Raw genomic sequence first — 1,153,433 nt, 5'->3', positions numbered from 1 at the left:
GGTTTGGGTACACAAGTCCGGTCTGCACTGTTTTTAGACAGTGTATCTGTACTGTTTAGCAGTACATCCGTTATTCAAGTTTCTGCACTGTTTTAGCAGTGTATCTGTGCTGTTTAGCAGTACATCCAATATAGGGGGTAGTCATATATGTTTCAAAATGTTTTTTCATGTGATTAATGTCGTGGTATGAATGTGACCGTTTTTAATGTGCATTATTGTGTTCTTGTATAACTAGCTGTATTCAGTATTAAGTAGTTAGGGTTGAGCATTCAGCATTAAGTAAACAAGATGCCGTTTTTCAACAAGTTAAAGCAGATAGGAACTAGGAAAGGGATACTAGAGGAAGCAATTCCTATCCCCCCTAGGGACACTCCAGGAAATTTTATGTACCACAAGCATGGCTTAGATGCCATATTGTACCTAGATTTATGGGCTGACTATACTAAGCATTTAGACGAAAGACACAGATGGCCTGTTACCGGAACATGGGATGCCGAGTGCATCATGAAGGTAGAAGAAGCACTATGGAAAAAGAAAGCCAGACAATCTCAGAAAGACGCCATAGAGTTTTGGCGTAAGGAATCACATAAGCGTGCTGAAAAAGCACTACGTAGAGAAGACAGACTTAAAGAATCAGACAAGGCCCAAGAAAACGAGTTAGTTACCGAGGGGATCCGAGTAAAATCAGAGCAAGTAGACCGCGCACGAAATAACCTCGTAAACGGTATGTATCTCGCGGCCGAGGGTTCGCCTGAGGCCATTTCAGAAATACCGAAAAATCTGCCGCCACCATTGGTTCCAACTAAAGTAACTCATAGGACCACTAAAGACATATTCCTGAATTCCTATCTAGAGGATGTAGCACCCGCTTACACCAATCTGCCTGTCCGCGCCCTGCCTAACAACAGGGACGGGGGTGGTAACCCGCCCCAAGATCATATTCCGTCAGTACCACAACAGAATCCTCCTGTTCCACCACCTCCACCACTTCCCGTACCTAAAGTTGATCTACCGAAACCACTTCTACCTGATCCTACTAAAAGACAAATTCAAGTTCAGGTACAGACTCCACAGAGAGATAATGTCCAAGCTTCCGCCTCAGGGGGTGCGACCGGGGGTCTTCACACCCCGCCATTAACACGCAGGTTACAGCTCGGGGATTTGCGGAATCCTTTTACGTTCAAGTCACCCCGCCTTGACATATTCAAAGAAAACCTTTCAGTTTGCAGATATGATCCAGTACCCGGCAAAGACGATATAATGATGATGGCATCACTACGGTTAAGATCTGCTACTGATTTCCTGCTGTGCTATGCAGGAATGAAGGAACGCCTAGATAGAATATATGAGTTTGTTCAGACTGGGAAAGACCCTGACAGTATTAAGGATGCCATGGAGCGTCAGAAAGTTGACGTTCAAGCACAGATACTACGTTTTTTCATAAATTGCCTAATAAGAGAACGAGACAGGCCCGTGACAGATCAGAGTGAGTTAGATGCACTAAACAAGTGGGGTCAAAATATATCTGAAGGAAAACACGACAAGGGGACCTGCATAGCCAGTATGTACAAGAAAATTAGAAAAGCAGTGATAGATATACACAAAGAAGAAAAAGAAAAGGCTTCCTCCGAGGAGGAAGAAGAACTTGAAGAACAAGAAAAGACTACAGATACTATAGCGTATGTAGGTAAGGGAACTTACCTTAGGAAAGGTATTCGTCCAGAAAGCAAGAGAGTTTTCCTCTCTGCCTTAACAAACCCGAATTCTTCTGAACATCAGTTCCAGGAAACTGATAAAAGACTCCGAGAGAGAATGGGGTACCACGTACTCAATTCTATGGATGAACAAGAACTAGCCCGGTCAGCCATATTATGGTCTGAAAATCCAGACATATACAATGATGACACAGTAGCACAGACATTTCTGAACCTTTCCCCAGACGAGCAGAAATTAGCAGGTGTATACATGATTCAGCATCTCCTCACGAAATACAGAAACCAACATTCTGATCCAGGTCCCTTACCCGAAATATTAGAAGCACTACTCATGGATAGATGGAGAGGTCTCAGTACCAAGTTAATACAAATAATTCTAGAACAACGACATAGATATAACACTTTTGTAAGCTCCGAATATGTTCCCGCCCCGCCCCCAGAAAGAAAAATGTATCATATAGAGCGTCTGCATGGTCTTGAAAGTCAGAACCCCTTACGAGAGGTACATCCAGTTATGGGTGAAGATCATACCTTGAAACGTGTGTATGTACACACGCCCCTGACTAAGTTAGAACTGTTAGAAATGAAGAAACTAGTACCCTGCCATGATAAAGATCCTGCAGGTTTTCACAGAGAACTTAAAGACATGTTACTGATGGGGGATTACACATATGAAGATATCATGAAAATGTTAAAGGTACTGCTGCCCACGGGCATCTACGAGAAATTAAAGGAAAAAGAATGGGAGGTGGGAGAGAAAAAGATTGTATGGGCAGAAATAGAAGATGAAGAGAACAAACGTGTCCCAGGGGTAGGCCTGGGGGAGAAAACTAAAGCATTACCAGGTTTGATAGTACAGGTTCTGCCAAGATTATTGACAACTAGAAAAGAAGACTGGGATGCAATCTCAGCATGTAAACAGAAACCTGACGAAGATACTAGTGACTTTTATTCAAGATTCGAGAAATGTTTTATTATTAATAGTGGTCTTAAACCAAGTAGCGAGTCGTACCCGCATCTGTTTGTATCCAAGTTAGTTGAGAATTCCCTGTTAGCAGTCAAGAATCGTGTATACAAGGTTGAGAGTACATGGCAAGCAAATACGCCATCCCAGATGTTGCAAATGTTACAATACCATCAGAACAGAATTAGAGAAGAACAAGATCAGGAACAGAAACGTATGAAAGACACGAAAATGAAAATGTTAGTAGCCCAGTCGGTCCATACCGACGGAAACAGAAAGGGTACGACCCAGACAAATCATTCTGCAGCTCCCGTTAAAGGGACATGCAACTATTGTAAGCAACCAGGTCACTATGTACATGAATGTCCAGTTCTGAAACATAACATAGCAACAGGTAAAACTAAAGAAAGACCGCATCCACCAAGACAAGATCAGGCCCAGCAACAAACCTCACAGAATGTACAACCTATGCAGAACACACAGCCTATGCATGCTTCATCTCATACAGCACAGACAGTAGCGGTACCACAGCCCACTGCCTCGACTCAACAAGTTTCCCAGCAGATGTACCAGTATGCCCAATCTGCTTATCCTGAGTATCAACGATACACATGAAACAGCCTAGAGAGGGAATTTGGCTTGCCTCTTATTGAAATTCCTGTAGATCAAGAGGGTCCTTATGTACACAGTCAAGTATTGGGAAAAGACAGAAAATTTTTAATTGACACAGGGGCAAGCCGCACAACAATCAGTCATAATGAAGTCCCAGGGGCACCCCTCTCAGGCTCACAGAATGTTTCCCTTGGTTTTTCAGGACAGCCCATTGTAAATAAAGTATCTGAACCAGTCCCCCTGGCTGTGGGTCCATTATCACGAGTTACAGACTTGTTACTTACGAAATCATGCCCAGAAAATCTGTTAGGAATTAAAACATTGAAGGCTCTAGGAGCCATAATCTGCTGTTCCCCGGAGGGGGTTAGACTCTTTCTGCGGGATTTCAAGGGCCATTATGTCTTACGAGAATTCGATGTCAGATTGAAAAATGTACCAGATCACTTGTGGGCAACAGGCCCAACTGATGTAGGTTGTATGCATATCACACCATACCGTGTTACACTCAAGACAGGAGTTGTTCTACCGCGAATCAGACAATACAAGTTACCACCCGATGCTGTAGTGGCTTTACTGGAAATCATTGAAGAGCTCATTGCCCAAGGAGTGGTCGTAGAGACCGACTCCAATATCTGTAATTCACCCATCATTCCAATTCTTAAACGTACTGATCCCAATGCACCGCCAGTATATCGGCTGGTGATTGATCTAAGAGAGCTGAATAAATGCATTGTTCCACAGTACCCTGTGGTCCCCGATATCTCTTCCTTATTGACTGCTATTGATTCAGAAGCAACGTTCTTTACTGTAATTGATCTCAAGAACGCCTTCTTTAGTGTACCTATTGACCCAGAGAGCCAATACCTTTTCGGATTCAGTTTAAATGGACGAAGTTTCAAATTTTCCCGCGCACCTCAAGGATTCACAGAAAGCCCCAGCATCTATAGTCAGGCACTGAAAAGACAACTAGATTGTATTCAAATGCCAGTTAACACCGCTTTACTGCAATACGTCGATGATCTGCTGATCACCGCACGAAGTGAGCCCGAATGCGAACAAGCATCACTGACAGTCTTACATTTTCTGGCCGACAAGGGACACAAGGTGTCTCCTTCGAAGCTACAATTCTGTGTTCAGCAAGTTGTGTACTTGGGTCACTTGCTGTCCAAAGTGGGGAGACAGCTCACTCCCGATCGCATTCAGTTAATTGTAAATATGCCACAACCCCAGACACAAAAGGAAGTGCGGGCCTTTATAGGCCTCACCTCGTACTGCAGACAATGGATTCCTCAATATGCATTTCTAGCTAAACCACTCATCCAGTTAACGACACAGGAGGCAGCGACTTCGACTGTTCTTCCTTGGACTCAGGAACACACACAAGCCTTTGAGGAACTAAAGAAAGCATTATGCCGAGCACCAGTTTTAGCAACACCATGTTACAGCAAACCGTTTACACTTTTTGTTACAGAACGTGATGGTACAGCATTGTCTGTCCTCACTCAAGATCAAGCAGGTTCACATAAGCCTTGCGCTTATTTTTCAAGTACATTGGATTCAGTAGCCCAGGCACTCCCTGCGTGCTTAAAGTCAGTAGCAGCAACAGCATTAGCAATCAGACAGAGCGATTCAATTGTTTTAGGCCATCAGTTAACAGTACAAGTTCCACACTCTGTAGAGGTTCTGTTAAACAGAACCCAGACTCAACACTTGACTATAGCACGACTGACAGGTTATGAATTGACGCTATTCCAGCCACACATAGAAATCAGACGCTGCAGCATTCTGAACCCCGCAACACTGTTACCTACAATTATGACAGATCCAGCCCCGCATGATTGTATAGAAATCATTAATGCAGTAACAAAGCCACGACGAGATTTAACAGATGTTCTATTGACAAATCCAGACCTGACACTTTATGTGGATGGTTCATGTATGCGAACGAGTACAGGAGAATTAGTGGCCGCATATGCAGTGACCACTGAAACCGAAGTTAAAGAAACACATCGTATTGACACACTGTCCGCTCAAGCGGCAGAGCTTATTGCTCTGACCCGAGCCTGTATACTAGCCAAGAACAGAAATGTCAACATATACACTGATTCCCGTTATGCGTTCGGAGTTGTACACGACTTCGGAATGTTATGGCAAGAACGAGGTTTTTTGACCTCTCATGGTGCCAAGATCCAACATGGTCACCTCATTCAAGCACTGTTAGAAGCAATACATCTGCCTTCAGGCATATCCGTCATGAAGTGTAAAGCACATACTAAAGTTACAGATTCTGTTTCCCAGGGTAACGACCTGGCAGACCAGACAGCAAAACATACAGCACTGACTCACACTCAGACAACGGATGTGACAAAGACAATAGGACCGACAAGTTGTATGACAGTCAGGGATCCCACACTAGATGTAATCGATATTCAGACACATGCTACCCCAGATGAAATAAAGAAATGGACTGATCTAGGAGGGATCCAGACAGATCAAGGTTGAATGACGAAGGGAAAATCTACATGGTTTCTCCCTGATTCTATGGTTCAAGTCATGATCAATACAGCACATAGTCCAGCACACCTAGGAGAAAAAGCGATGTTAGACAGTTTACAAAATCTTTGGAACAATAAACACTTACGAGCAGCAGCAAAACAGAAAGTGCGTACTTGCATGATCTGTTGTCAGTTCAATCCAGGTAAAAGCGTCCCTGTAGAGCAAGGTGGATTTCATCTTCCCGATCACCCTTTTGAAGTCCTCCAGATGGATTATATCCAGATGGACCGTTGTCGAGGATTTAAATATGTCCTTGTAATTGTTTGTGCACTTTCCCGTTGGACCGAAGCATATCCAGTCCCAGACTATACTGCCCCGACCACTGCCAAGCAGCTGGTTCGAGAATTCTTCCCACGGTACGGCTTGCCTCGTGTCGTGTACTCAGATAACGGTCAGCCATTCTCATCCGAATTAATGAAGCAGGTTTCCCTATTGCTAGGATACCAGTGGAGATTCCATTGTGTCCGACATCCCGAAGCCGCAGGCCTTGTAGAAAGGCATAATCAGACACTAAAGACACGCCTTGCTAAAATATGTCAAGAGAAAGGGGTCGACTGGATAGTCGCCCTGCCAGTGGCACTGTTCTATATGAGGATGGTTGCCCACTCGAGATCAGGACTATCCCCGTACGAAGTGGTCTTTGGAAGACCACCGAATATGTGGGGGACGCCCATTCCTAAGAAAATTACTGATGTCGATTGTAATATGTTGACAGATTACCTTGCCTCCTTGATGTCTGCACTCCAATCATGTCGTTCACAGGTTGCCGCAGCTTTTCCCGACAACACTGATGTAAAGCCACACGATGTCCGTCCTGGTGACACAGTTTTAGTACGGAATTTCGACAGGAAAAGTCCGCTGGAGCCCCGCTGGAAGGAGCCAAAGACCGTCCTTCTTACAACGAGGACCGCAGTGAAACTGGAAGGCAGAAAGGGGTGGGTCCACACGAGCCATATTAAGAAATGCAATGAACTGAAACCAGACCCAGGCTCGTCCACCCCCACCAAAGACTGTATCAAAACTAGTGACTTTAAAGTTTCCGAACGAGAGAAAACTCCACAAGAGGAGTACAGATCAAAGCTCCGATCTAGCAAGTCAGACAGTTTAATTGTTTAAGTCCTCCCCTAGGTGAATTGGTTAAATAGTTTCTGACATGTATCCCCCAGATCGAGATAGAGAGAGAGAGAGACAATTCAAGAAACGTACATACTGCAAATCACTGCGTAGTCACTGTATAGTGACATTATTAATCATGTTTTTTCTAAGTCTTCTAATTATTGTTGCAAGCATACTTCTCCCTATCTATTACCCTATTTTCAAGCGTGAACAATCTGCTTACAATGTATCTGCTGAACATTCTTTTAGCGAGTTACCTCCACATGAACTTTCTTACAGACTTGCGCTGCGCAACAACACATTCATTAGTATGCTACATCATTCCCATCAGACTAATAATGCTACAAACTGCTGGATATGTGGCCGACTCCCTCCTTACCAGAATTACAAGGGAGCTCTGCCCCTCTTTCCGTACCCGTTCACTCACAATGGCTCCTGTGGTGCATGGTTTAAAATAATTAATTCCTTAGATCCTGATATTGCTGTTTTCGATGGGGGCTGGGTTTGGGGAAACTTGAACTTGGTCCTGCTCGACGTCTGTTACCCTGATAAAGAGGGACTCCCCATTAGAATAGGAACTGATCTAGAAAATGAAGTATATGGATTAAGTAATTACACAATTAACCTTATGATTCTTACTGTTGAATCCGAAGCTGCACCAGTTCTGCCCGCTATGTCAGTATTACCCGTCACTGGTGAATTATGTGTCAGGAAGAAAGGTTCAGTACACTTAGGTCATAGTGAATGTACTACTGTAGTCGAATTCAGGGATCATGGTAAATCGTCCTTTAAAGCCACCAGTCATTCCTATTTTGTTTGTGGTCATACCGCATACATACGTTTACCTCCAGATTGGGATGGTACCTGTTACATTGCATTCCTTCTGCCACCTGTTTTTCTAGCTCCTCCTGATTATCACAGAAATACAAATCTAGTAACGAATAGACTCAGAAGAGATATCTCACTTGTCGACTACACTGAAACGGCATGGGAACAGTACACCGATTTTAATAAAGGATTCTTTTTCTTTTTAGGCCCTGTCCAAAATAGTAAATTAATACGCAGATTAACTAAAACACTTGAAGCAGTAGTGAATGAAACTGCCTCCGCCCTAGGTAACTTAACAGAGGAACAGTCTGCCATGCGGGTTGTTGTCCTTCAGAATCGTCTTGTTATTGACGTCATCTTGGCAGATAGAGGCGGAGCCTGTAAGGTCATCGGGTCAAGTTGCTGTGTTTTCATTCCACAAAACGCGCCATCTGTATATCAAGCTATTACACGTCTCCATAAAATTGCAAATCAGATACATCAGAATCCAGGCACCTGGACTTGGTCCGGTTGGTTCTGGACAATGTTAACCGCTTGGGGATGGAAGATCCTATCCTTCCTAGGCATTGGCCTAGTCCTAGTATTCAGTTGCTGCCTGTGCTTACAGTGTGGACCAGCGATTTGTGGACTGTGTGCCACTTCATGTATTGAACATTCCAGTTTCTTTTCAAGACGTAAAAGAAAGAAAGAAGAGCAAATGATGTTACAAGAACAAACTGATCGATTCATGAGGATCGATATATCATGAAGGGTCCGTAGGGAACAAGGAGGGAATGAGGAAATATAAATTCTATGGTCAAGTTGTGTTCCCTAGCGTGTACCCCACCGTCTCCATGTACCAGCTTAAAGTGCATGTAACTTCCCTCCTGCGCCTGCTATGAAGACGCAAATACATTTGCGTCCAACGTTAACATGTCCTCCTTCAGATCCACCCTGAATGGATTGAATAGTCCGTTCCTAAGTATGCTATGCCAACGTCTTTTTGTAGTGTACTTTACACGTTTCTCCAGCTCTGGCAAAGTAGGCCCTGAATTTCTGCCATCGAGCCTTTTTTCTGGCTTCTGACTCTGAAAGCCTCAGCCCAGGCAGCCCCTGTACCCGTGAACTCTGACTTACTTCCAGCGCGGCCCACTGCGCTCAGCTCAGCCTGCTGCCTGCCAAGACTGACTACAACCTTCGAGTTATCTGTTCCGCTCCTCGAAAATACATTCCTGCCTACTAGTTCAAGTAAACATTCCCCAGCTGCAGAGCCAAAGGGCCGGCCTGTCTCCGTGCAAGTAATTCATAGCCTCTGTTACCATGCTCCCCTGGAAGGCCCATGCCCCCACGCTTCTCATGCAGACACTCAGGCGCTTATACACGCATTCACAGTCAGTATAGAATAGCTTCTGCCCCAGAGACCTTTCCCGTCCAGATAATATGGTTCCCAAACATCAGATATCAGATCTGATAGAAGTACGAGTTGATCTGACATGCCAGACTTCTGTCTCTTTCCGTCAGTGTAAATGTCAAGCTCCCTGCACCCTCCAGTCTCACGTCAATCACACGTCATGCAGCTGCGCGCGCATCCAAGCTTCCGATTTCTGCTGACATTGCAACATTTCTGTTTAGTGCCACCCCCTTGTGACACCTACCTGTGACGTTTCTAGCACACACCTCTAGTTCACGCCTTCTGATTACGTACTAGTAACACGTGGATGCTGTTATCTTGTCTTCTCTCAGCTGTTACGCCTACTATATTGCTTTCTATGGTGTAAATTAAGTATATAAGCTATGTATTGTCAATAAAGCTCTGCTCTATCCCTTCTTCCACCCCTGTGGTGGGAAGAACATGATATCCAGGTCTTGACCATTCCTTTTTAAGGAATAAAACCCCTAAGAACTCTAACACCACGGACTCTGTTTTTTTCTTTCCGATCTGAGTTATTATTGATTAAGTACTTACCTGCATAGAAATTAAGACGGTAAATTATATATTTACATCATTGGTAATTAAATGAGTAGAAGGGTAGACAGGATGCCCTACTGCAAACTAAGATGTTAAGATGAAAGAAATTGGGGCACTTTCTGACACTTCTGAATTTGTATGAACGTACGTTTGAGCATAAGAGTCTCAACTTTACTAATGCTGAACTGGTAGGAATTGGCTAAAATGAGGATGGTAAATATTCTATTCATCGTTTTTATTATTTCCATTAACTGTAGCATAACCCTTCCTCTCTCAACTTATCAGCTGGCTTAATTGCTATCGGTGTACCATATCCTAACACAAATGAATTGAGAAGGGTTCACTGCCACTTGTCTGGCAAAAAGATCTATAGATCTATGTCCTAATATATGTGCTACAGTTGTTTAGAGAGTGTTAGCAAGTGAGGCGTGGGATTCAAAGAAGTATGGAAGGTTAAAATTACAAATTGGGATTTGATTTTCTAACGAGCTGTTGATTTTCACAATAATATAGACTCCATAGTATTGATCTGTTTACCCTTTGTAAAAATTGTGCTAACAGTGGACTTTTCCATCTGCAGATTATACTGAATGGCCAGCAGTGGCAGCGTTTCACCACAGAATTTCTCTGCCTTGCCGAGACTGAAGAAAAAAAAAAAAGCATATCTTCCGGCATACGGCATCATTTGACCAATTTATATGGTAAGTAAAACTCACAATCATTCCTTTAGGCATTAAAAAGACGTTCACAGCTTTTGAATTTCCTCATTACCTTCTAGTGGGAGCCTGTGGCTGAATATATTTTCTTTCAATATAGAAGTAATATGGATCACATTGTGTTGGTCATGATAGTTAACAAAAACTGACTGCCTTCAACACTACTAAAGCCTGCTTTAGATCCTAGTGCTAGCAATGTTCCACTTGAGGAATTTGCTGCCTTTGAGTTTGAAATGCACTATCTCACTTGAGAACGATAGTGTTTCCTTCTCACAGAAGGGAGCTCATTTAACGTCTTCCCCTGCACTTTGTATGTTGGACTCTGATACTCAAGATGGATTGGTATTAAGGATAATCTCTATTTTTGTATCCCCATCCACTTTCAAAAAGGCCCCTATGCTTTGAGTGGTTCATAGTCCTTTACCATTCCCCCTCCTACTTGCCTTACAAACACAGATAGTAACCTACTGCATACCTTCTGAAATCTCATCCTCCTGTGTGGTCAGCTTCCACAAGGACAATTGGTCCACTGGTGCTCTGACGTCATAAAGCTAAAGCAAGAATGTTGTCTGACCTGAGGGCCACTCTGTTGCCTAGCAAGCTGACATCATAAAGCAAAAACAAGATGTTGTCTGACATGAGGGCCACTCTGTTGCCTATTAATCAGTAGGATACATTTATCTTGGTAATTAAATGAGTAGTAGGGTAGACAGGATGCCCTACTACAAACTAAGATGTTAAGATGAAAGAAATTGGGGCACTTTCTGAGACTTCTGAATTTGTATGAACGTACGTTTGAGCATAAGAGTCTCAACTTTACTATTGCTGAACTGGTAGGAATTGGCTAAAATGAGGATGGTAAATAATATATTCATCGTTTTTATTATTTCCATTAACTGTAGCATAACCCTTCCTCTCTCAACTTATCAGCTGGCTTAATTGCTATCGGTGTACCATATCCTAACACAAATGAATTGAGAAGGGTTCACTGCCACTTGTCTGGGAAAAAGATCTATAGATCTATGTCCTAATGTGTGTGCTACAGTTGTTTAGAGAGTGTTAGCAAGTGAGGTGTGGGATTCAAAGAAGTATGGGAGGTTAAAATTACAAATTGGGATTTGATTTTCTAATGAGCTGTTGATTTTCACAATAATATAGACTCCATAGTATTGATCTGTTTACCCTTTGTAAAAATTGTGCTAACAGTGGACTTTTCCATCTGCAGATTATACTGAATGGCCAGCAGTGGCAGCGTTTCACCACAGAATTTCTCTGCCTTGCCGAGACTGAAGAAAAAACAAAAAGCAAATCTTCCGGCATACGGCATCATTTGACCAATTTATATGGTAAGTAAAACTCACAATCATTCCTTTAGGCATTAAAAAGACGTTCACAGCTTTTGAATTTCCTCATTACCTTCTAGTGGGAGCCTGTGCCTGAATATATTTTCTTTCAATATAGAAGTAATATGGATCACATTGTGTTGGTCATGATAGTTAACAAAAACTGACTGCCTTCAACACTACTAAAGCCTGCTTTAGATCCTAGTGCTAGCAATGTTCCACTTGAGGAATTTGCTGCCTTTGAGTTTGAAATGCACTATCTCACTTGAGAACGATAGTGTTTCCTTCTCACAGAAGGAAGCTCATTTAACATCTTCCCCTGCACTTTGTATGTTGGACTCTGATACTCAAGATGGATTGGTATTAAGGATAATCTCTATTTTTGTATCCCCATCCACTTTCAAAAAGGCCCCTATGCTTTGAGTGGTTCAGAGTCCTTTACCATTCCCCCTCCTACTTGCCTTACAAACACAGATAGTAACCTACTGCATACCTTCTGAAATCTCATCATCCTGTGTGGTCAGCTTCCACAAGGACAATTGGTCCACTGGTGCTCTGACGTCATAAAGCTAAAGCAAGAATGTTGTCTGACCTGAGGGCCACTCTGTTGCCTAGCAAGCTGACATCATAAAGCAAAAACAAGATGTTGTCTGACATGAGGGCCACTCTGTTGCCTATTAATCAGTAGGATACATTCATCTTGGTAATTAAATGAGTAGTAGGGTAGACAGGATGCCCTACTACAAACTAAGATGTTAAGATGAAAGAAATTGGGGCACTTTCTGAGACTTCTGAATTTGTATGAACGTACGTTTGAGCATAAGAGTCTCAACTTTACTATTGCTGAACTGGTAGGAATTGGCTAAAATGAGGATGGTAAATCTATTCATCGTTTTTATTATTTCCATTAACTGTAGCATAACCCTTCCTCTCTCAATTTATCAGCTGGCTTAATTGCTATCGGTGTACCATATCCTAACACAAATGAATTGAGAAGGGTTCACTGCCACTTGTCTGGGAAAAAGATCTATAGATCTATGTCCTAATGTATGTGCTACAGTTGTTTAGAGAGTGTAAGCAAGTGAGGCGTGGGATTCAAAGAAGTATGGAAGGTTAAAATTACAAATTGGGATTTGATTTTCTAATGAGCTGTTGATTTTCACAATAATATAGACTCCATAGTATTGATCTGTTTACCCTTTGTAAAAATTGTGCTAACAGTGGACTTTTCCATCTGCAGATTATACTGAATGGCCAGCAGTGGCAGCGTTTCACCACAGAATTTCTCTGCCTTGCCGAGACTGGAAAAAAAAAAAAGCATATCTTCCGGCATACGGCATCATTTGACCAATTTATACGGTAAGTAAAACTCACAATCATTCCTTTAGGCATTAAAAAGACGTTCACAGCTTTTGAATTTCCTCATTACCTTCTAGTGGGAGCCTGTGGCTGAATATATTTTCTTTCAATATAGAAGTAATATGGATCACATTGTGTTGGTCATGATAGTTAACAAAAACTGACTGCCTTCAACACTACTAAAGCCTGCTTTAGATCCTAGTGCTAGCAATGTTCCACTTGAGGAATTTGCTGCCTTTGAGTTTGAAATGCACTATCTCACTTGAGAACGATAGTGTTTCCTTCTCACAGAAGGGAGCTCATTTAAGGTCTTCCCCTGCACTTTGTATGTTGGACTCTGATACTCAAGATGGATTGGTATTAAGGATAATCTCTATTTTTGTATCCCCATCCACTTTCAAAAAGGCCCCTATGCTTTGAGTGGTTCATAGTCCTTTACCATTCCCCCTCCTACTTGCCTTACAAACACAGATAGTAACCTACTGCATACCTTCTGAAATCTCATCCTCCTGTGTGGTCAGCTTCCACAAGGACAATTGGTCCACTGGTGCTCTGACGTCATAAAGCTAAAGCAAGAATGTTGTCTGACCTGAGGGCCACTCTGTTGCCTAGCAAGCTGACATCATAAAGCAAAAACAAGATGTTGTCTGACATGAGGGCCACTCTGTTGCCTATTAATCAGTAGGATACATTCATCTTGGTAATTAAATGAGTAGTAGGGTAGACTGGATGCCCTACTACAAACTAAGATGTTAAGATGAAAGAAATTGGGGCACTTTCTGAGACTTCTGAATTTGTATGAACGTACGTTTGAGCATAAGAGTCTCAACTTTACTATTGCTGAACTGGTAGGAATTGGCTAAAATGAGGATGGTAAATAATATATTCATCGTTTTTATTATTTCCATTAACTGTAGCATAACCCTTCCTCTCTCAACTTATCAGCTGGCTTAATTGCTATCGGTGTACCATATCCTAACACAAATGAATTGAGAAGGGTTCACTGCCACTTGTCTGGGAAAAAGATCTATAGATCTATGTCCTAATGTGTGTGCTACAGTTGTTTAGAGAGTGTTAGCAAGTGAGGTGTGGGATTCAAAGAAGTATGGGAGGTTAAAATTACAAATTGGGATTTGATTTTCTAATGAGCTGTTGATTTTCACAATAATATAGACTCCATAGTATTGATCTGTTTACCCTTTGTAAAAATTGTGCTAACAGTGGACTTTTCCATCTGCAGATTATACTGAATGGCCAGCAGTGGCAGCGTTTCACCACAGAATTTCTCTGCCTTGCCGAGACTGAAAAAAAAAAAAAAGCATATCTTCCGGCATACGGCATCATTTGACCAATTTATATGGTAAGTAAAACTCACAATCATTCCTTTAGGCATTAAAAAGACGTTCACAGCTTTTGAATTTCCTCATTACCTTCTAGTGGGAGCCTGTGGCTGAATATATTTTCTTTCAATATAGAAGTAATATGGATCACATTGTGTTGGTCATGATAGTTAACAAAAACTGACTGCCTTCAACACTACTAAAGCCTGCTTTAGATCCTAGTGCTAGCAATGTTCCACTTGAGGAATTTGCTGCCTTTGAGTTTGAAATGCACTATCTCACTTGAGAACGATAGTGTTTCCTTCTCACAGAAGGGAGCTCATTTAAGGTCTTCCCCTGCACTTTGTATGTTGGACTCTGATACTCAAGATGGATTGGTATTAAGGATAATCTCTATTTTTGTATCCCCATCCACTTTCAAAAAGGCCCCTATGCTTTGAGTGGTTCATAGTCCTTTACCATTCCCCCTCCTACTTGCCTTACAAACACAGATAGTAACCTACTGCATACCTTCTGAAATCTCATCCTCCTGTGTGGTCAGCTTCCACAAGGACAATTGGTCCACTGGTGCTCTGACGTCATAAAGCTAAAGCAAGAATGTTGTCTGACCTGAGGGCCACTCTGTTGCCTAGCAAGCTGACATCATAAAGCAAAAACAAGATGTTGTCTGACATGAGGGCCACTCTGTTGCCTATTAATCAGTAGGATACATTCATCTTGGTAATTAAATGAGTAGTAGGGTAGACTGGATGCCCTACTACAAACTAAGATGTTAAGATGAAAGAAATTGGGGCACTTTCTGAGACTTCTGAATTTGTATGAACGTACGTTTGAGCATAAGAGTCTCAACTTTACTATTGCTGAACTGGTAGGAATTGGCTAAAATGAGGATGGTAAATAATATATTCATCGTTTTTATTATTTCCATTAACTGTAGCATAACCCTTCCTCTCTCAACTTATCAGCTGGCTTAATTGCTATCGGTGTACCATATCCTAACACAAATGAATTGAGAAGGGTTCACTGCCACTTGTTTCGGAAAAAGATCTATAGATCTATGTCCTAATGTGTGTGCTACAGTTGTTTAGAGAGTGTTAGCAAGTGAGGTGTGGGATTCAAAGAAGTATGGGAGGTTAAAATTACAAATTGGGATTTGATTTTCTAATGAGCTGTTGATTTTCACAATAATATAGACTCCATAGTATTGATCTGTTTACCCTTTGTAAAAATTGTGCTAACAGTGGACTTTTCCATCTGCAGATTATACTGAATGGCCAGCAGTGGCAGCGTTTCACCACAGAATTTCTCTGCCTTGCCGAGACTGAAGAAAAAACAAAAAGCAAATCTTCCGGCATACGGCATCATTTGACCAATTTATATGGTAAGTAAAACTCACAATCATTCCTTTAGGCATTAAAAAGACGTTCACAGCTTTTGAATTTCCTCATTACCTTCTAGTGGGAGCCTGTGCCTGAATATATTTTCTTTCAATATAGAAGTAATATGGATCACATTGTGTTGGTCATGATAGTTAACAAAAACTGACTGCCTTCAACACTACTAAAGCCTGCTTTAGATCCTAGTGCTAGCAATGTTCCACTTGAGGAATTTGCTGCCTTTGAGTTTGAAATGCACTATCTCACTTGAGAACGATAGTGTTTCCTTCTCACAGAAGGAAGCTCATTTAACATCTTCCCCTGCACTTTGTATGTTGGACTCTGATACTCAAGATGGATTGGTATTAAGGATAATCTCTATTTTTGTATCCCCATCCACTTTCAAAAAGGCCCCTATGCTTTGAGTGGTTCAGAGTCCTTTACCATTCCCCCTCCTACTTGCCTTACAAACACAGATAGTAACCTACTGCATACCTTCTGAAATCTCATCATCCTGTGTGGTCAGCTTCCACAAGGACAATTGGTCCACTGGTGCTCTGACGTCATAAAGCTAAAGCAAGAATGTTGTCTGACCTGAGGGCCACTCTGTTGCCTAGCAAGCTGACATCATAAAGCAAAAACAAGATGTTGTCTGACATGAGGGCCACTCTGTTGCCTATTAATCAGTAGGATACATTCATCTTGGTAATTAAATGAGTAGTAGGGTAGACAGGATGCCCTACTACAAACTAAGATGTTAAGATGAAAGAAATTGGGGCACTTTCTGAGACTTCTGAATTTGTATGAACGTACGTTTGAGCATAAGAGTCTCAACTTTACTATTGCTGAACTGGTAGGAATTGGCTAAAATGAGGATGGTAAATCTATTCATCGTTTTTATTATTTCCATTAACTGTAGCATAACCCTTCCTCTCTCAATTTATCAGCTGGCTTAATTGCTATCGGTGTACCATATCCTAACACAAATGAATTGAGAAGGGTTCACTGCCACTTGTCTGGGAAAAAGATCTATAGATCTATGTCCTAATGTATGTGCTACAGTTGTTTAGAGAGTGTAAGCAAGTGAGGCGTGGGATTCAAAGAAGTATGGAAGGTTAAAATTACAAATTGGGATTTGATTTTCTAATGAGCTGTTGATTTTCACAATAATATAGACTCCATAGTATTGATCTGTTTACCCTTTGTAAAAATTGTGCTAACAGTGGACTTTTCCATCTGCAGATTATACTGAATGGCCAGCAGTGGCAGCGTTTCACCACAGAATTTCTCTGCCTTGCCGAGACTGAAGAAAAAAAAAAAAGCAAATCTTCCGGCATACGGCATCATTTGACCAATTTATATGGTAAGTAAAACTCACAATCATTCCTTTAGGCATTAAAAAGACGTTTACAGCTTTTGAATTTCCTCATTACCTTCTAGTGGGAGCCTGTGCCTGGATGAATTTTCTTTCAATATAGAAGTAATATGGATCACATTGTGTTGGTCATGATAGTTAACAAAAACTGACTGCCTTCAACACTACTAAAGCCTGCTTTAGATCCTAGTGCTAGCAATGTTCCACTTGAGGAATTTGCTGCCTTTGAGTTTGAAATGCACTATCTCACTTGAGAACGATAGTCTTTCCTTCTCACAGAAGGAAGCTCATTTAACGTCTTCCCCTGCACTTTGTATGTTGGACTCTGATACTCAAGATGGATTGGTATTAAGGATAATCTCTATTTTTGTATCCCCATCCACTTTCAAAAAGGCCCCTATACTTTGAGTGGTTCAGAGTCCTTTACCATTCCCCCTCCTACTTGCCTTACAAACACAGATAGTAACCTACTGCATACCTTCTGAAATCTCATCCTCCTGTGTGGTCAGCTTCCACAAGGACAATTGGTCCACTGGTGCTCTGACGTCATAAAGCTAAAGCAAGAATGTTGTCTGACCTGAGGGCCACTCTGTTGCCTAGCAAGCTGACATCATAAAGCAAAAACAAGATGTTGTCTGACATGAGGGCCACTCTGTTGCCTATTAATCAGTAGGATACATTCATCTTGGTAATTAAATGAGTAGTAGGGTAGACAGGATGCCCTACTACAAACTAAGATGTTAAGATGAAAGAAATTGGGGCACTTTCTGAGACTTCTGAATTTGTATGAACGTACGTTTGAGCATAAGAGTCTCAACTTTACTATTGCTGAACTGGTAGGAATTGGCTAAAATGAGGATGGTAAATCTATTCATCGTTTTTATTATTTCCATTAACTGTAGCATAACCCTTCCTCTCTCAATTTATCAGCTGGCTTAATTGCTATCAGTGTACCATATCCTAACACAAATGAATTGAGAAGGGTTCACTGCCACTTGTCTGGGAAAAAGATCTATAGATCTATGTCCTAATGTATGTGCTACAGTTGTTTAGAGAGTGTTAGCAAGTGAGGCGTGGGATTCAAAGAAGTATGGGAGGTTAAAATTACAAATTGGGATTTGATTTTCCAATGAGCTGCTGATTTTCACAATAATATAGACTCCATAGTATTGATCTGTTTACCCTTTGTAAAAATTGTGCTAACAGTGGACTTTTCCATCCGCAGATTATACTGAATGGCCAGCAGTGGCAGCGTTTCACCACAGAATTTCTCTGCCTTGCCGAGACTGAAGAAAAAAAAAAAAAGCAAATCTTCCGGCATACGGCATCATTTGACCAATTTATATGGTAAGTAAAACTCACAATCATTCCTTTAGGCATTAAAAAGACGTTCACAGCTTTTGAATTTCCTCATTACCTTCTAGTGGGAGCCTGTGCCTGAATATATTTTCTTTCAATATAGAAGTAATATGGATCACATTGTGTTGGTCATGATAGTTAACAAAAACTGACTGCCTTCAACACTACTAAAGCCTGCTTTAGATCCTAGTGCTAGCAATGTTCCACTTGAGGAATTTGCTGCCTTTGAGTTTGAAATGCACTATCTCACTTGAGAACGATAGTGTTTCCTTCTCACAGAAGGAAGCTCATTTAACGTCTTCCCCTGCACTTTGTATGTTGGACTCTGATACTCAAGATGGATTGGTATTAAGGATAATCTCTATTTTTGTATCCCCATCCACTTTCAAAAAGGCCCCTATGCTTTGAGTGATTCAGAGTCCTTTACCATTCCCCCTCCTACTTGCCTTACAAACACAGATAGTAACCTACTGCATACCTTCTGAAATCTCATCCTCCTGTGTGGTCAGCTTCCACAAGGAAAATTGGTCCACTGGTGCTCTGACGTCATAAAGCTAAAGCAAGAATGTTGTCTGACCTGAGGGCCACTCTGTTGCCTAGCAAGCTGACATCATAAAGCAAAAACAAGAGGTTGTCTGACATGAGGGCCACTCTGTTGCCTATTAATCAGTAGGATACATTCATCTTGGTAATTAAATGAGTAGTAGGGTAGACAGGATGCCCTACTACAAACTAAGATGTTAAGATGAAAGAAATTTGGGCACTTTCTGAGACTTCTGAATTTGTATGAACGTACGTTTGAGCATAAGAGTCTCAACTTTACTATTGCTGAACTGGTAGGAATTGGCTAAAATGAGGATGGTAAATAATCTATTCATCGTTTTTATTATTTCCATTAACTGTAGCATAACCCTTCCTCTCTCAATTTACCAGCTGGCTTAATTGCTATCGGTGTACCATATCCTAACACAAATGAATTGAGAAGGGTTCACTGCCACTTGTCTGGGAAAAAGATCTATAGATCTATGTCCTAATGTATGTGCTACAGTTGTTTAGAGAGTGTTAGCAAGTGAGGTGTGGGATTCAAAGAAGTATGGGAGGTTAAAATTACAAATTGGGATTTGATTTTCTAATGAGCTGTTGATTTTCACAATAATATAGACTCCATAGTATTGATCTGTTTACCCTTTGTAAAAATTGTGCTAACAGTGGACTTTTCCATCTGCAGATTATACTGAATGGCCAGCAGTGGCAGCGTTTCACCACAGAATTTCTCTGCCTTGCCGAGACTGAAGAAAAAAAAAAATGCAAATCTTCCGGCATACGGCATCATTTGACCAATTTATATGTTAAGTAAAACTCACAATCATTCCTTTAGGCATTAAAAAGACGTTCACAGCTTTTGAATTTCCTCATTACCTTCTAGTGGGAGCCTGTGCCTGAATATATTTTCTTTCAATATAGAAGTAATATGGATCACATTGTGTTGGTCATGATAGTTAACAAAAACTGACTGCCTTCAACACTACTAAAGCCTGCTTTAGATCCTAGTGCTAGCAATGTTCCACTTGAGGAATTTGCTGCCTTTGAGTTTGAAATGCACTATCTCACTTGAGAACGATAGTGTTTCCTTCTCACAGAAGGAAGCTCATTTAACGTCTTCCCCTGCACTTTGTATGTTGGACTCTGATACTCAAGATGGATTGGTATTAAGGATAATCTCTATTTTTGTATCCCCATCCACTTTCAAAAAGGCCCCTATGCTTTGAGTGATTCAGAGTCCTTTACCATTCCCCCTCCTACTTGCCTTACAAACACAGATAGTAACCTACTGCATACCTTCTGAAATCTCATCCTCCTGTGTGGTCAGCTTCCACAAGGAAAATTGGTCCACTGGTGCTCTGACGTCATAAAGCTAAAGCAAGAATGTTGTCTGACCTGAGGGCCACTCTGTTGCCTAGCAAGCTGACATCATAAAGCAAAAACAAGAGGTTGTCTGACATGAGGGCCACTCTGTTGCCTATTAATCAGTAGGATACATTCATCTTGGTAATTAAATGAGTAGTAGGGTAGACAGGATGCCCTACTACAAACTAAGATGTTAAGATGAAAGAAATTTGGGCACTTTCTGAGACTTCTGAATTTGTATGAACGTACGTTTGAGCATAAGAGTCTCAACTTTACTATTGCTGAACTGGTAGGAATTGGCTAAAATGAGGATGGTAAATAATCTATTCATCGTTTTTATTATTTCCATTAACTGTAGCATAACCCTTCCTCTCTCAATTTACCAGCTGGCTTAATTGCTATCGGTGTACCATATCCTAACACAAATGAATTGAGAAGGGTTCACTGCCACTTGTCTGGGAAAAAGATCTATAGATCTATGTCCTAATGTATGTGCTACAGTTGTTTAGAGAGTGTTAGCAAGTGAGGTGTGGGATTCAAAGAAGTATGGGAGGTTAAAATTACAAATTGGGATTTGATTTTCTAATGAGCTGTTGATTTTCACAATAATATAGACTCCATAGTATTGATCTGTTTACCCTTTGTAAAAATTGTGCTAACAGTGGACTTTTCCATCTGCAGATTATACTGAATGGCCAGCAGTGGCAGCGTTTCACCACAGAATTTCTCTGCCTTGCCGAGACTGAAGAAAAAAAAAAATGCAAATCTTCCGGCATACGGCATCATTTGACCAATTTATATGTTAAGTAAAACTCACAATCATTCCTTTAGGCATTAAAAAGACGTTCACAGCTTTTGAATTTCCTCATTACCTTCTAGTGGGAGCCTGTGCCTGAATATATTTTCTTTCAATATAGAAGTAATATGGATCACATTGTGTTGGTCATGATAGTTAACAAAAACTGACTGCCTTCAACACTACTAAAGCCTGCTTTAGATCCTAGTGCTAGCAATGTTCCACTTGAGGAATTTGCTGCCTTTGAGTTTGAAATGCACTATCTCACTTGAGAACGATAGTGTTTCCTTCTCACAGAAGGAAGCTCATTTAACATCTTCCCCTGCACTTTGTATGTTGGACTCTGATACTCAAGATGGATTGGTATTAAGGATAATCTCTATTTTTGTATCCCCATCCACTTTCAAAAAGGCCCCTATGCTTTGAGTGGTTCAGAGTCCTTTACCATTCCCCCTCCTACTTGCCTTACAAACACAGATAGTAACCTACTGCATACCTTCTGAAATCTCATCATCCTGTGTGGTCAGCTTCCACAAGGACAATTGGTCCACTGGTGCTCTGACGTCATAAAGCTAAAGCAAGAATGTTGTCTGACCTGAGGGCCACTCTGTTGCCTAGCAAGCTGACATCATAAAGCAAAAACAAGATGTTGTCTGACATGAGGGCCACTCTGTTGCCTATTAATCAGTAGGATACATTCATCTTGGTAATTAAATGAGTAGTAGGGTAGACAGGATGCCCTACTACAAACTAAGATGTTAAGATGAAAGAAATTGGGGCCTTTTCTGAGACTTCTGAATTTGTATGAACGTACGTTTGAGCATAAGAGTCTCAACTTTACTATTGCTGAACTGGTAGGAATTGGCTAAAATGAGGATGGTAAATCTATTCATCGTTTTTATTATTTCCATTAACTGTAGCATAACCCTTCCTCTCTCAATTTATCAGCTGGCTTAATTGCTATCGGTGTACCATATCCTAACACAAATGAATTGAGAAGGGTTCACTGCCACTTGTCTGGGAAAAAGATCTATAGATCTATGTCCTAATGTATGTGCTACAGTTGTTTAGAGAGTGTAAGCAAGTGAGGCGTGGGATTCAAAGAAGTATGGAAGGTTAAAATTACAAATTGGGATTTGATTTTCTAATGAGCTGTTGATTTTCACAATAATATAGACTCCATAGTATTGATCTGTTTACCCTTTGTAAAAATTGTGCTAACAGTGGACTTTTCCATCTGCAGATTATACTGAATGGCCAGCAGTGGCAGCGTTTCACCACAGAATTTCTCTGCCTTGCCGAGACTGAAGAAAAAAAAAAAAGCAAATCTTCCGGCATACGGCATCATTTGACCAATTTATATGGTAAGTAAAACTCACAATCATTCCTTTAGGCATTAAAAAGACGTTCACAGCTTTTGAATTTCCTCATTACCTTCTAGTGGGAGCCTGTGCCTGGATATATTTTCTTTCAATATAGAAGTAATATGGATCACATTGTGTTGGTCATGATAGTTAACAAAAACTGACTGCCTTCAACACTACTAAAGCCTGCTTTAGATCCTAGTGCTAGCAATGTTCCACTTGAGGAATTTGCTGCCTTTGAGTTTGAAATGCACTATCTCACTTGAGAACGATAGTCTTTCCTTCTCACAGAAGGAAGCTCATTTAACGTCTTCCCCTGCACTTTGTATGTTGGACTCTGATACTCAAGATGGATTGGTATTAAGGATAATCTCTATTTTTGTATCCCCATCCACTTTCAAAAAGGCCCCTATACTTTGAGTGGTTCAGAGTCCTTTACCATTCCCCCTCCTACTTGCCTTACAAACACAGATAGTAACCTACTGCATACCTTCTGAAATCTCATCCTCCTGTGTGGTCAGCTTCCACAAGGACAATTGGTCCACTGGTGCTCTGACGTCATAAAGCTAAAGCAAGAATGTTGTCTGACCTGAGGGCCACTCTGTTGCCTAGCAAGCTGACATCATAAAGCAAAAACAAGATGTTGTCTGACATGAGGGCCACTCTGTTGCCTATTAATCAGTAGGATACATTCATCTTGGTAATTAAATGAGTAGTAGGGTAGACAGGATGCCCTACTACAAACTAAGATGTTAAGATGAAAGAAATTGGGGCACTTTCTGAGACTTCTGAATTTGTATGAACGTACGTTTGAGCATAAGAGTCTCAACTTTACTATTGCTGAACTGGTAGGAATTGGCTAAAATGAGGATGGTAAATCTATTCATCGTTTTTATTATTTCCATTAACTGTAGCATAACCCTTCCTCTCTCAATTTATCAGCTGGCTTAATTGCTATCAGTGTACCATATCCTAACACAAATGAATTGAGAAGGGTTCACTGCCACTTGTCTGGGAAAAAGATCTATAGATCTATGTCCTAATGTATGTGCTACAGTTGTTTAGAGAGTGTTAGCAAGTGAGGCGTGGGATTCAAAGAAGTATGGGAGGTTAAAATTACAAATTGGGATTTGATTTTCCAATGAGCTGCTGATTTTCACAATAATATAGACTCCATAGTATTGATCTGTTTACCCTTTGTAAAAATTGTGCTAACAGTGGACTTTTCCATCCGCAGATTATACTGAATGGCCAGCAGTGGCAGCGTTTCACCACAGAATTTCTCTGCCTTGCCGAGACTGAAGAAAAAAAAAAAAGCAAATCTTCCGGCATACGGCATCATTTGACCAATTTATATGGTAAGTAAAACTCACAATCATTCCTTTAGGCATTAAAAAGACGTTCACAGCTTTTGAATTTCCTCATTACCTTCTAGTGGGAGCCTGTGCCTGAATATATTTTCTTTCAATATAGAAGTAATATGGATCACATTGTGTTGGTCATGATAGTTAACAAAAACTGACTGCCTTCAACACTACTAAAGCCTGCTTTAGATCCTAGTGCTAGCAATGTTCCACTTGAGGAATTTGCTGCCTTTGAGTTTGAAATGCACTATCTCACTTGAGAACGATAGTCTTTCCTTCTCACAGAAGGAAGCTCATTTAACGTCTTCCCCTGCACTTTGTATGTTGGACTCTGGTACTCAAGATGGATTGGTATTAAGGATAATCTCTATTTTTGTATCCCCATCCACTTTCAAAAAGGCCCCTATGCTTTGAGTGATTCAGAGTCCTTTACCATTCCCCCTCCTACTTGCCTTACAAACACAGATAGTAACCTACTGCATACCTTCTGAAATCTCATCCTCCTGTGTGGTCAGCTTCCACAAGGACAATTGGTCCACTGGTGCTCTGACGTCATAAAGCTAAAGCAAGAATGTTGTCTGACCTGAGGGCCACTCTGTTGCCTAGCAAGCTGACATCATAAAGCAAAAACAAGAGGTTGTCTGACATGAGGGCCACTCTGTTGCCTATTAATCAGTAGGATACATTCATCTTGGTAATTAAATGAGTAGTAGGGTAGACAGGATGCCCTACTACAAACTAAGATGTTAAGATGAAAGAAATTTGGGCACTTTCTGAGACTTCTGAATTTGTATGAACGTACGTTTGAGCATAAGAGTCTCAACTTTACTATTGCTGAACTGGTAGGAATTGGCTAAAATGAGGATGGTAAATCTATTCATCGTTTTTATTATTTCCATTAACTGTAGCATAACCCTTCCTCTCTCAATTTATCAGCTGGCTTAATTGCTATCGGTGTACCATATCCTAACACAAATGAATTGAGAAGGGTTCACTGCCACTTGTCTGGGAAAAAGATCTATAGATCTATGTCCTAATGTATGTGCTACAGTTGTTTAGAGAGTGTAAGCAAGTGAGGCGTGGGATTCAAAGAAGTATGGAAGGTTAAAATTACAAATTGGGATTTGATTTTCTAATGAGCTGTTGATTTTCACAATAATATAGACTCCATAGTATTGATCTGTTTACCCTTTGTAAAAATTGTGCTAACAGTGGACTTTTCCATCTGCAGATTATACTGAATGGCCAGCAGTGGCAGCGTTTCACCACAGAATTTCTCTGCCTTGCCGAGACTGAAGAAAAAAAAAAAAGCAAATCTTCCGGCATACGGCATCATTTGACCAATTTATATGGTAAGTAAAACTCACAATCATTCCTTTAGGCATTAAAAAGACGTTCACAGCTTTTGAATTTCCTCATTACCTTCTAGTGGGAGCCTGTGCCTGGATATATTTTCTTTCAATATAGAAGTAATATGGATCACATTGTGTTGGTCATGATAGTTAACAAAAACTGACTGCCTTCAACACTACTAAAGCCTGCTTTAGATCCTAGTGCTAGCAATGTTCCACTTGAGGAATTTGCTGCCTTTGAGTTTGAAATGCACTATCTCACTTGAGAACGATAGTCTTTCCTTCTCACAGAAGGAAGCTCATTTAATGTCTTCCCCTGCACTTTGTATGTTGGACTCTGATACTCAAGATGGATTGGTATTAAGGATAATCTCTATTTTTGTATCCCCATCCACTTTCAAAAAGGCCCCTATACTTTGAGTGGTTCAGAGTCCTTTACCATTCCCCCTCCTACTTGCCTTACAAACATGGATAGTAACCTACTGCATACCTTCTGAAATCTCATCCTCCTGTGTGGTCAGCTTCCACAAGGACAATTGGTCCACTGGTGCTCTGACGTCATAAAGCTAAAGCAAGAATGTTGTCTGACCTGAGGGCCACTCTGTTGCCTAGCAAGCTGACATCATAAAGCAAAAACAAGATGTTGTCTGACATGAGGGCCACTCTGTTGCCTATTAATCAGTAGGATACATTCATCTTGGTAATTAAATGAGTAGTAGGGTAGACAGGATGCCCTACTACAAACTAAGATGTTAAGATGAAAGAAATTGGGGCACTTTCTGAGACTTCTGAATTTGTATGAACGTACGTTTGAGCATAAGAGTCTCAACTTTACTATTGCTGAACTGGTAGGAATTGGCTAAAATGAGGATGGTAAATCTATTCATCGTTTTTATTATTTCCATTAACTGTAGCATAACCCTTCCTCTCTCAATTTATCAGCTGGCTTAATTGCTATCAGTGTACCATATCCTAACACAAATGAATTGAGAAGGGTTCACTGCCACTTGTCTGGGAAAAAGATCTATAGATCTATGTCCTAATGTATGTGCTACAGTTGTTTAGAGAGTGTTAGCAAGTGAGGCGTGGGATTCAAAGAAGTATGGGAGGTTAAAATTACAAATTGGGATTTGATTTTCCAATGAGCTGCTGATTTTCACAATAATATAGACTCCATAGTATTGATCTGTTTACCCTTTGTAAAAATTGTGCTAACAGTGGACTTTTCCATCCGCAGATTATACTGAATGGCCAGCAGTGGCAGCGTTTCACCACAGAATTTCTCTGCCTTGCCGAGACTGAAGAAAAAAAAAAAAAGCAAATCTTCCGGCATACGGCATCATTTGACCAATTTATATGGTAAGTAAAACTCACAATCATTCCTTTAGGCATTAAAAAGACGTTCACAGCTTTTGGATTTCCTCATTACCTTCTAGTGGGAGCCTGTGCCTGAATATATTTTCTTTCAATATAGAAGTAATATGGATCACATTGTGTTGGTCATGATAGTTAACAAAAACTGACTGCCTTCAACACTACTAAAGCCTGCTTTAGATCCTAGTGCTAGCAATGTTCCACTTGAGGAATTTGCTGCCTTTGAGTTTGAAATGCACTATCTCACTTGAGAACGATAGTGTTTCCTTCTCACAGAAGGAAGCTCATTTAACGTCTTCCCCTGCACTTTGTATGTTGGACTCTGATACTCAAGATGGATTGGTATTAAGGATAATCTCTATTTTTGTATCCCCATCCACTTTCAAAAAGGCCCCTATGCTTTGAGTGATTCAGAGTCCTTTACCATTCCCCCTCCTACTTGCCTTACAAACACAGATAGTAACCTACTGCATACCTTCTGAAATCTCATCCTCCTGTGTGGTCAGCTTCCACAAGGACAATTGGTCCACTGGTGCTCTGACGTCATAAAGCTAAAGCAAGAATGTTGTCTGACCTGAGGGCCACTCTGTTGCCTAGCAAGCTGACATCATAAAGCAAAAACAAGAGGTTGTCTGACATGAGGGCCACTCTGTTGCCTATTAATCAGTAGGATACATTCATCTTGGTAATTAAATGAGTAGTAGGGTAGACAGGATGCCCTACTACAAACTAAGATGTTAAGATGAAAGAAATTTGGGCACTTTCTGAGACTTCTGAATTTGTATGAACGTACGTTTGAGCATAAGAGTCTCAACTTTACTATTGCTGAACTGGTAGGAATTGGCTAAAATGAGGATGGTAAATAATCTATTCATCGTTTTTATTATTTCCATTAACTGTAGCATAACCCTTCCTCTCTCAATTTACCAGCTGGCTTAATTGCTATCGGTGTACCATATCCTAACACAAATGAATTGAGAAGGGTTCACTGCCACTTGTCTGGGAAAAAGATCTATAGATCTATGTCCTAATGTATGTGCTACAGTTGTTTAGAGAGTGTTAGCAAGTGAGGTGTGGGATTCAAAGAAGTATGGGAGGTTAAAATTACAAATTGGGATTTGATTTTCTAATGAGCTGTTGATTTTCACAATAATATAGACTCCATAGTATTGATCTGTTTACCCTTTGTAAAAATTGTGCTAACAGTGGACTTTTCCATCTGCAGATTATACTGAATGGCCAGCAGTGGCAGCGTTTCACCACAGAATTTCTCTGCCTTGCCGAGACTGAAGAAAAAAAAAAATGCAAATCTTCCGGCATACGGCATCATTTGACCAATTTATATGTTAAGTAAAACTCACAATCATTCCTTTAGGCATTAAAAAGACGTTCACAGCTTTTGAATTTCCTCATTACCTTCTAGTGGGAGCCTGTGCCTGAATATATTTTCTTTCAATATAGAAGTAATATGGATCACATTGTGTTGGTCATGATAGTTAACAAAAACTGACTGCCTTCAACACTACTAAAGCCTGCTTTAGATCCTAGTGCTAGCAATGTTCCACTTGAGGAATTTGCTGCCTTTGAGTTTGAAATGCACTATCTCACTTGAGAACGATAGTGTTTCCTTCTCACAGAAGGAAGCTCATTTAACATCTTCCCCTGCACTTTGTATGTTGGACTCTGATACTCAAGATGGATTGGTATTAAGGATAATCTCTATTTTTGTATCCCCATCCACTTTCAAAAAGGCCCCTATGCTTTGAGTGGTTCAGAGTCCTTTACCATTCCCCCTCCTACTTGCCTTACAAACACAGATAGTAACCTACTGCATACCTTCTGAAATCTCATCATCCTGTGTGGTCAGCTTCCACAAGGACAATTGGTCCACTGGTGCTCTGACGTCATAAAGCTAAAGCAAGAATGTTGTCTGACCTGAGGGCCACTCTGTTGCCTAGCAAGCTGACATCATAAAGCAAAAACAAGATGTTGTCTGACATGAGGGCCACTCTGTTGCCTATTAATCAGTAGGATACATTCATCTTGGTAATTAAATGAGTAGTAGGGTAGACAGGATGCCCTACTACAAACTAAGATGTTAAGATGAAAGAAATTGGGGCACTTTCTGAGACTTCTGAATTTGTATGAACGTACGTTTGAGCATAAGAGTCTCAACTTTACTATTGCTGAACTGGTAGGAATTGGCTAAAATGAGGATGGTAAATCTATTCATCGTTTTTATTATTTCCATTAACTGTAGCATAACCCTTCCTCTCTCAATTTATCAGCTGGCTTAATTGCTATCGGTGTACCATATCCTAACACAAATGAATTGAGAAGGGTTCACTGCCACTTGTCTGGGAAAAAGATCTATAGATCTATGTCCTAATGTATGTGCTACAGTTGTTTAGAGAGTGTAAGCAAGTGAGGCGTGGGATTCAAAGAAGTATGGAAGGTTAAAATTACAAATTGGGATTTGATTTTCTAATGAGCTGTTGATTTTCACAATAATATAGACTCCATAGTATTGATCTGTTTACCCTTTGTAAAAATTCTGCTAACAGTGGACTTTTCCATCTGCAGATTATACTGAATGGCCAGCAGTGGCAGCGTTTCACCACAGAATTTCTCTGCCTTGCCGAGACTGAAGAAAAAAAAAAAAGCAAATCTTCCGGCATACGGCATCATTTGACCAATTTATATGGTAAGTAAAACTCACAATCATTCCTTTAGGCATTAAAAAGACGTTCACAGCTTTTGAATTTCCTCATTACCTTCTAGTGGGAGCCTGTGCCTGGATATATTTTCTTTCAATATAGAAGTAATATGGATCACATTGTGTTGGTCATGATAGTTAACAAAAACTGACTGCCTTCAACACTACTAAAGCCTGCTTTAGATCCTAGTGCTAGCAATGTTCCACTTGAGGAATTTGCTGCCTTTGAGTTTGAAATGCACTATCTCACTTGAGAACGATAGTCTTTCCTTCTCACAGAAGGAAGCTCATTTAATGTCTTCCCCTGCACTTTGTATGTTGGACTCTGATACTCAAGATGGATTGGTATTAAGGATAATCTCTATTTTTGTATCCCCATCCACTTTCAAAAAGGCCCCTATACTTTGAGTGGTTCAGAGTCCTTTACCATTCCCCCTCCTACTTGCCTTACAAACATGGATAGTAACCTACTGCATACCTTCTGAAATCTCATCCTCCTGTGTGGTCAGCTTCCACAAGGACAATTGGTCCACTGGTGCTCTGACGTCATAAAGCTAAAGCAAGAATGTTGTCTGACCTGAGGGCCACTCTGTTGCCTAGCAAGCTGACATCATAAAGCAAAAACAAGATGTTGTCTGACATGAGGGCCACTCTGTTGCCTATTAATCAGTAGGATACATTCATCTTGGTAATTAAATGAGTAGTAGGGTAGACAGGATGCCCTACTACAAACTAAGATGTTAAGATGAAAGAAATTGGGGCACTTTCTGAGACTTCTGAATTTGTATGAACGTACGTTTGAGCATAAGAGTCTCAACTTTACTATTGCTGAACTGGTAGGAATTGGCTAAAATGAGGATGGTAAATCTATTCATCGTTTTTATTATTTCCATTAACTGTAGCATAACCCTTCCTCTCTCAATTTATCAGCTGGCTTAATTGCTATCAGTGTACCATATCCTAACACAAATGAATTGAGAAGGGTTCACTGCCACTTGTCTGGGAAAAAGATCTATAGATCTATGTCCTAATGTATGTGCTACAGTTGTTTAGAGAGTGTTAGCAAGTGAGGCGTGGGATTCAAAGAAGTATGGGAGGTTAAAATTACAAATTGGGATTTGATTTTCCAATGAGCTGCTGATTTTCACAATAATATAGACTCCATAGTATTGATCTGTTTACCCTTTGTAAAAATTGTGCTAACAGTGGACTTTTCCATCCGCAGATTATACTGAATGGCCAGCAGTGGCAGCGTTTCACCACAGAATTTCTCTGCCTTGCCGAGACTGAAGAAAAAAAAAAAAAGCAAATCTTCCGGCATACGGCATCATTTGACCAATTTATATGGTAAGTAAAACTCACAATCATTCCTTTAGGCATTAAAAAGACGTTCACAGCTTTTGGATTTCCTCATTACCTTCTAGTGGGAGCCTGTGCCTGAATATATTTTCTTTCAATATAGAAGTAATATGGATCACATTGTGTTGGTCATGATAGTTAACAAAAACTGACTGCCTTCAACACTACTAAAGCCTGCTTTAGATCCTAGTGCTAGCAATGTTCCACTTGAGGAATTTGCTGCCTTTGAGTTTGAAATGCACTATCTCACTTGAGAACGATAGTGTTTCCTTCTCACAGAAGGAAGCTCATTTAACGTCTTCCCCTGCACTTTGTATGTTGGACTCTGATACTCAAGATGGATTGGTATTAAGGATAATCTCTATTTTTGTATCCCCATCCACTTTCAAAAAGGCCCCTATGCTTTGAGTGATTCAGAGTCCTTTACCATTCCCCCTCCTACTTGCCTTACAAACACAGATAGTAACCTACTGCATACCTTCTGAAATCTCATCCTCCTGTGTGGTCAGCTTCCACAAGGACAATTGGTCCACTGGTGCTCTGACGTCATAAAGCTAAAGCAAGAATGTTGTCTGACCTGAGGGCCACTCTGTTGCCTAGCAAGCTGACATCATAAAGCAAAAACAAGAGGTTGTCTGACATGAGGGCCACTCTGTTGCCTATTAATCAGTAGGATACATTCATCTTGGTAATTAAATGAGTAGTAGGGTAGACAGGATGCCCTACTACAAACTAAGATGTTAAGATGAAAGAAATTTGGGCACTTTCTGAGACTTCTGAATTTGTATGAACGTACGTTTGAGCATAAGAGTCTCAACTTTACTATTGCTGAACTGGTAGGAATTGGCTAAAATGAGGATGGTAAATAATCTATTCATCGTTTTTATTATTTCCATTAACTGTAGCATAACCCTTCCTCTCTCAATTTACCAGCTGGCTTAATTGCTATCGGTGTACCATATCCTAACACAAATGAATTGAGAAGGGTTCACTGCCACTTGTCTGGGAAAAAGATCTATAGATCTATGTCCTAATGTATGTGCTACAGTTGTTTAGAGAGTGTTAGCAAGTGAGGTGTGGGATTCAAAGAAGTATGGGAGGTTAAAATTACAAATTGGGATTTGATTTTCTAATGAGCTGTTGATTTTCACAATAATATAGACTCCATAGTATTGATCTGTTTACCCTTTGTAAAAATTGTGCTAACAGTGGACTTTTCCATCTGCAGATTATACTGAATGGCCAGCAGTGGCAGCGTTTCACCACAGAATTTCTCTGCCTTGCCGAGACTGAAGAAAAAAAAAAATGCAAATCTTCCGGCATACGGCATCATTTGACCAATTTATATGGTAAGTAAAACTCACAATCATTCCTTTAGGCATTAAAAAGACGTTCACAGCTTTTGAATTTCCTCATTACCTTCTAGTGGGAGCCTGTGCCTGAATATATTTTCTTTCAATATAGAAGTAATATGGATCACATTGTGTTGGTCATGATAGTTAACAAAAACTGACTGCCTTCAACACTACTAAAGCCTGCTTTAGATCCTAGTGCTAGCAATGTTCCACTTGAGGAATTTGCTGCCTTTGAGTTTGAAATGCACTATCTCACTTGAGAATGATAGTGTTTCCTTCTCACAGAAGGAAGCTCATTTAACATCTTCCCCTGCACTTTGTATGTTGGACTCTGATACTCAAGATGGATTGGTATTAAGGATAATCTCTATTTTTGTATCCCCATCCACTTTCAAAAAGGCCCCTATGCTTTGAGTGGTTCAGAGTCCTTTACCATTCCCCCTCCTACTTGCCTTACAAACACAGATAGTAACCTACTGCATACCTTCTGAAATCTCATCATCCTGTGTGGTCAGCTTCCACAAGGACAATTGGTCCACTGGTGCTCTGACGTCATAAAGCTAAAGCAAGAATGTTGTCTGACCTGAGGGCCACTCTGTTGCCTAGCAAGCTGACATCATAAAGCAAAAACAAGATGTTGTCTGACATGAGGGCCACTCTGTTGCCTATTAATCAGTAGGATACATTCATCTTGGTAATTAAATGAGTAGTAGGGTAGACTGGATGCCCTACTACAAACTAAGATGTTAAGATGAAAGAAATTGGGGCACTTTCTGAGACTTCTGAATTTGTATGAACGTACGTTTGAGCATAAGAGTCTCAACTTTACTATTGCTGAACTGGTAGGAATTGGCTAAAATGAGGATGGTAAATAATATATTCATCGTTTTTATTATTTCCATTAACTGTAGCATAACCCTTCCTCTCTCAACTTATCAGCTGGCTTAATTGCTATCGGTGTACCATATCCTAACACAAATGAATTGAGAAGGGTTCACTGCCACTTGTCTGGGAAAAAGATCTATAGATCTATGTCCTAATGTGTGTGCTACAGTTGTTTAGAGAGTGTTAGCAAGTGAGGTGTGGGATTCAAAGAAGTATGGGAGGTTAAAATTACAAATTGGGATTTGATTTTCTAATGAGCTGTTGATTTTCACAATAATATAGACTCCATAGTATTGATCTGTTTACCCTTTGTAAAAATTGTGCTAACAGTGGACTTTTCCATCTGCAGATTATACTGAATGGCCAGCAGTGGCAGCGTTTCACCACAGAATTTCTCTGCCTTGCCGAGACTGAAAAAAAAAAAAAGCATATCTTCCGGCATACGGCATCATTTGACCAATTTATATGGTAAGTAAAACTCACAATCATTCCTTTAGGCATTAAAAAGACGTTCACAGCTTTTGAATTTCCTCATTACCTTCTAGTGGGAGCCTGTGGCTGAATATATTTTCTTTCAATATAGAAGTAATATGGATCACATTGTGTTGGTCATGATAGTTAACAAAAACTGACTGCCTTCAACACTACTAAAGCCTGCTTTAGATCCTAGTGCTAGCAATGTTCCACTTGAGGAATTTGCTGCCTTTGAGTTTGAAATGCACTATCTCACTTGAGAACGATAGTGTTTCCTTCTCACAGAAGGAAGCTCATTTAACGTCTTCCCCTGCACTTTGTATGTTGGACTCTGATACTCAAGATGGATTGGTATTAAGGATAATCTCTATTTTTGTATCCCCATCCACTTTCAAAAAGGCCCCTATGCTTTGAGTGATTCAGAGTCCTTTACCATTCCCCCTCCTACTTGCCTTACAAACACAGATAGTAACCTACTGCATACCTTCTGAAATCTCATCCTCCTGTGTGGTCAGCTTCCACAAGGACAATTGGTCCACTGGTGCTCTGACGTCATAAAGCTAAAGCAAGAATGTTGTCTGACCTGAGGGCCACTCTGTTGCCTAGCAAGCTGACATCATAAAGCAAAAACAAGATGTTGTCTGACATGAGGGCCACTCTGTTGCCTATTAATCAGTAGGATACATTCATCTTGGTAATTAAATGAGTAGTAGGGTAGACAGGATGCCCTACTACAAACTAAGATGTTAAGATGAAAGAAATTGGGGCACTTTCTGAGACTTCTGAATTTGTATGAACGTACGTTTGAGCATAAGAGTCTCAACTTTACTATTGCTGAACTGGTAGGAATTGGCTAAAATGAGGATGGTAAATCTATTCATCGTTTTTATTATTTCCATTAACTGTAGCATAACCCTTCCTCTCTCAATTTATCAGCTGGCTTAATTGCTATCGGTGTACCATATCCTAACACAAATGAATTGAGAAGGGTTCACTGCCACTTGTCTGGGAAAAAGATCTATAGATCTATGTCCTAATGTATGTGCTACAGTTGTTTAGAGAGTGTAAGCAAGTGAGGCGTGGGATTCAAAGAAGTATGGAAGGTTAAAATTACAAATTGGGATTTGATTTTCTAATGAGCTGTTGATTTTCACAATAATATAGACTCCATAGTATTGATCTGTTTACCCTTTGTAAAAATTGTGCTAACAGTGGACTTTTCCATCTGCAGATTATACTGAATGGCCAGCAGTGGCAGCGTTTCACCACAGAATTTCTCTGCCTTGCCGAGACTGAAAAAAAAAAAAAGCATATCTTCCGGCATACGGCATCATTTGACCAATTTATATGGTAAGTAAAACTCACAATCATTCCTTTAGGCATTAAAAAGACGTTCACAGCTTTTGAATTTCCTCATTACCTTCTAGTGGGAGCCTGTGGCTGAATATATTTTCTTTCAATATAGAAGTAATATGGATCACATTGTGTTGGTCATGATAGTTAACAAAAACTGACTGCCTTCAACACTACTAAAGCCTGCTTTAGATCCTAGTGCTAGCAATGTTCCACTTGAGGAATTTGCTGCCTTTGAGTTTGAAATGCACTATCTCACTTGAGAACGATAGTGTTTCCTTCTCACAGAAGGGAGCTCATTTAAGGTCTTCCCCTGCACTTTGTATGTTGGACTCTGATACTCAAGATGGATTGGTATTAAGGATAATCTCTATTTTTGTATCCCCATCCACTTTCAAAAAGGCCCCTATGCTTTGAGTGGTTCATAGTCCTTTACCATTCCCCCTCCTACTTGCCTTACAAACACAGATAGTAACCTACTGCATACCTTCTGAAATCTCATCCTCCTGTGTGGTCAGCTTCCACAAGGACAATTGGTCCACTGGTGCTCTGACGTCATAAAGCTAAAGCAAGAATGTTGTCTGACCTGAGGGCCACTCTGTTGCCTAGCAAGCTGACATCATAAAGCAAAAACAAGATGTTGTCTGACATGAGGGCCACTCTGTTGCCTATTAATCAGTAGGATACATTCATCTTGGTAATTAAATGAGTAGTAGGGTAGACTGGATGCCCTACTACAAACTAAGATGTTAAGATGAAAGAAATTGGGGCACTTTCTGAGACTTCTGAATTTGTATGAACGTACGTTTGAGCATAAGAGTCTCAACTTTACTATTGCTGAACTGGTAGGAATTGGCTAAAATGAGGATGGTAAATAATATATTCATCGTTTTTATTATTTCCATTAACTGTAGCATAACCCTTCCTCTCTCAACTTATCAGCTGGCTTAATTGCTATCGGTGTACCATATCCTAACACAAATGAATTGAGAAGGGTTCACTGCCACTTGTCTGGGAAAAAGATCTATAGATCTATGTCCTAATGTGTGTGCTACAGTTGTTTAGAGAGTGTTAGCAAGTGAGGTGTGGGATTCAAAGAAGTATGGGAGGTTAAAATTACAAATTGGGATTTGATTTTCTAATGAGCTGTTGATTTTCACAATAATATAGACTCCATAGTATTGATCTGTTTACCCTTTGTAAAAATTGTGCTAACAGTGGACTTTTCCATCTGCAGATTATACTGAATGGCCAGCAGTGGCAGCGTTTCACCACAGAATTTCTCTGCCTTGCCGAGACTGAAGAAAAAACAAAAAGCAAATCTTCCGGCATACGGCATCATTTGACCAATTTATATGGTAAGTAAAACTCACAATCATTCCTTTAGGCATTAAAAAGACGTTCACAGCTTTTGAATTTCCTCATTACCTTCTAGTGGGAGCCTGTGCCTGAATATATTTTCTTTCAATATAGAAGTAATATGGATCACATTGTGTTGGTCATGATAGTTAACAAAAACTGACTGCCTTCAACACTACTAAAGCCTGCTTTAGATCCTAGTGCTAGCAATGTTCCACTTGAGGAATTTGCTGCCTTTGAGTTTGAAATGCACTATCTCACTTGAGAACGATAGTGTTTCCTTCTCACAGAAGGAAGCTCATTTAACATCTTCCCCTGCACTTTGTATGTTGGACTCTGATACTCAAGATGGATTGGTATTAAGGATAATCTCTATTTTTGTATCCCCATCCACTTTCAAAAAGGCCCCTATGCTTTGAGTGGTTCAGAGTCCTTTACCATTCCCCCTCCTACTTGCCTTACAAACACAGATAGTAACCTACTGCATACCTTCTGAAATCTCATCATCCTGTGTGGTCAGCTTCCACAAGGACAATTGGTCCACTGGTGCTCTGACGTCATAAAGCTAAAGCAAGAATGTTGTCTGACCTGAGGGCCACTCTGTTGCCTAGCAAGCTGACATCATAAAGCAAAAACAAGATGTTGTCTGACATGAGGGCCACTCTGTTGCCTATTAATCAGTAGGATACATTCATCTTGGTAATTAAATGAGTAGTAGGGTAGACAGGATGCCCTACTACAAACTAAGATGTTAAGATGAAAGAAATTGGGGCACTTTCTGAGACTTCTGAATTTGTATGAACGTACGTTTGAGCATAAGAGTCTCAACTTTACTATTGCTGAACTGGTAGGAATTGGCTAAAATGAGGATGGTAAATCTATTCATCGTTTTTATTATTTCCATTAACTGTAGCATAACCCTTCCTCTCTCAATTTATCAGCTGGCTTAATTGCTATCAGTGTACCATATCCTAACACAAATGAATTGAGAAGGGTTCACTGCCACTTGTCTGGGAAAAAGATCTATAGATCTATGTCCTAATGTATGTGCTACAGTTGTTTAGAGAGTGTTAGCAAGTGAGGCGTGGGATTCAAAGAAGTATGGGAGGTTAAAATTACAAATTGGGATTTGATTTTCCAATGAGCTGCTGATTTTCACAATAATATAGACTCCATAGTATTGATCTGTTTACCCTTTGTAAAAATTGTGCTAACAGTGGACTTTTCCATCCGCAGATTATACTGAATGGCCAGCAGTGGCAGCGTTTCACCACAGAATTTCTCTGCCTTGCCGAGACTGAAGAAAAAAAAAAAAAGCAAATCTTCCGGCATACGGCATCATTTGACCAATTTATATGGTAAGTAAAACTCACAATCATTCCTTTAGGCATTAAAAAGACGTTCACAGCTTTTGAATTTCCTCATTACCTTCTAGTGGGAGCCTGTGCCTGAATATATTTTCTTTCAATATAGAAGTAATATGGATCACATTGTGTTGGTCATGATAGTTAACAAAAACTGACTGCCTTCAACACTACTAAAGCCTGCTTTAGATCCTAGTGCTAGCAATGTTCCACTTGAGGAATTTGCTGCCTTTGAGTTTGAAATGCACTATCTCACTTGAGAACGATAGTGTTTCCTTCTCACAGAAGGAAGCTCATTTAACGTCTTCCCCTGCACTTTGTATGTTGGACTCTGATACTCAAGATGGATTGGTATTAAGGATAATCTCTATTTTTGTATCCCCATCCACTTTCAAAAAGGCCCCTATGCTTTGAGTGATTCAGAGTCCTTTACCATTCCCCCTCCTACTTGCCTTACAAACACAGATAGTAACCTACTGCATACCTTCTGAAATCTCATCCTCCTGTGTGGTCAGCTTCCACAAGGACAATTGGTCCACTGGTGCTCTGACGTCATAAAGCTAAAGCAAGAATGTTGTCTGACCTGAGGGCCACTCTGTTGCCTAGCAAGCTGACATCATAAAGCAAAAACAAGAGGTTGTCTGACATGAGGGCCACTCTGTTGCCTATTAATCAGTAGGATACATTCATCTTGGTAATTAAATGAGTAGTAGGGTAGACAGGATGCCCTACTACAAACTAAGATGTTAAGATGAAAGAAATTTGGGCACTTTCTGAGACTTCTGAATTTGTATGAACGTACGTTTGAGCATAAGAGTCTCAACTTTACTATTGCTGAACTGGTAGGAATTGGCTAAAATGAGGATGGTAAATAATCTATTCATCGTTTTTATTATTTCCATTAACTGTAGCATAACCCTTCCTCTCTCAATTTATCAGCTGGCTTAATTGCTATCGGTGTACCATATCCTAACACAAATGAATTGAGAAGGGTTCACTGCCACTTGTCTGGGAAAAAGATCTATAGATCTATGTCCTAATGTATGTGCTACAGTTGTTTAGAGAGTGTTAGCAAGTGAGGCGTGGGATTCAAAGAAGTATGGGAGGTTAAAATTACAAATTGGGATTTGATTTTCTAATGAGCTGTTGATTTTCACAATAATATAGACTCCATAGTATTGATCTGTTTACCCTTTGTAAAAATTGTGCTAACAGTGGACTTTTCCATCCGCAGATTATACTGAATGGCCAGCAGTGGCAGCGTTTCACCACAGAATTTCTCTGCCTTGCCGAGACTGAAGAAAAAAAAAAAAGCAAATCTTCCGGCATACGGCATCATTTGACCAATTTATATGGTAAGTAAAACTCACAATCATTCCTTTAGGCATTAAAAAGACGTTCACAGCTTTTGAATTTCCTCATTACCTTCTAGTGGGAGCCTGTGCCTGAATATATTTTCTTTCAATATAGAAGTAATATGGATCACATTGTGTTGGTCATGATAGTTAACAAAAACTGACTGCCTTCAACACTACTAAAGCCTGCTTTAGATCCTAGTGCTAGCAATGTTCCACTTGAGGAATTTGCTGCCTTTGAGTTTGAAATGCACTATCTCACTTGAGAACGATAGTGTTTCCTTCTCACAGAAGGAAGCTCATTTAACGTCTTCCCCTGCACTTTGTATGTTGGACTCTGATACTCAAGATGGATTGGTATTAAGGATAATCTCTATTTTTGTATCCCCATCCACTTTCAAAAAGGCCCCTATGCTTTGAGTGGTTCATAGTCCTTTACCATTCCCCCTCCTACTTGCCTTACAAACACAGATAGTAACCTACTGCATACCTTCTGAAATCTCATCCTCCTGTGTGGTCAGCTTCCACAAGGACAATTGGTCCACTGGTGCTCTGACGTCATAAAGCTAAAGCAAGAATGTTGTCTGACCTGAGGGCCACTCTGTTGCCTAGCAAGCTGACATCATAAAGCAAAAACAAGATGTTGTCTGACATGAGGGCCACTCTGTTGCCTATTAATCAGTAGGATACATTCATCTTGGTAATTAAATGAGTAGTAGGGTAGACAGGATGCCCTACTACAAACTAAGATGTTAAGATGAAAGAAATTTGGGCACTTTCTGGGACTTCTGAATTTGTATGAACGTACGTTTGAGCATAAGAGTCTCAACTTTACTATTGCTGAACTGGTAGGAATTGGCTAAAATGAGGATGGTAAATAATCTATTCATCGTTTTTATTATTTCCATTAACTGTAGCATAACCCTTCCTCTCTCAATTTACCAGCTGGCTTAATTGCTATCGGTGTACCATATCCTAACACAAATGAATTGAGAAGGGTTCACTGCCACTTGTCTGGGAAAAAGATCTATAGATCTATGTCCTAATGTATGTGCTACAGTTGTTTAGAGAGTGTTAGCAAGTGAGGTGTGGGATTCAAAGAAGTATGGGAGGTTAAAATTACAAATTGGGATTTGATTTTCTAATGAGCTGTTGATTTTCACAATAATATAGACTCCATAGTATTGATCTGTTTACCCTTTGTAAAAATTGTGCTAACAGTGGACTTTTCCATCTGCAGATTATACTGAATGGCCAGCAGTGGCAGCGTTTCACCACAGAATTTCTCTGCCTTGCCGAGACTGAAGAAAAAAAAAAATGCAAATCTTCCGGCATACGGCATCATTTGACCAATTTATATGGTAAGTAAAACTCACAATCATTCCTTTAGGCATTAAAAAGACGTTCACAGCTTTTGAATTTCCTCATTACCTTCTAGTGGGAGCCTGTGCCTGAATATATTTTCTTTCAATATAGAAGTAATATGGATCACATTGTGTTGGTCATGATAGTTAACAAAAACTGACTGCCTTCAACACTACTAAAGCCTGCTTTAGATCCTAGTGCTAGCAATGTTCCACTTGAGGAATTTGCTGCCTTTGAGTTTGAAATGCACTATCTCACTTGAGAACGATAGTGTTTCCTTCTTACAGAAGGAAGCTCATTTAACATCTTCCCCTGCACTTTGTATGTTGGACTCTGATACTCAAGATGGATTGGTATTAAGGATAATCTCTATTTTTGTATCCCCATCCACTTTCAAAAAGGCCCCTATGCTTTGAGTGGTTCAGAGTCCTTTACCATTCCCCCTCCTACTTGCCTTACAAACACAGATAGTAACCTACTGCATACCTTCTGAAATCTCATCATCCTGTGTGGTCAGCTTCCACAAGGACAATTGGTCCACTGGTGCTCTGACGTCATAAAGCTAAAGCAAGAATGTTGTCTGACCTGAGGGCCACTCTGTTGCCTAGCAAGCTGACATCATAAAGCAAAAACAAGATGTTGTCTGACATGAGGGCCACTCTGTTGCCTATTAATCAGTAGGATACATTCATCTTGGTAATTAAATGAGTAGTAGGGTAGACAGGATGCCCTACTACAAACTAAGATGTTAAGATGAAAGAAATTGGGGCACTTTCTGAGACTTCTGAATTTGTATGAACGTACGTTTGAGCATAAGAGTCTCAACTTTACTATTGCTGAACTGGTAGGAATTGGCTAAAATGAGGATGGTAAATCTATTCATCGTTTTTATTATTTCCATTAACTGTAGCATAACCCTTCCTCTCTCAATTTATCAGCTGGCTTAATTGCTATCAGTGTACCATATCCTAACACAAATGAATTGAGAAGGGTTCACTGCCACTTGTCTGGGAAAAAGATCTATAGATCTATGTCCTAATGTATGTGCTACAGTTGTTTAGAGAGTGTTAGCAAGTGAGGCGTGGGATTCAAAGAAGTATGGGAGGTTAAAATTACAAATTGGGATTTGATTTTCTAATGAGCTGTTGATTTTCACAATAATATAGACTCCATAGTATTGATCTGTTTACCCTTTGTAAAAATTGTGCTAACAGTGGACTTTTCCATCTGCAGATTATACTGAATGGCCAGCAGTGGCAGCGTTTCACCACAGAATTTCTCTGCCTTGCCGAGACTGAAGAAAAAAAAAAAGCAAATCTTCCGGCATACGGCATCATTTGACCAATTTATATGGTAAGTAAAACTCACAATCATTCCTTTAGGCATTAAAAAGACGTTCACAGCTTTTGAATTTCCTCATTACCTTCTAGTGGGAGCCTGTGCCTGAATATATTTTCTTTCAATATAGAAGTAATATGGATCACATTGTGTTGGTCATGATAGTTAACAAAAACTGACTGCCTTCAACACTACTAAAGCCTGCTTTAGATCCTAGTGCTAGCAATGTTCCACTTGAGGAATTTGCTGCCTTTGAGTTTGAAATGCACTATCTCACTTGAGAACGATAGTGTTTCCTTCTCACAGAAGGAAGCTCATTTAACGTCTTCCCCTGCACTTTGTATGTTGGACTCTGATACTCAAGATGGATTGGTATTAAGGATAATCTCTATTTTTGTATCCCCATCCACTTTCAAAAAGGCCCCTATGCTTTGAGTGGTTCATAGTCCTTTACCATTCCCCCTCCTACTTGCCTTACAAACACAGATAGTAACCTACTGCATACCTTCTGAAATCTCATCCTCCTGTGTGGTCAGCTTCCACAAGGACAATTGGTCCACTGGTGCTCTGACGTCATAAAGCTAAAGCAAGAATGTTGTCTGACCTGAGGGCCACTCTGTTGCCTAGCAAGCTGACATCATAAAGCAAAAACAAGATGTTGTCTGACATGAGGGCCACTCTGTTGCCTATTAATCAGTAGGATACATTCATCTTGGTAATTAAATGAGTAGTAGGGTAGACAGGATGCCCTACTACAAACTAAGATGTTAAGATGAAAGAAATTTGGGCACTTTCTGAGACTTCTGAATTTGTATGAACGTACGTTTGAGCATAAGAGTCTCAACTTTACTATTGCTGAACTGGTAGGAATTGGCTAAAATGAGGATGGTAAATAATCTATTCATCGTTTTTATTATTTCCATTAACTGTAGCATAACCCTTCCTCTCTCAATTTATCAGCTGGCTTAATTGCTATCGGTGTACCATATCCTAACACAAATGAATTGAGAAGGGTTCACTGCCACTTGTCTGGGAAAAAGATCTATAGATCTATGTCCTAATGTATGTGCTACAGTTGTTTAGAGAGTGTTAGCAAGTGAGGCGTGGGATTCAAAGAAGTATGGGAGGTTAAAATTACAAATTGGGATTTGATTTTCTAATGAGCTGTTGATTTTCACAATAATATAGACTCCATAGTATTGATCTGTTTACCCTTTGTAAAAATTGTGCTAACAGTGGACTTTTCCATCCGCAGATTATACTGAATGGCCAGCAGTGGCAGCGTTTCACCACAGAATTTCTCTGCCTTGCCGAGACTGAAGAAAAAAAAAAAAAGCAAATCTTCCGGCATACGGCATCATTTGACCAATTTATATGGTAAGTAAAACTCACAATCATTCCTTTAGGCATTAAAAAGACGTTCACAGCTTTTGAATTTCCTCATTACCTTCTAGTGGGAGCCTGTGCCTGAATATATTTTCTTTCAATATAGAAGTAATATGGATCACATTGTGTTGGTCATGATAGTTAACAAAAACTGACTGCCTTCAACACTACTAAAGCCTGCTTTAGATCCTAGTGCTAGCAATGTTCCACTTGAGGAATTTGCTGCCTTTGAGTTTGAAATGCACTATCTCACTTGAGAACGATAGTGTTTCCTTCTCACAGAAGGAAGCTCATTTAACGTCTTCCCCTGCACTTTGTATGTTGGACTCTGATACTCAAGATGGATTGGTATTAAGGATAATCTCTATTTTTGTATCCCCATCCACTTTCAAAAAGGCCCCTATGCTTTGAGTGGTTCATAGTCCTTTACCATTCCCCCTCCTACTTGCCTTACAAACACAGATAGTAACCTACTGCATACCTTCTGAAATCTCATCCTCCTGTGTGGTCAGCTTCCACAAGGACAATTGGTCCACTGGTGCTCTGACGTCATAAAGCTAAAGCAAGAATGTTGTCTGACCTGAGGGCCACTCTGTTGCCTAGCAAGCTGACATCATAAAGCAAAAACAAGATGTTGTCTGACATGAGGGCCACTCTGTTGCCTATTAATCAGTAGGATACATTCATCTTGGTAATTAAATGAGTAGTAGGGTAGACAGGATGCCCTACTACAAACTAAGATGTTAAGATGAAAGAAATTTGGGCACTTTCTGAGACTTCTGAATTTGTATGAACGTACGTTTGAGCATAAGAGTCTCAACTTTACTATTGCTGAACTGGTAGGAATTGGCTAAAATGAGGATGGTAAATAATCTATTCATCGTTTTTATTATTTCCATTAACTGTAGCATAACCCTTCCTCTCTCAATTTATCAGCTGGCTTAATTGCTATCGGTGTACCATATCCTAACACAAATGAATTGAGAAGGGTTCACTGCCACTTGTCTGGGAAAAAGATCTATAGATCTATGTCCTAATGTATGTGCTACAGTTGTTTAGAGAGTGTTAGCAAGTGAGGTGTGGGATTCAAAGAAGTATGGGAGGTTAAAATTACAAATTGGGATTTGATTTTCTAATGAGCTGTTGATTTTCACAATAATATAGACTCCATAGTATTAATCTGTTTACCCTTTGTAAAAATTGTGCTAACAGTGGACTTTTCCATCTGCAGATTATACTGAATGGCCAGCAGTGGCAGCGTTTCACCACAGAATTTCTCTGCCTTGCCGAGACTGAAGAAAAAAAAAAAAGCAAATCTTCCGGCATACGGCATCATTTGACCAATTTATATGGTAAGTAAAACTCACAATCATTCCTTTAGGCATTAAAAAGACGTTCACAGCTTTTGAATTTCCTCATTACCTTCTAGTGGGAGCCTGTGCCTGGATATATTTTCTTTCAATATAGAAGTAATATGGATCACATTGTGTTGGTCATGATAGTTAACAAAAACTGACTGCCTTCAACACTACTAAAGCCTGCTTTAGATCCTAGTGCTAGCAATGTTCCACTTGAGGAATTTGCTGCCTTTGAGTTTGAAATGCACTATCTCATTTGAGAACGATAGTCTTTCCTTCTCACAGAAGGAAGCTCATTTAACGTCTTCCCCTGCACTTTGTATGTTGGACTCTGATACTCAAGATGGATTGGTATTAAGGATAATCTCTATTTTTGTATCCCCATCCACTTTCAAAAAGGCCCCTATACTTTGAGTGGTTCAGAGTCCTTTACCATTCCCCCTCCTACTTGCCTTACAAACACAGATAGTAACCTACTGCATACCTTCTGAAATCTCATCCTCCTGTGTGGTCAGCTTCCACAAGGACAATTGGTCCACTGGTGCTCTGACGTCATAAAGCTAAAGCAAGAATGTTGTCTGACCTGAGGGCCACTCTGTTGCCTAGCAAGCTGACATCATAAAGCAAAAACAAGATGTTGTCTGACATGAGGACCACTCTGTTGCCTATTAATCAGTAGGATACATTCATCTTGGTAATTAAATGAGTAGTAGGGTAGACAGGATGCCCTACTACAAACTAAGATGTTAAGATGAAAGAAATTTGGGCACTTTCTGAGACTTCTGAATTTGTATGAACGTACGTTTGAGCATAAGAGTCTCAACTTTACTATTGCTGAACTGGTAGGAATTGGCTAAAATGAGGATGGTAAATAATCTATTCATCGTTTTTATTATTTCCATTAACTGTAGCATAACCCTTCCTCTCTCAATTTATCAGCTGGCTTAATTGCTATCGGTGTACCATATCCTAACACAAATGAATTGAGAAGGGTTCACTGCCACTTGTCTGGGAAAAAGATCTATAGATCTATGTCCTAATGTATGTGCTACAGTTGTTTAGAGAGTGTTAGCAAGTGAGGCGTGGGATTCAAAGAAGTATGGGAGGTTAAAATTACAAATTGGGATTTGATTTTCTAATGAGCTGTTGATTTTCACAATAATATAGACTCCATAGTATTGATCTGTTTACCCTTTGTAAAAATTGTGCTAACAGTGGACTTTTCCATCCGCAGATTATACTGAATGGCCAGCAGTGGCAGCGTTTCACCACAGAATTTCTCTGCCTTGCCGAGACTGAAGAAAAAAAAAAAAAGCAAATCTTCCGGCATACGGCATCATTTGACCAATTTATATGGTAAGTAAAACTCACAATCATTCCTTTAGGCATTAAAAAGACGTTCACAGCTTTTGAATTTCCTCATTACCTTCTAGTGGGAGCCTGTGCCTGAATATATTTTCTTTCAATATAGAAGTAATATGGATCACATTGTGTTGGTCATGATAGTTAACAAAAACTGACTGCCTTCAACACTACTAAAGCCTGCTTTAGATCCTAGTGCTAGCAATGTTCCACTTGAGGAATTTGCTGCCTTTGAGTTTGAAATGCACTATCTCACTTGAGAACGATAGTGTTTCCTTCTCACAGAAGGAAGCTCATTTAACGTCTTCCCCTGCACTTTGTATGTTGGACTCTGATACTCAAGATGGATTGGTATTAAGGATAATCTCTATTTTTGTATCCCCATCCACTTTCAAAAAGGCCCCTATGCTTTGAGTGGTTCATAGTCCTTTACCATTCCCCCTCCTACTTGCCTTACAAACACAGATAGTAACCTACTGCATACCTTCTGAAATCTCATCCTCCTGTGTGGTCAGCTTCCACAAGGACAATTGGTCCACTGGTGCTCTGACGTCATAAAGCTAAAGCAAGAATGTTGTCTGACCTGAGGGCCACTCTGTTGCCTAGCAAGCTGACATCATAAAGCAAAAACAAGATGTTGTCTGACATGAGGGCCACTCTGTTGCCTATTAATCAGTAGGATACATTCATCTTGGTAATTAAATGAGTAGTAGGGTAGACAGGATGCCCTACTACAAACTAAGATGTTAAGATGAAAGAAATTTGGGCACTTTCTGAGACTTCTGAATTTGTATGAACGTACGTTTGAGCATAAGAGTCTCAACTTTACTATTGCTGAACTGGTAGGAATTGGCTAAAATGAGGATGGTAAATAATCTATTCATCGTTTTTATTATTTCCATTAACTGTAGCATAACCCTTCCTCTCTCAATTTATCAGCTGGCTTAATTGCTATCGGTGTACCATATCCTAACACAAATGAATTGAGAAGGGTTCACTGCCACTTGTCTGGGAAAAAGATCTATAGATCTATGTCCTAATGTATGTGCTACAGTTGTTTAGAGAGTGTTAGCAAGTGAGGTGTGGGATTCAAAGAAGTATGGGAGGTTAAAATTACAAATTGGGATTTGATTTTCTAATGAGCTGTTGATTTTCACAATAATATAGACTCCATAGTATTAATCTGTTTACCCTTTGTAAAAATTGTGCTAACAGTGGACTTTTCCATCTGCAGATTATACTGAATGGCCAGCAGTGGCAGCGTTTCACCACAGAATTTCTCTGCCTTGCCGAGACTGAAGAAAAAAAAAAAAGCAAATCTTCCGGCATACGGCATCATTTGACCAATTTATATGGTAAGTAAAACTCACAATCATTCCTTTAGGCATTAAAAAGACGTTCACAGCTTTTGAATTTCCTCATTACCTTCTAGTGGGAGCCTGTGCCTGGATATATTTTCTTTCAATATAGAAGTAATATGGATCACATTGTGTTGGTCATGATAGTTAACAAAAACTGACTGCCTTCAACACTACTAAAGCCTGCTTTAGATCCTAGTGCTAGCAATGTTCCACTTGAGGAATTTGCTGCCTTTGAGTTTGAAATGCACTATCTCATTTGAGAACGATAGTCTTTCCTTCTCACAGAAGGAAGCTCATTTAACGTCTTCCCCTGCACTTTGTATGTTGGACTCTGATACTCAAGATGGATTGGTATTAAGGATAATCTCTATTTTTGTATCCCCATCCACTTTCAAAAAGGCCCCTATACTTTGAGTGGTTCAGAGTCCTTTACCATTCCCCCTCCTACTTGCCTTACAAACACAGATAGTAACCTACTGCATACCTTCTGAAATCTCATCCTCCTGTGTGGTCAGCTTCCACAAGGACAATTGGTCCACTGGTGCTCTGACGTCATAAAGCTAAAGCAAGAATGTTGTCTGACCTGAGGGCCACTCTGTTGCCTAGCAAGCTGACATCATAAAGCAAAAACAAGATGTTGTCTGACATGAGGACCACTCTGTTGCCTATTAATCAGTAGGATACATTCATCTTGGTAATTAAATGAGTAGTAGGGTAGACAGGATGCCCTACTACAAACTAAGATGTTAAGATGAAAGAAATTTGGGCACTTTCTGAGACTTCTGAATTTGTATGAACGTACGTTTGAGCATAAGAGTCTCAACTTTACTATTGCTGAACTGGTAGGAATTGGCTAAAATGAGGATGGTAAATAATCTATTCATCGTTTTTATTATTTCCATTAACTGTAGCATAACCCTTCCTCTCTCAATTTATCAGCTGGCTTAATTGCTATCGGTGTACCATATCCTAACACAAATGAATTGAGAAGGGTTCACTGCCACTTGTCTGGGAAAAAGATCTATAGATCTATGTCCTAATGTATGTGCTACAGTTGTTTAGAGAGTGTTAGCAAGTGAGGTGTGGGATTCAAGGAAGTATGGGAGGTTAAAATTACAAATTGGGATTTGATTTTCTAATGAGCTGTTGATTTTCACAATAATATAGACTCCATAGTATTGATCTGTTTACCCTTTGTAAAAATTGTGCTAACAGTGGACTTTTCCATCTGCAGATTATACTGAATGGCCAGCAGTGGCAGCGTTTCACCACAGAATTTCTCTGCCTTGCCGAGACTGAAGAAAAAAAAAAAGCATATCTTCCGGCATACGGCATCATTTGACCAATTTATATGGTAAGTAAAACTCACAATCATTCCTTTAGGCATTAAAAAGACGTTCACAGCTTTTGAATTTCCTCATTACCTTCTAGTGGGAGCCTGTGGCTGAATATATTTTCTTTCAATATAGAAGTAATATGGATCACATTGTGTTGGTCATGATAGTTAACAAAAACTGACTGCCTTCAACACTACTAAAGCCTGCTTTAGATCCTAGTGCTAGCAATGTTCCACTTGAGGAATTTGCTGCCTTTGAGTTTGAAATGCACTATCTCACTTGAGAACGATAGTGTTTCCTTCTCACAGAAGGGAGCTCATTTAACGTCTTCCCCTGCACTTTGTATGTTGGACTCTGATACTCAAGATGGATTGGTATTAAGGATAATCTCTATTTTTGTATCCCCATCCACTTTCTAAAAGGCCCATATGCTTTGAGTGGTTCATAGTCCTTTACCATTCCCCCTCCTACTTGCCTTACAAACACAGATAGTAACCTACTGCATACCTTCTGAAATCTCATCCTCCTGTGTGGTCAGCTTCCACAAGGACAATTGGTCCACTGGTGCTCTGACGTCATAAAGCTAAAGCAAGAATGTTGTCTGACCTGAGCCCCACTCTGTTGCCTAGCAAGCTGACATCATAAAGCAAAAACAAGATGTTGTCTGACATGAGGGCCACTCTGTTGCCTATTAATCAGTAGGATACATTCATCTTGGTAATTAAATGAGTAGTAGGGTAGACAGGATGCCCTACTACAAACTAAGACGTTAAGATGAAAGAAATTGGGGCACTTTCTGAGACTTCTGAATTTGTATGAACGTACGTTTGAGCATAAGAGTCTCAACTTTACTATTGCTGAACTGGTAGGAATTGGCTAAAATGAGGATGGTAAATCTATTCATCGTTTTTATTATTTCCATTAACTGTAGCATAACCCTTCCTCTCTCAATTTATCAGCTGGCTTAATTGCTATCAGTGTACCATATCCTAACACAAATGAATTGAGAAGGGTTCACTGCCACTTGTCTGGGAAAAAGATCTATAGATCTATGTCCTAATGTATGTGCTACAGTTGTTTAGAGAGTGTTAGCAAGTGAGGCGTGGGATTCAAAGAAGTATGGGAGGTTAAAATTACAAATTGGGATTTGATTTTCTAATGAGCTGTTGATTTTCACAATAATATAGACTCCATAGTATTGATCTGTTTACCCTTTGTAAAAATTGTGCTAACAGTGGACTTTTCCATCTGCAGATTATACTGAATGGCCAGCAGTGGCAGCGTTTCACCACAGAATTTCTCTGCCTTGCCGAGACTGAAGAAAAAAAAAAAGCAAATCTTCCGGCATACGGCATCATTTGACCAATTTATATGGTAAGTAAAACTCACAATCATTCCTTTAGGCATTAAAAAGACGTTCACAGCTTTTGAATTTCCTCATTACCTTCTAGTGGGAGCCTGTGCCTGAATATATTTTCTTTCAATATAGAAGTAATATGGATCACATTGTGTTGGTCATGATAGTTAACAAAAACTGACTGCCTTCAACACTACTAAAGCCTGCTTTAGATCCTAGTGCTAGCAATGTTCCACTTGAGGAATTTGCTGCCTTTGAGTTTGAAATGCACTATCTCACTTGAGAACGATAGTGTTTCCTTCTCACAGAAGGAAGCTCATTTAACGTCTTCCCCTGCACTTTGTATGTTGGACTCTGATACTCAAGATGGATTGGTATTAAGGATAATCTCTATTTTTGTATCCCCATCCACTTTCAAAAAGGCCCCTATGCTTTGAGTGATTCAGAGTCCTTTACCATTCCCCCTCCTACTTGCCTTACAAACACAGATAGTAACCTACTGCATACCTTCTGAAATCTCATCCTCCTGTGTGGTCAGCTTCCACAAGGACAATTGGTCCACTGGTGCTCTGACGTCATAAAGCTAAAGCAAGAATGTTGTCTGACCTGAGGGCCACTCTGTTGCCTAGCAAGCTGACATCATAAAGCAAAAACAAGAGGTTGTCTGACATGAGGGCCACTCTGTTGCCTATTAATCAGTAGGATACATTCATCTTGGTAATTAAATGAGTAGTAGGGTAGGCAGGATGCCCTACTATAAACTAAGATGTTAAGATGAAAGAAATTAGGGCACTTTCTGAGACTTCTGAATTTGTATGAACGTACGTTTGAGCATAAGAGTCTCAACTTTACTATTGCTGAACTGGTAGGAATTGGCTAAAATGAGGATGGTAAATAATCTATTCATCGTTTTTATTATTTCCATTAACTGTAGCATAACCCTTCCTCTCTCAATTTATCAGCTGGCTTAATTGCTATCGGTGTACCATATCCTAACACAAATGAATTGAGAAGGGTTCACTGCCACTTGTCTGGGAAAAAGATCTATAGATCTATGTCCTAATGTATGTGCTACAGTTGTTTAGAGAGTGTTAGCAAGTGAGGCGTGGGATTCAAAGAAGTATGGGAGGTTAAAATTACAAATTGGGATTTGATTTTCTAATGAGCTGTTGATTTTCACAATAATATAGACTCCATAGTATTGATCTGTTTACCCTTTGTAAAAATTGTGCTAACAGTGGACTTTTCCATCCGCAGATTATACTGAATGGCCAGCAGTGGCAGCGTTTCACCACAGAATTTCTCTGCCTTGCCGAGACTGAAGAAAAAAAAAAAAAGCAAATCTTCCGGCATACGGCATCATTTGACCAATTTATATGGTAAGTAAAACTCACAATCATTCCTTTAGGCATTAAAAAGACGTTCACAGCTTTTGAATTTCCTCATTACCTTCTAGTGGGAGCCTGTGCCTGAATATATTTTCTTTCAATATAGAAGTAATATGGATCACATTGTGTTGGTCATGATAGTTAACAAAAACTGACTGCCTTCAACACTACTAAAGCCTGCTTTAGATCCTAGTGCTAGCAATGTTCCACTTGAGGAATTTGCTGCCTTTGAGTTTGAAATGCACTATCTCACTTGAGAACGATAGTGTTTCCTTCTCACAGAAGGAAGCTCATTTAACGTCTTCCCCTGCACTTTGTATGTTGGACTCTGATACTCAAGATGGATTGGTATTAAGGATAATCTCTATTTTTGTATCCCCATCCACTTTCAAAAAGGCCCCTATGCTTTGAGTGGTTCATAGTCCTTTACCATTCCCCCTCCTACTTGCCTTACAAACACAGATAGTAACCTACTGCATACCTTCTGAAATCTCATCCTCCTGTGTGGTCAGCTTCCACAAGGACAATTGGTCCACTGGTGCTCTGACGTCATAAAGCTAAAGCAAGAATGTTGTCTGACCTGAGGGCCACTCTGTTGCCTAGCAAGCTGACATCATAAAGCAAAAACAAGATGTTGTCTGACATGAGGGCCACTCTGTTGCCTATTAATCAGTAGGATACATTCATCTTGGTAATTAAATGAGTAGTAGGGTAGACAGGATGCCCTACTACAAACTAAGATGTTAAGATGAAAGAAATTTGGGCACTTTCTGAGACTTCTGAATTTGTATGAACGTACGTTTGAGCATAAGAGTCTCAACTTTACTATTGCTGAACTGGTAGGAATTGGCTAAAATGAGGATGGTAAATAATCTATTCATCGTTTTTATTATTTCCATTAACTGTAGCATAACCCTTCCTCTCTCAATTTATCAGCTGGCTTAATTGCTATCGGTGTACCATATCCTAACACAAATGAATTGAGAAGGGTTCACTGCCACTTGTCTGGGAAAAAGATCTATAGATCTATGTCCTAATGTATGTGCTACAGTTGTTTAGAGAGTGTTAGCAAGTGAGGTGTGGGATTCAAAGAAGTATGGGAGGTTAAAATTACAAATTGGGATTTGATTTTCTAATGAGCTGTTGATTTTCACAATAATATAGACTCCATAGTATTGATCTGTTTACCCTTTGTAAAAATTGTGCTAACAGTGGACTTTTCCATCTGCAGATTATACTGAATGGCCAGCAGTGGCAGCGTTTCACCACAGAATTTCTCTGCCTTGCCGAGACTGAAGAAAAAAAAAAAAGCAAATCTTCCGGCATACGGCATCATTTGACCAATTTATATGGTAAGTAAAACTCACAATCATTCCTTTAGGCATTAAAAAGACGTTCACAGCTTTTGAATTTCCTCATTACCTTCTAGTGGGAGCCTGTGCCTGGATATATTTTCTTTCAATATAGAAGTAATATGGATCACATTGTGTTGGTCATGATAGTTAACAAAAACTGACTGCCTTCAACACTACTAAAGCCTGCTTTAGATCCTAGTGCTAGCAATGTTCCACTTGAGGAATTTGCTGCCTTTGAGTTTGAAATGCACTATCTCACTTGAGAACGATAGTGTTTCCTTCTCACAGAAGGAAGCTCATTTAACGTCTTCCCCTGCACTTTGTATGTTGGACTCTGATACTCAAGATGGATTGGTATTAAGGATAATCTCTATTTTTGTATCCCCATCCACTTTCAAAAAGGCCCCTATGCTTTGAGTGATTCAGAGTCCTTTACCATTCCCCCTCCTACTTGCCTTACAAACACAGATAGTAACCTACTGCATACCTTCTGAAATCTCATCCTCCTGTGTGGTCAGCTTCCACAAGGACAATTGGTCCACTGGTGCTCTGACGTCATAAAGCTAAAGCAAGAATGTTGTCTGACCTGAGGGCCACTCTGTTGCCTAGCAAGCTGACATCATAAAGCAAAAACAAGAGGTTGTCTGACATGAGGGCCACTCTGTTGCCTATTAATCAGTAGGATACATTCATCTTGGTAATTAAATGAGTAGTAGGGTAGACAGGATGCCCTACTACAAACTAAGATGTTAAGATGAAAGAAATTTGGGCACTTTCTGAGACTTCTGAATTTGTATGAACGTACGTTTGAGCATAAGAGTCTCAACTTTACTATTGCTGAACTGGTAGGAATTGGCTAAAATGAGGATGGTAAATAATCTATTCATCGTTTTTATTATTTCCATTAACTGTAGCATAACCCTTCCTCTCTCAATTTATCAGCTGGCTTAATTGCTATCGGTGTACCATATCCTAACACAAATGAATTGAGAAGGGTTCACTGCCACTTGTCTGGGAAAAAGATCTATAGATCTATGTCCTAATGTATGTGCTACAGTTGTTTAGAGAGTGTTAGCAAGTGAGGCGTGGGATTCAAAGAAGTATGGGAGGTTAAAATTACAAATTGGGATTTGATTTTCTAATGAGCTGTTGATTTTCACAATAATATAGACTCCATAGTATTGATCTGTTTACCCTTTGTAAAAATTGTGCTAACAGTGGACTTTTCCATCCGCAGATTATACTGAATGGCCAGCAGTGGCAGCGTTTCACCACAGAATTTCTCTGCCTTGCCGAGACTGAAGAAAAAAAAAAAAAGCAAATCTTCCGGCATACGGCATCATTTGACCAATTTATATGGTAAGTAAAACTCACAATCATTCCTTTAGGCATTAAAAAGACGTTCACAGCTTTTGAATTTCCTCATTACCTTCTAGTGGGAGCCTGTGCCTGAATATATTTTCTTTCAATATAGAAGTAATATGGATCACATTGTGTTGGTCATGATAGTTAACAAAAACTGACTGCCTTCAACACTACTAAAGCCTGCTTTAGATCCTAGTGCTAGCAATGTTCCACTTGAGGAATTTGCTGCCTTTGAGTTTGAAATGCACTATCTCACTTGAGAACGATAGTGTTTCCTTCTCACAGAAGGAAGCTCATTTAACGTCTTCCCCTGCACTTTGTATGTTGGACTCTGATACTCAAGATGGATTGGTATTAAGGATAATCTCTATTTTTGTATCCCCATCCACTTTCAAAAAGGCCCCTATGCTTTGAGTGGTTCATAGTCCTTTACCATTCCCCCTCCTACTTGCCTTACAAACACAGATAGTAACCTACTGCATACCTTCTGAAATCTCATCCTCCTGTGTGGTCAGCTTCCACAAGGACAATTGGTCCACTGGTGCTCTGACGTCATAAAGCTAAAGCAAGAATGTTGTCTGACCTGAGGGCCACTCTGTTGCCTAGCAAGCTGACATCATAAAGCAAAAACAAGATGTTGTCTGACATGAGGGCCACTCTGTTGCCTATTAATCAGTAGGATACATTCATCTTGGTAATTAAATGAGTAGTAGGGTAGACAGGATGCCCTACTACAAACTAAGATGTTAAGATGAAAGAAATTTGGGCACTTTCTGAGACTTCTGAATTTGTATGAACGTACGTTTGAGCATAAGAGTCTCAACTTTACTATTGCTGAACTGGTAGGAATTGGCTAAAATGAGGATGGTAAATAATCTATTCATCGTTTTTATTATTTCCATTAACTGTAGCATAACCCTTCCTCTCTCAATTTATCAGCTGGCTTAATTGCTATCGGTGTACCATATCCTAACACAAATGAATTGAGAAGGGTTCACTGCCACTTGTCTGGGAAAAAGATCTATAGATCTATGTCCTAATGTATGTGCTACAGTTGTTTAGAGAGTGTTAGCAAGTGAGGTGTGGGATTCAAAGAAGTATGGGAGGTTAAAATTACAAATTGGGATTTGATTTTCTAATGAGCTGTTGATTTTCACAATAATATAGACTCCATAGTATTGATCTGTTTACCCTTTGTAAAAATTGTGCTAACAGTGGACTTTTCCATCTGCAGATTATACTGAATGGCCAGCAGTGGCAGCGTTTCACCACAGAATTTCTCTGCCTTGCCGAGACTGAAGAAAAAAAAAAAAGCAAATCTTCCGGCATACGGCATCATTTGACCAATTTATATGGTAAGTAAAACTCACAATCATTCCTTTAGGCATTAAAAAGACGTTCACAGCTTTTGAATTTCCTCATTACCTTCTAGTGGGAGCCTGTGCCTGGATATATTTTCTTTCAATATAGAAGTAATATGGATCACATTGTGTTGGTCATGATAGTTAACAAAAACTGACTGCCTTCAACACTACTAAAGCCTGCTTTAGATCCTAGTGCTAGCAATGTTCCACTTGAGGAATTTGCTGCCTTTGAGTTTGAAATGCACTATCTCACTTGAGAACGATAGTCTTTCCTTCTCACAGAAGGAAGCTCATTTAACGTCTTCCCCTGCACTTTGTATGTTGGACTCTGATACTCAAGATGGATTGGTATTAAGGATAATCTCTATTTTTGTATCCCCATCCACTTTCAAAAAGGCCCCTATACTTTGAGTGGTTCAGAGTCCTTTACCATTCCCCCTCCTACTTGCCTTACAAACACAGATAGTAACCTACTGCATACCTTCTGAAATCTCATCATCCTGTGTGGTCAGCTTCCACAAGGACAATTGGTCCACTGGTGCTCTGACGTCATAAAGCTAAAGCAAGAATGTTGTCTGACCTGAGGGCCACTCTGTTGCCTAGCAAGCTGACATCATAAAGCAAAAACAAGATGTTGTCTGACATGAGGGCCACTCTGTTGCCTATTAATCAGTAGGATACATTCATCTTGGTAATTAAATGAGTAGTAGGGTAGACAGGATGCCCTACTACAAACTAAGATGTTAAGATGAAAGAAATTGGGGCGCTTTCTGAGACTTCTGAATTTGTATGAACGTACGTTTGAGCATAAGAGTCTCAACTTTACTATTGCTGAACTGGTAGGAATTGGCTAAAATGAGGATGGTAAATCTATTCATCGTTTTTATTATTTCCATTAACTGTAGCATAACCCTTCCTCTCTCAATTTATCAGCTGGCTTAATTGCTATCAGTGTACCATATCCTAACACAAATGAATTGAGAAGGGTTCACTGCCACTTGTCTGGGAAAAAGATCTATAGATCTATGTCCTAATGTATGTGCTACAGTTGTTTAGAGAGTGTTAGCAAGTGAGGCGTGGGATTCAAAGAAGTATGGATGGTTAAAATTACAAATTGGGATTTGATTTTCTAATGAGCTGTTGATTTTCACAATAATATAGACTCCATAGTATTGATCTGTTTACCCTTTGTAAAAATTGTGCTAACAGTGGACTTTTCAATCTGCAGATTATACTGAATGGCCAGCAGTGGCAGCGTTTCACCACAGAATTTCTCTGCCTTGCCGAGACTGAAGAAAAAAAAAAATGCAAATCTTCCGACATACGGCATCATTTGACCAATTTATATGGTAAGTAAAACTCACAATCATTCCTTTAGGCATTAAAAAGACGTTCACAGCTTTTGAATTTCCTCATTACCTTCTAGTGGGAGCCTGTGCCTGAATATATTTTCTTTCAATATAGAAGTAATATGGATCACATTGTGTTGGTCATGATAGTTAACAAAAACTGACTGCCTTCAACACTACTAAAGCCTGCTTTAGATCCTAGTGCTAGCAATGTTCCACTTGAGGAATTTGCTGCCTTTGAGTTTGAAATGCACTATCTCACTTGAGAACGATAGTGTTTCCTTCTTACAGAAGGAAGCTCATTTAACATCTTCCCCTGCACTTTGTATGTTGGACTCTGATACTCAAGATGGATTGGTATTAAGGATAATCTCTATTTTTGTATCCCCATCCACTTTCAAAAAGGTCCCTATGCTTTGAGTGGTTCATAGTCCTTTACCATTCCCCCTCCTACTTGCCTTACAAACACAGATAGTAACCTACTGCATACCTTCTGAAATCTCATCATCCTGTGTGGTCAGCTTCCACAAGGACAATTGGTCCACTGGTGCTCTGACGTCATAAAGCTAAAGCAAGAATGTTGTCTGACCTGAGGGCCACTCTGTTGCCTAGCAAGCTGACATCATAAAGCAAAAACAAGATGTTGTCTGACATGAGGGCCACTCTGTTGCCTATTAATCAGTAGGATACATTCATCTTGGTAATTAAATGAGTAGTAGGGTAGACAGGATGCCCTACTACAAACTAAGATGTTAAGATGAAAGAAATTGGGGCGCTTTCTGAGACTTCTGAATTTGTATGAACGTACGTTTGAGCATAAGAGTCTCAACTTTACTATTGCTGAACTGGTAGGAATTGGCTAAAATGAGGATGGTAAATAATCTATTCATCATTTTTATTATTTCCATTAACTGTAGCATAACCCTTCCTCTCTCAACTTATCAGCTGGCTTAATTGCTGTCGGTGTACCATATCCTAACACAAATGAATTGAGAAGGGTTCACTGCCACTTGTCTGGGAAAAAGATCTATAGATCTATGTCCTAATGTATGTGCTAAAGTTGTTTAGAGAGTGTTAGCAAGTGAGGTGTGGGATTCAAAGAAGTATGGGAGGTTAAAATTACAAATTGGGATTTGATTTTCTAATGAGCTGTTGATTTTCACAATAATATAGACTCCATAGTATTGATCTGTTTACCCTTTGTAAAAATTGTGCTAACAGTGGACTTTTCCATCTGCAGATTATACTGAATGGCCAGCAGTGGCAGCGTTTCACCACAGAATTTCTCTGCCTTGCCGAGACTGAAGAAAAAAAAAAAATGCAAATCTTCCGGCATACGGCATCATTTGACCAATTTATATGGTAAGTAAAACTCACAATCATTCCTTTAGGCATTAAAAAGACGTTCACAGCTTTTGAATTTCCTCATTACCTTCTAGTGGGAGCCTGTGCCTGAATATATTTTCTTTCAATATAGAAGTAATATGGATCACATTGTGTTGGTCATGATAGTTAACAAAAACTGACTGCCTTCAACACTACTAAAGCCTGCTTTAGATCCTAGTGCTAGCAATGTTCCACTTGAGGAATTTGCTGCCTTTGAGTTTGAAATGCACTATCTCACTTGAGAACGATAGTGTTTCCTTCTCACAGAAGGGAGCTCATTTAACGTCTTCCCCTGCACTTTGTATGTTGGACTCTGATACTCAAGATGGATTGGTATTAAGGATAATCTCTATTTTTGTATCCCCATCCACTTTCTAAAAGGCCCCTATGCTTTGAGTGGTTCATAGTCCTTTACCATTCCCCCTCCTACTTGCCTTACAAACACAGATAGTAACCTACTGCATACCTTCTGAAATCTCATCCTCCTGTGTGGTCAGCTTCCACAAGGACAATTGGTCCACTGGTGCTCTGACGTCATAAAGCTAAAGCAAGAATGTTGTCTGACCTGAGGGCCACTCTGTTGCCTAGCAAGCTGACATCATAAACAAAAAGAAGATGTTGTCTGACATGAGGGCCACTCTGTTGCCTATTAATCAGTAGGATACATTCATCTTGGTAATTAAATGAGTAGTAGGGTAGACAGGATGCCCTACTGCAAACTAAGATGTTAAGATGAAAGAAATTGGGGCACTTTCTGACACTTCTGAATTTGTATGAACGTACGTTTGAGCATAAGAGTCTCAACTTTACTAATGCTGAACTGGTAGGAATTGGCTAAAATGAGGATGGTAAATATTCTATTCATCGTTTTTATTATTTCCATTAACTGTAGCATAACCCTTCCTCTCTCAACTTATCAGCTGGCTTAATTGCTATCGGTGTACCATATCCTAACACAAATGAATTGAGAAGGGTTCACTGCCACTTGTCTGGCAAAAAGATCTATAGATCTATGTCCTAATGTATGTGCTACATTTGTTTAGAGAGTGTTAGCAAGTGAGGCGTGGGATTCAAAGAAGTATGGGAGGTTAAAATTACAAATTGGGATTTGATTTTCTAATGAGCTGTTGATTTTCACAATAATATAGACTCCATGGTATTGATCTGTTTACCCTTTGTAAAAATTGTGCTAACAGTGGACTTTTCCATCTGCAGATTATACTGAATGGCCAGCAGTGGCAGCGTTTCACCACAGAATTTCTCTGCCTTGCCGAGACTGAAGAAAAAAAAAAAAGCAAATCTTCCGGCATACGGCATCATTTGACCAATTTATATGGTAAGTAAAACTCACAATCATTCCTTTAGGCATTAAAAAGACGTTCACAGCTTTTGAATTTCCTCATTACCTTCTAGTGGGAGCCTGTGCCTGAATATAATTTCTGTCAATATGGAAGTAATATGGATCACATTGTGTTGGTCATGATAGTTAACAAAAACTGACTGCCTTCAACACTACTAAAGCCTGCTTTAGATCCTAGTGCTAGCAATGTTCCACTTGAGGAATTTGCTGCCTTTGAGTTTGAAATGCACTATCTCACTTTAGAACGATAGTGTTTCCTTCTCACAGAAGGAAGCTCATTTAACGTCTTCCCCTGCACTTTGTATGATGGACTCTGATACTCAAGACGGATTGGTATTAAGGATAATCTCTATTTTTGTATCCCCATCCACTTTCAAAAAGGCCCCTATGCTTTGAGTGGTTCAGAGTCCTTTATCATTCCCCCTCCTACTTGCCTTACAAACACAGATAGTAACCTACTGCATACCTTCTGAAATCTCATCCTCCTGTGTGGTCAGCTTCCACAAGGACAATTGGTCCACTGGTGCTCTGACGTCATAAAGCTAAAGCAAGAATGTTGTCTGACCTGAGGGCCACTCTGTTGCCTAGCAAGCTGACATCATAAAGCAAAAACAAGATGTTGTCTGACATGAGGGCCACTCTGTTGCCTATTAATCAGTAGGATACATTCATCTTGGTAATTAAATGAGTAGTAGGGTAGACAGGATGCCCTACTGCAAACTAAGATGTTAAGATGAAAGAAATTTGGGCACTTTCTGAGACTTCTGAATTTGTATGAACGTACGTTTGAGCATAAGAGTCTCAACTTTACTATTGCTGAACTGGTAGGAATTGGCTAAAATGAGGATGGTAAATAATCTATTCATCGTTTTTATTATTTCCATTAACTGTAGCATAACCCTTCCTCTCTCAATTTATCAGCTGGCTTAATTGCTATCGGTGTACCATATCCTAACACAAATGAATTGAGAAGGGTTCACTGCCACTTGTCTGGCAAAAAGATCTATAGATCTATGTCCTAATGTATGTGCTACAGTTGTTTAGAGAGTGTTAGCAAGTGAGGTGTGGGATTCAAAGAAGTATGGGAGGTTAAAATTACAAATTGGGATTTGATTTTCTAATGAGCTGTTGATTTTCACAATAATATAGACTCCATAGTATTGATCTGTTTACCCTTTGTAAAAATTGTGCTAACAGTGGACTTTTCCATCTGCAGATTATACTGAATGGCCAGCAGTGGCAGCGTTTCACCACAGAATTTCTCTGCCTTGCCGAGACTGAAGAAAAAAAAAAAAGCAAATCTTCCGGCATACGGCATCATTTGACCAATTTATATGGTAAGTAAAACTCACAATCATTCCTTTAGGCATTAAAAAGACGTTCACAGCTTTTGAATTTCCTCATTACCTTCTAGTGGGAGCCTGTGCCTGGATATATTTTCTTTCAATATAGAAGTAATATGGATCACATTGTGTTGGTCATGATAGTTAACAAAAACTGACTGCCTTCAACACTACTAAAGCCTGCTTTAGATCCTAGTGCTAGCAATGTTCCACTTGAGGAATTTGCTGCCTTTGAGTTTGAAATGCACTATCTCACTTGAGAACGATAGTGTTTCCTTCTCACAGAAGGAAGCTCATTTAACGTCTTCCCCTGCACTTTGTATGTTGGACTCTGATACTCAAGATGGATTGGTATTAAGGATAATCTCTATTTTTGTATCCCCATCCACTTTCAAAAAGGCCCCTATGCTTTGAGTGATTCAGAGTCCTTTACCATTCCCCCTCCTACTTGCCTTACAAACACAGATAGTAACCTACTGCATACCTTCTGAAATCTCATCCTCCTGTGTGGTCAGCTTCCACAAGGACAATTGGTCCACTGGTGCTCTGACGTCATAAAGCTAAAGCAAGAATGTTGTCTGACCTGAGGGCCACTCTGTTGCCTAGCAAGCTGACATCATAAAGCAAAAACAAGAGGTTGTCTGACATGAGGGCCACTCTGTTGCCTATTAATCAGTAGGATACATTCATCTTGGTAATTAAATGAGTAGTAGGGTAGACAGGATGCCCTACTACAAACTAAGATGTTAAGATGAAAGAAATTTGGGCACTTTCTGAGACTTCTGAATTTGTATGAACGTACGTTTGAGCATAAGAGTCTCAACTTTACTATTGCTGAACTGGTAGGAATTGGCTAAAATGAGGATGGTAAATAATCTATTCATCGTTTTTATTATTTCCATTAACTGTAGCATAACCCTTCCTCTCTCAATTTATCAGCTGGCTTAATTGCTATCGGTGTACCATATCCTAACACAAATGAATTGAGAAGGGTTCACTGCCACTTGTCTGGGAAAAAGATCTATAGATCTATGTCCTAATGTATGTGCTACAGTTGTTTAGAGAGTGTTAGCAAGTGAGGCGTGGGATTCAAAGAAGTATGGGAGGTTAAAATTACAAATTGGGATTTGATTTTCTAATGAGCTGTTGATTTTCACAATAATATAGACTCCATAGTATTGATCTGTTTACCCTTTGTAAAAATTGTGCTAACAGTGGACTTTTCCATCCGCAGATTATACTGAATGGCCAGCAGTGGCAGCGTTTCACCACAGAATTTCTCTGCCTTGCCGAGACTGAAGAAAAAAAAAAAAAGCAAATCTTCCGGCATACGGCATCATTTGACCAATTTATATGGTAAGTAAAACTCACAATCATTCCTTTAGGCATTAAAAAGACGTTCACAGCTTTTGAATTTCCTCATTACCTTCTAGTGGGAGCCTGTGCCTGAATATATTTTCTTTCAATATAGAAGTAATATGGATCACATTGTGTTGGTCATGATAGTTAACAAAAACTGACTGCCTTCAACACTACTAAAGCCTGCTTTAGATCCTAGTGCTAGCAATGTTCCACTTGAGGAATTTGCTGCCTTTGAGTTTGAAATGCACTATCTCACTTGAGAACGATAGTGTTTCCTTCTCACAGAAGGAAGCTCATTTAACGTCTTCCCCTGCACTTTGTATGTTGGACTCTGATACTCAAGATGGATTGGTATTAAGGATAATCTCTATTTTTGTATCCCCATCCACTTTCAAAAAGGCCCCTATGCTTTGAGTGGTTCATAGTCCTTTACCATTCCCCCTCCTACTTGCCTTACAAACACAGATAGTAACCTACTGCATACCTTCTGAAATCTCATCCTCCTGTGTGGTCAGCTTCCACAAGGACAATTGGTCCACTGGTGCTCTGACGTCATAAAGCTAAAGCAAGAATGTTGTCTGACCTGAGGGCCACTCTGTTGCCTAGCAAGCTGACATCATAAAGCAAAAACAAGATGTTGTCTGACATGAGGGCCACTCTGTTGCCTATTAATCAGTAGGATACATTCATCTTGGTAATTAAATGAGTAGTAGGGTAGACAGGATGCCCTACTACAAACTAAGATGTTAAGATGAAAGAAATTTGGGCACTTTCTGAGACTTCTGAATTTGTATGAACGTACGTTTGAGCATAAGAGTCTCAACTTTACTATTGCTGAACTGGTAGGAATTGGCTAAAATGAGGATGGTAAATAATCTATTCATCGTTTTTATTATTTCCATTAACTGTAGCATAACCCTTCCTCTCTCAATTTATCAGCTGGCTTAATTGCTATCGGTGTACCATATCCTAACACAAATGAATTGAGAAGGGTTCACTGCCACTTGTCTGGGAAAAAGATCTATAGATCTATGTCCTAATGTATGTGCTACAGTTGTTTAGAGAGTGTTAGCAAGTGAGGTGTGGGATTCAAAGAAGTATGGGAGGTTAAAATTACAAATTGGGATTTGATTTTCTAATGAGCTGTTGATTTTCACAATAATATAGACTCCATAGTATTGATCTGTTTACCCTTTGTAAAAATTGTGCTAACAGTGGACTTTTCCATCTGCAGATTATACTGAATGGCCAGCAGTGGCAGCGTTTCACCACAGAATTTCTCTGCCTTGCCGAGACTGAAGAAAAAAAAAAAAGCAAATCTTCCGGCATACGGCATCATTTGACCAATTTATATGGTAAGTAAAACTCACAATCATTCCTTTAGGCATTAAAAAGACGTTCACAGCTTTTGAATTTCCTCATTACCTTCTAGTGGGAGCCTGTGCCTGGATATATTTTCTTTCAATATAGAAGTAATATGGATCACATTGTGTTGGTCATGATAGTTAACAAAAACTGACTGCCTTCAACACTACTAAAGCCTGCTTTAGATCCTAGTGCTAGCAATGTTCCACTTGAGGAATTTGCTGCCTTTGAGTTTGAAATGCACTATCTCACTTGAGAACGATAGTCTTTCCTTCTCACAGAAGGAAGCTCATTTAACGTCTTCCCCTGCACTTTGTATGTTGGACTCTGATACTCAAGATGGATTGGTATTAAGGATAATCTCTATTTTTGTATCCCCATCCACTTTCAAAAAGGCCCCTATACTTTGAGTGGTTCAGAGTCCTTTACCATTCCCCCTCCTACTTGCCTTACAAACACAGATAGTAACCTACTGCATACCTTCTGAAATCTCATCATCCTGTGTGGTCAGCTTCCACAAGGACAATTGGTCCACTGGTGCTCTGACGTCATAAAGCTAAAGCAAGAATGTTGTCTGACCTGAGGGCCACTCTGTTGCCTAGCAAGCTGACATCATAAAGCAAAAACAAGATGTTGTCTGACATGAGGGCCACTCTGTTGCCTATTAATCAGTAGGATACATTCATCTTGGTAATTAAATGAGTAGTAGGGTAGACAGGATGCCCTACTACAAACTAAGATGTTAAGATGAAAGAAATTGGGGCGCTTTCTGAGACTTCTGAATTTGTATGAACGTACGTTTGAGCATAAGAGTCTCAACTTTACTATTGCTGAACTGGTAGGAATTGGCTAAAATGAGGATGGTAAATCTATTCATCGTTTTTATTATTTCCATTAACTGTAGCATAACCCTTCCTCTCTCAATTTATCAGCTGGCTTAATTGCTATCAGTGTACCATATCCTAACACAAATGAATTGAGAAGGGTTCACTGCCACTTGTCTGGGAAAAAGATCTATAGATCTATGTCCTAATGTATGTGCTACAGTTGTTTAGAGAGTGTTAGCAAGTGAGGCGTGGGATTCAAAGAAGTATGGATGGTTAAAATTACAAATTGGGATTTGATTTTCTAATGAGCTGTTGATTTTCACAATAATATAGACTCCATAGTATTGATCTGTTTACCCTTTGTAAAAATTGTGCTAACAGTGGACTTTTCAATCTGCAGATTATACTGAATGGCCAGCAGTGGCAGCGTTTCACCACAGAATTTCTCTGCCTTGCCGAGACTGAAGAAAAAAAAAAATGCAAATCTTCCGACATACGGCATCATTTGACCAATTTATATGGTAAGTAAAACTCACAATCATTCCTTTAGGCATTAAAAAGACGTTCACAGCTTTTGAATTTCCTCATTACCTTCTAGTGGGAGCCTGTGCCTGAATATATTTTCTTTCAATATAGAAGTAATATGGATCACATTGTGTTGGTCATGATAGTTAACAAAAACTGACTGCCTTCAACACTACTAAAGCCTGCTTTAGATCCTAGTGCTAGCAATGTTCCACTTGAGGAATTTGCTGCCTTTGAGTTTGAAATGCACTATCTCACTTGAGAACGATAGTGTTTCCTTCTTACAGAAGGAAGCTCATTTAACATCTTCCCCTGCACTTTGTATGTTGGACTCTGATACTCAAGATGGATTGGTATTAAGGATAATCTCTATTTTTGTATCCCCATCCACTTTCAAAAAGGTCCCTATGCTTTGAGTGGTTCATAGTCCTTTACCATTCCCCCTCCTACTTGCCTTACAAACACAGATAGTAACCTACTGCATACCTTCTGAAATCTCATCATCCTGTGTGGTCAGCTTCCACAAGGACAATTGGTCCACTGGTGCTCTGACGTCATAAAGCTAAAGCAAGAATGTTGTCTGACCTGAGGGCCACTCTGTTGCCTAGCAAGCTGACATCATAAAGCAAAAACAAGATGTTGTCTGACATGAGGGCCACTCTGTTGCCTATTAATCAGTAGGATACATTCATCTTGGTAATTAAATGAGTAGTAGGGTAGACAGGATGCCCTACTACAAACTAAGATGTTAAGATGAAAGAAATTGGGGCACTTTCTGAGACTTCTGAATTTGTATGAACGTACGTTTGAGCATAAGAGTCTCAACTTTACTATTGCTGAACTGGTAGGAATTGGCTAAAATGAGGATGGTAAATCTATTCATCGTTTTTATTATTTCCATTAAGTGTAGCATAACCCTTCCTCTCTCAATTTATCAGCTGGCTTAATTGCTATCGGTGTACCATATCCTAACACAAATGAATTGAGAAGGGTTCACTGCCACTTGTCTGGGAAAAAGATCTATAGATCTATGTCATAAGGTATGTGCTACAGTTGTTTAGAGAGTGTTAGCAAGTGAGGCGTGGGATTCAAAGAAGTATGGGAGGTTAAAATTACAAATTGGGATTTGATTTTCTAATGAGCTGTTGATTTTCACAATAATATAGACTCCATAGTATTGATCTGTTTACCCTTTGTAAAAATTGTGCTAACAGTGGACTTTTCCATCTGCAGATTATACTGAATGGCCAGCAGTGGCAGCGTTTCACCACAGAATTTCTCTGCCTTGCCGAGACTGAAGAAAAAAAAAAAAAGCAAATCTTCCGGCATACGGCATCATTTGACCAATTTATATGGTAAGTAAAACTCACAATCATTCCTTTAGGCATTAAAAAGACGTTCACAGCTTTTGAATTTCCTCATTACCTTCTAGTGGGAGCCTGTGCCTGAATATATTTTCTTTCAATATAGAAGTAATATGGATCACATTGTGTTGGTCATGATAGTTAACAAAAACTGACTGCCTTCAACACTACTAAAGCCTGCTTTAGATCCTAGTGCTAGCAATGTTCCACTTGAGGAATTTGCTGCCTTTGAGTTTGAAATGCACTATCTCACTTGAGAACGATAGTGTTTCCTTCTCACAGAAGGGAGCTCATTTAACGTCTTCCCCTGCACTTTGTATGTTGGACTCTGATTCTCAAGATGGATTGGTATTAAGGATAATCTCTATTTTTGTATCCCCATCCACTTTCTAAAAGGCCCCTATGCTTTGAGTGGTTCATAGTCCTTTACCATTCCCCCTCCTACTTGCCTTACAAACACAGATAGTAACCTACTGCATACCTTCTGAAATCTCATCCTCCTGTGTGGTCAGCTTCCACAAGGACAATTGGTCCACTGGTGCTCTGATGTCATAAAGCTAAAGCAAGAATGTTGTCTGACCTGAGGGCCACTCTGTTGCCTAGCAAGCTGACATCATAAAGCAAAAACAAGATGTTGTCTGACATGAGGGCCACTCTGTTGCCTATTAATCAGTAGGATACATTCATCTTGGTAATTAAATGAGTAGTAGGGTAGACAGGATGCCCTACTACAAACTAAGATGTTAAGATGAAAGAAATTGGGGCACTTTCTGAGACTTCTGAATTTGTATGAACGTACGTTTGAGCATAAGAGTCTCAACTTTACTATTGCTGAACTGGTAGGAATTGGCTAAAATGAGGATGGTAAATAATCTATTCATCGTTTTTATTATTTCCATTAACTGTAGCATAACCCTTCCTCTCTCAATTTATCAGCTGGCTTAATTGCTATCGGTGTACCATATCCTAACACAAATGAATTGAGAAGGGTTCACTGCCACTTGTCTGGGAAAAAGATCTATAGATCTATGTCCTAATGTATGTGCTACAGTTGTTTAGAGAGTGTTAGCAAGTGAGGCGTGGGATTCAAAGAAGTATGGGAGGTTAAAATTACAAATTGGGATTTGATTTTCTAATGAGCTGTTGATTTTCACAATAATATAGACTCCATGGTATTGATCTGTTTACCCTTTGTAAAAATTGTGCTAACAGTGGACTTTTCCATCTGCAGATTATACTGAATGGCCAGCAGTGGCAGCGTTTCACCACAGAATTTCTCTGCCTTGCCGAGACTGAAGAAAAAAAAAAAAATGCAAATCTTCCGGCATACGGCATCATTTGACCAATTTATATGGTAAGTAAAACTCACAATCATTCCTTTAGGCATTAAAAAGACGTTCACAGCTTTTGAATTTCCTCATTACCTTCTAGTGGGAGCCTGTGCCTGAATATATTTTCTTTCAATATAGAAGTAATATGGATCACATTGTGTTGGTCATGATAGTTAACAAAAACTGACTGCCTTCAACACTACTAAAGCCTGCTTTAGATCCTAGTGCTAGCAATGTTCCACTTGAGGAATTTGCTGCCTTTGAGTTTGAAATGCACTATCTCACTTGAGAACGATAGTGTTTCCTTCTCACAGAAGGAAGCTCATTTAACTTCTTCCCCTGCACTTTGTATGTTGGACTCTGATACTCAAGATGGATTGGTATTAAGGATAATCTCTATTTTTGTATTCCCATCCACTTTCAAAAAGGCCCCTATGCTTTGAGTGGTTCAAAGTCCTTTACCATTCCCCCTCCTACTTGCCTTACAAACACAGATAGTAACCTACTGCATACCTTCTGAAATCTCATCCTCCTGTGTGGTCAGCTTCCACAAGGACAATTGGTCCACTGGTGCTCTGACGTCATAAAGCTAAAGCAAGAATGTTGTCTGACCTGAGGGCCACTCTGTTGCCTAGCAAGCTGACATCATAAAGCAAAAAGAAGATGTTGTCTGACATGAGGGCCACTCTGTTGCCTATTAATCAGTAGGATACATTCATCTTGGTAATTAAATGAGTAGAAGGGTAGACAGGATGCCCTACTGCAAACTAAGATGTTAAGATGAAAGAAATTGGGGCACTTTCTGACACTTCTGAATTTGTATGAACGTACGTTTGAGCATAAGAGTCTCAACTTTACTAATGCTGAACTGGTAGGAATTGGCTAAAATGAGGATGGTAAATATTCTATTCATCGTTTTTATTATTTCCATTAACTGTAGCATAACCCTTCCTCTCTCAACTTATCAGCTGGCTTAATTGCTATCGGTGTACCATATCCTAACACAAATGAATTGAGAAGGGTTCACTGCCACTTGTCTGGCAAAAAGATCTATAGATCTATGTCCTAATGTATGTGCTACATTTGTTTAGAGAGTGTTAGCAAGTGAGGCGTGGGATTCAAAGAAGTATGGGAGGTTAAAATTACAAATTGGGATTTGATTTTCTAATGAGCTGTTGATTTTCACAATAATATAGACTCCATGGTATTGATCTGTTTACCCTTTGTAAAAATTGTGCTAACAGTGGACTTTTCCATCTGCAGATTATACTGAATGGCCAGCAGTGGCAGCGTTTCACCACAGAATTTCTCTGCCTTGCCGAGACTGAAGAAAAAAAAAAAAGCAAATCTTCCGGCATACGGCATCATTTGACCAATTTATATGGTAAGTAAAACTCACAATCATTCCTTTAGGCATTCAAAAGACGTTCACAGCTTTTGAATTTCCTCATTACCTTCTAGTGGGAGCCTGTGCCTGAATATAATTTCTGTCAATATGGAAGTAATATGGATCACATTGTGTTGGTCATGATAGTTAACAAAAACTGACTGCCTTCAACACTACTAAAGCCTGCTTTAGATCCTAGTGCTAGCAATGTTCCACTTGAGGAATTTGCTGCCTTTGAGTTTGAAATGCACTATCTCACTTGAGAACGATAGTGTTTCCTTCTCACAGAAGGAAGCTCATTTAACGTCTTCCCCTGCACTTTGTATGTTGGACTCTGATACTCAAGATGGATTGGTATTAAGGATAATCTCTATTTTTGTATCCCCATCCACTTTCAAAAAGGCCCCTATGCTTTGAGTGGTTCAGAGTCCTTTACCATTCCCCCTCCTACTTGCCTTACAAACACAGATAGTAACCTACTATATACCTTCTGAAATCTCATCCTCCTGTGTGGTCAGCTTCCACAAGGACAATTGGTCCACTGGTGCTCTGACGTCATAAAGCTAAAGCAAGAATGTTGTCTGACCTGAGGGCCACTCTGTTGCCTAGCAAGCTGACATCATAAAGTAAAAACAAGATGTTGTCTGACATGAGGGCCACTCTGTTGCCTATTAATCAGTAGGATACATTCATCTTGGTAATTAAATGAGTAGTAGGGTAGACAGGATGCCCTACTACAAACTAAGATGTTAAGATGAAAGAAATTGGGGCACTTTCTGAGACTTCTGAATTTGTATGAACGTACGTTTGAGCATAAGAGTCTCAACTTTACTATTGCTGAACTGGTAGGAATTGGCTAAAATGAGGATGGTAAATAATCTATTCATCGTTTTTATTATTTCCATTAACTGTAGCATAACCCTTCCTCTCTCAACTTATCAGCTGGCTTAATTGCTATCGGTGTACCATATCCTAACACAAATGAATTGAGAAGGGTTCACTGCCACTTGTCTGGGAAAAAGATCTATAGATCTATGTCCTAATGTATGTGCTACAGTTGTTTAGAGAGTGTTAGCAAGTGAGGCGTGGGATTCAAAGAAGTATGGGAGGTTAAAATTACAAATTGGGATTTGATTTTCTAATGAGCTGTTGATTTTCACAATAATATAGACTCCATAGTATTGATCTGTTTACCCTTTGTAAAAATTATGCTAACAGTGGACTTTTCCATCTGCAGATTATACTGAATGGCCAGCAGTGGCAGCGGTTTACCACAGAATTTCTCTGCCTTGCCGAGACTGAAGGAAAAAAAAAAGCAAGTCTTCCGGCATACGGCATCATTTGACCAATTTATATGGTAAGTAAAACTCACAATCATTCCTTTAGGCATTAAAAACACGTTCACAGCTTTTGAATTTCCTCATTACCTTCTAGTGGGAGCCTGTGCCTGAATATAATTTCTGTCAATATGGAAGTAATATGGCTCACATTGTGTTGGTCATGATAGTTAACAAAAACTGACTGCCTTCAACACTACTAAAGCCTGCTTTAGATCCTGGTGCTAGCAATGTTCCACTTGAGGAATTTGCTGCCTTTGAGTTTGAAATGCACTATCTCACTTTAGAACGATAGTGTTTCCTTCTCACAGAAGGAAGCTCATTTAACGTCTTCCCCTGCACTTTGTATGATGGGCTCTGATACTCAAGACGGATTGGTATTAAGGATAATCTCTATTTTTGTATCCCCATCCACTTTCAAAAAGGCCCCTATGCTTTGAGTGGTTCAGAGTCCTTTATCATTCCCCCTCCTACTTGCCTTACAAACACAGATAGTAACCTACTGCATACCTTCTGAAATCTCATCCTCCTGTGTGGTCAGCTTCCACAAGGACAATTGGTCCACTGGTGCTCTGACGTCATAAAGCTAAAGCAAGAATGTTGTCTGACCTGAGGGCCACTCTGTTGCCTAGCAAGCTGACATCATAAAGCAAAAAGAAGATGTTGTCTGACATGAGGGCCACTCTGTTGCCTATTAATCAGTAGGATACATTCATCTTGGTAATTAAATGAGTAGAAGGGTAGACAGGATGCCCTACTGCAAACTAAGATGTTAAGATGAAAGAAATTGGGGCACTTTCTGACACTTCTGAATTTGTATGAACGTACGTTTGAGCATAAGAGTCTCAACTTTACTAATGCTGAACTGGTAGGAATTGGCTAAAATGAGGATGGTAAATATTCTATTCATCGTTTTTATTATTTCCATTAACTGTAGCATAACCCTTCCTCTCTCAACCTATCAGCTGGCTTAATTGCTATCGGTGTACCATATCCTAACACAAATGAATTGAGAAGGGTTCACTGCCACTTGTCTGGCAAAAAGATCTATAGATCTATGTCCTAATGTATGTGCTACATTTGTTTAGAGAGTGTTAGCAAGTGAGGCGTGGGATTCAAAGAAGTATGGGAGGTTAAAATTACAAATTGGGATTTGATTTTCTAATGAGCTGTTGATTTTCACAATAATATAGACTCCATGGTATTGATCTGTTTACCTTTTGTAAAAATTGTGCTAACAGTGGACTTTTCCATCTGCAGATTATACTGAATGGCCAGCAGTGGCAGCGTTTCACCACAGAATTTCTCTGCCTTGCCGAGACTGAAAAAAAAAAAAAAAAAAATCTTCCGGCATACGGCATCATTTGACCAATTTATATGGTAAGTAAAACTCACAATCATTCCTTTAGGCATTAAAAAGACGTTCACAGCTTTTGAATTTCCTCATTACCTTCTAGTGGGAGCCTGTGCCTGAATATATTTTCTTTCAATATAGAAGTAATATGGATCACATTGTGTTGGTCATGATAGTTAACAAAAACTGACTGCCTTCAACACTACTAAAGCCTGCTTTAGATCCTAGTGCTAGCAATGTTCCACTTGAGGAATTTGCTGCCTTTGAGTTTGAAATGCACTATCTCACTTGAGAACGATAGTGTTTCCTTCTCACAGAAGGAAGCTCATTTAAGGTCTTCCCCTGCACTTTGTATGTTGGACTCTGATACTCAAGATGGATTGGTATTAAGGATAATCTCTATTTTTGTATCCCCATCCACTTTCAAAAAGGCCCCTATGCTTTGAGTGGTTCAGAGTCCTTTACCATTCCCCCTCCTACTTGCCTTACAAACACAGATAGTAACCTACTGCATACCTTCTGAAATCTCATCCTCCTGTGTGGTCAGCTTCCACAAGGACAATTGGTCCACTGGTGCTCTGACGTCCTAAAGCTAAAGCAAGAATGTTGTCTGACCTGAGGGCCACTCTGTTGCCTAGCAAGCTGACATCATAAAGCAAAAAGAAGATGTTGTCTGACATGAGGGCCACTCTGTTGCCTATTAATCAGTAGGATACATTCATCTTGGTAATTAAATGAGTAGAAGGGTAGACAGGATGCCCTACTGCAAACTAAGATGTTAAGATGAAAGAAATTGGGGCACTTTCTGACACTTCTGAATTTGTATGAACGTACGTTTGAGCATAAGAGTCTCAACTTTACTAATGCTGAACTGGTAGGAATTGGCTAAAATGAGGATGGTAAATATTCTATTCATCGTTTTTATTATTTCCATTAACTGTAGCATAACCCTTCCTCTCTCAACTTATCAGCTGGCTTAATTGCTATCGGTGTACCATATCCTAACACAAATGAATTGAGAAGGGTTCACTGCCACTTGTCTGGCAAAAAGATCTATAGATCTATGTCCTAATGTATGAGCTACAGTTGTTTAGAGAGTGTTAGCAAGTGAGGCGTGGGATTCAAAGAAGTATGGGAGGTTAAAATTACAAATTGGGATTTGATTTTCTAATGAGCTGTTGATTTTCACAATAATATAGACTCCATGGTATTGATCTGTTTACCCTTTGTAAAAATTGTGCTAACAGTGGACTTTTCCATCTGCAGATTATACTGAATGGCCAGCAGTGGCAGCGGTTTACCACAGAATTTCTCTGCCTTGCCGAGACTGAAGGAAAAAAAAAAAAGCAAGTCTTCCGGCATACGGCATCATTTGACCAATTTATATGGTAAGTAAAACTCACAATCATTCCTTTAGGCATTAAAAAGACGTTCACAGCTTTTGAATTTCCTCATTACCTTCTAGTGGGAGCCTGTGCCTGAATATAATTTCTGTCAATATGGAAGTAATATGGCTCACATTGTGTTGGTCATGATAGTTAACAAAAACTGACTGCCTTCAACACTACTAAAGCCTGCTTTAGATCCTGGTGCTAGCAATGTTCCACTTGAGGAATTTGCTGCCTTTGAGTTTGAAATGCACTATCTCACTTTAGAACGATAGTGTTTCCTTCTCACAGAAGGAAGCTCATTTAACGTCTTCCCCTGCACTTTGTATGATGGACTCTGATACTCAAGACGGATTGGTATTAAGGATAATCTCTATTTTTGTATCCCCATCCACTTTCAAAAAGGCCCCTATGCTTTGAGTGGTTCAGAGTCCTTTATCATTCCCCCTCCTACTTGCCTTACAAACACAGATAGTAACCTACTGCATACCTTCTGAAATCTCATCCTCCTGTGTGGTCAGCTTCCACAAGGACAATTGGTCCACTGGTGCTCTGACGTCATAAAGCTAAAGCAAGAATGTTGTCTGACACGAGGGCCACTCTGTTGCCTATTAATCAGTAGGATACATTCATCTTGGTAATTAAATGAGTAGTAGGGTAGACAGGATGCCCTACTACAAACTAAGATGTTAAGATGAAAGAAATTGGGGCACTTTCTGAGACTTCTGAATTTGTATGAACGTACGTTTGAGCATAAGAGTCTCAACTTTACTATTGCTGAACTGGTAGGAATTGGCTAAAATGAGGATGGTAAATAATCTATTCATCGTTTTTATTATTTCCATTAACTGTAGCATAACCCTTCCTCTCTCAACTTATCAGCTGGCTTAATTGCTATCGGTGTACCATATCCTAACACAAATGAATTGAGAAGGGTTCACTGCCACTTGTCTGGCAAAAAGATCTATAGATCTATGTCCTAATGTATGAGCTACAGTTGTTTAGAGAGTGTTAGCAAGTGAGGCGTGGGATTCAAAGAAGTATGGGAGGTTAAAATTACAAATTGGGATTTGATTTTCTAATGAGCTGTTGATTTTCACAATAATATAGACTCCATGGTATTGATCTGTTTACCCTTTGTAAAAATTGTGCTAACAGTGGACTTTTCCATCTGCAGATTATACTGAATGGCCAGCAGTGGCAGCGTTTCACCACAGAATTTCTCTGCCTTGCCGAGACTGAAAAAAAAAAAAAAACAAATCTTCCGGCATACGGCATCATTTGACCAATTTATATGGTAAGTAAAACTCACAATCATTCCTTTAGGCATTAAAAAGACGTTCACAGCTTTTGAATTTCCTCATTACCTTCTAGTGGGAGCCTGTGCCTGAATATATTTTCTTTCAATATAGAAGTAATATGGATCACATTGTGTTGGTCATGATAGTTAACAAAAACTGACTGCCTTCAACACTACTAAAGCCTGCTTTAGATCCTAGTGCTAGCAATGTTCCACTTGAGGAATTTGCTGCCTTTGAGTTTGAAATGCACTATCTCACTTGAGAACGATAGTGTTTCCTTCTCACAGAAGGAAGCTCATTTAACGTCTTCCCCTGCACTTTGTATGTTGGACTCTGATACTCAAGATGGATTGGTATTAAGGATAATCTCTATTTTTGTATCCCCATCCACTTTCAAAAAGGCCCCTATGCTTTGAGTGGTTCAGAGTCCTTTACCATTCCCCCTCCTACTTGCCTTACAAACACAGATAGTAACCTACTGCATACCTTCTGAAATCTCATCCTCCTGTGTGGTCAGCTTCCACGAGGACAATTGGTCCACTGGTGCTCTGACGTCCTAAAGCTAAAGCAAGAATGTTGTCTGACCTGAGGGCCACTCTGTTGCCTAGCAAGCTGACATCATAAAGCAAAAAGAAGATGTTGTCTGACATGAGGGCCACTCTGTTGCCTATTAATCAGTAGGATACATTCATCTTGGTAATTAAATGAGTAGAAGGGTAGACAGGATGCCCTACTGCAAACTAAGATGTTAAGATGAAAGAAATTGGGGCACTTTCTGACACTTCTGAATTTGTATGAACGTACGTTTGAGCATAAGAGTCTCAACTTTACTAATGCTGAACTGGTAGGAATTGGCTAAAATGAGGATGGTAAATATTCTATTCATCGTTTTTATTATTTCCATTAACTGTAGCATAACCCTTCCTCTCTCAACTTATCAGCTGGCTTAATTGCTATCGGTGTACCATATCCTAACACAAATGAATTGAGAAGGGTTCACTGCCACTTGTCTGGCAAAAAGATCTATAGATCTATGTCCTAATGTATGAGCTACAGTTGTTTAGAGAGTGTTAGCAAGTGAGGCGTGGGATTCAAAGAAGTATGGGAGGTTAAAATTACAAATTGGGATTTGATTTTCTAATGAGCTGTTGATTTTCACAATAATATAGACTCCATGGTATTGATCTGTTTACCCTTTGTAAAAATTGTGCTAACAGTGGACTTTTCCACCTGCAGATTATACTGAATGGCCAGCAGTGGCAGCGGTTTACCACAGAATTTCTCTGCCTTGCCGAGACTGAAGGAAAAAAAAAAAAGCAAGTCTTCCGGCATACGGCATCATTTGACCAATTTATATGGTAAGTAAAACTCACAATCATTCCTTTAGGCATTAAAAAGACGTTCACAGCTTTTGAATTTCCTCATTACCTTCTAGTGGGAGCCTGTGCCTGAATATAATTTCTGTCAATATGGAAGTAATATGGCTCACATTGTGTTGGTCATGATAGTTAACAAAAACTGACTGCCTTCAACACTACTAAAGCCTGCTTTAGATCCTGGTGCTAGCAATGTTCCACTTGAGGAATTTGCTGCCTTTGAGTTTGAAATGCACTATCTCACTTTAGAACGATAGTGTTTCCTTCTCACAGAAGGAAGCTCATTTAACGTCTTCCCCTGCACTTTGTATGATGGACTCTGATACTCAAGACGGATTGGTATTAAGGATAATCTCTATTTTTGTATCCCCATCCACTTTCAAAAAGGCCCCTATGCTTTGAGTGGTTCAGAGTCCTTTATCATTCCCCCTCCTACTTGCCTTACAAACACAGATAGTAACCTACTGCATACCTTCTGAAATCTCATCCTCCTGTGTGGTCAGCTTCCACAAGGACAATTGGTCCACTGGTGCTCTGACGTCATAAAGCTAAAGCAAGAATGTTGTCTGACACGAGGGCCACTCTGTTGCCTATTAATCAGTAGGATACATTCATCTTGGTAATTAAATGAGTAGTAGGGTAGACAGGATGCCCTACTACAAACTAAGATGTTAAGATGAAAGAAATTGGGGCACTTTCTGAGACTTCTGAATTTGTATGAACGTACGTTTGAGCATAAGAGTCTCAACTTTACTATTGCTGAACTGGTAGGAATTGGCTAAAATGAGGATGGTAAATAATCTATTCATCGTTTTTATTATTTCCATTAACTGTAGCATAACCCTTTCTCTCTCAACTTATCAGCTGGCTTAATTGCTATCGGTGTACCATATCCTAACACAAATGAATTGAGAAGGGTTCACTGCCACTTGTCTGGCAAAAAGATCTATAGATCTATGTCCTAATGTATGTGCTACAGTTGTTTAGAGAGTGTTAGCAAGTGAGGCGTGGGATTCAAAGAAGTATGGGAGGTTAAAATTACAAATTGGGATTTGATTTTCTAATGAGCTGTTGATTTTCACAATAATATAGACTCCATGGTATTGATCTGTTTACCCTTTGTAAAAATTGTGCTAACAGTGGACTTTTCCATCTGCAGATTATACTGAATGGCCAGCAGTGGCAGCGGTTTACCACAGAATTTCTCTGCCTTGCCGAGACTGAAGGAAAAAAAAAAAGCAAGTCTTCCGGCATACGGCATCATTTGACCAATTTATATGGTAAGTAAAACTCACAATCATTCCTTTAGGCATTAAAAAGACGTTCACAGCTTTTGAATTTCCTCATTACCTTCTAGTGGGAGCCTGTGCCTGAATATATTTTCTTTCAATATAGAAATAATATGGATCACATTGTGTTGGTCATGATAGTTAACAAAAACTGACTGCCTTCAACACTACTAAAGCCTGCTTTAGATCCTAGTGCTAGCAATGTTCCACTTGAGGAATTTGCTGCCTTTGAGTTTGAAATGCACTATCTCACTTTAGAACGATAGTGTTTCCTTCTCACAGAAGGAAGCTCATTTAACGTCTTCCCCTGCACTTTGTATGTTGGACTCTGATACTCAAGATGGATTGGTATTAAGGATAATCTCTATTTTTGTATCCCCATCCACTTTCAAAAAGGCCCCTATGATTTGAGTGGTTCAGAGTCCTTTACCATTCCCCCTCCTACTTGCCTTACAAACACAGATAGTAACCTACTGCATACCTTCTGAAATCTCATCCTCCTGTGTGGTCAGCTTCCACAAGGACAATTGGTCCACTGGTGCTCTGACGTCATAAAGCTAAAGCAAGAATGTTGTCTGACCTGAGGGCCACTCTGTTGCCTAGCAAGCTGACATCATAAAGCAAAAAGAAGATGTTGTCTGACATGAGGGCCACTCTGTTGCCTATTAATCAGTAGGATACATTCATCTTGGTAATTAAATGAGTAGAAGGGTAGACAGGATGCCCTACTGCAAACTAAGATGTTAAGATGAAAGAAATTGGGGCACTTTCTGACACTTCTGAATTTGTATGAACGTACGTTTGAGCATAAGAGTCTCAACTTTACTAATGCTGAACTGGTAGGAATTGGCTAAAATGAGGATGGTAAATATTCTATTCATCGTTTTTATTATTTCCATTAACTGTAGCATAACCCTTCCTCTCTCAACTTATCAGCTGGCTTAATTTCTATCGGTGTACCATATCCTAACACAAATGAATTGAGAAGGGTTCACTGCCACTTGTCTGGCAAAAAGATCTATAGATCTATGTCCTAATGTATGTGCTACATTTGTTTAGAGAGTGTTAGCAAGTGAGGCGTGGGATTCAAAGAAGTATGGGAGGTTAAAATTACAAATTGGGATTTGATTTTCTAATGAGCTGTTGATTTTCACAATAATATAGACTCCATGGTATTGATCTGTTTACCCTTTGTAAAAATTGTGCTAACAGTGGACTTTTCCATCTGCAGATTATACTGAATGGCCAGCAGTGGCAGCGTTTCACCACAGAATTTCTCTGCCTTGCCGAGACTGAAGAAAAAAAAAAAAGCAAATCTTCCGGCATACGGCATCATTTGACCAATTTATATGGTAAGTAAAACTCACAATCATTCCTTTAGGCATTCAAAAGACGTTCACAGCTTTTGAATTTCCTCATTACCTTCTAGTGGGAGCCTGTGCCTGAATATAATTTCTGTCAATATGGAAGTGATATGGATCACATTGTGTTGGTCATGATAGTTAACAAAAACTGACTGCCTTCAACAGTACTAAAGCCTGCTTTAGATCCTAGTGCTAGCAATGTTCCACTTGAGGAATTTGCTGCCTTTGAGTTTGAAATGCACTATCTCACTTGAGAACGATAGTGTTTCCTTCTCACAGAAGGAAGCTCATTTAACGTCTTCCCCTGCACTTTGTATGTTGGACTCTGATACTCAAGATGGATTGGTATTAAGGATAATCTCTATTTTTGTATCCCCATCCACTTTCAAAAAGGCCCCTATGCTTTGAGTGGTTCAGAGTCCTTTACCATTCCCCCTCCTACTTGCCTTACAAACACAGATAGTAACCTACTATATACCTTCTGAAATCTCATCCTCCTGTGTGGTCAGCTTCCACAAGGACAATTGGTCCACTGGTGCTCTGACGTCATAAAGCTAAAGCAAGAATGTTGTCTGACCTGAGGGCCACTCTGTTGCCTAGCAAGCTGACATCATAAAGTAAAAACAAGATGTTGTCTGACATGAGGGCCACTCTGTTGCCTATTAATCAGTAGGATACATTCATCTTGGTAATTAAATGAGTAGTAGGGTAGACAGGATGCCCTACTACAAACTAAGATGTTAAGATGAAAGAAATTGGGGCACTTTCTGAGACTTCTGAATTTGTATGAACGTACGTTTGAGCATAAGAGTCTCAACTTTACTATTGCTGAACTGGTAGGAATTGGCTAAAATGAGGATGGTAAATAATCTATTCATCGTTTTTATTATTTCCATTAACTGTAGCATAACCCTTCCTCTCTCAACTTATCAGCTGGCTTAATTGCTATCGGTGTACCATATCCTAACACAAATGAATTGAGAAGGGTTCACTGCCACTTGTCTGGGAAAAAGATCTATAGATCTATGTCCTAATGTATGTGCTACAGTTGTTTAGAGAGTGTTAGCAAGTGAGGCGTGGGATTCAAAGAAGTATGGGAGGTTAAAATTACAAATTGGGATTTGATTTTCTAATGAGCTGTTGATTTTCACAATAATATAGACTCCATAGTATTGATCTGTTTACCCTTTGTAAAAATTATGCTAACAGTGGACTTTTCCATCTGCAGATTATACTGAATGGCCAGCAGTGGCAGCGGTTTACCACAGAATTTCTCTGCCTTGCCGAGACTGAAGGAAAAAAAAAAGCAAGTCTTCCGGCATACGGCATCATTTGACCAATTTATATGGTAAGTAAAACTCACAATCATTCCTTTAGGCATTAAAAACACGTTCACAGCTTTTGAATTTCCTCATTACCTTCTAGTGGGAGCCTGTGCCTGAATATAATTTCTGTCAATATGGAAGTAATATGGCTCACATTGTGTTGGTCATGATAGTTAACAAAAACTGACTGCCTTCAACACTACTAAAGCCTGCTTTAGATCCTGGTGCTAGCAATGTTCCACTTGAGGAATTTGCTGCCTTTGAGTTTGAAATGCACTATCTCACTTTAGAACGATAGTGTTTCCTTCTCACAGAAGGAAGCTCATTTAACGTCTTCCCCTGCACTTTGTATGATGGGCTCTGATACTCAAGACGGATTGGTATTAAGGATAATCTCTATTTTTGTATCCCCATCCACTTTCAAAAAGGCCCCTATGCTTTGAGTGGTTCAGAGTCCTTTATCATTCCCCCTCCTACTTGCCTTACAAACACAGATAGTAACCTACTGCATACCTTCTGAAATCTCATCCTCCTGTGTGGTCAGCTTCCACAAGGACAATTGGTCCACTGGTGCTCTGACGTCATAAAGCTAAAGCAAGAATGTTGTCTGACCTGAGGGCCACTCTGTTGCCTAGCAAGCTGACATCATAAAGCAAAAAGAAGATGTTGTCTGACATGAGGGCCACTCTGTTGCCTATTAATCAGTAGGATACATTCATCTTGGTAATTAAATGAGTAGAAGGGTAGACAGGATGCCCTACTGCAAACTAAGATGTTAAGATGAAAGAAATTGGGGCACTTTCTGACACTTCTGAATTTGTATGAACGTACGTTTGAGCATAAGAGTCTCAACTTTACTAATGCTGAACTGGTAGGAATTGGCTAAAATGAGGATGGTAAATATTCTATTCATCGTTTTTATTATTTCCATTAACTGTAGCATAACCCTTCCTCTCTCAACCTATCAGCTGGCTTAATTGCTATCGGTGTACCATATCCTAACACAAATGAATTGAGAAGGGTTCACTGCCACTTGTCTGGCAAAAAGATCTATAGATCTATGTCCTAATGTATGTGCTACATTTGTTTAGAGAGTGTTAGCAAGTGAGGCGTGGGATTCAAAGAAGTATGGGAGGTTAAAATTACAAATTGGGATTTGATTTTCTAATGAGCTGTTGATTTTCACAATAATATAGACTCCATGGTATTGATCTGTTTACCCTTTGTAAAAATTGTGCTAACAGTGGACTTTTCCATCTGCAGATTATACTGAATGGCCAGCAGTGGCAGCGTTTCACCACAGAATTTCTCTGCCTTGCCGAGACTGAAAAAAAAAAAAAAACAAATCTTCCGGCATACGGCATCATTTGACCAATTTATATGGTAAGTAAAACTCACAATCATTCCTTTAGGCATTAAAAAGACGTTCACAGCTTTTGAATTTCCTCATTACCTTCTAGTGGGAGCCTGTGCCTGAATATATTTTCTTTCAATATAGAAGTAATATGGATCACATTGTGTTGGTCATGATAGTTAACAAAAACTGACTGCCTTCAACACTACTAAAGCCTGCTTTAGATCCTAGTGCTAGCAATGTTCCACTTGAGGAATTTGCTGCCTTTGAGTTTGAAATGCACTATCTCACTTGAGAACGATAGTGTTTCCTTCTCACAGAAGGAAGCTCATTTAACGTCTTCCCCTGCACTTTGTATGTTGGACTCTGATACTCAAGATGGATTGGTATTAAGGATAATCTCTATTTTTGTATCCCCATCCACTTTCAAAAAGGCCCCTATGCTTTGAGTGGTTCAGAGTCCTTTACCATTCCCCCTCCTACTTGCCTTACAAACACAGATAGTAACCTACTGCATACCTTCTGAAATCTCATCCTCCTGTGTGGTCAGCTTCCACAAGGACAATTGGTCCACTGGTGCTCTGACGTCCTAAAGCTAAAGCAAGAATGTTGTCTGACCTGAGGGCCACTCTGTTGCCTAGCAAGCTGACATCATAAAGCAAAAAGAAGATGTTGTCTGACATGAGGGCCACTCTGTTGCCTATTAATCAGTAGGATACATTCATCTTGGTAATTAAATGAGTAGAAGGGTAGACAGGATGCCCTACTGCAAACTAAGATGTTAAGATGAAAGAAATTGGGGCACTTTCTGACACTTCTGAATTTGTATGAACGTACGTTTGAGCATAAGAGTCTCAACTTTACTAATGCTGAACTGGTAGGAATTGGCTAAAATGAGGATGGTAAATATTCTATTCATCGTTTTTATTATTTCCATTAACTGTAGCATAACCCTTCCTCTCTCAACTTATCAGCTGGCTTAATTGCTATCGGTGTACCATATCCTAACACAAATGAATTGAGAAGGGTTCACTGCCACTTGTCTGGCAAAAAGATCTATAGATCTATGTCCTAATGTATGAGCTACAGTTGTTTAGAGAGTGTTAGCAAGTGAGGCGTGGGATTCAAAGAAGTATGGGAGGTTAAAATTACAAATTGGGATTTGATTTTCTAATGAGCTGTTGATTTTCACAATAATATAGACTCCATGGTATTGATCTGTTTACCCTTTGTAAAAATTGTGCTAACAGTGGACTTTTCCATCTGCAGATTATACTGAATGGCCAGCAGTGGCAGCGGTTTACCACAGAATTTCTCTGCCTTGCCGAGACTGAAGGAAAAAAAAAAAAGCAAGTCTTCCGGCATACGGCATCATTTGACCAATTTATATGGTAAGTAAAACTCACAATCATTCCTTTAGGCATTAAAAAGACGTTCACAGCTTTTGAATTTCCTCATTACCTTCTAGTGGGAGCCTGTGCCTGAATATAATTTCTGTCAATATGGAAGTAATATGGCTCACATTGTGTTGGTCATGATAGTTAACAAAAACTGACTGCCTTCAACACTACTAAAGCCTGCTTTAGATCCTGGTGCTAGCAATGTTCCACTTGAGGAATTTGCTGCCTTTGAGTTTGAAATGCACTATCTCACTTTAGAACGATAGTGTTTCCTTCTCACAGAAGGAAGCTCATTTAACGTCTTCCCCTGCACTTTGTATGATGGACTCTGATACTCAAGACGGATTGGTATTAAGGATAATCTCTATTTTTGTATCCCCATCCACTTTCAAAAAGGCCCCTATGCTTTGAGTGGTTCAGAGTCCTTTATCATTCCCCCTCCTACTTGCCTTACAAACACAGATAGTAACCTACTGCATACCTTCTGAAATCTCATCCTCCTGTGTGGTCAGCTTCCACAAGGACAATTGGTCCACTGGTGCTCTGACGTCATAAAGCTAAAGCAAGAATGTTGTCTGACACGAGGGCCACTCTGTTGCCTATTAATCAGTAGGATACATTCATCTTGGTAATTAAATGAGTAGTAGGGTAGACAGGATGCCCTACTACAAACTAAGATGTTAAGATGAAAGAAATTGGGGCACTTTCTGAGACTTCTGAATTTGTATGAACGTACGTTTGAGCATAAGAGTCTCAACTTTACTATTGCTGAACTGGTAGGAATTGGCTAAAATGAGGATGGTAAATAATCTATTCATCGTTTTTATTATTTCCATTAACTGTAGCATAACCCTTCCTCTCTCAACTTATCAGCTGGCTTAATTGCTATCGGTGTACCATATCCTAACACAAATGAATTGAGAAGGGTTCACTGCCACTTGTCTGGCAAAAAGATCTATAGATCTATGTCCTAATGTATGAGCTACAGTTGTTTAGAGAGTGTTAGCAAGTGAGGCGTGGGATTCAAAGAAGTATGGGAGGTTAAAATTACAAATTGGGATTTGATTTTCTAATGAGCTGTTGATTTTCACAATAATATAGACTCCATGGTATTGATCTGTTTACCCTTTGTAAAAATTGTGCTAACAGTGGACTTTTCCATCTGCAGATTATACTGAATGGCCAGCAGTGGCAGCGTTTCACCACAGAATTTCTCTGCCTTGCCGAGACTGAAGAAAAAAAAAAAAAAGCAAATCTTCCGGCATACGGCATCATTTGACCAATTTATATGGTAAGTAAAACTCACAATCATTCCTTTAGGCATTAAAAAGACGTTCACAGCTTTTGAATTTCCTCATTACCTTCTAGTGGGAGCCTGTGCCTGAATATATTTTCTTTCAATATAGAAGTAATATGGATCACATTGTGTTGGTCATGATAGTTAACAAAAACTGACTGCCTTCAACACTACTAAAGCCTGCTTTAGATCCTAGTGCTAGCAATGTTCCACTTGAGGAATTTGCTGCCTTTGAGTTTGAAATGCACTATCTCACTTGAGAACGATAGTGTTTCCTTCTCACAGAAGGAAGCTCATTTAACATCTTCCCCTGCACTTTGTATGTTGGACTCTGATACTCAAGATGGATTGGTATTAAGGATAATCTCTATTTTTGTATCCCCATCCACTTTCAAAAAGGCCCCTATGCTTTGAGTGGTTCAGAGTCCTTTACCATTCCCCCTCCTACTTGCCTTACAAACACAGATAGTAACCTACTGCATACCTTCTGAAATCTCATCCTCCTGTGTGGTCAGCTTCCACAAGGACAATTGGTCCACTGGTGCTCTGACGTCATAAAGCTAAAGCAAGAATGTTGTCTGACCTGAGGGCCACTCTGTTGCCTAGCAAGCTGACATCATAAAGCAAAAAGAAGATGTTGTCTGACATGAGGGCCACTCTGTTGCCTATTAATCAGTAGGATACATTCATCTTGGTAATTAAATGAGTAGAAGGGTAGACAGGATGCCCTACTGCAAACTAAGATGTTAAGATGAAAGAAATTGGGGCACTTTCTGACACTTCTGAATTTGTATGAACGTACGTTTGAGCATAAGAGTCTCAACTTTACTAATGCTGAACTGGTAGGAATTGGCTAAAATGAGGATGGTAAATATTCTATTCATCGTTTTTATAATTTACATTAACTGTAGCATAACCCTTCCTCTCTCAACTTATCAGCTGGCTTAATTGCTATCGGTGTACCATATCCTAACACAAATGAATTGAGAAGGGTTCACTGCCACTTGTCTGGCAAAAAGATCTATAGATCTATGTCCTAATGTATGAGCTACAGTTGTTTAGAGAGTGTTAGCAAGTGAGGCGTGGGATTCAAAGAAGTATGGGAGGTTAAAATTACAAATTGGGATTTGATTTTCTAATGAGCTGTTGATTTTCACAATAATATAGACTCCATGGTATTGATCTGTTTACCCTTTGTAAAAATTGTGCTAACAGTGGACTTTTCCATCTGCAGATTATACTGAATGGCCAGCAGTGGCAGCGGTTTACCACAGAATTTCTCTGCCTTGCCAAGACTGAAGGAAAAAAAAAAAAGCAAGTCTTCCGGCATACGGCATCATTTGACCAATTTATATGGTAAGTAAAACTCACAATCATTCCTTTAGGCATTAAAAAGACGTTCACAGCTTTTGAATTTCCTCATTACCTTCTAGTGGGAGCCTGTGCCTGAATATATTTTCTTTCAATATAGAAGTAATATGGATCACATTGTGTTGGTCATGATAGTTAACAAAAACTGACTGCCTTCAACACTACTAAAGCCTGCTTTAGATCCTAGTGCTAGCAATGTTCCACTTGAGGAATTTGCTGCCTTTGAGTTTGAAATGCACTATCTCACTTGAGAACGATAGTGTTTCCTTCTCACAGAAGGAAGCTCATTTAACGTCTTCCCCTGCACTTTGTATGTTGGACTCTGATACTCAAGATGGATTGGTATTAAGGATAATCTCTATTTTTGTATTCCCATCCACTTTCAAAAAGGCCCCTATGCTTTGAGTGGTTCAAAGTCCTTTACCATTCCCCCTCCTACTTGCCTTACAAACACAGATAGTAACCTACTGCATACCTTCTGAAATCTCATCCTCCTGTGTGGTCAGCTTCCACAAGGACAATTGGTCCACTGGTGCTCTGACGTCATAAAGCTAAAGCAAGAATGTTGTCTGACCTGAGGGCCACTCTGTTGCCTAGCAAGCTGACATCATAAAGCAAAAAGAAGATGTTGTCTGACATGAGGGCCACTCTGTTGCCTATTAATCAGTAGGATACATTCATCTTGGTAATTAAATGAGTAGAAGGGTAGACAGGATGCCCTACTGCAAACTAAGATGTTAAGATGAAAGAAATTGGGGCACTTTCTGACACTTCTGAATTTGTATGAACGTACGTTTGAGCATAAGAGTCTCAACTTTACTAATGCTGAACTGGTAGGAATTGGCTAAAATGAGGATGGTAAATATTCTATTCATCGTTTTTATTATTTCCATTAACTGTAGCATAACCCTTCCTCTCTCAACTTATCAGCTGGCTTAATTGCTATCGGTGTACCATATCCTAACACAAATGAATTGAGAAGGGTTCACTGCCACTTGTCTGGCAAAAAGATCTATAGATCTATGTCCTAATGTATGTGCTACATTTGTTTAGAGAGTGTTAGCAAGTGAGGCGTGGGATTCAAAGAAGTATGGGAGGTTAAAATTACAAATTGGGATTTGATTTTCTAATGAGCTGTTGATTTTCACAATAATATAGACTCCATGGTATTGATCTGTTTACCCTTTGTAAAAATTGTGCTAACAGTGGACTTTTCCATCTGCAGATTATACTGAATGGCCAGCAGTGGCAGCGGTTTACCACAGAATTTCTCTGCCTTGCCGAGACTGAAGGAAAAAAAAAAAAGCAAGTCTTCCGGCATACGGCATCATTTGACCAATTTATATGGTAAGTAAAACTCACAATCATTCCTTTAGGCATTAAAAAGACGTTCACAGCTTTTGAATTTCCTCATTACCTTCTAGTGGGAGCCTGTGCCTGAATATATTTTCTTTCAATATAGAAGTAATATGGATCACATTGTGTTGGTCATGATAGTTAACAAAAACTGACTGCCTTCAACACTACTAAAGCCTGCTTTAGATCCTAGTGCTAGCAATGTTCCACTTGAGGAATTTGCTGCCTTTGAGTTTGAAATGCACTATCTCACTTGAGAACGATAGTGTTTCCTTCTCACAGAAGGAAGCTCATTTAACGTCTTCCCCTGCACTTTGTATGTTGGACTCTGATACTCAAGATGGATTGGTATTAAGGATAATCTCTATTTTTGTATTCCCATCCACTTTCAAAAAGGCCCCTATGCTTTGAGTGGTTCAAAGTCCTTTACCATTCCCCCTCCTACTTGCCTTACAAACACAGATAGTAACCTACTGCATACCTTCTGAAATCTCATCCTCCTGTGTGGTCAGCTTCCACAAGGACAATTGGTCCACTGGTGCTCTGACGTCATAAAGCTAAAGCAAGAATGTTGTCTGACCTGAGGGCCACTCTGTTGCCTAGCAAGCTGACATCATAAAGCAAAAAGAAGATGTTGTCTGACATGAGGGCCACTCTGTTGCCTATTAATCAGTAGGATACATTCATCTTGGTAATTAAATGAGTAGTAGGGTAGACAGGATGCCCTACTACAAACTAAGATGTTAAGATGAAAGAAATTGGGGCACTTTCTGAGACTTCTGAATTTGTATGAACGTACGTTTGAGCATAAGAGTCTCAACTTTACTATTGCTGAACTGGTAGGAATTGGCTAAAATGAGGATGGTAAATAATCTATTCATCGTTTTTATTATTTCCATTAACTGTAGCATAACCCTTCCTCTCTCAATTTATCAGCTGGCTTAATTGCTATCGGTGTACCATATCCTAACACAAATGAATTGAGAAGGGTTCACTGCCACTTGTCTGGGAAAAAGATCTATAGATCTATGTCCTAATGTATGTGCTACAGTTGTTTAGAGAGTGTTAGCAAGTGAGGCGTGGGATTCAAAGAAGTATGGGAGGTTAAAATTACAAATTGGGATTTGATTTTCTAATGAGCTGTTGATTTTCAAAATAATATAGACTCCATAGTATTGATCTGTTTACCCTTTGTAAAAATTGTGCTAACAGTGGACTTTTCCATCTGCAGATTATACTGAATGGCCAGCAGTGGCAGCGGTTCACCACAGAATTTCTCTGCCTTGCCGAGACTGAAGAAAAAAAAAAAAAGCAAGTCTTCCGGCATACGGCATCATTTGACCAATTTATATGGTAAGTAAAACTCACAATCATTCCTTTAGGCATTAAAAAGACGTTCACAGCTTTTAAATTTCCTCATTACCTTCTAGTGGGAGACTGTGCCTGAATATGATTTCTGTCAATATGGAAGTAATATGGCTCACATTGTGTTGGTCATGATAGTTAACAAAAACTGACTGCCTTCAACACTACTAAAGCCTGCTTTAGATCCTGGTGCTAGCAATGTTCCACTTGAGGAATTTGCTGCCTTTGAGTTTGAAATGCACTATCTCACTTTAGAACGATAGTGTTTCCTTCTCACAGAAGGAAGCTCATTTAACGTCTTCCCCTGCACTTTGTTTGATGGACTCTGATACTCAAGACGGATTGGTATTAAGGATAATCTCTATTTTTTTATCCCCATCCACTTTCAAAAAGGCCCCTATGCTTTGAGTGGTTCAGAGTCCTTTATCATTCCCCCTCCTACTTGCCTTACAAACACAGATAGTAACCTACTGCATACCTTCTGAAATCTCATCCTCCTGTGTGGTCAGCTTCCACAAGGACAATTGGTCCACTGGTGCTCTGACGTCATAAAGCTAAAGCAAGAATGTTGTCTGACCTGAGGGCCACACTGTTGCCTAGCAAGCTGACCTCATAAAGCAAAAACAAGATGTTGTCTGACATGAGGGCCACTCTGTTGCCTATTAATCAGTAGGATACATTCATCTTGGTAATTAAATTAGTAGGGTAGACAGGATGCCCTACTACAAACTAAGATGTTAAGATGAAAGAAATTGGGGCACTTTCTGAGACTTCTGAATTTGTATGAACGTACGTTTGAGCATATGAGTCTCAACTTTACTATTGCTGAACTGGTAGGAATTGGCTAAAATGAGGATGGTAAATATTCTATTCATCGTTTTTATTATTTCCATTAACTGTAGCATAACCCTTCCTCTCTCAACTTATCAGCTGGCTTAATTGCTATCGGTGTACCATATCCTAACACAAATGAATTGAGAAGGGTTCACTGCCACTTGTCTGGCAATAAGATCTATAGATCTATGTCCTAATGTATGTGCTACAGTTGTTTAGAGAGTGTTAGCAAGTGAGGCGTGGGATTCAAAGAAGTATGGGAGGTTAAAATTACAAATTGGGATTTGATTTTCTAATGAGCTGTTGATTTTCACAATAATATAGACTCCATAGTAATGATCTGTTTACCCTTTGTAAAAATTGTGCTAACAGTGGACTTTTCCATCTGCAGATTATACTGAATGGCCAGCAGTGGCAGCGTTTCACCACAGAATTTCTCTGCCTTGCCGAGACTGAAGAAAAAAAAAAAAAGCAAGTATTCCGGCATACGGCATCATTTGACCAATTTATATGGTAAGTAAAACTCACAATCATTCCTTTAGGCATCAAAAAGACGTTCACAGCTTTTGAATTTCCTCATTACCTTCTAGTGGGAGCCTGTGCATGAATATAATTTCTGTCAATATGGAAGTAATATGGCTCACATTGTGTTGGTCATGATAGTTAACAAAAACTGACTGCCTTCAACACTACTAAAGCCTGCTTTAGATCCTGGTGCTAGCAATGTTCCACTTGAGGAATTTGCTGCTTTGAGTTTGAAATGCACTATCTCACTTTAGAACGATAGTGTTTCCTTCTCACAGAAGGAAGCTCATTTAACGTCTTCCCCTGCACTTTGTATGATGGACTCTGATACTCAAGACGGATTGGTATTAAGGATAATCTCTATTTTTGTATCCCCATCCACTTTCAAAAAGGCCCCTATGCTTTGAGTGGTTCAGAGTCCTTTATCATTCCCCCTCCTACTTGCCTTACAAACACAGATAGTAACCTACTGCATACCTTCTGAAATCTCATTCTCCTGTGTGGTCAGCTTCCACAAGGACAATTGGTCCACTGGTGCTCTGACGTCATAAAGCTAAAGCAAGAATGTTGTCTGACCTGAGGGCCACTCTGTTGCCTAGCAAGCTGACATCATAAAGCAAAAACAAGATGTTGTCTGACATGAGGGCCACTCTGTTGCCTATTAATCAGTAGGATACATTCATCTTGGTAATTAAATGAGTAGTAGGGTAGACAGGATGCCCTACTACAAACTAAGATGTTAAGATGAAAGAAATTGGGGCACTTTCTGAGACTGCTGAATTTGTATGAACGTACGTTTGAGCATAAGAGTCTCAACTTTACTATTGCTGAACTGGTAGGAATTGGCTAAAATGAGGATGGTAAATAATCTATTCATCGTTTTTATTATTTCCATTAACTGTAGCATAACCCTTCCTCTCTCAACTTATCAGCTGGCTTAATTGCTATCGGTGTACCATATCCTAACACAAATGAATTGAGAAGGGTTCACTGCCACTTGTCTGGCAAAAGGATCTATAGATCTATGTCCTAATGTATGTGCTACAGTTGTTTAGAGAGTGTTAGCAAGTGAGGCGTGGGATTCAAAGAAGTATGGGAGGTTAAAATTACAAATTGGGATTTGATTTTCTAATGAGCTGTTGATTTTCACAATAATATAGACTCCATAGTATTGATCTGTTTACCCTTTGTAAAAATTGTGCTAACAGTGGACTTTTCCATCTGCAGATTATACTGAATGGCCAGCAGTGGCAGCGGTTCACCACAGAATTTCTCTGCCTTGCCGAGACTGAAGAAAAAAAAAAAAGCAAGTCTTCCGGCATACGGCATCATTTGACCAATTTATATGGTAAGTAAAACTCACAATCATTCCTTTAGGCATTAAAAAGACGTTCACAGCTTTTAAATTTCCTCATTACCTTCTAGTGGGAGACTGTGCCTGAATATAATTTCTGTCAATATGGAAGTAATATGGCTCACATTGTGTTGGTCATGATAGTTAACAAAAACTGACTGCCTTCAACACTACTAAAGCCTGCTTTAGATCCTGGTGCTAGCAATGTTCCACTTGAGGAATTTGCTGCCTTTGAGTTTGAAATGCACTATCTCACTTTAGAACGATAGTGTTTCCTTCTCACAGAAGGAAGCTCATTTAACGTCTTCCCCTGCACTTTGTTTGATGGACTCTGATACTCAAGACGGATTGGTATTAAGGATAATCTCTATTTTTTTATCCCCATCCACTTTCAAAAAGGCCCCTATGCTTTGAGTGGTTCAGAGTCCTTTATCATTCCCCCTCCTACTTGCCTTACAAACACAGATAGTAACCTACTGCATACCTTCTGAAATCTCATCCTCCTGTGTGGTCAGCTTCCACAAGGACAATTGGTCCACTGGTGCTCTGACGTCATAAAGCTAAAGCAAGAATGTTGTCTGACCTGAGGGCCACACTGTTGCCTAGCAAGCTGACCTCATAAAGCAAAAACAAGATGTTGTCTGACATGAGGGCCACTCTGTTGCCTATTAATCAGTAGGATACATTCATCTTGGTAATTAAATTAGTAGGCTAGACAGGTTGCCCTACTACAAACTAAGATGTTAAGATGAAAGAAATTGGGGCACTTTCTGAGACTTCTGAATTTGTATGAACGTACGTTTGAGCATATGAGTCTCAACTTTACTATTGCTGAACTGGTAGGAATTGGCTAAAATGAGGATGGTAAATATTCTATTCATTGTTTTTATTATTTCCATTACCTGTAGCATAACCCTTCCTCTCTCAACTTATTAGCTGGCTTAATTGCTATCGGTGTACCATATCCTAACACAAATGAATTGAGAAGGGTTCACTGCCACTTGGCTGGCAAAAAGATCTATAGATCTATGTCCTAATGTATGTGCTACAGTTGTTTAGAGAGTGTTAGCAAGTGAGGCGTGGGATTTAAAGAAGTATTGGAGGTCAAAATTACAAATTGGGATTTGATTTTCTAATGAGCTCTTGATTTTCACAATAATATAGACTCCATAGTATTGATCTGTTTACCCTTTGTAAAAATTGTGCTAACAGTGGACTTTTCCATCTGCAGATTATACTGAATGGCCAGCAGTGGCAGCGTTTCACCACAGAATTTCTCTGCCTTGCCGAGACTGAAGAAAAAAAAAAAGCAAGTCTTCCGGCATACGGCATCATTTGACCAATTTATATGGTAAGTAAAACTCACAATCATTCCTTTAGGCATTAAAAAGACGTTCACAGCTTTTGAATTTCCTCATTACCTTCTAGTGGGAGCCTGTGCCTGAATATATTTTCTGTCAATATAGAAGTAATATGGATCACATTGTGTTGGTCATGATAGTTAAGAAAAACTGACTGCCTTCAACACTACTAAAGCCTGCTTTAGATCCTAGTGCTAGCAATGTTCCACTTGAGGAATTTGCTGCCTTTGAGTTTGAAATGCACTATCTCACTTTAGAACGATAGTGTTTCCTTCTCACAGAAGGAAGCTCATTTAACTTCTTCCCCTGCACTTTGTATGTTGGACTCTGATACTCAAGATGGATTGGTATTAAGGATAATCTCTATTTTTGTATCCCCATCCACTTTCAAAAAGGCCCCTATGCTTTGAGTGGTTCAGAGTCCTTTACCATTCCCCCTCCTACTTGCCTTACAAACACAGATAGTAACCTACTGCATACCTTCTGAAATCTCATCCTCCTGTGTGGTCAGCTTCTACAAGGACAATTGGTCCACTGATGCTCTGACGTCATAAAGCTAAAGCAAGAATGTTGTCTGACCTGAGGGCCACTCTGTTGCCTAGCAAGCTGACATCATAAAGCAAAAACAAGATGTTGTCTGACATGAGGGCCACTCTGTTGCCTATTAATCAGTAGGATACATTCATCTTGGTAATTAAATGAGTCATAGGGTAGACAGGAAGCCGTACTGCAAACTAAGATGTTAAGATGTTCAGATGAAATAAATTTTGGCACTTTCTGAGACTTCTGAATTTGTATGAACGTACGTTTGAGCATAAGAGTCTCAACTTTACTATTGCTGAACTGGTAGGAATTGGCTAAAATGAGGATGGTAAATATTCTATTCATCGTTTTTATTATTTCCCTTAACTGTAGCATAACCCTTCCTCTCTCAACTTATCGGCTGGCTTAATTGCTATCGGTGTACCATATCCTAACACAAATGAATTGAGAAGGGTTCACTGCCACTTGGCTGGCAAAAAGATCTATAGATCTATGTCCTAATGTATGTGCTACAATTGTTTAGAGAGTGTTAGCAAGTGAGGCGTGGGATTCAAAGAAGTATGGGAGGTTACAATTACAAATTGGGATTTGATTTTCGAATGAGCTGTTGATTTTCACAATAATATAGACTCCATAGTATTGATCTGTTTACCCTTTGTAAAAATTGTGCTAACATTGGACTTTTCCATCTGCAGATTATACTGAATGACCAGCAGTGGCAGCGTTTCACCACAGAATTTCTCTGCCTTGCCGAGACTGAAGAAAAAAAAAAGCAAGTCTTCCGGCATACGGCATCATTTGACCAATTTATATGGTAAGTAAAACTCACAATCATTCCTTTAGGCATTAAAAAGACGTTTACAGCTTTTGAATTTCCTCATTACCTTCTAGTGGGAGCCTGTGCCTGAATATATTTTCTGTCAATATAGAAGTAATATGGATCACATTGTGTTGGTCATGATAGTTAACAAAAACTGACTGCCTTCAACACTACTAAAGCCTGCTTTAGATCCTAGTGCTAGCAATGTTCCACTTGAGGAATTTGCTGCCTTTGAGTTTGAAATGCACTATCTCACTTTAGAACGATAGTGTTTCCTTCTCACAAAAGGAAGCTCATTTAACGTCTTCCCCTGCACTTTCTATGTTGGACTCTGATACTCAAGATGGATTGGTATTAAGGATAATCTCTATTTTTGTATCCCCATCCACTTTCAAAAAGGCCCCTATGCTTTGAGTGGTTCAGAGTCCTTTACCATTCCCCCTCCTACTTGCCTTACAAACACAGGTAGTAACCTACTGCATACCTTCTGAAATCTCATCCTCCTGTGTGGTCAGCTTCCACAAGGACAATTGGTCCACTGGTGCTCTGATGTCATAAAGCTAAAGCAAGAATGTTGTCTGACCTGAGGGCCACTCTGTTGCCTAGCAAGCTGACATCATAAAGCAAAAACAAGATGTTGTCTGACATGAGGGCCACTCGGTTGCTTATTAAGCAGTAGGATACATTCATCTTGGTAATTAAATGAGTAGTAGGGTAGACAGGATGCCCTACTGCAAACTAAGATGTTAAGATGAAAGAAATTGGGGCATTTTCTGACACTTCTGAATTTGTATGAACGTACGTTTGAGCATAAGAGTCTCACCTTTACTATTGCTGAACTGGTAGGAATTGGCTAAAATGAGGATGGTAAATATTCTATTCATCATTTTTATTTATTTCCATTAACTGTAGCATAACCCTTCCTCTCTCAACTTATCGGCTGGCTTAATTGCTATCGGTGTACCATATCCTAACACAAATGAATTGAGAAGGGTTCACTGCCACTTGGCTGGCAAAATGATCTATAGATCTATGTCCTAATGTATGTGCTACAATTGTTTAGAGAGTGTTAGCAAGTGAGGCGTGGGATTCAAAGAAGTATAGGAGGTTAAAATTACAAATTGGGATTTGATTTTCTAATGAGCTGTTGATTTTCACAATAATATAGACTCCATAGTATTGATCTGTTTACCCTTTGTAAAAATTGTGCTAACATTGGACTTTTCCATCTGCAGATTATACTGAATGGCCAGCAGTGGCAGCGTTTCACCACAGAATTTCTCTGCCTTGCCGAGACTGAAGAAAAAAAAAAAAAGCAAGTCTTCCGGCATACGGCATCATTTGACCAATTTATATGGTAAGTAAAACTCACAATCATTCCTTTAGGCATTAAAAAGACGTTCATAGCTTTTGAATTTCCTCATTACCTTCTAGTGGGAGCCTGTGCCTGAATATATTTTCTGTCAATATAGAAGTAATATGGATCACATTGTGTTGGTCATGATAGTTAACAAAAACTGACTGCCTTCAACACTACTAAAGCCTGCTTTAGATCCTAGTGCTAGCAATGTTCCACTTGAGGAATTTGCTGCCTTTGAGTTTGAAATGCACTATCTCACTTTAGAACGATAGTGTTTCCTTCTCACAGAAGGAAGCTCATTTAACGTCTTCCCCTGCACTTTGTATGTTGGACTCTGATACTCAAGATGGATTGGTATTAAGGATAATCTCTATTTTTGTATCCCCATCCACTTTCAAAAAGGCCCCTATGCTTTGAGTGGTTCAGAGTCCTTTACCATTCCCCCTCCTACTTGCCTTACAAACACAGATAGTAACCTACCGCATACCTTCTGAAATCTCATCCTCCTGTGTGGTCAGCTTCTACAAGGACAATTGGTCCACTGGTGCTCTGACGTCATAAAGCTAAAGCAAGAATGTTGTCAGGCAACAGAGTGGCCCTCAGGTCAATCAAGCTGACATCATAAAGCAAAAACAAGATGTTGTCTGACATGAGGGCCACTCTGTTGCCTATTAAGCAGTAAGATACATTCATCTTGGTAATTAAATGAGTAGTAGGCTAGACAGGATGCCCTACTGTAAACTAAGATGTTAAGATTAAAGAAATTGGGCATTTTTTCAGACTTCTGAATTTGTATGAACGTACGTTTGAGCATAAGAGTCTCAACTTTACTATTGCTGAACTGGTAGAAATTGGCTAAAATGAGGATGGTAAATATGCTATTCATTGTTTTTATTATTCCCATTAACCCCTTCCATGCTCATGACGAGCTCAGCTCGTCATGCAGTACACTGCTCCTGTGCTCATGACGAGCTGAGCTCGTCATGAAAAATGGAAATCATGAATATGCAGCACAGGAGGAAAATCTCTCTAGCAGCGATAGTGTTAACTGTAGCATAACCCTTCCTCTCTCAACTTATCAGTCGGCTTAATTGCTAACGGTGTACCATATCCTAACACAAATGAATTGAGAAGGGTTCACTGCCACTTGGATGGCGCAAAAGGTCTATATATCTATGTCCTAATGTATGTGCTACAGTTGTTTAGAGAGTTTTAGCAAGTGAGGCGTGGGATTCAAAGAAGTATGGAAGGTTAAAAACACAAATTGGGATTTAATTTTCTAATGAGCTGTTGATTTTCACAATAATATAGAATCCATAGTATTGATCTGTTTACCCTTTATAAAAATTGTGCTAACAGTGGACTTTTCTATCTGCAGATTATACTGAATAGCCAGCAGGAGCAGTGTTTCACCACAGAATTTCTCTGCCTTGCCGAGACTGAAGAAAAAAAAAAAGCAAGTCTTCCGGCATACGGCATCATTTGACCAAATTATATGGTAAGTAAAACTCACAATCATTCCTTTAGGCATTAAAAAGACGTCCACAGCCTTTGAATTTCCTCATTACCTTCTAGTGGGACCCTGTGCCTGAATATATTTTCTCTCAATATGGAAGTAATATGGATCACATTGTGTTGGTCATGATAGTTAACAAACCTTCAACACTACTAAAGCCTGCTTTAGATCCTGGTGCTAGCAATGTTCCCTTTGAGGAATTTGCTGCCTTTTGAGGTTGAAATGCACTATCTCACTTTAGAACGATAGTGTTTCCTTCTCACAGAACAAAACTCATTGAACCTTCCCCTGAACTTTGCATGTTGGGCTCTGATACTCAAGATGGATTGGTATTAGAGGTAATCTCTATTTTTGTATCCCCAGCCCACTTTCAAAAAGGCCCCTATGCTTTAAGTGGTCCATCATCCTTTACCATTCCCCCTCCTACTTGCCTTACAAACACGGATAGTAACCTACTGCATAACTTATGAAATCTCATCCTCCTGTGTGGTCAGCTTCCACAAGGACAATTGGTCCACTGGTGCTCTGACGTCATAAAGCTAAAGAAAGAATGGTGTCTGACCTGAGGGCCACTCTGTTGCCTAGCAAGCTGACATCCTAAAGCAAAAACAAGATGTTGTCTGACATGAGGGCCACTCTGTTGCCTATTAAGCAGTAAGATACATTCATCTTGGTAATTAAATGAGTAGTAGGCTAGACAGGATGCCCTACTGTAAACTAAGATGTTAAGATTAAAGAAATTGGGCATTTTTCAGACTTCTGAATTTGTATGAACGTACGTTTGAGCATAAGAGTCTCAACTTTACTATTGCTGAACTGGTAGAAATTGGTTAAAATGAGGATGGTAAATATTCTATTCATTGTTTTTATTATTCCCATTAACTGTAGCATAACCCTTCCTCTCTCAACTTATCAGTCGGCTTAATTGCTAACGGTGTACCATATCCTAACACAAATGAATTGACAAAGGTTCACTGCCACTTGGCTGGCAAAAAGATCTCTATATCTATGTCCTAATGTATGTGCTACAGTTGTTTAGAGAGTGTTAACAAGTGAGGCGTGGGATTCAAAGAAGTATGGGATGTTAAAAACACAAATTGGGATTTGATTTTCTAATGAGCTGTTGATTTTCACAATAATATAGACTCCATAGTATTGATCTGTTTACCCTTTATAAAAATTGTGCTAACAGTGGACTTTTCTATCTGCAGATTATACTGAATGGCCAGCAGGAGCAGTGTTTCACCACAGAATTTCTCTGCCTTGCCGAGACTGAAGAAAAAAAAAAAGCAAATCTTCCGGCATACGGCATCATTTGACCAAATTATATGGTAAGTAAAACTCACAATCATTCCTTTAGGCATTAAAAAGACGTCCACGGTTAGCGTCACTTCGAGGGCGACGATGGCGGTCGTGGCTCCTTAGAGCTCCCGCCGTCCCGTAACTTATCCTGCTGATTTATCCTCACCCCGAACCCACAACCATCTCTACAACGACGGCGGCGGCTGTTGGGGACAGGGGGCACCCTCTGGTGCTACATCAGAGACCCCGGTTACTGGCTGGGGATAATAACAGTGGCGGCACCCACCGGGCCTACTTGCCGCGTGGAGTGCCGGGGCCTCGATTTCTGCCGGACCCCGACTGCCGACGCTGGACCTGCTCGCTGGCGGGCCCCGTGGGTCTCGAGACGGCGGCTGCCGGAGAAGAGGCGGTGGAGTCTCCTGCTGCTTGCAAGATTGCGGACATTGCTGGGTTCTGCGAGGAGGTGGCGCTAAAGGAGGGCTCCGCGGACCCCGGGACCGGTCGGGTCCCCCTGGGCTGCCGAGGACAGAGCAGTGGCGGGGCTGGTGCCAGAATACCGGCGGAGGAGGGGGCGCGTCCTGCCCGTTTGCAGGCAGCTGTGAGCCCTGTGGTGTGGCCCCCGGGAGTAGCCGGTCCAGTGTTTTGGCCTGCGCCATTGTCGGAGGTGCCTCATCTTCCCGCCTTGCCGGCGACCGCGGCGCATCGGCGCCTTTCTCGCCCCCCGGCGCTGGGTCCAGATTGGGTGGCTAGTGCGGCCCGGAGGGACAGCGTCGCCTGGTCACCCCGGTCCCGGCGCTCGGTTGGGCCCGCCTTACCCACGGCGGTGGGGTGTTCGTTGGACCAGTGAGAACGGTGGTGGCCGGTGCGGACCCGCGGAGCCCCGCGAAGGTGAGGAGCCGGGTTTGCCGCTGCATTTGCTGCTGGGGCCCTGAGTGTCGTTCGGGGCCATTGATCATTGGAGATTGGCGCAGTATCCGTGCTCTGTGGTGGCGAGTGGGTGTGGCAGAGCGCCCTGCAGGACTCCAGGACCCAGGCCTCACCCCGGGTGGTAGCTAGTCTTGGGTGACAGTGAGAGGAAGGACTGCCACAGACACAGGGCGGCCCACTACAATTATCCGGACCATGATCAGAGGCGGGGGCAGCACGGGCTCCGCCAAGCAGGGGCCCATTGATAAATTCACCGGTCCCAGTGGGGGATCGGGGGCTGCCGGAGGTGGCCAGAACACCGGGCCAGACAACGCGGCTCTGATGGCGGCCATCACGCAGTCAAGAGACATGTTGGATGCCAAAATTGGCGCGGTGGGTGCTGATGTCATGCTATTGCGCCAAGACCTCCGCAACGCTGTTGCCCGCATTGCGGAGACTGAGACCAGGATCACGGGAGTGGAAGGGGACGTCGGCGCTCTGAAACAGAAAGTAGCGGAGATGGAGAGGATCCAGAAGGGACTGGCTCCTCGTGTGGAAGACGCAGAGGGGCGAGCGCGAAGAAATAACCTGCGCTTTGTAGGCTTTCCGGAAGATTGTGAGAAGGGGCCCATGGATACCTTCCTGAGGAGGTGGTTGGAAAGCTGGCTTCCCCCGGACGCTTTGTCACTCTGCTTCGTGGTGGAGCACGCACATAGAGCCTTAACGCAGAAACCGCCGGTGGGGGAACGGCCTCGGCCAGTCATAGCAAAAATCCTGAACTTCCACGACAGGGACACCATACTCCGGGAAGCGAGTGCCAAAGAGACTTTGCTGATCGACAACCACAAGATCATGATGTTCCCGGACTACACCAGGCAGGTGCAGCAGCAGCGACATTCCTTCCTGGCTGCAAAGGCCAAACTGCGCGGCCTAAAGATCCAATATTCACTGCTGTATCTGGCCCGTCTTCGAGTTGTCTTCAACTCCAAAACCCACTTCTTCGACTCCCCGGAAGACGTGTTCAAGTGGACGGATGAGACAGTCAGGATCCGACCGAACGCCCAGCCGGGACTGGGCTCTGGACCATCGCGTGGATCATCACAGGATAGGAGCGACTCCGCCGGCAAGGGTAAACGACATCGGAAATCCCGTTCACGACGGCGTTCCTTGTCCCGAGAAGGCCTTCTAGGTGGCACGCAAGCTGACACTGATCAATCAGGAAAAGAAAACTGAGCATCGTGTGAATTCAACCTTCGTCGCTTAACCCTGGTCCATTGGTGGATTCCACGGAGGGCCTGGTTTGGAGGCTCCGGTGGCGGAGCGGACGACGACTGGTGCAGTATGACCTGGGCCATGGTGGGGCTTGAGGGCCTTCAGCTGGGTGGCACTTGACTGCTTCGCTCTTCTTGTGGTCTGGATACTTGGTACAATGGGGTTCGGGGTACTACTTAATGGGCCGCCTGATCCTCCCATGGCTGGGGGGTGGCCCTGAGGGAAAGCCCTGTTAGTTGGGGGGAGTAGTTGGGATCCATTGGTATGGTGGGCTTTAGGCGCTCTGTTTTGGGCCTGAAGCTCCCCATGCCGCGACAGGTACTTCAATGTTTCATGAGGTATAGGGGTGGGGGTGGGGACTTGGAGTTGGTTTGTTGGGGGGACAGGGCTGGTGGAGGGGGACGGGGGGGGGGTTGTGGGTGTTCGGAAGGGGGTGCACGCGACTTCTGCTATTTTGGCATGTATGGTGTTGGAGGCCTGGGCCGGGCCCTGGAGGTCTCAGAGACTTGTTCATCGGGACCATGGTTGACACCTCAGGGCGGGAACTTGCTAGTGACTCTATGCGAATATTGAGCTGGAATGTCCGGGGGATGTTGGACAAAATCAAGCGCTGGGCAGTATTGCGCTGGGGTAAAAGGGACTCGGCTGATGTGATGCTACTCCAAGAAACACATATGTTGGGTACAAAGGCACTGAGTTTGCAGCGATTTGGTTTCCACCAGGTATTTCATGCGGGGTTTTCCAGGGGCTCGAGGGGGGTGGCCATTCTTGTCCACAGACGGCTGTCATATACCCACGAGCGTCACTGGCTTGATCCTCAGGGTCGGTATGTGTTTGTGAAAGGGAGGATTGGCGCGGAACCAGTGGTATTTGGCAGTGTGTATGCCCCCCCCCGCTGCAGTGGTCCTTGGCTGAAAAACTGTTTGACCTGTGGGCCGAGATCCCAGACTCCTTGGCCGTGATTGGTGGTGACTGGAACAATGTGGTGGATGTGAGCCTGGACCGGGGGAGGTCGCAGGGGGTCGCGGTGGCGGCCTCCCCTACGCGGCTGAAGGCGATGATTGATGGGCTGGGATGGGCGGATGCCTGGAGGCACTTGCATGCCAGGGCGCATGAGTACATGTATGTGTCAGCTGTACACGGCTCCTTCTCACAACTGGATTGTGTGTTTGTGCCAGGGGCCTTCCTTGAGAGGGTAAAATGGGCTGCAATTCGGCCTCGGGGGCTGTCTGATCACTCCCCTGTTGCGATACAGATCGACTTGCGCATGACACGCCGACCATTTCGGTGGCTTATGTCCTCGTGGCATCTCCAGCGGGCGGACTACACACAGCATATGCGCAGTGCGATCGCCCACTATTGGCAGGAGAATCTGGCGGAAGGGGTTGACGCTGTGACTGTGTGGGAAGCCATGAAGCCCACTATGAGAAGCATTGACATTGCATGGTGCGCTGCTGCCCGTCGTACTCGGCGGGAGACCATTGTCGCAGCTGCAGAGCGGGTGGAGGTGCTGGAGAGACGGTGTCGGGGGAGGGGGATGAAATGGCGCTACGACTACTTCTACAGGGCCAGCACTCCCACGCCTCGGTGTTAATAGACGAGGCTCGTCAAGCGTTGCAGGCCACGCGGAGCAGGGTCTACCAATGGGGGGATAAGTCCTGCACCTGCTCCATAGGCTCTGTCAACAAACGCTACAACAGATCACCTTACCAGGCCTCACTGACGGGGAGGGGACCGCGATAACGGACCCTGCGACTCTTGCAGCGATCTTTGCAAACTACTATGCGGAGCAGTATGCTCCTCGGGAATGCCTCCCACCGGAAGAAATTGATAGGTTCCTCGCAGATGTTCCCCCTCGTGCAGTCTCGGACGAGGTGTGGGAGGCCCTGGACCTCCCCTTGACGGCTGAGGAACTGGGTGATGCACTAGGCCAGCTCAATGTGGGTAAAGCACGGGTTCCCCAGTGAATTTTACAGGAAATTCCACCTGCAGCTTGGGCCGCACTTTAGGCGGGCATTGGAATTGGCGCATGAGCATGGTAGCCTGCCGTCGGACTGGCGTCAGGCGGAAATTGTGGTTTTCCAGAAACCAGGTAGGCCCCCTGATCGACACGAGTCCTATCGTCCTATATCCTTGATCAACTTCGAGGCCAAATTACTAGCCAAGGCACTGGCGAACCGTCTGCTCCCACATATTGCAGACCTGGTCCACCCGGATCAGGCAGGCTTCATGCCGCACCGAGTGACGCGACACAACATTAGGCGTGCACAGGCAGCGGTAGATGCTGTGGGGGCGACTGGGGATCGGGCAGCTTTGTTGCTAGCAGACATTGACAGGGCATTTGACTCGGTCAGCTGGAACTACCTCTTTGCCCTCCTGCCGCTCCTCAACTTGGGACAGGTGTTCATCTCCTACGTGAGGCTGCTGTACACGGACATCACCGCCTCAGTGCGTATCTCTGGAGCGATCTCGGAGAAGTTCCCAATTGCCAGGGGAACCCGACAGGGATGCCCCCTCTCCCCCATCTCTTCGCACTGGCCATGGAGCCATTGGCCACACGGGTACGTCTCGATGCAGAGTATCGTGGCTTTGTGTGGGGGCGGAGCTCACAGACAGAATCGCATTATATGCAGATGATGTCCTTTTCTTTATGACTGACCTTCACCGCTCTGGCCCTCGCATACTAGAAATGATGCATGTGTTTGGCGAGGTTTCGGGACTCTTTCTCAATCCGCGCAAATCGACCCTGTGGGTGCTGGGTGAAGAGCCGGAGACATACCCCTGGGCTTCGGCATTACAGGTGGCGGTCTAAAATACTTGGGTGTCTTCCTGTTGGAATCTGCCGCAGTCGCATGGGAGCGCAACATGCTGCCGGTGTGGGATAAAGTCCAATCGGACGTCAAGACCTGGTTTCACATGCCCCTTAATATATATGGCAGATCTGCCATCTTCAAGATGGTCACCCTGCCACGGCTCCTCTACCAATTACAGAACCACCCGTACAGGATTGACCCGCAGTGGTTCCGTCGCGTGAACTCAGTACTTGGCTACTTTCTGTGGGCCCGGGGTGCCTCTAGAGTGGCGCTGCGGACTTGCTTTCTATCCACGTACTGTCGAGGTCTGGCTAGGCTACCTCTGACCTTCTGTCCTACTACCAGGCCTCTCATCTACTGGTTCTGAATGAGTGGTGGCATGGTGACCACAGCGACCCGGTTTATGCGCTGGAACACTTCTTGATGGGCGATGCCACGCTATATACGCTGTTGTACTCGGCCAGGCGGCGGAGGATGGTGGTTTTGGGTTCTAGAGACAGGCGCTGCGCCGTATGGGTTGGTGGGGCAGGCTGACAGCCGAAACTCCGCTGTGGAATAACGGACAGCTTCCTGCACTGGCTTCCCTGTCGGGGTTTGGAGGCTGGGACGCCATTGGGATTTCCTCACTTGGCCATGTCCTCACGGGGAATACCCTCAAATCCTTTCAGGATCTCAGCTCTGAATTCAACATGCCCAAGACCCAATTTTTCAAATATCTTCAATTCCGCCATGCACTCGCACCGAGTCTGGTGGGGCTGGACCAGCTTCCCGAATTCAGCCCAGTGGAGGCCAAGCTCTTCATGGGGGACCTGGGAGATAAGAAAGTTTCCAAAATATACCAAACGCTGGTTACTCACTGCTCTTCTTCTCTCCTTTCGCTGAAGGCCTCCTGGGAGACAGATGTTGGCCCATTGGATGAGGATGACTGGAGGGAGGCCCTTGAGTCCCCCCGTGGGGCTGCCATTGCTGTGCGACTCAGGTTCATACAATTTAAATACCTACATAGGGCATACTACACTAGGGAGAGACTGTGGAGAGCGGGCCTCATTGCCGCTCCGGAATGCTTGCGTTGTGGAACTGAAAGAGGAACGCTGCTGCATACGGTGTGGTCTTGTGTGGGTCTCACCCGATTTTGGAATGGGGTGTGGAATTGGTTGTCGGAAGTGCTGAGGTGGGACCTCCCTCGTACGCCCAGACTAGGCCTCCTCCATGTCCTGGAGAATGTAGGAGGAAACATCTACAAACGCCACCTCCTGTTACTGGGTCTGGTTGTAGCTAAGCGAGATCTAGCAAGATCCTGGAATAGTGACCATGCCCCCCCACTTAGCGCCTGGAAAGTGGGCTTAGACTTTCTTATGGGGCTAGAATTACCTGTGTTTGAGGCCAGGGGGTGCCCCCGGAAGCATTACAAGATCTGGAAGCGGTGGGCGGACTACAGGGGATTGACCTTGGAACCCCCAGTTGATATAGATGATGTACAACCTCCGGATGGGGACCTTGGGACCTAGGACGGTATCTGATACCTACTATACTTTACCTGTATATTTGGTGGAATGTGAACACGTGCACTGGGTTAGGGTGGGATAAGGGGTGGGTAGCCGGGGGAGGGGGTTGGGGTGTTTTTCTTGGGGGGTTGGTGGGGCATGGGATGGGGGGGGTGATTTAAAGTTTAGGCCTTCTATTCATCCTGCTATATGTTTACTGTAGACAGCATCCTCCTGATTGTGGAGAACTGTACCTATGCTATGCCTAAAATTTCAATAAAAGCTGTTGTGAAAAAAAAAAGATGTCCACAGCCTTTGAATTTCCTCATTACCTTCTAGTGGGAGCCTGTGCCTGAATATATTTTCTGTCAATATGGAAGTAATATGGATCACATTGTGTTGGTCATGATAGTTAACAAACCTTCAACACTACTAAAGCCTGCTTTAGATCCTGGTGCTAGCAATGTTCCCTTTGAGGAATTTGCTGCCTTTTGAGGTTGAAATGCACTATCTCACTTTAGAACGATAGTGTTTCCTTCTCTTGCATGTTGGGCTCTGATACTCAAGATGGATTGGTATTAGAGATAATCTCTATTTTTGTATCCCCAGCCCACTTTCAAAAAGGCCCCTATGCTTTAAGTGGTTCAGCATCCTTTACCATTCCCCCTCCTACTTGCCTTACAAACACGGATAGTAACCTACTGCATAACTTATGAAATCTCATCCTCCTGTATGGTCAGCTTCCACAAGGACAATTGGTCCACTGGTGCTCTGACGTCATAAAGCTAAAGCAAGAATGTTGTCTGACCTGAGGGCCACTCTGTTGCCTAGCAAGCTGACATCATAAAGCAAAAACAAGATGTTGTCTGACATGAGGGCCACTCTGTTGCCTATTAAGCAGTAAGATACATTCATCTTGGTAATTAAATGAGTAGTAGGCTAGACAGGATGCCCTACTGTAAACTAAGATGTTAAGATTAAAGAAATTGGGCATTTTTTCAGACTTCTGAATTTGTATGAAGGTACGTTTGAGCATATGAGTCTCAACTTTACTATTGCTGAACTGGTAGAAATTGGCTAAAATGAGGATGGTAAATATTCTATTCATTGTTTTTATTATTCCCATTAACCCGTTCCATGCTCATGACGAGCTCAGCTCGTCATGCAGTACAGTGCTCCTGTGCTCATGACGAGCTGAGCTCGTCATGAACAATGGAAATCATGGATCTGCAGCACAGGAGGAAAATCTCTCTAGCAGCGATAGTGTTAACTGTAGCATAACCCTTCCTCACTCAACTTATCAGTCGGCTTAATTGCTAACGATGTACCACATCCTAACACAAATGAATTGAGAAGGGTTCACTGCCACTTGGCTGGCAAAAAGATCTATATATCTATGTCCTAATGTATGTGCTACAGTTGTTTAGAGAGTGTTAGCAAGTGAGGCGTGGGATTCAAAGAAGTATGGGATGTTAACCCCTTGGACGCTCATGACGAGCTCAGCTCGTCATGAGGTACACCTCTCGTACACTCATGCCGAGCTGAGCTCGTCATGAACAATGGGTTTTACAGATTTTCAGCGCAGGGGGGGAAAATCATAAGAGTTGATGGTGTTAAAAACACAAATTGGGATTTGATTTTCTAATGAGCTGTTGATTTTCACAATAATATAGACTCCATACTATTGATCTGTTTACCCTTTATAAAAATGGTGCTAACAGTGGACTTTTCCATCTGCAGATTATACTGAATAGCCAGCAGGAGCAGTGTTTCACCACAGAATTTCTCTGCCTTGCCGAGACTGAAGAAAAAAAAAAGCAAGTCTTCCGGCATACGTCATCATTTGACCAAATTATATGGTAAGTAAAACTCACAATCATTCCTTTAGGCATTAACCCTACACACCCCCCTTTTTTAGGCAGAGGTTGGGGCAGAGGGCGAGGGCAAAAAAGAGGGAACGTGCCAGAAAAGAGAGTTCAATGGGAGGACACACGCCCCCAAGGGATGGGCACGAGGAGCACGAACCGATCAGGACCAAAATGAGCCTTGTGGTCAATCTATCTGATCGGCTCCTCACAGAGAAAGAGGAAGAGGTCCTTCAGAGAGGTCTGGGCTTTGTCCCCACCCCAAGGGTCGATCTATTCAAACAAACTAGAGAAATGCAATCATTCTTCAGGAAAATAAGATTGAAAACCTTCTTCGAAGGCAGGCCCTGCGAACCTACTGAGGACTCAGGCCTACACAATCCATCAACCTTCACACAACACAACGGGATGGTCCCGAATGAAGTATTAACTTTTGAACAAGCCGTGCTTAAAGACCTAAACAAACAAGACCGACATACACCTCACTCCAACATCTCTAGGGATGAGATGATTGAACTGAAATCACTGGCAGAAGACCCCTTGATCACAATCAAACAAGCGGACAAAGGGGGAGCCACAGTTTTAATGAATACTGTGTACTATGACTTGGAATGCACTCGTCAACTCAATGATCAAAGATACTATACATCCATTCCGAGTGATCCCACCATGCGCTTACAGACAACAATAACGAGTTTGGTGACAAACGCAGAATATGAACAATGGATCACTAAAAAAGAGGCAGATTTCCTTATAAAAAAGGACCCAAGGGTACCATATTTTTATATATTGCCCAAGATCCATAAGGCAACAAGGCCAGTACCAGGGAGACCGATTGTGTCAGGGATAGACTCCGTATTGGAGCCACTCTCGCAATTTTGTGACCACTTCCTACAACCACTTGTGAAGTGTATTCCATCTTACATCCAAGACACCACGGATGTACTGCGCATTCTGGACAACATCCAGGACACAGGACAGATTGACCTCTTGATCACACTAGATGTAGAAGCCCTCTACACGAACATTCCTCAGAGGGCCACACTTGAGGTAATAGAGGAACGATTGGGCTTAGAAGCTTGGGACTCCAACACTCCACAGACCTTCATCATGGAATGTGCCACCATAGCCCTCACCGAAAATTATTTTGAGTATAGAGGAAAGTATTACCACCAGACCCAAGGTACGTCTATGGGCAGTACTTTTGCCCCTTCGGTGGCTTGCCTGTATATGGCAGAATTCGAAGGCAAACACATACACCATGAGTCAAACCCCTTTCGAGATAACATCAAAATGTGGAGACGCTTCATTGACGGCATTCTTATCTTATGGAGAGGCCCACCGACCTCCCACGAGGCTTTCTTTGAATGGGTGAACACTCTGAACCCCTACTTACATTTTACCATGGCCTCTTCTTCAAAGGAGATTCCCTTCCTGGACCTAACAATAAAACTGGAAGAAGGGTCTCTCAAAACCACCATGTACAGGAAACCCACAGACCGCAATAGCCTTTTGCACTATAAGAGCCATCATCCAAAGGCTCTACGCACTAACCTACCTTTCGGCCAATTCCTACGGATAAGACGCAATTGTATTGAGGTGTCCAACTACAAGAAAGAGTCTGCAATCCTCTCGAGGAACCTTCTTGATAGAGGCTACCCTAAGAGTGATATCTTGAAAGCCAAGAAGAGGGCCAGGAATAATAATCGAGAAGCTCTCCTCGAACGACATGAAAGAGCCACTGTGGAAAATCAACCGATCACTTGTGTGACTACCTTCACCCCATTGTCCAACAAAATAAGGAACACAATAAAGCACCATTGGGGTATCCTCAATACAGGGGACATGGTCATGGAACAACCAAGGTTTGCCTTTAAGAGATCACAAAATCTAAAGGATATCCTAATCAGCACCAGGCCCAAGAATGTTAGGAAAGAAACTCAACAAACCTTGTGGCATTTGCCTCCTGTGACAGGCCACTACCCATGTGGCATGTGTGGCGTATGTAGATACACTCTGACTCTGAAAACCATTCAGCTCTCCGAGACTTTCAAATGGGAGCTTAGGCAGCACACCAACTGTAACACGACACACTGTATATACATGATAATCTGCCCGTGTGGTCTCCAATACATCGGGATGACAACCCGCCCCATCAAAACCCGCATCATCGAACATCGCAGCAATTTCCGCTGCAAAAAGACCCACACGAAAATGTGCAAACATTTTGTAGAATCTAACCACAATGAAGACTCATTGAAGTGGGTAGTTATTGAATCTAGTCCGAACTCCCCCAAAAATGCCCTTTTCCGAAAGGAACAAAGATGGGTCCACCGTCTCTCTTCCGACAAACAGGGACTCAATGAGGACATCCCATGGCACTCACTTTGATCTAACCGCCCATGTACGGGCTCCCAGACCATCATGTCCCAATTGTTTCCAACTTGATACAGATCGAGCATTCTATGCCACCTTACCTTTATGACCGCTCTAACACTCATTACAAACTCCCACTAGGCAATTGCCCTCCAAGTGTCTCTCAATCATACACCAGGGTTTGGGTTTAAGATGGCTCATTCCTTTGCCTCCACTGTGATCCCCATCACACACCAGGGTCTGCTTCAGGGTAGTATTTTTGGCCTCTCCCTGTATACACCCGTCCTAATAGACCACTCCTACTGGTACATAGCGGATAACATCCCGGACACCGGCCCGTGACATCATGACATCCCTAGTCAGTTTTTACATCAGGGGCTCCAAACATACTGAGCGGTAATTTTGAATGTTAACCGGACCACTACCGGGTCTTTACATACATTTGCTAAATATATTCTACAGAAGGGTATACTCCCTCGTGAGTTTTTAGGGGTTGGCACTCTCCTTTTAAACGCCCCAATACATACGCGTCCGAGTTTTCCTGATAAACAGATAGGATTTACATGATTCCTTCCACCAGCTTAAGATGGCCGCCACTTTACTAGTCACGCTCACGTGACATCTAGGACATCGGCCCTCCATATCAAGGCCGTCAAAGCCAATGTTTATATCACGTGACCTAAACAAACTGAGCGGTAAAACTAAATGCTCATGAGCGTTTCTCTAGATAGGTTGTTTGGATACAATAGTTATACAACCTTCCAGACGGGATTATCCCCTCGTGAGCCTTCAGGACCTGACGTCCGTCCTTTAGGCTCTTCAATATATACGCGTTAGCATTTTCTGCAATAAACTGAATGGATGTTTGATCCCTCGAACTAGCTAAAGATGGCCGCCACATTACCGAGTACGATCACGTGATTTTACACGAGCAGGTGTCGACACTTCAGCTAACGCCGGTCCATGTAAATACACCCACCGCCGAGCTCACTTATCTACTCGAGCTCGGCGGAGATGGGTAGGTTTCTCCACGCCGACACGGCCAGAGTGAGGTGAGTGTATCCCCTGCAAGTAAGATTAAGGAGGTCAGCAAAATCCACTTTAGACCTGTACCTTACCAGTATACTAGCTCTTAGACTTTTGCTTATGTGCTTAATCTAGCTACATACAATAGACTCGCCCCCGATGTCCAGACCCGCCGACCCCTCATGTGGCCAATAGTCCCTGACCAATAGGTGAGTAGGGACCATGCTCTTCTCCAATTATGCCGGTTTTTCACCACAGTGTGAGTTGTTTTGGTGGGTATTCACAGTGTGACTTGGCCATTTTTCACACCACCCTGACTGCCTTTGTAAGACACTGGATGTGAGGAGTGCCCTCTAAGACTGCTGTATTTTTAACCTTGTGTTTTTAAACCACCCAACTTTTCACATTTCCTTCACTTATGGAGTATGTGTAAGTGCTCCCCACTATGCACGTGGCACGCTCCATACACCCAGGCATGCTTGGATTGTGTTCTATGATTCCCAGTACCACAAGCATGCCGCATTATGTACATCTCCTGGCATTGACTGGACTTGTTGTGGTTTACAGTATTACGTTATAACCATTACTTGTTTCTTCTTTTAATTTCTCTGTATTTAGGCATAGGACATTCCACAGAGGTATTGTGCACACTACACACATGACACAAGCATGTTGTTGTAATTTTTCTTTGCACTTTCTTGTAAGGCCATGATGAATCACGGGCGATTTTACCCTGAGCGAGAAACATGTCGACCAGTCTCACTTCTAGCCTTCTCTAGGGTCACTCGACCTAACTTGTTGACACCTAGCGAGCTAGTCCCACCTTTTAATTGCAGCCAGGGGACCCCCAGAATAAAGTTAATTCCGGTACCCCTTGCTACATTTTAATTCCTTCACCACACAATACAACATCCCGCCCACACACCCCCACTTCACCATAAGGCTGTTGGATAAAAAGATCTCCGCCAAGAGCCCCTCTTTGAGGTGAGCCCGTCGGGGATTGCACCACTTCCCCGACGAGGAGCAAACGCCTATGATGAAGCCTGACACCCTTCTGGGTGTGTGAGGCAACTACATCCAACAAAATGGATGCCCTTGGGTGTCTCGTTTACACCTTGGTCACGCCAGTTTAATCCCCCTAGTCTGTCTATAGGAACAGTTCAGCGCCCACTTCATTGCACCATTAAAAAGACATTCACAGCATTTGAATTTCCTCATTACCTTCTAGTGGGAGCCTGTGCCTGAATATATTTTCTGTCAATATGGAAGTAATATGGATCACATTGTGTTGGTCATGATAGTTAACAAAAACTGACTGCCTTCAACACTACTAAAGCCTGCTTTAGATCCTTGTGCTAGCAATGTTCCATTTGAGGAATTTGCTGCTTTTGAGGTTGAAATGCACTATCTCACTTTAGAACGATAGTGTTTCCTTCTCATGAAACAAAACTCATTTAACCTCTTTCCCTGCACTTTGCATGTTGGGCTCTGATACTCAAGATGGATTGGTATTAGGGATAATCTTTATTTTTGTATCCCCAGCCCACTTTCAAAAAGGCCCCTATGCTTTGAGTGGTTCAGCATCCTTTACCATTCCCCCTCCTACTTGCCTTACAAACACGGATAGTAACCTACTGCATAACTTCTGAAATCTCATCCTCCTGTGTGGTCAGCTTCCACAAGGACAATTGGTCCACTGGTTCTCTGACGTCATAAAGCTAAAGCAAGAATGTTGTCTGACCTGAGGGCCACTCTGTTGCCTAGCAAGCTGACATCATAAAGCAAAAACAAGATGTTGTTTGACATGAGGGCCACTCTGTTGCCTAGAAAGCTGACATCATAAAGCAAAAACAAGATGTTGTCTGACATGAGGGCCACGCTGTTGCCTATTAAGCAGTAGGATTAGTAGCATTCATCTTGGTAATTAACACCTTAGCAGCTATGGAACGTCCAGCTGCAGTGCTGAACGTTCCATTGCGCAGGTGCAGTTGGAACGTCCAACGGCCGACGGCAGCACTCCTGAGGTAGTGGTGCCGTTGGCCGATGGACTGGCTCAGCACTTATGAGGTTAAATGAGTAGTAGGTTAGACAGGATGCCCTACTGTAAACTAAGATGTTCATACAAAGAATTTGTATGAACGTACATTTGAGCATAAGAGTCTCAACTTTACTATTGCTGAACTGGTAGGAATTGGCTACAATGAGGATGGTAAATATGCTATCCATCGTTTTTAGGTTTCGACCTGGCCGTAGCACCTGCGAAGCAGGTGCTCCGCCCAGGGCGAAAGCTTTTGTTTACACTATGGGGGACTTGAACACTCCCCTTCTTCCATTGGCTAGCTCCATAAATGGAGGCTAGCCATTGGGAGACAGAGGCTGTCAATCACGCTTTCTGGTGAAAACGCGATTCGGGGGCGGTTCTGGGACTTTTTTTAAGTCCCGCCCCTTTCTCCCGGGCCGCGCTGTCATTGGCTGCCGGCCCGGGACACCCCCCCTGACGTCATTCCCGGGCCGCGCTGTGATTGGCTGCCGGCCCGGGACCTGACTTGTGTAAAATTTGTCTCCTCACCACATGGGCCAGAAGCGATAAGGTGTGGAGAAATGCACAGCATCGCCTGGCAACAGATGTAGGTGGTTTGCCTATTGTACAAATTTTCTTTGCCACAGCTTGTCTAACTTGTAAAATGCACAGCCCTGACCACCGAACTAATGTTGTATATTGAAGGAACGGCTAACTTGCCGTTCCGGTTAACTTCAGCAACCCCGTTTGCCTTGTCGTGGCAATAAAGTTCAATTGAATCAGAGACAGGAAGGGGGAGGCACGGGCCCGTCCCAGGTCGTGAGCCCGGGGCAGAGGCGGCACTGTCCTGCGCTCGTGTTTCTGCCCTACTCGCACCCTTACTCTGCGGAGCGCTCCTCCAACACTCGCCTGCCCTGTGAACGGAGCAGGTCCACCGCACCGGGCGGCATTGGACTGGGCGGGGCTAAGAGTGAATCACCGACACTCCCTTCAGGAGAGAGGTATTCACAACACCCGGAAGCCTCCCACCGGTAAAAAAGGTGAGTGCCGGGAGCCGTCAGAAGGGCTGCAAAGTCCCCGGGCCCATCGGTAAGAGTTCCCAGGTGCACCGTGGTTTTGTCCTAAATGGAGTACGGGGTTAGCCCCAGCTCTCGGGAGCTAGCGTTAGATGTCTGTGCAATTAAATAATATTGAGAGCAGTGCGGAGAGGCGTTACAGGCAGCACTAGGAAAACTGCATGATGCAAGAAAGGAAGAAGGCTTGCGTTTTCAGAAATGGATGGGGCTGCTGTTAAGTCTTTCTCTATCGTTTCCCCCTCTGTTCCTCTTTTGAAAGCCACTCAAAGATCTCTTGCACAGCGCCTAGAATCCGCCGGCGTTGCTATGCTTCCAAGAAGTGGTACATCTGGGCGCTATAAATACCCCTAGCAAAATGAATAGAAATAAAGGCCTGTGAGGCGGTCGTGAGGTGACGCACTGCGTTGTGCAAGAAGCATGGGCTTAATGAATGCTGGGCAGCCTGGGTGGTTTGGCATGAACTGGGGTTAACACTGCCCCTCCGATGCCAGGGCAGTCACTCTTCACCTTCAGTCATTACTGTAACTTCCCAGATCCCCTTCTCTTGGCTCCGTCATTCCCTCCGTGGATAATAACTATCTCTCTCCGTGCTTCCTTCCACTGCAGCACCGCTCTCACCTCCCTCCAGTCTCCCCTTCCTCTGCAAGGCCGTTTGCACCCCCCTTCTCGATCCATTAGCCAGTCACCCTTTTCCTTCCTTCTACCTCCAGTGGTGCTGACTGCGGGGATCTGTGTTAGACCTCATGGTCACCAGCTCCAATCTGTGCGGGCCCGCTCGGTTCATCGCCTCCCAATGTCGATAAATCCTCTATAATTCATCAATGCACTTAACCGTCCCCACTGCTCAACACACATTACTGTACTCAAATCCAGTGGGTTCGTATAACACGATGTATTGGAAACATGTGCTTTATGTCTTAAGTCAACTCATGGTCGACTTCTACCTGGTGTTTTTATCATACCTGCCTATATAAAGCACCTCGAAACGCTGTAGCGATGTCCGTGCTGTAGTAAATATAAATACATTCTTACAACGATTGCCGTTGAGTTGGATTTGAATAAACATCTGTTATGCGGTGCTGGGATACCCAGGGGTGAACACATGTGCTTTACAAATGTTACGTTTACTCTTCTTTGCCCCTATAACATTACTCCCAGTCCTTTTATACGCTTCGTTTTTGGCCACTATAGGTGTGGCAGGGTATACTCAGACATGAGTCCCTTTCTCACTGCACCATCAGGATTCAAGCAAGCCGGGCCGAAGAAGGCTGAAATGCCAGAAACCGGTCCCCGGTAGCTTGTCTCCTTTCTGGTGAAGAATTGGCTTGGTAGTTTAGTCTGCCCTGTTCCCATGATGCACTGGGCCAGGGACAGACTGATTTGCATATAGCCAGGTTCTGAGCTGGGATGGTGCAGTGAGATAAATAACGGTGATGGATCAAGCCCTGATCTTTGGACTGGGTAAGAGTGGTCTGCTTAATTCAGACACTCTGTTCATCACCACCCCCTTTTTCGGAATCGTTTTTGGCCACTATAGGTGTGACAGGGTATACTCAGACATGAGTCCCTTTCTCACTGCACCATCAGGATTCAAGCAAGCCGGGCCGAAGAAGGCTGAAATGCCAGAAACCGGTCCCCGGTAGCTTGTCTCCTTTCTGGTGAAGAATTGGCTTGGTAGTTTAGTCTGCCCTGTTCCCATGATGCACTGGGCCAGGGACAGACTGATTTGCATATAGCCAGGTTCTGAGCTGGGATGGTGCAGTGAGATAAATAACGGTGATGGATCAAGCCCTGATCTTTGGACTGGGTAAGAGTGGTCTGCTTAATTCAGACACTCTGTTCATCACCACCCCCTTTTTCGGAATCGTTTTTGGCCACTATAGATGTGGCAGGGTATACTCAGACATGAGTCCCTTTCTCACTGCACCATCAGGATTCAAGCAAGCCGGGCCGAAGAAGGCTGAAATGCCAGAAACCGGTCCCCGGTAGCTTGTCTCCTTTCTGGTGAAGAATTGGCTTGGTAGTTTAGTCTGCCCTGTTCCCATGATGCACTGGGCCAGGGACAGACTGATTTGCATATAGCCAGGTTCTGAGCTGGGATGGTGCAGTGAGATAAATAACGGTGATGTATCAAGCCCTGATCTTAGGACTGGGTAAGAGTGGTCTGCTTAATTCAGACACTCTGTTCATCACCACCCCCTTTTTCGGAATCTTTTTTGGCCACTATAGGTGTGGCAGGGTATACTCAGACATGAGTCCCTTTCTCACTGCACCATCAGGATTCAAGCAAGCCGGGCCGAAGAAGGCTGAAATGCCAGAAACCGGTCCCCGGTAGCTTGTCTCCTTTCTGGTGAAGAATTGGCTTGGTAGTTTAGTCTGCCCTGTTCCCATGATGCACTGGGCCAGGGACAGACTGATTTGCATATAGCCAGGTTCTGAGCTGGGATGGTGCAGTGAGATAAATAACGGTGATGGATCAAGCCCTGATCTTTGGACTGGGTAAGAGTGGTCTGCTTAATTCAGACACTCTGTTCATCACCACCCCCTTTTTCGGAATCGTTTTTGGCCACTATAGGTGTGGCAGGGTATACTCAGACATGAGTCCCTTTCTCACTGCACCATCAGGATTCAAGCAAGCCGGGCCGAAGAAGGCTGAAATGCCAGAAACCGGTCCCCGGTAGCTTGTCTCCTTTCTGGTGAAGAATTGGCTTGGTAGTTTAGTCTGCCCTGTTCCCATGATGCACTGGGCCAGGGACAGACTGATTTGCATATAGCCAGGTTCTGAGCTGGGATGGTGCAGTGAGATAAATAACGGTGATGGATCAAGCCCTGATCTTTGGACTGGGTAAGAGTGGTCTGCTTAATTCAGACACTCTTTTCATCACCACCCCCTTTTTCGGAATCGTTTTTGGCCACTATAGGTGTGGCAGGGTATACTCAGACATGAGTCCCTTTCTCACTGCACCATCAGGATTCAAGCAAGCCGGGCCGAAGAAGGCTGAAATGCCAGAAACCGGTCCCCGGTAGCTTGTCTCCTTTCTGGTGAAGAATTGGCTTGGTAGTTTAGTCTGCCCTGTTCCCATGATGCACTGGGCCAGGGACAGACTGATTTGCATATAGCCAGGTTCTGAGCTGGGATGGTGCAGTGAGATAAATAACGGTGATGGATCAAGCCCTGATCTTTGGACTGGGTAAGAGTGGTCTGCTTAATTCAGACACTCTGTTCATCACCCCCCCCTTTTTCGGAATCGTTTTTGGCCACTATAGATGGTGCAGGGTATACTCAGACATGAGTCCCTTTCTCACTGCACCATCAGGATTCAAGTAAGCCGGGCCGAAGAAGGCTGAAATGCCAGAAACCGGTCCCCGGTAGCTTGTCTCCTTTCTGGTGAAGAATTGGCTTGGTAGTTTAGTCTGCCCTGTTCCCATGATGCACTGGGCCAGGGACAGACTGATTTGCATATAGCCAGGTTCTGAGCTGGGATGGTGCAGTGAGATAAATAACGGTGATGGATCAAGCCCTGATCTTTGGACTGGGTAAGAGTGGTCTGCTTAATTCAGACACTCTGTTCATCACCACCCCCTTTTTCGGAATCGTTTTTGGCCACTATAGGTGTGGCAGGGTATACTCAGACATGAGTCCCTTTCTCACTGCACCATCAGGATTCAAGCAAGCCGGGCCGAAGAAGGCTGAAATGCCAGAAACCGGTCCCCGGTAGCTTGTCTCCTTTCTGGTGAAGAATTGGCTTGGTAGTTTAGTCTGCCCTGTTCCCATGATGCACTGGGCCAGGGACAGACTGATTTGCATATAGCCAGGTTCTGAGCTGGGATGGTGCAGTGAGATAAATAACGGTGATGGATCAAGCCCTGATCTTTGGACTGGGTAAGAGTGGTCTGCTTAATTCAGACACTCTGTTCATCACCACCCCCTTTTTCGGAATCGTTTTTGGCCACTATAGGTGGGGCAGGGTATACTCAGACATGAGTCCCTTTCTCACTGCACCATCAGGATTCAAGCAAGCCGGGCCGAAGAAGGCTGAAATGCCAGAAACCGGTCCCCGGTAGCTTGTCTCCTTTCTGGTGAAGAATTGGCTTGGTAGTTTAGTCTGCCCTGTTCCCATGATGCACTGGGCCAGGGACAGACTGATTTGCATATAGCCAGGTTCTGAGCTGGGATGGTGCAGTGAGATAAATAACGGTGATGGATCAAGCCCTGATCTTTGGACTGGGTAAGAGTGGTCTGCTTAATTCAGACACTCTGTTCATCACCACCCCCTTTTTCGGAATCTTTTCTATCTCCAGCAATCAATCAGTAAAATTATGAAGCACACTTTACACCCGCCTCTTGCTCCCTCATTTAGTTTATATCTCCTGTACCTTCCTACACCTATGTCTGACCTCTCCTCCATCCCCTCCATCCTTACACCCCTTTACCCCTTCTCGAACCATCTCCTCTGACTCACTCCTTTACTCTATCTGCTAAATGCACTCTTTCCTTTTACTTTCCCTTACTACTCCCTTCTGTCTGTCTCCTGCTTCTGCTTTTAGTTCTTTCCGACACTCCTTAGCCCCTCCCTTTCTGCTTTCTCATTCTGTCGCCTTTCTTTTCATAATTCCTAAATTGTTTTCTTAATCCTTCCCTTACCCGGCCAGCCCCCCTTCACCACCTACTACTGCCTTCTTTAACCACTGTAGTAATTTTCTCTTCACCATAGCGTATTCCCTATTGACTCCCTGCTCCCCCATCTTTACACACACCAACCCTCCCCCTCCTTCTGTGCCCACCCGCACCACGCAGTGCAGTCTCCCTCCCCGACAGGTATGCTCGTGGGGGAGGGTGGCTCCCTCCCAAGCTGTGGTGATGGGGGGTGCTTAGTCACGCTGGTGAAGCTTCATTGTGCTGTAATGAACGTGGGTCTCAGTCCCATTCGGGCCTGCACGCACTGGTGCACCAGGGTGGGCGTGGCCTTGAAGGACTGGGTTCTTTAAGACCCAGCGGTGCCAGGGCACAACACCTGAAACCTTCGTGGGTAACCTGCTCTGGCGTACGAATCACAGAGACACGGGACACTTCCTTCGACGTCAAAGATTCAAGGTTTATTTGCTGCAGGGAACACAGAGATCACGACAAGTACACAGCGTGCAACTTGGGGAGACTGCTTCAAATTGGTTCTGTGGATCGCTCCTTTTATACAGTTTTTACCCATAGGATTACATTGAACACAAAAGTTTACAACCCGGTTCCCACCATTATCCCCCAGAGGGGTCGCTTTGGTCACTTTGAAACACATGAGGTCCGGAATATAAGTGCGGAAACATTTGGCGGTTCCCAACTGTAAAAACCATCTTCCCACCATTAGCAAATTCCAATCAGCAGTAAAACAGATCGAAATAGGAACAAGGACAGGTGTAGAGGAAGACGGAGACAGTGGGGAGATCGGAAAGGGTGTAAAAGGGGAGGTATCGGGAAACACGAGATACAGGCATCAAAGGGACGTGCCTAATGAGATGCACGGCTGAGACAATAAGTCCGTGCGGTAAGATGAGCCTCGAGCGGCGCCATCTGCCTTACAGTAGCAACCCCCTCGTCATAAAGACACTCACAAAGAACATGTGTCTTCCGCAAATATCTTGGGAGTCCCAGGGTCGCGAAGCGGACAACGTCCGTTCGCTGGCTACTTGAGGGCAAGAGACAAAATGGATGCCGTATCTAAGATGGAACCCGTGGGTACAGATGAAAAAACCCACATAACAAACGAACGGTTTAAGTTAGCACAGCGAAACTGCGCACACTTACTAAACTCGTCATTTGCGGTTCATAGATACTAAACTCGACTATATTCGTGCGAGTCGAAAACACCACTTACAATTGTCACGGAACCTCAGACGCTCCTTTTGCCCTCATGTAGGCAAGCACTAGTCGGAATCATATTCGATATTCATCAGACCATCGAGATGTTGCTGTAGCATAGCTCTGTCCAACTGAGTCCCTTTGGTAACAGATGGTTGTCTCATACACGTTGTAGCACAGAGGCCACATAAGGCAGGACCACACTGCACACAAAGGCAACACGTGAACAGGAACACTACAACGACTCCGATGATCATCAGAATTTTCCAACCCCAAGTCGACATCAGGCCCCAAAACCATCCAAGTAGCGTCCAATCCCCTACATCCACGTGTATGGATTCGGAGATCTTATGCAACCTCGAGATGGCTTGATAGACAGTAGGAGCATTATCTGGAATGAAAATGCAGCAGCTCGAATGGATCACCTTACATACCCCACCTCGATCTGCTAAGATGACATCTAAAACCATACGGTTTTGTAACGTCATAAGTCTCTCCGCCTGAAGTTCTGTGGTGATATTACCAAGGGCACTGGCAGTAATATTAGCTGTCGATTCTACCACTCGAGTCAACTGTCTCAGGTTCCTACTATTGACCATAGGTCCCCAAAACGGGAGGAAACCCTTGAAAAAGTCTCCTGCCTCTTGACCGGCAGTATCCTCTTCGCTAATTACGCCTCGTACAACTCTAGTCTTGTGATAATCGGCATCTACAGTGAACGTCGGAGGCAACAGATTTGCAATGAAACATGAGCCCATGAAGTCAGCGGGCAACCATGTGTATGCACGATCATAGCAGATAAAGTATGTACCCTTGGCAGCCAGAAACACAGGGGACGAGGACATCGGCAGAATGTAATTTTCAGTGCAAGCACTTGCTCCAAGTCGGGCTTGCGATCTTCGGCCACGACCCATAAGACAAAAATTACCAGTGTGGGGTACGACCCATATCGGAGGCGAGCTTTTAAGCTGATTTTCGCTAGTGAACACACTATATTCACCTCTACTTAGGACCCTATAGGCCTGTACCTCTTCTTCGGGAATAAGCGAAGGATCATAGATCTCACTATCTAAATCCTCTATTGCTATCGACAAAGGTTTTTGATACGAGGTAGGACCAGAGTAGGGGGAACGTGGTTCTCGAATGGGGTGGAAACCCAGTGCGCTTCGAAACATTGTTTGAAATGCTCGAGCTGACCCTTGGGAACTATACGGTAACACCAGATATGGAATTCCCTTATCTGTAGTATGTGGCATCAACCCACACACCCAACAATTAGTAGTATTAACCACTAACTGATGCTGATGGAGGAGCTGAATAAAGGAATTGTTGCGGAATTCTACACGTCTAGCCTGTTCGTGTTCCGGTAACATGTGAAAGGAATGGGGAGAAGCAGTAGAGGTAAGATTAGGGTAAGGAGTAGGAGTAGGTGTAGCAGGTAAGAAGTAAGACATCGTGTAATACACCCCACCCGCCAATAATGCAGAAGCAGTCAAGAACAATACAAACAGTTGGAATATGAAACATTTGGTTCGACTGAGTTGCTGCAGCTTGAATCTGTGGACTTGAGCTCCCTCCAAATCATTTAGCTTCGAGAATGCCATTCCCTATGACCGTCCGCAACGTTTCTTGACGCACTTCGTTCTGTGCAGTAATAGTCAATCCCTAGGAGTTCCCAGGAACCGACGGCCTTTAACCTAGCGTCAAGACCTACTGTCCAGAAGGAAGTACGCGCGCGGCCCTACGGCCTTCAATGCACAATATGTATGTATGCAAAAACAAAGTCTCTCAGCTGTAAAGGCAAAAATATAAGGAACGAAGCTCAATATATATGTACAAACAATTACAGTAATACGAAAAGTTCAAAACTGATCACGGAAAATGGGATAATGCAATCGTCGATACAGCAAAGCAAGATCTTTTTATTTGTCCTTAGTGCGAGATCGCAAAAAGTATCGAGTTTTCCCAGGACGTGTCTGCTCGTCAAACAAAGGATCCGTTGAAGAGACAGCGTCCTGCTGATCAGTTGAGTGTTCTGGTCTTGAGTCTTTTGATGCTAATCGTTCAACAGTGTCTTTCTGCTGCGCTGAGGGTTCTTCAACAAGCTGTGCGTCGCTAAAAGGCACAAACGTCGGCAATGTTTCTGTTTCAGATGACGCAATGCCTCTTCTTACCCACGGGTCTGCCGGCAAAGGGATGGGGATTCGTTTGGTGTGCGTAGCATGCACCCAATTTTTACGTCCCTCAAGACGAACGGCAGTCCTCGTGGCCAGGAGCACTTGATGGGGTCCGGTGAACCTCGGGTCCAGGTTATTTTTGCGTGAAAAGTTCCTTGTCACCACCCAGTCTCCGGGCTGGAGCTGGTGGCCTGGACCCTCCGTCTGCGTAGGCAATGCGTCGTGAACCTGTTGGTGAATTAACCTCAGTTTAGCAGTCAAGTCATGTAGATAATCGATCAACATTGGATACTCAAGATCAGAAAACATTCCTGGCCTAGGAACCCCCCACACATTCGCAGGACGGCCGAACACTATTTCATAGGGACTAAGCCCTACTCGGGAGTGTACAGTCGCCCTAGTTGACAGTAATGCTAAAGGCAAAGCGTCAGGCCACGAAAGACCAGTCGTAGCCTGAATCTTCGCTAGCTTTAGTTTAAGGGTGCCGTTGTACCCTTCAACCAATCCAGCTGACTGGGGATGATTGGCGCTATGGAATTTCTGATTAATTCCAAGGCCCTTACACACACTCTTCATCACACTTCCAACAAACTCACTTCCGTTATCTGACCACACGACTCTAGGCATTCCATACCGAGGAAAGTATTCCTTCAGTAGGATTTTCGCAGTAGACAAAGCAGTATTGTCTTTGAGAGGATAGGCCTCGATCCATCGGGAGAATGCGCAAACCACCACTAAAACGTATTTCAGGTTATTGCATCGCTCCATATGGATGAAGTCCAGTTGAATCACCTCAAAGGGATACGAAGGGGGAGCAAAACTGCCAGGAGGAGTTGGGGTTCCTTTGCCAGGATTGTACATTATACACACCATACAATTCTTCACCAGACGTTCAGCACATTTCGTAATGCCGTCATTCTTCCACACAGGAGCCAACAACTTACAAATACCTTTCGCGCTAATATGTGCTAACCCATGCGCCATTGTCACAACGGCCAGCACATACGCATCAGGCAACAGCCATCTTTTCTGATCCGACAAATCAATCCAACAACCATTCGCATCCAACTTTCCCGTACTTTCTTTCCACTTCGTCTTTTCAGTCTCGGTGGCCTCATTCTGAATTGCTTTCACACTCTCAATAGTGTCTTCCCACATACTCGATTCTGTAGGCCACCTAACCGAACTCGTCACATACATTCGAGTGCTAAGGTTCCGGGCAGTCTCCTTAGCAGTCTCATCCGCAAACGCATTACCACGACCAACATCATCCGTCACCTTACGATGCGCACTACATTTAACAATCGCAACTTGCGTAGGCAAAGTCAATGCATCCAAAAGATCATTCACAAGCTGGCCATGCTGTATCTTCGTACCGTGCGACGTCAAGAAACCTCTCTCTCTCCACAATCGTCCAAAGCTGTGAGCAACACCAAACGCGTATTGACTGTCGGTAAAAACATTCACACGTTTCCCTTTCGCCAACACACACGCTCTAGTAAGAGCAATCAGCTCCGCAGCTTGGGCAGAATTCTGATTCAACCTTGCAGTCTCAACAACAGTATTCAATGTTACAACAGCATAAGCAGTAGTCACATCGCCATTCGGCAACTTAAAACATGACCCATCCACATACAAAGTGCCATCCGGATCTTCCAATGGGGTGTTTTTAAGGTCCACTCGACCTTTCGTTTCCTCTTCAGTCCTCAAGTAGCAGTCATGTTCTGCTACTTCATCTGACTCTGTGCTAATTGGTAACAAAGTTGCCGGGTTCAGAACGTTACAACGTTTTATCTGAATGTGGCTTGCCAAGAGCGTCAATTCGTACCCAGACAACCTCGCACTCGTCAAGTGCTGAGTTTTCGTTCGATTCAAAAGAGTATCGACTGCATGCGGAACCATCACCGTAAGCATATTATCCATGACCAATCCTGCTGATTGTCGGATGGAGACCGCAGCTGCCGCTGTTGCTCGTAAACAACTCGGCAATGCTCTAGCTACTGGGTCCAAGGTCGAGGAAAAATATGCACATGGACGTTGCTTACCACCAAAAGGTTGCGTTAAGACACTCAACGCACAACCTTCCCTCTCGTGAACATATAACGTAAACGGCTTACTGTAATCAGGGGTACCTAACACAGGAGCCGAACACAATGAATCACGTAGTTCAGAAAAACTTTTCTGACTTTCTTCCGTCCATGGTAAAGGAGTTGAAACATCCTTACACGTAAGAGCCACCAATGGTTTCGCTAGCAATGAAAAATTTGGAATCCATTGCCTGCAGTACGACGTGATACCTAGAAAGGCACGCACATCTCTTTGGGTTTTTGGCACAGCCATTCGCGCAATCGCTGCAATTCTCTCTGGGGTCAATCTCCTTCCCTCCTTTGACAATAAGTGACCTAAATAGGTTACTTCTTGACAACAATATTGGAGTTTAGAAGGTGACACCTTGTGATTTAACTCACAGAGATGTTGCAGCAACGATACCGTAGCAATTTTGCAAATGTCCTGAGTATCAGCAGCCACCAATAAGTCGTCGACGTATTGGATCAAGGCCGCACCGACCGGCAATCTAAACGCATCCAGTTGACCCTTCAAGGCTTGGCTGTAAATAGATGGACTTTCACAGTAGCCCTGAGGAGCGCGTTTGAACCGGAAGCTGCGTCCACCGAGAGAGAAACCGAAAAGGTCCCTGCTCTCCTCGGCAATCGGGATGCTGAAAAACGCATTTTTCAAGTCAATCACCGAAAACCACGATGCAGAAGCTGGGATCAGAGTCAGTAGCGCCGTGATGTCAGGCACAACGGGAAATTGAGGAACCACAATTTTATTTACCTCCCGTAAATCGATAACAAAACGATAAACAGGCGGTTTTGAAGGATCAGTACGTTTAAGAATGGGCAGCACAGGGCTGTTGCACACGTTTCCCCGAGTCTCTTCAATAACATCTTTCTCGATCAAATCATAGATGATCGCCAACAGTGCTCGTTCACCATCAAGGGAGATACGATATTGGGGAATACGTGGCAACCGCACATTAGATTTCAACTGAACAACATAAGGGGAGATATCAAGTAGGCCCACGTCATTTGGACCTGTTGCCCACAAAGACGCAGGAAGAGAACTCAATTCCGGTGGGAGCTTATCAAGGGACAAATACATGGGAGAGACAACCCTCTCTCCTAACGTAAGCTTTACACCCGCAGGAGAACAATACAAAGTTGCGTACAAACGTTTAAGCAAATCCAGGCCCAAAAGATTTTCGCCACAACCCGTGGTTAAAATCAACGGAGCTTCTAGCTCACGTGGCCCAATTTTAAGGGGCAAAGGGCGCGAAACTGGATTGCTAACGGGGGCGCCAGAGAATCCAACGGAAACATTTGTTAAGCCAGACAAAGGTGCGCCAGGGAGTTTCGAATGCATGATCGAACTTTTCGCTGCACCAGTGTCCAACAGAAAAGGCTCAACGACGCCCGATGTAGCAACTGCGACGTAAGGCCCTCTCTGATCGACCGGAACGGATACCACTCCCTCTCCTTGTCTTTGGCTGTCCTAGTAATTACTGTCGTCAGTTCCCTGATCGACGTAATAATCGTCTACATTGTACTGCGCAGACCGTCCTTGCGATGATCCACGTTGATCGAAACAATTATTAGAATTGGGTGAGTTATCTGAGCGATCATTCTGAGCACCACGGCCTCTACCACGTGATGTTTGCTGCGAACCACCACGACCTCCTCTGGATGAGTTACCATTGTTACGTTCATTCAAAACAGGGCAATTGAATTTAATGTGTCCCTCCTGTCTACAATAAGCACATTGATTGTACCCTAACGAGGATCTTTGGGAGGAGGAGTCATTACGGGTTTGGGATCTGTTCGATTGTGGCTGCGACCTATTCTGTTGCGGATTATTCTGATTTGAACGCGGAGGATACGCTTGTTGCAATAACACTTTAGTTTTGAGCTCTTTCGTCTTTTTATCAGCACGGTCGTTCTCTTCTTTCTCCCTATTCTCATAGTATTGTGCCGTAGCCAATATCTGAGACGAAGTAGAAACGGCCCATGCACTTTCTGAATTTCTCAATTTATTGCTCAAGTCGGGCAATAAATTCGAAACAAATTTATCCACAAACAATCTCTGACCACCCTCGGTGCCCATATCCTGACCACTATGGTCGATGAATGCTTCCTCGAACCTCGTAAAGAAGTCGGAAACACTCTCATCTTTCTTCTGCTTACAGGCTGACAATTTGTCCCAGTTCACCTTCATAGCTGGCATAAGAGTTTTCATTAGCGTAATAATTCTTTGAGGAAGGTCAAGAATCAACTGATCGGGTTTAGTAGCCGCTACTTGTCCGGCGTCTGCCGCTACAATGGCAGCCCAAGCACCACCTAATTCAGCCGGGTGATTTTCCTGTCGAATCTTTGCCCATACCGGTTGCGGCACGACATTGCCAAACAACATATCGATATCGGCAAGATTCATTACCGTAGCATCTACAAGCTGTGATAATTCTTTGTAATACCCTGTAGGATTCTTGCGTGGGTCAGGCAAAGATTGCTTCACCTGTAACACTTCCGAGCGTTTCCATGGGAGATGTATCCATACTCTCTGGAAATGCGCCAATGTCGGGGGTTGAGCATTAGGATTTGCTGGTATCCAAACCGGCGGAACTTCACGCATAGGATATTGGCCAGACTCGTCTGACTGTTTTTCAATATCCTCAACAAACAATGCATGAGGGATGGGAGCGGGACGAAGAGATAGCAATCGTTCAACAGCACGTCGAACGTTAGTATCCACTATCAGCCCATTTGCGAACTGAAGCTGGAGATCAGACAGAGCGGTGAGCACCCCGTCAGGCGCATCGGCCGCTATTTGATCATAAAGGAACTTACACATTTCATTAAACACATATCTCTGGGTTGGTATATTAAATTGACAAAACGTTTCGAGGACAACACGGGGTGGACATCTAACAGGATTTACCATCCAACCCATCGCCATATTATATAGCGCAACGCGTTCTCTGTTTCCAGGAAGCTGACTACGTCTCTGAGGACCATCAGAACCAGCGGACCCATGAACAGGTCCGAGCGAATGAAAGAAGCTAGTCGCAAGAGGAGAATTGCGACTACGAGTAGAGGGAGAAGAATAAGACACAGGACTAACAAGAGAAGGAGTAGAAACAGTAGCAACAGCAGGGGTTAACAAAACAGGAGCAGTAGCAGAAGCAGCAGCGGGAACAGGAGTATGTGGAAGCGGAGGAGCAGTAGGAATAGAAACAGACAACGGAACAGGAACAGTCGGAAGAACGGGTGCAGGTTGAGGAACAGGCGGAGGAGGAATAGGCGGAAGAACAGGTACGGCAGGGACCACAGGAGCTGCGGTACCCTGTACGTACGGAGGTGGCGACTTCATAAGATAAGACATTAAGGGATCCTCAACTGGCTCTTCCTTCTTTTCCGACTCCGTAGGCAAAGCGGGGTAACATTTATCTACAGTCATACGCTGTAATCGGTCAAACACTTCCTTATCCTTAACCTCCTTATCTCGCTGAAATTGCTCTGCTTTCTTCACTATGGTAGCAACATTATCTCGCTGATTACGTTTAGTCTGTCTGATTTCTTTCTGTCGGGCTTCTTTGCGCCACAACCGAAAGGCATCAAACATGGCCGGCCTTGACTTTCTTTCGAACAATTTAATCTCTAGATTGTCTAAAATCGGGGCTTCGAAGCTACCATGAGGTGGCCAGCGAAGGTCGCCGTCCTTTTTCGTATATTTAATCCAGTAATCGTTAAAGGTAACTGGGCCTAGCCCATGCTTACTATAGAGCTCATACGTGGGAGTTCCAACCGGAGGTATCGGACACGAGTCCTCCAGTCGGGAATCCATACCACAAGGTCTGAAACAACTAAACAAAGTACTGCGACCAGGCATCTTGCACACTAGCCGAGTTTCACAAACTTCAAGGGTTACGGGATTTACCAAGTCCCAGCAAAAAAACAAAACCCTCGGTTTTTGGCGGCTGCAGTCGTCAAACAACACAACAAAGTACGCTAGCAAAGTGTCACCGACAAAAACACTCACACAGCGCTAACAACAAAAACACTCGCTAAAGTGTCAACAACCAAGAACTATGGGAGCGACCCACAAATACTTAACTCAAAAATCGATGGCGTCACCAGGAAGGCCCGTCAATCGTCTCGCTATACCAAGGTCTACGCCAGGCGCCAAAACAGGTCTACAGTCAGGGCAGCAGTCCGTCGCAGCCGTCCGGAGGCGGGAATCTTCGCGGGAAAAGTCTTCGGGCCACTTATTTCGACAACAGGATCGATGAAGCGGAGTGCACCTTCCCTCGGAGATTTCACACGAAGTGCCTCACGATCGTCGGGCTTGGACCGGTACCACTGATGCAGCCCCACGTTGGGCGCCAACTGAAGGACTGGGTTCTTTAAGACCCAGCGGTGCCAGGGCACAACACCTGAAACCTTCGTGGGTAACCTGCTCTGGCGTACGAATCACAGAGACACGGGACACTTCCTTCGACGTCAAAGATTCAAGGTTTATTTGCTGCAGGGAACACAGAGATCACGACAAGTACACAGCGTGCAACTTGGGGAGACTGCTTCAAATTGGTTCTGTGGATCGCTCCTTTTATACAGTTTTTACCCATAGGATTACATTGAACACAAAAGTTTACAACCCGGTTCCCACCATTATCCCCCAGAGGGGTCGCTTTGGTCACTTTGAAACACATGAGGTCCGGAATATAAGTGCGGAAACATTTGGCGGTTCCCAACTGTAAAAACCATCTTCCCACCATTAGCAAATTCCAATCAGCAGTAAAACAGATCGAAATAGGAACAAGGACAGGTGTAGAGGAAGACGGAGACAGTGGGGAGATCGGAAAGGGTGTAAAAGGGGAGGTATCGGGAAACACGAGATACAGGCATCAAAGGGACGTGCCTAATGAGAGGCACGGCTGAGACAATAAGTCCGTGCGGTAAGATGAGCCTCGAGCGGCGCCATCTGCCTTACAGTAGCAACCCCCTCGTCATAAAGACACTCACAAAGAACATGTGTCTTCCGCAAATATCTTGGGAGTCCCAGGGTCGCGAAGCGGACAACGTCTGTTCGCTGGCTACTTGAGGGCAAGAGACAAAATGGATGCCGAATCTAAGATGGAACCCGTGGGTACAGATGAAAAAACCCACATAACAAACGAACGGTTTAAGTTAGCACAGCGAAACTGCGCACACTTACTAAACTCGTCATTTGCGGTTCATAGATACTAAACTCGACTATATTCGTGCGAGTCGAAAACACCACTTACAATTGTCACGGAACCTCAGCCTCACTTCCCAGGTATATTGTTGTGATGACAGTGCTGTGCCTGTAGGAGTGGGGGTGTAGTTATACGCCCTGCCCCCTGTGACAACCGAGACAACTTGGGCATGTTTAGTGTGAACTTGGGGGGGCGGATGTAGAGATACCCCCCGCCCCCTGTGATAACCCAGGCAGTCTGGGAATGTGTATTGTAAACCTGGTGAGGGGGTAGATGTAGAGATACCTACCCGCCCTCTGTGGTGATAACCCAGGCAGTCTGGGCATATGTTGTTTATAGTTTGCTGGGGGGTGGGTAGTGACACCTCCCCGCCCTTCTGTGATAACCGATATAGCCAGGGCATGAGCTGTTTAAACTGGGGAGGGGAGAGGGGGTAGATGTAGTGATGCGTCTCCGCCTCCTCTTATGACCCAGATAGCCTGGCAATGTTTATTTTTTTAAACCGGAGATGGGAGGGAGGGGGTTGATGTTGTGGCACCTCCCCACCCTTTGATAGCTCTGCAGGGCTGGCCGGGTGTTTTCTTGCCTGCCAGGTGTGTGGCTCACATTACCGCCGCAGTGACTCGTCTCCGGAGGGCAGGCTAGGAGCTTCTTACACCCAAGGCGTATTCTGGAGAGGAGGGGTGGAGTGGAGGCTAATACCGACTGCCACTTGTTTAACAATGTGTGAGATTGCTCTTTCTACGGCACGTACTTTCACATCTTCCTTAAAAGAAGTGGGACTCAGTGCCAGAGCCTTTCCATTCTTTATCCATTTGTAGGTTTCGCCTACCAGACACCGTAAGCTGGATGGAGAAGACCTATTGTGGGCTTACTGCCCATCCTCTGCTTATCACTGGCTGGCTTTGTCGCTCTAGTTTGCTGGCTTTCTTTAAACATGTTATATCATCCTGGGTTTGTTTCTGCTCTGGGTCATTGCCTCCTTACCATGCTTTGGCTTGGCCGACTTGTATCCTTTCACTGCTCGCTTTTTTTGCATAAACAATCCATGAGTACTTGTTTTCCAGCTCCCTCCCACGTGGGCTCCCCCCCCCCCCCGAACTCTGGGTTGCCGTCTCCCTCGTGTTGCAAACTCTCCTTCGTGTGCTTCTCTCCCCTGCCAAACTCCACCAACTCCCAACCCCAGTATAGCTTACCCTCGCGATCGTGCATCATACCACCACTTTTAAAAAATATATATTTTATTTTCAATCAATTTATTTTTAAAGATGGATCAGGAAGCAGATTACACCTTTTTGTTCAGAATTTTAAAAAAGCACTACTGCGCTGCCTTTAGTCCAATTTTTTTATTCTCCGATCCAACTCTGATTGGTTAATTAAAAAAATGCTGCCTGCATCATTTGGTTGGCACATACAGGCAAAATAGTGCATGCACAGGTCATCAAGCATTTGCACACCTACAAATTGATGCAGCTGCTGAACCTGTGTCATCGCACTGTTTTGTTTTTTTCTTCTTCATCTGGCCATGCTGTACAGAATTGCCAAAAGGCATTGGTAAAGGTAGTAGCTCACAAAAACAGATAGCTATTGGTTTTACCAATGGTTGCTGATTTTTTAAAAACGTATCTTTGTGTTTGAATTATGCCACCAGTTTACTGCATTTCAAAGTCAGTAGTACAGTTTATTTGCACCAAAGAGAATTATATTATCCTGTGATATGCATTAAAACTAAAATATTTATTGTTACCTGTTCTAATCCCAGCAGCCTGCTGGGAATCACCTGTACTGTTTGTTCTATTAAAATTACATGCAATGGTAAATTTGATTTTTAATACAGCTTCTGAAAGCCATAGTGGTATTTTAGCCACCCTTTCCAATGTAATTGCTAAATGTCTACAGGGAATATAGAATTAACAAATGTTTTTCTACTCCCCATGAACCCATTATCGCTACAGAACATCCTCCCAGATCCATCTACTTATCCTGAAGAATGACCTGGACGGACTTTCTAAGGAGGACTGGCACTCCTCTTGAGTCAGACTTGTATCTTTTATGTGCTAATAAAGTAGATCTGCTATGCCCAATAAACTGATTCTATTGCCAACTAAGTGATTTTCCAGATGTAATACCACATATGGTTGTACCTCGGCAGAGTTTGATACACTACCTCTCCTCTTAATCTTACCACCCAATGCATTACACGATCCATGTAAATACTTAAGGGTTAACTTTTAAAGTCGTCATTTGAAGTTTCTTACTTTGTTTTGTCTCCCACCACTGGATAACCTGCATATATTTTGCTGCTGCATGTCACATAATTCACCCGGTCTTCATAACTAAAATCCCAATAAAACATACAAAATAAAACGCTTGTATTCCCTCACCCACCACTCCATAACCGTGTGCAAGGGAAACAAAACCAGGGGATAGTTAAGCTATCCACTTCCCTTCCGGATACTTCAAGGTGATGGTAGATTTTATCTGCCAGCCAGGAGCTCCTCTAATTACCGGCCATCTTAGTTGTCTTCCCAGCTCCGCCTCAATTTCTTTTTAACTTAGATTTCTTTTTAATGCAAGCCTGCAGACGTTATGTTTTGTGAGTGCTATGTTTTTTATATTCTTTTTACTTTTGCAGCATATGCTTGCATTAAAAAAATATATTTCTAATTAAAGGAGGGGGAGGTAGAAAATTGATCCATTCATTTTCCAGGTAGATATCTACTAATCAAAGGGGAATGGATCACTTGTCCTGCTGGATCACTTGTCCTGCTCAACCTTAAGTATGTAGGACTTGCAAAGGGTGTCCCAGAATAAAGACCCTCATGCACGTGATGGGTATGGTGGTTTCGTAGCGGTATATCTTGGTTCTCCACTTATAAATCACGTGTGTGCATAATCATTAGGTCTATTTTGATATGCAGCCTCCACCCGGAGGTTTTTACCCAAGGTTGGTACAGTAGTGAGCCAGAAATAAAAATGATAAAAAACCCAAAAACTCAGAGTTACGGCAACTTTATTCTTTCTGGTTTTGGGTTTGGTAAACTCTATATCAGTGCATCTTGTAGACTGGATAATGAGTAATAGATGCACCTAGAGTCGTGAATTAAAAAAATGGGGATGGTTAAAAATTAGGTCGACATGTTTCTGCCTCGGTTGCCTGAGTTCTAGGACTTACGGGCATTCATCAGGACCAATAGTGATATAATGTGAGGGATAATATAGATAAATTGCTCAATAAGTGAAAGAAGAGGTTATTGACCTGTTCCTTTGTTCTGGAGGTCTTATAGTACCTCGCGCAACTATTGTACGCACTCCCTTCGGTGGCAGAGCTCTTGGGAGGGGCTCTTGTACCCGTTCCTCAGCTCTCCTGTCTGTGCGCTGTTCTGCTCTTACCGAACCGGAAGGGAGTGCATACAATAACCTTTGATTAGTAGATTAAAAAAATATAACCATTGCCCCAGGTAGCCAAAATACTGGCTTTGTCAATGTTTAATAGTTTTGGTGTTCACATTATTGCACTGGTACTGTAATATGAGTGGGCATTTGGAAGGAAATGACCACCCCAATCAAATATCCTGCCTCTATAAATGTGCACTTTCATTATGCTGTAGAACGCCTAGTGCACACTGGTGAAAGCACGATTCACTAATCCTTTTGATCCAAAACCAATACTAACACAACACGAAAAACTTTACTTTGGTATTCTTGTAGAGTAAGTAAACCGAGTTGAAACAGACCAACAGCAGATGCTGATAACCCATAATGTACAAGCAAAATGCAGTACTGAATGTAAATAATAGAAAACACATACCAAGTGGCTGAGTTTACTACATTTCATCAGTTAATATTCTCAGGAGGAAACGTCTTGAAGCTCTAAGTAGAGGGAATTTATTAATAGCCTGGGTCAGAGATGGAATTTTGGGCTTGTGAAATGTGTATGAACCCAGAATGCTGGAAAGTCCTTGACGGGAGTGTCACCATCTGACGATTCGCATCCATGCCCACTTCTTATTTTGGACACCAGGGGCAACTACTCACAGTGTCCGCCAGCTTCTCACTTCCCAACCATCCTCTAACCTTCCTACCAGTAGCCGCTGCATGCTTGCTTATCACACTACCTAGTAATTCCAAGGCCTCACAATGACAACCCTGCAAGTGCCACGTATGACTGACCAGTGAGTGCCTCACACTGTTTACTAATCGTTTCCGCACACTGCTCACCAAGACGCGCTTCTCACACCGCCAACTTATTTTTCAGCACACCCGTAGCAGCTCCTCACACTACCTACTAGTGCCACCTCCATTCATTGCATTGAAGTGCTCTCTCCTCACAATGAAGATTAACTACATTTCTAAGAAATTGCCACTGCCCAAGTCCCATCTAGTCTGGGTAAGATTAAGAGAGTAATGTGCCCCTTTCCACAGCTTGTAACTGACTGTGGTTATAGAGGCCCAGAGTCTTCGATCCTTTGGTCCACAAGCAGATGATCAGAGAAATGTAGATTCTCAACAAATAGGGAGAAGTAAAAAAAAAAATAGATGATCCAGCAAATGAACTGCTTCAGACACTGAAGACAGTGTAGCAAGCGTCTCCAATCAGACCCTAATAATAAAGACAGGTAGTCGACCTAAAAGTCAAAGCTAAACCACTCGGAGCCGAAACCAGAAGTTCTCAAAGAAGCCAGTTCTCAAATCCGTGACTCGCTCCAATACATCTGAGACAACACATTCACAAAGCGCATAAACAAGCACAGAAGTGACTTCGAAACACACTCATATCAAGCTACGATTCAACAGGTACAAGCCAAACAGTCCATTAGGGATTATGGAGGATCACACAACGCCAGCCAATCTGCATCCGTCACTGAACCATCCACGGAGGAAATCACTTCCCATTACATTCTTCTAGCTTGTGCGACCGATCCTGTCCTTCAGGGCACTACACTAAAAAAAACAAAAACGTACATTGTATCATGGTACACAAAAACACATTCGGTTTTACTTAAAAATATCCTTTTTGGGTTTCGCCTCGCCAAAAGGCTGCGCAAGGCGAAAGCTTATGCCTAGAGATGTGTACTCATGTCCCGCCCCTCTGTTCCATTGGCTAGCTCCATAAATGGAGGCTAGCCATTGGAACAGAGATCTGTCCGTCATGGCCGGAGCAGATTTGTGGGCGTCCCGGCCATTTTTACTCATCCTGCCCCCTTGCGATCGTCATGCGACGGTGGGCAGTGTATATTTTAATTTTTTTCCACCATTTTGGAAGTGTCCTTTGCAGGGGTGGGTTGTGCGATGTCCCGCTGTCCGTTCCCGCCCCCCCTCCCGCTTTCCGTGTGCCCGTTCCTGCCCCCCCTCCCGCTGTCCGTGTGCCCGTTCTGCCCCCCCTCCTGCTGTTCGTCTTCCCGCCCCCCCTCCCGCTGTACGTGTGCCCGTAGGTGCTTGTTTCCTTGGCCTCCTCTGCTAACTAGGTCTGTCGCGGATTGGTGGGATCGGCTGTGCGTGGGGGGGTTTGGTGTGTGTGTGTGTGTGGAGAATTCCAATTTCTTTCATGTTCAGCGAGACAGGGGAGGTATTCTTGCCGGTGTGCTTTCAGCCCGCTCACCTCTTTTGCTTGGCCCCCTATGCAAGCTGGGCCTGTCGAGAAATAGATGTGCCCGGGGTTTGTCTGCAGGTAATAATGAACAGTTCCCGGCGAAAAATCACAAATGGTTTTCCGTGTTCTTAGGAACAGAGCAGCTCTATGACTGACTGAGCTGTGTACGCGTTTAAAACACGTTTGAGGACGGCTAATTTCTCCAGTCTGGGAGGAGATGTGCCCTAGCGGCTATAGCTGGGTACCCAGGTTCGAATCTTCCTCTGCTCAGCATTATATGACTGTGGGCAAAGCGCCTAAGCCCGCCGTGCATACACAAATATAGTGAAAGAGTGTCACTTCAAGTTTGCGAATACCTATGTCAAAAAAGACTGCCATAAAAATCTTGTGTTAACACTTTTGCAGCTGCAAGCAGACAGAATCAATGAAAGTGCGGGTAGAAGAATCATTAAGACGCTTTACATTTTGCACGGTACAGTGATAATACATAGTTTTTTTCTATTTAAAGAGTGTGCACTTAGGTATTTTTTTCTCAGAAAAGCGGGAAGGTGAGCTATTTGTAGCCAGTTTCTTTCTGTTATGATATCCACCCCTCTTTCCACCTCTGCTCAGTTACAAGCATCTTCCTCCTCACTCCCACCACTTCACATGCGCGCACTGTTCACATCCAAAACAAATGTCCCCTTTGCACGATGTGAGATGTTGCAGCGGGTTGACACATCCGCCAGGCAGTGGGTCTCAAGTGGCATGTAGGATAGAATGTCAAATGTGCTATGCGCTCACTTGACGGCTTACTGAGGCAGGGTGAAGATCTCGGAAGTGGGGGTACATGACAGAAAGTCATAGGCAGGGAGGGTGCACATGCCAGAAGAGCACAGGGTTCAAAGAACGACTCCATTCTATCAACTAACAATGAAGAAATCTGTGAAGTGGAAAAATAACCCTCGTGGGAATCTCCCGAGAAACACAGCCTGCCAATATTTTAATGGTGTTTTTAATTTGTCCCATTCCTGTCAATATTGCTTAATTAATAGTGTTTTTTTTTATCTGTCCCACTGCGCATAATCCATTGCTGGGGCTCCTTCAGGGTGCGATGGCTGGTGCAGTTGTCTGTGGTGCTTTGTAACACTTTAATGGTGACACAGCTGCACGTGTGTTGTAGTGCTGGATAGATGTGTAGTGGGATCTGATGCAGCTGCAATAGGTCTCGCATTTGTGAGATTAAGCTATTGGCATTGTAAATGACAATGCCATTTATTTATCTGCTTTCAAAACCAACACATAGATACAAAATTTGTCATTTACAATGTCAATAGCTCAAACTTTTACAAAGGCGAAACCGTTGCATTGTAAATGCTTGTTATTATTCCCATTAACTGTAGCATACCCTTCCTCTCTCAACTTATCAGCTGGCTTAATTGCTAACGGTGTACCATATCCTAACACAAATGAATTGAGTAGGGTTCACTGCCACTTGGCTGGCAAAAAGATCTATATATCTATTTCCTAATGTATGTGCTACAGTTGTTTAGAGAGTGTTAGCAAGTGAGGTGTGGGATTCAAAGAAGTATGGGAGGTTAAAATTACAAATTGGGATTTGATTTTCTAATGAGCTGTTGATTTTCACAATAATATAGACTCCATAGTATTGATCTGTTTACCCTTTGTAAAAATTGTGCTAACAGTGGACTTTTCCATCTGCAGATTATACTGAATGGCCAGCAGTGGCAGCGTTTCACCACAGAATTTCTCTGCCTTGCCGAGACTGAAGAAAAAAAAAAGCAAGTTTTCCGGCATATGGCATCATTTGACCAATTTATATGGTAAGTAAAACTCACAATCATTCCTTTAGGCATTAAAAAGACGTTCACAGCTTTTGAAGGTCCTCATTACCTTCCAGTGGGAGCCTGTGCCAGAATATATTTTCTGTCAATATGGAAGTAATATGGATCACATTGTGTTGGTCATGATAGTTAACAAACCTTCAGCACTACTAAAGCCTGCTTTAGATCCTGTTGCTAGCAATGTTCCCTTTGAGGAATTTGCTGCCTTTTGAGGTTGAAATGCACTATCTCCCTTTAAAACGATAGTGTTTCCTTCTCACAGAACAAAACTCATTTAACCTTCCCCTGCACTTTGCATGTTGGGCTCTGATACTCAAGATGGATGGGTATTAGGGATAATCTCTATTTTTGTATCCCCAGCCCACTTTCAAAAAGGCCCCTATGCTTTAAGTGGTTCAGCATCCTTTACCATTCCCCCTCCTACTTGCCTTACAAACACGGATAGTAACCTACTGCATAACTTCTGAAATCTCATCCTCCTGTGTGGTCAGCTTCCACAAGGACAATTGTTCCACTGGTGCTCTGACGTCATAAAGCTAACGCAAGGATGTTGTCTGACCTGAGAGCCACTCTGTTGCCTAGCAAGCTGACATCATAAAGCAAAAACAAGATGTTGTCTGACATGAGGGCCACTCTGTTGCCTATTAAGCAGTAGGATACATTCATCTTGGTAATGAAATGAGTAGTAGGGTAGACAGGATGCCCTACTGTAAACTAAGATGTTAAGAATAAAGAAATTGGGAATTTTTTTAGACTTCTGAATTTGTATGAACATACGTTTGAGCATAAGAGTCTCAACTTTACTAGGAATTGGCTAAAATGAGGATGGTAAATATGCTATTCATAGTTTTTATTATTCCCATTAACTGTAGCATACCCTTCCTCTCTCAACTTATCAGCTGGCTTAATTGCTAACGGTGTACCATATCACAAATGAATTGAGATGGGTTCACTGCCACTTGGCTGGCAAAAAGATCTATATATCTATGTCTTAATGTATGTGCTACAGTTGTTTAGAGTGTGTTAGCAAGTGAGGCGTGGGATCCAAAGAATTATGGGACGTTAAAATTACAAATTGGGATTTGATTTTCTAATGAGCTGTTCATTTTCACAATAATATAGACTCCATAGTATTGATCTGTTTACCCTTAATAAAAATTGTGCTAACAGTGGACTTTTCCATCTGCAGATTATACTGAATGGCCAGAAGTGGCCGTGTTTCACCACAGATATTCTCTGCCTTGTTGAGACTGAAGGAAAAAAAAAAAACAAGTCTTCCGGCATACGGCATCATTTGACCAATTTATATGGTAAGTAAAACTCACAATCATTCCTTTAGGCATTAAAAAGACGTTCACAGCATTTGAATTTCCTCATTACCTTCCAGTGGGAGCCTGTGCCAGAATATATTTTCTGTCAATATGGAAGTAATATGGATCACATTGTGTTGGTCATGATAGTTAACAAACCTTTAACACTACTTAAGCCTGCTTTAGATCCTGGTGCTAGCAATGTTCTATTTGAGGAATTTGCTGCCTTTGAGTTTGAAATGCACTATCTCACTTTAGAACGATAGTGTTTCCTTCTCACGGAAGAAAGCTCATTTAACCTCTTCCCCTGCACTTTGTATATTGGACTCCGATACTCAAGATGGATTGGTATTAAGGATAATCTCAATTTTTTTCATATCCCCATCCCACTTTCAAAAAGGCCCCTATGCTTTGAGTGGTTCAGAGTCCTTTACCATTCACCCTCATACTTGCCTTACAAACACAGATAGTAACCTACTGCATAAGTTCTGAAATCTCATCCTCCCGTGTGGTCAGCTTCCACAAGGACAATTGGTCCACTGGTGCTCTGACGTCATAAAGCTAAAGCTAGAATGTTGTCTGACCTGAGAGCCACTCTGTTGCCTAGCAAGCTGACATCATAAAGCAAAAACAAGATGTTGTCTGACATGAGGGCCACTCTGTTGCCTATTAAGCAGTAGGATACATTCATCTTGGTAATGAAAGGAGTAGTAGGGTAGACAGGATACCCTACTGCAAACTAAGATGTTAAGATGAAAGAAATTGGGGCTTTTTTTGAAACTTCTGAATTTGTATGAACGTACGTTTGAGCATAAGAGTCTCAACTTTACTATTGCTGAACTGGTAGGAATCGGCTAAAATGAGGATGGTAAATATGCTATTCATCGTTTTTATTATTCCCATTAACTGTAGCATATCCCTTCCTGTTGGACCTCTCTGCCCTTGGGGTGGCCCCTCCTGTCATTTATTTATTTTTGTTCCCTTTTTGCCTCCTAGCCTTTCATTTTTTATGTCCACTGGAATTTTTCAGGTGTTGACCTAGGGGTTAGGTGCTCCTTGCCCCTATAGTTTTTCCCCTGCGTAAGGTGCCTATTCTGACTAAAACCACAGGAACCACAAAATGGTGGCTTCCAACTGCCACCATTCTGGCTACCTTAGGATTCAGGTCCATAGGACAGTATGAGGGTTTCCAGAACCTTCCGGACTCCTCTAGACATTCTGGGGACAGCCTATATAAGGCGGAATGTTGGTCAGCCATTTTGTGTGGTTGGAGGTGTCGTGTGGGAAGAGCTGAGAAGGTGTCACTTAGGACAAGAGCCAGCTGGAGTCCAGGCTGAGGAGTGAGGAGGTGGGCACGCAGTAGAAGATCTGATAGCCTCCGGGGGCTGCTTCCTCTTCACTGGCTGAAACCCCCCCTCATCCGAAGATCTGTCCCAGCGGAGCTGTCTCCTTATCCTATTTTTGAGGTACCTGGGAAGAGGGTCCTTTCCCCAGCAAGGATCGCTAGTCGAGACCTAAGTGACAGTAACAACTAAGTGTGGCTAGGGTCACCTGATACTGAGGTAATCACAAGAGAACGCCCGTTAAATTAACCCCCCTTCCTGGTGATTCCTACTGGCTCGGCACCGGGATTCCGCTCAGCGATTGCGAGCACAGCTGAAGTCTGCCCCCCCCCCCCTTTTTACCCATCGTGGCCGTTGACTCACCATAGCCGGACTTTGTTCTCGGCGGTGACTGTATCTCTGCACCAGAGTGAGTCTTCACGACCGATCCGACTGGGCTCCTGTGAGGTGGGGGCGCTGCGCTGAGGAGTTGTGGACTGAGGGCGGGGTGAGAGGCGGAGCGGGCGTGACCTGTTCGCCGTCTGTGCGACACCTGCAAGCCTGGGGAAATCTTAGCATGAAAGTCGACCCGGCACCGTAAAAATTAGACCTGGAAATGGTGGGCAGGAGTAGGAGAGACCAGGAAGGGAGGGGTTGAACCTCCGAGGGGCAGAAAGAGGGAAGAGAGCAGAATCATTGAAGCGCTCCAGTACCTCAGAGCTTTCTGATGTAGGTGTGGCGGATTTTCTGACTCGGTTTTGAATTAACCCCCCAACCTGCCCGGATTTACACTGAGTTCATGTAGACTGCTGGCTTCGGCTGATTTCAATTGAACAGTGATTGGGAAGACAAGTAATCAGGGATTTTGACTACGGGGACAGGGAGGATAATTTATTATACAACGATAGAACCCTTCTGTTCAACTGTGGTAAAATATGCTTTTAGTATACAATCTCGGTCAGCTGATTCTGGTGTTATGAGACTTCCTGCCCAGGCTAAGAAAAGGTTTAGCTCAACAGAGAGACTGGGATTGGCCGGACAAACAGTGGAGATTTTATTAGTCCACGCAAAGAGTCATCGAGCCAGAGGTTAACTACAGAACTATTATTATCAAGCTTAACCCCAGGAACTTTTAAGTAAACAACCAACTTAAGGCAGCTCATTCATTAGGGTAAAAATTATAAACCTTTTGTGTAAATGCAGAATCTGTGACCCAACCTTGTTCTAAATAAAGATTAGACTGCCAAGTTGTAAGTATGGTATAATTGAAATCAGAATGTATACTGCAAAAGAAAATTAGCTCCTAACTTGAATTTTGGTATCAGCTATTGTATGGTTTATGCCCTGCTTGATTATTTCACAAAGTGTCTTATTGCTAATTAACTCAAGACTTAACTCTAATTAAAATTGTATGTGGATGAAATAGAAATTGGGATAGAAACTGTTCTATAATTCATTCATGGAACTATGATATGACAACTAAGACTCATTGGTAACACATGCTTTGAGGCTGTGTTTTTCCGCATAAGTTAAGAGAAATTGATTGTGTAGTTTAGAATCAAGAGGAAAAACGCACTTGAGAATAAACCATAAAAGGAAAAGACAAACTTTTCTACTTTTATAAAATTACGGTGTAGTGTCATTTTTGAGTGGATAGACGCTGAGTTATGAGTTAAGGGTGTGACGCAAGCTTAACACGTTTGCTTCTAGGTTTGACTGTTCTACACTGGGCCAGGCTACCCTTTGTGATCTGGAGATCCCAGGTCCAACATAATTGGTGTCCAGCGGTGGGATAAGAACTGTGCTTGCGTCCACTCTATAGTAACCTAGTGTACTCCACAGGCCTACACCTGGAGTTTTCTCCTTGCGGACTCCCTAATTATATTTTTGTTTTTCCAAATTTACTCCTGGTGGTGGGTGAAGGAAGCTTCTAGTTACCCTCTAAATGAATTCCTTCCAGGTGGTTGTCCCACACTCTTTGTGGCAAAATGGAATTCGCACTGGAGGAGTTAGAAACCTATAATGTGGCTCAACTCCGTGAATTTTGTCAGAATATGGGAGTGTTCTTCAAGCGTGGTGCTAAGAAGGGGGAACTTCAAACCAGCTTGAGGGCATGGGTGGCAGCTCACCCAGATGGGAAGGAGGAGGAGGAGGCAAACAGGGACACTGTCATCGGGGTAGATGTGTTGTACCAATCTGAGAGGGAGAACTTATTGATAGGTCCCAGAACACTCTCAAGAGAGGGCAGCAGTGTCTCAGCGAGAAGCTTGACTGAAGCCGAACTAGCAGATAGGAGGGAGGAGAGACAGTTGAAATGGGAGTTGGCGAAATTGGAGAAGGCAAGAGAGGAGAGTAGGTTAGCTCACGAGTTGAGCCTCAGAGAATTGGACTTGAAGGCCCTGCAAGTAGGGACGTCCAACTCTCGGAATGGTGGCAGCGAACCAAAGGATGTGACCAGGGAACCCAGACCTTATCGTAGTCGCCAGCTACAATACATGGGATGACATCGCCAAGTGGCTGGCTGCCTATGCGGTCTCCTTAAGAGCCCATGGGATCTTGGAAAAACACTGTGGGGTGGCTTGTACAAATACATGCCTCCTGCAGGACGGGATACACTATTGGCCCTAGAGCAGGGTGAGCAGACCCACTACCCCACCATGAAAGTGGCGCTGATCAAGAAGTTTGGACTGACCCCAGAGAAGTATCGGCAAAAGTTCAGGGGTAGTCATAAATTAGGCACTCAGAATTGGGTGGATTTCTTGGACTACGCAAAGAAGGCATTAGAGGGCTGGATACAAGGCAGCGAGGTGAAGGACTATGAGGGGTTGTATGACCTAATTCTCAAGGAGCACCTACTCGGGAAATGCTTTCCCGAGCTGCGTCAACACCTGGTGGAGAGCAAGCTGACCAACCCCCGGAAGCTTGCTGAGGAGGCGTACATCTGGGCAAGTACCCGGGTATCCTCAAAGGGGACTGGAGGGGATTGCCAAAGGGCCAGACAGGGCGCCCCCCAGAAGAAAGAGGGGGAAGATAAAAAGCGGGAGTTCCCAAAAGGCCCCCAAAACAGTTTCCAGGGAAAGGGAACTGGATTCACCCCTAAGGCTAACCCGCCCAGAAACCCTCATCCTGACCAGAGTCAGCAGCCAAGGGTTGTCCACTGCTTTGAGTGTGGTGGTGTTGGACATTATAAGGGAGATGTCAAGTGCCGAAAGAGACCACCCCCTCCCACCGGAGGAAAAGCCCCGGGAGTAGCTAGTGTAGTGCTTGGCGAGGAGTTGCCCTTAGATAAGGAGGGTGAGTGGGCGGGTATCACCTTAGTGTCCCTGGGAGATCGGGAGATGGTTACTAAGATCCAGGTGCCCTCAAATACTGTTAAGTATGGGCAGTGGGTCACCATCAATGGCCAAAGAGGGGAGGCTCTGAGAGACACAGGAGCCAGTATGACTATGGTAAGGAGTCAACTGGTGTCTCTAGAGCAGGTGATTCCACATGTACTCCACCCCGCCGCGATGGCTGACGGCAGATTGGGCCACTACCCTGTGGCAGAGGTTCCATTTGAGTGGGAAGGGGTTGCAGGTTCACTTCGAGTTGCCGTAAGCCCTGCCGTGCCAGTCGATTGTCTGTTGGGAAATGACATGGAGCACAATGCTTGGAAGGAGGTGGAATACCGGACTCATTCGGAGATGCTGGGTACACCTAACTGGGCCTGTGCGAGCACAAGGTCCGCGACTACCCGGAGAGGGAGTTCGCCTGGGCTGGAGCCTGGAACAATGGCCCAGCCCACTGCCAAAAAGGGAAAGAACCGAGGACAGGAGAAGCCTGCTTCGACTTCCACACCCCATGCAACAGATCGGCCACCTGCGGTGGTGGACCAGGAGTCCATGGAGGGGGAAGTAGTCTCCCTGGAGGACTTACCTATCCCCGCTGAGTGGCATGTGGAAGGAGGGCCTACCAGGGAGGAGTTTTGCAAGGGCCAGAAGGAGTGCCCTACCCTTGAGGGACTGAGGCGATAGGCCGACACCCAGGCAGCAGGGAACGTTGCTGGGAACTACCATATTTACTGGGAGGACAGACTCCTCTACAGTGAACCGAAGGTACCTTTGACCGGTTCATCACGGGCTTTGGTAGTCCCTCAACGGTACTGAGCCTTTCTTTTGGAACTGGCTCATGAAATTCCCTTGGCAGGACACTTAGGACAGGACAAAACCTTTACCCTGCTTGTCCCCCACTTTTACTGGCCTCAGATGAAAGTGGCATCCGACACATACTGCTGGACATGTGTATCCTGCCAAGCCAGTGGGAAAACAGGGGTGAAGCTGAAAGATCCCCTGGAACCACTTCCTGTCATTAGCACCCCCTTTGTAAGGGTGGGCATCGACATTGTGGGGCCATTGGATCCAACAACAACAGCTGGTCACAGGTTTATCCTGGTTCTGGTGGATCACGCCACGCGGTACCCAGAGGCAATTCCTCTGAGGACTGTCACTGCACCTGTAGTGGCTAGGGCCCTGATGGGGATCTTTACCTGAGTGGGTTTCCCCAAGGAAGTTGTGTCCGACAGGGGAACCAACTTCATGTCGGCATATATGCGGGCAATGTGGAAGGAGTGTGGAGTTACCTACCGGTTTACCACTCCATACCACCCCCAGTCCAATGGACTGGTGGAAATGTTCAACAAGACCTTGAAAGGCATGATAAGAAGTCTGCCTGAGAGCCTGCGGAGGAAATGGGACGTCCTCCTGCCCTGTTTGCTGTTTTCTTACAGGGAAGTGCCGCAGAAAGGAGTGTGTGAAAAAACTGAGTCTGGTCCTGGGACAAGGGGGCAGCTGGACCTAATATATATGAAGAACAAAAAAAGTTGCTGGCCCTCACATTAATTATTTCTCTCAGAATTTTGAGAATACAAACAAAGGTGAATCTTCTGTTTGATTGGGTTACTTTATTTCAACCCTTTTGAAATTTTGAATTATTTTTATATATTTTCATGGGTGAGAAAAACACTATACAAAAACATTTACAAATATTTACAACTATTATACAACTGACATATATACAAATAAATGAACATTTATACACAAACTTCTTTTACACAAAAAATAGCGATTGTATATCCACAAATAATTATTCTTTGCGAAATTTCAAACCACTATAGTATCCAAGAGGTCAAAAAAGAGAGAGGCAACAATAATTACATTTTTCTTTTTTGGATAGTTTAGAATGATGAATAATCAATTCAAGGACTAGTAATTTTTGATGCCTGTTTGCCGTTTGCCGACGCATTTCGAATCTGGGAAAGATCGCAGATTCTCCTCAGGGCTCTTTCAATGTAGTAATCTATATGAATAGAAATATAAAGGAAGTTCGTTTCAATAACTAGAAACTAATGGTTTTAATGTCCCCTGTACATGCTGATAGTCACTAGACCTAGTTACCTTCATAAATGGGCGACGCGGTCCAAATATTCAGGTGGGGCTGTGAGCCAAGGTCTTTTGATTGTAACAGTGAACCTGGTATGAAAAAGTTGTGAAAATTGGCATGGTTACTGGACCACCATGGGCAGCACAGTCTAATTGGCTCTACGACTGAAAGGCTCAAGTTTCCTACCTTTATCCGTTGAGACGGTAAGGCTATTGATGATTTCACACTGTGGTTAATATGCTCATAGAGCAGTGCTGATGATATCTGCAATGCACAAACATAGGTTGTGCTCAGTGATAATTATTTCTATTTTCAACAACCACACTCTAGTTTTTATCTGGGGAGAAGAGGGAAAACATACCTGTGGTTTTTTAAATTCTGAGCGGGGATCGTTGATCACATTGCCGTTACTGTTAACCATACGCTGCTGAAAGCTTTTCTGACAGGCGGGGAACAAGGTTTTGGCTCCTCCGCGGCGTGCGGGTGGGCGTGCTTCAGTCGCGCTGAATTCAAAGATAAAGAATTGTTTGGTTTGGGGCAAAACCGCGATGGTGTCTCTACCATTTGTTGAGACCTCGCTAACACTCACCTCACTCTTGCGTGGAAAGACCAGGAAATGCGAACTCATTGGTGGCAGAACCACCATGTGGGGCTCCTACATCACAGTGAACGCTCCGCTCGGCATTGTGGTTGTTGTAGTCATTGGGGAATTCAGTGCGTTGAGGTTTTAAAGACGAGAAATCTCTGAAAGTGAATTCAACTCCGTTTGGGTGCTGTTGAATTTTAGTATCAGATAGGCCTCTTTCCTCAATAGAATTTGCTCAGTATTGGTACCAGATTTCGATTGATTAGTACTAAATAACACAGTCCATTGAAACTCGTTCTCTCCATGTTTATTGTCAATAAAATGTTGGACCAGGGGCGCGGTTAGAACTTTATTTTTAATGCGTGACCTGTGTTGTGTCATGCGTGTATTAACCTGTTGATTCGTCTTGCCTATGTAGATTTTAGAACAAGGGCAAATGATTGCATAAACAACATTTTTTGTTCTGCAATTGGTAAAGCCTGAATGAGTCCCCGTCGTGTTGGTATGTTGAATGGTTTTACCCTCAATTGTCGTATCACACGCGATACAATTTCCACATCTGTGGTGTCCCTCTATCGGTTTGAGGCCCCATTGGGACAATAAATCACTTTTAGGTTTGATTGTCCTGATGTCTGCACAAACTATCTGCTGGCCAATGTTTTGGTTTTTCTTAAATGCAAATATTGGGCGGGGGAATGGTATTTCTAGTTCTTCTAACAGATGCCAGTGTTTCAACACCATTTGTCATATTTTGTGGGTTTCTGCACAGAATGTTGTGACGCAGACCAGGCTCTCAAGGTCACGTTTAATTTTTGTTTCAAAGAGACACTCTCTGGGTGTGGATCGAGCTCTCTTGAAAGAATGTTTCAATAATTTTTTCGGGTAACCCCGTTGTACCAATTCGTCGCAAAAGTTTGGCCCATGCTGTTCAAACTCTCCTATCTCTGAACAGTTTCTCCTAATGCGGAGAAGTTGCCCATATGGCAAATTCGCCCTCAAATTTCTGGGATGCGAACTTCCATAATGGAGGATGGTGTTTTCATCCGTTGCCTTCTTGAATAAGGATGAATTTAAGGTCCCACCAATATTTTTTATTTCCACATCAAGAAATGTCATTTTCACATTACTTGAGTCCAGTGAGAATTTTATGTCCTGATGTCTTGTGTTTAACCACTGGTGAAAGTCGCTCAACTCGGTGTGGCTCCCCTGCCACAAGAGCCACACGTCGTCGATATAACGATACCAGTGCACTATGTGATGTTTGAAAGGGTTATTTTCCTCTACATATTTCTTCTCGTATTCGGCCATGTACAGTACGGCCATTTCCGGAGCATAAGGGCACCCCATCGCGGTGCCCTTAATTTGCATATAGAAGTCATCATTGAAATGGAAATAGTTCCTTTTCAGCGTTATTTCGGCTAATTTCAGAATGAAAGATGTAGGAACTCTATTGGGTCTTTCCCTAGAGTCAAGATAAAGTTCGAGCACCTCTAACGCCTCGTCCTGTTGGATCTGCGTGTAGAGTGACGTCACGTCCATAGTCACCATTAGTTGTAATGTATCGTCAAACAAGGAACCCTCCTCTTTCGTTAAAAAGTCGTTCGTGTCCCGTAAGTAGGCCTTAACTTTTACCACAAAGGGCTTTAGAAAGAAGTCCACATATTTGGACAATGGCTCGAGGCACGATTCACAACCCGAGATGATTGGTCGTCCCGGGGGATTGGACAAGTTTTTATGAATCTTGGGCAAAAAATATGCCACGGGGGTTCTAGGAAATTTCCTAATCAGAAAGTCACTTTCTTTGGGACCCAAAAACCCACTGTCTCTGCCGGTTTGAACAATTTCTGAGATTAGGGACTGTATCTGTTGTAGTGGATCTTCTGGCAGCTTCCTATACCATTCCTGGTTGTTTACCTGGGAGAATCCTTCTGCTAAGTATTTGTCTCTTGGCCAAATGACAACGGCACCGCCCTTGTCGGCCTGCTTTATTACCACTGAGGGATCTTCCTTTAGATTTCTCAATGCTGCCCGTTGTCCCTTGGTGGTGATCGGTTTCACAAATTTCTGCTTGTGTTCTAGTTTATTAATTGATGACAACAGAATTTGTTCGAATGCATGTACCTGTTTAGGAATGTTTTGAGTTGGTACGAAAGTGGACTTGTTTCTATGGCCCGTGGTCTCCATGTTGATATTCGGAGGTTGGTTCGCAAAAAAGGCTTTAAGTCTAATTTTACGACAGAATTCTATCGTTTCCAACTTGATTTTAGTAAAATCTGTCTGTCTCGAAGGGACGAATTTAAACCCCAAATTAAGGACTGACTCTTCATCCCTTGTCAATGTCCGAGCGGATAAGTTGACTATGGTGGAGGGGCCTTCTACGATTTGTAGTAATTTTTCCGGGTTCACATTTCCCATGGTGCTTTGAATCTTACTTTTGACTGTTGGCCTTTCTCTAAAAAAGGAGTTTGTTTTTTATTGTTGCTCCCTCTTGCTTCGGAGCCTGATGACTCGGAAGACGAGGTCTCAGAGAAAGTTTTAAACCTGTTTCTAGATCTTCCTTGAAAATTTGTAAGTGCTCCTCGAGATTCTGGTTGGGAGTAGTAGTCGTCTTTAAGGAAGGGATAAGCCCTTTCTAATATTGATGGTGTTATCTTTAAAAGACTGTATCTCTTTGTCTATTTTCTCTAGAAGAGCCTTAGAGTCGAGAACCACCTGGCTGTCCCTGATAGCCGTAGTAAGTTCTTCAATTTCTTGTAGCTCCTTAGCACATAATCTCTGCGCTGTTTCTATGGTGTGGACCATCAAGCCCCTGCTGCACTTCGTGTTTATGCAGCTGAAACCCTTTTTGTAGTCCGCATCATCAGTGAAGATCACAGGGACATTCTTCACCTGAAGACCCCACGGGATGGTCCCACCCCTTAGATGCTTCAGGAGAAAATGGCCGTGTAATTCCGTACGAATCTGTTTTTTCCGAAGTCTAGTCAATTTATCAGTTTCGTTTTGCTGTTGAGCTGAAGAACTCAAAGTGACCTCAGCAAAGGGGGATGTGGCCAACAGATTTTGAATGTGGCTCTCAGAGAAAGAAAGAGTGTCTTTCTCACCCATTACTTTGGAGGGACAAAGAGTCTCTTTCTAGCTCACAGCGGGGAGAAACTCTTTGTCCCTCCAAAGTAATGGGTGAGAGCCACATTCAAAATCTGTTGGCCACATCCCAAAAAACAGATTCGTACGGAATTACACGGCCATTTTCTCGTGAAGCACCTAAGGGCCTTCAGGTGAAGAATGACACAACACAACACAACACGCATGACACAACACAGGTCACGCATTAAAAATAAAGTTCTAACCGCGCCCCTGGTCCAACATTTTATTGACAATAAACATGGAGAGAACGAGTTTCAATGGACTGTGTTATTTAGTACTAATCAATCCAAATCTGGTACCAATACTGAGCAAATTCTATTGAGGAAAGAGGCCTATCTGATACTAAAATTCAACAGCACCCAAACGGGGTTGAATTCACTTTCAGAGATTTCTCGTCTTTAAAACCTCAACGCACTGAATTCCCCAATGACTACAACAACCACAATGCCGAGCGGAGCGTTCACTGTGATGTAGGAGCCCCACATGGTGGTTCTGCCACCAATGAGTTCGCATTTCCTGGTCTTTCCACGCAAGAGTGAGGTGAGTGTTAGCGAGGTCTCAACAAATGGTAGAGACACCATCGCGGTTTCGCCCCAAACCAAACAATTCTTTATCTTTGAATTCAGCGCGACTGAAGCACGCTTACCCGCATGCCGCGGAGGAGCCCAAACCTTGTTCCCCGCCTGTCAGAAAAGCTTTCGGCAGCGTATGGTTAACAGTAACGGCAATGTGATCAACGATCCCTGCTCCTATTTGAAAAAAACACAGGTATGTTTTCCCTCTTCTCCCCAGATAAAAACTAGAGTGTGGTTGTTGAAAATAGAAAAATTATCACTGAGCACAACCTATGTTTGTGCATTGCAGATATCATCGGCACTGCTCTATGAGCATATTAACCACAGTGTGAAATCATCAATAGCCTTACCGTCTCAACGGATAAAGGTAGGAATCTTGAGCCTTTCAGTCGTAGAGCCAATTAGACTGTGCTGCCCATGGTGGTCCAGTAACCATGCCAATTTTCACAACTTTTTCATACCAGGTTCACTGTTACAATCAAAAGACCTTGGCTCACAGCCCCACCTGAATATTTGGACCGCGGGACCGCGTCGCCCATTTATGAAGGTAACTAGTCTAGTGACTATCAGCATGTACAGGGGACATTAAAACCATTAGTTTCTAGTTATTGAAACGAACTTCCTTTATATTTCTATTCATATAGATTACTACATTGGAAGAGCCCTGAGGAGAATCTGCGATCTTTCCCAGATTCGAAACGCGTCGGCAAACAGGCATCAAAAATTACTAGTCCTTGAATTGATTATTCATCATTCTAAACTATCCAAAAAAGACAAATGTAATTATTGTTGCCTCTCTCTTTTTTGACCTCTTGGGTACTATAGTGGTTTGAAATTTTGCAAAGAATAATTATTTGTGGATATACAATCGCTATTTTTTGTGTAAAAGAAGTTTGTGTATAAATGTTCATTTATTTGTATATATGTCAGTTGTATAATATTTGTAAATGTTTTTGTATAGTGTTTTTCTCACCCATGAAAATATATAAAAATAATTCAAAATTTCAAAAGGGTTGAAATAAAGTAACCCAATCAAACAGAAGATTCACCTTTGTTTGTATTCTCAAAATTCTGAGAGAAATAATTAATGTGAGGGCCAGCAGAAAGGAGTGGGCTTCAGCCCCTTCGAACTTCTGTATGGGCACCCTGTGCGTGGACCTCTCAGCCTGGTGAAGGACGGATGGGAAAAATCTCCCAGGAAGCTTCCCCAGGATGCGGTGAGCTACATGCTGGCTTTCCGGAGCCAAATGGCAAAGTTGTGGAAGCAAGCTTCTGACAACTTGGAAGCCAGCCAAGCAGTAATGAAAGAGTGGTATGACCACAACACTCACCCGGTGGAGTTGGAGCCTGGCCAGAAAGTATGGGTGATGGAACCTGGGGAGCTAAGTGTCCTCCAGGATCGCTGGACAGGCCCCTTTGAGGTGTTGGAGAAGAAGGGTAAGGCCACCTATCTGGTGGATCTTAAGACCCCTCGACAGCCCCTACGGGTGCTGCATGCCAATCGCCTCAAACCCCACCATGAGAGGCCCGAGGTCATCTTGATGATGGTGACTGATGGTGCAGAGGAAGCGGAAAGCGAGCCTCTCCCTGATCTCTTTTCGTCTCAAGAAAAGGATGGGTCGGTGCAAGGAGTGATACTCTCCCCATCCCTAACTCCTGAGCAGCGAGAGGACTGCCGCCAGGTATTGGAGCAGTACTCATCGTTGTTCTCCCTTGTCCCGGGAAGGACCCACCAGTGTACCCATGATGTGGACACAGGAGACAGCCCACCAGTGAAGTCTAAGACCTACCGGCTGTCAGACAAGGAGAAGGCCAGCATCCACGGTGAGGTTACCAAGATGCTGGAGCTAGGAGTCATTGAACCTTCCAGTAGCCCCTGGTCCAGTCCGGTGGTTCTAGTACCAAAAGCTGCCCCACCGGACACCACTCCAGAACTGAGGTTCTGTGTGGATTACCGGGGACTAAACTCAGTGACCAAGACTGATGCACATCCGATCCCTAGGGCGGATGAACTTATTGACCGGCTGGGAGCTGCCCAATACCTGAGTGCCTTTGACCTTACTTCAGGGTACTGGCAGATCTCCCCTACAGATGGAGCAAAGGAAAGGTCAGCCTTCTCCACGCCTGAGGGCCACTACCAGTTCTCTGTAATGCCCTTTGGGCTCAAGAAGGCCCCTGCCACTTTTCAGCGGCTGGTGAACCAGGTCCTCTCTGGAATGGAGGCTTTCTCTGCTGCTTATCTGGATGACATTGCTGTCTTCAGCAGCAGTTGGGAGGACCATTTGGGTCACTTACAAGCTGTTCTCCAGGCCCTGAAACAGGCTGGCTTGACAATCAAGGCAAGTAAATGTCAGATCGGGCTGGGGTCAGTTGTGTACCTAGGCCACTTGGTGGGCAGGGGAGCGGTGCAGCCCCTTCAGGCAAAGATTGAGGCAATCATGGCCTGGGAGCCCCCCAAGACCCAAACTGAGGTCCAAGCTTTCCTGGGCCTCACAGGTTACTACCGTCGCTTTGTGAAGGGGTATGGCACTATTGTAGCGCCCCTCAATGAGCTCACCTCCAAGAAACAACCTTGACAGGTAGTCTGGACGGAGGCTTGTCAGCAGGCCTTTGAAAAGCTGAAACAAGCAATGTGTGCAGCACCGGTCCTGAGGGCCCCGGATTTCTCCAGAGAGTTCATTGTTCAGACAGACGCATCCGAGCATGGCATTGGGGCAGTGTTATCGCAACTCAATGAAGAGGGTCTGGATCAGCCTGTTGTCTTCCTGTCCAGGAGACTGCTTCCCCGAGAACAGAAGTGGAGTGCAATAGAGCGGGAGGCCTTTGCGGTGGTATGGGCTCTGAAGAAGTTGCGGCCATACCTTTTTGGCTCGCACTTCCTGGTTCAGACCGACCACCAACCCCTTCGTTGGCTGATGCAAATGAAGGGAAAAAATCCCAAGTTGTTGAGATGGTCCATCTCCCTACAGGGAATGGACTTCCGGGAGGAACATCGGCCTGGAGTGGACCACGCCAATGCAGACGGTCTCTCCAGGTATTTCCGCCTTAGTAATGAGGACTCCCAAGAGGTTGGGTAGCTCTCCCCACTTTCAGCTGGGGGGGACGCGTGTTGGACCTGTCTGCCCTTGGGTTGGCCCCTCCTGGCATTTATTTATTTTTGTTCCCTTTTTGCCTCCTAGCCTTTCATTTTTTATGTCCACTGGAATTTTTCAGGTGTTGACCTAGGGGTTAGGTGCTCCTTGCCCCTATAGTTTTTCCCCTGCGCAAGGTGCCTTTTCTGACTAAAATCACAGGAACCACAAAATGGTGGCTTCCAACTGCCACCATTCTGGCTACCTTAGGATTCAGGTCCATAGGACAGTATGAGGGTTTCCAGAACCTTCCGGACTCCTCTGGGCATTCTGGGGACAGCCTATGTAAGGCGGAATGTTGGTCAGCCATTTTGTGTGGTTGGAGGTGTCGTGTGGGAAGAGCTGAGAAGGTGTCACTTAGGACAAGAGCCAGCTGGAGTCCAGGCTGAGGAGTGAGGAGGTGGGCACGCAGTAGAAGATCTGATAGCCTCTGGGGGCTGCTTCCTCTTCACTGGCTGAAACCCCCCCTCATCCGAAGATCTGTCCCAGCAGAGCTGTCTCCTTGTGCTATTTTTGAGGTACCTGGGAAGAGGGTCCTTTCCCCAGCAAGGATCGCTAGTCGACCCCTAAGTGAGAGTAACAACTAAGTGTGGCTAGGGTCACCTGATACTGGGGTAATCACAAGAGAAAGCCCGTTAAATTAACGCCCCTTCCTGGTGATTCCTACTGGCTGGGCACCAGGATTCCGCTCAGCGATTGCGAGCACAGCTGAAGTCTGCCCCCCCCCCTTTTTACTCATTGTGGCCGTTGACTCACCTGTGTTCTCGGCGGTGACTGTATCTCTGCACCGGAGTGAGTCTTCGCGACCGATCCGACTGGGCTCCTGTGAGGTGGGGGCGCTGCGCTGAGGAGTTGTGGACGGCAGCGCCTCCCAGCAAGAGCCATAGCCAAGGTAACTGAGGGCGGGGTGAGAGGCGGAGCGGGCGTGACCTGTTCGCCGTCTGTGCGACACCTGCAAGCCTGGGGAAATCTTAGCGTGAAAGTCGACCCGGCAACGTAAAAATTGGAACCGGAAGGGGTGGGCAGGAGTGGGAGAGACCAGGAAGGGAGGGGTTGAACCTCCGAGGGGTGGAAAGAGGGAAGAGAGCAGAATCGCTGAAGCGCTCCAGTACCTCAGAGCTTCCTGATGTAGGTGTGGCCAATTTTCTGACTCAGATTTGAATTAACCCCCCAACCTGCCCGGATTGGCACTGAGTTCATGTAGACTGCTGGCTTCGGCTGTTTTCAATTGAACAGCGATTGGGAAGACAAGTAAGCAGGGATTTTGACTACGGGGACAGGGAGGATAATTTATTATACAACGATAGAACCCTTCTGTTCAACTGTGGTAAAATATGCTTTTAGTATACAATCTCGGTCAGCTGATTCTGGTGTTATGAGACTTCCTGCCCAGGCTAAGAAAAGGTTTAGCTCAACAGAGAGACTGGGATTGGCCGGACAAACAGTGGAGATTTTATTAGTCTGCGCAAAGAGTCATCGAGCCAGAGGTTAACTACAGAACTATTATTATCAAGCTTAACCCCAGGAACTTTTAAGTAAATAACCAACTTAAGGCAGCTCATTCATTAGGGTAAAAATTATAAACCTTTTGTGTAAATGCAGAATCTGTGACCCAACCTTGTTCTAAATAATGATTAGACTGCCAAGTTGAAAGTATGGTATAATTGAAATCAGAATGTATACTGCAAAAGAAAATTAGCTCCTGACTTGAATTTTGGTATCAGCTATTGTATGGTTTATGCCCTGCTTGATTATTTCACAAAATGTCTTATTGCTAATTAACTCAAGACTTAACTCTAATTAAAATTGTATGTGGATGAAATAGAAATTGGGATAGAAACTGTTCTGTAATCCATTCATTGAACAATGATATGACAACTAAGACTCATTGGTAACACATGATTTGAGGCTGTGTTTTTCCGCATAAGTTAAGAGAAATTGATTGTGTAGTTTAGAATCAAGAGGAAAAACGCACTTGAGAATAAACCTTAAAAGGAAAAGACAAACTTTTCTACTTTTATAAAATTACGGGGTAGTGTCATTTTTGAGTGGATGGATGCTGAGTTATGAGTTAAGGGTGTGACGCAAGCTTAACACTTTTGCTTCTAGGTTTGACTGTTCTACACTGGGCCAGGCTACCCTTTGTGATCTGGAGATCCCAGGTCCAACACTTCCTCTCTCAACTTATCAGCTGGCTTAATTTCTAACAGTGTACCATATCCTAACACAAATGAATTGAGAAGGGTTCACTGCCACTTGGCTGGCAAAAAGATCTATATATCTATGTCCTAATGTATGTGCTACAGTTGTTTAGAGAGTGTTAGCAAGTGAGGCGTGGGATTCAAAGAAGTATGGGAGGTTAAAAACACAAATTGGGATTTGATTTTCTAATGAGCTGTTGATTTTCACAATAATATAGACTCCATACTATTGATCTGTTTACCCTTCATAAAAATTGTGCTAACAGTGGACTTTTCCATCTGCAGATTATACTGAATTGCCAGCAGTAGCAGTGTTTCACCACAGAATTTCTCTGCCTTGCCGAGACTGAAGAAAAAAAACAGCAAGTCTTCCGGCATACGGCATCATTTGACCAAATTATATGGTAAGTAAAACTCACAATCATTCCTTTAGGCATTAAAAAGACGTTCACAGCATTTGAATTTCCTCATTACCTTCTAGTGGGAGCCTGTGCCTGAATATATTTTCTGTCAATATGGAAGTAATATGGATCACATTATCGTTCTCAAGTGAGATAGTGCCTTTCAACCTCAAAGGCAGCAAATTCCTTAAAGGGAACATTGCTAGCACCAGAATCTAAAGCAGGCTTTAGTAGTGTTGAAGGTTTGTTAACTATCATGACCAACACAGTGTTTCCTTCTTACAGAAGGAAGCGCATTTAACATCTTCCCCTGCACTTTGTATGTTGGGCTCTGATACTCAAGATGGATTGGTATTAGGGATAATCTCTATTTTTGTATCCCCAGCCACTTTCAAAAAGGCCCCTATGCTTTAAGTGGTTCAGCATCCTTTATCATTCCCCCTCCTACTTGCCTTACAAACATGGATAGTAACCTACTGCATAACTTCTGAAATCTCACCCTCCTGTGTGGTCAGCTTCCACAAGGACAATCTGCAAGAGACACGTTAGTGATAGATTCCTTACCTTAGAATATCCCCAGGAGTCAGACTGGATCCGCAAACGTTTGCGTAGGTAGGCGTCGTCGGTAGGCGTCGTCTGCGGCTCCGTGTCCGTCGTCGGCGTCGTGGGCGCCGTGATGACGTTGTCGGAGTACTTAGATGCCGCCTCCGCGTGCTGACGTCAGTTCTTCTTTTTTCCGCGCCAGCCAGCGCAGATCTGGAAAGAGTAGTTATCCAAGTCAATTTTTGACTAACTTTTTGGATCAATTTTTGATCATTTCTCGTAGTCTAACGACTCCGATCGGTGCCGTAGGGATGCCCGGATTTAAACACTGTGAGGAGTTCAACCGCACGATGTCGGTCTTGGACCCTCACTGCCTGTGCCTAACTTGTCAAGGCGTCGACCACGACGACGAGGCCTGCCCCGACTGTCAGGCCCTCTCGAGGAAAGCCAGGCGGGAGCGGTCCCGCAGGCGGCTCGAACTCCGGCAGTCGGCCCCGCGCCGAGTGATGTCCCGGTTCCACGGGAGGTCGAGGGACAGGTCGCGGGGACTGAGCCGTCACAGCTCCGGGAGTCGGCACCACTCCTCCGGGCCCAAGTCGTCAGGTAAGAAGCACAAGAAGTCGAAGAGACGTCATCGCTTTTCTGACCCCCCCCCCCGACGCTCGCGCGATGCGGCCGGGGGTTCGGGTGACACCGCCCACGCGGCTCCTTCGGAGTCGCAGGCGTCTCGTCCTGCCTCACACCCTCCGGTCCCTGGGCAGAACGCGTCGCCTGAGGAGATTGAGCGCTTCCTCATGGCCATGAGGTCCCTTTCTCCTCCGCGGCGCCTTCGGGCCCAGCGGACCCGTCTGGGGGCCCCAGCGGGTCGGGGGCTTCGACCCCGACGCTGTCGGGTGCTTCGGCCCTGACGCCGCCGGCGCCTTTGGGCCCGGCGTCGCAGGGCCCCATGATCCCGACACTGCCAGTGCCTTGGGGCCCGGTGCCGCAAGGAACAGCGGCTCGGGCGCCGCCGGCGCCTTCGGGCCCGGCGCCACGGGACACTGCTGGCCCTTCTTCGGGCTCTGGATCGTCACCGGTGGACTTTACGACCCCCTCAGCGTCGGTCCGTCAGGTGTCACCTCCGGCGCTGTCCTCGGGCGGCGCCGCCCAGATACCTTCTTTGCTTCGGTTCCGACGTCGGAGCGGCGCCGCTGGGCACCGCACCCGATGCCGTTTGGAGATTTCCACTTCTACGAACCGAACCCATTCAATTACTACCCTGAGTCTCAGGAGATGGGTGAAGAGGAGGATTGGGAGGGGTCTGAGGACCCTCTGACCAAGGAGTGTCAGTCTCATGAGGACTGGGCAGGAGACCTTGGGGAGGCCAGTGGCCTGGACACCTCTCCAGACACTGGGTTTGTCTCTCCTCCTACTGTGGCTTCGGAGGAGAGGGCTATCTATGGTGTGGTGTTGACGAGGGCTGCCAAGGCCTTGGGCCTTGAGCTCCCCATCGCGGCCGTGAGAACTAACCTCCTCACAGAGGTCCTTAAACTGCAGTCATGCTCGGCTGAGCCTCTGTTGTCCTTTAATGAGGCCTTGACCGACGTTCTTTTGGGCACTTGGTCCAGGCCCGCTACGGGTTCGCCCGTAGATAGGAACATGGCCAGACGCCACCGCCCGGCTCCGGGCGACCCATGTTTCCTGTCCTCCCACCCCACCCCCGAGAGTCTGGTCATCCAGGCCTCTAATTCCCAGACCGCATTCCCGACGGCTGAAGGACTGGGTTATTTAAGACCCAGCGGTGCCAGGGGACAACACCTGAAACCTTCGTGGGTAACCTGTTCCGGCGTACAAATGACAGAGACACGGGACACTTCCTTCGGCGTCAAAGATTCGAGGTTTATTTACTGCAGGGAACACAGAAGTCACGTGAAGTACACAGCAGGTATGTTCGCGGGATCTGATTCAATTTGCTACTGTGGATCTCTCCTTTTTATACAGTTTTCTCTCATAGGTTAACATGGTACACAAAGGTTTACAACTTGGTTCCCATAATTATCCCGAGAGGGGTCGCTTTGATGTATTCAAGGTCCGGAACATAAGTACAGAAACATTCGGTGGTTCCCAACTGTAAAAACCCATCTTCCCACCATTAGTACATTCCAATCGGCAATAAACAGATCGAAGAAGGAACAGGGACAGGTGCAGAGGAAGGCAGAAACAGTGGGGAGATCGGAAAGGGTGTAAAAGGGGTGGTATCGGGAAACACGAGCTGCAGGTATCAAAGGGACGTGCCTAATGAGATGCACGGCTGAGACAATAGACCGGCACGGCAAGATGAGCCTCGAGCAGGGCCATCTGCCTTACAGTATCATCCCCCTCATCATAAAGACACTTTCAAAGGAAATGTGTCTTCCGCAAGAGTCTTGGGAATCCCAGGGTCGCGAAGCGGACAGCGTCCGTTCGCTGGCTACTTGAGGGCAAGAGACAAAATGGATGCCGTATCTAAGATGGAACCCGTGGGTACAGATAGAAACCCACGAAACAAACGAACGGTTCAGGTTAGCACAGCGAAACTGCGCACACCCACTAAACTCGTCATTTGCGGTTCATAGATACCAGACTCGACCATATTCGTGCGAGTCGAAAACACCACTTACGATCGTCACGGAACCTCAGACGCTCCTTTTGCCCTCATGTAGGCAAGCACTAATCAGAATCATACTCGATATTCATCAGACCATCTAGATGTTGCTGCAACATAACTCTGTCCAACTGAGCTCCTTTGGTAACAGGCGGCTGTCTTATACACGTCGTAGCACAGAGGCCACATAAGGCAGGACCACACTGCACACAAAGGCAACACGTGAACAGGAACGCCACAACAACTCCGATGATCATCAGAATCTTCCAACCCCAAGTCGACATCAGGCCCCAAAACCACCCAATCTTCCAATCCCCTACGTCCACGTGTATGGACTCAGAGATTTTATGCAACTTTGAGATGGCTTGATAAACAGTCGGAGCGTTATCTGGAATGAAAATGCAGCAGCTCGAATGGATCACCTTACATACTCCACCTCGATCTGCTAAAACCACGTCTAAAACCATACGGCTTTGTAACGTCATAAGCCTATCCGCCTGAAGTTCTGTGGTGATATTACCAAGGGCACTGGCAGTGATATTAGCTGTCCATTCCACCACTCGAGTCAATTGTCTCAGGTTCCTACTATTGACCATAGGTCCCCAAAACGGGAGGAAACCCTTGAAAAAGTCTCCTGCCTCTTGACCGGCAGTGTCCTCTTCGCTAATCACGCCTCTCACAACTCTAGTCTTGTGATAGTCTGCATCTACAGTGAACGTCGGAGGCAACAGATTTGCGATGAAACATGAGCCCACAAAGTCGGAGGGCAACCATGTATACGCACGATCATGGCAGACAAAGTATGTACCCTTGGCAGCCAGAAACACAGGGGACGAGACCATCGGCAGGATATAAGTCTCGGAGCAAGCACTCTCTCCAAGACGAGCTTTCAATCTTCGGCCACGACCCATTAGACAGAAATTACCAAGGTGGGGTACGACCCATATCGGAGGCGAGCTTCTAAGCTGTTTTTCACTCGTGAGCGCACTATACTCGACCTTACTCAGGACCCTATAGGATTGTACCTCTTCTTCTGGCATAAGCGACGGCTCATAGATATCTCTATCTAAATCCTCTATCGCTATAGACAAAGGCTTCTGATACGAGCCAGGACCAGAGTAGGGAGAACGTGGCTCTCGATTGGGGTAGGAATCTGGACGGTGCGCTTCGAAACATTGTTTGGAATGCTCGAGCTGAACCCTGGGAACTATAAGGTAGGACCAGATATGGAATTCCCTTATCCGTGGTATGTGGCATTAATCCACACACCCAACAATTAGTAGTGTTAACCACTAACTGATGCTGATGAAGGAGCTGAATAAAGGAATTATTTCTGCATTCCGCACGTCTAGCCTGTTCGTGTTCGGGTAAGATATGGAAAGAATGAGGGGATGCAGTGGAGGTAGGCTTAGGGTCAGAAGTAGGAGTAGGTATGGCAGAAGGTAAGAAGTACGACATCATGTAATACACCCCACCCGCCAATAGTGAAGAAACAGTCAAAAACAATAGGAACACTTGAAACATAAAACATTTGGTACGAATAATTTGTTGCAGTTTGAATCTTTGCGCCTGAGCTTCTTCCAAGTCCATCAGCTTCGAAAACGCCATCCCCTAAGACCGTCCGCAACGTTTCTTGACGCACTTCGTTCTGTGTAGCAGTAGTCAATCCCTAGGAGTTCCCAGGAACCGACGGTCTTTGACCTAGCGCCAAGACCTACTAACCAGAAGGAAGTACACGCGCGGCCCTACGGTACACCTGGATGCAAGGTATCCTATTTACAAATATGTACATAGTCTCTTAGCTGTGGAAGTAAAAACACATAGATGGAACGAAACTCAATATTTACAAAAATAATCACAGTTATACGGGTGTTCAGACTGATCGTGGCAAATGGGATAATGTAGTTGTCAAGGGACTGAACGGAAATTTTTATTAGTCTCTGGTGCTGGATCGCAAAAAGTTTCGAGTTTTCCCAGGACGTGTCTGTTCGTCAAACAAAGAATCCGATGAGGGAACAGAGTTCTGTTGATCAGTCGATTGTTCAGATCTTGAGTCTGGTGATGGCAAATGTTCAACAATGTCTTTCTGCTGCACTGAGGGTTCTCCGACAGGCTTTGCGTCGCTAAAGGGTACAAAGGTCTGTAATCCTTCTGTTTCAGATGAAGCAATGCCCTTCCTCACCCACGAGTCTGCCGGTAAAGGTATAGGAACCTTCTTAGTATGAGTGGCGTGCACCCAATTTTTGCGCCCTTCCAAACGGACGGCAGTTCTCGTGGCAAGGCGGACCTGGAAAGGTCCAGTAAAGCGGGGTTCCAAATTCTTTTTGCGAGCAAAATTGCGAGTAACCACCCAATCTCCTGGTTGGAGCTGGTGGCCTGGACCCTCCGTCTGCGTCGGCAGTGCTTCGTAAACCTGTTGGTGAATTAACCTCAGTTTAGCAGTCAGATCATGAAGATAATCAATCAACATTGGGTACTCAAGATTAGAAAACACACTTGGTCTAGGGACCCCCCAAACATTCGCAGGACGGCCGAACACTATTTCATAGGGACTGAGCCCTACTCGGGAGTGTACGGTCGCCCTTGTTGACAACAAAGCAAGGGGCAAAGCGTCAGGCCACGAAAGACCAGTCGTAGCCTGAATCTTAGCCAGTTTGAGTTTAAGGGTGCCATTATACCCCTCAACCAAACCTGCTGACTGGGGATGATTGGCGCTATGGAATTTTTGATTAATTCCAAGGCCCTTACACACACTCTTCATCACACTCCCTACAAACTCACTTCTGGTATCAGACCATACAATTCGGGGCATTCCATACCGAGGAAAGTATTCCTTCAGCAGGATTTTCGCAGTAGACAAGGCTGTATTGTCTTTAAGAGGATAGGCTTCAATCCATCGGGAGAATGCGCAAACCACAACTAAAACGTATTTCAGATTATTGCATCGCTCCATATGGATGAAGTCTAGCTGGATTACTTCAAAGGGATATGAAGGTGGAGCAAAATGGCCAGGAGGTGTGGGGGTCCCCTTACCAGGATTGTACAACATACATATCATGCAATTCTTCACCAATCTCTCAGCACATTTCGTAATACCGTCATTCTTCCACACAGGAGACAACAGCTTACAAATACCTTTCGCACTAATATGTGCTAACCCGTGTGCCATTGTCACAACAGCCAGCACATACGCATCTGGCAACATCCACCTCTTGTGCTCCGACAAATCGACCCAACAACCATTCGCATCCAACTTTCCCGTACTCTCTTTCCACTTCGTCTTTTCAGTCTCAGTGGCCTCATTCTGAATCATTTTCACACTCTCGATGGTATCCTCGCACATACTAGTCTCTGTAGGCCACCTAACCGAACTCGTCACATACATTCTAGTGCTAAGGTTCCGGGCAGTCTCCTTAGCAGTCTCATCCGCAAACGCATTACCACGACCAACATCATCCGTCACCTTACGATGCGCACTACATTTAACAATCGCTACCTGCTTAGGCAACGTAAGTGCATCCAAAAGATCATTCACAAGCTGTCCATGCTGAATCTTCGTACCATGCGACGTCATAAAACCTCTCTCTCTCCACAGTCGTCCAAAGCTATGAGCGACGCCAAAAGCGTATTGGCTGTCGGTAAACACATTCACTCGTTTCCCTTTCGCCAACACACACGCTCTAGTTAAAGCGATCAGCTCTGCAGCCTGGGCAGAGTTCTGATTCAATCTCGCAGCTTCCACAACAGTGTTCAAAGTTACAACAGCATACGCAGTAGTCACATCACCATTTGGCAATTTAAAACATGAACCATCCACATACAAGGTTCCATCGGGATCTTCCAAAGGAGTGTTTTTAAGGTCCACTCGACCTTTTGTTTCCTCCTCAGTCCTTAAGTAACAGTCATGCGCTGCTACTTCATCTGACTCTGCACTAATTGGCAATAAGGTCGCCGGGTTTAGAACATTACAACGTTTTATCTGAATATGACTTGCCAACAGCGTCAACTCGTACCCAGACAACCTCGCACTCGTCAAGTGCTGAGTTTTCGTACGATTCAAAAGAGTGTCAACCGCATGTGGCACCATCACCGTAAGCATATTATCCATGACCAATCCTGCTGATTGTCGGATGGACACCGCAGCTGCCGCTGTTGCTCTCAAACAACTCGGCAATGCTCTAGCTACCGGGTCCAAGGTCGAGGAAAAATATGCACATGGACGTTGCTTACCACCAAAAGGTTGCGTTAAGACACTCAACGCACAACCTTCCCTCTCGTGAACATACAGTGTAAACGGCTTGCTGTAGTCAGGGGTACCTAACACAGGAGCCGAACACAGTGCGTCACGCAGTTCAGAAAAACTCTTCTGACATTCTTCCGTCCATGGTAAAGGAGTTGGAACATCCTTGCACGTAAGAGCCACCAATGGTTTCGCTAGCAATGAAAAATTTGGAATCCACTGCCTGCAGTATGACGTGATACCTAGAAAGGCACGCACATCTCTTTGGGTTGTTGGCACAGATATTCGCGCTATTGCTGCAATTCTCTCTGGGGTCAACCTTCTTCCCTCCTTTGACAATAAGTGACCTAGATAGGTTACTTCTTGACAACAATATTGAAGTTTAGAAGGTGACACCTTGTGATGCAAGTCACAGAGATGTTGCAACAACGACACCGTAGCAATTTTGCAGATGTCCTGAGTATCTGCAGCCACCAATAAGTCATCAACGTATTGGATTAAGGCCGCACCAGCCGGCAACACAAATGCATCTAGTTGGCCCTTCAAGGCTTGACTGTATATCGATGGACTCTCACAGTAGCCCTGAGGAGCACGTTTAAACCGGAAGCTACGGCCACCAAGAGAGAAACCGAAAAGGTCTCTGCTTTCTTCAGCAATCGGAATACTGAAGAACGCATTCTTCAGATCGATCACTGAAAACCATGATGCCGAGGCTGGAATCAGAGTCAGTAATGCCGTGATGTTAGGCACAACAGGGAACTGAGGAATCACAATTTTATTTACCTCCCGTAAATCGATAACAAAACGATAAACAGGCGGTTTCGAAGGATCGGTACGTTTCAGAATAGGCAGTACAGGGCTGTTGCACACGTTTCCCCGAGTCTCCTCAATAACATCTTTCTCGATCAGATCATAGATGATCGCTAACAGTGCTCGTTCACCATCAAGAGAGATTCGATACTGGGGAATACGTGGCAATCGCACATTAGATTTCAGCTGAACAACATAAGGGGAGATGTCAAGCAGGCCCACGTCATTGGGACCTGTTGCCCACAAAGATGCAGGAAGAGAACTCAATTCCGGTGGAAGCTTATCGAGAGACAAGTACATTGGAGAGATGACTCTCTCACCCAAAGTAAGCTTTACTCCCGCAGGAGAACAGTACAAAGTCGCATACAAACGTTTTAGCAAATCCAGGCCCAAAAGATTTTCACCACAACCAGTGGTCAAAATCAACGGAGCTTTCAGCTCACGAGGCCCAATTGTAAGTGGCAAAGGGCACGAAACCGGATTGCTAACAGGGGCGCCAGAGAATCCAACGGAAACATTTGTTAAGCCAGACAAAGGTGCGCCAGGGAGTTTCGAATGCATGATGGAACTTTTCGCTGCACCAGTGTCCAACAGAAAAGGCTCAACGACGCCCGATGTGGCAACTGCGACGTAAGGCCCGCTCTGATCAACCGGAACTGATACTACTCCCTCTCCTTGTCTATGGCTGTCCTAGTAATTACTGTCGTCAGTTCCCTGATCGACGTAATAATCATCTACATTGTACTGCGCAGATCGTCCTTGCGATGATCCACGTTGATCAAAACAATTGTTGGAATTTGACGAATTATCTGAACGATCATTTTGAGCGCCGCGACCCCTACCACGTGGTGTCTGCTGAGCACCACCACGACCTCCTCTAGATGAATTACCACTATTACGGTCATTCAGAACAGGACAGTTGAATTTTAAGTGACCTTCCTGTCTACAATAGGCACACTGATTGTACCCTAACGAAGATCTTTGCGAAGAGGAGTCATTCCGCGATTGCGACCTATTAGGTTGCGACTGCATTCGATTACGTTGTTGCGAATCATTCTGATTCGAACGCGGAGGATACGCCTGCTGCAACAACACTTTAGTCTTAAGTTCTTTCGTCTTTTTATCAGCGCGGTCATTCTCTTCTTTCTCCCTATTCTCATAATATTGTGCCGTAGCCAATATTTGAGCAGATGTAGAGACAGCCCACGCACTCTCAGAATTTTTTAATTTATTGCTCAAGTCGGGCAATAAGTTAGAAACAAATTTATCCACAAACAACCGCTGACCACCCTCAGTGCCCATATCCTGACCACTATGGTCGATGAATGCCTCCTCAAATCTCGTAAAGAAATCAGAGACACTCTCGTCTTTCTTCTGTCTACAGGCTGACAATTTGTCCCAGTTCACCCTCATAGCCGGCATAAGTGTTTTCATGAGGGTAATAATTCTCTGAGGGAGGGCAGTAATAAGCTGTTCAGGCTTAGCCCCGCCAATTTGTCGTGTATCTGCCGCAGTAAGAGCAGCCCAATCACCACCTAATTCGTTTGCATGATCTTCCTGACGAATCTTGGCCCACACCGGTTGCGGTACGACATTGCCAAACAGCATATCGATATCGGCAAGATTCATTATTGTAGCGTCTACGAGCTGCGACAATTCCTTATAGTACCCTGCAGGATTTTTGCGAGGGTCAGGCAAAGATTGCTTCACCTGTAACACTTCTGATCGTTCCATGGGAGATGTATCCATACTCTCTGGAAATGTGCCAATACCGGAGGTTGAGCCTGAGGATTAGCTGGCATCCATACTGGAGGAACCTCGCGCATGGGATACTGACCAGACGCATCTAGCTGTCTCTCAACATCCTCAACGAACAATGCTTGAGGTATCGGAGAGGGACGGAGGGCCAATAATTGCTCGATGGCACGTCGAACATTGGTACCCACTACCATTCCGCTCGAAAACTGAAGCTGTAAGTTGGTCAAAGCAGTTAATACATCTTCCGATGCATCTGCCGATATTTGATCGCGCAAAACCTTGCACATTTCTTCAAAAACATACCTCTGTGTCGGTATATTGAATTGACTAAACGTATTCAATACCGAACGCGGAGGATTTTTATAGGGGTGCAGCATCCATGACATTGCCATGTTGTACAACGCGGCACGTTCCCTATTACCAGGGAGCTGACTACGTCTTTGTGGACCGTCCGAATCAGCGGACTCAAGAATAGGTCCAAGAGAATTAGAAAAATTTGCAGCCATTGGAGGGGTACGACGTCGAGTAGTTGGAGAAGTATACGATAGAGTAGTAACAAGAGAAGGAGTAGGAACAGAAGAAGCAGTAGGAGTAAGTAGAACAGAAGCAGTAGCGGGAGCAGGAGTATGTGGAAGTACAAGCGGAGGAGCAGTAGGGACAGCAATTGTTAAGGGAGCAGGAACAGTCGGAAGAACAGGTTGAGGAGCAGGTACAGGAGCAGGTACAGGAGGAATCGCAGGAGCTGCGGTATCCTGTGCGTACGGAGGTGGTGACTTCATAAGATAGGACATTAAAGGATCCTCAACTAATTCCTCCTTCTTATCCGACTCCGTTGGCAAAGCGGGATAACATTTATCTATAGACATACGCTGAAGCCTATCAAATACTTCCTTTTCCTTTTCCTCCTTATTACGCTGAAACTGCTCTGCTTTCTTTACAATGGTAGCAACACCATCTCTCTGATTACGTTTTGTCTGTCTGATCTCTTTCTGTCTGGCTTCTTTGCGCCATAACCGAAAGGCATCAAACATGGCCGGCCTTGACTTTTTCTTAAACAATTTAGCCTCAAGTTTATCTAAAATCGGGGTCTCAAAACTACCATGGGGTGGCCAACTAAGGACACCATCTTTTTTGGTGTAGCGAATCCAATATTCATTAAAGGTAATCGGACCTAACCCGTGCTTACTATAGAGCTCATAAGTGGGAGTTCCAACCGGAGGTATCGGACACGAGTCCTCCAGCCGGGAATCCGTACCACAACGTCTGAAACAACTGAACAAAGTACTACGACCAGGCATCTTGCACACAAGCCGAGCTTCACAAACTTCAAGGGTTACGGGATTTACCAAGTCCCTGCAAAGAGCAAAAACCCTCGGTTTTTGGCGGCTGCAGTCGTCAAATATCACAACAAAGAACCAAGTACGAAGAACCACAAATGCAATGGAACCATGCAAAAACTAAGCAACCACAACCAAGGACTCTGGGAGCGACCCACAAATACTTAACTCAAAGATCGATGGCGTCACCAGGAAGGCCCGTCAATCGTCTTGCTGTACCAAGGTCTACGCCAGGCACCAAAACAGGTCTACAGTCAGGGCAGCAGTCCGTCGCAGCCGCCAGGAGGCGGGAATCTTCGCGGGAAAAGTCGTCGGGCCACTTATTTCGACAACAGGATCGATGAAGCGGGGTGCACCTTCCCTCAGAGATTTCACACGAAGTTCCTCACGATCGTCGGGCTTGGACCGGTACCACTGATGCAGCCCCACGTTGGGCGCCAACTGAAGGACTGGGTTATTTAAGACCCAGCGGTGCCAGGGGACAACACCTGAAACCTTCGTGGGTAACCTGTTCCGGCGTACAAATGACAGAGACACGGGACACTTCCTTCGGCGTCAAAGATTCGAGGTTTATTTACTGCAGGGAACACAGAAGTCACGTGAAGTACACAGCAGGTATGTTCGCGGGATCTGATTCAATTTGCTACTGTGGATCGCTCCTTTTTATACAGTTTTCTCTCATAGGTTAACATGGTACACAAAGGTTTACAACTTGGTTCCCATAATTATCCCCGAGAGGGGTCGCTTTGATGTATTCAAGGTCCGGAACATAAGTACAGAAACATTCGGTGGTTCCCAACTGTAAAAACCCATCTTCCCACCATTAGTACATTCCAATCGGCAATAAACAGATCGAAGAAGGAACAGGGACAGGTGCAGAGGAAGGCAGAAACAGTGGGGAGATCGGAAAGGGTGTAAAAGGGGTGGTATCGGGAAACACGAGCTGCAGGCATCAAAGGGACGTGCCTAATGAGATGCACGTCTGAGACAATAGACCGGCACGGCAAGATGAGCCTCGAGCGGGGCCATCTGCCTTACAGTATCATCCCCCTCATCATAAAGACACTTTCAAAGGAAATGTGTCTTCCGCAAGAGTCTTGGGAATCCCAGGGTCACGAAGCGGACAGCGTCCGTTCGCTGGCTACTTGAGGGCAAGAGACAAAATGGATGCCGTATCTAAGATGGAACCCGTGGGTACAGATAGAAACCCACGAAACAAACGAACGGTTCAGGTTAGCACAGCGAAACTGCGCACACCCACTAAACTCGTCATTTGCGGTTCATAGATACCAGACTCGACCATATTCGTACGAGTCGAAAACACCACTTACGATCGTCACGGAACCTCACGGCTCCGCCGGACAGGGAATCCAAGAGGTATGAGAATTATGGTAAAAAGATATTCTCCTCCCTCAGTGTGGGACTGCGGTCTTTCAACACCGCATGCCTCTTGGGCCGCTACACCCACTCTCTGTGGGAGACGGTGGCGGAGGTGCTGCCAGAGTGCCCGTTGGAGGTACAGGCCAAACTCGGCCAAGCCCTTGTGGAGGGCCAGGATGCAGCCAAGTATTCGATCAGGTGTGGGCTGGATACCACCGACTCGCTAGGCAGAGCGATGGCTACGACGATGGTGGTGAGACGCCACGCCTGGCTGAGATCCACCAATTTTTCGGCAGATGTCCAGAACACTCTGATGGACATGCCGTTCGATGGCTGTTGCCTCTTTGGCGACAAGGCAGACCACGCGCTTGAGCGCTTTAAGGACTCCAGGGCTACAGCCCTGCTCCAGCAAACGGGTCCCTTTCGCTCCTTTCGTGGCCACGGAAGGGGTGTCCCCACACGTGCCGTCAGCCACTCGCCGCAGACTACCATCCAGCGCGGCGGCGGCCGTGGAAACCGCCGTGGAGGCTGTCGGGTAAACAGGCGAGGTCAGTCCACACCTTCCCCCGCAGCATCCGCCTCTAAACTCTCCTAGTTCGTGCTTTTCGGCCCATGTGACGCCAGTGGGAGGCAGGGTTCGCCATCACCACTCTCACTGGCGCACTGTCACTTCGGACAGGTGGGTGCTGCAGATCGTCCGGAGGGGCTACTCCCTCCCCTTCGAGACGACTCCTCAAGCCATGCCACCGCAACACCACCGCGTATCGGGGGATCACTTGCGGCTCCTGCAGGAGGACGTTTCGGCCCTCTTGGCCAAGGGGGCCTTCGAGCGCATTCCTGGGCCAGAAGTAGGAAGTGGTTGCTACTCCCACTACTTTCTGGTACCCAAGAAGGGCAAAGGGGGCCTACGCCCTATCTTGGATCTGAGGAACATCAACGGCTTCCTCCGGAAGGAGAAGTTCAAAATGCTGACTCTGGCTCATGTCTTAGCTGCCCTAGACCCAGGAGACTGGATGGTAGCGTTGGACTTACAGGACGCGTATTTCCACATCCCCGTCCTACCGGCCCACCGGCGTTACCTGCGGTTCACAGAAGGCCACGAGCTCTTTCAGTTTACCGTGCTCCCCTTCGGCCTTACCAGCGCCCCACGGGTTTTCACGAAGGTGATGGCGGTGGTCGCAGCTCATCTGCGCAGGTTGGGGGTCTCAGTCTTCCCCTACCTCGACGACTGGTTGTTGAAGGCGGGCTCGCCTCAGACAGTCGTCAGCCACCTCCAGACTACAGCGGATCTCCTGCACCAGCTGGGATTTTCCATCAATGTGCCGAAGTCACACCTGTGTCCCTCTCAGAAGCTCCTTTTCATCGGAGCGGTTCTCGACTCGGCGCAGTTTCGGGTTTACCTGCCCGAACAGCGAGTTTGGGATATACAGGCTCTGATTCCAATCTTCCGGCCTTTATCCCGGGTTTCGGTCAGATTGACGCTGTGGCTTCTGGGGCTGATGGCCTCCTGCATCCTTCTGGTGCATCACGCACGGTGGCGGATGCGGGCTGTGCAGTGGGACCTGAAGTTTCAGTGGGCCCAGCATCAGGGCAACCTGTCCGACCATGTCCTGAACTCTGAGGGCACTGCGAGACAGCTGCAGTGGTGGTTCAGGGACCGCGATTGGGTCAACGGCAGATCCCTCTCCCTTCCCCAACCGGAGCACGTAGTTGTGATGGACGCGTCCCTCCAGGGCTGGGGAGGCCACATGGGAGAGGCGGAGATCAGAGGCCTCTGGTCTCCGGCGGAGGCCCGGCTCCATATCAACCTTTTGGAGCTGCGGGCAATTCGTCTAGCACTGAAGGCATTCCTCCCGTCTGTCCGAGGGAGTGTAGTGCAGGTGTTTGTGGACCCGCTGCCGGGAGGCTCTGCGCCTCTGGCAATGGCTGGAACATCAGGGCGTGACTCTGATGGTTCAACACCTAGCAGGTTCTCTGAACGCCAGGGTGGACGAACTCAGCCGCCGGTGCATGATGGATCACGAATGGCGTCTGAACTCGGACGTGGCGCAAGGTCTCTTTCAGCAGTGGGGAGAGCCTTGGTTAGATCTATTCGCCACCGAAGAGAACGCGCAATGTCATCAGTTCTGCGCGTTGGAATTTCCAAGGCGGCACTCGCTCGGAGACGCTTTTCGTCGCGAGTGGAGTAGCGGTCTGTTGTACGCCTTTCCGCCTATACCACTTCTGCCCAGAGTGCTGAAGAAGATCAAGCGCGACCGAGCACAAGTTATCCTTGTGGCTCCGGACTGGGCACGAAGGTACTGGTATCCCGAGCTACTCAGTATGTCAGTCGATCCCCCGGTTCGTCTGCCTCTTCAGGAGGACCTTCTGTCGCAGCAGCAGGGGACGGTCCTCCACCCGAACCTGTTCAGTCTCCACCTCCATGCTTGGAGATTGAGCGGCGACAGTTGAGGCCATTTGAGTTGCCTCCTGAAGTCTGTAACATCATTCTGGCAGCCAGGCGTCCCTCCACAAAGTCGGTATACGCCTGCAGGTGGAATAGATTTGTGGCATGGTGCACAGCAAAGGCTGTGGATCCCCTTAATGCCCCCCTTTCTGAGGTTCTCCTCTTTCTTCTCTCTCTTGCCCAGCAGGGCTCTGCTCTGGGCACTGTCAAGGGCTATCTCTCAGCTCTTTCAGCCTTTCTGAGGCTGCCTGATCAACCTTCTTTGTTCAAGTCCCCTATCGTTAATCGATTCCTGAAGGGCATCACTCATACGTTCCCTCCTGTTCCCTTCGTGATGCCTCAGTGGGACTTGAACCTGGTTCTTACGTTTCTGATGTGCGCTCCCTTTGAGCCACTTCACAACTGTCCTCTTCGCCTTCTTTCTTTGAAGACTGCCTTCCTGGTAGCCATCACCTCTGCCAGGAGAGTGAGTGAGCTCCAGGCTCTGTCTTGTAAGCCTCCTTTCCTTTCAGTCCATCCGGACAAGGTTGTGTTACGAACAAGGCCCTCCTTCCTACCCAAGGTAGTCACGGCCTTCCACATGGGGCAATCCATCACCTTGCCAACCTTCTTTCGCCTCCGCACCCCTCGAGAGAAAAAGAGAGGCTCCACCGTCTGGACCCAAAACGTGCGCTCTCATTTTATTTGAATCGCACACAACAGTTCCGGGTGGATGATCAACTCTTTGTTGGATACACGGGCGCTAAGAAAGGGAAAGCGGTGCACAAGCGGACCATCTCCCGGTGGATCATCTTGTGCATCCAGGCGTGTTACTCCTTGGCTAAGAAGGAACCCCCTGTTGGGCTGAGGGCTCATTCCACTCGAGCCACAGCCACTACAACTGCCTTGGGCCGAGGTGTGCCCTTGCAGAACATTTGCCAGGCGGCTACGTGGGCCTCGCTGCACACGTTTGCACGACATTCTGGCCTGGACAGTCAAGTCCGGAGGGATGGCTACTTCGGTCGTTCTGTCCTCCAGGACTTTCTGGTGTGATTATTGGTTCGCAGACCCACCACCATGGGGTTGGTATTGCTGGGGTATCTATTCTAAGGTAAGGAATCTATCACTAATGTGTCTCTTTCAGTTGCACAAGTTACTACTTGTGTAACAATATATCTGTAAGAGACATTAGTTAGTGATAGATTCCTTACCCACCCACCCATCCTCCCCGTTCTGCGAACCGATATCTAGGGTTAAGGTCATCCCCTTTCAGGGCCCTAGTTTCATGGCACCCATGTTGGTTTTTGGAATGGCTCTGCGCTTCTGGCGTGGAAAAGCTGCGTCTAAAAACTGACGTCAGCACGCGGAGGCGGCGTCTAAGTACTCCGACGACGTCATCACGGCGCCCACGACGACGGACGCGGAGCCGCAGACGTCACCTACCGACGCGCAAGGGTACTGCTACGCAAAAGTTTCCGGATCCAGTCTGAAGCCTGGGGATATTCTAAGGTAAGGAATCTATCACTAACTAATGTCTCTTACAGATATATTGTTACACAAGTAGTAACTTGTGCATTGGTCCACTGGTGATCTGACGTCATAAAGCTAAAGCAAGAATGTTGTCTGACCATAGGCCACTCTGTTGCCTAGCAAGCTGACATCATAAAGCAAAAACAAGATGTTGTCTGACATGAGGGGCACTCTGTTGCCTATTAAGCAGTAGAAAACATTCATCTTGGTAATTAAATGAATAGTAGGGTAGACAGGATGCCCTACTGTAAACTAAGATGTTAAGATTAAAGAAATTGGGGCATTTTTTGAGACTTCTGAATTTGTATGAACGTACGTTTGAGCATAAGAGTCTCAATTTTACTATTGCTGAACTGGTAGGAATTGGCTAAAATGAGGATGGTAAATATGCTATTCATCGTTGTTATTATTCCCATTAACTGTAGCATAACCCTTCCTCTCTCAACTTATCAGCTGGCTTAATTGCTAATGGTGTACCATATCCTAACACAAATGAAATGAGAAGGGTTCACTGCCACTTGGCTGGCAAAAAGATCTATATATCTATGTCATAATGTATGTGCTACAGTTTTTTAGAGAGTGTTAGCAAGTGAGGCGTGGGATTCAAAGAATTATGGGACGTTAAAAACACAAATTGGGATTTGATTTTCTAATGAGCTATTGATTGTCACAATAATATAGACTCCATAGTATTGATCTGTTTACCCTTCATAAAAATTGTGCTAACAGTGGACTCTTCCATCTGCAGATTATACTGAATGGCCAGCAGTGGCAGTGTTTCACCACAGAATTTCTCTGCCTTGCCGAGACTGAAGAAAAAAAAAAAAGCATGTCTTCCGGCATACGGCATCATTTGACCAAATTATATGGTAAGTAAAACCCACAATCATTCCTTTAGGCATTAAAAAGAGCATTTGAATTTCCTCATTACCTTCTAGTAGGAGCCTGTGCCTGAATATATTTTCTGCCATTATGGAAGTAATATGGATCACATTGTGCTGGTCGTGATAGTTAACAAACCTTCAACACTACTAAAGCCTGCTTTAGATCCTGGTGCTAGCAATGTTTCCTTTGAGGAATTTGCTGCCTTTGAGGTTGAAATGCACTATCTCACTTTAGAACGATAGTGTTTCCTTCTCACGGAAGAAAGCTTATTTAACTTCTTCCCCTGAACTTTGTATGTTGGACTCTGATACTCAAGATGGATTGGTATTAAGGATAATCTCTATTTTTGTATCCCCATCCAATTTCATAAAGGCCCCTATGCTTTGAGTGGTTCAGAGTTCTTTACCATTCCCCCTACTACTTGCCTTACAAACACAGATAGTAACCTACTACATAACTTCTGAAATCTCATCCTCCTGTGTGGTCAGCTTCCACAAGGACAATTGGTCCACTGGTGCTCTGACGTCATAAAGCTAAAGCAAGAATGTTGTCTGACCTGAGGGCCACTCTGTTGCCTAGCAAGCTGACATCATAAAGCAAAAACAAGATGTTGTCTGACATGAGGGCCACTCTGTTGCCTATTAAGTAGTAGGATACATTCATCTTGGTAATTAAATGAGTAGTAGGGTAGACAGGATGCCCTACTGCAAACTAAGATGTTAAGATGAAAGAAATTGGGGCATTTTTTGAGACTTCTGAATTTGTATGAACGTGCGTTTGAGCTTAAGAGTCTCAACTTTACTATTGCTGAACTGGTAGGAATTGGCTAAAATGAGGATGGTAAATATGCTATTCATCGTTTTTATTATTCCCATTAACTGTAGCATAACCCTAGAGGACGACCAGAAGAATCTCCATACCTTACAATTGAAGAGAGACAAATACAAGGCCATAGCCACAGACAGAGCAAAGATATGGGGGGGGGGGGGGGGAGAGGGACGGGAGAGTGAACGAATTGGGGAACAAAGCTGGGAAACTGCTGGCATGGCTTGATAAAATAGAAATGGCAAGTAGGCTGGTTCCGGAGTTGGTTAATAAAGGTGGTACAGTGCTCACAGACCCACAAGAGATTGCGTACGAATTTGCAGCCCACTTTAGTAAGACATATCGAGCACCTTGTTAGGTGGTACTGATAGTCAAGACCGCGGGGATAGCCGCTGAGGCAAAACGCTTACTTTTCAAGGGGTTGGAACATGAGAGAGGTGTTCCTCTAAGCGCAAGTGAAGCATACTAACCTGAAAAGAGCTATCATAGGATAATAGGGTGTCTTTCCCTTCTCCTATTCATTTATTTAGTTCACTTTCACATGGTCCTGATGAAGCGCACGGGGATCCACTAGGGACCCAATGACAGCGCGAAACATGTTGACCAAGACTTATAATCACACACGGACACTAGGTGCAGCAGAGTAATACCCTGACCTCTATTTTATTTATTCATAGAGGTGCCCCAGCGCCCCTGTATAATTCTTTTATCCTTACCTGCTGGACCAATGAATAAAATTATCCTCATGGCACCAGTGGGTTAATTTTAACACACTAACACTTATCCTTTTAGGACAACACACCCACATGCACAACTGCGGCACCTCCTAAAAAGATCTCCGACAAAGAGCCCTCTTGCGTGGCCCGTGGGGGACAGCAGCGCCACCCCCATGAGGAGCAACGCCCAATGATGAAGCATGACACTCGCCAGAGCTCGAGGGCACTAATTCCAAAAGGAGAAATTCCCCCACCTACATTAATTGGAAACCGCATTTAGAGACCTCTTTTTTCCCTTAGTTTTCCTTCTCTCCCACCAATAACCAAATTGGTTATTATTTTTTTTCTTTAGTAATAGTTACCACACATGATTAAATGTGAATTCTTAGGAGCAACAGTACTGGACCTAGTTTTTTCTAAACTGCTCCTTGTCCACCATTCTTTAGTGACACACCTACATTATGATTGACAGATTAGTAGCGATGCATACAGTCCAGATATATAAAATCAAAATTAAATGCTCAAGAAGTTTTCATATTGCTCAAATAGAAAAAAACCCTGCAAATTACACCACCCTAATCACACAATAGTCTTTCTCTCTAACTTGCTATACATCTCTTTACCTTTACCCCTCTCTCAACTCTTTCTTCTTTACTTATGTCTACCTCACCTCTCTCTCTCAATACACCTGTGTCCTCCACTGAGGTCTACCTCTTTTAATGACATCCTCTCTCTTTACCCCTCTGTGAGTACCTTCAATTCTCTACCCTCCATCTACCTCATCTCACAATAGCCCTTATGCCTTTCGCTGAAACTCACTACCTTGTTTTAATCTTAATGTATCTTTCCTCCATTAGTTTCACCACTTCTAAACTTGGTTCTCATTTTACCTCACCGCTCTACTCCACTCCATACCTCATCTCGCTCTACCTCTTTCTCAGCTTTATCTCTACTTCAGCACTCTCTCTCCACCTCTGTTCCCTCCATCTTACCTTGCTTACTATGTTATTCGTTTTTTAGTACCTCACTCTATATCCAGCTCTGTTTTTTCAACATTCTCTCTCACACTTTCCTTTCTCTTTGCTTATTCTCTATTTCAACTCAACCCTAACTTCCCTAATGCCTCTACCTCTCTTTTTGAACATCTATCCTTCACCTCTCTGCTACTGATTTTCTGCCTAACTCACAACTTTCTCTGATGCACCCTCTATCTCTACCGGTGTCAACTCAGCCCTCTTTTTGTACCCAACCTGCACTACACAATATTAGTCCAGCATATCTCAACAATTGCATCTGCTTTCAAAAACGTTTGTGAGACCTCCGCTGGTCCAGACTTCTAATTGCATACATCCCGCGCAATTGGAAGACCAGACAGGTGGTCAAACATTCTTCAACAAAGCTCATTAAGTGTGGCATTACCTGCCACTACGCATAAGAGCCTCCTCCTCACTTCTTGAATGTGCACAAAACTGAAGACTTGGCTTTTCGAGCAGTCCCACTATGCTCTATGTTTGGCTGGACTCACACCGGCTCAGCATCAGAAAACCTTCCTAGGTGATATTGCGCTCTAGAGGTATGCACATTATAACATAACCAGGTACTGGAGTGGTCCTCACCTCCTTGGTTGTGCGCCGCTTCCCACAGCCTCATCCTAGCCCCGTACTCTGGTGCCTGCGACGAGTCCTGAGACCCTCAGGATTGGTCAAACCATCAATTCCGGGTGCTTGCAGCTTTTTGCACATTTTGTTGAGTCATTTTTTCAGTCAGTTTTTGGTGTTAGCTTTATGTTTATTTTATTTATTTAGGCCACTTTTGTTGATTCCTCTGGTCCCCTCAGTGCACTCATCCTGCCGTTCACCCAGTGCTGGTTGTCCCGCTCCCATTCTCTCCGACAGCCCCACCCACCTCCCAGCACTACTGCATGCCTAAGGCAAGCCCGTCTGTGCCGTGGCCACGCCCAGCTCCAGGAACCCTAGCTCTCCTGCGAACTATCGCTACACCACCAACGAGCTCCTGGCCCCCAGAGGCCACCAAAACTGCTGCATCTCCTCCCCAAGACACACGGAGGACTCTTCACCTGCCACCGCTTCTGGTTCACCTACAGCACCAAAACCCTTGCCGCAACTACACAGCTGACTTCCAACCTTTTAGTACAGCTCCAGTGCATGCTGCTCAATGTTCGGTCCCTTTAGAAGCACGCCACAGAAATCTGGAACACCATTACCACTTCCACCTCCAGCATGATGTTCATCACCAAGACCTGTCTCACACCAACCTCAACCACCGTCATTGTGAACATGATGCCCCATGCCTAGAAGATGATACACAGAGATTGTACCATCAAACACGGAGGAGGCATCACCATCATCCACAAGAAGACCCTCCAAAGCACCACCACCGAAGGTGCTATTTCATCAACCATGTAATACCTCAACTTCCAAATCTGAATTGACGCAAACACAACCATCGGAGGAACCCTTGCCTACAAAACCCCGGACCTCCATCCTCTGAAACGCCATCTCCTAAGTCATCGCCCCCTGGCAATTGACTCCAGGCACTACATCTTCCTCAGTGACCTCAACTTCCTTACCCCACTTGACCTTTCAACACCCTTAAGTGGATCTCCTTCTTCATCTCAGGGCGCACAAGGAAAATTTGCCTGCCACCATTAACCTCCAAACCCAAAAGCATCATCTGCAGGGTCCTCCAAGGACCATCCCTCAGCCCCAAATGCTTTCATGCCTACATGACTCCATTGCCTGACATTGTCCGAACCTACAGACTCAACATCATCTCAACACAAACACGGATGACACCCAACTCATCTCTCCCTCATGAAAGACACCGCCACCACCAGATGCAATTTCAGAAAGCCATGACTAACATTGCCGACTGTATGAGATTCAAATGCCTGAAACTGAACACTGGCAAGACCGAAGTTCTCATCTTCAGAAGCAACAACTAGCCATGGGAAGCCAAATGGTGGCCCATTGCACTCGGACCCTCACCTAACCCACGCCCGCAACCTCAGCATCGTCCTTGAGAGAGATCTCTCCGCGAAGCACCAGGTCAATGCAGTAGACTCTTTCTTCTTCCACATCCTCTGCATGATTCACAAGATCTTCAGGTGGATCAGGAAAACTGCGATTGAAACCCTTGTCACCAGCTGACTGGACTACTGGAATGCACTGTACCCCGGAACTACTATCCAGCCACTTAAACAACTACGGACCATACAGAACACCACAGCCAGGCTCATGCTCAACTTCCCCAGATGCACCAGCATCACCACCACCTCAGAAACCACCACTGGCTACCCGTCCAGAAGAGATACCACTTCAAACTGTTGTCCTTCGCCTTCAATGCTCACCACAACATTGCACCCTCCTACATCTACTATCGCCTAACCTTCTACCAACTGATCGGACACCTCCGATCTGCCTCCTTCACCCTGACTCACATCCCTTACATCCTGCGAACTCTCAGTGAAGCTTGTTCTTTTTCTTACCTTGCCGCCAAGTCTGGGAATGACCTTCTTACTCCTCCCCCCAACCTTCACTTCACTCAGTGACATTAGGAAGGGAGTTAAGACCTGGCTATTCAACTGAGGCTCACCACACCCCAGCACCTAGGTATCACCCGGGGTGATAAGCTGCACTTTAGAAATGCTGATTGATTGACTGTTTGTGTGTTTATACATATTTTCAAATAAGATGCTTCCAAAGTGATGAATATGTAACTACTTGGTGTTCTTGTGCAATACAGCTAAAAAAATACTACCCAAATATCATGGATTTTCCTATTATCCTTGATTAAATATGTTGGTTTCTGCGCACTTACCTGATGACCAATAACAATAAATGTGATATCTCTGTTGTAGCTTTTGCTTTTATTTTTGCGGCCATATCTGTAATGGTCTGGGCCCTTCGGAATGCGGTTCCCAATGTTCTTTATGTGGCAGTCATCATTTACTTTCGAAACATTCTAATTTTCTTACATGTCCACCATGTAAGTAACCATTTCACCGTCACTCTTTTAGTACTGCCCATATATGGCTTGCGTTTCTCAGGTTTTACAAACCAACCATATTGTGTTTTATAGCTCACAGTTGTCTTGCGCACACATCAAGGAACGTGACACATCATTGCACATTCTCTCTCATTCAACTTAATCAAACTAACTCAAAAAGTATTCATGTCTCTTCGCTTCTTGACCTGAGGGTATAGTAAATCCCTAATACCAGGTCGCTTTCACCATGAAGATGAGGTGATAAACATTTTCATCCAAACCAATTAACTTTACGGACCTTTTTTCAAACATGTCAGACATCATTCTGTAATCTCACTTCTTCCAGTTTTCAAATGTGGGTCCCAAAAAAATGCAGGAGAACAGAGAGAGATACAATGACTATTCACAGAGGCGATAGAAAGTCTAGGTATTTAAACTGCGATATTGTATTCCGACCACAGCCTATTCCTGTGAGACCAGTGTTTCCCTAATTCCCTACACCGGCCCGGTGCCACTTTAGAAACAAGTTATAAAAAAGTATCTTTACTGTCATTCTTCTTTCTATCCCCTTCCTCAGGAGGAAAATTTCAATTTGTTCTGTACTCATTTCAAAGTAGGCTTTGCAATTTAATCCAATTCACCTAAAAATGTATGGTAAATGATGTAAAACATTAATCTTGAGTGGGTAACAGAACTTGTAAATTACTGTTGCTACGTCATAAAGGAATTCCAGGCTTCCTTGACTGGGGTCTCTTTGAGCCCCTTTGAGCAACGCTGGAAAGCAAGGACCTCATCTTCAAGAAGAGATGAAAACAAAGGCGCAGAGAGTGGTGAAGGTGGTTAGCAGGGGGTCTTGTATTTGTTTTTGAATTTAGGACATAGGAGGAGAGGCCATGTTATGTATGGATCACCCTTTACCCCTTTGCCCCTGCTTAGCAGTTGAAAGCAAGGGAAGATCGTTTTGGGGGCCAGACAAAACATAAAGTTATAGATTGGTATAAAGTGAATCACAGGGATGTATTTCACCTTGGGTTTAGAGTGAAATATTGAAAACTCAAGCTTATCTCTTAATTTGATGTCACTCAGAACCAACCCCTTGTTGAAAAACATCACCATAATTCATTGTTACTCATCTATAATTCTATATTTTATGCATGTAGGCTTGATTTTCCAAACATGCTTTAATGCATATTCTACTTTTAAGACAAATCAGCATCACTTAAATTCTGAGATATTATTGGCCAAGTTTACAGTCAAGTTAACAGTATCCTCAATTTGTACTGGTTTTCTTGCCGCTTCCCCTTAATTCAAGTCGAGACTCAGTTTAGCCGTAAGGCAAATTGTATTTTTGACTTGTTTAAATCAACATTAAACAACACATATTTAGATATGATGTTAGGGAGCCGAACTGTGGGGCTCTATAAACGTTAATATCCTCTCGATAATAGAAAATAAGTTCCTTAGAAGTCTGTTATCACTCCCACAGAGCACCTCCATCCTTCGCTTGAAACTCAATATGGGTGTGAAGTCTATCAATGATCTGGTGAGCTCACTCCCTTTGCTTTTTTGGCACAGATTAGTCACAACTCCAGAACTGATGTCCTATGCTGCTGCTTTTAATGAAGTTTCTGCCCTGGACAAAAACCATAAAATTGGGTCTATCAACTACATAAATACCATCCGGGCGGACATAGGTGTGCCCAGGGAGCTAGAAGGTCACCCTCCTACATACTCTAGGGACACACTAAAAATCACAGTTTTGGGCCTGGGTAGAACAGAAGAACTTTATGAATGCACGACATGGCTGCTTAACTGACCTGTTCTTTGATATTAAATCTAGCAGACAGCTAGAAAGCTTCCTTGATTTAATCAAAGTGCCACAAGATAGGAAATTATACATTCAATTTAGACATGGTTGCCTTCCTATCAATGCCTTCACTAATACCTGGAGGACAAATATATCACAGCCCAAGGGCTGACCTTCTTGCCCTTGCCTGAAATAAACAATAGGCCATGTATTTTTTGCTTGCCCTGCCTACACCAGACCCAGAAGGAACTGGCTTACCCCTGTATGTAGATACTTAGGGACACATAGTCACAAAGAAGACCTACATATTCTGAAGTCAGACGCAAGACCATTCTTTGCTTGTTCAACAGCAACATTTCTGGGTAAATCATGGTCCATTAGAAGGAGGGCCCTATTGACTTGAAGGAAGTAAATTAATTGAAACCCAAATGATCTGAACAGATGGGCGTGTATTTCGCACTAGCACTTTGGATTGTAAATATTTGGATTGCTTGCTATTTTAATGTTGATGTTAGGATGCATCTTTTAAATAATGTAATATGCTTATATTTGCACTATGTACATATTGTATCTTTGTGATAAGCTTTTTATCCTATTTGTTATCTTCCTTTAAATTATCAAAAGACTGTATAGGAAGTATTTTAATCTACAGTGCCTTTTATTCTGATTTTTGCCATGCAAGATCTATGTGCTTCTTTCTTTTATGGTACTGTAAACTGAAATAAAGGCTTTTGATTGGATGTTAGGGAAGGAGTGGGGTTGAAAATATTTATTTTTGTGGCAATTTAAATATTTTTTCAAGAATAGATACTGTCTATCATATTAGTACAGCAAAAAAACAGATATGAACTTTCTATGCATTTACACCCAGATTTATAATCCTTTCACTCCGTACAATGTTAGTTACATTTTTAATGCGCACAGCTGCTCCAGCGAAGGAGCGTCCTGCAACAATCCTCCTTGCTGTCCTGCGTGAAAGGGCGGTAATGTGTTGTGTTGTGTTTACCATTCTACACCTTCCTGCACAAAAACAATCCTGCACGACGTTTTCTTCTTTCTGTGCGTGCTGCAGAATGCTGCACATGTAGAAAGAGGAACACATGAGGAGAAATACAGATATTTCTCCTTGTTTCACCTCACCTGGAGAGGCGTATCATTTTACTGCATTCCCAGGTCTACCTCTAATGGTAAATCTGGGAATGCCCCACTATCCATGGGTGGATGCGTTGGGAACACCCACACTCAACCCATAAAATTGCTTCCTGCTGCAGAGCAACACAAGGCAGCGATTTATGTTATCTTGCATTCCTGTAGATGTATCAAATCATGGAGGGCCATGCACAGTGGCCTTGCATTGCTTGATAACCTCACTTAATTTTTGTGGAAGCAAGAAGTGTAGCATTGGGGAAGAAAGAAACATGAGGTGGAGTCAAAATGAGGCAGCTTTGTTATATGGCAAAACTGGTAATCAGTAGCATTGGCAGAAGGCTCCTAAGTAGAACTTCCTACCACTGAACTTAATTGTTTTTACAAATTAAATAATGTACTGACCATGGGACAACGGTCAATCGATCCAGTCAAAACCTTTGATACGAACAGTAATCATTTGCAAGTTTGCAATTGGGAAGATGTATTTGGACAAGAAGGACAACATACAGATACATTCTTGAAACAAAATGTATTTATTGTAGAAAAACGATTTCAACCATATGTACAAAAATATTTATTGAATCTACAATGAAATATATTATCATTGCAGCCACAGAGTCGTGGAGCCTTATTAACCTCTTAGTTAAGGATAGCCCCAAATTAATTAATAGATATGGATAAATGCAGCAGTAGTAATATCGATTCAAATATGCAGTTGAATCTGAAGATACAATAAAGTTGCTGTTTCATGTAGCCTTTCTCTTACACTATGCGAATCCTCAGATGTCAGAATACATATGATCACACTAAAAGACACATCTTCTATGGTCTCTGACAGCTGGAATCTAATACATGTATTTTCTAGTATTATTAATTCATACAAATAATAATTAATGTCCAGTGAAATTAATTTGAATATTAACCACATGCAAAGTATATAGCCCAAACCTTGAGCACTAGAGGATGTCCTTGGCAACCTTAAAAAAACACATGCCATCAGAAGCCGTTTAAACCCGTCTAGGACATTGAGAGATTTTTTTTATCCTTTTTCACCAATACAAGACCATGTATAAATGTTGGAAAACCATGGTGTGCTCATAAACCAATAATCACTGGATACTGAACCCATCCTCTGCCTCACAGACAAGATATGGAGGCAGTCTATAAATGAGGTCAAAATATTTCTTCATTACAGACACATATAGTCATATCTGTCAACATATGGTGCAAATACAGCATGGTGACCCATTGTGGAACTTATGATTTTTAAAATTACTCTTTAAAAGCTTAATTTTTTAATATGTCTATTCCAAAGCTAAAACCGAGCTTGTTGGCCTGGGCTGTCCTTTCTGTGGATAGGTCAAAACTGACTTGCATATGTTTGGTCCCTGTCTCTAGAGATACAGATGATATAAAAACAATGAAATAGAATGTTTACACAGGGATCGTAATTATGAGTAGTGCGATTATCACACCTTCACAGTTTACCCTGACAAGTTACATCAGGTTAAACTTGATGACGTTTACCAGGGAAAAGGCCCATAAAAAAGGCTAAACATGCAGAATTTGGTGTGTTAAATACCATTACCATATGTAAAGCCTCATTTGCCAGACAAATGTAGGATTAGGAGGTATTCACCACATGTGGTGAGTACTTCCCTTCAGTGTAATGGTATTTATCATATATGAAAAATACCTCCACCTATTCCGCCTAACTTATAAACAGTATTAGACCCTCATTATACCTATAAAAATGTGAATGAACCATGGAACTATATGATGGCAAGTGATCATATTGCTCGTAGGACATATGAAATCAGACATCTACAAATAAACAGAGAGTTGAATATTTAAAATGTATGTACATAAAAAATACAGAATTCACACTTGTATGAAGTAACTGCTAAGGACCCACATGCAGAAAACACAGATTCTTTTTATCTGACACATTTAAAACTACATAACCGATTAGAAAAAAACATAATTTGACATTTGTTAGCAGTTTGTAAATTCAATAAAATCCCAACACAACCAATGTCAATATGTTAAGAGCAACACACCACAGTGAATATCAGTGCGCTACAGCACCATATTATAGTGGCCTCTTCTTCTGCCGGAGAAGCAACAAGCACCTTGACTATGTCAGGAATCAGAGATTGTTGTTTCCCACCGTATGTTGATTCTCACTTAAGATATCAATGCATCTTCCTCAATATTCAAGTACATGCATTTTAAGCAGATCACAAATTTTAAATACAAAAATTGCTTATTTTTTATTTTCGATGTCTTCTCTGATTTGGAAACAGTGGTAGCAGACCATTAGCAAACTGCCCATTGATAATAAATGTACAGATATTGCTGCCCTTTTTTACATTCTTTACATTCAGAGGAATTCAAACTAAACTATACTAACTGAAGATTTCCAGTTATTCCTAGCTTAAGTATAGTAAGGTTAACAGTAGGAATGTTGGCTTCTGATTACTTCCACGGATTCCCTGTGAACCTAACTTCATCTCAGCTCCAGATCTTTCCCATTCCACTCACATGGGCTGCTCTGCTTTCAATATCAACAAAGATGGAAAATACAAAGACGTTTCGGCTACAGGAACACTTGGCAGATTTTTCTTTTTTTAAATAATAATAGAATGTCTGTAAAACAACTAACATCACAAAATAACAGCAACCGATGCACCTTTAGGGACAACATTTCTTGTATGGGATCACAAATACTTATGTACCTATAACTATGGCACCCCAGAATTTGTAGTGTATATGTGTTACCACCAATTTTCATTTTTCAGCCTGAAAACGCTATCTCAATTAAACAATGACAGTGAAGTTTGAATGTCTGTGATGTCTCTTTGATCCTGTAGGTGGAAAACTAAATTTTACAGCTGTCCATCTACATTTTTATGTTATGCATGCCCCACCAATCCTCTTTCACTGCATAGTGGATCCTATGGATCAGCTAGGATGTTGGTCGATGGCTACGTACCTGAGGGCAGGGGCGTAACACAGGCTCCTGCAACCCCTGCGGTGCGGGGGGCCCTCACCCTCCAGGGGGCCCGTCAGCACCGCACTTCTGCTTGGGAGCTCTAGATTGAGTCCGGAGGGGGCCCCTTCACGTAGCCTGCAAGGGGGCCCCCTCAAGGTTCATTGCGCCACTGCCTGAGGGACATGGATTAACGTTGGTGTCACTCTGCTGCAAAGAATACAGGGAGGTGGGAAAAGTGGGGTAACTCAGAAGACAGTTATTAAGCATTCCCCACTATGCTCTGGTCTTTAGTTAGCGCGCAGATTCTTTGGTGACATAACAGCAGTGGGAGGCAATATATCAATACTGTGACAAAGGCACAGTGAGTAACCGAAATATGAATTAGTTATTTATGCTACTGGCTCTCAATAAGAGCCATAGATAACAACAGGAATATGGGATCAATTTATATTGTTTCAGCATTCTACTGTCTTCCAAGGTCACAAACTGTTTAACCAACCTTTACCATGTTTCTATATTGTGTCAACTGTGGGGAAAACTAGGTACTTTAAGCAATAGGAAAAGCCTTGTGAACGGAGTGGTAACCTTAATGAAGCTGAAGGGTTGGAGATCCATAAGTGTTGGTTGACAATTTATTCATCACGGTCACTGTGTGGTACACGCAATGTGCATTTATTCCTACTTTGAAGGGACCACTTCTCTACACAGGCATACATAAGAAGGTTTGGATGCTGTGTGTAGAGTCCTCAACAAAGAAGGGATATGAACTTCTGTGGTTGTTATTCCCTCTCCATGCAGTGTGGACACCCTTCATGCAATGTTGTTTGAGAATGTGATAGTAGGAGCACTTGAGTATCAGCCTGACCATGCTGGTGTGGATGGGAGCAGCAACTTAGATTGCTCCGCTGGATACCCCTACAATGAGAGGAGTCTTTTAGGAGCTGCAATGGACTCCCTCAGATCCAAGCACAGGTCTTGCAACATCAGCATGACTTAAGCCACCATCAGATTCCCTGGGGTATCCTGGTCCACATCCATCTCCATAGCATTGGGCATGGATAGAGATGGTAAGGGACCCTTGAAAACCAAGATGATTTGGGCTTATGGCCACGCAACGGTGGGAGATGCTTTGAGAATCATCACTGTAGGATCACAACTCAGTCAAGGGGTAATGATACAATCTCACTCTAACAGCCTTCATCTGGGACTTTTCCAGGCATTTCAATAAATGCTTTCAGCATGTGCAGAATGCAACTGCAAAATTATGATGAAGTTATCAGCATTTGTGCTGTAATGCCCTACTTTGTTCTTGCTATTGACTCAAAGTACACTGATAGATTTGGAAAAAATCACCTTTGGATCTTGTCAGGCTTTTAATGACGCAGGTGTTCTTCTGTTATTGAGAACTGCAGAAATACCTTCCATTTGATACCCTTCCCTCCTACTTCACATGCCTTTTGAAGTTCCCTGCCTTTCAGCTGCTCAAGTTGAAGAGGGGAATATTCAGAGCTGGACTTGTGAGATAGATGTTAGTACTTGCACTGGGGCATGAAAACCAAGCACTTCACTCACTAGTTAAGCCATGATTAGATTCTAAGGACATAATTTCCTCGCACTTTCAATAGCAGCAAGAAATGTGGGAGTTCAAGCAATCTTTAAAGATTTAACATACCATGAACATTGCTGTAACAGGGAATCCAGCCTATGGTGAGGTATGGATCACTTTAATAAAACAAGGCAAACAACAACAGTGCTCAGCTACTCACATTGATTGCTTATCGTTTACATGGGAACCTCACCTTCACAGGTGGGAGATTCAAAAGGGCTGTAAACTGTATGTACTATGTGATGATGTAGATCTGTGATATATTTCATGGCACAAGATTTTGTGCCATGCTGAAATGGAACAACCACACTTGTCCCAACATTTTGCACACCAGACATCTGCAAATGTAAGCTGTGGTCCGTTGACCCCTGGTGCTTCTCAGGGGGTCTGCGACTGATAATGAATCTAGAAAATTAAATAATAAATGTAAAGTATAGAAATACATTTGTGGTAATAGCAAAAAGACTATAGTATGCATGATGGATAGCCTCAGTTGAAGTGCCAACAGATAGAAAGCATGTATCTGAAAGAAACACGTTAGTGTTAGATTCCTTACCTTAGAATATCCCCAGGCGTCAGTCTGGATCCGGAAACTTTTGCGTAGCAGTACCCCTGCGCGTCGGTAGGCGTCGTCGCCGTGATGACGTCGCTGGAGTATATAGACGCCGCCTCCGCGCGCTGACGTCAGTTCTTCTTTTTTCCGCGCCAGTGGACGCAGATCTGAAGAGCAGTACTCCGGTCTTTTGACCAAGTTTTTCGATAGTTATTTCTCTCTTTGTGCCTGATAGGATGCCTGGGTTCAAGCACTGTGATGACTGTGAGCGCACGATGTCGGTCACAGACCATCACCGCCTCTGTCTCCGGTGTCTGGGCCCCGACCACGACGTGGACTCCTGCGTCGACTGCCGGGCCCTCACCAACAAGGCTAGGCGGGAGCGGTCCCGCAAGCTACTGGAGCTCCGGGTGTCGGCCCCACGTCGGGACCGGGAGTGGTCCCGGTCCGGCCGGAGGTCGAGAGAGCGTTCGAGGGAGCGGTCGCGGAGCCGCGCCGAGCGTTCCGGAAGTCGACACCACTCGTCAGGCTCATCAGGTAAGAAGCACAAGAAGTCGGGCGTCGTCATCGTACCCCTGACTCCCCCCGACGCTCGCGCGATGCGGCCGGGGGCTCGGGTGACCCCAACCCCGCGGCTCCGCGAGAGTCGCCGGCGCGGCCTGCCTCATACCCTCTGGTCCCTGGGCACGGCGCGACGCCTGAGGAGATCGAGGCGTTCCTCATGGCCATGAGGGCGCTCGCTTCTCCGACGGGGCCTTCGGGCCCAGTGCTACCGTCTGGGGGCCCTGGCGGTTCGGGTGTCCCTGCCTCGGCGCCGTCGGGTGCTCCGGCGCCGCCGACGGCTCCGACCCCGGCGCCGCAAGGGCCTTCGGGATCGGCGCCGGCTGGTCTTCCGGCCTCTCCGGCGCCGTTACCATCGGGGTTACCCCCGACGCTGCCCCCGCGCGGCGCCGGTTCTCCGGTGCCGGCTCCGGCCGGCAGCGGGGCTCCGGCGCCGGCTCCGGGCGGCGCCGTTCCCCTACCTTCCCCGACGCCGGACGCGGAGCCGGACCGGCGTCGCTCGACGCCGGTCCCAGGGCCGATGGGGCCCATGAACCCCGAGGTGCCGGTCTACATCGTTGACTCCGAATACGGAGAGGATGAAGAGTTCGGTGTAGGTTGGGAGGGGTCCGAGGACCCTCTGTCACGCGAGTGCCAGTATGACCCGGACTGGACAGGTGACTTGGGGGATGCCAGTGGTCTGGACGACTCTCCTAACCCTGGTTTGATCTCTCCTCCAACCGTGGCATCGGTGGAGGGAGCTGCATATTCAGTGGTGCTGATGAGGGCTGCCAAGGCCTTACACCTTGAGCTCCCCGTCGCGGCCGTGAGGCCTAACATCCTCACTGAGGTCTTCAAACCGCAGTCATGCCCACAGGAGCCACTGCTGCCGTTTAATGAAGCCTTGTCAGACGTTCTGTTGGGCACGTGGTCCAGGCCCGCTTCAGGTGCGCCTGTTGATCGGAACGTGGCCAGGCGCCACCGTCCTTGTCCGGACGACCCCAAGTTCCTGTCTACCCACCCCACTCCTGAGAGCCTGGTGATCCAGGCCTCGACCTCCCAGTCCGCATTCCCGTCGGCCCCGCCCGACCGGGAATCCAAGAGGTATGACCAGTTTGGCAAAAAGGTCTTCTCGTCCATTAGTTTGGGCCTGCGGTCTTGCAACACCGCTTGCCTCTTGGGCCGCTACACCCACTCTGTGTGGGATACGGTCGCGGAACTGCTGCCAGAATGCCCCATGGAGGTGCGGGCAAAACTCGGTCAGGCTGTGGCTGAGGGCCGAGATGCAGCGAAATATTCGATACGGTGTGGTCTTGATACGACCGACTCGCTGGGCAGAGCTATGTCAACGACAGTGGCGATTCGTCGCCACGCCTGGCTGAGATCCGCCAACTTTTCGGCTGATGTCCAGAATACGTTGATGGACATGCCGTTCGATGGCTGTCACCTGTTCGGTGACAAGGCGGACCACGCGCTGGAACGCTTCAAGGACTCCAGGGTCACGGCCAAGTCCTTGGGTCTCTCGACCCAGCGTCAGCAAACGGGTTCGTTTCGCCCCTTTCGTGGCCAAGGAAGGGGCGCCCCCACACGTGCTGCCAGCCACGCGCCGCAACAATCCTTTCAACGCGGTGGCGGCCGTGGAAACCGCCGTGGCGGCGGTCGGGGACAACGGCGGGGTCAGACCACACCTCCCCCTGCAGCATCTGCCTCAAAATCCTCCTAGTCCGTGCTTTCGGCCCCATGTGACGCCAGTGGGTGGCAGGGTTCGCCATCACCACGCTCACTGGCGCACGATCACTTCGGACAGGTGGGTGCTGCAAATCGTCCGAAGGGGCTACTCCCTCCCCTTCGAGACCGCTCCTCCAGCCATGCCACCGCAGAACCACCGTGTGTCGGGGGACCACTTGACACTTCTGCAGGAGGAAGTTACGGCCCTCTTGGCCAAGGGGGCCATCGAGCGCGTTCCTGGGCCAGAAGTAGGGCGTGATTGTTATTCCCACTACTTTCTGGTACCCAAGAAGGACAAGGGGGGCCTACGTCCTATCTTGGATCTAAGGAACGTCAACGGCTTCCTCCGGAAGGAGAAGTTCAAGATGTTGACGTTAGCTCAGGTCTTGGCTGCTCTAGACCCACAAGACTGGATGGTAGCGTTGGACTTGCAGGATGCCTACTTTCACATCCCCGTCCTGCCGGCCCACCGGCGTTACCTGCGGTTCACGGTAGGCCAGGAGCACTTTCAGTTTATCGTGCTTCCCTTCGGCCTTACCAGCGCCCCACGGGTGTTCACAAAGGTGATGGCGGTGGTCGCAGCTCATCTGCGCAGGTTGGGGGTTTCAGTCTTCCCCTACCTAGACGACTGGTTGTTGAAGGCGGGCTCGCCCCAGACAGTCGTCCACCACCTTCAGATGACGGCAGACCTCTTGCACGACCTGGGGTTCTCCATCAATGTGCCGAAATCACACCTGTGTCCCTCTCAAAAGCTCCTTTTCATCGGAGCGGTTCTGGACTCGGCGCAGTTTCGGGTATATCCTCCGGAACGGCGGGTCCGGGATATACAGGCTTTGATTCCCATCTTTCAGCCGCTATCCCGGGTTTCGGTCAGGTTGACGCTGCGGCTGCTGGGACTGATGGCTTCCTGCATCCTTCTGGTGCATCACGCCCGGTGGCGGATGCGGGCTCTGCAGTGGGACCTGAAGTTTCAGTGGGCCCAGCATCAGGGCAACTTGTCCGACCACGTCTTGATCTCGGAGGGCACTGCGAGACAACTGCAGTGGTGGCTTACGGACCGCGATTGGGTCAGAGGCATATCCCTCTCCCTTCCCCAACCGGAGCATGTTGTCGTGACGGACGCGTCCCTCCAGGGCTGGGGTGGCCACTTGGGAGAGGCAGAGATCAGAGGCATCTGGTCTCCGGCGGAGTCCCGGCTCCATATCAACCTGTTGGAGCTGCGGGCGATTCGTCTGGCACTGAAGGCATTCCTCCCCTTTGTCAACGGGAGTGTAGTGCAGGTGTTCACCGACAACACCACCGCCATGTGGTACTGCAACAAACAGGGCGGAGTGGGGTCATGGACCCTTTGGCAGGAGGCTCTGCGTCTCTGGCAATGGCTGGAACGTCAGGGCGTGACTCTGACGGTTCAACACCTGGCAGGTTCTCTGAACGCCAGGGCGGACGAACTCAGCCGTCGGTGCTCGATGGATCACGAATGGCGTCTGAACTCGGACGTGGCGCGAGGCATCTTTCTGCGATGGGGAGAGCCTTGGTTAGATCTATTCGCCACAGAAGAGAACGCGCAATGTCATCAGTTCTGCGCGTTGGAGTTTCCAAGACGGCACTCGCACGGCGACGCCTTTCGGCGCGAGTGGAGTTGCGGTCTGTTATACGCCTTTCCGCCTATACCACTTCTGCCCAGAGTGCTGAAGAAGATCAGGCGCGACCGGGCCCAAGTTATCCTTGTGGCTCCGGACTGGGCTCGAAGGTACTGGTATCCCGAGCTACTCAGCATGTCAGTCGGTCCCCCGATCCGCCTGCCCCTTCAGGAGGACCTTCTGTCGCAGCAGCAGGGGACGGTCCTCCACCCGAACCTGTCCAGTCTCCACCTCCATGCTTGGAGATTGAGCGGCGGCAGTTGAGGCCATTTGACTTGCCTCCTGAAGTCTGTGATGTTATTCTGGCAGCCAGGCGTCCCTCCACTAAGTCGGTATACGCCTGTCGGTGGAACAGATTTGTGGCATGGTGCACAGCAAAGGCTGTGGATCCTCTTTCTGCCCCTCTTTCGGAGGTTCTTCTTTTTCTTCTTTCTCTTGCCCAGCAGGGCTCTGCTCTGGGCACTATCAAGGGCTACCTTTCTGCCCTTTCAGCCTTCTTGAGGCTTCCTGATCAGCCTTCTTTGTTCAAATCCCCGATTATAACTCGATTCTTGAAGGGCATCACTCACATGTTTCCACCTGTTCCGTTTGTGATGCCCCAGTGGGATTTGAACCTGGTTCTAACCTTTCTGATGTGTGCTCCCTTTGAGCCCCTTCATTCTTGTCCTCTCCGTCTCCTGACTTTAAAGACGGCTTTCCTGGTTGCCATCACCTCTGCCAGGAGGGTGAGTGAGCTCCAGGCTCTTTCTGTCCAACCTCCTTTCCTGTCCATTCATCCTGACAAGGTGGTTCTGAGGACTAGACCTTCTTTCCTGCCCAAGGTTGTTTCGGCCTTTCACATCGGGCAGTCCATCACCCTCCCTTCCTTCTTCCCGCCTCCGCATCCTTCAAAGGATGAAGAGCGGCTCCATCGTCTGGACCCAAAACGTGCGCTTTCATTTTACATGGATCGCACTCGCCAGTTCCGGGTGGATGACCAACTGTTTGTTGGCTACGTGGGTGCGAAGAAGGGACGGGCGGTTTGTAAACGAACCATCTCTCGATGGGTCGTCCTCTGCATCAAAGCGTGCTACTCTTTGGCTCGGAAGGAGCCTCCTGTTGGGCTGAGGGCCCATTCCACTCGGGCCACGGCGGCTACTACTGCCCTGGGCCGGGGAGTCCCCTTGCAGGACATTTGCCAAGCGGCTACGTGGGCCTCGCTGCACACCTTTGCGAGGCACTACTGCCTGGACAGTCAGGTCCGGAGGGATGGCTTCTTTGGCCGTTCTGTCCTCCAGGACTTTCTGGTGTAGTTTGTATTGGTTCGCAGACCCACCACCGGGGTTGGTATTGCTGGGGTATGTATTCTAAGGTAAGGAATCTAACACTAACGTGTTTCTTTCAGATGAACAAGTTACTTACCTTCGGTAACGATATATCTGTAAGAAACATTAGTTAGTGTTAGATTCCTTACCGAACCCACCCATCCTCCCCGTTCTGCGAACTGATACCTAGGGTTAAGGTCATCCCTTTCAGGGCCCTAGTTTTACATGGCACCAGTGTTGGTTCTCTCATGGCTCTGCGTCTCCTGGCGCGGAAAAGCTGTGTGCAAAGAACTGACGTCAGCGCGCGGAGGCGGCGTCTATATACTCCAGCGACGTCATCACGGCGCACGACGCCAACGACGGACGCGGAGCCGCAGGGGACGCCTGCAGACGACGCCTACCGACGCGCAGGGGTACTGCTACGCAAAAGTTTCCGGATCCAAACTGACGCCTGGGGATATTCTAAGGTAAGGAATCTAACACTAACTAATGTTTCTTACAGATATATCGTTACCGAAGGTAAGTAACTTGTTCATTAGGTGTAAATAAGACAAAGTGATATGCCGACGTTTAGCATATCGCTTCATCATTTTGAATTAGAAACCAAATTTAGAAAACTTTAAAAGGAGATTTAATTTTAATAAGTTTATAGTTCTTTCTGAATTAAATTTGGGTATTTGTTTGATGATTACTTGTTTCTATAATTTTATGTTTTGTTCTGAGGTTCAAGTCATGGGAATTGCTTAGGTCGAGATACCAGGCTTCCACTAATGACTCATTACTGGAATCCAACGATCCCCACTGAGTCAGTGGAGGTTTTCAGATTTCAGTAATGATTAAGTGGGGTCCGCATAAATCACAACGTTAAGAGTCGCTGCGCTACAGCATTCCTAAGTGGACCAAGAAAACTGTCTAACCATGAATACCTTACAGCAATTTCCAATAGAAAATCTATTTTGTCAATGAAATATCAAAAATGTTCACTTAAAAATAAAGGCTTTGTTGCTATTTTCTCCCAGGTGGAACATATGCTAATACTGGTAATTCTTCCATTTGAAATGCTTCCAGGACAGTGACACTTACACTTATGTAGATGATCCTAATGTGACAAAGAATGCACATCTTTGTAAATACTCCTGATGCTCGTGTGTTGTTTTCTCAACTGTTTGTTGGTAGGACTAGTAAGAGGTGCGGATGCTTATCGGTGCATGCTTTTCAATTCACGTCTCCAGTGCCATATTTTCAAAAGCCTAATAATTACACAAAATGTTAGACATAAGTAGACATACGTAGAACTTCTGTCTGATGTCTTGTAGGTCACTTTGTATTGAATATTACAGGCTTTAGATGTTAGCCGTGTGGATGTTCAATACTATAAATGCCAGTCAATTGAGCCCTATACCTTCTAATCTACGTAATGATCTCAGTCCCTTGTCGATTTTGATGTCCCAGAAACAGCATATGTCATGTTATAAGGCCCAGGAAAGTCTTTGCTTCCAACGTACAGCTGTTTTAGCAGCTGTACTTATTTTCAGCTCTGAACCTCCTGTTGTTTAATATGAACTGTAAATTCCCTAGACTGACTCATAGAGGTCTGTAAAACCCATATCTAAAATAAAACATACAGTTTTTTCAATATTTTTCATTCAAGAGCTTTCCCTACCCCTACATTTGTTCAGCAACTGCTGACTCAACCAAAAAAGCCATGAAAAGTAAACTCTTCACTTTTTCAAGACTCTGTAATTGTAAAAATGCTTTGTCCATCTGGTCCTAACACTTGAATTCAGAGTTTGCAACCACAAGAATTTTTTTGTAAAATGTTAGAACTCTGTAAACTTTTACCAGTTGCAAAAATGGGATAGCGACTCCACACCGATTCAGTATTTGAAAGAGGCATGTTGTTGGCGTCCCTTCCAAGTACCATTTCAGTATGCAATGCATCAATGTTTTGCATCCAAAATCCGGTTGCAAATTATTGAAACGTGATTGACTCCAGAGTCAGAGTGACAATCCATTCCCAAAATGGAAGAGGTCCTCTGGGGACCCCTTCCCCTTTATCAATGTTTGTTGGGGAGTAGGAAGTGGTCTAGGAGACTACCCCCATCTTTTTGTAAATGCAACACTGTTTTCTGAAAGGAAAGCGGGCTGAAATAAAAAAAGATACACATTTACCTTATTGAAAAGTGATCTTGGATAGTGGTCTGCTAGGATCAGCAGACCATTATGTCTAAGTGACGGTCTCCAATCAGAGTGAGTTCCAATTTGCGACCAGTCCTATCTCATTACTCAGGATAGGACCCACACTGAATCAGAATTTTATGAACCAACCTATTAGTACATAAGTTGGTTCATAAAATGCTTTACTGGTTGGACAACTACTGGTCAGAAATTGCAACCAGTTATTCTGCGACCAGTAACTACTACCACTGGCCCTTAGTGCTACTAAGTGGCTTCCAGTCACAAATCAGTACTACGCAAATTAATAACGTAACAATAAAATAATATCAAATAAAAATAAAATCTTCATTTACCTCTGAGAGAACTTAAACATTCTAACCACAGAATGGAGGGACAAGATATCACAATGTAGCGTTGGGGATGAATGGTGGATCTATTCTCAACAAGGACCTGGCTAATGATTGTTCTCCAGTCCTTTTTGCTGTAGATGATAAGCCGATTGCGTTAGCATTTTACTGTGGGTGCAATAACCACAGTTTTGTAGCCACTAAAACCTCCCAGATGAGCAAATGGCACGGAGAAAAATTAGACATTTCACCGCAGAGAAGATTGACAGCTTGCTGCGAGGTAGATATTCTTGTTAAAGAATGAATTGATTATGAAAAAGAAGTAGAGATATCTGATAAAATGTTTTGTTTATGCCCTATTAACAAAAGACAAATATATTTCTGATTTCGAGATAAAGTGTGAATTACTGAGAAAATTGTTTTTCCTTGTGAATTTATGTAGATATTAGATAATACAAGAAAATAAACCATTTATTTAGATATAGTTCAAACTATTTGTTTGAACTAAATATAGTAAATACAGAAATCACAGTGCCATTTCTTTGACATGATACACTGTGAAACAGAATGATATGCATAATACATATGAAGTCGGTCAATGTATGCAACAAGGACATAGCATTAGGTGAAATAAGATGAGATTGTGAGAGAGAGAGACAGTGCATAGGGGTAGCCCATTTGATGCCTGTATTGTTGTACAAAATATACGAGGAAGGCGAGGTACTGTGTCCCGCACACTATTTTTAAAGATGGAAGAGGCTAATCGTATCCAAACCAGGAGCTAGCTCTTGTCAGGTACAACAATGCAGAGTAGGTGCTAGTATGTAGCATGCAGCCTACACCTGGGCCACATTCTTCAGGATTTGTACACTCTAGGCATATAAACTGACCTATTTTTATACACTGAGGACCAAAATCTTCATCGACTGTGGTCAACCAGTCTTGTTCGTCTAAATGCATACGTACAGCTGAGCGCCATGCATGTCATTGAATTGCGTCACGATACAGCATATCTATCCCAAAGATCTTTTTTTCTGTCATGTTCATGATCCAAAAATGCATGATTACAAATATGTGATTACATTGTGTCTCAAAAAGGGAATTAATCGCTGTTGAAAAGATTGCATGAATTATGGAAGAACACAAGTATGTGGAGCTTATGATGAAAAACAATATAATGTTACTAACATTTGTTTCCAACATGTGGTGAGCTACTGATAAAGGCTTCAGAAACTTTCAATGGCTTTTTCAGGAGAGAAAAGAATGGGACAGGTGTCCACTCATATAGAGGTGTAAATGTCCACCACCAAAACTGTGAGTTCGATGACGAAATCTGACACTGTCATTGACCTTCGCTGGATGATCAGCACATTTGGACTGTTTGCTACAACCCACTTTTCATTTAAAGATCTATGAAGCTACGGATCCCCAACTTACTTGTGCTGTTTGTGAACAAATCCTACCTTTGGAACCTCTTTTAGTCATTGTGCTAAGGGAGCATCACTAAAACACACACAGTCAATCAATAAAAAGAATCAAAGATGCAAATCGTTTTTTAGAATTTCTAGTTTGAATCCACAAAGTATAATTGCAGATGCCACACTGGGCTGTGGTCGATCCTTCATGGTTGGATCTGTAATCCATTATTATGGCAAGAGTGAGGTAATCATCAGCTTCAGCGTCCATACATTCTGTACTGTCTTTCATTTGTATTCACTTCCTGAAAAAGAAGAGAACGGATATATTAATTGGTATTAAGAAGAGATCTGAAGCAGGACCTGCTCAGGTAGCCCTCTAAAGTGTGTATGCTTAATTCAAGGGCTCAAGTCCAGGAAATAAGTAGATCTATTAAAAATGACGTAGTGCTGACATTGTGTGAGCTCTGACAGGCATAACGCTGTGTCTGACAGACTTAAATAATTCAAACAGTACATAATGAGCACAGAAATGGCTAATATGTCAGGCTCCCATAGCTGCTGCTTTTTGCAGGCATCATTCACATTTTGGATAAGCCTACTATACATCAATTGAGATCTGTAACTATTATTCATGACATATTGAGTTTTTTTGTCTGGTGGTCCTTTTGTGGATTCACTCAGAAATGAAAACAGACTCCACAAAGAAAAGTAGGCCCAAAGCTTGAGAGAGTCAGCAGTGCTAAGAAGTGCACACCCATCTGCTGGATCCAGGTTACTTATAGGTGGCGAGTCACAAAATGTCTATTAGTCAATATTTCTGTCAATTTATTAACCTTGGAGGTTAATGTTGTGCATGTCATTAGTTTGTGTAGAGTAACTGTAGCACTGTTAGGTAGGAAGATGGCAAAATGAAGCAAGATGGTCTCAACATTCTTCCTGTGCAAGTCAATCATATTCTAATGACAGTGTGGTGGCCATTCTGGAACCAAACAAAACAAACCTTGGAGACACACTGGCGTAATTTCAAGGTACAACATCATATCCCTGCTCATTGATTCAAATATTATTTTGACTTTACTCTTCCTTGTGATGCGTGTGTGGAGTTGGCTGAAATGCATGAGAAAGTTTAGTCAATCACAGTAATAGGTATGCAAGGCCAAACAACTGCAAGACATCACTCACCTAAACCACTTACACGCCTTCAGATCTAGAGTAACTGATAGGTGAAAATCGGAGGATACCGAAAGGATTGTTAGCCAAGCCTTTTGTCAATCAATAACACAGGTGAAACAAGAGACCCTCACATCATAGTAATTATCAATAGAGAAACTTTGCCTCATCATTGTGAAGTATATCGCCTTCTCAAAGTCACACAACATTTCAGTCATTTCCAAAGATGGGGATTCACCCCCACAATGAGGAACAATGTCGCTCAGTGTTATGGGGTGAAGTAATCACTCTTTATCACCGGCAGGATCTTTTTCTGTGGCTTCACTTCTGGGGTCCACCATGCACTTGGACTATGCATTTGAAGGGAATTGCTGTCTTTACCTTCAACACTCACCATGCTCCCAGCTGCTCTGCACTCTTGACAGGTACTTTTAGCGCAGTCACAGTGCAGTAGAAAGCATGTTGCAGGCAATCAACAAACCGGCTCAGTAGTCACCATTCTGCATGATGGAGGAATGACTGGTTCATTGGGAGTGGTCGTGGGTGAACGTGGCCTAGGTAGGGAAGAGGAGGGGAGCTAGAGAGAGGAAAAGGCAGGGAGGACGAAGCAGGCAGGTTAAAATTAAGGAGAGGCACAATAAACTGCAAGGTTGAATTGTTTGGAAAAGGAGTGCAAGTAGACCACAAGGAAGCTTCCCAACTAACGTGGGTAGGTAGATCCAAATCCATAAAAAACCTTGTTTGTGACATCTCAACTTGTCATCTAAAATCTTGAAGAATGGAATCAGCCGTAATCCTGGACAGCACTTCAGATGCGCAGTCTAGCTCGACGCGTGTTTTATTCCCCATGGCCCCCCTTAACCTGCAAACCCAGCCTGCCTTTATTAGCCCGATTCATAACCTTTACCCACATTTTTTCTGTTCAGCAAGGAAACTTATTGTAAGACAAAGTCTATGGATTGACAAAGCTTGAAGCACTCAAACACTATTCGACTTGATTTGAATGATCGCTCACGGCCGGGGCTCAGTTTGTTCTTATGCAATGAACACTGCTGATGTGTGCGGCCTAGAGGTCATACATTTGATATGTGGCAATAATCTCAAATATTTACATCATTACCCGCTTAAATCAATTAGGTATATTATTAATTAAAATAGTAGCAATGTTCTTACCAAGGCAGGTCACACTATTGCTAGAAGTAGGATGATTGGGATTTTAAGTTTTTATGAAACCAAAAATGAGGTAAGCAATAGTAATAAAAGGCATTCACACCTACCTACTTAGTTTTTTTACTCAGGACTGGATCGACTCCAGTCACTCAACACTGCAGACAACAAGTTCTGATGACGAGTTGACTACTGTACTACTGCACGTGCATGAGGCCAGCCCAGTTGTCTGTGCTTCGGACCATCACACCCTGAGGGGAGGGACAGAGAGCAGGGCTGGCTGAACAGCCCAGGCAGCAACGGTAGAAATGGCAGGCCATTCACTGCATGCCTTTGCAATAAGTCATGACATGGATGGGCCAAACTCAGAGCCTCTTACGACCCCCCCCCCACACCTCATGTGCACTCCGGACTGTAAGAGGCCGTTGGCCCTGTGTGGCAACCCCTCTCAGCCAATACAGACGCTGTTCCAGCAGCCCCAGGATTGGCTTAGCAGGGATACCCGCTGCTCATTAGGAGACCGAGGGCTACGGAGTTGATCAACCCTCGCTCTCCTAGTGTGCAGCCGCCAGCCAGAGCAAAGACTACTAGTGCACATGTTGGGTTTGGGTTAGAGAAACTCTCTGACCCAAACCCAACATGCGCACTTGTGCTTCTGTGCGCTTGGCTTCACCACCCCCTGCTGACAATTACATGCCAGTCAGCATGACAACACCGGAGTCAACCTGCTGGCTGCCACGCTCCACCCCCTTCACACAGAGCCGCTGAGCTAAAGACTCAGGAGCGGCCCGAGATTGAATTAAAAGCCAGGTAAAAGAACGAATGAATAATAGGGGCCAGAAATTACTAGTAGGTCAACGCCCCAGCGCCCTAATTGACACACCACCATTATTAATGACCATCTATTAGGAAATAGATGAACCTTTGAACCTGCAAAAAAAAACCTTGAAATTGGTTCTATTTTTTTCTATTCCTCCCAGGATAACATATTTCCTCATGAAGAAACAACGTCCTCTACACCACCATACACGTTGCAGAAGGTTTGGCCTTAAAAACACTTACAATAATCAAGGACAAAGTGCAAGTATATGCATTACGCAGCCCTTCCCCCAAATCCTGCAATACACACACAGTCAGCTCTGGTGACAACAGTGGGTGGTTAAAGGAGCAGCAATAAAAATGAAGAAAAACATCTTAAAATAGGCACTTGAACGACCACTGTTATCTCATGGTTCCCGCTCAAAATGGGGTGAGGAAATAGGTTTTTTGTTGAATGTTCGGAAATTGTTAGCAATCTTTAATGTCAAAAAGGACAAGATGCAGTCTCAAACTGTAAGACGGCACACTATTGGGCTGTTGGGTCTCCTAGTACTCACAGACTCTACAGAGGTTTCATGTTACACATCATTAGATCTTGTTTTAGCATTGAGTACTATAACTTTATAACTTTTGATACATTGTAGACCGCGCAGTCTGGAAAAAGGGCATGAGTTATGTCTCCATAATGTTCCTAATTTCCTTTTATTCTTCTCTGGTTTGAGGCAAGGCAACAACAAACTATTAATCGGTGTGCTTCCTATTGGTGGCTATGCAGAGAGTATTCCTGTATCCCTCTTTCTTTTAAAGTAGGGATGGTTATTTCCTATAAAATAATGACACACCTTTCAGATGTGGCCCATACTAGTACACACGCAACAATGTCTACGTTTGGACTTAAGAGTTCACTTCAGCAGCATTACATGCAACATTAATGCAAGTCCCCTGCAGGTCTGATGAGCAGTCGTACTCCAGCTGATGGAAGCCGCAAATGCAGGAGGACCATGGAGCATCTTCAGGGGCTCAGGTCCTCTGACGGCAAAGGCCTGTGACCTCTCATTGTCTTTTCCCGATGAGATGTTGGGACTCCTCAGCTTTTGGTCATTACCCGTCGATATTGGACATCCTCTCCACATCTCCTGTGGCAATTGGTAAGTGTCCTTCCAGGCAGCCTAGAAACACAGCAATCCTGGGTGATGGTCCTGACTTCACATCGGGCCCCTAGTGGTAGACCAGGTCACTAAATCTGCTGGCACAAGGTGACGGCCCTAGTTTCAAGGTGGCCCTCTCCTGGCACACAGGGGTTGGCAACATTTCTTACACACACTTTCAACAGCTCTAGCTTCTCAGTGGACCCCTCTGGGCACACAGGAGTTGGCCCTAGTTTCACGGAGGACCCATCTGGCACATGTGGTTTGCCAGTTTCATATACACAAAGGCGATTGCCCTAGTTTCATGGTGTACCCTTCTGGCACACAGGGGATGCCGACTTTGCAAGAACAGATTGGTGGCTCACACTCCCCCGTTGGTCTCAGCTAGACTGGGCACCTCACATTTCGCTCACTGGGATCCACTCTCCAGGATCCCCATAAGGCCTCACTCCCTCCAAGTGGTCTGCTCCTCCTTATAGGTTCTGCTGGTTTGGCTGGCAGAAGGATGTTGCTACAGTGTCTTGGCAAATTGGCTTGACTTCCAGATGGCCCATCACCCAGCAGGGTGACTAGCAAGCCTTGGTCCCTAGTCCTTGTTCCAACAGCTAGAAGTCTTGGTGATCGTCTCTCCAGTTGAGCCCCATCATTGGGTAAATACATATCAATGAGAACTAGCTATTGGGTGGAAACTAGATATCCATGTCTGGGAGGAATTTATTTTTTGTTTTGTTTTTTATGAAAACCCTCACCCGCCAACCTAGTTGGTGGCATGCTTCATCATCGTGTCCCACCCAAGGCGCCAGGTGCACCTCGGGTGTGCTTCCACGCCTGATTACAGCGGAGCGGGTTTTGTACAGTGAGAGTGCAGTGAAGTTAATGAGTGTAGGTTGAAAAGTTATGGAATATAATATTGGGCCTTTGGCAGTATTAAAAACAGAACGGTGGATATGTGTGGTGGTTGGATTATGTCTCCAATATCCTGTGAAGTCTCCATGTTTCATCTAGGTTCCTTAGTATACTGGCTTTCGTCAGGACCTATGTGCGTAGAAAGGTTAGTGATCGTCAAGTGTAGTATTGTTTAGACCAGTATGTGTTGCATGTGCTAAGGTGCATTAACTGAGAGAGGAGGTGTTCCTCAAGTTGCTCAATTCACTGATACTTTCAGACTGAGCACCATGAATCCCGTGAGGGGGCCGGATCTGTAGTCACACATTCGTCAAGATCTAGAGCCCTCAATCCATACCTACTGCGACCTGCTACCGGGATCCCCCATCATTGAACAGTGCTGTTCAACAACATGTGGAACTAATTCTCTTACCTATAAAGCCCAAATCAAGACATGGATGCGATTTAGTGTTTGGTCCTTTGATATTTGTGTTGTGAGTGTCAACTTCTTTGAAGTGCCTTCTCCGCTGCCCTATCCTTTGTCAAAAAGGGCAGCCTGCCACAGCAGGAGAGTCTCTAAATTTGACTGACCCATAACACAGGCCCAGGAAGTAACTGGGGATCACACCTAGCTGCCAGCCGCTACTGAAATAGGCTTCACAAACTTTTAATAGCATAAGCCTTCCCCACTTTCAATATTACCTGGTCCATCTGTGCCAACCTTGTGAGACCCACCATCTCGTCTGACTAGAAGCCCAGGCCTCAGTGATTGAGAACTCTTCCTGGAATCAAAAAGACGTTCAATGTGTGCCGCAGCCACATCACACCCCCCCTGAGAGACCTGCAATGGCTCCCCGTCAACAAGAGGATAACCTTCAAGCTCCTCACCCACGCACACAAAGCACTCCACTACACAGGACCAACGTACCTCAACAGACGACTCCGCTTCTACACCCCCACCGACAGCTCCGCTCCGCCAGCCTCGTCCTCGCCGCAGTCCCCCTCATCCAAAGAGCGACCTCTGGCGGCAGATCATTCTCCCACCTCGCTGCCAAGACCTGGAACACCCTCCCCACCCACCTACTGCAGACCCAAGACCTGCTGACCTTCAGAAGACTCCTCAAGACCTGGCTCTTCGAGCAGTAGCAGCACCCCCCACCCCCAGTGCCTTGAGACCCTCACGGGTAAATAGTGCATTTTACAAATGCTATGATTGATTGATTGATTGATTGCTTCCATTCCTCCAGTGTATGTATTCCCACACTACCCCTCAGGAATGTCAGTAATCAACATATCCTCTCCGGGGTTAAAGTTCTCAGTTCCACTAGCCTTTCCAGTGACTGGACTTCCAAAATGGAACTCTCAGGTCTTCATGTTATGTGCCATGCACATGCACACCTACATTCCAGCACACACAGCACACTCAAATATCATGCGTTCTCCGGCAGTACCCACGGTCAGTGGGTAGACCAAGGGTGAGTTCCTTTACATGAACGGCCAGTAGGCATCACTCCAGTTGCACAGGTAAAAGGATCTGTTTGCAGTACTCATCCTTTCCAAGCGCAAAACCGATATGCTACCACCACAGTTTCCTTGTGGAAGAACAGAATTTTGCCTTCCTAAGCCAATTATTCTGTTTTTTGTGGGAAAATCTTTTAGAAGATTCTTTGATGTAGGGCTACTTACTTAAAGGTATGCCATAACCTAAAGTAACATGGCCTGTCTCTCCCTATTGGTTTTCAGGAGCATTAAAGCACAGGAGTGCCAATCCGAAACATTGTTTTCCAAGTCTAAATACCATTTACAGAGTTTAAGTTCATCTGAAAAGCACACCTACTCGAAGCATTGGCAACATGATTTAAACTGTGATATTTCTGTGAAAAAAAATTTCATTGGCAGCGCACAAAGAGAGTGCCAGACCTGCATCTAAGCAGCACCAAAAAAGAAAACTATATAGCAGCATGCCAGTTGGCACCCGTTAATTCTCAATGAAATTACACCAGGCAAACAGCATTGCAGTTGAATCCATATGTTACCACCTACCATATCTTGAGAGCTACTGAAGGGGAAAAGTGTTCCAGTCAAGTCTGTCTGGGGGAACTAACGTGACTAAATGTATTTGCCCGTACCTTGGAGTGTTGGGAGCATTGCCTGGAGCCCGCAGTATTGACCCCTGGGCCCGCTGACATTCTCCGCTGCACCCGGTCTCCCCCTGCCGCCGCAGCTCTCCTCCATCTGAGTGCGGCCGCAGTAAGGGGGGGGGTATGCGGGTGACTGGGACTCCAATTACCGGGAGCCCCTGCGGCCGGAAGCCGCTAACGTAGAAGCTGCGCCAGGAGGCGCATAAAATTGCGGCCATCACCCGCGTCGCAGGACCGCGCGTGGGCTTAGCCCGGGCAAAGGGCGGGCCGTCTAAGGCCGTCCTAGGCAGGACAAGGCTGGGCTGCCCCCCCCCCGTAATTTTGCCGTTTCAGTGAAGTAAGACATTGTGTGGCCGATGCCGCTTGACTTTATTTAGTCACTTCTTTTCACTTCACTAATTAATACAGGTATTTAAGTTGGGGTATAGACTATGGCACTCCGTGCAGGAGGAAGGAGGAAAGCGGCTACATGCCCAGTTGGGGGAAGTGTTAGGGGGACTTTGGATAACTTTATAACAAGAGCTGCAATTGTCCTGGAGCGAGAAATCTCGCTTACCGAGAAGCACCTATCCTTGGAACCACTATGTTTGAAGAGGTCATCCCTGGGCTCCAGAAAATCCGCAAAAACTCCCAAACAACTGGTTCCCAGATAAATAGCCTCTTAGAAGACAGTACAGGATCGGTGGGGAGTATATCTGTCATTTTGTTGAGTACTACAACAGTTATCTCTGGAACTGAAGAAAGCGGTAACAAAATATTAGATACCAGTAACACCTTAGTTTAGATACCAGTAACACCTTAGTTTAGATACCAGAAACACCTTAGTTGACCCCATGTATCTGAAACCTGTAACACAACATTTACAAACGGGAAAAAGAAAGCGAGGTGGAGGTCGCCAGAAGGGAGGTTGCCCTAAAGTAACCAAAACAACATGTAAAGAGGGGACTCACACGTATATGGCAATACCGACCTTAACTACTTCTTCCTCGACCCAGATTAATAAACCCCCCTCTATTCCCAAGGCTAGTTTGTCTAAGGGGTGTCCCTTAACCAAACACACCCCACTAATAGAAAGAATGAAAATAATCAATGAGAGCCTGGGGAAGTTTGAAAAAACTGTGGCAAATAATTCACAAATATTGGCTAACCTAGTAGATTGTGGGCAAAAAAACTGTTCGAGCACATCATCAAAATCATCTGTAGGGGCTAGTAATAGCTTAGTACTTACAGCGCCACCCTTACCAGTTGAAACACCCATTGTGTCCCACAAATCAATTACTGATAAGGATGATATAGAACTAGACAAGCCAAGTTCTGAAAGTAGTGGTGTAGCAATAGATAATAGGGGGGTTGTGGAGAAGACAAACCAATTAGACTCTGAGCGGTCTGTTGAAAATATGACCTCAGCATCGAGGTTGAGAAATTCAGAAAACATATTAACCATTGATCGACCGCCTCAATCAGCCCCATTAGTGATCGTTATGTGTAATGTACCCATTCTCCCAGCTGGAGTTAAAGAAGATTATAGCCAACTTAAAAATAAGGTTACACACTGGCTGGCTCGCAACGCCACATATGGGCATCGCGCAATGCATAATATTATCATGGCACGGCGAGTATCCTGGCTGGGAAGCTCGAGGAAAACACGAGGGGGAGACTGCATAGTGGTCAACTTTAATAATCCGTTGGCAGCTGAAAGTCTACTTAGGGAGACGGCGCAGGGAGTGAAGTTTGGGGGTCAAGGCATAGAGATCCTGCCCCTTGGATTCTTCTATAAGGGGGATGAGGAACCACACAATTGGACAAAGGTGCACAGGGTACGTATGCATAAATGGGGAGAGCTACCGAGGCATGACTTAACTCAATTCAGAACGGCTGAAGATAATATTTGGGGGGAATGCAATTATATGCAGCTTCCGTTGGGCCCTAACAGATACGCAGTCCTTTCAGGGCTTAAATATTGCAACTGACTGAGGGCTAATAGGGTAAAACCCAACCATACAGAGAAGGATGGCGTACTTTTTGAGAATTATGTCACCGCCATAGGTCAGGTCCTGGATCCAGACGTATTGGCGCCTCAACTCGAATTATTAGATATGGACCTGTGTAAAGACCAAAGGGTAGATAACCCTGAAGAGGTAACAACTTTCGTCTGCCCCTGGGAGCAAATTATTGCACATCAGGTTAACCAAGATAATGGCAGGGACTATAATGTAGTGTCTTGGAATGTTGCAGGCCTGGCAGGAAAGATCGCAGACCCCTTATGGGTGCAGTTCATAAGTCGTTTTGGGATAATCTGTCTCCAGGAGACGTGGCTGGTCGACTATAACCTCTCGCTAGGAAGGGTATAAAGCGTTCTTCGTGTCCACAATCTGTACTACTAGTGGCAGAGCAAGGGGTGGTTTGGCCATCTTTACTTCCCTGGCCTTGAGATATAATACTAGGGGTATACCATCAGCCCACAAAGATATACAGGCCATAGTGCTAGGGTGCCGCAAAACCAACCTGTGTGTGATACATTTTTATAATGCTGTACAGAAGGAGGAGGGCTGTAAGATAACTGAACTCGTTAACTTAGTAGAGCAGAGTTGTGGGCCATTTAAAAATAATTTATTGTTCACAGGTGATTTTAACATCCACCTGTGTGGAGACCCTAAAAGTACAGACATAGGGTCTATAGGGTGCCCATTGATGGAAGGCTTTCATTTTGAACATACCGTTCAGGGAACAGTTCTTAACGACATGCTTGACAAATATAATCTGTATCCTGCCATGAGTTATGCACAAAACCTAACAGTAGACAAGATGAACCGACATTCAAAGGCCGTGGGGAGGGATTCTTTATAGATCATATACTGCTCACTAGGCCTATTGTGCCCCTCTTGAAGGGTTTCTCGATTGTGACAAGCGTCTATAATGACCACAACCCTGTGTGCGTGAACCTAGGAGGTATCTTATTGACAAAAAAGGACCATGCACCAAACCACATCCGGTTAAAACTAACCGACGGTAATCGTCGGTTGAAACGGACTCAAGTAATTCCGTCCCTGTTTCATGACGTTCTTAAAGACGCATGCGTGGCGGAATTTTTGACTTGTGTGAATGTAGCATCATCTGCCCAGGGTATCCTTAAAGCTTTTGATGACATTGCCTCCAATGTGGGGACCATGTTCTCAGTCCGAAGGGAAAAATAGGGAGCACATGGATCCCAAATGGTTTAGCTCACTATGCTCCAAAGCCGCAAGAGATCTCAAAGTGGCTCTGAAAGAAATCACAAGGGAGAGAGAAAAGATACGAACTCTTCGACACAACTATAGAAATGCACTACCAAATTGTAAAAAGGAACTGAAAGAGGCAACCTGGAGGGAGCTATTAGACTCCATGACCCTCTCTAGTAGCTCCAGTTTTTGGGAAATTATCAATAGACCACTCTTTTCAGTGGAAAGAGTTGGGGATATGGGTACCAAAATAAGTGAGAAAATATTGCCAGGCTCAGCCGTTAGTCAGGTGTACAAACAAGGAAATAGTTGTGTTCACCGTGGGGGAGGTGGAGGAAGGCATAAATAAACTTACAAGTAAGAAGGCGCCGGGCCCAGATGGTATCCCGCCTGATCTTTTTAAATCAAACCCCTCTTTCTGGGCTTCAATCCTGGTCGCGGTATTCAATGCAGCAGCTAAAGTAGGCTGCCCAAAATCTTGGGGAACATCAACAATAGTGCCAATTTTTAAGAAGGGAGATCGAGACTGTACTGTAAATTACAGACCGATCTCCCTAATTGACTCCACTGTGAAGGTCATAGGTGGAGTCATTTTAAAGAGATTGACTGACTGGGCTAAAGACAATAAGATTGTTTCTGACATCCAGTTTGAGTTTCGCCTGGGTCACTCAACTTTGGCACAATGCCTTAATCTCTACCTGATCCTCGGGAAGTATACCATTACCCGCCCAGGGACAATTTTTTGGGCCTTCATGGATTTGTCTTCTGCCTTCGACTGCGTTAACCGGGAGAGGGTGTGGCAATCCATGAGGGACATGGGGATGGAGTCCAATCTGGTGGACTTCCTGATGGACTTAAATAGAGATACGCGGGCAAATATCAGATACGCTTCCGATCTCAAGGTGACCAGGAATTCTAATACAGAGTGGGGGGTACGACAGGGGTGCATCCTTACAACATTTCTTTTTAATTTCTACATTAATGACTTGGAAAAAACACTGCAGGAGACTGGGGCTTACTATCCGTATGTGGGGCGGCGGGGATTGCCCGTCCTCCTCTACGCGGACGATGCCGTCCTCTTGGCAAGTACCCCTAAAGGATTACAGACTTTATTAGAAGCATTTTGGGGGTTTATGGATGCAAGAGATTCAGCCATAAATAATTCCAAATCATATACTGCTTTTTGGGGCGCTGTCCTACCTGCATTATATGTTTTTAATGTAAATGGAGAAAAAGTTCCTATATCTACAACCTTTTCCTATCTGGGCGTCCTATTGGATGACAAATTTAATTGGAGTGCTCAGCTTAATAAAAAAAAGGGTGAGGTCGCTAGGTCCAATGCTGCAATATTTAGCTTCACGGCCAAAATTGGCCAACGCCCGGTGGCCGCTATGTTAAAAATCTATCAAGCCAAAAGCGTCTCTATAGCCAGGTATGGGATTGAAATTTGGGGGTGCTCTGGCCTTGAGGGGTTGCAGGTAACCGAAAATAATTTCCTAAAGCAGTTGCTGTGCGTCCCACAAGGGACAGCAAACCTTTCTGTCCATGAAGAAGCGGGCACCCCTTATTAGTGATACTATGGCCATATGTCCCCTAATATTCTGGCTCAAATGTTGGCTAAATGAACATCTTGCCCTTACACATAAAATCTTAAAAGAGGCTTTGAGCTTAGATCATATGTTATACATCCCTTGGCTCAAATATTTAAAAGCAAGTTTTAAAGAGCTGGGTCGTCCAGATTTATTTTTAATACCTAATTGTATCTCCAAGGAAGATGTGGCCCTTGTAAAGAGCTCTTTCGTGTTACGTAAAAAAATGGAAAGAGAGGAGAGAGTACTGCTATAAAAGAGTGTACACAAGCATATATTACTCAGGTCTTCTCTTAAGCTGGAACCATATCTTCAATGGCCGGTGCCCTCATATGAGCGTTTTTTGCTAATCAGGTTTAGAATGGACTCTTTTCACGTTTTACTACTGTTCCGAGAGGGTGTTACAGGGGCAAAGTGCTAGCTCCCTGTGGCTACGACAATATGTTTCCACAGGTTGGCTGCACTTTGTCTTCTTTTGTAAATATTATGAAACCCCAAGGAACTTTTACATAAAACCCCTTTTAAAAAAATTGAATTTTAGACCGGTCCGCTCAGCACTTTATTACTTATTATTGTTAAAACCTGATTGTATTCATTTTGTGGCAGGCTTTTTAAGATGCTCAATGAAATTTAGGAAAAGCTTAGACATTTAAAGAAACTTGATCAAGTGCCGTAAAAAAAAAAAAAAAAAAATATATATATATATATATATATATATATATATATATATATATATATATATATATCTCCCCATCCCCATCCCCTACTGGCGTTCGCCAGTAGGTAGTTATAGTTAGGATTTTTTTTCAATGCAAAATCTCAAAATTCTATTTGGATTAACTTTGGCGCCGGTTGACGAATCTGCCTGAAAACTTCCTCAAATTTGCCTCGCAGAGATCTGGTCCTTCCTCGAAAGTTTCGGGGGGATTCGTCAAGCGGGGGCTGAGATAAAAGGGGGGTCCCAAAACGTGTTTTCCCCATGTTAATTTCCATAGGGCGATCAAACTCACTTTTAGCCCGTACGGCTGAATGGATTACCACCAAACTTGGCAAAATTGTAGGGACTGGTAGCCCGATGTGCCTTTGCTATGTCTCAAGATATGTGCTCCAGTGGAGTTTGAGTAATGTAATTTAGGTTAAAAAAAATATATATATCTATGGCAGCGCCCCGGTACGCGCACCGGGGAGCGCTCCGGGCGCACCACGCGAGGTGTGCACGGAAAGCTGATTGGCTCTCGGGTGTCTGTAAACATTCGAAACAGTCCGGAGCAGCCACCATCTTCTGTCTCGGTAGGATCGAGACACAAGAGGTGGAAAAAAAAGGGGGAAATGACCATAAGGGGGCAGGGATAGACCCCCCTGACCCCCTAGGTTTGATGTGGGGGCCACGCGCGGGGGAGTGCCCGGTACGCGCACCATGGGGAAAAAAGAATGACAGAGTTTTTAAAAATGGAGCCTTTTTTTATAAATTGGAGGTAGTTCTAAAAATAACTGTTTTTTTTCTTCTTTTTGTTGTTTTATTTTTTTTATTGTTTTTTTTGAACATTTTTTACTTTTTTGGGGTTTTCTGAAGTTTTATATTTTTTTGTATTTTTCATGGGGAGAAACAAAAAAACAGGGAATTGAAAATGGCTCAACTGGAGCAAAAGAAATAAAAAAAGAAAAAAATAGGGTTTATTGGGGCATTTGTGGTTGTCCCCAGCAAGGACGATGAGCTTTACGCTCTGTTCTCCGTAGGAGATGGTCTTCCCACAATATTTACAGGTTATACGGAAATCCGCAAACCGTGGCTGAATGCAAGGCATCGTCTCTCTTACCTCTTGTCCCGACAGAGTGCGTTGCTTTCTTTTCGAGAATAGTTTATTGGATTCTTGCGCTGCATGTGTCTAATCATTGTGCTGTTTCCGAATGAATATTTTTTATTCGGGTTCCCCCTAGAAAGTTCCATGCCACAGATTAGGCAAGTCGCCTTGGCTGCATTTACTTTTTTCTTCCCCTCTGGGATCGAAAAAAACTCCCATATAATGTGTGGTCTTGGCTGGTATGGGGTATTGTGTTCTTCAAGCCAATTTCTCCCTCCCTCCCTCCTCCTCCTCCTCCTCCTCCTCCGCCTCCTCTTGTTGACCACCAATGTAATCTTGAGGTGGTCCTCTTGGTGGTTGTGGTGGTGGTGGTGGTGGTGCAGATGAACCAGCTGCTGCTGCTACTGAAGCCATTATATAGATCAAAAAGGTACAGAGAGGTACAATCAGGTCTTCCTCAGTCAAAGGACAAAGTCAGAATAAGGAAAAAAGGTGGAGTCTTTCATCATTTGGAAAAAAAAAGGCCTGAACCAATGAGAAGTGTTATTTTCAGGTCACATGACCAACGCGCTTACGCGACGCGCCCCCGGGTCGCGTCGCGTAAGCGCGTCGGATGTTTACATTGCGCGAGCGTATTCGCTCAAGTGCTTCCGGGTGCGCTTACGCCGTGCGTATCACGCGGACGCGGCTACGCGATACGTCACGATCATGTTTTCGTTCGCAACATTGGCTCTAACGGGACGCTTCCCGGTTCGCGCACCGGGGCGCTTCAAACGACTACGGTCTCCGGGGCGCTCACCGGGGCATGCCCCGGAAGCGCTCCAGGGTCAAAAAATAAATAAATAAATTTAAAAAAAATTGTTTAAAATACAAATAAAATATAGGATTCAATCATTTTCAAAAATATTACATTTCATAGCTATAGACATTTGCTATTAACCAAATTTTTAAATTCAAAGAAAAAAACATAGGTTTGGGGCCTTATATATAGTTAGGAATTAGCATTTAAAAAACCTATGAAATTCACTGAAAAAAACCATAGGTTTCACACCAGTTATAGTTAGGAAGTAGCATTTAAAAAACCTATTAAATTCACAGAAAAAACCATAGGTTTCACACCAGTTATAGTTAGCTGGAAATTTTACTGACATAAAACCATTGAAATTCCCACGTTATAGTTAGATGGACTCACTGTAACTTGCGCGTGTAATGCACTGCTGATGACGTCACATATTACATCACTCATGACATGGTCAGTGACATCACTCATGACATCACTGATGACACCATCTTTGTGACAGAGTGACTGACCTCCTTTCAGTGTAATGTAACCCTTAAAACACATATTCGAAAATAGAAATTAACATTTTCAAAAAAATTGAGATATCCATACCAGTTACAACAACCAATTCAGTAATACCACCCACTCATTCACCAACAGTTCTATATAGTCACTCATACATATACTCACTCATCATATGTAGTGATGCACCTATACATCTTGTTACACACCGGCAGTCATCCAAAAGTTACTTACACACATACTCACACATGCAAATAAACTATTGAACATTCATTTATTTGCATATACAACTATACACACACTACCACCTTACTTCTAAGAAAACTTACACATACTTACTCTCTTAAACAATCACTTATAGAAAAACATACTTATTTAAACAGAAACTCTTACAATCTCACATATACTCACTTATAAACATCAATACTCACATATACTAGATTAAAACATATGTCGTTACTGATAAAGACACTAGTGAGACAGTCATTCACTCAACAACACACACATATACACACTCATCCACCTAAACAGTCCTGCACTTATGCTGTCTTCAAAACACATACAAACAGTGAGTCAGTCATTGATGCATCTATGTGCTAAGTAATACCCTCACTAAACCATACAGAGACTTATACTGATACTAAAAAAACATCTAATAACCCATATACACACACATGTAGCTACTCACCAACCCATGCAGCCAATTATACACAAAGTGAAACACTGATACATATATTTAAATATTTAAATATTACTCGCTAATATATGTATTCACTAAGATACACTTAATAAGCCATATATATATAGTGTTTTTAATATTGGAACTGCAATGTGCCTTCCCTATAAGCCCCCAAAATGGTGAACACCTATTTGAATCCTCTGTATTTTTTTACACCTGGGGAAGTACCTTGTTGCTGTGTGTCGGGCTGGGCAGCAGCTTTTGGACCCTTCTGTGGACTTCTGGTAACAGCGCTGCAGCTCAGGTCCGCGGGCTCAGGCGGCAGGACTGTGCTGAGGATTGTGGGAGAGACTTGGAGTGTGGCAGTTGCTTCAGTGGTGGTGCGCGGCAGGGACTCTGTCTCCCAGGAGTCTCTGCACACCCAGGAACATCACGGACGTGCCCCCTTAAAGCCACGCCCCCAGCCTGTCCAGGTGGATAAAGTTAGGCTCTCCCTGTGAGCCTGTGGGACGCCTACCTTGTTGCTGTGTGTCGTGCTGGGCAGCAGCTTTTGGACCCTTCTGTGGACTTCTGGTAACAGCGCTGCAGCTCGCCGCACCCGCTTTGCGGGTGCTGCTTCGCGCTCAGGTCCGTGGGCTCAGGCGGCAGGACTGTGCTGAGGATTGTTGGAGAGACTTGGAGTGTGGCAGTTGCTTCAGTGGTGGTGCGCGGCAGGGACACTGTCTCCCAGGAGTCCCTGCACACCCAGGAACATCACGGACGCGCCCCCTGATAGCCACGCCCCCAGCCTGCAACGCTCCTTATTTCAACAGCTTGTCTACCGTCTCGCGGGACGCCGAGCGAAGCCCGAGCAAAGGGCGTGCAGTCTGTGGCAGTCTGTGGCAGTCAGGGGCTGACAGAGGCTGGGCTGGGCCTGGTCCCTAACATCATCTACACTGGCCCAGAAAGGTACTGTGACATTGTCAGAGGGCAAAACCCGAACCATGTCTACTCGCTCTGGGAAATTGCTCAGAGGTGGGGGTGAAGGAGTTGGAGGAAACCCAACGATAGGAACCATGGATAGGTTTATAACCAGAGTAGCAGCAGTCATAGAGAAAGAGATCGCAATGACGGAGCGTCGCCTCTCCGGGGATCTCCTACCAGTTAGACAATCCTCTCTTGGCTCTGCGGCCAAAGCCTTGTCACCTACTCCCATTATAGCTCCATCCCCACTTAGTATAGAAATGCCTGAGCTTCCCCGGTTGTCTGAAATAGGCGAAAGTATAGATAGGTTGGAGAACTTAGCAGCACAGTTAACACCAGGCGATCCCAGTGACAAGATTGCTGGAGGGTGCGTTCCACCTTTATTTTCTCCTGTTATTAGTCAAAACTCTCCGTCTCCAGACCCTGCTCCCTCTGTGGGTCCCTCATTGCCCTGCGTGCCCTGTGTGTTTCAGGGTGCCCGGAAACAAGCTAAGAGGAAAAGGGTTGTGAGTGTACGCAAAGGTAGCCATTCCATACTTTGTAAACTCTCTAGGAAGCAAGGGTCAAGGGCCACGGGTGTAACATTAGATAATGGTCAGAGCCCAGAGCGTCTGGGTGGATTGGGAGAGTCTCTGCCTCAAGAAAGGGGACTCGATACCAACATCAAGCCATCTGCTATCCAAGTTCCAGCTTGCTTGGATCAAATCATTGATGCGCTTAACCATTCCCTGACACTGCTCATAGAACAAATCAAGAGGGTAGAGGCCAGAGTAAATGGTCTTGAGCAGTCGACCCTTGACAACTTTTTTTCACTTAAGACTCTGATTAAATACCAGAACAGGAATAGCGAGGACCCCTCATGTGGCAGATTGGGAAAAGGAGCTGCAGCTGTTGCTGCTCTGGTACAGGTTCCAGTTCCACCAAAAGCGGCTTCCCCAATAGCACCAAGTACGGCCCCAACTCCCACTACCACTGCCCCACTCATGCCCAAATCAGGTCCTACTACCACTGCTCCACCTATGTCCAAATCAGGTCCTGCCCTACACTCTACTCCAACTCAAGGGAAGCCCACTAAGGTCAATAAAGTACGTAAGATAGTTACGCAACCGAAGCCCCCCGCGGGTGGGTGTAACTCTAAACCTAAGCAAATATCCCCAAACAGTGCAAAGACCAAGGGAGATGGGGCAGCTTTGCCAGCTAAGCCTGCCAAAAGCCATTTGGCAGCACCTGTCTTAGCTGCACCCGCCTTGAGGAACTTCTCTGGCAGACCTTATGCTGACCTCCCCCCGGACTGCCATCCTTACGTCGTTGTGCTGGTGAAGGTCCCACCCTTGAAAGATAACCAATCAGAAACCCACCAAGCGATAAAAAATAAAAGCCTTCACTGGCTAAAAATAAACAAACCACTCCCTGCGGGCGTAGACGGACTAATCCTTGGCGTCCGCAGGGTGCCCTGGGTTGGACGGGGCAAGAAGCAGCTGGAGGGAGACTGCGTTATTATTAACTTCCAGGACAACAGAGTAGCCAGATCGATCTGTATCCAGACCAAACGGTGGGAGGCCCTGGAATTAGCGCAGTAGACCTGACCTATTTCTACCCGCAGCCTGCTAATCACACCATTCTCAGGCCTATTATGGGGGAAATGAGCAATGGTCATAATGGTGGAATAAGTAGTTTGTCTGTGCCCCCTTTCTATCCCCAAACCGGGTGGCTGGGTCAAAATTGTGTCCCTAGGAGCTACTGACTTGAAGCAACGGGAGGACTGGACATGGGGGAACCGGGCGAGCCTTCAAACGGTACTGTAATGCCACCTATCCTTCCCTCCCCCAATGAATCCCAAACCACATCATCGGTTACTTTGGACTTCTTGGGGGACCTAGTTCCTATTGGTGTTGGGCGATCACTGCCATGCTCGGGCATGGTGACTCCATGTCAAGAGATAGTTTCCCTATGCGCTCCAGCTGTGACGGACCAAGTTTTGAAGGTCTTCAGCTGGAACGTTGCCGGAATAGCCAGAAAACTGGCATTGCCCGACTGGAATGCACTAGTGGAAGAGTATTCCATATGCATTTTCCAGGAGACATGGAGTAGGGAGCCAGTGCATAGGGCGGGGTATTCTGCCTATGCCATCCCAGCTGTTTGCCCAGATTCGGGTAGGGGGCGACCTTCGGGGGGTCTCCTTATCTGGGTAGCTTCAACCCTAAATTGCACGGTATTGGAAACTAAGACCAATAGCCCAGACTTGCTTAATATTACACTGAAGGACGCCAGGGGTTGTGTTGTTTTGAACATATTTAATGTCTACGCCAGAGGCACTAAGGGGGGGAGGCAGTCTCCCACAATTGCATTGTTGGAGGATTTGTTAGGGGCAACTCCATACAAAGCCTGCACTTTGATTGCAGGTGATGTTAACTGCACGTTCGAGCCTTTGGGCTCGGACGTTACCCAGGACCAGGATGAGGAGGATGGCAGGAGGGGGATACCAGTCCTGGAACTTCCCCCGATTAAAAAGTGGACCGAGGTGGCATTGCAGTTAAATGCCCTTAGTATAGAATATGGCCTGAGGGCTTTAAATGGAAGGACTAGCTCGGACAAAGGGGGTGCTCATACATACAATAGGCCCAACCACACATCAAGAATTGATTACATCTTGCTTGATGTGTGTTTATGGAGCTCAGTGAGGGATATGGTAATAGTCCCCTCAGTCAAAAGCGACCACAATTTGCTGTCCCTCACTCTAGCCCCCTGGTGGTCTGTTAGCAGTGGGGGTCCCATACTTAGCCCCACAGTTGACCTTGGCGAGTCGGAGGTATCTCTTTGCGGTAGGCGCCTGAAGTGGTCAAAACTTCTCTTGTCTACCGGAAAACTTGAGGCTGTGTCCCAACTTTTGGCCCTAGCCCAACATAACCTAGGTATAGTTGAAGGAGGCCTGGGGGAGGTATGCGAAGTATTTTGCGACCTAACTGGGGCCTTGACAAATCTGTTCACTGTGCGCCAGAGACATACTGGGGTGAAAGAAAGGGATAATAAAAAAGACGGGTGGTATACCCATAACTGTAGGGAGGCGAAAAAAAACCTGGTCGAGGCAGTAAAAGCAAAATCTCAGGTCAGGACAAGGGAGGCTAGAAAGGTCTACTCCAAGGCTATCCAGACAGCAAAGAGGGAATGGGAGGAGAAATTCTGGGCGGACTTGTTGGCTGCTAGCAAAGGTAATGATGCCAGGGAGTTTTGGAAATTGATAGGCTCCCGTAGAAGACCTGATGACACTCTGAGGACCTGCACTATTCCACCCCAGAGCTGGTTCCATCACTTTGGGGCCTTATACTCAGCGATAGAAGGGCCCCGAAATGAGCCAGCTGTATTCCCCTTTTTGATGGAATCTAGCACCCTTACCCTATTTACACCACAGGAGGTTGAGGATGCCATCAAGACTGTGGTCCCACTGAAAGCTGCTGGCCCGGATGGGCTCCCAGGGGATCTACTGCGGGCCTATCCATCTGACTGGGGTCTTATGATCTCGGCCCTCTTGAATGTCATCTTGGAGGGTGGCCCGATCCCAGAGTCATGGAGAGGGGCAGTGGTAGTCCCCATCTATAAAAAGGGTAGTAGAGACATTCCAGGAAATTATAGGCCAATAAGCCTGATTGACTCTTCACAAAAAGTAGCCGGAAAAGTGATCCTTGGGAGAATCCTACATTGGGTGGACGAGAACCAAGTCCTATCGGACTTCCAGGCAGGCTTTCGCTCAGGAACAGGTACAATTGAGCAAGTCTTTCGGCTAACACTTCTGCACTGGAAGGTCATGGAACTGGGCAAGGGCAGTCTCTACCTGGCCTTCATCGACTTGAAGACTGCCTTTGACCTAGTTCCCAGGGAGGAACTCTGGAGGGTTCTCCATGGTCTGGGCTTGCCCCCGTACATCCTTTTCCTCCTCACCAAACTCCACACGAATAACTTTGCCCAGGTTCGCTGGGGGAGAAATGGCGAGACAACAGACAGAATCCCGGTTTGTAGGGGTGTCAGACAGGGCTGCGTGTTAGCTCCCACACTTTTTTCCCTATATGTAAATGGTGTGGTGGAGCACCTGCTTCAGGAACCTGCGGACGCACCCTGCCTGGGGGGCGAGCGGATTCCAACATTGTTGTTCGCGGACGACACTCTCCTTATTTCAAAAACCCCACAGGGGCTCCAGAAGCTGTTGACCCATTTCCAGGACTTTTGTGTAGTTAGAGGGTTGGTGATAAATGTAGAAAAAACGAAATATTTGATACTACGCCCACCAAGGAAACTGGGTCGTCCTCCCACCTTGAACTCTGTCCCTCTGGAGAAGGTATCTGAATTTGATTATTTGGTTTTACGCCTGAACGACAAGATGAACTGGTCTTCTCACATTGACAAGAAGGTTCTTTGCCACAAAAGGGTAGGGGGTACCTTACTAAAGGAATATCATACATCTTCCAGATCCTCAGTGGCACCCGCAGTTGAGATCTACAAGGCAATGGGGGGTCACTTCTGCCTTGTATGGCGCAGAGCTATGGGGCAATTGTAATGTGGATTCCCTATCCAAGGCCGAAAATAAGCTCCGAAAGGACCTCTTAGCCCTCCCCTCGAGCACCCCCACAGTTCCGGTGCTCTTGGATTTGGGCTGCAGAAGCATCAAAGACCAGGCCCGTCTTCGCCCATTGCTCTTATGGTCCCGCATATGGAGGGTCCCGGAACTAAAATCTTATGCCGAGGGCCTATCAGAAGTAACGGACATGGGGGGCTGGAACAAGATCAAGTGGCTGAGGGACACAAAAAATCTTCTGGGGGAACTGGGCCTGGGACACTGTTGGTCTACAAAATCTGCTCCCCCAAAGGCAGTCCTCAAAAAACTTTATTGGGACTGGGTCTTTTGTCAGCAAAGCGGGAACCCCAATCACTGCAATTCGACTACAGCGTTCCTCAGAATAAAGGATGTGGCATTATATGAACCGTACATGGATTTTATCACTATGCCAGTGGATAGGGCCCTTTATTTCAAGTTCAGAGTTGGCACTCTCCCGCTAGGAACAACTGTATCAAAGTGGAAGTCCCATGCTCATTTATCCCCCTTCTGCGCATGTTGCCCAGCCAGGCCTGAAACGGTGGCTCATGTACTTTTTGAGTGTCCAGATTATATTTATCCAAGGAGATACTGGTTGAAACCCCTTTTCAAACGCTTGGGAACACGCATACATTTGGTGGCTCTCCGAATTTTACTGACTGATACCTCCCCTCTCATAGTCTGTGGTGTCTCCAAATTTTTAAAATGTTGCTGGTTGATCCGTTGCAAGAGATTGTCTATATCGGTTTAATTCCTTTTTAGCTAATTTATCTTAGGGGGTTCCCTACAATTTTATCTTCTTAAAATGTATGACATACTTGCACTTTTTTGTAATGTTGTTTTTATAAATGTATGTTATGCTTGTAAGATATCTTTGCATATCGAATAAAGCTTTCAACCAAGAAAATATAATGTTTTAACATAACGTGTTATGCTCGGTGTATTTTTAAATGGTCATGTATTCGGATTGTATTTTATAACTTTTATGGTTTCATATGCTGTAAACCGGATAAAGTTTGTTGAAAAATTAAATTAAAAAGTCTGTCACGGGGGCGTGGCCAAGATGGCGGCCGGGACAGACGTGGCTGTGTGAGGCTCCCGGCCTGAGTCCCCTATCCTGACCGTTTAATAGCCCTTACCCCCTACAAGCACTCCCCAGAACATGAGCGCTTGAAGCCCGGGGCTCCGAAAACCGAGCCCCGCTGTCTCCTGAGCCGGCGTGGTCCCGCAGCCGCCCTGAGCGGACCTTCCTTCATGGCGAAGCCCGGCCCGCCATTTTGCTGGCCGAGCCGAGTAGCAATCACCGGAGGAAGCTGTGTGTCCTGTGAGCGAAGAGAGCAGGCCCCGGTAAGCGGCTGATTGAGTCGCGCGCCGGGGAAGTCTGACCTCTCGAGACTCGCCTGCCGCCGAGGGATGTGACCGCGAGTGGGAAGCACCAAAGCCGGACCGCCGAACTAATCGAGCCCCCGACTTTTTGGGCCTAGATCTGGAGCCTGCTCTGAGGCAGTGGCCTCCGCTGCGGCGGAGGAGCCCTATCGGCCTGGACAGCGAGGTGGCTCGAGCAACAGCAAGGAGTCCATGGCGGCGACCCAGTGAGTGCGAGCTGGTCTGAGCCGGGGCCGCGCCGAGCCGCCTGCTGTGCGATAACCGAGCCCCCGGCTTGCGGGCTTCGTGCTGGGGGCGCGACTTCGACAACGCACAGATTACAGCGCTGGAGGCGCGATGCTCAGGTGCCCCCTCCTAATAGTGACTACTGCCTGGAGATAGCACCCGGAAATAAGCTTGGAGGAGCTATATTGCGACGCGCGGCCTGCTAAAGGTAGAGGCCGACATCGTAGCAGAGGAACTTGATGCCGGAGACGTCCGGGGTGCTGCTCCGGGGGGTGGGTCGTGAAGGTGCGAAGACTCAGGAGACACCAGCTGAGCGTCCTGTGGCAGGGTTGCGGGGCACCGCTTAATGCTGCGCTGTGGATACTAAAGCAAAAACAACAAGTGATGGACCGAATGTGGATCAATGTCACACATTCCCCCAGTCAAAAGATCTGGGCCCAAATCCATCGTTTTTTTGCACTCCACACCACCCTGGGTTAGACAATGGCGATATGCAAATCAGCTCTGACCCTGTTGCCCCATGGGAACAGTCCAGTCTGAACTACAAAAGCCATGTCCTTCCCAGAACAGAATCAAGCATCCGAGGACCGGACCGGTTTCGAGGTAACACCTCTCATCAGCCCGGCTAGCTTGACTCCAAGTGGTGTGGAGTGCCTGGGACCCACGTCTGGGCATCCCCAGCGCACTTAGGGCGGCAATTGCAAAAACAACAAGTGATGGACCGAATGTGGATCAATGTCACACATTCCCCCAGTCAAAAGATCTGGGCCCAAATCCATCGTTTTTTTGCACTCCACACCACCCTGGGTTAGACAATGGCGATATGCAAATCAGCTCTGACCCTGTTGCCCCATGGGAACAGTCCAGTCCGAACTACAAAAGCCATGTCCTTCCCAGAACAGAATCAAGCATCCGAGGACCGGACCGGTCTCGAGGTAACGCCTCTCATCAGCCCGGCTAGCTTGACTCCAAGTGGTGTGGAGTGCCTGGGACCCACGTCTGGGCAGCCCCAGTGCACTTAGGGCGGCAATTGCAAAAACAACAAGTGATGGACCGAATGTGGATCAATGTCACACATTCCCCCAGTCAAAAGATCTGGGCCCAAATCCATCGTTTTTTTGCACTCCACACCACCCTGGGTTAGACAATGGCAATATGCAAATCAGCTCTGACCCTGTTGCCCCATGGGAACAGTCCAGTCCGAACTACAAAAGCCATGTCCTTCCCAGAACAGAATCAAGCATCCGAGGACCGGACCGGTTTCGAGGTAACACCTCTCATCAGCCCGGCTAGCTTGACTCCAAGTTGTGTGGAGTGCCTGGGACCCACGTCTGGGCATCCCCAGCGCACTTAGGGCGGCAATTGCAAAAACAACAAGTGATGGACCGAATGTGGTGTGGAGTGCAAAAAAACGATGGATTTGGGCCCAGATCTTTGGACTGGGGTGAATGTGTGACATTGATGCTCATTCGGTCCATCACCTGTTTTGTTTGCAAATTCGCCATAAGTGAGCTGGGGATGCTCAGACGTGGGTCCCAGGCACTCCACACCACTGGAGTCAAGCTAGCCGGGCTGATGAGAGGTGTTACCTCGAAACCGGTCCGGTCCTCGGATGCTTGATTCCGTTCTGGGAAGGGCATGGCTTTTGTAGTTCGGACTGGACTGTTCCCATGGAGCACAGGGTCAGAGCTGATTTGCATATTGCCATTGTCTAACCCAGGGTGGTGTGGAGTGCAAAAAAACGATGGATTTGGGCCCAGATCTTTGGACTGGGGTGAATGTGTGACATTGATCCTCATTCGGTCCATCACCTGTTTTGTTTGTGGATACTAAAGCAACTGAAAAACAAAACAGGTGTGTGGAGGGTCAAGGGGAATGTTTTATGACCTGTCTGCTCACTCCCCTACAATACGTTACAGAACACACAAAAGAGCAGACCAGGTCTAGGGGGGTGTGTACTAACAACGGTGACCGTGTGGCACTGTGGCGAATGCGTGAAAACATGCTGTTAGAGACAAGGAACTATTGTGACAGAAAGCTAAGAAAATTCCCATCAGACCACCCATGTGGTGGAGTTTGCGTCATGTGGGGATTGCTAGTCTTGCCTTCCCAAGTCCGACCATATAGTGCCGGTACGTATGGATATCAAGAGTATAGTCATGATGTGCATCCTAAAGTGATGTGAAAAAATGTGCAGTGCTCAAATAATAAACAAATGGATAAAATAAACTACTCTGACTTCAGAAAACATTTCATATAGAAGTCCGGGTGCCAAGATTAAAAACACGCCCAGTAGTAAGACTACCTTATGGCGCTGTGCAGTATGGTCTGTAAAATGGTCGACATGTTTCAGCCTTATGGGCATATGACCCGGCTTTCTTCAGGACCTAGTTGATAGAGATTAGCTACTGCAACTTTCTATTCAATGTTAATGTGAAGAAAATAACAATCACAAGAATGTACTAAAAAAGTTACATTCATATCAGGAACTTAGATACTCAAGTGTCCACTGGAGGGAGAGAATTCTATCTTCTTCCCAGCTTTGTGTGGGTGATGACCTCACCTCACCCGGCAACCGCTCGGGAGTATGAGGCCCCGCTCTGTCCGTCGGTGCCCCGGGAGTAGAACGAGCGGAAGTGGAGGCCTGATATGAATGTACCGGCACTATATGGTCGGACTTGGGAAGGCAAGACTAGCAATCCCCACATGACGCAAACTCCACCACATGGGTGGTCTGATGGGAATTGTCTTAGCTTTCTGTCACAATAGTTCCTTGTCTCTAACAGCATGTTTTCACGCATTCGCCACAGTGCCACACGCTCACCGTTGTTAGTACACACCCCCCTAGACCTGGTCTGCTCTTTTGTGTGTTCTGATACTAAAGCAACAACACAACTGCCAATACTGAGCTGACTTCTTTTATTTTTAGTCAAGAAGCTGTTATGAATAAAGCATAACAGTCTATTTTCAATTTCGTCACTATTTTATTTTAGTCATTTTTTTCTAGGTTAGAGAACTTTTTCATTTTTTCAAGGGATATTTCTTGTGCATATACAATTATACGAAAACTATACAAATATATACAAAATTTACAGAAACATCATGACTGAACACCACATCCATACCAACCTTTCTCACTGCATGCATTCAAAAGACATTCACACTCAAACAAGGAAAATACCAATGAGGTATATGTCAAATGTCAACAAAAAGTGTTGTTTTTCAACAAGGTGGAATCCTACATTTTATATTTTCAAACAATCTAAACTATTAGGGTCATATTAAGTCATGTCCCAATCCAGTCCTTTTAATCTTTTTAAATTGTTGACAAATGACCACTGAGGATCGACGCGTTTCGAACCCCCTATTGCGGGGTTCTCTTCAGGATCAACAAGATTTCTTAAAATTCCAGTGGAGAGTATCGCACGTGTTGATGTGGGTGTTGTAATCTGCCAAGCCTTACGGTTTGCTTGGGGTGCCTGATATTGGCGAGGGCCTTGCTTGCCCTGGGCTCACTTTGATTCAGGGCGTCTCCTTCCGCCGTCAGTTAATGCACTGTGTCCTCCTAGGCCTGGGCAGCAGCTCACTCCCCTCTCTCACCTGTGCAAAACCAAACCCACGGTCACGTGACCCTCGTAATTAAAAGGATCCTTTTAATTATGAGGGTCTAGGAGGACACAGTGCATTAACTGACGGCGGCAGTATTGGCAGTTGTGTTGTTGCTTTAGTTTGAATAGGCTTAGCCTTGCTGTTTAGGAGCCAAGACCCAGTTTTGTTCCTACGCGCTGTAGATACTGGCATTGCGCACAGGCACGGTGTGGCGAGTAAAGGCGGCCTAAACCAACTCCTGAACTTGGGCCTGTAGGTCGGTCCGCTCTGACTCTGAAGTGCGACACATCGGCTCTGCCCCCTCCACAGTGGGGAAGAATTTGAAGATCCCCGCAGACAACCTCGCTGGGCATCATGGCCACGGGACAGCGCAGGACAGGGCCCACGATCCCAGACATGTTAGGGAAAAGCACCCGTAAGGGAGACAAAAGCCTACTGCCCCCGGCGCCAATGAAGATCAACGCGGGTCCAGATGACCAGGGTGCCCCCATCACCAAATCCTTCCTGGAATCTCTCTTCAACACCTTGAGGGAAGACTTCCAGACGCTGTAGCAGGATGTGGCTGGGGAGTTCAGGGAATTGCGCAGGGACGTGGATGGCCTGGGGGAGCGAGTGGCCGCGGTGGAGGAGGCCGATCTGTCCAGAGGTGAGGAGATAGAACAACTACAGCAGGAGGTGGTGCGCCTCAAGGAGCAGCAAATAGACCTCCAAGCACATGCGGAAGACCTGGAAATCGGTCTCGAAGAAATAACATACGGGTCCGGGGTGTGCCAATCAAAACGGAAGGGACGGATGTTACTCTCTTCTTGCAGGGGTTATTCTGGGACGTTTTGGACGAAGGAGAGAGCTTCGACATACGCATTGACAGGGCGCACAGGGTGGGCCTGGCACGCAGAGCGTCTGCTCCCCCGCCGGACATCCTGGCGTTCCTCCCAGACTTACCGCTGAAGGAGCGCATCTTGCAGGCGGCCTGTAAGAAACAACCCCTCCTGTACCGGGGCCACTCGGTAACACTATTTCAAGATCTTTCGGCCATAACTCTGCAAAAGAGGAAGACTTTCAGACCGGTCAACACTTTCTTACGGGACAAAGGTGTTCCGCACTCATGGGATCATCCATTCCGGATAATCTTCAAATAGAATGGGGCCTTACAGCAGCTCCGATCCCTACAGGACACTTTGGGGATCACCCTCTACAAAAACTCCGAGGGGGATGAGACCGGGAGGCAGTCCTCGCCCAGGTCTGTTGGACTTGGCCCTTCTGGCAGGTTCACCCCTAAACTTTTTGCTTCGTGAATGTGAATTGGTGGTAGTGATTTTTGGTTTGTGCGCACTTTCACTGGGTCCCAGTGGAAAGTGCGTGCACACTCCGAGTGCGTGGAGTAAGGTTGGCCTGCCCACCCATAGGAATGCATGGGGAATGTCTGTGTCCCTGGTAGTTCCTGATGCGTGAGGTGTGCATGCTCGAATTTGGTATGTGCGAACTCGAAAGAGTGAATGCTTCGCAATGATGTATGTGGCATGAGTGTGTCTTGTGCGGAAGTGCCACTTCTAGACATGGCTGTGTATGTGCTGTGAAGGTGCTGGCGTGTGCTTGGCTGGAGCTGGCTGGGATGCCAGGCTCCATGAGTCATGATGGGTTTGCCCGGTGGTGAGTGTGGAGATTAGCATGCTGATGGCTGGGGAGGAGTGTACCTGTGTCCTGAATGAGGCTGGGTTTTCCCCAGACAATGCTGGCTCCGCCCCCTGTGGTGCGACTAATGACCCTAGCCCTGCCAGTCAATAGAGTGAGGTGATGAGCACATCAAGGGTGCTCCAAAACCAGCTGCGACTGGTTTCTCCCCCGCCCTGCACCTACAGACAAAGGAATGTGGTGTACAAAAATGGGGCTGTGTCCCCACACAAACTGTTCTCTTACAGGATCCTGAGGGGGCTGCTGCTGTTGCTGGGCAGGAGGACCGCCACTTGGATAGTCTCCCTGCCTGGAGACCCAGTGAGCTAGCTCTGGGCCCAGCCTTGCCCCCCTGCCTTGCTGAAGGACTCTGCCTGGACTTTGAGGGCCTGAACTTTCCCCTAGTGCTTGGGAGCGCTTGATTTCGGCCCTCAGCGCTTAATAGCGCTTTATTTGCTACTTTTGTGCAGGAGGCGTCATCTTGGGGTCGCGCAGGGATTGGCCTGACCTCGAGGGCTTCCCCACGCGCACCAGGAAATTCAGAGCCCGGCAGGGAGCGGACAGGAGGCCACCCCGCGCCCCTGCCTTGTGAGGAAACCTGCCGTTGTCCTCTCCCGGGGCTCCCAAGAGTGAGGGAGAGCCCCGTGGAGGAGGTGGAGAGAAGCCGGCAATCCGGCCGGAAAAGAGGAGACCAGCCGACTCGTTCCTCGGCTTCCCCCGGTCTGAGTCCGCACCCGGGAGAGCAAGGAGAGCCGCCACAAGACAAGGGAGCCCGTCAGAGACGCCGCCCCCCCTACTCCCGGTGAGTGCGCGGGCAGTTGTTGGAGCGGCCCCCTAGCAACCGCGGCCGCTCTGGGGAGAAAGGAACGAGTGCGGATGGGAGAGCGAGTGCAGGGAGGAGGGCGTCGGGGCACATTGCCGGTGCCCGCCCCTCCCCTGCAGTACACGGGCCTGAGAGAGGCCTAGTGGTGTTCGGGCCCTGAGAGGCTCGTGGGGCATTCGCCTTTGTTCTGAGTCCCCCGTGAGGGACTCCAACGACCCTGCAGTAGTGATTAGGGCCCAGAGAGGCTCTGGGGGCATTTTTCTTAATTAGAGCCCTGAGAGGGGCTCTTGAGTGCCCACATTTTGTTTCAGAGCCCGAGAGGCTCCAAAGCGCCACAGTTGTTTGCAGAGAGCCGAGAGAGGCTCAAGGGGGCCCAGTCATTTGTTCAGAGCCTGCGAGGCTCCCACGTGCCCCCCCCCATTGTCACAGCTGCCCAGCACTTCGTGGGCAGCTGGTCCGTTTAGGCCTGACTTTGGGACACAGGGCGTCCTAGCCCCAACAAGGCCAGAGAGCCTATGGACAGTCACAGGTGGTGACTTATGTGAGTTTGGCGCAATTGTTCCTTTGCTGCACCTCTGAATGTGTTTTATGCTCATGTGCCTTGTCCTTACACCGCTGAATGTAGGTTCTGCATCATGTGTTTTCCTCCCCTACACTGCTGAATGTATGTATTGTGATGCATCATGTGTAATGTGCCTATGCCCCTACTTGTATTGTGACACTTAGGTGGTTGTTCTTGCTAGTACAGGTGGTGCTAGTGAGGTCCTAGTTCCCTGCGTGACCTGTTCCTAAGGTGGTTAGGATTGCGTAGGTGGTCCTTGCCGGTTACCAGTGGTTACTGGTTGTGTGCTTTATGTTCTATTTTGTGCTACAGTGATTTATATTCTATGTTCTAAGTGCTAATTCTACCTAGTGCTAAGTTCTAAAAGTGCTGATTCCTGACAGTGGTCCAGGTGGCCCTGTCTTGTACATATCCCCTGTAAATTCTGCCCGTGCCTGTTGGCACATTGTAGAGTGTGTGTTTTTATCTAATGTGTTTTGGTGTAATACAAAGGCTATTTTTATATATAACCTTGTCTGGAGTTTCCTTTGTGGTGGGCCCTGGGTGTTGTTGCTGGGGTGCATGCGCAAACACTTAACTCACATAGCCTCCAAGTTTAGCCTTGCTGCTCGCGCCACTTTACCTAGAGGGTGAGCAGGGGTTATATTGGTGTGTAACTCCCTTGCCCTGACTTAGGAGTGGTGGTCTCTGACTGACTTTGGTGCAAGCCCTGGCCAGCCAGGGATCCCATTTCTAACAAGGTCTCCATCACGGACTTCGGACGACGGCTGGCAACCAGTAAAACACCGAAAAGGACCCAAGCGGTCCCTGAAACCGGATCCCCAACTGATGGCGCAGGAGCAGGCAGCGGCCATCCAGGAAGTATCCAAAGACACAGCAACAGCGGATTGATCCCGTGGGATACGTATGGTGCCCTAGAGCACCAGTCTTAGCTGAACTGTGTATGGGGGTTCATTTGCTTCAGGATGAGCGAGTCAGGGGGGGACGGGAGGGGGCCGAAGGGGTCGCCATCGCCACACACTCTGCAAAGAGGAAAACTCTGTGGGCCTGAACTGTGTCTGGATAGGCCCAGGACTATGATGAAGTTGGGGTTCCCGTTGACATTGAGAATGGGGGAGGGGAGGAGGGGGGCAATGGGTTGGGGACCACAGTTGGGGTGAGGGGTGGGTCCTTGGTGGGGGGGTGAGTTTCGGGTGAAGCGGGGATGTTTGAGGGGGTGCTGTTGGGTTGGGGAATGGGGGGGTGGGACGGGGGAGGGATTCAGTGTGCCAGGGGGTTCTGTGGGATTGCTACGTTCCTCGATTCGATGTCAGCTCTGTCAGGGGAATGTGCTTCTACTGCTTAGGACATGTTTGACTTTCTGAGATGGAGTCTAGCTTAAAGGTACTAACCCTCAATGTGAAGACATTGAACAACCCGATTAAGCGTAGGGCTGCGATATCATACTTAGAGAAATCCGGGGCGTACATATGTCTATTGCAAGAAACCCATCTCTTACCTAAAAGACTGGCATAGGATGCACTCACGCGCCTTTCCCCAGGAGTTTTTTTCCTCACTCCCAATGAAAAAGGCGGGGGTGGCTATTTTGGTATCCAAGCGTTTCAGTGATAGCGTGGGTGACAAGATGGGGGAGATGAAGGCACACGCCTTTCTAGTGGGGGGCCAACGCTTCACAATTGTCTCCCTCTACGCCCCGAACTCAGGGCAGGAAACCTTTCTAAAAAATGCCATTTCCGAGTCACTTCATTCCCCTACCGCTCTCCTACTTATTGGGGGGGACCTCAATTTAGTAATGAACACAAATATAGACAGGTCGAGTCATCGCTACGGGGATACTGGCGCCATAACTGCTGCCGGTAAAGATTGGTTGCATGAGAGGCGCTTAGTGGATATGTGGAGGGCCATCCATCCAACACATCACACTTCACATTTTACTCCCATGTCCATCGCACTTACGCCAGACTAGACCACTTCTTGGGCTCTTCTGAGCTGCTCGCCACTCTCGGAGATGTCGACATTGTCCCGGCGGCACTGTCCAATCACGATGCAGTGGAGTTGACAATCCAGGTTCCCAAATCCGCCCGCCCCCCCTGGGCGTGGCGGCTGCGTGAAACCCTCTTACAGCGGCCAGAAGTCACCAAGCAACTCTCCACATGCCTCACCGACTACCTAGCTATTAATGATGGCCCCGAGACCTCGGTGTCCGCCCTTTGGGGAGCCTTGAAAGCAGTGGCTCATGGCGAGCTTATGGCAATTGCAGCGACAGAGGCCAAAGACCGCAGGGCAAATAGAGACGACCTTACCGTTCAGGTCTCTGAAATAGAGAGGGTCCATAGCCGCACCGGTGTCCCACGGGTCTGGAGACAACTGAAAGCCGCCAGAGCCCAACTGGCCAGCTTAGACACAGATCGTGCAGAATTTGCTGCATTGCGCCTTCGTCACTCTTATTACACGGGGGAAATAAAACGGGCCGCTTACTGGCTAGCGCCCTGAAGGCAAAGACCCAATTCTCCAAAATTACCAGCCTCACGGACGACTCTGATCGAGGGGTCACTGGTGACGCCCAAGTCGCAGAGACATTTAAGACATTCTATGCCACTCTATACAAGGCCGATTCGGACTCGTCGGAGGATGTTCGCACTTACTTGGACTCGGCGAGAGTCACAGAGCTGTCTCTGGACAACGCGGACAGCCTAGACTCCCCTATCCGCTTAGATGAAGTACTCGCTGCTATCTCTCGCCTTTGCCCCCTTAAATCCCCGGGACCTGATGGCTTTTCAGCTGGATTCTACAAGATCTTCGCCCAGCTGCTTGCTCCGGTTCTTACCCGGCTTTTCAATTCTTTTGAGGGCCCAAGCTCCATTTCCTCGGATATGCTGGCGGCTGAGATAGTAGTGATACCCAAGCCGGGTAAAAAACCTACATGTTGCTCCGCGTTCCGGCCTATATCCCTACTTAACCTGGATTTTAAAATCTTCACGGGGGTCCTGGCGGCACGCCTTGGTCCATGCTTGCCCGGGATTCCGGAACCCGACCAGTGGGGCTTTGTTCCGAATCGCCAATGCAGCGATAACACTAAACAAATACTTCATCTGATCGACAAAGCCCACTTCCAAAACTCGGATTCGGTGTTACTAGCGGTCGACGCGGAGAAAGCATTCGATCGGGTTGACTGGACTTACCTTAAACAGGTCCTACAATGCTTTTGGATAGGGGATCGGTTTCAGGCATGTGTCGCGAGCTGCTACCATCACCCTCAAGCCCGAGTCCGTGTGGGCGGTCTATGATCGGATCCTTTTGAGATTTAACGGGGAACGAGGCAGGGATAAACCCTGTCGCCCCTCCTGTTTGCCCTATATGTGGAACCCCTCGCGCAAAAAATCAGTGACAACCCTGCCATCCAAGGCATGTCCTTCGGCCGGGAGCCCCATGTGATCGGCCTATATGCCGACGACATCATAGCTCTCTGGACCATCCAAAACGCTCGGTCCCCGCCTTCCTGACTGAGTTGGAATCCTTTGGGGCTGTCTCTGGGTTCAAAATCAACAGAGGGAAATCCCTCATCCTGCCTCTGGGCAGCAAGGCCCAATCACAGGCATCTCCACCTGTCTATGGGGGAGGATTATCATCGACCTTAAGCCTTCCATACTTAGGTGTTACACTTACCGCATCCACAGAATCTACACTGACTCTCAATTACGAGGCTCTTTCCTCCCAAATCCGGTCCGATCTCGCACGCTGGTCCAAGCAACCCCTCTCCCTGCTGGGACGTGTTGCTGCGGTGAAAATTTCAACCCTGCCTAAAATTTTGTACATTTTCCAGACCCTTCCGGTGCTCCCGCCAGCTGGCACCCTCGCGATCTTACAAGCTGCTTTCCACCATTTCATTTGGGAGGGCAAACGAGCACGCTTACATAAACGGCTAACATATAGGAGCACGGACGAAGGGGGAGTCGGGGTGCCCAACCTTTTACAATACTTTCAGGCAGCACATCTTCAATATCTGGTGGAGTGGTTCAGGCCGGAGTCAGAGAAACGCTGGTTGTTTCAGGACAGGGCAATGGCCCGTACATCCCTCTGGAAAATTCCATTCCTGCCCCGACAACACAGACCACGTTACCTCCTGCGGTCCCCATCACTCGCACTGTTATGCAGGTCTGGAACGCAGTGGCGGTCAAAAAAGGCTCACTACCTTCCCCTCACCACTTACTCCTGTCCTGGACAATCCAGACTTCCCACCGGGCAACGTTCCTCATGCATTCCCGCAATGGCACGGCATCAGCTGCCTCTCCGCCGGCCACTTCTTCGACCCGCAGGGTTTCTTTACCCTACCGGACATAATCCAAGGGTACGACATTGTCTCCCCCCATTTATTTCAATACTTCCAGCTTCGATACTGGCTCACACATCCGGACGTTGTCCCTCTGGTTGGCAGACCCATGACGACCTTTGAGAAGTGGCTGGTGACGAAAGAAACAGACAGACATCTTATCATTGAACTTTACAAAATGCTTACACCCCCCGCCCCTTCAGGCAAGACGGCAGGTCAAAAGAGGTGGGAGGCAGAACTGGGAAGGGCCCTGTCACCCAGGGAATGGAGCTTTTTATATTACAGAGCCTCTCACACCACTCGAAACACCGCAGGCAGGGAAGCGGCGACGAAGTTAGCTATATATTGGCACCTCACCCCAGTCCAGCTATGCTGGAGAGGCTGCGGTGAAAAGGGCACCTTAACTCACCTCCTCTGGGAGTGCCGAGAGGTCCAGGAATATTGGAAGACAGTCTTAGCTGATATTGATTCTACATTTGATACTGAAATCCCTAGATTCCCAGCTTATACCATTTTAGGATTACCTAATGCACTCACCTTCCCCCTAAAATCTCCCAGAGGTTGCCAGATGCGGCTTGCATGGCAATCCCCAACACAACAGGTTCTGTCCCTCTGGGGCTCCAACACCAGGCCCACTCACACGGGTTGGTTGCATAAAATATGGTTCACCTTGGGGATGGAACGTATCCACGCCACGCTCACACACTCCACGGCTGCCTACCAGAAGGTATGGCTCCCACTGCTTTCCCTTCTATCCAAAGAATTCAACGAGGTCACATGCCCTAAATACCTTCGCATATTGCGACTCACAGCGACCACACATGACCCCCCGAGTCCGTCTGGGTAATTGCTTTATCTACTATGTGAATGTAGCTATGTTTGTTCCACAGATTCGGCACACTGAGTGGGGTGGGAATGGGGAGGGGGGGGATTGGGTGGGAGTTTTGGTTATGGTCTTTACTCATACAATCTCATTGCCTCACTATAAAGGACGTTTGCAGCTCAGGCACTGAACCTTTGTCATGTCGAATACAATTGGCCATCCATTTGCTTCACAGAATCTATGTACTTATCTGTTCTCGTGGCCTCTCCTATCTGATATGCCTCTTTCATGCTGTAATGTTTATTTCTACTCTTGAAAACAATAAAAAAAATAAAAAAATAAAAAAGGTCTGTCACCTGTAACGTGAGAAATCTGGTGAAATATTTATCCATCAAAAATATGTATTATGAAGTACAAAATCTAAATGTGAGGAGGCCCAGACTGGACATACCGGGCACTGGACATTTTTCCGGTGGGCTAACAGGGTGGGGACCTTTTACAGCTGAGGGGGGCCGGTTTAGTTCCTGGGTGCCGGACGAGCCTTTAGCGCTTCGGCGCGTTACAAACAAAGTGAAACAAATTGGTTTAATGCATGTTCGCTTCAAAACCATTTGTTCTTGTAGTTATTTGGTTCCTGTCTTCTGCAAGGTCCCTGGGACCAGGATAACTGCTGCCCACCAGTAGAAAGGGGGGTAAGGCGTCTGCTAATACTTGGCTCAGAGAGTCCTGTGCAGATATGATTAATTAGCTTTAAAGTATTCTAATGTTCAGGTATCAAATTAAATACAGTAATGCAGACTGTTTTCAAAGATGTTGGGAAGCTAAAGAATTTAATAGCATATTTCCATCAGATTTTCTTTCCTTGCCAGAGTAATGAAGATATAAGTCCACACATAAAGATAGTGTTTATGTAATGTTTGTTTATTCTTCATAAAATGGGTCTCATTCACCTTTCAACTCCATGAGCTTCTATTTAGTACATATTTTCTACAGCTGCATCACCTGAAAGCTGTCAAAAAAAATTATATTCCACTTTACTAACCTTATTTTACTATCCCACTGACACTTAAATATGCCAAACAATTGTGGGCGTGGTTTGGACGCCAGAGAAGATGGCGGTGTAAGCTATTACCTCCTCCCGTGGTGCTGCTTTCCCTTTGCATTTCTATGCATAATTTCGAGATCGCGACGACCCTTGCGCCAGGTATCGCTGTCTGAATGTGAGGACTTGCTTTGTGAAGAATTCTGATGTGGCTGCGAGTCTGTTCCAGGCGAGAACGATCGGCCTGAAACTCTGAGCCTCTCCGCTCACGTTGGATCCCATCTGACAAACACAAGAAGCGGACGATCTTCTGCGGCCCCAAGCTACTGCTGCCCTACACTTTTGAGGTGAGGTGTCCGGAGCCCAGTACAACGAGCATAGGGCAAGCTCTGCAGTCCGTTGTTGCAGATCTGACCACCCGGACTGCCCGACACTACTGGCTGAAGCGCGCGCTTGCACCCAAAATGGCGTGCGGGTTCGGCGCTCATTAGGGATCCCGACTATTCAGATTACTGGCACAACATAATTAACCTCTGCGGCGGCGCTTGCATTCAGACGATCCAAACAACAGAAGCCCTTTCTTCTTTTTTTGATGTAGCCTTGATGGCTGTAAAACTCCTGGGAAACATTACTGTCTGTATTAATGCATAAAAGCAGAGATCTGAACAGGCGAGCAGCAGGCTGACTTTTATGACTCACAACAGCTACTACAAGTCTAAGTTTATCCCAATGATGGACAATAACACATAACTAGCACTGTGTATTGCCTGTGGATTATGTTGGTGGAGTCTACTCAGAGGGCAACTGTTAAGCTAGATAAAGGTGTCTTTGTGCAGATGCAGGCTACTGGCGTCCTTCTGCTATCATGTATTTGGCATGCATGATTCTGACGCGGTGTGATATCTGAGAATTTTATTTTACCATCTTCGTTCATACTGCTTTCATATCTGAGAAATGTACTTTACCATCTTCATTCATGCCTGGTTCTACAATGGCTGCCGCCTAAAATCCCTATGTCTAACACTAGCCTTGCCTGACCCTAAAATGGCCCCCTGATGGAGCGTTCTTAACACTGTGGTTCCTCCGCCTGTCATAAATATACCACTTAACTAGTGCTGAGATCTTTCTGTGGAGTGCTCGCCCCACCAGTCACTAACCACCATCTATTAAGCTCCGAGGAGCAGCTGCACAACTGTCAGGAGCAACCGGAAGGCTGATTTTCCCTAGGAAAATACTGCTTGCATACCAACTCGGCTCTCACAGCTTTTTCAACATGGGTGAAAAAGAAGCAAAAAACCTCAAGAGACTTAAAGCCGATTCACCAAATTCTGACTCACCCACTAAAGGTAAAAAAGACATCAATGTCACAATGGACACAATACTGAATAAATTGGCAGAAGTTCACAACTTGGCAAAATCTACAAAGGAAGAAATTTCTGCAATCAGACAGGATATCAGAGATCCCAACACCAGGCTAACCGAAACAGAGGCCAGGATAAGTCATCTAGAAGACACGGAGACTAAAGTCTGCAAATCCCTCAAAAACGTATCAACCACAACAGATTGCCGGACTAGGAGGTTATCTGAGTTAGAAGACAGAAATCGGAGAGGGAACCTACGCATTTTCGGAATTCCGGAGGGTTCGGAGGATGCTTGCAGTTCTTGCATCTCGTTCTTGGAATCCTGGTTTTCACAAGCAACTAATCTAACCTTTCATCATCCGCTTGAATTTGACCGGGCTCATAGGGTTCCCTCCAGAATCACTCCTAACCAAAAAGGCCCAAGACCAATCGTATGCAAACCTCTGCGCTACCAACATGTTGAACAAGTCTTGGCCTTTATGCGTAAAAACAATCATATTCTATGGAAATCCAGCAAAATCTTTATCTCTCAGGACTACAGTAAGGAGACAGTGCACATAAGGAAAGGTTTTCTTGCTCTTCAACCCAGATTACGCTCATTAAACTACCAATTTGGTTTTGCAGGCCCAGCAAGGTTCCGTGTGGTCATCCAAGGCGTTCCCCTGGTTTTTACAGATCCCCAGAGACTCAAAAGATTCCTTGATGGCCCGGATGAACTCTCTATGGACATGACAACGCCTGGTCCTTCCGCTGCAAGCACATGAATATCCTTCTGAAATGGCCTCAATACATGGTTGCGATTTTACTGCTCTGTAATGTATTCTCAATTCTGTTTGTTGTAGCTGTCTTACAACTGCTTGATATGCCTTAGTAGAGTATCAACTAGGTTCATCCCTCGAAAGGGTGTCGAACTTTTGGATGGGCTATCTATGGTCACGACAACAACTGGTGCTTTCTCTGCAAACACTGGAATATCCTCCTAGGTTTCGTCACTACATGGCTGCGGTTCGCTACTCTGTGACGTGTTCAAAAATGTTTGTTGGTTGAAGCTGTTTAACTATTGCTTGAAATGTCTTGGCAGAATCCTAATGTTGGGAACATTACTAGGTGGGGACAATATTAGTCCCTGGTTCCTACTGATATGTGCTCAGGTTGTTTCCCATTTACATATGTACATCATCCTAACTCTAGATCTTGGTTAACACAATGTTGCTTATTTTTAGGGTTCAGATATAACCGAGTCCTCAACGTACCCCCTGCAAGCCTTACATTGCCTTTACTCCGGCAATTGTTCCTATTAAACCCTTTATATCTGACAGTTTTAGCAGTCCGAGTAATGACCGTGACACGCTACGTACCCCCTCTAGTGTTAACTAAATGTGAGGCAGCTATTAATGTGGTCTAGTCATTTAGTTAACAATAGTTACGCAATTAGCATCCGCTGTTCTGAATATGGGACTTGATTCAATAGTCCAACATGGTTTGTTTATTGCCATGGGAGGAGAGCTATTTTCCCCTTGTCACCATGTTGACTAGTTCCTTTCAGGGTGGGGTGGGAGGGGGTGGGAGGGGTTCAGGTTCGACTTCAATTTGGTTATTTTTATGTATTGCTAGAACATTTTGCTTACTTTTGTCTGTATGTTGGCATTTTCTTTGCTCAAATGCCAATTTCCAACTTTTAACTATGGCACTCATTCGTCTATCTCCATGGTCCAATGTGTAACGCATCATGTCTGTTTGAGTCATATACGCTGGCCTACCTGGTACACGCAATACATGTGGTACATGTGGTTTGGTAGTTGCATTGGGCTCCCTAAAAGTGCTAACACTAATAGTGCTCATACTAATTGCATAGTTGATACCTCACAGTTACACACCCCTATATACGACCTGTACACACTGACAGTTCTCATGGGACGGTGGTCTTTAGACCTTAATAGCAGCAGTGGTATTGATTTAGTTGGGATCACACTTATAACATATTTATGATGCCACATACCAAGCTCAAAACCCCCCTAGGGATTTCTATACTGAATAACCTGAAAATACTCTTGCTTAACGTTAAAGGTCTTAACCATCCGGTTAAACGGAGGAAGATTTTGGATTATCTCCAGAGACAGAAACGGGATGTTGTTCTTTTACAAGAAACAAAGATCGACGCCAAACAATTCAATACACGTAGAACCTACAACTTCATTGTAAAATCTATTTTTGAGGCAGTAGGTAAGAAAAACGGTGTTCTGACCCTTATAGCGAAAAAGTCAAACTTTGAAATAGAAGCCCATACGGCCGACACTAATGGGAGGTGGGTCACAACTAAATTGATTAAGGACAACACAGAGTTCTATATTACCAATGTTTATGCGCCTAATACTAGCGAACTAGACTTCTGGAACGACCTAACTATACAGATCGAATCTATCTCAGATTCGGCTATGCATATCCTTGCAGGGGACTTTAATCTACCTCTAGACCCGGCTCTAGACAGGGACTCACGGTGCGCTTATCGCAGCTACAATTCCCATAAAGCCTTTACTAACCTCTGCTCACGGTTCAATTTGCTGGACTCTTGGAGATTACAAAACCCCACAAGTAGGGAGTACTCTTTTTACTCACCACCTCGAAATTCCTACACACGTATTGATTACCTATTTATCACAAGTAATTCCACCGCTAGAATCGTGGAGACGTCAATAGAGCCCAGGGTGGTATCTGATCACTCCTGTATCTCACTCTCTATTTCCAACATAAAACCGTCCAGTCGTCAGTTAATTTGGAGATTGAATGATGAGGTGTTAGAAAAAGAACAACATAGGAAACTCATAGAAAATGCAATCGAGAGTTACCTGCTGCACAATAAAAGGAATGACACGTCTGACCTAAACCGCTGGGAGGCTCTGGAAAGTACTATTAGGGGTAAAATCATTAAAATCAGATCAGCAGTAAATAAGGAATACAACAAGGCCCTTGACGACTTCGAAAACGAGATCTAAGCCCTAGAAAGCAAGCACATAGCATCTAGGGATGAGTTAATAATGAATGAATTAGTAAACCAAAAATATGAATATAATAAAATAATAAGCAATAGAGGTGGGGTATGGATTAACAGGCAAAAGAAATTCAGGCTCTGTGAATCAAATAAGGCAGGTAAAAGCCTAGCTGCCTACTTAAAATGTAAAGTACAGAAGAACGCGATTAATAGTATAAAAGATCACAATGGCGTAGTACATTCTGACCCAGACAAGATAGCTGAAATCTTCAAAGATTTTTATAATACCTTATATTCTAAGAACAAAGAGGTAGATAATACTAAGATTCAGGATTATTCGAACAAGTGTGACCTGCCAACCCTCTCAGAATCGGAGCAGTTAGAACTCAACAGCCCAATAACCACCCTGGAAATTAAAAAATCAATTAAATTGCTTAAATGTGGCCCTGATAGGTTTAGCGCAAAATTTTATAAGTGTTTCCCCTCGTTTTTAACTCCACCACTCCTACATCTGTTCCACGAATTCAGTGAGGCACGTAAAGTCACATGAACTCTGACTGAAGCCATCATTGCAGTTCTACCTAAGAAAGGGAAAGACCCAAAACTCCCAATAATTACAGACCGATTTCCCTCATCAACATAGATTGTATGATTTTTGCAAGGATTCTGGCTAACCGTCGACAAAAATTCTTGCCTAAACTTATTCACCCCTCACAGGTTGGTTTTTTGAAGAATAGACTATCCAGCGACAATACCAGGATCTTGGCCCATGTATTAGAAAAAGCAAAACGTACTAAATCACCTACAGTAGCCATCACGCTCGATGCTGAAAAGGCTTTTGACAAAGTTGATTGGACATATTTAGAAGCGGCACTGAATAAATTTGGGCTTGGTAATGTCTCTATATTTTAGCCCCTCGGTTAGAGTCCGTGCAGGTTGCTCGATCTCACCATCCTTCCAGTTACAACAAGGAACTAGACAAGGTTGCCCCCTTTTTCCCTCACGATTTTTACTCGCCATTGAACCATTTTTAATTCACATTAGGAACGACGACTGTATCTCAGGGGTCCACTTTAACGACTATACGGTCAAAATTACCGCTTACGCCGATGACTTTTTAGTGGTTTCTGAAGAGGCTGATAAGGCTATTCCTGCTCTCATGTCCTCAATTGAAAGCTTCTCTAGTGTGTCCGGGTACAAGCTAAAGAAAGATAAGACTGAAGTAAAACTCCTAAATAACCTTAGTAACAAAGAGTTTATGGGAGACCTTGGCCTGACATGGCAACCAAAAAGGTTTAAGTATCTAGGCCTTGACTTTGATAAAGACTTGATCTCTACCCTTCACACTAACAAAACTTTAGTCCTCAAAAAGATCTCCATATTACTAGAAGGGTGATCCCCTAAATATCTTTCATGGTGGAGCACAGCCGAAACTCTGAAAATTATGGTAATTCCTTTGGTGAATTATCTAGCTAGCATGCTACCGATGACTTTCTCCTCTGATTTCTTGAACAAGATTTATAAACGATTCAATACATTCCTGTGGCAGGGGAAGAAACCTAAAATATCACTGAATAAACTACAGCTATCTAAAGGAAAAGGCGGTCTGGGTCTCCCTAACTTCAGGAATTATCAAACGGCATTTCTCTGCAAGCAAGGAGCCAATTTGTTGACTGTACACCCGGACTATAAACCAATTTGGCTAGATAGAGAGAAGTCAATCATTGATAAAATGCCTTTATCTGCCCTCCTCACCATGGATCGCTCCCATCTTCCTCACTGACGATATATTCTCCTTAACACCAGAAGAGCCCTCCTACGAATAGACCTCCTTCATAAATTAAAAGTAAATAAGTCTAATATAGCCTCTTTATGGCGAAATCCTCTCTGAGAATTGAAGGTAATATGCTCTATTGGGAGCTCTGGTCTCAGAAAGGTATAAACTTAGTTAAAGATCTCAATGCAGGTCCCCACCCGTTACCTTTCTCAAACCTTAAGAGCCAGCACAATTTAACTCCTGTGGACTTTTACGACTTTCTAAAATGGAAAGCTCTTCTCTCTGCACGTTCCATTAAACCCTATGACCCATCGCTAGCTTCTCAATTATCACTAATATTGAAAGCGGGCACACCGTCTCCAGAATATACAAACTCTTATTACCTAACCCTAGGAAGGCACATAAACGTAATGAGGCCACCAATATCTCGTTTGAATGGGATAAAATATATAGCACAGCCTTCTCGAATAAAATGTCCCCTATTCTATCTCAGACTAAATACGTGTTACTCAATAGGTCACACTGGACTCCTGAAAAACTTTTTAAACTCCGCTTAAAAGATAATCCGACATGCTGGAACTGTAACTCTGCTGTTGGAGACCTCGCTCATATGCTCTTCACCTGCCCCACCTTACAGCTTTATTGGGATAAAATGTATAATAGTATAGGACACATCCTAAACATTAACCCTCTAAGGGAATTTTCATATATCTTACTAGGCGTTCTGGACCCAGCACTAGTCAAGGATAACAATCCAACACCTGTTGGACCTCCTGCTCACCTTATGCTCACCTTAGCCGGTAAAGTCATATTATGCAAATGGTAATATATGTAACATCATTGTAACCTCAGTTTATTGTATGTAATCACACTGCTTATTTATATGGTCACTTGTAACATGTATGCAATGAATAACTTGAATGTATTATTTGAGTCGGACCCATTATTATTGTCATTTCATTTACTTTCTTTTTCGTTTTTATCCCCTTTATTTCCTTTATTACATGTATGTAGGCTTTTTTCCCTTTGTATTAGTGTTTTTCAATAAAAAATGATTTGAATACAAAAAAATATGCCAAGCAATTTAATTTTCATGAAGTTGCCATTTAAACTCTTTTCAGGTTAGTATATTTGATTATACTGGTACATAGAATGGCACATGTTGAACGTTTTTTAATTCATGATTAGAATCACTTTTATGTCCCCAACACCACTGCCCTGACTATTTTATTACAGAATCTAAAGGAGAGTGAATTGTCTTTTGCCCCATGTGCCGGATACGAGTGGGTCGGTTAATTCTAACCATTGTGAACTCCTGTTTACACATGGACTGAAGGTATTTAACGCACCTAATCAGATGCATTAAATATCAACCTACATAAACCTTGGCAGGTTTGATCTACCAAAATTTTAACAGGGATAAACATACTGTATTTACTGTATCATGCAAATATTGGTGTGTTAAGCAGCAAAATCCTCATGTCATTCTCCACAAACACATCATTGGTGTTAAATAATATATGTTCTGTTATGTTATTAAATCATTTATTAAGCGCACTAACACTGATTAGTTTCTTGGCGCTACAAATTGACAGTAACACAATCGGAGGTGAGGAGAAAAGTAGGTTAAAAAGCTTGTCTAAAAAGCCAGGTTTTCAGCGCTTTTCGAAAAGGTAGGTGATCTTGGCAGAACCGGATTTCCAAAGGAAAGGCGTTCCATAAGCAGGGGGCAAGTATTGCAAACCTACGTCCACCAGAGCATTTAAGTTTGAAGAAGGGGGTCTGGAGAAGGCCTAGGTGGAGTGAGCGAAGGTTGCGGGAGGGAACGTATCTGGTGATTAATTGATTAATGAATTTAGGACTTTTGCCATGCAGCGACTTAAAAATCATGCAGCCTGCTTTGAAGGCACAGCGTTGCATGACCGGAAGCCAGTGCAGTTTGATGAGAAGGGGAGTCGCTGCCTGCCACCTTGGTTGCTTCAGGATCAACCTAGCAGCATAGTTCTGCACCATCTGGAGACGCTTAAGTAGATAGCTTGGGAGATCCAGGTAGATGGCATTCGTGTAATCCAGGTGGGACAGAACTGTGGCGATCACAACCTGGGTGATAGCTTCTGGCGTTAGTAGTCGCCGGACCTTCCTGATTTTTTTTAGCTGGTAGAAACATTTGGAAACCACCTGGCCCAATTGTGCTTTTTATGAAAGGTCACTGTCCACAATGACACCAAGCGTTTTAGCCGATGACGAGGGTTGCGGAGCTTGACCCAGATCTAATGGCCAATAATGGGGACCCCAGTGCTTAGCACTATCTCCAGTCAGTACCAGTTCGGTTTTACCTGGATTTAGTTTCAGCTGATTTTGATCCATCCAGGATTTAATAAACCACATGGTTGACTGGAAGTGACTAATGGATTTTTCGGAGTTGTCAATGGTGAAGAGTAGCTGCAGATCATCTGCATAGTTAAATACTCTCACCTGCTTGTCCCTCAAGGTTTGTATAAGAGGGAGTATGCATATATTAAAGAGATGAGGTGACAGGGAGGAGCCCTGTGGTACTCCGCATGGGATAGGCTGTTTAATACCGGTTAGGTCCCCCAGGCGCACTGCTTGGGAGCGATCCTCTAAAAAGGACTTAAGCCAGCAGGCCGCCGCGCCCTGTATGCCGGCCTGTCCGACACGGTCGACCAAGATGTTGTGGTCGACTGTGTCGAACGCGGCCGACAGGTCCAGGAGCACCAGGGCCTGGGGGGAGCGTATATCTGCGCAGTCTCTAAGTGTGTCCAGAACTGCAGTGACCACTGCCTCCGTTGAGTGCGCAGGCCGGAATCCAGACTGATGAGGGTCAAAGCAGAACTCCTCCTCCAGAAAATTAGAGAGAGTTTTCGCCACGTGTGCCTCTAGGATTTTTGCCAGGTAAGGCAATAAGGAGATGGGCCTCTAGTTTGCCTTACATGCAGGGTCCGCCCTGGTTTTTTTTAATAGAGGTATGACCGTGGCTTCTTTGAAGGCAGACGGGACTATGCCCGATAAGAGGGAGTCGTTTAGGAGGGCAAGAACAGGGGTTGGGTAGGTGGAGAAGCATTCTCTCAAGATGCGAGGGGGGCAAGTATCCAGTGGGGAGCCGGATTTGACTCTCGTCATTAATTCCGAAAGCTGGCCATAGGTTATGGGTTGAAAGTTGGTAAGTGTGGCAGAGCCGGTCTTGATTACCATGCCGGTCGTGATTGGAGTCTTTTGATTGGGGAATGCTAGCTTTTATGTCTGTGATTTTGTCACTAAAATAATTATTAAGTAAGTCACACAGACACTGAGTAGGGATTACTTTAGGACGGACATTCTCCAAGTTGGTCAATTCATTAAAGACAGAGAAAATATCTTTAGATTTATTTGATGAATCTAGGATGCGGGAAGAGAAATACTCTGCCTTTGCTGCAGAGATGGCATTCATATATTCCTTCCTCGCCCAAGTGTATTTAATTTTTTCCTCAGTGTCATAATCACGGCGCCACCGGCGTTCAAGATGCCGGAGGGCCTGTTTCCTAATTTTTAGGTCGGCAGAAAACCATCTGTTGGCATCCGTGCGCCGTGCTAGTCTAATTCTTTTGTAAGGGGCATGAAGATTACTAGCCGCTTGTAGCCAGTCAGTAAGAGTGGAAACTGACAAGTTTATGTCGTTGTCCAGGGAGGGGACATCTTTGGCTAGTGACTGTAGAAAAGCAGTCTTATCCATTGCGTTCAAATTTCTGGCTAGCCTGCCAGCGATTGGCACAGTGGTTCTGATGGAAGTAACACAAATCTTAAATTTAAGAATAAGATGGTCTGACCATAGGCAAGGCAAGGTTAGCGGGGAGGTCACACATGTGGTATTAGACCACACCTGGTCCAGTATGTGTCCTTTGTCGTGGGTGGGGGAGAGCACCAATTGCTTAAAATTAAGGTTAGACAGAAGGTCAGTCAATTCTGCCGATTGAGAGCCCTCTGATGGATCTTTGTACCAATATCCCGTGGTATTGTTATTTATAAGGTGTGTTAAAAAACACCTAAACTCAGAATCAGGCCCTATATGTAGCCTAAAGTGTTACTATAGATGGAGTAACATCACAGTTTCACATAGCACACCCTATACTGATGTAGTTAAAGGTGCGTTCATGTGATGATGAAGCAAAAGGAGGCACTGGAAAAAATGTAAATGACTAGCATGTCACTTTGTGGTCAAGTGGAAGCTGAGATTGATGCAAGCTTTCCTGCTTTCAGGTAGTGCAATTTGGTCACCACGTGGTTATCTCTTTTTTACTCCCACTTTGAATCAAAGAATAATGCTTTCAGTATAATTATCATCCATTCTTGAATTAATTCACCCACCGACCTCGGCTGCCAACCAGCTATTCATTCATGCAACCCTGCCTCCAAACTTTATACAAACATTAAATAATTGGACAGTGTTGTAAAATGAAAAATGTGTTGTAAAAAGTACATTTCATTTTTTTTTACAGTTTGGGTGGAGGGACTTCTTCACCAGTAAAGACAAAACCTTCCCTTGCCGTTTTCAGGCTGGCTCACTATGTGCAGGATGAGGACTTGTCTGATAAAATTTGCCAGAGCTGCTTTTGTTCCCAGTCCAGCTCTGAATGTGACAAAATGCTTTCCACATGTGTAACTATCATGACAATAGAGGATTGGGCCATGAGAGTTGCAGTACTGCAACCTGCAATTGCAGAATAAAAGATAGTCTGTAAAATACACAGCTAGAAGGTATACAGTGCAAGAGTGAACTGACAGACAGGCCTATTCAAGATAAAATAAATTAATGCTGGTTTGCGTGAGTGCAGCCATAACACACACACACAAGTTTTTGCTTCTCAGTTGGTGGTGGTTGTGCACAGTGGGTGGTGTTCCCTAGCAGCACATACTGTTCATTGAACAGATACTGCCATTTTAAATTAATAGATGAATTGTAGCGAGTTGCGAATCGTACAACTACAGAGTCCCTGGGACATCTAAAGCAAAAGTTCATCTCTTGTAGACATTGATGCTAGTTTGAAGGAATGCATCCAAAAACAAAAGTTTAGAGATTACACAGTCTTTTGTTCTTATTTTAAAACTCTAGTGAGAGTTGTAAGAACTCAGGTCTGACATTGTTCGATGACATGACTTGGCACGTTCTTAACACCCAAGAAGCATGCTTCAAAGACCCTTTCCAGGTGAAGTACACCACACTGCCCCTCTCGTTCTCCATCAACAATTTATTAACACAGTACTTTGAAAGGAACACCTATAATAAATCATCAATTGCATGCGTAAACAAAATTGTATGTACCATGACCTTGTTAGCAGACTGGATGCGAACCAACTGCCTGAAGTTCAACTCTGCTAGGACAGAATGTTAGACATGGCATACTTGGTTTAGTTTCCCCTGACGTTTTGCCTTATGATCTCCTGTTTTGACTGTTGTACTGATTTCATTTTTGTTGGCTTTAAGACTCTAGCACTGGTTAGCAGTGGTAAAGTGTCCAGAGTGCACGTGCTCTCTGCTTGAAACATGGTAACATTGGCTTATCCACAATTGGTATATTTAATTTACTTCTAAGTCACTGATTGTGTCACCCACTTAATAGCCTTTTAAACAGGTCTCAGGCCTGGCGCTGCAGAGCCTGTGTGTGCAGTTTTTAAACTGCTGTGTCGTGCTGGTAAGTTAATCCTCTTGCCAAGCCCAAACCTTCCTTTTTAATACAAGTCACCCCTAAGGTAGGCCCTGGACAGCCCAAGGGTAGGCTGCAGTTTATATAAAAAGTACTACATGTACTTTTGAGTTTTACATTTCCTGGTAGTAAAATACTCTAAAAATCGTTTTTTACTACCGCAGGCTCCTCTTTCCCATGGGGTAAAATTGGGATTATTTTATTACATCTCACAAAGAATAAGTTCCAATTGGGAAGATATGAGACCCCCAAATTTGTGGTCTCTGTAATTACAATTTAAACCACAACTTATGGTGAAGTTGGTTTTTAAATTGCTATTCAGAAAATGCCACTTTTTGAAGGTTTATATTTTCTTAGTGTAACCTTTTTGGTGCCTTCAGCCTGTCCCAGGAAAATAGGTCTGGGATGGATGACAACTAGCTTGCTGCATTCCCTCTTGACAGTCACACCTCTCCTTCCTTTGTGTGTGGCTGAGTGACATGCTGATGGGTCACCCTGAACAGGATGGGTGGGAGGAGCGGACACACCTGAAAGGGCTGTGTCCTGCCCCCACACAGAGGAAGGGTGCATATCCCTTGTAGTGAGTCTGGAGTCAGGGCAGGAACGAAAGAGATGCTGTGCACTTCACAGCATCTTTCTGATGTCTTTCCCACTTCAAATGCTCAACTGGGTATAAGTACTGGACCTCTGATGCCATTAAATCAGAACACTTCTGGAAGTGAGGGCATTCTACCAGGAATAAGGACTGCCATGCTGCTGGAGAGACTCCCACTTTCTTGAACCACTTTGCTGTACTGGCCTGCTATCTGCTGCCCCCTGCCTGGGAGTGAGATGAACTGGACCTCATCTCTACAGCCCAGAACAAAATGATATCCATGGGCTAGTTGGCTTGCCTCCAGTTTCTGAAGTCTCAGGGATATCAAAGACGTCTCTCTTCAACATTTAACCAGCACCTGGATTCTGCATGTTGTGAGTCCTGCTCCGCCCAATGGTGCCAATTCAGTTGTGGGCCTTTGGAAGTGAGTTCAAAGTTCTGCAACTGCCAGAACCCATACTTCAACATCATTGTGCCAATTTGAAATGACTCATCGAAGCATCACCTTGGATGTATCGCTGCCACTGTGTGGAGTAGATTGATGCATCGTCTCTACAATGTGGGGAAAAGCAGTGCATTGCATTCTGACACAGCGCGTCTTGAACGGGTGAATCGCTCATGGAACCAACACATCCCCGCCATAGTGTGGAGAAATCCAGCGCATCAACCCCACTGCATGGGGATCAATGATGCATCTCGTTGCTGGTGACCAGGATCAACGTACTTTTGCTATGTGTGCCCTGAGTGGGTCCTGTATTTGGCACGCATACGATAGTGGTAATGTAATGTGTCTTGTAAAGCGCACTGCTGCCCTGAGGCGTCGTGGCGCTGTAGACCGCTGGGGAACCCGTCCTGGCTATCCCTGTGAGATGGTCCCTACTAGGTATTTCCAAGGTGAAACCAGGCATCCCTGGCGAATGTGGGGGGCCGTTGTAGAGATGAGGCAAGCTAATGCCCAGAGTTGCCGAGTGTGATCCCTGGTTAGAGTAGGCACCGAGGCGAGAATTATCGAGTCTGCTGACCCTGGTCCACGACCCTGCCGCGTCGGGAATTGAACCCTGGTCCCGAGCCATTCTCTGCTTCCGGGTATACCGCCTCTAACCAGTGAGCCACACCACTCCACTGTAGTGGTCCGCCTGAACTCTTGCATTTGTCCCAGTCCAGTGCGCCCAATTTACTCTTTAAGCTCGTACTACTTCTAAGCGCTATTTTTCCACAAAATCTTTAAAAATTAATATCTCGACTTCTACTGATTGGGATTTTGTCATTCTGGTCTTGTGTTATTTATAAAAGCTTTCACTATTGTTCTAAGCTGGTGTGGAGTCTTTTTGTGGTATTTTCATTGTGTTCCTGTTTTAAGTGTTGCTCAACAACTGGCTGCTCTATGCCAAGCCACCAGAGGGGGAGCACAGGATAATTTAGGGTGTGTTGTGACTTACCCTGAATAGGAATGTGGTTCCTGCTTGGACAGGGTGAATACCTCTGCCAACCAGAAACACAATTTGTAACATAGAAGTACTGGTCTTTAACAACAAGATCTCCCTGTGGGATTCTATCTGGTGGCCGTCGAAGCTACGACCAACATCCACACCCACAGACCATGCATGAATTCTAGGAATCATCCTATCTGACAAACTCAATATGATGGCTTAAGTAAACGTAGTGGGCACCTCTTGCTTCCACATCCTAAGCGTGCTCAGAAAGATCTTCGAATGGTTGCCTCAGAACACCAGACGGACTGTCACAGAAGAATTTATCACTAGGAGGCTGGACTATGGCAACACTGTCTAAGCTGGAATCTCCAAACAACTCTTTCACAGATTTCAGATTATCCAGAATGCAGCTGCTAGACTCATACTTGACCTTCCACGCCACATCACACCGCAACTCAGGAAGCTGCACGGGCTCACCAGTCACAAGCGCAGCCAATTCAAACTTCCCACACACAAATGCAAAGCCCAACACAATACAGGACCAGAAGAATATCTGAACAGTCGCATACACTTTCACCAACCCACCAGACACCTATGCTGTGCCTCACTCGCACACATGGCCTGCATCCACAAAAGCAAAACTGGAGGTTGCTCACTCTCCTACATAACACTCAAGACATGGAATGACGTGAATTAACACATCTTAGCCTCCTCCTCATAACACTCAAGACATGGAATGACGTGAATCAACACATCTTAGCCTCCTCCTCATAACACTCAAGACATGGAATTGCATGAATCAACACATCTTAGCCTCCTCCTCACTTACTGAGTTCCACAAGAAGCTGAAGACCTATAAGCACCTTAGGACCACAAACCTGCACACCTTGCCCAAGCGCCTGAATACTCTCTCTGGTGATTATATTTTTAATAATTTTATGTTATATTGATTTGTATTGCGCACTATATATATATATCAAACCATGGTTTGGACTCTTACCTTGTAAAGAGGCAAAGAAGAACTAACTGGTAGGGTTTGCTTTCCTGGCCGCATCCATAGACCTAAAATAAATAAGAATTTAATTAATGTATAATAAATATAGATCTGCAAACTATAATGTTTGGGATTACTTTGGTCATATGTTGTTCAAGGTGGTACATTTCATATGGATGAATAGGCTTTTCTCGTAAAAAATGTGGCTCAGGGTTAAAAAAAAGACAGCTGTAACAAGTGGGATATTGTCAAGAGATGATTTTCAATTCACACCACTCAAATCTTAGCATATTCTTGCATTTTGTAGGTGTTTTCTAAGATCTCACATCAAATTCATATTTAACCTCCAATGTAGAGTAGGTTTGCTTGCATTTTTGTTCTTACTGCAGGTGCAGACAAATCTTAGTTTTTGTGTTTCAGTGAGATAGTGAGGCATGTGAAGAAGGATTTGGCAAGGAAAAACATGGTAAAGAGCAAGGAGGTGAGACCCCATGGAGGAGAAGAGGAATGGGCAAGGACGAATGAAGTAGCAACTTATCAATATGGGAAATTGATGCCAGTGGCCAATTTGTGCTGGAATTTTTAATGTTACTGAGTTGATCACATGATTTACCTTGAAAGCAACTAATAGCTTATGCTGTAACTTAGTGAGGAACAAAGACACATTTTAGGACTTAATGAGGTTTAGACCTCTTCTTTTGCTTTGAGTGGCTTCATGCTACATGGCCCTTAGTTGGAGTTTCTTCTACTAAAGACTGACAACTGACCCATTTGTATCCATTCTTATTCAATGCTTCTTAGTTTAGAGTAGTCCCTTTGAAGGCAGTGTAGGGAAAGACAGCATGCTCATGCTTACCTTTGAAAATCAACTGATGCAATTTAATGTTCTATTCTTATTCCTGATCATTTACATTGCTATAACTGAAGTAGTTGCATGCGTTTTGTTATATAGGAAAAATCTCTTTAGATTTGGGCTTATTCTGTGTGTCCTATATTTCCTATACTTCTATATTGTGATGCTAAGATTGATTTATATCAATCTGTTTTTGAATTTATAATTAAACCTTGCTAATCAAACTTTTAGTTGTTGGATACTTATTGTGTATCAGAATTGGTTTCACTGTAATGAGATTAAATCAAAATTGTTTTCTCCCTCTTGCCTCTCAAGCAACTAAAAAAGAATCTGGATGATTAGGGATGTTTAAGTGGGCCCGAGCTTTCTCATACACTTAGCTTACTTTTTACAGGAAATTATTTTCTGTACTTTATGTATGAACGCTTTGTGAAGAATTCTCTCAAAAAATTAAATGTGTAAAGTTTGAATAGATGCATTGATAACCACTGATTTTGCACCTCAATTTAAATGCTAAAAATATATTGTTAATGAAATTATATCTCCCCAGCAGGGGACTGATAGGTGCACTCATCCTGTAATCTATTAGTTTCTGAACTCATCTTAATGGAGAAAACTTTTTGCGAAAGGCATTCAGAAACACCTTCCTAATTAATGTCAAACCACTTATAGGAATTATCCAAAATGATGAATAAAAACTGAACACTTATCATCTGATGACAGATCTTTACAATGTTTTACATAAATCAAACAAAGAAGAGACGCTTATAGAATTCCAAACCATTAACAAGTGTACAGCATTGTGTGTTACAGTTAGTATTTCAAAACCAATATTATTACATTTTGAGTTTACTACAAAAAAAGTCAGAAGTTTATATGATATCCTAAATTTAGAGTTGATTTTCTCTGGCAGTAAGCTCACCCCTCACCTACCTAAGAATGGATCTCTAATATAGAAGATTTGCTAAGAGGCCATTTAGTGCATCAAGCAAATTCTCTTTAGTAATATCTCAGAACTTATAATAGCATCAGTGGATAATCCAGGATAACAGATTGATTCTGAATCTCACAAATAAATACATTGATTAATCTTACATTTGATGTTGTCTCACGAACTCTGCAAACTGTCGATCCTTAGCATAAAGTTCTAAAATGCGTATCCTGTCCTGAATTTCCTGAAGAATAGAAAACAGATGTACAATTTTATAGCATAATGCACACCCTACTTCAATACATTTAAATTCAATTTTGCTGTCTTAAATTAGTAATTATTAAAAACTTTCCTCAGTTTAGAGTGTGCAGGAGATCTACTCACACAAAAATCTTCTAGAGGGCATTTGAGTTTCTTAAACGTTTCTTTATATTCTTCACATCATTACACATTGCTTACCTATCATGCAATGCTTGATTAAGAAATAGCTTGGTCATTACACAGGCAACACTTAATGCTGTATTTTACATTTATTTGCTAGTTCCCGTAGGTCCTTCAAAGTCTAAAGCAGACATGGACTAGTATTTAGATATAAGCAGTGCTTCTCTGGAGGGTTACATTTTTATTATACACTATACCGCAGGTACTCATAGTAGGGCCCGCGGCCCGACAAGCCTTCCTTGGCAGCCCGCCGACCTTGCAGACATTGAACCTGTGTTTTTAAAAAAAAAATGTAAAGCGTGTCAGCACACCCCGCCGCAGCAGCGTGGACTCCAAGACACTTTGCTCTATGGGGGCGGGCGATTCACAATAAAGCCTCATTAACAAGTAAATGGTCTTTTAAAGACCTGCGAGGTACTCGGGTGCAGCTGTGTGTGTGCGCAGGAAGCTGGGGTGAGGTGACAGACAGAGGGAAACAGACAGAGGGAGGGAGACAGACAGAGAGGGAGGGAGACAGACAGAGAGGGAGGGAGACAGATAGAGAGAGAGGGAGACAGAGGCAGAGAGACGGAGAGGGAGAGAGTAAGACAGCAGAGGGTGACAGACAGAGTAAGACAGAGGGAAGAGGGCGACAGAGGGAGGGAGACAGACAGAAGGAGGGAGAAAGATAGAGGGAGGGAGACAGAGGGAGAAATACAGAAACAGACAGAAGGAGGGAGACAGAGAGGGAGGGAGACAGAGGGAGGGAGTCCAGGGTAGACAGAGGGAGGGAGAGGGAGACAGAGAGAGAGGAGACAGAGGGAGACCAACAGAGGGAGGCAGAGCTAGAGAGAGAGAGAGGGAGACAGAGAGAGGGAGACAGGGGGAGGAAGACAGAGGGAGTAGGGGGAGACAGAAGGAAGAAGAGGGAGAGAAACAGAGGGAGAGAGACAGAGTGAGAGAGGGAGGGGGACAGAGGGAGGGAGACAGATGGAGGGAGACAGACAGATGGAGACAGACAGATGGAGACAGACAGATGGAGACAGAAGGAGAGCAAGAGGGAGACAGGGGTAGAGGGAGGGAGACAGAGGGAGGGAGACAGTGGGACGGAAACAGAGGAAGAAAGAGAGAGGGAGACAGAGGGCAACAGACAGAGGGAGACAGACAGAGGGAGGGAGAAAGAGGGAGGGAGACAGACACAGACAGAGGGAGGGAGAAGGAGGGAGAGAGAGGATGGGAGAGAGAGAGAGACAGAGGGAGAGAGACAGAGAGAGGCAGACAGAGAGAGAGAGAGGAGACAGACAGAGTGAGTGAGACAGAGGGAGAGAGAGAGGGAGAGAGAGAGAGAGATGTGTGTATGCCGGGTCTGGTGGCTCAGTGGACGAAGGCATCTGCTGCAGGGGCCAGTGTTCAACCTAATGGTCACTGGGTTTTTTTTGTTCTAGATCCGCCCCCTCCCCCACTGCTGCAGCCCTCGGTCACAAATCACACTGTAAATTTGGCCCCGGCGAGAAAGTTTGAGAGAACGCATGCTCTACACAATGTTTTATTAGTGACAATACTCCAACTTTGCGGCTTCTTGCCATGCTCTGATTGATACCTTCCACATTGTTATTGGAATTCTTCATTACACCTTCATCTTTTTTATCACCGTCTTTTTCATGTATCTCGGAGCGAATACTTCAATTTCACAACCACAGTTAAAGCTGACCACCATTTGACTCTGCGGTACAAAAGGGGGTGGTGATGGACGGAGCATCTGAACCAATCAAACACTTACATCCAGTCAAAAGATCTGGGTTTAATCCATCACCGTTCTTTAGCCCACTCTGCCACCCCAGTTCAGAAATGGTCATATGCAAATCAATCTGACCCTGTGCCTCAAGGAAACAGTCCAGCCCGAACTGCCAAGCCATGCCTTCCCTGGACCGGAAACAAGCTTCCTAGGACTGGTTTCGGGCATTTCAGCTGTCTTCAGCCAGGCTTGCTGAATCCAGTGGCAAAGGGAGCAAGGGACTCACGTCTGAGCATACCCTGCCAACTTATGGTGAACAAAGCGGTACAAAAGGGGTTGGTGATGGACGCAGCATCTGAACCAATCAAACACTCACTCCCAGTCAAAAGATTTGGGTTTTATCCATCACCGTTCTTTAGCCCACTCTGCCACCCCAGTTCAGACATGGCCATATGCAAATCAGTCTGACCTTGGTTCAGATGCTCTGTCCATCACCACCCCCTTTTGTACCTCTTTGTTCGCCATAAGTTGGCAGGGTATGCTCAGATGTTTTGTCCCTTGCTCACTTTGCCACTGGGTTCAAGCAAGCCTGGCTGAAGACGGCTGAAATGCCAGAAACCGGTCCTAGGAAGATTGGTTCTGGTCCAGGGAAGGCATGGCTTGGTAGTTCGGGCTGGACTGTTCCCATGAGGCACAGGGTCAGACTGATTTGCATATGGCCATGTCTGAACTGGGGTGGCAGAGTGGGCTAAAGAACGGTGATGGATTAAACCCAGATCTGTTGACTGGGTGTGAGTGTTTGATTGGTTCAGATGCTCCGTCTATCACCACCCCCCTTTTGTACCGCCATTTAACTCTGATGCAGACCTGTCACATCAAGACAAAACCTACTTTGTGGTTATTAGGGTGATGACCGTGATGGAGGGTCACGTTTTACCATTTAATCACCAGAAAGGATATTTTATCAGCCTTGGAAGGATGAAGGTCTGATGTAGGCCCTGCTTGACAAAATCTGAAAATATGCTAAAATAACCAATTGTCATCATAAACTATCAGTAAATAGAAGCCCATAGATTCCATGAACCCAATATACATAGGCCTAAGCAAAAGGCTACCATCTTATGATATCAGTCTTTCATATTAAGCTCCACTAGGCCTGATATTTTCGAAGCATGCGTTTCTGTTGCACTGAAAACAACGAGGTAGATTGAGCCATCACAAAGAACAGTAACTTTCCACAGTTATCAGACCCACACACACACGCGTAGGCCAGACCAGCTGGTACAAGTTGGTACATCTTGAAATATTGCTGAAATATTATTTTGAAACATAGCTTGCACTAAGTAAAAGCCGCAACCTCTCGCAATAGCAGTACCTGTCGTAAGTTCCGCTCTCACATATATTTTTAGAGATATGTACAGAACAAAATGTTCTTTGTTTATGTTCTGCGGTCAAGCGTGGTCAACCAACCATGGGGACACCTAACCCTTTCCTATGTCCTAGGACACATATGGTTAGGCCATCTTTCCGATGTCCTGGGACACATGCGGTTAAACCACCTGCACCAAAAGTGCGTAAGCAAGGGCGTCATCATAGGACCGTGGTTCCGCATTTTTAGGTGTATCGGACCCAACTGTCAAATTTGAAGTCAGAACTCTACTGCGGTGACTTTCACAGGCGTTGGGGTCTCCGGCTAGCCGTATATCTGACTTGGGACATCAATGCCTCTCTCTCAGGTGGTAAAACTCCCAAGCTAGATAACATTTCTGCCTTTTTTGATCTCTGACTATACTCGGTATTTTCCATCCACACCCAATTCCTTGCATTTTAGGTTTCTTTAAGTGATTAGGTCTTGTATGGCTAGCCTCCCTAGTTAGGCAGTCTCTAGGGAATGGATTTTATAGAATGTGTTGATTTAAACATGTCTTTTAATAGATCCTTATTCCAGCTTGCCTTATAAAAGTTTGAGCATTTGTCATCTAGCATTTATGCCTGACAGAATGAAGTCAGATTTTCATAATGTTTTTGCTTAGTTACATGAACTAATATGCACTCATTGATATGCAGGTGGTTTAACAAAATAAAAGTGCCACTTCAAATGTGATCTTTGTCATCTCATATTATTGTTCCTTGTTCCTCAGTGAAGTGTTGCGACGGTGGCCTGTGACCACGGTTCATGACCACAGCGGGGTGGCGTGTGGTTTGTGACCACACCCTAAAGGGGCTTCCATTCTCCCTTTCTCAACCGATTGTATGGCTGAAAGATGCTTTCCTTTTAGTCCACAGTTTAATGGTTCCCTAGCAATCCTTCCCAAAAAGGAATATCCTAAAAATCGTAAATAAAAGCTGAATGCAAATCATCTCTAAGGATCCATTGTGTATGTGTAGGACCCAGACTGAGGAGAGACTGAGTACCTTGGTTGATGAACAAGTCCATCGTGGAGGTGACACAAATGGGGAGCTTATTTGCTACCAGAGTCACGCTGGCACGAATGCAGCCAAACGTAATAATTATTCTAGATCCACTTTGGCAACAGCGCAGGGCTCCCCAAAGCTGTTTTGGATTGCAAAACCATTTCAAAAAGGCAGTTTGGACAGAGGATGGCTTATCAGACTAACTGAAACACAATCAGACTGCACTGAATACAGAAACAAATTCTGAGTAATATCAGATGGCCAGTCAGACTGACTAAAATACAGGGGCATCTCATCTCATCTGATTCACTGCAGTATGACTAATCAGAAAGGACCCCTTGGGATTAGCATTCCACAAAGACAGAAAGGTAATCCATTCTAGTTAGTGGAGCACAGTACAATCCATGACAGCGAATACCTTGATATAGGACATAGTATGCACTTAACACAAGAGAGGGTAAAAGGTGCTTGTTCCAATGCTCTGTACCTAGTAGTTTTTTGAAGAGAAGGAAAAAGCGTTTAGTATGAACGTGTATGGAGAATACTTAAAAAAAGATCAGTCAGAATATAAGTGGATATTCTCATTTCTCATTCATCTAATTTTTACGAGCTGGTGCAGTAGGGCTAGGGGTTGGTGAAGAGTAACAGAAGAATGTAGCGCAAAATGTACTTTTGTGGACGCATAGACTACAGTTCACAAAGTCACATGCAAACCCAATAGGCCTATGATGGTTGCAGAACGTTTGGCTTCGGCAATGTTTCTTTTGAAATGTTTTTGTAATACTTCATTAAAAAACATTTAAAGGGCGTGGCCAACCATCATGGCCGTTCGGACGTGATTCTGATCGGCTCCTCTCCAGGCCCTATACATTTTCTCTGATACACAGCACATGCAGCACCCAGAGCCAACCTCCCTGCTTTGTGGGAGCTTCTGATGGCAGACAGAGTCTTTGGGGGCAAATTGGAAGCCCCGGGGGCCGTGTGGTGAGGCGAGATCAACTTGGAGCTAGGAGCCTCAGTGCCTCTCAAAATGGCAGCTGTTCCCGGGTCTAACCGCTTCTGCGAACGCGGGGGTCCTGGGCCCTGGGCCCTAAAGGGAGCCCCGTGACACCAATCAAGAGAGCGGAGACCGGGGGTGACATCTGCTCACCGCCCCGGCCTTACCCTGCAGTGGCGATAGCGTGAAGAGCAAGGAAGCTGTATGGTGCCCGGCGGCGACTTCTGCATTGTGAAGATGGCACTCCTGGTCGGGACCCCCGGTGGCAAAGCGTATCTTAACGCCTGATAGAGAGAAGATCGCTGGGTACAGGAAGTGGAGGAGGGCACCCCTGCTGAGAACGAGGTCCATGGGACATTCATTAGTTGCTGGGCGCCTGACCCTAAGATGGTGGCGGCCAGGTACCATTTTGTGACCTCATAGGGGTGCCCTGCTCCATGGCCTCGGGCATTGGGTGCCCCTTCAACCTTGGACGACATGTTGTGGTGACCGGGGGGCTCCTGACCCCACCACGCTCCAGCAAGTGAGCTCGCAGACGAGATTGCGTTTGCGAGAGGCACAGTGGCACCACACCGGAGAAATAGCGATCAGCAGAGTGGGGAGATGCTCTGAGTCCCTGAGAGGCGGCTGGGCGAGGTCGGGGTCGCCTCCCCTGGGATTCTATGCTGGTGGGGTTCAGCGCAGGAGTGGTCAGAGGGGGACTGTCCCTGGGCAAAGTCACACTGTGTAGATGGGATATCGGGTGCCAGAGGGGCAGCCCCTGGAGCAGAGCAACCCAGGAGACAGCTGACGAGTCCCGGGAAGGTGTACCCAAGAGTGGTGGCTTGGTTCGGGAGGGGTCCGCTTTGTCGGCACTGTCTGCGCGTCTCCCCACCCCAGACGGCCACCCAGCCAACACAGGGGCACAGCAAAGGAGTGTCGAGGCAAAGCCTAAGTCCATCCCGAAGTGGGGGTTTCCTCTCTTTCTACGACAAAGCAGTTCCATCCTCGCATCGGGCACGGGTCCCTATGCCACCCAAAAATGCACAACCTACAAAGGTCTCCAGCTTCTTCACACACACCCCTAAAGGTCCGACAAGTAAAGGAGTAACGCCACCAGAAGGAGCGATGGCCCTCACATATGAGGATTTGATGGCCTCACGGCGTGAATTTAAAAAGGAACTTAGAGACGACATGGAGGCTGACAAGGGGGCCTCCTTCGATGCGTTCAAAGCTGAAATGGGGGCAGAATTATGGCGTTGCAGGCAGATGTAGGCTCAATAGGGACCCAAGCTCTCGATCTGGGAGCAAAATATCAGGAGCTGGAGGACCGGTATGTTCCTTGGAGGCCCACTCCCAGGACTTGAAATCCCAGCTGACAACTACAGTACTACGCTGTGAGGCCCTTGGAAATTGTTCCCAACGGGACAACATCCGGGTGAGTGGCCTGGAGGAGGGTTGAGAAGGCCCTGATCTTGAAGCCTTCATGGTGGGTCTCTTCTCGTCAGTACTGGACGACTCTATGGACCCATTCGAGAGTACATCCGTCTCAGAGTTGGTCCCCGTACAGCAGCTGAAACCAAAAAGCCTAGGACCTTCTGGCAAAATTGAGCTCTTTCAAAATCAAAGAGAAGGTCCTACAAAAAGCGCGAGCAACCGACAAGGTATCCTTCCAGGGCACAACGTGCTCCCTTTATCGAGATGTAGCCCAAGCCACACTTGCCAGATGTCAGCTATTTCACCCAGTCACGATTGGTCTCCGGGACCGCAAAGTGAAATATAGATGGACTTACCCCCTTGGACTGGCCTTCTCTCTGGATAGCAAGAACTATCACTGCACTAATCTGGGTGAGGCTTCCTCCATTCTGGGCATCGAGTTGCCATATACAACCCAAGCATCAACTTCCAGGGGGGTAGAAGACCCAAGGTGTCCATGGATGCAAGGGAGGGCCAGTGGCTACAGCAGCGAAGACCGGGCAGTAACACTCCGGACTGATGAAGATTTGGCTTCCCGCTGCTTTTTCGCTGTACTGCACTCAGGAGGCTAGGTCAAGCTCACTTTTAGAGGGTCCTAGCGGGGGCTTCGGTCTCCTGTCCTTGGGACCTTGCCCACCTTGTCGATTGGCTAGGGCATCCTCGGCTCCCACCACCCCCTCCCCCGTCTCATTGTTGGCACATAGGGATATTTCCAGCAATCTTCACTTTGGTGCCTATGTAACAACGCTATGGGCCTTGGAGACGGAATTTGGTTTGCCCCAAGCAATGCTTGCATCATGGTTCTCCCTTGTGGTAGGGAGCCTACGAGCTTACAGTTGTGGTTTGTTTTGGTTCTTGTTCATATTGTTCGGCTATCACGGTCCTTTATGCGTTGATTTTAGATTGCTGCAGTTTGGCACAGGAGGGGAGTGGTCGGGTGGGGAGAGCTTCCCGGAGTTTAAAGGTTGCAACAAGGGGAAGGTGTGTACACTAGATGATGGGGGTTAACTGCTTAACCTGACGTGTGAAAGGCCGCAATTCCCCTAACAAACGGAACTGGGTTTGGAAATTTCTGCTAGATCACCAGATTAAATTTGCTGCTCTGCAGAAGACACAGCTCCCTTGCAAGGAGGAACAGCGCTTGAAGCGTAGGGCCTATCCACAGATTTTCTGCTTCCCGGCACACACAAAACACGACGGGGTGGCACTCCTCTTTCATACCTCGATACCATTTCACCATCATGATACGAAAACGGACAAGGAGGGGAGGTATCTGATGGTTAGGGGTGAGTTGGGGGAGGGCTTGTACCATAGCCACAGTTTATGATCCTAACACAGGGAAACACGATTTCTTGCTCTCTTTTCTTAGCGCGTTAGAGGGGTTTGCATGGCGTGACATTCTATTGGTTGGAGACTTTAATATGATTTTGGACTTGGCGATGGACAACTCCCACTCCCAAAGGGCAACACGGGGGCTCTTCAGCAAAACTCTAAAAGAAGCAATTGTGGGGTTTGGACTAGTAGATGCCTGGAGATCGACCCACACCAGGACCCGAAACTACTCCTTCTTCTCACACTCACATAGGGTGAAATTGGGTTCCCATCACAGTATAGAGAAGGGACTGACTATCCTGGAGTATGTCCTATCTTGTTCTCGGATCATGCACCATTAGAGCTGACCTTAGACTGGCCTGCCCCACGTTCCAGATTTGCCAGGTGGTACTTTATCTCTGCTAACGTAGTTGGTAGACTCCTCGGGAGGGCCTCAGAAAACAATCACAGATTTCTTTGACCTCAACAACCTGAAGCAAACCTCCCTAGCCAATAACTGGGACGCCTTCAAGGCCGTCATTACCGGGAAATGCATTGAACTAGAGGCCACGCTTAAGACGCAACGCAAGGGGGAAAGCCTTCTTCTCGAGAGTGAACTGCGCACCGCCGAGAATGATAATAAGTCTTCCCCCTCGGTACAAACCCTCCGTAAGGTTACTCATGTTAAAGGGAAACTCCAAGCGATCTACATTAATGGGGCCAAAAATACTATTTTACGCTTCCAAGCCCGTAATTATGAGGGGGGGCGGACAAGGTGGGCTTGTTTTTGGCACGCCAGCTAAGACCCCGAAAGTAACTACATTAAGTGCATAGTGGATGGGGAAGGGGTCCTCCACCAGAGCGAAGCAGGGAAGGCTAAGGCTTTTGGGGACTTTTATCACTTCTTGTACATAGCGGACCAACCAGATAAGCGTGCCCAAGACCAATACTTGGAGGGCCTCACCCTGCCCCAGGTTTCCGCCTCAACCAATGAGGAGCTGAGTAGCCCCTTTACCGCTGAGGAGGTTCAGAAGGTGATCGATTTGCTTAAGCTTCAAAAAGCGCCTGGTGCTGACTGTCTTAATGCCCACTTCTATCGTACTTTCGCTCCGGAACTTGTCCCCTGCCTGGTAATGCTCTTCAATTACATCGCTGCCATGCATAAGGTGACCCCCTTGATGGGTGAGGCCCTGATCTACGTCATTGCCAAACAAGGGAAAGACCCCTCTCACTGCGCCTCCTACAGGCCGATAGCGCTCCTAAACCTGGACGCCAAGCTTTACAAGCTTTACAATTTTGGCCGCCTGCCTGGAAAACATCATGCCGTTCCTTGTGCAGGCCGAACAAGCAGGTTTTATCAAGGGGAGACAAACCCATGATAACCTAGGAAGAGTAGTCCACATCATGGAGAAAGCACAAAGGAAGGCAATATCTACTGTCCTTCTCTCACTGGGTGCAGAGAAGGCCTTTGACTGGGTGGACTGGGCCTTTATGACCCGTACTTTGCGCCAGTTCTAGACTTTTATTGGCATGGTCAGAGCAAATTATTCTGTGCCACGCTCTAAGGTCCTGGTCAATGGGCTTGCCTCGGAACCTTTAAACCTCCCACAGGGCACTCGTTAGGGGTGTCCTCTATCCCCCTCCTATTTGCGCTCAGCATCGAACCCTTAGCGGAGCGCATACGTTCCAACCCGGATATAGGGATAGTCCCATTTGGCACGGTTGAACATAAGATATCCCTCTTTGCGGGTGACATGCTTCTTCTAGTCACAAAACCACAATCCTCTCTCCCAGCGATCCAGGCTGAACTCACCTCCTATGAAAAGGCCTCGGGCTTCAAGGTGAACCTCTCAAAATCTTTCCTTCTTAACCTTACGGTGCCTAGGGATACCATGCTGGCTATTGAGGGTGTGACCCCTTCCGCAGTCCCCAAAAAAACATTAATTACCTGGGCATAAAGCTCACCCCCAAGCTGGAGCACCTCTGTGGAGCTAACTATCCCCCTCTGTTGTGCCAGCTTAAAGCGGACTTTGTGAGATGGCGAACGGCCTACCTTTCCAGGATAGGGTGGACGAACACTATGGAAATGTACGTTCTCCAGCGTTTGCTGTATCTCTTCCAGGGACTTCCAATCCCCGTGTACCGGGCACTTTTCTCTGAATTAAAAACTATGATCATCAAGTTCATTTGGCAGGGGCAGAGGGCAAGGTTCTCCAACCGAGTGTCGGCACGGCCGAGGGAGGAGGGAGGGTTGGCCTTACCAGTCTTCTTAGGATACTATAGGGCGTCCAAATTGGGGGTGATCACGGAGTGGTCCCTGCGGGAATCAGAAATACTCTGGCTTCATATTGATAGACAAATAACAGGGAGAACGATCTGGGAGCTCAGGGAGAACGATCTGGGAGCTCAGGGAGAACGATCTGGGAGCTCTTGTGGAAACATAAACAGCATCGTCCATGCAATGTCTATTTCAGTACTCCCATGGCTACCACCCTAGAGGTTTGGGATGCCTTGAACCGATCCACTCCCCTCACCACCTTTCCGTCCCCATACATGCCCATATACTTCAATCCCGAATTTCCTCCTGCACTACAGAAGGGTCCTTTTGAGGTTTGGAGGAGGGGGGGTGGGGGGGCGTATGTTTTCTCATCTGTTTGAGGGGGGGGGCGATTATCCTTCCCAGAATGTGCCCGTTGGTCAGCAAGGCGAAGGAACAGAAGATGACAATTTTCTCTGAGGCCGAAGACTGGTTCACTTCTGTGTGAATGACAACATTCTGTTGAAGGACAATGACTGAAGGGCCAACTCGTTCCCCTGTGCTCTATGCCACAGTGGGTGGTAGGAAAATGTTAATGGCACCACAAAAGTGCAATTAATGAGGAAGTTGAAAAATAACTCCTGTCTCATAAACTCGAAAAAGAAAGGGGGCATAATCCCAAGCCCCTATCGCTACCACAACGTCACTTTCAGTGACGTTGTGGTGGCGATAGGGGCCTCGCCATATTCACAAGGCAGCGTTAAGCCACTTCACGTGGCTTAACGCTGCCTTGTGAATAGGCCCCCTTTTACTCTGTGTTTAGCATGAAAGGGGCGTGCAGTGGGTGTTGTGGTGGGTGTTCCACCGCAACACCCATTGATATGTACACAGCTCCTATTTACGCTGCCCTTGTGAATATGGGGCAAACATCAAACTAAAGACCAGGAAAACCCTGGTCTTTTTTTTATTTATTTTTTTAATTATTTTTATTAAGATGTTTTGCAGTTATATACAGGGCACGACAAAATTAATGAAAAAAAGTAAAATAAGTGCATGACATTAAGGAAAAACAAACAATAAAACATCAACAGGCGAGATAGAGAAATCGACATCCAGTTAAATCAAAGGAGTGAGGTAGTTTGATCCAGAATGTTATTCCAAATTGTATAACCTGAGTGTAGTTAAACAAAATTATCCTTTCCTCTTGTTTCTGCACAGTCAAATAACTATCTCCCATTATAACCAACATGCCCATTTGTATCTCATATATGAACCTCATTTAACCAAATTTCAGACAATCCTCCGTTTTTAAACTGTTAAATCATCTCTCCACCTCGTTATAGGATCCCATATTATCTTGCCCAGTTTCCTTCCCCTTTTTCCCTTCCTTGCATAAATCTCTTTCTCCACATTATGCGTTGTTAATAGCTTAGCCAGCCATTTATGAAAAGTAGGTGGTGTAGGGTCAATCCATGCTGAAGCTATACATAATCTCAAAACAGACATTGCAACAAATAGAAGTTCCCTCCCACAGAATGGTCGTACGTCCTCAACATTGACTCCTAATAATATAGTTCCGGGAGTTAACGCAATGTCCGTTCCTAAAATATTATTTATGAAATATTCAATGTCTTTTTTTTAGTAGATCTAAGTGAGGGCATGTTGCAAATACATGTTTTAAATCGGCATCTAAGCTTCCACACCTATAGCACTTAATACCCACTTTACCTCCCCATTGTGCTATTTTAGCGGGTGTATAGTATAAATGATATATCGTTTTATAATGTTGCGCCTGCAATGGTGCTGAACATAATAGAGAATAACTCTTTTCTAGGGAGATACCAAAGCTTTCAGAATTGATATTAAGATTATCCTTCCATTTTTCGCTCCATTTTTGGTAGTCATCCCGTTTTATTTTTATCAGTTCAGCATATAGCCTTTTAATTGTGCAGTCTTGCCCCCCCTTGAATTATCTCCATAATAGAGTTACGCCTAAATCCCAAAACACCTCCTTTTTTATTCAGAAGAAAACTCCTGACTTGTAAGTATTTGAGGAATTGCCTAGTTTCTAGATTAAATCTAACTTGTAAATCTGAGAATTGAAGGATTCCCTGGTCCCCCTTTACATCCCCTATAGTTCTAATTCCCTTACTTTCCCACTCTGCAAATATAGGTCCCGAAAAGATATCTTGTGGGAGATTTAGATTATATGAGAGTCTAGTGTACGAGTTATATTTCCCCAAGCCTATTTTTTTGGCAAAGCTTTTCCAGATTTCATATGCTGCTATAAGCGTCTTAAACTTTGTCCTCTTATAATAGCTGGCCTCTGTAAATTTCAGGAAAACATCCTTCACTTCCATGCCCAAGGTTAATCCATAGATTGCTAGTGATCCATATTTGCTCCACTCCTCTGATTCTTCCCCTCCCAACATACCAATCATATTCTGTAGAGCCGCCACCCAATAATAAGATTTTAAGTCTGGAACTCCCCAGCCTCCCCTTTCTCTCGGCAGTGTCATGAATCTAAGGGCTCTTCTCGTTTTCCCCTTTGCCCAAATGAATCTATTTATTATACATTCCAGTTTTTTAAAAATTTTACCATCAAATAATAAAGGTATTGCTCTAATAAAATATAAAAATTTTGGGAGTATCAACATTTTTACTATATTCGTCCGCCCCACTATTGACATATGCAACTTATCCCACCTATCCAAGTCTTTTTCTACTTTCTTAATCAAAGGATTGATATTCTTTTCTACTAAGATATCCAGGTCTGGCATTATGATAACCCCTAAATAAGTACCTTCCTGCACCACTCGATTATCTGTACACGGGGTAAATGAGTTTTTTATTATCTGTGTTTTAGATGTTTTAGGTGTTTAGACTTTCACATTGAGTAAAGTTATAGGCCTATACGATCCTGGATCTTCCGGGTTTTTTCCTTTCTTTAAAATTACTACCACCTCAGCACTCCCCCATGACTTAGGTGCTGATTTGCCCAGCTGTGCCAGTTGCATAACCTTCAATATTTCTTCTATCAAAAGGTCCCAGAATACTTTATAAAATTCTACAGGAATTTGATCAGGACCTGCTGCTTTGCCGGAGGGCAGATTCCATATTGCCTCCCTGATTTCTTCTGTCTGCAGAACTCCCTCTAGTTCATCTGCTTCCTCTTCCTTGAATATATCAATAGGGATCTCTTGAAGATACTCCTCCATTTCCTCATAATCTCTTTGAGAATCATGACCCTCTAATTCATCGTCATACAACTTCTCATAGAATGTCCTAAATACTTCCCTTATTTCATTCGACTCTGTATGAACCGCGCCCGATGTATCCCTGATTTCTCTAACTATACCCACAGCTTCTTGTTGCCTTGTCCGACTAGCCAGAATTCTGCCTACCGACTCACTTAACTCATAGCACTTCTCTCTTTTAGTATTATAAATTTTTGCTGCTTTGCTAGCAATTTCGCCCTCTGCCTCACCTTTTACTTTCACTAGTTCAATCCAGGCCTTTTCCAAATCCCTCCCCGACAAAACACTATTTTCTAAGTTCTCCTCTGCCTTAAGAACCTTCTGAGCTAGTTCTGAATTCCTCAGCTGAAGTTGTTTCCTTTTATAAGAATTATAGCTCTTTGTTTCCCCTCGTACTCCAGCTTTAAAGGTGTCCCAGACCACTCCCGTTTCTGCTGTGTCCCTGTTAAAACTAAAAAAATCAATAATCCATTTATTCATATGTTCTATGTATTGTTAGTCTTTCAATAGCTCTCTTTCGAAGGTCCAATTTGTGTATTGTCTAGTATTTGTTTTTGTTGCCATAGTAAGTATTAAAGGGTTGTGATCACTAAGGATCCGTGGCAGCCTTTCTATCTTTGAATTTGAAATTGTGATGCTTGAAATGAAAAAATAATCTAATCTTACACATATTCGATGCGGAGCAGAGTAATATGTAAAGCCTTTATTATCCATTCTCTTTTTCCCCCACACATCTGAGAGAGCATTATTTAAAACCAGACTGTGTAGTGCCTGATATACTTTCTTTTTCCTGCCTTTATATTTTCCAAAGGAGCCCAAACCTAATCCATCTGCTCCATTAATATTAAAATCACCTCCCAATATAATTTTTGGTGCCCATGTTGCTAGCTCGACATCTAAAAATTGAAAGATATCGGGATCATCCTCTGTTGAGCCATAAATTGTTGCAAACGTTATCCACTCTCCATCTATGAAGCACTCAACCATGGCCCATCTTCCCCATTTGTCCTGTGCTTTCTTCCTGGTTAAGATATTATTATTCCTAGCTAAAATAGCTACCCCTCTTTTTTTAACCCCTTGACTTGAGTGCACTAGAAGATGAAATCCTAGCTGAGTCAGGAAGTGTGCTTGTGTTGTCATAATATGAGTTTCCTGTATAAATACAAAATCCAGATTCATTTGTTTCAAGGCTAGCGCTATTTTTGCTCTCTTTTGGGGATCATTTAGCCCACATACATTCCATGTTACAACCCTAACTCCCATTGTGCACGTTGTCGCATATCTTTTCCCTCCTACACTCTCTTCTATACCCTATCCATTTAGTTATCCAGCATATTATCAACACTCCATTTACGTTTTTCCTTTTATTGCCTCCTTTAAATTGTCGACACCCCACCTGTTCCCCCTGGCTTGAAGATGTCCTTTTTGAACTCCATCTCTCTATTGTGTGTCCTGCCGTGCCCTGCTCCCCCCTGAGTCCCACCCCTCTCCCCCTTCTCTCTCCCCTCCCTCCCCCCCCTTCCCCTTACTGGCAAATAGGTCAATCCTGACCTATGTGTGACAGCCGCACCCCCCCAGGGGAGTTTCCCCCAGCCACTCCCCCTTAGTACATCATTTTGAAAAGTTAAATCATATTATTTGAAGACATGAAAAGGCTCCGTTATTTCTTTGTAATAGCAGCTACTTGCTTTAAGCTATCTATACGATCAGATTGTATATTTCGATCCCTGTGTGTTCTCTCTTCTCGAAGAAAAGTCAAGTACTCTTGCGCACCAATTTCAGAGAAGAAGATTCTAAACTGACCATTAAAGCCTACTTTGAGGCGGGAAGGGAACAATAAGTAAACTTCACAGCCTATATTCTGGAATGGTACTATGAGTTGCCGCATACGCCATCTTCTTTCCACTGTTGTGTGGCAAAAGTCTGGGCGGGCAAAAAAGGTTATGTCTTTATAGGTTCTTTTCTTCGTGGGTTTAGCCTTCATTATCACTTCCTCTCTTAACAGGTAGTTTCCCACATAGACAAGAATTGCCCTTGTTCTTACGCCCGTACTACCCTTTTTCTGTACAAGGGGAAAACGGTGCGCACGTTGCACTTCTTTGTCCCAGTCCCATGCGTCCATCTCTGGAAACGCGCCTTTCAACAGGTCTACGACAAAGGCTCTTATATCTCCTCCTTCCTTGCCTTCCTCCACTCCCAGCAGTCTTATATTGTTTCTCCTCTGTCGATTTTCGAAGTCTTCCAACTTCTAAAGTATGTCAGATTCTGTTTTCTCCTGCATCTGCCATCTCATCCTCAATTTTGCCAGTTCTCTGTTCTACCTCCATCAATCTACCTGTCGCCTCAGCACACATTTCCTGTACTTTGTGGAGAGATCTCTGTATTTTCTTGTTGGCCCGCTTGGCTCTTTGGCTTTCCAGCCGGGCTTCCCCTTGTATCTGTTGCATTGTGGAAAGTAAAAGATCAAATTTGTCCTTATACAGGTCTGTATCTGGCTTATCCCGATCCGGCACTTTAGATATGCCCTTTTGTGGCAAAGTTTCTATCTTGCTATTTCTTACTCGGGATCTTCCCCTAATCATAAGGATTTTGCTTTTAATTTTGGGTTTCGGATTGCTTTCTTTCACCACTCTATTCTGCGCCTTCTCTAGACGTAGGGAGCAAGTCTCAGACTCTTGGGATTCACTCAATGAGAGGTTCTCCGACTCTGCCGAAGAGGTGATCGATGACTCTGTCTCCTCCTCCTGCTCCTCCTCCTCCTCCTCCAACTCATTATAGTCACTGTCATCGCTATATAATGGCCTTTTAGTAAAAGGTTTAGTTTCACTCTTACCCTTGCCCTTATCTTTAGGGATTGCTCCTTGGTTTACTCCTTGGTTTGATACTGGTACTTTTTTAGCTTCAGTTGCGGCAACAGTTAGTATTGTAGTTTGTGGTTTACCTACGTCGCCAATATTCAACCCTTCTCCAATGCAAATAACAGTCTCAACTGATGCACATTCATCACCACTTTTTGCGGCTTCAGACTCAATTCCAGGCTCCTTTACATTTTTACGTGCAGATATTTCCCCCTCCTCTGTAGGATCTTGTTGCATGATCCGGAGTTCAGCATGCCCTGTGTTTATATTTTGCATTTCCCCCTGTGGAACACTCTGCTTCGTTCCCAGACCTCCATTCGTATACACATCGCTTACTTGGGGCAATACATCTATCTGATGCATGGTCTTGTTTGTACCTATTACATCTTGTGGGTCTGTGTTTTCCGCATTCCCTCTGCTGGCTCTATCATCCAGTGCACTGATATCCACATTGCACATTTCTGGCAGCAGCCTGGAGCAGGCACTATGTTCCACCTCTACCTCACGCCCAGGACCAGGATCTCTCAATAAACCGGCCCCTCCAGCTCCAGCTCCTCCTCCTTCTCCTTCTCTATGGCGCTTCTCCTCCTCCTCCATGTCTTTGGCTCCGCCTCCGTTGAGCACTCCGCCTACTAAAGAATCGTGAGGCACACATTCTGTAGCCTGCGATAGAAGCGAAGGTGACTGCTGAGCCGACATCGCTCCCTCCTCTGCACCCGCTGCTCCAGGCACGCTGTCCGCGATACTTCCCGCTTCCACCACCGCTGCCGCCGAGTGCCCTGCAGGCTCCGTTGTCGGCTCTGTGCCTCTGGTTTTTGTCAGCAATTCCCTTTGTGAGCCTGACTCCGCGCCGTCCACTACCGCGGGTACAACCCCCGCAGCTCTCTGCAGCAATCCTGTTTCGGTTCCCAGCTCAGTGCACACCGTTGCATTATACGCCGGAACCGCTGGAGTCGGCTCCATTCCAAATCTCAGCGAGCCTCTCGCTACCGTTGATGAGGAAGAGGGTGAAGAAGAGGGTGTTAGCCCACGTACCTGAAACGACTCAAAAATCAGGGGCTGACGCAGGATCGCCTCCCTCAGAGACTCTGTAGCCAAGTCCAGCACAGGTAATTCCTTACGTCGCTCTTCTCTCTTCTTCTGGCTTGCTAGCAATCTCTCCTCTTCACGTTTCTTCGCCGCTTCTCTGCGAGTCTGTGCCCTTTGTTGTGCCTTAGTTCTCAGATTAGCTGCAGGAGTATCGGGCTCGCTAGATGTCTCCACTTCTTCTTGCCTCTGAGTGCTCCTAATAACCCTCAGCACTTTAGGGGCCATGACACGCTTGAAAGCCTCCCAGATCTCCTGGCACGATGTAATCCTCCTTTTTACTTTAAACAGTGCTGTCTGCCAGGCGCTGCTCGTTGCTCTCGAGTCTGACTTCCTGCTATGCAGTACCAGTGCCTCTATCTCCACTCCCACAAATGACCAAACATATGTGATATCCAGCATCTCATCATCCAATGTAGCAGAAAGAATACAGCTGCAGATCAACTCTGAGCCATACCAGCATGCGTTAGATGCTAAACAGGCATTGGGTCCAGGAGAGTGGCTTGGGTGCTGCTACCCCCTACGGACTGTCGGCAGCCATCTTGCCTGCGAGCCCCTGCACAGGCCGAAGACTGGTTCACTTCTGTGTGAATGACAACATTCTGTTGAAGGACAATGACTGAAGGGCCAACTCGTTCCCCTGTGCTTTATGCCACAGTGGGTGGTGGGAAAATGTTAATGGCACCACAACAGTGCAATTAATGAGGAAGTTGAAAAATAACTCCTGTCTCATAAACTCGAAAAAGAAAGGGGGCATAATCCCAAGCCCCTATCGCTACCACAACGTCACTTTCAGTGACGTTGTGGTGGCGATAGGGGCCTCGCCATATTCACAAGGCAGCGTTAAGCCACTTCACGTGGCTTAACGCTGCCTTGTGAATAGGCCCCCTTTTACTCTGTGTTTAGCATGAAAGGGGCGTGCAGTGGGTGTTGTGGTGGGTGTTCCACCGCAACACCCATTGATATGTACACAGCTCCTATTTACGCTGCCCTTGTAAATATGGGGCAAACATCAAACTAAAGACCAGGAAAACCCTGGTCTTAAGTTGGCGATATAATGAGAAATGCTTTTATTTCTCCTCGTTTTTGCATTTTTCATGTGTGCTACGTTGGCATTTTGCTGCCATGGTTTGTTTATGTACAGGAAGGTGTCCCTTCCTGTACAGAAACAAACCTTTTTTTAGAATGCCGTTTTGTAACTTTCATGTGTGCTGCTTCATGCAGAACACATATAAAATACCATTTTGTAACTTACGCTTCTTTATGTGCAGGAAGGGACACCTTCCAGTACATGCACCAGAGTGCAAGGGTGTCTGCAAGCAGGGAGGGTTGTGTAAGTGTGCCTGCGTTGGCGCTAAGTTGTGAAACCTAGTGCCATCGCACGGAGAAAAGCAAGGCTGGACCACATTCTTGTGAATATGGTGCAGCCATGCTTTTCCGAAGTGGCGGAGGGAGGCGTTAAGCCAAGATGGCTAACACCTCTCACCTCCAATTCCTTGTGAATATCCCCCTCGAGGTTTTGCGAGCTCCTGCAAGTGTACATTTTTTCGACGCACCTTGTTAATACATCAGTTGCATTACAAAATGGAACGGCAGATCGCAAACCACTGGGTCTGATTCAGAAAGATTTTGTTGTGATCTACTCCCGGGAGGCAGGAGACAGAGAACAGTCACTGCAAAATCTATCTGATTCAGGCCCATTCACTAGTTTGAATCCTGACATTTTTTAACAATAGGCGCGCATACCTTAAAGAGATCCAACAATTCGCATACTTTTATTAAAGCACTGTTGGCGCGTTTTAAGGAGATAAAATGTGTAGGCCCTTGCTTTGAACTTTACCTATTCTATTAAAACACCAAAGTGGCATCTATGCAATTCATTCCGATCTATTGTAACACTTTGTATGAACGGACTGGAACTTAAACAACGATTGAAAAATATTTAGTTTATGACATAGGCCCTGCAAAATATAAAATGTTGTGCAACATCTAATGCTCCTCCTGCAAAATATAAAATGTTGTGCAACATCTAATGCTCCTCATTGTGAATAAGGGAACATGAGTACCTGAGAAATAGGATAAAGGTGAAATGCATTGAACTGCCATAGTAACAAACAGCTACAAGTCAAATCCAACAGATAATACTTTTTAGACCCACTCATTCAAATTCTGTAATTCTCTTTACTGATATTAAAAAGTATATTTATTTGGTATGTTTGCTGCTACACTTCAAAGTATCGTCAAACCTACGTAGTGTGTCCTAAATATCGTCTGCAAAAATGTAACCCCTTTGGAATTAATGAACTCAAATTCTACACGAGACGGGACGATATTATTTTGTAAACTATGTTTAGGTATTTATTTCAGACCATGTATCTATCTGTAGATATTTCTGATATCGTTCATGTAGGTAGCTGCCCTAATTTCCCTCGAAGACATGCCGCAGCTAAATATCATTGTGCCTGTGCACGTTCGCGCCCAATTGCCCAATGAGATAAGATAAAATAATCCTTTATTAGTGTGATTATTAAAATCATTGCAACCGTTTACATTAAAAAAGAAACATAGGTAAATAGACAGGGAATCGGATTATCCGATTTTACGTGTGCTTTAGTTCTCATATAAAGTCAGAGAGGTTGATAAACATTTTCAGAGTAACATCACTAGTGTATAATGGTTCCAGGTCCCTGACTGGAGGGAGATCAGAAGCCAGTGCTTCCCGGATGTGAATAAAGTGCATGTTCTGTGCTCCAGAATCGCAAATGGAAGGGTTTCCAGCGCAGTTGAGACCCAGAGATTGAAATCGGTTTCGTGGTTTATGGCTTGATGGGGTCCAAATCCCTGCTGGGGGGGGGGGTAAAGTGCAGATTCTATGTGCCAAATAGAATAAAGTGCAGGCTCTCTGTGCAAAAATCGCAGATAGAGAAATTTCCAGTGTGATTAAAACCCTAGATCATCGGTTGCAGTGTTATTAGATAGCTCGAGGCAGGGACCTGGCGACCACGAGGTCAATCATTTTTTTTTTGCACTATGTCACATGTGCATAAACCTTCCTTAAACTGAACCCATATAATTTCATTTCTCCGACCCCTTCTAGGGGAAGTTATGACTCTGTCAATGACATACGAAGTCCTTCAAAATGAAATATTGCATTTGTACTGAGAAGGGTTTTCAACTTACGTCCTTAGTAAGTTCGCTGTTTTCATATATGTGTCTGATCTCTTCGCTGCTGAAGTCGGTTGATGTCTCTGGACTGGTTGAACTGTTGGAGGTTACTTGGGGGTATCTTCTATAGTAGTGGCTGTATCCAGTAGTGTCACTCTCGTACATGGGGTTGTATTTAACTGCATTTTCTACTGAGGACAAGCTGTCACTTGGTCTTCTAAAAGAATGAAAGAATGCATATTTGTTAGAAACGGGATTTCTGGTGGGCTGGCCTATGAACCTGGACCAGGAAGGAAACACCACTCTGGTCAGGGTAAGCTAGATACACAATAAAAGAAAACCTGTTCTTACCCTCTTGTAGCTTGACTCAGAGCAGTCAGGCTTATTTAATGAGGCAATGGGTAAAGTATTTATGCAACACACACACACACAGTAGCAAAATCAATACACCAAAAGGCTCCACACAGTTTTAGCTCAATGGATTATATTCTGAACAAAACAATACCAAAATTACAACAATCCAATGTACAGAAGTTAAAATATTGAATTTCAAAAGAATACGTCTAAAATGGCACTTGAAAGCAAATAGCGCTTTAGGGGTTACTTGAGGTCGCGTTGGACTGAGGCAAATTCAAAGTTCGGGCTGACCACAATGGAGTGCCAGCCGGCTACAGTACCCAAGCAAGCCCCGGTCAACAAATGATCTTTCCTGGTTGCAATAGTAAGGTGTGTCATGGGATGCATCGATGCGGGTCCTGCAAGTAAAGGATGTGCCGATTTTCTCCACGCGCTTATGGTAATGCCTCAGTTCCGTAGAAGGGTGGTGGAGTCAAGAGGCATTGAGCAATGCACCGGATTTTACCACGCAGACAAGGGGATGTGTTGATCTTTCTAAACTGTAGCAGCCTCCATACACTCGATCTCAGGAAGCAAAGTGCTGGTTCCGATGCGATATGCCAATTCTACTCGAGCAACTGGGCCGATGCGCAGGTTCTGCTACATGCAGACATGATCTGCATTGAAGTCCATGTTGCAAGTATCTAGGCCACTTCCAGTGAGCCAGGCACAGGAGCAGGGGTAGAGACTTTGATATCCCTTGGTCTCAAGCAACAGGAGGCAAGCCAACAAGCCCTTGGAGCACACTTGGAGTGAAGGCAGAATTAAGCGCTCCTTCAGCAAAGTCAGAGAACAGCAGGCAGCAGGCCAAGAAGCAGAAAAAGAGGCCTTCTTGATCAGCAGTCCAATTAAGTCCTTTAAGCAGCACAGCAGTTCTTCTGGCAGAACTTCAGTTACAAGTCCAGTAGTGTATGACTTGGGTATACTGGGTATTTCACCCCCTAAAAAGTGCCTCTGATATGGGGGCCACTTCAAAAGAGATCTCTCAAGTGCACAAGTATCCCTTTAACCCTGTCTTGTCCGCCAGACTATCTGTGGGGGTTAATCAATCCTTTGCGTGGGGACAGGACACTGCCTATTGAAGTCCCTCCCTTCCATCCTGCCCAGGCAAGGCTGTAAGAATGCAGATTTATGTAGATGGTTACTCAGACACGCCTATCCTTCCTGTGTTGTTGCTGTCTAGAGGGAATGCACAAAGGGTAGCTGTCACCATACGAGACGTGTATTGGAGACAGGCTGTCAGGCACGCAGATCAGTAAGTGCAGAAAAATGTCCACTTCCTATAAGTGGCGTTTCTATAACAGTAATGTTAAATTCAACCTCAACAGTGAGGAGGATTTCTCATTACCATTACAAATATATGAAACTTGAAAAAGATGGTCCTCTCTGAAAAGGAATTACTGCGGAAAAGTGCATTAAGGAATTTCCAATCCTAGCCTATGAGAGAGATATGCATCACAGTAGTGACAAATGACTTTGGGTGTTTGTCACTACAAGGACACATAAAGAGTAAATACACATGCCTTACTTTTTACTTACATGTCACCCTGCCCTTAGGGTTACTTAGTACTTAGGGCCTACATTAAGGGTGAAATATGTAATAAAAGGGGAGTTTAAGGCTTGGCATGTAGTTTTAAATACCAAGTCGAAGTGGCAGTAAACTGCACACACAGGCGCTGCAGTGGCAGGCCTGAGACAAGCTTGAAAGGTAACTTCTGTCGGTTGCATAATTAGTGTTGCATCCCACTAGTAGCATTTAACTTACAGGCCCAGGGTATATGGTATACCACTTTACAAGGGACGTACACGTAAATTAAATGTGCCAGTAAGGTATACACCAATGTCAACTGTAAACAACAAACTTAGGGGTCTAAATTAAAAATCCAATTGTGATTCTATAGTATTGTGCCTATGCCAGCTCGTGTGCGTAGGAACAGAAAATAAGTAGAACTAACAAACCATATCACCAAAATGCGAAACACCAGCAACTGTAAGTCACCCTTAGTTGAGGATTCCCATCAAAGTCTTGTATGGATCAATGTTCTCATCTGGTAATCCTTATCGGGTATTGTGTCTCTTGATCATTGAGACCACCGGCATACCCTGATAACCGGTTCGAGGTAACGACCCACAATCACTCGGTTGTACCACATGGTGTTGATATGATGGGAATGTGCAGTGCAAAAATGATATATGTGGTGGCTAAAAAAGGATAGGGAACTTAACAAAAACCTATTTTAATAAACGTCAGCGCCTTCCCATTTAAAAACAAGAACAGTATAACATAATCATCGCAGTACACACAAATAGCTGCGACGAGACCAACATGTTTCAGCCACAACGGGAGATTCCCCAGGCTTTCGTCAGGGTCTCTGTTCTATATTAATGCTACTGCTTGTGAGTGAGTAAAAGTGTGAAAAACTATATGAAAAAACACACAAGTGAAACACAACAGTAAAGGATATAATGTTCCCTCATCTGTATAAACTCCTCTCTTCGGCACCTGGTGTCTTAGTAGTGTCTGTTGGAGACAAACGTATAAGTGAATCGCATTCAGCTACACTGGTCTGTTCAGAGAGATACATAGTTCATGAAATATATACAACTTCATTACTCACCCAGTGTGTCCGGGGAGTGGACCTCACCTCTTCCTGGACCTGGCTCAGGATATGTGAGACCCCGCTCTACAAGGACAGAAACCAACTTTGTGATTACCGTGAGCAGAGGGACCAAACGTTGATCTGCTCTGACAATTCACAAACTACGAGGTCACAAGGTCTTCTGTACGTAGAGTTAACTAGCATATAACAACTAGTTCCTAATAAAAACCTCCTATCCATTCTATCGTTAGCTATAAGCTTAAGATGTAGCCACGTTTATACAACTAATCAGAAGTTAAAAGACGATTGACAAGCTGGAAAGCAGCCTAGATCCAGACCCTGTTGATTAAGCATTTTAAGGTCGGACCAAATTCAGTACTGATAGACTTTAGCTAAAGTCTATCAGTACTGAATTTGGTCCGATTAGTTTAGTTTAGATTAGTTGTATAAACGTGGCTACATCTTAAGCTTATAGCTAACGATAGAATGGATAGGAGGTTTTAATTAGGAACTAGTTGTTATATGCTAGTTAACTCTACGTACAGAAGACCTTGTGACCTCGTAGTTTGTGAATTGTCAGAGCAGATCAACGTTTGGTCCCTCTGCTCACGGTAATCACGAAGTCGGTTTCTGTCCTTGTAGAGCGGGGTCTCACATATCCTGAGCCAGGTCCAGGAAGAGGTGAGGTCCACTCCCCGGACACACTGGGTGAGTAATGAAGTTGTATATATTTCATGAACTATGTATCTCTCTGAACAGACCAGTATAGCTGAATGTGATTCACTTGTACGTTTGTCTCCAACAGACACTACTAAGACACCAGGTGCCGAAGAGAGGAGTTTATACAGATGAGGGAACATTATATCCTTTACTGTTGTGTTTCACTTGTGTGTTTTTTCATATAGTTTTTCACACTTTTACTCACTCACAAGCAGTAGCATTAATATAGAACAGAGACCCTGACGAAAGCCTGGGGAATCTCCCGTTGTGGCTGAAACATGTTGGTCTCTTCGCAGCTATTTGTGTGTACTGCGATGATTATGTTATACTGTTCTTGTTTTTAAATGGGAAGGCGCTGACTTTTATTAAAATAGGTTTTTGTTAAGTTCCCTATCCTTTTTTAACCACCACATATATCATTTTTGCACTGCACATTCCCATCATATCAACACCATGTGGTACAACCGAGTGAATGTGGGTCGTTACCCCGAACCGGTTATCAGGGTATGCCGGTGGTCTCAATGAGAAAGAGACACAATACCCGATAAGGATTACCAGATGAGAATACTGATCCATACAAGACTTTGATGGGAATCCTCAACTAAGGGTGACTTACAGTTGCTGGTGTTTCGCATTCTGGTGATATGGTTTGTTAGTTCTACTTATTTTCTGTTCCTACGCACACGAGCTGGCATAGGCACAATACTATAGAATCACAATTGGATTTCTAATTTAGACCCCTAAGTTTGTTGTTTACAGTTTTAGTTCCAGTGGGGGATAATACTTAGGCTTGGTCTTTAAACATCCCTCTAGCCCTTTAACAGTGTATGGTTTTTTGTATACACCAATGTCACCCTGTTTCAGGGAGAAGTACATGCAATTTAGCACTGTTAGGACTCTTAGCACTTTAACACTGCTAAGACCAACAAAAAGAATCAGCAAAACGGGAGGTAAAAAGCATAAAGTGTGGGGTAAGACCACCCTAAGGATGACGGTCTAGCAAAATTGCTAAAATGAGGAAGGGATTCTTTCAGTGTCATATGCACACACATATCCCAGGAATAGCTCCACTGCTTCCACAGACGTAGATATTAATATTGGTTTATTTGTTAGACGTGAACTCATAGCCACATTTACTTTACCCAAGAAAAGCTCAAATTAATCCTATAGCTCAGTGTGAAAGAACAGCTGCTTTTACTGAGACCCTTGATTTTGAAATGTTTAGTACTATTAACATAAAAGCCACTTGAAACCAAATACATCAAGGTACTTCCAAAATTACAGTAAAACTACTTACTGAAAATCCATGGCGAGACACTTTATGATACAGTAGCATTGTAATGTATGTGAAACTATGAAAAATCTGTGTTGAGTGTCTGGTGGCAGACAAGTATTTTGTGTAGTGTTGCTACTTTGGCACTATAGGTTTCCAATTTTAAGGTATATAAATAGCTCTTGGAACCACCATTATTAGAGCATAAATGAATGAAAGCCAACTATAAAGCAGATAAGACCTCTGCTTGTTAGACACAATTAAGAGTAAGGTGCTCAGAAGAGATCCACAGAACTGCACACAGGTCACTTCAGAAGTGGTAGAATTGCTTCGCAGGAGCAGCTCCTCCTTGTGAACTGCTAATATGATGTGCTTCTCCAAAATACATTTGAGTACATAAACTGAAAGCAGTAAAGCAAGAGAAATTTGTCTCAAGCAGGTAAATTACCTGTGTGAGGAGACTGAGGCCTGCACAGACAGCTCATGAAAATATGTCAAACAATGCATGAATTGTTACACTTTGGTAGAAAATGTATGATGATGCTAGGGATAGGCAGCAGCCATAACAAATGGCAGGAGGTTACCAGCAAACTGTAACCAGATAATATAGAGCGAGAGTAATCCAAGACTCTTCCCTTCCATGGAAGTCTATTTTTAGGTCTCATCTTTAGATGTCTGTAGGTATACCTTTTGTGTCCAGGCCATGGCATATATTTTGAATGGGATATGGGTCAGCCATGAGTGGATGGCTATTTTGTCTGCCTCAGTTATCTATTCTTGATTTGATGGCATTCCTTCCTTTCCTTGTGTTAGTCCCATTCCGGAGCATTGTGATCCCAGTGTTATGAATGAATGTGTTATATCCTTCCTCAGCATACTTGAGAGGACTGTTTATTTATTTCTTAGTGAGAACTGGAATGCATGTGTTTCCTTGCTCACACCCCTGCTTTCCTCTTCAACCCTTCACTCACCCAAGTTCTGTGTTCTTACTCCCCAATCATTCCTGTTCCAACCGCTGCCTGAGTACATTTTATTTTATTATTTATTTATGTATTTACTCAGGCCTCACAACTGCAAAGTGGGGCAGACTGCATGCTGCCTTTCACAAGCTTGATGCAATTTTTTTTCTTTAATATTTGTATATGGGTCCTAGGCGCTGGAGGTAAGGGTGCTGCAGCACCCTCAAAATAAACAAGTTGGACATCAAGAGGTGAATGAGCACTACAGATGCTTTTAAGTTTTTGTTTAATGTCACATTTGTTATGCATTCAAAGGCAAAAGTCACATTTTAGGCTATCTGTCTGATTTAGATCTCAGCAGACCGATTACTCTGTCACAAAGGTGACGGATATCGAATCCATCACATATAAATCCCATAGGATATAATGAGATTTATTTTTCATGGACAAGATATCTATTATTATTGTGACAGAGTAAACTGTCCGCCGAGATGAATCAGGCCCTATCTTTTCTGACAAATGGCTGCTTACTCTTTTAAAATATAGATTGGTGTTTAAGTTTCTTCCTCTGACTGCAATCGAACAATGTCTTACAGACCCATATCTCTGATAAATACCAACACTAAAGTTTATTCTAAACTTTTAGCAATGCGATTAGCCCCTCTTATGCCCCAATTGGTAAATGATCAACAGCACAGCTTTGTTGCTGGGAGGGACACCACCACACATGTTAACATGGCTATTACCGCTTTTGATGTGGCTACAACTAATCTCACCCCACTCGGAATAAAACTTTTAGACGCAGAGAAGGCGTTCGACCGAGTGGGGTGGGATTATTTGTGGGGAGTCCTAAGGCAATTTGGTTTTGGAGGGCGTTTTTTAAGAAGTATTCAGGCATCATATAAGGACCCTAAAGCTAAAATTAGCTATGCCGGGGCACTCTCCTCAACTTTTTTAATTCTGCGGGGGACGCGTTAGGATGTCCGCTATCACCTCTGCTTTTTGCTCTCTCCATGGAGCCATTTATTAACGCTTTGGAAGCCCAAACCAAGATTGCCCCTATTTTGCATGAAGGCAAAACTCAGCTAAATCATCCGCATATGTGGTAATTTGTAATTTATACCACCAATGTTGTGGATGCCTTAATAGGGATAATGACAGAAGCTAATAATTTCGGGACAACAACAGAAGCTAATAATTTCGGGACTATCTCAGGCCATAAATTAAATATAAATAAAACACAAGTTATTATGAATTATCAGGCTAATCTACCAGTGCAAGGACCCTGTCAATCTGCAGTTTATCTAGGGGTAAAGATAGCATCTAAAATTGCTGATATAAATTCACTAAATTATGATCCTTTATTAAAAGAAGTTACCAATCTTCTGAAAAAATGGAACAAGATCCCATTAAACCTCATAGGCCGTATGAATTTGATTAAGATGAACATTCTGCTGAAGTTCTTATATTTGTTTCATTCCATACCTTGCCGTGTTAATAACTTATTCTTTAAAAAATTAGATGGCATTTTAAGTAGTTTCATTTGGGACTATAAGAAGGCTCGAAGGTCCATGACAATATTAAAACTCCCACCTGAAAAGGGAGGTTGAACTTCCCTGATTTCAGAGCTTATTTTTTTGCTTCTTTATTAGACTGGCTGCGTAGCCTATTTGCCCCTAATAATCAATTTTTTTTTCACCAATTCATGCTCGGTGGTCACTCAAAACAATTCCTGGAAAAAGTACAAGACCCAAATTACTTCAAATGTGTAAAATTTAAGACTGCGACAGACGCCGTATTTATATGGAAACAGATGTTGACTAAGTGTAATACTTCCTTTTTTCACAATGAGTTGCCAATATGGGACAACCCTGGGCTTCCATATATTTTTAGAGATAAAATTGGTTGAGAATGGTATTCAGACATTAGGAGATCTGTATGGGATCGACGGTCTTTTACATTTTGAAACATTGCAACTTTTGTATAAACTGCCTGAAAAAATGAGATATAAATACATTCAAATTAGGGACTACTTGATACGTAAAATGAGTCTCATAGAAATCACTAGTTCAGATATATGGACTTGTTTCTATTCTGTGCATAGAAAATCATTAATTAGTCTGGGATATAAGTGTCTTAGAATATCTCTGCTGCCTTAGTCAATATTAGTAAAGCCGTCTAGTCTTCCAGTTTGAAACTCCAATCGTATAGAACGGTTAGTCAACTTTATTACACCCCATTAAAAATTTCAAAATGGACACAAAATAACTTCAATAATAATCGCACCAAATGTCCTAAATGCGGTCTGGTGGCAGCAGACCTCATACATATGATATATTCATGCCCATCACTAACTAAATATTGGTTGGACATAGAAAATATCTTAACCCAAAATCAACTGATTAATTTTCCATTAAACGCAGCCGCAGTACTATTGTCCATATACCCGGTCAGCCCTATCTATAAAGAACTGCTAAATATTACATTGGCTTGTGCTAGACTGGTGATTGCTAGGGCTTGGATTTCTCAGAACACTCCTCATACAACCGAATGGTGGACATTGGTTTTCGAAATTTACACTATGGAAGATGCTATTGCCAGGAACAGAGGAATTAAAACTAAAAAAAAGTTTGCTAAGATATGGGGAATTTCTTGCAATGCTAGCAATGATTTGGATCATGGATGTTCTTTCTGTTTACGGCTTTATTAATTATTAATGATTTGTCTTTATTAGGAATTATTGTTCTTACTTTTGTCTGTGTCTTTTATAATATGAAACTTCACCAAATTGAATTTGATTTATTTTATTTTTCTGATTCTGTATTTGGATATGTTAATCTCCATGACTTGCTTGTCAAATAAAAACATTTTAAAAAAAAAGGACTATCGAACAATGTTGCTGGGGTACTGGAGTGTGAAAGGAAATGATGAAGGATGTCAGTTTCTTCTAGTACACAACAACATTTATATACCTGTAAATAAACTGTGCGATTGTAGCAAAACATACCAGCAGCTAGTTCTGAAGTGTGACAGAAACATGGATTTTAATGAGATCAAAACAAACTAAGACACTAATTGGTGATGTGTTTCTGCAAATATCTATCATTGGCACAAGTGCCACACATTATCATTGGTGCATTTCAAAGTTTTATCAGTAAAAGTATTTGTCAGCGCACATTTCGCTCCCATCTCACTAGAAAATGTGCTGGCTGTAAATTACAGTGCACTGCTACACCTTGCTTTAGAAATATGTTTGTGCCAGTGTGCTCCAAAATGCTCCACTGGTTACATACCACACCCTCACCAGTGTCCTGCTGAATACATTTGCTAAACTTGTTCTTTCAGTAATGCATGGATTTTTACAATCCCTGGGCCTGATTCACAAAAGTAATCTGAGACAAATTCCTAACTTTATGGCTTTCGGTACTCACAAAAGGTATTTAGTAGTAGTAAAGTTAGAGGAAATTGGCTGCCACATTTAAGTTTGGGCAGTCATGAGATGAACGCATCAGGGATCAGTTTCTGTTAAACTGCAACATTGACAGAATAAGGGAAGAGCTGTGGTTGAAGGATTCTCAGCCTTTATCTGAGGTGCTCATTGTAGCCAAATATTAAGAACATAAGGTGGCATGTGTGAATTAGATTGAGAAAGACACTAGAGGCAAAAAGGAGGTTCAGGCAATAAAGGAGGAGGAAGGTGGTGTTTAAGTACTGAAGGATAAGAAGAGTTGGAAAGGGAGAAGAAGTGAGGCTACCTTTAAAGGCAACGGTTTGGAGAGAGGGAGTCTACATTCACTGTACATCATTTCAGTTGTGGGGAGATTGGACACAATGGTAACTCTAGGGATTTTCCTGCAGCAGAGGTTGTGTGCAACAGATGTGGGAAAAAAGGACACTTTATGGAGTGTTGGAGAAATGAGAGAACCATAAGGAAAAATGTCAACCACAAAGTAGCTGAAGTATGTGATGGGATACTTTTCCAGATGACAGATGTTGACTCAGGGAATCCTAAAGATAACATTGGGAGAGAAGATGTGAAAGTGGGGGCTATGTTTGATTCATGTTGAAGACTAACTGTAATATCTGATATCATGTTTGAAAAAAATGTTAGTGAAAAGATTAAATTAAAGAAGATGAACATACAACCAGAAGGTTATGGGGGACAGTTTATAAAGATGATGATAAACTTTACAGCAAAAGTTAAAAACAAAGTTAAAAACAACTGACCAAGAATTACTACGGCAGTTGGCTATAAAGACTTGCGGGTACAGGGACTCCTGGTTTCTTTGGGGCGGGAGAGCTCGTTGGGAGCAGAAAGTTGAAAGGCAGGATCTTGTGCAGTGTGGTTGTCAGCATGAACATCAAATGTGTTAGTGCCATTTAACCAATAAATCTGATCTGAATTCTCGAAAAAAAACAAAGATAGGTTTTATGCTTCCAAGAATTAGGTCTCACTAAGAGAAAATAGTAGACACCTAACTCTTTTTGAACGGGCCAGACTATCTTGAGAGCCTAATGTGTTCCCTCAGATTCAGGGGCAGACAGTGGATCTAGATGTTAGAAAATGTATGACTTTTTTTATAGAGGAGTGTTTAGCAGCAATCTGGGGTGTCTCAAAACATATGCGCACAGGATATAGTAAAAAAATTAGCTACTCTAGTGGCAACATAAATAACAAAATTGCTGATTAGTATGCAAGGGGTGGTTAAGGTGGAAATAAGTTCAAGCACCTCCAAACTGCACTATTTCTCTGAGAAGGCACAGAATGGTCGGCACTGATTGTAGTGGCCAAGAAAGCTGATGGGAGTATTCACTTGATTCACTTGTGTGTAAGGGCATTAAACAAAGAAGATATGGTGGATGTGTTTGCATTGTTAAACAATTCTGAGATGCTGGAAGTTCTTACAGGGAGTATTTTTTATTCACTTTGGGGATATATAGGGCCATCTATAACAAACATTTTGCTCCTTCCTCCTACCTTTTCCTGACCTACTGTAGTTGGTATTAGGACTTTGGGCACTTTACCACTGCTATTTAGTGCAAAAGTGCATATGTTCTCTGTGAAATTTGTATTATGGATTGGTGTTTCCATGATTAGTATATTTGAATTACTAGTCAGTCCCTAGTAGTGTGCACTGTGTGTGCCCAGGGCCTGTAAATCAAATGCTGCTAGTGGGCCTGCATCACTGATTGTGCCATCCACACAAGTAGCCGTGTAAAGGTAACTCAACCCTGCCATCGCAATGTCTGTGTTCAGTCTAGTGCTGCCATGTCGACTTGGCAGGTGCACCCACTTGCCAGGCCCGAACCGTCTGTGTTCAGTCTAGTGCTGCCATGTCGACTTGGCAGGTGCACCCACTTGCCAGGACCAAACCTTTCCTTTTCTTACATGTGAGTCACCTCCAAGCAAGGCCCATGGTACCCCTGTGGGCACGGTGCAGTGTGTGTGCAAGGTAGGAAATACCCTGATGTGTGTGGCATGTCCTGATGATGTAATACTGCCAATTCCATTTTTCACTTTTGAAAGGCTATCTGGCCCATAGGAGAGCATGAGCGTTAATTTATAACATCTTATAAATACAACTTCCTATTGGGACCAGATAGCAAAATAAAGTTTAGTATGCCTGAATTCAGAATCTAAAGATGGATCTTTTAGGGAAGGTAATTTTTACATTCTGTGTTTGAAAATACCAAAGAACATAGGTATTTTCATGCTTAGTCATCCTGTGTTCCTCTGCTAGGATGTCCATTGATTGTCTGGCTTTGGAATGACAGGGGCTGTGGATGTGCAGCGGCTCCATAGAATCTGGATGAGTCAGGGCTGGGCTAAATAGACCTGGGCTGCATATAAATTTGTGGGAGGAGATTTACTTGCACCCGAATGGGCCTGGTCTGCTGCAGACAATGCTGTCTCTACCTCCTACTGGGAAGTTAGGCCAGAGAGGACCAAACTGGTTTGGACTAAGCACAGACACTCTCTGCCTGAGAGTACAAATGGATATGGAGAATAATTTGTGGGGCCCAGACCCCAGAACTTTGAAGTATTTTGGAATGAAGAAGACTGCCAAGAAATAGAGCTGGAGAAGCTGTGAGGACAAAAATACAATTTTGCTGTGGGCTTTGCTGTGTTGGCCTGCAGTGGCTGCTTCTGTCTTTGCCAGTGAAAAGACTGGGCTCAACTTCTTTATTGAGTTTCTCCAAGGGCTTAAGCTAGCGCTTGCCCCCTGTTCAAGAAGTCTCAGGAACAGCAAAGACTACAAGTTCTTCTGCCATCAGCACTGGGGACTGTGTGTCTTGTGCTGCAACAGAAGAAAAAGCAACCTGACACCGTCTACGACGCTGCTGCCAACTCTGTGTCCTGAGGGCACTGCAGGGGGCACCACCGCACACCTCTACCCTGGTCTCCCCAACGACGCCACCAAGCAGCTGCTTGCACCGCGGCCTGTGGGCACTGCACTTTGCACCACCTCACCTCACGATGCCACCTTGGTATGGAGTGTCGTCGGGGATACCATCATCAACGCTGCTGCTTGCACCATGGTTCGAGGGCACTGCTTGTAAGTTACACGACACACCATCCTAATCCCACACCGCAGCCATGGCCGACATCATTGACTCCTGTTCATCAGCCGAGGACAGCGATTCAGCAACAATAATGCCGCTGCTTGCACAGTGGCTTACCAGCACTGCGGCGAGAACTGTATCACTTTGCACCACAGCCCTGGTCTAACCGATGCCACTGGATGACCATCACCGAGCCGCTGCCTGTACTGCGACCTGAGGGCCCTGCACGCCACACCGCTGCACTACGCACTGCAGCTCCGACGCCTGCCGACACCGGCGCTACCGACTTCAACATCGAGGAGTTTGATCTTCAAAGCGTGTGATTTCAAGGGCCCGACGACTCCTGCACCGACCTCCACAACCGACACCTGCAGACGCCGGCCCTTCTGGGCTCATCTAGAGGTCGCCGACACCTTACATTTCTAAAGGTACTGTGTTAGAACTGGCTATTTCTGGTTGGCTAAGGCTGACGCCAAAGCTAGGCAGAAACCACCATTCTAGTCAGGGCAAGGGAGTCACACGGCAAGATAACCCCTGCTCACCCCCTGGTAGCTTGGCACGAGCAGTAAGGCTAAACTCGGAGGCAATGTGTAAAGCATTTGCGCCAGCACACAACAGCAACAACACCCTAGGCACACCACAAAAGGAACTCCACACAAGGTTATATAAAAATAACTTCTATCTGATGTGTTTTTACAATACAGAAGTCACACATGTACATTGTGCCAACTGGCAGGGGCAATATTCACAAGGGATTAAGTACAGGACAGGGCCACATGGGCCACTGTCGGAATCAACACTTTTAGAAATAGCACTTCTAGAACTTAGAATAAGTATAGCACAAACTAACAGTTATAAATCACATCCAGTAACTACTGGGAACAGGTAAGTACCACCTGTACTGGAAAGAACAACCACCTAAGAATAAAATACATTTTAGGGGTATAAGCATGAACACATAACACATGATGCATAAAACATTCAGAGGTGTAGGGAAGGAAGACACATGATGCATAAAACATACATTCAATGGTGTCATAACAAGGCACATGATGCATCAAAACACATTCAGAGGTACCGGAGAAAACACATGATGCCTAAAACATTCAGAGGTGTAAGGAAGGAAAAACACTGAATGATTTTATGCATCATGAGGTGTAAGACAAGGTGCGTAATCATATTAAATACATTACATTTCCTAGCACCACATCACATTGCGCAAAACTCACATTAGGATATTACCATCAAATAGATAATCATATTGTGCCTAAATAAAATCACATACCAGCCCCCATCTAATAAAGGGACTAAAGAGCCCTGTTGTCCAGAATATCAGGGCACGCTGCCATGCAGCGCCAGTCAGGGGTGCGCCACTGGCGCAAAACCTAAACGTTGCAGGTGCCCACTACTTGCTGGGCACCTGAGGACATCACAAGACCTAAACGGTGCAGCTGCCCACTAATTGCTGGGCAGCTGAGAATCAAATCTGCGACAGGGTCCTCACTGACCCTTAGGCGCAAACTGCGCCCACTGCTGGAGCCACACAGGCTCTGAAAACACTTGTGTCCACGTTGGAGCCACACAGGCTCTGTCACAACATATGCCCCCAACCGTTGGAGTCCCCCGTCTGGGGACTCGTGATCAAATGAAATTCCCCGTAAATACTGTGGAGCGACGTGAGGGACATGGGCGGTTTAAATCAAGTGTGCCCCAGTCAGAGCCACACAGGCTCTCTACACAAGTGCCCCCATAGGCTGGAGCGGCCCGCTACCATCGGGCCGCTCTGAAGATGGGTGTCGCACAGGTATGGGCACAGGGGGAGGGGGCGGGCACCGACAACGTGCCCCGAGACCACCCTCCCCTAAAAAACAAAGCATGGGCTCCTCTAGGCCCGAGCAACCATCCTCCTCGTTGGAGCGGCCCACTGACACACGGGGCCGCTCTTAACACAGTGCCTTCACTGGCACCACAATAATCCATCTGCCCCCTCGCGGAGCAGCAACAGTACTGCCCCTGCATCACCCGGCCCAGCCCCGACTCACCAGACCTCAGCGGCGCTTCTTTGCACAGGCGGGGCGGGACTTCTCTGCCGGGCGGCGGCTCTCCGTCGGCGCTTCTCTCCCCGGGGCTCCCTCAGCACACGGGAGCCCCGCCACAGGCCGCAACACCCCGGCACATCTCCGGTCTCCCTCCAACGCATGGGAGACCGGCAACGAAAAAAACGAGGCTTCTCTCTCCGGCTGGCGGTAGGACTTCTGGTCCTTCTCCTGGGCTGGGATTGGCCGGCCAGAAAGCTGCTTCCGGGTCATCGCTGGCAGCGCGGCGGCCTGTCCAGGCACTGTAGGCGGGGGCTGAATTAACCGAGGGGTGGGCTCCCTCGAGTTAAATAATGACAAAAACGAAGCGAGGTGGGCACTCGCGTTTCCAGCAAGCAAAGCGCTCCCAAGCGCTATAATCAGGAATAAAGCGCTCCTAGCGCTAAAGGCAGAAATAAAGCGTCACCAGGCACTAGGGGTGAAAGCAAAGCACTCCCAGCGCTAGAGACAAGTAAAGGTCCACAAAAAGTCCTTCAGGGGTCCAGGACAAGTCCATCAGAGGTCCAGGACAAGTCCATCAGGTATCCAGGGGCTGAGCAGGGCCGAGGGATTCCTCTGGGCCCAAGCAGCAGCACGCCCCTGGTAAGATTCAAGTCCAAAAACAAGAACATTTTGGAAGGGGACACAGCCCCTTTTTATACTATAAAATCCTTTGTCTAAAGGGTGCAGTCAGTGTGAGAACCAGCTAGAACTGGTTATAGGGAACTCCTTTCAGTGTGAGGGGCAGAGGCGACAGTCGCCCAGCAGGAGGTGGAGCCAGCATTGTGGCAGGCAGGCACAGCCCTCTTCACTCCCAGGTGCTATCTCCTCCCACTTCCCGGGCAGCAGATGCAGCCTTTCATCCACGGGCTGACTCAGACAACCTCTTGGGCTCCCCAGCCCCTGTCACCCTCAAACCAGACAGTCAATCCTGGACCAGGCTCACCAGCCAATCACACGCCAGACACAAATTACACAAATATGCCAACTTCTAAAAGTGGCACTTCTACACTAGACACAGTCATGCCGCATATATCATTACACAGCATTCAATCTCACGAGTTCGTACATATAAAACTCGACCCTGCACTCCCCACACATGAGGAACTACCATGGGCATACATATTCCCCATTCATTCCTATGGTAGGGCAGGTCACCCACCACACATACACAGAGAGCTCAAGCACTTTACACTGTACCACAGTGGAAAAGTGCGCAGAGGCCTAAAATCACCACCACCAGGTTCCAGAAACAGGCTAGGAAAAAGCAAAAAGTCTCGGGGTGAACCTGCCGAAAGGGCCGGGTCCAACATACTGTATTAAGGGTTTTCCCAATACCGTAGCTGGCACGTGACACCGCGGACAGACAGAACTTTCTGGATTTGTTGTTCACGACGGAGCTATCGACTTCAAGGTACTATAATTCAAGTCTATTTTGATTACTGAAGATTTCTAAGAACTGTATGGTGAATTTGTATCATTTTTGGTCTTGTTTTGGACGTATAAAAATATTGGATATTCTTTTAAACTGGTGTGGTGTTCTTTTGTAGTGTCTTCACTGTATTACTGTTGGTTATGTGGAAATGATTTACACACTGACTGCTCGTGCCAACCTACCAAGGGGGGGGGGGAAGGGGTTATTTTAGGAGTGTATCTCCCTTATCCTGACTAGAAGGAAGGGTCCCTACTTGGGCAAAGGTGCAAACCCTTGCCAACTAGAGACCCCCATTTCTAACACACTTGATTTAAAATTGGCATACCATCACGTTTGGTTACATGAAGAATCACAAAATCTGACTTCCTTCATAACACACATGGGAGTGTTTAAGTTTAAACGCATGCCATTTGGTTTAGTGGCAGCAGCCTCTCTATTCAGAATGTTATGTCAACATTACTAGCGGATACTCAAGAGGTGTTTTCCTATCAAGATGATGTTTTGATTTCTGGAAGTTCGAAGATTCAGCATGATAAAAGAGAGAGCAGTTTTGAGAAAAATTCAAGGTGTTTGATTTGACAGTGAAAAGTGAGAAATGCAAGTTTGAGGGTGAAGAAATGTATTATTTGGGTCATAAAATAGATAGGGAAGGAGTTCACCCAAAGAAGGAATGGTGTAAACTACTAGAAATGTGTAGCTCCAAAGAATAAAGAGAAACTGCTGACATTCTTCAGGAATTATTACATTTTATAGTAAATTCATTGCAAATCTGACTTGTAGAACTTACCACATAAGATTGTCCCATAGATAACAACCTTTGTTTTCTAACAGCAGAGTGTGCAATGATAAATTTGAGAGTGTTTAGAAATAGTTGGTTAATGGCCTGAATTTCAAAGCATTTTTTCATGGTAGAGATGTGATTGCAACTGACGCGAGTTCAAAAGGTCTGGAGGCTGAACTACTTTAAGTGAATGGGTTGGAAGAGAAAACATAGCTTTTGCCTCTAGAGCTGTGCGACAAGGTCAGTGCAATTACTCCATAATTGAAAAGGTGTTTATTGGGCTCTTGATAAGTTTAAAAATGTCATTTGGGGCAACACTTTCAGAGTGAGAACGAACTACAAACCATTAAAAGAAGTTTACACTAAAAACAGCTTGGATACAATATTTAGCAGGATTAGGAGATGGGTGACTGGTTTTCAGGAATTCACTTTTGAGGTGGAATACACACCTGTTGTAAGGAATAATACTGGAGATTGTCTTTCAAGATTGATTGATGTGGAAGAAGTTGAGTTGTATTCTGATGAAATTAATGACTGGCCAAGAGATAATGTTGGAGTGACTATGGAAGGAATAATTAAAGAATGTGTTCAGAAAAAAGAGTTGAACTGTGATGCCATCATGAGTAAAGTAAGGAAGGTGCTGGTGGAAGGAAAGTGGGATAGACATAAAGATTGGGAACAGGTAAGACCATATTGGATAGTCAAAGAGGACCTGGAGGAAGTTGATTAAGGCATATCCAGGTACAAAATTGATCCCACCTGGAAAGTTGCAGTCAATACTGGTTGATTTGGCTCGTGATGGTTATTTGGTGTTTTAAAAACGAAAGGAAGATTAAGATTGGACTTCTGGTGGTGGGGCTTGGATCTTTTAGTAGAACTATAGGCGAGGGTATACCGTGATGAATCAGTGGCAAGATTCTCAAACACAGGAAATCTATTTTGTTTTGCTGCCCACTCCCTGAAGGTTCATGGACAGGAGTCACTTTGGACACAGCGGGCCCCTTGAGGGGTAAGGTGAATACTCTGTATGTTCTGGTCTTAGTTGATTTGTTCTCCAGATGGTCAGAGATAAAGTTTGTTCCTGATGTTAGTGCCAATGCCATTGTCAGATTCTTAATGGATATCTTTAATAGAGAAGTTTTACCCAAGACACTACTTTCCCAATACACTGTCCCATATAGTTCTGTTCAAACTACATGGGAGAGTTTCATGAGAATAATGGGATTGACCATCATTTGTGTGCACTCAATCACTGTAAAAGTAATGGGATAGTTGAGAAAATTAATAGAACCTTGAAAAAGGGCATAGAGGTAGCAAAAAGAACGGACTGTGTTGGAAGGAGAAAGTTATGAAGCGTTAGGAGATTGATAGGTTAATGCAGATTTTATGCAGGGACAGCACCAAAGGTTACAGAGGAGTCCATAATTTTCCCCTGCAGTAGAACGGCAGAGTGTTCAGTTTTAGACAAATTAGGAGGGTCAGGTTAAAACATAGAGCTGGGATTTTTGTATTAGAAATAATTAATTCTACTGTGTCAAGATCAAGTAAAATGAAAGGGGGTCAATCAGTCAGCTGTTTTTTAGCATTAGTAGAGCAGTTACATTGTATTACAGGATGTTACAAGCGAGGTCGCAATTCAGAATAAGAAGATCATACTGAAAGCTGTTATCTATAATTCGCTAAAGTGCATAAATTACACATTATCAAAATAAATTATTCACATTATTCACACATATATACTTTATAGTATGATATTTAAAATACAATAGTATGGAATTCGCTCTTTATGGATGGAAATTAGAGATACTTTTATAACATACAATGAGATTGAACTCCTCCCAAATTACTTTTACATAAGATCATTTATCATCACATGACCACAAACACACTGTGCACCAAGCTTTTAAGCATGAATTGGGACCCATTGCTCCCTGACACAAATACCAGCACAGTAACCATCATACCTGTTGTACTGTATACAGTTCAAACCAGAAATTCAGAAAGAGAGAGGAAATTTAAGGTAAAACTGTTATGTAGTTTAGGGAAAACATTATATGTGGCAATCCCAGTGTTTTCTAGTTCCTGAAAATAAACAGAACAACTCATTCTCAGATATTGTAGGACTTAATCAAAAGCGGATTCTCCAAAACTTCACAGATTTGTTTTTGTCACCAAAAGCCAGAAGAACCATCCCAAGTTCTATTATGAGGCAGTGCTTACCCGGAAGAGTCTTCTTTGTCACTCTTTGTGTTATGTCCTCTAAGAGTCCTTGCCAGGAAGAAGATAACTGCTGATGCTACAAAAAGGAAGCCAAGTACGGAAGCAATTGCAATCCCAACGACAAGAGGCTCTGATACATACTCCTCACAATGTGCTCCTCTGTACCACCAGTTTTCACCTACACGGCATCTGAAATCATAAACCAGGGAAACATAGAGAAAGGAAAAGGCAAAAGATTAGGCTCTATAAGGCAAAATATTTGGCTCAATAGGCAGACAAAAACGTCTTCAAATGTCAGATAGTTGAAAATACAACAGTACCTTTTAATGGCTGTGATTGTATTTTGCAGAACTGAAGAAGGCCTGTTTAGCCATCAATTTCATAGTTGTAGGATTCCAGAGGACAGATGTTTATACTAAAAATCTTACCCAGGGGGATTTCAAAACCATAATATGTTTACTGTTTCCAAAGGTACACTAAGGAAGCATTAAAAAAAAAAGAACTTTGGACTGATGGACGGATTTGTCTGCTGCCCATTGAGTGAAGATTTATGTTAGATGAGAGTGTGTTTGTGTGTTTGCCTTTATTGTCATGCCCACAAAGGAAAATCACAGTTTACCACATATCCTGGAACCAGTTTGTGAAAACATTTAAGTTTGTAGAATTCGGAAAGTAGCTAGAAAGTAGGGATGAAGATCAGAAACAGAGTGGTACCTTGAAGAGCTTGCTGGAGTTCCTGTAGCACATACAGATTAGCAATCTCTAGGCTTTAGCTTGAATTTCTGAATAAAAAGATGGGATGGGAAGATGACAATAGCTTCCCCCTGACCATCTGTGCACACCTGAGCACAGGTGTCATTCCTGTAGCATGCAGTCATTTAGAGATTGAAAGTACTAGATTCTGGTCTACAGGACTCTGCTAGGACATGGATGGAGGAGAACAAAGGTGACAGTATGACTGCTGACTAGCAAGAAGAAGGCCTAATGTTCATCCCTGCACCCAGGTCCACATTTGTTTACTATTGCAAATGGCCTGCAGCAGAAGGCATGGGAAATAGGAAGTCCAAAACCATGGCCAGTATTTCTCTGAAATTATTGTGCACAAATATAAATGTAAGCAGAGAGGGAGGTCGAGCAAATATTACACTGTGATATGGTGAAGGTCACTGCACCAGAAGGCACTAACATAATATTCATGGCTGGAAGGGATCTAGAAATGGATACATCTGAGAAAGGAAATCCAAGATCCAGGGACATGAATTCAGCTGAGTACACATATGAGCAGATGGAAGCAGGTAAGTTGAGGTGGATGAGGTCACCCAGGAAGTGAAAAACAATGTACCTAGGAGTAATCTGGAGCAGTAGTGCAATGCTCCTCCACATATGGGAATGTAGAGATGGCTGACAGGCGATGAGGCATGCTAGTGGATCCTTCAACACTAGCACCAAAACCAGGAGTACTTACTAAATTCTTAGGACCAGGTCAATAGCCACATGCACATTACATAATAGTAGGTTTTCAAGACCATCCAATATGGATGACACACCTGTAATGGATACTGCAGCTTGGAGCAAAGGCGCATTGTAAAACAGTTGGTAGGAATGCATAGATGGAGAGTACTTGACCATACACTATAGCCCCATGACGGTGTGCCTATGTATATTTAGAAGGAGAGAGGATGACCAAGGCCACATAGCATGACTGTTCTTAATGGAGCAGGGCCAATACTGATATGCAGATGGCTGGATGATGGGTTTGAATGCTACCAGAGCGATTGCCAGTGGTATGTCCTTTTGCACCTTTTGTGTGTTTGCTGTACCGGCCTAAGTGGCAAGTGTATTCCGAGAAGTGGGCCCCATGCTCACTGGAACTAAGATACACCTGACTGATGAGCCCAAATCAGGGCAAAACCGGTCTTGGTTTGCTTGTGTTCTAGTTCAGGTCAGGGAAGACCTGGCTTGGCAGTTGGAGCGAGACTGTTCTTATTTGCACAGCATCAAGACTGAGTTGCATATGGCGGGCCTACACTGAGGTGGCATGGTGGGTAAATGTACGATCGGTTGGAATGCTCCCCCAAGCAATTATCCCTGGTTATAATTATCACAAGCATCCCTCTCATCACCTTTTATGTGTTTAGAGTCCCTGGCCATAGCCTTTAAACACCACCATAATGTGTGAATGTTCAAATCAGATGGGGAGAGGTAGAACACCAAGACTGCCTGGAAGGGTAGAGCTAGCTATCAATCTTGATCACTGCACCAGGGAGCCCTGGCACAATGACACAGCAGGCAAGACTCTAGAAAAAGATTGTTTTTGACCATGGTCTAAAAACTCCTCTTTATCCACCAAGGACACTCCTATAACAAAGGAAACAAGGGTGGTGTAGGTGGGCAGGTCTTCTCAGAAAGGCACTGTTACCAGTGATGAATGCTGCACCTCGGTGCATGTGAACAATGTCCCACAGCAGTTATTGAACTGAATGAATGAGTTAATGACTGAGTTAGAGAGTTAATGAGCGTCAGTGAGCTAATTGTGGCCTGGGTGTTGGTAAGTTTTTTGATACTTTTTTTACAGATCATAGTATCCTAATGTTTATTCAAGACATAGAGCAACTTGGGCTAAAACCAGGCAGAATACACCAATATAGCCAATACACAAACTATCTAATAATTGCAGTAGGTAGCCCATCGAGTTGAAAAAAGAACAATGGGAACTCTACTGTAGTTTTTAAAATGCAAACTAAAGGTCTCCATTTATATATGTGAATCTACCAGATTTCGCCATGAAATGGTTAATCATTCCACCTGCAAATTGCCTGTGGCCGAATATCTTTTTCATAAGAAGTGGACTTAGGAAAACCATTCAGTGGCAGAATGATGAGGGATTGAGCCCCCAAAAAGCATAAGATTGCATTTGCTGTCATCACCAAGATGGAGCAATCACAGGGCCCAAGAATTCCATAGTAGGCCCAAGGCAACCCACTGCCTACACTCATCTTGTCACCCACTTGTAGGCTGGAAATGGTAGATATGGGGCTCACTGTGAACTCTCTTCAATCCATTGCAAAATCTGAAGGACACCAAGACTATTTAAGACAGGCCACCTTACCAGCTGCTGCCGTCATGAGGCAGAGAAACAAGCCTGATCATCTGCTTCAGCAGACTTAGCCACACCATAGCACAGCAGCCGTGAACTGACAGCAAGGCATGCTGAATGCACAGAATACTTTGGTATCACCCCCACAAAGTCTATATTTTACTAAAAGAGTAAGCAGGATGAAAGGAGAACAGGGCACACCTGTCATCCGGACTCTAACATTATTTCATGTAATGTGAGAGTCTACTCAGCCATTTTGGACTACACATTATGCATTGGGGGCTTAGTCTTAAAAGGATTTTGATGAGTTAATGACTAAGTACGACAGACTTCTCTTTTTATTAATGAAAAAGAAGTAAGGCTGCCTATCCACACACTTACAATGAGAGAAAGTAGGGCTATAACATAACAAAAGAAGAAACAAAAGAACCCCTGTACCTTCCATTCAAAAAGAGTAGAGAGATCCTCTAGCATTGTGAGACTAAATGTATGCAAAAGTATCTGGATTCATGAGTCACTTAGGTTTTTGAATGCATACAGAATCCTAAAGACCATCAGCAGAACCACACAGAATTAAAGACAAGAAAGCTGTTTGTTTCTCAAACGGCACCCATAATCATACCAAGAACCACATTCCACCTGATTTAATGCCTTCACATGGACTAAAAGAAGAGGAAACCTGAGCCATGTGAAATTTCTGATCAGGAGAACTTGTTGCTACTAAGTGAGTACAATCCTAAAATGTGGACTACTGGCATAGGCCAGTTAAGATGCATACACGTCAAATTGTACACCACTTCCCATAGCTTTTATTATCTATGCAGAATTTGGAAGCTCTACTTTTGTGCATTGATTGCTGGCAAGACGGATATCTCTGAACATTGGCAGGAACCACCATCATGGCAGTTCCTGTCAATGTGGTAAAAGATTGAGAGAAGGTCAACAGTTTTCACCAACTAGTCCATCAAAGTTTTAACTTGTTTTTGTGTTTTCCAAGGACAAAATCTCAAAAGGGGATTTTTATTTTTGAAAAATACAAAGACTAATGACTCCAATACCATGGGAGTTGCCTCCAATGGTGTGGGGGTCATTTAAACATTCCCAATGACCCTTCCGACAGTTTTTTCACAGTGGTAAGTGAGAGTGAAAACTGAGGAAGGTCAGTAGAATTGTCAAAATTCAGATGGCCTGTACTCCATCGAGTAATCAGAGTAGTATGTCAATAATGGAGCCAGAGTAGGCTCCATATCTGACATAGCCAACACTCGCCTGCATAAATCAGGCAAAGGGACAGAGGGCTTGGAGGAAAGGCTACTGTGCCACAGTTGTGATAATGGAGAAACACTGTGTTCTGCAGTTCCGGGGTAGAAATAAGTAAGATCAGAAGTGGTTCTGTCAAAATTGCTTCAGAAAATTATGTTTGGAGAGCAGTAATTCTTCCTCCATAATAATTTGCATTCAATACATTGAATGAAGACCACCAAGCTCAATGTTCCATTAAAAATGTATTGGCTAATTTATTTCAACAATATCATTTGAGAAAATAAAAAAAAGTATATGTCGGTGCTATCATGACAAATTAAGTGCTCATGTGGTGCAGTAAAAGTAATGAGATTCAACAAGTAGACACATTCTGAAAGTTAAGCTTGCAGTGTTTGTATTGTAACAAAGTTTCTTTAAAATAATAAGTCACCTACACCTCAAAAGAAGGGCAGGGTGCTGACATTCCCTTTCCTTCAACTGGGTGTTCGTAATCCAAGTGCTTTATTTATAATGCCAACATTTCGACCACTTGCTCAATGCATAATTTCATGTATTGAGCCGTCACACAGGCAACTACAGGGCTGTTCATCTTGTGATCCATTTCAATTTCAGGGTACATTGTAACCCTTTGGGTGATTGTAGAGAGGTGAGGTGGAGTAGTATGTGGTTATGCTGGTTAGGCTTCTGTAGGAGAGTAGGATCTGCTTTCCTATTGTCACCCGAATTTTTGCTTTTTGCTTCACTGGTTTTCGACTTAATGTGGCTGCGGTCCTGCTAATGAGACCCACTGCCCAGCTGCTCTCTCTCTAAATTCACTACAATGTACTTTAGGTACATTAGCGATTGGATACTGGATCTCCTTATGAGCCCCTGAACAGTGTACCATAGGTACCTAGGGCATTGGTGCATCCAAGGCCTACCAGGGGCTGCAGCATATCTGTTGCCACCCCTGGCTCCTATGGCAGGCCTTAACAACCCTGGAGGCAGAGTGCTTGGTTTTATGTGAGAGGGGGCTCTAGCATGAGCTGAGCCTGTCTGCAGCTTTAGGAACCATGTCCTTATAGCTGTTCTAGGATATTGCCATACCATATACTCTTGAGTGCATTATGAACCTCCCGGTTAAATGCTAACTATGGTTTGGATTTATCAAAACATGTCGAGTAAGGTGTCATACGATTTGGAATACTACCCCCTCGCCAGTTCTGGCGACGGGGGTAGCAGTCCTTCCAGCGAGGGAGGCTTGGACAATAGGTTTCCTGCCTTGGGAGGTGCTAGCACCACCCCAGACAGGACTTTGTGTATTGGGACAGGGAGGGCTAAAAGGATTGAGACACTGCCTGGGACACACAAGGTGTCCCATGCATAGTCCAGTTCAAACCGGTGCTGGGGCTTCCCTGCCCCAGCTCTGGCGTGAAACTGGACAAAGGGAAAGGGGTGTAACCACCCTCTTCCCTGGTCCCACCCATAGGAGCGACATAGCAGGTACTCCAGCCCCTAAGATTCGTATATAGGTAGGAGCTGAGTCTAGAGACTTTAGATTATCCTGACTGAAATTTTGAAATGAAACTCTGAACCTTCATCACTCTACTTTGGAAGAAGACGACTGAAGAATCTCCCTTGGCGTCAAGGAGTGACCACCCTGCACAAGCAGGCACCATCCAGCGATCGATGACTTGCTTTGCCGCCGCCCGAGCCCAGAGCCTGACAAGAACCGGATTCCCAGACATCCAACAGCCCGATCCACAGTCCCTGCAAAGCTGAGACCCGTGGAGGCGACGAGAGACGTGGGACCGGCCATCTTGAAAAGTCTGCGACCTGCTAACTGTGCAGCCCCCGAGGCCTCCTCGAAGCTGTGCATTGGGAATTGAGAAGCCCTAGCCCCGAGCAGCATCTGCGCCGAAGATCAGCCCTGCACCCTCCACGAGTTCTGTGTGGGGCCCTTCTGCATTTTCCTGCTCTATGTGTCTGCCCGGTCACTTGCCCGTTGGCTAGTGGCCATCTTGGCGATGACATTTTGATTTTCCACCACTGGTTTCGTTATCCAGACTGGCCCTTGCTTCTCTCAAAAGAAGCAGCCCCTCAGACCTTGCTGGTCTGAGTAAGAAGCCTACATTGTATCCTGCATGGGTTGCCTTTGCCAAGGCTTGTTGCCTCCAATCTTGAAGCCGACACCGCCAACAGCGAGAGCCTTTGTGGGACAGTCCGTGCCTAACTCCTGGTCATCGTCGATGACTCCTGGTCCACGTGGCTGCAGAGACAAGCTTCCCATCAGCACCTGATCGCCTCCGGACATCGCCTGGTTCCGTCCTGGTCACTGGCTGTTGACCCAGACTCTGTCCCCTCTGCTTTCAGGTCTTCTACATCTTCGATTCACCCTTGGATCCACCCGGACTCTTCTCTTCTGGCCGCCTGCAGCATCTTTTCTCCAAGGCTCCATAGATCTCCACGACGAAACCCGACACACTTTGGGACCTATGCACCCGCTTCCTGTGGGTTAGGTAACACAAGTACTACGGTGCTCCTGTAGAGGTTTAAACTCCTAGTGTCCAAGTTTCAAGTGGTTACGTTCTATTCCAGTCGGAAGACTCCTAAATCTTTAACTTTATTACTTTTACGCACCCCTTGACTTCTATGTGTGAACTCGTGTGCTTTTAGACACTGCACAAGCATCCCGTGGGCCTCCTGCTCCCTAACCATTTTTAGTCCAGTGTAGCCCCAGCGATTCCCAAGGCCCTAGGCCTTACCATTGTTCGTGACGTGGTACTTATACCATTCTCTTAGTATATGGTTTAGCGGGCCACCCCGGCCTATCCATATTTGTGTACCTTTTGTCTATTCTATTAAGTTACTTTTTATGAGCACAGAAGTACAAGCGCAAAACAAGTTCAGGGGTTTGTTTAGAAATAAATACATATATATTATGAATATATATCCTGTGTGGTATCCTTTCATTTGGTATTAAAGGGATTTCATATGGTAAAACAGCTGGCTTCACATGCCCTCTTGAGTTTAGCCCAAGACTGCTTTGTCCATGCTACCCCTAGGATAGCTGGTCTATAAGGTTGACTTTACAACCATCACCATAAGGGTTGTTTGGACTGGTGCAAGGTGCTCACTAGAATAGTGAACATCATATACCAGGCTAACTTCTCACAGCTTCGTCATGCAATACTTTCACAAAACCCCAAAGATGGTCCTTGTAGTCACAATATTAAATCCTTAGCTCAATCCTGGTACTGACAAACAGCAGTCAGGCTTTACTAGAGGAACATGTGCTAAGCATTTCAGAGTGCCAACATGGACAATAAGTAATTGGCATGACTCAAAAGAAATATGACACCTTTTTACGAAAAAAAAACAAATTTTTGTCTTGATTTAGACACCAAAGCAAGCCAGATCAGATACATATACCCAGAGTTATGGATTTTAGAAAAAACCTAAATCCCAGCTATTCACTACTGCAGAACTTTTGCATTGCAGTCAATGGGAAAAGATGGGAGTGACAATCGGTCACTTGCAGGTCAAGTTGAGAGAAACCCCAGGATGTTAAAGGTGATGCGGGCCCCAGGACCAAGCCCAGACAGTCAGTTAAATGTTACCTGGCTCTAGAAGCCAGGGTGCAGAGTTGTCCTGACCGTCTTTGGTGCTGAAGAGAAAGCTGCAGGAGAGCTGATTTTACTGCTTACTCAGTGCTGGTGGGAAACAGCAAATATTTGACAACAAAGTGACTGCTGACTTCGTATGAAGGTTTTGCGGTGTTCCCTCGAGGTTCAGCATTGACTAAAGGGGTGATTGCCTGGCTGCCAATCAACAAACCTTGGCAGCAGTACCCACAGTAGAAAGTTATTTCAATGTCCTGGGGAACATGGTAGCTGCCTTAAACTTTGGGCAGGTGGGGATTACGTTTTCCTCAATGCACTTGTCCATCAACTTCCGTGTGATCCCTCGGAGGGCCCGATGGCGAACGATTCTTAAGTTACGGTACTTTGTTTTTACTTGCTGTTTCAGGGGACTAGTGCCACTAGTCCAGGGGAGTCTAATGATCCCTTTGACTGTCAAAGGAGTCCCTCTAACCAACCTATGATCCAGGACAATTAGAATTCATGCAGTTCTAGGAAGGTTGGCACAGGTGCAGAGTATTACTACTTTGGTTTATGCAGCTCCTATTGTCACAGACATGTCTCTTCATGAAAAGCGAGGTCAAGTTAGACAATAGCATCTTCTTGGAGACTTCAATCTGCATTGGTGTGATCCTATAACGCCTCTCCTATCGCCTTGCCTAAACAGTAACCATTTCATGCAGTCTGTACATCACTTACTCACTGAAAAGAAGCCATGCTGGAGTGATTCATTTCTAAAGAAAGAAAACTGATGATAGACTCCATTCTACCAGTACAATGATAGGACCATTAAACCCAAATGACCTCACTAACCTATATGATAATATCGTAATAAGGATGATAGATGAGCTTGCTCCTAAAACTTTGAAAATGCAAAAAAGCAAAACATTAGACATGCTTCTCAATGAAACTGAGTAAAGGAAGAAAGAATAAATGATGATGGTGGAGAAACCTTCCGACAAAGAAACTGTCCATACTCTGATCAATAAGAATAAGCCACAAAAACACACCTTTGAAGCAAAATCCTTATTTAAAAATAGGGTAATGAACAAAGCTAAAAATTAACCAAAGAAACATTTTGAAATTCTAAAGAATGCCAGAATGCTGAGCCTAATGACAATTACTGACGTGTTGAAAAACATGTGAGGAGTTCTTAAACTTATTCCAGTATTGGAACTTTCATAGATTCCCATAGCTTGTATCATTCCCCGTCGTCGGAATGGGAGCCTCGGTAAAAAAAAAATATATATATATATACATAGATAGATAAACCATAAGAGGTACAAAAGAAGAAAAAATTAGGCCTAGGACTCATATTATTTTGTAGCTTATAGACCTCCTTATGTAAAAAGACCCAAATAGAGCACCAACCAATCAGATCAGCCTCACCCTCTTGGAACCTTCCTGAGAGAGCTCAGAGCCTCAGATTTTCTACTGCACGTTGGTGATAGGGAGTCTCCTTAGAGCTCTGCTCTAGTTTTCTTCTTGAGGTGCTTTTCTACTGTTCTTAACAGGATTTGTTTGTGGAATCTTTTAGATGGCTGACAAGGAAAAGAAAAGACTTTTCAGGCCTTGTGCCACTTGTTCTAAAAAACGACTTTTTGCTCAGGATAAGCACAAAGACTGTATATACTGCTTATATCCAGACCATAATGTGGTGGACTGTAAGATCTGCAGGACCTTTTCTACGAAGACCCTGCGTGACCGTGAGTGGTGTCTATTGACTTGGCTGCAGAAGATAAAGATGAGAGATGGTGTAATTTCAAGTGATGATGAGGATGCTTCTTCATCTATTTCCTCACGACGGTCACAAAAGAGGGGTAGGTCATCTGCGTCAGTTTCTTCTGAACCCCCCTCTAAGGCTGTGCATGGGATCTCTGACAGGTCTGGCAAGCCTGGGCCCGGCAAATCTCCTCACGCAAGTGAAAAGGAGAGGGAGGGGCCGGTACCTCAGGTACCAAAGACAAGAAAAGGGGGAGATGGCTCGGCTGGGCCACCCCATCAGGCTGAAGTCTCCAAGCTTTTCAAGAAACCAGCTGTTGAGGCTTCTTCAGTTGGCAAGGCTAAGGTGTCTAAGACATTGTCAACGACGGCTTCCATATCGTCGTTGAGTGTACCGTCGACGACTTCATCTCCTTTGCCGTTGACAAAGAATTTGCAGTTGACGAAGGTAGTATCGTCGACTACAACGAGGATGTCACCGTTGACGACAACATCGTCGACGAGACCAGTGTCGACGACGACCACGTCGACCACGACGACCTAGTCGACGACGACAACCCCGTCGGCGTTTGTGAAGGTACAGATCTCCAGGAAAAGGCGAATTACTCCGGATATGACTTCACCGAGGAAGGTAACCCGATTGCCTCCGGCCCTATTGTTCAACGAGGAAGAGTACTCTGAGGAGGACGATGATGTCTTTGGAGATGCTTATAGTCCATCCCGATTGCAAGTCAAATATCATGACTCTGGGTCAGACAATGAATATTATTATGGGCAGCAGCAACAACAATACCGTGTCCATACTAGGAAACACCGAATCAGCGGGGAATGGTTTCAATGCCGGTCACTCTGCTTGAGGACTTACATCTATGCTGGAGGAGTATCTGCGCAGAGATGCATCGTGCCCGATTGAAGGGCAGATGCAGGAACGACCAGTATTATCTGCTGCTCCGTCTTTGCCACTCCCGCAATTGCAGGAAACTGGAGAGGGTCCTCAGCAGATGGAGCCTACGCGTGTAGACTCTTCAGATGAGGACCAAGGAGATACTCAGGCCCCAGATCCTGATGTTGAATGGGACAAATACGTAATTCCGGACCCGGCATCCCCAGTACCGGATCTGATAGACTCGCCTCCGGCGGATGTGGGAGGTTTTCACAACATGATGGATAGGGCCACCTCGCGTCTTAAGCTCGCCATGCCTTCTAGTTCGTCAGATTGTTTTATCTAAGATTTTAAAGAGCCCTATCGCAAGGCCGTTCGATCCATTCCCATCGTGGACCACATATGGGAAGAGGGAAGGAAGGTGATGCAGACGCCGGCTACGGTCTTTCCTGTTCTCCTGCGTTTGGAGAAAAAGTTTAAGGCTCCGGATACCAGTCCAGCTTGCTTTATTGGTCACACAAGACCGGATTCGGTTATATCACAAGCAGCTCAATGGAAGTCACGCAACCCTTTGGCTCCTCTAACAGCTCCACCTGACAGGGATGGAAGACGATTAGATAACACTGGGAAGCGTTTCTCATCTATAGATAGTTTGCTGGTCAGGGCTTCCAATGCCTTAGCAATCTTGGGTCGTTAGGAGCGTCAGATGTGGAGCGACGTTTCTGCCTACCTGGACCAGCTTCCTGACAATCCCAAAGCTGAGGCCCAGAAGATCTTGGAGGAGGGACAACGCTCCTCATCGGAGATAATAGATTGCGCGATGGACAACGCGACCACCGGTTTCCGCGCTCTAGGTGGAGCAGCGGTTCTCAAAAGGCAGGGTTGGTTCCGAGCGACTTAGTTTCGTCCAGAACAGGATCCTGGACTTACCCTTTGATGGAGACATGCTGTTCGGGAAGCATGTTGATGACACTCTACAGGGAATAAAGAAGAACACAGAGACGGCTCGGTCCCTGGGCACCCTGCAGTATAGGAGGTCACCTTTCCGTGGAGCAAGGGGAAGAGGCTTCACAACGACCAGAGGGGGTTACCAACAGCAACGCTACTCTCAGCAGTCGCAATCGTACAGACCGCAGTACTCTAATCAGTATTCTCAGCGACAATCACAATCATCATCTTTCTCTCGCCAAGCTGCACGTGGACGCCTTCAAGCGTCAATAGCAGCCTCCTGATTCTGCCAACTGTTCCTCCGCCCCATGTGTCACCAGTGGGCGGCAGGATCTCACAACATCTAAACAGCTGGGAACAGATAACATCGGCTCAATGGGTATTGAACATCATCCGTCATGGGCACACATTAGAGTTCCAGGATATTCCACCATACAGAGTTCCCCACGCCACAAATTCGACACATCTAAGCCTTCTGCGATTGGAAGTTCAACAAATGCTTCAAAAAGGGGCGATCCAACGTGTCCCTCATTTGCAAAGAGGTGAAGCTTCTATTCCAGGTTTTTCCTGATTCGCAAAACAAAGGACAAGTGGCGTCCGATCCTGGACTTAAGGGAGCTCAACACCTATCTCGTGAAACTTTCATTTCGGATGATCTCACTCCAGGACATCTTACGCCTCCTGAATTCAGGCGACTTTATGGCAACGCTAGACCTAGAAGATGCCTACTTCCACATCCCGATCCACCCAGCTCACAGACGTTTCCTTCGCTTCACAGTGGGCAAGAGTCACTTCCAATTCAGGGTGCTCCCATTTGGATTAAGGTCCGTGCCGGGGATTTTCACGAAGGTGCTGGCCCCGGTGGCAGCGTTTCTGAGAAGGCAGTTCTAGAAGTTTTCCCGCGCTTGGACGACTGGTTGCTGAAGGCTCCAAGTAATCAGGCAGCAACGAGGGCAGTAGATACATGTTTGCATCTGTTCGACCAGCTAGGCTTCCGGCTCAACAGGGAGAAATCGGTCCTTCGGCCTGCCAATTCGGTAAAATTCCTGGGCGCACTTCTCAACACACATTCCTGCAAAGCCTTCCCATCAAAAGAGAGACAAGCCAAACTCTTTTCTTCGGCCCGTCTGCTTCGGAGGAAGCATTCAGTATCGGTCAGGATGTACAAGTCTCTTCTGGGGTCAATCTCCTCTTGTATTCAATTGATTCCGCACTGCAGGCTGCGAATGCGACCCTTACAGGAGCAGCTAGACCTTCAGTGGAGGCAAGTGGACGGTTCGTTCAACGACAAGGTCACCGTCACCCTACAAATGAGACTGGCGGCTGCCTGGTGGATAAAGGAATCTCACCTCGTTGTGGGTCTCAGCTTCAGGATGCCTCCGGCTCCTCACATCATTAAAACAGATGCCTCCCTTCAAGGTTGGGGAGCGGTCATGCAGGATCTCCAAGTCAGTGAGCATTGGACGCGAGTGGAACGTCGTCTTCATATAAATGTTCTGGAGCTGAGAGCCATTCGTTTGGCTCTGTTGGCTTTCCTTCCAAGGATAACAAATTCCTCCATCCTAGTGCGTACGGACAACACCACAGCTATGCAATATGTCAACAAACAGGGAGGCAAAAGATCGCCGCAGCTTTCCCAGGAAGCTCAGCTACTGTGGGAATGGGCAATTTCACAGAACATCACGCTCGTGGCGGAACATCTCCCGGGTGTGTGCAATACAAAAGTGGATACACTAAGCCGCCTAAAAGCGACTTCTCACAAGTGGGAATTGGACGATTCCGTGGTCATGGAGATCTTTGCCCGCTGGGGTACAAACAAAAAATGCCGGTTTTATGCAAGTAGGGAACGCCATCTGGGATTGCTGGGGAATGCGCTTTTGATGTCTTGGTCCAGCGCATTTGTGTATGCCTTTCCTCCGTTTCCCCTGATCCCTCGGGTCCTCAGGAAGCTGAAGATGGACCGATGCAGGATGATTCTGGTGGCTCCTGCCTGGGCTCGCCAGTTTTGGTTCACAGAACTCCTCCTTCTGTCGCAGGACCATCCCATACATCTACGGTCCAGCCAGTCTCTTCTGTCGATGTCCAACTGCCAGGTTCTACACCCGAACCCGAACTCGCTTCAATTGGCAGCATGGCTCCTGAGCACAGAGAGTTCCGAGATTTAGACATTTCTGCCAAATGTAGGAATATCCTAGCTCAGGCACGGCTTCCTAGCACGAACAAGACTTATAAAGCAAAGTGGAAATGTTTCTATTTATGGTGTCAGCGAGAAGGAGTTCACCCTTTTTCGTCAGCTCCGCATCAACTCTTGTCATATATCTTGTCATTAGCACATGCGGGCCTTGCCCATTCTTCCATCAAAGTCCACCTAGCGGCAATCCCCAGATATAGAAGGACAAGGTCGGGTCCTTCTCTTTTGTCGGCAAGAGTCATTCAACAATTGAAGAAAGGACTGTTTAGTGTGTTTCCGCCAGTCCGGCCTCCAACCCCTGTATGGCATTTGAACGGGGTCCTGGCTCAACTAATGAGACCTCGATTTGAGCCAATCCATAAGTCTGACTTAAAATTCTTGTCATGGAAGGTGGCCCTTCTCCTCGCTCCTACCTCCACAAGGAGAGTGGGGGAACTACAGGCTATGACCATCAAGGAACCTTTTTTGCAGTTCAAAAATGATAGCTTGATCCTTCAAATGAACCCCAAATTTATTCCGAAGGTTCCTACGGACTTTCATCTGAATGAACCGGTGGTCCTAAATTCATTCTTTTCTCGGCCTTCGACTCCGGCTGAGAGGACACTTCATTCTCTAGACGTCCAAAGATGTTTAAAATTCTATCTTTAACGCACTGCTTGTTTTAGAAAATCACTTCAACTGTTTGTGGCTTTTGGGGCCCCACAAAAGGGGTCTCCTCTATCAAAACAAGAGATTTCTAGATGGATCTCTATTGCAATCCATTTTTGCCACCAGGCGGCGGGGAAGCCATTGGAAGGACAGGTTAAAGCACATTCCACGAGATCTATTTCATCTTCGACTGCGCTGTTTGCAGGAGTATCGATTAAGGACATCTGCAGAGCGGCCACCTGGAGCAGTGCCCACTCCTTCACAAGGCACTACTGCCTGGACTCCTCTGATAGGGGAGATGCTGCTGTTGGTCAAGCAGTCCTGAGGAATCTCTTCAAGTGAGCGGTGAGATTTCCTTTCTACCCTCCTTCCTGTTCTTTCACATTTTGTTGTTTAAGCCGTTATCTAACCGTCTTATGACAGTATGTTGACTTTATGACATATTGTATGGTGTTACTTTTCAATTGATGAACGAAATTTGCTAAGCATGCTTACTGATATGTATTCTGATACAAGCTATGGGAATCTATGAAAGTTTCAATACTGGAGTAAGAAACAAGTTACTTACCTGTAACTTTGGTTCTCCAGTATTGGTAACTTTCATAGATTCCCATGCACCCACCCACCTCCCCTGGGAAAGCTCACCCTTTTTGGAGATGTTATTATGGCTATGCAACGGCTAAGATAATCTGAGGCTCTGAGCTCTCTCAGGAAGGTTCCAGAGGGTGAGGCTGAGCTGATTGGTTGGTGCTCAATTTGGGTTTTTTAACATAAGGAAGTCTATAAGCTACAAAATAATATGAGGCCTAGGTCAATTTTTTTCTTCTTTTGTACCTCTTATGGTTTATCTGTCTATGTGTGTGTGTGTATATATATATATATATATATATATATATATATATATATATATATATATATATATATATATATATATATATATATATATATATTTTTTTTTTTTTTTTTTTTTTTTTAACCGAGGCTCCCATTCCGACGACTGGGAATGATACAAGCCATGAGAATCTATGAAAGTTACCAATACTGGAGAACCAAATTTACAGGTAAGTAACTTGTTTCTTCTTCAAGAAAAGAGTGAAAAGACTGAGCATTCCCTCGCACACACAACAAGGTAGCTAAAACGCAAAGGCTTAATCCATATATTAGAGACCCATTGGCCGACATTCAAAGAAATCACCCAGTTCGACATTTTTAGCATCATCACCAAAACCAGACCATCATGAAATGCTTGAGAACCCACACCGTCATCTGTTCTGAAAGAAACAAAGGGGTCACTGCTAGTAGTGTGGATGATGAGGATCATACATTCATACTTTGCACAAGGAACCGTTACAGACAACCTAGAATGAGGACAAGTCACATGACTCCTAAATTAATACAAAATAGGGAGCGGACCCAGGGACCTAAACAACTATTGTTCCTTAACTAATCCACCCTTCCTGGTGAAGGAATTAGAAAGCTGTGCAGAATCATAGCTAAACTCCTCTGGAAAACAATTAGTAGCTGATTGACCTTCAGATCAATTTCAGAGTGCAATACTTCACAAACACCTCAACCCTAAAGATAGTTGATGCTTCTCATTATACCTTGGATAAAGGCAGATCTTGCCTCCTCATTCTCTTAGATCTGTTGGCAGCCTTCGACAAAGTGAACCATGAATCCTTTCTGACAATACTGGAAGAAACAATGGACCAAAACAGCTCAGTCATCCAGTGGTTGTTTATTATTCCTGGAAAACTGCAGTCAGAAAATCAAAATTGTCAACTTCCACTGACTCATCAAACCCTCAAGGCACAATACTTTCACCCACACTATTCAACAGCTACATGAAAGCAGTCACCTACATTCAGAGGCATACAAACATCAACTATCACTTCAATGCGCATTATATGCAAGTTTACTTAAAAATATTATCTTCAAAGAAGGTTGGGGGGGGGCGTGGCCGAGACAGCGATGTGAGCGGACACGTCTCGTGCGAGCTCCGTCCCCTGCTGTGTAATAAGCCTGATTCTGCGAAGTCCGGGGGGGTTCTTTCTCCTGGGGACCCCCTGTGTGCTGCGAGCCCTACCAGCACTGTACCCTTGAAGCGAGTCCTGGCTGTTGGGGATCCCGCTGAAGACGCCCGGAGCCCCGGGGCCTCCGCGATCGGCCCCTGGCCGCCATCTTCCTGCCGGGTCTGCCGCTGAGACGCCTGGCCCAGCCCCTCCAGAGCGGGGCCGATCATCGACGTTGGCAAAGCGCCGGAGGTTGCCTGTGCCCCAACTGTGGCGGAACCCCCTCCCTTGGGGACGGATAGCTGCTTGGGCGGCTCTATCGAGGCTGTTGTCACCGGGCCGCCCCTGCCGGAGGGCGTTGAAGCTGCCCGGGCGCTGTAACCGGGAGAGGCCCCGGCTTTGGCGGGAACAGAAGGCCGAGCCTGGAGAAGTCGCCAGAGGACATCACCCTGCGAGACCCGGCTCCTGATCTCTTGACCGCCGCGGGACAACTCCGGTGAGCAGCCCTTTTTGCACCACCCCCCCCCCTGTTTGTCACCGGCGGTGTCCTGCAATCGGGGGGGCCCTACTGCGGAGCCGACCGCCATCTTGTCCCCCTTGTCGGCTGCCTGTGGCGACACACCCGTACGAGGTGGAGGGACACCTCGCCTGCTCACGCGGCCCCCTGCACACAAGATCCCTGCTGAACTGTTAAACACTGCCGGGACAGCCCTGCTAGCGGGGACCTCCGCGGCTCTCCGCCATTTTCTGCCCTGCGGTTTGGCGCCCTATATTGCTGGGCTGCTGGTGCCTTCGAGAAACAACGACGCTGCACCTGGACAGGCCGCCGCAGCTGGACTCCCCCGTGCTGCCCGTCGCCACGCGGCCTCCCCCCTAAGCAGCGGACTGAGGGGGCCTCTACTGGACACTCTATCTGCGCGGACCGGGGGCCGCTAGTGTCGGACCACCAAACTTCACATTGCTGTGCACCCGGAGTGGACTATGACCCGTGGCAGGGGGGGCAAGACAGACCCGCCAGCGGCGACGACCAAGGGCACATCGGTGACCATGTGGGGCAAAGCGGGCTCGCCGCCTTCCTCCGGGGGTCCGTCTTCGTCAGGGGGGCAGTCCCGGCCTCCTGCCGACTCCCCCCGGTGACTCAGGCCTTCATGTCCTCCTTCATGTCTGCCTTAAAAACCGAAATTGGGTCCCTCAGATCGGAGGTCCACTCATGTGTCAAGGAGCTGCGCAAGGAGGTCACTGATCTGGGCGATCGGGTTGATGGCCTTGAAAAAACGGTCGACTCCCGCACCGAAGATCTGGAACAGCTATGGCAGCGGGTGGCGACCCTCGAGGAGCAGCACATTCAGCTCCAGATCAAGCAGGAGGACCTGGAAAATAGGGGACGCCGGAATAACCTCCGAATACGGGGAGTGCCGCTCGGAGAAGAGGGGACTGACACCATGGCCTATGTAGCCCAACTCCTACACGAGGTTTGGGGCAAGAGCGACGCTTCCCCACCGCACCTGGATCGTGCCCATCGAGTCTTTGGAGTGGGAGGCAAGGCGGGCCTCCTGCCTGACATCGTCACCAGATTACACTATTTCACGGAGAAGGAGGCCATATTGAAAGCGGCAAGAGACAACCCGGAGCTGCGCTACGGAGGACACAAGATCCAGATCTTCCAAGACCTGGCCCCTACCACGCTCCACAGGAGGAAGGTCTTCCGCCCGATTACTGAGAGACTCCGGGCCCTCAACATCTCCTACCAGTGGGGACACCCCTTTGCCCTCATCTTTCGGACAAGCGCAGGGCCCTCCGGTCCTACCGAGAGGCGGCCCAACTGCTTGGCATGCCGGAATCCCCGGATCACAGCCCATCCCGCTCTCACCGCCCGGAGAGAGCCCCTCCCCGCCCGGACTGGTCCACGGTGCGCAGACATCGCCGAACCCACCTCCGGTGGATAGCTGCTCCACTTCCCAGGCCAAGCAAGACATTATTGCGCATATACGCTCCCTTGAGGGCGACCGCGAGGAGCAGGCCTCCCAGCTCCTCGCCTCTGGCACTGAAGGAGAGGATCGTCCCCCAACTCCAGAAGACCATTGATTAGGAACGATGTGACTTATGCTGCTCTGAGACTGCACTCGACCTCTGGACATTTGGGTCCGCCTTGTCACGCCACGGTGGCCTTGTCCTGCTGCTGATGGCGATGGGGGCCTTTTCTTCCCTCGTGGGCCGCCTCCGTCCCCCCCCCCATGGGGGGTCAGAGGGAGCGGCCTGTGGCTTCCGCCCTCTCCGGGCCCTGACCCCCAACATCGAGCTTTGGTGCCCTCTTGGCGTCTGACCCAGACTTGAGTGCCTCCACGGAGTCCCGGCTCTTGCTGCCCCCGGACTTCCCCGAGACAGCGGGGTGGACGGGCAGCGGGACGACCAGATTTCTCCCTCTCAGATCTCCGCACCCTCACTTTGTCCCGTAGGAAGTGACATTCCTGTGTTCATCCGAACCCTCGGGTAGAGGATGCCCGGTACCTGGGACACTGTACTGTGGCCCCGTTGGCCTGTTATGGTTATGTTCTTTCTCTGCACTCTTTATTTTCCTACTCTCTTTCTTTTTCCTACTTTTTTCTCGCGCTGCCCTTTCCTCTGGTTTCCTCCCCACGCCTGCAGTGTGGTGGCATGGTGGGAACCGCGGGTGCTGGCGCGATGGGGGCGGGGGGAAGCGGTCGCTGCCCTGTCTGAGGTGGGAGGTGCTCCAAGGATGATTGCGCGGCCCGACCCCCTTAGTGCGATGACGGCAAACATCCCCGCACCCCTGAAGGTCCTGTCACTTAGTGTTAAAGGGCTCAACTCCCCCAATAAGCGGAACCAGGTATGGCGCTATCTCCTGCATCACTCCCCTGACATCATCCTCCTCCAGGAGACGCACCTTCTGAGGGGGGATACCAGGCGCATGGCGCACCCTAGATACCCCACGCAATTCTGGGCCTCCACTGACACTAAAACGGCAGGGATGGCAATCCTCTGCAGGGCTGGCTTTAGACGGGGACCCACGAAACCCTACAAAAGTGCTGACGGGCGTTTCCTCCGAGCCACGGTGCAGCTGGGGAGCGCACAGTTCACCCTGGGCTGTGTATATGCGCCCAACCAGTCGCAGGATAAATACCTTCAAGCGCTTCTGCGGGACCAGTTTAAATCAGGCGATCCCCACACGATCCTAGGTGGGGACTTCAACCTAGTGTGGGACCCGGAGTTGGACCGAGCGGGAGCTTCCTTCAATGGCGCGGGAGCAATGTCTTCTGCCCTTAGAGCGCAGATCACAGACATGGGACTCGTGGATGTGTGGCGCTACCACAATCCGGGAACCCGGGACTATTCCTTTTATTCACATTCCCACAGGACGTACTCCCGTATAGATTATCTTTTTACTTCCCTTGAATTGACCCGAGATTCTTTGACGGCCACTATCTCCGACATTTCACTGTCGGACCATGCACATGTGGAATTTCTGTTACAAGATCCGCTGGCTCGTGTCACTCGGGAGCGGAGATGGGTCCTTCCGCGGAGCATCCTTCGTGACCCGGAGGATGTTGCCAGCATCCGTGACGCCATAGACTCGTATTTCGCCATTAACGATACCCCAGACTCGCCATTCCAGACGGTCTGGGATGCCTTTAAGGTCACCATTAGAGGCCACATTACGGAGACGGGAGGCGTCTAAACTAGAAACCGATCTGGCCAGCGAGATCAAACAAGCAGAAACTCGGGACAGGGATTGTCCCTCACAGGCGTCTAAGAGAACGCTCGCCAACCTCAGGGGGCAGCTCCGCACGCTGCGCACTAACAAGGCAGAGCGCTCCCTGCTGGCGCTCAAACAATGCTATTACGAGGGTGGGGACAAGATAGGACGTCTTCTAGCAGGCAGACTGCGGGCACGTGCAGCCAGGGCTCACATTGCCAATATCAGACGACAGGATGGCACCTGCGCCACCACTGAAAAAGCCAAGCAGGAGGCCTTCGTTGCCTATTATTCCTCCCTGTATGCAGGGGAACCTACCTCGGCGGAGGCGCGGGAGGCCGTCCTTGCAGACTACGAGGGGTCTCCACTGTCACCGGCATGTGCGGCTGCACTGGAAGAACCCCTGCAGGAGGAGGAAATCTCTGCGGCCATCAAGGACCTCCCCCCTGGGAAAACCCCGGGGCCAGACGGTCTGCCGCTGACCTTCTACCGCATATTCCTGACCCAGCTCCGCCCGCACCTGCTGCGGCTGTACAGTTCCTTTTCTGACACCACTGGCCCGTCCCCTGATATGGGCCTGGCGGAGATTGCCTTGATCCCTAAGCCTGGGAGGGACCCCGACTTGTGCGCTTCCTATCGCTCTCCTGAATACCGATCTGAAGATCTACACCAAAATTCTGGACAAACGATTGGACCCGTATATGCCGGGGTTGATAAACCCGGACCAGGTGGGGTTCATTCGGGATCAACAGGGGGCTGATAACGTGCGCAGGTTGGCACATCTGGTGGGGAAGGTGCGACATTGGGACATCCCGGCTTGCCTTCTCTCGCTTGATGCGGAGAAGGCCTTCGACCGGGTTGACTGGGCCTTCTTGAGAGCGGTCCTCCAGAAACTTGGTTTTGGTCCCAAAATGATCGCCAGGTTCATGGCCCCTTATCTTGGACCGCAGGCCAGAATCAGGGTCAACGGCCAGCTGACACCGCCGCTCTCGCTGATAAGGCGCACTCCTGACATCCACGGAATACCCCACGGGGGACGTGACAACAAGGTGGCATTATTTGCAGACGACTTGATCCTCACCCTTACGCGCCCTCGCGACTCCCTCCCAGCGGTGCACGATGTGCTCTGCCTATATGAACGAGCGTCCGGCCTTAAAATTAACCACACCAAATCCTGGGCGCTCAACCTCACCATCCCTGAGGAGGAGGTTCACTTCCTGAAAGGGGCAGCGCTCTACCGATGGGCGGAGAACCACATCAAGTACTTGGGTCTTGACCTGACGCCCCACCTGGACTCCTGGTCCACGCGGAACTGGACGGCTTGCCGCAAAGAAGTCCTGGCGGACCTGCGAAAATGGAAGCCCTTGATGGTTTCATGGCTAGGGCGGCTCAACGCGGTCAAGATGTCGATTCTCCCCCGCATTCTCTATGTCTTCCAATGTTTGCCCACCCCAATCCCGCTCCACTGCATTAAGAGTCTCCAACGTGATCTCACGTCGTTCATTTGGGGTGGAAAACGCCCCCGGTTCTCACAGAAGGTCCTTATGGAACCGAGGGATAGGGGCGGCCTTGCCTGCCCGAACCTCCTACACTACTACTGGGCGGCACATCTCTGGTTTGTCATAGAATGGGGCGTGCGTGAAAGCGATAAGCACTGGTTCCACATGGACCGGGAGGTCACGGGGCGCACTATCTGGGATCTACCTTGGCTGCCGCGAGTGGCTCGTTCCAGGAGTGCGTACATGGCGGTCCCGACGAAAACGGTCCTGGATATCTGGGACAGGATAGCGGTGTCCAAAGGCCTCACCACGTTCCCCTCTCCGCACACCCCCATCGCTGGTAACCCGCACTTTCCTCCCGCAGCCCGGACCCGCGCATTCGAGAACTGGACGCAAGGAGACTGCAGGGTCATAGGGGACCTCTTTCTTGGAGGATCGCCCAAATCGTGGGCTGACTGCAAGGAGGAATTCAGTCTGCCCTCGACTGCCGGCCTGCAGTACGCCCAGCTGCGCCACTGGACTATGGGAGATGACATGTACCGGGCGGCCACCAGGGCCTACACGCCCTTCGAGAAACTGGCACGCTCCCTAGGGGGGCTGAAGAGGCTTATTTCCCAGAAATATAACATATTGCAGCATCCCACCTCACCACCTGCTCACCCCTACCAGAGGCAATGGCAGTCGGCGGCGGGTACTGACATAGAGCCTTCCCAGTGGGTCAGGCTATGGAACGATATCCCCAAAATCTTTCGCAGCATTCCCCAGAGGGAAAATGCCTACAAGATGCTCACGCAATGGTACTATACTCCCTTGAGACTTAGCAAAATGTTCCCAACTGCCTCGCCGCTGTGCTGGAGGTGTGGAACTGCGACTGGTGACTTCGTGCATATCTGGTGGACGTGCCCTACTCTAGCTGTCTTCTGGAAGGAAGTACTCGGTCACATCAAGAGGGTGTTGGGCTTTCCCCTGCCTGAAGAGGTATGCACGCTTTTGCTGGGCATTCGACCCCCTGCGCTTAGGGCCCTCACGCGCAGCGACTGGATCCTTACGCTCCAAATGCTAGGCGCTGCCAAGCAACTCATCGCTTTATACTGGAAATGGGCTGAAGCGCCGCCGATAGCCTCCTGGTTTGTGCGCCTTTGGCAGGTCCTGGCTATGGAAATGCTTACGGCGCGGATACAAATGAGAGGAGCGCGCTTCAAAGCAGTGTGGGAACCCCTTGTGCGCCATCTGTGCTCTATCAGCTATGCGCGCCACATGCCCCCTAGGCTTCGTGCACTACACCTATTTGAGGACGCCCTTATCCCTGCCGACCCAAGCAGACTATGCACTTAACTGCTCTCCCCAGTGCAGGCACTGCTACACCCCGCAAGCCCGCTCGTGTTTTGCCCTCCTATCCGCAACTGCGACGCTACTGCTATCTCTCCCTGGCCCCCCTCTCACCTCTGCTTAGCTCTCCTCCGACTTCTTCTTCCTTCCTACTTGCCACCCTGGCCTTCGCCCCCCTATGGGGCAGTTTGAGCCCCGTTGGGCCTTTAAAAACTGTGACACTGCAGTTATCAACTCCATGCGCGCCTCCCCCGCACAGCAATACAGCAACCGCGTGTGGCCAACCCTTACAATCATTACCCCTAAGCCACACAGCCGGCCCCCTCAGCGGGGTTGTAGGCAGGGCGCTGTGTTAATGCTCCATCCCCAAGCTGGGTGGTATACCCCTACAGGTTCTTTTATGCGCGGCCGGCCTCAGCACGGGGTTGTAGGCTTATCGCTGTGTTCACAATAAAAACAGATTTGAACCAAAAAAAAAAAAAGAAGGTTGAGGTTCTAACTAAAGTCCTCCACAAAAAAAGGACTGTGCCTAATTCAAGTGAAGTGAGTGGACTTCCTGATCAGCAACAGGTAGAAAAGTTCTGGAAGAAGCCACCTGCAATATCCAAAGTTTTACTCCAGCTCAGCAGCTTCAACTGGATTTGTGTATTGTGGGAGATTGCGTCCCAGACCCAAAGAGGCAATGCAGAGCTTCTGAACACTTGGCTGGTACTGCTGGTTGCTTTTCAACACAAAAAAACATACAGAAGATGTTCTGAAAGTTTGGGAGCTTTTTGCTAAGTTTTGGTAAAAAGCTCCAGAACAAGGACAGCTTGGTGTTGAGTCAGGCTGGTGTTGTTGACTCTGTAACTGGCCAGACCATGCTGGTTTGTCCTACTGAATGCTTTGGAGCTCCTTACAGTCGACACTAAGGACAAAGACTTCCAGGGACTCATCAAAGCATAACACTGCAGCAGGCCGCCATTGTCAAAAGCCAGCTCCGGTTCCAAGGAACCAGAGGGCTTGTTGTGTAGAGTAAAGCTCCTAAAAAGTGAAAACGTGTAAAGGTAAAATCTTGACCGGGACCCAGCCATTAACCTATCCAACCACACTCCATCATGGTCGGCTTAAAATGCTGACTTTGTCTTGGTCCAGCATGATCACATAGCCGAGAGTGGAGCTTAAAGCTTTTGGTGCTAGAATGCACATGTTTTTATTTAGTTTTAAAATTCAAATTTCTGGTCCCTACAAGGGATTTTGTTGTTCTCGTGTCATTTTAAAGATAAAAATAGTCTCTATTTTAATAAGTTGGTATTGGGTTTTTATCAAATTGTGTCTTTTTCTTATTTATTGTTTTGGTGATATTAAATGCTTTACACACATGTATTGTAATTTGAACCTGACTGCTCATCTGCCAAGCTACTAAGGGTTGAGCATGGATTATTTTGTTGAGACTTAACTGGACCTTATTAGTGATCATGGCATTATTACTAGCTAAAGGTACAAACATCCACTTACTAATAACCCCCCTTCCTACACGTCCTCATCAAGATTCAATTCTGGATTTCTGCCCACCACTTGGAACACAAGCAAATAAAACAGAGTTTTTCCTTTTTTCATCCCTCAACTGCAACATTGTTCTACAATCTTCTCTCGACGAAACATCAGTTGTCAACATCAGTTGAACCAGTATTGAGTCCAGACAAACACCTGAACCTAAAAGCTCACATCAATAAAGACAGAAAGGGGGCGTGACTGGACACCGGATATGGCGGCCGCAACTTAGTTCAGCTCTGCAATGCCATCTACCATCCCGAACAATCCTGCAAACACACAAGCAAAGATTCATCACACATGGGACGCTATGAGACTGCGGATCCCCCGCGGCACCATACAGGCGAGCTCCAACACTTGGAATCCAAGCAGAGCCAATGTGGGGAAGGTGCAGCCTATCACGCCCGCTGGCTGAGGCCTGGAGTCAGCACAGACCTGCAGAGGTGCCATGAGACAGTGCAACGGAAGTTTGAGAGAGCGTGGCCTGAGTGGTCGTGGAGACCTGCAGACCAGGAAGTGCATGCTGGGGCCCCCCCCCAGATTCCCTGTCAAGATCACCAGGCCCGGCTGAGGAGGGCGCAGTGAGCGCATGGGCCATGGAGGCGTGCCTGCTGCAGGACCCGGCGGCCACCCTGGTAGGCCGACAGACACTAGGGAGCTGCACCACAGACTCTGCAGGGTGGAGAGGCATGACAAAACACCTCATCATTGTGGTGAGTAATGCCAGATTCTTGGGGCAGAGGGCCAAACAGAGCAACATGCTTGGATGGACCAGAGGCAAACAAGGGGCTTGAAGGGAGGACATTGCCACCAGCAAAGGAATAATGGCACATAATAAGCCTCTATAATTAGATTAATGTGTGCTCTTACAGTGGTCCACTGAGCCGCTCAAGTCCACACCCTCCCCTGACAACTGGTACATGCAGTTTGGTGCCATAAGGGCCCCTTCCACTCTAATAGCCATGGTTCTGCTTACCCAAGGCCCTGACTCCACATGGTGGCGGGGGTGGGAGAAGCCTGAGGGTGAGTTTCAGCCCCTTGGAGGAACATGAGCCACAAGGATAGCCAGACTCTGGACCGTTGACACAATCACTGTGGGAGTTTGAAGAGGCTTCCACCACTACCTGGGAGCGATCACATATATGAACTAAACCCCACTAGGGGGTAGCATATAGTGTGGCGGTGCTGTATACAACATAGTGTGTTCCCCTTCTTAATAGTAGGCTTGGGCCTTGCCTACTGACTGCTCCCTAATATGGCGACCATGTTGGACTGTGGCTTTGGCTGGCTGTGGGTCTGACTGCTTGTGCCACCCCGGAGACTTCCAGTGGCGGTTAGGCGGGTCAGAGGTAGATCGAACTAGCCAGGAACTGGGGACTGTGCCCAAGATTGCATGTGCAACATGAAAAAAGACAAGGGACCACCATCAGCTAAACAAAGTACTCTAGATAAATACCCCCAGCCTGGCGGCCCCTTGCTACAGATGGCACCAGACAGCCAGACGGAAATGGTTCCAGATAAAGCAGCACTCTTAGCCATCATCACTCAATTGTGTAATGCCCTAAATGATAAGATAGATGCTGTAGGCTCAGAGGTTTTGGTACTACAACAAAACATCTGCAATGTAATGGATAGCATAACAGAGGCGGTAGACGATTCTTTTGCAACCCTGCAGGCTAACATGTCCAAACTTACCTCCAGGGAATCGCCAACATCCATAGAGGATGCTAAACAAAGAACGCACCACAATAAACTGCACTTTGTGGGATTCCCAGAGGACTGTGAGGGAGCCTTTAAGGAGCGTTTCCTAGATCAATGGCTTCACAACTTACTGCCAGTGGGAGCCCTTTCCCCAAGTTTCATGGTTGAACAGGCCTGCAGGGATTTGATGCACCAGCCTCCTCGGAGGGCCAGGCCCTGCGCAGTTATTGCAAAACATCTGAATTACTTGTACAGAGACACCATCCTAAAACATGCCGATCAAAGGAAAAGATTATGTATCAATCGCACGTTAAGATATTTCCGGACTACACTAGGTTGATACAGCAACAGGATCAATCCTTTCTTACAATGCTCTTTCAAGCCACAAAACATTGTTTCCATAAATTAAATATCAGATAAAAGCTTCATTATCCCACAAAACTCAAAGGTTTGTATGAGTCTCAGATGCTCATTTTCAACTCCCTGGAGGAGGTATTCCAGTGGACAGATGAACCTAATACACCACCCCACCTGGATTCTGACTCTTCTCAGTGACAAGCATAATAAGAACAAAAAGGCATCAGCTACTAATTGTCACAGATACCCATCAACATGGCGGATCTCCAAGTTGATGGGCAACGTGCCAGTTGCTACAGGGGGCTTCCCATCTTCTCAGGCATCTGGTGCAGGATCTTCTAAGTGAAAATGAGGGGTACTCATATTGGACAGCGCTATCCTTGATCGTCATGGTGTATGATGCTATGGGTGGCCACACAACACAATAACCAGGAACGTACACCCTCCTACGAATTTGTCCATTGTGATGAGCAGGGACAGACCCCTACTGGGGTCTGTCGCCATCACATTTCGCATCAGATACTTAGGGTATTCTGAGTATGAGGTGGGTGATGTTACATATCAGTTGTTCTTGTAGCGAATATTACATCGGAATGATGGTCTGTTGTTTCGTAACATTGCTACTATTGTTATGCTTAAATATTTTTCTTCTTTTTCTACAATGGGGTCTGACGGATGTCCACTCCCTCACATACCCTAGATGTAGACATAGCAGAAAGATTAAATCATGTGTACCCAGCAGCAGATGTGTTCATAGGATTTAATTTGATGGGTTCTGTGGAATGTAATTGACCTACTAGATAAGGGAAAGAGAGGGAAAGTCCTGAAGCAGGCCAAGAGGATGGGACATATGTTCTGCTAGTGCAGGAGATTCACCTTAAAGGTAACAAGGTCCCATGCTTGGCTTGATGGGGATAGACAAACGTTTATTATTCAGGGTTCATACTAAGTTCCAGTGGCACAGGAATCCTGATTAAGCAGACAGTCCCTGCCGGCATGTCAAGACATAGGTTGATAAATATGATAGACACACAGCAGTTACAGGAATGCTCTATGGAAAACTAACACATTGCTGAGTGTATATGCCCTGCCCACCCCCATCTTGGACACTCCGTTATAAAATGTTTGGTTTTGAATGAGCTAACAGATGGGTTTGTGGTGATGGGGAGTTTCAAACAGAGTCATCGTCCCAGCGGTAGACAGATGGAACCCACAGGGGTTACCTCCAATGTCAGGCCAGACGCCCTCCCTTTGTCTCAGCGTTGGGCCTCATTAAAGTAAGACAGGCCCACAATCCCTCAACAAGTGGCTATAACTTTTATTCAGCAGCTCATAACTATTACTCTCTTCTAGATTATATGTCGGCCTCTGGCAATCCCTTACATCGGGTGTGGGATATAATGGTGCTCCCCAGGGGTCTTTCGGATCACTCTCCTGTGACATTGGGCCTCCGACGGGACACCAGCGCATGACGTTCAGTTGGTGCTTGTTGCCATGCCATCTTCAGAGCCTGGAGTGCCAAAAATATATGATAGATTGTAAAGATGGATATTTTGCACATAATATAAGCACAGTGCAGTCTCCTCAGACTCTAGGGGAAGCCCTGAAGAGCACACTTTGCGGGGAGGACTTCAGTTCTTGTACTGGGGAGCGCCAGCGCAGACTGTAAGACATAGTTGATTTTGAGATGGAGATCATGGAGTTGGAACAGCGCAGCCGCCAAACTGATACCCAGCGAGCGAGTGGACAACTCAGCCTCATGCAGCAGCAATATCTATTTTTCCTCCTTCAGTGCCTCAACTTTGGCTCACGATTACTCTCCTATCTCTGATTGTTATGTACAGACTTGACGGCGTCAGTGCGGGTGGCGGGGGCTAGGTCTGATATCTTCCCTATACAGCGGAAAACGAGGCAAGGTTGTCTCCTGTTCCCCCTACTGTTCACTATGGCCATGGTGCCCCTGGCGGTTTGAGTGCAGATGGATGCGCTAGTTCGGGGCTATGGTTGGAGTAGCGGGTGGTCAGAGAGGATTGCATTATACACTAATGATGCTTAGTTCTTCATTACAGGGCCTGAAGCGGTGGGACCCCGGCTGTTGAAAATAATACGGATATTTGGGGGAACTTTGGGCATCTGCCTTAATGACTCAAAATCAATGGTATATGCTGTGAGGCAAGGTCCGCATAGACTTGATTGAGAAGCAGGTATACGGGTGGCCACCAAAGGGTTCAAATACTTAGGCATTTATATATCCACGGTGGCGCCTTTTGCATGGAACACTAATATAGAACCTATGTTCACTCACCCGAATGACAATATAAAGATCCTTGACAGGATGGTCAGCAATCTTCAAGATGGTCTTATTGTCCAGATTCCTTTATCAACTGCAAAATTTCCCATTTGATGTCCTGCAACAGTGGTTTTGCAAACTGAACTCCATTCTAAATGCCTTTCTATGGGACAGGGGTACTTCCCCCCTGTTGGGGCATTGCAGCGGCTGATATTGAGTCATATTTCCTAGCAACCCATCTCCAGATCATTAATGATTGGTGGTATGATATACAGTGGGGCCCCGCATATGCACTTGATAATATGGTAATGGGTGCAACTCCCCTGAAGCCAATTTATATGGGATGGGGAAAAGCGCTACTCTTCCCCTGGCGGCAAAGGTGGTCCTGAGTCTGTGGCAGTCAACACTTAGACGGATAAAATGGTAGGACAGACTGACGGAACAGATGCCATTATGAGGCAGAGGGATTCCGGAAAAGGGATCTCATCGGATCCCCGCGTTGGGGGATGTCATGCAAGGCATGGACCTGAAGTCATATCAGGCACTCCAGACTGAATTCCAGCTACATTACAGCCACATTACAGCCAGTTCCACAAATTCCTCCAGTTCTGCCATGCACTGACCCCACACATAAGGGTACTACCAGACCTTCAAGAATTTGATCTTTGGAGGGTAAACTTCTCTTGGGAGACTTGGGCGACCATCATATTAGTAGTGTGGCTCACTGGTTAGAGGTGGCAGACCCGAGAGCAGAGGACGGCCCGGGACCAGGGTTCGAATCCCGGCGCGGCAGGTTTCCGGACCAGGGTCAGCGGACTCGATAATTCTCTCGCCTCGGTGCCCACTCTGATCAGCGATCACACTCGGCAACTCTGGGCATTAGCTTGCCTCATCTTCACTAACGGCCCCACCAGACCGCCGGGGATGCCTGGTCTCACCCTGGAGATACCCATAAAGGGACCATCTCTCAGGGAAGCCAGGAAGGGTTTCGCAGCGGTCGAAGCGCCTTGGGACCCTCCGGGTAAGTAGTGCGCTATATAAATGCCTATACATTTACATTTACATATTGCGAAGATTTACAAGACCCTAATTTCTAACCAGCCTGATAAATTTTGAACTTTATTCAATGCTTGGGAAGCTGATGTGGATGAATTTGAAAATTAAGACTGGATGGAGATTGTGGGTTCCCCCAAAGCAGTGGCCATATTGGCAAGGCTCCGGCTAATTCAATGTAAGTACATTAACCAAGGGTAGTTAACACATCTGGCGTATGGGGGTGATTGCCTCCTCTGCATGTCTCCAATGTGTTGCTGAGGAAGGCACCTTCTTCCATACAGTGTGGAGCTGCCCAGAATTAGGGAGGTTTTGGCACAGGTGGTCACATGTCTGGGGATTTTCCTGTCGTGGCAGGCAGATCCTGTGTTTTCCCAGTCACCTTATGGATAATGTGAGTGGGAATAAATATTAATTATTCTTGCTTAGTCTGGGACTGATACTCACTAACCATGGCATAGCCAAGGAGTGGAAGGTGACAGCCTCTCCATCAATAACGGTGTCAAAATGGACCACTGCATGGGAATGGAAATTGTGGTATATATAAAGCTAGGGTCTGACCCCAAAGACACCCAAAAATAAAGAAACAGTGAGCGGAATATGGTGGGATCAAATTAGTGCCAGTCTATCAGATTAACCAACTCATGGATGACGAAAGTGTGACATTCCACTGCTATAAAGAGACTGTCGTGAAGTGAGCTGCGCAGTCAGCTAGTTCCTGCTCACCACTAATAAGATTGCGATGCCAACATAGGCTTTGAATACGTACCTTAAGAGAACCGATAACATGCAAAACAAGGGAGATACTCACAGTGAAATGAAAATTCTGTTATAATGAGTTCAAATGTATTTTGGGAACCGGTAGAACTTCTCACTTGGACATGGCCATCTGTAGATGAAGGAACATACCTTCTGAGGACTTTATGCATTAAGCAACAAATCGAGCTCTAAAGAAGTCTCTTGTGTGTAAAGAGCGGAGGAGGCAGTATAAGTTTTAAATAGAATTTATTTAAGTTAAATCCAAGGACCCACTGGAGCACAAACCAAAGCGTCTAGATCAGATCAGCTCCAACCGCTTCTCTGATCTAGAACTCAGGTCCACTACAACATTCTCCATTACATGAGTAACATTCTTAATACATATGACAATTCCAAAAGTGACATCAAGGAAAATACAAGAAAGAAAAGAAGGATATTACCACATGTATCTTTTCCACAGATAAAACAAAATAAAATAAAATAAAACAAAACAAAGAAAGATTAATCCAGAACATAATCATCAAATCTGTTAGGCAACTTAACACATCTTTTAAGAGAAACATGTGAACCTGGAACAGATGAACTAGTACCAGCATCATCATGAGAAACAGGAGGATCCAAAATAGGATCAGACTCTGAACCAAGAGTAGAACCAAGACCATCACCAGAAGAAACAAACTGTTCCTTAGGTAATGGACTAGAACAGGAATCATCAAATCAGACATCCTCACCATCTTCCCTTTTATCAAAAAAAAAATTCTTGGCCAGGTTTTAGAACAACCACAGAACTTTTACTCCACCACCCTCTGCCCTTGAGAAAAACAGTGGAATCAGAAACTTGTTACACCATAAAGGGCTTACTGAACTTGGACATACCTTTGGGTGTGTGAGAGGGACTAACAATCCTAACCCAATCACCAACATTTACAACCTTGCTCTTACAATGATGAAAATCATCATGATAAAACTTTCCTGACAACCATGCAGAAGTGATGTTATCTCTAGCTTTAGAGATAGAAGAATCAAAACTCTCTGTCAAATTGCTCTTGTTTCTTAATTGAGGCAAAAATAAAGATCTAGCTTGTCTGCCTCTCATTAGACAAAAAGGAGAAACCCATGTACAAGAGTTAGGAGTCAGATGATCACTCCAAATGTTGTCTTTCAAAAAGTCAAAAACATCCAAATTACTCTCCAAAGCAGCTTGGATCCCCTCTTTAAAAAATCTGTTGGCCCTCTCAACCTGACCATTGGAACGTGGACTATAAAGAGGAGCCCTCTTAGCAGACACTCCAAACATTTTAAGAAACATTTCCTTTTTGCTTGAGATGAACTGAACACCATTGTCAGACCTACTGGAAATGGGTGCCCCTTCAATCCTGAAAACATTGTCCAGGAAACTAATAACCACATCAGTACTAAGATGCTCTACAAAAGAATAATGTAACCACTTAGATTTTTAATTGTTCTCATTGATGATTTTTCTATTTTCTCTGCCAAGACAAATATAAGGTCCTGAAAAGTCAATAGAAACTCTTTCCCACAGATCCTGCAGGAGCTTCACAAATAGACAAAGGTTCAGTAGAAACCTTCCAGTGCTTGTCAGACCTAACACACACCGCACAGTTATTGATAAACTTCTCAACAGATGTATCCAAACCAGGCCACCAATAGTGACACTTGAGTAACCTCTTTGTAGCTGAAACACCAGGATGCCCTGAATGTGCTAATTTGATAATCTTCTCCCTGAGACTACCTGGTGGAACAAACAACTCATTCCTCAACAAAATTCTATTTTCAATAGATAACTCATTCGCCACCTGTGCAAAACTTCTCAACGAAGGTTTAATATTTTTAACAGAGGGCCATCCATTAACAACATAAGACTTGACCTTAGCTAACAAATTATCTTTACCAACATGATCATTCCACTCATTCTCATCAATGCCAAAATTGCTTGACTCCACAGCATCCAAAGCAGCCACAACACACTCATGCTGATCCGTGACTTCATCACAAGAATCACCCAGAGGAGGTAACCTAGATAAACAGTCTACAGCAAAATTCTTTCCACCTGGAATATGCTGAATCTCAAAGTTAAACTCCTGCAGTCTTGCTATGAACCAAACCAACCTGGAAGATGCTCTACCACTCCTCACGCCATCCATCATGTAGACCAACGGCTTATGGTCCATCACCAAAACAAAAGGCCTACCCCATAAAAAATTCTTCAACTTCTCCACAGCCCACACACAGGCTAAAGCCTCCTTCTCGATTGTGCTATAATGAACTTCAGCACCTCTAATCGCTCTTGAGATAAACGAAATAACTCTCTCCTTGCCATTAACCATCTGCGTGAAAACAGGCCCCAAACCAACAGTGCTTGCATCCACAGTTACAAAAGACTTCCCTTTAGGATCAAAAGTTTTAAGACCCGGAGCACTAGCAATAAGCTTAATCACACCCTGAAAAGCTGAATCATGGACATCAGTCCGAACAAATCTTGAACTTTTCTTTAACGGGTTGTCTGAGTGGTTCAACAACCAAAGCATATCCTTTAACAAATTTCGCATAGTATTCACTTAACCCAAGAAAAGAGCGTAAAGCATCCTTGTCCTGAGGCTTGCTGGCATTTTCAAGGTTGCTAATGATATCTTTTTTAGGAAAAATTCCTTCCTGAGTAATTTTATGACCTAAATAGTCAATTTCTTTAACTAGGAATTTACATTTTTCCTTGCTCACCGTCATGCCCTTGCTGCTTAGAATCTTTAAAACTTTTTCCAAAGTGACATTATGCTCATCAATTGACTTAGCAAAGATTAAAATGTCGTCTTGAAAAGACTGAACACCTTCAACTCCACTAAACAAATTTTCAATTAACTTTTGAAAAACACTGGCAGCAGATGCCAGGCCAAAAGGCATCCTCAAGAATCTAAATAACCCAAACGGAGTTAATAATGCCGTCAGATCTCTAGAATCCTGATCCAGAGTAACCTGATGGTAGGCTGCCTTCAAGTCAATAATGGAGAAAAAAAATCGCTCCATTGACAGCAGCCAACATTTCTTGTATTCTAGGCAAAGGATAAGTTTCCACCACAATGTTTTTATTGAGAGATCGAAGATCTACACACAGTCTAATTTCTTGATTCTTTTAAGAGCAATAACAATAGCCGAAACCCATTCTGAGCTATCAGTAGGTTCTATGATACCTTGAGAACAGAGACCATCCAAATATGATTTGAGCTTGTCCCTCACACCCAGAGGTACCATACGAGCTTTATGTTGTACAGGTAAAGCTCCTTTTTTAAGTTTAATCCTGTGTGAAAAACCTTTGACCTCACCTACAACATCTTCAAAAACATTTTTATACTTATTCATAATGGAAGACAGAGGATATTCCAAAGAAACATTGTTGACAGGCATTTCTCTCAACTGAATTGGACGATCTGATCCTGGGCATAAATTAATGCCAAGTTTACCAAGATCATACCACCCAACAATATTTTTTCCATCAATTGCAACATAAATGTTGGTAAAAATGACACAGGTCTCAAATTTTAACGAATCTTCAAAGAAACCTAACATTTTGATGTCAAAATTACCAAAAGCTTTAGGATTGATATCAGATTTAGCAAGTTTGACACCTTTCCATTTTTCATAAAAGAACACATCTGATAAGATAGTCACCAGCAAACCAGAGTCAGCCATAGCTTGAAAGGCAATCTTACCAACATGAACTATCCCTAAAGGAGCTTTGAAAGGAAGAGAAATACTATTTATGTGACTATCAAAAGATGACTAAATTCTCCAAATCATCATTAACATAAGAAACATTACTAACAATGGAATTAGACTTACCACCTTTCCTTTGAATCCTACATGAAGATGTAAGATGGCCAATTTTACCACATTTAGTACACTTTTTTTTTAAGTGCGGGACAATCTGGGCAGTTTGCCAAATGTGCTTTTGAGCCACACCTAAAACAACTTAAAACTCTATTGGTTTGAAAATGTCCCTTACTACGCATTTGAACAGCACAAACAGAAGTGTCATTAGTATTCTTGTTTTCATTAGCAGCAATGACCTTAGATGACTAAATTGATCATGCAATCCCTTTGGCCAAATCAATTACTTCTGCCAAAGTAGGATTACGACAAGCTAAGAGTTGTTCTTGTACTTTTTTAGCTGCACAATTAAAGACAAACTGATCCCTGAACGCTGTATCAACATAGGCACCAAAATCGCAGTTTGCAGCTAAAACCCTCAGAGCTGCTACATAATCTTCAACAGATTTGTCAGCGGATTGTTTCCTCTTATGAAAAGAATGCTTTTCAATCATGACATTAGGTTCATCTTCAAACTGTTTCTCAAGTCTAGCAACAGCTTCAACAAAAACATTCCATCCATCACCTCCCTCAATTGGTGGCGCAATGGGTAAAAGGTTCTTGAAAATGTCAATAGCAGCTGTGCCTAAATAACTGAAAAGAATGGACTTTTTCCTTGCAGCAGAAAACCCAGTACCATCAATGGCAACAATGTAGTTATCAAAAGTTTCAATCCATTTCTTCCACCTTAATTTCGGTTTTCCTGGAATTTCCGAAAAGATGGAGGGTTGATTGCAAATCTGAGATGTAGCCATAACAAAGACTAAAACAATAAAACTCTAATACTTTTTAAAAATAAACGTGTGCAGAACAATGTGAAAGAGAAAGAAGAAAATGAACTTCCAATTGTGTGCAAATCACAGTAGTAATAAGACAGCAACATGCACTTGAAAATAATAAAGTGTGCACATCACTGAAGTAAACAAAGGATTGAAGAAAATATCCAGCTTACCACTTTTTTACTACCCCAAAATTAATACCTAAGGAAATATATATATTTTAAATAAAAGTGAGCGAATCACTGAATTTGCAAGTATAACTTAATGAAAATGGTAATAAACAAGAAGTTGCCACTTGAAAGACGTTGTAAGTAAAACGCTGTTACACTGCTTGACGATCGGCGATGCTGTGATGACAGAACAGCCGATCGTGTGAAAATCACTCTGAAAATGGCCACGACGTTGCGTGCTACGCTGCGTTCCAGATGAGCAATGCGTTTCAGGAGTCAAAATGGCTGTGACGTTGCGTGCTACTAAGCGCTGCGTTCCAGATGAGCAGTGCGTTCCAGGAGTCCGTTGTCAATCACAGACGCCATCAAACTGGAAGCACACAGGAGCGCGAGCAGACCAACTGCCGTAGAGACGCTTCAATGACAACGACGCGAAATCCTTAATGTTTAAGGAAAAGACAGTACCTTGTAGATCACAGCGTCAACAGCTCCCATCAGACTGCACCAGGAAAGATTGCACCGTAGGTCCGTTTCTTTTTTTTTTTATCGAAGAAAGTAAAAGACGCTCAGCAACACAGTGGGTCCATAAATTATTAAATAAACCTCGTCGCCATTGTAAAGAGCGGAGGAGGCAGTATAAGTTTTAAATAGGATTTATTTAAGGTAAATCCAAGGACCCACTGGAGCACAAACCAAAGCGTCTACAACATTGTGAAGAGAAAAAAAGCGTTGGCTACTTGTAAAGCCAGATTTTAAGAAGATTTGAATAAAGGAGTTCTTTTCAAAACAAAGAACATTTGAATGAAGTTTGTGCACCCCATGTCTTAACAAAATGCATTATACATGTCCATGAATGAGAAATTGTGTGTGCTGATCACTCTTGTGGAATACTATTAGGGCGTAGTGCTCCTGTGAGGAAGACTATGAGACTGTTGTTTCTGATCAGAGCACCACATTACTCTAACCAGATTGCCTAAATGTGATAGGTGTGATTTCTCTTGTCTCAGTCTCAATATTTGTAAATCACTCTTTGGTTTTCTATTATACATGAACAACAGTACCGTATATTAAATCAAACACAGAAGAAGGTTTGGAACATTGCACATCCTAAAGTCATGCATTTTGGGTTCCTCTTATATGCGATAATAAAGGTAAAGGAGAGACAGTGAAACAAAACAATTAACTAAGGATCACACATTTTAATAAAGTGAGGTTGCAGGGACTAATACAAGGTTTTCTGGTTTTCCGTTATGCAATTTAGCCACTAGATGTAAATGCTTCACTTCCCCAACACCAACCATTATGCCATAGCCCGTCCACTCCGCTAAAACCCCTCCGCCTTCTGACCGCCGCCCTGCTAGCGTCAATGCGGACCTCGGTCACACCACAGACAAAACTTTATGGTCACTGGGGAAATATTTGTACGTACCAATTGCCTATACAGAGAGAGAGATAGATGATGGCAAAGATAGCATCTTTCATAACTTACCTACAAATTGCTCCTTGTCCATGGATGACGTCACATTTTCCATCATTCAGACAGAAGTCAGGCTCCAGGTCACAGACACTCTGACAGGGCAAGCCATCTATGCTCATATAACCAGGATTGCAAACGCACTCTCCCTCCCCAGTCCAGCGGTTCACAAGACATTCTGAAAACTCATTGCAAGCCTGGAATTTGCAAGGATCTGCCTGGTCTCCTAAATCATGGAAGTAAAGAATCTATTAAAAAGCTGAGGATAGCATAACGTTTAACTAATATTAAATATAAAAACAATATCAACAATACGTTTTTGTCAGTTTTGCATTTGATATCCTAATAACCTTTCTTCCTAAACCCATGATCCAATTCACAATATTTCTCTAAACTCCTTATGCATATTTTAACTCTTTCGACCTTCCCATACGTTCTTCCATTAGGGTAATTGTCCAAGTTACTAACAGTGGGGCTGCCTGTTATTGTAGGAGGGTTGGACAGCCACGAGAGAGTATCACATAGAATGGGATTTTGTTTCAAATATCATTACACATGTGTCTAGCTATAAAGATTTTGCAAAAACAAATGCTCAGATTCTGTGCATTCTAATAAATTATTAGTTCACTGTGTGGAGTGCTGTTTGAGAATCCAAGCCACGCCCATACGTCTTCAGCAAAATGTGCTATAAATACAAATAAAAGTAGACATTTATATGCTTCTGATCATGGTACATGCCACTGATTGAGGTTCCATTCCGGTTCACACCTCAAATATATGGTCAATTCAGTATGAATGCCTTTTTTTCTTAATTAGATAACAACTTCATCGCAAATCCAGGGAGGTTTTCTTTTTAAATGGTATGTGGCATACAACTGTGCAACTATGTTGCAATATATTGCTAAATATAAACCAGAAATTTTTGACAGGACAATCTATAGTACATGTGAAGATTAATAACAGAGTAAAATACATGCTCTCCCCCTTTCCAGCATGGTGACATTGTAGTACTTGGTGAAACAAACCTGAAATAGCATTTGCTACAGCTCTTCAATTGATCACAGAAATTATATTTTTCCAAAGGATTCAAATCAATTTGCATGTTATAGATTCTACAGTTTCTCAATGGTCTCAATTGAAAATGGTCTTCTGGGGTATGTTACATTTTGCATCAAATGCATTACATTGCTGAAGTCGAGTCTGGTGGCTTAGTGGACTAATGCATCCACTGTAGGGGCCTGTGTTCGACCTCATGATGATAGGTTCAAATCTCGGTGGGTCCGCTCAGCCTTTCAACCTTTTGCGGTCGATAAAAGGAGTACCATTGAGTTGGGTAACAAAAGACAAGGGGCCTACGGGTGAACATGCGCTTTGCCAATATACATGTTACATTTGTTGTTAGGTAAGTAATTTGAACTATATGACTCTTGTGTGTTGTTTTTCTTAATACTCCACTTCTGGTAGATTGAACTTTGTTAGCGGCCTGACTGCAGTGGGCACAGTAGATGCTGATAACTTCAACCATCTTGAACGGAGTAAAAAGTTTTATCAGCCAATGCACAATTGAGTGCAGGAGGACAATAGATAAATCTGGTCATAAAATAGGACAAATTCAAGTGCACGTACAATCATTACTGCTACCGCAGGAGACCACAGATAAATCTAGCAACTACCGGGGAAGGTGTGGATACTCCATCTCTTAACCTGCAAAGCAGCCTGACCATCGCCACCAACTCCAGTAATGTTTGTTTCACGCCAAGAGGCGCTTATCAAGGCTTCGGGTCTCCCGCAGGGCGGGACGCGCACGGGCTCGCCCAGGCTGTTCCTAGGCGAAGCCCGGGCCAAAGGTGGGTCTGTCTATGCCTGTTGGAGCCCAAAGGAGGCTGGGCCCCCCTCACGTCCGATCTTCAGTGGACCTAACGAAACCAAGAGGATAATATAATCAGTGATTATCTCACAATCCTATTGCTCCCTCGACTAAGGTACCATTAACATCCTCTTTCCCTCATTGATTACCCTGAATTTACGGGGCTGCTCCTGTCTCTGCCTTTGCTCCCGGTTCGCATAGTATCTTGAGTTTTGGCACTGCTGCACCTTTGGGATAATGGGAAAATGTAAGGCAGGTGAGGCTGTTAAAAACAAAACTCTGGCCAAAAAAACTAAGAAATCTGGGAAGGTCAGAACAGATGCGGCTCACCCAAACCTGCAATCCCTGGCTGATATTGACAACCTTATTGAGGAGGTAGAACAACTTTTAAATACTAGTGGGGACAAAGGGAAAGAGAAGAGCAAACAGCCAATAGTCGCATCGATGATTAAAAAACACAAAAGTCTGCAAACAATCAGACGTGATTACTAGCGGCGTTCGTGATTTATCGGAATCTATGGGATTAAAAAATGGGTCAGTTTCAGAGAGGATAGATTTGAGTAAGTTACGACTACGAGCTCAGATTGTTTCTTGTACCCTAAAATTAATGTTATTGCAAACGTTCCTTGTCACAATCGTTTTAAAATTGTTACAGTTGGTTGTTGAATCCACGGGACCACAAATCGAGCCCAAAGATATAAATGAAGTCCTACCTGTCAAAGTTGCCTAAGTAACAAAACAAGACATGGACAACCATCTTGAAAGGTTGGATAACAAACACTACCACCTTAAAAGTGTAATCATATTATTGTCGGAGACACACTTAACAAGTTACCAACTAGCCTTTGTGAATCGCAAGGGATCTGTGGCCCCCCTCTGACAAGCTGCATCCTGTTTAAAAGAACAAACTCCCCCCTCCATCTTTAAGTACTGCCTTGCAACAGGAGATTCCCACTACTTATAACAGATCCTAATTGGGGAAAGCGGCTATCCCAGGGAAGTTGTAAAATAGCTCTCAATATGTAGCAACTAAATCTAGTTCTGAACCATCAAGGGCGCTAAGATCACAGAATTTATCGAGTTGTGCCACTAGCAATCCACCTACGGTTATTTATCCAAGGAAGTCGGGAGATCACAACTCTACTGGCAAAAGCCTGCTGCCTAACACTAATCCCTTGATGCCATCTTCTAATCCACCAAGGAGACCTTGGGAAATTGATCACCACTTGGCCATATTAGACCAATGTCACTCTATCCATATGATTCAGGTCCCAAATCTGAAACCTAGCTTGTATGAAGACACAAGTGCTCTGATTAATAAAGCTATCCAATTGAAAGCAAATGTTCCTCAGTGATTAGATCCGATATCGTGCTGGCCAAGAGTTACACATCGAGCTCATCAACCCATGACTATATATAGGTTGCTCTCACATCCTACTACCTGGTTGAAAACCTAGTCAATTTCGAGTTACGCACTTGTAATATGCATGGGGTTTAAACACTGAGTATTAGATAAAAGGCATTTCCGCCATCCCGTGAAATTTTATAGAACTCTGTTAATGCTACAGCAACCTTGGATGAAATTGGCTGACTAAGGCTGAGCCCTAAAAAGGATCTTAAGTCACCAATGAAGTCGAGCAACCCAAAAGAAATCAGTAGATTGACCCTAGTCGCTCATGTCATTGTGTGTTCTGATGTTATTGCTTTATCTCCTGATGATCAAAGTAATTTTCTGGGTTATTGTGCTGGGGATGAAGAGATTAATCACACGGGTAACCATCAGGCGGGATGGTAGATCTATGTTCCCCAATAGCGAGTCAGGGACGTTCTACCCTTCAGGTTCTAGGGTGCATTGATGCCTTAGACTTATCTGCTTGTTTATTATGCTGGGGACGATAAGATCAACCATACGGCCAACCATCAGGTGGGGTTTGCTGATTCAACTACCCTAGATTTTTCTTTGTTGACCCAAGTAATCTTCCTGTTTATTATGCTGGGGATGAAAAGATCAATCATACGGCCAATCATCAGATGCGGTCAGTAGATGCAACTATCCTAGCAGAGAGCCACGGTTATATGGAGCTACATCCAATTTCACTAACCCCTTGTGAGCTGGAAAACAATTTTGTAGATAGCAGGTGTAAGCACCATGTTGTTAATAGCTTGAACCTCCCAGGGAATTGTGGCCAAGAGGATCTATTAGCTGTTTCAACTGGAAATGAGCAGAATGGACAGAGTGCTCTCCCCCTCTCAAACTCCTATCTTGGAACATAGCTGGTCTGGTGTTCAAATTAGTGGATTCAGACTGGAGGGCATATATAGCTGAACAAGATATCTGCCTGCTACAGGAGACATGGGCTACAGAAAAAGTATTTATTGATGGGGTTCACTTGTTATAGCATGGAGGCAAAACCGTCAGTCCACTATTTATCATCCCCAAGGCAACACCTCCACCTTCACTGAACACCTGTCCGACCTGATTACCCACTGCTCTCTCTGGTACATGAACAACCTTATTCTGGGCGACCTCAATCTACACTGGAATGAAGCAAAGAACCTGCTAATCCAGAACCTGAATGAACTGCTTATTAGCAACAACCTTACCCAACACTGCTTAGAGGAAACCCACAACAAAGGTGCGATACTAGACGCCATCATCGCCCAACATGACACTGTGACAATAGACCGCACCCTGCCCGTGGACTGGTCCGACCACCACTTAATCCTTTTCCCCCTCACTCAACCAATCAAACTCAAACCTCCCACCCAAGACCCCCGCGAAATGGACTAGGAACTTCACTCAAATTAACATGACTGACCTAGAGGGAAGGATTAAATCTCTCCTCACGGCCTCCATAGACAATCTTTCCACAACAGAACTCACCTCCCACTACAACTAAAACATGTCATCCATTCGAGATCAAGTAGCCCCCTTGAAACAAAAAAAAAACCAAGAACATACCTTCGAGATCTTGGTTCAACACGGACATAAACAACGAAAGAAGCCAACTAAAACCTACAGAAAGTCTACGGAGGAGCAAAACTCATCAAGCCTACTGGAACAACTCAAAGCAGTCCGAAGGATTTACAAAAAACACATCAGCAATGAAAAATACACCTTCTTCTGTGCCACTCTGGTCAACGCAAAAAACAGGCCGAACGAACTGTTCAAAATCATCAAGCAACAAACCTCCAAACCCCCGGAATCCTCCCTACAGCCTCCAAGGACTTGTGTGAAAGCTTTGCCAACTTCTTCGATGATAAAATCACCAAGATTGAGCTTTCACAGGACATCAGCATCACCCCCGTCTGCAAAAGCTTGACCCCAGTGACAGTAGATAGCACACCCAAGCTCCCCACAAAAACCTGGAAGTCCTTCAACCCCAATCACGGAAACTGAGATCCTCAAACTGATCTCCACCTCCTAACCAGCCTCTCACATTCTGGACCTGATACCCACCGAACTAACCAAAGAAACTCTCCTTAGCCCCGCTCTGGTGCAAGATCATAAACAGCTCCCTGTGATCCGCCATCCTATCGGAATGCCTCAAAGTTGGCCAAGTCATGCCACTACTAAAAAAGCCAGGCCTTGACTCCAAGGAACTGAATAACTTCAGACCCACCTCCAATCTCCCCCTCCTATCCAAAATCTTTGAAAAATGCGTCCTCCAATAACTGACTCAACAAATGGATAGCATCAACCTTCTTGACCCCCACCAATCGGGTTTCAGAAAAGGCTATAGCATGGATACCGCGATCCTAAACATCACAGATGACATTCACAAGTCCCTCAATACCAACCAATGTTGCCTCCTCATTCTCCTAGACCTATCGGCAGCCTTTGGCACGGTTGATCACCAACTTCTCATCAAGGCTTTACAAGAAAGGGTAGGAGCTGATGAGGTGGTCCTTCAATAGTTTTCCTCCTTCTTACACAGCCATTCACGAAGGATATAAATAAAAAACTTTACCTCCAACCTACACCACGTCAACAGGGGTGTCCCCCAAGGTTCCGTGCTCTCACCCAAACTCTTCAACATATACATGGAGCCCCTCACCACCCTACACAAAAATGCCTTCATAGCTTTCCACCTTTATGCAGATGACACCCAGATCTATCTAGAAACCTCCTCTATTGATGACATTCACAGAATGAATGTCACTCTTAAAGAAATCCAACATTGGCTCTCGCTTAACCACTTAAAACTCAACCAAGACAAAACTGAGATACTCCTCATCTCCAACAAAGATGAGAACCCTCATATTGCAGAATGGCTAAAAGCTTTGGACACTCGTAACGGCAATCGCACTCTGTCCCACTCAGTTAAATCATTAGGAATCACTGTAGACTCAAAACTTGACATGGCCAAACGCATCAAGAACTCTGCAAAGAGTGCCTTCCTCAACCTGAAGCTACTTAACAAAATAAAACCATTCATCCCAATCAATGATATCAAACAAGCCACCCAATCACTGGTGCTATCCATATTTGACTATGGGAATGCCACCCTCACTGGTACACCAAAATCTCACCTTGCGCCCCTTAAAACTACTCACAATGCAGCAGCTAGAATGGTCACTGGAATCAGGAAATACAATCACATCTCACCAGCACTCAGAGAACTAACATGGTTCCCATTCGAACTGCGTGCCAATTTCAGAACTGCCTGCCTCACCCACAAAGCCCTGCACATAGGAAAACCTGAGTATTTGGATGCTAAACTCAAGATGGCTGGTCATTCAAGGAACCTCAGGAGCTCTAGCACCCTACTTCTCATCCTATGCAAACAAAAAACTACAGAATGAGTCCTTCGCCGGAAACTCACCCCAAATCTGGAACGCCATCCCAGTCGACATAAGGACTATCTCGTCCTTCACAAAATTCAAAAAACATCTGAATTCTTTTTTCCTCAACCGCTTCTTCCCGAATGGATAGCTGCCATCTAAACGCAACTACCTGCTCGTCGTCTCTCCCAGTCATTGTAGCCCTAACACTCTCCTCCCCCCTGCTATTCTGACTCCTATCTGCTCCTCCCCACCCTAGTGGTTCCACCTCAAGAAAACATGCACCCTATGAGGTTATCTCAGGACTCACACACTACCTCAATGCTGCTCAGCAAACTTGGACGTTCCGTACCTATATGTAGAATACTGCTTTGTTCTTGCTCAAAACCTGTTGTGAAGCGCTCCAATACCCTTGGGTCAGGGTAGCGCTATATAAAACTCCTTAATAAATAATAAAAATAATAAGCTATAGGTGGACTCATGATGTTAAATAAGAATGGTTGCACTAGCAGTTCTAAGTTGATGGTGATTGATAGTTTGGACCTGATGGGGATGACTGTGACTTTCTCGTCTAGACTTTGTTTGTCCATTTTTAACATTTATGTTAGAAGCACAAGGGGACTTGATACATCTCCCACACTATCCCTCCTTGAGGGCTTTATAGATAGTTCGGAACCAAACATAAAAACTGTAGTAGCTGGTGATTTTAATATATTCTTTAAACCCTCAACTTATTTAAACGAGACAACAAAAGAGGAGGATAAAGTCTGGGGTATTCCACCATGGCTAGTCTCCCTAAGGAAAATTTCTGAAATTTTGCACTAGGATTGGCTTCATTCACATTAAGCAGGGGCCTCAGAGCATGCAATGGGCACACTCCCTCTGACCTCACAAGGGCAGTTACATTTAAAAGAGGGGTTTGTACTGTGAGAAGGTGGGTTGGTATATGCTGTACACTAATTAAAGTGGGCACCTTCTACCAGGCCACACGACCCTAATGATGTCTGAGGTCAAAGACAACCTTATTGAAAGCTATCCTTGTGAGAGCTATGGAGAGCAGCCTTAAGGCTTAAAATAAAATATGTATTTATTAATATAACACTCTCTACTAGTCTCTTCACGAGACTAGGGCATAAAGCACACAATACTAAATTGATAGAACATTTGTAAATAGCGAAATACACAGCGGGCTCCAGGGGGATACCGAACCATATACTAAATAAATGGTATGACAACAATGACTTCAATAGACACAGTGCCTAAAGCACGTAGAATCCTTGGGACCCCAAGGAACCACCCAGTGGAGTGACACAGGGAGCCCACGGAGGACGTGTGCAGTGAGGAAACACAGACGCGTGCTCCGTACAACTCTATGGGAAAGTCGCAGATAGAAATTTACAAGTTAAGGACAGTTCTAAGAGTACTTCAAGCAAACCCTTTGTAACTTAGGAGGTTGTAAGGCTGACCCACCCGTGAGTACAGAAGAACTAGTGTTACCTATCCCAGAGGAGCCAGGTGCATAGGGGTCAAGTGGTGTCGGAAACCTTCGTCATTCTCCAAGGAATGGAGAGTCAGGGCACGTCTGGAGCTACCAGGTAAGCCAAAGAATTAACAAGGTGACCCCCACCAGGACCCACAGGCCAACTGAGCAGGGATCGCAAAGACCTTAAGCAAGTCTGCAAAGCACCAGCCCACAGGACACTCATGGTGTGGAGGCTGGAAATCTTTGGAGCAAATACTGCTCGGGTCAGGACTACTCGGAGACCAAAGCACTGGCTCAGGAATTCTCACTAAGCATATGCAACTGCAAAGGTACAGATGCACTCGGGGTTTGGGTTGAACAGTCCCCAAGAGGGATACTGTTCTCAGAATCGCTGAGAGGGCAGATCGACCTCAGGGACCTTCGGGAACCCACCTCCTGTGTTGCTGAAATCTTCAGAGTCCTCTGGAGCAGCAAACTGGTCAGATGTGTTTAGGTGCCTGCTTTTGCAGGGGAGTATCTCCTCTAGTCCAAGGGAGATTCTTCAGTCATCCAGCATCGTGCAGGCAGTAGAAGTACTTGGTTTCTTCTTAGCAGAATCTTGTCTGGGTAAAATCTAAAGTCCTGTAGCCAGGTAACCCACTTTATACACATGGGAAGGGGTTGGAAAGATTCTGTGGACCCTCCTAGGGGAGGGGCAGGGCACAGGGGTGGCTACACCCATGTCCTTTGTCCAGATTTGCGCCAGAGCAGGAGCAAATGGCTCCTAGAACTGGTTTGAGCTGGACTATACACAGGGACACCAAATGTGCCCCCATTGCAGACTTTCTGGCACTCTAAGAGTGTACCTACCCAGCCGTAATACACTAAATCCTGTCTGGGAGGTGGTTACACCGCCCTAGACAGGATCCCTATTGTCATGCCTTCCTCTGTGCGAGCTTGGCTCTGCAGCAGGAGAGCAGAATTGTGTCTGTGGCTGGCAGCGTCAATTTTGTACTGCCCAGGTCGAGAAAGCTGGTATGCCGGTGACCCACATATGTCACTTCAGAAGGGTGGTGTGGAGGTATGATTCCAAGGTGTTTTACACCAAACACAACATGTTTTGAAGCAGCCGTTTTAAAGTTAGCATTTACCGCGAGATTATAATACACTTAAACATATATGTCAGGCTGCATCACAGACAACCCTGGAGATTGGTCTCCGAAGGCTGCAGGGGCACTCTGCTCATGCAGGGGCACCCCCTCAAGTAAAACCCAGCACCCTGCCTTCAGGAATGTTAAGGCCTGTCATAGGGGTGACTGATAGGTATTTGAGTGCAGTCATTCAGATAGATATAGTGAACATATATCTTAAGTGGTGCAAGCACCAGCTTACACAGTCTGCAGTAGCAGACTGGTTGTGTCAATTTACGTGGCCTCTCAGGGGTGGCATAATACATGCTTCAGCCCATGGGAGACCTCTGATGTACCTATGCCCTGGGTACATGGTGTACCATATACTAGGATCTGGTAAGGGTACCCCAGGATCCATTCTGGAGTGTACCTAAAGCACATGCATATCAATTTACAGGAGAAAGCAGATACACTGGGGTCCTGGATAGCAGGGTCCCAGTCGGACTAGGCCAAAAACAGTGTGACATTAGCAAAAAGTGGGGGTAACCATAAGAAGCAGATACTACTTTCCTACATGTATCAGCACTATTGACTATGTGTTAGTTGATATAAGAATGTGGCCTCCCCTGCATGATATGAAAGTGATAACACGTTTGGACAGTGACCATAACTCTCTTGAAGTAACTCTGGTGTTTATTGTCTTGGAGAGTCGCCAGTCAGATAACTATTGTGCCCACTCCTTTGGTAGCAAATAATCCTCATTAAGTTTCTTGGCCGAATGTTATGTCCAACCTTAATTTATTCACACAGATTTATAAACTCTACGTAACATTTTTGAATCATATGATGGGTCAAGTGAGGATGTAATATCTATTTTCGATAACCATATTGGCTTATTTAAAGCACTACAGGAATGTTTTTATCAAGATAGTATTATTAGAAACCCTAACCCTCTAAGGTGGAGAAATGGTTTAACCAGGCTTGTAAACTAGTAAAGTTAGCTTTGAGGACGGAACCATGTCAATATTTAGGGAGCAAGAACTCCTCTCTAACCAAAGCAAAGAGAAACTGGGAAAATAACTTATGTCAAGAAATTTTAGACGCCAGTAAAAATAATGACATTAGGCTATTTTAGTGTCTTATTGCCCTAAGTAAGTCAGAAAAGCCTAACTCCCACCACTATAATATTCCTCCTGATAAATGGATGTTACACTTTTCTAAAATTTATGCTCCAGCTGAGCCCTGGATTTTTAATGGCACTAGCACTTTCAATGCACCGTTAGTAGTGGATTACGCCCCTTCTCTTGTCTTTAGTCTGGAAGAAACATCCAGAGCAAATGATTAACTGAATTCCGCAAAAGCCCCCTGCCTGACTAAAATGTCTGGTGACTTGTACAAATCGGAACCCATATATGGGCCTCATATCTTATTATGTTGTCAAACGCTATAGCAGTTGGGGGGAAGGTACCACATTCTTGGCTTGGGGCTGAAATTATAGCGATATATAAAAAAGGTGATGCAGGAGAGCCATCAACTACAGGCCCATCAGTCTGCTTGATAATGGTTCCAAAAAAAATTCAAAGCAAATCTTAGTAAGATTTCTTGATTGCGTAAATGTTAATTAAATATGATCCCCCTCTAGGCAGGTTATAGATCGAGAATTAGTACGACACATTTTTAGATTTGTTGTTTTATATTGGAAATATGTTTTACTCCAGAAACAAAAACTATTTGTGGCTTTTATTGACCATAGAGCAGCATTCAACCTTATTCCTTGTGCTGCTCTTTGGCAAGCCCTGTCAAATATGGGGGTCCCAGTTAATTTAGTACATCTAAAAAAAAATTGAATGTAAACAACTACGCACAAGTTAGCCGGGGCCCCAACGGCGAACTGACAGATCATATATCCATGGAGAGAGGAGTCCGCCAGGGCTGTGTTTTAGCGCCTACCCTATTTTCCCTGCATATTGATGATGTTGTGGATGTTTTAGAGCTGTGCAGGAACGACTCTCCAACTTTGAATAATAAGAAGATACCGATTTTACTTTTTGCTGACAATTCGCTTCTTTTATCGAAATCTCCAAAGGGCCTCCAAATTTTAATTGATACGTTTTCACATTTTTGTAATTCAAGAGTTCTAGAATTAAACATAAAGAAAACCCAGTTTATGGTGCTTGAAAAGTCGAAGAAGGGTAGTCGAAGTATCTATGTAGGTAACGAGGCTCTTGATAGAGTTCATAGCTTTAACTACTTAGAGATAAGACTTATGGATAATTTAAGGTGGACTGGAAAAATCTACACTAACGATTGAACACAGATCTAATGCTATTCTAAGGTTCCACAAACAAACACCTTTACGCATAATTTCCCCTGCGTTGGAAACTTTACTGCACAACTGCACAACTGCACAGGGAGCTGCTATTGAGAATAATTTTTTAGAAGGATATTAGGTCTAGCATCTACCTCACCGTTAACCCCTATGTACGTCGTTGTTGGGATAAAAAGAGTTGCCAATCTGGCTATTTTAAAAACCTTAGCTTATTGGATCCAAATTTGGTCCACACCTGAACTTGGAGTTTTTAAAGATTCAATGACAGAGCTATTGAATCTCTAAGGAGCCATGGACATTTCATGGGTCAAAGCCACCTTCCGTTGGTTCTTTAAACTTGGATGGCAGAACTTGTGGGATGACCCTAACTCTACTGTAAAATAAGATAACACACTGTTAAAAGTTGGATACTGGGCTTATATTAACAACTGTTATGTTACGAATATCAATAATGGGTCTAATCAGCACTTTTTTAGATCATAAGTTTCCCCCATGTACGAAGAATTCCTTGATTTAATATGTCAATTTTACCTAGGAAGTTGTACATAAGATTCCGCTACGAGATCCTACCACTGATGTCTTTTACAAGTAAATGGTGTACTAACCAAGATCTCAAAACTGTCCCTGCATGTGGTTTGAGTAATGAAGATGAGAATTATGTATTGTTCTTCTGCAGGGAGTACCATTCCATACGTCGCAAATGGCTAGTTCTAATCAGCTGTGACTTGGCTACCACTAGTCAGCTGGAACCTTTTAGGATTTAAAAAAGCGACACAACGCTAAAAATAGTATTTGCTGTAAGTACATTTTTACAAGCGATGTATTACAAGAGACTAAAAGTTTTAAATGCTATGGATTTCTATGTTTACTAGCTGATTGCTTTAACCTAATTATTTACTTGCACTATGCACAGTCATTTTATGCAATTGTTGCACAGTTTCCATTGCACATCTGAGGCCAATGATGCAAATGTATAGGCAGCTTTTAACTATTTGTTTTTTTTCTTTTTTAAGTAACACATATTTTACTATTATCTTTCAGTTCAGTATCTGTCGCACTTTGTACGGTCATGTAGTGAGTTTTAATATATCCTACTGCCTGGAGGATTATGAACTATACTATGAACTCTTAGAAAAGTTGAATGATTCTTTTGATTGCAATTTTAACAAGGGTATTGTGATTATGCTGTTTCTGGGTGCACATAGGTACCCCTATTTTTTTTTTAGAAAATGAACTACATGCACTATTCTCCTTGTGTATACTGTCTGCTAGTGTTTTTGTTTTACTTTTAGTTGTGTATACTTTCATGGGTATTTTACTGAATAAAGTTATTGCTTACTTACTTACTACTGCTACTAGAAGCACTGAAGCCAAAGGAAGGATGGGCTGATGTGGGGTCATTTTGGTGAGTAAATGGTAATTTTTACGAGATGCATTTTGAATATTTCTTTAAATATAGCTAGTTACCACAAAATTGTTTGGATGCAGCAAGTTAATTTGTGACTCTATATACATAGATGCTTTCTATTATATTTTTGCTTTTCCGTCATCTCGCCCTTGGCTTGATAGTTACGTTTACGTGCATAGTGTATTGAAATGAGTGCCCTTTTATTATTTATATTTGCATTGGTTTTCTGGAATAATTTGAGTAGTCTGTTCATAGGCAAATTGAACAAACTGCAGCGATTTCAAGAAGTACCAGTGCAATTTTCCATCAATTAAAGGGCAGTTTTGCACCAACTATTGCACTGATATTTTGGTTCAGCTTGGACTTTCTATCATGTGACAGAGGGATGAAAGTGACCTAAGTCGCAAACGTTAGAAGAGCTGGGACGATTTTTCTCTTTTTGAAAATCCTACTTTGGTATGCAGAGGGGATAATTCACAAGTTAAGCGTATGATTTTAGACAGAGGGCGAATATTGAGGGAAAGTATTCTCCTGAGAAAAACCCCAGTGAGGATGTTAGCTATTTTGAAAATATGTAACGGCACTGAACACTATTGGACTTTGCCTATCTCCCATGTTTCCCGTTAGGTTTATATAGTAGTTACATTGTTTGTATGTACCCTTGTGATGGTGTCCCCGACCACTCACTTCTGCATTTTATGTTTTCTCTACATTTTAAAACACTTTGTAACTTCACAATTTTTGCAACTGTTTAGCAATGAGTAAGGGCACCATTATGATGGCGGGCCGACAAAGTCCGCCCGCCACCCTAACGAGATGCAGGGCCACCCTCCAATGGGGCGGCGGTCCCGCCGTGCCAATTACGATGCGCCTGCCCCACTGGCGGGCGCATCACGCATATTTTACCTTTGCGACGGGCGGTGCTGCTAGCAGCACACGCCGCAATGTAAAAACTGCATGTGGTGCAGTTGCATGCACAAAGTGACAGGCACCTTGCGGTGCCTGCCAACGTGTGCATGCAAATGTCAGGGGGTACCATGGGTAACCCCCCAAGAGCACACACCCAATGGCCAATGCCCTGGGGGCCCACAACGGGCCCCCAAAGAAAAGACTGCATGCCTTTCCATGACGGAATCTCTGCCATGGAAAGGCAATTTACCTCCATCATCCTAATATGGATGATGGTGCCCGTAAGGCAACGCCTCATATTGCTGGCCTTTTTCACCCACTAGGCAATCGGGCGATTCGCCAACTGGCGAAAAACCGGCGGATGGTCTTTCCATCTGCCTGGGTCCCCACCGTCATCATAATATGGCGGGGGGGAAATGTTAGGTAGGTGGTGGAGAATGGCGGGCGGATCGCCACCTCCATACGGGAGGTGATGATCTGCCCGCGATCCTAATAGGCCCCTAAGTGTGTTACAGAGTTGGATGCTTTTTGAATTCTGTTGTATGTTGCCGTAACTCGATGTTTTTTTAATTTGTGTTCATATTATTACTATAAATGAGTTTTTACTATATACTTTTATGATTGTCTCTGACAGTCAAATAAAGATTTTTGATGAAGGTGATGATATTCATGAATATTTTAATTGTAATAAGTGCCCATTTGATATTCATGAATATTCTAAATGTCATCAGTGCCCATTTGAGTGTTGCATATAGGTTCAACATATTCCCAACAAATGGAGCACTGCTCCGAAGCACTATATTCGGATGAATGGACTGCCATCTACCTCTGCATCATGTTCAAATTATTATAGGAGACGTACACATTTCAAATAATGTCAATACTTGGTAATCTTTCCTAGAATGTATCTTCTGAACGAAAAGTATGCTTTCGCTGATTTTGCTATCTTCATACTGTTCCACTTTTCTTAACGGTATTAGACCTTTGGTCCGAGCACATTCTTAGTTTACTTTGCCTATTCTTTTTCCTCTTCCTAAACATATATTAGATTTTAACTCAATCATGCCTTTATTATTGCATGGCTGGGATTACATACTTAACACAATGCTGATCTGATTAATAGAGTAAACTGCAGAAGTATGCAAAGTATGTGAAACAAACGTTAGAATCACATTCCAAGGGAGGTATACAAAGAAAGGCAAAAGAGAACAACACTGAAGGGTGTGCGGTGTTGGAAAAGTGAAGCCTGGTTTTGGAATTACCACAACATTAACCATTATTGGGACAGATGTATAGTTCCACGGGATGGGAGACTAGGCCATGTCCTGATGCTCCTAATGCATCCAACAAATCAACCAGTGTTGATTATATGTTAAAGCTTCTGGAATTCTTTTAAAGAACTGATTGGTTTAAAGAACAGAAGTAGGCAATATACCAATAGTTTGAAGAATATTCTTGTATGAGATTTTATTTTTTGTTAATTTGTTTTGGACTGACTTTAATGGTTTGTTTAAATCGAATACACTTTGTATTGAGTGAGTAAACCATAATTTCCACATGTATACATTATGCTGATTTTACCACTTCAGATTTACTCATGCCATTTCATAATAAGCTCCCCTTAAGGGTATATTCAGCGAAACCTGCTTCCATTTGCTACTGTTTGGTGGATTAGCAATCTACAAGGAAAAAAAGAAAACTTCGCAAATTGCAAGAGTTTAGGAGAGAATTATGTTGCTAAAAGTTGTGCAACCGCTAATGCAAGCACTATGGTGACGGCACCTCATTATGCCTTGAGCATAACAACAAGAAACACTGTAGAATTAACGCTAGTGCGTTAAATTCTAAAGGTATGTTTTTCTTACCTCTCTCTTTGCCTGCACTCCGTTCCCCTTTTTCCCTTTTCTTAGATTGTATAAATTTGTTCCTGTTGGCGTACTTTCTGATAAGTTATTACATTTGAGTTCCAAAGAGGCCCTCACCATGAGAAGACGGGACTATGGCAATGCACTCTATGCCAGAATCTCCTCCCACTTCCTCCATAGACTCCAGACCTCCAGAACGCCTCTGCCAGGCTCATCCTCCACCTCCCCCACCGCACTCACCTCACACCTCACCTCAGGAAACTCCACGGCTTCCCATCCAGAAATGCTGCCAACTCAAACTGCTCTTCCACGTATACAAGGCTAGACTGAAGGAAGGTGTCGCACATGGCATTGAGCCTCATGTCAGCGAATGAGGGTGCAAGAGACTCACATGTTATAGTGGATAAAATACTCCCTTATATTGCATTATAAACATATTTCAAGCCAAAACAAGAGTTCCGTGACCCATAAATAGACTTTTGCCTCTGTGGTCATGGAACTCCGGGTGACCTGCCATATATCCTTAAAGTTTACACAAGGGAGTATTTGAACACATATATATCAACGCTTGTAATTAAAGTGGTAAAGAGGAGAGTATTTTTGCTGGTGTAAGCATACTCCAACTCTATCTTCCCAGGACTTAAAATACCCACCTTCCTGGTACATTCAATGGAGGTGGCTTCTCTCACTTAATTTGAGGTCAGAGGACTCAATTCTAGGGCTTAACTTGAGCCGGTGGTTTCCGGTGCTCAGCACCTGCACTTAATCAACACTGGTGCTTTTCATGAGCATCAGTTAAGGACACATTAATTTACGGGGAGATTAAGTGATTTGCTCAGAATCACAGGATGTTGAGCAGACGCCACAACATGAATCAGGTTCCTCAGCTCTGAAGTCTGCAGCTCTGGCCATTACACCACATTCTCTCCCACTTTCATGTTTAGCAGTTGGTTCTGTTTTAGGCGGCAGGAGAAATCAGCTAGTGCAAGCTGCCTCCTGACAAGAGCCCCAGCACTTATTTTTTTTGTACAAATTAACACCTGCCTCAATTTAGAAAGCATTATAAGCATAATGCAACAAAATAAGCATATTTCAAATGTACACATGCACTCCTTATTCATAGACTCTAACTTTGGGAAGTTTAACATTTGTATGATACTATTGAGAATTTAGAAATTCCACCAGTGTGTACAAATGAGTACACTATTAGCTTTAAGGTTATGATGGAACTATTCGTACCTCTGGGCCAAAAGTGGGTGAATAGCCACATACTTGTAAATTTGTGAATATTACACTGTAGATCGTTTTTCACTCTGTAAATGCCACAATTGCTGGTGATGAAAGTGATGGTTTTGTGACAGTGGCCTGAAGGCTTTGCCCTCTCTGGAATGTTATGCAGGTGGTAGGGTTCAAGGGTAAGGGGCACAAGGGGTATGGTCAAGGGGTTTAGAGGAGCGGTCTGAATGGGTTTTGTAGGGAGGAATAGTGTTATGGGGTGCCATTTTAGTGCGAGAGAGCCCCATCTTGACAGAGACTTCGTTGTTTCTTCTCTGAAAATGGAGGTGCCTTCTTGGGTAAAACAAGCCCTCCTCATGTTAAAGCAGGAGGGGCGGACCGACCTGTTGTCGGAGGAAGCGTTGCGGCAGGCCGGGTTGATGGGATAGGAGCACCCAAAAGAAGGTCAGCAGGTGGTGTGGGGGCAGCTGTTATGGCCTCCGCATCACCCTCTTGCAAGTTACACAGAGGTGGGTCTGTGCTGGGCAGGGACAAAAGCACGGAGACCAGGACAATGGGTACAGTGGAGAGGGTGTAGGAGTGCAACTGAGAAGCCTGAGGCCAGGTCTGTAGTTCCAAGAGGAGGTGGGAGTCGCATGTCACGAAGCAGCAAACATTCCCGTTTTCCTCCTTTACCAATGGTGAATGGCAGGGGGGCATTTGACAGATTGCATAATTTTGGACCCTGAAGGTGCGTTTCCCTCGGTGCAGACCCCTTTAGTTTCCATGAGGCCAGGGAGCGTGGTAAGGCACCTATGTTGTGGGGAGGCGGGACACAATGATGAGGCTGGGGGCGGGGACAGCAAGCTTCAGGACCTGCTGATTGACCTCTCCAAACCCCAAAGGCAGATCCTGTTACAGGAGCCCCATGTGGATGCTTAAGCTCAAAGCGCCAGGATGCCCTCTGGGTGACAGGCTTGCGCTTTATAAGTACTAAATAATGCAGGGGAGGGAGTTACAGCGGGACAGCCTACAGATATGCCAACTGCTCCCTCCAATGGCACTAAGGTGAGTGAGGTGGGAAGAAAGAGCGTGCAAGACATAGCCCATGTGGTGAGGGGGGTGAGCACTGGACAGGATGGTGGGCTGGCGGTTAAGCAAAGTAGCCAGGACCTTCTTTTACTGTGGTAGGGGTAGGGCCTGGGGTCGCGGGCATGGGGGAGATCACAGACCTCAGAGGGACAATCTGGTACAGTCAAGACCAGGGGAGCAGTATGCTATGGTGGTGCTGGGGGCAGTTTAGAAGTTCCTGGTCCCCCCTTGCAATCCATGGTATGGGTGGGAGCAGAGGCTTTTCGGGATGGAGGTCCAGGCAGATGGGTGTGGTGTCACACCAGTGCCCCAGCATATCAGGGAAAGTTTAGCGGCTGCCAGGGACATGAGGTAGTTTAGGCGATGTTGTTGCATTCCACACAGGTGGGAGGGTCAGGTGCAGCCTGTCCATCTTGGTCCCTAGACAGAGCATTTATGTTTGCAGCTGGGGATGGCAGAGGACCTGACGGTGGAGAGGCAAGGACAGGACTATGCACCGCCTTGGAAGATTATGACAAGTATGACTCATCTCAGGGCTTGTTTGAGGAGCAATTTAGTGATGGCAGAGAGGGGCATGGGAAGGTGCTGGGCACTAGCACAGCTTGTGGCGGGGGGGTTTATGTAGGATGCTTGGGAATTTGAGGATGAGGAAGAGGAATTGGAAGAAGGGGATACTGTGGATGAGGGTGATTATGAGACTGAGAGGTAGGCAGCACCTTCTGATGGTCAAAGGGGATGGGGCGTGAATAATCAGCAGGGTAGTTTTGGTGTCTTACAGGCGGCTGTGACCCTGATGTCTTCTTGGGAAAAGAGTACTGGCATGGCAACAGAACAGATGGCTTTAGCATGGACCCCGATCTTGAGGCAAGGTAACAGGGCGCATGGGGTCAGGGCTTTCTGGGTTTGTGAAAGTGGGGGTGCAGGCAGAGGGAATGAAGAGGCAGTAGCAAGGAGGGTGTGGTCCCAGGCTACTGAAAAGGAAATATGTGCAGGATTAAGGAACAGGCATGGACACAGTGGAAGTTAAGGAGGGGTGCTTACTGAATCACAAGCCACAGGTATGACTGAAAGAGAAAATGTGGGGGGGAAGAAGAAAAGATGGAGAGTAAAGAGGTGAAGAAGATGACACATATGGATATTACGAAGTTGTTAGGTGAGCATCTAATGGCGGCCACCAAAGAGCATATTTGGAAGGGGGATTACATAGAGCTCTTTAAACTACTACACTGCGAGTTAAGGGCCAAGGGTGGTTCCAAGGAAGAGGAATATGAGCTGCCCCATAGACCCAGGGTGCCAGTCAACATAGAGATTTGAACAGCGGCTTTTTTCATATATGCAAGCATCTACTGCAAAAATACCCTGAAAGATGTGTAGTGCTTTTTAAATATCTGGATGTGGTGCGCAAGGTGGAGGTGCACTACGATTAAGAAGTTCGCACTCTAGGGAGGAGCTACGCAACGATTCAAGGTGGCCGCGTAAGCTCCCGGCTCCGCCGACCCTCACCGGCGGCCGATATATCCTGCTGTTCATCCTATGCCACCACCGGACGCCTGGGTGTGTGAAGTCTGCCTGACACCATTGGTGCAAACCCGGTCTTTCTAACTGCTTGGGTGACGGAGTTCTGTCGTGTTTTCTTCTGGGCCTATTTCAGGGCTGCCGCCGGGACCTCGATTTCCTGTCTACCCGGATTGCAATCGAACAACAGCGGCTGTGAGTCTGGGGTCTGGTCCGGTCCTGCGACTTTGGATTTTGAGACTCTGTATCGCCATCCAGTCTTTCCTAGGCGACAAAGATATATTATCGTGACGGACGACGATCATCCTGAGCCGCGGTCCGGGGACGTGCCCGGAGACCTTGCTGGGGGGACGAGGTCGGAGGGCTGTCCCCCGCGGCTGGAGAAGGCGGAATGTTTGCCGGTGATGAGAGCGCCCGCAGTCTGTCTGCTTTGTGTGTGCCTAGAGCCTTGGTAGCGATCCCGGGGCTCGTGTCCTGCTTTGTCCCTGTGGCCCGGGGGATGGAGCGGGCGGGTGACGCTCCATTGTTGAGATCCATCATGGCCGCCATAGGGGCGCTCCATACCCAGTTTACCGTCACGTATGACCGGCTCGCGAAAAAGCTGGAAAATATTCGCCTAGGACCGGACGACGTCCCTGTGACAAGCGACCAACATCCCTTGATACCGGTGGAGGATTTGACCCATCGTTCTGAGGTTCCCGACCGGCGCCCTGCCCTGGCTCATTTGGATTCTTTTGGCCCGATTTACTCTGCACCCGTCGATATCAATGGTCCTTCTTATGTGCTTTCCGTCCAGCGGACCCTCGCTGCCAATGATCCTGCTCGCAGTAGAAAGCCCTTCCGAAACTATTGGAGAAGTCGGTCCTTCCTCTCCATCTTGTCCTGCTGGTCCTGTGGACTCCGCCATTTTGTGACTGGTCCTTGTTTGGCTTTAGCTGCCCTGCACCTCCGCAGACATTTTGACTGTCTCCTGCCTATTGTGCTTCGGAGGACGTGGGGCTCTACGCGGAGTCGCACTGGCCAAGGCTGACTTTATCTGGTATCCGGCTGTGACACGTCACCATTGCTTTGACTGGGCTGCTGTCTTTTTCTCTCGAAATTGTTGTCTCTTGGTGCGACATGAGTTTTAACGCGGATTTGATTTTGCCTTTGCTCTTTCCGGGAGGTGGTTAGACTTGGTTTATGTCCTCCCCAGCTAGACGCTTGCTTTTTGCTTTTAAAGGTTGGTTGATATGTTTTGGGGAGGTCGCCAATGGTGGGGGGTAAGGGAGTCCAGGAGTGTGCTTGTCGCTCTCCTCCTCCACTTTATATTTTTCCCTTCTGTGGGGCAGTTCCTGGGCGACAGGCACGCTGTTAGTGGGGTTGGACGTAGCCATTACAGGTGTGCAGGGTGGTGGGTGTGGGGGGGGTTTGTTGTTTTAGTTTATTTTGTTCTATGGTCTCTTTCTCTTCTTTTCTGTCTGTTCTTGGGAGGGTTCTCTATCTCTCCAGTAGGGTTGGCGGTCTCTTTTACTTCTTCTCCTTTTTCTATCAGGCGTTTCCACTTGCCTATGCCTTTCTGTCATTAGAGGGTGGATGTATGGGATGGTGCTCTGTTAACTAATTGCTGCTGTATTGCCTGTAGCTCTGTTGCTGCCTCGGTGACCATATTGTTTGCAGAACTGTGTGAGTGTTCACCTGATATCGATTGCTTTGCGGGGTTCGTCCCCCCTCATCTCCTGTTTTTTAAGCTGGATGGTGTGACGCCTTTGAGATAGCCGCCGCTACTTCTTCATCATAATTGGAAAAATGTAAACCTAATGTATCCTTTTGCCCTGGGGTGCCCATGACCACATGTGGTAGTCGCACAGCTTCTCCTTTACTTAATTGTTGTTCGACTTCTGGTTTCTTGCTTCATTTGCGGCCGGCCCCTGTGGTTGTGGGCCTGCGCATGTAATAACTTGCATTTTTCAATAAAGGTTTTTAAAAAAAAGAAGTTTGCACTCATCTAGTGGAGGAAAAGAATGGAATGTCAGGGGCAGCTGAATTACAAGTTGTGTTTGCAAACTATAATGCCGAAGCCCATAGCCCTATCTACGTACATTGCCTGTGGCTGGCCTGTCATCTACAAGCACTTTCTAGGATGTCCCACCCATCCAAGGGTGGGTCTTCCTGGACGTGGACAGGTGCCAATGACAGGAGCCTGTTGGTCCTTTAAAAGAGAGCAGTGTTTGCAGGCATATTGCAAATACCATCATGAATGCTCCCAATGTGACGGAAAACACATGCTTACTCAGTGTGGCGACCAGGGAGAAGGTTCAGGGCAACAGGGAGGTGCCAGTGGTCAGTGGGCTGCCTTCAATAGCAGGGGTTGGGGAAGAGTAGGTCAGAATCCTATTGATAAAAGCTTATACACCGGTTAGGTTAGAACATTTGAAATACTGGATGGACATTGTGGGGTCAGACATGGACAAAGATTTAATTTTACCTAGTTTTCAGTTTGGATTTCATTTGTATTATCAGGGACCCAGGGCAAGGCAATGGGTAGAAAATTTGCATTCTGTAAGGGGTAGGAGGAGCTGGTTTGGAGGAAATTAATGAAGGAGGTGAGCAAAGGGAGGATGGAAGGGCCATTTTCACAATGGCCGCTGGAGGATATACGGATTTTGCCAATTGAGGTGGTACCACTAGAGGAGCATGGTGAGTTTTGGCTCATTCATGACCTTTCTTGGCTGGAAGGGCTGTCTGTCAATGGTTTTATCCCTGAAGGGTGCAGCAAAGTGAATTACTCCTCTGTGGACAAAGCAGTGCAGTTGGTAAATACAATAGTCGTGATGGTGAAGTGTGATGTCAAATCAGCTTTTTGATTGCTTCCAGTTCACCCTGTGGACCATGAGTTGTTGGCTATTTAGTTTGGGGGTTACTTTTTTGTGGACAAGGCATTGCCCATGGGCTGTTCAGTGTCTTGCTCTCTGTTTGAGGGATTCAGTTCTTTTAGGCAAAAACATTGTGTACATGTGGCGGGCAATGTGAGCAGAGTCTGTCATTGTTTCAGGAGTTGATGCAGGATTTAGGAGTCCCTTTGGACCCGGAAAAGATAATAGGTCTCCCCCAGGTAATTACATTTTTGGGCATTGAGTTAGACTCTCATAGGGTGGAGATTCAATTGCCTGATGACAAAATGCAGCGCTGTTTGGAGCTGTTGGACACTATTTTGGTCAAAACCAAGGTGCAGGCGAAGGACATTCAGACTTTGCTAGGTGAGCTGAATCTTACATACAGGGCAATAAGGGCAGCAAGGAATTTCTGCAGGAGGTTGGGATGAACTTTTTCAGGGACCTCCCCCCCCTACCACACCACAGGGTGCGACTGAGGTCAGGGTGAAGGAAGACTTGAGGCTTTGGCATCAGTTTTTGAACGTATGCAATGGGGTTCCAATGGTGGAGTGGGCAAACAAATGGATGAAGTGGTCAATTGGAATGTTTTTCTGAAGCTGCAGGTGATTATGGCTTCGTGTTGTCTTGACATGGATGGTGGTGTTGTGAGGAGTGGCCAGAGTCTTGAAAGCAGGGGGTGGGGGGGGGGGGGCAGTGCAGAATTGTGTTCTTTGAATTTTTTCCTGTGGTGGTGGTGGTCTTTTTGTGGGGGCAACACTTTGCAAACAAAACAGTTTCCTCCAATGTTGACAACATGTCAGTGGTGAACATGTTAAACCGCAAGTCTGCAAGAGAACCTAGTGTATGGAAGTTACCAAGAGTTTTTGTGCTGGAATGTTTGAGGGCAAATGTTAGGTAGAAGACGCATTACATTCCAGGAGTACACAATGACATCGCTGATGCTGTTTCTCGCTTTCATTGGTCAAGGTTCAGTGGGTTCGCTCCAGGGGCGGACAAAGTGAAGAGTGCAATGCCGGATCACTTGTAGGTGGTAGGTGAGAGTGTATGACCCAGCTGGTTTTTGGCTCATTGTCGACATCAACTGGCAAAGCATATAGTTTCAAATAACAAAACGTGAAAGGAGGGCCTAAGGGATATTTAAAGACCAGCCTAGGTAGTATCCCTTATGGAATTGAATAAACAACAATAAAACCTAGGGGTCTAGTAGGAAAATAACATATAAATTCCTATTTGTTTAAGGGTATATTCAGCGAAACCTGCTTCTATTTGCTACTGTTTGGTGGATTAGCAATCTACAAGGATAGATTTATATATCCTCTCGGCTGTATTTAAGGCCAGGTTGTTTTACTTCCATAGAGTGGGGTCTCACAAGTCCTGAGCCAGGTCCAGGAGAGGTGAGGTCTGTTCCCTGGACAATCTGGGTGAGTAGATCATGTCCTTAAAAGTGTGGACATTTGATCTTTCATGATTAATCTTTACAGTGGGTTCACCATATGTTTTTTCTGTTGTAGATGTAACTAACACACCAGGTGTCACGGAAGAGGATTAACAGACGTCAGGACAATATATCCTTTGCAGTTATAGAATGTCATTCACGTTTGTTTATTGAAGTTTTTTTTTTTTTGCTTTGCCACGTTATTCACATTTATGCAGTAGCATTACTTTTGAGAACAGAGGCCCTGAAGAAAGCCTGGGTCCCCTTTTTCCCGCTAGGCTGAAACATGTTGGCCCCCCTGCAGCTATTTAGTTAAACTTCTATGTTATTGCGCTGTTCTTGTTTTTAACAGGAAGAGACCTTCCCCATTAAAAAAAATTCCCTAGGTTATCTATCCTATTTTAATTCACCACTTATGGTTTTCTAGCACTGCACTTGATCCCATCTGATCAACATCACATGGTCCAACAGTGATTGCGGGTCACTACCCTTATCCATCACAGGGTATGATCTTTGTCTCAATGATCTAGAGACACACGACCCTAAGGATGACCAGATGATAACATGGATCATTAAAATGCTTTGATGGGAATCCTACACAAGGTTCTATTGATCTACAATCATTGGTGGCCCACATTTGACATTTTTGCGTGTCCTGTGAGAACTTTTTAGTCTCAATTCCTACCATTTGTACTGAGCTAGACGTAGGTTTAAACAAATAGGAACTTATATGTTATTTTCCTACTAGACCCCTAGGTTTTCTTGTTGTTTAAAGCATATAGTTTAGCACGGCACAAGTTCCTGAAATTGGGGGTAGTGCAACGCGGAAGTGACAATGGTGGTCAAGTTCAACAGGATGATGTGGTAAACTTATCCATGACAATGAGGGAAAACGTTTTGCCGGCTGTCACAATAGCCGGTAGGTTAGCAGGCATGGCATGGCATTTTTGGGAAAACTACTATAGGGCTATGAGCCAATGGCGGGGGAGTTGGGGAAGCGCATCTTGGAAGGATGGTCCAGAGACAGAGGTACCATTGAGAGGTTGCAGTGCCCTATCACCCTTCATATCTTGAAATAAGTGGCTACTCCATTGCCTACTGTTTGTCCAGATAACTGGGAGGCGCTCGGTTTTTCTGTCATTATGGTGTGGTTATTGTTTGGGGCATTCCAGGTTACAGAGGTTGTAGGGTCTTCCGCATAGGAAGTGATTCGGTAGGTTACGTGACAGGGCAGTTCAAATATGGATACCAAAGTTTAAGAAGGATCAAGCAGCGAGAGGAATGTGTGTGTCATTGCGAAGATATTCCACCGCGTTCGTATGTCCATATGTCCCTGTGTTTTGTGGATGTCCTTAAGCAGCCCAAGTGAAGGGGGGGGGGGAGTTTTCCAGCATGCCACAAACTTGTAAATTTGTGAAATTACACAGTGGATCGTTTTCCACTCTGTAAATGTACACAATTTACTGATGATGAAAGTTGATCCGAGCATGTTTCCAGCGGAGGAATGTCAGCACTCTCAACCATTGTTAAATGCAACTGGGCTGTTTTATTCTAAGATCCTGGTGAGAGGTGATGTAGCATCGGATTTGTATAGTGTGCTGATCACTTCATATCCAAAAGAGGAAGCGAGGAAAACGAGGGCTCCCCATCACTCATCATACTGTTTAAAATGTAGCCATTTGCTCTCATAGGTTTACGCTTATGTTTGGAGCACGTTTCCAAGTTTGCAATACTTCAGAGAGTGTCACAGAATTACTCCAGGTAGACTATGACAGTCTGAGTGTCCGAATGTATAAAATGTACTCTTGCAGCATTTCCTCTAGGCAAAACATGTTGAGCATATCAAATGTGCCACTATTGTGATGATGCACATGTAATACTACACTGTTTTGCCTTTATCTACTGACATAGCAACCTTACCTGATTCCACATCCAAGGAGTACTTATCAATGGCCAAGTTCATGGTTTGATAGGCAGTGTTGCAGAAGTCTTCCAGGATGATGTACACAGCGTTGGTTACATTGTGAGGCACAGGCTTAGCAAACTTCATCCGGCTATTTACCACAATGCTTCCATTACGGAAATTTAGAATTTCTAGGTTCTCGAAGCCTGTTAAATTGGATTGAAGGTAGGGAACCAGCTGAAATACAAAAACATAGATATATCTAGATAGGAATTGTGAAATACAAGGACCTGCATAGCTAATGCAACAATATAACTTGTTCGGCCGATTGACAGAACAGCTCACATCCAACCGATAGTAATAGGTACTGTTGCTGCATCGAAAATTGAACTGTTTAGCCTCTAATGGTTATAAAGGGAATCTTTAACAGCTTTATAGATACAAGAGACAGCTGTCCTCTGTGTTAAATGTCGAGTAGTGAGGGTTCAAAAGAAGTATTTCTTACCGCTACTACCAGACTACCGTAATACTCAACTGTTTAGAAAGACAACATCTGCTGGATAAAGAGGTTGGTCTGAGACATAGCTTCAGCTGTGGCTAACTAAATAGCGAGGTGTAGCAGCTGTCATGTTTTCATGAACAATATACAGAGCTTTTAAAGGTAGTCACAGATTGGGTCACGAGTCAATAAAGATAAAATAATGGTCACATGTGTTGCCACGCTCATTTTAACCTTGAAACTCAACAGGAGTGTATGTCTGATCGAAGAGTCTCACCAGAGGTTTAGTAGGATGACGGAGGTGCTTTGTGTCTCCCACACTGAAGGTCAGGTGAAGTATGACTGGTATTCTAATTCCCAATTCCCAATGTCTCAGTCAAGTATGCCATGTTACTGGTGATGATTAGCCGATAGGAATGCTGATGATATGTTTCTATCTTCATACCTGTCCATGTGAGAGGAACATTTAGGGCCCCATTCACAAATGAAAATCTACACATGCATATTTCCTGCAAGTGTTACATTATCAATGTTTTTACAGCATGAGGGTATCCAGGTGCTCTGCAGCAGGTGTGTGAGTGAGGAAGCCCTGGGGGTTTACTCAAACAGTCAGGTCTTCAACTTCTTCAAGAAGAGAGAAGGAGACTCTGATGTGTCGTGGGAGGTCGTTCCAGACTTTTGGGGCCAGGTATGAGAAGGCATGGTCCCCTGCTCTGCTGTGTGATGAGCGGGGTGTGAGGGGCCAGCAAAGCAAAGGTGTCTGGAAGGTTGGTGGAAGTGACTGCGGCTGTTCAGTTAGGCAGGGCCAGTGTTGTAATGCTATGTAGGTGCGGGTGAGGAGTTTTAAGTTTGCACACTTATGTATCTGAAGCTAGTTGAGTTCCCTACGGTTTGGTGTGTTGTGGGCTTGGTGTGGGAGGTTGCGGACTAGTCTGGCACAAGTAAATTTACTCTTACACTTTTGAGTAATTTTGCTATTTTTTGGCTAGTCATCATTTACTGGCGTAATGGTACTCAAAATTGTAGACTTATAGGTTGCCACTCCCTTAATGGAACGGATAGAACCTAATTTACAAGTGCAGAATTACCACTTCCACCTACACGTGAAAAGTTGCAAGATTGCACCACTATCGCAGACATCTTCTTCTGGTAAAGAGTAGGGAAAACGTAAAAGTTTATTAAATGTAAAAAATAGTAAAACTATATTAAAATGTTAAGTATTCATTAACAATATTTCATTTAAATGTAAAACAAAATGTCAAAAATGTTACAGCATTATAAATCTAATTTTTAATTAAATAATAGTTTTTTAAAAATATTTTTATTTGAAACGTTGAGCATCACAAAATCTCATGGATACACAATGATTAGCAGCCTGTTGCACTATTACCTTTCACATCACGTATCAAATAGTTATACATGACTTCAGGGATGACCAGAGCGACAGTACAATACAACAACCCTGCCCCCCACCCCCTAATCATACAGTTGATCAGTCTCCAGTCTTGGTGGTTCACATTTATTCCCTCTGAATTTATTCCAGCCTCCCCAGATTATTTCACACTTTTGAGGACATCCCCGAAGCACATATGCCGCCGTCTCTGCCACCATATCTTCATCCATGTCTTTATGGTTTAACTGTTTTTATTGATTTCAGCACAAAAAAACAAGGGTAGCACTCCATGTACCTTCTAGTCATGAGCAGTGACATCGAACCATACAATCAAATAAAGGCCAAGATAAGCATGTGTCAATGAACAGGGTACAGTCCCGTAAGTGCTGGCATATGGTGCACAGGAATGAAAAGAAAAAACAAAACTCAGAAACCTTCCTCCCCCCGTCCCAACACCTCCCCCCTCCTCCACATCCAGTGCTCCCATTCTGTCCCCATTCTCTCCTCGACCCTCCCTCCGACCATGCCCCTAGATCTATTTCTGCCTTAAGAATCTGCCTTCTTTGGTTCCGTAAGTCTCAACAACCTCAGATATCTGGGACAAGTGATTTCTCTAAATTCAGTGGATAAAAGTGACAAAAATGGTTGCCAAAGATCATCAAATTTGTCTCCCTCCCCTGCCATAGTGAGTGATAATTTCTCCATACCAAGTGCGTGCCACAACCAATGCAGCCAGACTGTAAAGGAGGGTATGGTGGTAGTACGCCAATGTGTAAGTATGTTTTGCACCGCAGAGCCTAGTGCAATAGCTATTTGTCTGCCCCGGCGGGAGCGTAAGGGGTAGGTCAGTAGGTTGGAAAGCCCTAGTAGAGTATACGCTGGGAAGCGCGGGAGCTCTGTTTCAAAGTGTTTGTCCACCTCATTTAACACTTGCGACCAATAAAGTTGAATCTGATCACACTCCCACAGCAGGTACACCAAGTTGCCAACCTGGCCACATCCCCGCCAGCACGATGCCTCTCTACTGTGATCCATCTCATGTAACCTTTCTGGAGTATAGTACCAGTATGTCACTACTTTTGTAAACGTCTCCATGAGCCCCATGTGGTATGCCGAGTGGTGGGCCCTATAGTAAATCTTCTCCCATTCCTTATGACTGACGGTCCTCCTAGTTCCCTCTCCCATCGCTCCTTGCCCGGGTTGTGTATGTGCATTTGTGTGACCTGCAGCATCTTATAGAGATCGGAAATAAGTTTGGCATCCGTCATGCGGGAGATGAGCCACCTCTCGTACGGGAGGAGCCGTCTATCTGCGCTAGTGTGTACTTGTGGTTCCAGTGCCCAGTGCCTCACTTGCAGGTAGCGTAGCCATTCCGTTTCTGGAAAGCCATACTCTTGTTTAAATTGGAGGAAGGGAACAACTCCCTCAGCTCCATAAATGTGATATAAGGATTGGCATCCTGCAGGTCTCCAATGGGCGAAAGTCGACCCCACTGGGTCCGGGGCAAAATTGGGATTATCTACCAAGGGGTGAGCGGGGAAGGGAAGGTCGTAAGGTCGTGTGCAATGTTGGTGGCGTCCCGCACTTCCAAGGGAACCCGTGTTATGTACGAGGCATACAGGTTAGGTGGTCGGTGGGGTTTGCGGAGAAAGGGAATTTCTTGTAGCGTGCGACCTGCCACCGCCTGATCTTGGAATAGCCAGTGCTTCTCTGACTCCCATTTGCTCCATTCCACTAGGTATCGCAATTGTGACGCTTGGTAGTATTTGTGTAGATCAGGTATCCCCAACCCTCCCGTCTCTGGGGCAAGCATGACCAGCGTTCTTCGCATTCTGGGCTTCCGGCCCTGCCAGATAAATTGGGTTAGCTCGGATTGTGTTTGCCGGATCCATCCAGCGGGCGGTCGGAGCGGGAGAGCGTGAAAAAGGTAGAGGATCTGAGGTAAGATAGTCATTTTGACTGCAGCAATCCTACCCAACCAGGAGAGTGGGTAATGTCTCCACTGGTTTATCTCACCCTGAATTTTCCCGCAAAGCGTGGTGTAATTGCCCGCTGCCATGGTGGAAAGTGAGGAGGCCAGCTGTATCCCTAGGTATGGAATTGTGTCTGTTGCCCATTGAATGGGAAGGAGGCCTTGCAGGTAGGATTTTGTGGAGGGGGACAGCGAGAGATCTAAGGCTACTGACTTATCCCTGTTCATTTTGAACCCGGACACCCTAGGGAAGGTGTCTAGATCGGCTATAAACGATGGTAAGGCAAACCGCGGGGCATCTTATGAAATCAGTATGTCATTAGCGTAGAGGATGATTGTGTGAATATAGCCGCTGAATTTAATCCCTGGGACTTCTTGATTTTGTCGTATTTTCTGCGCTAACGGCTCCATATATAGAGGAGAGAGTGGGCATCCTTGAAGCGTGCCCCTCTCGATGTTAAAACTAGCAGAGCTATAGCCGTTCACCCTAACTACCGCAGTGGGAAATTTGTAACAGTTAAAAACAAAAGTGCTGAATATCTCCCCAATTCCCACTCTCCTCATGACCTGCTCCAGGTAAGGCCAATGGCCACCGTCAAACCCTTTTTCAGCATCTATCGCCAACATCATGCATTCCCCAGGCAATCGAGTGGCCCTCTCTATTAGGTGGATAATCCGTTTGGTATTATCAACTGTCAGCTCAGGTATAAAATCTGCCTGATCTGGGTCTATGAGTCCAGGCAGGTAAGGGGCCAATCGGGCCGCTAGGAACCCCGGTATACAATTTGAGATCCACGTTTAACAGAGATATCGGCCGGTAAGCCCAGCATTTAGTCTTGTCGCTCCCGGGTTTCGGGATGACTGCAATCGAAGCCTGTAAAAGGTCCGGCGGTATTGCTTCGTGTTCCGCAAACATGTTGAACAGTCGAGTGAGGATCGGGGCGAGTGCAGCGCAAAATTTCTTATAGAAGATTGCGGGGAAGCCGTCCGGCCCAGGAGCTTTCCCCAACTTAAGCCGGGAAATAGCGGCGTCCCTCTCAAGATATTCAGTTTGAGGAGCGGTCAAAGAAGGTAGCTTCACTGAGTCCAGAAAGGAAGCGGCCTCTAAGCTGTTCAACTGGCTGCCAGTATAGAGGGTAGCATAAAAGACTCTGAAAACCTACGCTATCTCAGCGTCTTTCGAGGCACAAGACCCATCCGGCCGAACTATTTCCTTAACCTTTTGATGCTGACGCGCTTTCCGTACTCTATTGGCCAACAAACAACCACACCTGTCTCCCCCAGTGTAGTAGGCATGTCGCAGCCGTAGGGCCACAAATTCAGCGCAGTCTTGGTCCAGGGCCGTTAGTTGATGTCGCATGGCTTTAAGTTGCCGCCATACTCTGGGGGCTCCTGTTCTCTGGTGCATTTGTTCTAATTCACGGAAGCGTTGCGTGAGTTTGTCACGTTTATGCTGGCACTCCCTGTTATCCGCCGTCGAAAGGGCTATAAACTCCCCCCGAACCACCGCCTTCAGGTCCGCCCGTTGAGTCGCAGGAGTCGTGTCCGAGTTGGCGTTATGAGAGAGGTAATCCCTAACGGTGTTCTGAATGAGCTTCACCACGTCCGCCCTATGTAATAGCGTGTCTCTGAGGTGCCAGACTCTGGGGTGGCTAATGTAGGCAGGAGTGTGAGTGTGGCAGTGACTGGCGCGTGATCTGAGAGTGATGCTGCGCCTATCTCAGTTGCTGTTGTGAGTGTGCACACTGGGCCCGAGGCCAGGAAATGATCTAATCTGGCGTATGTTTTGTGTGCATTAGAGCAGTAAGAATATTCTCTTTCTTGGGAATGAAATCTGCGCCAGAGGTCGTGTAAGTCTAGGTCCCTTAGGCGCTCCATGCTAGCAGCTGAAAGTGTGCCTGTTTGGTGGGTGTGTTGACTGGATCTTTCTAAGAAATTATCAAACACCAGGTTTAAATCACCCCCCAAGGATAATGTTTCGGTCTGGTGTAGCTGTGGCTTCAGTAAGGGCAGTCTGCAAAAACTTTACCTGACCTTCATTTGGGGCATATAGGGACCCAATGGGGAATGTGAGGCCTCCCAAGGCAAAGCGGTATGTCAGAAGCCTCCCTTTAAGTTCTGCTCTTTTATGCAGTACTCCCCCTTTGAATCGCTGCGCCAATAAAATCGCCACTCCCACTGTCTTTGTGGGGTTGGAGGAGAAGAACTGCGTGGGAAATTTACGAGAGTGCAGCCTATGACAATCGCGCGCTAATAGGTGGGTCTCCTGGAGGAAGCATATGTCAGCTTGAGCATTTTCAAGACAGGATAAAATTGTGCGTCGCTTAACAGGGTTATTGAGACCCCTCACATTGATGGTCAAGAAGATCTTAAGGGTGGTGGGAGGCATAACTGCCGAGGAATCCGTTCAGGCTGGTGTCTGAATCCCGGTGAATAGTGTTGGTAGTGTAAGCAAATGTAAGGCATGAAGGGGGTTCCTGGCCTCGTGGGAGCATGCCATCCAGAAGCCTCAGTCGGACATGAAGCACTGGATACCCTCCCCCATCCCATCTCCCGCAAAAACCCCAAAACCCCTCCCTTCCCTCTCCTCCCCCACAAAAACCCAAAAGTTGAGAAGTCCATAGTCTATCGCCTCCATAGGCAATCAGGAACGTTTTAACACGGGGTAATACGATCAGATCAGAACACTCCCCCCTCCCGCCGACGACCCGGTAAGAAAAATGAACATCTCTCATCTGTAAGTGACGCCAGATTCGAAGCGACCGCCTCCATTGCAGCCCGCTGGCCTCCCTTAATCTCAGTTGCAGTTGACTTTCTGAGACGATGTCTCCTGACCTCCTGGCGCCACTGGGAGCCCAGTGCCACCGCTTTACCAAGGCAAACCGGCGGGCCATCCTCCTCCGTGGGTGGTTCTATCCCTAGCAGGCGACAGGCCTCCTGCAATGAGCGGAGCTGATAAAGCTTGTTGTCTAGTTTAAACACTATACGAAATGGGTGGCCCCAGCTGTAAGGAATTTGGAGCTGTTGGAGGTGTGCTGTGACAGGTTTGAAGGTCCGCCTCTTGTGCAATGTTATAGCTGTCAGATCTTGAAACAAGAACGGTGTTTGGTTCTTGAATGATATGGGATGCATCTGTCGGGCTTTCTGTAGAATGTCTTCCTTTGTGCGGTAGTCCTGCACACATACTAAGATATCCTGTGGGGGTGCCGACATGGCCCTCGGGGGGCCAACTCTATGCGCTCTGTCCAGCCGAAGTTCTGACTCTAGCGGGCGTCCCAAGATGTGGTTAAAAAGTTCTCTGGAAAAACCAAACAGATTCTTGGTATCCTCGGCCAGTGTTACTCCTCGGATTCGCACGTTATGGCGACATGACCGGTTCTCCAAATCCTCCATGTGGGATTGCAGATCCACCTGCTGGTCATGGAGCCGCAGAATCTCTTGCTGTAGGGCGTCGATGTCCTTGTCATGTCCATCGGTCTTGGTCTCTAGAGTCATCACACTTTCTCCAAGTCTGTCAACATCTCTGCGGACCTCCTTGAGCTCCTCCGAGAATTCCTTTTTAAAGGTGTGGATGTCATCCCTCAAGGCCGTGAATAATGATTCTAAGAAGGCCTTCGTGATGGGTTCCGCGCCATATGCAGAGCCCGCGAGCTGACGAGCGGCAGATGCAGTCATGTCCTTGGGTGACTGGGTCACCTGAGACTTAGCGAACAGGTCCTTAACAGTTTTGTCCTTTCGCACCCTCGCGCCAGACATGATGCTTACGTGGCGCACTGGGACCTCTCTTCTAGAGTCTTTTTACCAGTAACAAGGTGTCTGCACAACCGATTCCACCACAGCGCGGTAACTGCCTCTTGTGTGGTCGTCTGCGTGCTTGGCAATGAAGATGTGCTGTGACTGGCAAGGCAACTCCACTGTCCAGCGCTCCGCCGCAGGTCAGACCTTTCTCACACCCGATCCGCTGACCAAGCGAACCCGCAGCAGTCCACCAATGGGGCCCGGTCTCCCGCTCCACCTAAACTTCTCGCAAGTCTATGGGCCGGCGTCATCTCGTCCAGCAATCTCTCTATGATGTCCGCCGAGCTGCCCCCAAGCCCCCAGCACAATGCGCTCCACTAACCAGCTGTAGTACTGGACCCAAGCCAGTGGCCCGATCATCCAGGCGTCCACCTTTCCGCAAGATGGCGGCCCCTCTGCACCTTCACTGTCCCTCTGCCGAGCCACCCTCTTCCAGTGGCGTCGGAGCCAGTGCACGGCCACCGTCTCTACAAAGGACAGGTTCTGTCTCCGGCTCACAACTGTGTGGATCACGGGGCCCCTGCGGCCCGAGGCTGGCTGCTCACTCCCAGCGGGCTCTTTTCATGCAACTGCAATTGGTTTTGGGCCCAGTCGGCCAAGGGCTCAGTGCAAGTCCCAAAGCATCGCCCCTCGGTCCAGCTCCCGCTGCACACCGCCCAGGGAACTCGCCACAGCTCCCCCTGCAGCAACGTGGCTCTGCCCCGTGGGCCTCCAACTCCTTCTAGGCAGTCGCATATTGCCGCCTCCGCCCCAGGGGCCCTCCAGTCGCAGCTTAGCTCTTCATTGCCTCATCCATGGGCCAGGCTCCGGGGGGGGGGGGGGGGGAATGCGCGGAGGCAGGCGCTCAGGCTTCCCGGTGCCGGACCACCCTCAGCTACTACCGGCAGTCTCTATGGGTACCTCAGCGCCACAGGCCTTGTAGCGCCTCCGGCTCCCTCGACCCATTCGCCATGCCGACCTTGCAGGGGGCCCACAGCTCGGACCACGCCGTGTCTCTGTTCGGCTCCTCGCTCTGGGCGCCGCTATCCTGAGGGCTGCCAGGCGCTGTCCGGGTTCGTGCCCGCTAGGCGTCTCTCCGCCGGGCTCCGCACTCCGCGGTCAAAAGTCTCTCCGGGCCGCTGCAAAATGGCGGGCCCAACGCCCTCCTCTGCTTCCACCGTCTGTGCTCCCCGCTGACAGCCCCGCTTGGAGTGGACGCTTTGTCTGCCTCCGTGCGATGCTTGTACCTTGCTGCCGCCTCCCCGGCGATTATCTGGTCGTCTATGTAGTCGCGGCACCCCGCCAGGTGCCTCCCGATCGGTTACCTCCCTCTGTGCTGTGACCAAAATGGCGGCTCCTCTGCGGTCTCCTGCAACACCTCCGCTTCCACTAAGTGAGACCGCCACCACACCAGTCCGCCTCATTCACGGCCGGGAACCGCAGCTCTCGGAGTCACCCCGGTGGGCTCTCCTGCTGGTCGGGACTCTGCTGTCCGGGCGCGATCTCCCGATCCTCTGTCCCGTGGGCCGTACCAGCCATTGGTCTGCCAGACCCCTCCAAAGAAGCCTCCTCAGCTGTTGTTTCGGGCAGCATGCACAGCACCAGTTAGGAGTAGGGACACTCGGCTCGAGGGATGTGAGCCGACCGAAGCTATATCGGCCCCAAAGCTGGTGCTACCAGAGGCCGTCGGCGGGAGCTCGAAGTCAGAGCGTCCTCTCACGCCGCAAGCACTTTGAGTTGTATCAACCGCAGTTGCGCAGGTATTGCAACCTCCCGAGGAGACGATAGTGCCTCCTGCCACTCCGTGTCATCAAATTCCCCCAAGCCCATGCACCATTTCAGTCTAAGTGCCAACATGGGGTCAGGCAAGTTGTTTACCAACTTACGATAAGTGAAGGAGGTGGCACTTTTTGCATATAATCAGTCAACAATCTATCTTCTAGGGGGGTAGTGCCTGGCACGATGGTGCCGGAGGGCAAAGCCGCCTGTAGTGCATGTTTGATTTGCGTGTATCTGTAAACCTCTGAAGAGGCAAATTCATATTGGACCTGCAGGTGTGCAAACGGGACCACTTTACTCTTCCCCCAGAGGTCACCCTCCCTTGATATGCCTATCGCATTCCATTTGTCAAATCTTTTACTATACCTAAGTCGTCCAAGCCACTGAGAAGTCCAGAGTGGTGTCATTTGTGTGACGACCCCCGCCATACCAGCCTGGCATGCGCCTCGTACCATATGTGAACCATGTGTGCTGTTGGCCCAATCAGTAGTCTGGATTTGTTTTTGGTATACAGGACCCCTTCCACCCCTAGTCCTTGCCTATCCGCCTGAAATGCGGGGTCTGTCTGGAGAGTGTGCATCCAGCTGTTAACTACTTTTAACTGGGCCGCCCAGTAGTACAATTGTATATTTGGGAGGGCTATACTGCCATCGTACCAGCTCCTGACCAACTTATCCTGCGCAAAGCGCGCTGGTTTATTCCCCCAGATCAGACCGGAAACATCCGATTCGATTGTTTTGAAATAGCTCTGAGAAACAGGGTATTCTTCAAAACATACCAAAAGTGGGGAGCGCCATCATTTTAAAAAGCGATGCCTTTCCCAGCATTGTCAACGGTAGATTGCGCCAGACCGTTGTGTCGCGCCGAAACCCGTCCATGGGGGGCCCAAGATATCTCCGAAAGAATTTGCTAGGTTTGGGCGTAACGTGAATGCCCAGATATCTGAAGAAAGCCTCAGTGATCTGCAACGGGCAGTCCCCTGGAAGCGGCGGCGGCGGGCCATGTAATATAAATAGCACCTACTTTTTTTATTTAAATTTGTTTTTATTGTTGCAGTAAAGTATATCAGTACAGAGTAAACAATCCGCCGACGTGGCCTCAACATTCAGCCACGAACAGCTATGTGTGCAACATTTTCTCATTTTATAGAACTGGTACACATAAACATGACTTCGGTTAATCAGTGCAGTATGATCGTGTAAAGGCGCCTGCAGGCTAGGAAGCGATGGAACGGTATCGCCGTAGGGACGATGAATAAGAACAGGTGGGCACTTTCTTGCCATAACAGCGCAGGATCTGGGTCTGTACTGTGCATATAACGGTGTTACCAGTGAACAGGGGGGTAACGGAACTGTGGGAGGGAAGCATGTAGGCGCTAGCAGGGTCTAAACAGGGAGATATTGGCGGCGGGGTCGAGGGGGGGGGACCCACGGGGCCACGCACCCTACGTTCCAAAGTGGGGGGGGGGGACATACGAGAGGCCGCTTAAGATGCAGGAGGTTATCGGGATTCGACCCTGGGGTGGCTCACATCCGGTAAAGGCTGCCGGTCTCCTCGGGTGGGGGGAGGGGAAGGGTCAGGCGGGTCTCCTGCCTGCGTGGACTGTCCGAAGCTGTGAAGGAGCATGGCCCATTCCATGGAGATGGGAAATTTACGCGCGCCCTTGGCTTCTTCTTCCCTTAAGGCGTCTTCCTCCGCTGCCGCCCATTTACTAACCACCCCCTTCCATTGTGCTATGGGGGGGCCCTCTGGGGATCGCCAGCGCATGGTTATACATCTATTGGCCAACAGGAGCGCTAAGGACACGAAGCGTCTATGCACCGATTCTTGCTTAGAGATGTGGAGGATGCCTAGTGCACTGGACTCCCAGGTGGCTAGTGTAGTGAGACCTGTGAGTTCCTGTAGTGTGTTGTGTACTGCCTGCCAGAAGGGCCGAAGGTTGGGACAGTCCCAAAACATATGACGGAAATTTGCAGCAGGGGAACAGCATCTGGGGCATAGGAATGGTGTGGAGGGGTAGAACTTCTGTAATCGCGCTGGGGTGAGATATGCCCTGTGTAGTATATAGTATTGAATGTTTTTGAAGCGGGCGTTCCTAGAGACGCGTTTAGGGGCCTCGAGCGCCTTAGTCCACTCCGAGTCGTGTAGAGCGCGGCCTATGTCCTCTTCCCAAGTGGCTCGCAGGGCCGTCAGGGGAGCGTATGAGAGTTCCCGGATGGATTTATATAGCCATGTGACCAGGTGGCGACCCACCCCCATATGTAGGATAGTATGTATTACTGGATGCGTGTCTGGCTCGCCAGTTTGGAGATTGAAATGGGGCCGGTATCCATCGAGCAGTTGCCTATATCTAAGGAATTGGCCTGGGGGGAGCCCGTATTCTGCGATCAAGCGGTCAAGCGGCTTCAACTGACCCTCCTCGAAGAGCGATTCCAGGTCCGTGATGCCACAGTGGGACCAGTCGGCGAACAGCGGAGCCGTGAAGTAGGAATCCTGCCTGGGGCTGCCTATTAATGGTAGCAGCGGGGAGTATGGGGGCCTATCGGGGGACAGCCGGTGTACCCGCATCATGCATCGGCGTGCTATCGCCACATGTAGGGGGTATGTGGGCCGTGGCTTTGTGCCCGGGAGGAGTAGACGAGTGAGCTCCGGAGTCGCGATTCTGCCAGTAGGGGTAACCGTCTCCTGAGGGTAACGGTCCGCCGTCCAGTAGGACAGCCACTGGAGCTGTGCCGCGAGGAAATATGCCTCGAAGGACGGTGCTCCGAGTCCCCCCTGCGTCGTGGGGAGTTGAAGAGTTTTCAGGGCGACCCTGTGGCGGCCCGCTCCCCAGATGAGAGTTCCCATGAGGGAATCAACGTCACGAAAGAAGGATCTGGGCGGTATCACCGGTAGGTTTGTGAAATGGTAAAGGAGCCGGGGGAGCATCACCATTTTAGCAAGGGCTATCTGCCTTATCGGGGCCAGCGGTAGTTTATTCCAGAAGGCGACCGTCGGGCGCAGACTAGCCAGTACCTTGCGGTGATTGCCTTCAAAGATGTCTGCTGGAGAATGGTACAAGCGGACGCCGAGGTACCGGGGAGCTTCCGCGGACCATGAGAGCTTATGCGGTCCGAGTTCGATGTCTCGGGGGGGTAGGTCCGGATGTAGAGGGTAGACGGTGGACTTGTCCCAGTTTACTTGTAGGCCCGAGGCAGCTGCAAATTCCGCCAATGTAGCCCCTATAGGGGTCAGGTCCGCTTCAATGTCTCGGACATATATGAGAAGATCATCCGCGTACATGGACACACACTGGGTTCCGTCTGCAAGTGGTACGCCCCAGTCTACACCTTCCTGATGTAGTCGAACCGCCAGCGGCTCGACCGCCAGCGCGAATAAGAGGGGCGACAAGGGGCATCCTTGTCTTGTGCCTCGTCGAACTTCAAACGCCGGTGAGATACGTCTCCCGATACGAACTCGAGTGGTGAGATCGGTGTATAGGAGGCGGGTATATGCCATGAGCGTCGGGCCGATGTTGAGGCGCCGCAGGACCGAGAACAGGTAGGGCCAGGTGAGGGTGTCGAACGCCTTCTCCAGGTCCATAATGAGGCAGGCGGCGCGGGGAAATCTGACGCGTACTTGATCTTGGATATGGAAGACCCGGCGGAGGTTCTGGGAGGTATTTCTCCCTGGGACGAAGCCGCATTGGTCGGGGTGGACCAGCGGGCGTATGATCTGTGCATATCGATCAGCCAGGATCTTCCCTAGAATCTTACAATCAGCCGATAGGAGTGTGATGAGTCGGTATGACCCCATGAGGAGCGGATCTCTGTGAGGCTTGAGAAAGGTGACAATCACGGACTCCCGTAGCGACTGGGGCAACCTCCCTGAATGGAGTGACGCCCCGAACATCCGTGACAGACGGGGGACCACCAGAGGAGAGAATGTTGAGTAGTATTCTAGTGGGAAGCCGTCCAGTCCCGGTGCTTTATTCCGGGACATGGCGCGTATCGCTTGGGTGATGTCAGAGGGAATTATCCTGGCGTCCAGTGTGCGCTTGTCGTCATCCGATATCGTGGGCAGCGTCAGAGGGTCTAAAAAATGATCCACGGGGAACAGTAGGCCGGGGCTTCGTACACTCGCGTATAATGACGTTGGAAAGCCAGGAGAATCTCGGCTTGTGATTGCACTAATACACCCTCCGGGTTGATAATGTCTGTGATTGGCTTGATTTTGGTGTCCTGCTTTGCCATCCAGGCCAGAAGCACCCCGGTTTTGTCTCTGTCTTTGTGCACCCTGGAGGCGTATGCCCTGAAATTGTACTTTCGGAGGTCAGCGCAGGCAGTCTGATATTCCGTTTTAGCCTCTGCCGTGAGCACGACGTGTTCCTCCGAGTCGTCAGGCCGTTTAGTGAGAGCAGCTAGAGCTTGCTCCGCTGTTAAGAGCGTCCGTTCTAAGGCGCGGCGGACCCCCACTATCTGTTTGATGCATTCCCCCCTCGCCACCACCTTATACGCGTCCCACTCCACTAGTGCCGATGACGCTGTGTTCTCGTTGTGCGCAAAGTAATCGCGTATGCTGGTTTTGTGTGCGTCCCTGAAAACCGGGTCCGTTAGACAGTCTCTGGGGAGGCGCCAGGTGGGGACCGGTGGATGCGGGGGGCGCCAGGTAAGACATATAATGTGGGCGTCGTGATCTGAGAGGATCCGTCCCAGATAATCCGCAGATGTAATCTTAGGGAGGATCGGAGCAGAGCAGAGGAAACGGTCTAGGCGGACTCGAAGGTTGTGTAGAATCGAGTGGAAGGAGTAGATGCGAGCGGAAGGAGTAGATGCGAGCCAGTGGGTGTAGGTGTCGCCATGCGTCAGTGAGCGCCCAGTGTGTGGTCCATGTCCTGAAGAGGGCTGCCTGCCGGGGGGCCGGGGAGTGTGTGGGGGGAGGGTGTGAGCGGTCCAGCGAGGGGTCTAGTGTGCAGTTAAAGTCGCCTCCTAACACCCACGGGACTGTGGTGAACTGGGCTAGTACGCCCGTAAGGTGATCTCAGAACTGGTCCTGATCCGTATTAGGGGCGTAAATGCTGCCAAGGAGTACCCCTTGCCCATCAAGAATACCCTCCAGAAGCGCGTATCTGCACTCGCTGTCTACTACGCGCCGGAGCGCCCGGAAGGGAGTACCTGGCCTCACCCAGATTAATGCGCCGCGCGGGAACGCTGAATATTGTGTGGCACAGATGGTCCCTCGCCATTTGGCTTGTAGGCGATTGAGTTCAGCAGCGTTAATGTGCGTCTCTTGTAGAAACGCTATACCGGCTGCCATGCGCGGTATGTAGGAGTACACAGAGTAGCGCTTGCTGGGTGTGTGTAGGCCCCGTACGTTTAGTGTAAGGATATTAATGTCTGAGTGGGGGACTGCCATTCCTAGGGTGATGTGGTTGGGGAAGGGGCTCCTCTACAGTTCCCGTGGGCCGCCCGTGTGTGTGTGTCGTATGTGTTCCTGCGCGCCAAGCTTCCTCAAACGTGGGGGGGGGACTGGGGGGGTTAACAGCAACTAGAACTTCGGGTGGGCAACTGTCCCAATACTGAGGATACGTCACTGGGGGTGGCATATCCAAACTAGTATCCCACTAGGGGAGAAAATCAACAGAAATTTGCGGGGGTGGCAGCATGTGTCGCTGCTGGGCCTGTGTGCGGGTCGGGCTCTAGTAGGAGAAGTGTCTATCGCTCGCTGGCGCTTACAGTTATCCGGTAGAGTAGTCTAGGCTTCTAGACGTCGCGCACTACAACAGGCAATCATAAAAAGGATATGTCAGTTGACAGTTCAGCTGTTCACGAGGAGGCGGCAGGCTGGCTGGCCAGGGCAGCGTCCAATGTGTGTGCCACAATAAGGGGGGAGGATATTGGGCCAAATCCCGACATAGTTCCATCACTGTCCCGGTCTTTCTCTGGGGTGAACAGGTGTGGCTGACCTTCCAGGTCTGAAGCTGGGGGTGACGAATGTAGTCCGGTGGCCGCCCGTAGGGCGTCTCGTCGTTCCTGCATGATTTGTGTGAGATCGGGTGAGCCCGCCGGGGAGGACGCCTGGCTCTTGGGGTGGCCAGATCGCACATGGCTTGCGCCCCGTCTCCTGGATCGTCTGGAGTCATTGTTGTGTGTCTTCTGGGGTCCGGGTTTAGGGATCAGCGGGCAATGAAATTCGGTCCAATCCTGCGCGTCCGCCGCCGTGTCGAAGAAGAGGGCTTTCCCTTTGTGGATCACCTTAAGGCGGGCAGGGAACAGCAGGGAATATTGAAGATCGTTTGCGCGGAGGCGCCTCTTGACTTCCAGAAACGTGGATCGTCGCTGTTGGACCTCTCGGGCATAGTCCGGGAACACCATAACGTGTTGGTCTTCCACCTGCAGGGGGCCCGCCGTCCGGGCCGCGCGAAGTACCGCATCCCGATCTCGGAAGTGTAGGAACTTGGCTAGCATGGGCCGGGGGGGAAGACCAGGCTTGGGTGCCCGGGCCGGGACCCTGTGGGCCCTTTCGATGGAGAAGTACGGCGATCGGTCGCAGTCTGGGGTGAACGATTTAGTCCAGGATTCCATGTAGGTTAGAGGGTCCGAGTTTTCAATCCCCTCCGGCAGGCCCAGTACGCGAATGTTACAGCGTCTCGAGCGTCCCTCCAAATCCACTGCGCGTTCCTCCAGGGTCGTCACGCGGCGCAGGATCTCCCGCATATCTGCTTCCTGCGATTTCACCGCTGGTTGTAATTCAGTCACGATCCGCTCACCCTCCTTCACCCTGTCCGCCAGTTTACGGTGTTCATCTCGGATTAGGCTAATGTCTGTCGTCAGGGTGCCCAATCTCTCTTCCATCGAGAGGCGAGACATTTCTATTGCCGCCAACACCTGGTCCAGCTTCGCTGATAGCGTAGGGTCGGCGTGCGACGCATTGGTCTGTGTCCATGCCCTCGTCTGTGGCATCTTCTCGACAGCTGTTTCCGGGACTGCCATCGTCTGGGTGGCCCTCGGCTTCCCCATGGGTGCTGCTAGAAGGAAGAGGGGGGTTTCCCCCTGGTCGTCGTGTGTCTCGAGGGCGGTAGGTCGTCGCCACGCAGTATCGCCGGGTGAGCGGCAGTTGAGTGCCGGTCAGCTCCTTCGGTCCCCTCCGGGTCCAAGGCGAGGCTCGTTCCACCTCGGGGGGCCCTCTACCAGGGGTGTCAGGGGTGGTTTGCGGTTGCCGGGGCCGGTGGTTCCGACTGCGTGGGGGTCCTCTCTTCTCCGTGGGGTGGGGCCCAGTACCCGCGTTGACCGGCAGGGCAGGGTCGGGTGGCGTGGGCCAGGGGGCCGTTGGTATTGTCTTTGGTGCAAGTAGGGTGCTCCTGTCCTTAGAGCGAGGTTCGCGGCTGTCCCCGGCGTTAGGTCTTCATGGGCGCCATGTTAGGGTCAGGCACTCTGGTCCACCGGGCATTTGGTAGAGGTGAATGCGTCTCGGGCACCCTGGCCGGGTGGCGGCATGTTCAGTGGCTATCCACGAGGTCGGACGTGAGAAGGGGGCCCACCAGGGCGCCGGCGTGAGATCTTCGGGGAGGGGGTGGGACAGAACAGCACTCACGGCCCTCGATAATGGTGGCAGGCTTCTGAAGTGCCCAGCTCCGTGTAGGCGGCGCGCTCCTTACAGTCCGCGGTGGCAAGCTGTCCGGTTTTGGAGGCCGATCAGGCTCTTGGCGGGGAAGTAGCTCTGAGGTGCCGGAGCCCCGGGGTGGCTGCCGCCATCTTGTGAGCCAGGGCTCCGGGATGGAGGAGGGCGCCGCTCGGTGTCACCGCCTTCGCAGGATGTCTCCCAGTCGTCGGCCGGCCGTGTCCACCGGGCCGCTGTTTAGGGATCCAGTGTCCGGGGGCTCAAGGGTCCGAGGCTGGGGTGCCGCAGGTAAGATCTCCGGGGGGGGGGATGGGAGAGACCAACACTCACCGCCCACGATGAGGGTGTCGGGCATCCGGGGTGGTCAGCTCCGTGCCGGTGGTGCGCTCGCCGGCCCCTCGCGGTCTGTGGCGGCAGGCTGTCCAAGTCTGGGAGCTGATCAGGCTTCTGGCGGGGATTCAGCTTCGGTGTATCGGAGCCCCGGGGCGGCGGCCGCCATCTTGTGTGTCGGGGCTCCGGAGCGTAGAGAGGCGCTGTGCAGCATATACCCCCGTGGGCTAATGTCGTCCCTCTTGCAGGCTCTCCCGTAGCTATCGCTGGTAGCGTCTTCTGGGGCCGCCATCCAGGAAGCCGGGCTTCGGTGGCTCACAGGTCCGCAGGGTTAGGTAGCGTCCGCCATTTTCAGGGTCGGCGTCCCTCGGTCCCGGCAGGAGACAGTCCGGCTTGCGCTGTCCGTCTGCAGTAGTTACTGGTCACTCGAGGGGTGCCCCAGTTTGCGGGGGCATCCCGGGTGTTGTTTCGGGTAAGTTGAGGCTCCCGGCGATCTCGGGAACTGGGCAAGATGCTAGCCCGATCGCGGAGCCTCAGCAGGACACAGCCGCCATTGTGGCTTGCTAAGCCACGCCCCCTAAATAGCACCTACTTGGACCAATTAATGGTGTTTCTGGATACTCAACCTAAAATCTCACAAATATTTAATAGCACCTAGGAGATGTCAGATACAGCAGCACATCATCTGCATATAGGGAGATGCGGTCTTCCCAGTTTAGTGTCCATTTGAGCCCACAAATCATAGGCTTCCACCTGATCCATGCCGCCAGTGGTTCCAACACAAGTGCGAAGAGCAGCGGGGATAATGGACACCCTTGGCGCATTCCACATGTCAGCGGGAAGTCTCTAGATATATGGCCATTGGCCACTACATGTGCTAGGGGTTTAGTGTATAATAGTCATATCCACGCACAGAACTTCGGGCCAAAGCCTAAGTGTCTAAGGACAGCAACAAGATATGGCCACTCCACCATGTCGAATGCCTTTCTGTTGTAAATCAACGGCGATTAGGTTAGGCATTAGCAGAAGACATGCCTCGTTTGACCATTATCGTGACAAATGTGCCGACTCCATTTTACATTTGCAGGAGCCATTTTGTATGATATACATAGCACATGACAAGCACATGGCATAGTCCTATCTTCTTGTTAACGCGCCTGAAGTCTGCCCGGCAATAAGCTATTTTTAGTAATCCCCGCTTCCAGCATGTCCAGACATGCGCAGTAGGGTCAATGACCGTTACTAATTGGTTCCAGATAGGAATGTGTTTACCAGTTACCGAAGATTGTTAACCCGCCCATCTATCTATTGTGCCTTCCAAAATGTCCTTGTATGGTCATGAAACTGCTCTTGTCTTCTGTACCGCCTTCTTTTGAGCCCCCTCATTGTGTATAAAAGGGGCCATGTGCTTAGGTTCGGTGTGCTACTCGATACAATACTGAAGGGTATTGTGTGGATTGTTGTACCACCTTTAAAGGCTTAATAAACTTTGCTTTTGTATTTTCCAGTTTCATTGCCAACTTCTTCCTATGGTCTGACGAACCCCTTGCACTAAGTAGGCCTAGCTGAGGTTTGCTTACAACAAATTGGCGACCAACGTAGGGCTCATCAGCAACTTGGATGCCCGAAGCAGTGGTCGTGACGAAGGATTGGAATCTCGCTGCGGACGCGTACGCATGCCAGAGGAGACCCGAGTCTTGGCATCCAAGGCGTTTTTTCCTTTCTTTCCGATCTGACCATCCAGGTGGTGCCGGTCCTCGACTGAGATCTCTTCTGTTGGCTTGCCGTGCAGTGGCCGTTTGGTCGAATTTAGAACTTGGCAGTCGGAATCTGGACGCCGTGTGATTGGTAAGAACCATTGTACGGTACTTGCTGTGGGTTTGGAAGCCTGGGAGTGGGTAGGCAGTTTTAGGATACGCTTGCTGTGGCAATTTTGGTTTGGAATGACTAGTCAATGATGTGTATGTGTATGTGAAATATATGTGTTGCAACACATATAGGCAGGTAATGAGGAGATTTTTCTCCACAATGCGATTTTGATTTGAACGGCACAATGTATTACACATACCTTAAGTGCTACTTTGATTATAATACTGCATATTTTGCACTATTTTTGGCATGCCTGTTTTTAGCGCACTTCGTAGGTTGTGCTGCTTTTGTGGAAATAACCGGGTAAGTCTTGAGGAATCGCATCCGGCTCCCCCAGAGGGTAAGCCTCATCGAGAGATGTATTTAAAATATGGTCTTTCTTCTATAATGTACAGCACATTGTGGAGGAAATACACGCGAATGGATCCTGAGTTATGTTGGACGAAGTATGGGTCGTTTGATATGCGAAAAATTGAGTATGTGAAACATGTCTTGTCTAGATTTTCGCTTAAACATACACTATTTGAGAGTGTGCGAATGTGGGTGAAAGAAGTACGTGAGCACGAGAAAAGTGAGCAAGCGCTGATTGAGGAAGAACAACGGAAGAATGTGTATGAAAAAGTGCAAGAATTAAGAAAGAAGGAGGCGAAAGAGTTGGAAGAAAGACAGGAGAAGGAGCGTAGATTATAGATATCTGGCCAATATGCTGTTCGACAACCTCTTTATCCTGTCCTTAATAAACCGCAATATTTCTTTGTTAGATCGTTCTCCGCCTCTGTATGTCGTTCCGTCCGCTCCATCCGGCGAAGATGAGGATTCCAGGGCAGATTCAACGAAACGAGATACCCGCTCCATGATACCGGTCGATCGTGCGGTTGAACTTAGAAAGTTTGCTCGACCGTCACTTAAGGATACTGTTGTTGTTTCTGATATATTAGAGACTTTAAAGGGATGGCAAGACAGAGAGCAGATATATTTTACTGAACATTTTGCAGAAGAAGTTGTTGACATGTTTCGAAAAGTTTCTGATGTTCTTGAACCTGATGATGTAGCAAACGATTGTAAGCAATTACATAAGGGTCTTTTTACTCTTTCCCAGGTGACTGATACGATCAGGTGGCTGGTTAAACTTCGAAATGAGGCGCTTCGGCTACGGGAGGAGAAACGGAAAGCTAGAACAGACGAACGATCGGGATTGGTCGACGGGAAACAATCAGCTATTTTTGAAACAGATAAGACCGCGATAGTGCATGCAAAGCCTATGCGAGAGGCAGCGCCTTTATATGTTCCTCCTAAAGGAATGGCTACAAGTGACGATAAATATTCTGTAGATGCTGAAGGGTATTTTATTTATAATTGGGTATATACTCCCTGGAATAGAGCAGATGCTATGGCACTTAAAGCTGCATTGCATGATCCGCGTAAAAATCCTGCCGCTTTCTATGAGGAAGTTGAGGGAGCCTTAAATTCTTGTACCATGACCTTAGCCGATATTGATTTATTTTTCGGACTAATACTGCCGCCTGATATGTGGAGATCCGTGCGTAAAATCGATGATCGTGCAGCGTATGGGGCGTTATGGAAAGATATAGAGAGGGAAGATGAGGCCAGGGAACCAGCGAAGAAGCCATGTCAGTTGATTTTAGATCTTCCCGGTGCAATATTAGCTAAGTTAAAAATGATTATCCCCCCTAAAAAGATTGATTGGACTATTTTAGCATCTTGTAAGCAAAAGACAGATGAATCAGTTTCAGATTTCTCACACGTTTTGAAGAAGCTTTTCATGATTTCAGTGGCCAGTCGCTAACGGAAGATACAGGCCGACACTTGTTTGTAGATAAGTATGTTACGAATCTATTACCAGGAGTGGCTAGCCGTTTGAAAGCTAGCGAAAGCTCTTGGACCACCTCTTCTCCGGCATCCGTCCAGACGATGGCTCAATATTGCGAGCGTCAGGAACTAGAAGCGAAGGGTAATGAAGATAAAAAGTCTAAAGAATTAAAAACAAAGGTTATGTTATCTCAGGTTTATGGTCCACCTCTTCGAGGTAGCGATAGAGGCGGACGGGGATTTTCTAATTCCTCTTATACCTGTCCCTCTTTGGTCGTTGATCAATGTGCGTATTGTAGGAAATTTGGTCATTGGGCAGATGAGTTTCCATTGTTGCGCTCACAGCGCTATGTTCGTGGCCGAGGATCCATGAGGAACCGCTCGGGGAACTCAGGACCCAGAGGTGCCATGAATGATCGTGCTAGTTTTGATTCTAATGTGCGGGTGCAAAACGGGTTCAATACTTTTGATAGGCGCAACCAATACCAGATGTCTGATTATGTGCAGCCTGAGTTGCATGATTCTGTTTATGCATAGGATTGCGTAGGATGGGGTAAGGAATCAGTTGAAGTTCCATTAGATCAGAGGGGTCCTTATGTTACAGCACATGTTTTGGGTTCTACTGATCAGTTTCTGGTTGATACAGGAGCTACTCGTAGCGCTTTTTCTAAACAATTGGTTCCAAGGGCTCCGCTGTCTGGCTTAACGATTATATCGATAGGGTTTGATGGAACACCTTCCCTTAGCCCATTGTCACAACCACTTGCATTTCATGTTGATAAATTTGCTGCTCCATGCCCGTTTTTGCTTTTCCCAAATACACCAGATAATATTGTGGGTCTTGATATGCTCAAGTTTTTCAGAGCCACAATAAGATGTTCCCCTGAAGGAGTGCGAGTGATTTTGAATGACAATTATCCAGTAACAGACAGAGTTTGTATTATTCAAGAGGATGCTGCATTAGCCTCCCTACCTGAAACTCTATGGGCTACTTCGTATACCGATGTGGATCAGATGGTTATTCCACCAGTGCACAATAGCGTAAAGGAGGGAGCTGTGTTGCCACGCCTGCCTCAATATCGAATTTCACAGGAGGGTGAGGAAGCACTCATATGAATTTTACAGGATCTCATTAAAGTTGGAGTTGTTGAGGAAGTTCCATTTAACGTTTGTAACAGTCCGATCCTCCCAATTTTAAAGCTGACTGAGGACCAGACAAAGGGTCGTATTGATTTGCAGGATACGCCCCTTCCAGATGTAGATGGAGAACTGTGGGTCGATGGGTCTTATCTGAAGTTACCGTATGGTACAACTTCAGCTGCATATGCAATTACTATGCTTCACATGATAGTAGAGACAGCTCCTATACCACAGAAGTCAGCTCAAGCAGCAGAACTAATAGCTTTGACACGAGCGTGTGAACTTAGTACAGGATTGTGTGTGAATATTTATACAGATAGCTGCTATACTTTTGGAGTGGGGCATGACTTTGGCCTGCTCTGGAAGGAAAGAGGCTTTCTGACATCACACGGGATGCACATAATGCACGGAGAACTAGTGCATAATCTTTTGACTGCATTAACATATCCAAAGAAAGTAGTTATAGTGAAATGTAGTGCGCATAAAAAGGTGACAGATAAGGTGGGACAAGGAAAGGCTTTTGTAGATCGAGTGGCAAGTGAAACTGCGATGCAGCCTGACGCTACTTTTATGTATGTAGTGAAGTCACAAGCTGAGCGGTGGCGCGATGCTAGGAAGGAAGTACTAGAGATACAGAGGACCGCTTCTGACAAAGAACGAGAGCAATGGTCCAGGGATGGAGAGTTGGATGACGAAGGTTGTTGGCGAAACAAGCAGATGGATAGATGGAAGTTGCCTTTAGCTTTTGTACAACCTATGGTTCAGATGGCACATAGGCTAGCACATGTTGGAGCTTCAGCAATAGTGAAATTGCTTACACAAGTTTGGGAGCATCCAGAACTTGCTAGCACAGCTAAGAAAGTAGTACAGTCCTGTATGATCTGCCTGCGATTTAATCCTGGAAAAGGGACACGAACTCCATCAGGAGGATTTGCTACACCGACTGCACCTTTTGAAGTTTTGCAGATGGATTATATTCAGCTTGAACGCTGTAATAATCTAAAGTATGTCTTAGTGGTGGTATGTGCCTTCAGTAAATAGATTGAGGTGTACCCCACAAAGGACAATACTGCAATTACTACGGCAAAAGTGCTTTTGAAGGAATTCTTTCCTCGCTATGGTGTTTGTAAATTTTTGTGGAGTGATAACGGACCTCATTTTGTAGGAGACGTTATAAAATATGTCCTGAAAGGATTAGGAATCAAACAGAAGTTTCATGCAGTGTTCCACCCACAATCAGCAGGATTGGTGGAAAGATACAATGCTACTCTGAAACTGAAATTAGCTAAAATACAGGCTTCTACTTCTCTGAATTGGCCAGATGCATTGTCACTGGCATTGTTGTCAATTAGATCAGTGCCTCATTCTCGAACAGGTCTCACACCCTATAAGGTCCTATTTGGTAGGCCCATGAATATCTGGGGAATTCCTAAACCGAGTTCTGTGTATGATGTACCTTGTGTCTTAATGAATGACTATTTGGCACAACTGACTGATAACTTAGTTTCTATTCATCAACAGGTTCGAGAAGCACTTCCTGACAGATTCACAGGTGAGGGCCACAACCTCCGGCCTGGTGAATTCGTTCTTCTAAAATCCTTTGAGAGGTCGAGCAGTTTGGAGCCAAGGTGGCGTGGGCCAGAGCAGGTGCTACTTGCCACGAGAACAGCAGTTCGAGTCACGAATCGGAAAAATTAGGTCCATTGTCGCCGAGTACTTCCAACTTTGGTGGAGCCTGCTGTGTTGACCGACCATCGAGAGGTTCTGACTGCGGAAAGAGGCCGTGCTGTGACACCTGACGGATCTGAGGAGTTCTTCCCGGACCAGACAATCCCTGGATCAACAATATATAATTTGAGACCAAGAGAGAGATCTGCAGCATTTGTGAAAGTTGTCTGAGCATTCCCTGGGTCAGTGAAACAGAGAGCCGATGTGGCAAGGGGGGGATCAGCCCTGCATTAGAGTAGTGACACTCGTCTTGGCCCGTGATGAAGAAATCAGCGGCTACCCAGGGGTAAGAGCTCTGACAACTACTTTAGTTTCAGGAAGATTTGTTTTGTGTTGTGACTAAAATGGAAAAGAAGAAGAAGATTTTTTGTGCTGTAGGGTTCATTGTTGCTGATTGCGGCAACAATAACATGGTCTGTTGAGGAGACAACTCCTGCTCGTGAGTTGTTTGTTGTTACTACACCTACACCAGAGGAGCATTATTTCTTTACGCTCCCATATCAAGAATTGAAACATCGACAATCTTATCTCAATAATGCCTTCATTCAAATGCTACATCATACCCACGAACGCTACAAACTGTTGGATTTGTGGGATGATGCCTGCACATCAAAAGAAAGGAGGTACACCGTTCATACCTCTCCTTTTTAGCATAATGGCTCTTGTCGAGCCTCGTATATTTTGCTCTTTGTGACCAGGAAGCCTACAGTGGGCAGACTGCTTTTTCGGTTAAATAAAGAGTGCCATCAGGACAAAGATGGGTATCCCCAGGTGAATGGAACTAAATGGGAGTGGGAGGAATATCGACCGGACAATATTTCAACGCCATATATCTTCACCAACACAAGAGACTCATCCAATGCCGAACATTTTGTTATTTTTGTTACTTAAACACAAGCGGAACTATGTGTACCGAGCACTGGACATATCCCTGTGGGGGTCAGTGAATGTATTACTGAATTGAACATAGATGGCTTAAATAATAGTATCTTTTTAGCTTCACACAATACTTAATTTGTGTGCGGAAATCGTGTATATTATCGACTGCCAGCCGGTTGGACCGGTATCTGTTATGTGTCATTTTTGTTGCCCCCTGTATTTCTGGCACCTCCATTGTATCATCGAAATCTTAAATTGTTCAACAATATTACTGTGAATAGATACAAGAGAACTTTGACTACTGATAGTATTGATCAAACCGACACTAGCCTACAACAGTATGTAGATTTTAATTTAGGATTTTTCTCTTTCGTGGGTGCTGCATTAAACAGCAGAAAGGTGCGACGATTGACTGGAGTAGTGGAAGCTGTAACAGATCAAACAGCTGTAGCGTTAGGAAACATCACTGAAGAATTGCAAATTACTAGAATTGTAGCTTTGCAGAATAGAATGGTGTTGGACGTTATGCTAGCAGATAGAGGTGGTGCATGTCGTGTTATAGGTAGTAGCTCCTGTATGTTCATACCTGACCACACCCCATCAGTGTACAAAGCGATTAATAAACTTCATAAAATCGCTGCAGACCTTCACACAGAAAATGGTACAGGGACTTTTACAGGGTGGCTTTGGACTCTAATATCTGCCTGGGCTGGAAAATATTAACAGCTTTATGTATACTAATTGAAATAATGTTTACTTGTTGTATATGTATTCAGTGTAGTCGATGATATGTTCTATGTGTGTTACTGCTTGTATACCGACTAAAAGCAATATTCCAGAAGGCAAAATGCTGAATGACTTCAAATAGGAGATACCTAGTATGATGGCCATTGATGTAAGAGATGAGTACCTAGCTTTTCTCAGGAAGTTGAATGTCTTCAGCTAATGCTGAAAGGGTCATCTGTTGTATATCAACAGCGATTAGGTTAAGCATTAGCAGAAGACATGCCTCGTTTGATCATTATCGTGACAAATGTGCCGACTCCATTTTGTATTTGCAGCGGCCATTTTGTATGCCATACATTACCATGTGCTCGTCATGTGCTTTGTCCTATCTTCTTGTTAACTGCGCCTGAAGTCTGCCCGGCAACAGGCAATTTTTAGTAATCCCCGCTTCCAGCATGTCCAGACATGCGCAGTAGGGTCAATGATCGTTACTAATTGGTTCCAGATAGGAATGTGTTTACCAGTTACCGAAGATTGTTAACTCTGCCCATCTATCGATTGTGCCTTGCAAAATGTCCTTGTATGGTCATGAAACTGCTCTTGTCTTCTGGCCCGCCTTCTTTTGAGGCCCCTCATTGTGTATAAAAGGGGCCATGTGCTTAGGTTCGGTGTGCTACTCGATACAATACTGAAGGGTATTATGTGGATTGTAGTACCACCTTTAAAGGTTTAATAAACTTTGCTTTTGTATTTTCCAGTTTCATTGCCAACTTCTTCCTATGGTCTGAGGATTCTGTGCAGAGAAGGGTGAACCCCTTGCACTAAGTAGGCCTAGCTGAGGTTTGCTTACAACAATCCGTGCATCAAGGGTAAGGATAACCGCTGGTTCCTGAATATAGGACATTCGAGCCAACACTCCATGTAGCCGCTGCAAATTGAGAGCCGTGCTCCTATTAGGCATGACCCCAGATTGATCCGGGTGAATTAGGGTCGTAAGATGTGGGGTCAACCGTGTTGCCAAAAGTTTGGATAAGATTTTGGCTTCAGCATTAATCAACGATATCGGATGGTAGGAGGCGCATTCTTTGGGGGGTTTACGGGGTTTGGGGATCGTCACAATAGTGGCCATTCGCTGATTTTGTGGAAGCTCCCCTGCCTCTAATCTCTCAAGATACATGTTTAAAAGATAAGGGGCAGTCGTAGTGGCAGTCTATTTATATAGTTCAATGGGTAAACCATTAGGTCCCACCACTTTTCCCTATTGCAGGGAGCCGATAGCCACCTGCACTTCTTCAACCGAATGATCGGCTTCCAGGGTCTGGGGATAATCTGTCTCTTTAGTCGTCTGTGACGCGTATACCCGCTCTTAATACCCGGCCAATGTATTTACTATTACTTCCGGCGCAGTCACCAAGGAGCCATCCGGCATCCTTAACTGTGCTATTGTTCTTTGCACTCGCTCCTTTTGATCAAGTCAGGCTAAGAGTTTACTAGCCTTATCACCTATCTCATATATCGTATGTCGCATAGCTTGCATCCGAGTCCTAGTCACCTCTAGCTGGTATTCCCTAAATGCACATTGTTTAGCACGCAAGGTTCGGGATGTGTCTAGTGACGGGTTCTGTGCGTATTGGTCAGTAGCATTACTCAGTTCGGATTCTATAGTGTCTAGCTCAGCTTGTTTCTCCCTCTTATGACCTACAATAGAGGAAATGGCCCGACCACGGACCACCGTTTTATATTCTTCCCAAAGAATACTAGGGGACTGGACTGAGGAATTGTTTTCTTGAAAGTAATGACGCGTCTTTTGAAATTTTAGAGATATGCAAATACCCTGGTTATACGGGGTAGACTCGCCTCCTTGCTTTATGATGGTTTGTGTATGTTAACATTAATGGTGAGTGACCCAAAATACCCCTAGGACGGCTCTCAACATCCACCACATTCGTGAGACCGTCCGCGGTTGTGAAAAAAAAGTTGATGCGAGAGAGGCTATTATCTACCCCCGACTGAAAAGTGTACTGCCGTGCTTCTGGATGTCTGTAGCTCCACACATCGGAAAGCGCGAGGGCATCCAGAAATCCCTCCATGCGAGTAGTGCCCGCCGCATTCTACCTGGGGGGATATCGATCTCTGGTTCCATGAATGACAGCATTAAAGTCCCCACCCATCAGTATCATACCTGCAGGGAGACCTAATAGAAACGCGCTAAGCGCTGGGAGGGCCATTGAATGAAGGGCCGTAGGGATGTATACTGACACTATATTGAACAGTTTCCCTTCCTGGTCATCCGTTCGAGTATGCGTTATTATTAGGGGACACTGTTTATGCACTAAAATACCAACACCCCGTGAACCAAAAGAGAACTCAGAATGCACCACCATTCGAAAACCCAGGCGGTCCATAGCCCTACAAGCTGAGCCCACCAAGTGCGTCTCTTACAGCAGGGTCACTGCCAGTGCACACCTCCTTGAGTATTGTAAAACCAGACCCCTCTTTATCTTATCTCCCATTCTATGAACGTTCCATGTGAGCAGCGATAAAGGGGTGATCGGGGACACCAGGGGCATCTGCGAATTAGACTCTTGATGTGCTTGTATCATCCCTTTCCATCATGAGCAACCTGCATTGTCTCAGGATCATTTGCATAGTGCAACCAGAAAATTGTTTTAATAACATACCTGAAGTGTGCCATGTTCGCCCTTACAATCATTTCAACCAAGAACAGAAAATACCAACGTAACAGTCCCCACACTCCCACCCACCTCCCCACCTCCCACCTCGCCTGATACAAATATCTAAATGTGAAGGAATGGTCGTCATGGGGTCATTTTCGGCGTGCATGAATGGAGACAGTTGGCATGGGTCTTTCTGTTGTAAAAAATACCTTAGCCAATGTGCCTGTACTTGCATATGCATCATAATTTGGTTAGCCCCAAAAAGTAATAAAAACCACAAAAAACTAAGACTGAAAACAACCCCCCTCTACCACTCCCCTCCCTGCTTCCCTGCCAGACGAACCCCCAACTATCCGCCCCCCCACCATAGCAGAGTGCTTCAATCCCATTAACAGTGCTTGAGTGTGGGGGGAGAAGTCTGTGGAGCTCCGCAGTCCATCCCCTCCTCAAAGACAGATTAGCAACAAGGGCGCGCTGCATAAAATCGTTCAATCCTGCTGCTCCGGTGCTTGGCCCACCACCAACAAGTGGGAGGAGCACGTTATTTGCACCTCGGCCATGCATTAGATTCTCCCCTCATGTGCGGCTAAGCCGCCAAGACATCTCTCTGTTCAGGCGTGTCCCGATAGTGCAAGGTCGCCGTTCTTCAGTCTCCGTTCTCCGTCCGTTACATATGTTCCTCCTCTTGTTCCCGTCTGTGTTCCATGGAGTCGCCTTCTTCTCTGAGCTGATGCTGTCCTCTCTCCGTTTGCCTGGATCCCTCCACTCATCGCCAACCCTCGAGCCAGTAGTGCGTTTCATCTGGTGTCTCAAAAAAACAGGTTTTGCCATCCGCCACTACACGCAGCTTCGCCGGAAACAGCATGGAGTATGGTAGTTCCCTGCGTCTAAGTTCATTCTTTATCTCCAAGAAGCACCTCCGACGCTTAGTTACTGCCGCAGTGTAATCTGGGAAGAAGGACACCACTGAGTTTTGGATGCGCAGTGGTGGAGCCACTCTCGCTGTTTGCAGTATAACATGCTTGTCGCAGGAATTGAAAATAAGAACCAAGACAGGTCTAGGGGGAGCCCCAGGCTTGGGCCCACCCCCCCCCGGCACTCTGTGTGCCCTCTCCACAGAGAAGAAATTCGAAGGTCCTCTGGGTTGAAGTCTAGTTTATATGAGATTCTCAATATAAAGATCCATGGCTTGACTCCCTTCACTTTCGGGAATACCCGTAATTCTGACGTTGTTGCGCCCAGAGCGCCCTTCCTGGTCGTCCAGCTTCTCCGCCATAAGTCTATTTTCTGCTTCCAAATGACTGGCCCTTTGGAGCAGTGAGGTGGTGTCCTTTGACAGTGATTTTGTCACTTGTTCAACCTCCGTGACCCTGGAAGTCATCTTTTGAAAGTCTGCTCCCAGGAAGGAGACATCAGTGGAAATGGATCCCACCGTTGACTGTACATTCGTGAGAGCCGACATGATATCCTCCAACGTCACTTTTGTCGCTCCCTCCAGGTCAGAGTCTTTGTCCGATAGGACTTTGCGCTCAGGCAGAGCTGGAAAGTCTTTGTTATAGGTGTATTTATCCAGCTTTACTTGTGAGTTCGTGCGTGGGCCCCAATCCCCCACCTTTGCCTGATGAGTGATGCGCCGGTTGATAATCGGCGCCGCCTGCTGCGGGATCACACTCCATGTGCGGCCTGTCAATTTTCCCGCCGCGCTCATGACTTGAAGATTGTGGGGCCTTGGACCGTTGATGCGCAGCCAATAAAGGTGCACTGCAGCACCAGTGACAAACTTTCACTCTGCGCGCCCTCTTTCAGTCTCTCGGGGTCGTCAGTTATTGGGCCTGTGCTTAGCCGCAGCCGTGGCCCTAGGCTATGTCCTGTTCATAAGTAATATAGCCGCAGTTGCCGTAAATAGAAACGATTCGGGCCCTGAGTCAAAGTTTGTATCCACCTGCTCCTTCAAGTTAAGCACTCTCCGGTCCAGTAAGGACCTTCCGGAGCGCTGCTCTGTGCCCCAGGTCACTTATGATAGTGTTGACACTGTAATCTGTCGCCTCTGCAAGGTTCGCGGTGGAAGGCGCTATTGGGTCATGTAGGCCGCTCTCTGCACCAGTGTGCAACAAACTGTTAACACCGGCTCACAGTCGGGTCGCGCAAGTCTCAAGGTGAGCAGTCCCACACCGTTGCCTCCGATTACAGACTCTTGTGCAGGCCGCCCTCTCCTCTATTTCTTTCATAGGCATGTCTGCTCCAATTCAGGGCCCGAACCAGCCCCGTGGGTGCCCCACCAGTTCCGCAGACAGTGTGTGCCCCGGGGAAGGAAGAATGAATCACTGGGTACGTACGCTGGGAACAGACATATTCTGTTCTCGATACCCGCAGTCCGCCAAAGCGCCCGCCTCACTTTCCGCTACCCTCCAGCTCACACTCACGCCCTCCGGCCTTGGCTTCACAACAGTCCCCGGCTTCAGCTGCAAGTCCAGGCCTTACTCCTCCCTAAAACCCTCTCTTTTAGTACTGAATATTCCTACATTTCCAGTCACTCACCCTTATCCCTCCCACATCTACTAAGATGTGTGTGGCGATATCTGGACATAAATGATAGGAGAGGTAGCAGCATTGACCTATGCATATAGGCTAGTGAATAGCATTTTGTAGTATGTTCGTAGTACTACTGTAATACTACTAAGCATACTACAAAATGCAGTTTGGGAATTGGCCCCTTTATATGTGCTTCATTGGTGATTATATATATATATATATATATATATTTTTTTTTTTTACAGAGTTTTATATAGCGCAAACCTGACCTGAATTGGGTATCAGAGCGATTTACATAGCACCAGTTGCATTATATGAGGACACATTCATTTTTTTTGGTTAGGCACGGGGAGATTAAGTGATTTGCCTAAAAACACTGGATGTTCAGCGTCATTGCCGAGGCTCGAACCCAGTTCCCCAGATTCGAGGTTGACCACCCTATCCGTTAGGCCAACTCCTCTCCCCAATGGTCAACAATCAGTGTCTGTGATGGATTCAGGTTAAGTGCTGAAGAACGTTAGTAGGCTGGCTGGATTCCTTGCAGAGGCTGGTTAAAGAGCTTGTGGAGTTAAATGTTTGCTATTTTGCGCAGCCTCCCTTGGGGATAGAGAGACGCCCAAGTCTATGACTGGAAGGATAAAGAAAGCGCCATAGACTGAAACTCTTCACCTGAAGCCCTGTGTTGATGTGCGGTTCCTGTCTAGGCATTCAATGATTTGTGGCAGTAAATTGATTCACATAGGTATACAGTGCTTACTGATGATCCTCCACTATATCATGGTTTGAGAAGACTCCTTTCTGCTTGAGTGGTTTTTAAAACCATAAATGTATTTGCTGAACTGAAGTTTATTCCCTGGATTATTTCCTGGGAAATTTGTCTGTCAGATCAGTATTGCTAACTTAGACATAAGATTATCAGACTTTATAGAGGGGCTATTAGACAGATATACCCTAAATGTTGTGATTGTCTACATTTCGAATAGTGAAGCATGTAGAGGGAACTTGCTAATAAAGGTGTCTACGACATGTTTCTCCAATGAGTAGGTCAGGAGCTACTGCTAACTCTTAAGCTACTTATGAGTAACTCTCCTGTGTGCTGCCCAGCCTATGAAATAACACGCTTTTGATCGGTTGAATGACCAAATCCAAAAGTGTGTTTTTAAAACAAAATGTGTTTATTTTCAAATTCATAAGCTGAAGTTTTTAGAAAATGGTTGAATATCTCAAATATATTTAAAGCTCATCATATTTGAGTAATAAATCATGCTGAGTTGGAGAGACGTATTACTAATATTAATAACTGATGCCTTATTATATTACCAGAGGCATTCCACACTGACAAACCCGTTTTTACATTATTGCTCGAAACTCCTAATAAACTGAGATGATCAGTCCTGGAATCCTACATTTAATGGTCTCTAAAGTAATCTCGTCTGACGTGTCACTGTTACAACCCTAATAATAATAGTAGCTTGGGATGATTTTCATTCAACATAAGTAGCTCTTAGTACAGAAAAGTTAGGAGACTTAAGTAAGATGAATACTTTATTGGAAGCGCCAGAGATAACGTTGGTATTCCTACTGCAGCCAACATACAACGCACAGCAGGTGAACACAGCTATGTCTTAGAGCATAGCAACGCGAGAACTATACATAGAAAATTATATTTAAAGCACTAAAACGCATATTTACATTTTACCAAATTAAGAATACAACAAGACTCCTGGTCTACAACAGCTGAAGAGAAAATTTGCCAAAGCTTTTGTGCATTTAAAGAATGAATACAATGGGAATCGCTAAATTTGCACAGGATTAAAAAGAATGCATCTTGTGTTTGCCTGAGTGATGTGCGTTTCAGGGAGAAATGATCAGGCCGTGATTAGGTCTTATAGCAATTTATCAATTTCTGAACACCGACTGCACCATTAAAATATCAAACCTTTGTTATTGTTGGAGAAATGTCACTCAATGTACAAGCAGCCACACTTTCAAGTCTCCCTCATCCTCCTTTGCCCACACTTCAGCATAGCCAGCTTGGAGCACAGACTACTGAATGTGGCAAGGGGGTAACATAAAGCCCTTCATTCTGTTTACTTAAACCAACTTATTGTTACGCAGTTTGCTCAGAGGCATAGTAAGCATGTCTTGGGCACACATATAAGGAAGCAAAAGGGCCATTTGTGCCTCAGGTATACAGTAAAAGACTGTGATGATCGGGGTGCAGGGGGCTCTTCACACCCCTAGACTTCAGTGACACTACAGCTGCTGCACTTATGGTCGCTATAGGTTTTCAAGTTCCTCATTTTACCTGACTTTCCCTCTCTTCTCTCTATTTCTTCCTCCGTCGCTCATCCCTTCCGGTCTCTCACTCTTTTTACCCTTCTCCTTCTCATCTCACTCCCATAAACCCTCTGCTTTCATTCGCTCCACCTTTCTTCTTTCTCCTAAATCCCCCGTAATCTCTCCCTTCTAATGTGTCCAACCATTCTCTCCCTCTCCATCCCTCAATTTACCTGTTTTCTCTGTCTATATCTTATTTCTCTCATCTCTATAACTTATCTTTTGTTTTTTTACCTACTTTGATCTCCTGCCTCAAATTCTTTCCCTGGTATCCTTATTTCTGGCACTTTTTCTCTTCCTCTTCCATTTTGCTCCTCCTTATTTCCTTTTCCTCTTCTGCCATCTCTTCCTTTCTTTTCTTTCTCCCATTCATTTTCTTTAATTCATTTAATCTCTCTTCTTCGTTTCTCCCTTATGCTCTCTTCCCTATTCCCTCCACTGACTCACTTCCCCAAAAGTAAAGACAATGCCGGTCCCACACAGCTATCGGTGGTGCAACTGATGCATTAGCATTGTGGCCCTGTTTTGTACACATTGGATTTGAGATTACTGGTTACCTATTCTGAATGATTTCAACACAGAGCCTATGTCCTTAATTTTGCCACAACAGTTTCTTCAGCCCTCTATTTAAAATACAAAATGTTTATTAAGTTCTAAACAGCATACACAGATAATACTGTTGCAATTAGACATGTCATTGCATTAACATCACTCAACCCACATTCTTTCCTTCACCACAGTTGCATTCACAATTCCATATCCACCATTCCTCACACAAAACCCTTAGTAAAAAATCCAGAAGCTCAACCCAACAGGTCTCTTTCAACTTCCATTTTCCTACCATTCACAATTACCAGGCCTTTTCAAACCATATTGTCCACTGCCCTCTTCCATGGGACCCAGATCTTATCGAACTTGCAAGGACAGCCTCTGGCCCAATAGACCACCTCTCCAGCTCTCATGCACCAGTGTAGCTTGAAGATCCATTCAGGCAACGTCGGTGTCATTGATATCCCCCAGTATTGCATTATGTCTCTCCTTGCCACCATCAGTGCCACATTGCAAAAGAGGAGTGCATACCAGTCCAGTCTGCCCCCCAAATGCCCAGTGTTATGAGTTGGGGTGAGCATTAAAGAGTAGTCCAAGACAGAGAAAATCTTGCCTTGAACAGACGCCGAATATACCCTAAAGCCCGTGCACTACCTGACCCCCATGGAGGTCTGGCAGAGAGTGGTTACCCTGCCCATCCCCTACAGATGACCAGGATATTCCCCCAGATCCGTGCCCCTCCTATCTGCATAGGCCGACTGTTCCTGTGGTGTTGTGAATGCCCAGTCATTGATAAACAACAACTGGGCCACCCAACGTATAGCCTCAAGTTTGGGAGCACCATATCCCATCAACAGGCTTCGTGTCAAGGCAGAAAGCGCAATCCTAGGCAGGCCCTCATCCCACAGCAACAGTCTAGTTCCCGCGTACACATCCTGGAAAAACTTACCTGGGACCTCAATGGAGCATTCTGCAAGATGAATAGAAACAGGGACAGATATATCATCTTATACAGGTCAGTTCGACCCAACATGGGGATGGGAGCTTTCACCGGTGATACACCGCTCCCTTATAGTCATACAGAATCCACTCTAGAGTCTCCTGCAGGAACAGGTCCATCTTGTGGTCACATAAATGCCCAGGTAATTGAAGCCTTTCCATTCCCATTTCCGAGGACTTTCCCAGGTACTGGTAGGTACCAGTCCATTATCATCTCGGATCCATATCGCGAGGGGTTCTATCATAAGGCGATTAAAGGTGAGAAGAGAGGCATCTCTTCCAGGTACCCCTTCCCAACCAGAACTCCCTTGACCTCGCACCGATGACCCTCATCCGGGCCAGAGGCTCCCGATACAATAACCTGACCTAGCCCAGGAATGATGGATAGAAGCCCATCTTCTATGAGACAGTCATCTGTTATGGCCACTCCATGGAGTCAAATGCCTTCTCAGCATCCAGCGACAGTAATATTGCAGATTCCCTTATTTGGTCTTTGCACACTAGACTGACAAATAGGCACCTCAAGTTATGTCCTATCACTCTATATGGCATAAAGCAGACTTATCTGAGGCTACCATGGTATCCATGATGGAGCAAGGTTTCATACGTAAAAAGACTTGTTCGGATTCAATCCTCTCTAAATAATATGTAATCTATTAATAAACATGTTTTATCTTACTAATAATTGCACTTTATGACATTTTAGTATCTAGGGGAAGCCGCACTCACGTGGTATGACGTACGTATGCTTTGGTGGGAATTTCTTGCAGCTGTGCACTTGTATTAAAGATGGCCGCTTCATGTTTCACATACTAAAGCACCTGCTGCTGCTTTAACTAAACCGTGTTCGTTCTACTTAACTATTAACGCTATAGTTAAAATAAAACCATGGGAATAGAGTAGAGATAAGTGGTATACAGTACATTAATTTATTTCCACATTTTAACCCCTTCCATGCTCATGATGAGCTCAGCTCGTCATGAAGCACACTGGAGCTGTGCTTATGACAAGGTGAGCTCGTCATGAAATAATGCCTTTCGAGCTTTTCCAGCACAGGAAGGGAAAAGCCATAGCATGTAAGGTGTTAATATGTTTCTTTTTAACTTTGCTGCTAGTTCGTATTTGGGCCTGAAGGGGGTTTCTGAACTCCATCTTGAAAGAGCTGCGTCTGCGCAGAGGAACTCTAAATCTCTGAAGCATTGGCATTGAAACGCAGCCAAGTCCTGACTTACTCACAATATTCATGAGAAGATGAACATTTGACCCCACGAGAGGAAAACAACTTACAAAATAGTTATAACAATGTACAAATTGAAACTAATATTGCTGGGTGGAATAAAATTCATGGGAAAGTAAATTATGGGCAGGAACGTTGATCTAAATTATTGAGAAGAGATGATATCATACTGGTATGGTGTGATGACCTCTCCTCGCCTTTCTGACCAATCAAATCAAAGGAATACACACATTTGCAACACTGGGGGGTGGCACATTGCCTTGGAAACTGGTATAACTAAGGTAGGGTTAGTTAGTTAGGTCAGCTACTCGGACACGTCAGACGAAACTGTCACTGACCCAACGTATCCTGTAGGAGATCGAGAGCAGAGGTGCTGGCAATCACTTGGTCGGAAGAATCGATAATTGCTGAGAGGGGAGAAGAATTGATAACCCAATCGGGGTCCGACTGTTAGCCACAGAAAGGAGTGTGATGCGGGTGTTGCACTTAGCTGAGGGTACCTGTCAAGACCTGTATCTGTCCTGTACTGATCCTCACCTGTTCTGAGCTGCACCTGTCCTGTCCTGTTGGCACCTGAATCGCCGGGAGCCCTGTTTTATTTGCCCCAGCCCGTGGCCAGGGTTGGTATTCATACCATTCTAGGTAAATATAAATCTGTGTGGGTATGTCCTTGTATCGTTTTCCCTTTCTCACCCTTCCCAGGTTTCAATGCCTAAAAGAAATTTCATAATATTTCTACATATCATTGCATTAGTTAATATTTTCAACATTGAAAAGGCTTTAACTGCGCTTGTATGGACTCTGACATTTAAGACTTTACATAGATAAAGAGTTGAAACATTTCCTAAGTCTGTGGTTATTTTATGAAGGTAAATGTTATTATCTACCTATTATGCTAACTCCCTTTTCGATCCCTTAGGACTTTTAAATACAGGTGACAAGGATTGGTAAGTCAATATGTACATGTATAAGTCCTAAAGTGAATAAAATCCTGATAGGCAAGAGAGTAAAGCAGGGTTACCTGTTCACAGGGTGTATGTTTATGGGCCTTGGTGAGTATGGTAATTGAGCAGGTAACTCCACGCGCCATCATCCACCACTCCTATTAGTCTATTTGCCAATCCCATTGCCAGATTTTTTGTCTCTATATTAAGAAGAAAGACCAGCCTACATGAAGCAACATTTTCTGACAGTTCCCCAGTTGTGAATGACGACAATATCTGCCTGTCTCAGGTCCCTGGGTAAAATTAATTCTCTCCTTGACCTTCAGAAATATGGAACATAGGGGACCCACAATCTGGGATTTTACGTCTTTAAAGAATTGCAGTGGGAACCCATTCGGACATGAGGACTTTCGACCCTTAAGTTGGGATATAATTTCACAGAGCCAGTTCTCTGTGATATCAGCCTCCAATGTCCAACAGGTCTCTCCAATTTGGGGAATGGGAAGGTCTCCAAGGAAGCCTGTCAAGCACACCTGATCCTCTTCCAGTCTCAAAAGATAGACACTAGCTAGGTAGCTAGGTAATCTGCTCAGTCTCACCCAGGGCTTCAACCATGTACCAGCCCTTTTCGTGGCTTCCGCGTAAATCCACATCTGGCCCTCCTCTTTATGGGGCAACAAAGCCAGCAATGTCTTGGCCTTGTTGACTACTCTGTACAGTCTACCTTGTTTATTTCTGTTTTGTGTCCTCACCTCCTGGTGGGCCAGGGCATTGTATTCTTCACTTAATGTAACAAAGTGCTGCCTAAGGTCCCCATTGGAGCACACAATATTTTCCGTTTTGGCCTGCACCAAGTGGGATTTCAATTCACTGCACTCTTTCTCTGTCTCTCACCTCCTTGATCTTCCCCGTGACATGGCCAAATCAAGGTACCGCTCAAACTGTTTTGTAGGCTTCCCGAACAATAGTGGTGTACTCCATTGTTCTGGTGTTTTCCTCAAAATTGTAATCTGTTGCCCAGTCCGGATCACTGACAGAATATGGATAGCCCCAATATCGACCTGCAAGAATATCGAGTACAGAATATCGATGGACAGAACATTGACATCCTATCTCTACAAAGGTAAGTGCAAAAATATTGAAACCAAAATATCGTTTAAAATATCGTTTTTTTTCAATATAATATGAAAATAATTAAATAATAAAAATAATTAATAAAAACATATAATTATTTTAAAAAGTTAAAAATGATAAATAATGTAAAAAAATAAACATACATATTAAAGAGTATATATATATATATATATATATATATATATTACCATGCTTTTTAATTATAACATGTTAGAAACATAATAAAAATTATAAATGCATATATATATATATATATATATATATATATATATATATATATATATATATATATATATATATATATATATATATAACCTACTGGCGGTCGCCAGTAGGTATATATAGTTAGGATTTTTTCCCTATGGGATTTTTGAAAATTCTATGTCTAATAACTTTGGCGTTTGTGGACGGAATCGGCTGAAATTTTCAGGAAAATGGCACATTTTGTTTCTGAGCAGCCCCTGAAAATTTGGGGGGGGTTCGTCAAGGGGGGGGACTAGAAAAAAGGGGGGGTCCCAAAACGCATTTTTCCAATGTTAATTTCCATAGGGCGGTTGGCCTCACTTTTAACCCGAACGGCTGAATGGATTTGCACGAAACTTGGCAAAATTGTAGGGACTGTTAGCCCGATGTGCCTTTGCTAGGTCTCAATATATGTGCTCCAGTGGATTTTGAGAAATTAACGTTCAAAAAAAGATATATATCTGTAAGCGCGCTCTGGGCTGCGCTCCGGTTCGCGTACTTGACGCGTAACGGAACTTCGCGAAGCGAAGCTGATTGGCTCTTCGGTGTCTGTCAACATTCTAAACAGTCCGGAGTGGCCACCATCTTGTCTCTCGGTAGGATCGAGAGACAAGAGGAGGCCAAAACAAAGGGGGAAATTACCATAAGGGGGCATAGTAGATCCTCCTTGACCCCCTAGGTTTTATGTGGAGGTTTTAAAAGGGCCCGGCAGGGCAAAAAAAAAAATATATATTTTTTTTTTTGCGTGGGGAGCGTCCGGTTCGTGAACCGGGGAGCGTCCGGTTCGTGAACCGGGAAGCGTTCTGGGGAGCGTACTATAAGGAAAAAAGAATGATAGACTTTTCAAATACTGTATGTTAATTGATTGTTGGTTTTGTTGATTATTTTTTAATTTCTTTATTTTTTAAGCAATTATTTATTATTGTGTTTCAAAATTTAATAAACTTTCTAACATTTCACTGTCTGAAATGTCATTATTTTCATTGAACATAGTTTGTACTTTCTGAGGGTGTAAAATGTCCTCATTTTGAGGGAGGTCATCTACTGCTTGCACACATTGCAGTAGTTCTTGGTCCCAAGTTTCATCCATAAATTCAATATAATTTGGATCAATTATTTCTTGGCTGCTCTCTTGTGTTCGCCTTCCATTTTGCCTGAAATTTGGATAAAAAAAATATATATTAGTAGAGATAGGGCACTGTTGGGAATAATTTTAGATAGGCAGTTTTTATCAGTGAATTTATCTTTGGGCAGTGTATAGTATCAGAGTGGAAGTAGGGATATAAAAAAGTGTATGTGATTTAACGTAAGTAAATTCATAATTATACAAGAGAAGCCTAACTCCATCCATAACTATAACAGAGAAGTCTATCTAAATCTATAACTACTACAGAGGGATAGTATATAACTATCAGAAAAAAGTTTACCATATTAACTTATAGTGCACAATATACTTCAGTTTTAAAAATAACAACTTACCTTTACAAAGAAGTTGAAGTGATTAGTGAAAATCCAATTGAAATGTACAACAAGAAGTAGTAGTCAAAATGGCTGTGTTTCCTTCTCTTCCTTTATATATATTCAGGTATATAACCAATCAAATGTCAGGTAATAAAAGTAGAAAATGAAAGTAACATTTTCATTGGTTGTCAATTCCAACACTTCCGATGTGTTTTGTGAAGTAATTTACCTCACGGTATTTAGAGAGGTCTACAGGCTAAATGGCTAAATGGAATTTCAATCAAATTTGTGAAAATGAAAGGGATTGGTATGTAGTATGAGCTAATGTATATTTGGTGAGAGTGTCTCCAGTCGTTTTTCTGTAAATTACTTTCCCACCTTTTTTATTGGACCGCTTCCCGGGAAGCGTCCCGGTTCGCGAACCAGCAGGGTTACGGGAGTCCACCATTTTGTGTCTCGGTCGAATTGAGATTCAAGATGGAGGGCAAGTAATGTTCTGAATGGGTAGAAGGGGGCACGGTAGACTTATCTTGACCCCCTAGGTTTTCTGAGGGTGGCTGAGGAGGCTTATATGTGCGAAAAAAAATTTTTTTAATGAAATTCCGCGAGGTTAGCTTTCGGTTCGGCTGCTTTACATCCTCATTCTACTGTCCCCGCTCCGTCCCCTCCCCTGTCTGCCGTGTGCATTTCTCCTCCCCCCCCCCTCACAGTAACGTCACTCACACACGCAACGCCACTCACACATGCAATGCCATTCACACACGCAACGCCACTCACACACACAACGCCACTCACACACACAACGTCACTCACACACACTACGCCATTCACACACGCAATTCATCCACGCAATGCCACTAATCCACGCAATGCCACTCATCCACGCAACACCAATAATCCACACAACGCCAATTATCCACGCAATGCCTCTCATCCACACAACGCCACTCATCCATTTGCAAAACCAAAAGAACAAACTCTTCTATTGTGAAACCTATTGCATTTTCAATGCTTGATTCTTTCACTTCCTTATGTATTTTGTTTTCCACAATTATATCTTCTTCCTTCTTTTCTTCTGTAAATAAATCTATTAAACACCATTTCTGGTTTAGTCCCTATAGCTGTCTTTCTTTTAACATTACTCTCTGTTTTCTTCCCTTGTACTTACTCCTTTATTTATTTTTTTTTAAAATTGGGGTTAGCTCCCGGTTCGCGTACCGGCGAGCGAACCGGAAAGCGAACTAAAAAAAAAACAGCTTGCCAGAGTGTTACACTTTCTAGCAATTTTTGTAAAAAGGGGAGGTAGTTCTGAAAAGAACTTTTTTTTAATGTTTTTGTTGTTTTATATATTTTTTTCTTTTTTGAACATTATTTGTTTTTTTTGTATTTTTTGAACAATTTTTTGTTTTTTTTGTTTTTTTTCAAAGGGAAAGAACAAAAAGAGGCATTGAAAAGGGCTCAACAGGAGCAAAAAAAAAATTATTGCTTGGGGCGTTTAGAGCATCGGTGTTTCTCAAATGCTAAATTAATTAATTTCACACTCATATTAGCGCATGAAATTAAAGTGCCACAATATAAGCAAGTAAGCTTCATGTGGACAAATTGTTTTTGAATATTTGGCACTGTTTCGCGTGCCTCTGCAACTGTCAGAGAAATATCAGCAGATGTCCTGGCCACCGAAGTTGGGGGGTTCTCTTGCAGGTCACGCATCTCTGCCCGGCTATAATTTAGTGGATGCCACCTCTGCATATGTCGGTGCATCGTGTAGTTTCCATAGCTGTACTTTTTTTCAGTGCCCCTGGATAATTTATCTTGGCATATAAGGCACGTAGCATAGCGTGCATTAACTTTTTTTCTATTCCACCAGGAGAGAAAAAACTGCCAGATAAAACTATTTTTGTAATGAGATACCCGGGGTAACTCTTTGACAAATCGTGGTGCCTCTTCTTCTTCTTCCTCTTCTGGATCCTCTTCCTCCTCTGGGTTTCCAAGGAACTGTGGAGGTGGTCCTCTCTTCCTATGAGGAGATGGTGGTGGTGGTGGTGGGGGTGCACCAGCTGAAGCTACTACTGAAGCCATTTTTTAAACAGAGCAAAATAGGTCTTCCTTTCTCAAAGTTGAAAGTCAGAGTGAGAAAAAAGGTGGGGGCTTTCATCATTTGGAAAAAAAATAGTTCTAAACCAATGAAAAGTGTTATTTTTAGGTCACATGACCTAGTCTTACATCATTAGGAAACCAAAAGTGAAATGAACCAATGAAAAGTTTTATAAACAAGTCACATGACCTGTTCCGCTCACGTTACGCGCTGCGCGCCGCGCCCCGGATCGCTTCCGGTTCGCGGTCCGGAGCACTTCCGGGAGCGCTATCGGGAGGTGCCTTTTACTTGCGGGGTGCTTGCGGGGACATTGGCAATCCTTTTAATACTTTTTTACATGTGAATGGCGGCGGCGACCCACTTGGGTTCTACTTATAAACTACCAGTCCCAGAAAGCATTGCTTCAGGTAGCACACCTTCGTATAATTACTGTGGGTATTTACTGGTGTTTGCCGCTTGCCGTCATGTCACATGGTCTGCCACTGAAGAGGGCGTTGGCCCGAAACGCGTCTGGCAGGAAAAGGACTTTGTTCGCGGCTCGCGCCCTTGCGGTGGCATTAATTCCTACCCGTAAGTGCATTCCCACCATGGGGCAACCCTTTCTTCCATTTGTTAGCGGCCGGCCTGGTCGCGGGTTTGCACTACCGCGTACAAACTGCGGGTCCACAGCTGCCTCATTTGGGCAGCGTACTGTGGTACGGGAGGTGCCTTTTACTTGCGGGGTGCTTGCGGGGACATTGGCAATCCTTTTAATACTTTTTTACATGTGAATGGCGGCGGCGACCCACTTGGGTTCTACTTATAAACTACCAGTCCCAGAAAGCATTGCTTCAGGTAGCACACCTGCGTATAATTACTGTGGGTATTTACTGGTGTTTGCCGCTTGCCGTCATGTCACATGGTCTGCCACTGAAGAGGGCGTTGGCCCGAAACGCGTCTGGCAGGAAAAGGACTTTGTTCGCGGCTCGCGCCCTTGCGGTGGCATTAATTCCTACCCGTAAGTGCATTCCCACCATGGGGCAATATATATATATATATATATATATATATATATATATATATATATATATATATATATATATATATATATATATATATATATATATATATATATATATATATATATATATATATATATATATATATATATATATATATATATATATATATATATATATATATATATATATATATATATATATATATATATCAAATTTAATTATTCTTAACATGACTTATTAAATATTGTTGTACACTTGTCTTTTATGATTGTTACAATCAAAATAAAGACTAAATGAACTGAACTGAATTATTAATATTAATATTTATTTGTAAAAAAATATTTTACACTACATTAACTATAACAGTAGGGATAAAGTTGGATAGAGCAGGGGATGAAATTACTATTCCCACTTCAGAGAGTGCAACAGTAGGGAAAGTGTTGGATAGTGGAGGGGAATAATTTAATATTTCCACTCCATCAAGTACAACAGTAGTGAATGTGTTGGATAGCGGAGGGGTGAAATTTACTATTCCTACTCCAGTGAGTGCAACAGTAGGGAAAGTGTTGGATAGCGGGGATGTAAAAATGTATATTCCCAGTCCAACCAGTGTACAGTAGGGGAAGTGTTGGATAGCAGGAGAATAAAAATTACTATTCCCACTCCAACGAGTGTAATAGTAGGGTACATGTTGGATATCAGAGGGGTAAAAATTACTATTCCCACTCCGGTAATTACAACAGTAGGGAAAGTGTTGGATAACGGGTGGGTAAAAATTACAGTTCCCACTCCAGTGAGCGCAACAGTAGGGATAGTATTGGATAGCGGGTGGAGAAAAATTACAATTCCCACTCCAACAAGTGCAACAGTGGGGAGAGTGTTGGATAGCGGGTGGGAATAATTTACTATTCCCACTCCAGCAAATACAACAGTAGGAAAAGTGTTGGCTAATGAAGAGGAATAATATCGCATTCCCACTCCTGCAAAATATTTAACATTATTTAACATTAATTAAAAAATATATAATTGGTCAAAAATAATTTACCTACCACCATATTCCCCTATAAACAACACCACCAATATTGTAAAATAACCCAATTAACTAAAAATAATTAAAAATTAATTAATTATTTAATAAGAATCAACAAGCAATTTAAAAACTATCAAAAATAAATTATATCACACAATTAACACTATAAAATAACTTTAAATAGATATTATATAAAAATAATAAAAATGTTATTAAAATTAAATTACTCCCCACCCTACTCCCCTATCAACCCATAACTCACTCCTAAGAAAATTACACAATTAACATATTTACAAAATAATTATTAATAATCAATATCCAATTGATAACCAACTAATAACATTTCTTTAACACAACTAACAATATAAAATATTAACTACATAAATATTCATTAATAACATTAATTTATTAATTATAACATTAATTTATTAATTATAATTAAAATACTTCCCACCCTACTACACTATAAAACCACAACCCGCTCCTAAAAAAGACACAATTAACATATTACCAATTAATTATTATATAAAAACGAAAGTATGTCTGTCTGTCTGTCTGTCCTTTATGCATTACTACACCATTCATCCGATCGCCATGAAACTTTGGGAAGTTGTTGAGTACACTCCCGCAAAGGTTTCTGGCATACATTTTTTTTAAATATCGGCCCACCAGGGCCCTCATAATCTTTCGAATACTGATGTACGCACAAGACGGAAAATCAAAAAATCGTGTATCCACAAGCACTCGAATAAATAAATAGAATTAAAACACCATTCATACGATCGCCAGGAAACTTTGGGAAGTTGTTGAGTACACTCCTGCGAAGGTTTCTGGCATACATTTTTTTTAAATATCGGCTCCCCAGGGCCCTCATAATCTTTTGAATACTAATGTACGCACCAGACGGAAATATGAAAAATTGTGTATCCACAAGCACTCAAATAAATAAATAGAATTAAAACGACACTTTGAAATGTTTTCCATATTAAAATGAATACGTTTCAATGAAAATGACACAATGTAAATTGAATGTTATCATGACGAGTTTCCTTGAATTTCCTTTCTTCGGAGATCGCAGCAACGCACGACGGGTAAGCTAGTTATTTAATGAATTTTTACTCTGTATCATGTATTTTGTGTAACTGTTCTGATTTTATGTGCTTTTATGAGAATTGTCTCGAATAAAGCTTATACAAACAAACAAACAATAACCAATTATAAATCAATTAATAACAAATTAATTAACTCAATTAACAATATACATTATTAAATACGAAATATTAATTGATACCATTATTAATTATTAACATTTTATTAAATTACTTCCCACCCTATTCCCTAATAAACCCACAAACCGCTACGGAACTAAAACATAATCATTTATTTTTTCATTAATAACTTCTAAAAAATTATCAATTAACATATTATATTTAAATTACTTCCCACCCCATTCCCCTATAAACCCCCAACCTGCTTCAGAATTAAAATACGCATAAATGAATTAACATAAAATTAATTACTTGTAAAAAATTCAAACATACATGAGAAAAAAAAAACTATATTTTAAACACATATACAAACATACTGAACACCCCAAAAACAAATTGATATTATAAACAACAATATTTTTACTTACGATATTACTAACTTCGATATTAAGTAAAACGATATTTCTTACCTGCATGTTGATATTCTTGTTGACGATATTCTTGCAGGTCGATATTCTGTCACATCAAAATTTAAACATTGATATTATGGCATATTGATATTTAAAACTCGATATTCTGTTTGCATACCGCCTAGTCCATCAGTCCTACGAGGTCTAATCACCATATCATCCTCAACTGGGGTAGCATCATCTTGGATATCGTCAGTATGAGGGGGTGGTCCAAAACGCCCTTGGGCAAGCAATCTGTTCTCCTAAAGTTTCCCAGACTATGAATTGGCACCAGCAGTTAGTCCAACTGGTACAGTGCACCGATCTCATGGAGTTGGATGCCTAAGAGTACTGCCTCTTACAGGTGTTGTGTTCCCTCCAGGTGTCAGGCAACCCTGCTGTGTCCAAAAACTCGCTGAATCGTAAATCTGTTCTGGAGGAATCCCGGATTTGGTCATTCAGTCAAAGTTGCCTGTAACGTCAAATTCAGATCCCCTCCTACTATCAGCACTGCTTCAGGGGTCTCCATCATCCAGCCTCCTAGCTTCAATAGGCTATCTCCCTGAAGGCATGGGGCAAGTATCAAGATTCCACCATCAAGTGTAGGCCATTGTAACAGCTGGTAATGGGCGCGTCGTAGCCCTATGAATCCACCCAGGTTTTGATAACGTTCAAAGGCAGTGATCTACGGAGGATTCCCACCCCCATTGATCCTGTGAAGAAACCAGCATGCACAAATAGCCAGTACCACCCATGGGCAAGAAAGCCAAAGTTATTGCCCACCAGATGAGCTTCTCGGGACAAGACTAGGCCAGGGTTATGTCTATTCAAGTATTTGGCCGCAATTTCTTATGTCAGCCATTTCGCCAAGCTGTTAACAGTCCAGGTTCTTGGAGGAAATACTGCTCCCTGCTCCAGGCAGGTTGTTGGCCCCCTCTACTGGCAGGCCCAGAGCCACCGAAGGCTTCAGAATCTTCTCATCCTCCTCGTCAGAAATTTCTTGATCCTCATCTAGATTGTCAGATCCAGCAACCCAAGACTCTGCCCAGGCCCTCAAGACTTTCTGTAGCCCCCCCTTCTATATCAAGCCTCTCACGGAGCCCGTACAATCTTTGCAAAAGATCTTCATCTGAGCCACAGTGTAAGACTCTAACCTGCCAGATCGAATTCCAATACTTCAGGTGCTGGTACAGTTGCAGGTGTGGTTTCACCAGATTGAGACATGATTTACAAAAAATCAAAAGGTCAAAAAGGGAGAATTAAAAAAAATTGAATGGTCGAAGTATAGAGCTGTAGTGAACAAGGAAGATTTCACAAACACAAGCCCTTTTCTCACCGCTGATCTCCATATTAGAAATCCGGTTGGTAAAGGTATGCACCCAGTAAAAATAGAAGCCAAAATTCTAGTCAGTGTAAACTAGATGCACACTAAAAGATAGCCTGTGCTCACCCACTGGTAGCTTGGCACAGAGCAGTCAGGCTTATCTAAAGAGGCAATCTGTAAGGTATGTGTGCAACATACACACATTAACACAATGAATACAGCGCAAAAAGACCCCACACAGATTTATAAAAAATAGATTGTTATATTCTGAACAAAACAAGAACCAAAATGACACACATTCTATGCATAGAAGTTGAGATGTTGAATTTTAAAGTAATAAATGCAGTAAAGCAGATAGAAGTAAGTACCGCTAAAAGGTTACTTTAGGTTGCGCTGGACAGAGAAATAAATCAAAGTTATGGCCGGCTTTAGGACCCTCGCAGGACCCAGGGAACAAAATACCTTTCCTGGTCGCAAACAGCGAGATGCTTCAATCTCTCCACGCAGTGAAGTGAAGACAATGCGTCGGTTCCGAAGTTGGGTGCCAGAGTCAAGGGGCATTGAGCAATGTGCCGTATTCTGCTACGGAGTTGAGGGAATGCAGCGATCTCACCAAGTGGCAGTGATATGCTGTCCGATGCATCGATGTCAGGAGGTAAAGCGCTGGTTCTGATGTGATGAGCCCATTTTACTCCTGCAACTAGGATGATCCGCCGGTTCTGCTACATGCAGACAGGAGATGCGTTAAAATCTATTTCGTAAGTATCTGGGTCACTTCTAGTGAGCAGAGGTAGAGACTTCAATTTCCCTGAATCTCAAGCAACAGGAAGCAAGCCAACACGCCCTTGGAGGTCACTTCGAGTGAAGGCAGACTCCAGCAGAGTCAGAGAGCTGCAGGCAACAGGGCGACAAACAGAAAAAGCAGGCCTTCAGGATCAGAAGTCCAGTTGAGTCCTTTGAGCATGATAGAGCGAGGGGGAAAAACAAAATTTTGTATACCCCTCGTGAAGTCACTTACTCATAACTATAACATGAACTAATCATGTGGTTTGGAAAATTATTCAACATAGAATAGAATGCACACACACAAGTAAACATGGGATACTAATTTGCTTGTGTTGCAACTATAATTGATTAACCAAGTGATAATGTTACGTCCAGAATTAATGCAGCAGATCTAAACTAACCAAAAGCTGCATGAATGTGCTTTCTGTTCACTTGTTTGTGGCAAAAACATGAAGACTGGTGAGTAAATCACGCATATTTGTTGCTATATTTGCTAGGTAATAACTAACTGGGATACTTTAGTAAGGGGAGGTAAACAGAAGGGTTATAATTCAACAATTAACGTTTAATTGTGTTTGTTTCTATAATAGTTCCCATTCTGGCCTATGAGGCCTAGAACAAAATGGACGTTTCTGTGACTCCGAGATTGAAGTGCAATACGCATGCGCAGAGTGAAATGAATTGTAGGCGAGCTTAAGATGTCTGTGCCTGTGCAGAATGGGTCAAGGACAGCGTGCCCTGAAAGTCCAGCTGAGTGCCAACAAAATGGACATCCATGCTGAGAAACGTGGGAAAGAAACTAAAACGTACAAGTTAAAGGACATGAGCGAAGCGGATATAATAAGGACAAAGACCATTTTCATTGAACTGATCTTGCGGAAATTAAACAATAAGATGATGAGGTTATACTCATCAACCCCTTAGATTGACCAATCAGAACTGTTAAATGCACTGATAGTTACTTTTGTAGATAGTTTAAGTAGAAAAAAAGGGTATAAAAGAGTGTGTTCGGACTTCAGAAAAACTTCTTCTTTCTACGATTTCCATCTGTGTATCCTGACATGCTGCCGAAATCCTGAATTTTCCAGAGGCGTAAGGACTTTGAAATTTTCCTGAACTTTAACTTTACTTGAATGAGCAAGGAGTCTTTAGATGAGGTTAATAGCTAGAGATAATAGGGAAATGAATCTTGGGAACTATTATGTCTTTTGCTAATATTCATGTCCAATCTCAATAATAATGTGCTTATATTTCTGTACTCTGAATTAAATGAAATATTAATAATGAAATATAAATGTACGAGTTAAATTTTTCGTTTCCTTAAACTTTATTTGCATTAAACAAATAAAATAAAAGAATAAATATAGATCATGCTAGAATATGTCTCTTTAAATATAAATTAGATAAATGAAGAACTAAGCTGATCTTGTTCATCCTTAGCCTAATTTATACTAGCAGATCCATTGACAAATAATGGTGGTGTGTCTGAATAAATTGTCTAGTCGAATAACCATGGTAAACAATTTAAACTGCAGATGTATATATTAAAAATAGTTAGCTTAATTTAGACACTCCGCTATGATCCAGCAGCTCTCCCTTGAGTCTCACCAATCCATGAAGTAGAGAGAAAGTGTGTAAGAGTGACTCGCAGTGTTATGGGCCCCACTGATGAGTAAATGCGTGATTTAATACTTCAGGGAAAGGTGATGAGGATTCTAGAAATTATTTCTGGAGAAGCGCTGCATCAGTAATTAACTTGGTAGCAGAGCATTGGTTGCTATAGAATTAGCTAAGATAATGTACAAAGTGATATAAACAGGATTTGATGTACAGAATTATAACTAACATCTGTTGAGTTTGTATTATTGTTGTTGTAGTTATATGTACTTTATTCGATAAAAAATTATCATAAAAGCTTGTACATCCTAATTTCATTGTAATAAAAGAATCATTATACAATACAACAAAGTGAATAAAATCGACTGGACACATTATACATCATATTAAAACATGTGCTAAAAAAATCAATAAAAGGTTATTTAAATAGCCATAAAAGCAGTGCATCAAAGGGTGAGCATAGGCAGTACCTGGCTACTACTTTTCGCTAGAAGCTTAGATCTTATTAGGCATGCGGAGCCCAAATATTTTGCTAAACCGCAGACCAAGGTAGGAGAAGAAGTGTCAGTTTTTAAAATGCGTAGTGCCACCCAATAGTTCTTGGTGCCAAGATTTTTACAAACGGGTTTCAGCCATTTGGTTCTAGCCGTCCTATAGGCTGGGCACGCAAAAAGGAAGTGGGCGGGGCACTCGCTAGGAGCTGCGCAGCCTGGACAAGAAACAGATAATGGATTGTGCCGCTTTTAGCTTGCTGTAGTTTCATTTAGCGGAAGAGTCCTACGAGGTCTAATCACCATATCATCCTCAACTGGGGTAGCATCGTCTTGGATATCGTCAGTATGAGGGGGTGGTCCAAAACGCCCTTGGGCAAGCAATCTGTTCTCCTAAAGTTTCCCAGACTATGAATTGGCACCAGCAGTTAGTCCAACTGGTACAGTACACCGATCTCATGGAGTTGGATGCCTAAGAGTACTGCCTCTTACAGGTGTTATGTTCCCTCCAGGTGTCAGGCAACCCTGCTGTGTCCAAAAACTCCCTGAATCGTAAATCTGTTCTGGAGGAATCCCGGATTTGGTCATTCAGTCAAAGTTGCCAGTAACGTCAAATTCAAATCCCCTCCTACTATCAGCACTGCTTCAGAGGTCTCCATCATCCAGCCTCCTAGTTTCAATAGGCTATCTCCCTGAAGGCATGGGGCAAGTATCAAGATTCACCGTCAAGTGTAGGCCATTGTAACAGCTGGTAATGGGCGCGTCGTAGCCCTATGAATCCACCCAGGTTTTGATAACGTTCAAAGGCAGTGATCTACGGAGGATTCCCACCCCCATTGATCCTGTGGAGAAACCAGCATGCACAAATAGCCAGTACCACCCATGGGCAAGAAAGCCAACGTTATTGCCCACCAGATGAGCTTCTCGGGACAAGACTAGGCCAGGGTTATGTCTATTCAAGTATTTGGCCACAATTTCTTATGTCAGCCCGTTATCCAAGCTGTTAACAGTCCAGGTTCTTGGAGGAAATACTGCTCCCTGCTCCAGGCAGGTTGTTGTCCCCCTCTATTGGCAGGCCCAGAGCCACCGAAGGCTTCAGAATCTTATCCTCCTCGTCAGAAATTTCTTGATCCTCATCTAGATTGTCAGCTCCAGCAACCCAAGACTCTGCCCAGGCCCTCAAGACTTTCTGTAGCCCCCCACCCCTTCTATATGAAGCCGCTCATGGAGCCCGTACAATCTTTGCAAAAGATCTTCATCTGAGCCACAGTGCAAGACTCTAACCTGCCAGATCGAATTCCAATACTTCAGGTGCTGGTACAGTTGCAAGTGTGGTTTCACCAGATTGAGACATGATTTACAAAGAATCAAAAGGTCAAAAAGGGAGAATTAAAAAAAAATGGAATGGTCTAAGTATAGAGCTGTACAACAAACCAAAGCACACAGCAGCAGACCAAGGTTTAGCACATCGACTTTTTCTGTTTCAGAGTCTCTAGTGGTGCAACCACTCTCTCCATCCGCCGCCCAGGATCGCCGTCAAAACAATTATACAAGAAGATTTGAGAGGTGCACTCGACGAAGTCAGTAGTACAAAAAGTTCATAGATTTTGTGACTCTTCTGTTCTTTCTTTAATGTGTTCTTTATTTTCTTTTTTAAAATACACAGGCACAGCCAACGCGTTTCATTCCCTTTCGTGCCTTGGGAATTTCGTCAGGGCATACAAAGAATGATCGTTCAACTTCAAAAGTCCAAAGCGTGATTGCACTTGCACGGATAGTGCTGAAGAATTGGTGTAAGCGATGTGGCCCCCAAGTGCCTGAATAGGGCAAAGATAATGTTGCCAGGAAGAATATCCGAATGTGGTGTCCCAAGTTGGCCACAATAGTGCAAAAAAGAGGCGAGAGCAAGTGTAGATCCTGGTCCCCTGGATAGTTAGAGAATAACGTTCCAGGAAGGTTATCTGTTTATAGTATCGCAAAATTGCCGCAGTAGTACGTAAGAGCGAGAACGAGTGTTGATCCTGGCCCTCTGTCTGACAGAATCAGTGTGACTGGAGGGCGAGTGGCCGCTGGTTGAAAGGTAACATTCAGATGGGCTATAAGGTCGCTCTTGCGATGCGAGACCTTTGATAGGGTCTCTATGGTATCCTGCTCCTCCCAGTGGATGTCTGGAAGCCCTCCACGGACTATTGAAGTTGAACGATCATTCTTTGTATACCTTGACGAAATTCCCAAGGCACGAAAGGGAATGAAACGCGTTGGCTGTGCCTGTGTTTTTTAAAAAAGAAAATAAAGAACACATTAAAAAAAGAACAGAAGAGTCACAAAATCTATGAACTTTTTGTACTACTGACTTCGTCGAGTGCACCTCTCAAATCTTCTTGTATAAGTATAGAGCTGTAGTGAACAAGGAAGATTTCACAAACACAAGCCCTTTTCTCACCGCTGATCACCATATTAGAAATCCGGTTGGTAAAGGTATGCACCCAGTATAAATATAAGCCAAAATTCTAGTCAGTGTAAACTAGATGCACACTAAAAGATAGCCTGTGCTCACCCACTGGTAGCTTGGCACAGAGCAGTCAGGTTTATCTAAAGAGGCAATCTGTAAGGTATGTGTGCAACATACACACATTAACACAATAAATACAGCACAAAAAGACCCCACACAGAATTATAAAAAATAGATTGTTATATTCTGAACAAAACAAGAACCAAAATGACATACATTCTATGCATAGAAGTTGAGATATTGAATTTTAAAGTAATAAATGCAGTAAAGCATAAAGAAGTAAGCAGCGCTAAAAGGTTACTTTAGGTTAGACAGAGAAAAAAATCAAAGTTATGGCCGGCTTTAGGACCCACGCAGGACCCAGGGAACAAAATACCTTTCCTGGGCGCAAACAGCGAGATGCTTCAATCTCTCCACGCAGTGAAGTGAAGACAATGCGTCGGTTCCAAAGTTGGGTGCCAGAGTCGAGGGGCATTGAGCAATGTGCCGTATTCTGCTACGGAGTTGAGGGAATGCAGCGATCTCACCAAGTGGCAGTGATATGCTGTCCGATGCATCGATGTCAGGAGGTAAAGCGCTGGTTCTGATGTGATGAGCCCATTTTACTCCTGCAACCAGGATGATCCGCCGGTTCTGCTACATGCAGACAGGAGATGCGTTAAAATCTATTTCATAAGTATCTGGGTCATTTCTAGTGAGCAGAGGTAGAGACTTCAATTTCCCTGAGTCTCAAGCAACAGGAAGCAAGCCAACAAGCCCTTGGAGGTCACTTCGAGTGGAGGCAGACTCCAGCAGAGTCAGAGAGCAGCAGGCAACAGGGCGACAAACAGAAAAAGCAGGCCTTCCGGATCAGAAATCCAGTTGAGTCATTTGAGCATGATGGAGCGAGGGGGAAAAACAAAATTTTGTATACCCCTCGTGAAGTCACTTACTCATAACAATAACATGAACTAATCATGTGGTTTGGAAAATTATTCAACATAGAATAGAATGCACACACACAAGTAAAAGTGGGATACTAATTTGCTTGTGTTGCAACTATAATTGATTAACCAAGTGATAATGTTACGTCCAGAATTAATGCAGCAGATATAAACTAACCAAAAGCTGCATGAATGTGCTTTCTGTTCACTTGTTTGTGGCAAAAACATGAAGACTGGTGAGTAAATCACGCATATTTGTTGCTATATTTGCTAGGTAATAACTAACTGGGATACTTTAGTAAGGGGAGGTAAACAGAAGGGTTATAATTCAACAATTAACGTTTAATTGTGTTTGTTTCTATAATAGTTCCCGTTCTGGCCTATGAGGCCTAGAACAAAATGGACGTTTCTGTGACTCTGAGATTGAAGTGCAATACGCATGCGCAGAGTGAAATGAATTGTAGGCGAGCTTAAGATGTCTGTGCCTGTGCAGAATGGGTCAAGGACAGCGTGCCCTGAAAGTCCAGCTGAGTGCCAACAAAATGGACATCTATGCTTAGAAAAGTGGGAAAGAAACTAAAACGTACAAGTTAAAGGACATGAGCGAAGCGGATATAATAAGGACAAAGACCATTTTCATTGAACTGATCTTGCGGAAATTAAACAATAAGATGATGAGGTTATACTCATCAACCCCTTAGATTGACCAATCAGAACTGTTAAATGCACTGATAGTTACTTTTGTAGATAGTTTAAGTAGAGAAAAAGGGTATAAAATAGTGTGTCCGGACTTCAGAAAAACTTCTTCTTTCTACGATTTCCATCTGTGTATCCTGACATGCTGCCGAAATGCTGAATTTTCCTGAGGCGTAAGGACTTTGAAATTTTCCTGAACTTTAACTTTACTTGAATGAGCAAGGAGTCTTTAGATGAGGTTAATAGCTAGAGATAATAGGGAAATGAATCTTGGGAACTATTATGTCTTTTGCTAATATTCATGTCCAATCTCAATAATAATGTGCTTATATTTCTGTGCTCTGAATTAAATGAAATATTAATAATGAAATATAAATGTACGAGTTACATTTTTCGTTTCCTTAAACTTAATTTGCATTAAACAAATAAAATTAAAGAATAAATATAGATCATGCTAGAATATGTCTCTTTAAATATATATTAGATAAATGAAGAACTAAGCTGATCTTGTTCATCCTTAGCCTAATTTTTACTAGCAGATCCATTGACAAATAATGGTGGTGTGTCTGAATAAATTGTCTAGTTGAACAACCATGGTAAACAATTTAAACTGCAGATGTATATATTATAAATAGTTAGCTTAATTTAGACACTCCGCTATGATCCAGCAGCTCTCCCTTGAGTCTCACCAATCCATGAAGTAGAGAGAAAGTGTGTAAGAATGACTCGCTGTGTTATGGGCCCCACTGATGAGTAAATACGTGATTTAATACTTCAGGGAAAGGTGATGAGGTTTCTAGAAATTATTTCCGGAGAAGCGCTGCATCAGTAATTAACTTGGTAGCAGAGCATTGGTTGCTATAGAATTAGCTAGGATAATGTACAAAGTGATATAAACAGGATTTGATGTACAGAATTATAACTAACATCTGTTGAGTTTGTATTATTGTTCTTGTAGTTGTATGCACTTCATTCGATAAAAAATTATCATAAAAGCTTGTACATCCTAATTTCATTGTTATAAAAGAATCATTATACAATACAACAAAGTGAATAAAATCGACTGGACACATTATACATCATATTAAAACATGTGCTAAAAAAATCAATAAAAGGTTATTTAAATAGCCATAAAAGCAGTGCATCAAAGGGTGAGCATAGGCAGTACCTGGCAACTACTTTTCGCTAGAAGCTTAGATCTTATTAGCCATGCGGAGCCCAAATATTTTGCTAAACCGCAGACCAAGGTAGGAGAAGAAGTGTCAGTTTTTAAAAAGCGGAGTGCCACCTGATAGTTCTTTGTGCCAAGATTTTTACAAACGGGTTTCAGCCATTTAGTTCTAGCCGTCCTATAGGCTGGGCACGCAACAAGGAAGTGGACGGGGCACTCGTTCGGAGCTGCGCAGCCTGGGCAAGAAACAGATGATGGATTGTGCCGCTTTTAGCCTGCTGTCGTTTCATTTAGAGGAAGAGTCCCAATTCTCAATTTTATATACAGCGCCCAGTCCCTTGGAATGTGGATGAAATCAAGGAAGGGTTCGAGTTTCCGGACAAGTTTGTGTTCCACGAACCGCTCAGTAAGATTCTCCAAGTTAGAATTACTCACCCGTTTATGGTTGAGAAGCATCATGGCCATGTGGGGACTCCACTTCATTGTATTGGTGACCCTGATTCCCAGATAGTCAAAAGACTCAACAGTCTCAAGTGGGGTATCATTAAGGGTGATGCCTTTTCTAAAACATTTCGACGGGCGCAGTGTCATTAGCTTTGTTTTGCTGGTGTTAATTGACAGCCCTCACTATGCACAAAACAGGCTGAACCTCTTTAGGAGCTTTCGAAGGCCGCCCGGACTTTTAGAAATCAGGAGGGTATCGTAGGCAAATAGGAGGGTTGGGGTTTTCTCACCAGCCAGGGTGGGGGCATCAGCTGGATCCTCTCTTAAATGGTCTACCACCCCATTTGCAAAGAGAGAAAACAGAGTCGGAGCCAACACGCATCCCTGGCGTACCCCCCTATTCACCGCAACCCTCTCTGTCAACTGATGATGGATTGTGTCGCTTCCAGCCTGCTGTCGTCTCATTTAGCGGAAGAGTCCCAATTCTCAATGTCATACACAGCGCCCTGTCCCTTGAAATTTGGATGAAATGAAGGAAGGGTTCGAGTTTCCGGACAGGTTTGTATTCCACGAACCGCTCAGAAAGATTCCCCAAGTTAGAATTGCTCATCTCTTCTGCCTGTACCAACTTCCAGTATGCATTTTTTAAATCCTGCTTGGATGGTGGAGTCTGATTGGCCCATGTCTCCCCAAACCCTATAACTGATAGAAGCTGCCTCATGTTAGAGATCCATTTGATCTTATTTCCAGTGTTTTCTGCTATTAGTTCGCTAAGGGCAGCAGAATAATTGGCCAGCTCAGGGGTCCTTCTTATACAAGCCCAAAATAGTAGGGGACGGAGACGTACAAAGTCCTTAATGGAGCGTCTAACCATGTCCTGGTGTAGGGGCTTCGTTGGAGTAGCGGTTGGGAGAGAGACTAAGCCTGTAAAGAACTTATTTTCAGACCTTACGAGATCAATGGTATTCTCGAAGCCTCATAATTCGGACCCGTATAGGGCCGAGGGTAGCGCTTTGCCATCATAGACCACAAGGGCCGGGGCAACTGGCCTACTTACAGAGAGTTGCTGTTCTCTTAGAATAGCCCCAGCCCAGACACCCGTTTATGGTTGAGGAGCATCATGGCCATGTGGGGACTCTACTTCATTGAATTGGTGACCCTGATTCCCTGATAGTCAAAAGACTCAACAGTCTCAAGTGGGGTATCATTAAGGGGGATTCCATTTCTAAAACGTTTCGACGGGCGCAGTGTCACTAGCTGTGTTTTGCTGGTGTTAATTGACAGCCCTCGCGATGCATAAAACAGGCTAAACCTGTTTAGGAGCTTTTGCAGGCCGTCCGGACTTTTAGAAATCAGGAGAGTATCGTCGGCAAATAGGAGGGTTGGGGTTTTCTCACCAGCCAGGGTGGGGGCATTAGCTGGAACCTCTCTTAAATGGTCTACTACCTCATTCACAAAGAGATAAAACAGAGTCTGAGCCATCATGCATCTCTGGCGTACCCCCCTATTCACCGCGACCCTCTCTGTCAACTGCCCCTGTGAGCCCCACCTGATTCTGGCATAATTGTCCATGTGGAGGCATTTGATAAAATCAAGGATCGGAGGAGGGATGCCCAGTTCGCACCGGACCTGCCAGAGCTTGGCACGTGGGACGAGGTCGAAGGCGGTCTTCAGATCTATGAAGGCCAGATATAAACTGCCTTTCCCAATCACCACAGTTTTCCAATGGATCATGAAAAATCTGCACACCTGATCCATCATACCCACCTTCTGTCTAAAGCCTGCTTGATAGTGTGAGAGGATGTTCCCATCCTCCATTCAGGACCATATCCTCATAAGTAGCACCCTGCCAACCACCTTCTGTATCACGTCGATTAGACTAATCGGCCTGTAGTTGGCAGGGTCCTCCCTATTCCCCTTTTTATAGATTGTAACTACCTCCACACCCTTCCAAGTATCAGGAACATCATGTCCCCTAACAATAAGATTCATCAACAGCAGAATTAAATGGGCCTATGGCTGGATCATACAGAAGCAGGTCACCAGGAAGGCCGTCAGGTCCTGCAGCCTTTCCAGGAACTATGCTCTCTATTGCCAAATCAACCTCATGAATGTCAAAGAAATCAGGTGGTATGGGAGCCTCGGAGGTGGCTGAAATAGTCTCAATGAGGGAGAAAGGCCTACATCCCCAGAATATAGTTTGGAGAAATGATCGTGCCACTGTTGCCCTGTGATGTATTTTGGGATTAGATCAGATCCCTTTCTCGTCCCTTTATTGATTAGCTCCCAAAACAATTTGGAATCTTTCTGTTGTGAGGCATGCTTGAGCTCATGCCAATGCGACTCTTCCCAACTGCGTTTTGCTACCTCTTGTGCCCTAGAGTAGTCCTTTCTTGCTGGTCTAATTGCCAAGGGGTCTTTTTTCCTTAGGGCTAAAGATAGGGCCTGCCTCTTTTCCCTACATGTGGGTGAATACCAGGGATTAGTTGATCTTGGTGGGCGCCCTTTTATAGCCCTGCTCAATTCTACAATAAAAAACAATCCTAGCCTATTGTTTCTTGATAAAATGGGGAAAAAGCGAAAGTGAATGAGTTCTCAGGTTTGTCATGTGTTAGTTCAAGCTCCTTGATCTTTTGATCAATGAGTTCCCTAATGTTATGTAGTTTGTCTTCTTGGAGTGAGACCTTATGCCATTTAAGGCGTCGGTTACAGTTTGTGGGAAGAACCTCTTTTGTCAACATTATGGGAATAATTAGCGCCTTTTCGGTAGTGGGTGACCAACAGTTGTTTATTTGCATGCATAGGGGATTGTGGTCACTATCCAAAGTGTGCCTGACATCCATATCAAAAAGGACGCCCCAGAGTCGAATATCTAATAAAATGTAGTCTATACGGGATGGGGAACTAATCCTGTTAAAGGTGTTTGCCCCGCCCAAATCAGAGCATGTCCTTCCGTTTACTGCTCTTAAGTTATGTTCTAATGTTAGGGCATTGATTTGTATGGCCCTCTGTGACCACTTCTTAATGGGACCTAAATTAAGAGTCCGTATGGACCATTTGGTGTCTTCTTCATTAGTTCCCAAAAAGTCCTCCCTACGCAGAGGTTCGTACTTACAATTGAGATCCCTGGCTACAATGATGTTAGAGTGGGGCGGGATTTGAGATAGCTCATGATCCAATGCTGATAGGGTTGCCGATACTTGACCGCCAGGGGACTCTCTAGCATATATAGTAAAGACCTCCACGTTTGTGCCATTGGCTGGCCCTTTATTGGTCAGGTGAAGGATGTCTTGTGATGAAGGAGTGTGCAAAACGATAGACCAATGTAAAGAGATATTGAAGCAGATATGTAAACCCCCAGAGGGACACCCCTTCCCTGAGCTTGTGGCTGGGATAAAATACGTGATATAACCAGATTTATGCAGCGCAACCTGGCTCCAAGTCTCCTGGAACAGGCAGACATCAAACTTTCCAATAAACTCATTCCACTCAGAGAGGGACACATTTTTTTGGAGACCCGCTATGTTCCAGGAGAGGAAGTCAAGCACCCTCAAATTAGACCCATCAACCCAAACCTCGCTATCTGCTGCACAAGCAGGGGGCCCGGCCCTATCGTCGTCAGATCTCTCCCCCTTTGATCTTTCTATATTGGGGGGACTTAGATGAAAATCAGTCTCTCTATATTTAACTCCTGATGCGTAAGTAAGATGTTCTGCATAGGGCCTTCAACTAGTCAGTCAACTGTGTTAAGTCCCGACCCTTCTCCCGCCCTCCCTTGTGCTTCATGCTCCAGTGACCTGAGTGGTGACCAGAGTGGCGAGCGTCTAATCTGGATGGCTGAGTGCTCAGGAGAGAGCTACGAAACTCCAGAGCCAATAAGTTCTCAGCGAGTGCTGCGTTGGTTAGCTGCAGCTCAATGCAATCTGTCTGGGAGTTACTTGAGGTAATCCTCCTTACTTCCGGTATTATTCACCTGCATCCCCTCACATGGTGCAGCCAGTGGATTGCTTTATTGTGTAGGGATTCACTATGTTCATAGCCTTTCCTAGGAGTGCATTTGAGGGCTTTAACCATATATTCTACTGGCAACAAACCCCCTGTTGAGTGTTAATACCCTGAGTAGTAGACCTAGCCTGAGTGTTCTGGTCATCGTATGTGTTAGAGTGGCCTTGGGTTATAGCTCTACCAGAGGATGTACCTGAAGCTCCTGGGGCTTTTGCAGTGTCAGCATTGGATCTAATAATGCTGGGCAGCTAGGCCATGGAGGAGGGTCCATTTCCTTGTTTATCTAGCCTGGAAAGTGGCCTGTCCCCCGCCCCCAGAGGAACTCCTAACGGTAGCCTGTTTGGTGACGTATCAGAAAAACTAGTAGGAGGCAGGAGTGATGATCTAGTTGCAATAGGGGGATGATCAACCCTACGCTTTAAGTCTTCTACTATTTTCCTTAGTGATGCCAACTCCCTTTGGAGTGTCTCGACTTTCTGTGTCAATCCCTCATTTATGAGACCACAGTTGCATCTATTTACTACATTGGCAATGCCAGTGGCAGTGTGTTCACTAGGTAGAGCAGATGGTGTGCCCTCAGCAATATGCTCTAGAACTGCAAACCTATTTGTGCAGGGGAGCAGCTTATCGACTTCACAAGCATATGGGGCTCCTTGATTGATTGAAACCATTGGAACTTTTGTGAATTCACCTGAAGGGATTCCTTCGAGCCATCAGCCGGTGGAGTATGAACAGTACAGATGGGGGACTTTTGGGAGGGTTTATTAAAGATCGATGGGATTACTCTTCTATTAGCTAAAACCCTCATCCAAGGGATTAGAGACATCGACCGATACTGTGCTATTATTGGCTACCAGGATTTCTTCACACTCACTAACAATTGTCTCAATTCTATTGAGAACACAGTTTCTGGCTGCGTGGGGCACTTTCTTGGCCTTTTTTCCTTTCTTGCTCCCTGCTGCCCCCCCCCGCCCTCCATTGACTTCCTTTTCCCCATAACGAAGACAGTTTTCCCCAGGGAGTAGACTACCAGTTTTGTTTTCTAGGAGTATGCTTTCCACAAACTGAAGGAGTCTCCAAGCTTAACTACCCCTGTACATAGCCACCAGGGCTTTCTCTTGCATGAGAAGGAGGACTGCTCAATAAATAACATCACTTTTATTGAAAACGCCCGTCTCTCTATTTCTCTGCATTCTGGTGGAACTAAGCATGCACGATTGACTGAGTGAAATAGCTGCCTATTGTTTTCACACGACTCTAGAGATACACTCTTATTCTGAGGGAGAAAAGTTGTCATGTTTATGCGGTTGTCAGAAACTGAATCCCTTCTTGTCTGAGCCAGGGAAGTTAACCCCTCCCTATTCATTCAAGAAAGTTTCTAGTGACTTCTGAGCTAGCTGGCGCAAACCTGAATTAAGTTTAACATAGTCAGTAGAGACCTAGATGACTTCAGTCCTACGTCTACACTGCTGTTTATGTTATTCCAATGCGCAGAGCCTATTGGGAAAATAGGAACTACACTACATGGCGCCCAACGTTTGGTAAGGCGATAATCTAACGCAAGACAGTAGAGTAACTCAGTCGTGCTTTCCACACAGACCCCTTTCTCCCGTAAAAACTCCAATAGACGTCTGGAGTGGGTGAAAGGTTAATATCCGCCGGAACTTAGTAGGATGAGAATCCTATGTATTAGTTTTTAGTTTAGTCAACGTTGAAGGATACAGTGTTCCAAAAATATTGTGCACCTAATCTTTGTTTCCTTGAAACTTGATCTGCAACAAAAAAACTTTCAATCAGTAAAATGACAGAAAGTGAAGAAGAAAGAGATAAAGAAGCCTTAGCAGCTCGACTCTTAGAGGAAGACACAAGTCTCCGCAATAACGACCCGAATGCTATACTCATTCCGGTCAATTTAAGAAGAACTATAACTCTTAAACTTATAGAAAATGGACTGACACCGAGAGGTGGTACAGTCATATTCGTGGTAGAGGTACATGAATATCGGCAGACAGAGGTATTCTATACATGGATACATTTTCCAGCAGCACACGCTGTGACAAAAGACTTCCACTATTACAAAATAGAGGAACCTTCGGATGAATACACTCCTTTCGAGGTGATTGAAATCCCACTAAATTACCAAGAGCACCTGCTCTGGTTTAAAGGTGCCCTAAAACACAATGATCGCATTACCAGGCTCGGTCCACTAGGTAGACCAGGAGCAACGTGGCCGGTTCTAGCCAGCTGCACACCACATCCAGACATCGATAAAATGTCAGTCCAGGAACTTTTAGCTCAGCTAAAACTCTTAATTAAAATGCATAGACAATTGGTCCAATATGTCATGCGGACTTCAACAGTCCAACCGACAATTAACATTCCACAGCTGGTCCCTCATCAGGGGAACACAAACAAAATCACACCACAGAACATACAATCGTGTCTTGGTAAAACACCCGCAAAACGGGAACAAATCCCATTCTGGTTAGCTCAAAAAATCACTCAGATCGAGGCAGTATTTCCTAATACTACCCCGCACCAAAAACACAGAATTCTGATTATCTGCCTCCCAATGGGGATCGCACCACATGTGGAGGACTGTGACACTTGGGGTACAGTCTTTGCTTCTATCTACACAAGAACACATGGTGTTCCGTCTATGGCGGTTATACCAGATGTCCTAAGACAGATTCAGAATGAATACGGTCCAGAACTCTGGGTATGAAATTACTGAAAGACTTCAAGCAGGTCTCGGCTATATTATTAGCCAACATAAAAGGAGAAGCAGCATGTGTGGCAATCCACCAGAAATTGAAGGAGACAGATATAGCAGACCAACCATTTGAGCTTGCTAAAATCATAGAAAAATGCTATGAAGAGCTAGGAAGAGATAGTTTGGGTGGTAAACCGGTAAAACCCCAACTAATTGAAAATCCTGAAAAAAACTATATTAAAAATAATGTAAATACTCCAAAAAAGAGCTGGGATGGTAATAAACAATCCAGTCCCAAAGAAAAACATTTCCAGTCCAGAGGAAGGTCTCCTCGATGGAGAGAAAGATCTCCTACCCGAGAAGGCAAGCCTCCCCAAAGGGAGCCCTCTGAAAAAAGATATAATCTTAGAAATAGGGATAATTTGAAAAAACCTGATAGATATCAAGATGTTGATACACGTCCCTCTCAATCTTTTCAGACTTCCTCACAGAAATCGGAAAGAAGAGGACGGTCAGAACACAGAGAAGAGCACGTCAAGTCCAAAGACAAAGAACCTGCTCATCAAAGTAAGAAATCACAATTTCCCAGAAAGAAGGTAGCAAGTATTAAGATTAAGCATGCCGAGAATTCTGAGGACACAACTGAAAAACGGAGAGTGGGCACAGACTATGCTAGACAGCGCAGCCGAAGTGAGCATAGCTGAATCTTCTGGAAACAGTGGACACGAATGAATACATTCAGGTGGAAACTGCAGACACATTAGCTAGTGTGCCCCATAAACTGTATGAAATAACATTTGGATGGAGGGAGATAAAACCAGGAAACTAAAAGGTCTCTTTTGGGAAAAACTTTCTAAAGGCTATGACATCCTGTTAGCTGAAAAAGACTAGCCACCAGAGTTTGTCAGGGAGTGCCCTCATGGCGAACAAATGATTATGCCTGCCTTCTCAAATCATATTCCGATTCATAAAAGATGCACATTGGCAAGAAAATGGGCAGTGGGCCAAGCTCCTGCTTTATACAAAAATCATGCAGGCTGGGATGAGGACTCTCCTCACCACAAAATCCAGTTAAAAAATCAGCCCACTGCACAAAGGCAGTACCCAATCAAACAAGAAGCTAAAAAACAAGTCAAAGAGATCTTAGATCAACTTGAATATCAAGGGGTGATTGAAACATGCACCTCACAAATGAACAATCCTTTGTTTCCTGTCTCCAAACCAGACGATTCATATTGTCTAGTCTTGGACTACAGACACCTTAACTCCTGTTGTAAAACATTTGCAGTACAAAACTCACATAGTGCAGCACTAATGAATAACATTGTGCGCAAAAAATATAAAACAACATTAGACATCTCTAATGGATTCTTCTGTCAAAATTTTGCACCTGAAAGCAGGTATTTGACCGCTTTCTCAATAATGGGGTCGCAAAAACAATTTTGCCGACTCCCGCAGGGATTCAAGAATAACCCAGGATTATTCTCAGCCAGAGTAACAGAATTACTCCAAATATATGATGAAGAGGCATTATCGTATGTCAATGACATCTATCTGACAGATGATGACCTGGAGACTCACTTAAAAAGAGTGAATACCATAATACTTGGTTTCGCATCAGAGGGTTACAAATTCAACTTTAAAAAGTCCAGAATTGCCCATCAAACAGTCCTATTTTTAGGATATGAATTATCAAGTGAAGGCAAAAGCCTGGCAGACAATTTCTTAGAGAAATGTGTAGTACTCCAAGCACCAAAAACGCTGAAGAATTTACAATCACTACTAGGTTTACTGAATTTCGGAATAACATACATTCTAAATTATGCAGAGAGGGTTAAACCTCTCTATGAATTAATAAAACCTGATTTCAAACAAATCAATTGGACTCAAAAACACACAGAGATTTTGAGATCATTGCAAACAGACGTGTTAACCAAAACAAGATTGCAAACTCGCGACAACGTACGCAACCTTGTAATCCGAGTAAACCCAGGAAAATGCGGATTCACATACCTGACCTCCAATGAGGGAGAAACGGTACCTATAGCTTACAAATCACATTTGTACACTCAAGCTGCAATGAAATTCAGCTCCACAGAAAAGATTCTGACAGAGGTTCAAACTGCTGTAGCAAAAGAAAGAGCCCTAGCCTAGCCCAAGGCAAAAGAATAACTGTTTATACAGCAGAATCAGCCCATGAGGCATTAACAAGTCCACCGAACCTGAAAACAGTGGCATTAGATCCAAAATGGATACAATGGGAAAATTCTCTTGCTACAGAAGACGTGAAATACTATTTTGACCCGAAATTGAAAAAACTAGATGATCTAGAATATGAAAAAGAATATCCTCTGCCAATCGAAATTCTGCCTGTCAAACAATATAAATGTGTGATCTACATTGACAGATTCGCACAACACTATGATGTAGATAAAAAATCCTGCAATGCAGCGTGCACGATTGTTAAAGGTCGCTGGCACTCTGGTAAATTCAAACCGATGATTACCAAAACTGAATCACTCAGAAACTGTTCAGCTCAGCGAGCTGAAATAAGATCCTTAAAGTGGGTGCTTGAAAATGCCAATCACAAATTCCCCACACTAATAGTGTGTGATTCGTATTTTTGCGTCAGGTCATACAACAGTGACATGCAGACATGGAGTGAAAACGGTTACAAAGATGACACAGGTGCCACAATCAAGCATAAATCGCTTTGGGAACAAGTAGTTCTTTTGCAGAAAGAACTACGAAAGACTCACGTGATACGCGTTCACGTTGCGGGGAATTCATTGCAGGGGCGGCCTTAGGCATGTGCAAGCTGTGCACCTGCACAGGGCCACCAAACCCCAGGGGCCACCACGACAATATATATCCTTCATATAATAATCCTCTGAGGATGGATACATATTTGCGTGGCGGCCCCTGGCAGGGATTTGGATCTGTTCCACTTCCAAACACCCTGACCTCCCCCTCCTCTTCACTGGCGTCCGCGCTCGGACCCCCTTTTTCGGGGCCCCCAACCTACACTCCCTGCCCAGGGCCACCATGAGCCGAGAGCCGCCCCTGTTCATTGGCTAACACAGCCACAGCGGCAGCGGTTCAACCGGCTTCCGTAGCCACAAAAAAGCGTTCAGAAAAACACATAGATGGAGAAACCATGCTGGTGGTAAAAGCGTCATTAAAAGGCGATTTTGCAGCATTACCTCTCAACTATCCAATCAGTAATACATACATAATTGATGCAAACTCCGTTCCGTTTGCTGGAATCCCTGGAGTGGGGGATAGAGTCATTCCAAACACGAAGCGGAGAGTCCTCTTACTACAATAAGCACACATGGGATTGGGTCTGAGGCACCAAAGAGATCCAGAAATCTCTGATGGAATTACAATCACAATACTGGTGGCCAGGAATGAGCGTAGATATCTACTATTTTGCAAAAAATTGCAAGGACTGCAACAGAGATCGCAGTTGTGAACCTGACCAGCCTATAGCCCAGATACCACTATTAGATAGCATCAGGCTATCTATAGAGCAGAAATCCAGTCGGAGAAATGTGTTCCAGTAATAATTAAGACTTAAATTCACTTAAAGATGTAGACCCAGCGCTCGGCTGATGCCAGAATTGTTATAAAAGATTTGCGAGTCTTTATCGGCACATACGCAATTGGCATGCTACATTCTGATCAGGGTCCTGCGTTTAGCTCTCGAGCTTACAAAGAGGCCATGAACAGCATGGGCATAGCATTGCGGTACTCTTCTCCCTTCCATCCTGAGGGAAATGCGGTTGTGGAAAGAAAAAACCGGGACATAAAGCAATCTATAACGGCGAGGGTATTAGGCTCAGGTGTTGGGTGGGTCAAACATTTAACAAGTGTCCAACGTAGTCTTAATAATCTGCCAAGAAATTCTCTAAAAGGTCTCACTCCATACGAACTATTGTTCGGAACTAGAATGCAAATTCAGGACCTTGATAGTCAGACTTCAGTGGTAGAAGAAAAATCCTTTGATATCAAAGACCGTTTGGCTGTTTTACAGGATTTAAATGAAACAAGAAAAAACCTGAGTTTCATAAAGTTGAAACAACAGCCGACAGCCTGAGGTAAATCGAATTTTATATGACCAGGTATGTCCCCTATCGTGTACCCCAACGTCCCATGTACATGCATGACCTCCGTGCATTTTCCCTCCATGGCAGAAAATGAAGACGCAAATGCATTTGCGTCCAACGTTAACATGTTATCTACCAAGTTCTCCAAGAAAGCAACATTAATTTGGTTTCTAAACCTATGTTGCCAACGTCTTTACATGATGCACTTTTAATGCGAAGCCATGTTTTCCTGGCTCTGCCGAGCTAGGCCCTTAATTGAGGCTCCGAAGTCTCTTCTGTTTCTGAAAGCTGCCGTTCTGGTATGCATCCCTGACCCCTGCCTTACTTCCTGCCAGCGAAGCGGTGCCCAGCTCGGCCTGGACTGCCTGCCAAAATCGTATTTTGCCTACAGTTATCTGCTCAGCCTCCTCGAAAACACATTCCAGTCTGGTGAAATAGGAAAACATCTTCCCGGCTGCAGAGCAAAGGGCCCGGCCTTCCTGTCCTCCTTGCAAGTGATTTACTGAACCCGTTACCATGGTAGGCAGATGGTTCCACGCATTGCACCAAGACACGTATGCACGCACTAGCATTCAGTATTGAACGGCCTCTGCCCGAGAGACCTTTTACTTCAGACACTACATCCTCCAAACATGATACCAGATATGCCATAGGTACAGGTTGCCCTGACATTCCAGACACCAGTCTCCTCCACTAGTGCTAAAGTCAAAGCCCCCAGTTCTCCCCAGTTACACGTCATGCTTAGTTGCGCGCGCATTCAGGTCATAGGTTTCTGCTGATCCTGCAGCTTTCTCTATGTATCCACCCACATGTGACGTTTCTCGTGATGTTTCTCTGACATGTACAGTGCACGCCCATGTGTACGCCTTTTTACACGCCTCCTGTTACGCACATGTGTTCTTATCTTATTCTTTCCACCTGTTACGCCTACTGTATTGGTTTCAATTGTACCATCTTACTATATATAATGTGTAATGCCAATAAAACGTTGAATGTCCCTTTCTGAACCTTAGAGGTGATGGAACATGATATCCAATCCTCGAGGATTCTCCATTATTTGCCATTAAAGCCCGTATGACTCAGATTCCACGGACTCTGCCTCTCATTTGAATGAGCTGTCTTTTATTGATAATTATATGGAAAAATGATTTGGTAAAATTAATTTACCACATAATTTGGCGCCCGAACAGGTACCCCCCCCTTCCCCACTCGCCGGCGAAGTCACGCAGGCTTTGACCCCTTCTACAGCCGCGACGGAAACCGTGCACGTTTGCGGGTTTTCCTGCTATCTTCCCTCGGGCCCACGGGGGAGACGGAGACTGCGGTCCGGCGTCCAGACGAGGCGGTGAGGAATGCGGAGGATCCCGACCAGAGCCCTAGTCGAGAGAGCAAGGTCCGAGGTGTCCGGAGGCCCACCTGTTCCGAAGCGCATGCGTGGTAGCGTGATGCGTAGCAGTCCGATGTCGTAGCAGTCCAGTCCAGTCCAGATTTCGAGGCCTTCAGTTTCTTGCTTCCCGGTGAGTACCGTTGTTGGGAACGCATCTAGACGGGTTCATTAATGTGTGCCCGGTCAAGACAGGTCCGGGTACACAGACCTGGTCCTGACGTGTTCACTTAGGTGGATACGGTCCGACGTGTCTCTTTATGGGACCGGTATTGTCTGTACTGTCTTAGCAGTGCATCTAGTTATTCAGTATTCTAGTATTATATCTCGAGATTTTCAGTATTTGTGTTTTATGTACCAGGTAAAATCAGTCTGAAACGTTTCAATGTGTTTTAATGTCGTGGTGTGAATGATTGTTTGCTGTTCATTACTGTGTTTATTGTGTTCACGTCCGAATCACTCCGATCATGCCACTGTTCTCGAAATTACGTCAGATAGGAACTAGGAAAGGGATACTCGAAGAAGCAGTTCCCGTCCCGCCCAGGATATTTTATGTACTACAAGCATGGCTTAGATGCCGTACTGTATCTAGATTTATGGGTGGACTACACCAAGAGTCTGGAAGAGAAGTATAGATGGCCTGTCTCAGGGACATGGGATGCTGAATGCATCATGAGAGTAGAAGAAGCATTGTGGAAAAAGAAAGCCAGACAATCTCAGAAAGATGCCATAGAATTGTGGCGTAAAGAATCGCATAGAAGGACAGAGAAAGAAATCAGAAAAGCAGAGAGAAGTAGAGAAGAATCCGAAAAAGCCAGAGAAAAGGAGTTACTAGAAGAAGGCGAACAAGTCAGATTAGAACAATTAGACCGTCAAAGAAATGCACTCATTACAGGCATGTATCCAGTTCTTGCCGAGGGTCTGCCCAAGGCGACCCCGGAAGTACCCCGTAACTTGCCACCACCATTGGTTCCGACTAAACTCCGTCACAAACAGACCGCAGCAGACATTTTCCTTTCTTCCTATTTAGATGGCGTCGCTCCAGCATATACCAATGTACCCGTACCACCCGTTAATAATGTACAACAGCCTGCTCCGTCTGTCCATTCCACTGTTCAAGCCACGACCCCCCCACGTCACCATCTTCCCGCGCCTGTTGTCACTTCCCCTACTGCTACTGGCCCCCCTACTACTGTTCCCCCTACTATTGGTCCTCTCAATCCTTTTGCGACAACTGCAACCCAGAGTCCACCCCTATTACATATACCTCTTATACCCGCCATGACGTCAGCAGCTACAACCCAGTCAGTTCATGCCCTCGCTTCCGCTTCAGGAGGTGCCGTAGGAGGCCACCTCCGCACCCCGCCACAAGTGAAACGGATGACAATCAGAGAATTAGCATTGCAACGTACACCAAAAGCGGTTGCATACGAAAACCTTAGACAGTATATTACAGATTGTAGATATGATCCAGTACCTGGCAAAGAGGGAGACATGATCTTAGCCTCGTTACGTCTACGACGTGTTACAGATTATTTGATCCTGTTACCAGAAATGACAAACCATCTAGACAATATATATCATTTTATTAGAACGGGGGAGAGACCAGAATGTATTTGTGAGGCCATGGCATATCAAAAGACTGAGACACAAGGTTTTATCTTACGATTCTTGATTAATTGTTTGATAAGGGAACGAGACCGGCCAGGTACTGTCAAAGAAGAGATGGATGCTCTGATAAAATGGAGTCAGAATATTGCAGATTGTAAACATGATAAACAAAATTGCATAGATGCCATGTGCAGAAAGATCCGTAAAGAAATAGTAACGATGCATGACAGACAGAAGGCTGAAAGGGAAGCCGAGTCAGACAAGAATGAATCCTCAGAGGAGGAAGAAATAGAGAATCCAGTAGAGAATCAAGGCACAATGGCGTACGTAGGTAGAGTGAAGCTCCCTAAACAGTATTCTTTTGACAGACCTTTTTACAGACCCATTCGTCTAGAAAACAAGAAACGTTTCCTTTCCCCCATACCAGAACAATGTTCTCTTGAACATGTATTTCAACATACTGATAAAATACTGAAAGAAAGAATAGGTTATGATGAACTTAGTACCATGCGTGATCAGGAACTAGCACGGTCAGCAGTCCAATGGGCTGGAAATGACAGTATATATAAAGATGATTCAGTAGCACAAACGTTTTTGAGCCTTTCCCCAGACGAACAGCGACTAGCTGGTATATATATGATCCAACATCTCATTACACTATATGAAAATCAGCACTTCGATCCAGGTCCCCTCTATAATGTATTGCAAGACTTACTCCTGAAACGATGGAGAGGCCTGGGTACCGATTTGATTAATACCATTTTAGAACAACGTCACAAATACAGAACTTTCCTGACTCCACATTTTGTTTCTGTCCCACCCCCGGTAAGACAGCCATTTCACCTAGACAGACAGAATCCCTTACGAGAAGTTCATCCCGTCCAGATTCCAGGGGGTACGCTTCAACGCGCATTCGTATACACTCCTTTGACCAAAATGGAATTATTGGAAATGAAGAAAATAGTACCTTGTCACGATAAAGACCCTGCAGGGTTCCACCGTGAAGTAAAAGACATGTTACTGATGGGAGATTACACGTATTCCGACATTCTTAAAATGTTAAAGGTATTGTTGCCGGCAGGGATTTACGAAAAACTGAAAGAGAAAGAATGGGAGGTGGGAGACAAAAAGATTATCTGGACTGAATTAGAAGACGAGGAAAAGACACGTACCCCAGGTTTAGGTCTTGGGGACAAAACTAAAGCATTACCAGGATTATTAGTACAAGTTTTGCCTAGATTATTGACGGTTAAAAAGGAGGACTGGGATGCAATCTCAGCCTGCAAACAGAAACAAGACGAAGACACTAGTGATTTTTATTCCAGATTCGAGAAATGTTTCATTATTAATAGTGGCCTAAAAACAAGTAGCGAGTCATATCCACATCTTTTTGTGACCAAATTAGTCGAGAATTCCTTACCCCAGGTTAAGAACCGTGTATTGAAAGTTGAAAGTACATGGCAAGCAAATACGCCTTCCCAAATGTTACAAATGTTACAGTATCACCAGAACAGAATTAGAGAGGAACACGATCATGAACAGAGACGTATGAAAGACACGAAAATGAAAGTACTAGTTGCCCAGTCCGTCCCGGCAGATGGTCAGAAGAGAGGTAACACGCAGAACACACAGACTAGTCATTCTGCAGCTCCTGTTAAAGGGAATTGCAATTATTGTAAACAGCCAGGTCACTTCATAAATGAATGTGCCGTTCTAAGACACAATATTGCTACAGGCAAAACGAAAGAAAGACCGCGTCCGCCCAGACCAGAACACGTTCCACAGAATATTCCACAGAGTACGCAACCTCCACCGAATGCACAGCAGCAGACAGTAGCTGTACCGCAACCCCAACCCAATGCCGCAACACAACATGTCACACAGCAAATGTACCAGTATGCACAGTCCGATTACCCCGATTATCAGCAGTATACATGAAACAGCCTAGAGAGGGAAGTTGGCTTGCCCCTTATCGAGGTTCCTGTAGATCAAGATGGTCCCTATGTACATAGTCAAGTATTTGGGAAAGACAGAAAATTTTTGATTGGCACAGGGGCGAGCAGAACTACCATTAGTCATGACGAGGTTCCAGGGGCACCCCTCTCAGGCTCACAGAATGTTTCCCTTGGATTTTCAGGAAAGCCTATTGTTAACTAAGTATCGAAACCAGTTCCCCTTGCAGTTGGTCCATTGTCCCGAACTACAGATCTGTTACTTACGAAATCATGTCCAGAAAACTTGCTTGGTATTAAAACACTGAAAGCTCTAGGAGCTGTAATATGTTGTTCTCCGGAAGGAGTGAGATTATTTTTACGTGACTTTAAGGGTCATTATGTGTTGAGAGACTTTGATGCAAGATTGAAAAATGTTCCACAGCATTTATGGGCGCAAGGTCCAACTGATGTAGGTTGTATGCACATTACTCCCTATCGTGTCACACTCAAGCAAGGTGTTGTTTTGCCCCGAATCCGACAATACAAATTGCCCCCCGAAGCTGTAGCAGCCTTACTGAAAATTATTGACGAGCTCATTGCCCAAGGAGTAGTTGTAGAAACTGACTCCAATGTATGTAATTCTCCAATCATTCCGATTCTTAAACGAACTGACCCAAATGCACCTCCAGTCTACAGACTGGTGATTGATCTTCGAGAACTCAATAAATGTATAATACCACAGTACCCAGTAGTCCCAGATATTTCGTCACTATTGACTGCCATTGATTCCGAAGCTGCGTTCTTTACTGTAATCGATCTCAAGAACGCCTTCTTTAGTGTCCCCATTCATCCCGAAAGCCAATACCTTTTCGGGTTCTGTTTAAATGGCCGAAGCTTCAAATTTGCACGTGCACCTCAAGGGTTCACGGAAAGTCCTAGTATTTACAGCCAAGCACTGAAACGACAACTAGACAGTATTCACATGCCTACTGACACTGCTCTACTGCAATATGTTGATGATCTACTGATCACAGCACGGACCGAACGTGACTGCGAACGTGCGTCACTGACAGTCTTGTATTTTCTGGCCGAAAAGGGGCATATGGTGTCCCCTTCGAAGCTCCAATTCTGTGCCCAGCAAGTGGTATACCTTGGACACTTGCTGTCCAAGAGGGGTAGACAGTTGACACCAGATCGTATCCAGTTAATTGCACATCTGCCACAGCCCAAGACACAAAAGGAAATACGGGCCTTTATTGGCCTCACTTCGTACTGCAGACAATGGATTCCCCAATATGCATTTCTAGCCAAGCCACTCATACAGTTGACAACACAGGAGGCAGCGACTTCAACTGTCCTCCCTTGGACTCAGGAACATACACAAGCTTTTAATGACTTAAAGAAAGCTTTATGTCAAGCACCAGTTCTAGCGACGCCATGTTACAGTAAACCTTTTACACTTTTTGTCATAGAACGCGATGGCACAGCATTATCTGTTCTCACACAAGATCAAGCAGGACACCATAAGCCTTGTGCTTATTTTTCTAGTACATTGGATCCAGTAGCCCAGGCTTTGCCTGCGTGCCTGAAGTCAGTTGCAGCAACAGCTTTAGCTATCAGACAAAGCGATTCCATAGTGTTAGGGCATCCCTTGACAGTACAGGTTCCACACTCCGTGGAAGTCCTTCTGAACCGAACCCAGACTCAACACTTGACCATAGCATAGCACGACTGACAGGTTATGAACTGACACTGTTCCAGCCACACATAGAAATCAGACGCTGCAACATACTCAATCCTGCCACATTGTTACCCTCGAGTACAATTGATCCAGCACCACATGACTGTGTAGAAGTCATTAATACAGTGACAAAGCCCCGACAAGATTTGACAGACATTGCATTGACCGACCCAGACCTGACACTTTACGTGGATGGTTCATGTATGAGAACAAGCACAGGAGAGTTAGTGGCCGCATATGCAGTGACCACTGAAACTGAAGTCATAGAAACACATCGTATTGACACACTATCTGCTCAAGCTGCAGAGCTCATTGCTCTGACCCAAGCCTGTATACTAGCCAAGAACAAGAAAGTAAACATACACAGATTCACAGTATACATTCGGAGTTGTTCACGACTTCGGTGACCTTTGGGAAGAGAGAGGTTTTTTAACTTCTCACGGTACCAAGATCCAGCACGGTCCCCTCATTCAAGCCCTGTTAGAAGCAATACACTTGCCTACAGCCATAGCCATCATGAAGTGCAAAGCACATACTAAAGTCACCGACACTATTTCCCAGGGTAACGACCTGGCAGATCGAACAGCCAAACTCACAGCTCAGACAGACATACCGACTGACATGACAAAGACTGTAGTACCTACACTGACACATTGCCTGACAGTTAAGGATCCCACTCTAGACGTACTCGACATACAGACACATGCAACCCCAGATGAAATCAAGAAATGGACTGAACAAGGAGGGATCCAGACAGATCAGGGATGGATGACGAAGGGAAGAGCCACATGGTTCCTCCCCGACTCTATGGTTCAAATCATCATTAACACAGCACATAGTCCAGCACACTTAGGAGAGAAAGCCATGTTAGACAGTTTACAGAATCATTGGTTCAACAAACACTTACGAGCAGCAGCGAAACAGAAAGTGCGTACTTGCATGATCTGTTGTCAGTTCAATCCAGGCAAAGGTGTTCCCGTGGAACAGGGTGGATTTCATCCTCCTAGGAAAAGTCCGCTGGAACCCAGATGGAAGCAGCCAAAGTTGGTGTTGATGTCAACAAGGACCGCAGTCAAACTGGAAGGACGGAAGGGGTGGCTACACTCAAGCCACGTTAAAAAAATTCACGGACTATGTCCAGAAATCCCGATTAAGGACTGCCCACTTTCAGAGACCGACTCTAAACTCCCCCTGCTAGAGAAAACTCCCCAAGAGGAGTATCGTGCCAAGTTGAGGTCTAGTAAGTCAGACAGCGTTTAATTGTTTAAGTCCCCCTGGGTGAAGCGGTTAGACAGGTTTCTGACATGTATAAGATAGACCCACATAACAAGAGAGATAGACAGGAGATCAAAAAACAGAAATATTGTAAAAATCTCCGAAGTCGTTGCATTATTACGTTACTTTTTATGTTTTTTCTGAGTCTTACGATTATTGGCATAGGTTTAATGTTGCATATTTTCTTTCCTCTTGATTCACATGTACATACTTTTTCCAATGATACTGTAGAGCACACTTTTAGTAACCTGCCCCCACATGAACTTTCCTATCGTTTAGCGCTGCGCAACAACACTTTTATCAGTATGTTACACCATTCTCACCAGACCAGCAATGCCACGAATTGCTGGATATGTGGCCGACTCCCTCCCTATCAGAAATACAAGGGAGCTCTGCCCCTCTTTCCTTACCCGTTTACACACAATGGTACATGTGGAGCATGGTTTACTTTAATGTCTTCCTTAGATAGTGAGTCCAAAGTTTCCCAAGGTAATTGGATATGGGGGAACCTGAATACAGTCATGAATAAAATATGTTTCCCAGACGAAGAGGGTCTTCCCCAAAGAACAGGAACTGATTTAGAAAATGAAGTGTATGGATTAGGAAATTTTACACTTAATCTCATGATTCTGAACGTCCAGTCTGAGACTAATACAGACTTGCCATTTATTACAGTTTTACCAGTGAAAGGTGAATTATGCATTAGAAAGAATTGTTCAATACATCTAGGACACAGTGATTGTAGTACTGTGGTCGAATTCAGTGATAAAGGAAAGTCTACGTTCAAAGCTTCCCGCCATTCTTATTTTATATGTGGTCAGACAGCCTATGTACGTTTACCATTAGATTGGGACGGGACATGTTACATTGCATTCCTATTGCCACCTGTTTTCCTAGCTCCGCCTGATTATCATCGAAATACACGTCTTGTGCATGTAAGACATAAGAGAGACCTTCCTCCCGTTATTGATTATTCTGAATCAGCATGGACTCAGTATAAGGATTATATTAAAGGATACTTCTGGTTCATAGGTCCTGTCCAGAATAGTAAAATAATACGTAGATTGACCAGAACCCTTGAAGCAGTGGTGAATGAGACTACTTTTGCCCTAGGTAACTTGACTGAAGAGCAGTCTGCTATGAGACTTGTTGTTCTTCAAAATCGCCTTGTCCTTGACGTCATCCTGGCAGATAGGGGCGGGGCTTGTAGAGTCATCGGATCTAGTTGTTGCGTGTTTATTCCTAATAACGCACCGTCAGTATACAAAGCCATCACCAGGCTTCATGAGATTGCCCACCTGATACACCAGAATCCAGGCACCTGGACTTGGTCCGGTTGGTTCTGGAGTGTAATTTCCGCCTGGGGATGGAAAGTATTGTCATTCCTAGGAATAATACTCCTTATAGTATTCAGTTGTTGTCTTTGTTTACAATGTGGGCCAGCGATCTGTGGCTTGTGCGCCACATCATGTATTCCCCATCCAATTCCACGATCCCGAGCTCGAATGCGAAAGGACGAGCAAATGATGTTATACGAACAGATAGATGGTCTCATGAACATAGATATATCCTGAAGGGAACGTAGGGGACAAGGAGGGAATGAGGTAAATCGAATTTTATATGACCAGGTATGTCCCCTATCGTGTACCCCAACGTCCCATGTACATGCATGACCTCCGTGCATTTTCCCTCCATGGCCGAAAATGAAGACGCAAATGCATTTGCGTCCAACGTTAACATGTTATCTACCAAGTTCTCCAAGAAAGCAACATTAATTTGGTTTCTAAACCTATGTTGCCAACGTCTTTACATGATGCACTTTTAATGCGAAGCCATGTTTTCCTGGCTCTGCCGAGCTAGGCCCTGAATTGAGGCTCCGAAGTCTCTTCTGTTTCTGAAAGCTGCCGTTCTGGTATGCATCCCTGACCCCTGCCTTACTTCCTGCCAGCGAAGCGGTGCCCGGCTCGGCCTGGACTGCCTGCCAAAATCGTATTTTGCCTACAGTTATCTGCTCAGCCTCCTCGAAAACACATTCCAGTCTGGTGAAATAGGAAAACATCTTCCCGGCTGCAGAGCAAAGGGCCCGGCCTTCCTGTCCTCCTTGCAAGTGATTTACTGAACCCGTTACCATGGTAGGCCCATGGCTCCGCGCATTGCACCAAGACACGTATGCGCGCACCAGCATTCAGTATTGAAGGGCCTCTGCCCGAGAGACCTTTTACTTCAGACACTACATCCTCCAAACATAAGATACCAGATATGCCATAGGTACAGGTTGCCCTGACATTCCAGACACCAGTCTCCTCCACTAGTGCTAAAGTCAAAGCCCCAGTTCTCCCCAGTTACACGTCATGCTTAGTTGCGCGCGCATTCAGGTCATAGGTTTCTGCTGATCCTGCAGCTTTCTCTATGTATCCACCCACATGTGACGTTTCCCGTGATGTTTCTCTGACATGTACAGTGCACGCCCATGTGTACGCCTTTTTACACGCCTCCTGTTACGCACATGTGTTCTTATCTTATTCTTTCCACCTGTTACGCCTACTGTATTGGTTTCAATTGTACCATCTTACTATATATAATGTGTAATGCCAATAAAACGTTGAATGTCCCTTCCTGAACCTTAGAGGTGATGGAACATGATATCCAATCCTCGAGGATTTTCCATTATTTGCCATTAAAGCCCGTATGACTCAGATTCCACGGACTCTGCCTCTCATTTGAATGAGCTGTCTTTTATTGATAATTATATGGAAAAATGATTCGGTAAAATTAATTTACCACAAGCCACTGAAGAAAAACTACCTGTCCCAGCAAGACCTGTCTGGATTCCAAAGATTGGGGATCTGGTAAGAGAGAAGATCGCGGTAAAGAAGGAATTTGGGCCTTCTTACAGAAAAGCAGTACCTGTCCTAGCCATCAACGGAACAAGATCAGTTGTACTACCGCCTCTTGCTGGTAAAAAGGAGAACAGAGTTGTATCCATCGACCTGGTAAAACCACAAACATGTGGCTGATAATAAGTAGTAGGCCCAGTGGACTCCCAAGAAATAGCAGAATACCCAAATTTGCTACAATCCAAGAGGCCCATACAGAGAGACTAATCACATTTGAGAAACCTCCAGTGAATAACAAAGACTATGCAATAATGCCATGGAACTTGTGCCTCTTGAAACCCAAATTTCAACAGTTCGTCAAGAAACACCAGTCTACAATGATGTAGCCTCTGATAATGCTGATGAAACAAAGAAAAAGAAAAAAGCAAATGAAAATCCGGAAATAATTCCAACAATTGACAGAACTGCATCCGGCTACTTCATCAACTTCGACGACTTCTCTGAAGATCCAAGCGAGCATGAAGGAACGCCTACAACAAAAAGTTTCAAAGACAAAGTAATTGAACTTTTTCACCAACTAAAAGAGACATATATGATTTCACCATGGATCGTATTCTAGATTGTGTTAGGTGTACTTACTCTCCTGCTTTGGCTCATCATGATTCTATGTTTGGGAACATTCATTGATGGAAAATATAGTACAATGGACACAGCAAGTCAGAACATCAACTTGGTCCTAAAGCCTCACACATCCTCCCACGTCAAGAAAAGAGAACTGTCATCTGTGAACATCTCAGCCAATCCAATACCCGGTGGGGTAGCATGGGACAGAACTGATTATGACATTTTTGGCCCGGTTGAGCTCTTGAAATATCCACACATGTTCAAGGTTTCATTAAGTGACTTTGTGACACCCAGTTCCTTCTCTGATGATTGGGACTTTGAAAACATTAATAATATGATGTCAGATTTAGTAATGTCAGCCAAATGTACAGAACATGATTACTTACGGGGTTCATCGAACTATGAAGAGTTGTACTGTTATAACCACTATGGTAATCACTATTTGCATAAAACTGCTCAGCCTAGAAATTTTTTATCTTATAACCAATGGGAACACTGTCCAACACTGCCAAAAGGCAGTTCAAAAACATTTTATGAGAAATTCCAGTACTTCTCAGGGTTTAATAACAATGATCCAGAAACGTTTCATTTTAAAATGTCATTTAGGCCAGCAATGAAAACATTGTTGACAAATACTAAACTGATTTATTCTGAAAACTTTTATAACAAAATGTCTACAGCTGGTTTCGATTTTTGGAAAAACACCATTGAAACAAAAATGATCTGGGGTACCAAAGATTGGCAAGTACAAGGTCTATAAGCATTATTCAGGGCCTGCATGATCCCAGAACAAATTATATTTTTGAATAACACAATTCAACAAACTACTTGTCTTGGCCTAGCTAAGATAAAAGACTTAAATACACCGTCTATTCCGAAACCCATAACTGATTGCGACAGCACCACAGATGTGGAGATAGAAGTATCCCATATTTTACACTAAAATAGAACACATCCTGATTGGAAAAAATCGTTGATCTGGCCAACAGACACAAACAACTGTCAAGATAGATTCCTGGACAAAACACAGGGGTTCAAAATGACTAGGCCAGACCCGAGATACTCCCAGAGACAACATCCAGGGATAGTTACAACATACAGTGTAGGGAAACTATGCCTTGAGTGGCTAGAGAAATCCACACTGGCTGAAATTAAGCAACACTTGACTTTACTTAAAGATGGTGCTGACTTGCGTGATTTCATAATGGGACCACGCAAACAGCGTCAAAAACGTTTCATAGCGGCCAACATATACACTCCGGACAACGAAGCTTGGAAAGTAAAGCAAATTGAAACAGCAGAGAAGATACGAGAAATTGATCGTATACATTTGGAAAAATCACTTTCTGTAGTGGACAATGAGTTAACGACTCTGTCCTCCAGAATATATTCATTGGACAGCATTGTGTCATCTGCCTTTGATATAGTAGAGCATGACTTACTAATGTTACAACATGGTCAGTCTCAATTACGTTCTATTGTACAGCTTGGCTGGACGTTGCAAATTCTGCGTTCAGGCTATGTGCCATGGCGTCTAATCAACACAACGTCTTTATTCTCTATCTTTAACCTTACTGATAAACAAATCAGTTTGGCACAAAAAGGAGCAGATTATACGATTCTGAGCATTGAAAAACTTGAGAAATTACCATTGACAATGTCAGAGAGACCGGTCATTGAATGGATAATACATGGAACAATCACAATTCCGATAACAACTTTCCAATTTAAATACTGTGACGAGTATATACCAGCAGGCCAGTATGAAAGGTTGGGTAAAGAATACATCAAAACAACCTGGAATTTACCTTATACACATAGATGTTACAGTGAAAGGGAAAAAAAGGTATTCCTTAGTGGTAACAATTGTAAAAAATCACTAAGCGGTACACTTCTGTGTCAAAGTTTTAATTTGCATGGATCCTGCGAGGGGTCTTCGAATAACCTTTCATGTCACCTGCTTGGCACGCCTGCAAAACGGATAGAGCCATTTTTTAGACAACTTTCTAACAGCAGTTACGTTTTAATAAGTGACCACAGCTGTTGTGGCATGCTGCTAGGAAAAGCCTATCTGACAACTGTAACTTCCAGGGCCGTTTGCTGTATGCAAGTATTGTATCCACACAGCAATCCAGATATGGGGGCTGCGTTATGGCCTTCAGTGAATATCTCTTCTATTCGAATTGATACTTTAAGCAGAATGAAGTCTATTCTTTTACAGACAACTGTGCCTTTAACGTCATCAAAAGAAATGTATGATCTGCAAGTGGCAAAGACATCGGCAGAGATACATTCCCTTTTATCGACAAATTGCCCCGTGCATTTCGTAGAAATACTAAGCCAAATCTTAAACATGTCTGATACCAGTGGCATCGCACATGTATTTAAGACAATTTTTTCGGGACTGTTAGCACCCTTTGAAACAGTTCTGGGCATCTTCCCGAATTTTGTCCATTCTGTCTTTGGTGGCCTACCCTTGATCTTGGGACTCGTGGCAGGAATATTATTTTTGCTTCCTATGCACCGATATGGCAAGCCAATCCACAGACAAGACTCTAGCAACGTTGGAAGAAATGATCCTAGCAATACGATACCGAGACCGTATCACTAAGGTCCTCGGATTGGCCCGGCTAAGAGATCTAAGTACAACCTGGTTTCTTTCATTCAGACCGATCTGGCAAGATTGCATCATACCTGTGCTTCAATATCTTCTATGCGGAGAAGAATGCGTGTTGAACTTCTGTCTTACACTACAATCAGCAGTACCAATGGATATCGATACTTTGCTAGGTCCTGTAACGACTCATGCATCGTGTTGTCCTCAGCGGCTACCGATTCTGATGACGGCATTCGTTGAGACTTCACCACTACAAGTAAGTGGTGGTGAGGTATGAGAGGAAAGCAGCACCAAACAGGTACAGCCTTCTGTGAGCATTGCTGACCCAAACATCAGTGATAGCACTCACGCAGAGAACTGCACAGATGCAGTATTTTCGAACTTGGTCGAACTTTCACCTGATGTGGTAGACCAATTTTTTGCGGGTCTGTCTGAAATAATGTTCTCTCCAGTCAACGAGAATAACTCTTAATAAAAACAATGACCACACAGCATTCCCTGAACTCTGAATTCGGCCTTCAGTTTTGAAAAACAAAACTACAGAAAATATTTGGAACTATTTTTTTTTTTTCTTCCCCTGAAAGCGAAATTATTTTTGATTCATTCTCCAAAATATTTACCTTTTTTTGGCACATACTCTGCTTGAAGTGAACTATTCTTAGAGAACAGAGCTTCTATTTTAGGATACTAGAGACAATATTTTACCTCAGCCTCTAGCACATATACAGCAATTTGTATAAATCTATGATGGAATGGTCTCGACCTTCTTTTCTGTATTAAGAGCCATTTCATGTGTAATTTTCGCAAATCATTCAGCTGATATATATATGCATTTAACTGAATGATGACACTGCTTGAAAAACGTACAGTACCAACTCTCATTTTCGTGTATTTACCATATACCATTTCAAATGTGAAATATGTATTTTGGGGTGGGTTGGAAAACACACATGCATTGTTATATGTTTACTATTGCTTCGTTTTTTTAGTAATGATGGACATTAATCCGTGGAGTGGGTGTTGTGTTTATATCTAGGACCCTAATCCAATATTCCCGATTTATGCCCTTGTGAGGTTATAATCAATAATATCCTGATAACGGCATGAGAATCAGATCCATATTCAGTAATAAGCCCATGCAGTCCAAAGCACAGCACGGCTACTCCCATCGACTCCTAGAAAGCACAACGCGTTCTTTAAACAAACCAAGCCTCCAGCAGCCTGGGAAATTCCCCCCTGCTTTTGTTTTGATTTGAACAAGAACTCCTGAAGTCCGGCAAGAACTGTTAGTTCTTAGTGACGTCTTATGTCCAACCTTACGTCAAACCCGGCACCTTCCAGGTATAAAATACCAACAGTTGCCTTAAGCAAACACACGGTGGTTTGGAGCAGAGCGGACGTCTACTTGCCCGAGAGCCCAGCTGATGCGAGAGCCCACGGAAGCCGCCCCTCCCGTTTTGACGCACTGAGAGAGACGCTGTCTTTTTCTCCAGCCGAGAAAATCCAGCTCCGGTATTTCCAGACTACTCTTGCGGGTGGCTGGGATATCGAGTTCTGAGGAAAGAGATACTAGACCTCCCATTCTATTACCAAGGTACGGAGCTGACTAAACCCCTAGGATAATTCTTGAGGCAGATTCTTGGCAAAACTATCTTAACCAACTTAACTCAAACTGCTACTTACTTACTCCTTCCCAAGTATTAGGCCTAGGTCAGGTACACCGGCGTAGGCGTAGTTAGAAGCACCAGTTGAGGACGTTAGTCAATGTTTTTATATATGTATATATTTTATCTATTTTAAGTACTATATGGCTAAGAAACCATAACAATGCTTTTACAGTATTATTTCATAATACTTCTTTTACTGTACGCACTTTACCTTATAATGAGTATTGCAATTGTGGCAATTCATTTCTCTTGCATGAGAAGGAGGACTGCTCAATAAATAACATCACTTTTATTGAAAACGCCTGTCTCTCTATTTCTCTGCATTCTGGTGGAACTAAGCATGCACGATTGACTGAGTGAAATAGCTGCCTATTGTTTTCACACGACTCTAGAGATACACTCTGATTCTGAGGGAGTAAAGTTGTCATGTTTATGCGGTTGTCAGAAACTGAATCCCTTCTTGTCTGAGCCAGGGAAGTTAACCCCTCCTAATTCATTCAAGAAAGTTTCTAGTGACTTCTGAGCTAGCTGGCGCAAACCTGAATTAAGTTTAACATAGTCAGTAGAGACCTAGATGACCTCAGTCCTACGTCTACACTGCTGTTTATGTTATTCCAATGCGCAGAGCCTATTGGGAAAATAGGAACTACACAAAATTTTTGTCACTGCCTTGGGTGGTTCCTTGGGGTCCCAGCGATTCTACATGCTCTAGGCACTGTGTCTAGTCAAGTCATCATTGTTATATCATTTTTTTATCATATGGTTCAGTCTCCCCCTGGATCCCTCAATTGATTCAGTATTGTGTGCTTTGTGTTCTAATCTCATGTAGAGACTAGTAGAGAGTGTTGTATTATTAAATACATCATTTTATATAACTACTGTGTGGTTGTCCTTTCATTTAGACATTCAGGAGGTGATATTCACGTAAAACAAGGTGCTTCACACTCCTTCAAGATTAAGCCTGAAGGCTGCTCTCCACAGCTACCACTAGGATAGCTTTCTAAATGTTAACTTTGACCTCATACATCATAAGGGTTGTGTGGACTGGTACCTGGTGCCCACTTTAATTAGTGCACAACATATACCAGGCCACCTTCCCACAGTACCCTTCCCACAAAAACAAATATCACTCTACCCTCCTAGGCTAACTCCCTGGTTTATGACACCACTAACATGTCACCCCCACCTGAGGTTGCCACCTACCTGTGCCCCAAACGGAAAAACCAAACAATATGCACACTGAATACATAACCTTCATTACTCGTTTAGCACACTGAACACATACCCTCTATTACTCATTGGCAGAGAAGAACACATATCACTAATCAATCCACAACTCTTTGTAGTCCTTAGTTACTTGATATACCACCCTACTGGAAACAATGCTCCGTTTGTCAGAAACCTAATGGAGTTGATGACCAACCAATTCCTATGCTCTAACAAATGTGTTAAGATAGGTGATCGCCATACACACTGGTATGAAAATGTGGATCAAGTGACAAAGCACTCATCTCCTTCCTCCAATAATTGTTCACCAAATCCTCATATCCCTACACACACAAGCACTGAATTTATGTTCAAACTAATGATTTCTGCATTCAAACCCATTAATACAGTCAAATTGTTTGGTCCTTCACTTTCAGATTCCTTTACCATAACTTCCCACTACCCCTTCACAGGCCTCCTGCCACACTAGTTTATCTTTGGGTCAGAAACACGAAGAACATATGCCAGAACCACTGAATTCCATTATGGACTTCCAGCCACCTTTGAACAAGGAAAGACATTTATGCAGCTCAATAACTCAATTTTCTAAAGGACAGACAAAACATTCCAAGCAACAACCAAGCACACACTTTCAAATCATAAACATTTGAATCCCTCTGCGAACACCTGGCCCCTAGTTCCCTTCAGAGTACAGTGAACTAGGAACCCATAGGACTTTATTTTCTGGTTTTTCCAGGATGAACAAAGAGTTCCTCGAGAACCTTGCCTTCTTCACAAATACAAGTTATTCATTAGACATCATAGTTTACAATTTAAACAAATCTGCCTCCAAACATTTCTTACCACATCAGCTACCAATAATAAACTCCTCATGGGCAAAAGGAGAGTGTGTTACTTCATTAAAGCTTGGACTTATGAATCCAATATTTTAAAATACAACAAATGATTATTAATTATGTAGTTTGTATAGGACCCAGTTTCTGTCAAAGGAGTCCAGGAGCTTGACTCCTCAAACAAGAGGTAACGGGAAAGGGCCATTACAACATGGGCAGAGCCACGTATGCCATTTCCCTGCGAGTGCAGCAATGCTTGCCTTAACAATGCATATGGCTTAACCACGCATGTGCCTGTGTAATCTCTCTCTTTTTTTAACAAACCTATGTTAAATACTCACTGATCCATCCCATACGCTGTCCCAAGTGTCGCATCGCAGTAATATACCCTCAGCACTTAGTATGGGAGTAGTGTAACAAAACCAAAGCGCACATCTCATAGACTACACCATCTACCCATGCGCCCAGAAGTAGCGACTGACGTCAGTATCTATGATATACACGCATGCGCCTTATTGGCTCAACAGTCACTACCGGATTTAACATGCTCAGAACGACACATGGTACTCTGTAAACAGGTCCATGATTATGATAGGCGCTGAGGCGGATGTTCCTTATTTGGTCTTTACACCACATCCGTCAATTAACGAATCAATGAGCACCTCGAGGCCCTTATATACCACAGCCCTGAACGCTAAGCATTACCAGCGGAGCATCGCAGGGTGGTAGAAGGAGGCCGACGCAGGCGGATTTTGTGAGTATTTAATAGACAATCCTTTAGAGACCTACCTGGCATGAACCCAGACAGTGAGTAAAAATACTGAAACCAACTCTTTACCCACACAGATTAAGAATCCACCTACCTACCCTGGCGTTCTGGATATGCTCATGAGGCAGGACACAACAGTCATTATGAGTATGATTTTCAGAACCATTACAAGCTAGCAGTGTGTCTTTTCTTTTTACAGGTTTATTTAACCGTTTGGGGCTCCAGGTGACTGCACCTGTCTGAGCCAATCCCTTGTGGAAACCAAACTGACTCGTCTTTTTCTTTTTCTTTTTAGGACATGCAACTGCATGACCCCAAAGAAACCGCTGTAGGCACATAGTAGCCTTTTTTTCACTGTAAATAAATTCACTTTTTTCTAATTTAAGAGAAATACATTTTTTCTTAAAAACACGTGAGTAGGGTTGGGAAGTTGTGCCCCCGTCCTGAAGAAGGAACACCGAGTTCTGAAACATGTCGACGCACACCAGAGGTAGTGTCCATAATAAAGACAACTGACCTCACTTTGCACTTCTTTTTAATAGCACCAGCTAGGGGTCTCGAATAAAGTTTTTTCACAGAACCCACTAGCCAGGTACTTTTTTTTTTTTTTTTTTAATTCTTTATTGTCAGGAGTTCAAAAAGAGATAGTCATACTTTCATTCGTTAGGTGCATTTACATACCATTAGTAAGTGTAAGCAGGAGAAAAGAACAAAATATATCGTGTGTCCATAACTATCAATGTCTGCCACGGTCATGTAGTGGAGCAGTTAGGAGTAACAAGCATAGTTAGATCGCGGCCCAGTTTTGCTTCTTGTCCATAAGTCATTTCCTGACAATACATTTCTGAATAGTCATCTGAGACTAACAATTTGAAGTTTTAGAAAAACAAAAACATTAAAACCCAACTATGGTCATCATTGAGCAATTGAATGCGTTCATCTACATACAGTCTTCTACAGGTACATTTATTCAACATCGCGCCTAAGGTAGCGTTGTGTTCCCGCATTCTCCCGGCTTCCCCCATCATTGTGCTGGCATACCCTTTTCTGCTAGTCCTCGTCATCCTCTGATTCTGAGTCCTCACCTTCCGGCAGGGGCTCACATGGTTCTCCCCTATATTTGTTCCATGGCGTCCACACCTTATTCCACTTGCGGGGGCATGCCCTTAACACATAAACTGCTCTTTCCTTTACCATTAGGAGGTCCATATTCCTTATCCACCCTGCCACCGTTGGCAACTCCGGGGCACCCCACCTCTGTGCAATGTCTCGTTTGGCCACTGTCACCGCCAGCGTGACCCATAGTTGTCCATACCTGTTTAGGTCTGTAGGGTCCCAGATGTTCAGCAAGCACTTACGGGTTTCTGGCAGGACAGACACATTGACGGCCTGTGAGACTGTGCGCATAATCTGCCTCCAGAGTTCCCTGATTTGAGGACATTCCCATAGCGTGTGGAGCAGAGTTCCCTCTTCCCCGCATCCCCTGAGGCAGTACGGGTGAGGTGCCCTTTGTATTCTGTGAAGTAATGTGCGTGTGTAGTAGGTGCGATGTAAAATTTTAAGCTGCACTAGGCGGAATCTGGCCGAAATGCCTACTTCTCGCGGCGAGGCAAGCGCCTCGTTCCACTCCGTATCATCCATTTCACCCAGTTCTCCCACCCATTTTTCTTTAAGATTCTGTGTGGGGTCTGGCAGGTTATTAATCAGTTTTTTGTACGTGAGTGAGGTCGCCTTCTGCTCCATAAATTCGGTCAGTAACCTGTCTTCCAGAGGTGATGATTCTGGGAGTGTGGTGTCTGGTGGGATTGCCTGCAATAAAGCGTGTCGGATTTGCACATACCGGTATGTTTCAGAGGGACCCAGGCCGTACAGCTGCTGGAGCTGTGGGAATGGAACAACCGTGCCCTTGTCCCAAAGGTCCCCAACCACCGAGATCCCTATGGTATCCCATCGTGCGAACCCCTTACATGTCCGCAGGTTTCCCAGTGTTTTAGTGTCCCACAACGGAGTTAACCTGGTGATTTTACCCTTTCACCCCAGACGTGATTGTGCTGCATGCCATAGCGTCGCCGTATGAAGCGTTGGGCCAATTAAGGCCTTTACTTGTGGGTGGTTGTATAGCACTGAAAGCATGCCTTCAGTCCCCAGTTGTGACCAGTCCGCCTTATACGCGGGGTCCTCCCGTGTGACGTGGATCCAATGATTAACAACCTTAAGCTGGGACGCCCAGTAATATAGTTGGAGATTGGGTAGTGCGATCCCCCCCTCGTACCAGCTCTTTACCATTTTATTCTGCGCTATTCGTGCTGGGCCATTGCTCCATAGCAAACTGGAAACCAATGCCTCGACCTGTCGGAAGTATCGCGGGCTCACCATATAAGGGGAGTTTTCAAGCACATATAGAAACCTTGGGAGAGCCATCATTTTATAGAGTGCCGCTCGTCCTAGGAGGGTCAGCGGTGGTGTAGCCCAGTATCTGACATCTGCACGCAAGCTCTCGGTATAAAACTCCGCAGCATCGGCAGTCACAAAAATACCCAGGTATTTAAATGAGGTGGTGGTTATCTTTAGGGGACAGTCGGCTGGCAGCACTGGACCCGGGCCCTTGAGTACATAAAGTATGGACTTGGACCAGTTCAGGGTGTAGACCGAAGCCTTGCCGTGTTCATCGCAGAGAGCCAACAGGGCAGGGACCCCTTCATTGGGTTTGATCATGTAGATCAGCATGTCGTCCGCATATAGGGAGACCTTGTCCTCCCACCCTTCCTCCCAAGTGATGCCTCGGAATAGTGGCGTTGCTCTGAGCATGATTGCCAACGGTTCCAGCACCAACGCAAATAGAAGGGGCGATAGCGGGCACCCTTGTCTGGTTCCCCGACCCAGTGGAAAGGGTGACGATATGTGACCATTCGCAACCACCTGCGCAACTGGCAGGGTGTAGAGCAGTCGCACCCATGCAAGATACTTTGGGCCGAATCCCATTCGGGTCAGGACAGCAAACAGGTACTCCCACTCCACCAGGTCAAACGCCATTTTTGCGTCTAGGGAGAGTATCACAGCTTGGTCTGTAAGAAGATGCGCCCGTGCCAGCACCCCATGCACCCTCCGTAGGTTCAGTGCTGTGCTCCTGTGAGGCATGAAGCCCGATTGATCGGGGTGTATGAGGGTACTCAGATGCTGGGTCAGACGACTGGCCAGGAGTTTCGCCAAGATCTTTGCTTCTGTATTGAGCAATGAAATGGGCCGGTACGAGGCGCAGTCTGTCGGCGGCTTGGCTGGTTTGGGAATGGCCACGATAGTGGCCGTGCGTTGATCGAGCGGAAGCAGAGCCGTCTCCACGCTTTCATTGTACATGTCCAAGAGAGGCTTGGCCAGTACCGAGTCCACTGCCTTATACCATTCCACAGGAATTCCGTTGGGACCCAAAGCCTTGCCGGACTGCAATGCCTGTATCGCTAATTGGATCTCTCCCTCCGTCAGGTCTGTATCAAGTTCCTGCTGTGCTTCAGGAGCGAGCACAGGGATAGAAATGTTTCTGAGCGACGCCAGGGCCTCCTGTTCCGTGACTGATCGTGTCGGTGTGTATATCCCCTGGAAATGGCGCGCCAGTGTGTGTACTATCCGTTCCGGGTGAGTCTGCAGCTGGCCCTCAGCATCATATAGTCGTTGTATCCCCTTGTTACTGCCGCCCCGTTTGTCCAGCCATGCCAGCATTTTCCCTGCCTTATCTCCCACATCATATATGCGGTGTGCGGTGTTTGCTAGGTGCCCTTTAGTGACCGTGGTGAGGTGCGCTTGGTGCTGCTGCTGTCGAAGCTGTAACTCATGTGCGGTGTTAGGGGTGGGGTCTGCCATATGGGCAGTGTTCGCCGTGTGCAGTGCCAATTCTAAATTCGCACGTTCAGCTCTGGATTCCCTTTTATGCCCAGTGATGGCCGATATGGATGCCCCTCGTAGGACCGTTTTGTACGCCTCCCAGAGCACTGATGGTGAGGTGACCGAGCCCATGTTCTCGTTAAAGTAGTGTGTTGTAGTCAATTTAAGTTTTTTCCTGATACCAGGAATCTGCAGATAATTGGGATATGTCGGGTACACTCTAGCGCGCTTTTGTTCTGTGGTAGTAAGGTGAAGGGATATCGGGGAATGGTCAGAAATGCCTCTCGGTAGAATTTCCAGCCTGTCTATGGAGCCCAGTCCCCTCCCTAGAAAGAAGAAGAAGTCAATGCGCGAAAGGCTATCGTGGGGGGCGGAGTAGTGCGTGTAGTGCTTCGCCGTGGGGTTCAAATGACGCCACACATCCGTGAGGCCCATGGCAGTCAGGAATCCAGGAAACGTGGCAGTCCCCCTCTGGCGATCTCGTATGGGAAAGGTGTCTAGTAAGGGGTCTGTTATAGCATTGAAGTCCCCCCCAATGATCATATCACCTTCCGGGAGATCGATGAGAAACTGCCCAAGAGCTGGCAGTGCTGTAGAATGAAGCGCTGGGGGGACGTACACAGATACTACATTGAGGGTCCTCCCCTCCCACTGGCCAGAGAGTGCCGCAAAACGCCCCTGGTCGTCCGTCTTGTGGCTAGTAACCAAAAAGGATGAGTTTTTCTTGAGGAGTATCCCAGTGCCTCTGGAGCCTGTGGTGAAGTCAGAGTGTACTGCCATGGTGTAGCCACGCCTGTTCAGTGCTTTGCATGTGGTCCCCGCCAGATGTGTTTCCTGAAGGAGTACCAGGTCAGATCTATGGCGTTTGATGGTTTGCAGTACCAAACCACGCTTAATTTTATCCCCCAGCCCCCTGACGTTCCATGTAAGTAGTTTCAGTGGGGGCACCATTGTCATTACAGGGGCGCCCTCAGCGGGTGCTGCTTGTGCTTGTTGTGCCATTTGGGTTTATGACCCATGATGCCAATGTGCAGCAATGTGGTGAAGCCAGTGTGATGAGCTGTGCGCCGGGGTACCTGGCGCTGGCGACTAGCAGCGTAACCGTGCCTCGTACAAACATAGTGATGACCAGTAACCTTAACTTTAACAGTACAACTTTCCCCCCCACCCTCTCCCTGCTCCCCTGCTCCATGGACGAAGCCCCGCCCGCATCCCCAACTTGGCAGAGTGCATAGTCCCCTCCCTATCTAGTCTTACTTGCTTGTGGGGTTGGTGAGTCCCCTACAGGCACCGGCCAGTGCCCGCCCTACTCAGTTCCATCGGCCCGAAGTCCCAAGGGCTGTGTTCGTGTCATCTCGTATATTGCTCAGGCAGTCAACCCCTGTTAGGCTGATCGGAATCAAACGGGTCTCTCTCAAGATCAGAGTCCAATCCTGCGGCGGCGCCCTGTTCAGCTGTCGGGCTGGCTGCCCGGCGTTCCGTCGTCCTCTCGTTGCGGCGGTCTTGGCGGTCCTTGTGCGGGCGCTGGGGTTTGCCCACCGGCCTCCAGCCATCCAGCCACTCTCGTGCCACCTTAGGCGTGTCGAAGAACCACGTCTTCCCCTCAGCCACAATCCGCAATTTGGCGGGGAAGAGCATCGAATAGGGCAGGCCCCTGTCACGTAGCGTCTTTTTCACTTCAGTGAAGGACTTTCTGCGTCTGGCCACCTCAGCCGTATAGTCTGGGAAGAAGGCCAGAGTAGAGTTCTGAACTTTCACAGGTGGTGCCACCCTTGCTGCCTGCAGAATGGCGTCCCTGTCCCTAAAGTTGAAGAGTCTGGCCAGCACCGGCCGCGGCGTGGCTCGCGGTTTGGCCGCACCCCCAGGGACCCGGTGTGCCCTCTCGACAGAGAAGAAGTTGGACAGGCCTTTAGGCTGCAGTTTGGTTTTGATAAGATCTTCGACGTAGAGGTCCATGGCGCCCTTCCCCTCCGATTCCGGAAGGCCTAGGATGCGGACGTTGTTTCTTCGAGAGCGCCCTTCCTGGTCATCCAGTTTTCCCTGCAGTTGCTTGGTGGTCTTCTCCAGTCGTTCCATCGCTACCTGTAGGTCTGAGGTGTCCTCGATGAGTGACTTTGTGACCACCTCCACTTGGGATACCCTTTCTGACATCCTCTTAAAGTCTGCTCTCAGCAGGTTTACTTCGGAGGAAATGGTGCCCACCGTCGCCTGGACCTCAGTGAGGGTTTTCATAATGTCTTCCAGCGTAACTTTCCCAGCCCCAATCGTGTCTGTTGATGCACCAGTGGAATGACGCCCAGGCCCTTGCGAGTGGCCACTCTGGGTATATGCAAATTTATCAAGCCTCGCTTGCGTCGTCGTACTCCTCGTGTTCTTGCCTGCCATAATGCTGTGGTCGGCTCTGCACCGTCTGGTCTGTCCAGTGGTTCCTGGCCCAGCCTCTCACTGATCTCACCGTCCCCGGGGTATGCGCCGTTGTCGTAGATTGCAGGAGTTCGGATCGCGGCTTACCGCAGCCCCCCGATGTCCAGCCTGGGTCTCAGTCTGCTAGGGGTTCAGTCTCAGTGTCCCGCCACGTGCGTGGCCCTCACCTCCGTGGCCGCTGCAGTATGACTCGATGTGAGGTTGTGATGCGTCGCTGGTGGTGTCTGGGCTATGAGCACCTCGCAGGCAGCATTCGATTTTGGTGGTGCCCCTTCCACGTGGGTCGTATTATCGGCGTGTCCGAGCTGCCAGGCCTGACTCTCCCTCCCACGCACTGCCGCTCTCTATGACTGTATGGGCGCCTTAGTCGCAGGTGCTGCCAGGCTGTAAATACCTTTCTCTCCCCATGCAGTTTCAGGCCAGAGTCCGACTCACCGAGTTGCGGGGGGGCTGCGTGGTCCTAGGCGCCTTTCGCCCTACCTTTGCGAGCGTGTGTGATGCCTGCCCGGCTGCGTAGTCCCAAGATGGCTCCGCCACAGGGTAGGGACGCTTCAGCCCCCGAGGGTGCCCACTCCGTGGGTAGGAGGAACTGTCTCCCGGGCCCTGGTGCAGCAGCCGTTTTCGAGTCCGTCGGCTGCCGCGCTGTTCACAATTTGCGCTGGTACCTTTCTTTTGGTGGTGGGACGCGGGCGCCGGTGAGAGTCGATGTCCTCCGGCCGGGTAGGGTGGACTTCCGGTCGGGTACGTCCCGCACTCCAGGCCGGTGCTGCTGGGTAGGCGGAGGCCCCTCTACGCCTTCGCCGAACGGAGCACTTCTCGGTGTCGGATTCTTGCCGGGGGCGGCTCAGTGTGCGCCGCTTGGTTCCCCGAGCCGATTTCACTCCTTCGGGCGGATCAGTGTGCGGATGCACATACGGATAATTGCACGGGCCGGTCAGCCTTGTGGAGCTCCCGAGTTAAGCTGCCGCCATGCTCGGCAGTTGGCCACGCCCCCCTAGCCAGGTACTTTTTAATCCTCACCACACCCTTCACTCACATTTCCTAATACCCCCTCACTTGCACTTAACACACACCACACATAGTCAACCTCTACAGTGCTCCCGCGTAGTCGCTGGTCGTAGCACGCCGCATCCCTCTAGCGGGATGCGAAGACCCCAATGATGAAGCATGACACCAAGGGGCCTGTTGGTGTGTGAGGGGTATTTTTCACAACACTGAGTGTCCCCCATTTCTGAGGTGTGCACTCTCAGTAGGATTCTTCTTGTTTAATTACCAGTGCCCGTGGAGTGAGAATCCTATCTCTATACTCTACCTCCCCCCATTGTTATCTTTTAACCACGCATATGCATGCTTAAGGCAGGACGTGGTCTAGATGCGCGGATGTGAAGGCTGGGGAAGAGGAAGGATCGGGAGTGGAAGCCGTGTGGTAAGTGGGGCTGGGGCTGAGGTTTGTGGAGGTGGGGGATAGTTTTAGGGGTGGGGATAGTTTTTAAGGCTCAGAGGGGGTCAGGGTTGTTTATAGGGCAGAGAGCCCTGGTTTTAGCACTCAGGTGAAAGGGGGTCGGGTCGTATTAGGTTTTAGGGATGGGCTTGTTTTTAAGGCTTGGGGGGGTCGGATTGTTTAGATGGCAGAAGCTAGGGGTTCAGGGCCGGGGATGGAGTAATTTTAGGTTTTAGGGATGTGGTTGTTTTTAGGGCTTGGGGGAATTTGGTTGTTCATAGGGCAGGGGCCAGGCTCTTAGGGCTATGGGAGGGAAGGTCGGGTAGTTTAAGGATTTAGTTGTGGCATTGTTTTTATGGCTCAGGAGGGGGTCAGTGTGTTTATATGGCAGGGGCTAGGGCTTTAGGTCTCAGGGCGGAGGGCTTTACCATATGTCCCTTTACTAATCATGCCTTTACCATAAAATTGCACTGTAAAGGCATGTATGGTAAAGGAATGCTTGGTTCAGACGCATTTGTTGTTAGGACTGCATTTTAGAGTCACGCATAGTTTAGCCATGCATGCCTCTGTCATACAACCAGAGGTAACAACTAGACGGTAAACTGATAACATAAAGAAGTGGTTACAACTCTGTGATATATACATATGCACCTAGAATATTGGTCAACAATTTAATTTCTACATGTCTTTTATATATATATATATATAGATAATAACGGCTAATTTCAAAGTTAACAAAGAACATTATTTTGTCTTAGATAGTACACTTCATATTTATCTACACATTAGTAGAAATGTAACCACTTCTTTATGTTATCTTATGTGTCACATAGTTATATTGCAAAAGACGGTCCCCTGATGAAGATAGTTTTGTCGAAACGCGCGTAGCTCCAATCTACCACATTGCTCTCATTTATTATACACCGACCGTATTTTCAACCTTACTTGATCAAATTATTGGATTGTTTTATGAATTTGATGATATCCCTTCTTTTCAATGTTTTGGATATATGTGATTTATTTTTCCTGTTAATATTTATTAGTATTGTATATTCTTTCTATTGTAGGAAAAATGAAATGAATTTAATGGATGAATCTAAGAAGGAGATATATATGTATATAAATATAAAAATGAGTGATGAAAATAAATAAAATTATGCATATATTTTTCATAACAAATTTGCATTCTTGATCTATGTGTGGAGCATAGCTAGTGGTTACTTCCATTCATATACCTATAATATTTTGGCATATTCGATTGAAGCTTGCTATAATTTCCTTACCCACTGTTCTTTTGTCCCTACGTATAGCGAGCTTATTGGTTATGTAGGGGTGCCCTTCTTCTAAAAATGCTGGATTGGGGTAGGTACAGTACAAACGCTGTAGCTAGATGATTGGATGTATGCTTGGATGAATAGCCAGGTTTTCAGCAGTTTTCTGAATTTCTGATAGCAAGTGACAGATCTGATTGGGGGGGGGGGGCAGAGTGACAAAGAATCTGGCTTCGCCAGTGCTCTTATTTTTTAATTTGGTTACGGACAGGTAATTCAGGTATGTGGAGTGCAGAGTATGGCTGGGGGTGTACTTTGGAATGCAGGAGGCAATAAAAGCCGGACTTTTATTGTTGAGTGCTTTAAAGATTAGAAAGCCAGTTTTGAATATTGTTCTTTGTGCAACCGGTAGCCAATGCAGTTTTTTCATCGGGGTGACATGGTACCAATGAGGTTGTTTATAAATAAGTCTGGCTACCTGATTCTGGATAAAATGTAGCCTTATGATGAGGCATTTGGGGAGGCCAGAGTATAAGAAATTAGCATAATCTGACCTTGAGATAACAAGTACGATGACAACTTGAACAAGGGCCTCCAAGGTTAGAAATTTAGCTATTTTCCTAATTCTCCGGAGCATAAAGAAGGATGCAAAGATTACTGCTCCAGTTCGAGGCTTCATAGATAGATCATCAGGCTCTTTACTGATTTCCTATTGATTGGAAGAATTCTCATCTCGGAAGGCCAAAATGATTCTGTCCAGTAGTCAATCTTATTTTTAGTAATGGCAATTTCAGTTTTATTCAAATTCAGCTTGAGGTGGTTCCTGTTAATCCAATTTCCGATGAACAACATAGTGGTTTTAAAAAGTTGTTAGATTTTTGGGAGTTATCAATTCTAAATAATAGATATACCCCAAGGTCACTACATCTCTGCTACTTTCCATATGTATGAGGCCAACACAGTCGCCATTTTAACCCATTTCCTAGAACAAACGTCTTCACACAGGTTTCAAAATTTAAACAATTGATGTACTTGCTCAGTTCGATATGTTTCATTCTGCATCACCTCTCCAATGTGTTTCCTTAATTTTCACCCCTTGATATCCAGATGACTATACCTCAAACTATTTCTAAACCCCAGATTCTAAACATTGAAGTTCAATATTATGCATAGTTCCTATATCAGAGTGGCATAAAACGTAGCCACGTACTACCTGCTAAAGTTCCCTTTCTTTGGATTAAGTTTCATTGTATACAATCAAAGGACGATAGATTATGAATCATAAACAATAAACATAATAATAATTATCTCACCAGCTCCAGGAACCGTTGCTCCAATGCTTTGTATTCTGGTGAATTTTTGTTAAACAGATCCTCAGAAAACATCATGTTGGTAACCCGGAGACTAAAAAACACCACAAGAGCACGGGTTGGCATTGACATATTAATGCCATTTTCATATGTGGATAAGAGGACTCCAGCCATCTCTGTAGAATAGGCATTTTCATCTGTCATCATTATCCTCTCCTCTTGGTTCGTTTCTGGTTCGTAATACACAGTGCCCAGGTTTTCTAGTTCCAAAGAAATGCCATCAACGTCTGGAATGACTTCGCTGTTGTGCGTCACTGAGAGAGTAAGAGGGTTCTGCTCTGGTGGCTGCTCAGAAGGAACATTGAGCCACTGATCTTGATGGTCCGGAGCATGCAGTCCCATAATTCCTAGCTCCTGTTCATTCAACGCGTTCTCTATGGTAGCCGCTGTAGCTACAGAGTTCATAGTAAAGTCAAAATAATTCAGGGATGGATCATCATGAGCTTCACTGGGTTGCTCTGTGCTAGCCTCTGAAGCCGATGCTATATCCGCTGTGTAAGAAAGACTAGTTGTCAACTCAACATATTCAACAGGTGGAGAGTTTGTAAGAATGTTCTGCTCTACCACGATGGTGTCAGAGGATGATATACCTAAGGATTCTCTTGTGTCTTCATTGATAACATTTTCGGTCTCTCTGCTTGTACTTTCAGTTGGCTCTTTTCCCGGCATCCCGACATCCATTGAATCAGTACCCTCGTTACCACCGAACAGTGCATTTGATATTTGATTTACCTTGTGGCTTGAATGGTTTGAAGTGTCTGGCTGTGCCACAGTTGCATCATACACTTCGTTTATCTCGTTGCTCTCAGAATTTGATACGTCTCCAGCTTGTTGAAATGAACTCGTAAATGGTTCCAATGGAGGAGCTTCAGTTTTAGTTACCTCCATAACAGGCATCTGAGATGTGAACGATTCTGCAGTTGCTTGCCAGAATGGGTTTGCTGAGCTGAAAGAGTCTTGATTTGGGAGAGCTAAAGATGAATACTCCACCAACGTCTCCAGGGTAAATGACGGCTCAGTAAGCAAATGGTCCAGCATGCCAGATGATTCCTCTGATTCCACTAACAGGTCAACTGCTGGAGGGTTCTGTGTCCAGGAAGCAGATTTCTGCTCGGTGGTCATCTCCAAGAAGGCTGGTGTGTCTGGTGTGGGTCCAGTGGCAATAAACTGATCAGCTTTTTCTGAATGTTGTATGAACTCTGTCATTGGTGTCACATCCCCATCGCTGTAACCCGTGGGCACGACTTTGATATAATCTGTAACAAAATCCCCAGGAGTCTCTTCATCCATGTTCTGGACTGATTCATTGTCCCCCAACAGTGGATAGAAGGCGGGTAAGGGAGCCTCTGTAGTCCACGCCACGTCCTTTACATTGAACCCTTGTCCCGAAAGATCAACCCCTGAACCGGATCCACCTTCAATAAAGATCTCTTTCCCAAGATGTATGTCTGGGGGTGCAACATTTCCCTCTAAATGTCTCTCACCCATCTCAATACTGTTGGAAGAGACAGAGGCAGGGTCCGGAGATACCGCAGGCTCAGTTGGACAAGAGCCTATGGTGTTACAGTCGGAAAGCAGAATCTGAGTAGCATCAGCCAAGGTAGGCAACATATTGTCCATGTCCTCAATTGCATGGTGAAAGGTACTGTCACTGATTGCTGGCTCCTCTGCTGCGATTGCTGAAGTCACTATGGCAGTGTTGACTTCCATGTGTAATTGAGAGGCCATCGTTGGTGAGAGGGTAACAGGAAATAATGCAACTTCACTGGAGGGTTGAACGACCTTTGGCACAACAGCAGAAGGAGTTTTAGACTCAGGCAGTTCTAAAGGCAACTTGTTGCTGAAAATAAGGCCTTCTGATTCTTCTTCTCCAACGTCTTGAACTCCTAAAAGAAAAAAAAAGAAAAGAAAAGGGATTTAAATGCTATTTAATGACCTAATCATATACTCGCAATGATCAGTTTCCATGCAATCCTTACTTATGTATAGTTGATAGAAAACACACATTTTATCAGCTTGCAAGAGCTCTCTATTCTGTTCTCGGTGGAAAAGAAAATTGGCACATAGCTTAATAGACAATACAAAATACTTGCTGCATGTATTCTTTAAGAAAGATTCATAAAGCAATTACAGCAGACATTATCAGCGTATAATGAAGTTATAAATGTTTTCTAAGCAACAAATTGAGCAAGAATGAATGCTGTCCTATCCATAAAGCTGTGTTCCTATTTCCTTTTCGAGTGACAATTCGAAATACTCAAGCCTGTTTCAGCCTGGACTACCCAGTGGTGGCTCCTCCGTGTGGGCGTTTGGGTGTCGCCCCCTTATTATTTTTGCCTCGGGCTGCAGTGTCAGCTTTACGTGTGATTGGAATATGTGGCCTGCGGCTGAGACAACTGAGATGCATGCAACTCAACAAGACAACAGAAGCCCCAAGCCCTAAACCCAAGGCCTTCCAACTGGAAGGCTGCTCTTTCTCAGACCAAGCCAGAAACTTTAGAACGCCTTCCCATTCGACTGAAGAAAATTACACAACTAACTCACCTCTCAGAAGACAATACAAACTTGAATTTCCAAGCTTCAGACCTCTGAGGGACCTCTGATGGATCTTTCATATCTCTTTAAGGACAAGCCAATCAACACTAGAAACTCAACAACCATTCTGTACAATACGCCAGGCCAACCAACCATAGAACCATAGCACATAGAAAGGAGTTCCAGCTGAATTCCTTAAAGATGACAAAGCTCCCACAGAAACACACTAAAATATGCAAGGATGGGCTAACTACAGAAATCTACCCCTGGAGCCACACACCACAGTAGATGATTAAGAAATAATGGCATATGGGCATGAACAGCATGATTCAGCCAAGACTCGTAAATAATGCTGGGTATGTAGGAGACCACAACACAGAATGTAATTTTGAATGGCGCATAGTTTTGTATAGTTTTGTTATTTTTGTTACTGTATTTTTATGTATACACTGCATGTACAGCAGATGGGACAAGTGGTATCATTGTCATATCCTAAATTTGAAATGTATGTCTCATATAGCCCGGATCCTCTGGGTCCCCAAAATATAAATGCTAATAAAATGTGTTGTCAAAAAAATAATAAGACAACAAAGCTACCCTTATACGCTACACAGACACCTTAGACTGACTTATAGGGTATGAAGTGCACTCAGCCCCTTCTCACACACCCATTAAAAATGTATGCAAAAACAGCAGCCCTAGGTTTGTAGCACAATGACCAGATCAAATGGTAGGGCCTGCTGCAGCACACTGAAATTTCCCCACATAGGACATACTACAGCTACACATTCCACAAGCAACAATACTGGTGCTCCTGTAAATGTTCTTGCTCTGGACAGTTTGAGTGCTGTAATTCTACATTAGTGGGTAGGTATGTGTACTACACAAATGGCATATAACGTAGCATAACATAGAAATCCAATACAGGACAACCATATTCAACCCAGTAATATTATATATGGATCACTGAAAGCAGTCAGCTGCTTTGGAGTTCACACCCCTGACAAATAGGAGGCATAAGTGGGACGCCAGAGGCTGCCTTAACTTGTATCATCAGTCTTTATAGAGCCTTTAAGATGCAGGGTTGCTACACTGTAAAAATAAGCCAACTAAAGTTGATGTTGTTCAGCATTTTAACTCTGTGCAGGGAACCCCAATAATCCTGAGGAGATTGGGTTTCCCATGTAAACATTTAAACATAAGAAAGGATAGTTTTAGAAAATTCAAACTAATGCTTTTAGATAGGTCTCAGCCAAATCCAACCCAAGAAATTCAATTACATATAAAATAAGAATTCAGTGATGTTCCCAATACTATTTTCCCTCTAGCAACTTGCCCATATGTCTATCGCCGTCCCGGTTTAGGGAGATAGAAATTACCTTGAAGGATTTCACCTAGGCTGCAGGGTAACATAGTGGCCTTAAAAAAGCTAAAGGTACCACTGACAAAGGCGTGGATTGGGGTTTCTGGACCCTGAATTATATTTCTTTGCTGCCCAGATTCAGTGGATGGCAAGGTAGCTGGATGGTAGCCTCACACAAGAACTAGCTCAAATGGGATGAGAAATATAAGGAGATGAAAGGTGTTACGGATCTTGGGTCTACAGAGGAAATCAAACACAGTATCCTAACAGCAATTCTTCGGAAATGCTAGAGGCAGTTTGTTTGTAAAATTGCACCTGACTAACTATATCTACCTACCATAACCCTGGTGTGATAGCCGACCAACATCAACTGGTTTAAGCACCCAATGTTAACTTCTTGGACAGATACAGGAACAGCCACAGTTGGTGATTTATTTCAAGGTGTTTAACTGCTGCCACTTACTGCCCTGGTGGATGAAGTGAGCCTTCCACCTTCTCAGTTTTTGACTTATGCTTCAATAACACAAATTATCAAGAATAGATGGAAATCTAATAACTGTGAGCGGAGAACCCATGGGATTTTGTACCTCCTAATCACAGTGAGTGACAGCCGTAATCTGGTAACCTGGAGCCTCATGTAGAAAGCAATCTTACAGTCGCAAAATATCAAATCGGAGCCTTAGCAACCTCACAATGGCATTTTTAAACATACTTACTGAATCAGTAAATGCTGAATCAATATTTGGAAGAGGCATGTACAGGGCATCCCTCCTAGATACCAATTCTTTAAGTTAAGCATTAATGTTTTGCTACCAAAATTCAGTCCCAAAAAAGTATTACTTTACCACCAACTCAAGGGAGGTGATAACCATTTGCAAATGGCAAGAGACCCCTTCCTTTTTGTGAATGTAGATAAAAAAATTGTTTAGGAGCAGACTTCCAGTTTTCCTTTTTGTATAATGGGCTGCATTTAAAAAATAACAGATTGCTGCATTCAAAAGCAATGGTGGTCTACTGACTTCAGCAAGTCACACATTCCTGTAACTCTAGCCAATCAGTGTGGGCCGAAATTTGCGACCTAACTCATACATATTAATGAAGTAGGTCAAATTGCAACGCACTTCGATTATGTATTTTGTGAACCAGCCTATTAATGTATAGGTCAGTTTCAAAATACTAATGCGTTCAGTAGGAGTCGGTGCACAAACTGAAACCACTTCTGAATCCAATATAAGACATGCCAAAAAAGAAAAATGCTAATTCATACTTGTACGATTTCTTATTTGAAATATTAGTACATGAGGCCCCTGGACCTATCACTCCCTAATTGAAATGACTAAGCATGACCTTCCAAGCATGAACAGTAATTGGGAAACTGAGTTTGATAGAGATCTCAGCAGCAGTAAATGGAAAGGACTTTAGAGTACCCACAAACATGTTAAAGGAGCATGAGACCTAAATATATCTAATTCCCCCATCTTCATATGGCCTAAATGACTCCTAGGCAGATACACCTAATGTTGGTTACTGTGGATATTGTCTGTCCTTGGTGTGTTGAGATGATACTGTTTATTATTTTATGGTCTGGACCGGTTACGAGATACCGGTATTCTAGAGAATAGATGTGAAACAGTTAAAGTCTGCCTTGTGTAAAGAAGGACTGTATGTGCTGGGAGCCTGTTGTTGGTGTTGTTCCAAATGCCAAAACCATGGAAAGCAGGTAATAAGTTCACAGATCTGGCAGCTAAATGACAAGTTGGAATGCATTGGAGATCCAGAGCGCCACCTTCAAAAGATGAATGGTCACATAATCTGCCCAGGTGGACAAAGTCTAGAGATCTTGCATTGCAAGCGGAGAAGAAATGGGGACTGACTCTGCAGTATGCTGCTAGTTCACTTATGGGATGAAATCCTTTGAACAATGATCCCCGAAATTAGGCCACAAATATAAGTCCCTGTCGAGAAACATTGGGGCAAATTTACTAAACTTTCATGCAATGCAGGGCAGCAAGCAAAGTTGCTGTGCTGCATTGCATGAAAGGGAGAGAGCAGATATGCTCCATATTTTAGAAAGATATTGGGAACTTCTGCTCTTTGCTTGTGCTGGTGCACTGTGTAAATCCTAGCACCAATGGAGGCACCCTTGCAAAATAGTGAGTCTCTGCATACATAAAACTACTATAAGAAAAATTAATGTAGCAGTTTTTGAATACCAAACAAATAGTAAACTTACACAGCAGTGTATGCATGCCTTTGTGAAGCAGGGCCACTGAGTTGCTGTCCCTAGGGTGACCAACCGTCCGTAAATTTCACGGACAGTCTGTAATTTGGGCCTCACGTCCGTTGTCCGTGAGGAAACCTTTTACGGACGCCTTTTGTCCGTTATTTTGGCCATCACAGGGAGCAGCACTGCTTCCTGTGAGAGGCCTCACCTTCCTGATGGGGCGCCAGAGCAGCCCCTCCCCGCCCATTGTCATTCTGTATGGTGCTGATGATTGCCACATACAGAATGTCAGTGGGGGAGTCTGGGCTGGTAAATCATGTGGCGGCCTCCTCCTGCCTCCGTGAACAGCAGGGCATTCTGTAAAATAAAAGGCAAAACGCTAATGCTGCAACTTTAGCAACGTGAGAAAACAGTGTATATAAAGAAGCCTGTAAAATAAGTTAAAAAGAACGGGTTGTCGTTCTTTCACTGTCTCATCATTTTTTAACTGAAGTATTTTCAATATTATATCCAACAAAGCCATGGTTGCTGCTTTACTTTTTATTTTAAGCAACTAACAACCATTGACAAAGCCAATAGTCCCGGTTTTTGTTGGTGTAATGATACTTGCTGTATTATATATATATATCTGGATGCAAAGACATAAACAACATAATACCAGTCGGGAGGAACACTACGCTAGCGCTGATTTTTAGCCTAGGTGTTTTAAACTACGCCCTTAATCTCATCGAACACCCCCTTTGAAGAGACCCCCCAGTTTTTTTTACACCACTTAAAGCCCTGGAAACAACACCATGTCACAGTCACCTCACATCCTGGCACTGTGCATCATGCGTGACTCATGACTTCTACGTTTTCAGACCTGCCTATGTGCAGGGGCATAGTGAACTTTCCCCCACCCCACCCCACCCCTTGCTTTAGGAACTACAGCAAGTTGAAGTTCTTGATGGGCCTCTTCTGTCTGCAACTCTGTAGACAAGAGCACAGCTCATAATGTGAAAAGGTGGGTGAGAAAATAAGTGAAGGAATGTGTGAATGGCTGGATGGATGAGTGAAAGGATGAATGAAAGGGTGAATGGATAGATAAAAGAAAGGATGGATGGATGAGTGGAAGTATGGATGAGGGAAAAGGTAAATAGATGGATGTATGGGTGGAAGGGTAGATGGATGGGTAAAAGGGTGGATGGGTGTATGAAAGGATGGATGGATGAGTGAAAGCTTAGATGATGGGCGAGTGAATGGGTGGATAGATGAGTGAAAGGATGGATGGATTGAATTGATAAGTGAAAGGGTGAATGTATGGATGGATGAGTGAAAGGGGTAGATGGGGTAGATGGACAAAAGGATGAATAGATGAGTGAAGAAGTGAAAGGGTGGATGGATGAGAAAACGGATGGATGGATGAGTGAAAGGATGGATGAGTAATAGGATCAATGGATAAGTAGATGGATGGGTGGATGATGGATGGATGGATAAGTGAAAGGGGGATGGAGAGAGAAAGGGAGGATGAATGACTGAAAGGGTGAATGGGTGGAAGGATAAGTGACTGGGTGGATGGATGAGTAAGTGAATGAATGAATGGCTGGATGGGTGAAAGGGTAAATGGCTGGATGGATGAGGGAATAGATGGATGGGTGAAAGATTGGATGGATGACTGTATGGATGGATGGGGTGAAAGGGTGGGTAGATGAATAATGGATGGATGGGGTGAAAGGGTGGATGGAGGGATGGATGAGTGTAATGATGGATGAAAGGATATATGGTGGATAGGTTTGCAAATGGTTGAATATGTTTGGATATAAATTGGCACATAGATGAAAGGACAGAATGAATGGTGAAAGACTGAATAATAGATAAAAGAATGATTACACCTTGTAGCACCCATTATCTTAAGTAGCATTTCCTATACATTCACTTTCACGCTAATATGAGTCATTGTCTCTACATAATGTGTGTGATGTAACGCACTCCGACACCCTGCCCTACATAATTGGGATGAGTGAAGATGAGGGGCACCATTGAAGGGTGATAGCAAGGCAGGAATGGCCGGACTGGGCATTGGGTGTTTCCCTGGGAGGCTGGAAAGGGGGGGCGGGGGCGGTTTTGTTACAGGGGGCTGGTACTCCAAAGTTCCTTATATATCCAGTAGTTTTCAATCAACAATAAAAGCGACTTCACTTATATTCAGGTGTGGTTCACCATTGTCTTGTGATTAATGTACCTGCTGGAGTGAGATGCGAATTTTGAATGGTCTAAGGCAGCAAGCTGCAGCCATACTGAAAAACCGTGAAGTGCACGATTGTCTCAACCTAATATAAACCTATTTTGACTTGTACTTAGATGGTTGTCTATTTACTTACATATATACTATTGCGCGACCACCTCTGACGTATCTGTAAAACTTACCTTTTGTCCCCAAGTTTTGTCCTGAATTTTGACCTTTTGTCCTGAATTTTGACCCTTTGTCCTGAATTTTTACACTCACCGTCCTGAATTTGCACCTATGCCAGTTGGTCACCCTAGCTGTCCCCCATATAATGACCCCGTGATACCTAGTGCTGCCTCTCTACAAACCAATAAGTTTGCCTTTGTTGCTAATTGTGTAAATTCTATCTACCACCATATCAGTAGGGCTGGTGCACAGGCCCTGACTGTTTTGGTCCGGCTCAGATTCAATTTCCAGCAGTGATATGCAGCCACTGAAAGATGAGAGTGTAGCTACATTGGGGTCTTGTGAGTTAACTTAAGTGTAATTTGAGATTGGTCAGAGGTGGCACCAAAGTATCGGGCTAGTTCACTCATCTCAATTTAATCACACCAACAAGACACCCACTGCTGTTGTGTTGCTTTCTAGTAATTTTCAAAGTGTGGCACACTAAGGCCTCTTTTGTTAGCGGGCAGTTGAAGTTTAGGTAATATGATTTTGTGCCTGCCCCACACCATATTAGTTCCAATAGCTGTGAGTTTAATTTTGAAAGTACTGTGTAGGGATGACTAGTGGCATATTGGCAAACACGTAAAGTAGTCTCAGTACTATTATCCCCTTGGATACGGCTATGTTCCGGATTTCTGCTAACAGGAGTTTGTTCCAGAATCAGATGGAGTCCCCTATACCCAATATTGCTTTCCCTAGGTTGCCCTACAAGGTTTCCCCATCTTTTTGATCAACCTGTATCCCAAGGAATCTAAAAGTGTACTCTGTGCAGCTTAGTTGTAAACCTAAGGTTGGATTCCTGTTGCATTTTCATGTAAATGGAATAGGCACAATTTATGTTTATTGAGTTTCAACCCTGAAGCCGCACCAAATCCCTCAACTGGTCAAGTATCGAGTCTATATCTAAAGCTGAGTTGTTCAAGTAGATAAGCACATCATACAGGTATATTAAAGGCCCCTTTACAAAGGTAAATTTAGACCTGAAGTCTAAGTTTAGACCTAAAGTCTAGCCTTACGCTCCCAACCCTCACCCACCATAACAGTATGAAGCCATTAACTGATACTGATTTTATCATGTGGAACATCAGATACATGCACACTGCCAGTAAACTCCATGCTAGACTCTCTTACCTCAAGTGTAAAAGGAAAACACATAGTGTTTCTTCAAGAGCATTGCAGGGGACAGGTTTTTCCCCACAAACTGTTGTGCCTTCATTTAAGGTTCCTGCGCATGGATTAAAGCTGGGGTCCCCTTTGAACATCACACTACCATTACTGATAAATCCGGAAGCTATTTTCTGGATGATAAATATCAGAAGCAGATTTCAATAAAGATGTCTACCACTTGTGCCCGATATGATCTACATATCAGACTTGAATGCATAGTTTGCTTGTCCTCCACTTGCTCCTTAATTACTCCTATGACTACTTGGGTGTACTCTTTCAGATCATAATCCTCTAAGGGCTTGATTTAATTGGGGAATAGTACACCCTGATACCAATACGGTGGTTACAGCCCTCACTGCTTGAAGACCCTTCTAAGAGATATCACTCCCAAGCCGATCTCCAAGAAGGAAATATAGGTTGGATGTTATGGTCCCTAAAAGAGCATGGCATTCTGGAGAGCCCTCCTTTTATCGCTAGCCGGCAGATTGGCTTTGTTAAAAAAGATAGCCCTCCCACGCCTATTATATCTTTTTACCGCCCTACCTGTGTGGATTTCGAGGGCCAGAATCTGAGAGCATGAATCTTGTCTGGTGTTGTTTATCTGGGGGACAGGCAGACGCAGAGTGACTTTGGCAACTCTCGAATGACCAACGGAGAAAGGGGAACTGGTGGTCCCTGACTTTGAATCATACTATAATCTGGCAGGGCAACTGCAATAGTTTACCCAATAGATAGCGGGGAGACTGACACCAGAGAACAAGCTGGGACCCTTTATACAAGAACAAGCGGTGCTCCTGCAGACACTTTTGAGGGTTGGGGGAGCACCATGAGCGGGTACCAATGAACTACATGTGGTCCAACGTTGCTGGGGGAGGTGTTTACAAAATACGCAAACCAGAGTGATCTACTCACTTGACCTTCCAATGACAATGCTGCAGGCGTTGCCATACGGGGGACAATGGGGAGGACTGGAGGACTGGGTACAGGCAGGGGCCACTAAAATATGTGATCTTTACGAGGAAGGAGCGCTCAGGTTGGTTGAGGACTTTAGAGCAAGCTGGGACATTTCCTGTTGTATGAAGCAGTTACCACAGTGATTAGATGACACCGGTGAATAGGCAGGTAAAAGCTATGCCACAAGTGGATATATCGGAACAGCAGGGGGTAAGATCAAAGCGGTCACATGCCTGTACAAAACAATTGGCTGAGATTCCATGCAACCTCTGACGACAATAAGAAACAAGTGGGAGGCGGATTTGGGTACTCAGACGAAGGACGTTGACTAGATCAATAGGTGAGATAGAACCAATAAAGTTTCATGAAATGCCTGATTCAAATGAATCAACTTTTATATACTCCATAGGGTCTACCTCACCCCAGAACGTATTAATGGATACTTCATAGGAGGATGCGTGTGGAACAGATATGATACACATTTTTGTGGGAATTGCCAAGTGGTGCATAGATTCTGGCAAGAGGTCACAGCTACAGTGGCTACAATAATAGTGCAGGGGAACTATCATTAAGCCGTCTCAGCTCAGCCCCCACACAGCTAAAACCAAGGTCACCGATAGGTTACTGGACCTTGCCCTCATATTGGTAAAAAAGAAATCACAAAACACTGGAAGGCGCTGGAGGGACCCCGTCTGGCTGGATGTAGGCGGGAGCTGGAAACATGGGCAGAATGTGTGAGCAGGGTGCTACTCAGAAATGCGTGTAGAGGAATAGGAGGAAGAGAATTGGCTAGAGCGTGAGAGGTACTAGTAGAAGGAACGAGAAACCAAGAGCCAGACTTGGGCCGATCCGCACCCTCAGCGCGCTCTCAGTAGGGGACCCCGCCACGTCATGAATAAGAAGGGAATGTGGAAGGAACCCAAAGACACATTTTACCTTAAACAGGAGTCAGATACAAAATAGCTGAATTAACATCAAAGGATGGACAAGAACCGGGAGGGGGGGGCAGGGTTGTCCCCGGAGTGAGCTAACATATATAGAAAAAGAGAACTTAACAATTATGGTCCTAGAGTAAGGGGTTGGGAGGGGGAAGAATGTTGGGGAATGGTTATTAAATGGATCGTAACAATGCCGACACAGTGGATATGACTAATGACATCTGTATTGTTTATGCATAATACTGTTTATACATGAAAAAGTGACATGCGATTGTATTGGGTGAATAACTGATGAAAAATAATAAAATTCTGTTTTATAAAACTGCTTAAAGATCCTTCTTTCCAAATTACAGATTACTTTGACTTCACCCACAACTCAGCCTCCTCCTGTGCTATGGAATGGGAAGCATTTAAAGTTTCAATTAGAGGTCAATGCATAAACGCAGTAGTAGATGCCCTTCAAGTATTAGAACTGGAATTAAAAGTGATCAATGGCTCACTATTTCATCAAGATGGTCAAGCTATGAATAATGTCTCCTACACAGACACTTTCAGCTGCACCAACCAAGCACACTGCTTTGTTCAACTACTACTCTGTATCAATTTCGCAGCACCTGAGGTAAAAACTTACATGGAAGATGACACACCAAGTCCTTTGCTCACCTGGTTAACCAAGCAGGAACACACTCACCCCCTATTATTCCCATCAGACTTACACCAGACACCTCTGCTTATACAGACCTTGAAATGCATGCTGTCTTTTCTCAATACTATAAAGTGTTCTATAGTGCCACCCATGACTGATCCCCCTCTGACACTGCAGATTTCCTACATGATATTCCACAGCCCCAGATTACCCCAGAACAAAGGCAAGATAGATTCACCCATAACCTCTGTTGATATAAACAAAGCAATACCTTCATTAGCAACGGGCAAGACCCCTTGCCCTGATGGACTCCCTTTGAGGTTGTATTGGGCATATCCTGACCTGCTGGTTTCAAAACTGGTCAAACTGCATCAATCAGCTGCCCGAGTTAATCATCTGGCCGTTCCCTTAGGTAAACTCTTCTTATAGCTATGCTCAACCCAGACAAGATGCGACTCACCTCACCTCCTATAGGCTATTCCTAATATTATTTAAAAATGTTTAAGCTAAATATTGACAGAGTTTCTCTTTCTCTCGTTTCCCCCTCTTGTTCATCCTGACCAAAATGGCATTGTGCCAGAGATTAGCATGTTGCTTAATATTCGTAGACTTTTTTGGGTCATGGAATCTCCCCCTGGGTCCTGGCCATGTACAGCTACATCGTCCTGGAGCAGAAAACGCATTTGATTCCCCAGAATGAACTTCCATTTCACAGCACTGGAGAGGTTGGGATTAGGCAGAGCTATGGTATGCATGATCAAACTCCTTTATACAGTGCATGATAATACTCCTTCATACTGCACCCATGGCATGGGTCAAAACTGTGACAAATCTCAGATCCGAGAGCTGTCCTTAGAGGCACCAGACAGGGCAGGCTACTGTCCCCACTCCTCTTTGCTATTGCGATGAAATTGAAGGCTATTAGATTGTGTCATGAGGGGACGACCTGGGACATTCTTCTAGGTGACAGGATTAATTCGGTCTCTCTCTATGCCAATAATATTCATTTGTACCTTAGAGATGTAGCTGTGAACCAAACTGATATTGTGCCTATACTCTGGGTTTTTGCCAATGTGTTTGGTCTGAAAGTTAACTGGCAAAGTATTGTTTGTTTCTTCTCCTTTCCCCACTCACCAGAAGCCAGGCTAGATGTGGGAGAAGGCATACTCTAAAGGCACCACAGAATATTTTGATTCTTAGCAGTGAGAATTGAGCATGATGAAGATTTATTGGTTGGCAACACCACCAGGGCAGTGTCAATGATCCAAATTCAAGCCGCGTGTTAGGGAACTCTACTGCTTTTGGTGATTGGTCCTATTGCTTTATCCAAAATGATAATGCTTCCTAGAATGTTGTATCTTTTTGTCGAACTCACACTATACCTGCAGGGGAAGTTTTTCCGTACCCTGGATTCCTTATTGGGCGATCTTATCTAGTGCAATGGGCATTTTAGGGTTTCTCTGAATAAGCTAAGACTTTCTTTAGATGGGGGATCTGGAGGCTCCGAACTTCAAACACTACTGCCTTGCAGCACAACTGTAGGGTGTCTGTTGATGGTTGGCTGAGCAACACCCAGATGACACAGTCATAACAATCCCCACTTGGTGAATGGAAAGACCATTGCAACTGTTCTACCCTTGTGCATGCTTGATCCCGACCACCACCCTTGCTTACTTCATACAGCATTCTGTTGTTTTAGAAGAAGACTTGTAAATTGCTCAGAATACTCAATATCCACCTGCTATCCCACTTCACTTCTAGGCTTCCTGACAAATAGTGTATCTTGACATCTTCTGAGCTAAAACATTGGCATCACAGGCATAATGACTACGGGGATCTTTTTCAATACAGATGCATTCTGTCCTTTGTCGCACTAGTAACATAACATGTATATTTGTAAGGCGCACGTTCACCAAAGGGTATCTTGGTACTGAATTCCGCCGGGATTTTACCCTGTGACCATGAGGCTCCTATAGTGGATGCATTAGTCCACTAAGCCACCAGGCCTGGCATTGTAGAACAATAATGCCCACAGAGCTCAGTGTTTGACATACAGGGCACTAACACATTCCTTTTTTGCACCAACTGGAACATTGAATCAGCAGAGATACAAACCCACACAGCCATGCAATACGTTTACTCAACGGGTAATGACCAGTAGATTATTAGCAGGCAAGCCAATGCTTTTGGCCGGTGCACACTGTTCTTCTTGAAGGGTCTTCAATGTACGTAGGAGGCAGAGTTCGAGAAAGCATTCAATGACAAGGAATGGGAAAGAATACTTGCTTATCTGGCTATAGCCTCCACAAATGCTAGATTTAAACCTATTGGGTTCAGTGTACTCCACAGCCCCTAACTCTCAACTACTAAAGTAAATAAGGCAAATTCTTGCTGCCTTTACTATGATTTGACAATTACTGACCTATTACACATGTTATGATCCTGACTGTCCATGTCCCACTTTTAATCAACAGCCACCTCACAGCTAGTACAGATTACAAGATGCTCCACCTTAGACAACTGGGAGACCTCCGCCCTTGGATCCTTCAAACACACTAAAAAGAATAGGCTCATAACCCAATTCCTAGACCTTTCCTTAAAATGTGCAAAGCATGCTATTACCCAGAACTGGAACACCAACCTACCCTAAAAGGTTGTTAAAGAAACTCTCACTCGTTGTAGGCCCTTGTTTTCAGCTCGGTTCTATAGCTCAGGTTCACAGCCTTTAGCAATATGTATAGCCCTCAACAGCAGGATATAAAATAATAATAACATTCTTAATGAAGGAGTAACATGAAGGCAATGTTACCGTCTTCATCCCCCTCAGCTCTCTAACATTGAACAAGCACAACTCACATATTCTCCCATTCCATCCATGGTCTCATTCCATACCAACATCTCAAACTTCAAACATCTGAACCTATACTACACATTTCCTGCTACAATTCATTGTTAAAAGATGAATTAGTCTACTTTGGTCAACTGAATTATGACTATTATTCTTAGGATGCCTTTCCTCCTTAACCCATAAGTGCGGGTGCTGGCCAATGTCCCACACTCTCACTCCATCACCAGTGTGTCGGTTAAGCCATTGGCTGACAATAGCAAGAGCTTTAAAGGATTCCTTTTCTTTTATTTTTTTGTAAAATGTTTATTTATTGTATAGCAAGCAAAAAAGGAAGAAATGAAGAGAGAGAAAAAGACAGAGGAAGAACAGGTGGCAGGTCCGCAGCATTACCCAATATAGGGTCCTTTTAAAATCTCAAACAGAGGCCCTTGTGGCAATACATGACATCAATCTGGGCAGTCCTTAAAGGCAGTGTTTGCCAGTGAGAGGCAAGGAAAGCAAAGTCAGTCGCTCCTTGGAACCTCAGCAGTCCTCTCCAAAAGGAAGGTCACTTCCACATAATCGGATCGCTGCGAAAGTCCCCGGGCAATCAATAGCCTCCAACAGCTATGCGGTGCCACAACAAGTAATAAACAATACCCCCAACTTCCCCCCTGCCCAACCCCCCGTTCCCCCCCCCCCCCATGGTGGTGGCGCCAATACAAACTCTCACTCTCAGTCCCTCAATCACACAGTCTGGTTAAATCTGGAAAAGGTGAAGGGCACGTAGAGCAGATGGGCATACCGCAGATGGCAAACCCCGTGACAAAAAGCGGACCATAGGTCCCCACCGAAACATAAAGTTCTTAAAGTTGCCCAAGAAGATGTCCGCCATTCTCTCCATGCTCAATAATCTCCACAGTCTTGCGTGCCATAATGACATAGCTGGGGCTGTCGATTTCTTCCAGGCCGCGGCCAGCGTAAGCTTAGCCGCTCCTAGGCAGAGCCATAGAACATGTTTATCTGCCTTTGTTTGGTGTTCCAATAACGGATCCCGAAGGCCCAGGATGACAAAGAACAAGGAATCCGGGATTGGATATCCTAGTATGTCTTTGATATGAGACAAGATTTCAGCCCAGAATGGCTGAATGATCGGGCAGTCCCACCAAATGTGGTGGAAGTCTCCCAACAAGTTGAGAAAGGTAATATCTAGCAAACCAGTGATAGTTTTATCGCCCTTATTTCGACCTCATTTCAAATACTGTCTGGTAGACAATAATAATTCACTGAGACAGTAATATATCAAAATTATTTGATTATTTTATTTTTCATTCTATTTATTTACTTTTTATATTTTTTTGATATTAGAAAAAGTCTATATTTTTTGTTGCTTAGTTCATAAAAAACATATATAATTCATATAAATAACATTAAGTGACATACAATACTCATATTGACAAAGAACAGAACAGTTTCACCATAGATACAAGAAAAGTGCTATACGATATATTCAGTCGATGGGAAAGATTTATGAAGAAGGCAAATGCGGTAGAATGGAACACAACGCGTTTCGGCCGGAGGCCTTCGTCAGGTGACCGTCATTCGTATTTTACATATAGACTGGTGTACAACATAAACCTATACAGAAAGGAGTAAAAAACATATTGAATACACATATGAATATTTATAGATCACTGATATATATATACTGTCTAAACATATATTGCAAGGTCGAGAAAAATATATTGTTTTAGCAACCTTATATTAGTTTAGGGTCGGTTATTTTTTATTTCATGATGCAATTCCATTTTGTGTACAGAGTGTGCTAGCACAGTAGATCATATTTACTATATGATATCTTTAAGGGCTCTGTCATTACATTAGCTGAAACAGTCATATGTAGTATTTCCTATAAAACATTCAGAGTTATATTATCCCTTTCTAAGCAGTATTTCTGTTAGACTCTATTTCTGTTACATTATCTTATATTTCTCATCATAAAGATAGATGATAAAGCAGTAATAGAAAAGAGAGGCTAAAAAGATGTTCAGAGAAAAGTAGAGTAGAGGGTAATGTTCTAGATGTTAGTAAATTTCTAATATAGGACTACTTGATCAGAGTCTACGCTTCACCAAAATAAGTTAAAGTGAGTAAACAAGTAGTCCTATACTAGAAATTTACTAACATCTAGAACATTACCCTCTACTCTACTTTTCTCTGAACATCTTTTTAGCCTCTCTTTTCTATTACTGCTTTATCATCTATCTTTATGATGAGAAATATAAGATAATGTAACAGAAATAGAGTCTAACAGAAATACTGCTTAGAAAGGGATATATATATAAGAATGTTTTATAGGAAATGCTACATATGACTGTTTCAGCTAATGTAATGAAAGAGCCCTTAAAGATATCATATAGTAAATATGATCTACTGTGCTAGCACACTCTGTACACAAAATGGAATTGCATCATGAAATAAAAAATAACCGACCCTAAACTAATATAAGGTTGCTAAAACAATATATTTTTCTCGACCTTGCAATATATGTTTAGACAGTATATATATATCAGTGATCTATAAATATTCATATGTGTATTCAATATGTTTTTTACTCCTTTCTGTATAGGTTTATGTTGTACACCAGTCTATATGTAAAATACGAATGACGGTCACCTGACGAAGGCCTCCGGCCGAAACGCGTTGTGTTCCATTCTACCGCATTTGCCTTCTTCATAAATCTTTCCCATCGACTGAATATATCGTATAGCACTTTTCTTGTATCTATTGTGAAACTGTTCTGTTCTTTGTCAATATGAGTATTGTATGTCACTTAATGTTATTTATATGAATTATATATGTTTTTTATGAACTAAGCAACAAAAAATATAGACTTTTTCTAATATCAAAAAAATATAAAAAGTAAATAAATAGAATGAAAAATAAAATAATCAAATAATTTTGATATATTACTGTCTCAGTGAATTATTATTGTCTACCAAACAGTATTTGAAATGAGGTCGAAATAAGGGCGATAAAACTATCACTGGTTTGCTAGATATTACCTTTCTCAACTTGTGTTTATGTATTCCCTACGATTAGCAAACTAACTAGTATGTAGGGGTCCCCATTTTTTCTAAACAAGGAAGTCTCCCAACAATCCACAGCCCCTCCAACACTGGTCCGAAGACGCCGGGAATATGCGATGTAGTTTTGAAGGGTAGAGGTACCAATCTAGCATGGTTTTAAGATGGGCTTCCCGCAGGTCCACAGAGTGATTGTGAGCTATAATATCTCGCCAGAGACCTTTCCACTCCTCCTCGGCTCCGTCTCGACCCAGAAGAACCTCCCAGCGGTCCATGTAGCGGGGACGAGGAGAGACTACAGTAGTTAGCAAGAGTTTATACAGAAAGGAAATCGTCCCCTTCATCGTGGAAGTCCGGAGAATAAAGGCCTCAAAAAGCGAGAGTGGTCTGGTAGCCGCCTCTCTCAGTCCCGCCGAGGTTGCCCAGTGGATCAGCTGAGCATGTCGGAAGTGTTCCGTGGGAGGGAGACTATAGTTATGAAATGTAAGGGGTTCCGTTCCGTGGAATAAGTGCGTAAGGGCTCTACAACCTCCCTCTCTCCATAATCGGAAGGGTCCCTCCTGCAACGCTGGCGGAAAGGCCGGAATAAAATGTAAGGGAGTGAAGGGAGAAGGGAATGTTGTCCAACGCTCATCCCCCGAGATCGTGTCCCACACCTTCAAAACCGTGCCAGCGGGCGTGCTGATGTAGGCGTTCTTAGGCCTGTCCACTTTGGGTTTCCAGGCAAGGTCCCAGATCGATCTCCCGGCCACACTCCTGTCCATATGCAGCCAGTGTTTCTCAGAAAGCTTCTGCGACCATTCCACCAACACCCGCAGCTGCGCGGCTTTATAGTACAGGTGCATATCAGGAAGACCCACTCCTCCCTCCTCCCGTGGGCGCCGTAGAGCTGCGAAGGAGAAGCGCGCCCGGCCCCCCTGCCAGATGAATTTCAGCAGTAGAGTCTTAAGGCGCCAGAAGAAGTCCGGCTCCATAGGGATGGGTAGGGCCTGGAAAAGATATAGAAACCTAGGGAGGAGGACCATCTTGACGGCTTGGATCCTACCAAGCCAAGAGATATAGTTCGGCTTCCATCGGTCCAGTTCTCTGCGCACGGCCGCCAGCATCGGCGGGAAGTTTGCTGTGAACAAGGATCTTATAGTAGGAGTCAGGGGGACTCCCAGGTATAACAGGGAGGCAGGCGCCCTAGCCAAAGGTGTGAGCGAACGCATTCGCTCCAACTCTGCTGGAGGGAGAGTCAAATTCAAGATATACGATTTATCAAAATTAACCTTAAATCCGGCCACTTCTTCGTAGTCGGACAGCAGAGTTTGAATATGTGGTAAAGAATGAGCCGGCTCCCCCACCGATAGCAACACGTCATCCGCAAAAAGGGAGATTTTATGCTGTTCACCCAAAAAGGGGAGTCCCTTTATCTGCTCCCGCTCACGCACCGCAAGGGCCAGAGGCTCGATGCTCAAAGCAAAGAGAAGAGGGGAAAGGGGGCAGCCCTGTCTTGTTCCCCGGGAGTGAGCGAAGCTGGCGGAGCGATGTCCAGTAATCACTACTCTAGAGTTAGGGTTGCTGTAGTTCGCACGGATCATTGTGACGAATTGGTGCGAGAAGCCAAAGGCCTCCAGGGTACGGAACATGAACCTCCAGTCAACCCGGTCAAAGGCTTTTTCCGCATCTAACCTCACCAGTACCGCCGGGATAAGGAACCTGGTGGCCTTCTCTATTAGGGGTATGACCCTCCTCAAGTTGTCATGCGTCTGACGGCCTTTAATAAACCCGGATTGATCCGGGTGTATGATGGCTGGCATCAAATCCTGGAGCCTGCGTGCAATGATAGTGGAATATAATTTAGCATCAACATTGAGAAGTGCTATCGGGCGGTACGATGAGCATTTAGAGAAGTCCTTCTCCGGTTTGGGAATCACGGTTATCACGGCTTTGGCCATGGTGCCCGTGGTTCGCCCCGTGGTCGCCATTTCGTTGAAAAGGGATACCAAGAAATTGCATAGCTCCGCCGCAAATGATTTGTAAAACAAAGCTGTGTAGCCGTCCGGCCCTGGCGCCTTGTGGAGCTTCAGATCTCTAATAGCATCCAACACTTCTGATCTGGAGATGGGGCCAACCAAAAGTTCATTCCACTCCTTCGACACCTGTGGGATGGGAAGGTCAGCCAGAAAGCGGTCCTGAGCTGCCTGATCTAGAGAGTCACCCTCATAGAGCGCCTCATAGAAGCGGCCAAAAATATCTGCCTTATCCACATCTCTATGTTGTAGTGAACCAGAGGAGTCCAAATTTCCACCAATATAATCCCTCTCCCTCTTGTCCCGAAGCTGACGAGCCAAGTGCTTGCCTACTTTGTTCCCCTGTGAGTAGGAAACACGCCGAAGTCGCAGGAGGGTAAACTCTGCACGGTTGTTGTAGTGGGCCTTTAATTTACCCCGCACGGCAGTCAGCGGTCTGAGAGTCAATCTGGACGGGTTAGTTTTGTGTGCCTGCTCTAAGACGGCTAATTCCTATTGAGGTTAGAGTTAAGGCCTAGGCAGGTGCCCCGCAAGGAGGCCTTGCACGCATCCCACGTATTGAAGAGTGAAGTGTCCGCAACCGGGTTGAGGGCCAGGAACACCCCTATTGCTTTACGCAATTCCTTACAGGAAGTATCATCCCGGACAAGCGCCGGCGGGAAGTACCATTTCCTCACCCCGTCACCCCTGGCTGGCCAGGGGAGCCCTAGAACCAGCAAGCTATGGTCTGACACGGAGAGCGGGAAGACACTAGAATCACGGCCATCTCCCCTGAGGGCTTGGCTCACAAAGATATGATCCAGCCGGGAATAAGTATGATGAACATGGGAAAAGAAGGTGTAATCTCGAGCTTGTGGATGTAAAAACCGCCAACTATCAATCAATCCAAGCTCACCAATCATACTCTGTGTCTCTGCAGAGAAAACCCCCGTGTCCGCTCTCTGGGCTCGGGAGCAGTCTAAGTCCTTGTCCCAAACCATGTTGAAATCCCCCATTAACACCACGTGCCTCTCCACGAAGTCTCCCGCTCTATCCAACAGGTCCCTTAGAAAAGCATTCTGCCCAGAGTTGGGAACATACACCACCACAAACGTACAAGTCCTGCCATAAAGCACACCCTTGACCATCAGCCAACGGCCCTCCTTGTCACAGCTGATCCCCATAGGTTGGAAGTGCAGGGACGCTCGGAACAGAAGTGCCACCCCTCTATGCTTAGTAGAGGCAGAGGATCTATAGATGAGCGGGAAATGTTTATGACGTAATCGAAGCTCATCTCTACGCGCCAGGTGAGTCTCTTGGAGCTCCACAATATCTAAGTGGTGGTCAGACAAATATTTCCAAATTTTCTGGCGTTTCTGAGGGGAGTTGAGGCCCTTCACATTCCATGTTCCGATACTAAGCGGCATTGGGAACTATCAGAATCCAACTCTGTATGCTCGCCTCGACAACCTGCCCACACTCCCACCACACCACAGGCAGCCAGACAGCCTTCCGCATTCCCTCTGCCTCCAACTCCCCACCGCCCACTCCATTCCCCCCGGAACCTGGCAGCCCAAACCCGGCTACAACTCCAAACCAATAAGCTGTCCTGCCCAGAAGCCTGACATGTGGAATCCCAATCGTTTCACCTGTAGAGGGAAAAAAGCACGCTACGCATTCACTCCGGATGCCACCACCTCCCTGCCCAACCCCAACTCGTTCCCCAACAACCCCCCCAATTGTCCCCCAAGCCCTTCCCGTCTCCCCCCCCAAAACCCATACCAAAACCAAAAAATTGTACTTAGCAGTCCCAGTGGATAGTAGTTCGTGGAACTCCTCCTGGGTCGGGGACAGGGCACCAATGTTGGGACCCCAAGGGGCCACGGACCGGGGTGTCTTCTCCAAAAGTACAATCAAACCCACGGTACCTGAAGTCATGGCTCCCTCCGGCACCAACCCGCTGGCGGCTTAAGGATCAGGCAGCTCCTGAGCTTTGCTGGGAAGACGCCAAAGTCGCCGAGGCCACCGAAGCCACTGCATCTCCCCTCTCCTGTAGTCTGGCTGCACGATCAGGCCTCCTACGGTCCATGTCCGGGCCCACTCTCTGCCACGAGGAAGAACGCCTACGCCTCCGCTGCGGTGAGCCGCCAGCCTCCTGCGATGGGGTCACATCATCCAGACCCAGAAGATCCTTTGCCACCTGAAGAGAGCGGATCTGTGCCAGCCTGTTCTCCCACCTGAAGATGATGCGGAAGGGATGACCCCACGAGTAGGAAATGCTGAGTTCCCGGAAGAAGGCGGTCACCGGACGAAACTCCCGCCTCTTCTAGAGCTGCGGACGGTGCTCTCTGAATTGCAGTGATGAGATGGTCCGTGCCTTCCGTAAGATACGTTCTTTTAGCTGGAAATCATGTACACATACTAAGATGTCCGGGGCGGCCCCCCCCTCATAGGGAGTCCGACCCTGTGTACCCTGTCCATTCTGATTTCCTGAATATCCTCCTCTCCCAAGATCTGCAGGAAGAGAGCTTGGACATATCCCCGCAGGTCACCTGCTTCTCCGTCCCATGGTACAGCGCAAATGCGGATGTTGTTCCGGCGGGAACGGTTCTCCAGACCCTCCGTGTGGGTCTGGAGGTCCAAGTTCTGCTCCGTGAGCCGAATGATGTCTTGCTGTAGCTGGTGGACATCGTTCACCATGCTTAAGTCGTGATCCTCCAAGGTAGCCACCCTCTCTCCAAGACTGTCCACATCCCTCTGCACTTCACGGAGGTCCGACGCAAGTTGGGCGCGAAGTTCCAAGATATCTTCCTTAATGGAGGCAAAGAGTTCAGTCATAAAGGCCTCAGTTGCAGGGGCCTCATCGTCTGATTTCTTGGGCGATACACTGGGTCCGGGGGACGCCGGTTGCTGAGACTTTTTCGCTGCGCCATCTTTCCCAGGCTTCCCTTTGCGTTGCGTGGAGGACATCTTGGCACCCCCTAGTCAGAATGCAATGCACCCCAGACGTCAGGCTAAGCCTCTGCCGGCGGTGCGAATGGCGCCTTCTCAAACTGCTGTTGCCTGTCGAAGTCAGGGTCAGGCGCTCCCCACGCTGCTGAGCCACCAGCTCTCACCGGCTAGTCCTCCCAGTTAAGACCAACCGTTTTGACAGTGCAACTCCACGGTCCCTCAGGTGCAGCTCCGGTAGAAAAGCACAGAGGCCCCCCCGTGAGACCTTTCCGGGTGCCCAGGCCTAGGAGGGCGCTCCACTGCTAGGCAGTTCCAATCGCCGAGGAGGGTCAAGGCAGGGTGGAGGGAAGAGTTAGTGCATCCGCAGAGTCTGCTTTGGCGCCCAAAACTGTGCTTGCTGTGCCCAATCTCCAACCGCAGCAGGCCCCTCACCAGAGCAGCCCCCCTGCGCCACCCAGCGCTGCACAGCACCCCCCGGTAGGTGGCACACCTAGGCCCAAAGTCTGGGGGCTCTCCCAGCCACGACCCAGCGGCCACCACCTCCTCTCCCCACTACAGTGCAGGGAGGTCGGGCCTCCAGTTACGCAAGGCCGGGGATCACAGGCCCTCAGTCCGCCGGGCACCACGGCCCACGCTCCAACCGCTGCTGGATCCAGACGGGTTGCGGGGCTCTACCACTCCACCTCGGGGGCCACCACCTGTAGGGGGAAAGCTTCCCGGCACAGCAGCCTCGCCCGACCAGTCAGGCAGGAACGGAAGGAGAGGAGGCAAAGGCGCCGCTGTTCCGTCGGGCCCCGCCGGCACGCACCGCCAGTATTCTCTCGGCGGCCGCGGCTCCCGTCCTGGGCGAAGCCTCTCCTCACCTGTCACCCCCACGGTGGTCCCGGTAGGCAGCGGAGCAGTAGCTGCGATTGCCGGGTCCGCCTCTGCCCTCCTTCAGGGTTCGCGCCATGCGGCTGAGGACAGGAAGTCCAGCCTCCTCCGTCACCCCAGGCCGGGGATCACAGGGCCGGGCGACTCCGCCACTCCAGGGACCACGTCCAGCACTCCACAAGTCTTGCTCGTGGCTCCGGAGCGGACCCCCACTCTCCGGGGGTCATAGCTGACCTCGGAGGGCCAAGTAGCTCGCCGCTATCCTTGCTTGAACAAGGCTAAGATGGGCTCGGCGCCGGAGGGACTCAGAAGGACGTCTCACTCCGTCGCCATCTTGGCCACGCCCCCCTTCCTTTTCTTTTTTAAATGGGCGAGGACAAAGCAGAATCACTTTCGCATTAACCTAAGTCCCTCCTCGCATCCATGTGTGACATACGTGCCAATGTCACAGTCCCCACCGGGACTATGGTCGCCACAAGGTACGTGCTCTCTCCGCCATCCGGTGGGGTATTGGAGGCTTACAATGCCTCCCCAGGTTTCAAGGAGACATTGTTGGAAAGGAGAGAGTCTCCCTTTTCCAATTATGCCTTCCTGAAACTGTTTACAATTGTAGATTGCGATTGCGCTGAGATCCACAGTCAGAAAACACACTAGGCCACAGGGGGCATGTGTTTGGGGAGGGAGACAACCTTTGTGGTGAACAGGCCACGCCCGTGGAGAGACACTCATTTTTGTAAAGAAGTGATTTTTACAATAACATTTACCCCCTTTGGCCCCAAATGTTTTTAGGAAATGTGTGTTTTCCCCAGGGGAATCACAGGACGCCCCCAGGGTAAACCACCAATGAAAAAAAAAAGTAAAAGAAATGTAGGTTGGGGGTTGGCCCTCAGCACATGGGTCGACCTCCTTGGTGGCTATACATATATATTTATGTTTTTAAATTTGCCACATAATCTATTATTCTGCTGCATAATCTGCAGAGTATTAAAAACATTTGTTTGGCGACAGGTGTTTCCACGAAGTGGAAGGCCCTGCGCAAAGGCTGACTGGGCATCTCTCAGTTACTTATTTCTGTATTTGATTGCTAAACTGGTATTAATGAGGTGAAAGCTTTTCCAAACAGTATTATTATGCATACAAATCTCAAAATAATTAAGTAATACTATCAAACTATGTGCTATATTATGCCGCATACTTTGCCTTTAGTTGCCACATAAATTAGTTGACTCTGTTGCATAATTTGATGCCCTCCTGCCACATAATTCTGCATTAATTGCAGTGATTCTGGTGGTAGCACTGTGAGTTTTCACAAGACCCACGCCTGTATAGAAAGTTTCAGGGGCTACTATGTGAATGCGTGCTTCTTGAGATCGAAGGTAGATTTTTGGCTTCAGGCAAATACTTTTATACTGACAATGGCCCAGCAACCACCCTAACAATTACGTTTTGCATAAGCGATAACAAAATGATGCTGTGGTATTTGGTATGTGGCAAGGTGAACTAATACTGTGTTTTGTTTTTTCTTTCTTTAGTGTCTTTGGAGAGCCTGCCCTTTCAGCAAAAAGATAAGTCTTTGTTTATTTACGGCAGCACACATCTTACAGACACATGCACCCACTGACTGAATTAAAACCATATTTCTGCCTTCTATGTAAGACAGTGGTTTAGGAGTATGGTTTTAGGCAGTCAGCAGAGATAGTGTCTTGGTGAATGACTGCTGCCCAGGCCCTAACACAAGTTATGGAGGGCAGGGTGTGGTGGGTCGTTCACGAAGGAGACGTGGAAGCTCTTGTCATGCTGCACGTCTAAACCACTTCTGTGAGCTGCCGCCGCAGCAACAGCAGAGAATAGTGTCCCAGCGTGCTTGAGGTGGAGCAGTAGCAGGGAATGGCGTCCAAGCGCATGTGAGGTGGAGGCTGAGGAGGGGGATCGATACACTGGATGCTACATGGCAATGTTGGAGAGGCCATGTCGGTTGAGGTGCCTGCTGTGAGCAGCAGTTCGGAGGCACTGCTGTGGAGGTTAGTGGCCCATAGTTTAATCGAGCGCAAGGAGACAGGCTCAACTAGTGCAACCAGTGAGGCTAAGGGAGAGAAGGGTCCCTCCCTATTCACACCAATCGTCGAGGGGCTATTTTGTGGTCACCCTGCGCTCCGGTGCTCAGCACTACCACAGACTTTACCGTAAGAAATACATTAATCACTCAAGAAGCGCATACTTGCAGATGCCTCATTACTATTAGAGGGCATCAAGGGGCGCTCTCCCCTCAGGGGCAATTCAAGTGACCACGTCTCCTCCAGGCATTTTTGGGCTGAAGAAGTGGCTCATATTGTGGCAGACAGCAGGGAAAGGATGTATTCCAGCTAAAAACAGACTGGCTAAAAATACTGAAGCTCACCAAATGCCACCATTGGGAGGCATCTCAAAAACGATAGAAGTTAACAACAATAAGGATGGGTCCAAGGGCCAACCAAGCTTTAAGGGTGACAGCAGCTGAAATACTTACATTATTAGATCAGCAGGGCTACCCACCGAACCAGCATATGCAAGAGGTCCCGGTCTTAGAACATTGAATATCTCAGAGCAGCTCGCTCCCATCCCCTGTAAAGCTCCATCAGAGGAAAGGACTTCTCTGCAAGGAGGGAGTTCACCAATTCAGCAAGACACAACTTTCCCCACGCAATACTTAATGAACACTGGTGAGGCCTCCATACCCCCTGTTTGGCCCCAATGTAACAGGAGGAGGTAGAGCTACATCTGTGACAAAAGCACAGGAGAATGTGATCTAAATAAAGTTGCATGCAGCCTCTAATCTCGCACAATATGTGTTGGCACATCTTGGAGAGGTTAGAGCACAAAATGAGCGGGGATGCCAGGCACAGCTTGCAGGGGCAACAAGGAGTTCAGGGATATCTCAGATTAGCGCCATCAATGGCACCTGCAGTGTTTGTAGTACCAGAGGTGGACTTTCAGATGGGGGTCTTCTCTAACAGATTTTGGATGAACAGTGAAATGAGGAATGCTCACTTTAAAGCACACTCAGAAGTTCAGCTTCAGCGTTGGAACATAAATGCCAGTCTCCACCAAATTATTTCCAGGCTGACACATGCAGAACAGCAAATATCTGATTTAGAAAATTTCCCAAGAAGTTCCAAGCTTGACACAGCAAAAACTAGACGAGAGGTTCTGGAGATCCAGATGAAATTGGAGGAAATGGAAAATAGATCCTGATGCTCGAACTTCTGTTTCAGTGGGATCCCAGAAGAACAGGAAACTGGCCAAGATCCCATCAAGTTTATTGCAGATTTGGTTTAGAAATATGTGCTCCCAGAGAATCAATCCAAGTCAGTAGACTTTTCAATTATGAGGGCCCATAGGGTTCCCTTTTCCCAGTCATCGAACTAGAGATATCCTCTTACATTCTTGATGCATTTGGGGGACTTTCTAATAAAGGAAAGAATTCTATCAGAGGCTACAAAGTCAAAAGGATTCCAGACCGAGGAAAAGGTTTTTACATTATTTTTTCGGACATGTCCGTGACAGCAGCTTGATGCAGACTCAAATTTAAATATATGATCGAACTCTTCAGGAACATTTGCATGTGCCTTAAAGCAAGATTCAAGCCTCCAGCCCAGGTGGCAGGGGCGGCAAACCTGAAATTATTTGAGGATGATTTGACTTTGTATCTAGAAGCAGATAAGGCTAATATAGCGTGTGCCTTCTCCCTAATAAGTGAGTATACAAGATTAGGGGGTTATAAGATTAATCACTCGAAATCTTAGGCCATTTTATATAATTGTTCTCCAGCAGAACTGCTGATATCAATACAACCTTATTATTTTGCGACTGCGCCTATAAGGTTTTTAGGAATTCGGATCTATTTTCGCTGTATTTCAAAGCAACATTGAATAAAATCTGTAGTCTATTCAATTCATGGCAGGACCTCCCCTTATTTATTATGGGTCAGGTTGCTTTAGTTAAAATTAGTTTTATTCTGATTTTACTTTTTCTGTTTATGAAGATCATGTTACAAATCCCTCAGTTTTTCTTAGAGTTAGTGAACATCAAAATTATAAAGTTCCTATGGCAGCGTAAGAAGCCAAGACGAAAAATGAAGGTGTTGCAGCTGGACCCTGAAGAGGGAGGCCTGGCCCTTCCTAATGTAAAGATGTATTATAAGGCTGCACTTCTTGATTGGTTGACCAGGTCCTCCTCTGCCAATTCAAGTGACGGGAATTGTTATCTAGAGCTTACGGTAGAGGTATCTGAAATACGGTTTCCCCTTTCCTAAAAATTTCAAGGCTCCCCATAAATTCTATAAATAAGACCCCTCGTATGATCATGGATCACCTCAAGGATTTGGCGAAGAATTTAGAAAACCCTGTGGCCCCATTCCCAGCTGAAACTAGTGGATTCTATTTTGCTGGGGCTCCATGTAGCAACCCATACTTGAAACCGTTGGTCTTATTTTGGGTTTCGTACGGTGCAAGATTTTTTTCACAATGGAGAATTTTCCTAGTGGTCTAGGATGATGAACCTTAATCCTAATCCTAGTCCATCCCATTTTTCGGGCCAGCTCCAGTCAATAGTCTGCAGGATGTAAAGTAGACAGGTTTAAGTGGCAGTTTTACAACCAAATAAATAAACGGTGAAACAAGCTGCCAACCTGCGAAGGGCTTTCTTCTGTAAATGGATGCTGTATTATACCTTTGCCAAAATTCAAAAAAAATATTAGTTGGCAGAATCTAGATGATTTAGATGCAATCAGGCCAGCTGGGACTAGCTCCATAGGATGTTTACTTGTATCCATCTCAGGGAATCTTTATTGAAGTGAGACAAAAACTAAAGCTTAAGTTTGCTTCGGATAGTGTGCAGCTTTATTTGGCATGTGGCATACTCCTTTCAAAGGACAATAGGGCAGCGTCAATTCATTCTAACTTCCTCCTTCGTTGCAAGATCATTACTCCTGGCAATCTAGAAGTCTAATACAGTTCCCTCAGTTTTTCAATGGAATAACAAGATGCATAAAGTTCACACTCGTGAATGTCTGTATGCAAAAAGAGTGGGGTATAATGTTCAAGTGAACAAAAGGTGGAAATATTGGCAGAATCAAGTTGATATGTAAGCAATAGGTTTGTAAGAATTATGTTTTAAACCCAAAATAGTCGAATATTCGAGTAAATGAGGTTTTTTAGAATGGTTTTTGATGTATAATTTTGTATGCAATAAGAAAACTTTCTGTCTTGCATCAACTATGTTTTAAGTACAATTATGGATAAAATTCTCGACTGAGGTGCTATTGTTTGAAATTATGTTTGATGTATAAATAACTGTGCTGCTAAATCTCGGAAAAAAATAAAATAAAAAAATAAAAGGTTATGGAGGACAGCTCTGAGGCAGAATCAGATACTGAGACAGAATCTGAGGGACAGGAAAATGGAGCAGAATCTGGAAGTGATTTTTTTAGTTGGCAGAGGTCCATCCAACAACTCGTCTTCCAGTGATTCTGAGGAACATTATCATGGCAGTCATGATGCCCCTTCGCCATTACAGTCTACACAGCGGAACGACCGCAGCAGGGTAGGCCAAACCAGAGAACAGGCACATGTGAGGGCACGCACAGACAGAATGCTGTCTTGGCAAACCCCCAAGTGCAGCCCTACATTCTTCCATTCACTGGAGACACTGTGAAGCACACAACTTTGCGTGCAGAACAATTTTCGAGGGAGTATGTAGGCACTCATGGTCCACATTCTAAGGCCCACAGCACAGTGAGTGAGCTAAAGGAGCATGAAAGACATGTTTTCTTGAGCTTCAGGTAATTAGTAACGGAAGGCATTAGTTAAGGTTCCCTTGCCAAGTATACAGGATTAGTCAGGACTTTGAAATGGACAGGGACATTAACAGGTAGGTAAGGTATAGGCTAAATGTGGTTTCTGTGATGAAAACTTCTGGAATCAACAGGAATACGCAAAATTCCTCCCACCCAGTTTTGACCTACCTGTGATGATAAAACCTCTGTGAGACTTGTGTGGCTGGGCCATGTGCCCACACCAGGAACTGCTCAAAACAAGAATATCACATTGATAGAAAGCTGATAGTCAAGGAAGTAGAGATAAACAAGTTCTCAATTCCTCTTCACCAAAGGACTCAACCTCAACGACGTTGCACATTCCCTGATACTCAGTCCCTCACTCATCTAAGCAGTGACTCCAAATCATAGATACCACAGCAACCAGCCTCCCTCTCAACTTCCCACCAAGCACACATCCTGCACCTCAAAGAACTTAACTGGTGACACATCCACAACTTTCTTTAAACTCCTGACACACACATAAGAATCCTTACACAACACTGGCTCAGCATACTTCAAAACTGCCTCAGAATTCAGGAACCTTCCAGGCACCTTTGCTCAGCTGGACTCATACTCAAACACATTCCATACATACGCAGCACCAAAATAGGCAGCAGTGACTTCTGCTCCCTTACTCCGAAAGGCTAGAATGACCTGCCCCTACACACCTGTGCCGCATCTAAAATTATTGCACAACGCACAATGCTGAAGACTTGGCTCTTCAACTAGGTGAGCCCATGTGTGTCTTTAATCAAGTTTGAGGGTGTGCAATGGCTTCTGGGTAAAATTGCCTGGTGAGTTTCATGCAAATTACACACCTGTGGGCTCCCCTTGTTGACTAGTTTTCACAAATGTGCAGATTTGCTTGGTTGCGCTAGGTGGCAGCTAAGCTAGGGACCAAAATTGACAACTATCCACATTTTAGTGGAAAAATGTGATGCGTTCACGTCGCATTTTGGGCCCTTTCTTTCCTGTCGTGGGCAATAGGCCTATTCACACAAGTGATGCAGCATTTTTATCAGGAGACTTCCAGGAATGCTCGGAGGAAGGAAATGTGTAGCTCCCCATGGTTTCCAGAAGTTTTCCTCACAGAAATATGAGGAAATTGTTTATTTTTAGGCAAAGTTTGAGGTTTGTAAGGGTTTCTGGGTAAGCAAATCTGGGCAGATCAACCCAGGTCATCTAACCATTCATTTCCCTAGTTCTAAAAAATGTGCAGGTTTACTAGGATTCCCTAGTTACCAGCTGAGCTAGGCCCAAAATCCACAGCTACCCACATTGCAAAAAAAGGCCAGTGTACAATGGAAAAATGTGATGTGACAATGCTGTATTTTGGGCCCTTTCTGTCGGGGACACTAGGTCTAACTAAATAAGTGAAGTACCATTTTTATCTGGAGACTTGAGGTGAATGCTGGATGGTAGGACATTTGTAGCTCCCCACCGATTATAGTTTTCCCCACATAAAAGTAGGAAAATGTGTGTTTTTAGCCACAATTCGAGGTTTAATATTTGCAATGTTTTATTTGCAGAGTGTTATATAGCGCTGGCTGGACCCAGAGGTATCAGAGTGCTTTACATAAGGATTAGCGAGTTACAAAATTACATCAGTTACAGGAGCCTAGTTTCACATAGGAAAAACAGTGTTACACAATAACAAGAATTACTATAGCGTAGCATAGAATACAATATACACACGTCCTATGGGGAACAGAAGGTAGAGGGGGGGAAAAGTAAAAATGGGGTGGGAAAAAGATCGGGCCAGGTAGAACCGGCAAAGGGGAAAGTACTTCAGGGGAGCCAAAAAGTCAATATAAAAGGCAAACATACTATCTAGGAGATCAGCAATCATAACATTCGGTGTTGCGGTGACTGAGCAAGATGTGAGGGGAGTATGAGACCCAAGGGGGGGTCAACTCGGGGTAAAGGTCAGTCAGGCGTAGTCCAGCGGTAAGTGAATCGGATTGAAGCAGCCAAGATGGAGGACCCAGGTCACGGGCACCGATGGCAATAACACAAAATGGTGGCACATGCAAAAAATCTTGTGGGTAAGAAAACCTGGTGAGAGCCACACAAGTCACCCCAGAATTTCCCTTGGCTAGGTATATTGTTTACAAAAATGTACAGATTTTCTAGGTTTCCTTAGGTACTGATGAAAATAGGGCGCAAAATCCACAGCTACCGACCGTGCAAAGAAAGGGTCCTTTTTCAGTGGAAAAATGTGATGTGTCCATGTGCATTTTGACCCGTTTACTGTCAGAGGCACTAGGACTGCCCACACAAGTGATGTACCATTTTTACTGGGAAACTTTGGAGAATGCTGGGTGGTAGGACAGTTGTGGCTCCTCATAGAATCCAGAAGGTTTTAGTCACAGAAATGTGAGGAAGATGTGTGACTTTAGTCAAAGTTTGAGGTTTGAAAAGGCTTCTGGATGTAAAAGCAGGAGAGAGACACACATGCCACCCCTGTGTGCTAAGTTTCCCTAGGTGCCCACGGAGCTAGGTCCCAACATCTACAGCTACCTACATTGCAAAAAAAGGGTCAGTTTTCTGTGGTAAAATGGGATGTGACCCTTGAGGTTCTGAGCGGACTCAAAACCAAATTACATAATCCACTGGGAGGTGTTAAGGCGTGGTTATAAAAGTTATGAGACACTTTGCGAAGGATGTGGTTGTCGGCTGATGAATAAAGACCTCTGTTACAGAACTCCATGTGTGGCATGTTGATTTTCATGCTCCCAGGCTGTGGAAGACGCTACACTGGTGACCAAAGTGGATTCTACTTTATCTAAGCCTGCTGGGGTCTAGTTATTTTAATCCAACAGAACAAATGCTGACTGCGCTTAGCCACTTAAATGTGCGGCACTGAAAACTTCTGTAAAGCTGTTCTACTATGTTGAGTAGTATGTTGTTGATGTTGTATTGTGTATTTTTATTATGTTCTTAAGTACTTACGTGAATAGTGGATTAGGGATCTATCTGCACCTTGGCATTTAATGAATACGGTATTTATGCCTAGTCCTACTTGGCTCGTGTTTATTGGCTTTCTAATAACTTATTTGGAGATGACCATGCAATAGTTTATTCTGACCTTCATTTTAAGTCTTCTGATAGAGTTAAGAGATTTATATAATGATCTAGAAAAGTCATACTGAGATACTCTGTTGGCTTGTAAGTGATAAGCAGTAAAAGCCGTTAGGAAACCCATAATAGCCGACTACATGACATATGTGAGCTTTGTTAGAAATGCATTTTATAGCTTCTCTTTGATGTGCTGTGTTTGGTGATCCATTGACCTGTGGTAACAGCAAATAATGACATTTACATCTTAGAATTTTTGTGACATTTCTTTTACTCTGGTTTTGTCAATTTAACTACATTGGACTAAATATGTAGGTCTTAACTAACACTTCATGCTTTTGCTGTTTGTGCCAACCTATGCTGGCTTATTCAACAAAAGAGGGGATAAACAGGGCTTGATAAAGGTCCACCATACTTTCCCTGGGTAAAGCTAGAAGACAAGAGAGGTACAGTGTTCCTGGGTGGCAAGTCGACCACCTGGTAAGTACTCAGAGTGGTGGAGAGGTGCGGAATACCTCCTTTCATTACTGGGACCCTCACACACCCAGCAAGCTAGGTGTCATGCTTCATCATATGGGTCTGCCCCTCATCGGGCCGGCACTGCAATGCTCGATGGGCACCCATAAAGGGCCTCTTTATCAGAGATCTTTTGTTCCTTGCCGTATAGGTGCCATGGGTATGAGGGGCCTAGTAAGATGTAGATGTGGTGTATGGGTTAAAACAGGCAAGGGAATTCTCAATAAAAAATTTTTTCTGGAGAGGTCACAACCTGAAAAAAAAGTAAAAGAAGAAGGGGGGGGCTATTTTGTTTTAATCTGACAAAAATTATGCTCTACCCCTTAGTGGTCAACCTGTTTCTTGCCTATAAATGTCTCTAATAGAACAGTTGGCAATTCCTCAGGACCAAGTGACTAAACAAAAAATATCTACAGTGTGTGGTGCTACATACAACTTCTCTCGGTAGGAATTTGCCCCGGAGAAAAAACAGCCAACCTCTAATAGGTTCTTATGCTGCTTCATCAGACCACAGCGGAATATGTGGACACTCAACGTAGTGTCGCCGCTCTCACTCAGAGCAATCCGGCTCACCTACCCGCTCCGCTGCATCAGAAAGGACACTGTACCTCTTTTGTCTTCTAACCTATGCTGGCTTACATCTGCTGCTGCTTTAAGTAAACCACTCAGCTGACTTAAAGTTCTCTTTGTGTGTCAGATTGTTTGAGCCTTTTTGGAGCCCATGTATTGCTCACATCAAGGCTGTATTATAAAGAACAGTGGTCCCTATAACAATTATACTGCAAGCAATGATCATACACTTAATAAGTTGTATGTCTACTGTCCATCCGGACAGGAATTTATTTTTTTAGATCAAACAAATAATTTTTGTTTAAAAAATGTCAAGCGGGCACAGCCGTGACCTTTAACATATACAGGACAACAACAAAAAAGAAAAGATGGCGAAAGCACGAGATCTGTCTGTGCACTTGTATTTCAGTGGGACAGACTTTAAATGTTAGCAAATAACCGCACCATTGCATATATCAGTGTTACATTCAGGATTTTGCATATGGGGTTATGGGTCGACGTTTCGATGCCTTTCTTAAAATATGGGCATCATCATCAGGACATTGGATGACATTATTGTTGTCTAGATTATTCTAACTGAAATTATTAGCCTTTCCATCACATTTATATTATATACATATTTACATATATACATTGGGAGGAAAAGGGTAAAAGAACAAAGAAAATAACATAAATACCAGGCATATAACATAGGTCCTCTTTGGTTATACATCGAGTGAATTCAAGTGCATTCACTATTAGTTGTGGTGGCTTAATTGTGTTAGTGAAAACGACATGCACACTGAAAATTTCGAAGCGAAATGCATGTGCATAAAATAACATGGAAGTGGGTAGGGCGTGATCTGTGCTTCATTTGATGAGGGAGGTACAAAATATGACCTAATGTGAACGACGGCAGTTGTGAGCCGATCAGCAAAATTTCGAAGTGGTATAGGTGCATCATAGGTGACGAATGAAAAAGCAATGGTTTCGACAAGGGCAGCGCAGTTACCGGCGTGGAGCATGCTTCCAGTGTAATGCAGAGTGATTTAAACCTGCACGGCAAGAGCGGCGCATTGACCGGCGTGGGGCATGCTTCTAGTGCAATGTGAGGCAATTTAAACCTACATGATTTTCACGGCAGGTAAAACGCGGATTCTTGAAAATAAAGTAATCGTGTTGGCAGCAATTCTGTGGATAAAAATAATTTTACATTAGGTTTAACCGATTCACGTGGATGGTGAAAGAGAAGCCCAGGGTGAAACGGCGGTTTACCTGCAACCTAGGCGTTCGGCTCAATGAATGATCCGGCACGAGTTAAGCAAGGCGTATAGGCATAAAGTGATACGCCGAAAAGCACAATGGCTATCTGAAATTAAAACAAACCGGGGGAAGTTAGAAGCTGCGTACTTGCATAGGGCTGCAGTTTCAGAGTCGGTCCGGACTATTACTTACTTCGGGAATAGTGGGTTGGCTGCCACGGGTCTGGCGATCTTGTGCTGTTTCCGTTGGTTCGCAGGATTGTTTATTGGGGAAGTGAGCGCGAGAATAGTGAACAGCGCGAATGGACTAGCAGGGGTGAGGTGAAATGGCAGTATTTACGGCGGCCATTTTAAGGTGGTGAATAGTGCTCTAGTGCCATGCATTTAAGCACAGTGAGAATTACAACAACATAATTATTTCAAGGGCTGTATCACATTAAATGGGATTTTGAACAGTGAACAGCGCGAATGGACTAACAGGGGTGAGGTGAAATGGCAGTATTTACGGCGGCCATTTTAGGGTGGTGAATAGTGCTCTGGTGCCATGCATTTAAGCACAGTGAGAAATACAACAACATAATTATTTCAAGGGCTGTATCACATTACATGGGATTTTGAAAAAGTTACAGTAGGGACGTCCAGTCTTCAAGTCGGTTTAGCCCATTCCGAATGCTGTTGGCGCGTAAAATCCAATGTAGCTCTTCTTTGTTCAGCAGCTGAGACATATCTACTCCTCTTGGGGGTGGCTTAATAATTGTGATCACAGTCCATAGAAAGTCTTTTTCAGTGTGTCCTTTTGCAGAAAAATGTTCCACCAATGGGGCATTTGCTGTTTTACATTTTATCCTGCTTTTATGTTGTCCAATCCGTAGCTTTATTTTCTGACTGGTTTGTCCTATATAAATGAGCTTGCAAGGACACAAAATAGCATACACCAGGTTCATAGAGTTACAATTAGAAAAAATTTTCCGGACAAATTTGATATTTCCAAATTCAAACGTTTTGCCTTCTATGGTACTATCGCAACAAATACAGCCCCCACATTTAACATGACCTGTGAGCGGTGGTAGGCCCCAGACGTCATTTATAGTTGTTTTTGGACTTGTGAAGGGAGGGCTGCCCTAACAAGATGATCTTTAACGTTCTTAGCTCGTTTGAATGCGAACATGGGTTTCTCTAGTGTTAGTAGGCCTGCATTAAGGACTGGCCAGTGTTTAAGTACACTTTTTTTGATGGCATTGGATGCCGGTGAGAACGTCGTGACACAAATGAGTTTGTCTTGTGCACTTTTTTGTTTAGGTTCTAACAGGTTCTCTCTCGGACAGTACCAAGCTCTTTTTAAGGAATTACGTACTAGTTTTCGTGGGTAACCTCTGTTTCTCAGTTTTGTACTAAGTATTTTAGCCTCTGCAAAATAATCATCCTTAAAGTAGCAGTTACGCCTGATGCGGAGGAACTGGGAAAATGGTAAGGAGTCGCGTACGGCCCGGGGGTGGTGGCTAGTATATTCGAGCAAGGTGTTGCGCTCAGTGGGCTTACGATGTAGTGTGGTTGTGAGACTGCCTTCTGTATGTCTTATTTGCAAGTCAAGAAAGGGAATGGAATCTTTGCTGGTAGACAGAGTATAACAGAGTCAACCAAAAACTTCTTTCTCTTTGAGGGACAATTCTATGGCCAAGTCAAAGGAACATCCATGGGAGAAATTTTTGCTCCCAACCTAGCCATTCTGTACATGGACCATCTGGAGACCAACATTATTCTCCATACGTCGAATCCTTTCCACAATGGCATTGCCTTGTGGAAAAGATATATCAATGATATTTTTCCATTATGGAATGACTCCCCTGAAAACCTTACAGCCTTCCAGCATTGGCTGAATAACAACAGTGGTGGACTCTGTTATACTCTGTCTACCAGCAAAGATGCCATTCCCTTTCTTGACTTGCAAATAAGACATACAGAAGGCAGTCTCACAACCACACTACATCGTAAGCCCACTGAGCGCAACACCTTGCTCGAATATACTAGCCACCACCCCCGGGCCGTACGCGACTCCTTACCATTTTCCCAGTTCCTCCGCATCAGGCGTAACTGCTACTTTAAGGATGATTATTTTGCAGAGGCTAAAATACTTAGTACAAAACTGAGAAACAGAGGTTACCCACGAAAACTAGTACGTAATTCCTTAAAAAGAGCTTGGTACTGTCCGAGAGAGAACCTGTTAGAACCTAAACAAAAAAGTGCACAAGACAAACTCATTTGTGTCACGACGTTCTCACCGGCATCCAATGCCATCAAAAAAAGTGTACTTAAACACTGGCCAGTCCTTAATGCAGGCCTACTAACACTAGAGAAACCCATGTTCGCATTCAAACGAGCTAAGAACGTTAAAGATCATCTTGTTAGGGCAGCCCTCCCTTCACAAGTCCAAAAAACAACTATAAATGACGTCTGGGGCCTGCCACCGCTCACAGGTCATGTTAAATGTGGGGGCTGTATTTGTTGCGATAGTACCATAGAAGGCAAAACGTTTGAATTTGGAAATATCAAATTTGTCCGGAAACATTTTTCTAATTGTAACTCTATGAACCTGGTGTATGCTATTTTGTGTCCTTGCAAGCTCATTTATATAGGACAAACCAGTCAGAAAATAAAGCTACGGATTGGACAACATAAAAGCAGGATAAAATGTAAAACAGCAAATGCCCCATTGGTGGAACATTTTTCTGCAAAAGGACACACTGAAAAAGACTTTCTATGGACTGTGATCACAATTATTAAGCCACCCCCAAGAGGAGTAGATATGTCTCAGCTGCTGAACAAAGAAGAGCTACATTGGATTTTACGCGCCAACAGCATTCGGAATGGGCTAAACCGACTTGAAGACTGGACGTCCCTACTGTAACTTTTTCAAAATCCCATGTAATGTGATACAGCCCTTGAAATAATTATGTTGTTGTATTTCTCACTGTGCTTAAATGCATGGCACTAGAGCACTATTCACCACCCTAAAATGGCCGCCGTAAATACTGCCATTTCACCTCACCCCTGTTAGTCCATTCGCGCTGTTCACTGTTCAAAATCCCATTTAATGTGATACAGCCCTTGAAATAATTATGTTGTTGTAATTCTCACTGTGCTTAAATGCATGGCACTAGAGCACTATTCACCACCTTAAAATGGCAGCCGTAAATACTGCCATTTCACCTCACCCCTGCTAGTCCATTCGCGCTGTTCACTATTCTCACGCTCACTTCCCCAATAAACAATCCTGCGAACCAACGGAAACAGCACAAGATCGCCAGACCCGTGGCAGCCAACCCACTATTCCCAAAGTAAGTAATAGTCCGGACCGACTCTGAAACTGCAGCCCTATGCAAGCACGCAGCTTCTAACTTCCCCCGGTTTGTTTTAATTTCAGATAGCCATTGTGCTTTTCGGCGTATCACTTTATGCCTATACGCCTTGCTTAACTCGTGCCGGATCATTCATTGAGCCGAACGCCTAGGTTGCAGGTAAACCGCCGTTTCACCCTGGGCTTCTCTTTCACCATCCACGTGACTGGGTTAAACCTAATGTAAAATTATTTTTATCCACAGAATTGCTGCCAACACGATTTCTTTATTTTCAAGAATCCGCGTTTTACCCGCCGTGAAAATCATGTAGGTTTAAATTGCCTCGCATTGCACTAGAAGCATGCCCCACGCCGGTCAATGCGCCGCTCTTGCCGTGCAGGTTTAAATCACTCTGCATTACACTGGAAGCATGCTCCACGCCGGTAACTGCGCTGCCCTTGTCGAAACCATTGCTTTTTCATTCGTCACCTATGATGCACCTATACCACTTCGAAATTTTGCTGATCGGCTCACAACTGCCGTCGTTCACATTAGGTCATATTTTGTACCTCCCTCATCAAATGAAGCACAGATCACGCCCTACCCACTTCCATGTTATTTTATGCACATGCATTTCGCTTCGAAATTTTCAGTGTGCATGTCGTTTTCACTATCACAATTAAGCCACCACAACTAATAGTGAATGCACTTGAATTCACTCGATGTATAACCAGAGAGGACCTATGTTATATGCCTGGTATTTATGTTATTTTCTTTGTTCTTTTCCCCTTTTCCTCCCAATGTATATATGTAAATATGTATATAATATAAATGTGATGGAAAGGCTAATAATTTCAGTTAGAATAATCTAGACAACAATAATGTCATCCAATGTCCTGATGATGATGCCCATATTTTAAGAAAGGCATCGAAACGTCGACCCATAACCCCATATGCAAAATCCTGAATGTAACACTGATATATGCAATGGTGCGGTTATTTGCTAACATTTAAAGTCTGTCCCACTGAAATACAAGTGCACAGACAGATCTTGTGCTTTCTCCATCTTTTCTTTTTTGTTGTTGTCCTGTATATGTTAAAGGTCACGGCTGTGCCCGCTTGACATTTTTTAAACAAAAATTATTTGTTTGATCTAAAAAAATACATTCCTGTCCGGATGGACAATAGACATACAACTTATTAAGTGTATGATCATTGCTTGCAGTATAATTGTTATAGGGACCACTGTTCTTTATAATATGTAATGCCCAAGGTCCCTATGCTATACCTTAAGGGTTCCCTTGTTTTTTTGAAACACATCAAGGCTGTGGCATTTCTTATCCATAGCCTAACTATCAAATTACCTACAATGTCTCATAATAAATTTAAAAAAAAAATAGAAACACTTACCATTTTCAAAAGAGGTAGGGTTAGGAAGCCATTTTTCAGAATCAACAGAAGAATCTGTATGTATTTTTCCTGGAGTGGCCAAAGAAGGAATTGTGCTTTCTTCAAGGATAGAAACTCCAGGAGCCAAGGTGAAATCCACCTCTGAATTCAAAGAATATTCAGGCTCTCGGCTTGGGTCATTGTTTTCAGCAAACGGACTTTCTGATATGATTTCATTTTCCAAGTGGCCAGCAGATGGCTGATGTTCTGGAGTGACAGTTATTTCAGTTATGTCTTCTAGCAGGATGTTGCTTATTGGTGGTTCAGAGGTTGGGAGCCACTCAGCTTGAAGGGCATTGTTCTGAAACATAAACACAAAATAATAATATACTCTCTTATCAGAGAGCATATCTAAGCTATTATCAGCATGAGAATCAACCAGATGACTAACCTACCTCCCCCTGATCCCACTTGGTGGCAAATGCTATTGACATTTCCAAACCATGTACATTAATGGAAAAGAAGGACTGTGGTGAGGGAAAAATCTCATATGCTCTTTCTTTCTATCTTTGATGGAGGTCAGACTGAAAGGGAGGAATGGTTGTCCCGCTCCCAGGGTGGGTATGCAACCATCAGAAGCCTGCAGTTTTATGCAGTCTATTTCTTATATTCAAAGGGGATTGAAAAACAAAGGGATCATTTCAGTACATTAGTGTTGCCTATATTAACTATGGTGTGTGGTCAGTATATTTAGGAGTATATGACAGTAATATATTTTAGTTTATGACATTTTTCCGAGAAGAAAACTTCTCTAATGCAAGCAGGGCTGGGCCTGGAGCGACAATCTTCGTCGGTGTCCTCCAGTGATTTCCTTCTTCAGAGATTTCCTCACTACCACCCTCCAATAATGCCCTTCATCTCTCCATAGCCCTTCTCTCACACGTATTTTAGTTATTTTACAGCAGGACTCATACCAATGTAGGGTATCGGAGCAATTTACATCACACACATATTTCACAGGGATAATGAATCATGTGTATGCAAATCAATGTATAGGAAATGTTACATAAAACAATAAGGACTAAAACCTGTGGGAGTCGCTTGTCATCCGTACTGGTAGATATTACATTTTAAGAGTGCTTGGTCAGGAGAAGCATATACTCAAGATTTAAAATGCAAAAGAGTGGTTGAGGTTGGTTTTATTAATAAGAATGTATTTCTACCAAGCACACTTTTTCTGAGCAACCTTAGGAAAATGAAAGACGGGTGAAAAACAGACGTTTCTAACCTATGTCTTGCAGTTTGCATGCAGCTCGTCGATGCCAGTTCATAGCTTACTGTGCAGATTATGAGATGCAGATTACGAAAGGATCTCTGTGACAAAAGCAATAAACCACTGAGATAGCTACATAAAATACAATTCTGTGATCTGTATGGTACACAGGTTTTGCTGCAGACACACTAACCCTCTGCGCTACTTTTTGGTGAGACAAAACTGTGACTATACAAACCTCCATCTCTCTCAGACTAGTATATTAATTACTAGTTACGTTGATGTTTTTTTATTGCCTGAAAATTGCTGGGAGCATAACAAACTCTGTAGCACGGGCTTTTAATCCCATGAGGCATTTAAAAATACAGCACCCCCCCCCCCCCCCACCCCGACCCCCCCGCACTGCCTTAACTAGCAAGGAGATATAATAGCACCACTAAGGAATGTTTTGTGAGATGTCCCCATATATTCCTGTGATGTTTTCAAGATAGCAAGGCCAGTCATACAGTGTTGAATTGGATACATGGTCAAATTTCAAATATTTTTAGAGAACTTCAGATTTCTTCACACCTAATAGCCTGTTTGTGACTACAGCCACAAGAAAGATTTTAATAGGCAGTGGAGACATGTTCACTTCTTAACGCAGCCTTTAAATCTGACACTTTTCTAACTGGATCAGGGGCACCTAATACTGTTACAGTTAATTGACCAGGTAGAAATGTATAAAAAAAAACTAGGGCCAGATTCACTAATGGCTTGTATTGCCTTTGCATCATGCAAGGTGACGCAAGGCAATGCAAGCCTTTAAATGGGATTTACTAAGACACACAATTACACCTTGTGTAGTTTAGTAAATTCAGAGTAAAGCAAAGCAGCTCATATCACTAGCTCGCATTACTCTGCGTTAAGAAAAGGTTCCATGGATGGAACAGTGCTTTCTAATACATCCACCCATTGGTTTTGATGCAATGCAGGTTTACTAAGGTCAGTAAACCTGGGATTGCTTCAAAATTATACATCTTCCCGGGAGAGGCGTAACAAGATGAAATATGTTTGACTAGGAGAAATGTCTTTATATCTCCTTGGTATTTCCTCTTTCCATGTGTGCTGCATTCGGCACACACTTAGGGGCCAATTACGATGCAGTAGGATACGGCTTCGGCCATCGCTTGGAGCCATTCCTACCGCATCGTAATCTGATGGTCAGATTCCTTTCCGACCAACCCATTTGGATGGTGTTGGTCGGAAAGGAATCCAACCTGTCATTCTGACTGCCATCTGAGAGGCTTGGAGAGCCTGTCCGACAGTGGGAATGGCTTCAGTAATCCCAAGGACGGCTCTTTCCGCCTGAGAGGTTACAATGTTGCACTCCAACAGCCTTTCTGTGTCGGCCTTTACGACACAGAAAGGCTGTCGGAAGTCGACTTTGGGTGCACCGAGTAGGGTCCCAATGGGTGAACGGCCTCCATTTGGTGACCGAGTGGGCACCTATGATGCCCCCCTGTTGATCCCAGCACCACGTGGCAGGTACCTTAAGGTGCCTGCCACAGGGTGCAGCTATGAACTAAACCTATCATTTTACAATGACAGCATGCGTTCCAGTCAGAATGCATTCTCCCATTGTAAAGAATAGGAGTGCTACCGAACACTGTTTAGTCGCATCCAAATTGGTCGGGTGGCCCCAAGACCGAAACAACGCCCGCCCGACATTGTATTTAGGCCCTTAGAAAGAGTAAAATGCCACTAAGGATTGCTTTAGTGCAGGTAGGTGTCCCTTCCTGCCCAAAAAACAATCCTACCTGTAATGTAGGCAGCTTTGCACCATGGGGCAATGATCTCTGAGTTGGTGCTAGGTAGCACACAGTGCACCAGTGTAGGGAGAGAGCAAAAATTGGTCATATCTTAGTAGATATGGAGCATTTCTGTTCTCTCGCTGTCACAAAACGCAGCACAGCCCAGCAAGTTTTCTTGTTGGATTAAATATTCGTAAATCTACCCCTTAGTGTCAGCCTTGTAGGCTGACACTTCCTGAGTCAGTTACACTGCAGTATATGCTGCATTGAAGGCAGAGGGGATCACATTTTAATGGAATACATAGGCTTTGAGTCACTTTAGCATGTCAAAGGCGAAAGCCGATGCTAAAACTCCAGAGGACCAGAAGCAACACATCAGGGGTATAAGTCAAGCAAATGCCATGCCTAATATTTTATATCAAACTGAAAATGCAAGTGTTGTTGATAACGCTGTAAGACTGACAGAACTGTCCTGTATTGGTTGATATGGACACCATGATCGATCTGTCTGATTTGAGTCCTTTCAAATCTTTCATACTCATTCATTTACATCACAGCACACCTTTTAATATATTTACCCTTGCTATTAATGGTAGTTAGGTCTAAACTCTCAGAGCAACCACTGCCACGTGAGCTTGTAATTCAATGTTTATTCATAACGGCATGCTTACTTCCCCACGTTTCTAGGAACCACTAATTATGCCAATAGCATGTGAATAATATGTTGAATGTTAACTGCGCCTTAAGCATCATACAAGTCATTAAGTACCTGTTATACCTTTTTCCAAAAAGTATAATTGACAAAATTCATTGGACCATAAATTCAAGGCAGTTGCACATGAGATCAGCTTTGTTGATGATTTTGAACCAGATGAAGAGAATTATTACTTTACCCATGGATAGCCTGCTGCTGATCATGTAGTCAGACCACCCTGACGTGTATGTGGTAAAATTTTACAGAAAGTACTTACGATATCAGTTGGTAAAACTCCTGGAAGTGTTGGTGCTTTCAGTTCCAGTGGCTGCACTTCTTTCACTAGAGAGACACGAAGAGGTAACTTGTTGTGAGATTAAGCTACTGGAGGGCTGAATTTGACATGTAGATTGACAGTACATAGTCTACAAAGTAATAATCACTATCTACGCAGAAACACCAAAGCCAAGTTATCCAGTCCATATATTTGGCCAGGAACGTATTTAGGATTTTAAAATATACGTGCTGAACCCCTTTCCGCGTGCTTGCTGTTTGCAAAGAAGGAACTGTGCAATTATACTGATTACCCACAGAATGAGGAGAAGCCCATGGGTTAAGTACTTTGAGAAGAGGAGATCAACCACATATGCCAGTTTCTCCTACAATTTATGGTGGATGATCCACATCAGCTGAACTCTAAACAATCCCCTCTGTTTCATTCTTATGGTACAATCCGCTCTGACATTCTTCCATCACTTCAAATTAACGGTGGTGTGCCTGCCAGCCACAAACCTAAAGCAGGCTACCCCAAACAAACTCTGCGCCCAGTCAGAGAGACTCACATATAGGGGACAAAACTGTGCAAGTTCAAGGAACATTCCTCAGGAATGCTCTCTATTGCTGCATCCCCTTAAAGTAGAATTCAGGAAATTCAGAGAAGGGCTGAAAAATACGAAGAGGAAGAGGACTTTTGGTCTTTGTTATGTCCTACATGATGACTTCCCTTCATGACTTTGCGTACTCTTCTTGCCACCACCCTCGACAGTGCTTAGAAACTGCACTACTGCTGTAATGCGGAGTATGTAAAACAAAAATAATAAGAAATAAAATTAATGTAAACATCCTTGTATTTTTAATATAATTAAAATGCTATATGTTTTAAATCTAGGTGTGCTTGAAACTTGGATGGATCAATAGGGCGCATAGAGCTGTGCAGTCAATTAAGATTAAAAAAGCAGGTAATCTACATTTATCTCCTAGTTCCTTAAAATTCAGTGATATTCGCCTTAAATTAATCAGGTCAAATCATTTTACAAACAAGCTGCGGCAGCCTAGATATATGTTGATATGCAGATAACAGGGCTGAATGTCAGCAGGATTACCTGGCAGTTCGGGCTGGACTGTTCCCATGAGGCACAGGGTCAGACTGATTTGCATATGGCCATGTCTGAACTGGGGTGATGGAGTGAGCTAAAGAATGATGATGGATTAAACACAGATCAGTTGACTGGGGGTGAGTGTTTGATTTGCTCAAACGCTCCGTCCATCATCCCCTTTGGTATCGCGAGCAGGATTACCTCAGCCCTTTTTTTTTTTGCAGGGTCAAAAAAATGAACACCATTGGGTAATGATAAATGTACGTATCCTTAATACTATGATATGCATTAAAAGTGCTACAATAATAACAGAACAGTAATACCACTTTGATAATGGAAAAGTACTCTAGGTGGTTTAGATATCAGCATTCCAGAGAGTTTGTTGGTTGAAATTGCTTCCTCTTAAGATAAATCTGTTTTTTCTAATTAGGAACCTATTTACAAAAGAGTGTTTCTGTTTTTCAAGGCCTCTAGAGAAACTCATGTTGTATTAATTCTGCATCGTATGTTTTGTGGTAAGGCTTTTCAAATGGATTTTCGGTATAAACCGTTATATACAAATATACTGATTTTTATTGTATTGCAATGTATTGTATTATATTATATTATATTTAGGCTGTCCGGTTTTAGGTTTAAACCTATAATGACTGATAAAACCCCACTGAAAGAGAAACAGCCCTAACCAGTGTAAACATATAAACATTGAAAAAAACACCCGCACAACCGCAAACTAACAGCCTGATTCATCAAAGGTAATTGCGCTCGCAAAGGGCCAGATTCAGAGAATCTGGCCCTTTGCGAGTGCGATTTTTGCATTTAGGATTCATCATCCCGAATGCAAAAATCGCTATTACCGAAATCGCATATTTGCGAGGAATTGGATTTAAGGAATCTCTAATAGAGATTCCTTAAATGCAATTCATCAACCAATTAGAAATTGCGAAATCGCAATATTTGGTCGCAATTTACCACCAAGTCTGACTTGGTGGTAAATTGCGAAAAAAGAGTAAAAAGCACTTTAGTGCATTTTTTTCTTTTGCATGTTACACACACACATGTCCTTTGGACATGTGTGTGCGCAACACCTGCTCAAATGTGCATTTAAGGGGTGCTACAGAGTGTCCTTTGGACACCCCTGGCACCCTTCAAATCGCTATCTTATTTGCGATTAGCAAATTGCTAATCGCAAATAAGGAATACTCCCCATTCATTCCTATGGGCCTTTTGGCCCATAGGAATAAATGGGGAGATTTTCCTTATTTGCGATTAGCAATTTGCTAATCGCAAATAAGGAATGTGTAGGAATCGCATTTTTTTGCGATTCCTACATTAATACCGTTTTGCGAGTCTGGAATAGCGATTCCTTATGAATCGCTATTTCAGACTCGCAAAACGGCCCAATGATGAATCAGGCTGTAAATGCCATTCAAAGAAAGGAAAAAGAGAGTGAAGGAGTCAATTTTTTTCTTCCTGATGGGGCCATTACAATGTAACTTTGCTATACAAGCTAGCAGCAAGAAAGACTGGGTTAACATTATTCTGCTTACGTTTTGTTGTTTATGGATGTCACTAAAATATTGTTTCTCCTTCCTTTTGCTTTTTTCAGTTTTGTGGTCTTTGGTCTAAAGATGCAAGGTTTAGAAACATGTTTTAGATCTTGTTTAATTATTTTATAAATTGTAGAGAATTAGGAAATATCAAAATTATATTTGATATTTTGCCTGGCTTTGATTTTTTCACTGATAGGTAAAATGGCTGGTTTCCCAATATGTGCCATCAAATTTCCCCACAGAGAATGGGTAAAACCCTTGATACATCAATCCTCAGTTTCTAGCGAGTCAGTATTGATAGTAGGTGAATTGCCAACACCTCCGCCTTTAAACATTCAATGTAAGGTATAGTGACAAGTATATGTGAAAAGAGTGCTACCACAAAGCATCTGGGATAGTGGTGAAAACATGACACCAGACTTTTGGAAAACATGGAATGCAGTGTCACTTGGAATGCTGCTGCAAAAAGGTCCTTTCCAATAGTAACAAAGATTGGAGTGTTATTGTTGGTATTTACAGTGATTCAGATACATATATGAAAAAGTTGTATGATGCCTGTCAAAATTGATACCTGAGCTGAAGTGCTTCCCTGTAAGAGATCCTTACCACTTGTTAGATGGTATGCTAAAAGCATTTTTACAGTCTTCAGAGTTAATGAAGAATTCTATTGACTTTTTAGTCCGTTCTTGTGCACTGTTTTGTTATGTGCGAGAACTAAAACGCAATTATTTCTCACGTTGTGCTTTGTGTGGTATAAAAGAGTCATCCCAACTGTGTCACTTAGCTGATGGTTCTAAGTACAAGGGGCTGTGAGTACTATATTATCGATGTGGCAACCGTTTATAGAATTTTTGCTGGGTGATAATGCTGAAGGCAAGAAATGTGACGATCTTTGATCGCATATTGATTGTGATGTGAAAAAAGTACACTCTACTGCATGCTTAGATTCTTACAAGAAAAAATAACTGCTGTAGTGGACATAATAAAAAACTAGAGTCTGCTAACACTCTTGTCTGCCAAGTGCTCAGCATAATTGGTGTAGATGGTTAATTGGTGTAGATGTTTCACATCTCCTTGAGAGTAGGCTGGGCGATACCTATAGTGACTTTGGCACTGCAACCAGTTCCATTTTAGATGCTTGCCACTTGGTAAAAAAAGCAATGTTGAAGAGCAATTCAAAAACATTTATTTTACAATGTATGAGAAATTCCTTGCAATGATGCATAGAAATGTCCCTTCACCAACCATGGCATTTGAAGTCAATGAAACCTCACTTCCGTAAAGGGGAATTTTCTCCATAGTTTCAAAAGTGCTGTTTCATTTTTGACCGCTTCAATAATTCTGATGGTTTAAGCGCCCTGTTCAACGCAAATGTTGCAGGACCTGCCCAGAGAATTGCAATCTTCAAGTGCACCAGTATTGGCATGGAAAGCTATATCAGTGGCCAGAGTTAGCAAAGTGTGTACTGGCTATTTTGGTGTTGCCCGACTCAAGTGCCAACGTTGAGAGGGCATTTTCAAAGAATAAAGTTACATGGCAAATATAAAGCGAGCGCACATGACCAAAGACTCATTGAGGAAATATTGTATGGTGTGCTGAAATAATTTAATTTGCAATAATTTGAATTGCAAAAAATGTATTTGGACCTCATATACACTGTTCGTACACTGTCTATATACCATGCACTATCAGTGCAGAAAGCAAGCAATAATAAAAGCAAAACGTTCCATAAACACCAAGAAAACACTGTTTCAGTTGTTTTTAATGGTGCAAGAATGTGTAACCAATGATAACCACTTGAAAATACTGAAAAAGACTCCACCAGAATTTACCAAAAATGGAAAATAAATACAGGAAATCCTAATTATATTGTATTGTTTTTTTGTTTATATGAGGCTTCAAACCCTTGACAAGGTGTCGAAGCGCAATAGAGAATGGGTAGCATGCTACACTACAGTAAGGGCTTGGATGGAAGACTGTTGACTTGCATCGCAGCCTATGGGGAACACGTTTGGTGTCTTGAGTGATGACTTGCATGGTTCTCTATCCCTGTGCTTAAGAAAGTATTAAGGAGAAGATGAATGAAAGACAAAATGCATGAGCTTTATATTAGTTTAGTTGTATGTCTAGTTGGAAGGGTGTGGGTTATGAGTGTGGGCTATGGGGGAAGTGTTTTGGTATGTAACAAAAACAGATTAATGCACTTGTGTGATCATAAGGCTGTCCATTAGCCTGGAGCGGACTGAAGTAGAAGTGCAGATAGGTGTCTAAGTGGTGTGGGCGGAGGCGCATTGCCCCACAGCTTTCTCGCAGTGCCAAAAGCAGAAACATGAAATGGTATTGCAAATACCATTTTACGTTTCTGCTTCTCGCACTGCAAGAAAGCAGAAGGGTTTGGTTGGGGGGTGGGCGAGTGGACGGTCCTGCTGTAGGGTAGGGGAGGAGTGGCTTTCCCACTCTGAGAGAGCTGACCATTTTGGTCGGCCCCAGGGCCGACTAAACCAGTCATACGCATTCTGCCTTTTATCCATGTAGGCTGCATGCAGCCTACATGGAGAAAATGGCCTCCCCATAGACGCCTGTGTGGTCAGTGTCCCAGCCAATCACAATGCTGACATTGCAGGGAGGCTTTCTGCGGCTGCTTCCTGTTGCAGAGAGGATGACGCAGACCGAAGACGTGGGACAAGGCCAGTGAAGGTAAGTTAACTTTTATGTTTAAATTTTTAAAAAAATTAAACCTACCCCCACGTGACCCACTCCCCGCATGACCACCCACCCACGAGTCATACCGGCCGCGACTGGACAAAGCCATGTCTTCAGTTCCACCATGAATTCCAGGTGGTAAAGAATTTGTTGGGGCATGGCTTGGGATATCAAGATGGCAGTCACACTCCAGAGTGCTCCAGACACCTCTGTCTTCTGCCACCATAAGCTGTGGTGCCTGGATGTATCTGCACAGGCTTGGTCTCTGTTTGCTCCAGGCAGTCATCGGGCTGTGGCGGGGCAACTGTGGAGACCGAGACTCCCACAACGCGAACCACAACTGGAGTTAAGCACAACATGGCAGCCTAAACCCCTACTTCCTCAGCCAGCATGACAGTAGTGGGTGGCACTGAGGTGCTGTAGCAGCACCCTACTGAGGGGTGAAGTCCTGTGAGGTGACTGTGCACACCGGGCAGAGGAACCGTGGCTGTGACCAGCCCCGCAGGGCCTGTATCCATGGTGAGGATTGCCTGGCCCAACTCTCCCCTTCACCTGAATCCCACAGAAAGGGGGCTCCCGTTCACCGGTGGTCTTCGGAGCTGAGCCATTGAAAACTCCTGATCCTTTCTGCCGTGGATTTGGCAGTGCGGTGTGAAGCAACTAGAGCTGACTTTGGGGGCGGGTCTACGTGGAGGCCTTGAAGTGTTGCCGGGCACCTCTACTGAACATTGGACCCCGCGCTAGTGGTGAGTGACATCAGGTGAGGTGCAGGGAGGCTGTTCGAGATGGGGGTGCCTCGCCCCTCTGTGTGCTCCTTGTGGGCAGGGGCGCTGCACACCTGTTGTGCAGGGCCGCGAGGCCTGGAGGCCTGTCCGGTGGCTCCCCTTTCTCCCTACTGACCAGATTAGGGCACTGCCCTGGCGGGCCTGATACGTATTTCAATTGCCCAATGGATCTCATCTTGGGCCGGACTCTCCCCGTTGGTGCTGGGGCCTACCCATCAGCCACGCAAACAAGTAAGGGGCAAAGTTGAAGCGAGGTTGCTGCTGGGGTTATTACACCTACTGGGGTGACAAACTAATCCATATGGATGTATTAATGTTCCATAGGGATGCATCAATGTTCTTGATGTCCTTGTGGCCCTCTGTTAGGTAGTCTTTCTTCTATTCCCATGCTTCTATTTGTGAATGTGTTCTTAGCTTCCCACATTCCATCCCCTGCATCCTCGAGAGAGAGAGTGTTCCTTCAAACATGTTTATGTTTGAAGGTGCATCTCTCGAGGATGTTCCTTCAGTTCAACTTCTGTTAGAAATTCACAGTTATTGTAATATGTTATTAAACTGTTGTACTTGCTGTGAGCTGGTGGCGCTCCCGTGTATGCCGTATTTACTTGGAAATAAACCCATTGGATTACAAACCTCGTTCTTTGATTCATCCTTCCTGGATATACATTTACTTCTTTACATTTGGTGACAGGATTTGGGAAATTCCAGTCATTTTCGGCATTTTCACTAATTTCTTGGTTTACTTCCCCAAGAATGTATTTGCTCCACTGTGCCTGTTTTGAAAAAAGAAACGTTTGTGCACCACGTACCTTTTTCTACGGATCTTCAAAGACGTTTGTTCATCCACTTTCGGATTTTAAAGCAAATCTGTGGTTTGAGACGGTGCTATTTGACATCAAATCACGTGAGAACAGACCGCGATTACATCATCGCACAACGTTGGTATTTCATTTCAACCTGATCTCTTAAAGAGCACTACGCGCTCATTTCGGTTTGCTTATTTCCGATTTGAAAATCGCTGCGCAAGTGTTCAGATCGAAAGGGAAATCTACTTGAAAATGGTATGTGCACTTTATTCACCTTTCAAGAATATATTTCTGTTTAGCAAATTGGATACATTTCTTTCCTCCATTTTCAAAGACTGACATTTTATTGCTCATATACAGGAAGACTGCAAGTCTATTTTAAATACTTTGAAAGTATACAAATCTATTTCAACTTGGAAAAAATATTTTAACATGGAAAATAATCAACAAGTGATTATTTTGAATATATTTTTACCTGTTAATGGAAAACCAATTGAACCTTGGAAAACATGGTTTAAGAGTTTCGAGAACTTTTTAATAGCAATTGATGCTGAAGAATACACGGCTAAAAGAAAGTTGGCCATTCTTTACAGCCATTTAGGGAGAGCTGGAAGAGAAATATATGATAACTTACCTCCTGCTGTTCCACCTCCAGGAAGGGGTGATGGATGGAATGTTTACAGAGACGAGGTTCATAGATTAAATATAACATTTTTGGAACAGACAAATGTTATTTTGGAGCGTTTTAATTGTAGGAAGAGAAAGCAAAATATGGAGGAAAGTGTAGAAGATTTTATTTCTGTGTTAAGGAACATGTCAGCTGAATGCAACTTTGGAGCTGATTTAGACATTTACATCAGAGATCAATTTGTTTATGGTTTTTGTCATAAAAAAATTCAGGAAAGAATTTTGAGTTGCAGAGACCCTACGTTAGCTGAAGTCATTGATATGGCTAAAAGCATCGAAAGAAGTATAGTTTCTTCAAAAAGTGTTCTTGCTGAAAACTCTGTGCCTGTTAATTTTGTTCAAAATGATTTATCAATTAATGCTTTAGCAGTTAGAAACAAGCTTAGCAAACCTCAACAGCCTCGAACTAATACATTTTGTTTCAGGTGCGGATCAAGAACTAATCTTAGTAATAGCCCAATCTTTAATGCCCTTGGTAAGAAGTGTACAAACTGCCATAAGTTTGGTCATTTTAACAGTGTAGGCAAAGCTAAACGTACTGTGCATGTTAGAACTGTTGAAACATATGAACCTGATCAGATTGATAGCTTATCAGGTTTTGATGTTGTTCCATTAGAGTCTGATATGCAGCATTTAAATATCAATAATATAGAATTACCAACAATGTCTAGGGAGGATAAAGAAATTTTGGCTTTTGACTCATGTGGAAATTTAATTGATTGTGAACATGTTCCTGATCCCACCTGTCAGGTACTTATTGGTAAACACTCACTTGACATGATGGAAGCACTTCCAGAAAACTTAAAGAGTTTTTCTGGTGGCCTGCTTTAGACAAGGATGTTGTCTTATTTATAGATAAATGTGACTCTTGTCTTTTATCGGATAAACACTGGAGAGTCAATAAATTGCCTCTTCATCCTGTGTCTGTTCGAGATGAGGCATGGTCTAAAGTTGCATTGGACATTTCTGGTCCTTTTAATCTATTGCCAGCTAGTGATCGCTTTATAATAGCTTTAATTGATTACCATTCTAAGTGGGTGGATGTAGATTTTTGTGATTCTCCATCTTCTTCTTCTGTTATCAAATTTTTTGAAAGAGTTTTTCACATAGAGGGTTATCCAAAAGAAATTGTGACAGATAATGGTTCACATTTTTGTTCCCTGGCCATGCAAGATTACTGTAAAGCACATGACATTAAACATTTAAAAGTAGCACTCTATTCCCCTGGTGCTAATGGTCTAATTGAAAGATTTAATAGATTTTTAAAAGAGGGTGTGCAAGCAGCTCTTGCTAGTAATTTCCCAGTTAAAGATTTTTTGAAGAAGAAAATCTGGTCCTATTTAATCACACCACATTCAACAACTGGTATTTCCCCGTTCAGACTTTTGAAGAAAAGAAATCCGAATGGTGTGATTTGTCCAATCTGGTTGAAGGATTTAAGGAAGGACACTTCTTCTTGTATTTCTTGTCATGACAAGAGTATTTTTAAGGAGAATGTTATTAAAAAACAAACTTTGCAAAAGAAGTACTTTGATGCGTCTTCCCATTTTGTTATGAAAGATTTTCAGGTGGGTGAATGGGTTTTGTTTAGGAACCCAAAGAAATGTATAAAAGGAATGTCAAAATGTTCTTCTCCTATTCAGATTGTTAAAACTTCTAAAGGGTCAGTCTTTCTTGAAGAAAAGGGGTGGTGGAGTAAAAGCGCTCTTGCGAAAATTTCCAATGATCAAGCTAAAAGAATTCTTGTATATAAAACTGATTCCAATGATGTTGAATGTTCACATTTTCCTGTAGGTACTCCCTCTGATTATCTTCATAACAATGTTTGTTCTTCTGTTGTTCCTTTCACTTCATCTGCAGGTATGGATTTGCAATCTTCTCCTATGTTTTCTCAAATGTCTTCTTCTTCAAGTGGTATATATGAACCTGTTAGGCCAAATCGCAATTGTTCCATTCCTTCTAGGTTCAAGGATTTTTTTATGTCTTAGCTTTTCTTGTTTGATTTATATTTTTGTTTTTTATAAGAAGGGAGATGATGTAAGGTAGTCTTTCTTCTATTCCCATGCTTCTATTTGTGAATGTGTTCTTTGCTTCCCACGTTCCATCCGCTGCATCCTCGAGAGTGTTCCTTCAAACATGTTTATGTTTGAAGGTGCATCTCTCGAGGATGTTCCTTCAGTTCAACTTCTGTTAGAGATTCACAGTTATTGTAATATGTTATTAAACTGTTGTACTTGCTGTGAGCTGTTGGCGCTCCCGTGTATGCCGTATTTACTTGGAAATAAACCCATTGGATTACAAACCTCGTTCTTTGATTCATCCTTCCTGGATATACATTTACTTCTTTACACCCTCCCTTGGATTTGAGGAAATATTATTGTGTGGGTCCTCCTCCCACAGGGTGGCCCTGATCCCTTCCCCACTTTCAGGTGTGGAGGTGGTGAGCCCTGGCATCTCTATCCCGCCTGGGCTCCAGCTGACTGCAATTTGACGGTTGATGTGTCTGTGTGAATCAGTATGCCGTTTTGAGCCTTCCTGTTGCGACCAAGCTGGAGCCAATAGCTGCTCTATTTGTCATACCTACACCTTCAATCTGGCCTGCTTTTGCACTCCCCACTATTGCCTCCCATCCGTGGAGTCCCAGGACTTATAAAGTGCTTGGACTCCCCCCTGTGATGATGAGCCTCACAGTATGGGCCTGGGTCCATTGCTGCTCTCACTGTGCCTTCACTGGGAGCGATGGAGAAAGACAAATCCTCAAAGCCACCCCCCTCTCAGCCACATATTGATCAGTATACCACTACTGCTGGGCCGGCGGGGGAGAGGTGTCCGACAACGCACTTGTATCCTCTGACAACTTGGACAAAATAGTTCAGGCCGTAAACTTCTCCCAGGCGATGGTTGAGACAAAGATAGGGGAAGTACATGTAGATGTGGCACTCTTCAGACACCATTTCCATAACGCTGCAGGCCACCTTACCAAAGCAGAGGAGTGAAACTCAACTGTAGAAGATGAGGTGGCAGACATCAAAACCAAAGTATTCTGTCTCTTAACCTGTACAAAAGAACTTCATCATCGTGCAAAAGACGCCGAAAATTGATCTAGGTGCAATAATCTACATTTTATCAGATTGCTCGAGGATGTTCAGGGTGCTCAATCAGCCACTTTCCAGGAGAAGTGGCTCAAAACCTGGATGTCACAGGATAAGCTCTCGCCCTGGTTTGCAATTGAACGGGCACCCTGTGTACTCACCCCCAAACCACCCGGGGGCACAGCGTAGACCTGTGATTGCGAGGTTCTTTCATTTCAGAGGCAGAGACTGTATCCTGTGAGACGCAAGGGTCCGCCTGACCTCTTGTATCAGAATTTGAAAAGACGTTACTATAAATCAGTCAAACTGAAGCTTAGAGCTCTTGAACTGTCCTACATGCTTCTTTTCCCATGTAAATGGAATTCTAGGCAAAATCAAACGCTGCACAGTGTTACGATATGCCCACATTATCACCGTTCCATCCTGATGCTGCAGGGACCCATCTCTTAGGCATGAAATTACCGTTTCTGGCTAGGATGGGCTATGATAGGGTACACCATGCAAGGTTCGCCAGGAGTTCTCGAGGGGTGGCAATCCTGCTCCGTTGGACATTCCCTTTGGTGGTTACTGAAAATTGGATTGACCACCCAAGGTCTGTATCTTGCCTTTGCAGGCCTGTAGGAAGGCCATCCCTTGAACCTGGTATGTATTTATGCACCCCTGGTGGCACTGGAGACCTTCCTGACATCTCTTATTGAGGTGGTGTCATGACTTAGTCCGGAACTTACTGTTATCGGGGGTGATTTCAACATGGTCCCGACCCATCCATGGACTCGACTGCTTCCATGGCTTCCGACGTCCGTCATGCTAGAGCCACACCTCTATGACACTGGATGGGTTCCCTGGGTCTAGGCGATATATGGAAGATTTGGGACCCTCAACAGTGGCAGTATACACACACATACTCTGTGCACCACACTCATACTCACATTGACTATCTCTTTATGCCCGCACCTGATGCATTACAGGTGTCTAATGCTCAGATTCTCTCACAGGAGATCTCCGATCATGCTCTGGTCCTGGTTTGTATTGGGGAGGCCAGCACTTCCTACTGCCCCATGTGGGCCTTAACGCTTGGCATCTTCAAGACAAGACCTACAGAGATGTGGTGAGGCAAGCGATCACAAGCTACTTCCAAGAGAATGGTGAGTCGGTCCAATCCCCGGGCATCCTTTGCGCAACATGTAAAGCAAATGTATGTGTACACACCAAAGGTATCCTCAGATGAAAAGAGAGGGCACAGAACCAACATGTTATATAACTAGAATCTCAGACCATTTATTTAGAGTCACAGCTTACAAATGCTCCACACGGAGACATCACCAGACTACTGGGGCTAGGTTGAGAGGAAATTAAACTTCCCTCCTTTGAGGCAGGAAAGCAAATCTGGCATGCGTCTACGGAACGGGTGTATGGGTGGGTGGATAAAAATGGAAAGCTATTATATTGGCTGGCTTCTAGGCCCCTAGTTATAGAGTTGTTCCAGAAATAATTGACGGGCTGCACCAGACCCACCATACCTCTTCAGCCATTGCCCAAGACTTCGCCAACTACAATGCATCACTATATGTGGCTTCCTCATGCCCTGCACAGGATATGATTGCTTCCCTTCTCCACAAGGTGCTTTCTTTCAACCACCAAGCGTTTGGAGCTGGAAGAGCCTCTCACAGCTGAGAAGGTAACTGAGACCATTAACTCGATGGGACCTGGGAAACCACTAAACCGGACAGATACCCCAAAGAATTTCATTTCAAATTTTGGGATCTCCTTGTCCCTCACCTTTTGCACCTCTACAATGAGGCTGCAAAAGTGGGCTCCTTATACAGAGTGATTGACCAAGCCACGATTGTTGGTATACCCAAAACGCCTCTTCCATCTTCCTCATGCATGGATTACCACTCCATGGGCCAGATGTAGGTAAATGAGATTTACCGATTTTTAATTACCGAATTTTACCGATTCGGTAATTAAAAATCGGTAAATCTGAGGGGTGGATATGTAGGAACATTCAGATGTTCCTTTTACCGAATCGGTAAATATCTGTATTTACCGATTCGGTAAATACCGACCGGTAATGCCCCATTCATTCCTATGGGCTTTGAAGCCCATAGGAATGAATGGGGCATTACCGGTCGGTATTTACCGAATCGGTAAATACCGATTCTGACAAGGGTGCAGGGGGTGTCACTTTGACACCCCCTAGCACCCCCAAAAAAGGTTCGAGGGCCATGTGGCAGGCATACCTGCCCTAAGGGCAGGTCTGCCTGTCATATGGCACAGGTGTGCATGCACACATGTGCATGCACACCAGAATCGGTATTTTACCATCAAATAGTATTTGATGGTAAAATACCGATTCTGTAATGCTTGTGGGACTCAGAAGAGTCCCACCTACATATCAATTTTACCGAATCGGAAAAAATACCGATTCGGTATTTTACAGAATCTGTAAATTTACCGATCGGTAAATTTACCGATTCTGTAAAATACAGGGCCCTACATCTCAAATTGCATTTACCGGTCGGTAACGGCCGAATTCGGCCGTTACCGACCGGTAAATGCCTACCTACATCTGGCCCATTATCTCTTATAAATTGTGAAGTAAAGTTTTTGCCACTGTTCTTGCATCCTGTTTATGTAGGGTCCTATAGCCCCTAATTCACCCAGACCAATGCGGTTTGAAGCCTGCAAGGTGTACAAGTCATTGTTTGAGACGACCTCCACGTTTCAGTGGCACTTCACCATCTCCTATCTCCTCCCTTGACACTGTTATTGATCAACTTTGAAAAAGGCTTTTGATACAATGTGCTGGGGATACCTGACACCTGTGCTGCAGAAAGCAGGATATGCACCCCAGTTCTGCTGCCTCATTCAACTCCTTTATTCACAGTAGATAGCCAGAGCTCCGGTCAATGTAGCAGTATACGATGAGTTCCCTATATGGCGTGAAACTTGTCAGGGTTGTCCCTTGTAACCCCTCTGCTTTGCACTAACCATTGAACTAAGGGTAAGGTGTAAGGGTGGGAACTCTGTGGCATGGTCCTTCATTTGATATAATTCCAGGTCCAGTGTGGCGTTTGAAACTTGTCAACATACACCCTATGATGACGGGCTGGGCATGTCCAACAATTACCTGAACCACTTAACATCCCAACTTTTGATTATTAATGACTACCTCATTGTAGGCTAGTCTAACCCAGCATTTAAGTTGGAACTTCACATACTGGACTTTCCCCGAGTCATGACATGCTGGCACAATAACCTTCTCGATCCCTGAAGTGACTCGCTTGATATTTCTCGGATGGAGAGTGGCCGAAAGACAAACTGTGTGGAGGTCCAAACTGATGCATCAGACCCCGTGGCATGATATCTACTTAAAAGAGGTGGCATCCTTGGTTCAGCCAATGGGACGCCATTGGCTTCACATTGCTGGGAAATGTCTAAAGGGGTGCCTGTAGGAGAGTAGGGTCTGCTTTCCCATGGTCACCCCATTTTTTGCTTTTTGCTTCACTGGTTTTCGACTTAATGTGGCTGTGGGCCTGCTAATCAGACCCAGAGCCTGCTGTTCTCTCTCTAAATTCACAACCATGTACTTTATGTACATCACCAATTGGGTATTGGGTCACCTTATCAGCCCCTGTACAGTGTACGATAGGTACCCAGGGCATAGGTGCATCCAAGGTCTACCAGGGGCTGCAGCATATCCTTTGCTACCCCTGGCTGGCTATCCAAACTGACAAAAATGGCTGATCACTCAGCTGGGGCAAGGTGGTGTAATCACCCCTTGCTTAGATATAGTATACCTATATCTAAACCTATATCTGGACCCATATACACCTATAAGTCACTCCTATGGCAGGCCTTAACAATCCTGGAGGCAGAGTGCTTGGTTTTATGTGAGATGGTGCTCTAGCATGAAGTGAACCTGTCTGCAGCTGTCGGAGCCATGTCCCTTAGCTGTTCTGGGATATTGCCATACCATATACTCTTAAGTGCATTATAATCCTCGTGGTTTCTTGCTAACTTTGGTTTGGCTTTATCAAAACATGTTGTGTAAGGTGTCATACGCTTTGGAATACTACCCCCTTGCCAGTTCTGGCAACGGGGGTAGTATTCCACCCTTCTAGAGGGAGAAGACATGTTACTTTTCTTAAACGCGGTTAAATCTAACCAGAGCCTCAGCATCACAAAATGTATGCTGCTGCCACAGACACAAGTCTGGCCTCCTGCTGCTGACCGAAACTCCGGCAGGGGAGGCCTGGACAATAGGTTTCCTGTCACAGGGAGGTGTTACACTACCCCAGACAGGAGATAGTGGATTGGGGCAGGGAGGAATGAATGAAACTAGACACTGCCTGGGGCACACAAGGTGTCCCATGCAAAGTCCAGTTCAAACCGGTGCTGGGGCTCTCCAGCCCCAGCTCTGGCGCGAAACTGGACAAAGGGAAAGGGGTGTAACCACCCCCTTCCTGGGTCCCACCCATAGGAGGGACCTAGCAGGTGATCCAGCCCCTTGATTTGGAATAAAGGTAGGAGCTGTGCCAATGCACATCAAATCATCCTGACTGAAACTTTGAAACGAAACTCTGGACCCTTGGAAATCCTACTCAACGTAGAAGACTAAAGAATCTCCCTTGTGGCCAAGGAGTGGCCACCCTGTGCAAGTAGGCACCATCAGCTCATCGAGACTTTCTTTGTCGTTGCTCCCGCCGGAGCTCGAGCAACAGAGACCGACAAGACCCAGATTCCCAGACATCCGACAGCCCGATCCACAGTCCCAGCAAAGCTGAGACCCGTGGATGCAACATGAGACGTGGGACCGGCCATCTTGAAAAGTCGATGAAGTGCTTCCTGTGCAGCTCCCGAGGCACCCTCGATGCTGTGCTTTGGGGTTTGAGAAGCCCCAGCCCCGAGCAGCCTGTGCACCAAAGATCACCTCTCCACACTCACCGAGTGCTGCGTGGGGCCTTTTTGCACTTTTCCTGCTTGACGGGTTGTCCGGTCACTTGCCCATTGGCTAGTGGCCTCTGAGACGACGAACCTACAATTTTGAACTGCTGGTCTGGTTGCTCCAAACTGGCCCTAGCTCCCCTGAAAAGGAGCCACCGATCTGACCTTCCCGGTCCGATCCAGAATACATCTTCGAGTCCTGCGTGGGTTGCCTTTGCTAATGTTTGGTGACTCCGATTTGAGAACCGACACCGCCGACAGCAAGAGCCTGCGTGGGACAGCTCGTGTTCACCAGTTGGTCATCCTCGATCCTTCCTGGTCCACGTGGTAGCGGAGAGAAACTACTCGACAGCACCTGATCGCAACCCGACATTGCCTGGTTCTGTCCTGGTTCCATTCTGGTCACTGGCTGGTGACCTAGACTCTGTCCCCTCTGCTTTCAGGTACTCTACATCTTCGATCCACCCTTGGATCCAACCGGACTCTTCTCTCCTGGCTGCCTGCAGCATCTTTTCCTCAAGGCTCCATAGAACTTCACAAAGAAACCCGACGCACTTTGGCACCTATGCACCTGCTTCCTGTGGGTGAGGTAACGAGGGTACTCCGGTACCCCTATAGTGATTTACATTCCTAGTGTCCTAGTTTCAAGTGGCTAAGTTCTAGTCCAGTCGGAAGTCTCCTAAACCTATAACTTTCTGATTTTTACGCACCATTGACTTGTATGGTAAACGCGGTTGCCTATAGGCACTGCACCCGCATCCTGTGGGCCTCCTATGTCCTAACCTTCGTTAGTCCAGTGTAGGCCCAGTGATTCCCATGGCCCTAGGCCTTACTATTGTTCGTGACGTGGTACTTATACCACTTTTTTAATATATGGTTTGAGTGGCCACCCGGCCTATCCATAATTGTGCAGCTTATTGTATGTTATACTGAGTTCTTTGTTTAAGGCTTGTGCTTCTGTGCTCATAAAGAGTATAGGGGATTATTCTAGAAATAAATACATATATTTTGTAATATATAACTTGTGTGGTGTCCTTTCATTTGGTATTTAAAAGGATTGAATATGGTAAAACAGCTGGCTTCACATGCCCTCTTGAGTTTAGCCTAAGACTCCTTTTGTCCATGCTACCACTAGGATAGCTGGTCTATAAGGTTACCTTACAACCAATCACTCTAAGGGTCGTTTGGACTGGTGCAAGGTGCTCACTAGAATAGTATTTTTTGAAAAGCGAACAGTAGTGAGCTTAATAATTAAGCCAAAAAACCCAAGGAAACCAATCCGCTAATTAGATGACTGACTGTTGTGACATGTAAACAACATTGATAGAGACAAAACTTACTGTTTGTATACAAAATAGTTTTTTTAGTTTATTTAAATTATTTTCTTCATTTTTGTTGAGAGTTTCTCTTATAAAAATACATATATTCAATTAAAAAGTCAATGACATACATTTTGTGATTCAAGAAGATTGTGAAAACATACTGGAAAACAAAAACAAAGGGAAAGAAACATGACACAAATGACTATGTTATTAGTTTGGGCTAGTGAAGTAAGCAAAGCGGTGGATGGAGACTCTACGCGAGTTTCGGCTATTGCCTTCTTCAGGAGTCCGTCATTTGCAATTTGGACAAAAAACAAAACACTGAAAAACATATAGAAACCATGTCACAAAAAAACTGTAAATTTGATAATATCATACTGTTGTTATGATTACATTATAGGAACCTTGGGCCTAGGTCTAATTTATATAAATACACACATACTCTTCCATATCCTCAGCCACTTTATATTGGCTGAATAAATAGGGCTTTAGATAAAAAACTGCTAGTTAAAACATAGTACAATAACATGAGACAATCAGGCTATCGTGTGCAGTTATATATTACAAACTTTAAAATTAAGAATGGAAACAACAAACTGATATAAGAATTATCTGACTAAACTGCTATTTCGTATCGCTTTTGGCTATTATCACACTCTTTTATTTAGAGTTCATTACGTATTGTGTGTCTTTTTGAATCTATAAGGTATTGAGAACGTTACCCTTCAGCTGAATCAATTTTCCTTGAATAAAGCTACGAAATATGTCCAAATAGTGGTTCACCAAATCACTGTGTAAGTAACCACCATAAATTTATTTCTTACCACATTTTTATGCCAAATCTCAAAGACCTAGACTTACCCAACATGGGGGAGTATAATTATAACTGAGGTTTTTCATTGGAATACTACTATCGAGCTAACCATGTGTGTTTTCGCTTTCACTATCCCTTTTTTCCTTGACATTTCTCTCCCCCCACCCCCTCCACCTTTTTCCCCACTTTTCTCCTACAAAGTCCTAACACGGTACACCTTTTTCTATCTCTTAGTGCTATTAGGATCTTAAGATATGTGATGTAATATAAGAAGTAAAAATTAGGTTATAATTGATTCAATATTGGGATTCCTGTCCTCACTGGGAGCGCTTGCGGATTATAGCGCGTGGCTCTTCCTGCAAAACTGACCCTCAGAGCCTGCAGCGTGACTTGGAGCCTGCATTAGACCCCCGGACCTTCACTAAACATCTCGCGGCCCCCGCTTCGCGGGAGCCGCTTGTGACTGGGGCTCATCGAGACTGCTGGCAAAGGGAGCTGATAAACTCTTCAAAGCGGAACTGCGAGGACCAGCGGGCAGTGCGCTGCTAATCTGCCGCAGCTGGTCCTCTTCCCGCCCCCGCCTCCCTGCTGCCTTGAAACTCACTGGCGGCTCTTTCCTCGTTGGATTCCTGTCCTCACTGGGAGCGCTTGTGGATTATAGCGCGTGGCTCTTCCTGCAAAACTGACCCTCAGAGCCTGGAGCGTGACTTGGAGCCTGCATTAGACCCCCGGACCTTCACTAAACATCTTGCGGCCCCCGCTTCGCGGGAGCCGCTCGTGACTGGGGCTCATCAAAACTGCTGGCAAAGGGAGCTGATAAACTCTTCAAAGTGGGACTGCGAGGACCAGCAGGCAGTGCGCTGCTAATCTGCCGCAGCTGGTCCTCTTCCCGCCCCCGCCTCCCTGCTGCCTTGAAACTCACTGGCAGCTCTTTCCTCGTTGGATTCCTGTCCTCACTGGGAGTGCTTGCGGATTATAGCTCGTGGCTCTTCCTGCAAAACTGACCCTCAGAGCCTGCAGCGTGACTTGGAGCCTGCATTAGACCCCCGGACCTTCACTAAACATCTCGCGGCCGCTCGTGACTGGGGCTCATCGAGACTGCTGGCAAAGGGAGCTGATAAACTCTTCAAAGCGGGACTGAGAGGACCAGCGGGCAGTGCGCTGCTAATCTGCCACAGCTGGTCCTCTTACCGCCCCCGCCTCCTCCACCTATTTGACCGAGCTGGTGAACGCGCACGCGGGACGCAGCTCGGGGCGAAGCCCGGGCAAAGGGCGGGCCCTCTAAGGCCCTCGTAGGCCAGTGTAGGCCGGGCTGGGCCTACTCTCTTTCGCCTATTCTACATTGGAACTGTGGTCCGGGACTCAGGCGACGGATATGGCATTGCTGGTTGTAGAGGGTTGTACTGGGAAGGTGGAGGGAGCTAGAAACGGGACTCCGGATAATTATTTCTCAAGGGCCCTGGTTGATGATGATAAGGAAATCTCCTTGGCGGAGCATAGGGCAGAACGCCGGCGCTCCATCGAGAACATGAAAAACAGGCCTCCTATCGATATCACTCCTACTCTTGTCACCCAGGATGGTGGCTCATTAAACATCAGCGAGGATCTATTATCGCAGGATGGCGTCCCGCTTTTATTGCGGGATTGTACCCCCACTCCATGTTTGCCCCCCGGCCAGGCTGCAAGTGCCTCCCCCCCTCCCCAGTCCCAGCTGTACTGCCGTGGATTTAATAACTCAGACTCCCACTGCAGCTAAACCAAGGAAGACCAGGCCGAAACAAATAGCTGTGGTAGAGACGCATGGTCCACCCCCATGCAAGAAGAGAAGGAAATTGAGGGGTGGGCAGGGTAAAGCCAAAATCCCCCATTCCGACTTTGGGAAAGTTGCAAAGCCCCCTGCCAGCTCCGATATGTCAACTGTGGAAGTACCAGAAACTCATCCATCCTTGACAATACCGCAAGCAGTGGCTCCCTCTGTCACGGGTACAAACACCATAGACCACGACAACACTTCTGGGGCCCCCCAACCGAATGTATTACCCCCCGTTACTTCACTGGGGAATCTGGAATTCCTACTTAGGTCCCTGCTCCTGCCCATTAGTGAGAGCATAAAGAAAGTGGAGATTAGGCTCACCATCTTGGAGATGGCTATAAGTAGTATGGTTACCTTAGCCCAGGCTCAGGCGACTGGGGTCGCTCAGTCAGCAACCTCTGCTAAGCAATCTTCTAACAAAGTTTCGATAGCTCCAACTCAGCCCCCCAAACCTAAGTCACAGCTCCCCGGCAGGGCTGACCTTGAACATCAAAGACCGCTTCTCCCAAAGCCTCAAAATATCCCAGCATCAGGTCTAGTGGGTGACCCGCAGAAGGGACCGATAAGAGCTCCCACAGAAAATATGCGGGAGGATCAGGGTAGCGCCAGACACACCAGAGCTCCAGTGACCAAAAGGCCACAAGTGGAGATACCTCCACAAGCGGTGCCTTTTGTGGTCGTCTTAACTGGGGTCCTGCCATTATCCGATAACAAGAGAGAGGGCTACGCTCAATTGAAAAATAAAATAATGCACTGGCTGCGTACTTATAGGCCCATTTCACATAACATCGACGGGGAGATAGTGCACGTCAGGCGGCTCAATTGGTTGGGTAACAGACGCAAAGATATTGAGGGTGATCTGGTGGTGGTCAATTTTAGAGACCCGCGTGCAGTGGAGTATATATTAAACTGGCCCACTGGAAGCAGAGATAATTGTATCACCCCGCGGGCTCTGACATACTTTTACCCTAGATCTGTGGTGCTTCCCCCATCTTTCACAAACGGGCTGTACCCTCCCCATCCTAACCCCCCGCCCTTATATAGCAATAGGTATGCCCCTTATGGCCAATATCCCATTCAGGTGGCTGACCCTTTGGGATGGATTTCGGTACCCCAGAGAAACAACAGAAATACCAATAGCAGAATGGAGCACCTGAGGCCCTTCACCCCTCTGGAGATAGGTAACAGGTTCTCATTGCTATCGGGTTTGGAAGACTGTGACTGATGTCCACAGTCGATGGGGGAGAGGGGTGGCCGTCCAAGTAGTGTCATCCCAAAGGGCACTGAGCTTGAGGAACTAAGGGAGGCAAGAGGCAATGACAATAGACAGGCAGGTGATAGTATCCTATCATCGATACCATCTACCTATGTTGACGCCTTTCCCATCCCGGAAGAGGGGGAAAGGAGCGGGAGTAAGGGGGACCCTGGATTGACCCCTATAGACCACAGAGACATTCACTTGTTATCCTGGAACGTGGCAGGGTTAAAAAGGAAGATGGTGCTTCCGGAATGGCATATATTCATCGAGAAGTTCGATGTCTGCCTATTCCAGGAAACTTGGAGCCTGCTCCCTCTATACAAATTAGGATATACCACATATTTTTCGCCCGCAGTAAGTAGTGGGAAGGGTAGACCAGCGGGAGGACTACTGGTTTGGATCAAAATTGATCTGAATTGGGATGTTGCTATTCATGACCCCGTGTGTAGGGATGTCCTACACCGTTCTTGTAGGGGATACGCTGAGGGGAGTAGGCTCGAACTATTTAATGTTTATGCTAGAGGGGCACCGGGGGACACAACCTCAGTAACATTAACGAGCTTGGATATAGCACTAGCGAGGTGTCCCCATTCTGCAAAAATTATAGTGGGTGGGGATTTTAACTGTACATTTGAACCTCTGAGTGGGGACGATCCCTTGGGCATTGAGGGGGAATATTCTAAATGGTCTATCCCAACCTTGTCGTTACCCTCATTCGAAAATGGTCAGCAAGGGCAATCCAAATCAACGCCCTAACCAGGGAACACAACTTAAGAGCTCTCAATGGTAGGACTAATTCAGATAGGGATGGTGCAATGACATTCAATAGGCTCAGTGGCCCGTCTAGAATCGATTATATCTTATTGGACGTCAGACTCTGGAAAGACCTTTTAGATATGGAGGTGGTGGCTACACAGGATAGTGACCACAACCCCCTTTGTCCCAAGCTCAGGTGGGGTAACCTAAAGGGTGTGGGGTCCAGTGCTCCCTTGAGGTTGTCCCCTATAATAGTAACCGTAGGTTGAAATGGGATAAGGCCCAATTAAAGGAAGATCAACTGGGGAGTATAAAATCCCTTGTGGTAGATCTGACCTTGGACTTGGCAGCACAGGAACAGGGATTGAGAAGCGCACCAGAGTTACCAATCGCCTTAGATATAGCCTATAAGAATACAATAGAGCAGGTGAGCCAATATTTCTTATCTAAAGGGAAAAGCTTTAAAGCTAATAATACACCTCCCATCTCCACTAATCCCTGGTACACAGCCCAGTGCAAGGGTAAAAGGAAAGAGTTAACAGCTGCCCTGCTCAAAAAAGATCCCTCACTAGTTAGAGCGGCTAGGAAGGATTATTTGAGGGTCGTGGCAGCTGCCAAATGAGAGTGGGAGGAAAAATATTGGCAGGATCTAAATGGCGCGGTCTGCATGAGTAACTCAAGGCTATTCTGGGACCTAATTAACAAAGCTAGGCAACAGAGTACACAACCACTAGCCACCCATATAACAAGTCAGCAATGGGTTGACCACTTTTCTGCAGTATATGGCGTAATTGAAGTTGACCCTTCTTTAGCGGTAGCTATCGGTAGAGAAGGGGGACACACAAGGGAGCTCGAGGAACCATTCCTGCCCTTGGAAGTACTAGCGGCAATTAGACATCTGACCCCGAAGAAGGCGGCTGGCCCAGATGGGATACCGGGGGACCTTCTGATAAAGGAACCAAAGGCTTGGGCCGAATTAATCACCCTCATAATGAATTACATCGCCAGGGGGCACCCCGTGCCTGACTCTTGGAAGGGCGCTGAGGTGGTTACGGTGTTCAAAAAAGGGGCTAGAGAGGACCCTGCCAATTACAGACCCATCAGTCTGATAGATGTGATTCAGAAAGTGGTTGGCAGGGTCATTATCTCAAGGGTTGGTGCCTGGATGGAAGAGGAACAAATCCTCTCCCACCTTCAAGCAGGATTCCGTCAGAGGGTGGGGACGATGGACCAGGTCTTCCGCTTTTTTGGGATCTATTGGAAGTCAGTTAACATCAATAGAGGTAGCCTCTATATGGCTTTCATAGATCTCAGGATGGCTTTCGACCTGGTCCCTCGAGCAAGGCTGTGGGAGACACTGGAGAAGATGGGCTTCCCAGGGCCCCTTTTGAGTTTCATCGTAAGGCTCCACGAGGGAAATTATGCGAGGATTAGATGGGGCACTCAGGGCTAGTTAACAGAAAGGGTGCCCGTGAGGAGGGGAGTGCGCCAGGGATGTGTCATGGCACCGACCCTCTTCTCCCTGTTTGTGAATGGTGTGGTGGATCATCTGAGAGGGGAAGAGGTGGACGCGCCATCCCTGGCGGGGGAACGAATCCCCACTCTACTCTTCGCGAACGACATCTTACTGATCTCCAAATCCCCGGTGGGACTCCAAAGGCTTTTAAATCGCTTCAGCACCTTCTGTACAGATAGAGGACTCACCATCAATACCTCGAAAACTAAGCTCATGGCTTTCTCACCCTCCAAAAGATTCAGAAACAATCTTACACTTAATGGGGCACCCTTGGAGTTGGTAGAATCATTCGACTATTTGGGGGTACGGGTAAATAGTCGGATGAATTGGAAGGACCACTTGGCTAAAATGTTACTTAGCCATAAAAGAGTGTCAGGGGTGACTCTGAGAGAGCAGCGGGAATCAACGAGCAAACCCGTGGCTCCAGTTATGGCAATTTATGAGGGCCAGATACTCCCGGCTGCACTATATGGCTCCGAGCTGTGGGGGTTTGAAAATGTGTCAGAGCTAGTAGCAGCGGAAAATACGTTTTTTAGGGACTTGGTGGCTCTTCCCGTTTCCACTCCGCTAATCCCCCTGCGGCTTGATCTGGGCAGGCGATCCATTAAAGAGTTAGTGCGGCTGCGCCCCTTACTGTTTTGGGTGAGGCTGCGAAGGTCCGAGGAGCTCGCTAACTATGCTGCCGTATTGGATGAATTAATATTGCTAGACACCAGTAATAAGATCAGGTAGCTGTACAATGTGAGGCAGCTGGTGGTGCAATTGGGCCTAAGGGATGTGTGGGAGAGCCAAATGCCACCTCCCAAACCAGTGATCAAGAAGTTATACTGGGATTGGGTGCAGGCAGAGGCAATACGCAGTGGCGTAGGGGGCTCACTTACAGAGCGGTTCTTAAAGGTTAAGTGGTCCAGGAAGCTGGAACCCTTCCTCGACCTTATAACCAAGCCTCTAGACAGAGCCCTTTATTTAAAGTTGAGGTATGGGACCCTTCCGGTACATGAGTTTACTTCGGGGTGGTCTAATGTTGATGGCCCGACGCGCCCATGCCCTGGGTGCGCGGCCCCGAAGGAGTCTGTGGCGCACTTATTGTTTGCCTGCCCCGCATATAAAACTGCTAGGAAGGTATGGTTGAAACCAGTATGTAAGGGGCTGGGTTTGAGGTGCCACAGAATGGCTTTACGAGTCCTCACCACTGACTCAGCTTCCACAGTCATGGTATGCGGGTGGCCAAATTCCTGGGCAGTGCATGGCTGACCCGTATTAGGAGGTTAAAGCAGCAAACCCTGCCCCTGTCAAACAAATAGTCGGCACCCATTGGCCGTAGGTTAAGCTGAGTTTAGTATAGCTTGATGTCATCCTATCAATTAGTTAACAATGTATTGATGAGAAGGTTTGAACCGGGCCCCACAGTAAACACCCAATGTACTGTAAATATGTAGGTTTCATTTTAACCAGGAATTTTATTGTGCCAGGTTTTATCTAATGTTCTTATCCTTTTCTTTTAACGGAAAGTAATGTATAATTGTTGAAAATGTATTCTTTTATGTTGAAATTTTTACCGAAGATTATACTACTAAAAAAAAAAAAAGATTCAATATACGTTTAGAGCATCCATGTATCATATACTAAATCACCTCATGAAATCAAAGCAAAATGTTTTTTGTATTTGTAACTGCTCTGTTGTATATCACATGTAAACACCATATGAACATCCATTTAGGTAATTTCTGTGTAGTGCGTATTTATATAAATTAGACCTAGGCCCAAGGTTGCTATAATGTAATCATAACAACAGTATGATATCATCAAATTTACCGTTTTTTTGTGACATGGTTTCTATATGTCTTTCAGTGTTGTGTTTTTTGTCCAAATTGCAAATGACGGACTCCTGAAGAAGGCAATAGCCGAAATGCGCGTAGAGTCTCCATCCACCACTTTGCTTACTCCACGAGCCCGAACTAATAACATAGTCATTTGTGTCATGTTTGTTTCCCTTTGTTTTTGTTTTCCAGTATGTTTTCACAATCTTCTTGAATCACAAAATGTATGTCATTGACTTTTTAATTGAATATATGTATTTTTATAAGAGAAACTCTCAACAAAAATGAAAAAAATTATTTAAATAAACTAAAAAAACTATTTTGTATACAAACAGTAAGTTTTGTCTCTATCAATTTTGTTTACATGTCACAACAGTCATCTAATTAGCGGATTGGTTTCCTTGGGTTTTTTGGCTTAATTATTAAGCTAACTACTGTTCGCTTTTCAAAAAATAGTTTAATTTATTCCCTACGAGTAGTGAATGCATTAGGAGTAGGGGTCCCCTTTTTCCAAATTGGCTCACTAGAATAGTGATCATCATATACCAGGCCAACTTCTCACAGTGTCCATATGACTTCCTTTCATGAGCTCCAACAGATGTACTCCTTGTCCAGCACACAATTTCACAAATACCTACAATCACAGCAAGCACTGCGAGTACATATCTCCTTGGACATCTCAATACCATAACTCAGTCTGATGGAGGTGAAGGTCATAATGGGACTATTGGGTGGGAGTGGAATCTCCCAAATTTGCAGAACAGTAATTATTAACACCCCAGACATGATGACGGCACTCAAATCGCGTTGGGAGGGATCACTTGGCCCATTGGAAGACTCAGACTGGCAGGATGCATTGATGACCCCCAAGGTACTTGCCATATATTCACGAATACGTCTAGTGCGAACACATTTCCAACCAACCACTTATCTCTCCCTGAACAGGCTACATTGAGCTGGATCACTTCCCAGCCAGCCCGTCATGTTTCCTCTGCTCCCAGCCTCTGGCTGATATCTTTCATGTGGTGTGGTCCTGTCCAGTGATCGCATGCTACTGGGACAGGGCGGTGTCCGATCTCTCTGATGTCCTAAACCTCGACATATACCTTCCCACATTTTCAATACTAACGGGGGTACTTGAGGGTGCAGGAGGGATAGCTCTGCTATTGCCAAACGTGACTTCGCTGCCCGCTGGAAGAACTCCAGGCTCCCGACGCTGGCCCAGTGTATTCCTCTGGGTAGACTGGTGTGCCCAATTGCAGAGGCCACGCTGTGGGGCACGGGGATGCGCGGTCAAGCATGCAGAAATATGGGGGGAATGGTATTGAGTGCTGGTAATAGACCTGCTGTGAACAAGAGTTATGTGACCAAAGTTATTGCTATGCATATGTTGCGATTATGCCAATTTTTACCACTGGAATTCTCCAATGTCTGCCACAATTGAGGTTTTGTGTCAGTTCAATATGACATGCCTATATAAAACAATAAACGTTTGTTTATCAAATAAAAAAGAGTTTGTTTTGTGGGGAGGGAATTTCATATTTTTGCAACATGTATGAAGGAGGCATTTATCCAAATGTGTTTTTTCGTGGAGGGAGGATGATGGTTCGGAATGAGACATTTTGTTCTGTGTCTTTGAAACTTTGCTTGGGTGAATCATTTGCCCATGCACTGAGTGGCTCTGTGGGTAATGCACAGTTTCTAGAATGTGGAGTGTCTTGCTGAAGATAGCCAGTGAAATACTTGTAGCACTGATGTTACATGTTTCCATGAGCAAAGCTTTAGGGCACCGTTGCAGCTACTTGCTAAACACTATTTGTCAACTTTAATCAAGACAGTACAAGGGTGATAATGGCTGCATGTTCTGAGGGAAAACTAGCTCTGGGAAGATGCATTGAGAGGTTTGCACAGTGTAAAAGGTGCTCCTTGTGAGTATAGTCACTTGAGGCATCAGGTATAGGTTGAAGGCCATTATCACCAGTAGATTCCCTATTTCATGTAATGTCACTACTGAGGGAAGGGTTTATAGGGCCATATAAATGGAGTTGTGTAGTTCTTCCTTTGTCTGTAGATTAAGGTCTTAGTTTCAAAGAAGTTAAGGTTAAGGTTCTTCCTTTGTCTGTAGATTAAGGTCTTAGTTTCAAAGAAGTTAAGGTTAAGGTGGTTAAGCAGTATTCATTCATCAAACGCCTCAGAAAGTCCTGAATGGTCTAACTACTCTGTGTTTACCAGATAATCTGAATGCCATTTGCATGGCTGTAGTGGGTTAGATTCAACAGCAAGATGCGATCCAGCACCATGATGAAGTGGAAGTTGAACAGAAGTAGTGAGATGACTGAGCCTCGAAGTACTCCAGAGATAGGAGTAAGAGGAACCATTGTGAACAGGGTTATGGAGAGATTGCTAGACCTGCTGCAACATTAGTAGCAGATTGAGCCTAAGTAGTTGCAAAGGTAGAAAATTTAGGAAGGGAAGCAGAAATACGTTAAGGTTGTACCTTGACTGGGGTTTTGGCCTGATGCCAATGGAATTAGACGTGTAACTGCAGTGTGTCCGGCCGAGCACTACCATCCAACAGCATCCTGAGACACCCCGGCCGGTCTTGCCACCAGAAGGGCAACTGGGGGATAGCTAGCTGTGTCCCCTGGTCTCTGCATCTGGCAGCTTGACAAAAGTCCAGACAGCTTGCAGGCAGTAGGGGATAAACAGCTCCATCACTAGCTGTGTGCACCGGAACTGCAAGGGCATGACATCAGTGGCGGCCTTTTGCCGAATTATATCTGGTGAGGGTGGAGGTGAGCAGATGGGGAGGAAGAACGCATTCGGCGGCAAGCTCCAAGAGCATGCGTGGGCCGCAGAGGTACTCTGGTATTGGAGCTGGGTGACTGCAGTGGCAATCACAGGGCCTGATTCCCCCACCCAAGCCTCTGCAGAGAACATCTACAAGGTGAGGAGACAGGGGTTGCAGTATCCTGGTGGCTGGCCTCCTCCCCATGATCTGGGGAAAATGGGTGCAGCAGGGACAATAAATACATTGTCGGGAACGGGAGGGTGCTTGGAGCCTGAGGTCTGTTCAGAGAAGTAGCCTTCAGGGCCCAGAGTAAACAGCTGTACCGGGGATCCCAGGTGCATACTGAGGGCTTGGCTCGTGGTCGAACCCTTCCATGGCTGAGCATGCCACTCGAACCCCGCTGCTATACAACAGGGCCCAATAATGTAAAGGAAAAGAAGCTGCTGAGCCGGTGGCCATTTGCTCCCGCCGTCCCAGGGGAGAAAAAGTGACCTGGCATTTGGCATCGGAGCATGGCGGTAGAAAATAAGCAAAGCCGGGCATGGTGAGAAGAGGGTTGGTGGTGGGAACTAGGGTTGCTGGGAACACTACAGCTGGTGTGCCTGACTGGGAATGCTGAAGACGCTTGGGGTGGTGCCCCAGTGCTCAATGCCACAAATTAATCTCAACCCCAAGGTTGGCTCAACCTCCCAGCTAAAACACAGAGGGAAAACACAGTAGCAATATGCCCCCAATTTTCTGCCCATCATCTGCCAGTACTTGCACACTGGATGTGCATGCACCTGCGGGGTTGCTGGTTGCCTCGCCAACAGACTACCTGGGGTTTGGAGGACTCCCTCCCCTGCGGATTCCCGGACCAGGGACCAAGCCAAGCACACACCGTTGTACAGAGAATCCTTGGATATTGATTACACCACAGTGCCAGGATAGGTGAATTCCAGCACATACAAACTCTTGAGGTCTTCCCCCGGGGTTCCTAAGTCACTGTGTGGCTGAGGGCTGGGGTCAATGAGTTCACCTGTCCAAGAGATATAAAATACATGCCTATCTAAAACGGAGAGGAGCGCTTGTTGCCCTGTTCCAAGAAATTCATCTGACTGGCCCTGAGAGAGATACGTTGCACAAGAGGTGGAAGGGGCAATTATTCACCACTACATATTCTGCATTTGCCCAGGGTGTCTTAACCTGGGTCTGCCCTGGGGTCCGTTTCAAAAGACAGGTGAACTCATTGACCCCAATTAAAAGTATGTCCTGATATCGGGCAGGCTGGAGGGGCATGACTTGCCTATAGTGGCCATAATCCCATCATGCTTACACTGAATTGCCACAGAAAGAGACCGGTAATTCCTGACTGGCGTCTGAAAGACGAGACCTTGAAGCAACCAGTATTCTGGCAGACAATAGGAGACGCTATTCTTGACTATTTTGCAGGTAATGCCCATACAAGGGCCTCTCTCCTGACTGAATGGGATGCCTTTAAGTAGTAGAAGTCCGACGTACCCTTATAATTGAGGTGATGGCCCAGGAGGCTGGGGTGCAGGACTTGAAAAAGGCATGTCCAGGGTGACCAGACCTGCAGCACCAGCTAATAGAAGCAAGGGAGTTGCTTGGGGACTGCACGGAGAAACTCTGCTGCTTCCATTATCGCCATTAAATGACCCAGGCACATGCATAGTGGGACAAAGCTGGAGCAGTGTTTGGCAGCCCATTGCCCAGGAGCTCCTGAAACTTGAAATATACTCAGAAAATAAAGACAGACAGCATGGGCAAAGGGATATCAACCATGGATTTAAGAACTATTACATGACCCTGTATGCTCCCCCCACATCATCACCAAGGGCTCGAACAGAGTTTCTGGACCCATAGACCTACCAAGCCTTGATGGACAGACTGCCGATGAGTTGGGGTGACCGGTAACCCTTCAGGAGGTCCGGACGGAAATCAAGGCCAAGGCGAGAGGCAGGGTACTAAGAACCAACAGATTCCCAGTAGAATTCTATGCTGCATTTGTGGGGGAGCTGTCCCACAAAACTTGTGAAACTCTGACACTGCTCGGGAAAGTGGTAGCCTCCTGCCAACAACTAGTGAGGCACTGGTGGAGCTAATGCTGGTAGGTCACTTCATGATGTGCAATCTTATCGTCTATTATCAATGTTGAATATGGATTATAAAATCTTAAATCATATATATTAGCAACTCGCCTCCTCCCTCATATGTCCAGGCTCATCCACAAAGATCAAAGTGTGTTTATAATGGGACAGAATACAGCTTTAAATATTCTATAGCTCCTATCTATTATGGAGACGGCTGGACCTGGAGAGGACAATGTGGCGATCATCTCCATCAATAACAAGAAAGCATTCAATAGCATCAGTTGAGATTACCTATAGCATGAGCTGGATAAAATAGGGTTAGGCGGAGGCTTCACCCAGTGGACCAGGCTTCTCTATGGTAACCCAACGGCGAGGGGCAGCACGGGAAGAGTAATCTCCCACTCCTATGTCTTGGGAGGGACACCAGGCAGGGATGCCATCTCTCCCAATTACTATTTGCTACTGCAGTGGAACCCTTGGCCAGTGGACCACACAAAGGGAATCATTATCAGGGCTTGGAGTGACAGAGTTTCCCATAAAATAGCACTTTATGCAGATGACATGCTCCTCTTCCTCAACAATGTGAGGGAGAACTTACCGGGCGCAATATCACTGTTGGTGCTGTTTGGGACCAATTCCGGTCTCTGTATCAACTGGCAGAAAACATCAATATTTAATCTTACTGACACTAAGCTTATTCCACCTGATTTGCGCAGATTAACCTGGGAAAGCTTATGTATGAAGTACCTAGGGGTTAACATATACCATTTCAGAAGTGGACTCACTCTTAACTAGACCTAATATCAAAGACAGGACAATGCTGGGTGCCCTTAGCCAACCTGCAAGTGCCCACATCAGATGGGGGACTGGCATCACCGAATGTTGAGGCCCATTGCCTGGCACCCCAAATTCAATGATTCAACCAGTGGCTGCACAACCGTCTGCACCCTGTGCAGGAGGTCCGATGCTAATACCTGGGCTCCATTTGCTTTACCGGATCCTTCTGGCCCTGACCCTATACTTCAGTGCCTGGGGAAACTAAGGATAGTGCAACATGCCTGGCGTTGCTGCCTGTGTGGCACCTGATCCCTCCTGCCTTATATGCCTGACTTACCTTTACAATGCTTAACAGCACTGAGCAATGAAGGAGCACTTGGAGGAGTGAAAGACTGGGTGGAACTAGGAGTGACCCGTGTTGGCATTTTTTTCAGGATTGTTTGAAGAGCTGAAGAGCTCTATGACCTTCCCCTCAGACAGTTCCTGTTGCACCGAGCAGTGACAGTGGCCATTAGAGGACATTGGCGGATTGGCCTGACAGAACCACCAGCCATCCAAAGCAGCCAGGTCCTCTGTACGACGACTGATAGGAGCAGGATCCATCACTCTCCGGTACCAAGCGCTGAGGCAGATATCAACAAGCCCCTTAAGGAATTGAAGCAACAATTGGAGACGGGTGTTGACCTCCCGATTACAGACTCGACTTGGACTAATATACTGGCTACTATACCCAAGGTCTTCCGTAGAGCACAGTTTACACTGATCAACTTTTATTTCCTACACAGGGCATATTTAACCCAGAGGATGATTAAAAAGTCCTTTGGAACACAGGATGCAGCATGTACCAGATGTGGGGAGCAGGGCGTGGAGACGATTCACATGGTCTGGGCATGCCCACCCTTACAGGATCACTGGGATGGAATAGTGACCTGCATAGATAAAGTATCTGAAAGAACAATCCCCTGCAACCCCCTGGCGTGTCTCCTGGGCGGATTTCCAAAACTACTAAAATATAAAGTGAACACTAAGTTCGTGGACCTTGCCCTGTTACTAGCAAAACAGGATATAACTGTGATCATGATGTAAGGGAAACTCAAGAGGCAGGGAAAGGTGGGGGAAACAAGGAGGGGGTTGATAGATAACAATATGAGAAGTGGGTTGGGCACATCATCACTATTGCATGACATCTTGTAAACTATGCAAAACTAAGGCATGTAACTGATACTAATGCCGGACAACCACGGCTATGCTCTTTGAATATAACTAGAATGATGTGTGGCATAACTTGACAAAACCGCGCTCATGACTTTCAATAAAATCTTAGAAAAGCTCTAAGAAACCTTATTGGAACCTAGTATCTTTTCTATACTGCAATAGTACTGAGGTTTGGATACACATAGTAGATATGCGATAGGTTCTGATCAGATGTTTGATTGACTGGTGTACGCATTCATGTTACTGTATCTCCCAAGGAAATCTTAATTTTATTGTTTAAAACAGTGCCTTGTCCCCTTGCTGTGTGGGGCCCTCTCTCCTAGTTTGTTTGACATTTCATAGGTAGCCTGTTTACTTAGGTTAAGGGCCCTGCCTGGATGTGGATTGTGTCTGTAGATGGGAACTGTAGCAACTCTAGTGGTAGCTTTAGAATCCACAGAGAATACAGTTGTAAGCGTGTCAGTCTCACCAAGAAGGGAGAGTAGAGCTAGTCTAGGGATAGCTCTAGAAGCCACAGAGCTTACTAGAGTATGGTTTATGGGGACAATCCACATGTGAAATTGTACCTACATTTGTGACAGCTTTTGTATCCAACGAACATGCAATAGTAGACCTAAGAAGCCCACCTAGAGTTGCAATTATAGAAGTCACAGCAATAGTTTAGATAGAATCCACAGAGACAAAACTAACATAAAGAAGTCCCACCCAGGTGAAAAGTGTAGTTAATCTAGAACTCGCTTTTCAATCCAGAGGGCCTAGCTAAGTAGGTCAGTACTGTGACTCCATTTACATCCACTGTAGTTGTCAGATCATTCAACATGAATCTTGAATAACTCCTTCATATGTTGGTGATTGAAGGGTGTTTTGTTCTCTTCTATGAAGTCATAGTTGTAACTAAATGTAGGTCATTGAATCTATTCGCATAGCTATTGGGTATTGGTTGGCTGGATCTGATGGTCCAGAGTTCTTTTTTTGATGAGTGGAGGTCTTAAGGGTGGAAAGAGTGGTTTCTGAAGCAAGTTATTTAGGATGGTTCTTGCTGTGGAGGCAGCAAATGTGGCCACAAGTATGTCCATGAAGACTTGTGCAGGGCAAAGGACTGACAAGAAGCCACCTGTCTCACTTGCCTTAACTATTTATTTGAATTCAAAATTCAAGAGCTCTTTGAAAGAGATCAGAGACTAATGTCTGCCTGTGCCATTTCTCCTATTTGTTCTGGTCTGGGTAGGCTGGTTGTTAGGCATTCTTGTTTATGAGGCATCATTAGAGCAGCAGTGTTTTAAAACCAAATTTATGGATGAAGTGTCACGAGATTGACAGTGTGAAGTTCCGGCAGCAATTCTCTCTGAGATGATCATCTGTAGTTGCCCAGAAGGGCATTATGTTTCGAAATTCTTAGAGAGTAATGGAGTATTTTTGCATTCTTAATGGATGACTTGTATATCTGGCATTGGAGCCATAATATGTAATATGGGTAACTGGTAGTCTCCACTGTCATTGTAAAGCATTTTTGGCTTCAGTTTATTTATCTTTAGTTAAACAATGGGCCCACTGTTTTTGCCTAGTTCCAAGCCTTCCAACAAAATTGTTTGCTCAACACTGTTATAGTTCTGGATAAGTCAAGGATTATGATGGCTGTTTCCTTGTTATCAATCGTTAACTGGAGGTGTCCCTCGACTTTGTTGGCTATGGCAACTTTGGTGCCTTTGTGGGTCTAAACACATACTGGTGAACATGTATGAGAGGATCGGGTTTCATATGTCCTTCAAGCTGTTTTCTCACATTCTTTTCAGGCTCTTGCTCAAGAAATGAGGCTAGACTAGGCCTGTAATTATCCAGGGTGTTAAACTCAGCATTTTTCAGATACTAATATGGTTTAGAGAGTTCTTTATAACTTTTAATTGGAGAGAAGACATTTATCATGTTTGTAATGCCCAGATAAAAAATATTTGATAGTTGTTTAAGGCATGCCCTGGAGCATGTGTTTGTTTGTGAGTTGGATGCTCTTATTTTGCCAGTCAGCCTCTAGAGGTCTCAAGGACGTAAGTACAGGAAGTAGTACAGGTGGTGGGGTGAGAAAGTGTGGAGCGGAGTTTAATGTGCTCGTGATTGACTTGTACATTTTGAAGATTTTTGATTCAAAGAACTCAAGTTAGCATTTTCTGTGGTGTTGTGATGAACATGGGCTACCCTTCAAAGAATTGAGGTTCGTCAGGAAGTTGTGGCAAATGTTAAAGATCTTTAACTTGTTTGGTGCTTTAGTAATCTGTTTAGCAGGGCAGGCCTTTTGTGGGGTGTGTCTGACCAGTGTCTGTTGGAAACCGAGTGCTTGTATGTTCTTAGGCTTTTTAGTGTTTTAAATATGACCTATCATCTATCAAATCAAAGTATCCATGAACTCAATTGTGTTCCATGAAGTGAGTATTGCAGATCAAGGGCAATAGAGTGCTGATGCAATACTAGAGAAGTTGGGATTAGGCACACACCTGTGTATTCAAAAGAGTAAGTCTCTGGGTGACAGTGCAGGTCAGATAGATGTGTAGTCTAGAGTGACCCATCAGCTCTCAAGACCTCTATATTGGTTAGAATGAGTTATACACTGGGTTGGGGAATGAGAATGGTTTATGAGGATATGTACTGCAACAAAACTGGTAATTGTACTGGATGCTTTGGTTGTTATATTGCTACTGTACAGCTGAACTCTGGAACACTCTCCCAGTTGATATACGAGCGGCCAACTCCCTCATTACCTTCAGAAAAAGTCTGACAACCTGGTTGTTTAATTAAGTCCATTGAGTCTATGCTCTTTTCTTCTCCTTCTGTCATGGCTACTTAGGTCCAGCGCCAAGACACCTTCGGGTATTCGTGTGCTTTAAAAATCATATTAACATAACATAACGTATATATTGTCACTATAATAGCAAACAAATTGCAGATTTCTGATCGACGAAAATTTGGAATGAATCTGAGCCTATAAAAGCAACAGGGGCAGGGTAATGGACTTAGACTACTTGAAGTAAATTCAGCCCCTGATTTGTCCTTCTGTTAAAAATACACAGTGAGGGACAATGTTAGATGGACAAGTTGAAGTAAGCTCTATTGCTTGTTTGTTCACGTCTATTTTACAGTCAGAGGATGATAAATTAATCTCAGTCTTAGGTAGCGGTCTGAAGCAAGTTCAGCTACTTATTGGTCAACCTAAATTAAAGATACTGGGTCAAGAAATTGAGAATAACATGGATACTAAATACTCAAGCAGTGGTACGAAATCAAAGAGGTGAGGTTTTCGGGTGTTAATTCCTTTGTTTCATGGTCTAGGCGTGGAGTTTAAAATGACCACTCCATATGGAGAAGTTTCATGGATTCATTGCTCCCTATTCCCTTGCAGTTCCAGAGTGCCCTCTTCAATCCAACAGCATGAGCTAACAGGATTACGCCCTGATGCATGATCAGGGTATTGAAAATATTTGAAAAACGTATTCGTAAAACTGTTAAGACTTAACATTTAAATGCTTTAATGAATGCACAAATATATTCACACACTTCAAGTCATGAAAGTAGACACTTGATGAAAAAGGAGGTTTGGAAGACTTAGACTGTTCCTTTTGGTTTCATATCATAATAATTCTTACACAATTCCTGCCCCAATGCAGTTTCAAAACTATTCTAAGCAGTAGTATTATTATATTTAACTAAATAATAGAATCATGGTCAATTATGAATAACAGAAAGCATGAAAATATAAATTTCCAAGCATTCACTTCTATAAGAAACAACTTTATTGCATTTCCCAGCACCTACTTCTTCAGGAATTGACATCTCTAGTTCGCCACCTAAATCCTATGTAATACAAGACGCCAGAACAATGTATCTGATTTCTCAGCATCCACCTCTAAAAGAAATTACATCACTGCATATCCCATCATCCACCTCTTCAGTACGAAATATCATTGCAGTTCCCATCAACCTGCCTACTTTATTCAACTCCTCAGGGTAGCTCACCACCAGGATGTTCCTAGCAAATGTCAGACACAGACAAGGGAGTTAACTGTTGGTCTTGTTAGGGCCAGGAAGGATCATGGGCCAGACCCACTGCCCCTAGGGTGAGATACTACAAGCTAAGAGCTCATCATGTGTCTAGCACAGGACTCCAGGCTTCCAATCATCTACATTCACAACCTGCAATGACCAAACAAACACAACCACAAATCTTCATAACACGTAGACTCAAATGCATGCACACTGTACTAATTACCACACACCTTAAAGATATCAAACACATATTCCAGCTTATGGTCATTAATGCATGCTCTGCATGAATCCACACTCGACACCTCATAGGCCTCATCACCTATCTGAAACTTGATATACTCTTCATCACAGAAACATGGCTCAGCCTCTTTTCCAGCACATCCTAGACATTTTTGTTCCTACAGGCTACAGCGTCCACTGAGCCGATGACGAACATAAAAAGAAGGTCTCCCCCTCCCTGGTCCTGCACTTCAGGCAAGTAAACTACACTCAACTCTGTCCAGCTCCTCACATGCCAACTTTCAACTGCCTCTTTCCATCTCATCTTCGACCTTACATACTAAACAAGGAATGTATTTATGAATGTTTGAACCTTCTCACCACCTCACCCATCCATGACACCTACACCACCTTCCTAGGTTACTTCAAGCGCTCAGACAAGGTAAGCTTGTAAAAAACAAGAGACACCCTTTTCAGTGTCATTGACAAACACAAGATAGTACAGCATGTCACACAACAAACTAACTCCAAAGATCACATCCTTGCCTTCTCAACATCACAAACCTTCTAATGCAAATCAATACCCCTGGACAATACCAACAACATTCCCATTCCTAGCTCCCTAATCAGTATCCAACAAAAACACCAAGGTTGCCATAAAAGAAACAACAAATCTTCTGATTCTTCAAAGATTTTTCCATTGACAACATAAATCTCAAACTCATCCCTTATCTTACCAATGCTTTGTCTGACATCAACACTCTTCTAAACAATTCAGAACTTTTCTTGGAAAATCCAAAAGCTGCCAAAAGCTTCATTACACTGGTACTCCAAAGATCTAGCCAGCAACAAACGCTTCATCCACAGACAGGAAAGACAATGGAAGAAAAACAAAACTCCTAACACTAGTGACGTCCCTCCGCACAATATGCAGACAGCTTATCATGTCAGCCAAAACCAAGGACTAGACAAACATCATCAATGATGCTCCCAAATGTAGCAAAACACTCTTCAAGACAATCCAGCCCTACATCAACCCCTAGTCCTGACCCTTCTATACCACACTCCACAGACAAGTGTAATGCCTTCAACCTTGTCTTCAGTGAATAAATACAAATGATCCGACAGTTTCCTGACAACCCTGCTTTACATTTTAGGCCTACCCCTTCTCGTAGAATCCAACAATGATCATCCTTCAAAGCCCTATGTCTTGTATATCTAGGTGACATACTCAACTCCCTCAAATCCATCTACAAAGAAGACAATGTTTTCACCTCTTTCTTCCTCGAACCTCACTCCCAAGAAGCTCTCACACCCCTTCCCAAAACTGCACACACCTCAATTACTCAAGAAATGTTCCTAGAAGCTCTCGAGGCAGGCCAACTCTTCCCACTCTTGAAGAGACCACTCAAACATCTGATCTATTACTCACCAATCCTTCAACAGCAAGCTCATTTAGAAAGCAGTTTACATTGACCGCCAAGATCACATTAATGCCGACCATCTCCTGACTGGCTGCCAATCTGGCCATAAACCATGCTGCTGTACAGAGATAGCTTTCCTACACAATCAAAGATGAGGGCTGCCTGACAACAGATGAAGAGAAGTTTGCCCTCTTGATATTGCAAGACTTCCTAGTCGCATTTCACAGTGTTGAACAGCCCACCAACAGCTACACCCTGACGTCTTAAGTGTGAGTCGATGGCAACATAATTCACTGTTTTTCCTACTACCTATGCAATTGGTGGGCATAAACCTCGCCTTAAGGAATATATTGCCAAGAAAAAAAGGATCTAAAAGAACAGCCCTTTGTCCTTCATGACTGCTCAAACTCTGTTCCAATTTAGGAAAGAGGTGAAGATGCACCATTTTAAACCCTACATATCAATGTAGTAACAGTCCATTTCTGCTCCCAAAATGCAGCTTCCTCTTCAATCATTGGCTATGTTTACGCTATACATATGTCGCATGAATACTCACATACAATCCAATAATAGATAAAGTGCAGAGTAGATAGAAATTACAACGGTGGGCCCGTGCTTTTGAATAAACATAAAGAATACAATGGCGAAAGTTAGTGTGCATTTCATGCATATTTACTCTGTATGACAAAAAGAAGTGGATAACATTTACATTGTTACAGTTATGCATTCAGTGGCATAAGGCAAGCATTGAAAATTGTCCCAACCATGTAGCTGGTAATACAAAACACCCATAAATGGAGTCAAGCTGGCCCTTACAGTCCTATGCCCCTGTGCCACCCCACCTGATGCACCATTGATAGCAACATTTCAATTTGTAGTTGTATTATGTCAAGGTGGTAATAGAGTGTTTTCAGGGAGTGCTTTACTAAGATGTCCCCACAGAAGAGAAAGCTAGAGCACCTGATTGAGTGTGAGGAGGGGGCGATAATGGGTGGTGGAGGCCGGTAAAATTGGCATCTTTTGGTTGCATCTGATACATTGAAGCCAATACAGACATCTTAGGGATGGATCCACATTATTAGCAGGTAATAAAATATAGAGCAGCGACCTACCAACATTTGTGACCATTTGCAGTTTTTCAATAGACATATCCAAGCCAATTCACAGAACTAATCTGAGATGAAATCCTAAACCTACTACTTTTGGTATTCACAGAAGGCATTTAGTAGTAGAAAAGTTAGGACTCCTAAATGCCTTCTGTGAATGCCAAAAGTAGTAAGTTTAGGATTTTATCCTAGTTTAGTAGTAGTAAAGTTAGGAGTCCAAACTTTACTACTACTAAATGCCTTCTGTGAATACCAAAAGTAGTACGTTTAGGATTTTATCTAACATTTCCTGTGAATCGGGCCCTTATATATTAACCACTTTTCAGCTTTTTATTATGAAGAGCAATAAACCATTTTGGCATGCAAGCAAAAGATGTGTTTGCTGTATACCAACCGTTGATGAGCTGCAGTGTATTTGGATCCATATCCAGTGTATAATTTGTTGACATCATCTCCTGGTGCAGGGCTTCCGCAATGTAATTTCTGAAATCACTGACTGTGTACATGACTGTAGGTATATCCTCGCCCTCATCGAAGAAGTTGTCTTCCACCTTATTGGACTGAAGGTTGATCAGATCCAAAGTTGCATTACTGATGGCCTCCGCGTCCCCATCAAACGTCACTGCGTAATGGACCTCCAGGCCATCTCTGTGTAGAGAACACATGCACAGCAATTATTACAAATGTTTTGGTGCGCTTGAAAATTTAATTGAAGGTTTTTATGCACTAGAGACTAATTATGAAATATATTCGGCATGTTAATGCCATATACCATAGACTATTCTCAATTTGAGATGCTTGGGTGGTACTCTAAAGCAGATCATGGGTCTTGAATAATTGCTTACAAGGCAGATACTTTATAAGTCCTTTAATGGTCGCAAATAAACTTAGTAAATCAATAATCAAGCCCCTTCACACTTCTTACAAGAGATTAGTTCTTGACGTTGTGTAATGTTTTGTCGTGGAATGGTTCGAGCCTATCCCAAAGATTTGACGTTGCACAAGGACATGAAGGAGAAGCTGCCATTCTCGTAGAAATGACAGAATTCTGAACTTTTATGAATGCATTCTTTTATTATTGAAAACAACAAGTTGACTAACGTAATATAAGCACGTGCTCTGTGGCTGCTTTTTATTTGAAGTCTGTTGTTTAATTCCAGTGAGACTACACATTTTTTTAGAAGGTTAGCCGTTTACTAGTTGATTATACCTTGTAGTGATGACTATCCATCCAGTGGCGTGCATACGGAGTTGGCCATTCTTTACAAATTATTTGCATATTTTACTTTGATTTATACTCCTACATTTTAATGCATTGACATTTTCTCTTATCCAGCTTTTTGTTTAGTTTAAGTTTTCCTCCATTACTTTTTTCTGACTTTCTATTTTTTGTCTCCACTCATGTCAGGTAATTTGTTTATCAACACTTCGTTATTTTGATTCCACTGGTCAAGTTTCAAGTTTCAAGTTTTATTTTTTATGATAACGGAACTCTATCGAGATCCACATAACAGTTTATCAATAAAAAGAAAAAACAACATTAATTACATAATTAAATAGAAATGTCAATACAATGTTAAAAAACATTTAAAGAAAGAGAACAATTTAAAGCAAAACATTTCGTTTGGAGGATTAAACATAGCTACAATGAAATCATAAGCAGTAAAAATACCCAGCTGAAAACACAAAGGTTTTAACCATTTACGTCTGTGTACCATAAGGGCTGGGCAAACAAAAACAACATGGTATAAATCCTGGGAATAAAGTTTACAAAGATCACAGATATCTGTACCACCATGCCATTTAAACAATAAACAATTCAATGGAAGTAAATCATATCTCAACAAAAAAATAAATCGCCTAGCTGCATGAGGAAGATTCCAACCTAAATATGGTTGAAGTTTTTTAATTTCACAAGAGTTACCGAGGGGGAACATTCCTCTCTTAGATTTTCGGATCGTACTGTCAGCTCTAAAACTCAACTCCCAAGACGAGGTCTTTAAAGATAACTTTAGTTGGGGAGCTGATAGTGTAAAAAGACTTTGTTCATCTATCTGTAATAAAGAAATTGCCTGTCTGAAGTTCCTTACAATAGAGGAGTAAACATTATAGGAACCCAGCAACTCATTTTTTATTTGAAACCTCAGGGTGCCAGGCTTTCCTTCAGCAATATTAAAAACCCATCGCACCACACTCGCTACTGTCTGGGACCGTGCACTACGCAAACCAAATTCTTGTCTTAACGAAGACGTAGAGCTTGCAGTATTTACAGAGGCTAAATTACGAAGAATTCTTCCTTCAATAGAATCCAAGAATTTCCAGCATGCCATGTCCACTATTTCCAGTCCGTAGATTAGAGATGCAGGGATTTTTGCCCGATAGACTTCGAGCAATATGGAAAAATGCCTCCGACCTGTCGCTTTATATAAGGAGATAAGACTCTTCCCTTGAGCGAGAGCTTTCCTACCATTTTTCTCTGTATGGGTTTTTTCTGATAGATTACTCGTGACTATCTTCCCAAGAAAGGGGTAGGATTTAACTACTTCTAGTCTTTCACCCCCGACAGACCAGTAATAATCGATGTATTTAGGTTTTCTCCTTCCACAGAAGCACATTATTTTACTTTTTGAGGTATTAATTTTTAAAAAGTGGGCCTCGGAGTAGGAGTTCAAACTTTTTAAACGATTATTCAAACCCTTTGGGGTGAGATCCAGAATTAAAATATCGTCGGCATACATTAAGCATGCAATGGGTGATCCCCCTAATACAGGGGCAATACCATTGCTCGTAGATAATATGGCTTTAGGTAAATCAGCAATGTATAGGGAAAATAACAGGGGCGCCAACAGGCAGCCCTGTTTAAGCCCATTATTGGTAGGTATTATCCTGGAAAGTCCTCTATCACCACCCATTAAAACTCTACACCAGGTGTCTGTATGGAGTGCGATAACTAGTTTCAATAAGCTCGGGGGCATTCCTAACTTTATTAGCTTACTCCAAAGCAAAACTCTTTCCACCTTATCAAAGGCCGTAGAGAAGTCAATAAATGCTCCATAAATACCTCCTCTACGGACTGTGACATATTTTTCGATCAAGATTTGGAGAGCGGTAGAATTATCTAAGGTACCGTGTTGTTTTCTAAAGCCAGTCTGCTCTAGTGGGAGAATTGCGGACATGGTCACCCAGTCATTTATAGAATTCAATAGACATTTGGTGAAGACCTTGCCTATAGCGTCTAGGAGAGCTATTTGTCTATAATTTTCAGGTGAATCCCTGGCGCCCTTTTTGTAGATAGGGATTAACAAGCTCCCTTTCCAAGAGTGTGGAACAATGCCATTATTATAACAAGCTTTAAAAACAGGGTATAGAATTTTCCCCCATAAGGCACTATGAGTTTTCAATACTGAAATTGGAATTTCATCTGGGCCTAAGGCACCGGACGAACGGAGAGCTTTAATTGCGGCTTCAATTTCTAATTCGGAAGGAGGATCATAAGGAAATAAATCTTCCTGCAATTTATTAAGATCAAACTCCTCACCATTACTATAGCCTTATAGCCCGCCGTAGAGGGCTATACCAGCTATTAAAGGCCCTCTCCAGCGTTAAAGGCCCCGAGCCGAAGGCGAGGGCCTTTAACAAGGGAGAGGGACTTTAATAGCGGTATAGCCCATCTACGAAGGGCTATAAGGCTATTAGAACATTCTGTCACTAGAGGACAGAATGTTCTAACAAAAAAAACAAAGCCTTTTGGGAGCGTGAGGGGATTGGAATCCCCTCAGGTTCCCTGAAGCCTTTGTTCACAGCCAGAGCTGTGAACAAAGAAACATTGGAATGTTGGAGCTCCAGGCTTATACCAGCCATTATAAGCCCAGAGCACTCCATTGTTTTCAATGGAGCTCCCAACATTCCAATGTTCTAATACTATATAGACCCTGAACAAAATCTACCCAAGTCTGCTCATTTATTGATATCGGAGAAGGTCTGGATCTCACCCCACAACCCTCCCCGATTAATGACCAAAAGGTCTTAGTTCGACCACTCTTAGCTGCTTCACGAAGTTTACACCAAAGAGCATCTTCCTTCTCACATTTTAATCTGACCTTCAGCCTATTTCTTCTCCTCTTCAAAAGTGAGATTCTTTGTCTACGGTCTGGGGTGGGAAAAAGGTATTGGGCCCTTACCAACTTATTTATTTCCTTATTTAAATTAAGAAGATCAGAGGGAATTTTGGGCATTACCTTAGCTGTTAGAGGCTTTTGAGCTTTTAGTTTTAAGATTTGTAAAAATGACGTAAAGCAGCCTAGTTCTCTGCCTTCCCATAAAGTTAAGTTATCTACTGTATATTCCAGTAAATTGGACAGATTTTTAATAGTCCCGGAATTCCAGTAGCACTTCCTGTTTTTAATATTAAAGTTCAATAAATCATCCCCAATTTTCCAATGATTTTTTTGAGGAGATAATACATTCAACTTCAAAATCAAAACATTATGATCACTAAGATCGGTGGCTAACACTATCAAGTCCTTCAAGAAACTAAAAAATGTGCTATCGACAATCACATAATCCAAAATCGAACCACCATTCCCTGATTTATGTGTTAGATGAGCAGGGCTGTCAGAGGAAAACCTCCCATTGGCTATAATACAGTCTGCTTCGATTAAGCTCTCCAGGATTAATTTCCCTCTTTTATTTGTTTTAATGGTCTTTGGGAATATGGCTTTCCACTGGTCACTAAAGGGAGTAGGGCATGGCTCTTACACACAACTACGAGTCCCCTATGTTGTTTGATAAAACAGCAGTTTATGGCAGGTGCATCAATAGAGAACATAAGTGATTGTGTGTTAGCTACACTTCTAAAAGGCAGAATTGTGTCACTATTTTAGGATACATTAAAGGTTGTAATGTGGGAGGAAAGGCAAATTGACATGCTGTATTTTGTCATAATTGTGTGTGCGTGTGAGTGAGTGAGTGAGTGAGTGAGTAAGTGAGCAGCTGAGATTGGCAATGTAACTAATACTCAATATGGCTTCAAGAAAGATCTGGGAAATGTTGACCAGTGCCTAAACCTTAGCTTAGTCATTGTCAAATATACAATTGCTTAAAAGGGGACATTTTATTTCATTCATGGATCAGTCAGCAGTCTTTAACTGCGTTACTCATTCGAAACTATGGTTCATTATGAGTGAGATGGGAGGTGAGCAGGGCATTATATCTTTTATAAGACAAGTCTATAAGTGGGCTTCTGCTTGTGTCCGCTTTGGTAAAGATGGAGAATGAACTGACACTTTTCTGATTCATAGGGTTGTAGGAAAAGGATGTGTCCTGGCCCTTTATGTATTCTCCCTTTACATCAATAGTGTTGAGAACTTTTTAAAGATGAGAGCAAAGGATACTCTCTGTATTGGGGCATGTCCGCTACCCATTTGATTGTACACAGGTGATGCTGTCCTAGTAGCTAGAACTGGTAGAGGGCCCCAACTATTCAGATTTTATTTTTTTCTGAACAAGTTAGACCTTAAGATAAATAAGAGTAAACCTTTACCATGGTTTGTGGTTTCAAACTGGCTACAAAACCCGCTCATCTTATTAATGTTATAAAGATATCAGAAACCACATCTATCTCCTATTTAGGAAACCTATTTCTAATGAAATATAATTGAAAACCAATGCTAACAAATAAGAAAGCCCTTTTTGATAACTCCATTAATGGCTTACCTAGCTTTTGTTAAAAAAAATGGGAACAAAACCTTTAAAATAGCTATCTGTGATCTATACCAGTACATGTGTGGCAAATATGGGGCAGGCATGATCAATGTAAAGATCTTGCAACAGGTGGAAAATAATTGCTTGAAAAATGTCTGGTGGTCTCACACGGTTGCGCTAATTCTAATTGCCATGCCATATTGGGCATTCCTTACACTAAGGATAGAATTAAATTATCCCCCTTTTATTGTGGCATTCCATATGGGTAAAGGAGGAGACCTTATTAAATAAGTTAGTTATAAAGGATTGCCTCAAGATACAATCTGCTCTAGATATCCTGTGGTTTGTTTATGTGAAACAAGCCTGTGATAAGATTGGCTATCTGGCTCTATTTGTCACACCTAAGTCCTGCCTTTGCATTTTTAAAGGGACTTTAAAACAGCTATTTTATGATAAGACCATGCTGACTAAAGATTATATTGACTCCTTGTTCGCAAATCCCTTCCCTTGTTGATTGATACAGTCCGCACGGATCCATTAGGAAGATTTGTGGCCCTGTCTGGAACTTGAGAGGGTGCCACCCTTAACTTGGTCTCAGTTCATATTCCGCCGGGCATCCAAATGCAGGCCTTTATTGATCTTGGCGCCCTTCTCCTGTTCCTCCCGGACGGGCGTTTGTTGATCGGGGGACTTTAACTCCATTTTTTCAGACTCCCTGGACCGCTGGCCCCATAAAGACCTGGAACTATCCCGTAAACGAATCCATAGCTTCCTAGGTGCAATGAGATTGGCGGATGTCTGGAGATGTCTACACCCAGAGGAACTCCAATACACACATCTGTTGGGACCCCATGGCACCATGTCATGCATTGATTATGTACTCACACTCACACATCATTTACGCAATGTTAAAGAAGTACGACACTTGGCCAGGGGAATTTCGGACCACTTCCCCGTTCTGTGGAGACTGAATGTAGGGGAACCCACGGTAGGCCGCGTGGCGCCGCTTAATTCGTGGTATCTCACAACCCCCCCTATCAGGGATAAAGTCTTGACCGAAACCGGCCTGTATTTCCAGGAAAACCTGGGCTCAGTCCGTTCCTCCGTCTCACTCTGGGAGGCACAAAAAACGGTTGTTCAAGGGGTGGTTTTGAGACAAATCGCAGGGCAGCATAAGGAGAAGGCGGCCGCCATGATGCGTATAGAGGAAGAGATCCTAGAATTGGAGAGTGCCGTTAGATTGCAAGATTTGGAGGTAGTGCACCAACAGCTTAGAGTTAAAGCCAAAGAACTCTCAGATCTCTCTACGGAGGCAGCGTTCGCGCTACATTGGGCGACCATTAGTAGAATCTATGATGTAGGTGATAAGGCAAGCAGTTTGTTGGCCTGGCTTGACCGCAGGGAGGAGGCTCGGCGTGTGGTGGCAGAAATTGCTACGGACTCCCATTCCAGACTCACAGCTCCTCCGGACATTGGAAACGCATTTGGTAAATACTACCACTCCCTATACTCTTCCAGCACGACCTATTTGGAGGAAGAGGCTTCTTCCCTCTTGCGTGATATTTGGATGCCAGTCCTGACAGAGGAGGAGTCTCGACTTGGACCGCGATATTAGGGGAACCGAAGTAGAGAGGGCCTTCCATGATCTGCGGGGGGGAGCATCGGGCCCTAATGGGATCCCTGTAGAATTATTTAAACTAACGGCCGGCTTGACCGCCCCTTTTCTTACTGCCATGTATAAAGAAGGTAAGGAGGTGAGAATCCTTCCCGAGGATCAAAGAATGGCAAATATTGTTTTTATTCACAAGGCGGGAAAACCCGCCAACCTGTGTTCTTCTTACAGGCCTATCGCTCTCCTCAACTGCGAGGCTAATATCCTAGCCAAAGTCCTTGCCACACGTCTGTTACAGGTTCTCCCCAACTTGATACATCTGGACCAGTCTGGGTTTATGCAGGCAAGAAACACATCTCTTAACCTCGGTCGTCTGCACGCAGTGCTCTGCAGGGCAGAAACAGTCAGTGAAGACGCCGTGGTGGTGTCACTAGACGCCGCTTCGGCCTTCGACACCATTGAATGGCCATACATGTTTGCAGTGCTTCACAGGCTAGGATTCGGTCCAGAATTTACTAAGTGGGTGCGACTGTTATATTGCCAACCGTTGGCGCAGTTGGTAGTAAATAATCAGAAGTTCCCTGTCTTCTCTCTGGGTAGGTACACCAGGCAGGGTTGCCCCTTATCGCCGCTTCTCTTTGCCTTGGAACCCCTATCGGCATGGATCCGTCAAGACCCAGTCATTCGCAGCCTGAAATGGGCAAATGGTTGGGAAGATCGCATATCGTTGTATGCAGATGATATCCTGCTCTATCTTGCATCTCCGGCGAAATCTCTTAACGTAGTGATGGACATATTTCACATTTTTGGCCGATTTGCAGGCTACAAGTTCAACTGGTCCAAGTAGGCGCTTTACGTCCTTAGTGGGCTGAGGCCTCGACTTTCCCGGGGCTGCCAGCTGACTGAGGCAGTGGACGGCCTTAAATATCTGAGGATTTGGGTATCTAAAGACCTGACGCGTTTTCATGACTCCAACCTCCAGCCGCCGCTAGCATGTTTTAAATCTGTCGTCCAACACTGGAAATTGCTGCCCTTGACCCTCCTGGGAGGGGCAGCTCGCTTCAAGAGGAGTGTCCCTCTCCCGTTTCCTGTATGTTTTGCAGAACACACCCGTTCCGGTCGCACCGTCATATGTCAAAGAACTGGAGGGCACGATGGGGGACCTGCTGTGGGAGGGAAAGCCACCCAGCATTGTCACACACAAACTCACGCTGGGATGGTTCGATGGGGGCATCGGACTCCCTGACGTGAAAAAATACTACTGGGCTTCGCAACTCGCTGCCATTAACCAATGCACTTACAGGCGGCATGATGACCCGGCATTTTGGATAGATCGGTGGCTCCTTCCCATGGGTGGGTTTTCGGGTGCACTCTATACGAAGTCTCTGAAAAAGTCTTGTCCAGCCAGACTAAACATGCTGTGCAAATATGGAGGGACGCTACTAGGAGCAAGCTTACTCTCGCCACGCCACTCTGGCATTGTGACCAGCTGGGTCGGCTGTCGCGTACTTTGGGGTTCGACAAATGGAACACGATTGGTATCTCCAGAATTGGGGACCTTTGGAGGTCCGGAAGCGTCATGCCATTCTCTCAGCTACATCAAGAATTTGAGATGGCCAACTCAGAGCAGTTCCGATATCTCCAAATCAGACAAGCACTGCTTTCGGCTCTCCCTAGGGGTACAGTCCTCCCGGTTCCTCCCCTTTAGAGGATAGGGTTTTAGATGGTGACTTGCCAGAGAAGGCCATATCTCTCATATACAAAAAGCTTATCAACAATATGACCGATCCCCTGACACGACTACGTGATAAGTGGGACCATGACGTTACCGGCTTGGCTGATGAGGAGTGGCGGGCCGCAGTGGCCTCTCCCCGCGAAATTGCCATCTCCTCCAGACTCCGGCTAGTTCAGCTAAAAATCCTCCACAAGACATACTTGTCTGGACCCTCGCTGGTCCACATGGGATACGCTCAGGATAGCGGTTGTATAAGGCACTGTGGACAAGAAGGCACCTTCATTCATACACTCTGGATATGTGAGGAAATCCAGAAATACTGGGAGGGGGTGGTATCAGTAATGGAGGGAGTACTGGGGCAGCAAATAAAATGTAACATCAAAATGATTTTGTTGAATGTATGGGATCCCACTGATCTTGCAGCTAACGAGAGGACATGGGTCTCGTTGGGCTTCATGGTGGGAAATTGAAACCTCGCGTGACTGTGGAGGGCTCCGACCTCATCGAACATTGCGAATGGGCCAGAGACGTGGACTGGTGTATGGTGACTTAAATACCTATTTATGTTTCCAGGGGATGCCCGAAGAAGTGGTCGCAAATCTGGGGACCTTGGAACACCTTTCGGGGGGAGATATATGAACCGCCAGGGGGTCGGGGGGACGAGGGAGAAGACGTTGGATAATGTGATATTCCTGTACCTGAATAAGCTGCCTGAGGACTGGGATGTATATGCTGTTCTATCACACGACGTATCGCCGTAAACATGTGTTATACAATGTTTCTGTTGTCTAACATGCCAATTTTCAATTAAAAAAAGATTACTTTGACTATGAAAAACCTATGGTGTGTGCTTCTAATTTGATCTGTACGCATGATGGCCTTCAACCATTTCTTTCCTTTATTCTAAATAGACAGTAACGTTTTAATCTTCTACTTCTGCTGGTTGTGCGCACTTTCTCTAATTTGAGCCCCTGTCCTTATGACGGGAGGTCTGTCCACTAAACTCTACATATATATTTACATTTCCTCAATGTAGAAGTGCTTTTCTATTGTTACAGCAATTTCCTAATCTTTTTATATATTGTACGGTCGCATCTTTTATCTGACAGCAGCTAAAATTAAAGAAAAGTGCAATATTGTGAAAATCTTGAATGTTTTATATGCTTATAACTGTATTTTGATGATTTTTTTAATCATATTGTTTGTATTGTCAATTATTTAATCGTGTACAGAAATATGGCGAATAAAGATGATCTTGACCTCACTTGACTTGAGTGAGTGAGTTATATTACATTGTGATGAAAAATCAAACTGGTTATCCGGGATGGAGAATCTTCATGTTGGAAATGTCACAACATGCAAAAAATATTTTTTGACGCAAATCTGATGACTTGTTGAAAAAAGTGAACTGAACTGGTATTAAATGTTTCCAAAAATACCTTTACAACATATTACAATTCATAAAGACTTAGTCATTGTAAGCATAATTACTTCTTAAGAAAAACAAAAAGGCTAGAAACAGCTTTTGGGACATATTTATGATTGTGTCATTTTTTTAAAAAGGGGGCGGAGACAAAGTAGTCTATTTTTTTCCACTTCTGCCACAATCTTTACTGGCACAAGTAACAAAAGTAGGACAGGTTACAACAGAAGAGGAAAAGTGTAAGAAGTTAAAGGGAAAGTGCGACTGGAGAAGAGGTTCACATTAAGAATTGTTGAGAGGGGTTGAAAAGTGCAAAAACAAAAAACGACTAGGAATCATTGCAAAGAACATAAAAGGGTGTCAAGGAGTGGCCTATGAAGTAAATATAAAATACCTCACCACATTATAAAGATAAAAAAGCAAAGGAGGAGGGTGAAGGAAACCAAGCAAAGGTTAGTACAGCAAGAAGGGTTGCTTTCCAAAAAATCCAAACGAGGGATGAGTAGCCTTGAAACAAAAACATTTGACAATACATGAGTACACATGGCTTACCTCCTATTAATCGGCGGGCTGAAAAGTAACAGGAAAAAAACAAAAGGTGAAATATATTATTTTTTTTACTTGCATTAGTCATATGTTAATTATATGCTTGGCTCTACTTATATGCTTTCTTTGAGAAACATTCTTACCTATCAACAGGTTTTATAAATCAAATTTAACATTTATTACAATGAATTATTTCAAACAAAATTGTCAATGAATTTGCAATAATTCACGTCAGCTTCTATGACCCTACAAAATAAAATGCTAATTCCACATCTAAGATGAACGACCCAAATGATTGGTATCTGGATATTAGTATGAATGTGCCTAAGAAATATTTGACATTGTTGTCTCGTTTGTCTCGTTTATTTATTCATATAAAGCATATATTACAGAAATGCAAGCTTTAAAGTGCTAATATTAAACAAACAAATGCATTTAACACATACAATTAACCACCTCAAATAAGGCAGTAAAACAACCAAATATGAATTAAAAATATCCTTATAAAAAAATCGATATAGCTTAAATCTAGCTTAACATGAGAGACAGTCTTGACTCCTTAAAGCTGGTAATCACAGTAACATGGTATTGTCTGGAAGGTAACGTTTCCTGAGGGCGCTCTAACTACTCTTAGGGGCCTACCACAAGCTTCAGGTATCGTCATCTTTTGGAAGCTAACTTAAGATCAGATGCTAAGTGGAGTTCCTTGGGAAGCTTCTTAGCGTGTTACTAGTCCATCAAATTCGCCTGATAAGGCCATGTATAGATCTTCACAGTGCTACTAAATATGAAAATGAAGTAGTTCCTTAATAGAAAGCTGGCACAATATTCTGCAGTCCTCTGACAAACCTTCATATTTTTAAGGCCGTAAATTTCTGATGCCCTATTTTGGACTACATGTAGCTTGTTAAGGCAACTTTATATTCGAATACATGGAAAAAGCAATAACAACAATTCTGGAGTACACCACAAAGTACATCAACAGAATGAGATGTGTAGTTGCAGTAGTGAAGCCACAGATAGTAGTAAAGGAAATGGGAAGCTTATAAGAGGTATACTTTTAAGTGAATTGCACGAAGTAAAAAACACAACTTGGACAAGGGACCTATTGCAAAAGATCCGGCACCAATTATCAATAATCAGCCAAAAAAGAAAATCATTAATTAACTTGCGTGCAAAATCCTGAAGATACCCCCTGTCCAGGGGAACCCCCCTATTCTAAACCTAGGGCAATTATATAGACAAACTACATCAAGACTGCACCACTCGGAACGAACAAGGTGTTGCAAATAGTTATAGTCCAATAGGCCTCGAATTAGAAAAATATCTTCTTTATTGTTTTCGTTCTTAAAAAGTCACAGCCAACGCATTTCATCCTATCACGCAGGACTTCTTCCTTCAGGGCATTCACGGTTCGTAGTGGGGCAAAAGGCAATCGACAGTTGCCATGCAAGAATGGTTCCACACCGTATTGGCAGAAATCTCATCCGTTTAAAGATACATATCCATGCGTCGAATAGTATTAATCATATTATTCTTCCATCCGGATTCAATTAAGAAAAGGAGAATAAGTAGTGGCAGTATCCGTGGAAAACGTGATGTGATAATCACGAAAATCTGAGTCAAGTACCTTTAAAGTAAAGACAACACATTGTGTACCCGAGACTGTCCATCCAGCCAAAAGTACTACCAACTGAGACACTGGCTGCTTCAACCAACTAACATGCAGGGGGCAACATGGCCACTCACTCCTTTCAAGACACTAGTGTGATCGTTCAATGGCACAAGGAGACTGATCTCCCGCACAAGCCAGGTGGTACAACACTCCACCCCTATTCACCCACACACTCATCAAACACAGTGGCACGCGGATTCCACCAAAGAAATCTCCCCTAAACAATGGGACCAGCTCTGGCGAGACATTCCTAGGCTGTATAGGAGCATAGCCCATCATGAAACTGCCACTAAACTAATGCCTAGGTGGTACTACACCCTGTCACGCCTACAGATAATGTTCCCCACTTCTTCCCCCTGCTGCTGGCACTGTCAATCAGTGAGCTATGATTTCATCCACATTTGATGGTCTTGTCCACTATTAACCCTATACTGGAAGGCAGTCCTGAGCTACATTAAGTGTACCATAGTCTTTCCTCTTCCGAACTCATACAACACTTACTGCTATGACCCATGCTGATTGGCATCTTTATTTAACAACAAGGGGTGGTGATGGACAGAGTTTCTGAATTAAGCAGAATACTCTCACCCAGTCAAGAGATCAGGGCTAGATCCAACACCGTTTTTTAGCTCACTGCACCATCCCAGTTCAGAACCTGGCTATATGCAAATTAGACTGTTCCTGTCCCAGTGCATGATGGGAACAGGGCAAACCAAACTACCAAGCCAATTCTTACACTGGGAAGGAAACAAGCTTCCGGGGACCGGTTTCTGGTATTTCAGCTGTCGTCGGCCTGGCTTGCTTGAATCCTGATGGCGCAATGAGCAAGGGACTCACATCTGAGTATACCCTTCCACGCTTAGGGTGGACAAAATATTTAACAACAAGGGGTGGTGATGGACAGAGTTTCTGAATTAAGCAGAATACTCTCACCCAGTCAAGAGATCAGGGCTAGATCCAACACCGTTTTTTAGCTCACTGCACCATCCCAGTTCAGAACCTGGCTATATGCAAATTAGTCTGTTCCTGTCCCAGTGCATGATGGGAACAGGGCAAACCAAACAACCAAGCCAATTCTTACACTGGGAAGGAAACAAGCTTCCGGGGACCGGTTTCTGGCATTTCAGCCGTCGTCGGCTCGGCTTGCTTGAATCCTGATGGTGCTGTGAGCAAGGGACTCGCATCTGAGGATACCCTTCCACGCTTGTGGTGGACAAAACGATTCAGAAAAGGGGGTGGTGATGGACAGAGTATCTGAATTAAACAGACCACTCCTACCCAGTCCAAAGATCAGGGCATGATCCATCACCGTTCTTCAGCTCACTGCACCATCCCAGCTCAGAACCTGGCTACATGCAAATTAGTCTGTCCCTGGCCCAATGCATCATGGGAACAGGGCAGACCAAACTACCAAGCCAATTCTTATACTGGAAAGGAAACAAGCTTCCGGGGACCGGTTTCTGGCATTACAGCCGTCTTCGGCCCAGCTTGCTTGAATCCTGATGGTGCTGTGAGCAAGGGACTCGCATCTGAGGATACCCTTCCACGCTTGTGGTGGACAAAACGATTCAGAAAAGGGGGTGGTGATGGACAGAGTATCTGAATTAAACAGACCACTCCTACCCAGTCCAAAGATCAGGGCATGATCCATCACCGTTTTTTAGCTCACTGCACCATCCCAGCTCAGAACCTGGCTACATGCAAATTAGTCTGTCCCTGGCCCAGTGCATCATGGGAACAGGGCAGACCAAACTACCAAGCCAATTCTTATACTGGAAAGGAAACAAGCTTCCGGGGACCGGTTTCTGGCATTACAGCCGTCTTCGGCCCGGCTTGCTTGAATCCTGATGGTGCAGTGAGCAAGGGACTCACATCTGAGCATACACTTCCACGCTAGTGGTGGACAAAACAATTTAAAAAAGGGGGTGGTGATGGGCAGAGTATCTGAATTAAACAGACCACTCCTACCCAGTCCAAAGATCAGGGCATGATCCATCACCATTTTTTAGCTCACTGCACTATCCCAGCTCAGAACCTGGCTACATGCAAATTAGTCTGTCCCTGGCCCAGTGCATCATGGGAACAGGGCAGACCAAACTACCAAGCCAGTTCTTATACTGGAAAGGAAACAAGCTTCCGGGGACCGGTTTCTGGCATTACAGACGTCTTCGGCCCGGCTTGCTTGAATCCTGATGGTGCAGTGAGCAAGGGACTCACATCTGAGCATACCCTTCCACGCTTGTGGTGGACAAAACGATTCAGAAAAGGGGGTGGTGATGGACAGAGTATCTGAATTAAACAGACCACTCCTACCCAGTCCAAAGATCAGGGCATGATCCAACACCGTTTTTTAGCTCACTGCACCATCCAAGCTCAGAACCTGGCTACATGCAAATTAGTCTGTCCCTGGCCCAGTGCATCATGGGAACAGGGCAGACCAAACTACCAAGCCAATTCTTATACTGGAAAGGAAACAAGCTTCCGGGGACCGGTTTCTGGCATTACAGCCGTCTTCGGCCCGGCTTGCTTGAATCCTGATGGTGCAGTGAGCAAGGGACTCGCATCTGAGCATACCCTTTCACGCTTGTGGTGGACAAAACGATTCAGAAAAGGGGGTGGTGATGGACAGAGTATCTGAATTAAACAGACCACTCCTACCCAGTCCAAAGATCAGGGCATGATCCCTCACCGTTTTTTAGCTCACTGCACCATCCCAGCTCAGAACCTGGCTACATGCAAATTAGTCTGTCCCTGGCCCAGTGCATCATGGGAACAGGGCAGACCAAACTACCAAGCCGATTCTTATACTGGAAAGGAAACAAGCTTCCGGGGACCGGTTTCTGGCATTACAGCCATCTTCGGCCCGGCTTGCTTGAATCCTGATGGTGCAGTGAGCTAGTCCCATCCTTGCCGGATTCTAAATTACTTTGATTGAGATGTGATACTACAGCTTGCCAGGGAACAGGGAACCATACAATACCAAGGCAATATCATATTCCTATACCCTGACTTAACACTACAGGTCCAGGCGGTACACAGAGAGTTCCTCCCGGCAAAGAGGCTACTGCAACAGTCAGGAACCAAATATGCATTGATCAACCCTGCCAGCTAAATATAAACGGAAATGGCAAACCCACGATCATCACAGATGCAAAAGGGGCATTGAACTATGCAAAGCAAATCTCCAAAGCACACCGATCGCAGAAATCACCTGAAACTGCAACATCGGAAGGTCACCTGAGCGACGACTAAGTCCTGGACACAAGTACAGAGTCTGAGAGAGCGAGCAGATAAGTCCACCGCTGCAACGCTTACAATGAACATACCGCCAAACATTTATTACTCTTTGGGGGGGCGATAATAGGGCTCCAAAATGTAATCACAGACCACTATATCAAGATTGGAGGGGGCGGGACTCGCCCATTGAAATATGTACCATATTACTCAAGGCAATCAGCCCTATGTTGTTGTTCTGCGGGCAAGGCCACCCTGCAGTATGAGGCAGGGGTGTTCACTAGTGACCCAGCGTTCCCCCAGGGGATAATTCCCAACTACTCTAGGAGACTAGATATACTACAGTTTAGGGGTGTTAATTAGGATGTATACACAACCTGATTGGGGGATTGGTGTTGGAGGAGGGATGGATTGGGTTGTTTACTGTTATTTCTAACTGCAGCTAAATGTCAGATTATTGAAGATGTCACATTATAGGCTTCTAACAGGTCTAGAGCCATGCCAACTGATTGCTGTTGTATGCATATGGTCTAGGCCCCAAGACACAACACACCACATGGATGTGAAATTACGCGACATGGGGCACAGCCTTGCACTACCGTCATATCATAGCCATGTCACCGAACAATGACTGCGCTGAAATGTGTCACTTGGAACGTGCGTGGACTAAATGACTACAGAAAGACAAGGTTAGTACACTCTTCTCTCACCAGGCACGGTGCAGACATTTGCCTTCTGCAATTGACGCACTTGACAAACACATTGAGACCCAACCTAAAATCCAAACATCCACCTATTCAAACAACTAATACGGAAAGGCCTTCCATGGAAAACACACCACAGAATAATAGACACTGAGGGGTGATATGGAATATGCTACTTACCAGTATGCATCTGTTCTTGGCATAGAGGGCTGCAGAGTGGTACATTATGAATAGATCGCCATCTGGTGTTGGGCTTGGATGATTGCACTTTGTTTTTCTCTTGGAGAGTCTTTTGTATCTTGGTGACTCCTCCTTTGGTTGGTAGTGCGCATGGGCATCGGCTCCATCCTTAGATTGTTTTGCCATAGTAGGGTTAGATGGAGTAGTATGATAGAATACAGATAGGAATGCCCATGTAAGTGTATCTAAATAAGATAATGTTGGAACAGACACAGGTTTCCGGGGAGGCTGGGAGGGCATGTACCACTCTGCAGCCCTCTATGCCAAGAACAGATGCATACTGGTAAGTAGCATATTCCGTTCGAGGCATATGGGCTGCAGATGGTACATTATGAATAGACTATAAAGCAGTTCTCTCCCTAGCGGTGGTCGCCCGTGTCTGTTGCAACTGTCTGAAATAAAGTCTTTAATACAGCTTGTCCCACTCTAGCTTGTTGTGTTGTGTGCACATCCACACAATAGTGCTTTGTGAAGGTGTGCGGTGTAACCCAGGTAGCTGCTTTGCATATGTCATCTAGTGGAATGTTTCCCAAAAATGCCATAGATGCTCCTAGTTTACGTGTAGAGTGAGCGCTAGGAGGAACAGTTCATGTTCTCTTTGCTTTTAAGTAGCATATTTGAATACATTTTACAATCCATCTGGCAATGCCCGCTTTAGAGATGGGATTGCCCTTATGTGTAGGAGAAAACGCAACAAATAGCTGTTTTGTCTTTCTGAAAGTTTGTGTTCTTTCTATATAGTACAATATTGCCCTTCTGACATCCAATGTATGTAGGGCCCTTTCCGCTACTGTTTGTGGTTTTGGAAAGAAAACCGGTAATTCCACTGATTGATGTGGAATGCAGAAATTACCTTTGGTAGGAATTTTGGGTTTTTCTAAGAACCACTTTATTTTGGTGTAACTGCATGAATGGTTCTTGAATCGTAAAAGCCTGCAACTCACTTACTCTTCTAAGTGACGTGATAGCTATAAGGAAGGCCACCTTCCATGTGAGGAATTGTATTTCACACCTATGCATAGGTTCAAATGGTGGCCCCATTAGTCTGGTAAGTACTATGTTGAGATTCCAGACTGGGGAAGGTGGTCGTCTTGGTGGAATGACTCTTTTGAGTCCCTCCATGAAAGCTTTAATTGCTGGTACTTTAAACAGGGAAAGATGTTGCCTGTTTTGTAGGTACGCCGCTATAGCTGCGAGATGAACTCTGATAGAGGCTAAGTTACATTGCTGCAAGTGTAGTAAATAGCAAATGATCTGTTTAGTGGATGCGTCCAGAGGGTTGATGTGCTTACTGTTACAGTGTATAGCAAACCTCTTCCACTTTGCTGCATAGCATGCTCTGGTGGTAGGACGTCTTGCTTGTTTAATGATTTCCATACATTCTGGTGGTAAATCTAAATATCCAAACTCTATGACCTCAGGAGCCAGATCGCTAGGTTCAATTGTTTGGGATCTGGGTGCATTATTTCTCCATGGTTCTGTGTAAGATGCATGGGTAATAATCTTAGCTTTTGATGTGGCACCTGTGAGAGTTGTAGTAGCGTGGTGAACCACAGCTGTCTTGGCCACGTGGGTGCCACTAGTATCATTGTCATTGAGTGCTGCTGCAGTTTCCGAACCACTAACGGAATTAGTGGGAGAGGGGGGAAAGCGTAAGCAAATCTGTTGGACCAATTTATCCATAGTGCATTGCCCTGGGACCGTTGGTGTGGGTACCTGGATGCGAAGTTTTGGCATTTTGCGTTCTGATGATTGGCAAACAGATCTATCTCTGGTTGCCCCCATCTTTGGAAGAATGGCTGCAGTATTTGGTCGTGCAGCTCCCATTCGTGTACTTGTTCTGACTGTCTGCTTAGGATGTCTGCTATCTGATTTTGAACTCCTGGTAGGCGTTCTGCTAACAGATAGATCTTTTGAGGAATGGCCCATCTCCAAATGTCCTGTGCTAGTTTGGATAGTTGGAGAAAGTGTGTCCCCCCCTGTTTTTGAATATAATACATTGCAGTCATGTTGTCTGTTCTGATCAGGACTGCCTTGTTTGTTATTTGCATTTGGAAAGCTTTTAGTGCTAGAAATACCGCTAATAGTTCCAGGTAGTTGATGTGCAGTTTCTTTTGCTGCACACTCCACTTCCCCTGCACTGTGTATTTGTCCATATGCGCTCCCCATCCGGAGAGCGATGCGTCCGCTGTTATTATCACTTGTGGAATCGGTTCTAGGAACGACCGTCCTTTGGAAATGTTTGTTGTGTTCCACCACTTCAGAGAGCGATGCGTACGTCGTCTACCGACACCAGATCTGTAATCTGGCCTTGAGCCTGATTCCACTGTGTCGCTAGACACTCCTGTAGTGGACGCATTTGTAGTCTGGCATGTGGTATTAGCAGTATGCAGGAGGACATCATGCCTAACAGTTGCATAAGCACTCGTGCTGGTAGTGAGTGTTGTGGTTGAAATCTTTGTATTAACCCGACCATTGTTTGTATCCTGATCGGATTGGGGTATGCTATTGCTCTTTCTGTGTCTATAGTAGCCCCCAGGTATTGCTGAATCTTGTTTGGTTGCAGGTGTGATTTTTTGTAGTTCACCGTAAACCCTAGGTGGTGCAGCAATTGAATTGTCTTCGGTGTGTTGTGAAGACATTCTTCTTGTGACTTGGCCTTTATTAACCAATCGTCCAAGTAGGGGAAGACATGTATTTGTTGTCTTCTCAGGTGTGCTGCCACCACAGCTAGGCATTTTGTGAACACTCTTGGTGCCGTTGTGACCCCGAACGGAAGTACTTTGAATTGATAATGTTGTCCTTCCACTACAAACCTTAGGTATTTTCTGTGGGCTTTGTGAATTGGGATATGAAAGTAAGCGTCTTTTAGATCCAGTGTAGAAAGAAAGTCCCCTTTCTTCAGTAAAGGGAGTACCTGTTAGAGCGTGACCATGTGGAAATGTTCCGAATTTATGTATGCATTGAGAGGTCTCAGGTCTAAGATTGGTCTTAGGGACCCATCTTTTTTGGGGATTAGGAAGTATAGAGAGTATACTCCTGTCCCTTGTTGATGTTTTGGAACCTTCTCTATTGCATGCTTTTGTAGCAGTGCTAGTACTTCTTCCTTTAACAATGTCAGATGATCCTGACTCATTGGACGCTGTTTGGGGGGGATGTTTGGTGGGGTAGCTGTGAGTTCTAGGCAATAACCATGTTGGATAATCTGTCTCACCCACTTGTCTGATGTGATGTTTTCCCAGACAGGTAGGAACTGTGATAGACGTCCCCCGACCGGTGTTATGTGGTCTGGGGGAAGTTCTATGAAGTCACTGTTTTGGGGTTGAGGCGTTGCGGTTGTTATTATTTCCGCGGCCTCTACCCTTGTTGTTGTTACCCCTGTAACTACCTCTTGAATTACCTTTGGGTGATGTAGGTGTGAAAGAGGTGGATTGCTGATTTGTTCCTGTATTTTTTGAGCCTCCTCTATAGGTGGATCTACGAAAGGAACCTCTTTGTGTTGGCTGTTGCAATGCTCCCATTGACGTAGCCGTTTCTGTATCTTTTTTCATTTTTTCTAAGGTCTCATCGGTGCTTGAGCCAAAAAGCGTCTTTTGATCAAAGGGTTGGTTCAATAAGGACGTTTGTACTTCCTGTTTGAATCCTGAGATTCTAAGCCATGCATGTCTCCTTAACATGACACTGGTGTTGATGGATCTTGCTGCAGTGTCTGCTGCGTCTAGGGCGCACTTAATGGAAGTATTAGTTATTATCTTTCCTTCCTGTATTAACTGATCTGCCTTTTTCTGATATTCTTTGGGGAGATGTGATATGAGTTTTTCTAATTCATCATAATGTGCCCTGTCATAACGTGCAAGTAGTGCCTGTGTATTGGCTATACGCCAGCTATTTGCCGCTTGTGATGCTACTCTCTTGCCTGATGCATCTATTAATTTTGACTCTTTATCAGGTGGAGGAGCCTCTCCTGTAGATAATGAGTTCGCTCTTTTACGAGCGTTTGAAACTACAAGCGAGTCCAGAGGTACCTGCCCTTTGATAAATATTGGATCCTTTGGAGCCGCCTTATATTTTTTATCAATTCTTGGGTTTAACACCCTAGCCCTCACTGGGTCTTTGAATATTTCTTCTGTGTGACTGAGAAGACCCTTCAGCATAGGAAGAGTACCTGATGTTCTTTGTGCATTAGGTAGCGTCTCTAATAGGAAGTCCTCTATTTGAGGTTCTGTATGTATATCTACTTTATGATATTTTGCTGCCCTATTAATGAGCTGTACAAACCCTGTGTTATCATCAGGTGGTGAAGGCTTTGAGGGATATAACTCTGGGTCGTTGTCATCATCTGACCCTACGTTATAATTTTCCCATGGGTCATCCTCATCTGGGATAGTTTCATCATCCCCTTGAGGTTCTCCCTCCCCTGGATCACTGTCTACATCAGACTGAGGTGTAGATGGTCTTGGTGTGGAAGGTGCAGGAATATTTGGCATAGTGTGAGGAATAGGAGAAGAGGGTGTGACTTTAGGTCGAGGAGAAGTAGGAGGAGTTGTATTTGTCCCCAGTGTTCTCTTTTTTGAAGGAAGAGATTTGTCTTCTATCTGTTCATTCTTCCTCTTCATCGTCACTACTTTGCCAGTTTGCGGATCAATAAACAAAATCTTTTGTTTGGGATCTGTCTGCTGCTCCTGTATCGGTACCGAAGGCCTTGGTTCCGAAAGGTGCTTTTGTTTTCGATCGTCAATGTTCGGTGTTTTCGGCACCGAGTGTTTACTCGATTCCGACTTCCTCGGTGTCGAGTGAGTCTTCGACGTCGAATCATGTTTCTGTTTCGACATGGAATGTTTCGATGCCGAGCTTTCCCTTGCATGAAGCTTCGGTGTCGAAGTCGATGTCGACCGTTTCTCGGATCCGACATGGTGGGAGGCCGAGTGTTTCAGTTTCAGTTTCGGTTTCGTTGCCGGGCCCAAAGGCGGGGCGTCGGAAACTTTTTCTGCGGTTTAACCAGGCTCGAAGGCGGGGTCGTTACCACACGGGGTCGGTTTTTTGGTAAGGGGACGTCGTCACTCACGGTTTGTTGCACGTTGAGTTCTTCGACATCCGACTCGTCCCCTTCCGACCCCGACTGATCCTCATGATCCTCTTCTTCCTCAAGTTGCTCGTCTCCGAACAGCTCCGGGATTGCCTCCGACTGCATTCTGGAAACCTCGTGTCTTCGAGCTCGACGATTTCTAATCGTCGACTTGGAGGAGAATGCTGCACAGGCTTCGCAGTCCCTGGATTCGTGTTCAGGCGATAGGCAGAGGTTGCACACCTCGTGTAGGTCCTTGTGTGGGAACTTAGCACCACACGTTGGACATTTCTTGAATGGAGTCCTTTCCATGGACTCCGGGCTTGCCTGCTTCGAGAAAGGCCTCCTGTTCATCGACGTAGATCAAAGTTTTTTTCTTCGATGTTGAAGTCGAAATGCGCCGGAATGGAAATGAAACGCGTTCGATAACAATACCATCGAATTGGAAAGGGAATACGCGCCGATAAGTCACTTCTTTTCTAAGTCGATCTGGAGCGTCTCAATCCTCATCCGAACCCGATGGCGGAAAAAAACAATCTAAGGATGGAACCGATACCCATGCGCACTACCAACCAAAGGAGGAGTCACCAAGATACAAAAGACTCTCCAAGAGAAAAACAAAGTGCAATCATCCGAGCCCAACACCAGATGGCGATCTATTCATAATGTACCATCTGCAGCCCATATGCCTCGAACATATTGTTACGGGGTAAATTATATCACCAGCTGATCATAATTGTGAACACAGATGACCCCAATACTGATAGTCCTGAATTCTTCAATCAGGTATGGCATGGAATTCAGTCTCCGGGAAATGCAGTGGTGTTGGGGGGGATGACCTCAATGTAGTATTATCAACACTAGTAGACAGAGTGGGCATATCCCACACACATCACCACAGGCGGCAGCCACACTTCGGCATATCATAGAAGACTATCAGCTTACAGACTTGTGGCACACACTACACCCAAATGCCCGTGAGGGAGCCTGCATAACTCAGCAACACAGCTCGTGGTCCAGGCTGGACTTTTGGTTAACTTCCAAAGATCTACATCCTTGGGTTACAGATGCCTTGTACCACCCGAGGACACTCTCGGATCATCCGTCCGTACTGTTGCAGCTCCGTGTCCCAAAACCATACATCTAGCCATTTACCTGGCACTCTCCACCCAACGTACTACTTGATTTGGTGTTTTGGGATGAAATACACAACAAAATAAGAGAATATTTCAAACTGAATGAGGGTGTGGTAGACTCTGTGGGAACCATCCGGGAGTCATTCAAGGTGGTCATACCAGGGACCTGCATAGCCTTACAGTCAGGGGTACTCCACTTTGGCAAAAATTGAAAGCAAAATCCGAGATTTAGAAAGCCAATTCTTTGTGACCCCTTCACCCACATCACTGGCCCATATAAGAGTCAAACTGACGTAATTCCAAGAAGAGACAGAGAGGGACACTAAATACTTTCACAAATACACACAGGACCGCAGATATGGCGTGGGACATAGACCAGGGAAGACACTAGTAGGCCTCCTAAGATCACCCAGAGGATCAGCATACATCGCGGAACTTCACAACCCCGATGCACCACCATCCCTTTCACCACCAGAAGTTCTGCAATCCATGACAGCATTTTACATGCAATTACACTCCACCCAAACAGACCCATCCGTATCTGACATAATAGACTACCTAGGCTAGCTGAAGCTATTATGGCTCGGCAGAGCACACTGAGAGTACTTGGATGCCTCATTCCCAGCAGATGACATCCGACAAGTGATTAACAGCCTACCGCAGACAAGGCCCCAGGAGCAGATGGGCTCACTGCCAAAATGTATAAAGAGTATGCAGACCTACTGGCGCCGCGACTGCTGCTGGTGTACCAGGAGGCCCAGGACATATTGCCACCATCTATGCGCGAAGTGACAGTAATAACACTATTAAAGCCAGATAAAGATCCCACGAAATGCGACTCATACCGCCCACTTTCGCTAATACATTTGGATGCGAAAATATTTGCCAAACTCCTAGCAAACAGAATGCAACCATCGCTCCCACTAATAGCGCACCCGGATCAATCAGGCTTTATTCCGGGCCGCTCCACCGCCCACAGCCTGTGCACACTCTTTGCACACCTCCATTATCTGGCACCTCACGTGCCAGCCATAGCCACCCTGTTACATGCCACAAAGGCGTTTGATTCCTTAGAATGGAAATTCCTCTTCACACTACTAACTCGGCTGGGTCTCAGTCCGACCTACATCCAGCAAATCAAACCATTGTAAACCCTGCCAACCGCAAGAGTCAAAGTAAACGGGCTCATATCCAAACCAATACAAATCACAGGGGGCACGCGTCAGGACTGCCCACTCTCACCCTCACTCTTCCCGATTGCCACAGAACCATTAGCAGCGTAACTCAGACAACACCACACAAATCACGGCATCGGATTCACCTCTAGAGGTCTGATCGTGCCTATGTATGCCAATGACATGACTATATGTCTTGTAAAACCCGAGGTGAACTTTGTACCCATGACCAGGGTACTGGTGCAATACGGGGGCCTCACTGGAATCCAGATAAACGGGCCAAATTTACAATATTTCCACTAACGGACGGCACCATCCCTTCGAATCTGAATACCCAACAAAATGGGCAGATAGACCAACAAGGTACTTGGGGATTTGGATAAGCAGAGATGTGCTGGAAATATGGACGGGAAACTATTGCAGGGTCATGGACTGGGTACCAACAGAAAACATAGATGGAAACATTTGCCACTCTCCCTGGCGGGTCACATCGCAATCACTAACATGATAATCCTTCTCAAATTACTATATACTTGTTTGTAAATATGCCAATGCCACTAACCGTGCATTTTTTTCAAACGTCTTCGGTCCAGCATAATTTAACTAGTATGGACCAGGAAACAGCCTAGGATATCTTGGAATGTCCTCACGCTACCGTTTGCGCAGGGTGGATTTTGCACTCCGGACTTTGAACTGTATGCTTACTGCGCCCAGGCCCAATTCCTGCCCTTCTGGCAACACCCAATGCAATTTCAACCACACGTAGCCGTAGAACTGAACAAAGTTGTCCCTCTGCCCCTACACAAGGCCCTATACCAACCTTTCAAACGGCCCAACCGTGAAATAGACACAACAGAGACTCTGAGTTGAGCCTGGAAGGGGCTTGCCAAGAGGTGCTGTTCGTGCAATCTATGCCCATAGCAGGGAACCCATTTATCCCGCCACTACTGGATAACGCTGCGAAACTTAGAGCGCAGTTACATAAAATCATGACCGGAGGAGATCTTTTCCCTGAGTGCACGTTTCTTACACTACAGCAAATGTGCAGCTCATCAAAATGCTCGCCACTAGACATGCTCCTATGCTACCAGATTAGAGCGGCATGCAAGGCAAGATACACCACGTTTCCTAGGGCCCCTCTGGCATTACCAGCATTGGCACACATCATCACAGTTACATCAGCTAGTAAACTGATTACACAATTATACACTACTACACGAAGAGAGTCCCTGATTACTATTCCACAGTCACGTACAGCTTGGGAGGCAGACACGGGCACTGACATTACTGACCAGCAGTGGTCGTTTTGCTGTAGTCAACTGGAACTACTATCTCCAAACTATCACCTAAGGCTTATCCACTTCAAATACCTGCACCGCATTTATCTCACACTAACACAGCTGCACCGTATGGGACTACACCCCGACAAACAATGCTAGAGATGCGGATTCCCCCAGGCAACTTTCATGAACCTTGCTTGGGGGTGCCGACCAATTGCCGTATTCTGGCTCGCAGCACTGTCTCATATAGAGAATATGACCGAACAAACATTATTAAAGACCCCATTCGTGGCCCTGTTGGGATATGTACATAGTACCCCGAAGGCAGTGAGAAAGCTTACAGCGCTACTGATACTCCTGGCCAAAAGACAAGTGGCAATACATTGGAAAAAGCCCACACCTTCGACAGTCAGGGAATGGGTGCAGGACATCACATACTGTAAAGGCCAACTATCACACTATTGGAAGTTAATGCCGACCCAATCCCGCCCCAAGGATATATGGGATCCATTTATCAATTGGCTCAGAGCGGTAGGAGAAGAAGAGTGTTAAACCCGGTGGTCAAGGTTAGGACTCACTCTTTGTGATACAACAGCAAACTATATGCATACAGCCGGGGGGTGTAGACCATGGGGTTGCAACAGTAAAGCCTAAGGGCCGTGCCACACGCATGGCCACGCTAGACTGTTCATGATACCATATGGTGTACTATGATTGTGACAATGTAAAAATGTAATTCACAATTAGCTAACGATGTAAAACCAAAATGGCGACATTTCACTTAATTACATCCCTTTGTTTTGTTCCCCCTTTCCCTTTTACTTGTTGCTGATTTCTTGTTGTTGCAAAAATTCAATAAAAAGAACTTTAAAAAAAAACAAATTCCCTCCTGCAAAGAACTGGACTTCGCTTTGCAAACATTCTCTCCTTTTCCTAACTAGAGACATCCAACAAGACGAGAAGTTGTGGAAGGGTCCAATCATAATGGCACCAGTGAACACAAGTTGTACAGGTTTGTATTGCAATGTGTGGGATACCATATTATGCACTAAAGCACATAGCGCATGTACATGTAATGCACTAAGCAAAAGGGATGGCATGTGAATATATAATTCAGGGATAAGGGTATTTTTTGTCAGTGAAAATGTTCTTAGCAAAAGGTAGAGTTGCAAAACTAAACTGCTTATGTATCTGTGACTGTTCTTATGCAAAACACTAGGATACCCACTGTGCGTAGTCCACGCTACATAAAACCACAAAATAAATATATATTTTCAGACTCTTTGAAATCAGTGGAATTGGTACTCAACCAACCACAAAAATGGATCACTTTCATAAGTTAATCAAACATAGTTATTACATTTGTACCATCACATGGAAGCCTCCTTAACGGTTCACTTTATTCTGGGATCATATGTGGAAGAGGGGATTGCACACTACAGCCTTCATGAAGCACAACAGTTTCTGCAGGAATAAGAGCAGCCTTGAGGGTGTGGGCCAACAGTAGGGGAAAAAAAGCCTTGACAAAATGAAAGGTAGGGAGGGGGTGACAGAAGTTTGAGGGAGGTCAAGGGGAGACGTGCAGAGAATCTGAGACTGCGAGGCCAAGAACGGATCAACACTCACAGAGAGTAGAGACAGGGGACAGAGAGGAATTGGAACTAAAAGGGCAGTAAAGTAATAATGGTAGCGGCATGAGCTTATACTGGAGCAAAAGTAAAATATAGGTTGCCAACTTTTAACAACAAGCGAATACACTGCTGTACACAATGTTTTTAATTACTAGCTTGAAACAGCTTGTTTAGAAAGAAATACCCAGAGCAGAAAACCTTTGGATTGTGTAATAGTTACCTAAATCTCACTATATGGATCTCTTTATATCCAGACAGTCCATCAAACACATTTTGAACCTATAAATAAAAGAAGAAACACACCATTATGTACGCCGTAACTATGTACATTTGTATTTAAACAAACATCAACAAACATCAACAGAGGCGTCGGAATATATTGCAGTACAGTGAGGCAGAGAACAAATACATATTTTCTGAATAGTTCTTTATTGAATTTTTTACATTTTCTATAGCTATCATATTTCAGACATTTACAGGTAGTTTGTCTTACAAATTGCAGCCAGGGGCTTAAGACAAGCAGGCTGTGGTATCTTCCGCCCATGGGGGGAATCCATACCACACCATTGTATCTTCGCCCCTGCAATCACCTTGGAACGCACCGCTAGTGACATCACTTAGAATGTTACACAATAAACGGCCCATTATATCACACTTTTCTTCTCACGAGACGCACTAAAATTTGAGACAAAGAGAACCTCAAAAAGGGTCGCATTTGCCATTCAAATCCGTATATAAATAACAATATATACACATTACTGTCGAAAGCTAATACATCACTCAAGGTCATGTACGTTGTGGGGGGTGCAGACTTGTTTACACTTTGGAGGGTTTTGGGTGCAAACTAATTTATGTGGTGTAAAGTCAGGGTACAGATCAGATTATGCCAGGGTTCTTCAAACTGTGGGGCGCGTCCCCCTAGGGGGGCGCGGCACCATCCAGGGGGGGGCGCGAGCTCCACTCCGATCTTCCCTTCGTGCAGCGCGATGTAGAGACTCTCTGTGAGGGTGGGCGATTTCCGTCAGAGTGGGGCTGCAGGGGCCTAAGAGCTGAACAAAGCTCATTAGCATGCGAATGGTCTCTTAAAGAGGTGTGAAGTGCTCGGGTGCGGCTGCCTGGCTGAGTGTGTGTGTGTGCCCAGAAGCTGTCTCAGCCCGGGCACACACAGGCATGGTGAGATAAAGAGGGAGAGTGTTATGTTGTTGTTCCTTTAAGTCCACGAGGTTAGAGTGGTTAGAACATAGAGTGTAATGGTTTTATAGTTCCATGTGGAACATTGATGATACAGAGCTGCTGAGAGATGGACATCGCTTCCCTGGCTCTCACCTGTTATTTACTACTACTTGAATAAATACTATATTCACCTCTACTTCTTGTTTGCTACCTTCACTTCAAATTGGCGACGAGGGAAACTGGCGTTTTGGTCATCTTTACAGACTATTTTATCGGAAGCATTTCGAAAGAAATTTCATCTTAAAAAAAAAGTAAAGAAAAGAAAGCGGACCGGAACGAGAGACTTCTGTGAGTAATTCTTTTAACAATTACCTTGACGTTGCCACCACTCGCCGACTACGCGTTAAATAAATTACAAACTGTGTGTATTGTAACACAGCGCCGCTTAAAAGCAACCGTTACTCGTCAGCGTCTACCTGCATCTTTCAACCGTGCCTGCCATTCCACTGCGTGCGCCGACCTCGAGGGGGACTGCGCGCGTCACTCATAACGCGACTGCATCATTACCCTCAGGATCTGACGTCGGACGCAGGCCACGCAGCGTGACCCCAACGTGGCGGCCATTTTACAACCTTTGTTTACATCGAGTACTTCTCGGAGAGTAATGTAAAAATCTGGCACATTCTGAAATAAGCGTCAAAGGTCGTGTGGTGCAACGCGAAGAGACAATATTTTCATTTCACAGAAAATACATTCCGGACAGCACAGTAAGGTGAAACGGATATTTAAAAAAAAAAAAAAGAGTTTATTTAATAATTATTTTTTTTTATGTGGGGAACATTATAACAGGTGAGAAGGTCGAGAGAAGGTTGTTTTGTTAATTTAACTTGTACTTCACAGTGCATGGAAGAAGGTGATTCCAGTGTAAGTACTGTGGTTAAGGACAGAGACATGGCACAACAAAATTTTTCAATTAGTCCTCCTGAACCATTTTGGGTTAAAGGTACACAACCCAGTATAAAGTGGATAGAATGGAAAGAATATTTCATTAATTATTTGGAAGCCGTTGATGAAACCAAGAAAATGAAACCCGAGCAAAAAAAGAGACTTTTATTACATTCTTTAGGTCCCATAGGATTAAAGACATTTTCAAGAATGAGTAAATCTGACGACTCCAGTCTAGATGAGTTTGAAAACACGGTAAAAAATATGGACAAATACTTTACACCCAAGGTGTGCATTGGGGTCATAAGACACAAATTTTTCCAAAGGAAACAAACTAAAGAGGAAACTGTGGATGAATGGATGGATGACCTCAAAAAACTAGCCATTGATTGTAAATTTGACAATTTACATGATGATCTCATACGTGATCAGTTGGTAATGCACAACAACAACTCTTCCCTACAAGATCGTCTTTGGGTTAACGGTGATGCACCTCTTGATGATGTTGTAGCCATCATGAGAAAATCTGAAATGTCAGGGAGGTGTGCCACGGTGGTGAAGGAAACTGAGAAAGATTTGTCCAAGGCTTCGGGAACTGTGTGTAAGATTCAGGCTTCCAATAGAAATTTTCGTCAGCAGTAGCAACAAGGGAGATGGACTGGTCAGCCTGCAAGGGTTCAGAACAAGAACATGGAAGATAGGAGATGCTATAGATGTGATAGCAAAGAACATCTAGCATTTAGTAGACTATGTCCAGCGTTAAGGAAGAAGTGTGGTATTTGTTTTTCTTTTAGGTCACTTTAGCAAGATGTGTCGCAGACGCAGCAATGTGAAGTATGTGTATGAAGATGAGGTTGAGAGTGTGGATGAATTAGAAACTAAGGATGAATGTTGCATAAAAAGTGTTCGAGAAAACTATGTGATCAACATTTCCGAAGATTCGCTAAAAGGAAAACCAATTTGTGAGATATCCCTTGGTGGGGTAGTCATAAGTGTGTATGCGGACTCTGGTTCCCCATACACGATTATAAATGAAGAAGTTTGGCGGAAGAAGTTTGTAAATAAGATTGGTGAGCAATTATATCCATCAGATGTTTGCCCAATCAGTTTTACAGGTAATAGAATTGGAATGATTGGTTTTAGATGGCTTACATTTTTGTTTAAAGGCAGGTCCACGAGAGCGAAGTTGTATGTGGCAAAGGTTGGACCATCTGTGTTAGGATGGTTCGATCAGAAGAAATTACACATCATCTTAGATCCTAACTCTAAAGATAAAGTATTGATTTTAGACGACTGTAGTAGAATGGAAGAAACACTGTCTGAAAATTTTCCCAAAGTGTTTAGTAAGGAGTTAGGTGTTCTGAAGGGGTTTGAACATAAGATAATTTTAAAGGCTGACACACAACCCAAAGTTCACAAAGTGAGACCAATACCTATACTTATAAGAGAGGAAGTTAAAAAGGAAATTCAGGGACTGCTTGCCAAAGGCATTATAGAGGAAGTTGAAACATCAGAATGGATTTCTCCGATTGTGGTTGCCCGGAAACCCAACGGAAAAATCCGTCTATGCATTGATTTGCGCCACTTGAACAATAACATCGTGGTTGAAAAATTTCCCCTTCCCAGAATCAATGAAATGGTATCTTCCCTTAAAGGTGCTACATGGTTCTCCACTGTTGATCTCTCTGCCGCTTACCACCAGGTGATGTTAGATCCCGACTCTAAGAACCTTACGGCGTTCATAACACCGTTTGATTGTTACCAGTTCAGGCGCATGCCTTTTGGGTTGGCCTCAGCCGCTGCTGTTTTTCAGCGTTTGATGCACAGACTTTTTGGAGATATGGAGAATATCTCATTTTTTCAAGATGATATCCTTGTCGCGGCTAAAGACAAAGAGAGCCATGACTCTAAGTTAAAACAAGTATTGGAAACCTTGCAGTCAGCTGGTCTGACTGTAGAGTTATCCAAATGCAAATTCAGTCAAAGAAGTGTTTCATATTTGGGACATATCATAAGTGAAGAAGGTGTTGAACCCAAACCTACTTTAGTTGAGAATATAGTTAAATTCTCTGCACCAGTTTCAAAAGATGAGGTGAGAGCGTTCCTTGGCATGGCCGAATGTTGTGCCAAGTTTATAAAACATTTTGCTGCAAAAGTTTACAATATGCGTGCACTATTGAAGAAGAACACTAAGTTCATATGGAGTGAGTTATGTGAAGAAGAATTTAATTTAATCAAGAATGAACTGCAAAAGGTAAATGCTCTTGCCAGTTTTGACCCCAATATTGACTGTTTGTTAACTACTGACGCAAGTGACAAGGGTTTGGGTGCTGTATTGTCACAACATGATGGGGAAGGTAAAGAAAAGGTAATTCTGTTTGCTTCTAGGGCCCTTTCCCCTGCTGAAAGTAGGTACCCTATCATCGAAAGGGAAGCCCTTGCATGTGCATGGGCATTGGAAAATTTCCGAGCATTTGTTTGGGGCAAACCTGTGACCATTCGTACAGACCATAAACCATTGATCCGCATCTTATCATGTGAAGGTATCTCAGGTGCATCCGCGAGATTAGCTAGATTATCTATGCGGATGAAAGAATATATCTATAAAATTGTTTACCTACCATGGAGGGATAACCGTATTGCTGATTGTTTGTCAAGGCTTCCACCTCCTCTTGAGGAATGTGAAGATGATCCCTGGAGCGAATACTGTGTGGCTTTAGTGCATGATTGTGGTGAGCCTGCCATAAGTAAAACGGAATGGTTGACTGAACAGGAAAAAGACACTGTTTTGAAAAATGTTTTAGAGTATATTTGCAAGGGCTGGCCCAAGATGAAGAGTGTTCCTGGTTTGGATGCTTTTGGGCAAATCCGCATGGAATTGTCCTCTGAAAATGATATGCTGTTTAGAGGTGATAGGATCGTTCCACCTGTGTCATTGAGAAAGAAAATTCTGCAACTTTGCCATAAGGGGCATTTTGGAATTATGAGAACCAAATCAATTGTCAAAGGAATGTTTTGGTGGCCAGGAGTTGACAGTGAGGTCGAGGAGTTTGTCAAGAAGTGTGTGGTTTGCATGTCCGCTGACAAGACTCTTAGGACATTTAAGCCCAAGATGAGTGATGGTTTAATTCCTAACTTTCCCTGGGACACTATCGCCATTGATATTTTTGGACCTGTTGGGGACTCTAAAGAATATGGTTTGGTGGCAATTGACCTTTTTTCCAAATGGCCTATTGTCAAAATTGTAGAAAGGGTTGACACTCAGACAGTGCTTAAATTTTTGGATAAAACATTCATGGTGGAAGGTTTGCCGGCTTGTGTGCTGTCTGACAATGGTGTCCAATTTACGTCCAGGCTGGCTAAGGAGTATTTCGACAGGTGTGGCGTCAAACACAAGACTACTGCATTGTATAACCCTAGTGGGAACGGCACTGTTGAAAGGTTCAACAGAGTGATCAAAGGTATCATTCAGGCCTCTGTGCATAGCAGACTCGATTGGAAGGTACAAGTACAAAAAGCGGTTTGGTCATATAGAGTTACTGTGCAGAACAGCACTGGCATGTCCCCGTTCACCATGATGAGAGGCAGAACAGCTAGATGTAAATTTAATCCTGGGTGGCTTTTTGATGGAAAAATTGCATGCTGGTCTCCAGTAGATGTCAAAGATAGGTTACTGTCCAGTCACGAGAAGAGCAGAGAGTTTTATGACTCTCATCACAACACCAAAGATGTTTCTGTCAAGGTTGGAGATTGGGTAAGGGTTAAGAAACCTTTTAAGGTACCTAAGGGTGTGAGTCGTTTTGAACCACCATGTAAGGTTGCTGAAGTCTTAGGAAATTCTGTGAGATTGGAAGATGGAAGGGTATGGAATCTTAAAAATATTGCCTTTAACCCTGATCAAAATTGTGTAGAGGTACTTCCAGACTCCAATGTCAACAATTTTGATTGGGTTGAAGATCATTTAGAGAATAGTCATGTTCAGTCTCAACTGGGTGATGATTTTGCATCTGTTTCTTTTGAGCCTAAGCAATCCAGCCTTCCTTTGCATTTTGAGGGGGGAGTGGGCGAAGGTTGCAGTCATGAGGTCCAAGCAAACATCAATGCCTCTACTTCTACAAGTTTGGACACAAGTGTTACCCAGAATAAGACCAATGTGTTACTTGATAAAAGAACAAGAGCTGTGCCCAAATGGCTTAAAGACTATGCCTTGTAGTATTGTAGATTTCTCTTTTTGTTTTTTTTTAATTTTCTCTACTATTACATTTTTCTTATGTTCAATTTCCTTTTATTGTATGGGGGGGATGTGTTATGTTGTTGTTCCTTTACGTCCACGAGGTTAGAGTGGTTAGAACATAGAGTGTAATGGTTTTATAGTTCCATGTGGAACATTGATGATACAGAGCTGCTGAGAGATGGACATCGCTTCCCTGGCTCTCACCTGTTATTTACTACTACTTGAATAAATACTATATTCACCTCTACTTCTTGTTTGCTACCTTCACTTCAGAGAGGGAGGAAGGAGACAGAGACAGACAGACAGAGGGAGATCGAGGGAGGGAGACAGGCAGACAGAGGGGGAGCGAGGGAGGGAGACAGAGGCTTACAGAGCGAGAGCGAGGGAGGCAGCGCGAGGGAGAGCGTGGGAGACTGAGGCAGACAGGGAGAGCGAGGGAGAGTGAGGGAGGGAGACATGCAGACAGAGGGAGAGCGAGGGAGGGAGACAGGCAGACAGAGGGAGAGCGAGGGAGGGAGATAGGCAGACAGAGGGAGAGCGAGGGAGGCAGAGTGAGGGAGAGCGAGGGAGAGCGAGGGAGACAGAGTGAGAGAGAGCGAGGGAGACAGAGGGAGAGCGAGGGAAACAGAGGGAGAGCGAGGGAGGGAGACAGGCAGACAGAGGGAGAACGAGGGCGGCAGAGTGAGGGAGAGCGAGGGAGAGAGAGGGAGACAGAGGGAGAGTGAGGGAGACAGAGGGAGAGCGAGGGAGACAGAGGAAGAGCGAGGGAGGCATAGCGAGGGAGACATAAGGAGAGCGAGGGAGACAGAGGCAGCTAGAGGGAGAGCGAGGGATGTCGGGTGGAGCCGGCCACCAGACGTCCGTTATGTTGCAATGTGGGTGAATAGATGTATGGGTGGAGTGGTGGATGTATGGGTGGAGTGATGGGTGGAATGGTGGATGTGTGGGTGACATGGTGGATGTATGGGTGGGGGGGGTGGATGGATGAGTGAGGGGATGGATGGATAGGTGAAGGGGTGGATGGATGGTGGGAGAGAGGATGGATGCATGAGTGGAGGGATGGATGGGGGTGGATGGATGTGTGTATGGTTGGAAGGGTAGATGGATGGGTGGAGGGATGGATGGATCAGTGAAATGGTGGATGGATCAGTGAAATGGTGGATGGATCGATGGGGGGGTGGATGATGGACGAATCGGTGGGTGGATGGATGAGAGAGGTGATGGATGAATGTATTGATGTATTGATGGGTGAAGGGGTGAATGGATGGATGGATGAGTGGAGGGGTGGATGTGGGGATGGATGGGTGATTGAGGAGGGTGGATGGATGGAGGAGTGAAGGGGTGGGTGAGTGGTCAATGGATGGATTCATGAGTGGATGAGTGGAGGAATGAGTGGGTGGATGGGTGAAGGGTGGATGGAGGGATGGGTGAGGGGGGAATGGAGAGAGAGGGGGAGGATGGATGGATGAGTGAGGACATGGATGAATGATTGGCAGAGTGGATGGGCAGGTGTGTGCATAGATAGGAGAGGAGCATGAAGATGGATGGGTCAGAGAGTGCATGTATGAGTGGGGGGAGGGTGGAGAGCGGGAGGGATGGGTGGGTGGATGGATGAATGGGGGGTTGAGTGGGTGGACGGATGAGTGACTGGGTGGATGGATGAGTGGGTGGGGGGATGGCTGGATGGGTGAGAGGGTGGGTGGTTGGATGGATGAGTGAGTGAGTGGATGGGTGGAAGAGTGGATGGATGAATGGAGGAGTGGATGGATGGATGAATGGAGGAGTGGATGGATGGATGAATGGAGGAGTGGATGGATGAACGAATGGAGGAGTGGATGGATGAGTGGGAGGATAGCTTGGGTGAAGGGGTGAGTGGTTGGATGGATGGGTGGAAGAGTGGATGGATTGGTGAGGGGATGGATTGGGTGAAGGGATGTATGGATGATGGATGGATGGATGGATGGGTGAGGGGGTGGATGGAGGGATGGATGGGTGAGATGATGGATGGAGGGATGGATGGTGGATGGGTTTGCAAGTGGTTGAAGGGGTTTGGATGTGGATGGGGCACAGATGGAGGGAAGGAATGAATGGTGGGGGAGTTGGTGGATGACAAGGTGTACATGATGGATGGGGAGGGTTGTGATGACTTCCTTTGCCTTGGAGAATTGTGTTTTGAGCTGTGTGGTACGCCTCTGTCGTTTCGCCACACCCACTCACAGGCCTGCAGTTTTCTAGGGACTCTTGTTGTGTTGAGCATTGTTTGCCGGATATGGCCTGTGGTGTGCGCGTTGCAGTCGATCATGTGGTGTGCCGGATTCCCGAGGTTTCGGTCGGGTGGTGGGGGGGCCCAACATCTGGGGGAATTCAGCTGGGGGGGCTTAGCTGGGAAAAGTTTGAATACCTCTGGATTATGCGGTATAAACAGAGAGAAACAAGTTCACGTTTGCAGTGAATGGGTAGGGGCATAATTGACGTAGACAAGTGTTATTCTGGCTGGGTTTGAGTGAGGGTACTGATGTGTAGGGTATAGTATACAGGTAATTGGGGTTATACAAAGCATTGTTGACTGTATGGCTAAACCCAGGTCATATAATGTTTACGGCCATGAGGTGAAAGATTAGATGTACAGTCAGGCACTATAGGCTAAAGTACAAGTCACTGGAGGGGTTATTCAGTCTTAAGTGAATACCACATGTAATAACTAGAAAGACATATATCACTTAGGAACAAAACAAGCTCTTGGCATTGCTTTGGGGGGGCGGGTGGGAGCGCATTGCAATGAAGTCTGATGGCGGGGGCGGGGGAGCAGCTTGGGAGACAGCATTCCATTGCAGTGCGAGGCTGATGGGTTTGTGCACGCGCGTTTCACACAACTGCATCACATGAACTGCACATAATCCGTGCTTGTTCAAGAGTTTGTTTTGTCTTCTATACTCTCGCAGTTGGCTTCAGCAAGACCTAACAACCAATATACATAGTCAATTTGAAAGAGTAACACACTAAACTGCTCTTTGGAGAATCGCCAGGCATCTCAAGAAGATCTGAAAGTAAAGGTGTTGATTTGATCTTTTTTCATGTCTGTGTTAGCTCACACTGCTTCTTGATTTTGTTTTAATTCTTGAGTTTTCCCTGGCCATTGTTCATGACAAATATTACCAATTATTTTAATTTGCTGATCATGTTTTTCATATGCTAGTTTGCTGTCACTATGTTATTTGTTATGTTATGTTATTTTTACTTATACCGCGCACAGCTGCCCCAGCAAAGGGGCATCCTGGCGCTTTGACAAGACAAGCACAACACAACACTAAAGAAACTCAGAAGAATAGACCACAGCCAAAGAGCTAAACAAATAAAAAGGTCTTAATGGCCCGTCTGAACTGGAGAAGCTCATCGATGACCCGGATATGCATGGGGAGAGAGTTCCACCAGCTTGCTGCCAGAACTCAAAAAGAGCGGCCACCAGCTCTACTCAGTCTAAAACGCGGGACCACTGCTAAATTCTGACTCAGGGGTCTAAGGGTACGCGGAGGAGAGTATGGTGTCAGCAAATTCTCCAAGATTTGGGGAGACGTACCCTTGAGAACTTTAAACGCAAGGCAAAGGACCTTGAATTTAATCCTCTGGTGCACAGGGAGCCAATGTAGGGAGCGCAGAGATTTAGACACCGAGCAGCGCCTTGGCAGGCCTATCACCACTCGGGCTGCAGCATTTTGGACTCGCTGCAACCGAGAGAGTTCTGATTGATTGATCCCAGCCAGTAGAGAGCTGGCGTAGTCCAACCTAGACAACACTGATGCTTGAACCACCAGTTTATTTATTTATTTAATTTCTTGTATAGCGCAAGAATCGACCCCATACGGGGTATCTCCGCGCTTTTGCTCGCAATGAGGTATGGCAGATGTTACCAGAGGGAAAAGTCGTCGACTGAGGATTAGTTATTTATTCTTCCAGGAACAAGCAAGTTTTTAGTTTTTTCCTGAAGGAGGAATGGTTGGAGGTTTGTCTGATGCAGGGGGGTAGGTTATTCCATAGGTTGGGTCCTATCAGAGAAAAGGCTCTGCCACCTTGTCTGTTTTTTTTACCAGTGGGGTTTTTATTAGTAACTGATTGCTAGACCGTAATGCTCTGTCAGGTTTGTAGAGGGGTAGCTTATGGGTCAGATAAGTGGGGGATTTCCCGAACAGGCATTTATGAACAATGCAGCAGATTTTGAATTTGATGCGTTGTCGTATTGGCAACCAATGGAGTTCTCGGAGCAGAGGTTTGGAGGGGGTTCTGGGGGGGGCGTTCAAAACGAGTCTTGCCGCTGTGTTTTGGACTACCTGGAGGCGGTTTATGGCATCCTCGTTGGCTTGTATCAGGAGCCCGTTGCAATAATCAATTTTACTTATCACCATGGTCTGCACAAGGGTCTTTCTGTGGTTATCAGATAAGTATGGAAAGACTCGTCTTAGCAGACCAATTGTGTGGAAGCATGCCCCCGCAACTGCACTGGCATGTTCCTTCAAGGTTAGATTTTGATCTAACTTCACCCCCAGATTCTTTACTGTGAGTTTTGGGGTGGGTACTGGTCCCAGATCTAGAGGCCACCAGTCGGGGGACCATAGTATGGACGCTTTTCCAGATAACATTAGTTCAGTTTTTCCAACGTTGCATTGGAGACGGTTGACAGCCATCCAGTTGGAGATGGCCCTCATGCCTTCCGCAAAATTGTCCCTGACATTGGAGTTTAGGGAGTGGAAAGGATAGAGGAGTTGGGTGTCGTCAGCGTAGGACACCGGGGTGAATCCGTATTTTCTCACAATCTCAGCAAGGGGGGCCACGTACACATTAAACAATGTGGGGCTTAGGCATGATCCCTGTGGCACCCCCTTCGTGAGCGTCCTTGAGGGGGAGCGATACGGTCCCAGGCTGACGGATTGTGTTGTCTAGTCTAGTCAGTTGTCTAGTAGATGCATCAAAGAATTTGAGGATTGGTCTAAGTCCTCTGATAATGCCATAGCAAGATGCCTCCACCTTCTTGGTATGACAGACAAAACTGAGGGACGGGTCAAGCCAAACCCCCAGATTTTTTATCTCTGATGCTGGGGAAGGAGTCACACCCAATTCCGAAGGCCACCACTTGTCACCCCACAATGCCACCTGCTTACCAACTACCATAATCTCAGTCTTTTTGGTGTTTCACTGGAGACAGTTGGAATTCATCCAGTTAGCCACTGCCCGTAAACCGTCACAGAATCTGGGAGCCTCCATGTCTGAGTCCCCACTCAGTGTGACCGCCAGCTGTGTGTCGTCTGCATATGAGACCATTGTCAGGCCCCACTGCTTGACGTCCGCAGCCAGCGGTCTCACGTAAAGATTGAAAAGAGTGGGACTCAACGATGACCCCTGTGGCACCCCCAGGTCTCGGGGATGAGATTTCGATTTACTGGGCAGGATCGCCACCTGGAATGACCTATCAGCAAGAAAAGATCGAAACCAGCATAAGGCGGAGCCCGAGACACCCACTTCCTCAAGTCGCTGAAGCAAAATCCTGTGCGAGACCGTGTCGAATGCGGCACTGAGATCTAGTAACAGTAGCGCTGCCGTCGGACCCCATCAAGCACAGAACGCAGATGTTCGACCATAGAAAGAAGTGCCGTCTCCGTGCTGTGGCCCGCACGGAACCCATTCTGAGTAGGGTCAAGAATGTTAGCCCTAGATAGATGGTCTGCAAGAATGACGTTCACATGGGCCTCCGCAACTTTTGTGGCCCAAAGAAGTAAGGAGATAGGGCGGTAGTTTTCAGGTTTAAGGGGGTCAAGGGTCGCCTTCTTCAAAATCGGTGTGACTACAGCCCGCTTCCATCTGACGGGAACTACCCCAGAGGAAAGAGACAGGTTAATCAAGGAAAGCACCGGAGTGCGGCAGAGCGGCGCCAGATTCTTAAGTTGGGCCGGTTTCAGCGGGTCTGCCGGGGATCCTGACTTGATTTTAAGGCTAAGAGAGTCAAACGCCTCCATAGATAAGGGAGGCAGGATGGTAAGACACTCACTGTCTCCCAAAGTGCGGCTAAAGATCAGGAATCGACCCTCCAAGCCACTGCTTCAAATTGACAGATCAGTTAACGCACACAAGTACTTTATTAAAGTGATAATATCCTACAATATATTTCCACAAGACAACCTCCAACCACAAGAACAGAAACTGCTTTGGAAGATTAAAAAGCACACTGCAGTAGTGTATATGTACGTTTTTCACTTGGAATCATGTCAGCCGGTTATAACAGTCAACACCAAAGCACACCAGATTTAGGCAATCAGAACAAGAGAATCAGCAGAAATCAAGTGTACTTGCGAGAGCTTTAATGTATATGGGGATCTTATTCAGGATGGTCTAAATAGGATACCGTATAGTGTTGTCATACATGTAGCATTTTTAGGGTACAACAGCCTACACATGTGACTCTAATGGCACAAATGGTAAAATAAAATACTGAAGTACAAAAGGTTACTTTTGTTGCATGCTCATTTTTGTCTTTATTCATTTCTGCATAGAAAAATGTACAAAACAGTAACAATATTATAGATTCCAAAGGGCTTGCTTACATAGGCATCAATTAACTTGTTAATTAACGAACCCCCAACTTCCTTTGCTTAGTTGGGTTTTGTCCGTATAAAGAACCACATGAGTAGCGAACTGAGATCAACAAGGCAGACAATTAGAGGGCAATTATTTGATTACGAAATTACAGTTCGATTAAAGTGATCAGTTTGTATACGTAAGATTGCGCTATTTTTTACCCAGAGGTTTTAGGGCTTGTCTGTACTGCATTTCACAGACTCCAAGGTAAGACAGAAAGGGCTTCTCAATATTTCAGCGCAGAAACAGTTTCTTGGATTTCTGATACTTTTCAGACTCTGTTGGACCACTTGGCAACCGAAGCCTCATACTGTCTAGCATAAAATGGAAAGACTAATTTTAAGGCATAATATACATTAAAAACTTTAAATATTTTTTTCTAAGCGTGGAAGGAAAAATAAACATGCCTCACGACGGCAAAAGATGAAAATAAATCTTTAGGGGACCGATTTTATAAAATACAATTATGAAGACCGCAGCCTGTATTTTGTTTTCGATAACCTTACTACCGTTATGTTGCCAATTTTACATTAGGGATGTTTTCACAATTTCAAAGTAGTATTTCGAAGTTAAGCATTGATTTTGGATACATGATAATATTATTTTAAAGATATTCAATTATAGGAAAATATTTATTCAGAATACATACAATGGGGCACAGTATGTAAAAGCTGAAACTTTTGGCTAATGTATCTCTGAATTGTCTCCCAATTGCCATTCAACATCTGCACTATCGTTTCTCTGCCATAATCTGTAACTTGTCCTTTTTCTGATGGCCAATAGGAAATTGTATCCTTGGCTGCAAGACGCACAAATACTTTCAACATCTGACTGATAATTGAGCCTTGGATCAGTCCAAGAGGAATGGAATCACTATTTGTCCCCAAAAAGAATATTTTTTTTATATCAAGATGGAAAATGAATAAACATATAACAAAGTGCAGTCTCAGCAACAGGTGCAGGTTTGGGCGGAATCTACTGTCACATTTGATGTTTCCCAGAAGGACAAGTGCTTAGAAGAGCTCAAATCAACAGATGCGTGCATCTGGAATTACATGCAGGATAATGCTGAGAGGCAGCCAGAAATTATTATATTACTGCAAATTGCTGAACAGCAAACTTTTACGGTTATGAAAGACAAAAATGCATAGACTAAGTAACTGTTTATGTAACATTATGGTTTTTTGCCTAGCTAAGATGTTTTGAGAGTGAGATACTGTTGTTCTCATGCCACGCCTGGACTATTTGTTTTGTCGCACAATTTCCCACTGGTGAAAAATACACTATGTTGAACGGCACTTTTAACAAGGGACAATTTTTGTACTGACATGAAAAGGAGAAGGCACACTTCCTAGTCTTTGGGTCAGTGCACTTTAGTAACACAATGATCCTCATGCAAATATCCATTCTGGTTAACCCTCCATCGCGTATAACCCCAACAAGAAGTGCATGCTCAAAGTTGCTTGGTGCCATACTCTGTAAGTTTATTTGCAGCCATTGTCACAGCAGGTGAAGATAGCTGTAAAACGACCAGCGAACTTTGGAAAACAGTACAACATGGCTTACAAGTGAGGTAACATCCTTCTCACCAACTTTACTTTGGGATTGTCCCTCCAACATATATGACAGTACCATGCATAAAAGGTTTCATACACATATTATGAGATGATATCAGAACAAACCAGTGAGATGGCAACCCCGTCATGTAAGAGGTGTGATCTCAATTCCTCATATATACATTTTGGATGTACCCATGCAACAGGCCATCCTCTAACTCCCTGACGGACAGCCATGAATTACATGTCAATAACTGAGGGCTACTGTGTGATCAAGATTTAAGCTCATTGGACACCGAAATTTACAAACACCTTCTAAGACTCTAGTATCCTACACCAGAATTAGAGATGGGCTGCCTAACTTAGCAACAACTGCATGTATAGTGAAGATGGTGGCGAATCAGCCCGGCAAGCCCACCGATCTTTTAAACATGTTTTATTAGTTTGCTTCTCCTGTTCGTCTTCCCATAAGTGACAGACCGGCACATGCTTCGGTAGCCAGATACAGGTACCTTTGCAGTCTAATATGAAACCAAAGTGCTTCCAGGTTTTTGCCCTTATGTTATTGTGGCTTTATCTACCATACCCCCCAGCCTACCGCTACCACACTCCCAGTGTGCAGAAACAAAGTGTGAGACACTGTCACCTTGCTTCACATGTACTCCTTAATGCTGTTGGTCCGCTATGTTTGCTTTTGCTGCTCTATTTAAATGTTCACACACCACTAAGTTTGTGAACAGCTTTCAATGAAATCAAAGTGACAGAAAGTGTCCTGTTTGGTAGGAAAGTTTACAACCTCTATTATGATTAACAGTGTATGTATGCATTAGCTGTTTGTGAACCTTATGAATTTATATCTGTAATATATGCCAAGTGGAACTGCTATATGTTGTATTTTGTTGAAAAAGCTCAATAAAGAGCTATATGTGTGTGTACATATACATTAAATTACCCAGTGGCAGACACTACTGGGAAGGTATAGTCACTCACTCTTTCGTACAGTGACTCACACAGCCACCCACCCATTCATACAGCCACTCACTCACCCATAAAGCCATTCATACACCCACTCACTCACTAATACAGCCACTTACACAGGCACTCGCTCACCTATACTGCTTCACACACACCAACCTATTCACCCATAAAGTCAATTCAATTCATAAACTTTATTCGACAATTAAGTCATAAAAGCAGTACATAAAATACACATTTCCCAATATATAAAAAATCATTAAAATGTATACAATAAATATTTAAAAAGAGATTAAATTAGAAGGGACTATTGCCGAATGTCATATACCCTAGAATTCATAAAGTCCTTACAAATCATCAAATATACAGTCCAGGGTGATCTTACACAAAGCTCAATTAACCGATACATCCCCAATATGAACAATAGTTACTTACCTGTAATCTGTGGTTCTCCAGTATTGGTGTCTTTCATAGATTCACATGCCTGAATCATTCCCCGTCGTCGGAGTGGGAGTCCCACGGTACATAAAAATAGCAATAATATGCCATAATTATACAGTAAATACCACTAGAATAAACCAGGAAGTAAAGTAGCCCAACTACAGTAGGAAAAAAAAACTTCCACATCTATGACTATCATAGTCATTTTGTATAGACCAAACTACAGCCAATCAGGCGCCAGCACCCACCAGAATGTTCTCCCCAGAGGCTCAGGCTCTCAGATTTTCTCGCAAGGAGTGAAGGTAACCCAAAATAGCCTAAAAGAGCCTCTGAGGGGAGGTGGGCGGGTTGCATGTGAATCTATGAAAGACACCAATACTGGAGAACCACAGATTACAGGTAAGTAACTATTGTTCTTCTCCAGTATTAGGGGTGTCTTTCATAGATTCACATGCCTGAATCAGAGTAGCTAGCAGTACATCCTTGTCAGGCAGATGAGCATGTTTGTCCAGCTTGCCAGTGAATAGTACATAAAACAGTATCATAGAATATACCCATATTGTCTACGTATAGTAGAATACAGTTCCGCAAGCAAATGTAACAAACACAGCATTAACAGAGCCTGACAGTGAAAAAGGAGGTGGGAAACAGAGGCTCACCTTATTTGAAAAGGTTCCGCAGGACTGCTCGACCCACAGACGTGTCTGCTTCGCTGGCTGTCTCCAGACAGTAATGCTTTGTAAATGTATGGCGACTAGCCCAAGTAGCCGCTCTGCAAATTTGCTGAATTGGAACTCCAGCAAACAAAGCCGTTGATGAAGATATTGCTCTTGTGGAATGAGCTCTAGGAGCTGTTTGCAGCGGTCGTCCCGCTTGCGTATGGCAAAAGGCAATGGCAGACGAAATCCATCTTGCAATTGTCTGTTTAGAGACTGCCTGCCCCTTACGAATAGTCCCGTAAGTGATGAACAGCTGATTGGAAGAGCGCAAGGCGGATGTTCTCTGCAGGTAGAATTTAAGACATCTCTTGACATCCAAGGTATGCAATGCTTTTTCTGCTTGTGATTGCGGATTAGGAAAATATGTTTTCAGAATTATAGGCTCATTGAGGTGGAATTCCAAGGGTACCTTTGGAATGTACTTTGGATTAGTGCGGAGCACTACAGAGTCGCTTGTAAATTGCAGAAAAGGCTGTTGGATTGTAAAGGCCTGGAGGTCACTGACTCTTCTGGCGGATGTCAACGCCAGTAACAATGCCACTTTCCACGAGAGATATTTGAGGTCAGCCTTGTGAATGGGCTCGAAAGGATGACGCATAAGTTGTGCCAAGACCACATTGAGATGCCACATCGGTGGAGGTCGGCGTATTGGAGGAAACATCCTAAAGAGTCCCTTGAAGAATTGTTGTACAACCCTAGTCGAGTACAGGGAAGTAGCACCGTCTTGCCGATATCTGGATATCGCTGCTAGGAACACCTTTAAAGTTGCGTGAGAGAGACCTAATTTTGCCAAATGTAGGAAGAACGGTAGAATCTCTTCCGGTGTTGCTGAAAACGGGTGAAGCCCATTTGCCTGACACCAAATGCAGAAACGTCTCCATTTTAGACTGTAAGTCCTTATCGTGGACGGTGCCCTCGCCCTGGCCAGTACCTCTTTGCATTCTTCTGGGATGTTCAAGTGGGCGAACTCCCGGTATTCAGGCGCCAGGCTGCTAATTTCAGAGATGCTGGATCTGGGTGGCAGACCTGTCTGCCCTGCATACTGAGTAGGTTCGGGACTGGATCTAATTGAATTGGTTTGCACTCTGATAGTAGGAGGAGTTCCGTGAACTAATATTGGCGTGGCCATCTGGGTGCAATTAGGATTAGTCTGCACGGTTCCTTCTTCACTTTCCGCAGAACTCTGGGTACAAGAGGGATTGGTGGAAATGCGTACGCATAACTTAGGGACCAGTCCAGAGAAAACGCATTCCCTTGAGAGTCCTTTTGGGGATGCCAGCTTGCGAAGAGCTTGCATTTGCTGTTGGTCTTCGTAGCGAATAGATCTATGTCTGGGCGACCCCATAGTCGAAAGATGCGCTCCACCGTCTGTTGGTGAAGCTCCCACTCGTGAGTGGAGACCTTCGTTCTGCTGAGCGTGTCTGCCAAGACATTCTCTATCCCTGGAACGTGCACCGCTTGAAGATGTACATCGTGTTCCAAAGCCCACGTCCACAACTCCTGGGCTTCCTGGGAGAGGAGGAGAGATCGAGTTCCCCCTTGCTTGTTGACGTAGTGCATGCTTGTTGTGTTGTCCGTCTTTATCAACACATTGGAACCTTGAATGACTGCATGAAACGCCTTGAGCGCCAGGAAAATGGCTCTCAGCTCCAAGCGGTTTATGTGCCAACGCTGCTGCAGGGCAGTCCACTTGCCACTGATAGTGAGGCCCTGAAGGTGCGCTCCCCAACCCTCGAGAGAGGCATCTGTCGTGATGGTGAGGCTTGGTGGCTCTTGGAGAAACGCACACCCCTTCTGAAGATGTCGTTTTTGCATCCACCATCTGAAAGAGTTTTGCATTGTCGGTGTGATCCTGATCATATCCTCGAACGTTCCTGAGACCTGTAGCCACTGCTGGGTCAGTTCTTCCTGTAGAGGCCTCATTCTGAGGCGACAGTTCGGTAGCAATGGGATGCAAGAAGAGGCCATCCCCAGAAAGGATTTGAATATCCGAACAGAAACGGACTTTTTTGACAACAGTTTCTGTGCCATGTCCTTTATCCTGAGTTGCCTTTCTTCCGAGACAAAGGCTCGAAGTTCCTGAGTGTCCAAAGTTGCTCCCAAAAAGGTTTGTCTTTGTGACGGTTGCAGTTTGGACTTTTCGTGGTTGATGGAGAGGCCCAGGGACTGGAACAGGCGTAGACATAGTTGCAGATGCGAATGAACGACTGCTCGAGAACTGGCCTTTATAAGGCAGTCGTCTAAGTATGGGAATATTTGGATTCCCTGTAGCCGGAGATGCGCCGCCACTGGAGCCAGAACCTTGGTGAAAACTCTTGGCGCCAACCGTAGTCCAAAAGGAAGAACCTTGAATTGGTAATCCCTGCCAGCCACCCTGAAGCGCAGGAACTTTCTGTGACGAGGTAGAATTGGAATATGGAAATACGCATCTTGGAGATCTAAAGTGACCATGTGATCCCCTGCTGCCAAAAGATGCAATATTTCCTGGAGCGATAACATTCTGAATGTCAATTTTCTCAAGTATTTGTTCAGAGCGCGAAGATCTAGAATCGGGCGCCACTCTCCATTCTTCTTCTTTATCAGAAAGAATCTGGTGTAAAACCCCATTTCTTTCATCTTTTGAGGCACGCTTTCGATCGCTCCCTTCTGCATCATTATTCTGATTTGAGCAAATAATTCCTTCAGGTGAGCTGGGGGGGGTCCTTTTGGAGCAACGTTTGGAGGAAATTTCTCGAATTCTAGGGCATGACCCCTGGACACTATGTCCAGGACCCATTTGTCTGATGTTATTGACTGCCAACTTGAGTAAAATTTGGATATTCGCCCTCCAATTTTTTCTTTCGAATAGGGCAGCGGTGGCGGCAGGTGAAAAATTTCATTGTCTTTTATCCTTTCCACGGTAACTTGTTCTACCCTTGTTTTGGGGATAGAGAGGCTTTCTTTGGTTGTAAGACTGATAGCGTTGAGTCTGGTACCTTTGGTTATTTTGCCTGTAAGAGGATTGCTGGCCATATCCACCTCTGGTAGAGGACGCTCCCCGTCCTCTCGCTCCCCGAAAGGGCGGCTTTCGAAATTGAAGAGACACTAAGGATTTCGCAGTTTCAGAATCCTTCTTTATAGTTTGCAAAGCTTCTTCTACCTGAGGTCCAAACAGATATTCACCATCATATGGTAGATCCAGTACCTTATGTTGAACTTCTTGCCTAAAAGAAGTAGATCGCAGCCACCCCTGCCGGCGAAGAACTGCAGCTCCTGCCAGCTGCCGAAAACCTGTTGAGGCCACATCCACAGCTGAATCAATAATCTCCTCCGAGATTCTTTGACCTTCATGAAGTATCTTGAGCGCCTCAGTCTTTGAAGTTTCAGGTATAAGATCAAGATATGGTGCGATATCAGACCACATTTGCCGGTCATATCTACCTAATATGGCCAATGAATTTGCCGCTCGAACTGTCGTAGCCACCATTGTAGAGACACGTTTTCCTATAGAATCCAAGCGTTTTCCATCCCTGTCAGGAGGGGCCGTCAGCTGGGACGAAGGATTTCTAGCCCTCTTCTGTGCCGCTTGAATTATTACAGAGTCCAGTTTAGGCTGTCCTATAAGGCATGCTGGAGATTTGTCTGGAGCCCTGTACTTCTTCTCCAAACGTGGTAGGACTGGAGGAATGGATGCTGGTGTTGCCATGACCTTAATTCCCTCCTGCCAGATGAAATCAATAATGGGAATCGACTTAATCTGTCGCCTTGGTTGGTCTTTAAAGTCATAAAGAAAACAATCTTGCTCTTTATGCTCCATATCAATATGAAAACGTTTAGTGGCGCGTTCCATCAAGAGATGGAAGCCTACCACATCCACTGGTGGAGAAATCGAAACTGCATGGCGCGAAGGGGAAGGTGTGTGCTCCTGATATTTATCCCACTCCGACTCATCTTGAACCTCACCTTCCTCCCTTTGTTCCTCCTCCTCCGAAGACAAAGGGTCGGCTCCTTCCGCCTGTACCTGTGAAGCAGGCGATGTAGGAAGTACTGGCTGCAAATTTGGTGTCGGCACCTCAGTATTAGGAGTAGTCGGCTCTGAGGCCGCTGGCTCTGAAGGTGGAAACCTCCTGTAGTAATCGTCCAACATGTATTGGCGATTGGACAGTAAAGCCATAGGCACTTGAGTGAGTGGCAAGGAATCCACCTGGGATGGCATCTGCACTTCTGGATGATCTTCCTCCTGCTCATCCTCCTTCAACTGGATATGCAATTCAGAAGGACTTGTAGCCACTCCAAACCTCTGATCTGTTTCTTCCTCACTATCCGAGTCCAGAAGACGATCAGGAACTTGCGTCGTCGGTTTTGGTGTAACGAAAACCGTAGACGGAGACCATACTTGCAACGCGGTACAGGATGAAAACTGCGGCGTCGACGGCGCGTTTCCCAATGTGTCAGTGGCCGATATTGTAGGTGCCTTTGAAATTGACGTCGACAGGATGGACTTCGTCGACGGTACATCCTTCGATGACGGTACGCCATTCGTGGACGGTACCCCTTTTACCGACGGTACACCCTTCGTTGACGGTACGTCCCTCGTCGACGGTATACCCTTCGTCGACGGTGCGCTCTTCGTCGACGGAACGCTCTTCGTAGACGGTATGCTCTTCGTCGACGGTTTCGTCTCCGTCGACGGTATGCTCTTCGTCGACGGTATGTTCTTCGTCGACGGTATGATCGTCGACGACTGGATGGCCGTCGTCGACGGAATGATCTTCGTCGACGTGGAGGCCCTCGTCGACGGAACGCTAGTCGTCGTCGGAATGACCTTCGTCGGCGGCAGCGCCGTCGACGATATTGTCGCTGACGATCTTCTCGACGACGGCAAGGCTTTCAGACTCGATGTCGACGAGGAATCGCCGACGGCCGTCGTCGACGAGATAGGCCTTACCGTCACGTAAACCATAGTTGGGGAAGACGCCGCCGTCGTCATAATCATTGACGATTTAGGAGATGAGAAAGTCATCGTCGACGTGGATGACGCATCGGCGGAGGTCTTCGTCGACGAGCTGACAGTGGAAGGCATCTGAAAAGATGAGTCCTGAGAAGAACTCTTGACAGTTTTTTGATGCAAGTTCTTGGCGGGCTTTTTATGAGACGAACTCTCCAAGCCTTTGCCTGAAGAGGCAGCCTTTGAACATGAAGGTTTGTCAGAACCTTTTGTTGGTTGATTTTCCTTAGCAACCTTAGCCTCAGAAGATGGTTGATGTTCAGACGCAGGCCTCTTCCTAGACACTGAAGTGGAACCCGAGGCAATACTGTCAACATCAGACACAGCTTTATCAGAATTCTTTAGCCTTTGTAGCCACAAAAGCAATCGACCTTCTCTGTCTCTCTGGGTCTTTGGAGGAAATTTCCTGCAGATCTTACAGTCCTTGACTAGATGATCTGGGTAGAGACAATATATGCATTTCTCATGAGGATCCTCTTTAAAAAGCCGGAGCTTACCACAGGACTCGCAGGCTCTGAACAGAGACTTCCTTGAAGACATTTCAACTAGAAAGTAGAGATATTTCAAAAGAAACTGAGCAGAGCTCAGGGAGACTCCCTTCACACGACGTGCGGTAGAAAATCTGAGAGCCTGAGCCTCTGGGGAGAACATTCTGGTGGGTGCTGGCACCTGATTGGCTGTAGTTTGGTCTATACAAAATGACTATGATAGTCATAGATGTGGAAGTTTTTTTTTCCTACTGTAGTTGGGCTACTTTACTTCCTGGTTTATTCTAGTGGTATTTACTGTATAATTATGGCATATTATTGCTATTTTTATGTACCGTGGGACTCCCACTCCGACGACGGGGAATGATTCAGGCATGTGAATCTATGAAAGACACCCCTAATACTGGAGAATTACAACTATGTTAAGCAGATGGAATAGGATTCATATTTCATTGCCGTAATTCTTTTACCCAAATTACCCATGCCCATTTTAAAAACTTGGCCACAGCTATAGCGATTGGGGGTCTGGGGTCTGTACATAAGATTCTTAGTGCCTCTTCATGTCTGCGGGTGCAAATTAGTTTACAAATCAGTTTCACCCACATTGATCTAGGAGCAAGGTAAAGGGGACAAAAAAAGAGAAGGTGACTTATAGTCTCTTGTTCGCCCCTGTACCTAGGGCATTTATCATTGTTGTTTTCTCCTGCCCATTTAGCTGTAAATGACCTTGTTGGAAGGGAGCCTTCTCTAAGTTGAAAATAGAGCTTACGGTCATACTGCTTTTCTATGGCATCCCAATATGGTTCCAGCTTCGGGTGAGCCTTAAATTCCAGAAAGCGACCTGTAAGATGTTAAGAAAGACCCTTTGTACATGCTTTTAGATTAACCATCTCCCAATATTTTGCCTTCATAATTTTTTTGGAGGGGAATACAGCATTTGCAGGGTCATCCCAGAGTTCCCTCATTCCCAGGCTAAATAACAGGGACGTTATGGCCTTTAGCCAGTGAATTTTGTGGGAGGAATCTTTGGCAATTATTTCCTTTAGATCCCCCGCATAATGCTGGAGTTCTTCTGAGGTCCATATCCTACGCCAATACAGAAGCGGGCATAGGGAAGGAAGGTCTTGGACGGATTTTTTTCCAAGATCCCACAATAATGGTGTCAACGGGGTACTTAGCGGGACGCTAGTGGCTTTTCTCAAGAATTCATTTTCTGCTTGCGTCAAATTTCTTAGGGTTTCAAACCCCCAAAGTTCCGCTCCGTATAGGGCCGAACTTAGCACCTTTATTCCATATATTTCTAATAAAGGGCTAATGGGTTTTGATACAGAGGAATTAAACATTTTGAGAAGGATACCTGCCTGCTGGTGATGTTTAAGCACTGCTAGATTTAATTGGCTAGTCCATCCCAGATCACCCATAAAGTCACTCACATATCCACTCACACACACATACAGCCATTCAGACACACACACTTACACATAGATACATACAATCATATAGCTACTCACATAATATATTTTAGAAATAGTATCACTCATTATTGGTACACAAAGTATACTAATTTAACTTTTGGAGTACCCTGGCATATATCTTTAACAATCTTAAACTATCGTAAAGACTCACAATCACTGGATGACGTCATCAGTGATGTTATTTGAGATGTAATCAGTGATGTCATATGAGATGTCATCAGTGATGTCACTGACCATGTCATAAGTGAGCTAATATGTGAGGTCATAAGCAGTGCCTTGCAGGGGCGTAATTATAACTGCTGAATTTCTATGTTTTTTTATGAGTGAAATCTGAGTCTAACTATAACGTCCCTGTAACCTATGGTATTTCCAGGAAATGTCTAGTTTTGTAAAAAAAAATGCTGTTTACCAAATATAATGCCCTTGTAACCTTTGTTTTTTTCAGTTAATTTCTAAAGTTTTTTAAAAATTCTATTTACTAACTTTACTGTCCCTGTTACTTTTGTTTTTTAAGTGAATTTCTGAGTTTTTTCAATTCTATTTCCTAACTAAAACTTTGCTGTAACCTTTGAATTTTTAATTGAATGTCTAAGGTTTTTAAAATGTTATTTCTTAACTGTAACATTTAACCTTTTAGAGTGAGTGTGTGACTGGGTGCAAGAGCATCTCAGTCATTGTGTGAGTGAGTGAGTGAGTGAGTGTCTCAATGTGTGTGAGTGGGTGTGTGAGTGTCTGAGTAAGCTTGGATGTGGCTACCTAAGTGTCTAATTGGGTGTGTGAGTGGGTGCATGAGTGTCTGAGTGGATCAGTAGGCGGGTGCATGACTATATAAGTGAGTGCATGAGTGTCTGAGTGGGTCTGTGTGTGGGTGAATGAGTGCCACACTCGGTCTGTGACTGGGCACCTGAGTCTATGAGTATGTCTGTGAATGGGTGTGTGAGTGTTTGAGTAGGTCTGGGAGTGGGTGTGAGAGTGTTTGAGTGGGTTTGCGAGTGCCTTCATGTGTGTGTCAGTAAGTCTGTTGGTGACTGCATGAGAGTCTGAGTGGGTCTGTGAGTGGGTGCATGAGTTTCTGAGTGGGTGTGTGAGTTTCCAAGTATGTCTGTGGGTCTGTGAGTCAGGGTATAAGTCTATGAGTAGATCTGTGAGTAGGCGAAAGTATAAGTGATTCTGTAAGTGAGTGCATGGGTATCTGACTGGATCTGTAAGTGGGTGTGAGAGTGTCTGAGTTGTTCTGTGAGTGGGTGCATGGGTGCCTTAGTGGGTTCTGCTCATTCTTGGCTTGTTTTCTGCCTTTTTCTGCTCACCTCTGACCTTTATTTTGCCTCTTTCTGCTCATTGCTGACCTTGACTTTGCCTCTTTCAGCTTGCTTCTGATCTTTATTTTGCCTCTTCTGCTCATCTCTGACATTATATTGCCTCTTTCTGCTTATTTCTGACATGTATTTTGCCTCTTTCTGCTCGTTTCTGGCCTTTATCTTGCCTCTTTCTTCTAATTTCTGACCTCTATTTTGCCGCTTTCTGCTCGTTTCTGACCTCTGCTTTGCCTCATTCTGCTCGTTTCTAATGTCCGTTTTTTCTCTGTCTGCTCATTGCTGGCTTTTATTTTGCCTCTTTCTGTTAATTTCTGATCTCTATTTTGCCTCTTTCTGATCATTGCCAGCCTTTATTTTGCCTCTTTCTGATTGTTTCGGGCCTCTATTTTTCTTCTGTAGGCTTGTTTCTGATCTCTATTTTGTTTGTTTCTGCTAATTTCTGACCTCTAGTTTGCCTCTTTCTGCTCGTTGCTGACACCCATTTTGCCTCTTCCTGCTTGTCTTTGACTTTATTTTGCCTCTTTCTTCTCGTTGCTGATCTCTATTTTTCCTCTTTCTGCTAGTTGTGTTCTCTAGTTTGCCTTTTCTGCTTGTTGTTGACCTTTATTTTCCTACTTTCTTCTCATTACTGACCTTTATTTTGCCTCTTTCTGCTTGTTCCTGACCTTTATTCTGCCTCTGTCTGCTCGTTTCTGACCTTAATTTTGCCTCATTCTGCTCGTTGATGATCTCTATGTTGTCTCTTTCTGCTTGTTGCCGGCATCTATTTTGCTTCGTCCTGCTCATTGCTGACCTTTATGTTGACTCTTTCTGATCATTTCCGGCCTTTATTTTGCCTCTTTCTGCTTGTTTCTTGCTCCTATTTTGCTTCTATCTGCTTGTTTCTGATCTCTATTTTGTTTCTTTCTGCTAATTTCTTACCTCTATTTTGCCTCTTTCTGCTAGTTGCTGACACCTATTTTGCCTCTTCCTGCTTGTCTCTGACTTTATTTTGCCTCTTTTGCTCGTTGCAGATCTCTATGTTGCCTCTTTCTGCTCGTTGTGGTCTCTAGTTTGCCTTTTTCTGCTTGTTGCTGACCTTTATTTTCCTACTTTCTGCTCATTACTGACCTTTATTTTGCCTCCTCCTGCTTATTCCTGAACTTTATTCTGCCTCTGTCTGCTCGTTTCTAACCTTTATTTTGCCTCTTTCTGCTCATTGTTGATCTCTATTTTGTCTCTTTCTGCTCATTGCCGGCATTTATTTTGCTTTGTTCTGCTCGTTACTGACCTTTATGATGACTTTTTCTGCTTATTGTGGACCTTTATTTAGCCTCTTTCTGCTCGTTTCTGACCTTTATTCTGCCTTTTACTGCTCCTTTCTGAAATTTATCTTGCCTCTTTCTGCTCGTTGTTGTCCTTTATTCTGCCTTTTTTGGCTAATTTCTCACCTGTATTTAACCTCTTTCTGCTAGTTGGTGACCTTTATTCTGCCTCTTTCTTCCAGTGTCTGACTTTTATTTTCACTCTTTCCCCACTTCAACATGGGACTGCAGGGGGAGGCTCAAAGCCCCTGTGGTACCAGCCAGCTCCCGTCTCCTGCAGGAGCAGGCATTGCTCCAGCAAGCAGGGAGCTACTTGAAATAGCAGCTCTCTGCTTGGAGGAGCAATGTTTTAATTTTTTCCATTGCACACATATTTATTTTAATTTTTTATTTTAATTTTTTACACTTGTATGGCGCGCAGCTACCCAAAAAGGGTTTCCCGGCGCCGACGACATGTAGTTGAGCATAGGTATGCAATGAGAATGATTAGTATGGTTGTTTCTGGAAGAGCCAAGTCTTTATGTTCTTCCTAAACCTGGTGTAGTTTTCTTCTTTACGGATGTGGAGGGGGAGTGTGTTGCAGAGAATAGGCCCTCGGACAGAGAAGGATCTTCCTCCCATTCTTGTCAGTCTGAACCTGGGGACCCTGAAGTTTGCTGCTGTTTGGGAGCGCAGGTTTCTTGCTGGTAAGTAGGGGGTAGCTAGTGATTGCAGATATTCCTGTGCCGTTCCTGATTTAATCCTGAACATATAGCTCAGGGCATTGAACCTAATGCGGTTTTCCACCCTGAGCCAATGCAGGTCGTTCAGGTGCTTCGACACACTGGCCATTTTTGGAATTCTGCACAAGAGTCTCGCAGCTGAGTTTTGGACAAGCTGTAACCGTTTGATGACTGCCTGGTTTGAGCTCAGATAAAAAATATTGCCGTAGTCAAGAAGCGATGTTATCAGTGCGTTGACTACGGTCTTTTGGGCGGCAAGGGGCAGCATCCATAGGATTTTTTTCAGCCACTTCATGATGGTGAAACAAAGGCCTGCCACTTTATTGGCCTGTTGTTTCAAGGATACGGCGTTATCGATGATAACCCCTAGGTTTTTTACCTGGGTTGCAGGGGTGGGGAGGTTTTCCAACTCGGGGGGCCAGTGGGAAGAGTTCCATAGTTCTTTATTTTTTCCTAAAAGGAGGATCTCGGTTTTGTCACCGTTCAACTTCAGCTGGTTGGTGTACATCCAGCTGAAGATTTTATGGAGCCCCTGTTTGAGAAGGGAAGGAGCTAAAGGGTTGGAGTCTGACAGTGAAAAGATGATCTGGGAGTCATCAGCGTAGGTCATGAGGGTGAGTCCTACGCTGTCGGCTAGGTCAGCTAAGGGTCTGAGGTAGAGGTTGAAAAACAGCTGGCTCAGAATGGAGCCCTGAGGTACTCCGTGTGGGGCACTGAACGTATCAGAACAGGCGTATTTACATACAGGGAAACAAATGGAAACTCTGCTTTCTGCAAGCCGAAGCTGTTTGACAGCTCCGGCTTACAGAAAGCGGAGTTATGTTTGCTCTTACTAGGTGGGAGCTGTCAGCTCTCACCAAGCAAACAGCTACCTCCCGAGGGTGGGCACCTTGAGAGGTAACAGGAGCTGGCCCTATGGGGTGGTGGACACCAGGGCAATAAATGGCTCCACAGGGGGCCATGTGGCCCCCATCCATCATAAAACCTTGCCCTCCGGAGGTGGTGAGGACAGAGATCAGCGGAGGATGTGCAATACAGCTGGTGGAAAACAGGCTAAGTGCGTATGTTGGTTTGGCCAGCCTAAGCCAGCCGGCCAAACCATCATGCACACATATGGTGCAGCAACCATTCCTTGTTCCTCTTAATTGCGTGGTCACAGCCCCTGCCCTAACATGGAGCTTGCAGCCATTAAATGGCATGGTTTTATGATGGATGGGGTCCGCATGACCCCCTGTGGAACCATTTATTGCCCTGGTGTCCACCACACCACAGGGCCAGCTCCTGTTACCTCTCAAGGTGCCCACCCTCGGGAGGTAGCTGTTTGCTTGGTGGGAGCTGACAGCTCCCACCTAGCAAGATCAAACATAACTCCGTGGACCCCTACACTCATTTATTTCAGCCCCCATTAAATATAATAATTTTGGCCCAGGGAGGTGGCGCTGCCTGGGGCTGCAGGGGAGGACACAACCCGCATTGATTTTATATGTTTTGCCCCGGGAAGATGGTGGTCCCCGGGTGGCCCGCCCGCATTGATAATATTAAGTGCCCCAGGTAGGTGGCAGTCCCGAGGTTGCAGAGGGGGATGTGCTTGCACCTTTGCATTCATTTAACTTCATGAGCCCTGCAGAGGTGGCAGTCTCCAGGGCTCATGTGCACACCTATTTAAAGTGTCCCGGGTAGGTGGCGGTTGCGGGGAGCTTATAAGCCAAAGGAGGGGGGTCAGTGCATAACCCTCCTTTATATAATTGCTCATTCCACCGGGACCTGGCCTACCCTGGACCTAAAGATTGAAGAAGAGCTGTAGTCCCCCCTTCTTTTTTTTGTAATGTTTTTTCTGGGACTCAGCTGAAGCTGAGTCCCAAGATGGCTGCCAGCATTTCCTGGTTAAAGTATTGGCAGCCAATTATATATAACAGGGAACTTCAATGGGAAACTGCTTCACTCCCAGCTAAGCCAATTTGGCGGTAGATTGGTGGGAGGAGTCAGTGCTCTAGAGCAGTGATCTACCCTACTAGAAGGAAAAAAAACAGCATAAGGCTTAGATATATTGGTCATGTGTTCTTTGTTTGGGAGGACCATGAGATTGATTTGAATGCTTTTGTAACGAGATTGAATAGAAATTATGCAAATCTAAAGTTCATCATGCAGGATAGCCAGAGTACTATTGACTTCTTGGGTTTGAGACTTGAACTCAATGACGCTTCGTTGCATAGTGATTTATTCTGCAAACAAACAGCAGGGAATTCAATTCTTCATGCAGCAAGTTGTCACCCTCCTACTTTAGGTGGAGCATTCCCTATAGTGAGTGTATTTCGGCCAAAAGGAATTGTAGCTCTGAACAAGGGTATCAGAAAACCAAGGAAGAAATGGCCATGAGATCACGAGCTAGAAATGATCCACAAAGAGCTTTAAAACAAGCAAGTATCAAAGTGGATAATGTAAAGAGAGGTGATGCTCTCTTTCGACCACCTCATTCTAAAGAGAAAAATAAAATCAGGAGCCACACAGGCAAATTCTGAGTAATCCTAAAAAATAGTAGGGACATCCTCACAAAATATTCTTTTCCAGGAGTAAAAAAATAGGGAGTAACTCCACTGTGATGTATCAAAGGTACTTATCATTAAAGGATATGCCAGTACATAGTCACCTCTCCCCTAAAACGACCAATTGGTTGGAACAACCGAGGGTTTCCACCATTGCAGCCGGAGCAAAGCTTGTAAGCACAGTCACAAGTTAAGGAGATTACTTTACAGACACTGAACAAGAAATGGCATATCCCAAAGCAGGTAAAGTGTGGGACTGACTTTGTACTATACGTCATAGTTTGCCCAAGTGGGTAGTCATACATAGACTCTATAACCTTCTGTGTAAAGAAGTGTATATTCGAACATGGGAGGGCTATAACCAACACTGATCAGAGTTACAGCACAGCCAGATATTTCCAGGAGGCACACAATGGGGGTTGGACATTACCCAGGTACTTTAGCATAGATTCAGTTCAGAAGCATCCTAGAGGTGGGATTCGCACATCTACATCATGCAGACTTGATTCTCATTTCATTTTACAGACTGGTTTCATAATTCCATTTGGGATGAATAATGAAGAGGAGTTACATCCACATCTCAAGATAGAGTATAAGAAGCCTTCGGTTCCACACATGATAGGTGTTTTTATTTTTTTAGTTTAGTGTGTAGTTTGGTTTGAATTTAGGTGGAAGAAATTTCTAACAATTACCATTGCTGAGGGGGAGAGATAGTAATGTTGGAATCATCACTCTTGTGTTGCATTTTGCTTTGAATTATCTTATTTTGCTAACCATCAGTTTGAGATCTTAATGTGTGTATATGTGTTTCAAGTGGGGTGGAACATGCAGTAGTCCTGAGATTAGCCTCATATAACCAGTTAATCAGCACAGGAGTAAAGAACTGAGATGTCATGACATCTTTTCTCCTTTTGGACAAGATCAGCAATAAGTGGAAGCCTTGCAAATTTCTATTGTTGAACTATAATCTGCTAACGATTCCCTAAAGTATAGCATATATGCGGATGTAGTCTGTATGTATTGAGGATACCACACCCTGGATTAACTCCAAAAGCATGTCGAAGGGCCACCTCACATGAAATAGATAATGTTATACATATGAGCTTCTAGCAATTGCGAGATATTGTATTGGAATCAATACTATTAATGTTTAGAGAGTGTGATTGTTCAACTACTTGAAGCTAAATTAGGTTATCCTCTATTACAGAGGCAGAACAACCCTTATTACATGCACAATGATTTATTATATATATATATTGTTGATTTATGTACTTACTGAGCTTTCTCTTATTTAGAGAGCCAATTGGCATCATTAATTATCTAATAATTACTGATACATTTTGAGAAACGTTATTTAAATGGAACAAGTACAAATGTGGCATTTTAAAACGCTTTGTACATGTTAAAAAAAACTGAAGACTTATTATGAGCAGAATGAACAGTAAAAAGAAACATGGGGGTGGAAAACTAGTTGTGACACCAGTAGTAGTATTAGGTCCATCATTTTCACTGCAGTGGTAGATTTAGTATTAGCATGAGTAGCAGCTTCAAAATGGCTAGTAGGAAAAATAAGTTTTTGTCCAAATTTTAATGTTATATTAATTAGAATCATTACAATGTGCAAAATACTTGGTGCAAAATATATATGTCATTTAAAAACATGTTAAAACAATAGGCAAAGTGCAAGCTCAAAGGTGAACAGTAGAAAAATATTTTCATAAGAGTAAAACAAGTTGTTAAGAGTAAGTGGTAGTTAAAAACTTTATGGCTCAGCTAACATGTTCAGTGTCCACAGCATCATTTTGCAGGGGGGGATGTGATTTGGTTTGTGTCCAAGTGGCAGTTAAATGGCTTTTACCTTCTTCAGGACCCTCTCTACTCCTTGAAGGCATTTTACAGTGCGGGAGATTATTCTCTGGTTAGGTTGAGGCCGGTCAAAATGGCTTGTCTACAGAAGCGCACCCCTGTTTGAAACCGCTTGGTGTTGGAATGACACTGGATAGATTGGCTCTCATCCCCATCTTGATTCTAACCCAAGTATTGGAATATTGGTTTTCAATTGCTTTCACAGAAAGGGGGGGGATACACCAGTTATTTAGTTTTTCCAAGAGCCTTTTGCAATTTACACAGTCAAAGGCAGCTTGATAATTGATAAATCAGAGGTAGAGAGGCAGTTTTCAAAATTTTGAACGAGTCGAAGATGATTGAGATAGCCATCGCATTTGTAATGGTTTTGATTTTCCAAGTGAAGCCTGTCTGGTTGGGAGGAATAATGGAGTTCAAGTTGGCCCAATCGCTGAGAATCTTAAGTAGTATCTGGTGTAGTATTTCCCCTTATTTTCAATGAGGGGTATTAACCTGTAGTTTCCTGGCTCGCGTTTGTTGCCTCCTTAGAAGATGGGAGAAATCATCGGGCCTCTCCATATGGCTGTGATCGTTGCTCCTGTTAAAACATGATTATAAAGTGGCACCATTGCTTCAGCCTATTTTGTGAGGTCTGTCTTATAGACGACCTGTGGGGATACCGTTTGGACCCGGTGCTACTTTGCTATCTGCTGGAGTATCTCGTTGGTAGTAATGATGGACGTGCTGCCTATAGCCAACATTGGCTCCGCTACTAGTTCAGCTCCCTCCGAGTGGTCAACCCCAGAGTTTTGCAAAGTTGCATTTGTGTCAATTTGCGGGTTGACATGGGCATAAAGGTAGACAGTCCAGGCTTCTTCTGAGATGCTGGATTCTGATCTGCATTGGGCAGGGTTTTTTAGGACATTCACCATTTTCTAGAACATGTTAGAGTTGTGGTCCCAGATGAGTTTAGCTCAGATTATTCTCTGGTTGAGTTGAGGCAGGCCAAAATGGCTTGTCTACAGGAGCGCATGCCTAACTGATTCCGAAGAGGGCAAAATCGTTTTTAGCATACACCAACTTGTGGTCCTTAACGCCTTCGATGCTCATGACGGAACGGTTCTGTCATGAGCATCGGTTGAGCTGTGCTCATGACGGAACCGTTCCGTCATGACCACACCCATTAACATTGGGGCTCAGCACCGGTGATAAATCTAGGCAGCAGCCAAGGTGTTAAGTTTACAGATGAGTTTAGCCCAGAAAGTCTCTGTATTTTGCCTCTTAATGATCCATATTGCTTGTTTGAAATCATATTCGGTAGCCCTCAGGTTGGTGGTATGTGTTTAATTAAGTGGAGCCTGGCAGACTATTCAATGGGCCCTGTTGACTTTCCACTTTAATTGTTTTAGCACGCCAGCCTTATTTAGTTTTTAGCTGTTCAGCAGAATAGGCTTGAGTTGCACCCTAACTGGGTTTACTTTTGTAGCAATCTATTTCACAAAGGTATTGATGAATGCCTCCATTGCTCTCTAACTGAGCATTTTAGTTGTTGAGAAGTAGCAGGTGATGTTCAGCTTCTTGTGCCAAAGTCCCTATTGTGTCAGAGGACCATTTAACTCTTTCTAGATCAATCGAGTAAATGGACCCTGTGGGTTCTGTTGTCGGTTTGTTCTCGGTCAGATTGCAGGCAAGTTTCAGCTCCTGGGGAAGATGATCACTTTCGAAACTTAGTTCCATTTTAAAGGAGAAGACTGAGTTTAGCAGGAGGAGGGATAACAGTCCTTTTGTTGAGTAAAATAAGAGGGCCGAGGGGCAGTTGAAGTGGCTGTTTAGGACTCCCAAATCAAGGTGCTCTAGTCTGTCAAGCAAAATGTGGCCTTTTGGGTCCCTCTTTGCTAGGTTTATTAGAACTTGTTTTGGGATTTCACACTGGAGGTCCTGACCTTTATGACTTAATTTCTTGTTGACTGGCCAAGCAATGTCATTTTGAAATCTCCTGTTACTATCAGCAGCAAACATGGGTGTAACCACCCCCCCCCCCCCCTTTAAAGATGCTTTCAATTAATTTTTTCGCCAACTCCCCTCGGTCCTTGCACACAGGTGGGGCATAGATGTATATTAATGTCGCTGCCTGTTCCTTCCCATTATTTTCAAGTGTCAGGTGCAATACTTGGAGTTTTTCAGAATCTGCTGTTAGTTCCTTGTTCCTTCCTTTAAGTGCTGTCAACGGATATGCTCCTAGACCATCTTTGGTTTGGACACATTTTGCATCCTTTATGGCTGAGATCAGGCTATGGGATAGGCCCAGGTTTGAGACTGGCTTTAGGGCTCAGGTTTCCTGCAGAGCTATAACTGTATAGGCTTGGAGGTGTGTGTAGTATTCTGGGTTTAGTATTTATGTTACTGCATTTCTCTGCATCTAGCTACTCAGCCAGTGTGAGTGTTCCAGGTTAGAATGTGAGTGTGATTGACATGGATGGAATGCTTGTGTGACTGGTATGAGGGTTGGCAGTTGGAGTATGGGCTGAGTAGCCAAGATGCTGCTCCTGGTGGGGCTGCTTGTTCCAGAGTTATACTTCCTGATATCCTAACTATGGCTGAATAAACCTACTTTACAACTCATCTACATCTGCCTCGGCTACATCATTACATGTATGTACGGACCAACATACTACATTATTCTTGGCGACGAGGATGGGATACGAACCCACGCGTGCAGAGCACAATGGATTTCTGTATTTAGTTTCGTTCATGAGTTCTCTTGCTCATGTCTGCGCTAAGTTTTGTTAAGGGTTCTCTCACCCTCATTTGCATCTTTGTATCCCTGTTTTTGGGATGGGTTTAGGTTGTAATCCTATTTCCCCTCATGGTTTTACCATTAGTTAACCCTCATGTTTGGGTTATAGGGTCAAAGTCTTTGCTTAGGACTTTATACCTTCTCTACTTGTGTTGGACACCTTGTTGTAAGTTTATTGTGTGCATGTCGCACTGTGCAAATTTCTCTTTTGTGTCCAGTGTGTAAGACGCCCTGTGCATCACATTTCTCTCTATGTCTTGTGTGTAAGTTGGTTGTGCTTCACTTTTTACCTATGTGTTGGTTTGACACATTGTGCTGCACCTGTCCGTGCCACGTGTGTGCTTGGGTTCTGTCCCTTGTTACACCTTCTTCTTTTTGGTTATGGATAACCCCATATTTTCAGTGTTCCTCACTTGAGGAGTGGAATTTTTGCCACATTGTGTTGCACTATCTTGTGCTGCGTGTGTTCTTAGGTGTTTCCTCTGTTACACCTTCATTCATGGGTAGCCCCATATTTTCAGTGTTCCTCACAAGAGGAGTGGAATTGTTTTGCCCCATTGTGTTGCACCTTCCCGTGCTGCGTGTGTTTTCTTGGGTTTGTCCCTCGTTACACCTTCGCTTATGGGTTAGTCCCATGTCTTCTTAGTTCCTCTCTTGAGGAGTGGCTTTTGTTTGCCACAGTCTACCTTTGTGAAGACGTTTTCTTCATGTTAGGTCTTGCTCACTTGTTGTTTGTGAGTTCGTCTCTCATATTTAATTTTTCTTTTTCTTCAGTATTAAAGGAGGAGGATGGTGTCAGTGTTAGTGTTTACTGTCTCTTTCTTCCTTCTTTCTTGGCTTTTGTCTGTTTACCCTCTCGTGGTGTGAAGTCCTTCTCATCCCTGGGTTTACGGATAAATATTACGTTTGTATATATTGATTGTGGATAGTTTTCTTCTTCGCTCTCTGATTCTTTTTGTTTTCCAATTCGAGAGGGAGAGGATGTGTAGTATTCTGGGTTTAGTATTTATGTTACTGCATTTCTCTGCATCTAGCTACTCAGCCAGTGTGAGTGTTCCAGGTTAGAATGTGAGTGTGATTGACATGGATGGAATGCCTGTGTGACTGGTATGAGAGTTGGCAGTTGGAGTATGGGCTGAGTAGCCAAGAGGCTGCTCCTGGTGGGGCTGCTTGTTCCAGAGTTATACTTCCTGATATCCTAACTATGGCTGAATAAACCTACTTTACAACTCATTCACATCTGCCTCGGCTACATCATTACATGTATGTATGGACCAACATACTACATTATCTTAGAGTTTCTGGGTCTGCTAGCTTGTCCCTCGGCTGTGAATGTTCCATGAGCAAAGTCATAGTTTGGATGTCCTCTGACACAGTCATGCCTCTTTGGCATCATTTCACATCGTAGGTATATTTTGGATGATTGTTTCTGTGATCCACCCCCATTCGCTCCTAGAAGTCTCCTTTCTGCGTTGAATTATTGGGTGAGTGTTTGGGTCTGGGCGTTTGTCTTTATTTGCTTTCAATGGTGATGCCCCTTCCTGGGGAGCAAGTAGGGCATTGGGAGGAGTGTTGTGTTCTCTTTCTGAGCGTCTTTGGACCTCCTCAGAGGGAGGCGATACCCTGGTTCAGGAAAGGTTTCCACATAGCACCCCAGTCGATAAATAGTTTGCTTCATTTAGGACTTTCTGAGCTCTTTCAGTGGATCTCCAAGTGATCTTGGTTTAGTCACAGTGGTGCTCTAGTGCTGGACTGATAAACTGGACAGACTCAATTTTGGCTAAAGGGACCCCTGCAGTTGAGGGAATCTACCATAGCATTCTGATTATATTCCCTCGGTTTAAAATATCTTCATTTCTACTTGAGCGATATTTTGGGTGGAACAAAGTTACACTTGGTGGTCCTTTTGGGGGATTATTTGGTGTGTTCTTCTCCACAGGTGTCAAACAGGTATGGCTCCATAGGGCTGGTCACTGTTGGGGGCAGATGAACCTTGGGAAAACTTGTAATTAATGGATCTGCTCGAAGGTGGTTGTCTTTTAATGACGTGAGCAAAATCTAGCTTAGAAGGTTCTAAGTTACCTCCCCTGCCACGAGGGTCCTTGTCAATTCTTTTTTCCTGCTGTTTAATGTGGGACACCTTTTGTCTTGGGTCGTCCCCTGCCATGATGTTGAGAACCATTCTTTTTAAGGAGAGAGTGCTTTTACGATTCGCTGTTCCCAGGTTTGGTAGTGGTGGGTTTGCTATTTCAGAATTATCTTTGCCCCTGTGAGTGGCAGCAAAGGTGCCTAGCCCTTGGCTGGGGGTTTGTGGTGTCTTGTCCTAATCACCATTTGGGCCTAGAGGGCAATTAACAATTTCTGGAATGCGAGCTGCGGGATGGTTTGACATGTGCATCTCTGGGGCATGATCTGGGACAATGCAGAAATACTAGTGCAGACCCTATGGATCTCAGTGACTGGACTTTATGGCTTAGGAAGATGCTTTTCATTAGTGACTTGTTCTGAAGATGCCCCAACCAATTGTGAAGGATCTCTGCTGTGTCCTCCAATTTTGGGACCAGGCTTTTCAAACATGGCATGGTTCCATAGCTACATTATTTTTAGGAGAAATGTATTTAGTGATTTGTGGTTTTGGCCTCTTTTAGATTTTGTTTTATTTCCTACTGCCGCAGTAGGGTGGGCTTCTCCTTTAATGGATGATTGAATTGGCATAAGTTTGTCCCTTCTGATGGCTACCCCTGAAGGTATTCCATTCTTAGTCTCTGCCCTTATCCACGCTGCCTTGCCTTTTTCCGGTGGGCTTCCTGTTGTTGGGGTCAGGTTCATCCGCTGTGGATTTTGTTTGCAGGACCATCCTCAGTGGATTTTGTTTGCTCGATTGCCAAGGTGTCCCTGCTTCGAGCTTTGCCTATCTCCCATGAGGATGGTTCCTCGTTTGCTTTTGGATTGTTAATCACTTTTAAATCCTCAATTTCCCCTTCCAGGAACTCAGGTAGTGTGCTCTGCTTCTCCAGGTCTCGGGAGAACGTGCATCTAGGGGTAAGTTTCATTGTTTTATCTTGAACCCTTTTGATTATCATATTCAGGTAGGTAATTTTGCATTCATTTCCAGCAATGTGGGCTGCTACGGTGTTGAATACCTTAATTTATATCTCCATTTTAACTGAGTGGTATACCAAGGCATCAACCATTGATTGAATGGTCTTCAAAATGGAAGACAAATGCTTTTATGCAGGTGGTTCGATTGCTTTATCATGTTTCTGGGGGACATACCCCTGGGTGTTGGTGGGGTCTCCTCTGCTCCATCTGTATCGTCTGTTGAGCGCTTATGATCTTTCTCTGACACGTAAGAGGCCAGCAGTTCATTCCACTCTTCTTGTGTTAGGTCAGAGAATTCCATTCCTGCTTCTGCATCTGTTGCATTATGTGCTGGAGGTGAGCTGTTTTGAGCCGTGTCAGCCGTTCCTCTGCTATTTGGCCTTCTTGATCTTTCCTCCACCTCCTAATGAGTTAAATAGTTTGTCGATTTTGGTGGGGACTTCTTCCTAAGCTGAACCCTGCCGTGCAGCCTGTTGGCTGGAACGTTGATTGGCGGCGGCTCTAATTTAAGATCTCAGATTTGCTGACTGTCTTGCATTTGCTTGGGTCAATTTTTGTACCCTATTAAAGGACTGCTTGAGCTGTTTTCCATAGGACCCTGCTCCTGTCTTGACTCTAAGGGCTGTACAATGCAGCTTCTTCTAGGTGGTCTGGAGTTCCCAGTCATTGACTTACAGTGTCGTTGGACACGATGACCATTGTCAGGTGGCGGGACTGGCGCTAATCCAGATTTGCTAAGAGGTGTCTGATTGGAGATTTTTCCTTTCGTTTGGCTGAATATGGTTGGTGTGAGTGGGACTGGCAACCCCATGTTTAGTGTAGTCTTTCTAATGTTGAAACTTGGTGGTTTTTGGCTGGCCATCGGAGTCCCCGGTTTCACAGACATTTGCAAGTGGCAGTGCACGGCAATAGGTTTCTTTCATTTGCTTCTGTGCTGTGACGAATTTATCGATCTCTCTGACCTCATGATTAGTTGTGGCTGTTGAAATTAGTGGTGTGCCCTTGTTTGTGTACTTGGGTGCTTTCTAGTTCCTTAAGATTCACCACTTGTTTTTTCAGCCCCTGCTCCTGATGCCAGATCCTTTTTGGTTTCTCTCGAGGAGTTATGCCTTGCCTTGATCCAGCTGGACTACTGTGCAGCTTTGTCTGTTGTCTTTTACTGGGAGCGCCGCCTCACCACGTTTTGGTCCTTCTTGTGATAGCTTTGCTGACTTTGCTGGGGAGGGGGGGCGCGAGCATGGTTCAGGGGTTCCAACCCTTGTGTGTGTGTGAAGGAGTGAGGGAAGAGGAGCAATGAGGGGATAACATGCTAGGCAAGCCACACCAGTACCAATACTAGCCTCCTCCACTCACCGTAGCCCTCAAGCCCAGTAGGCAGCTGGCTCTGCTTTCTTTTGCCTTGCTGTTGCTAGCCAGCGGGACCCGGGACCTGGCCAGGAGCTAGGTGGGAATTGGCAGTTGGTAACTCTGACCTGCTGTGTGGCCCCTCAGCATCGGGCATTTCACTGCTGCTCCTGCTCGCCTCTTTTCTTCTTGCCCTTCACTTACCTCTCCTCACCTCAAGATGATGTGCAGTACTGAGGCTATGTTGCTGCGTTGGAGTAATGATATTTCCTGCCCGCTCACATCAGGGAGCAGAGAGATCTCCTGTGGCAGTTGAGATCTACAGCAACAGCAGAGGTCAGGCACATCTGCCAGTGGCCCATGAGGAATCGGGCTGCGGCCCCATGCTACTCTGGCTCAGACCCGGCAGCTGGAACAGGCACAGATGCTGGCACAGGAAAGTCCTTGAGGAAGCAGTTGCAGTACCGCTAGCTTGGGTTGGTTCCATAAGCGAGGCACTTCAGTTGTGGCGGCTCAGCAAGTGGGTGGACCCATCATCTCGTATCTCCGCATATGCGTATAAGTAAAGACTTATAGTAGTAGCAGCAGCATTGTAAGTAGTAATATATTGTTTATTATTATGAGTGGTAGTAACAAGAGAAGTACTGATAGTAGTGGTTGCATTATTAGTACTACTGCCAGCAGCATTTCCTAGAGTAGTGGTGCAAATCCTTATAATACTAGCAACTATAATATGGGGAATGAGAGTGTTAATATTGGTATTTGTCATCATACTTGGTAAACCACTCTTACTATTACAATTACTGTCATAAGACAAATAATACTGCCACTAGTAGCAGCTGTTGAAGCATACATTAATTTTATTGGGGAAACCAGCTCTAGTAGCAACAGATGACACAACATCAGCAGTAATAGCAGTAGTATCACTCACTCAAGGCAGCACTGGTAACTGTAGTGAGGGCACATACTATACTTTAAAATGAGAATATTCTCTGTTAGTCTTTGTATTGATTTAAATGTTACGTTTTTCATTGTGCAAGTGCTAGAGGTAAATGAAATGGAACCGTTAGAAACTGAATTGTTGTAAATGACTGGATACAGTTTTAAAGTACTCAGTGCCCACCATGCTCTCTTGGCCTCCTAATGTAATTACATTTTAGGCGAAAATGCAGTAGATTAAACAACCTCTTTCAATTTGGAAGATGGAACTGGAAGTCCTGATATAACATATAAGCAAGTTAATTTCTTAGAAGGCAGTATGCACAGTGTGGTAAAGTAGCACTGTAAGAGATTGTGGCATGATATGATCTAACACCAGTACCTGTAGCCAAGCATGCCTTATCCAACTCCACTTCTCAGCCAATGTCATAGTTGTTTGATTAGTGTGGTCACTTGCAGGAATTGAAATATGCACCAAATAAAAAGCAGAACATAATACCTGAGAAATGAACAGTTTGGAAAGTTCCTGATACTCCCCACTGGACTTGTCACTCAGTTCCACCTTATATTTTTCTCCAGGAAGGTAAATGCTGAATTCAACCATCTGCTCTGCTATCAACTTCACGGGCCTCTGGGTCACCTGCTCAATTTCATTGTTTATCTGTTAAAAATAAGCCAGGGACAAGGGTTGACCTCTTTAATACATTATACATTCAAATTAAAGCAGCAATCAATGCAATTATCTTTGGGACTAAAAATAATGGAATATCGGGTGTGTCTCCCTCCCATATTTTCCTAATTTATAACAGCCTCTGTATGCGTGCTGTCATCTTGCCTTCTTCATACCAGTAAGGATGTCAAAAAACAAGATGGAAACTTGCTTCCAGACTGTTATTTGGCATGGAAGCATACACTAATTTCATTTATCTACTGTTGCCATATTGTAGTCATCAGTTAATACTTTCTTCTAATGTCCTTTAGCTATCTAAGTCTTTTTCCACAGTAAACGCTACCCTAAAGTTTGTAGTGGTAGACTATCCACATGTCAACCATACCTCTTCTAAGCAGCTCTAATTATGGTTGAAAACATTTGACTATTGGGAAGCAAAGCTCATATATGCAACATACTATATGCTGAGGGCACTGAGATATTGGGAGGTATCTGTACAGAGTCTGGGTACCCTGAATTTGTACACAGTTCATAAATTGTGTGTCTGTACAGAACACATACATGAGAAGTGTGTAGGAGGGTATTTTGGTGCAGGATATAGAAATCGCAAAAATATGTACGAGCAGAGTACAAAACTGCCACAAACACATGTAGAACTTGTGTTAAAAGGGGATGCAGAAAACATGCAGAACCTGTGTTGAAAGGATATGGAGAAAAGAGTTACTAGGATACCTAGAAGAAGAAATACACAGACAAGACATTGATATCCAATGTTTGTGTAGGCCCATTGGTGGAAGGATTATATGTGAAGAACACGCTGGGCCTGATTCACTACTATCTTTATGTCCGCACTCCGGGAAGAGATCCAGCCGGAGAGCAGACATAACGATAGTACTCGTAAATTCCCTTTGTTTTATTCTCAAAGTTGTAAACTTAAATGTTTGGAGCTTTGTGAATTGGGCCAATGGTTTGTAACGAGAATTGAAAAGGAATAAATATGGAAATGGTTTTGAGGTGTGAGGGGACAAGTTTGAGCAGGTGATGTGATGTTGATTTGGTCAGGAAATGAGGGTGCACGTTTGCAAGATTGGATTGGGAATGTATTTAGAATGAAGGGAGAGCAACATAAAAAAAGACGGAGAAAGGCAGGTGAGTAATCTTGTATCATTTTCTATCAAAACAATTTAAAGTATTGCAGGGATTCTGGTCAGAAACATAACTTGGCTGGGACCATAGAACATCAGTAAGTAGGCACCTGACCCCGTGGTAAGCTCACAAGAGTTATGCAACAACATCTCGGACTTCTTCTACAAAAAAATAGATGATATCTATCTTGCTCTACAATCCCAGAGGAATACCCTGAATGACAATGATTCCTCTGGAATTACGCACTTTGAATCTTGGGCTGGAGATCCTACTCATACCCTTACCCACTTTCCAGCGCTTTCCCTGGAGGGTCTTAATCGACTGCTAGATAGAACTAAATCAGCTTCTCCTCTGGACCCAGTTCCTTTGAAAATACTTAAGGAATGTAGGGATATCATTCTACCCCCTCTGTTGGAAATAATGAATGGGGCTATGGAACAGGGCACCTTTCCTACGGTTTGGAAGAAGGCGATAGTGAAGCCTCTTCTTAAAAAGCCCTCTTTGGACCCTGGTCATCTTAAGAATTTCAGAACAATTTCCCTTCTGCCGGCTCCAGCAAAGATGTTGGAAGCTCACATGAACTCTCATTTATCCATCTTCCTGGACTCCTCTGGGTTCTTGGATGGCTCCCAACATGGCTTTAGGAAATTCCACAGCACTGAGTCTGCTCTTATCAAGGTGGTAGATAACATTCGCCGAAAAGTAGATCTTGGCCAAACTACCGTGCTAGTGCTGTTGGACCTTATGGCGGCGTTTGACACCCTGTCTCCCTGTATTTTGACATCTCGGTTAAGGGAGGCAGGGGTAACAGGGTCGGCTCTGAGTCTCCTAAACTCTTTCTTACATCAGAGAGAACAGCGAGTGATGCTCGGAGATTTCCTCTCCCCTGCTAAATCGTTGCAATGTGGGGTGCCACAGGGGTCGGCCTTGAGCCCGACCCTGTTTAAAATCTACGTGGCCCCCCTCGCGAGATTAGTAAGATCACAGGGGATGGAGTTGGTGTCGTACGCAGACGACACTCAGATTATGGTGTCCCTGGCCCACTCTGTGAGTACATCCGCGTCCAACTTTAGGTCTTGCATGCAGCTTGTTGCAGAGTGGATGATCCTTAACTCCCTAAAGTTGAATGGTGACAAAACAGAGGTCCTGGTCTTTGGTAAGGACCAGGACGTGTGGTCGGGTGAATGGTGGCCCTCACCTCTTGGCGCCTGCCCCACTCCCGCCCAATCTGCCAGGAATCTCGGCGTCATCTTCGACACCTCGCTCTCTATGGAGCTCCAGGTAAATAGGACAGTTGCCACCTGTTGGGGAGTTATTAGGACCCTTAAAAGAATCCTTCATTACCTTTCCCCCAGGCGCGCAAGCAGATCGTGATCGCTCTTGTTGGCTCCAGGCTTGACTATTGTAATTCACTCTATGCTGGGGCCAACAAGTGCCTTCTGCAGCGTTTGCAGGTGGTGCAGAATGCTGCTGCGCGATTTGTGTTGGCCCTTCCATGGCTGTCATCCGCTACTATGGCAAGGAAAAGCCTTCATTGGCTCCCTATTCCTTCTAGGGTTTCTTTCAAACTCCTTTGCTTCACTTACAGTGCCCTCATGGCAGGCCCTTCTGATGCTCTTGGGTCTCTGCTTACCCGCTATGTGCCTAGCAGATGTCTTCGCTCTCTAGAGCTGAATCAACTGGTAGTCCACCGTTTTAGGAAGGTCAGATGGGGGAGTAGGGCATTCTCCATCTTGGCACCCCAATTATTGAACACACTTCCGTTGGAGATCAAATCTCAGCCCTCATTGGATCTCTTTAGGAAAGCCCTTAAAACTTGGTGTTTCATTAAAGCCTACCAGTAAGTTCCCGTCACCTTGTTGACTGAGCTAGATATTGAGCTAGGCGCCTTGACGCCCACTGGGCTAAGTTGCACGGTTATAAATCACATTTCATTCATTCATTCATTCATTCATTCATTCATTCATAGAGTAACCATACCACATCAGTACCTATCGGCCCACATCCTACTAACTAATAGTGTCTCACTTGTCCTCCTAACCTTTCCAGAAATACAAGTGATTTGGCACCCAAAAGCACAACACTCATGGCCCTCTCAGGGATCACGGTAGCAGGTCATCATCTTTCGTTCTCTCACTCATACATGTCCACAATAAATAAAAAAGAAACACAAAGAAAGCTTACAATATTAATTGAAACTATCATGCTCTATTATGGAGCAACTGTGCTGCAATTAGAAAGCATATGCACATCAACAATGTGATTAGCATTATTATGAGACGGTACACAATAAAAGACCTGTCATATTAGATGACAAATGTGCCTAAGCCTATCTTCATCATGGAAAACAATTATATATAATAGATCTCTGAGATTAGTGGTGAACCCTGTACCTGGCATACATAGGTAGATGTTCTCGCCTCTCAGGACCTTTGCTCTGCAAGTATGTCTGCACTCTGAGTGTTTTCAAAACATAAATTTCTAAGTTATATGATAAAAGTGGGTGTGCAGGGGGCGTGGCTAGCCATCATTGCTGCAAGGACATATTTCCGATCGCCCCTACGATGAGCCCAGCGAGTCGGATCGTTTCGCTTCACTGCACCCGGTGGAAACATCCAGGAATGCCGTTGCCAAGCAAGCGAACATAAGCGGACCCTTCAGGAAGACCTTTATTGAGCAGAGAGGTGCGGCGTCCATCTCCAGACTGCAACAGCGGACCCGGGGATTGAGGCCAAGATGGCTGAGGCGCCATGTGGATGCTAGGAACCTTGATCAAGTGGCTTCCATATGACTGGATCCAGAGGAGGACTGCGACCCTAAGTGAGGGATTGCTGACCTGGGGGGGCCTTGATCCCACCACGTGAGTGAGAAGTTTGAGTCAGGGTCACAGTGTGGATCTTCAACACTCATGGGGAGACATGATTGAATGGGACTTTGTTCAGCTGGTCTACCTTGGTTTCTGTAACTGGCCCGTGCTCCACTGCGGTCAGCCTGAACTTGTGCATTTTTCTCGGTCTGGCGCAACCAGATATCCACAGTTGGCTCTCTATGCCTTTTATCGCTATTTTTACGGGAATCTTTGAAACTGAATTTTACTATTTTAGCCCCACATATAAGTACCTTGAGGAGATATATATCTTCAATTAATGTAAATTTGGAATATAGAATCTATATTTAACTGCATCTGACATCACAATGTTGTGGTACTTAATATTTTGGCTAAAATACTTAACATGAAAATATTTGTTACTTAATATTCTGTGATATAACCATGTCTATATGTCATGAGTGTAAAGACGGAAAGAGATGCTTGATTGTCTCAGACAGGAGTTGAGGGAATTCCTCTATGAAGTGTAGAGTGTAGAGAGAAAAGAAAAGTATCAACTCTTCAGATGCTCACTGTTTTAGGTGCAAAGGGCCAGATAGTGAGTTTTATAAATGTATTTCCTGAGGACGATGGTTGAGATATAATTTATACTACATACATTATACCATGTCAAGGCTGTACTACTAAAACCCATCCATTTATCCAGCAGTTTCAGGGTAGAGGTTTGGTTGACTGTGTCAAATGCAACCTGTCACAGGTTTAGATGAATTAGCAGATATGAATCACCCTTATCCAGGATGAGCAGCGCATGATGCAAAAATAATTTGAACATCTGGCAGTCTCTGCATCTAGGCCTAAAACCTGATTGGAAGTCATCCGCATGTTTATTTCCAGCTATGAACTGATTACAAAATGGTTTTGTGGAGGACTGTACAGCTTTTACTAGAAAGAGGAAGTTTAATGGGGCCTATGTTGTGTGGCTTTTTGGGATCAAGTTTCTGGCTTCTTGAGAAACATTTTCATTTGTCAATTTTAAAATCTATCAAGGTGTATGGCTTACTTATGACAGAGGTATTTGCCTTCGTTGGATATGGAATAAAGGAGACAGTTATGTCTTTGACGATTCTAACCTAAATCTGGTCAATGATTTGAAAAGATTGTTTAGGACTTGCAATAATGAATAACAAGTAAGAGAGTGGTATCTCCTTGAAGGATTACCATTTATCTGCGTTTTTTTCTGGTGAAGGCACTGTTGACTCAACTATAGAGATAGAGAAACCAATCTCTTTCTCTTTGAATTTATGGTTGAAGAAGCGGGAGAAATTTTCGCTGTTTTCTTTAGAATCGATAATGACAAAAGCATAAAGCAGGGCTGATTGACTTGACTGATCGCAAAGAGCTTCTTGGATCAAATTTGATTTGATTTTTTAAAGGAAGAAGTTTTGCCTTGAAAATGTATCATGTTATTATTTTGTTGTCTGCATTTAAGTCTAAGAGTTTTTAAGGTTTCTTTTGAAGTTTTGGTATTAGTGGACGGTTAATGGGAATATCTTGTACTTCAAGATTTGATGAACAGCAAAAAGATGTATATAAATATTCAGTGCAAAGGAAATATTTAAAATGTGTAATGTTCTATGTACTGTGTATGTATATATGGTGCATATAAGAATATGGGCTTACATTTCTAATAAATTAAACAAACAAAAATAATTTTGGAAATCACTAATGATTTATGTTACAAAACATTTTGAATGTACACTACAGGAGAGATGACTTTGTGTAGAGCGAGTTTTGTTCTGAATTCTGATGGATACATATACTATTTGTATAATTGTATATTGTATTTTTTTCAGTTTTGGTGTGGTGTATTCATAATTTAGTTTTTGGTATGTGTATGTAATTTTCACAGCCCTGATGAAGTTACCTTTGGGAATGAAAAGCGTTGACTGGGCTGTCTTTGAATTTATAATTGATGTATCTGCGCAACAACTGATTCTTTCTATGATTGGTTTCAGATTAATTTGTGAACCCGAAGAAGTTGGATTGGAGCTCTACTCTCTTCTAATAATTTACTAAAAACTATAGACTCACATTGAATTGTCAAGTTTTTGAGCAATTCTTCCTAAAGATTTTTCTAATATACTGTTCAAAGATGGGACATCTTGACTGCAGAGCTTCACATTGGATAAGCATCACTAATAGATCTGTAAATAGTGTGTATATACAAATGTCATAGCTGCCTTTTCATATAAGTATCACTGTTGAAGGGATATGAGGTCAGAGTTGTTCGATCACTCATACAGATTTCTTCTCGTCCCGCAATTGTTTGGAGCATCATTGTTTAAATTTATTGGTCTTTTGTCTTTTAAGTTTTATAGTCTCCAGAACATCAGCGATTTCTGTCATTACCGTTTTAAAATGCCATACCAAGTGCCATACCAATGAATTAATATCCTGGTTTTGTGAGTCCATTTGTTTTGCAGAGATCTAATATCGGAAGGCTGATAGGTTAATGTCCTAAAGGGCCTCTGATCTACACTCTTGTTGTTTTTATTCTTGATAGATGTGTTAATGCAGAGGAGAATAAACAGTACAAGACAGTGAGTCAACCGACCCACTGATATTGGGGTTTCCATCCCTATAATGCCTTTTCTTGGAATTTTTGCATGCATTATGGAGACCCTTGAGTGATAACTGTTGAGACTTGATTACGGTTATTGATGGTCATAAAGAGGGACATAAAGAGGGATAGTTGGGACACAGTTTTCATGTCAATCATATGAAGGTTGACGTCCTCATACCTTGTTTAAATGGAGCTAGATTCTTCAGCTATGAAATTCATTAATTGATCAACAAAAGGTAGAATAGTCACAAACAGATGGTAAATATGGTGGGATGCATTAGGATTCCTTTCTGATGATTTTATTTCAACGTGAAGACATTGAAAGGAAGAGAATGTGTCAGTCATCTGGTTTGTGCGGATGTTCTGTGCATAACCACCATTTCTAAGCCTATGTCTTCCTCCTGATGTGGGCACAGGATCACCTACGCTGGTGGTAAGAGGTGTTCTAACACTGGTTGACAGCCACTTGTTGGCCAGGATTCTGGCATAGTGGGAAACACCTAGATAACTCTTCCAGGAAAGCCAAAGGGAGAAAGTGTACTTAAAAAGAATGTCCTGCACAGGGGAAGTCTCATTTGAATGGACTGTGCGGCAGAAAAGGAAAGAGTCTGAGTCAGAAATCCTCTTGATCAGAAAAGTATTTCCACTGAAGGGGTGAGGGATATTCGTCAGCTGAATAAATCATTACCATTAAAAGCTGGATTCAAAAGAAACAAGGTACTACCTATTGAAAGAGGAAAGCTATATCAGTATAGACACTTCCTGTTATAGGTAATTCAAATTGTTCCCAAGCTGCATTAAAACAGATTCACACATCAGAAAGAGCATCTCAGTGAGAAACAGATCTCAGCTTAATAAAGGCAGACGGGATAACACTAGACCCTGTCACTTAGAGGGGCGGGTTCCATATCAGAATAAAATCTTCAAGTTGAAGGCTGGACTCCCCTTTGAAAGAGGACGTCTGTGTGTCAGAACAGGAACTCCCTCTAACTGTAGAAGTCTGTATCAGAATAAAGCCTACAGGAAGATGGAGGACAGTTTGGTTAAAAACAGACCTTCCACTTTGAAAGAGGCTATTTTAAAAATTACGCCACAGAGGGCCAGATGTAGGTGGCCGTTTCAGGCCATTTACCGACCGGAAATGGCCGATTTTGGCCGTTACCAATCGGTAAATGGGTGACAGGTATGTAGGGGGCATTTTTTTACCGATTCGGTAATTTTACTGAATCGGTAAAATAAAAATTCAGTAAATTTACCGAATCTGAGGCACCCAGATGTAGGCGGGACTCTTCTGAGTCCCAGAGGCCTTACCGAATCGGTATTTTACCATCAAATCCAATTTGATGGTAAAATACCGATTCCGGTGTGCATGCACATGTGTGCATGCACACCTATGCCATGTGACAGGCAGACCTGCCCTTAGGGCATGTATGCCTGCCACATGGCACCCGAGCCTGTTTTGGGGGTGCCAGAGGGTGTCAAAGTGACACCCCCTGCACCCTTGTGAAAATCGGTATTTACCGATTCGGTAAATAACGAATCGGTAATGCCCATTCATTCCTATGGGCTTCAAAGCCCATAGGAATGAAAGGTCATTACCGATTCGGTATTTACCGAATCGTAAATACCGAATTTTTCCGATTCGTTATTCCAGCACATCTGGAATGCCTACATATCCACCCCTTAGATTTACCGATTCTCAATTACCGAATCGGTAATATTCGGTATTTTTGGTAATTAAGAATCGGTAAATCTATTTTACCTACATCTGGCCCAGAGTTAGTTGTCAGCTAGACAGATAGGAAGCTTGAAATAATCCAGTCTTTAAGTTTCATCTATTGATGTAACCGACAGACAACCCACTCTGTTGTAAACATGTCCACAAAAAATGGTTATAAGATCTCCGTTCATTGGGTTTTGAAAGTAAATTTCAGATTCAAAAGCAAAGCATGCTCTGTCTCTCCAGTCTTTGCATTTCACCATATTTTCCAGTAATGTAAAAGGAGTTATGGGTAGCATTTTTGTTTAATTTTTAAGTTTGGAACTTCAACTTCAACATTTGTATGAACAAATTGTATAATCCTGTGTAAATCGTGCTTATTTCCGTCTTCAGCACCACCATCTATAATGTGCATTTTGGAATTCAAACCTTGTGCCATCTTAGTCTAGTTAGTTGATTTATACTAATCTGTATGTGGGAATAAAACATCTGAATAAGTCCTAACAAATATAATAAGGGTACAGGTACGAATGTCGGCACAGTGGGTCAGAGAATCAGCAAAATTGCATATTCCGTTTGAACATTTTCTGCATAAAAGTGAAACAAAAAACAATGTGAAGTGAGATGCACATCATTGAGAAATGCTTCCAAAAATGTAGACAATTTTTGATCACTTTTTTGGACTAGACAGGTTATTAGTCAAGCACAGGCAACGGCTCTGGAGAGCAGTGACTAAGTCTACCTGCTTTATAGTTCATGTCACAGAAGTACAACCATATGAATGGAAGAAAGATCAGAATCCAGGTCCTTGCCAATATTTTAATTTTTTTAATGTGTGTCCCACTCCCTGGATTTCACTCTGTCTGACTAATCTGCTCCAGGACTGGTTTACCTCTGTAGACACACTAAGGGGTTTGGGGGCAGGCAACCACAGGGAGGTCAGCATCCGGGTAGGTCGGGAGGCTGGGGCAGTCCTAGAAATGCCATTGTACATTGAGCTTACATGTGTAGCCCAATATAACCCAACATTAAAAAAAAGGTTTAGGAGACCTGGTATGAGGGAGATATTTGGCAATTTTTGTATTGTCTTAGAATTTTTCATTGTCTTCTGTGTTTTCACTCTAAGTGAGAATATTATATACTTATAGGCATAGTTTTAGTGTTCCTTGAGCGAAGCCTTCTGGTGCTCGAGTCAAGAAAGCAATGTGGCTTCTACAGGAGGCCATAAGGCTTGACATTGTGGTCAGAGGGGAGGCCGCGGTGTCAGCGGCTCGCCCAGCATGGCAGGCATTGGCTGGTGTGGCTGCGGCAATGGTAGCATGCTCACAGCCGCGAAAGTGGCTGGCAGCAGTGTCTACAGAAGCAAGGGTAAGTGGGAGAGACCAAACTTTGTCCAGGAGAGCGGCCCCTCGAAATATGGCTAAGATGAGAGCAGAGCCATCCGGCTTGGGCCAGGCATTGCCTCCAGTGGGCATGCCCGCACCTGGGGCATTTACTGGGTAGGCAGCAGCAATGGTAAGATGCTATGGCCTGGTCATCGGTGTTGTTGTAGCTATGGCCACAGGGACACCCGGTGCCCAGGAGGGAAGCGCTGCAGCCCCTCCGTGTACACTGTGCAAATATGATGCCACTAGGAGCAGAAATGGGGAAGAGCGGCACCATCAGCTGAGCTCCAGTTCACTCAAATTCGGGCCGAATCCCTTGAGTTGCTCTCATAGGGAGTGGAATCAGTAGGCCTGAGGCAGTGGGAGGAGGGGTTGGGGTGGGGCGCTGAGGGTGGTGTCAAGGCTGAAGCAGACGTCTTATGTAAGCAAGAGGTAGCTACAAGGGATTTTGTTCATTGAGTAATTGGCTTAAGTATGATGATTATCAATTATAGGTTCTTTGACAAATTAAAACTGATGTATCCACAGGATTACTTTGACATTAATCACCAATTTTTAAAATGTAAAACAATACAATAAAGAGAAGAGAAGAAGCACACAGCAAAGAGAGGTTATGTTTGAAAATGATTGTATTGCACCATCAGGATTCAAGCAAGCCGGGCCAACGACGGCTGAAATGCCAGAAACCGGTCCCCGGAAGCTTGTTTCCTTCCCAGTGTAAGAATTGGCTTGGTAGTTTGGTTTGCCCTGTTCCCATCATGCACTGGGACAGGAATAGACTAATTTGCATATAGCCAGGTTCTGAGCTGGGATGGTGCAGTGAGCTAAAAAACGGTGTTGGATCTAGCCCTGATCTCTTGACTGGGTGAGAGTATTCTGCTTAATTCAGAAACTCTGTCCATCACCACCCCTTATTGTTAAATATTTTGTCCACCATAAGCGTGGAAGGGTATACTCAGATGTGAGTCCCTTGCTCATTGCACCATCAGGATTCAAGCTAGCCGGGCCGACGACAGCTGAAATGCCAGAAACCGGTCCCCGGAAGCTTGTTTCCTTCCCAGTGTAAGAATTGGCTTGGTAGTTTGGTTTGCCCTGTTCCCATCATGCACTAGGACAGGAATAGACTTGAAAAAAGAGAAGAAAATCGTGCATTTTCAAGCAAATTTGAGAAAGCAGGAAGGTTAATAAAGCAATTGTGAAAGTGCAGTTATTACATTAACAGATGACATAACATAGGTAGCTGCTTATTCAGTATAACCACAGAGCTTCATACATTCCGTCCTATTACGCTCAGGTGCTGAATTCAGACTATAAGACTTTCATGAAAATCTCAGCTCTAAGACCTTGCTGACTGGGATACGGACTCTCAGGTGCAGATGGCACATAGAATACCATTACATCCTTGTCCAATACTGTGCCATAGTGGTTGCTGGAGGCACTGAAACAGACACTACTTCAGGGCCTGGAGAGTGACCACATACATAGCCCTAACAGAAAAGACATTCATTGGGTCCATGCTGTCATCAGGGTTTAGCTGTTCAAATACTCGATGTTAAGGTAATATACTCTTGTGGTCCTGCTCCCACTGGAAACTGACAATTCTAGAATTTCAAACACCCTGATCACTCCCAGTAGAGAGCATTTTTAAGTGCTCTCTGTTATGTTATGTTATGTTATGTTATGTCTCTCCAAGTCAAATTGGCTTCCTTAACAGGAATGGGGTGTGCCTGGTTATCAGATAGGTTGACCGGTGACAAGGTGGTTGTGCTTTGCTATCTGGAGCAGTTCCTGGCTGTAAGGGTACTCTGTGCATCTTTGGGTGGACCGTGGCTAGTTGACGAAGGTGTGCCTGAGGAAGGCAGGGCGGTTGCTGGCTTTGGCAGTGCTCTGACCTCATGAGGGAGTTCTGATCTATACCATGGATGTAAAAAATGCAAAATGGGTGCTTCTCTGTTCTTACAGGCATGTAAGTGCTAGAAACGGATGCCAGTAATTTATCTGGTTTGAGCAAGGATTCGTATAAAAATCCTGCTCTATTTCTACTTTGTGACATGCGCAAAAACCTGCTCTCAGCTAAGCTAAAGAGGCCGAGAAAAGACACACAACAAAAATGTATTCAGGAAATGACGGAAAGAAAGAAGATTTGCTCCTTCATAAACAATGAGAAAATGTCAGAAGAAAGGGATGAGCATAGCACCAAGAAATACCTGGTGGCGCTTGAATGAAAAGTCATTGAGTATGAGCTGCAATCAGCAGAGTTGCTAAAGCCTGCACAGACAAACTGAAAGAAATTTAGGAAACTAGTTTGATCTAACGATGTAGATAATAACAAATTGCAAATGCATACCCCAAAATACATGGTAACTTAAGTAAAGACGAGAGGGGCGCTAGAGGGCGCACTGCAGTATGGCCGCACTTTCGTGAGGCTCCTGCCGCCCGGAGCTTTTATCCTGGCATTGATCCTCCCGGCCATCGCCTATCCCTGCCCTGACCCTGGATATTTGCTGTGGAATCTACCGACCTCACTCGGTCCAACTCCTGTTCTGATCGGGGCATGTTGACCGGAGATACGGGGACTTGCAGTTTCCCCCGCTAGACGCTCTGGAGGCCGAGTGCTCTGTGGTCCGGCGCCCCTGCCGACTCCAGTCCGCGGCGTCGCACGTGTGGTGGAGGCCCTGTCCCCTCCCCCTCTACATTCTTCTTGCGGCTGGACGCCCCGCCGCAGCGGGCGCTTGTGGCCGTTACCTGGGACCAGGGAGACTCGTGTGGAGCGGCGGAGAGGGAGCCACGCCGGACTCAGAAGGCGGAGCGCGTCGGGGCCACGTCTGCAGCCCGAGGTGAGACGCGGCCATTGCTCAGTCGGGAGTGGCGGGGTGTTCATACCTGCTCGTGCCCCCGGCTGTGGTGCTCTTCCAGTTTGCTGAGAAGCGACCAGCGCTGTGTGTTGGTGGGCTCAGTGTAGTCCACAGTTGTAAGGAACGTCTGCCTGGACTTCTGTTTTCCTCACCATTTTCCTCACGAAGGTGGCTGGGGGATGGTACCGCCTGGAGTCGATGGCGCCTGCTGTTGGGGCGCATCGCTTCTCCCTCTGCTTTGAGGCACCGTCCTGCTGTCTACTCTAATGACTGTTGTCCCTGCCTTGGAACACTGGCCAGATTGTCCGGAGTGTGGTATCTGCTGGGGCCTCACCGGTGCAGGGCTGTGCACGCCGTCCTGGATGTAGCCTTTGTGTGGCACCTATTTTCCTGCGCTGGGTGGTGTTCTGCTGCACTACTGTTGGGCCCCCCCTGCCTCATATTGCTTACAACTGAGAGTGCTCTTCTTTGCCATTGGAGGAGTGGCTGGATTTGGGATTGTTGGTGGGGCCAGATCCCGTGGTGGCATGGCGACATAGGGGGGCTGGCCGGGCACTGCACGCTAGTCTGGGGCCTTGGTGTGCTGTACGCTCTGGCTGGTGGGACACACCGCTGGGACCTCGTGGCTGTGGACCCTGCAGTCCCTGGCTTCTTCCTGTGCACCTTTGTGGGGGGCTAATACACGCTGAGAGAGTGTCACCATGGGGAAGCCTGACAACAAGCAGCCTAAGCTGTCCTTTGACTCCGTGGCGGCCAGGAGGGGTGCTCGTCTGGTGCAAGAGGCCGGGAGTTCGCGATCCCCCCCCCTCCTGTCGCTGATCCTATTCTGCTGCCTCCCACCCCAGACTTTCAGCAGATGATGCAGGAGATGAGGCAGGGTTTTGCCACTATTGTGGATAAGGTGGACAAACTGTCCTCGCGCATGGACGCAGTGGTGCAGAAACTGGATGTGCATGAGGAGCGCCTGACTACGGCGCAGCAGCGCATCTCGGATCATGACGACACTGCCGCCACTCATACCACCCAGCTGGCGAGAATGGACAATATCCTACAAGTGATCGCCGCTAAGAATGAGGAGTTGGAGGCGAGAAGCCGGCGTAATAACATGCGCGTGGTAGGTGTGCCGGAGACGACCAATGTGGGGGGGAAAATGGAGACGTATGTGGAGAGACTCCTGGTTGGCGCGATTGGCGCGGAGACATTCTCTACGCAATTCATTGTTGAACGGGCGCACTGCTCCCTCGGGCCGCGGCCGGCCACGGGGGCTACGCCGCGCCCGATCATTGCCCGTCTCCTGAATTATCGGGACCGGGACGCTGCTCTTCGGGCGGCTCGCGCTAATCGTGCGCTTTCCTTTGAGGGGGTCAACTTCACCATTTATCCTGACTTTACGCCTATGGTGCAGGAGCAACGGCGTAAATTCCTGGCGGTCAAGAAAAAACTTTGTGAGCTGCAGGTGGACTATGCCTTGCTGTAACCTGCTAAACTTAGGGTGACCCATCAGGCAAAACAAAATTTTTTCACGAATCCTCAACATGCGGAGGATTTTGCAAAGCGCCTCAAGAGGGAACGATCTGCGCATGACCGGCGGGATGGGTAGGAACATGAGGGCCACCGATCGGCGGGAGAGGAGGATGACGCTTGAATGCGTTTCTCTCAGCATGGAGACTGTTATGGATGCTGTACACGGACATCCGCATAGCTGCACTTGTGGCCTGGGCTCCCCCAGCCTTGTATTGTTGGAGTTGGACATGGGGATGATCGATTTGATATGAGTGGCCGTTGTTGGGGGTCACTGAGGGGGCGATGGTTGATGACATTGATGTGCTCCGGGCACCCACCCCCACGCTGCGCCTGGGCCGTGTATACGCCCTGTGGGTCGGAGTACGGCGTAGTGTGTGGGAGTGGTGAAGTGCACCTCTGGTGGGCACCCCACCGGTAATGCCCCGATATTCTTTTGAGTTTCTTTGTGCGAATGACTTGTTGGTTGTATGGATGGATGGATGAGGGGGGGGGGGCACCTGGGGGTCCTGCCGAGTTGGGGTTGGTCAGGTGGGTGGGGGGGGGGGGGAAGCTGGGTTGGCAGTGCATGTCCCACTTACTCCTTGTGATGGTGGCAGGGCTGGCTGCGGCTGTGGGTCTGTCCTGGCGGAGGTCCGGGAATGCTGTTCTGCTTCATCTTCGGACTTGCCATGTCTAATTTGGTCTGATGCGAACGATTGGGGGACTGATCTGCCCGCTCATGGGGGTCACTGTTGCAGGGGTGGGGACGGACGATGTGAGGCCGCTCCTGTGTCTCTCATGTTCGTTGCTGAGGGGAGGTGGTGTGTTTGCCACGTGCTATTTTCTGAGCTGTATGCGTGCCTGTTGCACGGATGCTGTTGTTTGTGTTTGGGAGGGGGGTGTTTGGTGTTTTGGATTGAAGATGGCAGGGGTGGATGTGGTGTGAGGTTGTCTGAGTGGATGGTGTGTGCGCTGGTACCGTTCCACTGCCTTGTCCCGAGAGAATGGGATGGTGCACTGCTTGCGTATGATCCGCTACATGCTGATCACGGGTGATGTCGACTGATGCTGTGGATAAGATATCGATCTTGTCTTGGAATGTGCGTGGGCTTAATGATGCCATGAAATGTCGGAATGTACTGCACTATTTGGATAGACATGCCATACAAATAGCTTTGCTGCAGGAAACGCATCTGCAACGTGTGCCTGCTCCTACGTTTGGGGGGAAGTGGGCTGCAGTGAGGAAATTTGCATCGTACTCCTCGTATGCTCGTGGGGCTGCTATACTTATCAAGAAGACGCTCTCCTTTCAAGAGTTGGGGTCGCATGTGGATCCTGAGGGGAGATTTGTGTTATTGTGGGGGAGGCTTGGGCAAATCACTGTACTCTTTGTGAATTGTTATGCACCGAATATTGATACACCTGCTTTTTTCTGTACGCTTTGGGGCCATGTTCTTGCTGTGGAAGCCTCACATATTGTATGGGGGGGATTTCAATTTAGCGGTTCAGGCCTTGGTGGACAGATTGGAGGGGAGTCCTCAGTACAATGCACAAGCCGGGGATGTCTTACGGGGCATTGTGGAGGAAGCAGGCCTGATTGACAGTTGGAGTTATGCTCATCCGACAGATAGAGAGGGCACGCACTTCACTGCCCAGGCTCGCTCCTGGGCGAGACTGGACTATGTCTTCCTCTCCAGAGGACTGGTGGCAGGGTTGCGGGAGGTGGTACACCTAGCCAGAACGTACTCTGATCATTGCCCGGTTAAAGTTGTACTTTCAGTGCCTGGGTTGCACAGGCCGCGACCGCCCTGGAGGCTTTTCCCATCTGCCTTGTTGGATCGCGTTTTTAAGACAGAACTTGGCGAGGAAGTGGAAGCTTTCTTTCCAAGGAATAAAGGATCTGTGGCTAGTGTGGAGGTGATATGGGAGGCGTTCAAGGTCACGATTCGGGGTGTCACCATCTCCAAGAGCTGCGGGGTGCTTAGGTCTATTGTTCGAAATATCGCGGCGTTGGAGGCTGACTTAAGACAGCTGGAGCGCGGCCTACAGGCTGGTTCTGATCCTGACCTCATGCATCAGTTTAGGGGTAAGCTCTCAGAATACGAGGAGGAGGCTGCCAGGGAGGCCAAGCACAGGGGGAAATACTGGACGGCGAGGAGATACTGCGAGGGTGAGAGGCCTGGGAAGGTACTGGCCGCGCTCACAAGGCATCAGAGGTTTAGCTCGGATGTGTTGGAATTGGTCTTGCCGGATGGCACACACTGTAGTGACACGGGGGAGATTCAGAAGACATTTCTCCGCCATTACGCTCAACTGTACACTACTCAGCAATCGGGAGATGTGAGGTATGGGGGATTCCTTGATGATCTGGCGCTTTGCTGGCTGTCAGACGATCACAGGGCGTTCCTAGGCAGGCCCCTTGAAGTGGAGAAGATTAGAGGCGCTATCATGTCACTTAATAATGGAGAGGCTACAGGGCTGGACGGCCTACCTGCCGAATTTTATAAATGTTATGTAGATACTATGGCTCCAGTCCTCCGTGAGGTCTTTGAAGAGTTTCTTGATGTGGGGAGATTGCCAGGATCTATGAGGGAGGTTGCTATCACCTCGTTACTCAAACCAGGTAAGGACCCCCTGGACGTGGGATCCTATAGGCCTCTTTCATTGCTTAACTGCGATGTCAAGATACTGGCAAAAATGTTGGCGGCGCGGCTTTTGGAACTTATGCCTGTTATTGTATTGCCCGATCAGTCAGGGTTCGTGCCTGGCCGGGCGACGTCTCATAATCTTAGAACGCTGTTCTCCCTGATCCCAACTATAGCTCCAGAGATCCCAGTAGCCGCCGTTTTCCTGGACGCTACGAAAGCGTTTGATTCCGTGGAGTGGGGTTACCTGATCGATGTCTTGTGCAGGATGGGGTTCCCTCGTATTTTTATCTCGTGGGTCAAATTGCTGTACACTGACCCTGTGGCGAGGGTGGTCGTGAATGGTGTGCTTTCTCCCCAGTTTCCTATTACGAGAGGAACTAGGCAGGGATGCCCCCTCTCTCCCCTCCTGTTTGCCATTGCCATAGAGCCTCTTGCCTGTCGTATTCGCCAACTGCACCAACAGAGTGCGTTTAATTGTTTTCAGCGCCAAGTGGGGATTTCTTTATACGCGGACGATGTTACGCTCTATGTGAAAGATCCGCAAGCGAACCTTAACGCGCTTTTACGAGAGCTTGTTGCCTTTGGGGGTATATCTGGGATACATATTAACTGGCAGAAATCCCAATTCTTCCCACTCACTGCAGCGGTTCATCGCTTCCCATTGGACTACCCTCTGGAATGGTGTGATTCGGAGCTGCGTTATCTTGGGATTGAGGTCTCGCTGAGCAAGGAGGAGACTATTAGGCTTAACTACGGGGTCGCTATCACTAAACTTGCGGATAACGTTACGAGGTGGATGTCTCTGCCTTTGTCTATGGCGGGCAGAGCCTCTCTGATAAAAATGGTGATCCTACCCCGCTTTTTGTATCTCTTTCAGAATATACCATACTACCCTGGCGCGTACTTTTTTAAACGTCTTCGTTCGGAGCTGATTCGTCTGTTCTGGGGGGGTAAACAACCGAGAGTAGCGTGGGCCACCATAACGTTGCCCTATGTTGATGGAGGTTTTGATGTTCCTGAATTTGAACTTTATTATTTGAGCGCTCAGGCGCACAATGCATACCATTGGATGCGCCCCACACCGTTTATGCCACAGATTGCGGCTGAACAATGGGTTGCCCATCCTCTCCCATTAGAGGGCATGGTCCTGGGAAATGTGGGCGATGTGGATACACACCAGACAACGGTGACTTGCACGGTGGATGCTTGGAAACGTGTGGCGAAGCTACTGGGACATTCGTTCCTCTACTCACCTGCACTGCCCCTGGCATATCATCCTGCTTTGTCCCTGTTACATAAGACAGGGTTCCAGCGGCTATGCAAGCGGCTTGGGACCCTTACATGGGGGAGCCTCTTCCGTGAGGGCACCTTCCGTACCCGTGAACAATTTTTTGGCAGTGTAGCTTGTTCCCCTTTGGAGATGTTTTACTATGTCCGCTTGCGACAAGGCCTGTGGACCTTACTGCCTGAGTTCCCTAGGGAACCAGATGTGACCTTACCGCTCCACGTTCTGTTAGTCTCCGATGGGCGACACTTGGTTTCTAAACTGTACGGCGACGTCAGATGACAACGAGTTACGCCGGCTAGCCGGGCGCGGGAACAATGGGACGCTGAACTTGGGATCACCATCTCTGACGAGCAATGGGTGTACTGTTGTGGTGTGACTGCCCATATCTCCTCTAGTTGCCGCTTGAAAATTATACACTACAAGTTCATACAAAGGTTTTATTACACCCCGGCCAGGAAACTTAGGTTTCGGTTGTCAGAGGAAGATAGATGTGCCCGTTGCCGGGCAGCGGGTGCCGATTTTCTGCACCTGGCATGGGAATGTGCGGCCATCTTGAAATACTGGGTGCAGGTCCATACTGCTCTTCAGACTATGGCTGAGGATGGGGTATTGTTCGACCCTGTGGTCCTACTATTGGGGTATACTAAGGAGGTGCCAGCGGTCCACCGTCGGTTTGTGGACGTGGCCTTATTGCTGGCCAAGCGGCGAGTGGCTTGCTGTTGGGGACCGGGCAGAGTGCCGAAGTTCGAGGACTGGCTGGGTGACATCATTTACTGTCAGGACCAGTACAACATCTATGCGGACATGATGCCTGTGTGCTCTAGGCCTAGGGATTTTTGGAGCCCGTTACAGGTGTACCTCCTTACTAGGGCGGTGCAGGACTCTGAATCTGAGAGTGAAGATCGGGTTGGGGTTGGCTAGTGCTGCAATGTTTGTTAGGCTGCACGGGCAACTGCCGTTCACCATGTTTCGTGGGGAATGGCGATGTTACTTTATTCTATTGTTCTGCTGATTGGGTGAGTTACACTGCGCTGTCCATGTGGGCGGCTTGATGGGTCACCAACTACTTTTCGTGTGGTGGTATTGGGGGTCTCTCATCTGATCAAATGTTGAGTGGTGGCTCGGAGTGTACTATGTTGCTCTTTCTCACCCTACCTTTCCGAGTATAAGCTACGGGCCCATACGCCTGCTGTTGCCTACTGTTCTGTGATGATGCGTTGCACGACGAGCAATTACTGTTGTTATATGATTTTCCATTGATGTCTACTACTGTACTTTGCCTAGACATGACACCTGATTCCTTGACGTCTATTGCTGCATTGCACCATCTATGACTAATTGTATGGCTTTGTGAATGTACCACTACTATCTCCTGCTCGTTTTCCAATAAAGGTTTAAAATAAAAAACTTAAGTAAAGACACTATAAGAAAAAACAAATAATTTACATAATATGATATTTCCGGCCTTCCGGGTAGTAATACATTTTTAAAAACAAAGCATGCACCCTAATATGCCAATTCTGCTTGTAGTGACCTTTTCTCAACCATTAGAATTACTTCTTTCAAAAAACAAATACACTAGTATATTCAAAATGCAAGGAGAATTGGCATTTTAGGATGCATGCTTTTGTTAGTGTGTTGTAGCATTTTTATGGTGCTGCGAACCTACGGAACTTTCACAGCAAACACTATATACAGAAAATTTGCTTCCCCGTATGACTGGTACTGCAGGCAGACCTTGCCTGTCCTCCAGTGGCTCTGGCTGTGCTCTTATATCTCAGTAGGATAATGCCCCTGCTGCAGAGATCGGTGTGCAACCTGAAGACCATAGGCTAGATTCAGCCACCCTCCTGAGGCAATTGGAAACATTGCTACTCACAGCGCCGAGAAGCGCCATGACTGCAGCACCGACTGCTGTGATAAAATAAACAGGGGGCCCAATACAAACTGGAGAGCTTTGCAAGCTCAGGGGCATGAAGCGCTATATGAATTGTACATTGGAATGCGAGACGTATATACCCTGGTAGGCTTACTGGGCGCTGTAGGCTAGAATGGCAGTATTTTCCCTTCACACAAATAGATGCTGGTGTCAGACTAATTGCGCTGCTGAGATGCAGGGAAGATGGCCCTCTCATCGAGTAATGAGCACTGAGGGGCCTTTTCTGTTTAGCTAATAGCTTGGAATTATGGTGACATTATGGACTGCGAGTGTGTGTGGATGGCGATTCCGAGCGCTTGAAGGCGTTTCATTGTTTTTTAAATTGCTTTTAAACTTTGTCATTTGTATTTTCAAATTGTTATTTGCACAGAAATCCGGTGCACTTAGAAACTGTTCGCTCTCATAAATTCACAGCGTCCTGAGGCGGAAAGCCGGGACCGGCCCTCAACATTGGGAGATAATTCTAAAAACCGACATTAGGGTTCTAAGGCATTTGCACTTTGGCACTCACCCGATTGTAGCCGAGTAAGGGCTACTCGGGCCGCCATTTTGGGTGAGGAGAAGGTTGGTGGGCTAGCATTCTAGCGCTAAGCCCCGCCCACACTCCCGCCCTCGAGTGGATAAAAACAATCAAGTACCATTCCCCACTGACTGCGAGTGTGTGTGGATGGCGATTTCGAGCGCTTGAAGGCGTTTCATTGTTTTTTAAATTGCTTTTAAACTTTGTCATTTGTATTTTCAAATTGTTATTTGCACAGAAATCCGGTGCATTTAGAAACTGTTCGCTCTCATAAATTCACAGCGTCCTGAGGCGGAAAGCCGGGACCAGCCCTCAACATTGGGAGATAATTCTAAAAACCAACATTAGGGTTCTAAGGCATTTGCACTTTGGCACTCACCCGATTGTAGCCGAGTAAGGGCTACTCGGGCCGCCATTTTGGGTGAGGAGAAGGTTGGTGGGCTAGCATTCTAGCGCTAAGCCCCGCCCGCACTCCCGCCCTCGAGTGGATAAAATGGCACCCTTATACAGGAGGCGCAGCGGACGGGCGCAGCGGGGGCGCCGGCGGGGCGCCGAAGGCGCACCAAAGGCAAGCCCATCTGCGCCCGTCCGCGGACGTTCGGGGACAGGGGCCATGACCCCTGACCAAACTGGGTCTAGGATATGTTGGAATGCACAACAACTCCGGGACCTTTGTCCCGACTACGCTAAAGATTGTCTCCACAATCTTAATGCAGAGGACACCAACAGCTGCAAAGTGTATCAATATACTTGGTTGACCGGACCCCCACCCAGGGTGGAGCACACACTAGGATTACGTGCAGGTTACTTAACACCAGATCCATGAGGAAACATAGCCTTGATATTTATGAACTACTATCAGATATGAAACTTGATCTATTGTTTCTCACAGAAACCTGGCTTGATTCCAATTCTGGGCAGGACATAGTGGCTTCACTTCCTGCGGAATACGCTATGGTTCATTTGGACAGGGTTGGAGGTAGAGGTGGGGGGATAGCGATAGTTTTCAAACAGCCATTGATTTGCCAACTTGAACCTTTTTCCATCGCCGATAGCGAGATAGGAACCTTTTCCATCAAGGTTAACACGGGGAATATGGTGAATGGCATATTGATCTATCGTCCTCCTGGCCCCTCTACCCAGTTCATTACATGCTTGACTGATGGCATCACGGAGACTGCCCTCCGTAGGGATAAGTTTCTGCTTCTAGGCGATCTTAATATCCACGTAGACAATCTAGCAGACAAAGCAGTTACTGACTTCTACCAGCAACTTCTATCCCTCCAATTATCCATTGGATCTAAAGCCCCCACCCATCTAAAGGGCCACTTGTTTGATCCTATATTTGCCAACTGGGATGGTGTAAAAGTCCAGTCTCCAGTTCCTGTTCTGTGGTCCAACCACGGAACAGGAACTGGAGACTGGACTATTGTGATAGAACTGGAGACTGGACAATTGTGATAGTTCCTTTCACAATAACTGTTCCTGCAAGTAATGCCCTAAAGCCTTATAACGCTAAATACCTGAGTCGCAAATGGACTAAGTTTTCTAAAGCCAAATTCGACTTTGCCCTCACCAAAGGTGGTAGACCAGGTGGGGAAGATGCTGTCACAGCGTCCAACAGACTTGATGAGCGCATTACCATTGCCCTCGACGACACAGCCCCCCTCTGCCAAAAAAAAACCCTCTAGCAGACCTCACAAATCGGCCCCTTGGTTTAGCGAAGAACTTCGCTTAGTTAAAGCAAAATGCAAGAAACTAGAAAGGCAATGGAGGGTGGCATATCTAGACCAAGACAAACTGAGATATATAGGCAGACGCAGGGAATATTACAATCTAATCAGGCGTGCAAAAACGAACTACTTCTCGGGTAGGATTGGAGAAGCTCATAATTCCAGCAAGGAGCTATTTAAAATCTATAAAGAAATCTCCATCTGTAGCTCTTCTGTCGACCCTTCCTCGTTCTCAGTTGAGTCCTGCAATCGCATTGCCACCTACTTCTCTGAGAAAGTGGCCAATATTTTTTCCGCTTTTACAGGGGGTAAGGAAAAGGCAACAGAGTTCAGGGAAAACCTACAGTTAGACGAAGGCACAAATAGGTTAGGCAATTTTATCATTCCATCCTCTAATGAGCTTCAGCGGATTTGTCGCTCTATTAAATCGGGGTCCCCTTGTGATCCGGCCTCACCGAAACTTCTTGGAGGAAGTATTGAAACCCTCGAACCTTACATTAGAGATGTTCTCGATCTCTCTTTTAAGACCGGCACTGTACCTAAGAAGTGGAAGCAAGCAATTGTGCTCCCGCTCCAAAAGAAACCGAACCTCAGCTGGGACAGGATGGACAACTTGAGACCTATTTCCTTTCTCCCTTACATGGCCAAAGTGGCAGAAAAGGTTGTCAATCTCCAACTTATGACTTTTGTGGATGAATCCAATCTTCTTCATCCCACTCAGTTTGGATTTCGCTCACGCCACTCCACGGAGTCTGCGCTGCTCCTGGCCACTGAGACCATCAGGCAAGGGGTAGATGAGGGACAAACTATGGCACTCATCTTACTCGACCTAAGTGCCGCCTTTGACACTGTAGCACACTCCATCTTGCTACAGTGACTCAACAAGGGTGGAATAAATGGGGTGACACTCAGATGGATACAGTCCTTTTTGACGGGGAGGGGCTTTCAGGTCAGACAGGGCGAACACTACTCTAGGAGGTTCAATCTCGATCAAGGGGTTCCCCAAGGCTCTGCCCTAAGCCCTACCCTGTTTAACCTTTACGCCTCCCCTGTAGCCACTATTGTGGAAAGATATGATATCCAACTAGTATCTTACGCTGACGACACACAGCTGGCCATCTCTCTGTAACGGGCTCCCGGAATTACGGCCGCCAACTTCAGTGCTTGCATGCAGGAGCTGGCCTCCTGGATGTCCAACAACTGCCTGAAGTTGAATGGCTCCAAGACTGAAGTGCTCGTGGTGGGGGGGGCCCATCTGTGTTGTCCTCGGCATGGTGGCCGGACTGTCTGGGCCCTACTCCTGCGCCGTGTCAACAGGCCAAAAACCTCGGGGTACTACTTGACTCCGATCTGTCATTTGCTCCCCAGGTTAATCGGGTAGTGGGAATGTGCTTCGGGATACTCAAGACCTTATGTAAGGTCCTTGACATGCTCCCTGTTGGTGACAGACAGACCCTTGTGCATGCCTTGGTCACATCAAGACTCGATTATGCCAATCTCCTATACCTGGGCATTACGGCCAGAAGTCTCAACTGTCTCCAAGTATTGCAAAATGCTACAGCCCGGCTGGTGCTAAGGCTCCCTAGGCGAACGTCCTCAAAAGGTGCTCTAAAGTCCCTTCACTGGCTGCCGATCCGTGAAAGGATTAAATTCAAAGCTCTATGCATATGCCATCGCATCTTTGGAGGTAGAGCACCCGCCCCCCTCAACTGTCTCATCACCCCTTATAGATCAAAGCGGATGCTTAGATCCTCTGGCACTGGTCTGGCCGCTGTCCCCAAAATCCGTAGAACTCATATGGGGGGCAGATCGTTCAGACTCCTTGCAGCCAAGAATTGGAATCTGCTACCTACTGAACTACGCCTTGAACCTTCTGAGGCCAAATTCCGCAGAGCCCTCAAAACCCACCTATTTCGCCTAGCACTCCCTTAACTTGCCACCCTCCCACATGCTCACTCTCAGCGCAGGGACACGCCGGAGAGCGTAACTAAGCGCTTTATAAAATTCCAAAATAAATAAATAAATTATCCAGCGCTGATCTGGCCTGTAGTGTCGGTGATTGGAAAATACTTCTTTTTGTGTCGAGCTCTCATTACTGACCCTCTACATAAGAGGACAGGAAAGAAACCCCATAACCCGTTCATTGCACCTAAAACCTGCCATTGCAAATAACGTCTTGTTTGACTTTCTGCCCTCTGTTCCACTGAGGCAGACGGGGCACACTCACACACACATACACAACACTCAAAGAAATGTATTCACACATGCATACACACAAACACATCCATTCACAACACTCTCCACCAAACATTCATGCATACACGCACGCTCGCACCAAACACTTTAAAATAAAAGAAAAACACACACTCTTACCTTGCCGCCGGTCCCGGTCCGCGCCACCTCTGCGCTCTGCTCCCCTCACGTCACAGGCTCACAGCGCCCCTGGCGCCAGGATTGGTCGAGATGGGTTTGAGCCTGTGACTCACAGACCCTCTCTGCCAATCCTGGCGCCAGGGGCACAGGTACCTTCTTGCCCGCAGCACGCCCATTAGGGCTCCTAATGGGCATGCGCAACGAAATAAAAACACAAGTTTGCATGAGTGGGCACGGGTAAAAATTCACCCTCCGTCCCCACTCATGCGCACTTGTGTTGGTGCCTGCCTGGTGCCTGTACAATCATGTAAATCAATCAACATGACGCCAGACCGGCAGTTTGACGTCATGGTAATTCATTGACATGATTGTCAGTCTTAACTCAAAAACGCCGAGGGAGCTGCGGGCGGCAGGGGGGGCTACGCCCCCACGCCCCAATGGAGGAACCGCGCCTGGATAATGGTGAATAATGGCATCCAGAATGTCGGGCCTCTGAGCATAGTGCTCCTGAAACGCAAGGGGGCTTTGAAGTGCGCGAGGCAGCATGGATGGGCGAGCGACGGGGCATGGTTGCTGAAGGTGATTACAGAGCAGAGCCTTCAGCTGTCGGGGGTTCATTTATCGCGCTTGCCTTCATTTCATGGGTGGGACATGCGGCACTACGGTGGCGATTGACACCCTGAAAATGGCAGTTTGCTCTACGATATTGCCTGTAGGGCGGTCACAGGTGGTCTATTTACCTGGTGGGTGGTAGGTATCGCAGGATGCCCAACGGTCTCTGCCAGGATGCTTTTCCATGAAAAAGGGGAAGCATGATGTTATCTGCATGTGAAATGTTCCGATTCAGAACTCAGCATTGTGCCATACACATGGCTGCACGCATAATGCAAGGACAGGACATCCTCCACTATGGTGGTGCTTAGCGGGGCAGAAGCATGGGGAGGAGCATGTTTTGCCGGGACATTTGGTTGGTAGGTATGCTGAATGGCTCGGGGGGGGGATATGCATGTCTCGGGGGTGTGCACTTTGTGAAGTGAGCATGTGTTACTTAACTGGGACGTCAGTCAGTAGGTGTGCTTGGTGTCCCAGGAGGAGGGGGTGCTTATGTGGCATGACGTAGCCATGAGGGGGGCAATGGGGTGGTGAGTATCCCTATTGCTTGCCGGTTGACACGAATATACGCATGGCATGGGGATAAGGGGGGTGCGCAGTGGCATGTCCTGTCGCCCAAATACGAGGAGAAATGGGGGCCAGTTTTTAATGACCAACATCAACGACGATGACACCATCAAAATCATGAACACCATCCACTCCGGATCTCCGTCAGATCCATGCCCACACCACATCTTCAACAAGGCCAGCACATACATCGCACCCCATCTCCAGAAAGTCATCAACACCTCCTTCGAGACAGCAACCATCCCGGAGAGCTGGAAGCAAGCCGAGATCAACGCCTTACTCAAGAAAGCCAAGGCGGACCCCAAGGACCTCAAGAACTTCCGGCCCATCTCCCTGCTCCCGTTCCCGGCAAAGGTCATCGAGAAGACCGTCAAAGAACAACTGACCCGCTACCTCGAGGAGAACAACATCCTGGACCCTTCCCAGTCCAGGTTCCGCAGCAACCACAGCACTGAGACTGCCCTCATCGCTGCCACCAATGACATCGAGTCCCTGCTGGGCAATGGAGATAGGGCGGCCCTCATCCGCCTTCGACACGGTCTGTTACCACACACTACGAACACGCCTCCACAACGCTGGGATCCAAGAGAAGGCCTTGGACTGGACCACCTCCTTATCTCCGGCAGAACACAGAGCGTTCGCCTTCCCCCCTTCCGCTCCGAAGCCACCAAGATCATCTGCGGCGTACCCCAGGGCTCATCCCTCAGCCCAACTCTGTTTAACATCTACATGGCACAGCTCACCCAAGTCGCCCATCGGCACAACCTCAACATCCTCTCCTACGCCGATGACACCCAGCTGATACTCTCCCTCACCAAGGACCCCCACACCGCCAAAACCAACCTTCACGAAGGAATGAAGGCCGTTGCTGAATGGATGAGGAACAGCCGACTAAAACTGAACTGGGACAAGACGGAGGTCCTCATCCTCGGATCCAACCCTTCGGACTGGGACGACTCCTGGTGGCCAACCGCATTGGGAACCGCTCCAACACCCACCGACCACGCACGCAACCTAGGGGTCATCCACGACTCCACCCTCTCCATGACTAAACAGGTCAACGCCGTCTCCTCCTCCTGCTGCTTCAACACCCTCCGCATGCTCCGTAGGATCTACAAGTGGATCCCCACTGAAACAAGAAGAACAGTCACCTAGGCCCTTGTCAGCAGTAGGTTGGACTATGGAAACGCCCTCTACGCAGGGGCCACGGCCAAACTCATGAGACGGCTCCAACGCATCCAGAACGCCTCTGCACGCCTGATCCTCGACATCCCTCGCCGCAGCCACATCACACCCCATCTGAGAGAACTGCACTGGCTCACGGTCAACAAGAGGGTAACCTTCAAGCTCCTCACCCATGCACACAAGGCACTCCACAACACCGGACCAACGTACCTCAACAGACGACTCAGCTTCTACACCCCCACCCGCCAGCTCCGCTCCACCGACCTCGCCCTCGCTACAGTCCCCCGCTTCAGAAGAGCGACCTTAGACAGCAGATCGTTCTCCCACCTAGCCGCAAAGACCTGGAACACCCTCTCCATCCACCTACGGCAGTCCCAAGACCTGCTGACCTTCAGAAAACTCCTCACGACCTGGCTTTTCGAACAGTAGCAGCATTCCCCACCCCAGCGCCTTGAGACCCTCACGGGTGAGTAGTGCGCTTTACAAATGATATGATTGTCATTGATTTATGGGGCAGCTTCTGAGTTTCAGGGCACAGCCTGGTTGCAATATGACACCAAATTAAGGCAGATGAAGGCGGTAAGGCGGAAAGTGGCTTGGGACCAGCGGGAGATCAATATATGGCATGCAGAGTTTTATATGGCGGTGCCAATCAGCAAGCCTATTCATTCCTTTCAGGGGGCAAAGTGGCAGGCGACAATAAACAGGCGTGCTGGAAGTTGAACAAGAACAAATGCAGCAGGGGAGCAGCATGCAAATTCAGACATATATGTTAATTTTGCGGAAAGCAAGGTCACACAGAGAACAAATGTTATAGTAAAGGAGAGAAACCTAAGGAACAGCGCATCATCGTGCCGGTTAGTGCCCAGTGCAAGGCCCGGCTGGCCCAGTCCTCATAACGACTTGCCCACTCCAATACGCTTTCCTCATAACAACCTGCCCACTCCAATTGACTTGCATGTGCTGGCCCGCTTTCTCAGCAGATATAATAACCGGCAAGAGGCTCATTTCTTGTTTCAAGGGTTTAAATTCGGCTTCCATGTCCAGTCTAGTGCCCCACCTTCCATTGCCCCCCCACGCAATCAATGGTCAGTGTCGCTAAATCCAGAGGTGGCCAGGGAGAAGATCATGAAGGAAGTAGTTTTGGGAAGGGTGGCAGGCCATTTCAACACCTACCGAGGAAAGACTTGGTGTGTTCGCCGTTGGGCCTGGTGCCTAAGAAGGAGGTGGGTAAATTTTGCCTCATTCATAACCTTTCAAGTCTGCCTGGAGTGTCAGTCAATGACGGTTTGGATCAGGAGCTATGCGTAGTCCGGTACACCACGTTTGATACTGCCACTCAGAAGCTGCCGAGTTTAGGAGAGGGGGCCCTAATGGCAAAATCAGATATTGTGGCTGCCTTTCAACTCCTGCCGGTGTATCCGGATGACACAAGGTTGCTTGGTTTTACATTTGAGGAGAATTTCTTTGTGGACCTATGCATGCCGATGGGGTGTTCGATCGCGTGTGCAGTGTTTGAAACTTTCAGTCGCTTCCTGGAATGGGTTTTGAAAGATGTGATAGCTACACAGGATGTGGTGCATTATTTGGATGATTTCCTGTTTATGGGTCCGCATGGCTCGTCAGCTTGCAGGGAGACCCTACAGGGCTTCCAGGTGGTGGCGGAGGCATTAGGAGTACCTCTCACTGAGGACAAAAACGGAGAGCCCAACAACTTGCTTAACCTTCTTTGGCATTGAGATTGACACTGTGCAGAGGGTTTGCAGACTCCCAGTGGAGAAGGTAAAAGCTTTTGAATCAGCTATAACTCAGTGTTTAGCGGCACGTAAGGTCACGTTGCACCAACTGCAGGTCTTGGTGGGGCAGCTTAATTTTGCACTTCGGGTTATTCCCATGGGTAGGGCCTTTTCCAGCAATATTGACAGGGCAATGTCAGGTTTAAAAGCGAGACACCATCACACTAGGCTGTCGGCTGAAGTGAGGGACGATTTGGGTACGTGGAAGGAATTCCTGACAAAGTTCAATGCAGTGATCTGGCAGCAACCACCGCAGACAAGCATAGAACTTGAGCTTCACACGGATGCAGCGGGCAGAGTGGGCTTTGGGGCAGTGCTAGGATCAGGGTGGTGTATGCAGGATTGGCCAAAAGAGTGGGTGGAGGCAGGTTTGACACGCAACATAACGTTTTTGGAATTATTCCCCATCAATGTGGCGCTGCATTTGTGGGGTGCACTGCTGGAAAATAAGCGCATTGTGTTTTGGTCAGACAATATGGCAGTAGTAATGGCTGTGAACAATCAAAAGGCAAAATGTCCATGGGTGTTGCGTTTGCTTAAAAACTTGGTCAAGGAGTGTCTTAGACGCAATGTGTATTTTGTAGCAAAGCACGTACCAGGGGTGGACAACACAGTAGCTGATGCCTTGTCTCATTTTAAGTTGACAGAATTCAGGGCCCGATGGCCCCAAGCGGACATTCAGATGACGCCCTTCCTGGAAAACCTGTGGAGGATTGGTGCCCCATTGCTCCTGACCTGATAGCAGCTTCTATTGCGCCCAAGACTAAGTGTATGTATGAGAAGACATGGCAGGCATATCTAGCGATCGTAGAGGGAGCGGGGAAGGTGGAAGAATTTTCACCACAAGGGGTGCTTATGTTCATAGTGCATCAGAAGGAGAAGGGGTGGTCACTGTCTCTGGTTAGGCGGCAGTTGTCAGCAATTGCATTCTTCGTGGGGTTGCAAGGGGTGCCATATCCGACTAAGGACCCTCGGGTCAGTCGTACAATAAAAGGGTGGGAGAGCATGTTTCCATGTGTCAAGGACCTTAGAAGGCCCATTGACGCCAGTAGACTGGCCAACATCTTGGTGGTGTTGTCGCAAGTATGCTCATCATCATATGAGGTGCAGCTGGTGAAATTAGCTTACTCTTTGGCATTTTTTGGGGCCTTCCACATATCAGAACTGTTCCCAGCATCAAAAACGGGTGAGAGAGGAGGAATCGGCATGGTGGACGTGGTCCTGTTGGGCGATGTGCTCCAGGTCAAAGTGAGGAGGTCAAAGACAGATCTGTTGGGCAAAGGTGCTTGGGTCCAGCTAAGGGCGGTGCATGGGGCGGTTTATTGCTCAGTGGCCTTGTGTGTATATTTCATGCAGATGCGGCCGGACAAAGGTGATGTTAGATTTTTATTGCATGCCGACAGAACGCCTTTGACAAGATTTCAGTTCACACGGTTATGCAAACGTGCCTTATGTTTGTTAGGGGAGGAAACTGCCCATTTCACATACAGCTGCTTTAAATTAAATTAAGTTGGCAGCAGTCTAATGGTTCCCTTATTTGTTTTGTTCCCCTTTCATGTTTATGCAGTTATGGCAAGGCATCGGACGCAGATATGTTAGTGTGGTGCTTCGTTGATACGCAGAGCAGGGCAATACTTTGTCGAATCCAGGGAAGAAGCAGCGCAAAGAGGGAAAGGTGTGGACCATCATTGGGTTGGGTATGAAGAACAACGGTTGGGGGAGCTTGCAGGCCAGTTGATGGGGGCGTTGAAGGATGGCTTGCCAGTTCCAGATGTATTGGTGATATATTCAGGGGGTAACAACATGATCCCGACGGGCAGGAGAGTGGTGAAAGAGGCTCTGTTTTCAGCACTTACAAATTTAAGGAAGTCCTTGCCAGGTACCACTATATTTTGGCCGGAAGTTTTCCCGCGCCAAGTCTGGGGTGCCAACGCGCCAATGAGCACAGTGAATAAGTCAGTGAGAATATTGAATCAAGAGGTGAGGAAATTGTTAGCATACTCGCCAGTACGAGTCATCAGGCATAATCTGATACAGGCATCTAAGTCGGAATGGTATTCGGTAGATGGGGTGCATCTTTTGCACGCAGGCTTGGAACTGTTTGTGCTCACAATATTGGGAGCGATAGCTATGGAATTGTAACAGGAAGGGGCGAGCGGGGGGAGGGTCAAAGGAGCCAGTGGGCTCTCTGCCCTGTGGCGGGGTCCTGGCCAAGAGGAATGGTAGGGGACTCCTTAGTAGCGGGGACTGTCAGATCCTTGTGCAGGGAGGACAGTCAATGGGGCTCTGGGCTGGCGGGAGAGGGGGCCGTCCTGCTGGTGGTCCTAGACTCTCTGGCCCCATCCGCGATGCTGGTGCGTGGAAGAAGCAATTGGTGTAAGAGCTGGTGCATAAGCAACTTACAAGGCAGTGCCCTAGTGGCTGAGTCTAGGGCAGAGTTCTTCAAACTGTACACCATCCCAGGGGGGGCGTGCACTCAACCCTAAAATCTGCTTTTGTTGTCCTCCAATGTTACCCGCATCGCAATCTTTACCCATTTTAAATGGGAATTTCTTTTCATCAGCAAACTCTGGTGACAGAGGGTTGGAGGGGGGAGGAAGGGGAAATCACTGGGCGCGCCGTGCCATGCTTTTGTCTGCTAAGTGATAAGAGTTCACCGTCCCAGGAGGGGGTTAATTGCTGGAGCTGAAATGCTTCAGCTGCAGTGGGAGGCAGGAAGTCTCCTCTGCTAACAAGCACTGGCGAAGCCAGCAGGTTACACCTTCACAAAATCTATTGGCTCTGTCAATTGTTTTACATATTACACAGCACTAGAGCTGCTGCGCAAAATAGCTTATGATAAAAAAAACACTAAGACACAGTAAATGGTGCGAGCATCAGAGCACTTTTTTTTATATTAAGCCAGGTTTCACAGAAGCTCAACTGCTATGCAATATGTAAAAAAAAAAATTGCCAAACCCAATAGATTTCATATAGGTGAAACCCATTGCCTTTTGCCGATGCAGGTTATTCAAGTTGGTAGGTATGATGGCCTGAGTGAACTTGTTCTCTCTGTTAAGCAGGAAGTCACCATACCGGAGGAAGGGCTTTAAGTAGAATGAAAAAACTTGTGGGGGCTCCCAGAGGGGCATGGTCGATGTAATGAAGGGCGTGACTTAAAACCCCGAACTGAAAATCCATGCCCGGTATAGTGTGTCGCCCCACTGGTATTTTGCTGCTTTGTCATTCCATCCATATACATGTAACATTACATCTACTACAAGCCAGGACTATTGTCTTTGTCAATGGTTGTTAGTTGCATAAGATAAATATGCATCAGCGATGGCTTTGAAACTTGAGAGGGGTGCTGCTAAGGGTGAGAGTGTGCTGCGAGGGGTGCGAGAACTGTTGCTGGTGTGAGAGCGGCGCTGCGTGGGTGTGATGGGCGCTGCGATGGTCTGATGGGTGCTGCGAGGGTGTGAGGGGTGCTGCGTGGGTGTGATGGGTGCTGCGATGGTCTGATGGGCGCTGCGAGGGTGTGAGGGGTGCTGCGAGGGTGTGAGGGGCGCTGCAAGGGTGTGAGGGGCACTGCGGGGAGTGAGAGGATGCTGTGAGGGGTGCTGCTGGGGATGAGAGTGGCGCTTCTAAAGGGTGAGAGGGGCTCTGCTGGAGGTGAGAAAGAACTTCAGGTGGTGTTAAAGCTGCACTGCTCTAGAGAGAGAGGGCCTGGTGGGGGTAACAGATGTGCTGAAGAGGGAGCGAAAGGGCACTGTAGTAGACAAGCTGTATTTAGGGGTGAGAAGGGTACTAAGGAGTTCGGGGACGGAGGCTGCAGGGGGCAAGGGATGCGCTGCAAGGGTGGAGAGAGGACATTGCTGGTGTGAGAAGGGCACTGACCTGTGCCTGGGAGCTGTGCACGAGAGGGGATCGCTGCAGACTTCATCGAGGACATTGACGAGGGTGAGGCTGGGGGCACACCCAGAATGAGGAGTGCCATGGCAGTGGCTAACAACAAAAGGAGCGTGATAAATGTGTAAACGGGGGCACTTCAAGTGTGAGATAGGATGCCCCACGGAGGGAGGACGGGCAGCGTGCGAGTGCGACTGGTTGAAGGTGTAACTTGGGGAGTGATCAGAGGTGCGCGTCTGGTAGTGAGCTGTCACAGTGAGATCGTGAAAGGAGTGAGTTTGTATGGGGGGGGAGTCCATGTCTACCGATACTGTGTGTGCACACGTGTGGCTGAGGTGTGAATAGGGCGCACACTGCAACAATTCACTGTGGGGAGAGTGGATGTGTGCATGGGTGATAGTGAGTGTATGGAATCACCGTGTGAAGGAGGTTGCATCCGTGCAGGTGGTGGGGAAGCAAGGAGAGGTTGAACCAGTGTTGTAATGACTGTCTGCTGGCGGACTGTGTGCAGCGATGAGGGGCTGCTCGGTGAAGGTGTGTGCAGCGTGATTGTGAGTGCAGGTAGTGTCTGAGAACAACTGTCTGCCAGCAGTGCATGATACGTCACCGGGGGACCTTAAAACGTGCTAGCGGTACATATAGAGCTGTGACACCCCCTCATGGAAAGTGCGTGCAAGGCGCGTGTCTTCAGAGAAATGTGTGCACCGGGAACCATTGTGCAGACGTTATATCAGAGGGAGTGTGTCAGTGAGATTGTGCATAGAGAGGCTTCTTACAGAAAGTCACTGCAACAAAGTGTGTGCAGGGGGAATGTGTGTATGGGGGTCAACAGCTAGGAAGTCACCACAGCCGATTAAGAAGTCACTGCAAGAAAAGTGTGTGCAGAGGGGGTCACCATCTAGGTAGCCACAATCCACTGCAGGGAGAGTGTGTGCAGGGTGAGTGCGTGCATGGTGAATATCAGCTAGGAAGTCACCGCAAGGAAAGTGTGTGCAGGGTAAGTGCGTGCGTAGGGGGTCACTAGCTAGGAAGTTATTGCAAGGAAAGTGTTTGCAAGGTGAGTGCATGCATGGGAGTCACCAGCTAGGAAGTCGCTTTAAGGAAAGGAAAGCAAACAAACAGCCAGTCCTGTTCCTTCGTGTTCGATTTCAAAGCAAAGGAGACTCCTTCCCTCCCACTGCAGCTGAAATGACTGTTCCATAGCTGCCACGGATTCAGATTGCTATGTGTTACACTTTTATAATTTCAGTGTAATTATAAGTGACATTTCAACCACTGAGTGACACTTTTCTCGCGAGCAAATTCAAGGAGTAATGACTAGGGAAATTTATATAAACATTAGAAATGACACACATATTGGAGCATTAATTCAATTAATTCACTTGTATAAATTCTAGACCACCTTGGCTGCAGAGTTTACGTGAGTTATCAGATCTTTAAAAACAATTTCTGTAATATCAAAATTTGCATTGTGTTGCTTGGCTTTTGAATTCCATAGGATAACTCTGTTATTTAATGACAGAATCATACATTGATCTGAAAGTCATAATTGGCAGAATATATTTACAAACAAGCTACCTGAGAGCTTTAGAATATTGAATGGCTTTTAAATGTGACATATTGCTTCCCGTTGCCATGCTGCCACTGGCATTCCTATTTGATTATATTTTCCGAAATTCAGATGCTTTGTATGATCGTGGTGGTATTAAATTCACAGTTCTTCTTACCCCCATGCACAGTCCTCCTTCCTGTCACCTCACTCAGGTAAACTTGTGTGCCATTCTGCTCACTGCCACTTGGATCGCAGGTGGAAAAGGCCTAACACCACTGTATGTCGATTGGATAGTAAAGACTGTGGGCCTTATAAAGTTATTTGTTGCCTCGTCGCCACTGTAGCAGACGCAGTGTCTCTACCATGCCGGCGGTGGCTGGGCCGCCAAATCTACAGTGGTCTGCTGTTAAACAGACCCATACATACATGGGTAAAAGATACATCATGGCTGCAGGTCAGCCATGCCAGTATGGTGTTCTTGTCATCACTTGTGGTTCCTGATTGAAGGCCTCCCAAAGCAGAAGGTGGTGAGCCCATCCTAAACTAAAATCCCTCATGCTGTGATAGTGTTCTTCCGTGGCGTGGTGCTTTTCTGCCCTACTACTAGTACTACACAAACCTAGTCACATAGCTCAAAAAAACAGTAACAGCAATCTATTCACGGCAGCAGCGGATACGTGTTTAAAAAGATGTAATTGATAACTACAGTTTAGGTAATGGATTACCTGCTCTATCAGAAACTTAATAATTATTCATGATCATCACTGGACAGCAGCTGAGCCCGGATGCGGCCCGGTAGGCTTGGTCCCTCCCAGTCGCATGATATATTACCACCACCGATGTGCTATCAGTCATGCTGCAACCAATGAGCACAGCAGCTTGCTGCACACACTCTCCCCCCGGCGCTGCATAGTGACCCTGACTTGTGGGTCAGTCAGCCTCTCTTGCCCTGACTTTGGCTGACTGGTGCAGGTGGGATCCGATACCACATTGGAACCATCCATGAGCCAATTTTACCGCAGATGGTCGACGGTGCCCTGCATTGACAACGGTGAAAATCAGCCACAGCTGGCATTAGTTACTGTTGGAAATACCTCGGTCAGCTGCGGTCAGAGTGGCGAGTTCAGGAGGAGCAGGAGCTGCGCATTTTAAGTTAAAGAAACGCAGGCGGCAGCAGGAGGACCGTCGGAAGTGACGCACATAGCCTAGTATTGTGAGTCTACTTCATCATTGGGCACTAACTGCAGTGACGTTGACACTTTAAGTTCGGCGCCACGTGTGTCAGCCCGGCCTAGAAGTGTGTCTAACTTGAATACTACAATTACATTGTAGCAGAACTAATGCGCAAGCCGCAGAGCTGCAAACAGATTTAGCAACATTATTTGTCGGATATGGCCCGTGATATGCACATGGCCGACGATTCCAGAAATTTCTGTCAGGTGGTGGGGGGGCCCAACATCTAAAAAAATTCAGATGGTGGGGCTCAACCTAAAAAAGTTTGAAGACCTCTGGTCTAGGGGGTAGACGGTGGGTAGTCACCTCTGAATGGAAACAATTCAGATGGGTGATGTTGCCTGCTGGTACTACACACATCTGACGCGGTGCTGGAGGTATCGAATTGTAAATACAATTATAACCTATGGTCAAAATGAATACTGTACAACCCTATGTTACCTATGCGTATTGGTTTGATGTGATGAAATGAATAAAGTTGGTCTAATGTTGATAGTGCATCAACAATAATGGTGACATTATGTGAGAAGTAAAAAAACTACGCAGTGAAGACCAACCATTTGTATAGTGGCCTTTGTTGGGGAAGAAGGGAAGGGCCAGTGGATGAGGCAGCAAGGAGGATGGAATGTCTGGGGTGAGTAGCCCGCAATATGCCCACTATAGAAAGCGCCCTCAGCGCCTAGGGGCGCGAGCCTGGGTGCCACAGTAACAGGAGAAGGCTGCAAGGGGTCGCCAGGAATGCCAGAGGCAAGGGGCGTCCCGGAGGTGCATGGGCAGACCCTCGGAGATAAAAGCCCTGGCTGGCGAGGAGGAAGCCCTCTTTGCTCTCTCGCCTCGGGCGTCAAGCGGGACGCAGCCTGAACCGAGTGTCCCACCCACTCATCCCTCAATTTAGGGGTAGAATAGGGGTGGGGTCCTGGCCAAGAGGAATGGTAGTGGACTCTTTAGTAGTAGGGACTGTCAGATCCTTGAGCAGGGAGGACAGTCAATGGGGCTCCGGGCTGAAGGGAGAGGGGCCCATCCTGCTGGTGGTCCTGGACTCTCCGGCCCTACCCGCGATGCCGGTGCTAGGAAGAAGCAATTGGTGTAAGAGCTGGTGCGTAAGCAACGCGCAAGGCAGTGCCCTAGTGGCTGAGTCTAGGGGGTAGACAGTGGGTAGTCACCTCCAAATGGAAACAATTCAGATGGGTGTTGCTGCCTGCTGGCACATTCCACATCAGGTATGGTGTAGTGGAGATGGGTGTTACTGCCTGCTGGCACTACACACATCCGACGTGGTGCTGGAGATACCGAATTGTAAATACAAGTATAACCTATGGTCAAAATGAATACTGTACAACACTATGTTACCTATGTGTACTGGTTTGTTGTAATACAATGAATAAAGTTGGTCTAATGTTGATAGTGCATCAACAATAATGGTGACATTATGTGAGAAGTAATAAAACTAACCAGTGAAGACCAACTATTTGTATAGTGGCCTTTGTTGGGGGAGAAGGGAAAGGCCAGTGGATGGGGCAGCAAGGAGGATGGAATGTCTGGCGTGGGTAACCCGCAATGTGCCCACTATTTACCTATCCTGCTGGCCTTCAAAAGGCAAACTCGGGCAAAATGCCATCACTGACGATTTGTGAATCTTAAACCACACATTGTCAGCCGTTTGAGGGGATCCAGACAGTAAATGACGGTGTCAACAGGGCATTGTGAAGGTGGCTAACCAACTGTTCTGTGGGCTGGGCTGAAAATGTCAGTTACATTTAAAATGCAACTTTTAAAAGCCCATCTGTGTGTTATGTTTACTTTGTTAGAAACATCTCGTAGACATTTGTACCAAAAAAAGCTGTTTTTTGTAAGTAAATCAAATATTCGGAGTATATTTGTTTAAAATGATGATGCTTTGGTGATTCTGATAATTGTTAGAGAGGCTTTCAATTGCAGATTTCCTTATCGCATCTGATTATACCAACCCATCTAATTATCACATTTACATATTACAGCTCCTGCAAATAGCGAAGGGAACCAGAGATGAAAGGAGTTGTTTTCTTGTGTTAGGGAACGGGCCTCTCCAAGTTAAGCCAGATTTAACGTTAACTCATACTAGAACTATTGTTGACGTCAGGTCCAATAGGCCTCTGAAACTTGGCACCACCAGTGCGAAACTCTTCCTGCCTTGCAAGGTAGGAAGGTAAATATTTTTTTAAAAGACCCCCCTTGGACCACGTAGGCTTTTAACACTACCTGGGCATAATGTTGCCACCTACCAGTTTTCTACTGGCAACACTGGTATTTTAATGCCCAGGCCAGAACAAAAATAATCAAAATAACCTCAAGCTGGTGTTTTTAGGCTTTATCTGTTAACATTTCAAACAGAAAATAGAAATAGAAAGCTTTTCTAAATGTGTTCTCCAGCTGCATTAATGACCCATGACAAATAATTAAGGTAATTAAAGACCGAAAAGTCATCTTACAAATTAATTCCTATGATTTTGTTCAAAGTCCTATTTTGTATTACATTAATGCCTTTGCAGACTCTTCAAAGAGCATCAAACGACCGGTATTTTTCTCTGGGAAAGGTGGCAACCCTACACGGGGGTAAGGTTTGATGAGAAAATATCCTGAGCTAAACAGAAGGCAAAAATATAAATCACTTTGACTCAACACGGAACGCTGTTCTGCGGTTTTGTAACAAAAGTGGTCGCAGACCATCTTTACACGCCTATCAAAGGAAACCCTGACAAGCCAGCACACAAGGGGTAAGCTCTGAGGGCACAACAAGGCCTCCGGAACAAGGAAAATCGAGAATCAATTTTTACGACACCTTCTTAATAAGGGATCCGGGACACCTATGGCAACATTAAGGAATGATTTGGCTATGAAGATCTAGGAAGCTGTTCTAGCTTTTAAACCAATCTTGTATTGAATTTGAATCTGGAAAGAAAAAAATCTTAGTTAGCTGACTACTTAATATCTATGTGTGGAATTTTCCAAAATAATAACATGAACAAACTTTCTTGGTTTAAACACATCGCCAGCACTGATAAGATGCAAAAACCACAGTTGATGGACAGAATGCAATGTCATACATTCACCCCAGTACAGAGATCTGGGCCTAAATCCATCGTTTTTTGCACTCCACACCACCCCAGTTCAGACATGGCCATATGCAAATCAGTCTGACCCTGTGCCTCATGGGAACAGTCCAGCCCGAACTGCCAAGCCATGCCTTCCCTGGACCGGAAACAAGCTTCCGAGGACCGGTTTCTGGCATTCCAGCCGTCTTCAGCCCGGCTTGCTTGAATCCAGTGGTGTGGAGTGCATGGGACTCACGTCTGAGCATACCCATCCCACTCGGGGTGACAACTGCAAAAACCACAGTTGATGGACAGAATGCAGAACAATGTCATACATTCACCCCAGTACAGAGATCTGGGCCTAAATCCATCGTTTTTTCTTTGCACTCCACACCACCCCAGTTCAGACATGGCCATATGCAAATCAGTCTGACCCTGTGCCTCATGGGAACAGTCCAGCCCGAACTGCCAAGCCATGCCTTCCCTGGACCGGAAACAAGCTTCTGAGGACCGGTTTCTGGCATTCCAGCTGTCTTTCGCCCGGCTTGCAAAAAAACGATGGATTTATGCCCAGATCTCTGTACTGGGGTGAATGTATGACATTGTTCTGCATTCTGTCCATCAACTGTGGTTTTAGCATTGATAAGATGTCCTCATCAAGTTTACATCTAATCAAGGGAAAAAAAATTGGTCTTGCCAATAAAGCGAAGGAGGGGGGTAAATTAAAGACACAAATTTGGGAAATTATACTCCTTGTCCTCCATTCACGATGCATGGAGCAATTATTCCCAGAGATCAGCTTACATAAGATTTAGGCTAAGCTGAGTGCCAGTAATGTCTTATATCAATAACTGGTTGAATAAAGAATTGTGAACAACTATCTGTAATCGCAAGCAAGGAGATTTTGAGGCTGTGTTGCAATTTATGTTACTTTACATTTATTCTCTGTGTGAGAATTTGGGTTATTGGTTGAGAGGGTGAAACCATACTCAAGCAACAAACCCTGTCAGCGTGAACCACAAAAAGTTACCAAATTAAGCTGTGCCTAAACCTCTGCTACCATGGCACACAAGCAGTCAGGCTTAACTTAGAGGCAAATCATAAAGTATTTATGTTGTTATGTTTTTTTTATTTGTACATCGCACAAATCACCCAAGAAATATCCAAAGGCTTGCTTATTTATGCAGCCCACAAACAGTAATAAGGTAAAAACACAACACAAGAAGACCCCCACACCAATTTTGGAAAATAGGGCAAGATTTAACAAATTATTTGACACCAAAATGAAAAAATCCAATCAGTAGAACAGAAGATATGCAATTTCAGAGTTTTAGGTAAGGATAGCGTCTAAAAGCACAAAGCGCCACACATGTTTTTCTGGGTTATCTGGTCATACTAGATCAGGTGGAAAGTTACCAATTCAGGCAGACCATGATGAAGTGGGAGCTGAATATAGCTGAAAAAGTTCTCAAAGTCTGGGGTGAAAAGTCCAGTATGTGATGGAGGAGGCCATGAGGAGAACGTCGTAGATGATCAAGGCTATAGTGAAAAGAGCAGGCCAGGCCTTCCGGATGGTCGTTGCTGTGGAGTTAAGATCCTCCTGGGCGTCACAGTTGGGTGTTGCTGAAGCTTTGCATTGGCAGACACACTGGGCTTTCTATGCTGTAGTGCGAAGTTTAGATCATGCAAAGAGTCGGGAGTAACAGGCCCGCTCAGAGTTCCAAACATGCCAAAATTTCAGGATTTCTCCTTTGTGTTCAGAGGACTTAACCCTGATGCCAACCAAGGGCCAGGATACTTGGGGATCAGGGACTCACGTTTGCAGAGTCCAGCATAGCTGAGGCAGGTCCAGTTGCAGGCCCAGGTAGGCCCAGTTGCAGCAGATCAGCTGGGCAGTTGCAAGGAGGCCTCTGGAGCTTGTTATGTCCCTGTAGCTTAGATAGGAGGTCAGCCAACTGACCCTTGGATTCACTCAGGGAGCCTGGGATGAAGGCAACAGGTCCAGTCTTCCTTCACAGATAGCAGGGCAGGCCTCCAGCAGCAGTGTAGTCCTCTGACAGCAGGGTAGTTATTTTGCTATAGTATCCAGAGGTCCAGGAGTGTTCTGAAGAGAGAGTCTCAGGGTCCAATATTACAGTTAGTTCCAGCTTTGAAATGGGAAACACTTATAGAGTTTTCTCCCCACTGATGGCTCTGGAAATTCCTTCCTCCCTGTCCTGGACCCTAGATGTCTGGGGTGAAAAAAAGCTAGTGTGAAGTCCTTGTTGGTGTGCTGAGGCAGTTCCTTCAAAAAGTAAGTGTGGTAGGTGACAGCTCCACCCGCCCATCTTGTCAGGATGGCCCATTTTACTAACAGCCAGTCCCTTTTTGGGACACTGTCTTGGAGGGATACACAAAAGCCAGCTGACAACTACACCTTGTCATGTGCCCCAGGACACAAACTGTAGGCCCAAAAATGAGTAGGACAAGAAAATGCCAACTTTCTAAAAGTGGCATTTTCAGAATTATGACTTAAAATGTTACTTTACCATTAACAAGAATTTTAAATTATGATTATCTACAGGTCAAACAGGATATTTCTACCTGTTCCCAAGCAAAAGTTATCACTTATTAAATGTAATAAGGTAGCCCAATGTTATCTGATGGAAGAGTAGTGACTAAACAAATGTAAAAGTTTTTCCTACCAGGACATGTAAAACTTAAAAGTATATCTCCAACTTTTTAAATGCAATGCATTCTGCTCTATGGTCTGTTTAGGGTCTACCATAGAGGTGACTTACATATATATTAAAAAGGAAGGTTTAGACCTGTGAAACTGTTTATTTTTCCCAGCCAGACTAGGTGGTGGCTGACTACCCTTGATGAAAGTGACTTCATGGGGTCGCGTTCTACTCCCGTGCCCATTCTAGCGCTCATCATAATAAACTTGGTTACATTCAATGAGTAAGTGCTTTTGGACTACTCCAGACTTACAGGTGGAGTAACACTTTGTACAGTGCAAATACCTAAGGGGATTTAATACTTAAGGGAAAAGTAGCATAGGGATCCCGTGGCCTGATGAATGCTGGTAGAGAGACGGAATCCAGCAGAAACATGTTGACCTCTATGCAGAACGGAGGTGTGGTGAGTGCATGACTCACTCACACCACCACCATCCGAGGGTTTTCTTATACCCTTTTTACTTTTGACTAGGGAATAAGGGAATAAAACTGTTATGATGATATTTCTGAGTGAGTTTTAACATTACTTGTCTGCACCTTTATAGGACCCTTTTCTTTTCCCTTTATTCTTACTGTTTGTATTGTCTACCCTTCCCAATTGCTCCGCCTCCAGCGTTGGTCTGCACGGAGGCGTCTAGTAGCAGCCCTATGATGAAGCATGTTCAACTTGTTGTGGATGAGGGCAGTTTTTAATTAACTTTATATACTCGTGAAACCTTTGCGACTTTTCTCACTATACTTATGTTTGTGTATATATAACCTGGTTGAGGAGGAAGAGGTAAAGTCTGGCCCTTCTCCCCCTCTATTTGTGATAAGTGTAAACTGTTTATTTTTCCAGGTAGAAATGGCAGTTTCAAACACCACCCAGGCTGCAATGGCAGGCCTGAGACATGTTTAGAAAAGCTACTTAGGAGGATGGCACAATCAGTGCTGCAGGCCCACTAGTAGCATTTGATTTACAGACTCTGGGGTGCATGTAGTACCACTTTACTAGGGACTTACACATTAATTAAGTGTGCTAATTGTATGTAAGTCAGTTTTACCATGTTTTGAAAAGAGAGCCCAAGCACTTAAATACTGCTTAGCTGTGGTAAAGTGTACAGATTCCTAAAAGCCAACAAAAAAGAGGGATGAAGAGACATTAGGGATGACCCTGCAGAAGGGGCAAAGTCCTCCCTCCAACCAAAAGCCAGGTAAGACTAATCAATACCTCGATGGGCTTCACTGCTTAGGTAATAAAATATGGAAAATGGGCCTCTTCTTCAGTGACACTTGTCAGTTCTATGCCCTCCTGAACTCAGTTGAATCCATCCTGAGTCACTGGACTGCCCCATGGGGAAACCTACTCTTTATCTGTGAACCTTATCTGTGAGGCACCTAACCTTACGTTGCTCAGAGATGCATCCCAGTAGGCAGACAGTACCACCATGTCGAACAAAGTGATGTAGTCCATTCCACCCCTTGGATCATACCTCTGTCCCCAACCCAAGGAAAACTCTACCCATAAGGACAGCAACCAACAGAGGTCACTGGCAGCTGTCAGTGTCAAGAGCCATGCCTCGGGCCATCCAGGGTTCCAGGACCTCTAAGGTTTCTCAGAATAGGGGGCAACAGACCCTTCTTCCACTCTCCCATACACCAGTCCAGGGGTGGTATCCTGAGACTGGACTTTCGGCCTAGGATCTCCACCTTGAGGCTGAACAGGTACCTTGCAAGCCAGGACTAGTAGGGGGTCCCAGTGGGCTTACTATTCCCCTAGGTGTTGGTGCAGCTCTGTAAAACGATGACTGAACATGTGCTCCCTGACAATCAAAGTGTACATCCTTTTATGATCACTTACATCACTGCCCTACACCCAACCATACAGTGCCTTCCAAACGTAGATCACAAAATCCACCTGGAACTGTTGGGGCAATTTCTGGATGACACTAAACTTCTGCCTGTACTTTTCAGGGGTTAAGCCCATACTTCTATATAACTGTGTCCTCCTGAGTGAATACTTCATTCTACCCCCTTTCCCTCTGGGTAACAGTGCATCTCTCCCTTCATTTTGAATGAGACTGCCCCACTGAATCCTCCTCAGGGACCCTGTGCATCTCTAGACCAAACCTCATAGGCAGCAAACCACGTATCTATGTCCTCCCCATAACAAAGTTAGGCATCAGGTGTTCGAGGATGTGGGCCCTCTTTTCTCCATTGGGCACTGGGGCATCGCTACCACCATTGGTGCTGGACCCTGTTGTTTGCTTGATTCTCAGGTCCATCTCCTTCAGGGTTCTCTCATGAGCCTATATCTTTTCCTTCAGAGCTAGCTTCTCCTCCATTTTCAATTTGCCCATCTGCAGCCTAAACTCCCTTTCTGCTTTCCTGTCTGCCTGCTCCTCTGAGACAGGTTATGAACTGAGATTCTGGTGGCCCTGAATCGGGCAGGGAGTTTCACTCCTGTGGGCCCTCCTCTCTCCTCTGGTGCTACATTGAGAGGGCTGTCATCCAAAGGTGGCTAACACAATCTAGTTGGAATTCTGTGAAACTACATATGCCCAAAATAAGTAATGATATCGATTTTAGTGATCTTCTTCTTTTAGGGTTATATCCAGTAAAGAATAAAATATTGATAGCTGCAAAAATCTATAAAGCTATAAAAGAAGAACAAGTAAACTATGAAGGAGAAGCTTCAGACAGAATTAGAGAAGCTGAAGGGAAAATAATGTAAATCACTTTCAAAGTTATTAACAAAGGCGTTCAAATTCTTTCTAAACTTACTTATACTACATTTACTATCACCTACCCTGCTCTAAATCATTTGCAAGAAGGCTTGAAGTCTTTGCAGCATGGGCAAGGTCAAATGCATGCACTAACACATTTGACACAGTTAAGCTGGATAACACAAATGATTAAGGCACATAAAGTGCCTTGGTCATTGATACGTGGCCCAGCTACCTTTCGACCTTACAATACAAGACAATTAACCATTTAAAACAAGCATTTGCAATGCAATAGGCCTCGCATTTATGTGAATTTAAGCTATTGGCATTGTAAATGACAATGCCTTTTATTTAAATTTTGTTTTTTTAAAACATACATAAAAGGCATTGTCAATTACAATGCCAATAGCTTAAACTCGCGTAAATGCGAGACCTACTGCGTTGCAAATGCTTGTTGTTTCTAGCAGGCGGGTGGTGTTATTTTTGGAACCCCAGCACTGGCTTTCCCCACCAAAGCTGGCCATAAAAGTAGTGGCTTGTTTAACTGCGTTGCCTCTGCTTCCTTCAGGCCAGACTTATTTTGGTATAGGACTGCAACCGGCAAGCGCTCACCCTCCTGAGGAAGATAAAATGAGAACGACTGAGTCGGGAACAATAAGCACCTGTTAATCACACTGAGGGATAATCCAAACTTGAACACATTTCACGCTGTGGCCAGAAGTGGCTTGTCGACATGGGACACTTCTGCCTTATGAAAATAACTGTCAGTGCTTAATGCTCACTGGAACAAAGCAATAGCCAATGTAACGCTTGGTTTGATCAAAAATATTAACTCGTAGGCTCAGGGACAGCTTAACAGGAATGTCCATCGCACAGTGAATATTTATGGAGGGAGTACAAAATTGTGTTGTGGTGTATACGCGGTATGGTATGACCGACTTTAATATTTACAATAATTTCAGCTACTAAATATAAGTGGGTTACGTGTTTTTCTGGAAGTGCGGCTTTCCCTTAAATGTGTACGTTGAAACAGAGGCTGACAATTAAGAATCATAATAAAATCATGTTTAAATAGACAATAATTCCACTGTCAAGGGCTCATTTATAAACCAAATTAGCAATAAAGAAAAATCAGGGACTACTAGGCATTCTGTTCGATTTCATCAAAAGAAGAAATGTTCAAAGAACAATTTCAGAACGAGAAAATTAGCTCCTGAGCCAGCATGAATAAAATAGTTTTTCCAAGGACCTGTTTTCTCTAGAATGTGACAGGCCCAATCAAATTGCTATGTTATTTTCACATGCACTGTGGGCATGCTACTCACTGGAGCTACACCTCGGGCCATCGTATTTTCATAAGCTGAAGGGTTTGTGGCAGTGAGTGAATGCACCACAGTTCGCAGGCTGTTTGTATTGGTAGAATGAAAGGCTTACTGTGCGCTGTGTAAGTGCGTTGGTGAGGATGATACCTAACAGCAGCAAGGCTTAATAAGTATGAGGGCCCATATTAATAGCATGCGCAGGATTACGATACAATGAGACACAGACTCTCACTCTGCTGGAGTGGACCGGAAGTACCGTGCTACTCCCGTCCGTTTATTTATAGCCTTCTGGCTACGCCTGGCCAGAAGGTGCTACAATGTGTGATAGTGCTTCCGGGGCTCCGTGGAGACCCTCAGAGCACTAGAGCGCTACATCCCTTCCCAACTTGGTCTTTTGAAAAACAGTTCAAACAGTTAACATGCAAAATCAGCCAGTCTTTGATTTGGCTTTTGATTGGGCCGGAGATTGTAACGCCACTTCCCCCTTACTGGAGTGTGTCCGTGACTGCCTACCTGTGGCGATGATGGAGTTGCCACTGGTGTGCTCACAGACGATGAAGGGGTAGTGTCTTCAGGTCCGTTATCGATTTCTGCCTCGACGGTAGTCTCAACAGGGGGTTTGGTGTGCTCTTGGGTAGATGGTATGCGCTTGAACCATGACACATTTCTGGTCACTTCTTCTCCATTCTTATGCACTGTTATCGCAGTGCCTTTGGTTTTCCTGATCACCCAGGGCTCTGGTTCATATGGCGTGCAGAATTTTCCTCCTGGCCTCCTGGTCCGGATGAGCACAGAGTCTCCGGGATTTAGTTCTCTCACACGAGCTCGCCTGTGTAGGCTTGCTCTGTCGTTGGTTTTCTTTCTTCTCTCTTGAGTGGCTGCCGGAACGTATGGAGCAGGTGCCCAGTTCTCTGCCATGGGTAGTAGGTCCCTCCGGGGTCCAGCCAGCATTAGAGACCAGGGAGATCTTTGTGTGGTGCTATGTGGGGTGCTCCTATACTCTCTGAGGAAGTGTAGCTATCCGTAAAGTCTTGTTAATGGTCCCAATAAATCTCTCCACCTCTCCGTTTGCCTGGGGCCACTGTGGTGTGATCCGGTGATGTTTCACGCCTATGTTGCGTAGGAAGTCTCTGAACTCGCCCCCTTGGAACGGAGGGCCGTTGTCCGTCTTGATCACTAGGGGAATGCCGAACATGGCAAACGATTTGTTGAGAACTGGCTGGACATGTGCGAAACTGGTTGATGGCACTACGTCTACAATTGGGTACTTGGTGTAGATGTCAATTAGCACCACTGTGACTCTTCCATCCGGGAAACTGAAAGAAGTCCAAACTGACCCATGACCAGGGAGATGGCGCAGGGTCTTCTGTTATTACAGGAGCTGGGGAGTCGGATAGGCTGGTTATCTGACATGCTTGGCAGTTTCGTACCAGGTCATCAACACATGTTTCGAGGTTGGGGAACCACACCTTTTCCCGCTTTCGGGCCTTCATCCGTCGAGTTCCTTGGTGGCCTTCATGTGCCAGCGTTGTCGCGTGCTCCTGCAGGGTTATGGGGATCACCACTCTGGACCCTCTCAGTATGAGGCCATTGTCTGCGCTGCTGAGCTCATTGTGAATCCTCCAGAATTGGGTTAGCCGTAGGCGATCTGTCTCATTCCACCCATTGACATTTCGCAGGAAGTTTTCCAGGGACCCTGTCTGTATTGCTTCCTTAACTCGCAGGATAACTGCGTCCTTTTCGTATTGTGCTGTGATGGCGTCTGCTGTTAGCGTTCGGGGGCAAGCCTCTCTGGCAATCATGTTCACAAATTCTTCTGTCGGCCTTTCTTGTTTGGCCTCTGCATTTTCGTCAGTTGAGGGATGTCGCAACAGGAAATCCGCAGGGTTTTTCGCTCCGGGCCTGTACACAAGGTCCATTTGATATTGTTGTACTTGGTTGGCCCATCGTTCGATTCGAGGCGGAGGGTGAGGGGCAGTGCCTCTGAATAGTGGTATTAATGGCTGGTGGTCAGTTACCATCCTAAACGGATGTCCGGAGATGTATAGGTGGAAGTGGTTACACGCACACTTTACGGCCAAAGCCTCTCTTTCTAATTGGGAGTATCTCGACTCCGTTGCAGTCAATGCCTTGCTCGCAAACGACAGGGGAGTCCATACTCCGGGTTCTGTTTCTTGTGTGAGCAAAGCTCCGAGGCCAACTTGGCTTGCATCCACCAATATTTCCGTAGGTTTGGTTGTATCGAAGTATGCTATGGTGGTTCCGTCTCGTAATGCTGTCTTGACTTGGTTGAATGCTTCTTCTTCGATATGTGTCCACCTCCACAGGTTCTCTTTTTTTGTCAAGTTTCTCAGAGGTTCGGCGATTGTGGCTAAATTCGAGATGAATCTGGTACAGTATTGCGCCATTCCAAGGAAACTCCTTACCTCCGACGCTGTCGTGGGCGCTGGAGCATGTTTGATTACTTGGCATTTTCGGGGGTCTACCTTTACCCCTTCGGAATCAAATACATATCCGAAGAACTCTATGGATTTCTTGAAGAATTGGCACTTCTCTCTGTGTAGTGTTACTCCATGCTCGGCCAGCCTCTGGAGTGTAGCTTTCAATCTGTGATGATGTTCTTCACTCGTTTTGGCATGTATCAAAATGTCATCACTGACATTGAGTACCCCTTGTAGCCCTGATAGAATCTCTTTGATGGTATTTTGAAATATTTCGGCAGCGCATGATATGCCAAGTTTAACCTCTTATATCTTCTCAGGCCCAGATGTGCTGAAAATGTAGTTATGTACCGGCTCTCTTCTGCCAGCCTTAGTTGGTGATATCCCGCATTGAGGTCCAACTTGGAGAACCACTGGGCTCCATTGAGGTCTGTCAGGATATCATCGACTGTGGGTGTGAGATGTCTTTCTCTCTTTATGGCCTTATTTGGCATCCTCATGTCTATGCATATTGTTATCTTGCCTGGCTGTCGGGGTTTTTCTGCTATCACCATGGGAGATACCCACGGGGTCGGGCCCGTCACTCTCTCTATGACTCCTTGGTTTTCTAGCTGTGTTAGCTCTTGTTCCACTGCTGCTCGGAGGTGGAACGGAACCCTTCGATGTCTCAATGCAACAGGCTGTATAGCGTTGTCGATGTGGAGCTTTACTGGCGGTCTTTTGATTGTCTCAAGACCTTTGAATAGTGAGGGGAACATTTGCAGGATGTCCTCTGTTTGTAGAGCTTTCACGGCATTGGCAAACACAGTAAGTCGGAGATCTTCTGCGGTGTTGCTCCCAACCAGCAGGTCAGCTTCTTTGTCGATTACATGAAATGTTGTCATCACTTCTTGTTCTTCTGCTTTAACTTGTACTACCATTTTCCCTCGTAACAGGAGTGGCTCTTGACTGCCTTACGTCAGGATTCGTGCCTTGGAGGGTACCAGTCGTGGTCTGGGTTTCAGAGACTTGTAGTGCTGTATGCCCATCACATTTACTGTGGCTCCAGTGTCAATAACTCCGGTCACCGGTGAGCCATCGATCTGTATCTGACACTTGGGTTGTGGTCTTCGCCTTCTTTTCAACTCACTGATGAATGACACGTAGCAGCACTCGTCGTCCTCTTCGGTTGATGACTCATCGAACTGTGTTTGGCGATGCTGTGGGGTTTTGGGACCCCGTGGTTTCGGGGTGTCATCTAGGGACATGCCTGACAGCTCCAGCTATGGTTCTCCTTCCGGAGAAACCTCGTCCGCGAAAAACGCCTCTACAGACGCTCGCAATGTGGTTCTGTACCCCGCATTTGGAGCGGGTCTTGCCTCGTGCTGGGCAGCCATCTTGATTGTGCTCATCACGTCCGCAGTAACCGCATGGCGTCCGGCATTGTGTTCTGGTCGGCCATCTTCCTCGTCCTCCTCGGCTGACATTCCGAGCTGCATCTACTCTCTCGGTCTTTACCACGGCTCCAGCTTCTGTCTGTTGATTGAGGGCGGCTTCCATCGCAATTGCCCGGGCATCTGACAGCTCGTGTGACCGGGCAAGGATTAGTATTTCTTCGAGTGTGATTCGGGGCTGGCGTAGTATCAGGGTCCTTAGATGTTTGTTACGGCACCCTTGAATTAGTTGCCCAGTTACCTCTTTTGTTTGGTCATCGTCTGCGCAGGAGCTTATGAGGTCTCTTAGCCGCGCATGGAATGCATCCATTGTTTCTCCTTTCCTTTGCCTCGACTGTCTGAACTTAAAGCGTTCATAGTGTGGGTTTAATTAAGGGTCAAAGTGTGTGTTTAGTGCTTGAACGGCGGCGTCATAGTCTGTATCTGCTCCTGTGTTTGGCAGGTGTTTGAATAGTTTGTATAGTTCTCCTTTGTTCTCTCTTTTTTTTTTCTTTGCCTTTGCCTGTGCTTGTTTGCTTATGAGTTGCTTTTACTCTCCCTGCCACATGTAGGTTCTTGCTTGTTGATTCTTGCTAGTTTAATGGCAGAACAGTCTGTGGTTGCTCTCTCTCATGCTGTGCCTTGTTACCTTTGCCACTGCTTGTTTTATTTCTGTGTGCTCTGGCTAGGGTGCAGCGTGTGGATTTTTTTTTCCTTTTCCTGCTCTCTGGTTAAACTGCCTCCGCTTTGCTTGCGGGGCTTACGTGTGCTTTGGGGCGCTGTTTTAGGGCCTTCTTCGGTGGAGCATGCTTCGCTCGTGTGTCCTCTCGCTTTGGGCTGGGCTGTGCTGCTTCTGCGCATGTGCGCGCTCCCGACTTTGCCGGTCGGCCTGTTCCTACCCGGCTCTTCGGCAGCGTTGTTGTCCTCGCAGTCGGAGGGCGCTTTCTCCTGCCGTTGCCCCCACGCAGCTTCTGGCATAAGCTGCTTACCGATGAGTGTTTCTTCCTCCGCGGTTTGGCTTTGGCTTCACTCTGCTGCACACGGCGTTTCGCAATCAAGGTGGTTGACGATGATCCCGCCACTCGTCGCCAGTGTAAGTGCGTTGGTGAGGATGATACCTAACAGCAGCAAAGCTTAATAAGTATGAGGGCACATATTAATAGCATGCGCAGGATTACGATACAATGAGACACAGACTCTCACTCAGCTGGAGTGGACCGGAAGTACCATGCTACTCCCGTCCGTTTATTTATAGCCTTCTGGCCACGCCTGGCCAGAAGGTGCTACAATGTGTGATAGTGCTTCCGGGGCTCCGTGGGACCCTTGGAGCACTAGAGCGCTACACGCTGCACCCTTCTCCTCTCCGCTTACTCTTGCCAAGGGGAAGGTATCACATTTCATTCAGTTCCTTGAAGGTCAAATGTTTGGAAGTGAAAGCATATGCTACAGACATAGGATTATTTACACCACGCTGCAGACTTTGATTTTGGATCCTTTCCAGTCACCATTTCTGAAACAGCATTTCCAAAGTATGTTCGTTTTCATATAATTTATGAGGTTTGGAAGATGTTCTACAGTAGCCATCCATCCTCACCCCTTGTTGCTTCTCTCACACCAGTTTTCGTTAAAAAATGTTTTTGCACTTTAGTTTTATTTTAGTTACAACTTGGATTAGTAATTAAAAAGAAAAATGTTATTCACGGCACCTGCGCTTTACCTTTCAACATGTGATTGCTGCAAAAGTAAAGAAAGAATTTTTTTTCTATTTCTTTACTTTTGCAGCAATCGCGGCACCCGCGCTTTATCTTAACATGGTTAAAGGTAAATCGGGGGTGCTGCTATTGCAACAAGAGTGAACAAATAGAAAAAAATGGCGGCTGCATGCTTTTTGTTTCTCTATTTGTTTACTTTTGTTACAATTGTGGCACCCACACTTTACCTTTAAAAATAGTGAGGTAAAGAGTGGGTCCTGTGATTGTTGCAAAAGTTAAGAAATAGAAATAAATATATGTTTTTGCTATTTCTTTTGAAGAAATCTCGCCACCTGAGTTTTAGCTTAGCATGTTTAAAGATAAAGCGCGGATGCTGCGAATATTTTTTTTCTTTTTAGTTACTGATCCGAGTTGTAACTAAAAATAAACCAAAGTGCAAAATCGTTTTTTATGAAAACTGGTGTGTAAAGCACCCGCGCTTTAGCATAACATGTTTAAAGGCAAAGCACGGGTGCCGCCATTGTAAATAATATAAAAAGAGTACTTCTAAGGAAGAGATGACCAATGCAAGCAGAGAATAACTGTAGTTGGTTGGTGCTGCTCTTTGTTAAATGGAAGTGAGCTATCGCTCTGTTTAACCATTACGGAGGCAGCAAAGAGGAGCAACAATGCAATAACCCAATAGGAAAGAAGCAGGCGGGCCATAAGTCCTTTCTAGTTTTTTCCTACTACAAGAGGTCTTCCAGACAACACATGCACCATCTAGGCTCTACCTAAAAAGAAAAACCCTACAATCTTCTCTCAATCAAACAGAGCACTCCTCTTTCTTTCACTGATGATCTATATATTCTGCAGCTGACACATGTGATAATTAACGCATCTATTGTTTCTTTTCATTGCTATCACTGCCAGAAACATACACCCCTTGGATAGTATGAGCACATGCATAATACATTTCTACAGTACTATAGTTTTCATTTTGAATTTCGTTGCTGGACTAATGGCAATCCTGCCTTAATTAGCACCTCTTCATGTACTAATCCTTTAGTACTCTGACTTCTTTGTGATGTCATCATTATTAATGGTGCTTACAACTCTCTGAAGTCTGACATTGCTTGTAAACTCCTCACAACACCTGCTTCTTTGATTTATTTTTATCACACACTGTAAAAAAATGATAGCTATGTTATTTAAACTATGTAATCCTGTTTTGTGTTAGCCAAAGGTGTGTGCACTTGTTAACTGGTAATAAAATAAGAAAATAGTGCAAAATTACATTTTATGCTCTACAATCCGTGGTCAAAATCAACATGCAAAGAAATGTGACTTGACAAATGAAATAAGTTCAGAGCATTTCTAAATCAGAAAGAGGTACCATTGACTTCCGAGATCAAGGCATTTTCTGTTCAACCAGCCCATTCTGCTTCTAAGATCCAGCCACTACTGCAAGCTCAATTCCCAACATATTTTGCAGATTTTTTGCACACCGTTCCATGTCGCAAACACACACAAATGTCATTTTCCATATTTTTAAGACTATCAAATCTGACAGATTCACTGGCTTCAAATCTATTTTTGGAATCGTTACTTCTTTTGTTTGGTTCTCTCTTTTCAAATCTGTTTGATGGAACATTAACAATCATCCTCATCATGGGGTGCACAAATTGTATTCCTATTTTGTTGAAAAAAGTAAGATCAACGTATACAGCAATTCACCTTATACAACTCAAAATCAATGGTGGTTTACAGCTATTTAATTCTGTCTCGTCAGAGAGCTGCTGAATAAGTTAAGTGCACACTGGACTCTGTGTTTTCATAAAACTCACCCTCCTTGAATAAGACCTATTTTTCAATGTTTGATCTGTATTAAATTTGTTATCTTGAATATTCAATTGGAACAACAAGCTGTGCTTTCTGGGAACTGACTTGAACAATTAGAGAGCAATAGGCATTCTGCGATGCAATGCAATTGCCCATCATCAAAGCTGTTGTATTTGAATCTTCACTTGTGCTGACTCATGTGTCGACATGTTGTGGGACTGACAACCCCATCATTTTCAGACACATTCACTGTTGCTAGGTTAGGATATTAATGTTAATATAGACTTTAAAATATTTACTGTTGAAAACAGTTTGAGAGCTCATTAATAAAAACGAATCCTGTAGTCTCACAGGACTGATTGTTGCTTGGAACCCACCATTCATATTTAATGTACAAATGCTTTGGGGTTTACAGTCCTCCAGATTCCTTGCCTAACCTTGCTAAGTTGGCTATGAGCCTTGGTCTGTCCATCACAAAGATGCAAAAGCTGCATCAGGTAGATGGCTTGGGTACACACAATTGGACACCCCAACACAAAATACTTATAGGGCAGAACAGATCAAGTCTTGTGCTAATCAATACTGAGTCCTGAGGAATGGCTCCTGTCATTAGTGTACAGCAAAGAGTTGAAATAACCATAACCCCCATATCGTCCATCTCAGTTTGAATGCCTAAACTACAATTTACTTAAAAAATGTATCTAGCCCCAGATGACAAAGGCTGAGCCCTCACAATAAATCAATGGTCCATAATATGGTGACCTGAGAGTCAGAAACGCGTAAAACCAAATATAGCTAAACTCTCACTGAACCTCTTCAGGGAAATTGTACTGCAAATTGAAGTTGCAGATCGCTCTCTAGTCGCCACCTGTGAAAAACTACCAGAAATAATTTTTTTAAGCACTTACCCTTCCTACAAAAAAGGAGGTAACAAACAGAAGCAGTAATAAGATGGGAAACCCAAACTGGGTTGATGAAGAATGCTTCAAGAGAAAATAAAAATAAGCTGTGCCCTAAAACCCAGACACAAAATTAGGGGAGTTGATGAGTCCTTAAAATGAGTGGGAAAGGAATAAAACATTTTAATTCATAAAAGAAGAAAGTAATTTAAAACAAAGGTTGAGACCAATTGAAAGATGCTTTGAAAGCTAATCAAGTGTGGATATTATGGCCCAATAATACATATAGAGACAGTGGTAGGACAGGCAGATTGGCTATCCCATTTTTCTGCTCTTTACAAATGTAATGATCAGGAAGACTCAGTATCACTTGTGCGAAGGAAGCATATTGTAGTGATGAGTCAAGAAATGAAACGTTACACAATGTCTATTCTCCTTTACATATAACTGAGTAAGGGATGACTATTGCCTTCCACAACCATATCACAAACAAAGTTGTAAGCACTGACCAAGTACCCTCAGGTGTATATTTGGTATGGGCCCTAACTCTGGCCAAAGTTGTAAACTACATTAACACTTGCACACAATCACCATGATCCTGGAAATAAAAAGGGATCATATAAATGTTTATGAAAGGATCCCAAGAAATAATAGTCCATTCTCCTTGCTTGATGGAGATGGGAAAATATATGGTAAAGTACTCCTTAAGCATTCACAAGACTCGGCAATTGTTGGTTGGCTTCCAAGTAGTCTTCAGGAAAGGTATGGGTGCCTTAGGAAAGGGTTTTCTAATTGTTTTTGATATTCATTAAACATCTAAAATTGATAAAACTTCCCTCAACCTAACCCCTTTAGATCTAAAAACAGCTTCTGATGCAGTCAATGGCCCCCTTCTCTGGTCAACTTTACAGCAACAGGGAACATCATATTATTTATTGAGAGAGCTGAAAAATCTTATACTATCAGACTACATCATGAGTAAGGTATGGTTCATCAGGAGAATGTACAAATGACTTTCCAATCACTGTGGGGTTGACGTAAGATTGTGTATTTGCCCCTCTGTGATTCACACTATATATAAATGATGTGGGAACCTTTCTCCTTGACATAAAGCTCAACGTACGAACTCTGGGTAAAGAAAGAATTCCAGTTCTCCTTTTTGTTGTCCTATTAGCACAGATGGAGCTGTCTATGCCAACATTTTGAAAGTCTTAAAAACTCACTGTACCTGGAAAAAACTGACAGTCATTTGAAAGAAAATATAGTAATAAACCAAAAAAGTAATCTGAGAAGTCTATTTCAAGTAAATGAAACCATCCTGGCGCAGACAATGTATTTTGACTACTTGGGTATATACTTTTCCAATAAAGTAACATGAACTAAACTAGTTGAGAGAAAAAGCATTTAATATGAACCAAAATCTGGGGGATGTGCTATGCTGCAAGGCAAGCAAGCATAGGCAAAGCCAGTAGTTCTCTCCTATGGGTGAGCCATTGGCTTTAATAATTGGGTGGGGTTGGCGAGTGGGAGGATGAGTGGGTTGCAGTGAATAATGATGGCAAGTGGGGTGGAGAGCAGGATGGCATTCTGTAAAATGTCACTCAAAGTTGAATTCCAGCAATTTATGAAAAAATACCATCATATCTAATGAGGCACTTTATGCAACGTCTTAACACGTGTTTATGAGAAGAGAAAATGTGATTGTTGTGAATTATTTTTCTGCGGTGCTCTTTTTGGGAACATAAACTTTTAAGTATGGGTAAACTAAAACCACTCCCTATGTTTCCAAAAGTGGAAGATATTATATGTATACCTCCTTAACTCAAGAACCCCCAAGAGTTGCAACCACATTTCAAATGAAGCAAATGTAAAAATGAAACATATGATCGAGTCAATATTTTAAAAATGGTACAATTTATTCCATACAATACATTGTTTAATATACAAATGCAGTGCCACACTATAAAGTTTAAAAATGTGTCAATTCACATAAAGAACAATAAAATAACGTTGTCGACGCAGCGTTGCGGTTTTTGTAATAACACCTTCATCAGGACAAAGTTCTATTTAATAAAAGAAACATCCAGTTAGTTACATTAGTCACATAATTCTTTTTAACACTTTGTTTGTTTTCCTAACTTATATTTTTAAACTGTACAATATATAAACATTTTAAAAAACAGTACTTCGAGGCACATTCACTGATAGTAACTATGTGGTTTTTGGTTCTGAGTTATGTAGGACCATATTTACTAGTAACAAACTATATGGGATGGAGTTTGTTGCTACAACTCATAGACTTATGTACTTCTACTGTACATAACTTTTTTTTAAAACCTTGGAGTTATTTTCACCTCTATTCTCAATTTTGAGGATCTTCTCTTAATACTCCAAGTCACCTCCTTATATCTAGGTGCTTCTGTTGTTTAATATGATTCGGGATTCGTCTTCATACACAGATACCTTTTTGGGAGTAGATAATTAAATTTCTCAGTATCTTTCATTTAACCATTGCTCTTACTATCCTTGCTGTAGGGTTTTTCTATCTATTACATGAAGTCTAATTACCTTTAATTTTGCTGTAATCTGTGTTCTATTTGAGGTCAAGGGAGGAGCCTTTGCTCTTGGGCCACTATGGAAGGCCTTAAAACTTATAGGTTCAGTGAGGACCAATTTAATAAGATTATTAATGGCACTGATAAAAATATCTCAATAGTGCGAATTGACAACACTGATGAGGAAGAGTGGCGGAATCTATGGAACACCAAAAAGAAATTAATAAGAACTGAATTACATTCAGATTTCCTTATAGACTACTGCAAAAGAGGAATAATCCCGAAGGGACTCCAAGTAAACAATGAACCTGGAATATTTATAAACAATCAAAAGTTTATAGAGAATTGGACCCTTGTGGCCAACCGGTGTAGCCGTGACAGGATACTGTTGATAATAGAAACAGCTTCAGATATCCTTATTATTGAAAGACAAGAAATAAAAGATTTAGAACAAAAATTGTCAGACAGTACAGCACTAGATGGCACCAAAAAGAAACTGGAAGATATCCAGAGTGATGTAAATAGATATAGAGATTATTTAATTAATAAAAAAAGTAACAAACTTAGAAAAGACATTGCAAAATATAACCCCGAACATGTATATCTATACCTCCAGAAAGATTACTACGAACGCCCTATAGAAAATTTCCAAAATCGCAGACCATGGCAACAAAATCCAGGAAAAAAATTTCAAAAAAAGAAAGTCTGATCCTTTGATACTTCCTATACTAGCTCTGACTCTGAAACAGAAATACAAGGGGACAATCGGAGCAACAACAAAGATAAAGAGGTCATGCCCGGCCCGAATAGAGAATTGCTCTCTTTTTTAGAACAACGACAGAACGACAGAACTTGGGTCAACAGAGAGGGAGGAGCAGAGGGAGAGGCAACTATCCCCCTCAACCTCAGTTCCATCAGAGTCAGAAAACCTGGGACATATAGCTAAGGCTCCAGTGATCAACTTATCAGACATTACACTAACCGACATTCAAATCAAACTTTTAGAGAAAGGATTAGGTTATGTCATTGCATCCCCAATAGACAGATTTAACCTAGACAGAGACCTTCAAACACAATTTCGGAAAGTGAGACTACAATCTTTCCTTGAAGACAAAGACAGGGCCCCTTCACTAAACAAATCAGGACTAAAGCCTAAATCAACCTGGACTACCCAAATTGGACAGGTTAATAAAGATATAGAGGCCTTTGAAAGAGTGGTTGAAAAAAGCATCGCTGACCTCCTGGATCAAAAGAATTGGATCCACTTTAACTTAAAAATTGAGGAAAAAGAGGCTTTAAAAAAACTAGAAAACTGTCATATGTTAACCATCAAGCCTGCGGATAAAGGCGGTAGTATTAGTGATTATGTCAACTGAACAATACAATGACAAAATGGCCTTACTCTTAGAAAATGAGGACCATTATCAAAAAGTAAATAGAAATGATTGGCTACAACTTAAAGATGTGGTCAAAAGAATGCTAGACTTAGCCAAGGAAGACGAAGTCATCTGCGAAGAAGAATATAAATTCCTCTATAACATTAACCCAACAGTGCCTGCACTGTATGGACTTCCCAAAGTCCACAAGAACCCCAAAAATCCCCCAATGAGACATTTGTATCCAGTATTGGCTCACTAACTGAGCATCTTAGTAAATACGCAGACATCTTTTTGCAATCATATGTCACCAAACAGAAAGCGTATATTAAGGATACTGCAGCCATTATCCAAAAAGTAGAAGATCTACCTTTTAATCCTGAGACCCAATATCTAGTGACCCTTGACATCGAGGCGCTTTATACAAACATACCACAAGATAGCACAATTGAGATTATTAAAACACTCTTGTGCTCAAGCGACAGAGATTTGAACCCTCAAGAAATATTTATTATTGACTATAGTCTTAAAAAACAATATATTTATATTCAATAAAGATTTTTATAAACAAGTGAAAGGGACCAGCATGGGAGCGACCTGTGCTCCTAGTCTGGTGTGCCTATTCGTAGCACAGTTCGAAGATACCTACATATTTAATTCCATGGCTCCTTTTTTTGAAAATATATCTGAATGGTCACGTTATATTGATGATGTTTTTTTTATTTGGACAGGACCATTAGACACATTAGATGACACAATTTATGGTTGAACCTAGGGGATACCAACCTCAGATTCACAGTACACCATGATAAATAACAATGCGAGTTCCTTGATATAATAATTAGACACGATGAAGGGAGATTACAGGTAGAACTGTTTACCAAAAAAACGGATAGGAATACCATGCTTCACTACAAGAGTTACCATCCACCATGTCAGAAAGACAATTTCCCTTTCGGGCAGTTTTTAAGATTAAAACAAAACTGCTCACAAACTAAAGATTTTGATAAACATGCGAAGATTTTAACAGAGAAATTTGTTGACAGAGGTTTCCCCAAACGCATGGTAAAACATGCATACAAGAGAGCAAAATACTTCAATAGGGACAACCTTTTTCAAAAGAAACAGAAGGAAGAACAGAAAGAAAAACCTCAAATTTTTGTGACCAACTATAGTGCAATTAGTAACAAAATCAAGGACATAGTTAATAGGAACTGGCACCTTGTTACCAACAAGAATAAGGAGAAACTCCCCAAACCTATGTTCCCTTTCAGGCGTAACCAAACAATAAGGAACAGTTTAGTACATACATAGAGAGGAATCTGGAATATCACAACTAAGCATAAATAATGCACCTCTCCCCACAGGGATCTTTCCTTGTGGTAACTGTTCCAATTGCGACAACGCCCTGAAAGGGAACTGTGTTGAGCATAACAATGCAAACACAGAGTAAAATCCTTCATAAACTGTAGGTCAAAAAATATAATATATTTTATAAAATGCCCATGTAACTTAGCGTACATAGGCGAGACATCTCGCGAAATCCGCCTGAGGATTAACGAACATAAGTCAGCCATCCGTACTAAAAAAAGAGGGGCACCACTAACAGACCATTGGCAGGAAGCATGCCACACAATTAATGATCTCTCATGGTGCGGGCTAGAAATTATTCAGATGAACAAGAGAGGTGGGGATGTGGATCTCAAAAGAAAGAAACTGGAGCAATTTGTTATGTCCCGATTCAATACAGTAAGAAAGGGTCTTTGTAAAAACTTCTGATGTATGCTAAAATACCAGCTTCACCATAGGCCACAACAAACTAGATGACACTTATATTCCTCATAGAATTAATATATATTTAATTCATTCAGTAATTGAATAATAATATGAGTTTTCCTAAAGTTTGGATAACACTAATATCTAGTATATAGAATGATCTATCAACATTCGTTTTCTCTTGCAAAGTAGAAAATAGTGGGCATCAGCCCTGTATTGACACTGTTATACATATCTGCATTATGTTACTGTGTTGAGACTTGGCTAACATCTTGAACACAGACACATAAACAGTATTGGGAACGAAGTGTAGCAATAGAATTCAATAAAGTTGGTAAAAAAAGAAAAAAAAACATGTTTAATAAGGTAAAGGACGGGGACATTCCAGACACCATCGTAAAAACCATGAGATGAACAGTAGGTGCCTCGATTATCCTTGACATAAATAATTCGATATCATATATCAATTGCATTTTCCAAAATAACAGGGTTACATTTGACATAGACAGGCACGATCAAACAACTACTAGTGTAGTTCGAGTTTCGCGCAAGATATCGAGAGATTTCGGACGATAACCATAGATAGAGCCAGTACCCCTGGGGTCAAGAAACCCATAGCTAGTTTATATAATGTCTAAATATTTATTCCAAGTGTAAATTAAATAGTCCATAGAATGAAATTAAAACATGAACCATTTTAGAAATATATTTTGAACTAGCAAAATAGCGGACTTAAGAAACTACCAAAGTAGTTCTACTAATACGTCGCATTCTACCGACGTCACAAGAAGAGAATTACATACTTGGTTAATCTCGGGTGAAGTGAGAAAGGAGCCCGCGCAACTCGTATAGATAAAAACACATAGGATAGAGAGTGCATTCACTTATCACGATTATACGAGGCACAAGTGGAGCAGGGAGGCCGATTACAGACAGAAAGGTAAGCCGAAACTATGGATGTTTCCGCCTTGAAAGCTTAACTACCGATTGAGCCAGAGGTTTTTTATATAAAGTTAGCATGATTGCAGCAAAAGGACGAGTTTTTACAATAAGATCTATGTCTAAATGTAAAGGTAGAAGATCAGGCGGTCTATTGATTATTTGGGGAATAGAAATAGCCTCCCTTTAAATAAATATGAATAGACTTTCGTGAAGTCTGGTGTTGCCACTATTAAAAATCTATATGAGGTGGGCTTATTTAACGAACATAATGAGGCATACGATGCGGTAAAGCTCTCATGCCCTTAAAAATCTAAAGAAAGCAGCAAGAGTTTTCTTGCAAGTATAATATGCCGAAACCAGATATCCTTGTTAAAAAGGAGATCCTATAAGAAAAGGAAGAGCCCGCTCCTTTTTATTATTGCACTGTGAGTAAGTAACACAGAGAGAACAAGGTGCAAGATGTGACCACTGAGAAAAACAGAGAAAAGTTTTCTCACAGAAAAACACGCCCTCGAGCTAAATAACAATCAAGATACAAAAATACTACCTGCGGCAATACATATTCTGAATAAGGTGTGCCTTGTATTCTAGAGCTGGCTAATTAAAAGAGACTGCTTGAACAAGAGAAACCAGGAGGACATCGCGATTATCAAAAAGTCCAGTCACGCGCAGTCCTATAGGCTGAAACCCTGACTTTAAGGGTAAGTGTGTTCCAATATTTATTATAAAAAAAGAAAATAACTACAATTAAAATACTAAGGTCATATACATTTATTTTTTAATATAGCTACAAATCAACATAATACGGTGGCTCCCTTGACCTCAAATAGAACACAGATTACAGCAAAATTGAAGGTAATTAGACTTCATGTAATAGATAGAGAAGCCCTACAGCAAGGATAGTAAGAGCAATGGTTACATGAAAGATACTGAGAAATGTAATTATCTACTCCCAAAAAGGTATCTGTGTATGAAGACGAATCCCGAATCATATTAAACCAACAGAAGCACCTAGATATAAGGAGGTGACTTGGAGTATTAAGAGAAGATCCTCAAAATTGAGAATAGAGGTGAAAATAACTCCAAGGTTTTTTTTTAAAAAAAGGCATGGACAGTAGAAGTACATAAGTCTATGAGTTGTAGCAACAAACTCCATCCCATATAGTTTGTTGCTAGTAAATATGGTCCTACATAACTCAGAACCAAAAGAACATAGTTAATATCAGTGAATGTGCCTCGAAGTACTGTTTTTTAAAATGTTTAGATATTGTATAGTTTAAAAATATAAGTTAGGAAAACAAACAAAGTGTTAAAAAGAATGATGTGACTAATGTATCTAACTGGATGTTTCTTTTATTAAATAGAACTTTGTCCTGATGAAGGTGTTATTACAAAAACCGCAACGCTGCGTCGACAACCTTATTTTATTGTTCTTTATGTGAATTGACACATTTTTAAACTTTATAGTGTGGCACTGTATTTGTATATTAAACAATGTATTGTATGGAATAAATTGTACAATTTTTAAAATATTGACTCGATCATATGTTTAATTTTTACTTTTTTTTCATTTGAAATGTGGTTGCAACTCTAGGGGGTTCTTGAGTTATGGAGGTATACATATAATATCTTCCACTTTTGGAAACATAGGGAACAGTTCTGTTTTTTGCTTATGACTCCTTGTCCCTGATTGGACCTGTAAGGAGACCTCCTTTCTTTTTTGATAAACTAAAACCACACAACACATGGTAAATGGACAAAAGCCTCAGCAGACCGCATGTATAGCTGAGGGTTTTACCGTGGAAGAAGGGAGTCCTGAGACAGCGGCCAGTATGGATGTTGGTCACTAAACCTTCCCTTATCTTAACCGTCCATGCATGTGTTAGTCACTGGCTGCTCTGGTTGTAAAGTTTCGTGCTAAGTCATCAAACAACAGAGATATTCATGTTATTCATTTCTGGATTGCTTTTGACAAACTGCAGAAACTAGTAACAGGTCTCACACACCAATCTGTCCCGACCCATTATTTAAATTAACAAGAAGGGAACTCATGAGCCAAACTATTCGACAAGCACTGCTCCTAAATATTTAAACATTTTATTACACCTTCCTACAAATTCGAAGGTATGCCACCAAAGCTGTCAAGTGGATTCATGCCACACGCCACATCCTCAACAAGTAAAGGCTCATTAGAAACCAACATTAAGTATGTTACAATTTACAACATGCAACAATATTAAAATAATGTTGTTAAAAAGCCAACACTGTCTAACATGTTGCATATAGAATGAAAACTCCTATCAGTTACAAATTGATGTCTCTGGTTAGAGAAGAAGCAATGTGTTGGCTTGTACATGTAATGTCCTGACAGCCAGTGACATATGAGTGTATGGTAAGCAGCTGCAATCCAAACCAGGGCTTGAGTACAGTTCAGAGATGCATGACAGTTGAGGGTTATGAGTGAAGGGGGATCATTAAGGCAGTAGGTGAGCTCACTCACTAACTACAGTATTCATAGGACTGCAGAATGCTTGGTAGAACCCAGAAGCACCAGTTATCGGCAAGCTTCAGCCCTGGCTCCGCCTATCAGCACACACACCACCTTGGAGCAGAAAAGTGGCCATCCAAATGACAGGGAATTGTTCCTGTGCAGGCAAACACAGAACTCATCAGAGTCATGTGCTCATATTCTTTCAGGGCATGACATTCACCAGATGTTACTTGCTGGCATTGGCACCTAGCAGGGAACGGGATTGGTGGAGCTGGGGATGGGGTAAAAAAAACACTTACCTCTTTGGTCAGCTGTGTCTCTCCTCCACTTCCATGTTGACGTGCCAGAACAGAAGCAGGAACTGGAAGCACACACAGGCTCCCTCCCCTAAGCCTGATTGTTCTGAGCGCCGTGGTTCGGCGCTCTGACATAGAATGGTAGCCTAGGCATGTTCCTCACCAGGCTGTGTAAGGCAGCCTGGTGGGGAACATGCAATTTCTGGTAGTTGAACATCCCAGAAGCCCAACGATAACCATGCTACCAAAGATTCATAAAAACCTCACAAACCCCCCGTTTCGACCCATCGTATCTACGAGAGGGTCCCTTCACGAACCCATTGGAAAATTCCTTGATTGTCACTTACAACCTTCCGTCATCAAACTCAGAAGCTACATCAAAGACACGACTGAGTTCTTGAAAAAACTTTCTGAAATCACCATCACCAACCCTGAACAACTGATCCTGTGCACGGCAGATGTCAAAAGCCTCTACACCTCGATTCCCCATGCGGCGGAATCGAGGCCATTGAAACCACTTTACTGAACAGCAACATCACTGAACCTCACCAGATGTTCCTCATGGAACTCATGGTATACACGCTATACCACAGCTATTTCGTATATAACAACCAATGGTACCTACAAATGTCCGGAATGACAATGGGCAATTGCGCAGCACCGGCATATGGGAACCTGTACATGGGTGAATTTGAATCGAAACACATCTATACCGACACCAACTGGACCGACAACATCCTACTATACGTGCGCTACATTGATGATCTCTTTTTCATCTGGAAGAATACGCAACATACTCTTGAAAATGCCTTGAACTCATTAAACACCAAAGACAATCGCATCATACTAACATGGAACATAAGTAACAAAGAAATCACATTTCTTGACGTTAAGATCAAAATTTCTGAAACTGGTCTAGAAACAGATCTGTTTCGAAAAGCAACTGACCGCAACAACACCCTCCATCACACTAGTTTCCACCAGGACTCGTTGAAAAGACACTTACCTTACAGCCAACTGCTGAGAGTCAAAAGAATCGTATCAAACCCAGACGTGTGCATCAATCAAATGAAAGAAATGGGCAAAAGATTCCAAAGCAGAGGGTACCCACAAGAAAGCCTCAATGAGACTATCACTAAAGTTTCCAACATCACACGAGAGGAAGCCCTTAAAGGATCCACCACTAAAAAAGATAACAACAGAACAGTACTTGTATCAAGATACTCTACAGCCAGCAAAACCTTCAAAAGCATCATTTTGAAACACTGGTGCATCCTTTCATCTGAGCCTGACTTTGGAGATCTTTTTAAAGAACCCCCACTCTTCGCTTACACCAGAACTGAAAACTTAAAAGAATTACTATCTAAACCACCCCCTAAACAAAGGTCACACACTGGAACACGCCCGTGCCACAACTGCAACAGTTGTAACAACGTCATCCCTGGAAACAGTATAAACCACCCTATGAGAGGTTTCAAAATCAAACTCAACGTAGACGCCACTTGTGACTCCTCCAACCTTGTCTATCTCTTGAAATGCCCATGTGGGATGATCTACGTGGGAAAAACAACCCGGAAAATTAAAGTTCGTCTCAATGAACATAAATCAAACATCCGTACAAAAAATCAGAAATCAAATGTAGCGATCCATTTTAATGACTCCAACCACAATGTGGCCCAACTAAAGTACATGGTACTTGAGACTGTATGTAAATATGAAGGTAAAGACAACAATAAAGTTCTTCTTCAACGGGAAACCGCCTGGATCTACAGGCTTCAGGCGATGAAGCCACACGGTCTGAATGACCGAATTGAACTAAGCGCATTTCTATAGTACCTTGTTGGTACTCTTTCCACACATTGACCCTTGGCAGCATGTACTTGAGTGTTACCATCAACTGTGCAGAAATTTGTATTCGTGTATGCTTTCTGTCAACCTTTAATACCAGCACCTTGAATACTTTGATTTACTTTCCCGTAGCACCACCCCATTCCAACATGGACACCCCCCAGCCCCCTTCCCCCCTAGTCCCTTCACCATGTTCATCCCACAACCACGTGATTCACCACATGACTCCGTTTAACTCCGCTAGTGGAGACTCCCTCCCGAACTTTGCGGAAACTCCGCTTGGGATCCCTGCCGCTTCGCAGCCGTAAATCTATTCACGATGCTCTTCAATTTACAAGTAAGTCGGGCCCCGACGAGTATTAGCTTACTGTTTCACCACTCGGTTTGAAACAAATAGCGATAACCTTCTTTTCCTACGTCTTTCATAGGTTTTCACCAATTAAACCTACAACTGGCACGTAAGTGTTCTCTGATATTCGTTTGCACTTCCCCCCCCCTCCACTTCACCTTCCTGATTCCATTCACAACCTCGCCGCTTTAATCACCACCCCCACGGTGCACAAGGCACACTCGTTCACCCGCAATAAGACCATCATTTAGCATGTGTATTCATGGATTGTCAAATTAATGAATATTGTTATAACATTTAAGCATACATGTATGTTTTACTTTGGGTTAGTTCTATGTTTTAAAAGTGTTTACTATTACGTTTTCAGCGCTCCTTGAAAAAGGGCTTATCCTGCCCGAAATGCATTGGAGCATTTGCTTTATGTGAAGCCTAACAGCGTTGAATTATTTCACCATATGCATTAATATGGGTAAGATGAAGTTATAAAATGCAATCAAATGAACTTTGAGAAACTTGAACAAAAATTAAAAGCAATTTATTCTTGAAACCCAAAGGAGTCTGTCGTATTTATGACGAACCCAACGGTGTGCCCAAACACAAGGATGCGTTTACATACCCCGTAACGCACTCCACCAGCCACAAATCTCCGGCGTACTGGGACGGTTACGCCACTTGTTGGAGCACCCTAAAAATAGCACTAAAATTCATCTTCAAATTCAAATAACCACACAACAACTTTTCAAGTAACCACTCGCGCTGTGCGCCTTGCCCCCGTATCTACGAACATGCAAAGTGAGCATGCCTGTTTGGCTGGCCGAAGAAGGCTGGCCAAACAGTCATGTACACTTAGAGGGAGCCCACCGCTCCTCCCCCTGTGACCCCAGCCCAGCCCCGCCGCCCTAACGCAGCCCAGCAGCTACCAAAAATAAAATGATAATAACCAAGTTATTATCATTTTATTTTTTCACTGCTTTTAAAGCAGTGGGGCGACGCTCCTCTGCCTTAACAGAGGTACCACCCCTGCTTGCTGGAGGTCAGGATCCGAAAACAAAAATAAGACACAAATCAGGATTTTAGAAGCTGGCCACAAAAGGAGGTGTGACCAGAACGGTGCTATAATGCTTCAATCTTAACACTTGTGTTTACTTTTCTTCATTAAACGTTCCATTGATTGTGCTGTGATGAATGCTCTGCCGGATTCTACCATGACAACTAAAGGAACTTGTCCCTATGGATATGCACATTGACAAGTTTTTGATCTGCAAATGATTAAAAAAAAAAAAATCATGCGTATCACAAAGGTGGAGGTTGGGATAGAGTACGAAGCCAACAACCTCATAAAAGACAGCAGATAGAACAGTCAGGGCTGTGTGAGAAGAAACAGGGAAGGTGGATGGGGAGAAGAAACAAGCATGAGGTTGGGTGGAGGGAAATGAAACGGGGGCGAGGGTAGAAGTAACGAGTGGTGGCAGGGAGGTGGGAGGGAAAAGCAGCAACATGGGTGAGGATATGGGAGATGGCCTGAAAACACAAGCAACCTTATGGAGTGCTTGAAACCAAAACAAAAGTAGCTCCAAAAACCGGAGCAGTGGAAGGATACAAGTACTTGCTCCATGCTCCAGGGGAGGGACAAACTCAAGAGACAACATGACGCATGCATGGTGTGACAAATGAAAAAAAAGCACATGCGAGACATGCTGAAGCTAACTAATGGAAAGCTATTGGTGGGCTGTGGCTCATTAACTGTAAACAAAATGTCTTGCAGAGACAGTTCATGCGCTGTCTCTACAAGAGCTACAAATGGAGGATCCCTGACTAACCTCACCCTAGAGTTGTATAAAATGAAAGCAGTTTCAGCAGATGTTTATGGCACATGATTATGGAGTTACATGAAATGTAAAGATCTCCAAAAGATTAAACTTGTTTCCAAAGATCCCTATTAAAGCTAGGTTCAGGGACTTCTGTGGAAGCCCTACAACTCTAGCTCAGCCTCAAAAGCATTGGACATATAATGCAGTTGAAACCTGTGCTCCTGTGGCCTAGACTATGGTCAAACCATATGGCAAATACATAATCAACCAGTAAGACAGCTATTATAACCATAGATGGCTCTGCATGAAAGCAGTATAGTGTCAGGCACTGTAAAGAAATACTGATCCTTTGTTAATGTACAAACTTTTTCTCTGTTTAGCTGTTTAGATTGCAGCTGCACAGCACCTAGTGAGATAGAAGGAAGAGGGGTATGGACTCAGACCTTTCCCATCTTTATTATCTTATGCAAACAGCATTACTGTACCTCGCACTAGGCACTTTCATGGCTTTATGCACTGAACAAGATATGTCTTATTTTCATATCTGTATTTTTTATGATACTTTGGTTTTTTTTTAAGTTAGTATTTTGAATTACCAGGAGATATAAAATACTTAAGCTTGACCAGACATTACATCTTGTCCCATTGATACCACTGAACGCTCCATATGATGTTCCTTCCTTAAAAAAACGTGTCTATATTTGTAATTGTACGTATATTTGAGGTAGTATGTTGTTATGGTTGCTAGCTGAGAATAATAGGATTCACTTGTTTCAAAGTGCTGAATAAAGAAATGGAGAGAGTGTGTCAAATGAGTCCCAAACTTGATGACCTGTAGATATTGCTTCAGAGAGATATGTTATAAGCTTTTTTGGGGTCAGGTCAGGTCCAAAGATTTTTGGGGCCCCTCCTTGGTTTCTGATCCAAGAAGCGGATCGTAATTAGGGAGCTAAGAACACTGGGAAAAGGAATAACACAGTATGATTTTGTAGCATCACAACGGTATTGTGTTTTCTCGCTTTTTATTACTTAAATACATGTACCGGGAAAGGGGTCCCCTGGAGTGCGAGGCCCTTTGGCAAACAACCTAACTGTCCTCTCCCTGTGACTGCCCTGGCTTCAGAATATGTTTGTCCTAGTGACATAAAGGAAAACAATCAGAATAACTACAGTAAAATAAAACATTGCTTACAGTCTGCACTTGTTCCTCTTGAATTCCAAAGCTGCTGGCAGGGGTACTTTCGATGGTTTCCTCTTGAGGTGCTGGGATGCTGGCTGCTGCATCTAGCAAGAGTAAATGTGTAAACATCAGTAATGGAAACAAAAGACATTAACAAAGCCCAGGTCCCCTCCCTCACCTCAACGCACCAGCACAAATGAAGGAAACATACTCTTGTGATTAAGGAGGCTGTCTTTCTGTGGTGGGGTATGGTAAATATCATCAAGGTTGTAGAGATACACCAGGCAGCACAACAGGGCCTCTTGGAAGAAACTGGGTGGTGGTCCAACACCACAACACTACATATAAAAGACTGATGGTGGGAATCCCCTGCCCTGGACTAAGAAACACCAGGTTTACTTCATACTGACATGCATATGCCTCTGTGTTGCAGAATGCCAGTGAGGTTTCAAGCCCTTTGGGCGTGAGCAATCCCAAGAAGTGGGTCAAAGAGGAGGATCATTACTAATTTGCATGTGACAGGCCTCTGCCTAGAGTCGCACAGTCCAAGAGAGAGGGGTCCCAGAACGTAGTATACTGAACAACAATTTATAGCAATTTAAGAAACATAGTAGTCAATGCACAAATATAAGTGAAACGTTGTTTAATCACAATGTATCAACAAAAGAATTGTTACTCAAAATCATGTCATTCATCAAAAACAGATTAGTGCCCCAAAGGGAGACGGGTAGGGAGGGTGGTGGCGAGAGGAGAAGTGCAAAGTTTTAGGGTAGTGACATAGCAACGGCCGAGAGACCTCATTCAACAATACAATAAGTCTGCCTTATAAGAAAGCCAGATGTTATACATAAATGTCTCCAACATTCTCCCAAAGATTACAATAAATGAAATATTCAGGGTGGGAGCTGGCCGGGCAATGGGTGGTGCAAGCTGCAGATGCCTCCTTACCACAGCCCTGGCAGTTATTGTTTTACTAACTAAGCACTGCCTCATGACAGTAACACATAAAACTGTAGCAAGATACTACCCAGTTACACACTGCAGCACATACCACTAGAAAGAAGAAGGGGAAGGGGTGCTCTACAGCACATGCAGGGGTATAATGTGATGCCTGTACAGGTAACCGTTAATGGATTGTTCTATGCAGGTGGCAGGGCAACCTATTAGTAGTTAGTTGTATGCTTAAAACATTAGCCACAGATGATTTAGGGCAGCATGGGGATCGTTGGTTAGGATCATGTTCAGTCTATTACTCTATTAGCTAATACTTTTGCATAGCTAAAACATTTATATTATAAGGACTAGATGCCTATTACCAGCACAGTTTCTCCTTACTGCCATTTATGAGCTTCGCTATCAGCAAAACTCACGCTTCTTTCATTGTGCAGAGGCTCCTACACAAAGCTCATGAGCGAATGGAGGGGTTCAGAAGTTACGAAACAAGAAGTTGTACAAGGAGAGGGTGAAGCTGGCCCTGTCCAGGTAAGGTTTCTTTTTGATGTCAAGAGCCCTTTCATTTGAAGAATTCCTCTTTCGCATGAGTGTATTAAGAGTCCGTCTCTGAGACTCCATTAGGGTGAGAAGCAAGTTTCTCGTAGAATATTCATTTAATTTCCACTTCTCTTGCACTACTTGTCCAATCCTTTCATGTCGTACACATAGCTGTGGGACACTCCAATTGTGCTTAGTGGCCAAATGCTCGACTAGTTTGCAACCTTCGGAGGGAGAACTCTCTTCTATCCATGAGAACATATATTTGACCCGTAAGAGCTACTCCTTTATGGAGCAGTTTCTTCAAATGTCTTTGCTTGTGCTTGTTTTCAGAATCAGTTGCTTATTTCTGCTTGATCTCAAAGGTTGTTTCCCTAGGTTTATAGAGTCAATAACTAGAATTATTAATATAGCACTTGACAATTCCTTCTAGCAATGTACGTATTCTTATCAGGTTTTTGAGATAAAAGTTGTTCATATCAAAAAAGACCAGACACTGATAATTAGGCGAAATGAACAGTTCGAGGATGACTGGACATGCTCTGAAAAGGGTTATATTATAGTGATATGTTATATTGGATAGTATAGTCATTCGGTCTCTTATAATTGGGGGTTCAAGGTCATTACCCAAACAAATTGCAGCAGAAAAAGTGCAGAAGGGACATTTGAGAACCGTAGTGTAGTGTCCACCCAGCCCCAGTCAGCAGCACCCCCTGAAACACCTCTCGCTCTAACAACGTGTGCCATTGGCCAATCATTGCTAATATGAAACAAAGCCATTTCAATTTAGACCGCCCGCCTAAGTGCTACTACAAAGAGTATATCATAGTAGTAATATATTAATTGCATGGTATTGTAATGCGTAATTTGGACGTTGCACTACCTGTTAACATTATACATTCTATGTTGAAAGTGGGAGTGGACCTAGAGTAAACCAGATGAATGATCTAGATGACTAATGCCCCAGAGTGTAAGTCAGTCACTATGTTGTTGTTGTTGTAACAACATGACCACCCTCAAGCTTGCCACCCGGAAGCACCACCAACTGATCCGCGCCACCAAGAAAACTGCATTCAAGGACCGGCTGGACAACAACGCACACAACTGCAAGGAACTCTTCAACATCGTGAAAGAGCTCTCCAACCCCAACGCCGGAAACAACGACATCACCCCATCGCAAGACCTCTGCAATTCCCTCGCCTCCTACTTCCACAACAAGATCGCGGACATACACAACAGCTTCAGCACTCAACCGACGCACGCCATGACCGAACCACCGCCCCCCACCACCACCCTCCGCGCCTGGACCCCGATCAGCACCGAAGACACCGTCCGCATGATGAACTCCATCCACTCCGGATCTCCGACCGACCCCTGCCCTCACCACGTCTTCAACAAGGCCGACGCTGTCATCACGCACCCCACCTGCGGGACATCATCAACACCTCCTTCGACACCGCCACCTTCCCTGAGAGCTGGAAGCACGCCGAACTCAGCGCTCTTCTAAAGAAACCAACAGCGGACCCCACCGAACTCAAGAATTACCGCCCCATCTCGCTCCTCCCGTTCCCAGCCAAAGTCATCGAGAAGACCTTCAACAAGCAGCTGGCCGCCTTCCTCGAGACGAATGGATCCCTCGACCCCTCACAGTCTGGCTTCCGAGCCAACCACAGCACCGAGACCGCCCTCATCGCTGCCACCGATGACATCCGAGCCCTGATGGACAACGGAGAAACAGCGGCCCTCATCCTCCTAGACCTCTCCGCGGCATTCAACACTGTCTGCCACCGCACCCTAGTGCAGCGCCTCAGCAACGTCGGAATCCAGGAGAAGGCACTGGAATGGATCATCTCCTTCCTCGACGGAAGAACACAGAGAGTCCGTCTACCACCGTACAAGTCAGAGGCCACCAAAGTCATCTGCGGCGTCCCTCAAGGATCCTCGCTGAGCCCCACCCTCTTCAACGTCTACATGAGCCCCCCCGCGGCCATCGCACGCCAACACAACCTCAACATCATCTCCTACGCTGACGACACCCAGCTGATCCTCTCTCTGACCAACGACCCCGCCGCCGCCAGAGCCAACCTTCACGAAGGGATGAAAGACGTAGCCGAGTGGATGACGACCAGCCGCCTGAAACTGAACTCAGACAAGACGGAAGTCCTCATCCTGGGCTCCTCGCCCTCCGCCTGGGACAACTCCTGGTGGCCCCCCGCCCTGGGCACCGCACCCAAACCGACAGACCACGCACGCAACCTGGGCTTCATCCTGGACTCCTCCCTCACCATGACCAGACAAGTCAACGCCGTCTCCTCGTCATGCTTCAACATCCTGCGCATGCTACGGAAGATCTTCCGGTGGATCCCCACCGAGACCAGGAAGACGGTCACCCAGGCCCTCGTCACCAGCCGACTGGACTACGGCAACGCCCTCTGCGTCGGAACCACCGCCAAGCTCCAGAAGAGACTCCAGCGGATCCAGAACGCCTCAGCCAGACTCATCCTCGACATCCCACGACACAGCCACATCTCCGAACATCTGAAAGACCTGCACTGGCTCCCCGTCAATAAAAGAATCACCTTCCGTCTCCTCACCCACGCACACAAAGCCCTACACGATCAAGGCCCGAGCTACCTCAACAACCGCATCAACTTCTACGCTCCCAAACGCCATCTCCGATCAGTCAGTCACGCCCTCGCCGCCGTCCCCCGCATCCGAAGAACGACAACAGGAGGAAGGTCCTTCTCCTACCTGGCCGCCAAGACTTGGAACTCCCTCCCTCCCGACCTGCGCCTGACCCAAGACCACCTCTCCTTCAGGAATAAGCTCAAGACCTGGCTGTTCGAGCAGTAGCAGCAACCCCCCCCCCCCCCCCCCCCCAAAGCGCCTTGAGACCCTCCGGGTAAGTAGTGCGCTCTATAAATGTCTTTGATTGATTGATTGATTGATTAAATCTTTATTCAGTTATTTGCAGAAAACAACCATAAAAGCACAATTTAATAAACATCATAAAAACGAAATATTAAAAAAATCACATTGTCCCTGGGTATAAAACACAATTAATCTAGTAGAGAATATATACAACATAAACAGGCATTAACCCTCCATACTGGTTCTAAATTTAAGGGCTAATTTTAAAAAACTGATTACAAATAAAGTGCATTCATTGTTTAGCAGCTGTAGATAACAAAGCGCAGGTTTAATCTGGATAAAATTCAGTCTTTTAAGAAGAGGCTTGAGGTAGGCCCTCCGGAGAATATCATAAAAAGGGCAAAAAAATAAAAAGTGCACTAGATCCTGCGGAGACACGCAGTCACAGCCGTAGCAAGGTAGCACTTGGCCTTGGTGGCTGCCTCTTGGAACGGCTAACAGTAAGTGAAAAAGGCCCAGCCGGAATCTAGTTAACAGGAAGCGGTCAAAGCTCGACATTGGCCAAGTCAAGTAAGGTTCCATGCTTAATGTGGTTTGTAGGACAACATAGTTTCTATTGCTGCTTTTCTTTAGATCCACCTCCTCCCTTTGTAAAAGCTGCGAAAGGGAGAAAGTGTTTTTCACAGACTCTACATCAAGTAAAGTGATGGAGTAGGGGTCTGAGAAGAGTTCAGGATGCCCCAGTGCAGTGAAACATTTTTTGAAGTATTTCAACCTCGGGATTTTTAACATATTGTCCCATGTCATTGCTTCTCTCAGGAGCTGATGATTTAACGGGAGGTCCTTATTTAGCCAGCATTTCAGCCAGAATGGTAGAGGCCGGAGTGCAATAATGTCACCTAAATAGGGAGAACCTAACTCCTCATGCACTATGAAGTTAGCTGTTCCTCTCGGGATCCCCAGGAGCTGTTTCAAGAAGTTATTTTCTGCTACCACCAGGTCCTTAACAGTTGTATGCCACCATAGCTTGCTCGCTCGCAGTCACTTAAAATGTGTTGAAATGTGGAGAATGCCAAACTTTATTAGATTCAGATGTACTGTCTGCCTCATGTACGCATACGATCCACTTTAAATAGGACAGAGGGGACATCTGTTTAGTTTTAGTGGATATCCTGTATGTGCCAAACTAAACAAGCCCCTTGATGTAAGGGGTGTAGAGCAGTTATGGATTGGGAAAACAGACAAATACTTTTATGGGAAAATGTCATTAAAATCGGCCAACATGTTTGTCTGGCGTACCAGGTAAGTGAAGTCAGTCACTCACAATCACTTACAAAAGGGGTCCAATTTGACTCCATTGGAATATCTTATGAATGTATTGTATGTATGTATGTATTGGCATTTATATAGCGCACTACTTACCCGTAGGGTCCCAAGGCGCTTCGACCGCTGCAAAACCCTTCCTGGCTTCCCTGAGAGATGGTCCCTTAATGGGTATCTCCAGGGTGAGACCAGGCATCCCCGGCGGTCTGGTGGGGCCGTTAGTGAAGATGAGGCAAGCTAATGCCCAGAGTTGCCGAGTGTGATCGCTGATCAGAGTGGGCACCGAGGCGAGAGAATTATCGAGTCCGCTGACCCTGGTCCAGAAACCTGCCGCGCCGGGAATCGAACCCTGGTCCCGGGCCGTCCTCTGCTCTCGGGTCTGCCGCCTCTAACCAGTGAGCCACACTACTTCACTTCTTAAATTGCCCAATAGTCCATGCTCTACTTTTTGGAACTACTGAGTTTTATAAAGTTTGTGCTCACCGAGCTTCACTCTTTAATCAGTTACCGAGTGAAGATTGGAACTTTCATGTCACAGCTACATTTTGTTAGTTTGGAAATGAGCGACGCTGATGTTCCAGGTCATGAATGTAGATAAAGGTTGACTTACAACTAGGGAGTCTTGTGCTTATCTAAACCCTGCAGATTCCATTATAGAACAGAGATAAACCTAACTATTCTCACCGTTTGAGCCAGGAAAACACATTTGTACCCGGACTGTGTCCACTTTGTCTGCCTCTATCCTTAACTTTTTCAGCTTAGGGCCTCTGTTAGAAGTGGGGTCTCTAGTTGGCAATGGTTTGCACCTTTGTCCAAATAGGGACCCTTGCTTCTAGTCAGGGTAAGGGGGCTACACTCCTAAATAACACCTGCTCAACCCTGTGGTAGCCTGGCACAAGCAGGAAGGCTGATCTCAGAGGCAGTGTGTAAAGCATTTATGAACACATATAGTAATACAGTGAAAACACTACAGATGGACACCACACAGGTTTTATAAAAATAAGTATTCTTTATATAGACTTAACACAAGACCCAAAGGACAAAAATCCACAATACAGTATTAAGAAAATCTGTTTGCACTAAGGGTAATTACCTCTGTTTCTTTTTAACAGCAGGTGAGCAGGCCATCTGTGATATCCAGTTACCTCTAATGCTGCTCAACCTTCGTTTGCCACTCCAAACTGCGAATTCCCTATCTAGCAGACGTGATAAGGATCCAGCCAGTCTTGCTCTGGCATAAGTTCTGGTCATATGATCACAAAGTTTTCAACCGTTCCATCATAAAGGACTGTCTAAGATTTACGTCCGCATTTAAAATCCCCTGGCTCAAATTTGTGCATGACTTTTTGGTAGATATTTGCCACCCCAAGTTTTTTTACCACCCTGAGCTCTTGATTACCATCCACAGGACAGCCCTTAAATTGAAATGCCTATCACTACTTGATCAATCAAGGCTATTGTTAGAAATGGGGCTCTCTAGTTGGCAAGGGCTTGCACCTTTGTCCAAGTAGGGACCCTTCTTCCTAGTCAGGATAAGGGAGTTACACTCCTAAAATAACCCCTGCCCCCCCCCCCTGGTAGCTTGGCACGAGCAGTCAGGCTTATCTTAGTGGCAGTGTGTAAAGCATTTGCACATGACCAACAGTAATACAGTGTAGGCACTACAAAAGGACACCACACCAGTTTTAAAAAAGTAGCAAATATTTTTATATACAAGACTAAAAATGATAAGAATCCACAATACAGTATTTAACAATCTACAGTTATCAAAATACGCTTTAAAAAATGTTTCTTGATGTTGATAGCTCCGTCCGGGACAATCATGGCGTTGTGAGCAAACAAATCCAAACAGTTCAGGCTGGTTGCGGCATCGCAGACCAGCTACAATGTCGGGAAGACCTGCAAACAGTACCTGTTAGAGATGCAAGCCGCCGAGGCCCTTGAAGTCACTTGCATTACCGGTCAAGCTCCTTTCTGTTGGGATCATGAGCTCTGGCGTCTGCAGGCGTTGGGTGCTGCGCTGCGAAGTGCAGTGGTGCAGTGTGCGGTGTCCTTGTGTCACGGTGCGAGCTGCGGCTCGGTGGCGGCATCAGATGGCGTCGTCGGTGAGACCAGGGTCGCGGTGCAAGATGAAGCTGGTGCTCATCACTGTGCTGGCAGGTCACGGTGCAAGCAGCGGTGTCGTCGTTGCTGAAGAGCTGTCGTCGGGTGACGAACGGGAGTCGATGGTACCGGCGTCGGTAGGCCAAGGCTGCGGTGCGGGATGAAGGCGGTGCATTGTGTAACTTTACGAGCGGTGCCCTCGAACCACAGGGCAAGCAGCGGCATCGATTAGGGCGTGGAGCAGCGGTGTCAGAGAGGCCAAGGCATCATTGCGAAGCGAGGCGGTGCGTGGTGCCCACAGGTCGCGGTGCGAGCAACGGCTCGGTGGCGGGGCCAGCAGGCGTCGTCAGGGAGACCAGGGTCATGGTGCAGCATTGTGGTGATGCTCTCTGCGGTGCCCAGGCTTCGGCATGAAGCGAGGCGGTGCGGAATGCAGTGCCCACAGGTCGCGGTGCGAGCAGCGGCTCAGTGGTGGCATCAGCAGGCGTTGTCGGTGAGACCAGGGTCGCAGTGCGGCATTGTGGTGGTGCCCTCTGCAGTGCCTTCAGGATGCGGAGTCGGCAGCGTTGTCGTAGACATCGGTGAGATGCTTTTCTTCTGTCGCAGCACAAAACACACAGTCCCCAGTGCTGAGGGTGGAATAGCTTGAAGTATTTGCTGTTCCTGAGACTTCTTGAACAGGGGCAAACTCTACCTCAAGCCCTTGGAGAAACTCAAAAAAGTAGATTGCAGAAAATTCAGTCAAGTCCTTTCACTGCCCAAGACAGAAGCAGCCACTGTAGGCCAGCACAGCACACAGCAAAGTGGTAGTCCCTCCTCACAGCTTCACCCGCTCTTCTTCTTGGCAGTCTTCTTGATCCAAAAGAGTTCTAAAGTTCAGGGGTCTGAGCCCCAGTATTTGTATCCAAAGATCCTTTGATCCTCTAGGCAGAGGGTGTCTGTGCCCAGCCCAGCCAGACCAGTTCTGTCTTCTCTGGTGTGATTTCCTGGCAGGGGTTGGAGACTGCATTGTCAGAAGCAGACCAGGTCCTTTGAGGTGCAAGGAAATCTCCTCCCTCTTCCCCCATCGCAGCCCAGGTCTATTCAGCCCTTTCCTGACCTACCTAGACTATCAGGAGCCACCCTTGCTTCCTAGCCATCTGTCGTCCAAAACCCAGATTGGCAACCCACATTCCAACAGAGGCACACGGGATGACTGACCAAGAAAATACCTACTTCCTAAAAGTGGTATTTTCAAACACAGAATGTAAAAATCACGTTTACTAAAAGATGCATTGTTATATTCTGAGTTCAGGCATACTAAATTCTATTTTCCCACCTAGTTCCCAGGGCCAGTTATGTTTATAAGATGTTATAAACAAACTTCCCATTCTGTCCTAAAGGAACAGGTAGCCTTGCAATAGTGAACAAAATGAAAGGGGCTGTAATTCACTATCAGGACATGCCACACACTCCAGGGCATGTCCTACCTTTCACATACTCTGCACCCTGCCCACAGGGTTACTTTGGGCCTACCTTAGGGGTGCCTGGCATATAAGGAAAGGGAAGGTTAGGAACTGGCCATTGTGTGCACGGGCCAAGTCGACATGACAGTTACAAACTGCGTGCAGACTCTGCAATGGCAGGTCTGAGGTACCTTTTCCGGGCTACTCACGTGGGTGGCACAATCCGTGCTGCAGGCCCACCCATAGCATTTGGTTCCCAGGCCCTGGCACACTCAGTGCACTTTACTTGGGGCTGACAAGAAAACCAAATAGCCAATCATGGAAACACCAATCCATAACATACTTTACCACAGGAACACTTGCACTTAACCTTTGATCAGCAGTGCGAAAAAGTGCGCAGAAACACTACGCCAGCAAAAACAGAGTGAAAATCGGAAGGACTGAAAGCAAAAACTCAGGGGAAACACGCCAAAAGATGCCAAGTCTAACAGCTATCCTCAGAGAATACGAAACCTTCTGTCTTCAAGAACCTGTTGATTCTGACCAGTTATTATATGCAGCCTTATTTAGCTAACATGTACAATCCGCGCCATAGATTTGTGCTGACCCGGTTTCGGCTGAATATCTTCCATTACCTAATCAGCTTTCCCACCATTAATAACTGGTCGCACGACCCTTTAAAATGCCCATGCGATAATATTTCTATGCAGAGTACCATCCATAAATTTGTTTTCTGCAAATTTTACTTAGTTTTGAGAAAATATTTTATTATGCCTTTGCTACAACAACTTGGTTTTGTTCAATATCGACCAGCTTTTATTTATCTGCAATCACTTTCGAGTTTACACATATGTGCTGCATTGTCACGGTTTTATTGGCTGTCATAAGATGCAGGTAGCAGCAGTAGAAACCTCATTGATTAGAAGGCGACATCCGTTTTGATTTATGTCTGTTTTTATGCCAGTGTCTTTATTACCTTTTAACTGATTTTTAACCTTGATATTGTCACATTTTTATAGCTTTTATGATTCCCTACGTGATTTCGAATCAATCTTATTTTGACTTGACTTGCATGTTATGTCCCCATTCTGGTTACTGAAGGGAAGACACCCATCTTCAAACCTTTGTCCCTGGCTTAAGACCAAAATGCAAAATCACAAGGTTTCCTCGCCAAACAAAAGTTGGTGGCCATACAAAGCAACATTTCCAATTACCAAACTAAAGCTGAGTCAAAGTACAATACCTTGCACAGGTTCACAGAACAAAACATTCACGTGGGAGACCTAGTTAGAATACGCATTCCCAGAGAACAGTAAAAGGGATGTGCAAATACTATAAACCAATAAAAGTAGTTAAAATCAATGAAAATAGTATCATAATCCAAGATGGTAAATGTTGGAATAAGAAAAGAGTGTCAAAGTATGAAACTGACCTGTTCACTTAGAAAAAAAATTATACAGGTCCAGAGGTTAACGGGGGAATCAAGTCAGTCCATTCCAGGTTGCCTCAACCTCAGTCAGGGGCCTCTAATCCAGGTGCAGATAGGGCCGTAATTTCCACAGATGAGGAGACCACAATGTAATAGAGAAAGGAAGCTTTAGAGAATCCCAACCTGACACTTCCAGCATAGCTGATGGGATAAGGTCTAACCTACGCGACAGAACACCTTCTTGGATAGTTCTCCAAGGTTGAGAAAGTATTTGGTCCCTTAAAGGGGGGGAGATATGTTATAAAATTATGTAAATGTGTGTTAACGGGAACTCCTTTCGCTCCTTTGTTCCCCTTTGCCCCACGCTTCCTTGATTCTTCCTAGAACGTTGGGTTCTGAGGATTTTAGGGGAAGCAATATTGGTAGTTGTTATAGATGCTGACCAGTAATGAGATGGAATAAAAACGTCTCCCTCACCTGAAGTCTGCTGTCTCATTTTTGCACCTGAATACAACAAAGATCCTGGTTTACATAAAGTTCCCAGCAATGAATTTCGCTCAGAGTCTTTTTGTATGGAGCATTTACATAAATATACTTTTGAATGCTAAAGCATCTGGAGCGCCGAGCCCCGATTTTCTGAGGGGCAGCGACCATACCAGTTTATTAAAAGGGCTCTTATACCAATCCAGGAAACTATCAGCCAATAAGTTTAATTGATAATATACAGAACATATTCTGGAAGTAGGTGTTGGACAAAAACATTTGAATTTGCAAGCTAGTTTTAGGTTGAGTATTAGTACTATTGATTTGGTCTTCTGTTTCCATATGGTTAAAAGGAAGACCGTTGACCTTGAGAGAGCGCAAACTGAACAAAATGTATGAGTGCACCAAAGTTGCAAGTATTACGCACAAATCATAAGAGAAATGCTATGATTGCTGAAACATATATTCACCTATACTTCGAAATGTGTAGTTAAGTTAGAGATTTCATATAGAAGTGGAATTATGTAGTAATGTGTGAACTGTATAACCTTATTAGACGTGATTAATCATGATCCATGTCATGTAGCTGCTAATAGAAGAATGACATGCTGCAAGGCATAGAAGGGAACGGGCCTTATGGCTAGGCCAGAAGGGTAGAAACGTATATTCCTTTGCATTGACATGGATTGCACTAATGTTTTAATGATTGTTTATTCGTTGGATTTATATTCCATAGATGTGTTTTTATTAGTTAACAATAAGATGCTAACATGTTATTTTAGTTAACCTTTGCTAGAGTTGTTGTAGGCCTGAGGTGATAAAAAGGGTTTCTGATTTGCACGTAATGGTACAGGCCGAGCTGTGTTAGGAAATAAGTTGCAAATTTCTGTTAGAAGTCTATGGGAATGGAGATTCAGCTACGGATGTCTGTCTGCATATGTGAGGGGGATCCAATTAATAATTGGATGAATAGAGTTTTGTTCAAGAGACTGGTGCAGACATGGAGGAGGGTTCAGGAATGTTTTAGGGGGTATCGGCGGGCCGGAGAAGAGTCTGAGAAGCAAGGTCAACGCTAACGCACGAGGCCCAAGGGAAGATCATCATGGAAAAAGCCAGAAGCGACACCACGTGAGGGGCGTCTCAAATGTTATTGTGTTTTTGTATTAGGGTCAGCACACCGGGGTGGAGTTAGAGCAGATGCCTGAGGACCCTTGAGAGAGCGGATGGGTAGGCAGAGAGGGGTCATGACTGGCGATCATAGGTTTTCACCTAGAGACTAAGTGTGGGTGATCTTCTTAGGAAGTCATTCACAGCTGACACCATTTGGTAGGTTGGGACTCTGTTAAGTAGGGATACCATCTAGAGCAGGGTAGGGACAGCCTAACCTGAAACCTTCCCTCCTCTTGTAAATGATGGAGAGATCACAATATGTGTCTATGCTTGCAGCCCTTTTAATTCTGGAACTAGTCCTAGTTGTGTTCTTTGCTCGCCTAAGGGCCTTTCGAGAGCACATGTATGTAGTGGTGCCTGTATATCTTTTGAATCTCATTTTGAGATGCCTGTACTTGCAGTTATGTTTGACTCTATAATAAATCTTTAAAAGCTAGAAGTAGTCTGTGGTTTTTCAGAGTCGAGCCCATTATTGAACAACTAACTTGGTATTGGATGCACTTTCTTTCCTCAACGACAGGCAATAAAGGTTCAGTTGACCAGAACGGGGTTTAGATCTATAGTGATAAGATAGAGATCTACAATCTCGCCCTTCCAGTTGGTAGCTATAGAGGATGGTTGCCTTCTTGAGGAAGGTGATCTAGGCCAGGTTAGATTACCCCAAGGCCCCTAGAGATCGATGACCGGAAGAACCGCCCGCCGAAGAAGGTCCGGATGACGTGAGACAGAAAAGCAGCAGTATCGGTCGAGAGTGAGTATAAAGGGTGATGCGTGTTAGATTGCGGTGTTTTTGTGTTGTATCTATGTTGTAATGTCTGGCGGAGTTGAATGCCTGTAGAGTGACTGCGGAACAGGTTGTGAGCGCGCGCAACCGGTGCAAATCTTAAGCTCAAAGAGAGCTTAAGTGGTTCGGGTGTATCGGACATCCAGAGTAATTGTCAACCAGTGTGAAGGGGGTCATGAGGTACCATTGATCGCCCGCAAGACCGAGATAGGGGGAATGTAAGAGTGAGTGCGTGAGTAACGGACGCAGGTCGGAAGTTACTGTGTGTAAGCAACCTATCAGAGAGACGGAAGACATTTCGTCAGTCGTGGTGACAATTACAGATAGACTGTGGACGTACAGTCAAGAGAAGTGACGGCTTGGTCGGAAGTAGTCATTTTTCGGTGTATGAATGGGACGCATGTGTGACCGGGAGACGAGCTGAGAAAGGAGGGGTGCTGCTGCGAAGCGGAGACAAGTGACGTCAGAAAGTGCCGCGCTGGGATTGGCCGGCCGGAGCAAGACCGCGCTGTGATAGGCCAGCTAGCAAAGCCGCCCTAGGATTGGCGGATTGCCATCAGGAAGTAAATAGAATAGCGAGGCTGGAAATTGTACGTTTAATCATGAAATGTTTTAAATGGTTAAGAGCGGCGTTTAAAAGAGAGAGGCGGAGATCTTATGATGGGGAAGAAGCCCCGCCGGAGGGTACGCCGGCTTATTATATGGCGACAAATGTTGGGTTACACACTATATTGTGGATTTCAGAGTGGAGTAAGATTACAGAAGGAAATGAGGAACTGACGTTCCCAAAGTACGGGACGTTCAGATTAGAGGTGCTACACCGATTATAAGCAGTCATGACCTCAATGAGACCTATGCCTAGACCGACCCAGTTTGAAGCTCTCAATGCATGGATTAGGGCAGCGCACGAGAGGAACCTGAATAGACGACAAGAAAGGGTGAAACGATCGGTAAGAGCAGTGCAGGATGCCAAATGGGATGCGGATGCTAAAAGATGGAGAGTGAATAACCTAGAAGTAAATAAACTGTACCCAGTATTAGAGGTGGCAGGAAACAAGAGCCCATTCGAGGAGGATGAAGAGAGCGAGACAGAAGATAGCCTGATAAATAGGTTATTAACAGATAGGCCACCCCCGTACAATAAAGAGACAGGGAATGTCGAGCCATGCAGGGAAGGGGGGCCTAGCATAGGGGAGTATGGACCGCTTCCCACTACAGATTGGGATCCCACGGCAAGTAAAGAGTTGTCTCAACCTAGTCCAGTGCAGAAGGTAGTCGGAAGGTTTGTGGTACAAAGGGTGCCAGAAACGGAGTGTGCCACTTCCTACGCACTGCCAGATGCTCTGCAAGTACCCGTCACTATAGGTCCTATAGTATCGATCTATGACCCAGAGAGAGCAAGAGGGGAGGAACAGGTACGAATGGACAGGGAGAGAGCAGGGATGGCAAGGAGGAACGATACAATCAATTCCCCAAGTCAGTTGCCAAGACCAAAGGAGTGGAGCACCCCAGTACATACAGCAGTAGATACAACAGGAGATCCGGGGGGCCCTAGATGGCCGATGGACCTGAGGGGATCGGGACGGAAATCCTTCCAGGAGCTAAGCGAGTACATGAAGAAATGGGATGAGGCAGTAGAGGCTCACAAGAGCATCATAGCAGCGGAAGCTGGAAGGGAAAGCCAGGATAGCAGGACCCGGACTCACTGTGGGGCTGACGAAAGCAGTCCGCAGTGGGACGAGAAGGGTCAGGACGGTAGCGGAGACACTCGTCATACCAGGAGTGGAGGTAGACCAGACCTGGAAGACAGGAGCCCTGAGTGTGGGGGGGTGTCTCGCCGAATTCACAGCGAAGGGGATAGGAGAACGCAGGAGTACAGGAATAGTTTTAAGTGCACCCACTATGCGTCTGGCAATAGTGGACAGAACGAGAGTTGCGAGAGGCCTCGTCATAACCCCTGCGACTACGGACATGAACGCAGTCCTGGGGAGATGGGGAGCCGAGAAGGAACATACCGAATCCTGAGTGACACTAGACAACGAGAGGATAGCGACAGGAGAGAGAACAACAGGGAATCCTACCAGGGAGCGAAAGAGGACAGAGAGAGTGGACAAAACGAGATTGGGGGAAACAGGCCCGTGTTTCATCACCTTCCAAGACAGGATGGCCGAGCATGGGACCTAGAGAGATGGGAAAGAGGGAGAACTCTCCTTAACTCCCCTGAGCCCAAGCGTAGGACTCGGAGTTGGGACGGTAGAGAGACTAGTGAACCCCCTAAGAAAGACATACTGCGAGCCGAGATAAAGGCTAAGAGACTTGATGTCGCCAGCCTAAATTCAGATCTGGATGACATGGTGGATGGTACCTTGCCTCTAGAGAGGATGGAAATGTATGAGCAGGACGAGATACTGTTCATGGCAAAGGACATCACTCGGAAAGCGAGAGCGGCACATAAGAAATTAGTCGAACTGGCAGGAAAATATATGGTAGACCTGTCGAGGACCAAAGCATTACAGGGTAACCATAGGCTACATTATTCAGATCAGGACCTAGATGAGAGAAGAACAATAGGATTAAAAACACACATAAGGGAACTGATCACGGGAATAAGGACATGGAGAGCGCTGGATAAATGGGAAGAAAGGTGGTCCAAGAAAGGGACCGTTAGGAGAAGCATGCTTGGAATGACCCCAGAGGGAGGACTGCAGAGAGTAGAGGCATACCCTTTGCGTGAAGTTGCAAACGGGAACTATGTGCATGTGCCATGGAGTAGGGGGGATTTAGCAGTCTTTACCAACTCCTTCCCTAAATTGAGGGAGAACCCAGTTGAATGGTACAAACAGGTAGAGAGGTTCGTAAAAATCTCCAAAGTACTATGGATAGATCTGAACACACTGTTTGACATTGTGGTACCAGGAGACTTGTGGACAGCATGTAAGGTTAGTGCTGAGTGGCCCACAGCAGAACCAGAGAGAGATGCACGGACCAATGGACCGTCCGAGACAGTAATGGTAAAATACGAGAGAGTGATGACGTGGCTGAAAGACAAGGTGCCAATGCAGGACATAGATTGGGTCAAAATAGATCGAACTAGGCAAGAACCCAAAGAGACAGTTCATGAATATTATGAGAGATTGCTGAAGGCGTTTAAACAATATAGCGGGTTGGATGTAATGGACCCGAAAGACATAGGACAGTTTGTGTCTAAGTTTGTCTTGGGTTTGAGACCGGATATTAGTTTAATGATTCAGCAACACTTGATTTGTTGGCAAAATAAACCTTTGGATGAAATTCTGAGATATGCTAGGTACTGCTGTGATGAGATAGACTCCAAGGCAAAGAAGCTAAAAGAAAAGCTGATGGTGGTACAGATGCAGTCAGCTGGTAAGGGTGGACAACAGCAACAGCAACAGGGAACAGGGACTGGGGGTAAGAAACAGTATAGTCAGAACAAGGGCAATGAGGAGAACTCCACCTTTAGACCTAGGGTAGACATTGCGGCATTGAAAAAGACGACTCGGTGCCACCAGTGTAACGAGGTGGGGCATTGGAAACGCGAGTGTCCCTACAACGTAGAAATTGGAGAACAAGAAGTAGAGGAGGAGGTTCAAAGCACTCCAGGAAGAGGGGTAACGCCGTACCAAGGAAGGGTGGTCAAAGGTGGGACCCCAGCTCCGCGAGCCCAGTTCCCACAACCACCCAGAATAGGGACAACGGGAAAGACCTATAGACAGATGCCTCTGTTCGTAGGAGGAGAGGAGTGCTATTACGTTGATCCCTTAACAGGACAGAGAGTAGAGAAAGAAGACTGTACCCTCGGGGCAGCCTTAGATGTGGATCAAAGGGGACCCTACGTTGAGGCCGAAGTGGCAGGGTGCCCCACGACCTTCTTAGTAGACACAGGAGCCACCGATCCACGATAAGATCAGCCGCAGTTCCAGGCCTGCACATGTCTGGAGAGACAATCCAAGTGGTGGGGGTCGCAAACCGGAGAATAACAAGCCCATTGACAGAACCAGTACAGGTGAAAATAGGGAAGTACAGCGATGAGCATCAGTTCGTGGTTTGCGATTCTAGTCCTGTATGTTTATTGGGAAGAGACCTTTTGTGTAAATTAAATTGTACAATATATTGCACCCCGCAGGGAGTGGAGGTATTAACAAACGATGATGACGCTGACTTCAAAGTCGCAAACTCAAGAATATGTGTGGAGCTGTATCCCACTTTGACAGTGGATAAGCTCCCATGGGATCTAAGGGAGACCGTGGCACCGGAAGTGTGGGATTTCACTGGGGAAGAGATTGGACTGGTAAAAGGAGTAGACCCAGTGAAAATCATAGTGAAACCGCATGCTGAGTTTCCAAGAACACCCCAATATAAATTGACTCCAGAAAGGATTGCAGGAATAAAGCCTGTGATCGAGTCCATGATTAAGCAGGGAATACTGAAAGAAATCGTGGGTAGTCCGTGTAACTCCCCGATTATGGGTTTGCAAAAACCAAATGGCAAATTCAGGATAGTGCAGGATCTTCGAAAGATTAATAACATAGTTGTCTCATGTTGTCCAGTGGTACCGAATCCATCAGTAATATTGTTTCAGATACCGTTCCAAGCCGAATGGTTCACTGTGATAGATCTTTGTCAGGCTTTCTTTTCGATCCCCCTGGACGAGGAGAGCCATTTCCTTTTCGCTTTTAAGCTGGAAGGTCGCGTATTAACATGGTGTTGTATCCCCCAGGGGTATACAGAGAGCCCATCGATCTTTAACCAGCTGTTGAAGAAAAATCTTGAAAGTCTAGTGCTGCCCCAGAAGTCAGTTCTGGTCCAGTACATAGACGACCTTCTGGTGGCGTCAGAAACTGAAGAGGCTTGCAGGGAGGACTCCATTGCTTTGCTAAACCACTTAGCTGCAAATGGGCACAAGGTGTCCCCGGGAAAATTGCAGTACTGCCTGACAGAGGTGCAGTACTTGGGGCACAGAATAGAGAAGGGGAAACGGAAGGTGTCCCCAGACAGAATAGAGGCGATCATGAAGATGAATGCGCCCAAAACACAGAGAGAGGTCAGGATGTTCCTAGGGATGGTGGGGTATTGCCGACAGTGGATAGCGAACTTTTCATTGAAAGCAAAACCCTTGCAAAAACTGACGCACAAGGAGGTGAGTGATCCGGTACCATGGGACAAGGACTGTTTGATGGCGTTCCTGCAGCTGAGAGAGGACCTGTGTCGTGCTCCTGCTCTGGGAATGCCTGATTACGATAAAATATTCTTGCTTTACTGTTGTGAAAGAGAGGGTTGTGCTTTGTCTGTCTTGGTCCAAATCCATGGGAATGCCCGTAGACCAGTTGCCTACTTCTCGGCTACCTTAGACCCAGTAGCCGCAGCGTTGCCCGGATGTCTCAAATCCGTTGCTGCAACAGGTGTCAGTATCGAACGTTGCGAAAACATTGTCATGGGACACCCGTTAGAGGTGTATGTGCCGCATTCTGTTGAACTGTTAATGACCTGGACCAAAACAAAGCATCTGACCAATAGCAGGCTCACGCGCTATGAGCAAGTCATTCTTGCTGCAGAGAACGTGACCCTCAAGAGATGCTCTGTTTTGAACCCTGCCACCTTAATGCCACTCCCAGGTGACATTGATGATGATGATGTATGTACAGACCATGATTGCCTTAATGTGACTGAACTATGCACCAAACCGAGACCTGACATCGTGGATGAGCCACTGACTGACCCCGATGAAGTTTTCTTTGTCGATGGCTCATGTGTAAGAGACGAAGTTGGGCAGTTGAGGGCAGCTTATGCTGTTTGTACAATTACTGGAGTTGTGGAAGCCGGATGCCTGGAAGGAGTACACTCCGCTCAGGTAGCTGAAATTATTGCATTGACGCGTGCCTGCCTGGCAAGCAACCAAATTCGAGTCACCATATACACCGACAGCCAATATGGTTACGGGGTAGTTCATGATTACGGGCAATTATGGTCTCAAAGAGGCTACATGACTTCTTCAGGTTCACCCATTCGGAATGGAGAGTTCATACGTTTGCTGTTAGAAGCTTTGCAATGTCCAGCGGTTATTGCAGTTATAAAATGTACCGCCCACACCAGGAATATGGACTTCGTGTCACAAGGCAATAGATATGCCGACGAAGTCGCGAGATATTGTGCAGAACAAGGGTACTCCTTCACGGAGGTGGAGGTGGGCGGAATAAATGTGAGAACTGAATTAGCCATGATATTGGAAACTGTGGATACTTGGGACGAATTAAAATGTATGCAGGAAAATGCACCAGATTTTGAAAAGCAAACCTGGGAAACTGCAGGATGTGTGATAGGTGAGGCGCATTTCTGGGTTTCAGCAGACGGAAGAGCAGTGTTGCCCAATGAGATGGTGAGCCCAATGGCCAGACAGATACACGGTCCAGTACATCTAGGGAGAGATGCTATGCTGAGAGTTTTCAAACAAACCTGGTACAATCCTAAGTTCAGAGTAGCAGCAGAAGCAGTGTGCCAACGTTGTGTGACCTGTCAGCAGTTGAACATAGGAAAAAGAACACCAGTTACGTTGAGTCACATAGGGAGGTCTGGAGGTCCATTTAATAGGATGCAAATCGACTTTATTGAAATGCCAAGGTGCAACCGCCTTCGTTATGTCCTAGTGGTTGTTTGCATATTTTCCAGATGGGTCGAGGCATACCCTACACGCAGGTGTGACACCCTCACAGTAGCCAAGTTACTGCTTAGGGAACTCATTCCGCGATTCGGGGTACCGGCCTCTTTGGAATCAGATAGGGGAACACATTTCAACAGCGAGCTTGTGAAAATGATTTGTGCGGCCCTGAACATAGACCAGAAATTGCATTGTAGTTATCGACCAGAAGCATCAGGAATTGTGGAGCAGATAAACAGCACCATCAAGTCCCGAATTGCCAAAATGTGTTCGTCAACGTCCCTGAGTTGGCCCGATGCTCTGCCATTGGTCCTTATGAGCATCCGTAGTACCCCAGACAGAAGAACGGGACTATCACCGCATGAGGTGTTAATGGGGAGGGCAATGAGATTGCCATCAGTACCAACTGCTGCACTGTTAAACATCACAGATGATATGATCCTGGACTATTGTAAGGGGCTGTCTGACGCCATTCATTCTGTGTCCCTTCAGGTGCAGGCTGCCGAGGTTCCGTCGTGCCAGGACCTGTGCCATGACCTGTGCCCTGGAGACTGGGTGCTTGTGAAGAAGCACGTAAGAAGAAGCTGCCTAGATGTTCGTTGGCGTGGGCCCTACCAGATCATCCTGATCACGAACACTGCAGTGAAGGTGGGAGGCCTGCCCAACTGGATCCACGCGTCTCATACGCGGAGGGTTCCAGCACCTCTGGAAGAAACAGCTCCTCTCTCGGATGGAAGTCCAGCTGCGGACCGAGAAGCCATAGAGGGGGCCAGCCAAGCTGTGGAGGTGCAAGAAGAAGAAGGGAACGTGTCTGACCAAGCTGAGGACGGTCAGTACAACAGTGAAACGGACGACGCTACAGAAGGAGGAAGCAGCTGGGAGTACGAATCAGACACCGACCAGTCTGAAAGAGAGCGCGAGCAAACCAGAAGGACAAGGAGCAGAAGGGTAAGGCGTGGAGAAGCCAGTTGGCCGCAAAGAAGGAGTTCTAGCCTGAGGTCAACTCCAGAGAGAACCCTTGCTCCAATATCGGAAGATTCAGACCCCGAGGAAGGTGCTCAGGACGCTGAAGCACCAGATCTGAGAAGGTCAAGGAGAGTACATGTGCCTAACCGAAGATACGCCACCCCTGAGTGGTCATATCTGGTGACAAATGTCTTGGGAACGAGAGACAGGGAGGATACGAGCGGTGCTGGTGACCAGCTCTGAACCCATCCTCACAGTGGAAGTACAGCTGTTAGTGCCTGGAGTCGAAGCAGAAGGGTCACTAAAGTTCACACTCCCCAACCCTCCCCGCCTAAGCAAGTTAAAGCACATGTTTTTCACCGAATTGCAATTCCCCGACTTTGGAACGAAGATAACAAGCCATGAAGAGCACATTCTTCGTCTGGAAATATTGAACTATGCTATCCGAGCTGCAGGCACAAGCCTGATTGTAGATGCTTAAGGACTTTGTAAATAAGCAAGAAAAAGAAGATCACCTAGCGCCTAGGAAGCAGAGAATCTTAGGGACCTTCCTATTAGTTGACGGAGAAGGGCTAGGGTTGTCTGTGTTAAAGCTTTAAAGACTCTGCAAAAGGAGATTGTCAGCTTCCAATTATGTGGTTCTAAAGACTGAAAGATTATAAGAGACTGTAAAGGAACAAAGAAGAAAAGAATTTTGAGTTGAAATAAGAAAGAAAGAACCATACTGTCTGAAGAAATGGAGGCCGGTAGCCCAAATCGTAGAGCCAAATGTATAATAGGCACACTAATAGTAGGAATGATACTTCTAATAGCTTTAGTAGTTACTGTATCATATGTAAAGGGACATGAGAGTGAGGCAAGGGTAGCAGACGAGAAGTCTGTAGTGACACCAAAACCCACTGTTGCTGGTAAGAAAGGGGAAAACATACAGGAGAAAGCGTTATTAGCAGCAGAAGCCCGTAGGTTACACATGGATGAGTCCCAAGGCGACTATAGGTCAAATGCTTATGCCAAACTTTTGTATGAATACGTGGATGCCATGGAGGTCAAAGATTGCTACGTCTGCATGCAACTGCCGGCGTCTGTAGATGAAGGCATTAGATATCATCACCTCCCGTTGACATATGGCATTACATGTAGCTTATTGCTTAGTATATTTTACGGAAGAGATAGTTTTGAGTATTATTTCTCTAACTATGATTCCGTGTTACCAGAGGTCCCAAATTACAAGCAAATGAACAAATGGGACTACTGGAAGAGTGAAGACAGATTGGCCAAGTTCTTCATTCCTTGGGATACCTTAGATACTTCACATGCCCGCAGAAATAACCTGACATGCAAAGTGTCAGAAGTCGAAAAGAAGTTTATAGGGCAGGTGGATGATCGATATAGAAGGCAAAAGATTTTGAAGAAATCAGGACAATGGAAAACAGATTGGACCGAGGAAGAGAAGGCACACAAGAGAAAGGGTAGTAGTGGTCCAATAGCTTTGGATAAAACGCAGAGAGGGAAGTTATGTCTTCACAGAAGTAAAACGTACTACGAAAATGTATTCGTAGGAGAAGTCAGTTGTGAACATGCTTTTAGATTAGAATATTACACTAAGGATTTCTTGAAAGGAATGCAAGTGATTCCAAATGTATATTTTGTATGTGGAAGAAATGCCTACGTGAGACTACCTGACAATTGGTATGGATCATGTTACTTGGCAATTGTCTTTCCCAAAATATACCATGCCCAGGACTTAGAGATCATCGAGGGCAAAGCCTCGACAAGAGGGAGAAGAGATCTAGGAGATGCAGAATTAGTTGGAGATGTATTTGGAGCTGCATTTCCTATCTTAGGACTGATCCTCAATGATGTCAAAATTAGGCGATTGGCAACAGTCGTAGACAGGTTGTCTGCCAGCACTGCTAGATCCTTAATGCTGGTGGAAGGAGAGATGCAATCGATAAGGGCCATGGTGCTTCAGAACCGTCTTGCGTTAGACGTCCTGCTAGCAAAAGAAGGCGGAGTCTGTAAGGCTTTGAAGGTCCAGGAATGTTGCACTTACATTCCAGACAATTCAAAACCCCTTGAGAAAGTCATTATGAATATAACTAATATTCACAAAGAAATCGAAGACCTAACTAAAGTAAATGTTTGGGAAAAAGTGGGTCATGGAATGGGCGAAGTTGGAGGTTGGTTTGCCAACCTAGGGAAGAGTTTTGTATGGTATGTGCTGAAACCTATCATCATAATAGTGATCTGTGTAATCCTGTTGTGGGGATTGGTGAGGTCATACCAATGGTATAGATCAAATAGATTGGAGAGATCCAGAAAAGAGCAGTTACAGAGATTGGCTGCAATGCAAGACAATCAGTACCGGAGTCTGAGGGCTCTGGAAACGCAGAAACGAGGGGCATTAGCAATTAGTTCAGTTTAAATGTTGGTGATGACCCCTAGAGGTCATCAAAGGGGGGAACTGAGAGAGCGCAAACTGAACAAAATGTATGAGTGCACCAAAGTTGCAAGTAGTACGCACAAATCATAAGAGAAATGCTATGAGTGCTGAAACATATATTCACCTATACTTCGAAATGTGTAGTTAAGTTAGAGATTTCATATAGAAGTGGAATTATGTAGTAATGTGTGAACTGTATAACCTTATTAGACGTGATTAATCATGATCCATGTCATGTAGCTGCTAATAGAAGAATGACATGCTGCAAGGCATAGAAGGGAACGGGCCTTATGGCTAGGCCAGAAGGGTAGAAACGTATATTCCTTTGCATTGACATGGATTGCACTAATGTTTTAATGATTGTTTATTCGTTGGATTTATATTCCATAGATGTGTTTTTATTAGTTAACAATAAGATGCTAACATGTTATTTTAATTAACCTTTGCTAGAGTTGTTGTAGGCCTGAGGTGATAAAAAGGGTTTCTGATTTGCACGTACTGGTACAGGCCGAGCTGTGTTAGGAAATAAGTTGCAAATTTCTGTTAGAAGTCTATGGGAATGGAGATTCAGCTACGGATGTCTGTCTGCATATGTGAGGGGGATCCAATTAATAATTGGATGAATAGAGTTTTGTTCAAGAGACTGGTGCAGACATGGAGGAGGGTTCAGGAATGTTTTAGGGGGTATCGGCGGGCCGGAGAAGAGTCTGAGAAGCAAGGTCAACGCTAACGCACGAGGCCCAAGGGAAGATCATCATGGAAAAAGCCAGAAGCGACACCACGTGAGGGGCGTCTCACGAGGGGCGTCTCAAATGTTATTGTGTTTTTGTATTAGGGTCAGCACACCGGGGTGGAGTTAGAGCAGATGCCTGAGGACCCTTGAGAGAGCGGATGGGTAGGCAGAGAGGGGTCATGACTGGCGATCATAGGTTTTCACCTAGAGACTAAGTGTGGGTGATCTTCTTAGGAAGTCATTCACAGCTGACACCTTTTGGTAGGTTGGGACTCTGTTAAGTAGGGATACCATCTAGAGCAGGGTAGGGACAGCCTAACCTGAAACCTTCCCTCCTCTTGTAAATGACGGAGAGATCACAATATGTGTCTATGCTTGCAGCCCTTTTAATTCTGGAACTAGTCCTAGTTGTGTTCTTTGCTCGCCTAAGGGCCTTTCGAGAGCACATGTATGTAGTGGTGCCTGTATATCTTTTGAATCTCATTTTGAGATGCCTGTACTTGCAGTTAACTTTGACTCTATAATAAATCTTTAAAAGCTAGAAGTAGTCTGTGGTTTTTCAGAGTCGAGCCCATTATTGAACAACTAACTTGGTATTGGATGCACTTTCTTTCCTCAACGACAGGCAATAAAGGTTCAGTTGACCAGAACGGGGTTTAGATCTATAGTGATAAGATAGAGATCTACAATCTCGCCCTTCCAACCTGACACCCAGACATCTTTACATGACTTTCATTGGGTTTAAGACTGCATGTGACATTGTGTCACCCAAAAAAACTTTAGTAGGTACTGGAAAACTCTGGAATCCTGCTGTATTGCAAAACAAGGGAATCTTGCCTCGCCTGCTTTCTGCATTAAATCCGATCCACGCAGAATATTTTGCACAAAAGGCAAGCTAAATGAGATAATACCCATTAGAAGAAGGGCTAGGCAAGGGTGCAGTTTTGCACCAACATGGTTCCTGCTGTACTTAAATGAGTGTGCTCCATTTCTGCTACACTGCATGAATGATTCCCCAAATATCTCTGGCAAAAAAGTACCTGTGCTTCTATTTGCAGGCAATACGTGTTAGAAATGGGATTTCTGGTTGGCAGAGTATGCCCCCTATCCAACCAGAAGCAACAATCCTAGTCAGGGTAAGTAACCACACAACCTAAATTATCCTGTGCTCACCCTCGGGTAGCTTGATACAAAGCATTCAGGCTTAGCTTAAAAGGCAATGTGTAAAGTATGTGTGCAACACTTAAACAGTAAAACAGTGTAAACACCACAAAAAGAATCCACAATAGTTTAGAAAAATAAAGTATGACATTATATATAAAACAATACCAAAATAATAAGAATCTTTTCATTAGACTTTGAAGTACAAAGTTGTACGGGATCAAAAAGTCAGAAGATCACTTAGAGACAATAAGTGCTTAAGTGAGTTATCGGGTCACACTAGGCCAGGACAAAGTCAAGAGTTCAGGCTGTAAAGAACTGGCGAGGTCCCAAGACACACAACTGTTAAGAAACCCTTCAATGTATTTCCCTTATACCTCACAATGCCAACTTAATCCAAAGATGTACAGTGTTATACAATTAAAACATATAATGAACAAATCAAGAATCCTAAACAGTGTGTTTGTTGTGTTAAAAAAAGTACAATTTATTACAAATCAATAAAAACAATGTTATATACCATGATTATAGTGCCAAATTTAAAGTGCAGTTTCAGTTAAAAATTGTAATCAATACAAAATACACAGGTAAAAAATATATCAAAGAATCACAGTTGTTGAGGTTGTCGATGCAGCGTTTCGGTGTGTAACGATACCACCTTCATCAGGACAACCAATTCTATACAAAAGAACGTTACAGTTAGATGCATACAATGGTTCATAAAGCTTAGCATTTCTTTAAAAACATAATTATCACTGTATTTAGGCACATTTTTTTACTACACACATTACATTGTTTGTTTCTATCAATCAAAGAGGGCTTCTCGTTGGTACATCATTCTAGCATTTGAGTTATACTGGGCTATACACGTGGTTCTTAACTAAGGTGACACGAGGTCACCATTAAGGTAGCTTCTAAGAGAATATCATGATGCATACCTGTGAATTAATTATTTACTGTCCCTCTCGTATTAAATTGGAGGAAGTTTGGATCGATGTCCCTCAATTGATAGAGGATCTGGTCTGTTTATTTCCAGTGTAATGTTCCTTTCTGAAAAGAATATAGAGCCACATAGCTTATCTCTAAATTCTAAGCATGGGGTTTAGCTCAGAAAACCAATTGGCATTAGTTGGCCTGTGTCGGTTACCTTTCTATATCAGGAACTCTGTGGTGTTGAGGGTATTGCTGGAGGGGTGCCACCGTATTATTGCAAAGAATCACTAAAATGAAATGAAGTATAATTTTTAATTATCGCTAGATGAGGCAGAAGTTATATATATTTTTTTTACACAATCTCTGCGGCTAGGTAGTTATATATATATACTGGTGGACTCAATTAAAAGGGTGAAATTTCTTGATGTAGGAGTGAATAAAAACAGCAGGCATTCTTTTTTTGTGAAGCAAAAAAAGGCTAGCAAAAAAAGTTATAAACCATATTTACCCTGCAGGTGTTTTTTTTAAAGTTTGGACAGAATTGAGTACTCGTGGCAAAACTAGTCTTAGGGATCTGTTTGCTATAGGAGCTCGAGAAGTTTAGAAATATACTCACCCGCAAAACGGGATTATATGGCCCTCAATGCAGCGTCACTGGATACCTTTAACTCTGCTAGCAGCGTCGGAATATCTTTGTACAGGGTCTTTAATCAATTTGACCTGTATGGGATTGTATTACAAGCCTTGTTTTTTTGTTTGTATACAAAAAGGATACATTGATTTTTATTGCTAATCCTGTATTATTAATTCACAGGCAGAAAAAGAGGCTAGCTGTCCGTTACTGGTAATGATAAGTTTCGAACATCTATCTATAGAATTCTATATTCTGTGTCGGCCTTCCGTAGTTCGGCCAAGATAGGGTATTGTTGTAGTTCAATGACCCTCTTAGTGTTGGTCTCAATTGCAACAAAATCGCGGCGGAGGCGAAAATACTTAACATTCTAAATTGGTCCGACCTCTGGTCAATTAGTCTACATTCTAAGAGGCAATATTATTAGAAATTGAATGGTCACATTTATTTATTTATTAATTCCATTTATTAACGTGTGACGAGTTAATAAATGGAATTAATAAATAAAGGTTCTAGACCAAAATCTAATAATAATACGTTGCAGTGGAGATTTTTCGTGAAAGATTAACATTAAACTACTGCTGTAGTTCATAAATCAAGTGTCGAACTCTGCCACCGACATCTCGCGATAATCCGCAAACGGAGGACGCGACATAAGCAGTCTGAACTACCATTGTAGTCTAAAGCTTCGAGCGGCACATATAATTGATGTAAGGGAGTCGTTAATCTCCCACGCCAGTTTAATTGACAACTTCCCGCGTGAATTAGCTTAAATAACAAACCAGCGAACGCTAGCTTAACACAACTGACGGATCGAACACGAGTGAAGCCACGAGAGGAGCTGCGAGGGGAGCAGGGAGGCCGATTAATATTAAAAAGGTAAGAGTTGCCCCGGTACTGCAATAGACGTAATACTACCCCCGTTTAACTCGTAGTCGTTTTTAAAAAATAATAATCGGGTATCACGCCAGTAAGTACTAGCATACAAAATGAAGGTTTGCCGTTACCATAAAAAGTAAAGACAGTACATAGTCCAGTCCATGGCTAGACGGCAATTTTTAATATCAACAAAGAAAAGAGACCTGTCGCTTAATAAACGCGACCATTCAATTTCTAATAATATTGCCTCTTAGAATGTAGACTAATTGGCCAGAGGTCGGACCAATTTAGAATGTTAAGTATTTTCGCCTCTGCCATGATTTTGTTGCAATTGAGACCAACACTAAGAGGGTCAGTGAACTACAACAATACCCTATCTTGGCCGAACTACGGAAGGCCGACACAGAATATAGAATTCTATAGATAGATGTTCGAAACTTATCATTACCAGTAACGGACAGCTAGCCTCCTTTTTCTGCCTGTGAATTAATAATACAGGATTAGCAATAAAAATTAATGTATCCTTTTTGTATACAAACAAAAAAACAACGCTTGTAATACAATCCCATACAGGTCAAATTGATTAAAGACCCTGTACAAAGATATTCCGACGCTGCTAGCAGAGTTAAAGGTATCCAGTGACGCTGCATTGAGGGCCATATAATCTCGTTTTGCGGGTGAGTATATTTCTAAACTCCTCGAGCTCCTATAGCAAACAGATTCCTAAGACTAGTTTTGCCACGATTACTCAGTTCTGTCCAAACTTTAAAAAAAACACCTGCAGGGTAATTATGGTTTATAACTTTTTTTGCTAGCCTTTTTTTGCTTCACAAAAAAAGAATACCTGCTGTTTTTATTCACTCCCACATCAAGAAATGTCACCCTTTTAATTGAGTCCACCAGTATATATATATAACTACCTAGCCGCAGAGATTGTGTAAAAAAAATATATAACTTCTGCCTCATCTAGCAAAAATTAAAAATTATACTTCATTTCATTTTAGTGATTCTTTGCAATAATACGGTGGCCCCCCTCCAGCAATACCCTCATCACCACAGAGTTCCTGATATAGAAAGGTAACCAACACAGGCCAACTAATGCCAATTGGTTTTCTGAGCTAAACCCCATGCTTAGAATTTAGAGATAAGCTTTGTGACCCTATATTCTTTTCAGAAAGGAACATTACACTGGAAATAAACAGACCAGATCCTCTATCAATTGAGGGACATCGATCCAAACTTCCTCCAATTTAATACGAGAGGGACAGTAAATAATTAATTCACAGGTATGCATCATGATATTCTCTTAGAAGCTACCTTAATGGTGACCTCGTGTCACCTTAGTTAAGAACCACGTGTATAGCCCAGTATAACTCAAATGCTAGAATGATGTACCAACGAGAAGCCCTCTTTGATTGATAGAAACAAACAATGTAATGTGTGTAATAAAAAAATGTGGCTAAATACAGTGATAATTATGTTTTTAAAGAAATGCTAAGCTTTATGAACCATTGTATGTATCTAACTGTAACGTTCTTTTGTATAGAATTGTTTGTCCTGATGAAGGTGGTATCGTTACACACCGAAACGCTGCGTCGACAACCTCAACAACTGTGATTCTTTGATATATTTTTTAACTGTGTATTTTGTATTGATTACAATTTTTAACTGAAACTGCACTTTAAATTTGGCACTATAATCATGTTATATAACATTGTTTTTATTGATTTGTAATAAATTGTACTTTTTTTAACACAACAAACACACTGTTTAGGATTCTTAATTTGTTCATTATATGTTTTAATTGTATAACACTGTAAATCTTTGGATTAAGTTGGCATTGTGAGGTATAAGGGAAATACATTGAAGGGTTTCTTAACAGTTGAGTGTCTTGGGACCTCCCCAGTTCTTTACTCCTATGCTGCTTGTCCCGAATTGCATCTCAAAGGAGACCTCCCTCGCTTTTTTACTTAAGAGTTCAGGCTGACCATGCATGTATGCGGATCGGCAGCAAGTACCTTCTTGGTAGGGGTGGGCGGCAAGCTACGCTCCGTGCACGGAGTGTGCGTAGTGCCACCTACTCCGCATTTTGCGGAGCGGGCGTAGCCAGGCGGCACTACGCACGCTCCGCAGACGGAGCGTAGCTGGCCGTCACCCGCCTCCCTCCCGCCCTCCCTAAATACTTTCAATTAAAGGGGTCAAATAATGAAAACGCACTTACCTTGCCCGCCGCTGCCCGCCGCGTCCCCGGGGCTCGTTATCTTCCGTCTTCCGTCTTCTTTACTAATGCGCATGCGCCGACGGCCGTGCATACGCATTTTCTAGTGAGAAATGCGCATGCGCGGCCGTCCGCGCATGCGCATTAGTAAAGAAGACGGAAGACGGAAGATAGCGAGCCCCGGGGACGCGGCGGGCAGCGGCGGGCAAGGTAAGTGCGTTTTCATTATTTGACCCCTTTAATTGAAAGTATTTAGGGAGGGCGGGAGGGAGGCGGGTGGCGGGGCTGGCGGCCAGTGGTGTTTGCGGAGTTGGGCTACGCGGAGTGCGGAGGTGGGCGTAGTTTCTCGCCCACTTCGCGTAGCGCCGCGAAGCCCCACTCCGCCAACTCCGCCCAGCGTTACTTCTTGGGACCACTGATACAGACAATGTCATTGCCACAAGGCTGTGTAGATCACGCTGTGGACGATATGCGTAGAGGTCTCTCACTTAACTGCAGCAATGCGTCAAATCCGCTACACGTAATGGTGAGTGTCCTGCTTCTGACCCACTCTGCACCAGAGAGGTGCAGAATCCGAAGCGAATATGTGAGTGCGGTTGTCAACCACCTTAAGGCTCCACTTCCATAGGTACAGGACTGGGAAGGCACCATTGGCAGGCCAAACCCATGGCTTGTAGCGTCCATGTGCAAATGTAGATGGTTCAAGTCTTTGATATCCCTGAGACTTGGGAACAGGAGGCAAGCCAGCAAGCCCTTGGAGTCACTCTGGGTTCATGTAATGCAGGTATAGTCCGTCTCACCCATTTGCATGAACAGCATGCAGCAGGAGCAGGGCGGCTCAGCATGGCAAGAGCACAGCAAGGTGGGTAGTTCTTATTGCAGCACCACGTCTCTTCTTCCTGGTAGTGCGGTCACAGGTCCAGAAGTGTGCTGTCTTGGTAGGGCCAGAGACCCAGTACATATACCCAAATGTGCCTTGAAGTGGTGGAAACTTCAAAGAGAGGTATTTGAAGTGCACACATGTCCTTTCTTCCATGACCCAGCTACAGGCTATCAGTAGGGGGTAATCAGCCCTTTGTGTTGGGTTAGATCACTACCTATTAAATTGTAAGTGTCCGCCCTTACCTCCCTTCCTGGCCTGGAAGAACCATCAGAATGCAGTTGTATGTAGTTGGGCACCCAGACCCACCTAGCCTGCCTGTGTTTGTGGCTGTCTTGAAGGAATGCACAAACTGCAGCTGTCGCTCATCCCAGACGTGTATTTGAGGCATGCTGAAGGACACACAGAGCTAAGAGCAAAGAAATGTCCCCATTCTAAAAGTGGCATTTCTAAAATACTAATGTTAAATCCAACTTTGCCAGTAAAGAAGATTTATCATTACTATTCCAAAGATATAAAACATGATGCAGTCCCTCCTTTCTGATCAGGAATTACAGCTTAGACGTGTTTTAAGGAATTCCTCAATGTTAGGTTTAGAGAGGAATAAGCGTCACAGTAGTGAAAAATGAATTGAGCTGTTTGTCACTACCAGGACATGCAAAAAATAAAAGTATATGTCCTACCTTTTACTTACACAGCACCCTGCTCCTAGGGCTACCTAGGGCTTACCTAAGGGTTGATTAATTTGCAATAAAAGAAGAGTTTTCAGGCTTGGCAAGTAGTTTTGAATGCTCAGTAGAAGTTGCAGTAAACTATATACACAGGCCCTGCAATGGCATGCCTTAGACATGGTTAAGGGGCTACTTATTTGAGTGGCACAATCAGTGCTGCCCACCCACTAATAGCATTTAATTTACAGGCCAAGGGTACATGTAGTGTACTTTACTAGGTACTTATAAGTAAATTGAATATGTCAATTGGGGATGAACCAATATGACCACGTTTAGGAGAGAGAGCACAAACACTTTGGCCCACATGCATCATTGTTACATTTTGCACTTCCTAATTTGCGAAAAATAAGGAATCGCAAATTAAGAAGTGCAAAATGCTATGCATCATTGTTTTCGGTATTCATTTGGGATTCGGTAAAAATCGCAATTTTTACCGAATCCCAAATGAATACCGAATTCTTAAGTGCATTTTCGCAATTCCTATTGATTCCTATGGGCCAAAAGGCCCATAGGAGTCAATGGGAAGGCATCAGCAAATTGCGAGTAGCACTTTGAAAATTTCATGGGTGCAGGGGGGGGTCCAAAGGACCCCCCCATGCACCCCTGAAATGTATTTTTCGCATCATGTTTCACACACACATGTCCTAAGGACATGTGTGTGTGAAACATGAATGTAGAAAAAAAAACATTTGCAGCATTTTAAACACTTTTTCCAAATTTACCGAGTGGTTCAACCACTCGGTAAATTTGGCACCCTAATTGCGACTTTGCACTTGTGAAAGTAATGATGCATTGCTTTTAAGAAATCGCACATCTGCGACTTCTTAAAAGCACCCGCAATTTTAGAACTCGCAACAATGTTACGAATTCTAAAATTGCTTCATGCCTCCCAAAAAGCACTTTTGCATTCGCAAACGGCCGATTTTAAGTAATCGCACCGTTTGCGACTACAAAAATGCTTGATGCATGTGGGCCACTAGCTCTGATTAGCAATGGCAAAAGTCAGCAAAAACTGTGACAAAAAAATGGAGGAGAGCAGGCACAAGTATGGGAGAAGACCACCCTAAGGCTGTCAGGTTTAACAGTACCATGCTGTGGTCTAAATCCCACACGAGTCTGTGAGTATTATTGGAAAGATTCAGCTTCTTATTCTGTTTATGGCCCTTGTGGTATTCAGTCCTCTTAATTCATTGAATTTAAATGATACTGTTCTAGAAAGTGAGCATGAATTTGATTATCTGGGTATATGTTTGTCGGATTCCAATATTTGGTCTCCACAAATTCTCAAAAGCTAACTTATTATTGAATATAGCATGGCTGCACTTCTTAGAACTACAAAGAATTTTACCTATTATCCTTTTCCCTGGAGTTCCCCAATCATTCCCAGGCAGCTCAATGTGGTTCTTAAACCTATTCAACATTTTATGTCCATAAAGCCATTAATCTTTTGGACGTTCACCTGGGTGACAGGGGAATTACTACCCTAAAGAGAGTCCCTTTGTGATATAATCCATAGACCTAGCGCTGTGTAGTTGTCTTCACTTTCTTATGTAAGATATTGGCTTAAGCCTTTTGGAGTTAGGCGTTACTGAGAAAACCCCATAATGGTACCTACAAACGCTGCACAAATAGCTTTAGTCAGATAAATGGCAGGTATACCGCCAACTGTGGTAGTCAGAAACTGAGGAAACGTTTTTTAGAATCCAAATGTGATTTGAAATATCAGTTTTTCTTGGACAACATCAACCGCCCCTAGCAAAAGAGCACTTAACATTAAGCTCAGGCTGGGAAATTTATCTTTAGCATTTTTCTATGTTAAGGGCCAGAATCCTAGTGTGAGTTCCCCAATCTGTCCTGTGTGTCATATAGAGAATGAAAGTAAGAAGCATGTGTTATTTTCTTGTAGTGGATATTTAAAACCAAGGTGCAAGTGGATTACACCCCTATGCAGGCGTCTGTAGATTAGACATTGCAAGACAACCTGCAGTATATGTCAATTTGACATGAACCCATGGGTAATATTTGTGGTTTCTAAGTTATCAGAATCAGTTTAGTCAATTAGAGCACATTTGTAAATTAACTGTTGTTTTATGATTATGTGTCTTGAAAATGTTTTTTTAATTCTGTATTTTACCATTGTTTTTATTGTTGATGGATCTGTTATCCGTTCGAACAAATAAATAATACATAGATGGCCAGTTATGTAAATGTTTTCAACTGGCTTTAGGTGCTAGAGATGCAAAACAGACATAGGACTTCCTAGCTGGGGTACATTTCCTTGTCAGCAGACATGGATGTTATGGCTGAAGCTTAACATACATTCGTTCTGTGAAAAGGGCATTTTCTTGAATTCTCTTTCTATATTTAGGAATTGTTTTATACTGGCCTTTTGATCTGTGCACTCTAGAGCTGTAATTCAGTGTCAAAAACAATTTGCTCTGTACATTTAAGCATGAAAAATGGGCTTCACTCAGTTGGCATATTTAACTATCTTGTAGGGCAGTGGTAGGTTGATACGGGAAGTCCACCGGTGGCAGAGAAGTTAAATGTTACATGCAGGCTGAAGTGTATACTTATACGTCCCATACAAACAGTTTAAAAAGTATAGCTCCAGGTAAATTAATTTGGCCTACCTGGCTGCAGATATAAAGCACAGAAGTAATACTTAAAGTGTGCTGGAGTAAACAAAATCTACTTTCATAAATGTATTAAGTCGCCCCTAGGTGTGCCCTATCACCCTCAAGAATGGGAGCTGATAGTATACAAGCTTGACATCTAGATATAAAGTTTCAATTTTGTACTGAGAGGCACTGTTGTGACTAAAAGGTAATTTTCACAATTATCTCAGGAAAAATGCTAGAAACTTGATTAAAAGTTCCTTTTTAATATTATCAAAAATCGAGTTCAGTGGTGAAGATAGCTTATTACAATCTATGACTGAAAGGCAATCTGTAAAAAAAAGATTTGTGCTGTCTGTATGGCAGTAATAAACTATTTCTGCTACCTTTCCCTCCCTCAAATGCCAGTACTTAGCATCCTGATAGGGAATGAAATGTTGCTCTGCCGACAAACAACAGACCAACTTCTCAAGGTAGGAAGAGTGGAATGGGCAAACCACTGAGCACTTAACAAGAATCGAAATAAATTACTCACACTTTCTAATTTAGTATATTGTATATTTTAATAAATATGCTTGTGGTCCCGGGAGCTCGCGATATCTGCACGGCTCAGGTTAATCCAGTCACACTACCTTCATTTAACCTATATGACACCTCACAGACTCTGGCAAGTGGGCATTCTCCCTGGGCCTAATTGCACTGATGCTCCTCCCCGATGCAGATTTTTACCATCTGGTGTGTCGGTGTCCTGCTATTGCCCAGTATTGGCACCGGATAGGCAAGTCCCTTGCTAATATTCTGGCCAGACCTGTTGTGCAGACCCCAAAATTGGCCATTCTGGGTCTTATGGATGAGTTTGGGGGAGAGAGGGGACATATGACGTTGGTCAGGCTGCAGGCACTAGTGGCTAAGACAGACATATCAAGTAACTGGAAATTGCCACTGCCACCTAGCCATACAATGTGAGACCAAACATAAACTGGTGGGCCAAACAAGAGGAACCAATATATATTGCATGGGGTTGTCCTCGGAGGTTCCATCAAATCTGGGGAAGATGCTGGGAATACTATGGCTTGTCCTTTACATTGGAGGCTGGGCCTGGGGAAGATGTGGCTCCTCTGTAATCTGCTGGAAATTTGGATGGGTGGGATTATGGGGCTTTGACTGGGATGCAATCCTTTCTTTTTTTCTCATTAAAACCAATAAAATCTGTTTATGAAAAAATGTTTGTGGTTGACAGTTACCCCTCTTGTTAGCTTGTATGGTATCCTCCCTGAAAATGTTATGTTATGTTATGTTAAAATATTCTTCTATAGCGCAACGGCTACTCCAAAGGAGTGTCCCGGACTTTACGAATTTGAAACAACGTTTTTGAAAAATGTAACCTTTCTATTCAGCTTCTCTGACACAGAAACTGCTATTGGAGAAAATTAATCCAAGTTTTGTTTACCTTTGATTGCAGGTTAAAGAGAACAAGTATAGTGTGGGGGGGGGGGGGGGGGGTTGAAAATTAGCTACACAGGAACAGCATATTTTAGATATTTTTCGAAAAAACAGCTTGCACACCACTCTTGTGGCAAAATACACCAACCCATGACATGTAGCCAAACACAGCAAAACTATCCATGTTATCATAATGCAGTTTCTAAGAAATATATGCGTGGTAGATCAAGTCCCAAAGACCTGACTATGGGACTTTTAAGTGTTTCCTCAAACTTCTAAAAAGTTTAAATTCCCGTTCTGCCTTCCTCTCACAGAAGTAGGTAAGGGAGTGAGAAAGCTAAATCATAAATTCCAAGCCATAATAGCAGGGCTTTATTATTAACATGCCATTGCATATGAATGCGGTAACATACACTGATATGTTATATGACTGCATTTAAATGTCGTTTTTATATTGGGCTGAAGGGCACATTAACTTTAATCTGTCTGCAAAGTGTCATTTATTTCTGAGGAATAGAAGCCATTCGATCCAGTGTTGCACAATTGCACATTATCTGCATTGTGTAGTAAATCAAGACTCAATCAGAGGATTAGCAAGACGAGGCGTGAATTTTAGAAAAGTAGTGCAGTCAACATTTATTTATGCATCACTATTTTCCAATTAATTTTTGCATTCCTTCTCTTGAGAAGATACTGCCTTGCGCTTAATATTTTGTTTCATTGCAGTAACAGTTCTTGTCAGATGTTCATATTTTCACTGACTTGTATTGAGAAAGAAAAGCATAAAAATGTGCCTTTGTTTGTATTTTACAGGAGGAAGAAGCATCATACGTATTTCCATTAAAATCAATCACTGGGACCTACTCTGGCCTGCATTCTACTCAATTCTTTTGCCCACCATGCCACCTTGGACAGGAACCAGCTACCCACAAATTAGTCTAATTCCCACTCGAATAGGAACAGATCAGCCCAAACTGCCAGGCCAGGTACCCTCTGAAAGGGAATGGAAGCAACCCAAGTCTGGTTTTGGCCTTTCTGGGTACGTCAGTTGACTGCAGTTTAAGTCCCATGTCATAGTGAGCACGAGACACAAGTCTGGGCATACCTATCTCACTCAGGGCATTGCACTGACAAAAACAGAAAAGTGATGGGTGGAATGCTTGAATTATTCTAATCAATGGTAATTATTTGGGCCACATTCCAGTCCATTGCTATTTGCCGACCAAGCCACCTCATATAAGGAAACCGCCACACACAAATTAGCCTTGGTCCGGCTCCATTAAGGACAATCAACAGCTGAAATGCCTAGCCAGTTCCCCTCTGAACACCAACGCAAGCAACCTCAGACCGGTTTTGGCCTACTGGGGCCTTATCAGTGTGTTGCAGCTTGAATCTAATGGCACATAATGGTGAGCACTGGATCAATGCCTTGGAATACCGTTGCAATTAGGTCACAGCACTGAGGATAGCAAACCAGGGTATTGAACTGCTGTAATTAAATGCACCCACTGTTGATTACATGGGTCACATTCCAGTCCCTTGTTATTTGCCCACCAAGCCACCTCAGAAAGAAAGTCATATGCAAATTAGCCCTGGCCGTGATCCAATGGGAACTGTGCTGCCCAAAATGCGGGTTTGTTTTTGATGATAAACTATCATTTAATGCCCCGATCTATAAGCTAACTTCTACCTTTTGGCTCATCATCAAAATGATTAGGAAAATTCGGCCTTTCATCCCGCCTGAGGCATTGAAGACCCTAGTTACAGTTCTGGCCCTTTCCAGACTGGATTATGGCAATGCCCTCTATGTAGGGATGCAAATGCAGAACGCAGCAGCTAGATTTATACTTGACAACCCCAGGCATAAGCCTGTCACCCACAGACTAGAAGCCTTATATTGGCTCCCAGTGGCCAAAAGGATAATTTTCAAATCTCAATGTCTGGCCTTCAACGCACTAAAAGGCATTGGCCTGCAGTTTTTGAGGACCATTTGAACTGGTATACACCAGGTAGGAGCCTAAGATCAGCTCACTCTAAACTGTTACAGACACCCAAGTTCAAGCAGGTCCTGTGGGGAGGCAGAAGCTTCCTATTGGGAACAATTAAAATCTGGAACCTCCTCCCAATCTCTATCAAGAGCAGCACTTCGCTAATGTCTTTTAGAAGAGCATTGAAGACCTAAGTCTTCACAAATAGACTTGGCGCTTAAACTGGAGTGAAAACTACACTGTCCTACTGACTCTAGCGCCAAGATGCCCTTGGACATTTGTGCGCTGTATAAATCAAAAAATCAAATCAAATCAAACGAGTCCCTTCTTAACTGGAACACAAGCAACCCCGGTGACCATGCATTCTTCATAATGCATAGTCACACCATCACCCTTACCAAAAAGCACTTAATCCTTATTAGAACATTGTAATGTGGAGCACTCCATTGAATACAATGGAGTGCTCGGAGCTTCTACGCGCCAGTAACAGCTAGCAAAGCAGCATTCCAATGTTGTTTAACAAAGGCCTCTCTCCGAGCCTTAGGGGATTTAACACCCCTCGGGCTCCGAAAGTCCGTTGTTTTATTTGTTAGAACATTCTGACCTCTAGTGGCAGAATGTTCTAATAGCCTTATAGCCTTTCATAGCTGCGCTATACCGACCCTTAAAGTCCCGCTTCCTTGTTAAAGGCCCTCGCCTTCGGCTTGGGCCTTTAATGCTGGAGCCGGCCTTTAATGACCAGTATAGCCCACTAGGAAGAGCTTAAAGGCTATAGTAACTTGCATTTTCATATGACAGAGACAGCATGGTTGCAGACACGAAAAATAAAAGAAGAATCTATACGTGAAGTTTAAACACACCACAATGTACTTTGCCTTTCTTTTGCATAACAATATTAAAATCAGTTTGTTTGTAAGTCAAAAAAATATTGTAGCTCAGAATGTGTACTAACATCCAGGGAGATTCTGTCTTTCCTGTAATTGTCCAAAAGTCCGTTTCTGTTTTCATTATTTAAACACCAACTCTAATAATTGCATCAGCCTATCAGCTTGACTGCTGTGTTACAGTGAGCATGGAAAACATATGTGGGTACATTTGTCGCAATTAAGGAATCATGCTGAGTAAAATAAAACATTGATGGGTGGAACGCTCGAATTCATTTCAGCCACTGCTAATGACTAAGGCCCCATTCCAGTCAATTGTAATGAGAAGATTCATGGTGGAAGGATTCTGTGTGTTGATGCCGAACTGCTTTGTCCCCAACTATTTTCGGCAAATCATAAGATGGCGGCGTTTTCAACGTAACAGGTTAGGTTGCACATGTACTTCTCTTTAAACACTATTGATTACAATATGATTAGAACAAAAGCCTTGAATATTTCAATACAGAGCAATATTTGTCTGAAAGGAAAAAAATCAAACAATATGTCTGACATTTTGAAATGTGCATGTGTTTTAATTTTTACTATCCTAGGGGAACAAACGTTAGTTCAAATCATTACAATTGACTGTACCTTGTGCTCACTGAAAATAACCATAGTGGAAGTGAAACTGGTTGAATTCAGCCCCAATTTATGACTAAATGTGTCCCACATTTTAATTATTGGGTGATACTGTACTAAATGCTTTAACATGAGATTACCTATTACACACAGGAGGTGGAGAAGAGTGTTGTGTTCAGCTAGCAGGACTCATTTGTATGATGGCTCCATCGGGCTCTGCTGGCATTGTGATCTCTCACAAAATTACTCTGACGTCAGACTGAGGTGAAAAACCAACCAGGAAATAATAAGATGTTTACCCCTATAGTACTTAGCGGGTTCAGGAAGAGGCAAAGCCATTGTATCAGGGCTCCAGGTGCAGCTCTGAACTGCCAGCCTTCTGTCAGGAATAATAACTTGGAGCACTGACGAGGATCACACCTCCCACATGCATCGGATGTGATTCTCAGTACTACCATAAGCGCGCAGTGCATCCTTTGCACACAATCTTCTTCCTACTTTTCACTCATTCATGTATACAAACCTTTTAACGTTGTAGCCTCCGTTACTTGCGAAGATGTTGTTGTCTCTGTGCTGAAAATGCAAGAAAACATTTTTTCAGTGGGAGGTTCATTCATTAACAAAGGATTGTCATTTTATTCAATGAGCCTAATCTTATCTTAGGAGCAGTTGCAATATGTAATATTGCGCAGTCCGAAATGTATCAAGCCAGTCACCACACAGGGTGAAATTAATAAGGGAGTTTCTACAGCAGGAATTGGAAAGAGTCCTTTCTGGATGCTGCAAATGCCCCTGCATTTATCTTTGCTTTCTACCATCAGTTCACCCCTTCCTTCTCTCCCCACTTAATTCACTTTCATCCACTCTGGCACTCTGAAGCAACCTCCTAGCAGCATATAGGGGCATATGTATGAAGCCCATTTCCCGTTCACAAATGGGTAGATTTCGAACGGGAAAAAGCCTTTTGGGATGTATCATCCCAAAAGGCCCTCGCAAAATACGGAATCGCAAAATTTGCGATTACTTATGTTGCAGAAGCATTTAAGGAATCGCAAATTGCGATTTCTTAAATGCGATGTAAAAAGCACCCAAGTTGTGCGATTTCTCCTTAACAAATCGCAAATTACCACCAACTTCAAGTTGGTGGTAATTTGCGATATCTTTGAAAAATGCACTTTTTGGCCATGTGGTGCTCATATATGCCTTTAGGGCATGTATGTGCGCCACATGTGCACACATGCTCATTTCAGGGGTGCATCAGGGTGTCCTTATGACACCCTTGCACCCTTGAAATTGCATTTGCAATTTGCGAGTACCTAATGGGTACTCGCAAATTGTGAATGCCTTCCTATTCATTCCTATGGGCCTCTAGGCCCATAGGCATGAATGGGAAGCCATTCCTTAATTGCAACTCTCAATACCAAGGAATCGCTAAATAGTTGCAAATTTTTTTCACATCTCATTTTGCGATTCTCAAAATAGCGATTCTTAAAAAGCTATTTGAGAATCGCAAATACAGTATTTGATACATATGCCCCATAGAGTCTTATAAATCCCTGTTCTAAGCACAAACAAGAAAGGTAAATGGCCCAAACAATCCTGGCCCATGTCCCTCAATAAATACAGTACAGCTACAACAAGTAGGGAAACAAGTAACATAAGGATTGATGACATTCAGGGTAGGCGAACAAACAGGTATCAGCACTTTTGGAAATCTGAAAGAAGGAAAACATATTAGAATGATCAGAAAACTGAAAAAAAGACATGAAAACATGGAAGGCATGAGTATGTAGGCATCTGCAGACTAAGCGCTGTATTGCATGCTAAAGAGGACAAGTCAACTATCTACAAAAACCTAGACACTTAGAGGATTATTCACAAGGTACATTTTATAGTACGTTTAGTAGTACTGAAATTGTACTAGTAATGTACTACAAAATGCTATCACACACTTACATGTGGAGTACTCAGCCACTCATCTTTTCTGTGCTGAGATCTCCTCCTTGAATATAGAGATCTCTTGCGCGTCAGTATATGTTTCTTTAGTGAATGTAGACTGGACAGAGGGGAGTAGCTGGAAAGTTCGAAATACTTATTACTAAAAGGAAGGGTTTAAGGGAGGTCAAGGAGGGGTTTAGGAAGGGGCACCCAACGACCCGCAACAAAGTAAGCCCATTGCTGTTCACAAAGTGCCCTTCTATAGTTACAAAGTCCAAAAAGTACCAAAAAAAGTCTTCATCACGGAACTGGAGTAAGTCTAGCACCACACTTGTCCTCTGGACTCCTGCAGGAGTCTCATGGGAGCCAGTGCAGCTCCAGGCTCCTGCAGGAGTTGTGCAGGATCAGGAAAGCAATAAACAATGTAGAATGTGTAGTGAAGGTCTGTGGGTGGTTGTCTGCTGATGGGGGCTTGCCCTCCTGCATGGGGTTTGGCAGCCCACATGTGGTTGGGCACAGCATCAAGCCGAAAGTAGGCCCTGCAGCCAACCTTCGCAATGCACGGCCAAAGGCTGTGCACTACAGGGATTGCCTACCAATGCATTGTAATAAGATATTATTTTACGTTAAAATAAACACTAATTAACTGAATAAACCAAAGTCTAAAGTAGAGTTATATGTAAATAAGGCTGTAAGATTTTAACTTATATTCAAAAACCTTAGAAATTCACTGAAACAAGCCAAAGGTTAAAGTGGAGTTATATGTAAGTCTTCTAATGACTGACATAAGTATAACAAAAGCAACATCCTCATGCTGCAAACAAAGATGAAAAATTGACTCATCTCCATGCCGGCAATGTTTCGCTTGATACTTTGCAACAAATGCCAAGTCACTAGCTAGTACATTGACTCATGCCTTTAATTTAAAGAGATTTAAGAATTAATCTCAGATGTACCGTCATCAGATCAGGTCATTTCGCAAGGGCTAACCTGTAATGACACCCCACACTTTTTGATCCGCAATTCAGCATTTGCCCATTTCACATTTGTGGTGTGCTGGCTGGCTTCCCAGACTCCACCCTCATCTTTCTTATAATAATTTTCCATGCAACTTCTCATCCAATCACTTTACAACACAAATAAGACCAGATCACTTCCACACTTAAGGATCTCATTGGCTCCATGTCAAGGTCCATATACAATTCAAATTGATGTCAGTTTCACAGAAGAATATCAACTTCAGCAACTAGATTACTTCACAGATAAACACATATTCTCTGTCCATGCTCCCACTGCCCACAGCTTAACTCAAAGGTTATTTGAATTTCCAACAGTGAAAAATGAGTGAGAAAAATATCAGAAAGTAGTTATTCTCCTGATTTTACCCTTCTCTCTGAACAAACCTTCCCTTCTAGGGGAGATAGGTCCCATTATACCTATTGTTAAGGAAACAAACATCAAGACGCTTCAGGTAACTAAACACCTTCCACCCTCCTTATCCAACCTCCTCCTACTTTGGTCCTGTGCCCCCCGCAAGCTCACCTTCTGAGTTGAAACTGTTTTTTGTTGTTGCTGCTCTGCCTCAACTAGGCATTTATGTAATTGTATTTCATGCAGACCTCAGGACACCTTTAACACTATTTGCATAAAATATGTTTGCAAACGTTTCGGACATGGTTAGTCTAAATAGAGCTCGGTTTGAAAGGGTGGGTGACAAATATTGCCCTCTAGGAAAGTGAAATTCCAGCTAATTTTTAGAAAGAACTATCTGGTAATTTCATCATCAGTAATGTTATTGATAATGGGAACATCAGAATCCTCTACTGCTGATCACATGTTCTTCCATCTGACAGGAAGTCAGTTTGTGCAAAAAAAATCTCTGAAGAAAAGTCATTTTAGGCAAAAAGTTTTCTCAATTGCCAGCATTTACATAGCTTATTACCAGCCCCCAGCATTGTCCGGTTGAAGATTTTCAAGCTCATTAAAATATAATATAATACAATACAATACAATATAATATCATATATTATAATATAATATAAAGTAGCCACACCAGTACATTATAAGTATAGTGCATGACACATAGGAGATCGGTGGCCATATGCCAGAATGAGACCAAAAGAAGGAACCCCCTTATAAAAGCATGGATCTCCGAGGTGCCTTGCAAAATCCTTATAACGTACAGCAGAAGGTATTTAATCCCTCAAAATACAATAGTCACACCATCAACCTTCCCACAAACTTCTTTAATCCTTGGTTTTTTGCATTTTTATATGAAAGAGAAAGCATGGTTGCAGGCACGAAGAATAAAAGCTGAATCTATACTTCAAATTTAAATACACCAGAAAGCAATTTATAATTGTTGGCAAAACACTATTAAAACTAGTTTATTTGTGAGCCAAAAAAATATTGTAGCTCAGAATGTGTACACAAATGCAGGGAGATTCTGTCTTTCCTGTCATTGCCCATAGTGTTTAAAAAATAAACATGTTGCCATAAATATCTCCATTCATTTGATTACTGTTCAATTTAGAAACACAGATCAGAAGACTGAAAAGGCAGTTCCTGTTTTCATTGTTTAAGCTTCTGCTCTAATGATGATCTGTGACCTGTCGTTCACCTTGACTGCTAGCTCAGGCAGGCGGCATCATGATATCACAACTCAACTGTGATAATTTATTACAGCTGAGCAGCAACGTTAGTGTTATTACAGGGGACAAGAGACATCACAACTTGACTGTGATACCGAAATAAAGAAAAAAATGTTATATAGAGATTGCAGGGTCCTATGTAGTGTAACATCACATAACATAACAAAAACATAACTCATAGTCCTAACTTGGAACATCCAACCAACGGAAAAGTGCATTGCAGCACATGTCGCTCGAACCTGAAGATCTAATATTTTACTTTATCCCACATTGAGGTTTACAGCTTTTCATTTTCTGGTTTACTGCCTGGAAATCTAATTGGATACAGCAATCAGGTGAGCACCTCCTTCATCAGGGCACACCCACTATTATGATCCAACCACAACCACTCGTGGGTTAGGCCCAGGTGCACTTCAGTCCTCGTTCACCCTCTGGAGGACTGTTAGAAATGTTTTCATGTTTCATGAGCTTTGTGTTTTCAATTTATTTTTCAATGTCATACATTTTCCTTATTGAGTCTATTGGGGAACTGAGGGTCTGTTGCCTTAACATTTTGATACCTTAATCATTTTATTTTTCTAGTGAGATTTTTACCTATATTCTAGAACTTTGCGAAGATATTGAAGTTCTGCATTACTTACTGTATTTTGTTTGGTTGGTTTATTAAGCACTGAACGACATAACCTCTCTTAATTTCTCTGCGGATTGCCTGATCAATCAGGCAGAGTTACCAAAGATGAGCCATTGTTGTAAATCCTGAAACTTGTACATAAATGTACACATTTGATATTGGCAAGAAGACCTCAAGTACACCGTACACCGAATATTCTCTGCGAAAGCAATTTTAGTTTTTTTGTAAGTCTGTATTTTTTTTTTTTGTTCAAATCTGTTTTTATTGTGAACACAGCGATAAGCCTACAACCCCGTGCTGGGGCCGGCCGCGCAGTAAAAAAAAAAAAATTGGATAGGCATAAGTAACCAGGGGAGGACGAGGTATTAACACAGCGCCCAGCCTACAACCCCAGGAGGGGCCGGCCGCGTGGCTTAGGGGCAACGATGGCCGAAGGCAATCACACGCTGATGTCGTAACGTTGTGTGGGGGAGGCGCGTGTGGGAGTAAAGGCAGTAGTGTCACGTCTTCCAAAGGCCCAACGGGGCCCAAACTACCCCATAGAGGGGCGGAAGCCAAGGCGGCAAGTAGGAAAGGAGAAAAAGTCGGAGGAAGAGAGAGCAGTAGCGAGAAGAAGAGTGGAGCCTGGGGAGGAGGACCGCAGTCGCCGGCCGGGGGCTAGGGGGCGCTAACTGGTGAGCTGAGTGTTAGAGCGCAACAGCGTCCGCGGTGGGGGAAACAGCTAAGGGTCTAATCTGCATGGGTCAGCGGGGACGAGGGCATCCTCGAATAACTGCAGAGCGCGCAGCCGGGGAGGCATGTGGCGGGCATAGCTGATGGAGCACAGGTGGCGCACAAGGGGTTCCCACACTGCCTTGAAACGTACCCCCCTCGATTGCACTCGCGCCGTAAGCAGCTCCATAGTCAGGACCTGCCAGAGGCGCACAAACCAGGAGGCTATCGGCGGTGCCTCAGCCCGCTTCCAATACAGAGCAATGAGTTGTTTAGCAGCGCCCAGCATGTGAAGAGTGAGGATCCAGTCGCTGCGCGTGAGGGCCCTAAGTGTAGGGGGTCGAATGCCCAGGAGGAGCGTGCAAACCTCTTCAGGTAGGGGGAAACCCAACACCTTCTTAATTTGACTGAGGACCTCCTTCCAAAAGACAGCTAGGGTAGGGCAGGCCCACCAGATGTGTACGAAGTCGCCAGTCGCAGTGCCACACCTCCAGCATAGCGGCGAGGAAGTAGGGAACATTTTGCTGAGTCTTAGGGGGGTATAGTACCATTGCGTTAGCATCTTGTATGCGTTTTCCCTCTGCGGGATACTACGATAGGTTTTAGGGATGTCAGTCCATAGTCGGGCCCACTGAGAAGGAGTGATATCGGCGCCGGTCGCCGACTGCCATTGCCTCTGGTAGGGGTGCGCAGGCGGGGCGGTGGGGTGTTGCAGGATGTTGTAGATCTGGGAGATAAGCCGTTTCAGCCCCCCGAGGGAGCGCGCCAGTTTCTCGAATGGTGTGTATGCCCTGGTGGCAGCCTGGTACATATCATCTCCCATAGTCCAATGGCGCAGTTGGGCATACTGTAGGCTGGCGGTCGAGGGGAGGTCAAATTCAACCCTGCAGTCTGACCAAGATTTAGGCGCCCCTCCAAGGAAGAGGTCCCCTATAACTCTGCAGTCCCCTTGTGTCCACCTCTCAAAAGCTCGGGTCCGGGCCGCAGGGGGGAAGTGTGGGTTACCTGCAATGGGGGTGTGCGGAGAGGGGAACGTGGTGAGGCCCTTTGACACTGCCACTCTGTCCCATATGTCAAGGACTGTTCTTGTTGGGACCGCCATGTACGCACTTCTGGAGCGCGCCACACGCGGTAACCAAGGCAGGTCCCATATGGTGCGTCCCGTGACCACCCGGTCCATGTGGAACCAGTGTTTGTCGCTTTCGCGTGCCCCCCTACTCTATTATGAATCGAAGGTGCGCCGCCCAGTAGTAGTGGAGGAGATTCGGGCAGGCGAGGCCGCCCCTGTCTCTTGGTTCCATCAGGACTTTCTGCGAGAAACGGGGCCGCTTGCCCCCCCAGATGAAGGACGTGAGGTCGCGTTGGAGACTTCTAATGCAGTGGAGCGGGATCGGGGTGGGTAGGCACTGAAAAACATAGAGTATACGGGGGAGGATCGGCATCTTGACCGCGTTGAGCCGCCCTAGCCAGGAGATCATCAAGGGCTTGCATTTCCGCAGGTCCGCCAGGACTTCCTTGCGGCAAGCCGCCCAGTTCCGTGTGGACCACGAATCCAGATGGGGCGTTAGGTCCAGACCCAGGTATTTGATGTGGCCCTCCACCCAGCGGTAGGGCGTAACCCCTTTAAGGAAGGCGACTTCTTCTTCGGGGACGGTGAGGTTAAGCACCCAAGATTTGGTATGGTTAATTTTTAGGCCTGACGCTTGTTCAAACAGTGTGAGAGCTCCGTGCACCGCCGGAAGGGAGTCCCTAGGGCGCGTAAGTGTAAGAATCAGGTCGTCCGCGAACAGCGCTACTTTGTTGGTGCGTCCCCCGTGAGGGATTCCATGGATGTCGGGAGTACGCCTAATCAGCTCCGCCAGCGGCTCCACCGCTAGGGCGAATAGGAGCGGCGAGAGCGGGCAACCCTGCCTTGTGCCCCTGTGAATCGAAAGCGGCGCTGTCAGTTGGCCGTTGACCCGGATTCTGGCTTGCGGTCCGAGATAGGGGGCCATGCACCTAGAGATCATGTGAGGGCCAAGACCTAGTTTTTGGAGGACCGCCCGCAAGAAGGTCCAGTCGACCCGGTCGAAGGCCTTTTCTGCGTCTAGCGAGAGGAGGCAAGCCGGGATATCCCAATGCCTTACCTTCCCCACTAGGTGTGCCAGTCTGCGAACGTTGTCGGCCCCCTGACGGTCCCGAATAAAGCCCACCTGGTCCGGGTCGACTAGCCCCGGCATATACGGGTCCAGCCGTTTGGCCAGGATCTTGGTGTAGATCTTGAGATCAGTATTCAGGAGGGCTATGGGGCGATAAGAGGCACACAAGTCGGGGTCTTTCCCAGGTTTGGGGATCAGGGCGATCTCCGCCAGGCCCATATCGGGAGACGGTCCAGTGGCGTCAGAGAAAGAGCCATATAGCCGCAGTAAGTGCGGGCGGAGCTGGGTCAAGAATAGGCGATAGAAGGTCAACGGTAGGCCGTCTGGTCCCGGGGTTTTCCCAGTGGGGAGGTCCTTGACAGCTTCTGTTATTTCCTCCTCCCGCAGGGGCCCCTCTAGCGTGGCTGCACATGCCGGGGACAGTGGAGACCCCTCAAAATCCGCGAGAACGGCCTCCCGTGCTTCCGCGGAAGTGGGCTCCTCCGCATATAGGGAGGAGTAGTAGGCGACGAAGGCGTCCTGCTTGGCTTTCTCAGATGTGGCGCAATTGCCATCCTGTTTCTTGACGTTGGCGATGTGGGCCCTGGCCGCACGCGCTCGCAGTCTGCCAGCCAGAAGGCGTCCAACTTTGTCCCCGCCCTCATAGTAGCGTTGTTTGAGCGCCAGCAGGGAATGTTCTGCTTTGTTGGTGCGCAGAGTGCGGAGTTGCCCCCTGAGATTGGCGAGTGTTCTCTTAGACGCCAGCGAAGGGGAGTCCCGGTCCTGAGCCTCCGCTAGTTTGATTTCACTAGCCAGGTCAGTTTCCACTTTGAACGCCTCCCTCCTCCGTGCCACCGCCAGGGAGGTAATATGGCCCTGAATGGTGGCTTTGAAGGCATCCCAGACCGTATGGAAGGGCATGTCGGGGGTATCGTTGAGCGCAAAGTACGAGTCTATGGCGTCACGAATGCTGGCAACGTCCTCCGGGTCCCGAAGGACAGCCGGCTGGAGCACCCACCTGCGTTCACGAGGCGCACGGGTCAGGGGGTCCTGCAGCAAGAGTTCTACATGGGCGTGGTCCGATAGGGAAATGTCAGATATGGCGGCAGTTAAGGAGTCTCGGGCCAGTTCAAGGGAGGTGAAGAGGTAGTCGATACGGGAGTATGTCCTGTGGGAGTGTGAGTAGAAGGAGAAGTCCCTGGTCCCCGGGTTGTGGTAGCGCCACACGTCCACGAGTCCCAAGTCTGTAAGCTGCGTTTTAAGGGTAGAGGACATTGCCCCCATGCCATTGGAGGAGGCTCCCGCCCGATCCAACTCAGGGTCCCACACTAAGTTGAAGTCCCCGCCCAGGATCACGTTAGGGTCACCCGATGGGAACTGGTCTCGCAGGAGCGCCTGGAGGTATTTGTCCTGCGACTGGTTGGGCGCATATACACATCCCAGGGTGAGTTGCGTTCGCCCCATCTGTACCGTGGCTCGGAGGAAACGCCCGTCAGCACTCTTGAAGGGTTTCGTGGGTCCCCGTCTGAAGCCCGTCCTGCAGAGGATTGCCACCCCTGCCGTCTTGGTGTCAGAGGAAGCCCAGAACTGCGTGGGGTATCTAGGGTGCGCCATACGCCTGGTGTCTCCCTTCAGAAGGTGCGTCTCCTGGAGGAGGATAATGTCAGGGGAGTGATGCAAGAGATAGCGCCAAATCTGGTGTCGCTTGTTGGGGGAGTTGAGCCCTTTGACGTTAAGGGATAGGACCTTCAAGGGAGCAGGGATGTTCGCAGTCATCGCACTATGGGGGAACGGCGCCGCGCAGGAACCAAGGAGACAAACCCCCCCGCATGCAGAGCAGCAGCTGCCTCGCCTCGCCTCCAGCATGTCAGCCCCCGCAGGTCCCACCGTACCACCCTTCCGCAAGCGCGGGGAGAGAGTAGGAAGAGAAGGTAGCGTGAGAGAAAAGTAGGAAGGAAAGAGGGAGAAGGAAGATAAAGGGTAAAGAGAAGAATCACAACCAAAACAGGCCAACAGGGCCATTGTACATTGTCCCAGGTACCGGACATCCTCTACCCGAGGGTTCGGATGTACACAGGAATGTCACTTCCTACGGGACAAAGTGAGGGAGCGAGGGCCGGAGTGGGGAAATGAAGTCCGGTCGTCTCGTGGCCCGTCCACCCCGCTGTCACAAGGAAGTCCGGGGGTGGGTCGAGCCAGGTGAACCTCAGGTCCGAAGCAATCGCCAAGAGGGCGCTGGAACACGTCGTCGTGGAGTAGGGCCCGATAGGGGTAGGACCCATTGTCTTTCCTTCTCGTCCCCCACGGGGGGGGGAGAGCCATGGGGGCAGCCCTTCAGATAGGAGGGGGGTCGCAGTTCCAAGGATGGCGGGGGCGTGCCGCAGAGGCGTGGTAGGTCAGGGCCAAGCGGCAAGGTGGTGAGGACATGCTCAGGGCAGCCGGGGTCTCTTTAAGCAAGTTCAGTTGGTGTCTGGAGTTGAGGGGCGATCCCCTCCTTCAGTGCCGGAGACAAGGAGCTGGGAGGCCTGTTCCTCGCGGTCGCCCTCAAGAGAGCGGATGTGAGCGATAATGTCCTGCTTGGTCTGCGAGGTGGAGAGGCTGTCCACTGGGGGGGTCCGGCGGCGCCTGCGCACAGTGGACCAGTCTGGGCGCGGAGGGTCCCTCTCCGGGTGGTGAGAGCGGGAGGGGCTGTGATCAGGGGATCCCGGCATATCGAGCAATTGCGCCGCTTCTCGGTAGGAGCGAAGTGACCGTCTCTTACCTTCCCATCGAAAGATGAGGGCAAAGGGGTGACCCCATTGATAGGAGATATTGAGGGCCCGGAGTCTCTCCGTGATCGGGCGGAAGACCTTCCTCCTGTGGATCATGGTGGGAGCCAAGTCTTGGAAGATCTGGATCTTGTGGCCTTCGTACCGCAGATCTGGGTGGTCTCTAGCCGCCTTCAGTATGGCCTCCTTCTCCGTGAAGTAGTGGAGCCTGGTGACAATGTCGGGCAGGAGGCCCGTCTTGCTCCCCGCCCCAAAGACACGATGTGCGCAATCAAGGCGCGGTGGAGGGGCATCCTCCTCGCCCGCACCTCCTGCAGGAGTAGGGCTACGTAGGCCATGGTATTAGTCCCCTTTTCTCCGAGTGGTACACCCCGTATGCGGAGGTTGTTGCATCGCCCCCTGTTTTCCAGGTCCTCCTGCTTGATCTGGAGCTGGATATGCTGTTCTTCCAAGGTCGCCACCCTCTGCCAGATCTGCTCCAGGTCTTCGGTGCGGGAGTCCACTGTCTTCTCCAGGCCGTCGACCCGATCGCCGAGGTCGGTGACTTCTTTGCGCAACTCTTTGACGCATGTGTGGACCTCCGTCCTGAGGGATCCGATTTCGGACTTTAAGTCCGCCATGAAGGATGACATGAAGGCCTGGGTCACCAGGGGGGAGTCGGCGGGCTGCTGAGGTTTCGCCCCTGTTGCTGGTGGGCCTCCAGAAGACGGCGGCGAGCCCGCTTTTCCCCACATGGAGGCCACCGACGCACCTCTGGTCGCCGCCGGCGGGGGGTCCGGCTTGTTCCCTTTGCCACGCGTCATGGTCCACTCTGGGCGTCGGATAATGGTGGGGGGGGGGGGGGGGGGGGAAAGGCAAGTCTTCGCGTGCAACCCCCGGTCCGCGGTAGAGGAGAGCCCAAGGGAGGTCCACAGGCGTCCCGGTGGGCCAGCAACCCAGGGACCGCGATCAAGGGCTCCAGGCCCCAAGGCAGGGGATGGCAGGGTGTAGTAAGGGCTCCGCAATCCCGGAGTCGGGCTGGCCTGGTGTTAGCCCGTAAAGAACGCCAGAGCAGCAGAGGGCTGACGCATAGGAGGGCCGCGTGGGCGAGGGAGAAGTTCCCGCGGGTAGGTAAGGCTGCGAGGAGGCAGAGGGGGTGGAGGAGGATTCTTGTCGTCAGACTCCCCGCTGCGGCCAAAGTTCGAGTCCCACAGGCTGGGGGCCTCCAATGGATGTGGCAAAACTCAGCCTCCCGGTGGCCCCACCGCCCTCAGTCGAGGCTCGCCAGATTGCAGGGTGATCGGTAGCAGGGGGTCCTGTGTGCATGCGGGCCGGCCACCCGCCTCTAGATGCAGCCCCTCCAGCCGCCCCCAGAAAGTCAAGATGGAGGTCGGGGGTGAGGTAGGGCCCTCCCAGCGCCAGACCCAACCTAGGACAGCCAGGAGGGGGGGCGGCGCGGAAGCTGCTGCTCACCGTGGTGATCCCGCGACGGGTGATCGATCAGGAGCTGGGGATCATGTGCAGAGGGCCTCCGGCGTGTAGTCCGGGTCCGGTCTCGCTTTCCCGCCCAAGCCGGGGCCTCCTGCAGTCACGGAGCTCGGGCTGGCCTGACCCCTCCGGGAACCGCCAGGGGGAAGGGGCGACGCAGAGGCTGTGGCTCACCGCTCAAGTCCCTCGGCGGATGCGTGGTCTGGGGCCGGGGCTCGGATGGGGAGAGCCTCCGGCGCGCACTCGGGGCCCGGCCTCTCCTTCCCGCCAAAGCCGGGGCCTCGCGTAGTCTCCGCGCTCCGGCGGACTCAGCTCCTCCCGCCGGGGGGAAGTCCAGCGTCAGCCGTCCTGTTGGTGTGCCCAGGCACAATCGGCACCTCAGGGGAAGGCTCGCCTCGCGGGGGGCCCGGGAGGGCACCAGCACCTCGCCAGCCTCTGAGATCAGCCCTGCTCCGGGGGAGTCGGGCCAGTGGACTCCCCGGCAAAACCCGAGGCAAGATGGCGGCCGGAGGCCGATCGCGGAGGTCCCGGGGCTCCGGGCGGCTGCAGCGAGGGTCTCAGCAAGGAGGACTCGTCCTCGGGAGGTGTCGCTGAGTGTGCTGGAAGTAATCGGGGGGCCCCCAGGTAGAAGAGACCCCCGGATGTCACTGAAACAGGCTTTAGAGACAGCGGGGCGACGGAGCTCACTCGAGACGCGTCCGTTTACATCGCTGTCTCGGCCACGCCCCCCCGTAAGTCTGTATTTTTAACTTATATACATTGTAAATGTATTGCATTTATTTTGCTTGTTAATGAATCGTCAATTCGGAAAAATAAGTAGAAAATGAAATATATTTACCTTGAAGGTGAGGACGGCTGGACATTAACAAATAGGTCAGTTTAAGTACAGGTTGATTTTTGATTATCTAAACTTCCAATCGTCTATGTTGAAGAAAGTGTCAATAGAAAGTTTGCCTGGAAAGCTACTTTTCAATTCTAGCTTACAGAAAGGGTTCCTTGTTTGGATCATTGACATAATATCAATCCAACAAATATCGCTAAACACAATTATCGGAAATAAAATATCAAGAACAAAAATGTTGACTCCGTATACCTATTTAAAAAAAAAACTAATATCGAACACACAAATATCATTGACCCCCCAAAAATATTTTTACATACATTGATAACAAAAATATTGGAAATACTTATATAGTCGCATATAAATAAACAATGTAACATGTGAAAAACATTGATTCACACAATATCGATCACAACATTATTGGCAACATAACTAATAATTCCTAAAAAAATCCACCCAAGGTGTGACCTAGGAGAAGACTAAGATGGCAGCTCACTATCGGAGTTCTAAGCCTCGTTCACCGAAAAACGCCATAATCTGTGCACATCTCCGTTCCTGCTGACACCTTGACACAGGAGAAAGGGAAGTGGCGCCACGAGACAGTGACGAGACCCTGTACAGTGAAAAACTAAAGATTCTGCGTCGCTTCAAGGAGAAGAGAAGGGGACCGGCCTGGTGAACCGGTAAGCAAGAAAATACACCGGAGGGAGGCCGGGCTCAATGAGTAAGCGTAGACAGAGAGCCGAGAGGTAAGAGCATGAACCTCAGCCTTTGCAGAAAAGCAAGTTCGTAGGAACGAAGCAGCAAAATCGATCCGAACTGAACAGAGGGGTCAAAGAGAAAGGTGCAGCACTACAGAGTGACATTAGGAGAATATCTAGCTAAAGGAGTGCTCATGCCCGCCGCCTGCCCTAGCAGTGTTTTCACAAAGCATTTTTCGAGCTTCAGACCAGTTGACCGCTATATTGATACCCGGACACCACCGGTATGTGCGAGGAGTGGTCGGAGACCTGGGGTGCCCTGCCCAGCAATGACTGTTCCCCTGCCATGGCATGCAGGCCTCACCTGGCCTAATCCGCGGGCAGCATGGAGCGGGACCCGCCAGGAAGCTTCCCTGAGGTGCACTTTTGGGGACCTCGGCTCCCCGTTCCCCACTGTTTTGGAAGGCTCCAACACGACTCTAAGCCGTGCAGCAGGAGGGAGCGGTACACCTCTGCAGGGCCTGCCTGGCCCCCGGTCATCCGTTCCCGCCACGCCAGACGGCCATGTGCGGCCTCGGGCTGAGATTGCGGCCTACCCTGCATTACAGCTCCTCCAACCACTGCCCACTGCATCCTGAGTTGCTCCTGGGACTCCCATCTTCTTGGTGCTCGCTAACCCACAAACAGGGGGGTCCTATAACCAAGGCATTCATGAACACTCAGTGGACTAGAGGGGGCCCACCTCTTGAATCCAGGCCTGCACGCTCCTGTGGATCCCTGTGGATTGTGCAACGCGCTATTCAGTGAGGTGAGGTTGACGTGCACTGGGTGGTCAGGGCCACTACTCTGCCCAGCTTCTGAACCGCTGAATCCTCACGGGGCCTGAGACGTATCCACTATTGGCTCCCTGCGCCTGCCCTTCACAGTTCTGCGGCACACCTGGACACTGCCCATCCTGTTGGTGGCACTGTGGAGCCGAGGCGAGCGTGGTTGCCTTTAGAGGTGGACGCAGAGAGGGGTAGCGGTGCCCCACCGAAGCGGTCCAGCTAGGCCTGGGTGCGGTTTGTGGGTCTGTTGCCACCCCAGCTTGCCCCCCCCCCCATCCGGAGCAGCCACTGGTCCTATCCTACAGGTGGACGACTCCCCGACGGGCCCGGACCAGCAGGCGACAGACCTCTGTGGGAGTGACAAGACAGCCCGACGCTAGCAGGTACCGGGGTGTGGGGGAACGCCCGCTGACACCATACAAGTGCGCCTCACAGACTGTAGCCCCGGCGTGGCCTCCCGCCCCCCTGAACACCATCGCCTGGTGCCGCCCACTTGATCACCATTGTCCAGCGGTGGGCTGGTACCCTGGCTGTGTTGCGCTCAAGCTGGGGGTTGGTCACTCCCCCATCACCTGCACCCCTTGCTCCACCTTGACGTCCTCAGGTGCTCTGCTTTATGTTCTCCCCTGCGGAAAGGCCATCTGTGCCCTCCTGCAATGCAGCATTGCAGTAGTGGAAGCTGCTGACCGACAACGGGCCGGGCCCTTATAGGATCACCTGGCGCGCTTTAATACCAGCGCCTATCCATACACCGCCCGAGGCTTCCGTACCGTGTCAGTACTATTAACTTGGTGTCCCCACGCATTGCTGGCTGCTTCCTGGGCCTGCTACCCATGAACCACTCTTTACCTCGCCTCACCACCTTTAGGGACTGCAAAGGTCCGGAATATGTCCACAACGAGGGAGAAGAAAGAAAAGTCGCTTAAAGATATCTTCGTGCGCCAAGAAAACATGTCCATATTGGCACAATCCACCCAAGGGGGCTCGCCACCTGTGACACCCGGAGGATCAAGCAAGGAACTCATAACACAGGAGTTTCTGGAATCTCTCTTCTTTGCTCTGCAGGAGGATCTCCAAACGGTTAGAAAAGGATCTCAACTCCGAAATCAAGGATATTCGCAGTGATGTGGATGGCATCGGGGAAAGGGTTGCTGCTCTGGAGGATGGCAGGGACACCAGAGACACAGAGGTGTCCACACTTCTGCAGGAGGTGATAAGACTCCAGGACCAGCACCTTGACTTGCAACTCCACCTGGAAGACTTGGAGAAACGCTCCCGGAGACATAACATCCGTATCGGGGGAGTGAAAGTCACAGCAGATAATGTTGACCTCTTTACTTTCTCCAGGAAGTTATTCAACCACGTTCTTGGTGCCTCACCTGATGCTGCCATCAAATTAGATTGCGCCCACAGAGTTGGTCCCCCACAAGAGAGCAATGTGCCGCCCGCAGACATTCTTGTCTGCGTACACGACTTCAGGACCAAGGAGGAGATCCTCAACAAGGCCCTCGTCCACCTTCTCTGCCCACCGTTTGGATATCCATTGGGGTTCTTCCTTTGATATATGCGCTCATGTACTACAATCGCTGAGATGGCTTTCGGGCCATGCTCTCGCTGTTCTTGGTCTATTCTGCATGTAGATGCCGCCTACCACTCTTAAAATCCTCACTTTGAATGTGAGAGGACTTAACAATCCTGTCAAACACAGAGCGGTCCTCTCATATCTTGATACTACCAAGGCTGACATCTGCCTCCTACAGGAGACGCATCTCCAGTCAAAAGACTGCCATCGCCTAAAATCCCACGTTTCCAACCCAAATCTTCTCATCCAGCCCCACTAAATCTGCTGGCCATCCTAGTTTCCTGCACATTCCAGGGTAAAGTCTTTCAGAAAGAGGCCGAAATCAAAGGAAGGCTCCTTACCTATCAATTCATTTTGGGAGGCTTGACGTTCACTCTCGGTTCAGTGTATGCTCCCAACGAGGGGCAAGTGAAGTTCCTACACACTGCACTCACTGAAGCCACAGCGACAGCTAATCGCTGCCTTTTGCTGGGGAGAGACTTGAACCTTGTCTTTGATAACATTCTGGATAGGTCTTGCCAGCGCACAGGACAGACGGGAGCGCTTTCTGCTGCTGGCTTTGCGCGACTGCAGGATCTTGGTCTCAGTGATCTTTGGCGCTGCTCCCACCCCCAAAGTTGTGTGTATTTCTTCTACTCCAATGCACACAAAACATATGCTAGACTACCTCTTAGGTTCCATACCTCTGCACACGCTCATGACTGATGTTGAAATGGGGTCGCATCCCTGTCAGACCATGCCCCAGTCCTTGCTTCCTTCAGACTCCCCCTCCTTGCAGCACCCCACACGCCTAAGGCGCCTTCGCAACACTCTCTTTTATCGTGTAGATGTCATAGAGCAGGTTGAGCGCGCCATCAAGGATTACCTTTCACATAATGCTAATCATGACACTTCCCTTTCGTCACAGTGGGCTGCACTTAAATCGGTCATCCGAGGGGAATTTGAGGCTATCTCCACGGCAGACCACGTGGAGTGTAGGCATAAGAGGGACGATCTCACCCAAAAAACAAAGGAGCTGGTACAGATGCACCAGCGAACTGGGATCCCTGGGTTGGCATCAATTACAAGCTATGCGACAACAGCTTCCAGTACTAGACCAGGATAGGGCAGAGTTTGTGGCCCTCAGATTACACCACACGTATTACACCAGGGGAGACAGGTGCGGCCGACTCCTGGCCCACAAGCTTCGGAAAACCAGGCAGAGACAAGGGGTCAGGAAATTCGCAGGGGGGATGGCGTGCGGGTAACAGGCGACTCCGAGATAGCCAAAGTCTTTTGCGACTTCTATGCTCTACTCTATACAAGCGTGCCACTGGACAACGCCGCTGGCACGGCTTAGCTAGCGGAGGCTCACCTACCCACCTTAACTCAAGCGCAGGCAGACCACTTAGAGAGGGAAATCAGGCTGAAAGAAGCCACATCGCGCCTCAAACCAGCCAAATCCCCTGGGCCCGACGGCTACTCAGCTGCCTTTTTATATAACACTTTCTGCGCTTTGGTGGCTCCAATATTGACTAGGCTTTTTAATTCCTTTGCTCAGCCGGGGGCGATCCCTGCCGATATGCTCGAAGCATCCATTGTGGTGATCCCAAAACCAGAGAGAGAGAGCACGGCCTATGGAGCATACCGTCCCATTTCCTTCCTTAACATTGACATTGATTTGTACACCGGAATTTTAGAGGCCCGTCTAGCGCACTACATGCCGGGGTTGATAGACCTGGACCAAGCCGGCTTCATTCCCCACTGCCAAACGAGCGATAACACCAAACTTCACCTCATCAAAAAGGCCTCCCAGACATCCGGGGAGTACATGCTGCTCACTATCGATGCCGAGAAGGCCTTCGATAGGGTCCACTGGCCCTACTTTGAACAAGTGCTCACGGGGCTGGGGCTGGGTGATAAACTTAGAATGCACATCTTAAATTGCTACCGATTCCCCATAGCCACGGTCCGAGCAAAAGGTCATACATCGACTCCCTTCCTCATAGGAATGTGTACCCAGCAGGGGTGTCCCCTTTCGCCCCTACTTTTTGTGTCCTATATGAAGCCCTTGGGTCAGCGAATCAGACATAACCCGCTAATAACAGGGATCAAGTTTGGAGGTGATATCCACATTATCAGTTTATATGCGGACGACATGTTGATTTCACTATCAAACCCGGTTCCGGCACTGAGAGCCTGTTTTCTGGAACTGGAACGCTTCGTGCATGCCTCAGGGTTTAAGGTTAACATGGACAAGTCAGTGGCACTGGACCTCTCCCTGTCACCTTCTACCCAGGCTCGTCTCCAGGAGCAGCCCTCTATTCAATGGTCAGACAACTTGGTCCTCTATCTAGGGATCCAATTGGCACCCTCCATTCCAGCTACATTGGCTCTCAACTATGCTCAACTGCGCTCACGAATTGGCAATGAATTGGGTCAATGGAAACACTACCCATTCTCCTGGCTTGGCAGAGTGGTGGCCACCAAGATGACTATATTACCCCAGATATTATACATATTCCAAACCCTGCCCCTTCGCCCTCCCATTGGCGGGATCCGGCAGACCACAATTCATATGGCATGGCCGAATACCCCGGTTGAAGCATGCTATAGCAGTCCTCTCGCCTGAGACAGGCAGCCTCGGAATTTCTGACTGAAGCTTCACTTCCAGGCAACACAGATGCGTTATCTGGTTGAATGGAACCGGCTGGAATCGGATAAACATTGGTTATTTCAAGATCGCGTGGTGGCTGCCATGCCCCTTCAGAGGGTCCCCTTTCTTCGAAAGACACACCAGTCGCCCAATCTCTATGCATACTATATCACCCGCATGACCCTGGAGGCTTGAGATCGTACTAACATTAAGCATAAACTGACTACCTTCCCTTCACTGCTCACACCAATCTTTGATAATCCTGACTTCAAGCCAGGTATGAGTGAGGAAGCATGTGCACGCTGGCGCTCCTCCGAATGCCGGTCTCTGGGTCACCTCTTCAATGTAGACAGGATAATTTTGTTTCAGCAGGTCAAATCGGAATTCAGGATCCCTGAGGCTGTGCGACTATGGTACCATCAGATCAACACTGGGCACTACACCCACACATCAATCCCCATGCTCACTGACACTGCTCTGCATACGAAAAATGGCTTCTCACGTGCAATTCGTACAGGAAACTCATCTCCAAATTGTATAAAATGCTCTTGGTCAGGAACACATACATGTACAGTGCAAGCCAGGCTCACTGGGAGCGAGTTCTAGGGAGGCCACTCAGTCATAAAGAATGGGAGGGTGTTTACTATAGGGCTCGACAATTCGCCTACCATACAGGCCGAGACGATGATGAAAAAAGACACTTATTGATACTAAACTCCTGCAAGCATCCACTCGGTGCACCCACGACACAGCACTGACTGTTGGCGAGGCTGTGGGAAGCTTGGCACCTTGGTGCCCCTTGTCTGGTACTGTGAACACTTACAAGCATATTGGACCCAGTCCTCGACGAGGTAGACAACAATTTGACACACAAATACCTCGGTTTCCCACCTATGTCCTACTAGGTCTTCCGAACCCCTTAACATACTCACTTAAGTCCCGCAGAGGGCGCTTAAACGCAATCGCTCTAGGCTCAGCAGCCCGGAATATTCTCACACATTGGCATACCTCCCAGATAATCACATACACATGCTGGCTGCAATGACTATGGCATGTCCTGGGAATGGAGAAGATGTCCCTTACACTGGGTGGGAAAGTGTCCACTTTCTGAGAGTTTTGGCAACGATTCTTGTCCCTTCTTGCTTCTGAATTTCACGAACTCACCTGTCTAAGGTATTTGCAACTCCTGCGTCTCTCTGAACATAGTTTCCTATTCACTTGCTGACTCTCTGCCAGCTCCCACAACTTTTATTTCCCCGGTGGACGAGCGAAGGGCAGGGAGTTGGGGGCAGGGGGATAGAGTAAGTTTCATTTTTATGTTCTGTATTTTGTTGGTTTGTTCCAATTTCTCTGCTCAAGTATTTCAGCTGCTCAGGACTCTCATCGCCCTTGCTATTTTGAATGCCTTGGTATGTCGGACAAGCTCTTTGTTCATAAAACCTCAATAAAAGATTTAAACCATAAAGGAGTGCTAGAGGAAAGCGAGCTGCACCTAATATCAGGCCATCTGCAAAATCGCGCCTGTTTGCCAAGGTCATTAGGTGCTGAGAATGGCAATCGGACGAGCCTAACCACGGGACATAAATAACATTGGTAGTAAGTGGAGAGAACTGCAGTACTGCAGCGCCGAAGAGGATAGGAGACATGAGTTGGCGCACACTCCCTTCTCTGAATCTTCCCGGGCTCTGATGCCCTACAGGAGCAGGGAGTCCAGGGCAGAGCTGAGACAACGATGGAGGACCTATTCAGCCCCCTCCAGATCACATGAGCAGCTGCAGGTGGCACCCAACTGGCCCTAAAACAGATCCCATAGGAGAGACAAGTAAGGGAGGAGTGGCCCTTTTCTATGTTTATGGCTAGCCCCACCTGCCATTAAGTTTGTTCTGTAAGTGAAGAGCTAAGAGGAGTACTGGGGGGGCACCAGCATTTGAGGAGCGACAGAGGTGAGATTTCCTGATCTCGGTGCAGGGAACTAGAGATACCCAGCAAGCTCCCATCGGTAGTAATTGCCTCTGAGATGCAAAAGCTGCTGGATGAGGCCCAATGGACAATCAGGGACACAGACCAACAGAATGGACAAATACACAGTCCCAAGGCAGAATATGGGGGACTCAGGGCAACAGGTACAGGACCCAGAAGAACCTTCACTAAATGCGATAATAGCAGAAATTGCAGACCTGAACGGGATGATCAACCTAAAATAGATGCAGTGACCCAAGACGTAAACCTACTGCAAGCAGACTTTCGCAAAATATGAGACAAAGTCTCCACAGCGGAGATCAAAGTGGTCCACCTGCAGACTACTATGAAGCACCTCGAGGAACAGATGCAGCACCTTAAAAAGCAACAAGAAGTTATGGCGGCACGACTGGATTACCATAAGGGGAGGGCACGCAAGAACAACATTGGTGGGGATCCCAGAGGGAGCCGAAGGCCCAAGTATGGACCTATTCCTGGAGGACCTGATACTTAACCACCTTACACACTTGGGGATTTCAGTATTGCTCTCGTGATTGCGGGACTGTTTTAAGTTTATTATTGAAATGGCTAGTTGCAGAACAATGGAAGTTTCAAATCAGGGGAGTCACCCCTCTAGAGCGGCTCTAGAGGGGTGACTTCTCCTAATGTTCAACAGGCGACAGTAGGTAAGGTAGATAGAGGGCTAACAAAACAGCAATAGACTCCCAAGCAGACGTTACTAACCCGAACAATCAGCGCCAAGGGAGACACAAGGAGAGCACTAGCATTAGAATTATGTCCTGGAAAGTAAACAGGTTAGGGAATTAAATGAAGCGGACAGTAGTTTTACAATATCTGAGTAGACATTCTCCAGACATTGTATGACTCAAGGAAACACACCTGAAGGGCAACAGATAAGAAGTGTTAGATAGATATGGATATAAACTTATAGCACATGCAGGGTTTATGGCATGATCGAGGGGGGTGGATATACTAGCTAGGGTCACGCTCCCGTTGGAAGTTGGAAGGATCTGGGAAGGTATGTCTCACTGAATGGAACATGGGAAGGACTGGTCCTAAATATATGTTTGATATATGTACCGCCAACTCTGCATACAGACAAACTACCAGCATTGGGACCTCTACTGGTTGATCTCGCCTTAGAAATCCTCGTATTGTGTGGAGACATGAATGCAACCATGGAATCATAGAGGGACAGTGAGTCAAAAGTGAACAGAGAAAAGGGGACCGAACCATTAAAAACATTTGTGGAGGCTGTTGAGATAACAGATCTATGGCGCCTACACAAAACCAGGCAAGGCAATACACATACTACTTGCTGTACACAGCAGCTACTCCTGCCTGGATTGCATTTTGATGTATGCAGAGAGCGCTAGGCTGTTCTGAAATGCAACGGAAAAAGCATAAGGTATATCAGATCACTCATCAGTGGAAGTGTTACTCCAAGGCCCAAAGAGAAATAATGCACTCCCGCCTGGAATAGATCCTTGGGTTTTTAAAGGTAGAGAACTTGTGGATCAGATTAGAGAAAGGAAGGAGCAGTACCTTCAGTATAATAAAGGGTCGTAGACTCGGCATGTACCCTGTGGGAAGCATTCAAAACGGTGTTACAAAGATCTGTACAAGCACCATTAGGGGGCTGCAGGAAGGAACAGCGACTCGAGTGTGACACTTTGGGGGGGGGGAAATAGCTAGGGTGGAAGAACAGCCATGAGCGGGGGAGGAATCTGTCCCACCGCTTAAGCATCGCATTGGCCTTAAGTAATAGGAAATGAGAGAACTGGCAGAAAATGCAGCCAGGACAGTAGTGTTAGCATTGCAAAGGCGGCTCTATAATTTGGGTGATAAAGCCAAGAAAATGATAGCTAGAAAGGAGGGACAGGGAAAGGAACTAGGGGTGGAAATTCGAGACTCTGACGGAAAGATGCACACAACGGGGGATTAGATAGCGAAGGCCTTTGCAGACTATTATGAGGAAATATATTCCTCCAGACCTAGGACAAAAGATAATTGTTGAGAACTACTCATAGACGCTCGACTCACTAGCTTAACTGAGGAAGACAGGGAAGATATGGAGCAGGACTTTACAGTGGAGGAAATAACAGGGGCTATTAGAGAATAGCAAGCCAGAAAAGTTCCAGTGCATAACAGCCTCCCAGCAGGAACTCTATAAGGGTATGGCAAGCATAGTGGCACTACATATGCTAAACATGTTCACAGAGTCAAGAAAAATGGGACACCTACCAGAAGACCAACGGATTCCCACCTTAGTAGTGGTCCATAAAGCAGGTAAACCCCCAGAAGAATACAGTTCTTATTGATATATCGCCTTGTTAAGTATAGAGGCCAGAGACTTAGCTAAGGTCCTGGCAAATCACCTCTGAGGAGTTGTCGCATCTTTAGTACACCCCGTTCAGTCGGGATTTATTCCCCATCCGAGTACCAGACTGAATCTGCGGTGTCATTACAACACAACATCCTTTACATCGCATGCCATTACAACACATCCATTAAAGTGGATGTCACTACAATGCATGCTATTACAGCACATGCCACTACAACGCATGCCATTACAATTCATTATAAGGTAAGTAATGGAAAATAGCAATTTCTAACCCTACACTATCCAACACTTACCCTACTGTTGCACTCACTGGTGTGGGAATAGTAATTTTTACCCCTACACTATCCAACAATTACCCTACAATTGCACTCACCGGAGTGGAAAAGTAATTTTTATCCCTACACTATCCAACACTTACACTACTGTTGCCCTGAAAGTATTATGCATTGTAATGGTATGTGTTGTAATGGAATACGTTGTAAATGTAGTTTCTAAAAATGCATTGTGATGGCATGTGTTGTAAAATCATGCGTTATAATGGCTGTTGTAGATTTAAAAACCACGTTGTAAAGGAATGCGTTGTCAAAGTTTGCTTTGTAACGTGGGTTGTTCGTAAAATAAGAAGTCCCGCAATTCAATCTGCGGGCGCGCTTGACGTCTCACAGAGGAATATAAAATATTCCTACCCTAGATGTATGCAGGTACTTACCGTTTGTCTTTCCTTCTCTTTTTGTTTCAGGAGCACTCGGGAAGGTATGGTGGCTCTGCCATATAAATACACTAAGTTCCTACGATCCTATTAGGCTTCGGACGTAATTTAATTTTGTCTATTTCCTTGGGTTTCTTTCAGTTTTATGCCACCATCGAATCACTTTTATCACATTTTTTGGTGCTAGTTGTAAGTTATGTTGCCAATGCACCTCTAGGTATTTACATCTGTACAGGGTTATTTTCCATTAAGATTTGGTGTGTATACGGTGAATATAAAGTCTTAAGAATTTATATAAGTAAATTTGGTTTATTTAATTGTTTCAGGAGAGTTTTGTTGTTGCCCAAAGTCCTGAAGAGGCCTGAATTTACGATAGGCGAAACGCGATGACTTTTTGTTGCACAGGCACCACCATGGACGTGAAAGATATAAAAAACATTGTAAAGGAGCCAAAATCATAAAGGAAGGATATAAGGTTTTTCCTTCAGAAAGCTCCTTCATAGTTGGATGTGGTGAACGGGATAGAAGGAATAAGGTTTTGTAATTAATTGCCATAATTTCCTTTCCTTGAATAATTGGGCAGAAGAACCATTGAAAAAAGGTTCATGATATTGTTTCACAGTTTTTTGTTAGTGTTTTTATGTATGTAGATATTGTAGCTATGTATAAACATACATGTTAAATGTGTATATATGTGCGAAAACAAGATTGAAAAAAAGAAAATTGATTTTCAGAAAAAGATATGGTTTACTAAATGAATTATGCAAACCACCTTTTGTCTGTTTTTTCTGATTTATTTAATTTTGGGGATGGTATTTAGATGAATGAGTGTAAAATCATAACTCGAGATTGATTTATTTCTTTGAGTAAATATACTGCGAGGATAGATAATTAATGGTACCTTTCCTACTTAATAATTCTTGATAAACATTACCATAGGCATCATTTGTTTATTTAGTGTTCTAACCCAGATGCCTTTTAGTTTATCGGGTACCCCCTGTGTTATTGATGATTAGCAAGAAGAAGAAGCAGTACTGCTATCATTAGACGCATGCATGGCGTTTGATAGTATCAAATGGCAGCATTTATATGCTGTTTTGGATAGGTTTGACCCATGATATAAGTGTAGAATAAATTACTCCATACAAACCAACTGGCTAGAGTACAAGTGAATGGCTCAGTCTCCTGTCCCTTTTTCCTACACAAGGGAATGAGACAGTGGTGTCTACTATCTCCCATGCTGTTTGTGTTGAATCTGAAGCCTTTAGCGGTCTAGATAAGAAGAGATCCTTTGCTGACAGGGATAGTGGGTGATGGTAATTGGGAGGGGCGCATATCCTTATATACAGATGACGTCTTCTTATATGCTACTAAGCTACGCTTCACAATAAACAGGCTGCTGCAGATATTTCAATTGTTCGGCTATTCAGGATACCAACTATATTGGGATAAATTCCTCCTTTCCGGTCTTACAGCCGGGGCCTTACCTGCGCCGACTAGAGAGATCTAACTTCAAAATAGAGACAACTTTAGATACTTAGGCATTACTATTACGTGGAAAGAATCATAATTCCTAGCGGATAACTTGATGTTCCAGTTGGAACACCTGAAAAGAGATGTGACACACTGGAGGAGCCTGACAATTTCTTTGACGGGGAGAGCTGTGCTCTTCAAAATGATGGCACTACCGCGCATGCTATATTTTTCCTACATAATACTCCCTGATACCAGACTGGTTCTTCAGGAAAGTGGATAGTGAACTGCGGAAGCTCCTCTTGGATTGGGGGGGCTCAAGAATAGTGTTAAACAAACTCTAGAGAAGTGTCTATGAAGGAAATATTACTAGGCCTCACAGATGGTAGCAATCAACGACTGGGTCTTTGCAGATAGAGATGAGCCAGCATATAGAGTAGATCACCAAGTGATGGCACCAAGGGGTTACCCAGCAGTGCTATACCAAAAAGCTGGGGGAAAATAGAAGCCCCCATGCACGCAAGCATTGGTACGGGTGTGGCTAGGAGCCACTAAATTTCTTGGGTGGGAGATTAAATTAACATAGCGGACCCCACTGTGGGACAGCGATATGCTTCAGGAGGTAGGGAAATTACAGGTATTTGTCAAGTGGAGACTGTTGGATGTAGATCACTTGGGGATGTATGGAGAGGTTTGGCAATATTTTCATTTAAGCCCTACAGAAGGAATATCATCAACTAGGTCATGCACTTCACAGGCATATCCATGAAGGGGAGCAGTTGTCACAATACACCCCCTTAGAAGATAGGCTATTAATAGACCAATGTGCAACAAGGCCACATTCTTAATATATAGACAAATAATAAATAATTTGCCTGACCTACTGAGGGCCCTGCGGGAGGCTTGGGAAGCAGATATTGGACTATTAGTAGATGATGACTGGACAGAAGCGATACAAAGCCCAAGATAGGTGGCGATACGGCTAGATTCTGATTTGTGCAACTCTGACATTGTTCTGCATTCTGTCCATCAATTGTTTTTTTTTTTGCATTTGTCACCTTGAGTGGGACAGGTATGCCCAGACGCACTGGAATCAAGTTATCCTGGCTGATGAGGGCTGAAAGCCCGAAACCGGTCCTAGGATGCTCGTTTCCGTTCTAAGGAGGACCTGGTATGGCAGTTCAGGCTGGACTGTTCCCATTGGGTGCAGGATCAAGACTGATTTGCATATGGCTGGGTCCAAACTGGAATGGCATGGTTAGCAAAAAAATGATGGATTTAGGCCCAGATCTCTGTACTGGGGTGATTGTATGACATTCTTATGCATTCTGTCCATCAATTGTTTTTTTTTCACTTTTTTTTGCTGGAGTATAAGTTGGGACGTAGCACCGCTGGGTGCTCCGCCCAGGACTATCATTGCCAAGATCCTAAAATTCAGGGATAGGGCTGTTATCCTCGAGGCGGCTAGACGAGATGGAGATCCGGCCTTTGAGAACTGGAAAAAGAGTATATTCCCAGTTTATACTCAACTGGTTCAACAACAGAGGGCGTCTTTCCTTGGAGTTAAACAGTTGTGTGTCATGAATCTCCAGTACATGCTCCTTTATCCAGCAAAACTGTAAGTCCTCCATGCAGACGGTGCACTGTTGCTCACGACACCAGGGGTAGTTTGGGACTGGTTGGAGGTCCATGGTAAAGGGAGGGTTCTGCGGAAGGGAAGAGTTGCGGGAAGACTCCCCGCTAATCCTCAAACTGTGAACAGAAAAAACCACGTTGGGAGATCCAGGAAAAACTGTAAATCAGCACAAAGGGTGGTGGTGCAGCATGATGGGACCTTGGAGCTGGAGGGAGCAGACTCGGTGGCAGATCCCCCCGGATTGATCGTGAAACCCAGCGATCTGAACAGGATATTGCCAGCTCTCTTGTGGAGGTAGTGACGGCCGAGGGTTTGGACACAAGCATGGGTGAGTTCGTTGAAGATACTCCGCAGTTCACGGACCCTGCATGAATTCATGCATAGCTGACATAGTGGTGAAAGGAGGAAACCTGATGAGGGTATTGCTGGGGTCACAACGCATGCCGTGACTTTTTCTTGGTGTGTTGGAATGGAAATATGAAGGTGTTGACTTTCTCTCTTCCTCTCTCCTCACAAACAGTGGGAGTAGCCAGGATGGTCACAGTGATTGTGCAGGTGGGCAACGCCTCAGATCCCCCCTACCTCTTTTTTTCTCTTTCAATCTGCCCTCTCTTGGCTCTCTATCTCTTCTATTCTCTCTTCACCCTTTACTCACTTTCCTTATTCCTTGGGAAGTGGTATTGTCCGATTATTGGCCCTTTCACAGACGTGAATGAATGTCAGGGCTGTGGTTTGCATAAGAGTGTGTGAAGATTGGGCTAGGGTGGGCTCGGCTGATGGATGACCCGGTGGTCCGGGCAGAGCACAGCCCTCTGACCTGATAGAGGAGTCAACCTGATGTATCACGTTGTAGTGGCTGTGGTAGTATGAGTGACATGAGGAATGAGAGTCGTGCGAGTGTATTATTGGTTTTGCTGTTGTTTCTCTTTGTACAGATGGGAATTGCATTATCATTCAAGTTTATGGTTTGGGAGGGGGGTTTCAAGTTGGGGGATTCTATGGGGCTGCATGAAGGTTTATTGCAGTGTCTACCCGGGGGGTTGGGCATTTCAAATGTTCAAGATATGGGATTTGTTGGCCGCAACGGCGGCAGAAGGCAAGTCAATAACATAAGTATTGGAGCGGGTGATTACTGTTGGTCATGGGACGCTACAAAATCATAATGTGGAATGTGAGAAGGCTCAAGTCATTTGTAAAGCGTTATAGAATACAGACATATTTGCGGCAACAGGGTACTCATGTGGCTATGTTACAAGAGACACATCTACTAGCCGCTGAGACACCGAAACTCCACAGAAAATGGAGGGGACAATTGTTCGCATCCACCTTGTCTTCCTATGCCAGGGGGGTGGCCATATGGATAGCTCCACAAGTTCCGTTTAAGTTGCGCAGCTAAGAAGCTGACATAGAGGGCAGGTATAGGATAGTGCATGGTGATATGGATGGGATGGAAGTATGCTGGTGAACATCTATTCCCCCAATATAGATGATGCTGACTTCTTTAATAAAATGGAGAACCAGTTACTACCATACCTCAGGTTACCATTAGTACGGGCGAGTGACTTTAACTGCGTGTTAGATGATGCATTGGATAGACATCCTCCAAAACATCACACTAAGCCAAATATGACGGCGGCACTGAAGAGAGTGATGGATAGGCTCTACTGTGTGGACATTTGGCAAGAAATGCACCCAGGAGAGCAGCAGTATACGTGCTATACACACCGGCACGTGAGTTCTACAGCAGGCTTGACCGGTTCTTGCTTTCTCCAGAAGTATGTGGCGTTGTAGGCGGGACTACAGTGCTGGGCCACTTACTATCTGACCATGCCCCCGTGCCACTAGAGTGGGGACCTAAGAGGAGTAGGCCAAAAGTCCTGTTATGGCGATTGCAGCTATCCATACTACGAGAACAGGTTTTTAGAGAAGAACCTAGGAAAACCATTGCTGATTACTTCGATGAGAACTAGTCCACCACAGAAACCAGGAGCAATGAATGGGACAACCTTAAGGTGGTCACCACTAGGGGGGACTGCCTATCCAGAGTGGGGGGCACTAGGAGACACTTGGAACTGGGTCTGATGGAGGCGGAGGAAAAGTTGACTAAATGGCACTGCAAGAGTTGTGCGATGGATCGACCCTCAGAAGCCCTTTTACAGGTGCAACGTACAGTTGGGGAGACTAGGATTAGACTGGATTACTTGACATTCAGGGAATACCGGCAATTACTACATAAAGAGGGTGACAGGTCAGGGAGATTGCTCGGTGATTGTTAAAATGTGAGCTCCCACCCCCGATGATTCTAGCACTGTGTAACCCTGAGGGAGGAATGGTTAACACACAGGTCGGCGTCAATACAGTTCTGTTTGCTCACCTGGCTGATGTCTATCACAAGACTGTTGGAAACGGTGGGTCTGAGGGGGGTGACTTCCTTCAGGATATCCCACTGCCGCGACTTACGGACCAGCAGTGAGACAAACTAGAGGCAACACTCCAGCTCTGGGACTTGCAGGAAGCCCTACAGGGTATGGCCTGGTGCAAAGCACCTGGCCCGGATGGAATGCCAGTGAATTCTATCAGGCATGTGCAGATATTTTCCTTCCATTCTTATTGGACACCTTGCAGGAGGCTAAACAAGTTGGAGATCTCCCCTCACCCGTCCAATAAACACACATTGTCATGCTCCCCAAGGCTGATAGAAACCCTGGGGATCTGGCTGCTTACAGACCCCTGTCCATGCTGGGAGTAGATCCTAAATTATTGGCCAAGGTTTTGGCCATAAGGCTAGGGAGAGTAGTGACCTCACTGGTCCAGGAGGACCAATGCAGTTTTATACCAGGGAGAGGAACACATATGAACCCACGCCGCTTATCGCATGTCCTACACTCTGTGGCAGATTCAGATCTCAGGGCAGCAGTAGTTGCCCTGGATATTGAAAAAGCCTTTGATACCCTGCGGTGGGACAATCTTTGGAAAGAACTGAGGAGAATGGGGGTTGGTAGTGGATACATAGCCTAGATCAAATTGCTGTACTGAAAGCCAAGGGCCAGAGTGCGGAACAGAAGATATGTATCAGAAGTTATAGAGATATGAAGGGGCACTAGACAGGGTTATCCATTATCCCCATTGCATTCGCTCTGGCCATGGAACCTCTAGCTGTACAATTGCAAAAAGATATGGAGCCATGGAGTATATTGGTGGACGGTCTTAGGCAAGTGTTCTTGATGTATGCAGAGGATGCCCTTCTCTATGTCAGTTACCCATATGGGGGGATCCCAGCGGTTTGGGACATACTAGATTTGTCTGAATCTTCCACTGGCCTCCGTATTATTTTCCAGAAGACAACACTGTTCCCGCTCGCAGCCTTGGCGAGGGTGACGCGTCAGGATCTCCCTGCCATTGGCATGGACTGGAGGTGTGATTGATTCCGTTATCTTGGTATACAGGTTGCCCATCAGCTGGAGTTCCAGTTTGAATTGAACATGGGGAAGGTCCTCACAGGGCTACAGGCATCGATAACATTCTGGAATAGGTTACCGCTGTCGATTATGGGGAGAGTGGAAGTTTCCAAGATGGTGCTTCTGCCTCGCTGTCTTTATGTGCGCCAGAACTCCTTTAGTAAAATCCCTAAGTGCATGTTTGATGCTCTGAATTGTCTCTTGGTCTCCTTAGTATGGGCTGGTAAACGGAGCAGGACCGGGCTGGTAAACGGAGCAGGCCCAGGCTGGAAACGCACAAGTTGAACATGGAGGGGGATGGTGTAGGGCTGCCGGACCTTCGGTTATATTACATGGCTGGATTATTACAATATGCTGCGCAATGGTGCATGGGGGTACGAACTGTTGAGACAGACCTCTTAGGGAGATGGGACGTGGGGATGCAGCTACAACAGTTCTTAATAATGGGTTAAAAGATCTCTAAAGACACATTATTCTGAAGTTTGGGAACAGGCAGTGGTAATAGTTCTCCGCAAGGCTCCATATGCTAACGCACTACCCCTCTGTTGGCTGAAGGGATTTCAGAATATTTAGGAGATCATGGACATCTCAAGGTGGTATGAGGGGAGATGTGAGTCAGCACGGAATTTGTATCAGAATGGGACGTTCATGACCTTTAAAGAGGCTCAAGACTGGTTCCAGGTGCCGCCAGGACATTTTTTACAGTATGATAAAATATTGCGTACTGTGCGCAAGATGTGGAACACCTTCCCGGATGAGCCGAAGTAGCCCTGTACGTTGAGGACAATGCCAGACCCAGGCTCTAGCAGGGGTCTCATCTCACGCATATGTAATGCGCTGAAGGAGGATTGGGGGTCTAACCTCGCACGCTTAGTTGTGAGGTGGGATGATGACTTGCCAGTCCCACTGATGGATGGTGAGTAGAGGAGAGCACTGGCACAGGTAGCAGATGCAACAAGCAATGCAGGGTTCAAGCTTATTCCGTTTTATTCTTTACACCGCACGTATGTGACTCCACAGCACCGTGCACGGTTCACCCCGGTGTTGCCCTCTTCATGTCCGCATTGCAGCAGAGACCCTCCCACGTTTATACATATGACCTGGAGATGTTTACGACTCCGGCAGTACTGGACCCAGATGGTGCAATCTCTTTGCACAACAACAACTGGTCAAATTGAACCCTCCATAAAACATTGCATCCTGCGGTCCTTCCAATACCCAAGAAGGGGACTAGCATGCGATACAAATTCACACTATTAGAACGGGTCCTAGTGAAAAGATGGATAGCGATCCACTGGATATGTCCTGCCCCCCCCCCCCCCCCCCACGTGGGATAGATAGAGGGATGATTTGTGTGAGTGGGGTGTGGCTGAGGAATGTCATCTTAGAGTATTACGAAGTGATGAGAATGCAAAGAGTGATCTTTTGGATTGGGGCCAAATGTTGACTGCAGTGTCTGCAACAGTAACCCAAAATGAGGATGAAAACACACATAGTTCACCATCCACCCAGCCCACATCGCAACCCATTGCAACAACAATGTAAGTGCTCTCTTACACCATATTGCTGTTCATCACAAACTAGCCACAGGTAAACTGTCAGATTGCCCTTATCAGGAAACAGCAATACTTGCCGCTCGCTGCCAGGATGCAGGATGGGACAGGGGTGGGGGAATTTCGTTTCTCTTGGTCATTATTATTATGATATTATTTTTTCTACGTTTGAGCATTAGTTCAAAATGCACTACTCCTCAAAGCCATTCGGCTCACGGGTAGTGAGGGCGAAGGAAAAAGTGAAGTCTTGTCATTACCTTATTGCAGCAACACAATTGTTGAGACTTACATGTATGTGCATGACAACTGTTATAGATATCCTAGATGCAGTGCTTAATAAAAAACAAGTTTTAAAAAACATAAATAAAGTTGGGACGTAGTCCTTCAGATCAGATCAGTGATCAAGGGGTTGCATGGAGCTGGGTACCTTCTTTCATATCATTTGAGTATTCCCTGACATACAGAAATACTGGAAAGGGGTGACACGAATCCTGTCTGATGTGATTGGACATACAATACCACTGGAAGCTAGATGGCCCATTCTATGTGTAACAGGGGATGAGACATGGCTAAAATACCTGAAGTAGTGGCTAACGGTTGCAGCTATGGTAGCTAATATTGCCAGAGCTTGGGGAGCGAACCTCCCTTCAAGTGTAGGGCAATGGAAATCCGACTTAGACTGGTGGTGTGCCGCAGAAAAAGTGGTCTATGAGAGATGAGGCTGCCTTTGAAAATGGGGAAAGGTATGGGGTAGTTAGGTGGAATATAGGTGACTTTGAATTCTAGGGGTGGAAAAGGGGGGAAGGGAACAAGCAAAGCTCTCTCAGGTGGAACAATGACACTAACTGTAATTGACTGTTAACCTGGACAAGGCCCTGTCCAAATGTTGAGATAGCTAAATGTAAGCACTGAATTGCAATGTACTGCGTTTGTTACCACTAAGCCTGTTAATGTGACACTCATTTCTGCAACTGAAGAATATTTCATTAAAATAAAATACACCCAAAAACTAATTTTAACATAAAACAATTACTTCTAATAAACCCAAAACTTATAATGGACATCTGCAATTAAATAAACATACATAACATCAACCAAAAATTAAAAATACACCCCAAATATTTATACACCTAAAACAAATATATTTAAAAACACCAAAACAATTATTAACTTTAAACATATAAACAGAAAAATAAAAAATAAAAAATAAATATATATATACAATTAGTTTAATTGGTAAATAACGCAAACTATATATTATACTACAAAAATAAAACATACATTAGCATTTACCAAACAAGAACTCAACCGATGAAAAAGATCTAACAATATTAAACCAACTAATAAAATAACACTATACACTTAAAATGCATTTAAAAAAAGTTCATTTATAAGAATTGTAATCCTTGAAAAATAACAATTGATGTACATTTTGCAAATATATTAAGGGGCCGATTACGATGCAGTACAATGCAGTTAGGAAGCTTCTGACTGTCGGTTGAATCCTTCCGAACCGCATCGTAATGTGGCGCTCAGATTCCTTTCCGACCACCTGATTTTGATTGAGGGGGTCGGAAAGGAATCCTACCAGTCATTTCGGCTGGCTTCCAACAGGCTCGGAGAGCCCTTCCGCCAGTTGGAATGTGGCAAGTAATCTGAAGGGCGGGCCTTTCCGACATTGAGATTACGATGACGGTTTCTGACATGGTTTCCATGTCGGTTTCCATGTCGGTCGGTCCCTCCAACTTGGAAACCATGCCGGAAAGCGTCTTGCGGGGGGGTGGGGCCAGAAGGGCCCCCGTTGGTGCACGTCCTCTGGTTAGGGGCAGAGGGGGCACCTATGGTTGATACCTGCACCTTGAGGTGCCTGCCACAGGGATTAACCGGACCTCCCATTTTACTATGGGAGTATGGATTATGGCCGGTTTACAGCCAAAATGGCTGCTCCCATAGTAAAATATAGGATTGCGACCGAACAGGGTCCGATCGCATCCTAATGGGGCGGTCAGGACCCCTGACCGGCTGGTCCCATGACCGATGCGGTGTCTGGCAGAAGTGAATCTGCCCAACATCGCAATAGGACCCTAAATGTGATGTACTTCTGTTTTTTTAAACAGTTAAAAATTTATCAAAGTATTTTATTTACTTCACTTCGTAATTGTTTTTATTTTTGCTTTAAAAATATATTGGTTAAAATGTAAAACTGTACAATAAATCTACAATTGTCAAAAAATTAAAAATATGTCCTCTTTTTACTATTCTAAATTTGACTAAAATCATATGCACTTGTTATGATATTTTTGATTTATTCAAGTCAGAGTTCATCACAATTTTATTAATCACAGAATATAAAATATAAATCAGGGTGAAATTAAAAAGAGCAAATAGGTAAAGAGGATACATAGAGAATATCTAATACTGGAGAATTAAATCAGAGTTAGTGCTAGAAAAGTCCCAGCTGAGAATATTCCAGATCTTTTAAAAAAAATTCAGAGAGGAGGGACCTCTGACTTTACCCAAGGCTAACTCCACCTCATAAATCTGATGAATGAGGGCACACCATTCAACAGCTTCGGGGCAATCACGGAGACCCATGCCTTTGCAATACATAGCCGGGAACACATCCTAAGCGATGAATACCTCCCTTGTACTCGTATTTAATCCCCATAATTGTCTCTTTAGTAGATAATAAGTTTTGATGACCAAAGCTGGTTCAATTCCACGCCTCGGCGGGTCTTGGCCTAAAAATTCCACGGACTCGATAATTCTCGCTCGGTGCCTTCTCGACTCACGGGTTCACACTCTGCGACTCTGGGCAATAGCTTGCTTAATCTCCACAACGGCCCCTCGCTGCGGGATGCCTGGCTTTCACCTTGTGGATACCCTGCCGGGATATCTCACAGGGGAATACCAGGACGGGTTCCCTAAGCAAGCGCCGGGAAACCCACTGCGGGTAGCTGTGCGCTATATAAGCTCAAATACATACAAAGTACAACACATGTACAATATCAACAGCCAGGAATTTACAGTTGTGGCATCTGGTCTTAAAAGAAATTACATTCATTCCCCATCAAGATATTCTATCTGAGTTTAGCAAGCTGCGAAGCGGACCAGAAATAAAGCTTTAAATGTGGGATGAAGCACCCCATCCCCCTTGTACAGGAGTTTCAGGAAGCACGTGGCTCATCTTGCACGCCTGTAACTACATTAAAAAACTCCAATGGCACACCCAGGTGCCTAAGAAAAGAACCAGGGACCCTCAACGGAATTGCCCTATGCAAACAACGGAATTTGGGAAGAATATTAATCTTGACGATATTGACTTGACCGACAAAAGTTCCAGGATTTCTTTTTAGAAATTACTGCAGATAACAGAGGTTCATATTTTAGCTTAATAATATTAAAAACTTCAGAGCGCACTTTGATGCCAAGATAAACTGCTGTTGCGCTTACCACTAGAGCAGGAGAATATGGCTTGAAATTCAAAAGGACCTACTGGATCTCGAGAAGGCGTTCAACACCCTAGTGTGGCAATATTTATTTGAGGTGCTCCGGAGGGTGCGCATAGGCCCCAATTCATGGTGTCCACCCGGCTATTGTACACTGACCTCTCCACATGGGTTAGAATAGGTCGCTACATCTCATCCCCCATTCCGATCATACACGGCACACGCCAGGTTTGCCCTCTGTCCCCCGTCATATTTGCAGACTGCAGATGGGCCTGGGACCTTGGGGACAGAGAACCCAAGACCCACCCGGTGTTGCACACACTACTACATATGAGGACTGGTAGACATCATATTACATGAATCTATAAATCCATTATGGAACTTACACACGCACCACTGACACACGATCCGCTGGGAGGAGGACTTCGGCCATGCCCTCCATGATAGAGAGTGGCTGATAGCCCTAGAACATCACAAAAAAGAGTCCCGCAACCAAAGATAAAAAAATGTCCAGTTTAACGTGCTGCACCGTGCATATCTCACACCGGCACGGCTTAAACGCTTTTACCCTACATCGCACTTTGAATGCCCCCGCTGCCGCACTCCGGACGCCCCATTCATCCGCATGTTTTGGACATGCCCGTGATACAAACCCTCTGGACGACGGTACACACCACACTACAAGCAGTCACAGATCTAACAGATTTCCACATGTGGGAGGCATGCGCACTGGGTATATTTAAGCGCAACAAGCGAAAGAAGGCAGAGACCAAATTTGCTCTGCTGTCCCTACTTCTAGCAAAACGTACTGTAGCAATGCACTGGTGCGCACCGGATGGCCCCCCAATAGCAGCATGGTGGGGGCGGTAAAGAAATGGGCTGCGCCCGAAGAAGATGTCATCCGCCAGGAGGAAGCCTGTGGCATACAGAGGCATCCTATTTCATTAGAATACATGACTTCAAGCGAACACACACTGCTGGCGCAGAACCCCCCCAAGACACCCAGGCGGAACCAGGACAAGCGCATTCTGATCCACCTGCAATCTCCCCCAATCACACTAGCTCACCCCCTAAGCCACCCTCAGGAAATCACGCCGGTCAGCATAGAAAACAGTGCCTGCAGTTAGCAAAACAACACGGAGCTGCGCTTCACTTAGCCCCGCCTCATGCGACCCCAGCCCCCCGATCCCTCACTTCCTGAGTTATGAATCCCCAAGTTCAGTTTAGAACCTGGATTACCATTTAGCTATACCCTCTGCAGGGAACAATGGACTAGTGACTGTCATACGGGTATGGGAGACACAGTAACCTTACCAACGGCCACTTCCTCAGTGTCTCCCAGCATCTCTGACGGAGGTGGTAGAGGTGCTACCCCTAATTAATTAATTAATTAATTCATTGATTGACATGCTGCTCTTTAACACAGAAATGTTGACATCAATTGTAATACTGCAGCAGACAAGTATGATTATTGTATGACATGTATAATTATAAAATTCAATAAAAAAAGGTTTTAGAAAAAAAAGAAATTCAAAAGGACCTACATTTTAGGCACTCATGTTGGGTACCTCAACATATCTGAAACTGATGCGAGCAGCTCCCTGCAAGGGCTACCCTAGCCCATGGAGTCTTATATAGTGCCTGGGTCAATATGATAAATCTTTCGCCTATGCCGAAGGCAAACAGCATAGCCCACATACAGCCCCATGAAACACTATGAAAGGTTTTCTCTGCATCTAGTAGGATCATACCTATGATGATGTTAAGTTTCCCATCAACTTCAAAAGCCGCAATTGCCATATTAGTATGACTTGTGGTGTCTCTACCTGGAAGAAATCTGGGTTGCTGTGGCAAGACTAAGGCAGAGAATACAGGGGCCAAGTGCATGGCCAAGTTTTGGCAAACCATTTTGCATATGTATTAATTAGAGAGATGGGACGGTATCACCCCATATCCTCAGTAGACTTATCCTTTTTTAGAAATACAATGATATTGGTAGTGTTCCAAGTGTCTGAGACAGCCCCTCCTGTATAGATATGTTGACAGCTATGATATCTTAAAATACCTTATAGAACTGCAAAAGTACGGCATCCTCAACCGCCGCCTCAAGCGTAGGAAGGACCACCAATACAGCATAAATTTCAGAAATGGAAAACTCCACCTTCATGTTCTTCCCCCAAATGGGGTAGATTACACTGCTGGATGTACTCCACACATTCGGCCTGATCTATTACCTGTGGTTGACTATAATTCCTTGTAGAACCAGGAGAACTGTTCCAAGATAGATGTCGGAGTCGTGTAGACCTTACCATCTGTACCCTTAATTGCCTGAATTGTACCCTTGGACCGTATATCTGATATCTGATGTGCTAAAACTCGGCCTATCCTTTCCTCAAATTTGTATTGTAACATTCTGTGTTTAGCCTATCTGGCAGCAAATCCTTGAGTAATTTTGGAAGTAAGTAGTATTTTGAGTTGAAGAATAGCTTGGTGACGAGAGTGAGCCTCCTACAAAGCAGCTCTATTTTGCTTGATCACATACTGTAAAGTGATGTTCGCTTTCATTGTATCCCAAATTATTGGTGGTGGCGCCATACCATTATTAAAGAGTAAAAACTCCCTGAGTAACCATAAAACATGCATTCTATACTCGGACATTAGCCAGCAAGTGGCGAGAAAATGGAACTTGGAGCAGTTGGGTCTAGCCCTAGTCAAACAGAATGAAAACAGAATTGTGTTATGATCAGAGGCAATCCTTGGGCATGCATTAATTTCCATACTATCCACCAGGGACCGCTTAGTGAAGACCATATCGATCCTGCAATAGTGCTTATGCGGGCATGAGAAGCCTACAGTTCGAAACTGATTGTGATGTACAGACAACTATATCATATCCCAGCTGCTTAAGTAGAGACCGGTTCCTAGTATGCTAAATGGTTCTCAGGTAGTGCCACCAGTTGGGGTTTGTATGGTCCAATCTCCTCCCAAATCAATTGTTGCTTACTCATAATAATCCCTGATACAGTCCAGCATATACATTCAATCTGAGTCAAAACAACTGTAAAGGTTGCCTAAACTTCTATACCATTGATGCTCCAGACTATCATTCCACCAAATTGAAAAATACAAAAATTAGCCCTGAATAGATTGACCATACTCTGACTTGTTTTACCCCCAACCAACCACCCAATGTGAAAGCATAGTCACATGCATGAGGCCATCTATAACAGCCTTCCTCCTCCCCCTCGTCTAACCCATCCCTACCTGCCGTGCTCTTGAGAAGGAATTGCTAATGGAAGACTGCCCTAATGAGCACCATCCTCCACCCGGAGCCTCGAACAGCGACTAACCACTGTGTGCAGAAAGAAAAAAGGATATCACTCCATGGTTGGAATAATATTTCAAAATCAAAGGCTGACTTCCCAGAGCCCAAGCCCATATCAGAAAAAAGATCAACTGCGAACTAGAGAGAAAAAGAAAAGAGAAACCAAAGAAGAGGGAAACAAAAGAAAAAAGCAAATCCCGGACTAGAGTCCTGTTTAAAAACGGTGTTATTAGCCCCCCTCAGGCAAGCCAGAGTCTGCTTAGTGTCCTCCTCAGAATAGTGCATCAGGGTTTGTCCACCCCTAATAATTTTGAGACTGGCTGGTTCCTGTGGAAAACATGAGCCCCCACAGCCTTCAGGGGATCAATGAGTTGTTGGCACATGTTCCATCTTCGGTCCATTGTGGATCTGTGGTGGTCCAACTGGGCCACAATTGACATGGTATCGATCAAAATAGGAGTTGTAGGACATGCTTTAAGGGAGATCAAGTGCCTCCGAAGAAAATTTCAAACATATATTAAGACTGGACAAGGCTGTGCTGTGTTACCATTAGACGAGTTACAGTTGAGGGGGAGACGGTGGGCACACTGAGTTTGTGAGTCCCAGTCCCAATCCATCAGGTCAGGGAAGGCTTCCCAAAGAGTTGCAGCATATATTGCCAAGGGTCAGAGCCCTCCTTCCCCTCCGGAATGCCAAATATCCTGAGACTGTTTCTCCTCTGGTGGTTTTCCCTATCTTTGACTTAAGTTTGAAGATTTTCCAGCTGGACATTGTGATTCCCAAAACTGTTGCTGTTGGAGCCTCCTCAGTCTGAGCAACTCTCTCCTGCAGCGTAGTCAGATCTGATGTAAGACTGGCGATCTGCCCAGAGACCTCATCCAGTGATTGTTGCATTTTCACATTGTTTGCTCTAGCCTGGGCATAGCGTAACTAAGCCTCTGAATGTTGGTCCTGGAGGGCTTGCAAGATTGCTTTTAGTGATGTTTCCTGCATATTATTCTCTAGGTAGACCTTTTTAGTAGTAGAAGGAGGAGAGTGATCAGAAAGAGTATCAGAGGATATATCAGAGGTAAGGCTGGATTTGCAGTGGAGCACTTAAGGAGAGATTGTTGTTCTGTAAGCTGTTTATCCACCTCTGACCCTGGAAGCGTTACTGATAAGCGAGAGATAAGTGCTTTCACCCCCCCCCCTTTTAAAGTACCTCACTCCCTGAGTGGGCTACTCTTGGCATCTTGGTCACCTAACTTGCAAGCCTACTTCTGCTTTGCGGGTTTAGGTGATTGGTACGGCTTACCTTGGTCCATAGGTTTCTTCCTAGTATAACCCTGTCCTCGCTGAGCTGAATGCCAACCACCCTCTTGGATAGATATGGGTTCTGTATGGAGGCCATTGTCTGGGTAGGAGCAGGAGACATCAGGGGTAGCAGCAATAGATAACTGTTACTACAGATTGTCTTTTGGAAGGACGTTTAAATTGCCATAACGCTGAGCCACTGCACCTTCATTATCCACTACATCACAAACCACATAGCTGTCTGCTTCTCAGCCTGCATCCTCAAAAGCCTCTGTAGCAGGGACCAACCCAGCCTGGCCCCCTGAGGTGTTAGAGACAGTACTCACAGTTTGTGTCGCCAGTACCTCACCTTGAGGGCTTTGTATGCAGTTTACCCCCTGAGGGAGCATGATAGGTGGGTCAGCAAGGCAGCTCAGTTGATTACTGCTACATTATTGTAGAATTGATATTTCTCCAAGATTTGTAGCAGACTTGCCTCCACCTTTCACCTCATCCAGAGTATAGGGAATAACAGGAGCTCCAGTTATAGCTGCCACCATTAAGGTATCTTCCAATAGTGCTTCCTCTACAAATTCCCTCATCATGCTCGACTGGAGTAATTTTCAAAAAGGGTGTCCAACTTGAGAGGAAACTGAATCCAAGGGTATTGTTCAAGTGCTCAGGTCACCCTCATCCTGCTTGTGTAATTCCTGCGCTTCAATAGCATGTGTCTTGGCCCCCCTCAGGCTCTGACCCCCCCCAGGAAGCATTTCCCTTCTGCAGGACCATGTGTACTTCTGGAGATACGGATTAGCAGTATGAGGTTGAAAAAGCAGAAATACTGCTGAACGCTGCCAGCCATCAAGTCCGGTACAGCTGTATGTCTGCCGACTGCAGACCTGCAGCATGCACTCTGGAGAGCAGATTGCCAGCCAGCACGGTGACCAACGAGTGATGTGTGGGAAGCCAGAGCAGGAGAAACCCATACTCTGCACCCGCAGATCACGACACGATTGATGAGGGTGGTCTCGTAGCCACAGATGGACTCCACGGCAAGCACAACCTGCCATCTTCCTCTTCCAATAAAAATCTTATACAGTAAAGGAGTGACATTTACTATTCCAACTCCAATCTTAATCAACTTGGGAAACTGTTGGGCACTAGAAAAGTAATTATTCCCACTCCAATCTAAACAAACTTATGGAAGTTGTTGGATACTAAAGAGGTAACATTTACTATTCCCAATTCAATACAAACTTGAGGAAAGTGTGGGACACTAAAGTGGTAGCATTTACTATGCTCACTCCTATCTAAACCAACTTGAGTAAGTGTTGGACACTAATGGGGCTACATTTACTATTCCCACTCCAATATAAATCAACTTGAGGAAAGTGTTAGACACTAAAGGGGTGACATTCCATACTCCCACTCCAACCTAAACCAACTTGGGCAAGGTATTGGACACTGAAGGGCTGACATTTAATATTCCCACTCCAAATTTAGCCAACTTGGGTAAGGTGTTGGACATTAAAAAAGTAACACTCACTATTCCCACTCCAATCTAAACAAACTTGTGGACGATGTTGGATACTAAAGATTTACTATTCCAACTCCAATCTAAACCCACTTGATGAAAATGTTGGACACTAAAGATGTGACATTTACTATTCCCACTCCAACCAATACTAATTTGAGAAAAGGCATTGGGCACGAAAAACTTCAAATATTATAAATCCTGTTCAAAATAAAACTTTTTACCTAAAATATAATACAAATAAAATTATAAATTAAAAAATTATTACTACGCATTCCAACATTTCCTTTAATTACAAAATTACCAAAAACATTATATTAAAACACACTGATTTAAACTACTTATCTTTACATAAAAATTTGAACTTAAATACAAAGGGCCAGATGTATGACCATGGAATTAGAGTCTCGCAAATTGCGAGTTTTTTGCGACTTGAGGTGCTATTTCCAATGTACAACAGTGTTTTTCACACTGTTAGCGATTCCCAATGTGGTCGCAAATTGAGAGGCTCATGAATATTAATGAGCCACTCGCAATTTGTGACCCTATTGGGACTGGCACGCCCTCCCAGGTATGGTGGCACGCTGGGCTCAGCAGACCACCGTGTCTGGGACTGCTTTTTAAAAAAAAAAAATCGTTTAATTTTTAAAGGGCAGGCAGTGTATGTATGAAAACTTCGCTTTATTCCGTTAAAAATTTTAAAACCATCAAAGCATACACAATAAATTCCTTTTCACTGTTAATCAGGTAGTGGTGTTGCTCTCACTACTAGAAAGGGAACACCCCTTCCTAATAGTGGCTTGTAATTCCAAAATACTGAGTCGCAAATAAATTGCGACTCGCTATTTTGGTATGGTACATACCCCTATAGGTTTTTGCATGCGCAAACGGGTTTGCGAACCCGTTTGCACATGCAAAAACTGTCGTATATCTGACCTAAAATATATGTCCTACCGTTCATATTCTTTAAAAAATACAATTACATACATTTAAAATAGAAAATTTTCAATAATAGCTTAATTAAAAAACCTTATATTTGAAAAAATGTCAATGTCTAAATATAAAAAAAACTTTATTTTAGAAACATCTTTTAAATTGTTAGTATTTTTAATTTAAACATCCAAACAAAACCAAATATATTACTTAATACAACATTTACAAAATAATGTAATATTTTCAAAAAATTTGATTTTTTTAATTCCATTAAAATATATAATATTTAATATAAAAAAGGTAAAGTATTATATACAAATATAAAAATACACTTCAAAATCCAAAACAATTAATTTGCATATCTAGCAAATAATTAATAAAAATTGTCAATTTAAATACAGAATTTGTTTTAAACTCCCCACCCTTATCCCCCAATACTTCAACTTCCGGCTACTAAAAAAAGTATTCAATAAATATTTAAAAACATTAATACAAATTATAAACATTTATTAATTAAAGAAATTTCTAAATAATAAAAGAAAAGAAAAAAACTACAAACATAAAGAATAAAAAAACAATACTTTACATATTAATTAACACACAAAAAAATCATATGCAATTATATTTACTGCATCAATATTTTAACATTTAAATTCAAAACAACACTGAAAACAATATTTTTACCTTCGATTTTACTGTCTGGATGGAGTCTCGAGATTCTTGACACAGTATTTCGGTACCACAATATTTTTCATCTAATATTTTGTCCAAAGACCCATTGTTCACCACACAGCCAACCATTTCTTTACCCTGGCCATACGGTTCTCTTTTGCAACATTTGAAATCTAAGGCCTCATCCAGGAGCTGTTGAATAAACCTTAGTATGTCGACATACTCCATTAGCGCTAGGTGAAAGGTGTGCTCAAAACTTTACTTTTAGAACGCAATATTTTTCGATACTATAGCTACATTGCCAAAGCAACCAGTACAACTGCAAAGCCAAAATAAAGAACTGTAAAGCTGAAACAGATCAAAGCAGGCCCCAGTTTTAGAACCCCGATGGACCATGCTCAAAGAGGACAGAAAACAGTTATGAACTTCAATTTAAACACTAAGGGCCAGATGTAGGTAGCCCTTTACCGATCGGAATCGGCCGAAAATACCGATTTTCGGCCGTTTCCGATCGGTAAAGGGCTATTGAGATGTAGGGGCACATTTTCGGTAATTTTACCGAATCGGTATCATTACCGAATCGGTAAATTTACCGATTCGGTAATATGTACCGAATCGGTAAAATAATTACCGATTCGGTAATATATACCGATTCGGTAAAATTACCGAAAATGCTATGTAGGTAGGCAATGTACCTTCTGCACATGGCTTACAGAATCGGTATTTTACCATGGAATACAAATCCATGGTAAAATACCGATTCCGGTGTGCATGCACATGTGTGCATGCACACCTATGTCATGTGACAGGCAGACCTGCCCTTAGGGCAGGTATGCCTGCCACATGGCACCCAAGCCTGTTTTGGGGGTGCCAGGGGGTGTCAAAGTGACACCCCCTGCACCCTTGTGAAATTCAGTATTTAACGAATCGGTAAATACCGAATCGGTAAAGCCTATTGATTTCTATGGGCTTTGAAGCCCATAGGAATCAATAGGTTTTACCGATTCGGTATTTACCGAATCGGTAAATACCGAATTTTACCGATTCGGTAAAAGGGAACATCTGGATTCCCTACATACCAACCCCTCACATTTACCGAATCTTAATTACCGAATCGGTAAAATTCGGTAATTTTCGGTAATTAAGATTCGGTAAATGTTACTTACCTACATCTGGCCCCTAAGGGCCTAATTAGGATGTCGGTCAGTTTCCTCCAACCGACATTCCTGCAGTTTCGAGACAGATCGACCTCGGGTCGGTGGTCTGAAACTGCAATTACAATGCAGTTGCAAACTGAAATGGGAGCTTGTGCGGCGGTTGGAAACCGGGCAGAGCACAAGCTCCCATAGAGAAATGGGAGTCTGTGTTTCCGTGCACTGTGTGGCAGGCACCTCACGGTGCCTGCCACACGGTGCTGGGATTTACAGAGGTGCACCACAGGTGCACCTCAGCCCCCAACCGGAGGCTGTGGTAGAAAGGAGGCCCTGCTAGGGACCCCCAAAGTTGCTTTCCGACAGGCTATCCATGTCAGAAAGCCCGACATTGAAAGCCTTCTGAAACCAACATCATAATCCCGGCGGCGGAAACACCGTCTGTAAGGAAGCCAGCCGGGATGACCGGCCGGTCTAAATTCCAACCACCATAATCGTAATATGGCAGTCAGAAGTCAATCCGAAGATGTCTGTCGGAAAGCCTCCAACCGCGGTAGGTGGCTTTTTGACCGACATCCTAATGAGGGCCTAAATGTTTGAGACTGGATTTGAAATATACCTAGAGGTGTTTTGCTCAATCTAAGGTTGAGTCATTCTCTCGTAGCTTCAAATGATCCTACTTCTATGCGCAGTATCATTTCTCTGTGTGATCGTGAGTGCAATGCCCCCATCTGTTTTTCTGTCATATTCACTTGACGATGTGGAATGCTGTACTTCGCCACCTACACAACATATTGCTCAATATAGCGATACTGTTCTCCCAGTCCTTCACATTTTAACAATGAGGGAATGTTCAGCTAGTCAGATCCTTTACTAGTGGAACATGGGGCAGCCCGAAAGCTCTTACATTTTCTCACAGGATGTTGCCTTGAGTTGTGAAGTAATAACTGGTGACAGCCACTTTCTTGTTGTTATTCTTATCTTGATAGTTGTACTGTGACCTTTTTTGTACCGTACTGTAAAGCATTGTTAAAGATAATTTGATGGAGGTAAAAAAAAATATTTGGCCAACTGGTCAGTGCGGAAGATAAACGATTACAAATACCTTCGTAACTTCTACTGTATTTGTAAAAAGATGGTTTTCCGACCAGTTGCCCACACCAACTTCCACTGAGCAAAAAAGTAATATTTTGCTGGCTTGATTTCAAATGTTTTAAATACTGTCTGATATTAAAGTGCAGAGGCAATGTAAAATGGCACAAGAACTTTTATTATTGAATGTTGTCATTTCACAACACAAGGCAAGACGCTACCGTTCTGGAGGATCGCTAAAAATAACTCTAGATTTCTGTATGAAAAGTGAAACTGAATGATGTGATCACCATATACAGTTTTCATACAGGACCCTTCGACTAGCTAAATGTATAGGATTGACGGGTCTGGGGCTGGCAGCAGTTAAAAAGCTGGATGACTATAGCTGCTTACCTGCAAGAGTGAAGCCATGGAGGGACATCTTGGCTGAACGTAAGGCAGAATACAAAAATATACATGTGTATACATATAGAGGCAAGGAGAAGGACACAGATAGTAACAAGAACATACAATGGAAAAATGCAAGACTTCACTGGCTAGTTCTACATAAACGCAGCATTGTTTGATGCCTTTGGCTAAAGGCTGTGAGACTGAAGACCTAATTCTAAGTTGAACACAATGCTGCAGAGCATGCTGTAAGAATACAGGTGGTTTCATGCACGCCCCGTTCCTTACTTTACAGCTCAATGTGAATGAGCTCGAAAGAGAGGCATAGCATGCCTTCGCTCAAATGGGGAATAACGGTGCACTGTAGCTGTTTACGGTGACGGTGCACTGTAGTTCCTTTGTAGAGACCAGCATGCAGCGGAAACAGGACTGTGGATGTGGCAGGAGGCTGACTTCATCCACTGCTGCATGTCTTAAGTTGCCTATTTGCACCTATGGGCTCATGGGTACTGATGGACTGCCAATATGTGTTTGTAATTTGCCACAAGTATTGCTTCACTGGCCAATGCATATGCCTATTCGTGATGCATGTGTGCAACATTTGAGGAGCATCCATTGCCCATGTGCTATAAAGTCCAACAAATTAAACTTTCACCTGCCCCCTTGCGTTGATTTTGTGTTCCAATGCGGCACTTGTGTAGTGTGCTCACATTAATTTGTGCCAAACTGAGACACAAAGGTTGCCAGGGATATGTTATCCGGGCAAAGTACACCACAGAGCAACATAGGAAATTGTAGCACAACCTGTCCTCCGCATGTGTTTTCCACCCAAATCACAGACCATAAGTAAAACACATGCCAAAGGACCTCTGTTCCACATATGCAATGCAGCACCCAACTTAGAATGAGGACCGGAGTGAGTCGCACAGGGATACAACAAAGCCCAGGTAAAGACCAACATAGTACAAAAGAATTCAATTATGAAAGGCATTCTCATAATTGATTGCGCAGTCGATACAGCTGCGGTCCGTGCAGGTGACAGAGGTGTGGCCGAGTAAAGGGGGATTTCTTGGGACAAGGCTGAGGGAAAACGAATTATTTATATAATTTTCTCTATGCATCATCCCTCGAAATCCCCACTTACCCGGCCCCACCGCTGTTACCAGCACGGACCGCGGCTGAAAAGATATATACAACATGGTAGTTTACACAACACAACACAGACTCTACAGATTCACACACGTCGCAGTGCATATCCAAGATCGAAGTTGCTGTTTGAAAATGTTGCCTATGAATAGAGTCACTGAAATTCGAATTAACGTGCAAAGACTGATATTGCTACATTTAAGAGCATGGACACAAAATCAAAGCGACCCACAGGGCCACACGTTGAATCTGAAACACACAAAAGTTGATGGGAGGATGATTTAAATAAGTCTACCCACTTTCATTCCCTCAGGCTAGCATTCAAACCCATCGTTCTTTTCTCCAACATGCTACCTCAGATTAGACCCAGCCATATACATTCAAGTCTTGGCCCTCCTCCAATAGACACAGCCCAGCCTGAGCAGCCAAGCCAGGTCCCTCCAAACCAGAACACAAGCAACCCTGTATTGCCCTGATTGGAGCTCTTCAGTTGGGTGTAGCTTGGTCCAAACTGAGGTGGCATAGTGTGCAAAGTAACAATGGCCTGGGATGTAGCGCCAGTAATTACTAGTGGCTGCGAATAATCTAAGCATTCAATCCATCGCTTTTTGTATACTTAAGTATATCGCCCTAACTGGGTAAGTAAGTAACTTTATTATACATGATTAATAAAACTGCTGGATATACATAGCACATATGATAACATCATTTATACAAAGATTTTTTTTAAAGAAATAAAATTGGCAAGAAAAAAACGTTGGGCTTCTAAAACAAAGGTAAGAATATCGGATATCATTTTTTCTTAATTTCAGCAAGTAACTTCATTGTTGTGTCAAGAAAACTATTTTTTAAATGTTTGTGTAAAATGTCAGATTTCCCCTGATGAGCAAAGTTCTGAAGGAGGGGCAATCAATCAATTATGCTAGGGAGGATCTTGTTCCTCCAGATATTGGCCATCTTCCATGAGGATTGCAGTATACCCCTGGTTAAAGTGTCAATACTTCAAGTATTAGTGTATTTTATTCAAATTACTGCTGTGCAAAATTGTCTTTTAAAAGCATAGTTTCAGATTGATTTGATCCATAGATGTTCACTGGTTGGGCGTGCTTACTGAGTTTATCAAGGTTTGTAAATTGTACTGATTACCCTGACCTGTACTTAATCATTTAGGTCCTTGATATTTAACCAGATGTGCCAATATTTTATTTGTCAAGGTTATCAAGGTGCTCAGCTGGAGTGTCTACACTCAGCATTTAAAAATTGCAATATTCTTCTGGTTAAAATGTCAGTGCTTAGGGTGTGGATTATGTTGTGTGAGAATAATTTCCCCAATGCAAAATAGACCTTAAAAAAACATAATTTCGGGTTAGAGCAGTAAGGAATCGCTGCTTGAACAAGCTTGCCAGGTTTCACTGTAGTTTGGGAGTTGTTTCAGTCTCTTCTTAGTCGTTACAAGTAGTCTTTCTTTTGCTGTAGTCGTGAGCGGTGTTGTGTTTTACCGGATTACTCGGCTGCTTTATCTATACTGAGTGAGAGTTGTAACAGTCTCCTATCTGCTATTTTGTAAAAGGGCAATTGTATTGCATGGCGGTTGGATGAAAACAGGCCAGTACCACCTGTCTGCAGGTGCGAATGCCTTTCTGGATGAAAGTGAGACAGGTATGCCCAGATCTGGGTCTAATGCACACTGTCCCTGAAACCAAACTATACCCGGCCGATGAGTCCATGACAACGGCTAAACCAGTCCTTGGCAGTTTGGGCTGAACTGCTCTCATTGGAGCAGGGTCAAGACTGATTTGCATAAAGCTGGGTCCAAGCTGAGGTGGTATGGTGTGCAAATTAATTAAGGATTCAGATGTGGTCCAAGTAATTACCAATGGCTGGGATTCATTCAAGCATCCATTCATCACGTTTGTACATGTTGAATCTCAGCAGTCTTAGCCTAGTTATTCATTAACTCATGGGAAATCATCTACTTTCCCTTTATTACTACGAACAATACTAAACATGAATTCAAAAGGTTAATCCTGTAAAACTACATTTAATGAATGATTGCAGACAGTCAATTACCAGAACTGCTAAACAGAGAATTAACCAGTTCTTCCTCAACCTGAATACATTTTGCTTCTCTGAGACCTCCACAAGACTTCAGACAAATGGCAAATTAAAAGAGGATTGAGAGCAATCACCAAGGCATGACAGTTACTTAGTAGGGGGTTCACAATAAACTTGTCTGAGACATACAAACTGATAATGATTCAAACTGAACACAAATGACTTGTACTTTTCGACTCATGTTTTCGTTGTCTGTGTAGCCATAATCTGGCAAGGGAGCTGCTGAAACCAACCAGCCTAGAGGCATAAGAACTCACCACAAAACCTAGTTTTCTCCACAGTTTAACGAAAATCAGACCATTGCATTTAACCTATACAATGAATCAAAAAAGGTTTTTTTTTACACTGCCACCAGCTGACTTCCCCTAAGGCAAAACCTAGTCATCAGGTTAAATCAAACCTCCTCGGGCATGATAACACATCTGTGCATTCTATCCTTATCACAGGATATACTTTTTTGAATCCTAAAGCCAAACTTTATTCAGAGCACACCCAAACAAGTCCAGTGGTTGCCACACCTTCACCAGCCAAGAGATGTAAATAACTCAAGATCAGCCACATAAAAACTCAAGCAGCAGGCCCATAAAATCTAGAAATTCATGACCTGGTAGAGCAGAAGAAATGTTCTACCCTAGTGGCGACAGAGACCTGGGCCCAGATTTACTTTGGACTGGCGCTGCTATTGCGTCACACAATGGGACACAAGGCAACGCATGCTCTTAAGTCAGCTTTCCTAAGACACGCTAAGCCAGCTTGCTTAGCTCTGTATGACTTAGAGTAATGCAAGGCAGCACAAGTAGCTGCCTTGCTGTACTCTGCATTGGGAAGGTTTTCTCTGGGTGGAGTGTGGCGCATTTCCAGATTTATTAAGAATAATAAACATGGAATGCGTCAAAATGCTATACCATCCCAAAAGATGCATAATGAGGAGAAATCTATTAATTTCTGCTTCTGTTTGTGCAGGAAGGTGTCCTTTCCTGCAGAAAAACAATTCTTTCAAGCAGGCACCCTTGTTCCATGGCATAAGGGTGCCTGCACTGGCTGTAGGTAGCACTTAGTGCGCCAGCACACAGATAGAGCTGTAATGCGTCATATCTTATTAAATATAGGGCACTCCTACTCTCTCCATTTGCGCTGCCAAATAAACTTGCTGCCTGGTTGGATAGGGAACAGTGCGACTGTTACTGACAATGTTTTTATCTGCCCTCGTGAACCGGGTTAGCTCAAATTTGATTATTTTCAATCTCCTGAGACAACAACTTATGCTTATGACCAGATTTCTATCTTACTGCAGCAAAGCAAAGATAGCCCTCTACAGATCTCTCAAGAGCCTTATAAAACGAGAAATATTGCATGAAGGTTCAGCTTGTAATAAACATCTCAAGCAGGCGTTATGCAATCTGGACGGGGTGGATCTCTGAGAAGCCTTTCTGACCCCCAAATTGCTAGCGAGGGCACTCACCAAGCAGGCGAAAATTATCTTTGCCCTGGCTGATGTAGAGGAGCTGGTAAAATGCCCACATGGTAGCTGGGCACGACCCCTTGCGACTGCCTACATATCTAACTGATTCTGTTGAAAGGCTACAGATATGCTAGGCTGGAGGGGCCTATGGAGCCCGCATGTTGCTTATGTAATCATCCAACAGATTCACTAATCCACATCATGTGTATCTGTGAAAAGCTCTCCCCATATAGAAAAGTTTGGTTACGCCCCATGTTTAGAATCCTCAAAATTTGGTCCTGTAATGAGGAGCAAAAAGCCTGGCTAAAGGGAAAGTCCACGCAACAGATGTCAAGATTTTGGGAATTCCTGATGACTGTAATAAACATCCTAGGCCTCTATGATAACAAATAATCTTATTAATGATCTGTTAGACTCTAAATTACTGTAGTACTGCTTTCAACACCTCGATCTTTAGCATTTGGGTGGCACCTCGCTTTTAATGAACTTGTGGACTGGGCCTCAACTTCATTATTTCAAACTATTGGCCTGCTTTAGAACTCGGCAGATGGGTTACTCCGTCACAACGGTGGTGAATATCCCGTCTGTCGTAATATAAATCCCATTATCTCCTATGGGATAAATATTTCAGCCGACTGGATATCTGTCACCGTTGTAATGGAGTAACCCATCCGACGAGTTCTAAATCAGGCCATAGTATTTGATGGCTTTGCGATTTTTTGCCTTCCTTTGTCAGCTTGCGTGATGTAACAGAAGTGCATGCATTTTAACCCAACTGTTTACTATATATTACATTTTAAGCAATTTTGAATCTTTAATACTCTTTTTCAGTCTTTTAGAATTAATCCTTTCCCCATTTCCTTTTAAGTGCTTCACTCTGACCTGCCTACAGCCTTGAACAAAGGTTTCACGGAGCCCGAGGTGATTTCTATGCCCTTGGGCTCAGGGAAGCCTTTGTTTTAGTAATTAGAACTTTCTACCCTGATGGGGCTGAATGTTCTAATAGCCTTATATACTGTCAAATCTGGACTATAATGTCTGTTAAAGGCCAGCTCCCCTGATAAAGGCCCTCACCATCTGCTCAGGCCTTTAAGGCTGGAGCAGGCCTGTAATGGCCATTATAGCCCCCTACGCCGAGCTATAAGGCTATATTAGATTCTCTGTACTGCTGTCAGGGGTTTCTAGTGGTTGCTGCTCCTTCCGATTACTGTTCAGTTTTTTTATTGTCATAATCCTATGTGTTTGCTGAGGTAATGAATTAGTTCAAAAACAGGACTGAATTTTAATAATTGTGCTAACTAAAATATACCTATCTAGCTTCTTTTGACACAGCACAGAAAGTTGTCTTGCTGCAATACTTTGAGCAAATTGTTAGTAAATCTGGGCCCTTGTGTCTTCTGGCACATCCATCCTCCTTTTCAGCCTACTGCCATTAAAACTATGTTTAATTTATTGAATTATTTAGGCAAACATACCTATTTGCAAAATAGAAAGAATGATTCTCTTTATAAACAAAGTTATTTAAATACATCAGCTCATATTACTCAACCAAGAAAAAAATAAAATAAATGAATCTATAAATTGTAATGAGTAACAGACTATGCAACATAGACATTGGCGCTCACTTATCATAAGCCTTTGACATGCTCTGAGTTTCTGACAAACTGAGAGAGAGCAATTTTTAGAGTGCATGATGATTTTTCCATGTGGACAAGAATTCTTTCCTGCTCAAGGTCTTGTTTGTTATTTATTTGGACCATAGCTCTTTGGCCAATGGTTAAAGGGTAATGAGAATGTTGCCTATATCTCAAAATATTGAGTATTCAGAATAACGTACCTTTCTTCACCTAAGCAGCTCAAACATGTGACCGAGCTTTAGTCCGCAGCACATATGTATAAAGCATGACTAAATTAATAGGAAAAAACAATATGAAGGCAGTAAGTTGCTACTCATTATATGCTCCGAAGAGACTAACACTTTCCTCCCTACTTTAACACTTAAATGAGACCCATGACCCGCTGGTTATCTCTGAGCACTACCTAAAGTTATAGCCATAGAAGTCAGTGCACAAAAAACACTGGTAGCCTGACATATTCTAGTTGACAAAGAGGTGCTTTTTGTGAATTGGTCCAATACTGACAATTGCACAGATGGAGATACTGCAAGTAGTCCTTTACCACTGAGTCAGGCTGAGGAATTGAGAGATATTTCAAGCTTTGTTCAATTATTCAAAAATATCGTAGTTTGGTATGAAGTAAAACTGTCCTGTACAGAACAAATTACACAACTGGTAAAAGCACCAACTACCTATGTTACTGGAAAAAGAAATCTTCCACTACATAAGCTATCTCATTACCTTGAACTGACAAGGGCCTTGGTGCTGCCATGCCTTGCCTACTGTAGCTGTGTGGGAGATCCTGAATCTCAGAGAGCCCAAATCCAAGCAGACATACTCTGAACCTGAATAAATCAGTCCATACTTCTACGGCCCTCACAGACCTTCATTGGTTTCTTGTGTTACTGAGATAACATATCAAATTACTTTTCCCTTTCTTCAAAGCACATGAAAACAATGGCCAAAATAATTACAAGCATTGTCTATAATATAAGCAACCAGTAAAAATGTGACAACCACTTGAGGCCGAATGGTTTGGGTTATGGATAAACAGATCTGGAACTAAGTCAGATGAGTTCCTCTAAATCAACTGTATGTGCACCCTACAAATGGCAAATGAGGACAAGTCACTTCAAGGAGGCCTACCTGTCCCTCCTCAAAATAAATCAGACAACACCTTTCAACTCTCTCCAAAAAAGTGAAGTTGAAACCTTCTCTGGAGGCTGGATCTGAACAGCCAAATGTGGCTCCTTCTGAACTTGGCAAACATTATTGCTGTAAAGGTGAAATCAAAGGAAGTGGAAATGATAACAATCAAAGGAAAAACCCAGGAGTTACTAAAAATCCTGAGTGATAGAAATATGGAGATAGGCATCCAATAATTCCATCACAAACAGACCAAGAATAATGTAGGAATAATGTCCTGATGGGAGACCTCTTCTGATGCAACATGTAGCGTGATGTGATATTATGCCTTTAAAACTAAAATGGTCTTTAGTCTCCTAAAGGCTTTTTGGACATGGATTTGACTCAAGTAGAACCTATTTTGCCAAGCAGATTCAGAGAATAATGACCTTTCCTCCAACAATTTCAGGGACTCATGGAAGGGGGCTGCTCACATGACCATGCCTTCTGTCAGAAGATAGGAGCTTAAAAGGGGTATATTGTCATGGATCAAATGTAAACAGTTAGTCATTCTTCGTAATGGCTGGTATCCAGCGATCCATGATGGAAGCTTTCCATTTGGTCAAACAAACAATCAGGTTGCCTCCCTCTAGGAGTTGGTGGAGCTTGTGGATTGTTAGCATAATCGTACTTTGGAGACTGGAAGGGCAACACAATGGGAAAATCATGAATATTCAGAGACAGCAAGCCCAATCATGAAACCTTTTTTGAAAGAAATGCCTTGATCCTGAAGAAGCAGAAAGTGTCCAGTTATCTTTTTTAGGCAAGGGCCTCACAAGAGTGATTATGACTGAAGCATGACTAAAACCTCCAACTGAGACCCAAACATCTGCAATATGGAAATGGTAATTTAATTAGCAGGAACATATAGGCTAAACCTGCTTTTCCAGACCACAATCACATATGATAGCAGACAGCAGTTCTAGGAACCCAGCCAAGGCATCCAGATTGTCAAATGTGACGTCATTCAAGAATCAAACCCAATCATCTATCACCTCCCTCAGTTTAATACTGCCCTCTTCCCTCTGGATGGATTTTGTGAAACTCTGACAATCTTTTAGAGTTGAGTGTACAGCATACACGAAGGAGGTGTTGGTTTGAATTAAAAAATGAATGGCCAAAAGGGAATGTTTGAAACGCCAACGTTGTATACGTTTTGTCAAATGAGCAGATATACTTGCAAATCCACAGTGTCTTGTGTTGTCAACATGGTGATTAGCAAGTCTAACTTATTCATCAACATAAACTCTGTATCAGATCCTTTAATTGCACAGTGGAGAGAAAGAGTGTGGGTGTGAGTTAACACTCTCTTGTCTGCTTTTTTTTAACACTTTTTGATCATGATGTAGTGGATTAATTCATTTAAATGTCGTTTTACAGGTCAACACAATGATAATGAGGGAAATATTCCGGTTCATCAGACTGCTGACTTAACACTTTGGGGAATCCGCCGTAAATGTAGGCACAAATTAAAATCTGAGAAATAGCCTCAAAAAGATATCATCCCACTTCCACCTGAAAAAGGTAATATGTGTACAAACACAATTGTGCACACCCTCCTCGGTCTCTGTTTTAATGACACTAACCCTATTCATCTAAAATGTGTTAGGAACATACTACAAACTTAAAATATGCAGTGGGTGTAGATAAGTAGGTATTACAAAACCAATAAAACAGAGATATGTTTTACACGATTCCATACTCCCTACCCGAAGTTTAAATAGTGTTAGCAAACAGCTAATGCCCTTATTCTGCCAGAGCCCTCTGTGACTCTCAGTCATTTCCCCACTCCACACCCAATTTCTCTTTCTGTTCCTGTGGCCAAACGCCAGCCTTCAAAGGCTTTCAGTGTAATACACTGCAGGAAAGTTGTGCCCCAAGGTCTATCTCTCTTTCAGTGGAAGCTACAATACGTTTGTGTGAAAGGAGCCTCCGGGTCACAGAAGAGCCATTCATAGCATTGGATTGGGAGCAGGTGAGCCCTGGTGAGGAAGGAGCTATTTCCTTTTATATTTGGGAGGTAGGAATGTAATTTCCTTAAGCACTGTCAGTACTCACAGACTGAGTTCACCTTCTGACATCTCCTGCCACAACATTCTCAGACAAGAAGCCGTGGAAATAATTTTGCCTCCATTTTCATTCGGAATCTCTTGAATTAGAAAAGAGCTCTAAGGGCTAATGAATGTAGCCTGTTGCTGACTAACAAGGACAAAGTTCCAGGTCACGTTCAGCTGAGCATGAGTCAATACTCTCTCCTGAAGCTGTCGATTGCAGAAGCTCGCGGAGATGGGAAATCACTCCCACCTCCAAGAAGTCACTAGCACCTCCAAAGAGCCAGCAGACCAGTGGCAAGTGGGCATTCTTTAAGCCAGTCAATGTGAAACTTAACCCTATGAATGGAAGTGAGCAGGCAATGTGGACTAGGGATCTGGAGATGCTGAGAACAGGAAACGAGGAAGTAGTGCTAGCTGAAAGTTGTGCTGTGGGCCTTCCTATAACTTGAACAAATGACCATTTCCTAAAAAAATGGTCCTGAAGGTTTTTAGGGCATACTCGTTCCACAAATAGGATGCATATATCTATATGTGCATCCCGGCTCAAATTCACTCCATCATTCTGCTCAAACTGCCTCTCACTGATCAGGCTTGCGAAGGCAAAGACAGGTGCGTGGTTGCTTGTATTCCGATTCTGTGCCATGTGAGTCTTCCAAAGTAGGAGCGGAATGCCTAGATGTGTGTCACAAGCTACCTGAGCCAGAGGATTCAAGTCGCAGCTCAATGATGAGGCCCAGCAGGGCCGAAACCTGTTTTAGGTTTTTTATATTCCCTTTCAGAAAGGAACTGGACAAGCAGTTTGCCTTAGACCATTGCTTAGTAGTGGGTCCAAGACTAATTTACATATGGTGCCCCCTGTAATGGCAATGACTAGCTGCAAAACGATGGACTGGAAAGCAGCCCACAGTGACTGCTAGTGTATATGGTTCACTCATGCATTCCTCCCATTACATGTTGTGCTATCTAAGTGGTTGGGAGTGGTCACCTTTCTAACGTGTTTACCACTTTTGAGAGAAGTAAAGCAGAGGGGCTAGAAAAAACACACTGTTCTAGCACTATTGCCTATAATGTGCTGCTCAGCTATAGTGAAGGTGTCTGCAATATTTAGCTTTCTCAATGGGTGACTACTACTGGTACTGTCTTGACAAAACATAATAATGAATCTGGGTTAAAATTATGAGATTAAACACATTTCAAACCAGTCTTGAGTATGATAGATAATTATAATTCTCAATTGGGCACCTCCATGGTGCATCAACAAACATTCAAGTAAATCTCAGGCCTCTTTGTCATTTTACACCTTTTGAACATTATAGCGTCCCACAACTGTACATCTAAGCGTGCTGCTGGCAAATGATGTGGCACACTACCAGAAAACTAAAAGGGAACCCCACTCTAAAGTAGAGCACAGGGTGATGGAGCTAGCTAGGCTCCTAAGCAGGCGGTTTTCTGCATAACTCCGGCACTGCTCCCACTACAGAGCTAGGTGTGGCAGCCCTCAGAGTGAATGAAATGGGGCAAAGGTCCCTAGTGTGAGCAAAAGGGTTGGGGTGTGGATTGGTTGGTCAACCATCTGTGTGCTGCACCACACAAAACTATGACACCAGCTGGAATATCAAGAAGGCGCTACAGTTCAGAGAGTGATTGGCCAGATAGTGTGTGCTTGCCTGAAGGACATGCCTGCCTGAAAGTGTGATCCAGCAGATGTGGGGAGTATCCCCCAAAGAGAGAAGTGGTCGATCGGCACTGAAGGCACAAAGTCCTGGTTAAGTGTGGCAAATTGTCGAGTCCAGGAATAGCAGGAGGTGCCAAAATGGGGGACAGCATGGCATGCAGGGCCTACATGAACTGCTCCAGTGGATGGCAGCAGCCTAGGGTGACTGTATAGATTAGGAAAGCAGCTGAGCAACTGAGACCGACGAAACATCACACAGGAGTATTTCCCATTGGAAGTTTGCACCACCATGATGCCTAAAGAAGTATAAACGAAAGCCTTGAAAGAAAGAGACTTTTTTTGCCAGACACGGACCGGTCTGCACCAGGATAATAGAATGGACAGTGAAATGGAGGGTCCTCACACATTTGGCCTGACCCCCCTACAGCCAGTGATCCATGACCTCATGAGGCACCTGAAGTCAATCGTGGGACTCCGTGACTGAATAGTCACAACAATCAAAGGAAGTACTGAAGAACACAAAGGGAGAGTATGAAGGCACAAAGAGCAAGATGAGGGGATGGAACAATTAATCAATCAATCAAGTCATATTTGTAGAGCGTGGTTTGTCAAAAGGGTATCCAGGCACTTGCTGCAGGTCCTATTAGAAGAGCCAGGTCTTGATCCCCTTCCTGAATTCGGTCAGCGAGAGTGCGGTGACGAGGTGGACGGGAAAGATATAAGTGTCTCCCGTCACATGGTAAAATTCAAAAAAGCACTCAATAAAAAGTGGAGGATTTATAGAGTATAGACAGCTTCAGGAAGTATGCCATCCCAGCTAAGGTCCTGCTGGAAAAAGAAGCACTAGACAATGCATAGTCGACCTCGCACCTGGGAATACTGGGCTTCCCTAAACAGGAAGATGAGGAAAACAACAAAGTACTCATCCAGCAATTTCTGCAAATGGTAATGAGGAGTGAAGTCAACACAACCCCTCTAGGAAGTTCACCTGATGACTTGCCTTCCAAAAAACAAATGTGAAAACAAACCATCAGACAGTGGTATAATCCTAACGACAGAGGGAGGCCGTCACACATTTGGTCTCTTCGAACAACAGAATACAATACAAGAGGTCACTGTTCCAAATCATTGAGAGAGCTGGTGGCATTAGGATGCTGTTCCTCAGTTTGGTATCCAGCAAAGGTTTGTGTGTATAGTGATGAGAAACCGTACACTTGCATAGTCCCCTAGGTGACAAGAGACTTTTTTGCAACAAAAAGACAAATGCAGACCATGAGTAACAACAGAACAGAATAGATTAACCCTGACAGAGCACTATGGACAGAGGATAGAGGGTTTAGCTGACACTCCAGGAAATGAGCTAGTGCTGTTTCTTTCTCTCACCACTCCTGTCACTGAGCGTACAGTATGTGCAAGCAAATCTAAAGTTTAAATATACGAGTACAGAGAAGCTGGAAAACTTGAATATTGCATTGTTGTTCTTGAAAATACTTTGGCTATGTACCTAATAAAAAGATCTAAACAACAAAATTAAAGGACAGGTTGTTAACACTTGAAGTGCTCAAAAATATCTCTATCCTTTTTTATTAGCAGGAGCCTACTGTGTTGGTCACTAGAATTTTTCATTATGTAATGATCTGTTGATTATCTCTAACTAACTAAAGGAAATAAATCTGTCGCCACCACCCAGTGTACTTTCCTCCCTACTGCCTTACACACCTATAGCCAGCAATACCATAAATGTGTCAAGCACACCAGTCTTGTATTTTATGCACATTTATTTAGAAGCGCCATAATATATTACGTGAGAGATAACAATACAGTAGTTCTCCTCACTCTCACCAAATAATTTGATTTACAAGTCTATTAAAATCAATTAATACAACATAATTAAATGACTTTCTCTACACCCGGTTACTGTTATTTGAACAGGACCTAAGGCAGTATTCATATTCTCCCCATGTAATAGATTGTTAAAGAAAATCTGTGTTTTTTTACCAACAAAACACCTGTTTTGGGGAATTTGTTGCTATTATTATTATTATTATTATTATATGAAATTTATAACACGCTCAGATTACCCGGGGGCATCCCGGCGCGGAACAGAACAAGAGGAGAGGCTCAGGTCAATCACTACTGTGGAAACAAATAGGTCTTCAGGAGTTTCCTAAAAAGTAGGATCTTGGGCTCTGAACGAATCTTAAGGGGCAAGGAGTTCCATAAAGTCGCCACTTGCACTGAGAAACGCCTGCCCCCAGAGCGAGCTCTCCTTACTCTAGCTGCCTGCAGAAGATGTTTTTGGTCCAAGCGCAAAAAACGTGTGGGCTTATAAGGACAAGCCATGTTGAAAAGGATCGGGGGGCCCTTACCATGCAGGATTTTATGGGCCGTGCATAGCGCTTTAAATTTCACCCGCTCCTTCACAGGGAGCCAGTGAAGCGTTTTGAGGGTCGGGGCAGCAGACTGTCTTCTGGGAACATCCAATAACACCCTAGCAGCTGCATTTTGTACCTGTTGGAGGGTTTTAAAAGTCGCTTCGGGAGCACCGAGGAACACCGCGTTCCCATAGTCGAGCCTCGACAGGATTAAACCTAAAATTGTTGCTGCAAAGCACAATACAATACCAAGAGTGCTTAATAAGTCTGTTAGTGTTAGACCTGGCACCCTTGGTGTGGTTTTCCCTGACTTATTTACTTCTGACCTCCTGTTTTGCTGACTTTATTTTTGCTGGTCTTAGTATTCTGGGCACTTTATCACTGCTAACCAGTGCTAAAGTGCATGTGCTCCTTCCCTAAATCATGGTAACATTGGCATATCCACGATGGGAACATTTAATTTACTTATACGTCCCTAATAAAGTGCACTACGTGTGCCCAGGGCCTGTACATTAAATGCTATTAGTGGGCCTACAGCACTGATTGTGCCACCCACTTGAGTAGCTCGTTAAACATGTCTTAGGCTAGCCATTGCTGAGCCTGTGACGGAAATTATGATTTGTTTTTTCAACCTGGTAAATTAAACCTCTTGCCATGCCCAAACATTCCTTTTTTTTTTTTTTGGGTTGCAAGACTTTATTGACAGTGTCAGTGAAATACAGTAGTTTGCCTACAACCCTGGGGCCGGTCTAACCATTCGTACCTTCCGGAGAATAGAAAAATACACAGCTATTTAGCCAACAACCTGCGGTCCGGCAGCGTCCTTCCAAACATTCCTTTTTAAAACATATGTCACCCCTAAGGTAGGGCCTGGACAGCCCCAAGTGCAGGGTAAAGAGTATTTGAAAATGTGCACATGTGTTTTTAAGTTTTACATGCCCTGGTAGTGAAAACTTCTTGAATTTTTCACTACGGTAAGTCCTAACTCTCCCCCGAGATTATCAATGGGATTACTTTATTATATGTTATAAGTGTAATTTCCAATTGGGAAAATATCAATATTTCAAGCTTGATGTCTCTGGCCTCGCAATTTAAAATCACAACAAATGGTAAAGTTAGATTTTAAGTTGCAAGTCTGAAAATGACACTTTTAGAAAGTTGGAATTTTCTTATTTTAACTTTGTGCCTCTGTCTGTCTCAGAATACTCATCTGGGGTGGCTGACAGCTGGACTTTGTGCATTCCATATAGACAGCTACACAGCAAGAAAGCTTAGGTGTGTCTGATGGGCCATTTGCATCCTAATGGGCCATCCTGGGCTGGATAGAAGGGAGGAGCTGAGACTTGCACCTGAATAGGACTATGCCTGTCCCCACACAAAGAGCTGCATATCCCCCTGCAGTGAGTCTGCAGGAAGGGCAGGGACCTTGTGCACTTCAAAGGCTCTCTTTGAAGTCTCCCCTACTTCAAAGGCCATCTGGGTGTAAGTACTGGACCCCTTACACCACCAACTCAATACACGTCTGGATCTGTGGACATCCGGCAAGAAAGAAGGACTGCTGTGCTGCTGAAATGACTGTCACTCTGCTGGACTCCTGATTTGCTGTGCCTGCCCTGCTGCCTGCAACTTTCCTTGCCTGGGAGTTAAAAGGACTGGACCTGCATCTCTATAGCCTCAAGAATTTAAGAAACTCAAGTGTTTGCTGGCTTGCCTCCTGCTTTGAAGTCTCAGGGATATTAAAGACGTCCGTCAACTTTCCTGCAATTTATGGGATTCTGTCAACTGTGTACTTACTCTGACAAGAGGTACCAATCAAGTACTGAGCCCTTGGAAGCGGGTTTACTATCTTTTTTCAGCAAATCCAAGCATTACCATCCTTGCACCAGTCGCAACTGACACATCTCACCTCAGCGCCGACGATCGTTGCTGCCACCGAAGACAAGGACATCACATCTCCAGCTGTGCCGCTCGATGATGACGCATCGCCTTCATAGAGAGGGGTTCGACAACGACATCTCCAACTGGGTGAATCAGAACCGATGCGGAAGGGATCCATGCCGATGGATCACCTCCTCTCTTCCTCATGTGGGGCCTCTGCATCAATGCATTTGCTCCATCCTAGCTACTATTTTTAGCGGGACAAGGTTGGTCCCTGTATCAGACCCATGGCCCATCGTGGGCCACCTGAATTTTCAGATTTGACCTGGTCAAGAACGATCATATAGCCCTGGTTAGCGCTTTATGTTTCTAAGCACTATATTTGCAGATATTCTTTAAAAGTTCATAACTCTGTTCTACTTATTGGATGTTTGTTGCTGTGATCTTGTTTTTTTAAATTAAATTAAGCTCTATTTTTCTCACCTGGTGTTGTTTATTTTTGTGAGGTGTTTTTACTGCTTTAATGTATTAAGTGTTGTGCAAATACTTTACACATTGCCTCATAAATTTAGCCTGACTGCTCCGATCCAAGCTACCAGAGGGTGAGCACAGGTTAATTGTGGGTGTGTATCTGGTTTACCCTGACTAGGATTGTGGTCCCTACTTAGACAGAGTGGATACTCCTGCCAACTAGAGACCCAGTTTCTAACAGTTGGTAAGACCAGTAGATTATCAAGTACACATTTACACTAAGTTTCGACTGCCTTCATATTTTCACCATCCTCAGGAGTCTGTTTAGATGTTTTTTTCAAAGGTTATTCATGCCAACTCGAGAGAGGGTACATGATGACTTTTCCTTGTCAAGAATTCTTTTCTACTAAAGTTCTTCTTTGCCATTTATTTATTTAGACCTTATCTCTCCACCAGTGGTTAAATTATACTGGGAATGATGAGCATATCTAAGGACATTGAGTAAAATTACCTCAGCAATGAACAATGGACCCTTTTTCAACACCAAAGCCTAAACATATGGCCAAGTGTTAGTAGGCAGCATGACTAAAGTAACGGAAAAAAATAACATGACAAACCTGGTCCATAAAATGGCTACTGCCTTACAATCGTTTAGTTCATATAATTCAACTGGAAGATATGTTTACATGCTCTTGGAAGAATATTTGCCTAAATATTGTTCAATTCTTTTTCTCTTTGGGCCTCATTCACAAAGTCGCTGGTCATATATTACCATAAAAACTTTGATTTAGGGGCTGTAATTATCGGACCATAAAATCACCCATGACTTTAAAATCTGCAAGAATAGTGGATTTTCTGCTGTTTAGAATTAGTGGTGGGAACGTGAGGAAAGATGTACATTGATATTCATAAACACTCCACACAAATTAAACAACACGTTTAGAGCCAGATGTACAGCCCTTTTTTGCACTTACAAACAGGAGATCGGCCCGTTTGCGACCACAAAAAAGGGAAATTGCATGTACAAATGCTATTTTGCGAGTCACTGACTCGCAAAATAGCATTTGGGGCTCTTGCTATTAGGAAGGGGCATCCCTTCCTAATAGTGAGACTCACTGCCATGTACTATTGTTTTCCGAGCGCATTTATGGCTGCAAAATACTCGCAGTTTACCACCAATTTTAAGTAGGTGGTAAACCATTCGCAAACAGAAACGGGTCCCCAGGGAACTCCTTCCCCTTTGTGAATGGGTGCAGAAATATTTTTTTAAGAGCAGCCTGTAGTCCCAAGGAACACTGTCTCCCTTAAAATATGAACCTGAAAGGTTCATTCTTCTTTTTTAAATGATCCTATTTCCCTTTAAGAAAAATAGGCTGCATTTTTTTTTTAAACTGCTTTATTGAAAAAGCAGTCCCAGACAGGATGGTCTGCTGGCCCCAGTAGGCCACCATCCCTGGTAGTGCTAGCCATTCCCAATGGGGTAGCGAATTGTGCTTGCCTCATGAATATTGATGAGGCAGGCAATATGCAACCCCATTGGGAATCGCAAACAGTGTCTGAGGCACTGTTGTACATTGCATTTTGCGAGTCGCAAAATGCAAGTGTTGTACATCTGGCCCCTAGTCCAGAAAAACATGAATTGTGAATACAAATATGATGGGAAAGTGTCCAAAGCATCCATTTATGTTAAGTGAGTGTTGGCTGAAAGCTTTAAGTCGGAGTGTCTTTCATGTGGAGAAGAAAATGAAAATAAAGTAAAATAACCAAATGCTCATTTCCAGGATTTTTACCCTTCAGATTGTCAGTACTGTGGACAATTAGCAACAGTAACTGTAAGAGAGTAAGGCGTACTCGTCCTTGGGATTCTGGGAATCCAGAAAAATGAGGAATTACTTGGAAATCATGGGGAGGAATCTACCTTTTCTCTTAGCGGTGAGATTTAAATCAGCACATCGTTTAAGCCAAAAAAGTGAGTACCTCTTCAACGGAAAGGAAGATAGCAAAGCAAAAATGGAGTGACTTACCCACAATCCCGGCAAGTACTTGAAATAAAAAGGGAAATAAGAAAACAGACAGACATTTATCAATTTAGTACAAAAGCATGCTAAGCCATCATTGTAATACTTTCAACTAAATGCTAATCAAGAATTTGGCAATGTCGGTTGCACCCCTCTATTTAGGGCAAGGCTAGTGTCACACACAAGGCTAGTGTCACGGACGGTTTTTTAGGTCTCGCCTGTCGATGCGCATGCGCATCGAGCAAGCGAGACTATGGGGGCTTATCGACTCTTTATCTAACTTGCAAGGAATCGTGGCGATTCCTTGCAGTGCCCGTGACTTTTAAGCTCAATGCGCATGCGCATTGAGCTTAAAAGCGCGTGCACGTCCGTCTTTGTTTACCCGCTCCGCCCCCTCCCCTTCCCGCCCCAACCAGGCTCTTGTAGGGCGACGCTTCACCAGCGCTTCCCTCCCACTCGCTCACTTCCCTTCTCTCCCGCCCCCCACCCGACTTGAAATTTCATTCGGCCCGCTTCCCTCCCACTCGCTCACTTCCCTTCTCTCCCGCCCCCCACCCGACTTGTTGTCTCTGTGGTCCTTTGGTTAGGCGACTCCTGTGCCACTAAAACATCTGATGAATGCTCTTCGTATAGTAGGTTCCCACCGGGTGGATATACGGCTACATGTACCCATATTCCGGGTTGTTTTACAAGGGATAGGTCCTGCCCCGTGCGCCTCGTTGCGCAGAGCGACCGACGGCTGGTACATGGGCTCAAAATAATTATGACAGTATTTTAGACATCTTTTTAATTATAAGCACATAGTTCAATGTACTGTTTGTTCAAACACGTTCGAAGGGCGTCCAAATATTTTTTTCTTAACCTATCATATGCACATTCCCACACCGGCTGCCAGCAGACCCGCTTCAACTGGGGTGTGTGGTTGCAAAGTAGGCTTAGTTTAAATAAAACGCAGCGTCCATAGACTGCCTTGTATATTTCGGATTTCCTAGTGTGCGCTACGGGAAGGAAAACTAAACCTCACTACGAGAAATACATTCTTTACGACCACAAAACCCATGAAGACGATCTGCTTCACAGGGCCGATTTACAAGGAGCGTGTGTTTTTAAGATCACTGCATATGAGCCATCGCTAGAATTAGACACCGAAAAAGAAACTCTTGAATTAGTGTTTGAGACCTAACTTTTGCAGTTACCCAGGGCTTCTTTGCTTGCGTGTTCCTCCGAGCAGGTACTTACTTATCGGGGCCTTCAGCCAACCCCCTGCCCCCTCCCCTTCCCGCCGTGTCGCATTTCTCCTCCCCCCTCCCCTCTCTTCCCTCCAGCTTGTTTTTTGTTTATTTGACCCGCTCCGCCCCCTCCCCTTCCCGCCGTGTCGCATTTCTCCTCCCCCCTCCCCTCTCTTACCTCCGGCTTCTTTTTTTTTCTTAACCTATCATATGCACATTCCCACACCGGCTGCCAGCAGACTCGCTTCAACTGGGGTGTGTGGTTGCAAAGTAGGCTTAGTTTAAATAAAACGCAGCGTCCATAGACTGCCTTGTATATTTCGGATTTCCTAGTGTGCGCTACGGGAAGGAAAACTAAACCTCACTACGAGAAATACATTCTTTACGACCACAAAGCGCTTCCCTCCCACTCGCTCACTTCCCTTCTCTCCCGCCCCCCACCCGACTTGAAATTTCATTCGGCCCGCTTCCCTCCCACTCGCTCACTTCCCTTCTCTCCCGCCCCCCACCGACTTGTTGTCTCTGTGGTCCTTTGGTTAGGCGACTCCTGTGCCACTAAAACATCTGATGAATGCTCTTCGTATAGTAGGTTCCCACCGGGTGGATATACGGCTACATGTACCCATATTCCGGGTTGTTTTACAAGGGATAGGTCCTGCCCCGTGCGCCTCGTTGCGCAGAGCGACCGACGGCTGGTACATGGGCTCAAAATAATTATGACAGTATTTTAGACATCTTTTTAATTATAAGCACATAGTTCAATGTACTGTTTGTTCAAACACGTTCGAAGGGCGTCCAAATATTTTTTTCTTAACCTATCATATGCACATTCCCACACCGGCTGCCAGCAGACTCGCTTCAACTGGGGTGTGTGGTTGCAAAGTAGGCTTAGTTTAAATAAAACGCAGCGTCCATAGACTGCCTTGTATATTTCGGATTTCCTAGTGTGCGCTACGGGAAGGAAAACTAAACCTCACTACGAGAAATACATTCTTTACGACCACAAAACCCATGAAGACGATCTGCTTCACAGGGCCGATTTACAAGGAGCGTGTGTTTTTAAGATCACTGCATATGAGCCATCGCTAGAATTAGACACCGAAAAAGAAACTCTTGAATTAGTGTTTGAGACCTAACTTTTGCAGTTACCCAGGGCTTCTTCGCTTGCGTGTTCCTCCGAGCAGGTACTTACTTATCGGGGCCTTCAGCCAACCCCCTGCCCCCTCCCCTTCCCGCCGTGTCGCATTTCTCCTCCCCCCTCCCCTCTCTTCCCTCCAGCTTGTTTTTTGTTTATTTGACCCGCTCCGCCCCCTCCCCTTCCCGCCGTGTCGCATTTCTCCTCCCCCCTCCCCTCTCTTACCTCCGGCTTCTTTTTTTTTCTTAACCTATCATATGCACATTCCCACACCGGCTGCCAGCAGACTCGCTTCAACTGGGGTGTGTGGTTGCAAAGTAGGCTTAGTTTAAATAAAACGCAGCGTCCATAGACTGCCTTGTATATTTCGGATTTCCTAGTGTGCGCTACGGGAAGGAAAACTAAACCTCACTACGAGAAATACATTCTTTACGACCACAAAACCCATGAAGACGATCTGCTTCACAGGGCCGATTTACAAGGAGCGTGTGTTTTTAAGATCACTGCATATGAGCCATCGCTAGAATTAGACACCGAAAAAGAAACTCTTGAATTAGTGTTTGAGACCTAACTTTTGCAGTTACCCAGGGCTTCTTCGCTTGCGTGTTCCTCCGAGCAGGTACTTACTTATCGGGGCCTTCAGCCAACCCCCTTCATCCTTTTATCTGTTGTTGTGCCATTCACCTTTTTCTTCCACCCACAACAGCGTCCAACCTGGGTGAGTGGATCACTCCACTTCAGCCATTGGCTACCTTCACTGTGAGCGGCCGTACTCTACACTTTCCAGAGGAGCACATCTGCACACAAACCAGTTCTCTTCAATGCCAAGGACTGATATCATATGGCAATGTGTGCTTTTCGAGGGCAATATAAATATTTTTGCTTTTAGACATTTGCTTCCTATTGATTAGGGTCCGGCAGCTCCTTCTGCAGTGAGGTTCCACAAAAACCATGACTATCATGACAAAACAACGATTGAAAATGCCAAAAAGCTGTCAGCCAAAGCCAGACATATTGGCTTTGCAAGTGCTTGTTTTCATTGCTGCGTACGCATTCTTTGCCAGTCAGTTAGGATGGAATTCCGTTTGCCGGGCAGAAATGAAAGGACAGTTAGAGGAACATGTTCAACCCGGGAACTAGAGACCCTCATACTTTTTCAGGAAGTTTTAAGGAATGCATCCGCAGATATACCATGAGTTGATAGTTCAGCTGCTCGAAGAATGTTTAAAACAAACAAAGATCAATCACTTCATTGCTGGAAGATGAGAACATGTCTTCTCGAAACATGATGCAAGACATCTGAAAGTAAGGCCTGGCATTCTCGAGCACAGAATCTCATCTGCATGTGACAAATGCAATGTTTTACTGTTAAACACCTGCTGGTGTTAAAAAAAAAAAAAAAAGTCAGCCTCAACCCCTCACTCACCCTCACTCTCACTCACCCTCACTCACCCTCACTCACCCTCAACCCCTCACCCACCCTCAACCCCTCACCCTAACTCACCCTCACCCTCACTCTCACTCACCCTCACTCTCACTCACCCTCACTCTCACTCACCCTCACTCTCACTCACCCTCAACCCCTCACTCACCCTCAACCCCTCACTCACCCTCACTCACCCTCACCCACCCTCACCCTCACTCACCCTCAACCCCTCACCCTCACACAGTGCAATAGGTCTCGGAGCATTTGAGTTAGAGCTTTTAGAATTGTTTATGGCTTTTTTTATTTGTAATTCTTTAGCATTGGCTACAGGAAACAAAAATGCTAAAGATTTACAAAAAAACCCATAAACAATTCTAAAAGCACTAACTCTAATGCTGCGAGACCTATTGCATTTCCAATGCTTGTTCTTCCTAGGTACCATGCACTATACTCCAGACCTGAGAACGAAATTGTGGAAATCTCCCTGACACACAGCAGGGGCGGTCTTAGGCATGTGCAAGCTGTGCACCTGCACAGGGCCACCAAACCCCAGGGGCCTCCACGCCAATATATATCCTTAATATAATAATCCTCTGAGGATGGATACATATTTGCGTGGTGGCCCCTGGCAGGGATTTGGCGGCCTCCGGCTCTTTTCCACTTCCTAACACCCTGACCCCCCCCCCCTGAGCTCCAGGGGGCTCTGCCCCACCCGGACCCCCTCTTCCAGGGCCCCCTACCTACGCTCCCTGCCCAGGGCCACCATGAGCCTAGAGCCGCCCCTGCACACAGGGTGAAATGTCCTGAACGTTAGGAGCATTCTTTTTCACTAACATACCCCCATGTTTAGGGAGTTTTGTTGCTGAAAAGCAAAATACTATGTCAAAAGCGCTAAATGAATAATGAATAAGGAGCTGTGGGTATCATTTACCACTAATGAAAAGGCATCCACTGATCTACAGCACCAGCAAATGCACTTTTATCACTGAAATTCATGAAAGACAGACAGCGATTTGTACATATGGCAAGCAGTCCTCTTCCTAGGGTTTAGGAGGGACATGATGCCCACTGACCTGGCAAGTTGGCAGGCTACCCACCTATACTACAGTTGGCCCTTATAACACAGCAAGAAAACTCCGAATTACAAAGCACGAGGCTGCACTTAGTTCCAATGATAATTACATTAACTTAATCAATGGATGTGCTACTGTACTATAGAAAGATAGAACAGATCAGAACATGTGAACAAATTCATAAAGTTTTTTATGTCAGGTTATCAAATGTGTAATACGTGGGCACGTGGGAGTCCATTACAAACCAACTACTGTTAATTGATAAGAAATCCAATGCAAATCCAAAAATTCACAGGTTTTTTTTCAATTCAATTCTAATTTTTATTATGATCACAGTTACCATCCTCACAGTACTTACCCATGAACATGAGGGCATCAAAGTAATTCCAGGTGACTTTTAAGAGGCAGCGGAGGTGTATTTGTGCAACCAGGAAGTACTTGTACTAAAAATTATAGACTTTCATGCGAACATTTGATTTGATCCCTATGCATCCACTTCCAAATTCCTAACTCCTCTTCAAACAGACATGTTTCCTAGGAGAGCGGAACAAAGTGTTCCATGACTGTATTTGAACAGTACAACCTCACTGTTCCTCCCCATAATAAACATTGATTGCTAATAGAAGCTTGAGTGTATTGATCCGTGCTCTGTGGTGATATCATTGGTGAGGCTTCTTACACTTCCCATTTTATGCACACTGTCGTCAAAGCGAAGGATTGCACTTTACAGCAGTGCAACATATGACCTGCTGTAAAGTTTAACTTTAGTTTGAACAAACAAATCACTCTTGGTTATTGGTAAGGGGATGGTACAGCCAGCAGCGGTGGGGGGGGGGATGGGGCGGGTGAGGGTGCAGGCCAGGTATCGCCTCTGCTGCTACCACCACTAAACTCCCTATGTTTATAAATCCCATATTAGCATAGCAAATTCTAATTGCTCTGACGTTTAAATAGATCGTTTCATTTTTTTAAAAAAAAGGACGGTTAGATGTTTGCTTTCAAAACAATGATCCCTTTCTCTAGTTTCACTTTCTTTTTTTACCTTTTCTCCAAGTGTGAAATTTTAATGTTACCTGTAAAATTTAAAATGTTGTGAAGATCAAAAGTGGTATTTTCACAAAGTTACATAGTTTACCGCATTGCAGAACTTTGCTGTAGGAAACATTCTCCACAAAATGTTTTTATAGGACGTTTTTCTTCTAAACCCCACTTTTTGGAGGGACATTTAATTATTACACTTTTAAAACGTTGCCAACTTTATAAAGTTGCAAATGCTTTTTTAAGTCACTAATTTTGTAAAAGTCATTTTTTTAAATCTGCACTCCACTAAATGTAACCCTACCCCCATGAAAGTACAAGGATTCGCTTTCCGGCCACCATCCATAGGATAATTCCTGGAATAATGCTCTTCATTAATCCCTGGGCTAATTTAGCGATGAACAACATCCTCATCTATTTACAAATGGAAGGCCAGGTGCCTCCATACATGAAGGATAATTCGTTTTTTAGAGCCTGCTGTCATCTACTCAACCCCTCGGGCTTTTAAGTCCAATTGGTCTAAGTCCATGTGATATGTTCAGCTTTACAAACTAAAGTGTTAGATTAGTTGTCCTTCAAATAAATTCCCACTCCTTGGGACGTTTCCACTGCCCGAAACACCACTTATACTATGAAATTTCAAGAAAAAATATCTCACAATTACCTTGCAGTAGTTTTCTTGGCAAGAGACAGTTTCTGTTGGAAATAAAAAAAAACGTGGGTTACTTGTATAAAAAGTGAACGTGAGTGTTTTGATTTACACATTGTGGCTCTGATCGTTGTACAAAAATATACATTGGTTGCTACTTCATCCTCCTTCTGTGGTAGAGTTATGATTCATTTTCACAATCATAGCCACTGTAGTACAAGCTGATAAACCACAAACCAGAAAAAACACATATTATGCCTTACCTTTAAAGCACTCGAGGCGTAAAACACAATGTCTCTGCTTCTTTTGTACCACTGTCATTGAAGATTGCACCAACATTTTGGGATTACATGGAATTCATTGGTGCTGGTACAATTCCACAGGCACATTTTCATTGTCTAACAATGGCACTTAATCACCAGTGCAAAGATAGTATTTTGCACCAATATAATCTAATAGTCAGAGGTAGATTACACCCGTACAATGCAACCTGTAGATTGTGGACCTATCTGCCCTGATACAATCTCTAATGGAAAGAGAAATTACCAGCAGATTACTTAAGAATCATTCTTTGCTTTGCTTTAGCAGTAATTGGTGAGGTCAATTGCAATTATCATAGCCTCTGTGCCTAAGAAGCTCTTGCTGCCCTGAAGCCTACCTGAATTACTGGAACCATCAGAACACTGGTGCTTGCCCTCCCGCCTCCCGCTGCCCGACTCCCCTGTCATCTCGGAGCTCGGTAGCCGAGAGGAGCGCGGTCGAGGGGGGAAAAACTACCCTACCCAGAATCCCAAGCGGCGCATGCCGCGTCATCTGCGCGCCAGGAGGCGCTGAAATAGCGCGTCACCCCGGTCGAGGGGGGAACCTCTGTGCCTAAGAAGCTCTTGCTGCCCTGACGCCTACCTGAATTACTGGAACCATCAGAACACTGGTGCTTGCCCTCCCGCCTCCCGCTGCCCGACTCCCCTGTCATCTCGGAGCTCGGTAGCCGAGAGGAGCGCGGTCGAGGGGGGAAAACTACCCTACCCAGAATCCCGAGCGGCGCACGCCGCGTCATCTGCGCGCCAGGAGGCGCTGAAATAGCGCGTCACCCCGGTCGAGGGGGGAACCTCTGTGCCTAAGAAGCTCTTGCTGCCCTGACGCCTACCTGAATTACTGGAACCATCAGAACACTGGTGCTTGCCCTCCCGCCTCCCGCTGCCCGACTCCCCTGTCATCTCGGAGCTCGGTAGCCGAGAGGAGCGCGGTCGAGGGGGGAAAAACTACCCTACCCAGAATCCCGAGCGGCGAACGCCGCGTCATCTGCGTGCCAGGAGGCGCTGAAATAGCGCGTCACCCCGGTCGAGGGGGGAACCTCTGTGCCTAAGAAGCTCTTGCTGCCCTGACGCCTACCTGAATTACTGGAACCATCAGAACACTGGTGCTTGCCCTCCCGCCTCCCGCTGCCCGACTCCCCTGTCATCTCGGAGCTCGGTAGCCGAGAGGAGCGCGGTCGACGGGGGAAAAACTACCCTACCCAGAATCCCGAGCGGCGCACGCCGCGTCATCTGCGCGCCAGGAGGCGCTGAAATAGCGCGTCACCCCCGTCTCGCGGGACGCCGGGCGAAGCCCGGGCCAAGGGCGGGGCCGTTTTAGCCCGTTCTAGACTGTGCAAGACTGGACTGGACCACCTCTCTTGGCCCCCGCGCCCGATTGTGGTAAGGCGATATATACCTCTTCGTGCTCCACATAAGTCTGTTCACTACTCCTGACACTAAGGTCCCATCTCTATTTAGCTGCTGTATTGTATTAGGTTTGAGTGGCCTTCATGTCGAGACTGAAAACCCCCGTCACCCCTGCCAACACCATGGACAATTATCTAGTCCAGGTGGTGGCAAAAATTAATAGCGAACGGAGGTCTTCGTTGGGACTTATTGACTCTCCACCTTGTGCACAAATTGAAAAACTAGGTGTAACCCAATCGGACTTTGATGATACAAATGCTATTGACTTACTCACTGAGGAAACTAACGATTGTTCTGTGACAAATGTTTCTACGGCATCTATCGCTCTACAATCAGATATTATTGCCGACTTATTAACTGTGGAAGAGTTAAACATTTCTTGTAACGGTTTAGAGCTAGACAATGAGAGTATTTCCCCACCTACCCCTGTGCCCGCACCAAGAGCAAAAAGAGGGACCACTAAGGTTCCTCCTAAAAGAGATGGATTGCGGTCTAGTAAGAATAAACCAGCAACCCCACCCAAAAGTAAACATAGAAGGGCCATAGAAGGAATAAGGGAGGAAGGGAATGACAGTATAGGATGGGATGATATGATATCAAACAAGCTCATGGGTATGCTGGAATCCAAGATATCCCGGTTAATCAAACCTCTTATATCCAAAATAGACCACCTTACTGATAAAGTTAATAAATTAGAGACCCTCCTAAAAAGAACAAACGATAGTGTGGGGGAAATTCCAAACTTAATAATAAACAAACTTGAGGAAAAGCAAGACACGGGAAACATACCAGGGGGGAACACGCTTGGAGGAGCAGAAGATATACTAGCCCCAATCCAGCAAATTAGTTCCAGACCTGGTGATAATCTCAACAACCCCACAGTCACAGAACTTCCGCAAATCCAAGGGAATACTACAATCTCTGATTTCAATACAGAAATAAGACCTGTTGAATTAATTGTAGAGGCCTCACCCTTGATCCTAGTGCTTGCTAATGTTCCACCTCTGAAATTAGGTCAGATTGAGTCTCCAGATTCTCTATTAAACAAGGCACTGCAGTGGTTGAGCAATAACATGCATATATCTCCCTGGGGCAAAGAAAAGCTGTCAGAAGACTTGCTATCAGCGAGACAGGTAAAGTGGATAGGGACTAAAACCAAGAAATTCCCAGGTGATTGTGTGGTTTTAAATTTTAAGGGTCCTGAAGTATTACCAGATGTCCTGCGTAATATTTTTCCTCCACAACACAGAACAGCGGAAATTATTCCACTAACGTTGGATTTATTTTATAGTAGAAGAGGACTTGTAGCAAAACCAAGTATATTAAGAACTAAGTGGACAGTAGTGGGAAATAGAAGGGCTAGGGATGGCCCCATCTGTTATTGGGGGCTAAACTTGGAAAACCATTATTCTGCCCTATCCGACTTGAACGAATGCGACTGACTCGCAAGTTGTGAACCTGCCTCTCCTAAAAGGCAGTTGTCCCAAAAGAACGGAAGGGCAGGAAACTTGAATAAGTATTTAACAGGCAAGCAGATAACAGGTTTTAGGGAATCTCAAACTCCTGTTTCTGGAGAACCAAAGAAAGACATAGAGGGCCCAAATAGAGCCAGAGAGGCGAAAGAGAGCAAATCAAAATTGACGGATGGAGAAATAGTAACTGTAGAAAATGAAGTATTTGTAAATGAAGCTGAGAAGGGTCAGATACTACATCAACAAGAGACATCACTACTGTCCCTTGTCTCTTGGAACATAGCAGGCATAGCAAACAAGATAAATACACCGGAATGGGTTGATTTCATTGATCAATATGACATTATTATGTTGCAAGAAACCTGGTCACTGACCCCAACCTTTCGGCAGGGGTATTTGAATTTTTATATGCCTGCAACTAGAAATCGAGTGGGACGTCCCTCTGGGGGCTTCTTAATTTGGATACGTCAGACAGTGAATTGTACAATTAAACAAAGATCCATACCATCCAATGACATTATAGCACTCAATATCAGTTGGGAAAATGGCCAACAACTTGTCCTGTTTAATGTTTATGCCAGGGGAGTGGGTGGTGGTAAATCCTCAGACGTTGTAACAACCCTAGAGCAGAACATTGAAATATTATCACCAACACCTCACGTAATAGTGGGCGGGGATCTTAATGCCACCTTCGAACCCTTGGGTGAAGAGGATAGGATCTTGGCCAAAGAGGAGGATGCTAAATGGGGAATACCGCAACTGGAGGTGCCTGGTATTAAGAAATGGAGCACAGTGGCAATTCAGCTAAAGAGTCTCTGTCTAGCAAGAGGGCTGAGAGCAGTAAACGGGCGCTCACCCTCTGACTTAATAGGGAAAAATACATTTGATAATGGCCGAGCAGCTAGCCGAATTGACTACCTATTATTGGATGTAAGGGCTTGGAGTAAAATGGTAGATATGGTAGTGAAAGAAAAATTAGAAAGTGACCACAACCCCCTATGCCTGACCCTTTACCCCTACCAAGAAGCTATGGAGCTCTCCAACAAAAATGAAATGGTGACGCAAGATGTTGCATGCTCAAACAATCATCGCCATTTGAAGTGGAGAATGCTATTAGAAGATGTATCTAAACTGGAGGTCCTTAAACAATTAGTAGTTGATGAAGTAAATAATATTAAGTCCCACTGTGGGAAGTCTAACTTCAAAGACTACATGATGGAGGCCCATGAAAACCTCTTCTGTAAAATCCAAAGCTTCTTCATCAAAACAGTAGTCCCCAACAAAATGAAAAAGGATCAACATAGACAAGGATGGTACGACAAGAGTTGTAGGTTAGCACGACATAACTTAAGTACGGAATTGAGAACTGGCAATGCAATAGCAGTTAGGAGGGCCAGAAACCATTATAGACAGACCCAAAAACAGACCAGGAAACGCTGGGATGAGGAATGCTGGTATGAACTAAAGGAGGCCTGTGCTGCCAAGGATTCTAAACGTTTTTGGGCCTCAGTAAAATGGGAGAAGGGAGGGATAGCTGCCCAGCCTCAGAACTATGTTGCTAAAAATAATTGGATAGAGTTTTTCCAACCACAGTATGCCCGAAATCCAGCCTTCAACCATGACCAACCCCCCCAACCTGTCTTTTTCAAAAATCCAATATTTGATGAAAAGGATGTTAGTAAAGTATTGGATTGTGTAGCGGGGGGAAAAGCGCCGGGCATGGACGGAATCCCGGCTGATATATTTTTATCGGACCGGAATTCCTGGTGCAGTTACTTTAAAATGTTGGCCAATGCTGTGGCGATGGGAGGGGAAGTACCTGCTTCATGGAAGGGAGCTGAAATTATCCCCATATTTAAAAAAGGCGACAAAACTCTGGCTAAAAACTATAGACCCATCAGTCTTATAGACACAGCCCAAAAACTGATGGGGCACCTAGTCCAGAATAAACTGCAACAATGGATCGACGAAAAGAACATACTGTCACCATACCAGGCAGGGTTTCGCCCCTTAACTAGTAGTGTTGACCAAGTTTTGCACTTCTTAACCATCTATTGGAGAAACGTCACACTAAAGAAGGGGACATTGTATGCAGTTTTCGTGGACTTAAAAGCAGCTTTCGACCAGGTTCCCAGAGAAAAACTGTGGCAGACCCTGGCTGATGCAGGCTTAAGTCAGGAACTCCTTACTCTCCTAGTTCGTCTCCATGAAAACAATTTTGCTAAAATCAGGTGGGGCAAGCAAGGAGAAGTAACAGATCCCTTTCCAGTAGAACGTGGGGTGAGGCAAGGGTGCGTCCTAGCACCAACACTATTTTCAATTTATATAAATGGTATTGTTGAACACCTACAGAAATCCCCAAGTGACGCCCCAATCATAGCAGGCTCCCACGTCCCCGTCTTGATGTTTGCGGACGACACGCTTTTACTTTCACGCACCCCGAGCGGTCTCCAAAAAGTGGTTGATGTTTTAACCACCAGTCCACCTTCAAAGGTGTAATAAAATATAAAGGCATCCCCTTAGAAAAAGTGGACTCTTTTTCTTATTTAGGCATTATCCTACAGGAAAACATGAAGTGGAAATCGCATATTAATACAACAGTATTGAAGTTTAGTCAGCTTGCAGGCGCAGTTGCCTTAAAACATCGAGCCTCGCTAACTAAGCCGGTAAATTGTGCACTTGAAATTTATAACATGAAAGTATTGGGTGCCTGTTTATATGGATCCGAACTATGGGGGTTTTCAAACTTGGGAGAGTTGGGACGTGCAGAAAACAGATTTTTGCGAGGGCTTGTAATGGTCCCACAAAGCACACCCATATCTCCTCTAAAATTGGATCTTGGCAGGAAAAATATAGAGGACATAGCTAGGCTACGGCCTCTTTTATATTGGAGACGCCTGATGGTGACCTCTGAATTAAGCCATTATGCTGCAGCCCTGACAGATGTTGTCAAGTTCGATCGTTTTAATTGTATTCCATGGCTTAAGGAACTACGGGGACTTCTTGTAAAGCTGAAATTGGAACATCTATGGGGTACTAATGATGTGGCTAGTTTTCCCTCGAAAGCAAAGCTGAAAGAACTATATTGGGAAATGGTGTACCTAACAATGTTTTGTAATGGATCCCAATCAAAACTGTCAATTCGATTTTTGGATATAAAAATGTACCCGTCATGCGAACTATTTTGGGACGTAATTGAACGACCGCATGATAGGAAACTATACTTCCAATTCCGTATAGGAACATTACCAGTGAATGCTTTTAAGAAACACTGGTCTCCAGCATGGGATGAACATTGTTACCATTGCAAGGATCAAATAGAGCACATTTCCCATTTGTTGTTCTGTTGCCCACTGTACACTAGCCCTAGGCGCAAATGGCTAAAGCCAGTGTGCCTAAACATGGGCACCCGTAGTCAATCGGTAGCCCTCAGGATACTAGAATCCGATTGTTCCACACCGTTTGTGGTTGCTGTAGCAAAATTTCTTGCATGGGCATAGGCAATCCGTACTTGCTCGCTAATGTCAAATACAACAAAATGAATTATTTTTATTACTATTCCACCATCCCGTCACATGAATTGCTATTTTAAAAATAATAATTTTTATGAATTGCGAAAAACTTTTTGTATTTTAATATGTATTCCATTCGACTGTCAATGTTTAATATGTGTTTTAGAAAGTATTTTTATCTGTAGTATTTATTGTATTAGGGTTAGGAGAATGCTTTTATGACAAATGTCGAATAAAGCTTTGAAACTTGAACTTGACATAGCCTCCAAGCAGATACACAGCCAATCAAAAATCAACATTGATGCACCAGATAGAGTAATTAATTCCACAATCCCTGATAACTAAAACGTGGGAGTAGATTCTGTCAGTTATTGAGCCTTTAAATTTGAATACTGGATTGACCTCACGTAAGTGTTGGAGTGGCAAAATTAATTTCACAGAAAGGAGTTGCCATCAAAAAGCTTTTATATCCGAGAAAGGAGCAACAATATTCCGTTGGAGACATTAGAAAATTTAGGAATAATGTTGAAACCGGATGTGAAAAAACTGGTTTCGGTGGGGGAAGATATTAGATTGGAAATTATTAACACATAATATAAAGTATTATCTAGAGACCTGGAGAGGTTAGATTATTATTAAAAATTACATGTTGCGGATGTTAAAGGGGTCACCCTTTGATAAAATTAGATTTAAGATCTGCTTATTATCAGATCCGTCTCCTACCAGGCGTAGATTTTTTTCACCACAAAGACGGAGAGCATTTTATATTAATATAATATAGTTTGTGTTAGCCTGAGCAGCATCTTTATTCCAATGTAAAATGAAAAATGTATTCAGGGATCAATATTTTGCACTTTCAAAATTCTTATATTTTTGGGGATTTAGGTGCAGGACTATAAATCATTGGATGTTATATAGAAAAGGTTACTAGCACCAAGGTCAAGTCAATTTAAATTTACATATTTGGTAAATAAAAATGTATGGTCCGGTTTCACAAAAGAGTGTGGTCCAAAAATGGAATTAGTATGAGCTATCAGAGAATCACAAAGAATGAGTTGACACATAATTGGATTTGCTGAAAAGTAACATTGCAGGTTGAGGTAATAATACCTTTGAGCAAATCTGTTCACAGAGGCATGTTGTGGGGGTTTCCAGGGAGGGAATGCCTGCCTAATGAAGTGAACACCCATAAAGTGGGCACTCTCAAATTCACAAATTATTTGCGGACATATTCCCACCGTTCATGTAGTTGAAGATATACATAACTCAAAGGCAGGAGTAAACCTCTATCCAGAGTTGGAAAGAAAAGGGAATGCACGCTGTATTTGTTGGGTACGTGCCTGTTTCTCCATGGGAAAAACGATTTTGTAATGGAAAACAAAATAAATGCTTAGCAATGAATGTGATATCTACACAAGCATTCAACAAATGTACATTTGCCATTAATTTATGCTCGCAGAAATGCTTTCACATGTGAATGACTTTTGGCTCACAAAGATTTCGAGAGCTGTTCCTGAGAGTTCACAACTATCTCAGCATCCCAGGAAAACTCATGAGATTCCCTTAAAAAAATTCCAACTGTAGGTATAAGCTTATGAGAGGAGATCTCTGGCTTTTATTTAACAAGCCGATCCATTTCCTACCAAAATGAAAGAAAAACTCAACAAAAGATTATTATTAGGCTGAGGTTCAGGTCTTATCATTAAAGCGTTATTTTTAGAGTAAGGGATCGGGTGAGTTTTAATATTAGCATTATGAGTAGGTATGTACGGTTAATGCTAGATTCAAGGGAAAGGTATGTGTTCATTTTAGGTTTAGCTTTAGGTTTAAAGTAAGCATTAGGCTTAGTTTCAGGCATCAGTGTTACTAGGATTTTTAGATGAGATCACAGGGCTGTGGGTGATATTAGTGTTGGATTTAAGCTTAGGATCAGAACTAGTGTTGGGTGTGTGGTTATTATTAGAGTTAACTCTGAGCTACAGATTAAGGTTGACATACCATTAGCATTAGGCTTAGGTTAGGCTTCAAAGTTGATTTATTAAGCGTATTTTTTGTTTTGTTATAGAATTATAGCTTTTTGGTATTATGTATAATGACGTATACTTCTTGTCCACACGTTCCATTGAAACACTAAATCATTCAAATACAAATTATATTGAAGTGTACAATTCAAACCACACACAAGTGCAGATGGTAGAGAAATGACGGTCGTAACTTGAAGCAACCCAAAAATCACGCTGGAAATTTGGTGCCATAGAGATCACTTTGCCAAATGGGGAATTGAAATAAAAATAACGGAAAAAAACGGTATCCTGGCCCACTATGCCCAACAGCTGAGCCAATATTGACATTGGCACACGGACTACTACGGGGAGCTGTGGGATCCACAGTTAGAACCCAGGAGAGCTGGTCTAATTTGCGCATTATCCATCATGTAGCAATCGAATCACCCTGCGAAAGCCGGAAGGTTCTTTTTCCAAACATAAGGAGCATTGAGACCATGAAAAATGAGGCATGAAAAAGCCACTTAAAAGTGTGCTCCTGGAACATAAATGGGCTAGGCTGTGGTAAATAAAGATTTACCGTATACTGAATTTCTATGCGGTATAAGTTCAAAAAAATAGCTCAATCAAAATGAGAGGCAGAGTCCGTGGAGTCTGAGTTTATAAGGGTTTTATTCCATGTAATGGAATGGTTCGAACCATGGTATCATGTTCCATCACCACGAAGGTTCAGGAAGGGATAGACAATGCTTTATTAACAGTGCACATTATATATAGTAAATGCATACAATGGTGAAGGATACAGAAGGCGTAACAGCTGAAAGAAACGAGATAAGAACACATGTGCGTACCAGAAGGCGTGCACAAGGGCGTACACGGAGGTGTGTGCTAGAAACGTCACATGAAAGTGTCACAAGTGGGTGGATTCATAGAGGAATCCTGCAGTGTCAGCAGAAATATATGGCTGGATGCGCGCACAGGCAACATGACGTGTGATTGACGTGGAACTGGAGGGTGAAGGGGACTTGACATTTAGCACTATAAGGGGGAGACAGAAGTCTGGCGTGTCAGAACAACCTAAACCCAAATCATATCTGATATCTTGTGTTGAAGATCTGTTTTATCTAGAAGGAAAGGTCTTTCGGGTAGAGGCTATTCTATACTGACTGCTAGTGCGTGCATATGTGTCTACGTGTCTACGTGTAATGCGAGGGGCCATGGGCCTACCATGGTAACAGGAGCAATTAATTTCGTGCACGGAGACAGAAAGGCCGGGCCCTTTGCTCTGCAGCTGGGGAGATGTTTACCCAAATCACTAGACAGGAATGTATTTTCGAGGAGCGGAGCAGATAACTTGAAGGCTAAATTGTCTTGGCAGGCAAGCAGGCCGAGCCGGGCACCGCTCGCCGCGCAGGGAGTAAGGTAAGGGTCATGGATGCAGATCCAGGCTGCAGCTTTCTGAGGCAGAAGGCAGAAAGGGCTCGATGGCAGAAATCAGGGCCTAACTCAACAGAGTCAGGAAAACGTGAAAGTGCACCATGTAAAGACGGTGGCACGGCATACTTAGGAACGGAATTATCGACCCATTCATGGTGGATCTGAAAGAAGACATGTTAACGTTGGACGCAAATGTATTTGCGTCTTTATATCTGGTCATGGAGGGAAATTACATGTACTTGAAGCACGTACATGGAGCCGTTGGGGTCTACGTTAGGGGACACAATCGACCATAAAAATTCCAATTACCTCATTCCCTCCTTGTCCCCTACGGACCCTTCATGATATATCAATCTTCATTAGTCCATCTATTTGTTCATATAACATCATTTGCTCTTCCTTTTTCAGGCGGGATTTAGAACGTGGACTTGGATGGGGAATACATGATGTGGCACACAGGCCGCAAATCGCCGGCCCACACTGTAAACATAGGCAACAACTGAATACTATGAGAAGGGCTATTCCGAGGAAGGATAGGATCTTCCATCCCCAGGCTGATAACACGCTCCAGAGCCATCCGGACCAAGTCCAGGTGCCTGGATTCTGGTGTATCTGACTTGCGATCTTGTGGAGACGGGTTATGGCTCTATATACTGATGGTGCATTTTCTGGAATGAAAACACAGCAACTAGATCCGATGACTCTACAAGCTCCGCCCCTATCGGCCAGGATGACGTCAAGAACGAGACGATTCTGAAGAACAACAAGTCTCATAGCAGACTGTTCCTCTGTTAGGTTGCCTAGGGTAGAAGTAGTTTCATTCACTACTGCTTCAAGAGTTCTGGTTAGTTTACGTATCAGTTTACTATTCGAGACAGTACCTAGATAGGGAAAGAAACCTTTATTAAAGTCTGTGTATTGCTCCCATGCTGTTTCAGTATAGTCGACAATCGGGAGATCTCTCTTGGGTCTATTGTGTACTAGATGGGAGTCCCTATGATAATCAGCTGGGGCTAGGAAAACAGGTGGCAGAAGGAATGCAATGTAACAAGTACCATCCCAATCTAGAGGTAAACGGAGCACCCAGAGCTCCGGTGGGGAACCAGCACAAGCCGTGAGGGAAACGGCCAGCGAGCACAGCGGACACAGGAGGCCAGCGCAAAGCTCCCCAGCGCTCCAGCGCCCTGCCACCACCACCTGACGAACTACAACTCCCAGGTGCCCCGGCGGCGGGAGTGACGCCGCACGAGCGCCGGAGGCGCTACAAAGAACGGAGCGCCCAGAGCTCCGGTGGGGAACCAGCACAAGCCGTGAGGGAAACGGCCAGCGAGCACAGCGGACACAGGAGGCCAGCGCAAAGCTCCCCAGCGCTCCAGCGCCCTGCCACCACCACCTGACGAACTACAACTCCCAGGTGCCCCGGCGGCGGGAGTGACGCCGCACGAGCGCCGGAGGCGCTACAAAGAACGGAGCGCCCAGAGCTCCGGTGGGGAACCAGCACAAGCCGTGAGGGAAACGGCCAGCGAGCACAGCGGACACAGGAGGCCAGCGCAAAGCTCCCCAGCGCTCCAGCGCCCTGCCACCACCACCTGACGAACTACAACTCCCAGGTGCCCCGGCGGCGGGAGTGACGCCGCACGAGCGCCGGAGGCGCTACAAAGAACGGAGCGCCCAGAGCTCCGGTGGGGAACCAGCACAAGCCGTGAGGGAAACGGCCAGCGAGCACAGCGGACACAGGAGGCCAGCGCAAAGCTCCCCAGCGCTCCAGCGCCCTGCCACCACCACCTGACGAACTACAACTCCCAGGTGCCCCGGCGGCGGGAGTGACGCCGCACGAGCGCCGGAGGCGCTACAAAGAACGGAACGCCCCTCGCACCCGCGAGGAGCGCGCGCGGGAGCCGCCCGGGAGAAGCCCGGGACAAGGGCGGGCCGTCTAAGGCCGTCCAAGGACGACCAGGGACGGGTCGGGCCACGTCTCTTCCATCATGGGTAAGCGGAAACTGGCTACAGCGGCGGCAGGCGAGGGTAATGCGAAGGTACCAAAATACACCACCAGCATCATCACTTATCTAACATCTAAGGTGGGAGAATTGTCTACACAGATCGCTGAGTCAGAGCGTGAGTTGGGGCTTGCTTCCAGCCCTGGGGCTGCCAATTCATCTAACGTATCTGCCTCTACATTACACTGTATCCCGCTGGAGCCACGGGTCATTATTGAGTCATGTAGACCTACTTTGCCTCAATCCGCCACAGTTCTTCCGTTCCCGGCTTTGCCTGAAACTGTGATACCAACATTTCCATTGAGCACGAGGGGTGCTGAAAGGCTGGCAGTTAGTCAGTCTGGTCTTCAACAGCCTTCTTATGTAACTGAGGAATGTATCCAGGCTCTATTAGAAAAACTGTTCACAGAAATACTGGAATCTGCCTTGGTCCAGATTGCCTCTGACATTAACGAGACTTTGAAGGATTGTGTCAAGAACCTTATGGCTAAATGTGAATGCATTAATGATGCTCTCATTTCCCGGGCTCCACCCCCTTGTACATCCACACCATCTCTCCCAGTAGCTGTGCAGGTGTCTGCCCCTAAGGGTGGGGGTCAACCCTCAACTAGGTTGCCTAGCCCCCCCATAGTGAACATTGATAACCCCGTTCACAAAAAAGGGAAAGTGGATAATGGAATATACATTCCCTCAACGGAGGCTGCCCTCCAAGTAATTACCCTCCCAAACCCAAGAAGCCAGCAGGAGGCTGTGGCAAAAAGGGCACCCCCAGTAAATTTACCGCCAGAGGCAACACCATTTGTCGCAGTTCTAGTTAACGTGCCAAAACTCAAAGAGGGGGAGGTGGAACAACATGATACCCTCCTTAGACATGTAAAAAAATGGTGCAATGCTAATTGCTCAGGTGAAAGCAATATTGCTGACAATATTCTGACAAGCAGAAGGGTCAACTGGGTGGGCTCAAGTAAGAAAAAGGCATTGGGAGACTGTGTCATTGTTAATTTTAAATCCAGAAATGTCGCTTGTCGACTCTTTTGGGATGATTCCCCCCTGGACCCTGTAAGCAAAGGTGTCCGGGCTATGCCTCTTGGCTTTTTTTATCCCCGAGCTCATAGCTTGAGAGGTGTAGAGAACAACACGACATACCCTATTGAAAAATCCTGGGCGGAGGATAAACTTATTTCATCAGTGGTAACTAATGATTGGGTCACTAAGCCAATTAAGGGGATTGGGTTACTCAATGTTGAGAGGAGCTTTCCCACAAACGATTTATTGTTGTCAAATAGGTTTGCGGCCCTCACTGATAGAATGGATACTGAATGACTAGTGCCCGCACATGAAAACCCAACTGACCCATGTTTAGGTTCTGCAGATGCTAACACATCTGAGGTCATGGCCAAAACTGTTACAGATGCCCCACTATTAATGGGCATAGGGCACATTAGGTTATTATCTTGGAATATTGCGGGCCTACGGGCAAAGCAGGATGACCCTATCTGGATACAACAACTGAAGGACCATGACATAGTTGCTTTGCAAGAAACTTGGTCACAAGAAAAGGGGTTCTGGCTAGATGGTTATATCTCTTTTTTTGTTGATGCCCAGAGCTCCACGGCGGGAAGGGACAGAGGGGGCCTGTTATTACTTGTCTCAATTAAATTGGTAGGGAAGGTCAGAGAAATACCCAGTTCATCTCCTTCCTTTCAGTTGGTGGAAATTTGTTTGTTAGACAAGAACAAGATTTTGTTCATAAATTGTTATAACTCGACCCAGGGGGGGGCCCCCAATGCGGTTTTAGATGGCCTATCGGCCTTTTTAATGAACTATATGTCAAATCAAACCACTTTTGTCCAGCTAATTATGATGGGTGATTTTAATGTACACTTATGTAAGTTTCATTGCCACATTGTAGATGATACCGGCCCAGACCATACATCATTGCCTCACTTTGAACGTAGCCCTAAGGGCGTGGCAATGGAAACCCTGTTATCATCTAACGATTTATACGAGCCAGGGTTTGAAGACCACACAACTCGAGTGCCCACGTATAACGCGAGGGGCAGCGAATCAATCATTGATTATTTTTTCATGTCCCTGGGCTCTTACGTTATGTTTTGTTTTACAATGCTTTTGTAAGTGGGTACAGTGACCATAATCCGGTGCTGTTAGTTTTGGATACTCTCTATGGTTTATGCAAAGGGGAACAAATGACTAGTTCTGCAAGGGACGTAAGGAGTTGTGACCAGGGAAGGCGCCTGAAATGGTGTAAGGTATGTCCGGAGGACTTTCATGGCCAGATTGAACAACATATGGCAGTAGAATTTGAGAAATGCCGGGATGGAGTGAGTAGGGGGGGGAAGTTGTTGGTGCCTTAGAAGCTATCTGTACAAGAATAGATAAAGAGCTTACAGCAAAACCTAGGAGGGGCCCTGCCCCAGTGTTTAGGTGGTTTGACCACACTTGTTCAAAGGCTCACTCGGCTCTGCTGAGGGCACTTAAACAATCACCCAGAAATAGGTCTCTGGTGGCACAGTTGAGAAGAGAATATGCTATGGCGGTTAAATTACGGAAAAAAGCCATTAAAGACGAAGCTTGGGATTCTTTAATGGATTCCACAACTCTCAATCAAAGCTCCAAATTCTGGGCCATAATCAATAATCCCTTGTTTGCTAACACCAATAACTCGGACCTTGATATAAATATCCCGGAAGTAGTCTGGATTAACCATTTCTCCCATATATATGGCTCAAATGATACAGTCGAGGTTTTTGCAATACCATACTCCTTATCCTACCCCACCAAGCTAACTTTTAGTAAATCAGAAGTAGAGTTGGCAATTTTGGGCTCTGCTGCCAACAAGGCTCCGGGACCGGATGGGGTGCCACTGGACCTCTACAAATGCAAACCTGAGCTGTGGGCGGAGATCCTGGCTAATGTTTTTAATTGTGTACATGAGGGGGGCTTTCCAAAAACCTGGGCATGTTCAACCATAGTACCCATTTTTAAAAAGGGCCAAAGAAATGACCCCAAGTGTTTTCGTCCAATTTCTTTATTGGATTCTTCGATGAAGATATTGGGCAAGGTCCTGTTAGCGAGAATTAATACCTGGTCCCTAGAGAATGACATCCTAGCAGAAACCCAGTACGGGTTTCGCGCAGGCAGAGGGACTGAGGATCAATGCCTCAATCTTCATCTGATAATCTCGAAATACACTATCGCTAAGAAGGGTTCAATTTTTGTTGCGTTTATGGACCTGTCCACAGCTTTTGATTTAGTTAACAGAGCTCGGCTGTGGACCATGTTATTAAAATTGGGTTTGGATCCACCCCTTGTATATTTTTTGGCTGAACTACATAAGGATCTAAAAGCCTCTATTAGGATGGATCAAGAGGGGAATTCTACAGCCTGGTTTAAATCATGCAGGGGGGTGCGGCAGGGTTGCATTCTTGCTCCCATGCTGTTCACCCTGTGTATAAATTCACTTGAGGAATCTCTTTTAAATGCAACCTTGGACATTCCGCGTGCAGGGGAGACTAGAATTCCCGTTCTACTGTACGCGGATGACGCAGCCTTGATAGCGCGTACGCCCATTGGTTTACAAAGACTTTTAAATGGTTTTAATGATTTTATGTCTTCACTGGACTTAGTGATAAATAACTCTAAATCGCACGTCATGACTTTTGGGACTGTTAAAAATAACTCTAATCAGTTCTATTGCAATGGCGACGTAATCACTAATGTCAAAACTTTTACTTATTTGGGTGTGATTTTTGACTCCAGAGGAAGCTGGGTTCCCCAGATTACAGCTAAAACTAAAGCAGTTAGGAGTTCGGCTAACACCATTTTAAGCTTCTCCAGGAGACTGGGCGGGAAGCCAACTGGTGCTTTATTAAATATCTACAGGGCGAAATCTGTGGCAATAGCCAGGTATGGTTCAGGTTTGTGGGGGTATGTGAACGGTGAGTCGATCCAGAGGGAAGAAAATAAGTTTCTTCGTTCAATATTAGGGTTACCTCAGTCCACAGCCACGTTTTCAGTCCACCAGGAACTTGGTCTCGGGTACATTTCTGACACCCTTCTTATGGCCCCAATTTTGTTATGGATAAGGACCTGGACTAACACCAATCTAGGCCTGAACCATAAAATTTTGGCGGACACTCTAAAATTGGATAATTATAATAAAATAGTTTGGCTTTCTTATATTCAGAAGTGTTCTTTGGTTCTTGGACGTCCCGATATTTTTTCGGCCCCCCAAGACCTAAGGAAATATGATTTGGATTGGGTTAAGCTCAACTTTATTAAAATCAAAAATATGGAGAGGGAGGAACAACAACTGACCAAAACAACGGTCAGAGCTCATTATCTGACCATCACTTCCCTCTCTATACAACCATATCTTACAACTGTTAACATCCCCTTTCACAGGTGGCTTCTGGTTAAACTTCGGTTTAATCAGATTTATATGGTGCTCTGTGATAGTCAATGCTGGTATAGGGAGGAGGACGCCCCTGTCTGTAACTGTGATAACTTTTCAGTACAAGATAATATGCACTTTATGTTGTTTTGTCATTTCTTTACTGTGCCCAGGCAGAAATACCTGGTTCCATTATTAAAGGATAAAACCTTCCAACAGGCAAAACCAGCCCTCCTGTATCTTCAACTTTTAGATTCTGCTTTAGCTATGTTTAGCGTGGCAAATTACCTTGTTGCTGCAGTTAGGATCAGGAGGAAAAGACTTAAGAATTAAATACCGGGGTTTTTGCATGGAAGACAAAATTGGATAATGTATTGTGTATTTGTAACCTGCTAAAAGCGTAATATGTACTCCTATTCTTAGCTGTATTTTTAAGTATGATTCATATGTATTTATTTATGCTTTTTAACTTTTTAATAGTGCGAATTTGTAAATAGTATTGACTCAATGAATTTGTATTTTCTCAAGTTGTAATATTATCACCTCGATATGAATGTAGTATGCTTTTATGATTTTTAACTAAATCGAATAAAGTGGTTTTTGACTTGACTTTGACTAGAGGTAAGCGTACATAAGCTGTCTGACCACAAATGAAATAGGAATGACGGGAAGCTTTGAATGTAGACTTGCCTTTATCACTGAATTCAATCACAGTAATACATTCACTATGACCTAGGTGTACTGAACCATTCTTTCTGACACATAATTCACATTTGACTGGTAATTCTGACATAGCGGGTAAATCTGGTCTTGTATCGGACTGAACATTCAGAATCATGAGGTTAAGTGGAAAGTTACCCAATCCATACACTTCGTTTTCTAGATCGGTCCCTGTCCTTTGTGGAAGACCCTCCTTGTCAGGGAAACATGCTTTATGCATAACTGTGTTCAGATTCCCCCATACCCAATTGCCTTGGTAAACTATGGAATCAGAATTCAAAGAATTCATTAAGCTAAACCATGCACCACAGGAACCGTTGTGTGTAAACGGGTACGGAAAGAGGGGCAGAACTCCCTTGTATTTCTGATAGGGAGGGAGTCGGCCACATATCCAACAATTTGTAGCGTTGCTGGTCTGATGAGAATGATGTAACATGCTGATGAAAGTATTGTTGCGCAGCTCAAGTCGGTATGATAACTCGTGAGGGGGCAATTCACTGAAAGTATGCTCGACAGTGTCATTTGAGGAAGAATGTGCACGTACAGAAATAGGAAAGTACATGTGTAATAATAAACTTGTAGCAATAATCGTAAGACTCAGAAAAAACATAATCAATAATGTAACAATACAATGGCTACGGAGAGAGATTTACAATATTTCTCTTTCTTGATCTGTTTCTGTCTATCTCTCTCTCTATTGGGGTCTAACTGGCACATGTCAGGAACCTGTCTAACCGCTTCACCTAGGGGAGGACTTAAACAATTAAACTGTCTGACTTGCTAGACCTCAATTTCATTCGGAACTCCTGCTGAGGAGTTTTTTCTACCAGGGGGAGTTTAGTATCAGTCTCTGGAATGCGGCAGGGCTGGGAGTCTGTTTTTGGCGGAAGTCCATGGTATTTCTTGATGTGACTCGAGTGGAGCCAGCCTTTGCGGCCCTCCACCTTAACGGCAGTCCTTGTTGTCAGCAGAACGAGCTTCGGCTCCTGCCAGCGGGGCTCCAACGGACTCCTCCTATCGAAATTCCGGATAAACACTAGGTCTCTAAGGACGATCTCGTGTGGCTTCACCTCGGTGTTGTCGGGAAAAGCTGCGGCTACCTGTGAACGACATGATTGTAGTGCAGACATCAAGGAGGCAAGGTAATCTGTCAGCATATTACAGTCAACATCTGTGATCTTACGAGGCAGAGGCGTCCCCCACATATTCGGCGGCCTACCAAAGACCACCTCGTACGGGGATAGCCCTGTTCTTGAATGGGCTACCATTCTCATAAAAAAAAGAGCAACTGGTAAAGCTACTATCCAATCTACGCCTTTCTCTTTACACACTTTGGCGAGACGTATTTTCAGGGTCTGATTGTGTCTCTCTACGAGACCTGCTGCCTCTGGATGTCGGACACAGTGGAACTTCCACTGATATCCTAGCAGGAGTGATACCTGCTTCATAAGCTCGGACGAGAATGGCTGACCATTATCTGAGTACACGATACGGGGCAAACCATACCGTGGGAAGAATTCACGTACCAGCTGCTTGGCAGTGGTCGGAGCAGTGTAATCTGGGACTGGATATGCTTCTGTCCATCGGGAGAGTGCACATACAACTACGAGGACATACTTGAATCCTCGACAACGTTCCATCTGGATATAATCCATCTGGAGGACTTCAAAAGGGTGATCGGGAGGATGAAATCCACCTTGCTCTACAGGAATGCCTTTTCCTGGGTTGAACTGACAACAGATCATGCAAGTACGTACTTTCTGTTTTGCTGCTGCTCGTAAATGCTTATTGAACCAAAGGTTTTGAATACTGTCTCACATGGCCTTTTCTCCTAGATGTGCAGGACTATGTGCTGTGTTAATGATAACTTGAACCATAGAGTCGGGGAGGAACCATGTGGCTTTTCCCTTCGTCATCCATCCCTGTTCTGTCTGTATCCCTCCTAGTTCAGTCCATTTCTTGATTTCGTCTGGTGTAGCATGTGTCTGTATGTCAATTACATCTAGGGCGGGATCCCTAACTGTCATGCAATGTGTCGGTATCGGGACTACTGTCTTTGTCATATCAATTGTGTGAGTATGAGTCTGAGCTGTATGCTTGGCTGTTCGATCTGCCAGGTCATTACCCTGGGAAATGGTATCTGTAACTTTCGTATGTGCTTTGCACTTCATGATGGCTATGGCTGTAGGCAAATGTATTGCTTCTAACAGAGCTTGAATGAGGGGACCATGCTGAATCTTGGCTCCGTGAGAGGTCAAGAAACCTCTTTCTTGCCAGAGTACACCGAAGTCGTGTACGACTCCGAATGCATAACGTGAATCCGTGTATATGTTAACTCTCTTGTTCTTTGCTTGTATACAGGCTTGAGTCAGAGCAATGAGCTCTGCTGCTTGGGCTGACAGTGTGTCAATGCGATGTGTTTCTATGACTTCAGTTTCCGTCGTGACTGCATATGCGGCCACTAACTCTCCTGTACTTGTTCTCATACATGAACCATCCACATAAAGTGTCAGGTCTGGATCTGGTAATACGGTGTCTGTTAAGTCTTGTCTTGGTTTTGTCGTAATGGTAATGACTTCAACACAATCATGTGCCAAAGGGTCTGTCTCACTTAATGGTAAAAGTGTAGCAGGATTCAATGTATTGCAGCGCCTGATATCTATGTGTGGCTGAAACAATGTCAATTCATACCCTGTCAGTCGTGCTATAGTCAAGTGCTGAGTCTGTGTTCTGTTTAAAAGGACTTCCACGGAATGTGGAACTTGTACTGTCAATTGATGTCCTAACACTATGGAATCACTTTGTCTGATCGCTAGAGCTGTTGCTGCTACAGATTTCAAGCATGCAGGCAGAGCCTGGGCTACTGGATCTAATGTACTAGAAAAATAAGCACACGGTTTGTGTGAACCTGCTTGATCCTGGGTGAGTACTGACAATGCAGTACCTTCGCGTTCGGTGACAAAAAGTGTAAAAGGCTTGCTGTAACATGGTGTTGCTATAACTGGTGCTTGACATAAGGCTTTCTTTAATTCGTCAAAAGCTTGTGTATGTTCCTGAGTCCAAGGGAGGACAGTCGAAGACGCTGCCTCCTGGGTTGTCAACTGTATGAGTGGTTTAGCTAGGAATGCATATTGTGGAATCCATTGTCTGCAATAGGAAGTGAGTCCAATGAAAGCTTGTACTTCTTTCTGTGTCTTAGGTTGCGGAAGATGTGCAATTAACTGAATTTGGTCAGGTGTCAGCTGCCTACCCCACTTGGACAGCAAGTGCCCAAGGTACACCACTTGCTGGGCACAGAATTGCAGCTTCGAAGGAGACACCTTGTGTCCCTTGTCCGCCAGGAAATGCAGAACTGTCAGTGACGCTTGTTCACATTCTGGTTCACTACGGGCGGGGATCAATAGATCATCGACGTACTGGAGTAGGGCAGTGTTGTCAGGCATGTGGATACTGTCAAGTTGTCTCTTCAATGCTTGGCTGTATATACTGGGGCTTTCTGTGAATCCTTGAGGTGCACGTGCAAATTTGAAGCTTCGGCCATTTAAACAGAATCCGAAAAGATATTGGCTTTCCGGGTCAATAGGGACACTAAAGAAGGCGTTCTTGAGATCGATTACAGTGAAGAACGTCGCTTCGGAATCAATAGCTGTCAATAGGGACGAAATGTCTGGGACCACGGGATATTGTGGTACAATGCATTTATTCAATTCTCGTAAATCGATAACTAATCGATAAACTGGAGGTGCATTTGGATCAGTACGTTTAAGAATTGGAATGATAGGGGAATTACATAGATTGGAGTCGGTTTCTACAACCACTCCTTGTGCAATGAGCTCGTCAATGATTTTCAGTAAAGCCACTACAGCATCTGGTGGTAACTTGTATTGTCGAATGCGTGGTAGTACTACTCCTGGCTTCAGTGTGACGCGATATGGAGTGATGTGCATACAACCTACATCAGTGGGGCCTTTCGCCCATAAATGTGCAGGAACATTCTGTAACCTGGGGTCAAAATCTCTCAATACATAATGGCCTTTAAAATAACGAAGGAACAACCTTACTCCTTCCGGAGAACAACAAATTACAGCTCCTAGAGCTTTCAGGGTCTTTATACCAAGTAAGTTTTCTGGACATGATTTCGTGAGTAATAAATCTGTAGTGCGGGACAATGGACCAACTGCAAGTGGAACTGGTTTCGATACTTCATTAACAATAGGCTTTCCTGAAAATCCAAGGGAAACATTCTGTGAGCCTGAGAGGGGTGCCCCTGGAACCTCGTCGTGACTGATTGTTGTCCTGCTTGCCCCTGTGTCAATCAAAAACTTTCTATCTTTCCCTAATACCTGACTATGTACATAAGGACCCTCTTGATCTACAGGAACCTCAATAAGAGGCAAGCCGACCTCCCTCTCTAGGCTGTTTCATGTGTATCGCTGATAATCGGGATAGTCAGATTGTGCATATTGGTACATCTGCTGGGTTGCATGTTGTGTTGCGGCAATGGGTTGTGGCTGTGGTACCGCTACAGTCTGTTGTGGAGTCTGCATAGCCTGAACATTCTGTGGAACGTGTTGTGGGGCCTGGTCCTGTCTAGGAGGACGCGGTCTCTCTTTAGTTTTACCTGTGGCTATGTTGTGTTTCAAAACTGCACAATCGTTTACATAGTGACCTGGCTGTTTACAATAGTTGCATATGCCTTTAACAGGAGCTGCTGAATTTGAATTATTGGATAGTGGTTGTGTTGTACCCTTTTTATGACCGTCCGTTGGAACTGACTGAGCAACTAACATTTTCATTTTCGTGTCTTTCATACGTCTCTGTTCGTGGTCATGTTCTTCCCTGATCCTGTTCTGGTGATACTGCAACATTTGTAACATTTGTGAAGGCAAATTAGCTTGCCATGTGCTCTCGACTTTCAGTACACGGTTCTTAACCTGGGGCAATGAATTCTTGACTAATTTGGATACAAAAAGGTGTGGGTATGACTCGCTACTTGCTTTCAGGCCACTATTAATAATAAAACATTTCTCAAATCGGGAATAAAAATCACTAGTGTCTTCATCGGGTTTCTATTTGCAGGCCGAGATTGCATCCCAGTCCTCCTTTTTAGTTGCTAACAAACGTGGTAAAACCTGTACTAACAATCCTGGTAATGCTTTAGTTTTATCCCCAAGACCCAAACCTGGGGTTCGAGTCGTTTCTTCAGTTTCTAATGCAGCCCAATCAATCTTTTTATCTCCCACCTCCCATTCTTTTTCTTTGAGTTTCTCGTAAATACCGGCAGGCAATAACACTTTCAATATTTTCATAATGTCGGGATAGGTGTAATCTCCCATGAGTAACATGTCTTTTATTTCACGGTGAAAACCTGCAGGGTCTTTATCATGACTGGGCACTATTTTCTTCATTTCCAATAATTCCATTTTAGTTATAGGCGTGTATACGTACACACGTGTAAGGGTATCATCAGTATTCCTGACTGGATGTACTTCTCGTAAAGGATTCTGTTTGTCAAAGTCAAAGTGGAATGGTTTCCTGACTGGGGGTGGAACAGAAACAAGATGTGAAGCCAAGAACGTTCTATATTTGTGGCGTTGTTCTAAAATCGTTTCAATGAGATCAGTACCTAGACCTCTCCATCTTCTCAGGAGTAAGTCCTGCAGTAAGTTATATAACGGACCTGGGTCAGATGCTTTGTTTTCATACTGTATAATGAGGTGTTGTGTCATGTATATACCAGCTAATCGCTGTTCTTCTGGAGTAAGACTTAAAAACGTTTGCACTACCGAATCATCTTTATATATACTGTCATCTCCGGCCCACTGTACTGCGGACCGGGCTAGTTCCTGATCACGTAAGGTATTGAGTTCTTGATAACCTATCCTTTCTTTCAGTACTTTGTCAGTAATTTGGAATATATGTTCAAGGGAACATCGCTCTGGTATCGGACAAAGGTAACGTTTCTTGTTTTCGAACGTTTCTTGTTTACGAATGGGTCTATCGAAGGGCCTATCAAAAGGATGTGGTCTAGGAAGTTTCTCTCTACCAACATATGCTATCACTTTTTTGTCTGTCAGTTGCGAGGTTTCTGCTAGATCCTCTGTATCATCCTCCTCCTGCGAGGAGTTTGGCTCGTCTGATTCGAGTGGCTCTTCAGGTTCTCGGTGGGCATGTATATCTATTATTTCTTTACGGATCTTTCTAACCATGGCATGTACACTTTTCTCTCTATCATGTTTACCATCCGCAATATTCTGGCTCCATCTGTTCAATCTATCCATTTCATTTTGTGGAAAACCTGCCTGATCTTGTTCTCTTATCAAACAATTAACCAAAAATCGCATGATTAAACCTTTGTTCTCAACTTTCTGACGTGACATGGCTTCACCAACACTCTCCGGTCTTTCTCCTGTTCTAATAAAATGATACAATTTGTCTAGATGGTCTGGCATTTCTGGTAGTAATTGCAAATAATCTGTAACACGTCTTAAACGTAGGGACGCTAACAACATGGGTCCTGTCGTACCAGGCACTGTGTCGTATCTGCAATCTGTAAGCTGTTCTCTAATCTGTTCTGCCGGGGCACCTCTAGGTGTCCGAGCCATTGCGAATTCTCTCATTGTCACTCGGTGTAACGGTGGTGGGGTTTGATAACCTCCTGTAGCACCTCCTGAGGCGGAGGCTTGAGCATAACCTGGCTGTAGGGTCGGTACCTGCTGTAACTGGGTTGGAACCTGAACCGTGCCTGTCCCAAAAGGATTAAGAGGATGTAGTTGTTGAATACCAGGGGGAACAACAGGTAAGGGTGCAGGAAGCGGACCGGGAGGGGTCTGCTGTTGCGGACCTGGGGGCTGATGATCATGGGGCAGGTTATCGTCAGGTGGTACACGGGCAGGTACATGGGTATATGCGGGAGCTACATCGTCTAAATAGGAAGAAAGGAAAATGTCTGCTGCGGTCTTATGACGTAATTTAGTCGGAACCAATGGAGGGGGCAGATTTTTCGGTGTTTCCGGGGTCGCCTTGGGCAGGCCCTCGGCCAGGACTGGATACAATCCTGTCAAAATGGCATTACTCTGTCTGTCGTGTTGTTCCATTCTAACTCGTTCTCCTTCTTCTAGTATTTCTTTTTCAGAATCCTCTCTACTTTTCTCTGCTTTTCTAAGTGCTTTCTCTGTCCGTCTGTGTGCTTCTTTACGCCATAATTCAATGGCATCTTTCTGTGACTGTCTGGCTTTCTTTTTCCACAATGCTTCTTCTACTCTCATGATGCACTCAGCATCCCATGTCCCTGTAACGGGCCATTTCTGATTCTCTGCTAAGTCCTTCGTGTAATCCACCCACAAGTCGAGATATAATATGGCGTCTAAGCCGTGCTTGTGGTACATAAAATGACCGGGAGTGTCCCTGGGTGGGATAGGAACAGCTTCCTCAAGTATCCCTTTTCTAGTTCCTATCTGTCTCAGTTTAGAGAATAGAGGCATCCTGTAACTCGATACTTGATACTTGATACTTACTCGGACTTGGACACAACCAATACAATAAGCACAGGAATGAAGATCAAACAATCACTCATACCAAGACATTAAAATACATTTAAACATTTCAGAACGAACAATAACTGGATAACCGGATACTGGATATACTGCTAAACAGTACAGATACACTGCTAAAACAGTGCAGACCGGGTCTGCGTACCCAAACCCGTCTTGACCGGACACAAATTAATGCACCCGTCTAGATGCGTCCCCAGCAACGGTACTCACCGGGAAGCACAGAACGGAAGGCCTCGGAAACTCGACTGGACTGGACCGGACTGGACTCGACTCGACACGTGACGTAGGTACTTCAGTACTGGTGGGCCTCTAGACACCTCGGACCTTGCTCTCTCGGCTGGGCTCTGGTCGGGATCCTCCGCACTCCTCGCCGCCTCGTCTGGATGTCGATCGCAGTCTCCGTCACCTCCGTAGGCCTGAGGGAGATACAGGAAATCCTGCGGGTACGCGTAGTTGTCCGTCACGGCTGTGGCAGGGGGCAAGGCCTGCGACGCATCGCCGGCGTGTAAGGTGGGGGAGGGGTCCCTATTCGGGCGCCAAATTATGTGGTAAATAAAGATTTACCGTATACTGAATTTCTATGCGGTATAAGTTCAAAAAAATAGCTCAATCAAAATGAGAGGCAGAGTCCGTGGAGTCTGAGTTTATAAGGGTTTTATTCCATGTAATGGAATGGTTCGAACCATGGTATCATGTTCCATCACCACGAAGGTTCAGGAAGGGATAGACAATGCTTTATTAACAGTGCACATTATATATAGTAAATGCATACAATGGTGAAGGATACAGAAGGCGTAACAGCTGAAAGAAACGAGATAAGAACACATGTGCGTAACAGAAGGCGTGCACGAGGGCGTACACGGAGGTCTGTGCTAGAAACGTCACATGAAAGTGTCACAAGTGGGTGGATTCATAGAGGAATCCTGCAGTGTCCGCAGAAATATATGGCTGGATGCGCGCGCAGGCAACATGACGTGTGATTGACGTGGAACTGGAGGGTGAAGGGGACTTGACATTTAGCACTATAAGGGGGAGACAGAAGTCTGGCGTGTCAGAACAACTTAAACCCAAATCATATCTGATATCTTGTGTTGAAGAACTGCTTTATCTAGAAGGAAAGGTCTTTCGGGTAGAGGCTATTCTATACTGACTGCTAGTGCGTGCATATGCGTATACGTGTCTACGTGTAATGCGAGGGGCCATGGGCCTACCATGGTAACAGGAGCAATGAATTTCGTGCACGGAGACAGAAAGGCCGGGCCCTTTGCTCTGCAGCTGGGGAGATGTTTACCCAAATCACTAGACAGGAATGTATTTTCGAGGAGCGGAGCAGATAACTTGAAGGCTAAATTGTCTTGGCAGGCAAGCAGGCCGAGCCGGGCACCGCTCGCCGCGCAGGGAGTAAGGTAAGGGTCATGGATGCAGATCCAGGCTGCAGCTTTCTGAGGCAGAAGGCAGAAAGGGCTCGATGGCAGAAATCAGGGCCTAACTCAACAGAGTCAGGAAAACGTGAAAGTGCACAATGTAAAGACGGTGGCACGGCATACTTAGGAACGGAATTATCGACCCATTCATGGTGGATCTGAAAGAAGACATGTTAACGTTGGACGCAAATGTATTTGCGTCTTTATATCTGGTCATGGAGGGAAATTACATGTACTTGAAGCACGTACATGGAGCCGTTGGGGTCTACGTTAGGGGACACAATCGACCATAAAAATTCCAATTACCTCAAGGCAGTAAGACAGAGTAGGCAGACCTCTCAACATTCCTAAAGGATTTTGGTATCTTACTATTTCAAGAAACTTGGTCAATGGCACCAACATCGATCAATGCTTTTAAAGAATTCTATCAATGTGCCACCAAGAGAAATGCCTTGAGAAGAGCTTCTGGGGGATTATCAACATATCTTAGTACCAGCATACCATAGATCTATGAATTGATTGAGTTAGGACAAACCTGGATCCAATGCATCAACATTTTATTAACACAGATCCTTACAATGATTTGCTGCGCAAATATGTGAAAAATTCGCAATTAATATGTAATGTATATATTCAGTCAGGTTCAAAGGTAAAACTGGAGAAAATTGTGACCCTTAAAGCCCTGCTCAAATCACTGCAATTCACTTTTCCACATGCAGGCATGGTGCTATCAGGTGACTTCAACATGTTCTTACTACAAGAGGATCAAAATCTGATCAAACAACAAAATAAATGTAAAGGGAAAATCATCCGTCATGTAGTCACAAACTATCGCAAAAAAGATCGCCATGGCAAGCTTTGTGCATCACTATTTTCCGAAATAGGGATGGTAACTTTAAACGGACATCTTCCGCAGGATAAACCAGCTGCACCAACTAGAATATCTAAGTAGGCCCACTCGGTACTAGATCATACAATAGTGGACACACAGTTACTACAAACGATCTCCAGTTATCAAATAATCCATGGACGAGAGAGTGATCACAGTCCTCAGGTAATCGACCTTTGCATTCACATTCCAAGAGCAGCTGAATACAACGATCTGTTGGAAGTCCCCAGCCCATACAATCTAAAAAGGCTTGTGTGGAACAACAAAAATGCTTGTACAGTAATGAATTATCTAAAAAATCATATGGCGAACACACAAGAACAAAATTTGATTCAGCCATGGACTAAGCGGGAAAATATGATAGAGATGCTTACCTCCAAATTCTAATCACAAAAAAAGCCCCAGGAGATTATACTCAGGATAATAACATCAAAGTCTAATAGCTCATTAGCAGGAAAGAAAAGGCAGCTAAATCGGGACATAAGAAAATTACGTGGTAATGCGCCAGCAACGAGAGAAAGCACAAAGCACCAAATATACCAGCTAAGGAAGACCTACAAACGAGAAGTTTGGATGGCAAAAAAATTACATCAAACCGAAATATTGTTAAAGTTGCTGCAGACAAGCAAATCAAACAATAACAAGACGTTCTGGGTGGAAATAAATAACATAGCTAATGGCTCTGTCCGCCAACACAACGCAAAAAGTTTAGAGGCAGATTGGATAGCTCACCTAACCAAAAATGCCAAGGATGGAAACAATAAATACTCTGTGATGAATATTGATCAGCACACCCACATTACCAAAAAAATGATCATCTTGAAACAATGCCTGAGGGAAATTGGCTACGAATTAACCAGGTTCAGGCAGTATTAAAAGAACTTAGGTCCAGCGGAGAACCAGGCCCCTATGGTTTGCCAAATGAGCTTTTCAAACAAGATAATCCTTTTTGGGCAGAATTCTTCACTCCACTATTCAACCAGGCCTTCCAATTAAATACCATACCGGCATCATGGAGAGGTAGCAGTCTGCATCTGATATTTAAAGCTGGCATTAGATCGCGACCAGCAAACTACAGGTTAATCGCACTTATCAATGTAGAGGCAAAATTATATGCGTCAAATCTCCTTAAAGACTTGGAAGAATGGGTCACTTCCAGCAAGGTTTTCCCAATCGCACAAACAGGTTTCAGACCCAGAACAAGTACAACACGCAACTTCCTGACATTGACTCTCCTAGTCGAAAAAGCAAACCGAAAATCCATCAAATTGTACACATGCTTTGTTGACCTAAACGCAGTGTTTGACATGGTACCCAAGGATCTTATGTGGCAGAAGATGGCAAAATGGGGCATTCCACCCCTACTACTATGGGCCATAGTTAACCTGTACACATCAACCTGGGTTAGGATAAAACTAGGAAACGGGGAAAAAAACACAGCAAGGATTCCTACGCATATCGCTTTAAAGCAAGGATGCATGCTAGCTGCTAGTCTCGTCAATATTTTTACTGCAGATTTATACAAGAGGCTGGCAGAAGTCCAAAGTGACCCTCCAAAGATAACCCATCGACAATTTAGAAGTTTGCAGTACGCAGATGATATTGTTCTATGCAGTCAGACTCCAGTAGGTTTACAGCACCTGATTACGAAGCTGATGGAATACACGAAGGAGCTTGAACTGTCGCTAAACCACAACAAAACTAAGGTCATCTGCTTCTCAGCAAATACCGGTCCCAACAGGGAAAAAAAATTGGTATGCAGCAGGAAAAAGCATAGAGCAGTGACTGAGCCTCTTACAAATATCTGGGAATGGTAGTGACTCAAGATTTACACTTAAGAATCACCTAAACAACAGAAGAGCACATGCAAACAAACTTCGATTTGCATTAAACACACTAAAAGCTAAACTAAAGTGTCCATCGAATTCCCATTTGCTAAAAGTTGTTGCCACCAAATTCCTCCCAACCCTCACCTATCACTCTGAATTGTTTAAAGGTCAAGATGCCAACTTTTTGAATCTACAACAATCAGGCCTATTCAAACAAATGTTTCAGATTTCGCAATTCACATCGCAAGCACAAGTTCGCTTGGAATTCGGGCTATTCAATCAACATCCGGTAAGGCAAGCAGCAATAATAAAAATGTGTTGGAAATTAAAAGCAGCTCAAGAGGAAACCTTACTCTGACATTGCTGGACAGAAATGCAAAGCCAGGCGAAAGGAGAAAATGACTGGCAACCAGTACTCGATCAAGCCCTGACAATGCTCAGTATTCATGATGCATGGGCCAGCAATCACAGCTTCGCTGCATTCAAAAAAATAGTTATCGACGCAGCAAAACAATAAGCTTGGCTAATGGACAAAGCTTCTATAGCAAAGAAAAAACACGGCTGGATGGTCTTATCTACATACGAGATCTGAGCGCCACAGCCGTACCTCATCCAACACATATCTCCATTAGTCCAGCACTTGTTACTTATGATTCGATTGGGTGCTTTTAGGTCCAAAGACCAGGTCCCAAGTTGGAAACAATCATTGCCAACAAAGCAGTGTAGACAGGCGGAAGAAACAATTCTACATTTCTTGTGTATTTGCCCAGTGGTGAACGATCTGAGACTGCAATATTTACTTCACACATCCTGCTTTCTCCAAGTTAGATCATGTCGACCGGCCGTAAAGTCACTTCTGAACAGCCAGTCGCTTCAGATTTCAAAGCAGGGCTGTCAGATTTTTGCATAAAGTCAGCATATTGTTACAAAAATCAAACAAATAACACTAACATGGCATGACTGCTATATCGCACTCACACAGGTTGCACAGTTGGAATACTGGTCGCGGATACCAAAGGCCGAGTATGGATCTATAATGCATGATTATCGAAGGACTCTGAGGACGAACACCTATTCAGATATTAACAACCATGTCATATATCACACTATAAGTCTCAATGCCCTTTGCGCAAGAACTCTGAACCCTATTCATTGTCCCAGTAAAAAAGCCCATCTTGTATTTTGCACATGACTACAGCCATGAAATCGAGGACTTTTAATATATAGCACTAGCTTGTATCATTAGCGTCATGTCGATCCTGGTCAATCCTACCGTCTTGTCGATTAATATGTTTGCATTTTGCACATGAATCCGTCCATGAAAATGAGGATAATTAATGCTTGGCATTATTCTGTATATTTATCATACTTGCATTGTTTACACATGTTTTTAGTCAAGAAACCGAGAAGCAATAGCATCCAGTTGACATTTGTAGTTTTGCACATGAATTCAGATATGAAACTGAGGATGATTAATGCTGATCACTAATCTGAATACAGATGTTTTCTATTTTAAACAGGAAAGTTTGGATATAATTGATGATTTTTAATGCATAATTCTAATGGTTTTAATTAACTAGACACAATACAAATTCTTCCTTCTTTTGTGAATAGGAAAGTTTCGACAAAATTGATGATTTTTAGTACAATAATGTAATGGTTTTAATTAACTATACGTGATAAAATCTTACTTACTTACTAATCGTCCAGTGTATAGTCTGAAATATTTCTTCACACAACAGTTTAATTTTAGAAGCAAAGGTTTCAATTCAGAAATAATGTTTTTTGAGAAGGAGTAACTTATTTTACCTACCTCTTGACGACTTCCTGAGGTTAAACAGTTGGCTAGTTCTTCTCTTGGAAGAAAGACTTGCAAATCTAACCCATTGAGCAGTACATCAGCAATGAGTCAGACTGTTGGAGTTTTAGGTACGTCACAAATGGTGAGCATTAGGCCCATACCTACATAATTCTAAATGTTTTGTGCAATTGCACATTGACATAGTTGATAATATTCTACAACAGCAATATGCTTTTTAAAATAGTTATCCCTGAGTATTGTATACATTGGCCAACAAAAACAGTGTAATAGTGTTCATACAAGTGCCTCGTTCCAAAATATCAATCACATTTAAGACTTCCATCAACGAGATAGTAATAGTTCTATAAATTGTGCTGCTGTCCACAAATTTGGTAGGGATGCCCAAATGCATCAGGTGAGTTCAATTGCTGCCATTACACATTTGGGAATTTTAGCCGGAGCTCCGTACATCTTTAAATCACTTTCCTTAATAGCTATAACATGAAACACTATAATAAAAAAAAGGCATGACCTGAAAGCAGAGCAGTCTGTTGAGGTGTTATGTTATCCTAATTCCTATATTGTTTCAGTAAATTGATTTGTGCTCTTGTCAGATGAGCTTGTTTGTGTAATATACATTTGCTGATTCTCTCAGACAGTTAATTACAATTTAAAGATATTAGCAACAATTCTTACATATGCACTTTTTGTGAATCATATCGGATTCAACTGAAATCACAAACAACTCACTAAAAGTATATTCTAAGTTAGAATAACGTAATCAATTAAATATAAATGTTTTGGAAAGTCACAGTCAACATTTTAGAGGAACTATACTCCAAACCAATTTTTTTTACTGTGGCGGTGAAATAGTCAGTGTAATAAGACAACTGATTTCATAACGTGATATTTGCACGTTTGCCCCCCCTCCCCCCCCCCCAAAAAAATGTACATAATCCATATACTGCAGTCACCACAGAGTTTCAAAGTCAAATATAGGCACAGAGATGCAGTATGAATTACTTATAAGCCCAAACTGACTTGAAATATCATCTTTACAGTTTTGGATGATTAAATCTTATAAGCGATCCTCAATTCTGTGTCAGCGCTTCAGAGTTGTGTGTGTTTGGTGGTCAAAGTCATGCCCAAATGTATATTAAAACAGCTTGGGATGATGTTGAATGTCTATTGAATTGGGGCAAGCTGACCATTATGGACATTTGGTGTCTTCCTAAACATTTCGAGCGGAGAGGAACCATGCACCTGCATATTTTCACACCTCCAATGATATCTGTAGATTTCTCAGGTGAGTTTGTAAGCACAGGCTAAAATAAAAGTGGTTGATGATAGAATAAATGCACTTTCTTTGTATTATTATGTTTTTTGCAGATAAAAAGGACTTCTGCTTCCAGCACTTGTATTAGACTTTGAGTAAAAGAGAAGTATTCTGATATAGATGACCCAAGGGGCTACACATGTTTATGTGATCTGAACCATGAATTGTTGTTGCCAAAATGTAATTAATTGTGCCATCCAACAAGCATGAAAATGATCTTACTGTAAACATATACAATTAGTGATGTCTCTTTAAACACAGGCTTTTTCACCGTCTTTCTTAGAACCGCAAGGTTTATGACAAAATTACTAACCGGAACAGAGTGAAGTAGTGAAGATATACAGGCTAACATCTATGTTTCGCCCCTTTTACATCTGGGCAAAAAGCTGGAATCTTCAATTTACTATTTATAAAATGCATTGCTACTCGTGAAGTGAATTGTGTTTGAGACCTTTTTCTTAGTCCTGAATTGTACCTGAGAACGACCACCTGATATGAATTTGTCACGCAGCGTACAGATTCTCATAGAGTCTCTTAGGTTGAGGTTTTCAAACATCATTGACCAGTGTACGAAAGTCATCCTTTTTGTCCTGATCACCATCATTTTTTTGACTGAGGCTGGCGGTTACTGACTTTGAAAGTGCCCTGGCTCTGCTGACCAAGGCCAGTGCTCCCAAAGGTATGTGGTAATTGGTATAGTTCTAATTGGCAAAGACAACCTACCTGTAAGTCCCTAGTATATGGTAGGGGATGTAGGTTTAGAGACACCAGTAGAATATATGCACTTAAGTGTGCACTGATGTGGTGTCTTGTGTCATTTTAAAGCCAGGCCTGCCTTGCAGGCTGGTCTTATATGATAACTATGGCCAAATTCGACTTTGGAATTAAAAGTACTTCCAAAGTTCAAAACTACCTTTTTATTACATTTCAGACATCCCTAAGATCTACCCATATTGTGTATGCCCTGTTAAGGAAAAACAGCCAAAGCCACATTTCTATTTTGTAGTGCTGCTAGCCTCGTAGGCTAACATGGGAAGGCTTTATTAAACTTAATACACCTTTTGATTCGAGCTAGCGAAAACACATCATTCAAAGTTTCAAAGTAATGGTTAAAATAAATCCAACACCTTGCTAAGGTCAGATTCATTCTGGGTCACAAGTATGCCACACTTCGCAGGAAGTGCTCATAGCAGAGGGAGGTAAAATTGCCGATATTGGTTGGGGTGTGTCCCCCTTCTGCCAGTCCAGAATGGAGGACAAATATGGGAGATCTGCAGTATCTCCTCAGATCACTGCCTGAAACATCAGAAGAAGAAGGATTACCTGCCTGGACCCTTGGACTACACCGCAGAAGGCTTGCCCTCAGAAGGACTTCACCTGCTGCAGTCACAAGGCTCCACAAAGAAAGGACTGTGCCTGACTCAAGTGAAAATGAGTGGGCTCCCTGATCAGCAACAGGTCCCCAGGAGCTGGAAGAAGTCACCTGCCAATCCAAAGTGCAGATCACCCCAGCTAACCAGTTGCAACTGGATTTTTCCTGGACTGTGCAGGTGCATTGTGAAAATTGAGTCCTAGCCCCCAAGGGGAAAATCAGAGTCCTTGAACCCCTGGCTGGTGCTACTGGACCCTGGTTTCCCCCCCAAAGGAACCAAGACACTGCAAGAATTAAAAGTTTGGAAACTTTTTGGAAAGTGTGTCAGAGAAGCTCAAGGATGAGACCGGCTCAACACTGAGTCAAGCTGCTGTTGTATACTCACCTATTGGGTCAACCTTGCTGGTTCGTCTTGCTGAAAAGCTCTAGGCAGAGCTCTGCTCGACGTTGAGAGGGAAACCAATGATGACTGCATCAGAACCTTCCTCACCGTCGAGGCCGAGGATCCATAGCCCGTTTTTTCACCGACTGCAGAAAGCCACGGATCTGGGAAACCAGAGGACCTGCCAACTAGAGAAAAGTTCCAGGAAAAAGACTCGGGCCTGATCAAGATTTCGGTGGGTAGGTTACTCAGTTACATTGGAAATGGGTATCCTGTTCGCCAAAATATAAATCTCATAGGACATAATAGGATTTATATTTCAGTGAATGAGGTATCCATCACCGTTGTGATGGAGTAACCCGTCCGCCAAAATCTAAACAGGCTCTAAGTCCGAAGGTAAACTTTTGACCGGGCTGTCCTCATCCTGCTCGACCTAACCGCGGCCTTCGACACCATCTCACATGCCATTCTAATCAATAGAATGCGTGAGATTGGTGTATCGGGTTCCGCGCTTGCTTGGATAACTTCATTTCTGTCCAACCGCTCCCAAACGGTTTCCTTAGGCCCCTTTCTTTCTGGCGAACGATCCACCATCTCAGGTGTGCCCCAGGGTTCCATCCTGAGCCCTCTTTTTTTTAATATATATATGGCCCCCCTTCGAGTCCCATGGGATTCTTGTGACATCCTACGCTGACGACACCCAGCTTGTCGTCACTATCGACAAAAGACTCCCAGATGCTGCCATTAGATTTCAAAACTGCCTGTCAGAAGTCTTTTCCTGGCTTAACCTTAATCATCTAAAATGCAACAGCGCCAAAACCGAAATAATACCCCTAGGTAAAGGCACACTCTTTTCCCCCAAAGACTGGTGGCCTCTTAACTCCGAAGCACCACCGAGCGCGGTCGCTTCAGCCCGCAATCTTGGAGTTCAATTTGAGGCATCCCTCAGCTTCGATGAGCATGTGCGCATTACCGCAGGGCGCTGTTTCAGTCTGATCAGGCAATTAAAGAAATCTTTCAATTTTCTGCCCATTTCAGCCAGGAAATCAGTCGCGGTGGCGCTTATCCTCTCCCGGCTGGATTATTGTAACGGCCTCCTAGCAGGCATCAAGAAATCTTCCCTTAAAAAATTACAAAGTGTTCAACACGCAGCAGCAAGGCTTGTCCTGAAACTCCCCCGCAGGTCCTCGGCCTCTGCAGCCCTCAACGCCCTCCATTGGCTGCCCCTCCATAAGAGAATCTTATTCAAGCTTCTAGTCACTGTCTTTAAATCCACCAGGTGTACGGGTCCATCTTACCTGATCAAGCGCTTCCAGCGTTATATTCCAACTCGCTGCTTGAGGTCATCAGGTGCTAATTTAATCACTGAACCCCGAATAAAACTAAAAACCAAAGGCGGAAAGACCTTTTCATTTCTGGCTGCTAGGGCATGGAATCGTCTTCCCCCCAACCTTAGGCATGCCCCCTCAGAAAGCCTTTTCAGGAAATCCCTGAAGACTTGGAGTTATTCTCAATCTGACTCATCAGTCCTCGCAGCTATCTGATCCATGCTCCCCATAGTCGATCTTCTGTGAGCTCAGCGCCAAGATGCTCCCTCCGGAGCGAAAGTAGCGCTTTACAAATGCTAATAAATATCAAATATCAAATACCTAGCCTTCAACCTATCAGACCCATGCTCCATCGCGGTCAGCCTAAAACTTAGACTTTGTCCTGGTCCAGAGCAATCAGATAACCTTGAGTGGCGCTTTACACTTTACGTTTTTCAACGCTAGAAAATCTTTAAAAATGTATATATCCCGTTCCTTACATTGGAGTTTTGTCCTTTTGGTACCAGTTTAAAGATACAAATATACTCTATCTCCATAAGTTGGTGGTGGGTTTTCATTGTGTTGTGTCTTTTACTTATTTACTGTTTTGGTGGTATTTAATGCTTTACCTATCTCCTAAATAAAACCTGACTGCTCATTTGCTAAGCTACCAAGGGTTGAGCAAGGATTAATTTACTGAGGCTTGACAGGACTTTGCGACTGAAATTAAAACATTTTTAATGTCTTGATTGTTTTGCAGTGTGTGACTAAGTCTGGTCCTGAGGAGACCCCCAAAGACTCTAAGAGTTTTCTAAACGCGTTGACCGAGCTAGTTTGAAAGTATATTAAGTTGTATAGACTACAAGTAGCCAACAAACATGACAATTAGCATGTTATTTTATTACAGAATCCCAACTAGCTTGTAATGGCAGAATCCATATTTTGACTATTGTAAAAAGGATACTGCTGCTATTTACTTTCATTAGCAAATGAAGGACTGGTCTGCCTATCAATTGTTATGTTTTTGTATCTGAATGTCTATTATTTTGTATGTGTCATTGAGACTGCTTAAAATGCTTTGCAAATAATTTGAACAGGTTGTTCTTCCATGTAAGATATGCTTGCAATGTCTATAACTGTTTCTCAAAGAGAAAAGTAAATAATGAAAGTGAAATAAATCACTAAGACCACTATATTTGATAAAGTGGTTGTGTTTTCGAAAGGTTGAATCTAATTGAAGCATCCAGACACAACACAGTTTGTTATATACTATTTGAGGCCTAGTTTGGGTGCGGCTTATGTGTCCAACCCCTCCTAGTTTAAAACTTCTCAAATGTTCGACATTCGGCAAATATACCATGAGCGATTGCCTAAACAAATAAATAAAGTGAAGTATGAAAATCTGTCTAAAACAGAAGTGATAAACATATTCGTTTTCGGATTCAGATCACAAACATTGTTTCATGTATAAATGAAAGGTTTAAAAAACATTATTATTTGTTTCCTTTCTATATATGTCTCTTCTTCTATTATAGCCGCCATTTTGGAAACTGGTGGAAGGGTTGCTCTGAGGAGTTATTTTCTGTCTCTTTAAGACTACTTGACCCCTAAAACCTATGTTTTGACCCAAAATAAATTATATAGGTCTCATGGTTCATGAAATATTACATCATCACTGCAACACATCCACCATTTTTAAAAAATGTCTTCCAAGATAAGCATTGTCTACCAAAGCTAAATGACTTCTCTAATGATACAAATCCACAAATCAAACTTTTTAATTTCTGGCCGACAATTTTTTATCAAGGGGTAGAACTATATAAAGTTGCCTTGTCCCCGTGGTTGGCCATGTTCTGGCTGCCTAGTTCTGGACTTGGAAAAGGCCTGGTGTGGGATTTCCTGTTCGCGGTTTTGCCCCGCTATGGACTGGGCCTTAAATGTGTTAACCCTGGAAACTACTCCCCACCTAACCTCTGGTGAGGGTAAAATCCGGAACCTTGTTTTCTAACCCAGTCCCAATACACAGGGGTACCCAACAAGGATGCCCACTATCCCCCCTTCTTTTTGTACTGGCCATTGAACTGCTAGTGGTCGCCCTGTGTAAAAATAGACAGGTCTGGGGAAAACCATTGGCAGACAGGTTGCACTCAGTGTCAGTCTACGTCTATGACCTACTCCTATACCTGCGTAGCATCCCCCCGATTGACCCAGACATATGGAAATGCACTCTCCGCCGGCATCAACAAGTACCTACTCCGCAAACTCCAGACAATACAGAACACTGCCGCCAGTCTCAGCCTCGGCATCCCGACACAAATACATCAGCCAGCACCTTCGAAGACTCCACCGGCTCCCTGTGGAAAAAAGAGTCACATTCAAAGTCCTCACACACTACAGATGCCTACACAACAGTGGACCCAAATACCTCGACAACAGCGTCAACTTCCACGTACCCAATAGAAACCTCTGATCTTGCAACCTCACACTGGCCGAAACCCTGCGCATCCACAGAGCCAGAGCATGTGGAAGACCCTTCTCTCAGATTGCACCCAAGACCTGGAACGAGCTACCAGCAGATATCAGATGTAAACCCTCTCTAAACACCTTCAGGAAGACCCTCAATTCCTGGCTCTTCAGCTAAACAGATCGATGGACGCCCCCGCGCACCTTGAGACTCTCACAGGTGAGTAAAGTGCTTAAAATTCCCTGATTGATTGATTGATATACCACCCTCATTTCTCAGATTTGCAACAATTTCCAGACTCGAAGTTAATTGGACACGTTCCATTCTCAGTCACTGAGCGAATGGCTCTCGTCAAGGTGGCCATGCTACCCCACCTATTGTACTATTTTGCCTACCCCCTGTATGTCCCTATATCCAAACTCACAAGGGACCTTCAATGGCACAACATGAGATGTAGGGTGGCACTTCACAAACATCCATTTGCCAAACACTGAAAGGGGACTAGCGGTCCCAAACTTTGAACATTACTACTTGGCCTTGCAACTACACAGGTTGGCCAAGTGGCTGGCAGGACTTCAATTATCCGATACTGCCATGACAACTCCAGCCAGGAGCCAGTTCTACATTTCACATTTATTCCATCCCGGCATCAGATAGGCTTCCCCATCCCCTGTGCTGCTACGTGTAGCACACCTGTGTTGTAAATGTAATCTCCAAATAACCAAAGCCACCCAGCATATGCTCCGCTCAGAGGAGTTTGTTTGCCACAACCCTGCTCGTGCTACTGGAGTAGCTGTTACCTGTTCCACTCTTGTGATTCCTGCCGTTGAAAGGAGTTTCCAGCCGCGAGGCCGCAGAGGAGGCGAGAGGCGCGGCCCCGGGACTGCGAGGACCAGCCTCCAACATCCTCAGCTGTGTCCTCTTCCCGGGTGAGCCGCGCCCCCTCCCAGTGCCCGCCCCCACCGAAGTGCTCTTTACTCCTCGCTGCCCCCGCTTCGCGGGAGCCGCTCGCTCAGAGGATTTTGTTTGCCACAACCCTGCTCGTGCTACTGGAGTAGCTGTTACCTGTTCCACTCTTGTGATTCCTGCCGGTGAAAGGAGTTTCCAGCCGCGAGGCCGCAGAGGAGGCGAGAGGCGCGGCCCCGGGACTGCGAGGACCAGCCTCCAACATCCTCAGCTGTGTCCTCTTCCCGGGTGAGCCGCGCCCCCTCCCAGTGCCCGCCCCCACCGAAGTGCTCTTTACTCCTCGCGGCCCCCGCTTCGCGGGAGCCGCTCGCTCAGAGGAGTTTGTTTGCCACAACCCTGCTCGTGCTACTGGAGTAGCTGTTACCTGTTCCACTCTTGTGATTCCTGCCGGTGAAAGGAGTTTCCAGCCGCGAGGCCGCAGAGGAGGCGAAAGGCGCGGCCCCGGGACTGCGAGGACCAGCCTCCAACATCCTCAGCTGTGTCCTCTTCCCGGGTGAGCCGCGCCCCCTCCCAGTGCCCGCCCCCACCGAAGTGCTCTTTACTCCTCGCGGCCCCCGCTTCGCGGGAGCCGCTCGCTCAGAGGAGTTTGTTTGCCACAACCCTGCTCGTGCTACTGGAGTAGCTGTTACCTGTACCACTCTTGTGATTCCTGCCGGTGAAAGGAGTTTCCAGCCGCGAGGCTGCAGAGGAGGCGAGAGGCGCGGCCCCGGGACTGCGAGGACCAGCCTCCAACATCCTCAGCTGTGTCCTCTTCCCGGGTGAGCCGCGCTCCCTCCCAGTGCCACGCCCCCTCTCTACCCGGGAGTACTTTAGTAAGACCAGTGACGCGCATCGCGGGACGCGCGCGGGTCGCAGCCCGGGGCGAAGCCCGGGCCAAGGGCGGGCCCGTTGTTGCCCGTTAGTGCCCGGCAGTGACCGGACCGGGCCATCTCTCTTGGCTCTTCACACCGTCCCAATATCCAACTTGCAAGCTTCCACACATGTCCGTCATGCCCGGTAGAACAAGAAGCAAAACTAAAACAGCGATGGCCGTAGCCCAAATAACAGGGCCTATAGACCAATTTATATCCCGTGTTAATGAGACAATCGATCACAGTATCTCTTTACTGGAACGAAGAGTATCCTTGGACCTTATGAACGCTAAACGCTCGTCCTTGGGCCCATTATCAACTGTAAGCTCACCTCCCCAGCAAACTGTATCTAATCGTTCCCTTCCATTACCTCAACCTGTTGTTGGTCCACTTACAGTCCCAAACTTAGTTGACTTATCAGTCTCTCAACTAGAGTCTGATTCATCTTTTGTTGACTTAGAGGCCACTCCAGACCTTGAAGCTTGCCAATCAATTGAAAGGCCAGAGCCCATCAAAGACAAATGCCCTCAAGCATAAGGGGAAGGAGACATTCCTGTATCGTCTGGACCAAGGAATATACCTAAGACCAAGAAAAAACCTAAAACCAACACCAGGAACCATAATCTTGTGTCACCAGCTCCAACTTTAATTTCAGGCATTTCTTGTTGGGTCGAAAATATGGTAGCAGACTTAAAATCAGATCTTGAAGCTACTATATCGGCTCAAATTAAGCCCTTAATGTCAAAAATTGATAGACTAACATCCCTAATCAACACTAAATGGACTAACAAGTCAAGTGGAAATGTGACCACTCAGTTACAAGGGAAAACCAAAGAAGTCTCCTTGGTGAATAACATCAATAGTAACCTATCTAAAGTCCCTACTGCAAACACCAAAGTTATATCTGATAAACCAGGAGCAGCACCGCTCCATCAGGCTCAAAGGGGGGAAAAAGTTCCTGCGCCCTTACCAACTCCTAGTGGAATAGACCCTATTATAAAGCCTCAAACACCACACGGCTCCAAAAAAGTATCTAACCAATCTGCTAAGGGTCCCAAGAGCTCAGCCACCATTTTGTCAGCAACTACCTCCCTTAACAAGCCCTGTGATTCCAAAACAAGGCCGGCTCGCTTTAAGTCAATCAACCTGCCGCCGGAAGTCTCACCCTTTGTGGTTGTACTGACGGGGGTGCCACCACTGAAGGAGGGTAGTAGAGAAACCCTTGTTGAATTAAAGAATAAATGTGCTCAGTGGCTCCACCTTCACAAACCACTGCCCAATAACATGTGTGGCGAAATACACGCAGTTAGAAGAGGGGATTGGGTGGGTAGAAACACCAAGACCATAGCAGGTGATGTTATAACTATCAACTTTAGGGACGTAGGGGTAGTGAATTATATTTGCAATTCACCCATTAGTGGGCCGGCTACTCAAATTTACCCACTCCCCTTGTCTTACTTTCTACCCATGCCCCCCAAACAATATCCCCCCCAATTCAGCTTTCCAACAAATAGAGGGTATATGCATGCTCCACAACATACCATCCATCAGTGGCAGCAACCATGGCTAGGTCCACCTCCTCCTTTTGACCCCTTTGTATCCCAGTTTGCCCACTGGAATAGATTCAGCACGCTAGAAGAGGTGGATTGACTTAATTATGTTGAAGCTCTCCCAATGCATTTTGACATCAATAGGGGTGAGGGGAAGGGTTCACCAGTCATGTTTTACCCATTATGTTCTAACTCTCCAACTGAGTCAGCCGTTAGCCTGACCAAGCCACCATCCCCTGCCTTAGAGAGGGAATGTGTAGAATGCCCTAGTTTTAGAGACATCGTTGGTACTAGAGGGAAAATACATGCTTTTCTGATCTTACAAATTGTGTACGTTGATTTACGTGCTGCTTTTATGGTAATTATTTTATCGAAATAAAGCCTTTTTTGACTTTTGACTTTTGGCATATGCCCCTGCGCTTACACTCTTGGGTATCCCATGGGGAGATCAGATCACCTCTGCGAGGGAACTTGCCACCTGGCACAAAACAGGTTTTCACACCCTTGGGTATCTTTACATAGATGGCTACCTCACATTATTCAAAATCTTAATAACAAATGAGGGACTACAGCCCGGCCATTCCTCCTCCATAACTTTATAAATTGGGCACTGGATGCATGTTGCAGTGGCATGCAACAGGAATGCTCAATGATTGTCACAGTACAATATCTTCAGAGCATAGGTGCAAGGCAATCATCTGACAAGGTTGTTTGATGAATCACTGTGCTCACACGCTGCTGTTCATCTGACATCGCTAAGTTTCTACTGAAAACAGACCTGGGACACCCATGCATGGACACAGAATGGAGGGCCATGGTGAAATTTCCTCCGCTTGTATGGTGCAATGCATGTTTCTGTCTTATTGAACACTACATACTCCGGATGACCTACCTTACTCTTGAAAAGATAAACCAATATTATCACGTACGGAAGCTGCCTGTCCCAGCTGCTACCTTCCTGATGCTGGCCTGGTGCAGATGCTATGGGACTGTCTCTCCCTTTTTCAATGCTGTCTAGGTGTGACCTCTCAGTTATCAGACTGCAAAGGGAGATCAGTGCCTCCTATTAGGGAGGGCTGTTTACTGGGCCTCACTCACAGAGACAATAATCATAGGGACACCACAAGGTCCATAGACCTGGGATTACTTTTTTCCAAGTGTTTGATTACGCATGGGTAGAGATCGTTAAAGTCACCTGTGATCTCTACTAGAGAGCTTTCCATGAAGGCCTGGGACAAGGCAGAGGGTGTTCCATTGTGCAGAGAGGACATACGGGCATACGTAAGTACCCTGTAGCAACCAGCTGAGATGCCATCCAGATGGACTTTTAAGCAGCCTTAGTGCCTATGGAAACACTGCCCGAGACGTCCGAATCTGCAGCGACTGCGACAATCCCCCCAGTCCATGATCTGTTATATGGTTGAGCCTGACAGCCCCCATTGAATGAGTTTACACCCAATCCGGTAACTGTTGTTGCAGTCCCCATCCAAACTGGTGCATTTTGATGTTTTCCTCCTGTTGAGAAATGGCGCAGATCCCACTGTTGAAGCTCTCTGTTTGGGAAGAACCCCTGTTTGTTCTCCATTTTTTGTCATTTCAGTTTTTTATACAACATTCATTGCATCTTGTGCATAATGCATTGATGCGCCTCATTGCTATTGCTGGTGCATATGCATGTACTATATACTGTTCATATATATAAAAAATACAATAAAAAAGATTCAAAGTAAAAATATTGAGTTGCGTTTGTTCCACTCAGCTATTTCAATAGTAGGCAGGTGTTAAGTTTGAAGTGGTATAAATGGGTATTTGGGCCACTCATGTGACTAGGACCATGAAAAGAGAATGCTACTCTACACAAGCGTGGCATAACTCACACTTATGCTGTCAAGACTTTTCTGTAACTTTGTATAGGCAGCGAAGGATACATAGGGGCCTATTATGATGGCGAGGGGATCGCCACCGCTGGGCCGGAGGTGGCAATCCGCCCGCCATCTGGACCTGATTTACCCCTTGCCATATTAGTATGGCGGGGGTACATCGACAGACGGAAAGACCGTCCGCCGTTTTTCCGCCGGCAGGCAATCGTTACGGTTGCCTGTTGTGCGGCTCTGGGGCATAATATGATGGCACCACCATTCATATTTTGATGTGCATATTTAAAGGCCTTTCCACAGCGGCGATGCTGCCATGGAAAGGCAGGCAAAAATTGTCTTGGGGCGCCCGTTACGGGCCCCCGGAGGGCTGCACTTGGGGGGTTACTGTAGAGAAAAAGATATGGACATTCCTCCTTCTTCGTTGATTTGATTGATGTGTTAACATTGTTGTTCTTTGTTTTTTCTCCGTTTTTTCTCCTCTTTTTCATATTTTTTCCAGTTTGTCTGTAGAAGAAACAACATGATGTTTACTAATTTTTTCTTGGATTGAATGTTCTGTCTTAACTTTATTGTCATTTGTTTTCCCCTTAGCTGTTATACATTTTCAGATTATATGGTATGTATAATATACTCTCTTTTTTCTTATGACTAGGTAAGATGTTTGTGGTCTCCTGATTTATTACTGTTATCCAGTCTGGATGTTCTCCTCCTTTTCCAGTCCTCGTCCTGGAGCTTTCCGAGTGGCTGTGCCGTCTTCCTTCATATGGCTCCACCACCCCTGTTTTTTCATTGTATGTTTGTGGTATGTCCTTTTGTTTTCTCTTTATTTTTTTCTCTTTCCTATCCCCTTTTGGTCTCTCTATTCGACTATATATTTATTCCCTGGTCCTTTTTCCTATTTATTTCTATATTTTCGAAAGTTTTCTTCCTTTTTCTCTTTCTGGCTTCTCTATCTCTCTTCTCTCATTGATGATTACATGATCTTTTTGAATTTTGTTCGTTCTTCCTTGATAGTTATCTACACAATTCTTTTTTTGTTCGCTCTTTCATCGCTATTTTCTTTATTCCATAGTACTGTGCTTATTGAATTATTGTTAGATAAATTAAGATGTTGTTAAAAGTTTTCTCTTGGAATGTTAAAGGTTTGGGTTCGCCTACAAAACGTCAAAGGGTTTTGTCTCATATTGCAGGCTTGAAAGGTGATATTGTTTTATTGCAGGAGATCCACATAAACCAAAAAGAGATATCCAAGCTTCAACGACAATGGGTGGGCCATGTTTTTGCTTCTCCTGGTTCGGGGAACCCTAATTGGGTATCTATTCGTTCTCACAAATGTTTGGATATCCAAGTTGTTGCACAAGATGTGGATACTGAAGGTAGATGGGTTTCTGATTCCTAGTTAGTTAACAAAATTCCTTTGACTATTTTTAATTTATATGCATCCACTACTCCTGATTAACTTTTTTGGCCCCAGATTTTATAAAAACTAATGACATACAGTGATGTCAAAGTCAAGTCAAAATACACTTCATTCGATTTTTGTTAAAATCATAAAAGGCAAGGTACAATACAATACAATTTTTAAAAACATCAGTGAATTTGATTACTATTTATAACAATGAATTATACATACAGTGATGAGTATTTGATTGTTGGTGGGGATTGTATTATGATTGTTGATCCTTTTATTTATTTATTTTTTTTTTTTTTTTTGCGTAAGACCTTTATTTACACAATGCAGTTTACACAGCATGAGCCTACAACCCTGGGGCCGGCTCGCAACGATATAATGGTCATCTAAAGAAGTAAAAAGGCAGACATGAAGGAATCGTGTATAAACTTTAGTTAGAACCGCCCCTTGCTCCCTTCCTAGGTCTCTTAGCTAGCATTTTAACATGAGTCTTACATTTTGTCATTTTATAGGTAAGAACAGTAACATAACTCAACTTAAGACCTTACATTGACATCACATATATCTGACTCAGTGAGTACATCAGTAACCCTGGTTCTCTCCTACGGACCGGCCGCCATCCGATCGTGGCTCGAACACCATATATAATCGCTTTTTGATTTTAATAGAATGTGATCTATTCTTCCATGTTGTCCTGTAATGAGTTAATATAGTCTGTTAAGAAGCACCAGAAGTCCTTTGGCCTCGATTTCGCCGGTAGGTTCTCCTCATACGTTTGCAGTTTATCTCTACATATGGACATGTCATGAAGCCACGTTGATTTTTTCGGTACCTTGCGGCTATGCCAGCATTGTGCCACCTGTCTTTTCGCTAATAATAAAGCAATAGCACAGAACTTACGCTTCAACGCACGAAATTGTGGTACAATACCTAGGAGACAGACCTTTATCGTGCATTGCACCTCTTCCTCCAGCATGACAGTGAGTGTGGATGTAACATCTACCCAGTACTCTGCTATCTTGGTGCAAGACCAAGCTAGATGTGTGAAGTTTGCACCTTCCCTATTGCATCTCTTGCACCTGTCTTCCTCTTGTAAGCCAAATCTAAGAAGTTTTGTTGGGGTGTAGTACGCCTGGTGAATAAATTTGTAGTGTATAATTCTCAAATTGCCGTTGGGCGTGAGAATCTGTGTTAGTGCGCATGTACTCTGCCATTCAACATCTTTTAACGGAGTCTCCAATACCGCATCCCACCTCTCCTTAGCCTTAATCGTGGGCCGTGTTATCTCCGATTGCGCCGCTGCATACAATCTGGATACCAGGTGTGATAAGTCCAGTGTGGTGATCAGTAGCTGGAGTGGCGCTAAGCATTCTGGTTCTGTAGGGAATGTTGGGTAGTGTTCCTTCAAAGCTCTAGTTAGTCTATAGTATTTGAAGCGAAACATGGGTGTTTGGTTTTGTATATATGTTAATTGATCAATGCCTAAGTACGTGCCTCCTTTAAACACATCAACCATCTTGTCGATTCCAGCCCTACCCAACAAAGACATTCCTACCTGTTCACTGGTGACGGACAGTGCCTGATGATGTTGTAATGGCATCGCTGGTGCGTATAACAGGGTTTTATGGGCTAGCTGTCCAAGTTTACGCCAGGCTTTGACCGTGGTATCTATGGTGTTGATGTCTTTTGCATGCAGTGGCGGCCTGGTGTGGGTGACTATTGCTGACAGAGGGACAGGGTTTGCATCTCCCTCCTCTATGGCTGTGTGGGTGAGGTACGGGATCTCATGATACCAATATGCTGCATATTGTGCCTGGGCACAAAGATAATAGAGGAGAAAATCAGGTACTCCAAAACCGCCCTGTGCATATGGGAGTGTAAATGTCTGAAGATCTATGCAGGCTTGTTTGCCGGCCCATATCAGGGTCAGTACTAAGGATTTAATGCAGCGAAAAACCTCACCTGAAGGTGTGATGGGAATGTTATTAAATAGATATAGTAATTTAGTTAAAACGTTCATTTTGACTATCGCGATGCTATAAGCTAGAGATAGAGGCAAGTGGACCCAGCGTGGGACTTTATCCTCAAGTTTGGATATCACTACCCCATAGTTAGCGCGCATGACTTCCTCCGGGTCCCTGTGAAACATGACCCCCAGATAACGAATCGGATCCTGCTGCCACTCCAGCGGGTAGTCGATTTCAAAGGGAGTGGTAGTGTCCGTTAAAGGTATTATGGAAGATTTCGACCAATTAATCGTCAAACCTGAGTGACCCCCAAATCTAATGTATTCTCTAAGCAGAGGATTGAGGTGGGTGCTGGGGTCGCGTACATACAGCAGCATATCGTCTGCGTATAGGGATATGTGGAGCGGCCTGGCAACGAACTGCAAGGCTGAAGATTTGTAATTTTGTCTCACTATGCAAGCGAGGGGTTCTAACGCCAACGCGAATAGAAGGGGAGAGAGGGGCCAGCCCTGCCTCGTTCCACGCTCAACGTTAAAAGGGGCAGAGATATAGCCATTAATTCGGACTCTAGCGCACGGTCGGGTATATAGTAAAGAGACCCACTGAACAAACCTCTTAGGAAAACCCATCCTGTGTAAAATGGCTATCATATAACTCCATTCAATGGAGTCGAACGCCTTAGCGGCGTCGAGCATTACTGCCACAGCTTTAACCGAGGGCTTGAGATAGTGAGAAAGCGCAAACAGGGATCTGGTGTTATGGGAGGTGGACCTCGTGGGGATGAATCCCGACTGATCTGGTAGGACCAGACGAGTAATCAGAGGGGACAAACGTACCGCTAGCAGTTTTGCGAGTATTTTTGAGTCCACGTTAATGAGGGATAAGGGCCTGTAGGAATCGCATTCCTCAGGGTCCTTGGATGGTTTTAGGAGGGCAATGACTAGTGCTTCTCTTAGGGTAGGGGGAAGTATTGATTTCTCAAAGGAAGTGCCAAACATGTCTACCAAATAGGGTGCGAGAATGTCCGCGAAATGTTTGTAAAACTCATTAGTGTACCCATCGGGGCCCGGTGCTTTATCATTAGGCAGCGACTTGATTACAGCAGTTACTTCTTCCCTTGTTATGGGCATAGCTAAGTGTTCCCTTTGTTCATCCGATAGCCAACCAATTGCTACATCCTGCAAATAATCATAAATCTCTTCTGCTGTCGCTGAGGGCTGCGATTTATATAGGGAGCTAAAGGACTCTACAAAGTTTTTCAGTATATCTGTTGATTGCGTCTGTAGTAGACCCTCCTTCGATTTGACTCGAAGTATGGCCGATTGCCCTCTACCCTCACATATCTTCCTCACTAATGTTCCCCCTGGCCTGCCTCCCTCTCCAAAGGTTCTGGCTATGTGTTTGCGATCTAAGTATTTAATTTCAGCTGCCACAAACTCAGCATGTTCAGTGTGCAATTCACGCAACTCAGTTAACAGCGAAATATTTTGTGTTGTCTCAAACGTCAGTTCTGCATCCCTTATACGCGCCTCACAGCGGTGTACCTGTCGCCTTATGTCTTTCAGGACCCCTAAAAGTGGTGCTGATGCAGACACCTCTTATCGTGGCCTTGAAGGCCTCCCATAATATACCCGGGTCTTCCACTGTCTGCGAATTTATTTTGAAATAATCCTTTATTTCCTTCGTCAAGGTGTCGGTATAAACAGAATCGGATAGGGCCTGTGAATTGAACCGCCACTGGAACGGAGGGGGTGTATATTGTGGTATGTCGATCTGCAACATGACGGGGTTGTGGTCCGACAGCGTGCGTGGCAATACTTGTATCTTCCTAACCCACAGGGCTATGTCATTTGTGCCTAGCCAGTAATCTAGCCTGGACCAGCTATTGTGAGACGCTGTGATGTGGGTGGCCCCTGGTGTGTCAGCATGTCTTAGCCTCCAAAGATCCGATAGTGTGAGATCCTTCATCATGTGTCCCACCATTAATCTCGACTGCTTATGTTGTTCTAACGAATTAGAGGAGCGATCTAGCCCATCCTGTAACGTTACGGTCCAATCCCCTCCACATAGCATGTGCGTGTTTGTATGCGTTTGCAAATGGCCCCAGATTTCCCGAAAGAATTCTGGAGCATCTGTGTTGGGACCATAGACGTTAAGGAGTGTCACGTGTTGGCCTCTCAACATGCCTGACACCAACACGTATCTACCATTAGGATCATGTGTGACTTGCTGTGTCTTAAAATTAACTCCTTTCCTAATCAAAATAAGTACTCCTCGAGAATAAGATGAATAGGAAGCCCTGTATGTCGACTCCGCCCATTTCGCACCCAGATGTGCGTGTGTGTTGGGAGCTAGGTGAGATTCCTGCAAAAATGCAATATCTATTTCCCATCTGGTGAGGCTTGCAAAAACCTGCCTTATTTTCTGCGGCCGGGAGAATCCTCTTATGTTCCAAGTGAGGACGTTTAAGTGCATTCTGCCCGCGTGTCTAGAACCTGGTGTCATCTGATAATGTGCAGTGTCCCATCCCTATACAAACCACATCCATAGGGGGTGCCTGTCTCTTCGCATTAGGAGTAACATACCTAGCACTGGCAGCCGTCCGCCAGGGAGAACTCAGTAAATTGTCCAATTTCAATGTCTTTGGTCTTTTTAAACATTCAGAACCTTCCAACCCCCTCAGCCCACCCACTCCAGCAACCCCAACCTGCCGAAGCCTTAGCCCTTTTAAAGACAAATCCCACAAACTCGTAACAATCAACTCAATACCCATTCTGAGGAACTTGTGGTGGGTATTACCCTTGTGGAGGACCGCAGGGAGCACAACTCTACACCCGATGGTACGGGTATAGGCGATACTATAAAGCTTACATATACACAATGTATGTGACTATGAACCCACTTTCCCCTCACCCTCCAATAGTCTCTGTAGCATTACCTGTAGGATAGTGTAAGAGCAGTTTTATTTCCGCTGGACCCAGTCATTATTTGTCGTGTGAGAAAGCAATAAATTCCGTATTATGCAGTATATGACACCCTCCCACACAATCAGTTTGGCGTCCCTCGTGCTTACTGTAATGTGGTTTCACAGGAGTACGTGCGTGTTGATAAAGTCTGTGCCCTGTTGCGGTGCGATTTTGGATTGCTGTGCAGGGACGCACCCCCTCTGTCCTTCGACCCCCTGGAGGTCGCCTTCAGTGCACGACTGTGGGTGAAGCGATGGAGAGTCGCCCAGATCACTGTGACATCACCTCGCAAAGCAGGGAAAACATCAATGTTTATTCAACGGGGTATGTGCGGTAAAGAGGGATCAGTCTTAGGCAGTGATGTGTGTCACAGTCTGGAGTACGCCCCAGACCGCTTGGCCTATATATTCGCCAGCTCCACAATTGTATGGAAAGTCAATTAGAACTGCCTCAGCCTTTTCATTAGGAGTCCCATACCAGGCTGTGCCACTCAGTATGTCCAATTGCAGCTACACTTTGATCATTCATAACCCACTCCTGTTGAACAACTCGCCGCCGGATGAAGATGGGGTCTGCCAGTGATGTCAGTCCGAGTCTTGCTGCTGGTCGTTTTGCAAATTCGACCTAGTTTCCCGCTGCACCTTTTTGACAAAGTCTTGGGCTGCTTTGGGTGTTGGTAGCACAATCGCTTTCTCTTTCCACGTCACTCGAAGTCTGGCAGGGTACAGCATGGAATAGCTGATGTTTAGGTCTCTCAGTTTCGCCTTGACGGATGTATATTCTTTACGTGCCTGTTGAACCGCAATCGTGTGATCTGGATAGAATTCCAGGGAATTGCCCTGATGAGTGATTTTGCTTTTTTCCCTCGCCAACCTTAGGATTGTGTCTCTGTCTCGGTAATTGAGTATCCTTGCCACTATTGGTCTCGGCGTTGCTCCGGGTGGTGGTCGAGGTGCCAACGATCTATGGGCCCGCTCCACTATGAAGACTGGCGACAGGGCCTCCGCGCCAAAAAGGTCTTTGCAAAGGTTTTCGACGTACAGTTCCATACCCCCAGTGTTGGTCGACTCCGGTAGGCCCGTAATTCGCACATTATTGCGCCTCGAGCGTGCTTCCAAATCCTCCTCCTTTGCTTTAATCACTTCGAGGATGCGTTCCATTCCCGCGCATTTGGTGGTGGAGGTTCGTGCTTCGTCTTCAACGGCTGATATGCGCGTTTCGGCCTCGTCTAGACTTTCACCATGTTTTTCCTGCCTTGCAGCCATTCCATCCATTCTGCACGTCAGGTTGTCCAGTTTACTGTTAATGTCTTGTAGATTCGACTGGATGGCGAGCAGTATTTTCTCCATGTTGCTGTTCGGCGGCAGTGCAGCAGATCCACCGGAGTCCGCCATTTCCTCTGCGGGTTTATTCGATTTTCTGTTATCGAGCGAGAGCTTTGGTTGTTGTTTATCAGGCTTCCCCATCGCGGCAGTCGGAGAAGCTGTTGTTCTGGAAGTGGGGCCTGATGACCTCGTGACTCTGGCCGCCGTCGCCGTGATGCACTTGTGGGGATAGTGGCTAGTTGCTCGTGTGATCAGCACTACTACTGGCCAGGTGGCTGCTGTGCGCCCTTGGGCCGCGCCTGTTACCTCTGAGCCGTCTCGTGTGTTTTGGGGGGGTGCGGCCGGTGGTATTCTCTTCTGTGTAGCCTGGGTCGAGAATGAGTGTTCGCACAGAAGGTCAACACCCCACCCTGGACTTTAGGGAGTCGGAGCACGGTCCCCCTAGTTGTCTACGCTTTGGCCGAAGCTGACTTGCATGTGCGTGATTCCCCTGTATCATTCCTGCCGGCCAGATCTCCTATGTGGCGGTGGTTAGCTGTTGAGGTCCGCCTGGTAGGGTACATCTGCGTGAAGGGTGCCCATGCGGTGGTGAACTTACGCTTTGCACTTAGAGCCGATCGGCCAATTCAGCCCAGCCGAGCCCACCTTCAGAAGCGCGAGGGTGCCGGCAGCGTTTATCGTTCACTGGGCGCCGCCATTTTGTCAGGCGCGCGGTCCGGGACAATAACAGTAACAGGCGTCGGAGCCCGGGATCGGATGCATTACTTAGCGCAAACGGAGGTCCGGGGGGCTGACTCTTACCCCTGTTTTGATCCTCCAGCCGCTGCACACCGTTCACACGCAGGCTCCCTCCGTGTACTCCAGGAGATCGGCGAGTCGGCGATCCGCCATTTTGTCAGGCACTCCGCGGCTCTGCACAACTTCCCCGAATTAAATCTTTAGCCACGATGGGAGGGCGAATCCCTCCATGCCCGCTGATGCACCTTGCCTTCCCACACACGTGGAGCTGTTCAGAAGGCGAGTTAGTGGGGTCGTTGCGGGGATAGATCACATTGCTGATGATCACCCGGCGGAGCTGCAGTTCACACAGCCATTCCGCTGTGCGCCCCCTAGCGCCTCCCTTGTTGATCCTTTTATTGATAGACGTTCGCAATCTAGATGTATTCCCTCTACTATTCATTCTCAATTGACAACTACTATTACCCAACGCTCCCTTGTTGATGCCTGGAGATTATGCTACCCTACCCTTCAAGAATATAACTTTTTCTCCCCTGTACATTCCTCTCAATCCCGTACAGATTACTTATTTATGTCTAAGGCCCTCACACAACATATTTCCCATTCCAACATAGGATCCATTTTGAATTCAGATCACGCTCCTGTGTCTCTCAATTTAGATTTGATACCCCCTATAGTGGGTTCTAAACGATGGAGATTCAACAACTCCCTTCTCCTAGACCCCAACTTTACCCCGGCCTTTCAACATTTTTCAAATACATTTTTTCTAGAAAATGAATCTCCACATACTTCTCCATCACTGATTTGGGACACCTTCAAAGCTGCTTCAAGGGATTTCATTATTTCTTTTGTAGCTAAGAAATGTAAATCCTCTTCCAAAAAATTACAAACACTCAATTTGCATATTAAACAAGTAGAAGTTTCCATTCATTCTAATAAATCCCAATCTGATTTGGATGTACTTCTTAAAGCCACATTTTCGTTTAATATACTTTCAACTGAAGCTGCTAACCTAATTCTGCTTAAATCCAGCGCTAAATATTACGGTGCCCAAAATAAAGCTGGGAAAGTTCTTGCAAATTATCTTAAGATTAAAAAAGAACAAACTAAAATTGATTCAATTTTAACTTCAGCTGGCACTCGCGTTCATAAAAACGAAGATATCCTTTTAGAATTTACTAACTTCTATCATTCCCTATATACCCCTGAATTCCCCTCTTGTCAAGAAGATATTCTTTCACCACTTATCTTCTATCACTCCTCCTTCTTCTCCTGAAGTAGATTTTTCTTCCCTAGAAGACGATATTCAAACTAATGATATTTTGACCACCATTCATTCCATCAAAAAAGGTAAATCTCAAGGGCCTGATGGCTTTACAATTGAATTCTACTCTCACTTCTCCCAGATCCTTCTTCCTAAACGTTATCAGCTATTTCAACATTTTATCTCTACTCAGAAATCGGAAGGATCCTTTCAAGAAGCCCTAATATGTCTCCTCCCTAAAGAAAACAAAGATCATACGTTATGCAAAAATGATAGACACGTCTCTTTGATCAATTTAGATTATAAAATGTTTACAAAAATACTTGCTCTTCGCTTAGACTCGTTATTACCTCATTTGATTGGGAACGAACAATGTGGTTTTATTAAAGGACGTAATTTATCGGATAATACCCAACTATTTTTTAACGTATTAAATAAATCCAAAAAGTATAAGAACTGTTTAGCAGCAATTTCATTAGCTGCTGAGAAAGCATTTGATAGAGTCAGTTGGTCCTTTATTTTTCAAACTCTTGCCTGGTTTAGTTTTGGCCCGAAATTCATGAATTATGTTTCTTTATTATACTCCTCTCCCAAATCCGTCATTTTAGCCAATTGTCTTGTATCCCCATTCTTTTTCGTTACATAGAGGAGTTCGACAAGGTTGCCCCTTTCTCCGTTATTATTTATTCTTGCCCTAGAACCTTTCTTAATTAAAATCAGATCAAATACAGCTAATACAGGTTTCCCATATGGTGACAAATGTTTTAAACTCTCAGTATATGCAGATGATATGTTATTATTTATTTATAATCCGCAGACATCCTTACCAGGTTTTTTGTTAGAAGTAGATCACTTTGCCCTTGTCTCTGGTTATAAATGAAATGCTGATAAATGTGAAATTCTTCCTTTAAATAATTTGTGTTTTCATGCTGATTTTTCTATTTTATCTTTTTATTGGAATCCAAACAAGATTAAATACCTTGGTTTATGGTTCACAAATTCTAGATACCTAAAGGCTCATTTCAGTTTTGGTTTCTAAGAAATGTTGACAGCGTGATGTGCGCGCTGATTGTCATTTCACAGAAACCAGGGGGAGAGGCTGTTGGGGAGGAAAGGAAATCCCTCTGGTGCCTGCACCAGAGGGATTTCCAGTGCCGTGTGCGAGGTTGGCCGGGAGCCGTCCTGCGCACGCGAGCATTGTGGCACACAACGGCTCCCAGACATTATGCGCATGAAAGGGGTTATAGCTTTCGATAACTTAATACAGAACAGTTTCAAATGGACACAGTCTGTTACGATGTAAAATACCAGCAGTCAAACACAGGACACTCCAGAATGAATTTACAACAGCACTGTCAAGAGCCTTTGCTCACAGTCGGTAAAAGCTTCTTGCTGTCACATTAGACTATAAACACAAAGGCAACATCAAAGTAATGGATAAAAAAAACGTTGGCACAGAAGGGAACTTCCTTTTGTAAAGATGTGCTCCTTGTGAAAGAGCAAAATGTAGTAATTTAAAAAGAAGTTATCCAGGGCCTTCGATGGGCTGAAACCCCACCCCATGCTGTACGCAGTTTATTGGGCAAAAGCAAAATTGAATGACACACCAACAGATCAATGGATGAAAAACTTTGCTGAAGGTCCCTTTAAATAAGTATATTGTAAATATATATTTTTTTCTTAATTAAAAGGTCTTGGCTAACGCCAACCATAAAAAAAGAGTACTCTAAGGGCTCCTCACATAAGAAATTCTTTCGAAAGACCTCACAGAAAAATTGCAAACATTTTGTGCTAAGTTTGCATCATAAAAGTAACACAAACCTGCACAGAATATTTATTTTGGATTTACTTTCCAGTTTAAAAAATGTGTTTTGCGCTGGAAAGTTGCCTGAAAGTATAGCAAAGCAAAGTAGAGCTTGCACTGCATTGCATCACTTTATGCCAAGAAAGCATTCCATGGGTGGTGCATGGGGATTCCCATGCAACCACCATTGTTTTTTATGCAAAAATCTTACCTACTAACAATACTAGATAGGGCCGTTCAACAAAAAATAATGGCAGCTTGAAGCAGGCATTAAAAAGAGAAATGCATTCATTTCAACAACTTTTTCCCACTTTCCACGTGGATTACACTGTACAGCACACATCGGAAGTGGGAAAAGCTTTAAAGATTGTATAGTCATGGTATTTTACATTGGAAGTGTAAACTTCCAGCACAAACATATGCTACAGTCATGATCTATGGTGCAAAGATATGTGCTTTGCACTCTGCAGTCTGATTGTGCATCAGAGCTATAGAAAGAGAAGTTTAGAGCTATATTTTAGTAGAAATTGCGTTTTACTGCTCTCGCTTTCTCTTGCAATGCAGTGCAACAACATTGGGTGCTGTGCTGCATGGTTTGACACATTTGTGAATCTGGGCCTTCATGACTTTCTCCTGCAAAAATCTCCATTTTCAGAGGATGAGACACCATGTAACATATGATGTCTGAGAATATATTTTCATTTGAAGAAAAATTACAGCTTGGCTCAATCCCCCAACAAAAATGATAGACAGTGAATTAACTAACAAAAGCTCGAGCACTATAGCAGTATCGATCAAGCTTGGAAGAATCTATGGGGGCAGCAACAGATTTAAATGATTCTGAACTGAGTCAGTTTAAGTGTCAAGTTGGTGACCACAGAAAATGAACACAGATACCCCTCTCATCTGTCCCACCCCTGCCAGGAGTCCTCAATTCGGAAGATCCAGCACTATGGTGCCCAGGAGTCTGCCAGTTTCCAGGTGTTCAACCACTCATTGATGTTCCCTTACAACCAGTCACACACACAGAAGGGGCGTTTTGTGACCAGAGGAAGCCATCTTGTGGATTTGGGGCTTTCTTGAGATGGAGGAGTGGCCTTTTCACTTCCTGTAAAGAGTTCCTCAACACAGATTCGGTTCTGGTAAAATAAATGTCAAAATCCTGTTGCCCTTCATAACCCCTTTTCCTGCAGAGATGAAGGAACTATTGAGCGATGCTTTGGAGACAACTTAGAGTTTGGAAGAGATACTAAGTCTATGGACAGATGCTGTGGCTATAAATAAATGCACATGCAGAGAGATGAACAAGTTGTGAACAGTTATTGGGTTGTACAAAATGTGCTGGGAAGTTGATAGGAGCTATTACATGGAATAGATGCTGCTTTGTAGATTTGCTGGATTGTAGTGAGATATTGGGACTGTGGTGAGATGTGGGGATGACAACAGACGCCCACCGTGAGAAGTTGACCTAGTATATGCTGGTCACTAATTTAAGCACCTTGCACCAGTCCAAACAACCCTGATTTAAGAGGTCAAAGATAACCTTAGAAAGCTATCCAAGTGGTAGCTGTGGAGAGCAGCCTTCAGGCTTTGTCTTGAAGGAATGTTAAGCAGCTTGTTTCACCAGAATGCAATCTTATTGCATTGTTTAAATGAAAGGAACACCACACAGTAGTTATAGGAATATATATTTATTATTATAACACCTTAAATACCTCACAGTATCTGCTACACACAGATAAACACAAAGCACACAATACTCTAGCACAGAATCAAATACAAGTAGCACTAATAAACAGTGGGATCCAGGGGCAAACCAAACCATAAGCTAAAATAGTGGTATAAGAACCACGACTCGAGTCAAGACAATGTCTAGCTAGTGTAGAATTGCTGGGACCCCAAGGTGAGTAAGTAGGGACCCCACGGAGGACAGATGTAGAGTGAGAGCACAACCACATGCTACGTAGAATTCGATGGGAGAGTCATGATTACAGTTTTACATTTTAAGGACCCTTCCCAGTGGATTATGAGGAAACCCTTTGGAACATAGAAGGTTAGAGAGCCACCCCACCAGTGAACACTGAATTATCAGAGTTACCTCAGCCAGGGAAGCGAGGTGCAAAGGGTCGAACTAGCATCAGAAACTGCTATCGTTCTCGAAGGGAGTCTTCAAAGAAATGCCACTGCTGGAAAGAAGAAAAATGTCTGGTGGAATCCGCAGGTGGATTCTTGATAGAATGAACCTAAAAGCAGAGGGGACAGAGACTGGGTCACTCAAGAGTGACCAGGGGCTCATTAGACGAATGCCCACCGGTGTCGGGTGCTTCAGGTGAGAAGAAGGAGACCTTGACTCTGCAGCCACAGGGACCAGGAGATGTCGAGGATGACCAGGAATACAACAAATAATCGTATGATTGCACACCTAAGTAGGTTTGTTTCTTGTAACTTAAACCAGAATGATAAATATTTTGTATGTTTGTAAGGAAATTGGGTGCTACTGCCTATTTTTGCGAAAGGACCCTGATTTCTCAATAATATAATGCAAAGGCAGACCATGGGCAACCCACAGTCAAGGTAGTGCACAGCTCAAGGACAAAAGTGTCTATAAGGCTATTTCAATGTGAGTTCAAACACAGATAATCAAAAAGTGCTCAAAGGCAAAAAGCTTTTATCAAATTTCAAATCATCATTTTGCAAAAGAACCTTAATCCATGGTTACAGACATTGTATGTATGCTGATAAACATGTAACGTTCAAATATATACACAATTATTTAAATCATTGAGTAGCATGACATTGTACTTCAACATATGAACATGTAACAACGTTATTGACTTTAAAAATCACAATGCATTTCGGGTTCAAAAATAGGAACCTTTCGTCAGGGGAGAATCTATTCAGTCAATCAAGGTGTCTTGTAAATGTTGGTCCAATCCACAGTGACCTATAACACAACAAAACGCAGTAAGTTTACTGCATCCAAAGGTATTTAGGATTTGCACTCAAAGCTAAAGTAGGTGCTTGTTAAAGAAAATGAAAGGGAAGGGAATGTGTTAACATTGTTGTTCTTTGTTTTTTCTCCGTTTTTTCTCCTCTTTTTCATATTTTTTCCAGTTTGTCTGTAGAAGAAACAACATGATGTTTACTAATTTTTTCTTGGATTGAATGTTCTGTCTTAACTTTATTGTCATTTGTTTTCCCCTTAGCTGTTATACATTTTCAGATTATATGGTATGTATAATATACTCTCTTTTTTCTTATGACTAGGTAAGATGTTTGTGGTCTCCTGATTTATTACTGTTATCCAGTCTGGATGTTCTCCTCCTTTTCCAGTCCTCGTCCTGGAGCTTTCCGAGTGGCTGTGCCGTCTTCCTTCATATGGCTCCACCACCCCTGTTTTTTCATTGTATGTTTGTGGTATGTCCTTTTGTTTTCTCTTTATTTTTTTCTCTTTCCTATCCCCTTTTGGTCTCTCTATTCGACTATATATTTATTCCCTGGTCCTTTTTCCTATTTATTTCTATATTTTCGAAAGTTTTCTTCCTTTTTCTCTTTCTGGCTTCTCTATCTCTCTTCTCTCATTGATGATTACATGATCTTTTTGAATTTTGTTCGTTCTTCCTTGATAGTTATCTACACAATTCTTTTTTTGTTCGCTCTTTCATCGCTATTTTCTTTATTCCATAGTACTGTGCTTATTGAATTATTGTTAGATAAATTAAGATGTTGTTAAAAGTTTTCTCTTGGAATGTTAAAGGTTTGGGTTCGCCTACAAAACGTCAAAGGGTTTTGTCTCATATTGCAGGCTTGAAAGGTGATATTGTTTTATTGCAGGAGATCCACATAAACCAAAAAGAGATATCCAAGCTTCAACGACAATGGGTGGGCCATGTTTTTGCTTCTCCTGGTTCGGGGAACCCTAATTGGGTATCTATTCGTTCTCACAAATGTTTGGATATCCAAGTTGTTGCACAAGATGTGGATACTGAAGGTAGATGGGTTTCTGATTCCTAGTTAGTTAACAAAATTCCTTTGACTATTTTTAATTTATATGCATCCACTACTCCTGATTAACTTTTTTGGCCCCAGATTTTATAAAAACTAATGACATACAGTGATGTCAAAGTCAAGTCAAAATACACTTCATTCGATTTTTGTTAAAATCATAAAAGGCAAGGTACAATACAATACAATTTTTAAAAACATCAGTGAATTTGATTACTATTTATAACAATGAATTATACATACAGTGATGAGTATTTGATTGTTGGTGGGGATTGTATTATGATTGTTGATCCTTTTATTTATTTTTTTTTTTTTTTTTTTTGCGTAAGACCTTTATTTACACAATGCAGTTTACACAGCATGAGCCTACAACCCTGGGGCCGGCTCGCAACGATATAATGGTCATCTAAAGAAGTAAAAAGGCAGACATGAAGGAATCGTGTATAAACTTTAGTTAGAACCGCCCCTTGCTCCCTTCCTAGGTCTCTTAGCTAGCATTTTAACATGAGTCTTACATTTTGTCATTTTATAGGTAAGAACAGTAACATAACTCAACTTAAGACCTTACATTGACATCACATATATCTGACTCAGTGAGTACATCAGTAACCCTGGTTCTCTCCTACGGACCGGCCGCCATCCGATCGTGGCTCGAACACCATATATAATCGCTTTTTGATTTTAATAGAATGTGATCTATTCTTCCATGTTGTCCTGTAATGAGTTAATATAGTCTGTTAAGAAGCACCAGAAGTCCTTTGGCCTCGATTTCGCCGGTAGGTTCTCCTCATACGTTTGCAGTTTATCTCTACATATGGACATGTCATGAAGCCACGTTGATTTTTTCGGTACCTTGCGGCTATGCCAGCATTGTGCCACCTGTCTTTTCGCTAATAATAAAGCAATAGCACAGAACTTACGCTTCAACGCACGAAATTGTGGTACAATACCTAGGAGACAGACCTTTATCGTGCATTGCACCTCTTCCTCCAGCATGACAGTGAGTGTGGATGTAACATCTACCCAGTACTCTGCTATCTTGGTGCAAGACCAAGCTAGATGTGTGAAGTTTGCACCTTCCCTATTGCATCTCTTGCACCTGTCTTCCTCTTGTAAGCCAAATCTAAGAAGTTTTGTTGGGGTGTAGTACGCCTGGTGAATAAATTTGTAGTGTATAATTCTCAAATTGCCGTTGGGCGTGAGAATCTGTGTTAGTGCGCATGTACTCTGCCATTCAACATCTTTTAACGGAGTCTCCAATACCGCATCCCACCTCTCCTTAGCCTTAATCGTGGGCCGTGTTATCTCCGATTGCGCCGCTGCATACAATCTGGATACCAGGTGTGATAAGTCCAGTGTGGTGATCAGTAGCTGGAGTGGCGCTAAGCATTCTGGTTCTGTAGGGAATGTTGGGTAGTGTTCCTTCAAAGCTCTAGTTAGTCTATAGTATTTGAAGCGAAACATGGGTGTTTGGTTTTGTATATATGTTAATTGATCAATGCCTAAGTACGTGCCTCCTTTAAACACATCAACCATCTTGTCGATTCCAGCCCTACCCAACAAAGACATTCCTACCTGTTCACTGGTGACGGACAGTGCCTGATGATGTTGTAATGGCATCGCTGGTGCGTATAACAGGGTTTTATGGGCTAGCTGTCCAAGTTTACGCCAGGCTTTGACCGTGGTATCTATGGTGTTGATGTCTTTTGCATGCAGTGGCGGCCTGGTGTGGGTGACTATTGCTGACAGAGGGACAGGGTTTGCATCTCCCTCCTCTATGGCTGTGTGGGTGAGGTACGGGATCTCATGATACCAATATGCTGCATATTGTGCCTGGGCACAAAGATAATAGAGGAGAAAATCAGGTACTCCAAAACCGCCCTGTGCATATGGGAGTGTAAATGTCTGAAGATCTATGCAGGCTTGTTTGCCGGCCCATATCAGGGTCAGTACTAAGGATTTAATGCAGCGAAAAACCTCACCTGAAGGTGTGATGGGAATGTTATTAAATAGATATAGTAATTTAGTTAAAACGTTCATTTTGACTATCGCGATGCTATAAGCTAGAGATAGAGGCAAGTGGACCCAGCGTGGGACTTTATCCTCAAGTTTGGATATCACTACCCCATAGTTAGCGCGCATGACTTCCTCCGGGTCCCTGTGAAACATGACCCCCAGATAACGAATCGGATCCTGCTGCCACTCCAGCGGGTAGTCGATTTCAAAGGGAGTGGTAGTGTCCGTTAAAGGTATTATGGAAGATTTCGACCAATTAATCGTCAAACCTGAGTGACCCCCAAATCTAATGTATTCTCTAAGCAGAGGATTGAGGTGGGTGCTGGGGTCGCGTACATACAGCAGCATATCGTCTGCGTATAGGGATATGTGGAGCGGCCTGGCAACGAACTGCAAGGCTGAAGATTTGTAATTTTGTCTCACTATGCAAGCGAGGGGTTCTAACGCCAACGCGAATAGAAGGGGAGAGAGGGGCCAGCCCTGCCTCGTTCCACGCTCAACGTTAAAAGGGGCAGAGATATAGCCATTAATTCGGACTCTAGCGCACGGTCGGGTATATAGTAAAGAGACCCACTGAACAAACCTCTTAGGAAAACCCATCCTGTGTAAAATGGCTATCATATAACTCCATTCAATGGAGTCGAACGCCTTAGCGGCGTCGAGCATTACTGCCACAGCTTTAACCGAGGGCTTGAGATAGTGAGAAAGCGCAAACAGGGATCTGGTGTTATGGGAGGTGGACCTCGTGGGGATGAATCCCGACTGATCTGGTAGGACCAGACGAGTAATCAGAGGGGACAAACGTACCGCTAGCAGTTTTGCGAGTATTTTTGAGTCCACGTTAATGAGGGATAAGGGCCTGTAGGAATCGCATTCCTCAGGGTCCTTGGATGGTTTTAGGAGGGCAATGACTAGTGCTTCTCTTAGGGTAGGGGGAAGTATTGATTTCTCAAAGGAAGTGCCAAACATGTCTACCAAATAGGGTGCGAGAATGTCCGCGAAATGTTTGTAAAACTCATTAGTGTACCCATCGGGGCCCGGTGCTTTATCATTAGGCAGCGACTTGATTACAGCAGTTACTTCTTCCCTTGTTATGGGCATAGCTAAGTGTTCCCTTTGTTCATCCGATAGCCAACCAATTGCTACATCCTGCAAATAATCATAAATCTCTTCTGCTGTCGCTGAGGGCTGCGATTTATATAGGGAGCTAAAGGACTCTACAAAGTTTTTCAGTATATCTGTTGATTGCGTCTGTAGTAGACCCTCCTTCGATTTGACTCGAAGTATGGCCGATTGCCCTCTACCCTCACATATCTTCCTCACTAATGTTCCCCCTGGCCTGCCTCCCTCTCCAAAGGTTCTGGCTATGTGTTTGCGATCTAAGTATTTAATTTCAGCTGCCACAAACTCAGCATGTTCAGTGTGCAATTCACGCAACTCAGTTAACAGCGAAATATTTTGTGTTGTCTCAAACGTCAGTTCTGCATCCCTTATACGCGCCTCACAGCGGTGTACCTGTCGCCTTATGTCTTTCAGGACCCCTAAAAGTGGTGCTGATGCAGACGCCTCTTATCGTGGCCTTGAAGGCCTCCCATAATATACCCGGGTCTTCCACTGTCTGCGAATTTATTTTGAAATAATCCTTTATTTCCTTCGTCAAGGTGTCGGTATAAACAGAATCGGATAGGGCCTGTGAATTGAACCGCCACTGGAACGGAGGGGGTGTATATTGTGGTATGTCGATCTGCAACATGACGGGGTTGTGGTCCGACAGCGTGCGTGGCAATACTTGTATCTTCCTAACCCACAGGGCTATGTCATTTGTGCCTAGCCAGTAATCTAGCCTGGACCAGCTATTGTGAGACGCTGTGATGTGGGTGGCCCCTGGTGTGTCAGCATGTCTTAGCCTCCAAAGATCCGATAGTGTGAGATCCTTCATCATGTGTCCCACCATTAATCTCGACTGCTTATGTTGTTCTAACGAATTAGAGGAGCGATCTAGCCCATCCTGTAACGTTACGGTCCAATCCCCTCCACATAGCATGTGCGTGTTTGTATGCGTTTGCAAATGGCCCCAGATTTCCCGAAAGAATTCTGGAGCATCTGTGTTGGGACCATAGACGTTAAGGAGTGTCACGTGTTGGCCTCTCAACATGCCTGACACCAACACGTATCTACCATTAGGATCATGTGTGACTTGCTGTGTCTTAAAATTAACTCCTTTCCTAATCAAAATAAGTACTCCTCGAGAATAAGATGAATAGGAAGCCCTGTATGTCGACTCCGCCCATTTCGCACCCAGATGTGCGTGTGTGTTGGGAGCTAGGTGAGATTCCTGCAAAAATGCAATATCTATTTCCCATCTGGTGAGGCTTGCAAAAACCTGCCTTATTTTCTGCGGCCGGGAGAATCCTCTTATGTTCCAAGTGAGGACGTTTAAGTGCATTCTGCCCGCGTGTCTAGAACCTGGTGTCATCTGATAATGTGCAGTGTCCCATCCCTATACAAACCACATCCATAGGGGGTGCCTGTCTCTTCGCATTAGGAGTAACATACCTAGCACTGGCAGCCGTCCGCCAGGGAGAACTCAGTAAATTGTCCAATTTCAATGTCTTTGGTCTTTTTAAACATTCAGAACCTTCCAACCCCCTCAGCCCACCCACTCCAGCAACCCCAACCTGCCGAAGCCTTAGCCCTTTTAAAGACAAATCCCACAAACTCGTAACAATCAACTCAATACCCATTCTGAGGAACTTGTGGTGGGTATTACCCTTGTGGAGGACCGCAGGGAGCACAACTCTACACCCGATGGTACGGGTATAGGCGATACTATAAAGCTTACATATACACAATGTATGTGACTATGAACCCACTTTCCCCTCACCCTCCAATAGTCTCTGTAGCATTACCTGTAGGATAGTGTAAGAGCAGTTTTATTTCCGCTGGACCCAGTCATTATTTGTCGTGTGAGAAAGCAATAAATTCCGTATTATGCAGTATATGACACCCTCCCACACAATCAGTTTGGCGTCCCTCGTGCTTACTGTAATGTGGTTTCACAGGAGTACGTGCGTGTTGATAAAGTCTGTGCCCTGTTGCGGTGCGATTTTGGATTGCTGTGCAGGGACGCACCCCCTCTGTCCTTCGACCCCCTGGAGGTCGCCTTCAGTGCACGACTGTGGGTGAAGCGATGGAGAGTCGCCCAGATCACTGTGACATCACCTCGCAAAGCAGGGAAAACATCAATGTTTATTCAACGGGGTATGTGCGGTAAAGAGGGATCAGTCTTAGGCAGTGATGTGTGTCACAGTCTGGAGTACGCCCCAGACCGCTTGGCCTATATATTCGCCAGCTCCACAATTGTATGGAAAGTCAATTAGAACTGCCTCAGCCTTTTCATTAGGAGTCCCATACCAGGCTGTGCCACTCAGTATGTCCAATTGCAGCTACACTTTGATCATTCATAACCCACTCCTGTTGAACAACTCGCCGCCGGATGAAGATGGGGTCTGCCAGTGATGTCAGTCCGAGTCTTGCTGCTGGTCGTTTTGCAAATTCGACCTAGTTTCCCGCTGCACCTTTTTGACAAAGTCTTGGGCTGCTTTGGGTGTTGGTAGCACAATCGCTTTCTCTTTCCATGTCACTCGAAGTCTGGCAGGGTACAGCATGGAATAGCTGATGTTTAGGTCTCTCAGTTTCGCCTTGACGGATGTATATTCTTTACGTGCCTGTTGAACCGCAATCGTGTGATCTGGATAGAATTCCAGGGAATTGCCCTGATGAGTGATTTTGCTTTTTTCCCTCGCCAACCTTAGGATTGTGTCTCTGTCTCGGTAATTGAGTATCCTTGCCACTATTGGTCTCGGCGTTGCTCCGGGTGGTGGTCGAGGTGCCAACGATCTATGGGCCCGCTCCACTATGAAGACTGGCGACAGGGCCTCCGCGCCAAAAAGGTCTTTGCAAAGGTTTTCGACGTACAGTTCCATACCCCCAGTGTTGGTCGACTCCGGTAGGCCCGTAATTCGCACATTATTGCGCCTCGAGCGTGCTTCCAAATCCTCCTCCTTTGCTTTAATCACTTCGAGGATGCGTTCCATTCCCGCGCATTTGGTGGTGGAGGTTCGTGCTTCGTCTTCAACGGCTGATATGCGCGTTTCGGCCTCGTCTAGACTTTCACCATGTTTTTCCTGCCTTGCAGCCATTCCATCCATTCTGCACGTCAGGTTGTCCAGTTTACTGTTAATGTCTTGTAGATTCGACTGGATGGCGAGCAGTATTTTCTCCATGTTGCTGTTCGGCGGCAGTGCAGCAGATCCACCGGAGTCCGCCATTTCCTCTGCGGGTTTATTCGATTTTCTGTTATCGAGCGAGAGCTTTGGTTGTTGTTTATCAGGCTTCCCCATCGCGGCAGTCGGAGAAGCTGTTGTTCTGGAAGTGGGGCCTGATGACCTCGTGACTCTGGCCGCCGTCGCCGTGATGCACTTGTGGGGATAGTGGCTAGTTGCTCGTGTGATCAGCACTACTACTGGCCAGGTGGCTGCTGTGCGCCCTTGGGCCGCGCCTGTTACCTCTGAGCCGTCTCGTGTGTTTTGGGGGGGTGCGGCCGGTGGTATTCTCTTCTGTGTAGCCTGGGTCGAGAATGAGTGTTCGCACAGAAGGTCAACACCCCACCCTGGACTTTAGGGAGTCGGAGCACGGTCCCCCTAGTTGTCTACGCTTTGGCCGAAGCTGACTTGCATGTGCGTGATTCCCCTGTATCATTCCTGCCGGCCAGATCTCCTATGTGGCGGTGGTTAGCTGTTGAGGTCCGCCTGGTAGGGTACATCTGCGTGAAGGGTGCCCATGCGGTGGTGAACTTACGCTTTGCACTTAGAGCCGATCGGCCAATTCAGCCCAGCCGAGCCCACCTTCAGAAGCGCGAGGGTGCCGGCAGCGTTTATCGTTCACTGGGCGCCGCCATTTTGTCAGGCGCGCGGTCCGGGACAATAACAGTAACAGGCGTCGGAGCCCGGGATCGGATGCATTACTTAGCGCAAACGGAGGTCCGGGGGGCTGACTCTTACCCCTGTTTTGATCCTCCAGCCGCTGCACACCGTTCACACGCAGGCTCCCTCCGTGTACTCCAGGAGATCGGCGAGTCGGCGATCCGCCATTTTGTCAGGCACTCCGCGGCTCTGCACAACTTCCCCGAATTAAATCTTTAGCCACGATGGGAGGGCGAATCCCTCCATGCCCGCTGATGCACCTTGCCTTCCCACACACGTGGAGCTGTTCAGAAGGCGAGTTAGTGGGGTCGTTGCGGGGATAGATCACATTGCTGATGATCACCCGGCGGAGCTGCAGTTCACACAGCCATTCCGCTGTGCGCCCCCTAGCGCCTCCCTTGTTGATCCTTTTATTGATAGACGTTCGCAATCTAGATGTATTCCCTCTACTATTCATTCTCAATTGACAACTACTATTACCCAACGCTCCCTTGTTGATGCCTGGAGATTATGCTACCCTACCCTTCAAGAATATAACTTTTTCTCCCCTGTACATTCCTCTCAATCCCGTACAGATTACTTATTTATGTCTAAGGCCCTCACACAACATATTTCCCATTCCAACATAGGATCCATTTTGAATTCAGATCACGCTCCTGTGTCTCTCAATTTAGATTTGATACCCCCTATAGTGGGTTCTAAACGATGGAGATTCAACAACTCCCTTCTCCTAGACCCCAACTTTACCCCGGCCTTTCAACATTTTTCAAATACATTTTTTCTAGAAAATGAATCTCCACATACTTCTCCATCACTGATTTGGGACACCTTCAAAGCTGCTTCAAGGGATTTCATTATTTCTTTTGTAGCTAAGAAATGTAAATCCTCTTCCAAAAAATTACAAACACTCAATTTGCATATTAAACAAGTAGAAGTTTCCATTCATTCTAATAAATCCCAATCTGATTTGGATGTACTTCTTAAAGCCACATTTTCGTTTAATATACTTTCAACTGAAGCTGCTAACCTAATTCTGCTTAAATCCAGCGCTAAATATTACGGTGCCCAAAATAAAGCTGGGAAAGTTCTTGCAAATTATCTTAAGATTAAAAAAGAACAAACTAAAATTGATTCAATTTTAACTTCAGCTGGCACTCGCGTTCATAAAAACGAAGATATCCTTTTAGAATTTACTAACTTCTATCATTCCCTATATACCCCTGAATTCCCCTCTTGTCAAGAAGATATTCTTTCACCACTTATCTTCTATCACTCCTCCTTCTTCTCCTGAAGTAGATTTTTCTTCCCTAGAAGACGATATTCAAACTAATGATATTTTGACCACCATTCATTCCATCAAAAAAGGTAAATCTCAAGGGCCTGATGGCTTTACAATTGAATTCTACTCTCACTTCTCCCAGATCCTTCTTCCTAAACGTTATCAGCTATTTCAACATTTTATCTCTACTCAGAAATCGGAAGGATCCTTTCAAGAAGCCCTAATATGTCTCCTCCCTAAAGAAAACAAAGATCATACGTTATGCAAAAATGATAGACACGTCTCTTTGATCAATTTAGATTATAAAATGTTTACAAAAATACTTGCTCTTCGCTTAGACTCGTTATTACCTCATTTGATTGGGAACGAACAATGTGGTTTTATTAAAGGACGTAATTTATCGGATAATACCCAACTATTTTTTAACGTATTAAATAAATCCAAAAAGTATAAGAACTGTTTAGCAGCAATTTCATTAGCTGCTGAGAAAGCATTTGATAGAGTCAGTTGGTCCTTTATTTTTCAAACTCTTGCCTGGTTTAGTTTTGGCCCGAAATTCATGAATTATGTTTCTTTATTATACTCCTCTCCCAAATCCGTCATTTTAGCCAATTGTCTTGTATCCCCATTCTTTTTCGTTACATAGAGGAGTTCGACAAGGTTGCCCCTTTCTCCGTTATTATTTATTCTTGCCCTAGAACCTTTCTTAATTAAAATCAGATCAAATACAGCTAATACAGGTTTCCCATATGGTGACAAATGTTTTAAACTCTCAGTATATGCAGATGATATGTTATTATTTATTTATAATCCGCAGACATCCTTACCAGGTTTTTTGTTAGAAGTAGATCACTTTGCCCTTGTCTCTGGTTATAAATGAAATGCTGATAAATGTGAAATTCTTCCTTTAAATAATTTGTGTTTTCATGCTGATTTTTCTATTTTATCTTTTTATTGGAATCCAAACAAGATTAAATACCTTGGTTTATGGTTCACAAATTCTAGATACCTAAAGGCTCATTTCAGTTTTGGTTTCTAAGAAATGTTGACAGCGTGATGTGCGCGCTGATTGTCATTTCACAGAAACCAGGGGGAGAGGCTGTTGGGGAGGAAAGGAAATCCCTCTGGTGCCTGCACCAGAGGGATTTCCAGTGCCGTGTGCGAGGTTGGCCGGGAGCCGTCCTGCGCACGCGAGCATTGTGGCACACAACGGCTCCCAGACATTATGCGCATGAAAGGGGTTATAGCTTTCGATAACTTAATACAGAACAGTTTCAAATGGACACAGTCTGTTACGATGTAAAATACCAGCAGTCAAACACAGGACACTCCAGAATGAATTTACAACAGCACTGTCAAGAGCCTTTGCTCACAGTCGGTAAAAGCTTCTTGCTGTCACATTAGACTATAAACACAAAGGCAACATCAAAGTAATGGATAAAAAAAACGTTGGCACAGAAGGGAACTTCCTTTTGTAAAGATGTGCTCCTTGTGAAAGAGCAAAATGTAGTAATTTAAAAAGAAGTTATCCAGGGCCTTCGATGGGCTGAAACCCCACCCCATGCTGTACGCAGTTTATTGGGCAAAAGCAAAATTGAATGACACACCAACAGATCAATGGATGAAAAACTTTGCTGAAGGTCCCTTTAAATAAGTATATTGTAAATATATATTTTTTTCTTAATTAAAAGGTCTTGGCTAACGCCAACCATAAAAAAAGAGTACTCTAAGGGCTCCTCACATAAGAAATTCTTTCGAAAGACCTCACAGAAAAATTGCAAACATTTTGTGCTAAGTTTGCATCATAAAAGTAACACAAACCTGCACAGAATATTTATTTTGGATTTACTTTCCAGTTTAAAAAATGTGTTTTGCGCTGGAAAGTTGCCTGAAAGTATAGCAAAGCAAAGTAGAGCTTGCACTGCATTGCATCACTTTATGCCAAGAAAGCATTCCATGGGTGGTGCATGGGGATTCCCATGCAACCACCATTGTTTTTTATGCAAAAATCTTACCTACTAACAATACTAGATAGGGCCGTTCAACAAAAAATAATGGCAGCTTGAAGCAGGCATTAAAAAGAGAAATGCATTCATTTCAACAACTTTTTCCCACTTTCCACGTGGATTACACTGTACAGCACACATCGGAAGTGGGAAAAGCTTTAAAGATTGTATAGTCATGGTATTTTACATTGGAAGTGTAAACTTCCAGCACAAACATATGCTACAGTCATGATCTATGGTGCAAAGATATGTGCTTTGCACTCTGCAGTCTGATTGTGCATCAGAGCTATAGAAAGAGAAGTTTAGAGCTATATTTTAGTAGAAATTGCGTTTTACTGCTCTCGCTTTCTCTTGCAATGCAGTGCAACAACATTGGGTGCTGTGCTGCATGGTTTGACACATTTGTGAATCTGGGCCTTCATGACTTTCTCCTGCAAAAATCTCCATTTTCAGAGGATGAGACACCATGTAACATATGATGTCTGAGAATATATTTTCATTTGAAGAAAAATTACAGCTTGGCTCAATCCCCCAACAAAAATGATAGACAGTGAATTAACTAACAAAAGCTCGAGCACTATAGCAGTATCGATCAAGCTTGGAAGAATCTATGGGGGCAGCAACAGATTTAAATGATTCTGAACTGAGTCAGTTTAAGTGTCAAGTTGGTGACCACAGAAAATGAACACAGATACCCCTCTCATCTGTCCCACCCCTGCCAGGAGTCCTCAATTCGGAAGATCCAGCACTATGGTGCCCAGGAGTCTGCCAGTTTCCAGGTGTTCAACCACTCATTGATGTTCCCTTACAACCAGTCACACACACAGAAGGGGCGTTTTGTGACCAGAGGAAGCCATCTTGTGGATTTGGGGCTTTCTTGAGATGGAGGAGTGGCCTTTTCACTTCCTGTAAAGAGTTCCTCAACACAGATTCGGTTCTGGTAAAATAAATGTCAAAATCCTGTTGCCCTTCATAACCCCTTTTCCTGCAGAGATGAAGGAACTATTGAGCGATGCTTTGGAGACAACTTAGAGTTTGGAAGAGATACTAAGTCTATGGACAGATGCTGTGGCTATAAATAAATGCACATGCAGAGAGATGAACAAGTTGTGAACAGTTATTGGGTTGTACAAAATGTGCTGGGAAGTTGATAGGAGCTATTACATGGAATAGATGCTGCTTTGTAGATTTGCTGGATTGTAGTGAGATATTGGGACTGTGGTGAGATGTGGGGATGACAACAGACGCCCACCGTGAGAAGTTGACCTAGTATATGCTGGTCACTAATTTAAGCACCTTGCACCAGTCCAAACAACCCTGATTTAAGAGGTCAAAGATAACCTTAGAAAGCTATCCAAGTGGTAGCTGTGGAGAGCAGCCTTCAGGCTTTGTCTTGAAGGAATGTTAAGCAGCTTGTTTCACCAGAATGCAATCTTATTGCATTGTTTAAATGAAAGGAACACCACACAGTAGTTATAGGAATATATATTTATTATTATAACACCTTAAATACCTCACAGTATCTGCTACACACAGATAAACACAAAGCACACAATACTCTAGCACAGAATCAAATACAAGTAGCACTAATAAACAGTGGGATCCAGGGGCAAACCAAACCATAAGCTAAAATAGTGGTATAAGAACCACGACTCGAGTCAAGACAATGTCTAGCTAGTGTAGAATTGCTGGGACCCCAAGGTGAGTAAGTAGGGACCCCACGGAGGACAGATGTAGAGTGAGAGCACAACCACATGCTACGTAGAATTCGATGGGAGAGTCATGATTACAGTTTTACATTTTAAGGACCCTTCCCAGTGGATTATGAGGAAACCCTTTGGAACATAGAAGGTTAGAGAGCCACCCCACCAGTGAACACTGAATTATCAGAGTTACCTCAGCCAGGGAAGCGAGGTGCAAAGGGTCGAACTAGCATCAGAAACTGCTATCGTTCTCGAAGGGAGTCTTCAAAGAAATGCCACTGCTGGAAAGAAGAAAAATGTCTGGTGGAATCCGCAGGTGGATTCTTGATAGAATGAACCTAAAAGCAGAGGGGACAGAGACTGGGTCACTCAAGAGTGACCAGGGGCTCATTAGACGAATGCCCACCGGTGTCGGGTGCTTCAGGTGAGAAGAAGGAGACCTTGACTCTGCAGCCACAGGGACCAGGAGATGTCGAGGATGACCAGGAATACAACAAATAATCGTATGATTGCACACCTAAGTAGGTTTGTTTCTTGTAACTTAAACCAGAATGATAAATATTTTGTATGTTTGTAAGGAAATTGGGTGCTACTGCCTATTTTTGCGAAAGGACCCTGATTTCTCAATAATATAATGCAAAGGCAGACCATGGGCAACCCACAGTCAAGGTAGTGCACAGCTCAAGGACAAAAGTGTCTATAAGGCTATTTCAATGTGAGTTCAAACACAGATAATCAAAAAGTGCTCAAAGGCAAAAAGCTTTTATCAAATTTCAAATCATCATTTTGCAAAAGAACCTTAATCCATGGTTACAGACATTGTATGTATGCTGATAAACATGTAACGTTCAAATATATACACAATTATTTAAATCATTGAGTAGCATGACATTGTACTTCAACATATGAACATGTAACAACGTTATTGACTTTAAAAATCACAATGCATTTCGGGTTCAAAAATAGGAACCTTTCGTCAGGGGAGAATCTATTCAGTCAATCAAGGTGTCTTGTAAATGTTGGTCCAATCCACAGTGACCTATAACACAACAAAACGCAGTAAGTTTACTGCATCCAAAGGTATTTAGGATTTGCACTCAAAGCTAAAGTAGGTGCTTGTTAAAGAAAATGAAAGGGAAGTGCAATTTTTTATCTTATTAGGAATGATTAAATGATTGCAGCGATAAAAGATCACCCCAAAGTGTGTAAATCCTATATGGTTGTCGGTGACATAGATACCACACCCTAGAGTATATAAGAATCGTATGTCAGGGATGCTTAAGTGATGGCTTGCCTTATGAAAATCCCTCCATCAGCATGGATCTTAACTTCAAAGGTAAACGTGAACACAAGAGGTTCCAGCTGCTCACTCTAAATCAAGGTAATCTAAAAGATGGAAATACAGCAACCATCAGTATAGTTAACTAAAGCGGTCGGTATTTGAAAGGGTAAGCCAGAGAAACCGCTCTCACCTTAATCGTTGAAACACCTGCGTCCGTCGATACTTGGGACGTAAGTGTTGTGTAACCTAAAAAACACAATCGTGTTGTCAGTGCCGTGGCCTACGGTCACGTATTAAAGTTAAAAGTATGTCTAGTATTTGTAAATGGGACGGTCCTAGAGTGAGTGAAAATCCGTGTTGTCGTCTCGCGCAATGACCCCGAAGGTAGCAGGACGCCGGTTTTGCAAGGTGTGGAAAATGTCCCACAGTGCTTCGCGAATCTAAAGAGACGGTGCCTTAATCTGTAGCATACGTAAACAATGGAACGAAACTGTCCCATGTTATCGTATTATCGTACCAATTTCAATGTGTAAATAGACGTGTGGTGCGCTAGTAATGTTCTAGGGGTTGAACGTGTCTCTGAGCGATTGATTTATAATTAAAATGGACACCGTGCGCGGATGTCAATGCGAGTTAAAAAACTTTATTGAATGGATGGTAGTCTCATGCACAATGGCTTATTGATGCGATAAGGACATTTGCCATAAGGGCAAAAGTAAATGAAATAAAAATGCTGAATGTTGTAAGAGGAGGGAGGTGCCAAATAGAAAGGATAATGTTAAGAGAAAGGAAAACAGTGGAGTGCAAATCCTTTACAGATTCAAATTAGTAATGCTTATTATTCTCATGTACTTCTGTTACAAAAAACACAACATATCATAATGATCATTGAGCCCATTCGGGGCTACCGTACCTAATGTTTTTATCCAATAGGTTTTCCTACGTGCTAGGGCTGTGTTTATGTCAATACCTGATTTATTGTTAATGCGTTCCAAGACTGTGAAACGCAACTGTGGTATGGTGTGGCCTGCCGTTCCCCAATGTGAGGCTAGAGGGGAAGTTGTGTTTTTATTTCTGATTCAGCTCTTGTGTTCTATTATGCGTGTCTTGATTTTTCTGCTGGTTCTGCCTACATAGACTAAGCCACAGGGGCATTTGATGGCATATATTACTTTTTCTGTATTACAGTCAGATGTGTGTTTCAATTTGATTGAATTACCCGTCTGTGGGTGCATAAAATTGTCGCCAAGTATCATATTACTGCATTGACCACAGTTGTAGCATTTTGTCATCCCTTTGAATTCTTTGATTGGCTCTTCCTCTTGAGTCTTCAATAGTTCACGTAAATTTTTAGATCTGTTGTGCGCAAACAATGGAGGATCAGGAAACAGGAACTGAAAATCCGGTTCATTTTCAATAATTTCCCAACGTCTTCTGATTATGGTTTTAATTCGTGCCGCTTGGGTGGAATATTTTAACACGAAAACCTCTCGCTGGGATGTTGTTTTGGTGGATGGACTGAGTAGATCCTTCCTAGATTTTCTCGCTGTTTTTTGTTCTGCTTCGTTAAGTATTTCCAATGGGTAGCCTCTGGCTTGATACCTAAGTTTTTGATCTTCAATCTGTTGTTTGCATTGCTGATCATTTGATGTAATCCTTTTTATTCTCGTAAACTGTGAAGTTGGTAAATGTCTTTTCAATGAGAACGAGTGAGCACTTTTGAAGTGCAATGCGCTGTTTACATCAGTAGGTTTTCTGTATACTGATGTGGTTAAACCTGCTGTAGTTTTTTGAATTTCGATATCCAGAAAATGAATTTTTTCTTTTTGAATGTCATATGTAAACTGAATTGTGGGATTGTGTGTGTTCAATGTTTTGATGGAATCTTCGAGCAGAGTCTTATGTCCTTTCCATATGACTAAAATGTCATCAATATAACGAAAAAATGCAACTGCGTTGGTTTTCCAAATTGGGTTGGTAAGAACATGTTGATACTCAAAGTAGGCCATGAAGGTATTTGCGTATGAAGGGGCTCCGGGAAAGCCCATTGAAGTACCCGTCTTCTGTAAATAAAATTTCTTTTGCCAAATGAAATAACTTTGGTATAAAGAAAAATGTAACAGTTCCAAGAGAAAAATTGCTTGTTCAGGTGGTGTAGTCGAGGCCAGCAACCTCCATTCCACTGCCTCTAAACCTTCATTGTGCGCTATTGAAGTATATAAAGCCACAACATCTATTGTGGACAAAAGAATATCATCGTTAAATACTTCTCGAATAGCATCCAATTTCAAGAGGCAGTCAGTGGTATCTTTTATGTAGGTTTCCCAAGTTTGTACATGTGGTTGAAGATGATGATCCACAAAGTGTCCTATGGCTTCATGAATGGAATTGCATCCGGCCACTATGGGCCTAAAGGGTGGTCTGAGATTGTCTTTATGCATTTTGGGAAGCATATATATATGCAGAACCTTGGGGGTCTGATTGACAGAAATTTCCCAGTATTGTTATCGATGATGTTATCTTCAACTGCCTTTGTTACAATAGTTGTTAGTAGAGTAATGAGACCAGGAGCCATATTCAAGCGGTCCCACAAAGGATGTCAAGTGCTGAGGGGTCGGTGTCGGGCGGGAGCACCAATAAGCCTTGGCAACAGCAACCCACAAAGAAGGTCAAACAAGGTTACAGTCTGGCCCAGCAAGGACCAGGGGACTCACCACAGCAAGAGGAGTTAGGGCAGGCCTGGAGCAACCAGGGGAGCCCAAGAACATCAGGATTGTTTCTTAAATTGACCCACAGGCCTAAGGCACAGGTGTTTCACAAATCAACGGCTAGCAGGACACAGAGGGCAAGGAGGCCAAAGTCCTTTGTATGAAATGTGCGCAGAGGTTGGGGCTATCAATAGCCCAAAGCAAGAAGTTGGAGAACACCAACAAGCATATGCACCTGCAAATGTACACAGTGCACAGGGATTCAGGTTATGCAGTCCCCACAAGTGATACTGGCCTCAAACTTGATGACAGGGCAGCTCAACCTCTGGGAATGTAGAGACCCAACTCCTGTGATGCTGGAGCCTTCAGAGACTGCAGTAGCTCAGGATCAGCAGACCAGTCAGTTGTGTTATGGGGCCTGTGAATGTAGGGGAGTGACTCCTTCACCCCAAGGGATATCCTTCAGTTGTCCTTGATGCTCCACAGATCCTGCACGGAGCCTGTATGGTGCACGGTCACAGAAGGTCAGTTATCTCTTGATCAGAATCTTGCCCACATCAAATCTGGGGTCCTACAGCCAGGTAATCCCTTTTGTACCCACGGGAGAGGGTTGGACAGATTCAGGGGACCCTCCCACAGGATGGTCAGGACAGTGGAAGGATACTTCCATGTCCTTTGTCCAGTTTTGCACCAGAGCATGAGCTAACAGCTCTCAGAACTAGTTTGAGCTGGACTATGCACAAGGACACCAAATGTGTCCCTTGTGCAGACTTTCAGGCACTTTGGAAGTGCACCCACCCAGCTTCAATACACTAAATCCTGTCTGGAAGGTGAGCACACCTACCTGTGACAGAATGCCTATTGTCCTGGCTTCCCCTGCTCGAGCTTGGCTCAGCAGCAGGAGGGCAGAAATGTGTCTCTGGTTGGCAGCAACCATTTTGGGCTGCCCTGGTGAGAAGGCTGGAACCAGAAAGATCAGTGACCCCACAAAGCTTGCTTCTGAAGGGTGGAAACATACCTCCCACACCAGTTCATGGTGTGGAGGTATGATTCCAAGGTGTTTGATACCAAACACCACATGTTTTGTTTCAGCCATTTTCAAGATAGCATTTACCGCAAGGATATAATGCACCTTTTACCTATATGTCTGGCTGAGTCACAGACAACCTAGGAAAATGGTCTCTGAAGGCTGCAGAGGGACTCTGCTCATGCAGGAGCACCCTCTCACATAATGCCCAGCACCCTGCCTTCAGGATTGTCAAGGCCTGCTATAGGGGTGACTTACATGTTTTAAGTGAAGTGACCTATAGATATAGTAAATCTATATCTAGCCAAGTGGTGCAAGCATCAGCTTACACAGGCTGAAATGGCAGACATGTAGTACCATTTTGCATGGCCTCTCATGGGTGGCATAATACATGCTTCAGCCCATGGGAGGGCTCTCGGGTACCTATGCCCTGGGTACATGAGTTTCCCATATACTAGGGATTTAAAAGGGTACCCCAGTAGCCAATCTGGAGTGTACCTAAGTATAGGTATAACATTTGAGGGAGAAAGAGGATAGATTGGGGTCCTGATTAGCAGGATCCCAGTCAGACTAGCTACAAACAGTATAACATCAAGCAAAAAGTGGGGGTAACCATAAGAAGCAGATCCTACTTTCCAACACACACCCCCGAACGTAAGGAGATGAGACTAACCTTGCCCAGTTGAGTCTTCATTTTCTAAGTGAAAACATCATCGGCATGGTTATTCCCAGGTCTGTGTTCCACTGTATAGGCCATCCCCTGTAGGGAAATGGACCCCTTCAAAAGTTTGGGGTTTTCACCCTTTATCTGTTTTAGCAATAAGAGGGGTTTATGGTCTGTCTGAACAATGAAGTTAGTGCCAAACAAGTATGGCCTCAGATTCTTCAGAGCCCAAACCACAGCAAAGGCTTCCCTCTCAATGGTTGACCAACTATTCTCTCTGGGGATCAACATTCTGCTAATGAAAGCTACTGGTTGATCCTGACCCACTGCATTAAGTTGTGACAACACAGTCCCTACCCCCAACTCAGATGCATCTTTTTTGACAATTAATTGTTTGAAATAGTCAGGACTTTGCAGAATGGGAGCAGTGCACATGGCCTGCTTGAGGTCATCAAATGCCTTCTAACAGCTAACTGTCCACTGAACTTTCTTAGGCATTCTCTTTGATGTAAGTTAATTTAAGGGAGTCAATATAGACCCATATCCTTTTATAAATCTTCTGTAGTACCCAGTTAGGCCCAAGAAAGCTCTAACCTGAGTCTCGGTAGTGTGAGCAACCCAGTCCATGATGGTCTGAATTTTGCTCTGCAATGGTCGAACCTGGCCTCCACTCACACGGTGGCCAGGTACACAACCTTACTCTGCCCTATCTCGCACTAAGTGGCCTTGATAGTAAGACCTGCTTTCTGCAGAGCCTCCAAAACATTCTTCAGGTGGACCAGGCAATCCTCCCAGGTGGAGCTAAAAACAGCTATATCATCAAGACATGCTGCACAATAGGCTTCGAGGCCTGTAAGGACTTTATTCATCAGTCTTTGGCAGGTGCATTCTGTATTGAATCAACCTTTATTTGAAGGGTACAGCCATACAAAGATAGTATCTTGGATTGTGCTACAGGGTACCACTGAATAAACATACCCTTTTGTGTGCCCCGGTCTGTGCACAGGGGTAAAGGAATCAACATTGCAGTATGTAGTTGGCACCAGCTCTCAGTCATCCAACCAGCGGAAGGTACAAGAGCGTATGAAGTATGCAGGACACGGGGGACATATACCCCCCAGATTTTGTAGTGGGGGGACGCGGGGTTAAAAGGTGGGTGGACAAGGGGACAAAATTCTTTTCCCTCTCTCTTCTATCAGCTGCAGGGCAATGGCACTTCAAAGCACTACCTACAATGACCCTGCAATTGACCTGTGACCTTCCCTATTGTTGTGCTGCAAACCTCCAGGAATTATTTTCTGACCTCGCCTTCGCTGTCTGTCTGTTATTAGACTGTTTCACAATGCGCAGTTCACCCACTCAAAGGCTAATGTTTTGTTCAAAGGTTTATATTGAGCAGTTGAACCTCGCCCCAGAACAAAAAAACAATTAGTATCAGATATAGCCTACGCAACTTAAATCAAGTCAAGTCAAATTAAGCTTTATTCGATTTATAAATAAATCATAAAAGCACAGCTTAATATTAAACACATACCATTATGTTACATAGCAAAGATTTTCAAAAACAAACAGATACTGAATACAAATTGTTGTCAGGCATAAAAAAAGCACAACTTTATGAGGAACAATACATCAATTTCATTACAATTTCATTAATTTATAAAAGACGCTATCTTAACTACATCAACATAGATCAATGTTACAATGAGTTCCTAAACCTGACCACATTTTTTTTTAAAATAAAGCAATGGATGCCATAATCATTTAATTGTCCAAAATTTGCAATTTCAGATATCCAGCATTACATTGTCTTACACCTAGAATTTTTAAAATGGGAATTATAAATCTTTTTCTTGGGGCTGAGTAAACTTTACAGAATAGGACTGTATGCATAGTTGATTAGCGTGATGTGTCATCACATGGGCACAGGATCAGATCTCATGACCAATCATTGATCGTTGGATGGCTGACAAGTCTGATCTGAATACCCAAATGAAAGCAGGTCAAGAGCATTTGATCAAAAGATCCCTGGACTTGAACCAAGTATGGCTGAATGCCCAGGCATGTTAAGATCAGCTGGTTATCCATTCAAGTTGTTTTTCCGCTTTGTTTAGACCATCTCTTTTCTTGTAGATAAGTCAGACAATCTGCTTTCAGTACCTTTTTAGGGATTAAGGCCATACTCTCTTGTGTCTTGTAATATTCAGGGTGGCCAATTTCATTTGCGAGAAGTTTAATATAACGAAGCCATGGGATGAGAGAGACCGTATCCAATTTTAAACAGGCCTTAATAACTTCACGGTTAAAACTAGTTTAATCAGATACCCAGATCTTGTGACAAAGCAATATGGGGTTAATTTTATTCACATCCGAGATAAAAGGCAGACCATGCTCAGAGTGACATATAAAATTAGTAGTTAAGCTTAGAAAAGGTATCAAATATCGTAAGAAAGCATTCTCACTCAATTGTAGTGGCAGCATATCCGTAATCCCCCATATGCCCGACCCATACAGAGCTATCGATAAACACTTTGACTTATACATTTTTAGTAATTCTGGTACTGGTCTACAGCCCAATTTTTTAAAGAAATTAACCACAGCACCTATAGCTCTTAAAAACACCAATTTCCTTGCCTGTATGGCAGTAGACCACGTCCCGGTACGGTCAAAATGAATCCACAGATATGAGAACTTATTGGTATATTCAATGTTGTCATTTTTTATAAAGATATCGTGGCATTTAGTGATCTTCCTTCTGCATTTCATTATGAAAGTCTTACTAGTGTTCACTCTTAGACCTTTGTCATACATAAAAGTAGCGAAATTAGTTACTGTCTTTATAATCCTAGTTGGGTTTGTGCCATTAAAACCGCATCACCTGCGTAAAGTAAAACTGGAACCAGTATGTTATTAATAATCGGATAATCCTGGCGATGATCTATCAAATACTGGTCAAGACCATTAATATATAAGCAAAAAGAAAAGGAGCAAGCACGCATCCTTACCTTACTCCTTTTCTAATCGAAAATGTAGCTGAGCATTCGCCTTGTTTACCAAACCACACCCTTGTCCCTGCACCTCTATTTAATTCTCTCATAATGAGTATTAATGTAGAATAAACTCCCATCCCTTCCAATGTACTCCACAGATTTTCATGTTCCACACAGTCAAACGCAGAACTAAGGTCTATGAATGACAAGAAAAGTCTCCCCTTCTTTGCCTGTGTATAATTGCTTATTATCAGGCTTAAGTTTAGGCCCTGCTCAATGGTCCCAAGACCTGGTTGAAACCTGTATTGCAGGGTTGAGAGGATGTTAGACTCATCATCCCATATTTGTAATTTATATAAAATAACCCGCCCTACCCCTTTGAAAAGAGAATCTAATCGGGATTTCGGGCGATAGCATGTGGGTACGTTTCTATCCCCCTTTTTAAAAATCGGAATCACAATTGCATCAAGTAACCCATGAGGCAATAAAACCTTGGCAACAGCATCTACTCAAGACATTAGTTAATAGTGGAGCCTATACCTGGGTATTAATTTTGTACACGTCCACAGGCATTCTATCTGGCCCTGGGGCTTTACCACCTGCACTCTCATTATTGGACTGAGTTATTTTCACAATGGAGAAGCATATATCTAGGGGGAATACAGTATTCTGTACTATTATAGATGAACCTTACGGTTCCTAATCTTGTTCAGTTTAAGATGGTTTATCATCATCATACAGCGTGGTGAAATGTTGTATCCATTTATCCTTAGTTATTGCAATTTCTATAGATGGAATGACGCTAGATGCAAGAAATGGAGCCTTAACTGCTTTCCAAAAGTTATTATTATCTCTTTGGAGGCACGTATCATGCAAAGCTTGCCATGCCTCTACCCTTAATTGCTTCTTTCGGACTTTTATCGCACTCCTGTAGCTGGCCTGTCTTACATCCTCACGGTTTTATCTTCTTTACACAGCACTTTCTTTAGATGAGAGTTTGCCCTACTACACACCTGGTCAAACCAGCCCTGCACCCTGGGTTTTCTCTGTTTTTGTTTCACTGTTAATAAATTCTGGATTTCCCCAGTAATTTTATTGAAGGCATTTAGGACAGCCTCTTTACCCTCAGTGGAACTAAACAACAATGGTCCTAGACCTATTAATTATACAGATTGGCTTAAATCAATAATATCCATAATATTTTATGAGTAGAGCAACCACAATTCGTCTGCTCTATTGTACTAGAAAAACTTTTTTTGTACCACACAATAAACCTAAACCACCAAAAAGAGATTACTTTTGATTTATTAACTTATTCATCATCTTTCTTAGTATTTTTAAATGTTTTAAGAGTTCATATTATACACAAACATTTCATTTCCAAATTGATAAAAACAGAGGTTGCCCAAGAGAGGAATTGTGCAAAAAGGGGGGGGGGGTGATCAAGAGTGTGAGAGCAAGTGAACGGAAAGGAAACAAATTAGTGAGTAAAGAAACAACTGTTCACATTATTTACAAAAACAATACCAGACTTTATGCTCAGCCGTATTGAGACCCAGGCCAACTTATTTAAAGTATTTTTTTAGAACATTTTTTGAGTAGACATATATCTGAAAAATTGTTTGCACTATATACAGTTCTTTAGTTGGTCCAAGGGTGATTAGAGATATTGTCGACGTTTCGACTCGTCTTATGCCCAACCGGTGATTTAAACCTTGGGATTGCGAGTCTTCATCAGGACTGGAGAACAAACGTAGGCAACCAGGGGATACTATTAACCCCTTCAATAAAACGAAAGCAAGAGGAAGTGGTCCTGAATTCCAACTTTCCTTATAATATTCCTTATTTTGTGGATTCCATTCTCACCACATCTCGGTAATGGATTCAAAGATTCATACAGGCACCATGGTAAATTATTACCTTAGATAATTTGAGAATTGTCGCAGATTCTGGGTAGCTCCAGTGGATCAATCAGGTAGCTTATCTGCGCATTTTCCGTGCATATAGTAGGGGTGCCTATTCCTCGGGTCAGATTTCTATCTGCCGGTTTCACTAGCCATGTAGTGCAGCCAAGCCTCGCTTTTCTGAGGGCGGCGTCCTCGGAAAAGCGAGGCTTGGCTGCACTACATGGCTAGTGAAACCGGCAGATAGAAATCTGACCCGAGGAATAGGCACCCCTACTATATGCACGGAAAATGCGCAGATAAGCTACCTGATTGATCCACTGGAGCTACCCAGAATCTGCGACAATTCTCAAATTATCTAAGGTAATAATTTAACATGGTGCCTGTATGAATCTTTGAATCCATTACCGAGATGTGGTGAGAATGGAATCCACAAAATAAGGAATATTATAAGGAAAGTTGGAATTCAGGACCACTTCCTCTTGCTTTCGTTTTATTGAAGGGGTTAATAGTATCCCCTGGTTGCCTACGTTTGTTCTCCAGTCCTGATGAAGACTCGCAATCCCAAGGTTTAAATCACCGGTTGGGCATAAGACGAGTCGAAACGTCGACAATATCTCTAATCACCCTTGGACCAACTAAAGAACTGTATATAGTGCAAACAATTTTTCAGATATATGTCTACTCAAAAAATGTTCTAAAAAAATACTTTAAATAAGTTGGCCTGGGTCTTAATACGGCTGAGCATAAAGTCTGGTATTGTTTTTGTAAATAATGTGAACAGTTGTTTCTTTACTCACTAATTTGTTTCCTTTCCGTTCACTTGCTCTCACACTCTTGATCACCCCCCCCTTTTTGCACAATTCCTCTCTTGGGCAACCTCTGTTTTTATCAATTTGGAAATGAAATGTTTGTGTATAATATGAACTCTTAAAACATTTAAAAATACTAAGAAAGATGATGAATAAGTTAATAAATCAAAAGTAATCTCTTTTTGGTGGTTTAGGTTTATTGTGTGGTACAAAAAAAGTTTTTCTAGTACAATAGAGCAGATGAATTGTGGTTGCTCTACTCATAAAATATTATGGATATTATTGATTTAAGCCAATCTGTATAATTAATAGGTCTAGGACCATTGTTGTTTTGATACCATTGAATGCCCAGGTCCATACCTTATGGGTTACCCCATTTTCTTAATGGTTACCTCAGTGGAACTAAGGGATACTTCAAAATCCTTGTTACAAGTCTGTACTAGTTGTTCGATAAAATAATTTGGATCAACTTTAGACCAACTAAGAGAGTACTCATTATGGCTAGTAAGTTCAATTTTGAAATCTTATTGGGTACTCAAAGCCTTCTTACCCATAACAGGGCTCACCAAATCAAATTTGATGCTTAATGGATAGTAATCACTCATAGCAATGGAATGAGTTTCAAATCTGTGAATCTTACTGGAATGTCTATTTCAGACTAAGATGAAATCAATAATGGAGTTACTGCCTCTACTGTTAAATACGGGTCTATGTGGTACAGATGGTATACACAAATCATTAGCATAGCCCAGGTCAAATTGACAAGCAATTGTGTTCAACAGGTCCCCCATCTGTGTATGAGAAAAGTGAGCCTGTTCATCATCTTTCCATTGGTCTAATCCACAGATACCCTTTCCACTTTGCTGGCACAGGAAATGGTTGAAATCTCTTCCCCATATTATGCACATATCAATAGAAAAATCATCCTGCAACTTATTCAGATCCCTTTCCAAATTCATTAATGTTCCAATTGTCTGCCCTTTGGGAATGTTAAAGTAGAAATTTAGTATTACAACACAATAGCTTTTCTCCACATACAGTACTAATATCTGATAGTAAGCGGTTTCGACTTTAAGAGTTAGCTTATTCACACCCACTGTATTTGAGACGTATATACATAGGGCGCCCTTGTTGCGTCAATGACTCGTACTAACTGCTGGTGCATGAAAGGTTCGATATCTTTCTATGTGTATTTCCTCCATCATCCATGTTTCTTGTGAGTACAGTATAAAATATCCTTCAACAAAAGTTAGCCACAGGGGGTCAGATATTTCCAGAGACAGCCCTGTAACATTCCATAATAATATTTGGCATTCACTTATTTTGTGTAAATCGACTTTAGTTGTAACCCGCTCAGGTTCCCTAGTTATATTGGTACTTGGGGTATCCAGTCCCATTGAGTCTGTTGTTATAATTGTGGGACTCCTCTGGACAATATTGTTGATGCCAGTGTTTGTTTCAAGTCCCCTAGAATTAACCACTGAGATAAAGAGGGGACACCTTGCCCCTCTACCATCCTGAGTGCTTGTTTTGCCTACTACACTCTGTCAATCTATATCATCGAGTGTAGGTAGGATATCAAACCGGTTATAAACCGGGACATTATAGTGGTTTATAACATTTGAATATGGGGCCCCAAACTGGGTTTTGTGCTGTTTGACATTTAATGGCTGGTAAAAGAAACCTAGCAGTAGGACATAAATACCCCTATATGCAATATGTGGATTCCCTATCCCCGAGAGAATAACATGTACTAAGCATGGGTCACTAAAAGTCAAAACAACACAATCACGCTGCAGAATTTTATGATCTCTTCACACCCAAGTGACCTGTCTGGCCATTTTAAAATTAAGGGAATAGTGCATCCGTCATCCCGGTTTTACCACCCAGCAAGTAGAGAAATTTATTTTGTAGGGCCTACCAGGTTTCAAATGCTGTTACAGGCAGACCTGGGACATTAGCTAGGATTATTGTGTACAGAGTTGCGGCCGGAGGTAGTTTAAGATATGTGTTGGCTACAATTACTGATGATTCTACGGACCTAGCCATGGCCCCCTCAACCCTGTGTCCTTTCAGTCCCTTGTCTCCTACATGTCCATTATCCTTGTGATTTGTCTGTAACATAGTAGTCGATGGTACAGCTATAGATGTATCGAGAGGTGCTCTACCAGTCCCAGGAATTCGAGCAAGGGATTCTTGGGGAGCATCAGGTTTTGGGTGATTACCCTCATGCATTTTAAATACTGTTATTGGCTAGGGCCCAGTATTAGATTTTATGTTTGTAATTCCATGGGTGGCCCTATCACCGTCTCTCAAGAAACCTTCAATAGCCCCCACTCTTTCTGTTAGTTTAGTCATAATCTCAATAACATAATTATGAAAATCATCTATTTTACTCATTATTTTGGCAATTTCAGTGGTCTGGCCCACGATTTGCACATTCATAGAGTCTACCCTAGAGAGAACAGTCCTCCTGCCTTCGCCCAACTTGCCATTTTTGCCTGAGTTCTTTCTTTTCTTTATCGGCGCTGGCTTATTCAGGTTTTTGCACACATTGAGGTTCCAGTTCCCTCCTGGGTCTCAGGGTTTCTATGGCGTTTAGGGGGTGGGTGTGCATCACAATCTTGGTCACAAACCTATATATGGCCTGGGGTCTCTTAGATGCATGCATCCTTTGGGACCTGGGCTACTGGTCCATCTCTTGCGCCATGGGGGGGGGGGGGGGGCATTAGATGTATTAACTGTGCAATCAGTTCTAGCCAGCGTACCCACCCTCCCTTGCATCAGAGTCTCCTCCACCGAGTGTAGTGGTGCATCAATAGCCCCCACATCATTGTGAGATAATTCATCAGTGATTTCTGCCCTCCCACACCTCGCATGGTTGGTGGGGTAGTGCCTGCCTTCTTTTTGCCAATTTCAGCCACTATCCTCCAAAGCCGAAGTCACAATGGCTAGTGATTGTCACAATGTTGGGTGGATAGAATAAAACCTCACTTTTTGGGGGAGTGGCCCTGCACCACAGCAGCCAGGCAGGCTGGATGCTGCAGTCCCCTTGGAGCAGTGGTGGCAGGACCGGAGACAGCAGCTAAAGCAACGGGTGAAGCGCAAGGCTTATGTGGCTAGGAACCTTGGACCAGCGCTTTTGGAGCCCACGACCGCCTTTGAAGCGCCTCCTGGTGCTTAGAGATGACCTCAGCGGCCTAGCGCCACAGCAACAAGGCAGGCTGGATGTTGCAGTCCCCTTGGATCAGTGACTGCAGGACCGGAGACAGCAGGTAAAGCAACCGGTAAAGCGCGAGTCTAATGCAGCTAGGAACGCAGAACCCGCGTTGCGGTAGCCCACAGCAGCCTTTGAAGCGCCTCCTGGTGCTTGGAGATTATGTTGATGGCCTAGCGCTGCACCAGCCAGGCAGGCTGGATGTTGCAGTCCCCTTGGAGCAGTGGCGGCAGGACTGGAGAACGCAGGTAAAGCAACTGGTGAAGCGCAAGGCTTATGTGGCTAGGAACGCGGGACCCGCGCTGCCTAGTGATAGACACGATGTTCGGTAGATAGATTAAAACCTCCCTTTTTGGTGGGTGGCCCTGCACCGCAGCAGCCAGGCAGGCTAGATGTTGCAGTCCCCTTTGAACAGTGGCAGGAGGACCGGAGACAGCAGCTAAATCAACCGGTGAAGCGCAAGGCTTATGCGGCTAGGAACGTGGGACCCGCGCTGCTGGAGCCCGCGGCCGCCTTCGAAACCCCTCCTGTGGCTTGGAGATGATGTCAGCAGCCTAGCGCTGCAGCAGCCAAGCAGGCTGGATGTTGCAGTTCCCTTGGAGCAGTGGCAGCAGGACCAGAGACAGCAGCTAAAGCAACCGGTGAAGAGCAAGGCTTATGCGGCTAGGAACGTGGGACCAGCGCTGCAGGAGCCCACGACCGCCTTTGAAACGCCTCCTGGCGCTTGGAGATGACCTCAGCGGCCTAGCGCCACAGCAGCCAGGCAGGCTGGATGTTGCAGTCCCCTTGGAGCAGTGGCTGCAGGACTGGAGACAGCCGGTAAAGCAACCGGTGAAGCTCGAGGCTTATGCGGCTAGGAACGCGGAACCCGCGCTGCGGGAGCACGCAGCTGAAGCGCCTCCTTGTGCTTGGAGATGACGCTGATGGCCTAGCAGTGCAGCAGCAAGGCAGGCTGGATGTTGCAGTCCCCTTGGAGCAGTGGCGGCAGGACCAGAGACAGCAGGTAAAGCAACCGGTGAAGCGCGAGGCTTATGTGGCTAGGAACGCGGGACCCGCGCTGCCTAGTGATAGTCACGATGTTCGGTGGATAGACTAAAACCTCACTTTTTGGGGGGTGGTCCTGCGCCATAGCAGCCAGGCAGGCTGGATGTTGCAGTCCCCTTGGAACAGTGGCGGGAGGACCGGAGACAGCAGGTAAATAAACAGGTGAAGAGCAAGGCTTATATGGCTAGGAACGTTGGACCAGCGCTTCGGGGGCTCACAACCGCCTTTGAAGCGCCTCCTGGCGCTTAGAGATGACCTCAGCGGCCTAGCACCACAGCAGCCAGGCAGGCTGGATGTTGCAGTCCCCTTGGAGCAGTGGCAGCAGGGCCGGAGACAGCAGCTAAAGCAACCGGTGAAGCGCAAGACTTATGCAGCTAGGAACATGGGACCAGAACTGCAGGAGCCCACGACCGCCTTTGAAACGCCTCTTGGCGCTTGGAGATGACCACAGTGGCCTAGCGTCACAGCAGCCAGGCAGGCTGGATGTTGCAGTCCCCTTGGAGCAGTGGCTACAGGACTGGAGACAGCTGGTAAAGCAACCAGTGAAGAGCGAGGCTTATGCGGCTAGGAACGCGGAACCCGCACTGCGGGAGCACGCAGCTGAAGCGCCTCCTGGTGCTTGGAGATGACGCTGACGGCCTAGCAGTGCAGCAGCAAGGCAGGCTGGATGTTGCAGTACCTTTGGAGCAGTGGCGGCAGGACCGGAGACAGCATATAAAGCAACCGGTGAAGCGCGCGGCTTATGTGGCTAGGAACGCGGGACTCGCGCTGCCTAGTGATAGTCACGATGTTCGGTGGATAGACTAAAACCTCACTTTATGGGGGGCTGGTCCTGCGCCATAGCATCCAGGCAGGCTGGATGTTACAGTCCCCTTGGAACAGTGGCGGGAGGACCGGAGACAGCAGGTAAATCAACAGGTGAAGCGCAAGGCTTATGCGGCTAGGAACGAGGGGCCCGAGCTGCGGGAGCCCACGGCTGCCTTTGAAGCCCCTCCTGTGGCTTGGAGATGACGTTGGCGGCGTAGCGCTGCAGCAGCCAAGCAGGCTATATGTTGCAGTCCCCTTGGAGTAGTGGCAGCAGGACCGGAGACAGCAGGTAAAGCAACCAGTGAAATGCGAGGCTTATGCGGCTAGGAACGCAGGACAAAGGTGGGGGACAAGGGTGCAAAATTGTTTCCCTCTCTCCTCTGTCAGCTCTAGGGCCATTGGCACTTCAAATCAGTACGTACAATGACCCTGCAATTGACCTGTGACCTTCCCTTTTGTTGTGCTGCAAACCTCCAGGAATTTTTTTCTCAACTCGCCCTCGCTGTCTGCAGTCTACACTTCCAGGAAAAAGGTAGAGAGGTAGTTTGTTGATTGTTGTCTGTATCCTTCCCCTCCGCAACCCTACCCAACCTTATCCGACTGTTTCACACTGCGCAGTTCAACCACTCAAAGGCTAATGTTTTGTTCAAAGGTTTATTTTGAGCAGTTGAACCTCGCCCCAGAACATAAGAACAATTAGTATCAGACATAGCCTACGCAACTAAAATCAATTAAGCACACAGCTTGTGGTATGTTGTGTGTCAGATGTGTTGGCCTGTCATAGTATTTACATAAATAACAATTTATATTCCTCTATTTTGTCTTATTTCTTTAATAATGCTACTCAATCCAATCCAGGGTGTCAAAGCCCTTTACATTCCACATACACATTATACATTGATAAGAAATCACATGTGTGTTCATTAATTTACAGAATGCATTATATAAGATAGTGAGGCTTACACAGTGTAGGAGTCACATGTCCTTTCCTTCATAGTTCACTGTGCTCTATTATAAGGGATCACTATTTATGAACTGGAAGTAACTAAAGGATCTCTGTGTTCAAAGCAATAGCCCACTTACATATCTACATAAAATAAAAATCTGTCATCGGTGTGTCACATGATGTGCTTTGCGAAAAACATATTAACCCTCTATGCTACTGTGATTAAAAACTGGTACTAGACAACACACCTATCTCTCCAGCAATTGCATTAACCTTCGGAGCTATCTTACCTTTATTATCATTACCTGAGATTTGTTGGGTATATAAAGATCTATGAAGCAGGTGCCTTAGCCCCTAATATATTTTAAGACACACAAAATCCTATACTATACTATTAAACCTGCCAGCCTTAGCGTGGTTTTTCCCCAAACCTTTTGCCTGCTTACCTCCTCTTTTTGCTGATTCTTTTTGTTGACCTTAGGATTCTGAGCCCTTTACCACCACTGACCAGTGCTAAAGTGCATGTGCTTCTCCTCTAAACATGTTAACTTTGATATATACACAATTGGTGGATTAATTTACTTGTGCAGTTGTATGCCATTTACTCAGAGCCTTTAAACTAAATGCTACTAGTGGGCCTGCAGCACTGATTGTGCCACTCGCCCAAGTAACCCTTTCGACATGTCTCAAGCCTGCCACTGCAGAGCCTGTCTGTTCAGCTTTACTGCCATGTCAACTTTGTAATCAAAACCGCTTACCAAGCCTTAAATGTACCTTTCATAACACATAAGTCATTCCTAAGGTAGTCCCAAGGTAGCCCATAGGGCAGGGTAGTATGTGGCTAAAAGGTAGGACATATACTTTTATGTTTTACATGTCTTCGTAGTGAGAAACACTTACATGTTTCATATCTTTGGAATGGTAATGATTAATCCTCTTTACTGATAAGGTTGGATTTCACATTACTATTTTACATATGCCACTTTGAGAAAGTGTACATTTCTCAGCTCCTACAGCTCTGCGCGATTGAAGCCTGTCTCCAATAAACTCCAATAATAGTCCAATTGCATTTTGAGGTTTAGGTATGTTGCAAACAGCATTCAGTTTATTCTTCTTTTTTTTCGCCCCACCTTTTTTTGCTTGGTGCATGAAAATGTAAGATTCAAAAACATATTTTTTCACATTTGGTCCAATTACTTTGTGGATGTAAATAACAATTAAAGCATACTCGCAAACTGTGATAACATGCTTGCCTTTATCAATGTTTCACTACAAAACTATGTGATTGTATTTGTTTAACGAAGCGTGTGGCTCTCAGACAATGGTTGATGTGTATAGCATCAGTGGGAAGTCTAAATGGTTGTCCTTGTCCTCCCCAGAAATTTTGTATCTCATACGACCCTGGGTAGGATGGCCCATTTTCCTTGGTTGCACTGGGACCCAGAGCACCCTTGCTACGTCACTAGATTTCTCATGCTAAAAACGTACGCCAGGGCAAGAAACACATGTGATTTATTAAAGCTGGCATTAAACCCAGACATATCAGCAGGAGTGGGTGATAATCCTTTAATCCCCTTTTGAATAATCCAAGGCGTTGTCGGACTTCGCTTAAAACATCCATGAGACTCACTTTTCTACGCAGTTTCCATTCGAATTAAAAGTGCATGTGAGGCGTTTGGTTCTTGCACATCCACGTTCAGCTCAGCCAATATCTAAACAGGTATTCATGCTATATGAAAAAGTAGGTGTACCAATGTGCCGTACAAACACAATGAGGTACAATAAAGAAATATCAAACATATTGAGTGACCGTTTGCCCCAGAAAACACCACAATGGAAAATATGCACTTCGGTGGTAAATGCAATATTGCCAGAACAAAATTGCAGAACAAGGGGGCGCTAGGTGGTGCACTTGCAGATGGCCGCTTGCGAGTGAGGCTTCTGCCGCCCGGCGAACATAATACTACATTTATCCTTTTAAAAAGTGTCTCTTGTTGGTACTATGGCGATTGCCTGTAAGAGCAACACATCGAACGAGTTCCCGGAAAAATCTGGGCGATTTTGTTGCTGTCCCCGCCCGTGAGCCGAGACTGAAGATTTGCCCGAAGAGACCTGCGGAGCACGGCTGACTGGGGGGCCGGCCAGTTGAACTACGGTGGACCGCGGCTGCACAAGTGGGGGATAGGCCGTGCTTGTGGCCTGTTCCCGTGTGCGCGGTGACCGCCGGCTGTGATCCTCATCGGAGGGGGCCTGAGGGGTGGACCTCGCAAGTGGACGGAGGCTGAGGCTCTGCTGCTGCTCTGGGGCTAATATTGAGGTGAGAGCGGGGCTGCGGGAACCGTGGACCGACACGAGGCCCTTATTGTTGGTGCTCTAAGGCTGGGAAGTGCGGTGAGGCCTCCAGGCCTGCCGTGACCTGTTTTTCCTTCCGCCCCCTCCGCCGTTGCAGACAGGAGCTTGCCGAAGCCATGGCACCCGGGGTACAGTGAAAGCATTGTTTGAGAGCCGAGGCTGAGAAGACGAGAAAGGCCCCATTGCCTTGTTACTTTCTGTGGTCCTGGGGAGATGACCAGCGGGCCCTCGATTAGACTCTCGCAGCCCAGGTGAGGGCCTGGCCCTTGGAGTGTGAGGCCCCCCCTCTCCTTCTTTTTGAATGGGGGCGCGGATGTACACCTAGAAAACCTCTGCAGGCTGGCCTCCACGCAAGTACGCCTGGAAATCTCTTTGGCACCCTGATTAGAACGCTCGAGGCGCAGCTCTCATAGGGGACCCCACAACTCGGGGAATGCGTGTGTTAACATCCCCTGGAACGCACTGGATCCATGACACCTCTGAGGGGGACCCCTTAGGCGCCACGAACAGCGCGAGCCCGCAGGCTGAAGCCATTGTGCGAAACAGCCCGGCACTGCTTTACTGGGACCCACTGGGAGCATATTTCCTGGTGGCTGCCCCCTGTGGGGCTTTGATAATCTACGCCTCCTCCCCTCTGCTGGGACGCTTGCTCTCTTTGTGCCAGGGCCTGACTAATACATCCACAGAGACGAAAGGCCCACAGCCCCAGGACTTACCATGGGAAAAACTGATGCCCGACAACCTAAACTCACATTTGGCTCTACTAAGAGACCTACTAGAGCGGGACAAGAAGCTCAGGACTCAGCCACGAGTGGTGGATCACAGGAAGGTGCCACGGGCCATTCCAGCGAGGTGCAAGATATCCTCCGTGAAGTCCGACAGGGCTTCGCCACTATAGTGGATAAAGTGGACTGGATGTCCTTGAGAATGGACGTGATCGCCCACAAACTGGACAGTCATGAAGAAAGGATCAAAGAGGCGGAACCCCGCATTTCGGTCACAGAGGAAACCACTGCCCAACACACGTCCAAACTTTATCGTATTGACAATTTGTTGAGGGTCATCGCCGCAAAGAATGAGGATTTGGAGGCGCGCAGTAGGCACATTAGCATTTGTATTTTAGGTATTCCGGAGTCCACCAATACTGGGCGGATGGAGGACTATGTGGAGAAGCTTCTGCTGGTGGCGAATGGGACGGAAGCCTTTTCTAATCAATTTATTGTGGAACGCGCGCACAGATCACTAGGCCCCAGACCCAAGCCTGGGGTTACTCCGAGGCCAATTGCGAGGCTCCTCAACTACAGAGACCGGGACGTAGCATTGTGAGCTGCCCGTAGTAAGCAAACATTGGCATACGAAGGTAAAACCTTCTCCATTTACCCAGATTTCACGCCCATGGTTCAGGATGAGCGACGTAAATTTATCAAAGTTATGCCCTTCTCTACCCAGCGCGTTTGCGAGTTACACACCAGGGCCAGCAGCGGTTCTTCACGAAACCACAGCAGGTAGATGAATTCCTTAAGCAGCTCAAGAAATCGAAGGGGGCTGCTTCAGCTGAGGGGGACCCAGGGAGAGACGTCGACGAGTAGGTGCTGTGAGGAGCCCTGGCACACATGGACACTGGTAACGGACTGGATTAAATGTACCTTGTATTAGCTTGAGGGGAGGCTGCTCTGATTACGATGATAAGTATTGAGTGACAAATGTACCGCAGAGACTTTGGCTAGCCGGGCACCCCCTTCTTTCCGGACAGGGCACTGGCACTAGCCGGGGCCTGGCTGGATGGTGGGGGGTTGATGTGTGGCCACCTGCGAATGCCTCCCACCGGGAATTCCCCATTGGCGCAATGGCACATTTGTTTGCTTGAGGTTGGGTTATGTCAGGAAAATTAAGATTAATAACATGGAATGTACGGGGCCTCAAAAATCCCAAAAAATCGACAAATACTGGCATACTTCACAAGGTTACCCATCGACATTGCATTCCTACAGGAGACGCATATTGACCCTACTGCCCCGTCAAATATAGGGAGTAGATGGGCGGAATCTGTATATGGAGCTACATACTCTTCATACGCGAGAAGGGTCCTAATTCTATTCGGGAAAGGATTAAACTTCAAAACGGAACAAGTCCACACAGACAGAGAAGGACGGTACGTGGCAGTAACAGGCACACTTAGGGGACAGAGACTTAACTTACTAAACATATACGCACCAAACACAGATGATCCAGACTTTTACCATGCAATCTGGCCGAAGCTAAATGACCTCCCAGACGTTCCATTAGTGTGGGGAGGTGACTAAAACGTAGCTCTAAATGACGAGGTAGATTGTTCACAAAAGTCGGCAGAAACGCACAGACGTGCCTTAAAAAAACTGCTTGACATTATACAGGACAAACAACTTATGGATAACTGGAGACTGAGACACCCGACACAACTAGAATCCACGCATACAACAGCAGCACATAGTAGTTGGTCTAGAATAGATTACTGGCTGGGTTCATTAGATGTGTCACAGTGAGTGCATGATATAAACTACCAACCCCGAACTCTGTCGGACCACAACCCGGTGGTATTAACGATCAAACTTCCAAATTATGTACCCCCTCCGTTTAGTTGGAGATTCAACGGGAAGGCATCACTAGACTCGCTATACAAGGAGACAATTAGGAAAGCAATTGTAGAATATTTCGAGTTAAATACACCCACCACGGAAGACCCCGGGTTACTATGGGAAGCTTTCAAGGCCACTATTAGGGGAATATGCATCAGCACGAACGTGGGTATACTGCGGGACTTGAGACAACAACTGACAAAACGGGAAGGTAAAATATGATATCTGGAACTCGAATATGAACACACACAAGATCCCACCATTTTAGGCAAAATCAGAACTGAGATTTCTGAATATCAGGTGTGTGCGGACGAGGAACTTAACTATGTCACGAAACGACAGGTAGCAAGAAGATACGTGGAGGGTGGCAGGCCAGGTGCAGTATTGGCAGCCAAAATATTTGCACAAAAGCCACCACCTGTGGTATAGGCGGTGAGGGACGATAGGGGAGAGTTACGAGACGACACGCAGGGGATATTGAGGGAATTTATGCACACGTTCGGGAAACTGTGCACAGCAGAAAAAAACAGCACCAGCGGAGGAAATAGCACAATATTGTGACAATGTGGCCCTTGCTTGGCTCTCTGATGCACAGAGGAAATATCTCTCCATGCCCGTAACGGTTGAGGAGGTCTCTGAGGTTATTCAATCGCTACCAAATGGAAAGTGCCTGGGCCGGACGGGTACACAGGAGAGTTTTACAAAACCTACGCAGACATATTAGCACTGCATATAGTAGCAATGCTGGGAGACGCTCATGAGAAAATGATATTGCCACAAACGTTAAGAGAAGCTATGATTCTAGAACTGTTGAAACCGGACAAGGACCCAGAAAATTACGAATCTTATAGGCCATTGTCTCTAATAAATGTAGACACTAAAATATTATCCAAACTATTGGCTAACAGGCTTCAGCACCTGATGACTAAATTGATTCTACACGATCAGTTGAGTTTTATTCCAACGCGCTCAACGTCCCATAACACCAGAACCCTATTTGCTGTATCTCACTACCTGACCCCTCTACCAAGGCAGCTGTGGTCTTATTAGATGCTGCCAAAGCTTTCGACACCATAGCATGGATGTATGACGTTACAACGCATGCTTTTACCACGCATGCCTTTACAACGCGGTTTTTACAACGCATGCCTTTACAACGCATAGTGCTTTGGCGCGCTGGATAGTGAATAGTTTAATTTACTATTCCAACTCCAGTCCCCATGGATAGTAGGGAAGGTGTTGGATAGTACATTAAACCTATTCCCTATCCTAGAGCGCCCCCCAGGGTAATGCGTTGTAATGGTTTGCGTTGTAAAAGTTGCGTCGTAAAGGCACAGCGTGGTAAAAGTTGCGTTGTAAAGGATGTTCCCCCCATAGCATGGACCTACCTACACACGATATTGGGCAGAATGGAATTCCAGCAGGTATTCCTCCAATGGGTAAACTTATTATACACCGCACCCACTGCGCGCATTCGGATTAATAAATACACTTCAGAGGCATTCTCTATAGAAAGGGGCACTAGGCAGGGATGCCCTCTGTCCCCCCTACTATTTGCTATAGCGCTAGAGCCGCTGGCCTGTAAGATAAGGCAGGGACATCACTACTCAGCGTTGCAATTCCCCCAGAGACCGCTGCACATATCATTGTACGCGGATTATATGTTGTTATACGTGCGAGACCCTGCAGACAACCTTAACCCGTTATTGAGGAAATACGTTAAATTTGGGCGACATTCAGGACTCAGAATTAACTGGGCAAAGTCATTGATTATCCCACTAACTGACACTACAACCCAGTTTCAAACAGAATATCAACTAGACTGGCAATCTGATCCTGTGAGATACTTGGGGGTGCGGTTCCACAGAGACCCCGAAGTAGTGGTCCACACCAACTATGGAAGAGTAGTCTCAGCGCTTGAAACGAAAATTGATAGATGGATACAACTGCCCCTATCGTTAGCTGATAGGATGGCAATTGTGAAAATGGTGATTCTGACAAAACTACTATATTTATTTCACAATATACCAATAAAACCCCCGATGGCGGTGTTCCGTGCACTAATTTCTATGACGCTGAAACTGATCTGGGCCGGGAAAACGGCTCAAATTGATCTGCAAACGCTGACATTACCGTTCGCACGTGGAGTTTCAAGGTCCTTGATTTCCTTTTGTATTATCTGTGCGCTCAGGCCCAATATGCCCATTTCTGGTATCATAAAGTCCCTTTCCTCACACATGTGGCAATTGAGGAGGGTGACGCATTCCCCATCCCCTTAGATGCAATATTAACACACAAACGACCCCCGCTGCACAAACAAGACATAAACACAATAGACACAACTAGCGAAGCTTGGAGACTAATGGCTAGAAAGGCAAATAAGCATCCGATATATGCCCCTGAATTGCCACTACACTACCACCCGGACATCTCAGTTACGCAAGAAAAGGTGGGGATGGAGCTCCTTAAACAGGTGTGTATAGATTCGATGGGGGACCTGTATCAAGAGGGTGTAGTTAAGACACTGGAGGATATAGCGTATGTGCATAACCAAATAATGCTATTCAAATTCACATATTACAGATTACGAAGAGCGATAAAAACACTCTATCCGTCGTACCCAGCAGAACCGCAAACACTGTTGACCCTGCAACTAATACTCACAACCCCCGATCCTAAACACTTAGTATCCAAACTTTATGTGGCACTACAGGCCCAATTAGGAAATACAGCGCAAAGGGCAATACAGAGGTGGAATATCTGCTTGGACACGCCGCTTACTGAGGAAGAGTGGTCCACAACAGGCATGATTACGGGCCTGCTGACTCCAAATGGAACTTACGATTGATACATATTAAGTACTTGCATCAAACGTATCATACGCCGAAGAGATTACACAAATTTGGCCTGCGAGCCGACTCCAGATGTCAGAGGTGCGGAGCTGTAGAGGCAGATTTTATTCACTTGGCATGTAACTGTGCAGGGGTAGCGAAATATTGGTTAACAGTGACGCAAACACTGGGCGAGATGGTAGAAGCCCAGATTGACTGTAATATTCGTACATGCTTATTAGGGTTATTGCCAGGTGTGCGTGCTCAAAAACGTAAATACTGCGTTATAGCCCTCCTCATGGCCAAACGAAGAATATCGATGAGTTGGAGAAGTAAAAGGGCACCTCAGATCAAACAATGGGTACAAGATTTGGTTTATTGTAAGGACAATTTGAAAACATATGAAGAGGGACTGCCACTTAGATCGAGTCCAAAAGACTACTGGCAGTATTTAATATCCTATCTAAACTAAACGAATGAGCAACTGTAACACCCACATGGTATAGTATAAAAATTGCTTTACAGTGAAATGTAAATGTGCATGCCCTGCTGGAGGAGGAGTGTTGTAATGCAGTAAAGTTGTCAAAGGTTGTATACACCAGATGTTGGACACAGGTTGTCATTGTAAAATGCTGAAATGCCAATAAAAAAATTAAATAAAAAAATAATGCTGCAGGAAACCCACTTCACGCCCCAGAAAGCAGCTACATTTGCATCTAGATGGGCCACACATTGAGTTTTTTCATCCTACTCCACCTATGCTAGGGGTATGGCTATATTGGTCAAGAAACAGGTGCCCTTTCATCTAGCAGGGACATCGACTGACGAGCGAGGGCGATATTGCCTGGCTCGCGGGCGACTGGTACTGCAGTCGGTCACCTTGGTGTGTTGTTATGGACCGAATGTGGATGACCCGGAATTTTTTATTTCCTTTTGGAGAGCGACAGAGGACATAGGCTCACATCATATAATATGGGGCAGAGATTTTAATGTTACCTATGCTCCACATATGGATCGGTCGCACCCTGCCCCACATCTCCACACTAGGGCCAGCAGCGCACTGACTGATATCTTGCAGGATCACCACTTATTAGACGCATGGCGACACGCACACCCACAGGCCCATGAAGGGACTCATTTTACAGCGCACACCGCGTCTTGGGCGCGTTTAGATTATTGGATGCTTTCCCGGGTATTCGCACCTGCGATCTGTGATGTGCAGCATCTGGCTAGGACTTACTCAGATCATGCACCAGTCAGGCTTGCTCTTTCCTCGGCAGACTTTAGCACCCAGCGCAGCGCTTGGCGTCTTAATCCGTGCATGCTTTTAGACACAGTGTTCCAGGAGGAACTGCGCGAGGAAATCCAAGACTTTTTCTTAAGGAATAAAGGGACAGTGAAAAGCGTGGAAACTATCTGGGAGGCGTTTAAGGTTACTTTGAGGGTGTTTTGCATTTCTAAGGGAATGGGAGTGCTCAAGGATACTATCAATACGCTTTGTAGACTGGAGCGCGACCTCAAGACACTAGGAGCTAGATTACTGACCGCACCAGATCGGGACACGCAACGTGACTTCAGAGCCAAACTTACTGCTTACACTGAAGAAGCTGATAGAGAAACGAGATTTCGGGGCAAATACTGGAAGGCTCGCCGATTTGGGGAGGGAGAGCAACCAGGCAAAACATTAGCGGACACGATTAGACGACCACAATACGCTAGTTATGTGATAGAGCTGGAGAGGGCCGATGGTACGCGCTGCTGGGATACTGCCAACATAATTGAGACCTTTACCGAACACTATACTACTCTCTATACTACTTCCGGGGAGCGGCACTTGGGCCTTGATGACTACCTTGGAGATGTTACGCTGGGCTGGTTAAGTGATGTACACAGTACGTTCTTCTGTGCTCCGTTTGAACTGGACGAGGTCCGGGAGGCAATTATGGGCATGCAGTCTGGAAAGACCACTGGACTTTATGGTATTCCTATGGATTCTATAAGACATATATAGATATGATGGCTCCTATACTGCGTGAGGTTTATGAGGAGTCGTTAGAGGCTGGCCCGCTCCCCCCTTCAATGAGGGATGCTCTTATTATATCTCTATTGAAACCTGACAAACCCGTTCATTTATGTGGGTCTTATCGCCCTTTATCGCTCCTCAATTGCGATGCCAAGATCTTGGCCAAACTATTTGCTAACCGCCTGAGTTTGCTGTTAGAACACTTAATCCTTCCAGATCAATCTGGGTTTGTCCCGGGTAGAGCTACTTCCCACAACCTGCGGACGCTCTTCACCATCTTGCATAATGTCTCCCCGGAACTGCCCTTAGCAGCGATATTTCTAGATGCCACTAAAGCCCATGATTCTGTAGAGTGGAATTATATCTTTGGAGTCATGCTCCGAATAGTGTTCCCACCGTTGTTTCTATCCTTCCGGTTACTATATAATCGGCCGGGAGCCCAGTTGCTTATCAATGGGCATGTGTCGCATAGCTTCTCGATTACTAGAGGCACTCGTCAAGGGTGCCCGCTGTCGCCACTGCTCTTTGCCTTGGCGACGGAACCTCTAGCGGCGCGACTGCCTCAACGCCACAAAGACATGGCTTGCGGTGTAGCCTGCGGCAAATCCTGGTGTCTATGTACGCTAATGACATCACGCTGTATGTGAGGGATCCCCAGGCTAATCTGAATGCACTCCTACGGGAGTTAATCATTTTTGGTTGGTTGTCAGGTGTCCAGATCACCTGGGGAAGTCCTGTCTTTTTCCGCTGACTGACTCGGTTGTGCGTTTCCCCCTGGATTATCCGCTGGAGTGGTGCTCGGATGAGGTGCGATACCTGGGCATAGGTGTTACCAGAAACAAGGATGAACTCTAAGGCTCAACTATGGCGTAGCACTGGCCCGCATAACTGAAAGGGTGGAGCGTTGGATAAAGCTCCCACTATCCATGGCTGGTAAAGCTTCATTGATTAAGATGGTTGTTCTGCCCCAGTTGCTCTACCTGTTCCTAAACATCCCGTACTACCCGGGTCGGCATTTTTTTAGGATGCTTAGAACAGCAATGATAAAATTAGTCTGGGGAGGGAAACAGGCTAGATTGAAGTGGACAGTCCTGACTAGACCTTACTCTAGGATTTGGTATTCCAGATTTTGAGCTCTACTATGTAAGCGCGCAGGCTCATTATTTACATTACTGGATCAAACAACCCCGGCATATGCCACAGCTGGCAGCTGAACACTGGCTGGTCCACCCAACTCCGATAGAGGGGGCCATGTACATGGATTAGCCAGCCCGCGAGCGCACACAGACTACTGTAAATGCCACCATTTCTGCATGGAAGCGCATAGGGCAGCTACTCGATTACCCCATTATCTATTCCCCTCTCTTGCCACACATGTACCACCCTAACATGCCCCTCCTGCAGGAAACACTCTTTCATAGACTTCAGGACCGCACTTCGCTCAAGTGCTGGGGGGACTTGTATGTGAATGGTCAGTTCAGAGACCCAGATAATGTTTTTGAGGATGCACAGTGCACTCCCTTTGATACTTTCTTATACATACGGCTCAAGCAAGGGATCAGGGCGCTTTATCCTGATTTTCCGTGCGAACCCCCTACACTTGCACTTTTACACCTGCTCCTCCAGCAGACAGCGCCTAAATGCTTAGTTTCTCTCATATACCGGGTGGTCCACACGCAGCGAGAGGTTGAAGCTTCGGCATCCTGAACACACTGGGGGGAGGACCTGGGATTTGAAATAACGGATGAGCAATGGGAATACTGTTGTTCTCAAACCAAACAAATCTAGTCTATCAGTAGGATGCGCATCATCCTTTGTAAATATTTACACAGGCTATACCACACCCCAGCTAGACTGCATAGACTCCATCTTCGTGAGAATGACAGGTGTAATAGGTGTCAGTCCCCCCAGGCAGATTTTTTACACTTGGCCTAGAGTTGTCCAAGAATACAGGAATACTGGGAACAAGTTTTTGAAGCTCTCCACCAGATGACCGGCCTGCATATACAGAGTACGCCGCTTTAAGCGTTACTTAGCTATGTTAAAAATGTGCCCCTGGTTCATCGTAGATACACAGCAATGGCACTCCTGATGGCCAAGAGACGTATAGCCTGTCGCTGGGGCCGAGGCAGAACACCTAAATTCAAGGATTGGTTGAACGATATGGTCTTCTGTCAGGAACAGGCTGCTGTGTATGCGGAATTGGTGCCTAGCGCTTCCAGGCCTAGAGACATTTGGTCGCCATTGATGTCCTATTTGGTGACCAACCCGGTGGCGACCGCCTGATCATGAATGCTCAATAGTGACTGTTGGGTCGCCCATATCCACGGGCACCTGTGCAGATGTCTGTCGGGGATGGGACTTGTTGACTGTTATTGAGTGGGGGCGCTGGACTGGGCGAGAGCTGGAGGTATATGAGTGGGCTCTTGTTGCTCCCTTGGACTCTGCACGTATCACTGATGTCGCGAGTAATAAGTGAACGCTGTCTTGACCATCACATTCTGTTATAGGAGGTGAGAATGTGATTGCACTGCCGCGCACCATAAATGTGATTTCTCATTTTATTGCTTGAATCTCCAGCATCATAGTGATTGTTGAACGCGGCCGGCCCGTAGTGGTTGTAGGCGGCTTGCTGTGTTAATTCATAATGCCTGCACAGAATCTCCATCTCCTTGTTGTTATACGCGCTGCCGGCCGCTCCACGGATGTAGGCACGACGACGCTGTGTCGCATGTTGTTATGACCAATAAAGGGTTTTTTTAAACTAAAAAAAAAAAAATTACAGAACAACTATTGTATTCTATTTTTACAGCCCTAATTTATGACCACTCAAACCCTCTTCATAGCATCAATGCTCCATGCTGCCATCTTTATCATAACTGATGCAATGCACTTAGTCACACTAACTCTGTTATATGGCTATATTATTTTCAAAGTAGCACATCTGTGCCACGAGGCAACTTCCTGGAACTTTCTTTGAGTGAATTTATTATCTTCACCAGATAATTCCCTCCATACACATTTTATAACCCTCAATGCAAAGCCCTTCAATGTGTCTCTCCTTCCAATTTACTGAATTTTTGGAAATCCATATGGGGATATTTTAGTCTGGGGTGTACCAAATATAAGGAGTATTCACCACCATTCAGCCCACTGAACCTCATATGGACAGAGGTTCCCCTTAGTGCTTTTTGGACTTGGGTTCAGCTTCTTTCAAATAATTTATATTTAAACTCGAGCATAAGGGCTTTCATGTGATACAGACTTCCATTACTGCCATAAGAGTAACAATTACATTCTAGCTTTATAGCCCGCCGTACGGGTATTCTGACCATTAAAACCTAGCTCTAGAATTAAGGGATTGAAGCACAAGGCAAGGACCTTTAACAAGGGTGCAGGCCACTAATGGCCGATATACCTCAGCTATGGTGGGCTATAAACCTATTAGAACATTCTGTCCCATGAGGGCAGAATGTTCTCATTGAGAAAACAAAGGCATCAGAGACCGAGGGAGTTGAACTCCCCAGGGGCTCCGACGACTTTGTTTCACAGTTCTTGCTGTAAATGTTCAACAGTTAACAGCCCAGAACAGGGCCACAGCTGCTAAATGTTAATCATTCACAGCAAGAGCTGTGAAAGTGGTCCATGCTTATTTAGTGCGTAGGGGAGTGCAAATGGCGCTGCTGCAGGAAACGCATCTGAACAAGGCGGAAGGGGCGGCGCTTCAGCGTAGATGGCGGGGGCAGGTCTTTTCCACGTCGTACTCTGCTTATGCCAGGGGGGCGCTAATATGGATCAGGGCAGGGGTCCCCTTCCAGGTCACGAGGACAGTGTTGGATCCAGAGGGGCGTTTCGTGGCCATCTCAGGCACTCTAGGAGGGAGGGACCTGAACGTTTGCTGTGTGTACGCTCCTAATGTAGACCAGACTGCCTTCCTTTCCAGGTTATCGGGCTCGTTGGCCCACTTTTTCGCCGGGCCCCTCCTGTTGGGGGGAGACTTTAACTCCGTAGTGGATGTGGACATAGACCGCTCGCATCCCCCGCTCCCCGATTCCCCGGTCCGTCGCACGGCTAAGGGTCGTCAGGATTGGCAGACCCGCTGGGGTTTGACGGACATTTGGAGGGCGCATCACCCCGCATCTAGGGATTATTCATATTTCTCGAGCCTCCATGAGTTGCATGTCAGGCTAGATGGCTTTCTTGGTTCGCCCGAACTGGTTTCGGCAGCGGTCCGATCAGAGTACTTATCGAGGACCATCTCGGACCATAACCCCCTCCTGCTGGACATTCGCTGGTTTCCTGGGACGCCGGCGGTACCCACCTGGAAGATGAGACCCGAGATCCTCGAGGACAGTGTCTTCAAGGCGGACCTGGGGGAGAGAATATCGGATTATTTTGCGTCCAACGGCGGCTCCGCGAGTACTATGGCGTTCGAATGGGACGCTTTTAAGGTAGTGGTGAGGGGCTACTGTATCTCTAAGAAGGTGGGCATGAGGCGCGTCATCCTGGCTGATTTAGACACAGCGGACCGGGCACTCCGCGAGCTTGAAGTTAGCCGCCCCGGACACCCGGAATTGCAAGCACAAACGGTGGGGGAGAGGGTAGCGGTGGAGGTCGAACGGCTCCGCTGTTTTGATTATAAGGCCTATACGGTCCGGTCTATCGCGGAGGGAGACAGGTCGAGTGCGTTGCTGGCGTGGTTGGCCAACCCTACGCGCCAGTCCCAGACGACGACGAATATGCGTGGAGCAGACGGGACCGAGGTATGCACCCAACCGGAGATTCTTAGTTGCTTCCGGCATTATTATGAATGTTTATACCGCAGTCGCTCCGCACGTGACCCAGACCGGCTTGATAATTATCTTCGCCCACTGGAGCTCCGCACAGTAGGGCAGGAAGTGGCGAAAACTCTGGGTTCCGATATCGACTTGGGGGAGATCCGCGGGGCCATCAAACGGATGGCGAGGAACAAGACCCCGGGCCTAGATGGCCTACCAGTGGAGTTCTATGCAGCTTACGCTGACCTCTTAGCCCCTCGGTTACTGGTGGTCTACAGGGAGGCGAAGAGGTTGGGGCGACTCCCGAGCTCGATGTGTGAAGCGTTGGTGGTTCCTCTCCTCAAACCGGGCCGAGACGCATCCGACCCGGGGTCCTACCGTCCCCTATCAATGTTGACGGTGGACTACAAAATATTGAGCAGCATCCTGGCCTCGAGGCTGCTGGGACATATGAGTTCCCTAGTGCATGAGGACCAGGCCGGCTTCATCCCACGGCGGAACACGACTATGAATATTCGAAGGTTGTTCCGCTTGCTTGGGGAACCATTTGTGGATGCCCCGTCCCCGGTAGTTTTGTCGGTGGACCTGGAGAAGGCTTTTGATAGCCTAGAGTGGGACTACCTCTGCACGGTGTTACGGAGATTCGGCCTCGGGGAGGGATTTGTCAGATGGACCGCGGTTCTTTATGCTTCTGCTTCGGCCAGGGTCCGATCGGGCCCATTGATTTCATCGCGGTATCTGGTGGAACGAGGCACGCGGCAGGGATGCTCCTTGTCCCCGCTTCTTTTTGCGCTAGCGGTGGAGCCACTGGCGATGCACCTTCGCTCGGGAGCCCACTATACGGGCTTATGGACGGCTGCGGGCCCGCATTATGTCTCGCTATATGCGGACGACCTGTTGCTCTTCCTGGAGGACCCGGTCGACGCTTTGCGGGGAGCGGAATTGGCGCTCACGGAGTTCGGAGCGGTCTCAGGCCTCCGAGTGAATTGGTCTAAGACCTGTCTTTTTCCGGTACGCAGGGGTACCCCCACCCCTGCGCTAAGTAGGGAGATCAGATGGGAGCCCGACTGCTTTAAGTACCTTGGGGTATTCGTTTACCACGACCAACCCGACCTCCTAGATGGGAACATTGCCCGCTGCATTCGAGCACTCCGAGGTTGCATGGACTTTTGGGCCACGCTGCCGCTCTCAGTGGCGGGACGTATCGCCCTGCTCAAAATGGTGGCGCTTCCCCGGTTATTGTATTACTTCCGAACTTTGCCGATCTGGGTGCCACCGGCCACGTTTCGTCGCTTGCGCTCTATGGTGGTCGGGTTCCTCTGGGGAACGGGCCGGCGGCGGGTGGCCCTCAATACCTTGATGAGGCCGAAGGACGAGGGGGGGCTCGCTGTGCCGGACTTCGAGAAGTACTATCTGGCGGCGCAGCTCCAGACTTTCGCCCAGGAGATCGCCAGGGAATTCAGGGGCCCGGAAGACGGTAGAGGGACGGGTATGGCCAGGCATGTTCTCTCCTTTATAGCGCTGCGACAACGCTTGGTCCTGCGGGACTTGTCGATGGAGGAGCGGACTATCCGACTGTGTTGGAATCGGGCTCACGCCAGAGGCCAACTAAGAACGCCATATGCGCCTGAAATACCGTTGGGGATGCTGACAGCCCTCCCCCATGGAGGGGATTGGTCACGATTTGCGGCCTGGGAGGATTCCGGTTTACAGCTCGTCGGTGATCTGTACGAGGACGGAGCGCTCCTGTCCTTTCGGGATCTCATTGACCGCTTCGGGATCTCCCGGGGCGACTTTCTGCTGCACTCGGCCATTGTGCGAGCGATCCAGGCACACTGGCAGAACGGGCTGGAGGAACCCCACTTGTCTCAAGTGTGCCAGTACGTAATGATGTCGGCGGGCACGGTGAAGGCGGTCACTTGCCTCTACGGCAGGTTGATAGCCGAGGGATTGGCTCCTCTCACCACATTGAGGACCCGCTGGGAGGAGGACATTGGTAGGGAGATCCCGGAGACGACCTGGGCCCAGTTGGTGAGACGTGCCTGGAAGGGCACACGTAGCGTCCGTTTCCAACTGGTCCACTATTATGTTCTCCATAGAGCGTACCTGACCCCGGTGAAGATCAGGCGTTATTTTGCCACGGCTTCAGCGGAATGCCCTAGATGCCCGGCTCAGGAGGCGGACCTCCTACACATGTTATGGGCCTGTACAGGACTGACGTCCTACTGGCAGGAGGTAGCGACGACTCTGGAGGAGGTGACGGGGAGGCGCTTATCATTTGATGCGGCGGTGGGGCTCTTACACTGGTTCCCCCATACCCCCCGGAATAAAATTTCCAGTAAATTTATCGACCTGGGGCTCCTCCTTGCTAAGCGAGAGGTGACCAGGAACTGGAAGGCACGAGCTGGTCCGGCAGGCAGCAGATGGCACAGTGAGCTTTTGAAATGGGCGGCGGGAGAGAGCGCGCTGAGATATCAGCTGGCTTGGAGGCAGGGTAATGAGAAGGCGCAGGAGGCCGCGTTGGAGTGGGAAATGCTGGTGCAGGCCCTCAGGGATTATTGTGCCCCCAGCGACTCCGAAAGTGAAGAAGCGACTCGCCCCGAGTCCCGATGAACATCAGCACTGACAGTCCTATTACCTTCCCCGGGGGTCAAATAGTAGATCCTATGTTGATAAGCTCCCTGGCGCTGGTGGTGGGGGGGGGGGGGGGGGGGTTCACAGTTAGTAGGTATTTTGAGGGGGGGGGGGTTTATTTTGGGGGTTTTGGGTTTGTTTGGAAAAGCAGATGACGGACAGTGTATTATCCGGACCAGCTCCAGCATCCTACTGACCCCTGTTGCATTTCGCCGCCCGACCCCAGGGTTGTGGGCCGGTTGGCTGTGTACAGACTTTACGGAGGGGGGCCAGAGGGCTTTATTCTGTATATGTTGCTTATAATACAATGCTGGTCGCTACTGTACTGATTTACTGATTCCTGCAATAAAAATATATTTAAAAAAAAAAAAAAAAAAAAGAGCTGTGAAAGTGGGCTGCCACAAATTAGCCTCTGGTTCTCACCAACTCGGCTAAACTGCTTATTGGAGTTTAGTCAAGCCAGAAAGACCCAGGAGCTGAGGAGCATTCACCCCTTCCTCATTCTGGAGCCCCAGTGACACTGAGCTACAGTAGCAGGGAAGGGTGAATGCTCAGTGTGTCCTGCTGCCCAGGCTCTGCCTTTCACCTCCCCCTGCTGAATCCATATGTTTTGGATAGACAGTGGAAAGAGAGAGACAGAGGACATTAGCAACTTAAAATGCTGAAAATAGCGGCCCGATACCAGTTTATATCGGCAGCTGCAGATCCATTGTCTACAGTAGAGCTCTCAAAATTCCAATCATTTTATTTACAGTATATTAGAGAACCCTACATCTCCCCGTGTGTAATGGAACAAAAAATGTAAAAATATGAAAAAGCCTAAGCCCTTCAGATCAGAATGATTTGCTCTAACTAGAGTTGATAAACAAGGTGTGGTGTGTCTACCATTTATTAGAGCCCCAGGCAATTCCTGGTATTTAGGTATTGATGTTTGGCTATCAGAGAGCAAATGTATACATTCAATATCTGTATTTATTTCATCAAAGAAGGAGTGCTGAAAGAGAGACATTTTGTCACTGATGGGCATGTGGTCCTAAAAAAAAGGGTGTGAGCTTAATGCATGTAGCAATCTGACTTAACCAATTCTAATCATCTTTGTTCAAAGTTTAATCGCCAAGGGCCCTCCCTGGTATTCACTGCAGGCAGCTTAAACCTTACTTTGGCAGAGCTTCATGAGTAAGGGAGCAAAGCTTGAAACGTCATTCAGAGTCATTGAAGGCCCTGCCAACCAGTCTACTATTCCCTAGACATCATCTAGTTTCTCACCACCCTGGGCGAAGAGGTGCTGCTTCAGCAGTCATGAGGAGATTTTGAAGGTATCATTATGGCTCTGTACTAATGGCTCTCCCATACTTTTTATACATTTTCAGTGGCACAGCACATTCTATATGACACCAGGTTTTATATTCATAATTGTATCTCTGGGGTGGAGAGTACAGTGAATAAGAATCAGGAACACATGTGGTGAGGGTGGGTGGTGGATTCTTCAGTTCGAAGGTGACGGCAGATGTGCACTTTGGGTCTTATGAGGGAAGGTGGTACTAGAGAAATAATAGGGAAGAGCTGGCACTGATGAGGTGATACATGTATGGAAGACATGATTGTGGGCAGAGGGGTACCTTGGACTTGATGCCGAAGACAGGAGCGTAACACAGGACCCTGCAGCCCCTGATAAGCTGGGGGCCCCCAACTGTTCATGGGGGTCCCATGCAGCCTAAGGCTGTTGATTATCCATAAGATATGGGAGACTCGAGGCGCTCTTCACATTCTACTGGGGGCACCATCTTTTTGTTTTTTGCCACAGCCCAAGATGCATCGTAGGCCAACTGGAGAAAATGTGAATCAGGGTGTTGACATGCGTAATGTATGCAATTTGTTTCACACTAACATGTCACATGTGTGCAAGTGAAAATTATCACATTCATGTATCGCTTGGGTGCGTGCTTGTGTGCACGTGTGTGTATGTGTGTGAACTTCCATGCTCCAGTAAGTGTGTGGACATGTTGGTTAGCAGACCTATGTTCAGGTATGCATGGACCTTTCTATATATATTTCAGTAACAGGCATTAACAAGATTGTAACATATGGAAACAGTAGATTCTGCATTATTGAACACTTGAGACTCTCGTTGACTTTTCACATTTCATTCAGATTAGACGACCATTTCCATTCCATTAAAAAAGGGATTTTTTTTATTCTACCCACGTGAATAACATTAATTATATTGCATAGCTGTTATTTCACAAGCACAGGTCCTTCAAACACAGAAATTCATTGCAATGCCCTTGTACCTGTAAATGAAAGTGGTATGACGTCACTTCTGGTAATTCTGGTTATTCCTCAGTTAGATAACTATTTTTCTAAATGTGAAATAAAAATACAAACGTGCAATTTATATTTGCACATTCACTGCAATGTTGAGACAGCGGATTCGCTTAGATGTAGCGATCAAAACACACTTTTAGAGGGTTTGGGTTTGGGAAGGGATGGCTGAGCTGTAAAATGTTAACAACCTTACTGGCTAGGGATTCAGTCAATAACACTAGCTGCCCCTTATCCCATTTATTCACCCTCTCCTGAGGCACATACTTTGCGTGAGAAATAATAACCAATCGGACTTCTGCCATGCAATTTGGCATCATTTCTCCAGAATACCTCAAATGGCGGCATAGCAGGATATTTAGATAGCATTAAGGCCATCGTGGTTTATTTGGACCCTAGCTAAGATAACTTATGCTGCTTTATGTACCTGTCTTGAGAGCCATGCCTTAACTAATTAGAGATCCCATCCTATTTTGTCAAACTCTTTTTATTCAGCATCACAAGTAAGTGTCACAACCTGGGCACAGAAGAGGGCATTGGACCTCGAAACAGAATAGTTGTCTAATTACAGTCCAGTTTCACATTTCAAGAGGACTCGATACACCCCCCTTCATTATAGGAAGAAGTTCCTGGGTTTCAACAGTACGCTACATGGGGAAACCCCCAAAGTATAATCAACAACAGCGAAAAACAAGTGAAGAAAAAGAGAGAAAAAAAGGGAAAAATGAAAACCCTGCCACCCCCCTCCCCTCCTTCCCTGGTGGTGGTGACACATTGAGCAAGGGAGACAACAGGCGGCATATCATGGTCTTTCATGGAGAGGATACTGTGTTCCTGAACGATCAGTGGCAGGTCTAGAACTGAAAGAGGTACATAGCTGGCAAGAAGGCAGGGCACACCACTGAGGGTAAGCCGCGGGACAAGTAGGTAACCAGGGGGTTCCATTTATACTCTAAGTTCTTGTAGCCATCCCGAAAAATGTCAGCGAGCCTTTCCATGGAGAGGATTCTCCAAAGGCGCGAGTGCCACAGTGATATTGCTGGAGCATCTGTCTTTTTCCATGCAGCCGCTATCGTAAGTTTAGCCGCCCCAAAGCAGGCCCACATGATCGCTTTGTCACTCTTTGATTGGTGCTCTAGAGCAGGGTCTCTAATGCCCAAAAGAATTCCCTCTATCGTCGTCTGGACAGAGTACCCCAGTAGGTCTTTAGTGTGTGAAAGGATTTCCTCCCAAAATGGCCAGATACTGGGGCAATCCCACCAGATATGACGGAAGTCTCCCTGTAGGCCACACCCACGCCAACAGAGATCTGATGTGTAAAGGAAGATCCGTTTAAGTTTGGTGGGGTAAAGGTACCAATTTAGGAGTGTTTTATAATGTGCTTCTCTTAGTACTACTGAGTGATTATGTCTAGTGAGATCCCCCCAAATGTGCTTCCACTCTTCATCAGAAATGTCTCGCCCAACCACCTGTTCCCAAAAGAACATGTATCGTGCCCTAGGAGCGTGTATATTATCAGGCAGCATGGCATATAATGAGGAAATTGCCCCTTTCCTGGTACCCGCCCGCCAGACCAAATTCTCCATGGCTGTGTATTCCTTGGTGGTCACGTCCTGTATGTGTGGATGGGAGACCTAGTGTTTAAGCTGGAGATAATGGTAATGCTCACTGTGTGCTACATGAAAAATCACTTTTGCAGTTCTCAAACGTTAGTACGTCAAAGTTATGGAATACATCTGATATCATTATCCAACCCCCCTCCTTCCATCAATCAAAAGGTCCCTCACACAATGCCAACATAGGTGTCCAAAATATTCATGATCCTGATTCACAGAATCAGGAATGGTGGAGCTGTCAAAACACAAAGGGAATTTACAAATATGGACATTTCAACTGTATGATTGAATTTCCATATTCACGAATGTCTTATTACTTACCGGTAATCTTCATTACCCCGATTGGGGTCCTCCCCGTCCCAGTCCTAACAACGTGAGGCAGTCCTGCCTCCACCCAGCCAATCACAACGCTAGTATTTCTATACTACATAAGCCCCGCCCACCTACCGCCATGCCTGTTATCAACAAGACTCCGACACAAACACAGCGGGAGGGTGGGAGGGAAGAGGACTGGGACGGGGAGGACCCCAATCGGGGTAATGAAGATTACCGGTAAGTAATAAGACATTACCCCCTCATGGGTCCTCCCCGTCCCAGTCCTAACAACGTGAGGAACTCACAAGCAGAGAACCAATAAAGAAAACACGCAGGACACCAGGGATCCATGCAGAGTACAAAACTTTAATCAATAAAAGATTAATGAACAACAGCGTTCAAGACGCCAACAGAAAAACTGTCAGCAGAGGCATGTAAAACATCAAGCCGATAATGTCGCACAAATGTGTGATGAGACTGCCAGGTGGCCGCCCTACAAATCTCCTGGATAGAGACCCCCGCCGCCTCAGCCCAGGAAGCAGACACAGAACGCGTCGACCGACCCTGTACGTGAGACGGAGGAGGCAAATCCAAAGACTTGTAAGATTGACAGACCGCCAAACGGACCCACCGACTGATCGTGGAAGTGGAAACCTTCTTCCCTTTAGCCACACCCCCACAGGAGACAAACAGGGCAGGAGAACTCCGGAACCCTAGGGAACGTTGGACGTAAATCTGGAGAGCCCTGCGAACATCCAAAGAAGGGGGAACAAGGGAATCCCCATCAGCAGGCAAATCAGGAAGAATCACCTCCTGCTGCAAATGAAAACTCGAAGAGACCTTAGGCAGAAAAGCCGGATCAAGCCGCAAAACGACCCGATCCGGGAGGAACTGCAAATAGGGAAACGAAACAAGCAAGGCACCCAACTCACCCAACCTGCGAGCAGAGGTAATGGCCAACAGGAAAGCCACCTTAGCGGACAGCCACAACAAATCCGCCTCCATCAAAGGCTCAAAAGGGGGCAACTGCAGACCACGCAATACAGTAGGCAAATCCCAAGAAGGAATGAGAACAGGAGAAACCGGCCGACGAAGCCGAAAGCTCCGAAGAAGCCGACTAACCAAAGGAGCAACACCTTCCAAGGAGTCCCCAGGACCCCGACAAGCACGAACCGCCGCCCATTGAGCAGACAACGTGGAAGGGGAAAGGCCTTTCAAAAAACCATCCCGGAGAAACTCCAACACAGAAGTAGGAACCCCCAGTACAGGATCCACCCCATGAGAAGAACACCAAGAAACAAAAGAACCCCAATGGCGGCCATAGCACTTAAGGGTCGAAGGGCGGCGAGACAACTGGATGTCACGAGCCACCACCGATGAACAACCCAAAGACTCCAAAGTCAACCGCTCAAGAGCCAAGCCGTCAGCTGCAAACGACGAAGACAAGGCAGAGACAGGAGTGGAAACTGAAGAGGAGATGGGCACAAAGGAAGCCGGACAAACTGACCCTTCGCCAGCTTCAGCAGGAGAGGAAACCAAATGCGGCGAGGCCAGAAAGGAGCAATCAAGAGGACCAAAACATTCTCCCTCCGAATCTTCTGCAGCACCCTCGGGAGGAGGGGAATGGGAGGGAATGCATACAGAAGGCCCGAAGGCCAGGGAATCGAAAGAGCATCCACCGCCCAAGCCTGAGGACACAGCACCTCCGAACAAAACCGGGGCAGGAGAGAGTTGTGAGGGGACGCAAAAAGATCGATCCAAGGAGTCCCGAACCGAAGGCAAAGGGACAGGAATAGAGGAAGAGAGAGATGGTACAGAACAGAAGATGGAAGGTCGCGGCTCAAAGCGTCCGCATGAAAATTCAACCGTCCCGGAATGTACACCGCCCTCAAGGCCAACAGATGAGATTCCGCCCAAGCACAAATCATGGAGGCCAACAAGTTCAGAGACGCGCACCTGGTCCCCCCCTGACGGTTCAAGTAACAACGAGCCACCTGGTTGTCGGTACGAACCAAAAGATTCGCCCCCAGGAGAGGAACCTGAAAGAACTGCACCGCCTCCCAGACAGCCGCCAACTCCCGCCAGTTCGAGGAACGGGTGCTGTCTCCCTGAGACCACTGACCCTTGGCTTCCAAGGACCCCAAAGTGGCCCCCCAACCCCAGAGACTGGCATCCGTCGTCAACAAAAGGGGAGGAGGAAGACAAAACCGCACCCCCTTCTCCAGGTTGGGCGTGCAAAGCCACCAGTCCAAGTCCTGAATCAGAGCAGGAGAGAGAGGAATCAGAGTCTCGTAATCCGCCCGGGAGGGGTCCCACCGAGCCAACAGATGAGTCACCAAGGGCTTGAGATGGAGGCGAGCCCAAGGAACCACAGCAGTGGTCGCAGCCATCAACCCCTGGACCCGCAACCAAACACGAGCCGGGGCAGAGGGACGACTCAACAGATCCCGCAGCAGAGCCTGTAAGGAAAAGATCCGAACAGGAGGGAGAAACACCGCCCCCAGAGAGGTGTCGAACAGACCCCCGATGAACTGAAGTCTCTGAACAGGAACCAGATGAGACTTGGCCAAATTCACCTTGAACCCCAGCTCCCGGAACAGGGACAACGTAGCCTCCACTGCCAGAAGAGCCTGAGGGAAAGAGGAAGCAGAGATAAAAAACAATCATCAAAATAGGGAAACACGGAGAAACCCTGATGTTGCAAAACCCCCACAGCAGGAGCCAATACCTTGGTAAAAGTCCTGGGAGCAGTGGAGAGGCCGAACGGCAGAACCTGAAACTGGAAATGCATCCCCTGGACCACAAACCGCAGGAACCGCTGACTGGCAGGATGGACCGGAACGTGAAAATAGGCGTCCTCCAAGTCCAGGGAAGCCAAAAAATCTCCCTCCTGGATGAGGGGAATGATGGACTGCAACGTGACCATCCGAAAATGATCCAGCCTCACCAACTTGTTCAGGGAACGGAGATTCAATATGGGGCGGAAGGAACCATCGGGCTTTGGAACCAGAAACAGACGGGAATAAAACCCCAGGCCCACTTCTTCCACTGGAACCGGCACCACCGCCCCCTTCTGGAACAACAAGTGGACGCCGGACAACATGGCAGACCTTCGCACTGGGTCTCTTGACAACGGGGTAACCAGAAGACAATCCAGAGGGGGAGGGCCCCGGAAGGGAATCCGGTAACCCCACCTGATGATATCCAAGACCCACTGATCGGAGATCAGAGCCGACCAACGGTCCAGAAACAAATGGAGACGAGCCCCCACAGCGGCATAGTCACTTTTGTCCAGCACCAGAGGGAGGCTGCGGCAGCTGCTGCTGCTGTTGCTGCTGAGGCCGGGATTTATAATGGAACGCGGCCCCCCGACCACGGGCCCGACCACGAAAGGGCTGAGAGGACAACACCCCCTGAAACCCCTGCTTCTGGAAAAAAGACCTCTTCTTAGGAGCAGGCTGAAAAGGCTTCAACAACTTCTTCTCCTCCGCAGAGCGCTGCACCATCGAATTCAAGGCATCCCCAAAGAGACGAGGACCCTCAAAAGGCAGTTTATGGACCAAAGACTTCTGAGCAGCATCAAGACGCCATGGCTTTGTCCACAGAGACCTCCTCCCAGCCACCGCCGCCCCAGCAGCCGAGGAGAAAGCCCACAAGGAATCAAAAGTGACGTCTGACAGGAATTGCGCCAAAACCTCCATTTGAGCCAACACAGGAGTAGGGTCCCCATGATCCTGAAGACAGTCAAACAGCCTCTCGAAATCCTTGAGCAGGACCTGTGACGCATAGGCCGCATAAGTGCTAGCACGCACCCCAAAGTGAGAAGCGGCGTAAGAACGCTTGAGAGCAGATTCCACCTTACGCTCCACCGGATCAGACAGGGAAGCCTCCTCCGAAGACAAAGAGGAAGAGGAGGAAGCCATAGAAGACAAAAGAGAATTAACCTTCGGAATCGCAGGAAACTGGGAATCAAAGTCCGCCAGGCGATATCGCTTCCCCAGGAATCGCGGAATACCCTGCTTATCCACCTCCAGCCACTCTTTCGTGATAATATCCTTCAGGACATCATGGAAGGGGAGGTCATCCACCACAGAGGAACTATACTGTGCGTAAAACCCCTCTTCAGACAGGGATTTAGGGTCAAACCCAAGCACCTCACGAATATGCACCAGCATGTCCGAAAAAACCTTGCCCTGGATGTACTTTCCCTTAGGGGAATTGTCCAGCTCTTCCTCATCATCCTTAGCCCGCTTAGCCGCAGGCTCCAGCAGCGCAGATTGGACCGCAGAATCAATTAAGTCTCGCAAATCAGCCCTAGAAATCTGCAAGACGTCGTCCTCCTGCAGATCCTGAATATTATGCTGCTTAGAAACAGCCTTAGCTGGCACAGGAGAAGAAGACCCCTCACTCATGGTGAAAAAACCCAGAAGAAACCAAACAGGAAATCACCACAACACAGGAAGTGCCCAGCAACCTCCAATAAATACTGCCCCCAATCAACCAATCACGCAAAGGTGTGTTAAAGAAAGAAATAAAAAGAGGGCAGCCCTGACGTCTCCACCCACAGCCACAGGTCAAAAAGAGAATGGCCGCGGGGGCCAGACGCTGTGATAGTGCAGCAGCGCTGGAACGACCCGAGGCCAGGACACCATCAAAACTCCCCGCCCCAGCCCAGCACATGAGCGGGGAGCGCACCTGACCCCAGAACAGGAGCCCGGCCGACCAGAAAACCGGAGCGGCCGAGCTGTGCATTACAAGAAGAAAACAACAATTAAAATGCAAACACAGACGAAAAACTCACGGAACCGCCACCAAAGGAAACTGGATCCAGGGACCGGAACCGGGAGCACCAGCGTTCCGACAGCCGTCGGAGCAGAAAAAAAACAGGCATGGCGGTAGGTGGGCGGGGCTTATGTAGTATAGAAATACTAGCGTTGTGATTGGCTGGGTGGAGGCAGGACTGCCTCACGTTGTTAGGACTGGGACGGGGAGGACCCATGAGGGGGTAATGTCCGTCTTTATAAGTTGGTGAACGTTCAGAACATCCTTAGAAGGTATATATCTACGAATTACAGGTAGATGCTCATCCTGGAAAATTACACAATTCTACTAGTGTGAAGGTGAAAGGTGTCAGTGGTAAGTGTGTTTCCTGTCTAGGACATGTGAAAGAAGAGACGAAGATGTTTCTCTACAGAAAAAAAAACGTTTTCTCTGATAAGAAACAAAAAGAGGCTAAATATGCAAGCTCTGTTGCATTTCTATATCCGGAATTGTGCAGCGAGTTACAATTTCACATTCAGAAGTGTCCAGACAGTTCCACTTCTGAATATGGAAGACCTCTGAGTGATCCTGTAAATCTGCGACAGTTGCAGAGTTCCAGGACATCTTCTGGACTTTTGGAAAAAACTCCAAGACATTGAGCAGTTTGCCTTAAACGTGGGAGTCCTGCAGCAAATGTAACTTTTACTTAAGCACGTGTTTGAATCAGGCCGTGCATTGTGCTGTTTACACAGTCGTTTTATACTTTGAACATAAATACAGATGTGCAGAGATCTGTATACCATATTTCAACACATATAAAACTGTGCTCCATCAAAGCCACAGCTCTATGCAGAAAATGCGATTTGCAAATCATATATTCTAGGTTTAAGGAAAGCATATGTGTGCGTGAAAACAAATCTACATCCCTGCACTAATACAATAATTTTGATATTTGGAACAGCTTCTGTCAAATTTTCTCAATTTAACAATTTGTCGTGAAATTATCTTATTGAACAGTCATCTGACCAGGCACGTGCGGTCCTCACCTTAATACTAGTGTTTCCTCCCCTGTATAAGGCTTTTTTGCTCCAGGGCTCCATGACACATGAGCCACCACTCGCTCTAAAACTGAAAATGTTCGGGCCCCTACTAACCAGGGTACCGGGTACTTGGTCTGCGTTCAAAGGTACGGCTCATTAGTTGCAGCGGCCCATGCAGGTAAGAGCGGGGGCTGGGTGGGTGGCGATTTCGACGGACGACGAGGGAAAAGTATGTATTTATTTATTTTCCCTCGTGGTCATCTATCGAAATCCCTTCCTCCACCCTACCCTCCCGCACTTCTCTTTCCTGCATGGGCTGCACCTGCTCATTAAACGTCTTTGACTCTTATTTGGCAGAGATGAGGAGTCCAAGCTTAGCTCAACTGAGATGTGTAGGGAAAATCTACATACATCACAACACAACTATATCAAGGTGATAGTGGGCAATCAGAGCAGTATATAATACGTTAACATTAATGCGAGGATAAATAAATACATGTAGAGTATAAAAGAGAACTTAAATGGAAGAAGATACATGGATTACTATACACAATCAAGAACAATGTAACACAATACAAGAGTAAGACTAGGACTCATACATATGTAACTAAACATTGCTGACGGTGACTAAATGACTGCGACCATCAGCACAACCTAAAACAAAGAACACCATGTCACAATAATGCAGTTATGAAAATGTTACATAAAGCAATGTCCGCAAACAAAGAAGGATGACAGCTGCTAGAGGTTCAAGGACACCTGCATGGACAATATAGGATGTCCAATCCTCCTGACAAGGCTGAGGGCCTCAACAGGCAGCCCGTCAGCATGAATGAGCAGCAGAAGCCCTTGTCTCAGCCCCATCAGAGGAGGGCCGTCCTCCCTATCTGGAGATATCCCCCTGGCTTGCATCTCTGCTCAGAAAGCGCCTCTGTCATTGTCGTGGCACTTGCAGCACAGTTGCATGCACATCAAGCTTCCATGTTGATGCAGTCTTCTCAGAATGGTATTTTCAGTCAGTAGTACATTGGGATACCTCTCATCAGCCTCTCAATTGGGCATGGTTTGCATACTTCTGTCTCAGTAAAAAGCCTCCATACTGGGTTGTATGAAGGAGGCACAGAAAATCACTCTCTGATATACAGAGAGTTGTTTTGCTGCACGCCAGGGACATTTTTATGTTTTCCTGCCCGAGTGCCCGAGGCCGCTATGCCCTACGTGACAGACTTGGGCAGGAAAGAATCAGTGGTGGGTAGAACCTCCCATAAATAGGGCAGGGCGCCCGCCGCTGTGGCCTTGTAGAGTATGGGCAGCCAGTACAAGGATCTCTAAGGGCAGACCCAAGTGACGAGGCAGTGGAACCACAGCTTTGGCAGGACGGGAGCCCCCCCATCGGTGAACGCTAAGCACTAAATGACCCTATGAGTAATTGTGTTACTAGTATGTAGCATTTCTTGCTCATACGGTTCACAGAATAACAGTGTATTTAGCAACCTGTGTCCCCACACAGCGTCTCAGAGTTCCAACAGTGCTTGTACTAGGGCTATAGAAGTCAGCCTTCCTCCTGGATTGACTGTCCCAGCCCTGACGCCTATTCAAGGTGCAACCGACATGTAACAGACTCTTTTCCTGCCACAGAGACTTTCCCGGATTTGAAACCATGTGGCTGGCTCTTCCTTAACCCTATGCGTCTGGCAAAGGTGCAACTAACATAATACTCTTTATTTGTTATCTACAATCGCACCAACGTGACGCCACCTGCTACAAAAGTCGCTGTGCTCAGATGCCTGCAGCATTAATGGTTATTTGCATTTTGACAGGTAGCGCTCTTACGTTTCCCAAGTCCATGCAGTAATAGATAATCCACTTTAATTGTTTTGCTTTGCATCTAGCGCTTGTCTGGATTTCATAATCGGATCAACCCGACTACAAATCCCTGGACACATAACAAAATTCTGGAATGAATGAGGGCTGGCGCTTGAGTTCTGAATAGGCACAGTCGGATTTGGAGATGGTACATCCAATCTGTGGAGTGGCTGTTGATTTGAGACAGTCACGAAAAAAACTTTTGGTTCAAAGGGGGTTCTGGCATCACTGGTCAAGTCCATCATGTGAAACAAAATCAATCCACTAAAAAGGGTAGGTCCGTCTATTTTTTACTTAAAAAGTTGCTAATTACTTTTCTAATATGCAAAATTATCTTCTAGAGGGAATGTAATATTGTGTAATTTTGCATGTAACCATTTTAGCCTTTTTCTTATTCATAGTATAGCTGACACGACAGTAACACCTGAAATACTGCACATCAGTAAACGAAAACAAGGCCTATTGGCAGTCACCAGCTACATCAAACCTTCGGGCACGCTTTGATGCCTGCTTTGCTTACTCCTTGCAGCTTTTTTACCCCCCATTTAGGGCTTTATTAGTCGCGTCAATATAGGGTGCAGTATTTACCAAACATTGTAAATACCATTAGCCCAGCGTGAAGTACATTCCACCTAATGCCAGATTCAAAGTGGCCAGTGAAATTGTGATCCCAAAAGTGGTACAATGTCCATCGCCCCCAGTGATTACAAGGTGTCGTGAAGATCGCCCCAGTTGTTCCATTTTGGCAGGTCCAACCTGGTGGAACTGAAGACGTGGAAAAGGCAAAGTATTTGCAGGGACATGTGTACTTTGATGTGCTAGGCACCCAAATCTGCATGTTATTTTCCAAACTTCAAAATATATGCTAATCGTTGCATTCAACAAGATCCGAACACCGTAGTGCTGGATTTCTATTGGCGGTGATAATTATCTCATCTGACAGGGTCTACCTGTAATTAGGCCCTTAGGGTTCAGCTTCCATATGAGGCATAACAGGCAGACCTGATATTTAACAGACTGTATTGCACACGTTTTGCCTATTTTTCTGTGCTTTACCTCCCTGTCCCAATATCGTTTGCCAGGTTTGACCTGCCAGAATCTTTAGGGGGCCTGCAAGGGCCTGCTAAGTACCACACAGCTTTTAATTTAGGAATTTAGGGCCCGATGTAGGTCGGTCGGTAACGGCCGAAAATCGGTATTTTCGGCCGTTACCGATCGGTAAAAGGGTAACCGGAATGTAGGGGGCATTATTTTACCGAATCGGTAAAATTACCGATTCGGTAATTTTACCGATTCGGTAAAATAAAAAAAATCGGTAAATTTACCGAATCTGAGCAACCCAGATGTAGGGACTCTTCAGAGTCCCAGAGACCTTACCGAATCGGTACTTTACCATCAAATCCAATTTGATAGTAAAATACCGATTCCGGTGTGCATGCACATGTGTGCATGCACACCTATGCCATGTGACAGGCAGACCTGCCCTTAGGGCATGTATGCCTGCCACATGGCACCCTAGCCTGTTTTGGGGGTGCCAGAGGGTGTCAAAGTGACACCCCCTGCACCCTTGCGTAAATCGGTATTTACCGATTCGGTAAATACCGAATCGGTAATGCCCATTCATTCCTATGGTCTTCAAAGCCCATAGGAATGAATGGGCATTACCGATTCGGTATTTACCGAATCGGTAAATACCGAAATCATCCGATTCGGTATTCCAACACATCTGGAATACCTACATGTCCACCACATTGATTTACCGATTTTTAATTACCGAATCGGTAAAATTCGGTAATTAAAAATCGGTAATTCAATTTTACCTACATCGGGCCCTCAGCCCTTAAATACTGATGAGGGCCCTAGAATTCACTGGACAGGGGGCTGCTACTAACCCAATTACATTATAAAAGATAACAGAAAATAAAATGAATTGCTGTCCGTCTTGATTGCATATTTGGATTTTAATGTCGGCACATGAATGTGAAACTGACACAGCAAGCCCTCTGTTCACCACAGGAGGGGTAAATGGGGGCAGACACTCATCCGCAACTGTAAGTACAGGTAGACTTCAGAGTTTCAAACGGCTCTGTACAGGAATTGCTGCATTTAACAGGATTACATAATGGCAAGTGTAGCGCCCAAATTAAACGAAAATGGCAACTAATGTGTTCCACAATGGTGTTAATTTCAATAGATAGCTGTGTGCCTTACTTCGATATAACTCACAGACTGCCACCATAAATTCAGCATTTCACCTCTAACAGTAGCTTATCATTTCTAAAACGACCCATTATAACCGGTTCACTCTTGGAAGTGCTTCATTTTGAACAGCGGCGGCTCCTCAGCTATGGCGGAGGAGCGTCACCCCACTGCTTTGGAGGAGTGGAAAGGTAATATAAAATGATATTGACTTGAATTTATTACCATTTTATGTATCCATTGCCGGCGGGCGTGTGGGCGGGGCTGCTCTGCTCACGGAGCAGCGCAGAGGAGGAGTGGTTTGTCCACACCACAGTGCGCAATTACTATTTGGTCGGCCCTCTCGCGCCACCCAAATCAGTCCATCGCACTTTCTCCTTCCCCATGCAGGCTACATTAAAGACTGCATGGAAAACATGCCCACCCCTACAGCCCCTGGCTGAGGGCCGTGTTGTGGAGCTCAAGACAATCACAATGCTGCGTTGCAGCTTTGTGATTGGCTTATGGGAGGGAGCCTGGCTGCCTGTTTCCTGTCACCCCCCCCCACCCCACCCCACCCCTGTGCAACACCCCGGTGCCAGCCTCTCCATCCTGAGCTACGCCGGCCGCCACATATTTTGAAGCCCATGGCAACTTGCTCTACGCACTTCCCAAAATACAACTCCAGTCTACGGAACTACTAATCTCGAAAAATTCCAACAGACTAAAACTATACTGACAACAAGAGAGTAAATAAGGCTTGCCTTGCCTTCACTTATGCAAACCGTTCCCAAAGTGAAGGCAACACTTTCTGTACTTAAAATAGCTGTAACCAGTCGGCCATACAAAGTTAACATGTTTATTTAAATGCACACTGAGTGCAAAGTGTGCATTTTTCAAGGGAGATGTAACACCATCTAAATGAGCTGGAACTGCGTTCCTTAGTACCGTGTTGTTGCTGTAGAAGTAACTTGATGGACAGTTAATGCAACTTACAATGGCAGCAGAAAGCTTCAAGATGCTGCTAGGTAACATTTTTATTTGGTGGCAAATCGTGCTCTAAAGACACAGAATTCTAAAACACAATGGGTTCTGGGGGCTGGTAGTCAGTGCTAAAATAAACCATGAACAATGCCAGGCAGGCACTGTAAGTGCATACCCACCATTTTCTAGCAGCAGGGCACTGGGCGCCCTCAATCCTCCACTGATAACAGATTTGTTTGCCTTTATGAGGGCACCATCCTCAAGCCGTGAGAGACAGGCGCTCGGGTATTTGACTTTTTGGCAACATTCATGCCACAGCTCTGTACATCATGGGAGATGATTCCATTCTGTCTTTCAACAAGTCGTCACTGCAACATCGTCTCTTGAAATAAGTGCTGTGTTTGCATGTTGACAGTGCTTATCGCCGTCTCCTTCACCATTAACCAAAAAAGCAGGATAGGTTATCTCCTATGGGTTGACATAGTAGGGAGCGTCATAATCAGGTTCGGCACCTGGGTTATCACTTCTCCAAGTGAGTGACACCTCCGTTGAGATGGAGAGTATCTGGAAGAAGATACTGGTGGGATCTTTGCAGAAATATTTTAATTACCTCCTATACATATAAACACTACCTTTTAATGTAAAACAAGGGGATTGAAGCAAGTACCCAGGTGTGGAACCTGATGATAACGCTACCTACTATGTCACCCCAGTAGAGATAACATGTCCCACTGGTGGTAATGTGAGGCCCCTCAGGATCCCTTATTTGTATAAACCCAGGAAGTATTCAAGTTATGACACAGCAAGTGACTCCTTATCAGTCCATGGCACCCCCAAAATAACAAGTGTGTGTGCTTTTCATGGACACCTGGCCTAAGAGGGTCACAAAACGGGATTTCCTGCTAAGTGGCACATTGGTGGAAGAAGTCTTGGGATGCTACAATGCTGCAACTGGTCCCCAGGCTCTCGCCACACCAAACTTGAGACAAAATACTGCTAGGCAAGGAGTCTTGCATCAGTCCAATGTCAAACAGTTATTCAAACCGGAATACCACTCTCAGGGTCCCCCGACATACTAAACCGGGAAAATGTCCTATGTCTAATGGGGCCATTCCGGTGTTCAGCCATTTAAAATCAAAGGATATTATCTCAACTGAGTTTCTTACCACAAGAGATGCACACATTTGTGTTGTGACATTGGGGATGTTTGCTTCCCTGGATTGCATGCAAAAGCTCTTGTCCAAAGAGGAGTTTTTCAACTCCTGGGGCATCAAACTCAGTGTCTTCAAAGAAAAGGGATACCCCGTGGTTCTTTCAAAACAGCAGATTGACTGTGCCTAAGTAGGGGAAATACTCCATCTTGAAAAGTGCATTAGGCTGCACTCATTCAGTTCCCAGAGTTCAGAAGACGGAGATAGGTGAGCCCTCAAGGGCTGAGTGGAGTTGGCTGCCTTCAATCTTAGTTTGTAGGCACCCCAACTGAATCAATGAAAGTGCCTAGTCACGCATTCAGGTGCCTTTGGTCCTTTCTCTATGTTCTTGGAATATCTTTGGCCTTGCTCAGAAACAAGTTTACAGATCTCCTGGATTTTTGGGAAGTTTGAAATCATTACTTTACAAGAAACCAGGGGTATTGCTGAACACCCCTTAACTGGTTTACTTGAGTTCTGCAAATATGCCTTCAAAGAGCAAAAAAGGGCAGGCCCAAAGGAGGCCTTTTCCTGTATATCTCTACAAATCTTAAGGTTCTCATTGAAGTCATACATATGCAACAGAATTGGCTAAAAGCAGCTAAACTGTTAAACTGGAGACCTAACCATTCGCTTCTGTTAATCAATACCGGTATCAATCCTTGCTTGAAGAAAAAAAGGTCAAAGGTGAACCACCTTATTTCAGTCGCATGCGGACTGGGCAGGGATCATCCTTCAATGGACTGCATTATAACTGGGGACTTCAATGTTAAAATATTCCAAGACTACCACGATGAGGCCATTGAGCTGGCTCTTGACTACTCATGGAACATTCCAGAACAAACTAGGCCCAGGGGTGATCTACGAAATCCGTTGGGGCAACTGGAGGTCAAGCAGTTTAATAACCTGGGCTTTAAAGCTCTAAATGAAAGGTTCTCACAGGATGTCCCGCCCAACTGGATAAGATTAGGTGAAAAAAACAAAATCATATGTTTATTATACCATATGTAATGTGGAAATGCTCAACCTTGTGGAAAGTTATGGCATAGTTTCCCGCTCTGTGAGCCACCATCGCGCCCAAGTTACAAGACTGAACACCAAAATGGTAGAGCACGCTCTGGCCTGTGCCACTAGCAAAGGAGCTTTCACTGACAATCTCAGGCTGCTTAAATGGAGGGAGGACTCCCACTGAAAATTCATGACCGAATGTGTTAATATTAGTTTACAAGTGGGGTCGTTACTGAAAGACCATATCCAATTGCAGAGTGGATCAATCTTACCGCCCCGCTGCTTGCAAAATGTTTATGTACAAGGGTAGCTAACGCGCAGCTACTGCCCCACTTAAAATTGTTGCCTCCTACCACGTCATTGTAAGTTTAAAGAAGGCCCTGAACATCTCCCGGAGAGCAGCCTGCAAAAATCCCAGCCATAAAGACCTATTGTCTGAGTCTAAATTGGCACAAAAATGCCTTAAGCAAGCAGTATTGTACAAGAGTAAAAATAGAAACATGAACAACTTCTGATCCATGATTAATCGGCAGGTGAATGGACCAAACAGAGCTGTCAGTATCTAATTCTCTGAATCTGACAGGTCATCTTTTCTGACAAGGCCCTTAACGTCCAGCGATTCTACAGAAAGCTCAGACTGCTATGTTATTCAGCGAGGAAGTCAGCTCTGTCCCACAAGCACTGCGGCGGCTCCTAGCTCTGCCAGTACTTGAGGTGCGGAGGCTTAACCTTCCCCTACTAAAGATCAGTTTTTTTATGCACCAGCTAAACCTGGTCCTGGCAAAGCCTGGGGCCACATGGGTGTCCACAGGCCCATTCCAAGCAGGACACATTATTTGGGCCAGCAAACTCACACCACTGTAACAAGCCAGGACCTCAGAGACGAGATACCGGCTTTTTAGAGATTCATGATTTCAACCTGCACCAACATCTGACTCTTGCCTTGAAAAAGCCCACGGCCTAAAGGCCACTAGGGCGAAACACGTGTCGGCTATTCTTTATCCACAGATGTAACATGAAATAAAAACTATGCACGTAAAACTTTCAAAGAACGTTTACATTTCATTTTCAGACTTCTATTGACAAATCGTGAGGGCACAATCCTCCATTTTTCCTCTATACTTACTCTTACAATGGCTCTTGGGTGAAGCCTTTCGCGGGGAATGTGTCACAACACAATTGGGCCCTGACAGTTATAGCACTGTGGCCCAGAAATTTCCACCCAAACAGTTACACCTAACCAGATGGTGCAGGCCATCGGAAGCAGGGCCAGCTCTAGGGCTGTGCGACCGGTGCCACCACACCGGGTGCTGGCTTCGTCGTGTTTGCAAGTTTATTATGTTTTTAAAACGCCTGCTGCCACGTTCTGGCAATTACCAGACCTCACAAAAATGTCAAGTTAACTCCTTTGATTAATTTTCTTCCTGGAGAGAGATCGGAATTTTGTATAATTGATGTTTTGATTCATGTGAAGGTAGTGCAGAGGGTCAATATGCCTGCTGCAAAGAAAGTGTACCATGTAGAATACAGAGTGCATTTAACGCAAATAGATCAGCAGGTTACATCCTTCGTTACCTGCAATTTATAACTTAAAGTCCTAATATCGAACAGTGAGGTATTAACGTTCATCCTAGAACTGCATACACACTGCAAAGTATACATTAGAGCATAGATTAATGTTGAAAAGGGTTAATTTGGGTAGAAATTGATTCTTATTTTTAAAGAAAACTCCCAAATATGCTGTGTCTTTTTTTTCCGACTGAGTTTGTGCTTCTCTACAATAAGCACTCCCAACCTATGGGGCCTACCAGTCTGGATGACATGTGACTCCTACACTTTTAATCCTTATGTAACATTTCCTATGAGCTGATTTACACATGTATGTTTGATAGTCTCTTTGTAATGTGTGTGTGATGCAAAGTGCTCTGACATCCTTCACTGGTATGAGTGGCGCTATGCTATTAATTCAATGCATCTGAGAGAAAGTGGTTATGGAGACTTGCTCACTGTTAAAGGGGGACTAGTGTGAGCATCGGTGGTCGAGGTGGTCACTGGGGGAGCGCCAACTAACATTGTCGCACTGGGCGTCACCAGCGCTAAAGCCGGCCCTGTTCGGAAGCTTCAACATGCCGGCAGGCCCTTATTAACGCTCTTTATCCTGACAACACCACTTTGAAAATTTTGCTAGTCAAGATTGCGGCCCTAGCAGTTAAGGAACTAAGCAGGGTTGTCACAGTCCGTGGTGTGGCACCAGCCATAAGTTCAAGCACCTTACATGACGGTACGTGAATTTCACAGCATACTCAGGAAAACTTGTTCAGTTAAATGTTCTAAGTTTCATGTTTATGTGCTGTCTCTGCCTCCTGCACCAATGTTATTCATATAATTAATTTTTACAGCGGCTCTTGTTTATGGGATTTTCGTTTTAATTCATCGTGGGATTAGCACTGTGTAGCTCACTTTGAGTTTTTATTTATTTATAGGAGGTACACTGAGCCAAAATATGTGTTGGCTTTAAAAGGGAATAATTGGCTCCCGCACCTAACTCCTGTTGACAAAAGTCTGCTGCTATTTCATATATTGCACTTTGCACTTTGTTTTTATCATCTATTGAAGTCGTTTACCTGCACTTGCGTTACTGATAAATTAAAAAAGTATTGAAGTTTTTTAATATGAAATTTTAATGTCGTCTATTTTGCTATACCTTTGCACCAAGTCAATTTTATTAATAAACTGCATGATTACTTAAAATCTTTACAGTGTAAAAATGAAAGAAAAATTAAAAAAAAGATTAAAAAGCTTTATGAACGTCCCGACTCCCCCACTCTCAAGTCCCATCCAAACATAAAAGTGAGAGTCACTTAAGTTAAAATACTAACATATTAGTCCTGATTGGCTGTCCAAAACTGTTTTTTTTAAAAGGAGTGATGCATAGGTTGTACAAGTGTTTCCCAGCTGATAAAGGGGGGCACATGAAAGTTCGGTAGAGTCAATTCATGTACCAAGGGCTGTTGACGAAAGATGGATTCTTCGTGGATCTCTAAACCAGCCCAGGTTGCTATAGATTGTAATGGTTTTAAGTAAAACAGACAAATAAACATATAATATTAGCGAACGCAATACTGTTGCTTGTATTTACTTCAACTAACACCTAAACTAGAGCGTTTTTCTGTTCGTCTTACTCCTACTTACTCGGTCTTAAAACGCACATATTCCTGATTTCTCCTAATCTTACCCCAATTTGTACTCCTTCTTACAACAATTCTTACTACTTTTGTTCTTCTTTTGCTCCTACTCACCTACTTACTCCTAATTACTCATACTTCCTCTCTTACTCCTCTCTACTGCTGTTCTTAGTTCAACTTAAATCCGTTCCCCCATCCACGTGGGTTTCTCACCCCCTTCATCTCCTCTGCACTCATCTATAATTCCAAAATCATGCATCAATTTTCCCTGTCCTAAAAACATTCCCAACCATCTCCTCATACAATCAAGCATCGTATGCACCCACAACCATGCAGTCATCCGTTCATCCTTGTATAAAACCACACAGGTATCCATCCATACATGCAAACAGCACCCACAGATCTGTCTGCCCCTCTGTGTGTCGCCTGGCTGAAGGCATGGCAGTGTGTGCACAAGCGTAATAGAGGATTGTAAGTATGCAGGTAGGTGCCGTACACAGGGCCGGACTGGGAACACAACCAGCCCTCGCAATTCTGCCAGCCCGTGGAGTGGGGAGGAGGTGCGAGATGCAGCACTGCTTCCCCTTTAGCACTGCTGCCGCTTTTGTTACAGGGGACCGATATTGCAGCACTGCTGCTAAACCACCCCCCAGTAACTAAACCGGCACCCAGCACTTAAAAAACGGCCACATCCTTCCGGCCCACCAGGAAAACGCCTGGTGCCCACTACGGCCAGTCCGGCCCTGGCTGTATGCTGCTTTCCTTTAATGCATGGTTGTTACACCCAGGGACGTTTTAAGGCATGGGCATAGTGGGCTCTGGCCCAGGGTCCAAGCATTTCAGGGGCCGCCTGATAGAGTCAGCTCTGGTCTGCAGAGAGGCTTGCCCTGATGACATTGATTAATTCTTAAATAGATTGCTTTAAATACAATTTTTTCTTTTAATGTATTTTTAAGGTGAATGTGCATGGGCGACTATTACAGACATTTTGCAGAGAAATGTTATGTTTATAGTTCATGCAACATCCATAAAAAAAGTTTTTTAGATCAAAACAAGACCTCACATATGAGAAATGGGAGGGTGTCAGAGAGATTATTTGCAGTAATATTAGTGAGCTGCTGCTGTGATACAATATTGAAAACACACATCTCTAACCCTAAATATTAGATGTAAACACATTTAAAATGATGTGTGTGTGTGAGCCTGTGCATTGTAAGTGACCGGGCCAAAAAAAGGCATGAAAGGGCTAAAATTGGATCATAAATTAAAAACTGTTCTAAACGGGGGCCCCAAAATACGTTTGGTCCAGGGCCCCCAAAATCCTTAAGATGTCCCTGGTTACACCAAATAACACATGCGCTCAAAGCAAGGAAGACCTGATGGCTTTGTCAATGCTTGTTGTGACCTGGAGGCCACAGGCCTTTGAGTTCATCCTAAACAATAATTCTGTCCATTGATCAGCGGGAAGAATCGAATGCAGGATTACCCTTGGACCCCAGAATCGAGACAATGTGCCAACAAACCTTACAGATTCAAAGCCACCAACCTCCTCGCGGCCCAGTGAGGGACAAGTACTGATGCAGCCCCGTGGCCCACCCAAGGCCCTCTCAAGATAGCCCCGTGGCCCATCCAAGGCACCCCAAGATAGCCCCGGGCCCACCCAAGGCACCCCAAAATAGCCCCGTGGCCCATCCAAGGCACCCCAAGATAGCCCCGGGCCCACCCAAGGCACCCCAAAATAGCCCCGTGGCCCATCCAAGGCACCCCAAGATAGCCCCGTGGCCCACCCAAGGCCCTCTCAAGATAGCCTCGTGGCCCACCCAAGGCCCATTCACAAGCAAAAACGTGTTTGTTCATTTTCTTGATGAAACAATCATGCGCGCCTACAGGCTCGCTATTAATAATTGAGTAACTTTCACGTCTAAGGCCAAACGCCTTGGGCTATTTCAGGTGTTCGAGGGCAGGGGTGAGGTCACTAGGGATCGTTGCGTTTACTGTGCATGGGTAAACGAAAGGGTACTAGAGACACCCCCACCATAGCGATACCGCAAGCTCTGGTCACACAGTAATTAAGAGATGAAAACAGATTAATGTCAGAAACAGCGTGAAGGATATAGGCATAGTGAAAATGTCCATATAAGCAGGGCAAAGATTTTAGTAGTGTTTTGTTTTGTTTCCTTTCTGCTATGATGCTATTCTTTACTTATGGCTGAGATCACAGTAATTATGCGGCCGGGGTGAAACCAAATTATGCGGCAGTGTTGACTAAATTATGTGGTAAGAAAAGGCAAATTACACAGTGTAATGGGGCACATTTTGTAAATTATTTCTTCATTATTTTAATATTTTTACAGGTTAACACTTTTTTGGCAAAGGTTACGCCTCGTTAGTAACAGTTTAACACTACAACGCAGCAACAGACAACTGATAGTTGCCCAGTTAGCTTTTGAAGAGGGTCTCCACTGCTATGTAATACGTCACTGTGCTTTTAGTAACTTTGGATCCATTTGAAGTAGAAACGTTCTTTTCTCTTACTCGACCTCTATTCCCCCCCCTCCTCACCATATCCCACGCTCCATGTAAATATATATATTTTTTTACTCAATAAAATTTTTTATAGAAAAGTAAAAAATAAAAAAATAAAAATCTGCAAATTATGCAGCAGGTGATGGATTATGTGACAAATGTGACAAAATCCATAATTATGCTAACTACGCTTTCGCCTCTGAATCACATATTTCCAGTGGCCATGCTTATGGTACTATATTAGGCAAAACAAACTCTGGCAATAGCAAAGTTGTGACTCTTCTTAAGTGAAAAGACTTGTCAAGATTCACTAATACAACATATATACAGAATGGGAAGGAGCAGAGCAAATGCCTATTACAACAAAGAAAAGCACTGGCAATATGTGCTGCAGCAGTTCTGCCTACTCTCACCAATTCTCCCGAGGTACTCACAGAAGGCAGAGCTCTCTGATGTAAATAAAAGGAACTTAAAAAACATAAACCCCACTTTGGGGCACCAGTGACTTTGCATTTTTTCTCTCCCAAGAAATTCTCTAATTTTTTTACATGAATATCCGGAAATAGATTATAGTGAGAGAGCGCAATTTGAATAAAACATATATGCGAGCCATATTTACAAGCACATCGTATAACGTAGGAATGAAATGTATATCGTAACGTGAAGTTGACACTTATAGCATAAAGTTAACCGATGTAATCAAAGTAATATAGTAAATGTAACTGTATTCACTTTAGAACATGTATTAGTTTTAGAAGGCCCGTATACGTAGTGGGCTAATGTCGAAATGTGTAGAAATGCTTACGAAATGTAGAACGTGCAAAGTAGAATTCATGTACGTGTGTAACTTTAAATGGAGGAACGGCGTGAAATATAACATGGAGAAATGTGCAGAGAACATACACGGCGATGTAACAAATGAGAATATAAAGTTATACTCTATGTAATTTATATTCTATGTACAATATATTCACTTATACGTAAAGGATTTGCTAAATGCGATTGTACATAAATGTGTGTTAAAGGTTATACTGTGTAGAAGGCTTCTTGTAAAAATGTTAGAAGGGTTTAGGTCATTTGTGATTTTAACCTGGCTGACCAAGGGTTCACAGGAGGGTAGTCCGCTGTATGTAATTTAGTGGGCTCACAGGAGTCGTGAATAGCCTTGCTGTGAACGTGAGAGCCAAGGAGTCTAGTTCTTGTTAGATTTAAGGTGACAATTCCGGACAAAGTTTATTGCCTAAACGTGAGAGGAGACGCTTGGAATTTGAGTCTTGTTTTGAAATGACCATTCACAGGACCAAGAAAGGTTATATACATAGTCATAAAGATTAAAGTTCTGCTGAGATTATAGACTTTTGATCCGAAGTGTCAAATGAAGTCACCAACGAGAAGACGAAGATGGCGTCTAAAGAAGAAAGGTCAACTTAACGGACGACGCGAAGGAGACGAAGCAAGGAAAAAGCTAGAAGATGACCTCACGGGGAAAGTCCGTGGTGGGCGTCGAAGGGGCGTTCCACCCACACTGTGATTGTGTATTTTAGGGACAGCACCCCGGGGATAAGATAGCGAATTGCTCAGAGCGAGAAGAGAGAGAAGGGCGAAGAGTAGATGACTTGAGCAGATGTCCAGAGAGAGAGATCAGAGCGCAAGAGAGCAGTAGGCCAAGGACCCTTAGAGAGCGGATGGGTAGGCACAAGGGTACTGCTTCTTAAACTTAAGTTACCTTTAGAGGCTAAGAGAGTTTGAACTTCTTTGGGAGTCAAACTGCTGACACCTTTTTAGGTTAGGAACTTGCGAAGTAGGGATGTCACGTAGTATAGAGTAGGGACAGATTTAACTTGATTACTTTTTCTCTTTCTGTAGATGACGCAAAGGAACCACTTCATATCGATGCTTTTAATTTGCTGATTCTTGAACTGACTTTAATTGTATTCGTTTATAGACTGAGGTTCTTTTAGAGAATATATTTTCCTTCTAGTTCCTGTATAATTGTTGAATTTGATCCTGAGAGGATTGTATTTGCAACTTTTCTTAATTTTATATTAAATCTTTTAAACTTTATCAGTTGTAAGTGGTTCTTTAGAGTGGCGTCAGTTAATGGGGTTTATCTAAACTATGCGGGGTTTGTCTTTTACTCAATGACAGATAAAAACCGATCCAAAATTGACGAATGAGATAAGTTATTAAATTGATCATAAATTTATATTAAAATCTCATTCCCCGCAGTTGGTAGCAGAGAAAGATGGTTTTCTTCTTGAGGAAGACAACCTAGGTCAGGTCTAGATTACCCCAAGGTCCCTAGTCATCGACGACCAGAAGAAGAATCCCTGCCGAAGACGGTGCTAACGGTGTGTCGAGAGAAAAGCAGCAGAATCGGTCGAGAGTGAGTATAAGGGTCATGCGTTGTAAGATTGCGGTATTTTATGTTGTACTTGTGTTGTAATGTCAAGCGGAGTTGAATGCCTGTAGTGTGATTGAGGGAAGGTTGTGAGCGCGCGCAACCGGATGAAATCTTAAGCTCCAGGGAAGGACTTAAGTGGTTCGGGTGTATCGAACACCCAGAGTAATTTGTCTACCATTGAAAGGGGGTCATGAGGTACCATTGATCGCCCGACAGACCGATGATAGGGGGAGCGTAAGAGTGAGTGTATGAGTAACGGACGCTGGTCGTACGTTTACTGTGTGTAAGTAACCTATCAGTTGAGGCGATTGTCTGACCGTAAGAGGGAAGACGTTTTCGCCAGTTGAGGTGACAATTACAGTTAGACTGTGGCCGTACAGTCAGGGAAAGGTGATCGCTTGGACGGAAGTAATCATTTTTCGGTGTATGAATGAAAACGCATGCGAGATCGTGAGACGAGTTGAGAAAGAAGGAGAACTGCTGCAGAGGGAACGAGTGACGTCAGCGTAGAGCCGCGCTGAGATTGGTCGGTCAGCGTAGAGTCGCGCTGGGATAGGACGATTAGCGAGAGCCACGTAGGGATTGGTTGGTGGTTGTCATCGGGACGTAAACAAGGAAGAGAAAGAGGAAAATAGTAGAGTATCGAAAATGAAGTGTTTTAAGAGTTTAAGAGCAATCTTTAGGAGGAATAGAAGAAACTTATATTCCGGAGAAGAAGCTCCACCAGAAGGCACACCAGCTTATCATATGGCAGTAAATGTAGGCTTACACTCGATACTATGGATCTCCGAGTGGAATAAGCTAACTGAAGGGAATAAGGAACTGACGTTTCCGAGATTCGGAACGTTTAAGCTAGACGTGTTGAACGAACTGAAAGCGGTAATGCTTGCAACAAGACCTCTACCGAGGCCAACACAGTTTGAAGCCCTTAGTGCATGGTTTAGAGCAGCACACGAAAAGAGCGTAAAGAGGCGCCAAGAAAGAGTGAGACGATCAGTAAAGGCAGTGCAGGATGCTAAATGGGATGAGGAAGCTAAGAAGTGGAGGGTACAAAAGATAGAAGCAGACAAACTGTACCCGATGCTAGAAGTTACGGGAGAAAAGAAACCTCTAGAGGAAGATGAGGAAAGCGAGACGGAGGAGGATCTGATAGAGAGGCTATTAACAGATAGACCACCTCCGTACAACAGCGAAACCACAAGTCCCATACTACAGCAAGGGGACGGAGCTAGATGGGGGGAATATAAATCGATCCCAGTAACAGAGTGGGATACCAAGAAAGGTGAGGAAATACCTCAATCTAGTTCCGAACAGAGAGTAGTGGGAAGATTCGTGGTCCAGAAGGTGCCAGAAACGCAACATGCAAGGTCGTACCAAATGCCAGGCCCTATTGTGTCAATCTACAACCCAGAAGGGGTCCAGCAGGAGGAACAGGCACGATGGGACAGGGAAAGGGCAGAGATGGAGAATAGGAATACCATGATAAATCCTCAGAGGCAGATACTAGCACCGATGAGTCGGAGTACCCCATTAGACGCCGCAACAGGTCCCTGGGTAGAACAGGGGGGTCAAAGAGGGCCAATGGACTTAAGGGGACCAAAACCGAAATCCCATAAGGAATTAAGGGAATACCTGAAAGAATGGGATACTGCCGAAGAGATTCGGAATAAAAGTTTAGAAACAGGAGCAGAGTGGAGAGACCAGGATAACAGGATCCTCTCTCATTGTGGAGCTGGCGAAAGCAGCCCGGAGTGGGAGAGAGGGAGCCAGGAAAGCAGAGGAAATAATTGTCCTACTATCAGCGGCAATAGGCAAATGTGCGACGACAGGAGTGCAGGGTGTGGCGAAGTGCCTCGCGTCACCTTTAGTGAAGGGGAACGAAGGACGCAGGAGTACCGAAATACTTTCAGATGCACTCACCATACCCCGGGTGAAACAGTGCAACATTGGAATCACGGGAACATGGAGAGTCGCGAAGGGTCTCGCCATGCATCCGGTGATCGCGAGCGAAGTCATGAGAATATAGGGAGTCGCGAAACGTCTCGCCATGCATCCGGTGATCACGAACGAGATCGCGGGAACATGGAGGACCGTAAAGGACCCTTCATTTTATTGAGCGACACCAGACAGCAAGCGAGTTACAGTGGTTTTGAACAGAACAGTGGATCCTATCTCGTATCTGGAGAAACCGAGCCGAAAAGACGGAATCTAGGGATGGGGGATGGAGCATTGTTCCACCACACCCCACGGGAAGATGGAAAGGCTTGGGATCTAGAGAGGTGGGAACAAAGAGATGGAAGAAAAACTCCTCATAACTCACCTGTGTTTAGGCGTAGGGCGCATAGTGGAGGTGAGAGGGGTGTGAGCGAACAACCTAGGACTGACATACTGAGAGCTGAAATAAAAGCAAGACGGATTGATGTAATGAGTTTAAAATCAGACTTGGACGAAATAATTGACGGCACAGTGGCAATAGAGAGGTTAGAGCTGTACGCACCAGATGAAATATTGTTCTTATCCAAGGATGTTACTCGGAAAGCAAGGGCAGCTCATGAAAAACTATCCGAATTAGCAGAAAAGTATATGATAGACATGTCACGAACTAAAGCTTTACAGCCCAATCATAGGCTAAATTGCACAGATCAAGATCTAGATGAACGTAGAACGATTGGACTAAGAGTACACATAAGGGAACTAGTCATGTGTATTAGAATATGGAGAGATCTGGATAGATGGGAGGAAAAATGGTCTAAGAGGGGATCTGTCAGAAGAAGTACAATTGTGAAGTCCCAGGATACAGATCTAATGCGAATGGAAGCTTTCCCTTTGCGAGAAATCGCGAACGGAAACTACGTTCATGTACCCTGGAGTAGGGGGGATTTAGCGGCATTCACTAATTCTTTCCCGAAACTTAGAGAGAACCCTGTAGAGTGGTACAAGCAGGTAGAGAGGTTCGTGAAGATCTCTAAGGTGCTGTGGATCGATTTGAACACATTGTTCGATATCGTAGTACCCGGAGATTTGTGGACGGCATGCAAACTTAGTATTGAATGGCCCACTTGTGAGCCTCCGAGAGATACCCAGACAAATGGTCCATCAGATAGAGTCATGGAAAAGTATGATAGGGTAATAACAGGGCTAAAAGAGAAAGTGCCAGTGCAAGACAGAGACTGGGTTAAGATAGATCGAACAACTCAGGAGCCTAAAGAATCGTTTCACGAGTTCTATGAGAGGCTACTGAAAGCATTTAAACAATACAGTGGGTTAGACGTAATGGATCCTAAGGACATAGGACAGTTTGTGTCGAAGTTCGTTCTAGGATTAAGACCAGACATAAGCCTAATGATACAACAGCATTTGATCTGTTGGCAGAACAAACCTTTAGATGAGATTTTGAGGTATGCAAGGTACTGTAGCGATGAAATAGATTCAAAGGCAAAGAAGCTCAAGGAAAAGCTAATGCTGGTACAAATGCAAGCAGCTGGAAAGGGTGGACAGCGGCAACAGGGATCAGGAACGCAAGCAAAGAAACAGAATAATCAGAGCAGAGATGAGGAGGAAAGACCGAGACCGAGAATGGATATTGCGACACTGAAAAAGACAACGAGGTGCCATCAGTGTAATGAGGTGGGACATTGGAGACGCGAGTGTCCTTACAATGTTGAGACAGGGGAATTAGAACAAGAGGAGGAAGAGGTACAGAACAACGTGGTTAAGGGAGCAACAGTCCCGAAGGGAAAGTTTATCAAAGGGGGGACTCAGACTCCTCGAGCCCCGTTTCCTCAACCGCCTCGCATTACAAATGGAGGGAAAACCTATAGACAAATGCCATTGTTCGTCGGAGGAGAAGAATGCTACTACGTTGATCCTCTTACAGGGCAACGAGTGAATAGGGAAGAAGACTGTACTCTAGGTGCAGCCCTGGAAGTAGATCAGAGAGGACCATACGTAGAGGCTGAAGTAGCTGGATGTCCTACGACCTTTTTGGTGGATACGGGGGCCACTCGATCCACGTTGAGATCAGCGGTAGTCCCAGGTTTGCCAATATCGGGAGAGACGATTCAGGTGGTAGGAGTCGCAAACAAAAGGATGACGAATCCTCTGACAGAACCAGTATCAGTGAAGATAGGGAATTACAGTGATGAACATCAGTTTGTGATCTGTGATTCTAGCCCTGTGTGTCTGTTAGGAAGAGATCTGTTGTGTAAATTGAATTGCACAATACATTGCACACCTGAAGGAGTAGAAGTGCAGACCAATGATGAGGATGCCGATTTTAAGGTTGTAAACTCGCAGGAATGCGTGGAACTATATCCTACCCTAACAGTGGAGGAGCTTCCACAGGATTTGAGGGAGAAAGTGTCAGCTGAGGTGTGGGATTTTACTGGAGAGGAAATAGGATTGATAAAAGGGGTAGAACCAGTAAAGATCCTGGTAAGACTCAATGCCGAATATCCAAGAACACCACAATACAAGTTGACACCAGAGACGATTGCAGGAATAAAGCCTGTGATCGAATCCATGATTAAACAGGGAATACTGAAGGAGATCGTGGGTAGTCCATGTAACTCCCCGATTATGGGTTTGCAGAAGCCTAGTGGAAAATACAGAATAGTGCAGGATCTTCGAAAGATTAATAATATTGTTGTCTCATGTTGTCCAGTGGTACCGAATCCATCAGTGATATTATTTCAGATACCGTTCCAAGCTGAATGGTTCACGGTAATAGATTTGTGCCAGGCTTTCTTTTCAATTCCTTTAGATGAAGAGAGCCAGTATCTTTTCGCTTTTAAGCTGGAAGATCGCGTTTTAACATGGTGTCGTATCCCTCAGGGGTATACAGAAAGCCCATCGATCTTTAACCAGCTACTGAAGAAGAATCTTGAAAGTCTAGTACTGCCCAAGAACTCAGTTCTAGTCCAGTACATAGACGACCTCCTAGTTGCGTCAGAAACTGAGGAAGCTTGCAGAGTAGACACCATAACCTTGCTAAATCACTTGGCCGAGAATGGACACAAGGTGTCTCCAAGTAAATTGCAGTATTGTCTGACTGAAGTGCAATACTTGGGCCACAGAATTGAAAAGGGAAAACGGAAGGTGTCTCCAGACAGAATAGAGGCGATCATGAAAATGAACGCGCCTACAACACAAAGGGAAGTCAGGATGTTTCTAGGCATGGTCGGTTATTGCCGACAGTGGATAGCTAACTTCTCACTGAAGGCAAAACCGTTATTACAACTGACGCACAAAGGAGTAAGTGATCCGGTACCATGGGACAAAGATTGTTTGATGGCGTTTTTGCAGCTGAGGGAGGACTTATGTCGCGCCCCGGCTTTAGGAATGCCTGATTACACAAAACCATTTTTGCTTTACTGCTGCGAAAGAGAGGGATGCGCGTTAGCAGTTTTGGCCCAGATACATGGAGATGCGCGTAGACCAGTTGCGTATTTTTCGGCTACATTAGATCCAGTAGCCGCAGCGTTGCCCGGATGTCTCAAGTCCGTAGCTGCAACGGGTGTCAGCATTGAACGTTCTGAAAGCGTGGTAATGGGACATCAGTTAGTGGTGTACGTACCGCATTCTGTAGAATTGTTAATGACCAGGACTAAGACTCAGCATCTGACAAATAGCAGGCTCACACGCTACGAGCAAGTCATACTGGCTGCCGAGAATGTGACCCTAAAAAGATGCTCCGTCTTGAATCCTGCAACTTTGATGCCACTTCCAAATGATATTGATGATGAAATTTGTACAGATCATGACTGCCTTGATGTGACTGAACTATGCACCAAACCGAGACCTGATATTGTAGATGAGCCATTGACTGACCCCGATGAAATATTCTTTGTTGATGGTTCATGTGTAAGAGACAGTATCGGTCAGCTGAGAGCAGCTTATGCAGTTTGCACAATTACCAGAGTTATAGAAGCCGCTTGCCTGGAAGGAGTACACTCCGCTCAGGTAGCTGAAATTGTTGCTTTGACGCGTGCTTGTCTAGCAGGCGACAAACTTCGAGTCACCAAATACACCGATAGCCAGTATGGTTTCGGGGTAGTTCATGATTACGGGCAGTTATGGTCTCAAAGAGGTTACATGACCTCCTCGGGTTCTCCCATTAGGAATGGAGAATTCGTGAGACTATTGTTAGAGGCATTGCAAGGTCCGTCAGCCATAGCAGTTGTCAAATGTGCTGCGCATACGAAAAATGTAGATTTTGTGTCCCAAGGTAACCGCTATGCGGATGAAGTAGCGCGTTACTGCGCAGAACAGGGATATTCTCACACTGATGTAAAAGTGGGGGGAATCCAAGAAAGAACGGAATTGACTATGTTGTTAGATACTGTAGATACGTGGGATGAGTTAAGGAGTGTTCAGGAAAATGCACCAGATGATGAGAAAAAGAGTTGGGAAACAGCAGGTTGTACTAGAAGTGAGATGAACTTTTGGATCTCTGCAGATGGGAGAGCAGTTTTACCAAATGAGCTTGTTAGTCCAATGGCAAGGAAATTGCATGGATCAGCACACATAGGTAGAGATGCTATGGTGAGAGTATTCAGACAAACGTGGTTCAATCCAAAGTTTAGAGTAGCGGCAGAAGCAGTGTGTCAGCGATGTGCGATCTGTCAGCAGCTAAACGTAGGAAAGAGAACACCAGTCACACTGAGTCACATTGGGAGGTCTGGGGGGCCTTTCAATAGAATGCAGCTGGACTTCATTGAAATGCCCAAGTGCAATAGACTCAGATACGTTTTAGTGATTGTCTGCATATTTTCTAGATGGGTTGAAGCTTACCCTACACGTAGGTGTGATACACTTACAGTAGCAAAGTTGTTACTTAGAGAGTTGATACCGAGGTTTGGGGTGCCATCCTCTTTGGAATCGGACAGAGGAACTCATTTTAACAGCGAAATAGTGAAGATGCTATGTTCAGCTTTGGGTATCGATCAGAAACTACATTGCAGCTATCGACCAGAAGCTTCAGGGATTGTAGAGCAAATCAACAGTACAATCAAGTCCAGACTTGCCAAAGTTTGTTCATCAACATCCCTGAGTTGGCCAGACGCACTTCCAGTGGTTCTTATGAGCATACGTAGCACACCAGATAGAAAAACAGGTCTCTCTCCTCATGAAGTGCTAATGGGGAGAGCCATGAGATTGCCATCGGTTCCGACTGCAGCCCTAGTGAACATCACAGACGATTTGATCTTGGACTACTGTAAGGGACTATCTGATGCCGTTAATTCTGTGTCCCTCCAGGTCCAGGCTGCGGAGGTTCCATCAGCACAAGATTTGTGCCATGACCTGAGTCCGGGGGACTGGGTTTTGGTGAAAAAACACGTCAGGAAGAACTGCTTAGACGTGCGCTGGAGAGGACCGTTTCAAGTCATACTTGTGACGAATACTGCGGTAAAGTGTGGAGGCCTGCCAAATTGGATACATGCCTCACACACCCGAAGAGTGCCAACACCTCTAGAAGAAACAGCTCCTCTCTCGGATGAGAATCTAGCGGAAAGCGGAGAAGCCATAGAGGGGGAAAGCCAAGCTGTAGAGGTGATCGAAGAGGCTGAGACTGAGACGGAACAGGTCGACGAAGGTCAGGACACCAGTGGGACCGAAGTCGCCTCAGGAGAAGAGAGTAATTGGGAGATCGAATCAGATACTGAACAAGCAGAGAGCGACCAAGAGACAAGTCCAAGAACAAGGAGCAGGAGGACAAGGAGTGATGAAGCTAGTTGGCCGGAGAGAAAGAGAAGGCCAAGCTTGAAAGCAGATCAAGAAAGAGCTCTTGTCCCGATCGCTGAAGAATCGGATCAGGAAGAGGAAACTACAGACTCAGGAACTGAAAGTCCAAGAAGATCGAGAAGGGTACGTGTGCCCTGCCGAAGGTACGCCACCCCAGAGTGGACTTATCTAGCAGATGTCTTGGGGACAGAAATCTGGGAGAGTGAAGAAAGTGAAAGTAATCGATCACGATCCATTTGTGGCAGTGGAGATATGGATGTTGACGCCTGGACTCGAGACTGAGGGGTTACTGACTTTCACACTTCCCATACCCCCATACTTGAGTCAAATCCAAGATCTAGTGCTAAATAGATTACAGTTTCCGACTTTTGGTCATCAAATTCCAGAGGAAGAAGAAAAAGTCATTCGTTTTGAATTATTGGAAATTGTTGTGAAAGCTGCAGGTACGAGAATAATTGTAGATGCATAAAGACTTTTGTATATAAGCTATAAAGAAGAAGATAACCTAGCGCCGAGTGGAAAGAAGAATAAAATTAGGGATTACATTTAGAGGACGGAGAAGGGTTAGGGTTGTCTGTTGCTAAAGAGAAAAAGACATTGGTTGCGAAAAAGAGACTTTTTTTTTGATAAAGAGCACTTTAAAAGAAAAACTTTTTCGCAAAAGAAGGAGCTACGCTGTTTGATAACATGGAGAACGGCAACCCAAACCGAAAAGCTAAATGTATAGTAGGTACACTAATAACGGTAGTAATTTTTCTCATAATTACAGTAGTGACAATATCATACATAATAGGACATGAAAGCGATAAAGAAACAGCAGATGTAAAGCCTGTAACGACCTTGAGACCTGCTCTTGTGGGGAAGGAAGAGGAGAGCAATGTGATACGTGAAAAGGCGTTACTGGCAGAAGAAGCTCGTAGATTACACGTAGACGAGTCACAGGGAAACTTTAGGTCAAACGCATATGCTAAACTATTGTATGAGTATATCGATGCCATGGAGGCCAAGGGTTGCTATGTTTGTATGCAATTGCCGGCTTCTGTAGACGAAGGCATTAGATATCATCATCTCCCACTGACTTATGGGATAACATGTAGTTTACTGCTTAGTATATTTTATGGTAGGGAAGGATTTGAGTACTACTTTTCAAATTATGATTCGGTATTGCCTGAAGTTCCGAATTATAAACAAATGAATAAGTGGGACTATTACAAAAAGGAGGATAGACTAGCTAAATTTTTTCTTCCTTGGGATACATTAGATACATCATACGCACGCAGAAATAATCTAACTTGCAAAGTGTCAGAGGTTGAGAAAAAGTTCATAGGACAAGTAGACGACAGATACAGAAGGCAGAAGATTTTAAAAATGTCAGGACAGTGGAAAACAGATTGGACCGAAGAAGAGAAGGCACATAAAAAGAAGGGTAGCAATGGTCCAATAGCTTTGGATAGGACGCAGAAAGGAAAGTTATGTTTAACTCGAAGCAAGACGTATTATGAGAATGTATTTGTAGGTGAAGTAAACTGCGAACATGCTTTTAGATTAGAGTACTATACGAAAGATTTCATGAAAGGGATGCAAGCTATTCCGAATGTGTATTTTGTATGTGGAAGAAATGTCTATGTAAAACTACCTGATAATTGGTATGGTTCGTGTTACTTGGCAATTGTCTTCCCCAAAATATATCATGCAAAGGATTTAGCGATCATAGAAGGAAAGGCTTCGACAAGAACGAAAAGAGAAGTAGGAGATGCAGAAGTAGTAGGAGACGTATTTGGAGCGATGTTTCCTATGTTAGGTTTAATACTTAACGATGTTAAGATCAGGAGACTAGCTACAGTTGTAGATAGATTATCTGCAAGTACTGCAAGGTCATTAATGCTAGTAGAAGGCGAGATGCAGTCGATTAGAGCAATGGTTCTTCAGAACCGACTTGCTTTAGATGTACTGCTAGCAAAAGAGGGCGGAGTTTGCAAGGCTTTGAAGGTTCAGGAATGTTGTACTTATATTCCTGATAATTCAAAACCACTTGAGAAAGTCATAAGCAACATTACACAGATTCATCAAGAGATCGAAGATTTATCAAAAGTAAATGTTTGGGAAAAAGTAGGTCATGGAGTAGGAAAGGTTGGGAGTTGGTTTGCCAACCTTGGTAAAAGCATAGTATGGTATATATTAAAACCTGTGTTAATAGTATTAATTTGCATAATCACAATATTAGGGTTAGTAAAATTGTATAAATGGTATAGGTCGAACCGGTTACAAAGATCCATGAGAGAGCAAGAAAGGAGACTAGCTGCGTTACAAGATCAACAGTACAAAAGCCTAAGAGCTCTCGAAACGATGAAAAGAGGGAATATTGTAACTAGTTCTGTGTAAGGGTGCTATTCAAATTGCATTTAGTGATGACTCCTGAAAGTCATCAAAGGGGGGAACTGAGAGAGCGCAATTTGAATAAAACATATATGCGAGCCATATTTACAAGCACATCGTATAACGTAGGAATGAAATGTATATCGTAACGTGCAGTTGACACTTATAGCATAAAGTTAACCGATGTAATCAAAGTAATATAGGAAATGTAACTGTATTCACTTTAGAACATGTATTAGTTTTAGAAGGCCCGTATACGTAGTGGGCTAATGTCGAAATGTGTAGAAATGCTTACGAAATGTAGAACGTGCAAAGTAGAATTCATGTACGTGTGTAACTTTAAATGGAGGAACGGCGTGAAATATAACATGGAGAAATGTGCAGAGAACATACACGGCGATGTAGCAAATGAGAATATAAAGTTATACTCTATGTAATTTATATTCTATGTACAATATATTCACTTATACGTAAAGGATTTGCTAAATGCGATTGTATATAAATGTGTGTTAAAGGTTATACTGTGTAGAAGGCTTCTTGTAAAAATGTTAGAAGGGTTTAGGTCATTTGTGATTTTAACCTGGCTGACCAAGGGTTCACAGGAGGGTAGTCCGCTGTATGTAATTTAGTGGGCTCACAGGAGTCGTGAATAGCCTTGCTGTGAACGTGAGAGCCAAGGAGTCTAGTTCTTGTTAGATTTAAGGTGACAATGCCGGACAAAGTTTATTGCCTAAACGTGAGAGGAGACGCTTGGAATTTGAGTCTTGTTTTGAAATGACCATTCACAGGACCAAGAAAGGTTATATACATAGTCATAAAGATTAAAGTTCTGCTGAGATTATAGACTTTTGATCCGAAGTGTCAAATGAAGTCACCAACGAGAAGACGAAGATGGCGTCTAAAGAAGAAAGGTCAACTTAACGGACGACGCGAAGGAGACGAAGCAAGGAAAAAGCTAGAAGATGACCTCACGGGGAAAGTCCGTGGTGGGCGTCGAAGGGGCGTTCCACCCACACTGTGATTGTGTATTTTAGGGACAGCACCCCGGGGATAAGATAGCGAATTGCTCAGAGCGAGAAGAGAGAGAAGGGCGAAGAGTAGATGACTTGAGCAGATGTCCAGAGAGAGAGATCAGAGCGCAAGAGAGCAGTAGGCCAAGGACCCTTAGAGAGCGGATGGGTAGGCACAAGGGTACTGCTTCTTAAACTTAAGTTACCTTTAGAGGCTAAGAGAGTTTGAACTTCTTTGGGAGTCAAACTGCTGACACCTTTTTAGGTTAGGAACTTGCGAAGTAGGGATGTCACGTAGTATAGAGTAGGGACAGATTTAACTTGATTACTTTTTCTCTTTCTGTAGATGACGCAAAGGAACCACTTCATATCGATGCTTTTAATTTGCTGATTCTTGAACTGACTTTAATTGTATTCGTTTATAGACTGAGGTTCTTTTAGAGAATATATTTTCCTTCTAGTTCCTGTATAATTGTTGAATTTGATCCTGAGAGGATTGTATTTGCAACTTTTCTTAATTTTATATTAAATCTTTTAAACTTTATCAGTTGTAAGTGGTTCTTTAGAGTGGCGTCAGTTAATGGGGTTTATCTAACCTATGCGGGGTTTGTCTTTTACTCAATGACAGATAAAAACCGATCCAAAATTGACGAATGAGATAAGTTATTAAATTGATCATAAATTTATATTAAAATCTCATTCCCCGCAATAGTCAGGGTCACTGCATTTATGCGATTCTGCTGCTGCATCGTTTTACGCGTAATCATGAATTTGCCACATGATGCATCATTTGCAGCATAATTTTAATTTAAAAAAGCCATCACAAAAGTATCCAATGTTACTAAAAACACAGTGATGTATTGCTGCACAGTGGATGACTTTTCACAAAGGTTTACGTGTCACTAATGAGGTGAAGCCTTTTTTCCACACTGTTAACATGTGTAAACAAGCATTGGCAAAGTAAATTGGTCTCGCCCCTGGAAGGGCTTTTGACTTTGGCAATCCGGTGATGGGTGGCTAAATGGGCGAGGAGGGGTGGGTGGATTCACAAAAAAGAACTATAAAGCGGCCACAGTGGCCGGTCCTTAGTGCTTTTTAGGTTCAGATTGCAAAGATGGGGCAGGTGGGAGGGGGAGAGGAAGGAAGAAGAAAGAAAGTACAAGAGAGGGATATGGGAAATAAAACAGTGGGAAGGTGGGTAAAAGCAAGAGAGAACAGAAAAGAGGAGAAGGAGAGAAAGCACGAGAGATCGAAAGACATTAGGGGAGAAATGGAGAAGAATTGGAGGTGTATCAAAGAAAGTGAAATTATAGGGTAAATTAAGTATTAAAATGTGGCATAGTAACAAATCAAATAAAAAAACATTCTGACAGCAGAGTCATTCAAGATAAAGATACAAGGAGTGGTGGGGGAAAGGGGAGAATAAATAGGGACGCGATATGGGGTTGAAGGGGAAAAGAAACAAGGGAGGGGATAAGTTAAATACGTTTTGTTTTTTAATCTAGAGAAAGGCAGCAAAGAAGAACAACAATGATGTCAATGAATGATAACCTATGGTCGGGTTCCAAGCCCATTATTCGACACAAGATTGTGTTGCGTAATTCCAGAGGCTGCTGCTCTTCAGGCCCTAAACTTATAAGAGAGAGAAGGGTGAGGTGGAGAGAAGCAAAGGTGAAGCTGAGAGATGGGAAGGTAATAGGGGTAATGAGGATTAGGTGGATACAAGAGGAAGGATAGTGAGAACAAAAGGTGGATGTGATGGGAAGAAAAGGAGGGCAAGTCGGAAAGACAGGGAAGAGTAAGTAAGAGTGAGTGGAGGGCGAGGAACAGAGATGGGTGAGGTGGAGAGAGATGGGTGAGGTGGAGAGAGATGGGTGAGGTGGAGACAGAAGAGTGAGGTGGAAATAGAAGGATGAAGTGAAGTGAGAATACGTTGCTGCACAGTGACAAGTTTACGTGATCAAGAGAGAGAGAAAGTAGGATGAGGTGAAAAGAGAGGAGGGTGAGGTAAAAGAAATATCAAATAGAGTGGAGAAAAGTGAAGGGACATACAATCACAAGTAGCTAAGACGGAGAGAAAGTAGGATGATGAAAAGAGAGAAGAGAGTGGGGTGGGAGGAAGTAGAGGGTGAAGTGAGCGGGACAGCAAGGTGAAGCAGAGAGAAAGGAGCGTGAAGTCGGAAGAGAGGAGGGTGACATGGAGAGAAAGGATGTTGAAGTGGAGAGTGCAGAAGAGATCAAACCTATAGATTTAACCCTCTAGAAATGCACAGGAAAACTAGTAGTCAGAACCAGGCGATAGTATGGTATGCAGTTCACCTAACATGCATAGGCCCAGGCAGCTATCAGACACCTGGGAGTCTCTGGACAGCATAATCAAGAACAAAGGAACCTCCCCTAGAAAAAATATATAGTCAGGTAATTACTCTAATTTCTTTCAAAACATCATCATTGTCCCACACAGAGAATATTTATTTGAAAAACATGTCTATTTATTATTTTTTCTGAAATGTTCATTCATAGATCCAAAGACAATAAAGACATCAATATATATACATTCTATTTACATTTCGAAACATATGTGAAAACGCCCTCTCATAACTTCAATACATCCAACACTATCGCACCCATCCAGACCATCATCAATCATACCACTAGACAATATATACATAAAACACACAAATGATCACAAATAATTAACATTCATATATATATATACAAAAAACCAAACAAACAAGAAAAGAGGAAAAACGCGCAGATGCACGTTTCAGAACAGGACCGATATCCACCAATCCTTCGTCTGGGCGCAAATAAATATTTACAATTTCTTCAGTATGTTCTCTAGACATCGGAAGTATACCAGTAAATTCAGATTTGAAAAATTATTTTATCTTTTAAACAGCGTGACGAAGTGGAATCAGGGCTGTATCGTCACATCTTTACATTGAGTTTTTAAGTAATATCTGTGGGGACAATGAGACAGCCCCACTTATCTTCATGGCCCACCCATTCTTCTTCATTGCCCACCCAAATCCCAAATCCTGGAGCCGGGCCTGAACACAACACTGACTCCATTCACATCTTGCTGCACTTCCACTTTTCAGACGTCCTTACCAACACTAAACGCCATTTAACTACTGATGCAGAGGGTGTGCGTGATTTGCAAAGATTAGCTTTGAATGCACTGCAGACATCTCGGCAGGAGACAATGGATAAGCCTTTAATGCTCCCTCGGCCAGGGGAACAAGTTGGCAAGCCTCAGTGGTGACAGACGTCTGGGAGTCTCACTTCCTTATCAGAAGGGCGTGTAAGTGATTTGTAAAAGGGCTAAGCAGGTTCAGGTAAAATACTACAAGCCTCCAGACAGGCTGCCCTAAAATGACCTCAGGACTGGAAAATTCATTTGTATGAGTATGGTGAGAATTTCTATCTTAAGATTGAAGGAATTGGTTTGTGTGAATCCCAGGCGTGTGCCAAAAATACTCAAAATAGGTCATCGCATTAGGAGTGCACATTTTGTGTGCTGTGAAGTGCCTAATGACCAAACAAAAACAAGAATTCAAAGTATTATTTCACCCGAAATGTTTTTAACAGTGGTGACCGTAAAGTAGATGTTCAAGTAGAAATACAAATCAACTGGGATGTACAAATTGATCAAAATGTAGGAGCACACAGAATTGTATTTATTAAAAAGTTAAATCACACTGGTCCGAACGTACCTTCTCAATTAGGCTGAGATGCTCTTCTGTGTGGCTGAAATTGGCCCCAATTTCAAATACAGTCAGACTGCCTTCCTGGCACAGCTCCATCCAGTTCTGATACTCATTTCGGTCAGGGAGTCGGTCCCAGAATATTTTGAAGACTTCCCACATTGTTTCCTGGCACACTAGGAAAACACAAAAAGGAAGGAAATTAAAATAAGGCGTATTACCTTGTTTTAAAAAGCGTAGTAAATCACTAAACTTGCAATAATATATGACGCGTCTTGTATAGATGGTGTCACTCATAGCTGGAGTAAATTGATATCTGCCTCTCTGATGACAGGCATGGTTTCCATACTCTCTGGAGTTCACACACCATATTTACACAAGAGAAATGGGAGTCGAATGAAAGAATCATTTAAAGACTCCAAGACTAACTTGAGGGGTTCAACCATATCTGGTCTTTCCTTTTGATTAACACCATACCACAGGATACCTGCTGACCCCTGCACAAGGTAGTTTTTGTTCTCAGCTATTAATAATACGCCGTTTATTAAGACCAAGATAGCAAGACCACTCCGTTGTAGTACATATGCAGCTAGATACCAGTAATATTAAATTAAACTTTTATGCATTACCTAATTGATAATTTCTTCTGCATTGATGTTATGGCTGCTTGACTGGAATACATGTACTATATAAATGCTTTCTCTTGTCCTATAATTCCTCCATCTCATTTTGGTCTTTCTCCCCAAGCACCTTGTCGCTACCCACCCCATTCACCAACCCGGGAAAAGGATCATGATAGACAGTTATATGAAGCCTCCCCTTCTGATTACTCACGGTAGGTAATGTTGATGGCAGGTTATGAGATAGAGTACAATACTGCATCGAAGGTGTGAATTTGATTTGCATTTATTCAATATGCCTACCAATAGTGTTAACACAATGTGCAGGTACTCTTGTAACTTTGCATTTGTGCGTTCTCTGCTGGTGCACAATGCTTCCTGATTATTGTACGTCCCTTTCGATCTGTTGGGACTTTTGTCTTGTATAGAAAATATGAGACCCTGGCTGGCGACTTTTAACGAGCCATCCAGCAAATGGTGTAACAATACATCTCAAAACCACAGCACATCTCAAAACCACAGCAGTTTTGATGACGTCAAAACTACAGCAGACGTCATCAAAGAACTTTCTAGAATGCTTATTTTTGGTGAGTGTTAGCGAGGTGGGTCTGGGTAAAGAGAGCTGTGTTTATTTTCAACACTGGAAGGACCCTTCAAGATCAACTTGTTCAATTTGACTGATTCTAATGCTCAAACTACTACGTGGAATTTTTAGAACTCTTAAAAAACCAGGATAAGTCAGTAGGGGACATATGTATGAAAAGACAAATTGTGAGTCCTTAATAGCGATTTTTTGTGAATCGCTATTAAGGACTCGCAAATTATGTAGGTAGGAATCGCAATAATAACTGCGATTCCTACGCATTCCTTAATTGCGACTCGCAAACTGTGAGTCGCAATTAAGGAATCCTTTCCCATTCATTCCTATAGGCCAATAGGTCCATATGAATGGGAATTGCGTGCGCAAATTGTGGGTACCCAACAGGTACTCGCAAATTGCGCACACAATTTCTATGGTGCAAAGGTTCCAAAAGGACATCCTGTTGTACCCCTGAAATGTGCATATGTGCACATGTGGCGCACATACATATGTGTGCCACATAGCACTTTGAAAAAAGTAAAAAAGTGCTTATTACAGAGAATTTGCTAATTACCACCAAATGTAAGTTAGTGGTAATCTGCAATTTCTTTTGCCAAATTCACACAACTTAGGTGCTTTCTACATCGCATTTAAGGACTCGCAATTTGCGATTCCTTAAATGCAATTGCAAAATAGGGAATCACAAACATGGCGATTCCCTATTTTGCAATGGCTTTTTGAGATGGTACATCACAAAAGGCCTTTTCCCATTCGCAAATGGGCCAATTCTGAGAATCGGCCCCTTTGTGAACGGGAATTGGGCTTCATACATATACCCCTAGATCCCTAACAGAGACACAGTTGCTCATTGCACTATTACTTTGTCTCTTATTGTTAAACGAAGTAGGTCTGATTTGCTTTTTCTCCCCTTTGTTGCAAGTAGAAGGCTATGTTGTCCAAAACCACATGATCTCAACTTTTGCTCTCTGTTTAAAAAATCACAGCATATTTTATGATACGTCTGGCTGGATCTGTTAATCATTCAGACTACAACATGTGTAAGTGATTCCGTTTATTTAGGTTCTCTATTCAGAATTCCATTTTATCCTGGGAACCCAGAAACCAATACTATTTACAGTCTTTGTGTCATTCAGTTTAAGGAATGTCAGTGAATTATTTTTTGTTGGTTGAAAGCTTTATTCGATATGCAAAGATATCTTACAAGCATAACATACATTTATAAAAACAACATTACAAAAAAGTGCAAGTATGTCATACATTTTAAGAAGATAAAATTGTAGGGAACCCCCTAAGATAAATTAGCTAAAAAGGAATTAAACCGATATAGACAATCTCTTGCAACGGATCAATCAGCAACATTTTAAAAATTTGGAGACACCACAGACTATGAGAGGGGAGGTATCAGTCAGTAAAATTCGGAGAGCCACCGAATGTATGCGTGTTCCCAAGCGTTTGAAAAGGGGTTTCAACCAGTATCTCCTTGGATAAATATAATCTGGACACTCAAAAAGTACATGAGCCACCGTTTCTGGCCAGGCTGGGCAACATGCGCAGAAGGGGGATAAATGAGCATGGGACTTCCACTTTGATACAGTTGTTCCTAGCGGGAGAGTGCCAACTCTGAACTTGAAGTAAAGGGCCCTATCCACTGGCATAGTGATAAAATCCATGTAAGGTTCATATAATGCCACATCCTTTATTCTGAGGAACGCTGTAGTCGAATTGCAGTGATTAGGGTTCCCGCTTTGCTGACAAAAGACCCAGTCCCAATAAAGTTTTTTGAGGACTGCCTTTGGGGGAGTAAATTTTGTAGACCAACAGTGTCCCAGGCCCAGTTCCCCCAGAAGATTTTTTGTGTCCCTCAGCCACTTGATCTTGTTCCAGCCCCCCATGTCAATTACTTCTGATAGGCCCTCGGCATAAGATTTTAGTTCCGGGACCCTCCATATGCGGGACCATAAGAGCAATGGGCGAAGACGGGCCTGGACTTTGATGCTTCTCCAGCCCAAATCCAAGAGCACCGGAACTGTGGGGGTGCTCGAGGGGAGGGCTAAGAGGTCCTTTAGGAGCTTATTTTCGGCCTTGGATAGGGAATCCACATTACAATTGCCCCATAGCTCCGCGCCATACAAGGCAGAAGTGACCCCCCTTGCCTTGTAGATCTCAACTGCGGGCGCCACTGAGGATCTGGAAGATGTATGATATTCCTTTAGTAAGGCACCCCCTACCCTTTTGTGGCAAAGAACCATCTTGTCAATGTGAGAAGACCAGTTCATCTTGTCGTTCAGGCGCAAACCCAAATAATCAAATTCAGATACTTTCTCCAGAGGGACCGAGTTCAAGGTGGGAGGACGACCCAGTTTCCTTGGTGGGCGTAGTATCAAATATTTCGTTTTTTCTACATTTATCACCAACCCTCTAGCTACACAAAAGTCCTGGAAACGGGTGAACAGCTTCTGGAGCCCCTTGTCTCCTATTGTTAAACAAAGTAGGTCTGATTTGCTTTTTCTCCCCTTTGTTGCAAGTAGAAGGCTATGTTGTCCAAAACCACATGATCTCAACTTTTTCTCTCTGTTTAAAAAATCACAGCATATTTTATGAAACGTCTGGCTGGATCTGTTAATCATTCAGACTACAACATCTGCAAGTGATTCCGTTTATTTAGGTTCTCTATTCAGAATTCCATTTTATCCTGGGAACCCAGAAACCAATACTATTTACAGTCTTTGTGTCATTCAGTTTAAGGAATGTCAGTGAATTATGCTTGGATCATTTAATTCATCCATGAACACATGCATCATTGTTTCTTTCCCAGCATTCAAGGTACCAGGTAGATCAAGTACATTGGAGTGAAAATGTTTTCTGGTGGACTCTATCCTTGATTTAGTACTCATACTAGTATAGAATAATTGTTGAAAAGCCTATCACTAGCGTTGGCCTTGGGCTTCTATCCCATGATGTTTTCATAACATTGGAGATCACCTATCTGGGTTCAGAGTATATCTAATTTTGGTCACAAACTATTACTTCACCATTCACTTCCTAAACATAAAGATTAGTTGTTTTCCATCATTGCCACCACAGCATCTCCAAACAATAGACATTATCACTGCTTACCCAATGCAGACCCAAGAATCCTATGACAGTCAAAACAGCAGTGATTTACAAATACGTTCTCTAGTAGAGCTAGTTCTGAAAAATTGTATTGAGAAAGGTAATATGCGAGAGAAAGAGGTCAAGAGGTTGAAAGATCATACAGCCATCTCCATCAGAGTCAGCACTGGTACACTGTCCCTTACTTTGGTGCCAGTATTTCCTTATGTATATGCCAAATATCTAATCTTTCTTCCTTCAGGCAATGTTCTGCTAAAATCACATGACTCTCATTTTGCCAAAGGTTAAATAATAGTGTACTAGTATCTTTCTATTTCTTTGCAGTCCCGATTTTGAAAACGCCTTCTACCAAACTCACAAAGTGTTGATTCATTTTGGTACACATTAAGAGATACTGAGTGATGCCCCCCTTTCTTTTCCAGGATGATCCCTATATTTTGTCTAATTTGTACAACAGAAGAACATACCACAAATGTGTGTATCTCAGGTATTACATCGCAGACATTAGTAAATGTGTTGTTTCGAGATCTTTAACACTTGCATCTTTGTATAACCTTGGTTACTTTAAGCTCCAATATTAGTTGCATTTTGATAGGGTGTTTAGCCTGTTCAGCACTATAAACTATTATTCATTTGAATTCTGCTGTTAGATCTTCAACACAATATTATGTATGCTATCCAGACATCTAGAATCTGCAGATCTTTAGAGGGTATACTCTGATCATAGAGAACATAATCACCTTCTAAATTCAGATGCAGATACCAGTCTATATAGGGAAAATATGAAAATGTGTCCTTAGTGGTAATAGATAACATGATGCACATATGAAAAATTAGTAATTACAACTCAGTTGTTCAATCAACTTGAAATTATTTTTCAGGATAAATCTTCCGAGCTTTAGGAATGCAAGGGCTATTATTAGTATGTTTTGTTTTGAAAATGTGAATAAAGAAGCACATTACCTCAGAAGGAACCATAACTAAGATTTTAGATTGATGGTTATCCTACAGATTGCACCATCAGTGTCTAAATCTTTAGGCGTTTGCTCAAGCTTTAAGTTTAGGGTGACCAGACGTCCTGGTTTCCCCCGGACGGTCCCGGTTTTCCCTGGCTGGTGTCGGTTTTTGGAGCAGTGTCCCGGCGTGCCAACACTTTGCTCCAAATTAAAGAAATGTCTCAGTTTTTGTACAGTGCCCGGGTTAAACAGAGAAATGTCTCCGTTTTTAAATAGTATCTCGGGGCGCTCACTTATTTCACATAGGTGCTGTGACAGGTATCTATAGGGCTCTCCATTTTTGCCCTCAGGGTGAAAAAAAAAGCTTACCGCTGCACTGCATTGCCTTCAAAGAGACCAGTTATAGTTCTTTCACAGTCTCGTCATTCCAGAACTGAAGCACTTTCATTGTTATGTACAATGAAGCCAAAGTTGTTGCTTATTTTGCTTATGTAGCTAACAACAATTGACAAAGCTAATAGTCCTGGCTTGTTGTATGTGTAATGTTACTTGTTGTATTATTTATCTGGATACAATGACCGAAACAGCACATTTTTCGGGCGGGACACTATGCTAAGCACAGATTTTTTTAGCTTATATGTTTTGAGCCTCATCCTTAATTACATCGGCCACGCCCCTTTGAGAGACCCCCCCCCCCCCCAGTTTTTCCATCCCACTAAAAGCCTGAGTATTTCTGTCATCTCACCTGGTCTTTGTAGAGTGCTGTGTGGGAATTCAGTGCACTGCCTTGTTTGGGGGAGCTTGGAGGGCGGAGGGTGCATGAGTGGTTGAAGGGAGTTTGGGGGAACCTTCGGGTGTAGTGCGCGAATAGTGATGTGGTCAAATTACTGTAGCCTCCAAGCCTGCTCAGGTAGTATTTCTACTACATCTGAAGGCCCTGTGTGAAGCAGAAGCGGTGAGACATCTGCGGGTGCAGTTATCTCATGGGACATGGTTGGGTGAGATACACAGGGTCAGAGGCGAGGTCTGCTTGCTGTGACCTACAACACGTCAGTGCTGTAGTACCCTCCACACTACTCAGACCGCCTACCTGGAAAGAAGCTATGCGCTGTATGGTTCTACCAGATGAAATGCGGGCTTGTAATTGGAAAGCAACTGCCCCCTGAAGAAAGGCACTCACCAAATTGCACTTGGGGAAATGTTTTCAAGCACTATGATGTCATGGGTTTTATCATAGCAAAGAATGGATGCATACACAGTGCCTAGAGGTGTTTTTAAAGCTGCACAACAGGAGACATTTATCTATGACAGCAACGTGCACAGAGCAGACATCACCAGTAACATACTGCATCAATTTTAGAGGTAGCCTTGTACCTGAAAAATGACATAGTCACCCCCCCTTATCTCAGAGGCAGAGACAGGCATATAGTCACAGCCCATCCCACACCTCAGAGGTACAGACAGGCGTTCTCCCATACCTCCCCTTATCTCACAGACACAGACAGGCCTACCTCCTCAGCCCTTCCAGCATCATAGTGCCTTTTGTCTCCCTTTCTCTTTCTTCTTTCTCTTCCCCTTCTCAGCTTCTGGCATGGGGCAAGCTTTTTAACCATTTTTGCAAGTTAGTAGTTTTGAGGTCGTTCTTGGCATTAATAAAGCATAAACCCCACACCCTATAATGCACATGCTGTTAGCTTAAAAATCCATTGCTGTCTGTGTCACACATCTGATTTGTCATCTGTAATTCTTCATCCGTGTCTGTGGAGGCGGCTGTCATTGAAGTCACTTTTCTATATCGATAACACATCCTCAAAGGGCATCCTCACTCGTGGCAGAGGCCGCAGTCATGGCGGGCGCCCGCACTCTTGGTGGATTCCTCTCAGGCATGGTGGGGGGCTTGCACTCGTGGCAGACGCCCAGTAGGCACGATGGGGACCCGCACTCGTGGCGGGGCCTCCACAATGAGAAACTGCAATTCAGAGGTCCTGCCACGACTGCGGTGCCTCGGCCACGAGTGCAGCAGATGCCCTTTTTGAATCGGGCCCTTAGACGGGATGTATTATCTAGAGCACGGTGTGAAAAACTGCAGCGCTGCATTGCACAGAGGATAAAACATAGAGCAGTTCCAGCTTTACAAGAGTCACCTGCTGGTGGCAACTCTACTAGCAAATAGGCGAATGTGAAAATGAGTTAGTGGGTAGAGGAATAGATAGACAACCAAATAGAATGAATCAGCAAACTCTCACTGTATTTCAACTTGGATGGCTGCAAAGGACCCTTTTGGTTAAAACATTCCTATGCAGTGTGTGATATGGAATTGCAGTATGTATACTTTTTTCACAGTACTTGTCTGCCATGTTATTTTCTGCTCATTGGGGGATTTAACAGGCCTTTCGCCACCCGTGAGATGTTGGTGACCCCTGTTAGATGGTGTGCTGTAAAAGTTTTAGTCATTTTATTAATTGGGCAAATATTGCAAACCATCTCCTTATTCTTCACTGCAAAGCCATCACTGGCAGGTGTTATTCAGGGGTCAAAGACCTAAACTATGACAGGAATCCATTTTAAACTGCCATTTATAGACTAAGCAAACAGAAGGAGATGATGGAAGGAGCGTGGAAACTTTTCAGACACTCACCCTCAGTCACAGATCTGGGTTGAAACCATCATCGTTCTTTAGCTCACTTCGCCACCCCAGTTCAGACACAGCTATATGCAAATCAGTCTTGACCCTGTGCCTCATGGGAACAGTGCAGCCCAAACTGCCAAGCCATGTCTTTCCTGGACTGGAAACAAGCATCCTGGGACCAGTTTCGGGCTACCAGCCCTCTTCAGCCAGGCTAGCTTGAATCCAGTGACAAAGTGTGCAAAGGGCCCACGGCTGGGCATACCCTGCCAATTTAGGGCAAACAAAGCAAACACAAGGAAAGGATGGACGGAGCGCTGAAACTTTTCAGATACTCACCCCCCAGCACAGCTCTGGGATGAATCCATCATCGTTCTTTAGCTTACTTTGCCACCCCAGTTCAGACACAGCTATAGGCAAATCTGTCTGGACCCTGTGCTTCATGGGAATAGTCCAGCCCAAACTGCCAAGCCATGCTTTCCCTGGACCGGAAACAAGCATCCTCGGACCAGTTTCGGGCTAACAGCCTTCATCAGCCAGGCTAGCTTGAATCCAGTGGCAAAGTGAGCTAGGGCCCACGTCTGGGCACACCCTGCCAACTTAGGGTGAGCAAAGCAAACACAGGGAGACTAAGCTCCACTGAAACAGAAGAACCTCTCTCTCAGCGTCTGCCACATCCCGAAGGCACTCCATGTCTGCCAAATTGCATAAATTCAGTTAACCTAATAAAAAGTATTAAACAAGTTCAGGTAAGTAGTTTACTTAAGGCAAGCTTTGGAATGAATGAATGAATCTTTATTCAATTATGCGACATATTAATAAAAGATAAGTTAAAAATATATAAAATAATGATACATAAGTTTAGCATATAAAAATCAGCATTATAACAGTATTACAGTACTAAAAACTCTAAAACACTCTAGCATGGTGCACCCAAAGGTGCAACCCACAATACATAAGTATACAATATAAAAATCATAATTATAACAGTATTACAGTACTAAAAACTCTGAGATACTCCAGCAAGGTGCACCCGAAATTGTAACCCACAGATTTACAATAACATTTGTTATAAATCGATAATCTTAATCCAGTATACTGCACCCTTCAGAAAAGAGGAAATAGCCATCAATACTGTATGATCAGGTAGTAACTGCAGGTGTAAAAAAGCTGGCCGAAACCAACTGAAGCCCAAGGACTTTAAACTTGATGCTAAATACTTATGTCGTAAAAACTCATAAAATTTATAAAATAGTATCAAATGTTACAGAGTCTGTTGCAAACAGCCATCATAAAAGCATACCTCAGTCATTTTAGGATCAAACTGCCCTGGCGGAAAAAAAAGAAGGGAGCGTATATAGCTCAACTGGAATTTTTTTAATAGAGATCTTTCCCAAGGTTGTCTAACAGCAAGAAGGTAGAGCTCAGGGACTGGTGACTTAGTGGACTAATGCATCCTCTGTATGGGGCATGTGTTCGTTCTTATGGTCACAGGTTTAAATCCTGGAGGGTCCACTCAGCCTTTGATCCTTCTGAAGTCGATAAAATGAGTACCATTGAGTTGGTTAACAATAAACATCTGTTATTCAGTGCTAAGAGGCCCACGGGTGAACGTGCACTTTACAAATATAAATGTTCTGTTATGTTATGTTAAGGGCTACAACATTTTTCAGTAGTAAAAGAGATTTAATGGTTGGCTTCACAAGCACCTCAGATCCCCTGTCTTCTTTTAGCTGCTTCCCTGACTGCATTCCTATCCCCTTATTGAGGCAGGCTTTGGGAGAGTTGAACTGACATCTGGGGTCGTATTACACAAAGTGCCATGGGGTGTAACAGGAGTTTGTGCCCACTTTGCCCTCCCCTGGGTCAGTTTGGTAGTACAGAAGGGGACACCCCACACATCCCCTTGCAGGCGGGTGCAGTCACTGACATCTAATCCTCCTTCAAAGTGCTGGCGGGTTGCCGCCTGCTCTGTGAAAACACAGAGCGAATTAAAAGGAGCCAATTCATTTTTCAAATGAATGTGCTGCCATCAGGGCTTTGTGAGAGTGCATTCATCATATTACTGCACATTTTCCTTCATTGCACTCGGCGCATCTTTTAAAAGGTGCGCACAGCGTAATGAAGGAAAATGCGCCCCATGTATAATGCGCCCCTGGTGTACATTCTTATTTTCCTAAAAGAAACACGTGACTCAGGGAGCACCTTTGTGAAATATGAAGCACATCACAGTAACAGTATCCTTGGCATCTGACAGTGTGCACTGTTGGCTACCTGTGTTTTCACTTTTGTTTATCAGGTTTGCTTTGCCACGTTTTAAATATATTGATAGCGAACAAGGCAGTGGGGGTAGTGGCCAGCATTATCACCTGACGTGATTGTACATTTCATGTTGCTGATGTACACCACCGCTCACCCCTCAGATTCCATGTCATTTACCGCTCACCTGGCAGCGGCCCTTCGTTTATGGAGGAACTCACTGACTTCATCAGCAACCAATACTCGCAAAGTGACAATCAGACCTTCGTGGGTGACTTCAATCTCCACTGGGGCTCTCTGCAAGACTCTTCAGCGCACTTGCTGGCCACCTTCCTCTCTACAAACGATCGTATCCAACACTGCACAGAATCAACACACTCTAAGGGCTCAATCCTGGACCTTGTTATTTCTAAAGCAGGCATGCTTTCTATCGCTACCCCTATTCAAGTAGACTGGTCCGACCACCTCCTCATCCCATTCTCTCTTCACCTAGCACACTCTATAACTCTTGGCCAACCTAAGAGGGCTACCTCCTGGTTCCGTGACACTAAACATATTGACACCATTTCCCTCTGTCAATCAGCTTTGCTGTCACTTCCAAGGCTAGACCCAAACCTAGATGTTGACGATCTCACCTCGCAACGCCTCTCAGTCCTTGCAGTCGAAATCAATAACGTTGCTCCTCTCCAAAGCAAAAAGAAAAGCCCATTCCCTCAGCACCTTGCTTCAACAAATCCCTCTATGAAGAAAGGAAGCACCTAAAACTCCTGGAGAAACAACGGAGGCAAGCGCCCTCCACCGATAATTTGGCCACGCTTCGTTCAGCAAGATCCAAGTACCACAAGCACATCTTCCTCGGAAAGCATCACACTTCGGAACCCTCTTTGACTCAGCCAAAAATAGACCCAAAAAACTATTTGGTCTCATCAAGAATACTAACTGCTCTCCCCCAACCTCCAAGTTGGAGTATTCTACAAAGAAAGCTGCGGATTTCGCTGTATTCTTTGGCGAAACAGTGAAATCACTTGTGGATCAGGTCGCTCATCCTACCCCTCTAGAGGAGCGCAAATCACTAGCCATTTGACAGAACTTCGACCCCATCTCTGAAGATGTCTTCCTCAAGTGCATCCTCGAAACAAAGCCCTCCAACCATTCTCTTGACCCCATCCCTAGTGCCATTGTCATTGACTTTTATACCTATTCTCTTCCCTATTGGACCACTCTGGTCAACCTCTCCCTCTGTCAAGGCTCCCTTCCTGTTCCCTTCAAAACTGGGCAGGTCACCCCTCTGCTTAAAAAACCCACTGCTGATACGAATGACCTCAACAACTTCCGCCCCATCACTAACCTACCCTTTCTTGCGAATATCACAGCAAGATGTGTTGCGAAACAGCTCTCTCGTCATATCAAGGACAGTGATCTTCTTGACAATTTTCAGTCCGGCTTCATCCAAAACTGCAGCACTGAAACAGCCCTGCTACAAGTGATTGATGATGTGCTGCGGATACTCGATTCGGGGGGGGGGGGGGGGGGGGGGGGGATCTTGTCTTCTAATTTTCCTTGACCTTTTTGCAGCCTTTGACACTGTCAATCACAACACCCTCCTCAACACTCTTCAACAGAGAATGGGCATGGAGGGCACTGTGCTTAAATGGTTTGCTTCCTTCCTCTCTGAAAGATCCCAAATGATCAGAATAGCGGACAGTCTTTCATCTCCTTTGGCGGTGGATCAAGGTGTTCCTCAAGGCTCTATACTTGCACCCACATTGTTCAATCCATATTTGGTACCACTGGGAACTCTCCTAAGTATATCCAGGGTCCACTATCATCTCTACGCAGACGACACTCGAAACGACCTCAAGGTTGCCTCCACTCACGATCTCTCCGTCCTAAGCTCTACTCTGGACTCCATTCAAAACTGGATGTCAACACATCAACTGATTCTGAATCCCTCCAAAACTGAATTCCTCCTCCTCTCCTCCTCCCTTTCTCCTCCGACGGTTCAATCAAGGATGGACCAGATGAATCTACTGAACAATAAACCCATCATTGTCGACAGCGCAAAATCCCTTGGTGTCATACTAAACACAAAACTCAATCTACTCTCCCACATTAATTCAAATGCAAAGTCTGCTCGATACCAACTGCGCCTTCTTTGGGGGATTCGTTGCTTCTTCCCGGAGCATGACCTTAAAACCCTGGTCCAATCGCTGGTCCTCTCCAGACTGGACTACTGCAATTCTCTTCTTACTGGCCTCCCCAAATCTCTCCTGTCCCCCCTTAAGTCTGTTCTCCATTCAGCAGCTCGTTTCATTTATGGGGCCAAAAGAAGCGACCACATCACACCGATGTTATCCACCCTCCGCTGGCTTCCCATCGAGGCAAGATCTATCTACAAGATTGCCTGCATCACCCACAAAGCCTTGCACTCCTCCTCTCCTCGCTACCTGGCGAATAAACAAACTCTCTGGAAGCTCTAGACCATCACGAAATGCGGAAAATCTACTGCTTGAACCTCCCACTTTCAAGAAGGAAAGATCGATGGCCCAATCCTTTTCAGGCAACGCAGTGAGAATCTGGAACTCACTTCCGCCTCAGCTCCGGACCACCACCTCCTCCCAGGCCTTCAAAACTGACCTCAAAGTTCTCCTCCTTCAAAGACACTTCCAAAGTTAATTCATGCCCTCTCTATTATCTGAAGGAAGACCTTTTAGTATAGAAAATTTCTATTTTCCATGACTATGGAAGTGCCTTCCCAGTGTGTTCTTGTGGTTTGAGAGTCTGCCATGTATTGCAGTACTACCCTTTTACCTGTGTTTGGTACTCTTTTGTAACACGCACACCTCACTTTTCTCTTGTAACACACTGTTTGCTACTTCTTACATTTTGTTTGCTTTCGATACTTGCACAAGTGCCACCATTGCCTACGTAACGTTTTTTCTTGTGTTTGAGTGTCCTCCATTTATTGCAGTATTATACCTCTACCTGTACTTTGTACGCTTTTGTAACCTGCACACATGTCACTTTTTCCTCCTGTAATGCACCGTTTGCTACCTCTTGTATTTTGTTTGCTCACGATTGTCACTTTTGCCTCATGTAATGTAACGTTTTCTTTTGTAATGTGTTCACTTGTAATGTTCTCGTGTATCAGTTCTTTTCTTATTGTGAAGCGCTCTGACACCTTCGGGTAAGGTCCGCACTATATAAAAACGCATAAATAAAATAAAAAATATCAATAAAATATGTTTTGAGATATGTGTACTTTTATTTCTAACACAACTAAATCTATATTTTTGTTTGTGTTAGAAAATCTGTGGAATACTGTAGACTACTCCTTTCACCTGTGCCCCAGGTAGAGCACTACTAGTTACAATTACAAAATGTCCTTACCTGCAACAAGAGAAGGTAACAGTAAGCACAGCTCTTCATTTTACAAGAATTAGCACGCTGCCAAACGAAGTTGCCTATCGTGAGACAGTTTTTATTTTAACACATAATAAATGCTTCAGACTAATAACTAATTGCCTCTACATTGTTATTTCTCCATCTGAACTCCAAGGATTTAAGTGGGTGCTGCAGCACCCTCAACACCTTTACTCCAACAAGGCAGTACCAGTGGTGTAACACATAATGGCAGGGCCCCCTTGCAGGGTATGATGAAGGGCCCTTGAGTCTCCTGTAGCTTAGAGGTGTTCATTGGCCTTTGACGGAATAGGGGGGGCCCCTTGAGGGTTTGGTGGCCCTGAAGTGTTGCCCCCCCTGCATTTAGGGGCTGCATGGGCTTGCTGGGTAGTACTTCAAAACAGGATTTCCTCCTTCACCACAGCACCTGAAAATCGTTGTTCTTAACTGCCAGGTAGCCATTCGTGACACCTTCATGTAGCCCTCTCGTGTGTAGCCAATCACACTTTCACTAGGGGCCTATTAGTTTTACCTTTAACATTGCTAACGTGTTGGTGATAAATTACCACCATGCAAAGTTCTGCTTTGCACAATAGGTAGCACAAGCTGAAAATAACACCATTGCCATGAGGCCGCCTGGTAAATGGCACTACTGTTCCGTTACAAGACGCAATAAAGTGAGGTGCATCTGACATGTGAGTAAAAAAAGCATGCGGTCTTGAGTGGGTATTTTTTTTAAATGAAAGATATTCCATTTATCAAATCCTTCCTGGTGCTGACGGTGTAAGGTACTACTGTATTGTCCACCCTGCATGTACTCAAGCTTACTGAAGTTTCTGGTAGGCTCTGGAAGGCATTGCACCATCAGCAAGTAGTTTGAAAATGGCCAACTTCACCTTGGTGAGCTGCACAACGCCATGAAGAGAAAGCACCAAACAGCTTTAGGACTCTGCAATAGCAGCCTCCAGGCAGGATGTTTTTTTTTACTGAATATGCACTTGGTGCACGGTATGGCTCGTATTTATGGAAAGCTGTGACATTTTTTTGCTGCACTGCACGCAGGTACGTTTAGGAGTGAATGACGATGGACAGTACTGAATAATATAGCTGCCATTTTGGAATGAGGTCATTTCACGATTCATAGTAATAATAAAATTATCATCCATTTTAGAACACAGAGTGCTAATACTGCATGTATTTATTCCATAATACTTTTTTAAATGAAAGTGTACTCATGTTCGATGTTTAATACTAAAGGAATAATGTTTTGGCTTTATGATGTGAGAAGTGTGGCTCAACGGTTAGAGGCAACAGACCCAGAGGCAGAGGTAGGCCCGGGACCAGGGTTTAATTCCCGACGCGGCCGGGTGCAGGACCAATGTCAGCGGGCCCGATAAATCTTGCCTCGTGCCACTCTAACCATGGGGTCCAACGCTGCAACTCTGGGCAATAGCTTTCTTAGTCTCCACTCCGGCCCCATCACTGCCGGGGATGCCTGGCTGCACCTTTGGGATGCCCAGTAAAGGGACCATCTCACAGGGAAAGCCAGGACGGGTTCCCCAGTGGTACAGCGCTGGGATGCTCCAGGGTAACCACGCGCTCTATAAATCCAACATTCATTCATTCATGATGATTAGATGTGTGATCTGATATGTGAGCATAAGCAGGGCTGCCTCTCAAAGTAGAATTCGCACAGAGTCTCCACCACTATTTAGCAGAGGCTGGTGGAGCTGGTGTGTGTCTTCACTGGCTTGGAGCATTGTCGAAAGTCCCTGCTTGGTGTGGTGGCGGGTGAGGTAGAGAAAATTGACTCCTTTGGCTATTTGAGTCATGAGTCCCTGGCACTGAAGGGGGCTTTTTTTCGGCTATATGTCAGTGGCGGCTCCTACGCTATGGTGGAGGAATGTTGCCCTCCTTGCCAGCCTCAAAACTTTAAAAATAACACAATAATAAAACAGGTTTATTATCGTTTTATTTTTCAAGTTCTAATGGCGGGGCGGAGTCTTGGGGGCGGGCCATCGCAGGGTCAGGCACCTGGGGGTGGGTGGGCACTGCGCATGTCGGTTTGGCTGGCTGTTTCAGGAAAGCCAAACAGACAAGCGCACAGCATGAGAGCTGCGTCAGGATTGGCCACAGGGGGATCTGGGAGCATGTGCTGCAGTGATGACTCAGAGCAGAAGAGCGACAGGTGGCAGGTAATTTCTTTTTTCCTTTTGTTTTCGTGTTGTCTTCTTCATCCATTGCCCTCCCTTCCCATTCTACCTCACTCGGCCCGCACACCAGCCACTACAGCTATATGTGTACATTGTGCACAAGCAAAATGCAGTTATTCACAGTTAGGGAATCCAATGACTAAAGTGGGATGACTGATTCCCCCATGCTATATGCTGTGACGCTATATGCTGTGACAGGTGGAAACAAAATGTTAATACTACTGTAAGAGACCAGTGGCTGTAGACGACTGATTAAAACATGATATGCATGTATGCATAAGCATTCTTTTAAAGATATTTTAGGAAAAACAAAATGTTTTGGTTAACAACAGACCTAAAAAAAGTACTCTCTTTAATTGTGATCATAGACATGGTGGTCAGCTGACTCCAGCAGGCCACCATCCCTGTGATAGTATCCAATCAGAGTGAGTCATAACTTGTAATCTACCTCATGAATATTGGTGAGGTAGGTCAGATGACTGGTCGCTGGCTTCTGAAGAGAGCTTTGGGCACCAGCACTCATGCATTTACAAATTGAGCAATGACAGAGCCTTCCACAAAGCTGGCAGGCCTGTGTCCACAGAGACAGAGAAATACTTGAATTCAGAAACTGACCTTTGATGGTCTTTCTTCCTTTCATGGAAAAGACATGATCTCAAATAAAAGTATTTTCTTATTATGGCACAATTGCTTTCAATCGGAAGAGGAATGGTGGGGTGATGCGAAATCTCAAACCATGAGGTTTTTCCCCCTCATATCGATGCTCCCTCGTTCTCCGGAGGCACATCTATATGATATAATTTCGCTGGCTTTGGAATGCGATCTGGAATATTGAACGCATATTCTGCGCTGCGCTGAAGCTGAGCTATCACTCAGAACGTTGTCACTCGACGCCCCGACCTAGGCTTACCGCGCAAAGCGTGAACTGCAGAAGCTTCATTGAGTAAACAGGTCTAGTGCCTGTTCCTATGTGAAGAATTCTGTCTGGAGAATGTCTTTGCATCACTCAGGTTGGCAGCTTTTCGAAAAGGACTAAAGTCCTGATTTCGAGTTCTTCGGAATCAAGGTGATATTTAGCGCTGTATAAAAGGACCCCAGGGTATGTAATTTATCGTGATGTTGGTGTTGAGGCACCAAACTCGGCAGGGTACGGTAAATACTATTCATTTTTCCACAGTTGAAATCCGACAGGTTTGACCTGCCGAAATTGAACGAAGGTGAGATTACTGGGTGCATTAAATAACACTCAACTCATAATTCCAACCCTTGCACAACAGGAGTTTGTGCAGGGGTCAGAAAACACTGACCTACTCATAATCAGGGCCTAAGAAGCTTACAAGAGGTTCAGACAATAAGAGCAGCTTTTACAGAATTAACAACAAGGGATGCTGTACCAAACGCAAACATATCTTTAAAAGTATATAAAACAGGAATTAATGGATAAAAATAAGTTGGTTAATTATAATAATAACATGTTATTTACTGTGTTTAGAAACGGTGGAAGCCCGGAAGAAAGTGAGACATAAAATCTTAGCTATGAAAACTGATGTTAATGATTAAATGTGGATTCTTTAAAGTTACCTTCACAGATCTAGGGGCCAGATGTACGACCCTATTTTGCATGCGTAAATGGGTTTGCGACCTGTTTGCGCATGCAAAATCTAGTAGGGCCATGTACAATCCCTATTTAGCGAGTCACAACGTTTTTGCGACTCGCTAAATAGGTATTGCAAGTCGCTATTAGGAAGGATCGTTACAAGGGGGTCCCTTCCCAATAGCGATTCAGAGGCCTATGTAAGAATGCTTTGCAACCGCAATTGCGGTTGCAAAACACTCGCAACTTACCGCCACTTGAAGATGGTGGTAAAGCACTCACAAATGGGAAGGAGTCCTTCCCCTTTGCGAATGCAAGGAAATTATTTTTTAGGGGCAGGCAGTGGTCCCAAGGACCACTACCTGCCCTTAAAAAATGAAACAACAACGTTTCATTTTTCTTTTTTTTAAATGCATTCCGTGTTCCTCTAAGTAAAATGGGCTGCATTAAAAAACTGCTTTATTTAAAAGCAGTCCCAGACATGGAGGTCTGCTAAGCCCAGCAGGCCACCATACCTTGGAGGGCCTGCCATTCCCAATGGGGTTGCAAAATGCGAGTACCTCATTAATATGTATGAGGCATGCAATTCGTGACCCCATTAGGAATCGCTAACAGTGTCTCGGACACTGCTGTACATGCCATTTAGTGACTCTCAAATTGTGACTCGCAATTGAGCGCAATTTGTGAGTCACTAAATGACATGGTCGTACATCCGGCCCCAAGTATATATTATAACTACAGATCGTCCTTTAAAGCATGCACCATCAGAGCAGAAACCTTTGTCAGAAAAAAGACTAGAGATAACACAGAAATATCAAACAATTATTAAAGGGCGGATGCTGCAGTTCGGAAGCAGGCAGTGGTATTGTTGTTGGAAGGTTGACAAAGCAAAGGTGCTTCTTTGTTATTGGCTAGTTGCGACAGAATAAGGCAAAACAAAATGAGGATTTCTACAAAGTGGGCCTGTTCCCAGCGCTTAACATCTAATTGCTTTGATGCAATAATCAGTTTCCTGTTCCATTCGTATGCAAGATATCTTTTTTTTTTTTTTTTTTTTTTTTAAAGTTTTTGAAAACCTTTATTGAGCATCGAATCAGAACAAATACGGGCCTACAACCTGCCGGCCGGCCACGAAAACAGTTAAGCACCAATGCAACTTTACGGCGACACAGTAATATCTCTCATTGTAAGCAAGCATTAAAAAGGTTACACTGTAATTACCATATTACCATGTCCCAGAATCAGTGAAGGTTAATTTTTAAAAGTTTTCATCGCAACCATTAAGATCAGGTCATACTACTCCGCACTTATACAAATAAGAAAAAGAAACTAGGTCCATGTAGGTGGGACTCGACAGTAGACACCCTTACCAATCAGTACAGTTCGCAACATGCAAGTTCCAGCCAGAGGATGGCCACAAATTATGCACACCCCTAAAGAGGACGCAACATCCCAACGAACACCGCGCTACCACCCATCCCCCAGTATGCCTATCACGGGCCTAGAAAAGAAGAAATTATATAATAACAAGAAGGCACCATAGAAAGAAACACGAACTAAAAATTACCCCCCCACCCTAAACACATGCAGAGGCTACGGCCTACCCCCCCCCCCTAGCAGAGTGTTTGTCTCCCCATAACCCGAAATATAGTAAGAGAAGAGAAAATGGAGAAGGAGAAAAAGAAAAGGGAAAAAAGGAGGAGGAAGAAAGAATACAAAGAGAAGTAGAAAAGGAAAAAAAAAGGAAAATCTCACTCTTGAGTATAGGGAGTAAGAAAAGTATGTAAACTAATCTGAAGCTCCCAAGAAACAAAGAAAGAGGGGGAGGAGCCCGCAGTCATCAGGCCACCAGGACTTACGAGCACTGCAATGGTACCTGCATCAGATATAGCACCGATTGCGGAGACAGCACACTAATAAGAACCAAACAGCCCATCCCCCGACCCCCACTCCGCCCAGAGCCGACATATTGGCTACGGTGATAAACAATAGGATGCTGGAGCCACCATTTTACAATGGAAGAAACGTCTCCCCCAATGCACCAAAAAAGCCAAAAAAACGTTCCAGGCCAGGTCAGTTCCAAACAATCAGCAAGCCAAAGTACGAGGGAACCTCAGCCTTGGCCAGTGCGCCGAAATACTTCCAGATGTGTCCACAACTGTACTCTCCCCTCAAACTGGACAAGGGAACAAAATGGCCACCCCCAACAAGGAAGACAAAGAGGAGGAGGAAGTGAGCATCCCCAAGAAACCACAGTGCCGATATCCAAGTGGCGGGGCGACCCCCCCGCCGTCGTCAATTGAGGCACACTCCGCAAACGCAGAGAAAGAGTCACGGTGGCAGAGGCAGGGAGGGGGACCATCGCCCAAGAAGTCTCCGGGGAATGCCTTGTTGTTAAGGGAGCAGCAACAGTATCAGGCAGTACAGCGGAAAGGGACTCGGCAACAGTATCTTCGGCAATATTGCAACAGTCTGCCACATATCCAGGGTCCGGACGCATCTCCACAGTCACGCGATGCAAGTCTGTCTCCCGAGCAGGGGTAGATAACGGCAGCTGGGGGCCAGTCGAGTTCAGACCTGTAGGACACGAGGCAGCTCCCACTATCTTTTGTTCTAGCGCACGGGCTTGTCGCCGCCATGACACCCGCAAGTCGAGCAGGGCAGCCAAGATGTCGCCATAAGTCAGCCCCCTCAGCGTTGCTGGCTGACTTTCGCTGCGCGGATGTTCCCCCGGGTCGTTAACTGATGCAGGCATGAGGGGGAAGCTGCCCATCGTAGACGGAGAGACAGCCATCGTCCTCCTACTTGGGAGGGGGCGCCAGGGCCACCCCAGCAACAGGCTCGCGGTGCAGAGAGGGGGGGGGCGGCCGTGCAGGCGGGAGCTGAAAAAGTATGAGCCCCCAACAGGTTAGCGGCACGCAGGTCCAGGGCAGGGCAGAGTGAAGGCTTATTTTCGGATCGGCGGCATGGAAGGGCAGCGGTAGTGTAGGAACCCGAAAATGGGCTCCGTACAGTCAGTAAGCAGCAATGCGGGAGAAAAACGCTGCATTCCGGCTTCCAGCTTCTGTCGGAAGCAGGGAATCCCAACAAGGAGTCTTACCGCTCAAAAGGGGGGCGATGCAAGCAGCCTCCGCGATCAGCAGCTCTCCTGCCCCAGCCTGTGCCGTGTCTGCGTGCCCGGTCGAGGGCGCCCAGCCGTGTCCAATGGCGCCGACCCGCTCCAGGTCCCGGGTCGAAGTTGGAGGGCAGAGAACGGTACTAATTCACCGTAGAAACGGTCGGTGAGGATCTCAAAAGAGCACCGGCGACTTCCGTGCTCGCATGCCTCCTTTTGTACCAGATCCAGTCAGGATTATTGCCAGCAGTTCGGTGCAGGATCGGACGGCTCGCGGAGCCTAGAGCCTACACGTCCGTCCCGGTCGCCATCTTGGCTCCTCCCCCATGCAAGATATCTTTGTCTCTTAAACATTTTGTACTATTGGCCCCTCACTGCCACCAAAAACATGAATTACCTTGCCGGACATCCAGCGATCCCAATGGTTAAAGCCTCTTTCTCTCAAATTCACCCCTAGCCTGTCGCCCAACATTTGATCATAGTAGCAGAGTTAGGACTACCTACCCCCTGTAGTGTAGTGAGCCATGATGGACACAAACACTTGGGACACTCACACATGTCTTCCTGTATTCCCCCTTGAGCATCAAAACAATGGTTCTGCCGGGAGTCTACCGTCAGGAGTTTAATAAATATGACCTGTCTTGGTGGGGAGTCAGTTTTGAAACCCTGCATTTAGTTCTCTCTATGTTTTATTTCCTCAAGTGCATATGTGCCACACTACACTGGTTGGGAAGATGGAATGAGGTTAGGGCACAGTTTACCCCGGGATTCGTGTCTGTAAAACTCAGGATACATATTTTACAAGAATCCAACATGGTGATGCAGGACATCATCTCCTTAGGGCGGTTCAAAGAGCTTTCCAAAGCAAAAGAGACCCACATGGAAACAGCTATGCAGACATCCACCATGGAGAAGCCTGTCAACGCCATCAGCAAGGAGACTGGGTAGACGAAGTTGGAGGCAAACAAACACAAGTCGACATGCTGGTTCTGCTTGTGGTGCGAGGTCCGTACCCCCATCAAGGTCACTGAACTGCGCGGGGCAAGCAATGTGTTGCAGGCGGGAAACTGAATCATGTCTTCAAAGTATGCAGCTCCTCCCAGAGACAGCCCTGCACCCAGCCAAAACAAAGCGTACTCTCTGTTGATACACTCCACGACACACTGTCGGAAAACGACATGGACGACGATTAGCAGGAAGCAGTTCACATGGTGCAATCCGTCGAACCGACACACACCACACCCCAGTCTGCCCCAAGTGCCTCCGAAAGATACAAGCCCAGACGATCACTGCTCTAATTGACACAGGGGCCTCAATCAACCTCATGCCCCATCTGACCTCCACTCCACCAAAGTCAAGGTCTACGCTTTTGGCATCCGCTCACCCCTGCAGCTTGTTGGTGTTTTTCACTCTGGTCACCCACCAACCCACAACCACTAAATTAAAAATCTACGTTTACCAGGAAGGTGCCAGTTTACTCCTGAGTTGCCAAACTGCTCAAGACCTTAAACTGTGTGTATTTTGCTTTCAGTGTCCACGCAAGTGACACTGACAACCGAACACAAGAATTTACCCCCCATTTGACGACATATGTGTCTCAAGGGCTAAGCCTTCAAGCTGCATATCAATAAGTCAATTGAACCCATGGTTTGCCGTCATCAGCGGATAGCTTTTCATCGCCACCCCAAGGTGGAGCAAGAACCGAAGCACCTCTAAGAGGCCGGCATAATTGAACAAGTGACAGGCCCTACTCTGTGGATTTTACCTATTGTATTGGCTAAGGAACTCGCCGGATGCCATGTTAATCTGGTCCGACATGAGGGTGCCAAACTTGGCTATCAAACAAGAGCGTCACCTGAATCCCACAATAATTACATCATTGGGGAGCTCTCTTGCTCACAGTGGCTTTCCAAATTGGACTTTAGATCAGGCTACCACCAGATATTTGTACACGTTGGCCACGTTCTATAACAACCTTTTCCACCCACGTGGGTCTCCAGAAATACACCCAACTGAACTTCGGCATATCCAGTGCTGCTGAGCTTTTCCAGCACATCATCAAAGAGATGCTAGTTGCCCCCCCAGGAGTGTTAAATGTAAGCGATGATATCGTGGTGCATGAACCAACACATGACAGCCACTTCACCCATCTATGAGCAATATTCACCAGACTGAGGGCTCATGACCTAAACCTTCACAGAGAAAAATGTGAGTTTCAACAAAGTAGCATCATTTTTAATGGCTACCAGTTCTCCCAACACAGCTCTGAGCCTGATCCGGAAAAGGTAAAAGACATTCAAAATTCCCCAGCTCCCACGTCAGAGCCAGGGGTATGCAGTTTTCTAGGCATGATGATCTACTGCGCACGGTTCATGAAGAAGCTGTCCGACCTCATGGCCCCCTCCGTGAGTTCACCAAGTCCACCAGCCCATAGGTATGGGGAGAGGAGCAAAAACAAGCCTTTTGCATCACAAAAGAAGCATTTCAGCTGACACAACCTTAGCATACTTTGACTCATGGAGAGTCTCAACCAGCAGTGCACACCAGCACCACCAGATTTGGGGCCATACTATCCCAGTTTCAAAACTGGGGGGAATGGACCCCTGCCACCTACGCAAGTCAAATGGTCATGCCTACTGAGCAACAGTACTGGCAGATAGAGAGAGAGGCTATTGGGATCCACTGGGTGTGCCGCCATTGCTAAATGTAATTGTACAGCCCCCCACCACCATTTACATGGATCATAAGCCGCTGATACCGGTATTTAAAGGTTCCACATTTAAAACACCACTGAAGATCATGAAGTAGATCCTGTAGTTACAGGAGTTCAGTTTCACTGCGTAGTACCGGCCAGACACCCACAATCCTGCAGACTTCTCGTCACACCACGCTCAACCAACCACCCACTCAGAAGCTAAGGAAGCCCAACACACCAAAGAGTATGTCTGCCTCAGTGTAGAGAGGTCCAAGCCAATCCCCATGTCACTGTTAGATATTGTGGAGGCCATTGAACAAGACGACTGCCCACAGATCGCCATCGGAGCTATACGAACTGGCAAATGGGAAACCCTAAGCTCTCATTCTACCCATCATACTGAGGAAGTGAAGCTGACGCTACAGTCCTTGTACCATGTTCGGCAAGAACTCTCTGTGACAGCAGAGGCTGTCTCCTGCAAGGACCCTGTTTAGTCTGCCCCACCAGTCGGAAGCAACAAGGGGTTCACATGGCTCACAGAGCTCAAAAAAGGGTAATAATAACTGAAAACAGCTTAGAAGCAAAGCCTGGTTTCCTGGCCTGGATCAACAAGTGAGGGAGGTCATCAAAGACCGCACTACCTTCCAAGCAACTGGCCAATCCGAACCTCCAGCACCGGTCATCACAGAGGATGGACCTACCACCCCGTGACAGCGTGTCAGTGCTGATTTTGGCAGCCTACCCGATGGCTCGCACATGCTCATACTTATGAACGATTTGTCTCAATATCCAGAAGTGGAAATCCACCTTTGCATCTGAGGTCATACCGAAAGTAGAAATAGTAATGGCCACCATCGGACTGATAGAGGAAATCCGCACCGATTACACCCACCTTTGAACAGCTGGGAATAGGCTGAGTATCTTCAATCATATAACATAAGGTATTGGCACATAATGCCAAGGTGGCCCCAAGCCAACTAAGAGGTGTAGCAGTTTCTGAGAACTTTTAGAAAAGTAATTCGCAGAGCAGTCGTGGAAGCCAATGACGTGGAAAGTGCCATTTACAGGTTTCAACGAGAATATTAGTTGATGCCTCCTTCTACCACCAGCTTTGCCCCTAGCCGCCTGTGCCTAGATCGGGCAATAAGAAGCATCAATTCCCACCACCCCGTGTGGAATGACTGCCCAAATCCCCCAAACCACTCAAATGCCTGGCGAGCAAGCAACAACTAACATGATTAGCTCCTGTACAGCGCCAAACATCACATCATCCGCCCAGGAGATCAGGTACTCATAAAGGATCTGCACCCTGGATGCGAATACCGCCTGCCATTCAAAGCAATGCCATGGACTGTAAAAGCTGTAAAAGGTTCTATAGTAACCAACAAGAGGGCGGCATAAAGCATCACTCAGAACATCTCACACTTCAAAGGGTGCCAGCAAACCGAGAAGGCGACCTGTCAGACCATGAATCTCTGGAAGACAGCGCTCTGGGTAGTCTGAATATCCCAGAGGGGCCATGGGGTGGTATCACTTGAGATCCAACCCTACCCGGTCACGACAGTATGCCAACTTCATATCTGACTAAAGGGGGACTTTCCCAAACTAACATCTATGTGGTGACACAGGCAAATTGATATGCTGAATAACACAAATCACTGTGACCCACTAGCACTAAGGAGCATATTTATGAGAGGCTTGCATCGGGTTTGCACCCTGCAAAGTGGTACATGTTTGAGGAAATCCTCTAATTCAGATTTAGGAAGCCACGTAAAGCCACTTTGCGTGTTTTTGAATGGCTTCAAAAATCTGGAGTAAGGCAACACAGAGCAAATCGCTGCGTTGCCTTACTCTGCGCAAAAGAGGCATTCAATCGGTTTAGTGGTGAGTGTTTACACGCAACTCCCATGGTTTGTGACGCACTCCCAGACATACAAGGTACAAGGACATGTAAACCTGGAAATGCACCCAAATCTCAAGCCTCCCCAGTTGAGGCATAACAAGGTGAAATATCTGTATTTGTCCCCGTGTTTCCCTCTTTCTACCTCTCAGGATTGTTTTTGTGGCGGCAGGTGCCCCTTCCTGCACAAAAACATTCCTGCATGAAAGGGAGGCACACTTGCACCGAAGGCCAAGGGTGTCTGCATTGGCACTAGGCTGGCAAAATGACACCAGCGCAAGGGGAAAGGACAGGAATCCGTGGTATTGAATAAATATGGCGCATTCCTGCCCCTTCCCAGTGACGCACTGCCCTGCGCCACTCTTTTGTTAAATATGCGCCTAAGAGGCACCCTCACACGTGTGTGACACCCACAGGCTTACACTAATATACACTGTGAAACCAACATGTTATGTTTATAACAATGAGGATAGAGGAGAAGAGGGTGGGACAACAGAATAAGGGAGAGAGAGGGGCTCGAGACATCCACAGCTCCCTGTAAGGTGCAGGTAGAGAGGACTGAAGAAAGGGTATGGGGGAACTGGTGACTGGGAGGGAGAGATCTTTAAATGTGTGTGTGCATGCAAATGGGTGCAAGCACAGTTTTGTAACATTGAATTTGCACACCAGTGTCAATGGGTGTGTGTACAAGTTTGTGTTGATTGAGTAGAGGTGATTTTAAAGATTGAAATTGAATGCAGAAAACTGTGTGTGTGCGAAGTATCAGTGTTTTCCATGTGCTAGTGTGAGATTCAACAGAGTGAATGCATATGTGGGAGTTAGGTGATTGTGTGTTTGACTTATATATAAGATTGTGTACGAGTAACTGAATGAGCCACTCAGTGTGCAAGTAAAAGTATAGTTGAATGTGCACAGCGTGAGTGACTGTGGGATGTATGAGTGGCTTTGCGAAGGTGCAAGCAAACCCTTCTGCGGCTGAGTTAGGGAGTGAATCAGTGAGTGTGAGATAGTTTGAATCAGTGAGTGAGATAGTTAGTGTCAGTGAATTAATGTTAGAGCATCCGAGTGTGCACCTGTGAAAGTGTGTAAGTTGGTTATGGTTGGGCACATTACAAGCACAATATCAACTGTTTACCTTACTAGGCTAGAGCAACAGTTTTTTATTCCACCAAATACTCCCACAGTATGAAATGAATTGAGTACAAATTCGACAGGGCCTGCTTAGAGGCAGTGGAGTGGCAACGGCCCCAAGGGTACCAATTCAAGAAAGGATATTGGTGCCCCCGTCCCTGATTTTGTATTACCGCCATTCATTAGGGAAAAGAGGGCCCTATTGGTAGCCCATCCCTGATGAAAGGAGGGTGCGTGGTGAAGATGCAGAAGTTAGCAGAGCACATCCCATATTTCAGGAGGAGTCCCACAGACTAAAGGCTCTCACATGCTGACCTTTTGCATAATACCGTGTTACAAGAGAGACAGATAATCAGGAAAGGCAGAGTTTTACTTTCTGCAGAGAGAGAGATACTCAGATGGTATATTCATTATACACACGTTCCGGTTTTAAGCCTTAAAGGAATTGAAACACGTTTTCAAAACCTGCTTCTCTTGTGCTATTCTGTTAAAAAAAGAAATGGAGCCATTTATTGTTTTTAGGTCAAGCATTTGAGACCTTTTGTAGATATTTTAGTATATACTTATATACTTTAGTATGTACTTACATGTGCATGTACTTTGTGGGCTCTGGAGATCAGCAGTAGGACTGGTCTGCTTCCGCTTAGGGACTTTTATTTCTGTTCAACTGCCTCTATTTAACTGTCTTGTTAGAAAACAACCAGCAGAGGCCAGTAAAATATACTTACATGTGTGTGTATTTTGTGGCCACTGGAGATAAGCCCTAGGACTTGTCTGCTCACACTGAGGGGCTTTTTTTCTGTGTAACTGCCTCTATTTAACTTTCTTGATAGAAATCGACCAGCAGAGGTCAGTATAATACCAGAATCGCTTTAGCATTCTCTAGATTCCAGGCCATGGAAATTGTCTTACACGAGCACCTGTATACAATAATCTTTTTTTTCGCAAATCTCGTATTTTCAGTGATATGACCACCGAAGGCCCTGATTTATTATTAAAAATAGAGCTTGGACTATACCATTTCCCGCTGAAAGGCAATATTTCTCGCCAAGTGTTCCCATACCTGGCGTGTTGATAGAATTCACTTTTCGATGCTCTAATTACCCTATGATGACGTGTGAGTTAGCATCATATGACTAACTGACGCATTTACGTAAACGCACTTATGCTGAATTCATATTTTTCCTTATTGCCTATATTCAAATGTATGCGTGACCATATTAGTTTCTTAGCTTAGCCTGTGTGCCACCATTTTGTGTAACTCTCTGTGCCTGCGGGTTCTGCTCGCTCATGCCCCTCCCGCAGGAATACAGAAATATACTAAGACAGCAGTTTTCGTTTCTCGGCTTACTGTGGCCGAAACTAACAAGTTCCGCTATCTGCAATGTTCTCATGCCCAGAGGCGCCGAAGCCTAGCTCCATGGCCTTGAGCAGAGATAATAATGTATCCCTCGCAGGTGCAGATGCCTGCTGTATGAGAGCATTGTTCACTGGTCTGGGGCTCAGTAGTTTTCCACAAGGGGCGTACCCTATTTACTGTATTGCATTATAATGTATTGCTGTGATGCAGAGAGTCAGTCCTCTCGTTCGCACTCCTAGGAGTGAGGTCGGACAGGGCCCTCTCATATGAGTGTTATTTGGCCTAATAAAGACTTTTGTTTATACTTCTCCACTGTCCGGCTGACTTCCTATAAGGTAATTATAGGTGAGTGCCGTAAGTCACTCGGGTGGATTTGAGCCACGCTTATCAGATGGCGCCCGAATAGGGACCCCGCGATAAGGATCTTTCTCACCCGTAAGTGGGTAGCAGAAGACCGGGGACCCGCTGGTCGGCACGGTGGGTCCGGGATCCCATTTGATGCCGAGCTTGGTTCTCGCAGCGCTGCCCCACCCTGCTGATCGGGAGAGGTCCCGGTTCGGATCTTACGCCGGGGTCCAGAAGGCGGAACTTGAAGCTGACCGTGTTGGTCCTGGCAGCCGGAGGTGGAGAACGGTAGAGGTCGGTGCCGCCTACGGAAGGTGAGTGGTCCACCTGTGATTGCTGCAGGAACAGGAGTGTTCCGGGAGACTAGAGTGTCTCCGATGGTTTGAGGAGCCGGTGTGCTCCTGGGGCTAGTGTGCTCCGGGGAACTCAGAGTACGAGTTGGTGCTCTGACAGACTTGACGGGGTTGGGGACGTATTTCGAGGTAATGTTTGTAGCGATCCGACCGGATGGTACTGTGGTGACGGCGTGGCTCATTGTGGGTAGACTCTGGTGCGCTTACCCTGAACTCCTAGTGTGGTGATTCAGTGGAGGTGTGATCCGGGTTTCCCGCGGTAAAGTGCGCAGTGATCCACAGTGCCGCACGGGTGGCGGATTTGTTCCCCTTCCTCAGAACAGTTAGTGTACTGTTCGGTCTGCGGTAGAGTCCAGGTTCCCCAGGACTTGGTCGACGGGCCTTGTCCCATTTGGTAACACGTGTTTGGAGATATTGTATATGTGTACGTGGTTCTCTGATGTACGTCTATATGTTTGTGTGTGAATGAACTCGAGTTGAGATTCAAGATAAAGTAAAGATGCCGTGTTTTAGCAGGTTCCGATGTTTTGGATGTTGTTGTCGACCCTCAGATACTAGACTGGCCGAGAGCCAACCTGCACCCCCTGAAGGGACACCGAGTTTTGATATGTATGTTAAACATGGACTGGTCCCGATTTTGTTTGGCACTTTGTGGCATCGATACACAGCTGATAATGTGGATTTGCAATGGCCTTTGACGGGTTCTTTTGATGAAGCTAAGTTGGATTATTTGCAGGACAAACTGTTTGCTAGGCGTAGCCGTCAGAGTATGTTTGACTCTTTGCGAATATGGCAGAAAGAGGTCAGGAAACGTAAGATGCGAGAGGAGAAAGAGGAGTATAAAAAGTCCACCCAGACTATGGCGCAGAAAGCGAGGGAACAGGTGGGGAATGAGAATGCATTACGCATGGAGCGCGCTGATAGACTTTGTAGGTTGAAGGAAAATAAAAGTTACGTAGTGAGAGAGGACGACCCAGATGAGATGGAGGACATTTTGAATGCCCGGCCCCCTCCCCCTTATGCCCCGCAGCCCTTGTACCCCTCCTTGCCACTTTCGGCCCCTAGTAGTGCCGTTCCAGGTCTTTCGGCGAGTGCCCCCCAACAATCCTTGCCCTCGACACCCCTCGTTTCTCTACTCCAGACAACTTCACCTGCCCCCTCACCATTTTCCTTAGCACTCCCTACTGTCTCAGCTAGTACCACCCCCAGTCAGGAGATGCTAACACCGAGTCGCGGCGCAGGTAGCGGATTGCTTTCACAGGTGCGGAAGTTGCTTACACGTTCCACAGTTGGTTTAGATGAAAAAAGTATGGTAGCTAATCAGGCATGCCAATGGGCCAGGAATAATATCTATTCGTTCGAAGACATTTGGTCCACCATGAAAGATTTTGAGCCCTTGATGCAGCAGCACGCTTTGTGGCACATGGCTGGTGTATTGATACCGCTATGGGAGCAGGGATATGGAGGTGTGGCTCCGGCGGTTTTACGGGATATACAGGCTGGAGCGTACAGAACGAACACGGGGGTGAAGGAAGTGATGAGTAGTTTGCGCGCGCTATTGCAATACAGGAACGAATTGCCCTCCGCTGGTACACCCCATTTCCCAGGTCTCCACCCAATGCGAGAGGTGCACCCTATTTTTCACCCTGAGGTCCCCGAGTTGTTAGACCCAGTCACGAAGGCTGTCACACGGAACAGAATTGATGCGCATTTTACCCAAACGATTGGCTGTGATAAAATGTAGCGCACACAAGACAATAGTGGACGATGTCGGGCGAGGCAACGCTTTTGCCGACGAGACAGCAAAAGAGACTGCTAGAGAAAAATTACCACGAATGTTTGTGGCAGGGCCAGCACGATGGGTCCCAGATATTCATATGTTCACAGACACGGTACAGAGTGTCAAGAACATACAAAGTAAGGTGACGGATGAGGAATTGAGAGCATGGAAGGATGGGCAGGGACGACTGGATGCGGATGAATGTTGGACAGATGTGACAGACAAGAGAAGATGGATGTTACCGAATGCGTATGTCCTTCCAGTAGTGACGATGGCACACGGGCCTGCCCATGTGAGTGCGAAGGGTATCTGCAAACTGTTAGACCCGGTGTGGAGCAATAAAAACATCTCTAAGATGGCCACCAATTTGGTTCGTCAATGTATGGTGTGTTTGAGACACAATCCTGGAAAGGGTACCCCTGTCCCAGCTGGAAATTTTGCACCCCCCTCTTTCCCTTTTGAGGTGATTCAGATGGATTACATCGAAATGGAAAGAGTCAACAACTTGAAGTACGTCCTTGTAGTCGTATGCGCCTTTAGTAGGTGGGTGGAGGCGTTCCCAACGAAAGACTGCACGGCTATGTCTACTGCAAAAATGTTGATAAAGGAGTATTTCTCCCGCTTCGGATTACCTAGGGTGATTTGGAGTGATAATGGCACGTCCTTTAATGCTGAATTAGTGAAAAATATATGCAAAGGTTTACACATCACCCAGAAGTTCCACTCGGCCTTGCATCCTCAGGCGGCAGGACTGGTGGAACGATTTAACGGCACGCTCAAGTTAAAAATGGCCAAAATATGTGAGAGTACAGGTCTCCGTTGGCCAGACGCACTTCCCTTAGCTTTGCTATCCACGAGAGTCACTGTAAATGCAAAAATGGGCGTCTCCCCGCATGAGGTGGTATTTGGCCGCCCGGCCAATATCTGGGGAGTGCCCCGACCAAAATGTTTTTCCGAAGTTCCTTACCCTCTGTTGACAGACTATCTGTATGCTTTGACTAAAGATCTTCGTTCTATTCATCAGCAGGTAGCAGACACTCTGAAGCCGTTGCCGGAGGGGCCTGGACACACCATCCACCCAGGGGATTGGGTCGTGGTGCGACGATACCAGCGGAAGTCTTGTTTGGAGCCAAGGTGGTCAGAGCCTCGTCAGGTGCTCCTTACCACGCGCACTGCACTACGAATTGACGGCAGAAAGGCGTGGACCCATGCCTCTCATGTGAAGAGGGTCCCGCTCCCGTTGCCCTATGATCAATGGGTACAAGATGGCATCGCTGACCAGGAGTTTGAACATATCCCGAGGTATGTTCCTTTCTCGGATGCTTCACTGATTGGAGAAGAGCGAAGCGGCATTGAAAATACTGTGAGCTCTACCACTCCTCTTGTTGCTAGCAAAGAGATACCGGAAAGTTCAGCATCTGCCACGGAGACACCTGCTTTGTTCTCCGACCCCGAAGTGCCAGGAAGCACTCGTTATAATTTGAGGCCCCGAAAGAAATAAGTGCAGTGCTGGAATATAATGGACTAAATACTGGAAGAAGGGCTTAGTGGACATTCTGAAAAAGAAGATTTAGTGGTAGGGATGGACTTGTAAGAGCCCTGGTGTTTAGCCGAAGATTGTGTTCTTTGAGACTATAGAGTGGTGCGGGGCCCAAATTAAGTGCTTCCCTTATTTCAAAGTATTGACCAAGCGACGTTGGAGTAGGTATGAACGGTAAAAGCCTGCCTGTGAGGCTTTGAAGGACACAGGGAGAAGATCCCTTTTTAAGGGTTGAAGAACCCCTCTGGCCGGTGGAGGATTGTCTGGGACTATTTTTTTAGTAACAGTGTGATTTTTATTTTTTCCTTTGATTTTTGATATTTTTGAACGATTATTGGAAATGTATCCCTTTGGGCGGCCAATTCCTGATGAGGAGCAGCCTTTTGCAGCTCCCCCGAGACGTGAGCCCGATTCCCCCTGGTTGGCCCTTCCCCGAAAGGGAAAGATTGTAGTGATAATAATCGTTTTAATTGCCTTTCTGGTGACTCTTGGAATACTGTTTTTCGTAGATAAACATTATCCCGTTCATACATTTGCACCCACACCTACTGCTGTTCCGGAACATAAAATGTTAACTGTTGAATACGGTGAGAGAATGATACGTAAGAATTATAGGGATAATGTTTTTATTAAAACTCTGCATCATGCACATGCCACTACCAACATGACAGATTGCTGGGTATGTGGGCTTTTGCCTTCTGCTGCCTATAAAAAAGATAGGTTCCTCGCTCTCCCTTTAACGCCAGTGAATAGCTGTGTGGGGTGGTATACTCTTATAGGTCTTGTTAAATATTTCCAGCAGCCAGATTCCTTGACTCCACGCCTGCAGAATAGGGGGTGGACAATGACAATGCGAGTGCGGCCCTTGCCTTCAGCTTCCCTTGGTCGAATATACACTGACGGACGTTTTGACCAGACTTTTATACAGACATGTGAGAAAAAGTTGGGTCGCTTCTTGACACCTAATGATACTGATCGACTAAGGGATAGTTTCATAAAATTGAACGCCACTTTGTCATATAGGCATCCCCCTAGGAGTAACGACAGCTCCAAAAGTTTGATACCCTTGGCTGTGGTGGGTCCTCCTCCATTTTTCTGTATAGAGGGAAGGGGTCCCATCAAGGTTGGAAATAGCTCTTGTAATGTGACTGCTTCAATACGCCTGCCCGTTAGCCCTTCCTTGATTGCCCCACCCAGTGTCTATTTTGTTTGCGGTGAAAATGGGTACTTATGGTTGCCCGAGGGTTGGGGTGGGGTGTGCTACCTGGCTTATCTGATTCCTCCCGTGTATGTGGCTCCCTCTGATTACCACAGAACTCATCGACGATTCCCCAGTCCTCAGGAGCAGCCGCAAGGGCAGCGTAAAAGGAGGGACCTTCAGGTAGAGGACGTTGATCAGACAGATACCTCGTATCAGCAGTGGACTGACTTTTCTAAGGGTCTGCTTCCTTTCTGGGGTCCTATATTCAACAGTAGAGCTATCAGAAGACTCTCTAGGGTAATGGAAAAGGTGGTTCTGGTTGAGGCTGACATTACGACTAATATCTCTGTTGAGGTTCAGGCTATGAGATTATTTACGATCCAGAATAGGATGGTCCTTGACGTCATATTAGCTGATAGGGGCGGGGCCTGCCGCGTCATCGGGACCTCTTGCTGTGTTTATATCCCTGACTCCGCCCCGACTGTTAACTTGGCAGTACAAAAATTGCATAGATTAGCGACTGAACTACACCAAGATAATGGAACATGGTCTCTCCAAGGGTGGCTCTGGGGTGCCTTTTCTTCCTGGGGCTGGAAAATACTGATGGGTTTGGTTGGAGTGGTGAGTGTAATTCTGTCATGTTGCCTTTGCATATATTGCCTTCCTCCATGTTGTTCAATGTGTGCTGCAAATATACGTCCGAAAAAGAAGTTACATGGTCAATATGCCACTTCTATGATTACTGAAATTCCTGCTGATGCAAGTTTTCTAATGTTTATTGCAGAAGATGTTCTAGACTGAGGTAGTACAGTTCTGCCCCTAGAATGGATGTCGGCACTACCTTTGGCAAATAAATGAGGCCAATGATGCTAAAAGGAGGGTCTGATAGAATTCACTTTTCGATGCTCTAATTACCCTATGATGACGGGTGAGTTAGCATCATATGACTAACTGACGCATTTACGTAAACGCACTTATGCTGAATTCATATTTTTCCTTATTGCCTATATTCAAATGTATGCGTGACCATATTAGTTTCTTAGTTTAGCCTGTGTGCCACCATTTTGTGTAACTCTCTGTGCCTGCGGGTTCTGCTCGCTCATGCCCCTCCCGCAGGAATACAGAAATATACTAAGACAGCAGTTTTCGTTTCTCGGCTTACTGTGGCCGAAACTAACAAGTTCCGCTATCTGCAATGTTCTCATGCCCAGAGGCGCCGAAGCCTAGCTCCATGGCCTTGAGCAGAGATAATAATGTATCCCTCGCAGGTGCAGATGCCTGCTGTATGAGAGCATTGTTCACTGGTCTGGGGCTCAGTAGTTTTCCACAAGGGGCGTACCCTATTTACTGTATTGCATTATAATGTATTGCTGTGATGCAGAGAGTCAGTCCTCTCGTTCGCACTCCTAGGAGTGAGGTCGGACAGGGCCCTCTCATATGAGTGTTATTTGGCCTAATAAAGACTTTTGTTTATACTTCTCCACTGTCCGGCTGACTTCCTATAAGGTAATTATAGGTGAGTGCCGTAAGTCACTCGGGTGGATTTGAGCCACGCTTATCAGTGTCACGCAGTTTGGTGCTTACTTTCCCTCCATGTTAAAGAAAAGTAGATGTTTCAGCACCCAGGCTAATGTGCTGCATAGCTCAATACATATGAGTTCCCAATGGCGAAACCGATTGCATTGCAAATGCTTGTCTCTTTCATTTGCGAGTCACAGAGCATGAATTATTTTTGCTAGAGGACAGAAACAACAAACAATGTTATTTTTATTTTCACTGCCTACGTTTTAAAAGTACAGCTTTTCATGTATTTGACGAGGAACGCTTATTTTCTTTTATTTCTAACACAGGTTCCTCCGTAGACTGGGAATCTCGAAAAATATAGCTCTTCTTTTGCTATTCCCAGCACTTCAACAAATCCGTGATTGTGAAGCCACTCTTTAGTATCACTAATGTACCATAGTGCCCTTGAAGGTAGCAAACAGCTGATATAACGGCAGAAAATTAAAAATAAATATTATTAAACCAAAGCCTTCCAAGGCACATTAACCCCTCCCAAGCTGATGACGGTACTGCTCCATCATCAGCCGCGGTGGCGCTGTGCTGATGACGGAGCGGTTCCGTCATGGCCCGCCCGACGCGCCTGCGCGGCGCGAATTCCACGCCTGCGCTGGGCGTTCTATTGAGCGGGCGGGGCCATGACGGAACTGCTCCGTCATAAGCACAGCGCAACCGACGCTGGTGACGGAGCAGTTCCGTCACCAGCATGCGCCCGCCGCTCTTCCGCCCCCCGCCCCCTTAGCACTGCGGCAGAATAGCCACCGCAGTGAAGGGGTTAAATACCACATGCTGATGTACAATTGACATAATATGAGTAAAAACAGAAAACACGCAACTAAAGGTGTACAGGCGTACACAGCGTAGACACGAACAGCAATCTGGATTACAGCACCTTTAATGTCCGGTAGGAGAAGAATATATACAGAACTACTTCTGGCGTTTCTGAAGTGTAACTGAAAGTAGAGCATGAATTCAAGAAAAAGAACGAGTCTACCAGCACTCTTTCACAGGAAGAAACCAACCTCAACCCAATCGAAAACTGTACCCTGGCTGCCAACGTGTGGGTGGAGTCAAAACCACTTTTAGTGATTCTCACATAATTGTCTGGTGGCATCTATGCTGTCAAGCCAGACCATAAAAAGTAATTACAATGCAAAATGTCATACACTAGGAACAAAAAAAAGTTTAAAATAAGTGATACAAACCATACGATCAACAGCTAGAGAAACTAATAGTCATTTTAATAAACGTCTGCCTTCACATGCTTTAAAAACCAACGTGCAAAATTCACATTCATTTTTTTACCCTCAGTGGGTCTTCAAAATTGCAATTGACAGTCAAATTAAATAATTTGGCTGGCAATTTATGCAAGGAGCATTACTTTTTTTCAGTACTCTGTACTAACAAGCATGACTGAGTTCAAGGAGCTGGAGCTCTGAAACGCGTAAGACAACGTAATGAATCCAAAATGCAAGGATGCCGGTTTTGAATGAAATAAAGAATTCTTGTAATTCGTCTTTTGCGCAGTGCGTTTTCAACCAGGGACAATTTGATGAGAAATGTGTAATGGCAGTCCAGCCGTGAAAACAGCGCCATCCCTGGGGTCGAGAGGGGGCCATGAGAGCCTGGGACTGTCCCGAGTTTTCCTATGGAACAAAAGACGAGTGTACTTTGCCTGGCAATTGCAATTTTGATGGCCCACCGAGGGTAACACAGACATAATTTTTGTGTGCTGGTTGTGGCACTTCCATTGATTGCATTGTTACATTCCAATACATGTGACACTAAAGGAGTGCTCTATGGTATCAAATGCCCATGTGGTAAGTTACATATTGGACAAACTGAGCGTAAGATCAAGATAAGAATTACGGAACATAAAAGTAATATTCGTCTGAAGAATGTCAAATCCACTTTAGCAACACATTGGGCAGAAGCAGGACATAATATAGCCCAAGTCCGTTTCACCATATTAGAGGTGATCAAACCAAGACCAGATCTGGACACACACAAACAGAGATTGAGATCTGAATATTTCTGGATTCATAGAATGGGCAGCCTACACCCGCATGGATTAAATGACAGGATAGAATTATCCTGTTTTCTATGAACATCATTTAGGAAAGCATTTACTGGACTCCTGCTAACTTTGAAACTATTAACGTGAGCTAGAGTCCCATTCCAAAATGGCCGACGAATAGTTGAACAGCTTGACTTTCCATGTTTTTCACACTTCGTTTTTTACATTCTTTTGCTATAAGTTTTGCAATGTCACAGTTGATGTTTATTGTATTTTTTATCATATTTCATTTAAGAAAATTTTTGATGCCACGCGCAAAGTTTTACAGATGTATTGCGTTTATAGGTATCGGTTCATTTACCGTTTTTGTAACACTCATTTGACACATACTTATGTTTTAGCGGAAGAAAGAACAGATATATTGCAGGGTTTGCATGTATACAATTTACAGCGGTCACGTGATCGCGACCTGAACCTATCAGAACGCTTAAAACTAGAGACAGTTAACCTGAGTAAGGCATTTCGATTGGCAGACAGAACGCGGCGCGTAAAGCTTTACATTTGGCTGTAAGTCTACAACAAACGTTCGTTTATTTATTTCTCGTATGTTAAGCCTTTGGGTTTAGTTTTTAGTTTTTTGTTTCAGACTTGGGCAACAAATATGGATTTAGTTAACCACAAAGGTAGTTATTTTGTGAGGAACACGTTTTCGTTCGTTTTGATGTAACCAGAAAACGGTTCACGAGTAGTTTTTTCAACAACGTTCACCATTTAGAAGGGACGAGAATGCAATGATATTATTTGATTATTTCTTGTATTTGTATTTCTACTTGGATATCTGGTTAGACATGACATAATGAATCACTTATACTATGATAGTATAATTATAATGATGTTTAAATAGTAGCTGAATAGCTCATTATATTCCTTGTTTTCCTAACCAGACCCCCGAGGAAGGGTCAACTCTGAACCGAAATGCATTGGGTAGATGTTGAATGTGGGTAGATGTTGAATGTTAAAGTTATAAACCGTCACAAAAGAATGGATTAACTCAATTTGCTTTGAAGAACTAAAGAAAACATAACAAATACATTTTGTTTGAAATCAAGATAAAGTTATGATGACCTCATTACTGGAAATAGCAAAAAGTTTGATATAAGACCATTCAGGTCGTGGTATATATGTGCACACCTCCACCTGCAAGTGGAATTTCCCCTTTCTCCATTTTCTGAATTATAATATAGTGTTCCTTGACAAAACACTTAAAAGGAGTGAGTTGCACAAAATCAAAATAGCGAGAAAAAGCAAGAAAATAAGATAAAGCAGAGTGCTAGACGGACAATAATAAAGATTGCTCCCTACCCGAGTCTTATTCCTAGTAATTTCATGGTAAGTTGGACTGCGTCTGTTTACTAACCTTGTCCACCTTTTAAGATAAGGCCACTGCAACACAGCTAGGGTAAAGGGCAATAGGCTGGTTACACATGTACACTTGTGCATGTGCGTACAGGAGCAGGCAGTGTGTGAGAGGCTACAGTCGTGCACAGTCCAGTAGCTGCATACCTGAGTGTGGCAGCTTTAAACTGCAAATTTGACATGTCAAAATACCCTTCCTTTTAAATATTAATGTCACCTATATGTAGACCTTATTGTCCATAAAGGCATGGTGCTAATATTTTAGAATAGAATATGTAGAATCTCGTCTTCCTCCTTTCTGTCAACAGGGGCACCAGACAGGGAATACCCTCCACCTCCAACTTTTTACTATTGCATTGCAGCAACTTGCAATACATATCCAGACAGAGGCAGTATTATTGGGTATCCTATTGGATGGCACTACACTTGTGATTTCATTGTATGCAGATGATATGACGCTTTATCTCAAGGATATCCGGCTTGGGCTTTCCACCGTCAGATTGACATTGCAGAAATTCTTTGACGTGGCTGGTTTGCTGGTCAACTGGGGCAATATGTTTTCTCTCATTAAGAAAAGTTGTCTCCTGTCTACCTCGGTACCTTAGGGGAGGTGTGACCCCTTGGGAGGCACATGCCTTTAGGTTCTTAGGGACCCTGATCTCTATTAGGGTCATTTGGTTCACGCCAGGTCTGCATTACGATCCCATATTCAATTCTGGAAGAGCTTTCCACTAGCTACTAAGGGTACAATACCCGTATCAAAAATGGAAATGCTACAGTGTTTGCTATACTATTTTATAAACATACCAGTCATCCTATCTAGGACATTCTTCTGGGAACTTGACAGCATGGTCGGCAACATAATCAGGGGCATGGGGCACTGCCAAATAGCACTAAATAAACTCCACCTGCCCACGGGCCGGGTTAGAATGGGCGATGCTAACTTTGAACAATTCTATCTAGCTGCCCAACTCCATTGGTTGTCATGCTAGCTAACTGGCCTCCTTCTTTGAGATAACACTTTAGGACGGGGTATACTAAAACCAGAAGAAGTCCTCCAACTACTCCTGTTCAAGGCAAAACTACCAAACGCCTCTCTGAGATTGGTGTCTATTATACAATAGTACATCAACCGTATCTTTCATTTCACACAACATACCCAACTGTATGCTCCTGAAATACCAATCCAGGGTCTGCCTGGTAATTTGGGACTTCTGTCATCCACGGACTTTTGTCCTTGCCTTGCAAAAACACAAAATCTTCATTTGGGATATCATTCTAGATGTCCACTACTTATCTTTTGACCACCCACATTGCAGAACATGATGGCCCTTTCAGGCTAGTTCTTTAGGCACAGAGAGCTCGAATGGATCTGCTTTATGATGTGGGGATTCATCTAGGAGGAACCTCAAACTCATGCAGTTGTGCAAACATTACTTGTTATGGGCATGAGCCAGCACTTAGTTTCATGACTATACAAGGCCCTGTGGAAGCACACCTGACTTTCCTCTTAAACAGCTTTGGCAATGATGGGAAACAGACTTCAGGATGGAGCTTCATGATTCTGAGTGGTTGCTCGCACTGGAATATCCTCACTTAACCCCCAGAAATACCCGGTTTTAGAACATCCAATTCTTCCTACTGCTTAGGGCATATCTTATGCCTGCCAAACTGAACCAGACCTTCCCTGATACTCAACTCCGTTGTCCCCAATGTCAACCTGACACTGTGGATCTTCAACACCTTCTGTGGGCCTGCCCATCACTCACACAATATTGATGAGCAGTTCTGGCTGCCATACCAGACTTCACCCACAATGAGGGATTGGATTTCTTGGATGTTGGCATCCTGGGATTATACAAGCATCCTAAGAGCAGTAGGCTGGTCGTTTGCTTCATGGACATTTTAGCTAAAATGGCTCACACAGCAGCTCCTCCTAGAGTCTCCTGGTGAAATACGCTGAGCTGCTAAACAGAGACTTATAGTATGGTGATTAAGAGGCCTATAGTATGGTGATTAGATGAGAGGAGGCAAGAGGCTTCCACAAACATCCCATATCGATGGATTGGGATACCATGCTGATCAACCTCCAAAGCCTTGTAAACAGTAAATCCCATGTGTCACAAACACAACTCTATACGACCCCAGTGGTCCCTACTGCCACATCCCCCATCATTCTCACATTGGACTCCAATACTCTGGTGCCTCAACGTGGCTCATGACTAACATTTGCCTCCGGCTCCTTTCATCTGTGCTGACTGCAGATCACCATCCGTACTACCCCCCCCCCACCTGCGCCTCCACCACCCATTCACACCCTCTATCACCAGCCCCCTTTCTCGTGCCCATGTCGAACCACCTAGTTCATCCCTGTTTATTTCACTTCTGAGTTTCTATATGATTATGTTATATCGTTTCTATGCCTACTGTGAGATGTATCAAGGCTTTTTGCATTCACAAACGGGCCGTTTGCGAACGCAAAATGCCTTTTGCATTGTATGAAACCTTTGGCATTTGCAATATGGGTATTCTCAATTTGTTGCAATTACCTAAATTGCGAATGCAGTTAGGGAATCGCAATTTGCTATTCCTTAAATGCAATGCATTAAGCAATCGCTAAATGCAAATTTGCATTCAGCAATCGCAAATTTTCATCAACTTCAAGTTGATGGTAATTAGTGATTGCTTTGAAAGTGCCATGTGGTGCGAACACATGCCTTCAGGGCACGTGTGTGCACCATATGTGCTCACTTACCTTATTTAGGGGTGCATCAGGGGTGCCCTTAGGCCACCTAGCACCCTTGGATTTGCATTCGCAAATTGCGATTACCAATTTTTTAATCACAATTTTCTAATGCATTCCTATTCATTCCTATGGGCCTATGGGCCCATAGGAATGAATAGGAATGCCTTTTCTAATAGCGATATTTACAACAAGGGGTGGTGAGGGACAGAGTCTCTGAATTAAACAGAATACTCTCACCCAGTCAAGAGATCAGGGCTAGATCCAACACCGTTTTTTAGCTCACTGCACCATCCCAGTTTCAGAACCTGGCTGTATGCAAATTAGTCTGTTCCTGTCCCAGTGCATGATGGGAACAGGGCAAACCAAACTACAAAAGCCAATTCTTACACTGGGAAGGAAACAAGCTACCGGGGACCGGTTTCTGGCATTTCAGCCTCTTCGGCCCGGCTTGCTTGAATCCTGATGGTGCAATGAGCAAGGGACTCACATCTGAGTATACCCTTCCACGCTTAGGGTGGACAAAAATATTTACAACAAGGGGTGGTGAGGGACAGAGTCTCTGAATTAAACAGAATACTCTCACCCAGTCAAGAGATCAGGGCTAGATCCAACACCGTTTTTTAGCTCACTGCACCATCCCAGTTTCAGAACCTGGCTGTATGCAAATTAGTCTGTTCCTGTCCCAGTGCATGATGGGAACAGGGCAAACCAAACTACAAAAGCCAATTCTTACACTGGGAAGGAAACAAGCTACCGGGGACCGGTTTCTGGCATTTCAGCCTCTTCGGCCCGGCTTGCTTGAATCCTGATGGTGCAATGAGCAAGGGACTCACATCTGAGTATACCCTTCCACGCTTAGGGTGGACAAAAATATTTACAACAAGGGATGGTGAGGGACAGAGTCTCTGAATTAAACAGAATACTCTCACCCAGTCAAGAGATCAGGGCTAGATCCAACACCGTTTTTTAGCTCACTGCACCATCCCGGGCCGAAGAAGGCTGAAATGCCAGAAACCGGTCCCTGGTAGCTTGTCTCCTTTCTGGTGAAGAATTGGCTTGGTAGTTTAGTCTGCCCTGTTCCCATGATGCACTGGGCCAGGGACAGACTGATTTGCATATAGCCAGGTTCTGAGCTGGGATGGGGCAGTGAGATAAATAACGGTGATGGATCAAGCCCTGATCTTTGGACTGGGTAAGAGTGGTCTGTTTAACTCAGACACTCTGTTCATCACCACCCCCTTTTCTAAATCGTTTTTGGCCACTATAGGTGTGGCAGGGTATACTCAGACATGAGTCCCTTTCTCACTGCTCCATCAGGATTCAAGCAAGCCGGGCCGAAGAAGGCTGAAATGCCAGAAACCGGTCCCTGGTAGCTTGTCTCCTTTCTGGTGAAGAATTGGCTTGGTAGTTTAGTCTGCCCTGTTCCCATGATGCACTGGGCCAGGGACAGACTGATTTGCATATAGCCAGGTTCTGAGCTGGGATGGGGCAGTGAGATAAATAACGGTGATGGATCAAGCCCTGATCTTTGGACTGGGTAAGAGTGGTCTGTTTAACTCAGACACTCTGTTCATCACCACCCCCTTTTCTAAATCGTTTTTGGCCACTATAGGTGTGGCAGGGTATACTCAGACATGAGTCCCTTTCTCACTGCTCCATCAGGATTCAAGCAAGCCGGGCCGAAGAAGGCTGAAATGCCAGAAACCGGTCCCTGGTAGCTTGTCTCCTTTCTGGTGAAGAATTGGCTTGGTAGTTTAGTCTGCCCTGTTCCCATGATGCACTGGGCCAGGGACAGACTGATTTGCATATAGCCAGGTTCTGAGCTGGGATGGGGCAGTGAGATAAATAACGGTGATGGATCAAGCCCTGATCTTTGGACTGGGTAAGAGTGGTCTGTTTAACTCAGACACTCTGTTCATCACCACCCCCTTTTCTAAATCGTTTTCTAATAGCGAATCACAATTTGCGATTTGCTATTAGGGAATGTTAAGGAATCAGTAAAATTCGCTATTTTGGAATTACAAAAGCATTTTTTGATATATCTGGCCCATAATGTCTTTGTCATCTATACTTATTTATCCTGTTTGACGTTTAAGGAGATACATCGATACTGTATAAAAAGTTTATAACAGAAATGCCTTATAAAACATGTTTTTAAAAAAATGAGTAGGATACGTAGAAATTAATGTTAAACATGTCCTTATAGTGAGATATCCCCAAAAACGATTTTCACTCGAGCAAGGCTGGCGACTGCCATAGGGAATCATTTGGCTACATTGTTATATTTATTAAATTCTAAATTCGGATTGGTAGCAGCTAGAAAAATATTTCTTACACTCTTTTCAAATGTAATGTAAACTATTTCTTTAAAGATGAAGTCAGATTCTAAATTCTTTGAGAAATGCCACTTTTAGAAAGTTGACATTTTTCTGCCTAAAGTTTCTGGGAGTTTCCAGGTGCCTGGGCAAGTGATGGTTCTCTGACTGGGAAATGCACACTGGAATCACACAGTGGACAAAAGGGGCTGAGTCTAGGGGGCATGGGTCTTCCTGACCGGATGGCTGGGGAGGAGTTAGGCACTGCCCGGATTACACTTTATAGATCAATTATGTTTATTCATAGCCATAGCTTAACATAAACCTACACAGCTTTTCGCCTACAACCCAGGTGGGTAGTCAGCGCAAAACAAGAATGGACAAACCCTGATTAACACAGCTCTCACACTACAACCCAGGCACTGGCAGTGTCACTACTAAAAAATGTTCAAGATATGAAAACACAAATACCCCGAACAAGCAATTCCCCTCCCCCAATCTCCTTCAAGAGATGTGGCTAGTACAGTCCAAAGTAGTGGCTAGGTAGATTATATAGGAAGGTGTGGCCATCTAAGAGGTTAGATAGGATCAGAGTGATCCATTGGAGGCGGGCATCAGGAGTAGGCGTAGCAGTCTAAGGTAAGCCGGGCAGGTTCGTTCATTACATTTGGAAGAGAGGGTGCGAGTGAATGGTGCCCAAAGGTTAGCGCAAATATCGTTTTTCTGGTCAGCAGAAAGAGACAGCTTTTCCATTTTTAATATGCGCCACAATTTGTGGAGCCATGCGGTGTACCTGGGGATGGGGTCAGTGCCCTATAAGAACGTGATTACTTGCTGGGCAGGACCTAGTGCTAGTGCCATGTGTCTTCCTTTCAAGGATTGAATAGAGTAGGTAAGGGGTTTAGGAAGCCCTAAGATAGTGTAGGCCGGGAATCTCTGTATCATAGTGTCAAAGGCAGTATCTATGTCATTTAAAATATGCTCACAATGGGCAGTGTCAGAGAAAGTGGAGAAATATGCCCACACCCCCACAACCTCTCTATCATTTCTTTGAGCGTTCCAGGTTTCATGCGTTGAGAGTGCTGTGGTCAAGTACCAATAGGATGCTATCTTTTAGGCCATTTCGGTGCTTGCCAAGTTATGGGTGAATCGCTGGGCTCTGTAGTAGATGTCCTCCCAGGCCTGACAGGGCAGCCAGGTCTCTTTCCATATGTGAAAGCCTGCTACGGCCTGGTAAATAATGCACCAATGTTTCTCTGAGGCCAGCAGTCTCCACTCCATTAGGAAGAAAGGCTGCGAGGCTTGATATTAGCATGCCAGGAGGGGCACAACAAGTCTGCCATCTTGCATCAGACGATAAATTAGGTGCTTATGAAGTCGGGACTTCTTCCTTTCCCAGACAAATTTGTTAAGTTCTAGCTGTAGGGAATGCAGTGTGTGGGGCAGTGGAGCTAATGGAAGGGTATGAAAGCGGTAAAAAATGCGGCGCAAAGTGGATAGGTCTATGAGTATTTGAGAAGAAAGTGCCATGTAGTTAATAGTCACAGTTTTAGAGACAGAACGAGCCAGTTTAATGCCAAGGTAGAGTATATATTCTTTGGCCCAGTGGAATGGGATCAAAGGGCGGAGATTAGGGTCTTGGGGCAGGGCTATTGAATCATTTAGGATATGGAATTTTTGCGTGTTAACTTTGAACCCAGAGACATTTCCAAAAGCCTGGAGTCCCATGACAAGAGAGGGTAGAGAGGTCACTGGGTCAGTGCTGGCTAGGATCACATCATCTGCGTAAAGGCTAATAAGGTGATTGTCACCGCTGAACGGTGTCCCAGAAATTGTTGGGTTAGACTTCATTCTTTGTGCTAGGGGCTCCACATATAAGGCGAATAAGAGAGAGAGGGGGCACCCTTGCCGTGTTCCTCTTTGTATTCAGAAGGGTTGGGACATCACACCATGGACTCTCACCGTCACCCAAGGTGCACTATAGATGTAGCGGACCCAACTGCAAAATTTGTCTCCAAGTACAAAACGCTTGAGGGTATCGAACAGGTATGGCCAAAGTACTCTGTCAAACGCTTTCTCAGCATCAATAGAGAGATCTTTCTGGGATCTATGAATCTTGTCTATTAAATGTATAATGCCTTTGGTGTGGTCACCACATTGGTGGGTGGGGATAAAGCCCGCTTGGTCCGGCTCAACCAAGCCGGGCATTAGAGGGTTGAGGCGATGGCCAGGATGCTAATAAAAAGTTTGCCATCAATATTCAAAAGGCAGATGGGTCTGTATGGCAGGGCGGGGTCCTTGCCAGACTTTGGAATAACAAATTGGAAGCTTCAAGCATAGTATCTGTGAGAGAGCTGGAGTCGGCAAAGGAGTTGTAGAGGCGTGTGAGCAATGGGGTCAGGTCTTGACAGAAGACTTTGTAAAATTGAGGCGAAAAGCCATCCTGCCCTTGGGATTTTCTCAGTTTTAGGCTGAGATTACTACCTTGATCCGGATGGGTGAATCCGACCTCTCTGAGTAATGTTGTGAGAGAGGTAATAGGCAAAATTTCCTCGAGGTATTGTGATGGGTCAAAGCTGATATTGTCAGCTGCTGTATATAGTGTATGTAGAAGATTTGGAAGGCATTGGCGATTTGTGAATCGGTGAGAACCTCTGTGGATGAGACCGCTCGGACTGAGTGGACAGAACCAATGTGAATCTTGGCTCGTAGGCAGTGCGCTAGCATCCTACCACAGCAGTTGCTCCCTAAGTAGAATTTCTGTTTGATATGTATCATGGCATATTCTGATCTATCCAAGTCTAGACACTTAAGAAGTAGTCAAGCCTTTTATAGTTCATTCCTTATTCTAGGGGCCCCTGTGCATTTCTGTATGGCCTCGAGTTCTGTGACTTACAGTTTTAAGCTCTGGCATTTCGGCTTCTTGCAGCAGTTATCTGCTGTTGAAATAGCTATGAATTCTCCTCGCATTACTAGTTTCAGAACCTCCCAGATGGAGGCAAGGGATATCTCCCCATTGTTGTTATTAAACAGGTAATCAGTGATCACCGAGTGCAGTGCCTCAAACATGAGTTGGAATTGGATCAGGCTATCTCTGAGGCGTCAGCGCAATGGCCTGGTCTGGTATGAATCAAGTCTCACTACGAGGGAGAGAGAGGCATGATCAGAAAGTGACCTGGAGCAATGAAGGTGTCATGAAAGAGGATCTGCAAAGATGAAGTCGATAGGAAGTGATTAAGACAGGCATCGGTTTTGTATGCGGCAGAGAAATACGTATATTTATGTACTTTGGGGTGCACCATGTGCCAAACATCTCTTAATCATTTGGCCAACCAAAGAAGGCTGTTGGCAGAAAAGGCCTGAGTTTGGTCAAAGCGCTGGCCAGCGCGGTCAAGGTAATTGTCCATTACTAAATCATGTCTTCACCTATTGATATAGCACCGTCGGGGGAGCAGAGTACTGGTGTGAGGGTGCCTGTAATAAATGTCTCCGAGCGCTCATTGGGTGCATACATATCACCCAGCATAAAATGGAATGAATCCAAACAGAATCAGTAGGCCAGGAGGCACTGTCTAAGCTTGGTGACTTTAATGAGAATCTCCTCCTTAAAGTCTCTAGATAAAAGAATCACCAACCCCCCACCCCATTTTGTAGAGGCAGAGGCCCAGAGTTGGTGTGGGAACCAATAGGCTGCATTCTAGGTATGTCTTTAGGAAGCAGTTGGGTCTCTTGTAGAAAACTACCCGAACGTTCTAGGAGAGACAGGACAATAGCTTGTTTGATAAGATTGTTAGGGCCTCGGACATTAAGGCTTGTTACCCTGATTTAGTGGATGGTATACCAGAGTCTGACACCATAGTGGGATGTCCTGCATCATGCCATGGGGTGGGGGCAGCATTTTGCGTTGGTGACACTCCTGTTGTCTCTGAGTGCTTCTTGGCTCCAGCAGCATACCAGAAGGACTGAAGGAGTAAAAACAACAAAAAACAGTTCCCCAAAGAATACCAACAAGTAAACTGTAAATCTCTAATGTCCATTGGTAATGACAGTTGATGAGTTGGGCATGTACCGATGGGCAGTAGGCAGATGGGACTCGGAAGTGATCAGTTATTCCTCCACCGCCCCAGGCCCCAAGGAATATGAGGTGACCCAGCTCACTCTAAGCCTCCTGTATCCAATGTGTATGTGGAGTTGCAACTCACGAGGTGGTCTTGCCAGACCCAGAGGCCAGACTGTTCAGCACTGCCTGGCAGTCCTGTGTGTGCTCTGCAGGGCCAGGACGGAGATGCTTTTTGCATTTGCCAGCCTTCAGCCAGGTCAGCGCCGGGGGGAGTGAAGAGACGAGTTGTCCAGTAAATTGAAGATGCAGTGGGCATCTCTGAGTGTATTTACCTGGCCCTCCCATAGAAAGACCAACCATAAAGGGTGCCTTCAGCCATAGGACACCTCCTTGGAGTGCAGAAAGTCTATAATTAGCTTGGATTGCTTGCGGTGCTGAAGGGTGCGAAGAGCGATATCTTGGAAGGGGCCAACGGAATAACCGTGGAAATGTAAGGATTGTTTGGCCCGGAATTTCTTCAGAATGTCCTCTTTAGTTTGAAATTCTTGCACACAGGCTAGTATATCTGGGAGTCAACCATTGGGGCCCGCAGATCAGCCGACCCAGTGTTTTCTGTCCAGCAGAGGTCTGCATCCCCCTCTCAATCTAAGTGGAGCAGAATAACACCTAGGTATATTCTTGGATGTCTGAGCCCATAGGGCCCCTCTGAGCTGAATATTGTTGAGTCAAGATCTATATTTGAGATCCTCCGCCTGTGCTCATAGGTCGTTGTGTTGCTCATGGAGACAGATAATCTCCTAGTGCAGCATCTCCACCTCTTTGTCTCCTGTAGTGTTGTTGTCCTCCAGGGGAGAAACCCGCTGTCTAACTTACTTAGGACCGGTCCTGTTGAAGCTCACGTATATCTTGAGAGAGGCTTTTTTGAGGTCTTGAATATCTGTTTTGAGTCAAAGAGGGAAGCCAGGAAAACCTAGGTCACCGGAGTTTACTTTGAGTCATAGGCCTCTTCAGCCTCGGGTTGAACTTGCGAGGGGTAATGGGAGACCCAGGCCGGTTCTTTGGCGGTGGCCGGCATAGAGTGAGTGAGCATGTCCCCCACTGCTTGGTTGCCCATATTTTTGCTTGCTGCCATGCTGGAGATGTTGGTTTGTATTTTGGGTACCTATGAAGTTGGTGGGTTTGCTGGACCCTCTTCTGGAATGTACGGTTGTAAGCGTCTGGTGTCAGAAAAGGCCATGGGGGATAGAACCCGCGGATGCTTTTGGGGTCAGAAGGCCACCCGTATGTCCTGGACAGAGGCAGGAGCTCCGAGTACTTTGATTGAGGTTTACGGACTGAAAACGCCTTTTCCGTGAGTCACGTCCCAAATTCTGTGCCTCCCTCCACCTCCACCATTATAACAAAGTTCACCCGGGGCAATGAGCCCCTCCTGTTGGCAGGAATGCAACGGTGAGCAATATGCACTCCTCGGACCTCCAAGACAGAGTAAGCAGCAAGCTCATTCCTCCCAAGCCTCGAGGGACCCCTGGGTGCTGTGTCGCGGCGGTGGAGAAGCAGTTGTGCTGGTTTTGTTCTCATTAATGGAGGTATTCAAGTACAACTCATTTACGAGTGGAACATCAATATGACCTTACATGTCATCACCCCATCAGTCACCCTCGACCAATCACCTGGCCTTTCTCATTGGCACCTCTGTGCCATATCAAGAAGGAAAAGAAAGAAGCAGAAACAGTATGGTACTAGCTTCCATTCCAGTGCAAATTCACAAACTTCCTCCCCAGTGAACTTATGTTCCAAGTCTCGTGGTAACTGTATCTCTGAGCGATAGCTAAAAATGGGTCTAGAATCACTTTAAACGTCTGGTCGCAACCTGATTTGAAGTCAATATTGTGTCGCCTTTTGTGTTTACCTTTAATCCATGTATAAATAAAATGGTGGTTTTTGCAGGTATATTGTTCCATTAGCTTGTCTTTTTTCAAGATTCAGATTTAAAAAGTATTAAACCCAAACATTCTATACAAACAGTACACATTACATTTTAATTCAGTTTTTTTTACTCTGTTCAACTTTTGTGTCCAAAGAGGTGAACATATTGATATTGTTACCCTATTAAAGTTAATGCACAATTAAGATCTATGTGAAGCACACCATAAACCATTCCTTTAAACACGCAAGCGTTGCTAAACATACCAGATCATCTCATTGCAAACGTTTGCGGCAGTTTTGCATCAATGCACTGCTACCGGTCATTGAATATATTTCTGAAAAATGAAGTGCACCCAGTGCAAAAGTGCCCGGCACATATGCACTTTAAAGATCTGGCCCCGTTAGATAAATATTTCTTCTCTTTTAATAAACTCTCTTTCTTCTGACTAAAATATGTGTCGATGTCCTACTGATGATAATGCGTAAGATAACTTTAGCTTCTCAAACGTCTGTGCACTGGGATTTAGACAGTTCATTGTGAGGGCAGCATGGCAGCTGAACACCTGTCCTGGTGTCTATGTATTCATTTACTTAAGTGGTCTCCGCCTGTTTTAATCCCCACTTAATCCATTTAGCACTTCTAAGGGGATGGATTTTAAACAGTACCTAATAGTACACAGCAGGCACAATATTCTATTTTGAGGAAGCACTGGGACAGCACCATTGCTGTTTTTCTGAATAACGTAGACTAAGTATAGCTTATAATCTTCCAGGAAAGCATACGCTTGCATGATGCATCAGAGAATGCAGCACTGAGGCCTACGACACACCCGAACACATGCTCTTCAATGACGCTGATGAAGGGTCAAGCCATATCTCATTCACTCTTACCAGGGTAGAGACATAGAAGACATGATTTTTGGCATGTCCGGTTTCTTTATGAATGGCTTCATATTGATTTATTTTTAAAATGTATTAATTGACTGTACAATTAATTAAAATCATTACAGTAAAAGCAATCGACAAATAAAAAAATTAACAGACTAAAAATAATAAAACTTCAGATTAAGTTTGGTAGATGCGCCGCCCCCACCTGCGCCTGCCTGAACAGCCGGTACCTGGGTTTATTATCCTAGTCATGTGACCGTGCGCAAGTTTGTCGAGCCCCCAATGATCCATAAAAATAGTCTACTTAAAAGTCTATAAGCCGTTCACCTTGGCACTTCAGATAAAGTCCATAAAATAGCGCAGTCTTAATGGGGTAGGTGAGCCTCAGTGCTTGTTGGGGGCCAGGCTGCCTTCTTCCCCTGGATTTGCATTGCTCGTCACCGAAGTTTGATTGTGTTTAATGGCAGCCTTAAGGGCGATCCTGATCTGATTTGTGATTTTCCTCTGTCTTGCTAGGGTCGTCCTGATTGTTGTGGAAAAGCACAGGGCTGACACTTCTCTACACGACTCTGTTCTGTTGGTGATACAAATCGGGCATAGGAGTCGCCGGCATTCGTTGTTGAGGTAGGGGCAGCAGCATAGGAGATGCAACCAAGATTCCCTCATGTAGGAGCACAGTCTACAATTTGTGAATTCCCCCCTGCGGGCCCATGCAGGGTTAAAATCGGCAATTCCTAGTATGCTTTATCTCATGAAAGAATTTTGCTTCGGGCTTGTGGTATGAGGGCCACGCTTAGGTAGGGTTGTGCCTTACCTATGATGTTAGAGCTGTTCAGCTGGTCTAAGTGGGCACTTTATCGGAGAGATTTGAGGTCAAGGTCAAAAGATGTATCGCATACTTGTCGATTTATAGCTTTTTTCTAAGCGTTCAGTGGAATTTCCTGCCGTGGTATACTCTCTTCCTCGACCTTCATTGTGTTGAACCCTTTGCCAAGACTGATGTGCGCCCCTCGAAGATAGATCGCAATTGTTGTCTCCGAGAATTGGCTGGAGCCCTTAAAATCCTTAGATATAGCTTTATGATATAGCTTTATGATCTCCCCCTTGCACATCAAGTCTGGCTCGCCAGACCTAGCTCCAATCTTAGCCTTGATTTCCTCGCTGACTTCGGAATGAGGAGATCTGATTTATATGCTTAGGTTTGGGCTGAGTTAAGGAGGGCATCCCGTGACCCAGGGAAGGCCAGGTGGCCATAGCTAATGGCTGCAGCATTTTTACTTTTAAGATGGTCAATATTAGTCCGGCAGAGGGTGTAACAGGTGTTGGCTCAGTTGCTTTAGCAGGTATATAACCCTATTGGCCTTGGAGCACTGCTGTTTCAGGTGGACGTTCGCCTTCGCCCGTTCCGTGAGCCAAACCCCTAATTCGTTATATAAAGGCACTGTGTTGATTTGCAGGTTTCCCATTAGCCATTGGGCTTTCTTTTTCAGATGGTAGCTCCCAAAGATGCCGACCTTGGTCTACCCCTGGATAACTGTCAGGTTGTTGTCATTATTAAAGCCATTCAGTGTGTTTAAGGCTCCTTGTAGGCCCACCCTTGTGTGGTCCATTATAGCTGTGTGTTGCAATCTGCTTAACTGTTGTGAAATTAATAATGGAGCCTTTGCTTCGAGATCGAGCAGGGTAATGAGCCTGTAATTTGATGACTTTAACCAATCCCCTTTTTTAAAAATAGGGGCCAATATGGAGCCCCTCCAAGAATCAGGGGTTTTGGCTGTCGAAAAAGTATAGTTGTAGAGAGGAGTTCGAATAGTTGCCCAGAAGACGTGGGCCTTTTTAAAGACTGGTGCAGGTATCCCATTGGGCCCTGGAGCCCCGTCGTTCATGTTCTTGGAGGTCTTGATGACCATTTGAGGGTTTATCTGTGCTGGCAGTGTGAGGTGCACCTCGGACTGGTCTCTCTGACCCACAGGGAGTTGCCAGGGCTAGGGGTCGTTTCTCCCGGCTTTATACTGACTTGCTAAAGTTGTCCCACCCTGCGACTGGTCTCTTCTGAGCTGCCTTTGTTTAAAGGGGCGATTGAATATAGTTGCTTCACGTGGATCAGCCAGTCTTGCTCTCCTATTCCATTTTCTCTTAGGACTACTCTGCTGCTCAGCTGATTTTTGTGTCTCCATAATCCTGATTGATTTTTCTGTTTAAGCAGGGAGAAAACTTTGAGCCATTCCCTCTCTGTGTAGGTTTTTTTTCTGTTCCCACAATTTCTTCCTTAGGGCTGCCCTCAGAGATGCGACCGAAGGACCCTCCGTTTGTCTGCCCCCTCTTTTCAATGCTGCAAGGGCCTTGCGCAGGAACCGTTTGCTTTCGCGTATATCTTTAGTTAGGCAAATGCTTCCAACAAGTGGTTGCACTTTGGGCCTAGGGCATTGTGACTGGGGATGACCCATCTTCGCTTGTAGGTCCTCTAGAGTGTTCTCCCAGTCTTTTATGGGTGACCGCGACATTGATAGGCTCCCTTCCTGTTTCTGATACAACCAGATTTTGAGCTTCATGCCTGTCTTGTCTGACCATTTGATCCACCTCTGGATGATTTATGTCCCATCTTGACTCTCCAATGACTAGGAGAATGGTAGCTGACAGTACTTCCAGCTGCAACACGGCTCTTAGTGTCCTGTGATCGCTTTCCGTCCTAACCTCATTTACAAAGTCTTCCAAACTAGCTGCTATTGCTTCACTGACCATGACGTAGTCGAGTTTTGAGATGTCCCGGAAGGTCGGTTGGGGATGCCCGGAATTCATGCGTGCTTCTTTCAGTGCGTGGGTTGTGGTCTGCTTGTGATTACTGAGGAGGTTGTGAAGGGGTGCAGCCCTGCCCGTCTCCAGAGGAGGGGGTACAGCTTTATCAAGATCCTTCAAGTTGAACTCACTCCCGTGCTGTGGAATCTTGGGATGAGGACTACCTCATGGACAAATGCTGGTGTGCCCGGGGGGTTAGGCTGCTTTTCCACTTCCTAGGGTGTGCCCTGCGGAGTGTGATCCAAGGCTTATGCTTACTTGTTTTCTTATGGGACTTCTTGCTCTGGCCTTGATTGCTCCTGGTGCCGGACTGGTGCACGGGGCTTAGCTAAAGTGCTTTTGAACCATCCGGCTGCAGCAGTGTTGTGACCCTTGCTGGCTGGGAGTGTTTTTCAGCAGGTGCAGAGCTTGTTCCTGCTATTGATTCATTACCTGTGGGCCGACCTGAACATACAAGTGGCTTTTGGCCCGTTGCAGTGAGATTACTTGCTAAAATTGGCTGTGTTTGCTGGTCTCCAGGAGGCGGGACGATGGCAGAGTCCTTCTTGCCCCAATTTTTGGCTATGAAGATTGGGTAGAGCTGGCTGGCTTTGGTGTCCCCTTGTGGGGGTAGGTCATCGGTCTTCCTTAGCTGCGATTGTCTCCCTCTTAACTTTGTTTATTTCGGTTGTTTCTTCAGCTTCTTTTTTGCTCTCCTTGATACAGTAGGTTCAGGAATGACCCTTTTGCTGGGAGCAGGTTCTTGCGAGTCAATTGCCAGGACGTCTCTACCCCTACTTCCCCCACTGTTGTGGCTTTGTGTACCTTGGACTACTTTGGATCTATGGGCAGAATTCTCGATCCTGTGTGCCACTTTTTGGCCCAGTCCGACTGTTTTCTTCGGTCCGGATAGGGCTCTTTCTGTTTGTCTTACCGCCTGGAAATAGCTGTTAGCAGTCGCCCTATCATCATGGCTTAATACCCAATTATTTTTTAAAGGGCCAGGTGTCAGAATGAATTAATTGACCTATGTAAACACTTGATTATTGTAACCCATAGCTCCAAATTTTCTGGCTTTTACTTAATCCTGTTAATCTGAAGCTTCAGTATCTGATCTGAAATATGGAGGACTCTTGGCAGCACCTGAGGCATGATTCTTCAAAAGCTGCTGCTTCTGTAGAAACTATGCTAAATGGCTGATGCAGTTGACATTACGAATCAGAGACTCCCACAACCTATCACAAGCCCAATGATTATGTCCCGGGGTCTGGTCATGGAAAAGTATGCTTCCCTTCAGATCTCACCTCCACAGCCAATCAGTTTTGTAAACTGAACTGTTCTGTGCATTTCATGAATGATGGTGTCTTTTTGATACTCTTGCAATTGAAAATGTTGTTTTGGCTTTTTTTAAGTGAATGTTCCCTTCCCACCAACGCTGATCAAAATCTTTCTACCTAAAATATGTCTGATCTTTTAGCACAGGTCCCTTCTTCTTTAAGGTCCCAACATGCTACTGATGTAGGATGTATTGTAACTGCTGACCCTGTCAAAGTTCATTTGAGCCACATCAAGAAACTACTCTGTATGCCACAATAACCCCTCTGGGCAGACACAAAGAGGAAATACATCCAGTTATTGTTCATTACTAGAATAAAATATGTTAGTGTTTATTAATAGCATTTGCAATACGCCGATTCTGCTGATTTAAACAATTGTCCAAGAGACCTAGAATGTTGTACAAGACCTTAGAGCTATTAAGTTATAATGTTTGTCTTTCCCTTTGGTCTAACCCATATTATCATGCTTTTTAAATTGCTTTCTTGTATTCCACTCTCAGCAACTAATTTTACTTATGCTGCTTTTTATGTTCTGTTTTCTTCTCTATCCATATACACTCAAAAAGCTATTCACACTGTGCATTTTTATTCAGGAGAAAACAATTAACATAGGCCTTACATTATCCATATTTTCACACCCCCTTGAAAAGACTGGGACATTTAGATTTTTACTTGTGGCTGTACCTTTACCTAGTGCACAGACATCCTGTTAGCCGCCCCTTAATCTGGATCAGTGCAAACATGATTTTTTGCATTGCTCAATGAATTAGCTAAACATGGGTACAAGGCTTCTAGAAAAAATAAAAATATGCTTGCCTTGGGATAAATATTTAGCTAATGTAAGAAAAGAAGATGGAGTGAAGAATATATCTAGGGATGACAGTGGTACTGGAGAAAAACACCTGCCCGCATCAAGGCTGTAAGCTTCCACACCCTGCTGCTATATTTCAAGATAATATCTCATAGATATGAGAGTTTACTGTTATCAATTGATTCTAGGCTATACTCTCATTTTCAACCATGTAAGACCTCACTAAGTGGGACACTCCCGAGCCCTTGCCACGGTCCACAGTAGCAGAGAGTGTATCTTTAAAAAATGCATTTTCCTCAGCTCCCTCATTTGGTTTGCCTAGTTATTCAAAACTTTTCCCACTGTATTGTTTTGAAAGAGAGGACTTACCCTTAATGTGCTAACACAGGAACTCTGTGACAGAAACTGATTCCTTATTTGTCTGCAATGGATACTGTTGCTGCAGGATTGTCCCCATGTTTATGAGGAGCGGCAGCTGCGGCCGATCTGGTTGAGGGTTGTGACTGGGGAAAAGTCAAAGTTCAGGCCAACCACGTTAGAGCGCCAGCTTGCTACAGGACCCACACTGTCTCTGGGAAACAAGTACCTTTCATGGTCGCAAATAGCGAGATGGGTTGATCTTCTCCACACAGTGACGTCGATGTGTCCATTCCACAGGCGGGTGCCGGAGACGAGAGGCGATGAGCAATGCTCTAGATTCTGCCATGCAGTTGAGGGAATGCGTCAATCTCACCAAGCTGCAGCATTGGCGACAAACTGTCTGATGCATCGATTCCTGGAGGCAAAGTGCGGGTTTCAATGCAATTTGCTGATTTTACTCCTGCAACCTGGTTGATGAGCGGATTCTGCTACACACAGACAGGAATGCATAGAAATTTGCATTGTGAGCATCTGGACCACTTCCCATGAGCCAGGCACAGGAGCAGGTGTAGAGACTTTGATATCCCTGAGTCTCAAGCAACAGGAAGCAAGCCAACAAGCCCTTGGAGATCACTTGGAAGGAAGGCAAAGTCCAGCACTCCTTTAGCAGAGCCAGAGAGCTGCAGGCAGCAGAGAAACAAACAGTAAAGCAGGCAACCCAGATCTGCAATCCAGTTGAGTCCTTTAAGCAGCACAGCAGTTCTTCTGGCAGAGCTTAGTTAGAGGTCCAGAAGTGTCTGATTTTAGAGGGTCAGAGGCCCAGTACTTATACCTAAAAGTGTCTTTAATATGGGGGTGACTTCTAAGCAGCCCTCTGAAGTAAACAAGTATCCTTTTCAACCCAGTCCTGTCAGCCTGGCTATCTGTGGGGGTAATCAGTCCTTTGTTTGAGGACAGGACACAGCCTATTCAAGTGAAGGGATAGCCCCTCTCTTCCATCCTGCCCAGGCAGATGTATGCAGAGGAATACTCAAACACACCCATTATTCCTGTGTTGTGGCTGTCTAAAGGGAATGCACAAACTGTAGTTGTCCCACAACCCAGGCATGTATTGGAGAAAGGCTGTCAGGCATACAAAGAAGTAAGCGCAGAGAAATGTCCAGTTTGAAAAATGATATTTTCTAAAACAGTAATGTTAAATCCAACTTCACTAGTTCATTACCATTCCAAAGATATGAAACATGAAAAAGTTACTCCTCTCTGATCAGGAATTACAACTTAAAAGTGTATTAAGGGATTCCTATTGCTAGCCGCTGAGAGGGTGATTGTGACTACCAAGACACATATAAATTAACCACAAATGTCCTACCTTTTACTTGCATGGCACTCAGCACTTAGGGTTACTTAGGGCCTACCTTTGGGGTGACGTATGGGTATTAAATTGTGAAGTATGAGGCTTTGGAAAGTAGTTTTAAATGCCAAGTCGAAGTGGCAGTAAACTGCATACACAGGCACCTCAATGGCAGACCTGAGACAGGTTTAAAAGGCTACTTATGTGGATGGCACAATCAGTGCTGCAGGCCCACTAGCAGCACTTGACATACAGGCCCTGGGTATCTGATATACTACTTTATAAGGGGACTTACTCGTAAATCATATTGCAAATGCTATTAATAAACACTAACATACCTTATTCTAGTAATGCAACAATAACTGGATGTATTGCCTCTTTGGCTCTGCCCAGAGGGATGTTTTTTGTCCAATTGTCTTAAAAATATGATTACTGGGGCAAATTTGCTGAGAGAGGACATATGTTCTTTTAAACTGTATATGAATAACTCTGCGCCTCCCTCCCGCTTACCACCGTTTTTGGGTTCTGACATTGGACCTCATGATACATGAATAATGCTTTATGAGAAATTCATGCACAGGTGATAAAAGTTTAGACATGTGCCTGTAGATTCACAGTTATTTTGAATAAATTGCAAGCCATGATTTTTCTTTATGGAGTTTTCTATTTAAGTCTTACTGCTCCAATTAAAATTATTCAAAACTAAACTGATATTATCATTGAATAAATAATAGAAAGCAATAGTATTATTGTAAAGGATGTGGTGGCAGGAGTATAGTTCATGTTATGATTCTATCACCAACATGTACAAAAATTTCAACCACCAACCCTCCACCTTCAACGACCTCAACCAACCATTCAATATCAGCCAAACCATTACCACCTGGTCTCTGCTCCCACCCTGACCACCTCAGCCATTATGTCTTCCATCCACTCCTGAGCGCCCACCGACTCCTGCCTCCAACACCTCTACCACCTTGCACCGAAGCCAGCAGCACGCAACTCACCAGCATCAACACCTTTATCTCCACAGCACCCTCCCGGACGGGAAACATCCGTTAGCCCGCATATGTTACAACGCATGCATTGCTCTGCATTTTTTACACCACTAAATCTTTTGCAATGCAGGGCTTTACACCGCAAACTATTACAACACATTCGCCAAAGTAACGCCCCAGTGAAGTTAGAATAATAAATTGGGTTGTAATGGGGAATGTATTGTAATGCATTGAGTAGTAAAAGATTTTGTGGTGTAAAAAACTGCGGGGTAATGGCACTCGGAGTAAAAGTGTGCAGGGGTAAAGTGTCCTAATCTCCTAGATCGATGGAAAAACGCAGACGTCACACCCCTCCTGAAAAAAGCCTCTGCCAACCCCAGCGATCTCAAACATTATTGTCCAATCTCCCTGCTCCCCTACCCAGCCAAAGTACTCAAGAAACCCACCAACCTGCAGCTTGCGAATTCCTGGAACAAAACCACCTGCTGGATGCCTCACAGTCAGGATTTAGTGCGAACCACAGCACTTAGATCGCACTGATCACCTCCACAGATAACATCAGAACATTCCTCAACCATGGAGAAATATTGGCCCTGGTCCTCCTTAACCTCTCCACAGCATTTGACACCATCTCCCACAACACCCTAATCATCAGACTCTACAACATAGGTATAGAACAAGCTGCCCTCAAGTGGATCGTCTTCTTTCTTGCACACAGAGGATCCGATTGCCTCCCTTCACCTCAGCACCCAAAGACATTGTATGCAGCATACAATAAGGATCCTCCCTCAGCCCCACCCTGTTCAACATCTACAAGATCCCCTTTGCAGACAATGTCAGATCCCACGGACTGAACATAATCTCCTACGTAGATGACACTCAACCAGGAGTGGCCCATACAGCCCAGAGTGGTGGAGTGGTGGGGCGGGTGGGGCGGGTGGGGTGGGTAGGGTGGTGAAGCAGTGTGGGGAGGGAGTCAAGAGACGACAAGGGGGAATAAAAGTAAACCACTTAACTTGCGCATGTGCAAGGTAAGTGGTTTTCTTTTTTCATGCTTTTGCTTACAGTTAAAGGGCTGTGACCCATCCAGATTTTCAAATATTTTTGATAAGATTTAAGGGCCAATCAAGTTGCTGCCTTATGTTCTACATGAGGTTATAAATGAAGGTTATTCCCCTATACAAGTTAAAATTTGAGTTCTTCTTCATATTAAAAAACATATGAAAAACATGTGTTTGCTGTAGCCAAGCAACAGAGGAAACACCCAACACATTTACAGAGGTCACAAGGCTGAGCCACCCTGGCTTTGGCATCAATTCCAAAAGACTTGCAAACACAGACAAAGGGCTTAATTTAGATGTCGGTTGGAAAGCCTCTGACCCCAAGTCGGAGGCTTTCCGACCAGAATCAAAGCTTTTAAATCCGACCCTTTTATTATAATGACGACGGTTGGATTTGAAACCGGCCGGTCAATCCAACTAGATACCGACGAGCTTCAGGATCCCGTCGTCCAGTTGGAACTGCCACATAATCCCCTTCGGAGGGCGTTTCCGCCGTCTGGTTTAGAATGTCAGTCTCCAACAGGCTTTCATGTCAGGCTTTCTGACATGGAAAGCCTGTCGGAAAGTGACTTTGGGGACCCCTAGCAGGGCTCCTCTTCCTCCACACCCTCTGGTTGGGGATGAGGAGGCCCCTATGATGCCCCCTGCAAATGTGAGGTGCCTGCCACATGGTGCAGGAATTTACAGTAACTCCCATTTCTCTATCGGAGCTTGTGCTGCGTCCGGTTTCCGGGAAATGGAAGCCTGCGACCGCATCATGTGAGGTCACATCGAAATTGCAATTTCGGACCCTCGACTTGAGGTCAGGCGGTACAAAAACCACAGGAATGTTGGTGAAGAGGCACCTCCAACTGACATCCAAATCAGGCCCAAAGTGAACAAGCTTTGACTGCATGCCATTTGCTAAGTCCAATATGCAAGGCCTATTCCAGCCTCCTTAAATCACCAATGGGCCCAACCCCTGATTCGGGCAGAGCCCATGACATGTTCATGCTGCAGGGGGCTTGGACTATGGATGCAGTCAAATGTCCAGTTCATCTGAAAATTAACTTGAGAGTCAAAGGCCAGCTTGTACCTATGCCCAACTGACTGCTAGGAGCAATTGATTCACACTGCTCCTCTAAGGGTTCCTCTGCTATCTCCACTATGCTCACATTGGATGATTGTGGATGGTAATATGGCCACTTTTTGTACTCACTGTGGCCACAGGCGGTGTGGTCTTGTCCATGGCTCTAGTCACTGGTGGCCCTTTTGCCCCATTGGATCTGTGAAGAGACCTCGAGTGCTCTCTTTCCTGGTAACAAATACCATTAGTTTGGGTTACTTTCAAATCCCTTTTAAAGACATAGGAGGACACTGCTGCTCTAGGACACTGCAAGCCATTTTGTAAACTAAGATGAGTGTAACTATAGGTCAGTTTTTACATTATGCTCATCTGAAGTCATTTGTAGCAGAAAGGGGAAAAGGCATGAAGGAAGCACATCCTGTTATGTTTTGTTATGTCATGTTATGTTATGTTATGTTGTTTTATGTTATGTAATGTTAATAAACCTTAATTAAGCTTGTGTTCACCAGGAGGTCTCCTGGCACTGAGTCTCGGAGGAATGGAAAACAAATTGGAAAAAAAGAAACAAAGTCATCAGTGGTACACCTGTTTGAAAAGTTTTTAATCACTCCCTAAACTGTATGAGAGCGATAGCGCTGTGACCGTCCTGTTTCCTGCAGACGCGGTCGCTCCCCACGCTGCTCCCCGCACTACCTGCCTTACAGCCTGGTATTGTAGCGCATCGCTGCGACTATTGCTTGATTAATTTACGCGCCTGGATTGCTGGATTAATTTGCTCTTGCACATAGTAGCGCTAGTCTGCCTTGATTGTTTTTCATTTAATTCATTGTAACATCGTAGCACTAGACTGCCTTGATTGCTTATTGATTTTATTCATTCATAACATAGTAGCGCTAGACTGCCTTGATTGCTTATTGATTTTATTCATTCATAACATAGTAGCGCTAGACTGCCTTGATTGCTTTTCATTTAATTCATTGTAACATCGTAGCACTAGACTGCCTTGATTGCTTATTGATTTTATTCATTCAAAAATCGTAGCGCTAGATTGCCAAAGTGCGCTGTTAGTACAGTCTCATTTGTGCCTGATTGTACCGGGGCCACTGCCATTTGCTTCGCATTTGCTTCCTGTTTCGTTCTGGGCTGCCTGCCATTTTCTTGTTGTTGTTGTGCCTCCCTGCCCGGGTCTCCGCCCGGCTCCCGCCTCCCAGCTGATCCTCCCTCGCCCCTTCCTTTCCACTATTCACATATGACAGATGCCTACGCGCGCAGCGTTCACGCGCAGCGGTCGCGCACCATGCGCGCCGAAGGTGCGCCAAAGGAAAGCCCGTCTACACCCGTCCGCGCCTGGACCGCGCCCAGCGCCAGACCCCCTGCTCCCCGCAAAACCCATTCCACCCGCATAACGTATGACGCCGCTACCCTCTATGCCCTTAACCCCGGACGCGCACCACAATGCTACGAAGATGCCCCAGGACACTCCCATGGACCATTCGCCTGCCACTCCTGCAAGTTCACCTGCACCAGGACCCACACCAAATCCTCTTTCCCCAAACACAGCTCCAACTCTAACCACCTGAGGTGCATCCTGCTGAACACCCGCTCGATCCACAGACACGCCACTGAACTCTGGGACCTACTCGACACTACATCGCCGGACGTCGCCTTCCTTACAGAAACCTGGATGAACGCCTCTTCAGCACCCGACATCGCCATAGCCATCCCAGACGCCTGCAAGATCATCCGAAAAGACCGCACCAACCAAACAGGAGGAGGCATCGCCATCGTCCATAAGAACACCATCCGAATCACGACCAGCTCCGACGATAACCTTGCGACCGCCGAACACCTTCACTTCCAGATCCACACCGACCCCAGGACCACACTTAGAGGCACCCTCATCTACAGACCACCAGGAACCCGCACACAATTCAACGAAGACATCACTGACTTCATCAGCCCGCATGCCCTTCCCTCCGAAAACTATATTCTACTGGGAGACCTCAACTTCCACCTGGAAAAGAAAAACGACAGCAACACCACCACCCTTCTGGACAACCTGGCCAATCTCGGACTCAAACAACTTGTTGACACCCCCACCCACTTAGCTGGTCACACGCTCGACCCTATCTTCACCTCCAGCAAACACATCTCCTTCAATCACACCACAGCTCTCCATTGGACGGACCACAGCTGCGTTCACTTCAGCTACAAAAAGTCTACGACCCACAATCCCCCACAACCTAAACCTCGAAGAAACTGGAACAAAATCACCACCGACCGACTCTTCACATCGCTTAACCAAAACCCTCCTGCCATATCATCGAACCCAAACCAAGCTGCCACCAAACTCACACAATGGATCACCCACAGCGCTGACGAATTAGCACCCTTGAAAAACCGCCAGATCAAACAAGGTGGCAAAAAGGCCCCTTGGTTCAACGATGACCTTAAGAAATCCAAGAAGTTATGTCGTACCCTCGAGAAAACCTGGAGAAAAAACCCAACCACTGACAACCTGACCACCCGCAAACACCACCAATTGATCCGATCCACCAAGAAATCAGCATTCAAGAATCGACTCAACAACAACGCTCACAACAGCAAGGAACTATTCAACATCGTCAAAGAATTTACCAACCCCACCGCCGGCATCAACGACATCACTTCCTCACAAGACCTCTGCGACTCTTTATCCTCTTTCTTCCACAACAAAATCGCCGACATACATAACAGCTTTGAAAACAAGCCAGAAGAACAGATCACTCCACCCACCTCCGAACCAATACAGCACCCTCACAACCTTTGCGCCTGGAACCCAATCACTACTGAAGACACCATCCGCCTGATGAACTCCATCCACTCAGGTTCTCCAACCGGCCCATGTCCCCACCACATCTTCAACAAAGCAGACTCCATCATCGCACCCCATCTCCGCGATGCGATCAACTTCTCCTTCAACTCCGCTACCTTCCCTGAAAGCTGGAAACATGCCGAACTCAGCGCCCTTCTGAAGAAACCCACAGCAGACCCCTCTGAACTTAACTACCGCCCCATCTCACTCCTCCCATTTCCTGCCAAAGTCATTGAGAAAGCCGTCAATAGTCATTTTCATTTTTTCATTTATAAAGTTTTATATAGCGCGAACTTGATCCCGAAGGATATCAGAGCGCTTTACAATTTGAGGCAGTCCAAAATCCGCAGTTTTTCCCTCTCATTCCCATGGCCTACCAGTTTTTCCCTCCAAATTTCTCCTCTGCTCTGCGCTAAGACCTTTATGTTAAGCAGTGCACCCCCAGCCACCATTTTGTGTTAACAAGTCAGTGAAACCAGAACACCCGCCCCCCGCCACCCCACCCGGCAACAAGGATCTTATACATCAGAGGGTGCGCTGAGACAGCAGTAATTTGCTGTGTACTGTTTAAACTGTATTTAATAGGGAGCGTGCACTTCGTTTTTTGGCCAGGAGAGGGGGTAAGGTTTTACTCAAACAGTACTGTTAGAGAACAAGTTCGTTACTTACCTGCAGAAGTCCAAAGTGTGGATTGGGCCAGTCTTTCTCCTAGGAGATTCCTGAATAGACCACCAGCTTCCAACTCCCTGACCAGCAAACCTAGTCTGAGGTAGCTGGGACCTTATATAGTCTGCTATCGTTTGGTACATGTGTACACCGATTGGTGGTTGTATCTGGTGTTTCTATTGGATTAGGGTTAGTGTCCACATTGGTTGGGTATTTGAGGGTTCTGATTGGTTTCTGGGTCTGTGATTCAACGTAGAGTTGGGACTATGGCTAGGATCAGGATTTCTATTGGAAGTAGGGACAGTCAGCTTGCCGCCTTCCTTGAATCCAACAACTCCCTCGACCCCTCACAGTCCGGCTTCCAAGCCAAACACAGCACCGAAACCGCCCTCATCGCTGCTACAGACGACATCCGAACGCTACTGGACAACGGAGAAACAGTTGCCCTCATCCTACTTGACCTCTCCGCCGCCTTCGACACAGTCTGCCATAGCACCCTCATACAACGCCTCAGCAACGTCGGAATACAAGGAAAAGCATTGGACTGGATCATCTCGCTCCTCACCGGAAGAACGCAGAGTCCGCCTCCCTCCATTCAAATCAGAGGCCACCGAAGTCATCTGCGGCGTACCACAAGGATCATCACTCAGTCCTACCCTCTTCAACGTTTACATGAGTCCCCTCGCATCCATCGCGCGACAACACAACCTCAAAATCATCTCCTACGCAGACGACACCCAGCAGATACTCTCCCTCACCAAAGACCCAAACACCGCCAAAACCAACCTACATGAAGGAATGAAAGAATTGGCCAAATGGATGAAGAACAGCCGCTTAAAACTAAACTCGGACAAAACGGAAGTCCTCATCTTAGGATCATCCCCCTCTGCCTGGGACGACTCATGGTGGCCACCGGCCCTGGGTACAGCACCCATACCTACAGATCACGCATGTAACCTGGGCTTCATCCTAGACTCCTCCCTCTCGATTAACAGACAAGTCAACGACGTTTCATCTTCATGCTTCAACATCCTACGCATGCTCAAAAAAATCTTCCGCTGGATCCCCACCGAAACAAGAAAGACAGTCACCCACGCACTGGTCACTAGCCGACTGGATTATGGAAACACCCTTTACACCGGAACCACAGCCAAACTTCAGAAAAAACTCCAACGCATCCAAAACGCCTGAGCCAGACTCATACTGGACATCCCCCATCAAGCTCACATTTCCGGCCACCTGAAAGACCTCCACTGGCTCCCCGTCAACAAAAGAATAACGTTCCGTCTCCTCACCTACGCACACAAGGCCCTCCACAATGGAGGACCCGAATGCCTCAACACACGACTGTCCTTCTACGCACCCACCCGCCAACTACGATCATCCAATCAAACCCTCGCCGCAATTCCGCGCATCCATAGATCCACCATGGGAGGAAGATCCTTCTCCTATTTAGCGGCCAAAACCTGGAATTTTCTCCCCACTCACCTCCGCCTTACACAGAACCACCTCGCCTTCAGAAAGCAGCTAAAAACCTGGCTTTTCGATAAGTAATGCACCCACCCTCCCTCAAGCGCCTTGAGACCCTCTGGGTGAGTAGTGCGCTATACAAATTCCTGAACTTGAACTTGAACTATGAAATTATTTTCATGAGGCAGCTGCTTCTGCAGAGAGTTCCAAAGCATTGGAGCTTGAATAGAAAACCATACCCTCCCATGTATTTCTTCCTGTATGTTGGAATCACTAGATTGTTTGAGTTTGAGGATCTTAAAAGTCAAGGGGCGGAAGTATACTTCCTAATTCTTTCAACCATAAGGTGAGGGCCGCACCATGTAATGCCTCGAAGCTGAAGCAGCAAGTCTTGAATTGAATTCTTTGCTGTGCTGTAGTTTATAAACCAAATGCGCTGCCTCATTTTGTATCACTTGAAGTCAGTGGATAGCATTGCTAGAGAGACCTAAGTATATTACTTTGAGTAGTTGATTCTGGACATGATAGTTGCCATGATGATCACTTTAAGAACCTCCACTGGGAAAAGTGAAGTTATCTTTGTTGTCATTTTTAGCATAAATATGCATCTAGAAACCACTGCCCAGTTTGGGATTTCATTGAGAGATAGCCATCAATGATATCTCCCAGGTTCTTAGGTGCATTTTTTGGGATAGGTAAGAATTCCATTTTCATTGACCAATATAGGTCACTCCACAAATTAGTTTTGTTGCCGAGAACTACTACCTTTATCTTATCAGCATTCAATTTCAACTGATTATTGCTCATCCAATTCGAAATAAATCTCAAGGTATTTAAGAATTCCAGCTGAGTTGCCAAAGATCCATTCAGGCGGAGCAACAGTTGAGAGCCATCTCCGTAGTTGTAAAGTCTACAACCTCTGACATTTAGCTCTCTTATGAAATGCCCAATGTTGATGTTAAATAAGTGGAGGGACAAGGAGGAACCTTTGGGCACCCCACACTTAATTGGTAGTACATCCGCTTTAAGCAATACAGCGTGCACCCAATCTACCAAAGAAGATGTGAGCTATTCCAGTGTTGTACCGTAAATCACTTGTGGCCTTCACCCGCTTCAAAAGAATTGCATGATCCACCATTTCAAAGGCCACAGATAGGTCTAAGAGAATTAGCGCTGAGTTGAGCAAGTGTCCCCGTCCTGTCTCAGGTCATTTATTATCAAAAAGATGACTGATTTGGTACTGTGACCAGGACGAAAACCGGCTTGCTGAGGTTCCAGATAATTAGACTTCTGCAAATGGTTGCAGATTTCTCTTGCCACATGTGATATGATAATTTTTGCTAGAAAGAGAAGTAGTGATATTGTGCGGTAGTGCTTTCGGATAGTAGGGTCATAGCCCAGTTTCTTTCAGCAAAGTAAGGTCCACAGCTTTTGAAATGTTTTGTGGTGCAAGGCAGGACTTTAGAGATTGGTTCAGCAATATCTTTAAATGAGTCTCAATTCTCTTAAATACGTCTCCCATGATGCTTGGGGGCATGGGTCAAGTGGCCAACCAGATATAGGTGCTCTTACTAGTCCCTGTGGGCTAATTGTATCATATGGTGAGAAAGTAAAGTGATTGGGGTTAATGTCTTTCTCTACAAGTAATCCCTTAGTATTCATTTTAGTAAGACTTTCTTTTATTGCCTTTCTGTTTTTCTATTAAAAAAGGTATTTCATTTGATCACAGACGGCTTGAGAGGGTTAATGTCCTTGGTCACCCTCTTGGTTGAAAACAGATCATACATTATCTTAAATGCTTCTTTTTGTCTTGAATTGTTTTTGCAAAATAAGCTGATTTACTTTAAGTTAGTTTATTGTTATATTCTGACATTCCCTTTTTTAATTTCTTCCTATCTTCCTCACTATATTTACTTTGCCAGATGTGCTCCAGGAGAGATAGCTGATGTTTATCCTATTTTAATTCCATTAATTCCAGGGTGCCGGGTTGGGGGTAATTTTGCACACAACATCTCTTAAAGGGGCATGCATATCAGCTGCAGCTTTCAGCCATTCTGAAAATTCCTTTTCAGCTTCATTTAATGTGTTTCTAAGATTTTGCATGTTTTCTTTTAAGGTAAATCCGATATCTTTAACCACTACATTTTGCCATTTGTGGATAGTCTTATATTTTGTAATACCGGTTTTCCTCAGGCCTGCTTCTGAAGGTCAAAATGGATAAATTAATGTTCCAACGAAGTACGTGGTATAAAACCGAAATTGGCTAAATCCGTTTTAAAGGTCCACATCAAATCCAGATTATGACCTTTAATGTGAGTTGGTTGAATTATGTGTTGATGTAAAATTCTTTGTCTTTTGGGCTCCTGCCTTTAGCCCACTAATTGAAGTCACCCACTAATACCAATTTAGAGTAATCTGCAGGTAACGATACAATAAATGATTAACACTTATTGGTGAAAGATGCCATGTAATAGGGAGAAAGGCATGCTAATAGGCAAGTCACTGAAGTATGGGCTGCTATGCTTTTTAACAATAACAAATCAACCCTCTGAACCGGCTCAATATGGATGTTGAAGATTTGCAGTTGTTGTTTTTTTGTCCTCATTACACCATGGTTACTGCACACTGGGCCAATTCGGAACCTGAGGCACCCTTAATCCTTCTATGGTCCAAGCAGTTACAACCAGTACCTTCCACAGCACCTCATTGTCCTTCTTAATAGGACACGGAGGGAAACGGGATACTCCGCTTACCCCCCAATCCATGGATTGATGTAATCATTGGACTAGGTTCCGAATTAGATTATCTTTCCGATTCAGCCAATTCAGAAAAGGGGCCCATACTTCAGCCGGACTCTTCTTTCCACTTTTAATATCCAATCTACATGTCCATTTGACCACATTCATCTAGGCAATTACATTAGGGGTTTGAGGGTCTAACCATAATTTACAAATTTACCTTCTAGCCAGAAGGATTAAGTAAAAAAATAATCCCCTCTGTTTAGATCCTAACACCTGTTGGGTTGCATAATCCACTCCTAGAAGCACCAATATTTCAGTTAAGAATATATTTACTCCCAAAATATTGCTTATATCTTTTTCTACTGCGCTCCAATAGCCCTTGATCCCTGGGCATGTAAAAAAGACATGTACATCATTTGCCTTCAGATGGTTGCACCTTTTACATCTTGGCACCGGCTGTTGCACAAATTTTGAGAGTCTATGTGGTGTCCAGTATATCCTATGGATGACAAAGAAATGGTGTCTTTTAAGATTTGCTGGAGTTATCATGTCATATAAGAATTTAACTGAATCCGCCCACATATCCTTCCTATTTCCATCCTTCAACACCTCAGTCCATACCTCCGATGGATCTTGAGGGTTTTCCTCTTCCGCATCCAAAAAGGTTCTATACCACGTTGCTACTTTTTTTGGTTTATGTACAGGGTCCTGATTTAACGTCTCAAATTCCCAATTACCTCCAATTTTATGCCCTGCCATCATAGCCCATGAAGTTAGCTGTAAATACTTGAATCTCAAGAGCCTGCTACATGTCCTAATATTTAGGGCTTCCCATGGGACCATTGTATCTTCTGATGTTAAGTTGCCCCATTTTTCAACTCCTACCTGTTGTAGAGGTAAACTCAGAGCATCCTTGAGACATTCCGGCGTCCCCAGGGAGTTCCATATTGGAGCGAACTCTGAGAAATACCCTATCCTGAGAATTTGTTTTATTACCACCCATAGATTTAAAACAGTTCTGAGTACTTTCAGTCTTACTTTTTCTTTTTTTATTTCTGAGCTCCAAATTCATATAGAAAAGCTCAACCCATTTCTTTGGTCATTTCACTCAAATTAAGCCCCACGTGGTAGTCTTGAGTTCTCCGGCCAACATCAGAAGATTCTTCCATTGAAAGTCCATACAATATAGCCTAATATCTGGTAGTGCCAGTCCCCCTTTTTTTTAACGATCTCCTAAGTTTTTTCCAGGACAACCGTACTCCTCATGAAGCCCATATAAATGTAGAGATCTTTCCTTGGATTTTTGTAATTTCTTTTTTGTGGAAACTAAGTGGAATATCGTTAAAAAGGTAGGTTACTTTTAGCAGAACTGACATTTTCATCAAATTAACCCTGCCATACATAGAAAGTGGTAGATTTTACCATCTGGCCAAATCCCTGTCTATTCCTTTCATCACTCGATTCAAATTAACCAGTTTGATCTCTTCAATCTTCTCTACAATTAATATCCCTAAGTTTTTTTTATCTCAGAGGAAACTCTACCCACCCATCCCTCCATATTCCAACACATTACTTCAGTTTTTTTCTCAATTTACTAGATAGGGGGAGTGGCCAAGATGGCGGCGTGATCGGACGCGTAGTCCCGGAGCTCCCGCCGACAGCGATCTTCAGCACGGGCCTACCAGTCCTCTAATGCAGCATTCGGCTCTCCCTACTGGTGGGCTGAACCCCCGTGAGTCCGGGGAACTGCTTGAAGCTGGCGAACTTTGTCCCAGGGTCCCCTGGTGCACGGTCGCGGCTACGGAGCTGAAGCGGCTGTGGTGCCTGGTGGGGGAGGTGCGGCGGACGGAGCGCTGGTGACCCGGCGGAGTAGGCGAGCGCCTGATAGAGCGCTACCATCGGCGCACGGCGGCGACGGCAGCGGAGCACTGAGGGGGCCCGCCGACGGAGAGGGTGAGCGGCGGCCCCTGGTTGCGACCGCGGAAGGAGAGAGACGGCACTGCATGGGCGGTGGACTGAGACTGCCCGCCATTTTGTGTGGACGCGACTACCGCGGCGGCGAGGAATAAGGAAGTGCGGGTCCCCCTGAGCCCTTCACCCGCGGCTGGAGGCGGAGGCCGCTGAATCGCCTACTGCAGCGAGGGGACTCGCTTGGTTGACGCTGTTCCGCCTGCATGCTTGGCTGACATTGGACGCAGGCCTGATGGAGTTGGAGGGGGGCCGCCACCTTGAGGTTGAGCCGCCGAGCCTCTGCAGTGTGGGCCCTCACGAGAGGAGGAACAGCATTCGAGGCCGGTAAGACAGAATGAGCAGTTGCGAGTGAGGGTGCCTCGTCCCAGCCACCTACTGAGATCCCCCCGGGGGCAGTGCTGGCCGATTGAGGTGAGAAGTGTCGCAGGACCCAGGCAAGAGGGATCGGCATTGGACGTGCTCTGTGGTTGGCGCCTGGCCTATTGTGCTGCAGGATAGCCCCCAAGACTGGACTTGTGGCCTGGAGGGGCTGGAGTTGGTGGCGCAATGGCGGAGGTAGTGGCCTGTTCTGGAATCGGAGCATTTGGTGGCGCTCAGGGGGTGCCTCGCGCTGACGGGAGAGGCTGTGAGGCCTGGGTGAGAGCGTCGGAGATGGCGGGGGATGCCCCCCTCCCCTGGGGGCTGAGTGGCATTGCAGTGGACCGTGAGTTCTGGAGTGGACTGGTGAGTGACGACACGGCGACCCACTGAGGCGGGTGGACTGCTGCCCTTGAGTGAACTGGCTGGAGTCTGGCGCGCTATTGCCCCTGCTTAACCCGTGAGCAACGAAGAGGGGCGCTGAGGGGAGGTGCTCACCTGCAGTCCCTCGGTGGGCTGCTGGGACCGATGAGAGACTTTGGGTGGCGGAGGACCCGGTCCACGTTCCTCGCAGTTCCCGGGGGCAGCTATGTCCATGGCGAGGGTCCGGAAAGATAGGACTGTCAAGGACCTGTTTGCCAAGGCCCAGGCGAATCAGCAAAATACAGAGATGGCGACGACTGTGACTCCTGCTGTTGCGGAGCAAACGGAGGGTGCGGAGCTCATTACCAAGGCCTATTTGTAATCACTCTTCACCACTTTGCGGGAGGACATTCATACCTTACAAAAGGAGTTCGCCGAGGAGATTAAAGAAATACGTAGAGATGTGGACGGCATAGGAGAACGTGTAGCTGATTTGGAGACTAAGAGTGACAGTCGGGACAATGAGATGGAGGCCTTGCGCCAAGAGATAGTGCGGATACACAATCAACAGGTGGACCTGCAGGCGCACGTGGAAGACCTGGAAAACTGTTTACGCCGCCATAACATCTGCATCCGGGGCGTTGCACTGTCGGATGCCACCAAAGACTTGTTAGGGTTCACCAGCGAACTGTTCAATCACATCCTGGGGCGCCCTGAGGACTCAGAGATGCGGATAGATAGAGTACATAGAGTGGGCCCCCCGCAATCGTCTTCAGCCCCACCTCCGGACATTCTTGAGTGTGTGCAGGATTTCCTCACCAAAGAAGAAATTTTGCAGAAGGCGAGACAGCTGCAACCTTTATCCTTCAGGGGCCAGTCTCCGGTGTTGTACCAGGATCTATCCGCCCTCACACTTCAGAAACGCAGAACATTCAGACCGGTCATGGCCTATCTCGAGCAGCACAACATAGCTTATAGTTGGGGCCATCCTTTTCGCCTGATTTTTAAGAGAGACAATAAGCTACACCAGCTCCGGTTCCTAAAGGAAGCCTGCCCCTTGTTAGGTTTGGACCCACCGTCGGAGGCCGACAAGATGGAAGCGCCCGCGACGGAGCCTGAGGACGGCAAACCGCAGTGGCGACAACAGGGCAGACGGCGTCGTTCCGTAAGCCCCCTGTAGCTGTGATTAGGGACGGCCAACTCGCTGCAGTGGAAGCTGTTTCTTAGGGTCTGGATGCGGCTCACCCTAGCTCAATTCCACGCTGACTTTGCGCATGGTTAGGCTTTTGCATCTGAACTGGCCTTCGCTATCGGCGGGAGGGAGGACCGCTATGTACTGTTTAGTGTTCCCCGATGATGTATTCTACCATTCACCTGCGGATGATGGACAATGTGTGCTATTTGAAATCTTTGGGGGGGGTTTGTTTTTTCTCTTTTTGGGGTTCGGTTGGGGTAGAGGGGAGGGGAGGGGAGGGGAGGGAGGGTTTCCAGGTCCATGGGTCTCCTTTAGTGAAGTATGGCGCAAGGGCCGTTAGCTGTGGAAGGCCTAGTTGGCTGCCACTTTGGCTGGGTTGTCAGTCCTCCTCGTTTTGGTGTGCAGCAGGGAGGGCGTGCTTCTTGGCTGATGGGTGAGTGTAGTCTGACGTGAACTATGTCTGCCACTGAACTGCAAATTCTTACATTGAATGTCCGAGGGCTTAGCAACCCAGTGAAGCAAAAAACTGTCCTTTCTTTTTTGGAGCATTCAAAGGCTGATATTTGTCTTCTTCAGGAGACGCGTTTATTGCAAAAGGATTGTCAAAGTCTGAAGTCACGTAGTTTCCCATTTCAATTTTTTTCCTCAGCTTCCACCAAGACAGCAGGGTGGCCATACTGGTGGCCCAGCGGTTCAGGGGGAAGGTTCTGCAGAAGGGGGTGGAGATTCGGGGGAGGTTGTTATCCTATAGATTTTCCCTGGGGGGGGTCAGAATTCACGATTTGCTCTGTGTATGCTCCCAATGAGGGTCAGGAAAAGTTTTTCCACTTAGCATTCAGCGAGACAGCTGCGTCCCTCGAGCGACATATTTTGGTAGGGGGGGACCTTAACCTAGTGTTTGCTAACCTTCTTGACAGGTCAGGCCAGGACTCCTCTCAGGCAGGGACTCGTTCTTGTGGGGGGTTGGCCAGGTTGGACGAGATGGGAATGGTAGACCTCTGGCGTAGCTTCCACCCAGGCACTAGGGAATATTCATACTACTCGAATGCACATAAAACCTATGCGCGACTAGACTAATTTTTGGCTTCCACCTCTCTCCAGGCCTTAACTGCCTGGAATAGGAATTTTTGGATCATGCACCACTGACTGCAGTGTTCTCCTTCCCACCAGTGACGCGACCCACACGTTTCTGGAAATTGCGCGATACGCTATTACACCGTAAGGACGTAGTGAAGAAGATCAAAGGGGTCATCGCAGACTACTTATTACATAATAGCACCACCGACACCTCTTTGGCGACGCAATGGGTGGCACTGAAGGCGGTATTACGCAGCGAGTTCATTGCGGTCTCAGCGGCGGAGAATGTGGAGAGGGAGGAACTCACACAGAAGACGAAGGAGCTTGAACACATATGCCAAAGGACGGGTGCGCCTAGGGTTTGGAAACAACTGCGTTTGGTGAGGCAGCAGCTAACTGCGCTGGACCAAGATCGGGCAGAATTCGCTGCCTTAGGAGTGAGGCATTTGTATTATACCGGGGGGGACAGGTGCGGGCGGTTATTGGGTCACGCTCTCCGAGAAAACAGACAGCGGCAAATGGTGAAAGAGATCAGCACGCGGGACGGGGGGCTGGCCACTGAAGACACCAAGATAGCGGCAGCATTTAGTGATTTCTATACTTCCTTATACACCGGGTCCTCGCTCGATCTTGCTCCGGGTGAATCCTTCCTGGCCTCCGTTCCCTTTCCGGTTTTGACTATGGAGCAGGTAGATCTCCTGGACCGCAACATTAGGCCGGAGGAAGTCATTGCGGCTATATCGAGGCTCAAGTTGGCGAAGGTGCCAGGGCCTGATGGCTTCTCGGCGAGTTTTTACAAGACGTTTTGCCCTCAAGTCGCTCCTTTGTTAACCGCCCTTTTTAACTCATTCTCTGACCCGGTTGCGATCCCGAGAGACCTCCTAGACGCCACCATATCTGTTATTCCCAAGCCAGGGAAGGATCACACACAGTGTGAGGCTTACCGGCCCATATCACTTCTAAATGTTGACCTTAAACTTTATATGAGCATCCTGGCGGCTAGGCTCGCCCCGCTCATGCCAGGACTGATTGACCCGGACCAGGCTGGGTTCATCCCGGAATGCCAAACCACGGACAACACTAAGAGGGCTTTACACCTGATAGAAAAGGCCATGCGGCAGACCGGGGAATACATGATGCTTGCGATCGGCGCTGAAAAAGCGTTCGATCGGGTTCACTGGCCGTACTTGGAACAGGTTTTAGTGAAGGCGGGGATGGGAGAAAAATTCCGCACCTGGGTCTTGAATTGTTATACATGGCCCTCTGCGACGGTACGGGTCAACGGTTGCTCCTCGCCCCGCTTCCCCATTGAACGTGGAACGAGACAGGGGTGCCCCTTGTCGCCCCTGCACTTTGCTCTCTACATGGAGCCGTTGGCGCAGGTGATGAGGCTGGCCCCGGAAGTGCGAGGGATTAGGTTTGGTGCATTCGTGCACACAATCAGCTTATATGCAGACGATGTTCTCCTTTCTCTATCTTCTCCTAGAGAATCGTTGTCGGCATGTGTAGATATTCTGGATGCATTTGCACGAGCGGCGGGCTTTAAAGTTAACATGAGTAAATCAGTGGCGTTAGACCTCTAGTTGGAGGGGCATACCCGTGCCTACTTGCAGGAGCACTTCCCCTTTTGCTGGGCGTCGGACGCCATCCCATACCTGGGAATCCAGTTAGCGGCCACACTGCAGGACACGAATGGAATTAACTATGCTCAGATTCGTCAGACGGTTAGTTTAGAACTGAGTAGATGGAAACACCTTCCTCTGTCCTGGTTAGGCAAAGTGGCTGCCATAAAAATGACAACCCTCCCGCAGATTCCTTACCTATTTCGTGCTATACCGTTGCGGCCCCCAGACGGCTGGATTTGCCAGACCCAATCTGAGCTTGCTCAGTTTATTTGGAATGGCAGGCGGCCTAGAATGAAGCTCCGTTTACCGACGTTGCCCCCGAGAAGGGAGGACTGGGCGTCCAAGACTTGCTGTACATTATCAGGCTGCCGAGCTATGAACCCTCATGCAATGGAGCAGGTGGGAATCCGGAAGACACTGTCTCTTCCAGGACCAGGCAGTTGCGGGTCGGCTGCCCCAGGAGATTCCCTTCCTTCGCAAGCAACATCGACCCCCCAATCTTTACGCCTCACACGTTACGAGAGTTCCATTGGAGGTGTGGGATCTCACCAATGTTAAACACGAGTTAACGACCTTTCCATCTCCACTTACGCCTTTGCTGGATAATCCTGATTTTGGGCCTGGACAGGACGCTTCGGCCTTTGCGCGGTGGTGTCCGATGGGGTGTAGAGTTTTGTTCCATTTATATACGAACGAGGGGGTAATTCCGTTTGAAGCCTTAGGATGGGAGTATGGCCTGCCAGAATCGGAACGACTCAGATACCTTCAGGCGCGACATTGGGCGCTCAATGGCCAGATTAGGGAGGGGGTGGATCGACACCTACGACCATATATATACTGGCTGATCACACGTACGGCAGATAAAAAGCTCATATCGGATTTGTACAGCATGTTTCTAGATCGATATACATACACCTACAACTCGGGGAAGGCGAGTTGGGAAAGGGACCTGGGCGTGAACGCTTAGTAGCAAGGACTGAGAGGGCATTTTCTATTGTGCGCGACACTCTGCTTACCATATGGGACTGACTGAAACCCTCACTAAAATTGTATCATATTGGTACTACACTCCTGAGAGGCTCCATGAGATTGACCACACGAGGGAGGTGTCCTGTTGGCGTGGGTGTGGTGAAAGGGGCACTCTGGTCCATTTATTGTGGGATTGTGCCCAGATCCAGGGGTATTGGAATTTAGTCCTTGACGAGGTAGATTCACATTTTGATACGGAAATCCCATGATTCCCCTTCTATCTACTGCTGGGATTGCCTAACCCTGTCACCTACCCATTGTGATCCCGCAGGGGCCACTTAATTGCCATAGCTCTGGGTTCGGCACTACAGAACATTATTTCCCATTGGCATACCCCACATGTTCCCACATTTCAAGGATGGTTGCATCGCTTATGGTATGTGCTAGGCATAGAAAAGCTGTCTTTGGTTAGGGGGCGGGAGGGCTCCAAGTATTCGGAACTCTGGAAGCCATTTTTGTCCCTACTTGCTACTGAACTTAGGGAGGTGACTTGTCCCAGATATCTACGGTTACTGCGCTTGTCACAGCGAGAGGGTTAAGACACACTACAGTGGTTCGTCGTATTGGCACGGGGGGTATTGGACCTGGAATGAGGGTGGTGGGTGGGTCTTTCGGGGGGAGGTGGGGGTGGTGGGTTCGGGGGGTTGGTTAGTGTTTTCTCTTTCTTTACATTGTTGTTTGCTCATGCAGGATAGCCGGTTATGGCGTTGGCCCTACAATCAGGTCTGGCTCAACTTGTGTTATCACCAGTGTTTTCTTACGTTGGCTCCTGATGTACTGCAAATGTGGACCCCTGTACACATATACTATGCCTGTATGTTTGCTTATTTGTTAATAAACAGATTTAATACTAAATTTACTAGATACCCTGAGAGTAAACCAAATTCAGCAGTCAGTTGTTCTAATCTTGCCAATGTTCATGTTGGATCTGAGGTATATACTACCAGGTCATGGGCATATAATGCTATTTTATTGTGGTTCGGGAGTTAGTGTATGGGAATGATCTTATCATCCAACCTTAATTTATGTGGCAGAGGTTCCATATATATATATATATATATTGAAAAGAAGAGGGGACAGGGGGCAACCCTGCCGCGTCCCTCTCCTAATTTCAAATCTTCTTGTCAGTACCCCATTCAGCAAGATTTTTGCCGTGGGCTGCCCTAGTGTAGGTGCCACCCTTGCTGTCCCATCTCACTAGGACATAGAAACTATTATGTTACCTTATTAATACTGATAGAATGCTATCAGGAAGACCCATACTGCTCATGGCTTTCCAGAGCTTATGGCAAGAGATCAGGTCGAAAGCTGACCTACGATCAACAAATATCACATACAAATGGCCCTTTACAAGTGACACAGTTTTCCAATAAATTGTACTTAGTTGAAAGATCTAGGGCCAAATGTATAAAAGTAAATGTCTGAGATTACCAAATAGCAATTTTTTGCAATTCACTTTTTGGTAATCACAAACAGCAGAGTACAAATGTGTGTTTAACGCATTTTGCGATTCCCAGTGAGTCGCAAATAGACCTGCCTCAATAATATTCAAGAGATAGGTCACGTTTGCGACTCATTTGATACCACAAAAATCACAGGGATAGTGGCCTGCTGGGGTCAACAGACTACCATGTCTGTGAGTGCTCTTCAATTAAGCAATTTTTGGGGGAAGAAATGCAGCACGTTTCCTTGAAGGAAAACGGGATGCATTTCTAAAAGAAAAAGTAAAGTTTCTTTCCATTTTTTATGAGTAGGCAGTTATAAGTGGGACCACTGCCTGGTCTTACAAACATTGCTCTTACAAACATTCACAAAGGGGAAGGAGTATCTTTGGGACCTCTTCCCATTTGCAAATTGGTTTCCACCTACTTGAAGTAGGTGGTGAAATGTAAAATGATTTTCTACCGCATTTCAGTCAGAAAATATTCATACATACCACTGAGATTTGGTACTAGGACGGAACACCCTAAACAGGTCTTTTCCTAATACCAAATCGCAAACCTAATTTGCGATTCACTAGTAGATTACCAAACCACACATTGGGCCTTGGTACATTGGAAAATGTATTTTTTCCATTCACAAACAAAAAGCTTTGTACATCAGGCCCTAGTGCCTTCCCACAAGCTTTCCCATTAATGGCATCGGAGGATTATTCTAGTGTAATCAGTAAGAGGCTTGATGTTTCTTTTATCACCGGGGAATCGGTATCTACTATTGCACTATGCACCTTGTTACTTTCTAAATATAGACCTTCAAAGTGTTCAACCTATGCCAGAGGCTGAACATGAAAGTCAATCTTAGACATGAAATGATGACTTCCGAGGTTTACGACATGTCAGAATAATTTGGTGTTTCCCACTCTAGCTGCTACGGTCAAATTATCACACATTTTATTCTCCCATTGAGACCTAGCTGCTGTTTGTGTACACATGTCATTTTTCCTGGCTAATTTGATTTCCCCACCGTCTTTAGATTTAATAGAGCCTATAAGGGCCGACTTAGCTGCGTGTCAGTGTTTAGTAAACCAATAGGTTGGGACTCCATGTTTAGGTGTAGATTTCGATTCCCTGATAAACAGTGCTTTTAAAGCGTCAAACAGCTTCTTGTGGGTCTTTAGAATAAATGCAGTCTTCTTTACTACATTTCCTGTATTTGTCATCAAATCTATTGTACCTGCATCTTTAAAGTTGATTTGGGACATTTGGTGTGGCTGACTTTTAGCATAAGACCATTTCAATGTGCGCTTGTTATTTAAAAGGCTCCGTTTATCATACTGGATGGGAGTTGGTTCTATGGAACAATACCCTTGCATTGTTAAGTTAAGAGCATTGTGATCACTATCGTCCCTCCCTAGCGCCACTATGTCCTTCATACATGACTGGCATTGGAGGTCTAACATTATATTATCAATCCTACTTAACCGATTTATTCTTTAAAAATATGGGCACCGGCTATAGCTGAGGGGGACCAACCATTGCATGCTCCAAAACCGGAATTAATGGCCATTCCCAATAGTTAATCTAATTGTTGGATTCCCCACTTCGCACTTTTGTCCTCCGTAAAAGAATATTCAGAATTATCAAGGGTCTCAAATGTGACCCTGAAGTCCCCTGTAACAATCAATAGTTCCTTTTCTAGGTAACATGTAATATGGAACTCGAGCCAAGATATTATTTTTGACTCCATATTTCTGCCATCCTTCCTGTTCCCATGATGCACTGGGACAGGGACAGACTAATTTGCATGTAGCCAGGTTCTGAGCTGGGATGGTGCAGTACTAAAAAACGGTGATGGATCAAGCCCTGATCTGTTGACTGGGTAGGAGTATTCTGCTTAATTCATTTACATTTACATTTATTTCACTTGTAAAGCGCGTAATTCACCCGAAGGTCTCAGAGCGCTGGGAGCAGACAAGATCCTTGGATTTCAGCAGATTCAAAGGGTTTAAGGGTTCGGAATGCTAAGGATTAAAAAGACAGGTTTTGAGCAGTTTCCGGAATCTGGCATGATCTGGCTCCTCTCTCAGAGATGTGGGGAGGGAATTCCATGCTTCTGGGGCGGTTTTACTGAATGCTCTGTCCCCGTTTCTGACCGTTCTGACTCTGGGAATGGAGAGAAGGGCTTTACTGGAGGAGCGTAGAGTCCTAATTGGGATATGAGCTTTAAGTTTCCTTTCCAGGTAAGCCGGTCCATGTCCATTTACTGCCTTATGAACCAGACAGCAGAGTTTGAATTTTATACGTTTTTTAACGGGGAGCCAGTGCAACGTTCTGAGACATGCTGCTGACGGGGTGCGAGGGGGTAGATCTAATACTAGCCTCGCAGCGGTATTTTGGAGAACCTGAAGTCGGTTTAGTAGTGACTGGTTGATGGCTGAGAAGAGGGCGTTCCCGTAGTCCATCCTGTTTATAACCAGTCCTTGGACTAGGGGCATGCGTGCTGAGAGCGGGATCCATTTAAAGATCTTCCTCAGGCTACGTATCTGGCCGTAGCTATTTCCGACTGTTTTTTTATATGTTCAGACATAGTGAGCTTGTTGTCTGGGACTACACCCAAGTTCCTGACGTATCCTTTGGGGGCAGGGCAAGTACCAAGAGCGTCGGGCCACCAGTCCGGTGACCAGATTTGGTCAGCTTTGCCAAAGAGCATGACTTCGGTCTTCCCTGCGTTCATCATTAGGTAGTTTCTGGTCATCCACTCTTGTATACTGGTCATACAATTTTTGAACCTGTGTTTGACGTCTTCATGGTTTTGGCTGATGGTGACGAGGATCTGTGTGTCGTCAGCATAAGATATTGTCCCAAAACCGCTTTCTCTAATGATTTTGGCCAGAGGGGAAACATAAATATTGAAAAGGGTCGGGCTTAAAATAGATCCCTGTGGGACACCTTTATCATTTTTATAGAAGATAGAGGTATGGTCGCCGATTTGGACCCTTGATCGTCTGTTTTCAAGGTAGCTTGATATCCATTTAAGAGCGTTTCCTTCGACACCAATCTCAGCAAGGCGCTCTAACAGTATGCGATGCGAGATGGTGTCGAAGGCCGCAGATAGATCCAGTAATATCAAGATGGCTGATTTTTTTTAGTCTAAAGATAGCCTTATATTGTCCACAACCTCCAACAGGGCTGTTTCGGTGCTGTGGAATGCCCTGAAACCGGACTGGGATGGACCAAGGAGTTTATTTGATTCCAGGTGGGTGACAAGTTGTTTATTGATTAGGGTCTCCATAACTTTCCCAAAGAGTGGCAAAAGGGAGATAGGCCTATAGTTTGTAAATTGATCTGGGTCAGCATTTGGTTTCTGCAGAATGGGCCTGATTATTGCTTCTTTCCAATGGTCAGGGACAACGCAATGTTGCATTGATTGGTTAAAAATATCAGTCAAGGTAGGGATCAAAGCTGGAGAGATTTTGTGTATGACCTGTGGCGAAGCAGGGTCACCCGGTGCTCCAGATTTCATTTTCAACAGCGCGTGATTTACATCCTGCTCGGTCAGGGGTGAGAACAGTTTCAGCGTGTAATCGTGGCTGCTGTGGGAGTTTTGCCTTTCGATGGGAGGAGTGCTGGCCTCAACCTCAGTTGTTGGCTGAAACTCTGTCCATCACCACCCCCTTTTCTGAATAATTCTGTCCACCATAAGCGTGGAAGGGTATACTCAGATGTGAGTCCCTTGCTCATTGCACCATCAGGATTCAAGCAAGCCGGGCCGAAGACGGCTGTAATGCCAGAAACCGGTCCCCGGAAGCTTGTTTCCTTCCCAGTATAAGAATTGGCTTGGTAGTTTGGTTTGCCCTGTTCCCATGATGCACTGGGACAGTGACAGACTAATTTGCATGTAGCCAGGTTCTGAGCTGGGATGGTGCAGTGAGCTAAAAAACGGTGATGGATCAAGCCCTGATCTGTTGACTGGGTAGGAGTATTCTGCTTAATTCAGAAACTCTGTCCATCACCACCCCCTTTTCTGATTAATCCTTCCTGTTGTAGACATCGAAGATGAATAGATTGTTGCCCTCAGGTGAGCTGATATTTAAACTCAGGATGTCAGGGGACTTTAGGGCCAGTCACTTAATTTTACAATCAAATGAAGTTTTAACCCAATTCACTAGCCCCCTGATGGTCTCCATCAACCCTGCGAAACAGCATCAACATGAGAATTAATAAAGCCAGATCTGTGAACCGGGTTCATTCACCAAGCCTTGTGGTCTACTGGAATAAGCATTTATCAAAGGCGTTGATGAAATTCCCCGGTTTGGATCTGACAGCTTCAATTTCTACCCTGCAATATTCAATAAGAGAATATTCCAGCCGTCATATATTTTGACTTAAGGGGATGGAGCAGAATGGTGGATATTCTGCTTACTAAGTCAATCTACAGGCTCTTGGCAAGGGTTGTACTTAAGACGAATCTGCAAATCTGTGGGGGGAATTGAGCGGACCTCCGTGGTTACCAGTCAGTCTACCAAGTTTTGTGATGATAGTAAAATTTCAATGTAATTGCTCGTATCACCAGACACAGTAGTGTATAGTCCTCAAACATCTTAATGCATTGCTACTCTACATTTTTGCATGTCCTGAATCCAAAGTATTACTTTGTTGATCAAGGAATTACATCTTTCTTTTATGCCACGGGGAAGCTTAGTCACATTATGTATATATATGACTTGCTTCGAGCAGTTTGTTTGCCCTGCATTGTACTTTGCTGGACTCCCCCTACCAGAGTGTCATCGTGAATGGAGCCACCCATTATCATAATCATATGAGACTCCTAACAGTTTTACAGGTATTGGCAGACCAGGACAGTTGCACCAATTCCCTACTTCATATTGGTTTGTCATCTCATTGGTCCTGGAGGGTATCTTCTCTACTCATTCCAGCTTTTCATTTTACTTGATCTTTCCCTCCAATTATTTCCATCCGGGTGTGTCGCAGCCGAGTAACAGTAAGGGTGAATCCTGGGATCTCAGTCTCCCAGGTGGCTGACGGCAACTCTCGTCAGTTGCACCAGTGTCAACAGTAATTTAACATTGAGTGGCCACATCTGCCCAGTGTCTCATGTTGGCTCTGTCTCAGAAAAAAGGAATGATGGTTGAGAGTTCAGTTTTAAGAGCCTTAACCAGCATCTTTAGTTCCATAATCTCAGCTTTAAGTTTATTCACAACACAGCATACATCACTATTCTTTGAGGCTTAGGGAATACTGGAGATAGAACATACATCTTCTGTTTTTTCATTAGGCAGGGTATCAGTTTCTACAGATGCCAGTATGTTCTATTCCTTGAGGACGATTTAGCTTTTTGGGGGCATTATGGCAGAGCATTGACTGCCTTCCCTTTCCTCATAGGCTGCCTGGTTGTTTAGGCAAAGTTCAATACTCAATGAGCTAAGCAGGTTTATGCACACCCCTTGCTGAGGACTGGTAGACAGCTGGTTTGCCTGTTAACAAATGAAGCAATGGGTGACAGCAAGATTTCCCCAATTTAAAGTTGGAAGTAGAAATGTACCTTTCATGCCTGTTCTTGAAACCAAGAGGGGTGGTCCAGCCCAGCTTCTTGCGGCTGATGTTGAGTGAAGACGGACTGGGTCTTAGCCTGTTCTAGGTCAGGAAAATGTCTGGGCACACCTGTTTACATCCAAGGCTGTGGGAGTCGATGGTGCCCTAAATAGCGCTGGTGTCGTGTGCCCACCTCCCTCACCAACAGGATTCTGAGCACGGGAGTACTGCACGCCACAGCAGCAACAGATGACACTTGGTGTTGGAGTGAGTGGCACATTAAATAGCGCTGGTGTCTTGTGGCCTTCCTTCTCCACCAAAAGAATTCTGGGCGGAGTAGTTCAAAGCTCCCCACCAGCAACATATAGCAGGTTCTTTAACCGTTTGGTGACCTATGGCTTCATATGTATAACCTTTAAGCAGGTGGAGGTTAACTTCCACGATGTAGTTTCAAGAACATGTGCATCTCCCCCCTACTCCCACAAGTTCTTTTTTTGTTATTATAAATGACATACCATTAAAGGATTTAAACTAAGAGCTGATGTCAGCAGGCATGAATTAAAACCAACATAACAGATACTGCTGAACATAGTTGCTGTTTTCAGTCCGTGACAGGAAACTACATGTCAGAGCTAGCTCTTAACCCCTTGCCTGCCGGGCTGATTCCTCGGCTGTGCTGGGGGGGAGGGGGTGCACAGCGCCCCGATGCTCTTGACGAGCTCAGCTCATCATGAGCCACGGTGGCCATGTGCTCATGACGAGCTGAGCTCGTCACGGCTACACCCATTCCTGTAGAACGTTCAGCACAGCGGGGAAATTAACCCCGCGTGCGAGCGTTGCGGCCGTTATGACGAGCTATGAGCACACGGCCACCGTGGCTCATGACGAGCTGGTCATGAGCGTGGGAGGGGTTAAGGGCCCCTCAAATGCATGACCAACATTTCATTTTAATAGCATTTTCAATCAAAATAAATATCCTAAACTAGCTGCGACCCTCCAAATTTGAATGACATCCAATGAATTCAATACAAGTTCAAGCTGGGCAACATTTTCGGGAATAAGGTGCTGCATTACACCTTTATAAGTTTAAAAGCAGCACCTAAAACATCTGATACAGTGTTTGAAGGAACGAGGTATCTCTCCAGTCTCCTCTCTTATATATATGTGTGCAGCCCAGGTCAGGAGAATGGAACATTATCTTCATAATTGTATAATGCAGCATTCATTGATCAGTGGCATAACAAAACATGAGGCTCCTCCCCCAATGTGCATGGAGGGCCTCCTCCCAGCCCATCAGCTATCACTGTGCCCCACTGCCAAAAATCAGGTATATTTTTAATTGAAACCTCCAACATTTAATGGAATGCCTCTACATTGTCTTGCTCAAAGTTCGAATAAGAAAGTGAGAAATAGTTTTAACATATAAGCTATGCCGCATTACTGTGAAAAGCAGATTACTTAACTGAGACAGCAATCAGAAATATGTCAAGGAGCGGTCCTATTATCTCAAGAAATGCCGATTGCTGAACAACAAAGAACAACTACATAGGGTCTAAATTAGAATTGACATTGAAGGAAAATACGTTGAAAATTTGAAAGACCAGCCCAAACCTGCAATTTTACAGATTCGACCTACAATATACACAAGAAGTACACAAGATATAACTCAGCATCCTGCCAGCTCCAAGATGAAATAAACTGGTGTGAATTATCTGCATGCCACACACTTGCCTCTGTCAGGGGTTGTGCATGATAATAACCACTCTATTGTATTTAAAATGAACTGAGAAAGCATTTTCAATTTCCACCATCATGGCTTTCTTGGTAAGCAGAACAAAAACAGGCAGGGAGACGAGGCTGAGGATGAAAACTGATTGGATGCTTCCGAACATTGAATCAGATGTTTGTTTGTATTTATCATTTTCTGTAGTGAAAATAATGCTAATTACAAGATTTAAGGCACACATATTACATACATGTAAAAAACAACACCATAAATAATTCCTTTTGTACAATAAAAACAAACCATATTGGCAAGTACCTAAATACAGAATCTATATTAATTGTAGCTAGTGAAGCAACGGAACAAATGCTAAGACTTTCTAAGTGCATAATAAAACAATCACTAGTCCAGCAATATACAAAAATCAAGTGTCTTTTGTAAAAGAAAATAACCTTTTTTCTTGCATCAAGGTGAAAATACTTTCAAGGTACACGATTAAAACAAGTCCTGCAGTATGCAAAAATGAAGCAAGGTTAATCATAAAATTCCCTCTTTGGTTTGTGTATGACGGCACAAATATTTAAAAGTGACTTGTCGACAAAAACAGGTGCAACAGCTTACAAAAATCAAACCAGTTTAATCAAAATGTGGCCCTTTCTTTTGTGCATGAAGGTGCAAATATTTCAAAGTGACTGTAAAAACAATAACAAGGACAGCAGAAGTCAGCAGCATACAAAACTAAAACCAGTTTAGTCAACCTATGCCCATTTGGTCTGTGCATGAAGGTGCAAATATTTCAAAGTGACTGGTAATACAATAACAAGTTCAGCAGGATAAAAATCAAACTGTACGCAAACGATTACCATTTTGAAGTCATAAATATTTCAAAGTAACTGTTGAAACAATAACAAGTTCAGCAGCATAAAAATCAAACAGTGTAAACCACCAATTCCTTTTTCGAATGTGCAAATATTTTAAAGTGACTGGTCAAACAAGCATAGAAGCATAAAAATCAAACCTGTTTAGTAAAAATATGCCCTTTTTGAGCAGGAAGGAACATGAAGTGTTTGGTCAAATAAGTTCAGGATCATAAACAAAAAGCAAGTCTAGTCAAACAATGCCACCTTTGTTTGCAGATGAAGGCACAAATATTTCAAAGTGGGGGGTAAAACAATAACAGCTTCAGCAGCATAATAAACAAACCTGTTTACTAAAATGAAGCCCATTTTGTCTGTGCAAAAGAAAATGTCAAGAAGGGGCATAAATGTCAAGTTAAATAGAATACATTTCTTCTTGCTTCTATTAACCCATATTGCAGTAGCCTACATATAATAGCACACAATTTAAAATATGATACTCTGGCAGAATGCCATATTACACACTTTCTCGGGTCAAGCTGATATGCCCAGTAAACACCATCCCTCAGACAGGGCACAAGTTATGGACACAATGTTCTGCATTTAACAAGACAGGTCAGACAAAGCACAATGTCTTATGTCTGAAGTACAACAAATAAGCCCTTATGCCCCTGACAGTGAGACTCACCCTCTCCCTGTGGCACCTGCTGCACATTTCTGCCCTGTGGCCAGTAACTGGGCCCTGTACAGGAAAAGCAGCCTGTGCCAGTATGTTTTTATTATAATGGGGGAGAGGGTTGGAATGTGGCATCAATAATACTGCTGCCGGCCCGGTACACACCCCAGATAACCTGTACCGCCACCAACACCATTCAATAGGTCTACTGGGTAGTCGTGACAGGGTGCCTGAAAATATGCTGCATCTTGGTGGGTGAAGTGGTACCAATTGCATTGCAGGCTGCGTCACTTAATTCAAAACAGTGGCATTGGTAGCAGTGGCAGGCACAGAGTAGACACTGATTCCCTCGCCCATTGTGCAGTTTTCATTGACCTACTCTCCTGTGCCCCACCCTGAAGAGAGACCACGGTGCATGGTGGTCACCGCCCAGGTAAACGACAAAACGACACGTGCCTTGCACAAATGTGAGCATGCAGCACTGCGCGGCAATGCGAGCCAAACCTTCGTCTCCAGGGGCATATTAAATTATTAACGGCGTACCACCCATGGCCATATACATACAGCATGTGCACTGGCATAGTGGCAGGCACTTATTAAAATGCGCAGAGACTTGTGCAGAGCTGCTGTTAATATTTAAACGACTTGGCTCTATCAGCGTCCTCACCCATCCCAGTCCCAGAAACAGGGCCTGTACATCAAATGCTTCTGGTGGGCTTGCAGCACTGATTGTGCCATCCACAGAAGCAGCTTGTAAAGTGTGTCTCCGGCTTCCATTGCAGAGCCTGTGTGCAGTCTGTGACTACCATGTTGACTTGGCACCCACTTTCCAGTCCCTAAATCTTCCCTTTTCTGCATATTAGTCACTCCTAAGGTAGGCCCAAGGGCAGGGTGCATTGTAGGTAAAAGGTAGGACATGCCCTGGTGTGTGTGACATGTCCTAATAGTGAATTACAGCCATTTTCGTTTTTTCACTATTGCAAGGCTACCTGATCCTCATAGGCCAGAATGGGCAGTTGGGTTATAACATCTTATAATCCTAACTGACCCAAGGAACATGGTAGAAATTCGAATCTAGGATGCCTGAACTCAGAATGATAAAATACATATTTTTTCGTAAAGTTGGCTTTAACATTCGATGTTTGAAAATTCCACTTTTAGAAAGTAGGTATTTTCTTGCCTAACCATCCAGCCTGCTTCTGCTAGCTTGTGTATTGTACGTCTGGTTTGTGAGTGACAGGGGCTGGGGTGGTTCCAGGAGACAGGGGGAGTCAGCACAAAGCTGAATAGACCTATCTGCATGTAGATGGGTGGGAGTAGTAGCACCTGGGCCTGAATAGGACTGTGCCTACCTTTCAAAATGCTGGCTCCACCTCCTGTGGTGTGTCTGATGGCCACGGCCCACCCTACCAAAGGAAAGGAGGAGCAATTTAAACAAAGTGCTCCAGGACTGCACAGAACTGGTTTGTACTAGAGACAGGACCATCTGACTTCTTAGGACAAAGGATTTTGCAGTATAAATATTGGGACCCAGACCCCAAGACTTTAGATCACTTCTGGAACAACAAGACGAACCTCTGCCAAGGAGAAGCGCCAAGGAAGCTGTAGGAGTTGGACTGCCCCCTGCCAGTGTGCTGTGTTGCTGGTTTGGCCTACAGTGGTATCTTCAGTGCCAAGGAGAGGAGAAGGAACTTTCAAAGAACTTTCACCATTTTGAAGAATATTACTCCAAGGGCTTGAACTTGTGTTTGCCTCCTGCTGAAGTCTCAGGGACAAAAGACTTCACCACCAGCTCCCCCTGAATGTCCTTGCTGAGAATTCAGTCTTCAGAAGCCTGCATGTCGCCGGGAGCACGACTCAATGAGAAGAAGCATGCCGCAGTCGCAGCGGTTGCCGTCGCATCGCCGGAGAAGCGTTTCGCCGCCGCAGAGATAATCGCGTCATCACCAGAGATGCGTGCCTTCGTCAAAGCTGTTACCCTACGCATCACCGGAGGTCGCCGTCGCATCACTGGAGAAGCGTGTCGCAGGGCCTGTCATGACTCCAAAGTTACAGAGTTCGCCGCCAGGCGTGCACGCGCTTGAGGCCACCTAAGAGATTTTAGAATCCAGTCAGCTCACGACTGCAAGTACAAGGAGTGCCTGGCAAAGGACTCTACTTTAGAACTGTAATTGTGGTTACCTGTAAAGTGACAAGTAATTTGTGATAATTGCTGCTAGCTTGCTAATGCAATTAGGAGTGCCTGGTAAAGGGCTCCTACACCAAATGCAACATTGTTTTTGAACTGTTTTTAAACGCTACCTGTTATTAAAATCTCGCTTTTAATTAACTTACTGCACTTTCCCACTCTGCTCACGCTGCTCACTCATAACTTGGTGCCTCCCCGTTCCACCGCGGATCGTTGCGATTGTGTGGAGGGAGGGAACACCAACCGGAAGTGACTCAGAGCTCACTTCCGGTGAAGCCCAGATCAGGAGGTCAGCAGTTGAGCTGCCTCCATAAAACTAGATGCAGGGCCCAACCCACAGTGGACGCGCGCAGCGGACGCGCCGCTGATGCGTTGAAGGGGCGTCAGAGGCAAGCCCCTCTGCGCCCGTCCACGCCTGGCCGTCTCCAGGAGCCAGACCCCCTGCCGGATCTCCCTCAGACCCGATAAATAAGTGAAGCGCCGGCTGCACATATTCCAGACAAGATCTAGTAAGAATCAGGAATACTAACGGTCCTATGCTCCAAACAAACAAAGAGTGTAGCTCTTCTTTAATTCTAGAAGGACCTTTCACCTGCATGACATGCAAATTTCAGAGCAAAACATCTACTTGGCCCCCGAGCATCGCCACAACCCACCCCCATTGCAATTGAGAGCTCAAACCCTGTCCTACTACCAGCGAACAGGAATGAACACCGCACCACCCCCTACTAAATGAAAATAAAAGAGGCTGGAACTGCTTTCTGGCCAATGTCAGATTACTACCCAAGCACTCCACTCACATATGGGATCAGATATCCTCTACTCTCCCCCACATCGGATTTCTGACCGAAACTTGGACCAAGCCCTGCTCTAACCCCAATATTGCTGCTGTAGTTCCTGATGGCTACCATATGCACAACATAGAGAGGCCTCACAAGGTAGGAGGTGGTCTAGCAATTATATATAAAGACCCGATTAAAATCTCCATGACTGACCAACAATGTAGCGAATCCATGGAGATTTTGATCTTCAGAGCAGACCTACATCCCCAACTTAGCTGGAAAGGTGCACTGGTATACAGACCGCCTGGACCCCTTTCCAAGTTCCCTTCACAACTAATGGAACTGATTTCTCCCCATGTAATCTCATCCAGGAATTTCTTACTGCTTGGCGACTTTAATATACACGCCGAAAATCCCAAGAACAAAGATGCCGTAGTTATGCTAACGGACCTATCCACACTAGGATTAACAAAAATCAACAACGAGCCCACCCACAGGGCAGGGCACACACTAGACATAATTTTTACCTACTCTCCCAACATCACCTACAAATCTTCCAGCCCTCCGACATGGTCTGACCACTTTCTAATTGATTTTCAAATTCACAGCCAGAAAGACAACACAGCCCACAATACCCATCTCACCAAGAACTACCGCAATGGCATAAAATCACTCCCACTAAGTTCCACAAAATATTAATTCCCCCCAAAATCTCAGACTCCGACATGACTCAGGAACGCTTAGCGTCCCTCACAGCCAGTATGATAACTACTATTGACTGTCTAGCCCCTCTGAAATCACAACCTATCAAAACCAAACGTCTTCAGACCCCATGGTACACCCCCGATTTAAGATCCGAAAAATTTCAATGTAAGAAACAGGAATGGCTATGGCACCTTTCCAAAGATCTACGAGAAAAGTAAAAATTCAAAACTGCATTAGCAGCATATCACAGAAATATAAATCTAGCGCGGAAAACGCACATTATAGCTCAACTCGGAAGCGCCGGAAACTCCTCTTGCACCCTGTTCCAAGTGTTGAACTCATTTATCAACCCTAAGGCCTGTCACACTGAGGCAGCCCCCTCCCAAATTTTGTGCAAAAGAATTGCAAGTTACTTCTCAGAAAAAATCGAAACCATCTATCAAAACATCAGTTCCAGTCCCCATCCCCAATCAAGCCCTAGCATAGACCCTCCCCCTATTGCTACTGACACTCTAAGCCTTGAATCCTTTCGAGCACTGACCGCAATTGAAGTGGAATCACTGCTGAAAGTGGTCAAATATGGATCACCCCTAGATCCCATACCTGCCAAAACCTCTGCCCTCTTATCCAAGACACTAGCCGCTCCCATTTGCTCAATTCGCAATAGATCTATGGAAGAAGGCAGCCTTCCATCAGAGTGGAAAGCAGCACAGATCATCCCCATCAGGAAGAACCCTAAGATCACCATGGATGACGTCTCTAACTACCATCCCATTTCCCTGCTCCCTCTACACAGTAAGCTCCTAGAGAAACATATCAACAAGCATCTGTCGGAATTTATAGAATCCTCAAATCACTTAGACCATTCACAGTCAGGATTTCAACCTAAACACAGCACTGAGTCGGCCCTGGTGGAAGAAACTGACAATATCCGCATGCTGGCAGACGAAGGTCGGGCAGTAGTTCTGGTGCTGCTGGACCTGTCTACAGCATTTGACACCATCTCCAACCAGATTCTACTCCAGCGACTCAAGGACATAGGCATCTGAGGGACAGCCCTCAAACGGTTGACTGATTTTCTAACCAACAGAAAGCAAACCACAAATTTACGTCCATTCAACTCAGAAATCACCAAAGTCACCAGGGGGGTACTGCAGGGATCATGCTTGAGTCCCACAATATTTAACATCTATGTTACCCCCCTGGCTGGCCTTCTGAGGCAACTCAGGTTTATCCCCATTTCCTATGCCGATGATATGCAACTTCTCCTCTCCTTTGATAAAACTGACACAAACATACAATCCACCTTTTCGGAGGGTATGAAGGGTATCGCACATTGGATGAGAGAGAACCTCCTTCAGCTAAACACTGATAAATCAATTATTATGCTGTTCAGAGAAGCTACATTGAAAAGGTCCCCCAAATGGTGGCCTGAGGCACTAGGATCAGCCCCATCCCCCAAACATGTGGTGAAAAACTTAGGGGTGAAACTTACACTAGAAGAACATGTCAACCACACCGCAGGGACATGCTATCGCACTCTTGGCCTCCTCCGTAGGGTTTTCCCCCTTCTACCCACATCAACATGCAAAACTCTAGTCCAGGCCTTAATCCTTAGTCGACTGGACTATTGCAACGCCTTACTCATCTCTGCCAAGGAATCCTCCCTCAGTAAACTGCAAGTTGTTCAAAACACTGCGGCCCGATTGGTGAACAACGCCTCTCCCAGAACCTCAGCTGCTCCGTTACTTCGAGAACTTCACTGGCTTCCAGTAAAACAGAGAGTAAAATTTAAAATATGCTGTATGGTCCACAAATCCATGAACAACATGGGATCCAGCTACGTAACCAAGAAATTGGTTAGATATGTGCCACCCAGAACCTTGCGATCTAGCAAACAAGGATTCCTCCAGGTTCCACGCTTCAAACTAGCCTGCATGGGCGGTAAAGCATTTTCCCACCTTGCCTGCAGTACTGGAACCAGCTCCCTTCCCAGCTGTGTCAATGCCCCAACTTCTTAGCCTTCAGAAAACTGTTGAAAACGACACTGTTCTAAACCTCCTTGGTTGGCCATAATCAATCACAGCGCTGAGATACCCCGATGGCGGTGATTCAGGTGCTATAGAAATCATAAATCAAATCAAATCAAATCTTCACATCGTCGCATCAATGGCATCATCTTATCGCATCGTACCTGATTGTCACATCACATCGAGGCGCCATCTTGCTGCATCGTAACCGGGTCGCAGTACGAGAATCTAAGCATCACCTCCTCTCCGGTAAGGACCAAGACGAATCCCCTACTCTATGCAAGCATTGAGGTGCGACGCATCGTCTCCTCCGAAGCAAGGAACTGATGCACCCCCAACTCTGTGAGCCTTTTGCTTGTTTTGCGTTATGCATCCAGGTACTTTTGTGAGAACTGTGTCGCATTTATCATCAACTTGAACTAAGTGACTTCTACCATCTTTAAGACTATTTTAAGTACAGTATTGTGGATTTTTGTCGTTTGTGTTCTTATGTTAAGTCTATATAGAGAATTCCTATTTTTTAAAAACCTGTGTTGTGTCCATCTGTAGTCTTTTCACTGCATTACTGTGTGTGTTCACAAATGCTTAAGACACTACCTCTGAGAGAATCCTGTCTGCTCATGCCAAGCTACCAAGGGGGTGAGCTGGGGTTATCCAGTAGTGCAATCCCCTTTCCCTAACTTAGAAGCAAGGGTCCCTATTTGGTCAAAGGTGAATACCATTGCCAACTAGAGACACCCAGTTCTCACAGGGGGCTATTGTTACGCCAGTGTTATTGATCCCTTGCCCTTGTAATGTTGTTGGGAGTCTCAGTGTGCATGATGTTGTCTGCGCATTGTGGCTGAGACAGAGCCAAGTATACTTGCACTTTGGCTGAAACTAATTTCATATGTAGGTTGTGTGTTTTCCATACTGTGATGCTGCATAGGGAGAAAACTAATCGTAAAGCTTTAAATCTGAACAGTGTAAGAGCGATCAGTATTATATGCTGGTGTGGGTTATTCCTACAAGGGGCAACACAGGGTAGGTTGGGTCGTATAACCCTCCATCTAACATTTCAAAGTCCAAGAATTGTGTGTGCAGTGTTTTCCAGGAGTCTGTGTGTGCTAGTGACAATCTCGGTTGGGACGGGGCCTGCATGGAAAACGAGTGAGTTCAACTCATCCTGAGTTCAACTGGTCTGGATATCTGACTACATGTGAAACTGATTTTATTTTTAGATCCTTCTATCATGCTAATCTAGGATGTGCATTGAGGCGTAGGTCTGTCTCTGGTAGCACGAGGACCACAAACTGGAAAAGCATCCTCTCAAGGCGTACATAGAACTACTGTTCATAGCCTGGCAAAGTAACAATAAGCGAGGGTGGCAGCATATTAAGTTTTTATGAATCATTAGTTTGTCAAGATACGGTTGGTCTTCTGTTACTGAGACTTTGCATGACACATGAGGTCAGATCATGATCTGACTTTGAAACTGTATTCTATCGTGCTATTCCTTTATAACATTGACAAACTGTAGTGTTCCGACCTTACCTTTGACATCCTTCCCTGTTGTCATGGAAATGCTTTCTCTCTACAGTGTTCTCAATTGGAATATGTTCATCTTAGAATGTTAGTAATTAAACTGTTAGGCAGTTGAACTTGTGTGCTGAAGGATGAGGTCTCTGTACTAGATAGTGCATTAAACTTCCTCAACCAAGACTACGGTTTCCTGTGTTACTTCCACGGACCCCTCACCTCTTTTTGGCGACGATCGGACCCACTGCATCAACAGAGACCTCAACTCAATGTTCCTGTATTTTGCTACCAAAAGAAAAAAATGTTGACAAGATTACCTTCAACCTGATAGTGGAAAACCGGACTTCACGCAGCTGATTAGTTACAGACCCTGAGCAATTGCAACCCTTGGTTCCAATCTGCTTTCCTTGTTGTCTAGTGGAGCCTTTGTGCTGTTCCTGTCAACTCCCACCTGACATTCACAACTTTCGGCAGTTTCTGGGGTTTCAGAGAATCTCCTGCTTTGCTTTGTGACCCTGCTGTGCCACTTGCGCACGCTCTTGCTATGTTGGCTCTGCCTGATTTCCCAGATTTCGGCCAGCTCCACTGTGCCTGCTGCATCGTGATTCCTTGTGCGTCCACTCTGCCTTCTGTCTCGGCACTACCGTCCTTGTCACTTTGTCCCACAATTTCACGGAGTCCGCTGTGTTTCCTGTACTTTTACATTCACAACGTGACGTCCTGTCACTCTTCACGATTCTCCGGTATTGAGGCCCATCAAGACATCAGTTGCTGTTCCTTAGCAATTTGAGGTGCCTGACATTGCCTGATCCCAGCGTTGCTCACCAACGTCACACTGACAACTTGGAGATCGTCTTGTATTCCTGACGCTGCATCTCCACATCGTTTGGTTCCTCGCATTAGCCTCATTACATCCTCTGACGTTTCTGCCATCTTGAATCAGGTTATTCTTCTTGATCCCGGTGAGGAAAACTTCTTTGTTTGTACCACGTGTGATTCCTTCGTTGGATCAATTCATCAAGAGGTACTGTTTTCGTTATTTCTTTTACCTCCAGGCTGATCTGCACAGCTTTGCTCCATTTCATCAATACTCTGCAGATCAACACCTGTATGCATGACAGGTTTTACTTCTGTTTTATCTTTTATTTGCACGCTGATCTGCACAGCATTTTACTACCATTAAAACATTGCAGATCAATACCTGTGCACTTACTAGACTCTGCTTTTATTATTCTCTCACAGCTGATCTGCACAGCAATATATATATATATATATATTTTTTTTCAACCTGTCAAGCATTTAACTGTAAGTCTTTAGTATTACTTTTAAAAGACTTTCAATGTACTATTTGCTAACACTCTGATTTGCACATAATTTTTGTTACTATAACTAGCCAAGTGCATAACTGTAGGTCTATGTTAAAAACATTAAATAGGCTTTTCTTTCATGCCATTATTTAAAATAGTACACTTGTTTATTTAATAATTGTGCTTCATTTACAAAGTATTTTTTTTCTTCTGCATATTTATTATTACCTGCCACTTTCAACATACTAATAGTTATCCTGTTGACAAGTAGTTATGCAAAACGTCACCCCTCCTCCTTTCTTTCTTTTTGCTCCTGGAGAACCTCCCATACCCTGGCTAAAATGGAAGAAAGTTTTCACAAACTACGCCAGGGTGTGTGGTACTTCTCTAAGTGCAGAAAGAAAGTCTTATTTGTTCCTACATTGTCTAGGTTCGGAGGGACAGGAGGTATTTGAGCATCTACCTGATCTACCTGATGGTGAGTCTAACTCCCTCAATGAATATGAGATCTGTATTAAGAAAATTGACCTACATTATCTTCCAAAAATGAGCATGATACTAGAACGGTATTACTTTAGAAAGAGAATACAAAGACAAGATGAATCTGTTGAGCAATATGTTACAGCTCTACGTAAGCTTGCCTCAACTTGTTCATTGGCTGGAAGTTTGGATGAGAGACTTAGAGATCTGCTCATGTTAGGTTCGTCCATTGATAAAGCTAAAGATACTCTTTGGCAAAAAGATGATCCGTCGCTTCAAGATGTTATTACCACCTTGAAAATGTACGAGCATTCCAAAGTATGCGTTGAAGCAATACACAAAGATACAGACACCCATAAGAGTTCCAGCACTGAGGTGAAAGAGATGAAAGCTACCACGGCCAACAAGTCGCCCAAATCTACTCAACAGAGTACCTAATTTTCTTAAAAATTCTCACATTCTAAATTTAATGCTAAGTCTTTTCCGGTAAAATGTTTCAGTTGTGGGAATACAGGACATGTAGCTAACTTTAAAGACTGTCCTGGATGGAAAGCTATTTGCTCGATTTGTAAAAAGAAAGGACATTTCTCCAAGTGTTGCAGATCCAATAGAAATCAAAAGAATGTAAGTGAGGTGGCCATTTATGGCCAAGATGATGACGATCTTGTTGTCTGTCAAGTCAGTGATCAAACAACTGATGGACCCATGGAAAAGGTTTTGATCAATGATAATTTCGTCGAAATGTTGTTCGACTCAGGAGCAAAAATTACTTTAGTACCAAAAGTATTTTATGAGAAACATTTATTCGGAAAAGTTAAGCTCTTTAAACCAGACATTGTTCCAAGAGGTTATGGTGGCCAAATTATGAATCTGTTGGGGTATTTTATGGGTATGATAGATTTCAAAGGCAGGATTACTGCATGAAAAATATATGTATCAACGAAAGGGGATTCCCTGATCAGTTGGTATCATCAACGAGATCTTGGTGTTTTCTTGGATCCTAATGAATCTCCCTCTGTGCGCTTGAGAGATCTTCCTGCCGTGGCTTTGATTTCTGATCACGGCACCTGGATTAGTAAGTTTCCAAAAGTTTTTGATAAGAAACTAGGTTGCCTTAAGAAATATCTACACCTGATCAAATTGAAAAGCAATTCTACACTAAAAGTGGCCAAAGTCCGAAATGTACCTTTATTAGTCAAAGACAAAATGAAGGCTGAATTGAACAAGTTATTGGAAAATGGTGTCATTCAAGAGGTTGAGGCCACTGAGTGAGTCTCTCCAGTTGTTATGGCCCGCAAAGCCAAAGGAGAGGCCAGGTTATGTATTGATATGAGGGAACTCAACAAGGCTGTAGTTGTTGATCGTTACCCTCTCCCGAACATAGCAGAAATGTTGTCTTCTTTGGGTGGTGCCACTCACTTTTCAACGTTAGACTTATCCTCGGCTTATCACCAGGTCAGGCTCCATCCTTCATGCCAAGACTTGACGGCTTTTATCACACCTTTTGGCACTTATAAGTTCCTCAGGATGCCTTTTGGTTTGATATCAGCCTCTTCGGTATAGCAAAGAGTTATGGAGAACATCTTGGATGGGTTTGATGGATCAAAGTCTACCAGGATGATGTCCTTGTTCATGTTGTGAGTCAAAAAGAACATGACGTGAGGATAAATGAAGTGATGTCCAAGTTACAAAAATCTGGTCTCACTCTCAGATTAGACAAGTGTAAATTTGATGTCAAAGAAATTGAGTATATTGGACATTTGATATCAGGGTCAGGTATCAAACCCAAACCATCTCTAGTAGAGGCCATTTCATATCTCAACTATCCTGCGAATAAAGATGAACTCATCAAGTTTTTGGGAATGGCAGAATTTTATAATAAATTTGTTCCTGGATTTGCTCACAAAACGGAAAATATCAGGGGTTTGTTAAAAGAGGGATGTGAATTCATTTGGGACAAATCTTGTAGTGATGAGTTTGCCCTAATCAAAGATTGTTTAAACAAGGCACCCACTCTTTCTAGCTTTGACCCCTCTAAAGAGTCTTATATTATGACAGATGCTAGTTGCAAAGGAATGGGTGCTGTGCTCCTACAACCCGGTGAAAACGTTGACAACACGATTTTATTCCTCTCAAGGCTGCTTAGAGTTTCTGAGTGCAACTACTCGGTAGTTGAGAAGGAAGCTTTGGCTGTTTATTGGTCTGTTCGAAAACGTAAGAAATTTTTGTGGAGCAAACGCTTTTCTGTGATTTCTGATCACAAACCTTTAAAGGAAGTTTTTGAGAAGAAGGTAATTGATTGTCTCTCACATAGAATAAGAAAATGGGTGGTTGCGCTACAAGACTTTGAGTTTCTTTTTTCTTATTACCAGGAGCTAACAACATTCTTGCGGATTGTTTGTCTAGACTCGGTGGGGGAGCTGTTTCTGATGACAGTGATGATGACTCTTTTGTTGGTGAAGACTCTGGAGAGGATTTGAAAGTTTGTGTAGTTACTGAGGGAGTTGTCACTGAAGAAGCATGGAGTGCAAGTCTGAATGAAGATTCTGTTCTACAGCGAGTCATATCTTTCGTTCGTGATGGGTGGTGTGAGAAATGTAAATGTGATGAAGAGATTAAAGGATTCTGGTGTGTCAAAGAAGAATTGTCTTTTTCAAATGGACTTCTTTTCAGAGGAAGCAGACTTGTTGTCCCATTGATTTTGCGTCAAAAGTTGATAGAGATTGCACATGAGAGTCACCTGGGTATCGCAAAATCAAAGGAAAGGCTTAGGGAAGCCTATTAGTGGCCAGCAATGGACACACAGATCGAAAGGTTAGTGCGTTCTTGTTCTCAATTTGTCAATAGTAACAAAGTTCTTAATTGCAGAACTCAACCAATGATTATAAGACAACAATCCACTGGTCCTTGGGTAGATATTGCCTTGGATATCCTGGGTCCAGTTAAGGTCAGAACTCTGGATCGATACATTCTTGTTTGTGTTGATATGTTCTCTAGGTGGCCAGTCATAAAAATGATCAATTAAGTGGATTCATCATCAGTGATCAGTTTTCTTGACGATCTCTTTGCGAATGAGGGTTTACCTAGTTCCATTTTGACGGACAATGGGGTACAATTTACTTCTAGAATGGTGGAGGAATTCTTAAATGAAAGAGGGATTACACATAAACGTGCATCTTTGTATCACCCAGAATGCAATGGGGTGGTTGAGAGGTTTGTGAGGGTTCTCAAAGAAGCTATGCAATTAGCCCTTGTTTCTAGTTGCAACTGCGAAGAGGCTGTAAAAAAATGTATGTGAATATAGGTTCATGCCTCATTCCTCTACAGGTGTCACACCTTTTACTTTGTTTAAAGGTAAGGTGCCTAGTATGCAGGTGAACCCTCTTTGAGTGACCTCAAGAAGGATGGAGATAGGTGGTGTGGTTGATCGAACTGAGGGTTGGAAAGATCGTGAATTAGAGAAAATAGAGAAAAGAAAAAATGTGTTTGATGTAAGAAAGGCAGTGAAAAGGACAGTTGTTCAGGTTAGTGACTGGGTCAGAATAAAACTCCCTGAAAGAAGATTTGGTAAGTCTAAGTTTGTCAACCGATTAAAGTAATTAAAGTATTGGGCAATGCTGTTAGAACCCAGGATCATAGAGTGTGGAACCTCAACAGAATTGTCAAATGTCCTTCAAAATGTATTGATGAGAATTTCTCTTGTACTTCTGTCTCTCCTTCTCAATCAGTCGAAAAAGAGACCGTGCAGGTTGAGGAAGCTTCCTCTTCGACTTCAAGATTGTACTAATATCCTTATGTTCTTGTTTTATTTGTATTTAGTTTTTGTTCATGAAAAAGGGAGGTGATGTAGTGTTCTGACCTTACCTCTGACATCCTTCCCTGTAGCCATGGAAATGCTTTCTCTCCACAGTGTTCTCAATTGGAATATGTTCATCTTAGAATGTTAGTAATTAAACTGTTAGGCAGTTGAACTTGTGTGCTGAAGGATGAGGTCTCTGTACTAGATAGTACATTAAACTTCCTCAACCAAGACTACGGTTTCCTGTGTTACTTCCACGGACTCCTTACCTCACAACCCCCCCCCCTTTTTCATAGGTCCTCTTGCTTTCTTCAAGACACACTCTCCACTACGAGAGTGTCTTACACTCTGATCAGGTATGTCTCAAAGCGCTTGATTTTTTGAACCTAGCTCGTGACTGGTATTACGCCTGATATACATTGTACAATAAATAAATATTCTTTCAGAAACGACTCATTTTGCGTTCTGGAGCCCTTTGACACGTTACTTACTTTACCATCAGCGTTTGGTAAGCCATCCTACCTCGAATGCTTAGGTAGCTTGCACGTGGAATTGGCTTTAGTGCTGACCGAGCAGATACTTCTGTGTCCCTGTCCTTCTTGGATTCCATGAGCACTTTTTCACTTTAGTTTTTAAGACACTCATGTGTGACTCACCTTCACTGTTATGCTGTAAGTGCTCGCTATATATTGTTGGAGCTTGCACATGTTTCTCTCGCAGTTCTTCAATACTTTTTGATCACATTCACGCTCCTGGTCGTCTGTTAGATCACCTTCTCACCAATGTGCTCCATTGTGAGACTGTGGTGGGTTCTTACAGTGGTTCACGCACCCCTTCTTTCCCTGGGGGAGGTTTTGTTCTTTCCTTCTCACTACTTGAGCACTCTAGAACCTTATGCACTAGCATTTCTGGAATACCCCTTCTTCTTTCTTTCTCTCTTGTCATTTGCTTATCAATGGAGCTGCTTGTTTTAATATAATTGCTGTTGTTTTTGCAACATCTCTGTATAGTCTTTTTTATAAACGCATTGAGTGATAATGTTGGATCTCTCTAAATAATATTGAAAATGAAACAATATAAATAGGACCAATTTTCATCACTGATATATGTTTTTGTCTGCATGTACTCTTTCTAGGTTTCTAATCATAAATGTACATGGCATCTTGATGAAGGCTCCAGCCGAAATGCGCGTAGGAATTATTGTATAGAAAAGCCATGCCTAAAATCATGTTGTTCTCATTTTCTAATAGCATTTTACACTTTGTATAGGATTTAGTAAATGTTTGATGAACTTTAGAAAAAGAAAAATTATTGTATCCTCTGTAACAAAACAATTCAAGTAATTATTCATGTAAATAATTCTGCATCATCTGTCACAGAGGTTATTGCTGTTTTGTATTTATTTTTTTAAACATCCCTCTTCTTTTTTTCAAATATGACTAATTTATAAAATAATATAAATAAAAAACATATATTTTTGGGTTACTTGATACATGTATGTCATTTTGTGTATGCTCTTCAGGTCCGCTAAGAGAATTATCATGTTACTAAATTGTTCTTGATCACAAGTATTTGACTCACCTTCACTGTCATGCTGTAAGTGCGCGCTATATATTGTTGGAGCTTGCACATTTTTCTCTCACGGTTCTTCGATACTTTTTGATCACTTTCACGCTCCTCGTCGTCCGTTAGATCACCTTCTCACCAACGTGCTCCATTGTGAGACTGTGGTTGGTTCTTACAGTGGTTCACGCACCCCTTCTTTCCCTGGGGGAGGTTTCGTTCTTTCCTTCTCACTACTCGAACACTCTAGATCCTTATGCACTAGCATTTCTGGAATACCCCTTCTTCTTTCTTTCTCTATTGTCATTTGCTTATCAATGAAGCCCCTTGTTTTACTATAACTTCTGTTCTTTTTGCAACATCTCTGTATAGTCTTTTTTATAAACTTATTGAAGTTTGTTCATATTGTATGCCATTACAGCCCTGAAGAAGCCCCTGATCTGGGCGAAATGCGTTGGCTGATCTCATTCCTTTGAATAACAAAAAAACATCTGGAAATAAAAGACCGATAACGGCACAAGAATAATGTCGTCTGATTAAATATGTATATGTGATTTGTCATTTATATGTTGCCTCTCATCCAAAAAGAGTTATATTTTTCTCTGTGTCAAGGACAGTGTGATATACTCACATTTGTCAAGTACATTTCTGTTGTAAAATGAACCTCAGAACTTTTAGCTGATTGTGTGGAGTACACTTATGTGCAGTGAGTGTGTGGCACATCTATGGTAATACGATTCTGTGTGTGATGAGAGTTTCAGCATAGGATCCAATGGGAAACATTTTAAACGCCCTATGGTTTACCATGGCACAAGACAGAGGGTGGGTACAGCTTTCCCAGAACATGGCAAGGTTTCAGCTGCATTCCACTGGATGGACGGTGGACACTCAGACACTAGAGACTAGAAATGAGCGTTGCTTTGTCAATCACTGCACTGATCTCTCGCAACCATTGATTTCCAAATTAGGCCATAGCCGCAACTCTAGCAGTTTAAGAGCTGCTACAGCAGGAGCAAGACTGGTCCACGCAACTGTCCTACACTGCCAGAATTGCAACAGAACGCAGGTAACTGTGGGGCCTAAACTGTGAGTTCAATGAGAAACTGAAGGGCATATTTATGGGATTAGTGGCCACAGGGAAAGGGCAAGAATGTATGCATTACAGTGTATTCCTGTCCTTTCCCCCTGCACTGGTTCGGTTTTGGCAGTTTAGCGTCATTGCAGGCACCCTTGCACCATTTCGCAAGGGTGCCAGTTTGGTAGACAGGATTGTTTTTGGGCCGGAAGAGGCACCTTCCTGCACAAAAATAATCGATAGAGGTGTTTTCCTCCTTTTATGTGAGCTGCAGAATGCAGCACTCATAGAAAGTGGAAAAAATGAAGAGGAATAAAGATATTATTCCTCGTTAAGCCTCACCTGTGGAGATGTAAGATTTTGATACATTCCCAGGTTTACAAGACCTTGTAAATCTGGAAATGCAACAAAAACCTCTCTTGTGCAGAGTAAGGCATTGCAGCGATTTGCACTGTGTTGCTGTACTCCATATTTGTGAAGCCATTCATGGCAAAGTGGCTTTGAGTTGCTTTAAAAATATAACTTGGGGCTTTGCGTTGTGCATGACCCAATTTGCGTGGTGCAAGTATGATGCAAGGCCCTCATAAATATGCCCCGGTATCTGCATCCCTGCCTCCCTCCCCACCTCAACTCTTCTGTAGATATGCCTCTCGAGCATCGGCTTGGACATTGTTCCTGTGCCCCTACACAGTGTTCTCAAGACTCAGTACTTGTCCATGGATGTCAATCCATCCCACTCTTAACACCCCTTTTTCCATGATATTTTTACTAACCGCCTCTGCATCTCACATTCAGCTTCAGTTTGACAATGCTGGCAGCAGCATCACTCCGGCACATTCAGCTGCTTTCTAAAATAATCTGATTTTCCCGACAATCCCTCAGTCAGCTAGATTCTAAGAGCCTGCACATGTTTGATATCACATAAGTTGTCACAGCATTCAAATGCTGGAGGGTAAGGGGCAGAGTAGTATAGCTGCTATGCCAGACTACAGAGGTCGAGGAAAGAAAGCAATTCAAATTCTCCAGTATCTTTGACTTCTCTTGTAGGATACAAGAGATTTAGAAAGTGATCTAAGAAACCTCAATTGCACTTGTAAAATGTACAGCTTTTTCAGAGAGTTTGATCTTCTGACTTTTTGTCCAGAAAGTGACATTATTGGAAGTTACTCTCTCAATTATAGAGATCGGTGTTGAGGCTTGGTTGTACCTCACTGAGGCTGGGAAGGTGAAGCATGCCCAAAACAAGCCTCCTTTCTGCACACGTTCTGTTCTCTCTACTGGCAGGAAGGGCAATTGACAAAAGCATTGACATTTATTTCAAAATGATTATATCTATTTTTTGAGGATATATTCAACTTTTATGGGTTTCACTGAGATTCTCAGAATTATTTCTGCATTGCAGAATGAGGCTAATGTTTCTGCTACAGTACTGCAGCTTTAAGAGTATGGAGCACAGAAGCACAGGGTAGCATGCAGGGCGCGGGGAAGGTAATGGTCGCAGGGATGAAACAGGATAGAAGGAGGCCATCTGGTCTCAGATTTAAGCTTCTGGTAATTATCAGAGTAGCTAAATGCAGCAAATCAGAGCCTCGCCTATAATTAAGGGCTTTAAGTACTTTATCAAAGGTATGTCAAAAGACCGCACCAGAAATGAGCCTATCCAACCCTCCTTGAAATACAAGAAAGTGCTAGAGAAGTTAATCACAATTCTAGTGCGTTTCCATCATCACAAAGGAATCAAATGGAGGAGGTGCAACAGTTGGTGTAGTACAAATGCCCCGCTGTACATGGAGACCCAAAAATGAGAAAACTGATCTGAGTTTGAGATGCGATATAAAGGATCCTGCCAGAAAAGAAAGGGGATGAGACACCACCTTGAATGCCGCAAGACTGTCCTTACCCAGGGACAAACAACACATAAAAAAAGAAATGGCGTTCAGTATGTTGATGAATTAGGTTAGTACTAGTTGACTAAGGTATTGTATAAGGGGTCAGAAGTCAATATATAGCAGCGAAACACTGAAAACGTGTAGTGTTAAGCTACCTGGATGGGAAAGAATACTGGGGAGCCAATTAAATGATTCTCGTGGATCACCGTTGCCAACAATACATGGACTAGGGAGAACCACCTAATGTCTAGGACATGCCATTAAATTTGGCTCTGTTCATGGCGTTTGCAAAGTGTTTCCCACTCTGCGCTCCACGGAGAGCGTGGAGTTCTGAGAAACTCTACATAGCAGAGTTTTTCCTCTCTCGTGGCTTGCCAACATTATGTTTACGAGCGAGGACAATCATACGCTAGACCACCTCCCTGCGAGATTTCTTAATCTGGCCAGTCGCAGCAGGCCACTACCGCTCGCATTGAGAAACCCGTGTTAAGGAAGCTGCCGCTCGAGTAGACCATCTACTTGAGCGGCAGAAAGAAGCTGCACCCACTTGCACTGCCCGTGGTGCCATTCGTGCTGAATTGACAGCATGGGACAAACTCCCTCAACTAAAAATCAGCCTCAACTCAACAGCTTGCGGAACTCTGCGGAGCGCAGCGGAGAAACTCCACCCAGGCCTACTAATGTCCCAAAACAGGGCAGTTCACAGTTTGAGAGCTGCCTGATACCATTTTTCATCCATTGGAAGCAGAAGAGGAGTCACAAAGTTTCACATTTTTAAGGGTTAGTCCTCTAAAGGGAAATGGAAAACAAGCGCTAGCAGAGCCAATAGGGTTGGCTTATAAATGAAAGTGCCTTTTGTGTACTGATAGGTGTAGACACTCAATAAGTCATCATGTCTACTCTGTCATTAATGTTTGCACTCACACATCCATTCATCTATCCACTGATTCATCCTTCCATTCACCCTCTGACAAAACTGCAATATAAAAACACAAACTCAAGATAACATAGATGGTAAATTAAAATAATACAATAGTAAACAGAAAACATGCTGCCTTCTAAACATATGGGGTATATGATTGCAGTAACAAACTTAGCAGTGGGTGTCCAATAATGGGCCCCTACATTTAGAACCAATGTCTTAGCCATCTTGGTAAAACAATGATACACAATAGACAACACCATTCCATAATGGCCTCCTGGTTTAGAGGATGTGGCCATGTGGAATACGCAAACACAACAGGTGATGGACCGAATGTGGATCAATGTCACACACTCACCCCAGTCCAAAGATCTGGGCCCAAATCCATCGTTTTTGTGCACTCCACACCACCCTGGGTTAGACAATGGCGATATGCAAATCAGCTCTGACCCTGTGCCCCATGGGAACAGTCCAGTCCGAACTACAAAAGCCATGTCCTTCCCAGAACGGAATCAAGCATCCGTGGAGTGCAAAAAAACGATGGATTTGGGAATGTGTGACATTGATCCACATTCGGTCCATCACTTGTTGTTTTTGCAATTGCCGCCCTAAGTGCGCTGGGGATGCTCAGACGTGGGTCCCAGGCACTCCACACCACTTGGAATCAAGCTAGCCGGGCTGATGAGAGGTGTTACCTCGAAACTGGTCCGGTCCTCGGATGCTTGATTCCGTTCTGGGAAGGACATGGCTTTTGTAGTTCGGACTGGACTGTTCCCATGGGGCAACAGGGTCAGAGCTGATTTGCATATCGCCATTGTCTAACCCAGGGTGGTGTGGAGTGCAAAAAAACGATGGATTTGGGCCCAGATCTTTTGACTGGGGGAATGTGTGACATTGATCCACATTCGGTCCATCACTTGTTGTTTTTGCATGTGGAATACAGCATGCTGGAGATTAAACGAGCACCAGCAACCTGTTTGGACTGCCTGGAGAGCTGTAGTACCCTCTTAAGCATTAAAATAAAAAGAGGAGAAGCAAACAAATGAAAGGGGAACAAAAAAAGGAGAAGATTCCAAGCTAAGGGTCTGGCCAACCATCCCTGATATAGAAGCCCACTCACTTTCAGGTGAATGTACACATGTGATCAGAAAATGCCATCATTCAGAGGGCCAAACAGCCTGCGACTATTGAAGCCAGAGCCATTAACCTATGCAGTTCACTGTCACGGATGAAGCAAAGTGTAAAGGACACTCAGAAAGAGCAATGGCAGAATAGAGTGGAGCCAAAGAACTTCTATGTATACATATTTCATTTTATAATTATGTATGAATGTACATATTATTTAATATTTTTTTATTACAAAACTCTGGCAGAAATCTATGGAGAGATTCTAGCAAGAACTTTTACAGTGCAAATCTTCTCCCCCTAGGGGTTGTCATAGGCAGTACCCAACACAGCTGGTTAGTAATCCCACCCATCTGGCGGGGCATACACTAGATGGTTTTTTTGCCAATGACCCTCAAAACCTGGTGGGAGTACCCTTTCCCCTCGCCTGGTCTGATCATTATGCCATTCTTTTGACCTACCCAGTTTGACATCATAAAGTGGTATTTCTGAAAACAGCAATTAGGAGGAAAGGAGAAACCTTAGTCTTATTAGCAAAGAGGCACTTATTAACCTCGTGCATAACTTTCAACCCTCTGAGCACCAGGATGCGTATCTGGCAGCAGCCGAACTATCTCAACAACTATCAGTAGCAATAAACACCCTGGTGCCAGTGCGTAAGCATTATTCAGCTAGAAGAAAGCCATCTGCTCCCTGGTTTTCAGATAGACTCAGAAAGATGATACAGGCGTGCCGCAGACAGAAAAGACTGTGGCTTATCGATCTAGCACCATCAGGTAGGGAATTGCACAAACAGTGCCTGAAGAATTATAAAGCGGCCATTATGGAAGAAAAGGGGCTTTATTACTCAAAAGATCACAGACTCAATAAAATCCTCTAGGGATCTTTTTTTTAATTCTTTTTTTTAAAACTTCTTTTTATTAGTTTCATTCATAGTTACGCATACATTAGCAATTGGTGTTATCGACAATTACCTCTAGAGATCTTTTTAATATCATTAACTCTCTCATGTCCCCCCCAGTCACTGACCCCTCAGAGTTTTCTCAGGTGTTCTGTGATAAAATATCCGACTTCTTTCATACTAAAATCATGGATATTTACTCCTTGCTTGAAGCCTCCAACGTGGGGTTACCTGCTCAGCCTATCTTTCTTCTCAACGAAGTAGTGGTTTCGGAGGACTCCTCCAGGCTACTCACTTTTCCTTTTTTATTGCCTGATGTTACTGATCGGCTTCTAGAAGGAGTTAAATTGGGTTCTCCGCTGTATCCCTGCCCCCTTAAGGTGTTTAAAATTGGTTGTGAAGCATTGTTCCTCACCTAATCGTGGCATTAAACGTTGCTATTTCAGAGGGACAGTATCCCACCTTGTGGAAGACTGCCGGGGTAAAGCCACTTTTAAAGAAGCCTTCTTTGGATCCCTCCGAACTGAAAAACTATCGCCCTATCTCATTGCTTCCTCTTCCAGCTAAAATCTTGGAAACCTATCTAAACTCTCATCTTAGTGCCTACCTGAAGGAGCACCAACTCTTGATAGTGCACAACATGGCTTTAGAAACCTTCATAGTACGGAAACTGCCCTAACTGTGGTATTTAACAACATCCATACTCAATTGGGCAAAGGGCACACCACGCTGCTAGTTCTACTTCACCTTACCGTAGCTTTTGATACCCTGTCTCCTCTGAGACTGGTTGAGCGTTTCTGAGAGATAGGGGTCGGGGGCTCTGCTATGGGGCTTCTGGCCTCCTTCCTTAGTGACCGGGTTCAGACCGTGAAATTTGGCCAATTCTACTCGGCCTCTAACTCCATGTCTTGTGGGGTTCCTCAGGGCTCTTCCCTGAGCCCTACACTTTTTAACATTTATGTGGCCCCCCTTGCTAAAGTGGTGAGGTCCTTGGTGATGGAGGTATTGTCCTATGCGGACAACACCCAAATCATGGTGTCCATCACTCATAATATCAAAGACTCTGCACATAACTTCAGGAATTGTGTGCAGGCAGTATCTTCCTGGATGATGGCCAATTTCTTGAAATTGAATGGCGAGAAGACAGAGGTTTTGATTTTTGGCAGTAAACTGGACATTTGGTCTAGCGACTGGAGGCCGGACTCATTTGGCGCCTGTCCCTGCCCGGTATCCCATGGGAAAAACCTAGGGATCTTAGTAGACACTTCACTTTCCTTCCTTTAGACTCACGCAAACAGGCTGTTAGTGCCCTGATAACGTCCAGACTGGACTATTGTAATGCCCTGTATTTGGGCATTAATAATGGTCTGGTGCGACGTTTGCAGCTGGTGCAGAATGCTGCAGCCAGACTGGTGATGAGTCTTCCAAAATTTCACTTAGTTTCAGCCTCTCTCAGGATGCTAAACTGGCTTCCTTTGGACCGTAGGATCCTCTTCAACGCGCTCTGTCTAACTCATAATTCCTTTTATGGTGCAGGCTATGAGGGTATCAAGGCAATATTTCATCGCTATATTCCAACTAGACAGCTTCGGGCTTGAGATAATAATCTGCTAATAGTACCTAGATTTAACAAGGCTAGATGGGGAGGTAGAGCCTTTTCGACTGTTGCTGCCAAGTTTTGGAATTCCCTTCCGGAAGAGCTTTCGGGTCAGGGTTCTCATTCGCTCTTTCGTAAAGCCTTGAAAACCTGGCTTTTTTAGCAGATCTCAGTTTAAGCATGCCGGCTTCTCTGCCCCCTTGTTCCGATTAGTGCCTTGACGCCCCTGGGTTAAGTTTTAGTGCTTTATAAATGTTCTTTTCATTCCCTATAAAAGGTAATTTGACATTTCCTGTAACAAAATAAAACATTTATAGGCCTTATTTCTGAGAATAAAATTCACCCAAAAATGCCTGATATTAAAATCTGTTTTTCATGATCAATATGTCAAGCCTGATTACCATAAAGTTTCCTAATAAACTGTTCAGACCTATGGCAACATAAATATTTTGTGCTTGTGAACCAACCAGGCCTGTAGTCATTATCAAAGGCTTATCACCATAACCAACTGAGGCCTCCTGTACTGAGCATAGGCTTTTCCAAAAGGCAAGTATCAGACAAACCGTCATAGAATTATAAAGTATAAAAAAATTACAGTCTGCAAAGCAAAATACTCTCTCTCCTAAGTGGGCCTAACAAAGATTCTGACAGTACAAATCTTTAACCAGAATATAAGGTTTGTCAGAGGAGGCAACCAGCACCACAATGCTTGCCTACTACAATAAACTGAGACTCCATGTAGCACAATACCTATTTGTAGTCTTTCATACAGAGTAATCTACCCTTAAATGCATATTGACTTTAACATATGCTTTTCACAATCAGTATGTCAGGTCTACTGTCTTTACTGTACCTTTTCAATATACACAATTAAGCCTATAACCTTTATCATTGGCTTGCCACAATAAGCAACTCAAAGTTACTGTGTTGGTTCATAAGTCTTCCCACCAGACAAACTTCAGGTATACCATAATAAAATTATAAATATGTACAGAATGCAGCTGTCAAAACAATGCACAATCCCTGCTAATACAGCCTAATAAAGCTTGCCGTGGTGCAAATCCTCTTTTTCCATGGTTTGTTTGGGTGGGTTACTAGCAACAAAACCCTTGCCTATTACAGTAATCTGTGAGATTCCATGTAACCAAGTGCCTGCCTACAGGCTTAGTTCAGTGTACTAACAACTCACTCTTTAAACAATTCGCCTTTAACACATACTTTTCACATTAGGTAACTTAGGCCTATTAGCTTTGTTATAGCTTTTCATTATAAAAAGGTGAAACCTAAGAAATCTGACATAACTTTTCTGAGTGAACTGATAAGGCCTCTACCTTTTACCAGTGGTTTTGACACTATATACAACCCAGGGATACAGATGTGAGTAGAAGCTGCCCATCAATAGGCATATATGTATAAAATTACAAATTGCTATAAAACTGCAGTTGGAAAAACAATGTACAGCCACTCTCACTAGGCCCTAACAAGGATCATCACAGTGAAAATCTACTCCAAGGGTTTGTCAGACTAGGTGACCAAAGTCGTAACCATTGCCTACAATTGTAACCTGTGAAATTACATGCAACCCAATACCTTTCTATAATCTGTGATATAATGTGGCAACAATCCACTGTTATTGACCTACTAGCTTTCAAAATCTTTTTTAACAATATATAAGCAGGCCTTCTGCCTTTGTAATAATTTTTCATTATAAAGAGGGTATATCTATGGCATCAGGCATAACATTTCCCTGCACACAAATCAAGACTATAGCTGTTAACGTTGACTTGTCACCATATGCAACTCAGGCCTACTGGACTGAGGGTAAGCTTTTCCACAAGGCAGGCATACAGTTGCAAAAATACAAATGTGAACAAAATGACAGTTGGCAAACCAAAATATCTCTCCTAACAGGGCTTAACAAGGACTCTAACCACGCAATTCTTCTATACTCATGGTTTGTCAGATGGAGTAACCAACATCAAAATCCTTGACTAGTCAGATAATATATGAGATTCTGTGCAACAAAACAACTGACTGTAGGCTTCAATTTGTAGTAATATCAATCCACCCTTAAATGCCTATTGATTTTAACATATATGTTATGTTATGTTAAAATGTTATAGAGCGCCTGGTTATTCCATTCGGAGTAACCCTGTGCTGAAGATTCATACACCAGGAAGGCCTGAACTTAAAAAGAGAGATCTAACCTATGCTAGCCTGAATAGCCACAGCTTTATGGAGGCTGGTTCTGAGCATTCCAATCTCAGATCAAAAGGGAAAGTATTCCACAGTTTAGGGGCCAGAAAGCTGAAAGAACGACCTCCCAAATGTGTTTATTCCACTTGCTAAACTATTGTGAGCACCGCTTCAGAAGATCTGAGACTTTTAAAAGAGAAATAGGCCTTAACCAGAGAGTGTAGATAGGAGGGGGCTTTGTTGTTCAAAATGTTGTGGCAGAAGCATAAAGCTTTAAAAGCCACTATCTCCCTCATCAGGAGCCAGTGAAGCTTGGCAAGTGCTTAGCTCATAGAAGAGTGTCTGCGGATATTTAGTAGCAGGCATGCAGCAGCATTCTGCATCCTTTGAAGCTTCCTTAATCTTCCTATGGTAGTACCTAAATATAGTACATTGCAGTGGTCCAGTCATGATGTGATCAAGGCCTGGACCTCTGTTTTCCTGGTAGAAGACCTAGAATCTTCTGCAGCATTTTCAGGATGCCAAACCAGGTACCAGCAAGGCTGCTTATCTGATTGTCAAAGGTAAGATTGGTGTCAAACTAGACACCGAGATTCGTAACTTTCTGATTTGGAATTGGGGCAGGTTCTAGCCAATCTGACCAGACAGGATCTAAAATTAGCGGTTAAAAATCAGTCATCCTGAGTCAGAATAATAATAAGCTGTGTGTCATCGACATATGGCACCATTTTAAAGCCATAACGCTCAATCACATCAACTAGGGGAAGCATATAAAGATTAAACAACATTGGGCTCAATGCTGAGGCCTGTGGTACTCCCTACTGTAGCAGAAAAACCTTGGATGAGAAAGGCCGTTGCGCTACATGGAAGGTATGGTTCTGAAGGAAGGAGACCAGCCATCTCAAAGCATTATTACTGGTGCCATACAACCACAGCCGTTCTAGCAGAAGGCCATGGGATATGGTATCAAACACTGCACTTAGGTCCAACACAATCAAAGCTGCTGTTTTGCTCTCATCGCAAACCAAAGTGAGTCTCGTGCAAAAGAGCTTTAGGCTCAAAATGTTTTATCAGCTGATGATTCATATATTTTTCTGCCTCTTTCGAAAACAGCAGAAGCCGGGAAATAGGTCTAAAGGACGACTGTGGCATGTTTCCATTTCAAAGAAATCTGACCTGTCAAGAAAGGCAGGTTAAGTAGGTCGCATAACCCCGGAAGAATAGCCTCCATGCCCCACTCCAGAATCATCAGCGAGGCCAGATCAGTAGTTGCACCACATTTTACTTTAGGTAACAGAGTTTGCAGCACTGTCAGAGGCAAAGTGTTAATCCTAAAAAAGCCATCCCTGGAATCCGATGGAGTAAACCAAGATTTAAGACAAGTAGCCTCTCTAACTTCCTCAGGGAAAGTAGCATAGATCTCAGCTATTTTATAAGAGAAAAATTGGGCAATCAGACTGCAGCTGTCCACTGACGGGGCAATGTGTGCGGAAACCCGCTCCAGGGAGGTTAAGGATTGCGCTGTAGAGAAAATCTCATGTGAGGAGGTCTAGGCATGCTCGATTTTCTTGGCATTAAAATTTCTCAGTGAAAAACTGATCTGCTTACAGTAGTCCTTGAGTGCCTTGGGATAATTGGCTTTATCTGCAGTACTATAATTTCTGCGCCACTGATGCTCTAAGTGTTTACAATTTCTTTTTTAAGTGTCAAAGGTTTTCCTTTAAACCTTTCTGCCAAAGGCTTACAGTGGATAACAGTACGAATAGTCATTGGCGCAAAACCATCCAGTGCCTCACTGATATCGTTTTCAAGTTGTCCATTTAGCTGGGTTAAGATAATCACTAACAATAGGGTGAGTAGCAGACAAAGGTAAAGGTAGCTGAAGTAACCTTAGCCCACTTTAGCGTTTTATTCTGATGACCTCCAGACGGCATAGGTGTGGGAGATGACATAGTTATCACACAAGGGAGTGCAAAGGGGTCAGACCATATCACAGGCAGGTGAGAAGCCACGCTTACACAAGGAGAACTAGCAAATATCGGGTCCAAGGTGTGTCTAAGCATATGCGTCGGAGCATGTACCAATTGTACAAGTTGGAGAGCTTATAGATTGTAATGTTGCCTGTGGGTCAGGTCAACCCACCTGACACGCACTGAAGGGGGGTAGCAGCTAATGACCCTGAGAGTGTGAGTACAATGGGCTGGCCCAGTGTCCGCGCGGGCAGTAGGCACTGCAATTAATAAATAGCCCAGGGTTCTGGGCGTGGTTTCAGTTAGTTACTGGCCACCACTGTAAAATCTTGTGTCCGTGCGTCTATGTTGGCAGCCCTGCCCCCACGACACTACACTGGCGACGAGGTGGTCTCGCCACCCAGCCGCACCTCACTAGCAATCGCGTGCCTGCTACTGGCACGATCGTCGCCGGAGCACCTCCACCGTGCCTCTCGGCTGGGCTATCTCATCCCCATGGCGCCTTCCTCAACGCACACTGCCCCGCAGCCCGGAAGGCCGTGTCCAGCAATGGAGGAGTGTGTGCCTCACATCACTTCCCCAGCTCCAGTCGGCTCCTACGCCGTCACCTGCCTTCCCCACCTCGGCGCTCAGCTGTGTGCGTCCTGCCTCCGCCTCCGGCCTGCCTCAGCAGCAAGCCGGCCACGCATGCGTGCGCGCCCGGCAGGAGTTCGTGCTGTTTCCCGGCCCGGTCACCCGCCCTTCCAACGCCGGTGAGTGAGGTCGTGTGTGCGAGGCCGCTAGTGCTGCAGCGAGCACCGCGTTTGCCCCACGCTGCCTTCAAGGACCTCCTTAGACTGCAATCAGCAGCAGTGGATGTATGAGATGTGTGTTTGCCTTGTGGTGCTGCAGTGAGCCATTCCAGCTTCCTCTTCATCTGCATCAGCATGGCGGTGCCCTGTCCCGCAGCTGCAGTGTGCGCCTTGACATGCCCACGCGCACCCCAAAGCGCTCCTGGCAGCCATTGCTACCTCCGCCATGCTCATCACACCGCTGGGCTGTCGCGGCCTCTATAAAGCTCTGTCTGTGGATTTCCTCTGGGACCCTGCCTCCTGCCATCCTACCCCGCCGACCGACCAGGTCTGACGCGCCCTGGTTCGCACCGCCATGGCCACGGTACCCCAGCTGGAGCCCTTCGCTGTCATTGGGTCCCCACCGTCCCAAGCTGCACGCTGGAAAGAGTGGGTAGAGCGCCTAGAGAACTTCTTCCGAGGCAGCTGAGATTGCGGATCCGCAGCGGCGGTCAATGCTACTCCACCTTGGTGGGGCAGACATTCACAAGATCTCAAAGAGGATCAGAGAAGGCGGGCCGATCAGAAATTACGCCACGATGCGCGTTGCCATTACTGCGTATTTTGAGCCATTTGCCAGCCCCGACTACAAGTGGTTCCTGCTCCGCCAAGCCCGCCAACTTCCGGAGGAATCAGTGGATGTATTCTATGCAAGGTTGAAGGAACTAGCGAGCAAGTGCACCCTCCCGGATGAAGACGATGAAATTCGCGCCTAATGCATCCAAGGCTGTGCATCCTCGAAGTTACGAGAACGGGTCTTACAAGAGAACAATATGCCAATGAGGGACATCCTAACGCTCGGACGCTCCAAGAAACTGTGAAAGGCCAGGGCCGCACATATGGACCCTAAACCTGCCATCTGTGTCAAGACGGAGCCTGTGTGCGCCCTTCAGACTGGCTCGGCAGAACCGCGCCCAAGACCGTCCCGGCTAGCGACCTCCAAGCTGTCCGCCTTCATATCGACAGGTCAGTTGCCCCTGTTGCCCTTCAACATCGGAGGATCGCCTTCCACCTTCGGCCCAAAGTAGAGGCAGAACTGCGCCTCCTGGAGCAAGCGGGGATCATTGAGAGGGTGAGCGGCCCCACCCCATGGGTGTCAGGCATCGACGTGGCGAAGAAACCGACGAAGCCCGACGCTTTCCGCATCTGTGTGGACATCCGGATCCCCAACCTCGCCATCAAGCGCGTGCGCCATCTGACCCCAACGGTGGACGACATCATTGGAGAACTGTCTAGCTCGAAGTGGTTCTCGAAGATGGACCTTCGGTCAGGGTACCACCAAGTTCCACTCCACCCGGAATCGCGCCCCAGCACAACATTCTCCACACACGCTGGGCTCTGGCGCTACACACGCCTTAACTTTGGAATATCAAGCGCCGCGAAGGTGTTCCAGAACATCATCAAGAACGTTCTTCAAGGGCTGGAAGGCGTCCTAAACGTCAGTAACAACATTCTGGTGCATGCGCCCACACTGGAAGAGCACCTCAGACGCCTCCACGCAGTGTTCACTCGGCTCCAAGATCATGGCCTCACCCTCCATCATGAGAAGTGTGAGTTCCTACACAGGGACATCAGCTTTTTCAGGTACCGCTTCTCCAACCTAGGGATAGGGCCAGACCCAGACAAGGTCAAGGACATTCTGGACGCCCCTGCTCCAACATCAGTGACCAGTGCCCGCAGCTTCCTGGACATGGTCACGTACTGCGGGCGGTTCATCAAAAACCTGTCGGACCTGACTGGACCCTTTCATGACCTCATCAAGTCCACCAGCCACTGGGTGTGGGAAGCGGAACAGGAAGAGGCGTTCCGGAAGACCAAAGCCGCGCTCTCAGCCGACACGACCCTGGAGTACTTTGACCCTCGGCAAGAGTCACAGCTAGTGATGGCAACAAGCCTGTGGCGAGTGGGCCCCCGTCGCCTACGCGAGCAGAACCCTCACACCCATGGAGCAACGCTACTCGCAAATCGAAAAGGAAGCCATTGTGATCTTATGGGGATGCCCTCACTTCCACATCTACCTGTATGGGCACCCATTCGTAGTAATTACAGATCACAAGCCCCTCATCCCACTATTTCAAGGGTCCTCATCATGTCTTCCTCCTCGGATAGAGAAGTGGGTACTACAACTCCAAGAGTTCCAGTTCACCGTGGAATACCGCCCAGGCACTCGTAATCTTGCCGACTTCCTGTCGCGACACGCCTGTCCTGTCACCGGGCGGAAGCGGGCGAAGCCACCTGCCACAGAAGAATACATCAGGATGATCATTGAGAGATCCCGACCCCTCCCAATTGCCCTGGACGAAGTGATAAGAACCACGAAAGACGACGACTGTCTCCAGATCGCCATCCAGGCCCTTGCCTAAGGAGACTGGAGGCCCCTTCAAAGGCCGACATCATTCCGCACCCCGGAAGCACAAGCCACGCTGAAGGCGTCGTATCAAGTGCGCATTGAACTGTCCGTCTCAACAGAAGGTTGCCTCCTGAGAGGCCCACGTCTCATGTTGCCTGATTGCCTGACTCAACAAGCAGCTCTTCTAGCGCATGTAGCGCATCAAGGAATAGTGAAGTCAAAGAATCGCCTCCGAAGCAAGGTCTGGTTCCCAGGTCTAGACCGACAAGTGGAGTTCATTGTCCAACGATGCCCGGTGTGTCTAGCGACTAGCCTTCCAAACCGTCCTGCGCCAGTATCACGGAAGATGGCCCCTCCTCTCCGTGGAAAGAGCCAGCGCCGACCTTGACAGCCTCCCAGGCGGGAAGTACATTTTGGTGGTCGTAGATGATTTCTCAAGATACCCGGAGGTGGAAATTCTGACTTCCACTGCAGCTTCGGAAGTCATACCCAAGCTGGAGAAGATAATAGCCCTCATGGCCTCATCGGCGAGCTATGCACGGACAATGGCACACCCTTTACCAGCATGGAACTATCTGAATATCTTTTGTCCCATCAGATTAAGCACCGTCGAGTGACCCCCAGGGGGCCTCAGGCAAACGGAGAGGTTGAACGGTTAATGCGAACACTAAACAAGACAATACAGATAGCTCTGGCCAACGGCCAAGCCCTGGAGCTAGCACTCTATCAGTTCCTCCGAGAGTATCGCCCGACTCCCCACTGCACCACCGGCATTCCCCCGAGCCGCCTCTGTTTCAGCAGAACTGTGACGGATACCATCCCACACCACCCAGAGTGGGCAGTGTCCCCAACCCCTTCGAACCAATCAATGGAGTGGAGAACCAAGACCAACCAAGACGCGTCCCAAAGAAGGAGAGCCCAGGACAGACCCCTTGCTGTCGGCGACTGGATGCTAGTGCGAGACCGCCACCCGGGCAGAAAGTTCTGGATGCCTTTTGAGGTAGACCCATGGCCTGTGACCGGGATCAAAGGCACCATGGTTACCGCCTCCCGGGGAGCAGAGAGAGTCACCAGGAACATCTCGTTTTTCAAGAGGATTCCCCTGGACGACTTTGAAGAATTCCCAGCACCCGGTGAACCCGACCACGAGACGCCCAGAAGCTAATCTGAAGCTGGAGAAGATCGCAGCCCTCGCCCAATCCAGAGCGAAAGGAGCGGCCTAACCACCCCAGAGCCGGAAGAACTGCCGCAGCAAGAAGCGTGTAACAGCCAAGGGACCCCCGAGGCAGAATGCTCGGAAGACATGTTCCTGACCCCTCCGACTAGAGACAATCAGAGCCGGTACAACCTGCGGCCCCATCCGCTGCCGTCCCAGAGGTACCAGGACTTTGTTGCCTGCTGCTGACCGCGGTGAACTGGTGAGATGATGCACCGGGGCAAACTAAGTAAGACTGTTCCTAATGTTTAAGTTGCAGAGACTGAGAGATGTTATTTGAAAAGTTTGCAATATATGCTGTTCATAATGTTTTGCATTTTTGGGTAAAGGAGGAATGTAATGTTGCCTGTGGGTCAGGCCAACCCACCTGACACGCACTGAAGGTGGGTAACAGCTAATGACCCTGAGAGCATGAGTACAATGAGCTGGCACAGGGTCCGCGCAGGCAGTACGCACTGTAATTAATAAATGGCCCAGGGTTCTGGGCGTGGTTTCAGTTATTTGCTGGCCACCACTGTAACATCTTGTGTCCGTGTGTCTATGTTGGCAGCCCTGCCCCCACGACACTACATAGATCTTCAATAAGTGAGGCAGCCAACCAACACATGGTATTCCCAAAATGCAGGTTGAGGCCAACTAGCATGAAAGAATTAGAATATTGTAAGGCAAAAGCTGTTACAATATCTGCTAAAGCAGTTCTAAATTGTGAGGCCAAACCAGGCGAGCGATAGAAGGGGAAACCCGCTAGACTACAAGTGCTATATAGAGTTAAGGTAAAAAAGGAAGCCTTGCAGCCCACAATCTTTATTTCTGTAAAGGTACAAGGAAGAGTCTTTTTGAAAATTAGCGCAATCCCTCGCTCCTGCCAGACTGTCTATCCAGTATCGCTATAGCATAGCCTTGTGTAATTGCGGAAAGGATATCGGGGGCGAGTCTGCCAATTGCCAAGTTTTGGAGAGGAAGAGCGCATCTAGCTGGTGATCTATTAAGGAGTTGAATAGCTCAGCTCTGTGCTTTTCAATAGAGTGACAAATCAAAGAGTAACATTAAGATGTATAGGGGCAGTATCTCCCCTTAACTACCTTGGGGCCACCTGTAATCGACTGTAGGAGGGTGAAGCCACACTTACCATAGCCTATATCACCCTTGAAGATGTTCATAGAATGCAGACAATCTCCCCCAGTAGTGGGGGCAAGTGAGAAAATCTCCTAGCAATATAGTGTTTCATGTCTGACTCTGCACCAGCAGGGGTCCTGGCCCCTGGCGCAGTCCAGGCATGGACGGGTGCAGATGGGATGCTTTTCACAATCAATATGTCAAACCTGGTTGTATGTTTAAACAACTACTACCGGAACCACGACTTCCTTAACCACGATTGCCTAACCACGATTTATCTTAACCACTACCTTTTTTTAGCACGACTTCCTTAACGACGAAATGTTATATCTCGTTTTTGCCTATTAGATGGCACTATTGTAATTATAATACTTCTTGCGTGAACCTTTCTTTTAAAAAAAAACGGATCTAAATGTATTATCTTTTTATTCTTTTACAACACATACCTTTATCTCTTTTTTTTATTTATCTTTTTTTTGTGGGGGGAGACCCCCCACCCCCTCTTTTATCCCTTAATTCTTTGGAGTGATTTTTTACAGGTGCAGAGTGTAGTGGAGAGACTCGTGGTTTATGGAAGTCGTGCTTAATGAAATTCGTGGTTTTTGTAAGTCGTGGTTCCGGCTTCGTTGTTCAGGTAAGTCGTTGTACAATCTTCGTTGTTAAGGATGTTTCCCGTCAAACCTACTGTTTTTAGCGTAACTTTTCATAATAAACATTCCGGCATCTAGCCTTTATCATTGGCTTGTCACCATAACCAACTTAATCCCGTTGTACAGAGCATACACTTTCTGCAAGGCAACCACTCAGCATAGTCAGAAAAATATATTAAATTACATTGGTCAAAGCAAAATACTATATCTCATAACAGAGCCTAATACAGATTATGTAGTGCACATCTTCAATCCCCACATTTTTTCGAGTAGATAATCAACACCAAAACCCTTGCCTACTATAGTAATCTGTGAATTTCCATGTAACAAAGTACCTGCCTACAGGCATCTACACAGTGTAATAACAATCCTCTCTTAAAAGCCTATTGTCTTTAATACATACACACTATTCACAACAAGTAGGTTGGAACTAATGGCTTTAGTAGTATAATGTTTCATAAAAAAACAGATCAAACATATGAAATCTGACATGCTTTTTCCAATGAACTGATGAAGCCTTCATCCTTTAATATAGGCTTTACACTTTACCCTCCACAGTCCTATTCAAGTGCACATAAGCTGGCAGTCATCATGCATACAGTCATGTATTTACAAATATTTAGAAAAATATCACTTGCAAAACAAAATGTCACCCCTCTAAACAAACCCTAACAAGAATCATTACAGTGAAACTACCCAGGATTTGACAGAGTAGGTGGCTAATGTCAAAACCCCTGCCTACTGTGGTAATCTGTGAAACACCATATTTGTTTGTAGGCTTTAATATAGAATCATAACCATACACACATAAATGACTACAGACTTTAACATTAGATTTTTATGAAAAATACGTCGGGCCTAGTGCCTTTATCATAACATTTGATAAGAAACGGATCTGGCCTATAACGATGATCATTGACTTGCTACCATTACCAAGTGAGACGTACGGCATCATAAATTTTGCCACAAGCCAAAAAGTGCAATACATGCACTCGTTTTAAAGGAAGACCACACGGTCTGCACAATCAAATCGTGCACCCAGTACTAAGAGAGGCCAACATGTGAGTTAACTCTAAGCCCCTCTCACAGTTGGAATCTGAGAACACTTTTATGTTGATCACATAAGGACACTTGCATTGTCAAGTTAGACCTAAAAATTCCTCTAGGTTAAAGGCTACCCTCCTCCCATCTGTGATGCTGCTAGAGAAAAACACTATAAATTATTTAGTTATCCAAGACACTTTAATAGAATTATATCATGAGCTTGCCCCTGAACGTTTAAGCTTAGGCAGCTGGATAAATAATAAAAATGTAAGCAGCTGTGTAGAGGGCAACCACTTTTTTGTGGAAGCACACAACTTCTGACCAATCAACCCCTTGCTCCCAACATTTAGGAGGAGCCAAAGCCCTTATCCTGGTGATTCTCACATAATTGTCTGGTGCAGCTACAGTTTCAAAAACCCACAAATAGTACGCCTGGTTTTGTATTCAGAACGAATAATCTTATCACCTGCACTAGTAACAGTGTGTAACAAAGCTGCTGGGAAAGATACCTTTTCAGGACAAGAACCCTCACTCGCATGAGGGTGACATTCTTCATCACTGGGTTCCCTCCTCACACCTGGACTGCTGGGTCCATGGTTTGGCCTACAACTCTTCTGAGCGGAGGAGCTGAGGCGTTTTGAAAAGATGAGCCATAGTGAAAGGGAAGTGAAGGGCAGAGAGCAGCACAAAGTGTGTTATGGTGATGATTACAAATATCTCCAGGTTTGGCATATTCCTGCCCTAGCATTTTAGCACCTGCAGCCTGTCTCTAGGCCACATGACTGGGTGTAGCTGGCGGTTGGGCATTGTGTGTTTCTCCTAGACAGCCACACACATTAGAGAGCTTAGGTGTGTGTGGATGGGCCATCACTGGCAGGATGAGAGGGTAAAGCTGGGTATTGCCCCACTTACACATAAATAGGCTATGTCCTGCTCCACACAAAGAGCTGCATATCCCCTGTAGTTAATCTTGAGCCAGGGCAGGGGTGGCAGGAAACCTAAGTACTTCAAAGGGAATCTTCTAGATGTTTATCCCGCTTCAGAGAAGGCACCAGGATTAAATATTGGACCTCAGACACCAACTCTTCAATACACTCCTGGACCTGTACATACTAAGAAAGAGGCAATACTGTGCTGCTTTGTGCTTGTGGGTGCTATTTTCACCTATAGCTCTAAAATTGCATATCACCAGTTTTACTAATTGGATTTTTGTCATTTGGTATTAATTTATTTATTACATTTTTCTCAATTTTTCTAAATTGGTGTGGGAGTTTCCTTGCGTGATTTTTTACTTTATCAATGTTTGAAGTGCTGCATACATACTTTACACATTGCCTCTAAATTAAGCCAGACTACTCTGTGCCTAGCTACCAAAGGATAAAGCATCCGTTAATTTGGGGTTTGCTTGTGACTTCATCCTGACACAGATTATGGTTGCTGCTTGGGTAGGTTGTTAACCCCCTCAACCAGTAGCCCAATTTCCTACATATTGTAAACACAGAAACACAGAAACCATATCAAACATGCTAGGAAGGGGCTCAGTATGATGTAACCCTGCAACCAAGGAGAAAGGGGTTTCACGTTTTGAACTGTCTGAGAAAAACAATAGGAAGGTGTTTTGCGTTGTATATACTGTGGCAAATGCAGTGGGAACGATTCTACATTGTGAAATATGTTACAGGCCCAATAGAATCTCCTTGCTGAACACCATACTAAGAGGACAATTGCAGAAGGGCTTAACATTGTGGCTCTGTGACACATAGAATAGGAAGGGGCTTTACATTGTTTACTAACTGGCAACTGAACTAGGAAGGGGTTTTATATTGTGAACACCATGACCCACACCATACGAAGAGGCTTTACCTTGTGAACAAATACAATAGCAAGGGGCTTTAAATTATGAACACTCCTTCAAATTCAGTACAGAATGGTTTAATACATGTCTACCTTTTTAGGTGTGGCCACAGTAAATGCTTTGTGTCATACCAAGAGACTTAGGAGCAGATTTATCAATATTTCATGCAAAGCAACACAGCAAACCACCTTGCGGTGCTGCCTCAAAGAGAGAGGGCATAAATGTACCATATTTAACATTATATGGCACATTCCTGTCCTCATCTTGTGCTGCCACCCTTTTGGCTGCCTACCTCCAACGCAGGCTCCCTTGTGTGATGGTGCAAGGGTACCTGCATTGCTAGCAGGATTGTGTTTGCGCAGGAAGGGATAACTTTCGGCTCAAAAACAATCCTCTGATACTTTTTCCTCTCTCTATGTATGCTTCAGAATGCAGCACACTTAGAAAGATGAAAAATCAAGAAGAAATAGAGATATTTCCCCTTGTTAAGGCCTAGAATTTTGACGCATTCCTAGGTCTACCACTCATGGTGAAACTGGGAATGCGCTGACATCCATGAGTGGATGTGTGGAAATACCCAAGCTCCACCCATGGAATGCCTCCCCAGGGTAGAGTAACATAAGGCAGTGGCTATCGCTGCCTTGTGTTACTCCAGATTTACAAAGAACCTGCAGGGCCATGCAAGGTGGATGTACTTGACTTATTAAATATGACTTTGGTGTTGTATTGCCCTTGCGTTCCCTTGTGTGATGCAAGAGCAATACAACTTTGATAAAAACTGGCCCTTAATGTTCATATATGTGTATATTGAGGGTGCGCCAAGAATTATCACATGGTCATGTTTATGCTCATATTAAAACCTATGCCCTATGCTTAACTAATGTTGTGAGAAAGGCAGTATCATTTTGCATTGTGAACTTCTTGACAAAGCTTGTAGGCTTAAACATGTTGTTTCTGAAAATTCCTATGTGTAGCAAGAGGTTCCTCAAATAAAAATAATGTTATTAACAAAGTCTCATTGGGGGTCCCCATAATTTATTCTATACCTAAAATTCATAAAGATGCCACCCACCCAGCTGGTTGTCCTACCTTTTCAGGGTGCGGTTCTATGTTTCTACCCTTTTGTTCATATATTGATTATTTAATTAAAGCTTTTGTCAAACACGCGACAACCTACATAAGACACAGTACCGACTTCACCAACTATGATGACAATTTTCCCTTTGATCTCAATTAACAACTTTCCGCAGCAAGAAGCCATCAGTGTAAGTAGAGGTATACTCGACTAGCACTTGTGGTGATTCCTACAGATTTAATTATACATCTACTAAGTATCACCACAGAAAGGAAGTTTTTCAAATTCCTTGGCAATTTCTATTACTAAAGTATGGGAGTAGCCATGGGTGCAGGATTTGCCCCAAATCCAGCTATCCTATATATGGACCATTATGATAAACAGTTCCTTTTTATTATTACTAACCCATTCTTAAATAATATAACGATGTGGATATATTATATTGATGATGTTATCTTAATATGACTAGTTATCACAATTCTACAGATGTCTCAATAAATGCTATTCTCACATTCAGTTCACTATGTCTGCCCACACCAATGAAAGTAGTTTCTTGGACCTTACAATTAAATCTGAAGTTTGGTCTTGCTATACCTATGTAGAAAACACAGTGAAAGGAACACTACATTGCTATATTGCCAATTCTTATGCATACACCACAACTGTTCCAAGGAACGTGCTGTCTTTTTGCTCGCCTTAAAGAGCCTGGGTATCCGAAACATATTCTTAATTATGCCAGAAAAAGGGATTGATTTTGCCCTAAGGACACTCTATTGACACCAACAGGTAAAACGGTATTAACACAGAGGATTGCATTTGCTACTAAATCCAAACCTTCGAGCAACAAACTTACAAGTGTTTTATCGAAATGGCAGACCTTGAGTTCTCTAGATGATACACTGCTGCTTTTTAGTCTAAAATAGAAAAAATATCAGAGACTATCTGGTTCATTCTGCAAGTTACCCTATTGTACATACTACGCAGTTTAACTCAAACATTGGGTCTGGTCCATTTGACTAGCCATTACAGATGTGGCACATGCCGTGTATATGGTAAATCTTTTAATACTAAGACCTTTACGCATGCAGATATACTTTTCTCAACTATGTGTCATACAAACTGTAATTCAAATAATATAGTCTATGCCATCTGGTGTTCCAATGATCAAATATACATAGGGATGACTACCTAACAAATCCACTACAGAATAAGAGCAGACTACAATGTGGGCCTGCTAATGCCCCACTGGTTCAACTTTTTCAAGACGCTAAGCACTCCGAGAATGATCTAGGTGGACCCAGCAATCATGTGATACCTAATTCAAGCACAATGGATAAAGGACAGCTCTGATTCTTGTGTGCCACTGGATTGAACGATTAGATTCTGATAACACTGGACTCAATGTGTCAGATGAAACTATATAGATTTTGCCTTCTTACATCAAATGAACATGTTTCTAAGCCAGGTGTTACTCTAATGTTATTTGTGAGATTATCCAGGTATTGTATGATTCCCAATTATATTCTGTCCATGTTGTGCGTTAAGTGTATGCATGCAGACTACAACTTTTAATATGTTTATTGCATGTGATTATGCCTGTTGTAACTTGTTTCTGTTTGATTGGTTCTTTTTTAGTAAAATGTGCCCTTTATCAAAGCCGGCTTCAGTTGGGCGGCCTCGTCTACTGGTCCTTTCACTGTTCTGGATATGTCCAGTAGTTAGATTTTTTGGGGGGGGTTATTCATTACGGATGCAAAAGTGTTTCATTCCCTTGGCCATTCTAATGATTTCCATCATGTTGTTTTTCAGATAACAAGGCATTTGCTTTCCTTTTCATTTGATCCATTCTTGGTTAGATATGTCCTTGGGTAAGCCAGCCTTTCCCTAATTTTGGCTTTCCTTCTTATCTTTCTACTTGGGTGGTTTACTTTTTATTTTCCTCTTGTATGTTACTTCTTTTGGCTGTCGTAGAGTGAATCCTGATGAAGTGTTCAAGTTGACATTTGGGGTGAAAAAGGTGACCTTTAAAATATTTGAGTAATTTGCACTGTCAGACCTTTGTATGTAGTAGTGCCTCATGGCTTCTAACAACCATCTCCATATGAATATTATTTTGCATATACAGCCTATTATTATATGTATATATATTATATCACTTTTCATCTTATTTACACCCTTGTTATTCTGCAAGGCTCCTTCAGGAGGGGTTCCAACTGGTAAATACAACAGAAATCTTGTAAATATTTTAAATTGTGTCTGTAGTGTTTAGTGGTTGTGCATTAAAGTACTTAGCATTTTGAATGAAAATAACTGGTTGGACAATTATTTATTGAATGTGATATTTTTACGTTACTGAGTTTTCAAGGTCTAGTCCAGGATACCTTCTTAAGGTAACCTTGAACTGTGCTGCCTCATTACCCTGAGTGTTAGGTGCTAAAATAAGTAAGTGGACACAAGTGTGAGAGTCAACAAAAATAAAGGTCACCAGCGATACTATTGGGGCGCCGTTAACTTCCGACTTCCCGAGAACTTCCCCAACCAGCTTTCTTAAATACAACAGGAAGGAGTTTTAAATTGTGAACTCTCTGAAACAAGAAAGGGCATTACATTATGAAGTCCTTAACAAACTCATCAGGAATAGTTGTTACATTGTGAAGTATCTGTCACATACAACTCAAAGTTGTTTTAAACTGTGAATTGTATGACAAATGCAATAGGAAGGGATTTAGCACATGACTCTATTTTATATATGGTCACAGCAAATACCAGTTGGCCTATTTACAAACTATATTTTGCTGCACATAAACTACCACTACAGATGTACTGTAAAATGATATTTACAGACCTACAAATAGAGATCTCCATCTCCGCTTTTCTATCTTTCCTGTGTGGAGATCTGTGCCACAGTGGCAGAAATCTCTGCACACACAGGTGTACATTACAGTAGTACATGTGGGAAGGACAACGGGGGTGTGTGCGAGGAAAATATGGAATTCTTACTTCCAAACGGGAGGGTTTAGGAAAATTGAAGCAGGGGTTTAGGGAAGAACATGCTAATAGAAACACACAATCACAAAGCAGTAAGGGCCAGATGTATGACCGTTTTTTGTGGTAACAAATGGGTTTTAGGCCCGTTTGCAACCGGAAAAAAACTTGTGGCCTATGTACAAGCCCTATTTTGCGAGTCGCAAACAATTTGCGACTTGTAAAATAGGGTTTAGCGACTCGCTATTAGGAAGGGGCGTTCCCTTCCTAACAGCGACTCCAAAAGCTATGTAAGAATGTTTTGCGACTGCAATGGCAGTCGCAAAACACTTGCAGTTTACCACCCTTCTCAGAAGGGTGTTAAAGCACTCGCAAAGGGAAAGGGATCCTTTTGGGAATGTATGTGCTAACATTCTTTATGGGCAGGCAGTGGTCCTCTACCCTAAAAAATAAAATTGAAAAGTTACATTTTTAGTTTTGAAATGCATCCCGTTTTCCATTAAGGAAAACAGGCTGCATTTTTTAAAAAACTGCTTTATTTAAAAGCAGTCCCAGACATGGAGGTCTGCTAACCCCAGAAGGCCACCATCCCTGGGAGTGCCAGTCATTCCCAATGGGGTTGCAAATTGTGACAGCCTCATTAATATGCATGAGGCATGCAGTTTTCAACCCTATCGGGAATCGCAAACAGTGTTTCTGACACTGCTGTCCATTGATGTTTGCGACTCGCAATTTATTGCAATTTGCGAGTCGCAAACATCAATGGTTGTACATCTGGCCCTTAGCCCATTGCTATTTATTTAGAATTATTGTGTACTTTGTAGCATTCTTTAATGTTTAACTCCTTTAGTTGCTTTAACTCATTTTTTGACTCTATTGGTTTTATTACATTGTTGATATTCAGTCCCTGATGCAGCTAAGTGGTTGTTACTCCAGCACTTGTGTTAAATTTGGAAATGTCTTGTCCCAGGTGCACCATGGATGAAGATCCATAACTTTTTGAAGTTGTATGCAGATAAAACGTAACCACTGGTCCTATGTGTCCAACATTCAGTCTGGACCACCATTTTGTAGCCACTGTCTCGTGGTTCGCCCTCGGCCTGCTCCCACTGTGATTAAAAATCAGGGTGGTAATATAAACGCAGATTGTGTAAACACAAAGCTGTGTGTATGTTACTGAATTTACATTACCAGGCGTTAGTTAAATTCCAGTTGGACTTACTCCACAGGACGCCGATGACTAATTGGATCTTGTGTAAGACACTTTGCATAACGCAGACGCACTAAGTAACTCAGCTCCTGGCTTAAGCACTACGTGCTGTCTCGCATGCATTGTTCATCTCCTCATGTGCTCTTGGTCGTACTCAGGATCCAATGCCCCAGAGTAGCAGATCCCTTTCTTGGTTCTTGCTCATACTGTAGGTGCTTCAGTGGAATACTACTGACCCTGTTAATGCGGTCTGCGGGGTGCACCTGTGATGGTAGGGTGCAGCATATTAAAACTAGACTCATTGGCATCGGCAATTCTTGTTCATGTTATATGTTTAGAGTATGCATGTAAAAATGACAACCAGATTATGGAAACAGTTGTCACGTGGTTACACTTTTCAATTTATGGTTACATTTGGTGTATTTATTAGATCGTGTTGTGCCTGAATTCCATGAACCCCCATTTTATCATTAATAGTGCAGAAAATTTGGAAGGGATTCCTGAGAGTGCATCTGTGTGCTGCTTACCATGGAGGGGTTGCAAGGTATCTTGGATGGAACATCAGGGATGCTACTCACAAAGCAAATACATTGCACAAAATTCCGATTTGGAATGGGCATTACTGAGTAGTTTTACAGTGCGTGTACACGTGGTTGTACCATTGCATAAAAAAGCGCCAAAAGGCAATTCTTTAGGTATTTTGTATATATGCTGTAAGTTAGTAGTTGCTGATTTGTTCTTCTCATTTTTATTTCTTTAAAAAGGAGTGGACACAAGGGTGATGGTTCAAAGGCAAGTTGGCATTGTCAATGGGAACTACAAATTGAAAACATTACAGTACTCGGAAAGGTAGTGGTGGTCGAAATGCCTTTACCAACTGCGAAATGGGTAACATTTGCCCTTTCTCTCAATCAGCGGGGGAAGACAAAATGGCTATAAAACTGCCCAAATTCACCCCAGAGACAAAGCAGAGAAAACAAGCATTGGCATAGCTAATCAATCTCGGCGATGGGAGTGCTTAATTACAGAGACATTCGAGAGATGGTCCAAATCAAATATAGCGGGCATGGGGAGAGAGGTTTCAACTAAGCTTTCTTACCACTACAGGAAAGAGGTTCCATCCCGGTTTCCTGACTGTAAAACTAGGCAATGCCACAATCGCTCTGCCACTATTCTTCAATCTCATGCCTCACTGTATAGACACCACTCATTGTGGTGTCCCTGCTAAAGTAATACTGCTTGGTTACTGGCTTTTAGAGAACTGGGCCAGGACGTAGCCTGGGAATAAACGGAAAAGGGGCACTACCAACATTACAGCGGCCTCCTGTTCCGTTTACTTTCCTCAGCAAAAACCCCAAAAATGTATAAACTTTGACCAAACTAGAAGCCTCCAGTCGTCCATCAGCCAGTTTCACTAGCCGTTCTTGTCTGTAGGAATGTTAGGGAACATAGAGTATCCAGATGAGAAGTATGTCTATGACCCACGTCTGCCCGCTACCACATCCTCAGGAGTGCATGGTGTAGGTTTAGGCCATCCTTTATTGCTAATAGCTTCCTTTGGAAGTGAGATTGTCTGTCTGGTAGAGCCCACTGAGCAGATTGGTGCATTTCTGCTGCCTTGGCAACTGCAACTATCAAGAACACTGTATCATGAATAGCAAACTATGCATTGTGGCAGCCACAGTCATTTTAAGTGTAGCTAAATCTATATTTGTCAACTGCAAAAAAGATACTTGGGTAAAGGCGACTTACGATAGATCGTTGATATTGTTATCCCTATTTATTAGTGATGGATGATTTCCTTATTAATCGCTTTTCCTGCTTTATAGTTGTTTTTGAAACTGTGACTCAACTGTAGTTTTCATTGTAAGATGGTCGCTACACAAACCCCTGTAGAGTCAGGAATTCTCCTAAACGAGTCCGGGTTTTATGACCTTCTGGCCTCCAACCATTAGTCAACTACAGCTTTAGTGTACATCTGACACACGTTGAAAGGTTGTGCTTTCGATTGGTAATGAGTGTAATGAGTGTAAATGGAAGAAAGAGTGATTCCAAATGGGAATGAAACGCAGCTTAGCGCTCAAGTTCTTTGGTGAAAACTTATGTCACTAGATGGCGTGAGTCTGGCCCATGAAGAAATAACAAATGGGAGCTGAAACAATGCCCTAAAATGGCCTCTGCAGACGTTTAGGAGTCGTTGGTCACTGCTCTCGAGGAAGGCTAAACCTTGGAAGAGGCATGCGCATACATGCTATGGACAAATGGGGAGGACCAATAATGGAGTGACCATGGAGTCAGCAAATGGGAAGCCTATGAGCGGGCTGAAGCCCACAAAGTAGATTCAGCGGTAATTTTAAGACAGCGCATCCTCTGTCTACAGCGGAGAACTAAAAATACAGATTTCAGGTATTTTATGCAGTTCCTTTGGTTCTTACTAACAGAATGAGGGCTAATGAAAATTCCACGAACTGCCCGAACTGTCTACAAACCGGGCAATTTGTGGTATGCCTTTTTTAATACAGGTAGGAGGAAGCTTAAGTGCAACATGCAAAAGATTTGCTCACTGCTTAGTATAATATTAAAGGAAAAATGTCCATCCCTTCAGAAGAGGGTATACATAAAGGCTGCTCACAGCAGGAGTGCGTTATTACAAACATTCTACCTCTAATTACTATAACATTTCGGGTAATGCTGCAAATATCTTCTCAAAAGCACTTTTTTGTGCCAAGATGTAATGGGATTCAATTTTCGAAATCGGTTCAGTCTATTTTAATCGCGAAAATGGAGCGAAGTACCTACACTAAGCATTGGAATGGTGCATTGGCCTACCACCACACCAGCCCTGACAGAACCACGCCGCGCAGGGGGTTAAGTAGTATTGCAGTGCAGCATTCATAGTATGATACCAAAACCTGCAAACACCATGATGATTCTCTCGGTTTTCTACAAAATAATATGCCAAGTTAGGTCGACACTCCGCTATAAAATGACTGATAGTATGTGTAGCCAAGGTAGGCAAATGCAGACAGCAGCAGTTAAAAGTGCAGGCCATCACAAGCGAGGAGTAGGCAGGGCGCTTGCCCCATGTCCATTCTCTGTATGACAACATAGTACTACTGATAAATGTATTAAACATCTGATACAAATGTCTGCTTCGATTATATATTCAAGATGAAGCAAGAACTCCAGTAACTACTAGGTGGCACCATATACTGGAGCTGCCTAGAAATATCCCCAAGAACATTGTATTCGTTTTGAACAAGGTTTTCGTACACCAGACAGGAGCCCCGCAAGGCCTGCTTTACGTTAGAGACCAAGAACCCACAACATTTACTGACAGGCCTAGTAAAGTGAAGCTCATTGTGCATGACCGCACAGGTGGACATCAGTTATTTATTGCTACAACATCAGGGCTTTAAATAGGCTGTTACTCACCGGTACTGAGTACTGGCACTTCTTTGATTTATTACTCTGAGTACCAGCACTTCTCTACTGCCCTAGAGAGTACCGGTACTCATGAAAAGGTAGGCTCATAAGCTGTGCTGGTGGGCAGGAATAGAACGTGTCTCTGGCAGCCAAGGAGCCGCTTCTGTATCCCTGATCAAGGCCCCAGTTGAGCTATTCATCAGGGCTCAGTTGAATAATGTCCGGGTGCTCACCATCACGCTGTGCTTGACAGAGCAGGGTCCGTTCAGGCCCTGTGCTGTCAATCATATTCACACTATCATGTGCATTCGTGCAAGCACAGGAATCATGCCAGTCCCCTGGCAGTGGCAATCACGCTATGGCCAGTCCGGTCCTGGTGGCAATTAAAAAAGCCATGGTAGGTGAAGAGTATAATAAGGCTTTTATCATATCCGAGTATTTTGTGTGTCTATGTTTGTGTGTGTGCATGTTTTTGTAAGAAAAAAGTGTGAGAGAGAGAGTGAGTGAATCAAGACACTTTCAGGAGGTAATTTAAAGAAAATGTGTGGCACTTTGTACATGTCTGCTCTGCGACAAAGATTGATAAATAACGTAACAGGGAGGGTGGGTGGATGGGCGAGTGGATGATTAAGTGGATGGATGAGTGAGCAAGGGGGGATGTATAGATGGATGGATGAATGAATAGATGGATGGATGAACGAAAGCATGCATGGGTGAAAGAGGGTGGACGATTGGATAAATGGGCGGATGATGGGTGGATAAGTGAAAGATCGGATGGATGAATAAAAGGTAGGGAGGATGGATGAAAGGGTGGATGATGGATGAGTGAAAGGAGGGATTGAGTGAACGGGTTGATGGATGGATGAGCGAAAGGATTGATGGATGAGGAAATGGGTGGATAAAGAGATGGATGAGTGAAAGACTGAATGGATAGGTTTGGAGATGGATTGATGGATGGATGGATAGGTTTAGATATGAAGGGTGGATAGACGGAATGGTGAAAAACTGAATGATTGATGAAAGACTGAAGAGAAGATAGAATGTAAAGTTTAAATGGTGGACATCAGCAGGTAAATGGTAGGATGAAAGGATGAATGGATAGATTGATGGAAAAGACATGAGATATCTTCTGGGGAGGGTCATGATGATGACCTGGACCAGCTTCAGTACGGTCGCTCCACCACGCTCCTCTGTGCTTCAGCTGCAAAACTCCCTGGTATCGTTTTCAGCGCGCTGATCACTGAACTGCTGCTACCTTAGTATTTTAGCGCCTCACTCGCATAGCGCCTCTGTTAATTTCCTGCCTCTCTCAGCGCGACCTCGCTCAGGCTATTGGGTTCACTATTGGCTTGTCTGCGCATGTGATATCCAGACTACTGCTCACTTGATAGTCTGTAATTGTGTTTATTTCATCAGCGCTTGTGTTCAGATTGTGCTTATTGTTAACTCGCTGTATTTTTTGTATGTGATACCCCTGCCTGCCTTTCCCTCGGACCCTCCATTTTGTTGTTGTTGATCTCCCCTGACCCGCCCCTCAGCCACACTACCGCCTCCCTGCTGCCCCTCCCACGCTCCGCCCCCTCCACTGTCCATTAATGTCAGATGGTCCCACGCGCAGCGTCCACGCGCTACGGCCGCGTCAAAGGTAAGCCCGTCTACGCCCGTCCGCGCCTGGACCGCGCCCAGCGCCATACCCCCTGGTCCTCACATTACCCAACCCTCCCGCATCACTTACGACGCCTCCACCCTCCTAGCCCTTAACCCCGGCCGCTCCCCCAACTGCGTCCAAGCCGCTCCTGGACTCACCCATGGACCCTTCTCTTGCAACTCCTGCAAGTTCGACGGCACCAAATCCAGCTCATCATCCACCAACACCACTCAGAGACCTGACACCAACCACCTAAAATGCATCCTGCTCAACACCCGCTCGGTCCACAGACACGCCATCGACCTCTGGAATCTACTTGACACCATCTCACCAGACGTCGCCTTCCTAACAGAAACATGGATGAACGCCTCCTCAGCCCCAGACATCACCATTGCCATCCCGAATGACTACAAGATCATCCGTAAGGACCGCACCGACCAAACAGGAGGAGGCATCGCTATCGTCCATAAGAACTCCATCCGCATCTCAACCAGCTCTGACGCCAACCTCGTCAACGCCGAACACCTCCACTTCCAGATCCACATTGACCCCAAAACCACACTCAGAGGCACCCTCCTCTACCGACCTCCAGGACCCCGCGCACAATTCAGTGACGACATCACTGACTTTATCACCCCACACGCCCTCCCCTCCGAGGACTACATTCTATTGGGAGACCTCAATTTCCACCTGGAAAAGAGCAACGACAGCAGCACTACCACCCTTCTGGACAATTTTGCCAACCTCGGACTCAAACAACTGGTCACTACCCCCACCCACATTGCTGGCCACACACTAGCCCCTATCTTCACTTCCAGCAAACATATCTCCTTCAGTCACACCACAGCTCTTCACTGGACGGACCACAGCTGCGTTCACTTCACATACAATAAGTCCACAATCTACAACCATCCTCAACCCACCATGCGAAGAAACTGGAACAAAATCACCATCAACCAAATCTCCTCATCGCTTCTTCAAAACCCTCCTGTCCACTCCTCAAACCCCGACCAAGCAGCCACTAACCTCACCCTATGGATATCCAACAGCGCCGACATCCTAGCCCCCATGAAAAAACGTCAAAGCAAACAAGGTAGCAAAAACGCCTCCTGGTTCAACGATGATCTTAAGAAATCGAAGAAACTCTGTCGCTCCCTCGAGAAGGCCTGGAAAAAAGACCCAAACTCCAGCACCAGGGACGCCTTCAAAAACGCTATCCGCATACACCACCAACTAATCCGATCTGCCAAGAAAGCCGCATTCAAAGACCGACTAAACAACAATGCCCACAACAGCAAGGAACTATTCAACATCGTCAAAGAATTCACCAACCCATCAGCCAACTCCAACGACATCACCCCTTCCCAAGCCCTTTGCGACTCCCTAGCTGCCTTCTTCCACAACAAAATCGCGGACATCCACAACAGCTTCGACAACCGACCCGGAGACCAACCCACCCAACCTTCTGCAGGACCTTCACCCCCCCTGAACATCCTCAACGACTGGAACCCAATCTCCATTGAGGACACCATCCGCCTGATGAACTCCATCCACTCAGGATCCCCAACTGACCCATGCCCTCATCACATCTTCAACAAAGCAGACTCCACCATAGCACCACACCTCCGGGTGTCATCAACTGTTCCCTCAACTCCGCCACCTTCCCAGAAAGCTGGAAACACGCAGAACTCAGCGCCCTTCTGAAAAAACCCACAGCTGACCCCACCGAACTCAAAAACTACCGCCCCATCTCGCTTCTTCCATTCCCGGCCAAAGTCATAGAGAAAGCTGTCAACAACCAACTCGCCGCCTTCCTCGAAAGCAACAAATCCCTTGACTCCTCACAGTCCGGCTTCCGAGCCAAACACAGCACTGAGACCGCACTCATCGCTGCAACTGACGACATTCGAACTCTACTGGACAACGGAGACACAGTCGCCCTCATTCTCCTCGATCTCTCCGCTGCCTTCGACACAGTCTGCCACAGCACCCTTCTACATCGCCTCAGTAACGTCGGAATCCAAGGAAAAGCACTGGAATGGATCACCTCGTTCCTCACCGGAAGAACCCAGAGAGTCCGCCTCCCACCATTCAAGTCAGAGGCCACTGAAGTCATTTGTGGCGTGCCTCAAGGATCTTCTCTCAGCCCCACCCTCTTCAACGTTTACATGAGCCCCCTTGCGACCATCGCTCGCCAACACAACCTCAACATCATCTCCTACGCTGACGACACTCAATTGATCCTCTCACTCACCAAAGACCCTAACACCGCCAAAACCAACTTACACGAAGGAATGAAAGAAGTAGCCGAGTGGATGAAGCACAGCCGTCTGAATCTGAACTCCGACAAAACAGAAGTCCTCATCTTAGGCACCTCCCCCTCCGCCTGGGACGACTCTTGGTGGCCAGAGGCCCTTGGAAAAGCACCCATCCCGACAGACCACGCACGGAACCTGGGCGTCATCCTGGACTCCTCACTCTCGATGACCAGACAAGTCAACGCCGTTTCATCATCTTGTTTCAACATTCTTCGCATGCTCAAAAAAACATTCCGCTGGATCCCCACTGAAACTAGAAAAACGGTCACCCACGCACTGGTCACTAGCCGCCTGGACTACGGAAACACCCTCTACGCCGGTACCACCGCAAAACTCCAGAAAAAACTCCAACGCATCCAGAACGCTTCAGCCAGGCTCATACTAGACATCCCGCGTAAAGAACACATCTCTGATCACCTGAAAAACCTCCACTGGCTCCGCGTATATAAGAGGATTACTTTCCGCCTCCTAACCCACGCACACAAAGCACTTTACGAACTTGGACCTGAATGCCTCAACACACGACTATCCTTCTACACCCCCTCCCGTCAGCTACGATCCTCCAACCAAGCTCTTGCCACTGTACCTCGCATCAACAGAACCACCATGGGAGGCAGATCCTTCTCCTACCTGGCAGCTAAAACTTGGAACTCTCTTCCTACTCACCTTCGCCTCACTCAGAACCACCTAGCATTCAGAAAGCAACTTAAAACTTGGATATTCGACAAGTAATTCCCCACCCCCCCTCAAGCGCCTTGAGACCCTATGGGTATGTAGCGCGCTATATAAATCTCTTGACTTGACTTGACTTGATGAGTTCCTTCATTTGCTTGGTGCCATAAGAGCTTTGGTACGATGTGGGGGTATTTTCAGTTTGTTCCTACTCTTGTGCTAAAAAATATATAATATTATGCCAAACAGCAATTAACAGTATGACATTAAGAAGGTGCAACTATTGCAAAGAATGGAAATGTTAACATATTATCGCATTTCTCTTTTATTTTGTGTAATGAGTTAACCTGCTTTGTTTGTATAAACACATTTCTCATGTGTTTTGGTACGTGCTGCAAATAATATAAAAGTTGTTAAGTATCATCATGTCTTGCCCTTAGCCCAGCCCCCTCACTACACCTCTAGCTCATTTTTATGAGTACCAGCACTTATTTTTTCCCATTTAAAGCACTGTACTACATGAACGAGTGACAGGGGCGCTGCCTCACCTCGACCTTGTGAGAAATATTGGTTCATAGAAGGCATCAGATCAGATGGATTTGTTCTCTACAATTCGTGAGCCAGGTGGACCTAGCTGTCTTACAAGAGTAGGAGAGTTGCCCAGGACAGAGTGGCGGCTGCATAGATGGCTGTGGCTTTGTCAGAAAAGGTAATTGTTATTTGTTTTTTGTTTTTTTAAACCTTTATTTGGAGACAAGCAGGGACAAGGGAAGTGCATACACAATACATACAGTCACATATGGCCATCACAATGGTACGTCAGAATCGAAAAATGAGATAGAAGCAAGTACAGGGCAGCATATCAGTCAATACATAGAGCCACATCGAAATGTACAGTGCAAATATGAAAGCAATGATCCAGCATGTTCAGGCAAGCTAATAAGACAATACAGTATGGACACACTCTGTTAGCGCATAGCAAATAAAACAAGGGAGACTCAGGTAGAAGGGCCACAAAAAATAAAGGAACCTGACAGGGACACAATCTCAATTCCTACCCATCCGCTTGTCATAAGGGGAACTACAGCCCACGAAAGCTCGCATGTAGAGGAGACAGCCCAGCCTCTCCCCCGATACTTGAGGATCAGCAGGTGTAAAATAAAATCCCAGCCCACCATGCTGCCGTCAACCAACCCCTACACGGTCCCCAAGTTCAGAATCAGAGTACTGCACAGCTCTGGTTAGGAGGTACACCTGGAGCGGACTCCAAAAGTCCTTCGGTCTGCATCTGACAGGCATCAATTCAGAGTAGATATTATATTGATCCTGACAGTATATGAGGTCAGTCACCCAATCCTGGAAGCGCGGTACCCTGCCACGACCCCAGCAACAAGCAACCCTATGCTTAGCCAGCAGCAGGGCCACGTCAACAAATCTACGGTGAGAGGCAGGCACGTCCTTAGAGTAGCCCAGCAACATCACTAAGGGGTCAAATGCTACCCCATCCTCCGCCATAATCTGCAGGGCTTCATGGACCTGAGTCCAATATTCCAGCACCCCCGCACAACTCCAAGCCAAGTGCAGAAAGTCAGCGCCTTCCGCACGACATCTAGCGCACCTGTCATCCTCCGCTAAATGAAACCGAAGTTTCCTCGCCGGGGTATAATAGTACCTCTGAACAAATTTGTAGTGGATAATTTTAAGACGACAACTGGAGGAAACATTGGCCGTGAGCCCACAGCAGTACTTCCATTGCTCGTCGGTAATAGGGGCTCCCAACTCAGCAACCCACTGCTCGCGCACCCGATTGGCCGGGACCAAACGCTGTCTGCGAATAGCCCCGTATAATTTCGACACCAGGTGTCGCCCATCCGATACCAACAGCACGTGGAGGGGGAGGGTAACCCCAGGCTCCGAAGGGGAATCTGGTAACAGAGCACGCATGCCCTGCCGCAAGCGGATAAAGTAGAACAGCTCCAAAGGGGAGCAAGCAGCCGCTCCGAAGAAATGAGCCTGCGTACGGAAGGCACCTTCATGAAACAAGTCACCCCACGTGAGGATACCGAGCCGCCTACACATTCGTTGAAACCCCGTTTCCAACAACAGAGACAAATCAGGATGATAAGACAGAGGCAAGGCCGGCGAATAAAGAAAGGAAACGCCCAGCAATTGAGCCACCCGTTTCCAAGCATCCACTGTGCACGTCACCGTCGTGCGAGGCGTTTCCACATCTGACACCTTGCCCAACACCATCCCCTCCAGTGGGAGTGGGTGGGCAACCCAATGTTCAGCAGCAATTTGGGGCATAAACGGTGTGGGGCGCATCCAGTGATAAGCGTAATGCGTCTGAGCACTAAGATAATAAAGCTCAAAGTCAGGAACGTCGAATCCGCCATCAGCATAGGGCAACGTAAGGGTAGCCCAAGCCACCCGCGGCTGCTTGCCCCCCCAGAACAATCGTATGAGCTCGGATCGAAGTCTGCGAAAAAAATAAGCACCAGGATAATACGGAAGGTTTTGAAAGAGGTAAAGAAAGCGGGGCAAAACTACCATCTTGATAAGGGACGCCCTACCGGCCATGGAGAGAGGCAAGGACATCCACCTAGTGACATCATCTGCAAGTTTAGTAATAGCTACACCATAATTAAGCCGAACCGATTCTTCCCTATCCAAGGACACGACAATGCCGAGATACCGCAGCTCCGAATCACACCATTCCAGAGGGTAATCTAGGGGAACCTAGCTACAGCAGCAGTGAGGGGGAAAAGTTGAGACTTCCGCCAGTTGATGTGGACACCGGAGACACCCCCAAAAGCGACCAACTCCCGTAAGAGCGAATTAAGGTTGTTCTCAGGGTCTTTAACATAGAGTGTAACATCGTCAGCGTATAAAGACATACCGACCTGTCGCTGAAGACAATTAAAGGCGCTCTGCTGGTGAAACTGACGAATCCTGCAGGCCAGCGGCTCAATGGCAATGGCAAACAAGAGGGGCGAGAGGGGGCATCCCTGTCGGGTCCCTCTCGTAAGAGGGAACGAGGGGGACAGCACCCCATTCACCACCACGCTCGCCATCGGATCAGTATATAAGAGCTTAACCCATGAGATGAAGATCCTGGGGAAGCCCATCCGACAAAGAACATCAATAAGATAGCCCCACTCAACGGAGTCAAACGCCTTAGTGGCATCAAGAAAGATGGCGGCAACCGGGATAGCAGGAGCAATGGTCGACACAAGCGAAAACAAGGTGCGAAGATTGTGGGAGGTAGCACGGCCGGGCACAAATCCCGACTGATCAGGTAGTACAATAACGGGCATGAGCTCGGCAAATCTCACTGCCAAGACTTTCGCGAGAATTTTGACATCGCAGTTGAGCAATGAGAGGGGCCTATAGGAGCCCACATCCAACGGATCCTTCCCCGGCTTGAGCAGCGACGTAATGGCGACCTCCCGCATGGAGCACGGCAGACGCCCCTCCTCCAGGGACTCCTCAAAAACCTCACGGAGAACAGGGGCCATGGTGTCCACGTAACACTTATAAAATTCAGCAGGAAGGCCATCCAGACCGGCGGCCTTCCCATTAGACAGAGACATGATGGCATTCCTGACCTCCTCCACCTCTAGGGGCCTGCCTAAGAACGCTCGATGATCATCCGATAACCAACAGAGTGCCAGCTCATCAAGAAATCCGCCATACCGGGTCTCACCAGTCTGCTGTGTTGTGTAAAGGTGTGCGTAATGGTCAATAAAAGTACGCTGAATCTCCGAAGTGTCCCGACAGCGAGTGCCATCCGGCGACACCAATTCCAACACGTCCGACCCATGCCTTGGATGTCTAGTAAGGGCAGCGAGGGCCTTACCGGGCCGCTCCCCTTCACAGTATCGCCTCGCCGTCCAGTACTTTCCCCTATGCTTAGCCTCTCTAGCAGCCTCCTCCTCATACTCGGAGAGTTTAGTACGGAACTGTGCCAGAAGATCGGGATCAGAGTCAACCTGCATCCTGCGTTCTAAGTCTCGCAAGTCAGCTTCCAAGCCCTCGAGGGTCCGAACAATCAGTCTAAGCACTCCACAACTTTTAGAAATAGTGACTCCCCGGATCGTAACCTTGAACGCCTCCCATATAACCTCGACGCTGTCCACAGAGCCCTTGTTTCTAGGGAAGAACGCCTCTACCTCCTCACCAAGCTCCTCCTTGAACACCGGGTCAAGCAAAGCAGTCGGAAAAAGGCGCCAAGGCGGGCGCGGCCTATGCAGCCCGGGGACGGATAGAGCAACCTTCACCGGACAGTGATCCGAATACGTCTGAGCCAGATGTGTAGCCTCCCGTAGGCCAGCTACCAACCCTCTAGAGAGAAACACATAGTCCAGTCTCGCCCATGAACGAGCATGTGTAGTGTAATGAGTACCCTCCTTGGTGGCAGGGTGGGCGTACCTCCAGCTGTCGACCAACCCAGCCTCCTCCACAATCCCACGCAATACTTCTCTAGCCTGCACATTATACTGAGGACTCCCTTCCGACCTGTCCGACTGGGCATGAAATGCAAAATTGAAATCCCCCCCCCCACACAATGTAAGTGGCATCCACAGCAAGAACATGACCCCACAATGTGACAAAAAAGGTTGGCGTATCGACATTAGGAGCATAGCAATTAAGAAACAGTACAGTGTTCTGCCCAAGCCGCCCCCACAGTAGCACATAGCGCCCCTCAGGGTCCCCCACAAATCCCAGTTCTTGAAATGCGAGCGATCTTTTAACAAGGATGATAACCCCGCGAGCATAAGAAGAATAGGAAGCAAACCTCCTGGCCGCAGCCCACCTCCCACCAAAGCTGGGGGAAGGAGCGGGACGCAGATGCGTCTCCTGGAGGAGAGCAACATGAATAGCATGCCTGTCTAGATACTGGATCACACTACGACATTTCCTGGCATCATTAAGGCCCCGTACATTCCAGGACAAAATCGATATCTGATCTATAACAGCAGTCGACATTACCCAGTTTCCGGGCCCCACAGGACCCAATAAGCAAATACAGAGCATCCAACTACCAGCAACAGCCAGCGACAGGTCCACACCCTAGGGCGCAGTCGTCCCCCCGCATACACTCCACACACTCCCCAGCCATCTCCAAACCAAGCAACCAAAACCACAACAACCCCCCCCCAGCTGAACCATCCACGCAACAAGCACTTAGAACATACTGCGCACAGCACGCTGCCAATCCAGCTTATACGGCCCACAACTCGCACACGTGTTCCTCGTGCAAAGCGCTCTCCGCCACGCGGTTGCCTAAGATGGCGGCCGTTCCAACCGGGCCCATGGCGGACGGATTCAATACCGCCAAATAGATAAATGGACCAGCCGAGGCAGCGGGCACGAAACCGCGCCTGTGCACACAGACAACAGCAGCAACCCATATACTGATCCATGAGTCCTGGGCAAGCAAGTGTGGCCAGCTTCATTCCAGCCCCACCCACCCACCTGATACCACCCCAACTATCAGGCCATGCGCACCCCCACCCCCCCCCCCCGTTCCCCAACACACATCCAGTCAACCAACAAAGGACTAGAATCCAAACCAAAGGTACAAGTGGGGCACACCCTCCGGGGAACCTTCTAGAGGTGCACGATACCACTCCCTCACACCACGCCAGTGTCCGAGCCAACGAGTATCAAACGGCCCCAGGCGCAGCGCGGGGGGGGGTGGGTGCCCAGAGCGCGACACCAGATAGCACCATCCTGCGGTTCCACACCGACCCCCAAGAAACAATACGTATACTCTCACCTCAGTAAAGACATGACCCCCGCACCAACAAAGGTATAAGCGGACAACAGTTAGGCCGCAAATGCGGAAAAGGAAGGCAGTAGAAGTCAGTGGAAAAGGCAAACGTCCAGAATGTTCCAAAACCAGTAAAAAGAGAAACAAAGACCAAAGTCACCACAATCAGGCGACCTCCTCCTCAGCCGCCGAATGTTCATCTTCAGGGTCTCGATCGCCTCTCCGATCTGCAGCCGCTCGCTCGCGCTGGAGGCGCTTCGCAAAATCCTCAGCATGCTGTGGGTTGGTGAAAAAATGTTGCTTAGCCTGTTGCGTCACTCTAAGTTTGGCAGGGTACAGCAAGGCGTAGTCTACTTGTAAATCCCGAAGTTTCTTTTTCACCCCCAGGAACTTACGACGCTGGTCCTGCACCATCGGCGTGAAGTCGGGGTACATGGTGAAAGACACCCCATCGAAGGAGAGGGCCCTATTAGTGCGGGCAGCCTGGAGGGCAGCGTCCCGGTCACGATAGTTCAAAAGGCGCGCGATGATGGGGCGCGGTGCGGCCCCAGAAGCCGGCCGAGGTCCCAGTGACCGATGCGCTCTCTCAATGATGAACTGGGATGAGAACGCTTCCGCCCCAATGGCGCCCACCAGTAGCCTCTCCACATAAGTTTCCATTTTGCCCACATTTGTGGACTCCGGCACACCTACAATGCGAACGTTGTTGCGCCTGCTCCTCGCCTCCAACTCCTCATTCTTAGCGGCAATTACACGCAAGATATTGTCCATTCTCGCCAGTTGGGTGGTATGGGTGGCTGCCGTGTCGTCGTGGTCCGAAATGCGCTGTTCCGCCGCCGTCAAGCGCTCCTCATGCACGTCCAGCTTCTGGACGACCGCATCCATGCGCGACGATATTTTGTCCACCTTGTCCACTATCGTGGCAAACCCCTGCCTCATCTCCTGCATCATCTGGGTAAAGTCCGGTGGTGGTGTCTGCGGGACACTATCAGCGACAGTCGGGGGGGGGGGACCGCGAAGTCCCGGCATCCTGGAGCAAGCGCGTCCCCCGCCTAGCTCCTCCAGAGTCAAAGGACAACTTGGATTGTTTAGTGTCCGGCTTCCCCATAATGGTGCGCTAGTAGTGCAGTGGGGGACCAGAGCAAATAGGAGTCAGGATGTAGGTCGGACAAAGGGTATGGCCAAAAAACCGAACCGTGGGGGCACGAGCAGGCCAGCGCGCCCCGCCACTCCCAACGACGAGAAAATGGCCGTCTCTGCTCCCAGGTCAAAGGGGCGATCCCCCTGACGACAAGAAGGAGATCCGCTGTGACTCCGTGAGCAATGGTATCTGGGCAGGCAGATGTAGGAGCCAAGAAATCAGTCCAATGGCAAGGAAGAACCAAACAGCCTGCCCGGCCAGCGAGCGGGCCCGGTGGAGAGGGGCAGAGCAGGGCCTACACCCCACGTGCAGAGCCACGGACTGGCATGAACGATGACGCCGGGCCAAGGGACACCAGACCTCCAGAGCGCAAGTCGGGGAAACTTGGGATCCTCGTAACTTCGGCCAGCAACCTCCGAATGGCCCAGGAGTTGGACCGTGGGTGGTCAGTCGATATCCCAGTAGATCTATAGGGTCAGATCAGGGCGCATCGATGGTAATCAGGATCCCTAGGCGGATAATAGCTCCGGGCAGCGGGAGCCTCACGACAGTGCGGCCATTCCGCAGTGCGCCCTCTAGCGCCCCCCAAGGTAATTGTTATTTGTGCCCCTACTCTTCCCTACATTTCTGCTATAGTAAGGGAGTTGGGGGAGGGACAAAACGGAGGTAGGAGTTGTTGAAGGACACCATATTCTTGTGCTTGTCACCAGGTACGCACAAGTTAAGTTGGTGGAGGTTACAGATTACACTAGGCATTTATTGCATTTTTTTTTGTTTTGGGGCCATGAGACAAGTGGAGCAAAGAGGTGATGAGGGAGGAAAAAAGTATGTTGTGCAGGTAAATGCTGTTAACAACGAATCTTTCTCCCCGCAGGGAATCACAACGCGGTCGTTACAACGACCGCGTTGTGATTCCCCTTACCATTACTCCGCATGTCATAACGACAACTTGCGGAGGGGGGGGAGGTGTTGGATTTAAAATCCAACACCTTCCCTATTGTCCGCACAGACTGGAGTTGGAATAGTAAATTATAATATTCCAACATCCAGCGCCCCCCCTCCGCAAGTCGTTGTTCTGACTTGCAGAGTAATGGTATGCGGAATCACAACGCGGTCGTTGTAACAACAGCGTTGTGATTCCCTGCGGAGAGAAAGACTGCAGGATGGTATCATATATTCATGTTGTGCATGATATGTATGAGTTCTCCGTGACTCAATTCCTCAACATCTGATCTACATGTCTGTCAGTGGGGACAGTTGAGATGAGCAGAAGAAACCAGCAGTGGACCGTCCTTAAGGGCACAGAGGCCTGCCTAACCCTCCACCTTTTTCCTGATGTGAAGAGTGTCTGTCAGGCTGAGCAAAGGTCAACCTGACAGACTCTCTTCTTGTTCAGGTCAGGCAGCTAGGTGCTGTCTGCGCTTAACACACAGGCACCTGGCTGCCTGAGCTGAACTTTACCGGACCGAAGATGTTACAGTCATGTGGGCCCGGCAAAGCGCCTGGAGGACCACTCTCTGATAATGATGGGGAGCATCACTGAGAGCCACATACTGAGGCAACTCAATTTTAAGCCCTGAAGCATCCAAGGCTGAGCGTCTATCACTTACACCTGATCACAGAGTAGGGTAGGGGCAGCAACTCTTATTGACTCCATCCCACTATGTGGCAAGACAAGTCAGGGACTACTGCCGCCGCAGCAGTCTCAACGCTCCTGGAACCACAGAAGCTTCCCTCCCCTAGATACTGCAGCCAGTAACTTTTCATGTTTTTTAATGTTTGGTCCATGCATGCATGTGTGTATGTATGAATGTAAGTGTATTTGTGAGTGTGAACTGTGAATGGGTGTGTGTGTTTGAATGCATGGGTGTGAGTGAGTGTGCATGCATGTGTGGTATGCTGAATTTACCAGCCACCACTGGAAGAAACACATGTTAGTTTCATCATCCGCAACCAGAACTTTCCCCTATTGATTTCAGAGTGGGCAAGGGCCAAAGAAAGCGTTCCTGACATTATTTCAGACACTCTCAAAGCCATAGAAGAGATCATTTTTTTCTCTTCATAATTCTATGGGTTTTGCACCACTGCCAAACCTCTAAATATTTTAGACTGTAAAGTCAAATAGGGTTTAAAAACTGAAAACTTATTTTCTGTGTCTTTTTGTAAATTCTGTTTCTCAAAGATTCCTCATTATATTTGCCAGAACAATACATTTCCTATGGTTGTCCTTTATTAATCATGTTTTTTGTTTTTAAAATTATGTCTGAAAAGAGATGCTATCAAACATAAGGAGACATCCCTACATATTTATCTGATGAGGCTTGCATGCCAGGACTACTGATAATGTACCAGGAGTGCATGACACAAAACAAGGAGCTATTATGCGGCACGTCTCATGAGGATTCTCTCAGAATTCCAAATCCGGTATTCTCCTTTGATGTGCGACAACATCATGTGCCCCTTCGCCTAGTAATACTTTGTTGGAAATGGCACTTTTTGCAGGGTTACCCCAAACTTTTAGCCTTCCTGCTTCTATTTTTGATGAATTCTTTTTATTGGCCTTAGGACTCTGAGCACTTTACCACTGCTAATCTGTGCTAAAGTGCATGTGCTTCTTCTCTAAACATGTGTGTAATTGGTGTAGATCTGATTGATATATTTTACTTATTTGTAAGTCCTTTGTAAAGTGGTATACATTATATCAGGGCCTGTAAGTTAAAGGCTACTAGTGGGCTACAACACTGATTGTGCCACCCACAGAAGTAGCATTTCAAACCTGTCTCAGGCCTGCCACTCAGTGCTGTGTGTGCAGTTTACTGCCACTTCGAAGTGGCATGTAAAACCACCTTCCAAGCCTTAAACTCCCCTTTTATTACACATAAGTCAAACTTTAGGTAGGTCCTGGGTAGACTCATGCGCAGGGTGCTGTGTACCTAAAACGGTAGGACATGCACATTTTTAAGTTTTACATGCCCTGGTAGTGACAAACAGCGTTTTCACTGCTGTGAGGCTACTCCTTCCATAGGCTAGCATTAGGAATTACTTAAAATATCTTTTGAACTGTAATTCCTGAATGGAAAGGAGTAGCTACTTCATGTTCGATATCTTTGGAATGGTATTGACAAATCTTCTTTAATGATAACGTTGGATTTCACATTACCATTTTAGTAATACCACTTTTAGAAAGTGAACATTTCTCTGCTCTTAACTTTGCTCTGTGTGCCTGCAGCCTATCTCTAATACACATCAAGGCTGGGTGACAGCTACACTTTGTGCATACTCTCTAGACAGTCAAAACACAAATAGGCCTGGGTGTGAAAAGGGCTACATCAGCATTCATCTGCATACTGATAGTCAATCAATCAATAAATCAATCAATAATCTTTATTCGGCCTAACCAGCCATAAAAGAATACAAAAAAACCCATTAAATGCCTCAAGATCGCCAGCAACTGATTCCAACCCAGGCCAATTAACAATACACTAACATTATATTTATTAATAAAATTCATTCACTGAGTCAAACATAATGGCTTCAGCTGTCAATATACAATAGTTAGACAGACATTTAAAAACATTGCAAAGCAAAACTATAGGCCATGCCATTTCCTAAATTAAGGTGCTTTTCTAGTGGCATTTATGGCAGCTGAGTACACCTCCAGAATTTCCAGATTAATTAGAAACCATAACCTTAAAATGTGCACATTGCTTAAAATTCAAATAAAACAGAGAAAGCAACCTAGTATCAATTAATGACCTCATCAACATTTCCACAAACATTATCACAACATACAAACAGTTAAACTATGTGTTAAAAGACAATTCGAAAAGGTACCAAGGTCTTGCGACCTTTTTGCATATGGTGTTTACGGTGAGTCTGCTCGAAATGTATTACTCATTTCTTTTTCTAATGGCCAAAGATACTTTTATGTAGTCGCTACTGCACTACAAATATCAGGTGTGGCCAGTGAATACAAAAATTAAAAACCATCAAGATATGTACAAGGGCGAATTTTCTTTTGCAGTGGAATAAAAAATTTGCTCCTTGCCGTTTTATATAAAGTGCAGAATAGGAGAAAGTGCAGAGTGCTTTGACTTGTCAAATTATCGCATGGACAGGGTGAGAGATCATTAACCCAACCACTCTGGCATGGAAACGCCAGTAACAAATGCACGTTGCCTAACCAAAATCTAGTTAAATAAAATCTAATCTGCAGATTAGTGGTCAATGTTAAATAATATTGCATTGGGGGAGGGGACCAATATCATCTCGATGGGGATGACGCACGTTTCCCCTTGAATGTAAGGCTTCTTTTACAGCAACTTAAGCATTCACTGGGATGTTTTCAGGGCTATCGTAAAAATGTTCCAGTCCTATTTAATAATATTTCTCTTTGACAAAAAGTAGCCAAGGTATTTTTAGTGAGTCTGCCAAGTTTTGACAATCTTTTATAATTTCTCGAAAGAATGCTAGTTCTTCAGATAACCACATTTTCGCCTATAGGCGTAGAGGGACACACGCTATGCGATCTTCTATATGCTCTATCCCCAATTCGTACTGATAATCTTCCTGGGCTGGGCGAAGGAGAGATGGTTCACACTTACATCTGAAGAGATTGTGCCCTGCCCTTACACAAAGGGCTGATTTACCCCTTACTGGTAGGCTGGATGGGTTCAAAGAGATCCTGTGGACTTTAAGGAACTCTTTCAAAGGCAAGCCTACATCAGAGGCACTTTTGGGTATAAGTTTCGTGGCTATGGCCCTATGAAATCAGTACACTACTGGACTTGGAAGAAACTCTGCTGGAGTAAACACTGTTTTGCTGAAGGATTGCCACTCTGTATTTCCTGATTCTTCTAAGGAATTGTGTCCCTACTTTGTTGAGGTGGCCTTTACCTGCTGACCTCTGCCCTGCTAGAGGACCAGAGTCTAAGCTCCCAGAGTGATTCCGTGGGCTTGCTGGCTTGCCCCATGTTCTCCCAGAGGTCTCATGGACATCAAAGACCTCAAGACCTGCTTGATTTCAGCTCATTGTTCCATTTTGCCAGGACAAGAGCTCCACTTTGGGGGAGTGTGACTGTTTACCAGCTGGTACGTCTCAGGAGTGGCCGCAGTGCTTAATTCCAGTCCCTCGCAACATTCCACAAGTGTGAGTGCTCCTTGCTACACAATCAACTGAAGGATCAGCACTTCCCTCATGAAGAGCTCCCGAGGAGCAGTGCTGCTGTCAACACAATTGTTTAAAGGAGCAGCGCTCCTTTTTACACCATTGTCTCATCGATCAATATTTCCTGCTACGTGAGGGCAAGAGCTGCTGTAATCACACATCTGCGTGTGTGCACCAACCTAACCTCTGATGTGGGAGCCTCCCGGGCAGACATCCCTACAGGGTGCACAGCCCGACCTTATTGACCTGATGACCAAAGATGCACTGAGTGTGCCGTTCCTCCGAAACTTGCTGAAAGGAGGCTTCTTGCATCACCGCAGAGGTACTGTAAATAACAGGTGCCGTACAGTCTTTGCCACTGACCACGGCAGCTAGAGGGAACGTAATTAGCTGCATTTTCGTCCCCCAAGATCCTGTAAAGACACTCTGAGGCACTGACATTGTACAGTTATTGTAACTTTCTTGAAATTGAATTACCGTTAAAGTCTCCAAATGGAGCGAAGTCAACTAAAGCACTGCTTTTACTTTGCTTCGTTTAGATTTGATATCTCTTGATCTACTGATTGGATTTTTATCGTTTTGCTCTTATTTTATGCAGATAAATATTCCCTATGTTTCTAAACCTGTGTGGAGCCTCTTTTGTGGTGCATCCATTGTGTTACTGTACATGCGTTTTGCACAAACACTTTACACGTTGCCTCTCATGGTGAGCCTGCTTGCTCTGTGCCAAGCTACTAGAAGGTGAGCAGAGGTTATCCTAGGTATGTATCTAGCTTACGTTGACTGTTGTGTGTCGATTTAGATTCCGTATACATTTCCCGATTCATACCCTACATAGGTACAATTCACATTGCCCTTATTTAGGCATAGAAATTCAGCCCTTATTTAGGCATTGCTCATGCTGACTAAATACAGGCATGGCCACCTACATCTGTTCATCTACGTCACAACGAGTTCTTGGAAAACCAGACTCTTAAGCTTTTAGGACTTCCCCTTGCTTGGATATTGATTTCTCCAAGAACTCATTTATTATGCATGAACATCTATTCCTTAGGGGTTCATTCATGACGTTCTTATGCCCGACTTTTATGTCAATATTGGCATTCCTAAACACCTTTGAGGTATAAATATACCTTCACAACCATGGTTCGGTCTACGGTTCGACTGCCTACTTGCACGACGCGGCTCGCCACGGCAAGTTCGGAAGGAAATCAAGTCCCCAACTGATGCACTGACCCGGCGCTGCCATCCTCCTCGCAGAGAATCCAGCTCCAGTGTTTCTGACTCCCCTTGCAGGGTGTTAGAGATCGAGACCCGGAAAAGAGATTCCAACGTCTCTCATTCTAAGGTATGGGGCAGACTAGAACCTAGAGGGACTACAGCTAAACTAGACTATAACTAAACAGCACCTACTTCTTCCTTCGTACTGCACTTAGGTTAGGTACACTGGGGTAGGATTCTTTTAGATGCACCAGATGAGTATTTTAGCCTGTGTTATTTATGTATGTATTTTTATGAATATATGTCATAGCTACAAACCATGCTATTACAGTATTATTTTATCTTACTGCAAACACAGTGCATATTGTACATCTCATTCTGTCTTAAGATTGTAGCAGTTCATATCTCTTGCATGAGAAATAAGACTGTTCAATAAACCCTTTTTATTGAAATGCCAGTCTACATATTTCTATGTAAACTCTATAGAAACGAAGCATGCACGATTGACTGAGTGAAACTGTTATCTATTGTTTCCACGATTCTGAGATTGTTCTGACTCTAAGGGAAACAAAGTTGTCATAATTATCCGGTTGTCAGAAACGAATCCCTTCTTGTTCATTCAAGAAGTTTCTAGTGACCTCTGAGTTAGCTGGCACACACAAGTAATTAAGTTTAATGTACTCGATAGAGACATACTGACCTCACACTAATGCATAATTATAGAGTATATTATTCCAATGTGCAGAGCCTATCAGGGATATAGGAACTACACTACATGACTAGAGTGGAGGGTTCTGTCTGGCCTAGGTTCATACCCTACCCAACAAGAAAACCCATTTTTAACATATTTATTTAGAGCCTAGGAGACGACTGCATGTGTTCACTGAATTCTATCTCTTTCACATTTCAGTCTTCTGTGCCAGACTGTTTTCTCAACTCCACTTCACCACAAAAGCGGACTGGGGAAGGGGCCACACACGCACAACTTTTCTCGCACATCTCCTTGACTGCAAGAGAAACTGCTGTGTAGTGCACTGGTCTGGGAAGAGTGCCGTAACCTAAGGTAGAATGGAGTGAGTGGGAGATGGAGCACCCTTGGGTGAACTGAGCACTCCTCCAGGGTGTCACCTTAGTGAGCAATGAGTTTTTGAAGGTTAAGGGTGGGAATGGTTGCCATAAATTCATTGTTACGATGAGGTCAATGGAGGGCTGCAAATGGGGAGTATAAGAAATCATATTCTGGAATTGTGGAATTGAGAAGGCAACGAATCCAGACTGAGAGAGGCATTGAGGGGGCGGAGGGACTGGTTGCGAGCTGCATTGTGAGGCCCCCTCCGCTGAACTGAACGTGGTGGGATCACAGTGTGGGGGCAGGCCTCCGAGAGGCGATTGTGCTGGCCGAGGACAGATTCATGGCAGATTCACGGTGGGGCACGACAGTGAAGGCCAGGTGTCCCAGGGCAATCCTGGACGCCCGGGAACAGGGAAGTGACAAGCTGCTGCGGAGGGGCACTTGCTGGGTGGCGCAGTGGAACACCGGCTACGGTGGGGTGGCGTAGCGCCAGGCAGGAGAAGTGCCCAGACAGCAGCCTCCACTGCTGTAACTGCTACTTTGGGGCTGTTGGAGTGAGCAGGAGTTGGAGCAGGGTCGCTGGCCGCATAGTTCCTCGGACTTGATAAAGTGGAGCGCGAGATACAGATAGTGCCCCGAAGCGACGGACAGAGGGCCGTGAGTGGGCAGCCTGGACCGTGGACCAACTGTTCGTGGATCTCCTGAGCTGTAGGTGCTCTAGTGGTGGTGGCTGGGACCGCGCACCGGTCAGGGACATGGAGAAGGCAGGGTCGGAGGAGGAGGTCCCACAGCGGCAGAGTTGGGAGCGGCTGTGGCGTATGAACATTGTTATTGTACTGGCACTGAATTCTGCTGTGGACGGGATTGTGGCTTGGCTATTGCATGATGGCAGGAGTGTGCATTGGGGGGGCCAGTCACCACTCACCCTGCAGGGACGGCAAGTAGGGCGGCTACCACCTTCATCCTGTCATAGCCCGTGCCGGGAGTGAGACTTACTGACTTGAGAGCATCATGGGCTGGAATACCAAGAGGCGGGACACTGAGCAGCAAGAAGGGGCGAGCGAGGACCACAGAGACTCTAATTCCCGCCCAGGACCCAGGAAAGAAGGAGGGATGCCCCAAGAAGAACTCCCTCCATGATATCCTGCAGGCCATAGAACACTCCCTGCTAGCTGTGGAAACTAAGATAGACACCATCAGGAAGGACTTGGGCCACCTCCGAGCGGACCATAGAAAACTGGCCGACCGTGTCATGGCCACAGAAGCAGAGATGGAGAACTTGCGGCCACCAGTCACAGCAACGACAAGCAAACTCGCGGCCATAGAGAAAAGAGTACAGATACTGGAACAGCGAGCTGAGGATGCGGAAAACAGAGCCTGCCGGAATAACATTAGAGTCACAGGCCTTCCTGAAAAGGTCGAAGGGAACAATATGGTGGCGTACCTTGAGCGCTGGCTGCGCATGGAAGTGGCGGAGGAGGGGTTGTCCACATTCTTTGCCCTAGAACGGGCGCACAGGGTTCCAGCTCAAGCCCTGCAACCTGGCAGGCCGCCGCGGCCAGTGGTGGCCCGTCTCTTGTTCTACAAGGATAGAGATCATGTGCTGGGGCAGGTGCACCTTAAAGGGCAGCTTAAAATAGACAACAGTGTGGTACGGATCTTCCCAGACTTTTCTCGGGAGGTGCAACAGCAAAGAGCGTCCTTTACGGCGGTCAAGCGGAAACTGCACCTGATGGGGGTGTCCTACTCTATAGTTTTCCCGGCCAAACTACGCATAGTGCATAATTTTTTTACCACCCCCCCAGGATGTATGGGGCTGGATTGAGGAACAAGATCCCCGAGGACAGCAGCGAGGGGGAAACGGCCCAGCGGACAAAGCCTTGCTGCGCTCACCTGACAGAGGGACAGCTTCAAAGACCCATCCGATGGCAGAGAAGGCGAACCGAGCTAGGGCCAGTGGGATCGGCGTATTGGCCTCATTGAGTGCGGCAGACACCCGGGAATCACTATCGCCATCCGGAGAAGAACAAAGGGACTCAGACTCAGAAACCAGCTCAAGTTTGGTAGGAGACGCCAGCCAGATCCTGCCACATGTGACTCCCAGATCAGCGGATGACCTGATGTGAGATGGGCCGCGCGCACGAGTATACCCAGGACTATGCTCGGGGGCGATAGAGGGGGCTGTCGGTACCATAGCCCTGAATCTCACTTGGGGGGATTCCCTGATGCCTACCTGAGCTACGTAAGCCAGGGGGGGGGGATCCGGAGGGGCGGAGAGGACGGCAATCCTCCAGGTGGACTTTGGCCTAACCACCACCTTTGAAGTCTGTCTGTTTGAGCACGGAAGTGCACGGTTTGTATGGGGGAGATGTTCTCACTTGTCCTGGGGAGTTGGGATGGTTCTTTTAGTATTAGGAAGGGGTTGGTATTAGGGTTAACAGCATCCCTGTCTCCCCCCGTCGACAGGGATGCTGCTGTCGACGGAGGGAGAGGCCAAGACAGGCTACTCTGCAAGAAGTGCTTGATTGTTATGCATAGAGATTCTGGGTCTTTGGGCATGCCATGGGGTAAAAATTAATACTCATGCAGCAGACACAGACCCCCTATAATATAATATTGTGGAATGTTAGGGGCATGCAATCCATGAGTAAAAAGTATAAAATATTCTCACAACTAAATAGGAGAGGGGTGCAAATAGCGATGCTCCAGGAGACTCACACATTGGACAAGGAGGGCGAGGCACTGCGCAGACGTTGGAGAGGGCAGGCGTTTTACACGTCTTACTCAGCATTTGCCCGGGGAGTCCTGATCTGGGCGCGGGCAGGAGTCCCCTTCTAACCTATTGAGCATAAAATACATCCAGAGGGAAGGTACGTGATTGCAACCGGAAGGCTTGATGGGCAGGATGCCACCCTGGTTAATGTATATGGCCCAAATATGGATCACGTTAGGTTTCTGGAGCAGCTGTCAGGAATATTGGCACCGTACATGACTGGGGCGGTTTTAATAGGGAGGGATTTTAACTGCGTTGCAGACCCCGAAATGGACCGATTGGACCCACCGCTTCGGGAATCTCCAGTACATGCAGTGGCTCTGGCTTTTAGGGACTGGCAGGCTCGCTGGGGGCTTGTGGATGCCTGGCGCAAAGCACATCCGACAGATAGGGACTACTCGCACTTATCCCACACCCATGACTTACACGTCCGACTAGACACCTTTTTAAGCACACCGGGCCTCCACACCCAGCTGGGGGGGACAGAGTACCTGACCAGAACAGTCTCGGACCGCAAGCCACTCATGATTCGATACGGGGGGATTCTGGAACCCATTCCTACATGGCGCCTCAAACCGGAAGCACTCGAAGACCAGGTCTTTCAACAGGAGACTAGGGAACACATCATACAATATTTTGCTGTCAATGCAGGCACCACAGACTCTACAATCACGGAATGGGAGACCTTTAAGGCTGGGATCAGGGGGAGATGCATGGCTACATCTATTGGGGTGCGTAGGGCGCTCACAGCAGACTTAGAGAGAGCAGATGAGGCACTTAGAAACTTAGAGAAGAGGCGTTCGGAACACCCCGAACTGAGGCAGGAACTCCTGGCGGCTAAGGAGGAGGTGGCAGTGCAGGTAGAGCGTCTACGATGCTTTGATTTCCGGAAATACATGGATAGGACACATGATGAGCGAGATAAAGCTGGGCGATTACTGGCATGGCTCGCTAACCCGTCCCGGCGGGGAAGTACAATACTGACGATACATGACCAGGGGAGGCCCCGTTACATTCGCAAGAGGAGATTAGTAGCAGGTTCAGGGAGTACTCCCCCCACCTATACAGAAGCACTGGCAATCGCGACATAGACAGAATCACGGAATACTTGGCACCTCTTCCGCTCCATACACTTGAGGCAGAGGAGGCGGAGTTACTAGGAGCAGCGATTACGGAACGGGAGATCCGGGGGGCAGTCAAAGCTATGGCAAGAGGGAAAAATCCGGTCACGGACGGACTGCCCCAGGAGTTTTATGCCACATACTTGGTGGAGCTGGCTCCCAGGTTAGTGGAGCTATACCCGGACACGTGGGAGAGTGGGAGGTTACTACCCACAATGAGAGAGGCGGTAATGGTTCCTCTGCTCAAGACTGATAAGAACCCCGCAGAGTGCTCTGCATATCGACCACTGTCGTTGCTAAATCTCCATTTTAAAATTCTCAGTAAGATAATGGCCACCAGGCTGCTGCCGCATATGACCTCCTTGGTACATGCTGACCAAGCGGGATTCATCCCTAGCAGAAACACCACCCTGAACATTAGGCGGCTGTTGGCGGTGTTACAACAGGGTGCAGCAGAGGAGCAGGAGGGGGCGATTTTCGCCATTGATATTGAGAAAGCATTCGATAGTCTTGAGTTGGATTTCTTATATGCAGTCCTCGCGAGGATGGGGTTGGGACAGGGCTTCATTCAATGGGTCAAATTACTCTATAAGGACCCTGTGGCGCGGGTACGTACGGGCCGCATCATTTCCATGCAGTACAGGGTGGAGAGGGGCACACGGCAGGGGTGTCCTCTCTCCCCCCTGCTCTTCGCACTGGCGATAGAGCCGCTGGCGTGTGTGGAAAGATTAGGGACGCAGTATGAGGGTATTAGGCTGGCAGAGCAGACGCACCATATCGCATTATATGCGGATGACTTACTGCTTTTCCTGAAGGACTCAGTCACGGCGTAGGAGGGAGCCCGGCACATGCTGGACGAGTTCAGAACACTTTCTGGACTCTAGGTCAACTGGCAGAAGTCAGGACTCTTCCCGATAGCAAGGGAGGCTCTGCCGCCAGCGGGCCTGGGGGACCTCCAGTGGGAAGCACGCTGTTTTAGATACCTGGGTATTAGGGTGTATCATGATCTCTCTGACGACCAGTAGGGAAATATAGGGGGCTCTCCGATATCTCAAAGGCAGTATGGCGTTCTGGGGGACGTTGTCCCTGTCAGTGGCGAGGCGCATATCATTGCTGAAAATGGTAGCGCTACCCCGATTGTTATATATTTTTACCACGCTCCCCGTGTGGATCCCCAAGACATGGTTCCGATCCCTCGACTCTCTACTGGCCACTTTTATTTGGGGTCCCAGCAGGCACAGAGTGGTGTTGGTTACGTTGCACAGAGCACAAGCAGAGGGGGAACTAGCAGGGCCAGATATGGAAAAGGATTATCTAGCGGGACAGCTCCAACGCTTCACACAGTGGGTAGCAGGAAGTCTAGATCTGGACAGGAGGACACCCCCATTCACCCCGAATAGAACAGATGTCCTGAGTACACTCATGAGTACCATTAAATCCTCTGAACATAGGGTAATAAGAAATTGCTGGGTCAGGTGTCTTCAGAAAACCAAAACGAAACGTCCTTACCCCCCAGAGATATCCGTGGTGCTATTGGAGGCACTCCCGCATGGGGGTCATTGGAGAGGGTTGGAGGAATGGGCGCAAGCGGGAGTCACTAAGATAGGAGATTTGTACGGTTAGCTTCTCACATTTGCGGCCTTCCAAGCAAATTGGGAAATTCCACAGGGTAATTTTCTGTTATATGGGGCGGTCACTGGGGCTATGCGCAGGCACTGGGTTCAGGGGGCGATGAAACCCCCTACACACTCTACATGCGAATACATGAGTTTAGCTGGGGGTGTCATTAAAGCGGTTTCATGTACCTATAGAGCCATCCGGCGGGACTCCACGGGGTCACTGGAGAGTTTAAAAGATAAATGGGAGACAGACATTGGGAGTCCTATAACGGATAAGGACTGGGAGAATAAGCTGCTCCGGGCCACAAAGGTATCCCGCAACGCGAGATTCCAATGAATCAGTTTTTACACTCTGCACAGGGCATATATTACACCTGACAGAATTAACCGTTATTTTAATCGGGTGGATGCGAGCTGCCCCCGATGCCAGGAGGCCGGGGCTAGTTATATTCACATGATGTGGAGTTGCCCAGAGATAGAGGGATACTGGCAAGAAGTGGTTCGGGAGACAGCATGCATCACTGAGAAGGAGATCCCTTGCACCCCCAGTCATGTGCTGCTCAACCTATTCCCCCACTCCGCTAAAACCAAGGTCACGGCCAGGTTCCTAGATCTGGCATACATATTGGCAAAGGGCGTACTCACTAGCAAGTGGAAGGCCCCGGCAAGTCCGGGATAGGGAACTGGAAAAGGGGGCTCGTGAAGTGAGCAAGTTGTGAACATAGAATACTGCTTCAGAATGCAAAAAGAGGCGCAGGCCTGGGGTGAGTTGGTGGATGAGGCACAGGGTCAAGACTGATTTGCATATGGCCATGTCTGAACTGGGGTGGTGATGTTGAGCAAAACAACTATGGATTAAACCCAGATCTGTGACTGGGGGTGAATGTTTTGCCATTGTGCAACATTCCGTCCATCAATAGTTGTTTTTGCATTCATAAATCACATGTAAGGTTTGCGTGGTGCAAGAGCGACGCAAACCAGTTCATGAATAGGCCCCTGATTTCGAAGACAGTGGGAGAAATAACTAGAGAGAGAGAGAGAGAGAGAGAGAGAGAGAGAGAGAGAGAGAGAGAGAGAGAGAGAGAGAGAGAGAGAGAGAGAGGATAACCTGAGAAATAGGAAGACTGGGAAACAAGAAGGCTTGTGAAGCAGTCTGATAGCAAGGTATACTTAAAAGGAGGAAAGGCAGGTAGAGACATAGAGAGGGAGATGAGCAAGAGAGAAAGGGACGGAATGAGAGCTGAAATAGGAAGAGACAAAGACAGAGAGACTCCCACATAATCAGAGGGAGAGAGTTTGGATGACTGGCAAAGAAAATGGAGATTCTAAATTACAACTATTGGTCATTAGCTGCATCTCTTACTGGGAATATTAAAGCTAGCCTTACATATCTATTGGGCATGTTTAGAATGGGAACGGGTGTTGCTTGGGAAGTGGAGACTGGCCTGATATGCTGCTAGGAATTTCATGGCTTGCCAGAGATATAGCTCGGCATATAGCATAGTGAACCTACAAACATGCTGGTGGACAGCTGGGTGCTAGTGTGTCCTGTTGCTTCAAATGAGGCGCCAGGGATTACCAGTTGTTAGGACTGTTTAGACTGCACATACATGCTGTTTGAACTGTGGAGGCCGTTTACACGTGTTTTTGAACATGTGTGGCATTTTCATACATGTTCCTGGATATGGGAAGTTTCATCACTCCTGATGCTGAGCATGAGGGAGCTTGCCATGCAAGTTACTTGACAAGAACAGACTGTTCGTATTTTTGCTGGGAAATAGAGGATACACGTTACTGTTACTATTAGTGCTCTTACTAGACAGTCTACCCTTTACTACCCAGGTTCAGAATACTGAAAACATGGCATTTCTCTTTCAAACTCTAATAATTTTACTTTTCACTTTCTGTCTTACTACAATAGTAGGTGTCCATCCGGTCATTGTCAGAAGGTTATTTGATAGTGTGAGTTAACCCCCAAGAAAATCAGCAGGACATAACTAACAAATTGGATCTGTCTGCTTTAGCAGGATATGTGGACAGTCCCCAATCACCAGTATAAAATAATTGTTATAACACACTACATCTTCATCAAAGTTACATCAGGACCTAATACTTGTCGGATGGTTCTCAAATTGTTTTCCTTTCTCGATTCAGGGTGGCACTATCACCTATACCAGCAAGGGATTGGTTAAAGAATTAGCAGCCTCCTGAACCTTTTTGTAGCTTTTGACACCATTTGTGACTATTATCTTCCTCCTCTGTCTTAATGATTTTGTTGTCTGGGCTCCTTGACAATATACTCAGGGCCACTGGAATTTTGAGTCAGGGGAGGGCCAAATTATTGGCAGGGGGGAGTAAATTATACGGCAAAAAGAGGCAAATTATGCAGCGTAATGTGGCACATTTTGTGATAGTATTACTTCAATATTTTGTCATTTTTAGGTTTTGCCTGGTGAAAGATGCGCTCTGCGCATCTTTTTCGCGCAGGCGAAAACCTAATGAGTATAATACGGGAGACAGGAACGCCCCCGTCTTTCATTGGCTAGCTCCCTAAATGGAGGCTAGCCATTGGAAGACTGGCCTGTCCGTCAATGCCGGACCAGATTCGGGGGCGTTCCCGAGAATTTTTGGCTTTTGGCAACGTCAGCCGAAAGCCTGTTCTCGGGAACGCCCCCGAATCTGGGTCTGCATTGAGCCGACACCCGCCTTCCTGTCGAAGGAAGCAGCCATCCGTCTACAGCCAGGGCCGCGCTGGGATTGGCCCAGCTGGCCGAGCCTCCGCCGTGTCATCGGGAGGAGGAGTAGTGGAGAGCAGGAAGCAGCCTGCGTCGTCTGTCCCGAGGCTCCCGAGTGAAGGAGGAGCCCCGGGGAAAGAGCAAGTGCCGCCTCGGCCCCGGAACGAAGTCCAGGTGAGTGCTTTGTTTGCTGGGACTAGGGGAGGCTCCCTCCTGCTACCCGTGTGTCCGTTCCCGCCCCCGCACCCCCCCCCCTCTCCGTGTGTCCGTTCCATATGAGTCAGTGTTGGTGTTTGCTTATTTTGTTATGCTGCTGTTCTTTGGTTGCATTGATGTTACTGTGCAAGCGTGTTCCTATGCGGATCGTTATCAGTCAGCAGGGTTTTATATCTGGCCCGTAGAGTTTCTTAACCCCGCTAAGCTAGCGCTCCAGAGAGCAGCTGAGTAGGACACACTCCACGCGCAGTACTGTCTCGTGTCGATAGACGTCACTGCCAACCTCAGAGTGACGCGTGCATCAGGCCAGTCCTGGCAGGCACCTCGGAAGCCGTCATTGAGAGTGTCTATGGGAGGCGGGGGCTGCTAGGGGAGGAGAGTCGAAGTGCAATTTTCCGTGTAAGCCGGCTCCTTATAACACTAGTGGCTGCATCAGATCGCCTGATTGTCGTTGAAGGGAAAGTGAGGCATCATTTGTGCTCTTTACACTGTCAGACGGCAAGCAGCACATCACAAAAACCGGGCAGCTGGCAATACACGGACAGTACAGCAGGCGACGTTTTTTGTACCCCCTAAAACCAGAAATACCTCAAAATTAACCGCCTCGCCCGCGCCACCCTGCTTTGCTTCTTAAGACCCACCATGTCACATTACATTCATGTCCCTACCGGCTCCCCAGACGTGCCAAGGATGAACCTGACTGTAGATGAGCGCGGGTGCCGCGAAGGAGCGATGCGGCTGCTTAAGGAGCTACGGCCACATTGGAAACCGAAGGAGGTTACCACGCAGGTAAATACAAACTAATCGCCGCGGACTATAACGCCAGCAGCCCGTTTGACTTTCGAGTTGGGTTACGTATAATTGGAAGTCTCGGGCACAACCATCAGATTAGGGGCGCCACGCCCATCCCCCCCACAGGATCCGCAGAGAAAGTGTCTCCTTGGAGGCCCCACCTCTCGAGTCTGAAGCACGCATGTATAGACAGCGACAGAATATTTTTAATAATCATTGTTCTTCATTTTGTCAAAGACAATTGTAGAGAGATAATCTACCCTCCACCGTTGTGAAAACGTTATCAATTGTAACTCCTCTGCTTTAAAAAATAAAAAAAATATTGCACCGATTTATCCGGAAGCATTGTTTGGAGGGTACGTGTAAAAATACTGTAAAACGTAAGATTAAAGTCGGATGCGGTTTCCGATAGTAATGACTCATTGTAGCAAGCCGACTAGCAATCGTGATGGGCGTGTGAGGCCATTGAAAAGGAGCGCTGCATTTACTTCCGCCTTAGTAACGCGTTGGACGGTGACGTCTTCTTAAAGCCCCAGCCATGTACTGGTGTCCATCCCCGTTGTATTGAAAAACGTGTTGCTATAGCTCGTCAAGTTTACTGTGTATGAAGTGGCATGTTTTCGATGTGTTATGTCTTAAATCACTTTTAAATGATCGAACTCCGTCCAGATCGTGGGTTCTGGTAGCAAGGTGAATGTAATGCATTTTGGTCCAGTAGCCCCAGCACCATTTTGGTCACTTTGTATCACATCTTAATGCCAAACAATACCAGGCGCACACACGGAGCATGCGTAATAACACATTATAATCTTACACATGACGTGTCATTTTGACAAAATTACTCATTTTAAGTACCTTATACTTGGGGGGCTTTGTGTGGCTGTGTGTGTGGGGGGCTCTGTGTGGCTGTGTGTGTGGGGGGCTCTGTGTGGCTGTGTGTGTGGGGGGCTCTGTGTGGGTGTGTGTGTGGGGGGGCTCTCTGTGTGTTTGGGGGGGCTCTCTGTGGGTGTTTGTGTGTGTCATTTGCGAGATAAAGCTAGTGGCATTGTAAATGACAATGCCATTTATTTATGTTAAAAAAAACATAAATAAAAATAATGTCATGAGCAATGCCAATAGCTCTAACTTTAACAAAGGCAAAACCATTGCATTGTAAATGCTTGTTACACTTATTAACACTGTCTGGCATTGGTTGCACCTCATTAGTACCACTTTAACACCCAAATATAGCAATAAATAACAGAATGGTGGATAGTCAACCTTTGCAAAGGGTTTTCCACTGCACAGCAACACGTGGCACTGATTATTTAGTAACTTTGAACCATTTGAGCTAGAAATATTTTTCTGATGAAATCTGTAGATTGTGCAGAAGATGATGGATTATGTGCAAATGCAGAAAATCTATAATTATGCGAAAAACGTCAGAGCCATACAATCACATAATTCCAGTGGCCCTGCATATAACTTGAACCTGAGCTAATAGCAGACTAAACCTCCTGTGTGATAGATATCTCCCTCCACGCCACAAGTGGATAACAAGTTAATATCAACTAAAATAGATATCCTGACGTTCTTTAAAAAGCACAGTTTTAGTTATGTTTCTTAAACACGCCCTAGTGAGTAGAACTGAAATTTATGTGTAAAATGTTTTAATACCTTTCATATGTGGTTAGTACTACTGACTGGAAATGTCTGAAAATGCACAACATGGCACGTTTTACCAAAGTGAATGTCCTATAGAGTAGTAATCCTTTATTTTGTTAGCCATGCATACCATACATGTACAAAACTATGAAATTAAAATGACCAAAATGTAATAAGGCTACGTATTTTAAAACCAAATAGCAGCAGAATATCATTAAAAATAATTAATAATGTAAATAAGAGAATGAATGTTGCTGCTAAAAACTACAAGTAAGACACTGAGTGTCCTAATATGGTCCATTATGCACCGTTTTGCCCAAACATTCCTTTGTGAGGACCCCACAAATTCGACAAGCACTAGTATTTAAATGTTCGTGTTTACCAATGTTACTGACCAAATTTGCTTTAAAATAATCATTTGGCACTATTTTTTGTAATCAAATATTCCTTGTACAAACACCCTAAAGGCTTCCTCAAAAGTGAAATTTGAATCGTCGTGCTTTAGCAACCTGATTTGATTCTTCAAACAGAACCTCCTAACCCAGAGAAGATCTTAGTTTTTAAATGATATCCGATTAGAAAGAAAGCTCATTTAAGTCAAATTAAGCAAAGACAAAATAGTAAAGGAACATATTTTATGAATCAGGGCCTAGTCATTTGTCAAATTGTGTGTTCTATAAAATATGTAATAAAACTTTAAATCATTAAAAATAATGTTCAAAAACTACAATTGATGACAAAAATTCAGAGGTCACAGGAGTATATACCAAGACCATATCATATGTTTCAATCCCACATTTAACCAATATGGGTAAAATATAATATGGCCTCTCATTGGATAGCGCCAGACAAACAAACAGTACATGATGCAAATCCTGGAGTAGGTGGAGGCAAAAATTTAATTCCCTTGTTCATTTCGACAACAAATTACACCACTTATTATCTGCTATTTGTAAACCCCCAGTTTCAAAATTAAGATAAGCCGAACGTGCATATCTCAATTTTAGATCAAACTGCATACCATGATTCGGCAAAAAATAACATACTAATCTAAGTCTGGTAACATTTTGCCAATGATTAAAATCATGTAATCGACTTTCCTTTTTTAGAAGCCTTTTTCAACATTTCTTAGAAATAGACTTAGCTATTGCATAATAAATTGCATCGAGTTGAATTGAAAGATTATTTGTAGTTTTCTTTAAGGCGAAATAAAAGGTTGAATTAGAATTTAATGTGGACAGTTCATCGTGGATTAGAAGGTTTAATGACAATACCTAATGTATTCTTAAAACACACCACGCTATAATATTTTGCCATATTCCTGACATGGTTAAGCATCCATGTCTAATTCTAATATTAACGCTTCGATCGAGCACATTTTTGACATCATCACGTGAGATTTCCACAGTGAACTTTCAAGTTGGGTTAAAAAACAATAATCTGACATTTTAGGGCATTCAAAGGGATATAGTAATACATCAGGTATCTTGGCTGTAAGCCCTTTAAAAGAGCATCAATTTTCTGCCTGCCATATGCACTAAATAGTTTCAGTAAACACTTATGGGTTTGAAAGCCTCCTGGACTTTAGCATAATATTTACTTGAAAAAATAATCTCTGAATTATAACCCTAAATAAGTATAGCAAGGCATTACCTCCTGTTGCTGGGCTTTAATTAACTATTTTATTTGTTCACACGAATCAAACGTCATTAAAGCATACTCTTCATGTTATCTATGTTAATTGATAAACTCAAAGTTTCTAAGTATTGAGTAAAATTGTTTAATTTATGTTGAATTCCAACATGGGTCACACAAGAGTATGTTATCTGCATACATTAAGAGATTCATTTTCTTTCTATTTAAAGTAGAAGGAGGTATTGTGAGAGATCGGCAATATGAATTGAAAACGGTGAGCTAAGACACACCCTTTTTTTAATCCGAAAGCCCATGGGGTGCACAAGGAAGGCAGTACAGTTTTAAGCATTGAGCTACACATTAGGATTTCCATCCTACTAGTATTTCGTTGTATAGAAATCTAGGTCATTCACGTGTTTATGAGGAGGTGGAGAATCCTAGCACAAATGAGTCCTAGTCTGTTGCAGGATTCAATTTCAAGATAATCTTTGAGGCCTTCCATGTACATTGCATGGTGGATCCTTCAGTGACACCACAGAGTACATGGTGAGCAAACTAAACTATAGGTGGGAGGGAGACCATCTGGATGTGATTAGAAAGGAAGGAAGTGATCCAGTCCAAGGTGTGTCATTGATATCTGCATCATTAGTGAGAAGGTAAATAGGATGATAACTGTTGTCACAAGCTGTGAACAGATTTAGGGGGTAAAGCTCCACTGCTCTGGTCACATTAACTTACGATTTGATTTTGTCACCAAACAAAACTTTTACAATTGCCTCCTTAGATGCAGCCTTTCCTCTAAGAACATGCTTCTCATGAGATCGCCTAGTTTAACATATATTGCCTTTGAGGCTCCTTATTTTCTGTATAGATGCAAACCTATGGTACTCTCTGTTGTTATGAATCCACACTATTCAGGACATCTCCATATCCCTTAAAGCCATAAAGACCTGACTGTTTTTGCTCTTCAAAGTGAGTTTCTCCATGATGTCTAAATACCTCTAGATTCGTCCAGAGTAATGCATGGCACCTACTCCAAGACTTGGGCACTACAACTTTCCTCATTGCTCACATGCAAGCGCTGCTAACAATCCCTCACCAATACTATCACAAATTGCAACACATTCTCTTTGGTATTCTAAGATACAGGTTCACATGGATGTAGTGTTGGATTCACTGTGTCATGGCTGCACCACATCCTTGACCCTCACAAACACTACCCTTCACAAAAAGAGTTGCCTACACCGGCACCCTTTACAATCTCACACACACGTGCTCTTGCAAGTAATCTTCTCCCCCGACAATAGCACTACAAGGCCATACTGGTTGACACGTATTATGGCAGATGTGTACTATGTAAATCACAAGGGCGCACTTGCAGATACAGCTCAGCCACCAGCTTCTTGTGTGAAATCATGAGGTCTGCTTGATTTCCATCGACTTACCTCGGAGTTTAAAATACTTCAGATGGTTTGCAACAGCTTGCTCAAGGGTTTCCTCTGGGCACACTTTCACTCCACTAGGAAACAAAATGGCCCTCTTCTTGCGAAGATGCAAAACTCCATAGTGCTTTGCCAGTTGCCAGTTGCTAGGGGTTGGTTGAGGCCCACGAGGTAAGGAAGGCAGTGCCAGAGGCCAGCCACTGATGTGAGGTATTACTGCTCCATCGGCTACTTGGGTATCCTTCTCAGGCATCTTGGCATCAACTTGAAAATAAGATCACAAGAAAACATTTTTAACAATAAACAAAGTAATTCTGTGCCGATGTTTCAAATTTACCAGCAAACATTAATGATGCACAACAGATTTCTGCCGTGGTAATATATAGGGGTGGCTCCTCCGTGTGGGCAGAGGAGCGTCATCCCACTGCTTTCTTGCAGTGCGAGAAGCAGTAACATAAAATGGTATAAATACCATTTTGTGTTACTGCGCACTGCGAGAAAGCAGAAGGGTTTGGTTGGGGACGGGCGGTCCTGCAACATGGCAGGGGAGGAGTGGCTATCCCAATGTTGCGGGCCTCGACTTTTTGGTCGGCCCTCTGGGACCGACCAAGCCAGCCATGTGTACCCTACCATTTACTCCATGTAGGCTGCATGCAGCCAACATGGAGAAAATGGCCTCCTAATAGGCACCTGGCTGGGCGCTGTCCCCACCAATCACAACGCTGCCATTGCAGCATTGTGATTGGCTTAGGGGAGGGGAGGGTGGCTGCCGGCTTCCTGCAAGGAGCAGAGAAGCAGAAACGATGCGGGACCGGGTCCAGCCGGCTAAGGTAAGTTATTTTTTTTATAATTACAATTAAACCTCCCCCTGTGCGACCCCCCCGGCCCCCCACCTGCGAGTCATGCAGGCCACGACTGGTAATATATAACTACCAGTGGAAAGAAAAACAGGGTTCTACCTTTATGGGAGTAAAAGAGATCTGGCTGCATAATAAGGGGGAAATGCAAAGAAAAAAATAACTTTGGCCTTTAGCATCAGAGACTAGAACATTCTAACACATCTCCAGGGAAACTAGATGGAGCAATAAACTGACAGTAGGTCTAACCACTTTCAATAACATACTTTATACTATTGCATGGAATGATCAAGGATGACAGAGGAACACATCAGGAGAATATCAGAAGCACATATTTGTCTAACAGTGTTATTATTACGCGTTTTATCGCTACACTTATTGTTCTGGAAGTTATAGTAAGCATTCATAAATGGCTGAAACCCAAAGATAGAACTAGAGCTGACATCACCAAGCCTTTGCTAACAGGACAGATAATCGGAAAGTTAATAGACTGAACATGTATTCTAATATAGCTACATAGCACTCTGCGGAGGCAATATTATAGCCTTATAGCCCGCTGTAGAGGGCTATACCGGCTATTAAAGGCCCTCTCCAGCGTTAAAGGCCCCGAGCCGAAGGCGAGGGCCTTTAACAAGGGAGAGGGACTTTAATAGCGGTATAGCCCATCTACGAATGGCTATAAGGCTATTAGAACATTGTCACTAGAGGACAGAATGTTCTAACTAAAAAAACAAAGCCTTTTGGGAGCGTGAGGGGATTGGAATCCCCTTAGGCTCCCTGAAGCCTTTATTCACAGCCAGAGCTGTGAACAAAGAAACGTTGGAATTTTGGCGCTCCAGGCTTATACCAGCCATTATGAGCCCAGAGCACTCCATTGTTTTCAATGGAGCTCCCAACATTCCAATGTTCTAATGGTTATTAAAGGCCTGAACCACAGCTATAGGCTTGCGCTATAGTCGACGTCCAATAACGAGGGAGAGGACCTTTAACAAACAACATAGCCTGACACAAAAGGGCTGAAGGATATTAAAACATTGCACCCACTGAGCACAGAATGTTCCAAAATTAACATTAAAAATGGGAGACAGCAAAGACAAATTTTGCAATATTGTCCCTGAGCCACTCAATTGTCTGCAACAGAGCTCTCAATTTTCCAGTGTTCATTTAGTGTCAATAAATAGATTTCATCAGTGGATGGTCTACCATGCGATAAGGCACGTACGGTGATAGTCAGATTCCAGAGTGAAAGGCAGGCCTCCCAGTGACCAGCCAAATGTTTCACTTGCAGCAGAGCCTGGATTAAGAAAGCTCTATTGATATTAAAGGATTCCCCTAAAACGTGGGCAGTATCATGATTAAGGCTCCCTGTTTTCCGTTTTTACCGATTTTCACTGATAAATACAGACAGAAAACCATTTATTTTCTTGTCTGTATTTATTAGGTTTCGCTGGGGGGCGGAGCCATTAGGCTCCTCCTCCAGAGAAATCTGTAGTTTCTAGTATGGGTGACTTGAACACGCCCCTCTGCTTCATTGGCTAGCTCCATAAATGGAGGCTAGCCATTGGAACAGAGAGGCGTCCGTCAATGCCGGACCAGACACGGGGGCGTTCCCGAGATTCTTTGGCTTTGGCGACGTCACGCGACGCCGGGAACGCCCCCGAGTCTGGTCCGGCCGGGCCGTGCTTGCTGCTGTCCTGCCTTGTGTCCCTCCTCCCGCCGTCCCCACGTTTCCCGCCTCCCTCCCGACGTCCGTGTCCTTTCCCGCCCCCCTCGTCCTCTCCCGCCCGCCCCCCTCGTCCTCTCCCGCCCCCCCCCCGTGTCCTCACAAATAGTGGTATCCCGTCTCGCCCGGGGGTCAACCGGCAGCTGCTCGGCACCTTGGCCGAGGCACGAAGGGGCTGCGACCGCATTGCTGGCTTTTCGGAGGCTCGTCGGCAGAGGCGCGCTCTGATTGGCCGCTGCTGTGGGCCTGTCCCCGTGAGCTGCGCCGCCGTTGGTTGGAGCCTCGCCGCGTCATCAGGATCTGCCCCGGGAGCCGCGCTGTGAGTGGCTGACTCCGGGGGAACCCTCGACGTCAGCTTCCAGCCGGACGTGGAGCCAAACAATGTATATTTTACAGGTCAGCGCAATGGCGTGCCTTGCAAAGCGTGACATACTTTGAATAAGCAATAACACACCAGCACACACCTGAGGTGAGAGAGCTCTGAGCTCCTGGAAGGGCGAGGCGCATCCATGAACCATCACTCCCAAGAATGACCAAACCCTGCACTTCGGAAGCATAGTCCGTGCCAGCACCTGACCGGGCGGGATTCCGCCTCGAGTGCACTGCTGGTGGCACTGGGGTCTGCAGGGCGCATGCCCGGACGCCCACCCTCGACGGAGGCCCCGCGCCCCTCAGCCCACACCTCCCATTGTTGTCACACTGATGGAAGAAGGGCGCCGGCGGGCACACGGCTGAGGCGATTTCACCCCAGCCTCACGTCTGTCAGCGTTGAATGTCCCTGCTCCTTGTCACTCCTCGGACAACAACACGGGGTTGGGCGCAGAGCCCCCTCCCGAACCCCAAAACATGCACACAAACAAATTCGCCATCACTCGCAGCCCTTTCACAACACGGGCGGACTGAGCCGCGCTCATTAATCTGCTGTCTGGTTATCAATGGAGGCCCCGCCCTGCCCCCGGCCTCCCCCCTCCCGGGCTGGGGGAGCTGCCATCGCACTAGAAGAGGAGGCGCAGCGCCGCGCTGCGCCCTTATCTCTGCTCTGGTGCCTGCGCGCATTCCTGCCCACAGCGTGCTCTCCACAGCTCTCGCGTGCTCCCTCCCCCTCCGGGGTCGAATCACGGGGTGGCAGCACCCCAGGCTGGACATGGCCTCAGTGCACAGGCGAGGATTGGGGCGAACACCCCCACCCCCACACGAGGTGCCACTTCAGCCCCCACGTGTGTGTATGTTTCTAGGAACCTGTGTCTGGATTGGGGAAGGGGGACATGTACAGCGTCATTGACTTGTTTTTACAACGGCCGCACAGGTACTTGTCGAATGCATTTGTATAAACATAAATATATGCATTAAATAAAATTGGGCCTTGCGCACGTGAGCAGTCAGTCGGGTTAGCAGGGGCACCATATTTAAATATTGTTTCCTAAGGCACAGCCGGCCAATGGTACCCACACGCCAACAACGCAGTCAGCCATTCCTTTGAGAGACACCAAATGAGGTGCCAGACAGCGCTTCGCGCCCACAACACTTGCGAGGGCGCTATAGCGATAATGCAATGCAACACTCTCTGAGCAGGAGAGGGGTAGCCACTCTGGAACATGGACTGTAACTTCCAACTTGCTAGTGACCACGTCACGCTTTCATTAAAAAGAAAATCTCCGGAGATCTGAAGTTACCGTAAGAGGCCAGGCGCGCTCGAAAAAATATCCCAAATAAATAAATATACAAAAGCAGATGCCCTCGAGTGCACAGTGAGCTGCAAGGCCAATAAAGGCTTTCCTGTATCGTAGGGAGCAATGGAAAAGCTGCCAATTTCTGGCACACACGCGGGAGGAGAAACCTCTGCCTCGCCCCAAAAGAGGTGGATGAGGAGGACATTAGACCACGTGTTTTCTTGTCCTGGTGTGGCCCCTCTTACAGAAACTGGAGCCTCAGCCTTTCCCCCAACTTTTAGCTAGGTTTTAAAACTCCTTTTGTGCTTTGCTAGAGTGTCATTGAAACTCACAGCCGTTCACAATACTTACTGCTCCTCCTTTTAACCAATTCTGAAAGGCCATTCCTGGCTGCTCGAATCTCGCTCTCACAGTGGTGAGCTGGGGCAGCGTAGCCCGGCCGCGGGCTGACGCGCAGGCCTGCTCTTGTTTTGGGAGGTTATCTGATCATAACACAGATTCCTGAAACACCGCAAGGCCCCGGGAGCGCGTGCACGTGGGTAGCTGATCCGAAACGGCCGGCCCTGGGTTAACCTGCAACCCCCAGAGCACGCACGGAGCCATGCACAGAGCAGCATTCTTTGAGAGCGAGACTTTTCAACCGCTTGTCCCCCACGCGAGGTATATTATTATTTGGCATCCTTACAACCAAACATCGAGCAAGTGCCTGGAACAGGATCAAACCTTTCCAGGCTCTGAAGAGCCGATAGCATCCGCCCGAAGATAAGGAACGCGCTGACAAAACTACAAGCCGTGGTGCGCATGCGTGGGTTCCTGCGAAGATGCTTTCGGATAACGTTTGGAGACAGTGTTCCGCCTTGGTATTTAAAACTGGGTTAATGAGTAAGCTGGCAGCCCTTTGATGCCAGGCTGCTGCGGCCCAGGGGAAGCAGCATGGTACAGAAAGTCCCAATAACAGTGCAACCATGATTTATGTGGCTGCCAACGCAACCTGGGGGTTCATAGCGGGCTTCTGGGGCGCAGGGAGGCCGGCCTCTTTATCCACCGCCCCTCCAGCCCAAGGGCTTCTTGCATATAGGCTGAGTTCTACAATGGTCCCTTCATTAATTATTCGAGTATGTTTGTGTGTGTGTGGGGGGGGGGGGGGGGTTAAGGAGGGAGTGTTGTCATTTTTAGGTTTCGCTGGGGGGCGGAGCCGTTAGGCTCCTCCTCCAGAGAAATCTGTAGTTTCTAGTATGGGTGACTTGAACACGCCCCTCTGCTTCATTGGCTAGCTCCATAAATGGAGGCTAGCCATTGGAACAGAGAGGCGTCCGTCAATGCCGGACCAGACACGGGGGCGTTCCCGAGATTCTTTGGCTTTGGCGACGTCACGCGACGCCGGGAACGCCCCCGAGTCTGGTCCGGCCGGGCCGTGCTTGCTGCTGTCCTGCCTTGTGTCCCTCCTCCCGCCGTCCCCACGTTTCCCGCCTCCCTCCCGACGTCCGTGTCCTTTCCCGCCCCCCTCGTCCTCTCCCGCCCGCCCCCCTCGTCCTCTCCCGCCCCCCCCGTGTCCTCACAAATAGTGGTATCCCGTCCCGCCCGGGGGTCAACCGGCAGCTGCTCGGCACCTTGGCCGAGGCACGAAGGGGCTGCGACCGCATTGGTGGCTTTTCGGAGGCTCGTCGGCAGAGGCGCGCTCTGATTGGCCGCTGCTGTGGGCCTGTCCCCGTGAGCTGCGCCACCGTTGGTTGGAGCCTCGCCGCGTCATCAGGATCTGCCCCGGGAGCCGCGCTGTGAGTGGCTGACTCCGGGGGAACCCTCGACGTCAGCGGAGGCCAGTGGGAGCTGCGACGGGGGCCGTGCCTGCGAGGGTGAGTCTTCGGCCCAGAAGCTGGGGGAGATCGCCTTCCACCCCGCACCCGGTATTGACACCGGCTGAAGAGAGGAAGCGCTGGGGGGCTGTGCGCTCGCTCGCCTTCCGTTTCCCAACTCTCTTCTCTTGCTTCCCCAGTTCTCTTGCCCTCTCTCATTCCGTACTCCCACCTCTCTTCTCTTCCTTCCCTTTTCCCGGCTCTCCTTCCGTTTCCTTACTCTCTTCCTTTCCTTTCCCTTTCCCGGGCTCTCTTCCCCTCTCTCCTTCCGCATTCCCACCTCTCTTCCCTTCCCTCCCCTGTCCCCGGCTCTCCCCCAGCTCCCTCTAGCTGCAGCCACAAAAGTAATCTAATAATGGCGCCGGTTCTGTGGCAGGCCGGCCTCTGTAATCTTTCGCCTGTAATTGCCGCGTACGTGGTTTAGCTCGGAGGAGTTAATGGAGACTCGCAGTGTAGCACGGGGTAATTAGTTGTTTTTAAATAAACTGCAGGCACACTTTAATTAAGCCTGCAGTGTGAAAGGTGTGGTGTTATAGCAGAACAAAGCACAGTAGGCTGGGAAGGGGGGGCGGAAGCGGGGGCAGATGGAGAAACACTGAAAGCCAAGAAGGGACGCGGGTCTCTTTATCTCTGGTTTCGTTAACAGCTGTTGGGGATACAAACATTCGACAGGACGGGAAACCAAGCGCCTGTTTCCCCCTACACAAAACGCGGCTTCAGAGCCACGTTTGGTTGCGGGAGAGAAGAAAAGTCTTCAGAACACTAGAAAGGGAAGAAGGGAGTTGCGCCACACGCCACTACCGATAGACGGAGGGTGTTGGAGCCAGGCAGAGAGAGAGGGAGGGAGCGGGGAAGGGAGGGAGCGAGTGAAAGAGAAGGAGACAGAGGGAGTGAGGTAAAGGGAGAGACGAGGAAAGAAGCAAGAGAAGGAAAGAAAGGGGGCAAGCGAAACAAAAGAGAACAAAAGAGAACTATGTAGAAGGAAAGAGGCCTATGCGAAGGTAGGAAGGGGCAAGGGAGAGAAAGTCAGCCAAAAATGAGGAGGTAGTGGATAAAGGGAGACCTGTGGAGTGGAACAGGGAGTTCTGTGTTGTAGTTCAGGAATTGTAGGGCCACTTGGAATTCTTGAGTGGGAAACATGGACTTTGATTGGTCTCAAGCTTCATCATCTTTGGCAGCACTGACAGCACTTTAGAAAATAACTCCCAGGGGCTGCTGAACCACAATGTACTGCCAATATATGTTCTGAACTACTGTATGGAACTTTACACTACAATCCCACATGAAGAATACCAAGTACAATTGCGCTGCTGGACGAATCATTATATCTACGTTTTCATTCCTGTGCTCAGTCTTCATCTTTATCCTGATGACCCCAGAATTTTGATTCAGTCGAAACGCTGTCAACCATACTGAGGATTAAGACTATAAAATCATTGTGCCTGATAGCTGATGCCCCCACTGCAGCTTTTGTAAATTGTATAAACTTACATTAGCCTCTTTGATATAGACCTTCCATACTTGCTCTATTTGTAATATATAAATGATACTTTATACACCTTGTATATATGTTTGACATATAAAACATACTGAACTTGTAATACATCCCCTTTTGTAATGCTTTGTTCGCCCTAAATTGGCAGGGTATGCGCAGATGTGAGTCCCTTGCTCACTTTGCCACTGGATTCAAGCTAGCCTGGTTGAGGACGGCTGGAATGCCAGAAACTGGTCCCAGGATGCTTGTTTCTAGTCCAGGGAAGACATGGCTTGGCAGTTCGGGCTGGACTGTTTCCATGAGGCACAGGGTCAGACTGATTTGCATATAGCCATGTCTGAACTGGGGTGGCGGAGTGAGCTAAAGAACGGTGATGGATTAAACCCAGATCATTTGACTGGGGGGTGAGTGTTTGATTTGCTCAAACGCTCTGTCCATCATCCCCTTTTGTATCGAACTTGTAATACAAACAGCATTATTATAAATCTTTTGTTATGTAGTCCTTTTGTTCTCCAATTATTGTTCAATCTTTGCATTTATTTCCCTTTTACGTAATTTTGGGTACACTGCATTTTGTATTAATGTATGCGATACTTGTCTTTAATTAAAATGTATTGTCTGGAATATTGATTAATAACAGGGCACAAATCCTTATCAAGGTGAAGCAGCAGCTCCTTCACAGAGCCAGGACTCAGGCCCCAAGGTCAGGGTTCACATCTCTATAAGATGAAGCATCAAGTGACTCCCAAGGCCAGGGTCTGATTCCAACCAAGACCAAGGGGGGCTCTTGTGTGGTGTGTGTGGGGGGCTCTTGTGTGTGTGTGTGTGTGTGGGGGGGGCTCTTGTGTGGGTGTGTGTGTGCAAATGCAATACGTCTTGCATTTGCGACAGAGTAAGCTATTGGCATTGTAAATGAGAATGCCATTTATTTATCTGTTTTCAAAACCAACACATAAATAAAAAGTTTGTCATTTACAATGCCAATAGCTCAAACTTTTCCGAAGGCGAAACCGTTGCATTGTAAATGCTTGTTTTTAAATGTGGATAAAAACGGAAAATGTGTGCTTTTTGAGTGATTCTAAATACGCTTTGCCATGACTGCCAGGCCATTAACTGTGTAGATTGATTGGTAAGGGGGTAAAAGAATTTTAGTAAAGAGGCTTAAGCAGCAGTGGATATGCACAAGGCTGATACTGAAATGTGCATATTTTCATAGAAGTGCATTAATTTATCTTCTGCAGGTGTACATATCACTGAAACCTGACAGGCATTCAAGCGTGACTGCATATTTATTGGTTAAATAAATGCAGAAATATACCAGTTTCAGCTTTATTTTTTTCATAAACCCCATAATAAATATGGATAAATACAGATAAAGTTGATAAAAATTAAATATGGATAAATACAGACGGACATGTCAAAAAATAAATGCCATAAAACAGAGAGCCCTAATTATGATATACAGTGGTTAAAAAGAGCAAGATAACATGTAGCTAAAAAGAATTCACCCAGTGGCTCTCTGTAACCGTTGAAACAGAACAGCAATTTGATCTTCATTGTGCTACGCGCCAGCACAAGACAAATGTCTACAGCAGCCAGATTAGTTACAGCGCCGACGCGAGGAATTATCATTATTATTTCTTACATTTTTAGAGCACAACAGCTACCCACAAAGGGTTTCCCGGCGCATTCATGAGATGATTCTGTGATGCTACAGTCAGAGAGCTGCTTAGATGTTAAAGAGCCAGGTCTTTAAGGCTTTCCTAAAGCTCATATAGTTGGTCTCATTTTTTGCTGTGATTGGCATAGAATTCCATAGCGTGGGTCCCAAGAAAGAGAAGGATTTACCGCCCATGCGCGACAGCTTGGTTTTGGGGATCACAAAGTTCTTCGCCGTGGCAGACCGAAGAGCACGTGAAGGGCAGTATGGACGTACCAAAGTTTGGAGATATTGTGGGGCTTTTTTTGTAGCGATTTTATGCATAAAGCTGAGCGATTTGAATTTGATTTGATTTTCAATTTTTAACCAATGGATATCCCGGATGTATTTAGAGGTAGGAGTAATGCTAGGGATTTTACATAACAGTCTGAGGAAGGTGGGAGATAAAATAAGGAGCGCTGAGAAGGATCGTTGCTCTTTCAGGTACTACAAGTCATAGTAGGACTGGGACTCCGTTGTTACCACAGGATGCTTCTAATGCAGCCAGTATTCTTTCCTCAGCTGAAGTAATCCCTGGCTACCTAGTTGGATATTTCTGCTAAATTTCTCGCCAGATTACAACAGCTTCAGTATAGAGCGATTAGAATGGTTTCCTGTGGGAGAAAGGTTGAGCACTTCACCCCACTTGAACTTCTCAATAAATTAAACGTATTCCTAGTGGGACAGCAAAGCCGATGGCGAGTGTTATGTCAGAGTATTTTGCTAAGTTGTTGCCTACCAACGTCCTCTTACCATGTCTACAACCAAATGTGGACTCTGATTTGATGTATCCCAGACATTTTAAATCTATATTTAGAGGCAAATGGCTACAGGTGCATGCAGTCGGGTTATGGAAATCTCTTCCACCTCCAGAGGCAGTTGCAGATAAACCCTCTTTTAATTTTAAAGCACCACTGACAGCTTACTTGATTTACCGTGACAACTAGCTTAACATGATTTGATTGTCTACTTGTGTTTTTATATTTTATCCTGAGTGATTCATTTTGGCTTTATCGCACAGTATGCGTTTTATCTCGTTAGTTATAACCATTTTTTGTCTCACGCTAGTGCCCTCCGTTAATTACTGGTGACTCACATTGCAAAAAAGAACAATAAAAAAAGAAACGTTGTGTTTAAGTCTCCCAGCCATTTAAAAGCTAGAGAGCGCCCGATGCGCTCAGTACGAGCACAGATAGTCCAGTTACATAACACAGGCCAGGAAAGGCCTGGGACTTTAAAGAACAAATAATGTAAAGCGAATGTGAAAAAGCAGGGCTTATTGTCTATCACGGTTCAAATCTGTCTTTCTATGAAACGCCAGAATGCCAGAAGCTAATTTCCCAGAAGTGGTTATGCCTTCGGGGTTGGCGCTTTATTAGGGGGCAAGTAACAGAGTGTGTTTGTCTGAAATGGGGTCTCGGGTGAGTAATTATAAATGGGGCAATGTGGTTAATAGTTAATTATACATTTCCGTGGATTTCAAGAAGGGATGGTGTAACGTTTTCTACCGCTATCAAGTTGTCTCAGATTGGAGCCGGTTTTGATTTCAAATCCATCCCATTTGTTTATTTTCTCATACACTTATTTTTAGGCCCCAATGTGATTTGATTTTTACCGGCGTACATGTCATATTCCAGAACATGCAGACATACACGCACACACACAGAGGGTACAGTCGTGGGGTCGCACATGTGGTGCCAATCCATTTTGTAGTCTGACCTCGTCAGGGTGGCTTACCTTTATGGGGGGATATTTACTCAGATTTCACACAACGCAAAGCAGCATGGGAAGTTGCTGTGCTGCATTTCCTGAAGGTTGAGAGCAGAACTGCACCATATTTACAAAGATAGGCTGCAGTTCCGCTGTCATCTACCACCTGCGCATTTGTAGCTGCCCAGTTCCAATAAAGGCACTCTTGCGCCACGATGCAAGAGTGTCTTTGTTGTGGTCAGAATAGTTTTTGCGTCTGAAGGGATACCTTCCTGCACAAAAATATTCTTAGAGGATTATTCCTCTTTGCATGTCTTTGTATGTTTCCAGAAGAATGCAACACACATGCGAAAAGGAAATAACAAGGAAAAAAATGGATATCTCCTCATTACACCAGCCCCAGGCGCACACCTGTGTTTACTGACTTTAGTAAATATGGGTTTTCGTCAAAAGATTTTTTTTTCATATAGTAAAAATTATGGAGGGCAGTGAAGTAAAAAACAATATTGTCATAATCTCTAACAATACAGTTCAAGATGACACTTTTGAAGAGGGTGGTGACACCTCATTGTTCAGACAGATAGATCAGAAAAGATAAAAACGTAAAAAGCGAGTACTAGTAATAATGTTATTACCTAGACCAATACAGGCTAAGGCAATACCACAGATGGGGTAGTGACACCGCAAGTGTTAAGACAAATAGATAAGAATAGACAATACCATGCTAAGCGAGCATTAATAGTAGTGACTTATTATGGAATTGAACAGGATAAGACAGCATCCTAGACAAAGGTGGTGTTACCTCAATGCTGAAACAGAGAAAACAACAAAACAACAAAAAGACGGTAGCCGAACAAGCAAACAGTATACATTATCGCAGATGACAAATCCTAGTATACTAGAAGGTAGGAGTTCTTTGGGTCTGTGGTAGAAATGTGTCCATAAATAAAAGTTTGACTTCTTTCTTCAAAGATGTGGTAGAAGGGTTAATTTTTATTTCAGGAGGAGGGAACTCCAAATTATCTGTGGGATGCTAATGAAGGCTCTGTTGTAGATTTTCTTTTTGAAGAATCTTTGTGCTTTTAGCAGTAATGTGCTGGAACTTCTAGAGAATCTAAACAAATCGTAAGAGAGGGTCCGAGGGAAGTGTTTAATGACAAACCAGGCTATTACCCCCTGTAAGACTACCTAAATAACAACAAAGCCTGTAAGTCAAAATGGTGCTGAGGTACGACTATTGACACTGGTATGATTGTGCGAGAGTGAGACTAACAAAAGACTATCAACTGTAGCTGATTAAGTCCTATCAGCCCACCCAATGGCGGAGCCTCATCATGTAGGACTCCAATACCGAGGTAAGTATGCAGTCGCCCAGTTGTAATTTAGCGACGCAGTACTAAACCGTGGTATGGTCACCACAGTTGTTAGACTGGAGAGCGAGGCTGATATGTGCAGTGCAAGAAAATAAAATAAAGTGATGTGTGCTAAAATGGCTATCAAGGCAAACAAAGACCTTTATTAGCGTTTGCCTGGACGTCAGGTTAAAAATAGTGAAACAACAGTGTGAAAGAATCACTGTTTGACTTGCTTGGAAGAAAACTAAGTAAGATATAAGAGGGCCAACATGTTTCTGCCTTAAATGTGAAGGATCACTGGCATTCGTCAGGGCCGAATTAATATCTGCTACTGCAAGGCACTATGATATGTGCTGGACAAAACAAAGTATGAAGAAGTGAACAAAACAAAACCATCCTACCACATTTTCTCAGTGTTGTTCTGGTGATGCGGTAGGTCTTTCCCAGCTGTGTGTGGGAAGTGGACCTCACCTCACCCGGCAACTGCTCGGACGGATAAGGCACCGCTCTGTCCGTCGGTACCTTGAGGCTGAATGGCGAGCCAACAACACTGAGAAAATGTGGTAGGATGGTTTTGTTTTGTTCACTTCTTCATACTTTGTTTTGTCCAGCACATATCATAGTGCCTTGCAGTAGCAGATATTAATTCGGCCCTGACGAATGCCAGTGATCCTTCACATTTAAGGCAGAAACATGTTGGCCCTCTTATATCTTACTTAGTTTTCTTCCAAGCAAGTCAAACAGTGATTCTTTCACACTGTTGTTTCACTATTTTTAACCTGACGTCCAGGCAAACGCTAATAAAGGTCTTTGTTTGCCTTGATAGCCATTTTAGCACACATCACTTTATTTTATTTTCTTGCACTGCACATATCAGCCTCACTCTCCAGTCTAACAACTGTGGTGACCATACCACAGTTTAGTACTGCGTCGCTAAATTACAACTGGGCGACTGCATACTTACCTCGGTATTGGAGTCCTACATGATGAGGCTCCGCCATTGGGTGGGCTGATAGGACTTAATCAGCTACAGTTGATAGTCTTTTGTTAGTCTCACTCTCGCACAATCATACCAGTGTCAATAGTCATACCTCAGCACCATTTTGACTTACAGGCTTTGTTGTTATTTAGGTAGACTTCTAGAGAATCTTCTGCCTCTGGAAACTTCAAGTTTCTGAGTGAGATAGCTTTTGGTATTGAATTGTAGAGCTTTGTGGGTCATGCGTGCAATGTTCAATTGAATTATTGCTTCATAGTGGAGCCAGTTGGGGGGTTTCAAATAAGGGATGATGTAATAGTTTCTTTTTTATCCTGTTATGAACCTTTCAGCAGAGTCGAGGGAGGTCCTTAAGGGGGATATTGTGGATCTAGGCAAACCAGAGAGGGTAGAACATCCATAATCCAACCTGGAAATCACAAGGACTTGTATGGCAGACTTAAAGTCTCTGCGAGGGAGGAAGAGTTTTGATGTTCTTAATATGTTAATTTGGCGTTTTGCTCCATTAGTGGACACACTAATGTGCTTCTGCATATTAAAATTTGTATCTACAGTTATTCCCAGTGTTCTTGCTGAATCCATAATTTGTGGAGTGCAATTGAATGCTGTTAGTTATTTTATTATTTATGGATGATGGATAGTTGATTAGGTGCTGCAATTAGGGGGAAATCCAGTTTTTAAAGTGTTAAGTTTGAGGTGGTAGACGACAGCCAATTTTAGGTAAATTGGAGAGTCAGGTTGAGGGATTGGATGTCTTGAGGGGAGGAGTCTTTCAGGTTAAGTTGGGTATCATCAGCATACAAGAGATAGTGAATGTTGGATTCATTTAGGATTTCCGTTAGTGGCTCCATGAACAAGTTAAAGAGAGTGGGTGAGAGAGAGGAGCATTGTGGGACCCCTAATGTGACTAGAGTGATCTTAAAGAGTGACTAATTTACCTTAACTTTTTGTATTCTGTTTTGAAGAAATTATATGAACGACTTCAGAACGGACCCTCAGATTCCCATTCTGTGTTGTGGTAGATGAAGCAAGAAGTCATTCTTAACCATATATAATGCAGAGGATAGGTGAAGGAGGATTAGTAGGCATGATTCTTTTTGATCCAACATTTTAGAGCATCATCCAATATGTGTACCAGGGCAGATTCAGTACTATGCCTAGAACGGAAGCCAGATTGGAATCTGTCATAAAGGCAGAATTTCTCATTGTGGGTTCAGACACACTTTTCAAGGAGCTTCGCCAGAGTTGGGAATGTTGGCTATTGGGCAAAATTTGTGTAGGTCAGTGTGATCAGTCATTGTTTTTTAGGATAGGAGTAACCTGCCTAGATATTAGACAGTCTGGGATTGCGCCTTGTAGGAGCGATGCATTTATGATCTTAGTCCAAAGTGGGAGTATCAACGTTTTGAGTTGACTTCTTTGAAGAAGTTGGGGAGAAATGCATTGTTAAAGTGGTTTGAGTGTTTCAAATCAGTTCGTATTTTGACAATTGCACTTTGATCAAATGTTTCGGAAGATTCCCAGGATGCATTGTTTTTGAGGGTGTGCTCTGGTAGATATGTGGACCCAACCATCTGTGAGGGGGAAATACTAGTGTGATGTAAGCGAGGACAATACTCAGAACCCCTCTGCAAGTCAGTTTTCATATTTTCTGTCTATTCAAGGAACAGGAGGCAAATTCTTCACAATTTGGTAGTAAGCTAGATCCAACTGGGAAAGAGTTGTGTAGGCCATTAGATTGAAGTTTAACTACCTCAAATGTTTTTTCTGGTCAGTTTTTGGCTTGATCCAGTTGGTTTCTGAGGAAGTGTGCTTTTGAGTTTCTAACGCATCGTGTTCCTAAGAGATCTCAGTTGTTTGGGGGTGCTCAAAGGATGGTGAGGATCTCCATCTACGTTCGGCTAGTCTCAAATTACGTCTTTTGATGTTGAGGCTCCCACTGTACCATGGTTTTGAGTCTTTAATAGACAGTCTTTTTTGTGGTAGGGGTGCAATTGAGTCTAGATTATTCTTCATGGAGCTAGTGTAGTGGTTTGTCAGATTTTGGACATCTGACATGTCTTCAGGGGCAGTAGGATGTTATCGCTGAGGGATATCAATCCATTAAGGTTATTGTTTCTTATACGTCTTTTCCAGATTTTAGGTTTCATAGATAGATGCATGGGAATATCCTTGCTACACCTATATGATGCCTCCCCAATGGTTAATGGTAAACTTAGGCAGCTCTACAGGCTGCCATGCATTACTATACCATTTTTTACAAAGCCACACAAATCAGACTTTACGTGGATTTGAAAATCCCTAAATAAATATTGCTTTGGAGCTGATCCAAGCAAGTGATGCAACCTTGATGCAAAATATCAGTAAATATGGGCCCGGGTTCCCTATTGTAGAAAAGCATGTACACTACCTAAAGCCAGCAGCTAGAGGCCACTCCTTTTATGTCGAGCCGCCAAAACCTGTTATATACACTTTGTGGGTTTAAATCCCACCCATTGCTCTTTATTTGTTACAGGGATTGTCCTTTCAAAAATCTTGCTTGCTAGTGGTGAATCCTTCCTCTTTGTCCATCCTTTTTGTCTTTTGTTTAGGCCAATAGAGCAGGGACCAATTACTTTATATTTATGCTTTGGTTGTATATCTGTTCGTTTGGGGACTGCTTTTTTTCTTTGTTTCCTGCCGGTGATACTGTTTGCCTGTGTTTATCTTCGGTGCCTGTAGCTGCTTGCATTTTAATGCAGCATTCATCCCTCTTAACTCATCCCATGTCACAACATTTGAGCTACACAGATGCCAAACATTGACTTTAAGGAGACAATGTTGTATATGCAGGCTGCGCTACTAATAACGTGACTTTTTCAAACATAGACATTTAGCAATAACAATAACCAATCACAGATGCATTGTCACCTGTTTTAGACTAATCAGTGTGATTTTACCGGCTTTGAGATGAATATAGGGTGGCAAATACCATGTGTTTCCATAAATTGTCTGGGAGACAATAAAGATAAACCATGTCACCGATAATGGGTGGTGAAAATGTACACACTGGCCAACCAGACTTGTTCAAGACGATGTCTGTTTTTCATCCAACAAGCAAGCCTACGGCAGAGACTGCAATGAATGTAGGCCCTCTACAAAACTTCCAATCTGTATTGTATGGTACATTTCACGTAAAAGAGTGCATAATGAACTACTTCAACATACTCAGTAGCAAGAGGGTGGTAGGAAAAGGATACGGTGATATGACAAGAGCTGCAGATTTTGGAGTGGGGAACCAGGTTCGAGCTCCAGATCAATATCTTGTGATCCTGGGAACATCACTTCTACTCCCCGTACATTTAAAAAAAAAACAATCTGACCTTGTGTAATGTTACTGATGCTCATGTAAAGTGCTCTAGTGTCATTGGGTTGAGTTTGTGCTACATAATACTGCACAAATATACATATATATATATGTGTATATATGTATATATATGTGTGTGTATATATGTATATATAGATGTGTATATATATATATGTGTATATATATATATATAAATGTGTGTGTGTATGTTTTTCAAGTGGGAAGATTTTATGGAGTGTAGATCTTGTGTCTACTTTTCCTTCTGACTTGTTAAGGGTCTTGCTATCAAATAAAGAGAGGGAACAACTCTGCTCATGCCACATTACTACTGTTGTGATAGGGTAGAACTCTTTAATCATCAAAGGTCTAGGGCTGAGCTACATAAGCAGTGAAGCTGTGCAGCATGGCTAAAACTCATTAACAAAGTCAATAGGTCACAAAGGTGAGACCTGTCGGCTTTGCCAATGCTTGTTTGTATTATGTGCAACACAAATGTGTGCTCAATCAATAATCTAGAACTGATATGAGCACCTTCTGCTGGCATTGGGACTCTAAGGGATAAGCCTGTGTTTTGACCGCTGCAATCAGTTTTCTGATGTATGTATATGTAATATTTGTTGGTTTGTTTTTTGTATTGCAAACTTAGTCAAAACGCAGCGGAGTGTTGTACAGGTCTAGAGGCAAAGATACAGTCAGTGAGTAACCCTATTCTGCTGTACTAGATTAGCACCATAAATAGTTGCATTCTTGTTGCCTGCATTGCATTTATGAATGAACGAATTAACATTACGAAGAACCAGTTATAATTCGATTCATAGCAACTGGGTTTACAGTCTCTAGAACAACCCTAACGTGGGGTAACTCGTAGGTTAAATATTCGGAGCAATTTACGGTATTCACTGCGAAATGCAATTTCCATTTAGAGAATATTTTGTGGAAAAAAACGAATCTTGCCTTTAAGTGTTTTTTGGCCAAGAAGAAAAAGACGGTGATTAAGAAATCAAAATCCAATAAAAAAAACTCAGCACAAAGGTAGCGAAACGACTAAGACATTCAGCAACCTGGTACCGAAATCGTGTTTAGGTGTCTGCCGGTGAATTCAGTTGCAGCTCGATTCTGAATTTGCATCAGTAAAATCCAAACACCCTTTTCCCTTTGGTACCCACGGCAAAAATGAAATGTGTGCTCCAGATTACATATAGACAACACGTCATTTGTGGTTGACGTAGTAGCCTCCGGCATTTATTTTTGGTAATCAGAACTCTGACCCAAAGCAAGGGCGAGAAAGGAAGAAAAGGAGAAAGAAAGAGGAAGGGAAGAATAAGAAACAAGCATGGAAGTAAAAGTGCGGTAAAGACAGAGGAAGTGGAAGGTGGTGGAAGAAATAGGTCTGGTGTGGAATCGAGAATAGACAGGCTTAGTACTGGGCAACCTCGACATTCGGCAGCGAGCGCTAAGAAATCTTCGAGCACCTGCACACATTATTACTTTTAAACTCTGCACAATGTTCAACCAGGGTTCTTTCATTACCTGAAAAGGCACCAAGATCCTCTGTGATGAAGGCCAGCACCACCATATACAGAGCTGCACCCCAAGAGCAGGCCAACATGTTTCCAAATGTACCTAGAAAACAGCCGAAGTCGAATTAGCTCCAATTCACCTGCCAGCAAGACAACCACACCGAACTGCACAGCCCGGAATGGCGCTGTGCTCTTTAGATCAATAAACACTGACAGGAAACTCCAAAAGTCACTCACCCAAAAGGTCCCCCAGATTTGTTTTCCTTCGCGCCATCTCACAGCGTGAGCCCCGCAGTCTCGTGTGAAAGCACAGGTTGTGTAGAGGTGCGGCCGCTCCGCCGTTAACAGATGGGGCCGAAGAGACAATTCTTTTTAGGTTTAATCTGCTCCGATAAGCTCTTTACCGGAGCTTGCCTGGCTGTGAACAGGCGGCCCAGGCCAAAGCAGTTCACTTCACACGTAATTAACCACTTCTTTCAGCGGCACTGGAGTCGTGTGCGTTCCTGAAATGTTTCTAGCTTTGTCTTACAGGGTTCCCACAAAGACCGGTAATTCTCATGGGTGAAATGAACGTTTAACCATAAATAACTGTATTACAACACATACATCGAAGGGATCCATCCGCGTGTCCTCTGGAAAGGAAATGCAGAGGGAAAAGCGTGTGGAGCGTCGTTAAGTAAATGGGTGGAGAAGAGGTGGGGGGGTAAGCGCTATGTAAAAGAGTGCGAGGTTGGGTGCAAGGCTGCAAATCTTAGGGAAGGCACTTCAGGTTCTCTGGCCGATTGTTGGGAACGTCTGTTTGAGTACCTTTGTTCCTTTAGTGCATGGAACTTCGAGGGGGAGGACGGGCCTGCTTCTCTTGCTCAAGGTTCCGCCCACAATTGGCATTTTTTGTTGCTTCACCGCTTTACTTTAAGTATAGGCAAGGCTCGTCCTAAAAAAAGAAGTGCAGGGCCTCACCAAGCTAGGGAGAATCGGTGTGACCTCACCACGCGTGACATCAGTGGAATTGATATCACCGCTTGTGACATCAGAGGAATTGATATCACCGCGTGTGCCATCACAGAAAGTGACATTACAGCGCATGGCATTGCATGTGGCATTCCAGGAAGTGGCATCGCAACCCATGACCTCACAGGAAGTGACATCAGATCTTAAGACCTCACATATGTTTACCAGATCTATCATGAGTCTATAAGAGTGCATTTCAATATTTAACAAATTAGATTTTGCATTGGGGTTGTGCTAAAATATTGTCGCCACCCTGATGCATTTCATTTTTTAAAATCCTGCCACAAATACATTGGCAACAAGAAGAAATGTGGCAGTAAATCTGTCCTGCTTAATTGGTTGCAATGTCTGTATTTTAAAATATCTTATGGGGTTAAGGTGCCTGTTGCAGAGGTCTTTGTGTGCCAGCTAAATCTCAGGGAATAATAATATTGGTAAAATAACTTTGGAGGATAAGATATTTCCGGGAGAGAGCTGTGTTTTGCCTAGTCCTAGTTTTAAATCAAAGTAGCATAGCAGGTGAATATGTCTCTTGCAAAGCATGTAGCACGCAAATGACAGATTTTTATTTTATGTAAATAGGCAAGTAGGTTACTGCTTTTAAGAAGAAGATCATTTTGTTACTTGCAGTTGATACATTGGAATTCTTCTAATATAGCACAGTGACCTCTGAAGGACATGTGGCTCCTACACCGTGTAACCCTCACTGTCTTATGTAACATATCCTTTATATTGATGTACACACATGATTTATTGTCACTGTATAATCTGTATGTGTGATGTAAAGCGCTCTGACATCCTGTATTGGGATGAGTGCTAAAGCACTGTAAAAGAAATAAAACTAAATAGTGGTATTTAAATTGTTATTTATGTAAATGCTGGGGAGACCAACACATCTGACATTCTTAGTGTTTGCATATGTCCTATATATACAGGGAATGAACAAAGTCAAAAGCATTTCTCTCAAGCACTGTGAAGTGATAAGATATGAGCCTTTGATTTCCTTCCATTGCATCTAGATGTGAGGCTCCCAATAGCTCCCAGCCAGGATACTCCAACTCCAGCTTTTGTTATGGCCGAAGCTGGAATCTGATGAGGCCCTTCCTCTCCTGCACGTTGCTGCTCGTAACAAAAGCAACCAACGCACTGGCGCTGCTGAAAGTGTCCCGGTGTCAGAAAATTACACCAGTAGAAGTTCAGCATATTTCTGTGGGGCTAATGCCTAGATGCATCAAGGGTTTTTGCATTCGCAAACGGTGTGAATCGCAAAATTCGGCCGTTTGCGAATGCAAATCCCGTTTTTGGGATGCATCAAGCATTTTGGTATTTTTGCAATTTTAGAAATCGCAATTTTGTTGCGATTTCTAAAATTGCGATTGCATTTAAGAAATCGCAATTTTGCGATTTCTTAAATGCAATTCATGATTACTTTAGAATTGCGAATTCGCAATTTGGTAGGGGTAAATTAGCATGAAGTTGAACTTCATGCTAATTTATAGAACACTTTCAAACATGCACTAGTTGCATATTTGAAAGTTTTAATTTACACACACACATGTCCTTGGGTCATGTGTGTGTGTAAATTGCACTTACAGTTCAATTTCAGGGGTGCAGGGAGGGGTTCTTTGAACCCCCCCTGCACCCTTGAAATTGCATTCACATTTTGCGAATCGCAATTTGAAATTCGCAAAATGTGAATGCCTTCCCATTGATTCCTATGGGCCTTTTGGCCCATAGGAATCAATGGGAAGGGTTTTCCTTAATTGCGATTCGCAAATTGTGAATCGCAATTAAGGAAAATTACTGAATCGCAAAATAATTTGCGATTTTTTGATGCATAGCATTTTGCGATTTCTTAATTGCGATTCCTTAATTTTCACAATTAAGAAATCGCAAAATGTTACAATGATGCATCTAGGGACTAATCTCTTGACAGGGTCGAAAGCGTCTACCCTTTAAATATAGTGGGTAGATGGTGTCTACCCATGTCTATCCTCGACTCATGCCCCGAGTATAGGTTACAGGTAGAAATCCCATTAGTGATTAGATATATCTTGCCCGACATCTAGGTCTTTGATGCCTGGACTAACAGCCACTGGTGGAATTGGAGCAGGGGAGCATTCCAATCACTGACATCGGTCACTCCACGCACCTGCTCACTAGTGAATAAAATAGGAATACACAGCATTCCGCCCATCTCCCTCCTTTTACAACATTCACACACCCACATGCACATGACCTAACATTTTAGCACCATTCAACCTAGAAACTCCTCAAGATTCTTCAACCCACATGACAGCCAAAAGAAAATCACACAAGCTGATGCATGTTGCAAGTAAGCCTCCAGACAGAGAGAACTGCAGAAATTCCTGACCACTGATGTTACCCTTCACTCGAGGGACAAATCCTCATTAGACCAAGAACAGGGATTACAAACCTAAAACACAGTCACAACCACTAGGAACTCTGCACAGGGTGTTTCTAAGGAAGGACCTTAGGTTGAGACGACCGGCTTTCTAATGCAGCACATTTTTAAGTTAATGCATGCGGACCGAAAGCTGTCTCTTAGCTGTTAATGATATGTGTATGTATTTAGGTGGCTTTACACAGCGCAAACCTAGCTACAAAGCATCGGAGATAGTACAAATGTAAGGAACATTTCAGAAGTGCCCTGGGGGATAGGCTGAGACAAGTGGCAGGAAGGGTCACAGAGATGAGTCAGGGTATGGGACAGAATGGAGGAGGGGGCCAAGTCTAGAATGGGAAGGCAGAATTAGTCCAATGGAGATCTCTGGAGGCATGATGATCCCGGGATTGAGATATAGAATTGCACATTGATGAGGTGATGTTTGAGGAGGAGGATTTTGATCCCCCAGATTTCTACGTTGATGGCATTCTATGCTCTTGAAGGAATTACATGAAAAGATCTTGGTTTTTCTTTTTCTTACATGCATCACCTGATTCTTACTCAGCCATGAATGATGCTGCAGATATTTTAGGACCTCCTAATAAATGTATTTTGAAACCTCTGTACTGACGAATACTGCCCCTTACTGATTTGGATATCACTATACATGTGGATAGTGGGAGCCAGAGGATATTTTGGAGTGCATGTGCTAATCTGTTGAACCTTCACAGTAGTTTGATGAAAAGAGCCACATCTTGAAGGATACTGCCAAGGGAGACAGATAGGTTTCCGGGATGCTAGCAGAAATCGCATTACTTCAATCAAGAGGGAGCAAAACAAGAGCTTGCATGAAAGTTCTGAATTCAGCTACTAGTAGACATGGATCAACTCTGATGAGCAGGGAAAGATGACACATTTTCAGATAGGAGTTAGTAATCCATGCTTGGTTGGTTGTGAGGTTGGTCTTCAACAAGGACGTGGCATTTTTTTGTTGGGATTTTTATGTGTGACTTCTCGTTTGCATACTGATGGATGCTTATGCCCTGAACCTCCAGTAAGAGTCCCACTGATTATGTGGAAAATGTGTGAAGATGGCTGCTGAGAGGATGGATCCTTGGGGGATGCTGCACTTTACCAGAATAGATTTGTATCTTAAGGATCCCACCAGGATAAGCGAGCCCCTGTTCTTAACCATGATTTTAAAAAAGGGCAGCATAGAACCACAGGAGAACTTTCTGTGAGCTACGACATTCAGCCCTGTAAGGTGTGCAGCAATATTGCATGCTGGTAGAGGTAAATATGAAAAGGACGCATTGGTCCCTATGGTAGACTACCTTTAGGGCATTGTCCACGCATGGACAGTTGCCGTGTCAGTGCTGCATCAAGATAAGAAGCTGGAATGGTAGCGCAGTAAAAGGCTGTTGGACATCATCTTGTTGTGCTGTTAAATGGATAAAGCTTTCACAATGATTTTTCTCAAGAATAGGATGTGAGACCAAATGTATGGTTTCAATTTCACTGTAATCTCAAGGGATCTTCGTGTTTTTCCTGGGCATCACCTAGCAACCAAAAGACTTTTTCTGAGGATGTCGGCATTGACTACTAGCTAAAAGACCCTTCTTTGGCTTCCAGAAAACTCGGGCAAAAGGTCGAAAAACCCAGGTAGGCATCCCACGTATTGACTGGAGGAGTGTTGAAAATCTAAGGAAATATTGGGATTTTGGTTATTCTGCAGCATATGTTTTAGGGTAGTGTCCTGATGCGTTTAACTTGTCCTGGTCAAAACAACATTTGATTGATCTTTCAGTGCATATAGAATGGACATATCAATGTGTGCTGTAAGCGTTGGCCCTTATCTCTATATATCAGTTTCAGAGCCAAAACGTACGAGTCTGTGCGTGTAGTGGCCACCTGAAATGTTGGCACACGAATAGGTTGTACTTTGGATGCAAGTGCAAATCTAGCACCAGTAGTTTACCTATATTGAGCTTTGACTGTGAGACCAGTTTGTACCTCCACTGCTGTCCCACTGCAGATAGAAACAATTGGACCAAGAATACTGCTGATAATTTGACGCCAAGGCTTGGTGAACTTATCTATTGGAACCCTAAATTATACTTGTTCACATTGAATGGAACACCTGTTAATTGTTTTATTATTTTAGTTCTTGACTTTTTTTTTGGGATTGTTAGCCATCTGGGCACAAACACACTGAGTTATAAAGCCTTACTCCTAAAGACACTTAGAAGGAGGACAGACAGCATAAGCATTGTGCCAATTCGAAACACTCTACCACTCTGTCAGGCACCTTCGCCAATTGGCTGGTGGAGTACAAAGTTCTTAATGTTCACAAAGAATACTGTGACACTCATACACTGCCCAATAGAATTACAATGTTCTCACATGGTTTATCTGTCACTAAGTGTTATATTTGTGTTCATGTTCATATCTATGTCTCTGTAGGTACTAGGAGCGTCTGGGTGTTTGTGCTGCTTCTGTATGTACCTACCTGTAATAGCGTGACCACCTCACTCCATGTTATCAATGACACTGGTTCCAGCTCTGGGATTTATTGTGAAAACTTAGTACAGTTTTGCAGTGTCTTGTGGATTTTAAAAGTGGGGATACACAAATTTGGAAACACAGTATACTTCATGAGTGTAGCAAGCAAGCCTGAACTGTCCATTTCCTTCCTCCTCTTCTTATGCCTGCACGCTAACAATACCACCACCCAAATGCCATACGTACAACATACAATGACAAGTTTTACTGTATCATACCATATCATGTTGTACAACGATAGGCCATAGCATAATATACAACAGACCACACCTTCCAATACCATGCTATATGACAGGCCACACCATATCATGCCATACTATACAATACAATAACAGGCCATACCATACCTCACAACATAACTGAAATAAAAACAAAATTCTGAACCCAATAGATCTTGCATAGGCAAGACCTCGACGTGCTTCAACATCCTGCGCATGCTACGAAAGATCTTCCGGTGGATCCCCACCGAGACCAGGAAGACGGTCACCCAGGCCCTCGTCACCTGCCGCCTGGACTACGGCAACTCCCTCTACGCCGGAACCACCGCCAAACTCCAGAAGAGGCTCCAGCGGATCCAGAATGCCTCAGCACGACTCATCCTGGACATCCCCCGTCTTAACCACATCTCCGGACACCAGAGAGACCTGCACTGGCTCCCGGTCAACAAGAGAATCACCTTCCGTCTCCACACCCACGCACACAAAGCCCTACACAACCAAAGCCCAGGATACCTCAACAGCCGCCTCAACTTCTACGCTCCCAAACGCCAGCTTCGATCGACCGGCCATGCCCTCGCCGCCGTCCCCCGCATCCGAAGAGCCACCACAGGGGGATGGTCCTTCTCCTACCTCGCCGCCAAGACTTGGAACTCCCTCCCGACCCACCTCCGCCTGACCCAGGACCACCTCGCCTTCAGGAAGCAGCTCAAGACCTGGCTGTTCGAGCAGTAGCGGACCCCCCTCCCCTAGCACCTTGAGACCCTCCGGGTGAGTGGTGCGCTATATAAATGCCTTGATTGATTGATTGATTGGCTTTGCCAAAGCTTGTCTAATGAGAGGTGGGCAAGCCAACAAATTAATAAGGAGATCTGAGCCATGGGTTGTCTTTGGCTCTAGGAGCTCATCCAAAAGCTGAGCCTTGAAAATGATTGGCATGTAAAACATTCAGCAAACTTCACCTTTGAATATGATAAGGTATTCTTAAAATTCAAAAAAGTATGCTTCACAAACTCAAGTGTTTCACCTTAGGACATCATAATATATGTCTGGATTGAGAAGTACTTATTAAAGGTGAACATTTTCAATCAAAAACTAAGAAGCAAACATTCCTGCCCACGCCCTGATAACAATCCTATTAGTAAACTAAGGGACAAGCGTACTATATGTCATGTGTTCACTATGTTTTGGCCTATTATCTTATTATACGTGGAACAACTTTATACAAGGCTTTTAAATCAAACACAAGAGAGGTTTTGGACAGTGCACATCCTGAACTCACATATTTGAAGGTGTTCCCATCTGTTATAATGAACAACAAGCATTTTCAAAGCAATAGGTCTCGCATGCGCGAGCGTTTAAGCTATTGGCATTGAAAATGACAATGCCTTTTATGTATGTGTTTTTAAAAGGAACACATATATAAAAGACATTGTTGTTTTTAATGCCAAGAGCTCAAACTCTCGCTAATTCGAGACCCCTATAATGGTAGCCACAACCCTTTTTTAGGTGCTGCTCGCATGTTCAGGTTACTGTGAGCAGAGTCTAAACAAAGGGGCGTGGCCACCAATATAGTGAAAGCGCTTATGGTGCTTTCACTTAAAGTTTATTTAAAAAATATATATATTCAAAAACGTTGTAGCGCAGCTGCTAAAGTGAAAGCAGTTTGCACTGGTAATTGCATAAGCGCGGCCGTTGTAATTTGAATAAAACAAATTACAATTTAAAACAAAGCGGCGGGTGCTCCAATGCAATGGGTGGAATAGGGGAAGAGCATTAAAGAAAATAGTGCTCACCAACTTATAAATTGAACCGTGTAACAAATGAAGTAAAACGACCAGTCTTCATGGAAGATTACAAGTGAAGACAAGGTGGTACTAAGGAGGGACTAACAAGCCTATGTTCAAATCAGAAGCCAGACTTTACAAAGGGCAATGACATAAGCCAATGACAAATAGGGGCAGAGAGTGGGAAGGGCTTCAATAGCATACTCCAGTACAGCATGCCTCACAGAGCGAGCAGCGCATGCGCACTGCCCTTAGGCTCGACCTAATCAATCAATCAATCATAACATTTGAAAAGCGCACTACTCACCCGTGAGGGTCTCAAGGCGCTGGGGTGGGGAATGCTGCTCCTGCTCGAAAAGCCAGGTCTTGAGGAGTTTTCTGAAAGTTAGCAGGTCTTTGGTCTGCCATAGGTGGATGGGGAGGGTGTTCCAGGTCTTGGCGGCGAGGTAGGACAACGATCTGCCGCCGGAGGTCGCTCTTCGGAAGCTGGGGACTGTGGTGAGGGCGAGGTCGGCAGGGCGGAGCTGGCGGGTGGGGGTGTAGAAGCTGAGTCGTCTGTTGAGGTACGTTGGTCCGGTGTTGTGGAGTACCTTGTGTGCATGGGTGTGGAGCTTGAAGGTTATCCTCTTGTTGACCGGGAGCCAGTGCAGGTCTCTCAAGTGGGGTGTGATGTGGCTGCGGCGAGGGATGTAGAGGATCAGGCATGCAGAGGCGTTCTGGATGCGTTGGAGCCGCCTCAGGAGTTTGGCCGAGGCTCCTGCGAAGAGGGCGTTTCCGTAGTCCAACCTGCTGCTGACGAGAGCCTGGGTGACCGTTCTTTCCGTTTCAGTGGGGATCCAATTGTAGATCCTGCGGAGCATGCGGAGGGTGTTGAAGCAGGAGGAGTAGACTGCGTTGACCTGTTTAGTCATGGAGAGGGTGGAGTCGAGGATGACCCCTAGGTTGCGTGCGTGGTCGGTGGGTGTTGGAGCGGTTCCCAAGTGCGGTCGGCCACCAGGAGTCGTCCCAGGCCGAAGTGGTGGATCCGAGGATGAGGCCCTCTGTCTTGTCCGAGTTCAGCTTCAGTCGGCTGTTCCTCATCCTTTCAGCGACGGCCTTCATCTCTTAGTGAAGGTTGGTTTTGTTGGTGTGGGGTCCTCGTTGAGGGATAGGATCAGCTGGGTGTCATTGGCGTAGGAGATGATGTTGAGGTCGTGCGACAGGCGACGTGGGCGAGCGGTGCCATGTAGATGTTAAACAGAGTTGGGATGAGCCCTGGGGTACGCCACAGATGATCTTGGTGGCTTCGGAGAGTCGGAGAGGAAGGGGGGTTAGGCGGATAATCTGTGTTCTGCCGAAGAGGAAGAAGGTGGTCCAGTCCAGGGCCTTCTCTTGGATCCCGGCGTTGTGGAGGCGTGTTTGTAGTGTGTGGTGGCAGACCCTGTCAAAGGCGGCTTACAGGTCCAGGAGGATGAGGGCCGCCGTTTCTCTGTTGTCCAGCAGGGATTTGATGTCATAGGTGGCAGAAATGAGGGCAGTCTCAGTGCTATGGTTGCTACGGAACCCGGACTGGGAAGGGTCCAAGATGTTGTTCTCCTCGAGGTAGCGGGTCAGTTGTTCATTGACAGTCTTCTTGATGACCTTTGCCGGGAACGGGAGCAGGGAGATGGGCTCGAAGTTCTTGAGGTCCTTGGGGTTCGCCTTGGGTTTCTTGAGTAAGGCGTTGATCTCGGTGTGCTTCCAGCTCTCCGGGAAGGTTGCTGTCTCGAAGGAGGAATTGATGACTTCCGGAGATGGGGTGCAATGGATGTGCTGGTTTTGTTCAAGATGTGGTGTGAGTATGGGCCTGACGGAGATCCGGAGTGGATGGTGTTCATGATCTTGATGGTGTCGTCGTCGTTGATGTTGGTCCAGGAGAGCAGGCAGTTGGTGCGGATGGTGGTCGTGGGGGCGGAGGTCTTAGTGGTTGTCGGTTCGGTCGTGGCATTGAAGCTGCCGTGGATGTCTGCGAGCTTGTGGTGGAAGAAGGTGGCCAGCGAGTCGCACAGGTCTTGCAAGGGTGGGACGTTGTTGGTGTTGGAGATGGGGTTGAAGAGGTCTTTGCTGGTGTGCGTATTGTTGTCTAGGTGGTCTTTGAAGGAGGCCCGTTTGGTGAATCTGATGAGGTGATCTGCGGGTGGAGTTCTTGTGGGCTGCATGGCTGTCAAGTGTTCGTTCACGGAGCCAGATCTTCTCCAGCTTTCGGCAGGTTTGGTTGGAGGCCCAGAGGTCTTCAGTGAACCAGCTGGCTTTCTTGTTGGTGTGACTGTTGGAGGGTTTCTTGATCCGGGCAGTCGTTGATTCACTGTCTGAGGTTGCGGGCGGCTGTGTCGAGGTCAGTAGGGTCGGCGGGTGGGCTCTGGGCAAGGGTGGTGGTTAGCTGGTCTTCGGTGACTTTGCCCTAGCAGCGGCGAGGCATCTGTTGGGTGCTATGGTGCGTGGTGGGTTTCTTGAAGGTGAAGTGGATGCAGCAATGGTTGGTCCAGTGGAGTTCGGTGGTGTGGTTGAAGGAGACTTGGGGGCTTGCGGAGAAGATGGGGTCAAGCATGTGACCGGCCGGAGTGGGTGGGTGTTGTGACCTAAAAAGCTCTCTTGCTGCTTGCATGTTGCTGCTGGGAATGGAAAGCAGACAACGCGCAGGAGCTGCTGAACGTGCCCTGGTGTCCTACACTCGGACACGTACAGCATATTTCTGTGGGGCCCAACTTCTTGGCAGGGGGAAAGCATCCACCCTATGAAAATATTGAGTGGACGCTGTGTACCTGCATGTACCCCCGACTTGTGCCCTGATTTCTAATAAGGTGCCTTCAATTCTCCTATAAAAAACAAATTGATGGACAGAATGTAGATCAATGTCTTACATTCACCCCAGTACAAGGATCTGGGCCTAAAATCCATCGTTTTTTGCACTCCACACCACCCTGGGTTAGATAATGGCTTTATGCAAATCAGCTCTGACCCTGTGCCCTATGGGAACAGTCCAGTCCGAACTACACAGCCATATCTTTCCCAGACCGGAATCAAGCATCCGAGGACCGGACCGGTTTCGAGGTAACACCTCTCATCAGCCCGGCTAGCTTGACTCCAGTGGTGTGGAGGCTCTGGGACCCACGTCTGAGCTACCCCAGTACACTCAGGGAGAAAATTACAAAAAACAAATTGATGGACAGAATGTAGATCAATGTCTTACATTCACCCCAGTACAAGGATCTGGGCCTAAATCCATCGTTTTTTGCACTCCACACCACCCTGGGTTAGATAATGGCTTTATGCAAATCAGCTCTGACCCTGTGCCCCATGGGAACAGTCCAGTCCGAACTACACAGCCATATCTTTCCCAGACCGGAATCAAGCATCCGAGGACCGGACCGGTTTCGAGGTAACACCTCTCATCAGCCCGGCTAGCTTGACTCCAGTGGTGTGGAGGCTCTGGGACCCACGTCTGAGCTACCCCAGTACACTCAGGGAGAAAATTACAAAAAACAAATTGATGGACAGAATGTAGATCAATGTCTTACATTCACCCCAGTACACGGATCTGGGCCTAAATCCATCGTTTTTTGCACTCCACACCACCCTGGGTTCGATAATGGCTTTATGCAAATCAGCTCTGACCCTGTGCCCCATGGGAACAGTCCAGTCCGAACTACACAGCCATATCTTTCCCAGACCGGAATCAAGCATCCGAGGACCGGACCGGTTTCGAGGTAACACCTCTCATCAGCCCGGCTAGCTTGACTCCAGTGGTGTGGAGGCTCTGGGACCCACGTCTGAGCTATCCCAGTACACTCAGGGAGAAAATTACAAAAAACAAATTGATGGACAGAATGTAGATCAATGTCTTACATTCACCCCAGTACAAGGATCTGGGCCTAAATCCATCGTTTTTTGCACTCCACACCACCCTGGGTTAGATAATGGCTTTATGCAAATCAGCTCTGACCCTGTGCCCCATGGGAACAGTCCAGTCCGAACTACACAGCCATATCTTTCCCAGACCGGAATCAAGCATCCGAGGACCGGACCGGTTTCGAGGTAACACCTCTCATCAGCCCGGCTAGCTTGACTCCAGTGGTGTGGAGGCTCTGGGACCCACGTCTGAGCTACCCCAGTACACTCAGGGAGAAAATTACAAAAAACAAATTGATAGACAGAATGTAGATCAATGTCTTACATTCACCCCAGTACAAGGATCTGGGCCTAAATCCATCGTTTTTTGCACTCCACACCACCCTGGGTTAGATAATGGCTTTATGCAAATCAGCTCTGAGGATCTACATTCTGTCCATCAAGGTGTTACCTCGAAACCGGTCCGATCCTCGGATGCTTGATTCCGGTCTGGGAAAGATATGGCTGTTGTAGTTCGGACTGGACTGTTCCCATGGGGCACAGGGTCAGAGCTGATTTGCATAAAGCCATTATCTGACCCAGGGTGGTGTGGAGTGCAAAAAACGATGGATTTAGGCCCAGATCCTTGTACTGGGGTGAATGTAAGACATTGATCTACATTCTGTCCATCAAATTGTTTTTTGTAATTTTCAATTCTCCTATGACATGTGGAATGTTTGCTGTGAGAGGGGTGAATATCAGTGGGCAAGCGAGTATGCATAATGACCGGACAGTTAGCAGAGGACATTTCTGCTTTGAGCTTCTCCTCAATCACATGCACCTAGTCAGATGTGAGAAAAACTCGAAACCAGTGGAAGTTGATAACCTGGCACTTTTATGAGTACAAGGTTGAATATCCGGGTTCTGAACATGTGAATTGTCTTTCAGAGTATGCCCTACTATTATTTCATATAGTATTTCAGTGACAATTCCCCTAGACATTTAAGTCCAATTTCGCTTGCCAGATTATTTTAAATGTGTCATAGTGGTTTTACACCCACCAAGTACAATCCACGAAGGATCAGTTGTGAGCAGCATTTCTAAATAAATGATGCCTCTGCTTCATCTGATGTTGGAATTAGCAGCCGGGGCTCACCTGATTCATGAACTCCTGCAGCAAGCCATCTGCCCTTCGAATCGCTCTCATATCTAATTATTTGTAGATCGTGCAGCCCTGGAAAAGGATGTCTATGCCATGAAGATGTTTAATGTTTAATCAGATGGATAGTGGTGGGTTTGTAAATTTGACACAAATGCGCACTTGTATCTAACTTGTTTTGTATATAATTTTCAAAGAGGAAAAAATGTTTAGCATGGCTAACCCCTCCTGCACCCCCCCACACTCCTCCCTACACACACACACACCACATCCTCATTCAACCTAGGGTATTCCCTCCCCATTAGCACCATGGAAACACGCTAAATGGCCTTTCAAAGCAAAAAAGGGTATGTTTCCAGGGCAGGGCCCAGCATGATTACTATGCTACATAGGGACATGAAGTAAATGCATTTTTTTTACCACCTCTGTGCATACATTAGACCCACCTTTTCCTCTGCCTGCCCGTGTGCCACCTCCCTTTGCTTTGTACGCTGTGTCCGCAGCGAACATTATCTATATACACCTCGTGACTTTTGATTCACTCTATTGAGCCCTACGAATGTTAGAAGCTCTTTACCTCTTCGGTTCACCATGTTCCAATGCCAACAAACCTTAAACCGGCTCTATCCGAAGCACTGCTAATCTAGTGCTCTGTGGGCAATGTTTATCTGCAACCTGATCCTAGAGTTTCAGAAGCTACAAGTCGGAGGTGAAGAACAGTAGCAAGTGTCTGTGGTGGGACTGCCATCCACCACACTAGTCCCAATCCCTGCGTCCGCCTTACAGAGCCCTTAATTGCCTAGTAATTGTAATTCTTTATTGTTTGATTACTTAAAACCTTACAATATAACATATACATCTACTACAATATAAATTACAACAAAATTGGTAACCAGGTATAGATTTGGGCGCACTACCGTCTATTCTGGGCTCGTGTAACGTTTCAAAAGTAAGTAAGTGCTTCTAAGGGTGGAGGGATCGGTTACCTGACAATCCCACAAGTATTCCACTGAGTGGACACCACCAAAACAATATAACACTTCCTCCCTGAGCACAACAAGTTAAAACAGATTAAGCATTTAAGTAAACATATTTGTACAATACAATATTAATCAAAAGTGCAGGTCATCCATATATAATTGCTTCAATGTCCCAATATAGATGTCAAGATATTTTAATTATCAATTCAAAATAAGTCCTGATTCATATCCGTTAATCACAAATCCATTGGTTAATCACAAGTCCAAAATATTCTCCAATTTGAACATAACTCTTCATATGAGTTGCGATACAAATCCAAGACATTTACTGTAAACTGCAGAAGTGCAGCCAACACGTGTTTCGTCATGCAATTTCTAATGCATCAAGACTTCATCAGGGCTGCAACCCAAAATAAATAACATAAAACATTGTACCACAAAAATTGTTTCATTATGACGTTAATTGAACCTTAATCCAAGATCAGATCAGAAATCAAGAAAGAAGTCACTGTTCACCCAATGTGATATTTTAGTAGACTGAAAAGAACTTGTTAGACAAACAAAAGTACTAAATTCAACACCCCTGTGCACTTTGGACCCAAGAATATAGTGAGACAAAACAAGATTCACCTTTAACACCATTACTCAATGGTACTCCTATAACCATCTATTAAAGTACCCAATCAGTTCAGCCATCTCTGAAAAAGAAACAGTCTCTCTTAATACACTGATATTACCACTAGCTTAACAGACTACAAACGCCACTTAAGTCCCTTACTCCTTTCATTTAGTATCAATTACATACATTCCTCTTCCTACACCACCTACATCAAAACAAAGTCCACTATTTATCTTAACAAAATGCTCCTCCAGTCAAAAATAACCCCTTGAATTTATTATATTTGCGCTATTCAACTTGGTAAGTTTCCATGTTGAAAACCAATCAAGCTTTTGCCACTCTCTATAAAATCTAGCATTAGCGGATGACATAGATACTCCAAATAACCGGTCTCACCTCAGAAAATCTTAATATCGCACCATAGGTCGTAAGTTAGTTACTCCTCTGGTATGTATTGCCTTGTCTTCAGTGTATCCCCAATCCAAAGTATAATCCTAAATCAAACGGAAAAACACAATATCCCCCTGGTATACGCATAGCATCCACAATCTTGATTAATGACAATATAACCCATGCCAATATTCGAACCTCAACTTGGTAGTATGCAATTCCGTAAATCTTCCTCTTTATTCATTTAGTTATCTGCGGGAATCCTCCATATACACATTCCTCTGTGATATATATGACTTTAGGTAGGATGAAACTTAAGGGGATCTAATGTGGGTAATGTGAGAAGTTGGCCTGATATGTAGTGCTCACTATTCTAGTGATCACTGTGTATCATTCCAAACGACCCTTATTGATGATTGGTTGTAAGTCAACCGTTAGACCAGCTATCCTAGTAGCATGGACAAGAGCAGTCTTTAGGCTAAACTCTAGAGGGCGTGTTAAGCCAGCTGTTATACCATCACATATACCCCTTGAACACCAAGTGAAAGGACACCACACAAGTTGTTATGAAAATAAAGTATATTTATTTACTTATATAATTAAGATTGTGGATGCTATCCTTATACCAGGGGGGTATTGTGTTTCTCCGTGTGATTTAGGATTATACTTTGGATTTGGGATACCCTGAAGACAAGGGAATACAGACTAGAGGAGTAACTAACTTACAACCCACGGTGCGATATTAAGATTTTCTGAGGTGAGATCGGTTAATCAAAGTATCTATGACATCCGCTAATGCTAGATTTTATAGAGAGTGGCAAAAGCTTGATTGGTTTTCAACATGGAAACTTACCAAGTTGAATAGCGCAAATATAATAAATTCAAGGGGTTATTTTTGACTGGAGGAGCATTTTGTAAAGATAAATAGTGGACTTTGTTTTGATGTAGGTGGTGTAGGAAGAGGAATGTATGTAATTGATACTAAATGAAAGGAGTAAGGGACTTAAGTGGCGTTTGTAGTCTGTTAAGCTAGTGGTAATATCAGTGTATTAAGAGAGACTGTTTCTTTTTCAGAGATGGCTGAACTGATTGGGTACTTTAATAGATGGTTATAGGAGTACCATTGAGTAATGGTGTTAAAGGTGAATATTGTTTTGTGTCAATATATTCATGGGTCCAAAGTACACATGGGTGTTGAATTTAGTACTTTTGTGTGTCTAACAAGTTCTTTTCAGTCTACTAAAATATCACATGGGGTGAATGGTGACTTCTTTCTTGATTTCTGATCTGATATTGGATTAAGGTTCAATTAACGTCATAATGAAACAATTTTTGTGGTACAATGTTTTATGTTATTTATTTTGGGTTGCAGCCCTGATGAAGTCATGTTGCATTAGAAATTGCATGACGAAACACGTGTTGGCTGCAATTCTTATGTTTACAGTAAATGTCTTGGATTTGTATTGCAACTCATATGAAGAAGATTTATGTTCAAATTGGAGAATATTTTGGAATTGTGATTAACCGACGGATTTGTGATTAACGGATATGAATAAAGACTTATTTTGAATTGATAATTAAAATATCTTGACATCTATATTGGGACATTGAAGCAATTATATATGGAAGACATGCACTTTTGATTAATTTTGTATAGTACAATTATGTTTACTTAAATGCTTAATCTGTTTACATTTTTTGGGCTCAGGGAGGAAGTGTTATACTACAATATAAAAACGGCTAAAAATAGGATAAAAGATGCAGCACCAACTTCTGAGCCAGTTACAAAAGATAACACAGAATTTTAAAACGGTTTCAAATTGCGCAAACATTTTCATAATTATAATCTCCCAGTTTTGCTTTTACTCTCAATAAAACTTTACAAAAGCAGAATTCATACTTATGTCTTTAGAATGCAAACACCTTATCAGAGCTTGCCTACATGTCCTTATTCCTCGCGTATTAAAACATGTTTTAAGTATAGTTTTTCTTTCGATCTGAAATCCAGGACAAATACATAGCAAATGGACAATGTTCTCCTCGCGGTTTTGCACAATCTGCAAAGTGTAGACCCCTCCATTTTCATCCAAGGGGGAAGATGACTAAGTCCCGGGAGTACACCAAATCTTGCTTTAATAAAAATGTGCTTATTTGTTACTGACCATGGAATTTCCAAATAGACTTGAACCTCTTTTTTTGTAAACCCGTTAATTATTGGCCATGCATGTTTTCTTTTTGCGAAAATATCTTTATCTTGTACGAGCGACAATTGATTTGTTGTTCGGTTAATTACATTTTTGAATGATGCCGTGTTTATTGTGTTGTTTCAAATTGGCATAACAGCAAATTCTTCTAACACCATTTTAAGATAATTCCAAGCTTGTGATTTTGTATTATTATTTATTTCTAGCTATAATAACTGAGACAGCTGGTTATCATGGTCATTTTTTATCCTATTCCATGTTTTAATAAATTGGCCCTTTCTTGCCTACAGCTGGTTATTTAGGCTGAACTCCAATCTTATTTGTGCAGGCGATGCATTATTTGGAAGATAAAAAAGGGAATTAAAAGTTTTTGAGACTGTATTATTTATTGGTGCAGTATCTTTCCAAGTTAATGCCTCACTACCGTATGTTAGAGTGGGGAGGGGATTTGCCGCTACAATCTTTAAAAGAGGACGATAAGTGAGATTTCCAAGTGTTTTCTGCAGTATCCTGAATGCTGCCATCAAAGCATTTGCCTTCCTTTGTATATCCAATTTTTGTGGGCGATAGTTTCCTTTTTCATTCAATAATACTCCCAAGTACCTGTGTACTTCAACTTGTTCTTGTTGGGTATTTTCCATATACCACTTGTGTTTATGTTTCAATCTTACATTTTTAGTGACAACCATGATTTTAGTCTTGTTTTCATTTATCACCATTCCATGTTCTTTTGAGTATGTGAATATTCGGTTTATTAGACGTTGTAATCCCACTTTTGTTTGGCTTAGAGGATGGCTTCATCTGCGTATAGCAGATTAGAAATTTGTTTGCAGGCTAATTACGGTGGATGTGCGTTTATTTCATCCAGGGACACCGTTAAATCTTCTAGAAATAAATTAAAAAGTAGGGGGCCAGTACACATCCCTGAATAATGCCTACTGTTGTTGGTATTTCCTTTGTTAGTGTATGACCATACCCCATCCTCACTCTGACCCATGTTTTGCTGTACAAAAGTTGAATCAGTTTTAGCAATTGAACTGGAATATTTTTCTGCTGTAGTTTCTTCCATAGTAGGCTTCTTTGGACACAATCAAAAGCAGATCTAAAATCTACAAAACATAAGCACAACGGCTGCTTAGACCTAATTGATTTGTCAATTAAAAGTGATAAAGCTACAATGTTTGTTGTTGTTCATAGTCCCTTAATAAAGCCGGTCTGGTTCAGAGGTAATACCTTATTATCCATTGCCCATTCAGTAAGATTGGTAAGCAAGATCCCTGCAAACAATTTAGCATCTGTGTCATGTAGGGTAATGAGCCAATAATTTTCAGCAAGTGCCCAGTTTCCCTTTTTATAGATAGGCAAAATTAAAGACCCTCTCCATGATTCAGGGATTACGGCTGCCCGTACTATTTCTTTAAAAACTTCTGCAAGGTATTGTGACCATAAATCGGATTTTCTTTGTAGAGGGCAAACGGAATTCCATTAGGTCCTGGCGCCCCGCCCCGTCTTTTTGTTTCCCGATTAATTTAGTTAATTGAGTTTTTGATATATCAATTTGACCATCAATATCATACTTTGGTCAACTTGTTCTGATCTGGGTCTTCTCCTTTATTTTTAATTTTTCTTTTGGATCAGAATTTAGATGTTTTTCAAGGAATCTGACCTATTTTTGCTCCGATAATGTGGATGACACCACCAATTTGTTTGGTCGCACTAAGCCATTTATGGTTTTCCAAAATTCCCTTGAATTTGTTTGTTTGCTTGCAAATAATAGTTTTGACCAAAAAACTTGCTTAGCTTGATTTCTTTCATTCCATAACAATTTCCTCAAATTTTGATTTACATTTTTTAGTTTAGTTATTAATTCGTCGTTATCCGTGAAGTTTGTAATTTGTCTTCTTAACTTATTACTGGTTCTTTTTAGTTTTTTTTTATTGTATAAGGAAGATTAATATGTGGTTTCCTTTCCTCTCCTTGCTTAGTTTGGTTCTTCTTAGTTACTGGTATATGGACCTGAGGTTTAACCAATTAACCAGTAAAGTTTACCCATTGTTCAATTGGTGACACCAAACTTTTATTGTTAAAGCAATCTTTTTTTTTTTAAGTTTCAAAAATCCTTTATTGCGTTGAAATCACCATACACATGGCTCATAGCCTACAACCATGTAGTGGCCGGCAGCCGCAGAAACACATTAAATAGTATTCAGTCAAGGTGTTAAATCTATACACAGCAAGCCGCCTACAACCTCATCGGGCCGGCCGCGTCAAGTAACTGCGTAAAATAAAACAGACAGGGGTGTGGCCAAGATGGCGGGCTGAGAGGACGCACTTGCTGTGAGCTCCTGAGCCCCTGGAAACCCTGCACCGCTCTACACCGCTGATCTCCCCCGGATCGAGCGGAAAACGCATCCAGTGCTCCCCGTGGTGGTGTGGAACAGTCCGCAGCCCTCAGTTACCCTGCCGTGGCGGTGGTACTGCTAGAGAACCAGCCGAGGCGGTGGCCGCCGACGGACTTGTCGAGAGGCCCGGGAGCCACAGACCTCGAGGCCTTGGTGTTCCGACGAGGAGAGCCTGAAGCACGGGGCGGGCCTCCAGCTTGCACACGACTTGACATCCCGGTGGGTGCTGGGACGGCCTTCGTCGGCGGAGCGGAGCTGCATTGATGGTGGAAGCGGAGGCGGAGTCGGCAGGATGTCACTAAGCAAGCCAGTGGATCGGGAAGGCCTGCGCCACGTGGCCTGTCCCGGAGCCCCTCCTCTGACTGCTACTGAGAGCGGCCGGGCCCCCCGGCGCCCTCGATCACCTCCACAACCTTCGGCTCCGGCTGCCGCACAATCTGCGAACTTGGCCCCCGGCTGCGCGATCTTCGAGTGGTCCAGTGGGGAGGGACTGCCACGATCCCCGGAACTGGGCCTAGCCGGAATCATCGGATGTGGTTTTGGGGGCGATCACCGGAGAGACTGCTCGAAGAGGGCCTAGATGCACTGGTAGCCCCGGACCCCCACATCGGGCAGCGCGACACATAGCCTGGGAGTTGGACTACGCCAGTTCGGCGCCGGTACCCTGAGCCGGAACGAGCGGCCATTTTGAATGGGTGCGGAGCGGCTGCATCGGCCCTCATACGAGGGCTCCTCGCTGGGAGTGCTCCCACGCCGGCACGAGCTGTGTGACCTGCCACCCACTGCTGGACCGCGGCCCCGGCCTGTGGCACCTACTCACCGCGGCCCGCGGGCCCTCGTGATTCCCGCCTCTCTGCGATGTGGAATGCCAGGGGGCAGAGGAAGGGCGATCGAACTTTGCCGGACATGCTGGGGCGCGGCGCCCCGAGACAAGACAGGACCCAGCCCGCCCGAGCCCCCCGACCAGCTCCCGGGGCGCTGAAGGTGGGGAACCCCCGGTGACTAGATCATTCCTGGAGTCCCTGTTCAGCTCTTTGAGAAGGACTTTCAGGCCTTGAAGCAGGAGGTGGCCGGGGAGGTCCGGGAAGTCCAGAGAGAGGTGGACTCCCTGGGAGAGCGAGTGAACACTGTGGAGGCGGCTTGCCACTCCAGGGATGAGGAAATCACCCATCTGCAACAGGAGGTCCTGAGGCTGCGGGACCAACAGATTGCTCTACAAGCCCACGCCGAGGACCTTGAAAATAGGTCCAGGCGGAACAACATCAGGGTCCGAGGTGTTCCATCCAACGAAGAAGGTGAAGACGCGGCAGCCTACTTAGGAGCCCTGTTCCGTGAGATACTAGGAGAGTCCGAAGACTTCCAGATTCGGATCGACAGAGCGCACAGAGTTGGCCGGCCTCGCAGGGCTTCGGGGCCTCCCCCGGACATTTTGGCCTTCTTACCGGACTTCCCCTTGAAGGAGCGGATTCTCCGTGAGGCGCGGCGGCAGCAGCCTTTCCGCTTCAGAGACCACCCGGTGGCTCTCTATCAGGACCTGTCCGCGATAACATTGCAGAAACGGAAGGCCTTTAAGATTGCCACGGACTTCCTAAGGGAACATGACACGCAGTACTCGTGGGGGCATCCCTTCCGCCTGATTTTTCGATGGAATGGAACTTTGCACCAGCTCCGGTCCCTCCTGGATGTATGCGGGGTACTAGGAATCACTGCATCGGACACAGACACCCCGTCGCCTCGCCGCAGGCGGAGCACGCGAGATGGCTGGCAGCTGGTCGGGGAGAGATGATCCCCGCCGCCCGCGAGGCCTGACTCGCCCACGATTCAAGCAGAAATGTCTAGCGCCATTCAGGAGGCATCAAGGACTACGGCGAATGGCGATGTGGCCTTGACGGCCTGAACTTGCTCCGGGGGGAGTCTACAGTAGCCTATCTTCACCGCAGGTGTGGGGGTTCCGGGGGGGGGCAGGGTGGCGGGGGTGCTGGTGGTGGTGGCTGGACGTCCACTAGAGCGACTTTCCACGGCCTTGTCCGCTAAGGACCGGACTGGGACAATGACGCATTTTGAATGGTTTGGGGAGAGGGGGGTGGGTAGGGGAGTTGGATGGGCAAGTTCGGGGTTTGGGGGTTCATTGGGAGGCGGGGGGGAGGGGGGAGTGTGGGGTTGGGAGTGTGGGGTTCTGGAAGAAGGGGGGTTCACACAGTTGGGGGTTTTGGGGCTCGGGGACTGTACTGTGCTGCGGGGTGGTTTGCTTTCTCTGTGCGCTGGAGCCGCTTGCTGTGGCCTTTGAGTTATGTCCGGTGGGCCTTGCCCGCCTTGATGTGCATTTCTGGTATTCCCCTCACTGATGGCCCTTAAGATTGTTACCTTGAATGTGAAGGGGCTGAATAACCCGGTTAAACGACGGGCTGTGCTGTCCCTTCTGGAGGACTCAAAGGCAGACATTTGTCTTCTGCAGGAGACCCACCTGCTGGCTAAAGATTGTCACAGGCTGCGGACCCCAAAGTTCCCCACGCAGCTTTTCTCTTCCTGCGCCTCCAAGACGGCAGGGGTAGCGCTTATGATATCTAGGAGGTTCAAGGGGGAGGTTTTGCAAAAGGTAGCGGAACAGAAGGGGAGGCTCTTGGCGTATAGGATCACGGCGGGAGGTTTAGTGTTTACTGTAGGCTCCATCTATAGCCCTAATGACCATCAGGATCAGTTTCTACACAGAGCACTAGAAGACGTGACGTCCGCTCCTGATAGACACATTGTGCTTGGGGGGGACTTGAATGTGGTCTTTGATGCATCCTTGGACAGGTCGGTGCAGAGGCGCCTTCAATCGGGGGAGCTTTCGGGCTCGGTTCGTACCCGTTTGGAGGAGCTTGATATGCACGACATGTGGCGCCGCCTCCACCCCGCGACCCGTGCATACTCCTATTACTCCCACAAGTCATATGCGAGGTTGGATCATCTCTTGGTGACGGGCCCGATGTATGAACTGGCCTCGAGCGCCGATATAGGGGTCCTATCTCTTTCAGACCATGCCCCAGTGGAAGGCACTTTCCGACTGCCTCCGGTGTTTCCCTCGAGAGGGGTCTGGCGCCTCAGAGACACTTTGCTGCATAGGCAATCGGTGGTGAAACAGATCCGAGAATCCATAGCGGACTTTCAACGTGTTAATGACAACGACGACACCACACGCGCGACGCAATGGGCCGCCTTGAAGGCGGTGCTCCGTGGTGAGTTTATCGCCGTCTCCTCGGCGGACAACAAAGATCGCCAGCTTAAGAAGGACGAACTTACCCGCCAGGTGCGGGAGCTAGAGCAGGAGCATCAACGGACGGGTGCCCCCCGTGTCTAGAGGCAACTGAAGGCCGCCAGGAAACTCCTGTCCGCGCTTGACATGGACAGAGCGGAGTACGCAGTGCTTCGCCTGAAGCATAAGTACTACACCGGTGGAGACAGGTGCGGCCGGCTTCTGGCGCACAAACTCAGGGTACAGCACCAACAGCACCGGGTGAAGGAACTAGCGGTCCCCACCGGAGGGACGGTCACGGAGGACGGACGGATCGTGGAAGTTTTCCGTGGCTTTTACGCTGATCTCTATGCCGGCGTTCCCCCCTCGCAAACAAAACAGGTGATGGACAGAATGTGGATCAATGTCACACATTCACCCCAGTCCGAAGATCTGGGCCCAAATCCATCGTTTTTTTGCACTCCACACCACCCTGGGTTAGACAATGGCGATATGCAAATCAGCTCTGACCCTGTGCCCCATGGGAACAGTCCAGTCCGAACTACAAAAGCCATGTCCTTCCCAGAACGGAATCAAGCATCCGAGGACCGGACCGGACTCGAGGTAACACCTCTCATCAGCCCGGCTAGCTTGACTCCAGTGGTGTGGAGTGCCTGAGACCCACGTCTGAGCATCCCCAGCGCACTTATGGCGGCAATTGCAAACAAAAACAGGTGATGGACAGAATGTGGATCAATGTCACACATTCACCCCAGTCCGAAGATCTGGGCCCAAATCCATTGTTTTTTTGCACTCCACACCACCCTGGGTTAGACAATGGCGATATGCAAATCAGCTCTGACCCTGTGCCCCATGGGAACAGTCCAGTCCGAACTACAAAAGCCATGTCCTTCCCAGAACGGAATCAAGCATCCGAGGACCGGACCGGTTTCGAGGTAACACCTCTCATCAGCCCGGCTAGCTTGACTCCAGTGGTGTGGAGTGCCTGGGACCCACGTCTGAGCATCCCCAGCGCACTTATGGCGGCAATTGCAAACAAAACAGGTGATGGACAGAATGTGGATCAATGTCACACATTCACCCCAGTCCGAAGATCTGGGCCCAAATCCATCGTTTTTTTGCACTCCACACCACCCTGGGTTAGACAATGGCGATATGCAAATCAGCTCTGACCCTGTGCCCCATGGGAACAGTCCAGTCCGAACTACAAAAGCCATGTCCTTCCCAGAACGGAATCAAGCATCCGAGGACCGGACCGGTTTCGAGGTAACACCTCTCATCAGCCCGGCTAGCTTGACTCCAGTGGTGTGGAGTGCCTGGGACCCACGTCTGAGCATCCCCAGCACACTTATGGCGGCAATTGCAAACAAAACAGGTGATGGACAGTATGTGGATCAATGTCACACATTCACCCCAGTCCGAAGATCTGGGCCCAAATCCATCGTTTTTTTGCACTCCACACCACCCTGGGTTAGACAATGGCGATATGCAAATCAGCTCTGACCCTGTGCCCCATGGGAACAGTCCAGTCCGAACTACAAAAGCCATGTCCTTCCCAGAACGGAATCAAGCATCCGAGGACCAGACCGGTTTCGAGGTAACACCTCTCATCAGCCCGGCTAGCTTGACTCCAGTGGTGTGGAGTGCCTGGGACCCACGTCTGAGCATACCCAGCGCACTTATGGCGGCAATTGCAAACAAAACAGGTGATGGACAGAATGTGGATCAATGTCACACATTCACCCCAGTCCGAAGATCTGGGCCCAAATCCATCGTTTTTTTGCACTCCACACCACCCTGGGTTAGACAATGGCGATATGCAAATCAGCTCTGACCCTGTGCCCCATGGGAACAGTCCAGTCCGAACTACAAAAGCCATGTCCTTCCCAGAACGGAATCAAGCATCCGAGGACCGGACCGGTTTCGAGGTAACACCTCTCATCAGCCCGGCTAGCTTGACTCCAGTGGTGTGGAGTGCCTGGGACCCACGTCTGAGCATCCCCAGCGCACTCATGGCGGCAATTGCAAACAAAACAGGTGATGGACAGAATGTGGATCAATGTCACACATTCACCCCAGTCCGAAGATCTGGGCCCAAATCCATCGTTTTTTTGCACTCCACACCACCCTGGGTTAGACAATGGCGATATGCAAATCAGCTCTGACCCTGTGCCCCATGGGAACAGTCCAGTCCGAACTACAAAAGCCATGTCCTTCCCAGAACGGAATCAAGCATCCGAGGACCAGACCGGTTTCGAGGTAACACCCCTCATCAGCCCGGCTAGCTTGACTCCAGTGGTGTGGAGTGCCTGGGACCCACGTCTGAGCATCCCCAGCGCACTTATGGCGGCAATTGCAAACAAAACACGTGATGGACAGAATGTGGATCAATGTCACACATTCACCCCAGTCCGAAGATCTGGGCCCAAATCCATTGTTTTTTTGCACTCCACACCACCCTGGGTTAGACAATGGCGATATGCAAATCCGCTCTGACCCTGTGCCCCATGGGAACAGTCCAGTCCGAACTACAAAAGCCATGTCCTTCCCAGAACGGAATCAAGCATCCGAGGACCGGACCGGTTTCGAGGTAACACCTCTCATCAGCCCGGCTAGCTTGACTCCAGTGGTGTGGAGTGCCTGGGACCCACGTCTGAGCATCCCCAGCGCACTTATGGCGGCAATTGCAAACAAAACAGGTGATGGACAGAATGTGGATCAATGTCACACATTCACCCCAGTCCGAAGATCTGGGCCCAAATCCATCGTTTTTTTGCACTCCACACCACCCTGGGTTAGACAATGGCGATATGCAAATCAGCTCTGACCCTGTGCCCCATGGGAACAGTCCAGTCCGAACTACAAAAGCCATGTCCTTCCCAGAACGGAATCAAGCATCCAAAGACCGGACCGGTTTCGAGGTAACACCTCTCATCAGCCCGGCTAGCTTGACTCCAGTGGTGTGGAGTGCCTGGGACCCACGTCTGAGCATCCCCAGCGCACTTACGGCGGCAATTGCAAACAAAACAGGTGATGGACAGAATGTTGATCAATGTCACACATTCACCCCAGTCCGAAGATCTGGGCCCAAATCCATCGTTTTTTTGCACCCCACACCACCCTGGGTTAGACAATGGCGATATGCAAAACAGCTCTGACCCTGTGCCCCAATGGAAACAGTCCAGTCCGAACTACAAAAGCCATGTCCTTCCCAGAACGGAATCAAGCATCCGAGGACCGGACCGGTTTCGAGGTAACACCTCTCATCAGCCCGGCTAGCTTGACTCCAGTGGTGTGGAGTGCCTGGGACCCACTTCTGAGCATCCCCAGCGCACTTATGGCGGCAATTGCAAACAAAACAGGTGATGGACAGAATGTGGATCAATGTCACACATTCACCCCAGTCCAAAGATCTGGGCCCAAATCCATCGTTTTTTTGCACTCCACACCACCCTGGGTTAGACAATGGCGATATGCAAATCAGCTCTGACCCTGTGCCCCATGGGAACAGTCCAGTCCGAACTACAAAAGCCATGTCCTTCCCAGAACGGAATCAAGCATCCGAGGACCGGACCGGTTTCGAGGTAACACCTCTCATAAGCCCGGCTAGCTTGACTCCAGTGGTGTGGAGTGCCTGGGACCCACGTCTGAGCATCCCCAGCGCACTTATGGCGGCAATTGCAAACAAAACAGGTGATGGACAGAATGTGGATCAATGTCACACATTCACCCCAGTTCGAAGATCTGGGCCCAAATCCATCGTTTTTTTGCACTCCACACCACCCTGGGTTAGACAATGGCGATATGCAAATCAGCTCTGACCCTGTGCCCCATGGGAACAGTCCAGTCCGAACTACAAAAGCCATGTCCTTCCCAGAACGGAATCAAGCATCCGAGGACCGGACCGGTTTCGAGGTAACACCTCTCATCAGCCCGGCTAGCTTGACTCCAGTGGTGTGGAGTGCCTGGGACCCACGTCTGAGCATCCCCAGCGCACTTATGGCGGCAATTGCAAACAAAACAGGTGATGGACAGAATGTGGATCAATGTCACACATTCACCCCAGTCCGAAGATCTGGGCCCAAATCCATCGTTTTTGTGCATTCCACACCACCCTGGGTTAGACAATGGCGATTGTACTGGGGTGAATGTAAGACATTGATCTACATTCTGTCCATCAAATTGTTTTTTGTAATTTTCTCCCTGAGTGTACTGGGGTAGCTCAGATGTGGGCCCCAGAGCCTCCACACCACTGGAGTCAAGCTAGCCGGGCTGATGAGAGGTGTTACCTCGAAACCGGTCCGGTCCTCGGATGCTTGATTCCAGTCTGGGAAAGATATGTCTGTGTAGTTCGGACTGGACTGTTCCCATTGGGCACAGGGTCAGAGCTGATTTGCATAAAGCCATTATCTGACCCAGGGTGGTGTGGAGTGCAAAAAACGATGGATTTAGGCCCAGATCCTTGTACTGGGGTGAATGTAAGACATTGATCTACATTCTGTCCATCAAATTTTTTTTTGTAATTTTCTCTAGGCGTTCCCCCCTCAGCGCGAGCTGAAGCGGACTATCTAGAGTCAGTGTCACTCCCATCCCTGACGCCGGATCAGGCCCAACATCTTGAGCGGGAGATTCGGATTGAGGAGGTGGTCACGGCGATCTCCCAACTCAAAAACGGGAAGGCCCAGGGACCTGACGGTTTTATCCCTCTCTTCTATAAGACCTTTTGTCAGGATCTCGCACCACATTTAACGAGCCTATTTAACAAGTTCTCTGAGCCGGGCGCTATCCCCCCGGAATTCCTTCAGGCTACGGTATCGGTGATTCCGAAACCGGGCAAAAACCGGACTGCTTGCGGGTCCTACCGACCGATTTCCCTTTTGAACACAGACCTGAAGATTTTCACCAGTATCCTAGCGGCACGTCTGGCGCTCCACCTCCCGGGCATGGTTGACCCGGATCAGGCCGGGTTTGTACCGGGCCGGCAGACTGTCGACAAGACTAAGAGGGTGACCCATATCCTGGAGAAGGCCTCGCGGATACCCGGGGAACGTATGCTCCTCTCCATTGACGCGGAAAAGGCGTTTGATAGAGTGCATTGGCCTTATTTGGAGAAGGTCTTGGGCAAATTTGGCATCGGTGAGAAGTTCAGGCACCTGGTGTTCAATTGCTATCGATTCCCGTCCGCGGTAGTGAGGGTGAACAGGTGCAGCTCTCAGCCCTTCCCAATAGAGCGTGGCACCAGACAAGGGTGCCCACTATCACCATTGCTTTTCGCTCTTTATATGGAGCCGTTCGCACAAAGAGTTCGCCAGAATCCCGACGTCATAGGTGTCCGTATGGGGGAGTTCCAACACGCTCTAAGTCTCTACGCGGACGACGTAATATTGACGCTCGATGATCCTCAGAGGTCATTGCCTGCGTGTATCGCAGAACTGGAAACCTTTGCGACCGTGGCGGGATTCAAGGTAAACCTTGGGAAGTCGGCGGCCCTTGACATCTCGCTGTCTAGCGCCGCCAGGGCTGACTTACAGAGGCTCTTTCCTCTGAGCTGGTCTAAGGACCGGATACCATATTTGGGGATTCTTCTAGCACCCTCTCTCCCTGCAATGGTCACGGCCAACTACACGGCTTTAAGTGCGAAGATCAAAGAGAAACTGCCCCGCTGGGACAGGGGCACGTTGTCGTTGCTGGGAAGAGTAGCCGCGGTGAAAATGACCCTCCTGCCACAAGTCCTGTACCTATTTCGAGCTCTCCCGCTGCAACCCCCCAAGGGATGGCTAGCGCAGACTCAGTCTGCTATCACACGCTTTGTGTGGCAGGGCCGTAAGCCTAGGATCAAGAGAACCATTGCCACGCTGGCGCCTGAGTCTGGTGGCCTTGGGATACCGGACCTGCATAAGTACTTTCAAGCTGCTCAATTGCGCTACTTAGTGGAGTGGAGCCGGTGGGAATCGGACAAACACTGGTTGTTTCAGGACCAGGCGGTGGCGGGCAGGACGTTACAGGAGGTGCCCTTCCTGAGGAAGGCCCACCGCCCCCCCAACCTCTATGCGTCCTTTGTAACACGGGTCCCGCTCCGTGTGTGGGACTCCGTATCCGTCAAGCATGACCTTACCACCTTTCCCTCTCCTTTCACGCCAATAGTTGGTAACCCGGACTTTGGCCCAGGTATGGAGTCGGGAGCCTATGAACTCTGGCGAGCAGCTCGCTGCTCCGCCTTATTTCATATGTATGGCCCGGAGGGTGTAGTTTCCTTCCAGGACTTGCGACGGGACTACGGCCTTCCCGAGACAGAACGCATGCGATATATGCAGGCGCGCCACTGGGCGCTACAGCCGCAGGTGCGAGCTACGGCGGACCGGAAAATCACAGCATATGAGCGTTGGCTAGTGACTCGCTCATCGGACGCCAAGCTTATTTCCGACCTTTACAAGATGTTGCAACCTCCCCCCTTTCACATCTACAACCCTGGGAGGGAGTGGTGGGAACGAGAACTTAGTCGAGCGTTGAGCCACACTGAATGGGACCACATTTCTTACCGGGCGCGTCACTCTGCCTATCACACTGGGCTCACGGAGACTTTCACCAAAATTACGACTTATTGGTATCGCATCCCCGAGAAATTACATGACATAGACCGCTCAATACCCAAGACATGCTTGCGCAACTGCGGCCAGACTGGCACGCTCACTCATATACTATGGGACTGTCCCCTGCTGACTCCTTACTGGGAGGAGGTACTGAATGAGATTGACCAGTGCTTTGGGATTGAATTACCCCGCTTCCCCGCCTATGTTCTACTGGGCTTGCCAAATGGTTTAATGTACCCACTTAGGTCTAAGAGAGGTAGACAGACAGCGATAGCCCTGGGATCGGCAGTACAGAACATACTCATACACTGGCGCACTACCACACTTCCCACTGTTGTTGGCTGGCTACACAGACTGTGGCATGTCCTGGGCATGGAGAAGCTGTCCCTGGTGGTGGCGGGGGAGGTGGACACTTTTGAAGAGCTGTGGGCGCCATTCCACACTTTGTTAAGATCAGAATTCAAGGAAATCACTTGCCCTAGGTATCTCAGATTGTTACGGCTGACACCGCCGCCAGATCCGCCAGACTGAACTGGCCATGTAGGCAATTGGAGGGAGGGATGGATACCAAGCTGCCACAGTGAGAAAGCGAGTGGTTGACGGCACAGTACAGGGGGTGGGGGGGGGGGGGGGGAATTGGGGGGTTGAGGGGGGAAGTTGGTCGGGAGGGGGGGGGTTGTCTTTTTTTCCTTCCTTTTGTTTTGTTCCCACCCACAGGTGCGCTAGCCGTGAGACTTTGGCACGAACGTGCCCATCGCACTGACCGAACTGCCTTCACGCATCTGTTGTATTGTGCACACTGATTTTGGGAAGCACCTGTGGTTATTTGTCTGTAATGTTGTCCCTTTTCTTTTCCTACTGCAATAAAATACTTTAAACCTAAAATAAAACAGACATGGTGGAGCAACTAATATCATAGAAGAAGAGAACCACTCCAAAAGGCACAGCACGAGTACGAAGAAATATACAGTTGCACATTTGAGCTGCACAAAAATCATATCTATGCATTGTAGGATAGTAGACAGGGGCCTCCTAAAAAGGACACGATTAAGTACAGTTGTCAGGAACCAAGTAGAAAGCAAATCATGTGTCATTCAGATACTTCAAGCAACTTTCCCAACCATTCCCATTTCAACCCCATATTTGTGCGTACCCCAGGGGGTCGACTAAGATGTGTATGTCGCAGCCTCAGGCCGAACAGGGAGTGTCACTCTCTACAGTGCGAAGGTCTTTCTGGCACATGTTGTGGGGTTTGAAGCGCTGGCGCGTTTTCATCAGTACCATCTGATCTTGTTAACAGATAAGATGTCAGTGGTAACCAAATGTCTCTAGGCCTGGAGGCACTGGGTAGCAGCTCAGCATAATTGGTAAGCTGCTCCTGGCAGTAGATAATATCGTCAAGCCATTCCTTACATTTGGGCGCACGCCCCCTACCCCACCGGCAAGCCACTCTTCTCTTTGCAATCAATAGTGCCAGGGCTATGTACCGTCGGAGTGTCGGTGGCACATCTTTAACATAACTCAACAGAGCTACTAGTGGTGAGGCCTCCAGGTGTACTTCAGTCATCTGGTGCAGGGCTTCAAAAACTTGTTCCCAATACTCTTGCACTGCTGGTCAGCTCCAAGATAGGTGCAACACGTCAGCTTGCGGCGCACAGCACCTGTCACACCGATCCGAGTCTCAAAGCTTGTATCGGTGCATTTTGGCTGGTGTTAAGTATAGCCTATGTAAGTATTTATAATGAATTACGCGCAGCCGGCTGCTGGCAGATATGCGCTCAGTTTGCAAACAGCAAAACTCCCACTGATCATCCGTGAGGTCAAAACCTAATTCTAATCCCCACTGTGCTTGGGACTGCGGGGATTCCGTCTCCGTTGTGGGTGAATTGTGCAATACAATAATGAGACCTATTTCTTGGGTGTTTTCTGCTGCAGGAGCATATGTAGCGGTCCAAGTGTTTGAGGTTCCTCGGGGAAGTCGGGGTACAGTGTCCGAAGCCCCTGTTTGAGGCGTATGTACAGTAAAGTGTCTAGAGGTGTGTGATCTGAGTCTCGGAATATGCTTCCCAGAGTGCAAAACTGTCCATTTTCGTATAAATCACCCCGCGTTGCAAGGGATGTTCGTTCCCTGAGTCTATGAAAAACCATCTCCTGTAGTAGGGGCATGGTCGGGTGATACACCAGCGGCAAAAGCGGGGAGTAAAGCGCTGTGGCAGCAAGGAGTCGCTCAATGCGCCGCCACACAGTAATCGTGGCATGTACAGTATTCTGCGTGCTCTCTCGGGCCTGCAGAGTGGCATATAATATCCCTTCTTCTATGGGGATCGGGTGCGCTAGCCAGGGTTCCGCAGCTAGTTGCGGCATATATTTGGGCTGTCGCATCCAGTAATATAAATAGTGGGCTAGAGCGCTTATATAGTATAATTCAAAATCTGGGATCCCAAAGCCTCCTGTGGCATAAGGTCTAGAAAGAATAGTCCACTGGAGTCGAGCCTGCTTCCCTCCCCATACCAACCTGATCAACTCAGTTCTGAGTAATTTGAAAAATTGTCACCCCGGGTAGTATGGGATGTTCAAGAATAAATAGAGCAACTGCAGGAGTATTACCATTTTGATCAGAGAGGCACGCCCTGCCAAGGAGAGTGGGAGCTTTACCCATCGAGTCACATTGTCGGTAATGCGGGATAGAGCTACCCCATAATTGAGCCACATGAGTTCCTCCTTATTTCGCGTAATGCCAATCCCCAAGTAGCGTAACTCACCATCACACCATTCTTACGGATAGTTTAGGGAAAATCGCTTTACCGAGTCCGTCAATAAAAGAAACACGACTTCCCCAAATTGATTTGGACTCCAGAGATACCTCCAAAAACAACAAATTCCTGAAGGAGCACATTGAGGTTAGTTTGGGGATCACGGACGTACAAAGTGATATCATCGGCATACATGGATATCAATATCTGCCGCATATTACATCGCAAAGCTACATTATTATGATGTTGTCGCATCCGTGCCGCCAGCGGTTTGGTCGCCAGGGCAAATAGAAGGGGAGATAGGGGGCAACCCTGACAAGTGCCGCGGGTAATCAAGAAGGTCAAAGACATGCGTCCATTAACCAGCACCTTGGCCCCCGGTTGGCAATATAAAAGCCGTATCCAAGACAAAAAAAGTGGGGGAAAGCCCATCCGGAGCATAATCTCAAAGATATAGTCCCTTTCGAAGGAGTCAAAGGCCTTAGTAGCGTCAAGAAAGACTGCCGCCAGGGGTAATTCCAGGGAGACGTTGTCCAATATGGTAAAAAGAGTTCGCAGATTGTGGGTGGTAGATCTCCCCGGGACAAACCCAGACTGATCTGGTAGAACTAGGCGATCTAGGAGCAAACTCAATCAGGTAGCAATAAGCTTCGCTAATATTTTCGCGTCACAATTGAGGAGGGAAAGTGGGCGATAAGAACCAGGAAGTTGGGGCGGTTTCTTAGGTTTCAAGAGGGAGACAATGAGCGCCTATCTCATAGACGGCGGGAGAATGCCAACTTCCAGGGACTCCTCATACACCTTGCGCAAGATGGGTGCCATCAGATCTATGTACTTTTTGTAGAATTCTATCTGGATGCCATCCAAACCGGTAGCTTTCCCGGACTGCATGCCCATGATGGCCTTACGGACCTCATCCAATTCAAATGGAGTACACAGAAATACCCGGTGCACATCGCTTAGCTAACCCAAGGCAAAATCTCCTAGGTAGGAGTATAGGTCAAGATCACGGTGCCCATTACTTGTGTACAGGGTGGCATAGTGGCGAGCGAATTCTTCTAAAATACTAGCAGTGTCCCAGCAGCGCGTACCGTCCGATTTTTCCAACTCTATGATGTAGTTAGTGTGTCGTGGTCGCCTAATTGTGTCCGCAAGTGCTTTGCCCGGGCGTTCTCCCTCTCCATATCTTCGTGCTAACCAGTGTTTCCCCCGAAAGTGCGTTTCTCTGCGCGCCTCTGCCATGTATTCAGTCAGTGTAGCTCTGAACTTGCTTTGAGTGTCCCCATCTGGACTAAGTGATAACTGGGTTTCCAGTGCACGGAGCTCTTGTTCTAGTTTATGAAGTGAGGTGGTAATGCTTTTCAATACTCCGGCCCCCTTGGATATGCACACCCCTCTAATCGTTACTTTGAATGCCTCCCAGATGGTCTCTACACTATGCACTGATCCCTTATTCTTTTCAAAGAATTCCTGAATCTCGTCACCCAATTCCGTACGGAACCCCTCATCCAATAACATGTGTGTATTAAGCCTCCACGCACAGCGCGGAGGCCCTAAATTCTCCGAGTTCAGTGTAGGCTTGAAAGGTGCATGGTCGGAGTATGTTCTGGCTAAATGGTGCACTGCGCTAACCGCTGGGCCTAGTCCGCGGGATATGAGCCAATAGTCAAGTCGTGCCCAAGAGGCTGCTTGTGCTGTGAAGTGTGTGCCTTGTCCTTCACGAATTGTGTTCCAATTTTACTTCGTGGGTGATTTTTTTCCATTCCTAGGTCCTGGTGAGGGATAGCCCATTGGTGATCTTGAGACTGTGTGATGTCATCTCTAATAAAAGGTACTAATAGATTTAAATTAAAATCCCCAGTCAAAAAGAAGTCTGCTAATGGGTCAACCAACATTTGCTCCAACACAAAACTATTAAGGGTGGCACACATTTTTTCTCTAATACTTTGTGTTGGGTGTATATATACATTAATCAAAATTAAGGTCTTTGGTTTATTATGACTATTTGGTGTATGTTGCTAGCCCCCCACTCGGACGGCCATATTTATGTATTTTATTTGCAGGTTCAAAATAACCTTTATATCCCTTTAGTTTAATTGGATTGGTTTCCAATGTTTCCTTCAGTAGGATAATTTGACATGTGTTAGAGATAGAATTTAAGTGGGCATTGGTAATCCTACTTCCTACTCCATTTATGTTCCATGAACACATCATAAATTTTTCTGAATCTATTTCGTCCTTTGTTCGGAACAGTGACTATATTCCTTCATAGGTCCTTATTGCCGTGTAATGCCAGAGCAATCCATTTTTCATTTATTCCTGCTGGCTTTTCTATTTTTCTTTGTGCATGTGTTACCTCTACATTATGGGCAGATCCACCAAGGGCATTTTTTAATACGGTGCAACTTTGCTTGTTGCACTTTACCTTCTGTGCCAGACCTTCATCACTAATAAGTGGGTTTGGGTAAACCTTTGGAACTGGCTTACTAATTATTATACCCCAGCTGTTAAATATTTGCTGTTCATTTATAACTTGATCTGCTATTAACACAGAATTTAGAGTATGCAAGGTTGATGCCCGGATACCCTCAATATTTGTTATGAATCCTATGGAGTCAATGTCCTTACTCGAGACTTCAGCTAAAGACGGGATTGATTTAAATAGACAAAGAATGTTCCCTCTATTTAGTAGGTCTTAATGACCTCGCGAGTCAAATTCTGGTTTGAAAATCAGCTGCACCTTCTCCTTCGATGGATGTTCTTCATACCTATCCGTTTCCATATTTTGCATATCCTTGTATGTAACTTGCTTTACCCCATCACATTTTTCAATGACCAGTTGATCGCAGTCTGATAATTGCCTTGTCATTTCTGATTGTTCTAATGTAATTCTTCTCCCCTCTGCAATTGGGGAGAATTTCTTTTGCTTTTCTACTTTTTGACCAATTTGTTGAGTCTGTTGTTGGCTTGTTTTTATATGTACCCTATGTGGTATATTATCGTCCCACACCTGTGGTCTATGTACTATCGGGAAGGTATCAGTTTCTTCCTCCTCTTTTTCGAGTATCCTATCTTTAGGTTCAAGTGGGATAGGTATAATCTTTAGCTTCTCTGACTCTTCTGATTGTTTACTTTTTATGTACGCTGGCACCTGTTCTATGATGGACCCGTTTCCCGTTGACCTAATTTTCTTCTCATTCTTGCCTTCCTCTGTTACTTTCAATTTATTCCCAGTGTGTTTTACATTGGCTGTTATAATAGCTGTATTTATCTGTGAACTCATTTGGTCAGTAGTTAACTCTTTTTCAAATATAGCGAAGTATTTGTTATTCATATTCTTTATTATGGGAGAACTCTTATCTTTGGAGTCTTTTTCTTCTTCCCTCGGTGCTTCACTCCACAGTTTGTTTCCATGAGTCTCCATAGATGTTGTTGATTCTTCATCTGATTGTTTCAATACAGTATTTAGTTGTTTCGCCGTTTATCTCACTTTGCATAATTCTTTCTTATGTCATTTTGACATGGTAAAAAGGGGAGTGTCTAGGTCTTTAGCTTCTCGTTCAGCCATTAGGTTTTCCATTGGAGCAGTCAACAATTTTATACCTGTCATCTCATCTCTTTCCTGGTCCTTTGTCCGCAGTTTTACCGGTGTTATTCTTTCTTGGTCAATTTGCTGCACTATCTGCAATTTTCTGATGGTTATTTGTTACGGACCATCAAAGTCTTCAAAACAACTGGACTGCTCCTTATCAGAATTCATAATACAATTGGTCTTTTCCTTTGTTTTACAATTATCCTCTTGTCTTTCCTTTCGGAGGTTCTTTTTAACATCTTCAACTATGGTATACAAAACCTCTGGTATTGTTGATAGTTTATCTATTGTAGGTGTACAAGTGCAGTCGGTGCTTGTTTTAGCACTTTCGCTTTGAGCTCTAACTATCAAACCACTCAGCTGGACAAGTTTTTGGTCGATCCCAGTGACTGCATTTGCCATCATTTTAAGAAGATCTATTTGTATGTCCATTTTATTTGATTGATAGGTTAGTGCTTCTAACGTTAAAGTTGAGGTTTGGTAGAAGATATACCAGATCGTCCCCTTATCTTGGTTATCTGTAGTTTGTATCTTTTGTTCCGTTGACTGATCATAAGCACTAAATGTAAAACCTTTAAATGAGTTACTCTGATTTTCTACTGTTAATATATTGAGTTTTTCTCTATCCATGTGTTTGCTAAGGTTCTTTTTGATTATTCCTGTTTGAATATCTTGCGCTGATTCTTTCCTTTGATATTCAATGGTCACTAGGTCTGGATATCCCTTCATGTCCTCATTGTTTATTTTCGGATTGATTCCTCCATTTGGTTTGTGTCTTGAAACAACCTCCAAATTAAATTTGTCCTGCTTTGCTCCTTGATGATCCTCATTTTCTTGAGTAGCTTTTGCCTTTTTTAATCGCTTTTGGTATTTGTATTTTCTTTGAACGTCTTATAGATGGGACTGTCACCCTCTCTTTACCTGAGCGCATAGTTCTCCCTTTATTCAGCGATAATAAAACCCGCTGGTCGCCTTTCCTGTTCTCGTACCGTACCCTTTGGCAGCCACTCCAAACTTCCCCTAGCAGAGAGAAATGGGGCTATCCAGTTGGTGCAGGTGAAAAATCCAGGCAACAGAGTAACAGCCTTTCCCAGCCAGTTGTCAGGATGTGTACACTCCTCGCTTAACTTTACCACCTTTACCAACACCAACACCAAGACAGCAAGGGAGGGTGAGCAGGCGGGAGGGTGAGGGAGTGAGCGGGCGAGCAATCACCGGTGTCTGCCACCTCACCAGATTTGCTCAGGCTCTAGCCCAAGCTCAGTCCCCGTTTTCAATATTCCGTACCTGTTTCCGTGCCCCCTCTTCCTCCTCCTTGCTACTTTGTCTTCCTTCTATTGCTGATGCTATTATATTTCCCCAGTGTTTTCCCCCAGTGTCTCCAAAACAAATCAGTGTTCAGTCTGCTGCGCTCACTCACCAGTGACTTTGCGGGCTGTGCGGACTTCGTGATATTTGCAGGTTCCCTCAGAGATCGCTACACACAGGCTCTAGTGGTGGACTGGCTCACGCTAATAGCGAAGCCCAACGCTCTCAGCCTTTGCCTCTGGTTCCTCACTCCAAGCTCCATGCAGCGCTTTGCTGCTACTGCTGCTGTCTTGCTGCCTGCCGGTAAGTTAGAGATCCTGGACTGGAATCCAAATGATTGTTGGTGCAGAGGGATTGCGAGGGACGGCGTAGTTGAATTTTTCAGCCTAATGTAGAATTTGCGGCTCCTGAGGTCCCAATCAGGTCCAATCAGGTCCCATTTAGCGTTATGTCAGGGGACTGCCCCCACGGTCTCTGTACAAACTCTGCCGGAGTGGAAATGTCGTGGCTCCTGCTGCCACGGCCAAAAGAGGAGAAAAGCTCCGCTCGCAGCTCCCAAAAGGAGAGAGATGCTACAGAGGGGGGGAGGGAGATTCCTCGCAAGGCCACTCTTCACTCGCAACTCCTCACTGCCGCTTAACACTGCTTGCAGCTCTGGCAGCTGCTCCTCAACTCCCCCAGCTCGCGGCACACCTCTGCTCGCGGCTCGCGAGTCTCGCAACTCTCTTTCGTACCGCGGCTCTCCACCACTGCTCAACTCCGCTTGCGGCTCTTCCTGCGGTTCCTCAATGCAGCTCAATACCGCTTTTGGCTCAGTCAGCTGCTCTTCGGCTCCCCGGGCTCACGCCACTTCCCCGCTCGCAGCTCACGGGTCACAGATCACAACTTTCACAACTGCTTCTCTCAGGCATGCGCACTACCGTCTTCAACATGCTTTCTCCTTTAATTGCCTAGTAATAGAGCGTCCCCTGAGCGTCTGGGGTGTGTGGGTTCAAAAGGTAAAGTGGGACAGGGCCGCTTTTTCTTTTGAGACTTACTAGTGAATGTGTGGTAATCGAAGGGGCCGGTTAATATCGACCACGGGGTAGGACGGGATGATTGATTGCTGGAGACGGCTATTGACCCACCTGTTCATTCAGCTGGTATAACTGTTTAACAGGAAACGCTGGCGCAGTAAATACAATACTAATGACTTTCCTGTAATCTAAACGCACAGCTGTTAGAAAGTCAATAGTCTCCGACCCAAGAGATAAACAAGCATTTGCAATGCAATAGGACTGGCATTTACGTGAGACCTATTGCATTGCATCACGACAAACGGGAGGGGGGGGCACGGAGAACGGGAGTGCGGTGGGGGAGGGGGGAGAAGTGGGTGGGAAAGCAACGGAAAGTAGTGCTCACAGTCTAAATAACACATATGTATTATGTAACACTCAGTGGTCGAAGTGGGGGGGGAAAAGTAGGGGAACTGTGGGGGAAGAATCAGAGGGCGGAAATAACCTGAAGATTGGGGCAGTGGGCAGAGTCAGAGGTGTGGCTAGAAGAAGCAAAACATACCAATTTTTAGTCTTTGTTTTGCATTTCACCGACCAGTTACAGCTCATTAAGTTATTTAATTCAAATTGACATTAAAATACATTCACAATTTGGGATACATATCCAATCACAGAATGTCCCAAATACACTTCAAAGTGCTATCACAAGCCATTTGTCTCTCAGTCGTGCAGTTTCTGTCATCAGCGCTTTCCCTCCCTTTTTCAACTAAGCAGTTCAAACAGGAATGGCAAAATATCCTATTTTGCAAATGTTTTCCACATAATTATGGCTCTGCCATATTTACTACATAATACATCATCTGCTGCATTATCTGATGTTTTTAACTAATAAATAGTTTGTAGCTCAAGCGGATGAAAAGTTACTAAAAAAACTTGTGTTGCTGCGAAGTGAAGGGCCCATTGCAAAGGTTGAATGGTCACATTTATCACTGCTACATTTCTATGTTGAACTGGTACTAACAAGTCAAAATAATTGCAGAGACTGTAAGTATGTGTAAAAATAATAAAGTATCAGGAAATATACTGCATTACGCTGCAGCCTTTTTCTTGCTGCATAATTTGTTTAACACTGCAGCATAATTTCACCTCCATTCTTGCATAATTCAAGCGACTTCCAAGCAGGCAGCACATGTTAAAAGTGCTTGTGCATGAAGCAAAGAGACTGTTAAGTTTGTGAACTTATTTTGGTGTGCGTGCAAATCCTGCATTGCCAAGCCCTGCTGAGCTGCAGCTACTACTGCTCAAACAAGGCCAATGGAGGTACCAATGGGTGAAGCGGACTGGCCTCAAGGGTTCTGGGACCTCAGGGACAGAGTCACTGTCACTCTAGGGCATGCTTCTTCGTATGCCTGCCGACAAGACTGGAGGTGAACGTCAGTATGGATTGCCTTGGAGATTAACCCACACTTGCCACCCCTAGGGTCCACCTGCTGATGCTAAGACACCAGGGGGGTGATTAGTATAGCGGGTGGATCGCCACCGCCCATATAGCGGTGGCGATCCGCCTGCCAGATGTCACCGCCCGCATGACTTCCCCTCATGCCACATTAAGATGCCGGTTTTCCGCCGGTAGGCAATCTGCCCGATTGCCTACCGAGCAGAAAAGCACAACAATATGGATGGTGGTGCCTGCAAAGCACCACCATACATATTACTATAATGGAGGAGAAGTGCCTTTCATTGGCGGTGACTCTGCCATGGAAAGGCATGCGTTTTTTTCTTTGGAGGCCTGTTGCGGGCCCCCAGGGGGTGGGGGGTGTACATCGGGGGTACCTATGCACGTTGTGCATGCAAATGCGAGACATGTATGTATTGCATTGTGGCAGGTGCTGCTTCCAGCACCGCCCGCCACAATGCAATGTATGCGGGATGTCACCACCACCGTGGCGGTGGCATCCTAATTGCCGGAGCAGGACCGCCACACCATCAGCGGCTAGTCCCAGTCCCCCTAGGGTGGCGGGCGGACGTAAGTCTGCCCAGCATCCTAATAGGACCACAGGGCTTTTAAGGTCTGGCGGCGCCTTCTAAGGTCTAGCAGGAGAACGTGCTCTCTCAGGAGTAGTCTGGTGGACTGGTCATAAAGGCTGAACCTGGTTCCCCAGTTCCATATTCGGCATTCTCTGGCCAAAGAAGTGCCACATCTTCTCCCCCACTGGACACCATATTGCCCCACTTAGAGAAAATCACACTGCCTTCAACTACAACCGAATTGTGCCCCTCTATAAATACCTAGATGGGATTCAATTCAAATGATACACTTGACAAGAGTAATACGCTGGAGGAACACTCATAGCGAATACAACTTAACACTATTACACTCATTATTCAGAAATCAATAAGCCTTTTTGCCTGAAAAGTTAAACACATGACTACAGGGCTCGGAAGGGACCCGTTTCAGTGTCCATTGTTTATACCCTTACAAAACATAGACAGCATGGTTTAAAAAGACCACATCCCTGAACAGAGCTGCGGTACACATTTTATGAACTAAAATAGGGAAAACAACTGATAAGGGTCATATTAAACGTTTTCCAATCCGCTCATCCAGCAGGTAATGCAGTACCTCCATGAATGGTGCACTTCCCTACTTGGGGAAAAATGATGTTCAAAGAAAGATGAGAAAAGAAAAGTAGCGCTTCATTGGTAAACGCTGTAAAGTGCCGCTAATGTGTTTGGGGCTGAATAAAATCAATCAGGCCAATTTGCGACCAGTTTCTCTTGCTTTATTTAGTTATGTATTTATTGTTAAAATTGTAAAGCTTTTTTTCTCTCCTCCTGAGGCTGCATAGAAAAATGTCAGAAAAAGACATTTGCAGCAAAAGTGTTTCCTTTTTTTTGGATCCATTTCGCAGGGGCATGAATGAAGGAAAGCAGAGGAAAGAAAAGTCACAGTTTTCAACAAGTGACCTGGAGCACGACAAAAAGGTGGAGAATAATAGAAAGAGAGGGGGGCTGCTAGCGGTGGAACAGGAGAAGTGGAACTGTCCTTGACTGCTCTGGGCAAGAAGGAAACAACAGCCCTTTTCCTTCTCTGCCTACCAGCCCGTCCTTGAACAGCCAGGAATGGCCGGGCTATTTCGGCCATCCTGGGACGCATATCTAAAATAATAAAGTAGGGGAACGGACTGCATTAAATTAAAGAAGTTGGGGGCATGCCGTGCCCTGACGATTTCTCCCACTTAGACCACTGGTAACACTCGAAGTTAAAGGGCCAATAGCCATGGGAGGGTATAAATGACGGCATGGCCATAATAAGAAGGAACTAACAAGCCTCATATCAATCAGACAGAAGCATTTACTAAAGACAATAACACGAACCAATTAAAAAGATGGGCGGAGCTTCCATGGAGCTTCCACTCCATACTCCATTACTGCGTGCCTCACAAAGCGAGCAGCGCATGCACGCTGCCGCTGTAGGCTCGATTTGAAAAGGAGATGGTGTAATAAAATAATGCCTATGCCTAGGATCACACGCCATGGTCTAGCAGAGAAGACAGGATTGAGCCTCAATTTTCTAGTTTCAGATTTCACAATTCAGCCATCAGATTTCACAATTCAGCCACTATGTACCTATCTCTTTCTGACATCAACAATAATATGTTTTCTTAACTGCTGAATGATGAGTTCACAGAGTAGGTGACAGAAACCTTGATTTATTTTCAGGCTATTTAAATTGTGTAACCCTTACAGAAGGACACAAGAGTACTTCACAAAGGGCAGCCAAGGGTAGAAAGTTTAGAAATACACCTCAAATAGCAATTGGCTGTGCTTACCTAAGGCGAACGAAGTGCATAATGTACAAACTGAGGCTACATTCCGGGAAACAGAGGTAACGACCTCCGCGGCTGCAGGGATGACGCCTTGGTTTGCTTCCATTCACCTAATTAGACTGAAACACGTGGTTTGAAAACCCAGGACCAGGCGCACAATGCCCATTGGGCTCAAAGCCCCCCCCCCCATCGTGTGTGTTAGCCTGGGCTGAGACAGCATCCCGGACACACACACAGCTGCACCCGAGTACTTCACAGGCCTTTAAAAGACCATTTGCTTGTTAATGAGGCTTTGTTGTTTTTTTACCCCTTCTTAGAGCCCCTGCATCTCCACTCTGCCGATTGCTGGAAGAATTAGCCCCCCCCCCGAAATGTGGCTCTAGTTGCGCCTCTGCCTAGGACTGATGACAGTTTATGACTGTGATGGCATGGAATGAAACGGTCACTTCATAAGTAAAATACCTATTATTTTTGAAAGGTTGGGCATTAATGGAATTCTATTTAATTACTTGCATTGTGTGATGTTGAAGTTCCAACATCACGTTCGGAAGCCAGACTTAATTGCTTACTCACCACCCTTGGAGAGTCAAATGTACACATGTATAAAGAGAAAGTGTGGTTAATCGAATTGGTATCCAAAAATTTAGGAGACCCCTGAACATCAGCGGCAAACAACAGTAATCACCACAAATAGTGCCAAGTGGCCACCGACAGGAGCAGACATCAAAGAAAAGACACCACACGTTCTATACAAATATACAAAAACATTTGACAAGCAAGATGGAAAGCTCCAGTGGCCCAAGCGCCGCACCACACCACTCGTCCATTGCTGCAATGGAAATACATACAACACTCAAAGAATGCATTCGGACCCTACTTTCCCTTCTATTCCAACGTTAGAGCATGACATCCCATTCCGCATCAGTCTTCTCTCTGCCCTACAGCACCTCTGAAAACAAGCATTTGCAATGTAATAGGTCTCGCATTTACGAGAGTTTGAGCTATTGGCATTGTAAATAACAATTTCTTTTATTTATGTGTTGACTTTTAAAACATAAATAAAAGGCATTGTCATTTGCAATGCCAATAGCTTAAACTCTCGTGAATGCGAGACCTATTGCATTGCAAATGCTTGTTGATTATAGCACATTATCTGGAGGACAGGCCCTTTTGTGGTTGTTCTTCCTATATCTCACCTTGTTCTGAAAATAAATACACCTTACACAATCTATCATTTGAGCTGGGTACATTGTTGCTGGAGGGACGCAACACAACAGAGGTGGTCTCACAAGGATTTGATGTTTTTTCCAGTCTGTTTGAAGGTAGCTTCTATTTATTGTTTTACAGGTTTACATTGTGCCCCCAATCATTAGCAACCACCATGGAAGCACTCTGCCTGATGCAAAGGACGTTTTACTACTATGAACAGTTTGGTTGGCATAATTTATGGAATATGTTAAATTATTTGGATGTACTGACACGTTTGTCTTTTTACTGGAGCATCCTGGTCATGTCTGTGTGGTGGTGGATTTTGTTTCAATAATCAGATGAACCAACATCAGACGACTTGGTCTTTTCTCAGCAGCTTGGTAAATACGCATATCAGAGGAGGACAATATTAAAATAGGCCCTGGACATCTCCTCAGATTAAACTAATTATACTCCACAGTAGCTAGCTGATGTATATTCGTCTTCGCAGCCCATTAAAGTTGTGCTTATTAAATGCCTAACAACCACATGAGGTTGCAATATTTACACTCCGTGTGTTACAAATTATGTATTCTCAACATAACATCATATCATAGCCATGAGATGTTAAACTTTGGGAATTTTTTTAACTTTAAAGCGAAAAACCCATTGACATCTATAATACTTGAGAATCGTTATCTAATCCCACAAATTACATTGGTGTAGCTTCGGTTACAGTTTTCACCAAAACACACTGTGCAAAACAGCTCATAAACGAGGAAACACTCCAGCTGCGTAGTTCTGATGTTAGAAGATGATCTTGAAAAGTTGTTTATGTCATTCAAGTGCTATTTCTAGAATGAGCAGTGAAGGAAACCTCTTTCTCACTGCTATTTTTTCAATATATATCAATGAGCATGACAGTCTGTGTAACTGGACTTAACATTTGGCTATGCAGCCTGGAGTTTTGGTGGACCAACTTTTGTGTTACAATGCTGTTTAGTCAAAGGTGGACATTCTGGAAGAGTAGAAGGTTTAAAAGCTGAAGGTGGCTAACTTCATGGAGACAGCAGGCTGCATTTGTTTTCTGTATAGCTCTTAGGAAACTTAAGGAGGCGTCAGGGAGGCTTAACAAGAGAGCAGCCATGATAGATACTTGCATAGTACATGGTCACAATAACCCTTGCTAATAAAAGCAATATTTTTACTTATTTTATTGATTTGTTTTTTACTCCTTATTAATTGGCAATAGTTCTTACATAACAAGAAAGCGTGGTCACAAATGCTATTGTCAAGGATACTCAATTACCTGATATTTCCCCGTTAATATACTGCCACTGCCATTGCTCTACCAGTTGCGGTTACTTTGCTTGCTTAGTGAGATTGTTTATTTTTAGTGCAACAATTCAATATCCAGCTCAGTGAGAGAGGAAAACTTATTGTTCAATATTCGTGCAATATTGAGTACATTCCAATATGTGATATATTTTTGTTTTTTATGGTATAGCTAAATTACTTCTTGCTAAATAAGCCACAGTTGCAATACGAATTACTGAATATGCTACTGCCACTACATCTCTTGTTTAGTATTATGGATGTAATATTTCCTATTCAGTATGGTATGCTAAAGTTACATTTCTGAACATGAACCAGTCCCGTTTTGCACACTTACTATCTCCGCTGTACCAATCTCATGCATAAATTGCAACAATTCTTGCTCGACTTTCCAACTGTGAGTTTATTTTGCTAAACTCATATTTCTTGCTTAATTTCAGGGTTGAAGTGAATTATAGCAAGGCCACAGCATTCCTTCATGCATGTACACGCCTTGAGAAGTCTTACAAATGCTACAGACTAGAATGCACTAACTTGAACGATAAACTGGACCAAGAATTAATCATCCAAAATGTCACTAGAAATAGTTTTAATTTTGACCGAATTACGGGGTTTGCTTTGAAGGCCATAAATCAAATTATCTCAATTTAGTGTCTGCATATTACATTTGATAGCTCAATGCTTAAACCTTCAACCTGCACTATTTTTTTTATTTTGTAATCTTTGAGACACCTTATGAGTAGACTGAGTGAACTGATCTCAGATATGCCACCAAATTTGGACTGGCCAACTCTGAACACAAAGCATTATGGGAAGGCTTGATTGATATTTGCGAAGAATATCATGCATATGTTAACGGTTTCAAATACGATTCACTTGCGAAGTCATAAGGAATTTGGAAAGTATGTCTTCTTTGTGTGCATGTTAAATTATTCTCGATTAAGCAACTAATGAAGGCTTACAATTCCATAAAGCAATCGAATGTTTCGTTTACCGCCACGACTTTGAAGTCCAACTATGTAGATAAGCAGACACTACACAAGATGGACTTTTTATTTTTGTTTACACAGCCTATCTGGCGTCTTAAAAGTAGAGAGGCTTTATCCAGGTCATCATGATTTAACCAGCATTGGAAATGCAATAGGGCTCGCATTAGGAAAGTTTGAGCTATTGGCTTTATAAATGATATTTTTTTTATTTATGTGTTATTTTTTCAAATAGTTAAATTAATAGCTTTGTCATTTACAATGCCAATAGTTATAACTTTCGCAAATGTGACACCTATAGCATTTGTAATGCAACATGTTTTGTATTGACGTGACTTAGATGTATTGATATTACAAATAACAATGGCTTTTAATTTTTTTAAATAATTAATACTTAGATAATTTATTAAATTTGTAATGGCAATAGCTTAAATTTTTGTAAATAACTTTTGTGAAGATTATGTTCAGTGTTTTTTATTGTGACGAAAATCCAAGAACAGAATTGAAATATGAACATCTTTTTGTGATTTGTAATAAAGCGTGAAAGCTTGAAAACAGCTTGAAACATTGAAAGAACATATTTGAACCAGTGATGCTGTGGTGGTGCTGAGTGATGCTGTTGTTGCGCTGAGTGATGCTGTGGTTGCGCTGAGTGATGCAGTGGTTGCGCTGAGTGATGCAGTGGTTGCGCTGAGTGATGCTGTGGTTGCGCTGAGTGACGATGTGGTTGCGCTGAGTGATGCTGGGGTGGCACTGAGTGATGCTGGGGTGGCGCTGAGTGATAATGTGGTTGTGCTGAGTGATAATGTGGTGGTGCTGAGTGATGCTGGGGTAGCGCTGGGTGATGCTGGGGTGGTGCTGAGTGATGCTGTGGTGTTGCTGAGTGATGCTGTGGTGTTGCTGAGTGATGCTGTGGTGGTGCTGAGTGGTGCTGTGGTGGTTCTGTGGTGGCGCTGAGTGATGCTGGGGTGGCACTGAGTGATGCTGGGGTGGCGCTGAGTGATAATGTGGTTGTGCTGAGTGATAATGTGGTGGTGCTGAGTGATGCTGGGGTAGCGCTGAGTGATGATGTGGTGATGCTGAGTGGTGCTGTGGTGGTGCTGAGTGATGCTGGGGTGATGCTGAGTGATGCTGGGGTGATGGTGAGTGGTGCTGAGTGATGCTGGGGTGATGCTGAGTGATGCTGTGTTGTTGCTGAGTGATGCTGTGGTGGTGCTGTGGTGGTGCTGAGTGGTGCTGTGGTGGTTCTGTGGTGGCGCTGTGGTGGTTCTGTGGTGGCGCTGAGTGGTGCTGTGGTAGTGCTGAGTGGTGCTGTGGTGCTGCTGAGTGATGCTGTGGTGGTGCTGAGTGATGTTGTGGTGGTGCTGAGTGGGAGATGGGTGTGGGTGCAGAGTGTGTGTGGGTGCAGAGTGTGTGAGGGTGCAGAGTGTGTGTGGGCGCAGATTGTGTGTGGGTGCAGAGTGTGTGAGGGTGCAGAGTGTGTGAGGGTGCAGTGTGTGAGTGGGTGCAGAGTGTGTGTGGGCGCAGCAATGGTAGTTGTACAGAGTAGGAAACCTTTGAAAGTGCATAGGAAAGGCTCAGTGTGAATGTAAAATGTTTAACGTAATGCGTGCGAGACAGGAAGTCTGTGGCTGAGATGCAACCACTTTGTGATGCTGCTATGTTTTGTTATGCTATGCTGTGTTTTGTTTTGCTATCCTATGCTTTGTTTTGTTATGCTATGCTATGTTTAGTTTTGCTATCCTATGCTTTGTTTTGTTGTGTTTTATTATGATATGCTTTGTTTGAATATGCTAGGTTTTGTTATGCTATGCTATACTTTGTTATGCTATGTTCTGTTATGCTTTGCTATGTTTTGTTGTGTTTTGGTATGCTATGCTATGATATGTATTGTTTTGTTGTACTATGCTTTGCTATGCTATGTTTTGTAATGCTATGCTATGTTTTGTTGTGTTGTGTTGTGTTTTGTTATGCTATGCTATGTTTTGTTGTGTTTTGTTATGTTTTGTTATGCTATGTTTTGTTATGATATGTGCTTTGTTTTTTTATGTTATGCTATGTTTTGTTATGTTATACTATGCTTTCTTCTGCTATATTTTGTTGTGTTTTGTTATGCTATGCTTTGTTATACTATGCTATGTTTTGCTATGTTTTGTTATGTTATGCTATGTTTTGCTATGCTATGCTATGTTTTGTTATGCTGTTTTGTTTTGCTATGCTTTGTTATGTTATGCTATGCTGTTTTGATTTGTTATGCTATGCTATGTTTTGTTTTGTTATGCTATGCTATGTTTTGTCATGCTACGCTATGTTTTGTTATGCTATGCTATGCTTTGTCATGTTTTTTGTGTTTTGTTATGCTGTACTATGTTTTGTTACGCTATGCAGTGTTTTGTTTTACTATGCTATGTTTTGCTATCCTGATGTGTGTGTGGTTGTGTGTATGTGGTTGTGTGTGTGTGTGGTTGTGTGTGTGTGTGGGTTGTGTGTGGGGGGTTGTGTTTGTGGGGGGTTCTGTGTGTGTGGGGTTGTGTGTGTTGGGTTGTGTGTTTGTGTGTGGGGAGTTGTGTGTGTGGGGGGTGGGAGGGGGCAGTGTGTGAGGGGGCAGTGTGTGAGTGATCTGTGTGTGAGTGGGTAGTGTGTGAGTGGGCAGTGTGTGAGTGGGCAGTGTGTAAGTGGGCAGTGTGTAAGTGGGGGGTTATGTGTGTGGGGGGTTGTGTGTGGGGGTTTGTGTGTGTGGGGGGTTGTGTGTGGGGGTTGTGTGTGTGGTTGTGTGTGTGTGTGGGGTTGTGTGTGTGTGGGGGCAGTGTGTGAGGGCGCAGTTGTGTGAGGGGCAGTGTGTGTGGGGGCAGTGTGTGAGTGGGTTGTGTGTGTGTGGGTATGTGTGTGTGTGTGGGGTGTTGTGTGTGGGGGGCAGTGTGTGAGGGGGCAGTGTGCGAGGGGGCGGTGTGCGAGGGGGCAGTGTGTGAGGGGGCAGTGTGTGAGGGGGCAGTGTGTGAGTGGGTTGTGTGTGTGTGGGTGTGGTTGTGTGGGTATGTGTGTGTGTGGGTATGTGTGTGTGTGGGTATGTGTGTGTGTGGGGTTGTGTGTGTGGGGGGGTCGTGTGTGTGTGGTGTTTTGCGTGTGTGTGTGGTTGTGTGTGTGTCCTGTTGAGTGCCACTCACAAGGCTGGGAAGCACCACATATTCTGTTGATGTCACCTCTTACACAGTTAGAGGTGTCTGGTGAGATTTGAAGCACTAGATGCAGTATCGCCATGCAATGTGACGCAATTGCAATAGGCTAACAGGGTGGCATGAACTGGATGTATATATTTATTTACATAGCGCCTTACTATTCCTGTCGAGAAGTTGACTTGTGCTGTAAAGCACAGGCGGCTAAAAAAGCACCAAATATGCCTCTCAGGTGACTGAGATGCGAAGCACTTGATGGAGGAGTGTCCTGTAGTTCATAACAATTGAAAGTCCGACTTCACTATTTTTTGCTATTTATTTATGCCTGTCAGCTCTTGATAGCATCTGAACTATCTTAGTAGAAAGTGAGGCTGAGATTTTGCACAGTAGGTCGCGTGACGTAAAGCGACATATCCAAAAGTGTTGACCATATTTCGCAGGCAAAGGGGTTTTTTTGTGTCAAAAATCTATACCAGCGCAGTGCTAAACATCATTGTGACATGAAGCTCAAAACCACTATTAATGTATGCCGAGTGTGCGTTCTGTAAGGCAAATGCGCGTAGCACGATCGCAAAACAAACAAAACAAGATCTTGGCATTGCTGTGTGGGGGGCGGGGGAGGGGAGCAGGGCAGCGAGCGAGTGGGAGGGAAGTGGGAGGGAAGGAGCATATGGCGAGCGGCAGGGGAGCAGCTTGAAAAGTGTTGACCATATTTCGCACGCAAAGGGTTTATTTTGTGTCAAAAATCTATACCAGCGCAGTGCTAAACCTCATTGTGACATGAAGTTCAAAACCTCTATTAATGTATGCGAGTGTGCGTTCTGTAAGGCAAATGCGCGTAGCAGGATCGCAAAACAAACAAAATAAGATCTTGGCATTGCTGTGTGGGGAGCGGGGGAGGGGGAGCAGGGCAGCGAGCGAGTGGGTGGGAATGCTTTGTATAGTGTGTTATGCTCACAAACATAGGAAGCCTCATGTAGAGACGGCTTAGAAACAGAAGCGTGGGTGGGAGAGGCTCATTAATATGGAAAACTAGTGCAAGATGCTAACAAATGAGCCATGCATGCGAGATACTGAGTGTGATTTTACCACATACGAGAACCTTGGTGTGAGGTACTCACAAAAGTGTACAGTGTGAAACGCTCACAAACATGAGCAGGCATGATGTATAAACCCAGATAAGGCAGGGTTCGGATGTGAAGGTGCTCTGGCTGGGGTTGGGATAGGGCGGGTGGGAGGGTGAAAAAGGCGGAGCGAGTGAAAACACGAGCACAAGTATGGACTGCTCAAACACAAAGAAAACAAGCGAGAAAAGCCAGAAACACCAGGGGGGCAGGGAAGCAGATTTTCGAGATGGTTCTCACGTGGTCACATAATGCCCCTCTATATTAGTATGTGGCTGCTTCACTGACAACCCATGAGAATGGACTTCGTAGGCTGCAGGGGTGTCCTGCTCATGCAGAGTCACTCTCTCACTTAGAACCAAGCACTCTGTCTTCAGGATTGTAAAGGCCTGCTATGGGGGCAACTTATAGGTTTTAAGTGCAGTGACCCTTAGATATAGTAAACCTATATCTTTAGTAAGTGGTGCATGCACCAACTTACACAAGCTAAAATGGCAGGCCTGTAGTTCCATTTTGCATGGCCTCTCATGGGTGGCATACTACATGCTTCAGCCCATGTGAGGCCTCTGGGGTACCTATGCCCTGGGTACATGGGTACCATATACTATGGACTGACAAGGGTACCGCAGTATCAATCTGGAGTGTACTTAACAGTTTAGGGAGAAAGCAGATAGACTGGAGTCCTGATTAGCAGGATCCTAGTCAGACTAGTCAAAAACAGCATCACATCAAGCAAAAAGTGGGGGTAACCATAAGAAGAAGATCCTACTTTCCTACAACAAGTTTAGACCAAGAAATCCTACAGGACAGAGGGGCTAAATAAGTCATCCCATCGGACTTGACTGTCCAGGCAGTAGTGCTCGAAAAATGTATACAGGGATGCTGCCAACATTGCTGCGTGTCAAACGTCAAGAAGTGGAACTCTATGCTGCAATGCCGTGGTGTTCAGCCTTAGCTCTGGTGGAATGAGCCCTTAAGCCTTCAGGAGGCTGCTTTTTGGAAAGAGCATAGCAAATGTTGATGCAGAGGATGATCCATCATGAGATAGTCCTCTACTGCACTCCACAACTTTCTTTGATCCAGCGTACCCCATGAAGAGTTGGTCGTCCGCCAGGAACTCTTTGGTACGGTTAAGGTAGAACAACAACGCTCTTTTTGGGTCCATACAGTAGAGTAATCTCCTCTTCTTTCGAGGGATGTGGAGGACCATAGAAAGTGGGCAATTTGACTTATTGCCCCATGTGGAATGGAGTTACCACTTTTGATAAGAAAGAGGCCCTAGTGCGAAGCACCAACTTTTCAGGGAAGATGGCCAGGTAAGGAGGTTTAGATGACAGAGCCTGCAATTCGCTCACCCTCCTGGAAGAAGTTATTGCCACTAAAAAAGGCAGGTTTGATGGTAAGTAGCTAAAGGGGGCAGTTGTGCAGAGGTTTGAATGGAGCACACATCAGGAAGATGAGAACCAAATTAAGGTCTCACTGAGGCATGATGTCAGGGGCAGGTGGAAACATATGTACAAGCCCCTTAAGAAATCTGTTACCAATAGGGGGTTTAAATACCTTGTGAGAGTGCCCAGATCAAACCCCTGCTGGGGAATGGTCAAAATAAAAAGTAGAACTTGAGAGAGGGGAGGAGAAAGAGGTCAATAGATCTTTCTGTGCAATATTTTACACATTTGTTTCACCAGCAGGCGTATATGGTCTTACTAGAGGGATGCCTAGCTGTCAAAATAAGATCGCAAACTTCGGGAGGAAGGTCAAATACTATCAACTGCTACCGCTCAGTCTCTATGCAAGAAGGCATAGAGTTGACAGGTTTGGGTGAAGAACCCGCCACAGCTGCAGGGACAGATGGACCTCTAAAAGGTGCAGCCTGATTGGAATATTGAGGCTCAATTGGAGAAACTTGGGATACCAGACTCTCCGTGGCCAATGCAGAGCCCGGATGCTCCTCATCTTCTTGAGCACTTTGGGAAGGAGTTGTAGGGGCGGAAAGGTGTGTGGGAGGTCTGAGCTCCCCTTAAGATGAAAAGCCTCTCTGAGCGAGAGCCGCCTTGGAAACTCCAGAGCACAAAACTGCTGACATTGTGCGTTGTCCACCGAGGCATACAGATGGAACAAAGACTCTCCTCACTGCTTAAAGAGACCTAGCACCACCTCCAGATGGAGATGCCATTCATGATCCACTAGCGGTACAAAAGGGGGTGGTGATGGACGGAGCATCAGAATCAATCAAGCACTCACACCCAGTCAAAAGATCTGGGTTTAATCCATCACCGTTCTTTAGCCCACTATGCCACCCCAGTTCGGACATGGCTATATGCAAATCAGTCTGACCCTGTGCCTCATGGGAACAGTCCAGCCCGAACTGCCAAGCCATGTCTTCCCTGGACCGGAAACAAGCTTCCGAGGACCGGTTTCTGGCATTCCAGCCGTCTTCAGCCCGGCTTGCTTGAATCCAGTGGCAAAGTGAGCAAGGGACTCACGTCTGAGCATACCGTGCCACACTTATGGCGGCCAAAAGGGGTACAAAAGGGGGGTGGTGATGGACGGAGCATCTGAATCAATCAAGCACTCACACCTAGTCAAAAGATATGGGTTTAATCCATCACCGTTCTTTAGCCCACTATGCCACCCCAGTTCAGACATGGCTATATGCAAATCAGTGTGACCCTGTGCCGCATGGGAACAGTCCAGCCCGAACTCCGTCCATCACCACCCCCTTTTGTACTGATTCATGATCCACTAGGCATCGACAGATGAGTTAGTCCGCCCTGGCATTCAGAGAACCTGCCAGGTGCTGAACCACCAGGGAAATGCCCTGCTGTTCCAACCACGCCCAAGACACAGGGCCTCTTGACAAAGGGTCCACAACTCCAACCTGCCCTGTTTGCTGTAGTACCACATGGAGATGTTGTTGTCCATAAACACTTGAACCTGCTTTCCCTTGATTGAAGGAAGAAAGGCTTTCAATGGCAAGCAAACTGCTCGGAGCTCCTGCAAGTTGATGTGGAGTCCGGATTCCACCGGAGACCAGAGTCCTCAGATCTTCCCCTCTCCCCGATGGCTGCCCCATCCCAGGAGTAACGCATCTGTCACTACTGTGTCGTCTGGTGGGGAAAGGGAGAGGGGTCTGCATTTGACCCAATTGCGGTAGTTCATAGAGAAACGCAGCGAGTGCAGAAGATTTGCTGCAGACTGGAGGTGGGAGACGCCAGTTGTCAAGATAGGGGAATATTGGCACCCCTGATCTGTGCAGATAAGCTGCGACCACAGGCATCACCTTGGTGAACACCCGAGTGGCGCTGGTAAGGCCAATGTCGAGCACGGTTAACAGAAGGTGCTTGAGGCCTACTGTAAACCGCAGGTAGTGCCAATGGGCAGGCAGGACAGGAATGTGAAAATAGGCAAACTGCAAGTCCAATACTCCTATCCAGTCTCTTAGGTCCAGGGCAGACAAGACCTGAACTAGAGTGAGCATCTTGAACTTTTCCTTTTTGGGGAAGTAGTTAAGGGCTCGCAGATCTAGGTTAGGGCACATGCCTTTTTCCTTCTTCAGGACCAGAAAGTAGCAGGAATAGCAACCACAGCCTACTTCTGGCAATAGAACACTTTTTATGGCTCCTTTGGCCAAGACAGTCATGACTTCCTCTTGAAGCAAAGCCAGGTGATACTCCGGCAGCGGGTCATAAGCTGGCGGCATGGAGGGAGGGGTAGTCTTGAAGGGGAGGAGGTAGCCCTTCAGACTATCTTAATAACCCACCTGTCTAACATGATGTTTTGCCAGTGGTGGAGTTGGTGGCTGATCCAACCACCAACTGCCCACCCATGATCTTGAAGGGCCAGACTAGGAGGGTTTGGAGGCTGAGGGGGTAGGGGGGTGGACTAACCCGATTTCTGGCTGCCCAACCCACGGGTCAGAATGAGCCACGTCCGTGTAGAGGTTGCTAAACTTTAACGGCATTGTGGCTGTGGTATGGCTGGCACAGCTGAAATAGCCATGAAAGGGGGAAAATGAGACTGGGCTTGTGGCCACTAAGTAGCCCAAGGACTTGGCCTTAGCCCGAGGCGTCCCTAAAATGCGCTAGGGTCATGTCAACTTTGTCTTTGAAGAGATGGGTGCCATTAAAGGACATGCCCATGAGGAAAGCCTGGAGATCCCCAGAAAAGCCAAAGGTTTACGGTCAGGCGTGGTGTTTGACAGCCACCATCGATGACATTGCTTTGCCCAGCGAGTTGGTTGTATCAAGCCCACAACGAATGGCAACATTTGCTGCATCTCTACCTTCTGATACCACTTGGAAGAGGACGGCCTCGGCTTCCTCCGGGACCTGTGGCAGCACTTGCACAACTGTTTCCCACAGGGAATGGGAATAACAGCCCAATAGGCATGCAGTGTTCAATGACTGCAATACAAGGCTAGCGGAAGAAAAGATTTTCTTACCCCAACTATCCAGCCTCTTGGATTCCCTGTCCGGGGGATGTGGAAGAAACGCTCTTTTTGAGGTAGAGGCTTGGACCACCAAGCTCTTGGGGGTAGGGTGGTTGGAAAGGAAATTTGGGTCACCACGTGCAAGGCAATGGCGGCAGGTGATTGTCCTATTCACAGAAGCCCCAATGCGGGGCTTAGACCAGGTTCCCAGAAGACATCAGTCAAGGCCTTGTTGAATGGCAGGAGGGGTTCTAAGCATGGGCGAATTTTGCGAATTCGCTGTTCGCAAATTTGCGTATTCACGAATTCGCAAAATCCGCGAACTCTCGCGAATTTTTTCTTTTTTTTTGTGTTCGCAAGGGTTTCTGCCAGTTCACAAGGGTTTTGTACCAGTTCGCAAACGTGAACTTACTTGTCGGGTCGCAACGGTCGCGACTATGTTGTTTCTACATCTGGTTCATCACAGCACCCTCTGTTTCACCACTGCCACCCTCTGGTTCACCCAAGCCACCCTCTGGTACATCACTGCCACCCTCTGGTTTATCACTGTAGATTATGGGGGAAAAGGCAGCACACCTGCCCTGCTTCAACTGACATGAATTAATTTGGGGTTGATTAATGTGTCACTGAGTCTGGCACCTGCTTCCTTATCTGTAATTGCTTTCTGTTGCAGTGCAATTTTTTTCACAGGACCTTTGTGGCCTACTTGTAGCTATTCTCTGAGCCTGCTGTGAGGGTCAGAGCAGGGTCATCGAATAGTTGCAAGTAGGCAACTGAACTCTAGAGGGGGCCGTCAGGAAGCACTACAGGGAATGGTTACTAATGATGAGGTTGAACTTTTGCACCTGCTGAGTGATTTCAGTTTTGCAAAAATCGTTTTTTTGCAATTTCGTGCGATTCGCGGGACGCGAATTTGCGCGAGATCGAATTCGGAAGCCGCAAATTCGTGCGAATATGCGATTTGGTTTTTTGCGGCGTGTTAGTTCGCAAGGTTTCGTGCGTTTTAGCGAGCCGCTTGTAGCGCAACGGCGCAAAGTTATCCTCACGGTCGTTCACGGGCGCGGCCATCTTGTTTGCGTGACGTATTTCCATTTCCGGGGGCTATGTGTAATCTCGCAAAGTGTGCGGTTCGCTAGTACAAGTTCGCGCGTGATCGTGAGGAAAATCTTGCGTGAACTTACCCACGCGGTCGTGAAAGGGCGCGGCCATCTTGTTTTTCATTCATTGCTATGGTTCTGGGCATGCTTTCTGTATCCTCTGTCAATCTCTGCCATCCTTTGCTTGTTTGAAGTTTTTTTTGATCTATTTTACTTATTATCTATCCCTCTATTTTTCTAGCTCTATATTTTTATGTTTTCTGCTACTTTTGGTTAATTTTAAACTACTTTTTTAAACTCTTTTCTTTTCTTCTTCCCTATTCTATTTCTTCTTTATTATTTACCTTCCTTTCTGCCCAGACCATGGTAAAGGGAGCCTGAGAGGGGGAAGGGTCCTGCACCCCGTGCCCGGCTCCTGTGCGGGCGTTTGAGGGGGGAGACAGTCACAGCCCGGAAGATCTTTAGTGCGGAGGAGGTGGCCGCACTAGTGTTTTATGTCCAGCGCCGCCTCCCCAGGACCATCATGGCAGGCGGCAAGATCGCTAGCGGCTATGGGATCCCGGAGCGCCGGAAACGGTGGGAGAAGGTGTGCCGGGCCATGTAATAACGATCTCGGGTCCGGCGCACCTACAACCAGGCCACCCACCGTTAGACGGATCTCCTGGACCGGGAACGCGACTTGATCGACCTGCTCGGCCTCGAGATCCCTGGGCTTGGTGAGTAGTAGTAGCTATTTCTTCACTACTCTGTTTTCTCCTGCTCTGTGTGTTATTATATTGCAAATTTTTGTTTTTTACCAAGAGCAATAATGCTGCTGATTACATTGTAGGTAAATTATATTTCAAAATCTTCTGTGCATTTCAGGTGCACTGCTCTCCTTCTCCGTAGTGTTGCTATTATGCTTATTTGTTTTCGATTTTGTGTTCATTTCATTGGCCTGAGAAATTATGTATGAGTGTAGTTTAAAGAACTGCGTAATACTAGACACTAAGGGTCAGATTTTTAATTACCGGCGCATCCCTGCAAAGTAGCAGGGATGCGCCAGTAATTGTGCGCCACGCCACCACCACCCATGGTGCGCCGTATTTACAATGCGGCGCACCATGGGCCCAAAACGTCACCGAAGCGTTACGCATCTGTGCCGTAAAGGCGGCGCATTGCTGGAGTTGCGTCGCAATGATGACGCAGATCCAGCAATGCTCTGGGGTGCCCTATCTCCCCAATGCTGCGTCAAGCCGTACGTCTGCTTCAAGCAGGCGCAGGGTTTGAGTCACGCATCATTGTCCTAAAAGTGACTGATTGAAATCTTGTAGATTTCCCTCAGCCACTTTTAGGATGCGTTCCTGCGCAGGAACGCCCTCCCTTGCGCCGGAACGCCCCCTGATGGCGCAGGGCTTTACAACGTGATGCATCTCCCATATGCGTCACGTTGTTAATATACGCCGCACCATGGCGCCTCTTTTGTTCTGCCGCTGCGTCACAAATGTCACGCAAAAAAGGAGCAAAAGAGCCGCAAGGGGCTTGTAAATCTGCCCCTACAGACTCAAGTCCAGTCCTTCCTTTGTACACCTGGCAATAAGAAGAAATAGTGGTGGTGGATTGATAGTTTGAGTATTTTAATGACTGGTTAATGTAGAAGGAAACTTTTTAGTGTTGTCGC

General features: G+C 45.1%; 1 protein-coding gene across 1 annotated transcript; it reads right to left on the bottom strand.

Annotated features, from left to right (window-relative positions):
* Positions 1 to 192,639: 192,639 nt before the first annotated feature.
* Positions 192,640 to 1,096,645, bottom strand: IMPG2 (interphotoreceptor matrix proteoglycan 2). The gene is made up of 22 exons (XM_086934482.1): positions 1,096,564 to 1,096,645; positions 1,078,332 to 1,078,592; positions 916,454 to 916,620; positions 771,237 to 771,268; positions 764,678 to 764,695; positions 746,683 to 746,715; positions 701,363 to 701,412; positions 661,954 to 662,045; positions 593,651 to 593,812; positions 553,843 to 553,901; positions 537,489 to 537,506; positions 526,858 to 527,111; positions 487,836 to 487,900; positions 483,820 to 484,159; positions 443,766 to 445,708; positions 348,727 to 348,946; positions 322,934 to 323,144; positions 285,994 to 286,182; positions 266,986 to 267,187; positions 246,179 to 246,258; positions 244,237 to 244,298; positions 192,640 to 193,744 (listed from the first exon to the last, which is right to left on the bottom strand). The coding sequence occupies exons 1-21, from the start codon at positions 1,096,640 to 1,096,642 to the stop codon at positions 244,259 to 244,261; spliced, it is 4,515 nt and encodes a 1,504-aa protein (XP_086790608.1). The 5' UTR covers positions 1,096,643 to 1,096,645; the 3' UTR covers positions 192,640 to 193,744; positions 244,237 to 244,258.
* Between the last annotated feature and the right edge of the window lie 56,788 nt (positions 1,096,646 to 1,153,433).

This window comes from Lissotriton vulgaris, chromosome 8 (assembly GCF_964263255.1).
Source record: "Lissotriton vulgaris chromosome 8, aLisVul1.2, whole genome shotgun sequence".
Classification (NCBI taxonomy): Eukaryota; Metazoa; Chordata; class Amphibia; order Caudata; family Salamandridae; genus Lissotriton; species Lissotriton vulgaris.
Note: the sequence above shows the minus strand (reverse complement) of the source record. Positions and strands in the feature narration are given on the sequence as shown.

Bases quoted from the DNA above. Each gene is read 5' to 3' on its own strand.
- IMPG2 (XM_086934482.1), bottom strand. From the start codon at position 1,096,642: ATGTTGGCCTGCTCTTGGGGTGCAGCTCTGTATATGGTGGTGCTGGCC. The intron at 445,709-483,819 runs GTAAGTGTTTCT...TTTTTCTTTTAG, and splicing joins CCCTACCTCTTTTGAAAATG to GAGTTCAAGACGTTGGAGAA. The intron at 267,188-285,993 runs GTAAGCACTGCC...TCATTCTTTTAG, and splicing joins GACAAAGAAGACTCTTCCGG to AAGACCAAGTGACAGCTTGT.